The sequence below is a fragment of the Balaenoptera ricei genome, chromosome 9, assembly GCF_028023285.1.
Source record: "Balaenoptera ricei isolate mBalRic1 chromosome 9, mBalRic1.hap2, whole genome shotgun sequence".
Taxonomy (NCBI): Eukaryota; Metazoa; Chordata; class Mammalia; order Artiodactyla; family Balaenopteridae; genus Balaenoptera; species Balaenoptera ricei.
The window spans coordinates 44,168,790-45,322,222 of NC_082647.1; the positions used below are offsets into that span (position 1 = coordinate 44,168,790).

Consider the following 1,153,433-nt stretch of genomic DNA (forward strand, 5'->3'; position numbering starts at 1 on the left):
GCCCGGGGGCGCGCCGCTGCCGCGGCGTCCTCCACTCCTGCCCTCCCACCTCCTGACGGCCCCTCAGGCTCTCAGCCCGGCCCGCGCGCACGCTCGCTCCGGCGCCGGAGACCCGGGCGCCCCGGGCGCCTCTGGGAACCCGCTGGGGGCGCCCGGGCGCAGGGGGGATTGCAGAAGCCCCGCGCCGGGCGCTTGTCTTCGCCAGGCGTCCAGCCCGCTCCCCAGCCCCTCGAGGGAGACCACTTGCCCCGGGGCACGGAGCGGAGCGGGGCAGGCGTGTCTCCACCGCCCGGAGCGCGCAGCGCCTCCTCCCTTTCCCGGGGAAACCCTCCCCTAGCCGGGAATGCCGCGCCACCCCCGCTCACACCCGGGTGCTCCAACCCTGGGAGGGAGCAGAATATGGGACGCAGGGCGCCTCACCACCCCTGCTCGTTCCCAGACGTCCCAGCTTTGGGATGGAGCGACACGGGGCGCCGGGGTGGGGGCTGGGGGCCGCGCGACTTTTCACTCCCTGCTTTGCTTCTGTCTGCTGGGGGCGAGACAGCGGACTCCCGCGCTGAGCGGACAGAGGGGCGAGGGGCCTTCCAGATCAGTGTTCTGTGCTTATGTGTCTGCCAGTCGTGACACTAGGGAAGACAGAAGCTGAAACTACACGCAGGGTCGATTAATAAACGCACAGAGGCGAACGCTTCTCGCCCTTAAAAAAAGAGAACAGTCGCTCCATGACTCCTCCCATCCAACCCCGGGCGGACCGGGGCGGGGAGGTGCTGTTTGACTAATCATTCACTGACCCGAGAAAGAGGGAGGGACCGGCGCGGCGGCTAATCTCCAGCAGGAATAGCCACCCTGCGGCCTCTGCAGCCGCAGCCCTGGGCGTCCAGGAGTCCGACCCTACGTACGGCCCGCGGATCCCCCCGGCCGGATCGCGGCCTCCTGCTCAGGCCGTGGCACCCTTTGCTCAAAGTGGGGGATGCAGTGGAGGAGAGAAGAATTTTTGTAACCAAATGGGAATTAGGGGACGCTTGGCAAGTGTTGGGACCTGATGATCAGCTGTCCTCGGAGCTCGCCTTGGGTCGCCGGCTTCCTCTTCCCACGAATGGAAACGGGGCCCCCTCACGCCCATCCTCCTGGCGGGTCGGCCTGGGTGGATCTAAACGGCAGTCGCGGACTAACCAAGCACGTTTCTCAGCGGGACGCACCTAACAGTTTCCCGGCGCAAAGTGGGTTGTCGGTAGTCGCGGAAAATAAACTATACCTTTGCAAATATATTAGTCAGTTTGCGGACACATTTAGTACAGTTTCCTCTTAAGCCCTCCCCTCTTTGGGGGGGCGGGGGCTGTTTATTTGTTTTTATTTTTTCGAGTCGTTGGAGCCTTCACTTAAAGCTGCAATGCCCACATTCCGGCACGCCAAGGAGCCAATACGAGCGCATTGCTCTGACAAGGGAAAAGTAAGAGAGGGGAAAGCTGTCATTAGCTTAGCACGCTCCATTTCCCTCTCAAAACAGATTTTTAGTGTAAAACTTAAATTAAAAGAGAAGAAAGATGATGTGTGGTTGCTTTTTTCCCCCCTAAATAACCACCACGGCCAGGCAGCTCCTTGAAAATCAGAGTGTTTAATGTATTTACTAACGATAAAGAGAACATGCATAAAAAGAAATCTCTAAACCTAGCCTTACCTCCCAATCCATTTTTTATCAAAAAAATAAAATAAAAACGTTTATGACTACAGAGAAGTACAGTCAGTTGAAACCACTACCTAAAAAAGATTCTCTCTGCATGAGGCTTTTAGATAAAGATGATAATCGTGACTTAATTAAGGAAAACGGAATAATGGGTAGGCTGGGAGACCTTTCATTGCCCTAGACTTCAGCAGTAGACCTGGATAAACTCACATTAGAGAACTGCAGGCTATTTGAAGAGTACACATTAGTTACTCAGATGTGCCTTCCCTGACATCAGCCATACGTCCTCAAGGGTTTGCATGACAAAAGTCTTTATGATGGAATCTGTGTGTGTGTGGCATTTCTCAAACTAGGGACCTGGTGCTTTGGGGTGCACTGGAACTTGCCTTATAGGTATAAATCCAAAAACCACCTGGAAAACATTTTCGTCTGCCTGGAAGTTTACCAATGGGAAAGATGCACAGAAGCCTTTGGCAAACCTGTCCCTTCTTCCTGTTTGTTCTAATCAGCTGCCACCAGTGATTTCCCCTGCTGCTTTCTTGGCAAATAGACCCTACTTCTGGAAGAGCATCTTTCTCCCCAAAGGGCTTATCAGCCCTCCACTGCTGCTGCCACCACCCCTTCAAGTGACAGTCTATCAGCTGCCAGTTGGCCTCTGTCTACACAAACCTGAGATATTCTAGGGTCAAAAAAGAAAGAAAAGAAGCAGGCATGCACTGAAAAGCATACAGCTTCTGCCTTCACTTGTTTAAAGTAAAGGGCAGTACCATCCAAATCCCCAAATGCTCTTGACTGAAATCAGAAGGAGAACAGATATGTGTTTGGCTCTGTTTATGACATTTTTCAATGTAATGGAGGTAATGGGTCCCAAAGATCATTATTTAACTACAGCTATCTCATGCTCTTCAAAATAAAATATATAACCTAATCAGACCAAAAGAGAACAAGGCCTGTGGTAGGAGAATTCTCTTCATCTCTTGGCAAAACTATGATGCTGAATTTGCACTGAAAAATCCAACTAAATATACCACTTAGTAATGTGGATTCAAAGTTACTTCAAGAGAAATTACAGCAGCCCAGTTTCCTAAAAATAGAAATAAATAGACCCTTCAAAAAGGCAGCAGGGGAAAGGAATTGTGATACCAACCACTAGGGAGGGCCGAAAGTATTCCATAAATGTGTGAGGGTTTTGCTTTATGAAAGACACGAGGCATTTCAGACTTGATGAGGATAAGGGATGGTGCTACCTAGGAGCTTGCAGTCTAGTAAGGGAGATAAAGCATGTTTATAAATGAATGCAGTACAAGGTAGGAAATGAATGTAAGAGGAGGAGATAACATGCCCTGTCATGGAAGTTTAAAGAAAGAAGAGACTTAGCTTCATGGAGGAGGTGGCAAAGGAGCTGAGATTTGAAAAGCAGGGGAGGCTTTAGTAGAAAGAAGGACAATCCAGGAGCAGCAGAGAGTAACAGCAGGGAGACGCATGATTTACAAAGAGAATGGGGAGCAGTCATTTAATTGGCTCTATCTGTCAGCTGAGCAGAGCTGTGGGAAGGCTTGATAATGAGGGATGTATAGACAGCACTTGAAGGATCCACCTCAGATTAGCAACAGGATATTTACCATGGAGTAAGTGCCTACCTCTTAGAAACAACCAGACTACATTTCTTTAGATTGGAAAGTATTTCTGCAGGTGCATTCAGCAATCTGTGCATTTATTCATTATTAATCATGATACTGGAGAGCACCATTTCCACCTCCATCTGTTCAAACGGGTTTGGGTGATGGAATGAGTAATACATCATGAATCAGTTTCTCAACCTCTTTAGCAATGGCTATATGATTCTTCTGGGGATGAAAGTAGAAATGGTGCTTTGACATTTTTTTTTAAAACACTGGAGATCTTAGAGATCATATAAACCAACTCCCTGCCCTTTCCCTTTGAGAATGAGAATTCTGAAGACTGACAGGGAAATGACTTGCCTAGGGTCACACAGCTAGTTAATGGCATAGCCCATTTAAACAGAGTTCCTCTGACTCTCTGATCATAATGCTTTCCATTACAACTGTTCTGCCTTATTGAGTCATAAGAATATAGGAAAGGACCACTGGATGTTTTAGATATGATACAAATTAAAGTTATAGAGTTAGCTCAATTGGTACTGAAATATCTATTGAACTGAACTGGCACCAATGACACAAGTTGTAAGACCAAGAAAAACAGACCACAACTTCGCTCACCAGTTGAACAGTGACTTTACTCTTAGGTCACTAGGCTAAAACATTAAAGAACTGCACTCTCTTCTGGGTTTTGCTACTGGTTTGCTCAGTTTCTGGTCCTTCAGACAGGAGAGGGTACCATTGAGGCTGATGAGAAGTCCTCTAGATTCTGCCAGAGGGCTCTAAATAATGTCATTCCAAAAAGTCAGAGGCTCTGAAATTACTTTTTTTTGTGAAGGTGAAGAGACTGGAGACAATGACAAAAGCATCATTTTAGTGATATTGGTCTATTTTATTTAAATGATCTCTATTAAAATTGAATTATTTTCATTAAGTGATCTTTCTCTCACTTAATCATTTTCTCTACTGTTTGTAGCCTTAAGGGTCTTTTCATACGACTGTATTCACTGAAGAGTTTATTCATTTTTAAAGCAGGGCATTTTGATAAAGACGATGGGATCGAGGCATTTTTAGACACAGTTGCACTGAAATAACAAAATCACTGTTTTTTTAAATTTTGAATTAATATTGCAATAAATAAACTCCCCTTCACTCCTTCCCTGACCCTCACTCACCTTTGGCCTCACCCCAATCCCTGCCTCAAGGATGGTGGTTCATCATGAGTAATGAAGTGAGTTTTGCCTGTTTTACAAAGTACTTGTTCATTTAAATGTCCATGAGCCAAAACAACCACATTGGAGTGTCATAGATTCTCCAGTTCTACAATTAAAACAAAAGCAACTATTTTTCAAAAGATTTTTAAAAATTTCATCAACATCTAAAATGCTTAATAAAGAAATCATTTTGATATTGGAAGTTATAAAAATCAGATACAAATTTGACTCCACTAGGTAGGCACCAATGTTTGCTCATTAATAGAGTATGATCTTTGAGAAAGTGTCCTCATCTCTACATTCCATCTGGGAAGTAACTCCCCAAAACAACTTTGCCTAATCACCAGCTTCATTGGCACCAAAGCTGTAACCCTATCTGTCTATCTGAAGTAAGGGATAGTTGAGGGAATCTCAGCACAAGCCCAAGACACCAGAATATAAAGCCAATGCCCTATGCCTATTGTTCTAGGTTTTACGAGCTCCTTTAAATCAAGTTTGGAGTATCAACAGAGCTGAGAAAATCACCATTGCCTCAGAACTATTATTAGAGATTATCTATAGACTCAGAGAGAAACAGTTCAACATTACCTACCTAAGGATGTATATTCCAAGATGCTAGTTAACATGTATGGAGACTCTGGCAGAGAATCCTGGCTGTCCCCCAACATCCATTCTTTCTCAGTATTGAGTCCCTAATTTGTGCAGTGTGTATGGCTTATTGGCAATAAACACCACTTTTCTCAGCCGTGAGTGATCCCATGACTAACTTCCAGCCAATAGAGTAGAAATGGAAAGTATCTTTAAAGAAGGGACATACACTTCCTTCTTCCCTTCCTCCTTTCTGGAAGGAAGAAACAGAAGTAATGCTGGAATAGAAGCAGAAATAATGCTGCTGGAGCTCCAGCAACCCCCTTGTCCCATGTAAAGGCCTCAGGAAAAAAACTTTAGGGACATGGCAGAGCAAGAAGAGAGAAGTTTAGACTCTGTTACCATGAAATGCAGTATGAGCCCTGGGCTGACTACCTCTGACTTTCAACACCCGTCTTGTTTCAGCCCTTGTTGGTGTTTTCTTTCCCTTGTTATTTTCAACTAAATATAAAATCTTCTGAAATAATTAGCCTCAAAGACAAAGTGCCCAATAAAAACTAAATATATTAATTAATTAATTTATTTATTATACACTTTCTGAGACAATGAACAAATCTAGGATTTCAATCACCTGTGTAGTCCCTGTTTACATGTGCCTTATCAGTTTTAGGAAATTTAGAGGAACTTATACTATTCTTTCTTTGAAAAAACAATCTTTAAATATTTGTACATCCATGTTCATAGTTGTATTAGTCACAATAGCCAAAAGACAGAAGCATCTCAATTGTTCATCAGCAGATAAATGGATAAGCAAAATGTGGTATATACATACAATGGAACATTATTCAGCCTTGAAAAGGAAGGAAATGCTGACACAGGCTACAATATAGATAAAGCTTGAGGACATTATGCTAAGTGAAATAAGCCAATTACAAAAAGACAAATACTATACAGTTCCACTTATTTGAGGTCCCTAGAGTAGTCAAATTTATAGAGACAGGAAGTAGAATGGTAGTTACCAAGGGCTGGGGGAAGGAGGGATGGAGAGCTATTGTCTAATGGGTATAGAGTTTTAGTTTTGCAAGATGAAAAACATTCTGGAAATTTGTTATACAACAATGTGAATGTACTTTACACTACTGAACTGTAAACTTAAAAATGGTTAAGATGGTAAATTTTATGTAATATGTATATTACCACAATTTAAAATTTTTAAATAATTTTTTAAAAATAACTTTTATATTTTCTTCATCATTACCAAATTAACATAATTGTTGGCTGGAAAAGTAAGAAATACAGATCAGCAAAGAAAGAAAATGTGGCACTCTTTGATAAACTTATTATAGAGCCTGGCTCTGTGCTAAGCTGTTTATATGGATTACCTCATTCATTTCACCCAACAAGCTTCTGAGGCCGATACAATCGTTATTAGCCCCATTTTATATCTGAGTAAAACTAAGCACAAAAATTAAGTAAATTGTTCAAGGTCACACAATGGGGAGTTGGTTGAGCTAGAATCAAAATCCAGGTTGCCTGACTCTGGAACTTATGCTCTTATTGGTTAAGCTATTGTGAATGTTTTTGTCACTAATTATTCTTTGCAGCATCATTTTTAATGATTATAGAATAATCCATTGTATAAAGGTACCATAATCTTCCTCAATAATCTCCCATCTAGAATCTTAAAAGCATTACACTAGTGGAAGAAGCCGGTTTATATGATTCCATTTATAGGAATTGTCCAGTGTAGGCAAGTCTATAGAAACAAAAAGTTACCAGGGCTTAGGGTCTTGGGAGGAAATGAAAAATGACTGCTAAGGGGTACAGGGTTTCTTTTAGGGGTGATGAAAATGTTCTAAAATTGCTTGTGGTAATGGTTGCATAACTCCATGAATAAATCAGAAAGTATTGAATTGTAATAATCATCATCATCATCATCATCATCATCTCCCATCTAAGTTGTTCCTGTTTTTACTACTCTAAGAGATGCTTCAGTGAACATCCTTTTACTCTTCATCTTTATTTCCTCGAGGATAAATTCATTAATTGGCAGACCAAAGGTATGTGCATTAAGGCTTTTGAATCATAATGTTATACATTCTTAATCAAAGATTATTTTCCCCCTTGGTCTTAAAATTTTTATATGCTAGCCTGAAATCCTTGCTTAAAAAGAAAGCCAGTCATTAGGAGCTCTAAGCTAGTTCTCAGAGTGATCTTAATAGATGTTTGTAGATGCAGGAGATATACAATTAATTTAAGCCTTGTTAAAAATAAAACACATTCCATTGACTTTCTAGACTTCATTGATTGTGTGGAGTAAATATTTATTTAGGGAATTCTTAAAACAAACAATGGCGACTTATTTGACCGTTATCTGCTTCACGCATAATATCAAGTGTCTGTGAGCTGGAAGATAATAATCAGTTTCGCCCCCAGTCTCTCCCTCAATCTCTTCCTATAAGCAGTTTCTTTCAACTTGAATTCTCAGTAGCTTTTCTTTCCCCAAGCCATACTTTCCAGTACTTCCCATCAGAAAGACAGTAATCATATTAATGAATAACCTCAGCATCTCTCAGAAGGCAGCTAAATTAAAAATTCAAGTGCCCAAGATTTAAACTATCCCATCAACTCTAGCTTAATTTATAGTAGTTTGCTACCAATGAGATTAGTTAGTGGTCATTACAGAATGAACAAAACTAATTTCACTAATGTGGGTAGCATTCAAAGGGAATCCTTTGAAACTAATCCAATCACTTAATATGTAGTCCTAGTTCTGCCACTTGACATTCTAATGATTGAGGCAAATTAATTAACTTTGTGAGGCTCGGTTTCCCCCATCTAATAGGAGGGTGAAGTAGCATCACCTCTACCTGCTTGTCAGAGTTGGATATGAAATCATTTCATAAAGTGCTACGTAGGAACGTAACTGAAAACTAGAGATTTTAGATATGAAAGGGCCCTCAGAAAGCATCTAATTCTACTCCCTCAAACAAACATACAAACTCTTCAACTGAAGTTCAAATAAAGTAACTTGTTCCAAGTTGTGATGGACATGAATTTTTTTTCCAGAAGAGCAAGCCCCTTCTTTGGGAAATATTCCTCAAAATATATGGTTTTACTAAAGTTTGAAATAATTATACCCCCCGCCCCCCCCCCCCACTTCCAGCAAACAGGAAGATCATGAGGCCAAAAGGGGGCCAGTTGTAATCTCTATCCCTCTGACCACATTCATTGATCCAGGGTTGAAGATATGACCCCAGTTCTTCTCGTGGATTTTTCAAACTTAAGCTGCGAGGACGGTACATTTTCCTCTCTGCCTGAAGCCTGCCACACGGTTGCCCTGAACAGAAGTTGGCCAACATAGATATTTCTGGTAATAATAATTCTACATAATTAATATACCAATATCTGGGTACAACAGCATCTGCTAATAAGCAACGCCTCAACCTAAAGAACTAAAACTAAAAGTAGAAAATTTGGGGCTTAAGAGTAGGAACTGCAAAGGAGGAAAGAGACACTAGCCTTGCTGAAGCCCTGAGATCATGGTAAGTAGATAGCAGCAGCCAGCTTCCCACTCTGGAGTCCACCCTTATCTTCACAATCCATGTCAGTCTTTGCTATGCAAACCCAGCAATCAATCTTAAGGCAGTAAATGCACATTTTTTGAAAAACTACAATGTGCATAACAGATACTTTGTTCCCATTGAAGTTACCATACTTTCTTTCATTTTCTTCCTATTAAAGTTGCCATAATTTCCACTATTCTAACTTGAGACATTCTATTCTCTAAGATATATAAGGCCGCCATTTACATTTAACCATTTACATATATGTATTTTATTTGTGTAAATAGGAAGGCATTGGGGAGAACTCAACACCTTTCTTGCATAATTTTTTGAGTTAATAGGCTCTTTATTTTTTTATTATTTTTTTAATATCTCTTTCTTGTATATTTTAATTGATGTTGGGAAAAAAATATCAATTCCAAACAGAAGATCTAGTTCCACTGCAGTTTTCATCCCCAGTGAGGTATATGATGGAAATAATTACTGGGCATTAGCTATTGTTATAATAACAGATGCCATTCAATGGACCCTAGACAAAACAAACAAGTAAATGACTGTCTGTTTATGGGTCACTTTATTCTTCACTGCTATGAATATCTTGTCCTTTGAGCATCACCATAGGTGTTTGCTCTGTATCACATGTGAATGTGTTACTTTTTGCCCTTCAACATCTGGAGACTCATGCACGTAAGCATAAATGGACCCCCAAATCTGAGGGATATTAGAAGGTGCTTCCTGGCTTTTAAGTGGGTCAGTGGGTCTACTGCTCTATACTTCCATGCAATCAATTCCCTAGATGGCAAAAGAGTCAGACTGAAAAACCAAAAAGAGCAGAAAGTTTAATTTTGACAAGTTTTTCTTATGTTGGTATCATCATTACTCTCCCTTAAAGTTTGGAAAATATTTCTCATGGTGCGTAAATTACCCTTTGATTGAAGGTGAAATTCCTTTAGGTCGCAGAGTTTCTAAAGACAAACACTTTATAATCCAGCCGGGGTAAAGGAATAGACTATTCGGGTAAATTCACTGTTCTAGTTGATAAAGTATTTTAGATGGGACATAGATTATAGTTTACTGACTCTCAACATATTAGGAGACAATAAAGTATAAGTAATACACAAACAAGTAAAATTTTATCTTGGCGATTCAGAAGAACTTCAAGATCTTCAAACCCCTTGAAACTCAAAGTGCGCTTGCCAGTAGCTACCTCATCACCTGGGAGCTGGTTAGAGATGCAGAATCTCAGAGCCCATCCCGGATTCACTGAATCAGAATATGCATTTCAGCATGGTCCCCAGGTGAATGGTATGTACATCGAAGCTTGAGAAGCACTGTTAGTACCGCAGGAAGGCCAATTTAAACATGACCTTTGTAGTATAAATGTAGCATAAATGTGCCCAAATGTTGATTAATTAATAGAGTTTGAGCTGGTAAAAGCAAGACAGACACTTTGTTTTGTAGTTTAGTCTACAACATTAATGCACTCAGATTGGCTTGGATTAATAGAAATAATTTACAAATGGACCAAAATTTGGGCCGTGGTAATAAAGTCCCTACTCCCTTATATAAGTGAAAAATTTCTGCTATAGCATCTTCATTTGAGAAGTTCAGATTTTCAAAGCTCAGGGTAAGCATCATTTGCCATGCGCAAACAGAAGCTCTTTGTGACTGGTCAACTCAGTTGTGTGCACTTTTATACATGGGAAAGGTGGGACAATAATTTGTCAGGTAGTGTGTTATGACATATATGGACTTTGGAATGGGAGTGGCACGGGTTCGAAACAATTGTGTATTGGGTTATTCAATCTACCTTGAAACGGGCATAAAGCTACTGATGCTGTCTGTTATGTGGATTGAATGCAATTTCATGTGCCAAGCCCCTAACTCAGTGTCTGGCACTTGGTTCTACATCAATGTGACATTTCTGCATTTCTATGTGTGGAGCTCTCTCTGATTTTATTTTTTCATTCCCTCCCCCCTTTTGGAAATAATGTTTATAAATGTCTCCCAGACTTTTGTGTCTAGGGCTAGAAGCATTAAAACCTGTAAGAGAGGGAAGCTAATGATGGCTATCGAGGAGGTTACCCATCCAGCGCCGACCCAACGCCCCCGCCGCCCGGGAGCAGTGAGGGCTGCGCGATTTGCCTCCAAGGCCCTGTAGGTGGCAGCACTGAGGCTACCGGCGAGAGCAGCTCTGCACGCTGCAATTGAAGTGCCCGCCGCGACCCCGACAGAGGGTAAGGCCCTGTCATCTGCCCAAAAGTGCAAAGAGTTTGCTCCCACGCATGCAGAAACTGTTCTTTCCAGTACCTGTCAAAATTTCCTTTTCCCTTCCCTTCCAGCCAAACTTCGCACGCGTTTACATTTGTAAGGCTTCTCTTTTAGGAGGAGTCTGAAAAACTCAGAAAACTGGCCTTCCAGTATCTATCTGACCAATTCCTTTTGATTCACATCCAGATGTTTTCCAGTGGTCTTTTGAGAATTGCTTCTTCCTCCTCCTGGCCACTCCCGCCCCATCCCTGCCCAGTTTTTGGCAAGTCATAATGCTTGTAAACCACGTATAGGAAATGCTTTGCACAATTCTAAGCACGTTAAGTACCTTTCTTCATCTTTAAAACCAGTCCATGAAGCAGGTTGTATTGTCCATAACATGCTCAAAGTCAGACTGTAAACCAGAGTTCAGGCCCAGGCAGCCTGGTGAGTTGCTGTTTTTAACACCATGTTGAGCTGCCTTTTGAGGGAAGATTGTAAAAGAAATTTTCAAAGCCATCAGATAATTGCCTGCAAATTGAAGAGATCTCAGGAAGGAAATAAGTCTCTGCTATTGGAGAGTTCCCCAAATATAGATAATAACTCTTCTGGCCCACAAATAAGCAAGCTAATGGGCTCAGTAATGGTCTAATTTAGGCTTTCACCAAGGCAGTAGAAAGATGAGAGAGGTCAGGTCTGGCAACAAAACAGGGAGTCCCATTCAGAAATGCATGTTGAAAGAAAAGAAGAGTTTCCTATCTCAGGTCTTGAGAAAAGCCACACCCAGTTCATTTAATGTCAAGTCCTCACCTTTAGGGTTGGCTTTGTGTCACTTCTCATGACACTGCTTTCCCCAGGGAGATCTAAACCAGAGGTGGAGTGGAGTTAAGTACTTTCTTCTGTGGTCTTTGGAATCCAACAGACCTGGATTCGAATTTTCTTTCTGTACTTACTTGAGGATTTCAAGTTAATCAATGGTAAACCCCATTTCCTTGTCTGAAAGATGGATCTCTTGGTAACACCTGCCTCAGAGTGACACGAGATATTCCAGGCAGAGCTGTTTGCACAGTGCCCTGCACTCAGTAAGAGCTTCCCCTGGGTTTTCACAGTAACGCTCCCAAATGTTTCCATTTCCAGCTTCTATCTGGTCCAATCAGAGAGACTCCACTCCCCAATTCAGATTCATCGCTCTGAACTGAGCAACATGCTGTCATTCTTTTGCTCACCAACCTTCACTAGCTCCCATGGCTTAGGAAAGAACATTTAAATTCTTTCCACTGACCATGGATTTGCTGCACATCCCTCTCCGGCTGCCTGTACTACCAGTGTCCTTCTCACACCCTGGGCTTCAGCTGAGCTGAAACGCGAGCTGCACCCCACACCTGCCCCCATGATTTTCTGCTTCTCTCACTTTTGCTGTTTCCTCTGCCTAGTCCTGGGCTGTCTAGTACCGTAGCCACTGGCCATATGTGCCTGTTTATGTTAATGAAAATTAAATTTAAAATTCTCCCCTCAGTCACACCAGCCACAGTCCAAGTGCTCAGTAGCCGCCCATTTTAGACAGCACAGATTAGAGCACATTTCCATCACTGCAGAAAGTTTAATGAGACGGAGCTGGCCTAGAGGGTGTGTCTAAATCCTAACCATCCTTAGGGACCAGCCCAAATGTCACTGATGCCACAAAGCCACTTCTTTGCCTCCCCAGCTGCAAGTTATCTTTCCCAAAGCAACAGAGACCCCACTAGCCATGACTCACCCAGCCGCCTGGTCACTACTGAGACACCCAATGTCCCAGGCCACATGTCACTTCAAGTAAAGCAGCTCTTTGGTTTCTGAGCCATGTGTGGTAGATGGGGAGGCATGGAGGCTGGAAGCTCCAGGGAGCAAGAAATCTTATTGGTCTTAAGGAGTTTGGCTCCCAGTTTTAGGTACATTACAGATATTATCTTATTTGGCCCCCTTCAACTCTATCAAGTAGATAAGATTGTCCCTATGCTACAGATGAGAAAACTTAAACACACCATGGTTAGGTAACTTGTCCAAGATCACATACCAGGAAGTTATCAAACCAAATGCAGAATCCAGAGTTTGTGACTCAACACTGGGGCTTGTTCCATACACAAGCTGCCTGCCCTCAAGCCTTCATTGCTTTCAGGCTAAATTGAGTGATTTCAGGCAGACTTGGAGGAGGGGGATGAGGGGAGGGTGGATATCCCTGAACAAAGGACAAGAGTATTGTGAGTAGAACTGCCTTTCATTCATATAAATGTGTTACCTCATTGTCATCTGGTTTTCTTACCTCTCTAAGGTCCCAGGAAAGAAAGAATAAGTCATATTCTGAGTGTGAGTGTGTGTGTGTGTGTGGTCTTAGCACAGGTATACAGGGTACAGGAAAAGAAGTTAGGGGGTATGGAATATAGTGAAAAGACAAAATAAAAACCTTTCAATATCTCTTCATTGATGTCTGAAACCATTTTGCAGTATTAGATCAAACCATAGGAAATTGCTATATTGATAAGCAAAAATGGATGAATATTGGCAGTTTCCTATGATTCAACTGAATAATCTTTATAATTATCAATTATTTTATCAATTTTTCTATCAATTATTTTATCAATTTTATCTATTTTCATCAATTAGAAACATTGGCTATTTAGGGGTCCAGCCTTGAATTTAGCACAATCCAAGTATCAATGCTTTAAAGCCCTTGTCAGACATCTGGGACACAGAAGTGGTACCCTCTGCCTGCAACCCTCACCTGAACTTGTAAACAGGGAAGGCAGGCTACTCTCTGAGTCAACTCTATGGACTCTATGGGCGCCATAAATAATCTGAGTAGAGATATAAAATCCCTTCAAAGAGGCTGAGAAGCTGCCCCAGGTAGCTCCTTGGAGAGGGCATTAACATATCTAAGGAAAGAATGTGAAGATCTGAAGGGGAGGAGTGGGGCTCAGAAAAGGAGAATCTCAGCAGGAGTCAGGAATACGGGGACACTGCCGGTCCTGGCTGACTGCCTTACGGGGATATCTCGCCTGGCTGAGACAGAGGAACCAGGCTAACTGCCATGAAGATAGCACAACTCAGCTTCCTTGCAACTTTCCGTGTGGATTTTTCTTCGGGGGAAGGAATTCCTTGCACTCTGCTAGCCATTCCTGGATATACAGCAGTTTCGTTAAGTCTGCACAGAAGCGAGGTGATCCATGCCCCAGTCTCGCATTTCTGGAGCAGGCTGCCTCCTTCTCTAGATAATATTTGAATCAGAATGGTCAAAGTGAAAGTCAGTCCTACTTGTGCGAGAACCTGGTGTAGAACCAGAGAGAAAGTTAAATTCCCAGAATATTTACGTAAAAGGTGAGAAACCTAGGATTCCAAATGTGTTTGGCTGAATTCTTTAGTCTAGACCAGAGTCGAGTACCCTGTGACATTTCACTTCCTGTGAAACTGATACCCACAGTTTAATGGGCACATTTAAACAATCACAACACAAGCCAAACTACTTTGAAATGCTAACAGCCCTATCAAATACAAAAATGGAAGTGAAGAAAAGTTTACCCTTGTAAATATGAGTGGTCACGTGTCCTCCTGTACAAATGGTTTACTTCTGACCCACAAAAAACAATTCACTTTAAGATTTAAGTGTATGCAGAAATTTTTAAATAGTGTATGATATTTATTTTAGTTATCTTCAAGGAAAGCCTTTGAAGTCTTATAAGAAAGATCTCCATAGGTTCAAATTCATTTGTTTAGTGATAAATTGTCCTTGAAATGTTGAACTAATGTTTCTGCTCATTTCATTTAATATTTTTTAAACCTTTGTGGCCAAATCATCTCATCTTTAGAACTTCCTAAAAATCTAGAGACAGCCTTAAGTCACTATTAAAATTTAAGATGTCAAGATGGACCTGTAATGAAAATAGGCAGAAGGTTTCTTTTTTTATGTGAATAAAGCGGTCCAGTAGCTTGCATTTTTTATAATGCCTGACTCCAAAAAAAAAAAAAAAATCAAAATGCAAGAGAATATTTAAAGTCTGGTTAATATTAAAAAATAACCTCTGAACAGTACAGTCTCAGTACAGTCTTCCTTTGAATGATGGAGAAAATAAAGCCCAAGGAAAGGAGCTGATTGGCCAGCAATGCCTTGGTGGATTCTAGCACAGATCACCATCATTAGCTAAAATTACCTGATGGCATCTGGAGACCTGGGGCCCTGCCTCCACCCTGGATTGTGTCTCAGTCCCATTCTCACTTTCTCTTAGGGTTGCCTCTCAGACTGGACCACATTTGCAAACCATTAAACCAGAGGTTGCTGCTGCTGGTCAGACCATGGATAACAATGATGATGGACTAGAAATGACCTTATCTCTTTCAGAAGTAGCAATCCCTGTTTACCTTGCTCTGGGATGCTTCTAGCCTCACCATTTAGCACTGTCTTCAGAGCAAGATCATAACCTATTCAAAGGGTAGGAAGAGTATTTGAAGTATCTTTTAATCTTCCTGATCTAAAACTGAGGCTCTCATATAATCCAGTACAAAACAAAAGTGGATTATTTTGAAGGCTGAATATCAGTGGACTCAGGCAGCATGGATACCCTTAACTATTCCAGCTTCGTGATAATTTAAAGAGATATTAGGTGGATGAAGTTCACTAAGTAAACAAACCTCCTAAGGTTTGTTTTCCTTGGATGCAAAAAACATATACAGATGTAAGAAATGAGTAGGGCCAGCCTCATGTGGGTGCATCCTGTGCAGTGACACAGAGCTCTCGGTTTAATGCTCTGCTATTTCAGTCTTGAAATTCTTAATACTTTCGAATAAGGGGCCACTCCGCATTTTCATTTTACACCAGGCCCTGCAAATTACATAGCTGGTCCTGAAAAATGAGAGTCCACACTTGATTCTTGGGGGTTTTTTGAATCGGCAATCAGAAGACTTGGGACTTATTATTCCAGCATTCTTTGACTTCAACTAGATTTTTACTTAAGGCTTTTATCATGAGCATATTCTCAAACTAAAAAAGGGCAGCACCGTGACAATGTTTTTAAACAAAACTATTGATCTTGCAGTAAATGCACACAGTCATCTTTGTTAATATAAAATATTAGCCAGCAGCCAAGTAAGTTGTTTCTGTGGTCCATGGTCAATTCAACCTCATATTTAAGGGTCTACTATGTGCCAGGCATTGTTCTGGGCACAGGAGACATCAATCAGCCAAAGAGATAACAATCTCTGCTTTCAGCTGGTTTAGATCCTAGTTAGGAGAAATAGACAATAAATATAAATAAATAAGTCAACTGTATGTTAGAAGGTGACCAACTACAGAAAAACAAATCAGAAAAGAGACACTGGGAAAGCTTTAAATAGGATGGTCAGGGAAGAACTCAATGAGAAGAGGACATTTGAGCCAAGCTTTGAAGGAGATAAAGGCACAAGTCGTGCATTCTCTGGCCAAGAAACAGAAAGCTCAGAGGCTCTAGGGCAGGTGTGCGCTGTTTGAGGACTAGTAAGAAGGGAGAGAGAGTGAGAAAGAAGAGGAATAGATGAAGGCATAGAGGTAATAGGAGTTGATTTTTGCACAGACTCGTAGATCACTGTAAAAAAAAACTATACTCTGAGTAAGAAGGGAAGTGATTGAAGGGTTTGGAGCCTGGGATTGACATGACAAGATTGAACAGGACTGTTCTGGCTGCTGTGTGGAGGGGCCAAAAGGCATCAGGGATGAAACCAGGAGACCAGATAGGAGTGTGTTGCAATCATGCAAATAGAGGTGATCATAGCTTGGACCAGGTGATTGGCTGTGGAGGTGATGAGACGTGGCTAGATTTTGGCTTTATCGGGAAGACAGAGCTGGTAGGATTTGCTGAAGAGGAACCACAAACAATAACAATAATCACAAGAAGAATAATAACAAGATCTTAGAACTTATTTTTCAACTAGACTGATTCTAGCCAACTTGGCTACCAACATTTTCTCAATCCAGCTTCACAGCAACCCCGGGTGAGAATTATTACCTCCATCTTGCTGATAAGGAAACTGGGACTCAGAGGATTTAGATGATTTGATAAGGTCACTAACCAGTAAGTAGAGGAGACATTGATCTATTTAGATCTAAAGCTTTACCAGCATACCATGCTGGATGCATGCTAGATTCCAGAGTCAACTCAGAAAAAAATAAATAAAAGAGAGCAAGAAAAATCTTATTTGGACTCTGAACTTTATTCTCTGTTTCCTGGCTGAAAGGGTAGCTAATGAGTTAGCTAGTAGCTAGTGAGTTAGCAGTGGGGTACCATAATGAACTTTGTTCTGGGAAAATGAGAGCTCTCCTACCAGGCACTAATTTAAGAGAAATGATCTCATTTAGTTCTTTGAAAAATTTTAACAACCACGGAACTGTGCCAGTAGGGTAGAACCTGAGCTAGATAGATACCCTCTAAGGCGGCTTCATACCAGCCACTTTCACAAAGAGCCCATAGCTGCTCCTGGGGTGTGGTGAATGGAGTAACTACAGAAATGGCTTAGAGTTGATGGGAAGCTTTTGCCCTGGGGGCTCAATGGACTGAAAGGTATCCGCCATCCAAATGGGGACGCACGGGGGAGGGAGTAAGGAGCTGTCAGCTACAAGTGAAGGATGGAAAGGGGCTGGGAGTGGAATCTGGGCACCTGGCTAGGAGAGGCAGTAGCAAAGCAGCTGGCTCATCTTTGCCATTCTAAATGCCCTTATCAAAAGATGAGATCAGCCCAGCCTGTGCCGTCTTCAGAGGACGGCCGCCAGTTGTATCCACAGAGTTCGCTGATAGGTAAGAGCTTGGCGTAGGGGACAAGGAAAGGAACGTGGGCTTCCCCTAAAAATAAATGAAGTGAGATGATGTCCTGGCTACTGCTGCTGTGCAACAAGTCACCCCACAAGTCTGTGGCATAAAACAACGACCTTATTATGCTCTTGGATTCCATGTGTAGGGAATTCTGATGGGGCATAGTCAGAGCTTGTCTTTGCTCCATGATATCTGGGGCCTGGACTGGGAAGATAAAAAGATGGGGCGGTGGGGGTGGTAACTTGAAAGCTGTGGACTGGAATCATCTGGAAAAGTCTCCACTCGCACATCTAGTGGTTGATGATGGCTGTTAGTTGGGACTCCACCCGGTGAAGTTGGCCAGAACACATGACCTGGGCCTCATAGCATGGCAGCCCTGCGGGAACCAGATTTCTCACACGCTCAGGGTTCCAAAGGTGAGCTTCCCAACAAAAAGTTGGCAGCTGTGTCGCCTTTTCTGACCCAGCCTCAAAAATCTTGCAGTCACTTTTGCTGCATTTTATTAGTTATTAGCAAATCACAAGCCCACCTAGGCTCAAAGGGAGGGTATGTAGATACCCTCATGGGATGAGTATCAAAGAATTTGCATGCTTGTTTAAAACCACCACAATGAAGCTTAAAATATCCCCGTGTTTGGGGAGCCTGCACTTATCCCAGGATCTGGGAGGAGAGTGGGAGGGTGCTGTGACCCGTAGGGGGTGTCAACCTCCAACAGGAAGTGCTTTCGTCTGTTCTCTGCTCCTTTTCAGAGTCTACAAGCTCATTCTTATTTTCTCCTGCTCCTTGATGCAGAAGTGGGTTCCTCCCTGCCATCTTTATTAAATTTATAATTGGGGCTTCCCTGGTGGCGCAGTGGTTAAGAATCCGCCTGCCAATGCAGGGGACCCGGGTCCGAGCCCTAGTCCGGGAATATCCCACATGCCACGGAGCAACTAAGCCCGTCCACCACAACTACTGAGCCTGCACTCTAGAGCCCAAGAGCCACAACTACTGAGCCCACAAGCCACAACTACTGAAGCCCGTGCACCTAGAGCCCATGCTCCACAACAAGAGAAACAACCACAATGAGAAACCCGCGCACCACAACAAAGAGTAGCCCCCACTTGCCGCAACTAGAGAAAGCCCATACACAGCAATGAAGACCCAACGCGGCCAAAAATAAAATAAATAAATTTATAATAAATAAATAAATAAATAAATTTATAATTAATTTAGTGAGTTAACAATTTAATACTTAAGATTACAGATGACCTGAGTTTGAGTTCTGACTCCACAAGTCCTTAGTCATCTGACTTTGGACAAGTGGCATGACCTCTCTGAGTCTCAGTTTTCTCATCTACAAAATGGAAGTTTTATAAGGATTAAAAAGAATGATGCCTGGCAGAGAAAAGCCACTCAATAAACGCAAGCTGACCTGATTTTAAACTGTTCAGTGAGAAGTCATTTTTATTTTTTTAATAAATTTCCTACTCCTATACTTGGTTCATGGCTGGGACCAGGGAGGCCATATTCCCATCCTGACCCCAGATCTACTACCTGTGTGCCCTTGGGAAGTCCCTTTATCCCCATTAGCCTCAGTTTTGCCATGTGTGTACAGTGGATAAGAGAGAGATAGATAATAGATAATAGAGGTCTCAAGGGTACTTGGGTGTGTTAAATAAAATAAAACATATAAAACAGCACCACCAGACCAGGCTCTTAGGAAGGTTAATTCCCTTCCTGTCCCATTTAGCACCCGCCCACCAAACACACACACACATATCCCCCTCTTTTCTTCTTTGGTACCACTGTGCCTCAATGAAGGGAAAAGAGTTCATTCTGCTTAAAGATTCAGAACTTTCCATCTCCATCTCATGAGCCTTTCCCATCAATACCCATTGCCAATTTCCCAGTCTCCCACTATGAAAATTCGAATACCTGAACCTTTTGTGAGAAGATGTTGCCTAGAGATAGCATAATCTACCGGAGCCTTGAGAAGAAAGCCCACAGGACAGCCCAGGGTAGGCTGGGGGCAGCCGCAGATCACAGTGGGCCGCCTTGCCTGGAGGCCTGGGTAAATACATTAGCCACGCCTGACTCCAGCCCCCTGGTGGGGAGGCTGACACCCGAGGGCTGGCGGGAAAACCCCTCTCACTGTATGTCTGTTACTCAATTTCCAGCCTTTGTACTGAAGGAGCTAGAGGGGCAATATTGCTAAAGCCCAGGGTTTTCTCATTCAGGACTAAACTGAGCGTAGCGTGACAGCCACTGCCGGGTGTGACTTCCTCCCAAGAGAAGAAGAGCTTAAAGACTTCTCCCCCAAAGTGGGGTAGGCCTTAAGTGATCCCAATCCTCCCTGTAGTGTCTTTGCCCAAATACCCATCACAGTCACAATCGCGTTCCCTGGCAACCCAGCAGAAACCATTCCCCCAAGTAACTTGTCAGTTTTCCTTCCTTTTTTTTTTTTTTTTTTTTTTTTTTAATGGCAGGAGAATTTATTTATCAGTGAAAGGAATCTGAGTGTTTACATTCCTTAGACCAAGAGAGGAGACACAGCCCCTGGGAAAAGGCTAGCCAGAAAGCTGAATGAGCTGCCTCCTTCTCGTTTCTTCCTCTAACTTTTTTTTAGAGAGTACCATGGGGTTGAAGGTGTCATCTTTTTTCTCCCATTACCCTGTGTCTGCACTGGTTCATTGACTTAGGCCTTCAACAAGCATTTAATGAGCATCTATTCTGTGCCTGGCTACGTGACCCATCCTGGAAACATAAAGATGAATTAAACAGGATCCAGCCTTCGAGATGCTCCATGTGTGTTTTGCTGGGAGGTGGTGGGAGGGCCAGATACGTGAGAACACATAAATGTCATTGGGTATCCAAGTGCTGCGGCAGAGCCTGGCAGGGCAGCCACACAGGAGGAACAGCAGCTTCTGGTGATGAGTGAGCGGTGGGTGAGTGGGCGTTTGCTGTGTGGGAAGGAATAGGAGAGTATTTCAGCGAGAAGACACAGCATGCACAAAAGGCATAATGCAACAGGACCCTCTGCGGCAGGGCGCTGGGTGCAAGAAGGACTCAGCCAGAAATGTAGCTGAACTTGCTGGCTAGGCTGGGACTTGCCATGCTACAGAATCTGGGCTTTTCTCCAACCCTCCGGAGAGCTGCTCTTCCAAAATAGAGCAGTTGGCAGGCAACTTTCTGATGGCCACACTCGGGGACTTGGACCTGGTGCTGCCTCAGTTTCCCCCATCTGCAAAACATAAACGGTTGATTCTCCAAGCCCTTGCATGACCTGGCTGAGCTACAAAGAGAGTATTATGTGGCTCCCAACTGTCATCTGCTTTATTGGTTCGAGAATGAAAACGTTCATTTATTTTTATGGGACACGTGGGCTTGGTAATTTTTTTTTTTTATTATTAAAAATGAAATTCTTGAGAAAAATTCAAAAGTTCGGTTTCACAGCTTCCTACAATACTGAGTTTGGACTGGGTTTCTCAGGCAAAGCCAGGGACTAATCTATGCTGAATAACAGTGAACCATGTGGGTTTCTTTTGAGACAAATTAAATGTGTGCACCACACTCCTCACCCCTTTCCTACATGTTCCCCCAGAAGACTTGTGATGATTTTGCTTCTCTATTGTTCAAGGAGTTGACCTCCAAGTAATGAGCCGGCTGGCTGGTGGACTAAGTAAGGCTTAGAGCTGGTTGTTTCAATCTGTGACCACCAGGATGTCCAGTTGACAAATGAGAGAACACTGCTGTAGAGGAGAGGAGACTGTCTCCCTCCTCCTTCGTAATTGTTCTCACTTTTCAGCCTCAGATCCCGAAGAATTGGGACCTGACGTTTTTATGCGAAGGTAGACCTTGTCTGAATTTACTCTTGTGCTGAGGGTAAAGGGTGGGAGGGGAGGTATAGGTGCTATAGTGAGGTCAGCCCAAAGTGGTGGGAGGAAGAATGGGCTTTGGAAAGAAATGAACTTGATCGAGGGGTTTCATAAAATAGGCAGTGAGTCTTAACCTGGGGTTCAGGAAGCCCTTGCATCAGGACCACCCGCGCTGCTTGGTTAGAGTGGAGATTCCTGCGACCCCACCCCAGGGCTACTGAAGGGAATCTTTTGGAGTGAAGCAGAGCAATCTGCATTTTTGATAAGGACCCCAGGTGAAGTTAGAGGATTACTATGAGGGCGAGTAAGCGTTCTGCCTCTGGACTCAGAAAGAGGAGGATTCCAGCCCAAGCATTGCTACTCACTAATGTGTCACCCTGGGCAGCCACAACTGTCCCCACCTATACGATACATAATAACAGGACCTATCTGTATCGGTAGCATATGGTCAGCTGCAGTGAACAGAATTCCCAATATATTTTTTTCTTTTGGCTGTGTTGGGTCTTCATTGCTGCGCGTGGGCTTTCTCTAGTTGCGGCGAACGGGGGCTGCTCTTCGTTGCGGTGCGCGGGCTTCTCATTGCGGTGGCTTCTCTTGTTGCGGAGCACAGGCTCTAGGCCCACGGGCTTCAGTAGTTGTGGCTCTCAGGGTCTAGAGCACAGGATCAGCAGTTGTGGCGCACGGGCTTAGCTGCTCCACGGCATGTGGGATCTTCCCGGACCAGGGATCGAACCCGCGTCCCCTGCATTGGCAGGCGGAGTCTTAACCACTGCGCCACCAGGGAAGTCCCCCCAACATTGTCTTAAATAATGAAAGTATTTGATTCTCTCACATAACCAGAAATCTGGAGACGGAGTCCCAGGGGGTCTGGTTCTGCAACTTTGCATTTCTGCTGACCTTTCCTCCAAGCTCCAAGGTGACAAGATGGCGGCAAAAACACAGTCCATCAAGCTTTCACACTAAGGTCACAAGAAGAAGGAAAGAGTAACTGCAATAGGCTATCCCTAGAGGAGTTTCTGTCCTGTTATCTTGGGAGAATCCCCTGACATGTCGTTGGTCTGAGCACTGCCACCTCCTCTGCAAAGCGGCTAGGTAAGGGTGCCCAAGCAAACGGAAACTGAAATCCACGACAGGCTTCCTGCGGGGCTTTGGAAAAGGGTGACTTCCCCTGACACCTGGACTTCTTTACTACCTGAATAAACTTGGCTCAGTGAGCAGGGATGAAGAAGGCAGGCATGGCTGAGAACAGGTGTGTTTTTCCTCTTAGTCAAGAACCTGTAGCAAGTCCTTTGGGGGTTTTGGTGATTTTTTTTTTTTCTTCATGCCTTTTGTGCAACTCGGTTATAGCCACTAAATCGTCCTGTATGTCCTGGCCCAGGACCTTGACTTCCTATTCCATTTATATTATACTGTAGGATAGCTCAACGCTTTTGTTTTTGGATAAAATAGGTGAAGACAAGCAAACAGTAGGGAGAACTCAGGAATGAAAGAATACGTCTGTTCTGCTATAACTGCACAGAGCAACCTCCCTCAGCTTGAATTAGCAACTGGCTACCCTTGTTCTTAAAAGTTTCCTGGTTGGAGTTAACAAGAATGAAAATCAAAACAGTCCAGATTCAGGGCCTCACCCCATCCCGTCTCCACCCAGGGAAGGGTGGGAGCCAGGATGGGAAGTAGGAGGAGATCAAGGTAATGGTCTACTGGATAAAGCAGGGAGGAGACTATGGGCAGCTCTCTTGGAAGCCACAAGGCTGGCACTAGGAGATAACCAGTCTAGACTTCCTGCCAGGGGCTGGGAGACAAGCCCTCCCCAAGTACAGCCCAACAAAGCGGCCCACCCACCCCTCTGCCGTGGCTTCCCAGATGCTGCCACCATGGAGTTGTCAGAAAATTGTGATAATTCTTTTTATTGATTGTCTCTATTGATTTTGTCTATGGTGAAAATATAATGCAGACACATTAAGTAGCTATTATAGGCAAATTGTCTTTTAATGAATTGTACCAACAGACCGGATCTTACATTTAACCCTAACTGGGACTTGGACTTCTTCTCAGGCACTGAGTGATCTCAGAGGGACTAGATTCTAGTACAGAACCCAAGCTGGCATTTGACTGTGGAGATTTTCCTGGATCCTGCTGGGGAGCACCAAAACCTGCCCAAATAGAAGGCTGAAAAACATCTTGTTAGATGAAACTGATCATCATCAAAATCATGCAAGAATCAGTCCTGTGACTCAAAGCATGCAATTTTCGCCATTTTTCCAAACTTTAAATCTCAATCTCCATATTTCAAAACTACAGCAAAAAAAATGGGCATCACTCTGGATGAACTCCCTGTTCTCATCCCACATCTTAAAAACGAGATTGTTGCTTTTAAGAGGCTAGAAGAAAGCAAGACTTCATGCTTTGTCAGAGTGTGCTTCTTCCTCCTTCATGTGGTTTTTTGGGGGTTTGTTTTCTCAAAAAAAAAAAAGTGTGTGTATGTGTGTGTGCGTGTGCATGCATGCGTGCATTTTGGCAAAACTCTATTCAGAGGAATGCCTGGAAGCTTAAATCTAATATGCTAAGTGTTAGCCAGCAGCAAAAATTTCCAACTCTGTTATCACATCCCCCAAAAAGGGCTTGAAATTGGAAGTGTCACCTTGTGGTGGTGCTAGAAGATACTTAAAGGATACTTTATTATCAGAAGCAAGATTTTTTTTAATTTTTTTAATTTTTATTTTATTTTTGGCTGCGTTGGGTCTTCGCTGCTGTGCGCGGGCTTTCTCTAGTTGCGGTGAGTGGGGGCTGCTCTTCGTTGCGGTGCGCAGGCTTCTCATTGTTGTGGCTTCTCTTGTTGCGGAGCACAGGCTCTAGGTGCGCAGGCTTCAGTAGTTGTGGCATGTGGGCTCAGTAGCTGTGGCTTGCGGGCTCTAGAGCTCAGGCTCAGAAGTTGTGGCACACGGACTTAGTTGCTCTGTGGCATGTGGGATCTTCCCCGGCCAGGGCTCGAAACTGTGTCCCTTGCATTGGCAGTCAGATTCTTAACCACTGCGCCACCAGCGAAGCCCAGAAGCAAGATTTTGACTGTTGTTATTTTATAGTATCGTGGGCAAAATTCACAGTAAAAACGCTATTTCTGTTGGGAAAATACTTCTTTGCCAGACTCTTGAAGATTTTAATTTCAACAGTTTGGCAGAAAAGACAGTATATTTGATAGAAATGAATTATGACTATAGGCAATGAGTACAGAAGCCAATGTCCCAATTGTACTTGAGTTTTGGTTTTTTTTTTTTTTTAAAGCAGGAGCTTGTTTTTATTTATTTATTTATTTATTTATTTATTTATTTATTTATTTATTTATTTTTTTTGGCTGTGTTGGGTCTTTTGTTTCTGTGCGAGGGCTTTCTCTAGTTGCGGCGAGCGGGGGCCACTCTTCATCGCAGTGCGCGGGCCTCTCATTATCGCGGCCTCTCTTGTTGCGGAGCACAGGCTCTGGACGCGCAGGCTCAGTAGTTGTGGCTCACAGGCCCAGTTCCTCCGTGGCATGTGGAATCCTCCCAGACCAGGGCTTGAACCCGTGTTCCCTGCATTGGCAGGCAGATTCTCAACCACTGCACCACCAGGGAAGCCCCGAGTTTTGGTTTTAAGGGGAACAATCATTTAAGGCTGGTCACATGATAAAACTGCCCTTTCCTTACACAATATACAGGAAATAGAGTAGCCCTTCCAATCCTCACTGGCCAATGCTCCAGAGTCCTTTTGGTGCAGATTCAAATGAGGGTTCCTCTCCAACTCAGAACCCAGGCTACTGCTCAGATCACACACACTGAACACTGACTATGGGTCAGGCTCTAAACTTACAGCTTTGGCCCTCTGCTCTTCTGATTCTCAGCAGAGGCTCTGTCCCACAGCTGTTTTGCCTCTTGGTTACAAGATGGCTGCCTATTGCAGTGAGTGTTCATACAATTCCTGGCTCACACCCAGCAGGAGACAGAAAGAAATAAGCAAAGAATGCTTTTTCCCCAACACGGGATGCAAATCATTCCTGCCTGTATGACTAGGTCAAATCAATCTTGTGCCCTCTCTTAAACAATGTAGATGCCAAGGAAGGGCCATGGTCTCTTTGGTTTACACTGCTCAGGACACCTCTCTTGAGCTGGAGACAATGTGGACGTCAAATTTGTACCCCCAAGATTTTGATTTAGAATGATGGCAAAAAGGGGATAACGCCATTGAGAGAAGATTTTAGTTACTTACGTTTCCCAAGAGAAGGAGACACACCACACCGTGCAGGGCTACATGGGAAAGTACCAGGTTCTGGACAGGAGGCAGAAGCAGGAGCCAGGGGGAAGCTGGGGCCAGGGACTTCCTTAGCGTTTTCATGCGAAAGACAAAGCGGGGCGGGGTAAACAGTTTAAGATTGGCTAATTTGAATAATTTCTGCAGACTTCGGGGCATGGGGGCTGTCCCTAGCTGCCTGGTAGCTGGTCTGGGTAGATTTAGGGCAGGGGAATGAGGTAGATAAGGAGGTGGGTGGGGCCTGGGCACGGGATGGAGCAGTCTGCAGGCTCCGGGCAAGCTGACCACCACGTCCAAGAATTAGCCAGCCTTGGGAGGGGAGGTCACTCCTCAGGTCTCAAAGCCTCCCAAGATGTCAAAATGTATAAGACGCAGAAAACAAAAAACATGATTAATACAGTGCTGCCATCAGCTAAGTCTCCTCAGCTCTCCTCCACATTTTCCAGTAAACTCCACTGGGCTTCTTTCCATGGCAGCCGGGCTACAAGAGAGAATGCAGATGCTTGCAAGGTCTCTAGAGGCCAAGGCTCAGAAATGACATGACGTCACTTCCATTGCATTCCATAGGTCAAAGCAAGGCACAAGGTCAGCCCGGGCTCAAGAGGTGGGGAAAAAGAATCCACTTTTTAATAGGAGGAGCCACAAAGAATTGGTGTTCGTATTTAATCTACCCAAAAGAAACCTATCATACCTCTCACCAAATTGAAATTGAAATTGCTTATTGATATGGCAACTCACACACTAAACAATAAGCTTCTTATGGGCACACTTATCTTTGTACCCAAGGGCCTGAGATAAAATGAACACTGTTTATCCAAAGCTAATGGGTGGGAAGATCATCCATATGGATGGAATTAAATGAGCAAAGACAGGTAAGCAGGAAAGTACAAGAACTGCCCACTTTTCAGAAGTTGTCCCATTTGGTGTTTGATAGAGTGTAGAAAACAAAAGTTGTCAGAGCTTATAGTCCAGACAAAGGAGTTGGACTTAGTTCTTGGAAAGTAGGATACCATGGAAGGTTTTCCAGAGAGAATGACTGGTACTATTGTTTCTCTAAGGCTGCTTAACTGATGGTTAATTACCTGATGTCTTGGCTGAGGGACCAGTTTAACCAATTATTTGCCATAACAAAGAAAAATGCCAGGGGACACAAGCCATCTGATGCATTAGCCTCTTTGGCACACCAGCACTTTTGCAGAATGGCCCAAGTCAAGTTGGTCATCCACAACTGTTCTGCTCTTTGTGGTTGATTTCTTTAGCCTCTATTAGAAAAAGGTGAGAGCTACAGATTTCTCATGTCCTCAGGAGCACATAGTGTGTTACAATGAAAGCAAGTCTCTGACCAAATTTTGCCTCATAAACAAGCAACTCTTAACATAAAGGAATGAAAATGTCTTGTAATCTGCTCCTGTAAGCTCAGGGAAATACCAACTCCACCCTTCAGACTCTTGACAAGTAGCTTGCTTGAAGGTTTTACTTGAGACAAAGGCCACAGTGTTCCAGCCGTAGATCTTAGCTAACCTGAGTCAAATCAAGCCACAATAATTCCTCCATGTGATGGCCCAATCCAGGGCTGAACGAGACTCCTAGGCCTGGGGTACCATTTAGAAGAGTACTGGGCTCTGGGCCTACCATATTCTTATGCCTTTTACATGTAAAGGCAGAAGTACTCTACTGTACATTATTTCTAGCCAACTCATATACTTTGTACACCACCATATACTTTCATGAACATATGTATATGTGTTTAATATTATTTATACTATCTAATGAATGCTCTAGTATACATTTTAAATAACTTTATTGAGATATAGCTTACAGACCATGTAATGCACCTGTTGTAAGTATATAGTTAGGTCAGCTAGTATAGAATAAAACATGATCCTTGTAGCTCTTGTGTATTAGTTATCTATTGTCGCATAACAAATTACCCCAAAACTTAATGGCTTCAAACAACATTGATTAGCTCCTGGTTTTGGTGGGCCAGGAATCCAGACACAGCTTAGTGGGGTGCTCTGCTTCATGCCCTTCCACAAGCTGCAATCAAGGTGTCAGCTGGGTCCATAGTCATCTCACAGCTCAACTTGGGAAAGATCAGCGTCCCACCTCGCTCAGGTGGTGTGGGCAGGATTCCATTCTTTTTGCAGTCTTGGACTGAGGGTCTCAGTTTCTCACTGTCTAGAGACCTCCCTCAATTACTTGTCACATATGCCTCTCCAACATGGCAGTAGCTTCATCAAAGCCACCAAGCCTAAAAGACACGATATAGAATGCCAGCAAAAATGGAAGTCACAATTTTTAAAAGCTAATCTCAGAAGTGACAACTCATCTTTTTTGCTAAAGCCAGTCACTTGGTCCCGCCCACATTCAAAGGGGTTTGCACAAGGGAGAGAACACTGGGAGGCTGCCCACCACACCTTCTGTTAACTTCCTGGAGATGCTTGGTTAGGGTTTTTCAAATGTTTACCGAACACCGAACACTGCTAGTTAGGTAGCTTCAATCAGTAACTTGCCCAGTTTAGGGTAGAGGATGAAATTAACACAAGTATTTATCACCTTGAAGTCCATGTTGAAATTTGTCCATGTGATCACTGATGTTTTCGTTTAACTTATCAGGTAGGACTTATGTTTGTCTGGAGGAAAGGCAGGGCAGGTTAAGGTGCAGGAGTAAATAGGCCTAAACTTTAGAAAGTTGGGATGTTTTTGGATTATAAAAGGTTTAAACCAACAACAAGATGCAACACAAAGATACCATGTATTTACTGAGGTTACCAAAGTTGTATCTGGAAAAAGACAGTTGATATTGAGGTCATTCTTTCTAAGAAAACAGCAAAAATATTTTTGTCTATCTTGAGTCGAGGGGAAAAAAAAAAGAACTGCAGGATTACTTCTGCTGAAAAGAATCTACTCTCTTTGTAATTGAAGAACATAAACTGTATATTTTGATAAAAAAGAAAATATACTTATTCGGGATGTGATTTTTTAAGCCTGACATAAAATCGACAACTTCTGTTGTGAGACTTGGTTAATGCAATGAAATTTTCTTTGTGTAGATAAGCTTTCAAACAAACTGCCTACCAGCCTGTATTGTAAAGGATAATGGAAGAGAAGATCTCAGACTCCCACCCCTGGACTAGATTAGGTTTCTTGGAAACACAGGACATACTTTTATCCATTGCTTTATTCAAATACCCCTTGGAGAGAAAATCATTCTTGAGGTACACAAAAAACAGAAGGCTCTTGGCTAGAATACAACCTGCAAAAATTAAATGATTCCAATCTTGCAAAGTTTCAATTGGATTCATGTCCTTATAAAAGCCATTTTACTTCAGTTTGGCAATTGCAAGGTGAAATTGAAAGTGGACAGAGTGAAATCTTTTAAATGGTATCATTAGGGAGCCAAACCTACAGAATGTCAGATTATGAAGACAATGTACAGCTCACTCATTGTTACTGGTAAAATCATTTTATTCTAACAGCAACAATGAGCTTGTAAAATGGCTCAAATGAAAAGCAAAAATATTCATTTCCATCAGCTTTGGAAGGAGACCATTACTACCACATATCCAGCAATAAGATGAAAATTTCTATTTGTTTTTGATATAATTGAGAGCATCTTCATAAATGTCAGAGTGACTATTGAATAAAATCCATGTCAGTCTACCGCATAAAAAGACATTTTCTTCTGATAACCTAATGAAGTCAAGGCATTCCCTGGCCTTGAAGCTTGTTCCAGTGAGAAACAATAAGATCCTTATGCAGCTATTCATTCTGAAGTATAAATAACCAGAATCCCAGATAAGAAAATTATATTTACAGCCTAACTTTATATTTTTAAATTGTTGTTTTTCTCCTTAAATAGGTCAGCTGACTCTGGATTGCTGGAAATCCCTGCACATTTTATCACGCCTGGGTCAGCAATATATTCTTGGCTTCAGAAACATTGATGTTGAAAATTGAACATCTGGTCTTCCCTTCCCATTTCTCTCCCCACCCTCTCTCCCACCATTTCTCTCCCAAGTAATCAGCATTTCCTCCATTGTCTCTCTGGCTTGAATAGTATTTAAAACTTGACTTTGGTGTATACTATGTTTATTTGTTTGTTTTTGGAGCCAACTTGGTCTCGTTTCCAGTTCTGAAAAGTTCCTAGCAGTGCCATTTCCTGTGGTTCCCGTTTATAAACCACGTAAAAGCAAGGGCAAAGGTTATTCTGATGGGTTGGATTAATAGGTTACTAGTAAAAGGAATTATATCTCTACCCAAGGTCAGAATCCTATTTCTTTCCTCCTGTCTGTCATAGACATTTTCTAAATGAAAATTCTCCCATAATGATGTTCTAGACCTGGAGTTTTTGGAACCCTGAGACGGAATGTGATATGTATATGATACATATGTTCCCTTTTTCTTGTCTTGAATTCGTTTTTCAAAATGATCTCTAAACCTAATACAGTTGACCCTTGAACATCAAGGGGTTGAACTGCACAGGTCCAAACTGCACGGGTCCACTTATACAAGGATTTTTTCCAATAGCAAATGCTACAGCACTACCCGACCTGCAGTTGGTTGAATCCATGGATGTGGAACCACATATATGGATAGAGGAACCACGTATATACTGAGTGCTGGCTATAAATTATACTCGAATTTTTGACTGGGCAGAGTGTCAATGCTCTGCTCCTAAATCCTACGTTGTTCCAAAGGTCAACTGTATTTTACGAACTGCATTTCTAGACCAAGAAGATTCGTCACTTATTTTAAATAAGCACCCAAATTCCGTCCTAGGACAACTGCTGGTTTTCAGATGGCGTGAAGGACACTGCTGAACAGAAACTTGTTAAAGCATAGAGAGCAGACACATCTGGAGCAACCTCACGACGTTCCCGGAAGCATCTGAAATGTGAGGCACACACTGGCTGTGGAGCACACCACGATTACTTGAATCCCATTTGGAACCCCCCAATGCTTTTCAAAAACAGATCATTCTTTTTTTATTATAATGTAAGATTCTTTGATAATTCTTGCCTCTCCAGTTGAAGACACCTTTGAAAAAAAAAGACAAGTTGTATATTTTTTCCTGATTCTCTAGCAATATATCTTGCTGTAGTCGTTGAAAATACCACACACTGTCTGGGGTCTTTGAAGTACATGGTAACTAAATGTTTGATTGAGAAGCGTACTTCCTGCAGACTTTCCTAGGGTCACTGAGATGTGAACAGAACCCAGTTGAATTCATTTCTGCTGTTCCATTTTAAAATAGGGCTGGGAATAGAAATGATCCCTTTTTAAGTGGAACTGAGCTTCAACTTTTAAGAGATGCTGTAGATTTTTGAGGGAACAAGGGGATGTGTCTGGGACCCAGCACTCCCATGTGGTTTTCAGCTTCTAAAATGTTACTCATGTGTTTTAAGTGTTTGATGTAAATCTGTGGGACTTCACATTTCCATCCAATGTGTTAACACTTAGATTAAGACCACACTTACACACCTTTTTTTAATTCATGAGCAATTAAATGATGCACTAACAAGAAAAGTGACTTTATAGTACCGATGGAAAAAAATGGCAGTGTGATAACTCAATATAAAAATGGGACTCCTTTTTATACATTTCTAAACTAACTTTTAGAACAAACTATGCCTTTTTTTCAAGGCAAGGCCCTTGGAACCACTTGGTGAGTATATACTGAATACTTTACTTTCTTTTTCCTGTGATAAAGCAAGAAGTTCATCCAAAAAAGAACCATGCCTCCACCACATAAATCATTCAGAAGATCTGGTCACTTTCAATGTGATTCAGTTAAATCTTTTAAATCCCCCAGGAGAATTTACTTGCTTTTGGCATATTTCACCATATTCGGAGGAAAACCAGTCTCCAGGGACATGGTGGTTAATGGGAACAGGCCAAAAGCAGACGTCCTAAACTCAGTTTTGTTAGCTGAGGCATTGTCAGATGGTGTTTCTCTTGGTGCCTGGAAAAGTTTCCTTTCTGAATCCTCAATACCCCTCTAGGCTCCCCACAATGCCTTTAAAAGGGCAGAACCTTTCCTCCCCTAATTAAAGATAAGACAAATGCAGAAGGAAATTAACACGTTGAACTAAATTCATGACACTGATTTGCAAATCCAGCTATACCGCACAGCAGAATCCGTGGGTTTGCAGGCAGCAGGAAGAAGGGACATGAGGAGAGGGACGTGAGCAGGACACTTGCTGGGAAGTGGAAGGACTGTGGGAGGCAAACCAAGTTTTCCCAGCTCTCAGTGCTGCCCAGTCTTCACCTGTGTGTGTGTTCTCTGAGCTGAGATGGAGGCAGTTAGTATTTTATGGGTGATGCAAACCCTAAACTGCATTTTAAGCCAGAAGTCTTCCCCATTCTCTATTTCTTTAGGTTTCATTAAGTAAACATGCATCTACCATGCCCAGGAGAGAGGTGTCCTGGGCCCTAAGAAGGTGTTAAAATCATAACACACAATTTGCTCAAGAGACTTTTCCCTCAAGTAGATGGAAATGAAATGGGAGGAGGGAGAGGAGACAAAGTCAAGCCTGAACACCATCTATTACAGATCATAGTGATGCCACAATGAAAGGAAACATCTCTTCTGAAAGACTTCACATATTCCGATCGATCAATAAAGAAATGATGTAAAAATTTCTCAGTGCCATAAATTGGAAGGTAAATTGTAGAAATCTTAACTGGGGCTCTCTGCTGAAGGACGTGGCAAAGTCTAGTTTCTCCCAGGATCAGATTGGTCACTGGTCATCCCCACCCCAGGGAAGTTTCAAGAATCTGTATCTTCAGACTGGAGAAGGGTGGATATAGAGTGAAGAAGGAAACAAAAAGGGAAGTTGTCAGGGTGTGGTCTCTTACTCTACCTTCATTAGTGATCTTAGTCGTTCCTGGTGAGCCCCTCCCCGCTTTTGTGCCAATATCTGCTATAGAAAACTTCCCAGAGCAGAGGTACCAAATTTATTGCATTTTTACAAGTACACTTGCTTTGAAACTCAGTACACCTGTTATGCTAGCAGACAGAAGGAGGAAAAGTACTACATTCAGTTTAACCTAAAAGAAGGATGGATCACCAAGGGGTTCCCTGCACCTAACCCGGCCCCCAACAAGGCTCTCATTGGGGCTTATTCTTCCTTAAATTGAAAAATAGACTGTGTCTTAAAGTCTGCATGCAAAGTTTCAAGTAAGATATAAGATGCTATTTGTTGAGGAAGAGAGAAGAAAAGATAAAATCGAGGGATGAGTGTAGATACCAAGCCATGTCAAAGGATGAAATGTCAGCTTTTCAACTGAGCGTAGCGCGGTGAAATACTCCAAGCCTGCAGCTGTGACCTGAGCCCAGGGCTCCAAACTTCAACAGAGTGGCTCCTTCCCAAGTCAGCACTTAAACCAGCCACGCTCACCCCCACCCCAGCCCCAGATGTAACAAGAACTGGATTAATCTAAGGTCTTTCTAGACTCCCACTTAGCATACATATTTAAAAAATGTTTTATTTTATTTATTTATTTTTCACTGTGTTGGGTCTTTGTTGCTGCGCGCAGGCTTCCTCTAGTTGTGGCGAGCAGGGGCTACTCTTCCTTGTGGTGCACCGGCTTCTCATTGAGGTGGCTTCTCTTGCTGTGGAGCACAGGCTCTAGGCTCACGGGCTTCAGTAGTTGTGGCTCGCGAGCTCAGTAGTTGTGGCTCACCGGCTCAATAGCTGTGGATTCTTAACCACTGCGCCACCAGGGGAGTCCTAGCATACATATTTAAATACTGGAACTCCCAAACCAAAATTCCCCAGTGGACCACCTTATCCCTCGTTAATTAAAAAATATAAACAGGGCTTCCCTGGTGGCGCAGTGGTTGAGAGTCTGCCTGCCAATGCAGGGGACACGGGTTCGAGCCCTGGTCTGGGAAGATCCCACATGCCACGGAGCGACTAGTCCCGTGAGCCACAATTGCTGAGCCTGCGCGTCTGGAGCCTGTGCTCCGCAACAAGAGAGGCCACGGTAGTGAGAGGCCCGCGCACCGCGATGAAGAGTGGCCCCCGCTCGCCGCAACTGGAGAAAGCCCTCGCACAGAAACGAAGACCCAACACAGCCATAAATAAATAAATAAATAAATAAAATTTTAAAAAATTAAAAACTTCATAAAAATAAAAAATATATATAAACAGTTCTGTAGTAATGGAGAAGGGCCCTTTTCACAGAAATGTCTTTCATATTAAGGCTGCTTTGAGCATACATGTTCCTTTGCCTCCTGTGAATTTTAACACCAGACAAACTCAAGGACCCCACGATACAGGGGGGCAACCAACAGTCAAGACCAGAGTGTTTTCTGTAAAGGCAATGCACGGGTAGTTGTGGTCACCCTGACTTGAGGTTTGGGGTACTGGATCAAGGGGTGGGGAAGGCGTAGGGGAGTAACAGCTCGCGCTTCAACACAGAAGGCAGAGCTCAGCACGGTGCTGGTGTGACTGCCACACGCACACCAGGCTGCTGCTGCTTCTCTCTGGAGGTGGTGACAGCTTATGACACCTTGGCTGTTGCTGCTGATCCTCTGGAAGGAGCCCATGGAACGTTACAGCCAAGCCACTATTTCTCCATTTACTTATCTATCACCATCATGGTGACAGGAAAGGAGAGTTTGTCGCTCTTTCCTTTATTTTTACCTAGGCTGGGGAGTGGAGGAAGCTAGCGTGTGCCTATATATTCTTGTTTTCAGTTGTCTGGTTTTAAATAAGTTTGACAGCCTAGCTGACTGTGACTTTCTCCTCTGTGCAGGATTTTTATCAAGAGAGTAAAGAACACATATCCGCAGGGTAAAAAGAAACACCCTTGTGTGTGACACAATAAGAAAGGTGGTTATATAGAATTAACATCTGGGTAGACCAACTTGCCAACAAGCCCACACCAATAAACTGGGAACACATGCTGGTTAAAACTACGTGTGCTTGACTCAGTCAGCCTTGGGTTCAAATCCTGATTTCTGCCACTTAGGTGGATAGCTGGCTACAGTCAGCTTCTCCCAGAAGCAGACTCTGAGCCAAAGATTCAAGTTCAAGTGATTTATCAACAAAGAACTCCCAGGAAAAAATGGTAAAAATTTGAAAAGCTGACTAGGGAAGAAGAAGCTAAGCGAGGGTCTGATTTCAGTTGAAGATCAGCCTCAGCCTGATCCCTGGAAATCTCTGACGTATGAATTTCACCCCACAGTTTATCCAGAGGTAAAAGAAGCTGGGCTTCTGTACCTGAGTGTCAATTAGTCATCAGCTCATGGATGGAGGTGCAGGAGCAAACTCCTGGGCACTTGGGGAGGTGGGGTAGCTATGTTAGCCCGTAGGCAATCCTCTGAAGAATTTTGTAGCTACAAGCAATCAGCAGCCAGACACACCAAACTTAGGGATGGATGCAGAACAATGGTGAAGATGACCAGAAAGAATCTTGGTGGGAGTACCAAGAATATGCACTACAGTGACTATGGGCAAGTTTCTTAACTTCTCTGAGCATGTTTCCTTCTATGTAAAATGGAGATACTAGTACTAACCTCAGAGAATTGTGATAATGAAATGGAAATACCACCTGTAAAATGCACAGAACCTGATACAGAGTAAGTGTTCAACTAAATACAGTCAGTCCTCCATATCTGCTGGTGCCACATCCATGGGTTCAACCAATGACAAGTGGAAAATATCCAGGAAAAAAGAATTCCAGAAAGTTCCAAAAAGCAAAACTTGAATTTGCCACACTCTGGCAGCTACTTACATAGCATTTACGCTGTATTAGGTATTATATGTAATCTAGTGATGATTTAAAGTCTTCAGGAGGATGTGCATAAGTTATAAGGAAATACTAAACCATTTTATATAAAGGATATGAGCATTCGTGGATTTTGGTATCCACGGGGTTTCCTGGAACTAATCCCCTGCAGATACCAAGGGACGACTATACTACACGTTATATTTTCTGACTGAACTATCAGCTCCGCAAGAACAGGATAACATCTCCTTCATTATACTGTCTCCCTACTCCCTAGAAAACTGCTTTGCACATAGGAGACACTCAATACCTATGTGTACAGCTTTAAGATAAGAACAGTGTCACAGGGATGCATGAGACTTTGCCAAAGAGAGAAAATTATATTCAATTGGGATTGGACAGTGACATGACAATTCAAAAATTCTATACTTGACAACAGAAGCAGAGTCCTCATGTAAGTCCGTGAAAGTAATAAATGAGACTTACTAAAAAGACTTTTATTGGCAAAAATCAAAATCGCTGTTCTCCAAGTTTAGAGATAGACCCAGAGTACTGAGGGTCTTCTGAGCTGCCTTCAGTGCATTGTAACCCACAGGTCTCAAACTAGTAGCTTGACTTCTTGGGAGCTTAAAAAAGGATTGTCTAGGACTTCCCTGGTGGTGCAGTGGTTAAGAATCCGCCTACCAATGCAGGGGACACGGGTTCGAGCCCTGGTCCGGGAAGATTCCACATGCCGCAGAGCAACTAAGCCCATGCACCACAACTACTGAGCTTGTGCTCTAGAGCCCGCGAGCCACAACTACTGAGCCCGTGTGCCACAACTACTGAAGCCGATGCACCTAGAGCCTGTGCTCCACAACGAGAGAAGCCACTGCAATGAGAAGCCCGTGTGCCGCAATGAAGAGTAACCCTTGCTCGCCACAACTAGAGAAAGCCTGCGCGCAGCAACAAAGACACAATGCAGCCAAAAATAAATAAATAAATTAAAAAAAAAAAAAAAAAAAGGATTATCTAGTCCAGTGATTCCCAAATTATTTGGCCCCAGGACCTCTTTACATTCTTAAAATTTATTGAGGACCCCAAAGAGCTTTAGTTTATATGGGTTACAGCTAGGAATATTTACACTATTAGAAAATGAAACTAAGAAAAAATTTAAATATTAATTACTTAATTTTTAAATAAAAATTACATGCTAACATAAATATTTTATAAAAAATAGCTATATTTTTCTAAAACCAAAAAAATGAGAGAATAGTAGGGTTGTTTTACATATCTGCAAATTTCTTTAATGTCTGGCTAATAAAGACAGCTGGTTCTCTCTTCTTCTGTATTCAGTACATTGCAATATGTTGTTTTGGTTGAAATATCTAAAAATAATCCAGCCTTGTGCAATTATGTAGTTGGAAAAGCAAGAAATATATTATAATATTGCCAGATAATTTTAGATATTTTTCTTTGATAGTACATAAAATCTTGACAAGTATTACTTTCTTAAAGGCTAGTTGCAATGCAGAATTTGATATCATGTAATTGAACATGTCATACTCTGTTACATTAAATCCATTGCCTATCTTGCATTCTAAGAATATCTTTTATCCTGCATGATTCTGTAACTTAATCCATTGGAAAATATTACACTGACATACAGATTGTCCAAATGTTAACACTTTTCATTATACAATATTTTTAATTTAATATTTTGAATTTACATAATTTATTTTTAAATTGAATTATAATTGACATATTATATTAGTTTCAGGTATACAACATAGTGATTCAATATTTTTATACATTACAAAAGGATCACCACGGTAAGTCTACATATCATCTGTCATCATACAGAGTATTACCATATTATTGACTATATTCCCTGTACTGTACATAACATTCCCATAACTTATTTATTTTATAGCTGGAAGTTTGTACCTCTTAATTCCCTTCACCTATTTCATTTATCCCCCTACTCCCCTCCTCTCTGGCAACCACCATTTTTTCTCTGTATCTGAGTCTGTTTCTGTTTTGTTTCTTCGTTTGTTTTGTTTTTTAGATTCCACATATAAGTGAAATTATACAGTATTGTCTTTTTCTGTTTGACTTATATTACTTTGCATAATACCCTCTAGGTCCATCCATGTTGTTGCAATGGCAAGATTTCATTCTTTTTTATGGCTGAGCAATATTCTACTGTATGTATATACCATATCTTCTTTATTCATTCTTCTATTGATGGGCACTTAGATTACTTCCATATCTTGGCTATTGTAAGTCGTGCTGCAATGAACATAGGAGCACATATATCTTTTTGAATTAGTGTTTTCATTTTCTTCAGGTAAATACTCAGAAGTGAAATTGCTGGATCGTATGGTAGTTCTATCTTTAGCTTTTTGAGGCACCTCCATACTGTTTTCCCCAGTGGCTGCACCAACTTAACATTCCTACCAATAGTGCATTAGGGATCCTTTTTTTCCACATCCTCACCAACACTTGTTGTTTCTTGTCTTTCTGATAAAGGCCATTCTGACAGGTGTGAGGTGGTATCTCACTGTGGTTCTCATATGCATTTCCCTGATGATTAATGCTGTTGAGCACCTTTTTATGAGTCTGTTGGCCATCTGTATGTCTTGTTTGGAAAAATGTCTATTCAGGTCCTTTGCCTATTTTTTAATCAGGATATTTGGTATTTTGATATTGAATTGTATGAGTTCTTTATATAATTTGGACATTACCCCTTATCAGATATGTCATCTGCAAATATCTTCTCCCATTCAGTAGGTGGCCTTTTCATTTTGTTGATGGTTTCCTTTGCTGTGCAAAAGCTTTTTAGTTTGCAAAAGCCCCATTTGTTTATTTTTGCTTTTAATGCCCTTGCCTGAGGAGACATATCCAAAAAAAAAAAAAAAAAAAATTGCTAAGACCTATGTCACAGAGCTTACTGCCTATGTTTTCTTCTAGGAGTTTTATGGTTTCAGGTCTTTCTTACATTTAGGTCTTTAATCTATTTTGAGTTTATTTTTGTATATGGTGTGAGAAAGTGGTCCAGTTTCTTTCTTTTGCATGTAGCTGTCAAGTTTTTCCCAACATCATTTATTAGAGACTGTCTTTTCTTTATTGTACATTCTTGCCTCCTTTGTCAGATCAACTGACCATACAAGTGGGTTTATTTCTGGGCTTTCTATTCTGTTCCATTGATCTAGTTGTCTGTTTTTGTGCCAGTACCAACCTGTTTTGATTACTGAAGCTTTGTCCTATAGTTTGAAACCAGGGAGTATACAGTATTTTTTTTTAATTCCATTTATTAATAATACCACTGATCTCATCAGGGAAGTCTTTAAGTATTGTGAAGCTCTCAAACTGAGAGTGGAAAATAAAAGTTTTCCAAAATTCAGTTTACAGTTGAGAGCTCAAACTTACACTGCTCCTCTACCTCTTGTTATGGTGTTAAGGACTGGTTACCCTTGAGACTGGGAAGCTTTCCCTGACCTTCCTGGGCTGAGTTATGGATGGTCCTTCAACCACATTCTTTCTTGATCCCTAGTAGAGCACTTGCTGAAATCTATCGAGATTGTTTTCTTCCCTGTATCTCTCAACGTGCCCATCAGCTCCTTCATAGCAGCACTGTGTCTTCTATCTCCTTACCCTCAGTGTCTCACGCATAAACATTGCTCAGTGAGTGAATGAGTGATTGAATAAACCCCTAGGACTGATGGATGTGGTGACTATGGAAGTCTATCTCACATTCCCAGACAGGAGATTTTGTTATAATGTAAATATGTATCCTATGTATTACTAGAAATGGAAACAAAGTCAAAGAGAATTGCTTTACAAACATGGGTGTGACTTAGGTAGCTATGAAAAAAGATGCATCGAAGAAATAAAAGTGTAATGTCCTGGGCCAAAGATCTGAAACAAAAGGACCAGATGGAGGCAGGGAGAGAAGACAGACCCCATGAAGCCAGAAGCAGAGTGGGTGGGTCATACATGGTATAGATGGGTGTAGAGTGATAATGTGAGTGAGGGGAAAAGAGGGAGAACTGAAAGGAAAAAGGAAAAATAAGGATAGCAATAAAAGAGGCCAGCCAAAAGAAGAGAAGAAAATAAGAGGAAAGAAAATTAAAGGATGGCAAAAAAGTTAAAGGAGAAAAAAAATAACCAGGGCCCAGATCTTGTTCAGTAGCTACAGATAGGATAGGAAATGGTGTGTTGATAGTAAGACAGTCAGATCTGAGGTCAGCTGAGTGGACAGTAAAATATAATAATTTGTGAGATTTCTGTGTAGAATTAATCTATTCCCTAAAATCCCCATGGCCTTGCCTCTTGGCCCCAAATGTTTAGGTGTGCAATAAAATTATGTCTCTGGGTTGGTCTACACTGGAGAGAAGGCCTTACCTTCCCCAAATATTCATCTGTCCGTGTTTGAGAAGACCCGGGCTGACCTCTTTTGTAAGACCACATTTCCAGCCAGCAACGACTCCTTTCAAAGTAACAGTTAGCCAACAAGTCAATTTCATCCTGAAAGATGTTCTGTATTTGCCCTCTGTGTCCAGGACCCAGTGGTCATGCAGGAGAATTTTACCACCTAGACCTGCATGACAATCCCACAACACCAACATTATGGAGGACAGAAAGGACAATTACCAGACAGGCTGCAAGCCGCCTGAACACTACTACATGGGCTGCGGTGCTCGGCTGAGCATCTGTTCTGTAAGATATTAACAGCTAATGACGTGAGAATAAGTTAGGAAAGTTTGGGGTTAAACCAAAATCAACATGTTTCTTTATTGCAGGGCTTTTCAAAGGTACTCTTCAGAATTGGGAAAAGAGCACACTGTATTTCCCAAATTTCTTTAAGAACGAGACTCTTTTCTCCTGAGCAGCTATCACTCAGGTTGAGTTCCTGAAAAACACATTTTGGAAACACTAATATAAACTCTGATGGCAGAGAGAGGGTCTGTGGGGCCTCAAAACCTGCTAGCTCCTTTTCCTGTGGGAAAGCTGCAGATTTCAAATAATTTCTGACTAAGGTTAAGATAGTTCCCTCCTTCGGAATTCCCTGGTGGTCCAGTGGTTAGGCCTCCCTGCTCTCACTGCCAAGAGCCAGGGTTCGATCCCTGGTCAGGGAACTAAGATTCCCCCATGCCACGCGGCACGGCCTAAAAAAACCAAATAAATAAATAAATAAATAAATAAATAAAATAAAAACTCAAACTGCTAAAAAAAAGCAGTAACTATTTTAAAAAATGTAGTTCCCTCCTCCAAAATAATAAGAATTTATTAATTAAGGTCTACAGACTGTTTTCAAGGTTTAAGCTGTTACCATCATAGACTGACTAGAGGTGAAGTCCAAAGCTAGAAAATATCAGAAGGAAGCCCCTCTCTATGCCTGGTACATGTTCTCCCAGGTACCTGCATGGCTAACTCATCTCCCTCCCTCAGGTCCGCTCACACGTCACCTCCTCATCAGATCCTTCTCTGTCGGCCCCATTCCTCAGCACTCGCTGTAGCCCTGCTCTGCTTTGTTTTTTCCCTATCACTTCTCAATTTCTCACATACTGTATACTCCCCTTATTTATTTTGTAGACTGTATCTGTATTTCACAACTGTCTTTCTCTACCAGAATGTAGGCTCCACAAAGACAGGAATTTTTGTCTCTTTTGTTCACCATCCCACCTCTGGATTTAGTGTTCTAAAGCTAGAACATTGTCTAGAATAATGCCTGGTGCACAGTAGGCATTCAAGAAATATTTGTTGAATGAATGAAAAAAATGAATCAAAAAAGACAGGATGTTGAGGTTTTCCTTGAGGCTGTGGAGTGTGTTTTATATTTGCCATTCCTCCATCCTCCAACCTCTAGGTCCCAGCATGCTCGGCAGGCCCCGAGATTACGTGTTGGTCCTTTGGTACTGCCTCAGTTCAAGTCCTTGATGCAGCTTTGGTGTTTGGTATCCTGGAGATGAAACAGCAGTAGCAGTAACCTTTGTATTTCCAGGGCTCTGTCACTCAGAGACATCACACAACCACCCACAAAAATGCCAGCTTGCGAAACTGTTAAGGAGAATGGGGAAAATATTATTTTCATCACCACACAAATAAAAATGATCAGACATAAACACAGAGCTGCTGATCTGGGAAATAGCCATCAACCATCAAGAGAAGGTGACATCGTTTACTTAATATTCCCAAATACTCCATTTTTAGCAGTATTTGCTAATTTTTTCTATTATAAATAACTTCTGAATGAACATTTTAGGATAGAACTCTTTCATATTTTGTTGATGTCTTTATGGAACTTACTTAAAAATATAAGTACTGAATCACTCTGTAAATGTTATTCTTGATTATTTTCATCTAGTTCCATTTCCTGGGTTCAATTAGTCAGATTTAAATTTTGAAAGACGTTTTTATTCTTCCATTAATAGTTCAACTTCCATGTGTAGTTCAACTGTGAACAGTTCTAATTTAATAGAGTATTTATACCCCGTTCTTTATGTTTGGTGAATTTTTGTAGTTTTCAATATTATGAACAAGAGGTGACTTTTCAGACAGTTAATCATGTAACACTTTGTATTTCATATATTATCTTTAGCAACATATTATGAACTGAATAACAGTCTGATAGTTTGTATTTATTTCTTAACTAAACTGTAATAAAATTGTAAGCAATTCTTCTCAGATATTGGAAGCTTGCTGTATTATGAAAATACTCTCACTGTTCTCAAAAGTCTTTTCAACTTTGATGAATTTCAGTAGGCTCTATGGAGAGTCAGCACATTCTTGGGTCAAAATGGTAGGGGTGAAAACAGTGGGGACAATATGTCCTGCTTTGGATAAGAAAAGACCTAATGCAAGATGTTACATTTCAGTTAAGCATTGAAGGATAATTAAGATTTGCTGCCAGAAGGAAAGAATACAGATTGTTCTCATGCAGCTGCTTTGCTCTGTATTTCTGACTCCACCATTTGACCAGGTGGATAGTATGATCTCAACCTTCTAGCTTATTTTAGCTCATGTTTGTGGATTTCTTATCCAAATTTTGCCAACACTGATGAATCATCTTCTCATGAAATCTTTCTTGGATGAAAAGCATTCTTTGGGTCAAATGCCATTAAATCATTTTACTTCTTTGGTCAAATTCTGTACCACACGTTTAAACCTTTTAAAACCTTTTTTCCATTTTCATTTTTGTTCTACTGAATTTTTTAAATCAGATTGTATTCCTCGTAAATTTTAAGATTTTGTGCAACACGTTTTTAACTGAGATACTGTTATATGCTGGGCTCTGTTCTAGATGCTGGGAATATACAGTAAATAAGATTAGATACTGTTTCCTGTAATCATGGAACTTAATATTCAATCATTAATCAGGATTTCTTGTTGTCTAGAAATAAGTTGAGAGGAATAATCTCTGCCTTGTGAGCTTTGTCTTTGAGGCCACTATTTCTACCAAGTTCATGTTTCTAGGTCCAATTTTGCAGGTTTAATTTTTAAGAAGACTTGATTCTTCTATCAGTTTTTTAAAAAAATCTGTATCTTGCCATGTGTAATTTTAGCTGTTGACAGTTTTATTTCATGTTGATTACTTCGACCAAGTCTAATTTTTGTCCTGAGCCAATTCCTGCACTATCCATTATGACTGACATTATATGACCCGTTAGGCAGGTTTTCATTTATAATAAGTTTTACCACTTGCGTCTTTAGCCATTGTCAGTTTTATTCTGTGTTGATTATTTCAGCCAAGCCAAAAATTTCCTCAGCAACCTAGTAAAAATGTCCTTTGAGTCAAATCTGTGGGATCAAAACTGCAGAGTATTAAAAAAAAAATCCTTGATTGAAAAGATATGGTAAAAATTGTGATTCAAGACTTTCTATTACGAAAGAAAGAGCATTAGAAAATCTGAGAAGTCATGATTGTTTAGAGTAGCACTTCTTACACTTTAATGTGCATAAAAATTACCTGGGATCTTGATAAAATACAGATTCTGATTCAGTGGGGTCTAGGGCAGGGACCAGAGACTGCTTTTCTAACAAGCTCCCAGGAAGACGCTGCTACTGCTAACCCCCAGGCTGAGTAACAGGGAGTTAGGATATATGCTCTGTGGTCCATCAGGCCTGGGTTCAAGCCCCATGCTGCCCTATAAACGTGAGCAAGTTACTTAACTTCTGAGTCTGGCTTTATTCATTTATAAAACGGGATGATAATACAATGATCTATCTAAGAGGTTTTGTGTTAGAATTAAATAAGATGATTTATGCAAAATGCTTAGCACAGGGCCTGGCACCTAGTAAAAAATAAATGGCAATCACTATTAACTGACAAGTAAAAGCACACTGCAGTTTCTGAGAACGAATGGTAAGCAGCCTGGCTAATCAAAGTGTGGTCCACGGACCAGCAACATCTGGGAGCTTGATGAAAATGGGGAATCTCACACCTACTGAATAAGAATCTGCTTTTTAACAAGAACCCTGGAGATTCGTGTGCCTATCATAGCTGAAGAAGCACTAGCACTGAATTTAAAGAAAAGGGGCAGGAGACAAGTCTAGAAAGTCATCAAGAACTGTCAAGTGCCTTAAGTGCCCACTGAGGACTTTGAAACTTTTTTGGAGAACTGTGGGGTGGCAAATACCCGCCCATCCTATCCCTCCTCACTGCTACACAGACATTCCCCTGGCAGGCATTGTTAATCAATCAGGCACTCTTCCAACTCAGCCTTGGTTAATCTCAGGATCCCTATTGACACAATGCCCTAGGCAAGGCAAGGCCTTGTCAATGGACACAATGTGACAAAAATGGTAAATTGCCACCACTGCAAAAGACCATGTGGAACAATCAAAGATCTTTAAAAAAAAAAAAAAAAAAATGAGATAACACACATAAGGGCTTAAAAGAGTGCCTGATATACCTGGAAAAACACTCAGTAAATATGAGTCAATTATTTCTACATAGCCTAGCAATCTGTGCCAACATTTTCTCCAGACAGTGAGTAAATGAGAAAACTTAGGACAATATTCATATTTTTGGTGTTACTTTTATTGTGAAATGATAGGGAGAGTAGATAGATTTTTTTTTCTCACATGGCAAAATTACAATTTTAGCAACCTGCCCATTTTTGGGGGGTTGGGGTTTGTTCCCAGAAAGAATGACACCATGAACACCTGGAGGGGATTCTGGCCTGTATTTCGGGGCCTGCGGGCACTTGGGTCCCTCAGGCTGGCTGAGAAGGCCCGAGCAGAGTAGGGCAGCCTTTCAAGGTCTGCCTTTGGACCTGTGAGGATGAGAATGCTTTCTTCTGCAAATGGCCTGAGCGGTGCCTCTTACCACATCATGCCAGAGCTGACTTTGCCTTTAGAGAAATGCTGCTGACAGGAGTGGAAGCCCACGGCAAGTCCAGGGGTGGTAGCAAAAAGCCATCACGGAGGAGTAAACTCCAACTGTCCCCACGAAGCACAGTCCACTGAGAGCTGAGTCTCCACATCAGCAGCCCTGTGACAGGCTGAAACTGGGTAGGATTAGCACAGAGTGCAAGGCCCAGAGTTGAAGAGGGTTTGCTTTGTGCTGGGTGACCCGAGAGAACTTTTCCAGCGCGAGCATCAGACTTCTGGACATGAGTGAACGGTTGGCTGTGTTTTCTGGATGCTGCACTGCACCAGGACACCCTGAGCTCCCAGAGCCAACACTGGCTTTGAAACGCATGTGCTCCTTCTTCCAAGAGCTCAGGTCTCCCTGAGAGCTCACTCAGTGATTCAGAGACCAAACTGTTCTCACAAGCCCAAGAACCAGTCTATTGAGGTTTAAATGTCTCTCTTTTAAAAAATATTTTGTATTTATTGCCTTTTATTTTCGGTCAAACCCAGGAATCCATGTGCTGTAGAAAACCACCCACTCTTTCATACCGTCCCTGGTGTTATGTATGCAGTTGCATTGCCATCTGATTCTAGAAAATTAATATGCAAATGGAAGTAACAATAATGCCATATAGTGAAATACAGTGTTATGTGTAATTTTCTAACTGGTTTCTTCTCGGCAGGGCAACCCAAGACAGAGAGAAAGAAGGGGAACCAGAGTTCATGTGGGGATGAGACAGGAACCCTCTTTATACTGCAGTGTAAGCCATTTCCAAAGGGGGACTGTCCCTGACATCTTTTTGAATACTCAGCTTACCCAAGCTCATCATTAATTCACTTTCAAAGTGTGGTATCAACAGACTCTGCATAAAAACATCTCTCAAATAATGAAGGCTTTGGTTCTACTAGATCGCTTTGAAACAGCAGCCTTTAAAAACATGATTAAAAGTTTCCATTGAAGTTTATTATCAATGAATAAGGTTTTGTACTTATGCATATGAGGCCTTCTACAGAGAAAGATTTCAAAGTCCTTTCCAAGCGAGGACTGGGACAAATATAACCGCTTCCCTTCACGAGTGGATATACTAGGGCTGGTCTACGTGGCTAACTAGGGGCCATGACTTAAAATGTAAAGTGTTTTAATGTTTTATGAAATGTTTGAAAAGAAAAAGAAAGAGTGGTGCTCACCGCCTCCCAGCTGGCTTGTGGTATTAACTGTGTCTTTTATTCTCTCTATTCAGATGCTCTGACATCTGGGGCCTTGCTGACTGTGGAGAGACTGCCCGTCCCAGGGTTTGTTAATTCCCAGAGATGAATGACTCGCCTGGGAACACACTTTTCAAATACACACCAACCACTCTAGAGCCCATAACCCAGCCACCTCCTTTATCAGGCTTTCACACTCCTGGCCACTGCCCACCTGCCCTAATCACCCCAGGGCTAGGGTCCAGACAGCCAGGGACAGCTCCTGTGCCCCTGAGTCCACCGAAACCATTAAAACTAGCCAGTCTTAAGCCTGCTTACCCTACCTTGCCTGTACCTCCCTGTGCAAAGCATAATAAAGATTCTGGTCCACAGTTTTCTCTCTCTCCCTCTGCCTTCTAACCGAACCCAGTGCCTCTCTCTGTGGCCCCCCTTGATGTGCACACCCCCTCCTCCTGGGAACTGTAACACACCATCTTTTAATGGTAATCATCTCCTGACCCGTTGGCCTTACTGTACCTCAAATTTTCTATGAGTACACTTTATACCAATTTTCCAACACTTATTTACATAAACTCGACAGTCTTGGTCATCTTCTGCCACCAGGTGAGCATAGCTCCAGTTTCTTTGCTCCCCAATTCTTCCAGAGGGGTCCTCTAATCCTCCACAGTCCCCACAACCTGCACCTATGCCCCGTTTGCCATCCCCACTCCCCTGAAATGACAGTCAGTCTCAGAGCTGCCACCGTCACTAGGCAGCACTTTGAAGTTACGACCACTTCAGCCTTCAGCACCTCCTAGGGATTCCTTTCCCCGATTCGAGGACCAACCTCTGAGGCCGCTCACTTCTGTTGCTACTTCCAAAAATGTGGAGTTTATTTAATTTTATCCTTAGGGGGGATTACAGAGATGTTGTTATGCCTCTTCTTCCAGAAATTCCTCTGAGGCCTCGGAAATGACCCCCTTTCTATAGATATTGAGGGTTCTTGGCTTGGTAAAGAAAAGATTTCCGCCCCCTCCTGCCCCAAACAACTCATTTTAGTAGAGCTCTATTTCCTGGAGCCAGAGGGCCCTGCCCCCAGTGTGGGAGAGCAGAGAGATCCACCCCCCTCCCTCCCCAGTCCTGCCACGTGCATGTCCTCCCTCAGGAGGATTTGGTAATAATTTTCCACACAATTTATCATGTTCAATTTTATGAAGGCCAAGGTAAATGTTTTCAAAAGGTACACAGGGCCCAAAGGTTCTTCTCCCACTGGACTTGAGATATGTAGGGAAATGCTGGGTTTCAAACCACGCCCACCCCTAGCAGCCTACACCCTCCTCCCCCAACCAAAAAAGAAGGAAAGATTGTTTTCTAATTTTCCAGTGCCAACTGTGTCTGAGATGACTTCCACATATAGGTTTCCTCTCCTTTTATCTATGTTTTCCTAACTATACCCCCAACATGGTTTCCTATTTCTTTATAATATTCTACCTGAAATAGAGGCATGGTTCAAATGATAATAAACACAATTTGATTGTGTGGAAAAGGAGAAAGAAAAGAAAAGAACTGATTTAGTCACTCATTGCTATAGGGTTTTTGACTGAATTTGGATTTAAGCTGGGAGGACAATATGTCTAGCTTAGGGGTTTGGCGTTTCTGGGAAATAATGCCCCGCCTCTTTCTCCATAAGCAGCCTCAGGACCAGGAACCTAAGAAAACGAATCCTTCCAATCACCTGAGACAGATGTTCTCAGTACTCTCCCCGTGGCCCAACTTACTCCCTCCCAGGGAAATGCACATATGTTTCTCTGTTGGAAGGTCTTTGCTGCTGCTTGCTTGGCCAAAAGTACAAGGGAATTCATGTCGCCCATGAAGAGGCCTGAACAGAATACTAATGGGAGTTGGTGTGTAAATAGCCCAGCTCCCTTACGTCTTAGGGGGAGTACTTTCCACCCCAGGGTGTGCCCTGTGCTGGCTCCCAGCGATCCACAGCAGGACAAATCTTCAGCTACCCACAGTGGGAACTTGCTTGGTAATGGACCCTTATCTTGGCTGCCTTCTCTTCCCTGTCTCACCTCCCCACTCTCCTACCTGTGTTTCCTGGGATCACCTCCACTGGAGTCTTCGTCTTAGCGTCTGCTTCTGCAGAAGCCCAGGCTAAGACCATTTATGAAAGAGAGCAATCCTTTTGCTCTAAGTTCGCCTTTTTCAGACTAAGATGTGAACTTGGGTGGAATCATTCATGTAAGAAGTAGTTATTGTACATATCACAGTGTGCTAAGCCCCTCGCCTGCTGCCTCTGCCTAAAAAGCCAGGCTCAGTCCCATTCCTAGTCATTCCACACACTAAAGAGCAATAGGGTATAATGGTGAAAAGTCAAAGCTCCTGAGTCAGAGTGCCTGGGAAATTAATGCACATTTATAATATATGCATATATGTATATATTATATGTACAAGTGTGCATTAGTGCACAGGCAGACAAAAAGATGCCTGATCTCATGGAACAATAGAACATTACTGTTTATCAAGGAGGACAGGCATTAAACACATATTTGAAATAAACATTAGTGAGGATTATGATAGGTGAAGAACAGGGAATACATGAGAACGTATGAGAGAGACTTAATCTCAGGTCAGGCAAGGCTTCCCCTAGGAAGGGTCATTTAAACTGAGACTAGAAGGACAATAAGAGGAGCTGACATTTATTGAGGACTTGCTTTGCAACAGACGATGTAAGTGCTTCACATAAGTTATCTCATCTAATCCTTTAAGGCACAACTGTTATCTCCATTGGAGATATAAATTACTCAAAATTGCACACCTAACAGGTGTTAGGACATGGACTTATCTTTTGGGTGACCACCACTCAGCCCACTACCATATACAGACATAATATATATATAATGAATGTATGTATAATATATTCATATATGTACATATACACACACGTACACATATACATATATCCCCTCCATGAGTAGCACAGACCTGTTCACATAATGGTTGCTCAGTAATAGTTGCTGAAGGAGCAAATGGATAAACAGAATAGGATCTCTGCCTTCTAAGAGTTACAGAAACTAAAACCAAAGGTAGACAGAGTTACAAAAAAGGCAAAGAGAGCCTTGCTTTGGTAAGGCTGCCAATCCTAGAAGTTCTGCTGTTTTCAGGTCACTGCCAGCCTCCAAAGTTTCCCTGGAGAAAACACAATAGCCCTTTTACTTTCTAATCAGCAGGATCCCCTCCAGAATATTCTAGCACTTACAAGAAGCTTTCATTCACCCTCATTTTCTCTCAGGAAATCCTAGCTCTCTACTGTTCACAACTTTTCATTATGAAACTGAGGGAGAGAGTTGGGGGTGGGAACCCTACTGTTTCCTTTTCCTCAACACCCACTATTTCTCCTGGGCTCTTTTGCCAAAAATGGCACTTCAGAAGATATAAGAGGGAATAAGAATTAATTATTGCCAAGATAACCACGGAGAATACCACCCATCTAGGCCACACACTCTCTAGAACACAAGCAGGAAATTTGCTTTTCATTTCTATTTGGTAAAGACAGATCTGCAAAGACAGATCTGCAAAGACATGGTGCAGCGTCTGTGGATCACTTCATTATTTGGAAATGTCACTTTGACAGCGGCCACCCTGTCGGAGTGGCTGGGTCACCTGAAGGCCACGGAGAGGTGTAGTTCTTTCTCCCTCCCGTGTCACACTTCGAAGGAAGGGCAGGGGCACAGAGAGGCAACGCTGGTGCTGGAGCCCTGGTCGCAGACCGCCTCCCTGCCTCACCTCCCGTCACCAGGCAGCTCCAGATGGTAACCATTTCACGTTTTCCCAGTTAGGTTTGGAACTGAACCAGTGTCAGCATCTCCTCCCTGCCCCCACCGATCTGTAACAGGATTGCTCGGGGTCAGCTGCTGACATTTGCTTCTCTCTGTGGCCCTCCCCAGCCCTAACTTTGGTGCCCAGGCTTTCAAACAAGGAGCTGTGGACACCCCATGCTGGGGCAGAGCACACAAATGCCACAGGAAGAGGACGGTGTACCCTGCTCTTTGTTATTAAAAATTGTTTTTCTGACTACGAAAGTTGAGAGTGTAAAATAAAAGTGTCCAAAAAATATAAAAGCAAAATAAAATCACTCGTCATCCTACTATTCAGAAAAAACCACTATTACCATTTGATGTCATGCTTCCAGGCTTTTTTTCCCAGGCTTTTTAAATGCAACATATACTGTACATATTTTCTTTTGTTCTTTCTTTATCCTTGCAAAATTGGGATCATATAAACAATGGATCTTGGTGAATGTTCAAAAGAACCTTGCCCAGTTTATGAAGTGGTTTTAATCACTACAGCAAAAGTGAGATGTTAGACAAGGAAGGTGAGAACTCAGTCCGATGCAGGCTGGGATGATGCAGAAGGCAGAGCAAACAGGTACAGCCTGGCTTCTGAGCCCAGCAAACCTGGCGTATCCCACTGGGGCCCTCAACTTACTAGCCCTGTGACCTAGCAAGTTCCACAACCTTTCTAACCCATAGCTTCCTATCTAGTATATTTGCAATGATTAGCTCCTGTCTAACAAATAGGTAAAAACACGAATAATGTTAGTACCCTTCTCTTTCTAAGTGACAATGTGGTGCCCAAGGAGACTTCTATCACTTCCTCTGAGTAAACGTTTTATTCTTAAGAAATCAAGGTCAGTTCATAGGATAATTACTGATTATATTAGCCTACTCAGGCTGGCATCACAAAATGCCACAGGCTGGTGTGCCTTAAACAACAGCAATTAATTTCTCTCACTTCTGGAGGCTACGGGTCCAAGATGAAGGAGCTAGCTGACTTGGTTTCTGGTGAGAGCCCTCCTCCTAGCTTGTAGATGCCACCTTCTTGCTGTGTCCTCACCTGACAGGGAGAGAGAGAAAGAGTGAACTTTCTGATGTCTCTCCTCATAATGACATTAATCCTGTCGGATCAGGGCCCCACCTTCATGACCTCATTTAACCAGAATTACTTACTTATAGGACTTATTTCCAAATACAGTGACATTGGAAGTTAGGGCTTCAACATTTGAATTTAGTGTGTGGGAGAGACACAATTCAGTTCATAGCACTGATTAATAATACTTACAAAATTATAATTTACTCCTGTTGAGAAAAGCAATATGATGCTTTTAGCCTACAGCTGATTGAACACATAGAAAAAAAAAAAAAAAGAGGGCAAGATGAGTCCTTTCCATTGTAATGAGAGAAACACAGTGATCTATTCCCTCGAGGAGACCAGCATTTTCTTCAAGGCCTTTGTCAATGCCCAAGGAAAAGCATAGTTGATTTCTATAGACTCCGAGAGGAATTCTTGAGGTGAAAGCTCACTGTCTTGGAGGCTTGTATTATAAGGAGTCTTCCTTATTTTAGATGAAGAAGAGATAAAAAGGATATTAACTTCTTTTTAGAAAGTAAAGGCAAATTTTCTCTTCACCCCCACCCCCTGTTTTGGAGTGATTTCCTCATCTTTCCTGTAGCTGGCTGGTAAGCGATGTTTCTGAGGAGGACAGGAATTCACTCTAACTCCAGAATGATGCATCTTGACTCACCCATTCATTTCTCCCACTCTTCCCTTCAGCCATGTAAACACTGGTCTGACTCGTTGCCCTCAAGCAGTCTCCTGAAATTCAAACCTCTGAGGGGCCGAATGTAATCATACCTACAGACTGTGAGGGAAGCTCTGGTTCCAGAATCCCACCTACCATTCCCTCTCCATTTTCTGCACAAAGAACCTGGGGTTGTTTAATTCCTGAGAAATGCCTCAGTCTTTTGAAGAGCAGAAGTGCCTCAGGCGGTGGGAATTGTGCTCTGATTTCTCGGTGGTTCCCGACTTCCAGATTTTGCAGACCAGGATAATATATTCTGGGGGATTATCAGAGAGTTATCAGTTGAGTACCTGCTGTCATTAAAGAGAAGGCATTTTAAATCAGGGAGAAGATATTCCTAAAATAAATGACAGTCTTTCCCACAAAAGACCTTTAGCAACCTTAAACTGGCATATGGTAAAGTACTACACTGAGCTTTCTCTTCTCATTTTGCCATAGGTTATAAAATATCACCAAGATGGCACCAATCCATGGAATAGACTTTGAAATCTTTGGCCTTTTACTCTGTTCTTCCTTTTTTCCCACAGCAGAGCTGGCTCTATTCTGCTCTGCCATTATCTTCTCACTTTATCTTCTTTCTGCCATCTTCTCTATTTTGCCCCCAAATTTTGTTGGCTAACCCCACAGAAACAATGGGAGGTGGACAGATAATTGTGGTCAGAGTTGGATGGCTGTCAGGTCTAGAGTGGGACAGCTATTCCTGCTTCTATGTAAACTCATCTCCAGCCCTGCAAGCCTCTGGTCTGAAATGATTTATGTAGAATAAATTTACTTCACCCACATTTCCAAGTTCCTGGAGAGTCTAAGCCCTTTGAGGACAGGAACTAGTGATCTTTTATCTCTGTATCCTCTGGCTTAGCACAGTGTCTGGTCCAGAGTAGGGCCTCAATACTTTCCTGTCGAATTTATATATGCTGCATGATTATTCATTCATTCTCCCTGATTATTACTATTTTTTCTTGCTGATCCTGGACCTAGTTCAGCCAAAGAGACTTCGAAAGAATTGTGATTGAGACCCATCCCATCACCATTATACATTGCTATATTTTATTCTCAGAAACAACATCATCCAAGAGTGACAGGGCTTGGAATAAGAGGGAGCCAAGTACTGTTAAAAGTACAAATGCCGACCCATGTTTCCCCCTTTACTGAGACTTCCTCCTGCCCTCTCTTCTGCAGTGGACTGATTCATGTGACATAACTGCATGTTCATAATAACCTCCACCTGTGCACTGGCTTGTATCACACAAGTAGTGGTCATTTTGAAAACTTCAATACCTTGGCACTTTACACTAATTTTTAAGTCTTTACTTAAATAAGCTCTATTTAGAGCTTAGTTAGTAAAATGAAAATGAAATAATTAAAAGGTCAATAAGGCCAAGGCAAAGTTTCACACTAATTGCCTAAAACCTTTATCTCTTTACAGGTGGAGAATTTCAGAAAAGAGAGAAAATATAGGAGGCTCTGGATTCCAGAGGTCTTTTTAACCAACATTCCCACTGATGCACATCCTGAAACTAGATCAATCTCTTCACCTTCTTCAGCCAAATCATTGAGTTGATGCAATCCAGGAGGGTTTATGAACTGTTGTTTTTGTTTTGTTTTTTTTTAATTATTATTTTTATTTATTTATTTATTTATTTATTTTTTGGCTGTGTTGGGTCTTCATTTCTGTGCGAGGGCTTCCTCTAGTTGCGGCAAGCAGGGGCCACTCTTCATCGCGGTGCGCGGGCCTCTCACTATCTTGGCCTCTCTTGTTGCTGAAGCACAGGCTCCAGAAGCGCAGGCCCAGTAGTTGTGGCTCACGGGCCTAGTTGCTCCGCGGCATGTGGGATCTTCCCAGACCAGGGCTCGAACCCATGTCCCCTGCATTAGCAGGCAGACTCTCAACCACTGTGCCACCAGGGAAGCCCCCTGAACTGTTGTTTTAAGAGAGATCTGAAAGAAAAAAAGATTAACCACTCCACCTGATTTTTCCTTATCAACAATGTAATACCTAAACAGTAATGCCATCAGTCCAACTCTTACTAACTTAAGCAGAAATAAGACATTTTTGGAAGGAAATAAGGAGAACGCTTTAGGTCAAATGGATGCTGAAGGATGAGGTTTGGGCAATGGTAGGAACCAAGGGAGCATAACTGAGACATGCTATTCCCAGACTTTGGGCAGAGCTGGGCTGTACCTGCCTCAGACAGTAGGTAAAAGCTTCCCCAACCAGAGCAATCACCCCAATGTCTCTCTCATCTCCCCTTAACCCTGACTATGTGCATTGTGCTGTGTGTGTGTGTGTGTGTGTATGTATGTGTAAGGGAGAGAGAAAGAGCAAGAACAGACACATCCATTCAAGTAGAATTTTACAGCAAACGTACACGGACCATTAGCATGTGCTGTCATTCTGCCCCAAGCAAGCTTTTCATCTCAGATTTCACGCTGTTCTTTGTCACTCTCCAAGATACAGAGATAGGGCTCAGACCTCATTTAAACACCAGCAGTGGGACAACATCATCTCTAAGCACACCAACAGTGTAAGAGAGTCCATGGCCTTCCTTGGCCACCCACTGAGCTCTACTCACACCTGTACTGCCCAGATCCCAGAAAGAGCCTGAGCTTCCCTTGCCAGACTGGCCACTCTTTTATGATCCTTAATCATCAGCTACTGGGGACACAGAATGGGGCTGCCTGGAATCAGTGACTGGGCACCTCGTTGGCCCATCACAACAGAACTGTTTCCCAGTGTCGATATGCCTTTCCTGGACATAGGATGGCAGCCTTACAGCAGCAGGCATGAGAGAATCACTCAGACCATCTGAGTGAGAATGTGTAAAAACAAGTGCAAATATAGACAAGGTTCCAGGCCTTCAAGGTCAATAATGGCCCACAACTGGACAATTATAAAGAGGAAAGGATGGCTGCTATGACAGTGGACAAAGAAGAAGCAGTAAATTTGGGCAAATATGGCAGAGCAGAGAAGCACTGGGTGTAGAAAAGTAAAAGACTTGGAATTGGGGCTTTATTCCCTGCCTCATGGCTCAAGCTGAGATCTCCAGGTTTCAGAATGAGGGAGTGTTGTGTTTGTTCCTGGTTGGCTGCCCTTGTCCATCATGACCTTGGCAGCAATCTAGACTGACGCCTATGTCTGGACAATCATGTCACCAACAAATCAGATCTCAGTGACACAGACCCACATGACAAAGAGACAATCAGTGCCTCTAAACTTTATCCATTGGGAGGTGGTGCGTAGGAAAACAAAAGCGAGTCTTTTGGCTTGCTGAAACCATCTGACACATTTCCCAGATTTTCAGGTCATTTCAGCTGAAATCTGAGCATCCAAGATTTGGGGTGCTGAGTTAAAAAAGGCTGGATATAAGATGATATAAGATGACTCATATGCCAGCTGAATCAACTATCAACTCTGTGATTTTCAACTAGATAATCCAAATGGTTTCTATAAGCTTCTAATGGAATGGCTTCTGTTTTAAAACCTTTGGGCTGCCAAGTAATCTTACATTTGAAAAGAGCCTCTTAGGTTGCCAAATGCCAATTCGTCTCAAGACTCAACTTCTTAACACAATTATTCCTCCTTCAGAATGTGAACATTGCTAAATGATTTTGTTGTAAATGTCACTTTATTTTATTTGGGGGTTATCCTAATTTATTAGCCCTGCATGATTCCTTTTATAAAGAACGAAATGTCATAACTACATAAAGGAGGCATTATAGCCCTTTTGACTGTCAGGCCATAACTTGAGAAGCAACTAGAAAATCACAAGAGAAAGAAATGAAAGAGACAAAGATGAAATCAACTGGCCAGCGTAAGACTCCCTAGAATAGACTTTGGAGTGCTTTCTGCTGTGCCATCCGAAATGGCTCAAGAAATGGAATTTCCATCTTTCCTTTGAAATGCTTAGCAGCCCAATGGATCTAATGTTTAAACTCTTCCCTGCTGGAATTCTCCTGAGCCAATTTTTATCCAGATTCATCTAGGAATCTGTGCTAGATGAATGCAACTCTTTACCTCCTTAATATCTGCCTGTCCTTCAGATCTGTCCTTCAGTGCAGGGCTAGGTTGGGTTATTTTCTTATATGTGTCCATAGGGCCTTGTTCCTTTTTTTTGGAGCACATCTTTCAGTTTTCAATTACACATTTGTTATCTGGTCATTTGGTTAACATCTGTCTCTGCCCTTGGACTGTAAGCTCCGATTGTAGGAAAACTATCCATTTTGTTCACCACTTATATTACTTTGCTAGGGCTGCTGTAACAAAGAACCTCAGACTGGTTGGCTTAAACAACAGGAATTTATTATCTCAGAGTTCTGGAGGCTGGAAGTCCAAAATCAAGGTGTTGGCAAGTTTGGTTCCTTCTGAGGGCTACGAGGGAAGAATCTGTCCCAGGCCTCTCCCCTTGGCTGGTTGATGACCATTTTTACATTCGCATGGTGTTATCCCTGCCTCTTCACATTGCCTTCCCTCTGTGTGTATCCCTGTGTCCAAATTTCCCCTTTTTATAAAGAACCCAGTTATACTGGATTAGAGCCCATTCTAACAACCTCAGTTTCAGTTCATTACCTCCATAAGGATCCTATCTCCAAAGACAGTCACATTCTCAGGTACTCGGGGTTACTTCCAAGACTGAGTCATGAAAGACAGTGACTTCCATCCTGCTTGCTCTCTTTTGCTTTCTCACTTGTTGCTCTGATGGAATTCAGCGGCCATGTTGATGTGCATGGCCCTTTGGAGACACCCACATGGCCAAGATTAGGAGTGGCCTTTGTCCAAAAGCCATCAAGGAACTGAGGCCCTCAGTTCAATAGCCACATGAGTGAGCCTGGAAGTGGATCGTGCTCCAGTCAAATCTTGGGAGCACTGGACCCACAGCCGCCAGCTTGACTGCAACTTTGTGAGAGATCCTGAGCTGGAGGACCCAGCTAAGCGATGCCTGGAGTCCTGACTCACAGAAATAGTGAGATAATATCATTATGGGTAATTCTTTCCACAACAAGAGATAATTAATATACCTGGCACATGTACTTTGTTCATTAGGTAGCACTACAAATTACTTGAGCTGGAATTTCACAGGATAATTTTTTTTTTCACAATTTATTTTGATAGCAACTAGCTTAGGGAAGTGAGATATTGAAAAAGAAGATGTTGTTCCTCTGAAGTTAGCAGTCAAAAACCTTATCCTCGGGCTTCCCTGGTGGCGCAGTGGTTGAGAATCTGCCTGCCAATGCAGGAGACAGGGGTTTGAGGCCTGGTCTGGGAAGATCCCACATGCCGCAGAACAACTAGGCCCGTGAGCCACAACTACTGAGCCTGCGCATCTGGAGCCTGTGCTCCGCAACAAGAGAGGCCACGACAGTGAGAGGCCCGCGAACCGTGATGAAGAGTGGCCCCTGCTTGCAGCAACTAGAGAAAGCCCTTGCACAGAAACGAAGACCCAACACAGCCAAAAATAAATAAATAAATAAATTAATTAAGTAAAAAAGTTGCATCCATCTCATGGATATTTGTTTTAAAAAAAAAACCTTATCCTCGTTTATTCCCTACATCCGTTAATATACTAACCATGTTGCTTGTCTACAACGTACTCTCTTCTTGGGTTTAGTTGCTCAAAGGACCCTCTACTGTCTGCTAAGAATTCAACTGTCTTTGTCATTTTCCCAAGCTTTAGAATTAAAGCCCTTGCAGATCAAGATGATGTCAGATTCACTAATTATTCTCCCTTATGTTCTGGCAGCATAATCTTTTTTTTTTTTCTTCTTTTTAATTTGGCAGCTTTCGAGTAGTTCCCTGACCAGGTATCGAACCCGGGTCCCTGGTAGTGGAAGCACAGAGTCCTAATCACTGGACAGCCAGGGAATTCCCAGGGGCAGCATAATCTTTAATAGGTTGAATTATATGACATTGCCCATATTCAACTGTTTCTGCCCTACAAAGATGGTCATTTCATACTGTTCGACTTAACACCTCTCTGATATTGCTTCCTGCTCTATGTTGTCATTCTTTTTCACGTGCCAATCTCCTCTAGACACTGGCAACTCTAGGAGAAGTAACAGTGATTTGTTCATGTTTGAATTCCTGACACCTGGCCCAGTGGCTGCCATGTGGCAGACATCAATAAACATCATCAGAAGTGAATTGTTGGGCTTCCCTGGTGGCGCAGTGGTTGAGAATCTGCCTGCCAATTCAGGGGACACAGGTTCGAGTCCTGGTCTGGGAAGATACCACATGCCGCAGAGCAACTGGGCCCATGAGCCACAATTACTGAGCCTGCGTGTCTGGAGCCTGTGCTCCGCAACAAGAGAGGCCGCGATAGTGAGAGGCCGGCGCACCGCGATGAAGAGTGGCTCCCACTCGCCGCAGCTAGAGAAAGCCCTCGCACAGAAACGAAGACCCAACACAGCCAAAAATAAATAAATAAATAAATAAATTTATTAAAAAAAAAAAAAGAGAGACACTCTGAAGATTTTCCAAAAAAAAAAAAAAGAAGTGAATTGTTGATTGGCTTACATTGCCTTGCAAAGCAATTAATTATTCATCAATTCAATATATATTTCCAAAGAACCTATGTGTCAGGACTGGGCGAGGTGCCAAAGTTACAAAGATGAATCTGTATTCTTGACCCTGAAGTGTCCACCATCTAATAGTAGAGAGACAGATAAACAGAAAATTATAATTCAATATACGAAGATCTTAAATATATGTATTAACAGTGATAAAAGTCATAAACAGAGCTAATTGTATTTCAAGTAGAAAAAATTTCCTAAAGGAAGTACATTCCGACATGATGGAACCCCTGTGTCCCCCAGTAGCCAGCTCAATAAGATGCTCTTTAATGTACTAAAAACCATTTCATTGTATGCTTTAAGTGGGTGAATAGTATGGTATTCACTTAAGAATATAAGAAAAATAAACTTTCCTGTATATGTTCCAATTATATCTCAATAAAGCTATTACCAAAAGAAAAGAAAAGAAAACAAACAAAATCTATTTATGGGTTTTCCCTGTCTCATACTCCTGCTTCCTGGGATAACCTTCCAAATAAACTACCTGTATCCAAGTCCTTGTTGGGTTCTGTTTTAGGAAAAACCGAACTAGGACAGGCCCCAAGTAATTCCTCACTAAATCACATTTTTTTAGTTCCTCCATTGAGTGATGCTACAAAAACAGGCTTATGGCAGCTTCTGCAGTGGAAATATTGCCAAGAAATATGTTCACCTCACCCTTTGATGTCTACCAGGTGAAGTCCCGCATTAATGCCCCTCAAGTTGGGGGCTCCAAAACTGCCTCTGTACCACCAAGGAGTTTTCCCTCTTTGCTTCAGCCACTAGGAAGCATCATCCAATCTATGGCTTGCTAATGCAATTAAGTAGGACGTTATGGCATGTAGATCTGGGTTGTATTTTTATCTTTCAGTCTTGACGTTGTATTCAATTTTATTTTTTCTTCAATCCTGATTTTTTAATTGTGTTTAATCATTTTATCCTATGTATGTCTCATAATTAGCCTCAAATCTTTTATGGAAAAATGGGCATGGTTAAATTAAATAATGTTACTTTTGTCATACCCTTTAATAAACTGCTCAGTTCTTCAAAAAATATCAGAATTATAAATTTTTAAATTATGAGTAATGCACGTTTGTTGTTGAAAAGATGGTGAATATAGAAAAGTAGAGAAAAAAAGATTTTCCATAATCTCACTAGCCAGATATAAACCAAAATGTAACAGTGATTATGTACTTCTAATATTTTTCCTATACATATACTATTTACCAAAATTATTTAATTCATTTCATTCCCTGCCTTTTTAACTTAACATTGTATTAAAAAATATTCCTTTCTATGTCTCTAAAAAGTTTTCAAAAGTGATTTTTATGTCTGCAGAATGTGTATGTCATAATTTATTTAACCATTTTCTTATATTGGGAATTTTGTTCCCAATATAATAATTTTGTTCCCAAAGTTTTCATTCTTAAAATGATGTGATGAAAATCCTTGTATATATACATTTATGTATGTTACTGATTATGTCCTTAGGATAAATTATTAAAAGAAGCATTACTGAATTACAGTGTACTAATAATTTTATCTAAAAACCCATAACAGGGCTTCCCTGGTGGTGCAGTGGTTGAGAATCCGCCTGCCAATGCAGGGAACACGGGTTCGAGCCCTGGTCTGGGAAGATCCCACATGCCACAGAGCAACTAAGTCCATGCACCACAACTACTGAGCCTGTGCTCTAGAGCCCGTGCTCCACAACGAGAGAAGCCACCACAATGAGAAGCCCACGCACTGCAACGAAGAGTAGCCCCCGCTCACCACAACTAGAGAAAGACCGCACGCAGCAACGAAGACCCAACACAGCCAAAAATAAATAAATAAAATAAATAAATTAAAAAACCCATAACAATTTATATTCTTATTGGCAATGTAGGAGTATGTCCATTTCCCAACCTCTCACCAACAGTGGGTTCCATCTTTTTAAAAAATGTCAACCTGATAATGTACTGCTCGAGATTAAAGAGCCAGCTAAAGAGAGTGGACACATCTGCAAGTCACTTTGTTTCTCTTAAAGCAACACCTCCCCATTAACTCTTCAACTTCTACTCAAAAGCAAAGATATTCTATTGAATAAATAAGTATTGACCATCTACTTGTGTAAACAAGGTCCTCAATTCTCAGTTCCTTCAGTCAATATCAGCTTGATGAAGTTTCTTGGCTCACGTAAGATGTTAAGACTTTGCCATGTGCCTGGGAAGCTCAGCATTACAAATACAACCAACAAAAGTAAAATCCACAGCTACACGTTTTGGTGCAATGCCACCATTTGTCAGACACTGTTATAAATTGATGTCTTTGAGAGTTTTAGAAGTGTGCACTGTTGCTGGGAGGTGGGACATACAGATAGTTCCCCTGGAGGGTCAATTTTGAAATGAATTCCAACGACAAGGTTACCACTCCAGCTAGATTCCCCTCCCAGGACAGTGACTCCAAGGGAATTCCCATAGTCCATATAGAGCTGCCACTCGTGGTGGGTGAGAAGGTGAGATGAACACAGATCTCTTTCTTTGAGGTCTGTGTCACTTGGAAAATAATTAACTTTAGCAGGTGGTTTTGACATCTTCGAGATCCTGGCTTTAAGGTGACCCACAAAAGGAAAATTTCAGTTGAATTAAGTTGTTGCAGAAATAAGAATGGCCCACCACCACCCCTACCGCCAACTGGGGCAATCAAGTGACTATCAGGCAAGGCTTCATTTGGAAATGCAGATCACATTCTGTACCAACTGTTCTTGGCCAAGAGGTAAGAGGTAGTGGGGAGGGGTTGGCCTTCGGGCTGAATCTCATCGCCTTTCTCTTCTCAGAGATGCATCGTGCAAGTCCATTTTATTTTTCTTATATGCTCCAAATTTTGGTCTCTCCCATAAGGAGGAAAGATAAGGACCAGGTCAGATTTCCTGCCTAGAGGTGATGGTTTTTGCTCTTACACAGGCTATCCCATGCACTGGCAGACATGGAATCCACTCTGCTCCGATACCCTGAATCCCAGAGTCCTCTCTCCTTACGCCTGCACTCCAGGAACTGGTTTCCTCAGTCAAATTTCCCCCACTTTTCCCCCACTGCATGAGAGCTCATGTGCGTGGGCACACACACACGCACACAGACACACACATGCACATATACACACACACACAAAGTAATGTGCCCAGCAGTTCCTTTTTGCACGCCCTTTTGCTTAGAGACTTCTTGTACAGTTTTCCTGAAATTCAGTTCATTTTTCATTCCTATTTCTTCTATTTTTTTTTTTTAGCATCGTTATAATGAGGGGGACTAAAGCAATTCAACAGATGCTTCACCATTCCTTTGGTTTGTGTATTATATCCTTCAAAAATGAAGAAAATTCACATTATTCAATGTCTACCCATGATATAAATAAATGTTTTATATGTAGCAGAGGGTAATCTCCATGCTCCAAGTTAAATTAACTCATTTTAAAACTTTATAGGAGATATTTTGATTTTTTTATATTCCCGAGAGAGAGATTAGGGAAATAAAAATCTCCGCCCTTCTACCAAGTAGAAAAAAATAGCACATTTTGGCACAATTTGGGATCAGAGAAAGGGCAAAAAAAAATGTAAGTAAACAAACATATAGCCATATATTTTCATATCCCACCTTGTTTCCAAAAGGATTTATCATGGAGGAGAAGAAAATACACCAAGATTGTGGCAATTTTCACCTCAATTCACTGGAGCCAAAAGGAAAAACCCAAGCCTGCATTTGGATTTGTGTTCTTAGGACTTTATCTCAACCATTCCCCAAGATTATGAGCAGAAGTTGAAGGAAACTTAAGAAAGAAAGCAACCAAGTTAAGAATTTGTATGTTAAAGCTAATTTATTTTTGGCTTGGGATTCACTATAGCGCAAAACAACTTCCTCTTGATTCCCTCAAGGTTTGCCCACGAAGCAGCATGTGCTCCACTCTGGGAAGGAAGGAACATGTACTCTGTAGCATGTTTTTCACATCATGAAACAGGCGGACTTTAGAGCAGGAACCTCAAACAGCCCACAAAACCGAGTGAGGCTGTGAGTCAAGAGGAGTCCTGAGTCAATAGCAGAGAGGCTGCCCTAGCCTGGGCTGGTCCCACCAGTAGGTGTTACTTTAGCCATTAATCCAGGGCTCTCCATGTATGGAGGACGGTCCCTTCCTGCCAAGAAACACAACAAAACTCCAAACCAAACTGAAATCTGCCAGCCTGCAAGGCTCCTCTGAAGGCAGAGTTGGGCCCCTAAGACAGGATGCAGAGCTTGCCTGAGAGGGCTGACAGCAGCCCTGCCGAACAGGGGCAGAATGGACAGCCTCCTGGCTGCCATTGCTGGCCACTTCACTTCATCATTCAAAGTGGCTTGTGGCATTGGGATTAGTATGATTTAATGCAGTCACAACAATAACCATCCTCACCTACTGTCTGAGGCCATGAGAGCCCATCCAGCATTGTTTATTAGCTTTGGCTTCATTCACCATGATTAAGTTCTTTTCAAGCAAGCTTTCCCTGTCCTCTCTTGGTTTTACTTCTTTCCAAAGGAGCTCTACACTCTAGCTTGATGACCCAAATTCCCCTAGTTTCCCTACATAAAGCATGTGCTTTATGAGTTCAAAGGCATCAGAAGCAAACGGAAACTTCCGTACTGACCAGCAGAGACCTCTGTGTTGAAAATGAGTCTGAGGGTCTGATTCCTGCACAGATTTGTCACTTTCCTGTACTTCTCTAGCCTACGTTACAGCAAAAGGTCCTCCTGGCCAGCAGGGGGAGATGCAATCTATCACTGTTAGGACAATTGGCTTGTGGATTGTTGGTAAGTTGCTTTCTGGTTTTTGGACTCGGATTTATAACTCTGACTTCATCTTCTTCCCTTTCTCACTCTCCTTCTTGTCTTTCTTGGGGTTAGAAACAAAAAGTGAAACTGTCCTCAGAGATCATTTAATCCTGCGATAGACAAGCTTTTTCTGCAAAGGGTCAGACAGTAAGTATTTTCTGCTTAGCAGGTTATACAGTCTTTTTTGCAACTAAGCTCTGCTGTTGTAGCTGAAAAACCAGCATATGTAAACAATTGGTTTGGCTGTGTTCTAGGAAAGCTATATTTACAAAAACTAGCAGTAAGCAGGACCTGCCTGAAGGAGGCAGGGACTCCTTATCAACTAATGTCCTCATTTTCTTTTCTTTTCTTTTTTTTTTTTTTTTTTTAATCTAAGAAGCGAACAGAATCCCAGAAAGTTCAACTGACTTGTGCAAGATCACAAGGCTAGTTAACTGAGAGGTGGAGGAGGAATCGAGGTTTCCAGGTCCCCTTTCTAGAACTCTTTATTTTCTGCACTATTTCCTGCAGTGGGAGTTTACCCCAAAGGCCTGAAAGCATCTCTTAGCTGTGATTGGCTAAGATCTATCAAACAGCCACTGGCTAAAAGCACTTTATTACTTATCGACGCAAAATAGTGTAGAAACATGATGCTATAAATACTTGCTTCCTTGATTCTGGCCCATGGTTGGTTCAGCCACTGACTTCATGGTAGGAAAAATCAGTTCGGGGTCTAATTCCTGTACAGATCTGTTAACTTTCTTGTAGTCCATGAGCCCATTCTACAACTTCAACTGTGATCATCAGTTCCTCATTTATTCCCCCAAATTTTACACCTGGTCACAAGAGGACAAATTGAGAGAGCATGGGATAAATCCAACTCCCCATCACTGGAAAATAATGGAAAGGACATGCTGACCTTTCAAATAGCTTTGAAAATAAATTAAATTGCCCCATTGTTGGATGAGTACCATTGTTTTGGCATAGATAAAACATGGTACCTCTTTGGGAGGTACCATGATGAAGCAGAAATAATCTCTGTTGTCAAATCCTTGTTGTGTTGATTTGCATGTGTTGAACCAGTTAACCTCTCAGAGACTCAGTTTCCAGACATGAACAGTGGAAAGAATGAGATTTTTCCCTAGAAAGAGCCCTTGTTCAGATTATACATAGGGCAACCATGTAATTTATTGTCTAAACCAGGAAACTTCTGAAAGTGAGAAGGAGTTTCATGGTTAATTACGCTAAACCCATAGGTAAAATCTGGGATTCGGTGTATGGCTACCTGAGTTATGCAACATAGATACTTGACAAATCTTAGTTTCCTTTCTCTTCCTTTTTCTCAAGAATTCAAGCAAGTCTACATTAATATCCTTCTCTTCCATTTGTAAATGTGATGTCAAGCACTCCGATTGACTAGTAAAGCCTCCATTTACCCTATGGAGCACTTCCTCTTTCCTAATACTACAGAAAACCACAGCTATGTGATTCTACGCACTCTGCCTTGCGTGTTCACACTGCCCTTCCAACCTTGCTGTGACACCAACAGGGCCTGGGGTGGGGGTGAGAGGGCAAATGGAGATGGCATTCACTATTCTGCCAAAAGCACAGATGGTCATTTGAAACAACAACATTCCTATTTGGGAAGGAGAAACGTTGTGCTGTGAATACGACGCTTATGAAAGCACCAGAACTGAACGCCTTGGATGTGGCAGAGGGCCGCGTGAGGGTTTCTGATCGGTTCCACCCGTGTACACTACATGAACTCACTTAGAAATAATAAAGCCTCTATGCTCTCTCAGTCTTGTATTTGTCTTAAACTCAGGCCCACCAAATTGTGCCAAATTATGTGTTGTTCAACTTGCACTGCCCCGAGAACACTAAGCTCATTTTGTGAGTTAACTGTGCCGTATTTATAAGATTTCAGCATTACAACCAGGAGTTATCGACAGAGAAAGGGAAATAAACAGATAATTTTTTAAAAGTCGAAACTACAGCCATTTTTCCCTTCAAGCTTGAATCAAGGTTAAATTCGTTCAAGTCCCTAGGTGACATTTACACATATGTACACATGGGCAGACTCATATTATACAGTGCTCTGTGTATGAGAACATGTAAATAAAGAGGATTAAGATAAACATCATGCATTGCATTTCTGAATTTTGCGTCTATTTTAAGACAGGACATTTTGGGTGAACTTCTCTTTCACTTTATAGAGCATCTTTTTTTCTACATGAAAATGTGATTTATTCATTTCTATTTCAAGCTAGCTATTTTTTCCAGGCTAATAATGATAATACTAATAAATTCTTTTGAAATATTACATTTCCAATATTTTTTAAAAGTTTCTTCCCCTTATCCCTCCACCCTGCCAATCCCCTCCACAGTCAGGCAGTAAGGCACACACAGTGGATGGGAGTTTGGAAGGTAGGTTCAAATCTCAGTTCTTCCACTTTCTACAATATGACATTGATCAAGTTACTTGACCCCTCTAAGCCTTGGTTTCCTCATCCAAAAATGGGACTAATGAGAGTTCCTACTTCACAGAATTTCTGTAAGGATTAAATACATGCAAAGTGCTTAGCAATTTGATGGGCACATGGGAAGCGTCCAGAAACGTTGGCTCTTACTCCAGCCCCTAACAATTCAGCATAGCTACTTCCTCCTCTGCAAATCCCCTCTTTTCTCCCCTTCTGTGGCAACTGGAGATCACGGCTTCCTGGCTGCACCCCTGGATTCCAGCAGTCTGGTCTCCTGTCTGGTTTCCATGTCACCTATCTCATCCTACCTGCCAGTCTGTCCGGTGAACACCTATCCAATGTTTTTCTAAACTAGCGTCCTCATTCACATCAGAGGCTCCCTGTTTCTAGGGGATAAAATCCAAACTCCCAAAATGTGACAAGTTTGCTCTGATCTCCCTTTCCAGTCTTACCTTGAACCCCAAATATGAATTACTAAATACCTCCCTACCCCAACAAGAACCACGCCCTTCTCTCCTGCACACCTTTCCTTCTCCAAGGGCCATCTTATCCCCTCCTCTTCAAAGTCTTGTCTGCCTTCTCCATCCTCACCGTCTCATCCCTGCAGTGAATCCACTCCACTCATTGTTGCCAGAGCTCCTTTGGCACTTAGTTATAAACTGTCTTGTGACAGCTCAATGGACTTTTGGGGAGCAAAGAATATATTTTATTTTATTATTATTTTTTAAATTGATTAATTATTTTTGGCTGCATTGGGTCTTCCTTGCTGAGCTCGGGCTTTCTCTAGTTGTGGCGAGCAGAGGCTACTCTTCGTTGTGGTTCGTGGGCTTCTCATTGCGGTGGCTTCTCTTTGTTGCGGTGCCTGGGCTTCAGTAGTTGTGGCACGCGGGCTTAGTTGCTCCGCGGCATGTGGGATCTTCCCGGACCAGGGCTCGAACCCGTGTGCCCTGCATTGGCAGGTGATTCTTAACCACTGCGCCACCAGGGAAGTCCCCAAAGAATATATTTTAGATTGTTCTAGATTTCTGTCACTTCCACATAGGAGATGCTCAATAAAAAACTTCTTGCATGAATGAATAAATTAAGAGAAATGAAAATATAGACTATAAGAGGTCAACATTTTACAATCTAAAAATCACACACTGTGATAAAGACCAAAGGCCCTAATTTATAATGACTGCAATAGACTTTTCTACCCTGGAAATGTATAACATGCTATCACTCGTAAAAATGATGTTGAGAGATATGATTGACATTCCTTCTTGTGGATGAATATTCCAGAGAATTTGGCCAAATCAAAAATAAATGCAAAAAAATCCTATGTTTAACTCTTACATTAGTCCCATCTCAGGGGCAAAATCGCCTGAGATCAACCTACCTTTTACTAAAGTTCCAGGGAACAAAGTCATTTAAATGATTATCTAACATATATACACCAACACATCAAATACAGTAAGTCAGAGATTCAAAGAGATCTTTATTTTCTAAATATATGTAGTATACCTCCAAGTCCCCTTTAAGCCAATATTTGTCACAAAGGCAAGAGAATTTGCTCGGTGCATGGAGAAACTTGATAATGTCTCAACATTGTCTGAATGTCTGAGACATGTGCTACCCGTCAGACCCCAAAAATGTAAAAATGCATCTGTTTTTACTCAGAGCCCACTTTTACATCTTTATGAAGTGAGCAAAACCGAAAAGTCACCAGGAATAAAAAGATGGTTGTAACATACGCAGTACTAATCGCTTAATCCTCTCTCTAGTGCCCAGGCTGTCAGGGCCAAGGACGATAATACCGACGCTAATACACGCTGTCTGCAGGAGCTGTCACTGCCATGTCCCTGAGTTCTATTTGTCAATAACAGAGGGATTACAGAGAGACAAACTACATAACTGAGTAAAGTTCGTGTCCAACATGGATCCAGTTTCCTTGTTTGTCAGTGAGTGCTGATGGATCCAGGAGGACGGTGATGACACCAGCTGAGCTCTCAGCAGGCAGATGCCGTGGAATTTCTGTTCCAACACAAAGTAACAGGCAGAAGAGGCCAGAAAGAACAATTCGGTGACCTGATCTCCAAAACAGCGAGACTCGCTTAACTCACACTTCACCAAAAAAGTGCCAGTACAGCTGAAATCCCACAGAAGAAAGTGTTGGCTTTTAAAATACCTGGGTGCTTGGAAACCCAAAATCAAAGACCACCCGTATGGCTGTTTGAGTAGAGCAATCACATCCCTTGCGTAGGCCTCCCCTCGGCTCTGCATGAAAAGCAGTAGGAAGATCAACTGCTCAGGGATGTAGCGAAACTAAAGGAAGAAAAGTAATTGAATGCCCCTCATATGGGTCCTGCAGCTCCCAGAGATGGCTTGCAAGGTGAGGAAGCACTGTGGAGTGGCCCTGAACTGACTGCAGAATTGCACGACTCTCTTTCTGCATTGGCTGGGGGATGCCCAGCTTAGGTGTGTCGCCAAACTTAGCTCATCTTATTTAAAGACCATTGTCTAGAACACCAGTTCTCCTCCACCACGCCTTCCCAAAGACCTCAATTCCAATCCAGCTGGCATTCGAAGAGAGAATGGATTAGGTCAAGTAGCCAGTCTTCATTAGAGCGAAGGCCGATAATGTCTAGAAGAATAACAGGGAGGCAATGAAAGGAAAAACTCCTCTCACTTAACCAGCTTTATGACTTTAGCTGTTTCACCTGAGCCTCCCTTGCCTCACCTGGAAAGTGGGATCACCATGCCCACCACCACAGTCCAGCGCTGAGGCTGAAGTAGATGATTTATGTTAAAAGTACCTGGCGTTGTTTCTAGAACTATATAGCCACTCAAGAATATGTTATTAGCGTCCTCTTCCTGAACACAAAAAATTCCAGAACATGAAATGTTTAGGGACAGTTTCCAATTCAGTGAGGCCACAGCGGATGGTCTCAGACTCTACCAGATCCTTGGAGTATAAGAAGGAGGAGGACAATCCCATGGAAAGAAATAGTCCAGCAATAGCTTCACAGCTGGCTCTGACAAACAGGGGCCTGACTTTCCACATTCTCCTCCAGGACACGGTGTAGCTTTAGCAGGACGCAGGAGGCCATAGCCACAGTTCTTTGTGCCTCAATACATAATTGCATACACAAAGGTTGAACTTCGGGTATTCTCAGCCTATCACAGAAAATGCCCAGTCAGATTTTCTAGACCGTTTTTTCCCTTACGTAACAGAAAAACAGGTGCTGGGAGGAACGGGCTCAGGGCAAATCCAGCTTAGGGAAGGGACAGATAGATTGGGGAAATTTCATCAACACATTAACAAAATTGAAGCTTACATTTCCCCAAAGTTTGCTTTCCATCACACTGTTCCATTTTCAATGTGATGTAAAGTACCACATAAGTTTCTTACTAAACGCAGTGCATGTGTTCCAAACCTCTGAGGACAATTCCAGGCAGGAAGGTGGTAAAAGGAAGGGCCCGGGGCAAGCCTTTGTCCCTGTGAGTACCAGGAATAACAAGCCAGACATTCAGACTTCAGTGCCTCTGCTTCTCTAGCTTGCCTGATGGTCTCTGAAGACTGTCTTCCTTAAGCCCCTGATGAGGTTAAGACACATTGTCATGTGAAGAGAGATTGTGAGAGGCCAGCATCCAGAAGTTAGATGAGTCCCAGATGGTTTATGCTCCTCTGCTAGGGTTCTCATGAAAACCTGTGCTGGGCACAGATGCTGAACCGAGGGTGAGTTATTCTTATTATCTTATGTAATTCCATGCTTCATCTCTTACTAGTCTTTTCTGGCTCCACACAATCCAGAGCCACACTGACCTCCTTTGATATTCCTTCAAAATGAGTGCATGCTCCAACCTCAGGACCTTTGCACCAACTGTTTTCTTTGCTCAGAACACTCTTCTGCAGATGAACTGCCTGGCTTGTTCTTCACTTCATTGAGGTCTCTGCTCACATGTCAGCTTACTGGAGAGACCTTTCCTGACCACTGCATCTCAAGTAGCACCATGAGGCCCCACACACATCCCACCATCACTGTCACTCCTTACATTTCACCCCACTTAGTTTTCGTTCCCAGCACTTACTACCCCTGATATGTTATGTATTCATTTGTGTTTTATTTATTGTCTGTCTCTCTCACTGGTATGTAAGTTCCATGAAAATGGAGGCTTTGCTTGTTTTATCGCTGTAGCCCCAGTTACTACATTGCACTTGGTACTTAGTATGTGCTCAATAAATGTCTGCTGAATAAATAAAAGAACAGTATTCCTCATATCACAGAATGTAGAGCTGTAGGGGGCCTTATAAACTATCTGGTTTCCTCCTTTTGTTTTATAGATCAGGAGATTGAGTCTATTGAAGGGAAATAACTTACCTGAAAGCCCATAGCTAGCAATTTGAACAACATAAGAGGCCAGAGGGGTGATCAGCATGAAAAAGCAAACGGTCTAGTGTGGAGAAAAATGTGGATCTGGCCCACAGGCAAAAGACAAAAGCAGAAAGCGCAAAAGAATAAGGGAGGTGGGGAGGAGGGAGGGAGGAAGGAAGGAAGGAAGGAAGAAACGGAAGAAGGAAGGAAAGGGAGGGAAGGAGGGAGGAAGGAAAGGAAAAGAAGGAAGGAAATATACACATTTTACTGGCTGAAAAAGAGTCTAGAGTCCAAACATGTTTTAGATGGGGCTGAATTAGTACTGAGTATGCATAAAGCACTTTCCAATCACATCTTTTGCAAGCAGACAGACAAAACTTAGGAATGGCCCCTGAGAGGTCCAGTTCTCCATTCATCACTGTGGTGCAGTGAGGATATTCTAACTGCTGGGGTTTATCTAAAGAACAATTATTGTTTTGGTTCAAATCTCCCACCTGCAGGCCAAACTCTACTCATCTTAGACCGAGAAGGGGAAAGGGGGAGGAAAGAGATATTTACTGAACTAGGCACTCTGCCAGGGGCTTTCAAGTATCTCAGTTAAGTTTCATAACATCTTTGCAGATGAGCCACTTTACAGATGAGAAAACTACATCTCAGAGGATTGAGTGAACGGCTCAAAATCTCATAGCTGATCAGTGGCAAAGCCAGGACACTAACTCGGGTCACTGCAGCTCCAAAGCTTTTCACTCTGTTCGGCTCTTCTCTGTAATTTGTAAAGAATTTCAGAAAAGAAAACTTCCCCATGTGCGTTTTCACCTAGCGATTTTATAGTCACCCTAAGGCAAGGCGGGATGGATGTTTAGTCCCCAGAGTGAATCTGGGTTCCTCAGTTTTCACAGATAGGTCTGATTCCACCATCCAATCACTGGACTGCTAAAGTATTCCAATTTGGCAACGCAGAAGACGTGCTTTGGCTTTGGGGAGAAATCCATCAGTATCCCTCAGAGCCACATAAATAAACATGCAATCTAAGTAGAAAGCACAGTGTGTTCGCTATGTCACTGTGGCTTTGAAACTCCCAGCCTGGCACTAGGGTGATCCACTGTTCCGTTTGCTGAGGACTGAGGAGTATCCGGGGATGTGGGATTTTTAGTCCCCCAAACTGAGAAAATTCTGGGCAAGCTGGAAAAGTTGGTCACTCTACCTAGCGCCTCCACTTCCAACCAGACTGTCCCTCTTAACCCACTGCCCAGTGAAAAAATTCTGAGGCCACTATTGTACTTATACAACCTCAAACTGTCTTCTACCCAATTCTTTATTGAAACTCCATTGATAAAAATGTCATTTATAGGAGATACATTAAAAGATATGCATTTTATCCATTTTTTTTTCAATTTTAGATTTTAATTCTGGATTTGTTGGAGCTCCAGAACTATGTACCCATGAACCACCTTCTTTTAGCCCCTTTGCAGAATTCCTTTCAGTGGACTGTGCTTTGGTATTTTGCCTCCATTGTAATATTGAAGATACCTTAAGAATTCTATTGAATGTAATGGGCAGAGGGGAGTGATGAGGAAAATGGTGATCCAGTGTCATCCTCAATCTTTTAGAGAAATTTATTTCCAATCTAAGTGGCAGGGAAATCTCTGTGCCCCTTGAGAAACTGTATTTTCCATAGTTTTTCTTTATGAGAATTAGTATCGTATACCTGATCTTATTTTTCTTTTTACTTTGACCCGCAGGAAATTCAGAGCCAAATTTTTTGCTCAGTATTAAAAATTGTATAGGACTCTTTTGTCTGTATATTCACATTTTAACTTCCTGCATTTCCCAGATCTTAATTTTTTATGTAATACGATGAGGTGATAAATGAAAATGTGATCATTTGCACATTTTATTATAATTTGCAGTTTCTCCTTACAACAACCCAGCAAAGTGGATATTATTGGGGGGATTTAAAGTTCATGTTGGAATCTGTCAGACAAAGGAAAACTTTGGTTCAGCATTGGAATGGGAATTTAAAATATGAGGCAGCTGAACAAACATAGCAACGATTGGTTCAAAATTTTCTAATTTATTCCAACATTTGTCAACACCCTCTATATGCTACCTAGGAAGACAGAGAGGGCCCAGCTGAAAATTTCTTTGTTCCTATCCCTAATTCACTTTCTTTGCATGATCTCAGGTGAAGTGGGAAAAAGCCTTCGTTCCTATTGACCAATAATGGAGGACAAATAACCAGCTTTAGGCCATCTAGCTCTATGTTCTCAAGTCATCTTAGGGGCAGCCTGGTGCAGAGCAGGTAATGGGTTTGGAGTGGAATCTCAGTCCCAAGATTTATCACCAGTGTGACCCTGGGTTTGTCATCTAAACAATTTGCATCTCCATTTTATCATTGGTAAAGTAGGATTAATAATATCCACATTACAGTGATATTATAAGGACTAACTGAAATCACGTGTGTAAAAGCATCTCCCCCCATCCCCACTCCCACCACCAGCACAGTGTCTGGCATGTAGTGAGAACCTCCCACCCCCAGAAAAAAAGGTCTGAGCTGTTACTATAGAAAAGTCAGTCCTCAAACTGACAGGGATCACACTGTCCCTGGCAGTGACTGGAGATTTTATCATAAACCTCTGGCAGCGTCGCCTAATATAATTTTGGCCACTTCTGCTCATTTGTTAAAGGATACTACACAGGCCCAAAGCAGAAGCCCCACATTAAAGCGGTTATTATAGTGGGTCACTGGGGTTCTTTTTCCCTAGGCAACAATGAAACTGAATTAACAAGCACTCACCAGGGCAAACCACAGGCAAGGAACATTAGAACTTTGCAAAAATAATAAGCTCTTAAAGAGACACACTGCTACATAGGCCAAACTTTGGGGCTTCTTGCTTTTTGCACATGCTGAGCTGGCTGGAGCCAACACAGTAAAGCAGAAGTGCTCTGCGCAGGCCTGTGGGTGTTCATCCTTGGGGTCCCTGAGAGCCAGCCTTTGAGAAGTCGTAGATCCCACTCCAATTTTGTTAGCTAAGGACACACTGTCTTGTTCGGTCCCTCTTGCCTCTTGCTGGCTTCCTCCCCATCTCCACTCAGCATCCCACCGTGCCTGAATTCGATGTTCTGTGAGCTTCCCCACCCACTGCTCTCTCTACAAATTCAAGTGCTCGAATGCGCCGAATAAACAGAACTGATTACACATTTTACCCCAGTCTTTGGATCACAAAGTCCCATCACCAGAAACAGAGAGACGAACAGGGTCAAGGCTCCCAAATCTCCAGCTGGAGGCATCAAACACTTCTGAGATGCTCCGTGGACTGGCGATTCAAAGAGGAAAGGGATAGTGCCGGTGAACAGAGTGGCAGAGCACCGCCTGATAAGTTCTGTTCCAGGAGTGACTTGAATATGTGGAGTATTGAAAGCACAAATTCTTGGAGCTGACTCTTAGAGGCCATCTGGGCCAACCTTTGTCTGGTGTGCGACTGCATCTAGACGTATGAATCTCTGTTCACTAACAGAGAAATGAAACCCACCCAAGGCAGTCCACACCCCCTTTAGAACAATTATAGTGTATAAACTGGTCTTCACTGTCACACAATTTCTTTTTCATCTTGAAACTCTTTACGTATTAATGAGCACCTGCTGTGAAGTCAGGTACTGGGCAAAGGGGGTGCAGTGGAGGGCTGAGGAGCTAGAGATGTGTCCCCGCAGGGCTTTCTCTAGTTGCGTGGAGCAGGGGCTACTCCGTTGCGGTGCATGGGCTTCTCATTGCGGTGGCTTCTCCTGTTGCAGAGCACAGGCTCTAGACGCGCGGGCTTCAGTAGTTGTGGCTCGCAGGATCTAGAGCATAGGCTCAGTAGTTGTGGCGCCCGGGCCCAGCTGCTCCGCGGCATGTGGGATCTTCCCGGAGCAGGGCTTGAACCCGTGTCCCCTGCACTGGCAGGCAGACCCCCCAACCACTGCGCCACCAGGGAAGCCCGAGAAACATGTTTTTTAAAACTGGAGAAAAAGCAATCCACGTTATAAAATGTGAAAACACTTGGCTGAATTGAGTTCTACTGTTGGGCGGAAGGCAGAACTTGTAAGCCATGAACTTGGATATTTAGCTGAAGGATTTTTCAAGCCAAGTCTGGAAGATGCAGCCTGGTCTCTTCTTGGTGATTATATAAAATGTGAGGGGAAAGATAAATTGAGGAAGGAACTGCTGAGCAAAAAGGAACCAGCACTTGATGATTTGAGAGGTTCTTGGCCCATCTAGATTGCAAAGGATGCTAAAATTAGAAAACTAATATAAGTGTGCTCACTTACTGACAATACATCAAGCTGATACTTACAAATTATATACTTTTATGTGTGTCCGTTGTACTTAAAAGTTTTTTTAAGAGCAACACAAGACAAAGTGAGAGAGTGGTAGTGTATATATGGACATATATAGACTACCAAACGTAAAACAGATAGCTAGTGGGAAGCAGCCGCATAGCACAGGGAGATCAGCTCGGTGCTTTGTGACCACCAAGAGGGGTGGGATAGGGAGGGTGGGAGGGAGGGAGATGTGATAGGGAAGAGATACGGAGATATATGTATATGTATAACTGATTCACTTTGTTATAAAGCAGAAACTAACACACCATTGTAAAGCAATTATACTCCAATAAAGATGTTAAAAAAAAAAAAAGAGCAACACAAGCTCATGGTTGAAAAATTAGAAAATAGATAAGCAAATATAAGAAAATAAAAATATTATCCATATTTCCAATACCTAGAAACAACCCATATAACATTTTATTTTATATGCATCTAGATTTTCTTCTACATATTTTTATATTTCTACATACATTTTCACCAAAATAGGACCTTATCACACATTCTAATCTACTGGCTATTTTTGTCTCTTAATGTATTTATTGATGGATAACTTTCCAATAAATATACTCCTAGAAGATCATTCTCAAAGATTAAGAAGATGGTAAGTGCTTTACAGGTTTACAAGAATTTCACAGTAGCATATTTTATTTTTAAATTTTATTTGAATGCTTTTTAAAAAATAATGTTAAGGATACAAAAGTTTATAAAGTAAAAAAGGAAATGCCCTACTCCTCAGAGGTAACATTTAAATATTCATTTCTTTGATTACAAGCAAGATTAAATATGTTTTCACATGTATTGAGCATTTCTATTTCTTTACTGTGAATTACCTCTTTATAGCCTTTGCCCCTTTGTTTCTATTCATGTTTATTTTTTTCTTATAGACTTGTAACGATTCCTTACATATTGAAGATATTAATCTCCTGTTTGTCTTATATGTTAAAAATATTTTTCTCAGTTTTACCCTTTGCTTTTCATTTTGTTTGTGATAACTTTTATGCATAATTTCACATTTACATAGTTACATATTTCAATTTTTTATGGTTTCTGCCTTGGGATTATGCCTGAAAAGACCTCCCACATACCCAGATTATATGAATAGTTAACTAAGATTTCTTCTGGTGCTTTTATGGTATGTTTTATCTTTCTGATTTTTTTTATCTTCCCGAGATTTGTTTTAGTCTATGGTGAGAGGGAAAGGATTAACTTAATTTTTTAAATAAAAATTATTCTAGCATCATTTATTGGATAACCCATCATTTCACATTATTTTTAAGTGCTGGAGTTACTTTTTTTTCTTTCACATACTAAAAATAGATGCATCCTTGCATTTGGGGCTGTCTATTCTATTCCATTGCTCTATCTATTTGTCACAGGCTCTGCATGTTTATTTGAATGCAACTTTATGTTACAATTTATTATCTGTCAGTGTAATGTTCCCCTCCAATTTCTTCTTTTAACTATATTTTTGCTATTCACATGTCTCTCTTCTTTCAGATAAACTTTAGAAGTTACACAAACAAATCCATTTGCATTTCAATTGCAACTCTATTAAATGTGTAGATTAATTTTGGGAAGAACTGCCATCTTCTCCTGAATACAGGGTATTCAGGAAAGAAAGGCTGACTATATGGAGAAACAGTGAGAAACACAACTCTGTGCTTGAAGAAAAGTATTCATGTAGAAGCTTTCTGTAGAAGCAGAAAGATAGAAGCACTGGTTTTGGTCAGAGTGTACTTAGATTTCTCTTGGAAGCAGTACAAAGCACTTTTAAGGAAAATTAATCTCACAAACACATATGCCCTAATGAAACTGGAGAGACACAGGATGCCAGAGGCTGACTGGGGGCTCCTGCAATAGTTTGAAGGTGAAAGGAATAGAAAGATTACAGAATCAGGACCTGGTACCTCTTCAGGAGTGAGAAACAAGAGAGAAGAGCCTCTTATGATACTGCTGAGGAATCAGCCTCATCGGACAGGAAGAAGCTGCTGCCAGCAAAAGGATCCAGGAAGTTAGGAAGTAGCTTCCAAAAGGCAAGGGAGATGCTCAGTTCCAGTTTAAACAGGCTGAGATGAAGTGATGGCACGACTTTTAGGTGGAAATGTTCTGAAGGAGGTTGTAGATCTGGAGCTTCCAGAGGATGAGGATTGCAGAAAACACAGAGCCTGGTGCACAGGGTAGCCTGATAAACATGTGTCACAGCACTGATTAAGTGGTAGGTGCGACAGGACGTGAGAGCTGAAAATCACGTTGTGAAAGAGCAAAGATTCAAGAAGCGTCCCTAAACTTTGTTGAATACTGCATTTACAGGACCGAAAGAAAACTAGAGTCAGAAAAGTAAGCAGTTAAGAACAAACCAACTGGGACTTCCCTGGTGGCATAGTGGTTAAGAATCCGCTTGCCAATGGAGGGGACACGGGTTCGAGCCGTGGTCCAGGAAGATCCCACATGCCGCGGAGCAGCTAAGCCTGTGCGCCACAGCTACTGAGCCTACGCTTTACAGCCCGCGATCCACAACTACTGAGCCCAAGTGCCATAACTACTGAAGCCCACGCGCCTAGAGCCCGAGCTCCGCAACAAGAGAAGCCACCACAATGAGAAGCCCGTGCACCACAACGAAGAGTAGCCCCCGCTCACCGCAACTAGAGAAAGCCCGCACACAGCAACGAAGACACAATGTAGACAACAACAACAACAACAACAAAACCAAACCAACCTACCAACCAATCAATGGGCAGAATGGTTGTGATTTTGAGCAAACATTGCTGAGCATCACAGAGCTCTAGTGATGATTCAAGGTGAACACAAGTGCACACCCCCAAGATAATGCAGTGGTATGTTTAGAGACCCTTAAAACATTTTAAAATCACCTTCTTATTTGATCCTTGTAACAATTCTGATGTTGGGAAATGCCAGAAGGTTCCCACCAGCAAGGAATGGCTCTAATTCAGTTAAAATTTGCCCAGTCCAGTTGGGCCATGTCACTTGTGTTTAAGGATGTGACTTCAATCATATACAGTCAGCAAGAGAAAAAATTAAAGTCATGTTGTCACAGGGAGGAAAAGGCTAGACATGGGATGTGTGAAGTGCTCACTGGAGTTTGTAGGGAATCCATTGCCTCGTGGTTTAACATTGTTGTAACAGGCTGTATGCGCACAGTTATATACACAGAACATGGTGAACAATTTAAGAAATTTTCAAGGGTAGTTTTGAATCCATGTGATTTTCACCATAGGCAATGACTTTCAGATTCTAATCTTTTCATGAGATATGACTTTAACTTGGTCCTTTCACATAATTTTTATCATGTCACTTTTTTATACTCAAGTTGCCATGAGCCCATTATCTAAGCTAAACCCAGAGAGATTTCTGGGTGGAAATCTCACACGGATCACATAGATGGAAATGGTACTGCTGGGACTCACATTCAGGTCTGTTGCCCACAGACCTTTCCATCACTACTAGAGGGAGAATAATACAGTGGCTAAAATAATGGACTCTGGAGTCAGACTCTCTGTGTTCACATTTTAGCTCCATCACTTTCCATCTGTGTGAGCTTGGGCACAATGCTTAATCTCTCTGAGCTTCAGTGGTCCCATCTGTGAAACAGGGTGAACAATAACCTATCCCATGAGATTGTATTTAGGTAATTGTCAAATGAGTTTGATATATGTGAAAAGTTTAGAACACTCTCTGGCCTCTTATAGATCCTCATTAAATAAATATTAGCTGTTAATTTTCATTAGTACTCCACATCCTTTTCCAGCTGGTTAAGTGGTTAGATAATTAATAAACATATACAGTTAGTAAGTGGATGAACTTATAGTTCTCTTGACTAATTCAATATTTTTTTCTACTATTTTACACTTGCTCAAACAGGTATACTCAAAGGAATGAGCTGTGTCCAATTTGGATAACAATGTTATTTGGCAAAGAACAAGGACTGCCTAATTCAATTTAATTTATTTTACTTTCATTTTGTGGAGCATATTAGATATATTTATACACACACAAATACTTATCTTGTGTATGATTGACATGTTGACATGTTATTGATCATACCACTACAGATGGTTCTAGTGTCCCTCGGAAGAGTGAAGAGCCTCCGCAACCAATCAGTGACACAGGCCCTCTTGCACTAAGGGACCCTGTCACCACAACTTCCAAGTCTGAAGAATGAAACCCATGATGAGTACCATTTTGGGGGAGCCTGTGGTACGTTATACTATGCCAACCTCTTTACAGATATTTTGTCTAAAATAATGTTTTATGTCTCATCATTCCTGTACTATAGAGGGGAAAACTGGGGCTTAGGGAGGTTATATAACTTATCTAAGGCCAACTTACTAGTATGAGATGAAATAAGATTTCAAGTCTAGGTCTAACCCCAAAGCTCTTATTCTCCCCTATCTCAACCATGCTGCTCCAACTGATACTAACAGGAATTAAAGAAGAAATTAAGTAGCTGAGATTTATAGATGACGAACCACTATAAAAGCCACTGTTGTGAACTTGAAAAGGGGAAAAGCCAGCCAGTTGAACATTGGTTAAGGGAATGCTTTTACAATGAAGACATTTTCCCCCTTATTTTTCATGTTGTCCAAAAACAAGAGAACAAAGGGTCAGTCCAAGTTCATGGCAGGTAAATTTAGAAAAAAAAGAAAGAAAATACGTTTTGCCCCCTAGCATGGAGACTCTCTATGGACTTCCATATTTGCAGAGTCAAATTTCAGAGCTGTAGTTTTTAAAAACAATTGTGTTGATTTAATGCCCCATAACAATGCTGGCTGTTAACTGGGCGAAGATTAGAGTAATCAAATCACACACTTCAGGGCTTCAGCTAATTTCTGCAGAAGCCAAAGAAGCAGTTTTCTTCTCTCCTACTTTTGCCATCTGCTGCAGACCCAAGGATCCAGGGGTCCTCCCACTGTCTTCTGGAGTTCCAGGCTCCCAGCATGACCAGTATGTATCTGACAACGCATCTAACCGAGGCAGAAAGTCTCAGTCTCCACAGAGGTAGCTAATCCAGTCATTGAAGGGTTACCCAGTCCAAATCTCCATCCACAAAATGAAAACAGAGCAGGGTCTTTGTTTATTGATTTGCCTAGGATCCTCTGACTGGCAAAGGAAGAAAAAAAATAACCCGGCACGAAATAAATGTTCGATTTCTTTTATGTAAACAAGATTGAAACCAACTTGGCTGTACAAAGCAATTCTTTGCATGTACAGCAAAAAATAGCTCCCCTGAGGAGGAAGGAACCCAAGCCCCACTCAACTGCTCCTCCCCTCCACCCTTCCCCAAGCCATTTTCAGTAACCACTGCCTTTCTGCCAATGAATGTCTGTTCAGGGTCCCTGTGCGGGAGTCACTGCAGGCAATGACCTCACCCCCACCCCACCACGCCATCCAAAATGTTTTCTGATCGCGATAAAGGCTATGGACTCTATGCTGAAAGTCAGTATTATTGCAAATTATCTCCGTAAAAAGGAAAAACTTTCATCCAAAAATCTCAGTCTCCTATTCCTTTCTGTGGGGCTCCGACCAGTCCCAAACTTTTATGTGGGTTTAGAAGTGGACTAAAGGGAGACCTAAAAACAAAAAATCCAAATTCTGTTTTGTCAAATATCCAGATGGTGGATGCCAATTTGGAGGCAAATCCCTTAAAGAAGGGTCCCAAAAACTTGGTTGACCTTATGGGACCAAGGAAGTTAATCCTAAATCCTTGTTCGATCATTATTCATGTCAAACTCTTAGTGACTTAAGCAAAACATCTGCCAACTTGGATCACATGACTCAGCTTCATTAGCCAGTACATCTATGGACAGGAACATTTTACGGAAAACAAGAATCTAGCTGAACCTTCACCCAAAACTCAACACCAACACAAACAAAGACACTCAGATTTCAGAAGACCTGATTTCCTGTGGAAAAAAAAGGGCTGCTTTCATTTTCATATAGGTCCTATTTTCTTAGTGAATTCAAAATGAAGCCTGGATACATCCCTCTGGAAAACCTAGACCACTTACAGCCCAGAGACACCAAGCCAATTGGCATCAGGCATTTGGGGGAGAGAGTACTTGTAATGCTACTAAAGCTCCAAGTGTTAGGGAGGTATTTGGACTCATAAAGTTCCCACATTTATTGGGGTACTCAGTGAATGCGAAGATAGAAAAATGGATCTTACACCTGACTCGCTGATACTTCTCTGACTGAGAACCCAAATCTTAGGGGAGAGGCTCTGAGAGCATAAGGATGTCCACTGATTAATGATGTAGGTATAAGAAGGCTTTTCCTGGATTTACTCAACAAACCCATGAAACATCCTCCACCAGAACACTTGGAGTATTCCTAAGAACCATGGTGGTGTCAATACCATCCTTCCTTCCTGATCATTCATGGTTCCGTCACTTGGTAGGGAATGTTCCTGGAACTGAGTGGCTTGGTTATAGAGGATGGGAGGGGACAAAGGCACTCCTCTCCTACCTAATCCTGCCCTTTCCCAACCATCCCGGTGATCAGGAAAAGCCCTTGGGTGTAGAAAGTGCTAGGTGTAAGGAACAGATAAGCAAGCCTTATAGGTTCACATGAAAATTCCTGGGGGCTTCTCTGGTGGCGCAGTGGTTGAGAATCTGCCTGCCAATGCAGGCGACACAGGTTCGAGCCCTGGTCTGGGAAGATCCCACATGCCGCGGAGCAGCTAGGCCCGTGAGCCACAACTATTGAGCCTGCGCGTCTGGAGCCTGTGCTCCGCAACAAGAAAGGTCGCGATAGTGAGAGGCCCGTGCACCGCAATGAAGAGTGGCCCCCACTTGCCGCAACAGAGAAAGCCTTCGCACAGAAGCGAAGACCCAACACAGCCATAAATAAATAAATAAATAAATAAATAAATAAATAAATTAAAAAAAAAAAAAAAAAAGAAAATTCCTGGTACCTCACCCATACAGCTCCCCCAGGCTTGAGGGAACTTGTGGCAACCCAACTTTTCTATCTAGCAATGAGATTAACCTCACAAAATGAGCAAGAAGAGCTATCAACAGAAACATGTATTGCTTACTCACTTGTTCACACAGGGATATATTTATAGCCTGCCTCATTCCACAAAGGATTTGAGGTGGAATGACTTCATTCTCAAAGGCCCAGATAAAGCTCTTTATAATGGTTATCATCTTGACTCAAAAAGAGAATTCAGAAAACACGGGACAAAATCGAGGAAGCAATCGCCACCAACATGTCAACAGACCCCACCTAGCTGCCAGTGTCCAGGTAGGAAATGCTCTGATAGTTAAGAGTATTCTATTTCGGGATTTTTGCAGTGGTACAAACTGTATCAAACTGACACTTCTTTTCATTCACCATAATGTCTGCCTTAACCACTGGCAGTAAACTACCTGCAAGGCCAATTCATTCAAAGTTTACCAAAAAGAAATGAGCTATGGTAGTAAAGTCATGGGAGGAGGGAATTATTATCAAGGGACACATGACATCCACCTATTTCCTACCAGAACTCTAATCTCTAAGGCGATTCTTAGGAGAGAGGTCAATTCAAATTAGAAAAAAGTCTAAATTTTAGACTTTTGGAAACATAGACTTTATTTTTTAGAGCAGTTTTAGGTTCACAGCAAAACTGAGCAGAAATACAGAGAGTTCCCATATACTCCCTACCTCCACACAGGCACAGCTGCTCTATTATCAACATCCCCACCAGTGTGGTACATTTGTTCAGTTGATGAACGTATATTGACACATTATAATCACCCAGAGTCCATAGCTTACATTAGGGTTCACTCTTGGTGTACTTTCTATGGGTTTTGACAAATGTATAATGACACACATTCACCATTACAGTATCAGGCAGAATAATTTCACTGCTCTAAAAATTCTCTGTGCTCCAACTATTCATTCCTTCTTCCCCACTAACCCATGGCAACCACCGATCTTTTTACTGTCTCCATAGTTTTGCCTTTTCCAGAATGTCATATAGTTGAAATCATACGATATGTAGCAAATATGTAGCCTTTTCTGACTGGCTTTTTTCACTTAATAATACGTGTTTAAGGTTCCTCCATGTCTTTTCATGGCTCCCTAGCTCATTTCTTTTCAGCACTGAATAATATTCTATTATGTGAATGTACCACTATTTATTTATACATTCACCTACAAAAAGACATCTTGGTTGCTTCTAAGTTCCGGTGATTATGAATAAAGCTGTTATAAACATCCATATGCAGGTTTTTGCATGGACATACATTTTCAGTTCATTTGGGTAAATGCCAAGGCATGCAAGTCCTGGATTGTACGGTTAAGAGTATGTTTAGTTTTGTAAAAAATGTCAAACTGTCTTCCAAAGTGCCTGTACTGTTTTACATTCCTGCCAGCAATGAATGAGAGTTCCTGTTGCTCCACATCCTCACCAGCATTTGGTATTGTCAGTGTTTTGGATTTTGGTCATCCTAATAGGTGCACAGTGGTATCTCACTGTTGTTTTCAGACTTTTTTTAGTATGCAATACATTTTTTCATTTCAAAGCATCCACTTATACGAACTCAATTAACCAAGGAAAGTTGATATCTAGTGAAAGTGGATACCCTCTATGCCCAGGAACAGCGCTAGACATTCCTTATTCCTATTTCACAGACAAGAAGACAGAAGTTCAGAGATGTTGCTTAATTTCCCAGGACACGCAGGAAGAGAGTTGAGGCCTGAATTTGTACCTACATCTCGCTTTCTCTAAAGTCCTTCCCACTCTATACCACACCAGTCAAAGCAGAAGGGAAAGCGAACTCATTTATGGAGTGCCCACATGGGGCATGCCAGGCCTTACGCATTCACAACCTTAACTACATTCTCTCATTTAATCCTCACAATAAAGCTAAAAATGGCATTACTGTGCTCATCTACAGTGGATAAAGAAGGTGAAACTCAGAAAAGTCAGATTCTTCCTGGGCTAGGCATTAACCATTTGGTTGTTAGACTACGCGGGAGGATAAAAGGTGGGGTTGCGTGGAAGGGACTGGGGTGCTGGGATGGTGGGATGGAGGCCCTCAGTGGGGGACTCTTAGAAGAGAAAATTTATCAATTAGTCTGGAAGGATTTCAATATATCAATCTGTATAACCACATCAGCCAATGCCAACTCTGAAAGGGCCTAAGAGGATTTGCTGATGGATTGGACATGGCGAGGTGTGGACAGAAAAGAGAAGGATCATAGATGTTTGCTTCTGCAGTTGGGTAGTGACGCCATTTCTTGAGACAGGAAAGACTGCAGAAGAAGCAATTTGAGGGAGGAAATCAGAGTTCCAGAGGGATGCAGTCAGTTAATGGGAGGGTACCAGCTATCCTCAGGTTTCAGAACTAAGTCAGGGATACAACACTGCAAAGAAGAATAAGACATCACTCCTGGTCTCACAGCTCCAACACGGCAGACAGTCACACCTCCCAGGAGCTATGATACAAGACAGAACATGAGAGATGGGGAGGGGTAGAATTTGAAAGCTGTACAAAATCTTAGCTTTCTATATACTTATTGACCAAATCAAGGCTGTACCATAAACCTTAAGACTGAAATCCCAGCCTCAAATCTAGTTATAGTAGGAGAAAGTTATAGTAGGAGAAAGAATACAGAGAAAACCCCAGAGAGGCTAGGGAAAGATAGCCTACCACACACAAACATCTGGTTTGCTTGCTATGACTTCAAATGGCATGAGAGTCATTTATCATTAGTTATCTGCTCCAGGAGCTTTTCTTAGTTTATGTGGTAGGAAGGGAGGGAACGTGGTCTAGTGTTTTGTGTCCTAGGTTTCTGGCTCTGCTGCAAACTTGATGAGTGGCCTCGGGTAAGGTATGGAATGACACTAAAATGTGAATCTATGAGTGTCTGCCTTTTTAGAGGAGTATGAAGAAGAATAAGAATATGCCACAGCACTCTGCAAGATTCCAACAGCCCCAAACAGCAGTATAGGGGGTCATACGGAACCTGGATGTCACACAGGAGAAGGGAGTCATCCCCTCATTAAGGAATCACCTTAAAATTCCCTAGGGCATGTTCTGAAGAACCACTGAGGCACCCTGTAGAGGGTTATGCACTCAGTCCCTAAATGAGCCCAGAAAGTTTTCTACAAGTCCATAGGCAGCCGTGGTGGGAAAAGAGGTTGCCAATTATTGACTGTGTAGGAAAGGCAGGTTTTGCAGAGAATTTAGAGTTAGTGACTTAATCAAGGGCAAGGAATAGCTACGGAGATACTTAGTAGAGAGCGAATTTTAATGATAACCTGACTCTCCCGGGTGGCTGGTGCGGAGAAAGAGGCTCTGTCCTCTAATTCTCCTTACAACCCCCAGGCAGGGAGACACTGTACCCCTACTTCGTACACATGGAGCATGGAGTTCAGGAACTTGCCAGAGGTCAAACACAAGCAGAAGAGCCAAGATGCGAAGGCCAATCTGTCCAACCCCCGAGTCCGGGCACATTCCTCCTGCCCCACATTGCCCAAGGCAAGGAACTTTTGCCAAAATGAGTTTTCCTCAAGGATCAAATTCACTTGCCCTCTGAGGACCTTTGCTGTGAAGGGAAAGCTGTCTTAGGTGATCTCTGAGGACCCTGTGAACTCTAGCACTACCAGAGGCTTTAGTGTGATTTTTTAAGCCAAGATAAGGCTGGTTTCACAAAACAGCTTAGAGGAGAAAACTGCCTTTATAAGCTCCACCTTTGATATAACTCTGAATTAACTGCCTTGATTTTCCATTTCAAAAAATAGATCTGTACCAAGCTCACCACTTGCTGCTCTCCAAATATATCCCATGTTCCTGAGAGATACATTTATAACTAAGCGAAAAATGAAAGTTGACGACAATGCTGTGAGAAAAAGCAGGGAATAAAACTACTTTGCCAATTTTAACAAGGTTATCACTCCTCTTTGAAAATATTCTTCTAAAAATGCTGGTCACCATGCACTAAGGAAAATGCAATACAAGGCGAGGGATAAAGAATGGGTTGGGCACCTCACAATCTGTCATCTTCCCTCCTTTGAAGTGTGAGAGCTAAAGTCTCACTAGGCGCCCCCCAAAGCAGGGTGATGCCAGGAGTATTAGTGGTAAAAATCAGTGTTGATGCACCATTTAATCGTGCCAGGCAGCATGCTCAACTTTAAGAAGAATGATGGCTAAGATTTAGTCCTTGCCCTAAGAGCTCGTGTTCTTTTCTGTTCTCGTCTGAGGACTCTGTTTCCATCATAACACACGTGACTAATGACTTTCATATCACTGACACACTAAGATAAATGATCACAATGCTCAGTTATACCTATTCAAATTCTGGAGCTGGACCTCCACCACCTCCTGTCTCCCTCCCTCCCTCTCTCACTCTCTCTCTCTCTCTCTCATATCTAATATTGAAATAAGAAAAACAAAGCCAGCGTATCTAACTCATAGTAAGTGACCTAGCAATGATGATCTTGGCTTTCTTTAACTCATAATAAAGAAGGACATGTTTGCAAATGTTTGTACTTTATTATTAGATATGAGTGACTTGCAAGCACCCGCTAGGGTATTGCTGCAGAAGTACACTGAACACAACGTGAGGCTGAGAATGACTCACAACGTGAGTCATGTGGAACTGAGGCTCAAGTTCAGGTTGCTGCCTCCTGCTGTGCAGGTTGTACACTGTACTACTCCAGAGGGCGCCAGGCACACAGTCGGTAATATGAATGATGCCCACCCTCCACCCCCCACCCCGACCCCCGAGTTGTATAATGAGATGAGCATGCCCAGATTGCACTTTGGAACCAGTGTGGAACCTCCTACATACCCACTTTGACCAGGCTAAACTTCTACCTCACAACCTTCCCCCTGGCCAAACTAAACAGACTGGGGCTTCCCTGGTGGCGCAGTGGTTGAGAATCCACCTGCCAATGCAGGAGACACGGGTTCGAGCCCTGGTCTGGGAAGATCCCACATGACGTGGAGCAACTAAGCTCGTGCGCCACAACTACTGAGCCTGCGCTGTAGAATCCACTTGCCGCAACTAGAGAAAAGCCCGTACATCAAAGACCCGATGCAGCCAAAAATAAATAAATAAATTCATTTAAAAAACAAAACAAAACAAAACAAAACTAGACGGACTGTTTTCTACAAGAGTCCCTTAACCTGACTTCTGACTTTGAGGTGAAGAAGAGAAAAGCAGGAATGCTGGTTTGCACTCTAATCAGCCTTTAGGAAGACTTGGCTTCTTATGAACCTGGGCTCTTTCATATAGAGGATAATCCATCTCTAAGGAAAGGAGAACTAAATGTGACAAGGCGTGTCTCCACCTCCTTGCTTTCTGTTGCCAAAAGAAAACTGTTCTCAAAACCTAGGACCAATCACATGGAAATGACCCAATAGTAGCATGCTTGCAGAATGCCTAGCGGATGCTGGAGCCATGGGAGCAGCTCTGAGGTGGGGGCAGTACCAGAGGCCCATCCTAGGGATGGGAAGTAGCCCCACCTCTGCCCCAGTGACAGTGGGTGATCTGGGCAATAGTAGCTCCAAGAGGCTGAGGGCGATTCAGGATGTCTTGACTTTGTCAGGAGCTCTCGTGTTCATTAAACCTCTTTTAAAGACACTGTGTTAAGAGAGTTTATGTGTGGGGTACATTGGGCTGTCCTATAAGAGGGCCTCCCTCTCCCCCCATAAATAAGCCCAGATGTTTTGGCCCTCATCCCTAATATATCATCATCAGAGTTTCCATTAGGAAAAAGGCTCTTAGAAGTAAGTGCTCCATGGGAATTCCTGGGTGGTCCAGTGGTTAGCACTCTGTGCTTCCACTGCAGGGGGCACGGGTTCAATCCCTGGTCCAGGAACTAAGATCCTGCAAGCCACGCGGCAGGGGGAAAAAAAAAAAAGAAGTGCTCCTCATTCCCCAAGAAAACTTCCCAGTCGTCGTAGCTGCTTCCATTTCCCCCCACAAGCTGCTCCAAAGTTATTTCAAGATGGCAGCAGCAGAAAGATGGATTGGCTCTCTCAACAGGGAGTCCTGAAGTCCTGCCATTCACTGAGCAGAGAAACGTGTGCCTGCCATGGGCGGCTGATAAGGGAAGTGGACACAGGATAAACTTCAGCCCAGCCAGCTGACAAAGCTCAAATGCAGCCTTTGAAAAAATAGCAACTACTGGGCCTCTGCTTTGTGAAGCAAAGACTGTGGGCTTTGTTCGATTCCCAGGCTATTAACGTCAGCAGGAGGCTTGCAATTCTGAACTGTTGCCACCTGCTACAGAGACAACAGGACCCAAAAGTGTATCTTATAAGACAGTTTCCTTGTAGGGAACCTAAAGCACAAGCTGTCACAAAAATGTTCTTTCACCTCCTGCCCCAGCTCTCTGCCCGTTGTCTCTACCACCTAAACCTCTCCATTCTGATTCATTTTCAGGAGCAGAACACCATTTGTAAGTAATGGACTTCCCAATGTCCATTTCCAAACTGGATAACCACTAAACTTATTGGAGGGTTTCGTATGTGCTTAATAAGAATAGTACGAGTTTTACATGCATTATCTCATTTCACAGCACTCCAGTGTAATAAGCACAACATTTTATAGATGACGAAATTGAGGTGCAATGAGGTGAAGATCACACAGCTAGTAGGTGGTAGCTCTGGGATCTGACCTCCAGCCAGATAGGGCTGGTTCCAGGGCAGAATCCTCTTTTATTCAGGATTTATCCTCTCTCTGGCCCCTTCTTAGTCTATGGAAAGAGGTCACATTGAGAGAAATTTCAGACTTGTGAAGGGTTGGGAACATTTTCCCAGATTACAGGTTTGAAGAAGCACAAGCTGGACGTGTGCCAATGCAATAAAATAATAAGTATGACTCCTTCCCAAAGTCCCTCGTGTCTGAGCTTGTCCCCTTTCAAACGCTGTCCACTTTGCTTGTTCCTATCTTATCATGGTTAATCGAGCCATATTTTAGTTTTCTCTGGCTCCTGTAAAGATCCCCTGAAGCCTTCCCCAGCTAGATAAGCCTCCCAGAGTTCTTTCTCCTCACAATTAGTCAGAATTTCCTAATGTTGAGCCTCTGTCCAGAAGACAGAGGAAGCAGCTCCAAATGCAAGTGATTAGCTTATGTGTGGGGCTTTGACACAGAGTTTTGCTCACTTACAAAGGCAAACACACAGCTAGTTCAAGGGTAGCTCCTCGTCACTTTCCATCACTGAAAAAAAATGTAAGTCTCAGTAATGGCTTCCAAACAGCTAGTCCCTTAACTTCTGTGGGGATAACTCGGCAGATATCTGAAGACCGTTACCGGGTCTCCACACACCTGGGCCAATCTAGGAGCTCACCTAATCAAGGCAATGTGCACATTGCTGAGTGCTGTTTTCTAAAAAGCTCTGATGGTCCATTAGGACAACTCATCCAACCACACAGAGATTTACAAATGAAACACGTATTCCTGTGACGTTTCTTTAACAAACATTCCTCTCATTGCAATGCAAGGTCCAGAGCCAGAATACTAAACTGCGCTGAAAACTTAATGAAAACTGTTATCAAAGAGAACAGTTTTTTTAAAAATAAATTTATTTATTTATTTGTTTTTATTTTTGGCTGTGTTGGGTCTTCGTTGCTGTGCCGTGGGCTTTCTCTAGTTGCGGCCAGTGGGGGCTACTCTTCGTTGCGGTACGCGGGCTTCTCATTGCGGTGGCTTCTCTTGTTGCGGAGCATGGGCTCTAGGCGCGTGGGCTTCAGTAGTTGTGGCATGCGGGTTCAGCAGTTGTGGCTCGCGGGCTCTAGAGCACAGGCTCAGTAGTTGTAGCACACGGGCTTAGTTGCTCCACGGCATGTGGGATCTTCCCAGGCCAGGGATCAAACCGGTGTCCCCTGCATTGGCAGGCAGATTCTTAACCACTGCGCCACCAGAGAAGCCCAAGAGAACAGTTTTGAATTGGATTTAAGTACATTTCTCAAGTGGCCATTATTTTTTAAGGGGCATAGAAACACTGTTTTTTGATTAATAGTTTTCTGTTGATATCCCTGGGATTTAAATGCCTTACCTATGGATGCATTCAATCAACAAACATTTCACTGAACACCTACCATTCACTTGCAAGACAATAGGGATCCCAAGATAATAGACTGAAGCCTCTTGAGGAGTTCACTGCGCCATGGGGATAACACATGTTGTATCAGGAAGGATTAGTTAGGTGATGCTACAGTAACAAACAGCCCCAACATCTCATTGCCCCAAATTAGCAAAATTTCTTGCTCATGTTTCATGTGCATTGTGGGTCAGGAGTCTGGGTTGATGGAGCAGTCACCATCTCTAACATTGCCAGTCACCACACTAGAAAAAAAGATATGTCTGAAGATTCTTGCACCAGCAATTAAACGTTCCAATCTAGAAATGACATTCATCCCTTCTGCTCCCAATTCATTATCCGGAACTAGTCATTGATCCCACCCAATCACAAAGAAACCAGAAAGGGCCATTCTACCTTACTACCAGATTGGGGAAGATCCAGCAACACATGAAGGGTAGCCCTAACGAATCCCACACACACATTGGTAGGTAATTGCGATACAACATGGAAAGTGCTATTATAGAGAAATGGAAAAAAAGAGGGAGCAATCGCTAAGAAACTTCCTGGAGGAATTACAAAAGGTGCCCATAGGAGGGGACACTTGAGTTTAGTCTTGGAGGATAAAAAGGCGTTTTTGTGGGGGCAAAGTATGAGCATTCTAGGAGAAAGCGCATTGCAAAGGCAGGAAATGTGAAAACTCCTTCCATTTGAAGGGAGTGGAAGGAAACTCAGTGTGGCTGAAGCACCAAATCCAGGAGGCATAGAGAGAAGAGGGGCCAGCTGTGAAGGACATTTGCCTATCTTGGGAGTTTGCTTTCACCCTGCAGACAACAGGAGATAACAGGGATTGTCCTATAGAGGAGAGTCTGGCAGTGGAGTGTCAGGAGTATGTTTGCTTGCTTTTAGGAAGATAACACAGAGGAAGCATGGACAAGGACCTGGAATGGAGAGGGAAGCCGGTTAGGGAGCTGGGTCTGTCATCCCAGTGAGAGACAGAGAGCCCAGACTCAGGCACTGCCAGTGGAGTCTGAAATTTGAGGCATTTCTGAGGAAGAGCTGATAAACCCTAATGTTTTATCATTAAAAAACATTAATGTTTTAAGTTGATGGGGGCTGATGACAAGGGAAACCTTCAAGACCACTTCAAGGCTGCCAGTTTAAGATATGAGGTAAATGCTACACCATTCACCAAGACAGGATTACAGCTGGAGGATAGAGAGGGTCGAGGCAGGAAGATTTGGACATGTTGAATTTGAGGTGCCTGTGGAGATTCAGGTGGAGATGTCCCTGGGAATATAGGGTCCCGGAGTCTGAAATCATTAGGTGATATGAATTTGGGATCAATGTAATTTACGATTAATGCATGGAGCTGGCAACTGAGCCCTGTTAATACTCACAACGCCTCATAGAGAAAACTGAAGGGATAAGCGCAAATATATGGAAACATTCTGAAGTAAACCTTGTTAGCCACCACATTAAAACACACACACACACATAGGTGTGTGTGTGTGTGTGTGTGTGTGTGTGTATATACACACATATATCTGTACAGTGAAATCTCAGGGGAAAAGAATTTGGAAATATGTCATCCATCCAAATGCCTGGAGAAAAATTTCACTTAATATCTACCCCCATTGAAGCACAAAGTTCTTGCCTATGGAAATGTCGATAATTTAGAACAAAGAGATGTATATATTGCAGTCAGAACTGATTGGATGTTTAACCTGGAAAGAATTTTGAAACTGAACTTTTAATGACAATTATAATTAATCAATGCTGTTTTTCAAAGTGACTAATCAAGTTTTCAGGGTTTCTGCAAATTTGGGTGGCCATCCATAGGAATTTTCATTAAACTGGGTTTTTTTTTTTCCTTCTAATTTTTAATTAAATTGGCCAAAGTCAGCAATCAAGGTTTCCATGTTACTATGTAATGTATAAGGTAGCGAGTACACTGGGCTCCCACCAGCTCCAAAAAAGATCATTTAGAAGGCTGGAGGGAGAAATCTGAACTCTCATTGTCAACGTTCCAAGAGATAAACAGAGCATTATAAGTCGTTCTGAGGCAACGAGATCAGGGTTTTTAAATAAATCATATTAATATGTGAATAAGACAAGCATTATTCTCTTCCTTCGAAATTTAATAGAGCTTTTGTTTCTGCCAAGTAGGAAGGTGACTGTTGGGCTGTGTGGCTGGCGACACATTGAGGACTTTAGGGTCTTGCCTGTCACATGCACTGCAGGGTCACACCACGTTCTAAGTAGGTAACCTTGACCCCCAGGGTTAGTTCACTTCTGGCAGGAAGCTCAGGCGGTTTCTGGTGACAAGCTACATCCTATGTCAAGGAAAAAACATCTCTTCTGGGGTGCGGACCACTCAGGAATCGGTAACAAGCCACACATTTCCAGAAAGTGAGAGTAAAAAACTGACAGGTTACATTCTGCGGGGCTGTTTTTAAGTTTGATTTTTTTTCAAAGGCCAGGTGACTGAGAGAGGTTCAAGCTTCTATCCTCCACATGCAGCCCCACACAAAGATAGTTGAGTCTGTCTTTTTGCGTTTTAAAAACTAAACATATTTTTCCCCTTCTGTGCTAATCTATGTTCTGAAAAGCAGTGGCTTTTAAGTGCCTAGGGCCTCACATTAAGAAATGCACACAAATATCACTGAAACAAAAGATTCACAAAACAACATTTGCCCTTAAATGTGTGACGCAGCCTGATTTTTCCCAGTCTGTTCTATTTCTCTAAAAGATGTCTGCTTGTGTCCTAAATGATTCATGACCCACTAAGTGATTTTGACCCACATTTTGAGAAATACTGCTGTGGAACATCCCTTCCAAAAATATACATTTAAATCTACCTTGAAAAAAAGCAAATAGCATTGGTAATGGATGTTGCTCTCAGCAGGTATATGGAAGTACTGAGTCTGTGAGGTAATCTATTCAGGGCTGACTGTCTCCCATTTCAGAGCAATGTTGATCGGATTCCAGTGGGCCTCAACTCTGTGGAACCATCTACAGTACAGCTTTTGACCCAACTTTCATCACCAGCATATTTACCACGTTCGGCTTTTACCTTCTCAAAGCGCCATTTTTTTCTGACTTAACTTTCAGCTAAGAGGCATTTGACTTTGCTGATTCTAGACCAGCACTACCCACTAGAACTTTTTACGTCGATGGAAAAGTTCTATACCTCCCCTGTCCAATATGGTGGCTACTTGCAACAAATGGCTAGTGAGCACTGAAATGTGACTAATGCAACTGAGGAACTGAATTTTAAGTTTTATTTAATTTCAATTATTTAAACATAAATAGCCACATGTAGTTAGTAATTACCATATTAAATAGTGGTGACTCTAGATAAACTCTCAAAATATGTTTCCATTTCTTCATTATATACCTTCCCTTCTTATTGCTTATGGTTAATTGCTTTGCATCACATTGACAGTATATTCTTTACACACTGTCTGGTTCATTCTTGGTCCTTTAAAGTCATGTTTGTGGACAAATGATTTGATCCACATGTACAACACTCTCCATTTTCCATTTTTAAAACGCATTTTTCTTTTATTTTTGTCATAGCCTCATCTTCCTAGAATTTTCAACATCCTATCCATTTTTGAAAGCTTAAAAAAAAAACCAGGGGCTTCCCTGGTGGCACAGTGGTTAAGAGTCTGCCTGCTAATGCAGGGGACATGGGTTGGAGCCCTGGTCTGGGAAGATCCCGCATGCCGCGGAGCAACTGAGCCCGTGGGCCACAGCTACTGAGCCCGCGCACCACAGCTACTGAAGCCCGCGCACCCAGAGCCCATGCTCCGCAACAAGAGAAGCCACCGCAATGAGAAGCCCACTCACCACAATGAAGAGTAGCCCCCGCTCGCCACAGCTAGAGAAAGTCCACGCGCAGTGACGAAGACCCAATGCAGCCAAAAATAAATTAAATAAAATATATAAATTTCAAAAAAAAAACCCCCAGAAACCTAAAAACTAACCACAGACTCAGTAGGCATGCTATGGACTGGTGAACAAGATGTGGTTGAGGCTGAATAACCAATCCCAAATGCCATCTGGTGGTAGTGAGCAGAGTGAACTTGCTTTAGCTCTGGACTGTACCTTTTTTTGCATCTATTCTTGGGAAATGTGTATATTTTGTATCTGAAATTGCAGAGTACATAAGTAGAGATTACTATTTGAATGGAGTAATATGTTGGGGCATAAAAAAGGAAAGATACTTTCTGCCTTCTGGGGAGCTTTTGACTGAGGGAGGTAGACCAACATAGGTAGATATAACTTCACCATGAGGCGGACTCTTTATGAGATGATGCTGTGAGGCAGGTGTAATATTTAAGAGAGTGTTAGAGATGAAAGAGTTCTGAGTTGGGAATGGAGGTATGGAGGGCTTCATAGAAAAGATGACTTGTAAGCTGTATCTTATGGTTTGGCACTTAAAAGGGTTTTGGGACAGGGAAGAGCATTCCAGGCTGGAAAACAGAGTGAAGGGAGAATTATAGAGCTTGAGTGTGTGGCATGTTCGAAGAAAGCTAACTTACCTAGAGTCTCAAAGTCTGATGTGTCTAATCAGGTCTGTATTTTAAGAAGATGCATCTGTCAATAAATATTTACTTTGGACAGCAAGATAAAAATAATTGGTTAGAGGAAAATAATATTGGAGCAGGGAGATCTGCTCTTGGAGTGATGAGATAATCCAGGTGGGAGGTAACAATCCTCTAAACAAGAAGGTGGCAAACTATGTCCCACGGGCTAAATCAGATCAGAAGTCTGCTTTTGTAAATAAAGTTTTATTGGAACACAGTCATGCCTACCTTCTCATTCATTCACCTATTGTCAATGGCTGCTTTCATGCTACAAGGGCAGAGTTGAATAGTTGTAACAAAGCCAGTGTGACTCAGAAAGCCTAAAATATTTACTATCTGGTCCTTTCAAGAAAAAGTTTGCCAGCCTGTGGTCTAAACTAGAGTGGTGAGAACAGAAAGGGTGGCATCCACATCAGGGAAATGATGGTGGTGAAATTCACAGGATTCAGAGATACATGGCATACTGGGATTGATTCACAGGGGAAGTTTAATTCAAGGTGTCTTTAGGGTTTCTACCCTGGGAGACATGAAAGAAAGCAATTTCATTAACTGAGATAGGGATGAGAAGAAGGTAGGCTAGGAAAAGAGACAAGGAGTTCCAAGTTAGACGTGTTGTGTTTGAAGTCCCGGTGGCTCCCCCCACCCCTGTGAAGATGAATGTATGCATCTTTGGAGCCAAGGAGAGAGGCCATATGTGGCTGAAGATGCAGACTGGGAAGCTACATGTCTAAAGTCAAGAGGTGATAAGAAGATGGCCCAAAGAGAAAGGAAAGGAAAGAACAGGAACAGGCTGAAATCCCCGGGGAACATTTCTATTTAAGCAGCAGGCAGAGAAAAGAGAACCAGTAAAGAATTCAACAGAAAGGTAGGAGGAATATCAAGGCATTATGGAACTAACAGGAGGCAAAAACATACGGGAGAGAGGGTGGCTGACAGAGTCAAAAGTTGTCCTAAGGGTGATAGAATGAGGATGTTTCAGGGGAGGTGACTGAACACATTAGAACACTATTGTTGGTATTTGGGGACAGAATCCAAGGAATGAACAGAAGGAGAACAAATTGTGACGGCAAATGAAGACTAATCCTTTGAGATTCTTAGCTATTGAGGAAAGATGAAGACCAGCTGGATGCTGGAAGGGGGAACAGGTCTAAGGAGGGTTTTCTTGAGGAGATGAGAGCTTTGGGTCAGCTTATTTTACACAAATGTCAATAGATTCTGGCATGAGGACATTTCCCAGACTTTGGACAGTTTACATATTGCTCAGATGCCTTTGTTTGCTTCCTTTGGAACTTACATCATTGCTATGGTCTGAAAAGTTGATACTTCTGGAACCCAAGCATGAGCTAAATGAAATCTTCCTAACTCAGCCTAAAATCTTCTTAAGTTTTCTAAAAGGAAACAAAGCCTTTTTAAGATCTTCATATATAGATCCTCAGGTCAAGAGCTTCATATGCTTTGAGTTCCAAAGGTGAAAAAAGCCATGGTAGAATCTGCCAAGTTGAGGAGAGGCTGGTATCTGGAGTCTTTGGCCTCCCCAGCTGGAACAATCATCTCTCCTGAGCCCAGAAGATTTGCCCCCAGACTCACTTTTTTGGGGCGCAGCGTTCCAGCCCTCAGGAATGTGCCTCTTCTCTGGTGTTGCTTTGAGCCATCAATTTAACATTTGACTACAAATAGCAGTACCTTAGAGGGAGAACAGAAACTAAAAACTTCCAGATTTGGAACCCTAAGTTCTGGGTTGAAACCAGTAGTTGATGAGCAAAATAGACCCCAGGGGACATTTGGCAATGTCTGGAGAAGTTTGTGGTTGTCACAGTTGGAGGTGCGGTGCTACTGGCATCTAGTGGGTAGAGGTCAGGGATGTTACTAAACTTCCTATAATGTACAGGACAGCCCTCCCATGACAAAGAATTATCCAGCCCAAATTGTCAGAAGTTCTATCCAGTGTGGTCTGAGCCAGCTGCTCTATTGGAAAAGGTGTCATATATTAATTCATACTAAAATAAAAAGACATTGTATTAATGTGTCATTTTTCCTGGTGGGGGTAGGTGAACTGTACAGTTGTAGGTAGTTTTGCTTGCCTAGCCGAAATTCATCCCCTGCTTCCTTTTTCCTCACAAACCCTCTTTTTAGTTCAGGAAACTACCCATTCCCAGCCACAAAGAGCAATTAATGTATGGCATTCCTGGTTTAAGGGTGGGCATGTAAGCAAGATCAGCCCAATCAAACTAAAGGAATGAGGGGTTGGTGCTAATAAATGCTTAACAATGGGCTATCCAGAGAAAAATACAGTCTACATACATATAGATATCTATATCTATACATATATCTGTTTGTATAGATAGGAATACATTTATTATAAATTTTTACTGATCTAATGGATGTTTAGAACCCAAAATACAAATACAATAAAACATGAAATGTTCTTTATTGTAAATTCCACACTACAAATTGATTTTTACAGAATACTCTTACTGGCTTTTGCCATTCTTGCATCTATAACCAACCTATGGTTGCAGTTGACAGATGAGTGTAATACTGGCGTGAATGCTGGCTGCTTTTGCTTATGTTAACAAGTAAAACGATGAAGGCATATGATCAGAACTTCACTCACCTGTCAATGATGTGAGTGACTTTGCTGAATCAGATAAAACTGGAAAAATATCTCCTCAAGTTTTTGCACTGTTCACAATGTAACAGTATTAGAATAACACTTTTTAAAATTTAGTCTGCATTATTTACATTTCTCCATCACTTTCTTAAGTCTAGATAGATGGTCAAAAAACAATAAATCATGACTTGATTTATCGCATTTGCCCATTTCTGTGCTGTAAACACTCCCATCATGGCTGATTTCAAGACATCGGTATGGAGTTGGAGAGGGCAGTGCAGTAGCTCCCCTTATAGCGTATCCCCACCATACAGATCCGATAGAGGTAAATCACGTCAGGGGCATGGATGATAGTAAAACTAGTAAAATAATAGTGAGTGATGAATTTTGAATACTTATTATCTTTGTTTTCAATGTAGTTTATTTTAAGTTTATATAATTTAATTTTTAATAACACCTACGTTTAACAATGAGCTTGCAAAATTCTTGAAAATTTGACAATCAATCTCAGGAGCCAGGACAAGCCAACTCCAGTGCACCAATGATTCGGGGAGAGAGAGGTTTTTGCTTTCTCTCCTGCAGGGTGTAAGTAAGCACGTCGGTCCGATTTTCACTGATGGCCGTTATAACCAGGAGAAGAACATCCAGCCTTTGGCTGAGGCCAGTGGTAAAACAGGCAAAATGGAGAGACAGAAAAAGGCTGAGTCCTCAGTGCCATCACTCAGTTAGTGATGAAACCCGTGCCCAGAACCCACCCCAGTACTGATCTGCTCATGGAAAATACTCTTGCCCTTATTGTTCAGGCCAGCTTGTATTGTGGTTTTATAATGTTTATAGCCAAGAGCATTCCAAGTCAATATTGTTTTTTGTTTTTGTATTTTTAGGAAACAATGGCTTAATGAAAGAAATCATCTCTGATCATAGAAGTTAGGCCTTTGAAATTGGGGAGGGTATTTGAGAACCTTTCAGAAGGCAGGGAGGGAGACGGCTTATTTCATCTATATTCTTTACTCTTTTTCCTGCCAATCTGCCTATGCCAGACTTCCCTTCAAAACTCAATTCACTCAGCTCCTTGTCTTTGAAGCCTTCTCTAAATCTTTCCTCTTCCATTCCCCAAAACAAAGTGGATTCTCTCCTTCAGTGACCTTGGTGTAGATAAATTGCCTATCATGTTGCATTCTTTTACGATTGTCAGACTCCCAGCTTCCCAGAGGCCAGGTTGTTATACTGTTTTTTTTCTGTATCTCTGGTGCTCAGCACATAGAAAGTGCTCAATAAAGTTGTTAAGGACTGAATTGTGTCCCCTCAAAGTCCATATGTTGCAGCCCTAGTTTCCTGTGTGACTGTATTTGGAGATAAGGCCTTTGAAGAGGTAATTAAGGTTAAATGAGGTCATAAGGGTGGGGCCATAATCCAACAGGCCTGGTGTCCTTATAGGAAGAGGAAGAGACACCAGGGATACATGCACACAGAAAAAGCCACGGTGAGGACACAGTGAGAAGGCGGCTGTCTACGTGCCAAGGGGAGAGACTTCAGGAGAAATCAAGGTTGCTGGCACCTTGATCTTGGACTACCAGCCGCCAGAACTGTAAGAACGTACATTTTTGTTTCTTAAGGCTTCCAGTCTGTGGTTTTTTGTTATGGCAACCTGAGCAAATTAATACAAAAGGAGTGCTAACTGAACGTATGAGTGTCCTTTAAGAAGGGAGGGTGGGAGGGAGGCTCAAGAGGGAGGGGATATGGGGATATATGTATGCATATGGCTGATTCACTCTGTTGTACAACAGAAACTAACACAGTATTGTGAAGCAATTATACTTCAATAAATATCTATTTTTTTAAAAAAAAAGATCGTTCACACATATCCATGAATCTACTGGTCTTAAGCACTTATTTGCTTTCACTACCCCAAGAATATGATTTCGCCAAAACTCTGACAAAGTAATTTAATTTAATTTTGGTTAAGAAAAAGAAGAAAACAGAAAAACAGCATATCTCTCTGCCATGGAAAATAGAGATATTTTCTCCATTAAGTCCTTCCATACCCCGAATTTCTGATTTGTTCTCTTTTAGGTTTGTTTTAAACGGAGAATGATGAACCCATGGAGACCTGGGAACTATACACAAAAGGGAAATATGACCAAAGAAAGCAGTCACTTTCATCTCCATGAAAGCAAAGCTGTTTTTGTTGATACATATGGAAAAAATCAGGCCCAATTATAGATTGCGATTTGGCACCGAGGTTGCAGCCTCACCACAGGCCTTTTCTTTCTTTCCACAGATATACCATTACAGTCCACTGAGCCCCAAGCCCTCCATCACCGGCAAGCCATTCCTCGGAGAGATGGACCTCGCCAGAGGTGTCTACATCCCTGTCAGGATGGGTTTCAGTGAAAAAGTGTTTCCTGTCTGTTGACTCTAAGGAAGAAGATCCCTACTTGGTCAGGGCAACACCCAGTTAGGCTCCCGTGGAGACAGTCACACGCTGCTTCACGCCAATGGGTGTGGGCACCCCTGTCTTAGCTCTCGCTCTAGCGTCAGCCCCCCTCCAAAATCAGAGTCTTCCTGGTATTTCACATGGGTTTTAGGTTGATAATGATCAACCCTCTTTTCTAATCTCCTGGTCTAAATCAGGGATGTTCAGAATGTTTAAAGTGGAGAATATCAGGGTGCTTGAAGACCTGATTCTGGACCTGCTCTCTGCTAACTTACTGAATGACCTTGGGCAAGTTCCCGCCCCACTAAGAACCTCAGTAGTGTCATCTGTGAAACAAAGGGGTTGGACTAAATGATCTCCAAAGTCCTTCCCAGATGAAACCATTCCTGTGCTGCCACCTTAGTAGCAACCAGCCACACTGGCTGTTTAAATTTAAATTAAATTTAAATTAAACAGCCACACTGGCTGTTTAAGATGTAGTTCCTCAATCTCACTAGTCACATTTCAAGGGCTTTTATAGCCATATGAGGCCAGTGGCTACCATACTGAACAGCAAAGAAAAAGAGTATTTCCATTATTGCAGAAAGACTATTGGAGAGCCCAGGTCTAATGCTCTTACTTTATCATAACTGTAGATAATTTCACTACAAAGTCTGACAGTTCAATAGCACTTCTATGTCTATCATGTATTTCAACACACCATTACATTCAACCACCCAAAATGGGTAAGAGAGGTATTATTATGTCTACTTTATGAGACAAGGACACTACTCAAAGATTAAATGACTTGCTATAGGGTCATGCTGCTAAAGACCAAATGTTATTTTCCAAATTCGAAGCTGTCTCTACATGTGGCACTATGTCACAGGGAGAAGACATGCTTGGCCTCGCCAAGGCCACTCCAACCCATGGTAGCACAAGAACTAAGACCTACTTATTAAGAGCTGATCTAGAGACCCTGTGCCTTAGTTTAGATTTTAGCTCAGCACGGCCTCGCTGTGTGACCACAGACAAGTTAGTTAATGTCTCTGGGCTCCTTTCCCCTCATCTGTCAAATGGGGATGACAACAGTATCCACTGCTTATGAGAATCACACCAGCAGATGCAAATCAAGTGCTGAGCTCACAAACTCATTCACATAGCAATTGCTCTCTGAAAGTTAACTACTAGTGAGAATTGACATTCTCACTACCTCTATCCTTCCCCCAGGCCTTTGCATTTCCTCCACCACAGCAGCCCCACTGCCAGCCCTTGCAGACTTACTTACTGCCAGCTTGTCTAAGGAAGATGCTACTCTTTCCACCTGGACGACAACTCAGTTTTTGAAACCTACTGAGTAATTTGTCCTCATAACCTCCTGAGACTGTGAGCTTTCCGGATTAATTACAAGTTGTTCAGGAAGAGCTCTCTCCTTGGAGGGACTGGGTTAACCGCCTGGGCAGCGTGCCACAAGCAAATAGCTCTCCCCCCTATAATTTTTCCAAACCTTTTTGGTGCTGGGAGCCCACAGTATGCCTGCCCCCGAGGAAGGCCTGGCTCACGGTAGGTGCCACCAGTGCACGTGGGTGAGGGGTGGGCTGGTGGGGCCCTTTGGAGCCTCCTGCAGGATGATTTTCTCCCCTGCAGCAGGGTCCAGCAGCCTGACAGCAAAGCTGGCTCTGCCCAGACTTTTGTCTCCTGGAAAAGGCACTGCAGACATATGTGTCCCCCCATGATGGCTTTTCCTTCCCTGTCCCCCCACAGTGGAGTGCCTCAAAGAACAATATTTACACTGACGGAGCTGCAGAGAGTGGGGGACAGGCTACCAAGCCAGGTTCAGCCAGAGAGTTGGCGGGGGGCGGAGGGTGTCCCCGAGTGGGAGCGAGCAGGGCACTGGCCCGGCTGCACGGGGCTTTCCCCATCCTGCCCACCCTCTCCTGGGGCCAGCCCAGAACTGAGGAGGCAAGGAAGGATCTTCTGGCCATGCTTCATTTATCCAGGAGCCGGGAATGGAACTGTGGTCAGCCCCTAGGTGTTTCCTGGGGCAGGAAAATGAAGTGCTTTTTCTCCTGGCTGCAGCAATGGAGCATCAGAGCACAGAAGGCGTGGCATGAACCATTAACAGGGCCCAGCTGTGGAATCGGTCTGCGGGCCTCCATGTAGCACCAGGGCCGTACGCACCTCATGGAGAAGGGGCATTAGTCACTCACACATTCATTTGCTAGTTCATTCATCGAACAATTCAGTCCTAGGATGATTCTGAGATAAGTAAAAGCCAGTTCTTCTTCCAAGAACCTCAGAGACCAATGCAGGGGTGGAGAAGATAAAAGAAAAATTAGGTGTCAGTATAGCAAATGCTAAAGCTGAGACACAAGCAAAGGGCAAAGGAGTGCACAGAGGCCCAAGGGCCTCTCCAGGAGGAGACGGCATGTAAGTTGGGTCTCAGTGGCTAAAGGAGAATTTAGAGGTGCTGGAGTGGGGAATGGGGACTTAGGGGAGAGATCTTGTGCATCCTTGCTGACTACTGTACAGACTTACTCTGAGAGATGTGGAAAGCCTTTGGTGGGTAACATGATCTGAACATACATTTTCCTGGGATCACTCTGGCTGTTCTGTCGATAACAGATTGTTAAGGGTGGGGGATGGATGGAAGCAAGGAGACCGGTTTGGGGGGCTCTTGCCACATTCAGGTGACAGATGATGGAGCCTGTTAACCCAAGCTCCAAGCAGTGCCTGGTGTATGTGAGACATACGATCACTGTTGAAGGAAGGACACAAGCAGTCACTGTAACATCCACTCATGATAGTTTTTAACCACCTGGCCAAACCAAACCTTCTCTCTCCTCAGCAGCTGCCAGTGTTCTGAAGACTGCTCTCCCATAACAGCTATAGTCTCTATCTCCTTATTCCTTGCTCTAATTTTCCTCCTAGTCTTCAAATAACCACTAAGCTCGTCAAGTTTCCTTTCATAGTATCCTTTCTGGATCTAAGTGCTTTGCAGAGTGCCTGCTCTGTCTCTGGGGTGGTAGGAATCCCCCTCCCGTGGAATCAAGGGGACCCTGCTTTTGACAGTGATACTGGCTCAAGCCAAACCTGAGCGCAAGAAACCCTAAAAATGCTCACAGACCCAAGCATTGCTCTGAAGATTCAGTCCAAGTGATATGGGATGACAGATATCTAAAAGCCATGTGAGCACAATAGATGCTATTCTTCCCAGAGTTCTTAGGAGAGACCCTGGCTATCTTACAGAAGACCCTCTTTTGTTTCGTTTCTCTCCCTTCCATAGTGAGCAGAGTCCTTCAAAGGAAGCTTTTAGAGGAAAATGTCTCCACAGGCTGATCCCTTTCTTTGAAAACATAATCACACTCAAGAATGACAACAATGTAAATCGCCAGAATCATTAGGCGGAATCTCGATGAATTAAAATTGCTTACATCAGGGTAAGATTAGGTCAGTTGCCTTGAAGGGAGCCTGAGTGCTGCTGCGGTTCGCAGACTTCCAGCCTTTCAAAAGCAAATACTGTCAGAGCTCTGCGCGCCGATAGTCAACCCCTGATAAGACCATCCTTGTCTGGGATGGAACAAATTACTCTGCTGCTTGGTCTCTGAGACCCCTTCATTACGCATCCCGCAAAGACAAATTACCCTGGACACGTTGATAGGATTGATCCTTCAAAAAGTCTAGGTTTGTCCCACAAGCAAGGGCTACCTCTGCCCATAAAATGGGCGGAGGCAAAAGGGATGCCCGAAAAGTCCAAGCTGTTGCCTCGTGAGAAAAATTGCATTCAAATCACCAAGCAAACCCAGGAAGGTCTGAATGCCCAAGGGCGGGGCACCAGGGTGGGCGGGTGGGAGACCACGGGAATCCTAAAAGCAAAATAGAGCCATTATATCTCAGGCCTAGGGGCAGCCTGAGAGATTCTGGTGCCTGAAACAAATAACAGGAAAAATATGTCAGATGTGTGGTCGCGGTATAAATCATGAACAAAAACACAATTCTAAGACTCCAGAGAAGCAGGAGGAGCAGTCACTTGAGTACAAACCTTGATAACTACTGAATACAATTTTGGCTGCCGAAAGGCAGGCAGTGTAACCAAGTTTATTTTAGGATGTCAAGAGTGACTTGCCCTGGGAAGCCATGGTGTGTTCCTTTTTTTTTTTCTTTTCCACTTAAAATAAAGTAAGATTTATCTTAGAGAAATTGGGAGTTGATTTTTTTCTGGGAGTAGAACTCACTTCAGACCTCAACTGACTATGAGAATAAGGAGGGAACTGGCCTAGAGGACTAAACGTTGGTGTGAGTTCCTCAGTTGTGTCTGAACCTCACATCCCATTTCCTGTTCCACCCTCTCTGTTCACAGGTGAGTCTTTGGATTTGTCTGATTTGTACTTTATGATTTGGGCCCTCATTTGTGCAATCTCTCCTAATGGGCTAAAGGAACACCCTGTGGGTGAAGGCGCAGTCCCTAACGACACTCAGGTTCTGAGGTCAGACTGCCTGGGTTCAAATCCTATCCCCACCACTTATTTGTTGGATACTCTCAGATAAGGTGAAGATTAAATTAGATCATCCATGTAAGCCACTTAGCTATCATGAAATATTTGCAGAATTGAATGAAGAACAGACTAGAGATGAGAAGGCAAGGGAGGAGCAAGGGTCTGTATAATGCATGGAGAGTAAGCATTAAACACCTAGTCCCTGATGAGCAAGAGTTGACCTAATAAAAACAGCAGAGACAGTCCTAGGGCAATCCATTTTCATTTGGGGAAAAATATTTTATATTTTAAAAATTAACAAGAGAAAACGATTTAAGGTGGGAAGTGATCCAGAGGGCCAGTTATCGTATCTGCCAAGATAGAGGCAGATGATCCAAAGTGGCCTGGGGAGAATACAGAAAGATCTAGGAAAGGTTTACGTGCAGCCTCTGAATGTGGCCATTCTCCACTATATGGCAAGGAATCTTGGTCCATCGTGAGGACTTTAAAAAAGAGGATACAGGAGCCGGACTTCTCAGGAAATGAGAGGCCCAGAGTGGAAAGGAAAGAACCAGTGATTCACTTTTACGATGTTACATGATTCTCAAATATTGTTTAATCATAGCAGCCCAAAGAAATATCCCATTTGACAGGTCAGGAGACTGAGGCTCAGGGAGGGGCCCAAAGTCACTCAACCAGTTAAGTGGAAAATCTGTAATTACACCAAAGTTTGTCCAACTTCCAAACCAGTGCATCCAAGCATCAGGGGTCACCAGCCACACACATTTGGAGAAAGATATCAATTAATCTACTAGGCCCATTAACAAGCCAGTCTTTCATTAATGACAGATGGCAGCGATGGTGAAAGGATCTTTATTCTTTCCCTTACCGGATCCTCCCTACTCTCACGATGCAGTTATCCTCGGGCATGTTTCTGCAAGGCAATGTAAGGTTTCAGTGTCCCATAATGTCAGTCTGCCAAGCAGGAAAGGAAAGCCAGTTTTAACAGTGCATCTCATTTTTCGCCTAATTAGTACCAACACACGTAGGGATGTTAAGGGTGAAGTCTGACTTGTCAGCTACTGGCAAATACAGACCCATCAGTGTAAATCTCATCCCGGATGGGGGCCGGGGGTTATTTCCCTAGTTGAAGGTTGTTGTTCTTGGCTGGGTGATTGACAAAACACGGTCCCTTTTCTTCCTCGGCTATGGTTCTGGGAGAGTCTGGTGCTGCCTGGAGCAAGGCTGACCTCCCTTCCAGCGTAGGAGTTTCTTGTGATTCTTTACACCTAGGAAGCCCCCCTCTGAGGGAGTGAAACGACAGGGCCACCCTTTCTTTTGCCCAGGAATAGAAGCTGCATTATGTCAACTGTCCCCGACTATGGATTCTCCCTCCTCTCTATTTACAAAAGGGAAACAGATGAATTCAATCAAATATAAGCCCCCCGAATTATGGCTTCCTTTATACCTTGTGGTAAAGGAGTTTATACATAATTGGCACATGATTTTCTCCAGTGGTTTCAAGTTGTTCCCAGTTGTAAAAAGGAACCTTTCAGTTTGGGAATGAGATGGTTTTGTTTCAAACCAATCCATCATGCCTTCCAAAGGCAAAGAGGGTGGGTCGGCTGAGTGAAACCAGGAAAGCAGCAGGCAGGTCATGGCCTCAGCTGCTTTAATTGGGTAAATGGAGGCAGGCAGTGAGTCAGGGAGAAGAGAGGCACAAACCTCCTTTGAGCAGTTGTGATGGTTCTCATTCCCCATGAGACCCTCTGTCACAGTTGGGGTGGAAAGCCACCGGCTCCCATGCATTTAGCACTGCAGTCTCTGTTATTAGACTATGAGATACAAAGGTAAGTCCTCCCCTTGTTCAGGTCAAGGTCAACCAACACCCGAAGCCTTCACCTTCTACAGACTCTGAAAATCAAAAACACCCTCTGCCTGCAAAAGCCAATTCACATAATTGGCTGGCACCAAAGAGCAACGGAGTCACCGTTCAGTTATGTTTATGCAAACCTTTAATGAAAGTCAACATAGAAAACAAGGAAAGACCACTTTACACTTGGCTTTTAAAAGCTGGGTTTGGAGCCTGCGAGATTTTCCTAAATTACTATTAACAAAGTCAACAGGTTAATATGCTTTCAAGGCTTCATCCAAATGGGGCACCCAGATAATGATCCTATTACATTAAGGTAAACAAAAGTGCAATTGTGCTCACCCCAGGATTAGGAAGTATCTTAAAAGTTCTTTCACGTTTCTTTTCCACAGTTTAGCAGGTCCAAAAGGGAAATGTCCAACGTCATTAGAGAGGATTGCTTACATGTTGTGGAAACAACAGGTCACTCCGGGTTCTCAAGGCATTAAAGATTCATTTAGGAATTCTACCGAGATGACAGGCCTCAGTGGGTCAGTCTGCAAGCTCCTCTAGGAGATGGTGGATGCAAATTCCAGATGATAGAACCATCACGTGTGAAAGATAACATCTCCCACAACCTGTTATTGACTGCTTTTGGGGACCAAGAGGCTTTAGTTATCAAGAAAGTCTAGATTGATTGTGAACCAATAGTCTTCCAAGCTCAGAGAACCCAAATATGACTCTGTGGGTTGCTTCACTGAGTTTGGCTCCTCTTTGGTCCCCCTCCCAGAGGAGTAGAAGCTGAGAGCTCTGGTCCACAGACAGTGGCCTGGCAGGAGCCTGGGGCCAAGGGTGCACTGTGTGGCGGAAGCCAAAGGTCCCAGGAGAACTCTGAGAATATCACCACAATCAAAGCCTAGACCATCAACACAACTGGGACCCAGTGGAAAGGAACCACCGGAGGCAGAGCAATGGTTTGGAGACTGTGAGACAGCCCCTGAGAAGGAGTCCTGTGGCCACTATTGATAGGACCTGTGTTACGAAGCCTTTAAGAGGGCCCTCCACTACCCCTGCCTCCTGGTAGTACAGGCTCGTGCAATCCCAGCCCCATGATTGTGGACTGGACCTAGTGACTAGCTTCTAAAATGTAGAATACGGCAAAAGTGATGGGATGCTATTTCCCAGATGAGGTTACTGTCAAAAAAGAAATCATATCCGGACGGAAGTTAGAGAAGTGAAGGCAAAATTTATTCAGGAACTACTGCAGTTAGGGAAGAGAGACCTCATTTATAGAACTGGGCTTGATTCTGAATGTGAGAAGGACAAGTGGGGCTGTATGGCCAAGGAGCAGGGAGGGCGTCAGTGGATAAAAAATGACTAAGGAAACATGAGGTTAAGGGAGATCTGGCTAACCTGACGCAGCAGAATTTTTGCTGAAGGTAGTTCAGGGTGATAAGATACAGAGGGTTGGGGATGAGGAATTTGGTCAGATATCGAGAGTGGTCATATACCAAGAGCAGGGGATTCTGACTAAAGGGACTCAGCAGCATTCTTGCTAAAACTGGAATAAGTGGGCCAAGGACAGAGACCAAGTTTGAGGCCTGAAGGGCTTACAGGAGCCTGACTAGAGTTAGGTCACGGCAAGAGCCTTGGTCATTACAAAGGGAGGTGGCTCTGTCCTGCATCCCCTTCATGCCATGTCATGAGCTGCCCTCTAGAGAGGCCCACAAGGCAAAGAATTGAAAAAGGCCTTTAGCAGACAGGAAGCCAACACCTGAGGCTCTCTGTCCAATGGGCTTCGAGGAACTGAATTCTGCCAACAATTACATGCGTGAGCTCGGGAGTGGGTCCTCTCCTGCCTTCGGATGAGAACGCAGTCCCAGTTGACACCATGATTGCAAACTTGTAAAAGATCTTGATGCAGGGGCACCCAGCTAAGCCATACCTGCCTTGCAGAAACTGTGAGGTAAGAAGTGTGTGTTATTTTAAGCTGCTGGATTTGAGGGATACTTTATTACAAAGTAAAAGAAAACTAATAGAGGGCGTCTGAGGGCCCAGATGGTTTAGGGAGTCACTGAAGTTACTCATGGGCCCTAGGACTTGATCCTGAGAGCCTCTGGGGCATCTTGGGGGTTGCCTCAGTGGCCAGGCACTTCCTTCCTTTGATATGGAATGAATAAGAGTCCTGCTGGGATTCACCATCATCAGGTGACACAGCAAACCACCACAGCCACAACTGTGGACATCAGTGTAAGGTAAAGGAACCAAAAGGAAAAACAACCAGGGTATTCTCTCCAGATAAGTTTTATGATGGAACAGAACTGAATCCATTTCCAGGATAATAACAACCCAATGGAAGAAAGCCTTAGGGTTTACAAAGTGTTTTATATCTGTGATGGCATCTAACCCTCACAAACACCCTCCACATGTCTTCTTGGATTTTGAGGGACCATTGGAAGGACTAGTAGAGAAGCACACTTTCCCACATTCCCAAGTCAGAAGGACAGTCCCTCTCTACTTGAGAAGGAGACTAATCTCGTTGACCAAACACAGAGCTTCAGGTGAGGAAGGCAGGGGCCGCCTGCATAACTAGCCAGATGGGTTGCATCAGTGGGTTGATCTCTGCCAACACAGAGAGAGAAACGCTGCAGGTAGATCACCTTCACGCCTGTGCCCCAGAGCAGAGGCTGTCTCCAATTCTGCAGACGAGGACATTAAAATTCGCAGAGGTAGTCCCAGGTAGCATAGCCAGGACATGGCACATATAGAAACTGGGTCCAGGCCTACCTCATACCCTGTGGCTTTTCTGCATTCCAAGTTGAGCTGTCGGCTATTTAGCACGCAAATCCAGGTTAAGACCTTTTCCCAGGTTGCACTAGCAATTTTCTCCAAGCCTCGGCAGGAAACAAATGAACAAGGAGAACATGAGAGTATTAGCAATGGGGCTTCCGCATTTGGAATTATCTCACACCCTTTGATGTAAAAGATCAAAATGAATGGGCATGCTTCTCATTCCCAGTCCATGCTCTAGCTGAAGTATTGTTCTCTCTCCTCTCTATTCCTTAATTCCAATCAACCCCCAATCATGATTTGCCCTCCTAAATACGGAGCGAATCTCTTTCTTCCCCCATCACTGTTGGCGCTGATGTTGAGCAGGTGATACCCCTTCTCACTACTTCATAACCAGTCTCCTCATTGCTGGCTTTGTGCCTTGTCCACAGAGGGAACTTAAAACCCAGATCTGATCCCACCACTTGCTCCTTTCAAACCTCAAAATGTCTCCCCATAGATTCCAGGGTGGCTCTCATTTCTTAAATAGCAGACAAGGTCTTCCGTGGATGGCCTGACCACCATCCACCTCAGCAGCTTCAGCTCTTACCCGCCCATCACCTGTCCCCCAGTTTATGTTCCAGCTACTGCTGGAACTGTTTCTGTTACTTACACAGACCGTGCTGCCTCACACTCTAGACCTTTGCTAGCACCATTCCCTCCATGTGAACTGCCTTTTCCTTGTATACACATGACTAAATCCTACTCCATCTTTAAGACCCAGGCATCCCATCCTACTCCATCCCTGGCCCCTCCTTCCCTTCTCCAATATAGTCCCTCGCTCCTTTGTGCTCCCCTTATACTCTGGGCATCTCCCTGCCATCACGCGACGTCACATTATAGCATCATTATGCGTGTGTGTACATGCCTCCTATGCCAACTTGGGATGGTAGATGAGAGTGAAGCACACAGAGTACAGAAGGCTGAAAGTGAGGCCTGTTATCCACACCCTGGAGGCCAGATAGAGCACACACACGCAAGGTGAAAAGCAAGGCAAATGGAAAAATGACAAGCAAAGGAGCAGGTTCACACAGTCACCTGCTATGAATACAGATTCAGGCTTGCTTGCTAGCTCTCTTCTCAGTGTATGGTTGTATGGTCATACACCCATACCTAGGTGGCCAAAAAAAAAAAAAATCCTCTTTCTGGATGCAAATCAAGCACATCTGCTGAGGGAGTTTCAGGCAGATGTGGGAGAACATCAGGCCAGCAGCAGCAGAGATACGGGTGTTCCTCAGAACATTAACGCCAACAAATGCTCCCTCGAAAAGCACTTGAGTGGCAGATGGCGCTGTGAGGTTCTTAATATTATGATCCCTTTTTGGGAAAACAAAAAGGCATTTGTAGGTCACAAATCCTGCACGGTGGTATACGATAAAGCTCTGAGAAGTCCTGCAGTTTTAAGTCCATCAATGTCGTTCATCTAACCTTTCCAAAATGCATTTGCTCATGGCCCATCCCACAACGTGTCTCTTTCCACACATTATCCGTGGTATTCCCATTCTAAGTACACCTTAGGAAAGGCTACTTTAATGGAAGCGTGTTTAAGCTACAGAATCAAGCAGACCCCGGGTTGACTATGTGCTCCACCATGTTCTAGCAATGTGGGCAACTCATTTGAATTCTCTGAACCTGAGTTTCCTTATCTTTGCAAAGATGGACAGTAATATTAACCTTGTGGGTTACTGTGAGAATTAAAAGAGATACCTTAAGTAAAGCACTTGGCAAAGTACTTAACGGTTGTTAATTCACTTTCTTTCCCCAAAGTTGCCTTATTTTTACCCTAGAGCCCTGCCTATATGGCCTTAAAATCTCTGGCAACAAAATAAATGCCAGCTGCGTGGTTACTTGCTTTCTGAAACACCACACCAACACACACCAAGCTTTACTGAATTTATTTTTAACTAACTCAACCTAAAACAATACCCCCTGTAGGCACACCAGCAGACGCTCCTGTTTGAACTGACTAATCACTATTTTCAAATAATGACCCCTTTTGTGCCATGGATATCAGAAGACCATGACACAGACAATAAAGCAGAATGTTCTGGCGCCTGGGAGACGCTCAGTTATAAATTAGCCCCCCAACTAGAGGACTGTGGCCACCAGGGTACCATTCAGAACACAGAGCAGACACAACCTTCGTTTTGTTTCTCTTCCTTTGAATAAAAACGTGTCTGATGCTTCACCTACAATGAAAATATTCTATAAGTTGTAAAAAACAAAAGTAATAACACACTTCATAGGCATGCATAACCATGAGATAATTGTGCTTCTCAGTTCGTTGCGGTCACCTCCCCCCCACCAACCCGGGTGCTATAATGTACGCCTTGTTGTGTGGAAGTTCCCCAAAATATTATTCGTAGGAGGTTTATAATAACAAAGCATTACCATAATAAATACTGGTCACAAGAGTCTTCTATCGAAGGGAAGCCTGCTAACCTTGCTCACATTTCCCTACCCTTGATTCAAGATTAAATTTCACTTTTTTAATCAAAGATTCTAAATCCTAAGAACTCTAAACCTTGAAATTGATACCCTTCTTTGAAAGAAAAATTAGATTGGAACTGTCAGAAGGAGCGAGCAAAATGGCATGAAGCAAATCAGATGATGTGTGTGTAAGAGGTTTTCTTTAGTTCAGCTGTCAGGGAAACATTGAAGTGTCTTATCTCCCCAAAAGCCCCAAAGCCAGTGTCCCAGGCCGGGCAAGACAAAATTGTTTTAAGAAAAAATAAAGGCACGAAAGACTTCTAAAGAAATTCACATTTAAAGTGTTACTTAAGCCCATGTTTTAGACCAGTAAGAAACAGGGAATCCAGGATGGTGGTAGACAAATTAAAGAAATTATTTATACTAAAGATCAAATCCTGTTTAAAACGATACTCTAAAGAGACCAGGATTGTTTAATTATTCTGCCATATTACCCTATCAAATATTCCTCCAAGTAAGTGGATGAGGTTTGAGACCTTAGAAATTTAATTATAATATGCAATTTTGTTGGAGGAGCATTTGTCACAATGTGATTTGACCTTCAGCTTTGATTGAAAAGAGAGAATCCTTTTCAAAAATCCCTTTATAATGAAGTATTGGTAACTGCTCTCGAAGGGTCATTGTCTGGATGTTTCTTAGATCATTTAAAATGGATAATGCAGCAGAGTTAAATCTGTAGTTAAGCAATCTGGGAGATACCGATTATTAAAGTTGCTGCCGGGACTTCCCTGGTGGCCCAGGGGTTAAGAATCCACCTGCCAATGCAGGGGACATGGGTTCGAGCCCTGGTCTAGGAAGATCCCACATGCCGCGGAGCAACTAAGCCCGTGCACCACAACTACTGAGCCTGCATGCCACAACTACTGAAGCCCACGCGCCTAGAGACCATGCTCCACAACAAGAGAAGCCACTGCAATGAGAAGCCCGTGCACTACAACGAAGACCCAACACAGCCAAAAATAAATAAATAAAATAAATTTTTAAAAATAAATAAATAAATAAATAAAGTTGCTGTGTTCTGGAAGTTAACTGGAGCCCCATTTGCCTTAACACTTGCAAAAAATATTCAGAAAGGGTTTGCACGCACACTCATCTTTGCAAGGACTATATCATGACTGGGATAGAATGAATGGCCTCAATTCTTCACCCTCTCTTGCCCTGGTCATGTCATGGGCAAAGTGCACTTCCTTACCTGCATCAGGAAAGGTTCAATCAGAGAAGCAGAATCATGAGGCAAATACTGGATTTATTTTAGAATTAGACTCTGCGTGATCTTGGGACTGGGTGAAGCAGTCCATATAAGGGTGATGTGCTTGCAACAGGTGCTAGGCCTGAGGTCAGCAGGGTCAGCACGTGAGAAGGAAAGCTATGGGCAGAGTAGGGAAGACCAATAGCCAATCGGAGCCTACAAGGATGAGCTAGTATTCACATGGGTGTGTCACTGCCTTCAAGACCCCAGTGTTCGTGCAGAACTGCAGAAGAGCTGGTGCATTTCTCCCTCCGTGGAGCTGCCCACAAACCCGGCCCATGATTCAGAGGGGCTGAAGATGGTGTGGAGGGCACTAAAGGAGCATGGGCTGGCCGCTGCTCCACACTCACAAGGTGAGCCAGCGGGTCCACAGCAGTGATCTGCAACTCTCATAGACACCGCCGTGGCTTCAATGCCACCTTCCAAATCTTCTGCAAATTTCTCTTGTGGCCAACCCTCCTCTAGAACCATGCAGGGAAGGGCATTCTCGGAAACATAGCTCCAGCTTAGCTAAGCCACCACACTGCCCCCTGACTTTGAGCTCAGCCATATAACTTGTCTTGGCCAGTGCATGTGCCCAAAAGTGACAGCAAACCAGTTCGACGTCCAGAATTTGAGACCTTAAGTTGCATCTGTCCGCTTGTACCATCTTGGGCAGAAGTGAAGAGACAGAGCGAGCTCAATGCAACTGCAGCAGTCACAGCCCAAAGCAAAGGCCCCAGCCAAGCCCCAATGAGATGAGCTGAACCGCAGCCAACCTGCAGATGTGTGAGCAGCAGCAAATGATGGTTGAGGCTCCTGCATTTGGGGGAGTACTGATACTGACCTACCTTCACTTTGATGATTAAGGACCCCTCTCCCTACCCATCACTCTCATGAACCTGAACTCCTAGAATGTACCAGGCCCCTACAGCCCACGGGCACACACCCATGAGGTGATACAGTCTGAATCGCTATAACAGGAATCTAACCCACTTGCTTGATTTCAAGACCTCCCTTTTCAAAACAGCTGGAGAGTGTGTGCATAAATTTAACATTAAATCCCAACTACGGCCACAACAGTATAAAACCTGGAGAAATACAGTTAAAGAAATGCACGATTCCTGTGTGGAGATAAACCTAAAATCTGATTAAGGGACGTGAATAAACAGACAGAGACATAATGTTCCTATGTGGGAAGAGTCAGAATTGTCAAGAGGCCAGTCCTCCAAATTTAATTATAAATGTCATGCAATTGCATTTAAAATCCCATTGGGGTTTTTGGAAGGGGGAAGCTTGGTAACATCATGAGGGAAAAGAGATGCATGGGAATAGATGAGGAATACTTTTCTGAAGTAAGGGAAGCACACTCAGAACCTGTTGGCGAAGACTCTGCTGGCCCCGAGGATGCCATGAATCTTTGCCTTGAAGATCTGCACTTCTGTCTCCTCTCAAGAACAGGCCAAGGAACTCCATACAGAGAATCAATAAAAGCTGATGAGATAAACACATACTTACACACATACACAGAAAAGTCGTTTTGTGTGTGTAAGTGAATTTGTTTGAATTTCTTTTTTTAGAGGTGTCTTTCCATTCTTTGAGCTACTTCAAAAGTCTGGGAGTTGGGACTTGTCCCTGGGCAAGAGAGAACAAAAAAAGGGCAACCCAGGGCTTCCAAATACACCCCCAGCCCCCAGCAGTGCAAAGCTGTCAGCTGCTTTGTCGTGATTTAGACTCAGAACAGACTGCTGCGCAGGACAGGGGTGAGAGAGGGATGTGAAGAGTCTCCAGTCTTGTGGAGGATCTGAGACGGACAGCGCTAATGTTGGTTACTTTGGTCTTTAAGAAAAAGGCTTCACTGGCACTCAAAAGCCTTCCGTTTTAACCACAAAAGCCCTGAGTATCAACGAAATCACATGCCAGCCACTAAGACTCAACTGTGGATTTTCCTGACTGCTGGGCTATTTCTTACACAAGTAGCATCAGCTACAGCCTTTTGAGTCAAAGGCTTTACTGCAATAAGATTTGGGGAGAGAGCTCAAGCAAGCAGTAAGTTTACATTAGCCAACAAACAGTCCCAGCCCCTGCAGTGAGCCAGGGCCCAAGGGAAGCCAGAGAACAATCTGATGGCGATTCTGCTCCCAAGAGGGTCGTAGCTGACCATAGGCGCTGGAGATGGAGTTAGGTCCGCGGATAACCAACACAGAGTTGAATGTGGTGAGTCAGGCGGTTTAGCCAAGGAAAGGGAGCCGGCTCAAGAGTAGAAAGTTCTGGGTTTAAATCCCTCTTCTACAGACTGTATCACTCTGAGAAAGTCACATGGTCTCTCAGAGGCTCTTCTTCTCATCTGTAGAAGGAGGGTAATCACGGTTCCTACTTGATAGATCTTGATGGGGTGAAATAAGAAAATTATACAAAGTCCTTAACAGTGAGCCTGGTAGCACTTCGTAGATGCTTTGCATATAAATGAATGCTGAAAACAGTGTCTTAAGTGTAGACTGTGGACACATTCAATAGGCAGCAGGGGGTGGGGGCTAGGACCATTTATTGAGCCTGGGATGTTGGTTTAGGCTTCTCATAGGAGGTAACACTTGACCTGGAGCTTCAAGAATGAATGCGTTCCAACAGCTGATGAGGAAGGGTGCGCTTTCCAGGATGAAGAAAGAGCTTGTGCAGAAGGGTGGAGGTATAAAGGGCATGGAGGATCTGTGGAGGCGGGAGAGGCAGGTGAGGCCACAGAGGCAGGTGGGCCCAGGTTGTGGGGTGCCCTGTGTGCTTCGGTGAGGATGTGGGACTTCATCACGTAGGCGGTGATGGAAAGTTGTGAAGCAGAGGCCATGCCCAGTCAGATAACATCAATTTCTTATACCACCTTTCCCTTCTAAACTTAAGACCTTCAAAATTAAACGAAAACAACTGAGGAATGGCTAAGAAGCAGATGTCCGCAGAATCCCATCACCCATTACTCTGCAGATCCTGTGCAGCGTATTACACTGTATCCGGCGGAATCTAATCTTCCCACCATACCCTGGCCGGGCAAGCCTGGTTGCCAGGCTGTTCCATTTTCCCAGAGCCCCTTCAGGTATAAGAAAATATTTTTCCACTGGGAGTCTACTAAATGTCATGTCTAATTTAATCTTAAATACATTTCCACAGAAAAAGGAGTCAAATGAGTAAACCTCTCCTAACGTCCCTGATTTCTTGTTTCTCTAGCCCTTCACCCACATCTCCGTTCCATCATTTTTTTTTTTTTTTTGCAAGGGAAGTAGAAATGAACAGGGCAGGTGAGGGGGGCCTCCACGACTTACTAATTTGTTTTCCATCCTCAGCCCTGAATCTTTCTCTCTGGCCTGCACTGAGACAGGACAGATGGGATGGTGCCAAGGGGAGACTACCTTATTTATCTTGAAAGCATAAATTGCCTCCAATGATCAGAATACCAATTATACCCAAGCGAGCACCTCTGCTTCTCCTTAAACGTTTTGGTTTTCTCAGCTGTTCATTGAAGTTTTAACAGGGTAGCAGGAGGTCCGGAAGTTGGGGAGAAATTTAACTTTGCTGTGGATTTAAGGCCCTTCCCCGCTCCACCTCTGTTTTCTTCCTTGCTCTTCCTCTTGGGGGGAACTGAAATGATTCCAGTCAGAGTCAGATGGTGGGAAGAGCCCTGATTAGGGACCAGAGACCCAGACGTCCCGTCAGCTTGCCACCACATTCCCATGTGGAGCCAAACCCCTGAGACTCATATTCCACATCTGTAGGATAAGGGAATTGAAAGGATTCTCACCAAGATCCCTTCCCATTCTCACTGCGATGATGTCAAGATTCCAACTCAAATTCACTTTTTATTTCTGAATCATACTCAGCTTGATTTAAAATCATTTACTGAAACCTCCTGTGTTGTACGTGTGAGCACGATGTTACTCAAAGTGTGGTCATGGACCCAGGCCAGTCTGCAAACTTTTACTGGTCTGGGATGAGATAAGCAGGTGAGTTGAGAGTAAGCATTAGAAATTTTCTGGCACTTGAAGTGGCCACACCAACCAAGCATGTGACCAGTGGCCTTGTTTGGTTGCGCTTGCATATGAGTTGGATGTGGTGTGAACTGTGTCCTGATTGTGTGCAATAGAACCAGGTATGAAATGGAATGGAAATAAGAAAGAAAAAAATGCTCCAACCAGGTGATCAAGATCAGCATCAACCGTCATAAATCGTGTTGATAGTTTGTACCCTTGATACGGTGTGATGAGAATGGCACTTTACCTCTGTGGTCTTCCACCAAGACCAATAGCCCATAACCCCAGTCTTATTATGAGAAAAATATCAGATAAATTCCAATATTGGGACATTTTATGAAGCATTTGACCAATATTCCTCAAAACTGTCAAGGTCATCAAAAACAAGGCAAGTCTGAAAAGCTGTCATAACCAAGAGGAGCTAAAGAGACACGACGATTAAATGTAATGTGGTGTCCTGGAGGGTATGCTGGAACAGACGAAGGATATTCGGTAAAAACTAAGAAAATCTAAATAACTATGGACTTTAGTTAACATATTTTTTTTGAAGAAAAAGAACAGAAACAAACTGGTCCCTACTGTAGATAATTTAAGAGTTGTTTTATCATATATTAGTTTATTTGATCCCCTCACAAAAGCCCTGGGAAGGTTGGAGGGTAGGCAGTAGTATGGTTGTCATTTTATGGATTTTATGGTTGAGGAAACCCATTTAGTGACATTTAGTTAATAATGAAAGAATAAAGTTTGAGTCCACTTCTCTTGACTTCTATTTTCTCTTACTCTTGTCTACTTGCTTTTCTAAGTAGATAGACATTTGTCCAAATTTAAGCTACTTTTCTGATTAAAACTATGCTTAATGTAAAAAAATTAGAAAGTACATAGAAGAATAAGCAGATTCCTTTTTTAAAAGTCTGCAATAATTTCCTAATTAGAGCAAACAGTTGTTAATCTTCAGATTTCCTTCTTTTTTTCTTCTTTTTAAATTTTTTCCTGAGCACTTATCACTCCTAAGTGTGAAGGAGAGTGAGAGAGCACAAGTGCTATGTGGAGAGGGCTATCCAACAAGAGATCAGGAGGTAGGACCTCCAGTGGAGGGATGCAGCCAACCTGCTGGAAAAGGGAGGGAAAGAAAAGGAGTAGCTTACAGGAGTGGCAGAACAGAGGAAGCTTGATCTAGACCAGAGTAGCCGTGATCGTCTGTACACAAATAAGAAGGTGCTAGTTAAGATGAAGGGACTGAAAATGCACAGGAGAGGGGGCTAGATGGTAAAGCAAGGCACTGGAGGGGGTAAGAGGGATGGGGGCAAGAGCCTTAGGGAAGAGTCCAGTGTTGGAACCAAGAAAGGACTAGATTCCTCAGAATCAAAATGAAGCACAGAGGAAGAATGAAAATACAGTGATCTCTGAGGAACAAAGGACACAACTCATATCAAACGACCTCATGTTTTTTTTGTTGTGTTTTGTTTTGTTTTGTTTAGCAAAGTAGGATTTGAGGTCACCTTCTACTGAGGAGGGGACAGAAACGTAGTCATAGTTTGGGGTTAGATATACTAAGCTTGAAACATCTGCTGTAGGGATTAAGCCAGAGAACTCATAAGACATTGAATAAAAGTGGATTCTAGCACAATTTAGGCCAGGGATGTGTCATTTCTCAGCTGCGTCAGTGGAACAATGGCTACACTTGAACAAATTGTGTAAACTTGGCAGTGGTGAGCCTTCGACCTCATGACAGCAAACCTGAAAGGAAGCCCCATAGTCACCAATCAGTTCTCCCAAGCCTGCCACCAGCTGCTTCATCTGCAAAGGCTTGGACTCAACATTCTCCACACACAGCAATGTGACTCAGCTTGAGCAGCACTTGTAATCATCATTACCCACGGAAGAGACGTGCCTGCTACCTAAGTATGCTATGATATTCTAATGAGGAACCTGAGGCTGTGAAGGAAAGCAGAACCCAATACAGAAAGAAAAACTATGGTGAGAACGAAATACAGTCGAATCCACAGGTTCCACATTCGCAGTTTCAACCAATCGTGGATAGAAAATATTCGGGGGAAAAAAATTCCAGAAAGTTCCAAAAAGCAAAACTTGAATTTGCTGCATGCTGGCAACTATTTACGTAGCACTTACATTGTATTAGGTATTATAAGTAATCTAGAGATTATTTAAAGTACATGGGAGGATGTCCATTTGTTATTTGCAAATACTACGCATTTTTATACAGGGAACTTGAGCATCTGCAGCTATTGGTATCCACCAGGATCCTGGAACCAATCCCACATGAATACTGAGGGGTGACTGTACTTGAAAAGGTGGGGTAGAGCAGGCCCTGAGGTGCTATGGATGTGCCCTGAGGACTTAGGAAGAGGGGATCTTCTGATCGGTTTAGTAGACACTGCTAGTTGTCAGAATAGTATACCTTCTCCCCTTCTTTAGAAATGAGCCCCAATTTTGTTGGGGACAACAACATGCCCAGCTAAAAGACTTGTATTTCCAAGCCTCCTTTGAAGATGGAATGGCATGTGACATAGTTCTAGTTAAATTATATAAGCTAAAGTTTTTGAATACAGTTTCCAGAAAAGCTCCTTAAAATGTGGGCATGGGAGTAGAAGGAGAAGGAAGTGCTCAGACTCAGTGGCGTCCCGCCCATTCACCCTTTGTCTGCCCTCTTCATCCTGCCTAGAACTTGGAGAAGGTGCCAGGGAAGAAAACAACCATGGGTCTGCAGTGAAGAAAACCAAGAGATCACTGAGGAACTGGATCCTGGCATCCCTGAGCTGCCTCCAGACTTCCTATTGCCTAAGAAGAATGGGGGGCTTTGCTTCTCCCAGTCAAATATAATCCCCAATCCGCACAATAGGCAACATTTCATTTCAATCATTAATTTAGAAAGCGTGTATCAGAAATTTGCTTATACTAGAGTTTCATGTAGCAAATGTCCCTTGAAAGAACCAGGCCATCCTTCAGAGGCTTGGAAGTACTTTCATAGAACTGTTTTGTTTTGGGGGTGTCTGTCTTTGCTGTAAAGTGAGCTGACCTACATGCACAACATATGATAAGCATGAAGCAGCCCAACTGGTTTTATTAGTTTTCCTTGGTCTTTGGTCTAAAAAGGTTTCTTGCTGAGTTGATTTCACCCCCGATAACTTCCTTCACACTCCACTTCCTAATCGAAAAAGGCCCACATCAGGGGTAGAGAAACAGAGACCAATCCTTTCCCACCCCTCTCCTGGGACTCCTTAGCTCTTTACTACACCCCTGGGCTGGCTTAGCAAAAGCAATTTGATGTCCAGAATTTCCTGGCAGCCTTCCACGAGTCTGTCTGCCTCATCAGAAAACTCCAATCGGTAAGTCTGTGGACTGAAGGGAGTCTGATCTCACTGGTGGTGTTGCCACACTTTGTTCTTTTTCTGATATATTTTGCGTTCACAATGGTTTTGTTCTTTTTTAGTCCTGAAAGCTGACATGATTTTGAAAAGTGAAACATGCTTCCCTATATTCTGGCCCACACTCCCTCAGGTGAATCTCTCCAAGTCATTAATCTTAAGGTAAATCTCCTCAGCGGAGGGCTTTTTGTATTTGATTCCAAGAGCTACTACTCCTAAAGACTTGATTTTAAAATTGTTGTTAGTTGCAATGTAACTTTTCTAAACTAAACCAAATGGGGAAGGCCAATACATAAAAGCAATAAAAGCAGAGTTGTTCTGATTGAAGGGAAGGGGAGGGGAGGGGAGGGAAGACGTGTGTGAGAGGGAGACAGCTGAGAGCTCTTCCATATTAACCATAACCTTTCCCCAAGGGGAACCCCATGGGAGATCCTCCAAAGAACACTGGGATTCCAAAGAACACAGTTTGAAAACCGCTTTGCAAGTAAGTCTAGAATGGCAGGAAGATGTTCCATCATTGTCTTTAAGACAAGCAAGCTAAATACAACTGGAATCCAGGATATTAGAGACTTGTAATGAAAAGTCCATTTAAAACCTTCCCTCAATCTCCAAATCCTATTGATCATTTTCAAGCCCCTTGCATTTTGTTTGGGTTTGTTTTCAGCGGGCTTGGAAAGGTTGTTGATTTGCCAAACCTAAACAGGCTTGGATCATTACTACAGCTCCCCACCATTTTCCAAGTTGCAAAGCAATGAGCCTGCCATACTGGAAAATGACCATATTACATGACCAACAAGCAGTGATTCAGAATTAGGGACTGGATAAAGGAACACATTCTTTGGGGTGTGGTGCTTAGGTATAAAAGTAGGCATTCCCTCACCTGAAATGCCAAATTATATTTCCTTTACGTGTTCTAAGGTTTTGCTTTGCTTTTCTCCAATATCTGCCTTCGATCTCAAAATGGACAATTTCCTCTGATCTCTTTTATGTTTAACTCTCCTAAACATACTATAAACATTCATAAGCAGACACACCTAAAAAAGACAAAAGCCCCATATGCAACAGGAACTCAGGTCCTTTACTAGCAAAATGGCGAGATTAAATCTGTGTATTTCCTACCAAATGAAATAAGGTCACATGCAAGCACTTAGAACAGTGCCCAACACACCCTAGAAATTCCATTAAGGATGTTGTTTTCCCTTTGTCCTTCCTTCTCCTCGCCTTCCAAGGCAACATGAGAGGACATGGGTGAGAGTGTTCTGAATAATTTAGAAAACTCAGAGTCGGTGAGTGATTAGCACTCACAGAGGCTCAAGACCGCTGGTAAAGCTCTGTGCTGAGTCACTGTGGAGCCTCTGAGCCCAGAAGGCTGACGCTCCTTCACCTTCACCCACACCGGCGCTCGCTTGCTCTTTCTTTGGTTTGTGTGTCTTTGACTCACCTGTCAGACCTGTGAGAGGGGAGCTTCAATACCTGCAATGACGAATCTGTGTTCTGCTCTAACCATGAAGCCTTCCATTTCATTCTGGAAAATACGGCTTCTTTAAAAGGGTGCCCTTGGACCAACAGAAGACTTAAATGTTAGAATGAAGAAAATGTCTCCCATTTCCTGCTCCGCTTTGGACCCTTTTCTGACAGAGTGGTAGAGACCATGACCCCAAGGGGCACCACATTCGGAGTGAGGCAAAGAAGCCATTTCTACTCAGCTTTCATCCTGCTATCATGAAATTCCACCACAGAGCTGTCTTTAAATTGCTCTGATGGTTAGAAACTATATTGCATTCAGATTTCGCTTAAAAAGATGTGTGTGTGTGTGTGTGTGTGTGTGTGACTGTGCACACGCATGTGTATACACTTATGTGAATTCACCAAGATTTTGGTAGAATCTGGTGGAAGAAAACCCCAATTGCTGTCTTCCCTACAACTCCATCTTGCCTTTCAATGTTACTAAAAAAGTTTCTCATCTGCCTCTTGCCCCAAACTGGAAGTAGCAGTGGGAAGAGAATTAATGTATTTTGATTCTAGAACCTTGACACTACTTTAATTCATGCAATAGCCCTTAAGGTCAAGTACCATTATTGCCATTTTTAAGGTGAAGACACTGAGGTCAAATACTTCAAACTAAGCTCTCAGAGAGTAGAACTGTGTTTTGTTCGCTTTTCTATCCAGACCACAGTTCCTGACATGTCATGGGGACTCTCTCAGGAAGGTTCAGCTCACTGTAGGGACAAGGGTGATGACTAAGATTAGAAACTCAGGTCAAGTGGAAGCTGTTGGTGAAGGAGCCCAGGCTGAAGAGGGGGACAGTCTGGAGAAGGCCTTATCCACGGGGTGGGCGAGGGCGTTGTCTGTATTTCCTCAATAACAGATTATGGGGTTGCAAAGAAAAGTGGGCTTCAGAGTAGGAGAGAAACACCCATTCTGCCAGTTACAAGCTCTATCATTTTGTCATCTCTTGTATGATCTCCTTGAGCTTTCATTTTCCATCTGAAACAGAGATGTCAGTATTTATCTCAGACAATCATGAGTACTGAATGAGAGTATTACATGTATTAAATGAGTATTTAAATGAGAGAGTATTAAATGAGAGTATTACATGAGAGAAGTGTGGCCCTTCCTGGCCTAGATCTTGGCAAACGATGGATGCTCCATGAATATTTGTTTGTTCCCTCCATTTCCCCCTATGCCAAAGCAGTCCTAGCCTCTCTTTAGAAGGTGACAAGTTGTGTTAAGTATCACCACAACCTCCAACATTCACAATCTCAAAGTCTTTATGGAACAGTATCTAGAAATGATGACATTTTTAAAATTCAGAATAATGAAACGAGAATATGATGCAGTGGAGTTACTATCTTCTTTCCACGTTTTTCCCCCCTGTAATTGAAACCATTTTCAAGTTTTATTTAGTACAAAATTAATTTCACATTTTCATCAAGGAACTCATGTGGATCCCAGGGTGATTCAGATTTTCCAATACAGAAATTCATCACATTCATCACTGGTATTTTTCAAGACAAAAGAGTTTATGCCAGAGGAAGCCATTTCAGTCCTGCTGTATGAGCACAATAAAAAACCTTTTACATGACACTTCCAAATTCAGGCCTAACATTAATGTTTTGTAAGAAAGCTGATTTAAAAAAAAAAAATCTGTATGAGTTACTCAGCCCCAACATTCTTGTTTCCCAAATGAAAAACACAACTTGACTTACCTTAGAAATAAACTGGTTTCCTCTTGAACTGTACTCAGGAATGACACTGGGCTCACCTGTCAGGGAGAAATGCACATTATGTCAACATGTGTGGGTAAAGCTCTGGCCATGGAAACTAGGAAGGTTGGCCTCCTGCACTTCCCTGCTGGCACGGGCTCCCCAGGGCGACCCCAGGGCTGTTGTACGGAGGCTCATGCGATACACATGGCATCAGCACTAGGACCCCTCTAGGCTGGATTCCATCCCAGGCAAAGAAGAGCAGAGGCTGGGCTGTGGGACATCACACCTATGCATTTCAAGGAGTGCTCCCTGCTTTTAGTCACCAGAATATAATCCAGGGTCAGAAAAAACAGCCAAATAGGGGCAGGTGAGCAGGGAGCAGTGGCCAGGGAAAGGTGAATAGGTACGTTCTGGACACCCCTGAGGCTCACCAGTCCTGACCCCGAGATCCTTCACCTGCCCCTCTCCAACGCTGGAATCCAACCACCTTCTTCTCAGGCCCTGTCCCCAGCCCCGGGAGCACCTCTCAGCACTCTCCAGGATACAATCAGCCCTCTGTTCCCTAGCACTGGGGAGACCTGACATTTGTTCCATGGCTTAACACTCTTAGTTCCTGGTCCCTCTTTTTTTTTTTTTTCAATTGAGGTAAAATTTACTTAACATAAAATCCACCATTTTAACCATTTTAAAGTGTACAATTCAGGGGCTTTTAGTAAATTCACAGTGTTGTATAACCATCACCACTGTCTAATTCCAGAACATTTTTATTACCCCCCAAAGAAACCCTGAACCCATGAAGCAGTCACTCCACATTCCCTCCTGCTGCAGCTCCTGGCAACCGCTAATCTGTTCTGTCCCTGTGGGTCCGGGCAAGTGCCTGCCCCACCACCCCACCCAATGAGCAGCACTTCGCCCTTGGCCAAAACCATGAGAAATGAAGGTCAAAAGATGACCCAAGCCTTTTTAAGATATCAAAATGTCTTCAGCAAAATGGTAAATTGCTCTCAGAATAGATTTAATATACTTTTTTCTTTTATTTGATTCCCAAACTCCATGACACTGCCATGAACCTGGACTCTTGATCAACAGGTCAAATGCACGCATGGACAGCTACGTGTGTTTAAGTTCGTCCCTGCATATGTACATGTATGTTACTGCACAAATGTTTTCTGTTAACACAGAAAGGCAACCCCCCATGGTCTCTGTACTAAAAGGCCTTGCTACTATCAAATGAAGGGAAGCACATGATGCTAGTTTCCAGGGAGAAAGAAAGGCCCTTGACTACAGCTGGGCACAGTGGGGAAAAACAGTGACGCTTGATTTGGCCAAGTCACCCTTGCCCATGGGCCTTGTGGAATCTGTCCCCCTCTGGACCTGTGCTTATGGAAGTTCAGGAGGGGGGTCGTCATACATTGATCTGTCTGAGGCCTCCTGGCAACACTTGGAGAGCACAATACAGTCTTGTAGAGTTATGTTCAAAGGTCAACTCTACTTGTTAAGATTCTTAAGGTGTCTGTTTCATTTAAATCAAGTTTTGTGTTTGTACATGTGTGTTTTTTAAGGGAGAATGGAATCTCCTGAGAGAACAATTCCACGCAAATTAGAAACATATGCAGGCATTCAGTAGGTCAGCTCTGTAAAGATGTGTTATTGTATCTTATGTTTATAGGAATTTTATTCACAGATAAGGCCACATATGAATTGTATGATTCTCTGGTGGCCAGGTTAACAGGTCCCTCCCATGCTGATATTGTTTAGATACAAAAACATATATATATTTTGCTGCTCCTTCAGAGAGAGATAAAGAAGAAAAATATATTCCATACAACTCAAAGAGCTAGAGCTCTTTAAGTGGGTACACTTATGAACTATTTCAATGTGGCATCATATTTGATACCAAAAAAGTGGAAGAGACACAAGGTCTGTGTGGACCACACTGCTTTTAAGTAGCCTTGGCCTGTTTTGCTTTCATTGTGGTGGCACTGCCCACCTAGGGGCTATAAATTCTATCTAAGTATGAGACAGATTTAGAGACAAGGTTAATACTGTTAATGGGAATTTCTACATTTAAAGTTAAATACATAAAAGTGTATTTTATATGTTGTTTACAATTACTGCTTCCTCCCCTGTTTCCAAAAATTGCTAAATCACCTATGTCAATATAATGGGAGAAGGAAGCAGGAATAAGAAGGAAAAGAAAACTAACATTTATTGACTGTCTTGTCCTCTCTCTTAGGTCTTAATCTATTTGGCCTTATTTTTATTTCTTACAACTACCATGTGGGGCAGATAAAATTATCTCCATTTTATAGATGGGAAAACTGAGATTCAGACAGATTGGGTGAGCCATTCAAGCACCCAACTAAGCACTGAAGGTGGAATTTGAAGTTAAGCTGGTCTGACTTTAAGAATCACATAAGACTGTCGGTATTAGGCGAGAGGCTCCCAAACACAGTGGGAAGAGCCTATGCATGAGGCTGGATCATCCTGCTCTTTCTCCAAACTTTGCCACTTTCTTGGTAATGTTGTGAGAGAACCAAGAATTCTCTGGGTTTCGCTTTCCCCACTGGTGCCTTGGAATAACACTGCCTGCCTGTGCTGCCTCTTAGGGATATCATCAAATAAGGAAATTTATGGTGAGACTTTGAAATACAAAAGTAAGGTATTTTATAATATGGTTTAGTGATCTACAGATCTCCCCAAATTGGAATGCTCAGGATAATTCACTGGCGTGTCGGGAGAAATTAATTATTCAAACTTCCATTTATATTTCATTTTACTCCAAAACAAGAAAAAATATATAGACATATTAATAATAGTAGATGTACATAGTTTATCAGTAAATTCACAGATATTAGGAGTGGATGTCCAAAAATTTTTTACTGATTAGGTGCATGATCAAAAAAGTTTGAAGACCACAAATCTTTACAGTAAAAAACAAAATTGTTGTGGGCATATGGGTAGTGGTGGCTACAGACGTATAATGAAACTACAAAGTGAGTAGCTTAGAGCTGTACTAGTAAGTTGTCAAATATTTGTTTTTAATCCTCAGGCATCTCAGCGTAATGGAAAGACCATAAAAGTCACCTTTTTTTTTCTTTTAATGAACTTCAGTTCTAGAGTTGATTATTCATTATCTTAGTTCATCATTCAACAATCATCATTGGTCTAAGCAGGGTGAACTTTTATTTCATTCAATCATTTACCCAATCATTCATTCTGTTATAATGCCATGAAACCCATGAACCCACTACTCTACTCGAGAACTTGAAGTATATTTACCCATGTTTGTCTCTGTCTCTATTATCCTATCTCTTATCTCCTCACACAGAGGTAACCAGTATCCAGAATTTTATGATTATCATTCTTTTCTTTTAAAAAGTTTGATCATATACATATGTATGCTTAAATAATATATTTAGTTTACTTGTTTTTGAACTTTATAAGAAGAGTATAATATTCTAAAAAGTCATTTGGGACTAGTTTTCATTTAACATTATATTGAATGAAGTCCATATTTTTGTGGGTGGTTGTAAGTCACTCCATTTCACTGCTGTGTAATATTCCATTATACCATAAGTTATTTATCCATTTCCTTAGGGATGGGCATTTGGATTATTTGCAGTTCTTTGCTGCTAAGAACAATACTTCTTTGAACATTCTTATATGTGTCTCCTGGCACTCTCATGTCAGAATTTCCTTTGGGAATATAACAAGAAGTGAAAATTTGGGGTTGCAAGTGAAAGTTCAATTTAACAGAATAAAACCAAATTATTTTCCAAAATAGTTGCACCAGTGGGTCACTTTCTTCACCAGTTTACTCATCTTTCTTATATGGGAAAAACTGACTAAAATGACTGCCATACAGGGACCTGTGGAGGTTAAAGAAGATAAAGAGGAAAGTACTCAGCACCCTTCCTAGAAAACAGAAGACTGTCAATAAATTAGCACTTAAATCTCTCTCTCCCAGTTATCTTAATCCCATGCCTTATGCAGCCTCCTTTCCCATTTATAAAATGAAGGAGCAGGATGGGAGGAGCTCCAAGGCCATCACAGCTCTGACACATTGTAAGGTAGTGAAACGAATGCTAGACTAGTAGCCTCTCAATGCAGGTTCCAGAGGCTTAAGTTCACAACAGGATACGCTTTCTCACCACCCTGGTACTTATTCCCTAATCTTTGGAGCACATACGCCTTGGAATTCCTGCAAAATTGGATGACAGCTGGCAGGTTCTTGATGCTATATAATGGTTGAAATTACAATGGGAAGGGAATAAAACTAATGATGAAATTGTATTTAGAATGAAACCCAAACTCTCTACCAAGGTCATGCATGACCCATCCTTGCCGACTTCTGCCTCATTACTCCCTAGCAGTTCACTTCTTTGCTCTCTAGGCCATAACTCATTGGTCTTGTTCAGTTCCTGGAACACTCCAGGCTATTGCCTGCAGGGCTACTGCACATGCTACTTTTTCTGTTTAGAATGCTGACCCCTTACTCTTTTCATGGCTGGCTCTTTCTCATGCTTTAGCTCTCTTCTTCAAGTCACCTGCTCAAAAAGCATTCCCTCTCCTACCTGGGACATAGTTTCACTCTTACTACAAATATCCTCAGTCTCTGCATTTGGGATCTTTTTTAACATTTGGCTAAATTTATAGTGATTATATATATTTATCTGTTTACTTTTATTTTGGGTCCGTCTTCCCCACTAAAATGTTAGCTCTATGAGGGCAGAGACTGTCTTTATTATTCTTGTATTCCCCAGCCTATAGTGGTGTGCCAGATGTTTGTTGAATGAATGGATATATTGAGTGTCCACTAGGTATCAAGTTTTGTGTAAGCCACTCTACACATGTCACTGTTTTCATCCTCTCAACAACCTTGTGACATAGCTATTATGAACCCCATTTAGAGAGTAAAGAAGCAGGCTTATAAAGGTAAAGTAATATCTCCAAAGGCCCACATCTAAGGAGTGTTAGAGCTGGGATTTGAACACAGATCTGACTTCAAAGTCTGTTCACATTCCACTGAATCATGAAGACCATAGGAGAAGGTATTTAAGGAATGCAACTGATGTTGGATGTCCTCTTCAAACTAGCAGCCTAGAGTTTCCCTGGGAACTTCTCATTTTCTATGCTAAATCTCAGAGCTGTTAGTTTTGCAATATTGCACAACCCACTGATGGAAAATGTCACCTGACTTCTTTATCTGTTAACCAAACATTAAGAATAGCTATTTGGCCAAACTTATGCTATTGTTCCTCATCTATCACACTACAGTATTACTTATCGATGAAAAAGCATTGTTCCCAAAATGTCACAGCAGGACTTTAAAAGCTAAGTAGACCCATAAATCATTCTTCTAAAAGCAAAAAAGCTGACCTCTTCCTTAACACTCAGATTTCTAATCTGTAAATTATATAGGTTGCACCATTTCTTTTTCCCAAAGCTTAAATAGTAAAGCAGCCATTTTTATTTCCTTTTGTATTTCCCTAAGTGATTAGAAAATAGCACTCTTCAGAAACACAGGTCACATTTATATTTTCAATAAATGGATTAAAAGAATAGCTTTCCTTGGCCCACTAGATGTACTGTGCTCCCACTCAAGGGACCCAAATGCCAAAGGAAAATTGTTAGAATATAAGTAACTTCCAATTTTCAGGTAATAGTGACAAAGTTGGAAAAGACTAAAGAACCATACACCTCTCTGCCAACCACAAACATCATTTCTCTTAAGATTTAATTAAAGATTGTGTTGCCCAGAGACTCTTCCCTGGACTAGTCCTAATTTGTGCTGCTCAATCCCCTTCTCAACACTTACACATGACACTAATACCACACTATTAACTTCTGATTTGGGTGCTTCCTTATGTTTTTGTTCCAAAAATTTGCTGCATGAATAAAAGTTCAGTCTTGTCATACTTAGATGGCAACCATTTCAAGAATATAGACAGTTTCTTCAAATTCTTTTGTGTCCTACACACACCTATGAATGCACGTTCATACTTCTATCCCTCCATCCACTCAGCACATCCCTCAGAGCAACTTTCAGGCTTTAGAAATAGTGCTAGGGCCACCTGGGGAGAGAAAACTACATGCAATTTGAACTCAATCAAAATGAAGAGGTGCTGACTCAATATGCATAGAAAAAAATACAGCAAAATGTTCACAGTGGTTGTATAATCAAGGCAATAGAGTTCCTTCACTGATTTTTCTATTTTCAATAAGAATATGTGTTTATTTTCTATCAAGGAACAGCTATTTTAAACAAAATCTAATCACCAAGTTGAAAGAACAAAGTCAATCTTACAAAACAAAGAGGCAGATAGAAATATAGTGAACAAGCACTCAGATAGGACTTAAAGGTTTGAATCTGAGTTGGGAGTTTGCCCCTTACTAACCTTGTGAACTTTTCAAAGCTTGGTGTCTTTGTCTATAAATTGAAGATGAAAATATCTCCTTCATTGAGTGGTTCTGAGGACTGTATGAGATAATGTGACTGAAAATGCTTTACAGGACTGTAAAAGGCATTAAATAATGAAAGGTATTATTACTTATGTTATGAATTGGGTCTAATTTCAATTGGCCAGTGCTGCAAGTCAAGCCTATTGTAGACACCACTAAGCATATTATGGGATTAGGAGGCTCAAGGCCAATTATCCACAAAGGTGGTTTAAATGTTTGGTTCTTCCCATCCCGTGGATATCACAATTTTCTCCAGTTGAGTGGATGCTAAAAAAGTCTTACCAATTCAAGTGCCCTTCCTACAATTAAGACCCAAGCATTGGGGACCACATAACTGGCCTAAAAACTGCCAAGTAAATCACTACACATGTGGCGTCCCCACCTCCTTTGAACCTCAGGCCTTCAAGGTCTCTCTCTCTCTCTCTCTTTCTGTCATTAAATGGAAAGATTACAGCTGTTGGAGTCATTACCCTGGGTTCAAATCCTGGTGACCCCACTTACAAGGTTCATGGGCTTGGATAAGTCAGTTGGCTTCCTCATGCTAGTAAGAATACCTAACTTGCAAAACTATTATGAGGATTAAACGAGATGATTGTAAAGCATCAAGCACAATGCCTGGCACATAATCAGGCTCAATAAATACTAGTTTCTATCTCCCCTTCCTTTGCCTACTTAATGCTGGTTTGAGCACTGCATATGTCTTGATTGTACATTCATCACAAATTCCTGGACCTCGGGCACATCAGATGTTCCAAGCATTGAGAGGTAATAAATTGGAGGAAACCCCCAGGGCTGTGGGAAGCCTGACTTCCCAGCCCCTTAAGCAGACCACCTACTGCTGCCTGAAGCAGCCAGCCCGTGAGGGGAACAGCTGCCAGACACAGGGACAGGGGACAGAGGTCTCCATCTGCACCTCCACCCTCTTGCCTTCGTGCACAGAGTGCAGCCGCAGTCCCCCAGGAGACGCCAGGGAGAGATTTCAGTGTTTCAGATGACAGATCAGCCTGTGTTCTCTGACCCAGATTAGACCTGACTCAGAACTAGCTCACCCGCCTATGTCACCAGCAAATGATTTTAATTCACTCCCGGGAGACTGTAAGGACCGCTTGCACCAATAATGCATGTAATCTGGCTGAGCTCTGCAGTGAGCACTCATAAGGCTGTGGCTTTCACATGTTCCACAAATATTTCACGGGCCTGTCAGCCTCAACTTATCCACGGGGGCCAGACTGCACATTCAGCACTTCCGTGTCCCCAGAAAGTTGGGGGAGGGAGAGACAAGGGGGAGGCAGGAGAAGATCCCAAAGAGAAGAAAGGAAAACACACTGAGCACCTAACACGGTGGTTCTCAGAGTGTGGCCCCCCGTCCAGCAGCATCACAGAGAACTTGTTAGAAATGCACTTCTCAAGTCCTGCCCCAGTCCCAGGGAATCAGAAATACTGGGGTGGGGCCCAGCTATCCGTGTTTTTACCAACCCTCTTGTGAAACTGGGGCAGGTTAGAGTTTGAGAACCACTGACCCAGCTAAACAATGTATAGGTAGACTAAAAGTCTAAATTCAAGGAGAAAAGCCAGAATCCAGTGAAGTGCAGTTATGATAAAGGGGAAAACCTCTGGGTTTGATCAGGAGGCTTTCATCTGAATTTCAACTCCAGTGATTGCTAACTGTGTGATCTTGGGCAAGTTGCTTAACTTTTCTGAGCCTCAGTTTCCCTGTGTGTGAAATGGAGGTAATTAGACCTCCCCTGCAGAGCTGGGGGATGAGGTGATACACTCTGTGCTTGTTCTTTTCTCCACTACACCACACAGCTTCCCCTGTTGCCTTCAGAGCAGGATTTCTCAACCTTGGTATTATTAACATTTGAGTTCGATAACTCTTCGCTGTGGTGGCTGCCCTGTGCACTGTAGAATCTTCAGCAGCGTCCCCGGTCTCCACTCACTAGCTGCCTGTAGCTGTCCCCAGCTGTGACAAACAAAAATGTCTCCAGGCATTGCCAAATGTCCCCTGCAGGGCCAAATTGCCACTGGTTGAGGACAATGGCATTAGAGTATCAGAGATGCAGCATAAGTAAAAAGCAAGAGCATCGTATTCAGTTAGACCTAAGATCCATACCCCAGTTTGCCCACCACCTAGCTATCTGACCTCAGATAAGTTTAGTAACCTGTCTGAGCTTTGGTTTCCTCCCCTGCAGAATGGCAATTAGAACATCTACTTCACAGGGAGGAGGTAAGATTGAAGAGTTATCATACACAAGATGCTCAACAAATTTGCAGCTCACCATGAAAATCTGATCTCTCTGTGCTTTTGATTTGACTACTATGGGGCAGAGATGGACTTTTGATGACCCCTCTTAAATTACAAGGTAAGAGCAGCCCAAGTCATGAAATAAAAGGAAGGCAAGCTAAGGTCAAAAAGAAGGGCCGGGTCTTCACCCTGCTGAGCTTGGTATGACAAGACACCCCTCTTCCAGAAAAGAACAGAACAGGCAAGTATTTGACAGGTCATATGACTGCCCATTTCCCCAAGTCCCCATTCTGAAGCTCGGCCCCAGGTCGGTATTGGAGCATCATATGCTTGCCGTTCCCATCAGCGTGGCAGAATGAGAGGCAGTGAAGAAAATGGAGTGATGAAGAACTTGGGGTCTGATTCTCACAGACCCAAGTTCAAATCCTAGGTCTGCACATATTGGTTCTGTAAGCTTGGCCAAGTTACTTACCCTCTCTGAATCTCAATCTCCTTATCTTTAAAATGAGGAGACAAAGAGTAGCCATCTGTTAGGGTCTTAGCCAAAAGGTATATGAGCTCATGTGTGTGCAACACTTAGCACAGTGCTTGAAAGTTATCATAACGTTATTGTATCAGAACCAAAGGGGCCATGAATTTTATAATGTCATCACATTGGCTAGGCTCAGGACAAGCATGCGTGATAAAGTTGAGAACACTGTCTCTTAACAATGGTCACAAAAATGATACATTTCAGAACGATGAGAAACTGGTGCAGCATTTCACTTTCCATCATTCAACCCTTTAAAGATCATTCTAAACCTAGTGGCTGTCCAAGCAGAGGGAGTGCAGCTCTCACCAAGCCCTAAAAGATTAAGCACCACAGCTTTCAAGGAACACTTTCCTTAATACCTGTCGGTGTGTGTGTGTGTGTGTGTGTGTGTGTGTGTGTGTGTGTGTGTGTGTGTGTGTGTAGACAGAGTGAGAGAGAACATGAGAAAGAGAGTCTTCTCGAGCTCAATAACAATCAGCTGGAATCTCTCACTTCTAGGATAGGAAGGAAAAACCTCTCTCCATAATCTATCATTTAGGGATCACTTACAACAAGGTGGCTTGGTGCATTACCTACATAACTCATTTTATCCTCACAACCACCAGTCGAGGTAGCTACTACCATAGTCCCCATTTTAAAGATGAAGAAACTGAGGATTATAGGGCTCATTATATCTATACCATAATTGGCAGACAGAGAACTGGTCTAAATAACTCTTTTCCTAATTCTTAGAGAGATTTTACAACCAATCTTTGTCATCTAATGTTTGTCATTGTCTAATACTTTCCACAGTCAGAAGAATTATCTTCCCCTGCCTTAAGCTCAAGTCGCTCTGAGACCTGATTTAGGGAGGTGAAAGGAACTGGACTGAAGCCAGGGTCATGGGCTTGATTTATGGTCTCCTCCAAATATCTTTATATCCAGGCCAGACACAGCCCCAGGGAAAGTCACAGAGGTGCAATTCAGTGTTCCTAATTTCTACACCAGGATGGGGCTCCCAGCTGGGATTATGCTTGAATGACAGCTGGCAGACACCTGTCTGCATCTCAGCCATATCTGGTACCATTCTGGGGAGTTGAGGTCCTCCTTTCCTTTTTGAGATTATCAACTTTCACTGATTCACACACTCTTCATTTTCTGAATCCCAGTTGATCACAAATTTGATGCCTCTGAAATCTGAACATTTATTCTGGGTCTGCATTGACTGAGCCATCAACAGCCTCTGGACTTCCTGGGTGGTTCTTCAGACATAGTTGCACTTTGCCCTCCTCCTGAATTCTTTAAAATGTATACACTGAGAATACGATGAACCAGGCTCTGAAAAAATCCCACTGCGGGCTCTCTCCTCAGTGGCTTCCTGCACCCTCTCAGTAAAGTCTTGGTGAAAGACTCTCATTAGGTTGGTGATCTCATTGTCCTGATTAAATCATGGCAAGTGATAATTTCAAAGGTCTCCTCCAATTTTCTTGATGATGTTTACACTTAAGTCCCAGTTTCATTCTTTTCAGAAAAAGAATTTAAATCACCTCTCCCATCTGCTCTGGTGTGAGTCCATCTGAAACCATTTGGGGCACATTGTTAGGAAGATGTTTAGTTAAGGCCGGAGTTGCATGGAGGGTGGGGTTGGTAAATGTGATTAGGTGACTGTTAGGATCAGCTTGATTAGCTTATAAAGCAAAGACAGGCTGCGAATTGCTTTTGCCATAGAACTCTCACTTCTATTAAGCTTAGTCCAGTTGGAAGATCCTTCCCTCTGTCAGTGGAAGAAACCAAATAATAAGCATGCTTTGTAATTGAATATGTGAATTTTGATTTCTAAGGCATGTGTGACATTGGCCCTTGAGTTATAGTGCTCACTAGGCAGTGGGAAATAATGCAGAGGAATTGAGGGAAGCGGCTTGTATTCATCCCTAATCTAGTAAAACTCCAGTTCACGCTGGAACAAACTTGTCTCCAAGGTTTTGAGCAACATTTGGTCTTACCATCTTTCCCTCTCTCTGACGCATCTGGACGGCTGGGTTCCAGGCTAACTGGGAATGAAACAAAAGCTGAAATCTTGCAGCCGGAAAACCTGTTTATTTTTATCTGAAGGACTTAAAAATTGTATCTGGGAGGAAGTGTGGTCTAATTGTTAAAATTGTGAGTGGTCCCTAATGTCCTGAGTTCTAGTCTCTTTTCCTATTAGCAACTAATCATACAAGAACTTTAGTGATTTAATTTAAACTAAATGTGGCCTCGTCTTCCAGGCGAGTCCTAAGACCCTAGAATTAAAGATGTTATTCATGTACAAGTTAGCATCTGAAATAGAGAATTTTATCCTGAGCAAGGAGCTAGAATCTATGATCAAATCTGGCCAACAAAGAGAATCAGCAGGTATTGCTTTTAGGGAGCCAGCATCACCATCCTGTATTTACAAAATTTCTACCCAGCACCCAGGAATTAATGATAAAAGTCTTCAAAGGCAGTAATGAGAATTAGTGAACAATTTCCATTACTTCAAAAAGCCCAGTAGAATCTGTATGTGTACCCTTGATAAGACTATACAAGCACACTATCTAAAACACTAAATTTCTTAGATTTTTAGCTAGAGAAACACAACTCATCCGGTAACACTTGTTGTCATATTCTGAGCAGAAGCTCTGATAGGCAGTCTTTAATGAATGAAAATCCAAAAATGAATTTCTAGTATTAATTGAAGTCTGTTTGCTAGACCAAAGCTTTGAAATATAGGGTCTACAAGGAAAAAAATAATGTAAAAAAAGGGTACTTGGTGGAGATGTTTGTTCATTGGACCACTGGGTGGTTGGTTTGTCTTGAGGATGGTTGGCAAAGTGGGGCAAAGAACTAAGTGAGTGTGAAAAGGAAACAGAGTAGCCAGCAAGCAAGCCATAAAGCTTTTATAAATTAAGGGTAATAGATTATAGCGCCACCTAATGTCTGGAGGAGTTTTCGTTGTAATAATTTATTTAGGCTGCATTCACTTACCACTTTTTCTCCAACTCAACTAGAAGATGGGAAATAATTCTCCTCTAAATAGGATGCTTTCAGGGTGTGATACCCTAGGTATTTCCTGGGTGCCTTCAGGTGTGTTCTACTTCGAAGAGTATGAGCCCCTGAAACACTGGTTGACCACAACTTGATAGTTTCCAGAGTAGCAATTGGGAGGCATTCTTTCTGTGGAAGTTTCTTCCCAACAGGACAAGAACAATACCTTGCTACCAACTTATAAGCATCAGAATACTTGATGTAGGATGTATGTACAGGATATACATTACTACTCAAAGCAAAGTTCACACAGGCACAATTTTACCAAAAGATGAACTATGCCTCCTAGTAACCCGAGGGGAAGGCCAGCATATGCTCAGCCTGTGTGTGGCTGCTCTCCCCGCAGCATACATGCCAGACATCATTAATCAATCACAGGCTCTTTCCCAGTAAGAATCTTTCTCAACGCAGCATTCCAGGCACTACTACTAATCGACCGAATTTGGCGTAACTCCTATTTGCCTACCCAGCCTTAAAAAACAAAGAGGTCGGGCTTCCCTGGTGGCTCAGTGGTTGAGAATCTGCCTGCCAATGCAGGGGACACGGGTTCGAGCCCTGGTCTGGGAAGATCCCACATGCCGCGGAGCAGCTGGGCCCGTGAGCCACAATTACTGAGCATGCGCGTCTGGAGCCTGTGCTCCGCAACAAGAGAGGCCGCTACAGTGGGAGGCCAGCGCACCGCAATGAAGAGTGGCCCACGCTTGCTGCAACTAGAGAAAGCCCTCGCACAGAAACGAAGACCCAACACAGCCATAAATAAATATATAAATAAGTAAATAATTTTTAAAAACAAAAAAAACAAAAAAACCCCAAAGAGGTCACATAAATTTAAGTTATCACTCTTGGGAGGGAGTAAGGCATAGGAGAAAGAGCATTTCAGATCCCAGCCCTGTGCCTCAACTAGCTCTCTGTGTTTGGGCAAGTTACTTTGCCTCTCTGGGTCTTGGTTTTGTTCTCTCTTAAACAAGGATTATATCATCCACCACAGGATTACTGTGAGGAGTAAATGAGAGAACATTTCCAAACTGTCAGCACAGTACCTGGAATTTTATGTGTTTCACAAATGCAAATTCCCTCTCCTGCCAGTATGAACCATAAAAGGATTCTGCATCTTACCTAGAACTCTAAATCCTCCCTTAGTATTCCCTGCTGGTCTCCCCAGCTTTGGTTCTTGAGCTCATGAGTGTGAAGCTCATGAGAAGAGGCACGCATTGTGAATTTTAGGGTAAGTTAAAGAACTAAATACAGACTGAGAAATCCCAAACATTAAGTTTCATGGCTCAGCTTTGACCCTATACGGTCGAGGGTTAACTGTCCTGTTGTACACAATGTAGGCACTAAACAGACAGTTAAACCTATGACACCAGGGACATATACTACTAAAGCAAAGTGAAGGAAAGCAATCGGGAGACAGAACTGAGCAGACTTGCCATCCTCCAGGCCGTTTCTGGCTAAAACTTCTGTTTCAGGTCCTGTGACAGAGAATCATTTGCCTCAGCAATTCCATTTTACCATACAATCTTTTTCTGCTTCCTTCCTCTGCAATAGAGCTTGTCCCCGGGTCTCCGTGACCTGTTTCTCAGTGCAGATACTAGCTTTTGCTGAATCCAGGAGAAGGGAAAACCAAAGAATCAACAAAGAGAGACGGCTGCTACCTTGATCTATTTCCAAAGAGCAACCCTGCTGTTTTTGATGGGCAGACAGGAGCTGTGAATGTAATTATGACCAATGCTGAGATTAAACCCATGAATGATTTGGCTTGAGCTTTTGAAAGAGATCAAAATTGTGTAGCATAGCAGTGTTTACAGGTTTATAGATTTGCCTGGGGCATCTGACGCCCTTGAATATGATTTATTATTACAGGACAGAGATTATCTCAGACTGGGCTGGAAATGGATCTTGGCTGAGTTATTTACTCACCGGATGCAATGTGTGAGAGTTGATGGCCTTGTTTCTCAATTTGTCAGTTGTAAAGGGAGTCCCCAAGGCTCAATTTCAGGCCCAGTATTGTTTACATAGCCCAGCAATAATACATCACATGTGGCAAAATATTACAAATTCATTTTTATGCTGATGATATGGCTCATGCATAAAAGCAGCTAATGTGCTTCTCTTTTTAGTTGAAATTGCAGCTAAGTTTCTAAAGGCACAAAGGGCCTTTTGTGTTCTGAACCATAAAGAAGAGAAAGTATATGACAGTTTTTAGAAGGACTAATGAAGGGTTTGATCTGCCTTGGCTGCCATCTGTAAAAGAGTCCCATTATAGCAGTTACGGTCATTATAATACCATACCCTCTGAAGGTATCTGCCAGGATTTTTAACGCTATTATTGTTATTATTATTATTATTACTACTACTATTATTATTATTATGGAAGCTATGGAAAATGGCTTCCCATTTTGCTGTTTGCATTTAGGTGATGGGAAAGGAATAATTTGAACGATGATTTCCATCTGGTACTTTATTCAAATGGTCTGCACCAACCATATGGAGATGACACACTAACATGTATACTACATACCAAGGGATACACTGCATTTAAAACAATCTCCATGTAAATCAACTCATTACGAGTCACAGCAAATTGCCTGCACTCTGTCTCTGAAGAATCTTTAGCAGGAAAAACACCGGCATATTTTAAGGAACACAGAGGTGCCCCAAAGAGGCAAAAGCTGTATATGGTTTCTGGACTTAGACTCTGAGAACGCAAATCTTGGGCATCTTTCTTAAGAAAGAACAGTGATTTTTAAATAAGGTTTCATGCTCTGTGATACTAACAAATCAAAAAAATAAACAAATAAAACGGCAACCTCCTCGGGAATTTGGCATGTTTTAAATGAACATTTACAAAAAGGAAAAGGACAAAGCCATTGCATACCTTTTCTTTAGATATATTCTAGCCCTAAAAGCCCAACTTTTCTCCACACCAAAAGACATCAAGTAGCTGCTCGGCCATGGGTAATTTGGATTTAATTGTGTTTGCTTAAACCATACATTCCACTCCCAAACCATAAAAATGAATCCTAGAAATCTCAGACTTGAAAACTTGAGAGTCCCTGTCCTGTTTGCCTTCTCAAAGGAAGATTCTCAGGAAAGCTTTATTGCAACTTGTGTGTTTACCTTTGGCATCTTTCTAACACGCTCCACACATATTCAGCAGCACCTTATTTTGAAGATACTCACCAAATAGTGATATCACAGCCAAGTGTCAGAGGAGGCGAATCAAGAAAGCAGAAATGGGGTTTCTCTGGTGGCACAGTGGTTAAGAATCTGCCTGCCAATGCAGGGGACACGGGTTCGAGCCCTGGTCCAGGAAGATCCCACATGCCGCGGAGCAACTAAGCCTGTGCACCACAACTACTGAGCCTGCGCTCTAGAGTCCGTGAGCCACAACTACTGAAGCCCGCGTGCCTAGAGTGCTCTGCAACAAGAGAAGCCACTGCAATGAGAAGCCCGAGCACCGCAACGAAGAGTAGCCCCCGCTTGCCGCAACTAGAAAAAGTCCACGCACAGCAACAAAGACCCAACGCAGACATAAATAAATAAATAAAATTAAAAAAAAAAAAAAAGAGAAAGCAGAAATGGATTCCCAAGGCCTTTACTCTCATTTGCATATTACATGAAGAGCTTGCATCCATTCATTCTTTTGTTTTTTTCAACAAACATTTAGTGAGCACCTACTCTGTGCTGAGAAGAAAAAAACAAAGTAGTGAGAGCGTAGGCTTGGAATTTGAGAGGCCTGAGTTCAATAAATGGTGTCTGCAACTTTCTAAATGGGTGACCGTGGGCAAGTTATTTAACCCCTCTAAGCCTGGCACATAGTAGGAAGTCAATAAAGTTTTGTCAAAGAAATAAATGACTAAGTTTTTGTTTCTTAATCTGTAGAATGTGGCTATCAGGGCCTACCTTGCAGGGCTGTGGAGAATCTAATGAGAAAATGGATGGGTAGTGTCTTATCATTATTATTATTATTTATTTCATAATAGTCAGCGGTCCCCCACTTTTGGTCTCATGAGGAAGGCAGATAAGCAAATCCACAATTATTCTACAGTGGGGTTGAAGACCAAACCAAACTGGGGATGGGAGGGCACACTGTGGTGAGATTCAGAAAAAGCTTCTCAGGGGAAATAACTCTTGAGCTGTTTTATAAAACAGGTAAAACCTACCCAGGCAACAGAAGGGAAGAATGGCATTCCAGGCAAAGGGATTGGAAAGCATAGAGGCAAAGAGGCATGAGGGTACAGCATGCCCTGATCAGGTGGTTCAACTTCCAGGCCTGAAGACGTAGACTATGCAGTACACCTGCTAGGTCTCGAAGGCTAAGCTGAGGAGCCTGAGATGTGCCCTAAGAGCTGGGAGCTATGAAGAGCATGCAAGGACAACTTAGGGTCTTAAATCCAAACCGAATGCCAATGATGGAGGCTGTGATATTGTGATTTATAATAAGAAATATACATATTTGGCTTCCTCCTCATTTCTGGCACAAAGCTCCTAAAACCATTGGAATTTCCTAAGTGATGGGAGCATTGAAGGTGTCTTTTGCAATTTTAATGGGGCGACTTTTGGACAAAAAGAAGGATGGGGCTGGTTGCCAGGAGAACCAACCAAGTGATTCGAGGGTTGGAACTTTCAGTCCCACCCCCACTTACCTTCAGGGAGGGAAGAAGCGCTGGAGGTTGAATGGACGATCACCAGTGGCCAGTGATTTAATCAATCATGCTTATATAATGGAGCCTCCAAAAAAAACCTAAGCAGAGAGGGTTCAGGGAAGTTCAGGGCTGGTGAACACGTGGAGATGCAGAGATAGTGGTGCTCTAAGAGAGGGCATGGAAGCTTGAAACCTCTTCCCACATGCCTAGCCCTGTGCATCTCTTCTATCTGGCTGTTCCTAAGTCATATCCTTTTATAATAAGCTGGTAATCTAGTGACTGAAATGTTTCTCTGAGTTCTGTGAGCCACTGTAGCCAATTAATTGAACCCAAGGAGCTGGTCATTGGAAGCTCCTATCTATAGCCTGTTGGTCAGAAGCACAGGCTGCTTGGACTTGCTAATGGCATCTGAATTGGGAGGGAGGGGGGAGGGGGAGAGCAGTTGTGTTAGATTGAACCCTAAATCTGTGGAATCTGACACTATCTCTGGGTGTAGATAGTGTCAGAATCGAGTTGAATTGTAGGATACTCAGCTGGTGTTGAAGACATCTGGACATCTGGGGCTGCCCCCCCTCTCCCTGCCACGTTGGAATTGGGTGCAGAATCTTTAGGGGTGGAGAAACCACCCACTGACATCATTGCTGCTGGGCAGTGGGAGGTTCCAGGTGCCAGCTCTCACAGTAGCCACCAGAAAATCTGGGGGAGCCACCAGGAAACCTATTATTCCCTAAGCACTCAATTCTGAAGAACTTCTGAAGTCTTAGAGTTTTCATATTTTCAGCCTAGTCTTTTTAGTCCTGAATTCTTGAACTTAATTCCTAATCCCATCAACTTTTACATTTTTTGCTTTTCATCTCATGAGCCTTTTATCTTAGCATTTTACACCTTCTTCTTTTATGTTTTTAACCTTTTATCTCATTAGCTTCAAGCCTTTTATCTTTAAATATTACCCATTTTATCTCATGGACTTTATCTTACAAAGATTTTAATTGATTTTTAACTAATACTCTATTCCTTTTCCTTTACATTTTTTTCCCATCACCTTGATGGAAATATTTTAGTTTTATTCTCCTGTAACTTTCTAGTTTCCTTTTATTTTAAAAGAGTTTCTTCACCCCTTTCTTTCTCATTTTCTTCTTCCTCCTCCTCTCTTTTACCTTCTTCTTTTTCTTTTTGACCTTGTTTTGGTTTTGTGTTTTTAATGTCCAGGAAAACAAATGCTGATAGAGAAGGAAACATGGTGAGACGCTGCCCCAGAGCCTCCACTATGAGGCTGAAATTGAGGACCGGTTACAATGGAAGCAAGGCTTAAAGAGAATTTAGAAGGAATGGAATTGCCATGATGGGGGAGGGGAGAGAGTGCTCTCCAGGAAAATGAAGCAGGTTCACTGCACTCCATTGAGATCCCAATTAGCATAGTTGTTCCAAAATATATGATGTTATTAAGTTACCCAATTGTGTAAATTTCCTCTGGTGATTTTCAGATGCCAGAAGAAGGTGGATGTTAGGTTGATCCTAGGTTGGAATTGCACAAATTCCATTTTGGAAAGAAAGAACTGCATAAGAACTTGTTTCATATGCAAGAGAGTTGTTTTATGAAATCTGGATTGAACAACAAGGAAATAAAGGTATTACTTGTATGGGTGGGCTGGTCAAAGGACTGGAGGTCTCAATTAATTCTAAGAAGAGATGAAAAGCAGGGAATGTTGAATGAAGAACTGGAAAGGACAAGAGGCTAAGCTAGAGAGTGAGACATTTGATTTCTGTGGGGAAGTTCCTGGAGATGGCAATGACCAAGATGTGACCATGGGAGTGAGCAGCTGCAGTTGGATTCGGCAGAAAAAGATGACATTGTCAAGGGACTAGGAGGAGGTTGGATGGGCTAGTGCCTTGTTAGCCATTTGTTTGGTAAGCAGATATATTAACCTAGGTAGAAAATTCTACCACAATTTACTACAGAGGTGGTGGCATTAAATGATAATGTGGGAGGCACTTTTGGGGAGAATGTTCACATCTCTTACCCAAAGGGTATAGCATAATATATACAATTTGCCTCTCTGCTCTCTACTATTATTCAAAACAAGAATCTGAGGGACTTCCCTGGTGGCACAGTGGTTAAGAATCCACCTGCCAATGCAAGGGACACAGATTCGAGCCCTGGTCCGGGAAGATCCTACACACCGCAGAGCAACTAAGCCCGTGCGCCACAACTACTGAGCCTGTACTCTAGAGCCCACGAGCCACAACTACTGAGCCTACGCGCCACAACTACTGAAGCCTGCACACCTAGAGCCTGTGCTCCGCAACAAGAGAAGCCACCGCAATAAGAAGCCCGCGCACCACAACAAAGAGTAGCCCCCGCTCGCCACAACTAGAGAAAGCCCGTGAGCAGCAACGAAGACCTAACACAGGGCTTCCCTGGTGGCGCAGTGGTTGAGAGTCTGCCTGCCAATGCAGGGGACACGGGTTCGAGCCCTGGTCTGGGAAGATCCCACATGCCGCGGAGCAACTAAGCCCGTGTGCCACAACTACTGAGCCTGCGCGTCTGGAGCCTGTGCTCTACAACAAGAGAGGCCGCGATAGTGAGAGGCCCGCGCACCGCGATGAAGAGTGGCCCCCGCTCGCCTCAACTAGAGAAAGCCCTCGCACAGAAACGAAGACCCAACACAGCCAAAAAATAAATAAATAAATAAAATAAAATTAAAAAAAAAAAGACCTAACACAGCCAAAAATAAATACAATTAAAAAATTAAAATTAAAAAAAACAAGAATCTGAATGGTGTAAAAATGATTATCCCCCACCTCCATTTTTAAAAGGGAGTTTTATTTCTTGGTGTAGGAAATTTAGAAAATAAAAACAAGGAAAAAGAAACAGAGAAAATGGGGGAAAAAATGTATACTCAAAAGAAGTATCACTCAAAATATCACCCTAAGAAGAAAACCACTATTTATATTTTAGGGGGTGTGTGTGTGTGTACATGTATGCATGTTTTCTTTTCTTTTAAGAAAATGTGATTATACTGTACATACTATAAGGTAATATGTTTATCTCACCTACTTAATTACAAACATGTTTCCATATCAAGAAAAATCATCCAATATGATTTATTTGAAAAATGTTTTCTTCAGTATGATTTTTAATGCCCATCCCATTTTATGAGCGAACTCCGATTTGTTTAATCTCCTATTTTGTCATTTTTAGATATTAGAAACAATACAGCAATGAACATCTTTGTAGCGACATCTTTGGGCACACCCATGATTACTTCCTTCAGTGAATTTCCTAGAAAGAGTCTTCCTCAAGGCTATACATGTCTTGATGTGTTTTCATATTTCCTAACAGCTGTGCAAGAAGGTAATATCAATTTAGTAATATAAAAAGTGCCAGTTTCTACATACCCTCACAGGTATGAGGCATTATTATTCTTTTGAATTCTTTATGACCTTTGCCAATGTGATAGCTGGAAAGTGGCTGTGCATTTTCATTTGCACTTTCTGGATTCCCAGTGATGTCGAACATCTTCTTGTATGGATGCATTCCTGGCCCAACCTTAACCCTTCCCACCCAAACTGCTTTTTTCAGCCTGAAACTTGGAGTATTGCCTTGAACATACATGGGAGGACACTATAAAGAAAAGTCCCACACATGTGTTTGTATTCACACTAAGAATGTTGTGAAGGGTCATTATGAAAATAATGTCTTTTTTTAGGACACATTTTAGTACTAGGAATAGCTATATTTCCTCTTGAACATCCAATTTATTTTTATCTTATTGATACTGGGGAATGTGCAATTGACTGTGTTGTTTTTTGTTTTTGTTTTTTGGCATTGGCAGCTAGAAAGTTCTGAGCCAGTTTCCTTCCAAGCAATGTCTATTTGTGTACCAACTTCTCTCTTGGCTCCATCTTATCTTTCCAACCCTGATTTTCCCTTTGTCATATTTTCTTCAACTATTTCACATTGGATTGCATCTTGTTTGGCAGGCATTTATGCAATGCAGGGTGTAGATAAATAAGATATCACAACCTATGGGTTGACTGTGGCTCACCTTGTTTGGTGCCAACCATCGCCTTAGCAGTCACTGATACTGAGCTAATGGGTTACTTCTCAGGATTTTCCACATCAAGGTGAGCATTGAAAATGATGGTGTTGGTATGATTCACTGCAGTGCATGGAGGAGATGCTCAGAGGCCAAGGAGATACTGAGGGTTCTATCCCCACCTGTCCCATTCCTTAAGGCATGAGAAGACCATTATCTCAGGGTACCACTGGTGGCACACAGGTTGAGAGACACTGTGCTAGAGGGGAAAAAAAATACCTTACAAAAGTAAAGCTAAGAAAAGTAAAATAAAACTCTTCCCAGGCTCGTGCCTGCTTCAAAAGAAATATTTTCATTTCCTTTCCAAGAAATGTCTCTTCTTTAGATATGCTATAAATAAAATGAGAGCAATTCCCCAGTACAGAAGTAGCATGGATAGCTACTACCCTGACATCCTTCCTGGAATTTGTGCTTGCCTATGCCCTTCTTCCTTCTTTTTCCATGCTTCTTTAACAGCATTCAGGGCCTCAAGGTGGTATTCTCTATTCATGGAGATCATGGATTCTTTGGCTCTTTATCCTATAGGTAGCTCTCAGATATCCCTTTCTCTTTGCTGCAGGCTCCACAGACTCTTGCCTGTCTCTAATTCTCAGTAGCGTCCACCACCTTCTCCATCTCTTGGGTCTCTTCCTTCTGCTCTTCCACCAAGATTAGCATCAGAATAGGATTCAGATAGCTAAACTCAGTATTTTTTCTTTCTCACAGAGACAGAGATGAATTAGATGTTCACCATGTATGTTTCATTTTTCTAGGCACACGGCTAAGCCACCTTTCCTAGCACATGTGTATCTAGGTGGGGCACGGGACTGATCTCACCCATGGAACGTGAGCAGAATGGGCTACGTCACTTCTAGACCCAGGAAGTTAAGAGCATGTGTCTTCTGCTTTCTTTCTCTCTTCCTTCACCTACAGCTGGACCACATCAGAGGACCTCAAAGTCCCATTCTGAAGATGGCAAAGCCACAGAGCAGGAGGAGTATGGATTCCTGAATGACTGCATGGAGCTGAGCTCCCCACTAACTGCTTTGGACTGTGGAATAGTCTTTATAGTTTAAGATCACTGAGATTTAAGGAGTTGTTTTTTTAGCGGTTAGCATATGCTAATTAATGCATCCATTTTTTTCTTGTTATTTCTAAAGAAAGAAAAAAAAACACAAGCCTTTCTAACTTTTCCAAAACATTATTATTAATCACCAGGGGAACACAGATTGCTTTTTTTTGGCCACACCGCATGGCTTGTGGGATCTTAGTTCCCCAACCAGGGATTGAACCCGGGCCCACATCAGTGAAAGTGCCGAGTCTTAACCACTGGACCGCCAGGGAATTCTACAAGATTTCTTTTTTTAAGGCAGGAGAGGTTTTGAAATTATAAAATTCTTAGAGCAGTGCTTCCCAAAGAGTAGTTTGTAGAACACTAGTTTTCCAGGAAGTACATAGTAAAATATGAAAAACAGAGTTCTATGACAATAATATTAGGAAGAGCAGTATGAAAGAAACAGGCTTCCTTGCTGCGGAACTTCTCAGAGCCTTTAATATAAAGCTGTATATTGTGACGCTCCACAAGGGGGCTCTGTTGAACAGATTTGTCTCAGCCTCAAAGACTGAAGATCAAATTAGAACAAAACAAGAACTTGTTCCTTTAAGATGTGAGATTTGTACCTCTTAGTACATTTTGATGCAGAAATTCTATTCCCCTGGAACTCTGTTATAGTCTTGAGTTCCTCCCCAAACCGAGGACTCCTCATCCCCCAGAAGAGGAGCCAATCCAGGGTTGACTGTTCCATCATCTGCCTCATCATGACGCATCAATCACTCCAGAGTTTTGGCAGTGCTACCTCCCCCAGGCAAAATAACAGGTCCCTTCCACTTCTGAGTTCCTGCTACTTGGAACAATGATGGCCTCTTTCTGGGAAGATGAAGGAAAAGACAGTCTCTGATTGCTCAACAGCTACTGCAGTTGAATAGTTGTTCCGGTACAACTAAAGAGAAGGATGGTGAGGGGCATATCATGTGTGGCATGAAGGAAAAGAGTGAGGAAGGACAATAGGATGGAGGAAACCAAACCAGCAAGGCAATGTTTGGAGTGTATGCTTAATGACAGTCCAGAGGAGGCAAGATGGGTTGTTGTCCAAATTCCATATGAGCACATTAGCAGCAAACTGCCTACAAGCCTCTTGGCAAATAGAGCTCAGATTCGCATTGATTTCTAAGGGGATACTGTCTGAACTTGCTCTGAATCACATCCAACTGAATGTTGTAATGCTACAGTCTTCAAGCCTCGACACCAACTCCAAACTATATTACCTGCCTCTGCCGAAAACCCTTAGATTCCATTCACAAGGAGGCTCGCAGAGCACAGATCTCAGCAAATAGGATTGCTTGTGAGATACTTTTAGAGCCCACTAAATAGGCATTTTAGGTTTAACCTCATTTGGAAGATTGCTAACACCAACACCAGGAGAGCTCCAAACCAGAAGGAACCGACGTCATCCCCAGAAAGGGAGCAGAAGAGGGCCTGGCCACAGGCCTGCAAGCCAGTGGTGCTCACTAAGACCCTCACATCTGTGGCACATTGATGGGGTGATAAACACCAGCTGACATGATAGAAGTCATCTGGCACCCAGGATCCTGGACTGCTTCTTCCCAAGCACTCAAATCCTTGTCTCTCTGTTCCTAGCTCAGATCTCTTGGCTCTGTCATCCAGACTTTATACCTACCCCGAGCCTAGACACGGCAGCAGAGCTAAATGTCCAGACTGAAACTGCCCCTTGCCTCTCCCGGAAGCAAAAGCCCAGGCATTACGTTCCTCCCAACTCTCGGTACTAGTACCAAGGCATAAGCCCAGCAAACCGAGCTGGAGCTGCCGCCGGTGCTATGCAGACAGATGCAGAAGGCACGCCTTCTTTACTTGCGTTTCCTGCAGCACCAGACATACCGGAGGTCAACAGATACTGTCAAATAGATGAAATACACACAATAATGCACTTATGATCTCTAACTCTACCCAAGTTGCCGACAGTCTCTCCTGTTCACCTTTTGTTTCCTCACAGTATCTCCTGGGTGAGGTTAATTGCTTGCCAGCATCATGATCCCCTGGTACTTTTAAAAGAGCAATTGCCAGGTCTCTCATCAGAGTCGGAGGGAAGAGCCCAGGAATCTGCTTTCTGAAAACTCTGTCCAAGAACTGCTTTTGCACGTAGAGTCTGAAGAACGTTGCTCTGGGGGTTCCATTCCCAGCAGTCTCCCCTCCTATCGAGAAGGAGCTGCGGATCTGCCCCCACATGTCCACCTCCTACTCCCCATTGGCCCTCTCCTCCCCACCTCTACCGGGTCAGCGGGGCCTCGCCTCAGAGCAGAGCTGTAGCCTTCTCACTCTTGCCCATAATCCCACCTCCACTGCCTAGTCCAAGACAGTCCATCACACGGACTCCAACCACACGTGCTGCCAAAAGAGATTCCCATCCCGCTCCCTGCACCTGTCCGTCTTCTCCGCCTCCCACTTACTCTTTAACCCCCCAGCATCAGACTTCTGCCTGCGCCACTCTACTGAATCAACTCTGCAGCATTTGTCATGAAAATGATGATATATTACACTCCAAGGGTACTTTACAGCTAATAAAATACTTTCACACATACTCTGTCATTTGGACTTCATGATCCTATGAGAAAAGCATGTAATATCTCAGAGATTCCCAAACTGCAATCTAGATTAACATACTACCTTCCCAATTTTTGCCGTATCTATTTGCCCCTGCATTTTTATGTACTTACTGTATTTCTGAAAATGACTCATATTTTTTTTTAAAAGCAAACATCTGACTTTTTTAAAAAAATTAATTAATTAATTTATTTTTATTTTTATTTTTGGCTGTGTTGGGTCTTCGTTTCTGTGCAAGGGCTTTCTCCAGTTGCGGCAAGCGGGGGCCACTCCTCAACGCGGTGCGCGGGCCTCTCACTATCGCGGCCTCTCTTGTTGCGGAGCACAGGCTCCACACGCGCAGGTTCAGTAACTGTGGCTCACGGGCCTAGTTGCTCCGCGGCATGTGGGATCTTCCCAGACCAGGGCTCGAACCCGTGTTCCCTGCATTGGCAGGCAGACTCTCAACCACTGCACCACCAGGGAAGCCCAAGGACTCATATTTTAACTTAAGTTCATTTTGAAAGAAAAAATGTATATCATTCTCATAAGTGGAGAATCTATATCATTTGTCATAAGTAAGAAGAACCAGTATAAAGAAATTCAGTGAAAACAAAATAATGTTATTATATTTTAAAGTGAAAGGGACTCTGGCCTGTGGGCCTATAGTTGAGGGTAGAATCCAAGCCCCTGGAGAAAATCAGCTCTCTGGTTTCCCCACTGCTCCACCCAGAGACTAGGAAGTCTCAGCCCTACTGAGCTTCCTTTCAGACTTTCCGGGTTCACAGAGGCTTGGCTTATTCACAAGGGGTCTATCAACCTCTTCCGCTCCGCACGTGTCAGGCCTTTCCCATGACCTAAGCCCAGACACTGCTCCCCAACCACCGGCCAGCCCATGGGGAGGAGGTGCCACAGCAGTTCTCCCATAAGAATCTCAGCAGAGCCCAGGGCCTCACTCTACCAATTGCCCACAGGTTTCTTCCACAGCACATAGAAGAAGCAAAGAACAGGGGTGGGGGCCTCCTTCAGGTGGCCATGTTTCCAGCATTCCCTCTACAGTATTATTCTAGCTAGAATCTACTGCCCACCAAGGCTCAGAGGCCAAAGTCCATTCACACTTTGTTTAAAAATGAACCAGCACATCCATTAGGATAGCTATTATCAAACAAAGAAAAGAAAAGAAAAAGAAAGAAAGCAAAAAGAAAAGAAAGATATAAAAAAGAAAAGAATAGAGAAGAAAAGGAAAGGAAAAGAAAGGAAAGGACAGAAAAGGAATGGAACGAAAAGAAAAGAAAAGGACAAGTGTTGGCGTGGATGTGGGGAAATTGAAACTCTTGTGCATTGCTATTGGGAATAGGGTGTATCCACTGTGGACAATAGTATGGTGGTTCCTCAAAACATTAAACAGAGAATTACCATTTGATCCAGGAATTTCACTACTGGGTACACACACAAAAGAATTGAAAGTAGGGTCTTGAAGAGATATTTGTAGACCATGTTCATAGCAAAATTATTCACAATAACCAAAAGGTGGTAACAACCCAAATGTCCACCAACAGATGAATGGAACATTATTTAGCCTTAATAAGGAATGAAACTCCGATACAATGTGGTAGCTACAACTTTATGCCTAGTGAAATAAGCCAGTCACAAAAAGAGAAATATTGTATGATTCCACTTACATGAGATACCTAGAGTAGACAAATTCATAAAGACAGAAAGTAGTTACCAGGGGCTGCGGGGAGGGACAAGTGGGTAGTTATTATTTAATGGGTACAGAGTTTCAGCACAGGGATGAAAAAGTTCTGGAGATGGATGGTGGTCACGGTTGCACAACAATGTGAATGTATTTAATGCTACTTGAACTTTACACTTAAAAATGGTTAAAATGGTGAATTTTATGTTATATATATTTTACCACAATTTCTAAAAATGAATCAGCAATTACTTATTAGAAATGTGTTAAAGTCCTACTAGCACCAAACAGACTTTCTACTTGACCAGGTTAGGACTGAAATTGAACTGGGAAGCAGATACCTTTCTCACTAGGTGATTCAATATCATCAAAGGTCACATTCCAGCATTTCCAAATCCACCAGTAATATGTTTACGAAGAGTTGAGAAAACACTCTAATATCTTATATACTCATTATACAGATGAGGACGCTGAATCTCAGACACAATAGAGATAATCAGTGAATTTTCCAAGGTCACACATTAAATGGCTTGATACCGGCTATTCTGATTCCCGATTTAGTGTCACTCCCATTAACCCAAAGTACTTTTTCCCACCCCTCTCTCTTTCCCTCACCTTTGGTATCCAAGACACTAAACTCTTTTTGTTCTCCTCCTACCCATTTTTCTTTCCTTATTTTTTTTGTGATTAAAATATATATATATATATATTTTTTTTTTTTTTTTTCGAGCAGTTCTAGGTGTACAGAAAAATTGAGCAGGAAGTACAGAGAATTCCCATATACCTTCCCTCGCTTCCCAGTTTCCCGTATTATTAACATTTTGCATTAGTGTGGTATATTTGGCATCACTGATGAGCTAATTTTGATATAATATTATTAACTAAAGTCCATAGTTTATATTGGGTTCACTCTTTGTCTCCTACGTTGTTGGTTTTGAAAAATGTTTAATGACTTGCATCCACTATTACAGAATCAGACAGAATAGTTTTGCTGCCCTAAAAAGCCCCTGTTTTTTCTCCTTCTTTTTTTACCCAAGTTGGGAGATTCCCCAAAGTTCCAATCCTGACCTGTTTCTCTTCTTGCTCTATTTTCCTTCTTAGGGAGTCGTTTCCATTCTCACATTTTCAGAGACCACTTCCATCCTGACAACTCTCCAAGTTAAATCTCTGCTGGCCCGCTGCACACCTCCACTTGGATGTCAAAAGCAAGCCTGCTGTGTGCTCTGCACCCCCAGCCCCTGACCACACATTTCTCTTAATGACAAGCCATCCTCCTAGTCACCTCGTCACCCTGGAATCAACTTTGACTCTTCCCTCCTTATCCTTTGAGGCAGAGGCATTAAAAGGAGTGGGGAGGGCACCCAGTGACAGGTTGGAGTCATGTTCATGATGAGCTTAGACTCTCTGGCTACAGGAATCTGTCTTCAAGTCCTCTGACCCATGCAAGGTGAATGGCAAAAATAATGACCTGGTGAGCCAGCAGCCATTTCCACAGAAGTGCTTCTTTGTAGTCAACCTAGCAAAGACCTCTCCCTCTTTTTTCACATCAAACAGGTCTTCCCCTCTCCACCCCCAGTTGCCTTTGATGTCTCTCTTCTCTGACCCAGATCTTGGCACTGGCGGGAAAGAAAGTCAGGATGAGACCAGATTTGCTGATCGCCAATAGAAAGATTGAGCTTATTCTCTGAGGTCAAAGCTCAAAAAATTCATTAAAGGTTTCTTTTAAATATAAACCCAGCAGTTTAGTAAAATGTACCATACAAGGCTAGGTATAACCTGACGTTTTCCCTCAGTTAGTTTACTGAAGAGTTGAGGATAAGCCCATGTAAGTAAGTAATGAAAATTCAGTGTGATGTGTGTCATAATAGAAGTTTTAGTAGTTCAGAAGAGGACAAAAGAGCGTATTGGTTAGGATTGTGTCCAGGTGCATGAAACAAGAAACGGACAACAGGGATGTAATGAAACTGGTGTCATTTTTCTCCAATAGCAAGAAGTGCAGAGTTAGGCAGTCTAGGCAGGTATAGAAGTTCCATGAAGTTGTCAGGGACCAAACTCCTTTTATCATTCCCCTCTGCCATTCCTCATTTGTGACTTCCATCATCATGCTTGCAGAATGACTGCTTGCATATCCAGACATCAAACGTGAGTTTCAAGCAGGAAAAACAGGTAAGGGTAAAGGAATGTGCCAAGTAAGACTCTCCATTTTAACCAGGAAAATAAGAGCTTTCCCACTTATACCTTATCGGCTAGAATGGTGTCATAGGGCCACCATAGGCTCAAGTGAGCCTGGGAATTCAAGTTTGTAAGGTGGGCACACTGCTGCACTGAACAAAATTTGAGGCCAATAAGCAAGGAAGATCTGGGACAAGCCAGCCACCGTGTCTGTTGGGGAGACACTTCATCAGCTCAGTGAGGAGGTCCATGTGTCGAGGAACTGAAGCATCCTGCCGACAATCGGCACTAATATGTCAGCCATGTGAAGTGAGACATTTTAGAAGCAGATCCTCCAGCCTCAGTCCAACCTTCAGATAACTGCAGCCCAGCTGTAACCTGACTGCATCCTCATGAGAGACCCACAGCCAGATCACCCAACTCAGCCACTCCTGAATCCCTAACCCTCAGAAATAGCATGCAATCAAGGCAAATGCGTAAAAATAAAGGTCTATGGCCAAGGCTGGTGGAGATAAAAATACCACGTGGTAATGATCACACACAATCAGGGCCAGTGAATGGAGGGTTAACAGGGATGTAGGATGGAGTAAGAAGTGTTTCCTAGTTAGTGATGTTCACTTTTTAATTTCTCCCCAAGAATGGTTTTTATTTCCTCACAAGAAGGAGAAAAAACCCCTCACCTTTAATAAAATACATTGCAATGAGTCTTTTAACAGACACACAACACCAATATGTAGTATGCTTGTTTCAGAATGAAACAGGGTTAGAAAATATGATTACATAATGAATCAAAATTTTAATTGTAGGCCTGCTTATTGACGATGTATATAAACATACTAGTAAAAAAGACTCTTGATCAAGTAATAAACACTAAAGGTATGTTTATGTCAAAAAAAAAAAAAAGAAATAACATGCCATCATAAGTGATTATTGTTGTTTTAAATAAGTTTAGGGGCAATTTGTTATGTGGCAGTGAGTAACTAATATGGAAAATAAGAAAGAAGAGATGGAGGGAATATGGATTAGGCAATGAACTGTGCTTGTCACAAAGAGGGAATAATTAACTTTCAGATTTGGAGAGCAGACAAATCCTTACAGAGGAAGTAATACCTTACTAAGTTGTATAGAAATATATAGTTTACTGGGCGGAGAAGGAAGGCACATGGGGAACCCCTTTCGGGTAGAGAGGATACATGTACAGCTCACTGACCCAACACAGTGTGGGAATGGAAGTTGGAGGGAACATGACTACTTCCACTTGCTTCCATCTATCGGTGGCATGGAGGTGGGGAGGGAGTCCAGGGAGAGAAGCATGAACGAAGCAGGAGGTATATGCAAGAGCTGGCTCATAATCGGTCTTGAAATTCTTCTTATGAATCTTGGTTTTCTCTCATTGGCAATGGAGAGCCATTGAAGGTTTTTAGGAGGAAATACTCGTGATCAGATTATATCTGAAAAAGATTGCCCTAACAGTGGTGAGGGGCACAAACTAGACACGGACTTCCTAGAACATCCAAAAGAAGATTCAGTTTGTACAATTAGATGCACAATATTTGGCAACCATATGGCTTTCAGGTACTTTAAAGTACCTGAGATCGTAAAGTAGCAGAGATCATGGACTATTTCCATGAGGCCTAAGAACAACAGAGTATTTCTTATATCCAAAATAAAGTAGTGGACAATGGGCAGAGTATACCTGCCAGGACTCTGGATTTAGACCTGGGCCTGAATCATACTCTGCTACTTAGGCAGCACTGTGGCTAACCCTCTGAGCCTAATGACAATAATAATGTAGCCTACCTTGTGTATCAGTGGGTGAGCCTCAGAAGTAACTATGTAAAAATCCCAGCAGAATACCTGGCATGTGGTGGAGTGTACCTAACACTTCTGTTGATGATCCCATTTTACCTGCAAAACGGATGAGTGAGAAAGATTGGGCTGAGTTATTCTCCTCACAGGTGGGAAAGCTGAAACAAAGATGATTTATGATTTACGGCAGAGTTAGGCTTTGGATCTGGACATCTGGGTTGTCAGTCCAATGTTACTCCACTCTGCAACCACACAGTCAAGCAATTACACTGTCACTTCTTTTTGGTGGTGAAAATAAAAGTTGAGAAACGTCAATGAAAAATAAAATGAATAATCAAAGTAAAAGCAAAGAATTATTCCCACAAAATGATCTTCAGTCTTCTCTCCCCTACTTGCAATTTACAAATCTCCAGTCCATCTTATTTTTATTCCTTGCTCGTATTCATAATGTGCCATAAGGAAGCTGATAGAAGATGATCATACTTTCCTATGAATGATCTCATTTCCCCTCATAACTGTTCAGTGAATAAGAAGAAATCAGCTCTTGGTTTTGTCACATATGTTACAGGTACATTGTTTTAATTCAGAAGAAACTGAGGATATAGCATGTGCTGGTTTGGGGGTATCTAAAGATGAAAATAAGATTTGGGGAGTCTAGTACTTAGGGGGGATGTCAGACCTTGAACTAATACCTATCAAGTCCAGATGATAAGCCCTGCACTAGAGGAATAAACAACCTGCCCTGAGCACAGGAAGGAAACTTTCCATCTATTTCAGAGTTACAGTAAGGACGGTGAATGGTCCCCAGAGTTATGAGGGCACTCGAGTTTGATTTTGAAGGATGAGTAGAAGCTCACCAGAAAGATAGGCATTTGAGCCAAAAGGAGTTAGTGTGAGTAATGCCAGGGAAATATAAATTGCCTGGGAAATTTAAAGTATTTTGGCGCTGCCAGAAAGAAGGGTACACAGGCAGGGAGTGGCAAGAGATGCAGCTGAAAAAAGGAGAGACCTTGATGCCTCACTGGGAGGTTGAGGCTTAATTTTGAAGGCAATAGGGAGCACCTGGGATGTCTGTAAACACTGCATTCAGCTATTAGACTTTTGGAAGAGGCACCTACCGTGGCGTCCTCTTTCTGGCCACTCGGCTTGTCTTACAGTACTGCGGTTAATCATACGGCTGGCTTGCATGGGGAATGTAAGGTATCCAATGTAAGGTATCCACTCAGGGGACTGAGTCTGTCCCTTCCGTGAGGCCACTGGACTCACAAATGAGAAATACTATGAGTAAATTACAGGATCACGAGACACTGAATATGGGCCAAACGCATTTGGTCATGAGTGTGATTTATCAAGAAAGTAAACCCACTGCCAAGATAAGGGAGAAGGCTCCTGATTTACACTCGCCAGCAGAACAGGAACGTGGCTGCATCTCACTTCCCAGCCGTCACCACGCCCTGACCACTTTCTTGCCTCCCCGCCGTCACACAGGACTACTGGGAAGCAGAACCTCACTCTTCAGACCACAGCACCACAAACACAACGCCAACCAACAGAAAGGCTTTGGGGTCCATGGAAGCTGTCATGAGGTCCTCCCCACCCCAACCTGGCTCCAATAATGTGATTTCCAGCCCTCATGGTGGCCTCATCTAGGGGCCAACCTGGGCACTCCATAGAGACACTGGGCGCCACTGGGACTGAAGAAATTATTTATCACCTGCAGCTTACAGGGTTGCAGGGGCCGGAGGGAGACCTAGACAACTCCGAGCCTCCCATGGTTCAAGGAACACCCTGCCCAAATATTATTCTGCACCAGGCATTTACTACCCTTCTCAGCAGCCCTCTGGATTCCGGCTCTGGGGCATTGACACGCTCTGTGGGAGGAAGCCCCTGCCATCCCCGCCATCCCGTCCAGTTCTCTCAAGTGACATCGGACCCAGCCAAGGAGCATACCGATCTAACTGGCAACTGCCGCCTCACTACCCGCGAGACACATAAGGATCTTGGGGCCAGGACCTCATGCTGTTTTGTAACATAAGCACTTTCCACCCAGGGTGCATAAGTCAAGGAGGGTCTGGTTGTGGACTCCAAATAGTCCCTATCGCAGTGTTATTGTAGCCTCCCATTCTTCCTCCTGATTACTCCACTCAACATAATCTACAGTGCTCAGCGATAAACCTGCTGGCACTCAATTTATAGGCAAACAATTCCCGTCTCTTTTCAGCCACTTATCTTTTCCAGCAGTCAAAGAAAAACTATATATAGTGTCTCTCTGGCGTCTAATCTTCTTCTTCTTCTTCTTCTTTTTTTTTTTTGACACAAGGGAGGCATCAAGGTTTTATGTTGGGTAAAAAAGCAGAGTCTAGCTTCTCCCTGGAACATAACAAATGGCCGTGCACCGGGATGGGGCGGGCTGGTGAGGCATGCCCGGCTGTAGAAAGAAAAGGCAAGAGAAGAGGATGATCGAGGCTGGAAACGTGGCCCTGATGTGGCCTGTGATGAGCCCCCATGCACAGACTCAGACGTGATAAAAAGAAGAATAAGTGTTGGAAAATACAATAGCAACAGTGCCAATTAACAAGAGTAGTCCTTTACAAAAACACTCACTGCTTCTTCACAAAGCCTGGTGTCATGGAAATGCCATGGGAAGTCTGGGCAGTATTTTATTTATTAAGCATTTTCAAAACATCTGACTGTATCCCCATAACAATCCTATAAGGCAGGTAGAGATGAGAATTATTCTCAGTTTTAGATGAGAAAATAGATATAGTAAATTCACTTGCTGAAGGTCCTAGCACTGGTAAGTAGTAAAGAGAGGGGTAAAATACAGAGGTTTCTGATGTCTAACCCACTGCTTTTCTCATTCACTCCACTGGAAATTTATCCTCCTCAGGCTAACTCAGTTGCACCCACACTCAGTTACACACACACACACACACACACACACACACATACATATGCATATCCACACCTACTCAAGCAGGAGGAAACCTGGAAATGTGGCCAAAACATCTCTCTATGGCAACATTTATAATATTCTTGATTACTGCTAAGAAAATATTCTTAGCACTTCAGAAGGAAAGTGAAAACTAATCAGAAGTCAACAAAAGAAACCTTCATTTAATTGATTATTTTCTGCCCTCTACTTTTGGAGAAAAATATAAAATTCTCAGAAAACAAGTAGATAAATGGGGATTTATAAAGGTTATGCTCCAGATTCCTCAGCTTGATTCCCAAACCTACATCTCTAGTCCTCAATCCTAGGGGAACAAAGTGAGCAACCCATTTGCTGCCTTTCACCTACTAACACAAAGAGAGATGTAGTTTAGGCAAAATAGTATCAAAATTACAACTTAACGGGGTTTGGCTTATGACAAATTAAAAGAACAAAGCTTCCCATTTCCCAAATATTCCAGGTAATCAAGGTTTTTTCTACAGAACTTTAAGAGGCTTTTAAAACACTTAGAAGAAAATGCAAAATCACTCACTATGAAAAAGCACCTGCACCTACCTGTTAGTTTTAAATGAATTTTTAGGGACTAGACCCAGTCTTTATCCAAAATTCCAGATCAAATTCTTCTACCAGAAACCCTATGATGATGAAATGTTTCTTTCCCACCTCTAGTCCTGGTCCTATTTGGTTCTAACATGACTTTTTCAACAGCAGCACTTCTTGAGCAAGGATTGTGCTAGGAAGCCTGTGTGATGTAAGTCAGGGAAGACGGGGTTTAGGCAAACTGAGGGGCAAGTTCCAGACGTATGAGTTGCTCAAAGGTGTGCATCAGATGGTGGGCAGAGCCACACAGGAGTAAGGAACGACGTTTTGATCCAAAAACAGGAAAAGAGAACTGAAAAGACCCAGATGGAAGGTCTTAATGGAAGAGAGAAGCTGAAAGGTGAAGTTGGCCTTTGCAGCAAAGGACACAGGCCCTGCTCTGTCCTTGAGGAGCTCACGGCCTAATGGACAAGACTATCAAGGTGATAAACGCCACGCATGTGAACAAAGAACTATAGACCCAGGAGGGCTGTGAGTGAGTCTGATAGTGCAGTTCAGGCAAGGTTTCATACTGGTGTGGGGTATGAAAGTGATACTGGAGTGGGGACTTGAAGAATTTTTCTAGATAGAAAAGGGTTGGGGAAATAGCTTCAGCAAAAAGAGATTGTAGTGTGTTGAATAGTGCCTCCCCCAAAGTATCAATACACCCGGAACCTGTGAATGTGGGCTGATTTGGAAAAGATGTAACTGAGTTAAGGATCTCCAGATGAGATCCTCCTGGGTAATCTGGGTGGGTCCTAAATCCCATGACAAGTGTCACACAGAGGAGAGACACACAGAGGGAAGAGGAGAAGGCCATGTGAAGACAGAAGCAGAGACTGGAGTTATGCAGCCACAACCAAGGAACAACTGGGGCCACCAGAACCTGGAAGAGGCAAGGAAGGACTCTCTCTGAGAGCCTCTGAAGGGAGTGTAGGCCGGCTGACACTTTGATTTTGAACTTCTGGCCCCCGAACTGTCAGAAAATAAACTTCTCTTGTTTTAGGCCACCAAGTTGTGGCACAGTCCCTCAGTATCCATGGGAACTGGTTCTGGGGAACACCTCCCCCTCCCACCATGGATACCAAAATCTACGGATGCTCAAGTCCCTTATATAAACTTGTTTAGTATTTGCATATAACCTACTCACATCCTCCCAGGTATTTTAAATCATCCCTAGATTACTTATAATACCGAATACATTGTAAATTCTATGTAAATAGTTATAAATACAATGTAAATACTATGTGAATAGTCACCCAGGCACAGCAAATTCAACTTTTGCTTTTTGGTACTTTCCAGAATTTATTTTTTTTCTGAATATTTTCTATCCAGGGTTGGTTGTGGGTAGCAGATACAGAGAGATGACTGTAATTCATTGCAGCAGCCACAGGAAGTGAATACAGAGGCGTGAAAGGAATGCCAGTCCTGAGCCTGGTTGCCCCAAGGTCCATTCCTCACCCTTTTCCTGCTCCACTCTCTATGGCAGGGGGCTGCTCCCTGCAGACTGTTTCCTAGACCCCTGTGGTTTCCAGCTGGGCTCGGCCAACGGGATGCACTTGGCAGAGACCAAGGGTGGGAGGAAGGGAGCAGCCAGGGCCTTTCTTCCCTCCTTTCTCAGCCTCGAGTGACACCCCCAGCAGCAGCCCTGTCTCCTCCATGGCTCCCACTCCCACCAAATAGGATCACTGTGATTCCAGGTTCCCCTGGGTGATCCCAGCCCCTGTTCTAACTAAAAGTCACAGTAGTTTCTAGAAAAAATAACTCCAATATGACTAGAGCACAGGCCATTGGGGGAGGGTGGGGAGAAGAGCCTGGAGCAGTAGGCTGACGCTGGGTTGGGAGGCTTTGGGCCTCATCCAATAAGGCAAAATCTCAACAGGAGTCACAAGCTCTTGTCTCTGACATCCACTGGTACCTGGCTAGGTCACCATGAAGGCTCCAGATGTTTCCTGGTGGGGGATTATATTAGCTTGTTAGGGCTGCCATAACAAAGCACCACAGACTGGGTGGCTTAAACAACAGAAGTTTATTTTCTCACAGTTCTGGAGGCTAGAAGTTCAAGATCAAGATATTGGCAGGGTTGGTTTCTTCTGTGGCCTCTCTCCTTGGCTTGCAGATGGCTGTCATCTCCCTGTGTCTTCACGTGGTCTTCCCTCTGTACTTTCCTGTGTCCAAATTCTCTCTTCTTCTAAGGACACCAGTTATATTGCATTAGAGTCCACCCTGATGACCTCATTTAACTTAATTACCTCTTTAAAGAGTTTATCTTGAAATTCTGAGGTACTGGGGGTTAGGACTTCAACATACGAATTTGGGGGGAACACAGGTCAGCCCATGACTTAAGTATGCACAGCAGATTGAAAGGTAGTGAGAATCATGGCATGCCCGATGGGAATCTGCTGTAACCAGCAGGGGTTCAGTAAGAAACAAAGGTGCCAGGTGGACTCAGGGGTACTTGGTAGAAGTCATAAGGTGGTGGATGGGAGACCTGTCCAGCAGAAGAAGCCAAAACAAGGAAAAAAGGAAGAAAATGGAAGACGCCTTGTGGGAGCTGACCAGATGGACAACTGGACTAGCTTTTGAGAGCATGTGAGAAACTCACCGAGGACTTGCAGAAGGCTTGAGTTGAGGGTCTATTGGCTGGTAAGGGCAAAAGTTGGCAAAGGAAAGGTTTACATTATTAATGCGATTCTGTTTGTACCCACAGGTTGATAAAATCTATACGGTAGAAGCCTACATTTTGGAAGGAATTAAATTCTTCTTACAGCCCCACTGTCCCCTCTACAGCACATACGCAGATGGTGTCTGGTCTCCTTTACATAGCGTCCCTGTAGAGATAAAAACAGGAAACCAGGGCCTGCAAACAGTGATTGCAAGGAAAGGGAGAATCAGACAGAGGCAGCGGGAACTTGACTGGGGCTCAGTTCAATCGGCACAGCTCAGGTTGTGTGTTGGCCACATGCAGACGTGCTGCGGCTCTAAGACCGTAAGCCTATGTCCAAGGGAGCCATATACACGTGCTTTTGCAGATGAGACTCAATTTATTAATATGAGACTCTGCAGGGTGCAGGGCAATAAATTGTAATTCGTGAAATTTATAAACTGAGATAGCAGTAGTGAGGGTCCTGTGAATTGTAATTCTCTCGACCTGACAAGTGAACTGCTCTAGGCAGCGACAGCTTCAGCAGGGTGAGAGAAATAAATCAGCCGGCTGAACTGTGGTAAGAAAGCAAACAGTTTTATTGGTCTACGGATCTTGAGAAATGTTGATTAAGTCAGATCTGGAATCCCCCCCCCACAGTTGTTTTACAAGCTGCTTTATCCTGGAGACCCCCCAGTCCTCCCCATATTATCACAATCTCCCAGGAAAAACGGGAAGTGAGTTATGCTGTGTTTGGGGTAGGAAACAAAAATATGTATCTTTATGGTCCTGGGAAAAGTTAGGTCTGACCATTCAAGGAGGCTTCTGTGTTCCCAAGGTCTCTATTAGAGAAAAACTTTATGGGCTGTTTTTCCACATTGATAACCTCGCAGTCTCCAGAGAGCAGAGAACAGAAAATACCTTCAGGAACTCACAATTTGAGAATATTTTTAGAATAAGTAGGACTCATCAGAGGTTAGCTTTTGAATTCATAAAGCATGGATTTACTCGGCAAGAATAGACAAAAGAACGCTGTGGGCAACGTTTAAACCGCAGACACTAGAGCAAACTGCTTTTAATTATATTTGTGTCCTAAGAGAACCCACTTGCTATCAAATAACTAACACGCTAATGACCCTCTGGTCTGTTCATGAAGCAGGACCCTATGGACTTCATTCTAGAATATGGTTTGGTTTCAGTAAATGATCACATTTATTCTAAACTGTAGCCTTCAAATTCAAAATGTCATGTATTCAAGACTTGTGTTCTCTTTAGTTGATCCAAATTACCAGATGGGAGTTATTTAATTCAGAAGTTTATTTGCAAGAAACAGCAGGAAAGAGGTAGCAACTCCAGAGAAGGGAAGGGTAGGAAAATTAACGTTGGTTGGCCATCCATGTGCCAGGTAGTACACTCAGGGTCTCACTGCCTTCGAGAAGTGATTATCATCTCCTTTTAGAGAAAAAGCTGAGACTCAGAGAGGTCTGTTAACTGGCCAAAGTCACAGAGCAGCAATTTTAAAAGGCTGCTGTTAGTGAGATGAATGAGCCTATTGATGAAATAGTATTTCATGCTGTATAGGCATCTGGGTAGTCAGAGTATCGTCGAGGTCTACCGGATGGACCTAAGAAATGTTGTGGGAAGAAGGCCATGTTGATGCCTACAAATATGATTACAAAGTGGATTTTTGCTCATGTTGGGTTGAGTGTATATCCTGAGAATAAAGGAATTAACTGACAACTAAGAATAAAAGGAATTAACAGACAAGCAAGTTCATGCCCTTTCCTTTCAAAATTGAGAGCCTTAGAATCTTTCAGTTGAGTTCTCTCCATGTCACCCAGCATCCCTTTCTGCCTACAGATGCAGGCCTAATTGGGTCCCAGACCTACATCACTGCCTCACTTATTCTAAACCATCTCTGTGGAAGGAATAACCACCTCCTCCCTGGGGTAAGAGGCCCAGGAAACCCAGTCTGCCCAGCCAGTTGGACTACCATGCTTGGACACAGAGGGAGGCATTAGGGGTAGTCCTCCTCACCCCATGGGAAGTGGAGGCCAAGGGGCTCTTGGAATCTCCAGTTTCAGGAGCTGGCTGCCCTAAGATTGAGGAAAGCAGGTGGTCACAGCGGTGCCGTGGGGCAGGCCCCAACAATTCGTTGCAGCCGTAGGAAACTTCCAAAATGTCTTTCACAGAAGCTCTGGCTCTACCTGGAGCAGCCGCGTGTTTGTGTGGCCACAGGGCACCGGCCGCCCCTGTGCTATCCCGCTCCCCGGGGTCGGGCGTACAATCAGCCACAGCGATGAAATCTGACCTCAAAAGTACAGGTCCTGGAGATGTCCGCTTCCGGAACACACATCTCCTGCCTAATGTACAATATCTGGGCTGCCCACCACCTGAGGGAGAGGCCAGGCGGTAGAGGCCTGCCTCAGGGGTTGTTGCTCTCGTCAAAATACCCATCTCTGACTCTCTTCTTCACTCTCTCTCCTCTCTGCCACACCTGGATTATGGCCATGGGCTCCTTGGTGGGTGTTCTTCAACCACTTCCATAGGCTTATTCACCAAAACTTTTTCCATCCCATTACTTCCCAGCTGCAAAATCTTTCTTGCTTCCTCTTAGCCTAGAATAGTACTTGAATGAAGATACAGATCTCTTGGGGTTCAAGTTCAAATGCAGATTATGATCGTAGGTCTGAGGTGGGCCCTGGGATTCTGCATTTCTAACAAGCTCACAGACGACAGTGTGTTGCTGATCCTTGCACCACACTTTGAGTGATCAAGACCAGTAGGCTATGTCCCAAATTCCTAAGGCTGGGGTTGAAAACTCTGGGCTGCCCCCAACCCCCAGACAACCTTTCTGACCTCTCCACCCCTCCTTCCCACCTCCCTGCTCTGCTCCAGGCAGACATCATCCAGCCCTCAGGGATGCCCAGCCCACCCACTAGGGTTATGTGCCTACCATTTCCCTTGCCAGCTATGCTTGCATCCTTCTCTTTGCTGTTCAACTCTTTCTTCCTGGCAAGTGCTAGCCTTCCCATAAAGACCATTGTTTTCCTAACAGGAAGAGCTGCATTCCAGAGTTGTGGCACACAAGGGACGAAGCCAGGCTTTCTCAGCAAGTGTCAAACCCAGGGACTGTTTGGGAGAGAAGGATCTGGACCACCTCTCGCCAGATGGAGCACGCCCAGAAAGCTGCCTGCACTGGTCCATCACTTTCCAGCTGGAAGCCTGCTCCAGGATGGTCAGGAAGCAGCAAACTTTGGAAGCAGCAAAGTTTAGCTATTCTTGACTATTTAGGGACCAGAGTGCCTTGTACAGTGAATACCTGTGTCTGAGAGAGCCTGGCTGACACAGCTAGAGTCGAAATTTCCTACCTCACATTGTTGAGGCCAAATACTTCAAGAAACTAATGAAAAGTAGATTAGGTACTTTCTATAAAAAATACTGGGGCTTCCCTGGTGGCGCAGTGGATAAGAATCCGCCTGCCAATGCAGGGGACACAGAGTTTGAGCCCTGGTCCGGGGAGATTCCCACATGCCACGGAGCAACTAAGCCCGTGTGCCTCAACTACTGAGCCTGCGCTCTAGAGCCCGTGAGCCACAACTACTGAATCCACATGCCACAACTACTGAAGCCCGCGCGCCTAGAGCCTGCGCTCCGCAACGAGAGAAGCCACCGCAATGAGAAGCCCGTGTGCAGCAACGAAGACCCAACACAGCCAAAAATAAATAAATAAATTAAAAAAATTTTTTTTAACATACTTTATATAGTCTGATGTTAAATTGGGAAATGACTAAAGAGTACAAATTCTTAGCCATCTTTTGTTTCAATTTAAATATTCAAAAGCCCCTGTCGTAACAAAGCCCCTCAAGAAAAGCTATCTGAGGCCTTCCTTAATTTGCCTTTTTTGCTTCCAAACAGTGAAACTCCAGCCAAGATTTTCTGGTTGTGGAACCTCTTCCGATCCAGATATCTCACTGGCTGTGGAAACTATTGGGAACTGGAATGAAAATTTCCATCTTATCTGCCCTCTGTTATTTTGCAGGGGAGGGTGTGGCGTTATCAGTTTGCAGTGGGGTGTAGGGGAGGTTTAGCCTTGCAGAGACTTGTGGGCCCTCTCTTCCCCAGATTTGCTGTCAGTTGTTTTGAGGGAAATGGGTAACCGGATCTTAGAATCCCTGGATGTGACGAGATAACATTGACTATAGGCAATTCTATTTACTGATAAAAATAATATATAGTTTTCAAATAGTCCCATAGTGAGTCACTTCTAAATAGTCAGAAATACATTTCCTGCAATTCTTCTTTGAGATTTGAATTAATAGTTTTTCAAAATTTCTCCCCTCACTAAGATAGTCTCCTATTGAATGCTCATAGAATTAGCACCATGCTCTTAAACTTGTCATAATCTAGACTTTGGGGACCCACCAGATATGAATCAAAGTCCAGAGCGTATTCTCTCATAAGAAATGTATTCTACTCTTAGCCTGACTTCCTGAAAGTAGCAAAGAATAGCATAAGAGCAAGAGTTAGACAAAACCTATCGGCAAGTTTCCAGAATGCCAGACCACTGGCAAAAGGCAAACATCCCAAGTCATGGATGGATGTAGCAGCTGAAGCCTAATTTAAACACCATGAGCTAAAGACACTGAGGAGTCTTGAAGAAAATGTCAAGAGATTTGGATGCCTTGTCCTGTTCAGCCACTCAGCTCTGTAACTTTGGACAAGTCTTTTTTTTTTTTTTTAACATCTTTATTGGAGTATAATTGCTCCACAATGGTGTGTTAGTTTCTGCTGTACAACAAAGTGAATCAGCTATATATATACATATATTCCCATTTCTCCTCCCTCTTGCGTCTCCCTCGTTCCCACCCTCCCTAACCCACCCCTCTAGGTGGTCACAAAGCACCGAGCTGATCTCCCTGTGCTATGAGGCTGCTTCCCACTAGCTATCTATTTTACATTTGGTAGTGTATATATGTCCTTGCCACTCTCTCACTTTGTCCCAGCTTACCCTTCCCCCTCCCCGTGTCCTCAAGTCCATTCTCTACGTCTGTGTCTTTATTCCTGTCCTGCCCCTAGGTTCTTCAGAACCTTTTTTTTTTTTTTTTTTAGATTCCATATATATGGACAAGTCTTTTAAATCATCTGAACCTCAGTTTCCTTATCTGGAAAGCGGGACTAATGACTGCCCCATGTACCTTGCAGAGTGGCTGTGACAGTCAAGTCAGATCATCTCCCAGTAAGCATCTTTTAAATTTACAAAGAGATTGATGCCGTGTCGTCGGCAAGCAGTACTTTCTGCCGGTTCTGGAGCAGCTCTCCAGAGCTCTCCACAGAGCAGCTCTCTTCTGCTGCTGCTCTCCCAGACCTCCCTCCCTACTCTGGTTACTTTGCACAAGTAGAAATGGGAGGAAGGGAAGCAACAGGTATTTTAGAAGAACCATAATCTTATCCAGTTTCAATTGTGGTTCTCTAAATCTCTCTCCTGCATTTTCCTCATTAAGTCCCCCAATTCTCCAGTCCTACTTCCTTCCCTTTCTCAGTAACAGAGTTGGTTAATTCTAGTTAACCTAGAGAAGCTATCTTTCCCCTACCCCCTAAATCAGAGGCCGTCATTGTGTTCCTATAGGCTCTCTGCAGGGGCATTACTGGCTATCTTCTCTAAAGGATGGAGAGGGAGACAGTCCTATTAGTGAAGGAAATCCAAAAAGTATTCTGGCCTCCTCCAGGGGCTGGAGGGGATAGAGACCTGTGTTCCCAGGTGCAGAGGTTCTACCTCCCTGAAAGCCCTCGGTTGTGGTGGGGAGCTGCAGGGCCTCAGGGAGAAATTACAGCCATGGCAAAGCTTTGCCAAGAGACGGTAAAGCCACCAGCCTCCAAGGACGATGAGGACCTGGCAAATGAACACATCAGCAGTCACCCATGTGGACAGGAGACCAGAGGGCTCCACCTGAATGTTCTGGGTGAACATTCACAGAAACTGGGAGGAAGGGGCTGTTCCAGGAAGGTCTGAGCCTGATTTTCCCACCACCCTTGCAGGATGGCTACAATAGCATATCAAATTTAATTTCAAGTAACAAAAGAAATGTGACATTTCTTATGCCTGATCACGTGGCACAGAATTCACATGCCTGTTGTTCTTTCTGGGACATTCTGGCAGATAACACTGCTTTCTTTGGATGCTCCAGAGTTTGGGGAAAACGGTTCTAAAGATCAGCATAAGCTCTTTCTGAAGTTACCTTCCGCTCCCTCCCCTGGTGAGAATTTACCCAGGGAAATACCAGCCCAGCAAGTATTTCCTTCATAACCCGAGACCCAAGGCCTGAGTGGCCTACATCCCCTTCACTAACAAGTGCTTCTCAGCCAATCTTTGGTGGAAAAGAACTTTTCATCCCCAAAGTTACACATAATAAACACATCAAAAATTAAATATGAAACATCATGACTAGCAAGCAGTGTCCATGATTCCCAGGCAAGAATGATTGTTGAACTACTCTAGCAACTAAGCTCATGACTTTGGAAAATAGAGGTGTTATTGTCCTTATTTCACCCTGAGGAAACTGAGGCCCAGAGGTGTTAACTAATTGGTTAAAGATCTCAGGCTACTAAGTGGCAGAGCTAGGATTAGAACCTAACTCTTTATTCTATTCTCCTGGGCTACTTAATCCCAATTATCTGGGGTTCTTCAGCAATATGCTTCTCTTTCTCAGTAAGTGTGTGTGTGTGTGTGTGTATCTGTGTGTGTGTGTGTGTGTGTGTGTGTGAGATGAAGGCCTCAGCTGCTGAATGTAGAATAGAGAGCACAGATTTTTAAATAAAACCGTTGCCATATCTGCTTAATTCTGGAAGGAGAAACTCTGAGGTCCAGTAGGCATCTGTTGAGCTTGGGCTGAAATGTGCCCATTGCTGATTTAATGTGATAATCAGGGGTGGGGGACCTGGTGGCAGACTATGATGTGTTGACTGTTGTTTTGCACTTTGATGTCCCTTGGAATTTGTCAAAACTTCACTTCAGCACTCCCAGAAGTGCCATGGAGTCATCTGTCCTGCTCTCTGACTGCAGGAGCAAATGGCAGGGGAGTGGTGGCCACTGGAGTTAAGGTCAGCACCAGGTCAGAAAGTGGCAGACCTTTCCTGAGGACAGCCGGCCGCCGCCGCTGCCCACTTCACACCCAGGGGGCTCCTGTCTCTGGGGGATAAACATCTTTGCTGTCTCTGACTGAAGGGGGCCTGCAGACCCCTCCTGTCGCAGCTCAGTCTCGGGGCTTCTGGAGACAGGGATTCTTTTCCACACCCTTAGTCACGGGGGATCGAGCTGCAGGCAAGGAAGGCAGGCACGGAATGCAGGGGGCACGCCGGCTGAGCTCACTGCCTCAGAACACTGCTGGCACCCAGCGCTGGGGATCTGTAGAGCCTTCTTGGAGCAGCTGATCTGAAGGGTCACCCTGTCCTAGCGGTGAGGAATGGCCAGGTTCGGTTGCCCCAACTCTCCTGTTGGAGAAGGAGAGAATGGTTTGCCTAGAAAACCCTAGTGGGTTTTTTTCTGTTGGGTTGCTTCATGTTGGCCTCTTGAGGAGATGGGATCTATTAAATGGGGTCTCACGGGGTCCTGGTTCTGTGATCATTGGGATCATTGCTCTGATCTTCCCACGTAGGATGACATTCACCCCTATTGAGAAGCCAACCTCCAAGAGAATCAAGAAAAAGCCATATAACTCTTCATTTTATTTTTAACTCTCCAAATCTTAGTTTCCAGATCTGTAACATGAGGTTTATAATAATGTCCTAGCATGGGGAGTTCTTTGAGAGCTAAATGTGATTATACGCATTAAAATATTTAAGCACAGTGCCTGGCGCAGAGTAGGAGCTCAATAAATGTTCATTTGTTCCCTCCTTCCTTGCCCCCTTGGATCCCTGGATCCATTGCCATATCCTCCCAATGTCCAAATTAAAACGAACACCATTCTGTAATAACTAAAGCTTAGGAAAGATGATGCGACATTGTCAACCATGACAAAGCCAGGGACTCAGCATGAGTGCAGGATTCTGCTCAGTCTATTGTTGGAAGCCACATTTTAATCCTCCAAGTTGGGGGCAGAAAATCATGCTAAGTGCCTATGGATGGTGTCTAGCTGCTGAGGATGACAGTTGTTACAACTTGTGGAGGCAAAGAGGCAAAGATCGAAAGTGTGAGGCTTGGGCCGCCCAGACATGGGTCTGCAGGGGAGAGGGCCATTAATTTCCTTTCCATTTCAGATTGAAAGGAAAGCTTCCTTGCCAACTTTAGGGACCCAGAAAGGGCCACTTCTCACTGCAAACCAAAAATTTCTGACAGGTGAGTGGCCTGAAGGGTCACTTGGGATCAACTTCTAGGAAGCAGTTCCAGAAAGGAGCCCCAGACATTGAGACAGTTTGGCTCCCTGTGCTGAGAAGGTGACGTCATCCATGCAGATAAATTCCAAAGACTCTCTCAACCCTCCAACAATGTTTTACCAGCCTGTAAAATGTCCCTGAGCTCTTTCCATACTGACAACCTCTGGGGGCTGCCCAGGGCATCCTGGAAAATTACAGCAAGAGGGTATCTTTCCAATTCTTTTTTACCCAGAGACTGATTTCTTTTAGACTTAGTCTAATTTATTTCTGTTCTATCAATTAGTGTTAAATGGGAAAGCTTGTTCCAGTACTAAATATTGAATGCTGTGCAGAATAGACTGGAAAATTCCAACCACCAAACTCTAGGTTCTGATCAGAAAATATGCCAGAGTTTGATGAGGACCACAGTACTGAAATTTTACAATTTTCCTCTCTGAGTTCTCACTAAGTCATTTCTCAAGGCCTGCTTATGGTACTTGTGTATCCGTTCTGCAGATCAAGAAACCGAGGTAAAGACAGACTAGATATAATCTGCTTATGGGCATTCAGCAAAACAGATGCCGAATCAATTAAAGGTATGATGTCTTGCTCCCAGACTTCCTTACCATCATTCTTCAGGAAAACAAAGTGAGATTCAGGAGATCAAACAATGGTGGGCACAGAAGGGCCTAAATAGAGCAGGAGTTCCCTTGATCTAGTAAGCTCCCAGTGTCCTTTAGGGGGCTCTATGAGAGAAAAGAGATTTCCATGGGGTGGAGAAAGGGGGGTTGTATGGGAACCAATCAAATCCAAGCAAACATTTGCTACCAGCCCTCATCACTTAATGAAGAAGGCAATCTACTTTTACAAAGAGCTTTTTAAAACTATATAAAATCCTCCCTCTTGTCGCTGACAACAGAACTACGAGTACAGTCTTATTATTGCCATTTTCCAGGCAAGGAAACAGAAGTTTGGAGAACGTACCTATGTCATGCAGCTAATAAGCAGTAAAACCAGACCACCCAGCAACCCAGCTTTCCTGAAGCCAAGTCCAGTGCTCTCTGCCCTACATTTCAGAAGTTCTTACGCAGAAGAGTTAGCCAGAGCTTGTATCACTGGGCACCAAAGGAAACACTTATCAAAAAGGATGTCATAACTGGAACTAGGGGGGTAACTTATTAAAGGAATGTTCATTTGTCAGCACCCCAAACTACTGACACACGACTCAGATGGCAGAGGGGTTCTAGGGTGGGGATCAGGAGAAGTCCTAAAAGTCTTTCTTTGACCAGAGGACCCCTTAGGGCGGGTGTCTTTCTATAGTGGGGGTCTCGTGTTCACTCAGCGTAGGCCAGGATGGCCCCTGAAACCTTGGACCCTGGAGGCTTGCGGGGAAGCCACGGGGTGTCTCAGGCCTCCTGAAATCCTGGGATCTGATCCAAGGATCCAAGAGTGTCAAACCTGGCCCTCACGTTCCCCCGGGATCATGAGAGAGACCAGCCCCCTGCTCTCTGTTCTGTTCTGTGTGCACAGGGCTGGGCCTCAGGAGGTTAAGTGGGGACAAGACAACACCCCCAGGTGTCAACTCCAGCCTAGGCACAGACCAGGGGAGCGCAGTCCGCAGCAAAATGGCTTGCCCTGGCCAACACAGTCATAAGCAGAGACGACCACAGTCCAGGCTAAAAAGGCGGAAAACCAGTAGGCAAGGAAAACATTTTGTCATCCAAGGACAATAAAGTTTATATATTCCCAGATGTGGGTCCTCCCACTTAATCAAAGCTGAAGCCCATTCCAGTGAAAAGAGCTTTTCTCCAGCAAAAAGGGAAGGCAGTTTCTTTGGGGCTAAATTTAGACTTCACCCACAGGGGAAGGGCTCCAACTCTTCCGGGCTGCCAAAAGAACAAGCAAACGGTTCAGTGTCCCATGTGGCCACAGCCAGTTCCAGAGCCAAGCCAGCGCGAGTCTGAAATGCTCCTAGCTGGGGAGTGTGGGCTGTGCTGTCCCCAGGGCTGGGCTCTCTCCCGGGCTCGGTCACAGCTTGGAGGGTGTGTGGCTCTGGGCACTCTACTGGGGTGTCAGGGCTCTTCGCTCACTCTGCCAGGGGGCAGCTGCTCAACTCCCACTACTCCAAAGACCAGGGCTCAGAGCTCCAGAGGTGCTAGAAGGCCAGGATTCTGCCCTCAAACTTATCTTAAAGGTATCTCAGAGATCCAACTTCAAGAGGGCAACGCTTGCAAAACGACCAAATTAATATACAGAGTGGTAAGGTTCCCAAGAAGGAAGAATAAATTACGCACGGTCGCATAAAGCTTCATAGGAGAGTTAGAGTTTTCGCCTGGGACAGGGACTCTTCCCCCATCTAAAGGCTGCAGTGTCCTCTCCCTGACTCAGTACTTTTTCTCAGTGACCCAAAAAAGTCATAGCAGAATACTGAGAGGCACGCCCTGTCTTGAGGAAAAGTTACTGTGGTCCCTATCAAAGGAAGTCACCCAAGTTCCATTCACTTCTCTCCTTGTGGCCAAATCAAAAGAAAGAGGGAAGAAGCTGGCGTTTTCCCAGTGGTGCCCTAGGCTCAAGATCTGGCTTCCCATCCTTAACTCTCAGGAGGTATGTGCCAGCTCACCTCACTGTGGTCGCCAACTCACTACTGTCAAATCTAATCATAACTTATACCAGGCAGGGCTGGGGTGACTTGGAGGGGGAGTGATAACAATAAAAATTGACTGCATCTTTCTCATCCAGGCTTCCTGTAGACATGACCAAGGTTTGCTTAGGGAGTGGAACAAGATGAAAAATTCTGAAACGTATCCCATAGACACAGCTCCAGCTCCACCTCCTCAAGAAGCCTCCCACAGGCAGAGCTCATCACCATTTCCACTGTGCTCTCATAGCCATGCACCCTTAGCTCAGTTACAACACTTACTCCTCTGTGGGTCATTAATGGTTTGCACTGGTCTCCCACAGAGACTGGGAAGGGTCCTGATCTTATTTCATTTTGAATGTCTAATTTCTGGCATATAGTAAGCCTTCCACTGGCATTAGATGAGTGAATGAATGAATGAATGAATGACACTCAAAAAGTATAAACCATCTTGTTTAAATATTTTGGTACCTTCCTTAATAAAAGGGGCTGGTATGATATGAAAGTTAATAGATGTCCATAAAAAAGAAGAGGTAGGGCTTCCCTGGTGGCGCAGTGGTTGAGAATCTGCCTGCCAATGCAGGGAACACGGGTTCCAGCCCTGGTCTGGGAAGTTCCCACATGCCACGGAGCAACTGGGCCCGTGAGCCACAATTACTGAGCCTGCGCATCTGGAGCCTGTGCTCCGCAACAAGAGAGGCCGCGATGGTGAGAGGCCCGCGCACCGCGATGAAGAGTGGTCCCCACTTGCCGCAACTAGAGAAAGCCCTCGCACAGAAACGAAGACTCAACACAGTCATAAATAAATAAATAAATAAATAAATAAAAGAATGTGAATTTCTTTAAAAAAAAAAAAAAAAGAAGAGGTAACCCAGGATTGCCCAGCCACCTCTTCCACCCGATGATGGGACAAAAACGGTCCTCTCCAGAGTGAACAAGTAAGCATCTGCTAATGTTTGATTATCCCCTCTGCTTAACTGGAAAGAACAGGGCTGCCTTGTGTATCTCTTTCTCTCTCTGCCTCTCTGCTTAACTGGAGGTTGTTGCACCAGCTTGTTCTCATGTAGCTCCCCCTGCGGCAGGTTAAAGCAAAATATCAAAGGCCCCACTGCACTCATTATCTGCAGTGAAGCCCCCCAGCAACTTCCCAGCCTCCCTGCCCCTGCACCACTGACCTGACTGCTGATCAACATCATAGGAAGGAGTTCCTAGACCCTATCAGATAGACTCAGGAGATCAGTTTCTTCGTGGAGAACTTTTTCCACCAATCTTGGAATGAAATACATATAGTGGCAGTCCAGCAAACAGAGAGTATAGGTGGGAGAATTCCCACTTGAGGAGTGGGAGAAATCTCGGATAACCTATAGCAATTACCCTATCTTATAAGAGCAATGCCAAGGATATAAATATTCAAAAGAGAAGCATGCCTGTGTCATCTGTCCTGAGCCACAATCTGCTCTGCATTTTACCCAGCCAACCAGGAAAGAAGGGAGAGAATGCAAATCCTATTTAAAAAAAAAAGATAAATTTCAAGGCAGCCAGACATTTCCAGAAGCAGCTTGGGTTAGAAAGCAATGTACCAAACAAGAATATCTGCAAATTGCTGAACGAAAGGATTACTAGGATAGACACGTGTGTTTCTTTTAACAATAAATAAGTATGAATGATCATAAGTTGCCATGACTGTACTTCAACTTGATGTTTAAAGACATTGGACTTAGCTGGTGGGAACTGTTGCCCTCTACTGGATGGAATGTCACAGGAACGTCATGATGTCATATTTGCAGTTGCCTGGGTGTTTTCATCCACCCAAGAATGCAGACGGTCCTGATGGTGGTGATGATGAGAATGAGGATGGACAAGGGGGAGGGGAAGGAGAAAAGGAGAGAGAAGGAGGAGATAATAACTGTGACAATGGGGAGAACCCCTTCGATTTATATAGCACTTTAGTGTCTTACAAAGTGCATTCACAAAATTGTCTTACTTGAACTTCACAATTATCCTGTGAAGACGATGTATAATGTTGCAAATAACAAGACTTTGGCAAAGAAGTTAAATCATTTGTAGACAGATTCAGAGCCAGAAAGGGGCAAAGATGAGATTCCGACTCAGGCTTTCTAAATTCAAGCCCTGGAATGGTTTTCCTTTACATATTTGGTGGGCTTTACTTACATTTTCTTAAATCCAGTCTTGGATTTTTAAAAAAGTCTCTTTTATGTATTGCAGACCCAATTCATTCACACACTCATTCAAAAACATTTATTATACACCTTCTCTGTACTTGGCCCCCAAGATATAAACTGGGAGATAGCAGAGAACAAAGCAAGGTCTAGCTCTCATGGAAGGGGTAGTCAACAAACAAGGGAACAAATCAATAAAGAGCATAATGTCAGAGAGATAAATGGTTGGAAGGCAGTGAAACAAGGTGAAAATGTACAAAGGCCCTAAGATGGGAATCCAAATAGCAAATGACAAGTTTTGGTAATTAGAATTTTTGGAAAGGTAACCTCTTATGGCAGAGGACCGCCTTGGTGTTCCCAAGCAAAAGTCTGAAAATCATTGGTAGATATCAGAAGGATGGCCTGGGAATGGTCATTTGCCTAGACACCCCTTTAAGAAACCCCTCAAGAATGCAGGTAGGAAAGAACTCCCCTAGAAATGTGTGTTTTTCAATTAACAAAGATTAAAAGAGCTCATTCGTAAAATATCCATAAGACTATTATGCATTTAGCTTATCCAACCAGTTTATGTCACTTGAGCATTTTTTTTTTTTTAATTGCTTCTGTTAATTATTATTTATTTTTGGCTGTGCTGGGTCCCCGGTTCGTGCGAGGGCTTTCTCCAGCTGCGGCAAGTGGGGGCCACTCCTCATCGCGGTGCGGGGACCGCTCTTCATCGCGGTGCGCGGGCCTCTCACCACCGCGGCCCCCCCCGCTGCGGGGCACAGGCTCCAGACGCGCAGGCTCAGCAGCCGTGGCTCACGGGCCCAGCCGCTCCGCGGCATGTGGGATCTTCCCAGACCAGGGCTCGAACCCGTGTCCCCCGCATTAGCAGGCAGACTCTCAGCCACTGCGCCACCAGGGAAGCCCACTTGAGCATTTTGATTTACACTATCCAGAACCTGGAACCAATTCAACGTCCTTCAGCAGGTGTGTCCATACCACGGAACACTATTCACCAATAAAAAGGAGCAGATTATTGATACATGCAACAACTTGGCTAGATCTCAAGGGCATTATACAGAGTGAAAAAAAATCCAGTCTCAAAAGGTTATACATACTGTGTGATTCCATTGATACAACATTTTGAAGTGGTTGCCTGTAGATAGAAAAGAGAAGGAGGGTGTGGCTACAAAAGGGAATATAGGTGGCTCCTTCGTGGGACAAAACAGTTCTGGAACTCGATGTGGTGATGGCTATACAAATCTATACATGTGATAAGATATCATAGAATTATACACAAAGACATACCAAAAATGAGTGCATGTGAAAACTGGTGAAATATGATAAGATCTGTAGTCTAGTTGATGGTTTGGGGCCAATCAATTTCCTTGCTTCATAATGTATTGTTATATAAGAAGGCACCATTGGGGAAACCTGGGTGATGGGTACATGGGACCATTCTGTATTATTATTACAGTTTATTGAGTCTATAATTAATCCAAAATAAAAAGGTTAAAAGAGAAAAAAAAAGAAGAAGAAAGTGTCCTTGGAACTGCCAAGCTGTCCCACCACTTAATCAGGCTCTTGGGAATTCCCTGGCGGTCCAGTGGTTAGGACTCCACGCTTTCACTGCCGAGGGTCCGGGTTCAATCCCTGGTCGAGGAACTAAGATCCCACAAGCCACGCGGCACGGCCAAAATAAATAAATAAATAAAAATAAATAAAAACAAACAAACAAAAAAAACCAGGCTCTGCTATTACCCTTAAAGAGAGTATCCTGGGGTCCCTGGGCTTTGGAAGGTGGGTAAATAATTGTATGATGTGCAAATAATCTGACAGTGACAAGGATGTCATATGAGAAGGAAGAAATCAGGCTCCACAATGAATGCTGAGTTTCCAAATCAAAGAGAACATTCTGCACGGAAAACTCACTCCATCAACACAAGATTTGTCAGCCCCATGCAGTCGAGAAAAGAGAGCGAGGGCAAGGGAAGCACTGCGCTGGAACAGAGCCTTAGCCCTTTGATCTATGGCTTCAATACTGCTCCTCTGTGGTTCCTAGAGCCCAGAGCTGGGGTGGCAGCTAGAGCACCTGAGGTGCTGGTAGTCGGGCTCTGGTGCTGGCGGCTGTGGCCTCTGTGGAGCTTGGTGGCTCATGTGGCAGCTGCTCTCAGAGCTGGGCCCACAGCAGAAAGAGCCTGGAGACAGAATGGCCTTGGGCACTTGGAGGTCACTTTGGGAAAACCCTTGATGGGGGCTGGCACTGCTGCTGGGTCTGCTGGCAGGACATTTTGGTGGGAATTCAGTCAATGCTGAAAGAGGTATATTTTTATTTTAAATGGAAGGATTGTATTAGATGGCTTTTAGGACTATTCCAGCCCTCATCTTCTGCACTTCCATGAGTCACCTAGGCTAATCTAGTCACTGTGATTCAGCATTTACTTGTGCTCTTTGCTCTCAGCTTCTGGGCGGCCAAAGTGAAATCACCTAATTTTTGTGCCAAGTATTTGACACTCACCATAGATGGTTTGTACTAGTGCCTATAGTTTTGAGTATCTTGTCTCACAACTAAACTATAAGTTCCCCCTGAAACCATAACTGACTATTATTTGTAACCCTTGGTGTCTTTCACACAGCAGATATAATTGCGGAATTTAATTAAGCATAACTCAATAACTAAAAAAATTAAAAGGATTCAGTTGAAATGTTGGTAGATTTAACCAGTTGACTATATAAAAAGTTTAAAGTTTTGCAGGGTAAAGATCACCACAAAACGAAAAGAGTATTGGCAAATTGGGCGACACATTTGCAAAATACGTGGAATAAAGAATAGGCAACTCACAGAACAAAAACCACAAACGGCCAAGAAGTATAGGGAAAGATATTCAGTCTCACTACTCATCAAAGACATGAAAGTTAAAACTATGAGATGATGGCTTTTTGTTTTTGCTTTGTTTTTATCAGATCAGCAAAAATTTTAATGAATCAGAATATATAACGTTAGTGTTGATCTAGAGAAGTGGACATTCTCATACCCTCCTGGTGAAGCCATAAATGATGGTGGTAGAGATAGAGTAAAATGTGATGGGAGATAATGAAGGTCTTAAAAATGCACCTGTTAGGGATTTATCTTAAAAAATAATAATTTGGGGACAAAGAGACATACACAAGAATAGCCATTGCAGAATTGCTTGTAAATTTGAAAACAAACTAATTGTCCATTAGTAGACAAATATATAGATAAATAGTAGTGTTTTTATTCTATAAGCTATCATACAAGTTAAAATTAATGGACTAGAGCTACATGGGTATATTTCTAAAATACACTGTTGATTCCAAAGACCAGGTTGGAGAAGGAAATACAGTACAATATAATGCCATTTGAGTACATTTGGGTGCAATACAAAATACCGTTTGGGTAAATTTTTAAAACACAGAAAACAACACTAGTTTTTCAACTACATATTGTCCATAGAAATGTAGCAAAAATATTTTTTAAAAGCCCAGAAAAGATCCTTGTCAACTTCAAACTTGTGTTTAAGGGAGGGGGGTGAGATTGGAAAGGAATATAAATGAGGCTTCAACTGTTTCTATGATTTTTTTTAAAGAGGTAGATTAAATGAGAAAATGCACAAAAGGCACTTAGCATAGTATCTGGCTTAATAAATAGAAATATCAATTATCTTAATTATTAACACATACTGTGGCTGACTAAGTATAAGCATAGTCTAAGTGGAGGACTTAGACTTCATGGGGGAAGATACAGAGTAAAAAGCAAAGCTCAAGTTTGAGCATGAGTATAAAGGGGAGCAGATGCTGAGAGGCCGCCAGTCAGGAATGGTGTACAACATCCATTGTCTCTCCGAGTCCTCACAGCAACTTTTGACATGATTTCACAGGGCCCATTTCACTGACTGGGAAACTGAAGCTGAACCAGATTACATAATTTGGACATATCATATCTCTGCCAGTGGAATCCCAGGCTGTGAATCCCTGCTGGCTTGATGCAAGTCCCTTCCTTCAGTACATTGGAGCACACGGAATCCAGAAATGAATAAATAAATGAAGTTTCTACACAGATGCTGGAAGGGTTTGCAAAGAAAGGCAGGGTGACTGACATGGGCCTGTCCTACACTCTTACCACATCTGGGGATGGGTTTGCCATGGAATTTCCTGCTTACTTATTCTCAGAAGCCATCCCAGGGCTGGGCACTGGGTCATTAACCTACTAAACAAACTTCCCTGCTGACAAATCTGAAGACTACGTAAATGGGACATGGAGTGGGTAAGAAGTTGACCAGAAGATCCCAGCACCCACAACATAATCAGCGGGATTTCCAGCAAAGTGCTCAGGCCTAGAGGGTCGGGGTTTCCCTGGTTCTTGGCCCTTTGCTGAGGCCATAAAAGAGAACAAATAATAAGGAAATAAGGACTGCCTGGCATAAAAAACAAAGTCAGGGACTTGGGACTTTTTCAGGGACACATGATTTGCAAAAAGTTTTTATTTTTCCTTTTTGTTAAAATTGCCAAGACCTGAAATGTTAAGTGTTGGGAAAGCGGAAGATGGTGCTAGTGTTATTGCAGATAATACAGTTGCTTAGCCAGAAACTGCAAGAGAAACATGTGAAGGACCACTGGAACAGAGCATTTAGAAAGGTGGTGATTATAACATGAATAGCTACATACCAACAAAGCTGAGAGGAAAAGTCGTCTAACGCCAAAAAGAAATTCCCTTAGGGAAGAGATAACCAGATATTAGGATGAGCCCTTGGAAAAATCACCCTCAGGGCATGAGCAGATGGCCTAGGAGTAGGACCAAGGGAGCCTTCAGCGGCCCAGCATCCTAGATAAGCAGGAATTGAGGAGTCTTGGGGCAATGACGCTGGAAAGAGAGAGAAGGATGAAGGGAATAAGAAGGAGCCTGGTAATTTGGCAAGAGTCTAGAATCTGCATAGAAATTAACACTGCCAAAAATTTCTCCAGAGTTGGAACAATCTACAAATTTCCAAGAACATGGATAGCCGGACAATGCCCACTCACCACCCGCCCCCTGCCAAAACTGCAAGTCTTAATCCCTGGAATCAGTGAATGTTAGCTTATATGGGGAAAAAAAGGACTTTGCAGATGTGATTAAGGATCTTCAGATTGGGAGATTATCCTGGAGTATCTAGATGATCCCTAAATATTACTGCATGTATCTTTAGAAGAAGCGGGTGGAGGAAGATCTGACCATAGAAGAGAAGGCCGCATGGCTACAGAGGTAGAGATTGGCATGGTGTGGCCACAAGCCAAGGAATGCCCGAAGACGGTAGAAGAGGAAAGGAAAAAGCTAGAGCCTCCCTCTGATACCTTGATTTCAGTCCAGAGACACTGATTTTGGACCTCTGGCCTCCAGAACTGTGAAAGAATAAATTTCTGTTGTTTTGAGGCACCAAATTTGTGGTAATTTGTTACAGCAGCGATAGGAAACTAACACAATAACTGACCTTCAATTTTGAGAAATTTGCTTTGCTGTTCTGGTAAATAATCCCCACTACACAGTTAAATGGCCATTTCAGCTTTGCTTATAAAAGTAAAAAATTGGAAGGAGCCTAGAATGTCCATAAATGGAAGTTTAGTTAAACAAATTATGATAGTTTGTTGAGTGGAGCACTATGAAACTATTAAAAATGAAATGGCAGTAGTATACTCACTGACATGGCACTGTGTTCTTAATATCCTTACCATTAGTTTAAAAAAAACCAGTTATATACTAATCTTTTTAGATTTAAATTTTGATACATTTGGAATTTATCCTGATATTCAGCATGAGGTACAGATATAAATTCATCTCTTTACACTTGGCTACGATTTTATGATTTGTTCCAATACCATTTATGGAGTAGTACAGGCTTCCTCCACTGATTTCCCACATATTAAATTTCCATATACTGAGGTTTATTTTTGTACTACTTAGTCTGTTCCATTGATCTGTCTGCTTATTCATGATCAATACCACATTGTTGCTATTACTGAGTAGTTATAATAATATAATTTAATATCTCATAGAGCAATCTCCTCCATTGCTCTGTTTTTTTCCAGAATTTTTCTGCTCTTCTTTCTTGATTTAGAATTACCTGAAGTTTTAAAAAGTCCGATGGGTTATTTTTTGTTGTGATCATGTTAAATTTGTAATTAGTGAAAACTGTCATCTTTATGGTATTATCTCCCTATCCAAAAATTGATAAGTCTCCCATTTGTTCGAGTGTGTGTGTGTGCATATGTGTGTGCGTGCACATGTATGGTACATGCTTTTTAGAAGTGATTTTAAAGTTTTCTTCATAGAGTTTTTGTTATCCTTATGAAGTTTATTTCTAAGTATTTTATCTCTTTTGTTACTGTTAAACATGGAATCTTTTTCTGTTATACTTTCTAACTAATTATTGTTTTATATGAAAGCTATTTATTTCTCTATGTTAACTTTGTGCCCTGATATATTACTGAATTTTCTCATTTTCAGCAGTCTTTCAGGCGATGCTCTTGAGTTCTACAGATTTACAATATCTTCTGCAAATAGCTATAGTTGCATTTCCTCCTTTCTAATATTTATAGCTGTAATTTTCCTTCTTATCTGACTCTATCATTTTGTGCCTCCAATACAATGATAAATAGTAGTGCTATCTATATAATATTCCTGACTTTGGTGGGAACCTTTTAGCATTAAACATAATACTGGCTTTTGGACTTGAGATAATGTCAATGAAATATCTGATTGCTATAACCTATGGAGTGTTTCATCAAGAATGGACATGAGATTATGTCAAATGATTTTTTTCGGCATCCATAAAAATAACAGTTTTTCTTAGATTAATATGATGAATTGATTTGCAGATTTATTAATGTTGAACCAACCTTGCATTCCTAGAATAATACCTACTCAGCTATGATACATTATTGTTTTAATGTGCTGTTGAATCATGTTTTATAATATTTAGGATTTTAGAATAAATATTCATAAGAAAGGTTATTGTTTAACTTTTTTGCCACCTTTTTTAGTGTTTTGGTATCAATGTAATGCATTTTGTTGAACAAAATCAGAAGTTGTCCTTCTTTTTTCTATGCTATGGAATCATTTTTTATTTAAAGTTGTGGTACAGTTGCCTGTGAAGCCATCTGGGCCTTGTGCTTTTGTGGGGGATTACTCTTTGACAACTTTCCCTATTTCTTCTGTGGAAACTGATTAGTCTAGATTTTCTTTCTTTCCTGGGGTCAGTTTTGGAGAATTATATTTGCCTGAAAAATTGGCTATTTCATCCAAGTGTAAAAATTATTTGCACAGAGTTGAACAAAAATAGTTTTTTAAAATTCTTTTTATTTCCTCTATTTCTCTTATCTTCCTTTACCATTTCACATTTTTTTCAAAAAATAGGGGAGTCTTCTATTTAACTTCAGAGTAGAAAACGAAAACTTTTCTAACTATGACTTAATGTCCAGAAGTCATAAAAAATAATTCATAAACTCTACCACATAAAAAAATTAGAAACCTCTGCATAGCATAAAGTACTGAAAGAAAAGTCAAAAGCGTGAAACAAACTGGGAAAATATTTGCAACTTACATAATAAAGCAAGCGTTAATATTCTCATAAATGTATGAGACATTTTAAAAGAGCTTTTGTAAGTACATAGGAAAAAGATCAACAAGCCAATGAAAAGTTACCAAATGATATGATCATACAGTTCAAGATAAACATTATGTATGGCTCCTGAACATATGACCAGATGTTCCCTCACTCACATTAAAACACAGCCAACTTATATGTGGAATCTAAAAAAAGGGTACAAATGAACTTATTTACAAAACAGAAGTAGAGTCACAGATGTGGAAAACGAACTTATGGTTACCAGGGGATAAGGGGGGAGGGGAGGGATAAACTGGGAGACTGAGATTGGCATATACACACTACTATATGTAAAATACATAACTGATAAGAACCTACTGTACAGCACAGGGAACTCTACTCAATACTCTGTAATGGCCTATATGGGAAAAGACTCTAAAAAAAGAGTGGATATATGTATATGTATAACTGATTCACTTTGCTGTACACCTGAAACTAACACAACATTGTAAATCAACTATACTCCAATAAAATTTTTTTTTAAAACAACCAAAATATAATTGCTTAACCATATATCGGCAAAATGTAAAAGTTTCATTACATGCTCTTTGTAGTGTGGGCTGGGGGAAGCAGGTGGTCTCATATATTGCAGGTGGAAGTACAATTTTATACAATATCTAAGGAGAGAAATTTGAGACTCTTCCATCAAACAGGAAAATGCTTTGACCCAGAAACTCCACCTGCAGAAACAGTAAGCTACATTTCCAGGACTGACAGCCAAATGCAGCCTCTGACACCATCTCTGCTTACAACAAGTTCCACAAAGTCTCACTGGATGGGAACAGTTTTCACACACTGGAAGACAGAGGCTACAACATACCTGACAAAATCACCCTTGCTGATATTGGCCAGAATATTTCTCACAGCTGGTTCTCTTTCCTTGGGATCTCACGCCTCTCAACATACCCAGCTATCTGATCTCACAGCACAGCACCCCTAAGTCTTCAAACAGTGAGAAACCACTAATGAGATGGGTATTCCCACCACAGATTGCTCTAAGATGTGAGAATGAATTCAAGTCACCCTTCCCTTTTTCTAATTCAGACCCTTCTATTAATCTTATTATGCAGAAGTGAGTATCCCAATTTTTCTAAATGTCGTTTGGCAACCTGCCCTTCGCTTCACATGTATGCCATGTTTCTAGACAAGGCCTTTGTTCAAAAGTGCCCTCCTTCCTTAGACTTACTAAGCTGTACACACTCTCTTCCCTGCCTTTTCATAATTCTATATTCTGAGGGGCAATATGAAAAGTGACATGAACTTTCTTTACCCCGAATGGTCATGATCCTAATACAACATGTTCCATTTCTATCTCATTCTTCATATCCCCCCAAATCAGTGCAGCCCTTCCTCCCCTCTTGCTCTGCTATTGGAATAAGAGAGAACCAGATGCTGGGTCCTGAGCTGACAGGAAAGGCAGCATTCAAAGGGTTAACTCCTTTCCCCCACAAAGTGAAGCATTTTGCTGACCCAGTGTGAGATGGGTTTGGACCAAATTCAATTTAGCTGCAGTCAACAGGAAAGTAGGAAGGAAAATAGGATTTAACAAACAAAGCATTAAAAAAAAAAAAAAAAAAAAAGGCGTCCACAGCAGGAAATAATTATTTGGGCAATTGTTCACTTTGTGAAGGGGCTGGCCTGTACGAATATCCATCAGGATGCGATGCTGTGTCCGGGATTTCTGTGCAGCACCCTGTCTGGTCTAATTAGTTACAAAAGTGGCTCTATGGGTTGAAGAAATTTGCAATTGTGTTGTATTTCGGGGGAACAAACACGTATGTCATTGAAGTGGAGTCTGGCACCAGCTTATGCTGGTGAAACCTCGAGTGGTTGGCCAGAATGGAATCAGTACGAAAGGAAGCTCTGAATGCCAACAGAAGTGGTTTACAAAAATAATTCACTGACCATTCCATCTGCCTCAGATTAAGCACGTTATACGGTTCAGTTCAAGTTAACATTTCTAATATATGGATACACATAAATAAACAAAACCACATATTTTTATCAAATATTTGCATTTGAAAACCTCCGCTAATGCACACAGAACCCAGACTGAGGTCTTTCATCTAACCATACACTTTTCCCCATAGAACATTTACACTAAAAACATGTAATCTGAAGGAGAATTCAGATTGTTCCCTTAGAGAAGAGTAAACCCCTTTTGGAAAGGAAAGTGAAAATAATATTTTCAGAATAAAAATCTTTCAGTCCGTAAAAGGAGTTTTATAGCTTAGCCTCAGGAGAGTCAGCCAAAGGTTCAATTGACAGGCCTTGGGGAACCCAGGCCTAGCAGATTGGTTTATTCACTACCCCAGCAGTGGGTGCTGGAACCAAATCAGTACTCTGTTGATATTGATTTACATCAATTTGCATGTAAAATCCATTTTTACATGTATTTTAAAATCACATCAATTAGAAATCTAAGAAGGTGACATGATATCATAGTTAAACAGCAAAGATGTCAACATGTATTAAATACTTACTAAGTCCTTTTCATGTAATTGCTACAGGTAGGTATTTTATGACTATCCCTATTTTAACAAATGTAGAAACTGAAGCACAGAGTGGTTAAGAAACTTGCCCAAGGTCACAAAGCCAGTAAGTACATGAGGCCTGCATTGGGATCCAGACAGTCTGACTCCAGATCATGCTCTACTCTGCTCCCCCATGTACATAAAAAAGTCAAGGGACTTCCCTGGTGGCGCAGTGGTTAAGAATCCGCCTGCCAATGCAGGGGACACGGGTTCGAGCCCTGGTCCAGGAAGATCCCACATGCCGCGGAACAACTAAGCCCATGCGCCGCAACTACTGAGCCTGCGCTCTAGAGCCCGTGAGCCACAACTACTGAGCCCATGTGCCTAGAGCCCGTGCTCCACAACAAAAGAAGCCACCGCAATGAGAAGCCCAGCGCACCGCAACGAAGAGTAGCCCCCCTTGCTGCAACTAGAGAAAGCCTGCACGCAGCAACAAAGACCCAGTGCAGCCAAAAATTAATTAATTAATTAATTTAAAAAAAAAAAGAAAGTCAAGAGAGGGGCCAAACAGAAACCCGGAGCAGTTTCCTAGAGTAAATCCTAGGAACAGACAGAGTGAGATTCACCTACTCTCCTGCAGGCCTTCGCCTCCCCTTGACACTCCACACCCCACCCAGCACAGGGCTATCACCCTTGTTCCAAAATAAAAGGACCCTCCATCCACTTGTCTTTCACTGCCTGACCCAGCTCCTGGCCTGCCTAGACCGGGTTCCCCCTGATTCTCACCTGTGTTAAGAAGGGTACCATGGGATAACTTGAACTTTCCATCAGGGAAGAAAGCTGGCTGCTTCCCTGGGAACAAATTCCTGGGCCCTGCTAGCAGATAGCTTTGCAGACTGTCAAACTCAAGCCCTGCAAATGAGCATGTTCTGCTGTGTCAATAGGCTTTAGTGCTTCCGTGTTCCTGTAGGGTCACGTGATCCATCGTTCCAGGCTATCTGGTAGGAAGCAGAGAGTGGAACAGCAGGGCAAAGTTCCAGTTCTGAGCAAGATCACCATTTTCCCAGCTCACCTCATTTGAGTCTAGCATAACATTCTTGATTACGGATGATGAAACTAAATCTCAGGGTGTGTAAGTGGCACGCTCGACATCACACAGGCAGGAAAGAGCAAAGCAAGGATTTGAGCTGGACCCTGACTCCAAAGTCCTTGCTCTGTCCCCACGGTATCACTTGGCAGCCCTGCCACCAGCCTCAAAGCCCACTTTGTGTGAATTTGTCAAAGGTGACCTTGCTCAAGACACTTTGCTGCCAACTGCCAGAAAATGGTCATGATCATTAAAGAAAAACCTACGTGATGAATGGCATCCCTGTCAGCGGGAGCCCTGATACTGGAGGACAGGAACCCATGTCCCCCAGCACGCTCTCCGATCGGCCGACAGCGATCCTCCTTCCCTGTAAACCTCCCTACAGGGGCAGAGGCACGTCATGCTTCTGGCCGTGCGGGGCGAGAGTTCACGCAGCTCCCGCAGGCTGAGTGAGACTGTGGAGTTTCCAGCACTCAAGGTAACGGGAAATGTTAAGCAAAGTAGGTGAAAAGCCTTGTCTAACATTTCCATTTACCTACTGTCTGTCTGAATGTGTCATTAATTCAAACCATTTCCAAATGGGGCTTGACGATGAGTGAGAGCGGAAGCCCCCGAGCACCAGGCCGCCCCGCATCCTCGCTGACGCTATCTCTTGCCTGGAGCGATCAATTGAACCCCGGCAAAGGTGCCGTGAATACTGTAGCTAAACTGATTGCTAATGCGCTTGTGTCTGTGCGCGCAGCAGGGACTGGGATTGGGGGCGGCAGCCGAGGCTGCTCTTCTCAGATACACTCCCCTGGCCTGACTTCCCTCCCTCCCCCAGCTACCCTTCTCAAATCCCCCACTTTGAGACCATGCGAAGCCCACTTCAAAGGAAGAAAAGACGGATGAGTGTGGTTTCCTCTGTAGGAAATACCCCCGCAAATCAATTGCTTTGCTAATGCTTTTCGTATAGACAGCAGCGTTCTTACTCACAGCCTCAATAATACTGTAAAAATTCTGTAGCCAGGAGGAAAACCCAGCCCTTTCCAAGAGCAAGAGAAAAGTCTGAAAGCTTAGCAACGTACAACTTTAATATTTTGGTTGATAACATGCCATGGACTCAGAGTATTTTCCATTTCCTCTTTGTCCTTTTCCCAGTGATTTCAAAAACCTTTATTAAATCTATCAACACCTAAATATGGTAAAATTAGGTAACTTTTTTTTCTAAAAAATACACGAGAAAAGTATATGCATCCAAATAAGTCTCATCGTCTTCAAAGTAGATTCCTATATGGGACTTGGACTTATTTCAATGATCCCCTCCCTTCCCCAACACACACACACACACACACACACACACACACACACACACACACACACAGTCACACAGTCAGTTATCTATCTACGTGAGAAATTCTTTTGCAGTTGAGTTTAGCACTTAGCACATCATTTTGAATATCCTTCATGGTTGCATAGCATGATTTGTGGGAAAAGTCCAAGATGTTGAGTGCCATGTCTGATGTCTTAAAAATAAAATCAAGCTGGACCATAGTATTTGAGGGTTAAAATGAGATTGCACCAAAGCAAACAAAAAAAGTTGATTTTCATCACAAAGCTTATAAGGGGGCTCTGCAGGCCACTCCAGGGCAGCAACTGCCAACTTGTTCTGCACCGAGTGAAGCATCACTGGCTAAATAGACTCTGGGAATGTCGGGGAACCTCAAGGAACCTGTTTCCTCACCAGCGAGACAAGGAAATTAAAAGCTGTCCCATCTGCCTCACAAGGCACCCTGAACACCATTTCATGAAGAAGTATTTCTTCAGAAATCATTTATATTCCAAATGAACTTATTTGCAAAGCAGAAATAGAGATAAGGGTGTAGAGAACAAATGTATGGCTATCAAGGGGGAAGGGGAGGTGGGATGAATTGGGAGAGTAGGAATGACATATATACTCTACTATGCATAAAGTAGATAACTAATGAGAACCTACTATATAGCACAGGGAACTCTACCCAATGCTCTGTGGTGACCTAAATGGGAAGGAAATCCAAAAAAAGAGGGGATATATGTATACGTATAGCTTATTCACTTTGCTGTACAGCAGAAACTAACACAACATTGTAAAGCAACTATACTCCAATAAAAATTAATTTAAAAAGAAAAGAAAGAAGTCATCTATATTCTAATCCAATACCCAAAGCACATCAAAGGAGAGCTGCTCCAGTTTGGGGGCAGAGCAGGAGGGCAAAGCCCTGCCTGTTTAACCTCTGGTAGTCAAATCCTCCCCACCTCTCAGCAGTCCCCGGGGCACCTCTGAGACACCCTGCCTGCCCTCTCCACACAGCCCAGTATTCAAACATCTAAGCCAGTTCTAGAAAAGTCTTTGTAAACTATAAAGCCTGGGATAAACATGAGTCTCTTCTCCCCAGTCTGCCCTAACAGCCTCAGGGTCTGTCATCTGTAGACACCAATGGTCACTGCTAAAATAATAATCATTTAAAACATTCATCTACAGGTTCATGGTCCTGGCCCTGACCTCTAGCAACTTCCTGTCCACAAAGGAGTTTCCTGTTCTCTCCAATAATCACTACTGTGGTAGGCAGAATTCTAAGACATCTTCCAAGATTCTCACCCCTGGATATTTAATCCAACACTAACCTAAGCACTCCTGTGAAAGGATTTTTTAAAAATATTTATTTATTTATTTGGCTGCATCGGGTCTTAGTCGTGGCACGTGGGATCTTTCCTCGCAGCACGCGAGCTTCTCTCTAGTTGTGGCGCACCAGAGCGCACAGGCTTAGTTTCTCCACAGCATGTGGGATCTTAGTTCCCCGACCAGGGATTGAACCCATGTCCCCTGCATTGGAAGGTGGATTCTTAACCACTGGACCACCGGGGAAGTTCCATTGCGAAAGGATTTTGCAGAAGAAATTAAGCCAGGCAAAATTAAGAAACTAATCAGCTGACTTTAAAATAGGGAGAATGTCCTGGATTATCCAGGTGAGCCTGATATAATTACAGGGGCCCTGAAAAGCAGAAGAGGAAGGTGGAAGTGAGTCAGAGAGAGATGTGGAGGAAGAGCAAGGCAGAGGACAGAGGAACTGGAAGGACAGATCAGAGAGATTTGAAGCATGAGAAGGACTCAAACCACTATTACTGGCTTTGAAGACAGAGGAAGGGAGCCATGCACGAGCCAAGGAATGCAGGTGGCCTCTAGAAGCTGAGAATGACCGTGGCCAATAGCCAGAAAGGAAACCGGGACCTCAGTCCTGACCCAATGGAAGTGGTATCTGCCAACAATCTCAATGAACCTGGAAGCAGATTCTCCCCGCAGAGCTTCCAGTAAGGAGCACAGCCCTGCCACACCTTGATTTTAGCTTGGTGAGACCTATATCAGACTTCCACAGAACTACTACCTACAGAAATGCAAGATAATAAAAGGGTTGATAGAAATAAATTTGGATTGGAAGTAAATAAATTTTAAGCTGGCTAAATTGGTGGTAATTCATTATGGCAGCAACAGAAACCTACTACAACAACCCACAATGTTTTTCAGAAAACTGCAGCCTTCTAGAGAAACCGAATTATCCTTGGTATCTGAAGACCTTGTTTTGGTCAAGTTCATTTGGCAAACATATGAAAACCCATATACTGGGTGTAAGAGAGGGCATGGGGCAGGCGAGAATGAAGAAGACACTCCCAGCAGCTGGATCGGTTATGGCCTGTTATTTGGAAACAGCCATGGGGAGATGATGTGAATCTAGCAGTGGCGCTCAATTTTGGCTGCTCAATAGAATCGCTTGGGGTGCACCTCAGACCAATTACATCAAAACCTCAGGAAGGTAAGGGTCACTGTATTTTACACCTCCCCAGGTGATTCCAATGAAAGCCAAGTTTGGGAACCACTATGATCCGTGGGCTGGTTAGACATGAGGACAGAAGAAACTTAGACCAGTTGGGGGAAGATTTCATCTGTTGGTAGAACTCACAGGAAATACTTAAGAACAAAAACTCATATTCAGGTGTTGGTAGGTTGTCCTGATGGAGTTTATCTTCATTGTTGACATGGGCTGCTCAACAGAGGAAGGTGCAGACATTATCTGTCTTGAAAACTTTCATATCCCCCAGAACTTAGCAATGTACACAGTTGGTGCTCAACTGTTTATGAATGATCCTATCTTTTCACTGATTCTCAGTTCCACCTAGAGGAATATGGACACGTTGCAAATTTTCCTAACATAATAGTCAAATGCATTAATTAAGGGAACAGACGCTCTGCTCACCTTTGCCAGGAGCAGCCTTTAGAAAGACATAGGAGGTTAGAAGGTTTTTCTCAGAAATGGAGAGGAGAGTAGAGTGGAAAAACTGCCTGTCACAAGACTTTTCTTTAAGTCCAAGGTATGGATACCAACCGGGGTGTGATCCTTGTAGAGAGTTTCTTTCTAGTGAGTAGCAAGCTTTGAGCCATGATGGAATTGACAATTCTACAGCTTGGGTTGATGGCTGGTTTTTCTGAGTTTGTAAATTTCCAGAGAGTGCTTTAGATTCTTCAAATTATTTTGTGCATTCTCAACACTTGGGCTTCAGGGCAAGGTGGAAGGGAGGGAGGTTTGTCTTTCTGGTAACATACTCTGTTGAGTAAGGCCTGTAGGATGCATTCGCTGGCTGAAGTATGAAGCCTTAGATACTAGATGGGTTCCATGTGATCACCTTATAGAATCTTTCCCACATGAATTACATCCTTGGGCCCTCTCTCCTATACCTGAGTTGGCAGGCAGAGCTGGCATTCTCCCTTGCCTGCCTGAGATTTTCCCACACCACAAACATGCAAGGTTTCTCTCCTGTATGGATTCACTTGAGGTCAGTTTATGGCTGAAGCTTCTCCCCACAGTGGCCCTGCGGATCTCACAGTCTCCTGAGCTCACATGCTAATCACATTTTGAGACAATCTGAAAATGTCAGTTATTGTTCCAAGGGTCCTTCTATTTCATATGTGTGAATCTGTTTTTATTTGGCCAATGGCCTAGACAAATACCATTAGCAACTCGAGCACGGGTTGGCACAAAAAACTTTTCCGTAAAATGTTTTTGAACACACAAATATTACTTGTCAGAGGCTTTAAATGCCACTACTCGCTGGCCCAGGAACCGAGAGCTAAAGTTTCTCAGCTGTTGCTATTGCTGCTGCTGTGAGCTGCTCCTTCACAGCCCCCTAAGCAATCCCTTCTAATAGCCAGTAAGCTTGAAGAGAAATGCAGAGCTGGGGGAGCAATGTCTGGGGAGGGTAGACTGAATATAAAAATTGTGCAACTAAAAGGTTTTTACAGTTAATGCAGCTCTTTCCCATACAAAAGGCTACCTTTAAAAGCTGCCATTTCCTTTGCATTAACTAAAAATGGACACATCTGTTGAAAGAAAGGGGGAGGGGAGAAGACAATAGCTATTATGATAGCCAGGCAAAGTGTGTGTGTATGTATGAGGGTATGCGTGAGCATAAGCCGCTAAGGAAAGTGCAAATGGAGGCAAGACTGTTGGAAAGATTGTCGTGGAACTGCTGTCAGTTATTATTTATACAGCATCATAAATGCACGGCCGTCAAAGCCAACAGCCATCTTACTTAACTGCTACCTAAGTGCTGGCAATGCGAGACCTCAGAAGAATGACTCTCCTATTTAATATTTAACCAGATGCTTCCATTTTTGAAAATATGCTTTGCTCCTTATGGAGGAAGGAGGGGAGGCTGACTTGCAACTTCTGTGATGTATGAGCTATTGTTGGGAGTAATAGAAAGCCAGTTTTTGTTCTTCTGACTTCACTGTCGATATCTCCATTATGTTGCCAAACAGAGCATTTTCTACAAGTTTGAATGACCACATGTATTATTATATTCATTAACATCCTGACAAAATAAGCTAAGGCTTAGTTACTCTGATCCTGTAATGCAGATGTGAAAAGCTAAGGCAAAAGGGTATAATGCAATTGGCCCCAAGTTGTGCTAGCCAAGGGAAGGGATGAACCAGAGGCTGACTTTTTTTAGGGTTTGAATTTTGTGGTATAATGGAAAGGCCATGTTACCTAGACTGCTGAAGTCCCCGAGAAATTACCCAGACTACCAAATGGAAACAGGATGGCCAGTTCCACTTAGCACACGGCGATGTGCCAGGTGAAGGCGTCATTTTACCTCCTGCAACTGGCTGACTTTCCACCTCTCTTCCTTGAGTCTTCCTCTCCTTGAGGGCACAGGATGTCTTTCTCAGGTACATCCCTTGCCTCTCTATCATCTCTTATCTTTGTCCCTCATCTCTGGGCCTCCTCTGAGTCCCTGGAGTCTCTCTCAGATATCACAGCCACTGCTAGCCATGGATGGGAATGAATGCTCGTGATTCCATGGACTCATCTGGAAATGGACTCAGATGGCTGTCACTTCAACAATACAGCAGCCAACAGGCACACAGTAAATAGGTGTCTGGAACCTCTGGAGTTCACCTGCTGAGACACCCTTCTCCTTCTTCTGCATCATGAAGAATTTATCCTTGTTTCATCCGAGTGTGTGGTGAGTCTCTGAACGGCTCTGAGCTTCTGCCCACGATGTGGGGATGCATAGAAGAGGTGAGCCCCTGGAAAGGCCCTCTATTATTCCAGTGCTGTTATTGTTACAGCCCAACTGTCAAGCTCTTTCTCCCATGTCTCTCACACATCATTTCCTCCTGTGCCTGTATACTTTAAATGAAAAACGTAAGGACAGTAAGACAGTCTAAGAACAAGAGAGCAATACCCCCAAGAAGGAAGACTGTCTGGTCTTGCTGCTCTTGGTTTACTTTAATCTCACCTTTGGGCCCCTTTAATACATCCCACCCCCCTAAAGGGAGAATAAGAGCAACAGAGGAGGCTTGAACAATGAAGCATTTCTCTACTCCATTGCCCGCCTCCCCCACCCCTCTGCCCCAGACCCCCTAGGGACTCCCATGCCTCATGAAATTTCAGATAATGTTGAAGGAGGGGTGTCAGAATGACTTCACTGGCCCGTACAGACAACATCTGCACTGGCTCCTGAGGGAGATGGGATCGGACACAGAGCAGCCTCTTGTGCTGGGGACAGTATCAGAGGGTCCCATTATCTGCTGAAGGGATGTGAAATTGGAACAACTCCAGCTGAGAAGGCAGGAAGCCACACCATTTACATGAAATATACGGTGTTGTGTCCGCCACAAAGTTGACTGGCTTTGATCTTGGTGAACTTCTGAATTATGTGTGACTAAAGAATTCTTTACAAAGAATTATTTCAGCTTTCTGAGTTAATGAAAAGCCAGCCCATACAATTTATGGAAGCAAGAGACCAAGCATTAGAGGAAGGAAAAAAAAGTCATAAAAAAATCCCCAGGAGCCTTTAATGTGACAGTCCTCATGGTCTGTGTGGATCCCTAACTCCACATTTTTCTGTCAGATTTATTGGGTTTTACTGGAATTCGTTTTTCTCAGCACTGAGGTGTGTGGAGATAATCTTCAGGAGAAAAATGTGTCTGAAGCAAAATGAACCGGATTGATGAGACAAAAATCAAAGGAGTAAGCCCCTAATTATTGGGTAGGATCAACCCTATGTAGGCCACACTGCAAAACCAGCAACACATACGCACCACCACAGTCCCAAGAGGAAGTTACAGGAGGCTCTGATACCCAGGATCAATCGGTTGTAACCGATGTAGCAAAACGCCACAAAATCAACCTGTCTCTTTTATTGTGTGAAACAGTTGTGCTTCCTAACCTACTTCATGGTCAACAATGTATTCTCAGGGGAAGAGAAATATGGAAAGCTAGGGGAAAAGTGACCACTTACAAGCAGAGTGCGTGTCTCTTCTGAAATGGATAGCATCTGCGTGCTTTGGCTGGGAATTGGCTGCAGAGCCATCATCCAGAGAGTAAATCACAGGATATGTACAAAGAGAGAAATTAGAGCAAAAAGGTTAAGACATGAGTCATCTCAGATGTGGGAAACCATTTCTCTCCCAATGCTGGGCATCGTGCACTTTCATTTATCCTTTCCCAAGACTTCTCTTTCAAGAAGAGATTAAAGACAGCAGTGATCTCTGAGAGGTCTTCATTCCTTATTTTTTAAAATTCTTTTTAATAGAGCATGTTCTTATTAGTTATTTATTTTATACATATTAGTGTATACATGTCAATCCCAATTTCTCAATTCATCCCACCACCGACACCCCACCTGGCTTTCCCCCCTTGGTGTCCATACGTTTGTTCTCTACATCTGTGTCTCTATTTCTGCCTTCAAACTGGTTCATCTGTACCATTTTTCTAGATTCCACATATATGCGTTAATATACGATATTTGTTTTTCTCCTTCTGACTTACTTCACTCTGTATGACAGTCTCCAGGTCCATCCACATCTCTACAAATGATCCAATTTCGTTCCTTTTTATGGCTGAGTAATACGCAATTGTATACATGTACCACAACTTCTTTATCCATTTGTCTGTTGATCGGCATTTAGGTTGTTTCCATGACCTGGCTATTGTAAATAGTGCTGCAATGAACACTGGGGTGCATGTGTCTTTTTGCATTATGGTTTTCTCTGGGTATATGCCCAGTAGTGGGATTGCTGGATCATATGGTAATTCTATTTTTAGTTTTTTAAGGAACCTCCATACTGTTCTCCATAGTGGCTATATCAATTTACATACCCACCAACAGTGCAGTAGGGTTCCCTTTTCTCCACACCCTCTCCAGCATTTGTTGTTTGTAGATTTTCTGATGATGCCCATTCTAACCAATGCAAGGTGATAGCTCATTGTAGTTTTAATTTGCATTTCTCTAATAATTAGTGATGTTGAGCAGATTTTCATGTGACTCTTGGACATCTGTATCTCTTCTTTGGAGAAATGTCTATTTAGGTCTTCCGCCCATTTTTGGATTGGGTTGTTTGTTTTTTTAATATTGAGCTCTGCATGAGTTGTTTGTATATTTTGGAGATTAATCCTTTGTCCATTGATTCATTTGCAAATATTTTCTCCCATTCTGAGGGTTGTCTTCTCGTCTTGTTTATGGTTTCTTTTGCTGTACAAAAGCTTTTAAGTTTCATTAGGTCCCCTTGGTTTTTTTTTTGTTTTTATTTCCATTACTCTAGGAGGTGGGTCAAGAAAGATCTTGCTGTGATTTATGTCCAAGAGTGTTCTTTCTATATTTTCCTCTAAGAGTTTTATAGTGTCCGGTCTTACATTCAGGTCTCGAATCCATTTTGAGGTTTTTTTTTTTTGTTTTTTTTTAAAATAAATTTATTTATTTATTTATTTAGTTTTTTTTGGCTGTGTTGGGTCTTCGTTTCTGCGCGAGGGCTCTCTCCAGCCGCGGCGAGCGGGGGCCACTCCTCATCGCGGTGCGCGGGCCTCTCACTATCGCGGCCTCTCTTGTTGCGGAGCACAGGCTCCAGACGCACAGGCTCAGTAGCTGTGGCTCACGGGCCCAGCTGCTCCGCGGCATGTGGGATCCCCCCAGACCAGGGCTCGAACCCGTGTCCCCTGCATTGGCAGGCAGACTCTCAACCACTGAGCCACCAGGGAAGCCCCTTGAGTTTATTTTTGTGTATGGTGTTAGGGAGTGTTCTCATTTCATTCTTTTACATGTAGCTGTCCAGTTTTCCCAGCACCACTTATTGAAGAGACTGTCTTTTCTCCATTGTATATCCTTACCTCCTTTGTCATAGATTAGTTGACCATAGGTGCGTGGGTTTATATCTGTGCTTCCTCTCCTGTTCCATTGATTTATATTTCTGTTTTTGTCTTCATTACTGCAGCTTTGTAGTATAGTCTGAAGTCAGGGAGTCTGATTCCTCCAGCTCTGTTTTTTTCCCTCAAGACTGCTTTGGCTATTCGGGGTCTTTTGTGTCTCCATACACATTTTAAGATTTTTTGTTCTAGTTCTGTAAAAAATGCCATTGGTAATTTGATAGGGATTGCATTGAACCTGTAGATTGCTTTTGATACTATAGTCATTTTCACAATATTGATTCTTCCAATCCAAGAACATGATATATCTCTCTATCCGTTTGTGTCATCTTTAATTTCTTTCATCAGTGTCTTATAGTTTTCTGAGTACAGGTCTTTTACCTCCTTAGGTAGGCTTATTCCTAGGTATTTTATTCTTTTTGTTGCAATGGTGAGTGGGATTGTTTCCTTAATTTCTCTTTCTGATCTTTCATTGTTAGTGTATAGGAATGCAAGAGACTTCTGTGCGTTAATTTTGTATCCTGCAACTTTTCCAAATTCATTCATTAGCTCTAGTAGTTTTCTGGTGGCATCTTTAGGATTCTCCATGTATAGCAGTATCATGTCATGTGCCAACAGTGACAGTTTTACTTCTTCTTTTCCAAATTGGATTCCTTTTATTTCTTTTTCTTCTCTGATTGCCATGGCTAGGACTTCCAGAACTACGTTGAATGATAGTGGCAAGAGTGGACATCCTTGTCTTGTTCCTGATCTTAGAGGAAATGCTTTCAGTTTTTCACCATTTAGAATGATGTTTGCTGTGGGTTTGTCATATATGGCCTTTATTATGTTGAGGTAGTTTCCCTCTATGCCCACTTTCTGGAGAGTTTTTATCGTAAATGGTGTTGAATTTTGTCAAAAGTGTTTTCTGCATCTATTGAGATGATCGTATGGTTTTATTCTTCACTTTGTTAATATGGTGTATCACATTGATTGATTTGCATATATTGAAGAATCCTTGCATCCCTGGGATAAATCCCACTTGATCATAGTGTATGATCCTTTTAATGTGTTGTTAGATTCTGTTTGCTAGTATTTTGTTGAGGATTTTTGCATCTATATTCATCAGTGATATCGGTCTGTAATTTTCTTTTTTTGTAGTATCTTTGTCTGGTTTTGGTATCAGGGTGATGGTGGCCTCGTAGAATGAGTGTGGGAGTTTTCCTTCCTCTGCAATTTTTTGGAAGAGTTTGAGAAGGATTGGTGTTAGCTCTTTTCTAAATGTTTGATAGAATTCACCTGGTCCTGGACTTTTGTTTGCTGGAAGATTTTTAATCACAGTTTCAATTTCATTACTTGTGATTCATCTGTTCATATTTTCTATTTCTTCCTGGTTCAGTCTTGGAACATTATACCTTTCTAAGAATTTGTCCATTTCTACCAGGTTGTCCATTTTATTGGCATAGAGTTGCTTGTAGTAGTCTCTTTGGATGCTTTGTATTTCTGCGGTGTCCGTTGTAACTTCTCCTTTTTCATTTCTAATTTTATTGATTTGAGTCCTCTCCCTCTTTTCCTTGATGAGTCTGGCTAAAGGTTTATCAATTTTGTTTATCTTCTCAAAGAACCAGCTTTTAGTTTTATTGCTCTTTGCTATTGTTTTCTTTCTTTCTATTTCATTTATTTCTGCTCTGATCTTTATGATTTCTTTCCATCTGCTAACTTTGGGTTTTGTTTGTTCTTCTTTCTCTAGTTCATTTAGGTGTAAGGTTAGATTGTTTATTTTAGATTTTTCTTGTTTCTTGACATAGGATTGTTTTGTTACAAACTTCCCTCTTAGAACTGCTTTTGCTGCATCCCATAAGTTCTGGATTGTCGTGATTTCGTTGTCATTTATCTCTAGGTATTTTTTTATTTCCTCTTTGATTTCTTCAATGATCTCTTGGTTATTTAGTAACATATTGTTTAGCCTCATGTGTTTGTGTTTTTTACGTTTTTTTCCCTGTAATTGATTTCCAATCTCATAACGTTGTGGTCAGAAAAGATGCTTGATACGATTTCAATTTTCTTAAATTTACTGAGGCTTGATTTCTGACCCAAGATGTGATCTATCCTGGAGAATGTTCCATGTGCACTGGAGACGAAAGTGTAATCTTCTGTTTTTGGATGGAATGTCCTATAAATATCAATTAAATCTATCTGTTCTATTGTGTCATTTAAAGCTTGTGTTTCCTTATTAATTTTCTGTCTGGATGATCTGTCCATTTATGTAAGTGAGGTGTTAAAGTCTCCCACTTTCTTTGTGTTACTGTCGATTTCCTCTGTTATAGCTGTTAGCATTTGCCTTGTGTATTGAGGTGCTCCTATGTTGGGTGCATATATATTTATAATTGTTATATTTTCTTCTTGGATTGATCCCTTGATCATTATGTAGTGTCCTTCCTTATCTCTTGTACCATTCTTTATTTTAAAGTCTATTTTATCTGATATGAGTATTGCTACTCCAGCTTTCTTTTGATTTCCATTTGCATGGAATATCTTTTTTCCATCCCCTCATTTTCAGTCTGTATGTGTCCCTAGGTCAGAAGTGGATCTCTTGTAGAGAGCATGTAGATGGGTCTTGTTTTTGTATCCAATCATCCAGTCTGTGTCTTTTGGTTGGAGCATTTAATCCATTCACATTTAAGGTGATTATTGATATGTATCTTCCTATTACCATTTTCTTAATTGTTTTGGGTTTGTTTTTGTAGGTCCTTTTCTTCTCTTGTGTTTCCCACTTAGAGAAATTCCTTTAGCATTTGTTGTAGAGCTGGTTGGTGGTGCTGAATTCTCTTAACTTTTGCTTGTCTGTAAAGCTTTTGATTTCTCCATCGAATCTGAATGAGATCCTTGCTGGGTAGAGTATTCTTGGTTGTAGGTTCTTCCCTTTCATCACTTTAAATATATCATGCCACTCCCTTCTGACTTGCAGAGTTTCTGCTGAGAAATCAGCTGTTAACCTAATGGGAGTTCCCTTGTATGTTATTTGTCGTTTTTCCCTTGTTGCTTTTAATAATTTTTCTTTGTCTTTAATTTTTGTCAGTTTGATTGCTATGTGTCTTGGTGAGTTTCTCCTTGGGTTTATCCTGCCTGGGACTCTCTGTGTTTCCTGGACTTGGATGGCTATTTCCTTTCCCGTGTTAGGGAAATTTTCGACTATAATCTCTTCAAATATTTTCTCAGGTCCTCTCTCTCTCTCTTCTCCTTCTGGGACCCCTAAAATGCGAATGTTGGTGCATTTAATGTTGTCCCAGAGGTGTCTTAGGTTGTCTTCATTTCTTTTCATTCTTTTTTCTTTATTCTGTTCTGCAGCAGTAATTTCCACCATTTTGTCTTCCAGGTCACTTATTCATTCTCCTGCCTCAGTTATTCTGCTATTGAGTCCTTCTGGTGTATTTTTCATTTCAGTTATTGTATTGTTCATCTCTGTTTGTTTGTTTTTTAATTCTTCTAGGTCTTTGTTAAACATTTCTTGCATCTTCTCGATCTTTGCCTCCATTCTTTTTCCGAGGTCCTGGATCATCTTCACTATCTTTATTCTGAATTCTTTTTCTGGAAGGTTGCCTATCTCCACTTCATTTAGTTGTTTTTCTGGGGTTTTATCTTGTTCCTTCATCTGGTACATAGCCCTCTGCCTTTCATTTTGTCTATCTTTCTGTGAATGTGGTTTTCCTTCCACAGGCTGCAGGATTGTAGTTCTTCTGCTTTCTCGGTCTTCATTCTTTATGCTGTGGTAATGATAAATCTAATCCCTTTTGCTAGTTATCTTTCTCAATATAAAAATGTTTTCTCTGTAAGCCATCCTCTGGATGATGAGAGGGTAGTGCTTGGGATAATTTCTCTACTATAGGGAGGCAGCCTAGTGCAGAGGTTAAAGGCTTGGTCCCAGCCCTATGCTTCTTCCTGTCCAAGCTCTCTCCCTTCTTAGCTGAGACTTTGCACTTACTCTCTAAGCCTCAGTTTTCTCATGGGAGTAATGATGGTGTCTCCCTCCTCGGGTTTTTATAAGGACCAGATGAGATAATAACCACTTTCTGGTACACAGGAAACCCTCAGTAAATATTGAATAGCATCCTAAAACTAGATGCCTTGAAAAATAGATTATAGGTTAGGTCCTTTGTACTTAATTTTAAGAAGCTTTCATATTTGAGAAAAAAACATGCTATTTAAAAAACAGAACTGGAATGTAAATAACATCCACTTGTTATTCTAATACAGCTTTCAATCTAACAAATTCCCAATAACTATTTTTTAGGGTGTACCTATGTGTAGGCATCATTCCTGATGATTTGATGTACATTATCTAATTTTAATTTGCAGAATAAACATATGCAGGAGATCACTATCTTATAGTCTTGAACAATGTTCAGTGAGGTTATACGATCAGTTCAGTTTCAGAGGTAGGAAGTCAGAGCTTGCATTTAAACACAGATTTTCTTATTCCAAGTCCAATAGTCTTTCTAGACACCATATTTCTTTCCTACTTGTTTCCTACTCAGTCACGTTCAAAATTCAAATTATTGTACGCATAGACTTTATTAATACTAACAGCATATCACATTGTAAAATTAAAAGTGTGATCATATTATAATCTGTCCCTTAGACAAATACACATGCCTTCTGCAAATCAGGGAAAGTAAACTATGTGCCTCTTGGACAACTAGTAACAATTAGGCATGGGATTAAAGAACATTGATCATTAAGGGTTCAAATTTAGAGGAAAACTAAAAAATAAGTCAGGAAGTTGCAATGAAGATTATAGAGTGCTACAAATCTTTAAGAAAATAAAGTGAAGATTTTAAGGTGGTTGATTTTGTTTTTTGTTTTTTGTTTTTGTCATTTGAAAAGGAAATCCACAGAAATACCTTCTCTCTTTAAAAATATTCCACCAATACCTTGTGAATTCTTTCACCACTGGTTAAAATAAGTATTATTAAATTGCCCTGAGGGCCGTTTCTTTCTCCTTTTCTTCCCTGTCCAACATTCCACAAAATAAAAGAAAGCTAATCTGTGAGTTCTTACCCTCCTCCAATACCATTTTTAAAAGACAAAAGGTCCTCATGCTGGGCAATACTTAATTCACAACCCACGCTTGGCACCTCTGAGAAAAATACTCAAGTTCCCTCCTGGCAGCCCAGAGGAAAGTGAGCAGCTCTGATAGGCTGAGGCAATATGGGTCAATAGACCCATATTCCCTCTACTTGAAGCCATGATGTCAGAGTTTGGTGGGCATCTTGGTTGACTAGAGCTGCCATAACAGACTACCACAGACTGGGTGGCTTAACCAACAGAAATGTGTTGTCTCACAGTTCTGGAAGCTAGAAGTCCAAAATCAGGATTGTGGTAAGGTTGATTTCTTCCAATGGCTGTGAGGGAAGGATGTGCTCAAGACCTCTCTCCTTGGTTTGTAGATGGCTATCTCCTCCCTGTGTCTGTTCACATCACCTTCCCTCTATGAGTGTTTGTGTCCAAATATCACCTTTTTATAAGGCTAGTAGTCACATTGGATCAGGAACCCACTCTACTCCAGGACGACCTCATCTTAATTACATCTGCTCTAAATTTTGCCTGGGAAATATTGACACTAGTCACTGAAAGGATGAGTTGAGTATTAGCCAAATAACATCATGCCCATTAATGTACTTTCTAAGAGCCATTATACAAACGCAGATGGTATTGTTTCCATAATCTCCTTACAAATTATTTCCCCTGAGCAAATAGACTCTCAACCAGTATAGTCATGAGCTCTAAAATGGCACTCAACACTTGAGATTCCTAACTTGTTTTAGTGTGTATCTAACACTCTGAACTAAAAGGAGGAAGAAGCAGGATTGGGGTGGGAAACCAGTAAAATAATATCCAGACCCATTATTATGTCTGACTCACAATCCATCACTTAGTAAGACAGACAAATGTTTCTCACTAGGAAGTAAGGTTTGGGGCTTATTCTATGTAATTCATTTACATTTCAGAGTATCAGAGTCAGCTTCAGTGTGGTCTTCTCTGGATACTTTTCCTGGAAACCTCCCTCTGTGCCTCACTACCAAGATGAATTATCTGCCTTCCCCTGGCCTCCCCAGCATCCTGTGTTACTTCAGCATGGTTATTGCTGGGTTACTGACGTGTCTCCTTCAAGTGACTGTGAAATCCTTGAGGAAAGAGACCATGATTAATCCCTATAACCACAGTACAAGGAAGAGTATGGTAAACATTTGCTAAATGAAGGGAGTTCAGTAAGTGTTTGCTGAATTAAAATTGGACAAACATGGACCATCTTAACTCAAGAGTCTCTGAACACCTGACTGTCCCTACTGAATAGAGAGGGATGGCCATTCCTCACTTTTTCTGAAGACAGCACAGAGGAAACAAGCAGAAAGGATCTGGAACTGCACTGAGAATGCTGCTCACCCTGGGATTGGTGGTGGCTATTTACACCAGTCCCTTGCTGGGATGTGCATAAGTGACATCACAGACCACAAACCACAGCTGACTCCCTTGTGAAGATGGAAAGATTATTTTAAATAATTTTGAGTCTGTTTTAATCAAAAGTATTAGGATTTAGTCTTTGTCCTACTTTATCTTGAGCTATCTTTGCTGAATCTCTGGCCAAAGCTGATAGTAAATATATATATATATATATATATCTTTTTGCAACAGTTTACCTTTCATGAGAATTTCACTGTGGCATTTACCCCTATTTTATTTGGGCACATTTGGTTTCTCCCCAAAGGACTATATCAACTGGCATTCGAAAACCTTAGAAATGTGTTTACACTAAAACACTCTTGAAATCGAATCTTCAAGATGACCCAAATCTAAAGGGATTGTTATTTTTTTAATGCAACTCTGTTTCCTCTAAATTTGCTTTTGTGAAACTGAATTCTCTCACAAGGTGGAGGCAACAAGCAAACTTGAGTTAACTCCTTATCAACTATAAATGATGCCAAAAGGGGGAAAGTTGACTTCATTTGGGTTCCCATCTCTGAACTAGCTCAGCATGTGGCCAAACTTTTGGCAGCCCCAAGCTAACTGCCTTCCAAAATGCTGTCTTCAAATGTCTTCTTGAGCTACCTTTGCATTCAAATTCAAGCACTCAATGGAAAGAAGTTCAGAGAGGTGTTCCGGGATCCCAGGACAATGTGCTCTGGCTGAGTCCAAGTTAGTCTTAGTTTGACAACATTCTTTAGGACGTGAAAGAAAACAAAACTTACTTTCTTGTTCGATGGCATTTTCATTAGAACTCCAAGCACTTAAGAAAAAAAAGATTCCCTTCACCTCTCATCTACCTGGTTCTATATGTGCCTTGTTCTGGGGCTATGCTATCTAGCCTTCACCTTGGGAGAAGAAAAGACAGCTCTTATTATTTATAAGATATTTTATAACACACTAGTCCACTGCAGTACAGATAAACCCTTCTCTTGCTCCATGGAAGACAGTGTCAAGAGTAGATGTGCAACCAGAAGATGGGGAGCTGAACCACTTCACACCACCCGCTCCTCCCCACCCTCCCACTGAACCCTGATCACCTATCCAAAGTCTTACTAACACTGTTGTGAGCTCTACAAACCATCTTACTGAGCCAGGCTCTGACCATGGAGGAGATGAGCTACTCTTTTATTTCCACTTTCTGAAGAAACTATAATAGTTTATGTTTGAGGGGGAGGTATATATTGGTGAGAACGCAATATGAAGCATGCCTCCTCCATAGGCCATGTGGAAGATGACTCATGTTTCCTTACACATTTAAATCTGGAGATGGAGGAACGTCAGAAGAACTTCCCTTACGACTCTGAAGAGCCAGCACATGGGATAAAGTTATGGCTACATTAAGCCAATGCCAGGTAATGGATAAAAACTGCAAAATCTTTCAGTGGCTTTCCTTGTCTGCTGGATAGTTAAACCTCACCCTATTTTTCAGCATTCTACAGTCCTATCCATCACAACCTTACCCTTTCCTCCCACACCACTCCATTCCACTAAGCTTTGTGCTGTCAATTTCCTCCTTCCTCACATGGTTGGTCCACTTCTCAACTCGTGCTTTCCCTCAGTTTTGCTGTTAATCATCGTAGTTTGCCCTCTCCATCACTTCCTTTGAACATCAGGTGAATTATGTGTCACAGTCTTGTCATAGCCACCTCTTCAAACTCTGTTTTATATCTCTCTCTTTTTTAAACCTCTCTCATACGGAAAAGATAGACTTATATTCCTTTTTTCTTTTTTAACATTGGATGTTGAATCAAGAGACCTTGTCACAACCATTCTCAATTCCTTTGAAACATTACATCTGAAGCCAGTTGTGTTGAATGTATTCATAGGTTTCCTCCTCTAACATTTTTCCCTTCCAATTCCCAGCTTCGAATTTCTCCCAAATAAGTACTCTGTTGGTGGGCTTTTTTATCTGTCCAAACGTTTCATAGTTAGTGTAAGCAACGGAAAATGTATTGGGTCTAATGAAATTGTGTTGAATGTCAGTAAGTGGCATTATCAGCTCTCCTCAGCCTCCTGGGCTGTGGGCAGTGATCAGAGAGGTCATCAGAGAATCCAGAAGGGAGAGGCTGTGTGAGGAACCATGGTCTGCTCACTCAGCTCTAAATTCAGTGTAGACCAACCTCTGAAGGGGGCTGGAAATCACACAGGGAAAAAAGACAAACTATCTTCAGAAACTGAGCTGGTGTAAATTTATATAGAACCTTCTAAATCCACAAATTTAAAAATGACCCAGTTCCTATAATGAACTCATTATTAAGTACTGATACCTCCACCTATTATGCAAGACAAAAGCATCTAAAACTATCCTGGCCCTTGAGAGGGCAGGGAACATGTCTTATCCATCTTTGCATCCCTAGCACATAGAAGAGACTAGACATATGTCCACAAAAAGAAACTGACTGAATGAAGATATGTATCTGTGGTTGCAAATAATAGGGCCTTTAATCCTTGGTTTTAGGATAAACTCGATCTTTATCAATTTTCTATTAATTTCAAGAACTAGGGCAGAACTCCAGGTATAAGTTTCCTATTGCTGCTGTAACAAATTACCAGAAACTAGGTGGCTTTAAACAATTCAATGTATTATCTTACAGTTCTGGAGATCAGAAATACAAAATCAGTTTCACTGGGCTAAGATCAAGGTGTCAGCAGGGCTACGTTCCTTCTGGAAGTTCTAGGGGAGAATCCGTTCCCTTGCCTTTTCTAGCTTGTAGAGGCTGCTCATGTGTTCATGACCTCTTTCTCCTTCTCCAAAGCACACCACTCCAACCTCAGTTTCCCACCTTCTATCTCTCCCTCTTTTAAGGACTCTTAATGCCTACATTTACTCCAGCATTCAGCACATAGGAAGTACCTAAAAAAATCTGTTGAATGAAAGACAAATATATAAATGCCTTCCTTCACTCAGTAGAAATGTTAAGAAGTTAAATGTACATCAAAGTGCTTAGGAATTCTTCTTATTCATAATCCTCTGTTAAACGAACTGGGTAGGAATGCTACTTAAATCAATCTGTGGAGAGTTATTTTATAAAGCAAAGAATTCTAGTCTACTGCAAAAAAAAAAAAATCACCTCCAGATCAGCTGCTATTGCAAGTTTAGATTTCTATACATATATTTGAGAATCATGTCCTATTCTAATAAAATGAATTTGAGGAGATACTTTCATATTGCATTTTTACATCTATTTTTAAATTTATTTGTGGATGTTTGGGGTAAAATAAAATCTAAAATCAACTACCAGAATATTTATAAATAAAGTTCGCCACACTTAAAATGGGGAACTGGGACCAGCACACTATGTAATGTCTCCTATGGATGTAAACTAGCAAATGAATAATAGTTAAAATTATACATAAGCATTTAATGAGAATTAAAACACTGTGCTCAAGTCTTTGCATTCAAAACATAGTAATAAATCAAGAATCTCTTAGGAATTTTTTATCACATGAGGAAAACTCTCTCTCAACTTTTAAGGAGTTTTGTAATCTTATTAAAAGAAACATAAATGCTGACCCCCTCAGTCATGTTTAGGAAAAGTAATTCCATATGTTGATTAAATTAGAAAAGGTAATTATGTCAGAGGCCAAACATGCAGAAAATAAAGACAAACTCTAAGGTAAAGCCACCTCATGATTACCCCTTTCACCTTGAGATTAATCTTTGACCATGAGAGGAGATTCTGGAGCAGGCAAGGTAGGTGACTTAGGTGGCTAAGAAGGGATTCAAATTTTGGATCTGCCATATAAAGAAAATTAAAACAACAGTGGGGAACTGCAACAAAATCCTTTTTATCATTGCCCTGGCATCCCCCTAATGCCAGCTATTAAACCTCCAGCTCTCCTGGGCATTATGGCCCATGTTCCTGTTTCCACTTTTCTACCTTTAACTTCTGAGGAGTGTTTGGCAAGAGAAAAACAATTTAACGACCCGGGGTCTTTCGTCTAGATTTGCTACAAGAAGAGTTTAGTTACAGGCTGACTTTGGGAGTATTCTGGATTTCTTTCGGCCTCTTGAGATTTACCAAGCATCTTTCAGTGAAAAATCAGCAGGCTGAGTCCAAAGCATGTCGCAAGAGTATTACATTACTATCTCATTGCTTACTGAGCGAGATTCAGCATAATCTTTCTCAATATAAAGCTTGTCTTTCTGACATATTTTGTAAGGAAGAGGTTTAACAGGAACAAAAGAAGGAACACCTTGAAAAATCAGCTTCACCAATCCCTCGACTCTAGAATACCTCACTCAGGCTGGCAGCCACGTGCACCACACACAGCAGCCGTGATACCTAATTATGCTGCCACTAGAGGAACTATTTGTACTTGTCAATCACAGGACTACACTGGCAGAAAACCGCTGCAGGCCAACCTATTCACAAATATGCCGTCTCCTGACCAAAAACATGCACTGTGATGTAATCTTCTTAGAGTGTCTATTGTTTGAGACTTGCAAAGAATGTTAGGTTTTATGTGTGGTGGGTTTGTGGAAGGACTAGCTTATAGAGCTAGAAACACATCTGAGGAGATTTTTTTTCCCTAATGCTGAAGACCAGCCTGGTTAACCCTTCACTATCTACCTCTCTCACTAGATTTCAGGCCCCAGCTCTGTCTGTCCTTTTTAACATTAAAATCTTTTAGTTAATTTTCTTGTCAAGTATATGTTTTTTCCTATACAGCATGTGTATAAATAATGTCCAAAACATAAAGCAGTCAGGAAAACATATGTGAAAACATGTAATTATAAACACCCACTTCTCAGGCCAGATTCCAGGCCCCGAAATTCAATAGCATCTCAGGAGGCAACTTCAGAGCTGTGGTCACACACTTTTCTGACATGTAAACTTAGCTATCCCATCCTGGGAGATTTCTAGATTCAAACCAATCAGCATGATGAACTGGGTCTAGCTTTAGAAGTTCAGGGTCATTACACTTACTTTCCTCTGCACCACCTGCCCCAGAAATCACCCTTTTCTAAAACTGAATTTTAATGCATGTTGCCTCATCAACAAGAAGCACAAACCATGCCTGATACAAGCATCCCCTGAATCTACTAGTACATCCACTCCATGAGGGCAAGAACCATGTCTTTGTGGAAACATATTCGACACTAAACTCAGTAACTGGCAAATGTTAGGTCTGCACTAGTAGTTAATAAATGAATACGTCCTACTAACTTAAGTCAACCTTGAAAGGTTTCTCAGGGTTTCAATATCTAAGAGTTTATACATGAGAGAGTCACAGGTCCCACAAGCTTTTTAATGTGAATCTGGCAGTATCATTCAATTATTGCGACTCTAGCTAGATTTCCCTTTCTTTAAGGAAGGACCTAGACTTTGTGTGTCTTTTTTAATGCCTCCAGGACCTAGTACTAGCTGCAGCTAATTCTGGTGTTGGCTAGAAGGCAATATTTCACCTCCAAAGGTTATGATCAATGAATAAATTATGAATTTTGTTACATTTATCTTAGGTTGAGACATTTATCTCTGCACAGAAAGTTGAGTAGAAAGAAATGAAATGTTGAAAACAAGATTAATGAGAGCAAATAAAGAATTCAGAATTGTTTTTAACTCTTCACTTAGCAAATGGGTTGTTGCTTCTCTGTTTTACCCCAAAGTAATAAAATAGCATTTCCCTAAAACATGCAGTAAAATATGCTTTTGGGTCATTTCTATTGCTGCTTCTTTCCTTTAGTCTCAACTGGTAAATTCTTTGCTACAAGAAAAAAAGGACCACTCTTAGTCATTTTCATAACCTTGTGTTTGACAGCTGATTTAAAGCATTAATGGATAAAGGTAGAAATAATGACAATTGCAACTCTTATTTGAATAATCTGAAAAGATTTTCATGTTCACTCTTGTCTTAGAAAAAGAACCATAGAGTTTACTACTTCTAAAAGAAATGGAGCAGATGACTTTCTTTTCTAATTCATCCAGAAATCTTTCCCTCCTTAGATTTACCACTTGAAATTCAAGTAACCAGTACAATTCTGTCACTATTAACACATCTACACCACGATGACACTGTCTTTTAAGAGAAGGCAGAGCTTAGATCTTCCCAACACTGTCCTATTCTCCAGGGACGTCAGCTCTGGGAGAGACCCTTATTCTCTCTGCGTGGCCTTCCCTAACAATCCAGGAATTGGTCACTATTGATTAATGTATAATATATATAAGACATAAGAATATATCTAATGATATATCTAAATGATAGCATTTATCACACTGTATTTTGTGTATTTCTTCCATGCTTACCCCATGACCACCACCCAAAGTGGATTGAGTACTCATCAAAGAACAGGTTAAGTCTCACTCATGGTTTTTATTCCCAGTATGTAATAGACAACCAGAATAATAATAATAGGCCCTTGACAGATATCTGATGAAAAAAATGAGCAAATGAATAAAACTAAAAAGGGAGTCAACTAATGCTAAAAGTTTTTCTGAAACTCTTTTAAAACTACCTTCAGAACCATTTTTGCAAGGCATCCAAGAAAATGATTCTTACTACTTTACAGTGTCACCTCATGTATAAATTAACATGATATTTCATGCTTTATTTACATGACATGGTTGCGAGGTTTACGCAATGGAATTCATCCTTAAAAGGATGAAATTAATTGAGAGTATCCAATAGATCATGCTTCGATCTGAAGGCAGCGCTGGCACCAGAATCCACTTTCCCAAGAGACTAACCATGATAGAGGCCATATTTATCTCTATTATTTTTATCATCATTTTACAGCTACACTTCATGGGAGAAAATGTTTACCACTATCCTGAAATAAACTAAGCTCAGCAATGACCAAGTCATGCTATGCTCCCCAGGGAAAATATAAGCAAAGCCAGAAGCACTAATAGAGCAACTTATATACTGTCCATGTCAACTCGTCTCTGATTCTAAGAAAGAAGATCGAGAACTTATAGGTGATTCATCCATCCCCTTTTGTGAACAATCTAATTAGAAAAACCTATGTTAACCTCAACAGCAGAGTTTTAATATTGAGCTAGAATTCTGAATGTGTCTCAAATGAGGGAGTCAGTCTCAATTCCATTGCAGCCCTTGGCAGGAATACCTTTTTAGGGAATTCAGGAATAGGCAAATCTAGCTCACTGTTAAGAAAAGTCCCCTTTGTGGTACAAGTCTGAGCACAAGGATTTTCATAGAACATGACAGCTGTTTTCTTAGAGAGCTATACAGAGAGTTCATAGAGAAGTACAGCAGAGGGCAACCTAATAGGCCACATTAGTGTATATTTTGTGTATATAATGTATACATGCATATTAGATTATACTCTAATCTAATATACTAATGGCAGAGGTCAAACTGAACTGCTAAGAGGAAGAAATTGGCTTCCTAATGAAACCTATATAAAATCAGCCATAGATGACAAAGCACAAGCTCACCAACACACACACCACAAACACACACTGATGTACAAGTGTGTACACATCCTGCAGTGGCTATACCTGACTCATATGGCAGGTATCTCTATGTCTTGACTCCAAGATTTGAGAACCCCTTTAATTCTTTTTTTTTTTTTTTTTTTCCCTTTAATTCTTAATAAGACCACATTTAGGGGTTGAAGAGAGGGAGGTGACTAACATTTCTGGAGGGTCGGAGTCTTTGTGAAGCAATTCAACACTGAATCATTTTCCCTTTTCCATATGATGTTGATTCTCATCTGTAATCCTTGCTTATGCTGTCTCCATAACATGGAATATTCTTCTACTTCCTGTTCAGCTGGGTAACTCTTACTCTTCTCTTAAGATCTGCCTCTCAAGTCTCAGGTACCACCCTCTCGAGAGCAATCCCTGACATGCTCCCAACCCCCAGGGCGGGGTGAGTTGCTCACCATCTGTCCTTCCACAATGCATCCCTCTATCCCAGCACTTCCATTCTCTACCCTAATAAGCATTCCTGTGCTTCCCTCCCCTGTTAAACTGTTATCAAGGATTTTTGGATTATTTGTCTTTGCCTCACCAAGCATAATGCTTGGCACTTAAAAGGAGTTTCAGAAATATTTGTTAGGTAAATAAATGAACTAACTTCTTAATTCATTTAATATTTTCAATAACTCTGGTATTAGTTTCCCCAGCTTGTGGGAGAAGAGACTGAATTTGTACAATTGTTTAACTTATTCAAGTTCACATAGTTCATAAGGAACCAGCAAGATTCACACTCTGAAATAATGAGAAAGCCAATTATTTTTGCTTTGAACCAGATGAAGAGATTGGAAGCAAAGATGAAGAGCATTAAATTTTTTTAATTTATCACAAGCATCAGGGGGCACTAACCTTAAAGAGAGGGACCCACACAGTGAAGTGCCCATTGACCAGGAGGCCCTTGTTTACCTCATCACCAACCCTCCTCCCAGAAATACTTTGTATCTTTGGCTAACTTGATGCTGATGGTCTAAGGCAACTAAACACAGAATCAAAAGTTGGAAATTCCATGAAAACCAAACTTAATTATTGTAAAAGGAAGAAAGAGGGTTTGTGTAGCTTCTTTAGCATCCAAGTATTAATTTGTACCTGGAGCAACAATGTTCCATTTCTACTATATTCTGATGTGAAAGTTAACACCAGAGTCTTCACATTTTAAGATGATACAGTAAAAGGACATTCCTACCTCCTTATCCTCTGAAAAATTCTCTCCAAACAGTAAACAGAATGAGAAACAGAAACACAAATTCTGTCTTTAGTAGTATTAGGGGACATCTATCACCTTATACTGCAATACATAAACAGAAAAAGAGGATGGACCCAACAGAGTGCTAGAGGGTCAGAATAAGTGCCTTTGGATGGCACTCTTGATGAGAAGCAAGCTGAGTCACAGTGAAACCCTGGAAATGTTCAGACATTGGAAACACCATGAAGGCAGCAGGGAGGAGGATGGCTGAAAATGGGGTTATTTAAAGTCTTTATTAGAGTCATTTATAATTCCAGGTTCCATCCTTATCTACTGAAACCCTTTCCCCACCAGAGATAGACAATATGGTCTCTGGAGAAATTGAATTAAGAGAGGCTCCTGAAACAAGGATAACAGACTAAAAAGAAAAATGAAGTGAAAGACCAAACACTGAACAAAGATACCCCCAGGCTCCCTTTCCCACACAGCTCTGAACACCAGTAGTCAAGCTTAAAACATTTAGGCAGGAAGTTGAAGGATTCTTCTGAGGTACTGTCCCATTGAAAAAAATCTGTAGATACTGACATTTGAATCTGAGGCCTGTTAGTCACTAGACCACAATACAGTGAGGTATCACACACAGACACTTCCAATCAGCTTTTTAGTAACCCATTTTTTACCTATGAAAAGACAGCCAAGGATTACTAGACACTTGAGGAAAGCTTCCAAGATGAACAAGGGAAACTAAAACAAATAAACAAAAGGGAAGTCAGAGATTACAGATACACTGCAGGAAGCAGTAGACCATTTCAAAGAAACCATGAAACAAGAACAGGTTGCTATATAAGGGGAATAATCAAAGAAGAAAAAAGTTCTTGGATATTAAAAGTATAATAGCTAAATCTTTTCAGTCAGCAAAAAGTAAAAATGTCAAGTCAAACAAATCTCCCCAAAGTAGAACAAAAAAATCAGAAGTATATATAATAGAAAAAATAAGAGAGAGAAAGAGAATTTGTTCAGAGACACTAGAGAACATGGCAGAAAAAATTATCAAAGAAACAATATAAGAAAATTTTCCCAGACTCTAAATTTGAAGGGCCCACTGAGTGCCCAGCACACACACACACACAAAAAGGCCCCACCAAGGCATATTATCATGAATCTACCAGAACACTAACAATAAAGAGATCTTAAAATCTTCCAGAGAAGAACAAAAGTTATATACAAAGGACTGGAAAACAGAATGACATCAGATTTCTCATAACAATATTAGAGGCAATATTAGGCATGAAAAATGCTGAGTGAAAAAGAAATTCGAGAATTTTATATCTTGCCAAATCATAAATCAAGCACAATAATAAAATAAAGATACTTTAAGACATGCAAAGTCTCAAAGGAACCCATGAACTTTTTTCTTGAGATGTTACCAAAGGATACATTTCACCAAAATAAGGGAGTAAGCTTAAAAAAGAGGGAGAAGTGGGATCTGGAAATCAAATGATACAACAGACAGGAGCATGACAGAGGGAATTCTCAGGATAACAACTGGGCAGCTGGCCCAAAGATAGTCTTCTTTGGAGCAGGAAGTGAGAAAGTTATTAACTGAAGAAAAAGCAAAAAGTTACAAAAAACAGGAAAAAGAATCATGAACTATAACTTGGCTCAGCTGATACATGTGTGTGCATATATCACTAATAAGAACATAACCCCAAATTCTGATATTATTGCTGTTGTTCACAATACAGTGCTGGTCACCACAAGCCAACAGCAAGATGACCAGGAAGATAATACAGGAAACAGCTTTGAAGCTGGTGAGCCTCTGATTATACCTTCTCTAACAAGACTTATCAAATATTCATTGCATAAACTGATAAATCAATACATTTTAGAATTTTCTTTGTATCTTTATTGGAGTACAGTTGCTTTACAATGTTGTGTTAGTTTCTGCTGTACAACATAGTGAATCAGTATATGTATACATATATCCCCATATGCCCTCCCTGTTGAGCCTCCCTCCCACTCTCCCTATCCCACCCCTCTAGGTCATCACAATACATTTTAGAATTGAATCAACTATATATGTATTTCTCTTTCTGCCAGTTTCATTATGTATGCAAACATCAGACATACTGAGTAATAGAGAATTTGTAGAAATTATTCTCCAACAATCCTCAAATCCTAAAGTTTATTTCAATCTGTTACACTTTTTTGTTATACTTTTGTTGGGCATGCTATCAAGTCTTTTGAGCCTCAAAAAACACGGAGAACAATGCTTTGTTAAGTGTCTATTTTGATCCAGTCCCTTTACAAACATATATTTTCCACCTCATTCACCATCTTGCAAGGTAGGAAAGTATGACTATACATAAATCATTTTAAAACAAATTGGTTAAAATAACAAACTGGCCAAAATGATTAATCAGGTAAAAATGAATATTTGCAGACATAGATTTTTATGATATATATTGGTGATTTTGGTGTATCGTTAAGCAGTTTTGGTGCTCTTTATGAGTTTTTATGCATTTTGCAGATTTTTTACTTTGGAGAGCAACCCCAAATTTTATGTGTATTTTGCATTTTTGTCCATCTTCCAGATCATTAGTTTTCAAATATCTTTTAACCAATTCTGCCTGTTTGTTTGGCAATATATTTTGTGAGTTTTAAATTTTTATGTTCAGTTCTAAGTGAAGTGATTGAAAGTAAAATGATCCAGAAATTCTTGTTTCTGATAAGTAATTCACATACGGATGACGTCTGTGTATCCTAGAATGATTTTCTGATTTTTAATTAGAATTTTTACTTTAATTAAATTTTTAAGATATTTCACCACTTTCTAAGTACTTTGCTTTTGAAAAAAATTAAAACATATTTTCTGGTAGTCATGGCAATTTTGCCTTTCTAGCAACTGTGAAATAAAAGGACCTGCATCATCTAGATGCACAGTAATGAACTTGAGAAAAAAGTACCAACAATGCCTACTAGAATACTCAAACAAAAGAAAAAGTCTAGACAAATATTCCTCAGTTTTTTATTTCACATTCCATTTTTAAAAAAATAACCTATTAATGACCCTCTCAGGAATACCTAGCAAAAATTGGACAAAAGTAAATGAATAAAATAAAATTAAAATATTGTACAATAAAATTTGCAGAAATACTGGCTAAAGAGGCAAAAATGGGCATTATTTTCACTGATATTTTACTTTTATTAATTTTGTCTATAGTTTTCAGTTTATTTTATCTTTATTTCTAACTTCATGTATTCATAAATGACAAAATAAATTTGAAATATAGAATATATTTAGATTTAGATTCTATATATAGAATCTCAAAAGCAAACAGAGAAAGCATTAGAACACATTAAAAGTTGCTACACCATCCTAGAAGTTATGAAACAAAGATTTGTAAACAAATGTTCTTTTAAAAATGCCTTTAAAGTGCATTAAAAATTGTAAATAACCAATATTTGAACAACCAGAAGCAGAAAATATCAATATTCAACCAATTAGTTATTTTGATATATTAATTGGCAAATAAATAATGTTTCTGTTGTTTTTGTTACTGTCAGGTTACTGATGAGGAGGCTGAGGATGGGAGAAGTTAAATAACTTGTCAAATGTCACATAGCTAGTAAGGGCAGAGCTGGATATAAATCCAGGCCTATTGACTCTTACTGTTCCCTGGCTGGGCTTTCTTTCCTGGCCCTCTGTTTTTTCCTGCTTGATACTCTTAATACCTGACTCCAAAGTGCTTGTCAAGTGAAAGTAAAGGGGAAAATCTCATGTCTCGGTATTTCATTTAAAACTTTGAGTTTTAAAAATAGCTTGATGTGAGAGTAAATTGAAATCAGTGGTTAAAAATGAGACTTTGAGATTCAAGATGAATTTCACACATATTTCACATATTCTTGATCCAGAATCAACAAGAATGGACTATTCTGGCAAATACGACCACCACAACAATGCCTTTCTCTATAGCAAAGACCAGGCACAAAGAGAGATGGCACCTGGAACAAGGGTCTTTTTGCTTGTACATGGTTCCAAACGGGAATAGGGATTTCTTTGCCAGACATTCCCAGGCTGCATCCACGTTTCTTGGACTTGCTTCTTGATTTGCCAAGTCAGGGAGATTTTTAAAAACAGGCAATGTATTTCAATGGGAACCAGTACATTTCCCTAATGTTCTAGCTGTCTCTAGGATGCAAATTCTAAACACAGTACACATTCAGGGCAATGGCACAAGCTGCCAGAGAGGAAGCCCTTGCCTAAAATAGCAAAGCTGGACATAAACATAAATAAAAACTGAAATATTTATAAACAAAGCAAGTTAGATTCATGGCTTAATTTCTTTATATCTTTTTACCCTCTTTTAAAATATTAAATACATAAGTTTGTTTATAATGTTAGTAAACAAAACTCACTTGGAAATTCACTACTATTTGGTTAGTCAGATCATCATTTTTTCTTCTTTTTTTTTCCAGAATCATCATTGGAAACATTTAAAAGTAGAGAAGGGTGTAAGAGAGTGAATGAGTTCTATCTCATTACATAAATTATCTCCTTTAATCCTTACAACAATCTTGTGAACAGGATATTATTCTATCCACTTTACAGACGGGGGTGGAAAATTGAAGCTGAGAGAAATTAAGTAATTTGCTCATGTTCACACAGATAGTAAGTGTCTGAACAAAGTTTGAGGCCAGGTCTACTATTCCAAAACCCCCATTCTACACTGCATGTGCCTGGCACTGGCTCTCAAGGAGGGAGAGATTCTCAAACACTTTATTAAGGTTTCTGAAAAATTATTAACTCGAGGGGAAACTCATGTTGAAAGCAATGAATGAAGACTAAAGGTCACTTCTCTCTATGAATGTGATCTCACCAAACACATTAGTCTTCTCTGAGATGACCCCACTAAATAGGAGGAAACCTAGGAACCAGGCCTACTTCCCCCGACTGGAAATCCATCTCAAGAATATTGATTGGATACTGCATTACCCTTTGGTCAGCTTTTTAAAAGTTAAACAAGCTTGGTCATGTCCCACAAATCACCCCTCCTGTCCACCACACAGAAGGTAATACTTGGAGTGTAGATTTTCTTGTAGCTTCACTTTGCCTGATTCTGGAAGCTTCCCTCCCCCAGTCCTATTTCTCAGCAGTAAAATGCAGGGCCATGGGGGGTGGGGTCATAACTGGAGTTTAGGAATTGCCTGATTGTTTCCCTTTCCTCATTCGCTGTGCATTTCAAAACAGGCAGGCTTGGGGCACACATCAATTCAGACAGCTGTGACAAAGAACAGGCTTGGAGAAAAAGCAGTTTCTTGTTTAATCTGTGGGCAATTTGTGGGAGCCATTCTTAGGATGAGCACAAAACAACTTGAAAGGGACATTTACTCTAACAACACAGAAAGAGAAAAGGGTAGGCAGATAGGCCAGGGGACAGGAATCGTTGTGGCATCTCACAAGATAGCACTGGTTTTAATTTGTCAAGTCACAGTGGTATAAGGAAAAATGGCAGAAACTGTCAAGGGGGTGTTGTGAGCTTGAAAGCAGAGAGCTAGCTACCTTTTTCCTTTTTTCCTTTTTTTGAATTTTTTGAATGGTGGGAGTACTTCTTGTGCTGCTGTTTTCAGCTAGCCAGAGCCTACAGGAGAAGTTGTTCCCTCCCACTGGTAATCCTGTCCTTCTCACTGGTGTGTTACTCTTGGGGGAGCCCCATGTAAAACTCGGGGGTATTAACTGGATCAGTCCTTCAACTCCTCCTAACCTTGGGGAGTTTCTTAGTTATTCGGCTTGACTGTAGTGCTGTTACCTTTTAGAGAGTTAATAGTCCCCTGTAAGTATTAAAAGTGCACATTTATGTGCTGGTTCATTTTGTGAAATCAATCAGATTTAGCTCTGACACATTACTCAAAGACAGTTAACTTCGACAAGAAAAACGTACTGAATATGATATTCCAGGATCAAGGAAGAATGCTTATATTTCCCCCAAATGAATTATGTATTAACATGATTATGCAAATGTTTGCATGCAGCATCTATTTTGCTTTATCATTCTTGGTCTTCCAGAAAACCATATATCACTGTTATTTACAAAATCAATATGTCCTAATATTGTAACACAAATTCATAAATAATTTTAAAATTTACACATTTGTCAAAGATACAGAGATTCATACTGAATTTCTTAGAGACTCGATTTAAAGTACCCTCTTCCACTGTAAGGTCATAGTGCACAAACTGTAGTTCAAATTTTTGATTCAGAAAATTCTACATAAAATACCAGCCAGACCATGAGTTGCCCAACAAGGCAAAATGCTAAGATTACCCTGATGTGAACCAAGAGGTGCTGCAGAAGCCCAACCCCAGAGGCCAAAGACCCGACTGCAGTCCTTGAGCCTTGAGTCCACCTTGCCTGGAATAGATTTCCATATTGCAGGTCACGCATGAGGCTTAGTTCAGAGGCAGCAGATACATGAAAGAGACCACACTTTGCTCTGTTAATCCTTCAAAGTGGGGTTCACAGGAAGCCATTGCCAAGCAAGCAGAGGGCATAGCTGGAAAGAGCTATTCACTTAAAGATGCTGATTCTTGCAAAGACGTGAATCTATAGTTAAACAGCCAGCCCCTTACTTGTGTGTATCATGTAGCCTTTTGTTCACCTGACCTGGGGCTCCCAGCCGAGAAACAGACACCCTGAACAACTTCATGACGTCGGGTGCCCAGCTCCTCTTATCCTTTGTCTTAGTCCGTTTGGCCTTCCATAACAAGATACCACAGACTAGATGACTTAGAAACAACAGAAATTTATTTCTCACAGTTCTGGAGGCTGGAAGTCCAGGATCATAGCAGATTTGGTGTTTGGTGAGGGCTTCCTGGTTCATAGATGGCACCCTCTAGTCATAACCTTACATGGTAGAAGGGGCAAGGGGGCTTTCTCAGGCCTCTTTTTTTTTTTTAATTATTCTTTTTTTTTTGGCTGCATTGGGTCTTCCTTGCTGCACATGGGCTTTCTCTAGTTGCTGTGAATGGGGGCTACCCTGCGGTGGGCAGGCTTCTCATTACGGTGGCTTCTCCTGTTGCGGAGCATGGGCTCTAGGCATGTGGGCTTCAGTAGTTGTGGCACGTAGGCTCAGTAGTTGTGGCTCGCGGGCTCTAGAGTGCAGGCTCAGTAGTTGTGGCTCACGGGCTTAGTTGTTCCGCGGCATGTGGGATCTTCCCGGACAAGGGCTCAAACCCGAGTCCCCTGCACTGGCAGGCAGATTCTTAACCACTGTGCCACGAGGGAAGCCCCGGGGCCTCTTTTATAAGGACACAATTTCTGAAGCCCTCATGACCTAATCACTTCCCAAAGGCCCTATCTCCTAGTTCCATCACCTTGAAGGTTAGGTTTTAACAAGTGAATTGGAGGAGGTGGGTAACAAAAATATTCAGCCCACAGCACTCTTCTTTTCTCTAATTAACAACCAACAGAAAGAGGACCAAAGCAATGTTATCAGTCAAGTGATATCCACCAGGCTGACCTTGTTTCCCTTCACACCCCGTTTTTGTCAGAGTTAATATCTGTAATACATTACAAAATCTACAAAGAAGGTATTATAAAAAAAATATATGTTTTTCATTAATCCAAAATAGGTTACATGAAGGTAGGCGAGTGAAGCACACCTTTTGAACTTTGGCTCTGGATCAAACAAGAATTCCTAAAGGAAGAGATCTCCAAATGCCTACTTCTTTTTGGCACATCTGGAGGTATAATGAGATATCGCGCTGGCTTCTAAGGCCCAGGAAGCCACAGATATTCCTGTCTTCTCGGCTCTCAGGAATGACCACTTGCTATAGGAAAACCTCAGAGACATTTTCTAGACTCTGAGGTTTCCTTGGAAATCAAAAGTTGGATTTTCCAAAGTTGGGGGTAGTTAAAGCAGTGAGGCATGCTTACAGTAAAGAGATTTCTCAGGGAGACATGCTGAGGAAGAGCATGAGGAGAGTTTCTAAATGTCTCTGGAATGATGAGGCCAAATGAAGGTAAATCCTGGGTAGGATTTCAGTGCTCCAGCAAAGGACCAGCATCACTGAGCGTTCCTTTTGCCCCAGGCTCCTACATGACTCAGTGTGGCATGGTAACTTATCTGACCTTTATTCACATTTTTGATATTTTTGTTCCTCATGGAATTTTGTATTAATTTGGATTTTTTAAAAATACTGTATCGGGGACTTACCTGGTGGCACAGTGGTTTAGAATCAGCCTGCCAATGCAGGGGACACAGGTTCAATCCCTGGTCCGGGAAGATCCCACATGCCACGAAGCAACTAAGCCCATGCGCCACAACTACTGAGCCTGCGCTCTAGAGCCCATGAGCCACAACTACTGAGTCCACAAGCCACAACTACTGAAGTATGGGCGCCTAGAGCCTGTGCTCCGCAACAAGAGAAGACACCACAATGAGAAGCCCGCGCACCGCAACAAAGAGTAGCCCCTGCTCGCCACAACTAGAGAAAGCCCAAGCGCAGCAACGAAGACCCAACACAGCATAAATAAATAAATAAATAAATAAATAAATAAGTTTATATATATAAAATACTGTATCGAAATATCATTTATCTTGATGACTGAGTTTTTTGACACCTCGTTCTATTTTGCACCCAAGGCAAGTGCATCGCTCATTCATCTAGCCCTGCTCCTGCAATCCATCACAGAAAGTTTGCCGACCCCTGGCTAGAACATAGAGGAGATAAACAGAATTCTCCTATTAAGAAATAGAATCAGCTGCCATTAAAAATAAGCTTGAAGGAAAGGCAAAGCAAAATGAAAGCGTTGTGCGTGTGTGTGTGTGTGTGTGTGCCTTGTCATCAGCACAATATCGTGATTAAGACCCTGTCAGTTGAGCCAAATGGAAAGGTGAACAAGTCGCCTCCCCCTCAGTTCTCCTGCCATCAGCTTGCTTCCCATCAGCCTTCACTGGAAAAAGCAACAGGTGGAGTGCTGCACATGAACAAGTGGGAGCTTGAATAGCCTGCAATGTAGTCGATGTGATGTTATCAGACACAATCACAGTTAGCTCATCCTCAGGCAAGCCCAGTGTGCTAACCCTGCCAGAAGACCTGTCCCATTCTGTTGGACTTCCATGAGCCTCTAGAACATCTAGATGCAGGGATATGCCTCTTTTATCTGTTTGCCACATTACTGGTACTAAACTATTGCTGAATGAATGAATGAACGAATGAGTGAATGATTGAATGGATGGATGAATGAATGAAAGACTAAGTAGCACACACTCTACAGACAGAGGCCCTGGGCATAAATCAAACCTTGTATGACCTTCAGGAATTCTCTGAAGTTCAGTTTCCTCATCTGTAAAATGGAGATGAGAACGAGAATTATTTCACAGGGTTTAGGAGAAGATCAAATGAAAAAATATTCATTAAAGTGTTTCATAAACTGTAAGAATGTAATTTAGCAAAAGATTGTATTGGTTTATTAAGTGATACTGAGAAAAATGTTGAATGCTCTGGAGGGTATATTTGGAGAAGGAGAAACTCTTCGGAGCCAAAATAAAAACAGTGAGGGAAGGTCATGAATGATTAAGGGAGGTGAGTGTCTGCTACTGTCTATGGAAAACAGAAATCAAAACATAATTCCCTGAAAACAGAAAAATGAGGCTTTCAAGTATTGACAAAAATTGTGGCAACAGACCACGGTCATCATTCCTGCATAATGGGAATATGTTTCAGATTATAGATCTAGTTTACTCAGGGCATAGTCAGAATCCCCCAAAGCCATCATTTTCTATTTTGAATGCTTTTCCGAATATGTAATATTCAAAATAAATGGGTAGATGCCCCCCACACAAAAAGAAAGCACGCGTGTTTTCAATAGCTTGTGAAATGCAGCAATGGGCCTGCTGGTTAGGGTTGAAAGGAAGTAGCCCATAAACAACTCCACCAAGCATGACACAGCACCTAAGTTTCACACAAAGGAAATTCTTCCATAGTTCTAAGTGCTCGGGTCCCTCAAACAAGATCTCATCCTGCTGGAAGAGACATAAGGCCCTTCAAGAAAGCCACAGTGACCCCTCTCAGACCTAGTCTCAGGACCGAGAGATGTGAGGTTTAGGATTTATAAGAAATGTGGGATGTATTTATTGCTCACCTCTAAAATCGTTTGATAAAATCTTTTCTAACAGTCTTATAAAATTAGAGTTTGAAAGAAAGCTTACTGGGAAGGGGGACAATTTCCATTTAATTTTACTTTGGGCCAATTAAATGTGCAGAGGAAAAGATATATCTTTGGGGGAGGGGCAGGGGTGTAATTCTTTTAGATTCCATCTTCTAGTACTTAGAATTACCTCTCAAAGCAGTTACAGAGTCTACTCAAATAACTTATTAGATTCCCTAGTCAGATCTAATGAAATACGTTCAAGTAGGGAGAAAACCAAAACCCAAGATCTGGGTTTCACTTTAATCCACTCAGTCACTTGCTGTCTGAGTGTGTCTGAGTCCTTCGACATCTTTTCATCTGAGCCATCACCTCAGATAAATGGGAGCCATGGCTCTCATCCTCTGGAATGACTCAAGCCGGCTTAATATCAAAGTACGGCTCTTCTCTACCCTCAAAGGTGAGTGAGAGCTCCTTGGCCCTACTACATGACCCCACCCTCTAGCTGCTGTTGATTGGCCCAGTGGGACCCAAGCCAGAGAAAGTCAGTCCCTGCAAAATTTGGATCAGATCTAAGAGATAATCATTTTCTGCCACCTGCACAGCTAAACAGGGAAGACTGCTCTGTAAGAAAGAGACAAGGGCCCAGGAGAAGCCAAGAGGGCAGGCACTTGAGGATTCTCAGGGTTCCACTTGCAGAATCCCTTCCTGAAGCCAAACTGCTTCCCAACTTGGGAGGTTCACAATGGGTCCCAATCATGAAATCCATAAAATCCCCCAGTTTGAACATAAGCTGCTTGGTTCAGGTTGGGTTTCTATAACTGCAGCCTAAACAGCCCCAAATAACACATTACTCTAATATAAACCCCAAAACTAAATTAGGTACTACTTGTGAAGCACACCCCCATAGTTCCCCTCACCTCTCTGTTTGCTGAGTAAATCAGATTTCTAGATTTGAAGCCTGGATGAACCATAGAGAATATCTGACCCCACTCCTTCAGCTTAAAGATGTAGAACCAGAGAGATTAAGTGACTTGCTCAAAACCACCCTGCCTGTAGTGGAAGACTCATGATGCTTTCTGCTATAGCCACAACATTTTAGGCATAAGTCTTAGGAGGCTTCTATTTTTCTCTCTGTCTCTACTCTCTCTGGATAACTCTGGTTTCAGTGGAAGAGAGTGTGTTCTAAGAAACCTGATCTAGGAATTTAAGAGGTTAGTATACAAATCCTATGCTACAAGATAGCGCGAGGAGGTAGTGTGCCATGGTGGGAAAATGTGGTTTGGGCATCAGACTGGCTGGGTTCAAACCCAGTTCTAGTGCTTAGTGGCTAGGTGACCTCAGCAAGTTAAACTCTTCAGAACTACGGTTTCCTCCTGTGAAAATGGGGAGGACAATACCTATCTCATAGGGTTGGTATAGAGATAAATGAAATCATATTTGTAAAATGCCTGGTTCACCACGACATACTCTTGCTATTACTTTTATTAAAGGGCAGTTCATCCAAGCAGGCAGGGAAATATGGGCCACTCATAGACCTTTCAGCCTCACTGGTTTTACCTTATCAACAATACCTGCTGCCAGAGTCTGAGAGGAGTGACAGCTGCCCCAGTTGTGAGAGAAGAAAGCAGACTCATTAGAGATTAGGGAAAGCTTAAAAAGCCACCTGGCAGGGCGTTCACAACCTTGCCAACCAACCGTTCCAAACAGATGGGTGTTAAAATGGGTTTTGTGCTTTTTTACAGTTCTCTCTTTCTGATTTCTACCTCCAGGTGACTAGGACACTCATTCACACCCTGGAGCTAAATACTTTCACATAGATGTGCAGAAATACTCCAGTTACTTCATAGCACTGATACTTTAACTATCTGAGAAATGTATTTTTCAATTTGTCCATCCCTACTCCTTGGGTCTTCACTGCTAACACCAAGCAAAAGCTCTCAGTCACTCCTTTTCTCACTGACACTGACAGAGAAAGTCATTTAGCAAAGCGGATATTTGTTCAAGTGACTGGGCGTTGATTTAAACACTAGTGATAAATTCGTGGATCTTGCTCTAAAGACTGTTATTCTTGGTAATGTAATTGTCATGGGTCATAACTACAAGATAAAGTATAGCTTCAGTCATCCTGTTTGTTGCAAGAGGATGGAATGTCAAGTGATGTTTTGACAATGGAGCATTTCCTGGAGAACAGAGAACAATAGATCCTTCTCAATAAACACATACGAAACATATGAAAACATGTCTTGAAGTGTGGTGGAAGCATGGATCTAGTAAGGAGTCACGGGACTCTTTTCTTCATCCCTCCCTCCCTCCCTCCCTCTCTCTCTCTCTCTCTCTCTCTCTCTTTCTTTCTTTCTTTCCAGGAAACAGCATTCAGTTAATGACAGTCAATGGCACCCCACTGCCTCCTAGAATACCTCTGCTTTTCTGTTTGATCCATGAACCCACCACACTTTCCTACCTCTCTGTCTTTGCATGTGCTCTTTCCCCTCTCTGAAATCCCTTTCTTTTTTTGTTTACTTTACCAAAACTTAACTAATTATTCTTCTTCATTCCTCAAGAGTCAGCTCAATTCTCACTTCTTGGAAAGTTTCCCTGAGAGTTCTAAACTGGATGGGGATCCTTGCTCGGTGTTTGCAAACCTGTGTTTCATGATCCCCTGCTGGTCAGAGTGGGTGCACGTATCTGTTATCCCAGAAGCATGAACTCCTTAATGCAGGGTCCACGATGCATTCACCTCTGCACAATAGGTGCTCAATAGATATTGTTGAATGAATGATTGAGTCTATTCACAAATCAGTGAATGACTGGCCTTTATGCCAAAAAGAAATTAAGACAGTATTTCTTGTAACTTATACAAACTGCGAAACTTCTGCCACTCCAGCCCAGCTGAAAGTACCCAGTGGATTTATGCAGCCCAGAGCAATTACATGGTAGAAAAAAATTTCAGCTTTACTTTTGGAAAGCAGTTTGTTTTAGAAACAATCTGAGATAACAGATCATATTTTGTGCATTCTCCTATTCTTGTTTCTTATTCCCAAACAATTTTCAGAAAAATAGGATGTTACTTGCTTCAGAAATCACTTATTTCTGATCATGTGTCTCCAACCTCCCATCAGAATGCCTAGTCCTCAATTGCTAGGCACTAAAGAAAATTACAATACCTCCCCACTGGGCCCTAACAAAAACACGATGTCAGATGGGTAATAAGCTACAAGAGCAAAGAGGAAAAATAGTAAACCACCATCATGCAGGTCTTATTTCTGTTCCTGTGTCAGACACAATGGGGAAAATGAAAAGAATCACACCATTCACATGATACATACATGTTCATAGTGTTGTTTTGCAAGAGCCCACCCTAAAGCTTCTCACGTAAGAAGCTCTGATCATACAGGTTGATAAAACATGGAAAAATAACATGCTATCAAAATAGAGATGGACTTGAAAGTATTTAAATATTGTACAGGGAAATTACCCAGATTGGCCCATAATGACAATTCTGTAGTCCTTTGGCAATATGGCAGGAAGGAAAGTTAGAAATTAGATTACCAGTTTTTTTAGCAACAGTCCTACTGATGAATCTTGCAGTTCAGGCTCATGAGAAAGGCTTCCTGTGTCCACAGTGCACGAGGCTAGCCAGGAGTCTCAGGGTAAGAAGGAATCCCTCTGAACCATTCCACATTAAGATAACCTCCCTTGTTGACTAAATGCCTTCTCAAACGGAGACTCTGCAAAGTCTTTCTACAGGCCATTCCACACATTCTAATCAGATCTGGAAGAGATGGCCTTATATTTAAATATAAATGCATATACCTATCAAACTGTGTGCCCAGCAATGTGTTAAGTACATTCTTCACAAAAACCCTTCAGGTTTCCTAGTACTGTTACCCCATTTTACAGATAAGGAAACAGAGATCCAGAGAGATTGGCCAATTTGATTATTTGTGAAGCTACGATGTGGTTGACCCAGATTGGACCCAGGTTGCCTAACTTCCAGGCACATTTGCTTATTCACCACATTCAGATGGATGGTCTCCATAATCTCCATGCTCGATCTATCAGAACACAGAAAAAGCCAGCACCATCCCTGCAAGAAAACTGTTTGAAGACTGTTTCTAAGGCAATTCTCTCCTCAAGGCTGAACCATCGTAGTCCTTTAATGTTTCTTAATTCAGATGACTTTCATGTTCCCATCATCATCATCATCACCATCGTCATCAGAACTACCATTTACTAAGCCTGTACTATGTGCCAGTTTCCTTATTACAAAAATCCTGAGATGCACAATTATCTACACTATGAATGCACAAAGAAAACGCTCAGTGAGGTGAACTCATTTGCCCAAGACCTGGTTTCCAGTGAGCTGCGAAGCCAGGATTCTAATGGGATTGTGCAACCCTATAGCCCTGCTCTCCCTGCAATTCCTTGCTCCAGCCCAGCTGTTGGAACTCTTGACTTCATTCTATCCAAGTTCTTCCCAGTCCTTCTTTAGTCACAGAAACTAATGCTGGACCCTCAGAGCAGGATGGAAAGAGAATAAGCTTACGTGCCAGCATCATGCTTCAAATACCAGTCCTCATTGCCAACGCAATGCAGAGTCTTCCTCTATTGCACACCTTCCCTCCTTTCTTCATCTGAAACACTGTGGGACAGTGTGGAAGGAGAATAACCTGATCCAGCACAGCTGGTCAAATTCCTTCTGTTCATAGGAACTGGATAGGAAGTTAACTGTAGAATAGCCAGTTGAGAGGCTTTCCTTTGGAAATCTCTCACAATGCTGTAGGAAATTTCCAAAACCCTTCCTGATTTAAAGTGTTTGGCAGGCTACTTAAAACTTTTTCTTCCTTCGATTCCAGAAGACCCCCTGGGACAACGTGGTGGAGTTAAGTGGCCTGCGGCGCAGTGTCACTCTCAAAATTCCACTTGGAACGGCAGTAGGGACAATGAGCTAGCTGGAAGGGGTGGCAGTGTGAGGCGGGTGTCTTAAAGCAGATTTGTTTAGCATGCTCTATTTTCTTCATTATGTGCAATTTCTGCCAAATTATCAACATATTATTATTCGGTTAATTTTTAGCGGTAGCTTGGTGGTGGTGACAGGAAGTTAATGAAGCCCTTGAAGCCAGTGCTTGGCACCACGTTCCTTCTTCAAGGAAAATAACCTTTCTGAGCCTCCATTCCTAACCTGTAAAATGGAGATAAAAACAGCCACCACGTAGACTTTGAGGACTCAGTGACTTCTCATATACAGGGCTGATACACAATATATACTCAACTAACGGTAGCGACTCTTTAAGATGGAACTGCGTTAAAACCACTAACCTTGCCTCTTTCTCTTGCACAGAGCTGCTGCAAAAATACTCTCTCTAATACGCATGGAAGTGCTTGGACTTCTCCGACAGAAAAGTTCTATGCAAAACCCTGGCTTGAAGGACAGATGACAGTTTACATTTACTAAATAGTTATACTCCATTGAGGGCCAAAAAGGATTTGAAGTGGCTCACCATTAAAAACCAAATTACAAGAGCTCCAAGGAGCCATTAAAGAAGATGAAAGACAAGATTCCAGTAAAAGAAAGAGGAAGTCGTGACAGGAAGACTAGAGCAGGGCTTCTCATGCTAGTAGGACTCGCCTGGGGATCTTATTACAATGCAGGTTTGGCCTCACTGGGTCCTCAGGAGTGGAGCCTGAGATTCTGTGTTTCTAACAAACTTCCCCAAGAACCATGCTGCTGGCCCATGGACCACACTTTGTGTAGCAGGGTTGAGAGAAGCTAATGAAAGAGCAAAAATCTACTACTTTATCGCCCAGGTAAACCTTTCTGTAAAATGCAGTGTAGGTCCTAATACAGCGATGCATTCTAATAACTTTTTAATTAGCAGAAAACTCTGAGGATATTGGTTTGTGTCAAACAGTTCTCCCCTCTGAAGAAATGCTTCTACTCTCCTGCCTCTCCCTCCTGCTCCTCCTCCTCCAAGGCTTTCTAGACCTGACACTGTGAGCAGGAAATCTGATGTGCCCGATGACCCTCTTTATAAATGATTTCAAGGAAGAAGAAGCAGGCTGCACAGATACTGGAAATGCATGATGTAACCTTTTACATTCAGAGAAAGGGCTGTCCCTAATTCAAGCCATATTTCGTCTAGTGAAGCAGACATATTTGAAATTGGAAAACATCCAAAGAAAATATGGAATTCAATATATTTCTGCAAGTCCTGGCCTTTGCCTTCTTGTGGCCCAATTACCTACCTGTGCCTTGCATGTCCCTTCCTCTTTCCTTATGCTGGATACCTCCCAATTCTAATTCCAACTTGAGCTCTCAAGTGAGGCATCTGTGGGTGAGAAATCTATAAAGCACTTAAAGGTTGCTGAGAGCTTCCCAGGACTCAGGCCATGTGCTAAAAGCTGTAAAAGATTATCTCATTTAACCCACGATGAGGACTTTACAGGTGAGGATATTCATAAAGACAGAGTGTGTTACAAGGTCACACATCTATTAGGTGTCATAAGAAGGATTCAGATTGAGGTCGCTGTATCTCAGGATTTCTCAGCCTCAACACCACTGACATTTTGGACCAGATAATTCTTTGTCATTGAAGGGCTATCCTGTGCATTGTCTGATATTTACAGTATCTCCGGTCTCTACCCATTAGATGCCATTAGCAACTTCTCACTCTAGTTATGACAATCAAAAATGTCTCCAGACATTGCCAAATGTCCCCTGAGAGGCAAAATTGCCTCTGGTGGAGATTGTTCCAACCCAAAGCCTGAGCACCTGATAAACAAGGATAGGTATTACTTTTCAACACTTTGCAAGGATCAGCCCTGTTAGGGGCTGAGTTGTGCCTCCCCAAAATGCATACGTTAAAGCCCTGACCCCTAGTACCTCAGAATGTGATTCTCTTTAGAGATAGGGCCTTTAAAGAGATGATTAAGTTCAAATAAGTCCGTTAGGGTGAGCCCTAATCCAATCTGACTGATGTCCCTATAAAAAGAGGAAATTTCACCACACAAAGAGACACCAAGATTTCATTAACAGAGGAAAGATCATGTGAGAACACAGCAAGAAGGTGGCTATCTGCAAGCCAAGGAGAGGGGTCTCAGAAGAAACCAATCCTGCCAACGCCTTGATCTGGGGCTTCTAGCCTCTAGAATTGTGAGACAATAAATTTCTGTTGTGTAAGCTGTCCAGGCTGTAGCACTTTGTTACGGCAGCCCTAGCAAACTAACACAAGCTCCAAAGAGCCACACTGAGCTTTCTTCCTTTACTTTCCCATTTTGTTTAGAATACACCTTGGAAGGTTTCAGAATCAATTCCAAGCCTGGCAAAATAAAAGGTTAACTCACGGCAATGCTGTTTATAATCCATGTTTCTTTCACAGGCAGAGGGATACCACTGCTGGAAAAATATTTTTGAATACTTAAAATGCCACAGCAATTTGCTTTAGACGTTTTATGACTGCTTGCCTTTTACATTCTAACACACTCTTGTTTGTGCCCTTATCTTTGTATATCTTTAATGAGAATATACTTTCTAGAAACTATGAGTGGAATGGTAATATGGTATAGTGCCAGGATAGCAAGGGCACTTGTGATGTCAATCCCCAGCCCCAACTCATGGCAGACATTATAATGATGCACAGTTTCTTGCTAAGACAAGAAGGTCTCAGAATCCTTCTTAACACTAGGCTCCAGGTAAGACAACCAAAAGATCAGAGGAGGCAGGAGAGATGAAGCCTTATGCTATCCTCGATGTAGGACAGTGTTCTCAGCTCTGGCTACACAATGGAATCATTTGGAGAGATTTAAAAATATACGAGTGATCAGTCTTTAACCCCAAATTCTGATCAATTCGTCTGAGATAGAGTCCTGTGACTCTAACGCACCACCAAGATTGGGAACACTGGCTCTGTGGAACAGAATATTCAAGCTTGACCAAACTAGCTATCGGGTTATGCATAAGGCTCTCAATTTCTTGAGGCCTCAGTTTTCTCACTTGTAAAATGGCCATCATAACTCTTGCCTTGTCTATCTTATAGGTCACCATGGTCAAATTAGGTAAGTTGGAAATCACATAGAAAGTACGGTATTATAAATTTCAAGTTATAACATCAGCACTGCTGGTTCTCCACACCACCGACCCACTGTGCATCCTCAGGTGAGTAACCACTTCTGTAGGTTTCCATTCAGACCCATGTAAAATGCGGCAGTGTCTAAAGTCACCTTCAGACCCATTACTTGTTCTTGGCAGGGCAGTTTAATACATTGTATACAATAATGACTATTTCAATTGAGATCTGATTTTCTCATTAAACTAGAATGTTGAGGGCTTAGATTCTTCCTCTTAACCATCAAGATGACATTAGGAATAAAATTTAAATTACACTGTGGCCTGGAAAGTAACTTGATAATTTGGATTCAAGTACCTTAAATGTTCATTTTTAGTCCAGTTATTCCAATCCTGAGAATCTATTTTAAAGAAAGAATTGAAATATAGTCAAAGATTTATATACAAGGATGTTTGTTACAACATTCTTTATAGAAGTGGGAATGCTGGGGTGTGTCTGTGTGGATATAATGTCTAACAAAAAAAAATGCTGCTGTAAATTATGATAGTCATAGGATAGAATGTCATATAGTCATGAAAAAATGTAGTTTTCAAAAAAATATTTAATGACAGGGAAAGTATGATAAGTAAAATAAATAATAATAGATAAATGAAACCAGAGAATGGGAAAGATAGAAAGCTATACAATATACCAATTAAATACACACACACACACACACACACACACACACACACACACACACACACACACACCAGGAAATGATTAGAAGGAAGAACACTAAACATTGATCAGTCATAACAGTTGTGATGGTTTTCAGAATGTTTTTTCTTTGTATTTTCTGTACTTTCTAAATTTTCTTCCATATACATGGGTTGCTTTTATCATCAGAAAGGGAAAATCATTCTTTTAAAGAGCTACCGTGGGTTCAGATTGAGTAAAAACATTACTTTTGTATAGAAAGTGCCAACATCTCCCCAGCCAAGAAACCCACACCGTCCACCAGAAGTGGGTTCTATGAAAATCAGTGGGAGATCAGTCAGGACATCAGGTGAAAACTGCTGGTAGCTCCTGTCTCCAGTAGAAAAGTGGCAAAGTCTCACAGCTCATGCTTATGGGGCTTTTCCCATCTTATCTGAAAAACGAATACTCTATCTTTGGAGGACACAGTGTCAATAGTAAGTTGTGAAGTTAAAGTACTTTTTAAAACTATCAATAGCAAAACAAACTAACAAACAAAGTTAATTTGATCAATCATGTCAGAGGAAAGACAAAATTATCTTTCTGTTCTCTCTATAGAAAAGTATAACATAACATGTCATATGAAGAGACAGCCAAAGAGTATGCAGATCAAAGATACAGAAAAAGTGTTACAAGGTCAGAGATCTAGCAGTCAATTAATTTTAAAAATTATGTTATTGTTCTGGATGTTGTAATATTTGTGACAATTATCAGCTTTTTAATTTTTAATTTGAGATTTTCCTCCTTCTTATATATATATTTATATATTTTTTAGTCTAATATATATATATTTTATAATCAGATTAAATCCATGAGGGAATATGTATTACTGTGCTACATTTACAGTATATGAAATGAATTAATTTGAAAAGCATTCTGTCTCGTTTTCTCTTTTTTATTAAATAAATTAGTGAAATCAATTAGTTTTAAACTCTTAGTTCTGTATTTTTTCTTATAGGGCCCCCAAAATTGCATAAGCTTCAGGCCTAACCACCTGCATGCTAGCCAGGCCCTGGGTATATGTCCTTTCAGGTCATACTCACACCCACTGATGAAATGGGTCTTGTTATATCCTTTTTACAATTAATCTAATTGATTGGCTCATATACCTTTCTCCAAAATATATTAAGGACTCTGGGACTTAATTCAGAAGTACCCATAAGTCTACATCATGGAAGAAATCTCTGCCATCCTTTATCACTGGACTCCTTTATTACTGGACCAGATTACACTAGCTAGAGTCCAAGTGGACTCTGGTGACAGAGAACAGACCCAACGCCACCTCTCGGCCACCTGCAGTGGGCACGGACACTGTCTTGAGACAGCAGCTAACATGAGTGAACACCTACCCAAACAGCTATGAACTAATCAACCCCATTACTTTGTCTCCAGTTTCTCACATGTAAAAGATATGTTTTGTAAATTATACCATGACTAGGGCAAAATAAATAATTTTAGTTTACTATCAGCAAACTGCACAGAATAGCTGGGGATCAACTGGCACTGTTTGTAATATTGGGCCATTTACACTGATAATATCTATTTTGGTGTTTTGAAGAGGCATATTTTTAGCCTTGTAGGCCATCTGGGAGAGGTTTTTTACATTTTCTAGAAAATTCCATGAAGACAAGGACAATGTGACAGTGCCTCGCACAGCGCCTAGAGCATATAGGCACCCAACAAATATTTGTTGAACCAGTGAGACTCTACCACTCTTCCCTATTTCCCGGAAGTGAGAGAGGGAAGGATACAAGTAAATATGAGAAGTCATTTTCTTTGCGCAGTGACCGCTGCTTAAACGAAGAAACTCATTCTTCAAAAACCCATTCCTCAGATTACAGAAATGAGTGGATTCTTTAAAAGGAAGCAAGGATGAATCCTAGGGACTAATGCAGACACATCCTAATTGCACCAACAGAGTCCAAGATGAAACTTATCAGAGCCAAAAGGCAGATAAAAGCTAGAAATACCCCACAGGGGGCTGTTTATTTACCTTAAAGACTAAATTTAGCACAATTCTTTCTCATATCAAAGACCAGGCAAGCCAAAGATTTAGCTTCCGAAGGGTGTAATTGATTATAAAATATTTTCAGTTTCCAAGCCTGCATTTCTACATATCTGACTGTTCGGACTATTAGCCAGAAAAGTATAGTATATATCCTCTTAAAATGTCTGATTTATAAAAGTTGCTTCAATCTCAACACTGATTTTTATTACATAGTGGGACAACTTCCTTCCTTCTCTTTTGAAAATGTACACCTCTAACACCATATTCCACAGGAAAAAGTTTTCTGCAGCCAACTTCATAGAAACATATATTAAAATGAATTCTAAAAACCATTCCAAAATCCTTTCCTCACCAATGACAGGTTATGTATTTGTTAGACTTGAATCAATATACAATATTCCTATATCCTCTTGATTTTGCTTTTCATAGATTTTTATTTAGATGTTCATCCTTGTCTGTTTTTAAAAGGAGGCAGTACAAGATGATCATGCATAGAACTGAAAGCTTTCTATTTGACCTCACTCTGTCATTAGCTGAACCTCATGGTATAACTTTTCCCCTCTGCTCCTTTATATTTCTTCCTGCCTACTTACCAATGGACAACCAGAGTAAATTAACTGTCACATAAAGTATAATAATTTTCCTATTAAATTATCAAATTACTAACCCCATTTTGTGGTCTATTTGTAAAGGATATATAGAATGTTATTTCTTTCAAAAGTATTTTTCAAGATCACATAGGTGACGGCAACTTGGTTTCTAGTTAATTCAATTCAAAACCAGACCACTGGGGGGAAAATGCAAAAAATTCCAAATGACTCAAAAATCACAGTAGGCTTCAATTATATTTTAACGACTTTCACAACAAACCCCAGTGTCTATTTTGGCAAAGAATATCTCATAACTTTATTGAGAAAAACAAGCTTAAGATGCCAAAACATTTTTTGGCAAAACTTCAGACTTGTGGTTTATTGCTTTGTGATTTAAAATAATAGGAAAAATAATAATAATAAAAAGTCTGGAATGAAACTGCTAAAATTCAAACTTAAATTCTTCCAGCTACCTGCATATGGATGTTTATAGCAGCTTTCTTCATAATTACCAAAACTTGGAAGCATCCAAGATGCCCTTCAGTAGGTGAATGGATAAGTAAACTATGGTACATCCAGATACTGGAATATTATTCATCAATAAAAAGAAATGAACTATCAAGTCATGAAAACTCATGGAGGAAACTTAACTGAGAATTACTAAGTGAAAGAAACCAATCTGAAAGGCTACATACAGTAGTATGACTCCAACTATATAATATTCTGGAAATGGCAAAACTGGTGACAATAAAAAGATCAGTGGTTGTCAGGGGCTAGAGAGTATGGAGGAATGAATAGATTGAGCACAGAGGATTTTTAGGGCAATGAAAATACTCTGTGTGATACTATAATAGTGGATATGTGTTACTATACCTTTGTCCAAACCCACTGAATGTAAACACCAGGAGTTAACTCTAAGGTAAACTATGGATTTGGGATTATTATGATGTGTCACTGTAGGTTCATGTTGATGATGGGGGAGGCTAAGCATTTGTGAAGGCAGAGTATATGGGAAATCTCTGTACCTTTCATTCAATTTTGCTCTGATGCTAAAACTACTCTAAAAAATAAAATCTTTTTTTAAAAAAATGCAGTGCACCGCCTGAGGAGTTAGTCTATTCCTCTCACTGGAGCTTTTCAAACAGATTGGAGCATCTCACTGTCAGAGCTGTGTATAGGACCCAGGCAGTGGATGGGTGTTCAGATTAGATCATTTCCAAGGATTTTAAAAACATCAAGGAGTATTATATACAGCCAAAATAATTTCAGTCAAAACACCACCAATAAAACAAAATGGAGAAAAACCCTGAAGGCAAAAAAAAAATTTTGAACTAGGAAATTTAACAGCCAGTCTGGCTAGTAAAGTCATATTAACAATTTTTGCAAAAAAAGTTAGCAGAATTTCAAGTCTGTTAGAAGGTAGGCAATCAAATGATGCCAGTATCAGTTGCACATCTATACTCTGCCATGCTACCCCTCACGAGGGGAGATGATGCTTGCTGATAGTTAAACTGCGTCATGTTGTTTCTAGGGAGTGGAGCATACTGGACTCTATATCCCCACCTATGAACAGGGAAGAGGCCCAAAGGACAAGAAGTCCAAGTTAGGAGAGGGGCCAGTACCTGACTGGCCCACAACCAATCAGTACATGACTTTGGTCCCAAGTGCCAACGGAATTAACATTTAACACATAGGACTCCCATGATGTTCCCTGAGGTTAGGTAACCTTGGGGAGGAAATAAAATTTGATTCTAAGTTCATCACACCGTCCCATCATGGACCACATCTACTGCTACTCCTTCCTGAGCTGGCAACAGATACCAAATAACCAAACCCTATCTTCTGAGACCCACGGAGGGGAACGACTAGCCATGCCAATCTGCAGCAGTGCGGGAAGGGGGATTCAGGGCTCTACACTTGCAACTAAAATCTTCCATAGTGCCTTCCCATATCATTCCACCCTGAAATAAACTGATTCTACTTCTTACCCCTTCAAGTGATTGTGATTTATGCTTTTCACTGAAACTCTGCTTGCCTTCAACAGTAGCTCTTTGCTAGCACCAAGTTCTATTCCATCCAGCCAATCCCTAACCTCACCACACTTTAAAGCAAGTGCCAAACGAGGAAGATAATGATGTCAATTGAATCTTCTCATTTCTCTCCAGAGAAGTTATGAAGTTGCCTGATGAAGTTAATTTATTATAGAGTAAATGAGTGTGGGGTGAGGGTGGTGGCTGTCCCATTTCAGTTCCTGGGTCTTTTGCTGATGAGGCCTTTGAACTCCTGCCCACACCAAGCCCATGAATCAGTGTCATTTACCATGTGCATTTAGATAATTGAAATAATGAAGATGAAATGGATACAAAAGATCTACTGTTTCATGAATAGCAACTCCTTTTTATCAGTGCACCAACAGGGAAGCAAATTAGACCACCTACATTCTTGCTTCATGAGCAAGATCTGATCATTTTGCCCCTATCTTTCCATCTTACTATTTCCATTTTCTTCCTCAAAAAGTACTAATATGTTCATAAAACTATATATATGACTTTCTAATCAGAATTATAATTCTGAACGGAAATGATGTGGGAACTTATACTAATGCTAATACACAGGAAGAAAGTTGAACACAACTGTTTATATTTTCTTTCTTCACCATGGTTATAAAAAGCTTAAGCGTACAAAAATTGGAAGTTTAAAAACTCAGCTTACTATAAACTTTGAAATACTATGCTGAAAAAGAATAAAAGTGTTCATATTTAAAGGCACTTAATGTGCTATAAAGTCAGGAAAAAATATCATTCTTAAAAATTAAATACCCCTAAAATAAACAGAGTCATGAAGACAGTGTTGTTATGAAAGGAATTCATTAATTTTGAACATTATTTTGAATGTCCAAGCCTAGTCTGGAATCCCAGTGATGATGATAAATCATGCTTTATCTCCCTTACTAGAAACTAACACAAATTTAAAAGTGACAAAACTCATATGATTCAAAAGGATCCTTCTAGATCCATTTCCAATTTCAATATTGGTTTTCTATCTAGGATTGAACTTCAAAATGCTAAGCAAACCATCCATGACCTCAAGTCAAAAAGAAACTGATGGATAAAAAGAGCACATACTCTCGACAAAAAATGCCAGAGACGAAAACTGAAGAAAATCTCTGTAGAAATAAACATTTAGCTAATACATGCATGGTGATACCAATGCACTTTGTCTCTTGCCTTCTATGTCACAAGAATGCCACCCTGACAGTGGTCTGTGTGGACCTCTTGGCAAACATTTCAGAGCTGATTCCGTCCTTTCCCCATGGCAGTCCCCCTTTGTCTTCCTGTGCTGCCTCATCCCTTCAAAAGTTCATTCTCCCTAAAGATAATTCTTCCTCAGTGCCTAAAACAGTGGCAGTCACACAAATAACACACGACAAATATTTGTGAATTAGTTAGTTAGTCAACACTCCCATATCTCCAGGGTGTCTCCTCCACCTAGCCTTATAACCCAGCAGGAGAAAGTTAATTTCCCCAGAGCCTCTGGACCTTTCTGCTCAAACCATCGAGACACCTCCTTGGCTTGGCTTTCAAACTGGGTATTTCTCCACCTAGGAGTGCTCTCTGGAACTTTTACTATAAGTGATCAGATTAAATCCGCAACAAAAGAGGAGAAGAAATCAGAAAGTACATAAATCATAAACCCTCATCTCTCTCTCCCACCAAATATTTTCAAACAAATCAAAAACCTCCAGTACACTCTGGGGGGACTACTTTTTATTTCTTTCTTTTTTTGCATTCCGTAAAATGTGGGTATCAGTACTTCATGAAGGCAGGAATTCCAGCCTCTTGTATGAGGGAGTTTTATTAGAAAACCTGAGAGTTTAGAGGGTTAAAACGACACCAGAGCCAGGCTTCAGGGATCAGAAGACCCCTCTGTCTCTGGGGACATCAATAAAGAACTTTACACAATTTTGAGAAAATAATGAGTATTGGTATTTGCCAACCCAAGCATAGACCACTCACTGAAAATAATTCACAATCCAATTCAATTCCAAAATCATCTTGTTGAACATCTATGCAGTGCCAGACACTATGTCAGACAAAGGGGAGTCAGATATGATTGAGACATTGTCCAGAGGAGACACATAAACAAATAGCTGTAATAGGACACACAGATTTACCTTTTGGGATAATCAGTTCTTCATTCACCAGACCTCATTACCAAAAGTGACTGATCTTTTGCCTCCAAATATGTTTAAAAGATTAATTATAAGCAGTGATCAAGCTCTGAAATTCCTAGAGGAAATCATTTTACTTGAAACATTATCCAGATGAGAGTTTGGGAGGCACTGCCAGGTAATTTGTGGGAAACACCAAGGGCAGAAGGGGCCCTTGCCTTCCTCCCTGTTTGAGAAAATCAGGGGCAAAATGCGATGCAGGGTTCCAGCCAACTGGGGGCAAGCCAGGAGAGCAAAGAGGGAAGAGCACGCAGTCGGGTGGAGAGGGCTGGTGTCTACTCCAGAGGATCCGTCTGGATCAAGGGGATTGGACACTGCTGAAAACCACTAGGGCTGCCCCAGGACCTCACAGGACACACGCTGACCTTCTGGCACAGCCTAAGCAGAGCAGCTGAGTCAGGAAGCAGGTGCAGGACCAAGGGAAGGTCTCGTCAACAGAGAGGGGCCAATCATCATTGGCTAATATGAGAAAGACAAGGTGACATATTTATCAGCTGCAGACATCAGGGAAAGAGGCCAGCAAAACACACAGGGGCATGGCTGCCTGCAGATGCCAGCAGCCACAGTGTAGCTGGATCCAGGGAGGGACTCGGGCCCCTCATGTAGATCCAGGCACCATCTGGATGTAGACCCGGGGACCAGCCCATGGGGGGACCACCCCATGAGAGCAATGCAGCCTCCACTCTACACACCCAACTACTCTAAAGACAGCAGGAGACATGGGATGGAAATTAGAGAGGAAATTAGAGCCATCATTCCCAAAGACAGGTTTAATTAGAGACATTCTTTAAATTATTGATTGGGTCTAAGGCTTAACGTGGATTGTGTACTTCTAAGAAGTACACAGTCTCATCTAGAAGGGTGGAGAGTCCTACAGAGTACAGAATAGTTCTAGAAAAAAAACCCTGTACTTTCTTTTGTGTATCTGAGTTTCAGTGGACATCTCCACCGACAAAAAGAAAGTGGTGGTGAGGGTAGGCCTGGCTCAGAGAATAAACGAAGCAAAGGTACAGAGTTGGGAATATGAACAATACATTTAGGATTAAAAAGATTTTCAACTTGACTGCAGAAGAGGGTTTAAAAAGACCCTGAAAGGTCAGGGCAGTACGGAGGCTTACAATTCCCTGGATATGGAATGTGAACCTTATTTTGCTGACTTTAAGTCTGATTTCACGAAGCAGCAGTTTTTTTCTTTGAACAAAAAAAAATATCAAAATTTCAAATATGTCAGCATTTACCTTCAACGCTCTAGTCTGAAGATCTTTTTCTTTTATCAAGATATGCACTAACAATTTGATTCCCAATAGAGGGAAGAGACATCCTCGGGGTAAAATAAATCTCATGGGCAAGAGGAGCTGAATTCATTTATGCACGTTCACGTAAAAAATGATCAAAATGAGCAAAATAATAAAAAGAGACACACAGTAAAACTGTACCACACCAAGGGATTGCATGGTTTTACTTTCCACCGGACTGTAAACTGTCTGAAAGAAACAAAAAAAGGTATGTCTGGGTTGAATTTCAGCACATTACATGAGGAATTAATTACCTCCAATTTCAAAACTAGCCTTTCTGGAGTTTGCTTTCAGTTTGGGATATTTATGACTTTGAATTATTTTTATACCGAAATAGCAGATTTTCTCCTTTTTATTATCTATGATACAAAAACAGCCACATCCTTCCCCATCATCAGCACTGAGGTCCTCATGACTTCATCGGGAAAGGTGGTTGTCATCAGAAGCCCCTTCTGTCTATCCACCCCTATAAGGGTCAGTAAGGATGTTCCCCTCCCCACTATTTGAACGTCTTCAGCAAAGCAGGGTGAGGGTGGATGGCAGCCCACTTCAGCACTGGGTGGTGTCACTTGACAGGCCAGAAAAATCTGCAGCAGGCACCAAGCAACTGAGGAATAGACTCATTGTCAAGGTCTCCCCTTCCATGCTGGTCTACATGGAAGGGAAATGGATTTGAAGGGAAATGGATTTTGACCTCCTGGACCATGGGCATCTGTGGCTCACATGCTACATTAACCCAAATTTCACTAATTTAAATTGGAATTATGTTTGGCCTTTGGATTGGCTCTTGTTTTAAAGTCAATGGTACAGTGCTCCTGCCATCCAATTTCCATGGGCTTTCAAGTTATTGAAGAGGTTGGGATACAGGGGATTACATGCAGTTCCTCAACCATGCCACGTTGTTTCATGTCTTTTTCCTCCGAAATACCCTCACCCACTTATCCCATGGTGAATTCCTACACAGTCTTGAAGACCCAGCTCAAACACCACAACTAAAGGCTTCTCTGACCTCCCCCAGGGAGGGGTGACCTCACACAGCCCCTGACTGTGGTATAGATCACTCTTCATTGCACTCATTTGTTAAGAAGTTGGTCAGTATCCCCACCACCACTAGGGACTCTAAGAACCTTGAGGATAAAGAGTTGATTCTAAGACAATGCTTGGCCACTAGTAGGTGTTCAATAAAGACCAATCAAACGTGATGGATCCTAATGAAAGGACAAGACCACTGGGTTAAGCCTGCTGGAGACAAGCAAATTGTTTCAAAGGATTTGCTTTGCAATGAGCTTTGTTGAGTATGAGAGTGGGGTGGGTGGCAAGGGAGTTGGTGGAATGCCCATGTGAAATTCAAACCAATGGTCATTAACTGATAGGCATTAATGAATGACTAATGAAAGGAGAGAGTATAATCAAATAAAACATTAGAGTTGGTAGAATAAATAAAATTTCCAAAAATTGACTCGTTAACTGGGTCTTCCCTGCCACAGAAATCTATAGGAGGCACAAAGGCAGCCATATCTTTCCCCATCATACAGCACTGAGTCCCTCATGACTTCATCAGGAAAGGTGGCTGTCATCAGAAGCCCCCTCTGTCCATCCACCCCCTACAAGGGTTACTATACATGGATAAATGAGGCAGAGAGATGCAGGGTCTGATTAGCTCAGGGTGGTCTGAGTGAAACACCAGTCCTCAGAGTGTGGGCCACATCCCCAGGCATGAGAATCAGCTGCAGTGAATCAGAACCTCTGGGAATGTAGCCTAGGAATCTACGTTTTACACACATTTCATGATGATTCCTATGCACAACAGTCTGAAAACCTATGCATGAGAAGAGAGTGATCTTCCTGTTGTGAATTTCAACCTTGAACTTGTTTCAAAAGTGAATTTTGGTGGAGAAAGTGTGAACTTTTAAAAAAATGATGTTGGAGAACTGCAACTCTGTATAGGAAAAAAACAAAATAAAACATGTATCTTGACCTGCACCTTAAACCACAAACAAAAAATCAATTCCAAATGGTTTGTAGATCCAAACCTTTTTCTTCTGGAAAAAGACATAGAAGAATAGCTCCATAGGAAAAGATTTCTTAACAGGACAAAAAAACCATTAAACAATTTTTCCTTTAAGAAAAAATATATAAATTGAAATACATTAAAATTAAGAACTGATGTTATCAAACGACACTAGTAAAAAAGTGAAACCCAAGCCACAGAATGGATGAAGATAGTTGCAATACATATATCATATCTGACAAAGGACTCATAACCAGAATAAATTTTAAAATTCCCATAAACCCATAAAAAAGGCAACTTGACAGTAAGATAGACAAAGAACTTGAACAGGTACTTCACAAAAAAAGAATAAACATATGTAAAGGTGTCCAACATTATTAGCTATCAGGGAAGTGAACATTAAAAACACAATGAGATGCCACTTTACACCCAACAGAATGGCTAAAATTTAAAAAACTGACGAAGTCAATGTCGGTAAGAGTGTGGAGCAACCAGAGCCCTTATACACCACTTAAGGGAGTGAAAATTGGTACAACCACTTAGGAAAATTCTTTGGTAATATCTACCAAAGCCAAGCACATGCATGTATGATTTATGAGCCAAGAATTCCACTCCTAAGTACACATCTAACATAGATACACACATATGTTCATCCGAAGACATCTGAAAGAATGTTTAGTAGCATTACACGTAATAGCAAAAAATTGGAAGCAATTCAATGCCGTTCAATAGTAAAATGGGTAAATAATGGTATATTTCTACATTAAAAGCCGCACTATGAAATTATACAGTAAAAAGAACTGAAGAATCATTGCATAGATGAATCTTGCTAATAATACTATGCTGAGAACAAGAAGCCAGACCCTACAGAGTACATTTTGTGTGATTTGATCTATGTGAAGTTTAAAATCAAGCAAAACTAACCTATGGTGATAAAAAGAATGGAGGTAACCAGTAGGGGTATGGGGAATGAGAGGGGCATGCGGGGATATGTAATGTTCTAGCTCTTGACCTGGGTGCTGGTTACATGGATGTATTCACCGTGTTGAATTCATCAACCTGAACACTTATGATCTGTGTACTTTTTTGGTTTGTGTGTTTACCTCACTAAGAAGCATACTTAAAAAATAAACTTCTCCAACAAGCTCCTTTATCTGAATATATACTTTGGCGTTGGCACTCCACAGCCTCATACACTCTTCCGTCCAACAGCATCACTAAGCTGGACTTCACCCATAAAGCCACTCTTCGGTACGAATATAATGGATTTCTGCATTTATATGGCGCCTTTCCTCTGCAGAGATCAAAGGGCCTCTGCATAATAAAAGATAGCATATCAAATGCAGCATATCAAACACAGTTAGGTCTGAGAGAATAAAGGGGAAATACTGAACTCAGGGACACATAATCTAGGAACTTTGTAGACGTAAAAGAAGTCATAAAAACTGTATGTAAAAACAATCATAAACATCAACTCTTAAGAATTCAGTTGTGTGAAATAAAAGGCCTGCTGCTCTTGAGGTTGCTTTTTGACTCTTGATATGGGAAGGACAGAGCAGCCTAGGCATTCAATTTAGGACTTAGACTCGTAGGCACCACATTGCAAGATTTCTCTGGAGTCAACTTGGCACCTCACTGCAGTAAAACAGAACAACTAAATAAACTCTCTGTGCTGCTGTTCAAAGAGCTTTCACATGTACTTTAAGACATAAAGCCACTAGCCCTGACAACTAATTAAATGGGCCTTTTTCATGTTTGTGAAATAAATATTCTATTGATATATCTCTCTGAGGCATATAGAATTATATACACTGCTACTGTGTTTTACAATAACATTCACCAAATGTGTTTTCCTCAAACTTCAATTCTTAAAATCACCAAGGGAAAATGTTCACAATGAGGAATTTTTCACTGACCTGAGGCCGCTTTCAAAAACTGTATGGGGTGACATTCTGCCTTGGCCAGTGACCTCAGGAGATATTTCCATTAGCCTAACAAAGGACATCTTTAGCTTTGTGAATTGTGAAACAGCAGCTCAGACTTCTCTCTGTAATCTCTCCACATGCACAGAGAGGAAAAGAAAATAGGTGGCCTTGGATAATTTAAGTAGTCCCTGTTCCGCACATGGATAACTTCAATACACAGCGTCAGATAAATGAAAGCAGTGTTTTAATTTCATGTATATATCCCTTGAGAGGGATGAAAATAGTCAAAGATAATGGAGAGGAGAAGGAGGAAATTGGCCATAGCTGTCAAACACTCTAAATGGATAATCTCACTAAATTATCACAACAATCCTATTAAGTTGGAAGTTTATTATCTCCATTCTACAGATACAAAAATGAGGATAAAAAAAACAAAAAAAAGGTTAAGGAACTTGCCCAAGGTCACACTACACAATAAGTGATGAAACCAAGACTTAAACCCAGGCAATGTGATTCCAAAGCTTGTGCTCTTTAGTATTAGAGTTTATGGAACTAGGCAAAAGCGATACTGAGGCATTCCAAGGTAAGATTTTGTGTTGAAAGAGATCCCTGTCGTCTGTGGCGGCTCATGTTTTTTAGGGACTGCTCTGGCAGAAGTTGCTCCTATAACCAGTGATAAGCTCCAAAGAGAGGAAGACCTGTTTCCCTAAGTAGAAATGGATCACAAGTCCCATGTTCCTACAGGGACTGTTAAGATTCCAGGCACCTCTTGGAATCGTGCTTTGACACAACTCACATAAGTTTAAAATACTACAACCACCCCCACCATCGTTAGAGTTTGCACTTTTTGCCAATTTCTGACTTGTCCTGTGTTCAGGCTTCTAGCCTAACGGCATTTACAAAGGACTCCTGGAAGGTAAATTCACGTTCCTTGGAAGCCCTATGGAATAATTCAGATTTCCTCTATAGGCAGTAGCAATGATTCATTCATAACAAGAGTGTTGCTAGCTTATTCAATAGGAGATCAGTCTTTGGGGAAAAAACAACAGCTAGGAGATTTTCATCTGAACAGGAGGTCACTTTAAAATTCAATTTAGTGACACTCTTGTGGGTTTTCCCTGGCACCTAGAATATATGGACTAATAATTGGGAACAGCTGCTTGTCTTGACTAGAACCACTCTATTTAAATAGCTCCAAGATTACACCCTTGGCCTCTGCTTCTTTCTATACTTTGGAAATAAACTACTGTGGATGCCCAAATGTATTCAGACAATGGAAGAAATGATTTATGGAGACTGACCACATCCAGAGCTGCAAGCCTCATTCATTTCCCTGGTTTAACCATCACCACCCATGCAAAGGAGAGGGAGCAAAATGACAAGGTCACACGGTTACTTATTCCCAGGAGTCACCCTGAATAAAAGTTATCCTCAGATTGAAGCACTTTTTCATAACCTTCACTCTTAGACACAGTTGCTGCATTTGACTCTACCAAAACCCTAACTTAATTATAAAGTTTATTCAACCTGACATTCCCAGAGCATTTATTTCTGGTGTGCCCCCCCAAGTGAAGTACTAAATAGGTAACGAAATTCCTGTAGAATATGAGATTTACATATTTTAACTGGACATTTTAAAGGACACTTCAGCTTTCTTCCTATTTGGGTAGTTTTGGTCAGTTTTATTTTTCTTCTGAATCATTTATTCCATAAAGATTTATTACAAGCTTATTCTGGGCCAAATGCTCATCCCTCAGAATGGCCTGAGCTTAAATTTATTCATGCCAAACACACTTGTAACCTTCCTTTTCCAATGTAAACATCCAACAATAGAAAAGTAATCAAATATAGCATGACATATCCACTTGGCAAAATATGATGGGCCTATTCACAAACAAGATAGCATCTACAGGATTATGAAAGAAATTGGGGAAATTAAAATAATATTGTTAAGTTAAAAAGAAGCAAAATTGAAGAGACCTGTGATGACAACTATGTAAAATTACTCACAGACAAAAGATGGAGAGGGAAAGATCCGAAGGAAATAAATATTGTATATTCTGAATCTCTCCATAAATATTCCTGACCATACAGAGTAACAAAATGAGCAAGTCAAACCATTTAGAACTCATGCTTACAGCACATCTATGAGACAGAGAATACTACAAACTTCAAATTATGCCAGAATAGGTAAATAAATGACCAAATTCAGAAAAGCCAGTTCAGAAAAGAGGAAAGGAAAGCAGACCTAGGTGTAGAAAAACAGATACGATAACTCCCAAAAAGAGAATGTCTCCCTCTAAATGGGAATGAGACATGGTAGGCATGAGACATGGTAGATTACAGCATTATTATTTGACAAATCAAAACGAAGGAGCTTGAAAGTCTTCAAGAACAGAGGTGGAAATCTTGGGAAAGCACCACGTCTGGAGGAGAAGTGGTAACTTGGAAAGAGTAGCCTTCAGATATTTGGTGATGAAGAAAAATAATCAAGAACTGGAAATTACAAGTACTTCAAAAACAAGAGGATCACAAAATCAGAAGATATACCACCCCCACCCCCCAAAAGGGGGCAGTTTTTTTAAGAAACTGTACTTCACAAACAAAAGAGGAAGCTCTTGAATTAAGAAATCTCATATACCACCCAAACCTTCACCTCCTCACCTCCTTACTTCCATGCTTCTATGTACGTGTGACAGTTATTCTGGTTCAGGAAAATAAAACATCTCAAAATGAAGAGTAAACAGCATAATATCCATACAAAGTGACTGTAAGAAGAAAACATAAAAATCAAAACTTTTTAGCTCATGACTATTCTCCCTCCCAAAACAATAACAAAGCAGAAGATGTCAACACCCCAACCTGAATTAAATATCCTTAAACAAGCATTTGAAGGCTGATTCAGAAATTTTTAAACTCAAAATATAAGTGGACAAAAATCTAATAAGACTGACTCAGAATGGTCAACTTCAAGACATATTCTAGTTAGGCTTCTAAAGAAAAAGAAAAAGAAAAAAAAAATCCTCTGGGCCTCCAAGCAAAATGACCAAATCACTCACAAAGGAAAGAAAATCAGTTTGGCATCAAATTTCTCAATAGCAATAGTACAAAACAAGACAATAGTAGATCAGCAACTTCAAGAGATGTGAGAAAAGAAGGAAAAAACCAAGGTCAAGTGTACAAAACATGAGGATATAAAAGACGTAAACAAAACAGTAATGTATATTTAATGTATATTTCTTAATCTCTCCACTTTGATAATATACATGGAACATTCACAAAAATTGGTGATATGCTAGTTCACAAAGAGAGCTTCAATAAATTCCACAAAGTACAAATAACAAAAACATACATTGCAATGCAGTAAAAATATAAATTAATAACAAATTTGTTAAAACAAAATTGACTTTCACTGGGAAATTTAAAACCTTTTATTTTTTTAATTGAGATATATTTGACATACAACATAGTGTAAGTTTAAGGTATACAGCATATTCATTCGATACATTTATATAGCAGTATGTTTGCCATTGTAGCATTAGCCAGCACCACTATCACATCACATAAGTATCATTTCTTCTAGTGTTGGGAATAATTAAGATTTAGTCTCTTAAAGGCACATACCATATGATATCACTTACATGTGGAATCTAAAATACAACACAAATGAACATATCTACGAAAGAGAAACGAGTCACAGACATAGAGAACAGACTTGTGGTTGCCAAGGGGCAGAGGGAGGGGAAGGGAAGTATTGGGAGTTTGGGATTAGCAGATGCAAACTATTACATATAGGATGGATAAACAAGGTCCTACTGTATAGACAGGGAACTATATTCAATATCTTGTGATAAATCATAATGTAAGAGAATCTGAGAAAGAATATATATATGTATAATTGAGTCACTTTGTTGTACAGCAGGAAGTAACACAATGTAAATCAACTATACTTCAATAAAAGTAAAAAAAAAATTTAGTCTCTTAAAAAGTTCAATGTTTATGATATTGTTTTGCTGCCTATAATTACTGTACTGTGTATTAGGTCTCCAGGTCTTATTTATTTACTAGTTGCAAGTATGTACCCTTAAACAACATCTTTCCCCACCTAGCCCATGGTAACCACCATTCTACTCTCTGCTTTTATGATTACAGTTTCTTTAGATTCTACATATATGACATATCACACAGTGTTTGTCTTTTTCTGTCTGACTTATCTCACCATAATGTCCTGAAGGTCCATCACGTTGTTACAAATGGCAGAGTTTCCTTTTTATCATGGCTGAATAGTACTCCTTTGTGTATATATACCACATCTTCTTTATCCTTCTTTCTACCTGCTGATGGACATTTAGGTTGTTTCCATAGCTTGACTATTGTGAATAATGCTGCAATGAATATGGGAATGCATATGTCTCTTCCATAACCTGTTTTCATTTTCTTTGGCTATATATTCAGAAGTGGGATTGCTGGATTGTATGGTAGTACTACTTTTTTGAGTAGCCTCTATACTATGCTTCATAGTGGCTGAACTAGCTTACAATCCCACCAGCAGTGCACAGAGGGGTTCTCCTTTCTCTACATCTTCACCAACACTTGTTATCGCTTGTCTTTTTTTTAAAAACATCTTTATTGGAGTATAATTGCTTTACAATGGCATGTTAGTTTCTGATGATAGCCTTTCTTACACGTGTGAGGTGATATTTCACCATGGTTATGATTTGCATTTCTCTGATGATTATTGATATTGAGCACCTTTTCATGTACCTGTCGGCCATTTGATGTCTACTTTAGAAAAATATCTAAAAATGTTTCTCTGACCATTTTTTTAAATAGGATTGTTTGGTTTTTTGCTATCAGGTTGTATGAGTTCTTTATAAATTTTTTTTATCTGATACATGGTTTGCAAAATTTCCTCCCATTCTGTAGGTTGCCTTTTCATTTTATTGATTGCTTCTTTTGCTGTGCAGAAGCTTTTAACTTTGATTTAACCCCACTTGTTGACATTTTTCTTTAGTTGTTTGTACTTTTTTATCATATCAAAAAAAAAAAATCATTGCCACAACAAATGTCAAAGAGATCTTTCCCTGTTTCATCCACAGTCAGGACATATGTTTAAGCCTTTAATCCATTTTGAGTTAATTTTTGAGGGTGGTGTAAGATAGAGATCCAAGTTCATTTTTCTGCATGTGCTTGTCTAGTTTTCCCTACACTATCTGTTGAAGAGATTATTCTTTCCCCACTGGATGTTTGTGGCTACTTTATCAAATATAGTAGACTGTATAGAGGAGGTTTAATTCTGAGCTCCCTACTATGTTCTATATGTCTATTTTTATGCCAGTACCATACTGTTTTAATTACTGTAGCTTTATAGTATAGTATGAAATCAGAAGTGTGATTGTCTCCAATTGTTTCTTCTTTCTCATTATTGCTTTGGTTATTCAGGGTCCTTTGTGGTTCCACACAAATTTTAGAATATTTTTTCTATTTCTGTGAAAAATGTCATTGGAATTTTGATAAAGATTGCATTGAATCTATAGATAGCTTTGAGTAGCATGGACATTTTAACAATATTAACACTTCTAATCCATTAACACAGTGTCCTTCCATTTGTTTGTGTCTCCTTCAATTTCTTTCAGCAAAGTCTTATAGTCTTCATTGTACAGATCTTTCACTTCCTTAGTTAAACTTATTCCTAGGTATTTTATTGTTTTGGATGCTATTGTGAATGGGATCATCTTCTTCAGATGTTTCATTATTAGTGTATAGAAAAACTGATTTCTGTGTATTGACTTTATATCCTGCAACTTTAGTAAATTTATTGATTAGATCCAACAGTTTTTTAGTTGAGTCCTTGGGATTTTCAATATATGAGATCATATCATCAGCAAATAGCAATAATTTTACTTAATCATTTCTGATTTAGATGCCTTTTATTTCTTTGCCTTACCTAATTGCTCGACTAGAACTATGTTGAATAAGAGTGGAGAGAATGCGCACCCTTGTCTTGTTCCTGACCTTAGCGGAAAAGCTTTCAATCTGAGTATAATGTTAGCTGTGTGTTTGTCATATGTGGCCTTTTTATGTTGCAGTATGCTCTTTCTATACCCAGTCTATTAAGGATTTCTATCATGAAGTGATGTTGTATTTTATCAAATGCTTTTTCTGCATCTGTTGAAATGATCATATGACTTTTATCTTTCATTCTATTAATATGGTGTATCGCATTTATTGATTTGCGTGTATTGAATCATCCTTGCATTCCAGGGATAAATCCCACTTGGTCATGGTGTACAATCCTTTTAATGAGCTCTTGAATTTTGTTTGCTAATATTTTATTGAGAATTTTTGCATCTATGTTCATCAGGGATATTGATCTATATTTTTCTTGTAGTGTCCTTATCTGGCTTTGGTATCAGGATAATTATGGCCTCACTGAATGAGTTTGGAAGTGTTCTCTCCTTTTCAATTTTTGGGAAATGGTTAAGAAGGATTGGCATTAATTATTCTTTAAATGTTTGGTAGAACTTGCCCATGAGACCATGTGATCATGGGGTTTTCATGTTGGGAGACTTTACTGATTCAACCTCTTTATTGGTTTGTTCCACCTTGCTATTTCTTCCTGGTTTAGTCTTGGTAGGTTGTATGATTCTGTAAATTATCTTTTTCTTTTAGGTTATCTAATTTGTTGATGTATAACTGTTCACAATAGTTTCTTATGATCCTATGTATATCTGTAGTGTCAGTTATTATTTCTCCTCTTTAATATCTGATTTTATTTATTTGAGTCTTTTTTGCCCCTTAGTCTCACTAGAGTTTAGTCAATTTTGTTTATTGTTTCAAAAAACTAGCTCTTAGTGTCATTCTTGTTTTCTTTCTTTCTTTTTTTTTTTTTTTCTGGTCACCATCTCATTTATTTCCACTCTGATCTTTATTATTTCCACCCTTTTACTAATTTGAGCTGAATTTCCCCTTTTTTTCTAGTTCCTTGAGGTGCAAAATTAGTTTATTTGCAATCTTTCTTATTTCTCAATATATGCACCTATCACTAAAAACTCCCCTCTCAGAACTGCTTTTGCACTTGTCCCATAGATTCTATTTATTTGTGTCTCTATTTTCATTTGTTTTGAGATATTCTTTGATTTTATTTTGATTACTTTGACCCATTGGTTGTTCAGGAGTGTAGATTCCACATATTTGTAGATCTCCCAGGTTTCCTCATGTTGTTGATTTCTAGTTTCATGCTACTGTGGTTGGAAAAGATATTTGGAATGATTTTAATCTTCTTAGATTTGTTAAGACTTGTACTGTCTCCTATCATATAATCTACCATTGAGAACGTTCCATGTGAACTTGAGAGAATGTGTATTCCACTGTTGTTCAATGAAATGTTCTAGAGATATCTCTTAGGTCCATTTGATCTAATGTATGGTTCAAGTCCATCATTTCTATGTCGATTTTCTGTCTGGATGAACTATCCATTGTTGACAGTAGGGTATTGAAGCCCCCTACAAATATTGTATTGTTCTCTATTTCACCCTTCATATCTGTTAGTATTTGCTTAATATTTTTAGGTGCTCTAATGTTGGGTAAGTATTTATTTATGATTGTTACACCTTCTTGACTGATTGATCCCTTCATCATTATATAATGACTTTCCTTTTCTCTTATTATCATTTTTGGCTCAAAGCCTATTTTGTCTGACATAAGTATAGCTACCCCCAGTTTCTTTTGGTTTCCATTTGCATGAATATCTTTTTCCATCCCTCACTTGAGTCTATATGAGTCCTTAAATCTGAAATAGGATATCTGTTATGTAATTGACCATATTACTACATCTAAGGAGAAACTTTTATAAACTGTTTTTACATGTAGAAAAGGTATTTGAAAAAAATCAAACCCATTCCTGATGAAAATACCCTATTTAATAAGAATTGAAGGATGCTTTTTAAAAAATTTTCTAATATTTACTTATTTTTTATTTTTTAATCTTTTAATTTTTTTTAATGTCTTTATTGGGGTATAAATGCTTTACAATTGTGGGTTAGTTTCTGCTGTATAACAAAGTGAATCAGCTATACTAAACATATATCCCCATATCTCCTCTCTCTTGGGCTTCCCTCCCACCCTCCCTATTCCACCCATCTAGGTGAAAACAAAGCACTTAGCTGATCTCCCTGTGCTATGCAGCTGCTCCCACTAGCTATCTATTTTTCATTTGGTAATGTATATATGTCTATGCCACTCTCTCATTTCATCCCAGCTTACCTTTCCCCCTCCCAATGTCCTCAAGTCCATTCTCTATGTCTGCGTCTTTATTCCTGTTCTGCCCCTAGGTTCTTCAGAACCATATATATAAATATATTTTTTTAGATTCCATATATATGTGTTAGAATACAGTATTTGTTTTTCTCTTTCTGACTTATTTCTCTCTGTATGACAGTCTCTAGGTCCATCCACCTCACTACAAATAACTCAATATCGTTTCTTTTTATGGCTGAGTAATATTCCATTGTATACATGTGCCACATTTCTTTATCCATTCATCTGTTGATGGATACTTAGGTTGCTTCAATGTCCTGGCATTTGTAAATAGAGCTACAATGAACATTGTCGTACATGACTCTTTTTGAATTATGGTTTTCTCAGGGTATATGCCCAGTAGTGGGATGGCTGGGTCATATGGTAGTTCTATTTTTAATTTTTTAAGGAACCTCCATACTGTTCTCCCTAGTGGCTGTATCAATTTACATTCCCACCAACAGTGCAAGAGGGGTCCCTTTTCTCCACACCCTCTCCAGCATTAATTGTAGATTTTTTGATGATGGCCATTCTGACTGGTATGAGGTGATACCTCATTGTAGTTTTGATTTGCATTTCTCTAATGATTAGTGATGTTGAGCATCCTTTCATGTGTTTGTTGGCAATCTGTATATCTTCTTTGGAGAAATGTCTATTTAGGTCTTCTGCCCATTTTTGGACTGGGTTGTTTGGTTTCTTGGTATTCAGCTGCATGAACTGTTTATATGTTTTGGAGATTAATCGTTGCTCAGTTACTTCATTTGCAAATATCTTCTCCCATTCTGAGGGTTGTCTTTTCGTCTTGTATATGGTTTCCTTTGCTGTGCAAAAGCTTTTAAGTTCCATTAGGTCCCATTTGTTTATTTTTGTTTTTATTTCCATTTCTGTAAGAAGTGGGTCAAAAAGGATCTTGCTGGGATTTATGTCATAGAGTGTTCTGCCTATGTTTTCCTCTAAGAGTTTTATAGTGTCTGGCCTTACATTTAGGTCTTTAAACCACTTTTGAGTTTATTTTTGTGTATGGTGTTAGGGAGTGTTCTAATTTCATTCTTTTATATGTAGCTGTCCAGTTTTCCCAGCACCACTTATTGAAGAGGCTGTCTTTTCTCCATTGTATATTCTTGCCTCCTTTATCAAAAATAAGGTGACCATATGTGCGTGGGTTTATCTCTGGGCTTTCTGTCCTGTTCCATTGATCTATATTTCTGTTTCTGTGCCAGTACCATATTGCCTTGATTACTATAGCTTTGTAGTATAGTCTGAAGTCAGGGAGCCTGATTCCTCCAGCTCCGTTTCTCTTTCTCAAGATTGTCTTGGCTATTCAGGGTCTTCTGTGTTTCCATACAAACTGTGAAATATTTTGTTCCAGTCCTGTGAAAATGCCATTGGAATTTTGGTAGGGATTGCATTGAATCTGTAGAATGCTTTGGGTAGTATGGTCATTTTCACAATGTTGATTCTTCCAATCCAAGAACATGGTATATCCCTCTATCTGTTTCTATCATCTTTAATTTCTTTCATCAGTGTCTTACAGTTTTCTGCATACAGGTCTTTTGTCTCCTTAGGTAGGTTTATTCCTAGGTATTTTATTCTTTTCCTTGCAATCATAAAAGGGAGTGTTTCCTTAATTTCTCTTTCAGATTTTTCATCATTAGTGTATAGGAATGCAATATATTTCTGTGCATTAATTTTGTATCCTGCTGCTTTACCAGACTCATTGATTAGCTCTAGTAGTTTTCTGGTAGCATCTTTAGGATTCTCTATGTATAGTATCATGTCATCTGCAACAGTGACAGATTTACTTCCTCTTTTCCGATTTGGATTCCTTTTATTTCTTTTACTTCTCTGATTGCTGTGGCTAAAACTTCCAAAACTATGTAGAATAATAGTGGTGAGAGTGGGCAGCCTTGTCTTGTTCCTGATCTTAGAAGAAATGGTTTCAGTTTTTCACCATTGAGAATGATGTAGACGGTGGGTTTGTCATATATGGCCTTTATTATGTGGAGGTAAGTCCCCTCTATGCCTACTTTTTGGAGGGTTTTTATCATAAATGGGTGTTGAATTTTGTTGAAAGCTTTTTCTGCATCTATTGAGATGATCATATGGTTTTTCTCCTTCAATTTGTTCATATGGTTTATCACGTTGATTGATTTGTGTGTATTGAAGAATCCTTGCATTCCTGGGATAAACACCACTTGATCATGGTGTATGATCCTTTTAATGTGCTGTTGGATTCTGTTTGCTAGTATTTTGTTGAGGATGTTTGCATCTATATTCATTAGTGATATTGGCCTGTAGTTTTCTTTTTTTGTGACATCTTTGTCTGGTTTTCATATCAGGGTGATGGTGGCCTTGTAGAATGAGTTTGGGAATGTTCCTCCCTCTGCTATATTTTGGAAGAGTTTGAGAATGTTTGATAAATGCTTGATAGAATTTGCCTGTGAAGCCATCTGGCCCCTGGCTTTTGTTTTCTGGAAGATTTTTAATCACAGTCTCAATTTCAGTGTTTGTAATTGGTCTGTTTATATCTTCTATTTCTTCTTGGTTCAGTCTCAGAAGTTTGTGCTTTTTTGTGCTTTTCTAAGAATTTGTCCATTTCTTCCAGGTTGTCCATTTTATTGGCATATAGTTGCTTGTCGTAATCTCTCATGATCCTTTGTATTTCTGCAGTGTTAGTTGTTACTTCTCCTTTTTCATTTGTATTTATGTTGATTTAAGTTTTCTCCCTTTTTTTTTTTGATGAGTCTGGCTAATAGTTTATCAATTTTGTCTACCTTCTCAAAAAACCAGCTTTTAGTTTTATTGATCTTTGCTATCATTTCCTTCATTTCTTTTTCATTTATTTCTGATCTGATCTTTATGATTTCTTTCCTTCTGCTAACTTTGGGTATTTTTTGTTCTTCTTTCTCTAATTGCTTTAGGTGTAAGGTTAGGTTGTTTATTTGGGATGTTTCTTGTTTCTTATGGTAGGATTGTATTGCTATAAACTTCCCTCTTAGAACTGCTTTTGCTGCATCCCATAGGTTTTGGGTCATCGTGTTTTCATTGTCATTTGTTTCTAGGTATTTTTTGATTTCCTCTTTGATTTCTTCAGTGATCTCTTGGTTATTAAGTAGTGTATTGTTTAGCCTCCATGTGTTTGTATTTTTTACAGATATTTTCCTGTAATTGATCTCTAGTCTCATAGCGTTGTTGTTGGAAAAGATACTTGATACAATTTCAATTTTCTTAAATTTACCAAGGCCTGATGTGTGACCCAAGATATGATCTATCCTGGAGAATGTTCCATGAGCACTTGAGAAGAATGTGTATTCTGTTGGTTTTGGATGGAATGTCCTATAAATATCTATTAAGTCCATCTTGTTTAATGTATCATTTAAAGGTTGTGTTTCCTTATTTATTTTCATTTTGGATGATCTGTCCATTGGTGAAAGTGGGGTGTTAAAGTTCCCTAGTATTACTCTGTTACTGTCGATTTCCCCTTTTATGGCTGTTAGCATTTTCCTTATGTACCGAGGTGCTCCTATGTTGGGTGCATACATATTTAAAATTGTTATATCTTCTTCTTGGATTGATCCCTTATCATTATGTAGTGTCCTTCTTCACCTCTTGTAGTAGTCTTTTTTTTAAAGTCTATTTTATCTGATATGAGTATTGCTACTCCAGCTTTCTTTTGATTTCCATTTGCATGGAATAACTTTTTCCATCCCCTCACTTTCAGTCTGTATGTGTCCCTAGGTCTGAAGTGGGTCTCTTGTAGACAGCATATATATGGGTCTTGTTTTTGTATCCATTCAGCCAATCTATGTCTTCTGGTTGGAGCGTTTAATCCATTTACATTTAAGGTAGTTATCGATATGTATGTTCCTATTACCATTTTCTTAATTGTTTCGGGTTTGTTATTGTAGGTCTTTTCCTTCTCTTGTGTTTCCTGCCTACAGAAGTTCCTTTAGCATTTGTTGTATAGCTGGTTTGGTGGTGCTCAATTTTCTTAGCTTTTGCTTGTCTGTAAAGGTTTTAATTTCTCCATCAAATCTGAATGAGATTCTTACTGGGTAGAGTAATCTTGGTTGTAGCTTTTTCCCTTTCATCACTTTAAATATGTCCTGCCACTCCCTTCTGGCTTGCAGAGTTTCTGCTGAAATATCAGCTGTTAACCTTATGGGGATTCCCTTGTATGTTATTTGTTGCTTTTCCCTTGCTGTTTTTAATATTTTTTCTTTGTATTTAATTTTTGATAGTTTGATTAATATGTGTCTTGGCGTGTTTTTCCTTGGATTTATCCTTTATGGGACTCTCTGCACTTCCTGGACTTGATTGACTATTTCCTTGCCCATATTAGGGAAGTTTCCAACCATAATCTCTTCAAATATTTTCTCAGTCTCTCTTTTTTTCTCTTCTTCTTCTGGGACCCCTATCATTCGAATGTTGGTGCATTTAATGTTGTCCCAGAGGTGTATGAGATTATCCTCAATTCTTTTCATTCTTTTTTCTTTATTCTGCTCTGTCATAGTTATTTCCACTATTTTATATTCCAGGTCACTTATCCATTCTTCTGCCTCAGTTATTCTGCTATTGATTCCTTCTAGAAAATTTTTAATTTCATTTATTGTGTTGTTCAGCATTGTTTTTTTGCTCTTTAGTTCTTCTAGGTCCTTGTTATATGTTTCTTGTATTTTCTCCATTGTATTTCCAAGATTTTGGATCATCTTTACTATCATTAGTCTGAATTCTTTTTCAGGTAGACTGCCTATTTCCTCTTCATTTGCTTGGTCTGGTGGGTTTTTGCCTTGCTCCTTCATCTGCTGTGTACTTCTCTGTCTTTTCATTTTGCTTAACCTACTGTGTTTGGGGTCTGTTTTCACAGCCTGCAGGTTCATAGTTCCCATTGTTTTTGGTGTCTGTCCCCAGTGGGTAAGGTTGGTTCAGTGGCCTGTGTAGGCTTCCTGGTGGAAGGGACTGTTGCCTGTGTTCTAGTGGATGAGCCTGGATCTTGTCTTTCTGGTGAGCAGGACCACATCCAGTGGTGTGTTTTGGGGTGTCTGTGAACTTATTATGATTTTAGGCAGTCTCTCTGCTAATGGGTGGGGTTGTGTTCCTATCTTGCTAGTTGTTTGGCATAGGGTGTCCAGCACTCTAGCTTGCTGGTCATTGAGTAGAGCTGGGTCTAATGGGAAACATCAGAAGCATACCCACCAATGTGAAGAACAACTATCACCATATTGGAGGTATTCATTGATGCAATTAGACAAGAGAAAATGATTAGACAGGGGAAAAACAATGGGAAGTCAAGAATTAGAAAAGATTCAAAACTCTATTTTCGGATAATAGAAATAATATACCTGGAATAATATACCCAGATAACAGATAATATACCTGGAAAACTCAAAAGAATCAATGACTAACTTAACCATTAGAGATTCAATAAAATAACAGGTCATAAAATTAACATATAAACATTGATAGTATACATACACACACACACACACACACACACACACACAAAGACATAGAAACACCTCATGTACAATAGCAACAACAAAAAATAATATACTTAGGAATAAACTTAGGAATATACTTTATATACTTTATAGGAATATTCCTAATATACTTAGGAATAAACTTTTTTAAAATGTGCAAAAGCTATTGAGAAAAACTTTAAAACACTCTTAAAATACACAAAATTATTCTTGAATAAATGGGAAAACATCTCATGCCAGAAAGAAGTGCTCAAAGACTGCGGGGACATCTAAAGGACTCATGGACTCACTGAAGGGACTATCACTGGCCAAATTTGGGGGCATCAAAACAACTAATAATGATAATTGTAAAACACTCAGTAAAGCAATCAAAGAGTCCATGTGAAATTAAGAAGGGGGGAGGAGCGAGAAGGGAATGGAAAAATTCTTTACAGAAGAATGCTAGCTAATCAATGTAGGAGTAATAGAATTTTTTAAGTCACCATTTTTCATCCATTAATGTAACAATTAATTCAAGCAAATATTATCGATGGATGATAAAATCATTGAGGAAAAGTTTGGGGGTGGGCGTGGGGAACAGAAGATCCACGCAGTGTCAAAATATTACCCTAAATAATATTTATTAATTGCGAAGGGAAAGAATATTTTCATGACAAAGGAATCTGGCAGACACTTTCTTAACCAAATTATCCAATTTAGCATCATCAATAATGTGATCAACTGACATTTGACTCCTGACTGATATGGTGAAGAGGAAGTCACTTCACTCATATGATATTTTTGCCAAAAATGTTTAATCTGAATTGAATCATTAGGAAACAATCAGACAAATTCAAATTGAGGGCCATTTCATAAAACAATCAACCTGGACACTTGGAAAAATGCCAATATCTTTTTTTTTTTTTTAAAGGAGCAGAAAGACTATTCCAGATTAAAGGAGATTGAAAGATGTAAAACAATTAAAATACAGCACATGATTTTTGATCCTGTCATGGATAAAAGAAACCTATAAAATTATTGGAATGATTGGAAAAATTTGGATATATTTATATATTAGATCAAATTACTCTATCAATATTTAATTTTATGAGTGTGCTAATGGTATTGGGGTTATACAGAAGAATATCTTTATTTTTAGGTGATATCTGATAAAGTATTCAGGGGTGAACATGGTGCTTACAACTTTAGAATAGTCCACAGAAATAAGAAAACAGTGGCAAAATGTTAACAATGAGTGAATCTGGGTAAAGGAAATAAGAGTGTTCAATGTACTACTCTTTCACCTTTCCTGTAGATTTGAAATTTTTCAAAATTATAAAAAGATGTGGATAAAAGAAAAAACAGGCAAAACTATTCAATGGGATTAGAAGACAAACCAGGCTAGCAATTTCCTGAGTGGGAGGGATGGAAGAGTGTCACTGAGAGGGCCCTTTCAGAGAAGATTTCTGGGGGAATGACAATGTTTTCTTTCTCTTTCTTGATCTGGACACTGGCCACACAAGGATGTTCACTTTTTGAAACTCTTAGAGCTGTAAATGTACGATTTAATTTTTCTGTGAGTCACACTTTAATAAAACTTTTTTCCTTTATAGCAATTGTCATTAGGCTAAGAGATTTAATTACTTTAGTTATTTTCTTTTCTATATTTTTTCAAAATTTTAGTTAAATAATTAACTTGTATCATTCAAATGGTTATCGTTGGTGGAAATAATCAATAAACAATTTATAATACCAATAGAAAAGAGTTTTGTTTGAACCAAACTGAGGGCAATAGCCCAGGAGACACAGATTCAAGAAGCACTTGAGTCCTGGTCGGGCTCCAGCCCTGTCCCGACCCCTGGCCTGGCCCTCTCCAACCTTGCCCTGCTGAGTGGTCCGCCTGGCATGCGGTGGCCTCTGGAGCAGCCTAAGCCCATGAGGGTCACGCTCCCGGCCGCCAGCACTGACGAGATGGAGCCCCCGGCCCTCGAGGAGGAGCAGAGGATCAATGCAGTTCCAGAATCGATTCCAGCGGTGCCAGGAGGCAGCCAGGTATCATTTATTTAAGCCATCTGGTGCCGGAACAGGTTCATAAACCACATATGCATATGGCACCTCATGTGCATTGGTTTATCTAGCTCATGGCAGCTGGAGGAACCATTTATGTATTTCTCTACCATGAAAAGTACAAGGTGGTTAAGCTCTTTTTCTATCTCACAATGGGTTTTTCTCCAGCCTTGGTGGAGACATCAATGAGTAACACCGAAGGACTTCACGAACTTGCCTGTGGGGGCTTAATTTATTTCCTGGGAGTTGTGTTCTTCAAGAACGATGGCATCATTCCATTTGCCCATGTCATCTGGCACCTGTTCATGGCCACGGCAGCTGCAGTGCATTACTATGCCATTTGGAAATATCTTTACCCAAGTCCTACAGACTTTATGCGACATTTATGACCAATCTTTACTAGGTCTCCAAACCAGTATTATTTCAATTATGGCACTTAGGAGTGGGGTAAGAGCTGAAAATTGCACAGAGGGAAAAAAAGAAGAAGAAGAAGAAGACAACTGCACTGACTTTATATCTTTTGAATATAATTACTGTGAAAGTATAAAAGCTGTGTTCTGGAATTTTCCCCCTCACAGCAAATAAATAAGGGAGTGAATTAATTATTCATTCCATTCCACTATCATGAAGTACTCTGGATAGACTTGGCCAACTGATGTTTACAAACCAGAATTTTGTATTTTAATTTTACAGATTTTACTACATGATTTTTCTAAATTATTAGGTCAGGCTGTAAAAGTCAGTGCAATAACAAAACTTCCTTTTTAAGAGAAAATGGTTTCTATCACTTTCCCATTAGCTGTGTAAAGAATCATGGACAGAACTTACACTACTTTTTACCATGTTTCATCTTGGCATAACATGGTTATTTTTTAAATAGAAACTTCAGTTTTTTGTAAATTTAAAAAAAATACTTCATTGAAGCACATCTCTGCAGTTCCTCATTCATGTGAATTTTTGCAGCAAGCTGTCAACATTCCAGAAATGAACAAACATTATACCTCTCCTGATAGTTTTATTAAGCATGGAGAAATTGCCAATTTTTAAAAACTGCAAGTTTTCCAAAACTCTTCTGCCAGGCTCTGACTCTGAATTCCATGCTGCTTTGGGCCGTATACTTGACTTAGTTTGGTTTCCCAGCGATGGAAAAGTATTTTGATATCATTAACTTTTTCAAAAGATTCAACTTTTTCTCTATGCCTTTGCCATGTCTTCTTCAGGGTCTTTTTCAACAGTGGATGAGTATCTAGTCTGTACTAAGAGAGTATTGTTGGGTTGGCCATCCACTGAAAACTCCTGAAGAGCATGATGAATTACAGTGAATAGTGGTCATGCCTGTTTGGTGCCCAATGGTTAAGTCATTGTCACTTAGCTTTATATTATCAGTTTGATAGTCATTTTAAATTATGGAACTAGATGCATAAATTCACATTTCTACCTTTCCTTTGCATCTCCTGATACACTTTCCTCTTTTTCATAGAAAAGTGTTTAAAGCACTGTTTGACAGATAAACTCATGTGTCTGTCATCCATGGGTTATATCCTGGCTCAGTGGAGTGGTACTTAATATATTGTTTTTGGCTTTCCTTCAGTGTCTTATATTAAGATTAACATATTAGTTGCTTTGTTGGTTATTATCCTGTTGGTATTTTAATAAATGAGATAACCTTAACTTTAGATCAGGTGCTGATATTGCCTGTTTTCTAGTGATGTGTTTGATCACTGGAATTGTTGGTTTGACAATACATTAAATTCAATTCATTGAAATTTTGTACTGATGTAGCTTTAAATGAGGGTTTATTTTGTGTGTGCATGTTTAGAACTCTCTGACTTTGGTAAATTATATGGGAATGAAGGACAGAAGAACGGCCTCTTGCTGATGAACTCTTAAATAGGCATGGTATCCAGTGATAACACCAGCCAGACCACCCCTTCTGCATGATTCTGAACACCTGGATGCCTCTTGTTTTATTGTGTATATTTTATTTTAAATGTATTAACTTTTGTGGATTCATTTAAAGTCCGCTCAAAAGTAACACTGTCAAAACCACTAAAATGTATGTAAAAAATTGTGCTGCAGACTAAAATAAAATTGTTACTTGGATTTGGTAAAAAAAAAAAAAAAAAGCACTTGAATTGTATTCCACTGGACTACAAAATGGGGGAGGCTTATATAGGCAGAAACCACAAAGTTACATTAGTTGTTTGTCAAGAATTAGGATTGGAGCTGGCAAGAAGTAAGGATTTGTTGGGGTTTGAAATGATTGCATAGTTACCAGGGGAGACCTTGAGACCATAAGGCTGCAGCTGACAGCAACTAGCAGATATTGTTTGGAGAACAGCTGATGGTATTCTTGAGTTTGATACAGTTCAGAAAATTCAAGTGCGTAGTGATGCAGGAGCATGTCAGAAATCACATCCACAATGGTCACCGGCTCTATTTTGGATGCCTGAACCACAGTTACTCCATTTTTATTTTTAAATGCATCCTTTTCGTTAATTGTTAAAGCAGATGTACAATGCATGTTTGACAGGTTGTTCTAGTTAGCATAAAGTTCAGTCCAAATCATGTATAAGACAGAATGACTTCCTCATACCTCAATATGTGAACATTTCTTCCATCATTATAAATAATTTTTTTTAAGTTTAAATCTTCCTTTTCCTCTTTAGGGATGCAGGAGTATGAATAATTTAAGGTATAATACCCAGGTACTCTCATTCAGAAATGGGTTGACCTGCATACATTTTTTTTTTTAATTTTTATTGGAGTATAGTTGCTTTACAATGTTGTGTTAGTTTCTACTGTACAGCAAAGTGAATCAGCTATATGCATACATATATCCCCTCTTTTTTGGATTTCCTTCCCATTGAGGTCACCAAAGAGCACTGAGTAGAGTTCCCTGTGCTATTACAGGACCTACATACTTTTTAAATGGAAATTCACTACATTTATATGTATACCTTTTGTCTTAGTCCATTAGGGCTGCTATAACATAATACCACAGATTGGGTAGCTTATAAACAATAAACATTTGTTTTTCTTCTGGAGGCTGGAAGCCCAAGATCAAAGTGCTAGCAGATTCAGTGTCTGGTGAGAACCCAATTTCTGATTTATAGATGACATCATCTAGCTATAAGCTCACATGGTGGAAGAAGCAAGGGAGCTTTCTCAGGCCTCTTTTATAAGGGCATTAATCCCATTCATGAGGGCTCCAACCTCATGAATGGGTGGGGACACACATATGAATTTAGGGGGGACACACATATTCAATCTTGGGCACCTTGTAACAATAGGAGAAGTTTGCATTTTAAATATTCCCTTTGGAGATAAGTGACCATTATTTCATGGTGGTTAAACAATGGCTTCGTGAAAAATTATTTAGAACATCTAGCTGAAATGATTATTACATGTGAACATTTGCTTTTTCACAAGTTCTCTGTTATGTTTTCAGATTAGTAATAAGCCATACCCTGGAATCTACAAACAAAGAAGAATTAGGTTAACACTGGCATCCAGACCTGCTATGCTCTGGTCTAAACTTGTGCAAAATTGATTACAATATTTATTTGTAACTAAATAAGAGTAGTAAAGATGTTCTTATCCTTATGTCCATCCATTTCAGAACAGACCTTGTAATCCAAAATGCAGATTTTATTTGTGATCTATATTTTCATGTATCTGTAGGATAAAGGTAGAAAAGTGAATAAAAGTGGTGTTTCTTTCTAAGCAGGTACTTGTCTAGAGAAGAGTGTCAATTTTTTAAAGGGAAGAAATGTCAGCTTTTTTTTAAGATTGTGACCTACACTTTGATTTAACTGATTTGATAGGGGAAAGAAAATAGTCCAAATGCTTCTAAAATAGACTGGAGAGCCAAAAGTGGGCAGTGTTCTTGTATCTCCAAAATGAGATGAATGAGACCTAAATAGGTCATTCTCAGTATCCTCTAGGGTTCCCTATATGTTCCTACTTCTCTGAATGCATTTTTGTAAATTATAAACTTACCTATTTTTCAAAACTTTATTAAATTAAAAGCATTTTAATCTTTGGAGAATGAAGCAAAAAACGATTAAGAGGATAATTCATTTCTTAATGGTTGTAATTTAAAACCTTGGCAGTCTCTCTTCATGTAAACATTCCTCTGCTCTGAGCTCAGAGGGTCTGGGGGTGAAGTAGAGGGACTCACACAGACTCCAAAGAGAAAGCAGGTCTTTTCTAATGGAGGTCACATCAACACAGCCCTTGCTAAACAAAGTCTAGAAGGATTCCATTTCAAGGCAACACTAAACCTGGGAGCAGCCTTAGTCTATATTCTTCCATGCACATGAGCCCCAAACCATTTCAAACAAGTCACTGTTACCCGTTGGCTTCCGATTCTCATAATGGTGGAGAAAAATGAGAGAATAGTGTTGAGGACATGGGAGGGGAAGCTTCCAAAATTCATCTGCTGAAGGATACCAGCTGGAACAATTACTGTCAGTCTTTGGCTCTGCCATCTGAAGGAGATGCAGCACATACACAAGCAAAGACTTCATCTCTGGGGACACGCTTACCTCCAAGAGACGGAGGCAAATTAGGCACCACTTCCCTGTTCCAGTAAAACATCATTTCCCTTAAAAGAACACAGTGCTGACCTTCCCGTAGGAATTGGTAGAAATGCTCAGCCAAACATCAGGAGGGAAAGGAAATCCTCTTGAAAAATGACTTTGTCCATTCCTTGCCACCGGTTAAGATTGAACCAAAGTCATCTCGGACTTAGCACTTACAGCCTAAAATTTAAAATATCCATAGAAGGAAATCGATTCTTTTTTGTCCATGAAGTTCTAAGAATGAAAGAAAGGTATTTTTCTCTTTCTATATAAACTGAGTTTTTGTCAGTTCTTGATCGAAATGGAGAAAGCTTCTTATAATATTCCTGGCAGGGCTTCCCTGGTGGCGCAGTGGTTGAGAATCTGCCTGCAATGCAGGGGACAAGGGTTCCAGCCCTGGTCTGGGAAGATCCCACATGCCGTGGAGCAACTAGGCCCGTGAGCCACAACTACTGAGCCTGCGCATCTGGAGCCTGTGCTCCGCAACAAGAGAGGCCACGATAGTGAGTGGCCCCTGCTTGCCGCAACTAGAGAAAGCTCTAGCACAGAAACGAAGACCCAACATAGCAATCAATCAATCAATCAATTAAAAAAAAAATTCCAGGCATTCATCCTTCATACATTGGAGCTATTAAGTCCCAACTCATATGAACCTTCTTCAGGTTGGATCATCTCATTCCTCTATCATTTCCTCACATGCATGGCATTTCATCATGAAAAGATGTATTCTTAAATGTAACAAGCACACGTGCATAATACATCCATAAATTGCAAGGTCCTTATTCACTTGCCATACAAAACTAATTCAAATAAATTTGTAACCTATTTAGGAGTCAGAATGGCAGTTACCCTTGGGGGTGGGTGACTTGGAAGAGAGTACAGAAGTGTTGATATTGTTTTGTTTCTTGATCTGGGAACAGGTTACATGAGAGTATTCTCTTTGATAGTTCATTGAGCCATGATGTTATGATTTTCTGCACTCCTCCGTAAATGTGTTACTACAGTAACGAACTGTTAATAAAATGTTTGCAAAAACCCAGCAAACCAAATCATGTCCCCTACTGTCTAGTAGCTTACCAGCCACAGATGCCTCCTGTATCAGACAGAACCCTTACCCTTGGCTATCTCTCAGGGTTGTGAAAAAGAATTAAGATAATGTTAGGAGAGAGCTTTGTAAAATGTGAGATAAGATATAAATGTGAAGTTGGTGCTGTTCTCATCGATGATGAGCTTCTCAAACAAAGGGCTATGTTCACAGTTTCACAGGAGCAGCCTATACCCATGTAACATATTTACTGTATATGTGGGCAAAAACAGAAGGAATACATGATCTACACATTGTTACACCACAGTTGGAACTCCTATTACCCAACCCTTCTCTAGCCCACAGTCCCAAGATAGATTATTTTGCAACTAATTACTTGCAGATGTGAAATCATTTCGAGTGTTATGAAAATAGCAGAACAGATCCTGGAATGGGCAGCACTGAGGATGCAGTGGACAACAGAACAAAATCATTGTTATTCTCAGCTTGAGGCCTTATTTTGTGGCTCTCAGTTCTGTCTCCTTCTGGTATTCTCCTAGGAAGGAAGTTGAAACTGTATCTATCTCATTAAAAACAAATCCAGATTGTGTTTTCTTGTTTTATTGTTCACATTCTCGATACCAGAAACTGAAAATACAACTTTAGCCTTTCCATTGTTTTCAAATAGCTTTTAGTGTCAGCCAATTGAAAAGACGACAAATTCTTCAAGAAAAGACAGAAGGGGCATTAACTTACTACAAGCTGGAAGGAAGTGGAAGGAAGAATAATGAAGCCATAAGTGGGAAGAGAGAAATTACGATCTGTAGGAGCTAGAGGCATGGGGTTTTGTCTCTCTTCATCTCTCTTTCGGCAAAATATTTAGCCAATGTTAGTAACCACTAGAACGGAATGGCTTTATTCTTGCTTTAGGCGATCATTAAGAAGGAATAGAAATTTCAAGGGTGAAGGACAGAAATTGAAACACTCATTCGTCCCAAGTGGGAGAAGAACAATGGTAGAAGGAAAATGCTTGCTTGAGACACAGTGGGACCAAGCACTCCCTGCAGGATCAAATTGGTCTGACAACAAAAATCCAGGCAGAGGCCTAATTGGACGAGGGGAGGGGTTAAAGCTCAGTGAGGGGAGAAATCCATAGGTCATGAATCCCCTTAATTCATGTCTAAGTTGGCAGATGCACATCTTCAAGAAAATATTTAAAATCGCATTGCTGGCTGCTATAAATTTCTGAGCTCTTGCTACCTGAGAACATCTCTCTGCTGCTTTAATATATTCCAAACAACTTTGCTTCTAAATAAATTATTGGGTGTTCCAAAATAGAAAAGAGTAACCATTTACCTACAATGGAAGAAGTAACCGCAGATGCAAGAAGATAAAAAAGCAATAACTACAAAGTTCAGAGGGAAAAATTATTTTGACCTGGAATTCTATTGAAATATTATTCACTGAGAATTTGTCAATCAAGAACTCTTTCTGTGGGCTTCCCTCGTGGCGCAGTGGTTGAGAATCTGCCTGCCAATGCAGGGGTCACAGGTTCGAGCCCTGGTCTGGGAAGATCCCACATGCCGCGGAGCAACTAGGCCCGTGAGCCACAACTACTGAGCCTGCGCGTCTGGAGCCTGTGCCCCGCAACAAGAGAGGCCGCGACAGGGAGAGGCCCGCGCACCGCGATGAAGAGTGGCCCCCACTTGCCACAACTAGAGAAAGCCCTCGCACAGAAATGAAGACCCAACACAGCCATAAATAAATAAATAAATAAATAAAAGAGTAACTGTAGTGCCATGTACACACACAAAAAAAGCTTATTTAAAAAAAAAAAAAAAAAAAAAAAAAAGAAAAATTATTTTGACCTGGAATTCTATTGAAATATTATTCACTGAGAATTTGTCAATCAAGAACTCTTTCTGTGGGCTTCCCTCGTGGCGCAGTGGTTGAGAATCTGCCTGCTAATGCAGGGGACACGGGTTTGAGCCCTGGTCTGGGAAGATCCCACATGCCGTAGAACAGCTGGGCCCGTGAGCCACAATTACTGAGCCTGCGCATCTGGAGCCTGTGCTCCGCAACAAGAGAGGCCGCGATGGTGAGAGGCCCACGCACCGCGATGAAGAGTGGCCCCCGCTTGCCACAACTAGAGAAAGCCCTCGCACAGAAATGAAGACCCAACACAGCCATAAATAAATAAATAAATAAAATTAAAAAAAAAAAAAAAAAAAAAGAACTCTTTCTGTTAGGATCATTAGAAGATATCTTCTAGAAAAATAAAACACAAATCCAAGACACAAACCGAGAAAAGAGGAAAATATGGGATATGAGGAAAAGCAATAAATAAATTAGAATAACTCATAAGGAAACCTAAAAATGTATTAATAAGACTTCAGGCAGTTGTCAGGAAATTATGCCTAAATAGAGGCCTAATGTTAAAAACACTTTTAATATTAGCATCAAAAATTTTTTCTTTCTCCTGGGTCATTCCCATCTGCAATAAAACTCTCTATTGTCAGTTCTTCCAAATCTAAAAAACAAAAAAACTTGCTTCAGAATAATCCAAATTGGTGAAAATTTATTGTTTTAGAATCAGAGTGACATTTACTGTTCTCCTCTTTTGTGTTTGCTCGAAGTTTTCCATAATAGAAAAATTATAAATTTCCTCCTGTTGAAAGAGACACAGACTGGGCAAAAAAAATTTTTTTATTCTATGTTGATGTTTAAAAGAGATTTAAAACATCAAAACAAAACAAAATTACTCAGAAGCATTAAAAATAAAGAGATGGATATAATACACCAGATAAATGTTTTCAAAAAAGAACTAGATGTGATATTAGTATTCCAAAAATATAACTCCAAATGAAAATATTAAACATGACAAAGGGAAAATGCATTGACAAAAAGTAGACACCTTTTAATGAATCTTTATGCACCTAAATAGTAATATATAAAGTAAAAATTGTTAGAAGAATAAGGAGATATTGACAAATCCAATGTCATATTGGAAAACTTTAGCCTAACCAACAGATCATGTAAGGCAATCATAAGTAAGAATGTATAGAATATTTACAAAAAATGATGCAATGGTCCTCAAGGGGAACAACTCCATAAATTATAAAAAGTAACAATCATAGAGTGTTTACCCTCTGATCACAATGTAATAAAACTAGAAAGTAACTGTCAAAAGATAGCAAAAAAACCCACTTCACTTAGCAAATACTTTATTACTTCCTTTTAAATAATTTGAATACCTAAAATCTCAGACTACTTTCAGTGTGGCACATCAAAAGTTAGGAGAGGCAGCCAAATTGGTACTCAGAGAAAATTTTATCATCTTAACTACCTGTACTAGAAAATAAGGAATATTGAAAACAAAAGAACTAAACATTCAGCTAAAAGAAGGAAGAAAAAGAACCGAAAAACCTATAGAAAATAAATATGTAAGGACTTCCCTGGTGGCGCTGTGGTTAAGAATCCGCCTGCCAATGCAGGGGACATGGGTTTGAGCCCTGGTCCGGGAAGATCCCACATGCTACGGAGCAACTAAGCCCGTGCACCACAACTACTGAGCCCGTGTGCCACAACTACTGAAGCCCGTGTGCCTAGAGCCTGTGCTCCACAAGAGAAGCCACTGCAATGAGAAACCCACACACCACAACGAAGAGTAGTCCCTGCTCACCGCAACTAGAGAAAGCCCACCTGTAGCAACGAAGGCCCAATGCAGCCAAACGTAAATAAAATTAAAAATAATAATAATAATAAATATGTAAATTTCATCTTATTCCAATTGTCTTTTCATCTCAGCCTGATCTCTCCTTTCAGTGTTGTTTTATTTGAAAGATTTTTTGATGTGGACCATTTTTAAAGTCTTTATTGAATCTGTTTCAATATTGCTTCTGTTTTTCTGTTTTCTGTTTTGGATTTTTGGCTGTGAGGTGTGTGGGATCCCAGCTCCCCGACCATGGAATGAACCCGCACCCCCTGCATTGGAAGGCAAAGTCTTAACCACTGGACTGCCAGGGAAGTCCCCAGTGTTGTTTTACTTCAGAGTCCATGTTTTGTTTTTGTTTTGTTTGTTTTTAAACGTATTGCTGGAGCCTTGTCATCTTTCTAAAAATTTCTTCCAGAATCTGTAGCAGATCTTTTTTTTTTTTTTTAGTCTTCAAGATATTGGCCCCTTTCCCTTATTCTACAGTTTTTTTCTCACCAGCCTACACTGGAGATTTTTTCAAAATGTTCTATCCTCTACAGGGAGAGTTATCTAAACTCAGTATTTGCCAACAGCCAGCAATGCACCAACCTCCAGTAGCTCTGCTGACTGCCCCCTTAAGTTCTGGTCAGATCTGCATGTAGGCTGAGGAATATCTCACTGCCCAATTCTGAATAACTAGTAGGTACTCATCAAGTATGGCTCTGCTGCGATGAGGTGGAATTTTTTACTCACTCCACTGCTGAGAATCTGAATTGGAGATGGGAAATACCTGACCCATGTGGTATCACTAGAATCCACTCCTGTGCCCAAGGCAGACATCACTAATAAATAATCATGGCCGACCCACTGAACCTCCATTCAACCTCAGACTCTTTCTGAATACAATTCTCCAAGTAGTCTTCATTATCTGTCAAGAATCTTCATATAAGATGAAACCTATTTTTCTACCCTGCTCCAAATCAATGAAGCATATGCAAACTCCTGTCCCTGGTATACACTCTACGTGAACACTGCCCCTGACCAGGGCTCTGGTATTGCTGTTGCCCTTGGCCTGGATTCTCTGTAGCTGACTTTCTTCCCCAGAGCCCCTCCCTATTAAAAAGTTTTCCCCTCCCCCAACCCAATAAATACAGAGCTCAGAAGTAAAGATAACATTTTGGGTTTCTTTAAAATAATCTTGCAGCCCTTTGGGATATCCACAGTGACCATAACTTGGGTCATAACCTAAAGTTGGGACCCAGTAATCAGTATTTAATTCCTGGCAGATTTCCAGTTTTCTGCATGTTGACTCAAACTCAGTCTGGAATGATCTAAAATTAAATTGCATTGTCTTTGCTCTTTCAAAAATAAAGTGACTTTATCATAGCTGCCCACTACTTTGAGCATTTTAGACAAAAAGAAGTATATACAGACCAATAATCTTACAATGAATTTAATTTCCTACTTAATTACTCAGTGTCATTCGTTAGAGTGGATACTTCAAAGAAAAACACCTTATAGACTCTCCTGTGTTTGGATACTTAATAGTGATTTTAAGAAATTCACCTCAGGGAGGAACACCTTGGAGTTGGTTAAAGCACACAGAATTTTTCCAGAGAGAAGTGACAGAAACGCAATGCAATCTGATTAAAACACAAGGGAGGTTATTGGAAAGGCACTGGGGATAGCTCACAGACAGGAAGAGCTGAAGCTACATGGACCAGGCTAGTTCTGGGGCCTTGGGGGACCAGAACCAGGGCCTGGTCCCAGCAGGCCTTGCTCCAGCACTCATTTTGGTTTGGCTCGGTCCTGGGCTCCCCTTTGGCATACAGGCTTTCTCCACAGAGCAGACAAGGCCCTAGTGTTTCTAACTTCACAAATGGAAGACAGGAGGACCTTCCCCAGTGTCAAGCAACTTGGGGAAGAGCTCTGATTGGCTTAGCTTGACTTTGGGGCCCATACATCAACCATCACTTGGAGATACTGGCCGAGGGGTAAGGTGCTCTGAGAGTCCAGATGGGTCCTCTGCCCACCCCTGGGGTCCAGACACCGGGTCTGTGACCAGAAGGGGATGGAGTGGGAGTAAAGGCAAGCAGGGAATTGCAAAGCCACAGCCACCACAAGCCAGTACAACATCCCTCACATGTATTGCAGCACCTAATTCTGAGCACAGGATTTAATGGAGGGAGAGAGAAGGACGCTGGCTATCTGATGCCTTAGAAGAGTCACTAAAAGTGGGGAGGCAGCAACAATAAGGCCAAGGACCCCAAAGGAGAATGTCACTCACTATACATTTTTCCCCAGAGTCAGCTCTGCCCCCTAAACCCGTCAGTGGAGAAGAGCAGCGATTGCACACGCCTGTGCCTCTGTTTCTGATGTGACCAGTGAGGGCGGGAGGAGTCCACTGTGCCATGTCCAGCCCGACACTCAGGACTGAACCTGTAGCTGTAGAACTTTTTCTTGGTCATCATTGAGACAAACCATGGAGCCAGATCATCCTCCTTTCACCTGACAGGTTTCCAGTTCTGACCAGGACCTGCCTCAGCTTTTATTTACAACCTATCCTGTGAGCACACATACCATGAGCTAATGCATTATCATCAGTGTCTCTTAAATCGTGCCTTGTAGGGTCTCTTTGAGCTGTTTCCTACAAACATGCACTGAATCTGTTCTACTTGACACAACCTGGGGCAGGACAGAAACACACTCCTGGGGTAACGGCACCAACATATGCTACTGCCGACAGTGGGGGCATCTGACAGGGGTCAGTGGGAAAGTCTGGAAATGCTCTTTTGTGATTCCTAATATGTCAGGAAGCACGCAAAGTATTTTATACGTATGATTCAATTTAATCCTCACAACAGCCATGTGAGCAGGTATTATTATCTCTGCTTCATAGATAAAGAAAATGAAGCTCAGAGAGGTAAACAGCGTGACGGCTCACTGTAACCCAGATGCCAGGCTGCCTCATGACAGAGTCCATGCAAGGCCTTCCACTCTAAGCTCACCCAGTGCCTCCCCTGCCTCACAAATTACATGACAAAAGTCTACAGGCTCTGTTGGGTCTTGTCCTCCTTTTCAGCAGAGCACTTTAGCCAAAACTGAGCCCTGCATGCACCCACCTCCCGACTGAAGCTCAGGCACTTCTGGGCAAGGCAGGGACTGGGAAAGCAGGGAGCCTGCAGGCTTTAGTCCATAAGCCTCCATGGGGCAAGGGGCTTGGTGAAGGAGGCGTTTGTGCAGCTTCTGAGGTGGGGTGGCCGACACCTGGGACCAGGAGAAGGCTGTGCAGTGCCTGTCTGCTGTCGATTCCTAAAACAGTCCTTTGGGCTCAACTCTGAACCATGAAGAGAAGCGCCGTGGCACCAGGGGAAGCAGCTGTTTTCCCAAGTTCAGGAAGGACTCTGAGAGATGAGGTTGGCAGAAGGTGGAGAGGGTGGGTAGGAAAACAGCTCTGATGCCCAAGTGACACACTCCAGTTCACATGGAGGAAAGGTAGTCTACCAGCAAGAAGTCTCCCTTTTATTGACCTCAAAACCACATTTCCCAAGATAATTATATGAACACAGTTTTTACTAGAGGAAAAGAAATCATTTTTCCTCAGAACAACACTGCAGTTAAACTTGTAAAGTACATACAAGTCTTCCTTTATTACTTCATGAGGAAGTTGTTCCAAAGATCTTGGGAAAACCCATAAAAGTAACACGATAACTCTATTTTGGTATTTACCTGGTAAAGAGCTCCTCTCTTATCCTTATCACAATATTTTTCAAACCTGATTATAAAAAAGTTCACTTCACCAACTTCACAAGGCAAAACAATTGTTCAGATTGTCCATGAGTTCCCAGCTTTCAAAATCTGTCAGCTGAGTAATATAATTTTTCCTGAGAAACATTTCCAAAATGCATCCCCCAAAAATATATCTGTCACTTTTCCCAGAAAAAAAAGGCAATTGAGTGATTTTTTAAAAGTTTTTTTCCCAAGTCTTTTCTTTAAGTCTTTTTAAAAACAAGATAAAACTACATAAAACTGTTTTCTAGTAAAATCAGTGACTACATTTGCACGTTGCATTATGGGAAAAAAAAACCAGTTCAATCAAGTCAGAAGTAACAGGTGAAGAGAAAGGAATTTCGTGTAAGGACAAAGCTTCAGTAAGCAGCATGCAAGTGGTTTTTCAGGGATTAAGTATTAGGGCAAGTGGCTTCCCCTATGCAAAATATCTTAATTCACAGGCCTTGTTTGGTTTGCTTAATCCAACTTTGAGCCATCTAATTGGGTCACATAAGTGCTTTAGAAGGGGTTAGGCTGTCCACTGACATTCTCCAATTGAAAGGTTTCAGTGATCTCTTAGAGCAAACCAAAGAAATTCTTCCTTAATGCTAAAATGAAAACATTGCCTCAACAGCCTCCAGGCATCTCCCTCATTCAAATTCACCCCAAAAGAAACCCTAAATCAGTTCAATGCTTTTATTGACATCTGTCTTTCCACTGTGGGGTTTGTTTTTTTTTTCCAATCAAGAACACTGGAGTGTAGAAGAGTATATATGTTAAAGCCAATGCACAAAGGACCCTAAATAATTATTATTTTTTTTATTGTCCTGGTCCAGGAGGGATGGGAGAGACAGTGCTATAGCCTGGCATCAAGGGATGGGCAGTGGTAGTTCTGAAGCCCAATGCCTGAGCCCAAGCGGGTCATTCTGAGACAGGAGAACACAGGCACAGGCAGATCCAGAGGGAGGATAGGGCAGAGAGGCACGTCAAGCCAGAACAAATGAACAAGCCATGGGGGCACCCAAGGGTGGGGAGCTATCTCTCTGGGGAGGAAGGGTTGGCATGCAGGATGGAGAGGACGCAGGGTGCAAGGGAGGGAAAGCTTGCTGGGAGGAAGCCCTGAGTCGGTGGGTGCAGCACCAGAGGCTTTGGGTTTGGTATCTGTCAAACTTCGTCACTCATTTACAAAGAGAAAATAATGTCCAAAAATGGAAAGCAGCTTTCATTCTCTTCTCCATGGACTCAGCAGAACTGTGAATAGTGAACATTTCTCAGGATTGTTTCTGCTTCTTGGAGCAGCTGCTGAGCAAAGGGGTTAAAAATCATCCAGATGAGGACCATTTGGTGAGTGCCAAGGAACACCAGCAATAAGATGGACTCAATTCTTCGAAAGAACAGTAAAGGAAATACTAAAAAAAAAAAAACACTTTTTTATTTGAGCACCTACCCCCTTCTCCTTCTGTCATATTTCATTACAGTCCGGGCATACCAATCTGGCCAGCAAACAATTTCTTCTCTACAGTTTCCAGCCTAATTTGTAGGCAAATCTCTCCTTTCCCTCAATGTGAAATACAATACCTTTCAGTGATGAGAGGGAATTTGTTCCATCTATGCCACAATTAACGGCTGTGATTCCCCATCCAGGTTTCCCTGTTGCTCACTGGAACACTCCCAAGAGGGAACAACCTCTCCCTCCAGGATTCCTTTAATAAGCCCCGTCTTTGGAACACCAAGCTGGGAAAGCTGATGAGAATCGGGGTGGCACCCGTAGTATGGAGTAAGTCACGGTTGAGTTCTTCTGTACAAACCACATGCTTCCACATCATATCCAGTGTTTCCTTACCATCTGAAATTACATCAAGCTGGGATTTGGTTTGAATTAAAAGGGAGGGGTCTTTTTGAGGGAAGGGGCCCCTGAACTCATGTTGGAAGAGTTGGGGCCACCCGCTGGGAAAGCCTCTGAAAATTGGACTCATACGGCCAAGTTGCCTCTCTCCATGCTCAGCGAGCAAAGCCTCCCAATCACGCTCAGCCCTGCCTTTCCACCTATACCCACTCCTCCACAGCAGATGCCTACTTTGTGTCGGAGCCTGTGAAAGGAGCTGAGGATGCAAAGATCAGCAGGCTACAGCTCCAGAGGGAAGGCCCTTCACTCTTTGGAGAGGGCAGGGCCGCCAAAGGCTTCCCAGAGAAGGGGACGCTTGAGCTGAGCCCAAGAGATGAAGGTGAAGTGAGAGGAGTGTCTGTCTCCCTCTGATGAGTGCAGCCTCACTGTGTTTCCTCCTTCTCTGTGCTCCAGCCACATCCAACTTCTCTTTCTTCTAACCCACAGCTCCTACTATACCTTGCTCCTCCTCCAGTGCTCTGCCTTCACCCAGGTAACTTCTGCTCTTCTTTCTGTGTCAGGGCCACAGTTACTTCCTCAGAGAAACATTCCTGACTTTCTGACCAGATCAAGTCCCGGCATTTCACAGGGGTTGCATCACCCATGTCGTTTACCTCTGCATCATCCATCAGAGCAGTCGTTTAATAGTTGCCTGTAGGATTCTTCAGTTAGTCTATTTCCTCCACTTGACTGTAACCCCATGAAGACAAGGACAGGGTTTCCGTCTGGCTTCCTATTGGACCCCCACCGTTAAGCATGGTGCCCTTTAATATCTGTGGGATAAATGACTGAATGACCGAAAGGATGAATAGATGAGTGAGTACAGAAGACATGGAACCCAACACCTGGGAAGCGAGTCTTGTGTGGACAGAGGAAAGGGTGAGTGTGGTGGGTAGGGGATGCCAGAAGGAAACCAGGGAATGCTGTGAAGGAATTGGGACCTACCAAAAATGTGAACTTCAATTCAATACTGAAAGCTGTGGCGATCCACTGAAAAAGAGGAGGGGAGTGGCTGCCTGAAAAACCCAACACACAGAAGACCCTAAGTGTGCTTAAGCTTTGGGGGCCTTAGAGAACTAGCGAGGAGAGAGAGTTTGCTCTCTAACTGACACAGGGGTGGGAAATACTGTGGTTTAGTAATCCAATTGAGTTTGCTCAACAGGCAGTAAATGCAATTTGCTGTGAACCATAGTTATGTATGAATTTTGTTTTTTACTCCAAAAATTTCCCAGAAGCATCAATTATGCTCTGATTTTAAAAAACAAAACAGTATTTCAATGTTTACGCTTCAAAGTTCTCTTATCTACCTTCCCCACCTTATTTATCTTTTGTTCTATTTCAATTTGAATGAAATCCTCCACATATGCACAAATAAAATGGATTTGCTGTTGCTACACTGCTTGAAGCACTTTTCACATAGATCTGTTTTGCTTTGCTTATGTCTCAACCATACCATTTCTCTGTGTTTTAATCATTATTTGGCAAGGGGTTTTCAGATGTAATTAAAAGCAGCTAATCACATCAAAAATTTAAATGGAAAGGTTTATAAACCTGTGGCACATTACAAAAAAAATGTAAATAATACCAATGTGAGAACTGCGCTAGGTTGCACGTAAGAGAACACGAACTGGATGAAAGCTCTTGAAATATAAACTGTTGAACTGAGAAGGCCCAAATCTGAAATTAGCCTTTTAAAGTCTTCTAAATATTTACACAGCAATAAAATACAGAGGCGTTTTAAAGGGACTCAGAGGTAACCACAGTAGCAAGTATAATTGTTGAAGTTTAATTTACTGCTAACGTAAGAAATTGTATTTATGTAAGGGAGATTCAGCTGAATACATGGTTTCACAGAAATGTAATTTTAACACTGAATAAGGATATGTCACCGCGATCGCTTGTCCTGTAAGGTTTAAGTACTCTGTTTCTGAAAAAGTTTAATGACTATATTTTAAAATATGTGAAAGAGAAAGAAGCAAAGTAGTATCATTTAAGTTCCTACTGTGTGGCAAGCATCATACCAGAAGCTTGCTATATTTTCTCCCAGCCTACTCAGCAAGCACCACAATGGGCTGAGGTGGTGTTTTTCACTCTTTTTACATACGCTAAGAACCTAGGTTCAGAGCCTGAGGTCACACAGCAAGCAAGTGGCAGAGCCAGGAAAAATTAACAAAGGAAACAAAGATTAATTTTGGAATCATTTCCTAAATGAGAGCTGACACATGAGTATTTTAGCAAAAACCAACAACAACTCATACACAGGATTTAAGAGTAATTACGTAAATGACATTCTTTGGCTTTGGAAACTATCCCTAATTCACACAAAATGCACATTCTCCTTGTCTGTGTTTTTGCCCCTGTACAGCCTTTACTGCACTAAGTCCTCGAGGTCAGCGCTGATTTTGCTCCTTGTGCACAGACGCTATTCAACAGGTTGCACGAATGAAAACAATAACTCAGTTCAACCGGAGTTCACCCCCTCCCCTTCCATGGACCCCAGACACACCTCCACCGCTGGCCGAGTTGGGAGGCCTCTCCTGTTTGCTCCTGGCACTCTGGGCCCACCACTGCCAACACCTGTCACACTGCATTTACTTAGTTATCTGTTTCCCTCCTGTTCTGAGAGCAGGGAAGAGTATTTTCTTTTTTCTTTTTCTTCCTTTTTCTTTTATTAATTGGGGTATAGTTGCTTTACAATGTTGTATTAGTTTCTGTTGTACAAGGAAGTGTGTCAGCTATATGTATACTTATATCCCCTCCCTCCTTGGACCTCCCTCCCACCTTCCCCCCCCATCCCACCCATCTAGGTCACCACAGAGCACCGAGCTGAGCTCCCTATGCTATCTATTTTAAACGTGGTAGTATATATATGTCAGTCCCAATCTCCCAATTCATCCCAACCCTTCCCCCTGCTCCCATGTCCACACGTCCATTCTCTATGTCTGTGTCTCTATTCCTGCCCTGCAACAGGTTCATCTATACTATTTTTCTAGATTCCACATACATGCATTAATATACAATGTTTGTTTTCCTCTTTCTGACTTACTTTACTCTGTATGACAGACTCTAGGTCTAACCAAGTCTCTACAAATGACCCAATTTCATTCCTTTTTATGGCTGAGTAATATTCCATTGTATATATGTGCCACATCTTCTTTATCCATTCATCTGTCGATGGACATTTAGGTTGCTTCCATGTCCTGGCTACTGTAAATAGTGCTGCAATGAACATTGGGATGCATGTGTCTTTTTGAATTATGGTTTTCTCAGGGTATATGCCCAGTAGTGGGATTGCTGGGTCGTATGGTAGTCCTATTTTCAGTTTTTTAAGGAACCTCCATACTGTTCTCTATAGTGGCTGTATCCATTTACATTCCCACCAACACTGCAAGAGGGTTCCCTTTTCTCCACACCCTCTAGAGTACTTATTGTTTGTAGATGTTTTAATTTCATTTTCCAAGTGTTTGTTGATAGTGTATAGAAATATCATTGATACTTTATATTTATATTCTTGAATCTGTAACTGCTAATTCATGAATTCTGGTAGCTTTTTTTGAAGATTATATTGTCTGTGAATGAAGACAGTTTTATTTATTCCTTTCCAATTTCTGTGCCCATCACCACTGCCTGCTTTTTTTTTTTTTTTTTTTTTTTTGCCTTACTGCACTGGATAGGACCTCCAGTAAGATGTCAAATAGAAATGGTGACAGCAGACACATTTTCACCTAATTTCCAGTCTTAAAAAAGAAGAGTTCAGTCTTTTACCACTAAGTATAATGTTAGCACATAAATGCCTTTTACCATGTTGAGGAAATTCCTTTCTATTTCTAGTTTGCTGAGATTTTTAAACCAATAATAGGCATTGAATTTTATCAAATACTACTGCTGCATCCATTGAGATAATCATACTGTTGTGTCAATTTGTGTTTCCATACAAATTGTGAAAGTTTTTGTTCTAGTTCTGTGAAAAATGCCAGTGGTAGTTTGATAGGGATTGCATTGAATCTGTAGATTGCTTTGGGTAGTAGAGTCATTTTCACAATGTTGATTCTTCCAATCCAACAAAATGTTATATCTCTCCATCTATTTGTATCATCTTTAATTTCTTTCATCAGTGTCTTATAATTTTTTGCATACAGGTCTTTTGTCTCCTTAGGTAGGTTTATTCCTAGATATTTTATTCTTTTTGTTGCAATGGTAAATGGGAGTGTTTTCTTAATTTCACTTTCAGATTTTTCATCATTAGTGTATAGGAATGCAAGAGATTACTGTGCATTAATTTTGTATCCTGCTACTTTACCAAATTCATTGATTAGCTCTAGTAGTTTTCTGGTAACATCTTTAGGATTCTCTATGTATAGTGTCATGTCATCTGCAAACAGTGACAGGTTTACTTCTTCTTTTCCAATTTCGATTCCTTTTATTTCCTTTTCTTCTGATTGCTGTGGCTAAAACTTCCAAAACTATGTTGAGTAATAGTGGTGAGAGTGGGCAACCTTGTCTTTTTCCTGATCTTAGTGGAAATGGTTTCAGTTTTTCACCATTGATGATGATGTTGGCTGTGGGTTTGTCATATATGGCCTTTATTATGTTGAGGAACGTTCCCTCTGTGCCTACTTTCTGGAGGTTTTTTATCATAAATGGGTGTTGAATTTTGTCGAAAGCTTTCTCTGCATCTATTGAGATGATCATATGGTTTTTCTCCTTCAATTTGTTAATATGGTGTATCACGTTGATTGATTTGCGTATATTGAAGAAACCTTGCATTCCTGGGATAAACCCCACTTCATCATGGCGTATGATCCTTTTAATGTGCTGTTGGATTCTGTTTGCTAGTATTTTGTTGAGGATTTTTGCATCTATGTTCATCAGTGATATTGGCCTGTAGTTTTCTTTCTTTGTGACATCTTTGTCTGGTTTTGGTATCAGAGTGATGGTGGCCTCGTAGAATGAGTTGGGGGGTGTTCCTCCCTGTGCTATATATATTTTGGAAGAGTTTGAGAAGGATAGGTGTTAGCTCTTCTCTAAATGTTTTATAGAACTCGTCTGTGAAGCCATCTGGTCCTGGGCTTTTGTTTGTTGGAAGATTTTTAATCACAGTTTCAATTTCAGTGCTTGTGATTGGTCTGTTCATATTTTCTATTTCTTCCTGGTTCCGTCTCGGGAGGTTGTGCATTTCTAAGAATTTGTCCATTTCTTCCAGGCTGTCCATTTTATTGGCATATAGTTGCTTGTAGTAATCTCTCATGATCCTTTGTATTTCTGCAGTGTCAGCAGTTCCTTCTCCTGTTTCATTTCTAATTCTATTGATTTGAGTGTTCTCCCATTTTTTCTTGATAAGTCTGGCTAATGGTTTATCAATTTTTTTAATCTTCTCAGAGAAAAAGCTTTTAGTTTTATTGATCTTTGCTATCATTTCCTTCATTTCTTTTTCAATTATTTCTGATCTGATCTTTATGATTTCTTTCCTTCTGCTAACTTTAGGGTTTTTTTGTTCTTCTTTATCTAATTGCTTTAGGTGTAAGGTTAGGGTGTTTATTTGAGATATTTCTTGTTTCTTAAGGTAGGATTGTATTGCTATAAACTTCCTTCTTAGAACTCCTTTTGCTGCATCCCATAGGTTTTGGTTCATTGTGTTTTCATTGTCATTTGTTTCTAGGTATTTTTTGATTTCCTCTTTGATTTCTTCAGTGATCTCTTGGTTATTAAGTAGTGTGTTGTTTAGCCTCCATGTGTTTGTATTTCTTACAGATTTTTTCCTGTAATTGATATCTAGTCTCATAGTGTTGTGGTCGGAAAAGATACTTGATACGATTTCAATTTTCGTAAATTTACCAAGGCTTGATTTGTGACCCAAGATATGATCTATCCTGGAGAATGTTCCATGAGCACTTGAGAAGAATGTGTATTCTGTTGTTATTGGTTGGAATGTCGTATAAATATCAATTAAGTCCATCTTGTTTAATGTATCATTTAAAGCTTGTGTTTCCTTATTTATTTTCATTTTGGATGCTCTGTCCATTGGTGAAAGTGGGGTGTTAAAGTCCCCTACTATGATTGTGTTACTGTCGATTTCCCCTTTTATGGCTGTTAGTATTTGCCTTATGTATTGAGGTGCTCCTATGCTGGGTGCATAAATATTTACAATTGTTATATCTTCTTCTTGGATTGATCCCTTGATCATTATGTAGTGTCCTTCTTTGACTCCTGTAATAGTCTTTGTTTTAAAGTCTATTTCGTCTGATATGAGAATTGCTACTCCAGCTTTCTTTTGATTTCCATTTGCATGGAATATCTTTTTCCATCCTCTCACTTTCAGTCTGTATATGTCCCTAGGTCTGAAGTTGGTCTCTTGTAGACAGCATATATACAGGTCTTGTTTTTGTATCCATTTAGCCAGTCTATGCCTTTTGGTTGGAGCATTTAAGCCATTTACATTTAAGGTAATTATCAATATGTATGTTCCTATGACCATTTTCTTAATTGTTTTGGGTTTATTATTGTAGGTCTTTTCCTTCTCTTGTGTTTCCTGCCTAGAGAAGTTCCTTTAGCATTTGTTGTAAAGCTGGTTTGGTGGTGCTGAATTCTCTTAGCTTTTGCTTGTCTCTAAAGCTTTTAATTTCTCTGTCAAATCTGAATGAGATCCTTGCTGGGTAGAGCATTCTTGGTTGTAGGTTTTTTCCCCTTCATCACTTTAAATATGTCCTGCCACTCCCTTCTGGGTTGCAGAGTTTCTGCTGAAAGATTAGCTGTTAACCTTAGGGGGATTCCCTTATGTGTTACTTGTTGTTTTTCTCTTGTTGCTTTTAATATTTGTTCTTTGTATTTAATTTTTGATAGTTTGATTAATATGTGTCTTGGTGTGTTTCTCCTTGGATTTATCCTGTATGGGACTCTCTGTGTTTCCTGGACTTGATTAACTATTTCCTTTCCCATATTAGGGAAGTTTTAAACTATAATGTCTTCAAATATTTTCTCAGGCCCTTTCTTTTTCTCTTCTTCTTCTGGGACCCCTATAATTTGAATGTTGGTGCGTTTAATGTTGTCCCAGAGGTCTCTGGGACTGTCTTCAATTCTTTTCATTCTTTTTTCTTTATTCTGCTCTGCAGTAGTTATTTCCACTATTTTATCTTCCAGGTCACTTATCCGTTCTTCTGCCTCAGTTATTCTGCTATTGATCTCTTCTAGAGAATTTTTAATTTCACTTACTGTGCACCCAAAGTCCACCTCCTCAATTTGGGATGATTCCTTGTCTATTCAGGTATTCCACAGATGCAGGGTACATCAAGTTGATTGTGGAGATTTAATCTGCTGCTCCTGAGGCTGCTGGGAGAAATTTCCCTTTCTCTTCTTTGTTCGCACAGCTCCCGGGGTTCAGCTTTGGATTTGGACCCACCTCTGCATATAGGTCGCCTGAGGGCATCTGTTCTTCCCTCAGACAGGGTGGGGTTAAAGGAGCAGCTGATTCGGGGGCTCTGGCTCACTCAGGCTGGGGGGAGGGAGGGGTACGGAATGCGGGGCAAGCCTGCGGTGGCAGAGGCCAACATGACGTTGCACCAGTCTGAGGCACCCTGTGTGTTCTCCCGGGGAAGTTGTCCCTGGATCACGGGACCCTGAAGTGGCGGGCTGCACAGGCTCCCGGGAGGGGAGGTGTGGAGAGTGACCTGTGCTTGCACACAGGCTTCTTGGTGGTGGCAGCAGCAGCCTTAGCATCTCATGCCCGTCTCTGAGGTCCGTGCTGATAGCCGCAGCTCGTGCCTGTCTCTGGAGCTCCTTTAGGTGGTGCTCTTAATCCCCTCTTCTCACGCACCAGGAAACAAAGAGGCAAGAAAAAGTCTCTTGCCTCTTCGGCATCTCCAGACTTTTTCCCGGACTCCCTCCTGGCTAGCTGTGGCGCACTAGCCCCTTCGGGCTGTGTTCACACCGCCAACCCCAGTCCTCTCCCTGGGATCTGACCGAAGCCCGAGCCTCAGCTCCCAGGCCCCACCCGTCCTGGTGGGTGAGCAGACAAGCCTCTCGGGCTGGTCAGTGCTGGTCAGCACCGATCCTCTGTGCGGGAATCTCTCCACTTTGCCCTCCGCACCCCTGTTGCTGCTCTCTCCTCCGTGGCTCCAAAGCTTCCCCCCTCCGCCACCCACAGTCTCTGCCCACAAAGGGGCTTCCTAGTGTGTGGAAACCTTTCCTCCTTCATAGCTCCCTCCCACTGGTGCAGGTCCCATTCCTATTTTTTGTCTCTGCTTTTCCTTTTTTTTTTGCCCTAACCAGGTACATGGGGAGTTTCTTGCCTTTTGGGAGGTCTGAGGTCTTCTGCCAGCATTCAGTAGGTGTTCTGTAGGAGTTGTTACACATGTAGATGTATTTCTGATGTATTTATGGGGAGGAAGGTGATCTCCGCGTTTTACTCTTCTGCCATCTTCAAGCTCCTCCCAGTTTTATATATTTACGTGCATGTTTACTATTTCTGGCAGTCTTTATTCCTTTGTGTAGATCTGAGTTTTCATCTGGAATTATCTTTCTTCAGCCTGAAGAACTTTTAAAAATAGTTATTGTCATGCAGATCTGCTAACAATGAACTATGAACTCTCTAGGTTTGTTGGTCTGAAAATCTTTTTAATCTTAACTTTGTTTTTGAGTTATATTTTCACTGGATATAGAATCTCAGTTGACAGTTTTATTCTTTCAGCACATTAAAGGTGGTGTTCCATTGTTCTGGTTCGCATTGTCTCTAGTGAGAATTCATCTGTGCTCTTATCTTTGTTTCTTTGTATGGCATGTCTTTTTCACTGGCTGTTTTTAAGATTTCCTCTTTATCATTGGTTTTCAGCAAATTGATTATGACATGCCTTGGTATGATCGTCTATATATTTTGCTTGGCATTCTTTGAGCTTCTTGGATTTGTAGGTTTATAATTTTCATCGAAATTGGTAAATTTTCCCTTATTATTTCTTCAAATATTTTTTTCTCACTCCGCACTGTCCAACCACCACTTCTTTAAGGGGCTCAAATTATACATATTTTAAAAGTCCTTGATATTTTCACACAGGTCACGGAGGCTCTGTTTATTTAATTTTCAAACTTCTTTTTCTCTGAGCTTTGGTTTGGATAGTATTTATTGCTAGTTTTTAAGTTCATTAATCTTTTCTTTTGCAGTGTGAATTTGCTGTTAAGCGTACCCAGTGTATTTTCTATCTCATATATTGTAATTTTCTCTAGAGTTCCATTTGATTTTTTAAAAATATCTCCCCTTTTTCTCATTTGATTTATTAGGAGCCATTGGTGACAGATATAAACACAATCCCAAATCATGGGAAGATGCTTTCTAAAATCAACTTAATAATTCCAATAGTAGTTGTGTAATGGAAATTGAGGAGCCACCTTATGAATGTCCAAAAGGAGCCTGACCTCTGTATCAATAGTGGTACAGTAGCAATGTAAATAATAAAATGAAAAAATCCAGAAAGTCCCTTGGCATAATAGACAGAAGATAGGCTTTAGAGTCAGACAGATCTGAATTTATACCCTTAATTCTGCCACTTATGTAATCTTGTGTGAATTCCTTAACAGTTTCCTCATCCAGATAATAGAAATAATCACTTCTTAATATGGTTGTCAAGAAGATTAAGTGCTATAATATGAGTAGAACTCAGTGCCTGGCACATAGTAGGAACACAATAAAGGCTCATTCTCATTATTTTATTATTATTTATAAACCTGTACAAATAATTTCCACCTCATCTCAAGAAAGAATTTTTATTATTCTTGTCTTATATTTAAACCATCTGTCTACATTTTGAGCCCATATAGAATAGGACCCCTGTTACTATATCTTGTGCTGTTTCAGGTGATAATCAAACTTTAAAAAATGACAAAACATACAAAATCATCTTTCCCTCATAGAATAGTTGGACACTTGTTACTTTGCATGGATTGCTGGGAAAACCCCCTCTCAATAAGCAGGCACCCCAATTGTTGGTGTCAATGAAGCCTAGTAAACACATATGTCAAGAGTGCTAGTTAGGGCTTCCCTGGTGGTGCAGTGGTTAAGAATCTGCCTGCCAATGCAAGGGACACGGGTTTGAGCCCTGGCCGGGAAGATTCCACATGCCATGGAGCAACTAAGCCCATGCGCCACAACTACTGAGCCTGAGCTCTAGAGCCCGCAAGCCACAACTACTGAGCCCACATGCCACAACTACTGGAACCTGCGTGCCTAGAGCCCATGCTCCGCAACAAGAGAAGCCATGACAATGAGAAGCCTGTGCACTGCAGCAAAGAGCAACCCCCGCTCGCCGCAACTAGAGAAAGCCTGTGCACAGCAATGAAGACCCAACACAGCCAAAAATAAATAAATTAAGAAAAAAAAAGAGTGCTAGTTAAAGACAATTATGACAGGGCACATTTCTTAAACCAAGATAGTTTCCGTTTACAATATTTTAATTGTTGAAATAGGACCTGTACCAGACCCGATGTGTTTTCAGCTGGGTACTCACTGAGCTAGATTCCTCTATAATCAGGATGACCATACATCTCAGTTTGCCTAGAACTGTTCCTGTTTATGTGTCCCAGAATAATTATTAATAGTGCTCCCCTTCATTCCCAAAAGTGTTTGGATAATTAATTCCATGGTCACTCTATCTATAATTATCCTTTAACAACTGTATTATGCAACTCATTTGGTAGATACCATAAGTACTACTGTGCTGTTGTTACTTTTAAAGCTGACCATGGTTTAAGACCTATATTAACATCTGGAATGTGAGAAATACCACCTGGTGAAGCAAATTACTTTTATTACAAGCTCATTGTGAATTTAGAGAAAACACATTGCAAGTTAATTAGAAAATGAAAGAGGAGAAATAGATCTTAGCAGTACTGCCAAACAGAATGTTTATATGAGAAGGAGATACAGATGGGTTTGTTAGATCAGAAAGTTAGTATTTGCAAAACTTTCTGCCCAGTATTATTCCCTGGCTTCTGATGTGGCTATTGTATGATACTTCTCAAGGGTTGAGGGTAGAGGTGGGTGAGTGGTAGTTGATGGGTGGAGAAGTAATCAAAATCTAAACAGAGAGGAATAGGTATATATATTAGAAAAGGTATATTCGATATAGTATTACATATAATTTTACATTTTAAGAACAAAAATACCCATTGTTTTCTTCAATCAAGGCAAGTAAAGTTTAACCAAAACCTCTACTGGCAAGGCAAAGAGATTTGCAAATTGGGGCTCATCTCTCAAGGGCTAAAATTTATCAGAATCTTGAGGGAGGTGATATACATGAGGTTTTTTGTTTTCAACTTTTTTATGGAAATAAAATTGCTATGCAGAGACACAGAATTCACTTTTGCAAATTGGTCTGGTGCCAAGCAAACTTGCTAATTCTTAACAATTAAAATAATTTATTTGTAATTTATACATAATTTGGGTGGGGAGCTTTCTATACAGTCATGATAGCTGCAAATAATGACAGTTTTGTATCTTCCTTTCCACAATCCATATACCTTTTAAATCATTTTCTTTTTCTACTGCTAACTGGTACCTCCTGTAAGAAATTGAATAGGAGTGGTTTCTCTTGAAGGTGATGTCAGACTAGGAGGTCCTTACCTTCATCCCCTCATAGAAACAACATATTAACAACTACTCATGAATGAAAATAGCTCTGAGAGTTCCAGAGCATGATTAAGAACAACAACCCAGTGGAGCACAATAACTGAGGACGGTTGCAGAGAAAACTGTAGGAAGCATTCTACCTGCATTATGCCATCCCACAGAGGGATTCCTCAGACCACGACTTGCCTTCATGGGAGAAAAAGAAAGCAGGAGGACCCCAGGGTCTTTTGCCACTGAGGAGCCAGCAGCCCTTGCCACAGGTACAGATACCCACAGCCTTTGCCATCCAGGATCCTTGCACTCTTTTCAGGGCTTGATAGCTCATTTCTTTTTAGCACTGAATACCATTCCGTTATCTAGATGTATCACAGTATATTTATCCATTAGCCTACTGAAGGACATATTGCTTCCATATTTGGCAATTATGAATAAAGCTGCTAAAAACATTCAAACGTAGGTTTTTAACGTGGACATAGTTTTCAACTCATTTTGGTAAATACTAAGGAGCATGATTGCTGAACTGTATGGTAAGAGTATCTTTAGATTTATTAAAAACTTCTAAATTGTCTTCCAAAGTGCCGGTACCAGTTTTATTCCCACCAGCAATGAATGATTGTTCTTGTTGCTCTGACATCCTCACCAGCATTTGGTGTTGTCAGTTTTGTGGATTTTGGCCATTCTAAGATAAGTGTTGCAGTATCTTATTGTTGTTTTAATTTGCAATTCCCTAATGACATATGTTGTTAAGCATATTTTCACATGCTTACTTGCCATTCATTTATTTTCTTTGGTCAAGTATCTGTTAAGGTCTTTTGTCCATTTTTCAAATCCAGTTTTTTCTTCTTGGTACATTTTGGGTAACAGTTCTTCACCTGTGAAGACAAGTCTGTGGCTTGTCTTCTCATTCTCTTGATAGTGTCTTTCACACAGCAGAAGCTTTTAATTTTAATAAAATCCTGCTTATTAATTTTTCCTTTCATGGATCATATCTTTGGTTTTATACCTAAAAAGCCATTGTCATACATAAAGTTATCTAGATTTTCTCCTATGTTATCGTCCAGGAATTTTATAGTTTTGTGTTTCACATTTACATCTGTGGTCCACTCTGAGTTAATTTTTGTGAAGTATAAGGTCGGTTTCTAGATTCTATTTCTTTTTTTTTTTTTTTTTGCATGTGTATGTCCAGTGGATCCAGCACAACAGACTTCACAACCAAAGATAAGGCAGAGATGACACGAGCCAATGCCACTGGAGGAATCAATTATATATACACAAATGATGAGAGGGACTCAAATCAAGGACAAAGGCAACCAAATCAGGGGAGGTGATGAAATCGGAGGCCAGCCTGAGGAAAAATATACCACTGTTACTCGGGTGGAGAGGGAGGACTAGGTCCAGATGGCACTGGTTTTAGAAGTAGAGAATGTAAACTATGTCTGGTATTGTGTGTGTGTGTGTGTGTGTGTGTGTGTGTGTGTGTGTGTTTTAGGAAAAGTTGAAAAACATCCCACCTCTCATCCTTATCTATCTCATGTATGATTAAAATCTGGGAAATGTTTAATGTTTTCTTTCAGAATTACTTGTTAATTGCTTTTTTTCATTTTTGTGAGCTGCTGAGTGTGAAAGATGAGGATTACACACCATCATTTTCTCCAAGGAATGAGTAACTACTTAATTTTATCCCAAAAGAGTTAGGAAAATAAAAGATTCAGTTTCCTTACTTATGACTAGAGACCTAAAGATATTTCCTAATTTTCCTCCTCAAATAAATAAGACAACTGTTCACCTAAATGCAAGAAGATAACATTAAAGGATTCAAGGAATATTATAGAACTAAACTTCACTAAATGGCAAGTGAATGGAGTCTGGGCTTAATTAGTATTCTGTCCTAAGTTAGAAGACAAAGTTTCTAGATTTTTTGTTTACATGAAAGGATTTGGTACCAACTGTTCCCCATATTCAGATGATCTTAATGTTCTTGGGATGTCAGGCACGAAGAAATGAGAATTTACAGGTGATGCCATGAACTTTTCTCTCTGGAACTGGTACCAGATGGAACAAGTATTGATTACTATGTCCAGTTAAACAGAATTTAAGTTAATAGCACTTTAAACCTATTCACTCTAACTAATCGGATGATCCTGGAGCCAATGAAGGGGATGTGGCCTTCTTAAATTTGATAGCGAATTGGGGATGTAATATTTATGTGGCTTGCAGTCAACTCTGAATATGGCTAAAATCTCACTAGCTGTTCTGCTGAGGAATAGATTCCAGGAATTTCGCTACCGGCCACTGCTCCTCCTCACCCAGTGTCATGAGAGGAAGGCGCAGAGCAAAAGGCTGTAGCACTAGACGAGCATGTTCTGTGGTGCCCGGTACTGAAAGTGTAAGTGTGGTGGAGATAAAACACAGTTTGAAACATACGAAATCTGATGTTCTGAATATCAGACATCTAAAAGTGTAAGGGAAAGATTCCAGTTTCACAGACACCAAGTCAAAGTGGAAGTTCTTGCCTTTCAGGAATATTTGATACTTCAAAGTACACAATTACAAACCTATCATATACAATAACATTCTTTGTCATATAACTCCCATATAAAATCAAAAAACTTATTCTGCTATCAACAAGAAAATCATAACAAAAACACTTTAAAGTCATACCAAGATTAGTTCATTAAGACGAGATGATAAATTTCAAATAGAGGTAATTATATAGGCTCTTGGAGTGCTTAATAATCTAGCTAATGAAGAAGAGTGAATCATATGAAGACATTAGAAAAATATTTAAATATCTTCCTGCTTTCACATAAAATACTGATGGTGATGAAGATAACTTCAATGAGGATACTGATGACAAACTGGCTAATGACAGTTGTCAGTTCCATGGCTATTTAAAATTTATCACTGGACTTCCCTGGTGGCACAGTGGTTAAGAATCTGCCTGCCAAAGCAGGGGACACGGGTTCGATCCCTGGTCGGGGAAAATCCCACATGGCACAGAGCAACTAAGCCCATGTGCCATAACTACTGAGTCTGTGTGCTGCAACTACTAAAGCCCCCGCGCCTAGAGCCTGTGCTCTGCAACAAGAGAAGCCATCGCAATGAGAAGCCCGCACACCACAATGAAGAGTAGCCCCCTCTCGCCACAACTAGAGAAAGCCCATGCGCAGCAACGAAGACCCAATGCAGCCAAAAATTAATTAATTAATTAATTAATTAAAAAAAAATTGCTGTCTCTGAAACCACTAAAAAAAAAAGTTAAAAAAAATGATAAAATTTATCACTGAACAATAAAATTTGAAATGCTCTGAAATCTTATAATGCAGATATGAAAGAAGATTGATAAAGTTTCCCTAAATATGATAACAATCCTAAAAACTAACACATTACTAATAATAAGTTGTAAAGCAGAAAGAAACTCTTGCAAACTATTAGTAACTTTTTAAAAATATTTGCTCAATAATGCCAGAGGAAAATTGAATTATCTTTCAATTCATGCTATAGAAAATGAAATTATAAAATTGTTGTTAATGGAAGAGGTGAATAAAGAATGTCAAAAATATGCAGAAGTATTAAAAAAGCACTACCTAGCAGTCAATAGTATAAATATGTTATTTTTATGGATTTTATGACATTTGTGGCAATTATTGACTTTTTACAAACATGTAATATGTTGCTATTCTTTCTTGACTCTAACTAAATATACACTTTTATACCTAATGTTGTACTAAAATTTTTTATTCTTTTTCTTTAAAAGTGCTCCAAAATTGTATAAGCTTCAAACAGTCACAAAACCTGAACCCTGTGTTCAAATTAATGTCACCTAAGCACTCATAGAAAAAAATGTCCTGAGCTATTAAATTTTTCAGAATCATACCTCTCTTTAAAGCCAACTTTAAGTAAACACAGTTGGAGAGTCATATCAGCCTCTTCTTAGCACAATCTGCAAAAATAAATTTGGAAAGTAAGATCACAGCCAGTATTCTAAATCATTGATTGCTCCATTTATCTATGGCTTGTTGACTGCTTTTAGGTTAGTTGATTTATTGATACAACAAATATTTACTAAACAGTAGAAAGAATCCAAGAACTGCTGTGTCCAAGGAATGTGCACATCTATTCTAGCAGGAAAGGAAAATCCAACTTGTGAAATACAGTAAGTGAGAGAGGTCGTTAGAGGGGCATGGAGTTCACAACGTTCTCGTGAGGGAAATGTGACTGCCAGCAATGGCGGTTAGGAAAGTCTTGAGAGGTGCCAATATTGATTTATTCAACTCCCCCCCGCCCCATTACAGAAGTGATTTAAGGGGCTTACAAGGAGGTCCTGTCAATACAACAAAAGAGAATACATTTAAAAGTGGAGTGAAATAAAAAGACAGAAAAGGAGGAGAATATAATAAGGAGCCAGCAAATGGGACTAAAAGCTGTGATGCACAATGCTCTGCCCACTTGCCCCTAGAGGGCCTCAAATGTGGCTCTTGGCATCCAGGTGAGGAGATAATTTATTCAGACCAAGCCCTGAAGGAAGGGTTGGGATCTAGGTTGAATATAATTAAAATGAAATGATGGCGAGCCTGAGAATTAGTGGTTTTGCAACTTTTTTTCCACATCAGCCTGAACAGAGACCCTCTCTCCAGCCCAGAGATTAGGCACTGGGGGACGTGATCACTCTAACAGCCATCTTACTCTAATCAGGCTTTGGCAATATTGCTGTACTGTAAGTTATACCTTTTGAAGTCCAAATCAACAAAACTCTTAACACATGCGATGTCCACATAGCTTCCATAATTTACCTACAAAAATAGAAAAATAACACCAGCTAATTCAATGCTTCATACACAGAAAGACTACAGAAAAGGCAGCATCTGTTAGAATCTAAACAGCCTTGTGTTGCTCTTTCAGAATCCTCTTAATATTATTTTCATATTTAATTGACACATTTGCTTTTTTGTATCATATGATGTTAAGGACATGAAGAGAAACTGTAATTTTCAATACAATTCTATGTTCATATTACTGCTATAAATTATAATAATCATGCTATTTTGATGAAAATACATTACACTCTGGACTTTTCTGAACTACTAGAGCTCATTGTCCAAGTAGATTATTCTCTAAAACTCACGCTGTTAATATAGAAAATGCTAATCAGCAAGAGTACATTTCTAATTATTATTTATATCACTAAAACTGATACATTCGAAGATGGGATCTGTTCTCTTATTACAAGAGCAATAAATATTTATTAAAAAAACACTGAAAATATAGATCAGCGAAAAGAAGAAAATAAAAGATCCTAATATGCAACCAAGGCTGAAAACCACCAGCTTGAGTCTCTCTCCCATCAACCCTCCCCTCACAGGCTCCCTGACTATTGTGGACACACCTTTAATATCTGAACAGAAGGCCATGGACGACACTGTTGGCACACAAAGAGGACATTGCTGCTGTGGCAGGTGACCACTGACAATCCTGTGCTTATACAATGCTTTTTAGGGGGTTAAACACTCCTCACATATATTTTGTTTTAATTCTTTCGCTCGTCTTTACCTGCATTTTTATGTGACAGGGAATTGTGTACATTGTGACACAGACTACCGACTAGTCAGAGACAGATATTTTAAGAAAACACAGAGGTCTCTTGGTTTAGCAACTTTTAGGCCAGAGAATATTTTTTCTAATTAATGGAATTTTAGAAAAGCCATTCATAACACAATCTGATGTTCCTCAACTTGAGGGAACCCTTGCACTCCAGATGTACCTGACCTGTGGAAATACCAAGCCAGTCCCTTGAGAGGCTGGGGAACCAAACAGCTTAGAGAACTGGGGGATTGAGGTACAGAACTTTATCACTGACTCACCTCTCTTACGTCTGTACACATAGATATAAATGGGCCCCACGTGCCCAACCTGAGCCCAACCTGTGTTCACATGGGATGGGGACACATCTGGCCACGTCTGGAGGGCATGGTGTGGGCAAGGCTATTTACAAGAGTGCTAAGGCAACTTTCGGAATGCCAATCATCCTAAAGGAGAGCCCATGATGGAGGAGGGGCAAGGATCAGAAGGGAGTGGTATTTTGAAAGCTGTGGAGTGTCTATCACTTGGGTCATTCTCCACAGGCGGAAGGAAGAAACTGGGTAAAACCTAGGAGACATTTCGTGTAAAGCTCTTTGAGATATGAAAGCAGAAGAGAACATAGCTCTGTGGCTCACAGAACCCAGTACACCAGAGTAGAGGATATGATTGAAGCTGCCATAGCACAGAACACAACAGCCTGAGCACGACTGCAGACTGGCACAGAGAAGAAACAGGAAAGGACATTAGACAGACTACCCAGGTTGGACACCAAAAGCAGAAACTACAAAGAAAGGGGTTAATAGATTTGGCTACTTAAAATTTAGAAATTTTCTATTAAAAAAAAAAACACACTCAGAAACAAAATTAAAAGACAAGTGAAAAATTGAGAACAATGTTTATATCATACTCAGTCAACCAAAGATTAAAATCATTTCCACATAAAAGGCTATTATAAATTAATAAGGAGATAATTATCACCACCACCAAAAAAAAGGAAAAGAAGAGTAGGAACAGGGAATTCACCAAAGGAGAAATACAAATGGCAAAAAAAAGTAAGTTTTTTAAATGTGCAAACACACTAGTAATCAAAGAAATGTAGCTATCTTGGACTATAAGCCCTCGGTTTTAAAATGTACATCTTACCAATAATCTATACATTTGGGTGTGTATTTGGGCTTTTGGAATCAGCTTGGATTAAAATCCCAGTTCTGCTACATATTAACTGTGGGATACTGGCAAATTATTTAGACTCTGTAAATCTCAGTACTCTCATTTGTAAAACAGAGATAACAACATTCTCTACATCACAGTAATGTCATGAAGAGTGAACAAAATCATGCATACAAAGTACCAGCACATAGTAAGAATTTAATAAATGTTTGCTATTTTATTAGTACCTATCCTGATATATTGGGTAATAATGAAACCATTGGGCTAATCAGAAACCTGGATCATCTTCCTTCTTCCAGATTTGTGAGTTACACCAAGATTATGTACACACACACACATACACACGCACAAAAGACATAATGGACAATCGTTATTAAAGACTGAAATATTGGTCTCAAAATAATAGGAATAGTTAAGAATTATTTGGGTCTTGATTTTTAAACAGCCACTCTAAAAGATAACATAATTCTTGGCTCCATTATTTTTCTGCTAGTAGAAACACTTTAAACAGTTTTTGTGTTTTTAAATCATGAGGCTAAAACCAGGAGTAGAAGATATGTACAACTTAAATTCAGGAAATTCTTTAACAAAAGGTACATTTATGTCATTAATCAAATCATTTTTATCATTTTAGAACTTATATTTTAAATTTGATAATGTTTAAAAGGTTAATTAAGGATGGACCTAGAGAATATAATGCTTAGTGAAATAAGTCAGACAGAGAAAGACAAATACTATATGACATCACTTATATATGGAATCTAAAAAATAATACCGATGAATCTATATATAAAACATAAACAGACTCACAGACATAGAAAACAAACTTACGGTTACCAAATGGGAGGGGGTAACAAACTAGGAATATGGGATTAACATATACAAACTACTATACATAAAATAGATAAGCAACAAGGATTTACTGTATAGCACAGGGAATTATACTCAATATCTTGTCATAACCTATAATGGAATTAATTTGCAAAAAAAAAACCCGAATCACTATGCTGTACACCTGAAACTAACAAAGTATTGTAAATTAACTATATTTCAATTTTAAAAAGTTTAATTAGTAACTTCTTTCCTTTTGGCAGCTAGTAAAATACAAATAGTAATAAATTAGAAACATTTTAAAATATTTATATGTATGATATATGCATATAGAGTTCTGTATTCAAATGATCCAAATAAAAAAATAAAGTTATTTGGTCAAGTAATTTTGCTAATAGGCTTAAGATACTGATAATGATTTCAAGGAAAACTTCTTGCAAATATACTTCTTAACATTAAAAACTCTCAGTATAAGATGTAATTGTAGCAGCAAAAGTCACCTTAAACTCCCAAATCAGAGATAGGAAGCCTTTTGAGTTTACATTGGTAAACACTCCCTCATGGAATAGAGAAATAGTGGAGGCCATTAAAAAAAGGAAACAATGGAGGAGAGATTTGAAAGAGATAGAAATCACTGTACTCATGCACATTTAAAGTAACCTTTACAAATCAAATGATATGTTTCAGTTTTATATCACAGGAAATAAAGGGAGAGAATCAAAAAGTGAAGGGAAAGAACTGGGGGGAATAGAGGAAGGGAAAGACTGATCAAGGCTGATGAACATAGAAACAAGAGAGAAAAAGAAATCGAGTTAAAGAAGGGCAGACAGGACACGACAAACAGGACATGACTCAAAAAAAAAAAGAGAAAGAAAGGAGAACAGAGATGAGCACATGGACACATGCACTCCATGGAAAAAATATCCATGGGAACCAAATACCAAAAAGAAAAAGAAAAAGAAAAAGAAAAAAAGACACAACCCAGAAACACTCTTTAAAGAAGGAATATACTTCTCTCCTAACCTTTCTTCAATGAAGCTGTTAAAGATGATCAGAAGCGTTGTGGTTTTGCATCTTTAGGCATACACAGAGCCAAGACATCTTTTACTGGTCCCCACAGGCTGGGTAACATTAACCTAATGGTTGATTCTGGCCCAAAGGCTAGAAGTTGTCCACTCCCATACTTGACAATGAAAACTACTTAATCTTCTGCTGCGTCTCCTAAAAAAGAATGCTATAAATAATAAATAATACATCCTCTGCAATTTTTTTGACATTTCACTTATAGAAAAACCGCGAGCCACTTTCTCCTTTGTACTGACTGAGGCATTCCAAAACTGGCACAGACATATTTTATTTAAATAAATCAGTCTTTCAACTGTAATTTTAACTCAAAATTGGCAAAATCCCCTTTATTTCTTGCATATGAAAACCTTACCTTTTAATTATAATAAAGCGTGAATCCTTCTATAACCTGGATTTTTAAAAGGTATCTCCCATTGGGGTAATGAAAGAGGATGTTAATGTACTAGCTTCCTTGAAAATATTTTAACATTTTCATACAATACTAGAAAACTCACCTTTTCCCACTTTTAGCCTAATAGTAGTTTCTTGTATTTATAAAATAACCACATTCAAGTCTTACTGTGGAGAAGCAACATTTTTAGTTCCGTTCAATTTCTTCACTTTAAATAAATAAAGAAATCAACTATATAACCCTCTGATTATAAATCAAATCCAAGATATTGTTTGACAATGAGATGCTTTTATTAAACTTGATACATTTAATATATAAGAATTCTGTGAAAAAATTGGGGTATCAAGTAGGATCTGGGTCTTTGCATTACAAAGTCTGCCCCCAAAAGATGTCATCTCACTATATCCTGTGGCTGAAAGTATACAGATGACCAAAAAGCAGCAACATCCTTTCCTGGTAAGACAAGTTCAACTGACTTGCCCATAGCATTACAAGTCCTCCTAGAAAAATTAAAAGTCCCCATCCCCATCTCTACCTATTTTTATCTCCTGGCAGGTGAGCTGTATGAAGCACCTTCATCTGTGCTTGGCATGAGGTCCACACATGATCAGCCTTGGGAAGGCCATCTTCCCCTCAACCAGACAACTCTACTTCAACTATTCTGAAACTCCTTGGAGGGGTGAAACTTCTGGAAAAATGAAAGAGAGCAAGAGAGAGAAAAGGTCTGAATATTGAAAGGAATACACAAATGATCAAATTCAGCTGCACCAATGCCAAGGGGAAGGATGGATAAGTTAGAAAACAAGCAATTTTGCAAAATGCTTTCTGGTATGACAAAACCTGACCAGTGTCTCGCTGTTCCTGACGTACCATTTGCGAAGGCCCCCCATTCTCTTACCAGGCATGGGCGTCTCCACGATGAGGTGTTTGTGGTTGGTAAACAGTTCACTGGAGTCTTGTTCTACTGATCTTTCCTCTAGGTCTGATTCAGGGATCGTAGCACAGCCACCTAGATGAAAAATACAAACAATATTTTAAGCAATGTGTAGAAAAATCTACCTCTCCATACGGCAACCTCAGCTTAAGAACGTACCAGTCATGAAGATAATAAATAAAGAGACAACAATCTTCAGGAGTAGACCAAAAAAGAATAATCTTAAATGTTTCTCTTTTGGTGAAAATGCTGGGAATGAGTCATTGCCTTTAAAGACATACCGATGAGCACTTAGCAACAGCAGCAATGGTGTTGTCTTCAAATTTAACCCTTTTAAAGTCAGAAAGGACAAAATCTATAGCATATGTGATATCCATACTATAATGGTACCTCAGCAGAAATTCCCTTTAATACCAGAGCATCAGAAACTATAAAAGAAACAAAGCACATCGACTGTGAGAGAAAGAAAACTTCCCTGAACAAAGAGGAAGGCCACTGGTGTTCTGAGTTGGTGACTACGGTGGTATTTCTCAGGAATTTGATTCTATTCCTGAATCCCAACACCTTACAGCACAGACACAAACACTTCATAATTCACAGCAAAGCCATGAATGCATTGTGGAAGCTTTCAATTCCAAGTCAATTCCAAGGTGACTTGAGGATAAGCTGGGACCACTGCACTTTTAAAATATTAGGTATAAGTCATTTGATTTTATCCACCAAAATATTGTACGGAGAACTCATGTTGAGAATTTCCTGACTACATCTGCAACTTGATTTGACTAATTTGACTAATTTTCTGGAAATGTACTAACATGCTGTATACTGTACCCATTTTTTCCCAAAGCCATTCTTGTAACTGAAGTGTGATTTTTCCTTTTCTGAGGCTTCTCATACACTGAGTCCAAAGCCTCCATATTCAAGTTTGGCTTTATGTGTGAGGGGGTTTATAAAGAGAGGGTATCAGCAGCACTGATATGTAAACCATGTCATTCAAATGAGAGTGAAGTCAAGATCCCCGGTCTGAAGGAAAGTATACCTTACCATCCATCCCTCTGTATCACCTCTGAAAAAGAAATCGATGTTGAGGGAAACTTGAGAGACAAGGATTTCCACACTCATAAAATAAGAATTAGAGGTAGCCTCAGAGGTTCCCCAAACAGGAAATGTTAGAATTATCCACCAATGCAATGGATCTTGCCCGGCTTTATCTTAAAATAGCTAGGGCCCCCATCCAGAAGGAGAACCAGGCTTATTTTTAATCTCTTTCCAAAGACTATAGATCATGGTAACAATAACTATCATTATTACATACCTTCTCAATGCTGAAAACTCTGCCCATATCATCTCATTTAGTTCCTACAAATCACACCATGAAATAGATGTTATTATTCTGCTTTTACAGATAGGAAGACTGAGGTTTCAGGAGATCAGTACATCATTTCCTGGAAATGTTCTTACATGCTGTACACTGTACTTATTTTTTTCCCAAAGCCATTCTTCTTGTTAATTCTTTGCCAAGGTCACACAGCTCCTAAGGAGTAAGACAGAGCTCACACCCAAGCGTGACAACTCCCAAAGCCTGTGTTATCTAACCATTTACTATATGGCTCCCAGTTGCAGCATCAACCAAAGAGATACCTGGCTGCAGGTCTTGGGTGTCAGCAGGTTTTATCTCACCTGATGATCTACCAGGTGTGGTTGCGAGGAGCACTGCTTAGACTATTGTGAGGCCAGGGACAGGCTCAGAGATGCCAGGATTTTGGAGAAGCCCAAGAAACAGCACCCTTCTTCTCCTCCTGGACTCTCACCCAACTGAGAAAAAAGGAATAGGGTATGCAGAGGTGGGGAAGGGGTACCTCTGTAAGATTAACATTAACAGGGAAGAACAGAAAGAAGGGAGTGCTCCCGGCAAAACAGAACCCTGATCCCAAGAAAAAAGGCCGAAGAATGGCTTTCTAGACCCATAAATCAGATTAAGTCATTTCTCCATCCCCAAGGCAGAGGGAGGGAGGAAGCAGGATGAGGGCAGGCATGTTGTACTGATGCAGCTACCTTTGCACACAAGGAAACTTCAAGACTGGGGAAGAAGTGTCTCCAGCCAACAGATGGGAGAGAGTGCAGTGATCGGACAGCAGTGCTGCCATACGTGGAGAGAGGCAGGTGTCCTCTGATTAATCAGTGTCTACCGTTTATTCCAGCTGACTCAATAGTGAGGCAAGTGAGAAGGATGAAGACTTCAAAAGCACTAGTTCTTCAATCAGGTGGGGACAAAAGGAAAAGTCACTTGCTGTAGACTCTCTTGTAGACTATACATTACATAAATTACAATGTATGTAATTTCCTCTCTTGTCCTTGGCACAAAAGTTTTGCCTTGTCCAAAGTACAGAGATGACGAATTTCTCAAATCCCACTGCAGGGCTGACCAGTCACTTGCCCTAGGAATGTTACCCTCTTTTCTTTGGATACCTCCATGCGGCCAGACTGACCAACCATATGCCCAGAAGTTCTGCCACTTTAAGCTTGGAAGGAACAATAGGATGTGAGATCTGGCATCCTAACCAATGGGAAATGGGGGAAGGGAAGGAGCCTTGCAGAAAATTCCCCTCCTGCCTCTCTCCCTGGATCGACTCTGAATTATTATTTCTTTTTGGTCAACCTCCAGAAAAGTGCTGTGTGCTGAGTAGATGCACCTGCTGGGACTCTTCCTGGCTCTTTGAGAGAAGTGGTCACCAGCGAAGGATGCATCACTTTGTATTACCTCACGTATTTCCTTGACTTGCTTCCCTTTTTCCTCATCCTCCCTTCCTTGAGTTGGCCAAATAAACTGCCACTTTAATTCCTGCCTCAGGCTCTGTTTTCTTGCAAAAATCATTGACATGGGAAGTAGTACTAAAAAGCAGGCCTTCAAGATGGAATTTTGAGGTTAGATCGCCCACCTATCTGTAAGAAATAGGGGTTCCATGGCTGCGGGTAAACAGACTGGGAATAACTTCTGTTATGCAATTACTTAAGCTTTCACCCATGGTTAACTGGGATGATGTGCATGTAGAGGTCAAGCCCAGGAGATCAAGTAGCTGTGGCATGGCAACATTTATAATTATAAGGATTCCAGAGTAGGGTGGCTGCTTCTGATAACTAGGTACCTTGCAAAAAGAAAACGGCAAGTTCAGTGCAGCTAGCAGGCAACAGAAGGCAAATGCGATCTCAGGCCCCACCCACACCTACTGAATAAGAAGGGCAAATGGGCATATCTGATGAGATTTTTGCTAGGAAAAAAATATTTGTTAAAAATTTCAAAGTAAAAACAAACAAACAAACAAAAATTTCAGAGTACACAGTAAAAGGAGAGAAATAAAATATAAAATTTCCAAACTAACAGAGACCTTCTGAAGCCCATTGTAGCAATGCTTCTCAAAAGGACCAGCCTTAAAATTTCCAATCTATCTAAACCAATACTTTTGTCACATATAATAAAAATGAATAAAAGGAATTACTAGAAAAATAAAATGAACAATATACAGGTCCTTATCTTTTAGATTCAATCATTGTAAAAAGTACACTGTCAATTGCTACAAGTTTCTGAATGCTTATTCTCAGTTTCAAGTAACAGACAGTTTGCAGACAGATGCTAGTCTTCTATTCACACTTTGAACAGCACTGATTTCAAGATATGGTCTACATTAATTAATATGATACATGGAATTATGGTTAAAAATAATAATTCAGCCAACTCCTAATTATCAGAAGTTCAAATAGCCAGTAAACTCATTCTGGCAACAGCAGGGGCTTCTCACAACTTATGTACCTCCCTTCTACTCCAATATCTGTCTGGCAGCTCCCTCCTTGCATAATGTCCAGAACAGCCCCCCTCTCCCCACCAATATGGATGTCCAGGCACTCCTTTGCCCACTGCTGGTACAATTATGGAGATCCACTTCTATCCCTGTACTCTCGTGTAAAAAGAAGTTTCATTAAGGAACCTGGGATCCCGAGTCAGAACTCTGGGGGCATTTTCATAAGGAACAATGTTATAAGTGGTGGCTTCATTTTAGAGTCCTATTATAATTAAATGCTTAAAACGCTTTTCTGGAGTAATCTGGAACCCTAACCCCTGCAGGTGAAATTTGAAAACATGAAGCATGTATCACAAATTGCAAACAGTATCTATAGCACTTGGAACAAGACAGTTTCTAAATTGGAGATTACACCCGTGATGTTTAAGAGGATGTTTCTGAGACATTTCACTATGCTCCCTCTTCCTCTGAATTGTTACCAATCAAATTATGTGCATGACCATTTGTGTTAACTTAACTTGGCTGCAAAAATTTGTTTCTTTGCAAATTAGTAGCACATTAATATATATAGCAATCCTCCAATATATAAAATACATAAACAACGACAAGTATAGCACAGGGAACTATATTCAATATCTTGTAATAACCTATAATGGAAAAGAATCTGAAAAATAGATATATATATGTATATGTATAACTGAATCATTTTGCTATACATCTGAAACACTGTAAATCCACTATACTTAAATTTAAACATTTTTAAAGAAAATTTTTCTGGCTACAATCCTCATGTAGCCAGAAAATTATTTAAGTAGAAAATCTTACCAAAAATTCTGAACAATAGGAGATCACCCTATATTTATAAAGATAATTCAACTCTAGGGTTTTGTTTTTTTTTTTTTTTATGGATTACAAGCTGTCCTTAAACCTGTTTCTGCATTCAAAAGCAAATTATAAAATTGTTGAAACTTCCTCCTCACCAGGTGGAACATATTTTATCAACAAGAGAATTACACTAAGGAAATTCTACCCACTGTCAGAAAAACAAACAAACAAACAAACAAAAACAACAATAAAAAAGAGCTCAGGGACTTCCCTGGTGGTCCAGTGGTAAAGAATCTGCCCTCCAATGCAGGGGATGCGGGTTCGATCCCTGGTCAGGGAACTAAGATCCCACATGCCGCAGGGCAACTAAGTCTGCAGCCATAACTACTGAGCTCTCGAGCCTCAACTAGAGAGCCTGCGTGCTGGAAACTACACAGCCCACGTGCCCTGGAGCCTACTCACCATAACTAGAGAAGAGAAATCCCGCACACCACAACTAGAGAGAAGCCCGCACGCCACAATGAAGAGCCCGTGCTCCGCAACGAAAGATCCCGCATGCCTCAACAAAGATCCTGCCTGCCGCAACTAAGACCCAACGCAGCCAAAAATAAATAACTAAATAATAAATAAGTCTTAAAAAAAAAAAAAAACAGAGCTCAGCTCCTCTCTGTAGATTGCTATAGCATGAACTATAAAAGTTATAGAGTTCAAAGGTCAAGATAGGAGGCCAAGCAGAAACAAATGTAACTGTCTAGAATACTAGAGATCAAAATCAGAATGCAGGGTAAGCACTGGTATTCTGGAAAACATGTAACCAGCTGGCTTTCAAGGAAAAAAGGTAAAGCCCTAACCTGTAGTGTTTGCCCATTTCTTTGGTATAAATACTCCTACCATGGCCAGTTTCAAGCAACCAACGTGACATCACCAAACATGGAGCTTGGCAGAGATGTGTAAGAGGACACCATGAGATAGCACTTTCACCATTCAGATTCCGTAGACATAAATAATCTCAAGAGCATAGAGAATAGTAAAGTGTAGTAATAAAATAACTAGTGAAGAGTTTTGAGGTGTATTATCTTTGTTCTTAATACAATTTATTTGGTTATAAGTTTACATAATTTAATTTTTAATAATGGCTGAATTTGTTAACTGGCTCACAGAATTCCTAAAAATTCAATGATTGGTCCTCACCAACCAGTGTGAGCCAGCTCCAGCACTGAATGCGGGCTTATTTGTAGGGAATTTAACAAAGCCTCGATTCAAACCACAACTCAGCATTTATGAGCCAAGTGACCTTCCTGAGCAAATTATTTCACTTTAATGAGCCTCAGTTTCCTTATCTATAAGCAGAGACTATGGCAGCCCTACTTCATAAGGAAGAAATTGATGAGCATGTATAAGTGCTTGGCACATTGAAAAACACATTAAGTTCTGACTATTTACTCTCATGTCAAAGTTAGGAACACTAAAAGAAGAGTAGAGTGAATAGGCCAAGACGGAAGTCCCTAAAGTTGGGAGTCTGAAGGGGTAGGATTCACACAGCTGATACACCCATGGGGCCAAAAGACACAGCTCTGCAGCAAAAAAAAGAAAGTGTTCAGACACCTTAAACATGTGGCCACCTCTGAAGCTGACTACTCTATTTACTCACGCTACTTGATCTGCTGAGCTCTATTTGATAGATACTTGATTCTAACCCAGATGAATTCTGGTGGCCCAGCTTACCTGCCTCACCATCTGCCTTGTAACTCAAGTAGCCTAAACCGGGGGTTGGCCAGATAGTACATATTTTTTAAGCTCTGTGGGCCATCTGGTCTCTGATGCAACTGCTCAGTTTTGCCATTGTAGTGCAAAAGCAGCCAAGGACAAAATGTAAACATGAATGAGCATTAGTTGTGTTCCAATAAAACTTTATTTACTTAAACAGTCAGATCTGGCCCATTGGCTGTAGTTTGCCAACGCCTGGCCTAATACAAGGCTCACAGAAAGCTGCTCTTCAACTGCATCCTAATTCTAAAGGTTCCTAGAGGCATTTAACACTGCCAGATCATCTCATAGTATTACTATAATAATAGCAATAAGGAAGAGGAAGAGGAGGAGGAGTAATAGTAGCAGTTCTTTAAAAGAATATTATTTGCCCTACTGCTACAAATGCTCTTTTTGTTTGGGCAGTGATAAGCTTTTTTTTTAAAAAAAAATAGACTAATTTTTAAAACATTTTTAGATGTACAGAAAAATTTAGTAAATGGTACAGAGAATTCCCATATATTCTCCACACAGTTTCTCCTATTGTTAACATATTGCATTAGCATGGTACATTTGATCAATGAACAAATATTGATACATTATTAGTAGTTAAAATCTATAGCCTATTCAGATTTCCTTAGTTTTTACCTAACATCCTTTTCTGTCTCGGGATCCCATCTAGAATACCCCATGACATTAGTTGCTGCATCTCCTTTGGCTCTTCTTGGTGGTGACAGTTTCTCAGACCTTCCTTACTTTTGATGGCCTTGAAGTTTTGAGGAGTATTGGTCAAGCATATTGCAGAATGCCCTTCTACTGGAATTTGTTTAATGTTTTTCTCATGACTAGATTGGGGAAAAATTTTAAAGACAGTTTCTTTTCATAAATTCTTAGAGTTTCCCATATTTTAGGATTCTCTCCAGTTGTTCTTCTTTTCCTCTATCAAAAGTGAAAGCCAGGTGGGCAGTGAATGGGGAGGCCACTGAAGGCAAAGGAGGCCAACAGCAAGGCTTGACTTAGACTGTGAAGTACTCAGGAATGGGTCAGTCTGGGTCTAACTGCTGGATGCAGGCAGGTTATCAGTTGCCCCAGCTGTAAAGAGAGGGTCTTAATGAGGCCTATTGTGAGGATCATGTGAGACCGTGTACACTGAACACAGTGCTCAGCACAAAGTACATTTTACCGTCTCTGTTTTCTACGAATATTCTTGGCATAGATACACTTTCCACACCGTATCTGTGGAATCAAAGAACTTTAGCTGTTAGTGCAACCACCTTCATTTAGGAGACATCAGAACAGAGGCTCAGAGAGGGTAGCGGATGCCCCTCATATCCTAAAGCCGATTCCTGGTTCTCCTGCTTCCTAAACCGTTGGAGCTTTCTCAAGAATACCTTTTTTCCCGTCAAGATCTCAGTGGATTTGCTTGTGAGTTGGCTGTCCTAACCAGTACTTCCTTTCAGTGATAAAGAAAACCCAGAAGGTTGGCAAGCTGTTCTTCGGGTATATTTTAGGACTTGGCGGATTTATATTCTTGCAACAGAGACCTTTGCAATCAACTGAGTGTATGGGTGCAAATGTTCCATTCTTTCAGGGAGGAAAAATTTTTTTTCTTCTTTTTTCTTCATATATTTAAAAGCAATCAAACAAGGAGACACTTTGAGAATCACAAATGACCACAGACCATGCTCTGACTTGCCAGCCAAAGAATCTTCTGTTCACATGCTTGAACTGCCACTAAGAATTTAAAACAGCAGAAACCTCAAAAATATACACCAGTGACATTTTTCTTTTAATCAAGATTTACTTGATGGATAAAGTGTTTTTGAGGTTAACATTCAGATTTCATTTCAAAGGTTTATAATTCACGTGAAGTGTGGCGAATGGGTGCTTTGAAAAGAATATTTCACTATCTTAAATATGAAAAGCTTCCCTAAGATACTATGAGTAGTTAAAAAATTCTCCGAAAATATATTCATTTGGAATAGTTTTACTCTTTATCCTTTCTCATTCTCCCTCTCCTTCTCCCTCTCTCTGTAAATGTGCACATACAACCACACATAGGCATTAAAGATATGTATAAGAGTTTTCCTGATAATTCTCCTCTACTCTGTTCATTCTTCTATTTTCTTAAAATATATTTTTTTAGCCCAAGAAGAATGTAAGCTATAGAAAGCCAAGAATCCTACTGTATGTTTGTGTAGCAATTTTAACCAAGTATTTACAAATCTTTTGACAAAATGGAAGAATGGAAGGAAGAGGGGTGGGTAAAAGAGAGAAGGAGATAGAGGATGAAAAGGAAAAGTGGGGAGGGGAGGATGAATTATCAACATATTCCATTTTTCTGTGTACACTTCTACAGACGATATTTGGGGTGACTTACTGAAGGTATAGATAATAAAATATTAAAGAATAAAAAATACAATAGCAGTTAGAAAAATTTAATGCAGAGTAGGAGGTATAGCTAGGAAAATTTGTGTCAGATAAAGACTTACGTAAGGGCTGCCATGGAGAGAAACAGCAAAAGGCTTGGAGGAAAAGTGGGGCTGCACTTCCCCTCTTAATTCTCCACTGACTTCTCTTCTTCCACACTGGACTTCAAAGGGCCCAGTCCATCTTGTACTTGGACTTAACATTTCCTTAAGAGCACACCATAATTGGTAAAGCTATGCTTGTTGGAAATTTTTTGACTAATGATGTGTGTGTGTGTGTGTGTGTGTGTGTGTGTGTGCATGACTCTGTTCTGTGCTTACAGGCCATTTTAGAAAGCCAAGACTTCTGTGAAATTGGGTTTACCAAGGTGCTTACTAAGCAGATGCTCCAGAAAACTACACATATAGGAGATTGTTAAAAATACAACAGTCAGACCTTGTCAAAGCACATCTTGGAAATAAAGCCCTCAAGAATGTAATGTATCACTGGATGAGTTCTTATCACAGTGTGGCAAATCAGGTTGATATCATATGGTGCCATTGCTTCTCTGAAGGAGGAACTGGAGAGCATATGTCAATATCTTTCTCATCTCCCCTTCCATTCTGCCCTTTACTTTGTTGTAATGTAGAGGCATCTCACACTTAACCTGGTACAGTTTTACAGTTTCAAACTCAAGAAAACAGAAGAAAACAATGCCTTTCTATATAGTCTTAGGTTTCTAGTTCCAACATATGATATTTGTTTTTCTATGTTTCTTTTAAATCCATTTGATAACTTTTCTTTCTCCCTATATTTGCAGATGACATGCTGACTGCTAGACAGTAGCTCATCTACTAGCAACAGAGATAATAATGGTTAACCACTGAGAGGCAGGTGAAGTTCACTGTAATGTGTGTCCAACATGATGCCTGTGGAATGTTTGGGATTTCATTTCCACTGCCTAATAATAAACTTTGATCCCCCCACATCCGGTAAGAACTTAAAATGTGTTCAGGACTATGCACGTATACCTATGTTTGAAAATATTTCCATTTCACACCTCACAGCAGAGACCAAGTTTGTGAATAAAAGGAAGTCTAATATATTTTAAGAGGTCTAGCATGTGTCTCAACAAGTTTTAAAAATCCCATAAAGACTGAATACTAAGTCCCTTGGGGTATAAGGGCTCCAGTCAGAGAATCTGGATTTAAGAGGGTAGGGTCCTCCTGGCATTAAGATGTTTCCACAACTTGAATAATGATAGGTGTCCAAGTATTCTTTTAGCTGGACCACCACTTAGAATTTAGGTCCACTTAGTACAAAGGATTAAGAAATACAGGAACATAGCCATTTTCATCCATTGATAATTATGTAAAGAGAATATACCAAGCAGAAAAAAGTCCTATTTACAAAAAAGCAAGCACAGTCCATAAATCCTAAAGATTGGAACAGATCCAGGTTAAGAAGTTCACCAGATGTCAGTCTGTAAACAGGGCTTCATAAAGTGAATTCCCCAATTAATTGTTGGTAAGAGTGATCTCTGTACTATGTTAGTGCATTATGATCCCCTACCATATGTAGGTGAATTGTCTGGTCCTATAGGTCATTAGTCAGTTATGATACAACAGAACTCAGGGGAAAGAAGTGGGGTAAGCACAATTTTTTTCTGATACAGAGAGAAGATCCCATAAAATTACTGCTCAGGAACTCGGAGCTTTCTTCACTGAAGGACATGAGAACTCTCCCATTTATTTGCATTACATCTGTTTTTCTAACACATTTAGTTCTTAACCTGGAGTACTTGGAAAGACACACACCAGTAAAAACATAAACATGGAAGTTAAAAAAAAATAAAACTACTCACTATTTTGTTAAAGTCTCCAATTGCAATGTTTTCCCACATGTTAACAAGGCCATTAAATCCTCCAAACAGGAATACAAAAGTATTACCCAGCCATTGTGAGAAGGTGAGGAAGAAGAGAAAGTTAATACTTGCTTTTCCTTGTCAGCTGATCAATGTCTAGAGCACTCTCCAAGGAAATGCAAGATCTATTGTCTTTCAACTAGATCTTTTCTATACTGATAAGTATAGCACCTTCTTGTTCAAAAAGAAGGTGATTGTGGTATTTAATTTCCATTTTGTTTCTAAATCCTAAGGCAACCCAAGGTACAACTGGAAAGACACATGATTTTAAGACATTTCCATTTCAAATACTTTCCTAAGTCCCTCTTCAGAGACCAACTCTCTCTCAAAAGTATACATGCACAAATAAAACATTATAGCTACAGTTGAGGAGGAAAGGAAGCCAATAGTTCTGTAATTATAATTACTAAAAAAGTGAAAGAGTAAGAGCATAACTCTACTTTGCCTGGACACCACATAATAAGAGATCCAGTGTTCTTCACAGCTTCCCTCTTGCATCAAGTGGTTATTAATTCCTCAGTGATCCTGGCAACATTTCTTCAACTTGAGTTTCTTTCCATAACCCAATTAAAAGCCATCATCTTGACCAAATTGTGTTGTTTTTAATAATGACAGAGTTTAGGTGGTGATTTTGAAACTGAGAGTTCTGCTGGGCCACTTCAGTTATAAACAGGTTGAGGGAAAAGAGTGAAGAACACAACATCTCTGGAGAGCACCTGTTTCACCATATTTGTTCACAAATGAGGAAACTGAACAAGCACTCAGGACTCGTTCCTAAACAACTCTGTTATCTAATGATATATTTCTACAATAGTCCATTAAACAATGTCATATTTTGCAGAAAAGGGAAATGTACACAAGATGATAACCAGCCCATGGATAGTGGAAAGGGACATCCAAAATGGGACATGGCAAGTATCATTATGTCTGGAGCAAAGTCACATAAGTCTGGGCCTTAGTTTCCTTTTTTCTAAATTCAGAAAATATAGCATTTACTTTATGAGAGGCGAAGATTAAATTGGTCAGTGCTTGTAATACAGTTATCACAGAGCCTGGCACAGAGTACGCCCCCAATAAATGTTGGGCTATTATTTTCAGTACTAACCTCCAACATACGTTAGTCATTACGTTACAGCCAATTACACATGAAACTACAAGCCATGAGCACGGCATGAATTTATATTTGATGCTGTAAAAAATGCTCAGGTAAACCCAGAAGATGGGGTAGGCAGACCAGTGGTGGAATGTTTCTAGCTGGACCCAGTGGTCAAAGCCAAAATTGTCAACCAGGCATTAAAATAATTCACTTGAAAAACAGTGCACACATTCTTTATAGGATGAAATCACTGATAATCTACTATCCTAGATAACCACTATTCTGAGATCAAAACAGGAATTTTAAAAGGGCTCCAATGATGATGATGATGATGATCAGGGGTGCATAATCACATTCATTATTTTCTATTTACCAGCAGTGCCATTACTACTGAGAAACACAAACCCACAAGATAATATGACATAAATGGATGAAACATTAAGATAAAAGGGTAAAACAGTGGTAGCTTTGCTTTCTCATGGGAAATTGAAATGGCCAGCAGATGAACCTTAAAAGAGGAAGTCTGCTGACCTAGTGTTACTAAACATAGGAGGCAGCCAAGGAGCAGAGGAATAAAGCAATGTATTTAAATGTATGCCTTGAAGGAAGCAAACACCAATTATTTTTATATGATTTTAATTCTCCTAGTGAATATTTTATGGGTGCTGGCAAGTCCTTCTGGAAAAGGAAGGGATTATTAATGAAGGATTCAGTGGCAATTGCCTGCCAGTGCTCTAAGAACTAACACTTAACAAAGGGTCATTTAGTTCATACTTCATCTCTAAAGCTACAGAAATTTTAAGAATCCTTAAAAAAACAGTATAGTGTTATATTCACATATACAGTCCTTTTTATTTTAATTTCCAGATTGTTCTATAGCCTGCATGATAAACAAATAAGCTTCCCACAGGAAAATAAACAGATAGAGGAAAATAGTTAATTTTTTTTCTTTTTCATGCAAAGAGTGGATGCTTAATATATACTTGTTGATTTGGAAAGGAATTCATGAAATTTGAGGAAATACATAGGAAATACAGTCTTTAAAAAAGTTATCTTTGAAGAATGCTCTACCACATCATTCCAATATTACGTGCTGGTGACAGTCCACTAATGTACAGGCCAGTAAATCTGGGGAAATGCCCCATCAGCTCCTGTATTCTATCTTGTTTCTCAAAAAACTCAGCCCATCAACTCTAGAAAATTCTCATATTATGTAAAATGAAATCTCTCTAGCTAACATCTTGCTCTTAAAATTCTCCAGGTGCTTCAAGAGCATGGACTCTGGAGCTAGACTGTCAGAATTTTAATCCCAGCCCCACCATTACTTTTTTTTCTTTTAACTGGTAACTTGATCTTTCTCTGCCTCAGTTTCCTTATTTGTAAAATGCAGATGATAACTGTACCTAGCTCATAGGATAATTGTAAAGATTAAATGAGTTAATTTATATGAAGCACTTCAAATAATGCCTGGTTCATAGCAAGTGATACATTAAGTGTTATAATAATAAGTATTACTATTATTCTCATCATCTTTGCCTTATATTGCCAAAATTCCCACACCTAAGCCTGAGGTTCTCATGTAAGCTGAAGGAAAGGAGAGTGGTGAATTTTCAGAAGGCAGAGAGCAGCAGCTACAGCTGCCTGACCTCCAGGAAATACGAACTGTCGTGTTAGCTAGTCAAGGAAAACCTTAACTGGTTGTCTGGCCTAGCAAAAAAATAAAAAAAAACAGTAGCCAGTAGGAAATAACAGCTTGATAAAGAAAGAACAAGGACTGGGGTCTAGATAAATAATAAAGGGCAACAATAAACATCAAATCAGGAATAATTTACCGTCTCTTGACCCCCACTTTTCCTGCATCTTCTTCCATTTCTTTACTCCTCTTGGCAGCAAAACTTCTCCAAAGAACTGTCTGTATTTGCTATTTTTAATTCTCTTCCTTTCTCTTGTACATCCATTCCAGTCTAGACCTGGCCTCTACTACTCCACAAACAGTTGCTTTATTCAAGATCACTAGTGACCTCCACGTTGCTAAATCTATAGTTTTCAGCCCTCAACTTACTTGACCCATTAGCATTTGACACAGCTGATCGTTCCACCACCTTTTAAAACTCTTTCTTCACCTGACTTCCAGGATGCCACATTCTACTGATTTTCCTCTTACCTCACTGTATGCTCCTTCTCAGCATCCTTTGCTGGTTCCCCCTCTTCTCCCAAACTCCTAAAATTCTGACTCTCCCAGCACTCGGTCTTTGATTCTCATCTCTTTTCTAAAATCACTCCCTTGGTGGCCTTATCTAGTCTCATGGCTTTAAATAACACTTTCGTGCTGACAACTCCTAATTTTATAACTCCAGCCCAGATTTCTCTCCTGAACTTCAGACTTGTATATCCAACTACTTAGTCAATATCTCTACTTGGACATCTTATAGCATCTCAAACTCAACATATCCCAAACTGTACTCCTGATCTTCCCCACAAACCTGTTCCATCCCACAGCCTTTCTCATCTCAACTTCATCCTTCCTGTGGTTCAAGCCAAAACTCTTGGGGTTGTTCTGGATTCTCTTCTTCCTTTCACACAACACGGCCACTCTGTTAGGAATTCTGTTGTCTTTACATTTAAAATGTATCCAGAATCAGATCACTTCTCACCACCTTCAGCACTACTACCACTTTGGTGCAATCCACCATCATCACTTACCTGAACTATTGCTAAATTACTTACCTGAGTAACCTTCAAACTGACTGCCCACCTCTACCTTTGACCACCCACCCCCCATAGTCTATGCACAATACAGCAGGCAGGGATCCTTTTAAAATGTAAGATTATATTCCTTTCTTCAAAATGGTCCTCCCCACTTCACCCAGAAAAAAGCAAAAGTCAGCCAAAAGGCTGTACATGATCTCACCCCTCTGACCTCATCTCCTACCACTCACTACTGGCCTCACTACTGGCCTCCTTGATGTCCTTGGAACATGCCAGGCTCATTCTCCTTACCTGGGACACATCTCTCTGATCTCTGCATGGATAAATCCCTCACTTCTTTAAGTCTTTGTTCAAAAGTTGCCTTCTCAACAAAGCCTACCGTCAACCCAATTTAAAATTACAATCTTGTAACTGCCTCTTTTCTGATATTTCTTTTTCCATAGTACTTATCACCTTTTAACACTAACACTTGTTATTTTCTAACATACTATGTAGTTTACTTCTTTATCATGCTATTTTTTATCGTCTCCCCCGCTAGAATGAGAGTTCCAAAATTTCGGGGATCTTTGTCTATTTTGTTTGTTGCTGTATCCCAAGCCCTGGAATAGTTCCTGGCACACAGTAGGCACACAATAATTACTGGTTGCCTTGAGTGAATGAATTTAGGCTAAGGGATTAGGAAGAAGAAATGGAAACCAAAATTCATTCTATTTTTTACATAACATTATCTACGTTTTCCACTGGGAGGTTGGAAAATAATTACAGCAGAATGTAGTATAGTACCTCTTATTCCCATGCCCCAGCACACGTGGTTGCTCTGTGGATCAAAAAAGCTTCTCAAAAAGTTCTTTGTGTTAATTAATACACATCTTTAAGAAATGAATCTTCCTGGATGATAACACATGGAGAATCTGTGAGACTGAGTAGGTACGACAACAAAATGTTCAGCCCAGAAAAGAAATAAGATCCCAGTAGTAATTTCTGTGGGAGCTAAAGTTAAAAAGAAGTAACAGAACACTTGTAATTCTATTTCTTGATAACAGTCATTTGTGGATGAAGGAACTGCAAAGGAAGGTACAAAGACATCTGTCTGCTTGGGAAATTTCTCAAAACAAATGAAAAAGGATCTATCTTATTTCCACTGGGGCATCAAGTTATGGTCTGGAACAGTTTATTATTCCCAGGCTACTTCAAATCTAAACGTGTTTTTAAAAGCAAGCCCAATGAAAGATTAGATAAACAACTGGACAATGTTTTTTACACTCTGGTAACATAAACATTTCAAATTCCTCCCTAACTCTTGACTAGCATAAATCTCTAATTCCAGAGAAGGTAAAATATCCTCAAAGTTTAAACATTACTTTGAATTATTCACATTTACCTCCATTTCCATCTTATACTTTCTTGGCAATAAAAAGCCAGGTTTCGTCCAAACTATGGTAGGATGACTCTCTTCCAATTGTAAAACAACTTGGACTAACCCCAGCTCTGCTTTCTTTGAAGATAGAATAAGCAGCCCCTCCCAACAGTTTCTTTTCTCTTCTTTCTTACCTCCTATACATCCTGTACTGCCCTTTTTCAAACCAAACCTTTAAAAAACACAGAGGGAAAATGTGAAGCTGTCTGCCTATAACTGAGCTATGAAAACAATTTTTAAATGGTGTCAAACACAAAAGAGATAGGTTGAAAGAGTCAGTAAGGCAAGAAAACATCAGGGTGAGGAGAGCTCTCTCTGGCTGAGAAAGGGAGACATAGAGTAAGACCTATCTAAGAGAAGAAGCTCTGTGGAAATGCCGCAGGGGATAAAAGGAAGGGAGGGAGAGAATGGAGGAAAACAAAGGTGTGAAAATGCAGAGGGAATGAGGATAACCAGCCCACAGTACAACCCACATGTCAGAAGACTTAGGAATAAAAGGGGGTGGCTAGGAGAGAAAAGAAAATACTAGGCTGATAGAGCTGTTCTGTTTGCATCATGTTCCACAGTCTGTGAAACCTTCTCACTTGACCTTGGTCCTCACGACAACTTTGAGTGGAGAGTAGGTAAAAATCTGCACCCCCAGACTCCAGGAAAACGGCCCACTCAGCTCCTGGGCAAGTCACTTAATAATTCTGAATCTCTATTTCCTCATTTGCAAAGTGGGAATAATATCTTCCTAACAAATGATTATGAGGAGTAAATGAGATATTACATAAAGCATCAAAGTCCTGCTCGATAATTGGTAGCACATTGTGGTAGAGAGCAAGACAGAAGGCAGAAATTGAGGGAGCTCCTAAGAAGTACAGACAGAAATGTGCAGTACAAACAATGCAGACAACTGAAGATCCAGACTTTGGGTTCTGAGGGGTGAAAACTGGATGCAATTTTTGTATAAGAATATGGAAAGGAGGACCATGCCGCATGAAGGGACAGGATTAGGGGCTTATTTATGATAGGTGAATAATTACATTAGTACCATTTTTAATTACTTTTTATGTGCTAGTCATAGTGCTCCTTACTTTATATGTTTGCTCATTTTACAGCTGCCTAAAATGGTAGTTAGTAGTGTCTCATTTCACAGGTGATGAACTAGACTCTAAAAAGTTTAAGTGACTTGCTCAAAGTCATGCGCATAGTGAATGAGAGAATCTTTTATGTGCTGACTCCAAAATCCAGTCTTAAACCATTCCAGAATCTTGTTTCTCCCTGATAGAAAGAAAAGGCACACAGCAATGGGATTGTGAATTACTGTTTAAAGAATAAGAGTTTTAGATTGGCAAAAACGGGATCATGGTGTGTACCTCATACCCTCGACATCTGATCCCTCCCAATCTCATGCTCAAAAGAAAAGTGAAAGGATTTGGAAAAGTGACTGAGGTTTCATCTCAGCAAAAAAGAAATCAGCATAGAAGTAACTAAAAGAGCCACCAGTAAAGACAGATACTTAGACGTCTAAAAAGATCCTTAGACTGTTTAAAAAGAATTCAGAATTGATGATGCATCTATAGAATATAATTACAAAGGAGAGGAAGTGGCTCAGTAGAGTAGATAGGACTTACAACTAGAAAGAAGTGAAATAGTAAAGTGGAAGATAATGCCTTTTCAACAACACCGAGCAAAAGACAAAGCAGTCTTCTAAAAGTTGGGAAATTAAAATGAGTTCATAGAGGAAATTTTTTAACTACAACAAAAGTAAAGAAAATGATTAAAAGAATGATCATAGGGAAAGAAATTAAGTCTTTCTCAGGATGCTGCACAGTGGTAGAACATTTGACATTAACACGAAGATCTGTTTTCCAAAGTTAGCAGAACTGTGCTCAAAAACTTCACAAAGTCCTGAGTGCAAACTCACACAGAAGAAAACCTCAAGGGCAATCTCATGCACTATATATATGCAAAAATTCAAATTAAGACATTAGCAAATCAGTATGATATATTTAAAAAGCAACAATAAAGAAAAACTTATTCCAGGAATGCAAAAGGATTCAATTAATGTTAATTCTTCAAAACGTTGTATCAAAAAGAAATCTCAACAGAGGGTAATAATATTCATCACGTACTTCTGATTTAAAAAAAAATCACCTAGTGAACTAGGAATAACTATCTGAAATTAATAGGCAACATTATGAATAAAGCAGATAAAAACATTCACGTTAGTCACGGTAAAGATGAGGATCCTGGCCACTTATCACTACTATTATTTAACATTATTCTAGAAATTCAAGGCAATATAACAAGATAAGAAAACAGGAAGAAATGTATATGTTAGAAAAATGATTAAATGATTACATTTCCAGATAATATGATTGTACACCTAAAAAATTTCCAAGAATATGAAAGAAAACTATATTTGAATAGGTTGAAGATTTGATCATGTCCCTCTGCATTAACAGTATTTAGTTAGAAAATATAATGGAGGAATTCTTATACTCAAAAGGATACTAACTAAATTTTTTTAAAAAACAGTAAAGATAAAATAACTAGGAAAAAAAAATGCCAAAGCTTATAGGTATAGAACTAAATATTTATAGACAACCATAAAAGATTTGAATAGATGGACAAAAATACAGCAAGATTCAGCATAAAAATGGTGTCAACTGTCTACAAATTGACTTTGAATCTTAATGCAATTTCACTCTAAATCTCAAAGGAGTGTTTTAACTTGAAAATATGATGCTAAAGTGCGTAACAAAGAATAAATGGTTGAGAAGAACCAGGAAATAATAAATAATGAATTGAGGAATTTGTTCCACCAATTTTAAAGGCTATTATACAGTAATGATAATTACAACAGCATTACTATCAATGTCAGAATACATGGAGAGGAAAATGGAATAGCACAGAAATACCAGGGATAGTCCCACGTATATAAAAATATTTAGTATAAAATGTAAGTATTTCAAATTAGTGGAAAATGATGCATTATCCAATAAAATATGCTGGAATATGGGGTAAAAATTGTTTTAAAACCTCAAGTTAGATAGGTTTTTAAAAGTCCAATAAATTTCAGATGGCTAAAAGAGCTCAATGTAAAATGCAAGAAGAAAAAAGTAAGAAAAAACATATTTGGAATCAATAAAGAAAAAAATAAATAGATTTGACTACCTAAAGGAAGTCATGTTAAAAAAATACAAACAAATTACCTTAAGCAAAATTCAAAACAACCAAAACCCCAGAAAAAAATATTTGTAACATATATTAAAGAAAAGGAGTTAATTTCCTTTAGATACAAAGTGCTCTTCAAATCAATAATAAAAGGTGATATTTTGATTTACAGAAACATGGGAAAGCATGAAGAATAATTCACAGAAGGAAAAATATAAAAGACTAATAAACAATAGGAATAGTGCACATTATCACAAAATTACGACAATAGAAAATCAAACGGCTAAAAATATTTTTTAAATGCAATCTTAATAAAACCACAGATGCACAATTAAAATTCCAGTTTCCACTTCTGATATCAACAAAGATGAAAAAGAATGATAATCATTGATGTCAAGGAGGTAGCAAAAAGTCACAGATGAACTTTTAAATCAAGAAGCACTTACTTGGGAGCAAGCTGGAAGCATAAGCAGGTTTTTCAACTCTAGGTCCTTACTCTAAGGCAGTAATCAAAGATGCATATAATATCGTCATGCAGATGTATAACACAGAAGTATTTATAATAATTTAAAAATAAAACTATCTAAATGTCCAACAATCAGGGTTACAGCATCTGTACACTCCTGTTACATATCTCTCACTCTAGAGATCTTGCAGGTAGTTTCCTGAACAAGCTCTGGTTTTCCACACTCATCTACTCTTATTTAAATTATGTCCTCTGCCAGGAATGTCCTCCCCTAATTTCCTTTAAATTCATGTTCCTCATGAATCAGTTTAAAGAATAATAATGACAGCTATGGTAATAATTATAGCAAAAGTAATAGTGACAACAATGGCTAACATTTATCAAGTGCTTTTAAGAGGCAATTGCTATTCTAAGTGAGTTACAGATGATAACATTTAATCCTGGTAACAACCCAACAAGGTAATGCTTTTATTACTTCGACTTCACAGAGGAGAAAATTGAGGCGTACAGGGGTTAAGTCATTTACCCAAGGTCGCACATCTAGTTAGTGCTAGGCATCCAACAAAAAGTGTGCCTCTAAGTCCATGTTAGCATTTGGCCTCTCCAGGCCACCTCTTCTGTAAAATTTCCCTCTGCCCCAATCCCAGAGTCAGGCCCTAACTCTCAACCCCGCTACATGTCCCCTCTATATTCTCTAGAGAGCACGTCACACATGGTTTGACATCTTTATTTGTGCATCTCATGCACCAGACTCAGGATTTTATCTTACTCTGGTTTGTGTCTCTCACGATTAAGCACAATTACTAGAACAACGATTGCTTTCTGTACACGTTTACCCAATAAATAAATAAATAAATACAAAATACACGCATAAAAAAGTAGAGAAACTGAATATCAAGGATCAGAGGAGGGGCTTCCCTGGTGACGCAGTGGTTAAGAATCTGCCTGCCAATGCAGGGGACACCAGTTCAACCCCTGGTCCAGGAAGATCCCACATGCCACGGAGCAACTAAGCCCGTGCGCCACAACTACTGAGCCTGAGCTCTAGAGCCCGTGAGCCACAACTACTGAGCCCACATGCCACAACTACTGAAGCCCGTGCACCTAGAGCCCGTGCTCTGCAGCAAGAGAAGCCACCACAAAGAGAAGCCCGCGCACCACAATGAAGACTAGCCCTCGCTCACCGCAACTAGAGAAAGCCCGCACAGCAACGAAGACCCAACGCAGCCAAAAATAAATAAATAAATAGATTAATTAATTTTAAAAAAAAGGATCAAAGGAAAGAAATCTATATAGAGAGGGAATCAAGGACCAAGGATAGATGGATAGAGATTACCTATCTATCTATCTATCTAGATTACCTATCTATCCATCTATCAAATGTGTGCTGATGCCACACTATCAACCAAATGACTAAACCAAAAACAAAAAGAGGGAGAGAGGGAGGAGGAAAAGAAGTCAACACAGAGCATTTTACTATTTGTCGGACACTGTGCCAAATGCTTTTGTGTAATATATGTCACTTGAATAGCCAAAAAGGATATTTCCTTACTGGAGAGTCTGAACAAATAATCACAATGTTCCACAAAGGCTGGGAGAAAAACTGTCCAGAGAGTAACAAAAAAAGAGAGAAATATGAAAAGGAAAAATAAGAGTACATTAACCTAGTAAGAAATTGACAGTGAATATTTCTGGAAATTGTGTGTGTGTGTGCGTGTGTTTAAATTCATGTGGGCAAAAAACAACTGAAACAGTATATGCTATGTATATTATGGCTTTTATTTTCTAAAAACCCTATAAGGATAAAATGGGATCATATAAATGATTTTGGAAAGGTTAGAATATCACTTAAACATTAGTGACTGTCATCATTCTGGAGCCAGTACAGGCTTTTGCCCCCAAACTCCAAGATAAACCCTCCTGGCAGGTGATACTTCTCAGAACTTTCATGAAAACAAAACCAGTCATTTATCGGCTGGGCTCTGTTTGTTACTACTGAGGGCTGTTCAGGTAAGTAGATCTAGCAAAAGTCTCTGAGTAAGTTACAACAATTGGTTCTTTATTTGATGTCTATTTGTCAGGGAAAGATACAGCTAGATGGGCCGTAAAACAAACCTCTGTTTTTACAGGAACAAGGCAAGGTTGAGGTAAAGTGGCATTTTATGCACAAGAAAATGGGCTTAATGTGTCCAGGCCATAATGTTTATAAAAATAAATTAAAAACTCAAGACATACAGTGAACTTCCATTTTGCCAATGAGAAGAACTTACTATCATTTAATTCTACCAGCAAAACTACTTTTTTTTAAACTAATATGCTTTACAGTCTTTCCCCCAAATATGAGTACAAAAGATCTTGGCCCAAAATGGTCATTTTAGAATTAAAGAAATGATCCTTCTTATAGACACAACTTTCAATAAATGGTAGATAAACATTTTCTCTGAAGGCCATGGTCAATGACTAGTTTTAGGTATAAAACCACTTGGTATGGCTACTCGTCAATACTAAAAAAACAAAAAACAAAAAACAAAAAAACAAACAAAAAAAATTTTTACTTTTCCCAAAGGTTCTATCCTGAATGATACGGGTTACAATGCAGAGGGAGTGAAACTTCTAACCCTCCAAGTTACTGAATCATGGGTCTCAGTGATATTCATGGAAACCCTCAGCCTATAAAGCTGAAAACGTCCAAAATTATCTTAGCATCCTGGTTGAATTCATCTCCCTATATGTTTGAATTGGAATGATTTCTGTTGTACCTCTTTCAGCTATTTCTAGAAGAGACAAATGAATAACCCCCATCTGCCAGTCTGATGTAAAAACTTTCCCTTAAATGAAATTATCCTTTAACAACTTCCCAGGACACTTTCTGTTTCAGTCTCTTGTGGCATTCTTCTGTGTTTTCTCTGGTCTCTTATCAGCAGCATATGGGTATCTATCACTTAAAAAAGAAAAACAAAGTTTCATCTGGGAACATAATGAATAGCAATCATTTTGGATACAAAAAAGCAGTTGTACTTCTTGATTACTATACAACTGCAGTTCCACCTACTTCCATGAACTTAACTTCAAAAGTGCCTACAATTATATTATGTGGGTGCTAAACACACAAGTTTAAAAATTGTCAATTTCTCAATTAATGTATGATATCACTTATATGTGGAATCTAAAAAATACAACAAACTAGTGAATATAACAAAAAGAAGCAGACTCACAGATATAGAGAACAAACTAGTGGTTACCAGTGGGGAGAGGGAAGGGGGTGGGGCCATATAGGGGTCAGGGATTAAGAGGTACAAACCATTATGTATAAAATAAACTACAAGGATATATTGTACAACACAGGGAATATAGCCAATATTTTATAATAACTATAAATGGAGTATAACCCTTAAAAATTGTGAATCACTATATTGTACACCTGTTAAGTTATATAATATTGTACATCAACTATACTTCAATTTAAAAAATTGTCAGTTTTGGGCAATGCCACATGATTAGCTTTCTGTTCTCAAGTGATCATCCAGTAGACCTGTCATCAACCGACCACATTACCTGGATGAACTGGGCTCCATAAAGAAAACCATCTAGCGTGCTGATAAGAGCTCAGTGCTGCAGCTGGACTCATGGGGCTTCAGTTCCAGCTCCACAGTTGTATGATCTTAGACAAGGAATCTAATCAATGGAAGCCTCTGTTTAGTAATCTAAAAAGTGGGGGAATAACAGTATCTACCTTGGAATTTTTGAAAAGATTAAATGAGACAATCTCCATAAAAATATGTCATGCATACAAACATGGCCAATAAATGTTAGCAACTCTTATTTTTATCATAAATAAATTAGTTATAAACAGATGATAATTAAATAAAAAGTTTTTACTTAATTGCTGCATTTTTGGTGTCCCAATTTTGAGTACTGACACACAAAAGAATGTTCTTTATTAAGAATACACCAGCTATGAAACAAACACTACAGACTAACTTTTTTGGTTGTTGTTCTGTCCCAAATGAATGAAATTCATCCAGTTGAAATAAACTGCTTAGTTTTCACATTTTAAACAAACATTTGCCTTAGACTTAGAATGAAGAGGTTGAGGGAATTGGGTAATTCTCTATCTGTCTTGAAGAGCTTGGCTGACATTTTATTATATATTTTTTAACCACCATCAAGGGTACTGGGCAGCTCACTAACACTCTGTTGAAAAGGATTCTGAAGTCTGGTTGTTATCCAGGTCATCTCATAATTTAACTTCTCTTCACCCAATCATTAAAATGTCAGGTAATATCCCAGCCACTGTTGAAACTCTTTTATGTTTGAGGCTCGAACTGATGGAAAACAAATCTTAATGCCTCAGGACAGGCTGGGTCCAAACCTTCCAAAGAGTGTAATAAATATATTCAAACTCTTAAGAATTTAGAAAATAAATTTCTCTTGCATGACACAAATAAATAAGACCAATTTGAGATGGTGAATAGCTTGGTGACTTGGCCACGTTAGGAATAAGACAAACATACTGCCCTGTTCCATCTCAGAGAGAACAGCGTCTTTGTCCTGGCTCCTTTTCAGCTCATAATGAAGTGTTTCAGAGGACGAAGTAGTTAGTCTTTGGAGGCCCCTGAAGGACAGGATAAGTTCCAAGCCAAATACCGAAAAGGATGGTGCCCCCCAAATTTCCCATTTTTATTAGAGATTTCAAGTAGGAATACCCAACAATAAGATTTTCAAGCTGTTAGAACTTAGGGCCAAAGAGCGAGCTTGAGCCTTCTGAACATGGAGAAATAGCACGTCAGACCAGTGGGAAAGCAGAGTCTGCAAGACGAGACAGTCTAAAGCTGGGCTGAATTCTCCCCTTTGAACACTGAGGATTTTCATGTTCTGGTACTTTTAATGCATACTTCCTTCAGGCTTTACTCCAGTGCTTCATACTAGATCTTGCATATGCTTTTTCTTTGCTGAGTATATTCTGAAGCCAGATGGAAGACTACACCATTTCCCTTTGTCCCAGATGTAGGAAATATGAAAGCTTATACACTGATATGGAATAGATTTTAACAGCTCATGAATCTCAGAACATGGCTGTGATGAGTCCTTCCTAAAAGGCAATGCAACATAAAACAGAAATTCCTACCCGAAACCCCTATAACATTTTGTTGCAGGCTGTAGCACAAGAGATTGTGCAAGGTAAGTAGTAACACACTCTACTTCCTATGTGATTTCTGGTTTGTCTTCTATTACTTGCCAAAACTAGGCTACAATTCTTTAGCAGAGTTCTCCACAAAACAAGAGAAACATGCAGAGAAGTGCAAAAATGGTTTTAAAGGGCCAGCACAAGCACATGAGTGACTACCTGTGAAAGAAAGAAGCAATCCCTGACACTGCCTTGCTTCACACCAGGCCATAGCTAAACAATTATTGTTACTGTTGGGATCTGGAAGACAACTTGTTTGAGAGCCTTCTGAAATTTATTTGATGTATCTATCCAACTTTAGGTTTTTAAAAAAATTTTACCCCAAATTCCAGCACAACTTTCCATGAATTTTAAATACACTTATAAAAATATCCTAAATATTTGTATATAAATGGGACTATCCCTAGTATTTCTGTGTTATTCTAGTGGCAGGGCATGGTAGGGGAGAACAGGCATCAGAGCCAGGAGGCCAGCTTACTCATCTCCTACCAGCTCTGCCCCACCACTGGCTCTGCAACCTCAGGAAAATTGCTTGAAACCTCTAAGCCTTAGTTTTCTCTATATAGTGGTGGTAATAGCTTCCCTTCTTATTTCAGGGTTGATGTGAAAATGAAACATCATAACTTATGTGAAAACACCATAATAATACAAAATTATTACAAATAATGACAATTAAAACATGATAGGGGAAAGATATGCCAGAATCAAGCTTTTACCCTTCTTAGAAAGGGGACATTTCTCTAAGGCTTTCAACCTACTGAGGAACTGTTTCACGCAAGGTGATGGAATCCAGGCATGATTCCTTCCTTCTAAAAAGTCGAAAGGAAGACTGAGCCAACAGAGAGCATGTAGCATCAATTCTTCTCTGTCCTCCTCTACTTGGGAGAGGTTGGAATATCTATTTTTTTAATCATTTCATTTTTTTAAAAAGACAAATATTTACCAGCCTAAAGTCCTGGAGTTCAGAGTGGTTAATCATCCTATCACCAGCCCTGTTCAAGACAGATAAGGTTACATAAAAGGAGAAGCCAGATAAGCACCTCACTTTTGAATAGAGATCATTTCTTTTTAATTAAGAGTAAGAAGCTAACCCAAGCTGTAACTTCAAGAAATGGGGTTTAAAGCCTGCACATTTTAAATGTGAAAATAACAATCAGTTAACTACCATAAGAAAAGAAAAAAAAAAAAGGCTTAAAAATGCCCTTTCAATTTTTCTTTTTAAATAGTCTTTCCACCTCCTCCAAAATATAACCTCTTCTAAAACTATATATTCTCTGTGATTCCCAGTACGGTAGATATGCTTATTTTTCCTATATCAGAAATTACTAGGATTACCTGTGTGGTCCCAGAGGATCCCTGGCTCTGTCACCAAAGATGGCAGGAAAAGAATAACAGATATCAGGCAAACATCTTCCTGCCTGTGCTGCCAGGATCTTATCATACAATTAGTAGACTGGACTTCTGAACAAGTATGTGACCTTGAATGAGTTCTTTCAGTTCTCTGGTTCTTGTTTTCTTCTCTGAAATTGTGCCTAACTCATTGGGTGGTTAAAAGAATAAAGGCTTTAATATACGTAACGTGCTTAGAAAAGCGTCTGGCACATAGTAAGCACTACATAGGTATGTGTTGCATACCATTGACACAGGTTTGGTAAGAAGGGGAAAGGTTGCAGCAAAAACTAACTTAAAGATTAGATTCAAACTAAGCTCTTTAGCTTCTTCTTATAATTATTATTTGAGTTTTAAAATAATGAAACTATGTAACTGTAGAAGAAAATATAAAATATAATAACTTCCTCTATAACCTGGGATTGGAGGAAATTTTCCCAATTATGACTCAAATTCCAAAAGGAATATGCCAAAAAATAAGAAAAATTAAATGATCATTTCAAAGATACATAAGATACATTTAATATTAAACATCTATTCATGATTTTAAAAAGAAAACTTTTAGCAAACTAGAAATAGAAGGAACTTTCCTTAATCTGATAGGAAGAATATTTTATGCTTTCCAGTTGCCCTTCCATTTTCCTCTTTCTTTTTCTCTTCTCTCTTTTTAGGCTATTTGTCTCTTTCTCTTTCTGCTTTTTTCCCTATTCTTTTAGTGGTTTTCCTAAAAATTATAAAATACAAACCTAACTTGTAAAAGTCAAAAGTTAATCAGTATTCCAATAGCTTTACCCTAAGTGTATTTGTTTCTTTTTCAGTACAGATCCTAGATCATGTTTATAGCTCTTATTTACAAAATATTTTACTTTTAATAATTTTAGACTTACAAAAAACTTGAAAAATAGTATGAGTTCCCATATACCCTTTACCTATATAACATCTTACAGAACCAGGGTACAATTATCAAAACCAGGAAATTAACATTGGTATAATAATACTAGCTAGTTAACCTACAGACTTTATTCAAATTTCACCAGTTTTTCCGCTAGCACCCCGTTTCTTTTCCAAGATCCAATCTGGAATTCCAGATTGTATTTAGTTGTTAAATCTCCTTAGTCTCCTCTAATCTATAAGAGTTCCTCAGTATTTCATGACCTTGATGCTTTTGAGACAAACTGATGAGTTATCTTCCGAAACGGTTTTCAGTTTGGGTTTGTCTGATGCTTTCTCATGATTATATAGAGGATGTGTGTTTTTGTCAAGAATACCAGAGAAGAGGTAGCTTCATCCACCAGAGGGCAGAAAGCAGAAGCAAGAAGAACTACAATCCTGCAGCCTGTGGAACGAAAACCACAATCACAGAAAGACAGACAAAATGAAAAGGCAGAGGACTATGTTCCAGATGAAGGAACAAGATAAAACCCCAGAAAAACAACTAAATGAAGTGGAGATAGGCAACCTTCCAGAAAAAGAATTCAGAATAATGATAGTAAAGATGATCCAGGACCTTGGAAAAAGAATGGGGGCAAAGATCAAGAAGATGCAAGAAATGTTTAACAAAGGCCTAGAAGAATTAAAGAACAAACAAACAGAGATGAACAATACAGTAAGTGAAATGAAAAATACACTAGAAGGAATCAATAGCAGAATAACTGAGGCAGAAGAAAGAATAAGTGACCTGGAAGACACAATGGTGGAAATCACTGCCGCGGAACAGAATAAAGAAAAAAGAATGAAAAGAAATGAAGACAGCCTAAGACACCTCTGGGACAACATTAAACACACCAACATTTGCATTATAGGGGTCCCAGAAGGAGAAGAGAGAAAGGACCCAAGAAAATATTTGAAGATATTATAGTCGAAAATTTCCCTGACATGGGAAAGGAAATAGCCAGTCAAGTCCAGGAAGCACAGAGAGTCCCAGGCAGAATAAACCCAAGGAGAAACATGCTGAGACACAGAGCAATCAAACTGACAAAAATTAAAGACAAAGAAAAATTATTAAAAGCAACAAGGGAAAAATGACAAATAACATACAAGGGAACTCCCATAAGGTTAACAGCTGATTTCTCAGCAGAAACTCTGCAAGTCAGAAGGGAGTGGCATGATATATTTAAAGTGATGAAAGGGAAGAACCTACAACCAAGAGTACTCTACCCAGCAAGGATCTCATTCAGATTCAATGGAGAAATCAAAAGCTTTACAGACAAGCAAAAGTTAAGAGAATTCAGCACCACCAAACCAGCTCTACAACAAATGCTAAAGGAATTTCTCTAAGTGGGAAACACAAGAGAAGAAAAGGACCTACAAAAACAAACCCAAAACAATTAAGAAAATGGTAATAGGAACATACATATTGATATTTACCTTAAGTGTGAATGTATTAAATACTACAACCAAAAGACACAGACTGTATCAATGGACACAGAAACAAGATCCGTATATATGCTGCCTACAAGAGACCCAATTCAGACCTAGGGACACATACAGACTGAAAATGAGGGGATGGAAAAAGATATTCCATGCAAATGGAATCAAAAGAAAGCTGGATTGGCAATACTCATATCAGATAAAATAGACTTTAAAATAAAGAATGTCACAAGAGACAAGGAAGGACACTACATAATGATCAAGGGATCAATCCAAGAAGAAGATATAACAATTATAAATATATATGCACCCAACATAGGAGCACCTCAATACATAAGGCAAATGCTAACAGCTATAAAAGAGGAAATCGACAGTAACACAATGAAAGTGGGGGACTTTAATGCCTCACTTACACAAAACGACAGATCATCCAGACAGAAAATTAATAAGGAAACACAAGCTTTAAATGACACAATAGACCAGATAGATTTAATTGATATTTATAGGACACTCCATCCGAAAACAGCAGATTACACTTCATTCCCAAGTGCTCATGGAATATTCTCCAGGATAGATCACACTTTGGGCCACAAATCAAGCCTCGGTAAATTTAAGAAAATTGAAATCGTATCAACCATCTTTCCCAACCACAACATTACGAAATTAGAAATAAGTTACAGGAAAAAGAAATGTTAAAAACACAAACAAATGGAGGCTGAACAATACGTTACTAAATAACCAAGAGATCACTGAAGAAATCAAACAGGAAATCAAAAAGTATCTAGAGACAAATGACAATGAAAACATGATGATCCAAAACCTATGGGATGCAGCAAAAGCAGTTCTAAGAGGGACGTTTACAGGAGTAAAATCCTACCTCAAGAAACAAGAACTATCTCAAATAAACAACCTAACCTTACAGCTAAAGGAACTAGAGAAAGAAGAACAAACAAAACCCAAATTTAGTAGAAGGAAAGAAATCATAAATATCAGAGCAGAAATAAATGAAATAGAAAAAAAGAAAACAATAGCAAAGATCAATAAAACTAAAAGCCGGTTTTTGAGAAGATAAACAAAATTGATAAACCATTAGCCAGACTCATCAAGAAAAAGAAGGAGAGGACTCAAATCAATAAAATTAGAAATGAAAAAGAAGTAGTTACAATGGATACCGCAGAAATACAAAGCATCGTCAGAGACTACTACAAGCAACTATATGCCAATAAAATGGACAACCTGGAAGAAATGGACAAATTCTTGGAAAGGTCTAACCTTCCAAGACTGAACCAGGAAGAAATAGAAAATATGAACAGACCAATCACAAGTAATGACATTGAAATTGTGATGAAAAAATCTTCCAAAAAACAAAAGTCCAGGACCAGATGGCTTCACATGTGAATTCTATCAAATATTTAGAGAAGAGCTAACACCCGTCCTTCTCAAACTCTTGCAAAGGAAGGAACACTCCCAAACTCATTCTACGAGGCCACCATCACCCTGATACCAAAACCAGACAAAGATACTACAAAAAAAGAAAATTACAGACCGATATCACTGATGAATATAGATGTAAAAATCCTCAACAAAATACTAGCAAACAGAATCCAACAACACATTAAAAGGATCATAAACCATGATCAAATAGGATTTATCTCAGGGATGCAAGGATTCTTCAATATACGCAAATCAATCAATGTGATACACCATATTAACAAATTGAAGAATAAAAACCATATGATCATCTCAGTAGATGCAGAAAAAGCTTTTGACAAATTTCAACACCAATTTATGATAAAAACTCTCCAGAAAGTGGGCATAGAGGGAACCTACCTCAACATAATACAGGCCATATATGACAAACCCACAGCAAACATCTTTCTAAATGGTGAAAAACTGAAAGCATTTCCTCTAAGATCAGGAAGAAGACAAGGATATCCACTCTTGCCACTATTATTCAGCGTAGTTTTAGAAGTCCTAGCCACAGCAATCACAGAAGAAAAAGAAATAAAAGGAATACGAATTGGAAAAGAAGTAAATCTGTCACTGTTTGCACATGACATGATACTATATATAGAAAATCCTAAAGATGCCACCAGAAAAAAATATAGAGAGACTGCCATCAGTATCTCTATTACTAGAGATAATCAATGAATTTGGAAAAGTTGCAGGATATAAAATTAATGCACAGAAATCTCCTGTATTCCTATACACTAACAACGGAAGATCAGAAAGAGAAATTAAGGCAACAATCCCATTCACCATTGCAACAAAAAGAATAAAATACCTAGGAATAAACCTGCCTGAGGAAGTAAAAAACCTGTACTCAGAAAACTATAAGACACTGATGAAAGAAATCAAAGATGACACAAACAGATGGAGAGATATACCCTGTTCTTGGAAGAATCAATATTGTGAAAATGACTATACTACCCAAAGCAATCTACAGATTCAATGCAATCCCTATCAAATTACCAATGGCATTTTTTACAGAACAAGAACAAAAAATCTTAAAATATTTATGGAGACACAAAAGACCCCAAATAGCCAAAGCAATCTTGAGAAAAAAAGACACGGAGCTGGAGGAATCATACCCCCTGACTTCAGACTATACTACAAAACTATAGTAATCAAGACAGTAGGGTACTGGCACAAAAACAGAAATATATATCAATGGAATAGGATAGAAAGCACAGAGATAAACCCACACACCTATGGTCAACTAATCTGTGACAAAGGAGGCAAGGATATACAATGAAAAAAAGACAGTCTCTTCAATAAGTGGTGCTGGGAAAACTGGACAGCTACATGTAAAAGAATGAAATGAGAACATTCCCTAACACCATACACAAAAATAAACTCAAAATGGATTAAAGATCTAAATGTAAGACAGGACACTATAAAACTCTTAGAGGGAAACACAGGAAGAACACTCTTTGACATAAATCACAGCAAGATATTTCTTGACCCACCTCCTAGAGAAATGGAAATAAAAACAAAAATAAACAAATGGGACCTAATGAAACTTAAAGCTTTTGCACAGCAAAGGAAACTATAAACAAGACGAAAAGACAACCCTCAGAATGGGAGAAAATATTTGCAAACAAATCAACGGACAAAGGATTAACCTCCAAAATATATGAACAGCTCATGCAGCTCCATATTAAAAAAACAAACAACCCAATGAAAAAATGGGCAGAAGACCTAAATAGACACTTCTCCAAAGAATTCATATAGATGGCCAAGAGGCACATGTAAAGCTGTTCAACATCACTAATTATTAGAGAAATGCAAATCAAAACTACAATGTGGTATCACCTCACACTGGTTAGAATGGGCATCATCAGAGAATCTACAAACAATAAATGCTGGAGAGGGTGTGGAGAAAAGGGAAACCTTTTGCACTGTTGGTGGGAATGTAAATTGATACAGCACTATGGAGAACAGTATGGAGGTTCCTTAAAAAACTAAAAATAGAATTACCTAATGACCCAGCAATCCCACTACTGGGCATATACCCAGAGAAAACCATAATTCAAAAAGACACATGCACCCCAATGTTCATTGCAGCACTATTTACAATAGCCAGGACATGGAAGCAACCTAAATGCCCATCGACAGATGAATGGATAAAGAAGATGTGGCACACATATACAATGGACTATTACTCAGCCACAGAAAGGAACAAAATTGGGTCATTTGTAGAGACATGGATGGACCTAGAGACTGTCATACAGAGTGAAGTAAGTCAAAAAGAGAAAAACAAATATCGTATACTAATGCATATATGTGGAATCTAGAAAAATGGTACAGATGAATCAGTTTGCAAGGCAGAAATAGAGACATAGATGTAGAGAACAAACATATGGACACCAAGAGGAGAAAGCGGCGGAGGGATGAATTGGGAGATCGGGATTTACATATATACACTAAATGTATAAAACAGATAACTAATAAGAACCTGCTGTATAGCACAGGGAACTCCACTTTGTTGTACAGTAGAAAATAACACAACATTGTAAAACAACTGTATCTCCCCCCCAAAAAAAATACCAGAGAAGTGATACTTGTACGCTTCTCAGTGCCTCATACTGGGCATACATGACGTTGATAGATCTTACTACAAGTGGTATTAACTGTGATCATTTGGTTAAGGTGGTATCTACCAGCTTTCCCTGCTGTAAAGTAATACTTTCCCCTTTCGAGTTAATAAATACATTGGGGGGGATACTTGGAGACTATGCAAATATCCTATTTCTCCTCAAACTTTCTCCCATTGATGTTAGCAACCACTGGTGGATCTCACCTGAAATAATTATTATTGTGGTGTCTGTCTAATGGTGATTTTGTACTTCCCTCACTCCTTCTACATTTATTAAATGGAATTATACTATGAGGAAGATCTGTCCCTCCTCCTCCATTTATTTATTCAATTATTTATTTATGTCAATATGAGTTCATGGACATTTATTTTATTCAGTGGGTTATAATCCAACACTATCATTATTTATTTTGTTGCTCAGAATTGTTCCAGCTTTGGCTGTTGGGAGCTCCTTGAGGCTGGCTTCTCTGTCTTTTGAACATGTTTTCAGGCTTACTGTCATAATAAGATGCTCCAGGCTCATCGTGTGTTTTCTTGCCTCTGGTCTGGAATCAACTACTTTCCCAAGGAGCATTGGTTCCTTTTTTGGTTGTTATTCAAGTTTTAAAATTTCTAATTCTTTTTTCTTCTAGATGAAAAGGCTATTGCTGTTTATTTTTAAGGTAAAGATCCCTTGCATTTGGATGTCCTTTGAATCTTGAGAAATGCTTTTCCACACACAGTACAATATTTATGATAGAGAAAGTAAGAAAAGCAGAATATACTACTACTTTTAAAAATAAGCATGCATTACCCATATAATTAGCCTTGTTCCTATTATTAAAGATGGTAACCAAAACTTGGGCACTAGGAATGCTTACTCCTGTTAGTATGTCGTTGCTTCTAGGCCTTCTCAGCAAACAGAGCAAGGGAATATTATGCATACTCACCACATGCACACACACACACACACACACCTATTTTACTTTTGTATCCATGTTTCTGTGTGTGTGTGTGTGTATATATAATATATATATATATATATATATATATATATATATATATATATATATATATATATATATATATAACAGATATATAGTAAAAAACCATGAGTTCATACTACTACCTATGCTTTCAGTCCGATACTACAGGGTTCCCCCTTCCATAATTCTAACCTCTTTGTTTAACATAAAGCAGTTTCAAAACTGACAACCCACACCTGTACAAGAAACACTAACTTGATTACCGTATTTTCCCTTAGCTTCACAATATCCAGTCAAAATACTGTTTTCCAGAATTACCCAGGTTAGTGTTTCTCTTTCCCACTCTCTTCACTGTGGATATGTTATTAATTCACAATAAAGTTAGACTCACCTGTTATATTTTGTATTATATTTTGGATTCCCCCACATCCTGGTTTTATTTACCTATTTATTTTTGGAGAGGGAGTATGCAAAAGACTACTGTGGTTCTAGGAGTCAAGGTTATATTCAAAGGAGTTCTTGGAAAAGAATTGTTCCCTCCTCATCTCTGCTATCATGTTCCCAGGTCCCCACTTCTTTCCACCCCTCTCCCATTTACTCCCTATAGGTAACCAATCTCTTTAGTTCTTGGTTTATCCTTCCTGTACTTGTTTTGCACGAATAAGCAGACACATGTATATTATCTTATATACCTTCCTTCTTACCTTAAGGGACAATTACTGTAATACTATTCTGTATTTCACCTTTTTAATTAACCATATACACTGTTCAAAATGTTTTGAAGTTAAGTTCTCATATAAAATTAGAAGAGAGATTCTGAAACTGAGGGAATATGTAACACATGATGACATTGGCAAAACCACCATGGAAACAGTAAGGAAAAGTCACAATAATTCATTTACACACTCAATTCAAGAAATACTTTTCAAGCATACACTATATTCCAGGAACCAGAAGTTTCAACATCTTTAACCATAAGGAATTTACAGCCTGGAGGGGAAAGTTGAGAGTAAAAAGACAATTCTAATACATTGGGGTAAGTGCTATGATAGGGGTACTTTATAGGGGTATATAGGAGAAACACAAAACCTTGATTTGGTGAATGGGAGGAAGGAAGTGGAGATGTCAGAGCTTCTGGAGGAGATACCATGCAAGCCGAAATGTGAAGGTCAATTAGGAATTGGCTGGGCAAAAGTAGTAAGGTAGGAAGAGGCAGGGACTGCAAAAACAAGGCCTTGTCCAAATGTTTAAAGAGAAAATCCAGTTTGTTCATGTCATGGAGTGGGAGAAAAGACTAGAAAAAAAGGCAGTGATGAGATTATGAGGTGATGAAGGGCCTCTTACCATGGTGAGGAATTTGGATTTAATCCTAGAAACAGTGGGAGCCACAGAGGTTAAGATTTAAGTCAAGGGGTTTCTTTATACATGGTGTGAAATGCAGAAAATGTATTGAAGAAGAAAGAGTAGCGGAAAAGAGAACAGGCTGCTGCAACAAAACAAATGTAGCTATAGTGGTGGCCTGGAGCAAGCTGGTGGCAGTGGAAGTAGAAATGGTTTGAGACGAGATTTTATGCATTAAACGGATTCTAGCTTGGGCAGCTAAATGGCAGTATTAATCCTGAGATACGAAAATACAAAGAGAAGTAGGCTTGGGGTGGAGCAGGATGTAGAAGACGATGACTTTAGTTTCTGAAAATGTTGAGCTTAAGGTGCATATGCCACCCTTAAGTGAAGAAGGCCAATAAGTGGTTGGATGTATGAATCTAGAGCTTGGGAGAATGTGGTGAGGATACAAATCTGGAAGTCATCAGAGTATGGAAAGTAATGACAGAAATTAAAGTCAACCAGTAAATGAGAAGAGAGCCAAGCACAGAACCTGAAGGATATCAACTTTTTAGGTTAAGCAGAGGAAGAGGGACCCACAAAGAAGGCTGAGAAGGAGCAGCCAATGAGATGAGACAACCAGCAAAGAGTAGTATCATGGAACTTGGGGGAAAGAATTACTTCAAGGAGGAAGGAACAGCCAGCAGCACCAGATGCTGCTCAAGGTTGAGGAAGATAACAAGGGAGATGATTTCAGAAAAGTTTGACTTTGAAAGAAGGAGAAAGAAATGGCAACAGCTATTGAGAGTCCTGGGATCCAGGGAAATGTTCGTAATATTAAATGTATGTACTTACAACAGAAAAAAGGGAGAGACTCAGCTGAGTTTGAATGCTGCTGGGACAAGGAATGAATTAATATAGTTTCAGGTCAAATAAAGAGCACTGTATCATCAGATGGAAAGAAAAAGAATAAAGATGAGGTCTTAGGTAGGCTCATCCTAAGTGCTTAATAGAGAACCAACTGGATCTGATTAGGGATCCCTTTAGTAACATGCATCTAATTAAATCTACATCAGGCTTCCATTCTGAAGGGGAACAGAACCTGAGTACCATTCCTGTCTCCTTTTCCTTTTATAGCCCTCACTATCCCAGTGAACCACCACCTGGAAGGAACTTACAACCTGGGGAAATTAAGCTCCTCATATGGTTATTTTTCTTATGTTCTTAAATTGTAGCTGTTTATACTCTTAACATAAAGGATCTAATACTTGTTCTTGTAATTTTCTTTGGAAAAATGTCTCTAATTTGTCAAATGTACATTCTTCTTCAATGAAATTTTAAGCCAATTTAGAATCTTTCATTTGAAAGTTTTGTCTTTATATTAATAACATATGTATTTTATAACTTTTGGCAAAAAATATACTGTATACATACAGTAATGACTCATTAATTCACCTTGTTTAAAAAAGGACTGCTTTCTGATAATAACCAGAGCTATCAAAATAGCAAGCAAGTGTTTAAATGTGAAAGACACTAATTCTTTTCTCTCTACCTTCCAAATCATAGATATTATTTCGAAACAAACAAAACAACAGAGCACCTCCTCTCTAATTTTTAGGTGAGGGGGTCCTTATTAGAAATATTTGGCTCTCTTTATTAAATGGGAACTTTAAGGCGGATGTTGCTCTCAGAATTTACTCTCTTCCAGGAAATAACTTACAATCAGAATATATATATATATACCTGTATAAATTATAGATATATAATACATATATAGAGATATACACATACATATATATTGCAATATAAGATCTCTCAAAATTAGCAAAAGTGCAGACATCTTTTTCAAGATACATTACTGACATTACTGCACTGCTTTTCTGTAGCATTTCTTCATCACTAATCTAACATTATGCCAACACCTTAACGATAATGAGAACTAATCTTTCTCATCAGAATGTATCAATATTGTGTATATATACATGAATGGGTGAAGCATAAAGTGGAGTCTGTGACCCATAGGCAGAAATCAACAGAATCTATGTCTAAAGGAAACAAACCTAAATAGACATTTGGAGATAAAACTGGTCCAGATGTTATCTGCAGACCACACTCCCTGTACTTTTTTCCAATAATAAATAAATGATCCAAATAAGATCCTGGGACACAGTCCCTTCCACTTCCCACCTTGTGCCTGTATAAACAAATGCTTTGTAACTGCTGTCTAAGAAGTGTTCTGATTTATTTATAGCTATATTTTAGAGTTATACTTACAACAGATGCTTCATCTGAGGAGCTGATAGCCTTAATGCTTTGTATTGATCTAGGCTCTGCTTTTGACCCTACTTGGATGCTGGTTGCTACGCCAGTCTCCAAGTCAGCCCTGAGGATGGGCTGCTAAAACTTCAGGAATGACATGCATGTCTTTCTCCTTCACTGGCAAGAGAATACTCACAATATGGCACCTCTGGACTAAATATAGAATTTAAAACAGTCTCTGCTATCTTCATGTATCATGAAAAAACCAAAAAAAAACAGGGGATCAAGAGAAAGAACAGAAGAAAGTAAACTGTTGCATAGCATCATTTTGTTGACTGTGATGGACTTAGTAAGGAGGAAGTCATTAAGTGGTACTGATGCATCTTCTGACAGCTCACCAAGGTCTTAGTTGGTAAATAGGTACTAGCTTATTTCTCTTTAAGTCATATTTTCCTGAAACTCTACTAGGCAACTTATGTGACAAGGCCAGGCTTCCTCTTACCAAGTAGGCAAACACAGTGGGTCAGAAATGACTCAAAGTTAGAGACCCTAGAAAGTAGGGCAAGTGGTAAAAACAGAGGTAGTTCTATATGGAACTATCTCAAATACTGTAGGAAGGGCAGAGGGCAGGAGGATTTACTGAGTATCTACTATGAGCCAGATACTAGGTTAAGGTACTTAATGTATGTTATCTTTTTGATATTTCAATATCTTTGCAAATTAGGCATTATAGTCATCATTTTAGAAATGACACTGGAGTAAATGATATAAAATTACTAGTTAGAATCTGGATTGAAGCAGGTTCTCCCCATACCAACCTTTAAGCTATTTTCACTTCCCCATGTAGCCTCACCCATCACAAGATGCAAATATTTCCTTCTGATGTTATATCTACACTGCAGGTCTGCAGCCAGACATTCCTAAGTGTTAGTTCCAAAAAATCAATACAAATCATTCTTTACCTCAAAAAGAGAGATTATCTCCCAGCAATGAGTTCAGTTTTTGGAGAAACAGGCTGGATCTGCTTTCAATCTCAAATGCCTGGTAAGGCAACACAGAAATATTTGTGAGATTGTTATTCTCATCATAGTACGAACACACACTACATTTTCACCTCTTTTCCAGAAGAAATTGATCAGGACTTTAAAGTAACAGCCAAGAATTTCTTTATGTACTCTTCCATGGCAGTTTTTAGCACATCTGACGCAAAAAGGAATAAATCATTTTCCATCATAATAATAATAAAAGAAAAAATCATCATGAGTTGAGCATTTCCCACGCGCCAATCCTGCGCTGTCTTCCATGCATTATTGCCATCGGTCCTCGCAATGCTACCATTGTATCAGTTAAGGAGACAGAGGCTCAGAAGGGTTAAGTTACTTGCTCAAAATCACATGGCAAGTTCAGTGGTAGATTAGAATACAAATCCATGTCGGCCTGCCTCTATCTATCATGCTCCAAAAACACATCACCTCCAACTAATTATATGTTGCTTGCCTTATATTAAAATGCCTTCCAGTATTAAAATGTAAGAGGTATTATAGATGAGAGTTACAAATATGATGACACAGGGGCACAGGGTAAATAGTGTAAGAATAGAACCATAGCAGGTAAGTTACATTATAGTAATGTTACCAAAATGCAAATAAAAGAAATCTCTCTCTCTCTCTCTCTCTCTTTCTCTGTCTCATTCCCTCCTTCTCTCCCCCGTCCCCTTCCCCTCCTCATTTGCCAGTAAAACAGAGAGGAGACAACTTAAAAGAACACAATCTTTATCTTTAAAGTAAAACGCAGTAATATAATGAAATATATTTTTAAATTAATGAATTCCAGGCAAGATTTTTTTAATCTTTCAAAGCTGAAATGAATAAAGCATAAGTTCCAGTCAGTATTTGGTCTTATTGGCAACAACATACTGAGATCTGAAGTTTTAGGCTAGCTTCTTTCTCAGACACTCCAAACATGTAACAAGGCCCACCATAAACAATGTTCAAAGAAGTCCTTACTTCACATCTCATGACTCTACTTTAGCACCAAATGCAGATTGGCACGGATATTATATTGCACTCCTACTCAAGACATACCTTCCCTTCGCCATCATTTACAGTATGCACTGCAGCTAAACTGACCCATACGTGCAACTCAACAGGCATAGAGGATTGAGTTATTCACATGAGAATCAATTTTACACTAAACTAAAATTAAAAGTTTCTTTTAAAGAGCTGGATAAGAGGCCAAAAGTACACACCATTTCTTTGAAGCATAAGCACCACACTGTCTCCTTTCTAAGACAGAGAGTTGTTGTAAAACAGGCTGTAAAAATGTTATCAAAATTCAATTTTCTAATCAATGTCTTGATTTCAAATCAGAATAATGTCAGAACTGGCTCAAATAGAATGATTTTTTTCCACGTAGACTTCACTTCCTGTGTTTGTGGGGACTGTAAATTCTTTTAAAAGCAGTCTCTTAGGATAATAGTCATAGGATGACAATGAATTAAAAGGAAACAACTATTACTAATCCCAACAATAAATCCATTTTTAGATTTCAGGTTCCAGTGGTCTTTACCTTGGCTTAAAATTGAAGTAAAATGTATAGATGCCTTAAAACCTGGGAGCTTAAATCTAGGTATCTATATATATATATCCTTGCAAATTATTTTATCATAGATCTGAACTTGCCATTTTGACACTATAGATGACACAGCACATCTGGAGTAGTGTTTTGACAGTATTTCTGATTTACACATCTAAGACCCATTGCAACTGTCTAGGCCTTACCAATGTAAATCAAAAAATACACTCCATAATAATCATCACACTTTTACTCATGCTCTCCATTGCATCAACAATATGGCATCAAAATGGGCATATTTTTGGTTGTGTAAAAAATATTAAGAATATCTCCTTTCTCATTTCTATGGCTCCTATCACTAAGTTTCCAAGACATAAGGCTTTTTAAGTTTTTGTAGGTTAGATGTTTCAAGTTTAGTTTAGGATTCAAGACTGTGCCTTATAATAGGGCACACACTTGATTTAGTGGAAGCCAATTAATTTAATTTGAGGGGAAGATGGCATTCCATCCTGTCTGCAGACGGAAACTTTGGTCAAATGGTACCTTTTCAGAGAAGCAAGAGAAAGGAATATTTCATTTCCTTTTGAGTATTTGTAGTTAATTTTAAGTAGTCCTAAGTAACAAACAGACATGCACATTTAAAAAGAAATCTCGCCTTAAGGAATCCTCCAAAAGTGATTACTAATAATGTTTGAAATCCTCTATTGAATACTACAGAGACTTAATATTCAGTCCACCAGCCATGCACACCAATTTATTCCTTTGAATTTCAAGGGTAAATTTAAGGGCCAATTAGATATTCATTGAAATGCCCTGTATGGCACTGCTACATAGAAGACAGAGTATCATTAATATAATCTTCAGTTAATACAAGAAAACATAATACTGTTTATATGTCTACTTTGAATTTGAAGTTACTTTGAAGTTACAGTAATTTCAGTGACATCTCTATTTACAGTCAAGGATTATTCCTGAAGGCTCAGACTATGTAGAATTGTTAAGCGGTCAAATTAATAACACCCATCTTTCTACAAAGCATAGGCAGTTGCTGTTCATATGTCTATGAGGAGTCACTGAATTAATAGTATAGCCATCAACAGAAACTCTTATCATATTATATTATAAACTTGAGTCACTGTTCTTATTCTAGAATTTTATACTTTTTTTTTTTTTTTTACTAAGAGATCTTACCATGATATTTTTCGGTTAGAGGATCACAAATTAAAGCATTTTTTCCTGCTTCACTTGACCACATCTGTGTTTTCTTCCTGCTCTGCTTCCTCTTCTCTCGTCTTGCTGTTTAATTTAACTTCATCCTCATTCACACCTATCATTATCTCCTTTCTAATTTTTAGGGAGAAGTTCCTATTTTTAGGAGGAAGATACAACTGTATTTTTATGTTCCAGCTAATCTTCCTTTTCATATTATTCCCAAGTTCTTATCTCAGATTCCCAAAAAGATCAGTGTTCCATGAGCTGGAAATTTGTGCTTCTGCCAATGCTAATGGCTACTTAGCCATTTCCTCTTCCCTCTATCCCCTGAGCTATTCTGGCAGAGCAGCAAGTAGACCTGGGACCCAGAAACACTGTAGTTGTGGCCACATGAAATGTATGCATGAAGAGGGAAGAAATAAGACAAGAAAAACATTTCACCCCTAGGTATGGAAATCAGGGAGGGAGGGTACTGGACAATGGTAGCAGATCTCTTGAAGAGATGAAGAATTTCATAACTGTAAAGCACTTTACAATGGTGTCCATTGATTCTTTTTCAATGTGTTAAGTGGCTTACTAAGGTTATACAGATTGGTAGACTGAAAAAATAAGCTGTAGGATTAAAATGACAGAACTGAAATGTATGGTCCTTGATACTTGGTGCAATAAGAACAACAAAACTTTTAAAAGGAAGAGTCTCCAAGAAAGGCAAAAGGAGAAAAAGGGCAAAACTCAGTCCATTTAGCACTAGAAAGAGCTGCCTGGAGGAAGTCAGACATCTTCAATTACAAATAGGGATGGGTGGGTACTTGTGAGTTATTTTTTATTTCCACTGAATCCAGGACAAAAGGAAATGAGTTTAAATTGCAACAGGAGGGGTTAAAGTTAGACATTAAGGGAAAAAAAAACCTTCCTGATGAGAAGACTGGTGAGATAATGGATTACATAATTGAGAGGACTGTGGAAGCCTATCCCTGGAGATACTTAAGAATAAACATCCAAAAGAAAAAAGAAAAAGAATAAAGATCTATCTTTCTGGGGTAGTTTTAGATACACAATAGCCTGGAGTATTAGAATGGAGACTTTTAGATTTATCTTCCAGCCCTAAAATACTATTGCTTTATTTAATGAGACAAACTGTTCAGTGGTACATGCACTGAAACTACAATGAAGAGGGGAGGGGAAGCACGCAACAGCACTCTTATTTTGACTTTGCTTGAATAAAAGCAATTCTCAGAGCACCTGAATCAAAGCCTATACCCAGGTGTGGCTAATCTCATAATAGTTAATGAATGAGTCTCATGAGGATTTCCAGAGTTACAGCAAGTTTGGACCATGCTCCTTCATTAAGTAATGGGATTGTAAAAATGTCTTCATTTAGAAAGGAAAGCAGTCAAATTGTAATGTGATGAGGAGACTGAAGTAAGTCTGGTTATCTTGTTACTACCAAGAATAATCCAGTATGATACCTAGCCCAGTTTGCAGAAAAGCCAGTTGTTCTACAGCATTTCAAGGCCAAGAAAGAGATATACTCCATAGAGCAATTCATCCAGCACCAAGAGTATACCACATGCAAATTCTGTGCTAACAGCTAGGGGTACCAAGGGCACGAAACACATCCTTTATCCTCAAGGAGCCCACAGCAGGGTTGGGTTAGGGGATACCGATCTTTATAATACAATGCAATCCCATATAGGGTGCAATGGGCAAATGGGGGTAGAGCCATGACTCAGGGAGAGAAGGATATTAGGAGTAGGGGGAGAGGAAGGAATGGTCTCAGACAATATCTGAGTTGCAAAAGATCACATGAGTCAGTCAGCTGGAATAGGCAAAATGGGAATCCGAGGAAGAGAAGCTGTATGCCTGGGGACAATGGAGACCTGAAGAGAAGGAAAAACGCTTCCTTCCGGGAGCTTGTGGGTAGGTCAGAATGGCAGCTGCATAAGTGGCAAGTATGAGTGAAGGGGCTGGAGACACAGAAGCCAGATCATTATGGGACTCATGAGTCATGGCAGATAACTGGGAGTTTATTGTGAAGGTAATCGGGACTTCAACTCTGAAGGGACCTCATCAGATCATATGTGTCTACGTGGGTTGCATAAGACATGTAAATTCAGCTAGCAGCGTATTGGGCTGAAATTCCTCAGTACCTGGATAGTGGATAGTGGTTGGGTCAGGTGAGCATTCAATTACCAGACTGGTAAGTCTTCCATGCCCAAGCCACAATACTATTTTTTATTGGGTTAAGCTGCTATCTAAAGCATCAGTCAGGCAAGCCTGCTGGCTCATCCTGCCTCTATGCCCGACAGCTAGATGATGAAGTCATGATACTGTGGGCAATTCTTGGCATTTATTTCTTAAAGAAAAAAACACACACACATGGTTGGCTAACTCCATTCTTAAAGAGCAGCATATATCACTTGTACCCTCCTGACACCAAGAATTAAAAAAAGAAAATGTCAACAGTTACAGAGTTCTACTTTATCATCATCAAATATCCTGTGGTTTTAAAGCAATTATTATTGTGCTTTACCCATCAGCTATGCAATGTTTATTCCTGGTCTCCTATGGACACAAAAATGTTTAGGAAATCAACTACGAAGATAAGTGTGGCCATTGGGGACAATTCTCTTGCTGACGATCATTTTCACCAAAAGCAGGGAGCAGTGTTATGAATCATCTGTGACCACTTATGCTCAAGCTGAATACATTAAAATTTAATGGTTTCAACACAAGAAGCCAGTCGTAAGTCTGCACATCAAGGCACTAATGTGTTGGGCCTAACTGTACTTAGATGAAGTAAGTCAGGAACGCATGGCAGCCAACTATATTTTGCTGTAAAATGAAAATTATGAATCTCTAATCACAAGCGAGGATTCTTTTTTTACAATTCATTATTCATGATTTAATTCACTTTAAATTATTCATTTTCTCAAATGTTATTGCTACAGCCTTTTAAACTTTTCTACTCCTCCACTTTCAAGTGATAAGTGCCTGACAACTGAGTGGTCTCAGGCCTTTGAATATAATGAAGTACTTTTTCAACATGCTGCTGGGTTCTGCTCAAAACCATTCCAGATTATGAATGCACGTTGGCTAGTCAAGGTTAGGATTGCCACCTTTCATTTGGTCTAAGAGAAAACAGGTTCATAAAAATGTCCTATTTCATTTCTAATGTCATTTCTAATAAAACCTAAACTTTGAAACAAGGCCTCCTCTAAGATCTGGACCCTACCCACTTTACCAATCCCATCTCCTGTCATTCTCCTCAGTCACCTTGGCCTTCTTTCCTACTTGCTTTGAATCCTTTGCATTTCCTATTCTCTCTCTCTGGGATGTCTACCGCTTCCCCTACTCTCAGTCCCTACCCCACCAACGGCATCTTCATAGAGATGGCTCCTTCCCATATTCCCAGTCTCACTGCAGATGACCCCTCTTCAGGAAGGCTTCCTCAATACCTCCTCCTCCCTCTGCTGGTTACTCTTTACCACACTACCCTGCTTATTGCCTTCATATTATTTATTACAGTTTATAATTATCTTTTTTTGTTTGTGTATTGCCTTCCTTCCCCACTGGCATGGATGCTTTATTAGGGCAGAGCATTCATCTATTTTGTTCACCGCTATACACCTAGACTCTAGTAATGGTAATAGGCGCATAATGAGTACTCGATAAAGATTTATAAAATAAATGAATTTTTAATTCCAAGAGATAATGATTAAAGTATATTTTAACCTGAAATCACCTCTTCAATTAAAGAAGTACAATTTATCCCCAATTCTCCTCACATCTTTCTATGAACAGACTTTATGGGCCATCAAAGGGCTCTGCCCAAGCAATCAGCAGAGTCACAAGCCATAACCTAGAACTTGGGACTGTTGTTCATAGAGGGTTGTATCACAGGCTCACAGAGAGAGGGATACTGAGATCCTAACAGTTAGAGGTAGAGAAAAAGAAACTGAGCTTCAGAGACACTGAGTGAAAAACCATCTGCCTGTCTTTCAGCATACTGCACTCCATGGAGGATCCCCACCACCCTAGCCAACAGGAGGATCTTTGGAAAGAAGAGAGCCCGGAAGCAGCCTGGAGCACTATCAACTTGGACCAACTCCTTAGAAATGCCACAAATCTGTGGGTAGCTTGGTTTCAGACTGAATCCTCCTCTTGGATAAAGAAAGAAGACAGACACACTTTGCCCAGGATCACCCCTCATCAGCTGTCATGGTCCACCATCACTGCCTTCCTGGTTAGAGTCTCCTCTGAAAAAAATCATTAACCAGACCATTTTGTGTAAAGGACTTATGCTAAATGCAAAAGGAAAGGAACTAAAGAGGTCAAGTTAACAAACAGTAAGTCTGTGAGTTACTGCAATATATTTTCACAATAAAAATCAAAGTCTGACTGGTACCTTTGAGCATTTTATGCTTTCTCAAATTAAGTGATGTTTCTGGCTAGCACACAATGTGTAACTACAATAAGGAAACCTTAGATTCAGATACTAAACATGAATTCACGCTGATGGCCTTTTAAGTAATTCAAAAAGCTATTCAAATGGAAACTGAGTGTATAATTTCTAGACATTCTTGGCAAAGGCAAATGAAAAAAGGTAAAAGATCTTCAGATAAGCGGTCCAATTAAGCACCTTGGGATTATTGAGAGATGATTTTACAAGTATTCAAGACAGGATTATTATGGTATTTTTTTTTTGAGTAATAATAAGTTTTTTCATGATACTTCTTTGAAATATTATTATTGGCATTTGTAGGAGACCTGAAGCCAGGAAGAAGAAAGGTAACTTGTCTTGTTAGAAAATCCATGCCTGAAATGATAAAGGCTCGGAAAAGGATTAAGTAAATATTTGCTAAATAACTGATGAGCCAGATAAAGACTAGAGAAATATAAAAGATTAAGTTTCAACTCCCAGTTCCACACACAACCCTTTAGATTCGGCTGGTTTTCTTTCAGATAGTCTTGTACTTCTCATTACTTATTAAAATAAGATTTCTGAATGCCAACTGAAGTCATTCAAATTGCCCTTTTGTACCTTAGGTGGCTAATGGAGCAATATAATTTACAGAGGATACATTATGTAAGACCTTACAATGGTTCTGTGATGTTCTCAGATGCCCACCAAGGACTCCAGCAAATTGACACCTCTAATGTCATTTTCCTGGCATCCTGAGATGTGTTTAATGCCAGGTCTTCAAATGTGAATAGCTCATATGTCATCTCACTATGCCACCTGGCCCCAGACCAGCACACCTTTAAAATAGATTTATTTAGGCTATAAACTTACAGGACAGTGCCTCTGTCTTCAAATATATTACATTTAAAGAGCTGGGAAAATAAAATCCCAACTTTCCAATGCTGAAGTCTCTGAGGCCAATTTGAAGTAGGAAGGGGTTATCAAATTCTATAACAGACACAAATTTAGATGATGTTTTGTAATGTATTAAAGAAATAACTCACAAAAAGCAAAATATAAGACTGGCAAAACTCAAGGGTTCACCATCCTTGTCTTTTACTTGAAGTTCAGTTAATACTACTCAACACAGTAAGTAGTAGGGGTTTCACATCTTTAATTTGAAAGTAGTTCCAGATAGGGAACAAATTCCACTAGAATGTCAGAGTATATAATTCACTTTATGTCAATAAACTCATTCATTCCTGTTGCCCTGGAAGACATTTGTTATCTAATGAATCTTTGTAGATTATTAATTAACCCATAAGAAATTAGCCTTATTTTAAGAAAATCCCATAGTAACATTGGGGATTCAAATACGTACTACTACATAACATCATACTTTGCCAAGTGTTGTCAACTGTATAAACAAAAATAGTAATCATGTACTCTCTGCCCACATGGAGTTTGTGTTCTAAATTAGAATGATATACAGCATATTAGAGAACCAGACAGTGTAATAAGAAGTGCCAGTGGGAAGTATTGACAGTAAGTACTGGGCTGAAGCATATGAAATTGCTAACATTATTTAATCTATAGGAGTTAGAATAATTAGCAAAGGATAGAATATTCAGGGAAGGCTTCCTGCAGGAAAAGCAGACATGAGATAAGCACTCAAATTAATTTGGATATAATTGAACTCATGACCTGTCTCCTTCAACCTTCGTTGTCTTCCAAAGATACCTTCTTGATGAATGGAGCACCAGTCAACTAGAACAAGCAATCCAGGAGCCCTCCCCAATACTTCTCTTTTCCACTCAACCTTTATCTCCAATCAATTAATAAAGTCTGCTGATTTTCTCTCCTGCAAAATTCTCATAGCTATCTGCTCCTCTTGATTTCCACTGCTACTTCCCAAGTCTGAGCCTCTATCATCTTTTGCCTCATAGTATGTACCTCATTTTGTAACTGGATATCTGTATGATTATTTCATTAATTGACAAAATAGACTCCGTAATGGTAGAGACCATGTCTGTTTTGTTCACCATCAATTTTCCACTGCCTGCAACAGTACCCGGAACATAAAGAAGGAATAAGTAAAGAAACTGGCCTAACTGGAGCTAAGGGTTCAGGATAAAGAGGAGTGAAAGAAGTGACGATTAAGCCAGATTATGAAGGGCCTGAACCTAATCAAGAAACTTGGTACTGTTCTATTAGGAATGGGGTTGATACTGTGTACTTCTGAAGAAATAACAAGATGGGGACAAAGTACTGATTTGTTTGATACAATGCTTAAACTCTCTATTTCTATAAACTGAAAAAAAAATAAAATTTATTTCCATTAATGATAAGGAATAAATATACAAAAGAAGAAATGTTACAAAATATATTAGAACCTTAGGTAAAAGTCTGTCAGCTCCCACCTCTGCCCTCATCTTGCTCCATCTCAGCAGCATGTGACAATGCTGACCTTGGAAATTCTCCCCTCTCTTGGCTTCCATGTGGCTCCTTTCTCACAGTTTTCGTCTTACTCATTCCTTGGCTACTTCTCCTCAATTTCCGATGTTGGTTCTTGCCCTTCCTGACCTCGAGATGCTGGAAGGCCTCAAGATTTAGACGAGGCCTCCCTTCTGTTTTCTCTCTCCGTACAAGTGAGCCCATCCAGCTTCAAATACCATACAGAGGCTGCCGCCTCCCGACAGTCTCTCTGCTGCCCCGGCTTCTCTCCTGAGATCCAGACCACTCAACATTTACGACTGGGTGCCCACTAGGCCTCACAGGGGGAAAAGGCCCAAAACTGAGTCTTTTATTCTGTCCTCCCCATCATCCACATTCACACACACACACTGGTCTTCCCCCACATTCCCCATTTCACCAACAGCATTACTGTCTACCTTGTTACTAAATCCAACATTCCAGGAGTCATCTCTGCTTCCTCCCTCATCTCACCCCTTACATGCAATCCATCACCACGTTCTACATATTCTAGCCTCTAAAATATGCCATTGCCACAACTCCAGTCATCGTCATCTCTTGCCTACACTTCTACAATAGTCTCTCTAGTTCTCCCCCTGCTTCCATTCCAGCTGTTTTCCAAATCATTCCAGACACAGTAGCCATAGTAATTCTTAAAAACATAGATCTGATCATATAATTTCCCTGCTTAAAACCATTTGATGGCTTCCCACTACTCATAGGATAACATCTAAATTCCTTACCATAAATGTAAGGAATACTCCATGATGTGGCTCTCCCTGCCACACTTCCTCATTAAGATCAAGCCATCAAGTATCTTTTGAATACACTAAGCCCTTTCTCAACTCCAGCCCTTTAAATTCTCTTTTCTCCAGCTTTATTAAGGTATAATTAAATAAAGTTGTAAGAGATTTAAACTGTACATGTGATGATTTGATATATAATAAGTGGTGAAATGATTCCCCTCAATGAGTTAATCAACACATTCATCAGTTCACATATTTACCTATGTGTGTTGTGTGTGTGTGTGTGTGTGTGTGTATGTGTGAACATTTAAGTTCTACTCCCTTAGCAAATCCAGGCCTTTGAATCCTATTTGTTCAGCCTGGAATGCCCCTCCCCTAGTTCTTTCTTTCACATCACGGAAGCCTTCCCCAAACACCCTGTCTAAAGAAGCCCCCACTGGCAACTCTCAACTTCTTATCTGTTTCACCGCACATAATACAACCTGCAACTCTTCTGTTTATTATCTGGCTCCTCCACCAGAATGTAAGCTCTCATGAGGGTGGAAATGGTGTCTCTCTTCTTAATCAGTATATTCCAATGCCCAGTATAGTGCCTGGAACATGATGGTATTTTTTTTTTAATTTTTGTTAAATGAACAAAAAATAGTCCTATTTCATGAAGAAAACTCCTTTCCCCCTTTCAAAAATTTTACATGTGCAAATTATACTTCTAATATTGTTCCCTATACCAAAGATGAATTGTTTACAGATACTGCTATTAGCTTCATCCCACATTTATATTTAAGAGACCACAATATAATTGGTATAATTTATAAGTCTGGAGGAGAAGAAAAAGAAGATAGTCAATGTAACGTAACAGAGGAAAACTGAGCAAAGTTTAGAAATGAGAAAGCAACACCAGAAAATAAAAGGCAGATGGTTCAAGTGAGATGAATATGGGGCTACAAGGTCCCTGAGGAAACAAGAATACAGGAAAGGAGGCAATTCATCCATTAACTGTCTTTGGGATACTCATTACATGGCAGGCGCTGAGCTGAGCAGTATACGGTAGTGAATAACACAGACATTGTTTCTCTCCTCATGAAACTTATAGTATAGTGGGGAAAATATTAAATAAACCCATAATGAACATATAATTTTGAACTATGCTTTATGCTCTAAAGAAACAGTCCAAGAGGCCATGTGTGAGAATAACAAGGGTCATAGAAAAACTCTTACAGGAAAGTGACCTGTAAGTTGAGACCTGAGGATGGATATAAATTAGCTGGTGAGCATGAGTATCTGTGGTGGGTGAAAGTTTGGGGGTAAATAGAGGACAGTATTCAAGACAAAGGGACCAGCATATGCAAAGACCTGAGGCAAGGAAAAGTTTGATCAGTGGAACTGAAAGGAGACTTGTGGGCCTAAAGCAGAGAGGGCAAGAGGAATTGTGGGGGAATTGCTGGTAGAGGACTGGATGGAGAGAGAGAAAGGAAGCAGAGTCCTGTAGGCCAAAGTAAGAAGTCTGAGTTTAATCCTAAAATCAAGTGTGTCTTCTTCTGAGAAAGAACAGAAAGACAAACAATGAATAAAATTACAAAAGAAATTCTGAAGTAAACTGATGGGAAGCAGAGTTTGCTTTGACAGTCTTGATCTTCATGGTATAGCAGGAGGATGTCTTCTGCTCAGTTTGGAGAAGAGGTGAGATCTTGAGTAAAATGACAAGGATTAACTTCTGTTGAAAATAAGGCGGGAAATCAATCAAAAACAAGTAAATAGCATTCTAATTAGCAGGGGAGGATCCAGGTGAAGTTACACAGCATGAAAGAAGATAGAAGCAGTTGGGTCAGTTTTATGATTAATATTAGCAACTACTTCCAGTCCCAGAGCAGATCCAAGGAAAGCCAAAGATTTACTCAGGCTGGAAACTGATAAGGAAACTAGGTTAGAAATCCACGGGGTTCCACAAGGCAGAGCAAAAAGGGAGTGGAGGAGCAGATGGAGGTGGAGTGGGTGTGTTGGAAGGCAGGGGTACAGAGGAATAGAGAACTGAGTGATGTGAAATCAGAAAAGGGAGGAGATAACGTTCAGGTAAATGGTTCAATTCAAATCAATCTCACAAGGATGTGCTGAGCACCTTCTGTGTAGATTCTAGAGTTTGGAAATGAATGACAGTCTCTGCCCTCAGAGATGTCATCTTCTAGAAAGCTGATGTCAACAGAGAGTAGACAATAATGACTGATGATATAACACAAAAATAAGAATAAACTCAAAGATATGATGAAAATAATATGAAAACTGTTTTTATGGTACAAAGTGTTTTAATGATCACTACAGATATTTTATCAAATTTATTAGGAAAATTTCTCAAGAATTACTTTGATCTAAAAAAGAATATATATATATATATATATATATATATATATATATATATATATATATATAACTGAATCACTGTGCTGTACACCTGAAACTAACACAACATTGTAAATCAACCATATTTCAATAAAATTTTATTTTAAAAAGAATTACTTTGGCTTCTTTTTCTGGAAATTGAAACACATTCTTTCATCAGAAAACTTTGAAAATTATAGTGCCCAAATAATAGTAATAGTAATAAACTAAATTATATAACTAAACACAGAATTATTTTAACTAGTCACACAAAGAATCTGTCTCAAATAATAAAATATACCATCCTTCCATTTCACTAAATGAAGGAAAAGAGAAAGAAGCTTTAGTCATAAGAAAGACACGGGCACAAATGGTTTATAACTGGCACTCTTTCCCCTTACTCTGACTTATTTTGCTGCTTGGCATTTTCATTGTCTAAAATTTGGTTTTCTGTATATTGACTGCCCGATGCCAGAATGTTAGCTCCATGAGGGCAGGAATTGTTTGTCTGGTTTATCACTGTGCCTCTAGTACCTAGAACAGTGCCTGAAACATAGTAAGTAAGAACTTAACAACAATTTCACTTTGGGGTCTCAATCTTGGCTTGTTATATGATGTGTTTTTTAATGGAAATGATGGATGAAGTACATAATTTATAAATTTATAAAGTGTATAAATTATCAGTGATTTTCCATGAGTTAACATGTTAAGTTTTAAAAATTATAGCACTCACGTTTTATCTAATTTTGAAAGGAGAGATTATTTTTTTAATCTCTTAAAAAAATAAAAACAGGGCTTCCCTGGTGGAGCAGTAGTTAAGAATCCGCCTGTCAGTGCAGGCGACATGGGTTCAAGCCCTGGTCTGGGAAGATCCCACATGCTGCAGAGCAACTAAGCCCGTGCACCACAACTACTGAGCCTGCGCTCTAGAGCCCACAAGCTACAACCATTGAGCCCGTGAGCCACAACTACTGAGCCCACGTGCCACAACTACTGGAGCCCGCACGCCTAGAGCCCATGCTCTGCAACAAGAGAAGCCACCTCAATGAGAAGCCCACATACTGCAACAAAGAGTAGCCCCCGCTCACCGCAACTAGAGAAAGCCCACGCACAGCAGCGAAGACCCAACGCAGCCAAAAATAAATAAATAAATTAATTAATTAATTTATAAAAATAATAATAATAAATAAATAAATAATAAAAACAGATAACAACATCAGGTAACTTATCTGCATAAGTATACTGACTAAATGTCCCAGTGACAAAGTGTGCTGCATCGAACTTTATTTTTTCATTGAAACTCACCAGACTTCACACCAGAACCCTTGGTATCTGCCATGGCACTTGCTTATAACTAGAATACTAGTAAGTTGGAGCCCTGCACCCCTTGCCACACTACTCACTAGTACAATGTATTTGCTTCTCATTTTATGGTTACAGTCACTTCCAAGCCTACTTTTTACCAAAAAATGTAAAAGCCAAAAATATCTTAAAACAACCAATATGCAAATACCTGTACCAAATAAAAATCATCCTATTGGTATTAGCATAAATCACAGCTCCTGAAGCTAGAGAGTGACATCACTTTATTTTTCAGTAACATTTTCCATATGGCATGGAGTATGGCTCAGAAAGTAGACGTGAAAGAAATTACAAAACTTCTAACTAACCAAAATGTTTATTTTTAAATAAAAAATTAAACATTTTAAAAACAAAAAGCTACATTTTAAAAAACATACAGAGTTGAGACATACTGTACAGAGGAATACAACTAAAGGTGCTTTACTTTTCAGAATCAGATTATATGCTCCGAGAACCACCAGCTATAATAGTTTTTCATTTTAATTTTAAATTGTTTAAGAAATAACCACATTACACATAAATCAGAAGGGGCTAATTATTCCAACAATTTATTTGAATAAATACAATAAAAAAATTTATTTTAAGTTTAGGAGGAAAAGTTTTTTTTAAAGGCCGGCAGCTTAGACCAGACTTCATTCAGCAGTTCAAACTGCAAGAACATCACCTTTCCCTGTGGGGGTCTGTGCGGTGTCAGAAGCAGAATGCCATTGAGCTTAGGCCAGGTATTTTGACCAAAACTAAAAATGACTAAGCCACAGGAGGAGGCCAGATCGCTGGGTCTGCCCCATCTATCTGTGGATTTTCTCATTATGCATATATTTTAAGTGAAAATAAAGTGATATAAAATAAGTTTTAATGACTGTCTCACATAAGTAACTGGTTGGTGAGTTGCTTTTAAGCACTTGAAATACTTTATCCAGGCACCCTAAAATCTAAAGGAAAATGAAAATAAATACAACTTTAATAATATTCCTGAACTTACACTGAAAGCAGAGAATTTATTGTTGAAGATCGAATTCCTCAGAGAGTCAGCAGGTATTGGGAATAAAAGTTGAAGGGAAGAAAAAAGGATGTGTATTTACTACAATTTTGAGGTGAACCAGTAAAACCTTACTATTGAAGGCAAACCCACTGAGATAGCAGAAGTTCGGGCAGGGGTAGAAGTCGAGGGGAAGAAAACTAGAAAAAAATTTTACAAATTGAATTTGTAGAAATCCCTTCAAACCAACAGTGGCTGGAATAAATACAAATTTTTTCATCCTCCCATTTGAAGATAAAACAGTCCCAAATGTCAATCGAATATGTGAGAAAAGTTATTTTTGATATCATACAAAGCCTCAGAGATAAATATCTTCCTCATGGATGCTCCAGTGTTACAAAGATACTCTTTCTTTTGGCCAACCTATGTAATTTTTAAGGATATTGAAAATTACACAGAGTTCGGTTTTCTATTATAATATTTCATATGAGAATAGTCCAAAGAAAAGACAGCTCACATTTACAGCTGGATGACGGTAAAAATGTACATTTTATATATTTGTTCATACGACACGACTAAAGAAACAGAAATAGTGATGCACTTTAAAAGTTATTTAATTCATCCCCCCTACTTTCAGGCAGGGTTTTCCCCAAAGTATCTTTAGACTGTTGACTATCTGTATTAGTTTAAACATCTGTAGAGAAGGAAATTCCTCAAACTCCCCTGGTATTCTATTCCTGTATTAACAGCCCTACTTCCAAGAAACTGGGCTTTGGTCATCACATTCTAATTAGTTACCAGCCAGCTTGTCTATCAACAAGTATTTGCTAAGTACACACAGGGAGAATGTTATTCTATTAGGTCTTTGATGATAGGCCTTCCCAGATAGTTACTCCTAATTGCTTCTCCTCTCAAATACAACCATAATCCTGGATTCAAATGCTCTTCCACTAACCTTTATTCATCCCAGTATGGACTCCCTATTACAATGGATAATTACGAGCATCCTATTAAAAACTGAATGCTTTCTTTACTTGTAACAATATAGTTTGATTTTCAAAACAATTTTGAAACAGTGTGTTATTTCAAAACAAGGTGGTGCTATCTCAATATTTCAAGTGAGGAAACTATGGCTCCTGAAGAATAAGTAGCTGCACAATTGCTAAATGGTTGAGTTTGTCCTTCCCACAGCAGCTACTGCAAATCAACCTTAATTTACCACCTCACCATTCACCCCTTCTTGCTCACAGATTATTATAAAACTTTATTTCTCCAAAGCTCATGTGGCTGGACTTCATTAAACTTTCTTTTCTTTAAATCTCCCTATACTTCCAATTTATATCTGGGTTCTCATTTTTTTCTCTTCTCAAATACTAACTCTTTTCAGTTTACCTGTATTCTAGACTATTCCTCTGCCTCCTCAAACCTTCCCATTTAACATGAATGTTGGATTTTAGCACTCTCATCTTGCCACCACCCCCTGACCTTCAAACATCTCGAAATATCTTTTCTAAAGAGAAGAAAAAGAAAAGAAATAAAAATCTTGATCATAGCCTACTTACTTCTTTTTCTATCTGCCTTCCTAAACTGTTCCATCCAGTTACAGAAGGATCTTTCCTTGACCTTCTTCTGTCCTTTATAGTACTGACACAACCTCTTCTGGGAATTCCTTGAAATTCACTTCCTCCCTGTAGAATCCACCTCTTGTCTGGCTCTGCAGATAAGTCCCAAATCCAGTGTTCCCCAGCTTCTGCCTTCACTACCAGAGGGTTCATCCAATTGCAAAGTTGCAATGATGACCTCTAAGCTGAGGATACTAAAATCTACTTTCAAGCTTTAATCTTTCCCTTCAACTCAAATCCCTCAGATCCAGCTATTGACATATTTCTTTTCTTGGATGCATCTTAATCATCTCAAGCTCACTGTATTTGAAATGAAGCACATTATTCATAACAAAATTACAAACTTAATCATTTCCATCAATGGCAACTAAAAAACTTGATGAACTATCTATATTCTTCCCTATTCTTCATACTTCTCTCTATCCTGCATACCACCATCAGATTAGTATTTCTAAAACACTGGGAGTTATTTTTGTTTTGTTTTGTTTTTTAAACCATTTTTAAAATTGAACAAAACACTGTTTTTTCATAAATCACTTATAGCTTAAGAATCTATAATAGCTTCCATCACCATTTGCATCATGCTCAATCTCTTTTATCCAGCTTTTCAAGTTCCTATAGCAAAAGATGCTTACTGATCTACCAAACTGAATTTCTAATCTGAAACTTAACCAGTTTACTTACAGATCCATACCTCCTTGCTTAGATCACCAACTCTATCTATAATATCTGCCACTATCCTTTCTAAAAGTCTAAAATTCACACTTACTTCAAGATTTAGCCTCTTTCGAAACAGCTCCACTGATTCATTCTAAAATATAAGGTAGACCAAGGTCAGTTTCCTATTTTTGATACTATACTACAGTCTATGAAATATCACCATTATGGAAAGCTGGATGAAGGTTACATGGTATTCTATGTAGTATTTTTGCATCTTCCTGTGAGTCTGTAATTATTTCAAAATAAGAAGTTTAAAAAATATATGATGGGCATCAACTATATATATACCAGGCATAAGTAGGATGCTGTGTTCACAAAAAAGAATACAATATATCAATATATTGAGTCTTTCATGTACTTACTTTCTATCTGGAGGTATTATGGACTGACTTATGTCCTCCCCAAAATTCACAGGTTGAAGCCCTAACCCCCAATATGACTGTATTTGGAGATAGGGCTTTTAAAGAGGTAATTAAGGTTAAATGAGGTCATGAGGGTGAGGCCCCAACCCAAAAGTACTAGTATCCTTATAAGAGGAGGAAGACATACCAGGAGTGTGCATGCACAGAGAAAAAGGCCATGTGAGGACACAGAGGGAAGGTGGCCATCTGCAAGCCAAGGAGAAAAACCTCAGGAGAAATCAAACCTATGAGCACCTTGATTTTGGACTTCCAGCCTCCAAAACTGTGAGAAAATAAATTTCTGTTGTTTAGGCCACCCAGCCTGTGGTATTTTGTTATTAGTTTGCCCTAGCAAACTAATACAGTGGTAAGGGATGAAGTAAAAATATTAAACAATGGTACCCTACAATAAGTACTGTAAGAGCCATATGACTAGAGACCAGGGAAGCACAGAGAGGAACTAGTAGTACCAGGAAGGCCAACGAACGCTTTGTGGAATATCATTTCTTCTGGGTCTTCAGAAATTAGTGGTAATTTTACCACCAGCTAAAGACTGACACTCTAAGTCAAAGAAACTATTTAAAAGTATAGAAGCTTACAAAGCATTGTGTATATGGAAAATACTGAGAAATTCAGTATTAGTAAAGGATTTTAAGGAAGAAAGTACAGAATATAAGGGTAGAAGGATAATGTGGGTCTATTTAGTAAGGAGCATTGTATTTCAGGCTTAGAACTTTTGATTTAATGTGGTAGGTAACACCTGTTGAATATTTTCAAGCAGAGAAGTAACATACCCAGATCCCTATTTTTCCAAAGAAACTCATATTCATGGAAAAGTATAAATTCATTATGGATGTATACAGATTTAGCTACAAGAAAGGAAAATCCATACCATTAGCCATCACTATGCACTTCCCCATGCCCACCTCACCCCCAGGCCTAGGCAACCACTAATATACTTTCTATCTCTATGAATTTGCCTATTCTGAACATTTTATATGAATGGAATCATATAATATATGGTCTTTTGGACTGGCTTCTTTTACTCGGCATAATGTTTTCAAGGTTCATCCATGTTGTAGTTCTTTTTATTGCTAAAGAATATTCCACTGTATGGATATACTATATTTATTTATCCATTCATCATTTGAGGAATATTTGGATTGTTTCCACTTTTTGATTATAATGTTGATATGAACATTCATAAGTTGTTTGTTTTTGATGGTAGTACTAAAAATAAAAGAGGATTTTTAATACAAGAAGACTATTGGTAGGTCATTTTAGTAGTCTGAATAGGAGATAAGAGCATTAGTAATGTAATGGCAATGTGGAGAGTGAAAAGAGATATATTTGGGAGGTGCTACCATCAGGTTTTGGTGACTGACTGAACATGGAGAGGAAAGGAAACAGACTCAAGATTGTTTCTGAGGACACTGGCCTGGGCATTGGGTAATATCATCGACTGAGATCAGGCGCACCGTAGGAGATGAACTCAGGCATGTGGAATTGGAGAGGACTGTGGGGTACTGATGGAGACATGTGAAACCTGGAAGATGCCAGACAGAAAGGTAAAAATTTAGAAGCACGTGGAATTCAGGCGGTAGTTGGATCAGATCGTCCAGGAGACCATAAAGATGGAACACCAATAGTCAAGAGACGAAAAGGAACAAGAAGGCACAAAGCAGACTGGAAAAGACAAGCCTGAGGGGGCCAGGAACAGTTTCCAACAGTAAAAGAGAAGCCAAGGAATGAAAACGTTCTAAGAAGGAAATGGTCTCACTGAAAAAGGCTGCAGAGCAGTCAAGGGGGTTGTAGGCAAAGTGCTCACCCAATTTAGCAATTATGAAGCCACTTGGGAAAAGGTTAAAAAAGTGCTCAGAGATCAATAACTTGCATGATTTGGCCTACTTTTGGAGAGGAGAGGCAGAGGTTGGAAGGAGGCAGAATCCATAAACTAGCTGCACAAAGTCCTGCAAAGTACCTGGGTTTGTTTATCAGAACTGAAATACAGACAAGCCCCATAAACACAGGTCATTGCCCGTGAATAACATAAAAGTCATTAATTTCCTGATTTATGAAACCAATCTTTGTTTTTTCCTTACCACCATTTCTGATACAATTATAGTCATTTTATTGTTGGCATTTTCTATCACAGTCTCTTTTTACAAAAGTTATATACGTTATTTGTAGGAAAATGTACACATTATATGGAAGAGAAATAGCAGGAGGACACTCAGACACCACCTATAACTGTGGCACCTAGGATAATTATCATTAACACACACCTCGGTTTATATGCTTCTGGACCAGATTGTGAGACGTGTATCACTGAAGCTCTGTCTTTTGCTTTCTGCCTTTGCTGACTTACTTAGAAAGACCTATCCTGCACCTCCATACCTATGTATCTACCTCTATTTCATTCTGTGTTTTTGTGTTTCCTTTTTTTTTTACATTTATATCTCTTATCCATCTGAAATGTATCGTGGCACACAGAATGGGTTAGGGAATCTAACTATTTTTTCTCCAAATGGTTGGCCTGTTCCCAGCAACATTTTTCAATTAATTCACCTTGTCCTCTCTCCATTGCTTTGAAATGCCACATTAGCACATGAGATCAGAATTCAGGCTAGCACCTTCTAAATTCTTACATACATAATTTGGGGGAGGGGGGGATTCTCCTACTTATAGATGTTCTAATTATCCCAATTGTAATCATAAAAAAGCAAAAGCATAATACAAAGATATTCACTCAAAAACTGATTGGCCACTTATAAAATTAGTCTCTACTCCAGTATCTTTCCACATTTAACACTAGAGGAATCCCCATCTGCTATCAACTTTTTGTATTGGTTCATCTCTCACCAACTGTTGGAAACTGTTGCAAATACAGCATAAATGTGTTGCAGAGGGAAATTACAAATCTTGCAAATGATGCAAGATGCAATGCAGTTAAAGTGTTATTAGAGAACCGCTTGTATCACATGCAAGGACAGTACCCGGAGAAAATCTGGCAACTGAGGACAGGAATAAAGAAAGATGCAGATGTAGAGAATGGACTTGAGGACACAGGGAGGGGGAAGGGTAAGCTGGGACGAAGTGAGAGAGTGGCATGGACATATATACACTACCAAATGTAAAATAGATAGCTAGTGGGAAGCAGCCGCATAGCACAGGGAGATCAGCTCGGTGCTTTGTGACCACCTAGAGAGGTGGGATAGGGAGGGTGGGAGGGAGACGCAAGAGGGAGGAGATACGGGGGTATATGTGTATGTATATGGCTGATTCACTTTGTTATAAAGCAGAAACTAACACACCATTGTAGAGCAATTATACTCCAAAAAAGATGTTTAAAAAAAAAAAAAAAAAGAAAATCTGGCAATTGGTCCAGTTAACAATGAAGAGAAGAAAATTGGCTAGAATGATGACATGATAGATGTTTCTGAAGAAAATGGTTTGCATATCAAAGAAAGACCCCTAGGAAAATGGATAATGCCTTGGAATATTTTTTCCTAAAAATTACCTTCTTTGTGAAGGTGCTAGTTAGGCCAAATTTGAGTGTCCATCATCATACCAGAAACAAAGCAAAAACAAAAACCTCACACAATTCCTTCATTGCTGTATCTAAGAACTGGCACAAAATTGCAGGCATAACATAAATTTTGGCAAATATATGATAAACTTACTGTTAATTTTAATTTTACTCTTTTTCAAACAAATCTTTTGTTTTCCTAATGAAAACAATGAAATGTTGGTTCCAGTTTCAGGTAGTCTTTTTCTGATACCAATTAGTCTTGAACCTTCCATACTTTAATCAATCTAGCAATCTAAGGTAAACCTCAGACTCAAGCACCTGCAGGGATGCAGCAAGTAACAAACAGGTATGATTAAGCCAGCTAGGCAACTAAAGGCATTCACATTCAGATTTTTTTTTAAACACTACCCTGGTGGCCCTCTGTAACTCTTATTCTAAGGGTAGAATACATACCACTGAGATTAGAAAAAAGACGTTTAATGAAAATGCAATATTCCCCAGCTGAAAGATGTGAATACAGAGGTACAGATAAGAAAAATACAAGTTTGATGGTTCTGTAATAAAAAGAATACCCAATAAAGATTAGGCTAAATCCTGATAGAGAAACTGAAGGTTGATAAAGGCAAGCAGGAGAAATGTGAGGCAAAGAAGTCCATAAGGTAATTCCCAGTGGGAAATATTTTCAAATTCTGGACACCAGGGAGGATGTTGTCATGATGGCCTTTACTGGAGCAAAGAAAGGGCACATCCAAGGTGCTGGGTTCATAAAGTCATGAGGCTAGAGAAGACCAAGAGTTTTTTATTCTGAGATTCATCTGCAATTTAATAGGGAACATGGTAAAATTACAGACACCCCTGCCTTTTAATGTCAACCACTAAGTCACTTCATCTTCCTAGGGCCTTCGTTACCTCAGCTATTAAGAGAGGGAAGTAAACCAGATGATTTCTGAGTTCCTGCCCAGCTATTAAAAAAAGATCATGTCTGTGAAAAATGCTTGTATGCTTATGTGTTCAGTAATCTACTCCTTTCTAATATGCCACTTTACCTTCACATATTCTGAAACAACTACTATAGCTAAACATCATAAATTTCACAACTACTGGTTTGAAGCAGAAATAATCTCTGTAATAATGGTACCATGTCACCTACTGAGATAATAAAAATTAAGCACAAAGCAAATACAGGGTAAATCCTTATTATATTCCTCATAGCAAAGAAAAGAGACTGTGTGAAATTTCTGCCCTTTTCCTCCCACAATCCTAGGCCAATTTAAGTGAAAACAAGGCCAGATCAAGAATAGCTCACACAGGAGGAGGCTCTGGCTAGAAATATATTTGTACCGTGTGGTCTGTGTGGTCTAGAAGGAAGCACAGTGGGCTACAAGATTTGGATTCTAGACCTAACCCTTCCAGTAACCATGTAACTCTGGGAAAGATATTTAGCTTTCCTTAACTCCATTTCTATCTGTAAAACAGCAATAATTCTACATGTTTCTTCTACCTCAAAAACGTGTTAAGAACGGAAATTAGTATGTGAAAAATCTGAGCTCTATGGAGGAAAGGTATTATAGGCAATAATGGAGCATGGTAATGACGAAGAGCACTGATTTAACAAATTTTAAGAACTCGCTATCATGACTGGATATGGCAGGTGGGAGGGAGAGTCACTCAACTAAAGTCAAAAAGTGGGTCATCATTAAGTAAAAGCAATCAATTATGACCGCAACAAATACGCACAGCCTCAATCTCTCCAACGGGATGAACTCGGCTAGACTAGCGTGACAGGCACACACCTGGCTTCCAGATTCCTGGTTTGTGAACAAACACATTTTCCACCTTCCTTCATTTCTCCCTCCCTTCCTTCTCTTCCTCCTTTCCTCTGCCTCTTCCTTCCAAACATTCAGAAATTTTACATCAAGGGTTTCTAAGGACACAGCCCTGAGGTTGCTTCCAAATCTAGTTAAACAAATGTCTAAAGTTCTATAATCAATAAATGTGACTAAAGAAGCATCGTTTCTCTCCAGGTGTCCAGGTGTTTGCTCACAGCAATGCCACCGGACTCCTAGTGGCTGTTCCCAAAGAGGCTCCAACGAGGACGTGGGGAAGAGAACGCAGGGCTACCGAGGCCTGCACTGACAAACACACCAGCCAATCAGGGGGTCAGTCCATCTCTTTTTAAGCTTTCCCTTTTATGTATTTGGCCTTCTCCCTCAAGCCTCCTTTGTTTCTCCAATTGGCAAAAAAGGAGGGAGAGCCATATACTGATTGCTGATTATAGTGAACATTTTTCATTTACTATCTCATTAAGCCTACATATTTATTTCTTAGGAAAATCATCCTAACAGTGGACAGAGATGGATGAATCGAGGCCCAAGGACCAGTTAGGAGGACGTTAACAAGGGCAAGATGAAGAAGACCTAAATTAAGACAAACTATTAGAACTGTTTCTATGTAGGAAGGCAATTCTATTCTGAGATGCCATATTAGAAATATTTTGGAATGAAAGTTAGGTTCTGCCTGTGTATGATTAAGGCAAAAAAAATTTCAAACCATAGAATACAGAATCCCATGGTCCCAAGCCAGCCATTCTCTCCACCCCAAATCTATAAGGTGAATTATGCATACATCCGTACAATGGTAATAATTATAGTTTGAATTTTTTAAGTGTATCTCTGTTCCAAGAATTGTGCTAGGTGCTTTACAAACATATAATGCCCTGGCAACAAGGAAGGCATTATTATACCCACTTTGAAAGGAGAAACTAGACTCTGGAAAGTTAACAAACATATCCAGGTCATATGAGCAGTAACATCAGCATGGGGGGGCGGGCGGTAAGTGTACGAAATGCATGTAAGGAGGAAGATGAAAAACTCCACACCACTTCCCATACTATGGTCCTTGCTTTAGGAGGAAATAGATGCTACCGCTGCTGCATTTAATAAATTCATTTACTTATGCTCCTTGCTGCTGCCATAAAGAGAGACACTAAGTAGAGCTAAGCGGGACTTGGGAGCTGCGGCCTCTAAAGGACCGAATGCAGCGCTACTGACGGCTCAGCCCCTCTGACTGCGGGAAGGGCTGACTTGGATGCCCATGGTCATCACTGACTGCCCAGGTCTGGGCAACCGGGATCTCTCTCCCCCTGGCACACAGAGGGCTCAGCCCTGAAGCCTGCTCATGTCTCCTGATCTCCAGTCTTTTTCTTTGTCTCTTCCCCCGTATTCTGGTGACCACAACCAGGAAAACAGCAGAAGGGATGGGACTCATCTGGACTACATTAGCTGCTTGTATTATGCTATTTACATTTATGAAATACGGTATCGTGAGATCACATTTAGTAAAATTTTCCTTAAAAATAGTTTTATTCTCTAATCCACTTTTTATTGGTTAGAAGCAAAACAAAATGCATCATATATTTAAAAGCAGAGGGAAGAAAAAAGACATACCATTCTAGAAATGTCTAGCAAGCAAATACCCCAAGAATATTTATCCAAGTGGTTACCCTGGGATATCTGAGGGGAAACGTGAAAGCAATTTTCTTGGCTATCATCACTTTAATATGAAATGTAAACCCCAAGTACAACCACAGGCACATTCCTTTAATTTGGCCAAAGTACAGTTGTGTTTTGGGAGTATGAATGGAGCTCTTACCTGGCATGACCATGGTCTGCGGAGCCGCTGCGTCAGTACTTAGGCAGAGACGTCCACCTTTGGCTAATCGATCGCACAGCAAGGTGATATGTTTCTTCAATCGGCTTGTGTCTTTGGGTGTGCTCAACTGGCTGCTGAGGTTCAAAGCCTGCTCCTTGGAACTCTTCGATAGGCAGGTCTTCAAAAGGTGGGAAATAGCAGCATCCACCGTTTCTTCCCAGCCCTGGATGCAAAAGCCAATTTGGAATTTATGCATAGATGACAAATGAGCAAAGTAAGCACTTTACTGTTAATCAAGTTATAAGATTATGAGTGTTTTTATGTCCCAGTGTTGGGGACTTGTTAAGAGCTTGGTGTCTGGAATATTCCAGAGCAGTCTGGTTTTAAATTCTAGCTCCGTCAATTGTTTGACTTTGAGCACATTACTTAATTCCTCTTAGCCTCATCCTCACCTACAAATGAGGATACTAATAATATGTAGTATCTCCAAGGGTGGGGGTGATTAAATGAGATGGTATATGAGAAGCTTTTAGCCCTGTGCCAGGCACGATAATCATCATCATCTCAGGTGTACGCATGTTTGATGATCCAGAGAGTGAAGCTCTAGGATTATAGTTCATTCTGCTGCTGAAGGAGAACCAGCCAGGACAAGGGGAGACTGGGGGAAACCGGAATGGAGAGAAAACCCTGATGTCTCTCTCAGCTATTGGTCCCACAGCCTTGGGTTTGCAGGCCAAAACCAGAGGAGCTTTGTCAAGAGGGATTTTGGGAGATACAAGCCTATCCAGTCCCACTCCCGTGCCCAGGTGACAAAAAAGTGACACGAAGTGAGGAAGTGAGCCGTTTACCCCCATTTGCTGGGAACAGTGTGGCTGGGTTGCAGTGAAGACCATGAGGAGTGCAGTGCCACCTCGGCACCCTGCAAGCTGTAATTCTAGGGATATCTATGGCGGGCAGGGACCGCGGTGTCATCACAGAGGATTGGCATGAGGAAGCACCACCCTCAGGTGGGTTCAGATAACAACAGAATGAGAAGTGGGAGGGGTCAGCTTATGCTCTCCCATCGGACATCCCCAGGGGGCCCCAGAGACAACTGGATATGATTTTCGGGGGGTCTGGAGGTCTTAAGCAGGAAAATAGAGAAGTGTGAATGAAATCTGGGTATTATTGCCAATGTGATTGCATTTGTACCCAGAGGCTGGTGAGACCTAGAACACCACAGGCTTGACAATCAAAGTGAAATTATAAAGGATGATACTGAATGACTATCCTCATAGAATACTGCAGAATAGTCCAAGTCCCTCACATAAGGGGTGAGAAACCTGAGACTCAGAGAGGAGTCCCTGGGTGACTTCACTGTTGGTACCACTCTATCCTCAACCTTATCAGTTGAGCCACCTTTCATATATGCAAATCGGATTACATTATTCCTAAACTTCAACTCCTAAAGCCAAATGCTCAGTTTAGCATATAAAGCACTTTCTGCTCCAGCTCCTGCTCCATTTTATTCTCTCCCTGTCCATCTGCACCCCCACTCTCACCCTGGCCTCTACACATGCTCGGCCCTCCTGCTGCAATGCCCTATCTCTACTTGTTACCTGGCCAACTACTACTTACGACTCAACTCAGGCACTGCCATCCAAGCATCGCATTCGTGGGCCCTCTCCGGGACTCTGAGACCTCACACACCCACATCCATCACTGTACTCCTCACCCTGTGCAGTGGCCACTGTCTGCATGCCTGGTTTCTCCAGTGCCTGGAGGTCTCCGCACCCCTAGCACTGTGCTTCGTCAAGAAATGTGTTTGCTGGACAGAGAGATGGTGAACTAGGACCTTAGCATTGGGATGACTTTGGAGATCTTTAGTCCAGTCTCATGGGACGTTCCCTGGAATACAGTAGCAACCATCTGCCTAGGTATGGTTGTCCCCAAGATCCAAAATTACTACTTTTGGGGGCAGTTCACTCCTTTCAGGGACATATGTAACCAGCAGAAAGCTATTCCTAAACTGAGCCAAAATCTGCCCCGTTGGCCCTTATTCTATCCTCCAGCGCCATGGAGAATAAATCTAACCTCTCTTCTACATGACAGCCCTTTATATCTGTGAAGACAGCAATTCTGTACCCTCTCCTCCAGAATAAACATCCTCAGTTCCTCCAGCTCTTCCTTATATAAACATGGTTTCAAGTTTTCTCTCCATCCTGACCACTTGTCTCTGAATGAGCTCCAATTTTAAACACTTAAACATTTATACAGCTAACTAGAGAACCCCAAACTGACCCCAAGACACCAGGCTGGGGATGGGAGTGCAGGGTGGAAAGAGCCGCCACCCATTTACTGGAGTTCTCACTGCCAGCCTGGCCTCTGGTTGCCTCTGCTCTCTTGGCAGCTGCACCACACTCCTGATTCACAACGAGCAAACAGATGATTAAGCCTCAGGCCTTTTCCACACTCACCACACATCTTCCTTGTAGGCTTAAGCAGCTGGTTCTTTAGAGCAAAGTGCAGACTCTGTATATATCCACTAGAGAACTTCCCGCTGATTGCCAACATCAGGATTTTTTACTCTATTAACCCATTATAGATGGCAAATTAGGAAACAAATTAATTATTTTTAAATGAGATGTCAAAGGCTATAAAAACAGCTTCCTATCCCAAACCACTAAAGAATAATAAACTGCTGGTTACTACAAAGACATCTCTATACAAATATCAAAATCTAAACTAGACAAATATTTAAAATTGAACTGTATTTCAATAATAATGGGAAGAGGTAAATTAAGACAAAATAGTAACCCAAATGTCATTGGAGAGGACATATTTTCAAGTTGTTTTTGAAGGCACTGATGATGACCTCTGGAGTATAAGAAGGAAAAATCCTTTGTATATAATTTGGCATTTGTGTGCTCTGTGGTCATTTCAGCATTAAAACAGTTCCTACTATTTTATAGACTATTCATCTAAGCAAACTACTGTTTTCATAAGTAGGTTACAGTAACATATTAGATAATTTAAGTAGATATGGCATTCGGTTAATATAGAGGTACTACAGAATTTCCTTTTCTACTGCCAACTTGCAGATCAAGTCAAAAACCATGTCATGTTTAGGTATTTGGCATGGATATTTCTTTAATATAATGAGGCATGATGCCAATACTTCAAAAATATTGTTACTGAAATACAGGGTTATTATCTGGAGGGCCTGAATTGCTACATAAACTCAAATATGATAATAAAAAGGAATGTTTATGAGACAAAAGAAGAGCCTTAAAAATGCAATGTGATAATCCACTGATCAACCATGTAGCATACTTACCTGATAAAATGTGAAACAAAACTATGTGGAAATCTAGAATCTCAAGTATGAGAAGTACATTAAAGATAAGCTACTTTAACCACCTTTTTGGTGTTTGAATCCATTACCTTTATTTACAGCCCTTAAATTGATAAGTCCAATATTCAGTTTTAATGTCTAAACACACACACACACACACACACACACACACACACACACCACATGCACATACCTGACCTTTATCCTTTAAAGTTGAACACCAATTGTACTAATAATTGAACATCAGTTGATGTTTATCATTTGAACATCAATTACCTCTCCTAATTGCAAGAGTGAAAGAAAATCTTAATTTTGGTAAAATGGTGCTACAAAACATCTGGAAGGGAAGAAACTACTAAGCAAGTGCTCTTTGGTGATAGTTGAAATGACTTTAGTTCTCAAATCCATAGCCTAACTCTTAAAGTCCCAGTTAACCCATGTATGGCTTTTAGAAAACAACAGTAGGTGTGAAGTTACAGCTATAAATGTGTGACTAAATCCATAAATAAATTTAAATGTACATGTTACTCTGTTTTATCTTCTTCATGGCCCTTGTCAGTACTAGAAATTAATTTATTTACTGGGCTTTTTTGTGCTTACTATATCTAGTCTAGTATTGACGATCGGGGTTTTGCTTTGTTCCCAAGGTCTAGGCTCTACCCCATGTGGTAACTTAACTTTTGTCTTAGTCCTTCTACCTGAGCCCCTACGTTGGGAGCCTGCTTAAAGGGTCACTCCTTAAAGGACTGGGCTGCCTTGCTCCTGCCAAATCCCTTCCAAGAATCTAGACCTAAGGCTGTAGCCCTGCTGCCGGACTTCAGTGCCAAGCTGCCTGCTGTGTGCGTTCCCCAACATGGCTTTTCATGTTTCACCTGCCTGTGTGGAGGCTCCTATATGCCATGCTGGTCCCAGATGCCTCTCTGTACCAGTGTGATGCCCCATTTCTAGGAGGAAGCTTTTCAAATTCAAGGCCTCAGCCTCTGCTAGCCTGTTCCTCCTCCTGCCTGAAGTCAACCGAGCTGTGCTTTTTGCTATCCAGAGACCACACAGCCATGGCTGAGTTTCTGACTTCCCTGCTCTACATACCCTGCTAGTCTCCACTGGTCATTGTGCCCAAAAACCAGTATAAGCAAGTGGCTTTTCAGAAACGGTAAGACGCAGAAAGTTTGACTAAGTTTGTCAAGTTAATTTCCTAGGGTATCAATCAAAGTAACCAAAGAAAAAAATAAACTAAAAGAGTATTCTCATGCCACCTGCAAATTAAAACAGCCGAGTTGAAGATAACTGCCCCAAGGCTTCTGGATTTTGACTTAACCTCATTCACCTCAACAGCCTCTTTCCTGTATGACCTTAGATAAATCACTTAATCTCTGCAGGGTATATCTAAGGTCTCCATAAAACAGGAATAACACTATTTGCCAAGCCAATTTTACATGAATGGTAAGGCACTCAAATCTTAAGCAGAAGATACTATGGCATAAGCATGTATATTCAATCCTACTTTTTTTTAAATCAGAAAATACAAATACACAATTGGAATCCAATGTGAAGAGTAATATCTTTAAACTTTTATTCAAACAAATTATAAACTTCTGGGCCTTCCCTGGTGGCACAGTGGTTGAGAATCTGCCTGCCAATGCAGGGGACACGGGTTCGAGTCCTGGTCTGGGAAGATCCCACATGCCATGGAGCAACTAGGCCCGTGAGCCACAACTACTGAGCCTGCGTGTCTGGAGCCTGTGCTCCACAACAAGAGAGGCCGCGATAGTGAGAGGCCCGCGCAAAGCGATGAGGAGTGGCCCCCGCTCGCCGCAACTAGAGAAAGCCCTCGCACAGAAACGAAGATCCAACACAGCCAAAAATAATTAAATAAATAATAAAATAAATTTATAAAAAAATTATAAACTTCTGCAAACTTATGTTTATAATAGAAACACTACCACATCCGCAACTATAGTAGTATAGGGGAAAACAACACAATGCCATGGTAGCATTTGTTACCAAATGTACACACAGTTAACTCTAAGGGAGAGAGGAAAGGTTAAAAAAAAAAAAAAGAAATCTGTGTAAAGGAACAAATGGAGATTGTGTACCCACATCCCAGGTTTCAGTTGAGGAGAGAAGACTCTCAGAAATGGCCCGTCTTACATTATACATTTGAAGGTAAAATGACCTTTACATCGTATTCATTTATTTGAAAAAAAACGTTGTATTAAAGAGAAATAAATTTCCTCTTGAATAGATGTAAAGGATTCACAATTAAAAGTCTTTGGTATTTATGATTGATCTTATGATTACTACTACTTTGTATTGTATCATATTATAATTAGCCAAGATAAGGAAAAATAATCAAATGAAGGGTCACTGTAAACCTAGGTACAAAGAAAACTTATTTCTTTAGTTGTAAATTATATATTTTGGAAGATATAAGAATTTTTCCGGATTTATCTAGGTTCAGATTATTTCTAAAGACTAGATTTTATTCAGTGAATCTTCCTTCATGCAAAGGAGGGCTTGAAATGTTGAGCTATTTACCTTTGAAGAGTAAAACAACTCTTTGAACCTGAAACAAAATAAAATAAAATTTAAAAATGAAACCAAGCTGTATGGCCTACATGGCATCTTAATGAGTTTAAAATTATGTTCAGTGGTTTTTATAAAATAAAACATTGAAAAAAATCAGCTTAAACTTTTTCAACCCATCACTAATAAAATGAAGCACTCCCCAATATCATCATCTTTTAATCTTAAACTGAAGTGATTTATTGGACTTCAGTATTGTCATGATTCAAAAGCTGTAAAAATCTCATTCAGATTTTAACCAAAAGTAGAACAGGGTGCCAGCCTTATCAACATAGCATTGTGAAAAATAAAGCACATTGCTTCCTATTGGATGAAAATCCAAAACCTTTTTGAGAAACAGAAGCTAAGCAATCTTCATGGAGTTTAGCAGCAGTACAAGCAGAAAACATAAGGTTGCTTCCAATCAACCTACTCTGATACTTTTTTTAAGTTATGTTTTGCTAAGAAATTTGCATTTGACCTGTACTCCCATTCTGACCCCAAAGATTTAGACAGAGGAAGGAACACAAGTAGATTACCTGAATTATCATGAAATCTGATCCTGGATAGCCGTATTCAATTTTAAAACAAAACAAAACATTAATGATGTCCCACCTAGCCAATCATTTTTTAAAAAATAAATTTATTTATTTTTGGCTGCATTGGGTCTTCGTTGCTGTGAGCGGGCTTTCTCTAGTTGCGGCGAGCGGGGGCTACTCTTCATTGCAGTGCACGGGCTTCTATTGAGGTGGCTTCTCTTTGTTGCAGAGCATGGGCTCTAGGCACACGGGCTTCAGTAGTTGTGGCTCGTGGGCTCTAGAGTGCAGGCTCAGTAGTTGTGGCGCACAGGCTTATTGCTCCATGGCATGTGGGATCTTCCCGGATCAGGGCTCAAACGTGTGTCCCCTGTACTGGCAGGCGGATTCTTAACCACTGCGCCACAAGGGAAGTCCCTAGCCAACCATTTTGACTAAGCATTAAAGTCTGCTTCAGGCAAAAGCTTCCAGTCACATGCACTATTCAGAAACAACTTACAAAAATATTAAGACTGGAAAATAAAATTGATAATGAATATTCCAAGGGAAACCTGCTTCTGGTGATGGTAGATTAGATCATTTGGACCAATTATCTCACTGAGAATAACTAGAAAAAACATATACAAAAATCACTTCTTTGAAGTTATAGAAAAGCTAACAAGATAGTAGTTACCAGGTCAAGATCCAGGGGACAAGGGAAGCCCAGGAAAGCGAGTCCTGAATTTGTGGCTGCTTTTTCCCCTGAGGTCATTAGTTACCTGGCCTAACATGCAGCTTTGGTCCTTCACTTATTCACCATCTCAGGCTATGACTTATGCTTGCTTATGTATTTCCATGTAAGAGCCAGCATGGGTCATGAGAAGGGCACTGGGTTAGAAGTCGGAAGACCTAGGCTAAAATGTGGCACCTTTCCTTACAAGCTGTATGTCTCTGGGAAAATTATTTTAGGTCTCTGGGTCTCAGTTTCCTCATCAGTTAAAAATCAGAAAAATAATTTCCTTTGCCAGGTGCTTTTAGATTTAATGAGACATATTTAGCAATTGTAGTTACTTAATTCCATGCTATTATTCTTACTTCTGGGAGTTGTCTCTAAAAGTTGATCTTTTGGGGGCTGGTTCTTGTGAATAATAATGACACTAGAAATAACAACAAGAGCAAAAACTATTTAGGACCTCTTATGTACTAGAAAGTATGCTAAGAAATTTACAAATATTATTTGTAAATAATTATCTTGTTAAATTGGTATTGTAACTTCTAACTAAGGTGCTAGATGCAAAGTATTTTACCACAAATGACACAATTATTAAAAGTAAGAGCTGTAATGGGATTCAGGACTGTATGGCTCTAAATTCCATGCTCTTGGTCACTAAACTACAGACCACTTTTTCCCCATTTCATCATGTGTGCCTTTCAATCTATTTTCATCAGATCACCTTAGGCAGAAAATATCATATGAGGTCTTCCCCCAGAAAATTTATGGTCACAATTAACATATTCATGGAATCAAAATTCAAATCAGCTTCTTCATCCAAGTGAATAATCTGTATACAATTAAATAAGATTTTACTGCATAATCAAAAAGCACTATGATTTGTGCCAGTTTGGATGGGTCAAAGCTTTTAGCACCTGCATAGACTACTGTAACTAACATCTAGGAATGGCCTTGGGACACCACATCCCCTGAAAACATAACAATGGTCAGACTTGACTCTGATGAGTCTGAGTTATGTGCTCATTTCAAGGACTCATTACTGAGAATACTTGGAGAGCCCATTCTTATTATGGAATCAAAAGATTCATGGGGTCACAGACTCCCCAAATACCCATATATCTGACAGAGTCTGGGGAAAATCTTACTGAAGCTAGGACGAGAGAAGAGCCATGTAAATAAACTGAAGGCATCAACTCCTCCCTAACAATGCTGTGTTCTTAAAAATCTCAAAGAATAGGAAATAACCAAATTCAAGAAAAAATGTCCCAATACACATGAAACCACTGATTTAAGTGTAAAGCACTTTTCTTTAGGATCCCTTTCTTTCTGTGTCTCTCTCTTCCTTTTAATTAGTTTGTATTTTTTAGGACCACCCAGAAGCTTCACTCTTTTAAGATTCGCTTACCTACTTCTTTCTTGGTCAAAGCCATTGGTGGATCTGAAACAGCTATAGGAAGGTCCAAATACTAGATTTCTATTTCTATCTTCCTTCAAATAGAATTCAAGTCCGAAGAAAAAAATACAGAAAATGGGATCTGAAGTGACTGACTGTACACCATTCAATGTTCATGTCATTTTTCACAGCAATCAAGCCAAGATAACAGCAACACAGCAGCACAAATCTCAAAGTTAAATAGTAATTGTCTACATAATGAGGTACCTTCCCGTCAACTTTGTGAAAAAATCAATTATATAGTTTGAGTTCTTTTTAGTGTTATGTGAAGCAAACAAGTAGATTAAATTTGTTAGCATTTTCTAATATAGAATCCAGCACGGGTACACATAATACACAATATAAATTATACTTATCCTTGTTAAAGTAGTCATATTGGAGAAGAATAAAACTTCCGTATGATCACCTTGTCAAAAGTTCCCCCATTGAGTCAGGTTTCTCATTTTTGTGAAGCTCCTTAGCTTGGGTTCAAATCTCGCCTCTGCTGTGTTCTAGCTATATGACCTTGGGCATATTTCCTCATTTGTAAATTGGAAGTAATAGTTGTGAAGCAAGGATGTGGATGCAAGTAGTTTATCTGACAGCTGATCCAAGAGGTGCTGGTGGGAAGTGAGTAAGTGAGAGGGGGAAGGGGGAGAAGACAATAAACTGCTGGGCTGTGAGCAGTTACCGCTGTAGGTAACTGGTGCAATCCTGCTGGACTACTCTGGGAGGTGGTGTGTAATGTACCTTGGACTTTGCCAACTGGAGGGATGAGGGAGCTGGGGTATTAATCTACCAACCCCTGTCAGTCATTGATCAAACATGTGGCTGCACAGCCTCTGCCAAACAGGGAGAATCCCCAGGCAGCAAAACGGCAGGTGTCCAGCATGTAGAAGCTTTCAGGAATGGCAGGAGGTGGAGAGACATGGGTGAAGCACAAACAGCATCCAGCACAGAGTGAGGATTAAATGGGGTAATGTATGCAGAGTCCTTGGCCAATGCGTAGTACTTAATAACGCTCAATAAGTTAGTTTTCTTACATTTCTTTGAATTGGGGGAGGCAGGCCTATATCTTCTGTGTGTGTATGAATGTGTATGTGTGTGTGTGTGTTTAATTTCCCTCCTTATTTCTCTACAAAACAGGGATGTCTTCTAATTAGTGAAGTTTATTGGATGTGGTTCTGAGATTGCTAAAAAGTATATAGAGATGCTTATGACTTTGAATTTACAGCCAATGGGTTAGAAAATAACTAACCACTGCAACTGATCACTGCCATTAAACCACAGAAATTAGATTTCATAGGAAACTGGCAAGTTTCACCACTTTAAATGCAGAAAGTGAAGCATATTCCTGCTCACAATATCAGTGATTTCATCCGCATCGTCTCATTCACTGTGGTGGGAGAGAAGACCTGTGTTCCTGCAGTCCTCATAAATGACATATCAGTGAAAATCAAAGCTTAGATTTCATAATCATGTTATGCAATCTGCCAAATTAGGAGTGATAGCAACCTTCATTACTTCTCACAGTTTATTTGCAGCTTTCTCTTCAAAACGCAACAACTGGTAAGATCTTTCCTACTTATATGAAATCTGCTTCTGGTTCAGGATGCCTGCTCCAAGACGGAACACCAAGGCATTGCCCTTTCCTATAACTTCCTGTCCCCAATTCAAACCACTCACAAATTTCCTGTTAATAAAAAATGACTGTAATTAAAATCTTTTACTCTGTGCCTACAATTATGTTCCATCAATTCCAGAGCAATTTTTTCACATTTTAACATCTCTGAAATAGATTGTGTCAATTTCGGCAGCATCTGACAACCGCTGGCTTCCAGGCACCAGTCATGCTATTGCTGTCAGTGCCTGTGTATGCGCAGTCTTTGTCTTAGCTGTTCATATTTTGTCACTTCAATTGATGGATGTGCAATGGCCATACTTTCCTGTCAAACTGATTATCATTTAAAATATCAAAATTATACTATGATTCATCATTGAACAAAAAAGTTGTGTGCACGGAAAGGCATGGGAATAGAACAGTTGGAAGTATAAATTTGAAATTAGTGAAGCAAATATTCATGACAGAAGAATGACAGCAATTCCATATGTTCTTGCAAAGCAAAAGCAAAGTGCCTTCCAGGATGTAAAATAAGAAGATACAGATAGGAGAAATGTATTATGTTTTGTTACTGAGATACATGCGCACAGATTACTATTCTCTGTCAAACAATACAACTGAAGTAAGAGAAATTGCCAAGTCTCTGGGATAGATGTGGTTTGATTAATTAATGTATCACACAGGACTATTGTTAAAGCAGTAAACATCAATTTGCCTAAAATTTCTTGCTAACTATGGATAGAAGCTTCTTGCACCAATATACGATTCAACTGAAGGAAAAAAACGAAGCTTTGAGCTCAGTCAAAATGGAAAATTTTTAGAATAGATATTAGGGACTCAGAAAAAAGTCATGAAGGCAACAGTGGCACACTCTTAAGGTTGTGTCAAAATGCTCTTCATGGCACACAGGACAATGCTGTGTGTAAAAACACGGATAGGGATCACCTGTAGTTGAAAGGTGACTTAAGAGAATCAAACTTTGAATGTGAAGAAGTTTCAGGAATACCTTAACCAATTTATGCTGCTTTCCTCTTACTGAGGCTCAAGAGTAAGATGTGATAAAATGTATGTCTAAATAAGTCTAAAATCTCTTTCAATAATTATCTAAAATTTTAAGTGATAAAGAACACTATGTCATAGTTTAATTGGCAGTGTTTGTTTTTTTTTCTAAGCGGTCCATAAAATAATGCTGTCACTTACAATGGATGGCATTCCATTATTGAAATAGTAGTAACAAGAGCTAGTAATTCTTGGAGATTGTATATGCCCAGCACCATGTTTAGCACTTTATGTACATTTCCTCAATTAGTCCTCCTATGAACCTTAAGAGGTTTATAAAAGGTGTCCTTAACATCTGCACATCTTCGACAAGTAGTTTCCAAATGAGTTCACACAAGTAATATTGTTTTAAAATAAGGTTTAGCACTTCTGTGGTAGTATTAATAATAGCAGTAGTAGTAGTAGTAGTAGTAGTAGTAGTAGTAGTGGTGGTGGTGGTGGTGGTGGTGGTGGTGGTAGTGGTAGTGGTAGTGGTAGTAGTGGTATTCTGGTCTTCCAGTTGACATAGATAACTAAACATCAAAACCCTGAATCTAAAAATGATGGTGAAGACACCCAAAGGAGGCTCAGTATATGGTCTAGTTCACTGAGACCAAACGAGCAATGTAACTTTCTTACTTTGTGTAGGAAATAGAATTTGGATAAATATTATTGAAGAAGAAAAACCTTATTTTATACATATTTTTATTCAATATTTATTGTGTTTCAGTAAATCATGAATAGTAGACCATAGCCAAACCTAAGGAAAGCCAGATTACGTGGTTTAAAAAAAAAAAAAAAAAAAAAATACATAGTAGAGGAAAGGATATACCTGAAATGTAAAGAGAAATTCCATGTGTACAGCTCCTCAGATCCTGACATGGCCTTTCTCCCGACCTAACTGTGTGAAGGGCAGTGAGTTTCTGGCTCTGAGCACCTCTGAACTGGCAGATTCCTCACTCGGCACGAACTGTGTTTTCCAACAAACTCTGGGCATGTCTTCATGAGAAAGGCATTGGGGAGCCAAGTTCACTCACTTTCTTTATGTCATGTTCTTCCTCTGTACCATTTATTTACTGGTTCAGTAGGAATATAAAGCAAAGGTAAGGTAAAATCAAAGCTGGATGGCCACTCTCAACTCTCTTCGAAGCAGAACCAGTCCTTGGGGTCTGGTCTCGTTCACCAATGTACAGATAAGGAAACCAATGCTTAAAGAGTTCTGTAATTTGCCTAAGGATGCCCAGCTAGTTAAGTATTTGCTCTAAAAGGGATGTGAACCCCGGTCTGACATAATATTCTATTCAACTGATATACCACCATTTGTATTTTCCAACTATTAGCATTTAGGTTGCTTGTGGTATTTCATAATTATAAATATAAACATTACGGTACTAAATGGATTTTAGTTTACTACTTTCAGTGCATTAACTTAGATTACTGGTGCCCAAGTGTTGGATTAGTTTTATGACCCACATTTTCCTAGAGGACTCTCTGGAAAGACTATATCAGAAATAGCTGGGTGTGTCTATTTCACTACATGTCTGTTAGTAGTATTTATTACCAAATTTGACTAAATCAATAAAGGTGAAGTGTACCTAATAGCTGTTTACACTTGCATATATTCATTACTGGTAAGACTGAAAATTTTTATGTTAACTGATTTGAATTACAGGATATGTGAATGAATATATGTATAAATATTTATGTGTGATGGTCTGGCTATCAGTTTACCTATATCTTTTACCATCTGTACAGGAAAGATCAAGTTTTCTCTTATAGAATGCCCCAAAAATTTGAGGTTGCTTGCAAAAAAAAAAAGGAGTAATTCAACATGGAAATAGCTTGCTTCCTTTTTTAAAAATGACTTTTAAAAAGCTACACAGTTGTTGGAGGACAATCTGTAATTGTGTGAAACATTATGAAAGTAAATGGGGTATCAAGCAATCCACGGATCTTATATCCGACTATATGCTTAATTTAAGCTTCAATTCTGTGGGGATATGAAAGAATCTGTCCTTAAATTAGAATACAAGACAAGCACATAGACAATTTTTGAGTATAAAATGAGAGCTAAATTATGTCATACTCCCAAGTGAAATTCACAAGAGAATGAAAGCCAGAATAAATAGGGAGGAAATGAAAATTGATCTGCCTCTTAAAGAGGGTAGATAGAAGGGTAAAGAGAGGACACTATTTTAGGTGAGGGAAAAAAGCTCTATTAGCCCTGCTTGATGGAAAGAAGTTGTGTATCCATGGAAAGTCAGCTTTCCCAGAACAAAGTGGGGAAGCTGGGAAGTCGCAGAAAAGGAGTTTCAGAAAGAAGATATAGTGGAGCCAAGTGACTGAAAGTCCTGAACGCCTGGCACTGGAACCCAAACTCGACCAGGGGCAAAGAGAGCCATGGAAAGCATGTAAGCAGATGTGTGACAGCAGAGCAGTGGGCTGAGTCTTGCAGAGATGTGCAGGGCAAAACGTGGGTAGAAAGGCTACTTCAAATGCCACCACAGAAAGCCAGGTAGAATAACAAGGACGCAAGCCAAGGGGGGTTCCCAGAAACATTTCCAAATGAACAACCACCGGCTAGGGTGACTGACTAAACCTGGAGGTGCAGCTCTGCATGTGGTTACAGCGAAGAGGGAGCACCGGTTTTAGAGGAAAGAGTCACCAATTTCCAGGTGTACATTTGTAAGAGAATGCAACGTCCCAGAAATGGCAAAATCATCTCTTTGTAATTAGTAGACTCAAATTAGGCACAGTAACGGTATTTTAAGGAAATTGAACTAAGTAAATACACTTCCAGCCAGGAATCAAATTGGTAAGCATTATAAGGATGGCGATGATCATTATTTTCCTCACTGTGGTAGCGTGATTTTTACTTATTTTACTTATTTATAATTAAATCACACCTTATTTCACAAAGGATCTCACATACAGTGAGAGTGGAGCTTCAAATAATCAATTCTTTGTTCATTTACTTAGTCTCTTTATTCTTAAATGCATGAATAATACTAAATGTGTCCGTTAAAGCGCTGTTTCATATTTGATATACATAAGGAAAGATTAAAAAATTACACGTCACCACCTGTAAATGTATTCTACTTGGCTCCTATTCTGATGTATTTCAACTATTTCAATTTTTAAAACTGCAAGCAGGTCATCAGAAAAGCTCTGAGATACATTATATTCAACTCTAGTCAAGTATTACATTACATAACACCAGTTGCACCTAACTAGCAACAACACAGAGTATGTGGTCACTATGAACATAAAACTAATTCTTTCATGTTTATCTTGCTGGCTAAGATCATGGGAATTACCAAAATATTTACTTTCTGCACTATGTTCCCATAGACAGTTATAATTGCGATGATACTTTAGCAGTCATAAAGGCAGGCTTGATACTGACACCAGACTTCCTCCTTTTGTTTGCCTTTTAAGAAAAGGTCATTAATAATAGTAATGATTAGCCATCTCAGTCATCACTCAATCCAGACAGGCAGCACAATGGCCCTTGCATCAAATCTGACCTGTGACGTAGAAGTCTTTAAGCCTTGTAAGTGAGTCTTGATAAGTCCCTCCACACAATAGGATTTCCTATTATAAACATCTGTTTTCTCACATGAACCATGTTGAAAATGTTAAAAATAAGTTTCTCTTTCCATATCAGTTTGTAAAAGGAATAATCAATCAAAAAGTAAGGCTGAAGGTCCAAATCTCCTTCCCCCACTGATGTAAATTTCCATCTTAACTTTCCCAGGGGATTTTAAAGTTCAGTACTAGGGAAGGTAACTATTAAACCCCTAAAGGACACAATAAAGCTTTTCTTTTTTCAAATAGCAGATAACAGCTACTAAAGATATTCAATGCACTTGAAAGAAAAGAAAAAGGCAAGATGCTATGCAACGTGCCAATATTCCTTCCAACTCTAGGATTGTATGTAATCAGGTCCCCAAACCAGTGCACTGTTGCTCTTTTCTTTAGAGATTCCTCTGGAATCAGGTGGAACACATGAACATTTAGAGCAGAAGAAGTCTGAGACAGCCATTTGGAAATACCAGCACTGCTTCTCCTTATTTTCCTGCCATCTGCGGGACTTCATCGTACAGAATCTTAGTCATCTAAGCTGTTAACTAGGAAAATAAGAAGCAGATCTGTATAGAGATTAGGAAGGGCAAAAAGGATTCATCCACGTACCAACTCCAAGGGACAGTAACTACCTAGAGTGCTGTATTCAAAAGGATTCTGAGGCCATGGTGTCAGCTCAACAGGAAAGAGTCTATGATGATTATAACGTCTACCAAGGCCATATGAAGGGGGAGTAGCAGCCCCTGTGCCAGATTCTTGCCTCTCCTTTATGCAGATGCACACATCTCCCTAGAGAAGTTTCTTGTTCCTGGGAGAATATATGGTTATTGTGAAAATGACCAGGCTGATCCCAGAATACCAGAAATAAGGGCTGCTAATGCAAACACCATGGCATCATTTAATGTCAGTATCCTACCCTGCTTTCACTAATTTGTTAAAATGTGCTTAAGTTATTAACTCAACTGAAAAAACCCTTTCCCTCTTAATGACTGATAGTGTTATGCAACAGAAACTTCTGCAATGATGGAATATTCTGTATCTATACTGTCCAATGTGGTAGCCACTCACCACATGCAGCTATTGAGCAGTTGAAATACAGCTAGTGTGGCTGAGAAACTGAAATTTTAATTTTATCTCATTTTAATTTACTTAAATATCAATTTAAATAGCTACATGTGACAAGTGGCTACCATATTAGATAGCCAATATGTTTACAACTGAATATGACTAGAATATGTTTGCTTGTAATGTTGAAGTAAATCCCCAAAGGATGGGTACCAAGTCTATTCGGTTTATTGAGGTATGCTAAGTGCCTAGAACACTGCCTGAAACATAGCAGGTGCTCAATAAATATTCATTGAATGAAAAAATGGATAATAAATGAACTGGATAAAAGATTTTTCCTCTTAGGCCAATCCCGAGGTATGTGTAGTTTTGCAGCTTTTGGCTTCTATACAGCATAATGAGGGGGAGATGTGTGTAATATCACAATTAAATACTCTCTCAGGCTCAAACCAGTAACACATTGACCTAAGTAGACTTACTTCGGTAAGTCTAAGGAGACTGTATTTTCCATAGAGCTTCAAGTGGATAGAGGGTCAGTAGAGGCGTATTTAAATTCTGCACTGAGGATCCAAATACTCTGAAATATCCTCAGAAAAGTAAGAAAATTCATTTTAGAGTTTCCCTAACAGGTACTCTGATAGAACATTATTTTAGGTAAAACTTCTCCAGCATCACAGGAAGACAATAGGGATAATACTATATTATCAAATCCACCGATAGAACTATGTTTATGACCTCTTTTTGGAGACGCCAAATAAAACATTTAACGTTTTTCTTAAAGTGATAGGGAGTATCCCTACAAAAACACATTTGGTATATATAACTTTCAGCAACTTAAAAAATCACATATAATAGTCAGCAACACCAGCATTTATTTGCCTTCCAAAAGTACTGAGAAGTGGCAAAAATGGAAAAGTGTTACTAAAGAGACAGATCAAAGAAAACACTGATGAATTCTGTTCCAAATGGGATGGTATTTTTTTTAATACTGATAATATAGTGTGAAGAACACTACCTTTCATTAGCAATAATGAATTCTAAACATTTTTGCTTTGTGAAACCGAGGCTATTAAGAAGAAAATATTCCAGAGTTGACTATGGTATTTAGCCTGTCTTGTGACACATGCCATCTAAATAACAATACAACAAACCATTATGCAGTGCTGTTTGAACCGTAAATAAAACATCTTCTGAGCACTTTCTCTTACCTCTCAATACTGTGGGGACATCTGACCTTGAACTGAGAGTCTCTTCTGAAAATGTTGCCCACATGTCTAAAGTTCTCCCTCTCACAATGTATTCTGCCATCCACCCTCAGCCAAACCGTCTAAATTACATTCAGATTTTTGTGGTATCATAATAACTTCAATATGGGATATATTTCAACATTCTGGTCAGAGACTCCTTTCTTCCCCACCTCACCCTCCTTCCAAGTTATTTCAGGTTTGCATATTTCATTTTCACATCTCAGCGGGATACCCATCACATAACATTTATTTGTGAGGTCTAAAGGCATGATGTGGAGGATTGTGAACCAGCATGTCAAAACCACATACTGCATGAGTACGTCTTAAAGAATGAAAAAGGATTCCTTTTTTTCTCAAGATATATAAGCTGTCTCAATAGTATAAGTCCAAAGTGAATACCACAACCTAATTAAAGATGAAGAGTATAACAAGCAGTATTAAAATGTCTTTTTTGATTCATTCTTCTCCAAGTTATGTTTTTATCAAATGTCCTGTCTCATTAATGACTTCGATAGACATAACAAGTATACACACCTTCTAATCTCACCAAATTCAGAAGAGAGTTGAAGTAATTTTTTCTTACATGATTTGGGAGGTATGACAGTAGAGAATACAGAGGCAGGGTAGAAAGGAGCTTTGAGAAGATGCTAAGTCCATTCACCTGCCTACAGGGATGAGCATACTTACACACTCCTGGCGAATGAAGCTGTTTTTAAAGATCTCTGGAGTCAGAAATACCACAGTCTCTCTTGGGACTCAATTCCTACATGTGAGAATGTTTATTTCTAGGAAATTCTTCCTTTGGGTCTAAGCATGCTTCAGGGCCAGCTTCAGAAGCATGCAAGCTGTGTAATTGCACAGGGCCCTGTGCTCAGTTTAGTGCTTTGTTGTCATCATCTTGAAATTCTTAATAATTTAATCTTTGAATTTGTGTTTTGTAAGTGAAGTCTGATAAGACAATGAAGCATGTGTGAGAGGGGAAAATATGTGCAATATGCATGCCTCCTCCCTCCTTTCCCCCCATTCACATACAGCCCCATAGCTCAGAATTCCCGTGGCCCCAGGATGAGTGGGAGTTCACAGAGACTCAAAGTAAGCAGGAGGAAGGCCTATTCTGTCTAGACTGATTAAGCAAAGGAACTGACAGCCCTGAGAGGCTTTTCATTTGAACCAGAACTTGTTTTGAATTAAGAAAGAAGGCAATAGATTCAAAGAAACAGGAATGACTAAGGAAACCCACTACACTCCTGTTACTTCCCTGTATTAACCAACCACTTACACTGAAAATGATAACATAGAAAGAAAGGGCAATAGAGTGACACAGAGCTCCTTTCCCTTCAGTCCTTCCTTACTCAGCAGGAAGCTGAAGGTAGAGAGTGTTGGTAGATGTGCACTGGTTAAGAAGTGAAATAAAGACAGTTAAGTTTTGTGCAGCAATTCTGCAGTTCCATGAGAACAAAATGCATATGAGCTACAAAATACAAGTTGCATATATTGTATAATTGTGGCAATTCTTTGAATTTTTTTTTATTTAGAACTACATAAATAAATAGCAAACAAAAATACCACGATGAGAGAGAGACTACAGAAACTAAAAAGCTATGTGTTTAGTACCTGTTTTAACAGCACTTCAGCATTTTTTCCTACTTTTTTGAACAAGGGATCTGCATTTTCATTTTGCACTCAACCTCGTAAATTATACAGCTGGCCCTGCCCTGCTTCCTCATGCTCCAGACTCGATCCACTGCATCTGTTCTGCCAAGTCACCTCTTGTTAGCTTCCACCCTTATCTCCATTCATTCACCCCAACAAATATCAACTGCGCTATGGTCAGTCATTGTGCCAGGCACTGAGAATATAAAAATGAGTAAGATATAATTCCTGCCCTCAAGTGTAGTTGAGGAGACAAATCACCATGAAAAGGTAGTAATATCTACCTTGCATGGCTTTAAGTGAGGACTATAAATAATACACATAAAGTAGACAAACCACTAGTAATGATGATTAGCACTCTATCCAATTATCACATTTAATTCTTATTACAATTTATTGGACAGCTAACGTAATTGTTTCCATTTTAGAGCTACAGAAGCAGAGATTTAGATCAGCTAAGAAACTTGACCAGAAGGACTTTGCTGGAACCAGCACCTCAAGCCACCCAAGTCTTTTTGACTACTAAATCTGAGTTCATAGTGATAGTGATAGTTAATATTCTTATTAATATAATCTTATACAGATGGCCAAGAAGCACATGAAAAGCTGCTCAACATCACTAATTATTAGAGAAATGCAAACCAAAACTACAGTGAGGTATCACCTCACACCAGTTAGAATGGGCATCATCAGAAAATCTACAAACAACAAATGCTGGAGAGGGTGTGGAGAAAAGGGAACCCTCTTGCACTGTTGGTGGGAATGTAAACTGATACAGTCACCATGGAGAACAGTATGGAGGTTCTTTAAAAAACTAAAAATAGAATTACCATATGATCCAGCAATCCCACTACTGGGCATATACCCAGAGAAAACCATAATTCAAAAAGACACATGCACCCCAATGTTCATTGCAGCACTATTTACTATAGCCAGGTCATGGAAGCAACCTAAGTGTCCATCGACAGACGAATGGATAAAGAAGATGTGGTACATATATACAATGGAATATTACTCAGCCATAAAAAGGAATGAAATTGGGTCATTTGTAGAGACCTGGATGGATCTAGAGACTGTCATACAGAGTGAAGTAAGTCAGAAAGAGAAAAACAAATATTGTATATTAATGCATATATGTGGAACCTAGAAAAATGGTACAGATGAACCGGTTTGCAGGGCAGAAATTGAGACACAGATGTAGAGAACAAACGTATGGACACCAAGGGGGGAAAGCGGTGGGGGGTGAAGGTGGTGGTGTGATGAATTCGGAGATTGGGATTGACATGTATACACTGATGTGTATAAAATTGATGACTAATAAGAACCTGCTGTATAAAAAAATAAATAAAATAAAATTCAAAAAATATATATATATAATCTTGACCATTCTATTCTTTATTTTCTATTATTACAGTGTACATTTCTAGCTTCTCAAAGGTCGATTTTAGCTGTAATTTTATCAATCTAAAAATAATGTGTACTCTAAAATTTTTCTGATTTATTTTTACAGTTTTGTTAAGGATATAAAATATAGCTTGATTTTTTTTTTTTATTCTGACAACCCTTTGACCCAACTGTAGAAAATTAGATTCAACTGACAAAGCTTGTGATTTTCAAAATCATGTTCATGACTTTGTTGCTAAAATACCATATACAGGTTAAAAACATGTCTTTGGAAGCAGACAGACTTTGGTCCAAATTCTGGCTCTACCACCCACTAATTTCAGAAAGGTACTTAACTCTCAAAGCCTAAATTTTCCCATATGTAAAATAGGGATGAAAACAATACCTTAACTATATTATAGGTCCTTGTTTAAGATTAAATGAGATAATCCTTGTGAAACACTTCAAAGAAAACATGGTACCTAGTTAACACCCCAAAATTTTAGTTTTAGTACTATTATCTTTAGTACCATGTTTTCACATCTGTGTTTAAAAATGGATCTGAAATGACTTTTTTGTTGAAACAGTTTCCTCCAATACAAAAATATAAGTTCAAGCATCTCTGATTTCAAAGAAGTATATTATTTCTTTGTAAATAAAAGCATGCATTAACGGCACCTGGTAGTCACATACCTCAATGATTCAAAGCATCTAAGATGTTTATTTATATCGTCCTTCACCAAAAACTCCAAATGCATACCCCCATTTTTTCCCTTTTTGTTCTAAACTGCCTATTCAAAGGATCAAGAGTAAAAGAGTTTATAAACTACATATAAAGAATTACATAAATGTAACAAAATATCCCTGTCATTCAGCAAGGCTACCTCAGTTCTCTCTAACCCTTGAAGTGACACTTAAATTTAAGAACGTTGAGCAAATTAAAATGGCTGAACTGTTTTCTCTCATGGAAAAGGAAAGGATTAGATAATCTGAAGGTTTACTGCCATCACCCTGGCGGTCAAATGACTGTTTCCCTGGCTTCTAAGTGATTGAAGAGTATATAAAAAATAGACTGGATACCACATAAAAATGGACTATATACCTATTTTTTTAAATAGCTGTAGAAAAAAAAAAAAGGCCTTTACTTGACATTTTTATTATGGTTTGAAGAAAAGGAAAACAGGATTTGGGTAAAAAAACAAAACAAAACCAAGCTTTCATTTGATACCTTAGAAAACATGATAGCCATGTGATATCTTCCTAAAACCACAACCTTTTTCAATAACGGTGGCTGTTACCACTGCAGGCTTGTGGGTCCTTACCAGTTCTTGAGTGTCCTGCTGCAGTGGCAGAAATGCTGCTTCCAGGATAGCAATCTGGTCGGCGCTAAGCTTCTGCCACAGCCCGATCAGCAGAATCACCAAATGGGTGGCACTTTTCAGCCTGGTGAATGACTGGAACAGATTGTCTTGGTTTTCCTCTACTGCATCTGCTAGAGCGATTACCTGCAGAAATTACAAACTTCAGTTAGGGATAATTTCACAATTCTTGAGCCCTCAACAAATTACATTTGGCACACTCTTGTTTTTCTTTAAAACAACTTCATGAACTTTGTCTTCCACAAACACAAGCTATGTTGAGTAATAAAAGAGTTATCATTCATCTGTTCGCTTCCTTCTTTAAAAAAAAAATACCCAAAGTAATTCCAAATCCATATGGCCAAGAGATGAAAATATCCACGAAATCAGCTTAATGGGGACATTGTTCAGTGTCTGCTTCACCATCGATTCACCTTCTACAATATATGATAATATAAGTAACCTCTAATACAGTTATTACGGTCATCATTACCAGTCACAGAGATTGATCAATTTAAAATATTCTTGATCAATTTAAAAAATTCTTATCAAAGTAACTGCATTTACCTTGGAATTTCAAATAACTTCATAATACCCTTTTCAGAAAATAACTGTCTTCCTCTATTACTTTTTACGTGGTATTGGAATATCCAATATTTCTTTACTATATTTAAAAGGTAGATAATGTTCAAACATTTGACTAATCAAGCAATGTCATTTTTAACACAAATGTCAGGCACCAGCCCACAGGGACCTGAAAGAAAAAAATGTTCAGGGTGTGTTAGCTTTACAATGCCTAATCTACTTAGGATAAAACTGGCAGGAGTGAGTAGAATTGGCTTTTTTTTTTTCATCCTCTTGAATAATCCTGTGGAAAAAAGAACTAAAGTAACAACTGGATAGAACATTGAAGACAGCCCATTGGTGTTTTATTTTATTTTAATGTCTTGGTGAACTTTGTGCTCCTTAAAAGTAATGAACTGATTGGCCCAGAGGCTCAAGGCACCTGACAGCCCCCAGAACTGGAATAGCGAAAGCCGGGGCAATGTAAGCTCCTTTCTACAAGTCCCCACCAGCTTGAGGGCCTAGAGCTCAGGTGAGTTTCAGAAGCCTAGTGCAGATGATCCATTTGGTGATATTTCACGGCTTACTGACACTGGCCCAAAGGGCCTATTAAAAAATCATCAGTCAAACAAGTATAGTCTGCAGCTGTGTGGTCTCCCAAATTCCATGTAGGAGAAGGGCTGTAAGGGGACAGTCCTCAGAGTATCTGGGAGACACTGGAAAAGAGATGTAGGTTAGAGAAAGACAAAGCACCTGAAGGCCCTTGCCTGACAATGCCTGGCAAACCAGGATTCCTTGCCACTTGCAGGAGTTATGAAAGGCAATCACAATGCACATTCAGCTCTAGAGGGAGCCCTGGGCGTTGGGACCAAGGTAAGCATTAACAATAAAGCACACTGCTTACTGAGTGCCTACTACTGTGCTACTTTTCATTTGCATTCAAGGGTACATGATACCCTATAGCCCATGAGGATCTTATAATTTGTTGGACAGGAAACATACATACACAACCAATTAGTGGAAAGAAGCATTACTGTAATAACGTCCTTATTGTGCAGCACAGAAAGTAAGTGTGAAAGAAGCTAGCTAAGGGGCAGATTACTATGGGCCAGAGTTAATATCCCTGGGGCCTCTTTTATTCAAATGAGGCTTGGAACTCATCCCTTCCCCATTACTTCAAGAAGTCCCCTCGAAGAGATGGAGAAGTCACTTTCCTTAAACCAAAACACCTGGAATCATCTGCTTCCCCAACCCTCACCATGATTACAACTGACTCCTGTTAAAAATCTAAGTTTAATTTCATTTTCTTCCTGTGAATGTTATCAATTAAGCCTCACTGTGGGGGCCATCATATTATGACACAGATGCTTATTGTCAGTAAGTCCAAATCATACAAAGACCAAGGTGATAAACACCTCCTGAATGCCAGAGATGTGCAAGAATTTGCAGGAAGCACTACAGGGAATTCAATGGCAACAGAGATAACCTCCACCTTCAAAGAGTTTATAACGGAGAAAGGAAAATAGGTCAAGGAGGCAAACACTGACAATATAGGGAAGACCCTATAGACTACTAAGGAGGAGAATACCACTAACATTATGATCATTATGTTAATAATAATAATCCCTCCAATTAATTGAGCATGAACTGTATGCCAAGCAATCTGCTCTGTGCCATACAGGTATCAGTGCGTTCAATCCTCACGCCTCCACTGAGACTTAGTTGGCAAGATCTCTGTTTTATAGATGAGGTCTCTGAGGCTCAGCAGATGTAAGCAATGTGCCCAGTACTGTACATAGGGTGTGCCAACTGTGTCTGTGCTTAGAAGTGCTCCATGCTTGGTTTAAGGCCCTGTTGTGTCTGTCTTGAAAGTCTTCATAACTTTATTTTTGAATTTGTGCTTTGTAAGTGAAGTCTATAGGATAATGGACCATGCACATGATCAGAGGAGATATGCTCATTAACTCAGAGAGTTAAATGCTCTTACATTTGCATTTAAAACTGGCATTGCACAATATAAAGATTAATCATAGAATTCATGCTAACAATTTAAAATTTTAATTTTTCCTTACTTGAAATAACATTAAATAGGAAATAAAAGCACCACCAGAAGGTGTGAAAGAGAGACCACTGAAGAAAGGAAAGAACTTTATATTTTAGTAGCTGTTTCAATAGCACTTTCTTCTACCTTTTAACAAGGGCCCTGCATTTTCATTTTGCACTGGGAACTGCAAATTAAGTAGCCAGTTTGACCATCACCTAGTAACGAGAAACCAGGATTCGACTTGGAGTCTCTCACTCTGAAGTCTGCATGAGACCTGAAGCACCTTATAGGTTCGGAGAAGGACCTAACTACTAGTGAGTGTGGAGGGCCTTGGGAAGGAAAAGGTGGAAGAAGCAGCAGTGGCCACTGGACCAGGCTCAGCCAGCTCCTACCAGCTCAGGAGAAAGGACTGATTATTCAGTTTTCAGGAATTTTGTGAGCCAGTTGTTAAACATGGCCATTGCTAAAAATTAAATTATGTAAACTTAAAAATAAGTTACATGAAAACAAAAGTAATAAATACTCAAAACATATTACTTCCTAATTATTTTACTGTTATCTAGGCCCTTGAGGTTATTTATGCCTGTTGCATCTGTATGTTGGCAACACTCTGCAATGGTGAGCTACTGCCCATTTCTTCCCAACTCCACATTCAGTGACCTCATGCTAGAAGCTTGAAATCAGCCATGGTGGAGGTATTTACAACATGCAAATCAACAAATGTTATAAAGTTAGGCTTCCCACCCACCCTGCTCCTCCCAAATAGCCAGTTGGTAAATATTTACCAGCATGCCACTGAGAAGAGGTACCTGAAATTTGTCCTCAAGAACAGATATTGGGTAAGGGGGCTTTAAAAGTGAAGGACACAACCTGAGCAAGTGCATTAAAGCGCAAATGTAGAGGCTGCTTGTTCAGGAAGGAGCAAATATTCCAGTTTGGGAAGAGCATTTGATGAGACAAAAAAGGTCACCTGGGCAACCGTTGTAGAGAAACCAAAATGTCAAGGTGAAGAGTGTGCAGGTACTGGAGAGCCACAGAGTATTCTGAGTATGGGCGTTATCTGATGGAGGCTGTGCTCTAAGTAGCCATCGGATCACAGCAAACATTTAGAGCATTTGCTGGGACTTAAGTGAGGCTTTTATGCACGTTCCTCACTATCAAGGGAAAATTCTTACTAAGTGTAACAGCATGTCAGTTCGTGGACCCACCCAACTTGCTAAACACAGCTGTGGTGGAAGAATGACTTCTCAGTGAGACAGCAGCCCAAGCCACAGGATCTTTCCTGAGCAAGACCCAAAATACATCAATCCTGGAGAAGCATCGTTTCTCTAAGTTTCAGTCTCGCTGGATATATTTCTGTGCCATTGTGGAAAGAGTCTGCTATCCCCAAATGGTCACAGAAATTGGAAAGAAATGGGATAAACAATTCCTTATGTAAATTACCCCCAAGGAAAATCTTCCTGACCTACTGGCCAGCATGAAATACTAAACAGATCTCCATGTTCTCAATTTAGTTTTACACGTAATAGCCAAGTTTACTTTGTTCTCCACAAGAGCCAAATGAATTTAGCAGAATTAACATAGTAAAAAGAGATGGAAAAACTAGACCCATCAAGACTTAGGTCTGTCTGACCAGGGCCTAGAGGATCTCGCAGCTCACCTGGAACTGAGAAATGAGGCCAACCAGCTGCTAGGGCTTACATTTGAGGGACAATGATTTTTCAGTGCTCATCACTGGCTGTACAAGATGTGTGTTCCCTGGTGTTCAACAGAACTACAGAAAGGGAGAGGTTTAGGAAAAAATAAATGCTAACGATTTCAAGCACAATGTGTTGATGGCCTTTGTTTTGCTTTTTCAAATTGAAGGATTACAAATAAAATGGAGACCCCAAAGGACATCTCTATCCAACTGCCATATCAATTGATGCCAAAGTAATGAGGCAGAGGCCCAGGGAGCTGCTTGCAGGAAAACGCTCAACTCATAAAGTGAGTGTGAAATTAATCCCAAATACTTCCAGCTGCCAAGATAGGCTCTAAAATTGGTCACAGGAAAGCAGCAGCAGCAACAGCAAAGTAGACATGAATCATACTATGTGAAAACAGACATGTCCAATTTCTTCCCCTAAACTTACCATCGAATCTGGCTCCCAATCTCATGTATGGCATACAGAACCCCAATACATTGCTGTTTAGCTGTCATTTACTGAGCCCTGACTGTGGGCCAGGCACTGGGCTAGTGCTGTTACACTCAGGTTATCACTTGGTCCTCATGATACCTTCTGAGATGAAAATCGTTGATCACCTTGGCTCCCACTTCCAGCTGAGGAAACAGAAGCTTAGAGCTCTGATGAGCTTAATGCTCAAATGATGAGCACACTGCCTGTGGTAATGAACTAGGGCAGGGAAGGACCGGGATTTTAATCCTGTCTTCTGATTCCCCATTGGGTGCCCTTTCTTCTCACTGATACACAAACGTATACAGTTGGCTCCATAAAGTAATCCAGTGGATTTTTATCTTGATAATCAAACAAAAACACTGAGGAAAAACACTACTAATATATTGTAGCAATAACAGGTATATGTGCTTTACTTAAGTTTTCCCATTGTTGGGGCTTTTAACATAGGTTGAAATTTCCAGGTTGGTTTCTGCCCAAAGTTACAGTATAAAGGAAATTAGTTCATAATTTGTAAAGGATGGGAAGTTAACATAGTAAGTTTTTTTCTCTTAACAAAGGGAATTTAATTATGTTCTATATAACTCAAAATTATGAAGACTAGAAAACAGCTATTTCCTAGGCCTTCTCCTTTAGTGAAGCTACTTTTTTAAAAGGAATGATTGATTTATTTTCTATAAATCATAGAGTACAATGTTTTCCGTGGTCTGAGCAAGTTGATGGTATATAACAATAATTGTTAACATTGTCTTAGGGCTTTCTAGGAGCCAGGCACTGTGCTAACGTCCTTACAGGGATTCTCTCATTTCACTCTCAAAACAATTCTATGAGGTAGATACTAGTACTGGCTCCATTTAAAAAATAAGGAAACAGAATTACAGAAAGGGTCAAGCAGTTAGTAAGTTACAGAGCCAGAATTCACACCCAAGCAATCTGACCCAAGAAACATCACCAAGCAACATTGCCTGCATTAATTTTCTGCCTGCACATCAGTTTCATCATAGGCAATATGTGGAACAAATTCTATCAAAAGTTTCCCAATGGGAGGTTTCAGCTTTGCTGATGTTCCAATACCCCATATGAATTAAGATAGGTTTATTTTAACAAAAGGTCAGCATGGATGAACGAGTTAGGAAAATGGAGTTCCTATGATACGGATGAGTTTATATATCCCCCAGGACAGAATGTAATAGGCTGTGCTGGAACAGGCAATGGCCTGGGAGCCAAGAAGACAGAGATTCTAGTCCTGGCTTCCCTACTAAACAACTTTAGGTCAGAGTTCAATGTACTTCCCTTTTCAGGGCTCTAGTTTCATCACCTTTAAAATGTAGGGGTGGGAAATATGATCTCTAACAACCATCATAGCTGTGTCAGATGCAAAAACTTTTAAATTACTTTTGTATGATTTATTTTGAACTATCCATGCTCCTTCCCCATCTATCCATCCATTTCTTCCCCTCTATTTGTACACATACTGAGTTTCTCATTTAATGTTTGTTGATTTGCAGCTTTTATCTATACAATACCGGTAAGAATGTTTTTCTTTGACTAATTCATAGGATTATGAGAATTAAATTAGAGAAGTAAAAAGATGAACAATACCAAGTGTTGGCAAGGATGTGGAGAAATGGGAACACTCATACCTTGCTAGTGGTAATATGGTATGGTCACTCTGGAAAACAATCTGGCAGTTCTTCAAAAAGTTAAACATTGAGTTAACATATGACCCAGAAATTCCACTTCTAGGTTTATGCCCGAGAGAAATGAAAATATATATCCAGTAAAAAACTTGTTCAAAAATGTTTACGGAAGCATTATTTATAATAGCCCAAAAGTAGAAACAACTCAAATGTTCATCAACTGATGAATGGATAAATTAAACGTGGCATATCCATATAATGGAATATTCTTCAGCCATAAAAGAAATGGAGTACTTACACATGCTACTACATGGATAAACCTTAAAAATATTATGCTAAGTTAAAGAAGCTAGTCACAAAAAGTCTTTTTTGTGACTGTCTTGTATTATTCATGCTGTATTATTCCATTTATATGAAATGTCCAGAATGGGCAAATCTATAAACATAGTAAGCATGTGGTGATTACTTAGGGCTGGGGTGGGTGGTAGACAGGAGGAAATGGAAAGCGACTGCTAATGGGTGTGGAGTTTCTTTTAGGGAGGATGAAAATGTTCTAAATAGAGTGTGGTGATGGTTGCATAACCCTGTGAATATGCTAAAAATCATTAAGTTGTCCACTTTAAACGGGCAAATTGTATGTATGTAAATTATATCTCAATAAAGCTGTTAAAAATAATAATAGAAGTTAAAAGTACTATGAAAGCATAATTCATAAAAGGTAGATAAATTAACACAAATAAAGGCACTTTTATTTAAGAAACAATTTTGATATATTAATGGCTATATCAAATTGCAACTGGGGCTTAATGACATTCTAGATGATGGAATGATCATGTGACTTTGAAGTCTATTAGATCTAAATCTGAATGCTGGTAATGCTTGCTTACTAGCTGTACAACCTCTGGCTAGTTACTTTACCTCTCTCAGACTCAGTTTTCTCACCTGTAAAACAACACTCCTGGTTACTGTTTCTTAATATTTCCTATAGTTGAAGGCTTATTTCAGTTTAGTAACACCTGGTAAATTCTACTTTTTCTGTTAGACTAACAATGACATTGAAAAAGGAAGACCTTTCTCCTGGTACTTGAGGCACACTACCAACTACCGCCCCCTAAGGCGATGCAGGAGAGCTGATAACTCTGCAGTGCTCCCTGGCCCTCTCTGTGTGGTCACTCATTGGGACAGTGCTCATTCTGTAGCCAAGTTTAATCCAGTTTCAAAGTAAAATGTCATGAGACTCTGTTTCAATATATTACTACAAGCTATGTAAGTTACATGCATTGGATTCCCTTTTCGACTTCGTTAGCAATTCTATTAAAACACACACGCACAGACACACAACTTTGCCTGATATGACTTGTGCTCTAGAAATCCTCTGAGGCTTGTTAATCAGGGAGCTAGACATTGTCTGATTTTCCTTTGTACCTTAGTGAAAATGCTAGAAAATTTGGTGATGTGAATAAAATGTTTATGAAGTTACACCCAACATGCCCTCAATTTTCCAGTACTCAGTACACAGTGGGTGTCCCATAATGCTGGTTGAACTGATGAACCTCAAAGTCAGTCTGCCCAAAAATCCAGCACAACTAAGAGCTATACTAAACTACTTCTTAAATCCTGGACACAATACTGTCAGATACTGTCAGGCTCCCAATTTGAATGGAACTCAAGGGATGTCACATGGAAACAACTGACCTACCTCAATATATCTGTCATGTACTTTAAAAAAAAATCCCTCCAATTCACCTTTAGCCACAGCTGTCTAACGCCAAGCTACAGACAGCTCTAATGACTGCTGAAATTAATTTATTCTTCACATGGCTGCCCTTTGGTTAGAAAGACACTTTAAATCTGGGGGAGACTTGGAAGCAGGCAACAAATAGGACATGCTTCCTACTCAACCATGTTATTTGTCATGGCATTTGCTGCGGACTCCAATATGGCAAAGGCCTTGCAATGAGGAAGAAGAAAAAGTTTACCAGGTCTAAACTTTTACTTTGGCTGAAAAGATCCAATTTGTATCCAAAAGAATTATTCTTTTACCAAAAAACAGTGAAATAAGGTTCAAAATGAAAAGAGAAAGGGCACAGAGATGATTTAAATGCCAGATGAGCATATAAGAAGTGTTTCATTATCTATGTGCTGAACCTTTAGCTAGATAAAAGAGAACTTTGGGTTTTTACTTCAGAGGCATAGCAAGAATCTAATTCTTAGCTACTTTGCTACTATGTTATTTTGTATAAATAGGATAGGGGACTGGATTACATTCTATTGTACCTCACATGAAGTAAAAAACCTAAGATACCCCTATAACATGAATTTAGCTGAAACTTCTAAACCAAACCCAGGATTAGCATACATTTTTAACCATGCTCAACCTTGGAGTAGCTATTAAAACAACAGAGAAAGTGTACCCATTCAGTAAAAAACTTCAGTTGCACAAGTTATTTATCTTCATAAAAAGAGACCTGCTAATCGCCTAAATCACCTGATGCTTTGCAACAGCAAGATATGATCTTTGTGACTCTTTGAAGCCCTGATGGTTTTTCTGGTCTAGGATTATAATTTTCCTTGACACCAATCTACACTTGCCAAACGCCTTGAGAATTCATAGAAAACTGGTTTTAGAAAAACAAATTACTCCTGAGAAACTTCTTTATACTATATACTGTAGAACCGTTTTTTTTTTCTTTTTTAATGTTCTGCCCAGAAGAATATAAAAGGTAGGCAGTGCTGGAATATAGACTTTGGCTGGGACTTTTAAAATATATACCATTGATACATAAAAATGTTAAATGAAAAAGACAATAAATCATTTATAAGTGACACAGAGACAAATTTTGCTATTTCTGCAAAGTTTATTCACCAAATAGACATGTAACTTAACCAGCTGAAGGGAAACTAACTCCAGTGCTTGGCTAATATAGTGCCAAAAATACAACTGGTCTCAAACCTGATTACTGTTCTTACCACTGCCCTTCAACACCAGGTGACCAAATTTTCACCACTTTCCATAAAATTATCTACTTATAGCCAAGTGAAACTCCGATTTGAAAAAAAAATAATTAATGGACTCAAGTTGTAAACAGAAGAATGAATGCTCTCCGGACCACCGTTGCTCATTGAACAGATCGCTGTTAAAGCTGGAACCTATGGCTGGCAATGTCAGAGCTCATTTTACAAACCCTGGAGAATGCCAGAGTTATCACTGTCCAAAAACAACCACCACGAGGTCTGACCTGAATAGCTTCTAAGTTTAGAAAGTTTCAGGCCACATTCTTACATGTAGCCACCCACACAGCCTTGAGTGCATCTCCAATGGGGGGAAATGATGAATAGATGGGCAGTTGGCAGGTGTCCTAAGAGCATGCCTTAGCACATGCTAAGACACATTATTAAGTGTGATCAATTAAGGCATGCTGATGATCCACCCGAAGGCAAAAAGAGAGATTGGAGACCCCAACGGTGCCAGCGATGCTACTGATCATTTCCTTGGTTCCAGAATTTGAGAGGTGAGCGTGACATGTTCACAAAAAAGTGAAACTGTTGAGTTTTTCCTTTATATGAATCTTCTTTTAAAAGATCTGCTTTTTCAAAGAGTCTGTTTCTCTTGAACACCTGTGAATTTTAATCATTTTTGCTTTTTTTAGATAAAATACATAGTTATACCACTACTATCTGGTAGTACTTTGGCAAGATATGTAGAGGACTATATGGCTCAGACAACATGGAAATAATACAAAAGGCAATAAATGGAGCTTCCTGGTTTCATGTGAAGTGAAACTAAGATAAACTATGGGCATCTCTACAATCATAGGCTGTAGGGACATTATAATTGCAAGTGGCTTTGTTGAAGACATGTTGTGCCAGATTTCTGTAAACTCCTCCAGGTCAGAGACTATTTTATTGTTTGCTGTACCCTTCCCATAGTCTCTGGCTCACAGCATGTTTGCTGTACTGAAGTAAATTAAAAAGCCTAATAACTCAGTAGCAGAGTGTCCATTAAGATGCCAATTTACAGGAGCACTACTTGGGCAATGGAAGTCCATCCCTACATTCCAGGTGAACAAGACCAGAACCTACCATTTTTTAAAAGTTTTTATAGGCTTTGTTACTTATTGGGTCTACCATAGATAGTAAATAACTAGGGTCTAAATTCATGCCTTCCACAGGTAGTATTACAATGAATTACTAAATTCATTCAAGTTTTTGCTGCTAAGTTTATGTGGTGAGTGCTATAAAGTCTGTAATTTAACTTTAAAATACATCATCATAGACAAGGTCATATGATGAAAGCATGTGAATCAGCTTAAGCTACACTCTAGAGCAGAGTTTCTCAGCCTCCTCATTAATGACATTTCGGGCCAGATGATTCTTCGATATGGGGAGCTGTCCCGGGCACTGCTGGAAGTTTAGCGGCATCCCTGGACTCTACACACTAGAGGGTGTCAATAGCACCCTCCCCCTAGTTGTAACAACCAAAAATGTCTCCAGACATTGCCAAATGTCTCCTTGGGGGCAAAATCATAGTAGTTGAGAATTGCTGCTCTAGAGTCTGCATTTGTGCTCAAAACAGCCATTCCAATCAGAAGCAAAGCTCACAAGCCAGAGGGGTCTACCACAAACACTTAAGCTATTGGTGTCTCTAGTAACACTGGAGACTTTCTAATTACCATAAATGAACGTCAGAAATGAATTTTGATTGGTGCAGAGGTTTGATAATTAGCATTATGGGTGCTAGAAATAGATTCATTGACAAAATTAATGGTATTTAAGATAAGTAAATAAGCTGAATATTTTTACACTCATACTCTTCTTTGCTTGAACAGAGTATAAGAATCCAGGAAGACCCTGAAGGGATATGGTCCAAGTCTTGAGCCTAAGTGATCCTTTGTCTTGTCTTTGGAGCAGAAAATTTCTAGCTATCTGATGCTCAGTATGAGGATAAATGGATCTTGCTTTGGATTACTGTCCTATCTGCCTCAAGTGAACCTTTCCAGGAAGGTGATGTTCTAGTATCTGAAAGACATAGAGATGAGCCTTCCCCAAGCCTAGGGTATGAATGGTTCCATGCTTATGTGTTTATTTAATAAATGTCTTCATATGTGGCAAAATTTTACGTGAGACTTACTTTCACTGTAACGAGGAAGAAAGGTTGTGGGGAAATAGCTCATTCTTATTCATCTCAAGTATTTTGATGGCTATCATTACTTACTGAAAAGAATTTAAGAGTTATGCATGACCAAATTGGCAAAGGTAATGCGCAATGTCAAGTCTGTGCTAAGTGATGAGGATATATGTGACTTAACAGCTGCCTGCAAAGAACAGTTTAGCAATAAAAACAAATATATTAATAAAAACAACAGCTGCTGCTTACTGTGTGTTCACTATGTGCCAGGCACAATCCTGAGAACTCCATGTATATTACTCCTAAACCTTTCAACAACCTCTCTGGGTAATTATTATCTTTGACTGATGAAGGAAACACGGTTCAGAGAAGTTAAACAACTTGTTCAAAATCACACAGCAGTTCCTATATTCAAACCAGGACTAAAACCTCCAAAGCCCAACTATTTCCCAGCATACCACACTGTGCCCATAGACACACACACACACACACACACCCCTATGCTATGTAAGTGGTATACAAATGATTATTGGGTTAATATGAGAAAAATCTATAAACGACCCCTCCCCACCAAGGAGGGTGACTTTCTGAGGATGAAGGGCCCACAGATTCCTTTGCCCTTCTTTTAAACAAATCCACATTTGAACGTTTGAATGACTTTGGCTCAGAAAAGCATTCATGAGTCCTGAACATCACTCCTTACTGTATTGCATCTACATCTCTGTTTCCTGCCTGGCCCTGTAGTCATATGAGTTTGTAATCCCTGCAATAATCACAAACTTTTCAAACATAAAACAACTACAACAGGTATGACAAAGTAGAAATCAGCTGCACCACAAATGAATAAACCTGAATCTGGGCTCTCGTCCTGTCCCACCCCTCACTGTGGTTTGACCCTAAGAGAGGCCCGTAATCTCTTTAAGCTTCAGTTTTCCCCTCTGTGAAAGAGAGGCATTTGCTGTAAAGATCGAATGAGATACAACATAAATGTGTTTGTCACGACACCTAGCACACAGTAAGTACTCAATAGAGCTTAGAAGTATTAATATTATTATTATTCGTTGTTCCCTGGCTAAACATCTGATCAACATATTTTTTATTAAAACAAAACAAAAAAAGGTCCCTCTAAGTCCAACATATTTTTTCTTCCTTCTAAGTAGCTGAAATAGACTATACATGGAAGACAGTATCTGATGAGACAGGTATGGGTTACAAGCTAGTTTTAAAAATAACTCACTTTCTAGTTTACTTAGCTAAACCAAACAGGTGTCAGAGGTTAAATCAGAATCCTCCAATAGAGTCCATTTACCAGAAATCTGAATCCATTTTCAGAGAATAAGAGAAAAAGATTATCATCACACCAGTAACTGATTCACACAGACACTTTTTGTTTAAATTCTTGGAATTAATATCCAAAAATGTGATAACAAGCTGAATTTGGGTAAAATAACAGATATCACACCAAATCATCCAGAGAAGAAACTTTTAATCTGGGGATAGAATGCCATCTTGGCACTTTCGGGGCATGCATGAGTGATGGGAAAGATTACAGTTTGGCTTGGGAACCCTCAGGAAATAGTTCTTTGTTTCAGTTCTCTAGTGTTTTATCCTGCAGCCATCATTTTAAGTCTCCTAAGAACACCTTAGAAAAGTAGAGTTTAGCAATCTTTAAAACTATATGATTTGATGATTAAAAAACAGTTTTACGAAAGATTATACACATTACTGGGGAACTGCTCACCACAAAACTTCCAAGATGTCAGAAATCCATTCTGGCAGGAATCTGAGAATGAGAGGCTGACCAGTCACATCTTAGTTTACCGATATGTAGGATAGTTAGATTGTTTCTCTGGTTTTATAACAACTTTTGCTTGAACAGAGATAGGAGCAATAGAAAGGTTTTGGTTTTTAATACTACTTTGACAAGGTATTAAATATCCAAGTTTTCCTTCCACTTACTGAAGAAAAACTCAGCGGCAACTTTAGCAACAAAGAGTTAGAATCAGATTCATTTTTAAAAAGAGGGGGGTGGGTTAGGACCAAATCTCTAGACCAGTCTTCTACTAGTTGACTCTTCTCCCAATCAAATTTAATCTCTTTCAAGAAGAGAAATCTTTTGGGTTTTTAAAAAACATTTATTTATTTATTTGGCTGCATTGGGTCTTTAGTTGCAGCACATGGGATCTTTGTTGCAGATCTTTTTTTTTTTTTTTTTTTAGTTGTGGCATGTGGGATCTTTGGTTGTGGCATGTGGGATGCAGGATCTAGTTGCCTGACTAGGGATCAAACCTGGGCCCCCTGAATTGGGAGCACAGGGTCTTAACCGCTGGACCACCAGGGAAGTCCCAAGAACAGAAATCTTAACTAGGAATATCCACAAGGTTTTCTGTAATGTTCTAGACCAAAGGTTTTTCATTAGTTTGTCACTATGGGAATTTCAATTGGTTATTTTGATTTAAAGAAGTCTATCCTGAGTGTTATAAGGTATCTCAGATATGCTAACCGCTCACATATATTATCAATTAGTAGTGATGTTCTGCTAAAAACCAAGCAAACTCCATTGCCTAATATGAAACTACTTATCTAGAGGTCTGATAAATTCCTTTCCTCTGACGAGAAATAAACTCTAATATTAATGAGACCAAGAGGAGAAGAATTTAGCAATAACAGAATCAAAATTGGAGGGCTACATCATAAGACACTTACTATATCACCCAACAGTGATTTGTTTACATGTCTCCATTCCCTAGATATGTTCTTCAAGACCAAGGACTACATCCTTATTTAAAGCTCATGACACTGTAAATATTCAATACATTCATCTGAATTCAACTGAATTGAATCTGAAAAAACTTTCAAAATCATCTAGTTTAAGCCCCTTATTTTTTATATATATAAAAAATGCTAAAGCCCAGAGAGGTTCAGTGACTTGCCTAAAATCACATAGAAGGTTAGTACTAGAACCAGGGCACATTCACATCCTGCTTTAAGGATTTTAGTTACACTGTCTCATTAACTATTCACAACAAGCTTTCAAATCAAGTGGAGTAAGCACCTATATCCTCATTTTATTAGGAAAAACTGCAAAATGCCAAGGTCACATGGCAGGTTTAAAAGTGTATTAAACTCAGAACTCCATGCCTTAGCTTTTACTCTTAAGCCACAGAGGATTTAAAACATGCCACTCTTTACCTACAAGGAACAAGCTAGGAAGGGGAAGTGAAATTAGTCCAAGTGCTCCAGAAAATGGGATGGCACAAAAGGGGGAAACATAGATGTTGCATAAAAAGAAATTGATATAAGGGGCACAGGTGCAGTTGGCTGGAGGAAGGAGGAAATCTTGAAGCTGGTCTCTCCATAAAACAGGATCATAGTCTGGCTTTGTTTTGACTTTCTATTTTCCCAGAAATTTAGTAATTTTCTTCACTGTCACAGTTTTATAATTTTTATAGCTGATCTCATGTACAGTTTACAGTCTATCACATCTCTGACATTGATGATTATTTTCCCTGTGATCACTAGGCTGTGATATTGGGACATTAAGTTGAGATGTTTTCTTTATAGGAGAACCTGAGCCTCTACCTTAACCCTTTCTCAGGCTGGGCATAAGGTGTTTCCTAACAGTTGAGAACAACACAATTCATAAAGGGCAGAGACCAAGACATATAACCTGGCCATTCTGGCCAGAGTTACTGGGATGAAGGAGATCAAAATGTGGGCATGGAATAAAAGAGGAAAAGAAATAGCCCAGACCACTTCTTCCAGAAGCAAAAACCTATCTCAAGATTGCTTGATGTGACAGAAAGAACACAGGCCTTCGACTTAACAGTCTGGGTCCCAGTTTTGCTGTTTAGCTCAGGCAAGTCATTCTATTTTTCTCGACAATTCTCATTTTCCTAACGTAAAAAGTAGCAAAGTAATACTAACTTGCCTCACAGAGTTATTATAAGGGCCAATTAAAACAATGTATGTAATAGCTTTTAGTAAACTGTGAGATACAATATAAATGTTAGCTGTCACTACACTAGAAGAATAAGGAACTTAACAGCTCCAAATATTCTTAATTAATATTCTCCAAACTGAGGTCTCTATTCAACTAATTTACAAGAAAAGAATATAAAATCAGTATCTGGAAATATATAGCATCTATAAATAATATCTGGAAATAATAGCATCTGGAACAGATTACTGTTTAAGAAATGGGGATACCAATGAATTACAATGAATCTTTGGCATCTGTCCTTAAACAAAGAATACTATTTAAGAGTAAAGATTTGCCAGATTATACAGGAGTACAGGGGACATTCAATAGCCACAGGTGAGGATCAAAGGATTTTCAATATCAAAAAATTTTATAGAAAGATCTTTTGCTTTCTGTAACACTGGCATTGAATTTCAATATCTAAAATAAAATATAGTCATTGGCTTGGGACATTCACATGATGAAGACATCAGGTAAGAAACAACCCAACAAATCACAAACTCAATCTGTACTCAATAAAACACATTACTAGCTAAGACAATGAATCATGTTTTCTTGGTTGGTGAGTTAGGCAAGGATCCCTGAACATGTAAAAATATGAAATCACACAATATTGGAGGAGTTTATTCACTTTAAAGAAATGATTCTTAACAGAATCCCTTTTATGTTCAGCAACTCTCTAAGTACACCAAAAATAGAATTTGATTTAAACAAATTTCATTTCTTTACAGGTTTTTCTCAGGAGCACACTGTCATGCAGCTGAATAGGAGATTCTCTGACCGTGGCTCCCTCACTCCAGCACTTCCTTTCCCAGGGGCTCTCTCTGGGGCTGCCCCAGCACATACATCCATGAGGAGACCATTTACAGCCCACCTGAATATTATGAATTTGAGGTGCTGTGACAGTACCTTTATTCCAAGGTTGCTCCTGATTTTAAGCTAAAAAATGATTTAGCCTAGATGATTTAGACTGAGAAAAAAAGAAACTCTGCCCCAGACTCAACTTTGGCAGAGAGTCTTGAACAGCAAGGTTAAATTATGTCCCTGAATTTTGGAGAAGACAGAGACTACTTTGGTTGTTCCCCCTCCATACCCCCCCCCCCCCGAAAGAGCATAAAAAAGATTAATTTCTAAAGTTAGGAAATCAGGCTTCAACCCACCATTGTGAGGTCATAAGAATTACACCCAACTATTCATGAATCATCAGGCACTGGATTCAATCAGTGAATGAATTCATCTTTTTTCCAGTGGCTATCTCCACTGCAGCAAAGAACTGGCAAAAACGAACAATTTGGGTAAAGTGAATCAATGGCCTTCTTAAGGTTCACACCTAATCAACTGTTTAATTTTGGATTTGAATGTATTCAACTAATTTGACCATATCTTCCCACTCATGTCAAGGTTGTTATTCTCTATATCACACCATGTCCACCTTATAAAGACTGAGGAGAAAAACTCCTCTTAGACCTTGGTATTCGGAAAGTAAATCTGCTATTGAAAAACCAAACAATAACAAAAATAAACAAGCAGTCAAAAAACTAAAACAAGGAAAAAGTGTTCTGTTTGTTTTAAACATTAAGAATCTTTTAAGTGGTTGTGATCTCAACTTTGTATTGTTTAGAGATAAGTCAAATCTGTGGTCCATGTCTAGCAATGAAGGAATATTTTTTATACATTTCCATGCAGATTGTTTGAGACTTGTTGAGAAATCTACCTTGATTTAACGTACTTTTCTCTAGATTTTCCTGGGTACTACTGGGCTGACTCTACTAATTAACAACAAGTTCTTGCTGAATTTAATTTAAGTGGCTTATACCAGGCTGAGCACAATAAAAATAGTCTCAATAGCTCAATTAACATTAGCAAATATTTAACTCTCAGCCCAATAAGTCTCATTTCAGAATTTTTTCTCTATATCACCTTAATATTAAGGCCAGTAATGTTGATCATTTACTATGTGCCTGACACTTTGCCTCAAAAAGAAGGTTCTTGTCTTTAAGTTTAAAGGTGATACTCAGTAAAAGTTTAAGTTGAGATCAAATTAGCATCTATTAAACCAAAGGAAATATCACAGGGTACTGAATTCAGTGGTAAACTTCAAAGTGTTTCCTAGGAATGATCTTGATGAGCTTAATAAATGAAGCCTGGAGTTCTTAGTAAAGACTCACTGAAGGTTGGAGAACCTAAATTAGTTCTGTCAAAGAAGACTGGAGGTAAGGTAAATATGCCAGTGAAGGCACAGAGGTGACTCTGTTTTCATAGGCCAATGACACCATGTTTTCGTACACTAATGAAGACAGCCATGGGAAAAAAGCAAAAGTTATAAGATAGAAAGTCCTGGAAAATTCAATTATAGAAGGACATAATGAATCAAATCAAATATTTGAGCTTGGTGACTCCAAAGGCCAAGTGCCGAGTTTTTCCATCTTGGGCCAGGTCAATGCAGAGTGTAACTACTTCTCTTCATAGAATGTAAGGATTTTCTGCTCAAGGCCAAGGACCAAATTATTTTAAGACAGGCTATCAAACATTTCAGTCTATGTTTAAGCTATTTCACAGAAGAAAATAAAGGTGTTTATTCTTCATTTAGAATTCATGACTTATTCAAGCTATGAGATTAAAATGTAAAACTGCCCCTTCCCTTGATTTCAATCCAGAATCTGGCTTACTAATCCACCCTTAAATAAGGATAAATAACATACTTTTATCCAAAGGAAATGAATAAATCTCATTTCCATTCCAGAACAGCCCAGACACAAAAATGGTAAAGTGTGTATGGCCCAAACAAGAGGGTCTTAACCTTTGAAAGCCACTGAAGCACTAATGCTTTAAATCCCAACATTTCTGTCAAAGTCTATAGAACCTGGAAAGATACAGGTTTAATACCATGTAATTTCAACCGAACTGGAAATAATGTGGTTTCCAACATAGTTTCAGGAGACAAATTTAAGGCTGACTAACTCTTAAATTGAAAGAAACATTTTCTAAAATTAGTAATTAGAGGAGGGAAAAGACCAGTATAATTAGAAGCTCTAAAACTTACTACTAAACATAATATTATTTCCAGGATATCGCTTTTGTCTCAATTATACAATTGTATTTTCTATTTTGAGCCATTCTTCATGGCATCTCATCTATGTTATTGGTTAAACTTTAAAAATAGGCCACCATGGCTTTTGAAAACAAAGCCCTTTTTTATCAGGATTAAAAAAGAAGAAAGAGTTACAACCAAAGGAGGGCCAATCACAATGGGATACAGGAGCATCAGTGATAGACTTTTTCTCCCATCCAAGGCAACACAGTAGGCAACCAACAGGAAGAACCTCCCGCTGCCATTCAGTAAGCACTGGAACATAACTGGAAGTTTCTCCATTTCCCTAATTCTTAATTCCTCAGTCTCTAAAATGAGGATAAATCATATCTGTCCATTCTATTCAAGAAAATATGAGAATTGAGAAGACATTTGTTTTTTCAAGAATGCTGAATTCTGTGGTAGAAAAATCACAATTTACTACCAGCCTCTGCTTACTCCAGTCTTTTCTTTACCTGATCTAGTTCACTACTAGCTACTACTCCAGCTGCTGCTTCATGTATTTACATAATAGTTCAAGATATTAACATTAATAAGCCAATTTTCCAATGAAAAGTGTCCCAACCTACAGGGTGCACATCCTTCCCAGTTTTGGTATTAACCATGCCAACTGGCTCAAAACCTCAACATCATATTTAACTCACAATTCCTCCTTGATCCGCTTTATTAAGTAAGACCCCCCCAAGTCCTTTCAATTCTGCCTTCAAAACATCTCCCCATATTTATTTCCTCCTCCCCACCCCAACCATCATTATCCTCCTCAAATCACCTCTAAGTTACTGAAAGAGACTTCAGCTAAATTGGAAAAGCGGGAAAAAGTTCACTCAGATTACACTACCTACAGAGAGCCATTATTAATATTTTGGGAAACATCTTTTCAGACAATTCTTTCTAAGACTAGCTACACATGTATAGATATATACACAAGTTCACATGAATGGGATCATATTTTAGATGTTTGCTTGATTAAATCAACATTATACAATAAATATCATACTATATAATTTAATTCTAAAATATCATTTTCTGTATTTGTATTTCCTAACTGATCTGTTCGTATCCTCATTTTATAAAGAAAGAAATACATGTTGAAGTTGGAGATCTTGCCCATGCTATGGAGTAATTTAATAACAATATTTAGTCTTCCCAATCTTGCCAGTGTTTATCTTACCTAATCTCAACTTTGTTACTCTCCTATATCAGCCTCTTCATCACAAGTAATTTGGTCCAGTCATCATCTCCCAGACTCCTCAAGGATTTCCATGACCATACATTAACTTCTACCCTTCTGTCTGACTCTAAGTCCTTCTTATGTCCTCTCAAATGTGTGCCCTTCCCTCAAAATTAAACACAAGTATCACCTTCATTTATACATTCATTCAACATATATTTACTATGCGTCTACTATGCCCCAGTGCTAAAGATACAGAGGTGAACAATGCACCCATCAGCCCTGCCCCTAAGCAATCTACCCACTAATGGCCAAGAAAGACAACTAACAAATTGATAACACAAAATGTGATAAACATTAGGTCAAGATACAATGACAGAGAACTTTTGCGGCACCCATCATAAAAATCTCCTCTGAGAAGCTTTGACAAGACATCCTAGCCCGTAATGTCTCCTCCCAGATCAGAATTCCTCTGCCACTTATTTATTACCCATGCTATTCATTTTGAAACTTAGTCTATGCTCTCTTATACTGTAATTTACCTTTGGGGGTACAAAGGTCTTTCTCCATTTAAACAGTCAATTCCTTACAACTAAAGAACTTGCTTTATCCTTCTTTTGTGTTCCTAGAAATTAGTACAGAGCCCTGTACAAAATTAGTAAGTAATAGTGTATTGTTATTGCTGCTGCTAATGCTGCGAGATAAGAATTTGGCTGTGACTAGTAATTGCATGCTCCTAATAAGAATTTAGAAGAATTTTTTATAATTTACATCTATTCCTCTTATTTCTAAGTTGTTTCTAGAGTTCAGAGTTTAGGTAACTCTCTACTGAGACTTTCCTCTCTGAGCATTACCACAGGAAAACAGTGCTGTGACTCCTCCTGAGCTGAGCCATGCAGGGCTAAAAGTCAACAAGCTTGGGACCCAATGGTCTGAAATCCTTCAAGAAGAACCCAGCCTGATTGCTTTGCTTGATAACGTTGATTTCAGGAATGTCAGTTATTAGTAAATGGACAGTAAAGTACTATTATCAGTCAAGAATAAATTATGTTTGGGAAAACAAGAACACCATATTTAAATAGGTCCAAAAACCACAAATATCAACTTTGCTTCTCTTGCCTATTTGGAAGAACAATCTACTTTCACTGTTTTACAGACTTGTTAAGATTGTCTAAATGAAGGTTTACAAACAGTTATAAAAGCAAAGTATGTGGCTCTAATGAATCATGTTCTGATTTATGTAGAATGAAGAGAAAAGTAAAACAAACAACAAACCTGGAATCATCTCTCAAATTTAAAAAAATTACAAATAAATTGCTAACAAATCTTCCTGATTGTTTTGACTAAAATCAAAGCTTCCCATAAGAACACCTTTTATTCTGAGGCAAAATTACATTTAATGTACTTTTTTGTGTTTCCCTTGATAAACATTTGAAATTCTTACTCTTTTTCAGTTAAATACGTAGTTCTAACTCTATTGCACCTTGCATCAGTTTTTATATTCTATATAATAGAATTCTATAGATATTCTATAAGAAGTGTAAGAATTACCATGACCGTGCCAATCCCACAATCAGAAAACTACAGTGGCTCCCAGCTGCTTCCCAAATGAATAACAAAATTATAAAGACTGACATTTTCCTAAAAATCCTAACTTTTCATTTAGACTAGAGGTTTGTAACTTGGGCCCAAGAATGGGTTTCAGGGGTTGGTAAATATCCTGAAATTGTAAGTAACATTTTAGATGTTTTTATGTATTTTTCTGGAGGAAAGAGCCCAAAGCTTTCAGAGTCCCATTGGAGTCTCTGACCTCAAAAAAGGTTCACAGGTATCGTAATTTTAATATTCTACTTTCATCACCTCCATCATATTTAATGGCCCACATCCATTATTATTTCACAGATCTGGAATTTCTAGCAGAGTCAAGTAAACCTACCTGCTGCTTGAATCAAGGGACATATGATTTCCTTCACTTAAAATGCACTCACACTCACAAAGCTCTCTTTGAGATTCTCTCTTCTACCACTCCCCTACCAGGTCTCACCAACCCAATTCACCCTGATGTATCAGTGTTACCAATCTTCAACTGTTGACAGATGGCACAGCTAACTAACTAGTTATGGACAACTAGCCAGTCTGCTTGAACTAATGTGGGCAAATGTGTTCACAGGGATTTTTCTATGCCACATTCCCTGGGTAAACATGTTATAAGGACTTTCCATACAAGTGCTGAAATAAAACAAATAACTTTAGTGATAAAAACTGTAAGCATCCGAAGCTGGAATAATAGGATATTTTAAGGCAAGTTGAGTCTTACATCACACTTTATGTCACATCACATCAGCATGCAGCTCCAGCTCTTATGGGATGATCTTTACTGACAAAATGAATCCCAATAATAATTTCTTTAAATTTACACAATAGCAATTAATGTTAAAATTAATAAATAATATGTGCAATCTTGAATAAAAGAAGGAAGTGATGCTTTTCTCTCTTTGTTATCACTTCAGTTTTACTTTGGGGTAAGATACTTGACAAATCTAACAAGCAACCCAACTACTTTTAGGAACTTAGCAGAAAATAAGAGACAAATAAAACAAATTTTCACATCTCACACCAAATGTTTCCAACTTCTTGGATCTCTTATGAGAAATTTAGGGCTAATGAATAAATGAATAGTAGTGCAATCCATAGAAAAGTCAAACCATTGAGTTAGAAGAACTTTCTTTTTAAATGAGCATTTTAATAATTAACAAGTCATGATTAATATTTCCTGGCTTTTTTTTCACATCGCTCAGAAGACTTCTCTCTTCTTCCAGAAAACAAACAAATAAAAACAAAACATAACACATTCTGTAAGTTTCAATTGATATTCTTTCTATTCCTGACCTATTAGCTCTTGTGTTTGCACAACTTGTGGTGACCACACAAACTTTAATGAATTAGCTAAGGCTCTTCTAGAAGCCCACTGCTTACATTCAATGATTAAAATGCCCATGGTCAATAATATATCTATGGTGAACAACCTAATGTATACTTGCTTATTCACAGAGCTTTAGGACATTGCGTGAATAACAGAACTGCCATGGGTCAATTAAACCAATGTAATCAGGAGAATCTTATCTTACTCTTCTTAAAATTGAAGTCCTGACATTCACAAAAGCTTTTTTTAAGTAATAATCTCTATTATGAGATATTAAGGTGTGGGTATGTATATTAATTTATACATGCTTTAAAGCAGTCAGACTTACAGTAAGCAAATTAGGAGGAAAAAGGAGGTATTTCAGGGAGCATACTTTCGAATGCACTTTTCTCTCTGATACACACTTTCATCCTTATTCCATGTAGAAACTTATTTTTAGGGCCTAAAATTTTTCTCCATAGGGACAGGGTGACTCAATCAGTTATGGCTCGGGTAAGTTAACAACAATAGTGATGATGATGGCTAATATTTATTGGGTGCTTATTATATGCCAAGCACTTCTCAAAGTGTTTTTGGTGTATTACTCAATCCTCCCAACAATCTCTTTGAGACCTAATATGTACCATTATTATCACCAATTCATGGTCAAGAAAACTGAGGTAGTGAGAAGTTAGATCATTTGCTTAAAGCCACAATGCTAGGAAGGGGTATGGCCCACTTGAACCTGGGCAGTTCAACTTTAGAACTAGTGTTCTTTGTCTCTAGGCTATAAAGGGTCCCCATTATAGTGAACTTGTTAACTTCCTTTTTCTGTTTTTATAAGAATCTGAAACTAACAGCTATCAAGGTTACACATTAGCATATGGGTTATTATTGACAATTCTAATAGATATTTTATTTGTACAAAATCTCATGCAGAGATGTAAATTTTTTAGGTCTGTATGACAAGACAGTTGTGGTTGGGCTTTGCATCAGTATGAGTTTAATCGAGAAAACAGAAACCACTTCCAGTATTTACAGTTCAAGGATTTTGATATAGGGTTTAATAGGTATGGAGGAGCTAGAAGCCAGGCAGGGGTTGGGTGGTGAGGTAACCTGGAGATTAGCAGCAGTAGTAAGCTACTACCATCTACCTCACAGGCTGGAAGGATAATGAAAAGGAACAGAGATATCAGAGACCAGGGATCCAGGATCACCAATGTCAGGTTTGTTCAGAGAGAGCTGGAGCCCTTGAGGAAATGCAGCCACTAATGAGATGCTGCTCAAAGCAAATAAGGAAGGAAACATTGACATCAAAATTCATGCTGCCTTCAGGTCTCCTACCAGTACCTCCCAGCTTACATGGATCCTGAGAGATGTGGCCCACAACCCTCTATGACACAGACCTGAACTGGAAAAGGGTGAGGAATGGCTCAGTAACCACACAGGTTTCCACCATGCTTTATTACCTACATAAATAGTCAAAGTTCTAGCCCAAATACTATCCAAGAATAAATACTTCCTAAGCAAAAGTCCCATAAATTTACCAAAAACAGGTGTTTCACATTTTAACTATAAAAAATAGAAAGTAGGGCTTCCCTGGTGGCGCAGTGGTTGAGAATCTGCCTGTCAATGCAGGGGGACACGGGTTCGAGCCCTGGTCTGGGAAGATCCCACATGCCGCAGAGCAACTGGGCCCGTGAGTCACAACTACTGAGCCTGTGCGTCTGGAGCCTGTTCTCCGCAACAAGAGAGGCCGCGATAGTGAGAGGCCCGCGCACCACGATGAAGAGTGGCCCCCGCTTGCCACAACTAGAGAAAGCCCTCTCACAGAAACGAAGACCCAACACAACCATAAATAAATAATAAAAATAGCTTTACCTTTAAAAAAAAAAAAAAGTCTGTTAATGATCTTTTGAAAAAGCCAACAAAATTTTATAAATATGACATTAACTCTTTTACAGACTTTGCATGAAAAAAATCCTATAAGAACAAAATATAGATGTCACCTTTAACTAAGGCTTTACTTAACAGAATGTTTTACATATTATTTGTCCACCCCTCTGTATTTATTGTCAAACTCTCTGTAAAATTCCTTCAATTTTGCAGTCAATATTATGCTCAAGAAAAATCTTAGAAAATGGGTATTCTTGTTCCATTTTCTGGACTGTTTTGGTCAGTGAGGTCTTTTTTCTCAGGAGCTCTGATGTGATCAGCAGTAGACACTGTTGGTTGCCTATCCAACAGAATCATTCCTCTCCCTTTTTTCCTCGCAGAATAGTGACACTGCTCCCCAAAATGCTACAAGGAAAGATGAACCTATTCCCAGATCCAGGGGGTAGATCTGAATAGTGTAAGTCTAACGGGGAGGGAGAAGCAGAGATTCTGTCCCCTAGGGAACATTTGGCAATGTTTCAAGCACTTCTGGTCATTGTACTAAAGGAGGAGCAAAGAGGCTACTGGCATCTAGTGAATAGAGGCCAGAGATGCTGCTAAACGTCCTACAATGTACAGGACAGTTCCCACACACATGACAAAGAAGTATCTAGAAACCCTGGTCTATTATTGAACCAGCATCAACTCGATCTTGAACACAGTATCAACTGGGAACTTGTTAGAAATGCAAATTCTCTGACTCTAACCCAAATCTGCTAAATCAGAAATTCTGAGTGTGGGACCTTATATTTTAACAAGCTCCCAGTTGATTCTGATACATGCTAATGTTTTGGAGTCACTGGTCTAAGGCTCCAGGAGCTGTCCATCTATGGCCCATAGGCCTGCCACCACCTATTTCTGTAAATTAAGTTTTATTGAAACGCATCCACACCCATTTATTTACTTTTTGTCTATTATTGTTACAATAGCAGAGTAGAATAGTTATGACAGAGACCAGATGAGCGGCAAAGCCCTTTACAAAAAAGTTTGCCAACCCCTGAAAGCCAGTCATGGTAATTTTATTGTTCTTGCCAGTTATTGGTTTAGGAATGGACTGCTCGGGAAGGCATAAGATCATTAGGATGGGAGAAGAATATTGCTAGACATAACGGTGGATCATTAGGGAAAACATTCTTTATTTCTAAGGAGGAGTCAGAAAAGGATGTCCTCTTTTTTCCTCTGGATATTATATTGTCTGGATGTGACAGCTAGAACTACAGTAGCAACCTTGCAACCAAGGCTAGGGAAAGAATAATACTCCAAAGATAGGGGAAGTAAGAGAGGGAAAACAACCTGATTTCTGTATGTTAAAATTTTTTTCCACAGTGAGGATGTATTACATGAGTAATAAGAAAAAAATTAAAATTGAGAAGCAAGAAGACTTGATAAGAAGCGAAAAAAAAAGGCTGAACCCAAATAACCACAGGAGTTTTTAATTACCTTAAGTCTATATTTTAGTGTACGTATGTTTGGGTCCCTAATGCATATAAATTCTAAAGTAGAACAATTCTGGTTTGAAGCAAATTAAATTTCCCCCAACAACGACAGTGAAGAGTAACTATTTCCTTTTTCCATCGCAACTGGAGCAATTTAAACCAGCAGAGGCCACGTTTGCAGAGATATAATCAAAGGCTTACCACAGGCAGCACACGGCACCAGCTCCTGCTGCTTGCAATCTTTTCTCCAAAAATCAGCAGCAACTAAAGAGACCACAACTTGGATTTTAATCAGTTCGAATTTGTGATGCACCAAACCCAAATGGATATTTAAAATCTTCAAAGTGTAAGGAACCTCATTTTCCAGAGTATGTATTGTAGCCCAGCACATATTTACATAATATATAATGCACCTGGCATTGTGTTAGGTTCTAGAGACACAAAAGCAAATAAGACATGATCCCCTGCCTTCGAGGAGCTTTCCATCTGGTGGGGAAAATGATAAATATACATAGAGAATTATAAGACAAGGAATCACAGAACAGGAGTTTACAGTGTCATGGAAACACATAGGAGGAGCAGATACTCTAGTCAGAATCAAAGTCATGAGTGAGAAAACATTATGGAAAGTGCAATTTACCACACAAACACAAAAATTTTAGAAGCTATTTGGAAAACTATTATTTTTAAATGTTGCATACAGAAGACTGTGAAGCTTGTATCATATATTAATTTGAATGTAGTTACTTAAAACACATTAGCGTGTAGGCAGTATTTTTTTATTTCAAAGCACTGTTCTTCCTAAAAGGTCACTATACTTGGTGATTTGTCTTCATTAATTCCTCAATATAAACCTGGTAGGGGAAGACATCCTCTTTCAAGACTGACAAGATGGTCTCAATTTCATGAAGGAGAAAGTCTTCCCAAGTACAAAAAAGGGTCCATCCCAGAGCTGGAGCTCAGCAGGACCATCCAGGTCCACACGGCCAAACTAGAGCCTGGGGTTAGATAGAGTCCAAAACCCTGTGGAACCGGGAATTAGATCAATACCCAATCAAGTCACCATGAAGAAGAGGTCTGGAATGAATCATTTCATTACAAGTTGGCCCAAGTGGAAAGGCAATTTGTTATGTGGTTATGATCACTGACGCTGTTGACAATGTTTATCATGTGGTGAGTTCCACAAAAAATAAAGTTTATACGTTCACCAGAAGAGAAAAACAAGGGTGATTAAAAGGATGGAGCTAATGCTACTGTATGTTAGGACGCAAAGAGCCACAGGATAAAAAGAGGCCATTTGGCCCAAATAGCTCACACAACTAACTATGCCCTTAACTTCAACTATAAACTCTGATGGTCAGTGTATCCTGCAATTATCTCTTTGCTAAAGAACTTCTGAAGCAGCTAACTAATGCCACACCTGCTAGGGATAGTCTGTTCATAAGTACTAGCCAGCCCGCATGTTGTTTAACATCATGCCCTCATCTTATTAGATCTGAGAGGTCACCTAGCTTCAAGCTTACTTATTACATTTGGCCCACTTGCTAGAATTAGATCCAGAATCTTCTCTGAGAGATATTTTCTCAAGTATTACATAAGAAATCAGTGCTACATTTTTCCTGGAAAATGATCCTCTTTATGAATTTTGCTTTGCTATTATCCACTCTAAATATCAAAAAATAAATAAAATCCTCCATGATCGAGGTCTAGGCCTTCATCCAAGATTCTCATCTACTCCTCATCTATTTCTTTTCTTTCAAAATTTAATAAACTCACCTGAACATCTTCACAGTGCTTGAGATATGCCTATTGCCTCTGAAGGAATAAAAATACCATTTCTCTGCACAAGTCATTACTTATCATTGAGCAATCACTCCTACACCCTCTTGCTTACTTCACTAATTCTCAGTCGGTGCCTACAGAAAGATGAGATGAATAAATGTCTCTCTGGAAGTTACTCTGTGAGCCAAAAGGCATTAGAGAGAAAATGGGTTTTTGTCCTAAGAAATGACGAGGAGAACATCTCTGGGAGTAGATGATTTTAGGCACTTGTGGTCAGAGGCAATTCAGTCAGACGGAAGTCCTCAACCTGAGCCACCATTACCAGCCTGCTCTACCAGCTGTGCAGAACCCTGGGTTCCCAGAAAACCAACTTTGCTGACCTAGTAGCAGCTCCTGGTTTTGAAAATTCCACTTTAACTGGAAATTTTCTAAAACAGTTCTGTAATTCTGGTTTGCTGACAACCAACATTTGCAAATTTGGCAAGAAATCCCTCTCGCCCCAGCTGCCTCTGATTTCCTGTCCCTGGGCACAGCCTCCAGCTTGGCTGTTGGGCTCTACGTGGCTAGCACTGCCATGGCCTCTGGCAATGAGGTGTAGTAGAAAGCACAGTGGATGGAAGGTAAGGAGACCTGGGACCAGTCCTGATTCTGTTACTAATGAGAATGCCCTTAAATTTCCTGGACATTGATTTCTGCACCCCTAAGCTCCCTTCCAGCTCCAGTCAGACAGTTATTCCACAGCAGTTAATAGGCACCTATTATGGGCTAGATGTGTAACAAGGGGTATAAGTCACAACCCCCACCCTCCAGGAGTTCATAGTGGAACAATTCTTTAATTCTATACACAGCCAACTTGTCATCTTTTATGCTAAAAAAGAAATACTGCTGATAAATCCAAAATCAATTCCAACATCTCACTTTAGCCAACTCTTTTAAACCTTCTCCATCAACTTCTGTACAAGCAAATAGGTGACGATTTTAGAATAAATGAAAGATCATCACTTCATCGTTCTTCCTTTGTCCCACTAGGATTGTCCACTTAAAAGTCAAGTGAAAGAATGAAACAGGAGAAACAAGAAGCTTGGATAAGTCAGCAATTAGATAATAAGCCACTGCAACAACAAAAAGTCACCTGAATTGATGCTAAAGAAAAACATACTTCTTTACTGATATCAGCTAAAAATCTCACATTATTCCACATGTGAAGATGTCAAATTGAAAACTGGTTAATAAATAATGCTCAGGATGACAGCCTATACCAGTATGTGGCATGATGACATTATAGAATCTTCTAAGACTCATCACCATCTATTTCTCAGCTGATTCCTATTTGTCCCCTCTTTTGAAAAGCGTACTCAAAATTCAATATCTCCTGACCCCAGGGTATCCTCCCCCTTCAATTTCATTCTGTATGTCCATTTAGCTGCTCAGATCTTCAGAGCAACAGAGTTGGTCCAAGGATTTTCTTGCATCCTTCATATGTTGCTTGTTGGAACAGCCTTCCACAACTGTTAATTTGAACGTGATTTCTCTTCTACAATAGAATTTTTAATTCTTCAGCGGTAGTATCTTATCATAGCTCAGGGTGAGTAGGCACTCACTGCTATTTTCTGCCTCCCTTGGCTTTCCATCTTCCAAGGCCTGTTATGCTGAGATAGAAGTCCAGTACCACTCTGAAAAGAGGGAATTCATCACCGAGCTTTGGCATCATACATCTCCATAGAGGGAAAAAGCTTGCTATTTCCGTGGAAAACTAGAAATGATCTACAGGAGAATAATAAATAAATTAATAACAAAGGGGAAGAAATGGAATTTACATTAGGAGGTCAGGGAGAGAGCCTGAATATCACTAGAAAAGGAATATTTTTTAGAAGGTTTGGCCATTATAAAAAACCTAGGTTCTAATTTTCTACTATAGAAATAATTAGTTGTTTGACCTGTAGCAAATCATTTATCTGAGAAAAAGTATGCTGGTATTCACTGTTTACAGACATTTAGGAAGCTAATACTAAAATAAATGTGAAATTCTGGGGGGAAAATCATGTAATTCTATACTGTTATGAAAAAGCAAAGTAACACCACAGTTTGGTTTAGCAAAATAAGCATTTCTTGAGGGTGCCATGGCCCCTGGCATTGTGCTAGGTAGGCCCTCAGTTCCAAGGATGAATAAGATGTAGCCTCTGAACCTCAAGGAGCTTACGTTCTTTTTTCTTTTTCTTTTCTTTTTTTTTTTTTTTTTTTTGCTGCATTGGGTCTTCGTTGCTGCGCACGGGCTTTTCTCTAGTTGTGGTGAGCGGCGGCTACCCTGCCTTGCGGTGTGCAGGCTTCTCATTGCGGTGGCTTCCCTTGTTGCGAAGCACAGGCTCTAGGCGCACAGGCTCAGTAGTTGTGGCTCGAGGGCTCTAGAACGCAGGCTCAGTAGTTGTGGCTCACGGGCTTAGTTGCTCCACAGCATGCGGGATCTTCCCGGACCAGGAATCAAACCCGTGTTCCCTGCATTGGCAGGCAGATTCTTAACCACTGTGCCACCAGGGAAGCCCCAAGGAGTTTACATTCTAATTCCAAGCTCACAAAGGCTCTCTCAGAACTAATCCAATCTAACACACGGACATCTGCTAGTTATAGTAATTAAAACAAAGGTTCCTTAAATGTGCTCACAAGTATATACTCTTGAGAAAAAGAAGATATTATTGTAAGAAAATCAAGACAACATAGCCAGCTGGTTTGTTCAAGGGCACACAATGAGGAAAAATGGAAGCAAAGTCAAACCTTAAGGCACTTTGTGTTACAAACCAGGGTTACGTGCTTTCTGGGACCACTGAGGTCTAAGCAGCTTTTCTTTTCTTTATTCTTTTTTAACAGCTGGGAAAGTTGTGGGGTAAGGTGCTTGGTCCAAAGAAGTTATTCTTTTGGCTTTGCTTAGTTTTGCAAAAATAAAAAGGGTTTCAAATAGACTTCACATTTTTCGTAGTTCATTTAACCCTCCAGATATTTTCCCATTTTGTCAACTGTTTCATTTTGCATCTTAGCTGAGAAAACATCTTCCCCCTCTTAGTAATTTCTCTATTATTCCCCATCTAATTTAGTAATGATATTCCTCCTGTCTGTAAAGAGATAGGAGCTTTGTGATATGTGATACACTACATATCAAAGTTATTTAGCCAAATAAAATTGATGTTGATTGGAAAGCAGGCTTTAAAATATAGTCCAAGATCTTGTTATACAAAAATGTGCAGGGATGTCTGCACACACTGACTCCACTGACCACTCCACAGGTCTGTACCAAATGGAATGCAACATAAGATAGACTGCCCTTGTCTGAGATTCTGTAAACTGTAACTCATATTGTTTTTCTTCTGTAGCTAAGAAGAGAAACGTGTACTAAGATAGTTTTGAAAAGAATGCATTCACCAGTCCCTCTATTTTGACTCAGATTCCACCAGTTAATCACTAGAAGGGGTGTTGAACAATCTGACACTACTTACCAATGCACAGTTAATCTACTCCTCTGTGATAAGTGGTTATTAGTACAACCTCCAAAAGAGTGGTTTCTAAATTTAGATCAGAAATGAAGAATTTATCACTGTTTGATGGGGTCTGCCTTCACAGTGAAATGAATCTATTAGAACAGTTTTCAAAAAGTACTGAAAGATATCTGGGCTTGAAACAACTTGAGTCAACTCACTATGTCTGCACTGCCCCCGTTAATGCTAAGAGTCTTTTTTTTTTCTTTCCTGCAACACCTAGCTATTTTATCCACTCCCTGACCGCCCTCTTTTCAACTTCCTCTTCCCACTATTTTCTATAACATCAGAGTGAAAAAACACATGCATCTTCCTGTAGCTACATTTTTCCCTAAAAATGAATAATCACTTGAACACTTAGATCACAGACTATTATGTCTTAAGGTTTGATCAATTATCAGCAAAGTAATGGACGAAATCTTTTTCAAGGTGACCGTGTATTCTTTAGCCAGGGATTTGGACAACTCAGTGAGGTAATTACATATTTAGATTTCAGCCTCAGGACTGGTTTGCTTCCTCCCTCCCATTAACAGAAGCTGTCATATTTTCTCTTTTCAACCACTGTTTCACCTAGGTACACTGACTACTCAGAATCTATTAGAGTTTCTGCACATTAAAAGATCCACATCATTTATTATCTTTCAGCACAAGAAATATCTATTTATTCATTGCTGATTCTGGTTTTTCAATGTAATTTCTATCACCTAAGGATGATACAATGTTATGTGCAATGTGTTTTCTGTTGTTTGTTTGTATGTATGCAAAAGAACCCCCAAAATCGAAGTCCAGCTTAATATCTTGAACAGATTAAATTCATTCTGTTGACTGAACTACCTTTCATTGCTAAAATAATGGAGAATAGAGCAGATTTCCTGGCAGCTGGGCCTAAATTTAGGATCTACAGGAGATGAATAGATTTGGGAAGAGGATAGCTTTGGGGATTAAACATGGTGAGTCTAGTCTAGGACAGAATTTTCAATGTGATCCAAAAATTTAAAGAGTCATAATAGTGGTTCAGGATGGGAGAAAGAGCTGTAGTATCATAAAGTCCACAGCTATTGTTCTGTGTCAATAGAAGTCAGATATCTCAAAATGGCTAAAGGTTATATTAAATTCCTACAGACTTAACACTTGTATAATTTGATGCAACTTAGATGGCAAAAGGCTGCTAATGGATTCTGTTACCCATGTGGCCTGTAATAAGTTCAAAGAAACCAGTAAAATGTCTTCAGCCAGTATAATAAATGATCAATATTTTAGCAAAAATGAAGACAGACAAGAGTCATGATTAAAAGTGAAAGAAACAAAAAAGGAGAGAAGATAAATTCTGAGTGAAGAATTTGGCTTTTAAACCACTACTCCAGCAAGATCCTTTCATTTATGTAGGAAAATTCCATTATAAACTCTAAGACAGAAGATTAACACATTATATCAAGAGTACTAATAGTTATAAGACAATTACAAAAGTGGGGTTGGGCTAGGGGTTTGTTCCACAGCACAACTGGATCAGTGATAAAGAAGGACATTTGAAAAAGAAAGGGTCACACAAAGGGGCCAAAATGCAAAAAATATACAGATGAATGGGTAGACTTACTCGTGTAAACTAGGAATAGGAAAACAAGAATGAATTAAAGTTAATGATCTTGTCCAGCCCCAAAGAAGATACAAGGGAAATTTAACACAGAATCTGGGCTCTCTAATGATTTTTAAATAGAGCTGGAAGGTGATAAAAACACAGAAGATGGTATATCATTCTGGATCTAGTAAACAAACTGGAATGTAAGGCAGTGTTTTGCTGTTCAAGTCACTAAGCCAGCAGACAACCTAGAGATATGCATAGAATGCTCCCTGGAAAACCATCTTCTCAGAATCAAGCCCCTCGCATCCCTCCACCCCCATCTCTAAGGATGCATGTAGCAAATGTCTTTAGGCCATCTTCAATCACAGCTTCCACCTCTACTAAAAAGGTAACCATATTCTCTTAATTGAATAGTTGTTATTCATTAGTTTCATAATGAGGAGTTCAGTTGTCATAATAAGGGAGAGAGAGTAAGGGGCTGGGTGGAGGTGTCCTGATATCTGGGAAGCTGTACCAGAGGAGCTCAGCTGAAACCCTCCACCCCAAGCTTTCCACACTAAAGCAGAGAATCTGATAGGCCCATGTCCAAGACATATCCCCTGGGCCAAGTTTGTGCCCACTGGGCTTGGATGCCTGCTTGTATGTCTTTTCCGACTTATATTTGATCAACACGTGACATTGTCCCGTTTCTTCCTGGTTATAAAATTACTCTTTCTCTTCTTTAACTGCTATTTATCCTTCTTTTTTAGTCTTTTTTTTTTTTTTAATTTTTAAGGATGTCAAATGTGATGTCATGATTCTTATTCTTCTACCTAGTAATCAATTAGTGTCTTTCATGACAATGATTATTCCTAATAAAACAATCTTTCTTGATTTATTTTTGTAGTTCATCAAATATAGTAAGAAATGAAATTGTTATTCTCATTGCTAGAAGGGGTATTTAGTGAAAGCATTATTTTCACTGCTAGAAAGGGTATTCTTTAAAGTTACTACTCCAGTTAACAGTAAGCAACAAAGCAGGGAAATGTAATAATAATAATATTGATAGCAGCTAACGTTTATTGAGCATTTAGTATGTACCATGTACTAAATGTGAGGTTCTTTTTTTTAAAGGAAGGACTTTTAAAATATATATATATATTTATTTATTTGACTGCATCAGGTCTTAGTCGCAGCATGCGGGACCTTCGTTGTGGTGCGCGGGCCTCTCTACAGTTGTAGTGTGCGGGCTCTAGAGCACACAGGCTTAGTTGCCCCACAGCATGTGGGATCTTAGTTCCCCGACCAGGGATGGAACCTGCGTCCCCTGCATTGGAAGGCGGATTCTTAACCACTGGACCACCAGGGAAGTCCCGAGGTGAGGTTCTTATTACCCCATTTTACATATGAGGAAACTGAGATACAGCAGTAACGAGCTCAGGAATACAAAGCTAATGAGGGCCAGAATTCAAATCCAGATAGGTCCCAGAAAGAGATTTATAATTCAAAACGTCATTTTGGATGGAGTAAGAGTATCCTGAAATTAACTAATGTTTATAGAGTGTTCATTTTATCTTTTCAAAATGAGACAGCCAAAAAAGGAATTATCCTTCACTTTGTTAACGTAAGTACTTTTAGGACAATAGCATTCATGTTTCCCCCTGCTGACCTTCCTCTGCAAGTGCACTGTTCACATGTTCAGGGTCTATTCCACCTCACCCACACCCCACCGTGAGAACTGCACTGGGAACGGTTTTCATAAGGATCATAAAATGAATATGCTTCATGGAAGCATTAATGGTAAAAAGTTGAAGAAACCAGAACCATTCATACTTTTTTTTTTTTTATGTATGAATACAGAGTTAGCCTTTCTGGTACCAAAAGTATTACCTCTGAAGCAAAATTACAGGCAATAACCACAGATCTCCATCTCTACATGGAGCTGCCACCAAGTAACGAAGAAACAAAAGCTCTGGCTTTTATGGAAGAACTGGCTTTTGCCAGCTCTAAAAGAACAACATAATTAAAAATTATGAAGTCTGACCAACTGACACATACCATCCGTCTCAGTGACAGCTGGGATTGGCAGAGATAAGCGATAGTCAGAATAAGTTTCTAAGCCTCAGGTTCCTCACCTGTAAAATACGTTCATAACAGCTATGTAATGGGCTCATTATGAGAATTAAATAAAATTAAACAAGAACTGGTGAATATGCTTTATAATATTAAATATTATCAAATATATAATATAAAAACTGAGAATGAAAACACTAGCACTCCACATTCATGATCTATCAGAACAATCTGAAAGATATTAATATACCTCCTGTATTCCAATGTGGAAAAAAATTATCAAACAGATGTTATTATATTTTCAATCAGATCGTCTAAATGGAGACCTTTAAAAAGTTCTGGGGAAAAAATGAAGTTCCAGAAAAATATTCCTCACTCCCCCCACAAAAACTCTACAGAATTATAAAGAAATTTTTTCGTTTTATATCTATTACATTTTATTATTCCCATTCTATCTACTATGAAAGAAACATATTCCTATTTTACAGAAGAGGAAACTGAGTCAGGGAGTAAGTGGAAAAGCAGGAAATAATTCTCAATCCAATCTACACCTCTTATCTTTTTACATAATCCCAGGCTGTCTAAAGAATAGTCCCCTCATTGTCATGAGGTTCATTTTTGTTTTATCTTGACCTAGTTTTTCTGATAATGATGTCTGTGTCTAGGTAAACAAAGCTAAAGTCATGTTTTCAATTATTTTAGGTTTATACGCAATTCTATTAGCCAAAGCAGATAGCCACATTTATAGACTGAGTCCCATGAGACATTATACAAATTTGGATATATTATACATGGAATATAATTTTAATTTAACAAAACAACAAGAATTGTCATTTAAAAACATGAAACATATTTAAACATCACCACATCTAAAAATACTTGAGAATATTATGCCATAAGATTTGTCAACTTATTGAACAACAAACAATTTAAAAGTTTTCACATACCCATATAAAATATAAATGTCAACTCTGGGTTTATAGGGAGATGAAATTTTTAATTTTAAGTTTAATCTCTACAAAAGTGAATCGAGCACCTTTATATTTGTATAATATTTGATGGGTCTCATTCTATATAAATTAGGCTCTTCTGCTTTGGCTAACAGAATAGCTTAAAAGCCTAAAATACTTGAAAACCATTATTTTAACTTTGTTTATATCTGGCTGCAGTAGCCCCATTTTACTAGCTGAAGCTTGTTCCAGTGTAGAGGAATTTGATTAACTTTACTTCAAATAAAAATAAAAGATTAAGAGCAATGGTAAGAGCACATCACAGCTCCCAGAAATACTATGTAAACTCACAGTCTAGAGTCTCAGAATTTTTAGAACTGGAAGGGATCATTATAACAAGGAAAACTTTGGAACCCATTTCACCCACTGCTCCAAACAACACTATTTTTTTCTCTCACAAGTTCCCTAACTGAAACTAGATCTACAGAGGAAGATAGAGGCAGCTCCATGTCAGAAAGTTAATCTAAAAACTCCCTTTGCTATTTCACTTCTGAATATACAATGCCAGCACAATTGGTTGAAAAGGGAAAATCTAAGCCTTTGCACATCTGTGTTTTGGTCTATATGACTCCAAGCAACCAGTTTGGTTTGGTTTTGTTGATTAATTGATTGACTGTTCAGCTGAACAACATAGCCTCTGGCCAGCGACAACTAAACACAAAGGAAGCCTGGGCACACTACTCCCTTTAAGAAATATTGACAAATCCAGACAAACTACAGATCCATTATTCCTTATGCAGACCCTCAAGCTCCCCAGGCCTGGGGATGGCCCAGGCCTCCTATTTTGCACATCACACATAAGCATACCCCCTTCTATCTCCCATTTTCTCCTGGCTTGCCCTTACATTTCTAAATCCCAAGAAGGTTTAAATGCAAAATGACTTTGTAGTTGATCTACTCACTCAGACTTTCTTTAAATGTTTCCTAATTAAAAAAACATTTTTTAGAAAGTGGACAGAGCATGGGCTTCGTGGGTGTTTGTTGAATCAAATCCACAGAGCAATTCCACTGTGCAAGAAGAGCTGCCATTCCAGACATGTCCTTTCACTTTTCCTGGGTAACTTCATTCTGACTTGTTCCAGGTAATATCTTCATTTGTGTGGAATAGGTTTTAAAGAACTCACTTGGAATCCTTAAATGTTTTTCCATAGGTATGTGCCTAAGCACAGATTTTTTTCTAAAGTTTAGTTAAAGACAAAAGAACTCACCATCACTTTTCTGTCACTGCCAGAAATAATGTGAACAGTACTTTAAGCTTTCATAGTTTCAAATTGAACTACTCCAATTTTCCCAGTCAATATACGGTAATAATTTGTACTGTCAGCCCACAGTGTTTTCAGATAAGTGTAGCCATCCATAGGAGATATTTTTGTTACCTAATAATTGTGGCAACTTGGAGTTGAATTTACTATGTGCCATCTTCCAGTGCCCTGAGGGAAACTACATATATTACTTCATTTCCTACAATGACATTCTATTTCTTGTCAAAAAATTTTACATATTTCCTTAATTAAGGAAATGATTGCAAGAAAATATTTGATTGACTTCAAATGTAAATGCAAAACACATCTGGGATATAAAAGCCAGTTATGGATATAAATTTGGAATATTTTATTTATTTAATAGAATAAAAGTATTTCTCAATAAGAGAAGCAAACAACTAAAACCAAGTATTAATCTCAATAAAATGTTCTTGTGTAATCAAACTAGTTAACATTTTAAATTTAGATTGACTTCTATTACTTAACAATTAACCTAGTGTATGTATCTCAAGGAAAAACTACATATCTTCATGTTTGAATATCATAAAAATACCAAATAGAGAAATAAAATTAAAATGACCTTTGATATAGGAAGAATTAGCTTCAGAAAACTGCCGTTCATCACCATGTAGAAAATATTTATGTTATACATTAGAGTTGGTGTGCTCATTCATTCAATAAATATTTATTATGTGGAAGAGACAGTGTTGGGTGCTGGCAGTATTCCCATGAACCAGACAGACATGCTTCCTGCATTCATGGAGTCTCCTGTCTGGAGAATTTACCATCAATTCAGTTCAGCAAGTATTTATCAAGCATCTGTAATAAACCAGTACTGTTCTGACTCATTTAAGGGTATGAGAGAGCTAACATAGGATCCCTGGCTCCCTTTCTGTGTCTTTGGAAATAAAAAGCTCATATAAATGAAGTGCTTAGAAAACAATATAAACTATTAGTTGCCAGTAATAAAGACCATGGAATGTACACACTATTTCTGAATCCACTTGGTAAAAAACATATGCTGTATGAAGCTACAAGAGTCCAATGCAAAATAATATCTTTTCAGGCAAATCTTTAAAATTCTAGCCACTATGGCAAAGAAGAAAAAATTAGCATTCTATTTCATGGATACATCTTAAAATGCAGATCTCTTTTTATCCTATTCAAAGTAAACAAAATATTTATTGTCTCCTTAAATATATAAAAGGTCATTGAACACCCAGTATAATTCTTGTTTGTTTTTGTTTTGCTTTTTATCAAGTCACATGGAAAGCAGATTCTGTGTTTGGACATTTAAATTGGCTTACCCTAAGCTCAGGGGAGAGCTAGCTAATTGTCTTAGAGCAGAAGACTAGAAATTAAAAGCCTTGAATCTTTTTCTGAGAGTCTTACAAACTCTCCTGAGAGGAACATGGGAATTATCCAAAGATTTTTTTAAGTAGCTTTGGAAAAAGCAGTGGATATGTTAATTTACTTTTTAATAACAAAATCAAAGCACTGAAGAGAGTATACTTCCAAATAGAGTATTTTGATTTAGATAACAGACATAAAGAATATTTTTAAAAATCATTCCACTACTGTGGAAAACAGTCTGATGGTTCCTCAAAAGTTAAACACAGAATTACTATATGATCCCATAATCCCACTCCTAGATATATGCCCCAAAGAACTGAAAACAGGTACTGAAACAAGTACATATACATACATGTTCACAGCAGCACTCTTCAGAATAGCCAAAAGGTTAAAAACAACCCGTGTCCATTAACAAATGAATGGATAAACAAATTGATACACCCACACAATGGAATATTACTCATAAAAAGGAACAAAGTACTAATACATGCTACAATGTGAATGAACCTCCAAAATATTATGCTAAGTGAAAGAAGCCAGACACAAAATGTCACATATTGTATGATCACATTTATATGAGATATCCAGAATAGATAAATCCACAGAGACTGAACTCAGATTAGTGGGTACCAGGAGCTAGGGGGAAGGTAAAATGAAAGAAATGCCTTAATGGGTAAAGGGTTTTACTTTGGAGTGATAGAAATTTGGGGGCATTAGATAGCAATGACAGTTAAACAACATTCTGAATGTACTAAATCCCAATGAATTGTTCACTTTAAAATGGTTAATTTTATAGTATGTGAATTTCATCTCAAATCATTCTTTAACAATGCTATATCACCAAAATTTCTGATAACACTGAGGACAATATTGTTTGGAAAAATACAGATATTGACAACTCTAAGTTTAAAAGTGATCCCAAACAGACCCTGAATGTGAAAAAGTTTTAAAAATATCTTAAACAATTTATTTTGTTTACATTTTTCTTTATATGTACACTGAAGTGTGAAAAAAATCATTGCATTGTTTTGTTTTACTTGTATGTGGAATGTTTTAAAAGTCAGTGATGACACTTAAAGAGAAAACCCTGACAAGTTATGTAGATCAATCATGCGTATAGAAGACAGTTTTTTAAAATAAGCAAAGCAGTTAAAGGTAAAGCCAGGAAATTTTGGAAATCATCTTAGGAGAATTTAAACCTTAAATTTCCACAGAGATATGAACACTGACTAACGAAAGACTAAAGACTATCAAATAAATTTAACTTAATCATAACAGAACTCTTATAGCAAGGTTCACCATTATGCAGATTCTTACACACTTCAGAACAAATTATCCGTATGTAGACAGGGCAGGACTAAGCACCTTCCAACCTCCTATTTCATAGGAGGCTATGAAATAAAACTAAATAAAACTATATGTGGTAAGTGTTCAATAACAAAAGTTGACTTAAAGCAACAGATGCCATCATTATGTTATAAAAGAAGAAATATACTTTATAAATCACATTATTAGAGCTTTTATTTTTTATAAAACTGTCATTTCAAATTTCAGTATTACCTGGGTAATTTGAATGTTCTACATAAGCTCAAACATTGGAAAAAAAAATTTTTAAGAAAAGTATTTTTAAAGTACACTCATGCATATGGTAAAGAACAAGGTTTAAAAAATGAATGAATGAACCAATGAATAAACCAAGTTTAGATTATGGAGTTTAAAACCCCGCTGCCAACGAGCACACTCAGCACCCAGGCTGTGGTTTCTCATACTACTACTGTCCAATAAAAGAACACGGCCTCCTTGGAGAAACAACTGATTCTAGGGCTAGGGTAGGAAATACACAAGATGAGCCTGGAACATCTTCCAGTGTCGGGAAGTAAGGCAGTGCTGAAAACAAAAACAAAAACAGCTCAATGCCTTTATTATCTGGACTGGGATATTTTGAATATTTGCTTGCACAAACTGGCTATGAATTTGCAGAGACAGGCCAGTTCTTTCAAAAGCCCTTTAATTTCTTCATCTAGAGCAGAGTTTCTCATTGTCAGCACTATTGACATCTTGGGCCCGTGCTTCTCTGGGGGACTGCCCTGCACACTGAAGGAAGTTTAGCAGCATCCTTGGCCTCTACTCACTAGATGACAATAGCATTATCCCCTCCTCCCCAACTGTGACAATCAAAAATGTGCCACCAGTCAGAATGGCCATCATCAAAAAATCTACAAAGAATAAATCTGGAGAGGGTGTGGAGAAAAGAGACCCCTCTTGCACTGTTGGTGGGAATGTAAATTGATACAGCCACTATGGAGAACAGTATGGAGTTTCCTTAAAAAACTAAAAATTGAACTACCATACAACACAGCAATCCCACTACTGGGCATATACCCTGAGAAAACCATAATTCAAAAAGAGTCATGTACCACAATGTTCATTGCAGCACTATTTACAATAGCCAGGGCATGGAAGCAACCTAAGTGTCTATCAACAGATGAATGGATAAAGAAGATGTGGCACATATATACCATGGAATATTACTCAGCCACAAAAAGAAACGAAATTGAGTTATTTGTAGTGAGGTGGATGGACCTAGAGTCTGTCATACAGAGTGAAGTTAAGTCAGAAAGAGTAAAACACATACTGTATGCTAACACATATATACAGAATCTGAAAAAAAAAATGATTCTGAAGAACCTAGGGGCAGGACAGGAATAAAGACACAGACCTACTAGAGAATGGACTTGAGGACACGGGGAGGAGGAAGGGTAAGCTGGGACAAAGTGAGAGAGTGCCTTGGACATATATACACTACCAAACGTAAAATAGATAGCTAGTGGGAAGCAGCCGCATAGCACAGGGAGATCAGCTCGGTGGTTTGTGACCACCTAGAGGGGTGGGATAGGGAGGGTGGGAGGGAGACGCAAGAGGGAAGAGATATGGGGATATATGTATATGTATAGCTGATTCACTCTGTTATACAGCAGAAACTAACACACCATTGTAAAGCAATTATATTCCAATATAGATGTTAAAAAAAAAATGTGCCAAATGTCTTGGGGGTGGGAAGGGAGCAAAATCTCCTCCCCACATTGAGAACCATGCTCTAGAGAAACTCTCAAAATGATGAACTAAATAAAACTTGATAGTTAAAGACACTGATCAAATAATGCTGTGAAATTCTGGCTGGTGTAAAGAGCCAATATAGCAACAAGAAGAGGGATCTTGGGGGAAAGGAGTTTGTTTTTTCTTCTTTAACATTTCTCCTCTTCTTTCCCCCTCAGCAGTCAGCAGCAAGGCCTTTTTAATGACTATTTTAGTGCTATACTCCTGATCCCCTAACTTCATTCCCTCTGCTGCTAAAAACTTCATGGCAGAAAAGAGAAAAGCCCTAGTGCTTGACACACTTCACGAAAGCTGTCTTTCAAAGACACTGGGTTGAAGAGCAATTTAATTAAGAACAGGGACGACAGCCTTTCGGTTAAACTCAGAAACACCAAATAAGGAGGGTGTTACAGTTAGTGGAATCCCATCTCTTCCGCTGCTAGCGAAAGCTCACTGAACTCAGAGCACTAAAATTGCCATAACATATTCAGGGTGTGAAATTGAGAAATGTTCAACTATTCCAGTGAATCACTCTTCCATAACATTTGCAAAGAAGTGCAAGTATACTCCCCTTGGGCAAACACCTGTTTATGAACAAGAACATGTCATTAACAGAGACCAGTTTCTTTTACACCCTGTGCCAAATTCAGTGTAACTCATTTGGCTTCTGTCAGAATTGGATTTTTAATCCTGTATTCTAGACAATTAGCTACAAGCCTTAGCTTCTTGTTACTTATTCTAGCCTAAAAGAAGGATTTTTCACAAAGAGAAATAGGTGCAGGATAGTTAATATGAACATTTTCTCCAAAATGATAAGCTAATTCCACAAATTCTTAAACTGGACTTGAACCTTAAGGGCAAATCTAATTATATATCGACGTTAGGTGCTCTCAAGGAAGAAACTTATGAATCAAATGAATAAACAGGTACACTGGCATAATGTTCTGAGAGCTATCTTTTCAAAATGTAAAAGAAGTTTCTTTCATTTTTTCTCTCATTCAGAAAATCAACTTTACAGATGTGTTCCATTTACCCATTCCTCAGCTGAGTTCTAAATTCCTTCTTAGATAAAGAGTGACATAAACAGTTTAGCCAAAACCAGACATTTTCTATAACAAGTACGATCCAAAAAAAAAGAAAAAAAGCACAGATTCATCCAGGCCAGACAACTGTCCCTTTTACAAAGTGCACCTGGAAGCCTGTTTAAATTGTCTTGTGCTGAACTCGAGGGAGAACTAGCTAATTGTCTTAGAGCAAAAGACTAGAAATTAAAAGCTTTGAATCTTCTGATTCTGCCGCTTGCTGTGTTATTTTGACAAGTTACTTAACCTCTCTGGACTTTTATTGATCTATAAATGGCAACTATTTGGCAAATGATAGGGTAATTTATGGAAGGGACACTTTAAGAGCATTGGCTAAAAGTTGTCAAATCAAACTTAAATTGTATTTTTAAACTCTAAATCGAGATACTGGGGTCTTTAAATAACACTCTTTTCAGACACAATTTCACTCGAGTTTTTCCATAGATAAATCTTTTACATTTCCAGACAAATTAATCTTGAGTTCAAAATTATCAGCTCGCTAAGAAGAATGCAAAAGATTTTCCTAAGATACATGTTTTCTGTGTATTCTGTGAAACATTTTAAGTACAAAAATTACATCTTATTCTATCAACAAATAAGTTTCAGAAGGCATCTGATCTTGCAACTTCCTTGGTGGCACAGTGGTTAAGAATCCACCTGCCAATGCAGGGGACACGGGTTCGAGCCCTGGTCCGGGAAGATCCCACAAGCCACGGAGCAACTAAGCCCATGTGCCACAACAACTGAGTCTGTGCTCTAGAGCCCAAGAGCCACAACTACTGAGCCCACGTGCCACAGCTACTGAAGCCCACGTGCCTAGAGCCCGTGCTCCGCAACAAGAGAAGCCACCACAATGAGAAGCCCACACACCGCCACGAAGAGTAGACCGTGCTCGCCGCAACTAGAGAAAGCGCGTGCCCAGCAATGAAGCAAAAATAAATAATAAGTTAAAAAAAAAAAAAAAGAAGGCATCTGATCCCATAATGTATGGAAATGAGTATCATGACATCTCTCATTGATTAACTATAGTGGACAGGTTTATTAAAACAATAACATTAGCCAAGATTCATGAATCCTTATTCTTTGGTCCAGAGAAAGTCTTAAAATGTTATCCTCAGGGCAAGCCAAAGAAAGGCCCTGAAATCTGCCCTACCGCATTTCTCAAAGTGTATCAGTAATAAGAGACTAGTTTTGTGGAGGTAAAAACTCCTCTGAGCAAGCATAGGCTAATTTATTTCATTCTTGACCTTCCTCTTGTACCTTAGGAAAATATGTGGCCTCTTGCCAATAACTCTCAGAATTACAAAGCTAACTGCTTCTGTGACTCATTAATCAGTGTGTTCCATGGATTTTCCAGAAAGATGACCCTCTGTGTAAACAATGTCTGAGGAGGCCCACAGAAGCCAGAGAAGAGGGCAAAAGGATAAATCCTAATCTATCTCCCAAAAGACTAGTTTTAAAATAGTTCTGGAGTGCACCTATGCCTCCCTCTTAGGGGCTACATACACACATTCTCCACCACGCACCATGGAGACCAAGTCTCGGCCCTACTTATGAGTCACCCTACTAATTAACAATGTGACTTGTTTGTTCTACAAACATATTTTATTAAGAAAAACCATCTCATAATCAAAATCAGTTCTAAAGATAATTGGTATTCCTTCTATTTATGGCCTATCTGTTCTATTTAAAAACTTGAACTTTTTGAATGATGTTACATCTTGCCACTTCTTTAAAGCTCCAACTGACACTGCAGGAAATGCAGGGACATTATTTAGTGGGAACCGACATTCACGGCTTTGTTCTTTATGATAGCAATCCTAAACTTTCCATTTTATCTGGAAGAGGCATTTATTTACCCAAACCTAAGATACAGAAAACAACTTGTTCAGGGGGAGAGAAAAAACACAAGGGAAATCGTGGTTCGCACTTGAGCTTTGCTTTTTTAACTCTAAAAAAACAGTCATAAAACCCACCTAGAACAAAGTAAAAGAGTCTTCCAATTACAACTTAAAAATGACTCTTCATATTAGACTAATATAAATTGGTACAGCACATGTTTAAGAAGAAAGATTCTGAAGTGAAGACACCATCTTATTTCGTTATCTATATTTTCTTTCATTCAAAATTACAGCAATACAGCTATCACTGTGAAAATGATGTTTTCTTAATTAAATGCATATTTTTCCTTTAACATGGAATTAATTCCAGTACCTACATTCAAATTCAAAGTCTGTGAGAAAATTGAAGTTACCTAATAGTTTAGAGGATTTAACTTAGAACTTAAATTTTTTAAAATACCACCCCTAAATCAGTTCCAAGATACTTAGTCGCCTTCTCTCTGTGTACTATAACTAAAATATTTGTTATTTCTATGATTAAACAAAAATTGTTTACCAAAGAACACTAACATTACATAAACACATCTTGGATTAATGGTGTGTGTGTGTGTGTGTGTGTGTGTTTGATCCCATGCTTCTGCTTTGACGGTGAGTTATTCCCCAGCACAATAATTTCATTATCTCCACATATTCCAAATATTTCTGAAATTGCTTATTAAATATATAAAAGGCAGATATATTGACTTAATAGTACTAATTAAACAAATGATTTCTTCTTTTTTAATATTGTAACAAAATATGTTGAGCCAAATATGCAACTGCTTATCACTAACAGCTCTGTTAAAACGGAATAAAAGGTTTTTCTTACAATCCCCTGTGATTCTCATCTTGGTTAGCTGGAGTCCCATTCAGATACTGCCTTTCTTGAAAAAGTCCACATCCCGGTTACCATACCACACGGGGATGTTTTTTCACCATTGACAGTTTTCTACAGTCTCAAATGCCATGGGAACCTGTTAATTATCATTATGGGGATAATTTTGCTTAAATAAAGTCAAGGAAAAACAAGAGTAACTTTGTCAGACTGCCTTGAGTAGAGGTGGGACATGAAGGCAACACTTTTAAGTACAATAAAAGAACAGGGCTAATTTGTCAAAACTTTCTTTCTGGTTTAATAAACTGAATTTCTTTGAAGTCTGAACAAATTATCTGGTCAGCAGTACATTTCACCTGGAAAATTTTACCTGAAAAATTATAGAGGGCAGTAGTGGCCTAGAACCTCTACCTTCTTTCATCAGAAACGCAGAGGTTACGAGGAGCTTCAAGATGGCGGAAGAGTAACTTGCGGAGATCACCTTCCTCCCCACAAACACATCAGAAATACCTCTACACATGGAACTGCTCCTACAGAACACCCACTGAACGCTGGCGGAAGACCTCAGACTTCCCAAAAGTCAAGAAACTCCCCACGTACCTGGGTAGGGCAAAAGAAAAAAGAAAAAACAGAGACAAAGAATAGGGACGGGACCTGCACCAGTGGGAGGGAGCTGTGAAGGAGGAAGGGTTTCCACACACTAGGAAGCCCCTTCGCAGGTGGAGAATGCGGGGGGCGGAGGGGGGGGGAGCTTCGGAGCCACGGAGGAGAGCGCAGCCACAGGGGTGCGGAGGGCAAAGCGGAGAGACTCCCGCACAGAGGCTCGGCGCCGAGCAGCACTCACCAGTCCGAGACGCTTGTCTGCTCACCCGCTGGGGCGGGCGGGGCCTGGGAGCTGAGGCTCGGGCTTCGGTCGGATCCCAGGGAGAGGACTGGGGTTGGCGGCATGAACGCAGCCTGAAAGGGTTAGTGCACCACAGCTAGCCGGGAGGGAGTCCGGGAAAAAGTCTGGAGCTGCCGAAGAGGCAAGAGACTTTATCTTGCCTCTTTGTTTCCTGGTGCGCGAGGAAAGGGGATTAAGAGCGCAGCTTAAAGGAGCTCCAGAGCCGGGCGCGAGCCGCAGCTATCAGCGCGGACCCCAGAGACGGGCAGGAGACGCTAAGGCTGCTGCTGCCGCCACCAAGAAGCCTGTGTGCGAGCACAGGTCACTCTCCACACCTCCCCTCCCGGGAGCGCGTGCAGCCCGCCACTGCCAGGGTCCCATGATCCAGGCACAACTTCCCCAGGAGAACGCACGGCACGCCTCAGGCTGGTGCAACGTCACGCCGGCCTCTGCCGCGCAGGCTCGCCCCGCCTCCGTACCCCTCCCTCCCCCGGCCTGAGTGAGCCAGAGCCCCCGAAGCAGCTGCTCCTTTAACCCCGTCCTGTCTGAGCGAAGAACAGACGCCCTCAGGTGACCTACATGCAGAGGCGGGTCCAAATCCAAAGCTGAACCCCGGAAGCTGTGCGAACAAAGAAGAGAAAGGGAACTTTCTCCCAGCAGCCTCAGGAGCAGCGGATTAAATCTCCACAATCAACTTGATGTACCCTGCATCTGTGGAATACCTGAATAGACAACGGGATCATCCCAAATTGAGGAGGTGGACTTTGGGAGCAATGATATAAATATTTTTTCCCCTTTTTCTCTTTTTGTGAGTGTGTATGTGTATGCTTCTGTGTGTGATTTAGTCTTTATAGCTTTGCTTTTACCATTTGTCCTAGGGTTCTGTCTGTTTTTTTTAATTACTTAAAAGAATTTTTTTTCTTAATAATTATTTTTTATTTTAATAACTTTATTTTATTTTACTTTATTTTATTTTGTCTTCTTCTTTCTTTCTTTCTTTCTTTTCTCCCTTTTATTCTGAGCTGTGTGGCAGACAGGCTCTTGGTGCTCCAGCCAGGCATCAGCGCTGTGCCACTGAGGTGGGAGAGCCAAGTTGAGGACACTGGTCCACAAGAGACCTCCCAGCTCCATGTCATATCAAATGGTGAAAATCTCCCAGAGATCTCCATCTCAATGCCAAGACCCAGCTCCACTCAACGACCAGCAAGCTACAGTGCTGGACACCCTATGCAAAACAACTACCAAGACAGGAACACAACCCCATCCATGAGCACAGAGGCTGCCTAAAATCATAATAAGGCCACAGACACCCAAAAAAACACCACCAGACGTGGACCTGCCCACCAGAAAGACAAGATCCAGCCTCATCCACAAAAACACAGGCACTAGCCCCCTCCACCAGGAAGCTTACACAACCCACTGAACCAAACTTAGTCACTGGGGACAGACACCAAAAACAATGGGAACTATGAACCTGCAGCCTGCAAAAGGAGACCCCAAACACAGTAAGTTAAGCAAAATGAGAAGACAGAGGAACACACAGCAGATGAAGGAGCAAGGCAAAAACCCACCAGACCTAACAAATGAAGAGGAAATAGGCAGTCTACCTGAAGAAGAATTCAGAATAATGATAGTAAAGATGATCCAAAATCTTGGAAACAGAATAGAGAAAATACAAGAAACGTTTAACAAGGACCTAGAAGAACTAAAGAGCAAACGGAGATGAACAACACAATAAATGAAATTAAAAATTCTCTAGAAGGGATCAATAGCAGAATAACTGAGGCAGAAGAACGGATAAGTGACCTGGAAGATAAAATAGTGGAAATAACTACTGCAGAGCAGAATAAAGAAAAAAGAATGAAAAGAATTGAAGACAGTCCCAGAGACCTCTGGGACAATATTAAACGCACCAACATTCAAATTATAGGGGTCCCAGAAGAAGAAGAGAAAAAAAAAGGGACTGAGAAAATATTTGAAGAGATTATAGTTGAAAACTTCCCTAATATGGGAAAGGAATAGTTAATCAAGTCCAGGAAGCACAGAGAGTCCCATACAGAATAAATCCAAGGAGAAACACACCAAGACACATATTAATCAAACTATCAAAAATTAAATACAAAGAACAAATATTAAAAGCAGCAAGGGAAAAACAACAAGTAACACATAAGGGAATCCCCATAAGGTTAACAACTGATCTTTCAGCAGAAACTCTGCAACCCAGAAGGGAGTGGCAGGACATATTTAAAGTCATGGAAGGGAAAAACCTAAAACCAAGATTACTCTACCCAGCAAGGATCTCATTCAGATTTGACAGAGAAATTTATAGCTCTAGAGACAAGCAAAAGCTAAGAGAATTCAGCACCACCAAACCAGCTTTACAACAAATGCTAAAGGAACTTCTCTAGGCAGGAAACACAAGAGAAGGAAAACACCTACAATAATAAACCCAAAACAATTAAGAAAATGGTGATAGGAACATACAAATCGATAATTACCTTAAATGTAAATGGATTAAATGCTCCAACCAAAAGACATAGACTGGCTGAATGGATACAAAAACAAGACCTGTATATATGCTCTCTACAAGAGACCAACTTCAGACCTAGAGACACATACAGACTGAAAGTGAGGGGATGGAAAAAGATATTCCATGCAAATGGAAATCAAAAGAAAGCTGGAGTAGCAATTCTCATATCAGACAAAATAGACTTTAAAACAAAGACTATTACAAGAGACAAAGAAGGACACTACATAATGACCAAGGGATCAATCCAAGAAGAAGATATAACAATTGTAAATATTTATGCACCCAACATAGGAGCACCTCAATACATAAGGCAAATACTAAAAGCCATAAAAGGGGAAATCGACAGCAACACAGTCATAGTAGGGGACTTTAACACCCCACTTTCACCAATGGACAGACCATCCAAAATGAAAATAAATAAGGAAACACAAGCTTTAAATGATACATTAAACAAGATGGACTTAATTGATATTTATACGACATTCCACCCAAAAACAACAGAATACACATTCTTCTCAAGTGCTCATGGAACATTCTCCAGGATAGATCATATCTTGGGTCACAAATCAAGCCTTGGTAAATTTAAGAAAATTGAAATCATATCAAGTATCTTTTCCGACCACAAAGCTATGAGACTAGATATCAATTACAGGAAAAAATCTGTAAGAAATACAAACACATGGAGGCTAAACAACACACTACTTAATAACCAAGAGATCACTGAAGAAATCAAACAAGAAATCAAAAAATACCTAGAAACAAATGACAATGTAAACACAACAACCCAAAACCTATGGGATGCAGCAAAAGGAGTTCTAAGAAGGAAGTTTATAGCACTACAATCCTACCTTAAGAAACAAGAAATCTCTCAAATAAACAACCTAAACTTACACCTAAAGCAATTAGATAAAGAAGAAGAAAAAAACCCCAAGTTAGCAGAAGGAAAGAAATCATAAAGATCAGATCAGAAATAAATGAAAAAAAAAATGAAGAAATGGATAGCAAAGATCAATAAAACTAAAAGCTGGTTCGTTGAGAAGATAAACAAAATTGATAAACCATTAGCCAGACTTATCAAGAAAAAAAGGGAGAAGACTCAAATCAATAGAATTAGAAATGAAAAAGGAGAAGTAACAACTGACACTGCAGAAATACAAAGGATCATGAGAGAATACTACAAGCAACTATATGCCAATAAAATGGACAACCTGGAAGAAATGGACAGATTCTGAGAAATGCACAACCTCCCGAGACGGAACCAGGAAGAAATAGAAAACATGAACAGACCAATCACAAGCACTGAAATTGAAACTGTGATTAAAAATCTTCCAACAAACAAAAGCCCAGGACCACATGGCTTCACAGGCGAATTCTATCAAACATTTAGAGAAGAGCTAACCCCTATCCTCCTCAAACTATTCCAAAATACAGCACAGGGAGGAACACTCCCAAACTCATTCTACAAGGCCACCATCACCCTGATACCAAAACCAGACAAAGATGTCACAAAGAAAGAAAACTACAGGCCAATATCACTGATGAACATAGATGCAAAAATCCCCCAAAAAATACTAGCAAACAGAATCCAACAGCACATTAAAAGGATCATACACTATGATCAAGTGGGGTTTATCCCAGGAGTGCAAGGATTCTTCAATATATGTAAATCAATGTGATACACCATATTAACAAATTGAAGGAGAAAAACCATATGATCATCTCAATAGATGCAGAGAAAGCTTTCGAAAGAATTCAACACCTATTTATGATAAAATCCCTCCAGAAAGTAGGCATAGAGGGAACTTTCCTCAACATAATAAAGGCCATAGATGACAAACCCACAGCCAACATCGTCCTCAATGGTGAAAAACTGAAACCATTTCCACTAAGATCAGGAACAAGACAAGGTTGCCCACTCTCACCACTATTATTCAACACAGTTTTGGAATTTTTAGCCACAGCAATCAGAGAAGACAAAGAAATAAAAGGAATCCAAATTGGAAAAGAAGTAAAGCTGTCACTGTTTGCAGATGACATGATACTATACATAGAGAATCCTAAAGATGCTACCAGAAAACTAGTAGAGCTAATCAATGAATTTGGTAAAGTAGCAGGATACAAAATTAATGCACAGAAATCTCTTGCATTCCTATACACTAATGATGAAAAATCTGAAAGTGAAATTAAGAAAACACTCCCATTTACCACTGAAACAAAAAGAATAAAATATCTAGGAATAAACCTACCTAAGGAGACAAAATACCTATATGCAGAAAATTATAAGACACTGATGAAAGAAACTAAAGATGATACAAATAGATGGAGAGATATAACATGTTGTTGGATTGGAAGAATCAACATTGTGAAAATGACTCTAGTACCCAAAGCAATCTACAGATTCAATGCAATCCCTATCAAACTACCACTGGCATTTTTCACAGAACTAGAACAAAAAATTTCACAATTTGTATGGAAACACAAGAGACCCCGAATAGCAAAAGCAATCTTGAGAAAGAATAATGGAGCTGGAGGAATCAGGCTCCCTGACTTCAGACTATACTACAAAGGTACAGTAATCAAGACAGTATGGTACTGGCACAAAAACAGAAATATAGATCAATGGAACAGGATAGAAAGCCCAGAGATAAGCCCACGCACATATGGTCACCTTATCTTTGATAAAGGAGGCAAGAATATACAGTGGAGAAAAGACAGCCTCTTCAATAAGTGGTGCTGGGAAAACTGGACAGCTACAAGTAAAAGAATGAAATTAGAACACTCCCTAACACCATACACAAAAGTAAGCTCAAAATGGATTAAAAACCTAAATGTAAGGCCAGACACCATCAAACTCTTAGAGGGAAACATAGGCAGAACACTCTATGACAAAAATCACAGCAAGATCCTTTTTGACCCACGTCCTGGGTGGGTCAAATGGAAATAAAATGGAAATGGAAATAAAAACATAAATAAACAAATGGGACCTAATGAGACTAAAAAGCTTTTGCACAGCAAAGGAAACCTTAACAAGACAAAAAGACAACCCTCAAATGGGAGAAAATATTTGCAAATGAAGCAACTGACAAAAGATTAATCTCCAAAACATACAAGCAACTCATGCAGCTCAATATCAAAAAACAAACAACCCAATCCAAAAATGGGCAGAAGACCTAAATAGACATTTCTCCAAAGAAGATATACAGATTGCCAACAAACACATGAAAGAATGCTCAACATCAGTAATCATTAGAGAAATGCAAATCAAAACCACACACCGGTCAGAATGGCCATCATCAAAAAATCTACAAACAATAAATGCTGGAGAGGGTGTGGAGAAAAGGGAACCCTCTTGCACTGTTGTTGGGAATGTAAATTGATACAGCCACTATGGAGAACAGTATGGAGGTTCCTTAAAAAACTAAAAATAGAACTACCATATGACCCAGCAATCCCACTACTGGACATATACCCTGAGAATACCATAATTCAACAAGAGTCATGTACCAAAATGTTCATTGCAGCTCTATTTACAATAGCCAGGACATGGAAGCAACCTAAGTGTCTATGAACAGATGAATGGATAAAGAAGATGTGGCACATATATACAATGGAATATTACTCAACCATAAAAAGGAATGAAACTGAGTTATTTGTAGTGAGGTGGATGGACCTAGAGATTGTCATACAGAGTGCAGGAGGGTACTTCCCTGGCGGTCCAGTGGTTAAGACTTCACCTTCCTAGGGGCAAGACGGGAATAAAGATGCAGACCTACTAGACAATGGACTTGAGGATATGGGGAGTGGGAAGGGTAAGCTGGGACAAAGTGAGAGAGTGGCATGGACATATATACACTACCAAATGTAAAACAGATAGCTAGTGGGAAGCAGCCGCAAAGCACAGGGAGATCAGCTCAGTGCTTTGTGACCACCTAGAGGGGTGGGATAGGGAGGGTGGGAGGGATGGCGATGCACGAGGGAAGAGATATGGGGATATATGTATCTGTATAAGTGACTCACTTTGTTATAAAGCAGAAACTGACACACCAATGTAAAGCAATTATACTCTAATAAAGATGTTTAAAAATAAAATAAATAAATAAATAAAAAAGAAACGCAGAGGTTTCCTGAGAGTCGAGGCTATGCTGCTGTGTATTTTACGTTCCCTCCCATTATATCCATCAACAGCGCCAAAGGCACCACCAACTGTATTTTAAAGAGAAAGTGATGTTTGAAGAGGTGAAGCAACTTACTTGTCCAAGGTCTTCCTGTTAGTGAGAATCAGAGCCAGGAAACACTTGTGTACTGGGATACTTAATGACACTAAATGGACCTGGCATTTGGTGAGTATTTGGCATACCTCATCTCACTTAACCTTCACAACTCGATTAACTGGATATTACATGCATTGTCCCACTTTACAAAAGAAAACTGAGTCTCAGGGGAATTGTTACTTGCCTGTGGTATCATAGCTCATCAGAGTTGCCCTTATACCAGGAAGGTGAGCCTTTACCCTGGGTACTGGGCTTTGAAAGGCCAGAGTGGGGCCCTCCTTTCTATACTTCTCTCCAAGGATACAATAGGGTATAAGGCCAAGGGTATGTATCAACCAAGAGTCACATGTTTGTTTTTTCTTTAATAAATTTGTTTATTTATTTTCATTTTTGGCTGTGTTGGGTCTTTGTTGCTGCACACAGGCTTTCTCTAGTTGCAGCAAGCGGAGGCTACTCTTCGTTGCGGTGTGCAGGCTTCTCACTGTGGTGGCTTCTCTTGCTGTGGAGCACAGGCTCTAGGCACACTGGCTTCAGTAGTTGTGGCATGCAGGCTCAGTAGTTGTGGCTCACGGGCTCCAGAGTGCAGGCTCAGTCGTTGTGGTGTACGGGCTTAGTTGCTCCGTGCCATATGGGATCTTCTCAGACCAGGGCTCAAACCCGTGTCTCCTGCATCGGCAGGCAGATTCTTAACCACTGCGCCACCAGGGAAGCCCTCTAGACATGTTTTGATTAGTTCAGAATTCCCTGCCTAAATTGCCCCAAGCTCACCTCCAGGGCCTCTTTCCCAAATCCTTCCCAGGGTTGACTGTATAGCAGATATCACATGGCCACATGCCTAGGCCCAAGGTAGACAAGGGGTGGCCTTCTGAGTGTGAAAGACACAGCCTGGACTATGGGCTGGCATGTCAACACTTTACAGTGTAGGATAAGAGGCAGGGAGGCTACGGACACAGACAGCAGACCTAGGTTCTACTCACCTTGTGTAACCATGTTCTAGGGCAGAACTCTGAAATATCCAGGAATTCAAATTCAAACATGACTTTCCAGGTCACTATAAAGGTAAATTTGTCAGGGTAGGAGAAATTGGCTTGATTTATAACTTTTTAAAATGTTTTGACATACGGTATGTGAGCCATCATTTGTATTCTTCCCTCAGGGCCCACAAATGTTAGGCAGGGGCCTGCAGCTAGTAAATGATGGAGCTGAAACTTGGGAACAAGTCCTGTTTGACTCTAGAAAGAATACTGTGTTATCCTCAACACCTATCCACCCACAGCATAGCAGCCATTGTGATTTAGGTGGTTTGACTACAGCTCTAGAGGTAAATCATGATTTGTCTAAACCAATCATGATAATCCCATTCCTCTTGGCAATGACTGATTCAGGCACCTGGACTAAGCTACTCAATATTTAACATTCCTCCAGAATCAGAGATTGCTTCCAAAATGAGTAGATGACCCAATATAGACCAGAGAGACAGAAGGAAAAGTCTGCTGGATGCTTTGTAAGTCTCCAGATGTCCCGTGTCCAGCACTACTGTGGACATCTCACCATTACCAGCCTGAGGATGAAACCAAAACACAGAGGAAGGCAACACCAAGTGCGTCACAAGAAAACAGAATGGAAGCCACTGGATAGACAACCCTGAATCCTCTGGACTTTCAGTTATATGGACCCACACGTTGCCTTATTGGTTAAGCCAGTCTGAGTTGGGTTTCAATTACAGCCAAAAGCATCCCTTAACTGGTAGATCTCAAAGCTCATGCTCTTGACCACTCTACAATACTAATTCCCAGGCAGAGCAAGGAGGAAGGGCTCAGGGGCAACCCTTACCCTCAGTGAAGAGCCAAAAGGCTCCTAAGTCCTGCTTAAATCCAGAGTCACATGTATTTAGATCTAGGCTGGCACTGTCAGCCCAGCAAGGGTCACTTAGCCCCTTCTTCCCTTTAGCTCAGCTGCTTTTGTGAGTGGAGTCAGAGGATGTAAATCCTCTGGAACATTACATCATCTGAAAAGCATGTCTTGCTAATGGCACTGCCATTCTTACTCCAGAACTACCGAGATCTAGCCTGCTTTCCAGCACTTTAAATGTTCATATGGAACATCAGGAATTTTTATATAGGCTGAGGGTCTGCAGAGCCATCAGTAAAAAAGGCACTATTTTGATGAAAAACCTTTCTAAATTGTGCTCCAACCCCACTGCCTTCTTAAATGGAGTGCACTTCACATAATTTAATCTTTTCCTGATGACTCAAAGAAGTCCCTATTATGAATATCAACTGCTGTATTCAGCTGTACATTTATTCAGCTGGAAGAAATTATGGAGAGGTGGAAAGCTCTTTTGATCCTATACTACATCAGTATAACTACTGAACAATTGTTGCTCTTATATCTAATTTTATAGTGTCTGTCTTCTTTCTTCCAATCACACAATCAGTTGTTACTTCCCACTGTTGCTAGAGTGTCTTCCTACAATGACTCTCTTACCTTCATAACTTATTACATTTACTCTACTGTCTTTTTGAAATACATGAAATATTAAAAATGTATTGTTTTAAATAATATTTAATAATAAATATCGTTTACTGAGCACTTAGTGTGTTCCATGAATCATATTCAGAGTTTTGTATTCATTATCTCATTTAACACACAAACAATCTTATAAGGAAAATACTACCCCCACTAGAGAAATGAGAACACTGAGGCACCAGTGAGCTGGGTAAATTTTCCGAGGTTAGACATTGATTCAAATACAGGTTAGTCTGACTATAGAGTCACTGCTCTACAGTGACTGCTCTATACCCCGACCCTTTGCTGCCTTCATAACAGCAAATGAGAGACTATATACCAGAGCTCTTAAAGTGGAAAACTGCCATGACAAAGGGAAGGCACTCAGACTACATCTCAATCTGAAAAACCAACCCCAGTCTAAGAGAATGTGTGTCAGACACCAGAAAAGCTAGGAAACAAGAGAGAGAGGCCTGAGCTGGGGAAATATCCAAAGGTCTGAGCAGAGCTGAAATCAGGACATTTGGGGGCCAAAGAAACAGTCTGGCACTGGCACACACACCGATCAGAGCAAGTCCTTGTTTTCCCACATGGTGAGCAATGTTGCAGCTATCACGTCTAACAGAGGCAGAAATCTGGCAGCCAGGAATCGGTGTGATGGAACATCAAAGAAGGCATGAGGCCTTCCACTTCCATCTCACTGGCCAGACCTGTGGAACATGTCCACTCTGAGATGAAAGAGAGACTAGAAAATGGAGGGGCTTTTAACTAGGTACCAATAAAACTTTGCCCACCCACTCCTTTCCCCAACCCCCAAATAAAATTGGAGTTCTACTAGTAATAAAAGGGGTGCTAGGGCTTCCCCGGTGGCACAGTGGTTGAGAATCTGCCTGCCAATGCAAGGGACACGGGTTCGAGCCCTGGTCTGGGAAGATCCCACATGCCGCGGAGCAACTAGGCCCGTGAGCCACAACTACTGAGCCTGCGCGTCTGGAGCTTGTGCTCCACAACAAGAGAGGCCGCGACAGTGAGAGGCCCGCGCACCGCGATGAAGAGTGGCCCCCGCTCGCCGCAACTAGAGAAAGCCCTCGCACAGAAACGAAGACCCAACACAGCCAAAAATAAATAAATAAATTAACTAATTAAAAAAAAAAAAGTAGCTTCATCTATCATTTATAAAAAAAAAAAAAGGGGTGCTAGACACCATGTAGGCAACCTGAGGTCCCTGAACAACATATACCCACCTTTCTTTCTTCATTAAAATCAACTATGATTTTTTTTGAAACTTCCAAAAATAACGTATCTATTGTATCTAGGGCAAAAGCGATCCAAAGTCAGCATTAGTTTAAAACTCACAGAAATTCTCTAATAGACACATGACCCACAGTGGCCATATCAGACTGGCTGCTAATCATTCAGCTGACATCAGAAAAATATTTAACAGATCAACGGTACATTTATGTAAAACAACACTAAATATATATATCTAGCGGCAAATTAAGGAAAACATTATAGGAAAGCCTTTTGGTGAGCAATTAGATGACTAGCCTTCTAACAAGCACCCAAGTCAGATCTACATTTTCTAGATGCAAATTTTAGAAAATGTCAGGACAATACTCAAAGTCAACTCAAGCCGTGACTACTGAAAATGTATTTTATTTGTTATTATTATTTACTTCATTAAGTACTGAAAATGCTAATTGTAATGAGGTTTCTCCTCTGAAATACCAGGTCTGACTGGACTATCTTCCTCTGAAGTCTGTTCCTTCATGAAGGCCCACCATGACTGCTTCCCTGCAGCTTCAGTAATTAATTGTGGATCTCAGGCCTCTCATCGTAATATCAGTCTGTGGTCATCTGGCCTAGTAGTGAAGGGAGAAAACTGCCAAATAGGAATAAAGTGAAATATTCTGGTTTGTCTCTTGCACATCTTTAGCAATCTTTGTTTTTTTTTTTTTTTTTTTTTTTTAAATTAATTTATTTATTTATTTTTGGCTGTGTTGGGTCTTCGTTTCTGTGCGAGGGCTTTCTCTAGTTGCGGCAAGCGGGGCCCACTCTTCATCGCGGTGCGCGGGCCTCTCACTATCGCGGCCTCTCTTGTTGCGGAGCACAGGCTCCAGACGCGCAGGCTCAGTAGTTGTGGCTCACGGGCCTAGTTGCTCCGCGGCATGTGGGATCTTCCCAGACCAGGGCTCGAACCCGTGTCCACTGCATTAGCAGGCAGATTCTCAACCACTGCGCCACCAGGGAAGCCCGCAATCTTTGTTTTTCTTTTCCTTCCTCCATGATAATGTGTAAGAAACACAATCCTAAAGATACTTGCATGGTTTGGGGATGGATGCTCCTAAGGTTTGATCCTGGCTTTTGATAATATGACATGCTTCTTTGCTTATCTTATAAATTCATTGGATTCTTTACTGCCCATGTTTGGATTTTTTTTTCCCCCTAAACTAGTAAGCAGTCTTCCCTTGAGAGCAGGGATTGCCACCTTTGGCCTAATATAGGATGAAATGAGTCCCACAGTCAACTCAGACTAAATCTGTTCTCCACATGTTCGGGCCTTGTCTGGATGCCAGCTGGAAGACCTCTGCTGTGCTCAACACCAGATCCTATCTGGGGATTGGTGTGCTTCACACCAAGGGAATGGAAAGGCAAGCAATCCAAGTCTTCTCTCTAGTATTGCTCACCACTCACCTCAATAGCATGAGAGGAAGTGGCTGATCCTGGAAAATGTGGTATCATCTTTTTGATGGGATAGGAGAAATACAAGGCAATGAAGAAGGCAGGAATTAATCCACCTTCTCAGTTAATCATTTTCTGCCTTTTCTTGGCCAACCCCACATTTCCACCTCCAAAAAAGCTTAAATGAAGACCTTAATATTCCTTTAGATAGGCTGTTTATCAAATATGATTGTGCTACTGAGTGGGTACTCGATACTTGACATTTGCCCAGTTTTAGATTTGATATAATGATAGTTATGACACCTAACGTTGTAAGGGAATTTTGAGCTCTTTCAAGAAAATAGCTTTAATACTTAATTTCATTATTAATTATTAATACTAGTTAATTAAATATTAATACTTAAATATTAACATAATATTTAATATCCAGATATTAACCAACTGGCAACACTGTGGACTCAGAATTGTACCCTAATAGCCGACATAGGAAGACAGGAACTTATGGCTCATGTGAATTATTCTCTTGCTCACAAGGACTGCATTTTTAGGGCTTCCTTTATTCCCTTATAAAGCATTGTGACTTTGTCTCTATCATAAAGTGATTTGTTGTTGTTGTTGTCGCTGCTGTTTTCATCTCAAGCAACTATATCCTAGGAGACCCACTCCCACATCGAATAAATTTAAATTTGAGGTGGTAGGTCTTAATGTATTATTTGAAAGAATAATGATACAATTCTACATTATCTGCTTAAAAAATATATTAATACCATTTAGAGAGGTTAAAATAGTTTCACAAAGAGAGGAACAATTTGATAAACAGAGAACCTTCCAATTATATGACAACAACTCAAACTTTTTATGCCTCAGCTTCTCAACCTGGTCACAGAGGTCTTATAACAAAATTTAACTATACATCAACATGTAAGCAGTTTACTAAGTAAATACTTACCATGGTATACAAGCATTTCTGACATAAATACAATATTTGTGTTTCTACAAAACATCACATTCTGGAAAACTGCCTAATGAAAATAACAAGGCTATGGCAGGCAGTGGGTGGTAGGGGGTGGAGGATTATGGGCAGACCTCTCGAAAAGTATACAGTTCTGTAATCAGAGTACTAACTAAAATAATAATAGTGTTAATAGTAATATCATCACAGTTCAATATTTACTAGCCTTTGGATCCAGCAATTGATCAGTCAGTGCTTTACAGCCTTAAAACCCAGACTCATGCTTCCTCCTACAAAATATAGGTCCTTATATGGATTCATTTCCAATAGAGATCAGATTCACCAAAATTCAAAATCTGACCTAGTGGATCTGCCCTAGCATATAGCCTTGCTCCTCTTCTCCCCCTCCCTCCTTCCACTCACTTCCCCCCAACACACACACACAATTTATTTAAACACAGGGAAAGATGCAGTCTACACTCTCAGCTTCCCCACGTAACTAAAAACTGTGGAAAATGCAGCAGTTCTTAAATCAACTAAACCAGCCACTATTTGCCCTAAAGCAAGAGTCTTCTGCAAGATTTTCAACTTATATCTTAAGGTCTTCATGTACTGAAAAGGCTTTGTCTTTAGTTGTGAGAGATTTTAAAGTATGTTGTAGGAGAATAGACTACACTGGGCATCTACTCTCTACCATTTACAGACTCCAAAGCATAGACTAGAATTCTTTTAATAAAAAGGCAGTTAGCTTGACCTCCCATCATGCGATGTTCTGGGCTCTTACTTAAGATCACTAAGCCTCAACCCTGGCATAAATCCAAGCCAGCACTCATTTAATACACGTGTTCTTGGAGCCAAGACATCTGTGTGTTATAATGACATGCAAGTTATGAAGGAGTGTTTATATCTTACTTTAGTATAATGCGAACATTCAGCTGTTGCAAATCAGCTTTCTATAATGAGTAGTCCTTACTTAAAGGATTTATTATATTTCCTATTAAAGTCCTTAGCAGTGTACAACAAATTTATAAGACCTGATTAAGCTGTTTATTACTACAACTCCAGAAGTGCTATGAAGATAAGATAGCAGCTAAACATGTTGAAAAATAGGAGAAACTTTTTAAAATCTTCATAATATAAAATAACTATCATATTAGACCACTTTCAAATAACTTACTTCATTTTTATCCCCTTGAATAATAGAGTCATTGTTCTCTAAAACTGACAATGAAAAAAGAAAAACCGTTTGGGTAGAATAGAATGATCCTCCTGCTATTAGAAGCTATCAAGATGTAGACTGGTTTGGATTTGGGGAGGCACCACCCTAAGCCCCCATCCAAAGGCAGCAACAGTGGTAGCCATGTCTATTCAGTGGTCCTAGTGAAATACAGATGTGCAGGGTCATATCCTGACCCAATGCATTGCACCATGATATCACCCTTCAAAAGGACAAACTGAAATCCTGGCCAGGGTTGCCTTAGGGGGAAAGAAGAGGAGAGGAATTATCTTCAAACCTGAGGAGGCAATGGGAAAGGTCATTTCAGAGGTCAGAGGACCAACTCAAACAGCTCAATTCAAACACCTTCTCTAATTTTTTAACTACTTCTGCTTTTGGTGAGCATTGTTTGAACCCTTTGTTTTGGTAACTCATAAACCTCTGCTGATGACTTCTTTTCTCAGGCATTCACTTTGTTGCCCTAAACTAGTCTCAAGTAAAACCCCTTTTAAAAAGTTATAATCCATGTTCATAAAGAAGAGGTCTGGTGTCATACGTACCCCATTTTGGCTTGATCAATAGATCAATGCTTGCTAACAGGACTGTAAGAAAATGCCTCCAATGTGGACTCCTTAAAGGTCAAAATGGAGAGTCAACAAGTTATTTTCAATATTTTTTTAAATGATGAAACGTGCGTGTTTATGTATAATATGGTTTCCAAAGTGGAGTAAAATATTAAGTCTCTTTGTAGCAATACAAATTATTTCACACTGGTCAAAAAACTTTTATATGTCATTCTATGTGGTATTCGTAAAAATGACTTAATATCCTTGGGAGACAAACAATATTTAAGGCATGGAGTCCAAAGGTAAGGATAATATATGGGTTCCCAGAATGGAAGTGAGGGGCCTGGAAGACAGGATATCTGGATTTAAGAGAAATCAGTGACAAAACTACTCTTCTACTAGCCAAAACTCAAATTATGCAAGGATGAAATTTTCCATTTTTCTTTTTATGAACCAGCAGATATACTGACAAGCAACTCTCATTTCCCACCTCCACCTTTTTATCAAACCAAAATCAAGTAATTCTGGTGAACAGTTACAGACTGAAAGGTTTGGTTATTAAAGCATTTGGCTCAAGACAAAGTCCAGTTTTACCAAAATCATGCTCCAATTCATAAACTCTTGATAATACTGCCAGTTCTTCCATGGAGTGGTCATAATTTTCCACAGAAATGAGTATACGATCTACCCATTTACGCATATACAAGGTGTGACAATATAATAAGGAGACCAATTCCATTAGCCAGTCATGAAAACCAATTCCATTAACTTTTCATACATGACATATAAGATGCCAAAAACACTTTATATTTATTTCCAACAGACTTCCTTAGTTTTCAAATCTATTTCTTAGGAAAGTTTTTTTATTTCTGCCTATATTTACATAGTGTAAAAATTGGACAAGGACCAATCCAGGTGCAAGTAGCTTATAACTCTAACCAGACCTAGGTTAACTATAGAAATCTGATAAACATCAAGCTAACCAGACAAATATAAGTGATCATGTCATCTTTAATGCATACCTTCTTTGAGGGACAATAATTCTCAAATTTGGTGTATATACATTGGAGCTTCCCATCATTGCTGTTGATTTGTGAGGTGCTAATCACCCTTTCCTTCCCACCCAAGAGAAAGTAATAATTTTTCAGTAAAAATGGACTCACTTCCCTTTTAATCAATTGTAATACTTTAGCTTGTGATTTTAAAAAAACTTTCTAAAATTATTAACTTTCACCCCTTCTAATTCCACCACAAATAATATTATTAATTTGGTAAAATGTTTCCAAAGTACTTCAAACACATGCCACTGATACTTTCTTGAAAATGCATTTCAGTTTTTAAAAGTTCATACTTGTATTCTACATATAGCTTACACACCACAAACCACATTGCTCTTTTTCTATGTTTTATATTACAGCCTGAATTATGCAAACTGTTGTTATCTTAATCTCTTTCCTGTTCTTTGACGAACTTAATACAATAATTAGTATCAAGGGCTTTTAGACCAAGAGTTCATGGATTCAACTGTCAAACTGACTGAATGTGAAATTTTCTTAGAAGTATATGCCAGGGATGATTGAAAACATTCCTATAATTGACGGGCAATTTTTATGCATTGAGTTGAGATAACCATTAAAGGAATGCCTTTAACACATCTTAAACTTTCTGAGCTCTGCAAAAGATGAGTCGAAGTCCTCATAATGGATTCTTAGGAAACAAAACAAATCAAAAAGGTAATGAAATAAAACAAAAGTCATCAAAGCGCACGTTAGTTCCAATTAAAAGGGATAATAACCATGTGAACACTAACTTCCTGGTATAATAGAGATCTTAGATATATAAATGCAAAAAAAAGTGGGTGTTCAAGCTTCAGTCTTTACTAACAAGAATACTCAAGATGTCAAAAAGAACATTCTAAAGAAATATATATATTTTATGCAGTAATAATCCAAAATATCATTAAATGACTAATTATTAAGTTTCCACAAGCTGTTACTGGGGTTCTCATTTTATGAATAGACACATTAAAGCATTGTTACTCCATCATAAATTCTTTGAAAAAATCAATCTGCTATCCTGCCTCAGTTTATACCCTGCTCCCTCTGAACCCTTGTGCATATGAGTTTCCAGGATTTGAAAGGTCTTTCCCTTCTTTTTGGCAATCTACAGCTCATCCTTTCCTCAAAACCAAGCTCAAGAACCCACCAAATAGGGGGCATTCCTGGATTAACTCCACTCCAAATACTTTGATGATTTTTTCACTTTGTTTTCCATTAAAATTAGATGTTTTACCTATACTATGATAATCTGTATCCATTTGATTATTTCTTTCATACCTAGTAATTTTTCCATTTAAATATTTTTTCTGCTTTTATTATTTTGTTGAAGCATAATTACATGCAAAAATATACAAATTTTAAGTGTTGAGTTCAATAAGTTTTGACAAATGTATATACCTGTATAACCAATACCTTACTCAAGATACGGAAATACGCAAGAGGGAAGAGATAGGGGGATATATTTATATGTATAGCTGATTCACTTTGTTACAAAGCAGAAACTAACACACCATTGTAAAGCAATTATACTCCAATAAAGATGTAAAAAAAAAAAAAAGATATGGAAATAGAACTAGAAAGTTGCCTCATTCCCTTTTCCAGTTAATTCCTTTCCCTCCATGAAAACAACCATTCTTCTGATGTCTGTTCCTGTAGATCATGTCCATTTATTGAATTATAAGTTATGTCACTGTCATATGGGTATATACCATTCCATAGTTCCTTTGATGCTGCTAATATATTTTTATTGTTCAAATTTCATTTATGTCTCTGGCTCCCAAATTTTTATCCTTTAGAGTCAAGTCTGTTTATTGATCTCCTGGTCTAACACGTTGCCTATTTGAACAAAAGAGGTACTAACACAAAAGGTCACACTTCTTGCTTAGGTAGCACAGGTAGCCTGGTCTTTGAGAACACTACTGAACTATTTTAAACTACATAAAAATTAAGTCTTAAAACCTTAACCCTTATATTTCCATGGCAAGTAACATACATTGTCTCAGTCAATCTTCAACAGCCTTTCAAAATAGGCAGGGGTCAGTGGTATTCTCAATTTATAGATAAGGAGGAAAATAAAATAGTAAATGACTTGCTCAAAATCACCCTACAAATTATCTGGTGTCACCAGCATTAGAAATTTTTCCTTCATTCCACTAACTCAGGCTGCATATATATTGATACAAAGAAAGGGCTAACTTATGTTCAAAATTCAATTACCTTGTTTATTCTCTGAAAATTCATATGTTGCTCACTTTTTCCAATCTCCAGCATAGTACTGAGTACTATTAAAGCCCAAAGGTATTGCTGTATCCAAAGTCATCTTCCTTCTTTCTCACGTAGGTAGACAAAAAAACACTAGACCGCCAGATTTGGATGGTTTTACTTTATTGTACTTCTCTTTGACATATCTTGGGTTCACATGAGCTTGGCCTACCTTATCTAAATGTGCACTGATGGATCCTGGAATTTTTCCATATTCAAGAATTTCCAATGACTCTTTAACATCAATTAACATAATATTTTGTAATTCAGTAGGCTTTTAGGTTCTTGATAAATACTTCCTTGGGAAGGAAATGCTGAAATTCTGGCAGTTTCTCTTTATTGATATCAAATTCTTGACCATGGCATCCAAAGACTGGAGGACAGGCCCCCAAAACTAAGAACTGTGGCCCACAACCCTGCATGCACCACGTAGTAGCATCCCCACCAGTACCATCCTATATTTAGTGACTTTTATGTGTTAAAAGGGATGCCCCCAGCTGCAATTCATCTATGGATAAATAATCTACCCTTTCTTTATGAAACAAAGGCCACCAAAAATAGGGATGAAAGTCTATGTTGAGCTATGAGCACACTGACATCATGTATTGACAAAGCCAAAAAAGGTCAAGAGAATGTTAAGCATCATTAAGAAGAATACTGATGACACTAATATCTTATATTTGTAAGGTACTACATAATTTGCAATGCACTTTAAAACATACCACAAAACTATATGAGATAAGTTTTATTATTTCTATCCTTCGATGGATGAAACTGTGGCTTAGAGATACTAAGAGTCTTTTCCAAAATTACATAGCTAGAAAACTGCCATTCCTAAATTCCAAACCTTTTTACATTATACTACCAGAAAACATTTTCTGATTGCATATCAAATTTCCCCTGGTATACCACGTACTGTTCTAGACAAACACCTCATGCAAAACCTAACTGCTAAGGTTGACCTTACTTGCTTTGCCCACCTCGCAGCCAGTTCCTTGTGCCCTACTCTAGGTATCAGAAAAGACTAGAGGGGGAGGTGCTCCCTTAAGAATCAATAAGAAAGAGGAAAAGTGGGTGTGGGTACAGCCTTACGAAGACAGAAATGTTTCAGTCTGGAATAATGAAGGCTGGGAAGGAAAATTAGAAATCTATGAAATCATGGATGGCACAGGAAAGATAATAGTATTTTTCCCCAAAATAATACTGTAAAGGGCATTCTTTAAAACTCAGATAAGTTTATTTGATATAAGCAAAACATAGTAAGAGCTCACACAGGCAGTCACTCAAAAATCAAAACACTCCACTCCAGGGCATTCCAAGAGAAAGTTCTTGTAAGAAATGAATGTATTAAAAAAGAATGAAACAAAAACATGTATGGCAGAGCCATATGAGTGGTAGTAAGAAGAGGTGAAACTGATCTTTCCAGCTGGCCCAGGGAAGACAACTAGGGCCATGCCTAGCATGCCCCTCAAACCTGAGCTGGCCTCAGGCTTTAGAACTGGATGAGCCATAAAGCTTGCTCAACAATGTAGGCATTCTGACTGTTTGTAAATCAGCTTGAAGCTTGAAAGTTCTGTATTCATTATCAGTAGCCTATCTACCAAAGTACCAGTAGAGTGCTCCAAACCCTATAAGTACCTACCAAAGGTTATGAACTAAGGTCAAAAGGGTCTTCTTCCGGAGCTCTAGACATCATAACTCAATGAGTTGAATGTCCCAACTAAAGTAGAGAATAGCAGTGTATGAGAAAATTTACCAGCTTTGGGAAGTGAATATCCTGTATAAGATCTGATTCCTGGCTCATTTTCTAGGCTCATCTATAATAACCTTCCTGATTTCTCATCCCATCCACACCCCTGTCTTGGAACTGCAGAAATAACAAACTGCATATAGGTCCCTGAATACGAAATGCTATTTCAGAACCCCATGCCTTTCCACATACTATACCACTTTTCCAAAACCAGCTTAAAGGGCACCTATTCCAAACAGCCTTCCCTGACCTTCCCTCAGAAAATTAATTCTCCACTGTGCTCTTTCTTCCTTTCCTTTTAGTATGAAATAGCTAAAACATACAAGGTGGTATAGGAAATAATATAACAAATACGCAGCATTTAAAGTCTTACATGATCCCCCCAAAATAAATAAATAAATAAATAAATAAGTAAACAAACAAATGTCTTACATGATCCCATATTTGCCATAGATTTTAAGAAATTAAACATTTTAGATACAGCCAAAGCCCCTCTGGGCCTTGCTCCCATCATATTACCCTCTCTTCCCCTGGAGGTAACCAGTATCCTGAATACAGTGTTTGCATATTTTACTATGTATGTATACCTAAACAATACATTCTGCATGTTGTTTAACTTTGACATCACACCATAGGTGGTTATTGTTTCTCAACATTGTATTCTTTAGATTGTTTTAAATGTTGACAGATGTAGCCCTGGTTAATTCATTTTAAGTGCTCTCCAAATATTGTACCAATTTGTACTCCTACTAGTAGCATATGGTAGGTTCTCATGGTTCCATGTACTTGCCAATACTTTATCCTAACAGACATTTTAATATTTTTTTCAGTTTGATATGTGTGAAATGGAATTTCACTGTGGTTTTAGTTTACATTCCTTTGATTATTACCAAGGCTAAGCATTTTTAATATGTTTTTTGGCTATTTACATTTCTTCTTTGAGAATTTTCTTCACATACCCAATTTTCTTCACATTGCCCATTTTTCCACTGGGTTTGTTTTTCTTATTTATATGTAGTCCTTTACATACTCCTTTGTTGGTAGAATGAACTAAAAACATTTTGTCTTAATTTCGTTTATAGTTTCTTTTTTTGTACAAAAGTTCTATATTTTAACATAGTCAAATTTATCAATCTCTTCTTTTAAGGACTGTGCTTTTTGTAGCTTCTTTAGGAAATTCTTCCCTACCCTGACGTTATAAAAATATGCTTTTGTATTCTCGTAAAAGCCATACCTTTCACATTTAGGTATTTAATTCACTTAGAATTTATTTTTGTTTTTGGTGTGAGGTGAGGATCCAACTGTATTTTTTATACAGTAAGTCCCCTACATACGAACCTTCAAGCTGCAAACTTTCAAAGATGCGAACATGTTCACTCTATGCCAGCCCCTGTATGCCAGCTGTTGTTCGGTACTACTATACTTTTCAAGGTACTGTAAGATTAAAAATGTGTTCTTTGCTTTTTGTTTGTTTTTTATGTATTATTTGTGTGAAAAGTATTATAAATCTATTACAGTATAGTACTATATAGCTGACTGTGTTAGTTGGGTACCTAGGCTAACTTTGTTGGACTTATGAACAAATTGGACTTACAAACATGCTCTCGGAATGGAACTCATTCATATGTAGGGGACTTACTGTATATAGATAGCCAATCAGTTTAGTTCTATGGTATTTTAAAAAAGCAAAACAACACAAAACTTTTATTGTGGCCCTATCACAAGGTATTTCAAAGTACTTTTTGTTTTGTTTTGTTTTGTTTTGCCAGTGGATTAGAATTGCTAAAGAAGAGAGCCTGTGTCTTTTTCATTTCTGTATTTTAGAACCTAACACCATGCCTAGCAAAAATACTGAATATATTATTTGTTAAAGCACAAAAGCTGTTCCCAAAGATACACTGAAAACACATGAACACCATTATCTAAGAAGCTCTTACTTCTTGTGCATAGTAATCCTCAATATAAATCAGTGTTTCTAGCTAAACAATTAATGTAAAATTCAAAAGGATTTTCCCAAAGAAATTGGAAGTAAGTCTTATGGATATCACTCTGACTTTTCTCTGAAATTCAGAAATTAAAACTATAGTTTAACAAACATTCATGTATATCCACTAAAAATTCCCTGGAGTTAACCTGATATAGTACTAGGCTTTGTTCGATGAATACTCTCAAACCACTGTTTGGAAGAGGAGTGGTATGGGAGCTGAGAGGTCAGCGGCGTGGCCTTTCACAACAGGGCGAGCCTTGCTCTGACATTAAAGAGGGTAATTCCAAGGCAAGTTTCAATTTATCCTAACTCAATTTACAACAGAGATGACGTTGAATTGGGGGGTTTCTAATTATCCTTCTAGAAGGATTAAATGTTTGAGATGGGCCTGAAGATTGCGATAAACAGAGATGGATTCTAGAAGGCTGGTCCAACTGACACTTAAAAGCTGAAGGCTGTTTCTTTATTTAATTCCTGATACTTTGCTGTTGTTGTTGCTTACAAATACAGTATGTTTTCACTTACATGTGGAATCTAAAAAACAAAACAAATGAACAAATGTAGCAAAACAGAAACAGATTCACAGACACAGAGAACAAAGTGGTGGCTGCCAGAAGTAAGGGGCATAAGAGAAGGGGCAAAATGGGTGAAGGGGAATTACCAGTCTTAAGTTAAATAAGTCACAGGGCTATATACAGCACAGGGAACATAATCAATAGCTTTATAATAACTTTGTATGATGTGTAATCTATAAAAATATGGAATCATTATGTTATATACCTGAAACTAATATAATATTATGTCAATTATACTTTCATTTTTAAAATAACAGTTAAAATAAATAATTCCTGGTATTTTGAATCATCTATTAAAATTTCCTCACTCTTGTACAAATGTAACCACCAAAATTCATGTTAAATAAATCATGTCACAGTTCCAAGTCAAGTTACACAAAAATGACCTTGGACTGCTAATGCTTTATAACTTGACTGTTTTATATAATGTTTCATGGTTAAGTCATTTCAAGATCATTTGGAAAAAATTTATCTGGAGCTTATTTACAATGGGGACAATTACTAACACTTAGGGATATCACTGAAGAAGACAGGCCCCCTCCCCTCAAATGCTCACAACGTTTTTAAAACAGATGTGTTATCAAGTGATTGCAATGCAATGTCATAAATGCTACAGTCAAGGTGGATCAATGGCAAATGGGAGTCAACAGTGGACTGGAGTGTTAAATAATATCAGGAGATCTAATGCCTTTGGTTTGGACTTAAAAAACCAAATATTTTTTAAAAACCAAATATTTTTATTCATTATTTCCAGTATGAGAGTGTGAGATTATAAATTACGTGATTACAAGTGTCAATTATACAACACTTAAGAAAATAACTTTCTGAGTAATGATCATCTGAAGTTAGATGTTAGATGATTCAAAGTGGTACACTGACCAAAGGAATATTACAACAATCAGTAATGATAACAAAGAAAAAAATTTAACTAATGGGCATCTTTCTTCAAGTACACTACAACATACTTATTCCATGCATGCAAAAATATGATCTAAGTTCACATCCAGTGATAGCGGTGGTCATATATTTTTGTTACAGGGTTCCCACATCTCCAAGATTCAGGAAAGAGTTAAGCAGCAGAAAGGTAGTAGGTGATGGCAAACCAACAATTCTTCCTCAAATCAAGCAGTCCCAAATTGTAGTGGCTCTAGCCTCAGTGTAGCAATCTGCTTGGAAGTTAGGGGGCTGACTGGTCTTGAAGCTGAATTTGCATGGCACTTTCCATTAAAAAAACCTGCAAGTATGTTATCTCTCCATATCAAAGAATTGGGGAAGGCTACACTGAAGGTCATGGGGGGACTAAAGCCACCTGCCCAAGTGAACACGTTGTGCCACCTCTGGCCCCAAAAAATGCCCTGATAACTCAGCACAGAACGCTTGCTTCAATGTGATGAGTGGCCAAATCATACTGACAATTCTGAGCACTTAAGTTTCTACATATCAGAAACACAAGGGACCAAACACTCAGTGTCACAAGAGAACACACTAAATCCTCTTGGAACCAATTTAATGATTTTCATGGAAAATATGTCTCCATAGTGAACATCTACTGCTATTTAGTGAATAACATATTCATAATTATGATTCCTGCAAATTGGGCAAATTAGTACCAAGAGAGTTGCAAATACAGAATGTTGCCAACCCACACACTAAGTTAGGCATTTAATTCAGTATCTATTGATGCATCTGTATTGTAGAGAAAGGAAAAAAAAATTTTTGATGGTATTACTTTTCTGAGTGCTGCAGGCTGCGAGCTTAATGGTTTGGCGCCTTTCAACACAGTTCTTGGTCTAGCCCTAACCTTCCACATATTTTACATATAAGGACTAGAAAGGGACAAACTTTTATTAAGGATCTCCTACAAATGGGGCATTTCACTCATTATTCCCTTAAATATTTGAGGCAATGTCATCCCTCATTAACAGAGGAGAAAACTGGGGCTTAGAAAGTATCTAGAACTTGAAAAGCATCATATAGCTAGTAAACGTTACAGATAAAATATTTGAATGACTCCAAGTATCTTGATAATTCCAGTGTTTCCTTCCCTTCACCATCAATAAGATGGTGATCTTATTGCAGGACCCAAAGAGAGATATTCAAGTAGACAGAGCAGTAAAATGCACTATTTATATTATACCAAAAATGCAGTATTTATATTATGCCCATGTTTTAGGGTTACTTTTTAATCAAAACAGTGTTCCCACCAGCTTGGACAGAGGAATAGAAATCATTATTCATTTTACATAGTCTTTACAGAGGATGTGAGATTTCCTAATATTCTTTAAAATGTCTTGTGATAGAAGGCTAAAATTAGTAACACAGACACAACACTCTAATTAAAATATTTCCTTTGAACTTAGTGTTTTCTGTGTATTTTATAAGGTCAAAGCCACTTATTATTTTAAACTCATAAAAAATTATGTCATGACCATCACTGTACATTCTAGATTCCCATTACTTAAGATTCAATAAGTTAATGAGCAGATATATTATATCAAATGTAACCTGTTTTGATAAAGTACCTAGACTTTCTATTAATTTAGACATATTTATAATTAAAAAACTAGGTCACTAAATGGTTCTAGGAACTAGGTAAAATCACAGGTAAAACACAATAAAAGCTCAGTTATTATTCATGAAGCAGTAGACAGTAGCTCTCACTTTTCCACAGCAGACAGTAGAACTGTTGTTATCTCTCTGAATGCTCAGACCCATGCCATATTTCTGTTCATACATTTAGCTACAGAATCGAACAATTTAAGTCATCAAAAATTACATGCTAAGGAAAGATGGTCCATCAAGACATCAGGCAGCTTTTAGCATTAGGAAGCTATCCAAGGAGTTGCCTTAGTTATTTTAGCAATCTAATAATGTCCTAATGTATCTACTAAAGTGAATATATTACTAAAAAGACAGAGATATATAACATTACACCAAAAATGACTATAACAACATAAGTTAAAACCAGATGATTACATTTTTTGACCAGAAGATAATGGTTCAGTGTTTGGGGAAAGTTGTTCGGCAATATGTATCAAGAGCTTTTTAAATGTTTATATTCTTTGGCCCAATAATTTCACTTCTAGAAATCTATTCGAAGGAAATAATCAGAGATATGACCAAAGATTTATGAACAAGGATGTGCATTACTACTGATAGAAATAAAACTATGGAAAAATATAAATGCTTGAAAATTAATAATGTTTGAAAATGATACAACAATATGAACCATTACAAATACATCAAAAATCAAGTTTTCCAGAATGTTTATTACATATAATAGTAAAGGAAAAATCAGTATTCAAAACTGTATATATAACATGAACTTAACTTTTATTTGTGATTTTTTTGTTTTGTTTTGGTTTGGTTTGGGTGTTTTTGGCCACACGTTGTGGCATGCGGGATCTTAGTTTCCCGACCAGGGATAGAACCTGTGCCCCTTGCAATGGAAGCATGGAGTCTTAACCACTGGACAACCAGAGAAGTCCAACATGAACTTAACTTAAAAAAAAAAAAGAGAGAGAGTAGAAGGCACAGTATTGGATCAAGACGTGAATAGGGTGATGAAATTATGGATGACTTTATTTTACTCCTTAATATGTTTCCAAATTTTCCACATTTGGTACAATGATTACTTGTAAACTAAAAAATTATTTAAGAGGGCACATTTACATCAGCCTCATCTTAGCTTCTTATATCATTTCAACTAGAACCAACAAAATAAAACGGTCTACTATACAAAAGGAGTCTCTTCTATGAATGTGAAACAAATGCAAAATGGAACAAGCTGATCCAAAGAGCTCTTGACGTAATTGTATCTCTTTAGACTGAATACTAATGCTGATAGCACTAATGGAATGAAACCAGAATGGCATGAATAATACATTACTTGCACCAATCAATGCTACAATGCTACAAGATGATGGAAAATAAATACTCAGAGTAAAAACAGAGGAAGAAATTTCAAATGCAAGTACAGTATAGCAATCCATCTAATATCTCTGTTGGATCAGGTTATGGGAGAATTGATGCAACTCTGCTGAAGGAATGCAAAATCGATTAACAACTGTTGCTATCTCACTGCCAAATTGTGCTGTACCAATGATGTATCAGAGGAAAGACATTACACAGATGACTGTCACTGAATGTAAATTATTGATTAATATACAATGTGTTTTCACGTAACTATCAGTACTCATCAATAAAAGACTTGTCTTAATGCTAGGAAATGCAAAATTTTAATTGCTTATCTCTGTAATTAGTATAAAACTATATGCTATGTATTAAAACAAAGAACAGAAATAAAACAGATACAAAAGAGTTAATTGTAGCACACATTATCCATATTCCTAAGTCAAGGGTCTTCTAGCCTGTAGCACTGGAGGAAATGATTCACAGCTTTCAGTCTCCTTGGTAAAGTGGCTAGGTGATTAATGAAACATGCCTCAAGGAATACATAAGCCCTCTCTTTTTCACATGTATGCCAGTTCCTTTTCAACTGAGGGTCTGAATTATAGAATGGTTCAGTGCCTTAAGAGAGAGTGAAGGATAGAGGATCCTAGCAGGTAAATGGCTCCTCAACTCTAAAATCCTACAGGGGAAACTCATAGAGCATAATATTCCACATGTGATACAAATGGGGGGAAATCGCTTGGAAAAAAGGAAAAGCATATTTATCATAAAAATTTGTTTAGACATTAATAATAACTCTCCTATATACCTAATTTTTAAAAATTACATAGTTTTTACTTCAAGTCATCCTCTATTTCGAAAAATAAAATATACAAATTTGATTTTCCGAGAGCATTTTTCTGTTAAAACAAGAAAGAAAAGAAGCAAAGCTACCTTAGTTTAATACTTTAGCATAATGGCCAAAAAGAACACCTTGAATCTGATGATATCAGCTAGTTTTTCATGGAACCCTCTAGGTTTATCATGAAAGAAACATAACATTTATAAAATCACATCATAATGGAATTATACTGCAAAATAAAGATTTTTGAGAATAATTTAAGAAAAAATTCCTGGCACAAGTGTTGGACAAACTGGAATGAGTTTCTTGGGAATATTATAAAATATTTTTTCTTTGGTTATTTTTACAAGAACAAATGTAATATAAGGGGCTTTCTGGTTGACATGGTAGCTAGCACACAGTACTTGATTTGCTCTTTTCTCCTATTTCAACATTAATCCTCTTGAAATCAAACAAAAAAAGGCTCAGTTACAAAGCGTTGCAAAGTAAAAATATTTGTCAACTATCCACCAGCATCAGGAGTAACTTCTACTAACCATATGACTCTGGCTCTGAACAGGAAAGTCAGGTTAAGCAGAGAGAGTTGGACCTTCAAAAAATATTTCCACCAAAATCCAGATCTATCCCTTGCCTGTGTAGGTTTACCTATGCAAAATTCTAAAGACCACATGGTCTGATCAGCTTATAAAACAACTAAATATTAGGAAAACTGTATGTTTTTAAATCTTGCTATTTGGGAAGTAAAATCACTCTCCTAAAAAGCTACTGGACAACTACTGTGTCAAAGGGAAATAAAAATTTAAATTATAGAGTATTTGTAAAAATATAAAAATAATAATGGTAAGCACCCATTGGTCAACAATCTACCATCCAGGTACTATATGCTATGAACTCTACAGACAAAATTTAATTACTTATTTTAGTAAATCTGAAAGCTAAGTATTAACAGTCCCATTTCATAGTAGCATAAAGTGAGACTCAAGATCATGAAATAAGTGACAAGATCCTAATAAAGGTCCAGCTGCCTCCTAAGCCTATGGTATTTTCACCAAGCCATACTGCATCATCACTACACTTAAATGTGTATGTTGGCAAAGCTGTACTCAAAGACAAATTCATAGCCTTACATGCTTTCAGTGTTCTAAAAGAATTAAAATAAATGTTGCAAGCATTCAAGTAAGAAGTTTGAAAAAGGAACAAAGCAAACCACAGTAGGCAGGAAAAGGGGGATTAAGAGATTCAAACATAATGAATTAGAGTAAGTTTGATAAATAAATAATAGAGACAGTTCTGGTTGAATTTTTTTAAATCCCAAGGCAAAACTACTCAAAACAGTGGGGAAGTGACGGCAACACAAAATTAAGAAAGAAAAGGAGATATAATAACAAATAAGAGTAGAAATACACACATACCAATGGATTCCAAAATGTGCTTCTAAAGGTTTATAGAAAGTTAATAGATGCTCCACAAAAAAAAAAAAAAAAAAAAAGACATTTGGTGTCTAAATGTGGGAAATGCTAGGCTAAAGAAAGTGAACAAGTTATTTGTTCACACGCATTTCTCTTAGTCTAACATGCTAAAGTGTATGGTTAATCACCAAAAGATACATTATTTGATAGTGGGATCATTTCACAGAATATACTCTTTCAAAAATACTTCAGTATAAAAAAAAAATGCACAAAATGTATATACAAAGCTAGCCTAACCCTGACATCAAAAAAATCTAACAAGTAGTGCCATAGAGAAAAATCAATTGAAACCCACTGTAATATCCTGTAGAGGCTAATTAAACAACTATGTATAAGCCACAACAAGAAAACTACCATAGTTATTATAGATCTGTATATTAAATACTATTCTCTCTTTAACTCCCACTGAAAATGATGTCAAGGAAAGCAAAGTTTAAGTATTTTATCCTTTGTCAGTTGACATTGGGAGGACAAGATAGAGTTGCAATTTTCCATCCTCAGCTACATTTCATTTAGATTAGGAACGTGGACCCTATAAAGCCAAGTCAATCATTTTCCTCAGTTTGAGGGAGTGGAGAAAGAGAGAGGAACGTAATTCTCTCCTGTTTTGTTTTAAAAATGTCATAAATATTCACTCTACTTTGGGCCGTACTAAATTCTGGTACCCATAAAACTCTGAGGTGTGAGAAAAGGATGTGCAGTAATCCATTTTATTTATACTGGAACTGTCAGTAAGGGTGGATCCACCTTCGCAATAAAACACTTTTAAAAGAATACTAAAATACTTAAAACTATTTGAATTCAACATATTGACTCAATGGGAGATAATACCCTAGAACCACAACTGTCAAAAATCAGTACTGCAAATATGCTCAGTCTATCCTAGAACTTACTTGTTTTATTTGCACATCATTGAGTGACCACACACGTGCTTTTCCATGACAGTCTGGGCTTATTCCTTTTGTCCTGGTGCAATTATTAATATTGCTCCTCTTTCCTCTCCAAAACATCTAGTTTGGATTTTAACTACATAGTCACCTTAAGCTCAAGCCACATAGTACTGCTATGTTCATAAAACCTTAAATCAAGGCTTGAGGGGATGACCTGATATTGAAGTCATAGATGCATACCTGCATTCAGATCATAGCTCTGCTAATTACATGACCTGGGATCACTTCCTCTCTGGTCCTTTGTTTCCTTATGCATAAAATAGGATAATAATAGTAACTATTTCAGGGTCATTATGAGAATGAGATAAGAAAATATCTTATACTATATACTATTATGTAGTATCATATACTATTAGCATAGTAGCTGGTGTAGGAAGTGTTCTATAAATGCTAGCTATGACTATTACAACCACCACCTCAGAGCCCCAAGTTGCTTCTTGAATATAATAATACCAAAATCCTGAGTAGCATGGAAGATTACACTTAAAAACCCATGTAATGTGCCTAGCAGAGTGCCAGGTATACAATACATGGTCAATAAATGTTTATTTCTTTCATTTTCCTAAATCTAAAAGAGCTGCATTACTAATGATCCACCACCACTTTATGTTTCATTATATAAATAGAAATTCTACACCTGGAAAAATAAAGCATAAAAAAGAACAGTAGCAAAATATAACTGAAGTCTAGAAAATACAGCCTAAAAGGAAAGCAATAGGAACTGAGATTAATTGTCTCAGAGGAGCAAAATTGCAAGGAGATTCAATAGTCCAGAATGTTTGGAAGGTTCTTGCATCTTGGCGACATACATTGTTGAATCTTTCCTTTTTTTTTTTTCCTTTCCATTCTTCATAGCTTTTCCCCCAGCTACTCCACCCTATCTCACCCTAGTTTACGCAGCCAGAATTAGACTCATTTACCTCCAAGGACATATTTCAGCATTTCCTAACTGTCAAGAATTGTGTAGGGTCTAAGATTTCACCCTACTTGCAAGTTAACAAGTTAATCTGTCATAGTTTCATGGATGCTTGCAGAAGATTCAAAAGACAAAAAATTTTATTACTTATAGCAACCGTAATACCCAGAATTCAGTGAATTCTCTAGTGGCACAGTGGTTAAGAATCTGCCTGCAGGGGACACGGGTTCGAGTCCTGGCCCAGGAAGATCCCACATGCAGCGGAGCAACTAAGCCCGTGCGCCACAACTACTGAGTCTGCGCTCTAGAGCCTGTGAGCCACAACTACTGAGCCCACGTGCCACAACTACTGCACCTAGAGCTCGTGTTCCGCAGCAAGAGAAGCCACGACAATGAGAACCCCGTGCGCCACAACAAAGAGTAGCCCCTGCTCGCTGCAACTAGAGAAAGCCCACGCGCAGCCAAAAAAAAAAAATACTCAGAATTCAGTATTTGTGCCAGTTTCCTGAGCCCAAATTCCCACAAGTGATATAAAAAGAACCAAGGTGACATCTACACAGGCAGTGGGTTGGGTTACAGAAGAAGAATCCAGAGCTTAGGGAACCCAAATATTTTATAATGGTAAGTATGCCTGGAAGGAGTGACTATCTTTATTACACTAGACAAGAAACAACCTATGCTTCACTCTGGAGGGAGATGTTATCTCTATCATCCAAGGCTATTCCCTGTAAAAATAGTCTTAAAGAGATAGTTCAGAGCAAAGGCAGCCAGTGCCTTAGCTCGCAAGATGTGCAGAAACACGATACACCATACAGGACTGTCTCCCGACACCAGCCACGTACTCACGGGATATATACTCCCTTCTCCCACACACAGTGTTCTGTGCTTACATAAATTAGGGAAATATTAAACATAGCTTTTTTTAAGTTTCTTTAGAGCAAAACTTCTCAGAGCCTTTAATAACCCAACGTGGCTTAGTGAACCCCTAACAGGAGGATATAGAAAGCAGTGTTTTAAAACCCATTTTTCACAAAACACTTATTAATATCTCCTGAAGGAATATTCCTTGGAGCACAGTTTGGGAAATCTGGGGAGAGTTTATACCATGTGCCCAATATCATCATTCTCTCTTACACAAGTTTAGCTAATATTTTCCCTTTTATTTCCTAAAATCCCAAATCCACAGGGAAGTGTTTACATAAAGAAATGCCTTTTAAAAGAATTAAATTATTGGAAGCAAAAAAATTCAGAGTCCTTCTGTGCAAAAGAACCCTTAAAAATAATTGAGATAATGTAGGTAAAGTACTTAACACTAGCTGGCACACAGTAAGTGCTCAAAAAATAGCAGCTATTATAAGTATTAGTCATTTTTATCATGGTGCATTTACAGAACCCTCTTTGTTATAACACACTGAATTCCTATTATAAATAAGCTGGTGTAGCTGTAGTAACATCGGGTCATGACTAGTGATTTTTCCCTTCTAATTCTACTACCAAACATTTTCCTACATGCAATGTTTCCATTCTCCTCATGCCAATGTTTTACTCCACAGACTGGACCTTATAAACCTCTAGGTTTATTTTAGTCTAAATTTGATAAATGTTACCCAAAACCAGGCTTCCTTTTTGTTTTCTTTTAAGGTAAGAAAATAGATCCTCGTTTGTTTAGAAGAACTAATTCAAAGTTTCTGTGTTTGTGCTTTCTTCAGTTTTTTCTCTCTTAACAGGGTTGCCACCGAAAGGTCAAGCAGGATCTTATGAGCAAGTGGCAAAAGACACTGGTTTAGTTTATGAAGCTCAGCACCAAAATAAAATACCGCGAGGTCTGCTTGGTTTTTTTAAATCACAGGCAATGCCAAAGTTAGCTTGAGTAGGTCCCGAAAGATGTTTCTTAATTCCCTGCTACTTCTAGTTCCTCTCATAACAGTACTTTTTTTTTTTCCTGAGCCTTTTGAGGAGGGGAGACCTGACATCCATTTCTCCAAGACATGTATCACCTGACCAAACTGCCTCTCAAAAGTGTGCCTGTGTGAATTAACATCATGCTTTGAATTAATTAACGATAAACCACTAGATAAAGTGAGGTCTAGGAAGAATGACTTAACAGCTGGATCTATAACCAGTCTCTAAGTTTAGACAGGGGGTAGGAAAAGCAGAAGAACTTCTCCAATTATTCCAAAATAGTGGATAACAAAATGACATGGAAATCAAAATAATCCAGGGCTCTTCTGTGTGTTTACAGTATGTTAGAATGTCCTTACATAAGTGCTCTCCCTCCTCATTGCTCAAGTTCTTGTCTGTAAACTAGACATAGTTTTCATAGTTTAGAGGAGAGATTAATGAACACATAATATATTAATTTTATACCAAATAAATGTGTACCAAATAAATCATAAACAATTTTAAAATTTTTTACCATAACATGATGGTGACTATCCACTTGTACATCTGTTACTCTCAGAGTGATCAAATCTCCAAGTCAAGTCATAAAAAGGAACTCCAATTACTCTGGCATTAATGATCTTTCTTGAAAAGCTGCTAAGCAGGAAAGTACACTTCCATTTCCAAAATTCAAAAAACAAATGTTATACTTAGATAACCATAAGTGTAAAGAAGAAACCCCCAAACAAGAAATTTCATTAAAATATAGTCTACACACTAAATTTTTTTTACAAAATTGTATTAAAACCTCTGCTTAGGGGCTTCCCAGGTGGCGCAGTGGTTGAGAATCTGCCTGCCAATGCAGGGGACACGGGTTCGAGCCCTGGTCTGGGAGGATCCCACATGCCGCGGAGCAGCTGGGCCCGTGAGCCACAATTACTGAGCCTGCGCGTCTGGAGCCTGTGCTCCGCAACAAGAGAGGCCGCGATAGTGAGAGGCCCGCGCACCGCGATGAAGAGTGGCCCCCGCTCGCTGCAACTAGAGAAAGCCCTCACGCAGAGACAAAGACCCAACACAGCCATAAATAAATTAAATAAATAAATAAATAAATAAAGCATGACACAAATTAAGCAATGTGAATACCATCAAGATTTAAAAAAAAAAAAAAAGAAAAACCTCTGCTTAAAACCTTATTACATGTACTATTTGTAGATATTTTTAAATACCTGTTTCCAATAATTCAAACTTTTTAAAAAGTTAGTTCTGAAGAATTCTCTTACTAGTGTAGTGCTCACAAGTTACGAGAGAAAGTTGCCAGGCATTTTCCTGGACTTTGCATCAGAATCACCAGGAAAACTTTTTTAAAATCCCTTCTTCCTTGAAATTCAGTGAATCTACGGTGGGGAATCTGTATTTTTAAATGCTCCCCTTTAGATTCAACCTAAGGCAAATTTTAGAACTACTAAAGGATAGAGGTTGTACATTTCAAGCAGCATCTGGCTGGCAGCAGAAAACTGTGCTTTGGAAAAGGGGTGGTTCTCTCTTATAAGAATAGAGAGAGCAGTCTTCTCTCTGTTCTTTTGAAATGATAAGCCAAGAAGTTTTCTTCTGCTCCTCCATAAATCACCTTGCTATAACCACTTGTTCTTCAAGCACAGAATCAAAAAGATAGAATTTTAAAATAAAAATAATACATATACATGGTGTATGTGTGTATTTCTCTAGCTACAAGGTGATGAGAAAAACATCAGGAAAGTCAAGTCAGAGAAAGATGGTGCAGTCGGAGGCTGAAGCAGAAAATGCCACTCAGTAGCTAAGAAGTCAAAGAATGCATTAATTCTCTTTTGTAAATTTTACTTAACTTTTTAAAAATTTTATTTGCTTTAGTTCAAAAAGGAATAAAAGCAGTCCTTTTAACTTTCCCACCAGAGAAAATACTTTATTGTTCAGACATGCAATAGTTTTAACCAAGCTGTGGCTGCCCCCTGGTGGCTGCTTACCTCCATCACAAGATTTTTTAGGTAGCTTATGTCTTTTTTTTTTTTTTTAATTTTTATTGGAGTATAGTTGATTTACAATGTTGTGTTACTTTCGGGTGTACAGCAAAGTGAATCTGTTATACACATACATATATCCACTCTTTTTTAGATTCTTTTCCCATAGAGGCCATTACAGAGTATTGGGTAGAGCTCCCTGTGCTATACAGTAGGTCCTTATTAGTTATCTATTTTATATACAGTAGTATGTACATGTCAATACCAATCTACCAATTTATCCCTCCCCTTCCCTTACTCCCTGGTAACCATAAGTTTGTTTTCTACATCTGTAACTCTAGTTCTGTTTTGTAGATAAGTTCATTTGTACCCTTTTTTTAGATTCCACATATAAACGATATTATATGATATTTGTCTTTCTCTCTCTGAATTACTTCACTCAGTATGAGAATCTCTAGGTCCATCCATGTTGCTGCAAATGGCATTATTTCATTCTTTTTATGACTAAGTAATATTCCATTGAGTATATATGTACCACATCTTCTTTATCCATTCCTCTGTTGATGGACATTTAGGTTGTTTCCATGTCCTGGCTATTGTAAATAGTGCTGCAATGAACATTGGGTTCCATGTATCTTTTCGAATTACGGTTTTCTCCAGATATATGCCCAGGAGTGGGATTGCTGGATCATATAGTAGCTCTATTTTTAGTTTTTTAAGGACCCTCCATACTGTTCTCCATAGTGGCTTTACATTTATGGAGGCTTACGTCTTGAAAGACAACTTCAAGTTTCATCATTAAAGTAAGGACAGAAACTAAAGTTGGTTTTTAAATGTCCTGATATGCTCATTCTTGTAAAGTGAATATCTCCAGCCCTTAAATTTATTTCCTGAGGCATCTACAATTTTTGAAGTTTACCGACTTTGAACTCTGTTGCTAAAACAATGCAAGATATTTTTATGTTTTTTTTGTTTGTTTTCTATGATTGTATATTCTTTACATACCGTAAAAAAGACTCCCTTAATCTTAACTCCTGCTAACTACCAGAGGCAGGGTGTGCCCACGCATGGGCCCTGACTCTGCATGCCTCCTCCACTGTGTCCCTGCAGGCCCAGGGCTGCTCCCGCCCGCAGTAGCAGAGGCAGGTGTTCTCTGCTACGGAATCTGGTCCACACCTGTGCTTTTGCAGCCAGTCTTATTCCACAGCCAGGCCTGCTAAGTCCTCAGCCTCTCAGCAAGTCGCTTCCATAATCTCTCTAACCTGGCTATAGTTTCCTACATAGCTGATCTCCTTGCTTCTGAATCAACAAGTGTCCAGATCCCAGGCACTCACCATGACCACTGCCCCAGCCTGTTGGGGAAGTGGCACTCATTTCTGATGGGAGGGTCCTTGACTTGGGTCACTTCAAGTTCTTCCCCAGTGAGGATTCCTTCAGGAATATTCATATGCCAGACATAATTCAAATGGATGTGCTCATATGCCAACTAAATAGTATTTATTAATTACATTTTTTTAAAACTTGATAGCTCTTGCTCTTTGTGGAAAGCCAAGTATAATCTTTTATGCTTCTTTTTTTAATTATCATATTGTGAACATAATTGTGAACACAATTATCATATTGAGAATATAATAACATATTATTATTGTTGTTAAGTAGGACAATCAAAATTAATAGAATTTTGGCAGACAGAAAGCAAGAAAAGTAGGCATCTATTTTCCTACTTAACCAACACTTTAAAAATTACCAAATTTGAGGTATTATCACTATGTAATCACATTCTTGTAAAAAATATCACTCTGTCTAAAAATGGGATAGAAGTTAGAAAGAGAAGTTTCTTAAAGTAAATTACCAACAGAAAGAAAAATCGGCTAGTCTGCAATAGTAAATATTTATTCCTTGTGGTACACATCAAATATACAGTGGTCTGTATCAGAATAATATTTATTCACAAAGTGAAATGAATTACTTACATGTTGCTGTGAAGCAGTATGCCACATTTTTTCAAAAGGCAGAAACATACCATACAAATGTTATTGAAACTAGCTGCGAGAGTTAACTATTTTTTAAAAGGTCTAGTAGCTAAACTGCATATATTATTAACATGGAACATATTAATGATTTATTTTTACATGGAAAAAAGAACTTTCCAAACAGTATGTACCTCATGACCCCATTTTAAAATATTTCTATTTTTTATTTATGTTTATACACAATACAACAAATTCACAAATCTGGAAAGAAATATACTTAATTTAAAATATGATTTCTTTCTGGGCAGTGGGATTAGGGTAATTTTTATTTTTATTTTCTTCTCTTTACTTATCTTATTCTTCTGACAAATAATTCTGTTACGTAGTACTTGTGGCTTTTTAAAAAGTTATATTTAAAAGACAAGGAAGTAAAAATAGACCACACTAACTTTTAAGTGTTATCCTGGGCTACAACCACTTCCCTTCCTCAAGAAAGATCAGCATTGCTGAGTAGTTAGAGAAAACTTGACTTGTTTGAGGCCTGCTCATAAGGATGGGGGACAGGAACACTGTTTCAGGATCTCTATTGTTTGTTTTCATCATTTTTTGAATCTGAAATTCTTCTATGTCTCCACATTCCAGACTGACTAAAGAAAGACAAGAGTATATTTTGCAATAATTGGCTTTTGCTGCACTCTGCTGGAACATTCTCTGATGTTCTGCACAAAACGATCAGTAAAGAATGCTTCCGTCTTTGCTATATCTGGTTAAAATGTTCTCATGGAGGTTTACTCATTTTTATGGATAAATGAGCATATTCTTTAATCTAATAAAAGGGATATGGTTTATAAACATACACACCAAGGATCACCATGCTCACATATTAATCAATGACTCTACATGCAATAGTTAATTATGGTATGTTAGAGGTAATATTTTTAAATGTTTATTTTGTACCCCCCTCAGAGACAGATCTTTTCTCATCTCTTTTAAACAAATTCAAAGATCTATCTTTAATCTTGTAAATTCCCTGGATGTACCTAACTGGACTCACGTTTTGTAGAATCATTTGTTACATTTAAAAAAAAAAAAAAAAAAAAAAACCAAACCTCCTACCAGGGCTTCCCTGGTGGCGCAGTGGTTGAGAATCTGCCTGCCAATGCAGGGGACACGGGTTCGAGCCCTGGTCTGGGAAGATCCCACATGCCGCGGAGCAACTAGGTCCGTGAGCCACAACTACTGAGCCTGCGCGTCTGGAGCCTGTGCTCCGCAACAAGAGAGGCCGCGATAGTGAGAGGCCCGCGCACCGCGATGAAGAGTGGCCCCCACTTGCCACAACTAGAGAAAGCCCTCGCACAGAAACGAAGACCCAACACAGCCAAAAATATATAAATAAATAAACAAACAAATAAATAAATAAATTTATTTAAAAAAAAAAACCTCCTACCAAATTAAGCAGTTTTGCAGTTTGTTGGGAAATAGTCAAATGACGTACACCTGCTTTGTCTAACTACCAAATCCCTCAGTCTTTACTCTTCTACCCCTTCCTCCAAAACACACCTGCAGTCAACATTCAGCATGAAGCTCTTTCGGTGAAAAGTAAATTAATTTGTGTTGGCCCAAGACTCCACAAAACAGTGTCTAGAGAGGCCTCGGTAACACAGATGCGATGGAAAAGAACTGTGGCCAGCTTGTTTCAACAGTCTTCCAAGGGCAGGGAGGAAAAACTTTCACCTTAGCCCTATCTTGAGAGTTGCAAACACAGATGTTGGCAAGAATCCCAGCATACATAAAATATTCTCAATTTTTACTAATACCTGCTAAAATTATGTGTTGGCCTCTTTGCCTGGAAAGAAAAGTCTGGAATGACCCCATCTTTTGACTTCATAATCTGTATAAATCTCCTGAAGAGGGTTCACAGGGAAAGTTTCTGTGAAACATTTCTTTTGCAAAAAAAAAAAAAGAAAAAGGCAGCGGCCTCCACAATGTCATCTCCCTCTCTGTGGACTCCTCAGCTGCACTATCAAATTTAGAGTGGAGAAATTCAGGAGTCCATAGGCCACGGAACAAAGGTGTGGAATGGCCTCAGCATGGGTTCCCTGCTCTAACCTTGAACACTATCATCAAGAGCCAAGTGTATACTATATACTACTGCCCCCACATGTCTGGTGCTGGGCCAGCAGCAAACTCGGACCTCAAGGCCAAAATAGCCAGGGTCTCAATCTGCATAAATGACCTGCTGTCAAACAATTGTGTATTGTACAGAAAACACCACCAGCCTGGCAAAGGAAAAGGAGCCCATGCTGACTAAGCACTTAGAGGAGCCAGGCCCTGAACCAGCCCTTCGAATCCATTACCTCCTGAAATTCACTCAATGCCCTTGAAATGGAAAATTATCCCCATTTTATAGAAGAGGAAACTGAGGCTCAGAGAGCTTCAACAATCCGCCCATGGTCACATAGGTGGTTAACCATGAAGTCAGGGTTGAAACCCAGATCTGTCTCTGACCCCAAAATCTATGCCAAGCCCACCAAACTGCCCAGAGACCCCAGTTCCTTTCCCATCTCAACTATTTATATTAGCTGGAAGACTTTGGACAAGTCATTGAATCTTTGGGGCTTCTTTTTATTCTTTTGTGACATGAGGTGACTGAACCTAATTTCTAAGACTCTATTACACTCCAAAAATCCATATTCTCCAGACTTGCTCATATCTTTCTTTGCTACTCCCACCACCGCCACACCGCCACCACCACCTTTTTTTTCTTTTTTTTTTTTTTTTTTGATTTGACATAAGGATGTAAATTCTCTAGGCTAAAAAAATCCAAGGTAATCCTAAGGGTTTCATATGTCAGACACTCTCTACTACTGAGTAGAGTTTGCAACTGTCAGTAATGTTCTCTCTGAACCTGGTCGTGTTTAATGGTGTATACTAGTTATCAAATAAAAGTAAGCCAAATAAAGCACCAAGAACTATTAAAATATGGTCTCAGGAAATTTCAATCCCTAAAATTATTTTTTATTTTTTCACTACAAAATTGAAAAAAAATTATCTAACAAAATTGAATCAAATAACAAAAAGTTTATTTTTGCCACATCACCATTAGGATCTGGTTTCACTTGTTTTTCTACTGTATCATAACCTCTAAGCATATTTATATAAGGTGACAATGAATTAAAGTGGAAAATTATTACATTTAAAAAGCAACTGTTTTAATATTTTAAATGGAAATAAGCTCCCCATTTCCATCAATTGTTTAATCAAGTGTTTGGCCTTAACCAAAGCATGGTTATTTCAAAAAGCAAGCAAGCAATGCTTTTTAAAGTCTGTTTTCCTCAATAAAAAGTACATGTTATGTCCTTATTGATGTGCAATTTTAATTAAAACTCCAAGTCCACATTTTGCTTTTTAAATGATAGATATTTTCATTAACTAACAAATAGCTAACCCATTGCCACAATCCTCCTGAAATAATGTGTGTGAAGAATAATAATTAAGGCAGCAGGGGCGAAAGGTTACTTAAGACTTTACCATGGTGTGAGCTTAAATTATAGGTTTTAAACGAGATGTAAGGACAAGTGCACCTGAAAAAAAAGTGCAATTTTAATGGAATGCAGAACAAATTAACTTTTTAACATTAATAATACCCAATTGCACAATGGGATTTTGCTCAGTGCTACAGGGAGCAGAAAATAAAAGTAACACTGCAAGGTATGCTTATTAACTACTTTAAGCTAAAGGCATTATTGGCCTACTAAATGCTGTGGTAAACGGACACATTGTGACATGAAAGACTCTGGAGACTGCCACCTGATTGGCACGTTTTATTTGTAGTTTCTTTTTAAAAGTGGGAGAAAGATAAAAACCCTTTAAGGAGTTTTGTTAGCAAGTTCTCAGGATTTCTTATCCACACTTCCCTAGGCTGGGAAATGCTCCTTTGCAGGGTTACCTTCTCTCCGATTAAGTCAACCAGAAAGGTGGCTACAAGATGCTTTAAACTCAGCTCTCTCCACAGGGCCAGAGCCACCACAGCATTCCGGTCCTGGACCTATAGGGAGCCTGCAGTTCAACCTGCGCCTCTTGCTTATAAAGCAATAACCACAGGGCATAAGGCCAGCTTTTGTTTTCATCCAATTAATTGAGCAAAAATGGTTTACACTGTGAAAAGACCCCATGACCTAGCTCCAGAGCTTGAGAAAAGAGAACTGGAACACACACCCAAGCTTAAGAATTACATTGCAAGAAATCACCGTGCCACACTTGGCCACACACTCTGTCTCCCAAGGGAGAGGGTCAGTGGCATGGTCAATACTTATTCCTCATCATCAGGGGTGAAAACATATCCATCATCCTTCTGCTGATCACATTTGTAATCAGAAACCTGCTTAAGCATCCAGTACCAGGTACCATGTAACTCTCAAGAAGACCAAGGGCTAATCATTAATTTCCTCCAAAGATGTCAGGGGTTGTATTCATTCATTCACTCTATAAACTCTGAGGCACCCATCATATGCCAGGCAATGTGCTTGATAGAGTGAACAAGACAGATGTGGTCCCTGTCCCCATGGACCCGGAACCTAGTAGCTGCACACACTGCGACAGATAGTCTCAGTCAATAAGGCTTCACCTTTGGTAAAGAGGAAAGGGCCCAAACTCAAAACGTGAACAAAGCAGCTCAGTAGAAACACTTTTTCCATCTCTCCTCATTATATGCTCTCTTTTTTGTGCTTAAATCCTTTGGCGACGTTCCTAAAGAATCTGGCTGAATGAAAGATTGGCCATTAGAAAGAGAAAATAGTACTGAGACTTCTATTTCTAAAGGCTGATGGTCAAAACTTACTCCCATTAGCCAGAAAATCTCCTTCATATATTCAGGCATATATTAAAACATTCTTAATTCCATGTCCTTAACAAACTCTGCTAAATGGTTATGGAAACCTTTGCCTTAGAGCCCAAATAAAACCTCAGAATCCTTCTCAACTCAGTATTTTAGGCAGCTACCACCAACTGTTCAGAATTGGCATAGGAGATGAAACTCATTTGCTAGTGCAGTCTTAGATTGCAATAAAAAAAAAAATTTCAACACCCAACAGAAAGTTGGACTAGATGACTAAGTCAGTTGCAATGCCATGAATCTAAGAATATGAAATTCCAAAATTGGGACGTATCCAACTTAAATTAACTACAACATTCCAAAAATGTGTTTATTAGTAGGGTATTTAAACCCATAGAAGGAATTTCCCCAGTGAGACAATACTATAAATTGTGTTTATTTCACAAACCAGTCCTCAAAAGACCCTTTTAGACCATTATGTGACAAAATGGAACTGAACCAGTATACATTTGAAATTAAAGAGTAGTAGAAAATAACAGACTTATGGGGGGTTAGTATACTATTCTCAATAAAAGTTTAAAACAGCTTTGTGGACTAGACCCAAGATCTAACAACTACCAAAACTGCTAAAATGTGGTGTCTGTTGCAGCTGTGGGAGTGCATATCTCATCTCCCTGACTATACTGGAAACAATTCGAGGAGAACAACCATTTCTGACATATTTTGTGTCCCTCCCCAGCTCCTCTGCCAGTGTGCCTAATAAATATTAAGCAAGTGTAGATAAATGACAGATTTTCTTAGGAGGAAACCTAAAAGCAGCAGGGAAGCAAATGCCCCTACTCTTTTCTATTCACATAAAAGGAAAAAGGGACAATGGGGCTTCACTGTGTTTTTTTTGTTTTGGGGGGGGTGGTTTGCTCACTAAAAGGAGATAATTGGCCACCTCCTCTACCGCCTCTGAGTGACTTGGAATGGCCATTTTCACCTGTCAGATGCTTATAAGCTATGGGTTTGGAATAACACGGAAAACCCCACCAGACTGTAAACTTCATAATGGGAGGAACCATGACTATCTTGTGAACTATTGAGGTCTTGATGACTAGCTCGGTGACTTGGCACATAGCAGGCACTCAAATGACATTTGTTGAATAAATGAATGACTATCATGTCCAGGCAATATATTTTAACAGGCCCCCTGGGCTCTGTACTAATCAGTATAGTGTTTTGAACCCTAAAGTATACATAATTTCTCAGTCTACCATTCATTTTTCTAATTTTTACAAATGTAGGTAAAAAAACAATTTCCCTTTCCTTTTAAGTTTATAATATGAAAAAAAAAAAGGCAGCACAAACTTGATGATAAATGGTAACTGACCCTCTGTCTCAGTGTCAGCAGACAATACCACTGATGAGGATTACCAAGCATGAAGAGGACAGCCAGATAGACACCACAGGCAAATGTAAGCCCAGTGTGGCTAGGACTTATGATTTTTCAAGAGAAACCAAAAGTCAATTTTTTAAATGTAAAATTTTCTGGCTTTTAATTTTGGCAATTAATAAATGTTTCAATAAAAACACTGTGTGAGCCCATTCTAATGTCTGATCAAGAAAATGAGGATGATTTATTCCTATGCTGTTCCTTCCAAAAGGCAAAAGAGACAGGAAAGTGGGAGAGAGCACTTTGCTTCCTTGGGAGTATTCAAACAAAGCTACAAAGGCTATAAATCAGGGATACAACAAGCAGGAGGCTGAACAGGCAGCCTTGAAGGCCCCTTCTAACTTGGAAAAACTTGAATAACTAGGGCAAAGTTTTCAAGCTTTTCGAAGATTGAAATCCTAAGCGAAGCCCAATACCTAAAAAAAAAAATAAAACTGAGGTACTCCAGAATGAAGGCTGACCTCTCACCCTTTATCTTAACTGCCCAATAGGCTCCACTGAGATCTTAGGGTCTCACTGAAACCATTTTGGAAAACAAGTGACTATGGTGATAGGCTTCTTGGGGTAAGAGAAGGGGAGACAAAGTCCAAGGCTAAATCTGAGAAAGGGATAGACTTAGAGTCACATACTGAAGTAAAAATATGTTTTGTAAAATGTTCCATTAAAAAGTGCTGTGGGTAAGAGCCAAAAGCAGAAGGAAACCTAGTAGTAATACAAACTGAGAACCATAGTAATTCCCATATTCCTTGAGTTCAGAAAGCATGTGTAAAAGAAGACACCACTATGGAGCCCAGAGACAAACTAGATAAAACCACTTAGAAACAGAATTGGATGGGAGTTCAATTAATCTTTACTTTAATCTCCACATCCAACAATTAGACATGAAAGAAGAACACTCATCCCAAATGTCGACAGAGATTAGGACCAAGACCTCATAACACTACAGACTCAAACTAAAATTAAAAGACACCATTTTCATCTATAAAACTGGCAAAGATTTTTTTGGTTTTTTTTTTCATGATAATTCTCAATGATGACAGAGATGCCGAGAAGTGGATTTTCTCATGTGCTGCTGGAGGGAGAGTAAACTGATACAGCATTTCTGAAGGAAAACATGTATTAGAAGCCTTTACAAATATACATGGACCTTAGCCCAGCAATTCCACAAGTAGAAATTTATCCTGAGGAAATGGCCATGAATATACCAAGTTTTACCCCCAAAGATGTTTACTGCAGCATTATTTATAGAAACAAAGTCATCAAGGCAAACAAATTATCCAACACTAGAAAACTGGTTAAATTTTGACATAGCCACACTATGTAGCATTAAAAAAGATGTTATAATAATATTTATAATGACATTAAAAATAATCCTGAGATGAAACTGAGGGAAAAAATAGGACTACAAACATATCTTTTATATAATGACCCCAATTTTTAAAATAATGCACACATGTATGCACACAGAGAAAGAAAAAGAAGAATACTCACAGGGAATTATGGGTGTTTTTCATTTTCATTTTTGTGTTTTGCGTTTGTTTGAATTTTACAAATTTTCTACCATGATAGTATTTAATGTAATTCTTAAAAATTTTGTAAGTACATAAACCGAAAGTATTTCTGATTGTCTTGAAAAAGAATTTTGTAAAAATTTTCTTTGTGGGTATAATTTAAACTCATTTCACTATATAATCCACTCAGAAGTCAATCACTGCTTACCACCCTTTTGGGTCATTTCCCCCTTTTTCTCCTGTGTATTTGTAGGCCTGAAGCAGTCAGAGAAATTGTTACTAATTGATCTAAATCCCCATATAAAACAAGACTGCAGAGGTACTCCAGTGCTGCCTCCTCCTCAGTCCACTCTGGGAAGCTGGGTTTTTGTTTGGCTTGGTTTTTAAATTCACCATTAGCAAGGGGTCAATAGCCAGCCCCTATCTTTAGCTATTCATGCTAGTATTCCATGTTTGTTTCCATATACAACTCTTTGCTTTCTCCAGCTGGGCTGGGTGGTGTTCTAAGATAGGACCACGTAGACACATCCTTTTGGCAATTCCCTGTAAGGCAGTCTGCAAACAGTGATGCCGATGCACAGTGAAGACACTGTCAGGGAATAATTAAAGAATCACCCTTGCACTTTCCCTGCTTCTGGTGGCACTATCAACTCATAAAATTAGCAATAATCTGGTCATTTAGATTAAAGCCTTAAAAAGTTCCTATTCTTTGACCTGGTAATTACTATTGGGGAAGTCTATCTTAAGAAAAGAAACTTTTATATAGAAAAAAATGATGTTCAGTACAAAAAATTAAACTCAACCTAAGTCTTAATAGGGAATGGTTAAGTAAATCATCACTCATGGTTCCAATAGAGTCTCCACCTTGACAAAGCTGAAAGTTATAATGGCTGAGAGTAGAAACGAGCCTATAAGTTTTCTCAGGCACCAAGAGTTGTAGGAACACCTGGTTTTTCACACACTTACTATTGAAACATATTTTATCTGGACCAGTACTTGATGGGAGGCTAGAGGAACTATCATTTAACTTATCACCTAGTGTTGACTGTAAGGATTTCAGAAAAACTAATTCATAACAAAAAATGAACTGACTCCTTTTCTAGGTCCCAGGTATCCAATTATTACTTAACATTCCCCATTAAATGATATCAAAATTGCAGTCACCAGCTTTGAAATTTCTATGGAAAATTTTTTTTATTTTAAGAATAAAAGCCAAACTCAAGGAGAGTGCTATCAAACGAGAAACCAAAATTTGGAAAGATGAAGTACCTCATCTTAACCTATGATACAGGCTCATGAAAAATATGTTTAAAAAAGAACTGTAAACCTAACTGGGATGTAAAAAATAATTTACCTCAAATAATATACAGCATAAACCTTTCAAACACTTTCAACTTAACACCAGAAAGATGATGGAGCATGTTCTTGTTTCAAGATGATAATTGCTTTTTAAGCACAAAGGGATCATAAAAATTCCACAGTGACAAAACAGAGTCCTGAAACAATCAGTGGTTAAAACACAATCACAGGGCTCTTTGGTGGGGCTAATGGTGGACTCTGGGAGGGCTCACGCCAAGGAGTCCTTCCCAGAACTTCTGCTGCCAGTGTACTTGTCCCTGTGGTGAGCCACAGCCACCCTTTACCACTGCAGGAGACCCTCCAACACTAGCAGTCTTTCTTTCTCTTTGTGGTGGCCTCCAACCCCAGAACTGTACTGCAGAGCTTGCCACTGTGGGTGCATGATGCTGAAACCGATGACGCTCTAAACTATGTTTTGGGGGATGCATACCAGACGTAATGGAGTACATCAAGAAAGAACGTGGGTGTTGGTGCCAGCTTCCTCAGTAAAGAGATGGAGGAAAAGAAAGCTTCTTAGAGGAAGCAGAAGAAAATCTTGCAGCATTGTAAGGGACAAAGTAGTCATAATTTGCTGAAGAGAAACAAGGAGGGCATTCTAAGAAGAAGATCCAAAGGGCCCAGCATTTTAATCAGATACTGACACAAATTTTTTTAAAGAAGAAAAGCAACACCATTTCCATAGTTGGTATTCCGTTGTTTGCCGTGTGGCTGACAAGGTCTTAGTGCTCTGGTCGGGTGTCAGGCCTGAGCCTCTGAGGCGGAGAGCCCGGTTCAGAACACTGGTCCACCAGAGGCCTCCCGACTACACGTAATATCAAATGGCGAAAGCTCTCCCAGAGATCTCCACCTCAATGCTAAGACCCAGCTCCACTCAACACCCAGCAACCTACAGTGATGGACACCCTGTGCCAAACAACTAGCAAGAAAGGAACACAACCCCACCCATTAGCAGAGAGGCTGCCTAAAATCATAATAAGGTCACAGACACCCCAAAACACACCACCAGATGCAGTACTGACCACCAGAAAGACAAGATCCAGCCTCATCCACGAGAACACAGGCACCAGTCCCCTCCACCAGGAAGCCTACACAACACACTGAACCAACCATACACACTGGGGGCAGACACCAAAAACAATGGGAACTACAAATCTGCAGCCTGCAAAAAGGAGACCCCAAACACAGTAAGTTAAGCAAAATGAGAAGATAGAGAAATACACAGCAGATGAAGAAGCAAGGTAAAAACCCACCAGACCAAACAAATGAAGAGGAAATAGGCAGTCTACCTGAAAAAGAATTCAGAGTAATGACAGTAAAGATGATCCAAAATCTTGGAAATACAATGGAGAAAATACAAGAAACGTTTAATAAGGACCTAGAAGAACTAAAGAGCAAACAAACAAGGATGAACAACACAATAAATGAAATTAAAAATTCTCTAGAAGGAATCAGTAGCACAATAACTGAGGCAGAAGAACAGATAAGTGACCTGGAAGATAAAATAGTGGAAATAACTACCACACAGCAGAGTAAAGAAAGGAGAATGAAAAGAATTAAGGACAGTCTTAGAGATTTCTGGGACAACATTAAATGCACCAACATTTGAACTATAGGGGTCCCAGAAGAAGAAGAGAAAAAGAAAGTGACTGGGAAAATATTTGAAAAGATTATAGTTGAAAACTTCCCTAATATGGGAAAGGAAATAGTCAAGTCCAGGAAGCACAGAGAGTCCTACACAGGATAAACACAAGTAGAAACACGCCAAGACACATATTAATCAAACTATAAAAAATTAAATACAAAGAAAAAAATTTAAAAGTAGCAAGGGAAAAGCAACAAATAACATATAAGGGAATCCCCATAAGGGTAACAGCTGATATTTCAGCAGAAACTCTGCAAGCCAGAACGGAGTGACAGGACATACTTAAAGTGATGAAAGGGAAAAACCTACAACCAAGATTACTATACCCAGCAAAGCTCTCATTCAGATTCAATGGAGAAATTAAAACCTTTACAGACAAGCAAAAGCTAAGAAATTCAGCACCACCAAACCAGCTTTACAACAAATGCTAAAGGAACTTCTCTAGGCAGGAAACACAAGAGAAGGAAAAGACCTACAATAACAAACACAAAATAATTAAGAAAATGGTAATAGGAACATACATATCGATAATTACCTTAAATGTAAATGGATTAAATGCTCCAACCAAAAGATATAGACTGGCTGAATGGATACAAAGCAAGACCCATATGTATGCTGTCTAAAAGAGACCCACTTCAGACTTAGGGACACATACAGACTGAAAGTGAGGGGATGGAAAAAGATATTCCATGCAGATGGAAATCAAAAGAAAGCTGGAGTAGCAATTCTCATATCAGACAAAATAGACTTTAAAACAAAGACTATTACAAGAGAAAAAGAAGGACACAACATAATGATCAAGGGATCAATCCAAGAAGAAGATATAACAATTGTAAATATTTATGCACCCAACATAGGAGCACCTCAATACATAAGGCAAATGTTAACAGCCATAAAAGGGGAAATCGACAGTAACACAATCATAGTAGGGGATTTAAAACCCCACTTTCACCAATGGACAGATCATCCAAAATGAAAATAAATAAGGAAACACAACCTTTAAATGATACATTAAACATGATGGACTTAATTGATATTTATAGGACATTCCATCCAAAAACAACAGAAAACACTTTCTTCTCAAGTGCTCATGGAACATTCTCCAGGATAGATCATATCTTGGGTCACAAATCAAGCCTTGGTAAATTTAAGAAAATTGAAATCATATCAAGTATCTTTTCTGACCACAACGCTATGAGACTAGATATCAATTACAGGAAAAAATCTGTAAAAAATAGAAACACATGGAGGCTAAACAATACACTACTTAATAACCAAGAGATCACTGAAGAAATCAAAGAGGAAATCAGAAAATAGCTAGAAACAAATGACAATGAAAACACGACGACCCAAAACCTATGGGTTGCAGAAACAGCAGTTCTAAGAGGGAAGTTTATAGCAATACAATCCTAAATTAAGAAACAAGAAACATCTCAAATAAACAACCTAACCTTATACCTAAAGCAATTATAGAAAGAAGAACAAAAAAACCCCAAAGTTAGCAGAAAGATAGAAATCATAAAGATCAGATCAGATCAGAAATAAATGAAAAGAAATGAAGGAAACGATAGCGAAGATCAATAAAACTAAAAGTTGGTTCTTTGAGAAGATAAACAAAATTGATAAACCATTAACCAGACTCATCAAGAAAAAAAGGGAGAAGACTCATATCAACAGAATTAGAAATGAAAAAGGAGAAGTAACAACTGACACTGCAGAAATACAAAGGAGCATGAAAGATTACTAAAAGCAACTATATGCCAATAAAATGGACAACCTGGAAGAAACTGACAAATTCTTAGAAAAGCACAACCTTCCAACACTGAACCAGGAAGATATAGAAAATATAAACAGACCAATCACAAGCACTGAAATTGAGACTGTGATTAAAAATCTTCCAACAAACAAAAGCCCAGGACCAGATGGCTTCACAGGCAAATTCTATCAAATATTTGGAGAAGAGCTAACACCTCTCCTTCTCAAACTCCTTCAAAATATAGCAGAGGGAGGAACACTCCCAAACTCATTCTACAAGGCCACCACCATCCTGATACCAAACCCAGACAAAGATGTCACAAAGAAAGAAAACTACAGGCCAATATCACTGATGAACATAGATGCAAAAATCCTCAAAAAAAATACTAGCAAACCGAATCCAACAGCAAAGTAAAAGCATAATATACCATGATCAAGTGGAGTTTATCCCAGAATGCAAGAATTCTTCAATATATGCAAATCAATCAATGTGATAAACCATATTAAGAAATTGAAGGAGAAAAACCATATGATCATCTCAATAGATGCAGAAAAAGCTTTCAACAAAATTCAACACCCATTTATGATAAAAAACCTTCCATAAGTAGGCAGAGAGGGAACTTACCTCAACATAATAAAGGCCATACATGACAAACCCACAGCCAACATCGTTCTCAATGATGAAAAACTGAAACCATTTCCTCTAAGATCAGGAACAAGACAAGTTTGTCCACTCTCACTACTATTATTCAACATAGTTTTGGAAGTTTTAGCCACAGCAATCAGAGAAGAAAAAGAAATAAAAGGAATCCAAATTGCAAAAGAAGAAGTAAAGCTGTCACTGTTTGCAGATGACATGATACTATACATAGAGAATCCTAAAGATGCCACCAGAAAACTACTAGAGCTGATCAGTGAATCTGGTAAAGTAGCAGGATACAAAATTAATGCACAGAAATCTCTTCCATTCCTATACACTAATGATGAAAAATCTGAAAGAGAAATTAAGGACACACTCCCATTTGCCATTGCAAGAAAAAGAATAAAATACCTAGGAATAAACCTACCTAAGGAGACAAAAGACCTCTATTCAGAAAACTATTAGACACTGATGAAAGAAATTAAAGATGATACAAACAGATGGAGAGATATACCATGTTCTTGGATTGGAAGAATCAACATTGTGAAAATGACTCGACTACCCAAAGCAATCTACAGACTCAGTGCAATCCCTATCAAACTACCACTGGCATTTTTCACAGAACTAGAACAAAAAATTTCACAATTTGTATGGAAACACAAAAGACTCCAAATAGCCAAAGCAATCTTGAGAAAGAAAAACAGAGCTGGAGGAATCAGACTCCCTGACTTCAGACTATACTACAAAGGTACAGTAATCAAGACAGTATGGTACTGGCACAAAAACAGAAATATAGATCAATGGAAAAGGATAGAAATCCCAGAGAAAAACCCATGCTATGGTCACCTTATTTTTGACAGTGGAGGCAAGAATACACAGTGGAGTAAAGACAGCCTCCTCAATAAACGGTGCTGAGAAAACTGGACAGCTACATGTAAAGGAATGAAATTAGAACACTCCCTAACACCATACACAAAAATAAACTCAAAATGGATTAAAGACCTAAATGGAAGGCCAGACACTATCAAACTCTTAGAGGAAAACATAGGAAGAACACTCTATGCCATAAATCACAGCAAAATCCATTTTGACTCACCTCCTAGAGACATGGAAGTAAAAACAAAAATAAACAAATGGGACTTAATGAAACTTAAAAGCTTTTGCTCAGCAAAGGAAACCATAAACAAGACGAAAAGAGAATCCTCAGAATGGGAGAAAATATTTGCAAATGAAGCAACTGACAAAGGATTAAACTCCAAAATTTACAAGCAACTCATGCAGCTCAATATCAAAAACACAAAGAACCCAATCCAAAAATGGGTAGAAGACCTAAATAGACATTTCTCCAAAGAAGATATACAGATTGCCAACAAACACATGAAAGGATGCTCAACATCACTAATCATTAGAGAAATGAAAATCAGAACTACAATGAGGTATGACCTCACACCATTCAGAATGGCCATCATCAAAAAATCTACAAACAATAATCTGAACCCTCTTGCACTGTTAGTGGGAATGTAAATTGATACAGCCACTATGGAGAACAGTATGGAGGGTCCTTAAAAAACTAAAAATAGAACTACCATACCACCCAGCAATCCCAGTACTAGGCATATACCCTGAGAAAACCATAATTCAAAAAGTCATGTACCACAGTATTCATTGCAGCTCTATTTACAATAGCCAGGACATGGAAGCAACCTAAGTGTCCATCGACAAATGAATGGATAAAGAAGATGTGGCACATATATACAATGGAATATTACTCAGTCATAAAAAGAAACAAAATTGAGTTATTTGTAGTGACGTGGATGGACCTAGAGTCTGTCATACAGAGTGAAGTCAGAAAGAGAAAAACAAATACCGTATGCTAACACATATATATGGACTCTAAAAAAAAAAAGAAAAACTTGGTTCCGAAGAACCTTAGGGCAGGACAGGAATAAAGACGCAGACATAGAGAATGGACTTGAGGACACAGGGAGGGGGAAGGGTAAGCTGGGATGAAGTGAGAGAGTGGCATGGGCATATATAAACTACCAAATGTAAAATAGATAGCTAGTGGGAAGCAGCCTCATAGCACAGGGAGATCAGCTCGGTGCTTTGTGACCACCTAGAGGGGTGGGATAGGGAGGGTGGGAGGGAGATGCAAGAGGGAGGAGATATGGGGGTATATGTATATGTATAGCTGCTTCACTTTGTTTTAAAGCAGAAACTAACACTCCATTGTAAAGCAATTATACTCCAATAAAGATGTTAAAAAATAAAAAAATTTTAAAAATTAAAAAACAACACAATCATAGCAAAGGAGGATTAATAGCATTACCCATAGTATCAGCAATGGCTGTTCAACTCCAGGAGTGGGAACAATAAATGTAGATCTAAAATATACAAGTTATAAAGTACATATCTCATTATCTAAATAATATCCTGGTCCCAGAAAAATTATTGGCAGAGACAGAAGGCATGCCTTCAGAAGCTCCCTAAAGAAAGGCCAACTGCCCTGGGGGCAGGACCATCAAGTTCAACAAATATTGAGCACCTAACTATGTGCCATACTAGGCTCTGTGTTAGGCAATGGGGCACAGTAGTGAACAATGTTAGGTCTGGCTATTAATTCTTCCCTGAAGACAAACTAAAAATAGACTGAAAATCTACTTCAGCTGAAATGTACAGTATTCTTCTACTGGAAGGAAAATTACCTGGAAGCCCGGCTATAAATTTATTCTAACAAGATGGTTCATAGAACAAAAAATACATTAGAATAATCTATTGTTGAGCTGTATAGCTATTAATCACTGTTAATATCAATTAAGATAATTTTCATCATTTTCATAATATATTTTAATTAAAAAATTATGTGTAATACATCTGCTAATATTTCACTTAAGAGGCACCATTTTATCTTTTCAAATATTAAAGTGATTGTGTTCAGTGGCAAAAGACTAGATGAAGAGGTAATGTTAGTCTATCTTTATAATTATCATCAGTATAAGTAAGTCATGCTCCTCATGGTTATATGATTATAAACCATATCATAAACACCTTTATACCTCTCTTCCAATCACAAAGAAACCTATACATAGTAGTTGCTCAACAGATATTTGATAGAGAAATCCCTTAAACCGAATCTCTTAATCCCTGAATTTTAATGATCAAATAGGGTATTCTTTCTAAGAAGTTTTTAAACAACTTACAAATACTTTGACACATCATAGTAAACATCTGTATACTGAAAATGCTTTTGAGAACCAAGAATCACCACAAAATACATTTCCTAGGCTGAATCTGAAGGAGTTAAATTAAGCACACATAAAAGTTTATATGAAAAGGAATAAGAAATACACCATTTTTGTGTTATTTCTTGAAATCTGAGCAAAATCTAAGCTTAAATTTAAATGTATAGGAAAGAAGAATAAATTGGTTTATTTCAAGAGGATAGTTTCACTAAGTTTTAAAACTAGTTTCCACAGAAACTACGATTTCATCTGTCATTAGTGAACGTAACAATAAGGTTTGTGGACAAGCAACAGTGTTGAAACCTTGTCAAAAAATATTTTAAATATTAAAAAACTATGTCAACCCTGTTCTGTTCATGACTAAACTTGATACAATCAAGAAAAATTAGTTTCGGATGTGGGATACTTCAGGGATTTGAAGTAGTTTGCTAAATAGGAAGCTAAATCCAATTACTTTTCTGAAGATTTGGCATCTTCAACTGAAAACCAATATTCCAATTAACATTAGACAAATATCCAAGCTTATCCACATGTTCCAGGCATCCTTTCTGGCTAACAAGTAGGCTGCATTTCTGTATTTAATTATTCCCTTATGTATACATAGGGCCTACATTATACTAGAGGTATATAAGGCAGTTTTTTTTTTTTAAAAAAAGGAAAACTTTAAATTCTTCTGTGGTCTGCTTGTACATGTGCACAATCTAAATTTAACTTCTTATATAATTTTATCCTCTTTCCTAAGTTAAAAACATGCCAACACAAGTCTTTTTTAAAATATGTGATGTTTCAAACTACCTAAATGGTACTAACGTCAAAGGCAATCTCTAAATCATTTCACTCTACCCAGAAGTTACAAACAAACAAACAAACAAAAAATAGCTTCATCAGCAAATATTGCCTTTACCTTGCCTGAAGTTTAAAAGCAATTCAGATATTCTGAGCCAGATTATTTATCTACATGGATCCCTTAACTTCAAGGGAAACTTTCTAAGCAAGAGTGGCTTCAAGAAGAAAAGATTCAATTCATTTTAAATCGGTAGAAGCTCTTCACAAGTGGAAGAAGAAATCCCCAAGGGTGGTAAAATTGGTTAGCACAGCATAAATACCAGTGGCTCTACGTTGTTATAACTTATTTCATCTTGTGTCAACTAAATAAATGTCAAATTTTATATTAACGCTATGTTATTTAACACAGCATATTTTTTTTCTGGCTAGGACTTTTAGAGCAACTGATATGTATTTATTCAGAAACATCAAAGAATATCATTATGTAAATAGTGGCGTATCACACGGTGTCTAACTTTAGAAATTGCTTTCAGTTTATTTTCTAAGGGTGAAAACCTTTGTAACAAACTAAAAGAATGTATGCATGCATATAGAAGTGTGGGAAGGTGTGTACATTCAGTAAAATATCAGCTATCTAGATGTCAATTTTCCAGTAATGTCATCCACCCAAAGCAATAATAAGAATTATGAGGAGGTGGAGAGAGTAAGGGGAGAACACACCTGAACTCCTAAAATGGATTCCTAAATAAAGCCCATGCCCTAAAACAAATTCACATAAAGCACTAACAAGAACTTTAGGCCCCTGCTTAGCACTCACTAGCCTTAATTATGTATCAAACAAACAGACTTGGTAACCTGTTTGCTAAACTTCTAGAACTAGTAAATTAGGAGTCAACAGGGCTATTACAAATCAGAAAAAGAAAGAAACAGAAAATGGTATCCCAAAATCCAACAGAAAGCAAGAAGTCAAATTATATATTTTTTAAAAGTAGACAAAAGAATTTTAAATAGCATTTTTGTCTAGACTATTCACTGGAGAAACAAACAATACTTAATAGGCCTTAAATGTTGGAGGAACACCAGGCTCAGTCCTCAGACCTGTTTTCTGCTCTATCTTCAGTGCTTCTCAAACAATAAACCGGCGGTGTGTGCAATCAGTTAAATAGGTCATGAACATGTTTTTGTGTGTCTAATGGGATGGGATATTCCAGTTGAAAAATATATTCATTGAATATGGAAACAGGTAGAGATTACCTCTGTTTAACTTTTATCACTCCTCTCCTCACAGTTCTAACATAGAGTTTTATACATAAGCAAACATCACAATGTCCCATAAGGGAATATAGAAATTACATAGAAATCATATAGGCAGTGAGAGTATGTCTAGAGAGAAGAGCAGCAGATCAGGTGGAACATCAACATTTAAAGGTAAGAGAAGGAAGAGTAGCCCATAAGGAGAGCAAAGAAGAAAAGGTCATAAGAATGGCTATACAATTAAAGCAGCCAGGAAAGATTTCAAAAAAACAGGAGTACACAACAGAGTTAAACATGTAAGAAAGACCATGTAATATTATAACCAATAAGTATTTAATGGATTTGACAATCAGAAGGTCAGGGGTAACAGTGGCAGGGGCATAAATGACATTAAAAGTGGATGAATAATTAAAGAAGACACAAATAATTGGAAAGGCATCCCATGTTCATGGATTGGAAGACTTAATATTGTTAAAACGTCCATACTACCTAAAGCAATCTACAGGTTCAATTCATTCCCTATCATAACACTGGTCTTGGCAACAGTTTCCTGGATATGACACTAATAGCATAGGTAGAGATAGCATAGGTAATGAAAGCAAAAATAAAGTCAGACTATACCAAGTTAATAAGCTTCTGCATAGCAAAAGAAATAATCAACAGAGTGAAAAGGCAACCTATGGAATGGGAGAAAATATTTGCAAACCATATATATATAATAAGGGGCTAATAACACAAATATATAAGAAACTCCTACAATTTGATAATAAACACCATTATCAAAGAAGAAAAAGAAAATAACTGTTGGCAAGGATGTGGAGAAATTGGAACCACTGTACACTGTCGGTAGGAATGTAAAATGGTACAGCCACTATGGAAAACAGTGTGGAGGTTCCTCAAAAAATTAAAAATAGAACTACCACATGATCCAGCAGTCCTACTTCCAAATATTTACCCAAAAGAATTGAAAACAGTAACTTGAAGATATATCTGCACTCTCATGATCACTGCAGTACTATTTACAGTAGCCAAGATACGGAAACAATCTAAATGGATAAAGAAAACATGCTATATATATATATATATATATATATATATATATATACACACACACACACACACACATATATACATGCCATAAACACACACACACACACACACACACACACAATGTAATATTATTCAGCCATAAAAACGGCTTCCATCTGCCATTTGTGACAAGATGGGAACTTTGAGGACTTAACACTAAGTGATTATGCCAATCACAGAAGAACAACTACTGCATGATTCCACTTAAATGAGATATCTAAAGTAATCAAACTCCTCGAAAGTCAAATGGTGATTGCCAAGGGTTACGGGGATTAGGTGATGAGGAGTTGCTGTATATTTGGTATACAGTTTCAGTCACGCAAAATGTAAAAGTTCTAGAGATCCACTGTATAACAATGTACATGCAGTTAACAAAACTATACTGTATACTTAAAATTTTGTTAGTAGAATAGAGTTCATATTATGTGGTTTTTTTCAACACAATAAAAAAAAGTGGATGGATACATGAAATGGGAGGTGACAGAGTAGAGAAAATAAAAGTAGAAAGTTCTTATGAGGGAAGTGTGTGAAAGGAGAAAAGAAAGGATGGCTTACATCTAGGAGAGAAATACCAACAAAAGCTGCAGGAGGCAGGTCTATGTTGGAATAAACTTCAGTATGTTTATAAGCTGTAGGGAAAAAATAGAGGGAGAGATCAAAAATATAAGACCCAGAATAAATGACTGTAAGTTTGTATTCTAGAAGCTAGTGGAAGGTCAAAAGGATCAAGTGGAGAAAAGGAAGGAACCTCATCCTTTGAGATAGGAAGGAAGACAGAAAAATAGATGTAGATAAGTTTCTAGAGCCTTGGTGAGACAATGAGAGAGACCTACCTGATGGTCTCAATCTTCCTGGCAAAATAGGCTTTAAGGTTGTCTCCTAAGAGTGAGAGGGAGGGGGTGAGTATTGGGCTTGAGGAGATTGCTGACTGACTAAGAGAAATGGGAGAGGTGACTGACCAAGGTGAAGGTAGGATTTTAGGCAAATGAGCTTTGAGGCATGAATTTCAAGTGGCAGCAGGAACAGAGACAGTGTTCTGATACTGGTTTCCCAAAGGAAAGGAAAGACTATAACGAGGGACTCATGGGCATAGGGAATAAATCACTTGAGATGATCATACTGGAATCTATGCCGTAAAGAGAGCAAGGAACATGAAAACAGTTTGAAGAATAATCCTCACAAAGTGAGAGAGGAAGCATTGTGGCTGTAGCTAATGCAGACTGAAACCGAGCCCACTTAGCCTATCTGCCTTTATTACTAACTAAAGAAGCCTCTCTTCTTTAACATACACCTTCCTCCACAAGTCTATTTGGCAAACAGTCATGCAGTACTCCTCCCAGTATGTCATTGTTTTGTGCACTGATAGGTAAGTAAAGAAACTGTCCCAGTTATCCAAGAGCTTACAGATCACCAGGAGAAAAGAGGCAAATACTCAAGTAACTATAATATCAGGCAGAAAAATATAAATAAATGTCACAACAGAGATTTAATCATAGTGCTCCTGAGGTTTAAAGGAAGGAGAGATCACCGATAACTGGAAGTGGCAGGATGAAATAAGGAAAGGCTTCAAAAAAGAAGATGGACTTTGTAGAAAGCTTCCAAAAAAGATAATGGGGAAAAAAAGGTAAGGTTCAGGTACTGAGAACAGCATAAGCACAGGCATAATGGAAGAAATGTATAGGGTAAGTCTGATCAAAAGAGAATAGTCTAATAAGCAAATGAAAAGATGCCCAACATAATTAGTCATTAGGAAGAATGCAAATTAAAATCATAATGAGATACCCACTGGAATGCTTATAGATAAAATTTTAAAAAAGAATAACAAGTGTTGGTGACCATGTGGAGAAACTGCAACCTTCATACATTGCTGGCGGGAATATAAAATGATACAACACAACCCTGAGGAAAACAGTTTGTGAATTTCATAGAAAGTTAAACATAAATTTACCATATGACCCTGCAATTCCACTCCTAATAATCCACCAAGAGAACACTAGTAGCAGAATAGTGAAGTAGCAGAATGGTGAACAGAGTTTGCTCTAATTCTTAGTATTTTCTTCTTAGTTGTCATTTTAAAATAATTTCTCTTTTTGATCTTTTTTTCTTTAGAAACAGCAATATTTTTATGTTTTAGCACATTACATCCTCACTGCACCCTATGAACTAGCAGGTAGGAAAACTCAGGGACAGAAATAATAAGTAATTTGCTCATGGACACATAGTAAACTGCAAAGTTAAGAAACGAGCCCAGGTAATCAGACTCCAAAGCTCTTCCTGTTAAACACTGCAGGGTACACTCTGAGCCTTTCTCAGCCTCAATTTTCTCATGTATAAAATACGGCCTATAATTCTTATCTCTCATAGTGGTTGCAACAATTAAATAAGATGTGGAGCTTGGGTGGGGGAGATGCTGATGCTGTCTTTATCTGTTTCTGTATTGTTTGATTTGTTATAATGAGCATGAATTATTCATGTATTTTTTAATCAAGAAAAAAAATGTTAAGGCCTATAAGAGTGTCTGGCACAGAAGGGTACCCGATAAAGTCATTATTATGCCTGAGAGCAAAAAAATTAATTAATTAAAATAATAACAATCTACCAAGAGAAAACAAAACGTGTTCATATAAAGACATATACATGAATGTTCACAGTAGCATTATTCATTTATTGGTCAAACTGAAAACAATCCAAATGTCTATGAACTGATAAAAAACAAAATGTGGTATATCCATACAATGGAATACTATTCAGCAATAAAAAGGAGCAAGCTCCTGGCACATACTATAATACGGATGAAACTCAAAAGCATAATGTTAGGTTAAAAAAAAAAAAGATCCAAAAGACTACTTACTGTGTGACTCTATTTATATGAAATATCCAGAAAAGGTCAACTTAAAGAGACAGATAGTAGATCAGCAGTTTCTTGGTGTTAAGGCTGGAAAAAGGGCACAAGGGAGCTTTTGGGGATAGTGGTAATGTTCTAAAATTGGGTTGTGGTGATGGCTGCACAACTCTATAAATTTACTAAAAATCATTAAATGGTACATTTACAACAGGTGAATTTTACAGTATGCAAATTATACATCAATAGAGTTTTTGTTTAAGAGGATAGGCTAGCTTGATTGGTATGTAGGTTTTGCAGAAGTAGGAGTTTAGAAGGAGTTGGGTTCCACTCTTCAGAGACCTTTGAATGTCAGAGTAAGAAGTCTCAACTTAATTGGATAGACAGCAGGGATGCCCTAAAGGTCTTGGAATGAGATAGGACAAAAACAGACAAAGAAAAACTGCAGATAATTACATTCAGAAGATTAATCTTGTCTAATGTGTCAGACAAGTAATTGACATATTAGACTACAAGGACCAGGAACTTGTGGTTTCCTTGAGTGTCCTCGAGTCCATGGCCTCAACTTAGCAAGAGCCAATCCTCTTACACATCTTTACCTTGAATCACAAAGGTGGGATAAAAGATGGAAGGTGACAGCCCTGTGAAAATCTATCACTTCCATGGAAAGAACATCTCCAAGAATATGGCCTCTGAGCCCATCTTTCTAACTGGGGAACCAACTGAATAAGAATATTAACTGCTGGCCAGAAGCCAGTCTTAGAATGGGGTAGAGGGAGGCAGAGAATCAATATTTGGGTGGGAAAGGTGGCTGGATTTCCCTGAAATCTAATATCCTGCTATAAGAGATTTGGAAATCATATAAAAGGAAACTTAAAAACAACAATATAGGGTGATCCATCAGGTAAAATAGTGAAGATAAATGCCTGCTGATTTTACTGTACAACATTTTATTAATGATTCCCAGGTAGAGTGATAATAAATTTAAATCCATTTAAAGTCCAATGTTCAAAGTTCATTTCTTTTAATTAGATGAAACTGATTTTACTATTACTACCTTGTTCCTAGACATACAGGTAGGTCTCACAAAAATATCTTTTTAAAAACATACCACCTCAATTTATCCTTGGTTACATTTCATACTTTCAGAGCACTATTAGCCCTCTACTTATTAATATACAGAGAAACACATATCAGACTGATATAATTATTCAGCTATTCATAGATACTCTTATAAAGACCATACATCTTTTTCTTTTGCTAAGAAAGATCATAAAATAATCTCTCCAGGAAAATGTATTTGTTTTCCTTTATTTAAAGAGAATGAGAAAGGCAGGGAAGGGAAGGAAGGTGGAGAGGAGGGTTGTGAAGATTGTGATCATCACAATTGTTGATTCACAATTCAAACCATTCAGAACTCCATTTATAGAAAACTAATACAAAAGGAATAATTGTGTTAGATGGGATTAAACAGGAAGATAGATAACATAAACGAAAGAAAACCTCATACAATTACAGATAATTGGAGGCCACTTATATATTTTTCTCTCATCACTGACACAGAAAGATTTTCATTTCCTTATAATGGACCCATTAATTGTTTTATTGAAATATTAGAAACATCTTGCTTCTGAGTGTATGTCAAAGGACTAATTTTTTTTTAAAGATCAAACAATAAATAGAATGAAATTTTAGCACAAGTGAGTACCCCTGATTACTTTGGGCTTAGAATGCTTTATACCAGACAAATACCACATTTCTGCATCTGCTAAGTTTGCCAAAATGAAACCTTAATACTGAATTTACAATCTAGGGAGACGTTCAAACTAACACTAGCAAGCAGAAAACTCCAATACTGATTGAACAACATGAAGACAAAGAAGTATGCATTCAGTTTATAAAAAACACATATGCCCCAGGGAAGTAAAGCATACCAGACGGACATTAGAAGTAGAATGTTTTTTATACACACTAATAGGTCTGTTCTCCCCTTGATTTATGTACAATCCCCATTAATATCAATTAGCATTACATACATAAATCCAGGGAATAAATTGTAGCTCCAATTTATAATAATACTTTGCACTTATATATTTTGTTTGAAAACTAATTCAGTCTCACAAAGCCCTGTACCTTAGATCACTAGCATTAGCGTCCACCAGACAATGACTGGCCCACAACCACATTCCAGTCTAGGGGCTGGCACTAGATGACCCAAAGGCCCCATTTGTTTCTGAAATCCTATACTAATGGAAACTTAAGATTCTAAATCACTTGCCCTAACCATTATACAACACAATAAATATTTATTGAGAATTTTACTAGAAGATAAGCCCCATGCTGGATGCTGTGCAAAAAGGTCCTAAGATGTCCAAAGATGAAAGTTAAGAAGCCAAGGCTTAGAGCGTTTAAGTGACACATCCAAAGCCAAAGAGCCAGAGAGAGCTGGAACTGGGACCCAAATCTGTTGCCACAAAATTTGATGTTTTTTTTTTTTTAAACAATACCTGAAGGCATGGCTTATGTAAGCAAAGGTTCCTAGTAGTCCCATAACAATCTAAGCGATTCCCACTGCCTGCTATTCACATGGAGTAAGTGAAAATCAATGGTCAGTGATAGTCTTATCATGAACAAGAATTTAAAGAGACTAAGGGAAAGAAAAAAATCAAAAGAGACATTATAAGAAATAATATAAAATTATGAGTTGACAATTATCTGTAGCCAGAACTGTAATGTTCACTAAGGTACCCACTAGCCACATGTGGCTATTCAGCACTTAATATGTGCTGCAAGTCTCAAATAAACCATGTCTTAAAGACTTACTGTGGAAAAAATATTAAATATCTCATTAATAATATTTATTTGATTACATGTCAAAATGATAATATTTTAGATATATAGGGTTAAATAAAACACATTATCAAAATTAAGTTCACTTGTTTCATTTTACTTTTTAACATAGTTGCTAGAAAATTACAAATTACATGTATGGCTTATATTTGTGGCTTGAGGTATGTTTCTGTTGAGCTATATTTCTATATAGCCACACACTTATATTGAATACGTCAGTGATGTACTTAAAACAAACACACTTTGGAGATTACATTCCAGATTGTACTCTGACCTGGATGAAGAAAAACTGACATCATTTTGAAAGAGCTTTGTATGCTTCTCCAGTTTGGCTGAGGAAATGGCGAGTTTAGGGTCAGATAGAGCAAGACAACATCCATCCTATTCATATCTTCATTCAAGCATACCATCCAGTTATCTAATTGCTCTCTTTTGAGTGAATAGGAATAAACTATCTCATATAGGCAATGATTACCTAAAGTTCTAAACATTACGAGACTAGATAAATAAGTTTACAAGGTATATACAGGTGAGAGAAAATACTTCTCTCAGAAAACCAAAGACGGGAGACCTTCAAGATGCCGGAAGAGTAAGACGTGGAGATTACCTTCCTCCCCACAAATACATCAGAAATACATCTACATGTGGAACACCTCCTACAGAAAAACCTACTGAACGCTGGCAGAAGACCTCAGACCTCCCAAAAGGCAATAAACTCCCCCACGTACCTGGGTAGGGCAAAAGAAAAAAAGAAAAAACAGAGACAAAAGAATAGGAACGGGATCTGCACCAGTGGGAGGGAGCTGTGAAGAAGGAGAGTTTCCACACACTAGGAAGCCCCCTCACTGGCAGAGACCAGGGGTGGTGGGGGGGGGGGGCGGGAAGCTTCGGAGCCACGGAGGAGAGCGCAGCAACAGGGGTGCGGAGGGCAAAGTAGAGAGATTCCCGCACAGAGGAGCGGTGCCAACCAGCACTCACCCGCCTGAGAGGCTTGTCTGCTCGCCCGCCGGGACGGGTGGGGGCTGGGAGCTGAGGCTCGGGCTCTGGTCGGATCCCAGGGAGAGGACTGGGGTTGGCGGCGTGAACACAGCCTGAAGGGGGCTAGTGCGCCACAGCTGGCCAGGAGGGAGTCCGGGAAAAAGTCTGGACCTGCCTAAGAGGCAAGAGACCACTGTTTCAGGGTGTGCGAGGAGAGGGGATTCAGAGCACTGCCTAAACGAGCTCCAGAAACGGGCACGAGCCGCGGCTTTCAGCGCGGACCCCAGAGATGGGCATGAGACGCTAAGGCTGCTGCTGTCGCCACCAAGAAGCCTGTGTGCAAGCACAGGTCACTGTCCACACCTCCCCTCCTGGGAGGCTGTGCAGCCCGACACTGCCGGGCTCCCGTGATCTGGGGAAAACTTCCCTGAGAGAACACACGGTGCACCTCAGGCTGTTGCAAAGACATGCTGGCTTCTGCCGCTGCAGGCTCGCCCCGCATTCCGTACCCCTCCCTCACCCCCCGCCCCCCACCTGAGTGAGCCAGAGCCCCATAATCAGCTGCTCCTTTAACCCCGTCCTGTCCCGGCGGGAACAAACGCCCTCAGGTAACCTAAATGCAGAGGCAGGGCCAAATCCAAAGTTGAACCCCAGGAGCAGTGCGAACAAAGAAGACACAGGGAAATCTCTCCCAGCAGCCTCAGGAGCAGCGGATTAAATCTCCACAGTCAACTAGATGTACCCTGCATCTGTGGAATACATGAATAGACAACGGATCATCCCAAAATAGAGGCAGTGGACTTTGGGAGCAACGATATATATTTTTTTTCCTTTTTCTCTTTTTGTCAGTATGGATGTGTATGCTTCTGTGTGTGATTTTGTCTGTATACCTTTGCTTTTACCCTTTGTCCTAGGGTTCTGTCTCTTTTTTTTCTGTTCTTTTTTTTTTTACTATAGTTTTTAGCACTTGTTATTATTGGTGGATTTGTTTTTTGATTTGGTTGCTCTCTTTTTTTTTTTTCTTTTTATTACTTTTTAATTTTTATATTTTTAATAATTATTTTTTATTTTATATTTCAATAACTTTTTTATTTTATTTTATTTCTTCGTTTCTTTTTTTCTCCCTTTCCTTCTGAGCCATGTAGATGACAGGGTCTTCATGCTCTGGCAAGTGTCAGGCCTGTGCCTCTGCGGTGGGAGAGCCGAGTTCAGGACATTGGTCGACCAGAAAGCTCTGGCTCCATGGAATATCAAACGGCAAAAGCTCTCCCAGAGATCTCCATCTCAACGCTAAGACTCGGCTCCACTCAACAACCAGCAAGCTACAGTGCTGGACACCCTATGCCAAACAACTAGCAAGACAGTAACACAACCCCACCCATTAGAAGTGAGCTGCCTAAAATCATAAGAAGGTCCCAGACACCCCAAAACACACCACTGGACGTGGACCCGCCCAACAGAAAGACAAGATCCACCTTCATTCACCAGAACACAGGCACTAGTCCCATCCACCAGGAAACCTACAAAACCCACTGAACCAACCTTACCACTGAGGGCAGGCACCAAAAATAACAGGAACTACGAACGTGCAGCCTGTGAAAAGGAGACCCCAAACACAGTAAGTTAAGCAAAATGAGAAGACAGAGAAACACACAACAGATGAAGGAGCAAGGTAAAAGCCTACCAGACCAAACAAATGAAGAGGAAATAGGCAGTCTACCTGAAAAAGAATTCAGAGTGATGATAGTAAAGATGATCCAAAATCTTGGAAAGAGAATGGAGAAAATACAAGAAATATTTAACAAGGACCTAGAAGAACTAAAGAGCAAACAAACAAAGATGAACAACACAATAGATGAAATTTAAAATTCTCTAGAAGGAATCAATAGAATAACTGAGGCAGAAGAACGGATAAGTGACCTGGAAGATAAAATAGTGGAAATAACTACCGCAGAGGAGAATAAAGAAAAAAGAATGAAAAGAATTGAGGACAGTCTTAGAGACCTCTGGGACAACATGAAATGCACCAACATTCAAATTATAGGGGTCCCAGAAGAAGAAAAGAAAAAGAAAGGGACTGAGAAAATATTTGAAGAGATCATAGTTGAAAACTTCCCTACTATGGGAAAGGAGATAGTTAATCAATTCCAGGAAGCTCAGAGTCCCATACAGAATAAATCCAAGGAGGAACACACAAAGACATATATTAATCAAAGTATCAAAAACTGAATACAAAGAAAAAATATTAAAAGCAGCAAGGGAAAAGCAACAAATAACATACAAGGGAATCCCCATAAGGTTAACAGCTGATCTTTCAGCAGAAACTCTGCAAGCCAGAAGGGAGTGGCAGGACATATTTAAAGTGATGAAACGGAAAAACCTACAACCAAGATTATTCTACCCAGCAAGGATCTCATTCAGATTCAACGGAGAAATTAAAACCTTAACAGACAAGCAAAAGCTAAGAGAATTCAGCACCACCAAACCAGCTTTACAACAAATGCTAAAGGAACTTCTCTAGGCAGGAAACACAAGAGAAGGAAAAGACCTACAATAACAAACCCAAAACATTTAAGAAAATGGTAATAGGAACATACAAATCGATAATTACCTTAAATGTAAATGGATTAAATGCTCCAACCAAAAGACATAGACTGGCTGAATGGATACAAAAACAAGACCTGTATATACGCTGTCTACAAGAGACCCACTTCAGACCTAGGCCTACATACAGACTGAAAGTGAGGGGATGTAAAAAGATATCCATGCAAGTGGAAATCAAAAGAAAGCTGGAGTAGCAATTCTCATAACAGATAAAAGAGACTTTAAAATAAAGACTATTATAAGAGACAAAGAAGGACATTACCTAATGATCAAGGGATCAATCCAAGAAGAAGATATAACAATTGTAAATATTTATGCACCCAACATAGGAGCACCTCAATACATAAGGCAAATACTAACAGCCATAAAAGGGGAAATCAACAGTAACACAATCATAGTAGGGGACTTTAACACCCCACTTTCACCAATGGACAGATCATCCAAAATGAAAATAAATAAGGAAACACAACCTTTAAATGATACATTAAACAAAATGGACTTAATTGATATTTAAAGGACATTCCATCCCAAAACAACACAATACACTTTCTTGTCAAGTGCTCATGGAACATTCTCCAGGATAGATCATATCTTGGGTCACAAATCAAGCCTTGGTAAATTTACGAAAGTTGAAATCATATCAAGTATCTTTTCCGACCACAACGCTATGAGACTAGATATCAATTACAGGGAAAAAAATGTAAAGAATATAAACCCATGGAGGCTAAACAATACACTACTTAATAACTAAGATATCACTGAAGAAATCAAAGAGGAAATCAGAAAATATCTAGAAACAAATGACAATGAAAACACGACGACCCAAAACCTATGGAATGCAGCAAAAGCAGTTCTAAGAGGGAAGTTTATAGCAATACAATCCTACCTCAAGAAACAAGAAACATCTCAAATAAACAACCTAACCTTACATCTGAAGCAATTAGAGAAAAAAAAACAAAAAGAAACCCCAAAGTTAGCAGAAGGAAAGAAATCATAAAGATCAGATCAGAAATAAATGAAAAAGAAATGAAGGAAACAATAGCAAACATCAATAAAACTAAAAGCTAGTTCTTTGAGAAGATAAACAAAATTGATAAACCATTAACCAGACTCATCAAGAAAAAAAGGCGGAAGACTCATCAACAGAATTAGAAATGAAAAAGGAAAGTAAAAACTGACAGCGTAGAAATACAAAGGATCATGAGAGATTACTACAAGCAACTCTATGCCAATAAAATGGACAACCTGGAAGAAATGGACAGATTCTTAGAAATGCACAACCTCCCGAGACGGAACCAGGAAGAAATAGAAAACATGAACAGACCAATCACAAGCACTGAAATTGAAACTGTGATTAAAAATCTTCCAACAAACAAAAGCCCAGGACCAGATGCCTTCACAGGCAAATTCTATCAAACATTTGGAGAAGCGCTAACACCTATATCTTTCTCAAACTCTTCCAAAATATAGCAGAGGGAGGAACACTCCCAAACTCATTCTACCAGGCCACCATCATCCTGATACCAAAACTAGACAAAGATGTCCCAAAGAAAGAAAACTACACGCCAATATCACTGATGAACATAGATGCAAAAATCCTCAACAAAATACTAACAAACAGAATCCAACAGCACATTAAAAGGATCATACACCATGATCAACTGGGGTTTATCCCAGGAATGCAAGGATTCTTCAATATACAAAAATCAATCAATGTGATACACCATATTAAGAAACTGAAGAGAAAAACCATATGATTATCTCAATAGATGCAGAAAAACCTTTCAACAAAATTCAACACCCATTTATGACAAAAACCCTCCAGAAAGCAGGCAAAGAGAGAACTTATCTCAACATAATAAAGGCCATATATGACAAACCCACAGCCAACATCGTTCTCAATGGTGAAAAACTGAAAGCAATACCACTAAAATCAGGAACAAGACAAGGTTGCCCACTCTCACCACTATTATTCAACATAGTTTTGGAAGTTTTAGCCACAGCAATCAGAGAAGAAAAAGAAATAAAAGGAATCCAAATCAGAAAAGAAGAAGTAAAGCTGTCACTGTTTGCAGATGACATGATACTATACATAGAGAATCCTAAAGATGCTACCAGAAAACTACTAGAGCTAATCAATGAATTTGGTAAAGAATCAGGATACAAAATTAATGCACAGAAGTCTCTTGCATTCCTATACACTAATGATGAAAAATCTGAAAGAGAAATTAAGGAAACACTCCTGTTTACCATTGCAACAAAAAAGAATAAAATACCTAGGGATAAACCTACCTAAGGAGACAAAAGTCCTGTGTGCAGAAAACTATAAGACACTGATGAATGAAATGAAAGATGACACAACAGATAGAGAGATATACCATGTTCTTGGATTAGAAGAATCAACACTGTGAAAATGACTCTACTACCCAAACAATCTACAGATTCAATGCAATCCCTATCAAACTACCAATGGCATTTTTCACAGAACTAGAACAAAAACTTTCACAATTTGTATGGAAACACAAAAGACCCTGAATAACCAAAGCAATCTTGAGAAAGAAAAACGGAGCTGGAGGAATCAGACTCCTGGACTTCAGACTATACTACAAAGGTAAGGTAATCAAGACAGTATGGTACTGGCATAAAAACAGAAATATAGATCAATGGAACAGGATAGAAAGCCCAGAGATAAACCCATGCACATATGGTCACCTTATTTTTGATAAAGGAGGCAAGAATATACAATGGAGAAAAGACAGCCTGTTCAGTAAGTGGTGCTGGGAAAACTGGACAGCTACATGTAAAAGAATGAAGTTGGAACACTCCCTAACACCATACACAAAAAGAAACTCAAAATGGAGTAAAGACCTAAATGTAAGTCCAGACACTATCAAACTCTTAGAGGAAAACTTAGGCAGAACACTCTATGACATAAATCACAGCAAGATCCTTTTTGATCCACCTCCTAGAGACATGGAAATAAAAACAAAAATAAACAAAGGGGACCTAATGAAACTTAAAAGCTTTTGCACAGCAAAGGAAACCATAAACAAGACTAAAAGACAACCCTCAGGATGGGAGAAAATATTTGCAAATGAAGCAACTGACAAAGGATTAATCTCCAAAATATACAAGCAGCTCATGCAGCTCAATCAAAAACACAAACAACCCAATCCAAAAATGGGTAGAAGACCGAAATAGACATTTCTCCAAAGAAGATATACAGATTGCCAACAAACCCATGAAAGAATGCTCAACATCATTAATCATTAGAGAAATGAAAATCAAAACTACAAGGAGGTATCACCTCACACCGGTCAGAGTGGCCATCATCAAAACATCTACAAACAGTAAATGCTGGAGAGGGTGTGGAGAAAAGGGAACCCTCTTGCACTGTTGGTGGGAATGTGAATTGATACAGCCACTATGGAGAACAGTATGGAGGTTCCTTTAAAAACTAAAAATAGAACTACCATACGACCCAGCAATCCCACTACTGGGCATATACCATGAGAAAACCATAATTCAAAAAGAGTCACGTACCATAATGTTCATTGCAGCTCTATTTACAATAGCCAGGACATGGAAGCAACCTAAGTGTCCATCGACAGATGAATGGATAAAGAAGATGTGGCACATATATACAATGGAATATTACTCAGCCATAAAAAGAAACGAAATTGAGTTATTTGTAGTGAGGTGGATGGACCTAGAGTCTGTCATACAGAGTGAAGTAAGTCAGAAAGAGAAAAACAAATACAGTATGCTAACACATATATATGGAATCTAAGGGGGAAAAAAAAGGCCATGAAGAACCTAGTGGCAAGACAGGAATAAAGACACAGACCTACTAGAGAATGGACTTGAGGATATGGGGAGGGGGAGGGGTGAGATGTGACAGGGTGAGAGAGTGTCATGGACATATATACACTCCCAAATGTAAAACAGATAGCTAGTGGGAAACAGCTGCATAGCACAGGGAGATCAGCTCAGTGCTCTGTGACCACCTAGAGGGGTGGGATAGGGAGAGTGGGAGGGAGGGAGGTGCAAGAGGGAGGAAATATGGGGATATATGTATATGTATAGCTGATTCACTTTGTTATAAAGCAGAAACTAACACGCCACTGTAAAGCAATTATACTCCAATAAAGATGTTAAAAAGAAAAAGTGAATAGGACTGTTAAAAAAAAAAGTTATGTTTAGTCTACACTGCAAAAAAAAAAAAATAGAAAACCAATGATGACAAGGAGTTTCTGACCACATCCCAGTTTTCAAAAAGTTATTATTCTTTTTAACTGCGGTAAAACAGAACATAAAATTTACCACCTTAGGTATTTTTAAGTGTACAGTTCAGTAGTGTTAAGTACATTCACATATTGTGAAAAAAAATTTCACACTTATAAAATTATGATCATAACAATTTTTTTAATTATTTAAGAATTTAAAGTCATCTAAAACAAATGTATGTCATTTTTAATTTTTTGTATTCCTTCCAAATCTTTGCACACTTATCTATTATAGATACATCTATTGGAGACTTACTATATAGTAATCTGCTCTTTCCAATTATTTAAAATGTTTTAGGGGCTTCCCTGGTGGCGCAGTGGTTAGGAGTCTGCCTGCCAATGCAGGGGACATGGGTTCGAGCCCTGGTGCAGGAGGATCCCACATGCCGCGGAGCAGCTAAGCCCCTGTGCCACAGCTGCTGAGCCTGTGCTCTAGATCCTGCACACTGCAACCAAGAGTGGCCCCTGCTCGCCGCAACTAGAGAAAGCCCGTGTGCATCAGCAAGGACCCAATGCAGCCAAAAATAAACAAATTAAATAAATTAATTAAAAAATAATAATAAAAAATAAAATAAAATGTTTTATATTATTCCAGTTTTTAAAATAATAAGAAATGATATATCAAATGATGGTACTATAATAAATCTAATCATTTTCCAACTATAGAAAGCTGATTTATAATTTCTTGCAAAGGTGATTAATACTGTAAATGAACAACTTGATGAATGTATTTTTTTTCCTTTGTGAACTATTTTCTTAGATAAACATCCAAGAATAGAATTATAGGGTGAAAACATGCAAACTCCATTTTTTTACTGCCATCCCATCCTTTTATTTTTTTAGCTTAAACTCTCACATTCATCCCCAAACATATGGTTACATTTTTCTGTGCTCCCTTTATCATCTGTTTATTCCATCTCCTTGGGAAAAGAAAGAACTTTTTCTTAGCTCTTAAGTGGTTATAAGGAAGACAAATGCAGCAACATCATCAAATCCCTGATACTTCCTTCTCAGTCTCAGCATATTGTTTTTTACTTGCCAATGCAAAGAGGAAAGTAGGCCTCTGAATGGTTTCATCACATATTCCTTTGTGTTATCAGCCAAAATCATGCTCATTTAAAAAGTCACAGACCAAAAAGCTCTTAGATTTTTGCGTGACTTAAAATGATTTTTATATATCAATAACACACAAATAAACAGAGTAGAAGGAAGTTTTAAGTACAGAAAAAGTAACAAATAGCAAACTCCAAACCACAGGATCTCTGTTTAAAATTATGCCTAATACAGCCTCTGTTTTGCAGAAGAGAAAAACCAGCCAAGTGCCTTTCTAAAACATTAATGGCTATCAGTCATTACATCACACATATGTCATCTGACACAATTAAACTTTTAGATTAGTAAACACTTTTCCCCTGTTACAACAGAGGGTTAGTGTTCAAGCAGAGAAAAAAAAAATCTTAGTACACATAAAAGCATCAAAACACAGCCAAACCATAGGGTAAGTCTAAATTTCCCCTATTTCAATTCAACCAACCAGTCCTGCTTTGACAAACAAATACACGTGAAAATTTTATAACATCAAAGAGAACTTATTTTCCAAAGCTTTTCTGCCAAATGCAATAAGCACTAGCATTTGATGGCAAAGAAACTGAACTTCAGTATCAGTTAAATTAACAAACTCACCTCTTCCTCTGATACCCAAGTTTCAGATGTAATACACATTTGGGGAACTCTCCAGAAGATTTTGTTACCTTCTGATAGGTGTATATACAATGAATATTGGATGATCATGAATATATACATATATACATCATAAATATGTACAAATATTTTGCACAAATCTGTTTTTTCTTCAACCTGACTGTAGTTTTGCTAAAGAAAACCTATGATGTCTATTTCCCACCTGGAAATAATTGAAGTAAAAATGCCACATGACATACTAAAACATGGACTTTGGAATAGATGGCTTAATAACTGTGTAACACTGAGCAGGTTGTTTAACCCTGCTGTAAGTCTCAAGTTCTTCATCCGTAAAATGGAAACAAGAATGCCACCCACAAGATGGCTGTATAAAATGATAAATAAATGAAATGTATCTCAGACTCAACAGATGCTCAATAAACATGAATTTCCCTTCTCTTCCCATACTTTTTTTCTTAGGTCCTCCAAAAATATATTCAGTTGGTTGACAAAGCAGGATTCCAATTATCCAAATGAGGAAATTTAGGTTTCTAACTGCTGAAAAAAAGAAATTACTTGACACGGTTACTTTCTTTCAACATTATGCCTCTAGAGCTAGAAGTAAAGGTGAAAGTTCTTTCAAAAAGTAAGAGTTTTTTTCCAAAATTCTAGAATAAATTATAGAAATTGTGGTGAGCAACTGGAAAATCCTCATTCACTGGAAACCAGATCCTTCCCACATAAGAATCACGAGATGCTTTTCCCAGAGTGCCAGTCCTAGTCCTCTCTTCTTGTCTCAGCTGTAGGATGATCTCAGTAAAGGGTGCTTGGTAGATGCCCCCAGTGAAGTGTGATGTGATGGTTAGTAGATACTATACAGGAAAGGCATGGTACTAAAAGTATAATGTGGTGCTGTGGTTTTGGGGTTCCTGTCCAATCAAAGATAAGGATATAAGAAATAACCTGCAGTTAAAAACAGGAGAAAAGTGGTTGGCTGAACCCTTTGTGCACCAAAACTCATAACTATTCATGGTGCATCTTGAAGCCAGTGACCCACAGAATGGAAATCTAAAAAAAGGCTGCCACCCACAACATGCCTAGAGACAGCTAATTGCAGGATGATATTCTTAAATGAGATAACCCTTGGCACTTCATTGTCAGTTAACCTAGATGCCTTTCCCAGAAAGAAGCCTTTGAGCTATTCAGAGGAGTTCATTGATGCCCACTGCATCCCTTTCTGTTCATCTTTGGGGAAACGTACAGGTGGTTTTGGGGTAGTGGTAATAAAACCAGTATGTCTTTGAATTCTACTCTGTATTTGAGCTCCCAATTGTCTTGTTCTACTCATTAAAAATTAGTTAGTATCCCAACAGGGCAAGAACCACCTACATTATTTGAGGGGCCCACGGCAAAATGAAAATATGGGGTCTCTTGTTCAAAAAGTATTAAGAATTTCACGACGGCTACCACAGAGCATTCAACCAAACACAGGGCTCTGTGACTGCATAGATCACACACCCATAACGCCCACCCTGGACAGGACTATGGTGGGGACCTACAAGGAGACTAGATAACAGATTCCATCCCCGAAACACCTGACCATAACTAAGCACATAGGCAAGTATTCAGGCAGTTTCACTAGCCTGAAAACAGCACAGATGCTCTGTTTGCTTTAAATAACTCTTGACAAATCTAATTATAAGAGAAATCATCTTTCAAATCCATAGATCATAACTGATTATGAATTAGTAAAATTTTAATAACAACAAAAATTTAGGTTTCAAAGTTAAAAGTATAGAAAACCTAAGTTCAAGGATTAGGAAAGGTTGAAAAAAATTATCTTTCAAAACATTTTGCTCATTTAGTATATGCTCATTTAGAATTAGGGTAAATTGTAAAAATGCCCACAGTTCTCGACTCCTTAAATAAAGAAGCAGAGTCTATTTCCCCAACCCTTTGATCTGGGTTGCTCAAAACCAATGGGGAATGAGAGACATGGCACAGGCAGAGCCTTGAAGAATACTTGTGCACCGGGACCTGTAGCCACCATGTAAACAAGCCCAGGCCAGCCTGCCACACAGGAGAGACATGTGGTACAATCACCCCATCTAATTGTGAGCCAAATGCCAATATGTAAGTAAGCACATCCTAGGCCATCCAGTCCCCAGCTGAGCAACCAGCTAACCAGAGACACATGAGTGAATTCAAACAAGAACAGTCAACCATGGCCCAGGTCAACAGAACTGCCCAGCTGATTCAGAGACTCATGAACAATAATGAACTGTTGTTTTAAACCACTAAGGTTTGGGGTAGTTTGCTATACAGTAAAATTGTTAAATGATACAAGTAGTATTTCAGCTCAGCAAGAGAAAAATGGATTATGCAGTAAGCAGGGGCTGAGACAACTAGCTCACCATTTTTGGCGAGGAGATGAGATTCTCACTAAATTGCAGAATACATTCCAGATGGATTAAAAAAAAGTATATATAAAGAATGATAGCATAAAAATGTTAAAATAAATTATAGATCGATAATACTCTTGGCGTGGGAAGACTTTCCTAGACAGAGAAACCTAAAGGAAAAAGATGAATAGACTTTATTATGTAAATACTTTATAAATTTTACTTGTCTAAAAAACATCATAAATAAAAATAAAAGGCAAATGACAAATTGGTAAAACTTCTTTTACATATGAAGAGAGATTGCATTCCTTACATACACAAAGTATTTTTTATGCATGACAAAAGTATGCTAAAAGATTGCCACTCTTAATATACACAAAATAAGAAAAAGCTGAACTACCTGATATACTATTGAACAAAAGGTTCTATATATGTAAATCACAAAAGAAGAAATATAAATGGCCAATTAACATTTTTTAAATGTTCAACCTCACTGGTAAGCAAAGAAAGAAAGATTGAAATAACAGTCAAATTATTTTTTCAGTTAAGAATTGTAAAGATCAAAACAATAATACCTACAAAATAGACATTTTTATATACTGCTGGAGTAACTATAATTTAGTACATTTTTGCTAAGCAATATGTATGTGTACGTGTGTGTGTGTGTGTGTGTGTGTGTGTGTGTGTGTGTGAGTGAGAAATATTTTTTGATTGAGCAATTTTCCTTCTAAGAATACATCCAGATGAAACAATCAGGGATTTTGGGAAGATGGTCACTTGACCTTACGATCCTGATGCGCCTTTCCTTTTGGTATCCTCTCTGGAACCAAACACCCAAGGCAGTTACCCTAGAGGAGTTTGGGGGTGCCCCTGAGGATACATGATCTTCATGATTCTTAGCTGAGATCTAGATTTGTGATGCCAACAGATAGCGAAGTTTCAGAAAGATGATGTATTATAACCTCTTTTTTCTGACCAATGAATAGCACCATTTTTGAGATGGCATAACTTATTAGTCAAATAAAGATGAAAAACTATCCTCAGAATTGTAGTTAACATTTGTTGAGAGATTATTGTGTTCCAAGCACTATTCTAAGCAATTTATGTCTTTACACATTTCAGTCCTCACAAAAACCCAATGAAGGAGGCACCATTCTACAGATGGGAAAACCGAGGTTTAGGAGGGTTTTGGCTTTCTTTTTGTTTAAGTAATTTGCCCAAGGTCACAGAGCCAGGGCTGGAATACAAGTAAGCTGTCTCTGGACACAGAGTTCTTGATCATTATACTAGGATAAGTCAGATACTCCACTTCAAACCCTAGAACATTTATTAGCATGCATTTAAAGGAAACAATGTTGGATGTCTTACCACAACCTTAGAAGCAGTGGCTTTCTCTAACAGGCTCTTGCTGGACCAGATTCAAAGGCACCTACATCCCAAGTCATTCAAAGATTGGAAACCCACTTCACTGGCCTCACCATGTAAACTAGTGGTACCCAGAGTTTCTGCTAAACACCAAGGGCACAGAAGCCATTCTGTCCTCCCACCCTGACCTTACCTACTCCTGTACCTGGTAAATTGACTTTTTGGTTCCTAAATAACAATAGCTATCATTACTGAGTGCAGAGCTAGTAAGCCAAACTTTGACCTCAGAACCTATGAACACACCATCACTAACTCTATTACACGAGTAAATATACCATACCAACTATTTCACATTACAGCCAACTCAGCAATGCTTAATCATTCGTATATGAAGGGACTTGGGCTTCACTTTCAGTTTGTCCTAAGGACTTTATTGGAATTCATAGCAGTTGCTGGACATGTAGCACCCATAAGACCCCCAAACTTCCTCAGTTCTACATTTCTACATCCTATCCTCACTGTTCAGAGGATACATTTTATGAAAGAAATTTTGTTTCCAAGAGAAAGAACCCAACAATTATGTAAATGGAAAATGAAGACAATCAAACTTTTCATGCTTCTGGACAGGTATTAATACTGAAAGATCTCAAATAATTCTCATTACACTTAGAATATGATGAAATTTAACCTCTGTATCTGCATTGAGATATTTCAACAGATGATTATTTCATATTTAACTTTGGCACATACATACTCACAAAAAAAGAATAGAAAAGATTTCTTTAGTCAAGAATTTTCAGCGATAAAACCTTCCTAGCTATGACAGTTTACCTGAGTCCTCCAACAATATTATTTAGGAAGCAAGAAGAGTTTCATTTTTTTAGTGGCTTTTGAGGATTTTAGAATAAATCATCCTAATGATTCATGAGCCTGAACTGAAGGAATTCTCTGCTGCTCTGTTCTTTGTAGGATTGCCCTTATCCAAGACATCCAGTTTCAAGAAATTATCTTAGTGGCAAGAAAGCATTCATTCCTAGAACAAATGTTTATTAAGCACCTATAACGCGACAAGAAGTGTATTGTGCTGAGAATATAGTAGTGAATAAGACAAAAGAAAAAAAAGGTCCCTGCCTTCAGAGAGTTTACACACTAGTTTTAGGAGGATACTGACTTCTGCTTCTATTTTCACATGAACCAATTATCACTACTTCATTATATGATGACAATATAGCATCTTCCTGATGCCTGGTGACAAATGGACAGGAAGTAAATTTATCAGTGCACAGCTCAGAATGCTTATCCAACTAAAACTAAAGTGGCACTAAGATCCACAGAAAAGAGAAAATTAAAAGCCCCTTGCACATGAGAAAACAAGGACTCCACACAGGTAGTAGAACTAATTTTAAACTGACACATTAGGAAAACACTTTACAAATCTAGTGATACTCATGCAATGGTGTTATGCCATGGAGAGTAAGAGCAGGCTCTAGCACAAATCATTATTTCATGATTGGCTAATCTGCCAAGTAAATCATCCAAGTAATCTGCCCCCTAGCCAGGCAAAGTATAAAGATAAGTTTACACTAAACCAAAGGTATGTGATAGTGAGGTATGTCATACACCTGTCTAGTCACAATAGAATTGTCTAAAAGGGATTTTTCTCAGTGTTAGACTCAGAATTAAAACTATTTTTAAGATTTATCTTTCAATAAACTGTGCTTTTCCATATTACAGAATGTCTATATTACAGAATACTATGCAGCCATTACAAATAGAGAAGTAGATCTACAGTGTGAAAAGAGCTCCAGTACATACTGTTGGAAGCAAAACAAAAAAGGAAGGCAGACTAATACATATAGTATGATACTATTTATGAATTTTTTAGCCTCACAAAACAACACTTTGTTTTTGAAGGCAAAGAGGTCTAGAAAGACACAAAAACATACAAAGTGATTATATTTCTGAGAAGATGATAAAGAACTAAGTTCGAGAATTTAGCATTTTGTATAATCTTAATATATATAATAAAACTGAGTAGTAAATTGCATTAAAACTAACTCAAATTTCTTATAGTATTCATATGTTTCTTTCAAAAGCTTGTTCATTCTCTTTTTTGATCTAAAAAGAATGGAGACTTAACACATAGATTCAAGCAAAACTCTATGGTTTTGATCATCTTGTCCATATTAAAAATCATGGAAAAACCCAACCTGGAGTTAAGCAGAAAAAAATAAACCCCAGAACTGAGAATGCATAAAAGACAAAGAAAGTCTTGCTATATAGAAAATATGGAAAGCATTAAATCAAGCATCCTCAACAAACCCCTTTAAAGACCCCTCTGCCATTGCGTCCACAAAAAGATACAGCACCATTAAAGATAAGATTCAGCATTTCTTCAGCCCCAGGTGCAGGTGTGGCAGGAAATCTAAGAATGAGATAGGTCATCAAAGAGATATGAAGAAGAAGGAGGAGGAAAAAAAGAAAGAAAATGAAAAACAAACCAAAACAAAAAATGTACCGAAGAGAGAAAAAAGAAGTCTGGAACAGAAAGAGCGTTAGTGCCTACTAACCTAAGAGTCACATAATTGCTCCAGCACAAAAGAAATTGGCAGTCTATATTTGTAGAACAATTTACCAAGCATTTCTACATCCATTATGGAATAGAATCTTTGTAACAACACAGTGAGTAGTTATTCCATTTTATAGAAAGAAACTGAAGTTCTGGGAAGGTAAAGGAATTGCCAAAAGCTGCATAGCTAATACGTGACAGAACTGGGGTCTTTGGACTTCAAGCCCAGTGTTCTTTCCAATACCCTACTATTGCTACAGACTGTCCCTCGAATTGCTACTAATTTTCAAATAACCATGAAAATTTCAAGAAGCAAATGTATTATCAACACATTTATTGATGTTTACATGGTAAGCTATTTTTCTTTCCTCTAGAAAAGCCAACTATAAAAAAAAATACCTGATTCGTTCTTTCAAAAACAACAGAATGTGGTAGAGAGCAGTGGACGGGAGGGGAGTTCTGTTAATAAAAGGCAACATGAGGGAGTCTTGTGTGATGGAGCTGCTTGGTGTCTTGAATGTGGTGGTGGATACACAAACCTGCATGTGTGATAGAACTATATAGAACTTAATACACCCACAAATGAGTATAAGTAAAATTGTGGAAATCTGAATAAAATCTATAGATTTTATCAATGTCAATACCCTGGTTGTGATATTATACTATAGTTTTACAAAATGCTACTGCTGGAAGAAAGTGGGTAAAGGATACATGAGATTTAGCTGTATTTTTGGTATAACTGCATGGGAATACACAACTATCTCAACAAAAAAATTCAATCAAAAAATCAACAGAATATTCATATCACCAACACTGATTTTGAAACAGATCAGTGATATTGTATAGAAATATGAGAAGACATAATGCAGTTATTCAAAGCTGACTTCCTTATAGTGGAACTGGCAGAGGCCTTACCCATGAAATTTGAATTCTAAAAATTATTATTTCAAGCCTGAGATGATAATTTTGAATGGTTTTTGAAGACATAATACCTTAAGAGTGAGACTCAGATCACCCTAGTCGTGCAAATGATAAACCACTGGTAGAAGGACGAATCAGGAAGAGGAAGAAAATAGTCTTTTTGATTTAGAACAAAGGGCTATTTAAGAATTCCATCTCATGACCAACAGGCACGTGAAAAGATGCTCAACGTCGCTAATTATTAGAGAAATGCAAATCAAAACTACAATGAGGCACCACCTCACAACGGTCAGAATGGCCATCATTAAAAAGTCTACATATAACAGATGCTGGAGAGGGTATGGAGAAAAGGGAACCCTCCTACACCATTGGTAGGAATGTAATTTGGTGTGGCCACTATGGAAAGCAGTATGGAGGTTCCTTAAAAACTAAAAATAGAGTTGCCATATGATCCAGCAAGCCCACTCCTAGGCATATATCCAGACAAAACTATAATTCAAAAAGATACATGCACCCCTACTATTCATAGCACTATTCACAATAGCCAAGACATGGAAACAACCTAAATGTCCAATGACAGATAAATAGATAAAGAAGATATGGTACATATATACAATGGAATACTACTCAGCTATTAAAAAGAATGAAATAATGTCATTACAGCAACATGGATGGACCTAGAGATTATCGTACTAAGTGAAGTAAGTCAGAAAGAGAAAGACAAATACCATATGATATCACTTATATGTGGAATATAAAATATGACATAAACGAACTTACCTATGAAAGAGACTCACAGACGTAGAGAACAGACTTGTGGTTGCCAAAGGGGTGGTGCAGGATGGATTGGGAGTTTGGCATTAGCAGATGCAAACTATTATATACAGAATGGATGAACAACAAGGTCCTACTCTATAGCACAGGGAACTATATTCAATATCCTGTGATAAACCATAACGGAAAAGAATATGAAAAAGAATGTATATATGTATAACTGAATCACTTTGCTGTACAGCAGAAATTTACACAACATTGTAAATCAACTACACTTCAATAAAATAAATTTTAAAAAAAGAATTCCATCTCAAAACATCAACTGACATAAAACTAGAAGTGTAATCCAATTGCTCTGTAAGACAATTTGAGAATTATGATGATAATTATGGGATGTACCAAGAATTGTCCAATAATAACACTAATCATAATAGCTACTATTTATCAAGCATATCCTATGTGCCTGGCATTAAGCTGGCTGCTTCACATAAATGATGGAAAATCCTCACAACAACCCTGGGGAGTAAAATATGGATGGAGCTAATCTAATTTACTCAAGGTCACATAATTAGAAAGTGAGAGCTTGACTTTAAATTCTGACTCTAAAGCTTGTGTGCTATTTGCTGCTCCATAATACATAGGAAAGAAATACCTTATCTCGATAGTCTGGTGCATGACTCTAGGGTGAGGGAAAAAATTATATCCAGTAGTATAAAACTATCACTGTTATTATACTAACCTGCTTGTAAGTTCCATCTAGCAAGGTGTCCAGGTGTTGGAGAGGAGCAGGTGTTTTATCTTTGAACCTTGTTAACAGCCGGCGTTGAATGGCCCGAAATTGTACAGCTCTTTCAGATAAGAGTTCTTCTAATTTTTCACCATTTGTCCGCAACTACAATGAAGAATTTCTTTAATTCAGGTTAAATGTGCACAACAAAACGTGTCTAAAGTAAGGATACTGGCAATGCCAATAAAAGCTTGAAAAGAGTAAAGAAGAAATTTAAGTGTGTTACAGAGTTAAGAGAATTAAAAGTGTGATATTTGATACATGAATACATAGATGATACAGTGAAATAGGTCAAATGGAAATTTAGTAAAAATGGCCCAGTTGTCATTGGGGTAAAGATAGATCATTCAATAAATGTTTGTGATAACTGATTAAATACATAAGGGAAAAAAGGAATAAGGATTTTTCCCCCAGTCTTTACAGCAAAATCAATTGCAGAGGAATCAAAAGTTTAAACACAACAAAGCATTAGAAAATTATATTTTTTAAAATAATCTTAGCATGAGACAGATCTTTGTAAGTCAAAAGTCACACATACGCAAACACACACACACCCCTGATAAATTACTAACTAAAAAAAATTTTTTTAATTCTACGTGGTTAAGAAAAAAAGTAGAGAAAAACATTATAAGTAAAGTGATAAGACAAACAGCAAACTGCAAAAAATAATAGCAATAACCACAGAGACAAAAAACCATGCTTATAATATCTAGAAAGCATCTACAAATTGATGTAAAAGGACCACAACCCAAACAAATGAGTAAGAAAAAGAGCAACAATCCAATAGAAAAGTGGGCAAAATTCACAGAAAAGTTAATACAAATAGCTCTCAAACATACAGCATTTGACCTGGCAATCCCACTTCCAGGAATTTATCCTAGGGGTGAGCTTGCAAAAAGTAATGTACACACAAGGATATTCATTATAGGATTTTTTCTGTTGCTATTATAGTAAGATAATGTTAATAATCAAAATACTCATCAATAGAGGAACAGGTTGAATAAATAAAGAGGACTTTGCAGGACCACCAGGTACTGATAAGCAATGCTAGCCAAAGATGCATTGAATGAAACAAAGCAAAAAAGAAATACAGAATATCATTCACGTTATTTTTTTTAATCTATATAGTAACATAGTTGTGACTGCATAGAATAGTTCTAGAAAGGTAACAAGAAACTGTACACCAAAAATTGCCTCCAAAGAGGAGATTGAATAGTGGGAGGATGAGAATCAGAATTGACTCTTTTCAGTGTAACTCTTCTCATAACTTTTGAATTTAATATTATTAAAATAAAGAAAGGTAGTCAAAGTCATAAGGAACAACTCCATGAAGCCAGATCATGTGAACTGCTAATTCAACTTAACAGTCATAACTAGTTCTGAAGTAAATACCATATTCAAAATGTTCAGAAATCAAACATATTATAGTTTACATTTCTGACATCAAACCAAATTTCCTTACCTTTTCAGTGCATGTATGGAGAACAGACACATGATTGGAAAAAAAACTTGGAATTCTATTAACTTCTTTTAACCCCAGTTTCAGAAGCATTAAGTAGCTAACTAAATCAAAGAATATTCTCTTGAAGGAAAAAAAAAAACCTTTCATTACCAAAAGTTAAGTGATATAACAACTAAATTTTTAAAAAAGAATGTTAGAGTTATCAATAATTCACCCTTTTAATTGTATGATTTCCTGCTATAATATTTTATTTCCTCAATTCATGAAACAAAAAATTTTTTAAATATTCTCAAAACTGAGACATCAGCCAGGTTATCATTCCTTTGAACGTGTAACAAAACAGCAGTGATTGAAATGTTTTCACGTCAGAATTTCAACATTTAACAAATATTTATTGATCTTAGTGCCACGCAGTGTTCTAGACTCTAGGAATTACAACAATGAATAAAACAGACAAAAATTCCTGTTTTCATGGAGCTTACACTAAGGGACACTTAGATTCCAAAAGCCACCTTGATTCAAAGTTTAAAGTCATATTAAAAAAAAAAAAGTGGAGCGGGGCCAGAGAGCAAAGGAAGTATAAGCATGCCCTTTCTAACTGTGTAACAAAAGTGCCTATAGTTCACCACATTCCCTAAGTCCCTCCCCAGAAAGGAAATGTCCCTGAGGTAGAAACTCCAGGGATTTACTAGCCAGCAAATAAGGGGGGGAGGAAGGAGGCGGACTGTATGTCAAACATAGTCAATTAGAATCTAATATTTTCGATTTTAAATATTACAAATAGGTAATTAGTATAGTCTTTCTGTGGACTGTCTTCCGTAAGTCACTGGACCCCAGTTTTGCACAGTGAAGCAGGAATTTCTTAAGATATATTCTAGAGAATTATAAAGGTTCTCAATACTTAGCGTACCTAAACATATTTCCCAAACTATTGATTTTGGTGCCACAGTTTGATCAAAGTATACTGTCCTATACAATATTATCAGCTTAGATGAGGGAAGACCCAAATAAATTCAATTTATTTGATAATGACGTGTTATCTGCAATTGGATGGTATGCACTGAAATTTTCCCTTTATGTTCACACTGTATTCAAAGAAGTCTTTATTTGTAGGTTAAAGTCAATGCTCTTAGAATGTTCAAGGGACTGAACATTAAGTAGAATGTTCATGTGAATGACAATTTACATGACCTATTCTCTCTCTCATCCTCTCTCTCACTAACACACACACACACGCGCATGCACACACACACATGCACCATAGTTTACAAATTGAAATGCAAAAACCTATTGATTCCTTAAAAAGTAGCCACTCTAGGGAACCAATGTTTCCTTAAATAAAGTGCAAACTTGTTCTGAAATTCCTCTTTGTAATTCCCTACAGGGTCTACTTATAGGCAAATAAGAAGAGCCTGGTGAATTTTTTTTTAACACATGGGACTTAAAACAATGACTTTCATTGTCCAATTTTTTTCACAAAACATGACTCCTGACTATTTCCAAATATCAAATCAATCTTCAAAGGATGAAGATTTGACACCCTCAAGATACTCAAGAGAATCTAACACAGGCTCTGAAGGTACTTCCAAAGAAGAAATGCAAACATATCCAGGCAACAAAGTCACTGTCAGATCTCATTAATTTAGACATTTAATCATTCAGCATTTACTAAGCACCCATTGTGCCAGATACTGGAGAATATTTTATGTGATTAACCCTCATTCAGATGCAGAAGTTCTGGTGTGCTTGTTAAAAATGAAAAGGAAAAATCACTTTACTTTATCATCACACCTCATTTATGGCCTGCTAGAATTAGTTAGCCAAATGGCTGCCAATAAGCTCAAATAGTTTTAACACTGGGTTATTGGGGTCAAAGGTTAAATCCCCATGTGGGAGAATTAAACCAGCTCTGTTCTGAGGCCAGACCACAGCTCCAGGCAGCCACTCTGTAAAAGTCTGCAATTGATCACAAACTGGGCAAGAGGGCAGGAACAGATTCACAACCCCACCATCCACATAAGAATAACAACTTGACGTACACTGCCTAATAGCATGTATACTAGAATCCTTACCTCTATAGCATCTTTCTTTCATATATTGAAAAATTATAGATGATACGGGTTATGATCATACACACCTCAAAATGATGATCGATCAACTCAAAATATTCTTGAAGGGGCATAGATCCAGAAAAAGAACATGCGAAATCTTTGATTCCCTGTTTTTCAAAATATTCCTGAAGGCGGATAATAAGCTCATTTGTTATGAGCCAAAGATCCTCAAATTGTTCACTCTGGATGCGATATCGTTCTAAGGAGAAAAAATAATTAAGGAAAAGGCTTATTAACACATAATTAGTAGCTGAAACTACATGAATTATCACTAACTCTGACATGAATACCAAAAGGACAAGGATTTCTTTTTTGGAATATAGATACAATTTCTACTGGCTTAATAAAAATAATTCTGGGGCTTCCCTGGTGGCGCAGTGGTTGAGAGTCTTCCTGCCAATGCAGGTGACACGGGTTCGAGCCCTGGTCTGGGAGGATCCCACATGCCACGGAGCAAATGGGCCCGTGAGCCACAATTACTGAGCCTGCGCGTCTGGAGCCTGTGCTCCGCAACAAGAGAGGCCACGACAGTGAGAGGCCCCCGCTTGCCGCAACTGGGGAAGGCCCTCGCACAGAAACAAAGATCCAACACAGCCATGGATGGATAAATAAATAAATAAAATAAAATAAAATAAAATAAAAATGTTTATAAAAAAAATAATAATTCTGCCTTATCGTGATTTTCTGCATCAACAACTTAACATTTTCAAAGCTCATTCCAAAGGTATGTGGTCACAGCAGCAAGCTGCACAGTCCTTTTAACTATGTATCTTATAATAGGTTTCAGTATGGTAAAAACACAAAATTTGGATCCTTCTAAAAAGAGCTTTACTCAAAAGGTAAAAAACAAACAAACATAACAAAAAAAGGTAAGAAAACAGCCATTGCAAAAGTACAATCTGGTATCATTAGTTTGTTTCAAAAAATTGATGTGAAATAAAATTTATTCTATAGAAAGCCCACATCCTGGACACAGTAGCCAGCTTAAATCCCTGTAATCATAATCAAAGTTTTCTATTTTTCTAATAGTTCTTTCATTTGAAGAGAGATTTTGCAATAAGACCCTTCCCCAATTATAAATCTTGGTTCCCTCCATTCCCTGACACATCAGCTCCAAGACAGCCAAAGTCTTGTCTACCTCCTACCCTGATGATGATGACAACAATGATGATGACAGCAGTGACAATAACCACATCTATGGTGAGAGCAACTATGATAAGAGCACCAGCTATGCATCAAGCACTATTAACTACAACAACCCATTTTTTATAAGAAGGAAAACCAGGCACAGAGAATTTCAGAGACTTGCCAAAGGTCACAAAGCAATTTAAATGTCAGACCTATAATTCATGATATATATCCTTCTTCCCCAATTGTCTAAACTCTACCTATTCTTCAGGATCTGGCTTCAGTCTCACCTACCCCAAGAAACCTTTATTTCTCTACCATCTGTAGAAGCCTTATATGTGCCAATCACTATCTAAAGCACTTCAAGTATTCAGTGAATACTCTCTTGTTTAAACCTCAACAGCCCAATAGGCTACTGGCTATATAACAATAGACCCATTTTACAGGAGAATAAATCTAGTGACAGAAGAGTTTAAATAATCTGCAAGGTCATCTAGCCAGTTAGTAACAGAGCAGGGATTGGAACTTTAGCAATTAATCCAAAGATTATCTATCAATTTTAAGCACCTCATAACATTGCATTTCTCTGAACTTATACAGAGAATTCTACAGTTTACTATGCACTTAATACATACAACCATGTACCCTTATTTAACTTTCCAGATGATTATATTCAGTCTCTGCAAAGAGACTGTACACTTTTTGAGATCAAAGTTACCTATTTTATTTAGTTCACCATTTATTGAACAACTATTATGTGCAATTTCATAAAGAAAGAAATGTTGGGGGTACAAAAATTAACTTAGTCTTTTTGCTTAAGGAGCTTAAGGTAATACGATACGTGCATGTGAAATATTTATTTATATTCCCCATGGTACGTTGACAAATTCTATAAATATATTACCTCTTTAAATTGGTTTTTAACTTCAATTTGTCATCCTCAGCCAGAATTCAAGAATATATCTGCTCTCATTCCCCTAGTCATACTCTTTTCACTTCTATAAGGAATAAAATACACTGAGTATGCCTGCCATGGTGCATTGCAAACACCCTGGTATTCTCTGCTGTCATATCATTCCCCTTGGAGCTTCCCGAGTCTTCCCCTCACTCCAGTCTTTTTGTTTTTTTTTTTAACATCTTTATTGGAGTATAATTGCTTTACAAAGGTGTGTTAGTTTCTGCTTTATAACAAAGTGAATCAGCTATACATATACATAAATCCCCATATCTCCTCCCTCTTCTGTCTCCCTCCCACCCTCCATATCCCACCTGTCTAGGTGGTCACAAAGCACCGAGCTGATCTCCCTGTGCTATGCTGCTGCCTCCCACTAGCTATCTATTTTACATTTGGCAGTACATATAAGTCCATGGCACTCTCTCACTTCGTCCCAGCTTGCCCTTCCCCCTCCCTGTGTCCTCAAGTCCATTCTCTACGTCTGCGTCTTTATTCTTGTCCTGTGCCTAGGTTCTTCAGAACCTTTTTTTTTTTTTTTTACAATCCATATATATGTGTTAGCATACAGTATTTGTTTTTCTCTTTCTGACTTACTTCACTCTGTATGACAGACTCTAGGTCCATCCACGTCACTACAAAGAACTCAATTTCGTTTCTTTTTATGGCTGAGTAATATTCCATTGTCTATATGTGCCACATCTTCTAAGTGTCAATGGACACTTAGGTTGCTTCCATGTCCTGGCTATTGTAAATAGAGCTGAAATGAACATTGTGGTACATGACTCTTTTTGAATTATGGTTTTCTCAGGGTATATGCCTAGTAGTGGGATTGCTGGGTTGTATGGTAATTCTATTTTTAATTTTTTAAGGAACCTCCATACTGTTCTCCATAGTGGCTGTATCAATTTACATTTCCACCAACAGTGCAGGAGGGCTCCCTTTTCTCCACACGCTCTCCAGCATTTATTGTTTCTAGATTTTTTGATGATGGCCATTCTGACCGGTGTGAGGTGATACCTCATTGTAGTTTTGATTTTCATTTCTCTAATGATTACTGATGTCTAGCATACTTTCATGTGTTTGTTGGCAATCTGTATACCTTCTTTGGAGAAATGTCTATTTAGGTCTTCTGCCCATATTTGGATTGGGTTGTTTGCTTTATCGATATTGAGCTGCTTGTAAATTTTGGAGATTAATCCTTTGTCAATTGCTTCACTTGCAAATATTTTCTCCCATCCTGAGGGTTGTCTTTTAGTCTTATTTATGGTTTCCTTTGCTGTGCAAAAGCTTTTAAGTTTCATTAGGTCCCATTTGTTTACTTTTGTTTTTATTTCCATGTCTCTAGGAGATGGGTCAAAAAGGATCTTGCTGTGATTTATGTCATAGAGTGTTCTGCCTATGATTTCTTCTAAGAGTTTTATAGTGTCTGGCCTTACATTTAGGTCTTTACTCCATTTTGAGTTTCTTTTTGTGTATGGTGTTAGGGAGTATTCCAACTTCATTCTTTTACATGTAGCTGTCCAGTTTTCCCAGCACCACTTATTGAAGAGGCTGTTTTTTCTCCATTGTATATTCTTGCCTCCTTTATCAAAAATAAGGTGACCATATGTGTGTGGATTGATCTTTGGGCTTTCTATCCTGTTCCATTGATCTATATTTCTGTTTTTATGCCAGTACCATACTGTCTTGATTACCGTAGCTTGGTGTATAGTCTGAAGTCAGGGAGCCTGATTCCTCCAGCTCCGTTTTTCTTTCTCAAGATTGCTTTGGCTATTCGGGGTCTTTTGTGTTTCCATACAAATTGTGAAAGTTTTTGTTCTAGTTCTGTGAAAAATGCCATTGGTAGTTTGATAGGGATTGCACTGAATCTGTAGATTGCTTTTGGTAGTAGAGTCATTTTCACAGTGTTGATTCTTCTAATCCAAGAACATGGTATATCTCTCCATCTGTTTGTATCATCTTTAATTTCATTCATCAATGTCTTATACTTTTCTGCATACAGGACTTCTGTCTCCTTAGGTAGGTTTATTCCTAGGTATTTTATTCTTTTTCTTGCAATGGTAAATAGGAGTGTTTCCTTAATTTCTCTTTCAGATTTTTCACCATTAGTGTATAGGAATGCAAGAGATTTCTGTGCATTAATTTTGTATCCTGCTACCTTACCAAATTCGTTGATTAGCTCTAGTAGCTTTCTGGTAGCATCCTTAGGATTCTGTATGTACGGTATCATGTCATCTGCAAACAGTGACAGCTTTACTTCTTCTTTTCTGATTTGGATTCCTTTTATTTCTTTTTCTTCTCAGATTGCTGTGGCTAAAACTTTCAAAACTATGTTGAATAACAGTGGTGAGAATAGGCAACCTTGTCTTGTTCCAGACCTTAGACGAAATGGTTTCAGTTTTTCACCACTGAGAATGATGTTGGCTGTGGGTTTGTCATATATGGCCTTTATTATATTGAGGTAAGTTCCCTCTATGCCTACTTTCTGGAGGGTTTTTATCATAAATGGGTGTTGAATTTTGTTGAAAGCTTTTTCTGCATCTATTGAGATGATCATATGGTTTTCCTCATTCAATTTGTTAATATCATGTATCACATTGATTGATTTGCGTATATTGAAGAATCCCTGCAACCCTGGGATAAACCCCACTTCATCATGGTGTATGATCCTTTTAATGTGCTGTTGGATTCTGTTTGCTAGTATTTTGTGGAGGATTTTTGCATCTATGTTCATCAGTGATACTGGCCTGTAGTTTTCTTTCTTTGTGACATCTTTGTCTGGTTTTGGTATCAGGGTGATGGTGGTGGCCTTGTAGAATGAGTTTGGGAGTGTTGCTCCCTCTGCTATATTTTGTAAGAGTTTGAGAAGGATATAGGTGTCAGCTCTTCTCTAAATGTTTGATAGAATTTGCCTGTGAAGCCATCTGGTCCTGGACTTTTGTTTGTTGGAAGATTTTTAATCACAGTCTCAATTTCAGTGCTTGTGATTGGTCTGTTTACATTTTCTATTTCTTCCTGGTTCAGTCTTGGGAGGTTGTGCTTTCCTAAGAATTGGTTCATTTACTTCAGGTTGTCCATTTTATTGGCATATAGTTGCTTTTAGTAATCTTTCATGATTCTTTGTATTTCTGCAGTATCAGTTGTTACTTCTCCTTTTTCATTTCTAATTTTATTGATTTGAGTCTTCTCCCTTATTTTCTTGATGAGTCTGGCTAATAGCTTATCATTTTGTTTATCTTCTCAAAGAAACAGCTTTTAGTTTTATTGATCTTTGCTATTGTTTCCTTCATTTCTCTTTCATTTATTTCTGATCTGATCTCTATGATTTCTTTCCTTCTGCTAACTTTAGGGTTTTTTTGTTCTTCTTTCTCTAATTGCTTTAGGTGTAAGGTTAGGTTGTTTATTTGAGATGTTTCTTGTTTCTTGAGGTAGGATTGTTTTGCTATAAACTTCCCTCTTAGAACTGCTGTTTCTGCAACCCATAGGTTTTGGGTTGTCGTGTTTTCATTGTCATTTCTTTCTAAGTATTTTCAGATTTCCTCTTTGGTTTCTTCAGTGATCTCTTGGTTATTAAGTAGCATATTGTTTAGCCTCCATGTGTTTGCATTTTTTACAGACTTTTTCCTGTAATTGATATCTAGTCTCATAGTGTTGTGGTTGGAAAAGATACTTGATACGATTTCAATTTTCTTGAATTTACCAAGGCTTGATTTGTGACCCAAGATATGATCTATCCTGGAGAATGTTCCATGAGCACTTGACAAGAAAGTGTATTCTGTTGTTTTGGGATGGAATGTCCTATAAATATCAATTAAGTCCATCTTGTTTAATGTATCATTTAAAGGTTGTGTTTCCTTATTTATTTTCATTTTGGATGATCTGTTCATTGGTGAAAGTGGGGTGTTAAAGTCCCCTACTATGATTGTGTTACTGTCGATTTCCCCTTTTATGGCTGTTAGCATTTGCCTTATGTATTGAGGTGCTCCTGTGTTGGGTGCATAAATATTTACAATTGTTATATCTTCTTCTTGGATTGATCCCTTGATCATTAGGTAGTGTCCTTCTTTGTCTCTTGTAATAGTCTTTATTTTAAAGTCTCTTTTGTCTGATATGAGAACTGCTACTCCAGCTTTCTTTTGATTTCCATTTGTATGGAATATCTTTTTCCATCCCCTCACTTTTAGTCTGTATGTGTCCCTAGATCTGAAGTGGGTCTCTTGTAGACAGCATATATATGGGTCTTGCTTTTGTATCCATTCAGCCAGTCTATGTCTTTTGGTTGGAGCATCTAATCCATTTACATTTAAGGTAATTATCGATATGTATGTTCCTATTACCATTTTCTTAATTATTTTGGGTTTGTTATTGTAGGTGTTTTCCTTCTCTTGTGTTTCCTGCCTAGAGAAGTTCCTTTAGCATTTGTTGTAAAGCTGGTTTGGTGGCGCTGAATTCCCTTAGCTTTTGCTTGTCTGTTAAGGTTTTAATTTCTCCGTCGAATCTGAATGAGATCCTTGCTAGGTAATCTTGGTTGTAGGTTTTTCCCTTCCATGACTTTAAATATGTCCTGCCACTCCCTTCTGGGTTGCAGAGTTTCTGCTGAAAGATCAGCTGTTAACCTTATGGGGATTCCCTTATATGTTACTTGTTGTTTTTCCCTTGCTGCTTTTAATATTTGTTCTTTGTATTTAATTTTTTATAGTTTGATTAGTATGTGTCTTGGCGTGTTTCTCCTTGGATTTATCCTGTATGGGACTCTCTGTGCTTCCTGGACTTGATTGACTAATTCCTTTCCCATATTATGGAAGTTTTCAACTATAATCTCTTCAAATATTTTCTCAGTCCCTTTCTTTTTCTCTTCTTCTTCTGGGAGCCCTATAAATCGAATCTTGGTGTGTTTCATGTTGTCTCATTGGTCTCTAAGACTGTGCTCAATTCTTTTCATTCTTTTTTCTTTATTCTGCTCTGCAGTTGTTACTTCCACTATTTTATCTTCCAGGTCACTTACCTGTTCTTCTGCTTCAGTTATTCTGCTATTGATTCCTTCTAGAGAATTTTTAATTTCATTTATTGTGTTGTTCAGCATTGTTTGCTGTTTAGTTTTTCTAGGTCCTTGTTAAATGTTTCTTGTATTTTCTCCATTCTATTTCCAAGATTTTGGATCATCTTTACTATCATTACTCTGAATTCTTTTTCAGGTAGACTGCCTATTTCCTCTTCATTTGTTTGGTCTGGTGGGTTTTTACCTTGCTCCTTCATCTGCTGTGTGTTTCTCTGTCTTCTCATTTTGCTTAACTTACTGTGTTTGGGGTCTCCTTTTCACAGGCTGCAGGTTCGTAATTCCCATTGTTTTTGGTGTCTGCTCCCAGTGTCTAAGGTTGAATCAGTGGGTATGTAGGCTTCCTGGTGGAGGGGACTAATGCCTGTGCTCTGGTGGATGAGGATGGATCTTGTCTTTCTGGTGGGCAGGACCACGTTGGGTGGTGTGTTTTGTGGTGTCTGTGACCTTATTATGATTTTAAGCAGCCTCTCTGCTAATGGATGGGGTTGTGTTCCTGTCTTGCTATTTGTTTGGCATAGGGTGTCCAGCACTGTAGCTTGCTGGTTGTTGCGTGGAGCTGGGTCTTAGTATTGAGATAGAGATCTCTGGGAGAGCTTTTGCCGTTTGATGTTACTTGGAGCCGGGGGGTCTCTGGTGGACCAATGTCCTGAGCTTGGCTCTCCCACCTCAGAGCCACCGGCCTGACACCCAGTCAGAACACCAAGATCCTGTCAGCCACAGGGCTTCAGTGTCTTTTTCATCCCCCCTCCTTTCAGCTTCCTTCTCTGCCCTCCCTCACTCCAGTCTTATTCTGAATGTTGGTTTCTGCCCATGGTGCTGATCAGATGTTTTCCTCATTTCTCCTCATCAAAGATAGTAGGACCAAGGTCAGATATAACAATTTTACCTTTCTTTGTAAATGTCACTGAAGGTTTAATCCTTTAGAAGAAGGATAAAGAGAGCACAATTATGGAGGGGTGTGAGTAGAGAGGTAGAAGGGAGAATGCTGATGACAAAGTATGCTAGTATTAGGATCCTCTAAATCTGGAGTTTTACCAAAGGTAAGCTTGGGGGTCCAACACAGTAAACCCAGACTGGTATTTATTCACTCTTTCATTCATTTATATAAGTCAGTGCAAGATGCTGGGGATAAAATCAGCAAGAATGGGAATAAAGCAAGAGCCTCTGCTCTCACGGAGCTCACCTTCGACCTGGGAAGATGGAGTGATGGGGGAAGAACAAATATGGCTTCCGCCATCACTGAGTCAGGGATACCCCATTAAGGTTGACTTTGCCACAAAAGTTCCAGGGCTTTCCTCCAGTGATATATAACTATTTTCAAGTATGTGACGGTCTATCACACAGCAGAAGGATTAGACAATAGCAAGGGAGCTGCAAAGGGCAGAAGGCACGATAGAATTATATAATAATTATAGATATTCACAGAGTCAGTTGCCTCAGGAAGTGTTTAAGGCTCTGAGCTCCTTGGTGTTTGGTGCTTTCTTTAAAATCTCCTTGGGAGATATAGAACTCAATGGGGAAGAAAGACAGGCCATCTCTGGAGGTACAGACCTGTCTGTCCCTCCATCCATCCTGGGACAGATATTTGGCAGCTCAGTGCTGCCTCCAGGTCCCAGCCATTTGTCCCTACTCCTAGGTAGATGGGTGGCTTCTGGCTCAGGGTTGGCTCCAGGACCTTGTCTTTCTCTGTGTCTGCCCATCTTGGGGCAGGTGTTTGCTCCAACCGAGAGCACCCATCCAGGCCCAGGCAGTGCCCTTGGCCTTCTAGAGGATGAAGCTGAGCTGATTCAGCTACATCTCCTTTTGTAGTTTTGTGAGCTCCTGAAACACTGGCTTCACATTCTGCCACACAGTCCTCACTGGATGTAGCAGATGTAGGTGATGAAGTTGCATGCTGCAGTGATGCAGGCCCAAGAGGATGGTGAGATGTAGTCCTGACTATTGGAGTGACAGAGCCAAATGTGATAGTAGCAGGTGTGGGCACATACGTTGGCACTTGCACACTTGACTGTGGCTGCCTGCAAAGCCACAGGCTGGGTGGTGAGCATGTTGTCCTCCAGAGTGGCCTGCACCAGCACCAGGAGATCCCACTTTGTGAAATCCAGGCAGGGGCCCACATCCTTATGGTACACCCTTCCCAGGAAGGAACAGGGCTTGTCCAGGGTGGGAAAGAACTCATGTCCACCTCCTTGTCATCCTAGTCCAGGGTGAGAGCATGTCCCACAGCGGGACACACAGCTGGGCAGATGGAGCTGCCAGTGCTCTGGGCCCTTGTGGGGTCCAGGCTTAGTGGGGCCAGGTGGAGCTCATGGTTGGGAGAGGCTGGTGTGGATATGATGACCGATGTCTTCAAGGCTGTCACTTCCACCTACGGCATGTCAGCCCATGCCTCCTTCAGCTGCTTTTCTGATCCCACCTACTTCATGTGGGCTTCTTACACCATCTTGTAGGCTTCCTCAGACAGGCTGGCCATCAGTAACTCCTCCAGCTCCTGTTCCAGGTGTTCCCACACCTCAAACAGCTGTTCATGGCCCTCATCTTTCAGCCTCAGCTCCTTCTGGGCAGTGTGAGCTCCTTCTTCAGGGCTCAAAGCCCCGCCCTTCTTGCAAATCTCCATGGAGATCCTGCAGGAATGCCTGTCAAGATCATTAGAGAAGAGCTACCTCCAGGGTTCATCATACTGAACAAGATCCTTTACTACTCCCAGATTCTGAGATCCTGAAAGTGAGACAACACACTGCCTCATTGCAGTCATTTCCTCTCATGTATACGTACCTTTTAATAAAATACTCAAAACGGTGCCTAAAATATATTAGGTGCTCAATAAATGCTATCCATTGTCATCGTTCTCACCATTATTTCCTCAGGGCTATTATAAACTAAAGAGCAGGGATTCCATAATAAACTTCATTAGACCCACATAGAACCTAACCCAGTAACTTTCAAATAGCAGATATGGAAAAAAAAGCGGCCTTAATAAAATGTGTTTTCCTTAGGATAGAATTTATTGTCATTTTAGATAGAGCTGTAAATTTTTACATAAATATTACGGCGCTGATATTTCAAAGGAAATTTAATTCATTTAGGTCCTAGAAGGATTTTGAATAGGCTTCCACATACAAGTAGAAAAACCTGGGGTATAGCCTAAATATACATAAAGAATAAAATTTCTTATATATAAAGTGAAATAGGACTTCCCTGGTAGTGCAGTGGTTAAGAATCTGCCTGCCAGTGCAGGGGACACGGGTTTGATCCCTGGTCCGGGAAGATCCCACATGCTGCAGAGCAACTAAGCCCATGAGCCACAACTACTGAGCCTGCGTTCTAGAGCCCGTGAGCCACAACTACTGAGCCCGTGTGCCACAACTACTGAGCCCGTGTGCCACAACTACTGAAGCCTGCACGCCTAGAGTCCATGTTCCGCAACAAGAGAAGCCACTGCCATGAGAAGCCCATGAACTGCAATGAAGAGTAGCCCCCTCTTGCTGCAACTAGAGAAAGTCTGTGTGCAGCAACGAAGACCCAATGCAGCCAAAAATTAAAAAATAAAATTTAAAAAAAAATGAAATAAAACTACAGAGGAAGTTATCCATTCAGCTACAATTTTTCAATACAAATGTGTCACAATTTACAAATCTTAAAAGAGATGCACATAAACAACTGGGATTATTATGACACATTTTTTAAAAGAACTATGTCATCTGGCCCAAGATGCGAAAAATATACATCTCAAGATACCTGAATGAAATGATGGAGCAAGCCATGGGGATATCTGTGGAAACAGCATTCCCAGCCAAGTGAACTGTGAGTGCAAAGGCCCTGAGGCAGAAATGTGCTTTTAGGAACACTGAGGAAGCTAGCATGGCTGAAGCTGAGTGAGCAGTTTTTATGCTGCACTATAACGAGATAATACACCGGTTTCTGTTAAATCACCTACGTAGGTACTGCAAGAAAACCTCATAATAAGGCATATTCTGGTATGTCCTGGCAAGTTTGTCCACCAAAAGTTAGTTTTATTAGTTAAGTTTTATTTAAAAGTTAAACATTTTATTAGAATTTATGACTGGGGGAAATATGGAGAGGATTCTCAGCCAAATACCAACCAGTACCCCAAGCTCAGCTGTCCACTGGCTGAGCTGATGCTGGGGAAAGACAAATCCAATTAACACCTATTCTAATGCCTCCGAGGAAGTGCTGGGTTTAGTCCCCATTCACAGCTTACACTGGGCATGGGTGTTTCATTAAGGAGAGCAGGGGATGTTGTGGGATAGCCAAGAAAGGCAGTGGTGCCCAAAACTCTTCCCCAGAGAGGGGAAGTGTTTATCTCTGCTACCTACAGCTGGAGCTCCTTCCTCACTCCTGGCAGACAACAAAATCCCTAATCCGACAAAATGAAATGTGGGCAAGTCTAAACATTTCCCTTTATCTTTTATCAAGATTTGAATTATCTGAACAGAGGCCTGTGAACTCTCTCAGAAACCCATCTCAATCCCCTGTACTGGGCAATGACTTCCACTTTCTAAAGATAAAGTAACAGAGAAAAGTCGTGTACAATAGGTTCAAAGGAAAGAGACAAATGAGAGAAATGAAATGCAATTCCCTTTACAAAATAGCCATAATTCAAGACTATCTTTATTTGATAGTCTCAAAAAGATTCAAAGTTACTCTGCACCTACTCATTCAATTCAAAAGATATTAAATGCTAAGTGCTGGGGAAACAATGGGGAACAACACATACTGGTCCTGGTCCTCATCCTAGTGAGAAGGGCAGAAAATAAATAAGTAAATAACAAATAAATAGTTAAAAGTTATGAAAGGACTATGATGCAGATAAAAAGGGTGCTGTGATAAAGACTAATGGGTAAAATAGTTTTTATATTATTTCATATAATACAGCAGCTAAATAATACTAGCAGCTAAAATTTCACGAGCACTTACAATGTACCAGGAAATTGCTACATGCTTTTTAGGAATTATCCCATTTGATTCTCACACATTATAATTGTACTATTTTATCTCCGTTTTGTAGATGGAAAAAACAGGCACAGTAATTTTTTCAAAGTCATTCAAACGAACTCTAAGCCAGAGCCTGGAGCCCACACTCCTAACCATTTTGTGCATAAAGCTTGGAGCTTAAGGATGGGCAGAATAGCCCAGGTAGAGGGAATGGCAAGTTAAAAACTTCATGGTAGAAAAAGTCAGACATGTACCAGGAACTGAGAGAAGGCCAGAGTGAGGAAGAGAGTGCCCGTAGATGAAGCTGGATGTTAGGCTAGGCCAGAACATACAGGGAGACCTATAAGGGTTGGTAAAAGTTTGGATATTATTATAAACACAAAAGATTTTAAGCTGGAGAGTGGCATGATATAATTTGTAATTGTTTGTTTCCTCGTTTTTATTACAAGAACTGCCGAGTAGAAAACGAATTGGAAAGGGACAAGAATAGACTTAGAGTTAGGACATTATAACCATGACCAAGGTAACAGATGGTGGTAGCATATATAAGCAATTAAGGGTATCACATTAGGAAGGAAATCTCCAGTTTCTCAGGTCTTATCCCTGAGCAAAACTTAAAATGTAGTAAATTATTAAATCTATGACTTCAGTACAAATAAATCATCCAATCTTCAAGTTCTTCATCCACACAAAGGGGAAAATAAAACGTACCTCACAAGGTTGGTATGGAGATCAACTATAGTGTTATATGGAAAAGACCTACACAAGCACAATTTATCTTTGTATTATAAAATTTAGATCAAGCAAAATTAGATGTTCAAAATACATTGGCTGAAAAAATTAAAACTTTGATACAAAAAGTGTGGAATGAAGTGAGTAAAAAATCTAAAGCTCAATGAAAAATTTAAATATAAATAAAATTCTATATATCCAGCAGGTATTTGCTATAGCCTGAATGTTTGTGTCACCCAAAATTCATATGTTAAGTCCTGATACCCAATGTGATAATACCTGGATATGGGGCCTTGGGGAGGCGATTATGTCATGAGGATGGAGCCCTCATGAATGAGATTAGCACCCTTATAAAAGAGACCCCAGAAATCTTTGTTGACCCTTCTGCCATGTGAGGACACACTGAAAAGTCAGACATCTATGAACAGGAAGCAGGCCCTTACCAGAAACCAAATCTACTGGTGCCTTGATCTTGGAATTCCCAGCCTCCAGAACTATTGGAAATAAATTTCTGTTGGGTAAAAGCCACCCCAGTCTATGGTATATTTTAATAACAGCCCAAATGGATTAAGATAGTACTCCACTGTGATAAACTATAATACATGAATGTCACCAAACAACAAAAAAGTAAAAATCATAATAATAAACATTTAAATAGTGTGATATTTTCTGTAACTTTAACATTTGGGCCTCAATTATTTTCTTATTCATCAACACATGTGGGGGTGGGGGGCAGGAACAAATGTTTTAAAATAAAAAAACACCATCAGACTTGGGATTTAAAAATATAAACACAAGGGACTTCCCTGGTGGCACAGTGGTTAAGAACCTGCCTGCCAATGCAGGGGACACGGGTTCGAGCCCTGGTCTGGGAAGATCGCACATGCCGCGGAGCAACTAAGTCCGTGCGCCACAACTACTGAGCCTGTGCTCTATAGCCCGTGTGCCACAACTACTGAACCCACGTGTCACAACTACTGAAGCCCGCACACCTAGAGCCCGTGCTCCGCCACAAGAGAAGCCACCACAGTGAGACGCCCGCGCATCACAACGAAGAGTAGCCCCCACTCGCTGCAACTAGAGAAAGCCCGCACACAGCAACGGAAACCCAACACAGCCATAAATAAATAAATAAATAAATTTATCTTTAAAAATAATAAATAAAAATATAAACACGATATCTGCAAGTTGATTTTTTTTCAGATTACCAAAAATCAACAAGAATCAATAAGTTGAAGATTTATAAGGCATTATTTTGATTATTAAGCATATTCTCAGTACTAGTACTCCCAGGTAGTTAACATTGCCCTGGAGACTTTCCAGAGTATGCATTTCATGGAAAGGAGAAATGAAAATTTCTGTTTGCAATATAACATGAAAGAACAAAGTTGTATTATAAAATATATCTTTACAATATGGTAATTAAAATAGCTGCCAAAATGAACATTCAATTTATTGTTTTATCTCTTTTCCTTTGCATCTTGTAATAGCAGCTCAGTGGAAATAACCATTTCAGCCTCCAAATGAAATAAATTTGGATGATTAGAACCCAGTCAATTGTCATTGCACCCTACTACAAATGGAGAAAATAATACATTTAACTAAGCAGGGCACAAAAGTGCATAATGTCAGTCTCTATTCATGTCAGAACATCTGAAGTTCATCAATATAAATAATGTTTGTATCCATATCATAAACAAAGCATCAATATAATTTATGATCTTTGGAAATTTTAAAATGTGAGATGGAAAAGCAGATGAATGCTTTTTAAACCAAAAGTTGGAAGAAATAATAGAAACAATTTCAGTAGATACTAGTATAATATTCTACATATACAACCTCTTCAATATTAGTAGAAACTGGGGATGGTTTCTGTAAACTTACTTTGCAAAAGGCTTTTTCCAAGCAGATTTATATAATATTCCCATTGTCCCTTGATAATACTGCTAAGGTGTTCTAAGATAAATATTAATAGTAATATTATATTGATGAATCACTGTACACATTAAAGCACTCACAGTGGCATGAGGTGGGTGTCAGGTGAGTTTAGATTTGATCATGACACTTGTCCCTAAATTTTTTGGCTTTATTAAAGGACTATCACAGACACCCTACTCTATGAACTTCCAGGCACAGAAGAAAATTTACTGATCTCTAAAAACCCCCCACTTTATCAAGCATCTGAAGATAACTTTTTCTCTTTATGGAATGCCCTCCACCTAATAATCTCCTATTCATTCCTCAAGATCCTTCACAAATAAAATCTCTTATGGAATCTCATTCCTTTGGACTCCAACAGCAGCTAAAGTGTGCTTCTGTAAGCACATCAAGCATTCTGGTATCAGTTCACTACCTGTTTGTCTCTCCCGTTAGCACAGAAGCTCCACAACAGCCACGACAGTCTCTATATCTAATACGTCTGCTGAATGAAAAATGAACAAAAGCACGTGGTCTACCCAGATGGAGTGGAGCAAGACTCTCACTTTCCTTGTTCTGAAGGTATTTTGTTTAACACAGTTCAGGATCACATATGCTTTCTTTTGACAGATGCAAAACAAAAGGCTTTTTCAAGGCCCAACCCTTATTCACGTACATGACTACAATTCTTTCATTATACCTGAAAACAAAATAGTCAAAATGGATAAGCAAAGGACTTTTAAACTTGACCTTGTTCAATTCAATCACTCTTTCTAGCATGTTAAAATCTTTCAGGATATTGAAATGTTTAGTATATTAGTTATCCTTTCCATATCCCAAAGGCCTACCTGAGGCAACATAAATTTGCTATTTGCAATTGCTTAGCCCTACTTGTGACACTGAGAAGATGTATTTACTCAGCACTCATTGCTAATTACCAATTTAGCAGGGTACAGAAGTCTAAATTGAAAATCATTTCCCTCAGATCTTAGCGAAAATTTTTCCATTGTCTTCTAGCATCTAATAATTTTGATGTTAAATGCCTTCTTGATTCATGTTCCTTGAGTAGATTGTTTTTTCCTTTATAATCTTTGAAGATATGCTCCTGATTCTTAGTGCTCTAAAATTTCACAATAATATATCTGTATGTATTTCTTTTTCTCTTTCATTGTGCTAACATCAAATAGGCTCTTCCAATATCCACAACTGAGACATTTCATTTCCTAGAAATCCTTGTTTCCATTGGTTTTCTCTCCATCTTCACAACCCACTGCCCCAGTGTCACACCTTGCCTGATGAGCCTCTCATCAGAATCTGCAGTCTCTCTGAACGCTTTACATCAGCACTTCATTCATTCTCTGACCACCACCTTTTGTTCTTCTGGTTCACTTGCTCTATAACTCCTACTACTTCACTTCTTCAACCTTATCAAGGCTTGTGATCCATTGAACCCATTAAATTCTCACCATGTATCAGTTTTCTCTACTTTATTTCTCTTAGATTTAGTAGTCCATTATTGCAGTGATTCTCATAAAAATATTTTATCTGAAATTCTCTGTTTCAAAATCCCAGCCCTGACTTTAGTTGCTTGGATACTGATAAACAAATCACTGCCAGGCAAAATCGTCTAAGGATGACTGGCTTCACTTCAAAATTCAGGATCTCAGACTTCAACATTGCCTTATATTTCATGAGTTTGCTTTCTTATTCTTCAAGACATCAGTGTCATGCCTTTTCTTTTTCAAATTTAGACATCATCAAAGCTCCCCTATCTTTCCGTCAACAAATCTACAGAATCTCCCTGGACCTACATCTTGTCACAGTAAAGTTACAAAAGGCCTGTCCTTCAATTCTCCTCACCCTCCAGGCTCTGCATCCCACCCCTTCTCTCCTTCTAAAGGACTTCATTGCTTTGTGATCCCCTTCTTCCTGATCATCAGCCTCTCCCATTAATTCAATCATTTCAATTGCTATTCAAACATGTTCTAATACTGCTCATTTAAAAACAAAACCCACAACTCCTTCCAGCTACATTTTACTTCTGAATTACTGAGTTTGGTTGTCCAATTCTTACTGAAAATGCTAGATACTAAATTAGAGTGTGTAATACTAGACACTCTAAATTTATCCTTGGATTAAGCTGCAGCTTAGACTGTACTGCTTTGGGCTCATACAGAATTATACCTAGTAATTGCATTTTGTCATTATTTTTAAAGCTTTATGAAATTTGTTACTCATAAAGTATAATTATATAAGTATAACAATTATAACTATAAGAATAAGCTATGGAGACATTATTGAAGAAGCTATCTTTATGATGTTCAGTAGAGAAACTTCATCCTGGACTCAGCATCAGTAAAGACTGTGCATCTCCTGAACAATTGATTTGATTTGATCTTATGAACATTCTGAAAATTGGAACTAAAATGCTTTCTTGTTATTTTTAGACTGCTAGCATCTTATTGATTCTGCAGTATAATCTTTTTCTTATCTTTATTAATTTCCTGCTCTTATTTTCTCTCTCTGTTCCTTCAACTGTTTACTTTCTCCTTTCATATTTTGGAAATTTTTATAATTTATATATATACTTTAAATCCATTAAAAAAAAGTGGAACAAGGCAAAGTACAAATAGATATAGTAGAGAAAAAGACAAAAATAGATATATAAGAAAGATCAAGAAAAGTATGGAGACAAAAGGGGCAGGAAGGAAGAGGGAGAGAGAGGAGGTAGTGTCTGTTGTGTTAGGTAATAAATCACAAAGTGGATCTGGATCTTAAGAGAGTGCCATGGCAGGAATATATAAGTATTTAGTCAATAGCATATTTCTTCTGAAATTTCATTGTACTGAATCAGTAAAAATAATTGACTTCCATGTAGAAATATTCTATAATTCTGATTATAAAAATATTTGATTTCACAAAATGGGACCTACTGGTTATTTTTAACAAGTTTATAGAGGTAGCACTGATATACAAAGAATGTATATATTTAATACACACAATTTGATGAATTTGGACATATGTATATACCTGTAAAACTATCACTACAATCAATAATATACATAATTAGTAATGTAATATACATACATATATACATATATTAGTATATATTACATACATATATTAGTAATACACATACATTAAAAAGTAATATACATATCCATCACCTGTCTTATTATTTTCAATTTAGGTCTGTGGAAATAATTTTCAGAAATTTCGCTAGTGTAGAGTATTTTTCCTACATATTTTTATGTTCAATGCATTGGGATTTTTCAGAATTCACATAATAAACTCTAATTACATTGAATCATTACTTTCTGAAATGAAAAACTTATTCAGCTCCCCAGAGAAGGTGACTGGATACCTGAGCCAAAGAGCTGCATTCACTTTTCTCTTGTCTGCTCTGACTGATCTACACCAAATTGAACTAAAATTACCGCATAGTACACTTCAAGACGGGTTGATTATCAAGCAGGTTTTAAAACCCACATAAAACACTATCCAGGATCAAGGACAACTATATATGACATATGTAGCATTTGACTGTTTGCTAGGGAAAAAATAGTGGGTTCTTTCCATATGTAGGGTTTTTCTGTCCATGCAGATTTCAAGACAAAAGATTGTGTGACTTTCATAAAAAAGAAAAATGCCAAACAAATTGGATACAAATTACTTCATTCCTTTCTTGGGTATGAATGCACTGATAGAGCAGTAGGGAGCACCAATATCTGCCTAGACTCTGGAAAATTGTACTTCCTTATTTTATTTTTTTATTGGAGTATAATTGCTTTACAATGTTGTGTTAGTTTCTGCTGTACAATAAAGTGAATCAGCTATATGTATACATATATCCCCTCCCTTATGGACTTCCCTCGCCCGCTGCATCCCACCCGGCTAGGTCATCACAGAGCACCGAGCTGAGCTCCCTGTGCTATACAACAGGTTCCCACTAGCTATCTATTTTACACATGGTAGTGTATTGATGTCAAACCTAATCTCTCAGTTCATCCCACCCTCCCCTCCCGCACCATGTCCACACATCCGTTTTCTACATCTGCGTCTCTAACTCCTGCCCTGCAACTAGGTTCATCAGTACCATTTTTCTAGATTCCATATACATGCGTTAATATACGGTATTTGTTTTTCTCTTTCTGACTTACTTCACTCTGTATGACAGTCTCTAGGTCCATCTACATCTCTACAAATGACCCAATTTCATTCCTTTTATGGCTGAGTAATATTTCATTATATATATGTACCACATCATCTTTATCCATTCATCTGTCAATGGACATTTAGGTTGTTTCCATGTCCTGGCCATTGTAAGTAGTGCTGCAATGAACACTGGGGTACATGTGACTTTTTGAATAATGGTTTTCTTAGGGTATATGACCAGTAGTAGGATTGCTGGGTCATATGGTAGTTCTATTTTTAGTTTTTTAAGAAAACTCCATACTGTTCTTCTCCACAGTGGCTGTATCAATTTACATTCCCACCAACAGTGCAAGAGGGTTCCATTTTCTCTACACCCTCCCCAGCATTTATTGTTTGTAGTTTTTTTGATGAATACCATTCTGACCGGTGTGAGGTGATACCTCATTGTAGTTTTGATTGGCATTTCTCTAATAATTAGTGATGTTGAACATCTTTTTACGTGCCTCTTGGCCATCTGTATGTCTCCTTTGGACAAATGTCTATATAGGTCTTCCGCCCATTTTTTGATTGTGTTGTTCGTTTTTTTTTTTTTAATTAATTTATTTTTGGCTGCATTGGGTCTGGTCTTCGTTGCTACGAGGGGGCTTTCTCTAGTTGCAGCGAGCGGCGGCTACTCTTCCTTGTGGTACACGGGCTTCTCATAGCAGTGGCTTCTCTTATTGTGGAGCACGGGCTCTAGGCACGTGGGCTTCAGTAGTTGTGGCACGCAGGCTCAGTAGTTCTGGCTCTCGGGCTCTAGAGTGCAGGTTCAGTAGTTGTGGCACACAGGTTTAGTTGTTCCGTGGCATGTGGGATCCTCCGGACTAGGGCTGGAACCAGTGTCCCCTGCATTGGCAGGCGGATTATTAACCACTGTGCTACCAGGGAAGCCCTGTTTGTTTTTTTGATATTGAGCTGCATGAGCTGCTTGTAAATTTTGGAGATTAATCCTTTGTACGTTGCTTCATTTGCAAATATTTATTACCATTCTGAGGGTTGTGTTTTCATCTTGTTTATGGTTTCCTCTGCTGTGCAAAAGCTTTTACCTTAATGAGGTCCCATTTGCTTATTTTTGGTTTTATTTTCATTACTCTAGGAGGTGGGTCAAAAAAGGTCTTGCTGTGATTTAAGTCAAAGTGTGTTTTTCCGATGTTTTCCTCTAAGAGTTTTAGAGTGTCCGGTCTTACATTTAGGTCTTTAATCTATTTTGAGTTTATTTTTGTGTATGGTGTTAGGGAGTGTTCTAATTTCATTCTTTTATATGTAGCCATCCAGTTTTCCCAGCACCGCTTATTGAAGAGGATGTCTTTTCTCCATTGTATATTCTTGCCTCCTTTGTCATAGATTAGGTGACCATATGTGCATGGGCTTATCTCTGGATTTTCTATCCTGTACCATTGATCTATATTTCTGTTTTTGTGCCAGTACCATACTGTCTTGATTACTGTAGCTTTGTAGTATAGTCTGAAGTCAGGGAGTGTGACTCCTCCAGCTCCATTTTTCTTTTTCAGGATTACTTTGGCTATTCAGGGTCTTTTGTGTTTCCATACAAATTGTAAAATTTTTTGTTCTAATTCTGTGAAAAATGTCATTGGTAATTTGATAGGGATTGCATTGAATCTGTAGATTGCTTTGGGTAGTAGAGTCATTTTCACAATATTGATTCTTCCAATCCAAGAACGTGGTATATCTCTCCATCTGTTTGTGTCATCTTTGATTTCTTTCATCAGTGTTTTATAGTTTTTTGAGTACGGGTCTTTTCCCTCCTTAGGTAGATTTATTCCTAGGTATTTTATTCTATTTGTTGTAATGGTAAATGGGAGTGTTTCCTAAATTTCTCTTTCTGATCTTTTGTTGTTAGTGTATAGGATTGCAAGAGATTTCTGTGCATTAATTTTGTATCCTGCAACTCTACCAAATTCATTGATTAGTTCTAGTAGTTTTCTGGTGACATCCTTAGGATTTTCCATGCATAGTATCATGTCATCTGTAAACAGTGACAGTTTTACTTCTTCTTTTCCAATTTGTATTCCTTTTATTTCCTTTTCTTCTCTGATTGCTGTGGCTAGGACTTCCAAAACTATGTTGAATAATAGTGGTGAGAGTGGACATCCTTGTCTTCTTCCTGATCTTAGAGGAAATGTTTTCAGTTTTTCACCATTGAGTATGATGTTTGCTGTGGGTTTGTCGTATATGGCCTTTCTTATGTTGAGACAGGTTCCCTCTATGCCCACTTTCAGGAGATTTTTTATCATAAATGGTGTTGAATTTTGTCAAAAGATTTTTCTGCATTTATTGAGATGGTCATATGGTTTTTAGTTTTTAATTTATTAATATGGTGTATCACGTTGATTGATTCGCATATATTGAAAAATCCCTGCATACCTGGGATAAATCCCACTTGATCATGGTGTATGATCTTTTTAATGTGTTGTTGGATTCTGTTAGCTAGTATTTTGTTGAGGATTTTTCGTCTATGTTCATCAGTGATATTGGTCTGTAATTTTCTTTTTTGTGATATCTTTGTCTGGTTTTGGTATCAGCATGAAGGTGGCCTTGTAGAATGAATTTGGGGTGGTCCTCTGCAATTTTCTGGAAGAGTTTGAGAAGGATAGATGTTAGCTCTTCTCTAAATGTTTGCTAGAATTCACCTGTGAAGCTGTCTGGTCCTGGACTTTTGTTGGTTGGAAGATTTTAATTACAGTTTCAATCTCATTACTTGTGATTGGTCTGTTCATATTTTCTGATTCTTCTTGGTTCAGTCTTGGAAAGTTGTACCTTTTCAAGAATTTGTCCAGTTCTTCCCAGTTGTCCATTTTACTGGCATATAGTTGCTTGTAGTAGTCTCTTATGATGCTTTGTATTTCTGTGGTGTCAGTTGTAATTTCGCCTTTTTTCATTTCTAATTTTATTGATTTGAGTCCTCTCCTTTTTCTTGATGAGTCTCACTAAAGGTTTACCAAGTTTATCTTCTCAAAGAACCAACTTTTAGTTTTATTGACCTTTGTTATTGTTTTCTTTGTTTCTCTTTCATTTATTTCTGATCTGATATTTATGATTTCTTTCCTTCTGCTAACTTTGCGTTATCTTTGTTCTTCTTTCTCTAGTTGCTTTAGGTGTAAGGTTAGATTGTTTATTTGAGATTTTTCTTGTTTCTTGAGGTGAGATTGAACTGCTATAAATTTCCCTCTTAGAACTGCTTTTGCTGTGTCCCAAATGTTTTGGGTCATCATGTTTTCATTGTCATGTGTTTCTAGATATTTTTTTACTTCGCCTTTAATTTCTTCAGTGATCTCTTGGTTATTTGGCAGTGCACTGTTTATCCTTCATGTGTTTGTGTTTTTTACACTTTTTTTCCTGTAATTGATTTCTAATCTCATAGCATTGTGGTCGGAAAAGATGCCTGATATGGTTTCAACTTTCTTAAATTTTCCGAGGCTTAATTTTGACCCAAGATGTGATCTATCCTGGAGAATGTTCCATGTGCACTTGAGAAGAAAGTGTATTCTGTCACTTTTGGGTGGAATGTCCTATAAATATCAATTAAATCTATCTGGTCTATTGTGTCATTTAAATCTTCTGTTTCCTTATTTATTTTCTGTCTCGATGATCTGTCTTTTGGTGTAAGTGGGGTGTTAAAGGCCCCCACTATTATTGTGTTACTGTCAATTTTCCCTTTTAAGGTTATTAGCATTTGTCTTTTGTATTGAGGTGCTCCTATGTTGGGTGCATAAATATAATTGTTATGTTTTCTTCTTGGATTGATCCCTTGATCATTATATAGTGTCCTTCCTTATCTCTTATAATAGTCTTTATTTTAAAGTCTATTTTATCTGATATGAGTATTGCTACTCCAGCTTTCTTGTGTTTTCCATTTGCATAGAATATCTTTTTCCATCCCCTCACTTTCAGTCTGTATGTGTCCCTAGGTCTGAAGTGGGTCTCTTGTAGACAGCATATATACGGGTCTTGTTTTTGTATCCATTCCGCCAGTCTGTGTCTTGGTTGGAGCATTTAATCCATTTACATTCAAGGTAATTTTTGATATGTCTGTTCCTATTACCATTTTCTTAATCGTTTTGGGTTTGCTTTTGTGGGTCTTCTTCTTCTCTGTGTTTCCCACCTAGAGAAGTTCCTTTAGCATTTGTTGTAAAGCTGGTTTGGTGGTGCTGAATTCTCTTAGCTTTTGCTTGTCTATAAAGCTTTTGATTTCTCCATCGAATCTGAGTGAGATCTTTGCTGGGTAGAGTAATCTTGGTTGTAGGTTTTTCCCTTTCATCACTTTAAATACATCCTGCCACTCCCTTCTGGGCTGCAGAGTTTCTACTGAAAAATCAGCTGATAACCTTATGGGGATTCCCTTGTTTGTTAGTTGTTGCTTTTCCCTTGCTGCTTTTAATATTTTTTCTTTGAATTTAATTTTTGTTAGTTTGAATAATACGTGTCTTGGTGTGTTTCTCCTAGGGTTTATCCTGTATGGGACTCTCTGCACTTCCTGGACTTGGGTGGCTATTTCCTTTCCCATGTTAGGAAAGTTTTCGATTATAACCTCTTCAAATATTTTCTCAGACACTTTCTCTTTCTCTTCTTCTTCTGCAACCCCTATAATTTGAATGTTGGTGTGTTTAACGTTGTCCCAGAGGTCTCTGAGACTGTCCTCAATTCTTTTCATTCTTTTTTCTTTATTCTGCTCCTCAGCAGTTATTTCCACCATCCTATCTTCCAGCTCACTTATTTGTTCCTCTGCCTCAGTAATTCTGCTATTGATTCCTTCTAGTGTATCTAGTGTATTTTTCATTTCAGATATTGTGTTGTTCATCACTGTTTGTTTGTTCTTTAATTCTTCTAGGTCTTTGTTAAACATTTCTTGTATTTTCTCAATCTGTGCCTCCATCCTATTTCCTAGATTTTGGATCATCTTTACTATCATTACTCTGAATTCTTTTTCAGGTAGTTTGCCTATTTCCTCTTCATTTATTTGGTCTTGTAGGCTTTTGCCTTGTTCCTTTGTCTGTAACATATTTGTTTGTCATCTCATTTTTTTTGATGGGTGGGGCTGTGTTCATGTCTTACTGGTCGTTTGGCCTGAGGCATCCAGCACTGGAGTTTTCAGGCAGTTGGGTAGAGCCGGGTCTTGGTGCCGAGATGAGGACTTCTGGGAGACCTCACTCTGATTAATATTCCCTGGTGCCTGAGGTTCTCTGTTAGTCCAGCAGTTTGGACACAGCTCTCTCACCACAGGAGCTCAGGCCTGCCCCCCCTGCCTGGGAATCAAGATCCTGCAAGCCACGTGGTGCAGCAAAAAAAAAAAAAAAGGAGCAGTACAGTAACAAAGAATAAAAAATAAAGTAAAATTAGAAAAATAAAAAATTTTTAGAAAAAATAAAGATATAAATGCAACAACAACAAGGTAAAACAGAACCATAGGGACTTTGCTGGTGGCCCAGTGGTTAAGACTCCATGCTCCCAATGCAGGGGGCCGGGGTTCGATGCCTGGTCGGAGAACTAGATCCCACATGCATGCCACAACTTAACATGCTGCAACAAAGATCCAGTGTGCCACAACTAAGACCCAGTGCAGCCAAAATAAATAAACATGAAAAAAAAAAAAAAAAACAGAACCACACCTTAAAAAAAAAAAAAAAAAAGGCTGGAAAAGGTCTTGGTGGTGGGGGCGGGGCTTAGGTGGGGGCGGGGCCTAGGCTTAGGACCTGCAGGGCCGGAAAATGCAGCAGGGCCGGAGGGGGCCTCAGAGTGAGGAGTTCGGAGGTTAGGCCCTGGGTGGGGGTGTGGGGGTGGGGCTTAGGCTCTGAGCAGCACAGGGTGCCTCGGAGTGCAGAGGATCAGGCCCCGGACCTCAGCAGGCTCCCCGCTGATCCCCTCACTGTAGTGGGCCTCTCCCGAGCGTGGGAACCCCTCCCCTCCCCCAGCCGCCCCCCCAGGGCCACCAATCCTGTCTGGCCTCCACTTTTCCTCTCCCCTCTCCCTCTCCCGCCCTCCCATGCCCTCAGGACCCACACGGCTGGAGGGGCCTCAGAGGGCAGAGGACCAGGCCTGGGACCTCAGCAGACTCCCTGGAGCCCAAGTAGGCAGGGGAAATGCTGGCTGTGTTCCCTCCGATCCCCCAAGGGTCTCTCCCCCATCCCCGATGCTCCCCTCACCATGCGTGGGCCACTCCAGGCATGGGAACACCTCCCCTCCTTCAGCCACCCCTCAGGGGCACTGGTCCCAACCTGCCTCCTCTACCTCTCCCTACGCTCCCTCCCCACCCCCACATCCTACCCAGTTGCTCAGGGGTTCCTCCCATCTCCTTAGGTGTCCGTGGTCCCCCACCAGTGCCTGGTAGGTGCCCTAGTTGTGAGGAGACACAAACTCCGCTTCCTCCTACTCCACCATCTTGACTCCATCCCATTGTGTTTTCTTCATATCTATCTCCCTTCATCTCCAAGGACATTCCCTAGGTAGAATTCTGGGCATCACTGAGGCCAAAATAACCATCAGGGAATTGTAATGGCTACACTTCATGTTTCAGTTTACGCAGTTCATTTGATTCTTTATTTAGTAGTTCCTGTCCAATTCCATTATTTAGTCTATCTGCCCACACTGTAGCTGTGTCAAGGCATTCATTACCATATATTAAGATGAATGTGAATAAATCAGTTATATACATGGATATTTGGTAAAATTTAGAGAATGATAAAGTAACTATGGGCAACAGCAATGTTCTAAGAGTTACTTTATATAAAAAAGAATAAATATAATGCATTAGGACATAAATACCCTCATTTGCACAAAGAATAAATTTTGCCTTTTTTAAATGGTCTCAATTGCAGATTCATTATACAGCATCATCAACTGAAATCAAACAGATGTGTATAATTTCCCAAAGAAATGTTGGCAACAATTTTTTAGTATAACTAAAGAGAACACTTTAACAAAGAGAAATGTACAAAAATGATTCCATCATCCAACTGAAGATTAAAATTAATCAAAACAAAATGGTGCCAATGTAAAGAAGACTACAATCATGATCAATCACAAAGACCACGAAAAGTACAGAATTCTCTCATTCTTCTCAGAAATGTCTTTAATTTGTGTATCTTATTCTTTAATTTTTAGTTGTTTCCAAATCTATTTCACTAGCCACCAACCTACACATTCCAGAAGCTGTTATGATCTTAACCACAGAAACTTCATTAGTTTCTAAAATAAGGATGTATATATGTTCCCCCTGTTAACATCTTCATTTTTCAAAAAGAACATATCCTTATTTTACTATCTTTTCTAATTATAAAAGAAATAACCAACTAAAACTGCAAATCCATAAAGTATTGATAGAAAATGAAACCCACTGTACAAATGGCAGAGATTTTAAAAATTGGAGTGTACTCAGACTTATATATATATATATATATATATATATATATATATATATATATATATATACACACACACATTCATTTCCCCTAATACCCTTAGTGTACCTAAAATTTGTTAAACACTTCCTTTCTTAATATTTTAATTTATTTCCAAGAAGGTATATAAAACTCAGTGAGTTTAGTAGCTTCATTGTCTACATACATCAGAAGTCAGTTTTACATTGAGTAGTTTCAACCATTATTCTCATATGAAGCAAACAAATCAATAAAGCATATTTAAATCTGAAATTCAAATTTGACTATACAATTACTACTTTTCATTCTACTGAGATTAATCTCAGCAAAAGTTATTCACTTTCACTTTCATCTTTGCAAGTGTCCAAAAGGAGGATGTAAGAATATACACATAACCCAAAAAAATTAACTCCAGTTTCTAGTAACTCCTAAAACCTACTTCACCATATACCTATCTCAAAAACATTTTTCAGTTCTTTAAATTCCTCTATCAAACTCTCCTCATCCCCAAAACCAAAGTTAAGTATCACTAATAAAACAGGATTCTATCTTCATAACTAATATAATGGCCCTTAGTTTTCAATATCTAACATCACCCTTGCAGAAATCTTTGATGTGGCAATGATCTGTGATGCATTGTTCTTAATAGAAGTTTTCAAAAGCAATAATACCATGGCTTTACTTACGAGAGGTTTTGGAAGCGAGAAGAGTAACTCGGGAACCTCCTAAGAAGCGAAAACCCATTACATTCACCTGATCATCTTCTGACTGATTGGCAAAGCCTGCAAAGAAAAGAAAAAATCACCTTACATAATCACAAGGCAAAACACTTAATGTTTAAAATAGGAAGCTTAGTTGACAATGAGTATTTTTTATGTCACTAGTCATGTTTAAGGTCCATGTGTGGACTATAATATATTAACTGATCTCCACAGTTGCTTCCAATTGCTAAAATTACTGCCTCAGAAGAACATGCTGAAATCACTTAATTTTCTTCTACTAGTTCATTCTAGGTCTGAGGCAGGAAATGTACAAGATGAACTTAGAATGCCTGTCACACCAGAAAGCAAGGAAACTATCAGTGACCAGCAGATTTGTATGAAAAGGACGTAAGAGCCAACTTAAAGAGACTACCACTGGCCAGAGATGAAAATACTTGAGTATCAAAATAATAATCATAATAACTGCAATGAAGTAAAATATATCAAATATATTGAAAGGCATGTGTTCATATTGACACTAAAAATAAAACAAAAAACCCAAATGCTCACTATTGAAGGATCCTAGAGAATCAACTCATTATTCTAAGAATCAATAATAAAGACAAAGAACCAAGCATTTATCCTGATGATCCTACCAAATTGTACCACATAAACAGTGGTAAATAAGGGAAACATTCTCTGTGTGGAAATATTCCAGCTAAAAATTGTAGAAAGCCTGAAAGAATAGAATACCACCATTTTTCAACTTCCAATGAATTAATGGATCTTAGCATTGACTATCAATAGCTGTTACAATCACAAAAAAAGGAGACAAACAGATATAATGTACCCACTGCTGAAAGTATATATCACCATTCTTGCAGTAGTATGGCCAAAATAATCAATCCTAACTCTATTAGCACTAGATGCAACTATCAATTTACAGGGAACAAGACAGAGAAAATATTAAACAAAATCACAGGGATGTAATCAGCAAAATTCAGAGAATGGGAAACTCACAGGAAAAATAATTTGTATTCTTTAACAAATAAACTGCAAATTAAAAAGAGACATGAAGGAGAAAGCCTACAGAAGAGGAGATATCAAAAAATTCATATCAAAAAATTACAAGTGAAACATATTTGATTCCTGACTCAAAAAAAAAAAAAACAAATAAAAATTATAACACTGGAGACTTTCACTCTGTGCCCAGATGGAAAAACTGGGGCCAAATTTACCCTCCCATCTCAAAAAACTAAAAAATGGAATAAAATATATGAACCATTTTTAAGACACTGGAAATTAGCAAATGAACAACAGGGATCTCTGACAAACAACAAACAAAGTGAGCCCTATGTTTGCACCAGCTTACCACCTAGAGAAATTTCCAAGCCAAAACACAGGGGAGGGGAGCCCAGGAGCAACCCAGCATTCTCCCCGAGTTGAGGAGATAGATTTGGTAATCTGGGAAGGCCAAAGTGGCAAACGTTCTCAAGGCAGAGAGCAGACAGAGCTACAGAGAAAGAACTCCAGAGATTTGCAGAGTCCCATTTGAGTACTCAGTAGAATACTAATGGATGCATGCCTATGAGGAAACTACCTGAGGTTGGGGAGAAAAAAAAAAAAAAAAAACAGTCAAAAAGATTACAGGAAATAATCCACAAGCCCAGACAGGGCCAGAGATAATCCTTGTTTTCACACTGGCCATAATATAGACCATCAAAATTCACTAGGTATCAGGTAGATCACATAGAAGAGTTTGGTTTCAGTAGCAGGTAAATTTCACACTAGAATAAATGTTGCTCCCGTTCCACCTAACAAAGCTTCAAAACAACACTAAAAATGATCAAACTTTTTCAAGTAACTTAAATGTGTCCCAGAAAAAAAAAACCTCAAGAATATTTATAGGAAAGCTAAAATACTCAACACACAATTAGATAAAGTTCAGGAATTCTGTCCTTCAGTCAAAGATTACAGAACACAGAAAGAGAAAAGAAATTACAACCCATTAACAAGGAGAAAAATCAATCAAAACTAACTCAGAAATGACACAGACAATAGAATTAGTAGACAAAGGCATTAAAATAATTATTATATTATTATAAATATTCAAAGGAGCTATCTTAAATAGAGACGTGGAAAAATTTTTTTAAAAAGAGAGAGACCCAAATCAAACCTTGAGAGATGACAACTACAATGTCTGAGATTAAAAAAATACACTGAGTGGGATTATGAACACATTACACACTGAAAAAAGAAATAACTTGAATGTATAGCAGTAGAAACTACCCAAAAAAAAGCACAAAGAGAAAAAAGATTGAAAAAACAAAAACAGCATCATTGAGCTCTGGGACAACCTCAAGTGAGAAATATACATATAATTGGAGTCCTTAAAATAAAGATGAAAAAAGGAGTGGAGACAGAAAAAAATATTTGAAAAAATAATAGCCAAAATGTTTCCAAATTGGATAAAAATTATAACCCATAGATCAAAATATCTTAACAGAGGGAGACCTTCAAGATGGTAGAGGAGTAAGACATGGAGATCACCTTCCTCCCCACAAATACATCAGAAATACACCTACATGTGGAACAACTTCTACAGAACACCTACTGAATGCTGGCAGAAGACCTCAGACTTCCCAAAAGGCAAGAAACTCCCCACATACCTGGGTAGGGAAAAAGAAAAAAGAAAAAACAGAGACAAAACAATAGGGATGGGACCTGCACCTCTGGGAGGGAGCTGTGAAGGAGGAAAACTTTCCACACGCTAGGTAGCCCCTTCACTGGTGGAGACGGGGGGTGGTGGGGGGAAGCTTCGGAGCCAGGGAGGAGAGTGCAGCAACCGGAGTGCAGAGGGCAAAGCAGAGAGATTCCCAACAGAGGATCAGTGCCCACCAGCACTCACCAGCCCGAGAGGCTTGTCTGCTCACCTGTCGGCCGGGACGGCTCAGGGCTGGGAGCTGAGGCTCCGGCTTCTTCGGAGGTCAGATCCCAGGGAGAGGACTGGGGTTGGCTGTGTGAACACAGCCTGAAGGGGGCTAGTGCGCCACAGCTAGCCAGGAGGGAGTCTAGGAAAAAGTATGGACCTGCCTAAGACGCAAGAGACCATTGTTTCAGGGTGCGCAAGGAGAGGGGATTCAGAGCACCACCTAAACGAGCTCCAGTGACGGGGCGGAAGCTGTGGCTATCAGTGTGGACCCCAGGGACAGGCATGAAACACTAAGACTGCTACTGCAGCCACCAAGAAGCCTGTGTACAAGCACATGTCACTATCCACACCTCCCCTCCTGGGAGCCTGTGCAGCCCGCCACTGCCAGGCTCCCATGATCCATGGACAACTTCCCCAAGAGAACACATGGTGCACCTCAGGATGGTGCAATGTCATGCCAGCCTCTGCCACCACAGGCTCACCGAGCATTCTGTATCCTTCCCTACCCCCAGCCTGAGTGAGCCAGAGCCCCCTAATCAGCTGCTACTTTAACCCCGTCCTGTCTGAGGGAAGAATAGACCCCCTCAGGCGACCAACACACAGAGGCAGGGCCATATCCAAAGCAGAACCCCAGGAGCTGTATGAACAAAGAAGAGAAAGGGAAATCTCTCCTAGCAGCCTCAGAAGCAAAAGCTAAGAGAATTCAGCACCACCAAACCAGCTTTACAACAAATGCTAAAGGAACTTCTCTAGGCAGAAAACACAAGAGAAGGAAAAGACCTACAATAACAAACCCAAAACAATCAAGAAAACGGTAATAGGAATATACATATTGATAATTACCTTAAGTGTCAATGGATTAAAAGCTCCAACCAAAAGACACAGACTGGCTGAATGGATACAAAAACAAGACCCATATATACACTGTCTACAAGAGACCCACTTCAGATCTAGGGACACATACAGACTGAAAGTGAGGGGATGGAAAAAGATATTCCATACAAATGGAAATCAAAAGAAAGCTGGAGTAGCAGTTCTCATATCAGACAAAATAGACTTTAAAATAAAGACTATTACAAGAGACAAAGAAGGACACTACCTAATGATCAAGGGATCAATACAAGAAGAAGATATAACAATTGTAAATATTTATGCACCCAACATAGGAACATAGGAGCACCTCAATACATAAGGCAAAAGCTAACAGCCAAAAAAGGGGAAATCAACAGTAACGCAATCACTGTAGGGGACTTTAACACCCCACTTCCACAAATGGACAGATCATCCAAAATGAAAATAAATAAGGAAACACAACCTTTAAATGATACATTACACATGATGGGCTTCATTGATATTTACACGACATTCTATCCAAAAACAACAGAATACACTTTCTTCTCAAGTGCTCATGGAACATTCTTCAGATAGATCATATCTTGGGTCACAAATCAAGCCTTGGTAAATTCAAGAAAATTGAAATCATATCCAGTATCTTTTCTGACCACAATGCTATGAGACTAGATATCAATTATAGGAAAAAATCTGTAAAAAATAGAAACACATGGTGGCTAAACAATACACTACTTAATAACCAAGAGATCACTGAAGAAATCAAAGAGGAAATCAAAAAATACCTAGAAACAAATGACAATGAAAACACGATGACCCAAAACCTATGGGATGCATCAAAAGCAGTTCTAAGAGGGAAGTTTATAGCAATACAATCCTACCCCAAGAAACAAGAAATATCTCAAATCAACAACCTAACCTTACACCTAAAGCAGTTAGAGAAAAAACAAAAAACCCCAAAGTTAGCAGAGGAAAGAAATCATAAAGATCAGATCAGAAATAAATGAAAAAGAAATGAAGGAAACGATAGCAAAGGTTAATAAAACTAAAAGCTGGTTCTTTGAGAAGATAAACAAAATTGATAAGCCATTAGCCAGACTCATCAAGAAAATAAGGGAGAAGACTCAAATCAATAGAATTAGAACTGAAAAAGGAGAAGTAACAGCTGACACTGCAGAAATACAAAGGATCATGAGAGATTACTACAAGCAACTATATGCCAATAAAATGGACAACCTGGAAGAAATGGACAAATTCTTAGAAAAGCACAACCTCCCAAGACTGAACCAGGAAGAAATAGAAAAGATAAATAGACCAATCACAAGCACTGAAATTGAAACTGTGATTAAAAATCTTCCAACAAACAAAAGCCCAGGACCAGATGGCCTCACAGGCGAATTCTACCAAACATTTAGAGAAAAGCTAACACCTATCATCTCAAACTCTTCCAAAACATAGCAGAGGGAGAATCACTCCCAAACTCATTCTACGAAACCACCATCACCCTGATACCAAAACCAGACAAAGATGTCACAAAGAAAGAAAATTACAGGCCAATACACTGATGAACATAGATGCAAAAATTCTCAAAAAAATACTAGCAAACAGAATCCAACAGCACATTAAAAGCATCATACACCACGATGAAGTGGGGTTTATCCCAGGAATGCAAGGATTCTTCAATATACGGAAATCAATTAATGTGATAACCCATACTAAAAAATTGAAGGATAAAAACTGTATGATCATCTCAATAGATGCAGAAAAAGCTTTCAACAAAATTCAACACCCATTTATGATAAAAACCCTCCAGAAAGTAGGCAGAGAGGGAACTTACCTCAACATAATAAAAGCCATATATGACAAACCCACAGCCAGCATCATTCTCAATGGTGAAAAACTGTAACCATTTCCACTAAGATCAGGAACAAGACAAGGTTGCCCACTCTCACCACTATTATTCAACACACTTTTGGAAGTTTTAGCCCAGCAATCAGAGAGGAAAAAGAAATAAAAGGAATCCAAATCGGAAAAGAAGAAGTAAAACTGTCACTGTTTGCAGATGACATGATACTATACATAGAGAATCCTAAAGACTCTACAAGAAAACTACTAGAGCTAATCAATGAATTTGGTAAAGTAGCAGGATACAAAATTAATGCTCAGAAATCTTTTGCATTCCTATACGTTAATGATGAAAAACCTGAAAGAGAAATTAAGGAAACACTTCCATTTACCATTGCAACAAAAAGAATAAAATACCTAGGAATAAACCTACCTAAGGAGACAAAAGACCTGTATGCAGAAAACTATATAAGACACTGATGAAAGAAATTAAAGATGATACAAACAGATGGAGAGACATACCATGTTCTTGGATTGGAAGAATCAACATTGTGAAATGACTACACTACCCAAAGGAATCTACAGATTCAATGCAATCCCTATCAAACTACCAATGCCATTATTCACAGAACTAGAACAAAAACTTTCACAATTTGTATGGAAACACAAAAGACCCCAAATAACCAGAGCAATCTTAAGAAAGAAAAACGGAGCTGGAGGAATCAGGCTCCCTGACTTCAGACTATACTACAAAGCTACAGTAATCAAGACAGTATGGTACTGGCACAAAAACAGAAATATAGATCAATGGACAGAATAGAAAGCCCAGAGATAAACCCAGGCACATATAGTCACCTTATCTTTGATAAAGGAGGCAAGAATATACAAATGGAGAAAAGACAGCCTCTTCAATAAGTGGTGCTGGGAAAACTGGACAGCTACATGTAAAAGAATGAAGTTGGAACACTCCCTAACACCATACACAAAAAGAAACTCAAAATGGAGTAAAGACCTAAATGTAAGGCCAGACACTATAAAACTATTAGAGGAAAACATAGGCAGAACACTCTATGACATAAATCCCAGCAAGATCCTTTTTGACCCACCTCCTAGAGAAATGGAAATAAAAACAAAAATATACAAATGGGACCTAATGAAAGTTAAAAGCTTTCCCACAGCAAAGGAAACCATAAACAGGATGAAAAGACAACCCTCAGAACTGGAGAAAATATTTGCAAATGAAGCAACTGACAAAGGATTAATCTCCAAAATTTACAAGCAGCTCATGTAGCTCAATATCAAAAAAATAAACAACCCAATCCAAAAATGGGCAGAAGATCTAAATAGACATTTCTCCATGGAAGATATACAGATTGCCAACAAACACATGAAAGATTGCTCAACATCACTAATCATTAGAGAAATGCAAATCAAAACTACAATGAGGTATCACCTCACACCGGTCAGAATGGCCATCACCAAAAAGTCTACAAACATTAAATGCTGGAGAGGGTGTAGAGAAAAGGGAACCACCTTGCACTGTTGGTGGGAATGTAAATTGATACAGCCACTATGGAGAAGAGTATGGAGGTTCCTTAAAAAACTAAAAATAGAACTACCACACCACCCAGCAATCCCACTCCTGGGCATATACCCTGAGAAAACCATAATTCAAAAAGAGTCATGTACCACAATGTTCCCTGCAGCTCTGTTTACAATAGCTAGGACATGGAAGCAACCTAAGTGTCCATCAACAGATGAATGGATAAAGAAGATGTGGCACATATATACAATGGAATGTTACTCAGCCATAAAAAGAAACGAAATTGAGTTATTTGTAGTGAGGTGGATGGACGTAGAGTCTGTCATACAGAATTAAGTAAGTCAGAAAGAGAAAAACTAATACCATATGCTAACACACATATATGGAATCTAAAAAAAAAATGGTTCTGAAGAACCTAGGGGCAGGACAGGAAGAAAGATGCAAATTTAGAGAATGGACTTCAGGACACAGGGAGGAGGAAGGGTAAGCTGGGACAAGTGAGAGAGTGGGATGGACTTATATAGACTACCAAATGTGAAATAGATAGCTAGTGGGAAGCAGTTGCATAGCACAGACAGATAAGCTCGGTGCTTTGTGACCACCTACCGGGGTGGGATAGGGAGGGTGGGAGGGAGACACAAGAGCAGGAGATATGGGGATATATGTATATGTATAGCTGATTCACTTCGTTATAAAGCAGAAGCTGGCACACCATTGTGAAGCAATTATACTCCAATAAAGATGTTAAAAATATATATATATATATCTTAACAAACACCGAGCACAAGCAAAATAAAAATACAACAAAACCAAAAAAACTAAACCAAGGTACACCAAAAATGAATTTCTTAAAGAAAAAAATCTTAAAAGCAGCCAGAGAGAAAAGACATATTACATATAGAGGTACAGCTTATGTCTTAATGCAATGCCAGAAATCAATGGAGCAATATCTTTACAATATTGAAAGAAAAACATTGTCAACCTACAATCTTTACCTAGTGAAAATAACTTTCAAAAAAATGGTGAAAAAATACATTTTCAGACCTACAAAAGCTGAAAAAATTCATCACCAGTATTTCTACACTAAAAGAAATGTTAACAAAGTACTTCAAGAAAAAGGAAAATGATACCAGATGGAACCTAGTTCTACACAAAGGAATGAAGAGCAGTGGAAAAGGTAACTCCATGAGTAAATATATAAGATCATTGTCTTAATTATTAATATCTCTTAAAAAGAGAATCACTGTACATGTATAACTGAATTACTCTGCTGTACACCTGAAACTAACAGAACATTGTTAATCAACTATACTCCAATATAAAAAATTTTTTTAAAAAGATAATCACTGTTTAAAGCAAAATTCATAACAATGTATTGAAAGCTTTATAATATATGTATATTATAAAATATAAAACAACAATAGCAAAAAGGCTGGGAGTGGAGAAATGGAAGTATACTATTGTACGAGTCTTATAGTATGTTTGAGGCATTATACTATCACCTAAAGATAGACTGTGATAAGTTAAAGATGTACACAGTATTATGCATCTGTGCATTTTTGACAGGGAAATATTGCTTCCAAAGGGGCAAAAATCAATTTATAGGGTTCATCCATTCTAAAGCAATTACACTCCAATAACGATGTTAAAAAAAAATTTATAGAGTTCAGAAAAATCTTACTCATTTTATCTATAAAAACATATTCATATAGAATGTGAACAGATACACAGGATTATCTGTGGTACTAAAACTGTGTGGAGGGGCTGATTAAGAAAAAGATTCTAAAAAGTCTTGTGGAGAAAATCATAAAAGAAAGGTTGAGAAACACTGCCATAAGCTTCAAAGAAGCATCTAAATTAACACTAGGTGGTATAGTGAATAAGACAACAAAGGAGATAAAATGGAATCATAAAACATACTCAATTCAAAAGAATGCAGGAGGGGACTTCCCTGGAGGTCCAGTGGTTAAGACTTCACCTTCCTAGGGGCAAGACGGGAATAAAGATGCAGACCTACTAGAGAATGGACTTGAGGATATGGGGAGGGGGAAGGGTACACTGGGATAAAGTGAGAGAGTGGCATGGACATATGTACGCTACCAAACGTAAAATAGATAGCTAGTGGGAAGCAGCCGCAAAGCACAGGGAGATCAGCTCGGTGCTTTGTGACCACCTAGAGGGGTGGGATAGGGAGGGTGGGAGGGAGGGAGATGCAAGAGGGAAGAAATATGGGGACATATGTATATGTATAACTGATTCACTTTGTTATAAAGCAGAAACTAACACACCATTGTAAAGCAATTATACTCCAATAAAGATGTTAAAAAAAAAAAAAAAAAAAAAAGACTTCACCTTCCAATGAAGGGGGTGCGGGTTTGATCCCTGGTCGGGGAGCTAAGATCCCACATGCCTCGTGACCAAAAAACCAAAACATAAAAAAAAAAAAAACAGAAGCAATATTGTAACAAATTCAATAAAGACTTTTAAAATGGTCCACATCAAAAAAAATCTTTAAAAAAAAAAGAATGCAGAAAAAAAAAACAGATGAGGCAAATAGAAAACAAAGAGCAAGATGGTAGATTTAAAACCAACCATATCAATAATCACATTAAAAATAAATGGTCAGGGCTTCCCTGGTGGTGCAGTGGTTGAGAATCTGCCTGCTAATGCAGGGGACACGGGTTCGAGCCCTGGTCTGGGAAGATCCCACATGCCTCAGAGCAACTGGGCCCGTGAGCCACAACTACTGAGCCTGCGCATCTGGAGCCTGTGCTCTGCAACAAGAGAGGCCGCGATAGTGAGGGGCCCGTGCACCGCGATGAAGAGTGGCCCCCACTTGCTGCAACTAGAGAAAGCCCTCGCACAGAAACGAGGACCCAACACAGCCAAAAATTAATTAATTAATTAATTAATTTTACAAAAATTTTTAAATAAATAAATGGTCTAGGGACTTCCCTGGTGGCGCAGTGCTTAAGAGTCTGCCTGCCAATGCAGGGGACACGGGTTTGAGCCCTGGTCCGGGAAGATCGCACATGCCGCAGAGCAACTAAGCCCATACGCCACAACTACTGAGCCTGTGCTCTAGAGCCCGAGAGCCACAACTACTGAGCCCACGTGCCACAGCTACTGAAGCCCGTGTGCCTAGAGCCCATGCTCCACAACAAGAGACGCCACCGCAATGAGAAGCCCGCACACTGCAATGAAGAGTAGTCCCCGCTCACCGCAACTAGAGAAAGCCTGCGCGCAGCAATGAAGACCCAACGCAGCCAAAAATAAGTAAATAAATTTATTTTTTTTTAAAATGGTCTAAACACCCCAATTAAAAGATAGATAATATTGTATTGCATTAAAAAAGCCAAGACTCAACTGTATGCTACCTATAAGAAACCTACTTTAAATATAAAGATGTAAACATCTTAAAAGGAAATATACATATATATCACTGTAACACTACGGAAAAGAAAGTTGGAATAGCTATATAAATATCATAAAAGTAGATTTTAGAGCAAAGAATATTAACAAAAACAGAAGCTATTTCATAATAATCAAGAGAACATTATACACCTAAACTTTCATGTGCCTAAAACAGAGCTTTAAAATGTATGAAGCAAAAACTTCAGATCTGCAAAAAAAAAAAAAAAAAAAAGAAATAGACAAATTATAGTTGAAGACTTCAACAAACTACTCCCAATAATTGACACATGTAGGGCTTCCCTGGTGGCGCAGTGGTTGAGAGTCCACCTGCCAATGCAGGGGACACGGGTTCGATCCCTGGTCCGGGAGGATCCCACATGCCACAGAGCAGCTAGGCCTGTGCGCCACAACTGCTGAGCCTGCGCTCTGGAGCCCACAAGCTACAGCTGCTGAGCCTGTGTGCCGCAGCTGCTGAGGCCTGAGCGCCTAGAGCCCGTGCTCTGCAGAGAGAAGCCACCACAATTAGAAGCCGGTGCACTGCAATGGAGAGAAGCCCACGCACAGCAACGAAGACCCAACACAGCCAAAAATAAATAAATAAATTTATATATATAAAAAAAGAGGTGGTTACTCTTATAAAAAAAATAAAATAAAATAATTGACACATGTAGACAGAAAATCAGTAAGGATATAGAAGATTAAAAACATTATCAGAAAACTTGCCTTAACTGACATTTACATAAGATCCCACCCTACAACAGCAGAAAATCCATTATTTTCAAATGCACGTGGAACATTTATAAAAACAGTCCTATCTTGGGGCCATTAAATAAGTTTCAATAAATTTAAAAGGATTCCAGGCATACAAAGTATGTTTTCCTACCACAGTGAAACTGAATTCCAAATCAATAACGAAAGTTGTATGGAAAATCCCCAAGAGTTTGGAAACTACATACCATACTTCTAAATAACACTAGGGTCAAAAAAGAAATCAAAAGGGGAATTTAAAACTGTTTTATACTGAATGAAAATTAAAATTACAACATTTCATCATTTGTAGGATGCAGCTAAAGCAATAGAGGAAATTTTATAGCATTAACCAACTAACCAAGAAAAGAAAATTAAACCCAAAGTAAGCACAAGAAAGGAATATGAGAGAAATTAAAAGGAATAGAAAACAAAAAATAAAAAGAGGAAATGAATGAAACCAAAAGCTGGTTTTTCAAAGCGAGATAAAATGGATAAACCTCTAGTCAACAGATCAGGAACAAAAAAGAGAGAAAACACAAATTAGCAGTATCAGTAATGAGTGAGTTGTCATCACTACAGATTCTACAGATATTAAAAGGATCAGAAAATATTATGAACAACCTTATGCCAATAAATTCAACAATTCAGATGAAATGTACATATTCCCTGAAAGACAGAAACTAACAAAGTTCACTCGATAAGAAATAGATAACCTCAAGAGGCCTATATCTTTTGAAGAAATTGAATTTGTAGTTTAAAAGCTATCCCATACAGAAAACTCTATGTCTGGAAAACTTCTCTAGTGAATTCTTCCAACTATTTAAGCAAAAAATAATACCAATTCTGCACACTGTTCAAAAAAATTGAATGGAGGTAAATATTTCCCAATTCATTCCATGAACTCCACATTAATGACACGTAATTATAAAGAAGCAAAATTACAGATCAATATCCCTTATAAACACAGATGTAAAAATTATAAAGTTTAACAAATTAAATCCAACAGTCTATTGAAAGGAAAATACATCATGATAAAGTATGATTTATCTCAAGAATGCACAGTAGGGCTAACATTAAAAAATTAATCAATGTAATCCACCTATTAACAGACTAAAGAAGAAAATGATATAAAATATCTCAATTGATGTAGAAAAAGCATTGAAAAAATTAAATATCTATTCCTAATAAAACTCATAGCAAACTTGGTATAAAAGGAAACTTCCCCAAGCGTGTAAAGGACACCTACAAAATACTTACATCTAAAACATATTTAATGCTGAAAGACTGAATGTCTGCTCTCACCATTACTATTCAACATCATCCAGAGGTTCTAGCCAAGGTTAAAAACCAAGCAAAAAATAAACAAACTGAATCTCCAGATTGGCAAGGAAGAGGTAAAACTGTTTTCACTTACAGATGACATGATCATCTATGTAGAAAATCTGATTAAATCTACAAAAAAAAAAAAAGCTAGTAGAAACAATGCTGTGTGATACAAGATCAATATACAAAAACCAATTGTATTTCTATGTACTAGGAAAGAACAATTTGAAATTGAAATAAAACACTACAATTTGCAATCACATCAAAATATATTTTAGGGATAAATCTGACAGAGATTTGTAAGACCTGTACATTGAAAACTATAAACTCTTAGTGAGAAAAATAAAATATGTCCTAAATAAAGGAAGGTCTCTACTTTCATCTTAAGAAACTAGGATAAGTGGAGCAATTTTTACCATGTTCAATATTGTTAAGATGTTGTTTCTCTCCAAATTGATCTATAGAATTAGATCAGTTGCAATCCCAATTACAATCAAAATCTCAGGCATTTTTTAAATTGATAAGCTGATTCTAAGATTCATGTGAAAATGCAGATGATCTAGAACATCCAAGACAACTTTGAAAATAAAAGAATAAAGTTGGAGAAATTACGCTACCTGACTTCTAGACTTATATATAGTAATTAAGACACTATGCTATTGGTATATAGCAATATTGATGGGCAAAGACAAATAGATCAATGGAACAAACTGAGCAGAAATATATATATACATTCTGATGATTTATATAGTCCTATGATATACATTCAGATGATTTTCAACAACTTTGCAAAGGTGACTCAGTGGAAAAAAATAGTCTTTTCAAAAGTAGTTTGGGGGAATTCCCTGGCAGTCCAGTGGTTAGGACTCCACACTTCCACTGCAGGGGGCACGGGTTCAATCCCTGGTTGGGGAACTAAGATCCCTCAAGCCGCGTGGTGAAGCCAAAAAACAAAAAAAGTAGTGCTGGAACATTAGATACTCATAAGCAAAAATATGAATTTTATCCATATCTCACACCATACATAAATATCAATTCAAAATGGATAAGAGCCCTAAATATAAAACATAAAACTAGAAAACTTCTAGAAAAACAAGTACGAGAAAAACTTTGTAACCTTGAGTTAGGCAAAAATATAACATTAAAATCATGATCCATAAAAGAAAAGACCAGATAAATTGGGCTTTATCAAAATTAAGAACTTCTGCTCTTCCAAAGACACTGTTAAAAGAATGAAAAGACATGCCATAGACTGGGAGAAAATATGTGCAAGTCATATAATCTGATAAGGGAATGAAAGAAGGCAGACAAAAAAGAGCACATACTGAGTAATTCCATTTTATAAAACTTTAGAAAGTGCAAACTAATCTATAGTGACAGAAAGGAAACCAGTGGTTGCCTGGGGATGGGGGAAAAACAGATCACAAAGGGGCACAAGGAAGCTCTTTGGGGTGATGGATATTTTCAGCATCATGATTGCAGGGATGGTTTCAAAGGTATATACAAACACCAAAACTTACCAAATTGTATACTTTATACATGTGTACATAAGTTATACTTCAATAAAGTTGTTTTTTATAAAAACAAAAAATATATACTGAAGCTGTGTTTCAGAATTAAAGAATGTATTAAAATGTACCAGAAGAAAATATAATTAATATTTTATAATCTTAAAATAGAGATCATTCTAAGAACAACATGAAAACTTGAAACTAAATAAAGCAGTTATAAAATTAAATTTTAAAATAAATTTTACTGCCTAAAAATATAAACCTTATATGTTAAAAGAATACAAGTAGTTAATAACAATTACAAAATTTCTATGCTAACAAATAATTTAGAAATGCAAATTTTAAAAAGAGATGTCATATTTCACCTAACCATGTCAAAAATTTTAAAAGTTTTAAATCCAGCTGCTATCCTGGGTACAAACCCTGATGTTGGGCTTGTAACCTGATACAATTATTCTGGAAGTAACTTTGGCATTTGAATAAAGTTTTCAAATGTGCATATCCTTTAACTCAGTCATTTATCTTCAAGGAATTTCTCCAAAGAGAAACAGAGAAGTACAAAAAAGCTATGTACATGGCACCCCTAAACAATAGAATATTATGTAAACATTAAAATACAAATTCATTGACAAGGAAAGATAGCCATATATCTGAGTACCATAAAAGGCTGCTACAATAGCACGCTATTTGTTATTACATTTATGTAAAATTTTTGTGTAAAATTACTGGTATCATGGCATACAATGAATGTCAGCTAATTTAACATCTATTCCCAGCCTCCTTTTCCCCAGCCCATCTACAGTAGTTCTCAGCCCCCTTTACTGCTAGAAGAGGCCATGTGACAGTATTTTGGCTATTGAGGCCTAAGTAGAAATCTCCTAAGAAGTTTATGGAAACATGCCTTTCTGATAAAAGTTACAGTCATTGCTATAGCTATCTCTTTCCCCTACCTCCTGCCCTGTAGTCAGTTATGATGACTTAAGCCAAAGCAGCTATCCTATTGCCATGGAACAAGCCAACACACTAGAGAATGCACATTGCAAAGAAAGAAAAAAGCTGGGTCTTTGATAACATTCACAAACCACTATACCAGCTTCCATTGCCCACTTGTGGACCTCTCTTTATTTGAGATAAAAAATACATATTATCTTGCTTAAGTCACATTTAGCCAAAATCACTCCAGATAATTATTTATATATATATATATATATATATATATATATATATATATTTATATTTATATATATATATGTAAATAAATATTTTCTATATAGCCATTAAGCATATTAAAGCTTTTTATAATTATAATATTCTCTACTGGCCAGTATTTGGGGCACTAGACACCTCCATTCAAACACTGTTGATAGAGTTAACTAGTGGCCCTTCAGGAAGTCAATTTTACATTATATTTCAAAAGCTTTAAAAATATTATTATCCTTTGCTTGACTCAGTAATTCCACTTTTACATATTCATCAAAGAAGTAATAATAAATTTAGAGAAATATTGCTATAATATATTTACAATATTAATAAACTGAAAACAACATAAATACAGAAAAATATAATGCTGGCCAAATGATTTATGATAGAATAGTATGTAATCATTAAAATCATAAAATAAAAAATCTAATTATATAGAAAGGTGTCTCCCAACAATATGCAAAGTAATATTCTTTGGGGGGATGAAATGCTTAGAAAAAATATTTTTTAAAAGAGTAGGAAAATGTAATGAAATATAAGTAGATATTGCTGGGTGTAAGAATTACCAGTAACTTTCATTTTCTTCTTTTTGGTTATCCATTCCTAAATTTCACATTTCTTTTGTAATAAGAAAAATTAATTTTAAATATACAAAAAAAAAAAAGAACTGAAATAAACAAATAGGAAGATATGTAGATTAAAAGTAGTTTTATTTCTACTCTATGAAGATCATTAATTTTATTTCCGTTAAAAAATAACTTGTAATAGCAACTTTAACATCAACATATAGAAGTCATATATAGCAAGAGTGAAACGTATCATGAAAAGTGAAAAAGTAGCAAGAGTACTTCTTTTAAACAATTACAGGATTCCAGCATGTTTAATACGAACACAAATCTGGAAACTCAAAAAGAGAACACACTATATTACATAAATTGACTCTTAGGGGAAATTTTTTAAATTTGTCATTGAGTCTCATTTCTAAAGTGAATAAGAAGCAAATATATGCTGAAGAGCCTAAGATACCTGTGACATCAAAACAACTGAGTCCAAAATCAGGACACATGAGTTATCTAAGCTTTCCTTAGTACTTCTTACCCAATTCATAGCTTACAGAGATACCCTCTCTGGTCAAAAGCATACATTCTTATTCAATCTCCATCGGTTTCAGTCATCTGCAGTAAAGATTGACCACTCAGAAGCCAGAGTCTTAAACATTTTTCAAAGGCATCAATAAATTTGGTGCGCAACATACAATTTCCAACTATGTTGCCAGGATAGAATAGGAGACCAAGGAACTAGTATGTTTGCATAAGATGTTATAAAGGTAGTGACTCTCTGCCTTTTTTATAATCCAAATTTTTATAAGAAAATTGACGAAGAAGAAAGGGAATGAAAGGGAATAAGAAACCAAAAGGTACAAAACTATTTACTAACTACACACACACACACACACACACACACACACACACACTCATTCACTCGAACTCACTCAAACTAAAGAATAGATTAATTGTAATAAAGAGCATCTTGGAGATTTTTCATAGAGTTATACATAAATAAAGCTTTTAAAAACACTTCAGGGGCTTCCCTGGTGGCGCAGTGGTTGAGAATCTGCCTGCTAATGCAGGGGACGCGGGTTCGAGCCCTGGTCTGGGAAGATCCCACATGCCGTGGAGCAACTGGGCCCATGAGCCACAATTACTGAGCCTGCGCGTCTGGAGCCTGTTCTCCGCAACAAGAGAGGCTGCGATAGTGAGAGGCCCGTGCACCGCGATGAAGAGTGGCCCCCGCTTGCCGCAACTAGAGAAAGCCCTCGCACAGAAACGAAGACCCAACACAGCCATAAATAAATAAATAAATAAAAGTTAGCTTAAAAAAAAAAAAAAAAGTTAGCTTAAACTTAAAAAAAAAAAATTCAAATTAATGAAAAATAAATTTTAGTCACTTTAAGTAGGTTATAACACAAAAGTTGACTTACCATAAATTTCTAAACCTTGTGGGAAATACTTGTATTCTAAATCCTATCCACTAATGCAAGGGTGAAGATGCATCTTACAGTCAACAGTGCTGATTTTTAATGATGGATTTAAAAGGGTCGATTTAATTCCCAGATTATTTTTTTTAATTCCACCTCATCACCAAGAAAGTTAATAGATGCGACACATTAGAAACCCTGGCAACTAAAGATGTTTTATCCAATCAATGCCTCTCTCTTTTCTAAGCTACTCAAAAAGAAAAACCAACACCTGGAGAAAGTCACACCTTCACAAATTACCAATAATGTTCGCTGTGATATTCTAGCTTTATACATGTAGCCCCTTCTAAAGCACTGGAGGCAAAGAATGGACATTGCCCCCTCCAGCTGCTGAAGACAGCAGAACCACATAGAGCACCTACTTATGAGGTTACTTTTCAGGGGCATGAGAATATGCTTTTAAAAGGGACATTTCCAAAAACCTACAATGAAGATGAATAATAAATATTTACATGCTTAGAAAAGGGATATATTTGAAAACCTACAAGAAAGATGAATAATAAATATTTACATTCCAAGCCAAATAATTCCACAGCCTAAAAAGAAACATTTGATGTTTTCATTTCTGAAGACTGAAGCAAAATAATGATTATAATAATTTTAATCAAACTTAAAAGGTACGCTTTATTACCTTATTGATATAAGCTATTTGCCTTTGAACCCGCAAACAAGATGAAAAAATCCTTGAGGCACTTTTATATTCTGACTTAACAATTATCTGATAATTACCCCATCATTACCTGCTGATGAAGGATTCCATTCTAAATTCTTAACATTTCTGATGTTACAGGCATGTTACTTCAAGAGTCCTACCTGGAAAGAGACTGAGAAGACTGACTGGAGATTTGTTGGTATCAATAGTTAGTTTGTGGCTTGCAGTTTTTGAAGGCTGGCCTGGCAAGCAGATTAATTTCAGGGGAAGTCTAAACTTACATTGGCTAACTCGAGGAATGCCTGAAATAAAGAGAAATATATATTCATAAATTTGACAAATAAGAAAAATATTGTACTACTAATAGTAGTACATAGTAGCAACATATCTTAGTTTAAATGTTTGTTACCTGCCCATTTCATTTAGCATAACTGAAATAACTGGAAAGCATTATCATAATTTATGTTTTTACTTTATTGTCAAAAAGTGCAAGGCAAAAATAAAATCTTAAAAACGAGCATAGGATAAGCTCTGCCTTTAATAGTAATATCATATTTTAAAAGTCATCACAGTTGAACGCTATATAAAACATTATATGTAGTTATATTCAATTACTGAACTGTCTTTAAGACCTTCAAAGCTCTAGCCCTAATCCAAGACTATCCGCTAAAATGAGCAAAGAATATGAAATTTATATCAGGAAGACTCTATATGACCATATCTAATCATTTCTCTACCCCCTGAATTTTTTAATTTTAGTTTTTTTACTTATTGAAGATTCGAAGTACAATTAACAATTTGCAATAAATTATGAGCATGAAAGCAGAATTTGCCCTACTGAAGTTCTAATGAAGTTCATTCTAATGATGTCATTTTACACATCAATATGAAGAATATTACTTTCATACAAACTGAATTTTCCTCAATCCATTTAACTTTACATATCACTGTTAAGCAACATTTTGAAAGGCTTACATAGTCATTCAATTCTCAAATTTTTTTCAGAAAGTATACAGGTATATTGAAATAAGTAACTGCATAAATAAATAACAATGAAGAGTTTTATATCAGAATTTAAAGTTTTTAAAAATCATTCCTTTTAATATTTTTACAAAGAATGAAACTGAAACCAAAGCAAATTAGGCTCTCTACTTATAAATCAAGTAAAGCAATTCTACAACTTTAGTTCTCTCTCCTTTTATACTAGGATTCTATTTTTGACTGGATAAGACAAAAGATAATATACAGAAACCTATATTTTAGTAAACTACTGTAGAAAAAAGGAAAATTTAAAATGTTCTACTCTACTGGATAGATCCACACATTAATTCCTTTATTTCTTTACAGTGGAGTCAGAGAGCAGTTTAAAAATAACAAAAGCGGAAGCAGTAAAGTTTGTAGACATGATCCCAAATAGGATTCCTAGAATTAGCAATATATTTTGTTAATGCCAATTGGAGTTGTGTGGTTTACTCTATAACCAAGCTGGGAGTACACTTTTCAGAACTACTTATTCACTAGGATAGTAAGAGATCATCAACAAAAGCATATTGATATATGAGGCCAATTAAATACTTTTTCAGAGCATGTGGAGCATATTTGTCATTCTCTTCAACATAATCTATTATCCATCAAATTTTACATAGCTCATTTTTTGCTCATAACCAACAGATGTTAAATTCACTTCTCCTGGAATCCTAGATGCAAATTATGACTGGTGTCTCTTCAGAGAAGTCCCAGGGTATTATTTCCTGACATTTTGTGAGGTTTTAGAGGCATGTGTATTTGTACTTTAAAATGATGAAATGTTTTGACTCAAAATATTATGGTAACATGATCTAAGCTACTGCTCAGACCACAACTATCAATATCACCACAAAAAACATTACAAAGCATTATTTTTTCCAACTTCATATATTCCATATATCCCCAAATTATGGAAATATACCTACTAATGTTTTTCCTCTACAATATATAAATTACAGCCTCAATTAATAGATGCAGTCTGGAAAGAACAAGGAAACTGAAACCTAGTTCCATTTCCTTCATTTTCAATGAATAGAATAACGGGGGAAAAATGCTTCATCTTCTGACAACTCTGTACATGCACAAAGAGAAGCTATCTTCTATGTACTTTCAACCAAAGTCTGAGCTAATTGTTCAAATAAAATTTGGCTGTAAATGCTCTTCTAAAACTACACTGCTGAAACTGTGGCTCTACTTCACTTGGGCCAGGTACTGACTGAATTTGTTGTGGTAAAACAAAATTAATCATGATCAATAACACTAGCCTTATGTTACTTAGATTATTACACTAAAACTCTGAGAACCCAGAGCTAAAGAAACTGGTGGTATATAAATGTTTCAGAAATTGAAACAAATGGATTGCAAGCACTAATAAACCCAAGAAGGGAAATACATTGTAACTCAATTCACAGCTCAGTTAAGTCAGTTAATGACAATATCACACACTAGGGCAATGGTCTGCAGTTGCTAAGATTTGAAGAACCCCTCCAGAATTTCTTTTCTCTCCAGGAATTGTAAACCTGTTTCACAGGACATTTGGAAAACATTACTTTGAAAAATGATGACACTCATACTTAATAAAATGATTATGGCTATTTTTTAAATGATGGCAGCTTGAAAAGTTTTACCATTGAGGGGGAAAAAAGCATGAAATCCTTTAGAAACCAGTTTAAGGAAACCATACCTTTAAAAAGAAAAATTATACTGCCAATATTTTATATTACTTCCCATCAAATTAAAACCCAAACGTTTCAAAATATAACGTCTAGTGTTTAGACATGGAGTTCATCAGAGGCACATTTCTATTGAGATTTACATTTTCTTAAGAAACCTGAAATGCAGATTTGGCTACCAGTTACTCTTCAGGCTATAACTGTAGCTAAGAACCTGAAGTCAGAGACACGTAGAGGTATGTGTGAGTGTATGCATACGTGTATCTGTAATGAGGAAGGAAAGGATTATATGCATTTGAAGACTTTCCAAAGTTGCTAGTAGGATAGCTTGCAACTCAGTTGAAAGAGCCTAACTGATCCTAACTGCCTACCATCAGCGATATTTAGTTGGCAAAACAGTCTCTATTTGGCTCATTCAACTCTCTGAATATAATGCTGAGAGAAAAGAAGAAATTGGTCATTTGTAATACTCAAATATTGGCCTACTCACTCATCAGACTGACCTTTTTCTACAGTTTTTTAACAAATATAATCACCTCTCCTTCAAACACTTCCCCTTCTAGCCTACTAGAGGAAATGGATAGTCCCAACTACCATGGTGCAATTAATCACAAAATTATTTAACACTTAGAGAGAAAATTCAGATCAAAATCACTCCTGACACAACAATTTTTCCAGGAAGAGAATTCTAATTACCCCTGGCACACCCAAGAGACCAGTATCACTGTCAAGAGGGATGCCAAAATGTGCTTTAAAAAAAAGAAAAAAGAACTTATATACCAGAGTTGAATAACTGTATCTATATATTACACATCTACATAATGCCTTTAGAACTCTTTCCAGGGGCCTGCTAGAGTCATTTCTTATTGAAAACAAGGAACCCCAAAGCAGTAGCAATGTCTGGTAGCCAGAACTTCCTTGATCCCTTCCTGTTATGTCTGGCTACGTACTGTGCTCCATCTGCAGTCATGTTTTACGCTGCCCGTGTCATGTAACTTTAATGCAGAAATAATGGAGACAAACTCTTATGGGACAACATAAAACCTCGATTGCTTCTCTTTTTCCATATGTAAAAGCAGGACTGCTTATCTGCAATACAGCCTGAACAGATCAGGCCAATAAAATGGAAAAGTCTTTGAAATTTGAAGCCTTATGTAAGTAAGATCTAAGTGGCCACATATTAATTTCTTGCCTACTAGGTAAAGCTGAATATTTCAACTCTACTCCCTGAAGCTTAATTATAATTTTAAAATATATCATAAGAGATTATTAAAACCAGCTTTAGGTTTGCATTGAAATACTAAGATTTCCATATATTGTGATTTTTTTTCTCATGGTTTGATCTGAATTTTTAGTAAGAGGAAATAAATTCCTTTCAATAATAACCTTTACTGATTTTTTTAAAACTCAAAACAAATAATTTAAATAATAATATTGTATTTTATAAAAGTTATTGTGAAATCTTATCAGTTACATTGAAATCTTGCAAAGTAAATATTCATTATTAAAATTATTTTTAATAACCCAAATTCTAATTTGACAAGTATACTTTATGTTATTAAGCTAAAAGCTTACTTCTATTAAAATATTTCTCATATAAATATATATTCACCTCCCAGACACTATGCAACTCAGGTTGTTGGAACCACCAAAACTATATGAGTAAATAATGCCATTATTTTTAAGTATTTTATTTATCTAATTATTACTAATTAATATTATCTAATACTAATCTTAAAATGGCTAATAAACTAAGACAAACCATCACATTAAGTCTACGTCTAGGAGGAAAACTAATCAAAGTAGAAGATCCTTATAGAGTACCTGCCATGTAACCAGATACTGCACAATCCTAAGATAAGTACTTGAACCCTACTCTTAAAGAGCTCAAAAATCTACTAGGAGAACCTAAGGAACAAACTTAATGAAACTCATATTATGATAAGTATTATAGCAGAGTAGTAAACAAAGGATTTGGGGAAAGCAAAATGGTGACAACACTGACCCAGGCAAGTTCAAGGGGTCAGTCCCTTGATGATATTCCCCCACAAATTCTAAACAAGACAAGGAATAGGCCCATAGAATGAGTACACATGGCATTCTGATCAAAGAGGTGAATATTTTGGGGTATACAGAATCACACAATTACAATTCAGAATTTTTTTCCTTACTCTTTTTAAGTACACTAAGATAACTGAGCATACAGGTAAATCACCAATGACTTACAAAAATAAGTTGTCAGTGGCGCCTTTGGTTTTGTTCAATAAAGTCATGGAGCTTCATTGTTTCTCATGACTCTGAAACAACTAATAATGAATAACAAGTATCTATAAGTGGAAACATCTACTAGCTTCTCCATAGCCAGATCAAGGCACTGAATCACCCTAAAGAGGTTGCTATAGTTAAAACAGCAGTCCATAAAAAGAATTCATTCATGGTATAATACCAATTCAATTAACTGACCAAATTTCAGTTCTGAAATTCATTTTGTTCTAAATTATCTTTTCACTTACCCTCAGGATTTCGATCTATCCATCAGAGGCAATGCAAAAAGGGATAGGGGAGAAAATGTAACAAATTATCTGTTATAAAATTACAACACATATCTGCTTAAAATATAATTTAAAATTTTCACAGATTCTTACAGATGATTTAAATGGCCCTCCAATAAAGATAAGCCAATTCACAATTGAAGAATATAACATGAATAAATGAAATCTAACAATATATTTCATTCATTCTCAGAAATCCATGAGAGGGTGTTATTCCAGTATAAATGTGGCAAAAAGAGGTAAAGATATATGATCTAGCCAAAAGCAAACCAGACTCAATATGTAAATGACATCAAGAGCATTAAATGAATTTTTTGGAAAAAATTTGAGTGAAAGACAAATATATAATATTAATATTTCCAGTTAGTCTTGCTTATATTATAACTTTAGTTAATAGATACTACTATGGAACAATGTCTATTTTTTTTTCAGCTTGTCTTGGTATTCTTTTACTTTTATAGACTTGTTTTTACTTTAACTTCTAATTAACTTTCAACCAATTAATGCCTATGCTCTTTGGTTTAGTAATAATTTATAGTCTTTCAAATTCTGTCTTTAGAAAAGCATAATAGCTAAAAATGGTATGTGCAACCATAAGCTCACTGAATGATTTTATAACTTCATAATGCATTTTTAAGCCTTTTGTCCACTTGCTAGGTAATCCATTTCTTTATTTTAAATTTATTTTCAACCAGTATCACTACTTTTCCTTGAAAGCAAATGAAATAATTAGTTGAATTAAGGCATCAACAATCTCTATAACTACATACACAAGGTGTAACAAAGATAAAAAGTATAATCATGCCTATGATTATTGAGATGTTCAATTAATGATAAATGATCTAGAGATTTTAGCCAACATTTCCTGTTTTTTATTTCACAACTCAAAATTAAAATAACACAACATTTCAATGTTCTTTTCAGAAACATCCAACTAAAAAGTCCATCATTCTTTGATCCCTTACAGAAGATTCGTATTTCTCTCCAAAGCCAGATTTCGCAAAGCCTTTTAACCATAAAATATTTATGTTACCCCAAATTTTGAAAATATAGGTAAATGGTTAAAGTGGTCACTTCTGGCCAGAAATGATTTTTTTATAATTTAAAGCAAAATAACTTACAAAGAAGGAGAAACAGATTTTGAAAACATGTACTAAAGTTATAAAATCACCTCCAAGCATAGAGTTGTCAATTCATAAACCAGAAAATTCACTTAGACAAAATAAGAACTACTATTATTAAAAACATTGCCAAGGTGCCTTGTTAGCACAGTAGGTAGTTGCATCAGTCTCATAAAAACATTGCTAAGTAAGCAAAGTAGGTATCAACAGAGAGAAAAAAATATGAATAAGGCATCTCTAAGCTTTTTAAATTAAGAAAACTGTACAGAAATGCTTATAAAACACAAATGCAACATTGTTGAAATACCCTATCAGTTACACCACATTTAAACGGCTTTTAAAAACAGCAATAACTATTCTTATTCTATCAATCAACTAATTGTCAAACTGTTACTATGAAAAATTCACTACACACACACAAAACTATAAAATTGAACCCAAGTTGAAATTTATAATAATTAGATCGCAACTGGACTAAAGATAACTTTTTTGATCTATTAAGAGTTTCTTGAAATAATACAGATCCTGTTCTTAAATATTTTAACATGTAAGATAATAAAGAGTTTTATTTAATCACTAAAGCAGTGTCTGAAACTCTGAAGACTGACTTAATATTACAGCAACCCATAATAGTCTTTTTTACTAATTCAGACTAGGCTTTTCTCTTTAGTTCAAATACATGAAGTCTGGCTAGATAACATTCTTCTAGTGGGAATAAAAATACATCATATTTGCTATTAATTGAAAAGATAGAATCAAACATTACATATGGAGATCAGCTAAATAGACTATCACTAATTATTCCTAACACATCAAAGTAATTTGAACATACATTTTTATTTAACACTAGAAAAGAATATTTTTTCATTTAATAATATTTTACAATGTGTTTTCCCATTTTAAACACTTAAACATTTAACTCATAACTCCAATAACTTAAAAGAAGTGATTAGGCTTGTAAATTCATGAACAACTGTATGCTTACCTGTAGGTCTGGAATAAGAAACAACAGTATTTCCTTCCAATTCAGGTGGTAAACAACTTCCTTTCAGATAAACGGAAAAGCCCACTGTTCTAGTCATCTCCGGTGCTATAAGCAATGTAAAAATAATATGTTACATAATTTTGGACGATTATTATTAACAAACAGTTAAAATTAGACATATACTGCATGCCAGCTACTGTCTTAAGCACTTTACATAACATAGATTAACTCATTTAATCCTCACAACAACCCTACATGGTGGGTATTATTATTATCCCCATTTTTTGGTGCATGAGGAAAATGGCTACAAAGAGATTAAAAAGCTTGCCCAAGGTCATATAGTTAATACAGAGCTGGGAATTGACTCCAGAACTCCAGAACAAGGGTACCTAACATTCTACACCACTGCTTCTCTTTACTCAGATGAACAGGCAGCATGAACAAAGCAAAAGGTATGCAAAGGGCAAGAGAAGTTGGGAGTGGGAAATAGTACCTTATCATGGCTAGAACACAGTCTGCAGGAGAAAATGGAAGGGGGAATTGGATATGGATGTAACTAAAACTGTAGCAACTTGGCAGATTGTGCATAGCCTTCCATATTCATGTATTTGACCTCCAACCTGCATTAGAGAAGTTTTTAACTTAAAATATTAATTGTCCAGAATGTTTTTTAGAAAGACAAATTGGAAGTATTGTGAAAAATTAAAAAATAAAGTGAGATATCAACTACAAGTTTACCTCAACCATTCAATCACTCATTCACTGATTCAATGAATACTTATTGAGTTTCTACTATCTGTCGGGCACCTAAGGTAGAGGTTCGTTATAAAAAGGAAAAAAGAGAGATATGTTCTTGCTTTTTGTGAGTAAGACATAGGGTTCCCAGCTGAACAGTAGCAGTGAAGAAAGACAGAAAAAGACTTGAAAGATAATTCAGAAATCATTTTAACAGGACTAATGACAACTGGATGTAAGTGGTAAGAGAGACCCTATGCAAAGAAATCTTAGGCATTATTACAGTTATCTTACATAGATTCATTTTCTAATTAAGTCCAATTAATTTTCTGATTAAATTCTAATTAAAACAGTTCTGTAACACAGATACCATTATCCCCTTTCTGCAGATTAAAACAAAACAAAACTGAGGCTCCAAGTAATTACTAAAGTAGCTTGCCCATGGTTACACATTGAGTGTCAGAGCCAGGATTCAAATTCAGGCCAGACTCCAAAGCCAATATTCTTTCTTCAAACATTACAGATTCAATAAATAGCTCACTAGAGAAACACCAATAAAAAAGCCTTCCAAAATATAGTATTTAAGTACAATTACACGTCCATCTAGTTAAGAAAAGCGTTTGAAAATCTGTAATTACTTCAACTCAACAGCCATTCACTGAATGTCCATGCTTGATGTTTGGAGGGAAAATATAAGCAAAACAACACAATCACTGATTTCAGGAAGATACCAGTCTCACTATTCAGACAAGAAATATAGCCATGAAATAAACCCACTGATAAAAAAAATTTTTAATTAAAAAAAACCTCACACCATGATAGACTTTAAGCCAAAACAAAACACTTACCCATAAATTCAAAGGTGAACTGATCACAAGTCAATACTAAAGGTGGTTGTACATAGACCGATAATCTGATCTTTTGCAATGTCACTCGATTCTGCAGTGTGACCTGAGAAAATAGAAATTGTTATTAATAAAAAAATTACATTTTTTCCAAATTGATAGAATATCACAACTACTTAAAAAATCATTTGCAAATAATTAGGAAATACCATCTGAGAAAAAAAAATGAGCTGTCACAAAACATAACCTGTAACATAGGTAGTAGATTAAAAAGTTCTACCCAGTTAGAAACTGGGCAAGGGAGTTGAACAGACTTTTCTCTAAGAAGATGTACAAATAGCCAATAAGCACGTGAAAAAATGCTCAAAATCTTTGTATGAAATACAAAGTAAAACCACAATGAGATACTACTACACATCTACTTAAATGCTATAATCAAAAGGACAGACAAAAACAGGTGTTAGCAAGAATGTAGAGAAACTAGAACCTGCATAAATTGCTGATGGAAATGTAAAATGGTATAGCCATTCAAGAAAAAAGTTTGACAGTTTCTTTAAAAATTAAACATAAAATTACCATCTGACCTCACAATTCCATGCCAAGAGAAATGAAACATATGTCCACCCAAAAACTTGTACACATGTTCATAGCAGTACTATTCATAATAGCTAAAACTAGAAACAACCCAAGTGTCCATCAACTGATGAATGGACAAACAAAATATGGTATATCTCTACAATGAAATATTATTCAGAATAATATTTAATAATATTAATAATAATAAAAAGAAATGAAGTACTGACACATGCTACAACATGGGTACATTATACTATGCTAAGCGAAAGAAGCCAGTCACAAAAGACCACATATTATATGATTCAATTTATATGAGATATCTAGAGTGGGCAAATCTATAAATCTACAGAGACAGAAAATAGATTAGTAGTTGCTTTGGGATGGTAGTGGGATTGGGGGTGGGGGAATGGAGAGAACAGCAAGTGACAGCTAATGAATATGGGGTTTCCCTTGGAGGGACAAAAATGTTCAAAAATTAAATTGTGGTCATCATTCTACAACTCTGCAAATATACTAAAAATCATTGAATTGTATACTTTAAAAGAGTAAATTGTATGGTATGTGAATTATATCTCAATAAAGCTATTAAAATATGTTCTATCAAAAGCAGAACAAAAAAATCTGCCCTCATGTCTGGTGAATAATTACATCATGAAATATTATATGTGTTCATTCTTCTTTACATGTATAGATGTGGCATCATGAATTATTTATTTTATCTAGTATCAGTATATTACCTTTTACACAAGTTACTCTCTAAAGATTTCCTTTCTAGGTAGGTATTTACCATCAGTAGTTTAAATACATATCAAAGCACTACAGTTTCTTCCACGGCTTAATACAAAAATACCTGACATAACTAATTCTAGAAAATATCAAAGAATGGCAATAATGACTGCTGCATTTCTAAGCTGGCTGTATTTCCAAACTGGTGCTCTTGGTTGATGATGCTTGGAATGATAATTCCCATTCTAGTCAGAGTTAATAGCTATGAATTCTGGGGTAATAGTTTGACTGAGAAATAGGGTGGGTAGGGGTAGAGAAGGCCAGGACTTCTCTCAGTCCTCCTGAGGAGGAACGTCAATAGAATCCATCAGGCCCAAGGATCTTTACTGGGCCACAGTGCTAGGGGCATCAAAGAAAAAGCTTAAATATCTGGCTTCCACTGGGAACATTCTCTCTTTGGATTTTGTCTCCTAAAAGTCCCAGCCTCTTTGAACAGTCTCTTTGGATGAGTTTATCCACATGGTAAGCCAGATTTATCACAGTCACTGGCCAGGTAGAGTTGCTAGACCAACTAAATCACAATCTCTGGGAGTAGACCTGGGTATTGGTATTGCTTTAATAGTTCCCCAGGTGATAGCTATTTACAACCAGCGTTGAGAAGCACTCTTCTATTATACAGGGCACCTTTGCTATGCAGCAATTTAGTCTAGTTACTAGACTCTAGTATATGAGACAGATACATTTCATTATTAATTGACAAAATGCAAGGGCATACTTAATTTTTAGGAAAAGTCATTTTGAATTTTCTCTTAGGTAAAAGGCATGTATCAACTATTCATTAATTATATATATACATACATACTATAGATAAACAATATACAAGAATATACATCTGGCCCACAAACATTATACACATATAATTAGATTCAGTAAATGTATTGTATTAATTTAAATGATGTGGATATTCTGCACAACTTAAAAATAAGCATAACATTTTTGACTTGCAAAGTAAAAATTTTAAAGGACAACTACTGATGCAAATAAATACAATAAACACAGCAAATGAACAATGAACCCTCAATTTTTACTTTATAAGCCCTGGGAATATATGGGGGGAAATCTGCATACCACAAAGAAAGATTCCGTAATGATATCTGACCATTATAAAAATCATAATACCTTTTTAATAAAACACTGATGGTAATTATGGGAAGAAGAAAGTACACATGTGCTGTAGACAACATTCCTTCTGATAGCTATTCCACTAAATAAACAGAACACAATTTCAATATTTTACTGTTAACAATAATATGCTGGTCTGCACATATATTTTTAAATAAAATTAATGATAACCATTAGCAGCTTTCTATATTCATGGAACCACGCTAATAAATTATTTATGTGTATTATCTCATTTAATCATTACAACATTGTGAAACAGGTACTATCACAATATACCATTTTACATAAGAGAAAAATGTGGCTCAGAGAAGCTAGATAATTTGACTAAGGCTACTCTGATTATAAGTGGAAGAAGCACAATTTAACTTCTGTCTGTCAGAATCCAGAGCCCACACTCTTAATCAATTGTGGTTAAGTCCCAAAATAACTCTGCAAATGAAGAAGTACCCTCATTTTACAGTTTAAAACTAGAGGTCCAGAGAAGCTCAATAACACGTCTAAGACCATCCAGCCAATATGTACAAGAGAGCTGAAAACTATGACCAGGAACATCTCGTGAGAGGTTACTTTTAAAAATGAAAATGAAAAATCCTTAAGGTAGTAATAAGCCATTTTTAAGACAGCAGACATTCTGACTCTGCCTGGCATAACAACATGTACTTAGACAACAATCGTACAATTTTACATTGTTACAAGTGCTTGCATTTAGTTTAGATGCAAGATTAATGGTGATAACTCTCATACACAGATCTATCGAATCCCAGCAATGGACAAGGCACTTTCAAAAGTGAATCAAGAGGGCTTCCCTGGTGGCGCAGTGGTTGAGAATCTGCCTGCCTGTGCAGGGGACACGGGTTCGAGCCCTGGTCTGGGAAGATCCCACATGCCACGGAGCAACTGGGCCCGTGAGCCACAATTACTGAGCCTGAGGGTCTGGAGCCTGTGCTCCGCAACAAGAGAGGCCGCGATAGTGAGAGGCTCGCGCACCGCGATGAAGAGTGGCCCCCGCTTGCCGCAGCTAGAGAAAGCCCTCGCACAGAAATAAAGACCCAACACAGCCATAAATAAATAAATAAAAATAAAATGACTAATACTCTAAAAAAAAAAAAAAGTGAATCAAGAAGATGTGTGACAAAAATAACTACAGTAACAAAGAAGAGTTGTGTTTGAGCCAAAAAAAAGAGTTAAAGACTTGGCTAGACCATGAACCTCATATTTTAAGAGAAAAATAATTATAGATTAAGGGGAAAATACAAAAATTAATATCAGAATTTTCCATGCTATTTTCCATTTCTAACAAAATAAAATATGATCTTCAGGAAACATAATACTAAATTTTTATCCTAGATATATAAACATGGCTCCAAAGGCCAGGTATTAACAACCACTCTGCCTTAGTTGCCTGCAATAGATGGTCACGCATCACGCACACACACTCAAGCTAGCCACATCTTCATTCACTTGGAACGGATGGAAAAATTTTCTCAATTAACAGGATTTATTATGATGGAAACTTCCATGGTTATATACCTTGGCTGCTGTTGTTATAAAAGGCTATAAGGAGAGATTTATAACAGAAATTTGTATAGGAACTGTCAGGCAGAATCAGGAAGTCATGGTGTCTGCTGCTTAAGTCCAGCTGATTTTGTGCAACTCGTGTGTCGCATTCTTTCCCATTCTTTTATAATGGCAATAAGGAAGAGAGCTGTGACTTAGCCATTCTCAAACATAGTTAAATGTTATTCTCCTAATGAAGGAGAATTTTCCAATAGTGTCATGCCACCATTTTAAGGTGGCTATTACACATGAAAGCCTAAGAATGGCACGGGAGGGAAATGTGTATTTATTTATAGCAATAACTAGTTGTGAGGGAAAAAAATAGCATGAGCAAAGTTATCTGGTTTAGGTACAAGATTTCTTTTTGCAATTTGCAGTGTGCTCCTGAATTATTATGTTATGTGTCAGAACAATATCAGTAGATAGATATAAAAGAGATTTCCCTACACAAAAGTCTATAGATCATTCCTGGAACGCTACAAGGTTGTTGGGTTTTTTTTCTTAAATGTTTGATTTCTTGCCACTAATGCTTTTCCAGACTCAGAAGTATTAATGGGATAGAGCCTTTGACTGGACAGGGGGAAGGGAGACTGGGAAAAGACCACCCTTGTTACCAGTGGCAAGAATCCAAAAAAATTAGCTTAGGAAACTGTTATAAGGTTGGGCTCCCTTCAACTTCTACCAAAGATCCCCACACTTAGGCCACCCGCTGGGTCCAGTATAAGCGAACACAATTGGTAAAGCCTGGTGCCCTGTCAAGCTCCTCCAAGGACAGCAACCCATAATCTAAGAAAATATAAAGCCCTGTCCAAGTTTCGACTTAGCAAATCGCCAAGATCCACAACTTTCCCTGGCTCCAAAGTCTGGGCAGTGATAAATATTTTCAGCTTAATAATGTGCTGACTTATTACCACACTTTAATCTAAATGCCTTAAGAGGGTTCTACATTTGAGTCCTAGTTCTAAAATTCTGCAATGGCAGGACTAAAAATCTTAACCAAAACCACATCCTTCATACTCTATTTTTTGGGGACTATCAATTTGTCACTACTCTATTTTGTGGTTTCTTCATTTAATATTTTCTTGCTATAAATACATCCATTTAAAGCTAATACTATGGCAGATAGATGGCTGGAAATTCTTTTCAAACACACACATAATCATACATAGAAGAAAGATGTTATTAATATTCATATGATTCCCCAATATATGTATGATACTGCAATCAACTGCTTGGTCTACTATGAATGTGATGACACAATTCCTTTAGTATACTTAAATACTAATTTTGTTTCTAGAAAAAAGACCCTTAATCACACTACACATTTAATTAATGGTAGGAATAAGTCCTAACAATTATTATATACATATTGCTATAAATGCAATTACTAGTTTTAAATTTGTAGTAAACAATAAAGGCTATCTATTTACTACTCAAGGCTGAGGAAAACTTACAAATGTCAAGTGTTTGAGTTTTTCTATTTCTTAACTTTTTAACCAAGAAATCTTTTGTTTAATTGAATAAATTTAATGTGTAACATTGTGTACATTTAACATGTACAGCATGTTACTTTGATACATTTATATATTGCAATATGATTGCCAAGGCAGTGATATTTATCACATTACATAATTATAGTACAATATTATTATCTATATTCATTATACTGTGCATTAGATCTCTATGGCTTATTTACTACTCATTACAAGTTTGTGCCCTTAAACATCATCACTCTTAACCACCCCCAATCCCCTGGTAAGCACCATTTTACCCTCTGTTTTTTACAGGCTTAACTTTTTTAGATTCCCACATATAAGTGATATCATACAGGACTTGTCTTTCTCTGTCTGACTTATCTTACTTAGCATAATGTGCTCAAGAGCCATCCATGTTGTTGCAAATGGAAGGATATCCTCCCTTCTCATAGTTGAATAATATTCCATTGTGTATATGTACCATATCTTTTTTTATCCATTCATCCATCGATAGGCATTTGGGTTATTTCCATATCTTGGCTATTTTGTGAATAATACTGTGATAAACATGAGAGTGTATATCTCTCGTGGGAAATACTATTTTCATTTCCTTTGGTTTATAGCCAGAAGTGGAGTTGCTGGGTCATACAGTAGATTTTTTTAAAATTTTTTGAGGAACCTCCAATTGATCTCCAAAGTGGTTGGATCAACTTACATTCCCACCAACAATATTTAAGGGCTCCCTTTTCACCACATCCTCACCAGCACCTGTTGTCTCTTGTCTTCTTGATGACAGCCATTCTAAGGTGTGAGGTGATATCTCATGTGGTTTTGATGCGCATGTCCCTGACGATCAGTGATGTTGAGCATCTTTTCATGTGTCTGTTGGCCATTTTGATGTTCTCTCTGGTAAATGTCTATTAGTTCTTCTGCCCACCAAGTGTTTTTACATTTCCATAAGCTACTTATAGGCTGACAAGTGACAGATGTGATGAAATGTGTGATATTGTTTGCACATTACAGTCTAGAACTATGTACAATACCTTCACTGTGACTGAAGGGACAAGGTCAGCTCCCACTTCAACATCAGTAGATTGCTGTAAACACAGAATTGAGAAGAGAAGGAATGAAAGAATAGTTTCAATACTGCACATCAATGAGTAAACACAGTAGGTGTGATACATACTTCTCACCACCAAAAAAAACTATAACGGATTTATCACTCTGATGGCAGACTAAAAGAGTCAGTGTGACTTTTTGGATGGCTTCATTGGGAAAGTCACAAGCTAATATTAAAAAACCCACGACTCCAAAAAGGGAAGAAAAGTTCACATATTTTACTATCAAACTACTCTATTGCCAAATTTCCTTAAAAACTGAAACTAATTCTATTAACTCATTCTTTATATTATATAAAAGAAGACTTCTGTATATTTTCTATATAAACAGTATGCCATTCTTTTAGGTCCTTGTATTTTTAGCTTGCCAAAGGTATGTTTTATTCTGATTAATAATATGTATTGATATCTAAGACATGTAACTAATGATATAAAGATTGAGTGGCCTTACACCTAGAAAATAAAACAAAAGTAGGAGTGTATTTTTTTTACTAGCGCATATCATAAACTCTTTTACTCCTTGAGCATCAGCCTTGGTTACCTGGTCCTATCTCTTAAAGAATTCAGAATATAATATAATAGAGCAAACATTTCCTTAGAATTTATAACTTATTTTTTAGAGTGGTAGGTTGAGAGGAAAATATGGTCACTCTACAATAGAATAAGATCAAAGCATAACATATTTTCTAATAATACCCACATGAATTCCTGAGGGAACAATTAAGATCATGAAGTCTCTGTCCAACAATGAATAAATCCATTGTACTTTGTTAACCTATTTGGAATTATTTTACTAAGAAAAATTAAATCACTTCTAATCAGCGGGGATCACTATGATGTAATGGTCATCAGCATAATTAAGAGTTGGGAGATTCATATTCTATTTATGATTCCATAGGAAACTATATATGAACTTTGATCCAACTTCTCAATCAAGAAGAGAGGATAGCGATGCTTATCTCTTCTGTAAAAGCCCCCATTCTAACACTAATTATATTATTTTTTGGATGTGTGCTTTCATAACAATGATTGAAAATAAAATATTAAGCCAGGCTTTTTGCTCTAGTATTACCTAAAATCCAGGAAATGTTTTACATTTAGCTGTCGGCAGTTCTGGAAGAGAAACCAACATCTCCTGTTTCCTGCTCTTTTCAATCCATATCTAAACACCTAGATATTTCAGGGACAAAAGTCCTTCGGAAACATGAAATTACAGCCAGAGAGAAGTAGCTCTACAAAGACAGTATAGCATCACAGCCACCTAAGTCGTTGGACTGATGTTTTCCAATGGGATGAATATGATACTCTCAAGAATCTCTTAAGAAGAAAAAAAATAGTAAGAAGGGGAAATGAAGCTGAAAAGAGACATCTAGTTAAGAGGAAAAAGCACTCCAGGTTACTGATAGGGAAATATATATTACAATACAGTGCTATTACATAAGGCCTTTTCTCACAATGATCAAAAGTTGCTAAAGAACAGAAAGGGAATTTCAATCCAAATAGCCTATGTTTAAGAGAACCTAGAAAAAATTATATAAGTTGCCCAAAGGAAAAAAAGAATCATTTCCAAGGCAAGAAAATGTGTGTACATTTGTCAGCTTACTAAGCAAAAATGTTCCACTCAGACTGCACCCTTCAGGTAGAGTGAGAAATGGTGTGTGCTGAATATCCAATGTTTAAACAGTACCTCTACTATGTGACTCAGCTGGGTGAATGTTTCTTTCATATATAGCCCTACTTTTTTTAAGTATACCCAACTTACTATACTATGGCAATGTTAATGTGATTTTTATCACAACTTGGGTTGGCTGTTTATACTAAGATTAATCTTTGAAAAGCTTATGGAACTACTTACTATATTACGCTGTGATACCTAAATATCAAAGTCATTTCCTAAGCAAAATTATATGACATAAATTCCATACAGAGTAAAAAACAGTGAATTCAATCACTTTCCTAAATTGATAAACTTTGGTACAGATATAGATAAACTTAATATATTTTGCCCAAACTGCAGACAGTGAGAGAAACCCAACCATAATCTAACAAGTGCTTACAGAAGACTAAACAAAGAGATGGGGTAATGTAACCAAGGACAGTCTCTCTTTCTTGTTTCTCAGCTTTATTAATTCATTTATAGAGCGAATATATACTGAACACCCATTATGTGACTGGCACTAAGGATATGGCACTGAAGAAGACGAGTAGAATGCAGGTGGTGGTGGTGGTGGTGGTGGTGGTGGTGGTGGTGGTGGTGGTGATGATCGTGATGATCGTTTTAAAAGAATTAAAATGTAATTTTATTATTATAATGATTTGTTAGTTAATTATCATAATTCAACAAAGTGGATTCTATTACTATTCCCATTTTACAGATGAATACATTGAGACTAAGAAAATTGAATACCTTGCCCTGGGTCACACAGATAGAAATGAGAGGAAAAATAATTCCTGGCCCAACTCTATTCTTAAACTACTTCCCCACCACAATCACCGTAATGTATTAAAGACTATAAATTACCAAACCCTGACCTATGCCTTTCATAAACATTATCTCATTGAACCTTCAACAAATATCTAGTGGGGTCAGTATTATTCATCTGGATTAGGATTATCTCAATACTCAGCACTGAAAAAGTTTTTTTAAAAAAAGTAGGTAGATTCAGAGTAATGGTGAGAACCTCTTTGACCATTTCCCTTCCCTCCCTTTTTTAAGACAGAAATCCTGCCTAAGGAACTTCTTATTACACAAAGAGCTTAGAAGTGTTTTTTTCTAGAAGTAACAAAGCCTAAAACTTATCTTCCCTAAAGTTTCTATTTAGAGGCCCAGAATTTAAACCAATACATTTTGATCCCAATTTATCAGAGTCCGCCACTATCACAAACCCTTTGAAAGTCTGCAAATACACCTACAGATACTGAATCAAAGTTAGGAGAAACCATGGCAGAGACTTTCAGGTCATCTTCTCTCTCGGTCATAGGCCAAACACCTGTAATTTTAAGAGAAAAAAAAGTACTTACTCATAAAGTAAAACTTGCTGTATATAGTTGTTTTAAGGTTTATCTATACCATATATCAAAAATATACTCACGAGTTGAAAAAAAAAAACTGAGGCATTACAGAATGAGAAGCTTTATGCTAATTCTTTCCCCTCTACATTACTAGAAAGAAAAACTGTCTCTTTTTCCAAAGATATTAGCTAAGATGTGACCCATTGACTGACCAGTGTCAGGAATTTCAATTCCCTATCCTTAGCTACTGGTAGAAGCCCAGAAGAGTACAACCCTTTTGAAGGTAAACTGGCTATAATTATCAAAATGTAAAATTCACCAAAAAAATGTAAAATTCACATACCCTGTGACTTAACAATTCTACTCCCAAACATTTACCCAATATTCATAGACATGCCCAAGGAGTTTCTCTGTTGCTAGTAATTATTAAAAACAAAAACAGCCTAAATCTAAATTATATTTCTATTAATAAATAGTTAACTAAATTATGGTATATCAACACTGTGCAATGGTCCAAAACCCAAAACTCTAAATAAGAGTGCTGTCCATCGTTATATACTGACATGAAAAGAACTCCAAGATATGCTATTGATTAAAAAAAAGCAAGATGTAGTACAATGTCTCTAATACACACATATTTGTGTAAAAACAATTATATAAACAGGAAAATTTTCTCAAAGAATACACAAAAACTCTTAATAAAGGTTACCTTTAAATAATCTAGTGGAACTAAGACCTGGGGTTTATGCTTTCAGTACTGTTTGAATTATTTTGACCATATTCATTTTCTCTTTACAACTTAAAATTTCACAATTTAAAAAATGTTTATAGTGCATAATGAGATATTATGAACAAGTTATAGAGATCCTAAATAAACAAGAAACATAAATAATACATATGCACATACATATGTGTATATATATACATATATATATGACAGATTATTGGCTGTCCCCCTAACATCCATTCTTCCCTCCTCCTTCTTTGTGGCAGAACACTAATTCTGTTGAAGCATTCACCTCATCTCAAAGTTATTGAATTGGTCAAATCCCATCATGATGATTTCATTCCCCTGACCTTTTGTTGTTTTAGTCGTGAGCATGGAGCCTAATCCTGGCAGATGTGAGGTGAGGAAAGGTGGGAGTCGGCATGCTGGTACATGCTTCTGGGAAAGCTAGTCCTCCCTAATAAATGGGGAGACTTGGGAGAAATATCTCTCTTCTTCCCTGTGAATCATACTTGCACATAATGCCTGGAACTGCTAAAATCACCCTGTGACCCTGAGAGGAAACATCCCCCCACACTGAGGATGGCTGACTGAAAATATAGAAAGCACCTGGATGATGTCACATGAATCAGCTGTCTCACAAAGAGAAAAGAACCGCCTACAATTGCCACCAGGCATTCCCACCAATATTACACTGTTTGGAATAAGAATTTCCAAAACTTAGTGAGAGTACAAAAGGCTGCTTGTTGCCCACCCAGTAAAGATTCTTCAGTTCTTCTTCACTAAAAAAGAGTGCAATTTTATCCTAAGTAACAAAGTGCTCAACCAAAATGCTAAATTTCCCAGGCTCTTTTGCAGCTTGGAGTGGCCAGTGAGAAGTAAATGGAAGCTGTTCAGGGTGTGGCTTCCAGGAAAGATCGTTAAGTGGGCTGACTCAGCTGCAGATGTGAGGGCAGGAGTTCCAGAAGCCATCCTAGACCAACAGAAGACCCTGGGTGAGAAGGAATCAGAGTCCCTGATGACTTTGGAACTGCCAAATCAACCCTGGACTGCCCATTACTGGACTTTTTTTCCATGAGAAAGAAATAAACCTGTGCCTTATTTAAGCACCCTATTGAGGCATTCTGTTATATGCAGCCAGACATAACCCTGAATAGCACATCTTCCAACAAGGTTACCAAGTACAAATGTTTCTACTACGCAATGGTAGAAGCAACTTAGTTATCCTAGACATATTTCAAATGGATGAAGACTTTCATTTATACGCCCATGTCTTACTGCTCTCTTTCTCTTCCTGAAGACACAACTATGCTGTGTGGGAGTCTGTCTCAGTATTGCACCCTTTCCTTCATATCCATCCCAAGTAAAGAACATATCAACTGTCTAAATAAATCATAAGGAAACTCTGTTTTTGAAAGTGCCGACTGATAGATGTTGTTGACTACTAGTAACAGAAATGCAAGGCAGGATTCTCACTAATGAGTTGAGTATGAAAAGCTTCAAAATCCATAAGCCATACAGAAATTATTACTATAATTTCATGCTTACAACATACATCCCTCATATAACTTACACACATAAAATCAGCTTCAAAAATACTTTTATTACAGTAGATAATATATACCATGTGTACAACAAAATATACTCTTTAAATTGGCTTTACATTTTGCTGCAATTCTTGCTTTGAAGAAATAAAAAAAGCTTTTAAGTGCTGAACATAACCCACAAGACTGTGAACTTCCTTTTTGCAAGTTAAAGTCACTGTACTAAAATAGGTGGCATTTAAATGAATAATGAGGTCATCAAAAAGTTCAGAGTTTTAACTTCTCATAGTCTTCTGTAATGAAATGATTTGGTGCTTTTATATAATTACAGGTATTTTAATGAACAAATATACCACAATTTTATAAGTGTAGAGAATACTAAATTTTTTCCATATCTAGAAATAAAATATGTTAAAAGTCTCTCTCTTTTAAAAGAGTCTCGGTTTCTTTTTTAGGAATAATACCAAATGATGGTGGCAAAGAAGGGGCAGAGAACTTCAAATATTAACTTTGAGGTTATATAAATAATAAACTTTGCACTCAAGTCTGTAGGTACATCCCTAGCTTAATTAGCACTTATTTCAAGATACACAGAATAATCAGGGTAATGACAAGTAAAACAGCCTAACCCTTCTCACCCAGGGGAATCACTATGGCCACCAAAAAATAAATTTTAGCTGTAAGGGATTTACCTGAGAAATGTTTTACATAATCAAGTGTTCATCAAAATATCGTTAGCACATTGTTTATGGAAAGGCCAAAATCTCAAGACACAAAATTTGGAGTGAAAAGCCACATTAAATTTATTTAACCAACTCTGGAAATTTCATGTTTCATATGTATGCCACTCTTCTCCAATTACATTTTTAAATGACAAAATGAGACATATTCCATTAATCCCAAAACACTAGTATCAAAAATGGAAAAAAATGTGCAATATGACACATCCAGTTTTAACTATTTTCTATTTGACATGAGGGTCCTGACAACAAATGGGTTTTTAAATAATTGGAGGTACTTAAAAGACCTAAGTTTCACTTGCTTACTTTCAAAACTTTCTAAGAGAATGTATAAAACCGAAGCATAATAATTTTATTTTAATATTAATATTTTTAAAATATATTATCTAAATTCCTCTGAATGTCTCTTGGTAATATGGACTCAAAAATACATAAATCTAGGAAAGTGATTGGACCAGGATTAAGACTGGCTCTGTTGTTTTGGTTGGCTTTTGATGCTCTGCTTCTTTTATTATTCCTGCTTGTTTTAACATTTCTTTTATGTGAAAATAGTCCATATTTTTTCTCATTAAAAAAATACTTTTACCTGACCCTGAGAAGCGAACTTAAAGTAATGCTTTTCACATGTCCAACTCAAACTGCAGGATTGCTGTTTTGTTTCTCCTTTTAATTTACAGTAAAATTATACCCTTGTGAATCCCAAAGTAAGATAATATTGAGTTATACAAAACTCAAGAACTGAAAATATCATCAGCCTCTGAGTCATTAGAAATCAGCATACCACAGGCTACACTCCATTTGGATGGCTAATTAACTACAAACATAAATTATATCACTAGGCTGCAAATGACTACATTTTTAGTAACAAAGTAGTAATTCACGTACTGCTTTGATTTCTTTTAAAAGAAGCAACTAAAATTTTTTCAGGGATATTAGAAGTTAATAAATGATCACTCTAAACCTTAATGTAATTCTAAAGGTCTAAAACCACTATCCAAAGAAATACATGTTCCTTTCTTAGAGTTTAAAGAAAAAAACTCAGCACTGTCCCTGAAACACACTAACAAAAGTATTACCTTAAATAGGACATATTTTTCAGAAGCTATAAAATTAAGCACAAAGACTAGTATGTTAAAGAGCAATGCTGTTTTTACAAAAATGACTTTAAATAAGGCTGGGGGGAGAAAATCAACTAATATGTACAAAACATTATCCATATACAAAATAATATAAATTTTATAATGAATACTAAAATCAAATAATAAAAAGCTGCAAATGAAATACCTTGTGATTTGTTAACATCTTTGATGATTTTCTGAAGTTCTTTCAATTCTATATCAAGTTCATCATAGTTTAGTTCTCTAGATTCAACTTTTGGAGCTTGGAACAAAGAAGGGTCTGTCCCCAGGTATGAACACTGCAAGTGACCATCATCACTCAGAGTGACTATCACTCCCTTTAAATCACTACAAATAGGAAGAGAAAATGAGACATAATTAAAATTTTTGGTGGATTTAGACTTAATCTAGACCAACTAGATTTTCATTCAATTCAGCTTCAACATACCATTAAGAAAATGACTATATAATGTATCTATTTCTAAAGTTTTACATCAAGGACTCAATTTAAATGTTTCAAACATGATTTACATTTACAGAAATATAACAATTATTATTAAAGCTTCCACTTTTGGGGACATAACTATGTGGCAACTTCTGCTCTAAGAGCTTTTCAAGGTCTTACTTGTATCATTCAATCCTCACTGCACCTCCCACTTGGCAGATTCATAATAAGCAGTGAACAACACGTAGGAGCTACAATGGATCAAGAGCTAGGCTACTGGCTGGCTGAAGACTAGGGCTGAGGCACAGGAGGGAAGATGGGACAATCCAGGGGAATGGGAAGGTTAGTGGAGGAAGCCCTACGAGGCCTTGAAGAGAAATGTGCCCCCTGCTCTTTTCCTTTTCCTTCTCTCTACCCTTGGGACATGCTTCCCCTCCCTCCCCAGGTCCACTCACCATGGCTTCCTTCACACACACTCCTATTCAAGTAGCTCTCTGGTCTGTTCTCTCTTTCCCTTCACTCTTAGACAGAAGTATCCCATTTTCTCATTTAGTAGCTCTTTCTCCATCACTCTTCTCATCCTGATTATCTCTTTTCCTCCCCAACCTTTCACTCTTCCTTCTCTCTTAGGCTCCCTCATCTCTGTTATTCTCTAGAAACAGCCACAATATATAAATTATAGATAACTTTAGCATAAATGCTTAAAAATAAAAGTTGTACGTTTTCCTGAACTTGCTATAAAAAGTAGTTGAGATGAACACTATTGGCTTCCTCCCTACCTTACCCAGAGGGGAAAAAATTCAATATTGCCATAAGTCATTTTGAACTGATATAAAATGAATTTGTTTTAGATTTGTTTGTTGTGTTTTCTATTGGTCTGTGATTTAAAAAAAACAAAAAACAAGTTTTCCAACACTTTTCTAAAGGTTAAATATTAGTCAAAAACAACAGAAAACTTGAGAGAGAAAAGAACTTGAAAAGAAGTGTTGCTATTTATCTGAAGAAAAGGAGTTAAGGTATATAAGGGTCTAGGACTCATTCAGAACAAATAAGAATTTTTAAAACTCCCCAACTTCGGGTCACAGCAAGTGGTCAGCTCATTAATCTAAAAGCTCAACTTGATTGACAGTAAATACTACCATTGCTCAATCCTTCCCATAAGGTGGCCACCAGCAACCACTTCACCACCTGCCTTCAATACAATATTCCTGTACATACTTTCTCCAGGATATATACATAATTCTGTAATGTGACTTCAGAAAAATAAAAAATAGATTGGTATCACTGATTTGATAGCTAAAAAACTAGCTAAAAACTAAAAAGGGGACTTGGGTTCTAGCTCTGACTCTGCTCTATGTAGCTGAGTCAACTTGGAGAAGTCTTCCTAAATGCTTTATGTCTAAAATGAGAGGGTGAAACGAGATGATCCTCAAAGGTCTTTAAGTTTAACAAACTGGTTCCATCAAAATAGCTCAGAAAATAAATACTCCCAAATAAAATTATTTTCCTAAAATAAAATGTTTTCACCCCTGTAGTATCTCTGGGCCTGACCCTTTCCTTGCAGGCAACTGAAGCCACTTAGTGGCCATGGAAATCCCAACTTCCAGCTCTGACAAGCCCATTTCAAGAGGGCAAACCTCTGTCCTTATTGAGTTAGTTGTGACTGTAGTCTGTTCCCCATTCCACCCAGACCTACTGAAGTCTGAGAATACAGTATGTCCTAAGGAAATGCTAGGAAACTAAAAGGCAGAGCTTCTCAGACAATGTGGGGATCACCTGTTCTTTGAATCCAAAAGGGTATTTCCATTTTATCTTCCCCCTTTGAGTGATCCATTATAAAGGAAACCTAGCATGAGGCATTACAAATATACCTCACTATCCAAATTTATTTGGTCTTTGAATTGGATAGCTTATTACGGAATCAGTTTCATCCCACTGTTTTAGATGGCAAATAGCAACAATTTAGATACAGGGATTTATCTAAAAATTTATCTGAACCTATTAAGTTGTTGAGTTCAGATAGAGAGAGTTTGAATAGTAGTGTATACACATATTTCTTCAGCATCTCAAAAAGAAAAAATTCTTTACTGGTGTTTTGAGGTGTCCAAACAGAAAAGGGAGGAGCCAGGGTCTTTACCCACTTAAAGAGCCTAACAAGCATCACCAAAATGTCTTAACACTAAATTACAAAACTTAAGCAATTTACTTTTTTCTTATCAGCGGTATTAGAGCCATTACATACAATTTAGATCAAATAACAGAAATTTAGAATAGCTGAATTCATTTAACATTGCATGTTTTATTCCACAGGAACACTAACACAAGCTCTAAAAATTTTAGAATAAATCAGTGAAATTTCTGTCTAAAACATCTATGATGGAAAAAGTACTTTGACACAGGCCTATACCACTACTTAATACATAAGTAATGTCATCACTTGGTATCTTAAATGCAAAGGAAAATTTTAAATTATATGTATATAAATATATATATATATCATTCCTAAAGTTAAGCCCAACCTAAGTATAAAGTCCAATTTAAGTATAAAAGAGAATACAATCAAGATTTTTTTAATCTTTCTACTTAAAGAACATTTTAAAAACAATATTGTCCATGTGAGTTAATGAGTAAAATTTTCTGAGTGATAGAATTTTATGGTTAGAAGAAGCCATCAAGTAAATCAAGTATTGTGTACCTTATTACTTACATCCTTAGAGTTAACACTTTCAAAATGAAGGTCTCTAGATTACTCTGGTCCTTGAAATACATCAGCTAAACCAAGGAACCAGAATGATGTATTTTATGAGGACTCAAGGTCAAAGATGATATATTGCTAGGACACACAATAATTTTGTGATTTTAGCAATGGGGCATGAAATTAAACAATAGAGTTAGCTCAGGAAACTGAGGGTAATTGTTTCTTCACTCAGTAAACAGATCCTGGCCTTAACAACACATTCAAACAAAATTCCAGATGGATTTTAAAAGTTAAATTAAAAAATATGAAACTACAAAAATATTTATCTGCCCTTGGGATGGAAAGAACTTTTGCTGCAAGAAAGCAATAGAGGACAAAGCAAAGGATCTCTAAATTAAACCACAAAAAAATTTTAAACTCGTTCTATGCTTTAAAAATACATCACAGTAAAAAGAACAAAAGACAAACAAACTGGGAAGACCTTGGCAACCAACATAAATATATGATTTAACTTGAATCATATGAAGTTGTGGATATTCAACTGTTTTTGACCTATAAAAATAATTTTGTATGTTTCATCTACTATGTAAAGAACTCTTACTAGTCAATGAAAATGAGTATATCTCAAAAGAAAAAGGTCAAAGAAAATGTACAATTCACTTGAATCAGCAACTTAAAGGTTAAATAATCTATGGAATTAAAACTTTTATCTAGTTCTCTTTTTCTGACAAGGCCAATCTATAAAGTGAGCAACTTGAAAGTATTTGAAATACAGCTCAAAAGATAAAAAATGAACAGTTTCTTTTGCTAATACAATAAAACAAATGAATAATAGCTTTAAAAACAAATGAAAAGAACATGCACTGAATCTAACGGTTCTTGTCCAGCTGCACTTTATGCAAAATAGAAATATTTTAAATTATCAAATCATCAAAGTCTGGTTTTTATTATGATATACAGATATCAAAGAAATCTTAAAAACTTAAATTTTGGATTCTTTCATGCCTTTACCAAAATAATACTGAAACAGAAAACAAAAAGTAGGAAGGTGCACGATTTTCATCTAGTCTCTTTTTTATTTACTATCTGCCTCTCATTTCTCTACTATATTTCATTTGCTTATCATTCACTCACTCATTCATTCATTCATCAAATATTTTCAAACACCTGTTATATGCAGGATGCCATTTGAAGTGCTATAGAGCATACACAGATAAAATCAGAAATTAGCTGAAAAAGATTGCAACCATGTAAAAGAATAAGACATGCACCTCGATAAGTATGCATGGGGTGGAAAACATAAGAGCTATAAGACAAGTATAAAGTACTTTAGTGTTCAGAAGTAGGAATGTCATTTCTAGCCAAGGGGATCAGGGAAATTTTGATGGAGGAAATAAAAGCTTAAGCTGGACAATGAAATTCAGTCTATTCTTCACATTATTTCTGAAATCTGAATTAACTCACATGTGATTTGTAAGCAAGGAAATGATGTCAATAGAACTTTGAAGTTGGTTCATACTCTTTTACCCATCGCCTGACTGTTTTGAACCTCCAAGTAGTAGCAGGAAAATATAGTACATGACTATATACAAAGCACCATTATTCCACTGTTCTTTTTGGCTCAGTTTGCAAATATGTCCTGGATTGAAAGTGCTTCTTACATGGTTCTCATGTTCAGTTTGTCTTTTGCTCTTTTTTCCTCAACGCTTCCTTCACGCTACCATCATCTTTCTATTTAAAAGTAAAGTCCTATTTTAATATGACTGTTATTTGGGTTTGGTTTGTTTGTTTGGTTGATTGGTTGATTGGTTTCTTGGTTGGTTGGTTTGCTTTGCTTTGCTTTTTTGGTGCTCCAATCACAGTTGTATAAATTTTAAGTGATCTGCCCCATGACAATTTATTTTGTTTGTTCGTTTGTTTTTTACTTGACATATAGTTGATTTACAATGTTGTGCCAATCTCTGCTGTACAGCAAAGTGACTCAGTTTTACACGTATAGACATTCTTTTTTTTAATATTCTTTTCCATATGGTTTATCCCAGAAGATTGGATCTAGTTCCCTGTGCTATACCATAGGACCTTGTTGTTTATACATTCTAAATGTGGCAATTTATTTTTAAAGGCTTCTTACTGTTAACTTGTAATTTATTACATTATAACATAAATATCTGTAGTATTTGAGCCTTTGGGATTTGGAGAACAGGTGTGAAGAACATTCAGCACGGAGAACATGAGAGAAGAAGAGGGAGAAAAGTTTAGACTATGTATGAGAAAGAACAAGCAACCTGGATACAACATTCATTGAATAAAAAAAAAAAAAAAAAGAGGAAAGAGACTCTGGGGAATAAGGCCATCTAAAGATCTTAAGCTTTAATCTATGTAATTGTGGAACCAGTAAAGGCTTTTGAGCTAGTGAGTGACATAAGCAAAATATGCTTTAAAAAGATGTACCCTAAAAGACTCAATATAGTTTAAAATGTTGATTCTCACCAAAATGATCCATAATGTAACACAATCCAAATGAAAATCCCAGAAAGCTTTTTTTTGTAGAAACTAACAAGCTGATTTCCACATGTCTATGGAAGTGCCAAAAAAACCACCTAGAATGGCAAAACAATCTTGAAAAAAAGAATAGAGATGGAGGGCTTTCATAAACTGACTTCAAGACACACTGTAAATCTACAGTAATTGAGGAAAAGGACTTGTGTCCTCTGCATATAAAGAACTACTATAACAAATGACCAAGACACACACACACACACACACACACACACACACACACGCATACAAAATTCAACTGGGCAAGACTTGAATAGATATTTCACAGAGTAAAGTATAAAAACTGTCAACAAGTTAAGAAAAAATGCTCAATATTATTAGTCATTAGGGAAATGCAAATTAAAATCACAATTCGCTACCACCACACATACATCAGAATGTCTAAATTTAAAAGATTGACTGCATTAAATGCTGGAGAGGATGTGGAGCAACCAAAACTCTTATATATCACTGGTGGGAGTGTAAAATGGTTTAACTAATGTGCACAAAAGTTTGGCAGTTTCTCATTAGACTAAACATATACCAACCCTCTAACCCAGCAATTTTACTCCTAGTTATTTATCTAAAATAAATGAAAACATATGTCCACAAAAAGGCTCATACATAAAATGAGATAAACAAGTTATGATACATTCATTGAATGTAACATTACTCAGCAGCAAAAAATAAACCAACATTGGTACATGCAACAACAAAAATGAATGTTGAAAAATATTATGCTGAAAAAAATGACAGACATAAAAAGTACATACTGTGTGATACCATTTATATGAAGTTCTAGAACAGGCAACACAAATCTATTATGAAAAAAATATGAACAGTTGTTACCTGGAAGCAGGGAAGAAGGGGATTATTAACTGGAAAGGGACACAGGGAAAATTTCTGTGATGGAAATGTTCTATAACTTGAGAGAACTATGGGTTACACAGGTGTATATCCATTTGTCAAAACTGTACAGTTAAGGTTTGTGATTCCCAATGTATATAAATTTTACCTTTGAAAAAGGAATTAAAAAATAGGGTAGGCAGAGGTGTAGAAAAAGCCAGCATGCCAGAACACTGGTAAGTGCTGAAGCTGAGCACTGGCTACAAGGGTGTTCATGATGCCATCCACTTACTTTGTATGTATTTAAACTTTTCCATAATACAAAAATTGGGGGGTTTAAAAAGAAGCAAATAAAGTGTATACATACTACACAAATACATATAAAGTGATACCACCAACACAAAATACTTTTAGTGATAACGTATAAAATCTACCTTGACGTGAGCTGGGACCTGCCTCACATTTTAGCACCCATTCCCACCCTTATTCACACATGCATAAACAGACACACAGAACTTTTAAGTGTGTGTGTGTGTGTGTGTGTGTGTGTGTGTGTGAAACAGAGAGAGAGAGATGATTTATGTGAATACTTGGTATTTTTAAGTACCTTGTTGACATATAGCTACTTAAATGAAGCAACAATTCCACAGCAACTGATTCACTGGTAAAAAAAAAACTAACAAGCCAATGTGTGGGCCCATCAATGTGACCCTTTCCCCCCCAAATAATTAAAGGCATCATTATTTTTTGATGCTAACACTGACTCCTCTTTTAAAAAGTATCTCTTCCACAGCCAATCTTACTACCTTCAAATAAAATAGACCACTTTACTATACCCACTAAATAATACTTATATAGTAGCATCTACAAAATGTTATAGCATTTCTTTAAATTTTTGCATGTTTGTCACCTTTAACCAGGCTGTTAATTCCCTCAGGGCAGGAATTATGTGACACTGAATTTGTGTCCCTCAGTGCCAGACACAATGACTTCATCTATATGAAATTTTCCAAAAGAATTCAAAATTCACCTCTAATACTAAGTCATAAGCAAATACAAAAATACCACAACACTCCATATACCAATCAATAATTATAGACTAACAAATAAATCTAGAAGACCTCTGTAATTGTCCATAATACTTCAAATGGAACCCTTTAGATCAATATAAGATAAACCCAACTTTATTTACAGTTATCTAATGTCCCTTCCTTATTCCTTCTAATCATCAAATAATAAGACAATGCCAAAAGGAGTGGGAAGATAAGAATATGCAGGTGGTAGCTCTAACCTGGCACTGAGCCTTGAACGTATGAATGCCAAGAAAGCTAGTATGCAAATATAGTCTCTCCCAAGGAAAATAAGAACATTTTCTAAAGTAAAAGTTCAAAGCAATGAATCTTTCCATAAATAAAACTAGATGTTGGAGTCCTTCCCTGATGCATGAAAGAAGACATGATTTGATGCCATAATTTTCTAATGTATTAAGCCCTTACCAGAATTAAGTCAGGCATTAAGGAAACAACCTGTGTATTTTTAGCTCTTACGTGTTGAGGAGTTACTTTTGCAATTTTTAAAAATAATTAGGCCTTGTTTGTTCTTCTCTGTATGACCATCTCCCAGGCAAAGCTTCATATCAATACCTTTTGACATACATAGTTCGTACCGAATACAAAATCTGGGAGCCAGGAAGAATCAAGCGTAGAATCTAAGTTTCCTGATTCACAGTGAGGTATATTTTTGCCCACCATTCCATGTTGACTTCCCAAGAATGGAAAATTTAAAACAATTTTTAAGGTGTAATTTGAGGTTTGTGTAAATGGTTTTTAGTTATTATTGCTATCCACAATTAGCCTCGATAATCAAGAGCTGGATTATTTAATATGAGAGACATGGTAATTAGAATGCCCAAGAAAAGGACAAGTAAAATGGGGGAGCCAAGGCCAGAGTCCAAACATATCATAGTAAAAATAGCTCTGCCAAAAGAAGTTGTCACAGCAAATTGCAGAAATTACAGAGGTTGTAGTTGGGTAGACTGAACAAAATACCATTTGTAGTAAAGAAATTTCTAAGCATCAAAAACTCAGACGTGAGCTTGCTCTTTCAAACCTATCTCTTATTAGACTTATTAGAAAGTCACACAAGACTGCTAAATCTGGCTAATTATGTTCACAAGACTGAACAGGTAAATTGCTAAACAGAAAAAAAAAAGAAAAGATATAACTTCTAGAGGTGCCTATTTTGCACTGGGGAAGCAAAATACATTTATAAGGACTTAACTCTAACCTCTTTCATTATTGAAAATTATGTGTTTATTTAGAACTTACTGAATCCAGGCATCATTCTAGATGTTATAGATAGATAGGCAGGTTACACTGGTCATTTTCCTCAAAGAACTTAAAGTACAGTGGCCATTACAGATATGTAAATCAAACAAAAATGTATGAGATGTATGAAGCATGCTCTGATGAATGATGGATGTAAGCAAGGGAACCAATAAAAACAAAGTGAAAGAATATCAAAATCAGACAGTGAGCAGACAGAATGCTTTCTAGAGGAGATAACACAAGCAGGAATTGGATAAGAGAAGGAGCAGGGTATTCCAGCAAAGCATTTTCCTTAAAGGGGACACACACACACACACACACACACACACACACCCTGCATAGAGTACAGGGCATTCAGAAGGTGTTTTACCAAAGCCAGAACCAAATAGATATTCAACAAATATCTATGTGAGTATCAAAGATGTGTCAGAGATAGTTCTCAAAGTGAGTACCAGTGAAGAAACGACACAAAAATCTCTGTCCTCCAGGAGCTCACATTCTGGTAAGGAGAGGAAAAACAATGAACAAAAGAAATAAATATATAGTAAGTTCAAAGGTGACAGGCGCTATGAAGAAAAAGTAAGCAGATAAAGTAAGACTCAAATTGGACCTAGAAGGAAAGACATGAGTTGCATAGGCTGGGGAGGGCATTCCAGAACAGTGGAACAGCATTAAGTATTAAGATACACCTGTTTCCATCAACCAGAAAGTCTATTTCTCCCCAAGGGGATTCATATGGAAAAGTGAGGGTGATAAAAATTAAAGATGATAAAAATACAAAGGCTTTGAATGCCCTGCAAAGAATTGTAGACCTTACGCCACAAGCAATAGGAAACCACTGAAAGATCCCAATGGAGGAGAAACAATAAATTTTCTCAGTACTCCTCAATTTCATGCAGTATTTGACAGAACTGATCATGTCCCTCCCATTCACTCATTCCATAGGCACTCACTGTGCAGCTACATGATACTGTGTTAAAAATAATATTTTTAAGGGCTTCCCTGGTGGCGCAGTGGTTGAGAATCTACCTGCTAATGCAGGGGATGCGGGTTCGAGCCCTGGTCTGGGAAGATCCCACATGCCGCGGAGCAGCTAGGCCCGTGAGCCACAACTACTGAGCCTGCGCGTCTGGAGCCTGTGCCCCGCAACAAGAGAGGCCAAGATAGTGAGGGGCCCGCGCATCGCGATGAAGAGTGGCCCCCGCTTGCCGCAACTAGAGAAAGCCCTAGCACAGAAACGAAGACCCAACAGAGCAATCAATCAATTAATCAATCAATCAATCAATCTTTAAAAATAATAATAATAATAATATTTTTAAATTAACTCTATATTATATGTCATAAAAGGTTACAGAGGTGTGGTTCATCTCTGGTCACTAAGGAAGATAGGTGCTTGTATTCCATTCTAGATAACACAAGATCCTATGTGCTAAGTAATATAATGAATGAACAAAGTTCAATAGTAACATAGAAAAGGACACTATAAAATGTTAATATTATGAAACCAAGGAAGCCTTCATGGAGGATTTGAAAAACAAATAGGATGTAAACAAAAAGAGATGGCCAGAAAAAGGGTATTTCAGGTGGAGAATTTTAGAGGGACACAATCATATGTCATCTCAAGTGCAGTATGGCAAAAATCATAAGAGCTTTTCTGCATCAGAGTTAATTCACAAAAAATGCAAATCTTTCTGGGCCACATTACTTTTCTTCCAAAATTAAAATAGCTTTTATTATAATATACCCTGTGGGGAAAAGTGTATTTCTTACTATTTAGACTAACATTCTTTTTTATGTTGTTTTGTTTTTTTGGGTTTTTTTGTTTTTTTTTTTTAGATTAACATTCTATTGAAGAATGTCAGTGGGAAAAAATAATGACCACTATTTTAAGCAATTAAAATGTTAACATCAATATACAGATATTTTTAGGAGAAAAATCAAGGCAGCTTTCGAACACATCATGCGGTAAACAAGGCAGGTAAGTGAAGAGTCTCTGTAAATGCAAATGGGCCAGACTATGACAGATCTTGAAGGCTGTGAGCACTCTCTTTTAAGTAAGGCAATAACAGAATTAGACAACATTTTAGAAAGGGGATCTTTTTTTAAATGCAAGTCTAATCACACCATTCCCTGGATCAGAAACCTCCAGTGATTTCCCATTTAAAAATCAAAATCCTGGGACTTCCCTGGTGGTCCAGCGGTTAAGACTCTATGCTCCCAATGCAGGGGGCCTGGGTTTGTTCTCTGGTCAGGGAACTGGATCCCACATGCTGCAACGAAGATCTCGCACGTGGCAACGAAGATCCGCGTGCCACAACTAAGATCGGGCGCAGCCAAATAAATAAATAAACATTAAAAGTAAAATAAAATAAAAATAAAAAATCCTTTAAATTAAGCTATGACCCCTGCTTATTTGACCTGTAGTCACTTCCCTCCCCAGCCCTCCATTCCCTATCCTTCTACTGACTTCCCTCTTCCACTTCGTTGGAATTGTCATTCTCCATTCCCCTTTAGTACCTGGTATGCTCTTCCTCCCCTCCCTTTAAAAAGGATCTTTGTCTAGCTCAAGTCTACTCATCCTTCAGATTTCAACTCAGAAAATTTTCCTAGGACCTCACATTCTAGGTGAGGCTCCTTGTTTACATGCTCCCAAAGAACAAGGTACTACTATCCCTTCAGGATTTTTCACTATTGAAATAATATCTTTATCTGTGTAATCATGTATTTAATATCAGTCTTCCTCAATACAAGTTCCATAAATTCAGTGACTATGATTGCTTTGCTCAAAAACGTATCTCCAGAACCTAGCAGAGTACCTGGCACAGAGAGGGAGGCTAAATAGACATTCACTGAATTAATTAAATGAAGAAAGCGAAATAATTCTTTGTTGTGGGGGAATATCCCATGCATTCTAGGATGTTTACCACCATCCCTACTCTGAACCCACTAAATACCAATAAAAACTCTCCCTCCTCCTTGTGTTATGACAACCAAAAATGTCTCCAGGCATTGCCAAATGTCCCCTGGGTAGCAAAATCTCTCCCAGATGAGAACCACTGAGCTAGGAGATAATACATCCTGGTTTGCAAAGGTCAGTCCCAGTTTATGCCTGTTGTCCTGGTACAGTTATTAACACCACCCCCTTTCACTCTCAGAAGTATCCAAGTTAATAAATTATATTGTCATCCTACCTGGATGTATCTATATGGGTTCTCTTGCCCAGACCAAGTGAACTATTATGTACATAATGACCATGGTATTTCTTCTAACCTAGCAGAAATTATAGCATTATTTCCAAGAACTATGGTTTAAAACAAAACAAAACAAAAAACTACCTTTGTATTAGGCTTTGGAATTAATGAAAATAGTACAATGACAGTGGACAGAAGAAACACGGCAGAGATACAAAGAATAATAAATAGTACATGATGATCAATTAAATGTGGGAAAAAGAAGTCAAAGAAAATCCCTAAGGTTTAGCCTGAGAGAGCTGGATATAAAGACATCTATCAAGATTAGATATACAATAGAAGATGGGTTGTATTTTGTGGAGTGAATGGGGAGATGATGAAGATAGTAAGCTTGAATTTTGAAGCACCCTCTCAATACTCAGGTGATACCCACCAGACATGCGGAAGCACAGAACTTGCAGGGACACAGATCTTTGTGGTGATGTGCTCCGCTCCTTTGGCTCCAGTGCCATTGGACTTCTCCCACTTGTCTACTCCTAGTTTTCTTCAAGGGCTCTTCTTCCTGCTTCCTAATTTTGAGAATCCCTAAACACTACTCAAACTTCTCTGCTTCCCACTCTCTGTTAACTCTGAGAATTCATTCTATTAGCTATTACCTCTGTGATAACAATTGCCAGTCTCACTCACAGCCTGTAATCTCAAATATCATGTGACCAGATCACCTCTGAGTACTTCCACTTGAATTATATTAACTTTCATGTGTATGAGTCTTTTCAGTTTAAAAACAACTTTCACAGGGGGGGACCTTCAAGATGGTGGAGGAGTAAGACGTGGAGATCATCTTCCTCCACACAAATACATCAAAAATACATCTACATGTGGAGCAGCTCCTACAGAACACCTACTGAACGCTGGCAGAAGACCTCAGACTTCCCAAAAGGCAAGAACTCCTCACACATACCTGGGTAGGTCAAAAGAAAAAAGGAAAAACAGAGACAAAAGAATAGGGACTGGACCTGCACCTCTGGGAGGGAGCTGTGAAGGAGGAAAACTTTCCACACACTAGGAAGCCCCTTCACTGGAGGAGATGGGGGGTGGGCGGGTGGAAGCTTTGGAGCCAGGGAGGAGACCACAGCAACAGGGGTGCAGAGGGTAAAGCGGAGAGATTCTGCACAGAGGATCGGTGCCAACCAGCACTCACCAGCCTGAGAGGATTGTCTGCTTACCAACCGGGGCGGGCAGAGGCTGGGAGCTGAGGCTCAGGCTTCAGAGGTCAGATCCCAGGGAGAGGACTGGGGTTGGATGCTTGAACACAGCCTGAAGGGGGCTAGTGCACCACAGCTAGCTGGGAGGGAGTCCAGGAAAAAGTCTAGAACTGCCTAAGAGGCAAGAGACCATTGTTTTGTGGTGCGCGAGGAGAGGGGATTCAGAGGACAGCCTAAACAAGCTCCAGAGACGGGCGCAGACTGTGGCTACCAGGGTGGACAGCAGAGATGGGCATGAGATGTGAAGACTGCTGCTGCAGCCACCAAGAATCCTGTGTGCAAGCACAGGTCACTATCCACACCTCCCCTAGTGGGAGCCTGTGCAGCCCGCCACTGCCAGGGTCCTGTGATCCAGGGACAACTTCCCTGGGAGAACACAAGGAGTGCCTCAGGCTGTTGAAGTGTCACACCAGCCTCTGCCACCACAGGCTTGCCCCATATTCCAAATATGACTACCGTACCCCTCTCTGCCCCAGGCCTGAGTGAGCCAGAGCCCCCTAATCAGCCGCATCTTTAACCCCATCCTGTCTGAGCAGGGAACAGATGCCCTCAGGCGACCTAAATGCAGAGGCAGGGCCAAATCCAAAGCTGAGCCCCAGGAGCTGTGTGAACAAAGAAGAGAAAGGGAAATCTCTCCCAGCAGCCTCAGGAGCAGCGGATTAAATCTCCACAATCAACTTGATGTACGCTGCATCTGTGGAATACCAGAATAGACAACGAATCATCCCAAAATTGAGGCAGTGGACGTTGGGAGCAACTGTAGACTTGGGGTTTGCTTTCTACATGTAATTTGTTTCTAGTTTTATGTTTATTTTAGTTTAGTATGTAGAGCTTAATCACTGGTAGATTTCTTTATTGATTTGGTTCCTATCTTCCTTTTTTTTATATATATTTTTTTTCCTTTTTCTCTTTTTGTGAGTGTGTATGTGTATGCTTCTTTGTGTGATTTTGTCTGTATAGCTTTGCTTTTACCATTTGTCCTACAGTTCTCTCTGTCCTGTTTTTTGGGGGGTTTTTTTGTATAGTTATTAGTGCTTGCTGTCATTGGTGGATTTCTTTTTTGGTTTGGTTGCTCTCTTTTTTTCTTTTTTTTTATTACTTTTATTATTTTTTATTTTTAATAATTTTTTTTATTTTAATAACTTTTTTGTTTCTTTCTTTCTTTTCTCCCTTTTCATCTGAGCCGAGTGGCTCACAAGGTCTTAGTGCTCCGGCCGGGGGTCAGGCCTGAGTCTCTGAGGTGGGAAAGCCGAGTTCAGGACATTGGGCCAACAAAGACCTCCCAGCCCCACATGATATCAAATGGTGAAAAGTCTACCAGAGATCTCCATCTCAACGCTAAGACCCAGCTCCACACAACAACCAGCAAGCTCCAGTGCAGGACACCCTATGCCAAACAACTACCAAGACAGGAACACAACCCCAGCCATTAGCAGAGAGGCTGCTTAAAATCATAACAAGTTCACAGACAGCCCAAAACACAACCGGACACGGTCCTGCTCACCAGAAAGACAAGATCCAGCTTCATCCCCTAGAACACAGGCACCGGTCCCCTCCACCAGGAAGCATACACAACCCACTGAACCAACCTTACGCAATGGAGGCAGACACCAAAAACAATGGGAACTACAAACCTGCAGCCTGAGAAAAGGAGACCCCAAACACAGTAAGTTAAGCAAAATGACAAGACAGAGAAATACACAGCAGATGAAGGAGCAAGGTAAATACCCACCAAACCAAACAAATGAAGAGGAAGTAGGCAGTCTACCTGAAAAAGAATTCAGAGTAATGATAGTAAAGATGATCCAAAATCTTGGAAATAGAATGAAGAATATAAAAAAACGTTTAACAAGGACCTAGAAGAACTAAAGAGCAAACAAACAATGATGAATAACACAAGAAATGAAATTAAACATTCTCTAGAAGGAATCAATTGCAGAATAACTGACACAGAAGAATGGATAAGTGACCTGGAAGATTAAATAGTGGAAATAACTACCACAGACAGAATAAAGAAAAAAGAATGAAAAGAATTGAGGACAGGCTCAGAGACGTCTGGGACAACACTAAATGCACCAACATTAGAATTATAGGGGTCCCAGAAGAAGAAGAGAAAAAGATAAGAGACTGAGAAAACATTTGAAGAGATTATAGTTGAAAACTTCCCTAATATGGGAAAGAAAATAGTCAATCAAGTCCAGGAAGCACACAGAGTCCCATACAAGATAAATCCAAGGAGAAACGCCAAGACACATATTAATCAAACTATAAAAAATTAAATACAAAGAAAAAATATTAAAAGCAGCAAGGGAAAAGCAACAAATAACATACAAGGGAATCCCCATAAGGTTAACAGCTGATCTTTCAGCAGAAACTCTGCAACCCAGAAGGCAGTGGCAGGGCATAATTAAAGTGATGAAAGGGAAAAACCTGAAACCAAGATTACTCCACCCAGCAAGGATCTCATTTAGATTCGATGGAGAAATTAAAACCTTTACAGACAAGCAAAAGCTAAGAAAATTCAGCACCACCAAACCAGCTTTACAACAAATGCTAAAGGAACTTCTCTAAGCAGGAAACACAAGAGAAGGGAAAGACCTACAATAACAAACCCAAAACAATTAAGAAAAAGGTAATATGAACATACATATCAATAACTACCTTAAATGTAAATGGATTAAATGTTCCAACCAAAAGACATAGACTGGCTGAATGGATACAAAAACAAAACCCATATATATGCTGTCTACAAGAGACCCACTTCAGACCCAGGGACTCATACAGACTGAAAGTGAGGGGATGGAAAAAGATATTCCATGCAAATGGAAATCAAAAGAAAGCTGGAGGAGCAATTCTCATATCAGACAAAATAGACTTTAAAATAAAGACTATTACAAGAGACAAAGAAGGACAATACATAATGATCAAGTGATCAATCCAAGATGAAGATATAATGATTCTAAATATTTATGCACCCAACATAGGACCACCTCAATACATAATGCAAATGCTAACAGCTATAAAACGGGAAGTCGACAGTAACAGAATAATAGTAGGCGACTTTAACACCCCACTTTCAACAATAGACAGATCATCCAAAATGAAAATAAATAAGGAAACACAAGCTTTAAATGACACATTAAACAAGATGAACTTAACTGATATTTATAGGACATTCCATTCAAAAACAACAGAATACACTTTCTTCTCACAGCTCATGGAACATTCTCCAGGATAGATTATATCTTGGGTCACAAATCAAGCCTTGGTAAATTTAAGAAAATTGAAATTGTATCGAGTATCTTTTCCGACCACAACACTATAAGACTAGGTATCAGTTACAGGAAAAAAACTGAAAAAAATACAAACACATGGAGGCTAAACAATACGCTACTAAATAACCAAGAGATCACTGAAGAAATCAAACAGGAAATCAAAAAATACCTAGAAACAAATGACAATGAAAACACCACGACCCAAAACCTACGGGATGCAGCAAAAGCAGTTCTAAGAGGGAAGTGTATAGCAACAATCTTACCTCAAGAAACAAGAAACATCTAAAATAAACAACCTAACCTTACACCTAAAGCAATTAGCAAAAGAAGAACAAAAAAAACCCAAAGTTAGCAGAAGGAAAGAAATAATAAAGATCAGATCAGAAATAAATGAAAAAGAAATGAAGGAAACGATAGCAAAGATCAATAAAACTAACAGCTGGTTCTTTAAGAAGATAAACAAAATTGATAAACCATTAGCCAGACTCATCAAGAAAAAAGGGAGAAGACTCAAATCAATATAATTAGAAATGCAAAAGGAGAAGTAACAACTGACACTGCCAGAAATACAAAGGATCATGAGAGATTACTACAAGCAACTCTATGCCAATAAAATGGACAACCTGGAAGAAATGGAATTTCTTCTTTTCTAAGAATTTCTTTTCTTAGAAAAGCACAACCTTCCGAGACTGAACCAGGAAGAAATAGAAAATATAAACAGACCAATCACAAGCACTGAAATTGAGGCTGTGATTAAAAATCTTCCAACAAACAAAAGTCCAGGACCAGATGGCTTTACAGGCGAATTCTATCAAACATTAAAGAAGAGCTAACACCTATCCTTCTCAAACTCTTCCAAGATCTAGCAGAGGGAGGAACACTCCCAAACTCATTCTATGAGGTCACTATCACCCTGATACCAAAACCAGACAAAGATACTACAAAAAAAGAAAACTAGAGACCAATATCACTGATGACTAACAAACAGAATCCCACAGCACATTAAAGGGATCATACACCATGATCAAGTGGCGTTTATCCCAGGACTGCAAGGATTCTTCAATATAAGAAAATCAATCAATGTGATACACCATGTTAACAAATTGAAGGATAAAAACCATATGGTCATCTCAATAGATGCAGAAAAAGCTTTCAACAAAATTCAACACCCATTTTTCATAAAAACCCTCCAGAAAGTAGGCAGAGAGGGAACTTACCTCAACATAATAAAGGCCATATATGACAAACCCACAGCCAGCATCATTCTCAATGATGAAAAACTGAAACCATTTCCACTAAGATCAGGAACAAGACAAGGTTGCCCACTCTCACCACTATTATTCAACACAGTTGTGGAAGTTTTAGCCACAGCAATCAAAGAAGAAAAAGAAATAAAAGGAATCCAAATTGCAAACGAAGAAGTAAAGCTGTCACTGTTTGCAGATGACATGATACTATACACAGAGAATCCTAAAGATGCTACCAGAAAACTACTAGAGCTGATCAGTGAATCTGGTAAAGTAGGAGGATAAAAAATTAATGCACAGAAACCTCTTGCATTCCTATACACTAACGATGAAAAATCTGAAAGCAAAATGAAGGAAACACTCCCATTTCCATTGCAACAAAAAGAATAAAATACCTAGGAATAAACCCACCTAGGGAGACAAAAGATCTGTATGCAGAAAGCTGTAAGACACTGATGAAAGAAATTAAAGATGATACCAACAGATGGAGAGATATACCATGTTCTTGGATTGGAAGAATAAATATTGTGAAAATGACTATACTACCCAAAGCAATCTACAGATTCAATGCAATCCCTAGCAAATTACCAATGGCATTTTTTACGGAACTAGAACAAAAATTCTTAAAATTTGTATGGAGACACAAAAGACCCCGAATAGCCAAAGCAGACTTGAGGGAAAATAATGGAGCTGGAGGAATCAGACTCCCTGACTTCAGACTATAATACAAAGCTACAGTAATCAAGACAATATGGTACTGACACAAAAACAGAAACGTAGATCAATGGAACAAGATAGAAAGCCCAGAAATAAACCCACACACCTATGGTCCACTAATCTATGACAAAGGAGGCAAGGATATACAATGGAGAAAAGACAGTCTCTTCAATAAGTGGTGCTGGGAAAACTGGACAGCTACATGTAAAAGAATGAAATTAGAACACCCCCTAACACCATACACAAAAATAAACTCAAAATGAATTAGAGACCTAAATGTAAGACCAGACACTATAAAACTCTTAGAGGAAAACATAGGAAAAACACTCTATGACATAAATCACAGCAAGATCTTTTTTGATCCACCTCCTAGAGTAATGGAAATAAAAACAAAAATAAACAAATGGGACCTAATGAAGCTTCAAAGCTTTTGCACAGCAAAGGAAACCATAAAGAAGATGAAAAGACAGCCCTCAGAATGGGAGAAAATATTTGCAAATGAAGGAACTGTCAAAGGATTAGTCTCCAAAACATACAAGCAGCTCATACAGCTGAATATCAAAAAAACAAACAACCCAATCCAAAAATGGGTAGAAGACCTAAATAGACATTTCTCCAAAGAAGATATACAGATTGCCAACAAACACATGAAAGGATGCTCAACATCACTAATCATTAGAGAAATGAAAATCAAAACTACAATGAGGTATGACTTCACACCAGTCAGAATGGCCATCATCAAAAAATCTACAAACAATAATCTGAACCCTCTTGCACTGTTAGTGGGAATGTAAATTGATACAGCCACTATGGAGAACAGTATGGAGGGTCCTTAAAAAACTAAAAATAGAAGTACCATACCACCCAGCAATCCCAGTACTGGGCATATACCCTGAGAAAACCATAATTCAAAAAGAGTCATGCACCACAGTGTTCATTGCAGCTCTATTTACGATAGCCAGGACATGGAAGCAACCTAAGTGTCCATTGACAAATGAACAGATAAAGAAGATGTGGCACATATATACAATGGAATATTACTCAGCCACAAAAAGAAACAAAATTGAGTTATTTGTAGTGACGTGGATGGACCTAGAGTCTGTCATACTGAGTGAAGTCAGAAAGAGAAAAACAAATACTGTGTGCTAACACATATATATGGCCTCTAAAAAAAAAAGAAAAAAATTGGTTCTGAAGAACCTTAGGGCAGGACAGGAATAAAGACACAGACATAGAGAATGGACTTGAGGACACAGGGAGGGGGAAGGGTAAGCTGGGACGAAGTGAGAGAGTGGCATGGACATATATACACTACCAAATGTAAAATAGATAGCTAGTGGGAAGCAGCCACATAGCACAGGGAGACAGCTCGGTGCTTTGTGTCCACCTAGAGGGGTGGGATAGGGAGGGTGGGAGGGAGGGAGATGCAAGAGGGAGGAGAAATGGGAATATATGTATAGCTGATTTACTTTGTTGTACAGCAGAAACTAACACACCATTGTGGAGCAATTATACTCCAATAAAGATGTTAAAAAAAAACAACTTTCACACACATTTATTTCCATCTATGTACATCAGTTGCCTTAAATTCAATATAGTGAAAACTAAACTTTTCTTTCTCATAAACCTGGTCCCTTTTCCAACCTTTCCATCTCTTTCAATTTCAGTACAATTAACCTCAACACCATGTTACAGAAATGACCATAATTCTTTCTCTACTTCACGCCTCTGCATAAAAAGTCACCGAATCAGATGACTTATTTGCTTCTTAGTGTCCTCATTTGCAAAATGAAGTAGTTAAACTAGTTGATCTAATGCCCCTTCTAGCTCAACTCTGTTACGATTTTAAGTCCTCCAAATTCTTGAATTCATTCGTCACTACCTTACTCTAGGCCAATGATTCTCAATCCTAGCAGTACATTAGAATCACCTGGGGGAATCTTCTAAAAAATCACCTATACCTAGTCCTTCTGGGGTCCAAAAATGAGTGTTATTTAAAGACCCCATGCTCCAGTGATTCTAAAGCCACCAAAACTAAAAGCCACAAGTCTAAGCCCTCAATATTGTCACTTCCATTTTGCAGGTAAGGAAATTCAGTTTCAGAGAAGTGACAAGATTAGCTCAAGGTTTCTTAACTAGTAAATGGACCAAGCTCTCTCTGATTCCAAAACTCACATTCTTTTCATTGTGCCAAAGAACAACTACTACTTATATACAATCTACACCAACTAATATAATGCTTGCTTCTATGTTGCTTTAAAAATGCTTTCTTTTTTCCCCCATATGTGTATGGTTGGTGTCTCTTAAAAGGTCACAGGTCAGAGATGTAGTCTTCTGATTTCCCCTACAGAAACTATGTCAGGATTGAGGACGTAATAAGTATTAAGTCTATTTTTTAAAAATCCCTCATAAAGTAGTGATTGGGGCTTGCATTTTCCGAATACCAAGAAGAGATCTATTTATCTCTTGAAAACTGCTACCATAATTTAGAAATACTGTCAACTGATTGAGATGGAGAATCAGTGTGGCACAAAGTTCAGGAGATAAGGACAATTCCTAACTTCAGAATTGTGGTGAATGGTGTTTTCCTATAGCTCTATAAACTCAAGCTACCAAACATCAGACCTTTAGCGAACAACCAAATCTTATGATTAGACACCTTAGCAATGATAATTCTGTAGAACAATCCAGTTAAAACAAAGAATTTCAGAAACTCACTGATGTCTATTTTCTGACTTACTTTACTCCTACCTGAAAGTTTAGGCTAATCTTGACAAATCAACCTCTAAATTTCCTTTCACCATTTCCTTTCAGTCTCTTTAGGCAGCTTAACCTTATTTCTGGCTTTAACTTTCTTCTCTAGGGAGAACAGAGGGTTCTGTGATGAGCTGCATCCTCCAACTCCAGTCCTTCTTAACTTGATTCCATGTTTCCCCACAGATGCTGCATGTGGTCCTTGTGGTCTTTGTGGTCAATGTGGTCTTTGTAAAGCATACAGTCAGCTAGCTGTCTGAATTGCTGAGAGCACCCAAACAAAAATATCCTGCCAACTTACCTTTTACCACTCAGAAGATGACATTTATTCACTTGTACATCTTCAATTCGCACCCCTCTACACACATCATTTACTCCAATGAACACATGTACTTCATGACCACCTAGCTTTTGACTTTTTTTTCCTTCAATGATTGAGGCCATTTTGCAGACCTGCTAAATATCTAGCAATTGGTTTGTTTTACAACTTCATTTTGGTAGAGTATAAAGTGACGCTATTGCAACAAAATACAGAATAATTTGAGTAGTATCAAACGGTTTCATTACAGCACAAATCTGTCTCCTTTTTGTAGGCCTACAGAACTAACTTATTTGCAATGATACTTAATGATAAACAAATAATCTAAATCTATTAGAACTTAGTCCAAGTTAGTAACACCTTTAACTTATAAAAGCAAAATACTCCTCAGTGTCTATCAGCCCCTACAACCGAGTAATCACTAGTAACAAATATACCAAAAATGCAGTATGTAAGGCAAAGATTGTACTCATAAACTGACAGCCAACTTTTAAACACATTTCAGTACTAATAAGGAATTTTTTTAATTTATTGATTTTATTTTATTTATTTTTGGCTGCGTTGGGTCTTCATTGCTGCGTGCGGGATTTCTCTAGTTGCGGTGAGTAGGGGTTACTCTTCGTTGCAATGTGTGGGCTTCTCATTGCGGTGGCTTCTCTTGTTGCGAAGCACAGGCTCTAGGCGCGCAGGCTTCAGTAGTTGTGGCACGCAGTCTCAGTAGTTGTGGCTCACGGGCTCTAGAGCACAGGCTCAGTAGCTGTAGCACACGGGCTTAGTTGATCTGCGGCATGTAGGATTTTCCCAGACCAGGGATTGAACCCATGTCCAGGAGGATTCTTAACCACTGTGCTACCAGGGAAGTCCCAAGCAATTTTTTGAAAATTCTAGATGGCCTATGATAAGCCCTCAATTGTAATAGATCACACAAGGCATATGACCTCTAAGTGGGAAATGAGAATGGCCTTCTTTATGGTTACTAACACTTCTGCTTCTACTATGATTGCAGACTGTAAATTCCCTTAGGGTTCAAATGACTTCAGAATTTTGCCATAACTTTAAAATTCAGTAAATACAGACCACAAGGAGAAAAAAAATCCTAATTTTGTGGCTGCATGTGCACAGCTAAGTGATACTTTAAAAGCAAATATAGGTTGCAAGTTAAAAGTTGAAAATTATACTATATTGCAGTCACCAATGAATTGCTGGTCATTCTTTGCTTTGTCAATTGCCTTATATTCTTCTTCTTTTTAATTATATGGTTTAAGGACATAAGTCTTGAATTTAGTAGCTTTGGGAGAAGACTTCTCACAGATACTGCACTCATACAATGCCCCTGCAAATATCATTATTTCATTCAATAGACTACCCACAGAATTCGCTATTTCAATTACTTGCCAAAATATTTTATTCTGTGCTATTTCTATTATATATCATGCTGGAGTCACAGGAATACAGAACTTAAAGGGGCATTTCAATGCTTAAAATGTAAAACAAATTATTCTGCTATCTAAAATAACCTAACTGGACTTCCCTGGTGGTGCAGTGGTTAAGAATCTGCCTGCCAATGCAGGGGACACGGATTCGAGCCCTGGTTCGGGAAGATCCCACATGCTGTGGAGCAACTAAGCCCGTGTGCCACAACTATTGAGCCTGCACTCTAGAGCCCGTGAGCCACAACTACTGAGCCCACGTGCCACAACTACTGAAGCCCGCGTGCCTAGAGCCCATGCTCCACAACACAAGAAGCCACCGCAATGAGAAGTGTAGCCCTTCCTTCCGTGCACTGCAAGGAAACGTAGCCCCCACTCACCACAACTAGAGAAAGCCCACACGCAGCAACGAAGACCCAACGCAGCCAAAAAATAAAATTAATTAATTAATTAATTATTTTTTAAAAACTTAACTGTGAAAGCAACTCCTACACACATGTGGTAATAATTTGCAAAAGCTATCTTTTATTGGATTCTAGGTAATAACAACGACATATGCTTTTTGTACATCTACTCTTACAAAACAAATTTTTAACAACATAACCTTTCAAGAAATCAGAATGCTTCAAATATTTTCCATTGTACAATATCAATCCAATAACTCAAATATCTGGTTTACAGGACTTAGTATACAAACTTTTTGAGATTACTATCAAAAGAAAAGCATTTCATCATTTTTACTCCAATACAATTTAATGATTGTAAAAAGACTCTTAAATTTTATATCATAAAATTTCTTGTTTTCCTTTTTCTACATTTTCTTGTCCTGAGTAACAGAATTGACTATGGGAGATTTTGTTGATGCTAATATGATATGAATTTGGTGTATGTAAGGAAAAATGTTTCAGTAGCATGACAGCCTTCACTATAGACTGACAATTCACTGGGCAAAATAATTTGTTTTTTGCAATAAACAATCTTCTACTATTTTCAAGATCCTTCACTTTGTATAATACTTCTGAATTGACGTAAGTCTATCCTTTCCTTCTCTTCTTCTACATTCCTGGCATTAGATAACGGAAAGAAGGAACCTTGTCAGATTCTCTTTGACCTTACCTGACTTCCTGCACTACCATCATTCTTCTGTTAAGAAGCAACGTTGGGCTTCCCTGGTGGCACAGTGGTTAAGAATCCACCTGCCAGTGCAGGGGACACAGGTTTGAGCCCTGGTCCGGGAAGATCCCACATGCCGCGGAGCAACTAAGCCCATGCACCACAACTACTGAGCCTGTGCTCTAGAGCCTGCGTGCCACAACTACTGAAGCCCGTGTGCCTAGAGCCCATGCTCCGCAACAAGAGAAGCCACTGCAATGAGAAGCCCGCGCACCGCAACGAAGAGTAGCCTCCACTCACCGCAACTAAAGAAAGCCCGCGCACAGCAGCGAGGACCCAATGCAGCCAAAAATTAATTAATTTTTTTTTTTTAAAAAAAAGGAAGCAATGTTAACACACACACACTCACAAATGGTACCTATGTGAGATAATGAATGTGTTAATTAGCTTATGGTAATCATTTCTAAATGTAAACATATATCAAACCATCACATGGTACACCTTAAATATATACAGTTTTATTTGTCAATTATACCTCAATAAAGCTGGAAAAAAGAAGCAATGTTAAGAAGAAATATGTAAAAGTACTTAAAAGAGGAACCTGTTAACTTATCTACATCAGCCCTCATTAGCTATCAGTTTTTTTATTAATTTTATTTTTTAAAAATAACAATTACTTAACACTCCAACCTTTTGGGTCCTCTTGAAATAAGTGTTTTGGAAAGAAGCAAGCTGTGAATATATTAATAACGTTAAGCCTATTATAGTAAAATTTCTGAAAATCAAAGTGAGAAAATCTTAAAAGCAACTAGAAAAGGACAGACTACCTTCAAAGAAGTAATAGTTAGAACAACACAGCTAGCTTCTCAATAGTAACTACAGAAACCAGATGACTAAAGGACTGATATTTTCAAAGTGTTGAAAGAATAACTGCTAATAATAATAATAATAACTGCTAATCTAGAATTCTATGCCCAGCAAAAATACCCTTCAAAAATGAACATAGATAAAGAAATCATTTCATTTCAGACAAAAAAAAATCGAAAAACTTACCAGCAGACTCATACTCAAAGAAACAGTAAAGGGTGTTTTTTAGGGAGAAGAAAAATGATCTCAGATAAACACTTAAGGATTTAGAAAGGAAGAAGACTAGTAAAAAAGGTAAAAATGTAGACATATGTATATGTTATTAAATGTCCAAATTTTATAACTATTTCATGAACGTTTATTGTATCTACCTAGAACAGTACTGATATTGTTATTCATATTTTAAAGAAGAAGAAAACAGTTGAGACATATCCAAAGTTAATTTGTTCAAAATCCTAAACGTAACCTTGGCAATTTCAAGGAAAGAATCTTGGTCTACATTCTCCCTACCAATGCATGCTGTTTCTGAAATCTATAATTAAGAAGTCAAAATAAAAAATTAAAATTAAGAATAAGCAGGTCAAATGATTAGAGACCTAAGTAGAAAATCCTGGCCTCACTAATGCTTTGACATTGAGAAACTATTTTCTTGGTAGTGCATCTGTGAACTGGATATTTTCTGTTTGCCCTGCAAACTTTTTATCTGTTTCCAACCTGCTGTGTGCCAGAAGAAGCTCAACACTGCATCAAAGGATCTCTTTTCCTCTGGCTTCCAGTTGAGTTCAGCCAATGAGGATCACTGGCAAGAGACTGGAGAGAGGGAGGAAAATGCGGTCAGGGTATTTATTTCCTCGGCTCCTTCCCTGCTAGGTCACCAAGCTTGGTTATGTCCCTCAACCTAAGACAACAGGGGCTGTCAGATGGCCCTCTCTTCAAGATCCAGTAACCAATCCCTTCTTTTGTCCCTTCATATATAGGGATGATAATATTTCCCACTGTTGCTAGCCTCACCATCTCTTCATCATCCCTTGTTATTATCTCTTACTCTTGTTCATAACTCCTATATCAATTACCCCATTTGAGTGTGCAATCTATTTGCCGCCAAGACCCTGATCTATATAACTGCATGCCAATATATAACATGGAAGGTAGTAAAAATAGAACAGACACTAAGAGCTCAGGCTCTAAAGTCAGAAACAATTGGAAGTGGATCCCTGCTTCAAAACTGTGTGGCTAATTACTGAGCCTGCGCGTCTGGAGCCTGTGCTCCACAACAAGAGAGGCTGCGATAATGAGAGGCCCGCGCACCGCGATGAAGAGTGGCCCCCACTTGCCACAACTAGAGAAAGCCCTCGCACAGAAACGAAGACCCAACACAGCCATAAATTAATTAATTAATTAATTAATTTTTTTAAAAAAAACTGTGTGGCTTTGGAGAGTATGCTAACACCTCTAAGCCTCTGTTATCTCATCTGTAAAATTAAAAAGTAATACTAGCACTTGCTTCAAAAATTGTTGTTTGGTGTGAATTATTTAATGTAAAGAGCTTAACCCAAGTGCCTGGTACAAAGTAAAGGCTTAATAAATATTAAATAATTATTATTTTTATCATTATTATTATTGATTACCACTATCTGCTTCACAGGTATGGTATAAAATTGACCACATGACTATAATTCTGGAATAAATATATCCATCTCGTGTCTTATTTTGATTAATATTTAATACATCAAGTTTCATACCAGAAAACCATGTCAAAGAGGCAAACTATACCTTTTACAATATGCTACTTTGCCTACCACAAGATTAAAATGCAACTAGTATGGATACTTTTTTCAGGCTATGTAAATAAGCCTGTACATTTTAGAAGTGAGCATTAGCACAATAAGTGGTTCTGCTCCAGTCAACATTACTGGAAAAAAAATAGTGGCATAAATCAGCTGAATCTTATTTCAGCTGGCTCAAGACTTAAAGTAAACTTTAATTGGGTCAAGTCAAAGCAAATCATTTCAGTACATCATATACTTACATAACTGCCCTGAACCAAAAAAAAAGGATATATTAGATAGAAATTGAATGTATGCTTGTGATCAGAAATGCCCAAGAATAATAGCAGTAATTAAGAACTACAACCAAGAACAGATGAAAGAGAAGATAAGGACCATTAAAATATAGCACCCATCCTTCAATTTTAACACTGTGACTAAAAGTGTTAGTTAGTATGCATGCATCTGTGAATAAAAAGAACAAATACAGCCAGCAATACTAAAGCTGGGTGCACGATAGCTAGATTGGTTGCACGTCCTTTGGAAAACAACTGCAGCTGCTGCCTGCAGGGTCTGCATAATAACAATATATTTGGCAACACTATATAGATAACCATCTTCCAAATTTTCTCTAGGTATCAACAACAATAAAAGACTGCTGTTATTTAAATCACGAAGCAAAGTATTTTTTTCCAGGCTGATTATGGTACTGGTTCAATAGGTAGAAAAAGAAAAGTACGACTTGTTCCTTTGTACTGCGTCAAGGTACCAGTTCAACCTGGATTCCATGTGGACTCCAGTTCAAGTCCTTGATCTTAGAAACCATAACGAGCTGCCTTCCTGAATCAAATTCCTCTAAGAAACACAATTTCCAAATCCCTGTGATTTGAACTGTTTGAACTTGATGCAATCCAGCAAACAGAAGAGGCTAAAACAAAACTCTGAACACATGTGGGCACTAAATGATGTTGCTGACTCAGTGACCCATTACATAATATTTACCAGGAAATATCTGTTTTGCCTAGCTTTCCTATCTTGGGCCCAATCTTCTAAGAGAGATATAATTCAGAGACAACTGTATTCCTGCAAAGAATTTAATTCAATAACTAGAGAGTTATAGGCTCTCTAAGGAAAACAATCGTCAAAGTAAGCAAATTGGCAAATGCACCAAATCTAATAATAGTGTTGGCTAAAACATATATAGTAGTGCTATTAGTACTTGTATTAACTTATTCAATCCTCATAACAACCCCACGTGGTAGGTATTTAAATTCTCTGCGCCCCATTTTACAGAAAGAGGGTCTGAGGCACAGAGAATTTAAATACCTTGCCCAAGGTCTCATAGTTAGTAAGCTAGTGAGCATATATGTGGTCCAGGGTCCTCTGCTTTAACCATCATAATATCTTAACAGTAAAAATATGGCTTTTAAAAATATTCCTGAACCTGATATTACTCAACTGATTAAGGTTCTTCTAAAGCTCTAGTCTCTCCTATATCTTCTATTTATTTTCATATTAACAATTCAAAGCCTAGATTTTCAAACAAATAAGAGAACTGAGCATATCTCTCCTAAAAAAAAGAAGGCTATCTTAAGATTTCTAAATAATGAAATTTCAGAAGGTTCTCTATGGTAAAAATGTAGAGGATTGAAAAACTGACTTTGATAACTATTTATAAGGTACCCAATTATGCAATAAGTTTTCAATAACATGAAGGTGTTTGGATATAACAAAATTGATTCTGCCCTATGCTTGATGTTTAAAGAGAAGCATCCTAGATGTAGAGAACAGACATCTGGTATATGGATACCAAGGAGGGAAGGGAGGGTGGGATGAACTGGAAGATTGGAATTGACATATATACACTACTGTGTATAAAATAGATAACTAATAAGAACCTACTGTATAGCACAGGGAACTCTATTCAATGCTCTGTGGTGACCTAAATGGGAAGGAAATCCAAAAAAAGAGGGGATATATGTATACATATAGCTGATTCACTTTGTTGTACAGCAGAAATTAACACAACATTGTAAAGCAACCATACTCCAATAAAAATTAATTTTAAAAGTATTTTTTAAAAAATAAATAAAAAATAAAGAGAAGCATCCTTTCATGATTTTGAATGTACTATTTTGCCAACCCAACTAGAACTTACCGAATATATTATCAAATGCCTGTTTTTAACTGCTTCTGTTCCTAAATAGAACATAATCAACTGAATTCCAGGAGTCAGCTGCATCGGTAGTATTGTGAAACATATATTTTGTTGCACACTTTATTTTACGAAAAGGTAGAAAGCATATGCCTAAGAAAGGATCTATTCCTTCTTGCTTCTCTGCTTCTTAATTCCTCTGTCACTTCCAGATTACTATCTCTGTTGCCAGAATCACCTAAGTGTAATTGGCAAAATGCATCTACTAGTTTTAGATTCTGAAATCTGTAAGCCAAGTCACCTATGACAAAAGACAAATCAATAGCTACAATTTCTTAGAGAAATACTTCTTTACATTCTTTAGTCATATAGACACATTTTGCCCTTTACAAGTACATACTTTACAGTATGTTCTAGAACAACCGGTTTATGTATTGCAAACAGTGATATTCGTTGCAGTGACTGTTTCACTCTAAAACAGAGCTGATGCCTACTCAGTACGTTCATAGGAGCAAGGATTCATAGGAGAAAAATCAACCAACTGAGATATCCACTGAATTCTGAAATAATTCACAACAGGTCATCTCCTGGAGTCATAAGTTTTTCATTTCTACATGTTCTTTTACTCTGGCTTGTTTTCTAAGGCTTACATCCCAGAAAATCAGAATGTTTTCCCTTTCATGTCAACAATGACTCTTTTTAAAGGTCTTTTCTATATCAGAGGCTGAAGTATACTTCCACTGAAATTTTCTTTTTTATTCTGCAACTCTTGAAGATAACCAGGCACAGAAAGACAAAAACTTTCCTTTGAAGAGTAAACGTTACTGGCACTTGGTCTTTTTCTTTTTTTTTTCCCTGTTGTTTGTAACAAAAGTACTAAGTTCTAAGATTCAAGATACACTGTTGAATTCTATCTAGTTTCCTATCCTAAAAAAACCACAATTGGAGGTACCAAATTAATTCTGAACAAATTTGCTTCAGGGTACCTGCAGGGTCCATGGACCTTTAATCTTCACATACCAAGAGTGCTTATTCACCCCTGTTGGAAAGAAATGCAGGTTTGGGAAGACAAAGGTTAGTCAATGGAGGAGGAAAATGGGGTAGAATCTCTCAAGATGAGGGAAGAAAGTAGTGAAACCATCAAGTGTTTTCCCTGGCAAGCTGAGAAAACTGCTAAGTTTGGGTCAGATGTCTAATTTAAGTAGGAGTCCCATCTTGCTCTTTTTAGATTACCATAATCTCAACAAAGCAAGTGATCATTCCAACTTAAAGATTTACCAAATTACAAACCCAAAATGAAAGCATGCCAAATAATGCAATTTCTGAATAATAATTGCTTTAAATTAATTGGGTGTCATGTTTGTTTATAATATCAATAAAATTTTATCAAATGTCATCTAGTCACAAATTAAATTCTGATGATATAGTATTTTTTATATATGGTATATAATATTTTCCACAGTTCTATAACTTGTAAGTACCAATCAATTCCAAGGTACATTCAGAAAGCTACTATCAAGAGTCACTAATTATAATATTTTCTGGGCTATTTTGTCAACAGTATGGTTTAAACATTTATTGGTGTGGTGATTAAATCACATTGCAATGTATTTCCAGAAATTTTTTTCTTGATTTTTCTGCCTACTACATGTTTTAAATACTCACATATTTTCTTCAAAGTCAGTGTTTTCTGAAATAGAAAGTCTAGACTTTCTTTTTTAACTTGGAAGTGGCTGGAGGAAAATGTAGACATTCAAAAAGACAAGGAAAAATTAGAAATGTAATTAAGAAGTAAAAGCAGAAAACTTGCTCAAGCCTCTTAGATAGCCTCACCCACCAGAGGGCACATAGCGAAGCAAGAAGAACTACAATCCTGCAGCCTGTGGAACAAAAACCACATTCGCAGAAAGACAGATAAGATGAAAAGGCAGAGGGCTATGTACCAGATGAAGGAACAAGATAAAATCCCAGGAAAACAACTAAATGAAGTGGAGATAGGCAACCTTCCAGAAAAAAAATTCAGAATAATGATAGTGAAGGTGATCCAGGACCTCAGAAAAAGAATGGAGGCAAAGATCGAGAAGATGCAAGAAATGTTCAACAAAGACCTAGAAGAATTAAAGAACAAACAAACAGAGATGAACAATACAATAACTGAAATGAAAACTACACTAGAAGGAATCAATAGCAGAATAACTGAGGCAGAAGACGGATAAGTGACCTGGAAGACAGAATGGTAGAATTCACTGCTGCGGAACAGAATAAAGAAAAAAGAATGAAAAGAAATGAAGACAGCCTAAGAGACATCTAGGACAACATTAAACACAACAACATTCGCATTATAGGGGTCCCAGAAAGAGAAGAGAGAGAGAAAGGACCCAAGAAAATATTTGAAGAGATTATAGTCAAAAACTTCCCTAACATGGGAAAAGAAATAGCCACCCAGTCCAGGAAGTGCAGAGAGTTCCAGGCAGGATAAACCCAAGGAGAAGCATGCCAAGACACATAGTAATCAAATTGACAAAAACTAAAGACAAGGAAAAATTATTGAAAGCAGCAAGGGAAAAAGGACAAATAACATACAAGGGAACTCCCATAAAGTTAATTGCTGATTTCTCAGCAGAAACTCTACAAGACAGAAAGGAGTGGCATGATATATTTAAAGAGATGAAAGGGAAAAACCTACAACCAAGATTACTCTACCCGGCAAGGATCTCATTCAGATTCAATGGAGAAATCAAAAGCCTTACAGACAAGCAAAAGCTAAGAGAATCCAGCACCACCAAACTAGCTCTACAACAAATGCTAAAGGAACTTCTCTAAGTGGGAAACACAAGAGAAGAAAAGGACCTACAAAAACAAACCCAAATAAATTAAGAAAATGGTCATAGGAACATACATATCGGTAATTACCTTAAACGTGAATGGATTAAACGCTCCAACCAAATGACACAGACTGGCTGAATGGAAACAAAAACAAGACCCGTATATATACTACCTACAAGAAACCCACTTCAGACCTAGGGACACATACAGACTGAAAGTGAGGGGATGGAAAAAGATATTCCATGCAAATGGAAATCAAAAGAAAGCTGGAGTAGCGATATTCATATCAGAAAAAATAGACTTTAAAATAAAGAATGTTACAAGAGACAAGGGAGGACACTACATAATGATCAAGGGATCAATCCAAGAAGAAGATATAACAATTATAAATACATATGCACCCAACATAGGAGCACCTCAATACATAAGGCAACTGCTAACAGCTATAAAAGAGGAAATCGACAGTAACAAAATAATAATGGGGGACTTTAACACCTCACTTACACCAATGGACAGATCATCCAAAATGAAAATAAATAAGGAAACAGAAGCTTTAAATGACACAATAGACCAGATAGATTTAATTGATATTTATAGGACAGTCCATCCAAAAACAGCAGATTACACTTTCTTCTCAAGTGCGCATGGAACATTCTCCAGGATAGATCACATCTGGGGCCACAAATCAAGCCTCAGTAAATTTAAGAAAACTGAAATCATATCAAGCATCTTTTCTGACCACAACGCTATGAGATTAGAAATGAATTACAGGGAAAAAAACGTACAAAACACAAACATATGGAGGCTAAACAATACATTACTAAATCACCAAGAGATCACTTAAGAAATCAAAGAGGAAATCAAAAAATACCTAGAGACAAATGACAATGAAAACACGACGATCCAAAACCTATGGGATGCAGCAAAAGCAGTTATAAAAGGGAAGTTTATAGCTATACAAGCCTACCTCAAGAAACAAGAAAACTCTCAAATAAACAATCTAAACTTACACTTAAAGGAACTAGAGAAAGAAGAACAAACAAAACCCAAAGTTAGCAGATGGAAAGAAATCATAAAGATCAGAGCAGAAATAAATGAAATAGAAACAAAGAAAACAATAGCAAAGATCAATAAAACTAAAAGCTGGTTCTTTGAGAAGATAAACAAAATTGATAAACCATTAGCCAGACCCATCAAGAAAAAGAGGGAGAGGGCTCAAATCAATAAAATTAGAAATCAAAAAGGAGAAGTTACAACAGACACCGCAGAAATACAAAGCATCCTAAGAGACTACTATAAGCAACTCTATGCCAATAAAATGGACAACCTGGAAGAAATGGACAAATTCTTAGAAAGGTATAACCTTCCAAGACTGAACCAGGAAGAAGTAGAAAATATGAACAGACCAATCACAAGTAATGAAATTGAAACTGTGATTAAAAATCTTCCAACAAACAAAAGTCCAGGACCAGGTGGCTTCACAGGTGAATTCTATCAAACATTTAGAGAAGAGCAAACACACATCCTTCTCAAACTCTTCCAAAAAACTGCAGAGGAAGGAACACTCCCAAACTCATTCTATGAGGCTACCATCACCCTGATACCAAAACCAGACAAATATACTACAAAAAAGAAAATTACAGACCAATATCACTGATGAATATAGATGCAAAAATCCTCAACAAAATACTAGCAAACAGAATCCAACAACACATTAAAAGGATCATACACCATGATCAAGTGGGATTTATCCCAGGCATGCAAGGATTCTTCAATATATGCAAATCAATCACTGTGATACACCATATTAAGAAATTGAAGAATTAAAACCATATGATCATCTCGATAGATGCAGAAAAAGCTTTCAACAAAATTCAACACCCATTTATGATAAAAACTCTCCAGAAAGTGGGCATAGAGGGAACCTGTCTCAACATAATAAAGGCCATATCTGACAAACCCATAGCAAACATCATTCTCAATGGTGAATAACTGAAAGCATTTCCTCTAAGATCAGGAAGAAGACAAGGATGTCCACTCTCAGTACTATTATTCAACATAGTTTTGGAAGTCGTAGCCATGGCAATCAGAGAAGAAAAAGAAATAAAAGGAATACAAATTGGAAAAGAAGAAGTAAAACTGTCACTGTTTGCAGATGACATACTATACATAGAGAATCCTAAAGATGCCACCAGAAAACTACTAGAGCTAATCAATGAATTTGGTAAAGTTGCAGGATACAAAATTAATGCACAGACATCTCTTGCATTCCTATACACTAACGATGAAAAATCTGAAAGAGAAATGAAGGAAACACTCCCATTTACCACTGCAACAAAAAGAATAAAATATCTAGGAATAAACCTACCTAGGGAGACAAAAGACCTGTATGCAGAAAACTATAAGACACTGATGAAAGAAATTAAAGATGATACCAACAGATGGAGAGATATACCATGTTCTTGGATTGGAAGAATCAACATTGTGAAAATGACTATACTACCCAAAGCAATCTACAGATTCAGTGCAATTCCTAGCAAATTGCCAATGGCATTTTTTATGGAACTAGAATAAAAAATCTTAAAATTTGTATGGAGACACAAAAGACCCCGAATAGCCAAAGCAGTCTTGAGGGAAAAAAACGGAGCTGGAGTAATCAGACTCCTTGACTTCAGACTATAATACAAAGCTACAGTAATCAAGACAATATGGTACTGACACAAAAACAGAAACATAGATCAATGGAACAAGATAGAAAGCCCAGAGATAAACCCACGCACCCATGGTCCACTAATCTATGACAAAGGAGGCAGGGATATACAATGGAGAAAAGACAGTCTCTTCAATAAGTGGTGCTGGGAAAACTGGACAGCTACATGTAAAAGAATGAAATTAGAACACTCCCTAACACCATACACAAAAATAAACTCAAAATGGATTTAAGACCTAAATGTAAGACTGGACACTATAAAACTCTTAGAGGAAAACATAGGAAGAACATTCTTTGACATAAATCACAGCAAGATCTTTTTTGATCCACCTCCTCGAGTAATGGAAATAAAAACAAAAGTAAACAAATGGGACGTAATGAAACTTCAAACCTTTTGCACAGCAAAGGAAACCATAAACAAGACGAAAAGACAACCCTCAGAATGGGAGAAAATATTTGCAAACGAATCAACAAAGGGTTAATCTCCAAAATATATAAACAGCTCATGCAGCTCAATATTAAAAAAATAAACAACCCAATCCAAAAATGGGCTGAAGACCTAAATAGACATTTCTCCAAAGAAGACATACAAATGGCTGAGAAGCACATGAAAAGCTGCTCAACATCACTAATTATAAGAGAAATGCAAATCAAAACTACAATGAGGTATCACCTCACACCAGTTAGAATGGGCATCATCAGAAAATCTACAAACAACAAATGCTGGAGAGGGTGTGGAGAAAAGGGAACCCTCTTGCACTGTTGGTGGGAGTGTAAATTGATACAGCCACTATGGAGAACAATATGGAGGTTCCTTAAAAAACTAAAAATAGAATTACCATATGATCCAGCAATCCCACTACTGGGCATATACCCAGAGAAAACCATAATTCAAAAAGACACATGCACCCCAATGTTCATTGCAGCACTATTTACAATAGGCAGGTCATGGAAGCAACCTAAATGCCCATCGACAGACGAGTGGCTAAAGAAGATGTGGTACATATATACAATGGAATATTACTCAACCATAAAAAGGAACGAAACTGGGTCATTTGTTGAGACGTGGATGGATCTAGAGACTGTCATACAGAGTGAAGTAAGTCAGAAAGAGAATAACAAATATCGTATATTAACACATATATGTGGAACCTAGGAAAATGGTACAGATGAACCAGTTTGCAGGGCAGAAATTGAGACACAGATGTAGAGAACAAACGTATGGACACCAAGGGGAGAAAGCGGCGGTGGGGTGGGGGTGGTGTTGTGATGAATTGGGAGACTGGGATTGACATGTATACACCGATGTGTACAAAACTGATAACTAATAAGAACCTGCTGTATAAAAAATAAAATAAAATAAAATTCAAAAATTCAAAAAATAAAAGACAAATAGCGTATGTTACCACTTATGTGGAATCTAAAAAATAAAACATATGAATGAATATAACAAAACAGAAACAAACTCACAGATACAGAGAACAAATTAGTGGTTACCAGTGGGGAGAAGAATGGGGGAGGGGCAAGATGGGGTAGGTGATTAAGAGGAGCAAACTACTACGTATAAAATAAGTAAGCTACACGGATATAATGGGACTTCCCTGGCAGTCCAGTGGTTAAGACTCCTCACTCTCAATGCACGGGGCACGGGTTTGATCCCTGGTCGGGGAACTAAGAGTCCACATGCTGCACAGTGTGGCCAAAAAAGAAAAGAAGTAAAAGCAGAACTAAGGTTTAAAATTTAGGTATCACATAAAATTTTGGTCCTTTTAAAATATATATTTCTTAATTTTGCCCACTTTATTGCATTTTTATACAATTAAAAATTTAACTATATAGTTTATAATCTTTAAGCTTCCATTATAAAAATGCTTTTTGATCATTTCCCATTTCAAACCTAAAATTAAATAACAAAAGCTGTGTATGAATAACATTAAGAGAATGATATGAGGAGAAAAATATGGGGAAATCCTCCATCATGGTTAAGAATTTTACTCTTAAAAATCAATGGCAATTCATCTCTTTCTCTTATTAATTAGGGAGAAACAAACCTCTCTGAATTTCTGCCTCTTTGATTCGATTTTAGATCCAACATCACTTAAGTACAAATCCCAACACTACTTGCTTTAAAGGTAGATTACATAACTTCTCTGTATATTCTTTAATCTACAACCATATTTCAAATATTCAATATGCCCACTCAGGTTGTACCTAAATAAAAGACTAAGTAAAAGATTATACTGGTCTCATTCTAACAATAGACATATTAAGTTATTTCCATCTACAGCAAACTTACTTAGGAAAGAAGAGACTATTTGAAAAAGCCTTAGACAAAATAAATGTATCATCAAGAAAATCATTTGAAATAAAGCACAGAGTATCACAGAATAGCTTTCTTTTTTTATTGTGTCATTTACATAGATGAACACTAAAAGCAACCGTTTGAGTTTCTAGATGAATTGGTAATTACCTAGAAAATCAAATTTTGCTTCATGAATATAAATTCATTTTTAATGTTCATCATGTTTAGGCTTTTTAAAAACAAGCATGACTATGATAACATAAAAGCTTCTAAATATGATTTACTTAGTAAGGACATAACTCTAAGGTATCACATTAAAGTTGCCACTTACAGCTCGGGTATCCAACAGCTAAAAGGGTCAGCTGCATTACTAAAAGTGAGAGGGCAGATGCTGCCTATTAATGCCCACTGCCTTAAATCAATAGCAGCCTCCAGCCAAGGCCTCCTTCTCCCTCCGCTCTCCAGAAAGCCACGCACATCCCACCAAATGTGAAGGGGAGGAAAGATAAAAATGTAAATACGTACATACATATATACATACATACATAAATGAAAGTGTTTTGTGTGTGGGAGGGGAGGGGATTGCTGTTGATGACAATAGTAAACATCTCCAAATGGAAAGATATTTAGAAGTAGTCTTATTGCTACTAGCTGGCCAGATCAAAGTTAAACAGCATCGTATAATACAGAATAAATAATTCACCTGTAGTGGCTTCTAAGAAAATACATATTAAACTAAGATTCACAGTCTGATGCTTCTGTGCTTTTAGTTCATAGGTTTCAGGCCACTCAGAAAGAAAGGGAGAAAATGTCTTTAATACCCTCCCCCAACATTAGGGCAATGTAACTCATGCTCCACTGAGAAATGAAGTAGCATAAAAATATTTCTAGGGCTTCCCTGGTGGCGCAGTGGTTGAGAATCCGCCTGCTAATGCAGGGGACACGGGTTCGAGCCCTGGTCTGGGAAGATCCCACATGCCACGGAGCAGCTGGGCCCGTGAGCCACAACTACTGAGCCTGCGCGTCTGGAGCCTGTGCCCCGCGACGGGAGGGGCCGCGATAGTGAAAGGCCCGCGCACCGCGATGAAGAGCGGTCCCCGCACCGCGATGAAGAGTGGCCCCCACTTGCCTCAACTAGAGAAAGCCCTCGCATGAACCGAAGACCCAACACAGCCAAAAATAAAATAAAATAAATAAATAAAGTAGCTATAAAAAAGAAAAGTGCTTTAAAAAAAAAAAAAAATATTTCTAGCAGTTACATTGAAGCCACACATAAAATTTTGTTAAATCTCTTCATATAGGAAAAAACTTAAGTCTCCCAGAAACAGAAGGTGATGTATTTAACAGAGAATAAAAGAAGCTATTGGGGGGGATTAAGTATATTACTCATTAATAATTACAGAAATTAAAAGTATATGAATCACAATGGCCCAGTGGTCTACAGACATAGGTTTTTATCTATTGGTTAAACAAGACACAATATTATTTAAACACACAGAAAAGAGAAAATGGAAAAAAACGTAGATAATACACTGCACTCAGTCTCTGCTATCCTACAAGACAGTTAATTTTATTATAAATTTTCTTTACTTAACACTGTTTCCTAGATGATATTATGCGACCTCAAGAAACAATATTTCAGGGGCTTCCCTGGCAGTCCAGTGGTTAACACTCCGCACTTCCACTGCAGGGGGCGAGGGTTCAATCCCTGGTTGGGGAACTAAGATCCCACATGCCACGCAGCATGGCCAAAAAAATAAAAAATAAAAATATAAACAATATTTCAATAGAAACAATAGAAGTTTGCATTATAAGGTATGAAGTTGTTCAGTGCCTAGGTAGAAATATACTCTGACCTACGTTGACTCATCTCCTCTCTTGTGACAAATTACAAATCCCCTTGTTCTTTTGCCCATGAGTCCTTTGCTTGCCTATTTCATCATTGGATGAAAAAAGTCAAAAGGTACAAACTTCCAGTTATAAGATAAATAAGTACTGCAGATGTAATGTACAACAAGACAAATATAATGAACACTGCTCTATGTTTTATATGAAAGTTGTTAAGAGAGTAAATCCTAAGAATTGTCATCACAAGAAAAAAATTTTCTATTTCTTTAATTTTGTATGCATATAAGATGATGGATGTTCACTACACTTATTGTGATAATCATTTCATGATAGATGTGAGCCAAATCATTATGCTATACACCTTAAACTTACACAATGCTCTATGTCAATTATATCTCAAGAAAATTGGAAGAAAAAATTAAAAATTAAAAAACTCAATGAACACTTACAGTGGGTGAATTTAACTATATGTAAATTATACCTCAATAAAGTTGAATTTTTTTAAAGAAAAAAGCCCTGAGGTTTCTCCCAAAGAGCATCAGAGTGTTGTGTTATTTCTGATTATCAAAAAATTTTTGTTGGTATAACCCGTTCTATTTTCACTCTCTTATAATTACATATTTCAAGTGGCCACTCCTGATACATATGTATATGAGTTTGATAAGAATAAAAAATATTTCCATGTAAAATATGTAAGAGAAAGAAATTTTGACATAATCCATTAGAAGATAATTAAATATGCTTTCTTAACCATATGTGTGTTGTTAGGCCGGAAGGCCTCTTCCATCCTTGTCAAGGGGAGTGCTAACCTTCTCTCCTTTCATACAACACTAAATACGCTTTCTATGAAGTGGTATGAGACACTCTGTACATAAAAATACATGAACTCATGACTGCTGACATAAAATAAAGTCAATGCCAATAAAAACATAATTCTTTTAAAATTTCTTTTCTACAACCTAAAGTTAACAGTACAAGCATACTCATTAGCATAATAAATAATTATGCATATAAGGAATCAATTGCGATTGCGATTCAAGTCGCAATTATGCCCTTCATGAAATATGGATCTAAGACTCTTCATGAGTTATTCATCTATGTCTGACAGAATACAAAAGGTTAATAAAATGTTTAACCTCAACAAACAAATGTTCCATAAACAAATTCCCATCATCCACAGAAGAGAAGACAGGATTACTGAGACTAAATTAAATTCCCACAAAATTGAAAACACTTTTTTCAGGCCATAGTTTTAGTCCACTCCTATAACAAATGCATTATGGTCAAAAAAAAATTCTTAAGCAGCCAAACTAAATACTTTTTTAATTTCCCATAGGCAAAGTGTTCAGGCTGTGAAGCAGTATGCCTTTGACCCTTCTAACTAAGTCACTTGTTTTCAATTGCTTCATTAATCCCTTCAGTCAGTCAGTCATTCAACCAACATTCATTGAATACCAACTCACTGCCACGTTTGAAGAAATTGAACAGGGTGGTCCCTATGTGAAAAAAAGAAATGCCCATTCTTTTTTTTTTCAGTTTTATTGACGTATAATTGACAAATAAAACTGTATATATTTAAAGTATACAATGGGATGATTTGACATACATACACTTCATGAAATGATTATCACAACCAGATGTAACACATACATCACCTTACATGGTTGCCATTGTGTGTGTGTGTGTGTGTGTGTGTGTGTGTGTGTGATAAAACTGCTTAAGGTCTATTCTCTTAGCAAATTTCAAGTATACAACACAGTATTATTAACTATAGTCACCATGCTGTACATTAGATCCCCAGAGCTGATTAATCTTATAACTGAAGGCTTGTGCCATTTGACCAGAATCTCTCCATCTCCCTCACCCCTAATAACCACTATTCTAGTCTCTGAGATGCCCATTCTGTAAGCCAACTCCCCAGAGAAAAATCTCAGCTGGAGAAGGTATTCTCCCCAGACTTGAAACTAAAGTGTCCCTAAAGACTACACATCATAGGACCCCAGTCCTGGCCACAGAAAGAGCCTAGATTGGGGAACTAAGACCTATTAGAATTCACACTGGAAGACAAATGACTTGTTTCCGTGCTACATGGCATTCTGAATGAAACTCACCTAATACTGCTATTCAGTTTAGCTTGTTTTTAAGAAACCAAACATTGTAGACTCACTGGGCTTCTAGGAGCTAGTGAATTTCACTACATATTTGAGTATCACTTGGGAGGTTCAAATGGCTTAAAGATGAGTTTGCCAAAACTCAAGGTATTGTATTAATTCATTTTCACATTGCTAAAGGTAAAGCAATACTTCTAGTCAAAATTGGATTTCCTGAACTCAAATGTGGCATAATCTTGAAAGATTTTTTCAAAATAAATATGAATTCTCATGAAATATATACAAGCTGGAAGAAAGATATGTATTGGGGGGGAATAACACAAGAAAGGTGACAAGAATCTCCTTAAAAGCAACACATAACTATTGCTTGATTTTTCTAAAGTATTTTTAAATTATAGCACTTAAAAATGGGCAAAAGTAACCTAGACAAGAATTATTCTAACTTTAACAAAACTTCATTTAACTTTTCATAAAGACTAGTTTTTAGACATAAGTAATTAAGGAGTAAAAAAGGAAAGAATTAGGATGAATAATCAATCCAAAGTTACTCTAAGGATATGAATTTGTTGATTAAGAGTAAAGAATTCACTATCTAAATTCTATTCTAGCAAACACAAATTCTGTTTGATAAAAGTGGCAAAAAAACAACAAATAAAATTTATGAGATCTGCCTTTAGGCAGACACCAATAAATAAAAATTATTTTATAATATTTTATGTTATTTAAATAGAAATTTATTTTGCTTAACTTTTTTAAACTACAAAAATTATATATTTGCTGGACTGAAACTGGCACAAATAATTATTATTATAACTATTTTCTTTAAAGTAATCTTTGTATAGAAAACAGTAACACACATATCCATTTCTGGAAAGACTAATAGTCTGGGGAAAAAAGAAATAAAACAAATGCATAGGTTTAGTGGATCACATACACTATATCCTTTACTTAAAAAGTAATTCATTTCAATGATACATAAAGAAATCCCTATGTTTAATTCTAAATCATGAAAATTTTTCTACACCACCTCAAATAAGGGAAATTTGTTCTAATCTTAGAGTACATCATTCCTGGGCATTACTCCTATCATACCACTATGCCACACACACCAAAAAATAAAAAATAAAATAGCAAATCTTTCAACAAACTATAACTTTGATTCTTGTAATCTTCTTTCCATAAAACTATGCAATACGTTCTAAATTTTGCCATTTTTATATGGTGATGCTTTAATGGTTGCAGTAGTTGTGGTGATGTCAGTTACACTAAAGAACAACAGATGGGCTGGAGGGAAGAACAAAGCATTTCGTACCATCTGGAAGCCTGCAGAAATTTAAAAAAGCAGCAAGATAACTTTTTTATCTCCATCCGCCCATTACTCCCAATGTGATTGTGTTTTAATTTTTCATATTTTTCTGCTAAACTTTAAGTACTCTGAATATTGTTTCCATAGAAACTGTTCCTGCAGCTTGATCACTCACACACTAGCTCCATGCTGCATTCACACAGTATGGGCATAGCTGAGGCTTTGCAAAGTAGAGAATGTTTTTTTCCAACTACAGATCTTGAAAGATGTCATATATGTTTTCTCCATCGTTAACAAAGTTTTTTTAAAAGAAGGGAAATGTAGAATTTGTATACTCCTAAACGTTCAGAGTTATTGCAAAATTCATTGCTAAAGGTAAATTGTTATATGGTCCAAATCAGAATAATTTTCCTTCCAAGAAAAATTTTTAAATGTTCAATTAATATGAACTGTTTCTACTCATTTGAAATATGAAGGTAACAAGATGGGATAAAAAGAGGAGAGAAATTTGCTGTTGGAAATAAGTATAAGTGAGAGATAAAAGGTATTATTTTTTTCATTGTATTTTGATAACTGAATACTAGTAATTTCTAATTCACAAACCATAACTTTTCTTTCAAATAAAAAGAAAAAAGGAATAATTTTCTATAACACTGTTCTTCTTAATTAAAATACTTAATAATTTATCTTTCACTTTTTATTCATTCTAAAATATTCATATCTATATTAATACATCTAAACTATTTTAGATTTAAATGAAAGAGCCTTAGCAGCATCATTGTTTTTCCAAAGACTGAAGGTGATTTTTAGAATACCTTAGGCTTTCTAAACATTATTTAAAGAACATATCCATGTGTAGCTGATTCACTTTGTTATAAAGCAGAAACTAACACACCATTGTGAAGCAATTATACTTCAATAAAGATGTTTAAAAATAAATAAATAAATAAAATAAAGAACATATCCAGATTCTTCCACCCCTCAGTCCCACACTCCAAAAGTAATCACTTTTGTTTTAGGCTTCTACCTTCTGGTTTTTCAAATGTTTATCATTTTAATTTCAAACAATATACTGTCATTAGATTGAATATTGGGTAGCACTAATATGAAAGGTAAGCAATTGTTCTGGAGAAAAGAAAGGTATGAGAGTTTTTTAGTAGAAACAAAAAGAGTTGGGACTTCGACTTCTAGTAGCATGGTAGACTAAATACTCTGAAGGGCCCTATCACTTTCTGCTTTTCTATGTTGGGACATTAACCCATTTATGCTATAATTAGTTGTTTACATGTTTGATTATGAGCTCCGGCTTATTATTGATTTTTCTATGCCTCAGTTTTATCACCTATAAAATGGGAATGGTAATAATATTAATAATAGTAGCAATTCTTAGAAGAATTAAATAAATTACTATGTATAAAGCACTTAGAATACTGCCTGGTGCATAGTAAGTGAAATAAATATTACTTATTATTATCATATGGACTCTTGGAACAGTGTTATGGTAAAAGAACACATTACTAATTAGACAATCAATGTATGCTCTAAAACATCTTCATAATATGTAATACATGCTATCTACAAATATTAAAATACTCTCACTCTAAAAACATTGGAAAATTAAAGATGACTTTTTGATGAACTACAAGGGGAAAAAAGTATAATAAATCTTTCTTTCTGAACTAAGCAAAGATTTCACATAGCCAAGGCTTATAAAGATTTGAACATAAGTTCTAATTAGAACATATGTTCTACATTAATGAATTAACGTTCAATAATGGCATTCTGTCACCTACTTAATTAAAACAAAAACACTTTAACTTTGAATTAGTACAGTTTTCTCTATGGTTTTAAATATTACACACTCAAAACAAATTATATGGGCATCTGAATCTTTCTTTTTTTAGCATATCAATAAAGCAGGTAGTAAGTCTGTTTCTATTTTACACTTATTTTAAATAGTAAACTGCATTTCAGTGGACAAAAGTTAGTAGACTTTCTCTATCTACAGGCAGGAAAACCATTGAATACAGATCCCCATTTTAGAATATGTGGGAACCCTCCTATCTATTCAGTGACAGATTCCGTGTGTCACAGAGGTCAGATAATTGAGAGATAAAGCCCTATTTTAGCAGGCAAAATTTCATTTACTTACCAGTTTCAAGTTAAAGTTATAAAGAGGACTTAAATGATAACATGATTGCTTGACTATATTATATTTTTCAACCCCTTTTTTTGGTAATTTTATTTAGTATTCCAGTCTCTTGAAATGAAGTAATGCACCATCACCCTCCCCAATCTGTTTTTTAAAGATGTAGGGAGTTAGTGAAGATTTCTAAACTATTAAACACTTCAGAAGTTTTGAATGAGTTACTAATGTAGTTCTTTTTAGAATTTAAAAGCCTAATGATACAACGATGCCAGTACACACCAGGCAATAACTATGTACTGTTGTATTCTTGCATTTCCTTTCAGATAACAGTTGATTCTAATTTTAAGGCATCCAACTTTAGCTTATAGAGTAAGATTTATATACTTACATACACCCTTTTTTATTTTGGCAATATCCCAGATATGCACTCCAATGCTAGTTCAAAAGTATAGACCATATACTGGTTAACAAGTTAAAAGAACTAAGTTCATTAAAAGTTCCAAAGTTATTAGTAGCATAATATAACCTAATACTACCCCAAAAAATAACTTTGTTTCTCTTTTATACTCTCCAGTAAGCAACTTAGAAAATGTAACTCTTTTTATCTTGGAAAATAAATATTTTTTAATAATTTAGAAATAAATTTAAAGCACATTCTATCTTTGAAACCAGAGTATTTTAAGTGAGGAGGGAAAATGTAAAATTATATATTTCCAAGAAAGATGCATGTATTTCCAAGAAAGATGAAAGCAAAGTCACCAACCTGATACAAATAATCTCCAAGACCAAAAGGCCAAGGAGCTATGCATTTATTAAAAGACAAAAGTCACCCTAACTAGTGAAAAGCAAAACACTTTTCTGCTGCTACCACTCTATTGAACAACTGACTCCTCTGCCAGCCCCTTCATCCACTATGAAATTAACTCTCATATCAGTATGGGACAGAGAATCGGAAACCAAAACACAAGGCTTTTCCATATAGATTATTTTCTTTGAGACTGAGCACTTCCTTTTAAGAGAAGTTCACAGTCTCAATGACAGTATGTCTAAAGAAATTTTGCAGTGGAAATACATGGTAATAATATGAATTCTACCATTAAAACATTTAATTTATAAAACACAAAAGAATAAACCCAACTAGCATTCTAAGTGCAACTCCTTATCTTTGGCTGTAGAGTGTTTCTAAAACCTCTGGCAGACAAATTAAACAGATTTGCTATGGAATGTACCAAAGTCAAACAATCTGCAACTGTAATTACTATCAAACTTTTCATGAGAATGGAGGATGCTGTGTTTTACATTACTACATAAAAAATTAAATGATAATGAAAACATGAGACCACAGCAAAAGATTTCTAACTTTCATAAGTTTTCTAAGGATTATAACCTCAACTGATAAATAACAATAAAGACATGGCTTTTTAATTTATTTATAAGATTACTGCAAGTCTTTTCCATGTGAATAAAATACTTATGGAAGGAGCAATACTACAGTTCATAAAGCAGCATATTGATAGGCCATAGGTCAACCATGGTTTAGCTACATGGTTATAAAGACTTTACAAGCACAATTCTTGTTCAAATGATATAAAATCCAATCAACATAAAATCTAGAAATCACCTCATTAAAGACCTTGACCATACACAATAGAAATACTGTATATGCATACAAGTAATGATGACCATCAAAAGTACAGCAATTCATTTTACTCCCAAAATGCTTCAATAGAATTGACATAAACAATTTGTCTAAATCATGGTTACTGAGGTATCAACAATAAGAGAAAGAAAAAAAATACCAAATATGATAAATTCTGTTCTTCCTTCTCTTCCTTCCCCCATATCTCCTTACATTAAGTTATAATCTATTGTGTTACACTAGCAGGCCCACCATGTCCCAAACTGGAATTCCCCTTTTCTGATAGGGGTTCTCTCACCCTATTTATATTTATATTTATTTATCACATAATATATTATATAATATTAATATTTCTGGTTAACAACCCAATTATCATCTTATGCCACTTAAGTCTCAATGGGTTTCTTTAAAACTGATTTATCACTATTAATACAGAAAAGATATTTTTTACTTCCCAAATAAAAGGAAAAAGCAAAACAAAACAAAAACTAAACAAGCAAATAAAAAATAGGGGAAGGAATTAGACTTCTCAGGAAAAAATAATAGTGAAAACACTGAAAATCAGTAAGCTTCATCACAGTAAAATGAGCTAAATTAAGCTTAATTTAATTACAATGCCAAAAGCACCAGTTACAATCAACTACAAAATTTCTAAAAATCACCAAAAGAATACAAATGCTACATTATGGTGAGGAAAATGGAAGGTTAGGAAAACAATCAAATTAATGTCAAAACCCACTATGTTAAATTTTATGAGGGTATGCAAATTCGTTCAATTGATCTAGAATTCATCTATAATGAACACTGCATGAAACAAGACCAAATATGAACCAGTCAGAAAGTACAGTGGGATACCCAGTTACTAAAGACAGTGATATATTCTGTGTAAAATTAAGAGCTCAGCCACCTTTCAAGGACCATATCTTCTAAAAAGGTTGCCATTTTATTTTTTAATTTTTTTCCCAAAAAACTCACTATTCTGCTCAATCTCTAGCCTGAACCAAAATTATTTTTGGAAATTAAATGGTGGTCAGGACCGGAAAAAAGCCAATTTCTCCAAAAGGATCCCTAAATTAAGTTCTATTCAAATCTAATTGCCCACTAGATTTTTCTCTGCAATTTAATGATATGATCCTAAGGCTCTTCTGAAATGTTCAATTCAATATGGCAACAGTCCTCATGCAGTCTCTCCAATAGCTAACTAAAATGGCCATGCAGGAGCTGAAAGAGACAAAGACACAGACATGAAATCATTGGAAAAAGGAAGAAAAGGGGAGGAAAGTGTAGAAAACAATCCCATAAACTGTAAATTCAGAACCTAAAAGAAATTTAGACTAATTATCAGGTAGATAAAGCCAAAAACGCAGCTTTAGCTTATGCCACACCCCAGCTTCACTTCATAGAGACCAACTGAACAAAGGTAGGAAGATGTTTTATTCTTCTTCCCTAATCTCAACACCTACCCTAATCTGGTTCAGCGACCCAGGTTCCATAGGAACCATAAAATTATGCTGACATCTTTTACTACTCAAACCTGACCTATTATGGAAGCAAGGTATTTTATCCCTACCCATCAGAACCTTTCCCACTTCTGCCACTGCCCTTGGCCTCTCTGCACTATCTATATCCATACAGAGGTAACAAATTCTATAAAACAACTGGCTAAGTAAAGGACAGAAATTAATAGTAGCATATTATATGCTCAGAGATAGAATCCCAAAATAAACACTAAAAACAGGTTTCAAAGTAAGACATACCTGGCACAAGTACATCATGGGAATTATAGCCTGCCATGTACTACACTGGTTAATAATACCAAAGATGCAGGAGGAGGGAGGCATGCAGAAGGGAGAAAGATATCACTTCAGTAGGCTAAAAAAATCTCCAATGGTAGACATAGAAAATGCTGTGGAAGCACTGATACAGAACACAAAATTCAGACACTCTCCCAGAAAACAGGAAGAAGAATGACAAAGAAATAAAAATTATGAAGAAGAACATAGTGGACATGGGGAACAGAAAATAAATAGCCAACCAAACAATATTCATTTCCCTGAAGGTTGGACTATATCAAACAGAACTGAAAGAATAATCAAACATACAATATAAGGAAGCTTTCTTCAGCAGCCAAACAAATAGTCTAAACAGATTAAATCCACCACATTCCCAACTAAATCAAGGAAAACAATATCATACAAATATATAGTGACAAATGTGGCATTTACAGAAAAAAAAATGAAAAACATTCTTCAAGCAACCACACACAAAGAACTAGTTACTTACAACACAACAAAAATCAAGTTTTCCATAATTTTCTCCCCAGCAACAATAAACATCAACTGATAAAAAAAAATAATGACTTTCAGCCAAAGATGGCACAGCAAAACTCCTCAAAACTCACAAAAAACAGCAGAAAGTATGACAATAACAACCAGTGCCCCCATCAAAAAAAAGGGAAATTGAACAAGGACATCACTACAGTCACAATCAGCAAATTTTGAGGCTGAACATCTTATTTACTTTTTTTATTGAAGTATAGTTGATTTACAATGTTCTAGGTATACAGCAAAGTGATTCAGTTATACACATATATATATTTATGTCTATTCTTTTTCAGATTCTTTTCCATTATAGATTATTACAAGCTATTAAATAGAGTTCCCTGTGCTATACAGTAGGTCCTGGTTGTTTATCTATTTTATTGAGGCTGAACATTTTAAATTCTGTACCGTAATAAGACAGGATGCCAAGAGCTGACACATGCTTCTCAGACCTCAAGCATAGAGGTATACAGAGTCAGGCCCTAGACTAACATAATGAAATCTAAGGGTACAGGTGGGATGCAGGAAATGGAAAATAGAAAACCACGGTATGATAACCAACAAGGACCTACTGGATAGCATAAGGAATTTTACTCAATATCTTGTAATGGGCGGGGGTGGTGGTGGTGGGATGAATTGGGAGATTGGGATTGACATATATACACTAATATGTATAAAATAGATAACTAATAAGAACCTGCTGTACAAAAAAATAAATAAAATAAAATTCAAAAAAATCTTTTAATAACCTATAATGGAAACAAATCTTAAAATATATATATATAAAATATATATAAAATACATATATATATAACTGAATCACTTTTCCTTACACCTGAAACTAACACAACATTGTAAATCAACTCTATTTCAATAAAAATTTAAAAAAAGAATAGAAAGATACAGTAGAAGTATAAGATGCATTTATCAATCAGCTAGCTTCCTAACCAATGAAGATAAGAGGACAAGCAGCAGCCACTGATTTTTAACACCAACAGCCTGTGACTGGAGATACAGGGGGATTTCTGTTAGACTCATCCACCACTTAAACCCTGAAAACTGAGGGAGATGGACCACCAGGGCAAAGGAGAAATTAAACACAATGAGAAGGTAAAAGACTCAGGTGGTCCGAGTTCATTACTCTCTCCCATCACTTCCCACATGATTCTTAAGTAAATTGCTGCCATCATTTTTAAAATGAGCAATAATTGCAAAGTAATGAACAGAGGACCTTTGTGTAGAAATTGCAAATAAAGTAAAAGAGATAGAGATGAGGGAGATTAGAACATAAGCAAAAAGCAGAAAATATCCATAGCAAGAACTTCCTAGGGAAATAAATGAAGAAATCAGACAAACAGCTACTATTGTATCGATGAAACGAAAGAAACATAATTTTTTCTTTGTTAGAAAAGCACAAACACAAACTGGAGGGATGAAAGCCACATTAGGAGCAATAACAAGAAAAAATAAAATAAAATAAAAACAAACATAAGAGCATGGTAGAGAGTCATGGATAAATCAAAATAGACAAATAGACAAATCAAAATAGAAAAAAATTGACAATTAATGAGGTGATGCTAGATTTGGAAGACAATGTAAGCTTAATATATTTATAATAATGATATTGATTAAGAAAACTGAACTGGTAGACCAGAACCAATATTCAAAGGTATTATGGAAGAAAATTTTTCTGATATGAACAAAAACTTGAATCTATCAAATCTTGCCTTGTTCTAGAACAAACTGATACATACAAAATTAATCAATTGATGATGATGCTAGTGAATTTACAGTCTTTTAAGGATTTAAAAAATAAGTCAGATATGAGCATCCAGGAAGAAAAAGCAATTCATTCAATAAGAAGTTTTAAGAAAAGTTCAGCCAGCCTCAGACTTTACCACAGTCACTATCAACACCAAATGGAGGTTCCAAAATTCTGGGGGAAGCTAAGATAACCTTCATGTATAAAAGCAATAAACAATTCTCAAGATTGCAAGAAGACTTATAAGGCTTTCCTCAAATCTACTGGATGATTGAATTCAACTAACCAAGAAGTAAATCAAGATAATTCAGGAACGGTAAAAGAATTGGCAGTGAGCTTTGAGAGGATAGAATAAAGGACTAAAAATAGTGATTACTAAAATGTATGTAAATGTTTTAAACTTTGACAAAATAAATAATAGTAAGATACCAACAATGTCAGAACTTGGTAAGAAGAGAGGAAGAAGAAAGCATAAGTTGCTGCTTTCCTTATCTTTTATAACAGGAGTCAACAGACACTGCCAAAAGTTGAAATACCACTTTAAAAAATTGAAAATATCAACCTTTTACTTTTTTTCTATACTTAGAGGGGTCTTTTAGAAACTGAAATACATTGTTGTGAATTAATATCTATGTAAAATTCATTTATTCCTTCCATTTTATCTATTTCTTTTTTCTCTTAGAACATAAAATAAACTTATATATAAAAAACATATGATTCTGCTTTGTAAATTTTATCCTATGCCTAATTGGCATATCTGTAGACAAAAATATCAGGCTTGATGTTTAACAGGTGCTAACAAATGTCAATTCTGGATGGTAAGATTGAGGTAACTTTAAATAATGCTTGAGTTTTACCTTTTTTTTTTCCAGCCATGCCATGTGGCTTAGAGGATCTTAGTTCCCCCACCAGGGATCAAACCCAGGCCCACAGCAGTATGATAAAAATTTATCATTGTACAATATTTTTCTGTCATGTATTTTTATCAGCTATAAATTATTATTGTAAACTAATGCTCTTTTCAAGAATGTTTTTAAAATTTGCATTCACTTTTTATCTAGGCAATACGATCATACAGTGATTTTAATGTATTTTTCTATATCTGTTAAAGATTGTGAATCTTTTTATATCATGAATTATAATTTTTTAACTTATTAATTGTGCTTCTTCCCTCAGTAGGCTGATTTAATGTTCCCCAGAATGGTATAGGGTGTTATATTTTATGGTAAAATAAAGAAAAGAGATATGTATGTGTATGTAACATCTAATACATGAAAGAATTCCAAGTGCAATGAAACCACAACTCACATACAAGAAATGGAAACCAAAGAAAATAGTATAAAAAGTAGAGAATATCATAGAAGCTGAAAATTGACAAAATACATCGAATGTAACAATTTTAAATGGGTCTCCAAAATGGGTTGAAAAATCCAATCAAATTCTTTTTATAAGAAATACACCCAAAATAAAGTTACAGGTTAAAAAAGCATAGACAATAGCATACCAATAATTAATAAAGTGAACTCAAAGCAAACAAAACAAAACAAAGAAGCAAGAAAACATTAAATGAAAGCACAAAAAAAGGTCACTTTATACTGGCAAAATTTTTTAAACTAACCAAAAAAATAAAATAAAATAACTATCATAAACATAAGTTGAATACATAGAACTAGAATATATAAATCAAAAACAAAAAATTGACAGAAAAATATAGTAATGAAAGACAAGCATTCCACTGCTGATTAATAGATTAACAGAGGAAAATATCAGTAAGAATGCACAAGCTCTGAAAATCATAATTTATGCTCTACCCTACTTCCAAGAATATTTACAAATATTATGTGGAATATTAAGCCACAAAGGAAATCCTTAAAAATATAACATAGCAGAAAGTGTATATATAGGCCAACATTCTCTTTCTACAAAGCACAAAGGAAAAAAAAGACAAATTAACAGCAAACGTTAAACTAAAACGAAAGAAAAAGTCACTTTGAAATTTAAAAACTCTCCTAATAAATATCAAAGAAACAATATCCTTCCATCTATGAGTCTCAATTTTTTCATATTTAAAAAAAACTTTAAAAGCTCTTATGAGGTCTTTCTAGCCACCCCTCACCCTGACACACACAAACCACAATGATTTTCATGTATCTACCGAGCATATACCATATGTTCAGCTTTCTGACTGATTATTCAATGTGATATGCAAAAGTAGAACAGGTCCTTACATTAAAACAGTGTATGATCACATTGGGGAGTTAGAAAAAGCAAAGAACAGTCACCAACATACTATAAATATTATAGAAATTCAAAGAAGGAGATCAGGGTAGGAGGGAAGGCTTATTTATGTGACTTGTTAGGACTCGAAGATAGAAGAAATCTGAAAATCCAGAGAAGAAACGGGGAAAACATTCTGGTCAAGAATACTATATCAACGAAGACTAAAGAATAAAATGTTAAATACTGACAGTTATAAAAAGTTACTATAGTGAATATAGCCTAGGAAGAAAAACACCGTAGTCCTAGACCAAATTGTTTATACTAAAAAATGAGCTGTAACAAGATTTTAAAGCACAATGGCTGTGGCTGCCAGCTAAAGTTTGGAAAGGCTCCCATCACTTTGAATGTCCATTCAAATAGACTTCTACTTTTAGGTATATTTCATATCTCTAGAGAGAATAACGTTACCGATAAACAATGATCTTTATTTGCCGTTTGGGAAACTGACTATAGCAGAGGTAAGATACTCCGCCAGGCTTCCATAGCTACTTTGTGCAATGAGAGGAAAACAGTAATAGCTAAGAATTTAAAGAACATTATCACATTCGGGCTCTTCTGATTCTGTAAACTGCATATTTATTTCACATTCCTATAGTCTAACACACAAAAATTAAAATAATTAGACTAAAAAAATTCTAATCAAGAATGCCATTTACTCTGAAAAGAAAGAAGGAAACCCAGACAGATTTAAAACTGGTTTATAATAAACAAGGTAGAGAGGACTAGGACTGCCAACTAGGAGAGAGTGGGAGGAAATAAAGCATCGTAGTTTCTGAAGAAAATGCTGCTATTAAGTATAATTGCACCAACTTGATCCAAATCCAATATTTCTTATTCATTGAAAAGAAACATATTAAAATAGCAGCAATTTCCTTTACAAATAAACACATGCAGCCAAGGAAGCTTCTACCAAAAAAGTTTAACCCTAAAGGTAATAAAAAGCAGAAGTGACATTATTTCAGTGCTCTAACTTCAAATAATAACTTCTCAATACAAATATGTTATAGTTAAGTCAGTAATAAATTTTTTTGATTCTACTAAAAGTTACAGTGAAATTCTTTCAAACACTCTAATCCTATATTTTTATGTTAAAGTGCATAAAAATAAGAAAAATCTTCCAATGAATAATTAGAAATTATTGCTATATATTAACCGTGGAAATCATTAATGGTAATATTTGCACTTATTTATAATTATGATCTTTATGAGAAATAGGAAGTTTCATTTACAAGTACCTAAATTTAGGTGTGTCAGGCTAATTTTGAATATAAGCATCTTGCTGCACACTATATAGAAATTTGACTTTTTATTCAAGGTACTTTCAGTTACTATTTGTCCCTTGACTTGTAAGTTGCATCTGGACCAGAAACTATAAATTAACCATAAATATCTGCTGGCAACCCATATCTCTGAGCTTCTCAATGAGTATGGTGACTCTTAAAATAGACATATCCCTTGTAAATAATATACCTGTAATATAAGTATTTCAACTAAATGATCTCAATAAGTTCTTTCTATCACTCTCCCATGCCCCACATACATACAAAAACCACAATGACTTTTTAGTATTTAAAGATACTGGCTCCTGAGGGGCATGGAGACTCTAAGCCAAGATGGGCTGCATACCCACCAGTGTGAAGCTGTCTTCTTGCACCTAAGCTGTCACTTGGGGGGCCAAAGAGAACAGCTCTTGGATGGATATATGGACCGCTGCAAGAATTACTCTCCCAAAAGAGAATTACTTGATGTTGTCCTGCTGGCAAGATATTTTTCCTGTTCTAAATCCTTATAAGTAAATCTGATATAAAATGTCTGGTGAGTCTGAGTGTTTGGTTGAACTTAAAAGACCATCTGGTGGACTTTGCAAAAGCTAACTCAAAATTTTAAATTTTTCTTCAGATACAAAATAACTGTAATTTGTGTTAAGTGCACAGAAACTATAATTATAGTATTATAATTATAGTATTTTCTCATAAATATGAAAAGCAGTTTCTTTTTAAAATATTCAATGTTTTCAAAACATTGTTTTCATTTTTCCAACATCTAAGCTTCAGATTAACCATTAATGCAAATATGAATGCCTTTCATTGAGCCTCAACAATAATATTCCACATTCAACCTCTTAAATTGCGGGGATTAGCCACATTGATCAGATACTATAGGCATCACTGAAAAATTCTACATACGGTTTTTAAATGTTCAATAAAATGATCTAAATAAGCAGAATTGAATAGATCTGGGAAACATGAAGCTTTATAGAAAGTTGTGTTTCTATACATTTATTGAGATTTTCAATTCCTAAACATAATTTGAGATGCTAAAGAGTTTGTCAAGATCTTGCCTCATATACTGACAAACTAGAAAAATTACACAGTTAGATATCTATTTCTCTCGTTTTTGATAAATTTTGTAAAGTTAATGTTAACACACGAATTTTGTCTTTCATTTAAATGCAAAAAGGCTCTATTTAAAATCTAAACTGTCCTGAACACATAATCATTAGCAATTCTGCACCGTTTGACATAATAAGTTCTGAAACAAATTTTGAAGTGTAACATTCTCACAGTCAACAATAAGTGATCTCTAAATGGGATCCATTAAGTGCTTGAAGAAATTCTTTTCATTTTAAAGAAAATAATCTATCAGGTAAACTATTTTCTTGAAATCTTGAATTTATAAAGAATATCTTGTTAGAGATACTAGATAAAAACGATTAACGGTGCTAATTAAGGGTTTTTAATATCCTTCTTTACCAATAAAATTTATATTTTAAATTATCTCCATTGCAGACATTCAATGTCACTTGTCATTTTTTAGTAAAATCATTTGCCATACAACTTCTAGTGAATTCCTTAAGATACTCCTTTTAAAAAACTGTTCAATTAAACCACTTACTGTAAACAGCCCACTCTTACTGCTACAGGAATGTGGGGAAGTTGAGTGGCCCACTTCAATGTCACATCCTGATAAACATGCAACATGTTACTATGGTTTCCAATCAACGTATTTATTGTTCCTTCAGAAACTATGGGTTGAAGATAGAAAAAGAGGATAATAAGAAAACAATCATTTCCAACAGTATATTATATCCCTTTTAGAGGATTTATGATACAAATTAATTCTAATGTCTTGACAATGCATAAAGATTTTAAGTAATAAAACATTATTTTTCAACTACAAGCTACCAATATCAAAAAGAAAAAAATCATTTTATAAGTATATAAAAACTACTTATATAACTACAAAAACTGTAACTAGATAGTGGCCAACATTTTTGCATTTTATCTAGAAAGCATGAATTTGATTAATATTTAACACGTTTAAGGTAATATTTACTAGACATTCACTACAGACAAATAATCCTATTAGGCATTACTATGCTCCATTCTGCCTGTAAAAGAGTCTGATGTTCTCTTAGAAGCATCTTGAACAGCCACATCTTGGAAAGCATTAATGCATACCTGAGGCCAATTCTACAAGTCATTTTGTATGAAGTAAAATAACTGACAAAACCAAATGTGTGCTTTATATCACACTTCTATTCAAATTTTAAAAGTTAAAATTTCCATTACATGTTCCATATAAAACTATTTTCCTAAATGTTTAAAATATATGTGAGTGATTTGGGCTTTTTTTGGTGTATAAAATATAGTCATGACATATGGAAGAGATAAAAGAAAATCTTTCTACTCACCTGAGCAATATGGGAGAAAACAACTTGGGCTACAATCAAGTTTCTTCATAAATCGAATTTGTCCATTATCCTTAAGGCAAAAAAAGTTTCTCTCACCAAGAACAAAAACAGAAGATGCTGACTGATTGAAAGAGACAATACATATATCAAGGGCTTGCTCTCCAATATTTAGAGTCCAATCCACCTGCAAAGGAAAACTTATGATCAATTTAGTTGCTAAAAACAGAACATTTTAGTCACTGTCATATCAATACAATTAAGAAATGCTTTACAACAACGCAGGCATAAAGATTGGCTAACCTTGGGCTTCCTTGATGGCGCAGTGGTTAAGAATCCGCCTACCAATGCAGAGGACACGGGTTCAAGTCCTGGTCCAGGAAGATACCACACGCCATGGAGCAACTAAGCCCGTGCACCACAACTACTGAGCCTACGCTCTAGAGCCCATGAGCCACAACTACTGAACCCGTGTACCACAAATACTGAAGCCCGTGTGCCTAGAGCCTGTGCTCTGCAACAAAAGAAGCCACCACAATGAGAAGCCTGTGCACTTCAACGAAGAGTAGCCCCCGCTCACCGCAACTACAAAAAGCCCGCATGCAGCAACGAAGACACAACAGAGCCAAAAATAAATAAACAAAATAAATAAATTTTTTTAAAAATTAAAAAAAAAAGGATTGGCTAATCTTCATTCACTTTTTTTTTCCTATGGCCATATTTCTGATATTTTGTAGACTCTAATAGTTTTTGCCCCATCTTTTACCAAATGATATTAGCTATTCAGCAGTTCAAAAACACTCATATAAGTTTAATCAAGGAGGTGAAGATCTGTGCATCAAAAACTATAAAACATTGATGAAAGAAATTGAAGAGCACAAATAAATAGAAAGATATTCCACATTCATGGATTAGAAGAATTAATATTATTAAAATGTCCCTACTACCCAAGGTGATCTACAGATTCAAATCTCTATCAAAATTCCAATGACATTTTTCACAGAAATAGAAAAAAAAATGTGTAAATTCATATGAACCCACAAGACTCCCAATAGCCGAACCAATGTTGAGCAAAAAGAACAAAGCTGGAAGCATCATACTACCTGATTTCAAAATATACTACAAAACTATACTAATCAAAACAGCATGGAACTGGCATAAAAAACAAACATCTAGACCAATGGAACAGAATAGGGAGCCAAGAAATAAAACTCTGCAGTTATAGTCAACTCATCTTTGACAAAGGTACCAAGAACACACAATGCAAGATGGTACAGTCTCTTCAAAAAATGGTATTGGGAAAACTTGGTATCCACATGCAGAGAAATGAAAATGAACCCCTATCTCATACCATATGCAAAAATCAATTCAAAATGGACTAAAGACTTAAACATAAGAACTGAAACTGCAAAATTATTGGAAGAAAACATAGGGAAAAGCTCAATGATTTTTTTGGATATGACCTCAAAAGCACAGGCAACAATATTAAAATAGACAAAAGGGATTTCATCAAATTAAAAAGCTTCTGCAGGGAAAAAAAAAAAAGGTTAGTATGGGATTATATGAAATCATGTGTGTGAAACTTTTGAAAATTGTAAAGCATTATAGAATTTAAAGTCTTTTATTCAATAAAAAAATATTTTTTAAAGCTCTGCACAGCAAAGGAAACAATCAATTGTGTGAAGAGACAATCTATGAAATGGAAAAAAATATATCCATATAGCCAATAAGGAGTTAATATACAAAAATATATAAGAAACTCAGACAGCCCAATAGCAAGAAAACAAATATCTGATTTTAAAATGGGCAAAAGACCTAAATAGACATTTCTCAAAATAAGACATACAAACGGCCAACAGGTATATTAAAAAATGCTCACCACCACTAATCATCAGGGAAACGCAATGTGAGATGGAATGCACAAAAGTACGTGGATAAAGAGGAAGTAAGATTGCCCTCAAAGTTAGGCTTTGAGGCAAGAATCAGCAAATAAAAGTTCAAAGAAGAGATATGAAAAGTCACATTAAAGATAGGTAGATATATATATATAGATAGATAGATAGATATGGACTTCCCTGGTGGCTCAGTGGTTAAGAATCCACCTGCCAATGCAGGGGACACAGTTTTGATCCATGGTCCGGGAAGATCCCACATGTTGCAGAGCAACTAAGCCCACGCACCACAACTACTGAGCCTGTGTGCTGCAACTACCGAAGCCCACGCGCTCTAGGGCCCACGTGCCGCAACTACTGAGCCCGCATGCTGCAACTACTGAAGCCTGCGCACCTAGAGCCCATGCTGCACAACAAGAGAAGCCACTGCAATGAGAAGCCCATGCACCGCAACGAAGAGTAGCCCCCACTTGCCACAACTAGAGAAAGCCCACGCGCAGCAACGAAGACCCAAAGCAGCCAAAAAATAAAATTTTTTTAAATATATATATATATATATAAATTTCATGCCATCCAGAAATGATTTAGGTATTAATCTGTCTACTTTAGGATTAAAATACTGAAGAAGGTATGAAATCCAAATGGGGCTAGCCAGAGAGGCAAATATAATCAGTGTGTATATAAGAACAATGTGGAATAGGGAGATAGCATAGTAAATATAGGTAGATGCATCAGATTATCTTCATCTAAATTCAGATTCAACACCAAGAAATCATTCAATTACCACTTAGTTCAAGTGAACTATGAAAAGATTCTACTGGACACAAGACATGAACATCAGTCCTAAGACAGTTAACATTTCTCATTACAATATAATAGGTTAGCATTCTAGCATTACTTTTCAGTGCTTGTAACTCAGGCTGATGTGTCCCTGACTCTGAGAGATGACGATTCATTCAGAGTGGATAGGCAAAGTTTCTGAGGCCACAGGCCAAGATCCTGCCACTAAATACTTTCAGTTCACTAGGTACTGAGTGCCACTCTTTGTAACCTCCCCTTAGGGAAATATACCACATTCTAAATTAATGAGTCTCAAAATGCACAGAAGTTTACTAAGAACAATCATTTAAAACTTCTTCCATTTCCAGCCATGATAGAGTAATAGGAAAAAAATCTTCCATCCATCTGAAACAACCACAACACGGGCAAAATGTATGAAACAACCATTTGCAAGGCACTGGATATCAGAAAACAAAGGACAGCAATCCCCTTAAAAACATAAAATAAATGAGGTGAGTGGTAAAATTGCTCCAGCCATGAGAGAGTTTTCAGGCCATGGCACAGGGAGAAACAACCCAGGCAAAGCCCAACAGACACCGAGTTGAGGAGATGGATGCTAAGAGTTCAGAGAAACCAAGGCAGCTAGAGTTCATAAGACAGCATGACAAAGAAAGAGAGCAGCAAAGGGACAGAACTCTGAGATCTGTAAAGAATCCTCTCAAGTATTCAGCTGAGTACTTATCAGTACATTCATGTAGAAAACTACTCAAAGCCAGGGAAAGAACCACCCAAAAGGATTAGCGGTAACAGTGCCCAGCATTCACAAAGGGCCTGGAATACTGCCAGTGCCCGCCAGCCAGACTGGAACACCTCATAATTCAAAGGGAGCTGGACAGAGCACTCAAAGGGTATTACCTCAGGAGTAGGGAATAAGTAGCCCCAGAATGAGCACTTCTCTGGTCCCACCTAACAAGACTTAAAAGCAAGACCCAAAAAGATCAAACTGTTTCCAACTAACTTAACTGTCTCCCAGGTCTAAGCTCAAGAAGATTTATAGAAACACAAAAATATCTAGCACCCAACAAAGTAAAATTGACTATATCTGGGCATCCAATAAAAAATTACCAAGCATGTAAAGAAACAGGAAAGTGTGATCCATGATGTGGAGATAAATAAATAAACTGAAATTCACTCAAAATTGATACAGACTCTTTTTGCGGCGCCTCAGAGGCGGCTGGCCACTTCAGAATGAAGCTGAACATCTCTTTCCCGGCCACTGGCTGCCAGAAACTCATTGAAGTGGATGATGAACGAAAACTTCATACCTTTTATGAGAAGCGTATGGCCATGAAAGTTGCTGCTGACGCTCTGGGTGAAGAATGGAAGGGTTATGTGGTCCGAATCAGTGGTGGAAATGACAAACAGGGTTTCCCCATGAAACAGGGTGTCTTGACCCATGGCCAAGTCCGCCTGCTACTGAGTAAGGGGCATTCTTGTTACAGACCAAGGAGGACTGGAGAAAGAAAGGGCAAATCTGTACGGCGTTGCATTGTAGATGCCAATCTGAGCGTTCTCAATTTGGCCATCGAAAAAAAAGGGGAGAAGGATATTCCTGGATTCACTATACTAGTGTGCCTCGTTGCCTGGGGCCCCAAAGAGCTAGCAGCATCCGCAAACTTTTCAATCTCTCTAAAGAAGATGATGTCCACCAGTATGTTGTGAGAAAGCCCCTAAACAAAGAAGGTAAGAAACCTAGGACCAAAGCACCCAAGATTCAGCATCTTGTTACTCCACGTGTTCTGCAAGACAAACGTCGGTGTATTGCTCTGAAGAAACAGCGTACTACGAAAAATAAGGAAGAGGCTGCAGAATATGCTAAACTTTTGGCCAGGAGAATGAAGGAGGCCAAAGAAAAATGCCAGGAACAGATTGCCAAGAGCTGGAGGCTGTCCTCTCTGAGAGCTTCTACTTCTAAGTCTGAGTCCAGTCAAAAATGAGATGTTCTAAGAGTAACAAATAAATAAGATCAGACATCAAAAAAAAAATTGATACAGATGTTAGAATTAGAAAACAAGGACATTAAAACAATTATTATAACTATATTCTTCAAAAAGTTAAGTAGATACATGGAAGATATTTTTTAAATCACCTGAATTGAACTTGTAGAGATAGAAGCTATACCAGATGGGAACTAATACCAGATTAGACACTGTAGAAAGAATATTAGTGACCTTGAAAACATAGCAGTAGAAATTATCCAAAATGAAATAGAAAAAAGAATTTTTGAAAAGAAAAAGAAAATCTGTGACCTGTAGGGTAACTTCAAGTAGCCTAAATGTATGTGTAATTGAGAGGAGAGGAGAAAAGATGGAGAACAGAAAAATATATATGAAGAATTAATAGCTAAAAATTTTCTAAATTTCATGAAACCTATAAATTCACTATACATGAAGTTCAGCAAATCTTAAGCATCAAAAAAGGAATGAAAGAAAGGAAAACTACACAAAACACATCATAATCTAATTGCTCAAAACAGGTGATAAGAGAAAATCTGAAAAACATCCAGAGAAAAAAGACATTATGTACAAAGGAACAAAGATAAGATGAAAGATTTCTCATGGGAACAATGCAAGCAAGAAGACAGAGGAGACCTCTGCTCTTGGAGGAAGAAATCAAGATGGCAGAGTCAGAGGATGTAGAACTCACCTCCTGCATCAAACACATCAAAAATACATCCATATGTGGAACAATTCTCACCTAAAATTAACTGGAAACTGGCAGAAAGACTCCTGTACAACCAAGGCTGGAAGAGAGATCCACACATAATCAGGTAGAAAGGGAAGAGAAGCGATCAGGTCAGGACCTGTGTGAGGGACAGGACTCAGAGGAAAAGGGAGATTTCACAGGCAGAGATCCTCCCTGGGGAGTTAGCAATTTGAACTACATGTTGGGCACCCTAGCTCTGGGGTCCTGCACAGAGAAGACAAACCCCCTTGGCTAGTTGGAGGGCAGGTGGGACTAATAGGAAGGTTGGGGGAACCCCAGATCCAACTCAGAAGGAGTGCACACATGCTTGTTCACTCCCAAAACAGGGTGGAAAGTGCAGATCAGAACTGCATGGGTGGCTGACTGGTTTCCTGCAACCGCCTCGTGAGTGCCCCAGCCTGAGCAGACTGAATGCTCCAGCCCTGCTTACTTCACATTGCAGCTCCACACTGGAGTGAGGGCTGCCATGACTGAGGAAAGAACTCAGCAGTGAGACACAGAGGCAGCTAAGACCAAAAGCATTGTCTAACCAGGGAGGGGGCAGCACAGGCAGCACATCAGAAGAAGCCTAACCTCTGTCTATGGCTGGACCACCACAGCCTATACCCATTCAAACACCAAGAGCCTGCACAGGCCCTCCTACTCCAGCACTGCTCCCCTCTGGGACAAGGGTGCCAGTGCTGGAAATGGGGAGGGCTCACACTTAAAGGGAACAGAGCCAGAAAGACTCTACCCTCAGGGCTTCTGCTCCAGCAACTTGGAACCTGACCCCACCTTTGATAGGGTAGTGATGGCCACTGAAGAGAGGGGAATCCTTGGCTCACACCTGGCTCTGTCCCTAGCCCTCCTTCTCCAGCCCACTTCCTACCAAGGTAATAGCTGCCAGCACACCCTGTGGAAAGATGTGACTTATGTTCACATCAAATCCAGCTCTCCCATCAAAACCACTGGGCACATACAAACTATACAAGGATGCTCCCGCATAAGGGCACTGAATTAGATAACTGTTTCACCTAATTTCATAGAAAGAAAGAAAGTTAAGCAAAATGAGAAGACAGAGGAATTGGTCTCAATAGAAAGAGCAAGAGAAAACACCTAAAAAAACCAAAAAATGAAACAAAAATAAACAATTCACCAGATAAAGAATTCAAAGCATTAGTAATAAGACTACTAATTGAATTAGGGAAAAGAATAGATGAACAAAGTGAGAATTTTAACAAGAAACTGGAAAATATTTTTTAAAAACCAGTCAGACTGAAGAATACAATAGCTTAAATGAAAAACACACTAGAAGGAATAAATAGCAGACTAGGTGGTACAGAAGAACACATAAGTGATCTGGAAGATAGAATAATGGAAGTCACCAAATCAGAACAGCAAAAATAAAAACAAATTTTAAAAATGAGAACAGTTTAAGAGATAACATCAAATGTACCAACATTCGCAGGGGTCCCAGAAGGAGAAGAGAGAGAAAGGGGTTAAAAAGGTATTGGATGAAATTATGGCTGAAAATTTCCCAAACCTAAAGAAGGAAATGGATATACAGATACAGGAAACACAAAGGGTCCCAAAGAAGATGAATTCAAACAGATCCACATCAAGACATATCATAATTAAACTGGCAAAAATTAAAGATAAAGACAGAGTTCTAGGGGCAGCAAGAGAAAAACAAAGAGTTATACACAAGGGAACCCCCATAAGACTACTAGCTGATTTTTCTGCAGAAACTTTGCAGGCCAGAAGGAAGTGGCATGATATACTCAAAGTGCTGAAAGGGGGAAAACCTGCAACCTAGGATACTCCACCAAGCAAGATTATCAGTTATAATTGAAAGGGAGATAAAGAACTTCTCAGACAAGCAAAAATTAAAAACATTCATCAATCAATACTAAATCTACCCTAAAAGAAAGGCTAAAACATCTTCTCTAAGTGGGAAAGAAGTAAAAATCTATAGGAAAGGGAAAATCCCACTAGGAAAGACAAATATATAGTAAGGGCTGAGGATCAACCACTTAAATAAGCTACTATGAAGATTAAAAGGCAAAAAAATTATAAAAGCAACTATAACTATAATAAACAGTTAAGGGATAAACATGAGGACATAAAATATAACATCAAAAACACAAAATATGGGGGGAGGGGAGTAAAAAATGTAGGTCTTTAGAATGTGTTTGAACTTAAATGACCACCAGTTTAAAACAAGTAGATACAGTTGTAGGTCAACATATATGAAACCCATGGTAACCACAAATCAAAAACCTACAACAGATAACACAAAAATTAGAGAGAAAGGAACACAAGCATACCACTAAAGAAAATCATCAAACCACAGAGAAGAAACAACAAGAAGAAGAAATGAACAGAGAAGAACTACAAAAACAACTGGAAAACAAGTAATAAAATGGCAATAAGTACATACCTATCAATATTTTTTAAAATATCAGTAGACTAAATGCTCCAATCAAAAGACATAGGGTGTAAATCAACTATACCTCAATAAAAAAAATTTTTTAAGACATAGGGTGTCTGATTGGATTAAAAAAACAAGACCCATCTATATGCTGCTTACAAGAGACTCACTTCAGAGCCAAAGACACACACAGACTAAAAGTGAGGAGATGGAGAAAGATATTTCATTCATGCAAACAGAAACAACAAGACAGCAAGGATAGCAACACTCATATCAGACAAAATGGACTTTAAAACAAAGTCTATAACAAAAGACAAAGAAGTGCATTATATCATTATAATATCATAATAATATAATACATGATATCATATAATAATATCACTGTATCCTTATAAAAGGATCAATACAAGAAGCGGATATTACAATCATTAACATATATGCACCCAGTACAGGAGCACCTAAATATATAAAGCAAATAGTAACAGACATAAAGGGGAAAATTGACAAGAATACAATAATAGTAGAAGACTTTAACACCCCACTTACATCAATGGACAGATCATCAAGACAGAAAATCAGTAACACAACAGTGGTCTTAAATGACACAATAAACCAATTGGACTTAATAAATATCTACAGGGCATTCCATCCAAAACCAGCAGAATACACATTCTTTTCAAGTGTACATGGAACAGTCTCCAGAACAGATCACATGCTGGGCCACAAAACAAGTATCAGCAAATTTAAGAGGATAGGAATTATACCAAGCATTTTTTCCAAACACGATAGTATGAAACTAGAAATCAATTACCGAAAGAAAAATGGGAAAAGCACAAACATGTGGAATTTAAACAACATGCTACTAAAAAACCAATTGGTCAATGAGGAAATCAAAGAGGAAATCAGAAAATACCTCAAAACAAATGAAAATGGAAACACAACTTTCCAAAATCTATGCAATGCAGCAAAAGCCATTCTGAGAGGGAAGTTTATAGACACAGGCCCACCTCAAGAAACAAGAAAAATCTCAAATAAACAACCTAACCTACCATCTAAAGCAATTAGAAAAAGAAGAACAAACAAAGCCCAGAGTCAGCATAAGGAAGGAAACAATAAAGATCAGAGAGGAAATAAATAAAATAGAGACAAAAAATATAAGAGAGAAGATCAAAGAAAGCAAGAGCTAGTTTTTTGAAAAGATAAGCAAAATTGATAAACCTTTAGCCAGGCTCACCAAGAAGAAAAGAGGACCCAAATAAACAAAATAAGAAATGAAAGAGGAGAAATAACAACCACTACCACAAGATACAAAAAATCATAAGAGAATACTACAGCTACATGCCAACAAATTGGACAACCTAGAAGAAATGGACAGATTTCTAGAAACATACAACCTGACAAGATTGAATCAGGAAGAAATAGACAATCTGCATAAATGGATCGCTAGTAGTGAAATTGAATCTGTTATTTTAAAAAAATTTCCAGCAAACAAAAGTCCAGGACCAGACAGGTTCACAGGGGAATTCTACCAAAAATATAAAGAAGAACTTCTACCTATCTTTCTCAAACTTTTCCAAGAAATTAAAGAGGATGGTAAACTCCCAAATTCATACTATGAGGCCACCTTTACCTTGATACCAAAACCAGACTAAAACACTACACAAAAGGAAAATTACAGGTTAATACCTTTGATGAATATAGATGCAAAAACCCTCAATGAAATATTAGCAAACTGAATCCTACAACATATAAATAGAATCATACACCATGATCAAGTTAGATTTATTCCAGGGATGCAAGGATGGTTCAATATTTGCAAATCAATCAATGTGATACACCACATTAACAAAAGGAAAGATAAAAGTCACATGATCCTCTCAATAGACACAGAAAAGGCATTTGGCAAAATTCCACATCTACTCATGATAAAAATTCTCATCAGAGATAGTATAGAGAGAGCATATCTCAACATAATAAAGGCCATTTATGGGGCTTCCCTGGTGGCGCAGTGGTTGAGAATCTGCCTGCCAGTGCAGGGGACATGGGTTCGAACCCTGGTCTGGGAAGATCCCACATGCCGCGGAGCGGCTAGGCCTGTGAGGCACAATTACTGAGCCTGCGCGTTTGGAGCCTGTGCTCTGCAACAAGAGAGGCCGCGATAGTGAGAGGCCTGCACACCACGATGAAGAGCGGCCCCCGCTTGCCGCAACTAGAGAAAGCCCTCACACAGAAACGAAGACCCAACACAGCCATAAATAAATAAATAAACAAACAAACACACACACAAAAAAAATAAATAAATAAAGGCCATTTATGACAAACCCACAGCTAACATCATACTCAATGATGAAAAACCAAAAGCATTTCTGCTAAAATCAGGAACAAGATAAGGATGCCCACTCTCACACTTGTTTAACATAGTATTGGAAGCCCTAGCCACAGCAATCCAACAAGAAAAAGAGATAAAATGTATCCAAATTGAAAGGGAAGAAGTAAAACTATCACTCTTTGCAGATGACATGGTATTTTATATATAGAAAACCCTAAAGTCTCCACCAAAAAACTATTGGAACTAATAAATGAATTCAGAAAGTTGCAGGATACAAGATCAATATAGACAATCTGTTGTTTTCCTATAAACTAATAATGAACTATCAGAAAGAGAAAGCAAGAAAACAATCTTGTTTAAAATCGTATCAAGAAGATAAAATACCTAGGAATAAACTTAACCAAGGAGGTTAAAGACCTATGCTCTAAAAACTATAAAACATCGATGAAGGAATTTGAAAATGATACAAAGAAATGGAAAGATATCCTATGTTCTTGGATTAGAAGAATTAATATTGTTAAAATGTCCATACTACCCAAAGCAATCTACAGATTTAATGCAATCCCTATTAAAATGCCCACGATATATTTCACAGAACTAGAACAAATAATCCTAAAATTTATATGGAACTACAAAAGACTCTGAATTGCCAAAGAAATCCTGAGAAAAAGAACAAAGCTGGAAGTAAGTCCCTGAGTTCAGACTACACTACAAAGCTGTTGTAATTAAAACAGCATGGTACTGGCACAAAAATAGACACATAGTTCAATGGAAAAGAATAGAGAGCCCAGATATAAACCCACACACCTATGGTCAATTAATCTATGACAAAAGAGGCAAGAATATACCATGGAGAAAAGACAGTCTCTTCAATAAGTGGTGCTGGGAAAACTGAGCAGCTACATGTGAAAGAATAAGATTAGAACATTTCGCCACACCTCATAGAAAAATATACTCAGAGTGGATTAAAGACCTAAATGTAAGACCAGAAACCATAAAATTCAAACAATTTTTCTTCAAACTACTTTTTCAAGTTATCAAACGTCCACGTTTGTCTTTGAGTTAACTTTATCTTTGTAGGCTGTGAAAATTTTTTCATCTTTTACTTATGTATTTCATCACATGCCTACTAGTAGCAACTTTTTTGCCTATTAAAGGAATTTTTAATTTTTCTATTTTTATTTTGTTAGTTTATAATCACTTCAGTTAAAAGTGACTGCATCTGGATATCTATCATTCTAGTGGTACAACTCTATAATCTGCTATATTATGACCATGACTAGGCATGTATCTCCATTGCTCAATAATAGCCAACTAAATTCTTTGATCATTGACATAACTTTAACACAGAAAAGAGAAATGGCTAAAATATATGTTTTTAAAATTTTTATTCCCAGGAATTCTTATTCTACACGAACATCTTTAATTAGATATAACATTACTAAAATTTTCATATATTTTTAAAAGGCCTTACAACTAGTCTTTTTCCAGAACCAAGTTTTTGCTGTTCAGTCTCTTGTCTTTTATCTGCATCCGTTGCAAAAGCAAGTACTTGGTATCTGTTTAAAAGATATGGAATAATTGTAAGTGACTTTATAGTTAAAAAGTGTAATTTATTTTAAACTTTAAAAACACATAATCTCAGTATAGCTATAATTTTTAAATGCACATTATCTACAAACCTTATGAATAACTTTTTCCTTGATTTTAAAAATTGTAAAATTTAGTAATGAATTCATACTGAATGATACTGTGGCTTAAGACTATGTAAAACTGCAATAGTAAAGAAATTATAACCATATGTCCCAAAATTCAATGTTGGAAAAATAGCTCTGCCAAATATCAAAGCATCTCCATTAGAATTTTATGTGACAAATAACAATACTCAAGAAAGATCCAGCACCAAAACACACAACAGAAAAAAATGCAAATAATGCAAAGCAACCAGACGACTTGTTGCAACCCCCCCAAAAAAGTAGTAGTAGAAATAGTAGAAATTATTAATAGATTATCTATGGATCCCAGAACACCTGAGTTTAATTCCCAGCTAAACCATTAACAAGTTGAGAAAAATTTTTTAAATTAATCACTCTGTCTTATCTATAAAATGGGAATAATAATCTCGAACTTAAGCATTGTTAAAAGAATTAAAAAATAATTTAGTGCCTAGTACAGTATCTGGTATATACTAGGTGCCCAATTATTGATTGACAGATTGACAAACACATAGACAGATACAGATTTATATATACATAGAGATAAATCACCTAGTAATTTATCTAGTATGTAATAAGTTCTCAATAATGGACATTATAACTTTCTATAAGTATTTTAAAGCTTTTATTTCAATAGTAACATTTAACACAACATTGTAAATCAATTATATTTCAATAAAATAAATTTTTTAAAAGTTAAAAATTAAAAAATAGTAACATTTAGCTCAAATCATTCTTAAAAACAATTTATAAATACCATTCAATTTAGAAATTATTAATTTAGACAATAAAGTTTAAATTCCCTTACTCGCACTAATTTATGGTATATTGTTAGAGTAATAATCCTACTCAAAATGAAGAAATTTTAGGCTCATAGATTCCTTTCCCTCTTTTTTTTTTTTTTTTTTTTGAAGTTTCTTACTTTTATTGTTGGTGCATATCTAGTTACATAGGGGAGATAGGGAAGGCTCTCCAAAAGGTAACACTTGGCAGAGAAAAGGTATTAGAAGGTTAACAAAAACATCTCAACAAATAATTAAGCCTTTCCCTCTTATTGAATCAAAACTTCTTACATTGCTCTTTGATAGCTAAGAGGAAAATTAGTAGATAGATATATTCAGACATTTCATATTGTCTAAGAGAAAGATGTCTGATAGTGTAAACATCAGGGACCTGAATGAATAAAGGCAATGCAGAATATCTAAACAAGCACTGAAATTTACACTGGTATTCAAATGTCATATACCAACTCTTAAAGCCTTCTATCTCAATCAGCAATACTTAATTTGTAAAAAGCCTCCAATTTTCAGTGAATGTAGAATGACTATGAATTAAGATAGATTTTGCAATGCATTCATGAAAATTACAGTTAGTAAGAAAGCTTAATGTATATAAAGTTCATTCATTCAATAAACATATAGTAGGGATCTCATATAAGCAATAACAAGGGGAAAAACTACTACATGACCTATATCCACCAGGACCTTCCAAAGTAGTTGTGACGATTCATATACAAACAAGTGTAACTCAGAGTGCCCTGTGCTAATAGAAGGTATGCATATAAGTACCAAGGGAATATGATCGCAGGAACAGGTAATTGGGGTGGAGGAAATATATACGTTCTTGGTATCAGTTCAGGAGGAGAAAGCTAGGTTTTGAAGAATGAGTGAAAACTCATCATGCTGTTAAAGAAGTAAAAGGCATTATGGCAAAGCAAACAGCACATGCAAAGGCATGCAGCAGTAAAAGAGACATGAAAGGCCATGGCAGGAGTTTAGGAGAGATGCATGGTGGAGAGGAATGAGTCATGGGAAATGAGACAAAAAATGGTAGGAGGCTGAAGATCTCGGCCTTGTAAAATCATGCTAAAAAATCCTGTAGGCAGCTGCAGCAAATATCTCCATACCATCTGAGACTGACCTTCAAAATCCCTAACTCTCCAAAAGCACCAAATAATTAGACCTCATAGTCCAACCTCCAAATAAGATTGCTTTACTCTTTCTGGTTCATGGTAACAGAAATTAGTATGCACTAGTGACTAGAACATCAGTCCAGAGCTGGTCCTGCAAATGGATCTAACCTCGGGCAATTAATTACATAGGCCATTCATTTCATGCAGACACCAACTTACCAGAGGATGATACGGATATTCATGAGATTGTTGCAAATATCCAAAGATTTTGAGCTGTTTGAAGCTTCTTATATAACTAAAAAGAGTTATTATTTCATGTGAGCCATAAGTGAACCCCTAAAGTGGCCTCATTAACATCAAAACAGCAGGCACAGACACAGCCAAAATTGACTCCTGATTTCTAAACCCAGACCAATTCTCTTCCCAGAAGACAACTCAGAAGAGTATTTTATTACTAAACGTAACTGACAGTAAATTTAGATGATGACAAACTTACAATAGCATTTATTTTATGATTCTTCCTTAAATTCTCTTAACTGTGACCAATAATGTACATGGAAATCTGTTTCCAAAACCAAACAATTCCAAGCAGACTTGGAATTTCTGAAATAAAGAAAACACTTGGATTTTTTTTTTTTCTTATCGCTCAGGTGTTACGTGATATAAGTAAGCTAAAGAATAAAATTCCCTTGTTGAAACTGCTGAAAGAATAATCAGGTCCAATGTAAAAAGATTTAATGAAAGAGTGTCATATGTGTTTTTCAGAACAGAAAGGGCACTAATCACAAATACAGCAAGTCCAGGTGAACAGTGGTACTTTTTGAACCAATAGCCACAAATGCTTAACAGGTCCTGTGGAGCACCAATGACAAACTCAACCATATAATTTAGTGCTCCTCTGTATCACATCGTAAAAACAGCAGCAAGTAACTAAAATATGGATTGAGGTGTCACAGAACACAAAAGTAAACCCTCCAAAATCATTTATTTTCAAATGAAAAATAGTTGTCACCTCAAAGTGTACCAGGAGATTTGGGAACTTTGATATTTAACCTGCAGAACTCTACTAGAATTGGAAGCTCTGGATACAGAGCATTACTACATTCATTCCAACTATAGCTAAAGCATTCTTGATTATGCCTGGGAGAATCATTTTCATTGAAAGATGCCAGTAACAAAATAGAAGGTTTACTCAAACTTTTCATTCCTTCATTAAGATCTTGTTAAACATCTACTTTCAACAAGGTACAATGCTAGGCACTTCAGGGGATATAAAATCCCTGCCATCAAGGAACATTTAGCCTAGTCAAGGAGAAAAACAAGTAAATATGTCATATCAGTGAAAGCATGAATAGTGCTTATGGAACACAGTGAAAAATTACTCTGTGAATTGAGAAGAAGGAGTTGTTACTGACAGCTATGTCAGTCAAGATCTGAATGGGGAGCAGGGAGGCTTCCAGACCTAATTTTCATTCACAGAAAAGGAAGGAAGAGCATTTCAGACAGAGTACATCATGAGCAAAAGAGGAGAGAGAAAGAGAGAAGCTCTGAATATATATGAATAACACCAAATATTTCAGTTTGGCAAGAGCCTAAGGCTAGTGAAGAACACAATCCTCTTTTTCAAATACTATCCATTAAATTCAACAAACAGATTTTAAAATACTGATTTAAAGACTATTGTCTACTTAGCAATGTATTAATATTAGGAGCCACTGTAGGGGTACAGGGGAAAGTGTATAGCAAACAGGGGAGAAAGATAAAACTCCTGGCAAGTATACTTCTTCAGGGAGCCTCCTTACATTCAACTCTTATTTAAAGGTATCACCTCTAGGCTCCTCAGTTTCCTGTGCACAGTGCTGCCATAGCCAGTATCACAATGAACTGAAGTAGCTGATTGACTTGCTACCTCCCCACTTGCTGGCATACTGTTGGAGGACAAGAGACAGGTCTTATCTGGCTTTGCATCTCCAGTGCTTTGCACAGTGTGTGGCACAGAGAAGCCTCTTGAAAAATGTTTGCTGAATGAATGACTGAACCAATGAACTGAATTATTCCTTTAGTGAACAGGTATTTAAAACAGATTCTGCTCTCAGGAACCTGATAATGCAAGACACTCTGGAACATTTTAGCACAACACAAAAAGCAAATATGATATTGGGCAACAATCAGTGTGTTGGGCAATAATATATCTAGGAGGTTAAAAAAAAGGAGGATATTTAAACCAGTTAATTTTAAAAGTCCCTTCCAAATCTGAAAGTCCACTTAACAGAGGTACAATGGGACTGGAGCATAAAGAGCACTGAATGTCGTATGAGAAGAGTTAGATTTTTTAATGGACAACAAAAATTATTCTGGCTTAAAGAGGTGTTTTAAAAGAATAGCTATGAGAAAGGCCCTTCAAAGTTTAGATTAGAGGTTAAAAAAAAAAAACAGAAATCCAAGTGAAAAGATAAAGGTCTGAATGCCAATGCGAATGGGAAGCAACGGCTGAATAAGAGAAAAAAAAAAAAAAAAAGGTAGAAAGGTCACGATTTACTGACTAAATAATTCTGACAAGCAAAGGAAAGAAAAAGAGAATAAAAGATGATCCAAAGTTTGTACAAACGTGGCCAAGGGAATGGCCCTAAGCCCCTCCTCTACCAAAAAAAAAAAAAAAAATTCTCTCACTTCAAAAGAAAAACAACACTCAAAGTATGTCCTGAATTAGAATCACCTGGAGTATGTATTTGTGATGATTTCTGGGTCTTTTCCCCAAACCTACTAAATCAAAATCTAAGGGGTTGGGGATTAAGAATCTGCAAATGTGCATTTCATAAAAGGATGCTCAGATGATTCTTATGCACACTAAAGTTTGAGACTCATAGACTTCTCTAGTTCCTACTTGAACATAATTGATCTGTTTTTAAAGTAATTAAACATCAATATCAAAAATGAAAATGAATTATGTCTTAAAATCCTTTTCTATTAACTGATTATATTTTTAACTGATTATAAATAGATTTAATGAAGCCTCCGAACACCAAACCTACAGTTTTCATGCTTTCTCCCATCCTAAATTACACCTGTGATTACCATTTAATCTATTAAAGTTGAAAGTATATATAAATACAACATACTACTCAATGTTATAAACCCTCTTGATTGTCATCATTTCACAATAATCACATATCCCATGCATTTTTACCATTTTAAAAGATCCACATAATAAATAAAGTGTGCATTTTTTTAGTCTTAGATGGAGATGAATTTAATAGATCAGTATGTTGGAGAATTACCACAGTTAAAACAGTATGAGTTTCTGTGAGATAAAACCTTCATGTTAAGGAAACCTACACATTGTTTTCTCATCCAATCACTCCTGGAATTATTACCAAATTAATTCCTATTCCCATATTTCAAAGAGTAAGTCATGGAACATTCACATCTTTGTATCATGACCCCAGTGTAACACTGCTAGTATCACTCTACTTGGCAAGAACTGGGTGGAAAGCTGCAAAGCAGATCTTCTCAATATTGCTTAAGTTTTGGCAGGACTGAATGAATTATACAGATATTTTTCTCAGCGTCTCATAATAATTATGATATTTTATTTATTATCAGTAGCAATGCCACAACTCATTCATCTCCTTTGGACAAGCACCATAGGAGTTGTAGGAGGAATATGACATAATGATACACTACCTCCATCAGTTAACTTCTGCTTAGTCACAAACATTTGCTTATTTTCAGAGTTTTAAATCCTAGATGCCTGAACAATAATTCTCAGAATGTAGATTGCCACTCATTAAGAGAAAACTACATTAACTTGCAATATACACAATAATAAAACTTGAAGGCAAAAATTTACATCTGTTGCCTGATGAATTTATATTTTCTTCCTGCCTTGGGAAAAATCAGGTGGCCAAAAATAATACTGAAAGGCTATAATGAAGTGCTGCTTAGATGTTTAAAGTTCTAAATGCTGCCATCAGTAAGATAACAACAATAAAGTTACTGAAAATATTATAATTCTCCAAGTCTATTTCTTTTCCCAGAATGGATTTCTACTTTTTTTCCCACTCTCCCTTCCAATAAAAAACACAGCCTCCAAAAACTCAAAACCATAATCTTTATTGAAATTTAGCTGGTAGAGGAGAAAACGGTCTCTCTGAAACACAATTCACCGAAATCAATATGAATTTCTAGCAAAAAGTATAAGCTGTTTTCATAGGGTCATTTTCATACTTCACTTCTGTAAACCGTTCTTTTAAAAACATTCATAAAAACACTTGTATTTCTTGCCAGTATTCTTCCTATATCATATACATTCTTTTTTTGTTATAAAATCATTCTATATATGTATTTGTACCTGGTTTTTTTTCACTCAGACTGTGTTTTATTATTTATAATTCAAGGAACAATCGCAATAATTATTGAGCATTTTCTATGGGGTGGTAACTTGACATACACTTAATTCTTTTAACAAATTTGTCGAAATAGATGTTATTACCTCCTTTACATTCAGGATAAGGAGACTGACCATCAAACAGCTGTGAGTAGCAAAATCAGGACTCCAACCCAGGTGTGCCTCTCTCCAAATCCTTCCTCTCAATCTCTGCACTATACTGCCTTTCAAATGTTTTATGATATGTAAATGATATCCTCTAAGTCACCACAATTACATTTTATCAGAGAAACCACTCTCTTTTTCATTTGCAATATTCAAGCTCTTTGTGGATAAGAAATTATCAGCAGCATACACTTAAAAAACCATGATTCCAAAGATTCAAGATCCAAACTTACTTGTAACTTTCCACTTGTCGGCAGGATGAAACAGTAATGAAGGAATCTGTACGGGAACTGTAAGCAAGAGGGCCAGGTAAAAGAGAACCAGGGAGAAATCTCCCAAAAGCATAGCTTTCCTGCTCAAACACCATCAGCATTCCATCCATAGACTGGATACAAATTAAATCGCGACCTAAAGAAGAATTAGAGGAAATTAGGTAACTTATTCTTTTTATGAATGTAATGATTTTATCCCTATTCACCACAAATATGTCAGTTAATTTTTTCCCCAAGGGACAAAATGGGCAGTTTAAATTTTAAATCGCAAACTGATGAAGCTATCAGATTATTGTATATCACTATCTATACATTTCCCAGTTTTTTCATTATTCATGTCTATAGTTTTAAATACATTTATTTTCATTTATTTGAGCTAAAATCTGTAGCTCAAGAGAATACCTGAGAACAATCATGACTCTTTGCAAGATATCATTTTTTCCAAAATCAGAAATACAAACTGTTCTGCACGACGCCTTCTCTTCTTCATAGTATGTCAGCCCCATACTTTCAAATGACTTAGACATCAGTCAAACACAGCAGACCAAATCCATAGACATGTATTAAGCACCAGTTTTATACAAATCACAGTGTTGAGCACTGTTGGGAGAGAAAAATGACTAATACCGAAAAATACTAGTCACTGATTGCCCTAAACTATCGATTGATTTTGAAGTGTCTTCTACTATTAGTCTGTAAACATTAACTACAAAATTCACAGTTCTTAAAACATACTGAGATGATGATAATGATGATGATTTCTATGGTGCAGTATAGTATCCCTAATCTGAGAAAGATCTAGTGGCTATAACTTTTCACGTTCTGCTAGTGCGATTAGTGTATCTTATAATCTATTATATAGGGAAGAACTATGTCAAAGAAAAATTAAGCTACTCATTAAGAGAATAAACAAAAGGTCAATCTTCTAATTAATTTGTCATCTCTAACCCATACTTACCACATACAGTAAGTCCTGTAGTAACTATTCCATTTTACCTTGGATATCAGTGCCAATACAGTTATCCCTAAATTTTGAAATTTAAAGAATACTTTGCTCAAAAAGAAATTAAATTGCATAGAAATGGATGGTAGTCTTATTATTGTATCTGAGTATGGATATAAGGGCAATTTTTAAAAATCAAAATATGTTGCCAAAGGAGTTTTTTTAAAAAGAAAACAAACTGAGATCTTTGGGGTGCTTATTACTGCAACATACTCTACCCCATCTTAATTGATTCAATAAATTTAACAACTTTAAATAGTCTGAGAGATGTTTCAGGTTGAATATTGTCTTAGCATATATTCACAAAATACACATCTGAACCACTCTGGGATTGCTAGACAGAAAGGGATTGTTCATGTTAATGCTGTTTTGAAGAGTATTCCCTCAAAGCTCAAATTCTTTTATAAGGCATAGTAGGTTTTTCAGTCATTGTTTTAAGATTTTTTAATCTATTCTTTATCTACTATGCTTATTAAAGTTTTCATAAAACAAGATATGAGTTTGTATGGATGCTGTATGTATATGCATGTTGTACAAGTGTATTCACAGAGATATATTTAGACAAAGAGTACCTCATCTATCCAGAATTTAACTATATAGCAATCCTCCTGTCTGTACCAAGCAAAAATGAAAAAGTATAAATATTCCTCTAAATAGTCAAAATAGATGCTGCAAAGTCTTTGTAATGAAAATTATGCAAACTTTTTACAGGTAGGATTCCCAGGTCTCACTCAGGGCATCGATTCTTATTCTAATTATGGTTCGAACAGTTGCAGTTCTCATAAACTAGTTACTGATATTCTAGGAGCTTCAGCCTCCTCATTTATAAAATGAGTATATTTGCCTAAGAGCTCCAAAGTTACAGATAAGATTTAATAGTCTCTAACACTGTGTAGCACACATAAAACACAATAAATCATAGCATCATTATGACGGTTATCATTACCTGCTTCCCCAGCCCAGAGAAAAGAAAATAGCAAATTAGAAAAGGTATGAAAACACTGATAGCTGTGAGCAGTGACAGCTATGCCCCAACAAAAAAGAAGGCAACAGGACATCTATAAAATATATATCCAATAATTCAAAAAAGAATAACAGTCAGGGCTCAGCTTAGAAGCAATTACTAGCCCTATATATCTCAAAAAGAGAAATGGCATATTACAATGTACTAGTAGCTATTAAATGGATTTAATACAGTTTAGTATAGTTTAGTCATTTGCAAAAACAAACTTGTGGCCGAGATGCTAACTGCTCCCCCTAAGAGCCATTCTTTCTTTTGGTACTTGAATTATCACTAGACTCATGGCCATCCAGTTAGAATAAAGCCTGTATCTCCAGGCCTCTGTGACAGATACATCATATGAGTACTTTCTCGCCAATGAGATGGGAGCAGGGTGATATGTGCAACACCCAGACTTACCCTTAAAAGGGCTGAGTATGCACTCCCTTCCCCTCTTCCCAGCATGATGGTAGGGCTGGAACAGCTATCTTGGCCTCAAAGATAGAAGCCACATATTGAGAACAACAAAGCTGCCTACCAGTCCTGGACCACTTTATCTCCAGGTGGTTAAATCTGACAGAAATAAACATCTTCCTTAATTAAGTTTGGTCTTTATTAAAGCAATGAAACTTATATCTTAAATAACACAGAACTTATCTGAGCATAAAGATCCATCCAGCTTTACTGACTCTTAAAATTTAATTTCACTTGATTGGATCCTGATACCAAAAAACAACCAGATATAGAAGACATTGGGACAACTGGGGAAACTGGAATGTGACTGCATGTTAGACAACATTAGGAATTATTGTTAATTTTCTTAAGTGTGATTATGGTATTGTGATTACATATGAGAATGTTCTTATCAGGAAATGTGTTCTGCAATAGTTATGAGTGAAGTGGCATAAGATCTGTAACTTACTTTCAAATGGTTCATCAAAAAAAAAAAAAGTGTGTGTATACATGTGTATACATTTACAACTGTTGACTCTAAATGGTGGAAAAATGGACATTCATGTTACTTGTTCTGATATTTAAATTTTTTCACAATCAAAATGTAAACAAATAACATAAAGTGTTCAAATATATTCCTTTAGTATACAAATGCACTTTATTAACCATCAAGGAGGGAACTGAGCATTAGCACATTGAGCAGGACTTAGGAGGAGAGCAATAAATCTAATCTTAATAAGTTAAGAATCAGAGACAGAAGAAATCCAATCAATGAAACACATGCAATGACCTTGACCTATGGGGGAGGATATTACTGTAACCAAAATATACTCTTTGTATTATTAAAGAATGTGAGGTCAAGGCATGTATACTTCCAAGCAGAAGTACAATAAACTTTGAGTTCATTTCAATATGTTGAATGTCTCTGAACCACAAATCTTCCAGTCTCCCAAAGACCTTAAAGAAGTCGTCCTCAAAGTGTGGCTCCCAGACCACCAGCATCAGCATTGTCTAGGAAATTCTTAGAAATGCAAATCCTAGGGTCCCACTCTATACCTATGGAATCAGAAACTATGATGATAGGGCCCAAGTCTAGGTTTTAACAAGCCCTAGAGGCTACTTGATGCATGCTAAAGTTTGAGAACTACTGCTTTCGCATGGTATGACAAAGAGCTAGAGCTTGAAAAAAACTTGAGCCCCAGAGAACACTTGGCTCCTTAGCATGATATATGAAGTCTTATTTCCTGAAACTCTAGCAATATAGAGGAGATACTTAATATACTGTAATGTCCACATGGGCTGCCTCTAGAGCCAGATAATCTGAGTTTGAGTCCAGTTCAACCAATTATTAGCTGTGAATTTGGGCTCAAGTTTCCTTATCTGCAAGATGGTGTACCTAACTTAGTTAGCTGTTGTGAGAATTCAATTAAGTAATGTACGGAAACTAGATCCAGCAGGTGTTAAATACTGCATCGCGTTATTATTTTATAATTATTTTCTAAGTCTCATACTAAATGTTGTATTAATATTTAACTACTTGCTGTTTCCCACACACATCGTAATGGTGCATACTTCCTTGCTTTTGCTTATATTATTTCCTTTCCAAAAAAATTCTTACACTTTTCTTCCCCTGGGATAGTGAACATTTGCTGGATGCCTCCTGGTCATCCATTGCCCTCTCCTCCCATCTTTAGCCATGAGGCTTGAATGAGACTGACTTCATTCTAAGCTTGAGAGTAGGTAGGCCCTGACTTATATAAACTAATTAGTATCCCACTAGTCACAGTGATTAGTTAAGGGATGGTTATAATTTACAGCCAATGAAAGAAACTAAATCCCTAAACTGAGCTGAAACTAAAGAAAAACTTACTCTTCCCCCTGGGGAGTAATATGTGAGAAGGATAAGGTCTGGAATCAGAGAAGCCATTAGGCTTTTACAAGGGTGCAGTTAAGAGAGGGCCATGGAAGACACTGTTTAAGCAAGTGCATCAAGCCTCACTTGGAGCCAAACCTATCCATGAACTTTATAGGCAATAAATTCTCATAAATATTGAAGCTGAGTTGGCTCTCTGTCCCTGAATCAAGTGGATCAACCCATTTGTCCTCTGAGAGACATCACAGACTGAAGCTCATGTCTTCCCAGAAATCTTCTCTTTCCCTTCAATTACCCTCCATCTGTGATCCCACAGAGCCCCATCCTTACCTTCATCTTACAATTAATCACTGATTGAAATTATCTATTTTTGTGCCTCTCATTAACCTTAGCTTAAACTCAACGGCAAGAAGGTATATCTTACTCATCTTTGTAAATCCAACAATTAGAAAATGCCTGGCACATAGGAGGTACATTAATAAATGTCTGTTGAGCTGAAGTAAGCTAGGCAAAATACTTTATTCATCTGCAGCTCAGATTGGCTGAGACTTTATTCTATGCATTTCACATACTGCATTTTAAGTACATGAAAAATGCTTTATTTATTACAATCCCAGCCACTGACGATTAGAAAAATGTAGGGATCAATCCAAAACATTACTCAAAAATAAATAAATAAATTCTTCAAATCACTGTATTGGAAGCCACTTCAGAATACATACCAAAGGCTCCCCTTACTGATAATGAGAACAGAAAGAACAGTCCAGAGAAGCCATGAAAGTTTTGTAGTTCTAATAGGACAGAGCCAACAGGAAGCCTTCATAAAAGCGATGGGATTTCAGGAGCTATTTAAATGACCTAGCCATGAACCATACTCAAAGAGTCTTTACCACATGCTCAGTATTATATTAGGAGCTGTAAGAAATATAGAACAACAGCAAATAACTACTACTGCCACTTACTGAGCACCTGTTATATTCCCGCCTTTGTACTAAACATTTATCCAGCATATAGCTATAATCTTTAATAACAATAGTCCCATTTTACACATGAGAAGACTGAAACCCACAGAGCTTAAATAATTTGTCTAATGTCAAAGAATTAAAAAATGACAGCTAGTACTCAAGTCAGAATCTGACTCCATTTTACCACACTGGATCCATTTTTTTAAAATAACATAAGTTAACATATAAAATCTAAATGATGTGAAACTGACTAAGCACTATAGAAAATCAAAGAGCCTCATTACAGTGAACTTCCTAGGAAAAGTTTCATGATAGAGGTAGGATGTATCCTACCTCTCAGTTGAGAAGGATACCTAGACTGAGAAGGATAAGTAGAATGAAAAGAGATCAAAGGTAAAAGCAGAGGAAATTTCTGCAAGAGAAAAAGAACATATTAGAAAAAGATACAGAGACAATTAGACTTGATCCAATGCAATGGATCAAGTTTTACCACCAGGGCATGAAATGTAAAAGCAACAGATTGAAAAGATGACAATAGCTAAGTGATGTTTCCTCAAAAATTATGCCTAAATAATACAGGGGAAAAATTATCTTTTAAAGTTGAAATAACTAGGAAGGGTGGAGATTTCATCAGAATTTAAAATTTGGATGTTTATCTCATTAATCATAACCATGATGACAGAAAAATAAGCATTGTGATTTGAAAGACTATTTGCAAGATCTAGGAACAAACTGACAAAGGACCTACCAAAATCATTTTGAAAGAACTTTGGAAATCAGTATTTTTCATTTTCAAAGGCAATGAAAAAATTTTGTGCCTGTGGGGATGGGTGGGTGGAGGCAGGAAAGTTCCATTATGGCAGCCTCATGAAATGAATATTTATTAAAAAGTGTGTCTCATTTCCTGGTGTTAAAATATCATATAGACAAAGCTTTAACATTATGCATAAATTGGTAATCAATTACATGTTGAACTGACTGCTAGATTAACACTTTTCTTTACTAAATTACAGTCTGTTCACTAAAATGGTCTGTAGCAGTGTGTGTGTGTGTGTGTGTGTCCCTGTGCTCAGTTCTTTCCACCATGCCTGACGCAGAGCATTTTCCATCATTCATTATTATAGCAACAAGGGCCCCATGGAGGGTAGTTCTGAATACCATTTCCTCCATTTCTCTGCTGTCTTTTTCTTTCTGTGGAATCTATGTAGCAGAGTAAGTGGAGAAGAAGACTACCATTACTCAGCATGCTACATGTTTTCTGAATCTCTCTATGCTCGTATTTCTTTTACACATCGAGTAAAAATACAAGTGAAGAAATGCAAACGTGACCTGTGGCCAAGCATACACTGCAGTTCAGCATACAGCTGTCAAAAATACTTGGTCTTTCTCCAAGTCTGAAAAACACATGAAAAACAGCTGTACAGGTAGTCAAAAAGGCAGACAGGAAACATCAAGAGACTTACACGTAAGAACAGAAGAGTCCAAAAGTCTGTGGAACTTCCGCTCGTTTTATGCATGCACTTCATGCACAGAAAAAGGTTTTGTTGCTGTTGTTACAGAAAAACTGAAACACTAACTTATTAATCTTTATTGCAAACTTAACTCAAAAATGATACAACATGTTTGCTATGAGCACAGACACAAAAATGTTCAGAGTAGGATTTCAACAGATATTGACTTAAAAACAATGGTAGATGGATTTCTAGAGCTTGCAGAAGAGTAAATTTGCCATTAAATATCATTTTTGTGCCTTTTCTCTCATATCATTATAGAAATAAAACTATCACCATTTTTTGAGATACATGCTACTATTTGGCTATGCTTAAAAATTAATAATTGGTAATTAATTGAATAAAAGAATAGCTAACTTCTTTCTTATTACTCTCTCCCTCATATTCTTTTTTATTTGAGCATTTGAAAAGTAATTAGTGTCTAATAATAATGCAATATTCAAGTAGAGTCGAAGTTTAAAACCTTAGTTATAAATAAATAAAATGTATTTAAAGCCCTAAGAAAACAGAGGAAATCAACAAATAGGATACATGTGTTGAGCTAAATGGCTAATATTTTTAAATATGTAACACAGAAAAATTACACAAATTCTCAACTATTATTCAAGTGTTATACCAATAAATAATTCAGGAGACTAATTAAGACTGAGGAAAATAAAAATTGGGTCTACATACTAACTCTTCCTATGAACTTGACTTTTGACATTTTAATGTTCTCATTTTAATAGGAATTTTAATAGCCTCACAAAGACCACTAATGTGTGTTCCACTAAGCTATTTATCACTATTTTCCCCCCTAAACTGTGAACAAAGTTAATAACATATTATAAAGAAATTACAACCATTCATTAAATTAGCATTACATGTGATAGATTCAATATGAATGCAATGTTAGAGTTTAAAAGAAGGCCCTAAACATCATATTATCACTTGCATCCATCCACAAAATATTGGGTGAATTACTTTGTCAGACGTAATGATCATGAAAGGTTTGATAACATTCTCCAGAATTCACATTCATTCAACAAATTCCACAAACATTTGCTGTACCTAGTATATGCTAGGAGAGACGGTCGCTACCCTCAGAAAGTTCAGTGAATACGGGAGTTATAACAATGTAAGAACAGAGGCATACAAAGGCTATGGAAGCATGATTAATAGTATCTGGAAGAATCAAGAAAAGCTTCAGAACAGAAATAACACTTGGGTTTTGCAGGCTGAGAAAGAGTTTGCCAAACGTTCAGAGAAGCAAAAGCAGAAAGCACGCCATTCAGAGACTTGGATTATAGGATTATAAGAAAGCTCTGTTTGAAGAGGAACAAGATCAGTAAACTCTGAGGGAGGGCGTTGAGTGGAGGGAGATACTGCTGATGAAGATGGCAGGCATGCTCATCAGAACTGATGGCAAAGCCACAACTTAAGTCCACATTTGCTGCAACCTTACTTTAGCCCTGAAAGCTCTATCAAATATCCTCATCTGTACAGCAGTCGTATGAGGAGAAGATTGTAATGATGCTACTGTAAGGATAAAATACAATAAAAATGCATACTGGCTGGTACCTAATAAGCATTCAATAAATGGTAAGTGTTTGATATTACTGGATTACCAGTTTCCTTACAGACCAAATTATGTGAAAAACTTAAAATTGAGAGGAAAAAATCCTTCAGACCAAAAAGGATAAAATTTAATGTGGGAAGAAGCACACACCAAATCAGAAATTCACCCTTTTTGCCAAAGCAAAGGATTTTTAAGACTTCAAGAACTATGGAAAATCTCTCAAAACCTAGGTCTGTGTGAACTGCTGTCTATTCAAGATGATTTTCTGTCTATTTTAAGTATACTTTCCTCAAAACAGCAATTCCTCTAACATGATAACTATTGAAGAAATCTCTAAAGAAGTACATTATGAGTGTGTCAGAAAGCTCTATTTGGGAATGAGCTGTCCCTGCCTCTGTACCCTCCCCCAACACACACATACCCATTTTCTTCCCCTACTCCCAACCCTGCCTCTCTTTTATTGACGTTTTTTGCAGGATGACCCTGAGTGACATACGAAAGACAAGATAGATGATATCATACAGCAGAGCCCATTATTTATTAGCATTCCTTTCTTCTCTCTCATCCAAAAGGAAAATTCTTAAAGGGTGAGTATAATGTTGGAGATATATTTTTTTTTAATAACTGGTTTCAAAGTGAGGTAAACTTCTCAAGGTAATAACCAGCCATGATAAGAAATCCAGAAAACTCTCCACAAAAAACAATTTAAAAAAGAAAAAAAAATTTAAATACCTCTTCATTTTGTACAAACATTCTTCATTTGCAATATTATCAGTCCAATAAAGCAATAACACCAAAAGCTAAATATTTGCTTTTTATATATTGTTAACTCTCAATCCTAAAATCGTCATTGTATCAAAAGAAGGAATAAGAAAAAACTATAGTCTACACTGAATTCACTATAACCAATTAAATTAGGTTGTGAAAAAAATAACTAAAGCCAGGAAATTCTCAGCTGAGGTTCAACTTCATCTAAACTCATACAATTTTAAAAGGCAAATCAAAATGAATTTGGGATAATGACAACAATGACTTTAAGTTTCCTGAACTGTCAATTCTTATCACAAAGTTTGATGTGCCGCTTAACCATTGTTTGGTCTGTTAAATGTCCTTGGATTCTTCTAAAAGAAGCAGTTAAAATACCATATCTTGAATAAAAGTCATGAAAACAAATATACCAAAGTTATCATCTTAATATACAGATGGAATCACATTGTCAACCCACTCAAAAACTTCAAAGGTACACCAGTGTCTCCAGAAATAAGTAGAAATTAATAAGCAGGATATCCAAAGAACTCTTCAGTGTATCCGCTAAATGAACTTTGACTACTCCTTCTCATCCAGTCCCAACCACCAAATACTTCAGGTAACATAAGCTTGCCTTAAATGCCCTTATGCATTTGTTACTCTAGTTCAATTCACCTCAGATATCATTCCCCCATCTTAACCTCATAAAATCCTTCTACATATCCTCCATCCCCAGCACCCAACCATTTTGAAGCTTTCTCCAATCCCCTTTAGGCATAAATAACGCACTCTTCCTCTCTTCTTTCTTAGTACATTCTGCATCACTGCCTATTAGTACTGACAATATTTTTCCTGGTGATACAGCTAAATTTGGCATATTTCTCTCCCCTCCTCAACTCCCATAAATGAAGCATAAAATCCTTGAAGGTAAGTCGATTTTGTTTTCACGGTCTGGCTCACAGCATTCAGTATAGTCCCTTATATGTCAGTGTTCCAAAAATATCTGTTCAAGTCAACTGAACTCACATGGAAGTAGAAAACCATTTCAAACTGTAATACTAGGTATCAGGATGCCAATGATCATCAAGTGGGTCAAGATATTTGATAATATTACCATAGTCACATGAAAACTCCTTGAGATTTGGCATTATGCTTTATTTACCACACCTTCCCACCCCAAATAGTCCCTAGTATATAGTAGAGATCAATAAATAATCATTCAATGAATGAATGAATAGCAGCAAAGTAAAAGTGGTATGGAAAAGGCCCTAAAACAATTAGTTTTAACATGTGACACTTAAGAAGCTGAAATTCTAAATTATTTCAAGGCTTAGTACTATGTCAAAAGACAAAGTATTCATTGCATGTGCAACATTAGATACACTAGGAAATACTCTGCTCTTAAGAAAGATAAAGCCTAATAGAAAGACACAAGAAATAAAGGTGGGGTGGGAAAGGATGGCAAAAGGAAAATATATAAATGAGAAGGGAAATCACTTAACCATAAAGAATAAATTGTGGCAGCCCAAAGAGGATACCAAAGAAACAGAACGATCTTTAAATCCATCAGTATTTCATAAAACTCTAACTGCAAAAACATACACAGATTAAGCCTTAAAACTTTAGTAATTATTAGAGCCCTGGGTACAAAATCTTTCTCTGGGTAACAGGAAACAAGGGATTATTACCAGCAGGAAAAGCACCCCCCAAAAGGGTATTGAATAGGATACTCTCTGGCTATTCCTTGTTCTTAGAGCAGGATGGTATATTATAAAAGAATAAATTGAGCGAAGATGGGAAAAGTATCAAATGTAGCATAAAGTATTAATATGTAGTGGAAAGAGCAATGATTTTGAATCAAAAAGGCAACCTGGTAATGTTTTAATCCTGCTCTGACACATTCTAGATACGTGACTTTGGCTATTTTGTTTAATTTCGTTCACTCTGTTTCTTCACATGCAAAATAAACCCTATCACAATCTCTATACCCCACTGGGTTGCTGTAAAGATACGGAAGATATGCAAACTATCCAGTTCAGGACCTGGAACATGGTAGGAATGCATGCCGATCTTAATTCCAAATACAGCACACTTAAAAAAATAATCAAACCAACTTTCCCTAGTACCTACACTTATATCTTGAATATCAGATACAGTAGTTTAGTCATTAAGTCTCACTCCTTAGGTGTAAAAGGGAAGTAAACATCTCAGGGAAAAGTTAGGAAAAAAGGTGACCAGGAAGTTGGAAATGGTTCAGTTCAGAAGTTCCAATCTTTATTTGCTAAAGTAGTTGGCTCTTGAATTTCACTGATCTATAAAATTTCAGAAACTACTGGGGAACATCATAGGTTGTCAACCTTGTAAACTGCCCAATAAGGATATTTAAAAAAAAAAAAAAAAAAAAGTAAAGACTATCATCACCAACATTTTCTACAAAGACAATGTAAAACGAATAAGTAGGAAGTAGAAAATGTTAGTCTTCAATATAGTCCATTAACTGAACAAATTATAGCTTTATGAAAAATTTACTTCATTAGCTAATTTTTTTTCATTACCTTAAGACCATTTAAAACTTTAACGGGGCATAGCATTTGCAAACCACTAGTTTATCCTAGCATGAACCACTTTTAAAGAACCCCCATACCAGCACTTAAATACCACTAGTATAAAAAAAACTCAGAAAACAAGCACAAAAAGTTTTCCCATTAGAAGAAGAAAGGAAAAACTGGTTCCAAAACGTATTCAGGCCTAGGTTAGGTGAGGAAACAAGCATTTTCCATAATATGCTGGCTCTTGACAAGAGCCACCACTGTCAGACTTCTGGAATCAAAAAGTGAGGCAAAGGCTCCCCCTGCTGACAAGTAGACAAAGAATCTAACCCTATCAAAAGGCAACTGACTTTTCAAAAATCTTTCCAATACTGACTGGATATCGCATGGGCTTTTACTATTCTCTATCAAAGACTAGTTTTACTTTATATCCTAAAACACTGGAATATAGCTCCATCTGATAAAAATGTGAAAGACATTTATAACTAGGTAATACTCCGTGTACATTTCACTAAATCTTTCTAAACCAGCTTTCAAATTTCTTGGTGTCTGCTCTATGCTCTAAAGCTTAACTGAGCTAGAATGTCATACAGAGAGGAAATTTAAAAAGGCTAAAGAAATGAGGTGGGTTTCAAAAGGTTATGCAGAACAAAGGTAGCAATCTATGAATGCATTAACGGCCTTCTCTCACAGAAATCTCATGAGATTAAAAGAAGCAAATTAAAGACTTCAAAATTAACAATAATAGCAGGTTACAAGCACTGGCCCATATATTATTAACACATCCAACTCTAGCAACTATTCTATAACTTGGGAAGATCAAGAACTATTGTTCTCATTTGGCTATAGAGAGACCTAAGGCTCAGGAAAGTTCGATGTTTGTTAAGGACACACAGCTGGTGAGTAGCAGAGGCAGAATTCAACCCTATACATCTTCTAATCTTCATTCTGCTTCTCCAACTGAAAACTATGCATAAAGTAGATACTCTAATGACATAATCTCTAAATTCCTTTCTGATTTCAAATTTAACATGGCCTAACATCACAAATGCACTTGGTATGCTTATAAATAACATCAGATTTAAGTAGAAAATGTTAAATATTTCACTTTGGCAGACAAAACTTGATATAGCTGCTTGGTAAATTCTTTGCTATAATTTATTTATTCTTGTCTTATTTCTAAAAGGATTGCTTGCAAAGGTAAATAAAACTAAACAAATTCTAAACTAAGTAGATGAGGAGAACAGCAGATAAAACCCTGATTCTCCCACTAAAATTACTGAATAAAATGTTTGTTAAAAGCAGCATTTTTGAGTACATCAATATGCTGCCCCCCACTTAAAAAAAGGTAAATAAAGTTCAGAAGCCAAACACTAAGTGAACGTGAGAACCCACAAAGGTAAACAGAACCCCTGGGGCAATCTCTTAAATCATATACCCACAGCATCAGTTTTCATAGTCTCAAAATAACATGTGGTAAAGGAGAAAAACCTTGGAGCCCACTCTAGGTGGGGAATCCAATTGATCCTGTACATTATCTTTCTCCCCCCTGGTATAAAGCTAAGACCACAAAGGGCTCTACCCTTAGTGTAAGGAGAACTTAGAACTAGCATTCCCCCCACCCCCACCCAAGCCCAAGAGAAAGCAAAATAAAATGCATATCTCAAAACTTGGAATGAGATAAAGGAAAAAAATCTCTCCTAAGAATTCACAAACCCCAAGCTGATCTTAATGTGGGTTTTCAGACCAAATTCACTCTATTGACTTGCCCAAGAAGCCTCAATCTGTGAAGTTAGTAAAAGTGATCCTGGGTTAGAAGTACCACCAAATCCCTGGCAAAAGACAACTCAAATATTTGAAGGGACACACCAATCATTCCCATGGATAAAGTTCCAAGAATATGACCTCACAGGCAAAAATCACAATATACAAGGAATTGGAGGCAATATAAGCAAGAGACAGCAAAAATAATAGCACAATCGGAAATACAAAGACTTCATTTACTGAAATAATCAACAGAATAAAAGTACTACATTTTATGTTTAAGGAAATAAAAACAGGTATTAAAAATATGAATAAAAGATTTTATCAATCACCAAGCAGATTTTTAAAAGGACCAAATAAACTTTGAGAAATAATAAATATAATAACTAGACTTAACAAAGTTAATAAAACTCCAAGAGTAGTTTCAAAAGAAATTACTCTCCGAATAGCAGTGATTTAGGAAACAGGAAAATACATCTAAGAAATAATCTAGAATGCATTAGTAAGAAACATAGAGACAGAAAATACAAGTGCAGTTAAGAGACTTGAACAATAGCATAAGATGGTCTAACATGTATCTAATTGGATTTTCATTAAGAGATAATGGAGAGAATATGAAAGAGGCAATATTCAAAGAAATAATAGCTGAAGATTTTCCAGAATTGTTGAAAGGCACTAATCCTAAGACCAGGTTTAAGCCAAATAAATTCCAAATAGGATAAGTAAAATTAAATCCTCCCTTAGATACCCGACAGAGAAACTGCAGAACACCAAAGCCAAAGAGAATTTCTTAAAAGCAATAGAGAAAAGACAGATTAACTAGCAAAAGAATAACAGCTAGACTAAAAGTTGACCTCTTAACACCAGTGAAAGTCAGAATAGAGCAGAATATTATCTTTTGTGTAGCAAGAAAAATAACTATCAACATAACATTATATTCCCAGACTTCCTCCCATTCCCTCCAAAAAAAAAAATTTAATGCTATTACAAAGATTCCATTCACAATAGCAACCAAAGCAATTAAGTTCCTAACACACTGACTCTAACTCAACTTTCAGATCTTAACTTCCTTAGGAAGGCCAAATTAGGCAATATACACCTAAAATATACCCTCGTTATCATGGCATCTTTTCCTTCATAGCACTTGTGATTTTATATCTATTTCTATGATTATCTACTGACTGTGTATTTCCCTCTCCAAACTTAATGAGGCCATAGACCTCTATACTTATCACCATATTGTTTACCACCGTGCTTGGCACATAAGTGAAAGGAAAGAAGGAAGGAAAGAGGCAAGGAAGATATAACCAACAAATAAACAACTAATATAGATAAAAAGTAAAATTTTTACTAAAAGACATAAAAGAACAGCTAAATAAATAGTAAGACATATTATATTCCTGGATGGGAAGAATTAATATATAAACATGTCAGTTATGCACTAAAATAATCTATAGATTTGATGCAATGCCAGACAAAATTCCAGCATGATTTTTTCATGGAACTCAATAAACTATTTTTCAAACCTGAAAGGAAAGTGAAAAAAAAGCAAGAATAACCTATAAATATTTAAAAACAAGACCAATAAAGAATGATTACTCCTCCCACATATCAAAACATACTATACATTAAATTTTTTAAATACAGTATTGGCATTCTTTATAGATACACTATTTATGGACAAATAAATCAAGGGAAAGGAATAGAGTCTAAGAGCAAATTACAGATTATACGGGAATTTAGCATATAAGAAAATTAGCATTTCAAATTATAAAAAGAATATTCATAAATGGTTCTTGGACAACAGGGTATACACTTGGGAAAAAAATTAAATTAGAGCCCTACTATATACGATACCTAAAAATAAATTCCAGAAAAGTTAAGAAAACATAAGAAAATATTTTAGAATCGTAGTATAGGAAAGGTCTTCATTAGAATGATACAAAGATCAGAAGCCACAACAAAAAAGATCAAAACGTTTAACATCATAAAAAATTAAAGTATTTGTCCCATTAAGTAAATGAACAAGGTTAAAATAATCATTCACAGGACACAACCTGGGGCAAATTACTTAATCTTGCCAAGCCTAAATTTTCTTGTGCCTGAAATGAAAATAATGACCTGATTTTCAGGGTTGCTTTGAGAATTAAATGAGAAAGTTAAGGTTAAATCCTTAGCACAGTCCTAGGTGGTAGCACCTGGCAAGTGTCCAATAAATATTTTTTTGCTACTATTTTAAATTATGAAAATTTAACATATCACTTTTGCCCATTAAGTGGAGATTTTGAACTTTTTAAAAAATGATAGTACATGATGTTGGCACAGATATTACACATAGCTGAGAAAAGGGTATATTTGGCCCATCTCCCTGACATAAAACAATTTATAATGTGTATCAAAAGCTTTTTGTCTCAGTACCTAGTCTTAGGATTTTTTTTCTGAAAATGTTTTTATTTTTATTGGACTATAGGGGATGGATTGAGAAATATCTCTGCAAGCTATGCCCCACTAGGGAAATGTCCATTCTAATTCTCCTGGGACAGCTTTCGGAGCTTTTTCTTTTTCTTGGACCTGCTGCTCTTGCTGGCAGCGGCCTCTTCAGGTCCACTGATGAGTGGCTCCTCCTTGGAAGAGAATTTCCTCTTTTTCATGGGGACACTCTTTGTTTCCTGACTCTTCAGGGTCACTAACTGGTTCCTCTTCGGGCAAAGATTTCTTCCTGTTGTGAAGACTTCCACTGCCAGCTGTCTCTTCAAGATCACTACTAACCAGCTCCTCCTTGGAAAAAGATTTCTTTTTCTTGGGTTTGGAGAAGGAGACAGATGGGTCTTCTATTCCATCCTCCTGAGGAGCCTCCTAGGGCTTTTGCTTTTGCTTCTTTTTGGGTCTTTCACTTATCTCCTCAACACCCCTCTGGAGTACTACTGCTGTTTTCTGAAGATGCCAGGGAAATTGCAGCCAGCCATTTCTTTTCCTTCTTCAAGCGTTACTTCTCCTGTTTCTCCAGCTTCCTAGTAACCTCAGCAGCCGCTTCCTCTGAACCATTACCTCCTTCATGACATCCAGATTCTTTCGTGGAATCTCTCCAGTCTCACAGAAGGACAGCTGCTCCACAACTTGTTCTATTTGCCAGGTATCAGGAGATGCAGCCTTTGTTCTTAGCAGCTGCTCAACTAATGAACGTAGAGTGGAAAATAAGGCCATATTTTGGGATGTTAGCACTTGTCTTCAGGGCTCGGGAAATGTGGTCCTTTTGCTGGGCCCAGGGAATCACTCAGACAACAGGACTGGCCATCACCCCCATAGCAGAGGCCTGTATAGGTCAGGGAGCCCTGGTAAACCATCACCATGATCCCCACAGTTTAGAATTTTAGAAGAAAAAAAAAAGTCCTAGGATTCTAGTAGAAAAGTAACTGCTAGGGGCTGGGGATAGAGGAAATAGGGAGAGGTTGGTAAATGGGTACAAATTTTCAACTATGAAATGAATAAGGCCTGAGAATCTAAGGTAAAACATGTAGTTGATAGCACTGTATTGTAAAATTAAAAGTTGTTAAGAGAGTAGAACTTAGATGTCCTCACCAAAAAAAAAAAGAGATAAATATGTGAGTTGATGGATGTGTTTGAAATGGGGGGGAATGCTTATTTTTCTGAATTTTTGAATTTTATTTTATTTTTTTATACAGTAGGTTCTTATTAGTTATCCATTTTATACATATTAGTGTATATATGTCAATCCCAAACTCCCAATTCATCACACCACCACCAACCCCCTGCCACTTTCCCCCCTTGGTGTCCATACGTTTGTTCTCTACATCTGTGTCTCTACTTCTGCCCTGCAAACCGGTTCATCTGTACAATTTTTCTAGGTTCCACATATATGCGTTAATGTACAATATTTGTCTTTCTCTTTCAGACTTACTTCACTCTGTATGACAGTCTCTAGATCCATCCATGTCTCTACAAATGACCCAATTTCGTTCCTTTTTATGGCTAAGCAATATTCCATTGTGTATATGTGCCACATCTTCTTTATCCATTCATCTGTCGATGGGCATTTAGGTTCCTTCCATGACCTGGTTATTGTAATTAGTGCTGCAATGAATATTGGGGTGCACGTGTCTTTTTGAATTATGGTTTTCTCTGGGTATATGCCCAGTAGTGGGATTGCTGGGTCATATGGTAATTCTATTTTTAGTTTTTTAAGGAACCTCCATACTGTTCTCCATAGTGGCTGTATCAATTTACATTCCCACCAACAGTAAAAGAGGGTTCCCTTTTCTCCACACCCTCTCCAGCATTTGTTGTTTGTAGATTTTCTGATGATGCCCATTCTAACTGGTGTGAGCTGATACCTCATTGTAGTTTTGATTTGCAGTTCTCTAATAATTAGTGATGTTGAGCAGCTTTTCATGTGCTTCTTGACCATCTGTATGTCTTCTTTGGTGAAATGTCTATTTAGGTCTTCTGCCCATTTTTGGATTGGGTTGTTTGTTTTTTTAATATTGAGCTGCATGAGCTGTTTATATATTTTGGAGATTAATCCTCTGTCTGTTGATTCGTTTGCAAATATTTTCTCCCATTCTGAGGGTTGTCTTTTCGTCTTGTTTGTAGTTTCCTTTGCTGTGCAAAAGCTTTTAAGTTTCATTAGGTCCCATTTGTTTATTTTTGTTTTTATTTCCATTACTTGAGGAGGTGGATCAAAAAAGATCTTGCTGTGATTTATGTCAAAGAGTGTTCTTCCTATGTTTTCCTCTAAGAGTTTGATAGTGTCCAGTCTTATATTTAGGTCTTGAATACATTTTGAGTTTATTTTCATGTATGGTGTTAGGGAGTGTTCTGATTTCTCTTATACATGTAACTGTCCAGTGTTCCCAGCACCACTTATTGAAGAGACTGTCTTTTCTCCATTGTATATCCTTGCCTCCTTTGTCATAGATTAGTGGACCATAGGTGAGTGGGTTTATCTCTGGGCTTTCTATCCTGTTCCATTGATCTATATTTCTGTTTTTGTGCCAGTACCATATTGTCTTGAGTACTGTAGCTTTGTAGTATAGTCTGAAGTCAGGGAGTCTGATTCCTCCAGTTCTGTTTATATCCCTCAAGACTGCTTTGGCTATTTGGGGTCTTTTGTGTCTCCATACAAATTTTAAGATTTTTTGTTCTAGTTCCATAAAAAATACCATTGATAATTTGATACGGATTGCATTGAATCTGTAGATTGCTTTGGGTAGTATAGTCATTTTCACAATATTCATTCTTCCAATCCAAGAACATGGTATATCTCTCCATCTGTTGGTATCATCTTTAATTTCTTTCATCAGTGTCTTATACTTTTCTGCATACAGGTCTTTTGTCTCCCTAGGTATTTTATTCTTTTTGTTGCAATGGTAAATGGGAGTGTTTCCTTCATTTCTCTTTCAGATTTTTCATCATTAGTGTATAGGAATGCAAGAGATTTCTGTGCATTAATTTTGTATCCTGCTACTTTACCAAATTCATTGATTAGCTCTAGTTTTCTGGTGGCATCTTTAGGATTCTCTATGTATAGTATCATGTCATCTGCAAACAGTGACAGTTTTACCTCTTCTTTTCCAATTTGGATTCCTTTTATTTCTTTTTCTTCTCTGATTGCCATGGCTACGACTTCCAAAACTATGTTGAATAATAGTGGCGAGAGTGGACATCCTTGTCTTGTTCCTGATCTTAGAGGAAATGCTTTCAGTTTCTCACCATTGAGAATGATGTTTGCTGTGGGTTTGTCAGATATGGCCTTTATTATGTTGAGGTAGGTTCCCTCTATGCCCACTTTCTGGAGAGTTTTTATCATAAATGGGTGTTGAATTTTATCAAAAGCTTTTTCTGCATCTATCAAGATGATCATACGGTTTTTATTCTTCAGTTTGTTAATATGGTGTACCACATTGATTGATTTGCATATATTGAAGAATCCTTGCATCCCTGGGATAAATCCCACTTGATCATGGTGTATGATCCTTTTAATGTGTTGTTGGATTCGGTTTGCTAGTATTTTGTTGAGGATTTTTGCATCTATATTCATCAGTGATATTGGTTTGTAATTTTCTTTTTTGTAGTATCTTTGTCTGGTGTTGGTATCAGAGTGATGGTAGCCTCATAGAATGAGTTTGGGAGTGTTCCTTCCTCTGCAATTTTTTGGAAGAGTTTGAGAAGGATGTGTGTTAGCTCTTCTCTAAATGTTTGATAGAATTCACCTGCGAAGCCATCTGGTCCTGGACTTTTGTTTGTTGGAAGATTTTTAATCACAATTTCAATTTCATTACTTGTGATTGGTCTGTTCATATTTTCTGTCTCTTCCTGGTTCAGTCTTGGAAGGTTATACCTTTCTAAGAATTTGTCCATTTCTTCCAGGTTGTCCATTTTATTGGCATAAAGTTGCTTGTAGTAGCCTCTTAGGATGCTTTGTATTTCTGCGGTGTCTGTTGTAACTTCTCCTTTTTCATTTCTGATTTTATTGATTTGAGTCCTCTCCCTCTTTTTCTTGATGAGTCTGGCTAATGGCTTATCAATTTTGTTCATCTTCTCAAAGAACCAGCTTTTAGTTTTATTGATCTTTGCTATTGTTTTCTTTGTTTCTATTTCATTTATTTCTGCTCTGATCTTTATGATTTCTTTCCTTCTGCTAACTTTGGGTTTTGTTTATTCTTCTTTCTCTAGTTCCTGTAAGTGTAAGGTTAGATTGTTTATTTAAGATTTTTCTTGTTTCTTGAGGTAGGCTTGTAAGCTATAAACTTCCCTTTTATAACTACTTTTGGTGCATCCCATAGGTTTTGGATCGTTGTGTTTTCATTGTCATTTGTCTCTAGGTATTTTTTGATTTTCTCTTTGATTTCTTAAGTGATCTCTTGGTTATTTAGTAACGTATTGTTCAGCCTCCATATGTTTGTGTTTGGTATGTTTTTTTCCCTGTAATTCATTTCTTTTTTTTTTTTTTTTCTTTTTTTTTTCTTTTTTTTTTTTAATTTATTTGTTTATTTATTTATGGTTTGTGTTGGGTCTTCGTTTCTGTGCGAGGGCTTTCTCTAGTTGCGGCGAGCGGGGGCCACTCTTCATCGCGGTGCGCGGACCTCTCACTGTCGTGGCCTCTCTTGTTGCGGAGCACAGGCTCCAGACATGCAGGCTCAGTAATTGTGGCTCACGGGCCCAGCTGCTCCGCGGCATGTGGGATCTTCCCAGACCAGGGCTCGAACCCGTGTCCCCTGCATTGGCAGGCAGATTCTCAACCACTGCGCCACCAGGGAAGCTCTCCCTGTAATTCATTTCTAATCTCATAGCGTTGTGGTCAGAAAAGATGCTTGATATGATTTCAATTTTCTTAAATTTACTGAGGCTTGATTTGTGACCCAAGATGTGATCTATCCTGGAGAATGTTCTGTGTGCACTTGAGAAGAAAGTGTAATCTGCTGTTTTTGGATGGAATGTCCTATAAATATCAATTAAGTCTATCTGGTCTATTGTGTCATTTAAAGCTTCTGTTTCCTTATTTATTTTCATTTTGGGTGATCTGTCCATTGGTGTAAGTGAGGTGTTAAAGTCCCCCACTATTATTGTGTTACTGTCGATTTCCTCTTTTATAGCCGTTAGCAGTTGCCTTATGTATTGAGGTGCTCCTATGTTGGGTGCATATATATTTATAATTGTTATATCTTCTTCTTGGATTGATCCCTGGATCATTATGTAGTGTCCTTCCTTGTCTCTTGTAACATTCTTTATTTTAAAGTCTATTTTATCTGATATGAGTATAGCTACTCCAGCTTTCTTTTGATTTCCATTTGCATGGAATATCTTTTTCCATCCCCTCACTTTCAGTCTGTATGTGTCCCTAGGTCTAAAGTGGGTCTCTTGTAGACAGCATATATATGGGTCTTGTTTTTGTATCCATTCAGCCAGTCTATGTCTTTTGGTTGGGGCATTTAATCCATTCACGTTTAAGGTAATTATCGATATGTATGTTCCTATGACCATTTTCTTAATTTTTATGGGTTTGTTTTTGTAGGTCCTTTTCTTCTCTTGTGTTTGCCACTTAGAGAAGTTCCTTTAGCATTTGTTATAGAGCTGGTTTGGTAGTGCTGAATTCTCTTAGCTTTTGTTTGTCTGTAAAGCTTTTGATTTCTCTGTCGAATCTGAATGAGATCCTTGCAAGGTAGAGTAATCTTGGTTGTAGGTTCTTCCCTTTCATCACTTTAAATATATCATGCCACTCGAAATGGGGAGAATCCTTAAACCATGTGTACCTATATCAAATCACCACGATGTACTTTAAATATCTTACAATTTTATATGTCAATTATACCTCAACAAAGCCAAATTAAAATAAGAAAATTTTAAAAATACAGTGGTCATAATTACCAGTATTTGAACCTCTGCGTGTCTGTTAGAATTTCTACTGTCTGTTTCTATGAGTTTAACTTTTTTTTTAGATTCCCCATAAGTGAATGCAGCATTTTGTCTTTCTCTGTCTAGCTTATTTCACTTAGCATAATGCCCTCAACATCCATCCATGATGTCACAAATAGCAGGATTTCCTTCCTTCTCATAGCTGAATAATATTCCATTATATGTATCTACCACTTCTTCTTTATCCATTCATCTATTGATGGATGCTTAGGTTGTTCCATATCTTGGCTATTGTGAATAATGCTGCAGTGAACATGGGAGTATAGATATCTCTTCAAACTCCTGTTTTCATTTCCTTTGGATATATAACCACAAGTGGAATTGCTGGATCATATGGTAGTTCTATTTTTAATTTTTTGAGGAACCTCCATACTGTTTTCCATAGTAGCTGCACCAATTTACATTCCTATCAACAATGAATAAGGGTTCTCCTTTCTCCACATCCTCACTAACACTTGTTATCTCTTGTCTTTTTTCATGATAGCCATTCTAACAGGTGTTAGACAGTATCTCATTGTGGTTTGGATTTGCATTTTCCTGATAATTAGTATTATTGAGCACATTTTCATGTACCTGTTGGCCATCTGGATATCTTCTTCGAGAAAATGTCTATTCAGTTCCTCTGCCCATTTTTAAATTGGATTGTTTGGGGGTTTTTCTATTGAGTTGTATGAGTCCTTTATATATTTTGGATATTAATTCTTTATCAGATATATGATTTGCAAATATTTTCTCCCATTCCACGGGTCACCTTTTCATTATGTTGATGGTTTCCCTTGCTGTACAGAAGCTTTTTAGTTTGATGTAATCCCACCTGGTTTTTGTGGGGTTTGGGGGGTTTTTTAGGCAGTGATTATTTATTTTAAAATTTGCAACTAATCTCATGGATACATTTTTGTTATAATAATTACAATGATACAGGCAAAGGAAAGGTCCCCCTTTGGCCCCACCCACTTTTCTTTCCAAAGAATTTATCCAAAAATGTGATAGAAATAACAAATCTGAATGGTCATCATTTTCTCAGTAATAAAAATGTATGCTAGCTACTCCTTGCTACTCAATTTTGATCATCAGGCAACTTTTCTATGGGTATAAAATTTCTAGCACTTCTATTTCTCTTTTGATTTTTTGTGGTGCTAAAAAATGTTCTCCTTTTTATTCTTTCCAGTTTTATTGATATAATACTTGAAAATTGTTAGGAGAGTAGATCCTAAGAGTTCTCATCACAAGGAAAAATATTTTTTTTTCTTTTTTCTTTTTTTTGTATCATATGACGGATGTTAACTAAACTTACTGTGGTAATCATTTTACGGTATATGTAAGTCAGATCATTTATGCTGTATACCTTAAACTTATACAGTGTTATATGGCACTTGTTTATTTTTTCTTTGTTGCCTTTGCTTTTGGTGCCAAATCCAAAACATCATTGCCATGATCAATGTCAAGAAGATTACCCTCCATGTTTTCTTCTAGGGGTTTTATGGTTTCAGGTCTTACATTTAAGTCTTTCATCCATTTGGAGTTGATTTTTGTGTATGGTATAAGATAGGGGTCCAGTTTCATTCTTTTGTATGTGGCAATCCAGTTTTTCCAGCACCATTATTGAAGAGACTATCCTTTCCTCATTCTGTATTCTTGGTTCCTTTGTCATAAATTAATTTCTGAGCTCTCTATTCTGTTCCATTGATTTATATACCTATTTTTATGTCAATACCATATTGTTTCGATTACTATACGTTTCTAATACAGTTTGAATTCAGGAAGTATGATTTCTCCAGCTTTGATCTTTTTTTCTCAAGATTGCTTTGACTACTTGGGGTCTTCTCTGGTTCCATACAAGCTTTAGGATGACCATAGTATTTTTTAAAGCAAAATATTTTAAAAGCAAAATTTAACAGTGGTAAATCATAGAATTCTCTATAATCATTTAGAATTACATTGCAGTAGAATATTTGTTGATTTGGTAAATATTTGTGATATTGTTAAGTGAGAAATAGACCTTAAAAGAGTAAATACAGGGACTTCACTGCTGGCACTGTGGTTAAGAATCCTCCTGCCAACACAGGGGACACGGGTTCAATCCCTGGTCCAGGAAGATCCCACATGCTGTGGAGCAACTAAGCCCATGTGCCACAACTACTGAGCCTGAGCTCTAGAGCCTGCGAGCCACAACTACTGAGCCCACGTGCCACAACTACTGAAGCCCACGTGCCTAGAGCTCGTGCTCCACAACGAGAAGCCACCGCAATGAGAAGCCCGCACACCACAACGAAGAGTAGGCCCCGCTCACCGCAACTAGAGCAAGCCCACATGCAGCAACGGAGACCCAACGCAGCCAAAAAATGAATAAGTAAATAAATAAATAAATGTTCCTTAAAAAAGAAAGAGTAAATACAATATGAATCTGGTTTTATGGCATAAAAACTCAAAATAAAAAGTCGAAATAAATATACTAGAATAGTCATAATGATTAGTTAGTTCTTAGTGTTGAGTAGAGATTATTTTATTTCCCTTCTCATATAAACCTCATCCAAAGTTTCCAAAATTAACATGTTACTTAAAAAAAATTTTTTTTAATGGAGGAGGCAGGTATCAATCAAACTTCCCACCATTCCTGAAGCTCAGGCCCCACCAATGATTGGCTCTTCCACAGGTATAAAGATCAAAGTTCAAGCAAACATTTTTAAAAATCCATTACCAAACATATAAATTGAACCTTGGCAAGAAGGCAAATACGTTAAAACGCTTTTGGAAAAATGATGACCTAAATTTTAAAATTGCTGATTTATAGTCTTCCTTCCAGAAGTAGACAAAAAGCATCTATCCTTAAGCAGGCTATTCTTATTTCATGAAATAAAACAATGCCCTCTGTACATGAAATATCTCTTTATTCTTAAGGATGAGGGAGAAGGGAAGAAAAGCGAGGAGAAAACAGAGAGAATATGCATTCACCTCATCATATACTAACTGATGCAACTTCTAGACAAGCCCTGTTTCTACTGACTATAAAATATCATATGAGCCATGAAAATGCCAGACTCCTACTGATCTTGATCTTCGCCAGGATAAGAGTTTGAAAAAACACTAATTGCTGAGTAGCCTACCTAGAAAGCCCTGATACATTTGGAATCTTTATCAATTTATTTTCACATGGTAAAAAGCCAACAAAAGTCAGAAACAAGTGATAACAACATTATTTCTCTAGAAGATGATAAAGACCTTAAAGGCCATCAAGAGTAGAATACCTGTGGTTCAAGTCCACCAGCTCCCAGACTGGGTTCAAAATTAATCAGAAGAAAATATTACACGATGACTTCTGTTGTTCAGTATCATTGTCAGATTGATGTATGTTACTCTCATCTCTCCAGCCATGTGGAAAGATCCTTATGGAAGGAATAATAAGCATTCAAAAAATATTTGTCTGACTGAATCTTGGTTTTTCATTCCTGCTAATAGCTATTGTTTTTCTTCAGTAGCTTTCTGGAACTCTTCCATTACTCAAATGGGCTTTCAGTGAGAAGGTTAATTAAAATGACTGTTAAAGAATGTACTAGATAACTGTAGTACCAGAAGTGAGGAAACTCCTGTGCTCGACTTACTTGATCAAACTCTGCAAATTTTCTAGAATGTTTAGCCAACTGCCTCTATTCTCCATCATAAGATCAACAAATACAACTGTACTCCTGAGTGTAATAAAATGTAAATAATAAAGTACATGTCACAGTCAGTCCAATGGACTAGTCACCTGTGAGCTTTACTCTGAGCCTATATATCAAAGCAGAGTGAGCCAATGCAAAAAGAGGTTGTCCACAATAGTAAATTTTGGAAGCAATCTCCATGGTTAAATAAATTATGAAATACCCATATATAGAATTCTATGGGGACTTCCCTGGTGGCGCAGTGGTTAAGAATCCGCCTCCCAATACAGGGGACATGGGTTTGAGCCCTGGTCGGGGAAGATCCCACATGCCACAGAGCAACTAAGCCTGTACACCGCAACTACTGAGCCTGCGCTCTAGAGCCCGCGAGCCACAACTACTGAGCCCACGTGCCACAACTACTGAAGCCCACACGCCTAGAGCCCGTGCTCCACAACAATTGAAGCCACCTCAATGAGAAGCCCATGCACCGCAACAAAGAATAGTCCCCGCTCGCCACAACTAGAGAAAGCCCATGAGCAGCAACAAAGACCCAATGCAGCCAAAAATAAATAAATAAATAAATAAGTTTAAAACGAAAAAGAATTCTATGAGGCGCATACAAGAACGAGGTAAGCCTATACATTTGGACATGGAAAGATATCCATGTAAATGAAATGAGCAAGTTATAGATGAACATATAGAGAGTGATCCCATTGACATAAAACAAAATAAAACAAAACCAAATATGTTTATAAATGCATTGAATAATGTATGCAAGTGCAGTGTTGTTCACCAAACTGTTTACCTTGAGAGAGGAGTAAAATTTCATAGGCAGCAAGGAAATAAAAAAGGGGCTTTCAGTTTTTATTCTTTTTTTAAAATATAAGGATATATTTGTTTTTAATAAATATATAAAGAATTACAAATACATTCAATGATTTATAAAAAGAAAAATATTAAAAGCATTAGATAGTGTATATACCAACAGAAATTAATTATGATGTACAGCTGACCTTTGGACACAACAGGGGTTGGGGTACCGACCCTCCACACAGTCTAAACTCTGAGCATAACTTTACAATCAATCCTCCATATCCTTGGTTCCACATGAGTAGATTCAACCAGCCAAGAATCGTGTAGTACTATAGTATGTATTCACTGAAAAAAATCCAAGTATAAGTGGACCCCTGTAGTTCAAACCCATGTTGTTCAACAGTCAACTTATATGTATGCATAAAACACAAATTCTATGCCATTAAAAATGTAGATTTATATTCATTGACATGGAAAGACAGTCACAATTTATAAGGCAAAATGGCCAGGAATGAACAGTATTACCCATTTTGTTGAAAGCAGCAGTCCCCAACCTTTCTGGCACCAGGGGCCAGTTTCGTGGAAGACAATTTTTCCACGGCCGGGGGTGGGAAGGGGGGTGGAATCATTCAGGTTGGTAATGCAAGCGATGCAGGGGATGGTTCAGGCAGTAATGAGAGTGATGGGGAGCGATGGGGAGCAGCAGATGAAGCTTTGCTCGCTAGCCCACTGCTCACCTCCTGCTGTGCGGCCCGGTTCCTAACAGGTTCCAAACAGGGGTTGGGGACCCCTGGTTTAAAGAATATGTGTGTATATAGGAACTTCCCTAGTGGTCCAGTGGCTAAGGCTTCGTGCTCCCAGTGCAGGGGGGGCCTGGGTTCCATCCCTGGTTGGGGAACTAGATCACGCATGTTGCAACAAAGAGTTCCCGCATGCCGCAACTAAAAAGATCCCGTGTGCCACAACTAAGACCCAGCGCAGCCAAATAAATAAGTAAATATTTAAAATAAATAAATAAAACATATATGTGTATATAAATGAATATATAAAAGTCAATAATCACAATTAGTCATAAAATTTAACAGTAACCCACTGTATAATTTTTTTTTATTCATTTAACTATATTCTCTAATCTGTAAACAATTAACATAGTAGTAGAGTAATAAGGAAAAATATTCCTTAAAACAGTTTCATTATGCACACAAAAAAAGCTATATATCTAAAGTTCGTGAATAAATAATTGTTAATACCGTTTCTAGTCACACAAAGTAAAGTGAAAAATAAAAGAAACTGTTTGTATAACAAGAGAAAATAGCCAAGTATTTCAGGTAAATTTGGTAAAGAATCTGAACTGCCCGGGTAAGCACCTCCACTTTTCTACTTCACTTCCTGTATATGTACACACCTCAGTTACTTTATATAATATATGCCAGTGCACAAACATTTCCATCTTCAGTCATGTGTGTAGCTTTAAAAGTCTAATCAATTTTATAAAGGACAAAAAAGTTGCCAGTGAAGCCACGACCTTAATTTAACATCATTCCAACAGAAGTTGCTGCATTTTAATGCACCTTTATAAAACCCATAAAACAAGCATTATAATGAAAGAGAAACTAACTATTAAAATGATGACTTTTAACCTTTTTAATGCACAATGGGCAGTCAACAGTTTTTTAAATCCTGAGGCTCAAATGAATTTTAAGGTTTATAAGAGAAAACTCCACTCCCAAGTTCAAAATACTCATTGCTTAAAAGTAATAATAAATTCCCTAGTGAAACACTGGGCTCTGGTTTTAATTAGAAGTAAATGTGCTAAGATTGCCACCTCCTGCTGAAGAAAAAGTCAAGTCCTTCATGACCTACCTCAAGTGGATTTTCAAAATACCTCAGATCTGAATCCTGTCTTAAAGCAAGAAAGAGGAAAGAATAGAAAAATATATTCTCATGCAGAAAAATAAGTGATGCCACTTAAACTATCCAATGCTGCCAAATGCAAAATTCTCATTTCCCAAAAAAGTAAAACATACTCTTCTTTGGATCCATGATCTGAGATAACAGATAAAATCCCTTACTTGATAGCATTACTCTAACAAAATATTAAAATATACTTGTCACATGTCAAATTCAAAACCAAAATATATCAGCAATGACGAAGTCAAGGAGGAAAAAAATGAGATTGCATAATAAAACCATGACTTCTATTACTGTCCATTCAAAAAAATTCATCCGATGATACAATGAATGTTGAAAAACATCAGTATTTCCCAAAAACTTAATTTTTCTCTCTTCCCCTGAGATTGCCATTATGATATTTAAACCTTGAAATTTTCAAATCTTTTAATATATATGTGTGTATGTATGTATATATAAGTATATGTACATACACACACATAATATACCTATAAATATGTACAAATATATATAACTGTACAGAATTCTGACTCTTGTCAATTTCCTCATCTGTAGAATGGGAATAATATCTACTTTGCAGGTTGTTTCAAGAACTAAATGGAAACGTGTGAAGGAACCTGGCACAGTACCAGACACATAACCAAATCTTGTAATCAAAAAAATGTTTTTCTTAGCCTTTGGAAAGACAATAGAGATTTCAAAGTTAGTAGCCTTTATTAGGAGATCTCTTTAACACAAGAAAAAGAAACAACATCTGCAGTTGTCTTGTTTTTTCCCTCTTAAATCAAACACACTCTCCATCTAAGATATTTTCATAGTTTTTTACTGACTTCATATTTTGGGATGTCAGTTATACAATACCAGTAGCTTTCATTTAAAAAAAAAGGGTTGGTCTAACAAAAACATAAATTAATGTATGAAACACAATGCTGTTCCTCCTTATAGAAAGTTCATATGCTTTAATATCAAAATAAGCCGTTAGTCAATAAATCTCTAATGACTCCAAAATGAGAAAGCAAAAAGTTAAGAATGAAAACTCCTCCTCTCCTAGATAAAGTAAATAACATTCTGAACAGATTATTTGTAATTTATAAAAATATATTTGCAACTTGGTAACATTTTACTAACTACTTGAAACCAGTCAAAATTGCTATGGTACATTCTAAAGGAAAATAATACAAACAAAAAATTAACATTTCAGCATCATCAATAGCCACCTAAACTATCAATGCCATGATTCAGATTTCAACAGCCACCTAAACTATCAATGCCATAATATGATTCATATTATAATCTGATAATAAAAGAAGATTATTTCAGCTTTCCAGACAATGTCTCATTTCTCAATCTCCTCTATTTCTCCAATATACACAGCATGCATCATTCTGGAAAATTTCTAATTGTTAAACTCTGTTAAAAGTTTAAGTCAATGAACAAATGTTTCTCGTTACAAAATTCAATAACTGTAATAGAATTATGGATTTAACATGTAACGTCCTGAAAGCATTTTCTAAACAGATGAATTGTTTGAGAGTTACTGCTTTCCTTAGGTTTGCCTACGTGGAAACACATGTTTTTTCAATTATATAGCAAAGACTATGGCTTCTGTTCAAACCTAGATTTTATTGTTTATAAAATTAGAAACAGATACAAATATATAAAGATATATACACACACATTTATAAACATATACACCCAGGCTATATATTATATATGAACAGTTGAAAGGTTTAGAGTGTTATATAAGTAGGTACTTTACACACGTATGAGGAAATTAATATTAATCTCTCAAATGGATAATTCATTCATAAACAAAACTTTTGTAATCTCAAAGATATCCTCATAAATGCTACCACAATTATTTATACAATTCAGTCAAAATTAAGCTAAGTGAAAATACTGGTGAGCTCTAGCACCTTTATTTCTTAAAAAAATCAAGAATTGTTTACAGTCATTGTTTGCCATTTTTACCCCAAAAAGGGAGGATTCTATTTTAATCTAGTGTCTCTAAATGTTCACCAAAATCACACTGCATTTTCATCAATACTTGATTTACAAGTTCATGTATTTCTGTTTATATTTAAATTTTAAGATTAAAGGTAATTTAAATTTTCTTCTTAATGTTCTGTATTTTTCCAAATTTTGTGCAAATTATATGTGGCCTTCATAATTTAAAACAGAAGTAATTCTAAAGCAATAATTAAAACATTTGAGTATGAATTATAAATCAGAAAGCTTGGTATTGGTAACTCCCTCCAAAGAAAAATGTATAGTACCAAAGGGCTAATCTATGAATTTATGACTTTTCATGGTTTGTTCAAAAGGGACATACATATATTAAATTCTGATTCAGATCTAACTGTTGTAATAAGAGAAGAAAAGAGATGTGTAAGTTATACCTAAAATATAGTCCTTAATTTTTGTTAATATTAATCCTATAATGAGAGCAGTGGGGGTGATTCTGTCCCCCGAGTGGTTGTCACACGGGTTGGTGGAGGGTGCTACTGGTATCTAATGGGTAGAGTGCAGGATTGCTGCTAAACATCCTACAATAGCACAGGGCAGCCTCCACAACAAAGGATTATCCAGACCAAACTCAGCAGTGCCAAGGGTAAGAAACTCTGATGTACAAAATATAAATCTTTTATGTTTAAGTTACAAGTCAAAATCCTAAAGACAAATAATTTTAATTCAAAAAGTTATTCCTGTTTCTTTTGAAGGACACACTAATTCCAACTTTCCAAGCATCTAAACTACTTACTTCTTTAAAGCAGTTTAAAAAATAAAGCCTAACTTTTCTTTCATTCTCAATTTTAATTCTCTGTCCTCACCGCCCTCAGCATACCCCTGATCCAAAATCAAGTATAACCTTGAAATAAGAGACTTAAAGATACACAAAAGTTCTTCCTCTTTGTTTTGTGAGTGTATCTTCTAGAATAAAGGAAATGAAAAGTTTCTGAATTTGGATAAAGATAATCAAATCCAGCTAATAAGATTTTTATTTCAAATTAATATTTGTTTTATTTTTAATTGTCTCAACTAAATAAAGATTGAAGGCTTTAAGGACTCGAAACAAACTACATACTGTACTAACACTCTTATCACAGCTTTTTGATATTTATTTCATCCTGCTTTTTTTTTTTTTTGATGCTGTGTTTTTTTAATTGCGGTAAAATATATATAATGCAAAATTTACCATTTTAACTATTTTTAAATGTACAGTTCTGGGACATTAAATACATCCACATTGTTACACAGTCATCACCACCATCTGTCTGTAGAACTTTTTCACCTTTCCCAACTGAAACTTTGTATCCATTAAACACTAACTCCCCACCCCCTCCTCTCCCAGCTCCTGGCAATCACCATTCTGTTTTCTGTTCCTAAGAATCTCACTACTCTAGGAACCTCATATAAGAGGAATCACAGAGTATTTGTCTTTTTGTGATTACCTTATTTCACTCAGCATAATGCCTCTCAAATTCATCCATGTTGTAGCATATATCAGTACCTCATTCTTTTCTATGACTGAATAATACTCTATTATATGTATATAACACATTTTGTTTATCCATTCAAGTGTCATTGGACACTTGGATTGCTTCCACCTTCTGGAGGCTATTGTAAATAATGCTACTATGAACGTGGGTATACAAATATTTGCTTGAGTCCTTGCTTTCACTTCTTTTGGGTGTACACCCAGCAGTGGAATTGCTGGATCATACAGTAAGTCTATGTTTAATTGTTTTAACTTTTTGAGTATTCATTCACTCTTGATAATATAAAGATATATTTTGTATGGCTCTTACACCGTCTTCTTTGTTCTGCATAATATTAGAAGTGAGAAGAGATTTCTCTAATCTTGCAGTACTTATCAATAAAAGACCTACAAGGGGTCTTCCCTGGCGGTCCAGTGGTTAAGACTTCACCTTCCAATCCGGGGTGCAGGTTCGATCCCTGGTTGGGAAGCTAAGATCCCACATACCTCGCAGCCAAAAAACCAAAACATAAAACAGAAGCAATATCGTAACAAACTCAATAAAGACTTTTAAAAAAATGAAAATAATTTTTAAAAAATCAAAGACCTACAAGATATACCTATAATGCACAAGAATGTCTAACAAAGCAGATCTGTGTATCTGTTTAAACCCTAAAGCTGACACCATCTAACAGTTAAAAATTCATTAAAAATGATCTCCCATGGATTGACATATACACACTACTATATAAGATAGATAACTAATAAGGACCTACTGTATAGCACAGGAAACTTTACTCAATACTCTATAATGACCTATATGGGAAAAGAATCTAAAAAAGAGTGGGTATATGTATATGTATAACTGACTCACTTGCTGTACACCTGAAACTAACACAACATTGTAAATAAACTATACTCCAATAAAAATTTTTTAAAAACAAAGAAAAAAAATGATCTCCCAGGCTAATATCCAAAATTCTCCTGAAAAAAATCTCTTTCTTCTTGTTTTGTAAGATTATTAATTATTGGTTAAATTTCTTTTTTTAACTTTTATTTTATATTGGAGTATAGCTGATGAACAAAGTTGTATTAGTTTCAGGTGTACAGCAAAGTGATTCAGTTATACATATACATGTATCTGTTCTTTTTCAAGTTCTTTTTCCATTTAGTTATTACAGAATATTGAGGAGAATTCCCAGGACAAATTTTCCTCTTCTGGGGTATGAATTCTCAAAGGAATGAGTGTAAAGATAGTTTTTCAAACTGCACTGACACTCACCAATGAGAACCTATAGGTTCTCCATCTCTTTTTTCCCTTGAGAATGAAAATCATTGCCACAAAGCCAAAAGAAAGTGTGTTGCAGCTTTGGTTATCCTGGGAAAGAAAAAACGTCTGAGAACCAGTGACTATGGCAGTGTTCCCAAAATTGTTCCAGAACACATGCACGTGTATGTATATAAGATGAATGAGTATAAGTAAATCCTGTAATTCTGAATATGAACTGGAAGTATCAATATGAACCTATAATATATTTTATCTTTAAAAATTATTTTTATATATTTCCTAGCTCTATCCACCAAAACAAACCAGAAGCAATAACTAACCAGGAGCAATCAGCACCATTAGCACCCAGATTGTGATCTTCAAATGCCATTTCCCACCAAGAAAAAGAAATATGCTCCTTTAAAAAAAATGACTTATTCCAGTTCTGGAAGGGGAAATATACAAGATGTGGCTGGAATATCTCATAACAGAAAGCAAGAATGCTGACAGGGACTACTGGAGCTCTGTCAAAAGGGCTCGGAAGCACCAACTTGTAAAGGTTCCCTTGGCCAAAAATGGTATGGTATTATTTTTAGCATTAATAAAAATAACAACTTCAGTAAATTAAAATGCACCAAATATGTAAATCCATGAGTTCATAATAATACGCAAATAACAAAAATAACAACTAATTTGTCATCTTTGGAGGGTTCTACGGAACCAACTCTGTATTTAGAAAAACAAAAGAGAACCAAGCATTCATCCTGCCTTTCCTATATGAAATGTATCTCTGGGTAACCAAATAGTTTATAATTTATTAAAAATCTATTCTTTTAGATGTATTTACATAATAAAGAAATGACAAAATCAGAATATAACAATTTTGAATCTCTAATAAAATACTGATCTAAGCAATGATCATCAATGGCTATTGACAACACAAAGACAGACAACCTGGCATCATGTACCTACTTATAGAAGAAGTACACAACACCAGCTGTGAAGCTGTCTTGCCAAAAAATCAAACCTGAATCTGATAAAGCTTCTAGATCTAACTACAAATTTACAAATTTGAAGGACAGAGGAACACATCTATAAGACACCATGGGGGGCTTCCCGGGTGGTGCAGTGGTTAAGAATCTGCCTGCCAATGCAGGAGACACAGGCTCTATCCCTGGCCCAGGAAGATCCCACGTGACACGAAGCAACTAAGCCCGTGTGCCACAACTACTGAGCCTGCGCTCTAGAGCTCACGTGCCACAACTACTGAAGCCCGCGCGCCTAGAGCCCGTGCTCCGCAACAAGAAAAACCACAGCAATGAGAAGCCCTCACACCACAACGAGGAGTAGCCACAGCTCACCTCAACTAGAGAATGAGAAGGCCGGCGCACAGCAACGAAGACCCAATACAGCCAAAAAAAAAATAAAAACAAATAAATTTATTAAAAAAAAAAAAAAAAAGACACCATGGGCATGCAACAAGCAAAAACTAGACTATGGGAATTAATAGGACAAACAATTCAATCTATTCAACAAATAAGTTACAGAGGAGAGAGAGAAAGAGGGAGAGAGTAGGGAGGGAGGGAGGGAGGAGAGAAGAGGGAGGGGAGAGGAGAGAGAAGAGAAGGAGAATCTAATTTTAACCTATTAATATATTTTAATGGAATAAAAAGCCAGTAAAACTTGGCATTTTAACACATTATTTTGCCACTGTACTCTCAAGTTAATCCTAACTGAAAATGTGCACTGTAAGAAGGTTTTTAAAAACTTGAAATGAACTTATGGCTTTCAAATTATTATTTTCAATCACAGTCATAAATGCAACAGGGAGACAAAATAGTTAAGAACTCAGTCTACAAGTCAGATCCACCCAGGTCCAAACCTCAGCTCTTAATAGCTTATCACTTAATAGCTGTGTAAACTGAGGCAAGAAATTTTATTTTATAAGCATTAGTTTCCTCATCTGTATGATGAAGTTTAATCACACTGACTTGACAAGATTGTTTCGACAATTAAATAAGATACTGTATACAAAGAATTTAGCAGAATCACTCATAAAACATGCCCACTAAATGTAGTTTTTATCATAAATAATAAATGTCTCACATTAGAATTTTTAAAATATAAATGTGAAGAATCACAAAACTCCTGTTCAAAAGTAAATACCACACTCACCACATTTACATACATGAAGACCCATTTAAGGAAACATCAAGAAAGGAGGAAAAATTAATTTTAAATATGCCTCAGTCAACCTTAAACCTATGTTAACAGATAAGAGCAATTATTTACCAAATATAAAGAGGTTAGAAAATCAAATTGACAATTGGTACTACTTGTTTTACTACAAAGTGGCACTAGCCTTTGGACCAGTAGCTATTTGCAAAATAGACTCAAATATAATAAATACTAAACATTCCTTTGAGTTTTTAGGATTCTAAATAAATAGAAGTTCTGTCAGACATCACAGATGAAAAGATAAAAGAAGTTCTTGATCTCAAGGAACTCATAGTCCAGTGAAAGAAACAGACAAATAAAAAATTATAAGACATTGTGGTGTCATGATAGAAGCACACAAAGGGTCTTATAGTTTCACATAAAAGGCATACCTAGGACTGGGGGATGAGACAAGAGGTAGGTGTAATTGGTTTCAAAGTCCTCCCACCAAAAAAGTGAGCCTGAATTGAATTTTGAAAGAGTAGGAGTTGGCTAAATGAAAAACTGAGGGAAAGTAAATTTTACTGTACAGGCAGAAGCATGAGAAAGTATTGTTTCAAGCTGGGGTCTGAAGTAAGATCAGATGATAGAGTTAAGCAGGCCAGAGACTTATATAAGCCTTGTTATTCTCACAGGTGATGGGAACCATGAGGAATTTTAAGCAGGTCAAAGACATGATAAGATTTGTGCTTTGAGAGATTACTCTAAAGCAGCAGAATGAAGAATGGAAGGAAGAAAGAAACAGGCAGCCTAGGGAGCAAGATAAGAGGCATACAGAGCAGCAGGGAGCCTCTTCCAGCAATGTAGATGAGAAACAGAGAAAGCCCAAATTAAGGCAATGATGGTAGAGATGATGATGAAGCATCTTATTCCTCCATTTTCAATGTCATTAGAACTCCTTGTTAGCAGGACCTACAGAACAGCATAGAAATCAAGGCCAATGATCCTGATCCTCCAGTTCATGTGATAATAAAGATGTCACCCAATTCCACCATTATGGTAGCCTAGACTTTTTCAAAACTCAACCACAAACCAATTTGATGCCTTGGTTATAAAAGAGAGAAAAAAAAATTTAAGGAGCAGAACTCCATATAATCTCTATTATTCCTGTAAACAAATAGACATGTGCATAAGTCTTTGACTCCTTAGACAGAAACGCGTGCACACAGACACACACACACACACAATAAGAAATAAGAAAAAGTTTCAATTTTCAATAGAGTTCATGCTACATAGATTAAGAGGCTAAAATTATATTCAAATTCATATAGTGTCTGCTATCACTAATTACACACTGGCTTCCTTTCATTTACAAAGACTGCCCAATTTCATTCTATATATATTGCAATATTTTCCTCTTAAGGTTAAAATTCCTATAGTGTATTTAATCTTTAACCAAGAATACTTCTTTTAAATATATATATATATATGAATACATAGATAATAGATATATAGTTGTTTTTATTTTCATCACCTCCAAGTTCCTCAAATGCAAACATGATTCCCTTTTCAAAATAATTTCCTTATTTAAAATTCAAACACAAATTCATTTCCAAATTCAAACTTGCCACATACCTCTATGAAGAACAGCAACTCTGGCAAGGTTTGTAAGGTTGTTTAAAAAATGTTAAGAGGGGGGCTTCCCTGGTGGCACAGTGGTTGAGAATCTGCCTGCCAATGCAGGGGACACGGGTTCAAGCCCTGGTCTGGGAAGATCCCACATGCTGCGGAGCAACTAGACCCGTGAGCCACAACTACTGAGCCTGCGTGTCTGGAGCCTGTGCTCCGCAACAAGAGAGGCCGCGACAGTGAGAGGGCCGCGACAGTGAGAGGCCCGCACACCGCGATGAAGAGTGGCCCCCACTTGCCACAACTAGAGAAAGCCCTCGCACAGAAACGAAGACCAAACACAGCCAAAAATAATAAATAAATAAATAAAAATTTTAAAAAAAAAAGTTAAGAGGTTATAAGCAATTAAAAATTACTCTAGTATCTGAACAGTACAAAACCTTTATCTTCAGCTACATGAATTGCCTGAAGCACTCTAGATTTATTCCAAAATTCCAGTGCTCTACAATTTTTCTGTAACAACAAAGTGGGTAATTTAAAAGCAAGGGAATTATTTAATCAAGTACATAACATCCACAGTAGAAAGCAGTTTCCCCTAATTTTTTTTTCTTCTTGTTAAAATGAAATAACCAAAGAACACATTTTAATTTCAAACTGAAATGTTTTAAAATAAATACTTTTTGCATGGAGTTCACTGTACTTGGTGATTTCAATCTTATACATATTTTTTTAATCAAAATATAATTATCATATTCATTCAATCCAGATGTTAATTACTTGCTGTATGTCTGAGACTGGGCTATGTACTAGAGATTAAAAATATGAATAAAATATAGTCCTAATCTCAAGAAACAAACACTGGGGTCAAGAAATACTAAAACAAATCATTATACCACAACTTAGTACATGCAATAATTAAAGGTAAGGTATAAACAAATTCTGTAGAAATAGAAATGGAGAAATAACCAAACCAGCAGGCCAGACAAGAAAGGCTTAACAGAGAAAGTGACACCAGCAGGGGTGGGGCTCCAAGTAGGCTCTGTCTGATGCTGAAAAGCCATCATTTGGTAACTGCCACCAGGACAGGAGAAATTGCATGTGCAAAGAGCACTGCTAAACTTATAAAAGAGGCTTTAGATTTTTCTTACACTTTAGAAAAGGTACATGACTTTAATTTTGTAGTTGTAAAACAAATTTCTTAGTCTAAGTCAAAACCATAAAACATGTTTTCTCTCCCTTAGCCTTAGACAAGTGAAATTTTATAACTTGCATTTCAAAGGTGATCTTAGAGTATTTCATTTTATTGTTATTACTCCATGCTAATTTCAGAATTAAGAAGGGCGTTGGCATTTGTTTAAGATGAGTTGCTGTAAGATTAAATGTAAACTGGTAAACAGATGATTTGGATAACTTACAATATTGCAAATAATATATGTAAAAAAGAATGTATCACATAGAACTCATTTCTTTACTATTAAATCACAGTGTGCCTGCCTGAGAACCAATTATCTTCACATTTCCTAAACATGATGGTGCTCAAAACTCCTTAAATCTAGTCTTTATGTTTATGGACACAGTTGTATAAAAAGTAGTTTTATATTTAATAGGAATCACTGTGATAGTGAAGACTCAGTCTAACAACAGGACCCAGGCGAACATCAAAGCAAATTCCAAGTGTTAGTCAATCGAGAATATCCTGAACATCCCAACACCAGAGAACTTCTCCCATTTGGCAAAAGAGGGGTGGGTCAGTCAAAAAATATCAGTGGCATCCACTCTGATCATCCCTCAACACGGAAATATGCCCTTTTTTTAACTATGTCATGATATCTAACTCTCAAACTCTTTTCATTTGAAAATATGTTGCCCCCAACTGTGAAGCAATGCATGCATGAAATGTGCACCCTGCCACTTAGCACTATATGCTCTTAAGGAAATTCTTTAAAGCTTAGTTTCCTCATCTGTAAAATAAACTACAGTTACGCAACTCCAGCAAAATGCCTGGCACATAGTAAGCACTGAATAAAAGCTGCTGTGAAGTCTTCAACTGATATAGGTTATTACATGAGGTCTGTCAATAACCAGCAAAGTACCCGGCACAATTCAGCATGTAACTCATGTTGGTTTCTTACATTGGTTTCCTTTATTTCTTAGGGCTAAGACACTAGCATTTATTTATCTTATAACTCTAACAGTATCTAGCAAAGAGCTTCACAAAAGAAGCCTATGGTAAAACCCAGCTAACTAAAATGGCTTGGGTAACTACTTCTGAATACTCAACAATCTCTCAATGCCACATGTGGTTCATAAGCTCTGGCTGTACCAGTTCAGTTAGTGCACACTGTAAAAACAATACCCTGAATTTACAAAAATGGCTTTCTTACCAGGAGCTTAAGCCACTTCTAAATAACAGTTCATTACTGACAATGACAGGATGAGGTAAACACATAACCATATTTTGAGGGAAACCCAAGGCTAAAAGAGTATGTTTTATATGGACAGTGAATCAATGGCAAAACAAGGACTCGAACTCAGAAATTTTTGCTTCAAGTTTAGAGTTTTTTCCATCCCAGACTGCATTTCCTCAAAGGACAAAAGTACATTGATTCACATCGATTTTCCAAGTCTTCACTCAAAAAGTATGAAATCTATATACAGTTGCAAATAAACATTTATAAAAGGAACAATGCCAAAATCTTTTCTTTATTAAGCTATTCAATGTATCCTTCTCTGTAATATAAGGTTGATTGTAAATCGTTTTGCTTTTTTAGGGACGTTGGCTTATTATATTAAGGATAATTATTTTTAAACCTACTACAAATAGAATAAATTAAAATTGTACACAAAGTTTAATGTTTTTATCCTATGAGCTTTTTATAGTTCATCTTGTTTCCTCTGGCCATTTGCTTTTAATGTGCAACCAGTGAATAGTGTGTTTTTTATGTTTCACATTTAAAAATGCAGTCTTCCAAGCTCAGCCAGAAATGTCCATTTCAAAAATCTTACTCCAGCCAGTTGGCTTTGTCAGTGACATATGTGCAAAGTGAAAATGTAACCCACAGTGGTTTTCTGCAGGTCAGATGGAATCACTTAGCATACTCAACATGGTTTCCAGTTCGTGCCTCAAGAGGAATTTCCTTCAGCTAGCAAGTGTTTCTTTTAAACGTCAGACCAGCTACTGTTGTTTGAACACAAGTGTTATCTTGGCATGGCTGGAATATATGTGCATTCTGAGAATTATAAATGTTATTCTTATCAAAATATGAAAATTTTGAATGTATTTGCATTATAAACATTGTATGGATTCAATATAAAATTTAAGTAACCAGTGGGTGGTGTTTGGGGAGCTAAAATTTTTGAATTTTAGTCAATGCCTCTGTTTTCAAAGTTTCTTTAAGTCCAAAACACTTCACAGATATAGTGGCTCATGTAAGCAGAAATGCTAAATGTCAAAAAAAGCACCTTTAGTGTTAAAAAAATTAGGAACTGCAAGTAATATTAAGTATGCTCTTTTCTGTCACATAACAAATGACTATTAACATAGAGCCTTTTTAGCAAAACATACCATAAATACATCAATGTATGAGAAATTTTCAGTTATTAAAAATGAAGGGTCAGCACCTAGAGGGGTGGAATAGAGTGGGTGGGAGGCAGACGCAACAGGGAGAGGATATGGGGATATATGTATACATATAGCTGATTCACTTTGTTATACAGCAGAAACTAACACAACATTGTAAAGCAATTATACTCCAATAAAGATGTTAAAAAAAAAGAAAAAATGAAGGGTCGGGACTTCCCAGGTGGTCCAGAGGTTAAGACTTCGCCTTCCAATGCAGGGGGTGCAGGTTCAATCCCTGGTTGGGGAGCTAAGATCCCACATGCCTCGCAGCCAAAAAACCAAAACATAAACCAGAAGCAATATTGTAACAAATTCAATAAAGACTTTAAAAATGGTCCACATCAAAAAAATCTTTAAAAAAAAAAAAATGAAGGGTCAAATTTCACCAAACATAATTCTTGTTTTTCCAAGGGTTGCAATTTTAAGTTGGTTAACTATTTAAAAAAGAAAGGCAATCCCAATTTCATAAAATAATCAATAAAACAAAAAGCAATTTGGCCCATCCAAGAGACCCTTTCCTTCATACTATATCAATAAGCTAGACAAACACATGCATCTGCTGCATCAAATAAGGTTAAAGTTCTCGCACAAACTATGACCATGTGAAGAAGCCAAGCACAGCAAACCTCTTGATGATCCTAAAACTGATTTTCAATAGGTTTATTATCTGATTGTTTTTATACTCTCCATAGATATCTTTTTTGTGAAAGATCAGGGATTGTTTTCATTATTAAAAGGCAATTCTTTTTCACTCCAGTGGCTTATCAACCTTGAATGGAATATAGTACCTACACTTTTCTTGTATGGCTAATAATTACTTTTCTTTGTATAGAGAGACACTAATCTCTTTCTCTGGTAAACAGAAGACATAAAGTTCAACTTGGTTTTTTGCAAGGATAGGACTGAGACCTAGGTTTGGAAACCAAAAAATTATGTCAACCATGAGTAAAGAGCATCTGCTACTAGTGGAAGAACTATTCTATGTTTAATGCAGTATTTATAAAGGGGTCTTATTCTTATTAAAAGCAGAAGTGTAGATGCCATTACACTAGTCAAAAGAACAGCATGTACATTATGACATTATATATTTAACAAGAACACAGAAGGCCTGGTGGCCTAGTGTCAGAGTGCGTGCTGCCTTGTAAGGGGTCAGAGTTCAATGACTTAAACGAAGCCTTTGATCCTCAAATGGGTAAGAATGTGGAAACTAATAACAATGAATTACCCATGGTAGTAACAACCCTTTCCCTGTCTAATGCAGAATCAGCATTCAGAGCTTCCCTTTAATGTTAGTTTCCTAAAACATGAACTTTTCCTAAGAAGAAAATTCAAGAAAAAAGGGACAGGATGTAAATCAAAAAGAATATATATATATCCTAATGATAAAATGATTCTAGAGCTTCTCTTCTCATCCAGCTTCTATTGGTGCTATTGGTTCATCATGTTGGTTCCAACAAATGTAAGAAAAACATGCAAAGTTAATTCCTCTTACCAAATAGGAGTGGGAGGGTGAAGCAAATTGGTGCACTTTATATTCATATACGAATATAAGATTATGGATTCAGTCAGCAACAAATGCATTCTGAGCTGTTTCTTAGTCATGAGAACAAGTTTCTAGGGAACTAACCATAGCCTTTTACTTAATCCCCACAAGGCTAAAATGGATGCAGAAGTTAAACAGGTGCAGTTAATTAGCCAGCGATGGGATCAAACCTACAGGTGTAGCTTTGTTACTAGTACCTGAATTGGGTACAGCAAACACCTAAAGTAATTTTATTCCCCCACTACAAGCATCCCTACCATTCTGTCATCCCTTAGAATTTGCACACATACAAGTAGATGAAATGTTAGAGGAAGACAATACATCAGAGAGAAAAGAAAAGGCTAGGGGAAGCCAAGGAATAGGAAAATAAGGGAGAAAACTGAATTAGCTAATACATAATTTTAAGATCTCTGTGTTAAATTGTCTACCATTAATACAACTTCCAAAATAAACTGTCTTTCTAAATGCATACAGAATTACTTGGAGAGGAACGTGATTTATCAAACTGATGAAAGAACAGAAATTTTATTTTGTAATTCTGAATTTTCTCATACGAAAAATTGGGGTAAAGTATCACCCATTTTTTATAGGTACTTATTTCTTAAGGGAATTCCCTTGGCGGTCCAGTGGTTAGGACTCCACGCTTCCACTGCAGGGGGCCCAGGTTCTATCCCTGGTCACGGAACTAAGATCTCGCAAGCCCCACAGCGCGGCCAAAAAAAAAAAAAAAAAGATATACAATATAAGCAGTATTGCAAAGCACCTAGCACAGTAACTGAAATAGTATTCAATAAATGATAGCTATTTTTAATCATATTAAAGTAAAAATTGAATGATGAAAGATGTTTATGAAGCCCATGATGTCTAACATTCTTATTGTATATTCTTGATATCAGTATATCATATATTTCCATTTTAATTAAACAAGTACGTTACTTCTTAGAAGGAAATTATCTGAGAAAGATAATCCAATACTCAGAATAACAAAAGATTTCAAATTATTTTCTTTCGTCATTGCCAAAGCTATGTAAAACTTATAAACATGATATTTGTGCTTATCAAAGGACTGGCTGAAAACCACCTTTGAAGTCATAGACACATGTCATATGACATTTGAAGAAATAGGGAGCTACACTTACGCACTTACTCTTCTTAAACTTGATCTATTTTTTTTAACATCTTTATTGGAGTATAATTGCTTTACAATGTTGTGTTAGTTTCTGCTGTATAACAAAGTGAATCAGCTATACACATACATAAATCCCCACATCCCCTCCCTCTTGTGTCTCCCTCACACCCTCCCTATCCCACACCTCTAGGTGGTCACAAAGCACCGAGCTGATCTCCCTGTGCTATGCGGCTGCTTCCCACTAGCTATCTATTTTACATTTGGTAGTGTATATATGTCCATGCCACTCTCTCACTTCGTCCCAGCTTACCCTTCCCACTCCGTGTATGCTCAAGTCCATTCTCTACCTCTGCCTCTTTATTCCTGTCCTGCCCCTAGGTCCTTCAGAACCTTTTTTTTTTTTTTTTTTAGATTCCATATATATGTGTTAGCATACGGTATTTGTTTTTCACTCCCTGACTTACTTCACTCTGTATGACAGACTCTAGGTCCATCCACCTCACTACAAATAACTCAATTTTGTTTCTTTTATGGCTGAGTAACATTCCATTGTATATATGTGCCACATCTTCTTTATCCATTCATCTGTCGATGGACACTTAGGTTGCTTCCATGTCCTGGCTATTGTAAATAGTGCTGCAATGAACATTGTGATACATGACTTTTTTGAATTATGGTTTTCTCTGGGTATATGCCCAGTAGTGGGATTGCTGGGTCATATGGTAATTCTATTTTTAGTTTTTAAGGAAACTCCATACTGTTCTCCATAGTGGCTGTATCAATTTACATTCCCACCAACAGTACAAGAGGGTTCCCTTTCCTCCACTCCCTCTCCAGCATTTGTTGTTTGTAGATTTTCTGATGATGCCCATTCTAACTGGTGTGAGCTGATACCTCATTGTAGTCTTGATTTGCAGTTCTCTAATAATTAGTGATGTTGAGCAGCTTTTCATGTGCTTCCTGGCCATCTGTATGTCTTTGGAGAAATGTCTATTTAGGTCTTTTGCCCATTTTTGGATTGGGTTGTTTGTTTTTTTAATATTGAGCTGCATGAGCTGTTTATATATTTTGGAGATTAATCCTTTGTCTGTTGATTCATTTGCAAATATTTTCTCCCATTCTGAGGGTTGTCTTTTCGTCTTGTTTGTAGTTTCCTTTGCTGTGCAAAAGCTTTTAAGTTTCATTAGGTCCCATTTGTTTATTTTTGGGGTTTTTTTTGTTTTTTTGAATTTTTGAATTTTATTTTATTTATTTTTTTATACAGCAGGTTCTTATTCGTCATCAATTTTATACACATCAGTGTATACATGTCAATCCCAATCGCCCAATTCATCATACCACCATCCCCACCCCCCCACGGCTTTCCCTCCTTGGTGTCCATACGTTTGTTCTCTACATCTGTGTCTCAACTTCTGCCCTGCAAACCGGTTCATCTGTACCATTTTTCTAGGTTCCACATACATGCGTTAGTATACGATATTTGTTTTTCTCTTTCAGACTTACTTCACTCTGTATGACAGTCTCTAGATCCATCCACATCTCTACAAATGACCCAATTTCGTTCCTTTTTATGGCTAAGCAATATTCCATTGTATATATGTACCACATCTTCTTTATCCATTCATCTGTCGACGGGCATTTAGGTTGCTTCCATGACCTGGCTATTGTAAATAGTGCTGCAATGAACATTGGGGTGCATGTGTCTTTTTGAATTATGGTTTTCTCGAGGTATATGCCCAGCAGTGGGATTGCTGGGTCATAGGGTAATTCTATTTTTTTTTTTAAGGAACCTCCATAGTGTTCTCCATAGTGGCTGTATCAATTTACATTCCCACCAACAGTGCAAGAGGGTTCCCTTTTCTCCACACCCTCTCCAGCATTTGTTGTTTGTAGATTTTCTGATGATGCCCATTCTAACTGGTGTGAGGTGATACCTCATTGTAGTTCTGATTTGCATTTCTCTAATAATTAGTGATGTTGAGTATCTTTTCATGTGCTTCTTGGCCATCTGTATGTCTTCTTTGGAGAAATGTCTATTTAGGTCTTCTGCCCATTTTTGGATTGGGTTGTTTGTTTCTTTAATATTGAGCTGCATGAGCTGTTTATATATTTTGGAGATTAATCCTTTGTCCATTGATTAGTTTGCAAATATTTTCTCTCATTCTGAGGGTTGTCTTTTCATCTTGTTTATGGTTTCCTTTGCTGTGCAAAAGCTTTGAAGTTTCATTAGGTCCCATTTGTTTATTGTTGTTTTTATTTCCATTACTCGAGGAGGTGGATCAAAAAAGATCTTGCTGGGATTTATGTCAAAGAGTGTTCTTCCTATATTTTCATATAAGAGTTTCATACTGTCCGGTCTTACATTTAGGTCTCAAATCCATTTTGAGTTTAGTTTTGTGTATGGTGTTAGGGGGCGTTCTAATTTCATTCTTTTACATGTAGCTGTCCAATTTTCCCAGCACCACTTATTGAAGAGACTGTCTTTTCTCCATTGTATATCCTTGCCTCCGTTGTCATAGATTAGTTGACCATAGGTGCGTGGATTTATCTCTGGGCTTTCTATCTTGTTTCACTGATCTATGTTTCTGTTTTTGTGCCAGTACCATATTGTCTTGATTACTGTAGCTTTGTAGTATAGTCTGAAGTCAGGGACCTGATTCCTCCAGCTCCATTTTTCTTTCTCAAGATTGCTTTGGCTATTCAGGGTCTTTTGTGTTTCCATACAAATGGTGAAATTTTTTGTTCTACTTCTGTGAAAAAATGCCATTGGTAGTTTGATAGGGATTGCACTGAATCTGTAAATTGCTTTGGGTAGTAGAGCCATTTTCACAATGTTGATTCTTCCAATCCAAGAACATGGTATATCTCTCCATCTGTTGGTATCATCTTTAATTTCTTTCATCAGTGTCTTATAGTTTCCTGCATACAGGTCTTTTGTCTCCCTAGATAGGTTTATTCCTAGGTATTTTATTCTTTTTCTTGCAATGGTAAATGGGAGTGTTTCCTTCATTTCTCTTTCAGATTTTTCATCATTAGTGTATAGGAATGCAAGAGATTTCTGAGCATTAATTTTGTATCCTGCTACTTTACCAAATTCATTGCTTAGCTCTAGTGGTTTTCTGGTAGCATCTTTAGGATTCTCTAAGTATAGTATCATGTCATCTGCAAACAGTGACAGTTTTACTTCTTCTTTTCCGATTTGGATTCCTTTTATTTCTTTTTCTTCTCTGATTGCTGGGCTAAAACTTCCAAAACTATGTTGAATAATAGTGGTGAGAGTGGGCACCCTTGTCTTGTTCCTGATCTTAGTGGAAATGGTTTCAGTTTTTCACCACTAAGAACAATGTTGGCTGTGGGTTTGTCATATATGGCCTTTATTATGTTGAGGTAAGTTCCCTCTATGCCTACTTTCTGGAGTGTTTTTATCATAAATGGGTGCTGAATTTTGTTGAAAGCTTTTTCTGCATCTATTGAGATTATCATATGGTTTTTATCCTTCAATTTGTTAATACGGTGTATCATATTGATTTGCAGATATTGAAGAATCCTTGCATTCCTGGGATAAACCCCACTTAAACATGGTATATGATCCTTTTAATGTGCTGCTGGATTCTGTTTGCTAGTATTTTGTTGAGGATTTTTGCATCTTTGTTCATCAGTGATATTGGCCTGTAGTTTTCTTTTTTTGTGACATCTTTTTCTGGGTTTGGTATCAGGGTGATGGTGGCCTCATAGAATGAGTTTGGGAGTTTCCTCTCTCTGCTATATTTCGGAAGAGTTTGAGAAGGATAGGTGTTAGCTCTTCTCTAAATGTTTGATAAAATTCTCCTGTGAAGCCATCTGGTCCTGGGCTTTTGTTTGTTGGAAGATTTTTAATCACAGTTTCAATTTCAGTGCTTGTGATTGGTCTGTTTATATTTTCTATTTCTTCATGGTTCAGTCTCGGAAGGTTGTGCTTTTCTAAGAATTTGTCCATTTCTTCCAGGTTGTCCATTTTATTGGCATAGAGTTGCTTGTAGTAATCTCTCATGATCCTTTGTATTTCTGCAGTGTCAGTTGTTACTTCTCCTTTTTCATTTCTAATCCTGTTGATATGAGTCTTCTCCCTTTTTTTCTTGATGAGTCTGGCCAATGGTTTATCAATTTTGTTTATCTTCTCAAAGAACCAGCTTTTAATTTTATTGATCTTTGCTACTGTTTCCTTATTTCTTTTTCATTTAGTTCTGATCTGATCTTTATGATTTTTTTCCTTCTGCTAACTTTGGGGTTTTTTTGTTCTTCTTTCTCTAATTGCTTTAGGTATAAGGTTAGGTTGTTTATTTGAGATGTTTCTTGTTTCTTGAGGTAGGACTGTTTTGCTATAAACTTCCCTCTTAGAACTGCTTTTGCTGCATCCCATAGGTTTTGGGTCATCGTGTTTTCATTGTCATTTGTTTCTAGGTATTTTTTGATTTCCTCTTTGATTTCTTCAGCGATCTTCTGGTTATTTAGTAGTGAAGCACATTGATCAGTAGACCAGAATAGAGAACATAGAAATATATCCACACGAGTATGGCCAAGAGATTTTTGACAAAGGCGCAAACCAATGCAATGAAGGAAGGATAGCATTTTTAACACATTGTGCTGGAACAGTTGAACCCTCTTAGAAAGAAAAATGAACTTTGAAGCAAACCTGAAAACTAATGCAAAACTTAACTCAAAATGGAACATAAGTCTATGTAAAAAGTAAAACTATAATATTTTTAGAGGGAAACTTTCAGAAAAAAATCTTTGTGACCTAAGGCAAGCAAAGAATTATTAGATATAACATCAAAAGCACAATCCATAAAAGAAAAATTGATAAAGTGGACTTCACCAAAATTAAAAACTTTTGCTCTGTGAAAAACCCTGTTAAGAGGTTAGAAAGATAAGCCACAGATTGGGAAAGCATATTTGCAAATCACATATCTGACAAAGGCCTTGTATCCGAAAGATATAAAGAACGCTCTGAGTTTACCAGTAAAAACACAAACAACGCAGTTAGAAAAACAAAACAAAAAACACCAAATCCAGTTTGAAATAGACACTTAACCAAATAGGGAATATGGGTGCACATAAGCATATGAAGAGATGTTCAATATCATTAACCATGCTGAGTGAAGAAAAGCCAATATCTAAGGGTTACATACCATACGATTCCATTTATACAAGTTTGAAATGACAAAATTAGAGCGATGGAGAACAGGTCAGTGACTGTCAGAGGTTAGGGAGGGGTATGATTATAAAAGTGTAGCACAATGGAGGGCCTTTGTGTGATGGAACAGTTCCATATCTTGATTGGGATGGCAACTACCTGTGTCCACACAAGTGATAACATTTCATAGAACTATACCCACACAGAAAAAAATCAGTTCAGGTAAAGAGTGATGCAATCCAAGTAAGGTCTGTATCTAGTCAGTAGTATTGTGCCAATATCAGTTTCCTAGTTTTCACATTGTACAATGTTACTATTGGGGGAAGTTGAGTGATGGGTATACAGGACCTTTTTGTACTATTTTTGCAACTTCTTGTGAGTTTATAATTTTTTCAAAAAGTTATCAAAAAGGAACCACTGAGGGACTTCCCTGGTGGTCCTGTGGTTAAGGCTTCACCTTCCAATGCAGGGGGTGCGGGTTTGATCCCTGGTCAGGGAGCTAGGATCCCACATGCCTTGGGGCCAAAAAACCAAAACAGAAAAAAACAGAAGCAATATTGTAACAAATTCAATAAAGACTTTAAAAATGATCCACATCAAAAAAAAAAAGAATCTTATAAAAAAAGGAACCACTGAGATGCCATGACTACTGCCACCTCAACAACAATTTTATGCCAATGAATTTGAAAACCTCAATGAAGTGGGCAAATTTCTAGAAAAATTTCCCACAATAAAAGCACTGAATAAATTCTACAAAACTTACAAGAATAAACTTTATTCAAGGGAATAAAAGTGTGACATTTCGCAACTCAATGTGAGTAATGTCACTGGAGCCAATTTTGCCTCTCCAATAGAACTATATATACTGTGAAATTGATTTTGTTTTCTCCAATATCTTGTAATTTCTTAATTATGTCTGTTTCAATGACTCATTCAGAGTTTGGTATTAAGGGATACTTCATAAATTCCAGTAAGGCAACTAGCTGGTGTTAGATCTCATTTTACCAAAACTCCTATTGATGTGGTTCTTCCAAACATTTTAAATCTTATCTTTCTTTTTCCTTTATGTATACTTGGCCATTTTTCCTGAAACTATTGATACCTGTGATCATGTATCTAGTAATCCTAACATTTTTAGTTCAATTACATTTTAATAGATTAAATAGAAAAAAAATTTCTAATCTGGGAAGATAAAACAATGCCAAGTCTCTAGTTTAGAGCTCTAGGTTTGCTCTTTATCCTTGTTCTAAGCTTTTCACTGGTCTCTTTGATTGTGATAGTTCATTCCTTCTCTCTCGTTGTTGGAATGGTAGAAACTCTTTGGTTTGGGGCTGCATGACAGCCATTTGTCTTTATGTGGTCTATTATTCTGTCTCAGGGGTTGCCTGTCCATAAGATTAAACTTGATCTATTTTTAACCATTTTAAATTATAAAACTAATAGAATTGAACAGTCAGAAGAGTAGCAAATGGAAAGGTGAAGTCTCCTTCCTTCCTGAACTCAGCAGAGTACAACCAGGAAACAATTTTTTCCCCATCATTGTTCCTGTAAAGCTGTTCTGTGGACTCATTCTTCACTGCTCCTGAATGAAGTTTAAGGCAAATCTTACAGCTTTCCTATTCTCTCTTAGGAAATCATGAATAATCTCGTTTTCCAAGTATTAACACATCTAGACTCTCTTGGAGGATTTCAACTTCCAGCTAAAACAAAATAACTAGCCCTCCTACTGTAAACTACTATAAACTGGACAAAACATATCAGGCTACTGTCAGCAGGCATTTAACACAACAGGCAGCACAGCCTATGACACCAAGAGAAGGGAAACTCATGAGGTGAGCCCCTGCATCTGCCCAAGCTCTGTCAGGAGATAATTTCCAACTGCAGCACAGCAAGCTGGAGTTCAAGCAGAGCACAGTAGCCCCACTAAGCTAAGAAGGCAGCTATCAGACTTGGGGGCAGCTGCAGAACCTGAAATCTGGGGCAAGGCACCAGAGAGAAGGGAGCCTTTCAGTGGGAGAAACAGAAGGCTGTGAGATGTTCCCTGATTGACTCTAATTGAGCGCTGAGCTGAGCATGCACATGGAGAGACTGTGCAGGATTTATCAGAGGATGACTGCTACAGGGGTGAGAATGGAACAGATACCAGAGGTCAAGCAGTGCTGGGGGATGTTAAAGGCCTGACCCAGCTGATATGAAAAGACCTCATTAATACCTTGTAAATACCCTGAGAAAGGCTGCTCTGTTAAGAGTAAGGGCCAGGCCCCAGAGTAAGGTCTGCTCTACACCCACCTAACACAGTCTAAAACCAAGCCCTTACAAGCGCCACAGAGAAGAGAGAGTTTGGGAGTTGAGACATCCCAAGTCAAAGGAGTTTAGGAAATACCTTGGACTTTCCGCAAATCTGCCCTACAAGAACATAAAATCAAGCTGTCACAACATCAAGGTGATCAGCCAGTAATTTTATTGTAGCTTTTCTGCTGGATATGTAGAGGTATCTCATTGTGGTTTTAATTTGAATCTCCCTGAGGCCTAATGATGCTGAGCAACTTTTCACACACTTACTGGGCCATTTGCATATCTTCTTTTGCGCTATGTCTCTTCAAATATTTGTCCATTTTTAAAAATTGGGTTGGTGCTTCCCTGGTGGCATAGTGGTTAAGAATCCACCTGCCAATGCAGGGGACACACGTTCAAGCCCTGGTCCAGGAAGATCCCACATGCTGCAGAGCAACTAAGCCCGTGTGCCACAACTACTGAGCCCACGCACCACAGCTACTGAAGCCTGCACGCCTAGAGCCTGTGCTCCACAACAAGAGAAGCCACAGCAATGAGAAGCCCTCACACCGCAACGAAGAGTAGCCCCCACTTGCCGCAACTAGAGAAAGCCTGCGTGCAGCAACAGAGACCCAATGCAGCAAAAAATAAATATTAATAAAATAAATAAATTTATTTTTTTTTAATTGAGTTGTTTATCTTCTTACTGAGTTATAAGATTTCATTATATATTCTGAATACAACTAATTTGTCAGCAACATACATTGTGAATATTTTCTCTCAGCCCAAGGATTGTCTTTTTATTTTCTTGACAGTTCTCTTTTGAAGTTGTCTTTTGACTTTTAATTTGAGTGCAATGTAATTTATTATTTTCTTTCTTTTATAATTAGTGCTTTAAATGCCCTAAGAAATCTTTGCCTACTCCAAGGTCATAAAGATTTTCTCTTAATTATTTCTTCTACAAGTTTTACAGTTTTAGCTTTTACATTTCAGTCTATGACCTTTCACCTGTGAAACTATACACATTAGAAGTTTTCTTTGTGAAAAGGTTTTTATTATGAATTCAAAAAATGTAGTAGATATAGGGCTATTTATGAATTCAAAAAATGTAGTAGATATAGGGCTATCCAGACTTTCTATTTCTTCTTGTGTCAGTTTGTGGTAAGTTGTGGTCTTCAAGTCATTTGTGTATTTCATCTAAGTTATTAAATTATTGGTGTAAAGTTGTTCATAATATTCCTTTATATTCCTTTTAATATCTCTGGGACCTGAAAGTGTCTTTTAAAAAACAGAGTTTCTGGGGCTTCCCTGGTGGTGCAGTGGTTGAGAATCTGCCTGCCAATGCAGGGGACACGGGTTCGAGCCCTGATCTGGGAAGATCCCACCTGCCGCGGAGCAGCTGGGCCCGTGAGCCACAATTACTGAGCCTGCGCGTCTGGAGCCTGTGCTCCGCAACGACAGGCCGCGATAGCGAGAGGCCCCCGCACCGCGATGAAGAGCGGCCCCCGCTTGCCACAGAGAAAGCCCTCGCACAGAAACGAAGACCCAACACAGCAATAAATAAATAAATAAAACAGAGTTTCTGGATTTAGGGAATAATGATGGTCACCTAATTCCAAAACCCTCCCTCCTTTACTCTCCTGGAAAAAACCATAAAACAACACTGCACCCATACCTTCTGCATTACTATTAGATGGAGAATACTGTAATCTCCACCATACATAAGGGGGGTGGGGGAGAAAATTCCAACAGTGCTTCCACCATCAGCCCACTGCTACTACTAAAAACCTGAGGGTATGGGGAATGGAGAAGGGAAGACTTACATAAGATTCTATGAAAAGGAATAGAGGGAAGCAGAGATTTTAGAGAAAGCACAGACAAAATCAGAAGAATATGTGAAACAATAAATGTAAATACTTAACATTGGGTGGGACCTAGGAATTCATGGCTCTGGCTACAGGAAAGGAGCTTGAAAGTGTGCAGGACTGGAAGTGGCAGCCTTAGAGAAGCACTTGATTTGGGGAGTGAGTTAGCTAGAAAGAGAAGATAGAAAAAGAGGTTTGTTTACATGATAAGTGGTATGGTCAGAAGCAATTATGAAACTACTTTAGATGTATTATAGGAATGAGCAAGTAAATACATGTGTTGATGTTGTCGGGAGTCAGGGATCCACTTTGGAAGACAGGACATATAAATATGGAATGGGGAAGGCAATAAAGAATCAGGTAAGGATGGAGTGAAATTGGAGATACCGGTGTGAACTTGCGGTATCTAAATAATGTTAATGTATGAGTTTATGCGTACTTATGTGCATATATTCATGGTTATGTGCATGTTTATATGTATGCATGTATGTGTTTATGTATATCTGTATATATGTATGTGTATTTGCACATGTACATATCTCCTAGCTTTGCCCTCTGAAAGGGCCTAAAAGCAAAGACACTATGTAACCTGAGCACACCTAGCACTTAGATCTTGGTCTCTAATACCATTTCCCACTGAAAAGAACAAGGGTTCTTCAGAGAAAAAGCTTACTCCATGGCTGGAGCAGGATAGGTATAAGATTATCCTGGAACATCTTGCTATGCTAGAAAGTAAAAAAAACAAAAAATGCTAGGGACAACTTAAGCACCAAAATTATTAAGTTCAGTATTGAATTATAGAAATTCATGAGTGCACACTATAATAAATAGACAAATACATGAATGATGGAGAAGGAATATCTACTGCATATAGTAGAATACTAAGGGCCAACTGGCAAATGTGAAGAAAATGCTGAGTTAGAAAAATCATTTTGCAACCATCACAGTAAAGGTTTTATCAGGCAAGAATCATCAATGAATGATAAATTTACAGGGAAATTTTGACAAAAAGCAGGATATTTGTACTGTTTACTAGTAGCAAGAGGGGAAAACAGTAATTATGCAGTGGAAAAATCAAGCAAAACCTTGACCAGCAGATCAAAATTAATTATCAATAAAGATGACTCTATGTGATACTGTGAAACAAATGCTATATTACCTATTCTTGGCAGTATTCTGACCAAGAATGCATATTCTCAACGTAATCACAAGGAAACAGGTGACAAACAAAATGAGGAAATGAGCAATATTTTCTTTTTTTAAATGATGGGGAGACTACATTCTTCAAAAATGTCAATGTCATAAAAGACAAAGAAAGGGGGTGAAAATTTTCCAGACTAAAAGAGGCTAAAAATGGCACTACCCTGGCAGTCCAGTGGTTAAGACTCTGCGCTTCCACTGCAGGAGGCGCGGGTTTGATCCCTGGTCTGGGAACTAAGATCCCACATGCCTCGCATGGCACAGCAAAATAATTAATTAATTAATTAATTTAATTTAATTTTTAAAAAAGAGTCTAAAAATACATTCAACTGAATGCACTGCCTGCCTCTAGACTAGATCCTATAACAGTGGGATGAGGGTGGCGGGGGGTGGGGGCGGAATCCTATAAAGCACTTTATTATATTATTAGGTCAACTGAAAAAATTAGAATTTGGATATTAGAATAGATGAAAGTATTATATCAAAGTAATTTTATGAAATTAGCAACTGTACTGTGGTTATGTAATAATATTCCTATTCTTAGGAAATACACACTAAAGTGCTTAGGAATAAAGGGCCACGAGGCATATAATGTACTCTCAAATGGTTCAGAAAAAATAATTGTGCACACATGAGAGAGAAAGAGAGAGTGAGTGCAAAAGAGAGAAAGAAATGATAAAGCAAATAAGATAAAAGTATTAACAATAGGAAAACATGGGTAAAGGGTATAAAGGCTATTTCTTATATTATTTTTAACTTCAGAGAAAACAAAGAAAGGAAAGGTAATCAAATCTCAGTTGTCAGTAGTGTCTACACATAGTCGTAATAACGTAAATTCTTGTACTAGTTAGGGAAAAGGCCAAGCTACAATAACAAAGATACACCAAAATACAATGACTTAAATTAGATAGCTTATATTTATTTTTGCTAACTGTAGAGACAATCTCTTCTCCAAACCCTTTCCACATCTCTATCTGTAATCCCACTTCTTCATTCCACTTCATTTGAACATCTGCCATGAATTCTGTTTCCTGCTGGGATCTTAACTGATAGAGTACTTAAAAGATTTGGGGACTAGTTTGCTCACATATCTGATGAACGCACAGATGACTTCCCTTTGAGGAAAAAAACAACAGAAATACATGGTATGCAATGGAATCACAATTATTCAAATTAACATTGGTGCAGTGTGCGACAGAGTACCAGTGGAAGACTTTGAGAGATAAATGGCTATTGCACTTGATTGTTTGATGAGAGTGGTAATTACAAAGATTGCTGAATGGGCTACCTGCTTGGCTTAAGCACTTACAAAATATAAAAGCTTGGGATCTTAAACTCCCAAATCAAGGTACAATTGGAAAACTCAAAAGCTTCTATGAAGACCATTTAACAGGATGACACTACACAAAGAAAAAGGAAATATACAGACCTTCCAGGGTTCATTAATCCATGAGAATGCCAAATACCACAGTATCCACTAGTCAAACTGGGGCTTATAGAATTCCAGTTATAAATGGAGTATTGAAATAGGAAATTGGACCCTGGGATTGTTAGCCTCTCTAACAAACACTGGGTTAAAATGTTCTTATAGTAGATTGTGGATTAACACAATGTTCATTCCTCTCCCCTCCAGAAACTATATTAGAAAAATGGTAATCCCAAACATCTACCAAAATTAAAAACACCCTTAATCTCTGAGCAAAACCAATCCTATTAGTAGCCATGAAAATGAAATTGTAGGAAACTAAGAGACAGTCTTGTCAAACGTTTATACTCCCTCTATATTCCCCATTCATTATTATGCCAAGTACTCAGATATTACTTGACCTGCTGCCAACCATGTACATGAAGGTAGGATTACTCAACTGTCTGAACATTCACTGGGTCCCAGAGGTGAAATAACTCACTCAACCATGGGGGCAGACAATAAAGCTTTTTGCCCATGACTTACAGCCAAGCTTCTGTAATCATGACCTGGCAACCATTCTCACCCCCTTTATTATTATTTTACTCAGGGTAGAATTAAAAGCCTGTGGAGACAGGCACTCAGATTTTCTTTTAACTGACTAGTGACTCTGAGGACAAGTTTCTCCTCAATATTTTATAGAAGCATTATAACAAAAGAGCAGGTATGACTTCCCATTTCAAGATAATCAGCTAAAGACCCTTATGTCTCCTCTAAAAAAAACAACAACAGCAACAAACCACACCAAACAACAAGGAGTAAAAGACATCAACTCCTTCAAAGAAATCAGAACTATGGTAAGCCTAACCACAATCTATGAAGATAGCAAGTGAACAAAGAAAAGGTAAACAATAGAGAAGAGAAGAGAAAGGTCAAATCTAAATGCCTAGAAAGGAATACATTCATCCACCCCCCAAAATTCTGAAAAGCACCAGGCACCACAGAAAGTGGGGTGAGGTGGGATCTGAAGATAAGGGTAATATTTTAATGTCTGTGTAATTAACATTTAGGTACCCAGACCTCCACAGGATACAGAAAGTGTAATCTCTGGAGCAGTTGAACTAAGCAAGTGATTCCAGATTAGAGGGACACCAAGTGTGAAATAGCATGGAAACAGGGCAAACAACTGAAAATACAAGGATAAAAAAAACCTGTCTACATCTTGAATAGTCAATCCTCTAACTCCCTTCCCCACCAAGCTCCAGAAAACATGGGACTAGCTCTTCTCCCGAGACAGGACTTAAAGAAACCTCTAAAGAAAGAAAACCACCTCAGGAGAAAAGACACACAGCTACTGATAACCAAGTCCCCAGTGAGACAGTGAGGTAGTCCCTAACTGCCCTAAGATGAAGCCCACCAGTTGATAAGCCCTGGCCCCTGGCCCCAAGGACACATGGTTTGCAGTTAGCCTTTATTGCTTGACTGTTAAATATAAATGAGTAGCCAATAATCACATCAAAAGGTGTTCAAAATCACTAGCAATCAGAGAAACACAAATCAAAACCAAAATGAGATACCACCATATATCCACTAGAGTTGCTATAATCAAAAAGATAAATAGGGCTTCCCTGGTGGCGCAGTGGTTGAGAATCTGCCTGCCAATGCAGAGGACACGGGTTCGAGCCCTGGTCTGGGAGGATCCCACATGCCGCGGAGCAACTAGGCCCATGAGCCACAATTACTGAGCCTGCGCGTCTGGAGCCTGTGCTCTGCAACAAGAGAGGCCGCGACAGTGAGAGGCCCACGCACCGCGATGAAGAGTGGCCCCCGCTCTCCGCAACTGGAGAAAGCCCTCGCACAGAAACGAAGACCCAGCACAGCCATAAATAAATAAATAAATAAAATTTAAAAAGATAAATAATAACGTGTTGGCAAGGATATGGAGAACCTCATCTCATTATTTAGAGATAAGGAGTTAGCCATCAGAAAAAATAAAGGTAGAAATGAATCATATTGGAGAGTAGGGGGAAGTGGGGGGCTGACGCCTTCATAAGTTTGTCAGTACTATTTGACATTTTATTTTTATCAAATAAATTGCACATGGTTAAAAGTTATTTTGAATGTTTCTGTCATCTTGCAAGGTTTAAAGTAAATGGTCTACAAGGAGGTGAAAGACTTATATGCTGAGAACTATAAAACGCTGATAAAGGAAATTGAAGACGATTCAAGGAAATGGAAAGATATCCCATAGTCTTGGATTGGAAGAATTAATACTGTTAAAATGGCCATACTACCCAAAGCAATCTACAGATTTAATGTGATCCCTATCAAATTACCCATGTCATTTTTCACAGAACTAGAACAAATAATCCTAAAATTTATATGGAACCATAAAAGACCTAGAATTGCCAAAGCAAAGCCAGAGGCATAACCCTCCCAGACTTCAGACAATACTACAAAGTGTGGTATTGGCACAAAAACAGATATATGGATCAATGGAACAGAACAGACCGCCCAGAAATAAACCCACACATCTACAGTCATTAATCTTTGACAAAGAAAGCAAGAACATACGATGGAGAAAAGACAGTCTATTCAGTAAGTGGTGTGGGGAAAGCTGAACAGCCACATGGAAATCGATGAAGTTAGAACACACCCTCACACCATGCACAAAAATAAACTCAAAATGGCTTAAAGAGTTAAATACAAGACACAACACCATAAAACTCCTAGAAGAGAACATAGGCAAAACATTCTCTGACATAAATCGCATCAAGGTTTTCTTAGGTCGGTGTCCCAAGGCAATAGAAATAAAGCAAAAATAAACAAATGGGACGTAATCAAACTTAAAAGCTTTTGCACAGCAAAGGAAACCATAAACAAAACGAAAAGACAACCTATGGAATGGGAGAAAATATTTGCAAACGATGCAACCAACAAGGACAAAATATACAAACAACTCATACTACTCAATAACAAAAACAACAACAAAAAATCCAATCAAAAAATGGGCAGAAGACCTAAACAGACTTTTCTCCAAAGAAGATACACAGATGGACAATAGGTACATGAAAACATGTTCAACATCACTAATTATTAGAGAAATGCAAATCAAAACTACAATGAGGTACCACCTCATACGGGTCAGAATGGCCATCATTAAAAAGTCTACAAAACGGATGCTGGAGAGGGTGTGGAGAAAAGGGAATCCTCCTACACAATCCTCCTGTTGGTGGGAATGTAAATTGGTGCAACCACTATGGAAAACAGTATGGAGGTTCCTTAAAAAACCAAAAATAGGGTTGCCATATGATCCAGCAATCCCACTCCTGGCCACATATCTGGAGAAAACTCTAATTCAGAAAGATGCATCCACCCCAACGTTCAGAGCAGCATTATTTACAATAGCCAAGACATGGAACCAACCTAAATGTCCGTCGACAGATAAATGGATAAAGAAGATGTAGTATATATACACAGTGGAACACTACTCAGCCATAAAAAAGAATGAAATAATGCCATTTGCAGCAACACGGATGGACCTAGAGATTATCATACTAAGTGAAGTAAGCCCAAGAGAGAAAGACAAATATCATATGATATTGCTTACATGTGCAATCTAAAAAAAAAAAAAAAAATGATACAAATGAACTTGTATACAAAACAAAAATAGACCCACAGACATAGAAAATAAACTTATGGTTACCAAAGGGGAAGGTAGGGAGAGATAAATTAAGAGTTTGGGATTAACACATATACACTACTGTATATAAAATAGATAACCAACAAGGACCTACTGTATAGCACAGAGAACTATACTCAATATTTTGTAATAACCTATAAGGGAAAAGAATCTGAGAAAGAATATATAGATATAGGTATAGATATAGATGTATAACTAAACCACTTTGCTGTACACCTGAAAATAAGACAACATTGTAAATCAACTATATTTCAATTAAAAAATAAAATTTAAAAAAATTATTCTTGGTTGAAAACTAAAAAAAGAAAAGAAAAGAAAATATGACACAAATGAACTTATTTACGAAACAGAAACAGGCTCACAGACAGAGAAAACAAACTTATGGTTACCAAAGGGGAAAGGGAGTGGGGGAGGGATAAAGTAGGAGTTTGGGATTAGCAGATACACACTATATACAAAATAGATAAATAACAAGGTCCAACTGTATAGCACAGGAAACTATATTCCATAGCCTATAATAACTCATAATGGAAAAGAATATGAAAAAGAATATGTATACATACGTATAACTGAATTTCTCTGCTGATTTACAAAGGCAAAAGTTAATCACTCTGCTGATTGAAAATAACACAACACTATAAATCAACTATACTTCAATTTTAAAAATTGTAAAAAAATAAAATAAAAAAATTGTTAAAGTAAGTGGTCTATTTTTAAAGATATAATAACATATTTTGCTAATACGCTTCTAACATCTCTCTCCTAAGCCTAGGAGCTTCACCTCTGATTTTCCAACAGCCCTGCAGTGGATTGTACCATATTAAAAGGTATCATTAAATTTCCCCACCTTGATTTAAGACAGTACATAAATGTACATAGTATGTAATTTTTAAGTGGGAGAGGGAGGAGAATAAGTAGGTATAATATTTTTTAAAAAATAGATTATTGAAAAGCCAAAAAAGTAGAAGACTGACTTCTACACTTCTAGCTCACTTCAGTAACTGTGTGATAAATACAAACAGCTCAACTATTCTATAATAAGCACTATATAAATCCTAAAACTCTACCATAATATATTAGCCTTTAAAAGCCTGAAAAACGTAGCTATTGCCAGTTAATCTCAAAACTGAGGAAAATTTACAAGAAATATGGTTCAGGCATATTAAAGGTCCCTAATTTTAATGTCTTCATTAACTGAATAACCTATTAGGCCCAATGCCTACTAATCTATATCATTTGCCACGCTTACATTTATTCCAATATAATTAATACACACTGATTCCCCAACAGATAATCTATTCTACATACTGACATCAAAACAATATGGTTTTCAGGAAGTTGGGCAAGAGAAGCAAAGAAAGAGTAAGGGATGAATGATGGAGCCAATTTCCCAAGTTTCAGTAGAATTTGTCACCATCTTTCAAAAAGAAAAGAACTATTGATTGTGTTCCCAAATTATGTGTTGATCAATTCAAGAACAGCCTAATACTGCTGAGAAAACCACAGAATAACAGGATTTGGAATAATCTTTCATTGAAAGGCAAAAGTTAAACATCATATTCCTTAAGAGAACTATCAACAGTAGACATATTAATAGTGCTAGGCACTGTTCCTAATATATCAGGACCTACATTAAAACCCCTGCTAAGTCTAGAAATGGTCATAACAAATCTTTCAGCCTTACAGCATAAAAGTCAGTTGATAATTTCTTTGTCTAACGCCTAATAAAACTTATTCTTCCAAAATTGTGGAAAAGCTAAGCACAGTCCTCCTATATTATAAAGTTTCCTGTTACAAAGTTGCATGGTTTACACATATGTTATACTTTATTATTGAAAAAAGAGTCCTCCTTATAACACCCTCTTTGTTGTAATACTCAACATTCTTTGCCTCCAGGCTAGATATATAATGAAAGCAAAATGAATTCAGACAGATTGTTGAGGAAAAAAGCTAGTTTCTTTTTAGTAGCCTTTCTAAAGTCTTTTTTCTTTCCTTGTAGCTTTTCATCATCTCAACGTTTTGTTCCTGCTGAACATTTTCCTTTTCTTTTTACGTATTTCCTTTGGTAAATGAAAGATGATAGACTGTTAAAAACCAGTTTGTACTACCTTGGAAGCAAGCACTTTAAATATACAACTCCTACCTTCCAAAACCTTGTACAAATTTCATGTTTAGGGCAATGAACTGCATAGGACTTAATCAACCAGCTGCAAAAAGCTATATGAAATCTTAATTTTCCATTCACACATTTTTATGTTCACAGTCCCCTAAAATCATGAATATAACTTTCCAAATTAGATTTAGGAATACTTTTTGGTTATTGTTTCCATATTAAATAGTACTGTCCTATTTTAGCAAAGATCTGCAAATGCTGCTTTAAAAGGTTCTTATTCACAAATTTCAATGTAAGGAAATTTGGTTTAAAAACACTGTTTAGGGGCTTCCCTGGTGGCGCAGTGGTTGAGAATCTGCGTGCCAATGCAGGGGACACGGGTTCGAGCCCTGGTCTGGGAAGATCCCACATGCCGCGGAGCAACTGGGCCCATGAGCCACAATTACTGAGCCTGCACGTCTGGAGCCTGTGCTCCGCAACAAGAGAGGCCACGACAGTGAGAGGCCCGCGCACCGCGATGAAGAGTGGCCCCCGCTCACCGCAACTAGAGAAAGCCCTTGCACAGAAACGAAGACCCAACACAGCCGAAAATAAATAAATAAATAAATAAATTTATTTTAAAAAAAAAAAACAAACAATGTTTATTTTTAACTTAGGCAGAATTACAGTTCAAATATTAATAAGATGGGGCGGGGCTTATTCTGATATGCCAAGCTCAATAATTTCTGATATTCTAAATTAGCCAAAAGTGACTTAAATTATGTACTATATGAAATACTGAAGGTACACATTTTATATCTTTAACGTTTAAGAAGTAAACACACACAATACTACTCTTGCACATAAAGCAAGAGTAGTACTTTATTACTACTAATAGAACTCTACTCTCGATAATCTTGAACATCTTTAAAAATTTTAATAGTAAAAAGATTGGGAAAAAATTGTAGCAGTATAATTTTTAAAATCATCTATATTTGTTTAACACTTTTATTTTTGTACTGTCCACATAAAGAATTATATAAGGATGTTTATAGCCTTTATTCATTTTAGTCAAAAATGGAAACCACCCAAATATCCATCAAAAAGATAATCTACTTAAAATTTCTTTTATATGTAAAACCTCTACACAGAGGACTACTAATGCACTTTGAAAATACCTTTAACATGGTAGTAGTCAACACAACATTTGTTTTTCATATTAAGCATTAACATGTATCTCTACCTTGTGCTTTAGAATTTAAATCTGCAAGCAAGAGTTTCCATGTAGAATGGAAAAGGGTTAATGAATCAACTTAATTCAAGAGAGACTGGGGGTGGGGGGAGGGAGATTGTTCATTTCCCATGACAATGTGTTTTGTAGATGAATTTTTTTAAATGTTGGAACCCTTTATATCACAGTGTCATCTGAATAAAGTAGTTTTATGGTAATCATTTTCCTTCTCAGTTGAGTAAAGTATTTAATAGCTTAGTTATTCCACTCTTAAGAAGGGGACCATGATTAAACATATATAGAGATCAAAAATGGCTGTCAAATCCTATCAAGACTACCATATTTAACCATCTTCTTGTCAAAGGCAGTTCTGACCACAGACATTCCCATAACACTTTTCCAGCCTTGGCATTTGGCCACCATGAAAGAAAGTATTTTTTTCAAACAACACCAAGAAACTTCAAATATTCTTTTTAACCTTTCCCCCCCTCTTAGCCAGAGTAGGCAAGGAGGCATTTAACCACTAAATTTCTACAGCATATGTATAGAGGGAATCAGAATTCACCTTTCAGGAAAAGTAACAACTTTAAATGATCGTGTGAAAAATGAATTTGCAGAACACAGGGAACTCTCTTTATAACATTCCCACAGGAACTAAAGGTTTTATAAAACATAATATACAGGAAGATGCTATTTGAAAGTAACATTATTTTATGGGTCTTGGACCAGAGATTTTATAAATGAATACCATATATATGAGAAAAACCAGCACAGGATGAAAATCAATACTATCATCCTCCTGATCTTCTGACTTTTCACGGTGGATCCATAAAGGATCTTAAAAACAAATGAGGGAAGTTCTCCAATATTATAAAACCTCTATACTTTAATGCTTAAGCAAGGAATGGGAGCAAGCACAGCATAGGGATTCTTCCATAACATTATTTTCCAACATTTCAACCATATCTATTGGAAAATAGAGGCCGTATGGTTCACTAGTGAGACAAGGGTTATCCAAACATTATTTTTTGATTCCCTATAAGGAAAATAGCATTAATCTTTTATTAGCGCTAACATCCCTACACAGAAAAGCAAGGCTGTGTTCTGGCTGTTCATTCACCCCATTTGAGCATATCAGCTCACTCTCTGGATGGCAATCAAAGAATCCAGACGGCTTTGAGAAGTATAGCCTCTCAGCAACCACATGTGGCCACTAATACATTTCCTTGGCAGACAAGAAAAAGGCTCCAGTTTAGACAATTAGAAGTTATTTGAAGGCTGAGGATCTGATTATCTAGGGTTGCCTCAAGATGAGGCAAAGGTGACTTACTTATTCTTCAATTCACTATTTTCTTTGGCGGGCTTTTTATTCCAAAGAATTCATGAATTTTTATTTATGTGACAATATAATCCCATACAAGCTTATAGAAGTCATTTTATGATTTAAAAAATATTCCACCATGCTCATATATATTATTGGTAAAATCTGTTCGCCTCCTTTACTGACAATTATATTCCCAAACATACTGAACCTTTTATATATAGTATTTTTTTTCCACCTCAGTCACAAACGTGGGACTACTGTGCTGTCAGACCTTTATAATCTATACCATGCCCATATTATGTCTACACTCTAACATTAACCTTTCCTTGATAAAAATTCTATTTTTTTGAAGTTCCATTTGACTGAAAAAATCAAAGTAAAATAAAAGAACTGAAAGAATTAAAGGAAAATGAGCTTTCACAAGGCACAAAAACAAGAGAGATAAAAGGGTTAAAGAGAAGAAATGTCTTTTATACTAAATATTAAAGAATTTAAATAATTTTTGAAAAATAAAAACTTTTTGATTTGTGAACATTATCACAAACACTCAAATAATTTTGAATATCATTTTATGCTGAAAAACATATTAATAACAAAAGAATCAATAATGTATAGAAACACAACCCCAAGTAGATGAAAAAACTGATTATTTCTATTGGTAAGTTTGTCTTGTATAAGTGCTGCCTCACTGGCATATTGAGAAATAATTTGAGCAAAGGTGAATCCAGGAAGCCCAAGTAATCACTTCCACTTTTACCACTATGGTGGTTAACAGTAATTACCATGACCCATGCACTGTAGTAGATGTTCAACACGTGCCTGCTAAAGAAGAAAACAAAACCCAGAAGTTGGCTAGAATGAGGGCACCGGGCTAACGTTTTTTTCTGAAAAATAACCTTGAAAGCCTGATGTGTATGACGTCGGCCCTGCTCAGTTACATGGGTATTTTGGTTCATTCACTCAACAAATACTGATTTAGCCCACTAAGTGCCAAGGACTGTGCAAGACATTAGACACACGATGGTGAACAAAAAATATGGTGTCTGCCCTCATTAAGCTTACAGAAAAGGCTCCTTCTCCTTCCTCTCTCACGGTTCACATAAATCCTCTAACTAGAAAGGCAATTAAATAAGAGGTAATGTATTAGAAATAACATAGGCTTTAGAATCTGAGAAATGGAATAGTTCCTGCCATATCAATAAACAAAGGATGTCACAGTCATCAGCAATTGCAGCCCTCCAACGTGAGCCAGTGAGCCCTGAGGAAACTCAGAAAGGAAAGAATACCTGCCATCTAGCAGCCATCAGACTGCAGCCACTCCCCACAGTGAGCCATGAGGAAACTCAGGATGTAAAAATACAGGATACTGGCCCCAGAGAGCTGAGGTGCATATCAAAGGAATGATTTCAGTGAGTCCAGACTCTTGCATCTTCCCAGACACAGAAAAGTGTTAAATTCCTTAACTTGGGATATCTGGTTTTCTTTAATTAACAATGATCTTTTGATGTTCCCAATTACTTGCCCTTTGTTTCAGAATGTCCGTATAACCTGGCTCCCCGACTTGCCTCCTCAGAGCAGTTTTCTCAGGGTTACTTGAGATGTTGTCTGCCGGGCTTGAAGTCCTTAAAACTCCCACCAAATAAAACATAACTCTCAACTTTTAGGTTGTGAATAATTTTTTAAGTCTACAAATCAGATAGCTCTGGATTCAAGGCCTCCCTCTGTCCAGGTATGATTTGCAGCAAAACACTTATGGTCTGTGAGCTTCTGTTTCCCAATCTGGGAAATGGTAATTAAGTCACCTATCTTACAGGGTTAAATGCAATAGCACAACATAGAGAAGATAATAAATATTAGCTCTCTCCATATAGTCTTCTCTATAAATAAATATAAAAATGCCTGTTGGAAAATCAAACTACAGAAGACAGAAACATCAAAACTCTGCAAGGGAGAGATCTTTCTAAACTTAGAACAAATAGAATAAATTGAACAGGAAAGGAACGATTTGACCACATTAAAACACACACACACACACATAATTTAAAAGCCAAGAACCCACAGTTTAAAAGCCAAGAACAATCTGGCAAAAAGACGTTCGCACCAAGTACAAAGAAATTAATCTGTACTAAATAAATAGCTCAAATAATAGAAATAAAATAAAAGATCATCTATCCAGGAGTCTACCAGAATCATCCAAACAACTGAACTGTTGAATCCAGAAGAATTTTTATAATAAACATCCATTCATCAAATCTGGCAGTCCACAGACTACTTTCAAAAAACCCTTTCAAAAATGTAACATTGTGGACTAAACAAATAAATAAATAATTAAATGATAAAAAGAATAGTAAACATACACCAGCAGCAGTGGAACAAAAGAAAGAACACAACTTCATGCCATAAGCTTTGAAAAATGGTGACCATAATAAAACGTAGATGTTTCCAAGAATCTTCAGGGCTAGACTTAGTGCATTTTTTGAAGGTGCTAAATCCAAACTCCACATAAGGAGGAGGGGTGGTGAGGTAGTGAATAAACAAAATTCTGAAACCTTACTAAAACTCCCAAATTTAGGGAAAGACAGACCCAGAAGGGATATAGACAGCCTGGAGAAATGGAAATGCCCAGAATAACAAAACCTCTACCTTTACCACATTCCCTTTCTATCAGATAAGTAAAACAAATTTTACCATGTTGGTGTTTTTCTGCCAAAAGAAAAACAACAGTAAAGGCCATAGACCGTAAGAATAGCAGCCACACTAAATATCTCCAACAATGATGATGAGGATGGGGAGGGGAAGATGGGCTAGAGAAGCCTCACACATACCCACAAGGGGCCAGAAGGAAAGGGCGGGGTGGGAGGAAGAGGGGGAGTGGGGAGGAAGTCAGCACAGAGAAAATCCAAAGCCCAAGAATACCCTCCCACCTTCCAAAATAACAAGTTAAAGACCATCCAGGTGGAGTAAACAGTGATCCAAGACGATGAACAAAACCACAAAAGACAGGGCTGAGGCCGGATGGTCCAGTATGGCTGCCACAGCCACAAATACTCCCTGAGCAACATCTAGCCCTCAAAACAGTGTGTCAGAAAAGAAAACAAACTCTTCTCTGGTTGGGTAGGAGTAAAGGCAAGGAAAATTCACCAGCACCATAAAAAAGCAAACTGACCCAGACAGAGTTGCCCTGTCTTGAGCAAGATAAAGAGAGATTGCCCTGGCAATTCCACAAACGCACTACAAAAAAAGGCAGGGAGAGACAGAAAGGGGAAGATAACAAATGAAAGACAGATGAAGAAAAAACAGAACTGAGAATCAGCAGAGGGCATCGATGACTGTCAGAAGTGCTGTCACACATGCTCCCCATCAGTCCCAGAGTACTGATACAGGGTACTGCCCATCAGTCCCAGAGTACTGATACAGGATACTCCCCATCCACCAGCAGACAATGTTACCAAAGATCCTGAGGTGTGACTGGACACACCCTATGTGCACCTCAAGATGGCTTTCCCAGAATATAAAATGTGCATAGGTTTAAAATCAATGTGTGAAACTTTTTGCCATTTTAAAGGAAAGGCACGTTACCCTACATTGTTTACTTCCTCACAGCAGGCTGACAGTGAACTCAAAACCCGCAGATAGATACCAAACTCAAATGTTCACACCTCCAACTGCTTTAAATATAGCCCAAATTAGCATATCTTTACCCATTTAGAGTGTACGTTCTTTGCATACTCTGCGAAACTGCAACTAACATCTGCTAGCCACATATAAGACAAATCCTGGGGCTATAAAAGGCTCCAAGTCATGGCTGCCCTTCACAGCTCCCTGACAGAGACTCAATATCCTGCATCTGAGCAACTTCACCTAGACACATAAGCCCCACTCGAACTTCCGCCTCCCCTGGGAGTTTCCTTGCCCTCTTCCCCTTCTGGGTGGTGGTCCTGTGTCACTGTCTCTGGAAGATCTCCTGCTGCAAGGGACTTCCCCTCATAAGAAATCCTGTCAAAGCACCACCCAAAAAAAGCTCATTGTGTGCTACTGCCATCTCACAGTCTTTTTCCTTGAACAGCTCTGAAATCCTCAAACTCACCACAGTTAATTATTCACTGATATTCCCCCGAAGAGCCACCCCTCCCCACTCTCAATCTTATTCGTAAAAGGAGAATTCACTATACCTTCAGCAAAAGTAACTCTAGCCCAAGTGTAATCACATTTCTTTGGTGAGAGTAACAGTTCAGAGATGCCCAACCAGAGCCACTGAATTGGAAAGAGAGCTTTGCTGAGCCTTCTGGGAGGAAAGCAGGCACTTTTTCACATGGACTAGAATCTGAGAAGTAAAATTTAGAGCTGCTATAGCCATCTTGTAACCAGGGGGAAATAGCCTGTCCAAGGAAACGGAAGCAAGAGATGAAAAGAGAGAAAACAGATCTGATCACATTGAAGGCCCAGATGATGAGAGCCAGTAAATTTCTTACTCTTGCTTAAGCCAACTGTCAACTGCAATCAAAAGAATTCTCAGTTGTACCAAAGGCAAGATTCGAAAGAGAAAAGAAGCACATCCAGTGGAAAAGCAGAATTGTGGCCTATACAGAAATTGGGAAGTTTTGGGTTTTGATGGCAACATTTTTTTAAGTCTTGAGTTGTTTATTACCAGGTAAGGTCAAAATATAAATACTCTCATGAAAAACAAAAATTTATGATCAAGAAAATTAATTTTAAAAATTAGAGCAGACTATAGATAACAATACTGTGTTATATCATTTTAAATCTGTTAAGAGATACAAATATCAGATCACTCTATTGTACACGTGAAGCTAATATAATGTTGTATGTCAATTAATACCTCAATTTTTAAAAATCTATTTAAAAAGTAGATTTCATGTTAATTTTTCTTACCACAGTAAAATTATAGATAGATAGATAGAATGAATGAATAAATGGAAGATAAATATAAAAAATAAGAGCAAAGAAGCAAAATGTTGGAGAAGGTTAAAAATTGAATAAAGAACCAGATGGTGGTGATAATCACTATTGAAGTATTATAGAGCCTATTTTTAATAAACCACAATTCATTATGAAGAGATGGCAATAATTCAACATGACTAAAAAGCACAAATTATGTAATGGGAAAAAATTTTAAGGAACAAAACTGGCCCATCATAATCCAGTGTAATTTTTCAAATAAAAATGTATTCAAGTTAAATTTTTCAACAAAATATCATGGAAGGCATTTTGTTCATCAGATCAAGATTTCATCTTATGTCCTCAAAGACTCCTCAAAGACTTTATAATCTTTCTACTCTAAGAAACTAGTACAGTGCCTGGGCATTCAGAAGACTCTCAGTAAATGGGCATTGGATGGATGGATGGATGGAGGGATGGATGGATGGATGAATGGATGGATGGACAAACAGACACACAGAGAGAGATGATGCAATTACCACACTTGCTCTAGTTCCTGAAAGTTCCCATACATCTCCAACAAATCAACTATTTCTTCCCACTGTCCTTGTCACACATTTGAAAGATTCCTATACATTATAAGGTTCATCAACCTGTCTCAGCCCTACAGGATAAATTTTGGGTAATTGAGGATGCAACTAACTATAGGGTCTATAAGTCACATTATGAGTAAAGGAAATTCTAGCTCAAATTTATCTTGATAGTGGCAAGATACATTACATAGACTACATAAAGTATCATATTTTACCAAACTAGGTATACACAGTTGTTGACCTTAAAACAATAATGTTCCTTCTTCATTCCACCACTGGGTTTTTGTCAGTAAACATTAATGATGTCCTTTTCCAAATACTATTCTGAAATGGCAAGCTTGTCTTAATTAGGTAAAGTATCATGTCAAAAACCATTGGAAGTTGTAGTGACACAATGAAACAAAAGCAGAGGAAAATCTGGCAGGTATATCACTTGTTCCTTTTTTCAAAAACAAGTAGAATTCAAATTACCAAACAAAATAAATAACACCAATTTTAGTTACATATTTTTAAATCAATTCAAATCCACCTTTTCAAAATTGATTTAGTATATTTCCAAACTATAATTTGATTGTCCATACTTATGTCACTCACTAAATTTTGCAAGCATTAGTCAATAGTATAAAAAGCATAGATAAACTACCATATTTACAAAAACCCAGAGTCACATGTTCCTTCAAAAAAGCGGCTTAGACGCGGAGCAACTAGGCCCATGAGCCACAACTACTGAGCCTGAGCGTCTGGAGCCTGTGCTCAGCAACAAGAAAGGCCGCGATAGTGAGAGGCCCGCGACCGCAATGAAGAGTGGCCCCCGCTTGCCGCAACCAGGGAAAGCCCTCACACAGAAGCGAAGACCCAACACAGCCAAAAATAAATAAATAAATAAATAATTTTTTTTTTTAAATCGGCTTAGATTAAAATCAAAGAAACTATAAACATTTTAAACTTCAAACACATCTTCCACACCCCTCTGTAAAAAAAAAGCCCAGGGCTTCCCTGGTGGCACAGTGGTTGAGAGTCTGCCTGCCAATGCAGGGGACACGGGTTCGGGCCCTGGTCTGGGAAGATCCCACATGCCGCGGAGCAACTGGGCCCGTGAGCCACAACTACTGAGCCTGCGCGTCTGGAGCCTGTGCTCCACAACGAGAGAGGCCGCGACAGTGAGAGGCCCGCGACCGCGATGAAGAGTGGCCCCAGCTCGCCGCAACCAGGGAAAGCCCTCACACAGAAACGAAGACCCAACACAGCCAAAAATAAATAAATAAATAAATAAATAAATAAATAAATAAATTTAAGAACAGTTTAAAAAAAAAAAAAAAAAGCCCAATATAGCCACTAATATCGCACATTTCAATCATTTCCCTCTAAAAAGTATAATATGGAAAGAATTTTTATTTAAATTCTGGAATGGCAGGTAGTAGTTTGAATAATGGAAGCTACTAGGCAAATATTCTTCAAGTAGTTCATAAAACTAGATTTCCTATTTCTTTAGCACTTCTTTCTCATTAATAGACATTGCAACATAGCTTGAGGTAAAACCAAAACTTATGACATCAAATGAACGCACCTTTGAGTTTTTGCAAATGTATAAAGGGTATTTTTGAAAGGTTTTCTTAACAAGCAAGCAAACAAAAAAAAGGTTAGAAAAAAACAGTAATTACTCTTTTGCTGATTTCAAATAATATATTACCTCCACACACATATAAACTCTCTGATTATTTTAGGGGGTACTTTTCTTATAAACCAAAGTACCAACCAAAGAAATGAAATTGAGAAAGCAAATATCTGACCTAGAAATTACCCAACATGTTTTCCATAATCTATGCCGAACGAAAGTTATGCACCATCTTTAGCCAAACCAAGTACACATCTTTCTGATTGGAAAGTTTTTTTCCTGAATCAGGGAGAAAGCAAATTTACTCATAGCCTAGATAGCCCAGTTTAGTATGGTTAACGCCATAAGATTCTAGAAGCAGAGAGCCTGGGTTGGAATCCCTCCTCTACCATGTACTAAGTATATCTTAAGTTACTCAACCTATAAAGCCCTTAGGACAGTGCCTGGTACAGAATAAGCACTCAGTAGATGCAGGGTGGCAGCAAACCTCTAGATCTCTGCAACTTGGCATCGGTTGGGAGACTGTCAGAAATTCAAACTCTCAGGTCCAATTCCAGACTTACAGAGCCAGAACCTACAATTTTATCATGATCCCTTTATGATTTGGATGCAAATTAAAATTTGAAAAGAACATCTAGAAAGCATTTTTACATTATATTCTGAGGTATTACCTATAATAATTAATTTTTTAAAGAACCACTCCATTGCTCTTCTGAAGTTACATTTATTTTTAGCAAAAGGCAAAGTATTATTTGGGATAAAAATTCCTCCGTTAGTGATTTTTTACCATACCTCTGTATTTAAAGAGAGACCCAACTAAAGCCCAAGGTTGTAGAGGACTGCCATCTAGTGGTAGTTCATTCTGATGCACATACCAAATAAACTCCCTCTGCCTATCAGTACTCTAAACACATTTGTTTAAAATGCTGCTAGGTTTTCTTTTTGCTTAATTCCTTTCTTGAAGACTACTGACACGATTACCCAACTTAATAATTCCACAAGAAGACATCTTAAATACAGAGGAAGGTAGAAGACAAAACTTTTTCAATTTCCTTTTTTAAACTCAGATAAAAAATTTAAAAAAAACACCTCAGATCAAGTGATCAAGCCTAGGGAAGTTTTCAGATTAAAAGACTGACCCGCTCTCTCCTGTAAAGGTGCACATCAGACACACACTAGCAGCATCAGGCTTAGAAAATAGGCTTTCTTTTGAAATGTGCATTTCTTGGGGTGACTTCTACTTTCTTCTTCCTAAGTTCTGTACTTTTTACAATATATTTATATAGTTTGCAGGGGTGCTTTTTTGAGAAAAAAAGTATTTTGTAACCTTCTGACTCAATAACTCCACTTCTACATTCTATCCTAGGAAAATAATAAGAAACATGGGCAAAGATTTATATTCAAAGACGTTCATTTCAGCAAACCAAACTTAATCTCAACAGCTTCATAATAACCCACTGAATCTATGCATCAAAACTTATTTAATCATTCTCCTCTGTTACTCATTTAGATCACTTCTAATTTTTCTATATTACAAATAAATATATGTATATACAAAAGGAAGGAAGGGAGGACAAAGAGGAAGGAAATAATTAAATATATGTCAATTTGATATGACTTTTTCACATTTTGGATCACTTCCTAATATACATTCCCGTAAACCACATATCAGCATTCAAGAACATTTTCACAGTTCTTAACAGCCAACCTGCTTTGTAATAGTACTGTAAAATTTTACATGGCCACAAGCCATGTAGGATGTACAGACTGTACTATCACCACTCTAGCAGCAAGTTTTATCCCATGGATAATTTTTTAACAGTTTTACAATTAAGATATAATTTACTTACCACCCCTTAAAAGTATACAACTCAGTAGTTTTCAGTGTATTTATAGAACTGTGCAACCATCACCATAATCTAACTTGAGTTCATTTTCATCATCCCAAAAAGAAACCTTGTAACCACTAGCAGTAACTCCCCATTCCCCATGCCAATCCCCCCAAAAGGCTAATTTTTACTACCTTACCACCCCACTACTTTTTCATGTTTTCTTTTAGATACCTCAATGATATTATGCAAGTGTTTCAAACCCATGAAACGAATAATTGCTTCTGCTACTCGGATGTCTCTCTGTTTCAAATTGGGAAATATCCTGCTTAACCATAGGAAAGTAAGATAACTTATAATCACCTTTTGTTTTTTCAGAAGGTACTTTTTAAATGTAAGGCATAATTTAAGAACTAAGAGAAGATATATAAGTACAAAGTTACCTATTCTTTCCAAAACTAGTAGCAACTCTAATTACTTTGAAAGTCCATTACTGAATATAGCAAAAATGTCACACAAAAGCAAGGAATTTCTTTTTTATTTAATTTATTTAAAACTTTATTTTAATTGGGTTAACTTGATCTGGTAATAAAACTAAAAGTACAGTGCAATCAATGTAAGATAACATTTGACATGTGATCTAAAGAATTGTCTTGTTAAAAATAGGGCTTTCCTGGTGGCACAGTGGCTGGGAATCTGCCTGCTAATGCAGGGGACAGAGGTTCGAGCCCTGGTCCGGGAAGATCCCACATGCCTCGGAGCAACTAAGCCCGTGCGCCACAGCTACTGAGCCTGCGCTCTAGAGCCCGTGAGCCACAACTACTGAGCCCACGAGCCACAACTGCTGAAGCCCGCACGCCTAGAGCCCGTGCTCCACAGCAGGAGAGGCCACTGCAATGAAAAGCCTGCGTACCGCGGCAAAGAGTGGCCCCCGCTCGCCGCAACAAGAGAAAGCCTGCGCACAGCAACAAAGACCCAACACAGCCAAAAATAAATAAAATAAAAAATAAATAAATTTTAAAATAAATAAATAAATAAATGTCTTGATACTACCAAAAAATAAAAACTTACTTTCATTTAGCCAAAGCACTTTTTCCTCATATAATAATTTTTTTTACTCCAGATGTATAGAATTTAGCCATTTTTCTTTTGGGGATTTAGTAGGGGAAAGAACATGGAAAATAGTTAATTAAACAGGGGAGACCTAGGTCCCCCGATCATATCAGACATTTTTTTAAAGAACAGTGGAAATCAGTTCTAACAGCTGAAGTTGGGAGGGGACACCTCACAGAAGTTAGCCTCTCATCAAATTTTAGCTTTTTCTTTCCTCTCTTCATTTCACTCTAGACATCTCCCATATTCTTCAAATAATCCAAACATTCCTGTTACTCAAGGTAAGCAATACTGCAATCCAGTCAAGTGTTTTGTCTCATATCACTTTAATTACACAAAATGTTTATTTTTACATTACCACCCAAAATATTCTTGCCTTTACCTCTATATATGAAAAAAGTGAGTTCACATGAATGAAGGATGCTTCCAAAATAAAGACATTTTTTGTGTCACTAAAGCAAAATCTAACACAGGTAGCCTACTTTTTATTAACACAACAGTTAAACAATAAACTCATACAAACTTGAGCCCAAAGAGAGCTATATTATAAAATCCCTAGTTACATGTTCATCAGGTGCCCCCCACAAACACACACACACACAATCACACAGGTGTCGACACCTGGCTTCCTATCCTCATTTCAGCACTAGCAGCTCCTCTATCGTCCTGTCACAGTGAAATGAGAGGAGTTGGATTGTAAATTATTCTCCCACACCAACAGCAACAGTATACACAAGCAAGCACCAAGCCCTGGTAACTCAGAAGCTCTGGAACTACGGTGGCAGCCCTTGCGCTAATTAGAAAGAGATACCACCAGGGTGGGAGGAACCCAGCCTCACTGAGCCAGTACTTCGCAAAGGTAATGCCTTTGTGAAATTTAGGAAAGGCACCCTTCCTCTGGGGATGTTTATTCCAGGCCAGAGCACATGGCTTGATGAGCAAGATCAGGTCTGCATTTCAGTCTCCACATGCCCCTGGTCCAGGTGCCCTGGTTTAGAAACAATCTGCACAACCCTGTACAGTGGCCCTGGAGGTGGATTGGGTGGAGACAGGGGTCTACAGCTTCACCCTGCCTATACCCTGCCTAAGTAGAGCAGGGACCCCCATCAACGAAAAGATCAACCCCTTCTTCCACTGAGAGAGGCAGGGACACAGTTCCACCACAGAAAAGCTCAATTTCAGTCAGCTCATTTATAAAAGACAAAATGTAAAGAAAAGACAGTTTTAGAAATGTCTCTGTAGACCACATAAAAGTGCTGGTTATATGAAAATCAAACACATTCAAGGTTTAAAGTTTTCTTTTTTTATTACTTTGCCCAAGTATTTGAATATAAAGGTTTCAATAAAATATGTTTAACTCTCTCTAAGATTCATACCACATAATTCTCCATTTTTATATGGCCAAATATTCTGGCCCTTACAATAGCACACTCATGATTAAATGCAAATTACCTTTTACACCACCAAATGATCCATAAGTCATATTGCAGGCTGTTCTCTGAAGATTATGTTCATACATCAATTTGATCTGATATTGGGTCCCATGTTCCACATTACCCAAGCTTCCTAAAAAGAGAAAAATAAAAAGACTGCTTTGTATTTGTTTACATTAAAATATATTAATATCTTCTCATCCTCTTACCAATTCCAAGTAATTCAATTTCAGTGAAATTTAAAATGGCAAAGCACTAAAACATATGTATTATGAACAATTAGTATACTGATGACACAGAATGCCAGCACAGTTAAAACAATTTAAGTCTCAGCTAGATTATACCAATAGATGAAATACTACGCTGGGTGACATTTTGTTATCTATGTCCATTATGACTGAGTAAAGTGTAATTATTTAAGTAACAACAAAATTCTCCAATTTCAGTTCTGAAATAAATGAGGTTAAGTTCCCTGCATTTATAACAATGATAGACCAAAGACATGAATCAAAGTGTCTAAGAAAAAAATTCCCCACACTTTCAAGCAATTCAATTTTCTGTCCCAACTCTCAAAATATTCAAGCCCCTAATATATTATGTTCTAATTTAATAGAGAGATCTAAAGCTTCTCTCAGCAAGTAAATACAATATGTTTTCTTTGAAGTCTGCCAAGAATAATCTCCTTCAAAACAAAGAAAAATACTTTCCCTGCATTTAATAGATCATATGTGCTACAATCACTTTGTAGTTCATTCCAAATGAGAAAAGATTCTTTATCCGCATTTTACTCTCTAGTTGTTAGGCTTTCTAGAGTATATACAGTTAGAGCTATATCCTAGTGATCAGGCAAGAACATTATGATTAAAAGAGGTGTTAGAAAGAAAAATGATTCCAAATGTAACATTTTCCATTAAGAAGCATCTTTGTCATTTGTTCAAAAATGCAAAAGTTAAAAGAAAAACTTAAAATATCACAAAGCAAATGAAATAGTCCCAAACTGGATAATATTAGATGATTAAAACAATCTAAATATAGGGGCTTCCCTGGTGGCACAGTGGTTAAGAATCTGCCTGGGAGTAGGGGCAAGATGGCGGAAGAGTAAGACGCGGAGATCACCTTCCTTCCCACAGATACAGTAGAAATACATCTACACGTGGAACTGCTCCTACAGAACACCCACTGAACGCTGGCAGAAGACCTCAGACCTCCCAAAAGGCAAGAAAATCCCCACGTACTTGGGTAGGGTAAAAGAAAAAAGAAATAACAGAGACAAAAGAATAGGGACGGGACCTGCACCAGTGGGAGGGAGCCGTGAAGGAGGAAAGGTTTCCAGGCACTAGGAAGCCCCTTTGCGGGCAGAAACTGCGGGTGGCAGAGGGGGGAAGCTTCGGAGCCACGGAGGAGAGCGCAGCCACAGGGGTGCGGAGGGCAAAGCGGAGAGACTCCTGCACAGAGGCTCGGCGCCAACCAGCACTCACCAGCCCGAGAGGCTTGTCTGCTCACCCGCCGGGGCGGGCGGGGGCTGGGAGCTGAGGCTCGGGCTTTGGTGCTAGCCGGGAGGGAGTCCGGGAAAAAGTCTGCAGCTGCCGAAGAGGCAAGAGACTTTTTCTTGCCTCTTTGTTTCGCGGCGCGCAAGGAGAGGGGATTCATAGCGCTGCCTAAACGAAATCCAGAGACGGGTGCGAGCCACGGCTATCAGCGCGGATCCCACAGCAACAGGGGCGCAGAGGGAAAAACGGAGAGATTCCCGCACAGAGGCTCAGCGCCGAGCAGCGCTCACCAGCCCGAGAGGCTTGTCTGCTCACCCGCTGGGGCGGGCGGGGCTGGGAGCTGAGGCTCGGGCTTCCGTCGGATCGCAGGGAGAGGACTGGGGTTGGCGGCGTGAACACAGCCTGAAGGGGTTGGCGTGCCGCGGCGAGCCGGGAGGGAGCCGGAGAGGAGGTCTGCAGCCGCCGAAGAGGCAAGAGACTTTTTCTTGCCTCTTTGTTTCGCGGCGCGCAAGGAGAGGGGATTCAGAGCGCCGCCTAGATGAACTCCAGAGGCGGGCGCGAGCCGCGGCTAACAGCGTGGACCCCAGAGACGGGCGCGAGCCACGGCCATCAGCGCGGACCCCAGAGACTGGTAGGAAACGCTAAGGCTGCTGCTGCCGCCACCAATGAAGCCTGTGTGCGAGCACAGGTCACTCTCCACACTGCCCCTCCCGGGAGCCGGTGCAGCTCGCCACTGCCAGGGTCCCGTGATCCGGGGACAACTTCCCCGGGAGAACACACGGTGCGCCTCAGGCTGCTGCAACATCACGACGCCTCTGACGCCGCAGGCTCGCCCCGCCTCCTCCGTACCACTCCCTCCCCCGGCCTGAGTGAGCCAGAGCCCTCGAAGCAGCTGCTTCTTTAACCCCGTCCTGTCTGGGCGGGGAACGGACGCCCTCAGGCGACGTACATGCAGAGGCGGGTCCAAATCCAAAGCTGAACGCTGGGAGCTGTACGAACAAAGAAGAGAAAGGGAAATCTCTCCCAGCAGCCTCAGAAGCAGCGGATTAAAGCTCCACAAACAACTTGATGTGCCTGCATCTGTTGAATACCTGAATAGACAACGAATCATCCCAAATTCAAAAGGTGGACTTTAGGAGCAGGATATATTAATTTCCCCTTTTCCTTTTTTTGTGAGTGTATATGTGTATGCTTCTGGGTGAGATTTTGTCTGTATAGCTTTGCTTTCACCATCAGTCCTAGGGTTAGGTCCGTCCATTTTTTTTTTTTACTTTTTACTTAAAAAATTTTTTTTCTCCTATGTTTTCTTAATAATTTTTTCCGTATTTTCTATTTTTAGAAATTAAAAAAATTTTTTAATAAGTTTTTTCATATTTTTTATTTTAAAAAATTAAAATTTTTTTCTTAATAAATTTTTTTTAAAAAATTTTTTTCTTATTTTTTACTATAAAAAATTAATAAATCTATTTTTAAAAATTTAAAAAAATTTTTTCTGAATACATTTACTCTTAATAATTTTTTTTCTTATTTTTTATTATAATAGCTTTATTTTATTTTATTTTATCCTCTTTTTTTCTTTCTATTTTTTTCTCCCTTATATTCTGAGCTGTGTGGATGAAAGGCTCTTGGTGCTCCAGCCAGGCATCAGGGCCATGCCTCTGAGGTGGGAGAGCCAACTTCAGGACACTGGTCCACAAGAGACCTACCAGCTCCACGTAATACCAAACGGCAAAAATCTCTCAGAGATCTCCATCTCAACATCAAGCCCCAGCTTCACTCAACGACCAGCAAGCTACAGTGCTGGACACCCTATGCCAAACAACTAGCAAGACAGGAACACAGCCCCATCCACTAGCAGGGAGGCTGCCTAAAATCATAAGGCCACAGACACCCCAAAACACACCACCAGACGTGGACGTGCCCACCAGAAAGACAAGATTCAACCTCATCCACCAGAACACAGGCAATAGTCCCCTCCACCAGAACACAGGCAATAGTCCCCTCCACCAGGAAGCCTACACAAACCACTGAACCAACCTTACCCACTGGGGACAGATACCAAAAACAACGGGAACTACGAACCTGCAGCCTGTGAAAAGGAGACCCCAAACACAGTAAGATAAGCAAAATGAGACGACAGAAAAACACACAGCAGATGAAGGAGCAGGGTCAAAACACACCAGACCTAACAAATGAAGAGGAAATAGGTAGTCTACCTGAAAAAGAATTCAGAATAATGATAGTAAGGATGATCCAAAGTCTTGGAAATAGAATAGACAAAATGCAAGAAACATTTAACAAGGACATAGAAGAACTAAAGAGGAACCAAGCAACGATGAAAAACACAATAAATGAAATTAAAAATACTCTAGATGGGATCAATAGCAGAATAACTGAGGCAGAAGAAAGGATAAGTGACCTGGAAGATAAAATGGTGGAAATAACTACTGCAGAGCAGGATAAAGAAAAAAGAATGAAAACAACTGAGGACAGTCTCAGAGACCTCTGGGACAACATTAAACGCACCAACATTCGAATTATAGGGGTCCCAGAAGAAGAAGAGAAAAAGAAAGGGACTGAGAAAATATTTGAAGAGATTATAGTTGAAAACTTCCCTAATATGGGAAAGGAAATAGTTAATCAAGTCCTGGAAGCACAGAGAGTCCCATACAGGATAAACCCAAGGAGAAACACGCCAAGACACATATTAATCAAACTGTCAAAAATTAAATATAAAGAAAACATATTAAAAGCAGCAAGGGAAAAACAACAAATAACACACAAGGGAATCCCCATAAGGTTAACATCTGATCTTTCAGCAGAAACTCTGCAAGCCAGAAGGGAGTGGCAGGATATACTTAAAGTGATGAAGGAGAAAAACCTACAACCAAGATTACTCTACCCAGCAAGGATCTCATTCAGATGTGATGGAGAAATTAAAACCTTTACAGACGAGCAAAAGCTGAGAGAGTTCAGCACCACCAAACCAGCTTTACAACAAATGCTAAAGGAACTTCTCTAGGCAAGAAACATAAGAGAAGGAAAACACCTACAATAACAAACCCAAAACATTTAAGAAAATGGGAATAGGAACATACATATCGATAATTACCTTGAATGTAAATGGATTAAATGCTCCCACCAAAAGACACAGGCTGGCTGAATGGATACAAAAACAAGACCCATATATATGCTGTCTACAAGAGACCCACTTCAGACCTAGAGACACATACAGACTGAAAGTGAGGGGATGGAAAAAGATATTCCATGCAAATGGAAATCAAAAGAAAGCTGGAGTAGCAATTCTCATATCAGACAAAATAGACTTTAAAATAAAGACTATTATAAGAGACAAAGAAGGACACTATATAATGATCAAGGGATCGATCCAAGAGGAAGGTATAACAATTGTAAATATTTATGCACCCAACATAGGAGCACCTCAATACATAAGGCAAATACTAACAGCCATAAAAGGGGAAATCGACAGCAACACAATCATAGTAGGGGACTTTAACACCCCACTTTCACCAATGGACAGATCATCCAAAATGAAAATAAATAAGGAAACACAAGCTTTAAATGATACATTAAACAAGATGGACTTAATTGATATTTATAGGACATTCCACCCAAAAACAACAGAATACACATTTTTCTCAAGTGCTCATGGAACATTCTCCAGGATAGATCATATCTTGGGTCACAAATCAAGCCTTGGTAAATTTAAGAAAATTGAAATCGTATCAAGTATCTTTTCCGACCACAACACTATGAGACTAGATATCAATTACAGGAAAAGATGTGTAAAAAATACAAACACATGGAGGCTACACAATACACTACTTAATAACGAAGTGATCACTGAAGAAATCAAAGGGGAAATCAGAAAATACCTAGAAACAAATGACAATGGAGATACGACGACCCAAAACCTATGGGACGCAGCAAAAGCAGTGCTAAGAGGGAAGTTTATAGCAATACAAGCCTACCTCAAGAAACAGGAAACATCTCGAATAAACAACCTAACCTTGCACCTAAAGCAATTAGAGAAAGAAGAACAAAAAAACCCCAAAGCTAGCAGAAGGAAAGAAATCATAAAGATCAGGTCAGAAATAAATGAAAAAGAAATGAAGGAAACAATAGCAAAAATCAATAAAACTAAAAGCTGGTTCTTTGAGAAGATAAACAAAATTGATAAAGCATTAGCCAGACTCATCAAGAGAAAAAGGGAGAAGACTCAAATCAATAGAATTAGAAATGAAAAAGGAGAAGTAACCACTGACACTGCAGAAATACAAAAGATCATGAGAGATTACTACAAGCAACTCTACGCCAATAAAATGGACAACCTGGAAGAAATGGACAGATTCTTAGAAATGCACAAACTGCTGAGACTGAACCAGGAAGAAATAGAAAATATGAACAGACCAATCACAAGCACTGAAATTGAAACTGTGATTAAAAACCTTCCAACAAACAAAAGCCCAGGACCAGATGGCTTCACAGGTGAATTCTATCAAACATTTAGAGAAGAGCTAACACCTATCCTTCTCAAACTCTTCCAAAATATTGCAGAGGGAGGAACACTCCCAAACTCATTCTACGAGGCCACCATCACCCTGATACCAAAACCAGACAAAGATATCACAAAGAAAGAAAACTACAGGCCAATATCACTGATGAACATAGATGCAAAAATCCTCAACAAAATACTAGCAAACAGAATCCAACAGCACATTAAAAGGATCATACACCATGATCAAGTGGGGTTTATCCCAGGAATGCAAGGATTCTTCAATATACATAAATCAATCAATGTGATACACCATATTAACAAATTGAAGGAGAAAAACCATATGATCATCTCAATAGATGCAAAGAAAGCTTTCGACAAAATTCAACACCCATTTATGATAAAAGCCCTGCAGAAAGTAGGCATAGAGGGAACTTTCCTCAACATAATAAAGGCCGTATATGACAAACCCACAGCCAACATTGTCCTCAATGGTGAAAAACTGAAACCATTTCCACTAAGATCAGGAACAAGACAAGGTTGCCCACTCTCACCACTATTATTCAACATAGTTTTGGAAGTGTTAGCCACAGCAATCAGAGAAGACAAAGAAATAAAAGGAATCCAAATTGGAAAAGAAGGAGTAAAGCTGTCACTGTTTGCAGATGACATGATACTATACATAGAGAATCCTAAAGATGCTACCAGAAAACTCCTAGAGCTAATCAATGAATTTGGTAAAGTAGCAGGATACAAAATTAATGCACAGAAATCGCTTGCATTTCTATACACTAATGACGAAAAATCTGAAAGTGAAATTAAGAAAACACTCCCGTTTACCATTGCAACAAAAAGAATAAAATATCTAGGAATAAACCTACCTAAGGAGACAAAAGACCTGTATGCAGAAAATTATAAGACACTGATGAAAGAAATTAAAGATGATACAAATAGATGGAAAGATATACCATGTTCCTGGATTGGAAGAATCAACATTGTGAAAATGACTCTACTACCCAAAGCAATCTACAGATTCAATGCAATCCCTATCAAACTACCACTGGCATTTTTCACAGAACTAGAACAAAAAATTTCACAATTTGTATGGAAACACAAAAGACCCCGAATAGCCAAAGCAATCTTGAGAACGAAAAATGGAGCTGGGGGAATCAGGCTCCCTGACTTCAGACTATATTACAAAGCTACAGTAATCAAGACAGTTTGGTACTGGCACAAAAACAGAAATATAGATCAATGGAACAGGATAGAAAGCCCAGAGATAAACCCACACACATATGGTCACCTTATCTTTGATAAAGGAGGCAAGCATATACAGTGGAGAAAAGACAGCCTCTTTAATAAGTGGTGCTGGGAAAATTGGACAGATACATGTAAAAGTATGAAATTAGAACACTCCCTGACACCATGCACAAAAATAAACTCAAAATGGATTAAAGACCTAAGTGTAAGACCAGACACTATCAAACTCTTAGAGGAAAACATAGGCAGAACACTCTATGACATACATCACAGCAAGGTTCTTTTTGACCCAGCTCCCAGAGAAATGGAAATAAAAACACCAATAAACAAATGGGACCTAATGAAACTTAAAAGCTTTTGCACAGCAAAGGAAACCATAAACAAGACCAAAAGACAACCATCAGAATGGGAGAAAATATTTGCAAATGAAGCAACTGACAAAGGATTAATCTCCAAGATTTACAAGCAGCTCATGCAGCTCAATAACAAAAAAACGAACAACCCAATCCAAAAATGGGCAGAAGACCTAAATAGACATTTCTCCAAAGAAGATATACAGATGGCCTACAGACACATGAAAGAATGCTCAACATCATTAATCATTAGAGAAATGCAAATCAAAACTACAATGAGATATCATCTCACACCGGTCAGAATGGCCATCATCAAAAAATCTAGAAACAATAAATGCTGCAGAGGGTGTGGAGGAAAGGGAACACTCTTGCACTGTTGGTGGGAATGTAAATTGATACAGCCACTATGGAGAACAGTATGGAGGTTCCTTAAAAAACTACAAATAGAACTACCATACGATCCAGCAATCCCACTACTGGGCATATACCCTGAGAAAACCATAGTTCAAAAAGAGTCATGTACCAAAATGTTCATTGCAGCTCTATTTACAATAGCCAGGACATGGAAGCAACCTAAATGTCCATCGACAGATGAATGGATAAAGAAGATGTGGCACATATATACAATGGAATATTACTCAGCCATAAAAAGAAATGAAATGGAGGTATTTGTAATGAGGTGGATGGAGTTAGAGTCTGTCATACAGAGTGAAGTAAGTCAGAAAGAGAAAAACAAATACAGTATGCTAACACATATATACGGAATCTAAGGAAAAAAAAAAAAAAAGGCCATGAAGAACCTAGTGGCAAGACGGGAATAAAGACACAGACCTACTAGAGAATGGACTTGAGGATATGGGGAGGGGGTGGGGTGAGATGAGACAGGGTGAGAGAGTGTCATGGACATATATACACTACCAAATGTAAAATAGATAGCTAGTGGGAAGCAGCCGCATAGCACAGGGCGATCAGCTCGGTGCTTTGTGACCACCTAGAGGGGTGGGATAGGGAGGGTGGGAGGGAGGGAGATGAAAGAGGGAAGAGATATGGGAACATATTGTATATGTATAACTGATTAACTTTGTTATAAAGCAGAAGCTAACACACCATTGTAAGGCAATTATACTTCAATAAAGATGTTTAAAAAAAAAAAAAAAAAAAAGAATCTGCCTGCCAATGCAAGGGACACAGGTTCGAGCCCTGGCCTGGGAAGATCCCACATGCCGCGGAGCAACGAAGCCCATGTGCCACAACTACTGAAGAAAGCCTGCGTGCAGTAACAAAGACCCAACACAGCCAAAAATAAAAAAATAATAATAATAAATAAATAAATTTATTTTTAAAAAATCTAAATATATGTTTGTATGTATGTATGTATATACATATTTATACATGTGCATTTACTCGTTTGTTTTTTGTCCAGAAGGATTCACCAGTGTACACTGAGGTTGCAAGAACAGAAGTATTTCTACTTCCACTTTACAACTGAGGCACCTTAAGTTTAAAAAAGAATTCAATAAATTTCCCCCAAAATCACATAGCTGATAAGGGACACAGTACTCAAACTAGGTCTTCAGAGCCAGCACTATATATCCTGGTACCTGGTTGTCCATCATTTAACAACTTTCAGGGAACCTGGTAAGCCAATGACAACTTCCAAAATTGAAAAAAAAAAGCAGCATCAAAAATATGTTATTTCCTGGGGAGGGATGAATTGGGAGTTTGGGGTTAGCAGGTGCAAACTATTATATATAGAATGGATAAACAACAAGGTCCTACTGTATAGCAGAGGGAATTATATTCAATATCCTGTGATAAACCATAATGGAAAAGAATATAAAAAAGAATGTGTGTGTGTGTATATGTGTGTATATATATATATATATATATATATATATATATATATATATATATATGGATAACTGAATCACTTTGCTGTACAGCAGAAATTAACACAACATTGTAAATCAACTATACTTCAATATAATATATATATGTTATTTTCACCTCTACCTTTCTCTCCCTGGCTTTCTCTTCCTCATTTGGAAGGTGGAGGGTTGAAAGAGAAAAACTAACAGGCAAGGATTTCTTGGAGGAGAACCACTTCTACTCAGATCTATGCCCCTGAAAATGCTAACAACTCACATACCAATAGAGTAAAAAAAACAAAGAGAAAGACTCAGATTTGCCAGCTAACCCTGATAGGAGATGAAAGCTTTCTGGAACCTAAATGGTAGTAAAATCAGTAAGGTCCAGAGAAACTGGTGGTAATCACAACCATACCAGCCACACGGGCAAAAACAAAAAACAAAAACTCTAAAAACATAACTCACAGCATTGACCTAAGGACAGTTCTAGCCTCTAAGAAACCAGGAAAAAAAAAAGATCCAAGAAACTTTTGGTTTGTCCCTACAGAAATTCCAAATTTCATTCTGCACCTAAAACCGGATGGACCCCTCCGAGTAAGGAATGCACTTACGCATGCCTGCTAGCCAAAAGGTCAGTGAACACAAGGGTCAGCAGTCAATATTTAAACAAACTTGCATGAAATGACATTAGGATTTATGTCTTGAAAAAGCTGCAAATGCATTGGTAAGTTTTTAAATTTCAGGTGACAGCACTTTAAAATGTATTAGTGCACCTATGGAGAACAAAAGACAATTTATCTTCCTTCAATACTAACTTGGAATAAAGGTAGTACCTGAAAATCTAAAAATTCTGATCACTTGTTTTCTAGAGAAGCATTGATGACATAAGATTAAAATTACTTACATAGGTTTTGTCCTTGAATATACAGACTGAATACAGTAAATGTATATCTATAATAATAGTCTATATATAGCTAAAGTTAATGTAAAGTTTCATCAATTAGATAGTAAATGGATATCAGAACATTTATGCTGATGGTCTTATTTAAACAAGACCTAATTTAAACAAAATAATTCTCTGGACAATCAAAGGTCACCTTGAAAACAGGTTTTGGTGTAATTTTACATAACTGCTGAGAAATCTAATGATGTTAAATGAAATAAAAGCCATTACAGAGTAAGCTAAAAGGTTCATTGTATTAAATAATCAAATTAGATTATATAACCCTGTCAAAAGTAAAGAGACATCCTTTTGCCCTCTCACGGCAAATATTAAAATTCTATAAATATGTCAAATGCTTAGTAAGTACAAAATTTTTGGAAAAGAATATTTAAAAGAACATAATCAGTATGGCTTAAGCTCACACATCTGTAACCATTTACTCAGAAACTGCGGCCCATCAGGAAGGAATCTGAGATGCCATGTGATGCTTTTCCTTTACCAGAGTATGATAAGATGGGCAAAGTTCAGGTCAGCAAGACCCTGCTGTTTCTCTGTATTAAGCCTGCATTTAATGACATATCACCCCCCCAAAAAAAAAGTCAGCACACTAGCCTCTGATTATTAGGAGTTGTTTGCTATATCCAGGAGGTCTCCTCTAATTTGCCTCAAATATTTTTTAGGAGTACATTAGCGCATAAAAGAAAACAAAAAACATTTGGGGAGGGGGCCGTCAGGGTTAAGGATGTCAAGTTCAGCTAACACTTTTCATCTGCTGACACCAGTGGTTTCACTTAAACTAGAAAGTGTTTATGCTTCCCCTGTTACAGTAAAAGCTAGGTAAAAGTTCAGTCTGGTACCTCAAGAAACATATTCAAGAGAACAAAAACATTAACTTCTCTGCTTCTCAATTTAAGCCAAGCCAGGAAAAATATACAAACTGTCAGCGTATGAATATCATAGGAAGCTGAAGAAATGAGAGACAGAGAAGGAAAATGAGGTGGAGTGTAAGGGAATGTAGTTTGGACAACTCCTCATCCCCAGAGAATACAAAGCTTGTAAATGAATAGAAAGAATAAAAGAGCAATAAAATCGCCATTCCCGTGACAAATAACTTTCATTATCAACACTAATTTGAAGGAGGATACCAATGTCCCATAAACAAGTTGTGACCAAACATGCCAGTTTCTTTCACTAGCCTTTTTTGATAAACACACATTTCATCCCTAGTCTATGCCCTACACCCCAGTGAAACTCTAGAGACTTCTGGCTTTCTGAGCCATCATTCAAACGAGACCAGGGAAGGCCAAGAGTCTAACCTAATTTCTAGATTTTAGGATGTCTCCCTCTCCTGCCCTCTTAGAGCTCCCAGAGCCTCTAGAAGGGACCAGTACCCCAAGCAGTATTCAAGAGTTACTGTGGGCAAGTTCTCCTCCTCCATACCTGTTAATAAAATATCACTTGAAGTTAACAGGCTTATGATGGAAAACAGAGGAACAACTAGATTCCTGCAATAAAGTAGCCTATATCATACCTTCTCCATTTACTCTGGAACACTAAATATCTGCCCTACCACTAGGAGGAGCAACATCTTTTACCATGAAACCAATAAGAGTATTTAGCAATGACAGTAAGAGGTAGTTTACCAGGCCTCTGATATAAATAGAATGGAAATGGAAAAGAAAATGATAGTGGTAACAGAGAAGGGAAAGAAGAAAGAAGAAAATAACATACAGAGAGTAATAAATAGCCACTACCAATTGCCTCAGCATTACCTAGAAATAAGTTCATTCATTCATTCAACAAGTATGCCTACCACACACCATATATCAAGGCTGCCTTCAAAATCTAATAGATCTTTGCCCCAAAAAGAGATGGCCTAAGAATATCCAGCTCTGGGACTTCCCTGGTGGTGCAGTGGTTGGGAATCCGCCTGCCAATGCAGGGGACATGGGTTCGAGCCCTGGTCGGGGAGGATCTCACATGCTGCGGAGCAACTAAGCCCATGCACCACAACTACTGAGGCTGCGCTCTAGAGCCCGCGAGCCACAACTACTGAGCCCATGCACCACAACTACTGAAGCCCCTGCATAGAGCCTGTGCTCCGCAACAAGAGAAGCCACCACAATGGGAATCCGCGCACCGCAACGAAGAGGAGCCCCTGCTCACCACAACTAGAGAAAGCCCGCGCACAGCAACGAAGACCCAAAGCAGACAAAAATAAAATAAATAAATTTATCTTAAAAAAAAATCCAGCTCAGTGACAGTAAATATGAATCATGACTCAAATTGAAAGCAAAATACAAAGAAAGCCCAAATCAAGAAAATGAATGTGAGACATCCAAATCCTAGAAGCTAATATTTACAGCAAATTCCGAAAGAAAGTATCTTTTGTATAAGCAATAGGTCCACAGACACTCAGCTTTATTGTATCCGTTAAAAGATTCCCCCATATTGCACGTCATAAAAATTACTGTCAACTTGGACTAAAATTTATCTAATAACTGAAACAAAATTTGTAAGTTACCTTTTCATATTTAATAAGGGCCAAAATGCTGAAACCAAAATGCAATTAACTTTCATACTTGTACCCACAAAACCATGTCAGGGAATGAAACCTAATTAAGTCTCAAATAAATGCCTTGAGGTCTGGTTGAGTGAAGACAACCAAAAGCCAAGAAATTGGAACTGTAAAGAGAAATACTCGAGGTTCACCAAAGAAAATGTACTTTAAACCACCATGACTCAACATCTAATGAATTCTGCTGTTGCTGTTGAACATTTCTTAAGACTCAAGTGTCCTAAATACCCAGAATTGGCCTCTATTAGTCATAGGCAATCCTGCACACAATTCCTCAGAGGAAGGAGATTCCAAGGAACCCTCTACAGTGATAGAAATTTAAGTATGCATGGAAATAGCAGACCAAGAAAATGTAATAGCCTTTGTACCTGAAAGAATAAATGAACAATGGGAAAATGCTAAGCAAGATAAGAAAACCTTCAACTGAGTCAATATTAACTATTCTTACATAATACTAAGAAGTCCAGATTTTAGTACAAATTCTACATTAGAAAAAAATGTTTCTTACCTGAGACAGAGTAGACACACAGTTTTCTAGAATGCAACACAGCCAAATGAAGCATTTCAGTACCTCTGAAAAACAGGGAAAGTTTTAAAAGTTTAAATACTAGTTTCAGATGTAACCCAAAAAAATGACAAAATGATTTTAAAAAGAGATTTTAACCATAACCTATCATGAGTGAACTAAATAATTCACTAGATAACATTCAAAGCTGAAAAATAAATTGAACAACAAGCAACCAGTTTGGCAATACCAGAGGCCCAAGCACTCTGCCTCAAGAAGCTGCCTTCACATTGAAGCCAAGGGAGTCTCCCAGCAAAAGTCATATCAGAGGTGCCTTCACGAGTGCTCTCCCACAATAAGGAGATCCATGTGGGACTTCCCTGGCAGTTCAGTGGTTAAGACTTCGCGTTTCCATTGCAGTGGGTGCGGGTACAATCCCTGGTTAGGGAACTAAGATCCCGCAAGCCGCAGGGTGTGTGTGGAGGGGGAGACCCACGTTCTGGTCCTGGCTTGAGCGAGTCACTTACACTCTCTAAGCCTATTTCCCCTTTTGGAAAATAAGAGGTTTAAATTAAATGAAATAAAAATCATGTGAATGCACCTTGTAAAGTATAAAGCACTACAGAATGCTAATCATCATTGGCAAAAGGCATATATCACATGGAGGTCTGAAATTATACTAAAGGTATTGAAAATATTTCAGTTTGGTCTAAATCTCAAATAGAAATAAACGGCCACTGCCACCACTACACTTCCCAGCCCCTATCAAGTGGTTTCCAGAGACAAGGCACAATCTAGAAATCCCAACTTCAAAGTCTTCAAGGGTCAAGTCAGAAGATGTAAGTGAATAAAGGGTGTAAATGGCTGTGATCAATTGGAGACTAGGGCCAGACTAAAGGAGGCAGCGACTACTCAGCTCTGGGCTTGTGGCCAGATCTCCACAGTTTTTTTCAAGAAAAGCCAGAAAGCAGGGATTTTATGTGAAAATTTCTCATTCCTAAATGTTGGCAATTCTTTTAAATTTAAAACTAATCTGCAAGCAGGCCTCTGATGTTCGACCTCTGATGCAGACTCTGTTCTAAACTGAAAGGACTATAGTTGAAGTCTGAAGGCCTGGACTGGGGTCTTGACTCTGCACTTTGATATTTCTGTGATCATTTAATCTTTCAGAGTGTGAGTTTGTCATTTATCAAATAAGAATTATATTAGATAATACCTGCAAAACATTGTTACAGTGAATATATAAATACTCACCAACTCACTCTACTACCAGAAAATGAAAATATACACAACTATCACATAATCAAGACCGCCTTCAAAGATTTTTATATGTACCCTGTAACACTCAAAACAATCTTTCCATCATGCACAGGAAAAGAACATGATGTCATGGAAAGACAGTAAAGAATGGAGTCAGACAGACCTGGGCCTGAATGCTGGCTGTGTAACCTAAAGCTCTAAGCTCTAGCCAGTTTCCTTATCTCTAAACGCAGATCACATCTTACAGATAAGATTAATGAGATAGTACTAGTCAATTAATACTAGTACAGTATCATTAATGTTCACCTCCTCCCTTCCAACAAGTGATCACATAGGTGAAAGCCACACTACTGTGTAGAATGATTGTGACAGCATTCCACTTTTTTAAAAAATGAAAAGGTAAAAATGCTTCTTAGAGGCAAGAATTCTTTTGTCTCCTTACTTTATAAATCCATCATATTTAATATGTGCTAGGTACACAATGGGCACCTAATCATCATCAGCTTTGAGATGGAGTAGATATTTACCAGCCACGTCAATCATAACATCCTGATCCAGCCTGTCACAGGGCATAAAAGTCCCATCTCATGTCCTGGCCTATAGCATCCACGAAGCAGCTTCCCAACAGAATGAATCGTGTTACCAGAAGAGGGTTAATGCTTGGGAGCAGTCTTTCAGGTTTTTCTAGTAGGAGTCAGGGCCCTGAACAAGTGGAACCTGGGGCCAATAAATCACGATGTGCAACTGGAGTGAGCCAAAATCCAGAGCTCAGGGCACTCCCCGACTTAAGACAGCAAAAGGGCGCTCAAAAAGAAAAGGTACGGGAAAACAAGGCCACCTCTGTCTACATAACACTTCACAATAGATACTTTTATAAATGATTAAGAAATACAGGCTTAATTTTAAGAAAATGCATGTATGAAAATAAGATAAAATCAGCAATATCATCAGTAAATAAAAAGCAGATATATTACACAAAATGCAAAATAATAAACGGTGTTCTAAAATAAATAAGGTTTAAAAATAAAGTACTTTGAACCAAAGACTTACTTTGTGGGGTGAGCTGGCTTCCTTTAAGAAACTAAGGACCTCTCTACCCCAAATAAGTAATTCGTTTCAAAGCTTCAAAGTTATGCACCAAATCACATAACTGCTATGATGTCTAATTTTTTTAAACAAACAATTTGTTTAAAACTGGACAATTAGTGCTTTAAGTGGTGAATACTTTCTATTTCTTTGTCTGGTTATTTTTCAAAAGCTTATCTCTTTTCGTTAAGCTTCTGACACATGAGGCATCTTAGGTCTGTTACTATAAAAAAGTCCTAAATTATTCTATCTTAAATGTACAGGTTTCCAAATTTTAAAATGTTCAGTACATGAGGACCACCTAGGTGACAATATACAGGAAATATATTTAATTCATAGATAGTCTTTTTTTTTTTTTGAAGCATCCACAAAAGTGACATAGTAAGGGATTGACATACTCCAAGTATTAAGATAAAACACCAGAATTGGTGGGCTGTACTTACGAAACAAACTTTCCTACTTCCACTTGCAGTATTGGATCTCGTAGATGCACTTCTAGAAGCAAATCTTCAGCTTGAGCTCCATCTCCTGTTTTTACAGGATGAGGATTAAAGATCCTTAGGTATCCCATAAAGCTACCCACAATTACTTTATCTGTAAAGAGATTTTTTTAAAGATATAGAAAGAAACAAACATTAGCAACAAAAATTTTTTGGAAATAAAATTTCCAGTGTCTAAAAGAGAAATCTAAAAATTAAAAGAATCCAGTTTTGCTTCATATGCAAAAACCAATCTGCCAATAGAATATGTAATTAAAGTGAACTTATCTTAATAACACATAGCTTTTCAAAAATAGCTTTACATCACCAATATTCAAATGTACTAACATATTATATTTTTCTTAAGCCTTGATTTGGGGTCGTAGCCATAATTTAACACAGTCAAAGCAAGCCCTTTTAAGAAAGGACCAGTATCAGGTTGTAAGCTGATTTCGTCATAGAGTGTCAACTCTATACCTGGTTTTGGCTGTTGAAACACCGTATTAACTCAGTGTAAAAACACTGAGGCCTCATTAGACAGAGTGCTCTGATTTACAATTTCTAGTCTTGGGTACAAAAGGAGGAAATAGTAGGATAGGTATTATGGGTTGAATTGTGTCCCCCAAAAAGATATGTTGAAGTCCTAACCCCCAGTACCTGTGACTTTATTTGGAAATAGGGTCTTTGCAGATGTAATCAAGTTACGATGAGGTCACACTCAATTAGGTAAGTGATAGGACTCAATTAGTATCCTTATAAGAAGAGAAAACAGAGACAGGGGTGAGGAGAGGAGAATGCCACATGAAGACATAGAGACAAGCAAGGAGAAGATGATCATGTGACAATGGAGGCAGAGATTGGAGTGATACATCTACAAGCCAAAGAATGCCTGGTACTATCAGAAACTGAAAGAGGCAAAGAAGGATCCTAGAGGCTTCAGAGGTAGCATAGTCCTGCCAACACCTTGATTTTGGACTTCTAGTCTCCAGAACTGTGACAGAATAAATTTGTTGTTTTATGCCAGCCAATTTGTGGTACTTTGTTATGGCAATCCTAGGAAACTAATACTTTGGGTTGTTTGAAATCCCTGGATTAGAAGAATACATTGACTTTTTTCTATCAGCTTAAAAGAAGGAGTTCTGGGGCTTCCCTGGTGGCGCAGTGGTTGAGAATCTGCCTGCTAATGCAGGGGACACGGGTTCGCGCCCTGGTCTGGGAAGATCCCACATGCCGCGGAGCGGCTGGGCCCGTGAGCCACAATTGCTGAGCCTGCGCGTCTGGAGCCTGTGCTCCGCAACAGGAGAGGCCGCGATAGTGAGAGGCCCGCGCACCGCAATGAAGAGTGGCCCCCGCTTGCCGCAACTAGAGAAAGCCCTAGCACAGAAACGAAGACCCAACATAGCAATCAATCAATAAATAAATCTTTAAAAAAAAAAAAAAAAAAAAAAAAAAAGAAGGAGTTCTACACACTTATTTATTGAGAGTTTATTAGGTGCCAGGCAATGGTCTAAGTAGCTTATATATACTAACTGATTAAATCCTCATAAAAACCCTATGAGAGAGGTACTATCCTAGGAATTTCAATCCTGAATAGAGACACACATGTCATTAAGAATCTGGTGATACTATTCAAAATAGCCAAGACATGGAAACAACCTAAATGTTCATCAACAGATGAATGGATAAAGAAGATGTGGTACATATATACAATGGACTACTATTTAGCCATAAAAAAGAATGGATTAATGCCATCTGCAGCAACATGGATGGACCTAGAGATTATCATACTAAGTGAAGACAAATACCATATGATATCACTGATATGTGGAATATAAAATAGGACACAAATGTACTTATTTACAAAACAAACAGACTTATGGTTGCCAAGGGGGAGGAGGAATGGGGGAGGGTTGAATTGGGAGTTTAGGACTAGCAGATGCAAACTATTATATATAGAATGGATAAACAACAAGGTCCTGCTCTATAGTACAGGGAACAGTATTCAATACCCTGTGATAAACCATAATGGAAAAGAATATGAAAAAGAATGTATATATATATATATATATATATATATATACACACACACACACACACGCACACACATATATATACATATATATATAGCTGAATCACTTTGCTGTACAGCAGAAATTAACACAACATTGTAAATCAACTATACTTCAATTAAAAACAAAATGAATCTGGTGCTGGGTGATCTGATGGCAGCCTCAGAGGTCTACAAGGTCTCTGGAAACATACTGGTTCCTGTCTCTGACTAAGGCTTGGCCAAATGAACTCTTCCTGCATTCAGGAGAGCTATGTCACTCTCATTCCAATCTCTCTTTTATTTGCATTTATCAAAATTGTTTCCTGTCACTTTGTGGCAAAAAAATAAAATAAGATGTTAATTGATATACAGATTAGCACCACTGAATAAACTACAGACACCAATTCCTGCAGGGATATTTGGAAATTGGTTGTTGAGCTAAGTTGGGGCACAAAGCATTAAGACTCCTGTTCATATTCTAGGTGGGGTTAAATAGCATTGTACACAGTGACAGAACAGTAATCAAGTTAACACCTCCAAGCATCTGGAACACTGTGCCCATTACAGGTGACACTCTAGTGAACTGAACAGCTGCTGCCAAATGAACAGGAAGGAGGAATGCCAAACCATACATAAGATAGCTTTTTCTAAGGGCACTGGATAATTTAAAGTAAGAGAATGATAGGTTTAAATCTCAAAATTCTCATCTCAAGGTAAAGAATAAAACTCAGGGTCTTTGAGAGTCTGCAGAATTTCTTACCTCTTTTAGCAGGGGGCTTAACCCCTAAGAATCTAGTTCAGGGATTAACTCTATAGGTTTTAAATTGCAGTAACAAATGAGTTCACAGTCTCTCCAGGTTTCTTGCATAAAAGTAAAGACATTGATCACAAAGAATGGGACTCAACTTCAACAAAGCCCTATCCTCAGGGGTAAGAGGAAACCAGGATGGCCAAGTCCAAGTGGTGACAATTTAACCCCTAGAATTAAAATGTGTATGTATGATTATTAAAATAGACAGCGGGACTATTATAGTAACCAGATCTCAGGTAACAGTCTAACTATCACAGATTACAAGCTATAATTAATTAATATGGGATCCCCAGGAATGGAACAAACAGGCAACTCATTAAGGCCCTTTTTCCCAGTGATTGATTTCTTTTTATTATTGAGTAGTATTTAATTGTAACAATGTACTATAGTGTGTTTATCAAATTAAGGCCTTTTCTGAAGTCTATAACCAAAAGTAGTCCAGGTCTATGGAAAAGAGGACTAACTCAAGCCACCATATTAGACAGTCATGGCATAGCACTGATCCCCATACTTAAGTCAATTTATAGACTCAGAGTCACTTGAACAAAGACAAGGTTATGTATAGACTGCTGTAACACCACACATGCCTAATGTGAAGTTTCCTCAGATTCTTCCCTATTGGACCAGTAGTCATTTATCCAAGTGTACTGAGGAAAGGTATATACCCAACCTTTATGAGAACACTTGAATATTGGCTCTAAATTACTGCTAATTCTGGAAGCCCAGGAAGATACTGTTGTTGCCAATTATGGAGATCCCATGATAAATGAACTTCCTAATTTAGTTCACCCAGTGGGAAAGCAAAGCCAACCTATGATTTCTCACCCAGCATAGGAGAGCTTAAAGGAAATGTATTTCCGTAGAAAACGGTAGAGTATCCACTTGGTTCTCTAACATGCAGAGCGAGGGATATTATATCGAAAGGACTATATGGAAGCCAGTGGAACTCCACCTCTCCAACAGGGAGAAAATCAAAATCAATATCACTCCTAAGCCTGATTTGGGGTGGTTTCCAAAATTTAATTCCAAAACACTTAACTCTGTAATATGTGATAATTCCTATCAAAGCCCTGTTTAATAACCAGATTTGCTGATATCAAAGTCTAATTAATGGGTCTTATAGAGTTAGAGTTGATCAGTATAACTTAAATGGTAACTCTAAATTCTTCTGTTATTCCACAAATTATTTTTTCTTGGAGCCAACTAATACATCCCATCTGCTTGAGTACAGTTCTAAATCTTAGTAATGCATTTTCTCCTTTCCAATACACAGAGACCAACAGAAATGATTTGCTTTCACCTGACAGAAGCAGGAGTATATCTTTACATGTATGACCACAATCCAATCTGCAGGAACCAGGACTACCTCACCATCTCATAAAGGCTGAATGGGGCTGAAAGAAATATGAGTGAAACCCAGGGATCCCCATGGGCCCTTCCTGTACTGTCTGTATCAGTAGTAAATGGAATTACTATAACCCTCTTTAGGCAAGCGTCAGTGTTCTAGATCCCCCAGGAATGAAAAGGCCTAGAACACAGCCGGGTGACCAGTTGCAAAACAAAAGGATGTAGCTCCCAACATGACTTCTTCAAGTTGCCATACAGTTTTTCCTGCTCCTTCATCTTAACTTTTAAGTTTTTCCTTCTCTTCTTCTTTTCCTCAACTATTATATATTAGGTTGTGAACACGGATTGTATGTACCAATTATTCTAGAGGAAGCAGAATATTGGAACATGATCATGACCGAATGACAAACGAAAGGTATAACACCCAGGGATCCTAGATTTGAAGAGCCAGAGCTCCCTGAAAGAGCCTCTGAAGCAGCAGGTGCACGCAGTTATCTCCCGTGGCAGATGGGTAAGAGTATGTGTAAGTGCAGTTGTACAAGGGACAGTTGCCCCATGTAAGGTATAAATGCTGAGAAGCTAAAAGATAAATATAAGAACTATTTTTTAGTCTGCCTTATATAATGTGTTTTTAACTCTGATTCTTGTAATAAACACTCCCTCCAGGTTATATGTTAGCACGTAATCTAAGCTGAACCATTCAGATTCTCTCAAGATTAACGAGGAATCCTTCTTCTATGAATCAAGTCAGCTTCACCTAAAGCAATTTCAAGATGCCTAATACTATCCTTTCACTCTCTGATCACCTCAGAGAAAGTAGGGATCAACTGGCATTATTGTCTCAACTTCCCAAACTGACCTGCAAACTTCTCTTCATCTATGTCCATTCTTACCTTCTTGCCTTCTATCACAGTGAAAAAAATTCTCAAACCTGTTTAAAGTTAACCCTTCCATCTGCGTACTTGATCCCACCTCCAACTGTCTTCTCTGGATCCCTGCTTTATCAATTATATCCTCTATGCTACACACTGAATTTTTCCCATTTCTCTTTACCCTACATTGTCCCCAGTCATCATTCTCCCTTCTTCCCTTCACAGCTGTTTCTTTAAAGGGCCATAAACACTCAGGCTTCCCCACTTCTAACTCTTTCACTCTCTGCAAATCTAGATTTTGTTACCATTATGCCCATTCATCCACCCTCACCAAGGATACTAACAAACCACTTGCCGCAAAACAATATGGAAATTTAAAAATCAGTCTTCACGTCACTAAATCTTGCCTCCCAGGTATCAGCCCAACTGGTTCTCCTGCCTCTCTGCCTGCCCTTCTCAGAATCTATTACTGACTACCTGTCCCAAAGCGTCTCCCTTAATGCTCATATTCTCCAGGTTATGGTCCTAAAGTTCCTTCCCTCTTGTTCCATCTTCTCTCTTGGTGCATTTGCACCCATTCCCAGGGCTTCAAATACAACCAGTGTACTGCTCACTCCCAAATCTCTACCTCGATTCTGCCTACCAGACACTTCTGTTTCAAACAGAGCATTTCCGAAACTGCTCTCACTAAACTTCCACTCCATAAGATCAACAGTAATAATTCTTAAACTTCAGTGTGCCACCATTCAACTTTGGAGCTTGTCAAAATGCAGATACCTAAGCCCCCGTCCAATCCATCTACCCCCCAGAGAATATGATCTTAGAAGATCTTGTACATCTGGGATAGAAAATCTTCATATATAATAATCACCCCAGAATATTATGATGTAGGTGGTCCAGGCTTTGAGAAATAATGATCAGTGGTTTTTTTCTATGTGGAACACACATACACACAGAATGATTTTTGTATAGCATGCTTGGGAAAACAGAGGAAGCTGCTCACAGCTGGAAGTAAATAGGGTGGATGAAACATCTCAGCATATTGGTAACCCAGTGGTGGCACCCCAGTGAGGAGCTCTAATAGAAATGATGAGTGAACACTATGTTATTCAGATAATCAGTAAGTATAGTTTCCAACCAAGTTAAGCTTTAAATAGTTTGGGCAGAGGTGGGTTTGAAATTGTTTCTCTCTGGCAGGTATTTTTGTGATATGACTCTTCTATGCTACCAAATTATAGAGGAATCATAAATTTTAACAAACAGTTGGGCAGGAGGCAGGGTTGCTAATCTTTGAAGAACAGCTCAGGACACCTTATGAATAGAAGACCTTTGCCTCTCCTATCAGTAGGAGGGCAGGGCCCAGATTTTCCTTAGAAACAATTTAGTAGGTGCTCAGAACAGTTTAGTGCCTCCCACTCTTCTTTGCCAATATAATTTTCTCCTTTCACTTTATCCCCCAAATTCTACTGTTTTCATTATAGGCAAGAGAAATAGAATAAAGAAAAATGTAAGGGGACAATGTTTATATACAATGAACAAAAGAAAAATTATTATAATAAGTTTTCTTTTTAAGAGGCCAGTGACTATCTGAATTACAAAAAAAAAGCTCATGACTATAAATCACTCAAACCAAATATAAATTTCAAGTAGCAATAATATAGAACTAAAATGTTTTAAAGACCACTTATATGAAGACGCAAAGAGGAGCAAATAATATAAGAATAAAATAGAATATCGTTTCTAGTTTCAAAATATAAAAATGAAATCAATGATTTAACAATTGTTTTCTACAAACAAATAGAGCTAACATAATTTCTCCATTCTGGTAAATGGCTTTCAGATTCTATTTTAAAAGAATATAATTTTTCTTGCAGCTTCTACAAAAGAAAAATTTTCAAAATTCAAAATATTTTACCAGCTCTACCCTACGAAACCTGATTTTGCAACAAATAAAAACAAATTAAATGATGCTTTATAATATTTTTCTGAGTTCCAGTAAATAATATGACAGAATCAACACAAACCAGAAAAACACAAACAACAAAACATAAGTAATAACTACATTTATCAGCCTGCTACTTAAATATTACTTATAAGGAAAACTACCTTAAAAACTAGGGCATAGTCATGACAGTTCACCTAAGTTCTATAAAGTACACATTAAAAAAAAGAAGTCATTTTTATTCCATCCCTATAAAATGCTTTGCTCCAAGATGCTTGGTCATAAGTTGTTTACCTTGTCCATTTCCAGTATTGTCAACATCAGCCAAACACAAACAGCCTTGATCAAATTCTTCTTTTTCTCCCAGAACAGTAGACCACCAATCACGGGCTTTAAATAAAGACATTTTCGCTCACTCTAAAAAAGAAAGCATTTATTTATAATAAAAATCCACTTCACAAAAAAAGTCCACTTCACACCATGATTTATGAATTAATTAACTCTTTTTTGTTGTTGTTGTTCTGAATTAATTAACTCTTAAGGCATACATAGCAAACTAAAGTTAGACAACTTTGAGAAAAAACATTGTATTCAACTCTAATTTTTTGTATTTTGTGGACATATGTGAAACCACAAATCCAAGTGAGTGGAAACATTAATCAGATATTTTGCAATGCCATCGAAAAGTCAAGCTGAGAAATTATACATTTATGTTGGGTCAATTCTCTATTCTGGGACATTTAGTAGACAACTGTACAAAGTAACAAACATATTCTTCGGAGGATCAAGATTCAAATTCTACCAGAACTAGTTAGCACATAATTCCTAGGCATAACACCTAATTTCCCTTCAGTTTGGTCATTAAAAAGACTGCAGCATCTGCTTTCACAATGAGTTGCTGAGAAGAGCAAATGAGATCAAATGCATCAAATGACTAACACTGGAAGGGGTACATTACAGGTACTCAAAAAGCATTCACTCCATTTCCCCTTTCTAATTGTAGAAAGGAAGATGGAAGAGGGAAATTCACACCAAAAACAACCAGGAAAAGTGGGTTGTAAGTCTATTTATACCACTAATTACCTGTGTGTCCTCAGGCAACCCACACAACCTCTCTGTGCTTTGATTCCTCATCTAAAATGAGGATATACCAGCCATACCACTGAGTTACGAATGTGGCAGATGTGAAAGCCCACTGGACTTTTGAATTACAACACAAACATCACATACCCTGGGATTCTATGAAAATTCATTTATCTAACATAAATGAAGATTTCCTTCAAGCTACACTGATTTAAATGTTAGGATACGCAGTCAATGCTCTTTATTCAAAAAAACTCTGTTCTATAAGGTTGCAGCAAACATTGAATTAGCAAATACTGAACCATTGCTCCTAGAGGAAATACAGGGTTAGGGGTCGTGCAAGCCTCCATTTACAACATTTTCATCAACCAGTCAATACATAACTTTGTTTTTTGTTTGCTTCTGTTTAAAGATACTTTAATATATTGCTGGTTCATTAACATTGAACTCAGTGGCCAACACTATAACTCATATTTGAAGGAAGCTTATCTACTATATGTATTTTCTCCACAGGGTACGTCACAGCCTTCTTGCACTTAGGAACATTAGGCAGCACTTCAGCATGACTTTGGGGGACAATTTTAAACAGCAATATCACACACACACACACACACACACACACACACACACACACACACACAAACCCAAACCACAGAGATGTCGAAAACATGGCACTAAATAGACTATGAAAAGGATCCTTGTTTATAGTATGAGAGCTGAAACAAGAAGGCAAGAAGGCAGAGAGTCGCTGTGTGTGACATCAGCTGGGAACACGCATATCAAGTGACTCAAATTGTTTGCAACTCTGCACACAACCACGAATGACCCCAAAAGCAAAGTGCTATTTATTTATTTATTTGTTTTTTACTTAAGCATAGTTGATGTACAATATTATATGCCACAGGTGTACAATATAGTGATTCACAATTTTAAAGGTTATACTCCATTTATAGTTATTATAAAATATTGCTATATTCCCTGTGCTGTAAATATATCCTTGTAGCTTATTTTATACATAATAGTTTGTGCTTTTGAATCCCCTACCCCTATATTGCCCCTCTGCCTTCTATATTGCCCCTCTGCCTTCTGGTATCCACCAGTTTGTTCTCTATATCTGTAAGTCTGCTTCATTTTTGTTGCATTCACTAGTTTGTTGTATTTTTCAGATTCCACATATAAGTGATATCATACAGTATTTGTCTTTCTCTGTCTAACTTATTTCATCTAGCATAATATCATCCAAGTCCATCCATGTTGCTGCAAATGGCAAAATTTCATTCTTTTTTATGGCTGAGTAGTATTCTACTGTATATATATACCGCATCTTCTTTATCTATTCATCTGTTGATGGATATTTAGGTGGCTTCCATATCTTGGAAATTGTAAATAATGCTGCTATGAACTTTGGGGTGCATGTATTTTTTTGAATTAGCTACAACTCAGCAATTTTTTAAAATGAAGCAACAACAACTTGGGTGGATCACAAAGGCATTACGCTGAGTTAAAAAAACAGGTTACCAATCCCAAAAGGTTACATTTTTTTTCCTTACTTCATTATTTTTTATTGAAGTACAGTTGAGCTCCAATATATATGAGTTTCAGGTGTATTTTTTATTGAAGTACAGTTGAGCTCCAATATATATGAGTTTCAGGTGTATAGCATAGTGATTAAGTATTTTAACTCCATTATGTTAACTCCATTAAAAGTTATTACAAGATAATGACTATAATTCCCTGTGCTATACAACTTATCCCTGTTGCTTATCTAGGTTTTTTTAAAATTTTCATTGGAGTATAGTTGATTTACAAAAAGGTTGCATTTTAAATAATTCCATTTCTATAACATTTTCAAAATTACAAAATTAAACTGATGGAGAACAGATCAGTAGTTACCACGGTTAAGAGAGACTGTGACTTTAAAGGAATTTCTTTGAGGTAATGAAAAAGTTCTGTAACCTGACTTTGGTGGTGGTTTCACGGGATAAATTTTATTTCTTAGAACTATATTTCTCCCCCCAAAATAGCGTATGTAATATAAAACCTGGGAGATCAAAATAAGATCTATAGTTTAGTTATAGTATTGTACTAATGTCAATTTAATGGTTTTGATAATTGTACTTTATCATTGGGAAACCACTACTTGTGCAACTTCTATGTGATCATAAATCATGTCAAAGTGACAAGTTTAAAGAAACAAACAACAGGGGGAAAAAAGAAAGAAAACTCCATCTAAGGCCCTCTCTTTACGCTAAAAAGGAAAGTAGTCAGGTAAAGGCAAGGTGTTGATGAAAGTGAAGGAAAAATACATAGCAGGTAAATAAACTTATCATGAGTTTTAACATGTGGGAGAGTTTCTGAAAAACATCTGCATCAGCTGTTATTAATAAGGGCACTATGTAACCATACAAATTGCCAGATGACTTCAAAACTTCAAATCTCACAGCAAGTATTCAAAAATGTAATAAACACTCCTATTATACTTTTACTGGATTTTTTTAATTTGAGAGGGAAGTAACAGTACTTAATAAATACCATATATTCTCATTATGTACTCGAGATACATTGGAAAATTATAATACGCCATACCATTGGACTGCCGCAATGAAGACACGTCATTCTCTTGCAGCACAGGGCAGAATGCTACCCAAATTCAATACCATTCAATGATTTACTAGGAGGACTCACAGCACTACAGTCATCATATAGTCATCATCATGGCTATGATTACTCAAAAGGATAAAAAGCATAATCAGGAAAGGGAAAAAGTGCATGTATCTGTAGTTTGAATATAAACACACATGACTGCATCAGATGAAAATAGCTATTATGTGAAAATGGCCTTAAAAACCTTTGTTACTGAACAAATTTTTTCAGCTTGCTAGTATAATGGAGGGAAAAAAACTCCAATATGAAAAACTAACTCTCCAACATGGTGTGTAAATGGAACTGTTCTACATCAAGCACTAATTTCTCATGGACTTCTATCATAAAATTTAGTATCTATTCCTAGTAACAAAATACCTCTGGCAACATTTATTTCCTTCCTGTTTCTCCTGCTCTATCAATTTCTCCTTAGTCACCTACCACTTCATTAGCTTCTGAAAGCCCTCCTTTCCTAGATTGTTTAGCTCCTTGCTACCCAAAGTGTAGTCCCTGGACCAGCAGGTCAGCATCACCCAAGAGCTTGTGAGAAATGCAGAATCTCAACCCCACCCCAAACAAGATCCCCAAGTGATTCACACGCACCTTAAAATTTGAAAAGCACTAGTTGCACGGATACCTGATAGTCTAAGTGGATGTTTTCTTATAGCAATGCTCTACTTCTCTTCCTTTTTCCTGTGACCTCTGTCACCAGTTAGTTACCTTTCCAAAGTTTGAAAAAAAGACTCACTTTTAAAATCAAGAGCTTCAACAGCTAGAAGGTACCCATCAATCAGCTGGTCTTCTCATTCTGTAGATTATAATGACTCCCCTAAATCACACAGCTAATGGCAGAAACTTGCTTCTGCATACCCTGTCCCTACTCTAGACCTTTATATTATTAGGCTGTCACTGCCTGCAATTTAATATCCAAAACACTGAAAAAGCATGGGTCAGTAGAGGGACTTTTTTTTTTGTTTCTCTTTGTTTTAATTTTTAAAAGGTTGGGGGAGAGGGTGCTAATTTCAAACCTAGGTCCAACAAATGGTTCTTCCTCACAAGACCACAGCTGCTTCATTTCAGATCAACTTACTTTCATACCAGGGCAAAACATAACTTAATACATAGCAGAACTGCATAAATTCCATTATGCCAAAATTCTGCATACTGGTTCTCCCATGACCCAGGTGTTAACATTTACCATGGTGGACAATAAATTATTGAATAAGGTCTTACATCTTTGAAAAATTAGTGAACGATAGGAAAACCAACAATTTGGGCTGATGGTCAGTAGCATGTTTCCCAGTGCCTCTCTCTCCAATTTCAAAGGCAGAAACAGAGGAAGGCGCACTGCCCACTCCCAAGAAATTAAGAAACCACAAACCCTCATTTGTGCAATTTGTACATCATTAATTTCCTTTTCTAAAAATTGGTGTATTTTTAAATGACAGCGTAGGCTGCAAGGCAAAAGGTTTCAAAGGGGAGTTCTTTTCCACTTTGGCTTCAAAGACGGATTTGATAGCAAGTCTGAACAACTTAAGGTTGCTGGATATCCCTGTTTATCCAAAAAAAAAAAAAAAGCTTAATCCTTTGACTCAATCCTTTGCCTTGAACAAATAAAACACACCTACAAAAAATTTCTCTTTGCACACAGCAGTTGTGTTCCTAATAAGCTTATATATAATCACTTTTATACTTGCTCTTAAATATGTCTTACAGACACTGGAGCACCTTGATATCTAATGGAACTCTGACGAAATCTTTTGATAATATAGGTATTTCTCCCATAACCATATGCTAAGCAATTTAAGGTTTCAGAGAATTCCACTTTTCAGTGTGACATGTGAGAAGCTCCACTGGCCCACTTCCCAGTGAAACTGAAAATTATTTTTTAAAAATAATAATTTATTTTAAAAAAAAAAACCATTTCAAGTCTCTGGAAATTGTCCTAAGAGTATACAACAAATAAAGAAACATTAAAAATCTAAAATTCAGTAAGAACAGTAAGAGTCTGTAGTATTTAAACTAAGACTCACTCCTCTCCATACTCCTAGCTCAGCAAGATGGAAACTGCACTCCAGAGTGGTACATCCAAGAACCCTCTCCCCACAGCTCCCAATCAGAGAACTATTTTCCCAGGAAGGGCAGGACATCAGCATTATTTGTCTTGCTCCCAGCTATCTGTTGCTGACTACGGAAGAAACTGAAAATCTAAATAAACCTATAACAAGGAAAGAGATTGAATTAGTAATCAAAAAACTATCCACACACACAAAAATAGACTAGGCTCAGAAAAAAAGAAAAAAAGGAAAGACTAGGCTCAGATGGTAAATTCTACCAAATATTTTTTTTTAATTAACATCAATTCTTCACTAACCTCTCCAAAAAATAAAAGAGGAGGGATCACTTCCCAACTCATTCTATGAAGCCAGTGTACATTGATACCAAAATTAGACAAATACAAGAAAAGAAAACTACAGACCAATATCTCTTACAAATATGTATGTAAAAATCCTCAACACAACACTAGCAAAGTGAATCAAGCAATATATTAAAGGAATTATACACCATGGCCAAGTGCAGTTTACCCAAGGAATACAATGTTAGTTTAACACCCAAAATTTATTAAGGAAATATACCAAAGCAATAAAATAAAAATCAAAAACCACCTAATCATGTCAACAGAGTCAGAAAAAGCATTTGACAAAATCCAAAACTCTTCCATTGTAAAAACACTTTATGGAAGAAATGTTCACATATTGAGGTATGGGGAAGTCATTCTGGCTTATATATGATTTAACGTAAACTTTATGCTAACTAGAACAGCTTGTCTCACGGCCTGTCAAACATGCATTGTACATCTGCTCAAACATGCATTGTACACCTGCTTTAACCATTAAAGAAAAGAGTACATTTAAAAATCAAAATGTAGGGACTTCCCTGGTTGCGCAGTGGTTGAGAATCCACCTGCCAATGCACAGGACACGGGTTCGATCCCTGGGCCGGGAAGATCCCACATGCCACGGAACAACTAAGCCTCTGCGCCACAACTACTGAGCCTGCGCTCTAGAGCCCACGTGCCACAACTGCTGAAGCCCGTGCGCCTAGAGCCTGTCCTCCACAACAAGAGAAGCCACCACAATGAGAAACCCGCGCACCGCAACAAAGAGTAGCCCCCACTCACCACAACTACAGAAAGCCTGTGTGCACCAACGAAGACCCAACGCAGCCAAAAAATAAATAAATAATTTTTTTTAATGGCATGTTTAGTAAAAAAAAGTGAGATGCTAAAAAAAACAAACAAACAGAAAAACTCCAGGAAACTGGAGTCGATTGCAGGAATTGATTGGGGAAGGAAGACGCTAATAATATCACCTCAGCTCATCGAAACTGCTGTGGTCTGCAAGGTAAAGGGAGAAGGAGAAGCAATAATCCTATTGCAAGAAGGAATTAGGGGGTATTAGTACATGCATCCTACTTCAGTCATAGGATGGGAACTGCTTTGACCATTTGCTCACAAGACCTGTTGAAGTGTCACAGGAGGAAAATGCTTGTGCACCACGTGACATTCCTGAATGGAATCTCTAAAAATTCTTATCACCCTTTCTCAAAAATGTTCACAGGATCACACACACACATTGTTCTGGCAGTTTCGTTTTGTTTTGTTTTGAATGCAAGCATCCTTCATAAGAAACCTATCACCCTATATCCCCCAAACCATTATACGGCATCAGAGAATCAATCTGACTAAAAAATAAAACACAGAAAGGGCATTCATGCACCCGCTGTTTAATTCTAGACATACTTTCTTACCTGATGCCGAGTCAGGTGGGTCCTGCCCCACCTTTCTTCGAACTCTCCTTCCACCGATTTCTCTTTAAGAACGTCGGCCAGGATTCCAGGGCTGGAACGACGAGCAAGAACGGACGGTGCAGGAAAAAGCAACCCTTACTTCTCCCTCTCGTTCTCCTGATCCAACTTGTTTCACGTCCCAGGCAAAGACAGCGCCTCACCAGTTGGCACCACCAGCTCCACAGAGCTTGAGCGATCCCACCAAGTAGCTCTCCTGCATCCCCTCTCTGTCACGCTGAGACAAGCAGGAAAAACGGCATCAATCCCGTGGCAGATATCAGGCAGGAAAGAACAGCGGTAAGACCTGCTGCTCACAAAGAGGAGGAAATAATGAAGGAGGCAGTGAGTGGGATGTAGCAGAAAAAGGACAGCAGCGGCGGAAGGGACACCTACTCAAGCCTAACTCCAAGCCATCTCCGCCCTGTTGTCATAGCACTTTACAACGAACGCTACTGCGCAAGTCAGATAGCTGAGCCCCGATGCCTTCTGGGGGTTGTAGTCCTGAGTGTCAGGAGAGAGGAAGGCGGAGGATTTTTTTCTGAGTGATGTTTGGAATCAGATTTCTACTGGGCGGAGCTAGAATGAACTACTGCCCGGTCCTCATTAGCAGAGAGAGAGAGAGAATTAATTCGACTCCCCTTTTCTGTCCTTGGACAGTTCCTTAGACGCGAGCTCTGAGGAAGACCCGCCTCCCGACCCCGGCGGGGACGCAAGCCACGCCCCTCCCACGCCTTTCTCCGTTCTCGCCGCTCGTGGGTGGGGCTTTCCTCGGAGGCGGGGCGCGGGCGGCGCGGGGCGGGGCGTCTGTGTTGGTCTCTGGGGCGGAGCATCCGAGGCCCGAGCCACCCAGCCACCTCTTCTCCTGACCGGGAGGCGCAGGAGGCCCCGTCCATGGACCAAGCGGCCATGGCGAGGGTGAGCGCGGTAGCAAGCGCTAGCGTGTGCGCCCTGGTGGCTGGGGTGCTGCTGGCCCAGTACATTGTTACCTTGAAGAGGAAGGAATATGTACTGTGCGTGGGACACCCGGAACGTGCTGTTCTATAACAACAGCGCAGGAAAAACACTACCTGATTGCTTTCCCTTGGTTTTCTTCTTGATTCTGTAGACCAACTTCTTTCTGCAACACAATTACATTTTCTTTGTTTGTAAATCACAGCTTCCAAAGAGTATATCCTCCTTCTTAACTGAATTTGGATGTCTTATAAGATACCATACAGGTCATTTATTGGCCCAGGTAACTTCCATCGTTATCGAGCGCAAGTTTGTGTGCCTGACACACAGTGAGGCCAAACAAACCCAAATGTTGGAGCTTGGAGCAGAGAAAGGTTTATTGCAGGGCCATGCCAGGAGAAGTGGTTGCTCATGCTCAAAAAAAAAAAAAAAAAAAAAAAAAAACCCTGAACGCTCCGAAGGGTTTCACCAAAGCATTTTTAAAGGCAAGGTGAGGGAGGGGCGTCCCAGGGTATGTGATCAGCTACTGCACAACTCTCTGATTGGTTGATGTTGAGGTAACTGGGTGGTTAATTTAACATTATCAATCCTTAGGTGCCAGAAGGTCTGGGGGCTGGGGCTCATGATCATCAAGTAGTTAATTTCTTCCACTTGTGGTGGTTTTAACCAAATGAAAAACTCAGGAAATATGCATGAGATACTATTATCTGGGTACTTCAAACAGGAGCTATAGCAGAGTATGTGGGGGAGGGGTCTATCCCGGAAGGCCCCCATAGGGTCCTGATCTGTTACACATGAATGGCTGAATCATACATTCATGCAACAATTTTAATTGGCTTCATTCTTAGAGGAAGAGGTCATTTCCAAGTTCCAGAACATGTATCAGCATAATTTCACGTCTGTGCATAGCTTCTGTGTGTTTGTGTTTTCTTGAATAAATTTGAAAGAGCTCTTCACTTTGGGGTATTAACAACTGAATATTTTGGCAAGCATTTCCCTTATGCACTTATTTTTAATTCCTCTGCAGCTTCTTCCATTATTTCAAGGCTGAAAAAATTATATATCAGATACAGTTTCAAAGCACAACCTAGTTAAGCAGCTTACACTTTTGCATCCTCGCTCCATGACCTACGAGTTCTGTTTCCTTGGGCATGTCAGTTAACTCTCTGGGCCTCCTTATCTGTAAAATAAGGATAATACACATGGGTATTACGTACAGCACTTATTACGATTTTAAAAATTAAATCAGGGCTTCCCTGGTGGTGCAGTGGTTGAGAATCTGCCTGCCAGTGCAGGGGACACGGGTTCGAGCCCTGGTCTAGGAAGATCCCACATGCCGCGGAGCAACTAGGCCCGTGAGCCACAACTACTGAGCCTGCGTGTCTGGAGCCTGTGCTCCGCAACAAGAGAGGCCGCGACAGGGAGAGGCCCGCGCACCGCGGTGAAGAGTGGCCCCCGCTTGCCGCAACTAGAGAAAGCCCTCGCACAGAAACGAAGACCCAACACAGACAAAAATTAAAATTAATTAATTAATTAATTAAAAAATTAAATCAACTCCTATTAAGGGCTTAGCTCAATGACCGCATAAAAAGTGCACAGTGTATATTAGCTTTTCGTTTCCATAACCCAAACCTTATCTGAATACAGTATACTACACTGACTATACAACGCATGGATCACATGTTCTGGAAAATTGGAGAATTTCTATGGAAGCCTTGCTTTCTTCCAAAACCGGATGAATCCTACTAACATGTAACGAGCAGCTCCTGTGTGCCTAGCCACTGCGGGAATACGAAAATGACTTGCACAGGTTTCCCGGCCTCCAGGGACGAAGATCTCGAGGGGAGGCGCCCGACCCGGAGAGGGGCCCAGCCACGCGCAGAACGGGCTCTGGGTCCCCACAGAGCGTCCTCAGCACCGAGACTCCTGGCCGCCGCCAGGGGGCGCGCTCCGGCCTCCGGCACCAGCCGACCTGACTGCAGGACCCCGCGCTCCGATCAACAACTTGAGGCCGCGCTGGCCTTTGGGCGGCGCGGTGCAGGCGGCCGCGGAGGGGACACCCGGCTCGGCCCGGCGGGACGCGGAGCGGCAGCGGGAGGGGGCGCTGCGGGGCTAGGCGTTCACAGCGCAGAGGAAGTACCGTCTTCGCCGCGCCGGCCGCCTCAGCCACGCCGCACGGGGCCGCCTCAGCCGCGCCGCGCGGGGCCGCGATGTCGTCCCGACCCGGGCGCGACGACGCGGGGGCAGGGGGCGCGCGGCGGCCGCGAGAGCCTCCGGAGCAGGAGCTGCAGCGACGCCGGGAGCAGAGGCGGCGGCGGCACGACGCGCAGCAGCTGCAGCAGCTCAAGCACCTGGAGTCCTTGTGAGTCCGTCACGCCCGCCCCCGACTAATGCGAGGAATGGGGTCGGGGCCCGGGGTCGCGCGGCGGGGCCCGCCCGGGGTTGGAGACCTGCGAGTGGGCAGGTGGGCCCGTCGGACCCCAGCGAGCCGGGTGCGGGTTTTGATCCCGGGCTGCGGGACGCTGGACTCTCAGCCGCTGGAGGAAGAGCGGGGAGGCTCCCTCCACAGGCTCGTCCCGGGCGCGCGAGGCGGCGGCGGGCGGGCGCTTCCCCGCCGGAAACGACAGTTTTATTCCTCGTGCGGCGACGTCGGTGTCGGTCAGGATTTGAATACAGGAGAAGTGCGGCTGCGCCCTTGGGTCCTTTCCCGTTTCTCAGTTCAAGGGGCTCGCTCTGAACTGGGTAAATCCCCATTCTTTTCATCTAGTGCTGTTAACTAGGGAAGAAAAAGCCCAGTCCCGTAACATGAGTGCGGTGAGGAAGGGACGAATAAGCGTGGGGTGAGGGCCTGGTCCCTGACTCTGCGGGAGGAGCTGTCAGGTAGAAGAGAGCGTGGACTTCTCTCTCGTCCCCAGGATTTTGTTTTTTTTACCAGGGTTAAGGGTGGAAGCTACAGAGAGGCCAGTTCCAGCTCAACAAGAAGAATTAGGAACAGAGTCATAGATTCTTGCTGGTCAGCGTGGCCTGACCTAGGAGGCACTTTACTCCCGCAGCTACCCGGGGTTGGAGAGAGTCCAGATAACCCCTGAGAGAAGGGTTGGTTGTAAAGGAGACTTAAACATCAGGTGGAAGGTTGGATTAATGACCCTTGCGGTTCTTTTCTGTGTTTCTGTCGTTCAGTAATCAGCTTTAGAAGTCTGACTTTACTAAGTTTGGTGTTCACTGAGTTATTTGAATTATTTGTTTTAGGCACTTCCCATTACCTACCTTCTCATGATTGCTGAGATAGCATGAAAAGTCCTTAAAGGGTTAATCCTTCATTATTAACCGCTGGGAGCTTTGGCACAAAATGCATGCTTCCTTGTAGCCTGGCCTGCTCTTTTCAGTGTGGCTCTTGAGCTGAATTTCACTTCAGTGGTCAGTGGTTGTGGACTGCTGGCATCCACGGTCCTGGCCCCTTCAGGGCACTCTGGGAGGCTCTTTGTTGCCCGTGCAAGGCCGATGTTGAACAATATTTCCCTAGGATAAGTTCAGGCAGGGCTCAGTCGCCCTACCCCACCCCCTAACCCTCAGTATCCTAACTGTAGGATGCCACATAGTTGTTAATACTCTACATTTATTTTGTAGCTCAGAGCGCACTCACAGACATCCTTTTATAACCTCCTTTTGCACATGAGAAAATGCAGGTTCAGCAGTTAAGTAACCTGATCAAGCACACACGGAACTGTAAACTAACAAAACTAAAGAGAAACCCGGGTGTCTGAGTCTCAGACCAGTGGGATTTTTCAGTTCAGAGATTTTAAAAGTTCTGGGCTGTTGACATATTTATAGTTTGGCTAGTTCAGAGGCTTCTTTCCTTTTAAATGAAAGTCTGTATTTCCAGAATAATACTTTAACGTAGTTTAAACATCAAATAGTATGAAAAGTCTAATTTCAAAAAATAGTGGTTTGTATCTCTACTCACACTCCCTGTACCTTTCCCTCCAACCAAGGCTTCAATGGGGAAACTTTTAATTTTTTTTCTGGGATTTAACTATTTCTGAGTTATATGCTTATACTGCTTTTTTTCCATTGAATAGTAAACGTTACCTATTAAGCTCATGTTATAGTAGATGAGGGTTTAGTTCTCTTTCCCTTCCCTTCTTGTCTCCAGCCTTGTATCTCCTCTCAGGATTTCTGTGTGGCTTCTAACCTTTTTTTATTTCTTTAATTGTCATTTTAAGAGAGTCTGGGGAAGGAAGACAGATAAGTAAGTTGGTCAACCAGGCATGTTAAGTTCCATTGTGGTTTTTTACAAATGGAATTCAAATCCTTTTGCCACCTGGTATGCCCTCTTTAGTTACCCTCACACTCCTCTGGTCATTTTCTTACACCTGACCTTAATTTTTCTTACTCTTACCATACCTGCCAGACCCCCAAAGTCATCTGAGTGTTCCACACATGCTCCTGCCCATTTTCCAGCTCTGTCACTCAAGTGCTCCTGGGCTACTGGGCATAACAGAATGGGCATTTTGTGTATATGTGGACTTTCATCTCTGCCTTCCAGCCCCCACAGGGCCAGGCTACAGGAACAACTGGGATGGAGTATGCTTACGTGAAGGACTCTTCCAAAAGAAATCCTACCCCAACACTCAAATACTCAAAGAGTATTATTAAGTACTTGGCAAAATAAAGATTTTTTTGTCCCATGCCTATTTAGGAGATAATCTCTTATCGAAATTTATCTTAATTTAGTCTTTATACTGCCCAGGGCAACCTGTCACAATCTGAATGATATAATGGCAAGGATTCACAGATGGCACAAAATAATGGGCCTCCACTAACTTTTTTTTTTTTTAATTCTGAGGATTAATTACAAAGATAATGCACACTTCTCAGCTGTCACAGCACAGAAGCCAGCTACTCAATAAACACACTCCGATTCTCATTTCCAAATGTTATTTTCAATAGTTAAATATTACCTTAATCTTTGAGAAATATCTTTTTAACATGCTACCTAAACTAATGAATTGTTTAGCCCTAGGAAAAAACATCAACCACATTCCTTTACACTTGTGGAAACAGTTCTAAAATGGACTTTTTTAGGGAAGTCCATTGCTAATAATAACAGATTTCAAAACGTGCAGTTCCAGGGGCTTCCCTGGTGGCGCAGTGGTTGAGAGTCTGCCTGCCAATGCAGGGGACACAGGTTCGAGCCGTGGTCTGGGAAGATCCCACATGCTGCGGAGCAACTGGGCCCGTGAGCCACAACTACTGAGCCTGCGCGTCTGGAGCCTGTGCTCCGCAACAAGAGAGGCCGCGACAGTGAGAGGCCCGCGCACCGCGATGAAGAGTGGCCCCCACTTGCCGCAACTAGAGAAAGCCCTTGCACAGAAACAAAGACCCAACACAGCCAAAAAATAAAAATAAATTTAAAAATTAAAAAGAAATGTGCAGTTCCATCACATTTTTTTTCTATCTAGGCAAAAACATTTACATATTTTTCAGGAATTCAGATAGTTTGACCATGTTATTTGTACAACTCCTATGGCAAAAAGAAATTATTGTCGGATTACTGGATATTTACATAGACTTTACCACCTCCCTTCCAAACTCCCTTAAGTCCCAATGCCTAAGACATAGCATTAATGTTTCTAATGAAGGGCTGCTGATGGACTGTATCACCTGCCCAATTTATGCAAATTTCCATTATTCCTCCTAAAAGAGGCCTAGGCCTATGACATGCGACAGCTTTCCATTGGAAAATATTTTAAGAATTTGCTTTGGAAATACCATACCTAAAAAGCTTTGTACTGTATCTAAAAGGCTAATTCTACTTATACCCAGTTGTTTATTGTGTAATCTTCAGGGAGTAAATCTTCCTCTGTCCCTTTAGAAAGGCCCTGGATTAGTGACAGTGAGGATGAGGATGGAGACTAGACGCCTCCATCATAATCCTTATTTGGAAGGGTCCAGAGATGTTTGCAAGTCCAGGTTAGTACCTGCTATAAATTGGAGGTTTCCAAAACCCCCTCCTCTAGTTTGGTTAATTTCCTAGAGCAGCTCATAGAACTCAGGAAAATGTTTTACTAACTGGATTACTGGTTTATTATAAAAGGATATAAGTCAGGAACAGCCAGATGGAAGAGATACATAGGGTAAGGTATGTGAGAAGCTGTGTAGAGTTTCCATGCCCTCTCCAGGTATGCCGCGCCTTCACGTGTTCACCAACCCTGAAGCTGTCTTAACGCCATCCTTTTGGGTGTTTATAGAGGTTTCATTACATGGGCTTGATTGATTCATCATCGGCCATTAGTGATTAATTCAGCCTTCCTGGAGGTGGGGCTGAAAGTTCCAGTCCTCTAATCACATGGTGATTTGCTGAGCCTCAGAGGAGGTAGGGATAGATTTGCTGAACCCTGATCTACCACCTCTGCACCTCTGATATACCTCGCTGCACCCCCCAGGCCTGCAAGCCTTATAATTGCCCAGCCACAAGACCAAAGAAAGAGGCTGGAGATAGCAACAGAGACACTGAAGGCTTATTGGATAGGGGATCTTATAAGTCTGAAGCAAAGTCCTGGAGCAGCGCCCCACTGTGTACAGCAGACAGCAGTCAGGACACAGACAGCAGTCTTTGCTTGGGGGGTGGGGAGGTTTACCAGTTATAGTGGGGATTGACATCAGGTTGGCTCATCAGTTACCAGGGAAACCAGCAGAGAGGCGTGTCCCTCACAGCCCCTCAGGTTATCAACCTTCATAGGGCAGAGGTTTTCACTTTGATAAACTATCCTAGCGGAGCTGTTAGCTGGGGCGGGGGCAGGCACAGAGGCAGTTATTGAATAAGTTCTGTGATTAAGAGGGAAGGTCAGTCATGCGGGAAGGTGTAGGTGAAGCGGGAAGGTGTAGGTGAAGCGCAGGGACTGATCAAATAGGGGATATAAAGAGAGCCAAAGAACAGCCAGCTTAGGTGGCATGATCCTATACCACCTCACCTGCATGGGGAAAAGGCAGTGATCCCTGGAGCCAGATGTTGAAGAGTCACATGGCCTAGAAAGGCAGTAAACCTGGCTGGGGATGATGTCTGTAGGAAGTCCACTGCCAGGTCTGTGCCCACCTCCTCTTAGGAGCAGCTGGTAAATCCCCGTAAAGCTGCAGATCTGTAAAAAGATGTGAGGGTTGGCGAGGCCTCTCTCTTGGGTCCAGATCTTGACCTTTATGATGCTAGTGCCTAATCTTGAGCTGCCTCATGAGGCTACTAAGAGCACTAACTTTTCTTCAACAGAAGAGGCAGAAGCCAGCATTGTGGAGTGCCTTTCACATGTTTGCTGTGAACTCTTTACCCATGAGGAAATTGAGGCTCTGGGGGTTTAAGTAACTTGCCCAAGGTACACAGCAGTGAGAGTGGATCACAATTCAAAGTAAAATTTTTTTACCTGCAAAGCCCATTCACACTGATTTAGAACTGGAAAACGTTCTGGCTGGGATATGGGGTTCTCTACTCCAAAAAAACAAAACATCTCCTTTATCAAGACAGTTCTAGGGGCTTCCCTGGTGGCGCAGTGGTTGAGAATCTGCCTGCCAATGCAGGGGACACGGGTTCGAGCCCTGGTCTGGGAAGATCCCACATGCCGCGGAGCAACTAGGCCCGTGAGCCACAGTTACTGACTCTGCGCGTCTGGAGTCTGTGCTCCGCAACAAGAGAGGCCACGATAATGAGAGGCCCGCGCACCGCGATGAAGAGTGGCCCCCGCTTGCCGCAACTAGAGAAAGCCCTGGCACAGAAACGAAGACCCAACACAGCCATAAATAAAATAAATAAATAAATAAATAAAATTAAAAAAAAAAAGACCGTTCTAAAGAATGTCAAAAGAGAAAAATTATACAATTTGTTAACGAGTTTGATGTCCTTAATTCAAGGGAAAACAATCCGCGGATTGAGAAGTACAGCACTTCACATGCAGTGGAACACTCTTCCCAGGGATTTTGGACAAGAGCGGGTTTTATAGGGCGTTAGGTGAGGCAACTTGGAAATAGGGCACGATTGGCTAGAGGGTCAGGGATTTCCTTATAAGACTAGCATGTCCTCTTACCTAGGGTCAGATAAGCTAAGTTAAGCTGAGTTGGAGGATCGTGATTGGGGTATTCCAGATTTCCTTGACAGTGAGGCATTTCCCGTTAGTGCAGGCTGACTTAGGTTTAGATTTGTGACATGAGCTGGGCCACTGGGGAGGCCTCCATTCTGGGGGTCCCAAGCTACGAAGTACCTTTGTCAAGAATTACATGGGTGTTTCTGAGAGGAGTTTCAACTTTATGGCTTTTCTAGATTTCATTTAGGAGTACCCTTATCCCCTTAGTTCTCCCTTCTGCTACTTAGCACTAAGCCTGGCATGATTATTGTTGACTGGTTACTTCTGCAAGGAGTAAATTTTTAAGTTGAACCTTCAGTATCGCCTTAAAATTAAGTTTAGTTTCTCCTAATATACCTGTTCTTTTTTGGTAAGTGGAAATAGCAAGTTGGTTAGAGCAAGAGTGAGGATTTAATTACTGAAACAATTAGAGAAATAACATTGAAATTTTTTTTTTTCATACAGATGGTTTTTTTTTTAATGTGATGATCCATTTATTTATTTATTTATGGCTGTGTTGTGTCTTCGTTTCTGTGCGAGGGCTTTCTCTAGTTACGGCAAGCGGGGGCCACTCTTCATCGCGGTGCGCGGGCCTCTCACTGTCGCAGCCTCTCTTGTTGCAGAGCACAAGGTCCAGTCGCGCGGGCTCAGCAATTGTGGCTCACGGGCTTAGTTGCTCCGTGGCATGTGGGATCTTCCCAGACCAGGGCTCGAACCCGTGTCCCCTGCATTGGCAGGCAGACTCTCAACCACTGCGCCACCAGGGAAGCCCAACATTGAAATTTTAAAACAAAAATGCAGCCTATATAACTATAGCAGAAATGAGCTCCTATTAGCATATTTTTGGCTTTTTTTTTTTCCTACGTCCCAAGTTACCTTTGGTTTATCTCTCAGAACTTTATTAGCCTGGGCTCATACCAACATAGGTGTAAGGAAGATGACATTAATTTCATTTTTCTTTTGTAACTAAAAAACATTGAGGCAGTGTATTTGCATGTAAATAAATGTAAGTGAAAAATAAAGCTCCCTCCCTCAGGTATCCTATATATATAATCTCCCTTTTCCCGTACACACAAATAGAACCATACCAAACACACTGTCCTATACACTACTGCTTTCTTTCTTTTAACTTAAACAATTTTCGACTAGTTTTGGGATAATTAGTATCTATTTGACTATTAGATAAATGATTAACCATTTTAGAATTTATTATTTTCACTGTACAAAATTCAAAAAATTAATCATCTCTGAACTCACCTTCTGTGTGTAGCAACCTTGGGACTCCCCCATTTCCAAGTTGTTGGAGCCCAGATACAGTTTTAAACCAGCCACAGCATCCTGATGCCCTCTCTCAGTAAAATTTCGTTATAGAGGCATTGAAAAGACCTCAGATGTTCAGTTGTTCTGCCTCTTTTTCCAACTACTTTTTTTTGGCTGCATCGTGTGACATGAGGGATCTTAGTTCCCCAACCAGGGATAGAACCCGTGCCCCTGCATTGGGAGGACAGAGTCTTAACCACTGGACCACCAGGGAAGTCCCTCCAACTACTTTTTTTTAAGAAGGGGGTTGTGTCAATTAGGCACTCATATTTAAAAGCCAGACGCCCATGCTATGTGCTGCATAGCCTGGAATGTGTCAGTACTTGAAACTGAACATAATTACACCTGAAAGTAATACAGTGTTATATGTCAATTATATCTCAATTTTTTAATTTTAAAATTGATTTGTTTAAAATGAACCCTAGCATTGGATGCTGCTTTTCTAGATTTGGCATCCATCAGCCTTTTCCAGAAGTTCCAGCAGAGTGATGAGAAGTGGAAATGAGTTGGGAGCACAGGCATGATTTGTATCCTCAGGACCCGGGGGTCTGAGAGCTCTCTTTGTTGGTGGAAGGGGAAGTACATTTGCACACAATCAGTCACCTGCTTCTCTAGCGGTAGTTCTTCATTGAGTGCCAGCCTGTCGTCCAGGCACCAAGCAGGAGTCCTGCATCCCTGAGTCCCAGGAGGTCAGTAGGGGCATAAAGGGCAGTCAGAGAGCTGAGCAGTAGACGGCAGCCCAGCAGCCCACTCTGCAAACAGGATAGGCCAGTGGGGAGGATCTTGAATCTGGAGCTTTTGGGGCGGGGGGGGCGGGGGGGGGAGCGGGCGAGGTGGGAGGGGGAGCCTCTGGGACAGATCACCCTCCCCTCCTTCCCCTACAACAGGCCCTTCCCTCTGGCTTTGCTCCCTCCCCTCTGCACAGCCCCCATCCTTGTTAGAACAGATCACTCACACACCCCCACCCCCATGAGCCTCTCAGTGTTATGGAAGCTGGAAGTTATGGTAGGTGAATCAACCAACAACTGTAATGACAGGCTGGAACCATAATTCGTTCAAGGCTCTTGTTACCTCACATTTTCCCTGCAATCTCTTGCTTTCCCTTCTTCCAAAAATAAAATCATTGTCCTAAGACACCAAGTTAGTTACTATTTTGGTGAATTTAAGTGCTATATCCCAGCAGGATATGGTATAGCATCAGTTTATTTATATAAGATCTCTGACTGCTAGGCATATTTTATTAACTAAGTTATAATATGGTTTTAAGTTCTTACTAAAAATATCCTTTTTATTTTGGTCTGCAGTTGCCTTTTGCTGATTGAGATGTGTTACGTTCCTATGAACATGGTTGATGACCAGTGTTTTTTTCCTTTCTAGTTATGAAAAACCTCCTCCTGGACTTATCAAGGTCAGTGTGAAGTTTGTACTTTTGGTTTTTCCCTGAGACAGATTTGACTCGGTGCTCAGACTCAGTCACTTGTTATGAAAAACAGCTGCATAAGGTTTGAACCTCCTTTTGTGATAGTTCTGTGTCTTCCCTGCAGATGGCAGTCGGTTCATGCACTTTGGGCTTTGTCACAGCCTGTGCCTTTGTAGAAATTTAATCAGCCTTGTGTCTGTCCCTTAAGAAACAACTGCAAGCCCCCCCGAGTGTTCCCCAGCGCTCACTCCCATTCTTTCTGTCTCACTTGTGACTGTCTTCTCAAAGCTCTCCTGCCCCATGTTCCTTCTCTGACCCTCCCGGTGCTGATTTCTTGAATGTCATCAGCTCAGAGAACACTGAACTCTGAGGAGACATGAAGCTCATCCAGTCCAGCCCTGCCTGTTGCAGGAGTCCCTCCTCCAGCACCCTGGCCATAGTGTCAGTGTCTTTCTGCAGGAGTGAGACTTAGAGGACTTAAGGCCAAAGTAACCTTTTCTGTTTGGTAACTTTCAACTTAAAAAAAAGATTTTTAGAAAACATTCTTCCATTATAAATTTAATATTCGTGGAAACTTGAAAAAATCATAAGGTAAAAAAACAGCACCTTAGTTATATAGTGCAGTTATTTGGTAATGAAAATACATCTCACAAATACGGCATGTATGAGATTATGAAACATGACAGTGGCCTTCAAGGTCTAATAATCTATTTTACTCTAACACATTGCTCTTATTCCAGGAAACCTCACTTGTTTAACTCTATATTCTGCCTCATTCCACAAAGCTTTTAAGTTAGCAGAAAACCTTTTGTGATCTTAGAATCTAATTTTTGTGATCTAGAATCAGAATTTGGGGCTCACAGATCAATCCTATGTAAACACTAGTAACTTTTCTCTAAGAACAGCTACTTTGTTTTTGTGGCATAGCTAGCTCTTCTAGTATAGTTACTTCCATTTTTTCTGTCAGTTATGATTTGTCTTTCTTTCTAGCTCTTCAGAGGGTAACTTATGATGACATTGGGATCTCCAGCCCATGAGAAAGCCAGGCAGTGCTGTGTTCTCAAACAGGTGGGAGAGAGTTCCGGTGCTTTTTTGCCACATAGCTTACACACTGTTTCCTTTTTCAGGAAGATGAGACTAAGCCAGAAGACTGTATACCAGATGTCCCAGGCAATGAACATGCCAGGGAATTTCTGGCCCACGCACCAACCAAAGGACTTTGGATGCCACTGGGGAAAGAAGTCAAAGTCATGCAGTGTGAGTGTGGAAGGGTTTCAAGTAACACCCTCAATACATGCAAGTTATAGACCACTGTTTACAAACAAGTTCACTTCTTTTGATTCATTCTCACCACAGCCCTGCTAAAGTCAGGGCATGATCTCTGTGCTATAGATGAGGAAGCCGCCTTGCATATGTTATTAAGTGTTTTGGGGTAAGAGGCAGAGCAGTGCTTTGACTCCAGGGCTTCTGGCTGTAAGGGTAATGGTCTTCCACAGGGCCGTAGCTGCCTGCGGAGTATACGCTTCAGTAATATTCCTGTAACAGAAAGGATATTCCATGTAGAAATGCCATGGGGGACAAGGGATGCATTGGAGGGTGGTCCCTTGGGTCTTGCCTCAGTCAGTCATCCTCCTCAGAGGTGTTGAGGTTTTATGCAGGTAACCTGAGAGGAGCTCTGGGTCACAGAGGGCGGGTCTGGAACAGGTAGAGCTCTGTGTGCACACCCTCCACCGCACCAGAGCAGCAGCACCTTCATCCAGCGTAAGACGGCGTTTGAAAAAGGGATACAGCTGTCTTTAAAGACATTTGTTTGTACAAAGATTCTTCATGCACATAATTAATATAGCAGTTCTCAGCCCCTTTCCTTCATTCCCCTTACCTAAAAGGCGACCACCTCAACCTCTTTTAGGAAGGTTATTTTGAAGTTTATCCCTATGTATCTATAAAGGTTTTTGTTTTTTTTTTAATTAATTAATTAATTAATTTGGCTGCGTTGGGTCTTCGTTGCTGCGCACAGGCTTTCTCTAGTTGAGGCGAGCGAGGGCTACTCTTGATTGCGGTGCGCGGGCCTCTCACTGCAGTGGCCTCTCGTTGCAGAGCATGGGCTGTAGGCACGCAGGCGCAGTAGTTGTGGCTCACAGGCTCCAGAGCGCAGGCTCAGCAGTTGTGGCGCACGGGCTTAGTTGCTCCGCGGCATGTGGGATCTTCCCAGACCAGGGCCCGAACCCATGTTCCCTGCATTGGCAGGCAGATTCTTAACCACTGCGCCACCAGAGAAGCCCCTATCCCTGTGTATCTAGATAACAGGGTTATATTCCTGCCCCTTGATTTTTCAGGTTTCTTCATTATCTGTTGACTTCTTCCTGTAGAAGACAAGAATTCAGCTCTTTTTTTCTTCCTCCATCCCATCTCATACACATACCCTTCCTATATCTCATTTTCCCAGTAATAATTATATCATAAATTTAGTTAAGTAAACCCTTTGTGTTTATTATTTTCAGAGTTGAATCACGTATTAAACTGATTACATTTCTTTTTTCTTTTTTTTTCTTTTTTTAATTATGGTTAAAAACCACTCCTCTCTGTAATAGGGTAGTTAGTTGTGCTTCACTTACCATTTTATAGTTCTTTTCATTGACTTGCAAATTAAAAGTGTTTAGTCTGGACCAGAACCAGTTTTACATGAAGTTAATGAAGCTTAACCTTTAGGGCCCTTGTACCTTCCAAAGGTCTTTGGAGTCCCACCAATGCGGTCATATGGTTCTTTCTTTCTATAAAATTTGCCAAGGCAAGACTTTTTTCCCCCTAAAGAGCCCTTCCTCTACTTAATTTATGTAAGCTTCAGACTCCACAGAACTTGGATCCATCCCAGATGGAAAAACACATGCACACATAACCCCGTATTCATTGATTTCCATGATCCTAGTGTTATCTAGAGCAGAGCTTCTCAAACTTAGGGTGGGCCTGAGATTCCATATTTCTGACAAGCTCCCAGGTGATGCTAATCTTGCTGGTCCGTACCGTTGACCACACTTTGAGTAACAAGGATCACCTTTCCTTTAACAAAGAGTTTTGATCACAGATGGTATGTATCCTTCTTGATACCCACACATCAATCCGTGGCATTTAAAATCCCCCCCTTTTTGTCATAAAGACAGACATGTTTGAAGCGGTCTGCATTTGCATTAAGAGTGCATTCCTTCTTCCCCACGTGGAAATAGTGGGGAGATAAGGACAGGGGCAGGTCAGAGAATCCCTAAACTTCATTTTTTCCCAATGGTTTCCTACTACCAACTCTCAAATAAAAATATAAAGGGGAAAACGTTATTTCCCTGTCACTACATATTTTCAGTAGCTACCAGCATGGAGCAAATTTGGCTGATCTTACCTATAATCCCTCTTCCTGCTTCCTGACCTCCTTGGTTGGAGTTGCTTAATGCCTGTATAGTTTACTAGGTCTGCTGTAACAAAGTACCACAAACTGTATGACTTAAACGAGAAATTTATTGTCTCACAGTTCCGGAGGCTAAAAGTCCAAAGTCAGGGTGTCCTCCTGAGTGCTGTGAGGGAAGGATGTATTCCAGGCCTCTCTAAAAACCCTGTCTCCCAGTAAGGTCACATTCTGAGGTACTAGGGGTTAGGACAATTCAATACAGTGGGGAAGCAGATGGGATGACACAATTCAACCTGTAAGACACTTAAAAAACAAAAAATCACACTTTGCTTTTTGCATGGGATTGTTTAGTAAGTACTTGGTTCATTTCTAAACCTCTACGATTAAAGGATACTTGAGGAAGTAATTAGTTTCCCTCTCTTTTCTGGGATCTTACATGGTTCATCCATTAATTATATTTGCTTTTAAAATTGGAATCTAATGAAGAATATCTTTAATATGATCTACTGATACCTTTATCTTGACTGAGTAAAAATGCATTATCTTACAGAAATATATCCCTTTTTCTTTGTTTTAGGTTGGCGTTGTAAACGGTATGGTCACCGAACGGGCGACAAAGAATGCCCTTTCTTTATCAAAGGCAACCAAAAGTTAGAACAGTTCAGAGTAGTAAGTAAAACCCCAGAGTGTCAATTTACGTTTACTGGAGATGATGAATGTCGGTGAATCAGGCAGTCACCAGTGAACTGGAGGGTCACATAAAATACATTCCAAAAGCCTTTAGGCCAAAGTATCTGGTGTTAACTACATCTCTATTAAATCGAATTTGTGTGAAAGATTAGTTCATTAACAAAAAATGCGTATTAAAATGTTATTTGCTTTTGTCTTGGGAACAGTGCTTCTTTTTCTGAAGCAGGCATTTTTATCAATTCAGTTAGTCTTTTTTTTTTTTTTTTTTTTGGCATGCAGCTTGTGGGATCTTAGTTCCCTGACCAGGGATCAAACCTGGGCCCTCAGGAGTGAGAGCGCAGAGTCCTAACCACTGGACTGCCAGGGAATTCCCCAGTCAGTCTTTTTTTACTTATGTAAAAAAATCATATTTCATAAATAAAATCAGGGTTCTAGTTACCCAGTCTTTGTTTAAAGTCTGTATATTTTTCTATCATAAACTGGAAGTGTGTGTATAAACGATGTACCTTCTTTAGATGACAGTAAAATCAATCTATCATTTCATCACTTTATTTTAACAAAGTCACCTCCCAGGGTTAATTCACCATTCAGTAACTGTTTTGGTCAACTTAACTATGCTATTACTGGATATATTGGGATTATCAGCATATCAAACAGGGGTATATAAACATTCTCCAAGGATTTTAAGATATTTAAAATACTGGGTTTTCATTTTACTAATTTACAGAAAATATTATGGATAAATCACTGCTACCTGGAATGTCAACTTTTACAGTGCCTATAATAGAAAATTTAATGATAAATCTCAAAAACTTAAACATACTCATATTTTTTAAATTTAGAAACCTAAATTCTAAGAATTGATCTAAGGATATAGCAGAACATCAGTATGCACAAATTATTATGAATGTATAAGGATAACTTTCAGAATTATTTATATGATTAGAAAATAGAAACTGAAGAAAAATAGGAAACAACTGCAGTGTCCAATATACAACATAAGTTACCACAATATATAAATCATATAGCTTTTAAGAATTATGTTTTAAAAGAATATGTAATGTCATAGGAAGATATTCATGAAAGCATAAGTGAAAAAGAGAATAGAGTTGTATATATAACATGATTATAATCTTCTGTAAATTATGAATAATGACTGGAAGAACCATACTAAAATATTAACAGTGGATATCCCGGCTGGTAAAATAATAGATATTTTTAACTTTATGTTTTCTTTGATATGTAAAAATTTTATAATAAATATACTTTTAAAGATAATTCACATGCCATAAAATTCATTCTATGTGTATTCGTAATTTAAGTAGCTTTTAATTATACAAATATCATAGGAATAAATTTGCCTTATTTTAACAAAATGGAAACATTACAGTAAGGTTTTTCACAATTGATTTTTCAAGTCCAATCTTGCCTCTCTCCCCAGAGGGAATTTGTAGTAAGTAGCTTGAGTATACTTCCAGACTTCTCTTTGGTCATATCCAGTATGTTTTTGTGTACCTATAAATGAATCATTCTTACGCATCATTTCCAACTCACTTGTTTTGCTTAATAATATCTCTTGATCTTCTTTCCACATAGAACAAATAGAATTACCTCAAGATTTTTAACCTTGAGTGGTATTTAATAATGATTTTGCCATGGTTTATTTCCTTATAAAGGCTATGTAAATTATACCCTGTATTTGTATAACTGGAAAATCTTTTTTATAGCCTCCAGGAGTTTGAAATGATGGCAACTCTTAGGAAGGATTAGAATGTATTAAATATAAAATTACACCACACAGGAGGGGAAAAAAACTGGTTTCAGTGGAAGAGGGATTTAATTTTAACTTAACAGTCTATGAAGCCTAACCTAACCATAACCTTCTCTAACCCTCAAGGCACATGAAGATCCCATGTACGACATCATTCGAGAGAATAAAAGACATGAAAAGGATGTAAGGTGAGATTGTCCGGATGATAACAATATCCTCTTAAAGTCTGAAATTATATAGTTAGAAACTTTATAAATTAAAATTTTTTTAATTCCAGTATTAGAGGAGTGGTTTTAGTAAATATGGTACTTTAATTGCAAAATATTTGGAAGACAGGAATAGTCCCTGAAAAAGCCAGTGTGTGGGGAATGAGCAGGCCAGCCTGTTCTACTTGGGTTAACTTAAAGCAATGGGCTTGGCCCAGCCCACTCATGTCACTGATAGTTGACGTTGGAAACTGTAATTTATCTTCTCTAGATCTTCTTTAAAGATCTGAGCTTTTGTTAAAAATTCCTAGACAGGGTTAAAGACAGGGTGAAAAAACAAGAAGACTTTTTTTGGGGTGTGGGGGGTATTTTTTCAAATTGGTGATACTGAACTATAATTATATATAATTATTATGTATAATATATATACATAACATATATTCTTCTTCAGATTCTCTTCCCTTATAGGTTATTACAAAATATTGAGTATAGTTCCCTGTGCTGAATTATAATTGTTGAGGAGGTAGATTACTTAGTATGAACTTGAACAGTGGGGGAATGATTTAGGAAAGTATCCATCTGTTAGAAGTTATAATAGTAAGGACTATGGAAACATGCAGAAACATTTAGGACAGTGAAAAGAATACAAAATAGCTTGTACACTGGTTACAGTCATGTAAAATAGGCGGGGGTGTAGACAAGAATGGGGAAAACATGCAAAAATAAAAATAAGTACTGTCTTTAATGAGGTGATGCTTTGTGACATTTTTCACCCTCACTACTGTTCTTATATTTTTATCTAAAAGAATTTTTTAAGTTACACTCAGTATGTTTCTTTGGTCAATCTTATGTGTTTAGGATACAACAGTTAAAACAGTTACTGGAGGATTCAACATCAGATGAAGATGGGAGCAGCTCCAGTTCCTCAGAATGTAAAGAGAAACACAAGAAAAAGAAGAAGAAAGAGAAGCATAAGAAAAAGAAGAAAGAAAAGAAAAAGAAGAAAAAACGAAAGCATAAGTCTTCCAAGTCAAATGAGAGTTCAGACTCAGAATGACAAGAGCTTGACTTGTTCAACATTCTCTTCTCAAAAATCAAACACTGTGGCCAAAGATCAGAGGAATGTGGAATCAGAGAGGAATAGGAGAGAGAGACACCAAGAGAGGAGGAGATTTGGTGTCACAGGTGTGAATTCTCACCTACCTTCCAGTAAAGATGTGACCCCCAGGAGAGTGAGTTGTATCTTGCCAGGTGCTAGCTCTGGACAGTGGCTGATTTCAGGCTGGAAAGCTTTTCTCATTGTTCTCCTCCCTGCTGATCACTGTGGGTCCTGATTCCTTAGAAATGCCTCTGGCAGGGTGGCCAGACTAAGGGAATCTCTGAGGAAGCTCCTCCAGGTGCTGCCGCAGCTTCCACCCTCCATGGTGGGGCTACTTAATGCCCTTAGATTTCAGGCTTGACTTTCCTCTGTTGTCGAGGATAATAAAATCTCGTTATTTATTTTTTAAATGTATTTATTTTTTATTTCTTAATGCATGCATGTATGTGCTCCAGATTTAAAAGGTACCTAAGGTTTACTTATGAAAACTCTTACTACTTCCTTTCTCCCCCAGCTTCCCAGTTCCTTCTCCCAATGGCTACCAATTTTACCAGTTTCTTGTGAAGTCTTCCAGGAATATTGTATACATCACAGACAAGCAGAGGGCCTTTTTTTTTTTTTTAACACAAATGCTATACACATTCATCTGCACGTTATTTTTTTAACTTAACAGTATAAAACTTGTTTTTTTATTTATTTTATTTATTTATTTTTGGCTGCATTGGGTTCGTTGCGGTGTGCGGGCTTCTCAGTGCGGTGGCTTCTCTTGTTGCGGAGCATGGGCTCTAGGCATGCGGGCCTCAGCAGTTGTGGCACGTGGGCTCAGTAGTTATGGCTTGCAGGCTCAGCAGTTGTGGCACACGGGCTTAGTTGCTCTGCGGCATGTGGGATCTCCCCAGACCAGGGCTTGAACACGTGTCCCCTGCATTGGCAGGCAGATTCTTAACCACTGTGCCACCAGGGAAACCCTAAAACTGATTTTAATATTAAGTACATCCTGTGCTGCTGCACCACAGGTACAGTGTGTTCATAATCACCTGAGATGATTTGTTGACTGTGGGGAGGGGTTCCTATAACAATAGTGAAAAATCTTGTGTGGCTACATTGCATTTAACTTGCTTGGATCTTACTGCGCGAGTCCTATGATTTTTCCAGAGTAATTGACTCAGAAAAATTTTTAAGACTATAGGGGAATTACTATTCAGGGTCAGCTACCCACATCCCAAAATATATCCCTCACTTCCTTCCTCTTCCTGTTGGTAAGCATGGCCCACCTGTGCTCTTCTAGCTTTGTGCCACAGCTGAAGCAGCTTACCCATCAGGGTGGTGCCTGCAGCTATGGGAGAGTAAGTAAGTCCTATGGTTTGCTGAAGCAAATGGAGCTAGATCTTGCTCACAGGTAAGTGTCCTTACCTATCCAGCATGTCTCTTGCTGTTTTCAGGGTCCCGGGAACTTTCTATTCCCATTTCCAACCTCTTACCCTGGGGGTTGGATTCCCCCTTCTTTAAAGAACAGCCAATCCAAGCCCAGAATGGACCCACCTCTTACTCTAATCAATAAATCCTCCTGGTCTCGCCCTTGGAATAGTACCTCAGTAACACAATTGTCCAGATTGGAATCACCAGGGCGTGTTATTTCTGAAAATCCTGAGGCCAGTTAAGTTAGGTATGCCCTAAACTTATCCTTGGCATCCTAGCTCAGCATGCACAACATGGGCCATTTGTCCTCTTCTATATGTCTCACAATGTTTGCTACCCAGTCCCAGCCTCTTCAGGGAATTTCTTACTGTCCCATTCAGGATGAAATGTTCTTTAAAAATAGGAAAGAATCTGCATCAATGATTCTCAAACCTTTGGGACGTCAAAATCAACTAGAGTGCTTGTTAAAACACAGATTCCTGTGCTCCCAGAATTCTCGAGTTTCTGACTCTGAGGTGGACCTGGGAATTTTCCTCTCTAACAAGTCCCCAAATGATGCTAAGGCTGTTGGTCTGGGGACCATACTTGGAGAACCACTGCTCTATATCTTTAACCTCTTACTGGAGCATTCCTTCCTGCTTTAACTGGAATCTGGCCATACGCTGCAGCTTTTGTAAATTAACTGTCCATACTCCCTCACTGTGGTTTTCTCTATCTTCTCTTTCTGGCCTAGATTCTAAAGTCCATTACTTAAGCCTGTCATCTCCCTTGACCTGTGGTCCTTTTGGCCTTCTTTCTCAGAAGAACCTTGAGCCAGACTGCTAGAGAAAAATCACACAGCCATGTAGTTGGTACCCCCCTAAAGTCACCTCCAAACTCAACTTACACCATAAAGCTGACTAGCTGCACACTTTGGGTTGCTAGTCACCTGTTCAAATCTTCATCCCAAAACATCTCCCTTCAAGTTGAGCATTTTCAAGTCCTATCCAGGAAGGCATTACAAGCCCTCAGACCTTCCTGCACCAAGACGTCCCACCATCCATCATAGTTGTGGTAAGCAGAATTCTAAAATGGCCCCAGGATTTTCCCCCTATTCTCCGGGAGTGTTAAGTATGATGAATTTTTCTCTGATGATTAGATAATTTTACAAGCACAAGGAAAGGGAAATTATGTGGGTGTTCCTAACCAAATCATAAGAGCCCTTTATAATTCCAGAGTTTTCTCTAACTGGTCACAGTATAGGGACTCAGATTTCAAGCCTGTTGAGAGATTCCACGTGCCACTGCTGACCTTACAGACAGATACAGATGAAGTCAGGATTACAAGGTGAGGAGTGCAGCAAACTAATTAGAGGCCCCTAATAGCCAGCAAGGAAATGGGGAACTCAGTCTCAGTGCCAAAAAAACTCAATATTGCCAACGTCAATGACCTTGGAGGCATAATCTTCACTAGAGCCTCAGGCGTGAGCCCAACCCTGCTGACATCTTGATTTTGGTCTTGTGAGATGCTAAGCTGAGAACCCAGTTAAGCCTGCCCACATTTATGACCTACAGAATGTGAGATACTAAATGGTTTTTTTAAGCCGTTGTGTTTGTGGTAATTTGTTATGCAACAACAGAAAACTAACAGTTCAGTCAGGTTTCTCTCTTCCTCCACCTGTGCTCTGGACCCCACCTGTCAGCCAGCAGTAGAGGTCAGTGATTAATAAAAGCACTGCCTCTGAATTCAGACAACCTGGTTTTGAATCCCAGCTGCACCATTCATGAGCTCTCAGATTGGGCAAGGTGTGTGACCTCTCTATGCCTTCATTTCCTTGACTGATAATATTTACCTCATAGAATCAAGTGACTTGGTATTGTAAAGCATTTAGGACACATTTTGGCACATTTCACTTGCTAAATGAATACTAGCTACTCCTGCTACTACTTATGCTATCATCAACATCTCTTCCTGCTTTCTCGGGCATCTTCCTCCTTTCATTATCACATTTCCCGTCTTCAGACTCTTTTTGACTGCTATGTTGCCCCCAGCATTTAAAAATTATTTTAAAATTATAAAATTAATACATGCTCATAAAAAGTTCCCCATTCAGGGCCATTATAAAAAGTGAGAGTCTACTTATAATGGTTTGATATAGCCTTCCAGATCTTTTAAAAAATGCATTACCAAACACATAGGCACAGGGTTATTTTATTGTAAAAACTGAAGAACACTATGAATATTGTTCTATGACTTGGTTTCACTTACTATACCTTGGCAAACTGCTTACCACAAGCTTTATTTTTTTTTAATTTTTATTTTATATTGGAGTACAGTTGATTTACAATGTTATGTTAGTTTCAGGTGTACAGCAAAGTAATTCAATTATACATATACATATACCTATTCTTTTTCAGGTTCTTTCCCCATTTAGGTTATTACAGAATATTAAGTAGAGTCCCCCGTGCTATACAGTAGGTCCTTGTTGATTATCTATTTTATATGTAATAGTGTGTATATGTTAATCCCAAACTCCTAATTTACCCCTCCCCCCCACCTTTCCCCTTTGGTAACCATAAGTTTGTTTTTTTAAGTCTGTTTCTGCTTTGTAAATAAGTTCATTTGTATCATTTTTTTTAGATTCCACATATAAGTGATATCATATGATATTTGTCTTTCTCTAACTTACTTAGTATGATAATCTCTAGGTTCTTCCATGTTACTACAAATGGCATTATTTCATTCTTTTTAATGGCTGAGTAATAGTCCATTGTATATATGTACCACATCTTCTTTATCCATCATCTGTGATGGATATTTAGGTTGCTTCCATGTCTTGGTTACTGTAAATAGTGCTGCAATGAAACACTGGGGTGCATGTATCTTTTGTAATTACAGTTTACTCCAGATATATGCCCAGGAGTGGGATTGCTGGGTCATATGGTAGTTCTATTTTTAGTTTTTTAGGGAACCTCCATACTGTTCTCCATAGTGGCTGTACCAATTTACATTCCCACCAACAGTGTAGGAGGGTTTCCTTTTCTCCACACCCCCTCCAGCATTTATTGTTTGTAGACTTTTTGATAATGGCCATTCTGACTGGTGTGAGGTGATACCTCATTGTAGTTTTAATTTTCATTTCTGCAATAATTAGTAACGTTGAGCATCTTTTCATGTGCTTTTTGGCTATCTGTGTGTCTTCTTTGGAGGAATGTCTATTTAGATCTTCAACCCAGTTTTTGATTGGGCTGGGTTTTTTTGTTTTGTTTTGTTTGTTTGTTTTAAATTTATTTATTTTCGGCTGTGTTGGGTCTTTGCTGCTGCACACGGGCCTTCTTTTTTCTAGTTGCGGCGAGCGGGGGCCACCCTTCCCTGCAGTGCACAGGCCTCTCATTGCGGTGGCCTCTCCCGTTGCGGAGCACGGGCTCTAGGCGCGTGGGCCTCACCAGCCGTGGCACGTGGGCTCAGTAGTTGTGGCTCACAGACTCGAGCGCAGGCTCAGTAGTTGTGGCGCACAGGCCCAGCCACTCCGCATCATGTGGGATCCCCCCGGACCAGGGCTCGAACCTGTGTCCCTTGCATTGGCAGGCGGATTCTTAACCACTGCGCCACCAGGGAAGCCTGGGCTGTTTTTTGATATTGAGCTGCATGAGCTATCTGTATATACCATATATACCACAAGCTTTAAATGGCCACAGAATTCCTTGGTTTGAAGGTGTTATGACTCATTTGACCATTCCTCTATCGCAATTCAGTTGTTTCCTATTTCTCATTCTTCAATATTGTGATTTATAATATATATTTGATCACTCATATGACCAAAATATGTTTCTCAGATATACTTGGTCTTTGTCCACAGTTTCTGGCCCACAGCTCCCAAAACCCTTGGAATGTCATGCATGGCAAGAGCAATGGGAGCATCTTTTGTTATATTTGGTCTCTTGTCCTCAGTTCATGACAGAGCCTGAAAGGTGAAATGGGTGTCTTGTTATTCACAACTAGGTGTATGTTCATAAGGTGACTTCTGAAAAGTACCTAAAGATGGGGGGAGGTGCTGGTTGCCAGGAAAACCTAACTGAATAGAGTTGGAAATTTCAGTCCCACCCCCTGACTGGGGAAATAGGAGAGGGACTGGAGGTTGAAACAGTCACCAATGGCCGATGATTTAATCAATCATGCCCATGTGACGGAGCCTCCATAAAAACCCAAGGTGGGGGTTCAGAGAGCTTCTGGGTTGGTGAACACATGGAGGTTCTGGGAGAGTGCTCCGCAAGCAGAGGGTGTAGAAGCTCTGTGCCCCTTCCCACCTACTTTGCCCTATGCATCTCTTCCATCAGGCCGTTCCTGAGTTACAGCCTTTTATAATAAACCAGTAATATAGCACATTAATCGAACCCAAACGGGGGGTTACGAGACCTCCGATCTATAGCCAGTGTGTCAAAAGCACAGGTGAAACCTGGCTTTTGAGTAGAATCTGAAGCTGGGGTGGGGGGCGGTGGCACAGTCCTATACGACTGAGCCCTTACCACGTAGAATCTGATGCTATTTCCAGGCAGAGAGTGTCAGAACTGAGTTAAATCGTAAGACATACTGCTGGTGTCAGGATCTGCAAAGGAAGCTTACCGTACCCTTCCTACCCAATCCTTCGTTACCCCAACCATTGCATTCCTATCTCCAGGATTCCTATCTTGAACTACCTCTGTAGTTCAGTTGTCTTCTGATGGGCTTGGAATGCTAGTGGAGACAGGGACCACAGTGCAAAATGGGTTAATCTTAAGTTAAAACTAAGCTATCCATTAAATACTGTACACTAAATGGCAGTCTCTATACAACTACTTAATGAGGATATTATTGATTATACAGCAAATCAATATCAGCCAGAAATGTACAGTATAGTCAGGAGACTGACAGCTACTGCATTTCATTTGTCACGTTATGAAAGTGGTAACAGTGCACTGATGACACATGAGGGTCACCTTATCCAGCAATGGGTGGGGATACAGGCCAGAACCACTTTCCAGATGTTACTTAAAGCAGGTCTGAAGTAGGAGTTAGTTAGGCAGTCATAGACCTTCTAATAAGACCGGCTTTGCAAACACTATCTTTTGCTTGTCTCTGCTCATTTCTATCACTTTTTACATTCTTATTACACCAGCTAGAAGTACTGGTTTAGTATAGGGAGTTATAAGCACATCAAAGATATGCTCATACAGCTTAACTCGGAACATTGGCCAGTCCCAACCATGTATCCCCATAATGACCAAAGACATTCCTGGTGGCACTCCCGTTGTCTCCCACACCTGGAAAACCATGAATTCTGCCATGCCACCTTCTTTCAAAAAACCTAGCTGTCTTCAACCACACAAACCTTTTGGGTACCTAGTCAGACCTAATCTGCACCATTTATTGGGAGATTGGTTCCACACATTGACCATCCAGGTCCTAGGGTCTGAGTATAAAGAAGTCTTACTTGCCTAAAGCTTCCTTTGTTTCTAGGAGTAGACACTAGATGCTAGTAAAGAACATGTGACAACCTACCCTTCCACATATCTATCAGGGACCGGCTATGTGCCTGGCCTGAGTTAATAAACAATGAGTCAGCATCCTCTCTATTCCCCAGGATAGTTCCTCTTTATGGGGAATGCTTAAATCTTTTTATTCTGTCCTCAACTCCACCATCCTTTTCTCCTTATCCCAAAGTCCCTGGAGATGACAAGACAGAACTATTCATGAATGATCCAATTCTACTGGTGTTGTCGTGAGTGTTGTGGCCACTTTGAGAGGGGAAGAAAATGCTTCAGAATCACACACTTTTGCAATTCAACTTACTTGCTGTTTTACAACTTTTAATTCCAAAGGCTTTACAATGTCACATTTTCTTGTTTGTTGGTATAACTTCAGTAGTTCAAATCAAGAAAGAGATCACATTTTCTAATCCATCATGATGATGCAATATTTAGCTCTTCCTTGAAGCTGGAACTCAGCAATTTGTTTCCTATGAAATCACAATGGAATAATACAGTTGTGAAACAGATGTGATATAGAGAATCATTACCAATAACTTTAGTTTCCATTTTTAGGATAAAGCCAAAGGTCTTGACATTTCGCCTGAGCTTAGTTATCATTCTTCCCTTTATGACCACTGTACGGCAGAAATGACCTTTAAAAGGCCATTAGGGACTTCCCCGGTGGCGCAGTGGTTAAGAATCCACCTGCCAATGCAGGGGACACGGGTTCGAGCCCTGATCCGGGAAGATCCCACATGCCGCAGAGCAACTAAGCCTGTGCGCCACAACTATTGAGCCTGTGCTCTAGAGCCCACAAGCCACAACTACTGAGCCCGCGTGCCACAACTACTGAAGCCCGTGCACCTAGAGCCCGTGCTCCACAACAAGAGAAGCCACCGCAATGAGAAGCCCACACACCGTAACTAGAGAAAGCCCACGCACGGCAACTAAGACCCAACGCAGCCAAAAATAAATAAATGTATTTAAAAAATAAAATAAAAAGGCCATCAATCCACTGCTCCAGGACTAGGGGTTGAGGTGAGGCAGGGTTACCCAATGCCAACACTCAGTGCGAAGGGAAGCCTGTCAAGCTACTGGCTCCTAAAGGGAGATGCTAAGCTTCCATTACCCAGCTCTAAACTAGTACACTAAGGGTGAAGCCACCAGGAAACTTAAAAAATCCCATATAATCCACAATATACTACCATTAACAGCATCAGGAATTAAATGTGAAAACTAGGATAAAAATAACATTCCACAGGGCTCAAGGATGTATTGTACAACATGGGGAATATAGCCAATATTTTGTAATAACTGTAAATGGAAAGTAACCTTTAAAATTCTATAAAAATAAATTATAATTAAATAATAACAACTTCCACAGAATTGAAAAACTTTGGTTCCAGTCTTCTTGTAAGCTAGGGTCTTACAAGGTATGTCTGTTACCCAGTTAGAACACTGCCATTTGTCATCTACCATAAGCAGTGTTAGCTTTGGAGGGCAGAACAGGCACCAAGTAGGAAACCCCAAACAAAATCCAAAAAGCAAATCATAAGACAAACTGGACACAGGATAGATACCAACCTCTAGAGCTGCTGGGTATTTCCTAAACTTTATAGCATCTGCCTCAAATCTCTGGTACTTTGTAAGGTACCTTGGTTTTAGCTCTCTCATAGTTACCTGAGGGAAGGGATTCATACATTAAACAATCCAAGTGGCTTCAAAACCAAAGGGAAAAAACAATTCAAAAACACATCGCTCAAGAAAATGACCTATTTTTCACGATACAACTCTATGCCATTCTATTGTTCCTGGCAGTAAAAAATACATTTGGCAAAAATAATAGACAATCTAGAGAACAGAGCCTTCAGCATGAAAATTAAAATCTTGACTGTGTAACCTGGAGTAAACTTAAGTTCCCATTAACTTCTTCACAGGAAAACTCAGTGAGACGTTCTTTCAGACGTGGTCAAAGGAGAAAGTGCTGAAAACTACTAAGCTACAGTATTAAAAGGGGAGGGGTGGTGAGGGGAGTAAATTTATAACCAGTGTCATTTCCCAAGATAGAAAAAGACTCATACACGCTCTGATGGGCAATGACATGACACGGGAATACAGAGGCAAATAAGACTGAGAAGACCAACAGTATTATGGCTGGTGTTTTAATTTAACTATTGATTTTACAATGTTAGACATTAAAAACAAGGGCTCACATCTGGAATGCTCACATTCATTCTGAAGTTTACAAAATGCTGCCACCTCTTATGCATGAGGGGTCTCTAAGCACAGTGGCCCATATCATTTCTTGCCCTTTTGCAAGCAAGGACTAACTTATCAAAGCCAAAAAACCCTGCTTATATTGTAAAGGCAACGTGTGTTTTACAAAATCCCCTCCAAATCACTGAGCATGAATCAAAGTGACAATAGCCAAGAGTTTAAAATCTAACAATACCCTGACTTTTAAGTGGAAATGGTAGGCTTAAATATTTCTTCAGTCTAAAGGTTTTAGGACTAAGACTGGAACTTATTTAAACTTCCCTGGGGCCCTTATGCATCCCATTCTTCACTTACCTGCTTTGCTTCATACTTTGCACCCCAGAGGTAATCATCTCCCAAAGCTCTCCTTCGGGCCCTCCCTCCCTCCCCACTCCTGTCAGCTGTGCCCCCACCAGTCATAGGATGGTCCAAACTCAAGCTGCAACCAGGTGTGGGGAGGCTGCTAGTCTAGTCCCTCAATCTCACCATTTTATGCCCCTCCCACCATAACCCACACAGCAAAGCAAAACAACTTCTCTTCCCAAGTTAACTCTTTTCCATGGATGTTACCATTTTTTTCGATGTACTCAAGTTCAAATTCCAGTTTGTTTGTTTTTTAAGATTCAATTGTGCTAGCCGTCTTACATGTCTATTTACTCCCATGTGAGTTAGGATCCTCACCACTTGGTTTTGTTGAATTACAATACTTTTTATTGAGTAAAACTGACTTTATGGCTTTCATCCATATAGGCACTCTCCACTCTAATTCCTACTCTTAAATACTACCGGTGGAAGACAAAGCACATTTCTTTGTCTCATTTCTCTACTCAATCTGGATTAGCCCCTTATTGCCTACAGGATAAAAATCTACAAGTGAAGAGAAACACTACTACTTTACCCCATTCTCCTTGGCCTATTTCCCAATTCCTCACAAGTCTTCCCTCTGGCAGGATAGTCTCGAGAGAAATCCTGCCTGAGCTCACGCTACTGTCTCCATTCCCACTCCAAACTTGCTCCTCTTTATCTCCAAACCACAGAACTTAAAACTGTGTCGAAATTCTCTGCCTCCACATGGACTGCCCATTCTCAGCAATCCAGCTAGACTGATGTCCTCCTGACTATCTCAGCCCAACTCTCCTTACCGCTATCACCCAGCTTTCTATCATCTTCTACTAGAGAAACTTTGTTTCAAATTGCACTGCAATTTCCTAGAATGCAGGAATTCTAACTTGGGATTCCCTTTGCAAATCCTATGAATGTGAGCAGTACAGTTTAAGTGACAACATACTTTCAAAATGAAAAAGTGCTATTGATTCACCTGGTAGGGAACCACAACAGACAACCAAATAGTATATGAACCCCCTAGTCACTTACATTCCAATGATTTGTGAGAGGCTCTCCTGGACTGCAGTCCCTCTTGCTTGGCCATGGTGTATTTGCTTTGGAGCCTGACACCAGTGCTTTCATAGCCATCCTGTTGTTTCAACTGGTAAACCACAGGGATGCGCTCATATTCACCACCAGCTTGTAATAACTTGTACTTATTTCTGGTGGGCCAGACCATAAGTTGGGGAGGGACAGAGCACTCAGGCGGCATCCTCATTATCCTTCCAGCCTTCCGATAAGACCTTCCTTTGGAAGATGTCAGAGGGCCCTGTGGACTCACTTCTTCAAGGAGGCATTCTACCTCATCCATTACACCTTCAACTTCCAACTCAGAGTCTTCTGAATCCTCAGGAAGCACAATGGTCAAGGCAGTGCTTTTCTTCAACAAATAGGCTGTCTTAACATTTGAGAAGCTGCTCAGGTCTTTCAGCTTCCTGCCTTTCACAGTCTTTTTAATCTCTGCACACCTTTTCTCTTTATGCACCTCCCCAATCTCATCATTCACCATCACTTCATCTTTGTCTGTACTTAATTTCCTATTTGTGACTGGCTTTTTCCATGACCCCTTGGTTTTGCAGTCTGGTGAGGTCCCTTCATCTCTGGAGGGCATTTGCTGGGGGGATTTCTCTACCTGTGCTTCATACCAACTCATGTTGCACTGTATACCCTCATCTACTTTGGTAAACTGGGCCAACCAGGTAGGGGAGGGAACGCGCCCCTCGCAGCCATTGTTCTCTACCTCATCAACTTCATCCTGGTTCCTGCTCCCCACTGACATCTGCTCTGCTCCCTTTCTACCACTTTCTGGTGAAGACTCAGGGGAATTCTCAGACTGTACCTCATACCACCAACCCATATCGCATTGGGTGGCCTGACCTACTTTGTTGAACTGGGCCAACCAGGTAGGGGATGGAACACCCCCCTCAGGGTAGCTACTGCTCTCTACCTCTTCCTCTCCACCCACATTCTCAGGGGAGCCATGGCTCCCACTACTGTTCTCTGGCATACTTTCCCCTACAGTAAGGAGTTTCTGAGATTCTGAATGTAGGCTCAGGTCTTTAACTGCTTCCGTGCTGGCACAGAGTGGCCTTTCCTGATGAAGCTTGTTGATATCTCCAGTAGACTGGTACAATTTTGAGTTCAGGCTATTCTGGATCTCATCTCTGTCAGCTGGAGGTGGTGAGTTTTGGGAAACAGCTGCATATACCTTCTTTTCTTCACTCAAGTTCATGCGGTCTCTACCCTCACGAGGGTTACAGAGCACACCTCTACTTTCACAGGAACTTTGTGAAATCCCATTGTGCTGCACCTCGTTCCCTGGCATGGCTTTACCATAAGCCACATCATACAATGGCATAGTTTCTTTTGATGTAATTGTAGGGATACTGGTCACCCTTCCTACATCAGGGCTGTCGCCTTCTGAGCGCACATCTTGTTTTTCATTCAAGTTTTCAGCCTGTTGAGGTTCAGTTTCTGTTTGTGTGTCCTTTGTTTTCATTTTTTCCCAATAGCCACCATATTGTCGGAATTGTGCCGTGTTATAAAACACAGGGACTATGGGTCGTCGGTTAAGAGTAGTGGGCAACGGGGATTGAGGGACAAGGAAACCAGGATACTCATTGAGCACCACAGGATATGAAAAATACAGACTTCCATTTGTGAAACCTAGAAAGAGAAAGGGATAGCCATTTTGTCTCCTGCAGCTGGTCACAACATTCAGCCAGTACACACCACACCTGTACAGCCACAACTGTTCAAATCCACCACAGGACTACCACTTAGTCTTCTGTTACCAAAGCAAAGGTCTTAAAGTCCTCCCCAAGTTCTTACATGAATAACTACTAACAACTTTCTTAACCCATCTCCCACACATCTCACAGGTCTGTAATCCATTTTGCTTCCAGAACAATCTTTCTGAACAATCTGTGATCCTCACTTCAGTTACAGTATTTGAATGGCTTATCGTGGCCTGTCAGGATAATGAGGGACAATGACCTTAGGATGGCATAAAGCACCTCATTATCTAGTTTCTCACTGTATCATCTCATTACATCCATTAAAGTGTAGGTGGTCCACCAAGGCTCTAGCCATAGGCGCATTCCTCCACTAAGCCAACTTTGAAAACTTCTCTTTCGTTTTCTGGAACACCCTCCCTTTCCCTAATCTTTTTTTTTTTTTTTTAATCTTTATTGGAGTATAATTGCTTTACAATGTTGTGTTAGTTTCTGCTGTATAACAAAGTGAATCAGCTATATGTATACATATATTCCCATATCCCCTCCCCCAAAACATTTTAAAAATGGAATCCTGCCATTTTCAACAACTGCTGGACCTTGCGGCATTTTGCCAAGAGAAATCAGTTGGACAGAGAAAGGCAGATGCTGTATGATTACTTTTATGTAAAATCTAGAAAAGATGGTATCACAGAAACAGTAGAATGGTGGTTGCCGGGGTGGTTGCTAGATAGTTGGGAAATGGGGAGATGTTGGCCAATGGCAAAAAGAAACCTCTAATTCTGCTTATCATACAAAAGACGAAATGGAGGCAAAGAAAAGGGAAACATTTACCCAAGAAAAGAACTAATTCAGCTATTTTAATTCTACAGCACAGTGTACTGCATGTCCAATTAATATTTAAAAGATGGTAGGCTTCATAATTCTGGATATTCTAGAAGCTTAGAAGTCACTCAGTCCTACCAAAGTAAAAAGCTGAACATGAATCAAGAATTCTCAGATCATTCACAGCAATGTAGTTACAGGGAAAACTGCTACCACAACACAGAGAGACATGTGAATACATTCACAGCTTACAGGAGCACAAACTCAAAAAATCAAAACTCCATGGGAGGGACTTCCCTGGTGGAGCAGTAGTTAAGACTCCGCACTCCCAATGTAGGGGGGGCCCAGGTTCTGTCTCTGGTCACAGAACTAGATCCCACATGCATGCCACAACTGAGTGTTCGTACGCCACAACTAAGGAGCCCTCCTGCTGCAACTAAGACCCAGTGCAACCAAATAAATAAATATTAAAAAAAAAAAAAAACTCCATGGGAACTCAGTGGGGTAGGGAAATCTGAACTGTTATTGACAGACTGCAAGATCAGGATGGATGCAGAAGTCTGAGTTCAAATCCTCAGAGGAACCCATTCATAAGGGGACCGCCCCACATACTTTTTTAAGTTCTACATGCAGTAGTTCAACCAGTTTCTCACAGTAAATCTAGGAGAAAAATCCCCTGTCCGTCCTGCAGGGAGAGAGGGAAAGGAATCACTGTAACATACACCAAAAGCACTGTTCTTAACAAGGTTCATCTTCAAAAGAAACTATTTAACCAGAGCCTGACTGACGCAGGGGAATGAAATACTTTTCTCCAGCCCACTCTAGCCACCCTTCCCAACCCAATGGGAGGGGGAAGGTGAAGCATGTGTATTTTGCTGTCCAAAGGCACAATCACACTAAAAGACTGAGACCTAATCATAGTCCTTTCACAAACAGGACTATGATCCCTTCCCCACCTCCACAAGGTAACACCACATTACTAAAGGCCTATTCAGATCAGTTCCTTTTATCCAGTACAAAATGGCTGACAATCAAAAAGACATTATAAGGCATAAGAAAAAGCAAAAACTGTCTACAAAAAAAACTCACTTTAAATATAAAAACAGGGATTATATGGAAATGGAAGGAGAAAGGTGTACCACGCTAATAACACTAATCAAAAGAAAGTGAGAGAAGCTGTATTTATTTCAGACAGATTTCAGAGCAAGGAAAGTGACCAGGGATATAAAGTGGGGCATTACAAGAAAAAGTCAGTTCTTCATTGAGACGTAACAATCCCTAATGTGTATGTCCTTAACAGTGGGTGAAACTATGTGAAGTAAAAGTCACAGAACTGCAAGAAAAATAGATGAATCCATTGTTGGAAACTTTAACACACCTATAGCAGAAATGGATAGATGCAGCCAGGTAAAAAAATCAATAAGGACCGCTGAACTCCACAGCACCACCAACCAACTGGACATAACTGACCTCTACAGATCCCCTCATCCAACGGAATATTTTTCTCACACTCACATAGAACATTCACCAAGATAGACCACATTGTGGGCCACAAAAAACACAAATTTAAAAGTATACTAATCACAACATGTCTGCTTAGACCACAACTGAATGAATGTAGAAAACAAAAAACAGAAGACACAAATTCCTAATATCAGAAATGAAAGAGGGTCGGGCTTCCCTGGTGGCGCAGTGGTTGAGAATCTGCCTGCCAATGCAGGGGACACGGGTTCGAGCCCTGGTCTGGGAAGATCCCACATGCCGCGGAGCAACTAGGCCCGTGAGCCACAATTACTGAGCCTGCGCGTCTGGAGCCTGTGCTCCGCAACAAGAGAGGCCGCGATAGTGAGAGGCCCGCGCACCGCAATGAAGAGTGGCCCCCACTTGCCACAACTAGAGAAAGCCCTTGCACAGAAACGAAGACCCAACACAGCCATAAAAAAAAAAAAAAAAAAAAAAAACTGACTCAGTAGTCTTAAAAAAAAAAAAAAAGAAATGAAAGAGGGTCCATTACTACAGATCCCATGGACATTAAAAAGAAATGAATATTATGAACCATAGTCCCACAATACTTATTACATAGATAAAAAGGACCAATTCCTTAAGAGACAATTTGCCAAAACTCACACAATTAGAAATTGACAATGTGAACGGACTTCTATCCATTAGGTCCAAGATGTCTACCTTCCAGATATTTTCAAGACTTGCTTGTCATCTTCCTCCAACATACTTTTCTGACATCACCATAATAGCTTTTAGAATCTTTTAGGGCATGTCGAAAAATTACAGGGACTAGGAGCACTAAGGTACCTCTGGTCTCACAACATGAGGAGACTTTGGTTGGATTACTCTGTGACCCTGGGCCAGTCACCGACTAGGAGCCTCAGTTCCCTCATTTGGGGAGCAAGGAGAGCAACAATACTCAGCTCATGGGCTGTTGAGGTCAATGAGAGAACCTATTTCTAGCATTTAGCAGAGTAACTGGCATATAGCTAGAATTCGAATGTTTCCTATTAACCTGAACAACAAAGACTACCCCATGCGCTGCTGCAGTCTCTTTGGTGTGAGCACAGGGTGAGGAAAGGGAGGTAATGGACACAGGTGTTAGAAACCTTCAGGCTTTGGCTTACAGGGAGGGTCCCTAATCCCACTGAACCTCTTTGGGGATTCAGATTCCTTACCTGCCCCAGGAATGGAGAATGGATTATAGACAGGATTCTGGTACCAGGGACCCAGGTGAAGCTGCTGGGCCACGGGGTGCACATAAAAGAAAGGTCTGGAGTTACTGCCCTCAAAAGTTTCGTTGTTTCCTGAAGAGTTCATTGCCCAGGCTGAAAAGCAGGTGTTTGTAGTTAGGAAAGCACAGCCGCACTCTGCCCTGTAAAGTGCTGCGAAGGAAGAAAGTCGTCCTTGTTCCCCATCAGAACTGGGAGCCTGGGTGGAGGTCCCTTACCTTCTCTTCCCGCTCGCCTGCGATGGGGACACGCGGCGGCTGCCCTGCGTGCGTTTCGACCAGGGCAGCAGCGCCCAGAGGCCCGGGCCCACGTTGTGCTCAGCAAGTCTGGCTCCCCCGGCAGGAGCACCGTGGGGAGATGAGGCTTTGGAGACGCGGGATACCTAGTGCCGGGCGCCAAACGCCAGGGGCCGCGCCCCGCGGCTGCACTGGGAGACACGGCCTAGGCCTCAGCTGCACCGCCTTTGTCCGCAGCCTCTCCAGCCTGCCCCCCAGCCTCCACCCGGGCCGAACCCCTCCTCAGTCCGGGAGTCCAGGCCTCCGGCTCCGCGTCTCCTAACACCACCCTCCCCGCAGGCCAGTCTGTTCCCGCGACCTCCACACCCTGCACCCCGCGCCCTGCAGGACCCGCGCTCGCATTCGGGACACCAACCTGCTCGATGTCTGCGACTGGGAGTCTCTGTGGTGGCGCACACGACCCGCGCTGACCTCACCTCAGCAGCAGGTGAGCCTACAGTGCTATAGCACTGGCTCCCGCCTTTTTATGTGGGGCGGCACGTAACGCCTCTTCCGCAGGCACCGCCCCTGACGCATTTCCTCCCGCGCATGCGCCCTGTGAGAGCTCCCAGGCCAGGCTTCTCCGACCGAAGGCATTGGAAGAAACCGGTGCTGAGACTTGGTGGAGGGGAGCGGTCCTGTGCACCCTGTTTCCGGGTGAACCCCAGTCCTCCCTTCTGCACACCCCTGTGTGTGTGGGCTCCCTGGCCTTGACTCTTCTAGAGGACAGAGCCCTTCCCGTTCCCTTCGTTCTCCACGACTGTCCCCTCCTCTGAGTGTGTTGAGTTAGGTCGGGTCAGGCCGCTCCTCTGAGCTCCTGGTCTCCTTCCTTGGGCCTAAAGCCGCTGACACTTAAGGAAGAGGAGCCTACCGAGGAGAAGCAGAGAGGAAGGAGGCCAACGTGGACGGAGGACAGACCTGAGAGGAGGAAGATTCACACAGGAGAGGTGAACAAGCGTGCTTAATGCTGCTGAGAGCAACATCTCCGGGGGAAGGGGCTTCGGCAATTTGGACGCTAGTGATCAGGGGAAGTGGTGGGACAGGAAGGCGCTGGAAGTCTGTGGGGTGATGGATGGGCAGTTAGAAGGGGGAAGCTGGCAAGTACAGAGTACTCTTTGTACATGAGAGAAAGGAAAGACATAGGACAGTAGTAAAGCGGGCAGGAATAGTACTTCTAAGGAGCATTAAAAGTTTGGAATGACTGTGTTACCAGGTCGCAATCGTGTTTGGCCAGAAATTGCAGTTGGTGAGACAGAGTAAAGGTTTTCTTTGTCATAAAAAAACTCTGGAGGTGGACTGCCTGAGGGCTGGCCTGGTGGCTTCTTGGTCTCACAAAGGACTCCATCTAGTTCACTCTTTACCCAACATCCTTAGAACTGGCTTCTTCCTTCAACTTGCCTCTTTATCCAAATGCTTGTTCCAAGCAGAAAGCAGGAGGAAAACAAGGGAAATTGGAGGGGGGAGGGGGGCACAAAGGACACACAGCAGCTGCTCGTCAGTCATCAGTCGTGTTCTTAAAGAGTTATAATAGAAAACACATGCAGCTTCAGGTTATATCTCTTTGGTTACCCCCAGTTGAAAGGATGTGTGGGAGCTCTTGTCTTTGAGCTGGGCATATTGCCACTTGGAAGAAACTGGGATGCCGTGACTAAGAAAGAGTGGAGAATAGATATTAATTGGGCAGGTAACAGTGTCTGTTATATGGATTCAGGTAATGAAAGAAACATTCTTCTTCCACTTCCCTTTACTCTTATCGTCCCCAATCATCATCCTACCTTCTTCCCTTCACAGCTAAATTTCTCTATAAAGGACCATAAACACTCAGCCTTCTCCACCTCCTGTTCCTTTACTCACTGCAAATCCAGATTTTGTTACCATTATGCCCACTCATTCACCCTCACCAAGGACACTAATAAACCACTTGCTGCTAAATGGCATGGAAATTTTTCAGTTCATATCACTAAACCTCACCTCCCAGGTACCAGCCTAATTGACTGCCTCTCTACTGACCCTTCTTAAAGGCTTTTACTGGCTCTCTTCCCAAATTTCTCTCTTTAATGTTCATATTCTCCAGGTTATGGTCTTAAGTTTTTCTCCATTTTATTCCACTGTCTCTGCATTTTCATCCATTCTCGGGGCTTACAATACAACCAGCATACTGCTCACACCCAAATCTCTATCTCCAGTCTCTCGACTAGACATGTATATCTCAACAGAAGACTTGTGCTGTTGTTAGGACATGTGCAAATGATGTATTTTGTTATTCATAATAAGCCCCTTTCCACCACTGCAGAATTTATGCTAATAAGGTGAGTAGGGTGGGGCCCCTAGATAACTCGAGGAAGGAGGCTGGTCACCAGAAAGACCAAACTTGTGATTAAAGAGTGGGAACTTTCAGTCCCACCCCTCAACCTCTGGGGGGTGGGGGGGCAGCAGGGAGCTGGAGATTGAGTTCAATAAAAGTCTTGAAATTGACACTATTTATTAAGTACCTAAGAAATGTTAGTCATTGATGCTGTTTCCTTTTCATGGTTTTCAAAAAGCAACATTCAAGGAAAAACACAAATATTCTTCAATGTGTAATGTGTAAAATGGTTAAACAAACTGTTATATCCATATCATGGAAAACAATTCAGCAATAGAAAAAAATGAAGTACTGATGCACAAAACAATTTAGATGAATCTCAAGGATATTATGCATAGATCAGTGGTTTCCAGTGGTTAAGTTTGGGGTGAGACTGTGACTATAAAGTGGTCATACAAGGGAATTCCCTGGCAGTCCAGTGGTTAGGACTCGACCTTTTCACTGCCAGGTGGGGTTTGATCCCTGGTTGGGGAACTAAGATCCCACAAGTCACAGCTGCTTGGCCAAAAAAAAAAAAGGTCATAACATGGGAACTCCTTTGGGGTAAAGGATCCTGTTCTGTATCCTTAAACTGATTTCACCTGACAAAATTTCTTAGAACTATATACCTACCACAAAAATAGTTCTTGTGAAAACTGATGAAGTTCAAGAAAGATGTATAATGGACTTTCTATATTGTACCAATGTCAATTTCTTTGTTTTGTAATTGTGTTATGGTTATAAAATAGAGTTGTAAGATGGTACCTTTGGGGGCTGTGTGAAAGGTACATGGGAATTCTGTGTACCATTTTTGCAACTTCTATGGGAATCTAAGATTATTTCAAAATGAAAATTAAAAAAAGAAAAAAACACTGGAAAGAAAAGAATACAGGAAGGAGAGAGGGAGGGAAGGAAGGAAGGAAGGAAAAAGAAAGATGCCTCCAACCAAGGTATCTTGCTAAGAAGAAAGAAACTAGTCAGATTAAAAACAAATTACTGCTGGAACTGAAGAAAAAAATACATAGCAGATAAATAAATTTATAATGAATTTAATATATGTGGAAGAGCTTATAGAAAATTTGCATCACTCATTATTGCTAATTGCATTATATAACCTTAAAAATCAGCCTATGATTACACTTCAAATCTGGCAGCCAGACTTAAATGCAATAAACCCTTTTATTGTACTTTTATTGCTTTTGTTTAATTTGAGAGGGAAGTCACAGTATTTAATAAATGACATATATTCTCATTTGTGTACTCCAGAAGCATAGGAATACTATAATATGCCATACTATTGGACAACCAAAGATACATCATTCTCTTGCAGCCCAGATCAGAATGTTCCCCAGCTTCCCAGCCTGAAATACCACCTAGTCACTCTGAATGCTCTGAAGACCCAGAATCAATGTAGATATTCTCATTTTTTTCCTAGACCTGCTTCAAATCACCTAGGCTTTTTTAGTGTGGCTTCAAAGTGGAACAAGTTTCCAAACAAGGTTTCAGAATCTTGTGGCAACCAAGCTGCCAGTTCAAATTATTCCATGACAGTAGCAAGGGTAGATACAAAAATAATAATAAATTGAGAGCCATTAGAAAAAGTAAATAAGGCAAGGCAGAAATGAACTGAAATTTAAAAAAAAAAAGTAAATGAGATGAAAATTTAAGCCCACATGCCTTTTGATCCTACTTAAATCTGCATCCATATTCCATCAGGTTATTTTTTAGTGTACTGTTGAGTTACTGTTAGTTTCTTTCAGATACAAGAAACTAATTCTCTAACCCATAAAAGACTACAATGGTAATTTGTATTCAAAAGAAAGATGAAGGGGAATATCCCTACCTTTCATCCATCCATCCAGACCCAATTCCTGGCATATGCTAAAATGTACCAATATGCTTTCTTCATTCAGTCAACAAATATTTATTGAACACCTGCTATGTGCCAGGTACAATTCTTTGTGTATGTACGTGTAGAAACTTTTAAAATTCAGGATCTTGGTCATGAGGGCTTAAAATACAAAGCAATCGACACATACACATTTGGAAATTTATTAACTGCTGTAGCTACACACACTCTACCACCTTCTGTTGTTGTTGTTGTTGTTATAGTTGCTAACCTTTTTTATTTTTTAGATTCCACATATAAGTGATATCATACAGTATTTGTCTTTCTGTGTCTGACTTATTTCACTAAGCATTAGTACCCTCCAAATCCACACATGTTGTTGCAAATGTCAATGTTGATGGACACCTGGATTTCTTCCATATCTTGGCTATTGTAAATAATGCTGCTATGAATGTTGGGGTGCCTGTATCTTTTTGAATTAGTGTTTTTGTTTTCTTCAGATATATACCCAGTAGTGGAACTGCTGGATCATATGGTAGTTCTAGTTTTATTTTCTTAAGGAACCTCCATACTGTTTTCCACAGTGGCTACATATATTTACATTTCCACCAACAGTGTACAGAGGTACCCTTTTCTCCACATCCTTGCCTACACGTAAAGGAACTAGAAAAAGAACAAACAAAACCCAAAGTTAGTAGAAGGAAAGAAATCATAAAGATCAAAGCAGAAATAAACAAAATAGAGACAAAAAAAAAGTAGAAAAGATCAATGAAACTAAGAGCTGGTTCTTTGAAAAGATAAATGAAATTGATAAATCTTTAGCCAGACTCATCACGAAAAAAGAGAGAGGGCCCAAATCAATAAAATCAGAAATAAAAAAGGAGAAGTTACAACCAAACCACAGAAATACAAAGGATCATAAGAGATTAGTACAAACAACTCTATGCCAATAAAATGGACAACCTGGAAGAAATGGACAAAGTCCTAGAAATGTACAATCCCCCAAGATTGAACCAGGAAGAAATAGAAAATATGAACAGATTAATTACCAGTAATGAAATAGAATCAGTAATTTAAAGAAAAAAAAAAAAACTCCCCAAAAAAACAAACGTCCAGTACTAGGTGGCTTCATAGGTGAATTCTACCAAATATTTAGAGAAGATTTAATGCCTGTCATTCTCAAACTATTCCAAAAAAATTGCAGAGAAAGGAATGCTTCCAAACTCATTATGCGAGGCCAGCATCACTCTGATAACAAAACTAGACAAAGATGTCATACAAGAAAGAAAATTACAGACCAATATCATAATGAACATAGACGAAACATTGTTGAAATCCTCAACAAAATATTAGCAAACCAAATCCAACAGTATATTAAAAGGATCATATATCTTTTAATGAATCTAAAAGGATCAAGTGGGATTTACACAGGGATGCAAGGATTTTTTCAATATCCGCAAATCAATCAATGTGATACACCACATTAACAAATGAAGAATAAAAAAACACATGATCATCTCAAAAGCTTTTGACAAAATTCAACATCCATTTATGATTTAAAAAAAAAGTCTCCAGAAATTGTGTATAGAAGGAACATACTGCAACATAATAAAGGCCATATATTATAAGCCCACAGATAACATCATACTAAATGGTGAAAAGCTAAAAGTATTTCCTCTAAGATCAGGAACAAGACAAAGATGCCCACTCTCACCACTTTTATTCAACATAGTATTGGAATTCCTAGCCACAGCAGTCAGACAAGAAAAAAAAAGGAAAGAAAAGGAATCCAAATTGTAAAGGAAGAAGTAAAACTTCATTGTTTGCAGATGACATGATACTACACATAGAAAATCCTAAAGGTGCCACCAAAAATCATCAATGAATTCAGTAAAGTTGCAGGATGCAAAAATACAGAAATCTGTTGCTTCTCTATACACTAACAAGGAACTATCTGAAAGAGAAATTAAGGAAACAATCCCATTTACAATTGCATCAAAAACAATAAAATACCTAGGAATAAACCTACCTAAGGAGGTAAAAGACCTGTACTTGGAAAAGTAGAAGACACTGATGAAAGAAATTGAAGACAACACAAACAGATAGAAATACATACCGTGTTCATGGACTGGAAGAATTAATATTGTTAAAATGGCCATACTACCCAAGGCAATCTACAGATTCAATGCAATCCCTATCAAAATACCAATGGAACTTTTTACAGAAATATAACAAATAATTTAAAAATTTGTATGGAAATGCAAAAGACCCCACATAGCCAAAACAGTATTGAGAAAGAAGAAGAGAGCTAGAGGTATCATGCTCCCTGGCTTCAAACTGTACTACAGAGCTACAGTAATCAAAACAGTATGGTACTGACACAAAAACAGATACATAAATCAATGGAACAGAATAGAGAGCCCAGAAGTAAACCCACGCATCTATGGTCAATCTATGACAAAGGAGGCAAGAATATACAATGGAGAAAAGACAGTCTCTTCAATAAGTGATGCTGGGAAAACTGGGCAGCTACATGTAAAAAAAATGAAATTAGAACATTTTCTACCACCATATACAAAAATAAGCTCACAATGCAGTAAAGACCTAAATGTAAGCCTGGAAACCATAAAACTCCTAGAAGAAAACATAAGTGGAACACTTTTGACATAAATCATAGCAATGCTTTTTTGGATCTGTCTCCTAAAGCAAAAGAAACAAAATCCAAAATAAACAAATGGGACCTAATTAAACTTAAAAGCATTTGCACAGCAAAGGAAACCATTGACAAAATGAAAAGACAACCTACTGAATGGGAGAAAATATTTGCAAGTGCTATGACCAATAAGGGGTTAATATCCAAAATATATAAACAGCTCATACAACTCAACAACAATAAAACAAACAACCCAGGACTTCCCTGGTGGCACTGTGGTTAAGAATCTGTCTGCCAGTGCAGGGGACATGGGTTCAATCCCTGGTCTGGGAAGATCCCACACACCACAGAGCAACTAAGCCTGTGCGCCACAACTACGGAGCCTGTGCTCTAGAGCCCGCAAGCCACAACTACTGAGCCCGTGTGCTGCAACTACTGAAGCCCGCGCTCCTAGAGCCTGGGCTCCACAACAAGAGAAGCCACCACAATGAGAAGCCCGCGCACAGCAACGAAGACCCAATGCAGCCAAAAATAAATAAATAAATTTATAAAGAAAAACAACCCAATTAAAAAATTGGCAGAAGACCTGAATAGACATTTTTCCAAAGAAGGCATACAGATGGCCAACAGGCACATGAAAAGATGCTCAAATCATTAATCATCGGAGAAATGCAATCAAAAACACAATGAGATATCACCTCACAACTGTCAGAATGGCTACCTTCAAAAAGACCACAAATAAGAAATGTTGAGGATGTGGAGATAAGGGAGCCCTTGTACACTGTTAATGGGAATGTAATTTGGTACAGCCACTTTTTTTTTTAATGTGTGTGTAATAAGGACACTTAACATGAGATCTATCCTCTTAAATTTTTTAAAGTATACAATACAGTATCATTAATTATAGACACATGTGGTACAGCAAATCTGTAGAACTTATTCATCCTGCGTAACTAAAATTTTATAGCCGTTGCACAGCAACTCCCCATGTCTCTGTCCCCTGGACCCTAGTAACCACATTCTATTCTCTGTTTCTTTCTATGAGTTTGTCCGTTTTTGACACCTCATTTAAGTGAAATCATGCAGTATTTGTTCTTCTTTGAAGCTGGCATATTTCACTTAGCATACTGTCTTCCAGATTTATCCTTATTTATACATATGATGTAATTTCTTTCTTGTTTCTAGGTACAGTTCTAAAGCCAAAAATACATCAGAAAACAAAAATCTCTGCTGTTAAGAAGGTTATTGTATCAGGAAGAGAGACACAATAAACATAATGAATAAATTCTATACTAGTCTGTCAGTCTGTTAGAGACAGTAAGTGCTATGGCAAGAGTGATGAGGATCAGAATTGCCCGAGCTGGAAGGACTGAAATTACATATAGGGTGGCCAGGGTAATGATCACTGAGAAAGTAACTTTTGAGTAAATATTAAAGGAAGATAAAGGAGAGTATAGGAATACATATACTTACAGCCCATTGTGAGGACTTCAGCTTTTACTATGAGTGGACTGGGGAACCATTGGAGGGTTTTGAGCAAAGGGGTGATATGATTTGATGTACTGTACAAAGGATCACTATGGATACCATGTATGGAACAGACTGTGAAGGAGCATGGATAGATTTTGGAGGGAAAATTTTTTAGAAGGCTACTGCAGTAATCCAGTCGAGAGATGATGGTAGAATAGACCAAAATGGTCAAAGTGGAGGTGAGAAGTTGTCTGATTCTGGATGTATTTTGGATCCAGATGGTGTGTTTGAGAGAGAGGTCAAGGATGACTCCAAAGTTTTGACTCGAGTAACTGTACAGATGAAATTCCATTATTGAGATGGAGAATACAGTGAGTAGCAGAAGTTAGGAAGGAAGGTATAATGAGTTCAGCTTTGTACACATTAAGTGTGGATGTCAATTAGACATCTCAGTGGAGGTTCCAAATAAAAAGTTGGATATACTGTGCAGGATGCAGCTCTGGGAAAGAGTAATCAGAATATACATGATACTTAAAGTCATAAAAACAGAAGGAGATCTCTTAGTGACTGAGGTATAGAGAAATGAAGAGGCAAAAGGACTGGGCTCTAGGGTGCTGTAGAGGTCAGGGAGAAGAGGAGTCACCAGAAAACTGAACAGGGGCATCTAAGGAGATCAAAGGAAAACCAGGAATGTTATCTGGAAGGAAGTGGGGGAAAAAAATGTATCTAGGGAATTCCCTAGCAGTGCAGTGGTTAGGACTTTGCACTTTCACTGCCGAGGGCACAGGTTCAATCCCTGGTCAGGGAACTAAGATCCCACAAGTGGTGCAGCCAAAAAATAATAATAATAATACAAAATAAAAATAATACCACTGTGATCTGTTTTTTTTTTAAGTGTATCTAGAAAGAGGGAGTAACCAGCTATATCAACTGCTGCTGATCCACCATAAAGAATGAAGACTTGGGGGCACAAGCTCCATTTGGAGTCACGGCCAAGGACAGAAACCAATAGGCTAACCAACAAGTAAGTGATCCTTTGCACACAGTCTGCAGGAGCCAGTTCAAAAAGAGTCTCAAGGAGATAAAATAGGAAGGGAAGATCTGCCCAACATCTGAAGAGGTCTTACTGTCCGCTCATGCGGACAGAAGAGAGAACCTCATGCGCCCTGCCTAGAGAACATACGAAACACCCAAGCAATGGTGCAAGAGAATTTTTCTTCTTCAATCAAGGCTATTGAATGATATATACAAAATCAAAACGCTTAGATAAGAGACATGGCTTCTGTTTGAATTTAAATAACTTCAAACAAGAAGTAATTGTAGGGCTTCCCTGGTGGCGCAGTGGTTGAGAATCTGCCTGCCAATGCAGGGGACACAGGTTCGAGCCCTGGTCTGGGAAGATCCCACATGCCGCGGAGCATCTAGGCCCGTGAGCCACAACTACTGAGCCTGCGCATCTGGAGCCTGTGCTCCGCAACAAGAGAGGCCGCGACGGCGAAAGGCCCGTGCACCGCGATGAAGAGTGGCCCCTGCTTGCCACAACTAGAGAAAGCCCTTGCACAGAAACGAAGACCCAACACAGCCAAGAATAAATAAATAAATAAAATTTAAAAAAAAAAGTAATTGTATCAGGTAAAAATAGCTGTAATGTGACAAAGGCCTTGAACACCTTCGTTAGTGAAAAAATTGTCAAGTTGCTAGAATGAAGAGAAAAATGTCTCCATTAAGCAAAACTAACTTTCCAACATTGTCTATATCAAACTGTAATTTCCCATGGACTTCAAACATAAAACTGAAGATCTATTTCTGTTGACAAAATAACATTGGCAAACTTTAATTCCTTCTTGTTTCTCCTGTTCTATCAATTCTCTTTAACCACCCCTCCCTCCATTTGTTAACTCCTTAAAGTCTCTTAAAGCCCCCCAATCACAATTTAGTTCCTTGCTACTGAAAGTGTGGTGCCCAGACGAGGGGCATCAGCAACACCCAAGAGCTTGTTAGAAATGTGGAATCTTGGCCTCACCCCAAACAACATCCCCAACATTCACCCCAACATTTGAGAAGCACTTGTTGAACTGACACTTGATTGCCTTAGGTGGATGTTTCTTTTTTTTTTTTTTTTAATATTTAAGGTTTTTTTCATTTGTTTTCTAAGTAGAGGGAAGGATTTTTTTTTTTAATTTATTTATTTTTGGCTGTGTTGTGTCTTCGTTTCATGTGAGGGCTTTCTCTAGTTGCGGCAAGCAGGGGCCACTCTTCATCACGGTGCGCGGGCCTTTCGCCGTCGCGGCCTCTCTTGTTGCGGAGCACAGGCTCCAGATGCGCAGGCTCAGTAGTTGTGGCTCACGGGCCTAGATGCTCCGCGGCATGTGGGATCTTCCCTGACCAGGGCTCAAACCTGTGTCCCCTGCATTGGCAGGCAGATTCTCAACCACTGCGCCACTAGGGAAGCCCTGGATGTTTCTTTATAGCAGAACTTCCCTCTTCTTTTTCCTAGGACCTCTGCCAAGTTCCAGGGCATGAAAAAGACCATTACTTTCTAATCAAAGAGCTTTAATAGCTAAAAGGTGTCCAAAATCATTTGGTTTTTCTCCTTTTGCAGAATAAGAAAGCAAAGCCTAGAGATTTGACATTACTCCTCTAAGCACAGCTAATGGCAGAAGCTTGCTTTCTGCCTACTTTCTTCCTGCTCTTTAGTTTCTTGTATGCTGTCACCATCCCACAACTTAATATCCAAAGAAATGAGAGAGCAGGTGTCAGTGGTGTGTTTTTAGTTTTGCTTTCCATTGTTTTAATTTTTAACAGGAGTGTTAGTGTGAGGAGATCTTAAACCTACATCCAACAAATGGCTCTTCCTCACAAGAACACTACTTAACTACTTCAAACCAAGGCCAAGCCAATTATCAGAGCAAAGTGTAAGGTCGTGCATAGCAAAATTCATAAATTTACATCAAATTCCTGCATATTTTTCCCATGGTTCCTGCTGTCCCAAGTGGCATCATGTATCATTGTAGATAATAATTTACTGGAAAACAAAGATTTACATACTTAAAAAGTTAAAAACAACAACAGAGAAACCAAACATATGGGCTGATAGTAGCCACCATGTGTTTCCCAGTTCTGCAAAAGGCATTCATGCACCCAGTGGTTAATTCCAGACTTGTTTTCTTACCAGATGCCTGCTCAGGTGAGCTCTATCCCACCTTTCTAACAACTCTCCACAAATTTCCCTTTAAGCAGAACACCTGCCAGGGTCCCAGGGCTGGAATGACTAGAGCAAGAGCAGAGGATGCAGAGAAAAATAACCCTTACTGCTCCCTCTTGTTCTCCTGCTCCAACTTCTTCCATGTCCTGGGCAAAGAGAGCACCTCACCAAGTAGCATCACAGAGTTGGCGTGATTCCCCCCCACAGGTAGTTCCACTGCATCCCCTTCCTGTCATCCCCAGAGAAAAGCAGAGGAAACTGCATCCATCCCTTGAAAGAGACCAGGAAGGTGAGAACATGTCCTGCTACTCACAAAGAGAAAATGATGGAAGAGGTGATGACTGACCGAGATGTAGCAGAAAAAGGACGAACACCTACTTGTTCCAGCCTAACTTCAAGCCACCTTTGCTCTGTTGTCATAGCAAGTTTTTATGTGTGTGGCATAAAACGCATAACGTAAAATTTACCAACATAACAATTTTTAGAGGTACAATACAGTAGTATATAGGCACATAGTTTTGCAGCAGATTTCTAGAAGTTTTTCATCTTGCAAAACTGCAACTCAATACTCAGTTGAACGACCCCCCCATTTCCTCTTCCCCAGACCCCATGACCACCATTCTACTTTCTAAGAGTGACTAATCACGTAAGCAGACTAATGCAGCACTTTTGTGTGTGTGTGTGTGACTGGCTTATTTAACTTACCTTAGCATGATGTCTTCAAGATTCATCCATGTTGTCAAATACTGCAGAATTTCCCCCTTTTTAAAGGCTGAATAGTACTCCATTTGATGTACATACCACATTTTCTTTATCCATTCATCTTTTGATGGACATTTAGGTTGTTTCCACATCTTGGCTATTATACATAGTGTTGCAATGAACATAGGAGGGCTGAAATTTCTTTGAGTACCTACTTTCAGTTCTTTTGGATATATACCCTGACATGGGATTGCTGGATCATATGGTAATTCTATTTTTAATTTTTTGAGGAACCTCCACACTTTTTCCACAGTGGCGGCAGCAATTTACATTTCCACCAACAGTGCACAAGGGTTCCAGTTCTCCACATCCTCACCAACACTTTTAATTTTGTTTTTTTGACAATGGTTGTCCTAACTTGTGTGAGGTGATATGTCATTGTGGGTTTGATTCGCATTTTCCTGATGATTAGTGATATCGAGTATCTTTTCGTAAGCTTCTTGGCCAATTGTCTATTTGAGTCTTTTGCCTATTTTTTAATAGGGTTGTTTTTTGTTATTGACATAATTTTTTAACATAATCTGGATACTAACCCCTTATCAGATAAACGGTTTGCAAATATTTTCTCACATTCTGTAGGTCGCGTTTTTACTCCCTTGTTTTTTTCGCTGCACCCTGCAGTCTGTCACAGCACTTTACAGCCAAGCTACTGCGCAAGTCAGATAGCTGAGCCCGGATGCCTTCTGGGGGTTGTAGTCCTGAGTGTCAGAGGCGGGTGGAAGGCGGAGGATATTTTCTGAGTGATGGTTAAAATCAGATTTCTGCTGGGCGGGGCTGGAATGAACCACTGCCTGGTCCTCATTAGCAGAGAGAGAGAGAATTAACTCCAAGTCCCCTTTTCTGTCCTCAGTCTCTCGGACCCAGGTTCTGAGAAGATCAGCTTCCCCACCTGGGCCGCCCACGCAGGCTAGTCCCTCCTCCTCCCTCCGGCTTCCCGCCGCTGGGCGCTCGTGGGTGGGGCTTTCCTGGGGGCGGGGCTCATGCAGGCGGGGCGGGGCGTGGGGGCTTCTTCCCTGGCTGGCGCTTCCGAGGCCCGCAGCCATCTAGCGACCTCTTTCCTTGGAACGCGAGGCGCAGGAGGTCCCGTCCATGGACCGATCCGCGGTGGCGAGGGTGGGCGCGGTAGCGAGCGCCAGCGTGTGCGCCGTCGTGGCGGGGGCGGTGCTGGCCCAGTACATTTTCACCTTGAAGAGAAAGACGGGCCGGAAGACCAAGATCATCGAGATGGTGAGTATGGGGGCTAGTCGCTACGGAGCGCTTAGGGGGCCGCGGGTGGTCCGTCCGGCCTCGCCTTCCCGTGCCGACCGCTGCTGGAATGAGAGGGGCCCACAGGGGAGCCGTTCGCCCGGCGTGCGGCCACACCGCGGCCAGGTGACCTGGTCTGGACTCTCGACGGCGGCACTCGGCTTCCCATGGGCTTTGTTATGTCTCCATTTGAAACAAAAAGACAGCAAAATAGGTGATTTGGAAACAAGCTGCCTCCCGCCGCAAAACCCGTTTTTTCGAGAAATAAACGGACGTTTCTGGGCAGATTTCTCCTTCCCTCATCCCGCGTCAAACCGTTGCAACAATCCCATTCTGATGAGGGGTTTTTTTTTTGCACCGTGGCTAGGATGAGTTCGATTATGACAAGGTGTAACTTATCAGTGGTTAATTAAAGGAATGCCAGTTAACCCAGCTGGAGTTCAAAATAGTTTATTTTGTATTTGAATGTTATTCCTTCTTGTCTCAAACTGCCGGGATGTGCCTTCGTGTTCATTTTTTCCCCGCAAACCTCTTACATAACGTTTTAGAAATTTATTTCCAATTTTATTGTAAGACAGTGTTTGAAGAATTCTACTTGAGGTACATTATAAGCAACATTTTCTCCAAAGTTGGGGATGTTTTTAGGTTTTTTTTTTTTTAATTAGAGCCCACTCGTCAAGACAGTTTTCTCAGTGAGTTGCATTCTAATATACTTCCTGGAGTGAAGAATCCCGTGTATACTCCCGATGAGATACTACGCGCGTGAACTTCGGGGGTCAAGTATTTTTGACAAGTCAGTTGACAGTTTACCGCTGTACTAAATAATATCATTTTAGGCTCATGTTAGAATACTTAGCCCAATCATATGTTCTAATTGATCAAAGAAACTTTTTGTCCCGTTGTTTGCTATTGGCCCTAGGTCGAATACAGAAATATTTTTCCATAAATAAAAGTTAAAAAAAAAAAGTTAATTCCCACATATCTCATATGCCAATAGTTTTGTTTATTGGTAGGGTTAAATTAGTCTTAGATTATTATTACATAGTCTTTCTCCATCTCTGTACTCATAGCAGCAAATGTTTTTATCTCAAAAATTTCATTTTGTTTATGTTGCTGTCCTGCATAGAAAACTTTGGTGGCTTCCTTTTGTTCCAAACCAAAAATGTATAATACAAATGTGGGGAAAAAACCCACATTGCCATACCTTCCTGTATGTACTTAGACTGTGGATTACTCTATCACTTCTCCTCTAAACCAGGTAGAGGTAAAAATCAATGCTTTCACAAAATCCACAATGAAGCCATTATAAGAACAGTTTGCCATCTTTGTGAAAATAATTAAGGCCCATTGTTTGTAGTATAGAAATCAGTCAATCTTTATATATACATAATATGTTATATTAATTCAGGCATAGGGACAAGTAGTCTTGTGGCTACAGCATAATATACAGATGTGTATTTGTTTTTGTTTTTTAATTAATTTATTAATTTATTTTTGGCTGCGTTGGGTCTTCATTGCTGCACGCGGGCTTTCTCTAGTTGCAGCGAGCAGGGGCTACTCTTGGTTGTGGTGCGCGGGCTTCTCATTGTGGTGGCTTCTCTTGTTGCGGAGCACGGGCTCTAGGCACGCGGGCTTCAGTAGTTGTGGCACGTGGGCTCAGTAGTTGTGGCTCACAAGCTCTAGAGCGCAGGCTCAGTAGTTGTGGCGCATGGGCTTAGTTGCTCTGCAGCGTGTGGGATCTTCCTGGACCAGGGATCGAACCCCTGTCCCCTGCATTGGTAGGCGGATTCTTAACTACTGCGACACCAGGAAGCCACAGATGTGTATTTGGAAGGAAGAGATGGGGAATGTGGGCAAAGAGGCCAAATTGTAAAGGAGTTTTGTAAAGCCATTCTAAAGGCTTTGCCCTTTATCTTGTAGGCAATAGGGGGCCATGAAAGGTTTTTAAACAGGATAGTTGCATGTTCAAAACTATATTTTATGCAGATCACTTAGACAAGATAGGGTGAAAGGGGAGAGCCTGGAAAGAAGGAGATAATTTAGGAGGTTGTTGGCAGTATTCATTGTGAAAGATGATTAGGGTCTAGACTAGGAAATGAGCGATCAGAGGATAAACATTTCAGAGGTAAAATCAACAGGACTTAGTGGCACTACAAACTCTGGACTCATACAAACCTGGCTTTGAATCTAGGCTTTCTCATTTATCAAGCTATGTGATCTTTGGCAAGTTATTTAACTCCTCTGAGTCTGTTTCTTCATCTGTTAATTGGAAGATAATACTACTACCTACTTCATGGAGTAGTTGTGAAGATTACATGAAATAACACAGTGGACATAATTGCTATCATTTGTGAGCTTATCATTATTTATGATCATTAAATAAAGAGATTAATCACAGGGGTGGGGGGGATTACAAGCTAAATGGTGATACTGGCTACATTATTAGCCAAGATAGAAAGGGGGAAAGAAAGAGGAGGCAGGGACAATGTGGAACAATAAGTTCACTTTGTCCTGTTTAGCCAAGTAGAAATGTCCATAAATTAGTTAAAATAACTAAAGTGCTTAGAAAAGCATTTGTTGCCATATATTGGCCCATAGTAATATATAGTATATACATTACCTGTTATTATTAGCAACAGCAATGGAAAATGTAGTGCTGGAGTTGCGAAGATAAACTGGGACTAGAAGCTACTTTCTCAAGTGTCTAGCCTCTTGGCAATAATAGTGGAAATGATTATAATTTCTCACCCATAACTTTGCAGCAAGATGAAAAAGAAAACTTGAGAATGCTGACATATAGTGGTTGTTTAGTAAAGAAAACAGAGATCTCAGAGATGGGGTAACAGGACATGTTTCCAAAAGAAGGGGCAGAGGCAGAAGTGTCAGTCTGCACAGATCAAAAATTGACTGAAAGCCTTGTGGGTTGGACAGCCACTAGAGGAACAATGAAGTGAAGAAGACCAGAAAGTGATTGTTGAGTACAAAAATACTTGTGCCGTCAGTGTAGTTTGGTTTGGTTTTGGTTCTGAATGGTTGGCACGTGACCATGTTGGCAGGCAGAATGGCAGTGAAAAACGAGTGCTTAAAGAAGTGAGAGAGGAGGAAGGGAGTTCCCTGGTGGTCCAGTGGTTAGCACTCGGCACTTTCACTGCCATGGTCTGGGTTCAATCCCTGGTTGGGGAACTAAGATCTCCCAAGCCCCACAGCTTGGCCAAAAAAAAAAAAAATGAGAGAGGGGGAGAGGGAAAATCAAGCTGAGTTCCAGAGGAGATAGGAAGGTAGGGGATAGAGAACACAGGTGGACAGATGCCTTTTTAAAGGAATAAGGAACATCCCTCTCTCTAAGAGTGAATAGTAGCCCCTCGCTATCCATGGGGGATTGGTTCCAGGACCCCCTTGGATACCAAAGTCCAAGGATGCTCAAGGCCCTTTTATAAAATGGTGTAGTATTTACTTATAACCTATACACAACCTCCTATATACTTTAAATCATCTCTAGATTATCTCTAATACCTAATACAATGTAAATGGTATGTACATAGTTGTAAATACAATGTAAGTGCTATGTAAATTGTTGCCAGTAAGCAGCAAATTCAAGTTTTGCTTTTTGGAACTTTCTGGAATTTTTCCCCCCACATATTTTCAGTCCTTTGTTGGTTAAATCGCTGATGTGGAACTGACAGATACGGATGGCCGACTGTACTACTCACTGATTTATAGTATCCACTTATTTATGCATATTTTAATTTACATTATGTCTTATTTTCAGCCCTGCACTGTCTCTACTTACTTTGTTCTTTACTTCTGTCCAGTTGACTTAATTTCTCCTACTACATGGCACCTCTTTCCAATTATTATATATCAATTGTTTTCTTTTTTGTTTTTTTTGTATTACCAGAATATATTCTGGTTTTACTTTTTACCAGCAGATTACTTATTTTTCTCCAATAGAAAACTAATTCCAAAAAAAAGATAAGATGGTTTAATCTTATTCAGTTCTTCTCATATCCTTTATTAAAGGTACAAACTTAGTTATAAGATAAATAAGTACTAGGGTTATAATGTACAACATAATGACTATAGCTAACACTGCTGTAGGATATATAGGAAGGCTGCTAAGAGATTAAATACTAAAAGTTCTCATCAGAAACAGAGACTTTTTTTTTTTGGCTTTCTTATTGTATCTATATGAGATGGTGGATGCTAAGTAAACTTATTGAGGAAATCATTTCACAATATATGTATATCAAATCATTATGCTGTATACCTTAAACTTATACAGTGACATATGTCAGTTATATCTCTATAAATTTGGGGGTGGGGAATTCTCCCAAAGTAGAAGTATCTAACAAATGAAATAAAATGGAAGCACAAAACCAGAACAAATGTATAGTCTCAACACTATTCTGTAAAGAGCAACAGAGAGGGTGGAAATTATTGCGACAGCAGGAATAGGAGAGATGGTACTGTCACTGGAAGTTCCCCAACCAGTTAAAATTGTCATTTCTAATTTAAACACGTCTCAAGTATTTATGGCTTCCTTGTGAACATCAGCAGTTATTCCTTAAATAGCTGGTGCTGTTTTTGAAACTTCAGTGTGTTTCCTTCCTGGAGATAAACTTCTAACAAAAACTTCTTCCTTTCTTCTAAAGATAATATCAAATGTTTTCTGGGTACTATTCTAAGTGGAAAGCCCACTATTGAGTCTATATTTAGATATATTTAGAAAAGGGAGGGGGGAAAACCAAGATTCAAACAGCTGCTTTAGTGGATCAACACTATCACATAGGCTTTTAAAATATTTCTATAACTCAACTTTCATCTAATTTATATCAGTACAGAAATTTATGACCTTTTAGCACCTGTTTTGAGTTCTTGATTTGTTCTGTGAAGCGTATTCCCTGAACTCCTGCAGCATTTCCTGATGATTTCTCATAATTTAGCAATTTAGGTACTCTCTTATATTGTTTACTGTAATGTATATTCATTTATTCATTTATTTATTTATTTATTCATTTATTCATTTATGTATGTATGTATGTATGTATGGCTGTGTTGGGTCTTCGTTTCTGTGAGAGGGCTTTCTCCAGTTATGGCAAGCGGGGGCCACTCTTATCGCGGTGCGCGGGCCTCTCACTATCGCGGCCTCTCTTGTTGCAGAGCGCAGGCTCCAGACGCGCAGGCTCAGTAGTTGTGGCTCACGGGCCCAGTTGCTCCGCGGCATGTGGGATCTTCCCAGACCAGGGCTCGAACCCGTGTCCCCTGCATTGGCAGGCAGATTCTCAACCACTGCGCCACCAGGGAAGCCCCTGTAATGTATATTCTTGAAGAGTCTGGATTGGTGCATAGTTCTTTGTCATCCTTTTTTATTAATTGTACTTGACTAAGAGAAACAGAGACCCCAAATCAGTGGCTTTATTAAACAGTACAGATTTTATTTTTTTAGTGTAATGAGAAGTCCAAAAAATAGGTAGTTGCTGGTGTTAATTAGAGGGTACAAGGATATAAAGAGGTCTTTGAAATGTCCTTGGCTTTTCTCATGGTCACAAGATGGCTGTTGTAGTCCTGGCCAACATTTCCGTCTTCCAGGCAGCAGAAAGGAGGAAGCAGGAAAGAGAATACTTATTTAATAAGCAAAACTTTCTTCTTGCATGTCATTGGAGGAAACAGTGTCATATGGTCATCCTAACTGTAAGTGAAGCTGAGGAATTTTTTTTTTTTTTGATTGAGCAACTTGCCACCCTCTGACAAAATTGAGATTCTATTAGTAAGAAGAAGAGGAGGGTGTGTATTAGGTAATTACCAGTCTACCGTGCCACACCACAGTGCCTGTTCTTTTTTCATATCATTGACTATTCAGTAAATATTCAATATTTAATCAAATGAAAACACCTGTATATAATATAATATTACCAACGGTCAGTAGGCTGGTAGAAAAATGAGCATTCCAACTATTCCAAGTATTTGGTTATACAGCAGTAGAGAATACAAATTCTGAATAGCTTTGATCTTCTGTCCACCCCAAGAGTAAGGATTTATTCATTCACACCTGAAATATCTAGATCTTAAATAGCTCCTGCACATGGCCACTGCCTTCATACATGCTAATGAGATTTAGAAGCTAATCTCCCAAATGTGTCACAACTAGCTTAAAAGCTAAAGTCCTAACAGTACTTCTAGAATGAATGAATATAAATGTCTTGAGAGAGAGATCAACAGAAGGCTTTGTGGAGTTCAAAGGAACAGGAGATGACATTGGGTAATGTTTGATGGATGTGGTGGTATTTGAGGGGTAGCAATCATGATTAGTCCAATTTGAATAAAATAAATTGTCAAATAAGGAAAATACATTAAAATCTTAACTTTGGCAAAGAAAATATCCAAGGTCATCTTGAATCTCCAAATTTGGAAGTAGGGAAATGTTTGTACCAGGCATATGACTTTATCTTTTCAAAGCACGTTTGTCATATTTCCTGTGTGTTATCCTCATGCAGCAAGTTAAACCACATTTTCAACTTCAGTGAAAAATGTGATCTCTTATCTAGTGAGCCATTTTTATATTAGCTAGAATAGTTCCTGAAAAAGTTTTAGCTTTACAAATTTTTTTTTTTTGCTTATTCCTTTTGTTGTGAATTCATTTACATGACAGATAGAGCCACCCTTAAACCAGATACTAATATTTTTAATTTATTCAAGAATTTTGTTTTCTGGCTAAAAGCTGTCATATCCTTAGATCCTTTTACTTTCTTCATTTAACAAGCTACCACCCCAACCCACCCCCCGCCTCCCCCCCACCCCTGTGATTCTGAGGCTTGCAAAAGTTTGAGAACCATTGAAGTAAAAAATTCAAGTTCTTGCCTTCAGCAAAATTACAAATTTTACAAGTCACAAGACTTCCAAGTCTTGTGCTCACAAATAGTGAAAATTGGGGCTGCCAGAAATTACTGTGTGAAGAAGAGAAAGCAGAGTGATGAGGATGTAGAAAAATGGTCACTTTCATTTATTCTGGAGGTGGTATACATTGGTTAAATAAACAATAGTGCATGGTTAAATTATGGTGCATTTGTATAATAAAATATTGTGCAGCTTTGGAAACAAAAAAGTAAATCTGCATGAGTTAACATTTTAAAAAAGCTCAAACGAGTTGGCCAAGAGGCACATGAAAAGCTGCTCAACATCACTAATTATTAGAGAAATGCAGATCAAAACTACAATGAGGTGTCACCTCGCACCAGTTAGAATGGGCATCATCAGAAAATCTACAAACAACAAAGGCTGGAGAGGGTGTGGAGAAAAGGGAACCCTCTTGTGCTGTTGGTAGGAATGTAAATTGATACAGCCACTATGAAGAACAGTATGGATTCCTTAAAAAACTAAAAATAGAATTACCATATGACCCAGCAATCCCACTCCTGGGCATATACCCTGAGAAGACCATAATTCAAAAAGACACATGCACCCCAATGTTCATTGCAGCACTATTTACAATAGCCAGGTCACGGAAGCAACCTAAATGCCCATCGACAGACGAATGGATAAAGAAGATGTGGTATATATATACAGTGGAATATTACTCAGCCATAAAAAGGAACGAAATTGGGTCATTTGTAGAGACGTGGATGGACCTAGATACTGTCATACAGAGTGAAGGAAGTCAGAAAGCGAAAAACAAATATCGTATATTAATGCATATATGTGGAATCTAGAAAAATGGTACAGATGAACCAGTTTGCAGGGCAGAAATAGAGACACAGATGTAGAGAACAAACGTATGGACACGAAGGGGGAAAAGCGGCAGGGTGGTGGTGGCGGTGGTGTGATGAATTGGGCGATTGGGATTGACATGTATACACTGATGTGTATAAGATGGATGACTAATAACCTGCTGTATAAAAAATAAATAAAATTTTTAAAAAACAAAAGCTCAAACGAGGGGGAAAATAGCAAGTTGGAGGACAGTTTTGGTTCCAAAAGAGATAACATGTATATGCTTGTTATTGGAAATTCTTGAAAAACTATATTAGAAGCTGTTTATAGTTGTTGCTGGTGAGAGTCAAACTTGGGAGGATGAGACTGTGGAGGAAGCCTTCAGCTTTTTCATTCTTTAACGTTTCATACTGTTTGAAAGAACATGTGCATGTATTTTATATATTTTTTAAAACTGGTTAATTAAAAGCAATAACATTATAAAAAGTGTGTTGGGACCACATTGTAGAAGCATCTTTATTATCAGGTGTTTGTAATTAATTTGCTAAAGAGCCTTTGAGTTTGTTTTTCTAAAATAAATAAGATCTGGAATGCGTTTTAGTATGAATAACCTGGTATCTGAGGTACACTGAATTAGCATTACTAGGATCAGGAGGAGAGAAATATAGGGGAGGAAAAAATAGTTTTCCCTCCACCTTTCTAAATTCTCCACTGGGGACCCCATAACAAGACAAACTAACAAGAGAAAAACAAACAGAAGTTCATTAACATGTACACATGGGCGATACCAGGGGAAAATGAGTAACTCCTGGATGGCTTAGAATTATACCATCTAAAGCTAAAGACAAAAGAACGGTGTGGGAGCCTGTTAAGAGTTGCGGCAGAAGAAGGGTATGGCAAGCCTGACCTAGGGTTGATACACAAATTTAAGTGCATTCTCCATTAATATGTTTCTTGTGCTTTACTCATCTTCTCTTCCTGGTACAAAGGGAGACACACAAATGGAGATGTCCTTCATAAATGTAAATTTCCATTACAAAAAGGTAATTTCTACTCTGTTTTCAGAGCTTCTCCTGTGTCTGCTGTTTCTTTGAAATAATCATCTAAAAATAATCTTTATGCCAAAGAGGTACACCTTGGGGTGGCAAACCTGCCACTCTGGACGAGCAGGAATTAAAATAAGCCTGGAGTAAAGAGAATGACTATGCTCTCTAGACTGCTGTGGGAGCAGTTGAGAGAGGAGGACAGAAAGAGGATTGCAGAGGTGAAATCTACAGTATTTGAAAGGGAGCAGAATTTGTAACCCCAAAATATGCCTCTGTGGCATTAGGGATTATTTTAGGCTGATTATTTTTTTTTAAAAAAACAGCTGACACAAGAGAAACTCTAAAAAGCAAGCAGAAGTTACCCTTTGATAAGAACAATTTACACTTATAAGGGAAATCTCCATTTGTACGGGTGTCTACCTCTCTCTGTCAGAAAGAGGGCAACAACTGAACCTATAGAAACTCTTAAAGGTCTTAACTCCGCATGACAACCATACCCTTATTTACTGAGCTTTGCCTGAAAACCTGGCTTTCCCCTGCCCAGCATCTTTTGTCTTTAGCTAGAGATGGTATTTAAGGTGATGGCTTGGGCCATTTTGAGAGTTAACTCAGTTTTCCTGGGTATCTCTCATGTATACAGGAAGTATACTGTATATGTTATTCAACTTGTTTTTCTCAATCTGTCTTTTATTACAGGGGAGTCTCATCCAGGAACCTAGAAGGATAGAGGGAAAATCACTTTCCCTCCCCCACAGATTTTATAATTTTGCCAAGCGTTTTGGGTTATCCTTAATTTTTAACAGCAGTTTGAATGTTCCCTATAATTTATGTTAAATCATTTCCATATATTCCTCTTTTACTTGTTTTTAAAATAATTATTAAATTAATAATATTTAATGATATATTAATATTAATAATTATTATTAAATTAATAAGCATACAGAGGGACTTCCCTGGTGGTGCAGTGGTTAAGAATCCAACTGCCAATTCAGGGGACACGGGTTCGAGCCCTGGTCCGGGAAGATCCCACATGCCGTGGAGCAGCTAACCCCGTGTGCCACAACTACTGATCCTGCTCTCTAGAGCCCTCAAGCCACAACTCCTGAGCCCGCGTGCCACAACTACTGAAGCCCACGTGCCTAGAGCCCGTGCTCCGCCACAAGGGAAGCCACTGCAAGGAGAAGCCCGCACACCGCAACAAAGAGTAGCCCCCGCTTGCCGCAACTAGAGAAAGCCCGCGTGCAGCAACGAAGACCCAACGCAGCCAAAAATAAATAAATAAATAAATTTATTTAAAAAAAAAATACAGAGAATCTGAAATCCTATTTTAATCTTTATTCTTCTTTTAATTATAGGTTGTAATTTATATCATCATGTAATAACTTATTTGAAATCTAATGTCGAACCTTACCTGATAGGTTTTCCCCCTTTAAAAAAACAGCAATCAGGGAAATTATACAATCCTGTTTTTCTGTCAGCAGGTGGCAGACTTCTCCCTCTGCTATGGCACGGTGCTACATTTCTAAACTATTTACTTTCCTTATTAATGCACTTTTATGTTTACCATCTATTTCTTAAACCTGAAGGGGAGCAGAATATGCCACCCCAAAATGTGCCATTTTGGCATGTGGATTATTTGGCGCTGAAGGCAGTAAGACTCAGCAGACTCAGGAAAAGCTTTTTACCTCCTCCTTAACTGCCTAAAAATTTAGAAAGGGGTCCTGTACCAGGAAGAGAGCTATTACCAGAGATCACATTTTTCATCTGAGAGACTTATCTGCATAGCAGGACAAATGTTTGTTTACCAAACGTTTGCTCTTCCCCTCTTCCTGTGAATTGCCTTCCTCCCCTTTAAAGCCCCAGACTCCTACCTCTTTCTCCTTAGCTCAGTATGGTGTATAAGCCTCACTCAGTTGCCTGGCTGTCTTTTTTTTTAAAGGAACTCTATTTATTTATTTATTTTTGGCTGTGTTGGGTCTTCGTTTCTGTGCGAGGGCTTTCTCTAGTTGCGGCAAGCGGGGGCCACTCTTCATCGCGGTGCGCGGGCCTCTCACTATTGCGGCGTCTCTTGTTGCGGAGCACAGGCTCCAGATGCTCAGGCTCAGTAATTGTGGCTTACGGGCCTAGTTGCTCCGCGGCATGTGGGATCTTCCCAGACCGGGGCTCGAACCTGTGTCCCCTGTATTGGCAGGCAGATTCTCAACCACTGTGCCACCAGGGAAGCCCCTACCTGGCTGTCTTTGGGTCTCATATCTTCGTGGGAGCTCTTGTAGGTACAAAAAAATTTTTTTCTGTTAATCTGTCTTTTTAGTACAGGGGATCTCAGGCAAGAATCTAGAAGGATAGAGAGAAAATTTTTTTCCTCTCCTAAAGACCATTAACCTATGAAATTTAAACCAAGTATGACAGTATTCTGCCATTATAGATGTAAATGCCATTTGTCTACTTTTTTCAACATATGTTCTTCATTTTCAAGGTGCTAATAGATTACAAAGTTGTTTAGCAGTTGATTGGAGGGTTGCTTAATTTGTTTGGCAAGTTCCTGCTTATAATTAGGTGGAAGTAGACGGTCAGAGGTTTAACATGATGTGGGTTCCTGCAACATCCTTCCTGCCTCTGTTGTATCTCCTCTGAAGCCTTGTCGTGGCACAGCCCTCTCATTTACCTTACCTCAAATGTCCCGCTCAGAGTCTAGGTTCTGAATACACCATCAAAAAAATCATCATGTTATTATACAGTCTTCCCCCATGAACAGTTTGTCAGTTTATCTTGATTTCTCTGTCAGTCACACCATTAGCGTTCTAGCGTTCTCATTCTCTAAGGGAATGAGACACTCGATGGATTTTGGTAGAGGGAGATAGGAAAAGTTTGAGAACCGAACCTAGCTTTAAAGCATAGTGAAATGTTACAAAAAAGAAACCCACTGAAGTTCCCTAAGATAACAGGGGGCTCTACACTGCATAGAACTAGAAAACAATTAGAAACCGATTTGCATTTGGGTTAATTGGCACTGCCTTGTTATCTTGTAACCAGGGAAAAGGAACTAAAACTTTGAGTTATCTACTTATGTCCAAGTGTGCCCTGCATGTTTACCTAATTTAATTCTTAAAACACAGTACAGCTGGTAATTATTGTAATTTTCTATCAATTTGCTTAGGAACTTAGCTAATAAATAGCAGAGCCAGCATTCACTCGGATTATAGCTCTCTCTGAAGCTCTTGAGTAAAGCATGCTTCCAGTTGGGAATGAGAATTACTTCTTTAGTAAGGTGTTGTTATGTTGCTGATCTTTAAAAATTTTGTCTTTCTAAGCTAATTAAATACTTTATTCTATTTTGTCTTTTGTACACAACTGTGTACCATGCATGATATTGTCACGTGTTCCTAGTTTTGGCAGGAGAAGGAACTCTATCTACTGATCCATAATTATTGTTCTGTTTTTCTCTGCGTAATATAAATATTGTGGTTTATCTAGTAAAGATACACAGCATTTTCTTTCTTTAACAAGTTATGTTAATCTGTGATCTGACCACTAGACAATCTTGTAAGGGAATGGGGTCATGTAATAAATGTTTGAGTTTAGTATTTGGTAAATCCTTGGTTCAGATCTCAGCACTGCCACATTCTAATGGTTTAGCCCTGGACAGATTTCACTTTTGTAAGCCTTAGTTTCCAGTTCTCTAGAGTGGAAAAGATTCACCTAAAAACTCTTCTGCCCCCTGTTTCCTTCAGGGTATTATATTAGAATATGTTCTGTTTTTGTGTTGTTATTTTTCATTTCACTTGTTTTAAATAATTACACTTTGGGAGAATTCCAACAGTATACTATTCTAGTATCCACCTGGGTTATTAAGATTAAAAAAGAAATTATATACATGCAGTGTATATAATAAACAAAGCTATTCTTTTCCCAACTTTATTTTAGACATGATGTTCTCATATAGTATATTATTCATATTAAGTAATGCATTTAAAAATGATGTCTAAACAGTATTCCATTTGAGCCCTCAGATTTGGAGATAAAAACTGAATGACTAGTTTTATCATATATCTTTCTTAAAGTTAAAAAGATTGGGAATGAGAAATGTCCAGCATTATGCCAAATTCTGAGCAACAGTTTTTAACCTGAGTACCTAGCATTCTAGAAAACAGTACCTAGCCCAATCCCTGCATGCCTGCTGTCACAATTGTAGATGGTTCAGCTGACCTGGGTAGCACACTTGGAGGCTTGGCATATATCATTTACAATTACTGAGACTTAATTTCACTACAATTGTATGAGAAACATGAGTTATTATAAAGGATAAAGCTGTATCTGTTTGACTCACTTTTGAGTCCCCTCTAGTATACTTACAACAAGCACAGATCATGTGATTCATTATATATTTCAAAATTAACTCATGGGGTCCACAGGTGTGGATTTCCAATCATTTGATTCAGCTTTAGGGGAGTTTTGATGATTAAGGACTCATGAGTACCTGAATTAAGATCCAGCTTTTTACAAGGAATTTCTCCATTTTTAATTATTTACCTATCTTAAACTTAATTTTCCCTTTGATTCTTTCTCTTTTTATTTCTGGTGTACTATATGCTGATATAAAATTAGAAAATCTAGATAAGCAAAAAAAGTAATCTGCAATTTTCGCCACCTAAAAAACCCCATATTTTAGTAAATGTACTCCTTTCTCCTTCTGTACATATAACTATTAAGTATCATTTTTCCCAAAATAAGACCATACTGTAACATTGTTTTTAACTTGTTAAAACAATGTTTAACTTGTTAATTTATTTCTTAATGATAAACTTATACTTATTTTAATGACTATATTGTCTTTGGTATTATATCATATATGGATATCATTAATTATTTAGCAAGTTCTTCATTGGTGAACATTTAGATTGTTTCTCACTTTCAGTTATGATAAATAATGGATCAGTGAACATTCTTGTAGCATCTGTGCGTGTCCATGATTGTTTAAATGGAATTGCTTGATGAAAGCCTTTTGAATGTGCTGCCAGGGGTTACCCTCTGAAAAGGTTGTACCAATTTATATTTTCACCAACAGTATATTTAAGTACCTAGCTCCGTGTTTTCCTGGGAGTAGATATCTTTTTTTTTTTTTTCCTGATCTTTGCCAAATGATAGCTTTTTAAAAAAGTATTAATATTTCTATTACTTTTGAAGTTGAACTTTTTAAAAAATTGGCCACTTATTTTCTTCTTTTCTGAACCATCTGAGTTCTTTTTCTTGATTTGCAAGGGCTTTTATAAAATGACTTTCAGCCATGAGAGTATGTTAGAAATATATTTTTCCAAGTTTTTGTTTCACTTCCATTTTTGAGTAGTCTAAATTGACCTTCCTTTTCAAACCTTTAAATGGCTTCGTTAAGCCAATGTACTAATTCTTTAGAATGTTTTACTAACCTTGATTGCACATGACTCCTCATTTACACATTATGACTTCATTCGATAGCCAGAGTAGGAGGAGAATATAGCATTAAATAGTTTGTATAACTTACTCACTAGTTGACCCTCCCAGCCATAGAATGAGGAAGGCTAACTACAGAAAAAAATAGTAAGGCATTATGATTTGTCCCAATAGATAATTTTCATTTTACCTTCATAAATATTACTTAATATATGCCATGTCCATTTCTTCTAAAGATGTAGTAGCATTATACACACTTTCACTTTCTTTTATTTTGGGACATGTAACTTTTAAAAAATAATCTTTGTTTTCTTCTAGGTATAAGATACTATTCATTATAGAAAATTTAGAAAATACCAGAGAGTATGAAGAAGAAAATACAATCACCTGTGATCCTATCATTGCTGTTTGATAACTATTACTTGATCTTTGGAATATATTTGATTCAGTCATGTCAGATGATTATTATACTATTGAATTTAGTTTGTTACTGGGTTGTTGGGTTTTTTTTTTCTGCTTTATAACAAAGTGAATCAGCTATACATATACATATATCCCCATATCTCCTCCCTCTTGCGTCTCCCTCCCACCCTCCCTATCCCACCCTGTCACTGGTTTATTATTTAAAACTTTTGTTATGTGTATTCATAAGTGAAATTAGGTATCTTTTCTCTTTTTGTCTCTTTTTGAGAGACATTTGTTTCAGGGTTTTATACTAGTTAGTTCATAAATGGAATTGGGTAGTTAACTTCTTTTTATGTGTTATAGTTTATCTAGCATGGGAGCTATCTGTTAAAGTTTGAAAGAGCTCACAAGTATAAAACCTGATCACAAAGCTTTTTGAAGGCCATTTTCTAATAAACTTATTTTTATAAGTTCTGTTCTAATGAGCACACATTCCATTGTTGGTTTTGGTTTGGTTTGGTTTGGTTTATTGAAGTATAGTTGATTTACAATGTTGTGTTAGTTTCTGGTGTACAGCAAAGTGATTCAGATATATTTATTTATGGATAAATAGATAGATAAGATATTCTCTTTCAGATTCTTTTCTATTATAGTTTATTACAAGATATTGAATATAGTTCCCTGTGCTATACAGTAGGACCTTGTTTATTTTATATATAGTAATTTGTCTGCTGATCCCAAACTTCTAATTTATCCCTCCCCCCCCCCAGCCCTTTCCCCTTTGATAACCATAAATTTGGTTTCTGTGTCACACATTCCATTATTGAATGTACTATATGTTATCAAAACTTTTCTAAGATTAAATTAATTACTTTGGTTTACTATGTTGAGTTTATTAATCAGAGAGGTTTTGAAAGGGTTATATTTTGTGTTTTCTTCTACTTATATACTTTAAAAACTCAAGTTATCAACCGCTGATATCATCCATATAATTTCAAATAATTATTTGCTACAAGTTATTAGTTTATGAACTTGAATCTCAGTAATTTTCTTCATTGTTTTCTTACCTTATTACTTTTTAAATGAGTTTATTTAGCATAGCAAGAAGAAGGGATAGTAAGTTGTCTTTGTACTCTCCTTTTAGATGTACTGGATATAATACATCAATAATAAAAGCCATTAATAACATAACTTTTTTACCATTTTTATTATAACCCATATCAAAATAGCAATCCTAAACAATACTGTTTCTTTTCAACATATAGAATGCCAACTTTGTGATGTGGAAGGAGTCCAAAATTAAAACAAAAGTTTTTCTTCTTGTTGCATTTCAGGCACAGAAATCCAGATATAATAAAATAGGAACAATAATCTCAGTGCTAAGCATCTTGAAAGATTAGAACATAGTACATTTGAGAGTTAGGAAAGACTTTCTTCATTTATGGTACTGTCTTACATCGGATTTTCTTGAACTTGACCTAGTTATTGCAACACAAATGTCATTTCCTCTAAAGGAGTTTACAGAATTTATTACTTCTTAAATAAGAAAGTAAAAAGATATAGACTGTGTCCAAGAACTTCATTTGAGTTTCTGAAAATTAAGTCACTCAATCCTAGATTTTTGAGTAGTTTTTTTTTTAATGTGTACATATCAACAAAGATGTATTTTTTTTAATATATACATTTATTTATTTTATTTATTTATTTTTGGCTGCATTGGGTCTTCGGGCAAGCAGGGGCTACTCTTCGTTGCAGTGCCCACGGGCCTCCCACTGCTGTGGCCTCTCTCATTGCGGAGCTCCGGCTCTAGAGCACAGGCTCAGCAGTTGTGGCATGTGGGCTTAGTTGCTCCAAGGCATGTGGAATCCTCCCAGACCAGGGCTCGAACCTGTGTCCCCTGCATTGGCAGGCAGATTCCTAACCACTGCACCACCAGGGAAGCCCTGCATAGAGTTTTTAAGAAATGTATTGAGATTAGAACCATAGGTTTTCCTCAGTTTATATATATATGTGTGTAAATTCATAAATGCAGCAATCAACTTTGCTAAATTCATAAATGCAGCAATCAACTTTGCTAACAGTCACCTAATAGGATAAGTCTTTGGAATTATTTTAAATGAGAGAAAAACTTATGAGAAAATCTTTACTTGCTGTTCATTTCCCCAACATATAATAATTCATTGTTTTCATCTCTGTTTTTGCTCCTTAAACATTTTAAACCATATTCATATAAACATCTATATCACCTTATTTCAATTTTATTTTGAACAGTCACACTTTTAAAGTTAGTTGACTGTTGTCTTTTTCCGAGAAGTTTTGAGAGAAGTCAAATGCCTAGACAGGTGTTTTGCATGTTTAAAAAAATGGTCTTTCTATTTACATCATGCAACAATTAGCAGGAACAAGTTTGGCAAGAGTCCTTATAGAGAGTATTACATCTCACCTCCTACTGAATTGTCTTCCTTATATGACTTTATTGTTTGGTTTGGAATAACTTCCTAGGGTGTCAAGCAAGTTCAGAATGAAGTTTAAAAATACATTCCACAGAGAAATGGTAATTGGATTATGGTAAATTAACTCTGAGTTAGTGGTTAAGTCATAGATTGGATTATTGAGAAATAACTACAATACCACAGGTTTTATGTGGGATTATGAAATGATTTTTTTCATATATAACTATTAATTAATATAATACCTTTATTCCCTTTACTCCCTGCCCAAAGATTAAAGGCAAAATCAATTACTAAGTTATTAAGATTTAACCTGATAGATTTTCTGTGTACTTTTTTGTTTTTTCATTATTTCAAAATTTTGAGAAACTTTTTTGATGGCAAAATATGAAGTGATCATTTTTAGCTTTTCAAGTTAATTGAAAATTGACGGTATCTAAAAGTTGTAACAAGTTACTCTGAAGTACAAATGAATATCCCTTTCTCTGTTGATAAAGACGGCCAGTTTCAGTGTTATAAGGGGAGAAAAATCTGCCAGATATTTGAGTCCTGTATGATTCTTTGCTCTTGGCATATCAATTTCATGTTTAGAGTTTGCATCAGGAGTGATATGAGTAATTTTTGTTTCTATGACAGTGAATAAAGAAACTCCAAGGCAACAAGGCCCAGTCATTGTGTCCAGAGATGAAAGTCTACTGTGCTGCTAAAGAGACTGCCTTTATGACTTCTTTTATTCCTGGATCCTTTATGTCTCCTCTCAAAAAAAAAAAGAGGATCCTAGAGCTATTTGAAACAAAATTCATTTTCTTTCATTCAGTACTTTGCTTGTGTCCTTGTTCCTTTTCTATGGCACAGTTTCAAAACATTACTCTTATCATACACATCTTTAGCCCTCTCATGTAAGTGTTATGTTAATAATATTGCCTAGAAACAGTGCTGATAAAGTAAGAAAAAAAGTCTTCCAGCTCATGTATGTAAGTAACAAGTGACTTCTCCCAGACGTTAGATTCCTTACCTATAATGAAGGGGGAAGTATTATCTTTCTCTTAAGGTTTTACTGATTAAATTACACAGGCATACCTCGTCTTATTGCACTTTGCAGATATTGCATTTTTTTACAAATTGATGGTTTGTGGCAAACATGCATCAAGCAAGTCTATTGGGACCATTTTTCCTACAGCATTTGCTCACTTCATGTCTCTGTGTCACATTTTGGTAATTCCCACAATATTTCAAACTTTTTCATTGCTATCATATTTGTTATGGTGGTCTGTAATCAGTGTTCTTTGATGTTACTATTGCCAAAAGATTTTGACTTGCTGGAGGCTCAGGTGATCATTAGCACTTTTTAGCAATACATTATTTTTAAATTAAGGTATGCATATTTTTTTAGACATAGAGGGACACCCCACCAGACACACAATCCACCCCCACCACGTATACCCACCTACTAGATGGAATTGAAAGGCCGAAGAAGTCCCCTATATGTGATCAGGAAACAATGCTCATATTTCCTCTCTTCTCCACTCTCCTTAGAGTAGCTGGACAGAACACTATCAAAGCCAAAGTCATCTATCCCTTAGAGACCAAAGCACCCCTCTTGATAAGAAACTAGCCATCTTGGTTTTCATGCTGTAAAGTATTTTGTTTTGTTTTAGAGTAAACTGGCTGAATTCCTTGCTTCTGTCTCTACTTTAGAAATATGGTTTAAAATAATCCATCCGTATGATGTTGACTGGTTCTGATTTTTTTTTTTTTAACTTTCTTTTCCGATTATGGACATGATCGGTTCTACTACTATATCATTTTTAACAAGCCATTTTTTCCCTAAGGAACTCATTTATTTTATGAAGCTCAGAAAATAAAAATGGCCCCTTAATCCCATTACTGATACTGTCTTATGTATTCTACTTTAGACTTTCCTGTCCCAAAATTGGACTCTTGCTATAGATACTCTCATAACTCTTTTCACTCAATAGTAGATCATGTATGTCTCAGTATATATGTCAATATTGATCTCACAGAGCAGTACTGTATAGTGATTTACAGGCATGGATTCTGAAGTCAAGAGACCTGAATTTGAATCCATTTCTGCCATTTGCCAGCTACAAGCCTTAATTTATTCACCTTTAAAATGACGATAATAATAGCCCATACCTTCTAGGGTTATGAATATGAGATGAGATGAGAAGAGGTATGTCAAGTGCTTAAAAGTATCTGGCACACAGTAAACATACAATAAATTTTAGCTATTTATAATAATCATGTTTGAGAACTGTATAATTTTTTGTGTTTACCCCAATTTATTCACCTCTCCAGTATTAATAAACATTTAGATACTGAGCATTTAGGCTGTTTACAGTTTCCCAGTATTATAAAGCAACCCTGCAATATACACCCTTGCAACTAAGTCTTTGTGTACTGTCTTATTTCCTTAGGACATAAAATTGGTGTGTCAAAGGGAATGTGTATTTCTAAAGCTTTTAATAGTATTTCTAAATACCCCTCCAGAAAGGTTATGGAACTCTAACTCCAGCATTCTTTGTTGTTTTTGTTGAAGATGATTTATCTGGAGTCATGTTTCAATGAGATATCTTTAAAATTCTTATCATTACTAACCATATTAATATATTAAAGGACAGTTAAGTCATCACATTCATACCTAATACAGAGGTGTTTTCAAAATGGATCACCTGCTTGCCCTTGAGCCTCCATTACTAGAATATAAAAGAGTTTCCTCTAAGAGAAATGTTATGTTGTCAATCTTCTCATCTTGTTAAAATAAGATAGCAATGCCAAATTTTTAACATTTGGTAGGATACCAAGTTTGGATAATTTGTTAGTGGCCTTTTTTAAAAGCTATTTTAAAATTTTTTGTGTTGTTTGTAATAGAGAATGCCACTTCACAAAGTTTGATTACTGAAATGTTTTGTGGGTTTGATTTCTCTTGAGCATAGAAGAGAGAAGGCTGATATAAAAATTTATTTACGTAAGTGTAGCATAGCCATGTTTCTAATGATAAAGCTTCCCAGAGCCCGTAGCATAACTTATGTATCAGGCCCTGACACATGGTATTAGCATATTTATTCCTACCACTCAGGTTGAAAACAAGACTGATTTTTCTTAAAGGTTAAAAATATTTATCTTCACAACAGTTTGCTTTCATTTCCAGCAGGAAGGGAACTTTTTTCAATTTTTTTAACCATAAAAATTAGTTTTCATTGTGTTCAGATTTTTTAGTAGATCTATGCATGGTCTTGTTGAAATTTACAGTGTAGGAAAATATGAAGAAAAACATAAAAGTCACTTTAAATCCCACTGCCCTGCAATAAAGACTGTTAATATCTTACTGACCACACTTTTATGCATCATGTTTTTTTCACGTCTTAAATGAACAAATCTTTTTAAAACTGTAAAACATACATAACAAAGTTTACCGCTTTAACTACTTTTGAGTGTACAGTTCGATGACATTAAGTACATTGACATCGTTGTGAAACCACCACCACCATCCATCTCCAGAACTCTTTTTATCTTCCAGACTGAAACTCTGTACCCGTTGAGCAATAGCTCCCCTCTCTCCCCTCCTCCAGCCCATGGCAACCACGACCTACTCTTTTTCACTTTGTATTGAAATATAATATTCATACAGAAAAGTACACATACTACAAGTACGCTGACAGCCAAAAAAACACATGAGGAACAGAGTGTTTCTAAGTGTTACTGTTGAGGTTCCTTTTTTCTTTGCAGAGCAAGTTGGCAGTGCTCTAATAGTACAGATTTACCTTCTCTTAACTGCCACATTATTTTATTTGATCATGTTCTGTAGACTGACTGGTGACTAACTCAGAGCTAGCAAGCCTGTCACCCAGAGCATAATAAAGCACTGTGTAGTGATGCGTCACAAGACTGTTTTTGCATAGAGCTTATTAGCCAAGGCTTTTGGAACCGCCCTCAGCTGCACCTTGTGCTATATTAGTACTCCTCAGACAGGAAGAATTTTCTTTTGCTGCGGTAGCTTGTCCGGTTACCTTCAGGGTAAGTGTGTACAGTTCGTGTAAAAATGAGTTTCTCTTGTTTAACTTTATCTGATTCTTTTTTGATTCTGTATCTTATTGAAATTTTAGGCATTTAAACATCCAAATTAAGGAAATAAAAACAGAATGATCCTGTATAATGTAAAACGTTTTTATAGTTTGCAAAGATATGAATATGTAAAACTTTGCAGTGTCTTGAGTCTCAGAAATTATAATTTGTAGGATCTAATTTTAAAAGCTTATTGTTTAAAAAAAAAGAGCTTATTGTTTCACACATAGATGTTAAGGAAAAGCAAAGTACCCTCAGAAATCTCTTTTCAAGGGGAAAAAAGATCCAATTTTGTTGTTCATTAGTTGTTGTGTGATTCAGTTTTGCTGATAGCCACATGCTTTGTGTACCTAGGATTAGGAACTATTTATTATGGCTAGTAATAAAGATAATTAATTTTTATTTTGTGCCCATAAGCCTTATCCAGGATATCTTGGAATGGGTTTATACTGGTATGTTTTATAAATTAATAAAAGCTGGATTACTGTCTGTAAGGATTATAACACATGGTATATTGAAAATTAAGATTCAAACATATATATCACCATAATAGCCTAGAACATTTTAGTTAACTTAGATTTAAATACTTGAATTTACCTTATTTTTTATAGTTAGCTAATGCAGCAGACCATTTCTTAAAGTAGTTTACTTGGTTTTTATTGGCAGCCTATATCCAAGCCCTGCATCTCTGGATACTGCTTACTACCTATGCTGTTGTTCTAGGACATATTCAAGGACAGAGGAACTCAGAGTACTCTAAGGGTAATCAGTATATATTATCTACTTTCTATGTGCCTTGGTTTACTCATCTTGAAAAACGCTGTTAGTTATTAGGTTAGTGGACGTGGGGAGGATAGATGAATAAATTCTAAGCTTTGAAATTGTGTATTTTCATAAGTATCTACAAAATTCTGACTGAGAAGCCACATTTTACTATTTAAGAAAATTGGTATAAACTGCCAATTTTTAAATAACCGGCCTTTGAAATCTATTTTCTTTTCTTCTACCACCTTCTCTTACCCTCCCACCTTTTGCTATTCAGTTTCATTTTTGTTTTATGTCTGTATCAAGAGAAAGTTTCATTTTCCAGTTTGTGTATTTTTTTTCACTGCTGCCTTGAAAATCTAATTAGGGAGAATTCTTTAAATGCCCCCAAGAAACTGATTTTAGAATGTTATACAAATAAGGAACTTACAGTTTGATTTTCCATGTGCTAATCACCCTAAAAAAGTGTCATTATTAAAAACCCAAGCTTAGGACAAGTAATATATGTTGCTGGAGATGTGCAGTAAGATATTTAGGACTGTTGCTGACACACTGTCCATACTGTAGTAATGCATACCTTTTCTTATGTAAGTAGTATACAGTTTACCATTCAAAATTTCATTAATTTATTGTGTAATTTAAATGTTTCTAAAAGTATCAAGCTTAAAGCAGAATCACAGCTTTTTAAGCTATGAATATCAGTGAATTTAATCTTTTTTCACTTTCCCAGAAGACAGTCAAGTGGGCCTTTAAAAGTATTCAATTTGCATTCAAATAGATACTTTAAAACTTGTATAAAGGCAAGTAAATTTTTTTCAGGTAGATATAGAAATTTTCAGTCATTTTGATTTGTAAATAACTTCAAGGTGTAAAGAGAATCATCTCAGAATGAAATACCACAATAGCTAAAACTTTCAGTTATCAAGTTTGTGCTGTGCAAGTGAAGTTCTTCTTACCTCTTGCTTCAGTCTTTAGCTTTGTCCTACATGTTCCTTGTAATGAACACTGTTACAGTAGAGACCTTAAACTCACAGTGAAAGAACACAAAGTAATTATTTTCCAGTTTCCACATTTTCCAGTCCACATTTAAAGGTTCCAAATACTTAAAACTTCATAACTTTCTTAGTAGAGAGTTCATAGTTCAAGGGTAATATTTTCTATTTTTGAACATGTCTTCTACACTTGATGTGTTTTTTTCAGCAACTCTTCTCTTGAAGCATCTGCAACAGATGACTGCTGGCAAAGTAAGCCAGAAGTTTATATACCAAGTATAGGTTTACAAGCCTATTGGTTTAAAAATATCCTGCCCTAATTTTCAATGTCTTCCTTAGAATAGCGCCAGAATGCTGACATTTATACCTTAGTCTTTACACTTCTATAATGATAGTGATTTTTCTATTAGGACTGCAGTATCACTTCATGTGAGATTATCTTTGAGTAAGGATAAATTCTGGTCAGATTGCCAGTGAGGATTAGGAAGAATGAAATATCGTCATTGAAATTTGCAGAGTATCTAGTAAACTATTAGGTTTACTTATTAAAAATAATGTCCTAAAGTTGGCCATTATCAAATTTCTGATCACTCTTTGTTTTCATTTGTATAAATAAAATAATGAAGAGACCATGAGAAAGATGATTAACTCCTTTACCTACTAACACTGGCTTTTTTTTTTTTTTCTTCTTTCCTTTTCTACTAAATAACTGGCCTTTGAAATCTATCTTGTGATTTCTATTTTGTGATTTCTATTTTGAAATATATTTTGTGATTAGCACATGGAAAATCAAACTATAAGTTCCTTATTTGTATAACATTATAAAATAAGTTTCTTGGGGGCATTTAAAGAATTCTCCCTAATTAGATTTTCAGGGCAGCAGTGAAAAGAAAAATACACAAACTGGAAAATGAAACTTTCTCTTGATACAGACATAAAACAAAAATGAAACTGAATAGCAAAAGGTGGGAGGGTAAGAGAAGGTGGTAGAAGAAAAGAAAATAGATTTCAAAGGCCAGTTATTTAGTAGAAAAGGAATGAATGCTCCAAAAAGAGCCATACTTGGGGGCGGAGAGTAGAGAGGAATTGGGCTACTTGGCTATGTGTAACAAAAGACTTGAGATTCCCAGATATTAAAACGTATTCTTCACTGCTTGAATTGTTTTCCTTTGAGCTTTTCAAATGTTTCAGAGTATGTGATATTTTTGTAAACTCCACTGTACTTTTTCACATTCTCCTTCCTCATTTTCAAGCTAATAAAATGGTTTTATTTAAATAGTGCCTTCTGAGAAATCTAGAAATCCTTTTCAGATATTAAACATTGAAGAAAAGCCATAAGCATTTAATATTTTACGCTTTGGAGTCTATAAATGAAGAAAGAGACTTGCCAGGCAGTTTTGATGACAATATTTTTCAGATGTGAAAAAATGGAGGTATCTTACTGTTTGGAAATACTGTTTATTCAACTCTAAGATACCATCAGTTATAAGATCATCAACTTACTAACAGCCTTTCTGAGAGGGGTGGGAAATACTTTTTTAAGTAAGATATTTCCCAATTTTATATATGTACTTTAAGTGGAAGGGGGGATGGATTTTAGAATTTGAGAATTTTTTTATGTCTGCTACACACATTTTAATTATAAAGAACACAGATCTAATGTTCAACTTCTATTGCTAGAGTTTAAGAAAAAGTCAGTTTTTCCCTCTCAACTAACTTACCCTTTTTAAACAGTGCTTTTATTATAAAATTTTGCTTACCTAGAATAAAGTAAAGGTAAAGTCATTGAGGAACAAAAATAAATAATTTTCCCTAAAATTTATACTGCAAAAATGAAACTTAGTATAATGATAGGGTATTTTTAAAACTTCTTTTGGTTTAACAAATAGATGCATATAAATTTCACCCAAAACCCTTAAATGATCATTCAATTACATACTATTTTGTGCCAGACACTATGCTAGATTCAAACACAAGTCAGATCTTAGTCACATCATTTCACAAAATTTAAGATTTTAAAATGAGAAAATTGAAGAATAAATTTGACTTGTGTGGATTATGCTTCTCCTTACATTCTTATTCAGTAATAATAATGCATAATTTTCCCACAAACTTCACCCTTACATGTACAGATGTTGATAAAGTGTTCTTGCAATAGAGCATTTTCTTGCAAATATATACTTCACTGTAATTCTATTCAAATCTTATTAACACCATATAAATTCTTATAGGAGAGCTGCAGCTTCTCCATACACAATTTTAACCCAAAACTTTGTGAGACAGAGTAAAATCTTTGCTGAGCTTCTTAGGAAAGAAAAAAAAATGCCTTCAGTAACTGGGTATTTCAATCAAACCAAAAGCACCTCCCGGGTATGTCATTAACATAAAGGAAGAGACTAAAATGTGTATGTATGTCACATGTACTTTTTTTCTCTCTCTTTCACTGTGACATCACCTGGGAAAATCCAGAAGATTGGATAACCAAGAAATGCCTAATCAAGATTCTGCTGTACATGTGAAAATGGTGGGTATTTGAATATTTCCAGTTCCATTTATTAATGGAGAATCTTCACCACTTTTACCTCTGTCTCTAACCAGATAATTAATTATGGGACTGTAAATGTATACAGATCTTTCTTCCCAATGTTAGACACACAGTAGAACTTCGAATGTTTGTTGAATTGAATTTCTTTGGAATTCTTTTTGCTTGAAATATAATGCGCATTAAAGTGTTTCTCGGCATATAAAATGATTACCCCGTTCCTTTTTGTGCTAAATTTTCCTTGCTCAGCAACAGCACACTTAAATCATACAACATGAGATCTTTTATCTTAGGCCTCTGAATTAAAATGACCAGCATTTAAGAATTTTTAAAAACTTCATGAACAGCAGTAGCTTTCATTGCATTATAGAAATTAGGATGAAGTAGGGAAAATATAGGCTTTGGCATCAGAACTGGCTTCAGATCTTAACTCAGTCCTTGATAGCTGTGATACCCTTGAATGAAGGCAACCATCTCACCTTTAAGGAATGGGTGTGAAAGCACCAACTTTGTGTTGTTTTCATTCATATCTTTTCCCAGATTTATTAAGATTTAATTGACAAATAAAATTACAAGATATTTAAAGTGTACAGTGTGATGATTTGATATGCATATACATTGTGAAAGTTTACCCCATCTAGCTAACACATCCATGACCTCACAAATTTCCTTTTTTTTTTTTTTTTTGAGAACATTTGAGTTCTACTCTCTTAGTAAACTTCAATTTTGTGATAGTGTTAAACATTATGATCACCATGTTATACGTTATATCCTCAGACCTTATTCATCTTATAATTGAAATGTTCTTATATTTAATGAAAAAGTATATATAAAGTACCTCATAGCACATAGTAAGCACTCAGTGAATGTGAATCTCCTATATTATGTTAGTAAGTGTTTTAGCTCTGTATGTAGCATTTATTTGTATGTGTGGGGAAAATTATGTCCATCCTCCTTATTCATAAACATTTTTTAAATCACAGTTTCTGTCCTTTAAAGAGGACAACTGCCCCATGATCTCTTTCGTATTTTCTCTTTCTGTCCTTTTTTTTGTTCTTCCTCTTCTCTATTTTTTCATCCTTTTTCTTTCTAGTTTTCTTTTTCTGGTTTGAGCCTATAAACCAGAACTTAGCATGCAAACAGCTTTGTGTCACAATTAGTAGATCTCTCGTTTAACTTTCCTCATCCAATATGTGATGGGAGGTTAAAGTTGACTCAAAGTGCTGATTAAGCCTGTCATCAGTATACTTAGAGCTGTTAGAATAAAGCACATGAAATTGCCGATATTTTCAATACATCAAATATAGTCCAATATTGGCAGTTTTGTATGGTTCAGCCTAATACTTGGACATGATCTTTGCATCCGTTGCATGATTGGCATTTGATTCATTGGTACTGAGCATGAACATTGCTGAATTAAATCATTCTAAACTCATTTTCTTGCTTGAGTTGATTTTCTTTTTCTTTTTTTTTTTTTTAACCAAAATGAATACAAGAGACATAGGAAAGTCTTAGCATATAATTTGTTGTTACCTGGATCCTAGAACCTTCTAACATGTGTCTCCTTTAGAAGCAAGTAGCAATGTAGTTAACCCACAATAACACTATTGAAGGAAAACAAGCCAAAAGATGATATATACTTAAATACTTTTTACTATCATTGCATGAATTTACACAATTTTTATCTTGGGTTTGCTTTTCTAAAAACATTGATACATCTTTAAGTTGATATCTCCTTAGGATGTTATTCTTAACTTTTCATGATCTGAGTCCAAATCTCTCCTTCCAGACTTTACACACACTCACACTCTTCTCCATGTACACTTAAGTTCTAGAAAAACAGAGCTATTTATCCTTTTCCCACATTAGACCCTGTACTTTGACCCCTCCCCAGTCTCAGCATACCCAAATCCTGCTTCACTCTGAAATCCTAGCTCCATTGGCCCTCCCTCCTTTGACCCCAGCAGAAGTAATCTCAATTTCTTCTGTTTCTCTAGTATTGTACTTGGACATCTTGGCAATGTATTAGTTATTTGGGTTCCTGTATTATAATCCATGTTAGAGAACATGCATTTGAGTATAAGATGTATATCTTACTAAAACTTCTGTATCTTTTACAGAGTTGCTTAACAGAATGCCTTACAGTTAAAGACTATATGGTAAATGAAGGAAAGAATTTGACCTACACTCCCTTAATGTGGAGACAGGCCAGATATGTGGTAGGCAGGAGAGACGGCTATCAATAAAATTTAGCAGTGCATAATCTTCAAAGTAAATCATAGAATCATCCAGGTATGTGAGTGAGTAAATGTACCAGTCTGAATAAGTGGTTTTAAAAATCTATACTTTTTATGTCATCACATAAAAATTGTAGTGCCCACTCCTTTGTACCAGTAATGAAGACTTTTGCTTGTACCATATCTGAACATTGGAAAACAAAGAAAAAATATCTTCCCTGAGAGCTTCAGACAAAGATTCTTAAGTAATTCAAACTAATTTTGATGTGGCCGTGTTTAGAAAAATACAGGTAGACATCCTTAGGACAATTTTGTGACTACCATGCAGATATTCATTTATATCATCTCAGTGTATCCACAAGATAATATCAAATACTCTAATATTGCTATAGGGTTGTGAACAAAACTATATAACTTTGAAATCAATTTCTTTAGAAATCATGCATTCTGAATATGTAAGTAGACTAATAATTAGGAATTCATTTCATCTGTACAAATACAGTATATTAAAGATCAGCCAGAATAAGTATATTTTAGGTTTTCCATAGTTATCTTTAGCATTGCTTCAGATTAGGCTCCAGTCAACCAGAATACCCTGATTCTTGTCAGGAAAGCTTCGCTCCCTCCCTAACATTTTATATTATGGCCTTAGAAAATGAATTTGTTTTCTTTTGCTCACAAATGATGGAAATTTTTAGCCCCTTATTTTTCATAAAATTGTATTATCAAATTGGAAAGTTTTCGAAAAATTTAAAATAACTTGCCCTTCAAATTTCAAGTATCATTATTTTATGTATCACCAAAGAGGAAGGTGTATTTTGTCCAAGAGGAATATGAGGAAGGGATTTGAGGAGGTAACAAAAGTATGTGACATATGATGAAATGCATACTCCTGCAGTGTGCTTCATAATGTTCTAATATTCTGATATTCATTGACACATTTCATATATAAAATTGTATTTCTTAGGCTGTATTCTAAAATATTTGAGTAAAATGTCCAATATCTCAAGTTCCTGAGAAGTATTTATCATATACTTTAGTAATATTGTATGTGTATTGTGGAAAGGGGGGTGTGTGGTGTATTACCATATAGTCCAAGGCAAGTATAATTATAATTTTTTTATTTCTTATGCCGGTGTCCTCCATCCTGTCGTGTTCTCTGGAGAGAGTAGCTGCCCTTCCATCTGTTTTCACCACTGGTATTTCACCCTAGTACTGTTTGAGTATTCGCTACTCATTTATCTGAAAATGAATGGTTATATTTTGTGCAGAAGCAGGGATATGAATGCCTCTAGCCACTGGTTCTCTTTATTTTCACCGTCAAATAAACCAATCTAATAGTTGTTTAGCCTAGCAGAAACCAGCCTACTTTGAAGTCCTGTTTAAACATGGCTTTTTAAAATTAAATGTATTGTAATATGTGACTTGCTGGAGGCAGGACATGTTCCTCAGTATCGACACACTGAAACAAAATGTCTAATTTTCTTGGCGAAAATACAGTAGGTGACATATACCCTCTATTGCTTTCATCAACAGGTTAGTTATTGAATCAAGCATATGCTGGTTGTTATGCATCTGCCAGTTAAGGCAGAAGTAAGAGCAGAATTTAGTTAGGGGATCATTTACTAGCTAAGGTATTTGTAAGGGAGCAACAGAAGTGATATTCCAAAACAGCAATGATTCCTAAAACTCAACAAGAAAACAGTATAAGCATCATGTCATCATATCTCTAGCTTCTCGTGTCTGACACAAAGTAGACACATGATAAGTATTTATAAAACAAGTGAATGGATATTAATGAATGAAAAAAAGGAATGTAGGGACAAATGCCTATTGGTTTTTCTCATCGATTAAAAAATCACAATAAAATAGTGATTTATTTAGATGATTTAAATAACCTTCTTTATTCTTTTGAAACCCTTTAAAGTCCATTTAAATTAAAAAGGTCACTGTATGAAGGTTAGTTGCATTGCAGGTTATCCTATCCTATTTAAATATGGCTTTTTAAAATTAAGTGTATTATAAGTCCAGGTCTTTCATTCATGGAGAAAAATTTAATGTTCCCACTTCTCTTTCCTGTACACTCTGTATTCATCCTCCAGTCTTAGGAAAACATTTTAGCTTTCTTCTGATTTTCTAATTTTGTCCATTGTGTAGCGACAACATGGGACCTAATAGACTTAACTGGTCAGACTCTCTTGTAGCAGAGATACAAGGTCTGGGGAATTTTTCATAACTGTGTCCATAACACACATGAAATATGTTAATATTGGTGATAACACACCCATAATAATAGGATATAAAGTAAATAAATATTACCTGATACAAACCACTATAGAATCTTGATTTGAGGTTCAGTTATTTTCTTTTTATACTGTGAGCTGACTATTAAACGATTCATAGTTTCCTTCCCCCAGTCTGCTTGTACAGCTGTAAGAGCACTGTGCTGGTGCTGATTTTACTCTGATCAAACTCTGATCAATTTCATTATATCTGTGATATGGTAGAAAAGAGAAACAATATTTATATAACATTAAATTGTTGAGCGAAACTAAAGCCTGCATAAACCAGCCTAGTGGCAGCTTCTAAGCCCAGGTGGTCTAATACCTAGTAGGGTCTTAACTTGAAATAAATCCATTGTAAAATTTATGCCAAGAACAAAGAAGTTTTGGGGGATATAGTACAATAAAGAAGCAAAGATCTTGAAGCAACTTTTCAAATTAAATACATTAATATTAATTTCAAAAAGCCAGATGCAAGGACTTCCCTGGTGGCGCAGTTGTTAAGAATCCGCCTGCCAATGCAGGGGACACGAGTTCAAGCCCTGGTCCAGGGAGATTCCCACATGCTGCGGAGCAAACTAAGCCCGTGCGCCACAACTTCTGAGCCTGTGCTCTAGAGCCCACAAGCCACAACTACTGAGCCCACGTGCCACAACTACTGAAGCCTGCGTGCCTAGAGCCCGTGCCCCACAAAGAGAAGCCACCACAGTGAGAAGACCGCGCACCGCATCGAAGAGTAGCTCCTGCTCACCTCAACTAGAGAAAGCCCGTGCACAGCAACGAAGACCCAACACAGCCAAAAATAAATAAATAAATAAATAAAATTTTTTTTAAAAAGAATGCATTTTTTTTTTAAGTACTGTTAAAACTAAGGTATTTACTTTAAAAAAAAAAAAAAAGCCAGGTGCAAAAGTATGTAATGAGAATGAGATAAATTATGTGCATATACATACATGATTGCAATCATAAAAATGAAAATAATGGAAAATTGATTAAAATGTTTACTTGTTTATCTTTGGGCAGTAGAATTCCAGGCAATTTTTATTTCTTTTTTATACTTCGGTTTTTTCTGTGGTAAACATGCATGACTTTTATAATTAGAAAAATTGCATTTTCTGATAATGTATTACCAATGTAGTTTTGCCTTAATCTTCTAGATGGAAACTACTGATGTGCTTTAAAATTTTTTGTACAAATAAATGGCAACTTGATATGGTGGTTTGCTTTTTTAAAAATAACGCCCCAACATTTTTACATCTTTAAATAATATAAGCTTTTTATATTATTCTGCTTAGTATCAAAGGAACCTGGGGGAAAAGGAATTTAAAATAGTTAATTAATTTCTTTGATTTTTAGATGCCAGAATTCCAGAAAAATTCAGTTCACATCAAGAACCCTACAAGAGTAGAAGAAATTATCTGTGGTCTTATCAAAGGAGGAGCTGCCAAACTTCAGGTGAATAATTATCAAGAAGCCTTTAGTATTAAACCTTTATTTTTAATGTTCAAGCAGACTCATTCATCCTATGTGTTGCTACAATCTAAGTAAAGAAAGTTTAGATAGCAAGCTTCGCCTATCCTTTTGGAATGTAAAATCTAAGAGATATATCTAGAATTGGGCTAAAATACGCAGAATGACCCACTGGAAACAAACAAAATTAGTAGCCTTGAGATAAATTTAGCTTTTCTTTAATATTAAGTGCTAAGCTAACTAGTGCTGTGCATAAGTGTTAAACCATCTTAAGTAAAATATTAATGTTAATAATATAATATTCTTTAAAATGTGTACAGTTTCAAGTTGTTCTTTTAATTTAATTAATCATAGTAGTTCAGGACTTTCCTGGTGGCACAGTGGTTAAGAATCTGCCTGCCAATGCAGGGGACACGGGTTCGATCCCTGGTCTGGGAAGATCCCACATGCTGCAGAGCAGCTAAGCCTGTGCGCCACAACTACTGAGCCCGCACACCGCAACTACTAAAGCCTGCACGCCCTAGAGCCCATGCTACACAACAAGAGAAGTCACCGCAATGAGAAGGCCGCGCACCACAATGAAGAGTATTCCGCGTGCCACAACTAGAGAAAGCCTGCGTGCAGCAACGAAGACCCACCACAGCCAAAAAAAATTTTTTTAATAAAATAAATCTTAGTAGTTCAAAGTAAGATGTAACTTTATTAGGAGATAGATAACTTTTTTTTTTAATTCTTTCCTTTTTTTTAAAGGAATGTTTTACATGTAAATTAAATCAACAGTCTGGATATTCAGTAAAAACTTATTCCTTTTTTTAAACATTTCTGAAAAAATATTTAGCCCAGTCTCCTAAGTTTCAAGAGTTGGTAAACGGCTGCTACGTATCATTCATTCATTGGTAGAGTTTACCTAAATAGACAAGTTAACTCAAGAATGTAACAGTTTCAATAATGTAAAGCTTCATGTAGTTTGCTTCCACTGCATTTTTGTACATTGACCAAGTAGGTTGAAATTGTGCAATGTTTTATTGCTGTCAGCAATAGTAACCATATTACCTGCAGTTGCAAATTCCTATACCGATTAGTCAGATTTTATTTGGCGACAGTGCTGGGGCACTTAAGGTTCACCTTGTAGTTAAGGAAATTCTCAGGACTTGATATATGAACTGCATTAGAAATCTCAGTGTAGACCGAATAACCTACGGTGGAGGGCAGGGACGGAACACAGTCTCATGCCTCTAGGAAATGTGCATTAAGTGTCTGGCCTTGGTGGCTGTAATTTCATAATGCCTTTTTCCCTTTTCTTACAGATAATAACAGACTTTGATATGACACTGAGTCGATTTTCCCACAGAGGGAAAAGATGCCCATCATGTCATAGTAAGTGTGGCATTCATAAACAAATTTATGAAAGTAATCATTATTTTAAGTTCCTTTTCTACCTGTATTATCTATGAGATTACTTGGGGTTTTTTCTTCTTTTTGGACATTGAAAGTGAGGGAGCCTTATTATTTTATTATTATATTTTTAGGATTTGTTTTCCCCATGTTACATAAATGGCTATTTTCCTGTATGGTTTTGGTTGCAAGAGGAATGAAGACTTCTGAAATTTTTCTCTCCAAATGTGGTCTATTTATTATTCAGGAAATATTTAAATGAATTTAAACTTTGAATTAGCCTAAAGAAACAGATTTATCAAATGCTTTGTGTTTTCTAGGAATGTTACTAAATTTTTGTATCATTGATAAACTAAGTAAAAGAGTGAGTTACTAAATAAATATCCAGTTAAAGTCTGTTGCTAGGATAATATACCTTTTTTGTTTTCCAAACTTGGCAGTGAGTTTTTAAAATAATACTCTTCAACCTGATATAAGCCCTCTCACTAACTGTTGGAACATGTGTAATTTGAGAAATCATTGATAATTTATTTTTAAAAACTACTAAAAATTGTACCCTTTGGCCCAGTAATTCCTCTCTGGAGAATTTCTAATCAAGTAATCCCAAATGTAGGAAAAAAGCTTTAGATCCAAGGTTTAGATTTTAAAACCATTAGATTCTCTAGGAATGCCATGTGAATTACAGCACTAACACCAAAAGTTGTAATGACCATGCTACTTGAGTTGGCATTTAAGTTAAAAGTAATAAGTTATTTATAGTACTAGTAGCATCAGAGTATTTCTTTTCTTTTTTTTAAATTTATTTTTTAATTGAAGTATAGTTGATTTACAGTGTTGAGTTAATTTCTGTTGTACAGCAAAGTGACTCAGTTATACATATATATATACATTCTTTTTTATATTATTTTCCATTATGGTTTATCCCAGGATATTGAATATAGTTCAGAGTATTTTTTTTAATGCCTAGTTTGCTTTCTTTCTTTAGATGTCATTGACAACTGTAAGCTAATTACAGATGAATGTCGAGAAAAGGTAAACACTAACTATAATCCAGAGTTACTCAAAGACTTCATTACCCTTTTTACTGAGAGTTTTTTCAGGTTCATTCATACAAACAAGAATGGTTGCAAAGTGCTTATAGCCATATCTGGCGCATAGTAAACACTCAATAGATCTTAGGTTTATTGTATGGACTATATGCTCCCAACTTATTTTAATGAAAAAATTAACAGTTACTTTTTAACAATAACAACAAAACTTACATGAGAAACTTTTAATAGATTACCAAAATATCCTGGTGTCCTTATATTAACTGGAGAATTAAAACAAAAATACTGTGACGGGAATTCCCTGGCTGTCCAGTGGTTGGGATTCCGAGCTTCCAATGCAGGGGGCATAGGTTTGATCTCTGGTCGGGGAACTAAGATCCCACAATCCCTGCAGCCAAAAAAACGTGCTGTGGTTTTATGTATTTTATCCCCTTAAATTGATCAGGAAACTGGCTCAGTTCTCTACTTCCTTGAGTAAGTGTCTATCTGTGTCTATTTTAACAAATAAGACTCCAAATATGAATCAAATTGAATACCTTCATAGGAGAACAAGAGTTTTTCGGTAGTGATAATTTGATTACTGGTTTCACTGAATTACTGACCTGAAAGTACTTTAAAAAAGCAAGGTAACTTTTTTTTTTAGTTTATTTATTTTATTTATTTATTTTTGGCTATGTTGAGTCTTAGCTGCTGCACTTGGGCTTTCTCTAGCTGCGGGGGCTACTCTTTGTTGCGGTGCGCGGGCTTCTCATTGCAGTGACTTCAGGCACACGGACTTCAGTAGCTGTGGCACGCAGGCTCAGTAGTTGTGGCGCACAGGCTCAGTAGTTGTGGCGCACAGGCTCAGTAGTTGTGGCACACGGGCTTATTGCTCTGCGATATGTGGGATCTTCCCAGACCAGGGCTCGAACCTGTGTCCCCTGCATTGGCAGGCAGATTCTTAACCACTGCGCCACCAGGGAAGCCCCCGAAAAAGCAAGGTAACTTTTTGCAGGTGTATTTAGTTACATGTAAACTAAGCTCAACAAAGATGTCTTCAGTGGATCTATGCATTAGCTAGGCATGATCTAATCATTACCATATAAAGCAGTTTGTGGAAAACACTTGCTTACATTGTTTTGCTTTCTGTAAAACTAAGCAGCTTAATGACAACTCTGTAGTCTTAACGATTGTTATTCACTTATTTCTAGTTACTGCAACTAAAGGAAAAATATTATGCTATTGAAATTGATCCTTTTCTTACTGTAGAAGAGAAGTACCCTTATATAGTAGAGTGGTAAGTGTGTATTGGGTGATGGGAGGGTTAAAAATATAAAATAACATTATAGTTACAACTAATGGTTTTCCCCTGCACTGTATATAAATAGATTCATAGATTATCCAGTGAGTTAGAGCAGTGATTAAATATGACAAAATGAACTCTAATTCTCTAATCACTGCAACAGTCTAGAATTTGTTTTGTTAATATGAAGATCAGTGGGAATAAATTTAAATCCTGCACTCAAGCCTTAAATTAAAAAGAAGAAAAAATTTTTTTTAAGTATATGGACAGATGTGGCTGAATGTATAAAGAAAAAGAATTAGGATTTAAGTTGACTCTGAATTTAGTTGGAGCCAGCAGGTGACATAGTTACTGAGAAATGATCCTCTGATGTTGGTCGCATTAATCAAAATGCAGCATTCCAAGCAGACCACAGTGAAAGCATTGTGTTGAGTCCTGGGAGAATGCTATTAAGAGAAATGTTGACAAACTTAGTCTGTGTCAAAGGAGTCCACTAAGATAACCACAGGAATTGGAGCCATCCCATTTGAGGAAGATTTCAAGGAATAGAGAGGATGCTTTGATTTGAGAAGCAGCAACTTGTGGTTTTAGTCTCAGAAGACTAGGAATGATGTTACTGGTTTTCATTATCCCATCACCTAACCTGAATACGTTGCACACTTAATTAGTGTTTATGGTATGAAACACTGAAAAGAGGATTAGACTTACTCTACGTGCCTCTCGAAACAGAACTAGACTTGGAAGGCTTAAGCCAACTGATTTCAACATGATGAAAGAAAGGACTGTCCAGCAATTAGAATTTTCTAGCAATGGTATAAACTTCCCTGGGAGAATGAGCTCACTAACATGATGGGAGCTGACTCAGAGAGGAGGGTCACTTAGGAACATTATAGGTAGATTTTTAGATATCAGCTAGAGAGGTTCTAAAGGCCTATTATACTGAGATGCTATAATTATAGGTGGTTTTATGTAATTACAAAGCACCTATATATAAAAATTTCCATAGCAAGAATTTTCTCTGGCTCACTAGGCAACATCTTCAGTACTTCGGCTCTTCATGAAAATTCAGACCACAAACAGGTGGGGAAAAATGGCTTAGCTCTAATTCTCCCTGCAATCAGAGAAATGATTGTGCCTCCCTAGCTTCAATTCAGTGTTATCTGTAGACTGAGGAAAGAGTTACACCTTGTATCCTTTCATTATCTTATTAACACATTTAAATTAAACCAGACTTTGAGAACTGGGAAATACAGTAAGAACGTGCATATCACATTTTGAGACACATGGGGTATACATTCATTAGTGATGAATTTAAATCTCTAAAATTTAAATTCAAAATTATGATGAATGAAATACTCATTTTCTCATACTGAAGAATGCTTTTTAATAAAGATAATAGTCTTAATTTGCTTTAATTGATATTCTCTTTTTCTTTGGTAATTGATATTCTCTTTATACTTTCCAGGTATACTAAATCACATGGTTTGCTTGTTGAACAGGCTTTACCAAAAGCCAAACTTAAAGAAATTGTGGAAGAATCTGACATTATGCTCAAGTAAGTTTCTCGGGTGTTTTTTTGTTGTTGTTAATTGTCTACAGACTTGAACTGTTGTTATATATGTATTCAAGTGTGGTTTTTTATTAAAATAATCTATAAAATATCACATATAAAAACATATCCAGAATATGCCACCTATCATAAAACAGTGGTGAGATAACGAACGTAGAATGACATATCAGATAATTTCAAGACTAACTTAAAAATTTATGAAACCAAGACCATTTTGAAATATTTTAGCAAAATACTTTTGAAAGACATGAAATATGAAAGGAATGTTTATAAATCAACTTGAAAAGGATTGTAAGCTCATGAGTCTGTTTCTGTTACATGATCTGCCTTCTGAATTCTCAAACTCCCCTTGAAAACTACTATCTCTAGGAAAGGCGAATATGTTTTAGCAGATAATAAAAATATTTGTAATATACGAATTATAATATATAAACATTTTTAAGCTTATTTTCAGTACTGTTTACCACCTTTTAAATTTTTCAACTCATTAGGTGAATATGATGATGCTATTTCTTTTTTCTCTTTTTTTTTTTTTTTTTTTGATGATGCTACATTTTAAGGTGATCTGCTTCTAAGGAGCAAAGCATTAAATTGTCAGAAAGAGTGTGAGGACAGCTAGTAAGTATTTCATTCCTTTGTAGGCAGCTTACCCTATAGTCCATTAAGAGTAAAATGAGTTTTGATTTTAAGATCAAGACATTACCTATGGCTGCCAGATCTTAGGTAAGAGAGATGCCAGATGTAAAGAGAATACACCACTCTGCTTTTCTTACAATAAGGAGTAGATGAGCAAGATGACAAGCAGGAGGTCTTCCAGCTCACCTTTTGTGGGTTTTTCAAGGTGTGCTTCAATTATTTGCTGTAAAATGATATACATTCTGAACGGTAGGTTTATATCCATATTCAGTGCAAGTCTAAAATCATCTAATTTGTACTGTTAGAATTTATTGAAAGGAGGATAAAAAGCTAACCAGTTTGAAAAACTTGCAGTAGTGTCATAGACAACAGTAACAGCCCTCTTGGGCAGTATTTTGAAATGAGAATATAAATGAGCCATAGAATCAAGTAGAAATATTTAGCTTTTTTAACTTCTAGGTGAAAAGGAGATATACCTTGCTCTTTAACACTCACTTCTTACCTCCATCTTACAGGGACGGATATGAGAATTTCTTTGATAAGCTGCAACAATACAGTATTCCTGTGTTCATATTCTCAGCTGGTATCGGTGATATACTAGAGGAGGTTATCCGTCAAGCTGGTGTTTATTATCCAAATGTCAAAGTAGTGTCCAACTTCATGGATTTTGATGACAGTGTAAGGATAGCAAATCATTCTTCATGATTAATTTTAGTATCAGAAAATATTTTAATCGTGTAAATGCATTTTAATTTATTATTTAATGTATATTCATTAAATTAGGCCAAGTTGATAGGCCTGCTCTGGAAATCATCATCTCTCCCAGGGTTATGTCTATATCCATGTTTTAAAAATAATATACCAAAAAATAATAATATACCCTTCTTCTGCTTCTGAAGCTGCAGACTAATAATAAAATTAGTAAAACTTCTTTTAAAGTAATTTAATGCAGCAATTCTGAACACTTAATATCCATAGATAGGGAAAAAAAGTGAATTAGAACTGACATTATTTGAATGAGTTCTAAGAAAGACAATATATTATGATATACATAAAATGAGACCTTTTGGTTGGGAAACAAATGAAAAGTAAAAATTGGGTTTTCAAATCATTGTGCTTTCAGTGGTTTTCAGTGGTTTTTCAATGGTTTTCAATGCATTTAAAGTGGTCTCTAGGAAGTCATTAACTTCTCAGAGCCCTTCTTACCTATCATGAATGTAAAAATACAACAAGTAGAACTTGCAGAACCTATTGTTTCAGAGGATTTATATTTTTAACAGGGGCTGCTCAGAGGATTTAAAGGAGAACTAATTCATGTGTTTAACAAAGATGATGGATCCTTGAAGAATACGGAATATTTCAATCAACTAAAAAACAATAGCAACATAATTCTGCTGGGAGACTCCCAAGGGGACTTAAAAATGGCAGATGGAGTAGCCAATGTTGAACACATTCTGAAAATTGGATATCTAAATGATAGAGTAAGTATATAGATGTCATTTAATTTTCTTTAGAAAAAAAAAAAATTAGGATGAAACTTTATAGACAATTGTTACCAATGGTGCCTGAGAAAGTAGTTATTTTAGAGACTTTTTTTTTAAATTTATTTATTTAATTTATTTATTTTTGGCTGTGCTGGGCCCTCGTTGCTGCGCACGGGCCCTCTAGTTCGGCGAGCAGGAGCCACTCCCCGTTGCAGTGCACGGGCCTCTCATTGCGGTGGCTTCTCTTGTTGTGGAGCACAGGCTCCAGGCGCGCGGACTTCAGCAGCCGTGGCACGTGGGCTCAGTAGTTGTGGCTTGCAGGCTCAGTAGTTATGGCGCACGGACCTAGTTGCTCCACAGCATGTGGGATCCTCCCAGACCAGGGCCCAAAACCGTGTCCCCTGCGTTGGCAGGCAGATTCTTAACCACTGCATCACCAGGGAAGCCCCAGTTATTTTAGAGACATTTTGATTTCTCTTTATCCCTTTACTTTGGTGATGATTAAGGGAGTTGGTATGCACATATGCATGCTATAGGTATTGGCGGGGAGGGAGAGTGTACATTCTAAATGAGGCGCCTCTGGCCTCTCCCCACTAGAAGCCCGTATCATTCCCTAGTTGAGAATCAAAAATGTCTCTAGACATGGCCAAATGTTCCTTGGGCACTATCTCCCCAGTTGAGAACCACTGGGCTAGAGAGAAATCATTTCAGAAGAAAAGCCACCATATGGGAAACTTCCTATGTCAATGAGTTTTAAAATTTTGAAAGTATTTCTTCATTTCAAAGGTTTTATGAAAGCAAATTAATTTACAACATTTTACCCAAAAGATTTAACATAGCAGTGAGATTTATATTGAGATTATTTACTTCTCCCCCCTGCATATTAATTTAATTTTTGTGATTTTTTTGGTTGTTGATTAGGTGGATGAGCTTTTAGAAAAGTACATGGACTCTTATGATATTGTTCTAGTAAAAGATGAATCATTGGATGTAGCCAACTCTATCTTACAGAAGATTCTATAAACAAGCATTCTTCAAGAAGACCTCTCACCTGTGGGTGCAATTGATGCAAGAGCTGCTCATCTGTTCATCTTGTTAAAAGATTTTATTTATAATATATTCTTGATCTTGAAGTTTTTCCTCTATACTGCTGAAGTATTTTCAGATTTATTGAATCCATCAAGTGGAAGCTCCTTTTTCTCCATCTCTCTCAACACACTCCTCACTATATTTTTTAACAGATTAAAAAAAAACTTAGAGCAAAAATTTGAAGAATAACTCCCTACATTTCCATAGTGAATTTTGTAGCTTAATGTTATTATGACATTTTTGAGAAGTCTTTTTACATTGGGAAAGTTTGTAGACGTTTAAAAAGTTTTTTGAAATGGTGAAATAATGTGCATGATTTTAAGTGTTGTCATTTTTATAATTTGGGTGAATTATGCTGATGGATTAACCATCTCCTAAAATTGTGTTATGTTTGGTTATTTTGTTTGGTGAAAATCGATATTTACCAAAAAATATTGGCACTTGATGTTTGAAAAAAAATCTATTGGTATCTACATGCCACTAATCATTACAGAATGTTCTATATTGAAGCACTGATGATAAAAATGAAATGAAAAGCCTTTTTAATTCTGTCAAGACTATTATTATTCATTCAACAGAACCTGCCATGTTTTTGTGTGTGATGTATGAATCCTAATGTCCTTGTCATAGTGGCTATTTAGATTATTTTCAGATTTACACACTATAAAAATAAAAAGAGTTTTGCAGAGAAAATTTAATCTGTCCTTCAGAAAATACTGGGGCCTAGGAAAATTGTTTTCCCCCATTGAAAATATTAGTAAAAGAAGGTACTATATTGAAAGTCTAAGCGTTTCAGAAATAGCCATAGGCAGAAAACAAAATGTAGCTGGGTCTCATGATGACTAAAACAGAGTACTTCAGGGTTAGGAACTGCCATTCCTCTATGCAGTCTGACTTCCCATTCTGAGTTCTGGTTGCCCCATAATGGTTTACACAAGGCTTAGACTTGCCCTTGTGATAAATTTTTTTAAAATAAATTTATTTATTTAATTTATTTATTTTTGGCTGTGTTGGATCTTCGTTGCTGCATGCGGGCTTTCTCTAGTTGCGATGAGCAGGGGCTACCCTTTGTTGCGGTGCGCGGGCTTCTCATTGCGGTGGCTTCTCTTGTTGTGGAGCACGGGCTCTAGGCGCACGGGCTTCAGTAGTTGTGGCTCACAGGCTGTAGAGTGCAGGCTCAGTAGTTGTGGCGCACGGGCTTCGTTGCTCCACAGCATGTGGGATCTTCTCGGACCAGGGCTCGAACCCATGTCCCCTGCATTGGCAGGCGGATTCTTAACAACTGCGCCACCAGGGAAGCCCACCATTGTGATAAATTTGACCCTGACTCTAGCCCTTGAACTGCAGAGTCTATGAGCAACTAATTGGTTTTCTTAGCATGTGAGCTATGATACAGACAAAGCATGATCCAGCTGGTTCTGGACATCTAGTGTGGTCAGTAATCTCTAGTCCAGTCGAATATGGTAGGGAGGCAAGGTCTTGTGATGCAAACCTTTTTCCTGCAGCCCATCCTTATCTTCCATCACTACTTCTCCTTTTTATAATAAACAGTGAAGCAAAGTACTCGGTGGCACAAAGTAGACTGTTCCCTGCTTGGGTATTTCCAGAATGGAACTCAAAACCAAGCTTCTTGCTTTAAAGCAGATAGCATGGCATGGGAGTATCAATTACCTGGAGGACTTTTTCACATAGAAAAAGTTGGGAATCCCTTATCTAATGAGAGCTCTTTACTCCTGTATTTGCTATTAGAGCTTGCCATATTGGCTATTTTCCATAGGATTTATAATGTGCTTCCACAAATAAGCACACTGCATGGTGTAAGTGTAAAGAATACTGAAGTTATGACCTGCATTCTAGTCATTGCTCAGTCCTTTGCTAAGACTATAGGTCAGTCACCTCCCTTTAAAATGAAAGCCATGAGAGCAGTCTCTACAGCCTCTTCTAGCCATTACCAGTTCAGAAATGGCAAAACTTGCTGTTGGATTAAACATGTGGGGTGAGAGAATAGGGTGACCCCAGGTGTCTGGTTTGAGCGAATGGGTGCAAAAGAATGAGAGAGGAGAACAGGCTTGGATGGAAGGTGCTGGGAAGGGAGTGGGAATATACATTCTATTTTGAACACACAGTTTGAGATGCCTGTGAGATATACAGGAGAAGATACCATAGGCAGATTAGAGCTCAGAGGAGAAATTTTGGCAATTATAAATCTGGATGTTGTCTGCATTTCAATGAGATTTAAATATGGCCACTGTAAGCTGGAAGGAATTCCCATGACCTATTGAAATTCCAACATTAAGGATGACCACACAGAATCAAACACTATTTTAATAATATCTGCAACTAGCAATAAATAATGGAGAGCAGTATTCTTATTTTATAAAAAGACTCCAGACCCTAAGATATCCAAGGGAAGAAGCCTTCAAAGAAAGCAACTCTGTTCCTAGAAACCTAAGATATTAAAGTGCCTATGTATAATCTTGCAGTCAGGCCAACTTCCTTAACAAAATGCATACGTTCCCTTAGCAACGGAAAGAATGGAAGTGCCAGGCAGCACTCAAGCCAAAGGTTTAGAAAGATAAATACTGCATGGTATCACTTATATGTGGAATCAAAAAATAATAAAGTTGAAGTCATAGAAACAGTAAAAAAGTGGTTACCAGGGCCTAGAGGGTGGGGGAAATACAAAAAAGGATACAGACTTTCAGCTATAAGATAAATAAGGTTTGTGGATCTGATGTATAACATGGTGACTATAGTTGATAACACTGTTATATAGCTGAAATTTGCTAAGAGTAGAACTTAAACGTTCTCAAAAAAAAAGTGATAAAAAAAAAAAAAGGTGATGGGTGATGTATGTGTTAATTTAAGTAGATGGGGGAATCCTTTCACAGTGTACATTTATGTCAAGTCATCACATACACTTGAAATGTCTTACAGTTTTGTTAATTATACCTCAGTAAAGCTGAACAACAAAAGCCTGCAGGACAGAGACCCAAGAAGAGCCAAGACTTCAGTCTGAGTCTGAAGGCCAGAAAAGACCAGCGTTCCAGCTCAGCAGTCAGGTAGGCAGTTTAAATACAAAAACAAATACAAGCTAAAGTTACCCTTCATTCTTGAAGCTCTAAGGCCCACAGTCCTTAATTTCCCTAGAGAAACTTATTTTTTATTCAGCCAACCTGTCTCCACCACTATAGAAAACAGCCAGTGAAGATATTCAAACAGGACCAACTAAAGATGTAGGGTAGAGAACAAGCACAGGATGTTTATCTTCATGAAGATACGTAAGCGTAATGAAGTGCTACAGGTCAAATGCATTCCAAAGAGCAGTTCAGTTTAGCAGATCATAAACGCATCTAGTGCACTTAAGGAATTCTGTTAAATGAAAAGGCTGAGTGACTGTGTGCACCGTAGAAGAGGGTTCGGGAACAGCCAGGAAGGCCATGGGCACCTCCTTCCCCTCCCAAAAGCACACAGAGTCCCTGAAGTTGCTTCTGCAAAGAGTAAACCAGAACATTTGCTCTTTAGAAAGCCATATATGTATAGTTTTTTCCCTATACATGTGCCAGTTACTCTCCATTTGCTCCCAACCCAACCCCAACCGGTCATTCTCCACCTTCCTCTGCACCCCAAAAGACTGATCCCTGAGAACACCAGCCCCTGAGCTCCTTGCCCTCTGGCTTCGGGTTGGCTTCAGCTAATGGGAGCCAGTGGCAGGACAGAGAGGATGGGTGTTTCCTCCCTCAGTACTCTGCTCCGCTGCCAGCCGCAGCGCTGGGAGTGGCTGCATCCCCCCACCCGCTCCTACCAGGCAGCCCCGCCCAGGGGTGGAACAGCTTCCTACTGTCCTTGGCCAACAGCAGTCATGGGTACCTCGACATCCTTACTGGGCCCCCTGAGCCCTGCCCACGCTTCTGCAAAGAGTACTTTCATTAGCTTCTCTTCAGAAGTCCCACATGAGGGTATGTTTCCAGCCAGGACTCTGACTGATACATCCCCCATATACCGTACGGCAATCTTCCACTTCTTCCAATTCAGTCCTGCTGAGTTTTGATCAAGGGGATTCTGATGGCATGGTGTATTCTCATGGGAAAAATGAGACTTCAAATAAAACACCACAAAACCTGATGATATAATTCAATATTTTATTTATGAAAAAGTCATCTTCCAACATTTATTCCATTGAATGAGTGCACAGCATTTTCAGGAACTATCTATCTCAGGGCTACATCAGTACAAAACAGTTTAAATTAGTAGAACAAAGCTGTTTCAAAACGAAAATCGTTGGTTACTGCAGGGTGAGTGCCACCACCACTTGGGAACAGAGGACATGAGGCAGCAAGGTGGTTACTGCATAACATGGGGACAGGCCAGCAGGTACAGTGTCCTTCTCCTATGCAGAGAGAGGCTCCCAGGCCTTAGGGCACCTCCCTCTCTAGGACACGAATGAGAGGCAGAAGTATGTCACTTTGTCTATGCTCACCTGTTGGGATGACATTTCCATCTTGGCCACAGTGAGATACCCTGGAGCTAGGCTTAGCCACCAGCCCTACGTGTATCTATATCTGATCAAAGGATTCAGGGTGAGAAGAGAGGGTGCTATGGGATAGAGTGATGGGAATAAGCAAGAGTGAAGAAGATAATCTTATGTGACAAATGCAGAATCAAATTCTCTACTCATGGTCCAAGATGCCTTTTGTTTGGTCCACTGATTTTCTTTTTAACCTCCAAGTTACCTAGCCAATAGGAGGACCACAGTGAGGTGGGGTATGATTAACTAGAAGAGCACACCTGTGTGTGTCTGTGTGTGTCTGTGTGTGTGTGTGAGTACAGGTACGGTGGACGTTGGGCATTACCAGGGCCCATACGGGCCACTGGGAAAACTTTTCTGGGGCTGTCTGGGAATCCTGCTGGGGCATGCCCTCTGTCTCTTCTAGCCATCTGGAGAATAATTTTACAACACCAGCAAGTTAAAAACATTTTTAATCCTCTTTATGTAAATATCCTAGACACATTTTCTTCTGTTCCCTCCAAGATGATTATAACTTCTGTATGACACTATTTCCCTTTAATAACAAAACTACCCAGAAGGCTTACAAAACAACTGCTGACAATGCAGCATTTTCAATATTCTATACAACCCATGCTAAGGCACCCGCACTGATTTTTCTAGTATCACCGACATCAGCCTAGAATTCTCACCATGTGTATCAACCCACCCCGATGTATGTCCCAGGTACTATATGACCCACCTACTACTTGCTGATGACGATTCCCCTTCTGAGAGACCCTCGCACCCTCACTGCACATTCTGCCACAACAGGGGGCTTGGCATCACACAAGTGGCTCATATCAGGTTTAGAGTTCGTCGTGTTTTGCCTCCTGGTCTTTGAGTTTAAATTCCTCAGCTGTGACCTTCCCATCTCCATTCCGGTCCTGGTTGGAGAACATATTCTTCACAATCATCTCAGTATCGAATCCAGGGGCAAGTTTCCCTTTGCCAGATGCCACCTGGGCATGAATGTACTCTGAGAACTGGAGAGAAAGGGGCAGGACAGACCATGAGATACAGCAGCTGAGAACACCAAGCTGGAGCCTGAACAGAGCAGCCCAAGGGCGATGGGGCTGGAATTTGAGTCTGAGCCAGCAGAACAGACAAAATCTTCTGAACTACATGACCCGGGTTTTTTCCTCCAGATGCAGGTTAAAAAACCCCTGCCAAAATGACTCCAGGAGCCCTTAGGCCCCAGGCAGCAATACACAGCAGCCACTGGAACTATCCCTTTTCCCCAAATCAACACTTAGTTTAACACCAAAGGCCAATCCCCTAACCACCCTCGCCTCTAAGAATTCATTCATTCGTTCATTCATTCATACAATAAAAACTTATTGTCTACTGTGTGCTAAGCACCATCCTAGATCCTGGAGCTATATCAATAAACAAGCAAAACATCCTGCCCTTGCAATTCTAGCATATGCTAGTGGACAAGATACACGATTAAAAAGGAACATTTAAAAAGTAAGTAAACTACACGTTAACTTAGAAAGTAAAATGCTCCAGAAAAATGAAAAAGTAGAGCCAAGTAAGGAAGATCCAGAGTGCAGTTAGGGGAATGGGTTGAAATATCAATTTGGTGGTCAGGGTAAAACCCTAATGCTAAAGAGAGTCCTGTGCAAAGGCTTGAAGGAACTGAGGGAACACGCCCAACAGTTATCTAGGGGAAGTGTCTTCTGAGCTGAGAACATCTGGTAAAAAGGCCCGGGGTGGACACATGGCCGGTGTGTTTACAGGACAGCAAAGGGAGAGTCGTTGGAGGGGAGGTTACAGTGAGCAGGTGGTGGAGGGCCATTGTAGGGCCTTTGTGGGCCACCGCAAAGACTGGAAATAGGGGGATGTATGGTCAGGCCACTCAAGATGGCTGTTCTCTTGTCTTTGTACATCCCCTGTTTGACTAGTCCCTGCTTCACCTACACCCTACTCACAAGAAGGTGCTTGCCCCCTGCCCCAGCTAGTGATTGTTCTAATCCTTAGGCCAGAATGGCTCCACCTGCTAGTTTAGTAAAGGGAAACCTCTGCCCTCGTGATGGTCGTTAACCTGAGGGGCTGTGAGGGACATGCCCCAGCTGCTGGTTTCCCTGGTAACTGATAAGCCAACCTGACGTCAATTCCCCTATAAATGGTGGCCTCCTTCTCCCCCAGGTAGCGAAGATTCCTGTTATGTCCTGCCTCCTGTCTGCCGTACACAGTGCGCGGGGGGTAGCTCCAGGACCTTTTGCTGCAGACTTGTATGATACCCCTGTCCAATAAGTTGTTGATGTCTCTGTCGCTGTCTCTAGGCTCTTTCTTCAGTCTCAAGGCTGGGCAACTACAAGGCTTTCAGGCCTGCGGGATGCAGCCCAACAGGAGGCTTCTGCAGGGTTCTGAGATGAAGCAGGCCATGCTCTGACTTATGTTTTAGAAGGATCACTGTGGCTGCTGTAAGGGGCAAGGGTGAGAGCAAGAAGACCTTCGTAGAGGTCCAAGCGGGAGGCGGTGGGCCCTGGACTGAGATATGCTGTGGAGCAGAGGTGATGAGAAGTGGTCAGGTTCTGGATATGTTTTCAAGACAGAGCTAGAATAATTTCCTGATGGATCTATTCTAGCCTGTGAGAGGAGGAGAGGAGTCAGAGATGACTGAGTGCTCTCACCTGAGCAACTGGAAGGAAAGCGATGCCATCGAATGAGATGGGGAAGGCTTTGGGTGAAGCAAGTTCAGGGGGGGTGGATGTTGGGGGTTCAATAAATGGAGATATCAAGTGGGCAGCTGGATACCTGAGTGTGAAGTGGAGAGAAGATGGGCCCGGAGCTGCCCATCTGGAAGTCACAGGACAAGGATGGTAAAGCCATGGGACTGGAGGAGACCACCAAGGGAGTGACGTAAAGGGGGAGAAGAGCTCAAGTTCAGGACTTAGCCTGGGGCCCTCCACCCTGAAGAGCCCAGGAAGAAGACTCCTGAGAAGGAGCTACCAGTGAGGTAGAAGGAACACAGAGAAACTGTGCTGTGGAAGCCAGGGAAAGAAGACGTCTCAAAAAGGAGACGGCTGTGCTGAAGTAAGAGTAAGTAAGGTTCAGCGCCTTAGCGAGACCAGGTTCAGTGGCATGGAGGGATAAAAACCCAACAGGAGTGGGTGTGAAATGGATTACAAGGAAAGGAACTGGAGGCAGGGAGGACAGACAACTCTTTTGAGGTTTTTGCTGTAAAGGGAGCAAAGGCATAAAAGAAATGGAAAGATGCATTAAGAGAAGGGAAAACAGCAGCATGTTCTCGGGCTAATGTGAACGATCCAGTAGCTGGGGAAATGTTGATGACAGAAGAGAGAAAGGGGAGAAGGCTGGAGCCATGTCCTTGAATAAGCAGACGTGGAACAGGTGGAGAGCTGGAATTCCCTGGGGCTGTGACAAGACAGAGGGCTCTATTGCCCAGTTCCACAAAGGGGTGTCTCGTGCAGGAGAAACAACACAGGATCTAGATGCTTCAGACGGGGATGTGTACAAACCGCTGGATGGCTGTGCAATCTTGGGGAAGTCATTTACCTTCTCTGTGCACAGCTGCTTCTTCTGAAAAATAGGGATGATGACAAGGCTGTTGTGAAGGCCAAGCAAGATAATGTATGTGAAAAACACTTAGCACAGTGCAGGCCGCAGTGAGCACCCAGGAATGAAGAGCTGAATCCAGAGCTGTGAGACCTGGAGCCAAGCCCTGAAGCTCTCAGGGCCTCGGTCTCTTCAAAGAGGAATTGTGAGCTCAACTTAGAGACTGTGTGCGTGCAAGTGCATGGTACACGAGCACGCAGGTTACCAGCATCACAAGCAAGCACAGCTGTCCTCACTCTGAAAGGCTTCACATTCAGGGTGGGTACCCCGGCCCAGTGAGGCTCCCTGAGCTCCTTGGGTCCCACTTCCCTTCAAAAAGGTCAGTTACCTCTTCCAGGAGGACTTCTCCATTGCCGTCCTTGTCAATTTCTTCAAAGAGGTTGGCCGACACCTCGCCGTTCCATATGAACATGTACCCCTCCGGCAGGCCGGCCACGAGCTCCAGCAGCTCGATGTCAAACACCAACACAGCACTGCCGGGCACTTCTCCATCTGCCGCAGCGACGGGAGGAGGGGGCGTTAGCGACAAGGCGGGGGGCACGCCCCTCTCATCCCCCCCGCCCCAACCCCGGTTCTAGCTGCCTCATGGATGGAGGCATCTCTTGCAAAACCAAGAAAGTTCAGCATCAATCAGCAAGTGGTTTTTCCAAACTGTGGGTAGTGAGTCTCAAAATCAGTTTAGAGAATGGTGACCAACATTTTTTTAAATTAAGGGATAGAATAAAATCAGAGTACATTGCACATAGAAAGGATAGGTATTGTTTTATGAAACTTAGTTTTAATTTTATATATAAAATTAAATGGATATGTATATTATGTAAAATTGCATCTTATGTGTAACACAGATTGGGAGATAAAATGTAATTCTTACTGTGTCTTTGTGAAAAAAGTTTAAAAGCCACTAGCAGAGACTACAATGGTAGAACTTTTGAATAAATCTAACCGCTGAACTTTAAGAATAATACAGTATGCCTTAAAATAATGATCCAGGATATGATTTGTAAACACAAATTCTAGAACAGTATATATAGTATGGGTCCAAAAGAACTTATAAGTATGTGACTATAAATAAATGTGCATTATTTTAAATTATATATTATAACTATAATCTATATCATAGGAGCATGGTCGTATAGGATATACAACATATTTTTTAAAGTGTTTCTTCTCCGAGTGGGGGGATTAGCAGAGAGTATCTTTTACAATTGCTTAAAAATTTTGAAAAAGAAAATCCAAAGTGCCTATCACTTCTATAAGTTAGCACTTCCCATCTCCTCCATCTCCAGACAGCAGGGGCATAAAAACTGAAAAAGAAGGGGTTCCCACCCACCCACATGAGGAGGACTCATTTTGGCCAAAATCATGAAGTAAACCATAACAGCTGTGAGGGCGACGTAATGCCAGTATTTCCAGAACTTGAAACCAATCTCTTCCACAAGGAAATCTCCTTGGATAGCTTATAGGTTCAGCATTCCAGTGTCCTGGGAAACAGTTCCCCAAGGAAGCACCTGGCTCACCTAAGAGAAATCACCTGGCAAGCCCTTTCAGGGACATTTCCCACATGTGGGTTTGAAGAGCCAAGGTTTATTTCACAGAAACCCCTGCTTAATCCCATTAACGTGGCACTAACACCGAATTCACGGGGTCTTGAAACAAAAATGCTAAATACTTAAATAAAAGTCCCCAGGCTTCCCTGGTGGCGCAGTGGTTAAGAATCCACCTGCCGGGCTTCCCTGGTGGCGCAGTGGTTGAGAGTCTGCCTGCCAATGCAGGGGACACGGGTTCGAGCCCTGGTCTGGGAAGATCCCACATGCCGTGGAGCAACTAGGCCCGTGAGCCACAATTACTGAGCCTGCGCGTCTGGAGCCTGTGCTCCGCAACAAGAGAGGCCGCGATAGTGAGAGGCCCGCGCACCGCGATGAAGAGTGGCCCCCGCTTGCCGCAACTGGAGAAAGCCCTCGAGCAGAAACGAAGACCCAACACAGCCAAAAATAAAAAAAAATTTTTTTAAATTAAAAAAATTAAAAAAAAAAAAGAATCCACCTGCCAATGTAGGGGACGCAGGTTTGAGCCCTTGTCCGGGAAGATCCCATGTGCCGCGGAGCAACCAAGCCTGTGCACCACAACTACTGAGCCTGCGCTCTAGAGCCCGTGAGCCACAACTACTGAAGCCCACGCACCTAGAGCCCGTGCTCCACAACAAGAGAAGTCACTGCAATGAGAAGCCCGCGCACCGCAACGAGGAAGAGTAGCCCCCGCTCGCTGGAACTAGAGAAAGCCCACGCACAGCAACAAAGACCCAACACAGCCAAAAATAAATTTGAAAAAAAAAAGTCCCACAGAGTCTTTGGGTTTTAAATGGAAGAAGCATATTGTGGTTCTAAATAAGCACAAAATACAGACAAAACATGTGCCCCAAACACCTTTTATAAAACATTGTTGCATACTCACCCACACCAGCCTCCCCATAGCCCAGGTGGGGTGGAATGATCACGGTCCGTTTCTCCCCGACGCACATCTCTCTGAGACCCATATCCATTCCCAACACGACTTGTCCAGATCCCAGAACAATATTATACGTTTTACCTAGGTTCCACCTAAAAATGAAACAGAAGAGTCCCCGGTTAGGCCATCAACCCACTGGTACTTAAGAGTGTCCTCCTGAGAAAAACATACCACTTCTGTGAGCTTTCTGCCAAAGATACAGAACCCCTATGGAATTATAAGGAAACATCAGACAAGCCCACATTGAGGGACATTCTGCAAAACAACCAGCCTGTAATCTTCAAAAGTATCAAGGTGAAAATCAAAGGAAAACTAAGGGAGTTCGAGAGTTCGAGAGTTTTGGACATACTGGAATGGATCCTTTTGCTTTAAAAGACCTTATTGGAACATTTGGCAAAACTTAAGTGGGGTCTGAGGATTAAAAGTAATGTATCAACATTAACTTCCTGATTTTAATTGACTTATGTAGGAGAATGTCCATGTTTGTTGGAAATACACACTAAAGTTTTCAGAGGTGAAGAGACATCATAGTGGCAACCTTCTCACCAATGGTTCGGGGTGGGGGGGAGAGTTCTTTGTACTGGTCTTGCAATTTTTCTCTAAGTTTTAGTCAGTGTTGTAGTTAGTCAGAAATTTTCATGAGAATTAAAAATATATATAATGTAGTTAAGACTCTGGGATTTGGATTCAGCAAGACCTGAGTTTGAATCCTGGTCAAATTTAATTTGACCCTAGGAAATATAATGTCTCAGTTTTCCTCATCTATAAAATGGAGATAATAACAGCTACTGCACAGGTTCCAAATAGTAAATAATATGCTTGGCACGGCAGAGAGCAAGCATGAAGAGCTCAATAAACGGATGGCCTTGAGAGTGTGAAGTGCTTGTGCCTGTAATAGCCTATGACTCCAGAAAAATAACTGTGAACTTGGGCCATGGTGTTAATTATCCTTGATGCCCAAGGTCCTAGGGGAATCTAAACAAATAAAAGTTGGCTCAATCACCTCATTCACTACTGAAAGTAAATCTATTTCCAAATTGATGGCATTCCTATCACATCCTGAAGGCAAACAGTGGGAATGTTCTTCCATGGCAAGGAAGAAAAGCCTCCTGGATATCTTGGCGCCCCCTTGATGCCCATCACCAAGTGGTGACAACAGGGAAGGGACTGCCCCTGTGGTCACCTCCCCTTCTCAGGCTTCCCAGCCTCCCCTGGCTGCAGGGCCGCAGCCTCCTTCCCTCCTCAAGCTGGTTCCCAGGGCCAGGCTGGTTCTCTGGAGCTAGCAAATTAAAACCGCGTTTGCATTTGTCCTACCTGGGAGGAAGCAGAAACAAAGCCAATTCTGGCACAGGATGCCTTGGCCGCAGGCCTGCGGGAGGGCAGGCGCGTCCTCTGTCCTGCCCCCCACACAATCCCTCCTTTGTCAGCGGCACAGAGGCGCCCTCACACTGCCTCTCTCCAGGGACCGTGGGGAACTTCCCGTGGGACTACTGGGTTTCAAAGTCTTACAGAATATTTGAGAACTCATTTAGTTATCAAATAACAAATGTTTACTCTTCTCTGAGGCCAGTTTCAACATACATTAAAAAAAATCCTCCAAGGGCTTCCCTGGTGGCACAGTGGTTGAGAATCCGCCTGCCAATGCAGGGGACATGGGTTCGAGCCCTGGTCTGGGAAGATCCCACATGCCGCGGAGCAACTAAGCCCGTGCACCACAACTACTGAGCCCACATGCCACAACTACCGAAGCCTGCATGCCTAGAGCCCGTGCTCCGCAAGAGAACCCCGCAATGAGAAGCCCGCGCACCGCAATGAAGAGTAGCCCCCCCCTCACCGCAACTAGAGAAAGCCCGCGCGCAGCAACGAAGACCCAACACAGCCAAAAATAAATAAATAAAATTTAAAAAAAAAAAAAATCCTCCAAGCAAGCAATTTGTTTTCATGTGTCATCTCTGAAAACCCTGCTAATTCTTTTTCCTCAAGTCATCATTTTATTTTTATTTTTTATTTTGCAGTTTTTCTCTCAGACATTCTCCTCATTCCTTCTGTGCATTCCCGGCTTCCCATTCATTGCAAGCTTCCTGCTTCCTGCCTGCAGGCTGCCCCCTCTGGCTCTCCACCCACACTCCCCTCTATCCTCTCCATCATGGATTCTCCTAGCGCTGATGAACGAGCAACCACAGCAGCACCTGCCTCATTGTTTACAGAGCCCATGTGGGCTTGGGGTGGGGCCAGATCCCCTCTTCCAGAAGGAGCTCCTCTCCCACACCCAGGTAAGCAGTCTCCTGCCACACTTCCCATTATCCCATTATTCTGAAGCTTCCACCCAGCGGAGACCAGCAGGGAAGCCCAGACACTGCTCTTCCGTGTCGATTTACACGTGACACAAATGACTCAAGTGGTTCAGAATGGAGTCTCTGAGAAGAGGAAGGAGCATCACGTGGCTCCCGGATGCTCTGTAACAATATTGTGCATCCGCCAAACACGCATTAGAAGCAGGAAGACTGATTCTCCCCACCCCACGTGAGAAGCGTATCCTGAACCCACCAGAGAAGAAATTCCTTTGTTCATTTCCCACCCCCACTTCCCTTTCCAAGGCCATAGGAGCACCAGACAAGAATATGAACGTTGGCCAGAGCAATGACAGCCAGCCATCGGTCTTACAGACTGCTCTAACCTAGTTTTCCCATGCATAAGCTCAACTGATCCCAAAACAACTACAAGCCATGCTTCTTCCTCACTGTCTAGTCATCAGTGCAAAGAGGTTTGTTGTAAGCCAGGTCCCTGTAAATCTGGGCCCCAGCACCTAGAACATATTTCCTTGATTCTATAATGCATATTTTTTTCACATTTTAATATCTCTTGATTTGGGATACATCTTACAATTGACATCATCTCATTATTTTTTGGCAGTGTTCTTACTTTCTTGAGACACATAAAATGATGCTTCTAACAACCAGCACGTTTTAGATCTGATGAAATACGTTAACTGCCTGAGGATACCGGATGTCATAGCACCAGAGAGAATGCTCTGAGCAGTATGTCCCTCAGGCTCTGCACACTGGCTCTCCCCAGCCACACTCTGTCACCTGAAGCCACAAGGCAGAGGCACGCGTGAAGGGAGAGAAGACCCTCCCCATCTAGAATAAAAGCAGTAGCACATATTTATATGAAGCCCTTCTTTCTCCTCAAGACTAAACTTGGGACTCTAAGTCAGGCTCAATACAAAAATGGGTGTACTTATATGGAGACATAAAGAAAGACTGAGGGCTTCCCTGCGTGGCGCCGTGGTTAAGAATCCACCTGCTAATGCAGGGGACACAGGTTCAAGCCCTGGTCCAGGGAGATCCCACATGCCGTGGAGCAACTAAGCCCACGCGCCACAACTACTGAGTCTGTGCTCTAGAGCCCACAAGCCACAACTACTGAGCCCACAAGCCACAACTACTGAGCCTGCACTCTAGAGCCCATGAGCCACAACTACTGAGCCCATGAGCCACAACTACTGAGCCCGTGTACCACAACTACTGAAGCCCACATGCCTAGAGCCTGTCCTCCACAACAAGAGAAGCCACCACAATGAGAAGCTCGCGCACCGCAACAAAGAGTAGCCCCCACTCGCCGCAACTAGAGAAACCCCGCACATAGCAACAAAGATCCAATGTAGCCAAAAATAAACAAATAAAATAAACAGGGACTTCCCTGTTAGCATAGTGGTTAAGAATCTGCCTGCCAATGCAGGGGACACGGGTTTGAGCCCTGGTCCGGGAAGATTCCACATGCCACGGAGCAAATAAGCCCGTGCGCCACAACTACTGAAGCCCGCATGCCACAACTGCTGAGCCTGCACGCTAGAGCCCGTGAGCCACAACTACTGAGCCTGTGTGCCACAACTACTGAAGCCCACGCACCTAGAGCCTGTGCTCCACAACGAGAAGCCACCACAATAAACCGGCACACTGCAACAAAGAGTAGCCCCCGCTCACCACAACTAGAGAAAGCCCATGCACAGCAACAAAGACCCAATGCAGCCTAAACTAAATAAAATTAAAAAAAAGATAGGCCAAAAATGTTTCTTTCCCAAAGAAGAGAATAGTGTATTAACTTATAGATACCTCTGAAGATTCAGATACATAAGAAGGAAAGCTCCTTTTACCTGTATGATACTAGTATACGCTGTTGATTCCTAGTAATATATTTTCAGATTCATCTCAATCACTTAACATTTATAAAATACTCCCTTTGTGCTATGCTCTGGGCTAGGTGTAAGGAATAATATGAATAAACATGTTGGGTGTCTAAGGTTTTCAGACCAGCACCAGTGATAGAAACAAAAATAACTAAAAGGCAGGTAATACATAAAACATTATGAGACTATGAGACTACAGAAATGGGAGCAGTTGATTCTTCCTAGGAATTAAGCAAAGATTTTGAGAAAAGGGAATACATTTAAGCCAGGGCAGAAGCTGGCCAGAAGGAAGGGTGTAAGCAGTGCACATCCTGCACCACTGCACATGGCACCCCCTGGGAGGCGGAAGACGGGCCTCAGCAGAAGATGAGACTGGCGAGGCAGAACAGAGCTGACAAGAGAGCCTGATGTGCCAGACTCTGAAGTTTAGATTTTATCTGTGGGTTAATTTTTAAAGACAGCAGGATAAGATGAGATCTGCTTTTCAGAAAGACAGTTTCACGGGTGCAGGATGAAACCATTCATAGGGAACTCTTGGAACAATGCACCAGAGTAGCGATGTACACTTGAGATACTCAGCACAAAGGGCGTGAAGATAAAAGCTCTCAACCAGTACCGGATGAAAAGAAAAGGAGGATTGTTGGAACACTGACTGTTATCTGCCAGGCTCACACCCCACCCATCCCTGGCTGCCCTTACGTGGAATCCAGCAGGGTCCCATCCAGAAGCGAGGCGTTGTAGTGATACTTGAGGTAATCCCCCTTCTTACTCAGCACTGAACAGTCGGGGGGCTTATAGTGGGAGGTGATGCTGATGGAGTCTGAAGGGTTGTGAAAGTCAATCACATGGATGTCAAACACCAGCACAGCCGAGCCGGGGATGTTCCCTAAAGGACAGACAAAGGCAATTAGAGTGAACCCTCCAAGCAGCAGCGCACGTGCCTCCCCAGTATCACCAGCTATTCCTCACAGACCTCCAGTGAGGAACACGGGGACCCACCTGTGAAATCCTAGGGAATGCTGGAAGAGTGAAGCTGCAAGGGCCATTAGAAGTAGCCTAACCCAATTTTATAGATGGGGAAACTGAGGCACAGATTTGTCCAGGGTCCACAGTCAGGAGCACACTTTGGACTAAAATTCAAGACACAGTACTACTGCCCCATGGAATGGTTCAACCTGAAAGACTTATGGCTAAGTTCATCACAGATGAGAAAACTAAAGCTCAACCCTTACCCCGCTCCTGCTAGAAGTAAGAAGTGAGATGAGAAAATCATCTGTAGAATGAAAATCACTTTAGTGCCCTCCCACTGCTCAAGAGAAGCAAAACCAACAGAAACTTCACAGGGGAAATCACCTAGCCAAACTTGGCCCATATATGCCCCTTAAGATATACTACACCTAACAATTCACAAAGTGCTTTACAACACATCCTGTTTGTTCTACACAAAATTATTACTCTTTTCCATTTTTGAAAACATTATCTCACATCTGAATAATGTTTTACAGTTTACAAAGCATTTTTCACATATGCTCTCTCATTAAATCCCTGCAGGAACCTTTTTGGGTAAATATTACCATAAATGCAGGAGTAGCAGATCATCCATTCATTTAATGACAGCTTCTCAGGGGGGGTATCAGTTGTTAACCACACCCCCAGATCATTTCAGAGAAGTTTACGTGTAAAAAATTTGTAAATAGTGTTACTTAGAATCAAGGAGGTATAGTATTTTCATTAGCATTTTACGGACAAGAAAACCAACTCAGATATAACTTGTTCAAGAAAACAACACAGCTATAGACAGAATTCAGTAGTGCTACGTGGACATCAACAGCCCCTCCCCACCCCCCATCCTCCAGATCACACCACCCCCACCCCACCATGCACTCTTCTGTTTCTCGGCTGCTGTCTCTCTAACACAAACTTAATGGGTAGGTGCTTGTTAGGTACCAGGCACTCTTCTAAGTGCTTTAGATGTATTAGTTTAATTCTCATTATAATCCTATATTCCCAACCTACAGATGAGGAAACTGAGGCACAGATTTTGATGGCTGCCCAAAGTGACCGAGGTAGTAATTCGAGAAGCTTGGGCTTTTACAGCAGCACACAGGTGCCTCATACTCACTAGTGATGGAGAGTTGCTGAAGTGAGTGGTTAACAGGGTCCGGGATCTTTCCCAGAGGAACCAGGTATTGCAAACTGCCATAGGAGGGTGCCTGGAACCAGGGCCAAGGGCAGCTCTTTGCGGGAAACAGCACACACTAGCGGGAGTGCGCGGCTGTGGAGCCAGACAAGTGGTTTCTCAATCTTGGCTGCTCATTAAAACCAACTGGGAACGAACCTTGAAAACATTATGCTCAGTGAAAGAAACCAGACACAGAAAGACAAATATTGTATGCTTTCACTTATCTGAGGCACCTGGAATAGGCAAATTCATAGAGACAGAAAGTAGAATGGTGGTTGCCAAGGGCTGGAGGGGGAGAGGGTCATGGGGAGTTTGTGTTGGGGATGATGGAAAAGTTCTGGGTAGAGACAGTGGTGATAGTTACACAACATTGTGAATATATTCAATGGCACTGAACTGTAAACTTAAAAAGTGTTAAAATGGTAAATATGTGCATTTTACCACAATAAAAAAAATAATATAATTCACCACATTCACAGAATAAAAGAAAAAATCATGATCATCTGAAAAAAACATCACCTGGGCCCCACTCTGAGATTCAGATGTAGCTCACCTAGTGCAGTGATCTCGGCCTTGGGCGCCATCAGGATGTCCTGGAGAACTTGGCGAAAACACAAAGGGCCAGGCCCTTTCCCATGCAGCACCTCTGGTTCTGTGATCTTTAAGCTCTCCAGGTGATTCTTGTCTGTGATATGCTACAACACCGCAGAACGGCTGGACTACAGTGGCACCAGGCATTGGTTTTCCAGGAGTTTCTAAGGGGCAGCCAAGGTTTAGGAGCGCTGTGCTAAACGGTCTGTAAGTGAGCAGCTGAGGATATTTAGGAACCCCACCTCTCATCTCCATGAGGAGGACCAAGGTGCAGGCCATGGCTGTGATGAAGGGGATTGGTGGAAAAGAAAGCTGCACCTTGAGCAGCTCCAATAACCTCTCTGAAGAAAACGTGTGGATGGAGCCCAAAAAGGGACAAGAACCTGATGGCATTGGGCTGGTACAAACTTAACCTCCCCTTGCCAACTATATGGTTGGACCATTCAAGAGGGCTGTTCTCTTGCTCTCTGTACAGCCCCTGCTCGACCAGTCCCTGCTTCACTCATATGACTATCCAATTCTCTTAATCATAGCACTTAATCAGTAACTGCCTACATGCTTGCCCCCTGCCCCAGGTGCTGGTTTCCCTGGTAACTGATAAGCCAAGCTGACATCAGTTCCCCCTTTAAATGGTGGCCCCTTCTCCCCCGCACGTAGCGAAGACTCCTGCCATGTTCTGCCTGCTCTCTGCCATTCACGATGGGGTGTTACTCCAGGATCTTTTGCTGCAGACTTGTAAGATCCCTTATCCAATAACTGGTTGATGTCTCTGTTGCTGTCTCTGGGCTCTTCAGCTTCGAGGCTGGGCAACTACAAGGCTTGCAGCCCAGCACCACCTAAGTGAATGTTGCTTGCCACCTGGATCTACAAGAATTCAGTCATTAGCCACTGCAGTCACTGACTTACAGCACACCTTGGAAAAAATTCAGGGGGAAGATCAGGGATAAGGTACCTGTGCTCTGGGAAAACTGGCAGAACAGGCCTCCAGGTAGTTAGAGGTTTTCAGGAGAAAACTTTATGAACCCAGACTCTTGCATCTTCCTACATTTAGAAAAGCACTAAAGTCAGTAACTGAGATACCTATTCCCTGTGACTAGCAGTTACCTTCTACCAAGATGTGTGCTTTAGGGCTTCCCTGGTGGCACAGTGGTTAAGAATCTGCCTGCCAATGCAGGGGACACGGGTTCGAGCCCTGGCCCTGGAAGATCCCACATGCCGTGGAGCAGCTAAGCCCATGCACCACAACTACTGAGCCTGTACTCCAGAGCCCGCAAGCCACAACTACTGAGCCCACGTACCACAACTGCTGAAGCCTGTGTGCCTAGAGCCCGTGCTCCACAACGAGAAGCCACCACAATGAGAAGCCTACACACTGCAATGAAGAGTAGTCCCCACTCACCACAACTAGAGAAAGCCCACGCACAGCAACGAAGCCCAACACAGCCAAAAATAGTAACAAATAAATTAATTAATTAAAAAAAAATAGATGTGTGCTTTATTGCACATACCCTTCCTCCAAATTCACATATTTACTGGCCATCCCCCTTACCTCTTTGGAGCAGTTCCTCAGAGCCATCTGAGAGGCTATCTCCCAGGCTATAGTTCTCAGTAACCCCAAATAAAACTATAAAACTGAACTCACAGCTCTTACATTGTTGTTGTTTTTGTTTGTTTGTTTGTTTTTAATTGACACCCTCAAAGGCACATTCATGTGCAGGACTATCTTAGGGCACCAGGACTACCCACGCCCCTGTGCTCTGATATCAGTTTGCCCAGCACTTTCCTGATAACTAACCCAGCTTCTCAGGCCCCCAGGATCCCAGGTCCAAGAATTCTGATCAGTGGAGAGGTCAATCACACCCTGTCAAGTAAGTATTCAATGTCCGGTTCTATGTCGGCTCCTGGGAAGTTAGCATGCGTCAGTCTACCAGGTGTCTGATTAAGGCACAAATGCACATCTACTGAGGCATCAATAAGAACGTAAGCTCTATGTGGGCTGGGAGTTTGTCTTTTTCTCTGCTGAATCCCCAACACCTTAGGGCAGTGCCTGGATGTGAAGGCATCCAATAAATTTTTTTTTTTAATAAATTTTATTTTTATTTATTTATTATTTTTGGCTGTGTTGGGTCTTCGTTGCTGTGTGTGGGCTTTCTCTAGTTGCAGTGAGCGGGGGCTACTCTTCACTGCAGTGCATGGGCTTCTCATTGCGGTGGCTTCTCTTGTTGCAGAGCACGGGCTCTAGGCGCACGGGCTTCAGTAGTTGTGGCTCGCGGGCTCTAGAGTGCAGGCTCAGTAGTTGTGGCACACGGGCTTAGTTGCTCCGTGGCATGTGGGATCTTCCCGGACCAGGGCTCGAACCCGTGCCCCCTGCCTTGGCAGGTGGATTCTTAACCACTGCGCCACCAGAGAAGCCTGGCACTCACTAAATCTTTGATGGACAGATAGATGGGGTTGCTGGGCCTGCAAAAAACCCAGACTAGACCTCGAGCCATAAGATCCCACCTGCCCCAGGCAGCCAGCACCCCTTCCACCCTCATTCCCTCTATCTGGCTCTGCCTTCTCCAAAGAATATACAGTGTAAAAATAAGTGCTGACCAGTGTAGGGGAGTAAAATTGCCACCCCAAAAATGTCTCTTCGACATGTGGATTATTACAAGTTGAAAATAAACAAGACCCAAAAGACTCAAAAAAAAAGAAAAAAAGAAAACCTTTCTTTTTACCTCCCTAACTGCCTAAAGAATGTAGATAGAAGACCTGTTGGGGCATGGGGGGAGCTATCACCATACATAACTACGGTATGAACCAGATGTGTAGACAGGAAGGAACCTAGCAAAGTCCGTTAGTTAAAATTTCTCTTGGTGTCCCAATGTCTGTGTGGCCCAGTAAACATTTGTTTACCAAACATTTGCTTTTCCATCTCCAGGTCCGAAACCACTACCCCCAACATCCTCTTCTGTCTTTAGCTAATGGTGGTGTTTAAGGTGAGGGCTTCAGACATTTTGGTGAGTTACTCAGTTTCCCTAGGTCTCTCCCATATGTACATGTCATTAAACTTTGTTTGACTTTCTCCTGTTAATCTGTCTCATATCAATTTATTTCTTAGACCAGCCAGAAGAGCCTAGAAGGGTAGAGGAAACTATCTCCTCCCCAACACCAGCAAACAGGTGAAAATAATCCAACATTTCATTATGGCCCCGACACCAGCCTCCTCTCTGAATAAACCCTTAACCAATGCAGAAAAGTATTCATCAATTTTCCCCACTAGATAAACCGCCTCAAGAAGAGACACAGATGACAAAAAATAAAGCGGCCGGCCAGCTGGGCCAGAAGGAAACACGGCAGCTCTTGGCAGTGTGGGTTTCCTCTGAGAGCTCTGGGACTTCTGGTTGGAGTTCTCAGTTCTTCATATATGGGTATCAACAAGTCACAGCGTAATGTAAACTCATTCTTCCCCTCTGCCTATGACACAGGCAGCAAGAACCCTGGGTGCAATTCAACTCCATCACTGATTAGCTATTGTGGCCTCTAGCAAATGACTCAACCTCTCTGGGCCTCGTTATCTTAACAGAGAACTGTTTTGAGGTTTGAATGAGCTCGTACATGAGAAGTCCTTTACAGTGTGGGTAAAATATTAGCTTTCTTCACTTTTGAAAAAGAGTGCTTAAAAGGTCATGTGGAAGCTGGGGAACAGAAAATCACTGAGAAAGTGATGTTGCCACAACCCTGCGGCAGAATCCATTCTCCACTTCAGGGTTGCAAACATCCAAGCGCTCTAAATTCAGGACTGTCCCCATGGAACAAAGCAGACAGCAGAAAGGGCCAGAGCCTTTACAGAAGGACTACCCCCTCCCCTCCACCAACCCTGCAAGAGAAAATGGCTGCAACAAAATGAAATGCTGATGAGTCGGAGAGTCCAGCATTTCTTCCTTCCACAAATATTTACTGAATGCTTACCATGTGCCTGGCCCTGTGGTATGTGGTGAGAAAGCCACAGGCTTCCTCTGTGTCCTGACACCCTTCTAAGGTCAGTCCCTCAGTGATTAGCCTTAGGTCCTGTGCAAACCCCACAAGGAGGCCAAGGGCACTCGCTAATCAATAGGACAGAAACAGACCCTGTGCAAGAGCAGCTGGGTGTTACTTGCCAGGGTGCCCCTCTCCCCCATGGGAACAAATGATTCAGGGTGAAGTAGCCTCATGCCCAGAAAATTTATGAGACTTCAAATGTTTCCCAGAGCCTTATATAATTCTTTACAAAACTGTCTCATACTTGTGAGAAAGCCAAAAGGAGAAATAATTTAAGCAAATGTTTTCCATCAGTATATTCTTTTTAGAGAAAGGAAGAGTTAGTCCTGAGGGCAAAATGAAACATGAATACACTGAAAGTATTTGTCTGTTCCTGCATGTATTTGGCTAGAAGTAGAAATTTACATAATACAAAACAACAGAGCATCAAGACACTAGACAAGCAGAACATGAAGCAAGGCCTGTTGAATGATCTTAAGACCTTAAGCTGTGATTTGCTGTGGCTTTATAAATCAGAAATTTAAGTCAGGAAAAAAAATATTTCTCCATGGTACAGCCTAGTTTCCAACCAACCTGGTGATTCTTAGATCCTCCAAACAAATCCTACTGGGAAAATTCTGAAATCCACTGTAGCAGTAGAAGTCAGAAGCAGGTTAACGAAATGAATGTGTACAGCCAGCCAGGACAGCCAGAATCTCATCAGCAAAAAGAACACAAAAGCAAAATAAATACTGCATCAACTCTTCCTAAGTAAGTTAGCAAAAAATGGTATCTGAGAAAAAAAAATAAAGGAAATATGGTTTGGAATACTATGCAACCATTAAAATTCTATGCAACCTGTTGGCATAAAACATTGTTCACAACAAATTACGTACAGAGAGAAATTACAAACTAATATGTATAGATGATTCCACTTTTGTCAGTATTTATTGACAAAAAATACTGTAGCATTTTTTGTCAATAGTGTAGACGGATATGTGTCTATTTCCTTTTATCTACATAGATTCACATATACTCAAAAGTATAGAAGGATAGTCACTTCATGGTTATATTAGTTTCCTATTGCTGCTATAACAAATTACCACAAGCTTGGTGGCTTAAAACAACATAAATTTATTCTCATAACTCGGGAGTCAAAGTCTAAATTCAAGGTATTGGCAGGGATGTGTTCCTTTTGGAGGTTTCAGGAGAATCTGTTTCCTTGTTTTTCCAGCTTCTCAAGCCCACCCTCCTTCCTTGACTTGTGGCCCTTTTCTCCATCCTCTAAGTCAGCAGTGTAGCATTTTATCCTCTCTCTGGTCTCCTGCTTCCCTCTTGCAAAGATCCTTGTAAATACATCAAGGCCACCTCGATGATCCAGGATAATCTCCTTACCTCAAAACCATTACCTTAATCACATCTGCAAAGTCTCTTTTACTGTGTAAAGTGACATATTCACAAATTCTGGGGATTAGGACATGGACATCTTTTGGGGCCGATATTCCACCTACCACATTAACAATGGTTATTCCTGGGTGGTGAGATTATGGGAGATTTTTGTTGTTGTTGATCTCTATTTTCTTTTTCTAAAGTCAACATATATTATTTGTGTAATTTTTAAAAAGAAGTTTGCTGTTTGGGTGACAAATATTCTAAAACTGGATTAAGGTGATAGTTGCACAACTCACAACATTTACTAAAAGTCATTGAATTGTATACTTAAATTGGGTGAATTTTATGGTATATAAATAATACCTCGATAAAGTTGTTAAAAACAAAAACCAAAATCTAATGCACAGTATAGTGAATATAGACAACAATATTGTCTTATAATCATCAAACTTACTATTTATCAATTATTCCAACCATCAAAAAGAAATGATAATTATGTACCATGATAGAGGTGCTAATTATCACCACAATGGCAATCACATTACAATATATAAATGTATCAAAATAACATGTACACTTTAAATGTACACAATGTTATATGTCAAATATATTTCAATAAAAACGAAAAACAAAAAAAGGGGGGTTGCAATTTACTTTCAAATGGCTCAACAAAGAAAAAATGTACTGTAGTTATATATATAAAGCAAATATAGCAAGATGTTGACGACTGGTGAATCTAAGTGGAGTTCACTGTACAGTTCTTTCAACTTTGGTGTAGGTTTTAAATTTTCCAAAAGGAAAAGGAAAACGGGCAGGGGGAACAAGGAGTAACGACAGAGCATCTCTAGAAACTAGAGTTATTTGAGTATTCGAGCCTGAAGCTAGACTTTAGCTTCTATGCTTTGCCAGAGGCCCTGGTTCCAAGCAGCATGGAAGCATCAGTTAGTGCCTCTCAGTTTAACCTTAGAAGGCAGCCAGCGCTCACCTCTTCCTTCCTCACCATATCCCAGGTGAGGGGGGACCACGATCCTCCGCTTCTCTCCTATGCAAATGCCGAGTAAACCTTCATCCATCCCGGCAATCACGTAGCCCTGCCCAATGTAGGTGTCAAAGGTGCGGTTCCGCGAGTAGCTGGGAAAGAGGAGAAGAGCTTGGTCACGAGGGATACCGCAGCAGCAGTGTAGTTGGTACCATGAGGCAACAGAGCGCAGGGGCCTCCAGACCCTGGAATAGGGTGAACCCTAGAATCTGAGTACAAGCCAGGAAACAGGCTCCCCTGAAATGATGAACAAGGATCCACACATTGCGTGGGAGCTGCCGCCTGCACAAACGCTCCCAGAAACGAGCCCTCCAGCCCTCTGGTTTGGTCAGGTTATGAATGGATGCAGGTTACAAGAAGCAATCACACAGAAATGTAGCTAATGTAAATCGGACTGTACGCTTGTTGACCATGTCAGGTTAATGAAAAAAGCATCAAGGGGGCCCTTGTCAGAAACTAAGAATTTCTCTGTTATCTCTTGTAAAGAAACAACTTAGAAGTTCTAGAGTCTTCTATTACTCTAACATAAGTTTCAAATGAAAGCCAAAAAAGGAAAAAAAAGAAAGAAAGAAAGAAACTAAGAATTTCTCTAAAGAGGAGAGTATCTGTATATGTGGGACATGAATATTCCGATTGCCAGAAAAGTAGCATATATACTGAGAGCAATCTAACTCTGCAGTGAACTCGCCCTACTGCAATCCATGCTCACCAAGCTACCTCCCGGTGAGTACCTGAATTTCCCAAGTGCCTCCGGTAGGAGCCCCAAGCATTCCACTCAGTGGAGAGATCCAGCCTCTGTATTAATTGCCAACTGAGTCTGATTACTATGAGTTTGGAGAAAACAAAGCCTGATGATTCCAGAATAAAATAATAAAACTTTATTTGCCACTTCAGATACTGAACTCTGAACCACAGTAATCTGTACCCATTACCCACCCCCAGCTGGAGCAGATGTGGCAAAAAGCTTGTCCTGAAAGGGCCAGTCAGTTCCACTGTCACCTCATCAAACACAGCTCAATGCTGACTGTGTCAGAGAAGATGGTCAGCAGTGGGACCAGGGAGATGAAAAGGCAGAGCTGTGAGGGGCTCTTCCTTCTCAACACCCCTCAGGGACCACAAAGCCAAGGGGCGTGAAGAAATGATAGTAACAAATGATTCTCCTCACCCAGGAAGCAGATTTTCTACATAATTATCTGTATTTCATTGTATATGTATGGAAGACCTATGAAATGCATAACTCTGGTTCCCTGTGAAGAAGGGAACTGGGTGACTGATGGACAAGGACAGGGGAAAAATTCTTCATTGTATATTCTTTTATACTTTTAGGATTTTGAACCATATCAATGTATCACAGTAGGAAAAAGTGATGTTTAAAAAGAAAAAGAATATTCTCTATCATACAAATTAAAAAGTTACAATAGCTAAAGGTATGATTGTGGCCCAGGAATAGCTAGATCACTGGAAAAGGATAAAAATTCTAGACCAAGACCCAAAAGTGTATACAAGAATTTGGTACATGATCAATGTCAGATTTTAAATGAGTGAGGAAAATACAGTTATTCAATAAAGGGTGTTGGAAAAACTGGCTAACCATCTGGAAAAAACCATTTAGATCCTTACTGTCATACTGAACACCACAATAAATTCCAGATGGATTTAAGATTTAAACATGAAAGCATTTATAAACATGGAGAGAGCCTGCAGAAGCTTTTTAATATTTACTTCGAGTAGTGAAAATGGAAGGGGTTGATGTGAAATTATTACCTTTTATTAAATATCTTTGCATTGTTTCACTTATACAACAAGAACATAATACTTTTTAAGATAAAAATTCTAATAGAGAATATTTTAAAGGATAAAAAAATAAAGCCATTAGAAGAGCAGGAGGAAAATACAGGTGAATATTTATATACTCTAGGGGAAAAAAACAAGTCCAGGGGCGGGGAGAGACTTTTTAGTAAGTTACTCAAGACAGAATATATAAGAGTTTATATAAGAATAAAGGAAGCCATAAAGGAGAAATGGGATGTATTTAACAACATAAAAGGTTTATATTTAAACAGATCAAAAATCACAACAACCGAAATTAAAATGCAAATAAACAGGCAATATGCTTTCAACAATATGCAACCATAAAAGTGTTAATATCTTTAATGTACAGAGATCTTAAATTAATAAGAAAAGGACAAATACCAATATCCTCAATATAAAAACAGGCAAATACACAAACAGGTAAATCACAAAAGAAAATATCCAAATAGTCAATAAACATTTGAAAGAATTTCAACCTTAATAGCAATCAAAGAAATTCAGATTACAATTATAAAGTTCTATTTTTCTCCTATAAATTGGCAAAGATTATTTTTAAATAATACCCAATGTTGCTGAGTTTGCAGGGAATGGGGTACTCTTAGTGATGTAAAACCTTCATTGAGGACAACTTGCTACTTATATCAAAAGCTGTAAAAATACACATAACCTTAGACCTAGAAATTCTTCTAGAAATTTATCCTACGGAAACAATCATATTATTTAAGATTTAGCTACAAAAATAATTATTGCACTCCCACTTAGAACATCAAAAGATAGAAAATAATAGGGATTGATTACTAAATTAAGGCAAATCTATATAATGGAATATTACTTAGCTCTTAGGATGGATTAGACCCCAGTGTACTAAAATGGAAATCTGTTTGAAACCTAAGAAAACTGTGGTTCCATTAATATGGAAAGAAATCTGGTATCCACTAGAAAAATGGCTTTTCAGCTAAAAACAAAATTCCAGGAAATAAAAGACAGAACTAAGCTCATATGTGACAAGTAATCACATGCACACACTCTCTCAATTTTTTTTAATAGAAAAAATAAAAACAACTCAAATGTCATCAATGGGGAATGGTTAAATAAATATGGTATATTCACTCAATGAAACACTACACAGACATAAAAAATGATTTCTCTCTACACATTAATATGGAAAAATTCCAAGGTGAAAAAAAGCAAGGAGCAGGGGCTTCACTGGTGGCGCAGTGGTTAAGAATCCGCCTGCCAATGCAGGGGATATGGGTTCGAGCCCTGGTCCGGGAGGATCCCACATGCCACGGAGCAACTAAGCCCATGCACCACAACTACTGAGCCTGCACTCTAGAGCCCGTGAGCCACAACTACTGAACCCGCATGCCACATCTACTGAAGCCCACGTGCCTAGAGCCTGTGCTCAGCAACAAGAGAAGCCACTGCAATGAGAAGCCCACGCACCGCAACGAAGAGTAGCCCCTGCTCGCCGCAACTAGAGAAAAGCCCGTGCGCAGCAACGAAGACCCAAGGCAGCCAAAAATAAATTAATTTTAAAAAAAAAGCAAGGAGCAGAATAGTGCATATAGTACGTAGCATTATGTTATGTGTATATGTATATAATACATAATGTTATATATGTATGTATATAGTATTCTATATGCTATATACTATAAAGCGGAGGAAATAATATAACAATTGTATTTGCTTATATCTGCTTTAGGAAAAAAATCCACACATTTGAAGAATAAAAAAAGAAACTTATTAATAACAGTGGTTAACTCTAAGTGGCTTGGGGGGAGGAGGATGTGAGGTTGGCAGGGATGGTTGGTACAACATATCTTAACGCATATTTTGTTTTAATTTTGAACCATGAGACTATTGCCTTTTTCCGAAAAATCAAATGAAAAATTTAAAAGAAGGGATCCTCGGAGTAGGAAGAATGAATTATGCAAATAAAATTATACCATATAAAAATTCTGTAACGTTTCTGGGTGACTAATTAAACGAGAAGTCTCTTACCTCAGAGAAACAGGTAGATTGCTGTCACTACTTGCTTGCTCTATAGGAAGCTAAAGGAATCCAAACCAACACATGCCACTTGAATGAGCAACACATACCAAACACCTGTTGCCTGCTCACAACTGCAGGCTAAGCCTGATAAACAAAACAAAGCTTTGAATAACAACAGGCTCAGTAATTAGCCTCCGCCCAGCATCCAAACAGTCCCTGCAGCAGATAAGCCATTAAAGTTTGCAAAGTGCTTCTGCCTACCTTCTCTCTTTAATCTAACCATCTTTTTGAGAAAGGTGCTAACAACAGGGAAAAAACTGAAGCTCAAGGAGGTCAAATGCTATCCAAAGTCACACACCTAGTGCACCACACACAGGGACTGGAATCCAGGTCTCCCAGCACCAAGTCTGTTCTCTCCGCATCCTACCGCCTGGACCTGCCTTCTGGTCACTTCCCACCTTGGACCCCAGAGTTGGGTTTATACTTGGATAGCTAAGCACAGTCTAGAGGGATGGTGGGAGTCTAGGGTGAGCCTCTCCTGCTTTCCTGCAGACCCATCTCCCACAGGCCCCAAGGAGACTGTTCTAACAACCTCTGAAGGAATTCAGTATCAGAAAATAGAAACCTATACTGGAGATGAAAATACTAACTCAAAATCAGCACTGACAAGCTATAAACTATATTTAATAAGAGGTTCTGGTAAGTGAAGGACCCTGTTGTTTGCTTACCTGGAATCAAAGAATGTGCCGTCCAGAAGTGTGCCGTTGTAATGATACCTGAGAAAGTCCCCCCTTTGACTTTGCCGCTCACAGTTTTCAGGTACTACCTTATTCTCAATGGAAATGCCATCCTTGGGGTTATGGAGGTCCAATAATGCAACATCAAACACCAGAGATGCCTGTCCAGGAATGTCTTTCCCTAGAGTGGAATGAAGGAAGATGATGAAATCAGGACACAAGATTTAGGAAGTATCAGTATTTTAACTACAATTCAACACCCACTGCGTTGGTGTTACGCATTCCTTGAAGTTTCCAAGCCAAGGAAACAAATGTTCTTCCACATCTTGGGTGGTCCCCCATGGTGTCTAACCGTGCTGTCTCACCATGGTGTCCAACCGAAGGCTGGCAGGTATAATTTGAAGCCTGACTTCCTCAGAAAAAGGAGCAAACCGATAATAATGACATGGAGAATACTGTGACCACATTTTCTATGCTTGTGCTTGCAAATCAAGGCTCTGTGTGAGTGGTTATATACCCACATGCAAACCCCAATACATACCTCTGTGGGTTTCTGTTTGTACACAGATGCAAATCACAGACATTCCAAAGCTTGGATCTGGTTCTGGAGAACACTACATAGACTTGTTCTTTGGAACTCACAGACAATTTTTTAAAAATTTATTTTATTGAGTATACTTGTTTTACAATGTTGTGTTAATTTCTCCAGTACAGCAAAGTGATTCAGTTACACATATATATATATTCTTTTTTTTCAATAGATCGTTATTGGAGTATAATTGCTTTACAATGGTGTGTTAGTTTCTGCTGTATAACAAATTGAATCAGCCATATGCATACATATATCCTCATATCCCCTCCCTCTTGCGTCTCCCTCCCACCCATCTAGGTGGTCACAAAGCACCAAGCTGATCTCCCTGTGCTATGCGGCTGCTTCCCACTAGCTATCTATTTTACATTTGGTAGTGTATATATGTCCATGCACTCTCTCACTTCGTCCCAGCTTACCTTTCCCCCTCCCCGTGTCCTCAAGTCCATTCTCTACATCTGAGTCTTTATTCCTGTCCTGCCCCTAGGTTCTTCAGAACCATTTTTTTTTTATTCCATATATATGTGTTAGCATATGGTATTTGTTTTTCTCTTTCTAACTTACTTCACTCTGTAGGAGAGACTCTAGGTCCATCCACCTCACTACAAACAACTCAGGTTCGTTTCTTTTTATGGCTGAGTAATATTCCATTGTATATATGTGCCACATCTTCTTTATCCATTCATCTGTCGATGGACACTTAGGTTGCTTCCATGCCCTGGCTATTGTAAATAGTGCTGCAATGAACATTGTGGTACATGACTCTTTTTGAATTATGGTTTTCTCAGGGTATATGCCCAGTAGTGGGATTGCTGGGTCATATGGTAGTTCTATTTTTAGTTTTTTAAGGAACCTCCATACTGTTCTCCATAGTGGTCGTATCAATTTACATTCCCACCAACAGTGCAGGAGGGTTCCCTTTTCTTCACAACCTCTGCAGCATTTATTGTTTGTAGATTTTTTGATGATGGCCATTCTGACCAGTGTGAGGTGATACCTCATTGTAGTTTTGATTTGCATTTCTCTAATGATTAGTGATGTTGAGCATCCTTTAATGTGTTTGTTGGCAATCTGTATATCTTCTTTGGAGAAATGTCTATTTAGGTCTTCTGCCCATTTTTGGATTGGGTTGTTTTTTTTTTTTAATATTGAGCTGCCTGAGCTGCTTGTATATTTTGGCAATTAATCCTTTGTCAGTTGCTTCGTTTGCAAATATTTTCTCCCATTCTGAGGGTTATCTTTTCATTTTGTTCATGGTTTCTTTTGCTGCGCAAAATTTTTAAGTTTCATTGGGTCCCATTTGTTTATTTTTGTTTTTATTTCCATTTATCTAGGAGCTGGGTCAAAAAGGATCTTGCTATGATTTATGTCATAGAGTGTTCTACCTATGTTTTCCTCTAACAGTTTTATAGTGTCTGGCCTTACATTTACGTTTTAATCCACTTTGAGTTTATTTTTGTGTATGGTGTTAGGGAGTGTTCTAATTTCATTCTTTTACGTGTAGCTGTCCAGTTTTCCCAGCACCACTTACTGAAGAGACTGTCTTTTCTCCATTGGATATTCTTGCCTCCTTTATCAAAAATAAGGTGACCATAGGTGCATGGGTTTATCTCTGGGCTTTCTATCCTGTTCCATTGATCTATATTTCTGTGTTTGTGCCAGTACCATCCTGTCTTGATTACTGTAGCTTTGTAGTATAGTCTGAAGTCAGGGAGCCTGATTCCTCCAGCTCCGTTTTTTTTTCACAAGATTGCTTTGGCTATTCGGGGTCTTTTGTGTTTCCATACAAATTGTGAAATTTTTGTTCTAGTTCTGTGAAAAATGCCATTGGTAGTTTGATAAGGATTGCATTGAATCTGTAGATTGCTTTGGGGAGTATAGTCATTTTCACAATGTTGATTCTTCCAATCCAAGAACATGATATATCTCTCCATCTGTTTGTATCATCTTTAATTTCTTTCATCAGTGTCTTATAGTTTTCTGCATACAGGTCTTTTTTCTCCTTAGGTAGGTTTATTCCTAGGTATTTTATTCTTTTTGTTGGAATGGTAAATGGGAGTGTCTCCTTAATTTCTCTTTCAGATTTTACATCATTAGTGTATAGGAATGGAAGAGATTTCTGTGCATTAATTTTGTATCCTGCTACTTTACCAAATTCATTGATTAGCTCCAGTAGTTTTCTGGTAGCATCTTTAGAATTCTCTAAGTACAGTATCATGTCATCTGCAAACAGGGACAGTTTTACTTCTTTTCCGATTTGGATTCCTTTTATTTCTTTTTTTTCTCTGATTGCTGTGGCTATAACTTCCAAAACTATGTTGAATGATAGTGGTGAGAGTGGGCAACCTTGTCTTGTTCCTGATCTTAGTGGAAATAATTTCAGTTTTTCACCATTGAGAACGATGCTGGCTGTGGGTTTGTCATATATGGCCTTTATTATGTTGAGATAAGTTCCCTCTATGCCTACTTTCTGGAGGGTTTTTATCATAAATGGGTGTTGAATTTTGTTGAAAGCTTTTTCTGCATCTATTGAGATGATCATATGGTTTTTATCCTTCAATTTCTTAATATGGTGTATCACATTGATTGATTTGCATATATTGAAGAATCCTTGCATTCCTGGGATTTTGTTGAGGATTTTTGCACCTATGTTCATCAGTGATACTGGCCTGTAGTTTTCTTTTTTTGTGACATCTTTGTCTGGTTTTGGTATAAGGGTGATGGTGGCCTCGTAGAATGAGTTTGGGAGTGTTCCTCCCTCTGCTCTCTTTTGGAAGAGTTTGAGAAGGATAGGTGTTAGCTCTTCTCTAAATGTTTGATAGAATTCACCTGTGAAGCCATCTGGTCCTGGGCTTTTGCTTGTTGGAAAATTTTTAATCAGAGTCTCAATTTCAGTGCTTGTGATTGGTCTGTTTATATTTTCTATTTCTTCCTGGTTCAGTCTCGGAAGGTTGTGCTTTTCTAAGAATTTGGCCATTTCTTCCAGGTTGTCCATTTTATTGGCATAGAGTTGCTTGTAGTAATCTCTCATGATCCTTTGTATTTCTGCAGTGTCAGTTGTTACTTCTCCTTTTTCATTTCTAATCCTGTTGATTTGAGTCTTCTCCCTTTTTTTCTTGATGAGTCTGGCTAATGGTTTATCAATTTTGTTTATCCTCTCAAAGAACCAGCTTTTAGTTTTATGATCTTTGCTATCGTTTCCTTCATTTCTTTTTCATTTATTTCTGATCTGATCTTTATGATTTCTTTCCTTCTGCTAACTTTGGGTTTTTTTGTGTGTTCTTCTTTCTCTAATTGCTTTAGGTGTAAGGTTAGGTTATTTTTTTGAGATGTTTCTTGTTTCTTGAGGTAGGATTGTATTGCTATAAACTTCCCTCTTAGAATTGCTTTTGCTGCATCCCATAGGTTTTGGGTTTTCGTGTGTTCATTGTCATCTGTTTCTATGTATTTTTTGATTTCCTCTTTGATTTCTTCAGTGATCTCTTGGTTATTCAGTAGCGTATTATTTAGCCTCCATTTGTTTGTATTTTTTTCAGTTTTTTTCTTGTAACTGATATCTAGTCTCATAGCGTTGTGGTTGGAAAAGATACTTGATACAATTTCAATTTTCTTAAATTTACCAAGGCTTGATTTGTGACCCAAGATATGATCTATCCTGGAGAATGTTCCATGAGCACTTGAGAAGAATGTGTATTCTGTTGTTATTGGTTGGAATGTCCTATAAATATCAATTAAGTCCATCTTGTTTAATGTATCATTTAAAGCTTGTGTTTCCTTATTTATTTTCATTTTGGATGATCTGTCCATTGGTGAAAGTGGGGTGTTAAAGTCCCCTACTATGATTGTGTTACTGTCGATTTCCCCTTTTATGGCTGTTAGTATTTGCCTTATGTATTGAGGTGCTCCTATGTTGGGTGCATAAATATTTACAATTGTTATATCTTCTTCTTGGATTGATCCCTTGATCATTATGTAGTGTCCTTCTTTGACTCTTGTAATAGTCTTTGTTTTAAAGTCTATTTCGTCTGATATGAGAATTGCTACTCCAGCTTTCTTTTGATTTCCATCTGCATGGAATATCTTTTTCCATCCCCTCACTTTCAGTCTGTATGTGTCCCTAGGTCTGAAGTGGGTCTCTTGCAGACAGCATATATACAGGTCTTGTTTTTGTATCCATTCCCCCAGTCTGTGTCTTTTGGTTGGAGCATTTAATCCATTTACCTTTAAGGTAATTATCGATATGTATGTTCCCATTACCATTTGCTTAATTGTTTTGGGTTTGTTTTTGTAGGTCTTTTCCTTCTCTTGTGTTTCCTGCCTAGAGAAGTTCCTTTAGCATTTTTTGTAAAGCTGGTTTGGTGGTGCTGAATACTCTTAACTTTTGCTTGTCTGTAAAGGTTTTAATTTCTCCATCGAATCTGAATGAGATCCTTGCTGGGTAGAGTAATCTTGGTTGTAGGTTTTTCCCTTTCATCTCTTTAAATATGTCCTGTCACTCCCTTCTGGCTTGCAGAGTTTCTGCTGAAAGATCAGCTGTTAAGCTTATGGGGATTCCCTTTATGTTATTTGTTGCTTTTCCCTTGCTGCTTTTAATATTTTTTCTTTGTATTTAATGTTTGGTAGTTTGATTAATATGTGTCTTGGCATGTTTCTCCTTGGCTTTATCCTGTATGGGACTCTCTGTGCTTCCTGGAGTTGATTGACTATTTCCTTTCCCATGTTAGGGAAGTTTTCAACTATAATCTCTTCAAATATTTTCTCAGTCCCTTTCTTTTTCTCTTCTTCTTCTAGGACCCCTATATTTTGAATGTTTGTGTGCTTAATCTTGTCCCAAAGGTCTCTGAGACTGTCCTCAATTCTTTTCATTCTTTTTTCTGCTCTGCAGTAGTTATTTCCACTATTTTATCTTCCAGGTCACTTATCCGTTCTTCTGCCTCAGTTATTCTGCTATTGATTCCCTCTAGAGAATTTCTAACTTCATTTATTGTGCTGTTCGTCATTGTTTGCTCTTTAGTTCTTCTAGGTCTTTGTTAAATGTTTCTTGTATTTTCTCCATTCTATTTCCAAGATTTTGGATCATCTTTACTATCATTACTCTGAATTCTTTTTCAGGTAGACTGCATATTTCCTTTTCATTTGTTTGGTCTAATGGGTTTTTACTTTGCTCCTTCATCTGCTGCGTATTTCTCTGTCTTCTCATTTTGCTTAACTTACTGTGTTTGGGGTCTCCTTTTTGCAGGCTGCAGGTTCGTAGTTCCTATTGTTTTTGGTGTCTGTCCCCAGTGGGTGAGGTTGGTTCACTGGGTTGTGAGGCTTCCCGGTGGAGGGGACTGGTGCCTGTGTTCTGGTGGATAAGTCTGGATCTTGTCTTTCTGGTGGGAAGGACCACATCCGGTGGTGTGTTTTGAGGTGTCTGTGAACTTATTATGATTTAGGCAGCCTCTCTGCTAATGGGTGGGGTTGTGTTCCTGTCTTTCTAGTTGTTTGGCATGGGGTGTCCAGCACTGTAGCTTGCTGGTCGTTGAGTGGAGCTGGGTCTTAGCGTTGAGATGGAGATCTCTGGGAGAGCTCTTGCCGATTGATATTACGTGGGGCCTGGAGGTCTCTGGTGATCCAATGTCCTGAACTCGGCTCTCCCACCTCAGAGGCTCAGGCCTGACACCTGGCTGGAGCACCACAACCCTGTCTACCACACGGCTCTTTTGCTAGTTTCTGTCCTTGTTCCACACATATAGGTTTTTTCCTTCATATCATTCAGTCTCGCTAAAGTTTTGGGGTCATCTCGGAGATCAATCTGAGTCCCTGTTAGTGTTGGAGGGTCTCCTGCAGAGGCAAGGGGTGGCTGTGGCTTACTGTGGGGACAAGGACACTGGCAGCAGAAGTTCTGGGAAGTACTCCTTGGTGTGAGCTCTACCAGAGTCCCTCACAACCAATTTTTTTTTTTATAAATTTATTTATTTATTTATTTTCATTTTTGGCTCATTGGGTCTTCGTTGCTGTGTGCGGGCTTTCTCTAGTTGCGGTGAGTGGGGGCTACTCTTCATTGCAGTGCGTGGGCTTCTCATTGCGGTGGCTTCTCTTGTTGCGCAGCACAGGCTCTAGGCACGTGGGCTTCAGTAGTTGTGGCACACGGGCTCAGTAGTTGTGGCTCGCAGGATCTAGAGCGCAGGCTCAGTAGTTGTGGCGCACGGGCTTAGCTGCTCTGTGGTATGTGGGATCTTCCCGGACCAGGGCTCGAACCCATGTCCCCTGAACTGGTAGGCAGATTCTTAACCACGGCGCCACCAGGGAAGTCCCCCAATTTTTTAAAGAGGCAAAAATTCAATCCTTTAAGTGCATCCAAAACAAGATATAAGTAAAACTAAAGTTAGCTGAGATAAGAGGGGAAAAAATGGCACCCACAATCCAAAACATAAATAGCCCTCAAATCATTTCTATTTCACTTCAGGATGGTATTGCTTCTCATGGATGTTCCTAACAGTGAGGATTTATTGAATATGTGCAACACGATAATCCACATGAAGAGATTATTGGGCACTAGCTCTTCCTGCAAAGATCAACATCAACCAATAAGTAACTCTAAATCCAGGACTCTGGGATAAAAGGAAGTTAGTTACCTGACAAACCACTTACCTCAACACTCTTACTTGCCATTTGTTATGTCATGCAAAGGAGAAGGCCTAGACAAGTGAACCACAGGGCATGCCAAGCCTGTGCTCCTTCAACTGGCTCTTTGGCAGAGCCCACCCCTCTGTCTCCTTCCCCTCAGAGGAATTGTGAAATCTGCTGAAAGCAGGCTGCTGAGTCAGCCTCTGGATCGCCAGGTGTGGTTAATCCCTGAAATGCAGGTGTGGGTGTGGGAGGGTGTGTGATAGAATGTTAATCTTTTTTACTTTTCTGTATCTTTTAATTTAATAGAAAACAGAAAGCCTTACAGTAACCCCAGGGTTTAAATTTTTCTAGCATTATTATGTACTACCTGAATATTTGGTTTTTTTTATAACAACTTTATTGAGATACAATTCCCATACTATACAATTCACCTGTTTAAATTTATACCTGGATAGCTGAGCACAGTGTCAAAGTATAAAGCATTTAAAAATAACTATTTTAAATAAACTATTTATTTTAAATATTTAAATTATTTATTATTTATTAAAAATAAATAAATAACATTCCTCACATCAGGCTAGGCATCTAGCTTTATTTGGTACCTCATATGCATGTGGATGATGACAAAAGGATTTGGGAGACAAGGGGAATGAACTTCCACTAGCCAAGGATGAGAGAGTTTGAGTAGTGATAAGAATAATAACATATCTTGGGGAGGGGAGAATTAAGATATATTTGTGGCAGTTATTTTCAAGTTTTATATTTTTTTTTTAGCAGGTTTTTAAAGAAACTGTCTTCAGATTCCCAGTAATAAAAGTGGAGGTCGACAGGGGAGAAGGCTAACCTCTCCTCCTGCTCTGTAGACCTAGAGCCAGAAAACATAGCTTGGAAAACATTATATTAGGGGGTTATTAGAAGTTGGGTATCGCTGTCAGTAAGCTTCTTAAATAGCATCACATTTTCTTTTTTTTTCTCTTTTCTTTTGTTTTTTTTTTTTTTTTTTTTTTGGCCACACGGCTTGTGGGATCTTAGTTCCCCCACCAGGGATGGAACCCATGCCCCTGCACTGGAAGCATGGAGTCTTAACCACTGGACCACCAGGGAAGTCCCGAGATGTCTTACTTAAGAACAACAATGAGGGTGGGATGAATTGGGAGATTGGGATTGACATATATACACTATTGATACTATGTATAAAATAGATAACTAATGAGAACCTACTGTATAGCACAGGGAACTCTACTCAGTACTCTGTGGTGACCTAAATGGGAAGGAAATCCAAAAAAGAGGGGACATATGTATACGCATAGCTGATTCACTTTGCTGTACAGTAGAAACTAACACAACATTGTAAAGCAACTATACTCAAATAAAAAATTTTTTTAATAAAATAAAATAAAATAGTGCTAGGTGGAAAAAAAAAAAGAAAAAGAACAACAATGACCATGAATAGGTGGAGATTTCTGCAACTTACTCATCAGACAGCAAATGATCTAGACTAGCACCATCCAAATAGAACTTTCTGCAGTGATGGAAATGCTCTGTATCTGCCCTGTCCAGTATAGCAGCCCTGGGCAACAAGTGGCTTTTAAGTACATGAACTGTGGCAGTGTGACCAAGGTACAGAATTTAAAGTTTTATTTAACCTAATGTAAATGTAAATAGCTATATGTAGTTAGTGGCTACCATATTGGACACTGCAAGTCTAGACCAAAAGCTCTGGTGGGTTTCACACAGTAAGTTAAATTAACCACTGCAAAAGAAATAAAGACAGATGAGAGTGGCTCGAAGAATGAGAAGGACTTACCATCTCCATCTTCTCCATAGGCCAGAAAAGGAGGTATGGTGATGATGCGCTTTTCTCCCACACACATCCCCAACAGCCCTTTGTCCATTCCAGGAATCAGCCAGCCAATTCCCACATATGTGTCATATGTTTTCATGCGATTGTGACTGAAAACCAATGAGAAAGGGGAAAAGTTCCATACCATGAGGGCATTTCCAATTCATCCTTCAAAAGGTTTTTCTTACCCAAAACTCAGCTACCAATGAACTCATACCCATCCCTGGAGAAAAAGCATGTATACATCTTTGTTCCCAATCACAGAGCAGTTGGGAATAAATCCCTTTTCTGACTTCTCCATGGGCATAAAAAAGCGGATGAGAGAGAAAGAACTAAGGGGCATTTCAATGATACTACCACGAATGGCGGGACTTACCTCGAATCAAACAGCGTCCCATCCAAGAACGTTCCATTGTAGTGGTACCTAACAAAATCAGACACCTGGATGGTCCGAGGGCAACTGGGGGGCTTGACGTAAGTGTGAATCTGAACCTGATCTTCCGAATTCCAAATATCCATCAGAAGTACATCAAAATGAAGCACTGAATCTGGGGGGATCACACCAGCTAGAAGATAAAGAGGGTTCACAGTGAGAAGCTGCTGCCTTTTGGGCCAGACAAATAAACACCTAGGATGCTGCCAAGGTGAATGGAAGCCAAAAGGGCTCAAGAGGTCACATACAATTCCAAAATGAGCCACGTTCCCTCCTTCTTTTTTCCAAATGAAAAAAAAATCTTTTTGGCCACACCCTGTGGCTTGCGGGATCTCAGTCCCCTGACCAGGGATTGAACCCAGGCCATGGAAGTGAAAGCCCAGAATCCTAACCACTAGGCCACCAGGGAACTCCCTCCAAATGAAATTTAAAGAAAAGAGAAAAAAACACAAAAATTTCCTCTCAGCAAGGATAACATTCAGTATATCTGTGTTAATAACACTTCTTTCATATCTAGAATAAATAAACTTTTAAGATGAAATTTTAGCTGTGTGTGTGTGCTCACAGCTTCTCATTTTCCCCTACCCGAAGCTTCCAAAGACTCTAGTCTGCCTGACCGAAGAGTCTGCAAATGTTCTGGTGGTTTTGGCAGATGTGTTTACAAGAACAGAACAAACACTTACAAACTCCTTCACTTCCGTAGGCCAGCTTTGGGGGGATCTTCACAAAACGCCTCTCATTTACACACATCCCGACCAGAGCTTGGTCCATCCCTGCAATCAGTTGTCCTTTTCCCACAAACACGTTGAAAGTGGAGTCTCTGTCATAGCTGAAGACCCAAAAGGTAGGGAGAGAGAAGGAAAAGTATAAATAATCCTTCCCTTAGTGAAACTAACCTGTAAAAATGTACCCATGGACAGAGTGAGGTCACTGCAAAGTAAAAAGCCCACAGAGGAGTTACTGATGCAGGAAATATCTTCATTGGACAGTACTTGCAGGGTTGGAATTTTTTAATTACCTTGAATATTGCCAGCAAATCTAGTCAGATAAGCATCAGCATAACTCTCTCTAGAAAAAAATATATGTTGTTTGTTGTGAAATATCTACCAATTCTTCCATTAAAAAAAAAAATCGTTTACTCCATTTCTATGTGATTGGTACCTAACAGCAACATCACAGATACTCATGTGCAAATTAACACTAATTTTCTTTTTTTTTCTTTTAAGTCAATAAGTTAAACAAAGAGGCAGCGTGGTGTAGCAGGAAGTGCACTTAAACTCTCTTAATCTCAGTCTCCTCCACTGCAAAATGTGAGTGATGATAATAGCCATCACAAGATCCGTACCATAAAACAATGTGAAAAGTACTCTGAAACCCTAAGGGTTATGCCAATATTACTATACATAATTATTGCAGGTGACAGAAAGTCTGATGTAGTCTTGAAATCACTAATACATGTGTTTTAAAGGCTGACTGGTGATGGCCTTAAGTAGGAAAATAAATAATGGAATCATGGCTATGATCCAAGCTCTCATCCTCTTCCATGTCAAACTTAGCAACAACAAGGGGGTGCCAATTAGGATACTATGCTAGGGGCTTTGGGGGATATAAAAAAGTCCAAGGCATGGACTTTGCCTACAAGTACCTTATATACTGGCAGAGACACCTACAGAGTTTTAGACACTGTGTTTAAGAAAATGACTACAGAGCTTGGTTTATAATAACTAAACACTGGAAATAACTTAGAAGTTCAAGAGTATGGCACTGATTGCATATAAGGCAAGGACATACAATAAAATGCTCTATGGCCATTTTAAAATAACAGATCTCTGCTATAGGGATGTAATGTATAGCATTACTATACATGACTATAGATAATAATACTGTATAGTGAATATAGATAATGGTGACTATAGTTAATAATATTGTGTTGCAGGGCTTCCCTGGTGGCACAGTGGTTAAGAATCCGCCTGCCAATGCAGGGGGCACAGGTTCGAGCCCTGGTCCGGGAAGATCCCACATGCTGCGGAGCAACTAAGCCCGTGCACCACAACTACTGAGCCTGCACTCTAGAGCCCGCAAGCCACAACTACTGAGCCCGAGTGCCACAACTACTGAAGCCCGTACACCTAGAGCCCGTGCTCTGCAACAAGAGAAGCCACCGCGATGTGAAGCCTGCACACCGCAACGAAGAGTAGCCCCCACTCGCCGCAACTAGAGAAAGCTTGCGCACAGCAACGAAGACCCAACACAGCCAAAATTAAAAATAAATAAATTAATTAATTTTTAAAAATAATAATAATATTGTGTTGCATATTCAAAGTTGCCAAGAAAGTAAATCTTAAAAGTTATCATTGGGGCTTCCCTGGTGGCACAGTGGTTACGAATCCACCTGCCTAAATTGATACAGCCATTATGGAGAACAGTATGGAGGTTCCTTAAAAAACTAAAAATAGAACTACCATATGACCCAGCAGTCCCACTACTGGGCATATACCCTGAGAAAACCATAATTCAAAAAGAATCATGTACCACAATGTTCATTACAGCTCTATTTACAATAGCCAGGACATGGAAGCAACCTAAGTGTCCATCGACAGATGAATGGATAAAGAAGATGTGGCACATATATACAATGGAATATTACTGAGCCATAAAAAGAAATGAAATTGAGTTATCTGCAGTGAGGTGGATGGACCTAGAGTCTGTCATGCAGAGTGAAGTAAGTCAGAAAGAGAAAAACAAATACCATATGCTAACACACATATATGGAATCTAAAAAAAAAAAAGAAAGGTTCTGAAGAACCTAGGGGCAGGACAGGAATAAAGACGCAGATGTAGAGAATGGACTTGAGGACACGGGGAGGGGGAAGGGTAAGCTGGGACGAAGTGAGAGAGTGGCATGGACTTACATACATTACCAAATGTAAAATAGATAGCTAGTGGGAAGCAGCCACATAGCACAGGGAGATCAACTTGGTGCTTTGTGACCACCTAGAGGGGTGGGATAGGGAGGGTGGGAGGGAGAGAGACGCAAGAGGGAAGAGATATGGGAACATATGTATATGTATAACTGATTCACTTTGTTATACAGCAGAAACTAACACACCATTGTAAAGCAATTATACTCCAATAAAGATGTTAAAGAAAAAAGAATCCACCTGCCAATGCAGGGGATACGGGTTTGAGACCTGGCTGGGGAAGATCCCACATGCCGCAGAGCAACAAAGCCCGTGCGCCACAACTACTGAGCCTGAGCTTTAGAGCCTGTGAGCCACAACTACTGAAGCCCACGTGCCTAGAGCCTGTCCTCCACAGCAAGAGAAGCCACCACAATGAGAAGCCCGTGAACCACAATGAAGAGTAGCCCCCGCTCGCCACAACTAGAGAAAGCCCGCATGCAGCAGTGAAGACCCAACACAGCCAAAAAAAAAAAAGTTACCATCACAAGAAAAAAGTTTTTTGTAACTATGCATGGTGATGGATGTTAACTACACTTATTGTGGTGATCATTTTGCAATATATACAAATATCAAACCATTATGTTGTACACCTAAAGCTAATATAATACTATATGTCAATTATACCTCAATAAAAAAAAATTTTTAACATTTCTATTCATTGGCATAGAAGGACATACACATGAAGAGAAAAGTGTAGGTTACAGAGCCACATATAAAATAATCCCATTTTGAATTTGCATATACAGATGCATGTGAAAAATCCACAAGGTGACACGTGAAAATATTACCAATAGTAATCTATGGGTAGGAGATTTCAGGTGACGATTTGTCTTCTCTTTAATTCTCTCTTAATTTCAAAATGATCATGGAATACATGTTCACAGATTTCACTTCATGGATTCGACCAACTGGAAATTGAAAATATTTTTTCAAATTTCAGATAGTTCCAAAAAGCAAAAACCTGAATTTGCTGCACACCGGCAACTATTTACATAGCATTTACATTGTATTCGGTATCAGAAGTAATCTAGAGATGACTTAAAGTATACAGGAGGATGTGCCTTGGTTATATGCAAATACTACACCGTTTTCTATAAGGGGCTTGAGTATCTGAAGATTTTGGTATCCAAAGGGGTCCTGGAACCAATGCCCCATGGATACCGAGAGACAACTGTACTTGTGTAATAAAATGTTAAGGGCTGTTGGAATCTACCTGCCCTTCACTTGGTAAATTACTTCTACATTTTCCTCATTTTCCTTAATGAACAGCCTGGGAGAGCAGCACGGTCTACCTAACCATCCGTCAGGTCATCTTCCTCAGACCTGCCCTCTCCTTCCCTTTCTCCTCCTAGTTTTACAGTCCGTTTCACAGCCTTCCTTTCTCCAAGGTCAGTGAACAGAAAGCAAATGTCCAAGTTCTGGCTGACAAGCCAGAGAACAAAAGCACATCATCAGCTTTGTGCCAAAGTCGGCTCTAGCCTCCACCCTCTGTCTCCGGAGGACGGAAACCCAACTTGGGGAATGCCAGCTCTTCAGTTTCACTTGGCTGGGGCTTTGCCACACCCTGAACCATCATCAAACTGGAGGATTTATGGACCAGAATTCAGGCTTCGAAGACTTCCCAGGCACGGAACTTTATATTTTTCATCCACAGAACCCAAATTTAACGGGAGTTTTTAATAATAACTACTATTTAGAGAGCGTTTATTATGTGTCAGGCACAGGGGTAACCTAAGCTTTTCTATATGCTACCTCATTTAATCCTCATACAACACCTGAAGGTAAGTGCTGATACTCAGGCTCCTGGGAGGTGAAAATATTTCCCAAGCTCACAAAGTTAGCCAAGTGGGAAAGAAAGCTAGAACCCAGGACTATCTGACTCTTACCCTCCACGCACAGGGCCTCCCTAGATGATGTATAAAAACTGGTATGGCCTCGCAGCATTAATTTATTCATTTGATGACTGCCTAAGCAACATGCTAAAAACAAAAAACACCTTTCCAAAAGAAAATGTATAATTCACATACATGAGAAACTAACAAGCAAGGCCAGTTTTGCCTACAGCTGAAAACTCTGACCATCTGGAAAAATAAAGTTGTTCTCAGCAAGTCTGTGCTGATCAGTACAACTGGAACAAATTCATATGCAGGGTCCAGCCAGAAGCTGGTCATGAAAATTATTTCTGCAAGTGCTGCAATTAGCCCTTATTCAGCCTGTCCCAGTATCGGGCTGATGTGCAGATGTCCCAATCGAGGTCCTGCAGGAAAGAGATGAGAGGCACAAACTAGGCAGCTCCAGGACACTTTAATAAAGGGTCTGTGTGCAGGGTGCAGAGAAACAATTAAGGGACAATGCAGTACCTCTGGGGACCAGAAGGGAGTGCTGTTGTCACACCCGGACCTGAAGGATCCAGGAATAGAGAGGGAGCTCAGAGCACCTGACAGAAGCTAAGCTAGGACCTTTGGTCTAGGAACACAGCCCATGTGATGACTCTATAGGCAGGAAGCCAGAGGAATAAATATCTCCACCTCACTCTCCTCCCTCCCTCTGATCTCCTGCTGATGCCCCATTGGCTGAACCCAACCACAAGCCCCCTCTCCTCTCCACCAGCTTATTTTTTCTCCCCTGCTCATTCACTGCTGTAGACCCTTTGATTGCTGCCCCTGACACTTCTACCTTCCTCTGCCCCAAGCGGGGTATGGGAGGTGGCTGCAGCACCCTCCAATGATGCTCTTCCAGCTGATCAGCTCAAGGACCACTACGACAGGAGACATCACGTAACACCCATCATATTCAACTCATTCAAATTCAACTCACTCATCTGCTACAAACAAGCATACACTGCCTTGCGCTTATTCCTCAAGATAGGTAACTGCCCCTGTGGCTGTGTTCTTAAAGCATAAGTACTGTGGCTCTACTTCTAAATGCAGGTTTCAACCTGCAGTGAGGATGAACTTTAAAAAGAACATACGGCAAACTGAACACACCCCCTTCTCTAGAGCCCCTAAAGCCCATTCCTAGCCAAGCTCCTAAGCTCTTTTTTTAAAAAGGACTGAGAAAACCAGAGCGGAGACCCTTGCTGTCAAGAGATGGCAACATTTTGGAAGATGGAAAGGGAACGGAGGGGCAGAAACTGACCTAGAAGGGAAGAAACAGAATCTAGGTGTATGCAAAAGGGGATCTGGTCAAGGGTGGACGCCGTGTGCCTCCTAGAGCCTGCGGAGGCCGCAGGGCAGAAAGAAACCTGGAGCATCAAAGTCCGAATTCAGAGCAGCTACACCTCATGCCGGAGCCCCTTCCCCACTCATAGTAGCTTGGTAACTATAATTTTAAGCTTTATGGAATTATTTAACTGCTTCTAAAACTCTGTGCATCTGTATTGCTTTAAAAATTAAAATTAATTTTAAAACATTTTGCCAAAAATTGACATGCATGTATACTACTTGTTGCTGAGATTATTCTGATCTCAGAGCCAGAAATGAAGTTAAAATGGCCATTACAAAGGGAAGAGAGAATGGCCCTATGGTTAGCAGAGCTGAAGCCCTGATCAACTATGAAAGGAAAAGACAGCTTGCTCTAAATGCCAATTTTAGATTCAGTTTAGACAAATAATAACCAAATACATTACTCCCCCTTGCACCTTTATTGAGGTATAATGGACAAATAAAAAGTGCGTATATTTAAGGTGTATAACTTGATGTTTTGATACATCATGAAATAATTGTCACAATCAAGCTAATTAACATATCCATCACCTCACATAGTTACCATTTTCTTTTTCTTTTTGTAGTAAGGACACTTAAGAATTACATTCTTAGCAAATGTCAAGTACACAATACAGTATTATTAACTATATTCACACTGCTGTACATTAGACTGAATAAATTTCTTTTGAACATTAAAAAGACTGCCATATTTTGAGAATTCATAACAGAAGGGAAGCAAGTTAATAAAGAGCCAGTCGATTGGGCATGGGAACCGCCTTCTGGTGTCTCAAAGTTGGTCAGATGGCTGGCTTACATGGGACGTGCTTGACATGAGGACTGTGGTCCTTGCCAAAGCCCTTGGTGAATGAGACTAGAACATTCATGAAATGCACAAAAGCAGAAACTCACCTCCTAGCTGGATGCCTAGCCCTGGGATGACACAGCTGAGATTCAACACACTCCCCAGGCTGACTTCCACTGCTGAGCTTGGGCCCAACTCAAGGGAGGGAGGCCAAGTCTGATGTTTCTGCCTCCCACCTCCCTCCCCACACCTCTTGCTCCCAAAGGTGACTCTGGGCTACCCAGACCCTTTGCCCAAGAGTATCTTCCTCAAACAACCACCTCTACCAGCAGCTAATGAGCCCTGGCAGGGGGGAAAGGCAAGCCATTAATGATCTGGCAGACTACCTGTCTGCTACCCAGATGGAAAAATGAGAGGAAGAGAGAGAAGGTGAGGGAGAAAAGAAGAGCGAGTAGGAGTGCAGAGGAAGGAAAGGAGAGAACACATCTATTCACACCTCCACGGAGGGTCAGACCCTGACATGCAAGTGGCTGGCTTGGATGGTCTTTGGTGCATTAAAATATCATTAAAAGAAAAGTTTTGCAAAGGAAAGTAAAATCATTACATTGCTATTGTGGATTTTTGCTTTTAAGCAACTGCACAAGTTAAAATGTCAGCTCTCTATAAATAATTCTTATTTTACACAAGTTCTCAGCGCAGCAAAATATAGCCAACTTAAATAATCAATATGAATGTATAGTTACTTGCAATGACCCACAAATGAAAATTAAAAGCAATGCCATTAATGCAGTGGTTAAGAATCTGCCTGCCAATGCAGGGGACATGGGTTCGATCCCTGGTCTGGGAAGATCCCCCATGCCACAGAGCAACTAAGCCCGTGCGCCACAACTACTGAAGCCCGCGCTCTAGAGCCCGCGAGCCACAACTACCGAGCCCGCGTGCCACAACTACTGAAGCCCATGTGCCTAGAGCTCATGCTCCACAACAAGAGAAGCCACCGCAAATGAGAAGCCCGCACACCGCAACCAAGAGTAGCCCCCGCTCACCGCAACTTGAGAAAGCCTGCGCACAGCAACGAAAATCAAACGCAGCCAAAAATAAATAAATAAAAATCAATCAGTAAATAAATATTAAAAAAAAAAAACAGTGCCATTAAGTCTTCAAAGGGGGTATTAGGTTGGTCTGCCAATAAAAGAATAACTTTTCCTAAAGTTAGCAGAACTGCACTCACTGGGCAGCTTCTCTTTCTTTACATGGCTTTTCTGTAGGAAGGCTTACCATGCAGATCAACAATTTAAATGCTTCCCGCCTAAGTAAGCCAGTCCTGACCTGAGGCTCTCTGCCGCCACTTAACCCTTCCGGTCCACCCTGACACTGTCCGAGGTACTGCCCAGCCCACCGGCTCTCTGAGATCCAGTCCTGCAGAAGGGATGAGCCTTAACACCCTTCCACTTAACACATGACTTAACACCCACGTGGTGGGGGGGGGGCCGGGAACCTGATGCAAATGGGACCAATCAAATGGGAGAGATCCTGGGAATGTGGAATTGGGACAGAATCCAGTGAGTCAGCGTTACTGGACCCAAGAGGTCACGTATGTGGTATGGAAAGCCTGCTGGAGCTCTCTTTCAGGGAAGGGGAAAATGCGGTCCCTCTGCAATCCCTCAGAGAGATCCAGAAAGTCAAGTCCATTCACGATTCTGGATCCTCAGGAGGAATTGCAGATCCTTCCAATAAGTTCCCTTCCTTTCTTCTTAAGCCAGCTGGAATGGGTTTCTGGGCCCTCCCTCTACCCTGGCTTGAGTGTAGGGATTTTTTTGAATAGACTTTGGTTTTTTTAGAGCAGTTTTGAGTTCACAAAAAAACGGAACAGAAGATACAGAGATTTCCCACACACCCCCCCCGCCACCCCGCCACCCCACACACACATAGCCTCCTCCATTATCAGCAGAGTGCATCACCAGAGGGGTACATTTGTTATAATCAGTGACATGTCATTACCACCAAAAGTCCATAGTTTACATCAGGGTTCACGCTTTTTTTTTTTTTAAGTTTATTTATTTTATTTTGGCCGCACGGCACGTGGGACCTTAGTTCCCCAACCGGGAATCAAACCCGCGCCCCCTGCATTGGAAGCGTGGAGTCTTAACCACTGGACCGCAGGGAAGTCCCCCATCAGGGTTCTCTCTTGGTGATGTACATTCTATGGGTTTGGACAAAGGTAAAATAACATGTATCCACCATCAGAGTATCATGCAAAATAGTTTTACCTGAGGGCAGGGATTTTTGTCTGTTTTATCTCTGCTACATCCCAACAACTAGAATAGTAGGTATTCAATAAATATTTGTTGGCTTCCCTGGTGGCGCAGTGGTTGAGAGTCTGCCTGCCAATGCAGGGGACACGGGTTCGAGCCCTGGTCTGGGAAGATCCCACATGCCGCGGAGCAACTGGGCCCGTGAGCCACGACTACTGAGCCTGCGCGTCTGGAGCTTGTGCTCCGCAACAGGAGAGGCCGCGATAGTGAGAGGCCCGCGCACCGCGATGAGGAGTGGCCCCCACTTGCCACAACTAGAGAAAGCCCACGTACAGAAACGAAGACCCAACGCAGCCAAAAATAAATAAATAAATAAATAATTAAAAAAATAATAATAATAAATAAATAAATAAATATTTGTTGAATGAATGAATATGTAAAATGAAGTTGACCTCTGTTACGAGTCTATGATTCTTTTAGAGCAATGGTTCTCCAAATGTGGTCCTAGACCACTGCATCAGCATCACCTGGGAACTTGTTAGATACACAAATTCTCAGGCCCCATCCCAGACCTACCTAATCAGGAACTGTGTATAATAAGCTTCAGGTGATTCTGATGCGTGTACAGTTTGAACACCACTGGGTCTGAGCATTTACAACTCTATATACCCAACAGGGCATGTAGTGGTCACACAGTAATATTTATTGAATGTAGAGACCTTAAAGGTCTGCAGACAGGCCTGAGACTGTGCATGAACTGACCAGGATGCCGGTTTTGCCTGCTAAAGATAACAGAAACATGTTAAACTTCAGTCCCTCACTACTAGGAATGCTATGGAACTCCTCAAAAGCTGAATCAAGAGTGGTGGACAGGGAGTTTCCAAGGACTAGAGAGTGAGAGCAGGAGCCCCCCACAGAAACCTGCAGGCGGGAAGCTGCTGTCTTCTCCTTAGGTCTGTAGCAGCAGCCACAGAGCATATTAACAAGGCCATGGAGGCTCCAAAATAAAATGAAACCACGTCCAAGCCAGTGACCAAGGGTGAAGGGCTGGGCCTCCTGGCAACTGCAAATGCCCATAAGCTGAAAAGATACCAACTGCCCCCAAGCGCCAGGCACAGACGCAGGAAGAATGCTCTGTGGAAAGAAAGGCCCTTTGTGGTTTATGACTCTGGTCACAGCGACAGCTATCATTTTCTTCTGGGCAAAACCTCCAGATCAACAGCCAAAGCCCAAAGCATGCGGATTTCTCCTTCCCTAAGCTCTTTGTGCAGGAAGAGCAAAGTAACGCCCTAATACTTCATAAATTCCCAAAGGAATAGAGGTCCTAGAAGGAAACTCACATTAATGAATCACCTACTGTGTACCCTGCTCCTACCATTCCATTGTCCACACTGCAGCCAAAGGGACCTTTGTAAAATGCAAATCTGATCCCTCACGTCCCTGATTAACTCTTCAATGGCTTCCCATTGTCCCTCGAAAAGACCAAACTCCATAGCCAGGCAGAGGAGAGCTCTCAAAAGCTGGCTCCTGTCTTTCTCTCTGGCCTCCCTTCACCTCCTCTTTTACCCCCTCTGTCACTCCTCTACTCCCACTCCAAGCTCAGGCTATTTTGAACAGCTTTCACATGCCCTCACTTCCAGGCCTCTGCATATGCTCTTCTCTCTACCAGTCACACCCTTTCTTCCGACCCCTACTCCTCAGCACTCACCCCTCAGCTCCTCCTGGTAAATTTTAATCTTCCTCAGGCTTTATTCCTGCTATCCCAGAGCTCCATCTTGACCACCCCTCCCCCTCCCCCCGACCCCTCCACACACACACACACACACACACAAACACACACACACACACACGACATATAGTTAAGCCTTCTGGGTGCTTCCAAAGCTCCTTGCCGTTCTTCCATCCTATACGTGGTGGACTACAGATCATAAACTTTAGACTCTGGCACTAAACTGCCTAGATTCAAAGCCCCACTCCACCACTTAGTAGTTAAGTAGTTAAACTACTTGGTAGTTTACTCCACCTTGGGTAAATTACTTGAACTTCCTGAGCCTCAGTTTCTTCGTTCGTAATGAGATACCTCCCTCACTGTACTGTGACGTTAAAAGAATTCATTTTAGTTCATATATGTAAAGGCACATGGTAAGAACTATGTGTGAACTCTATGTGAGAGACAGAAGTGTGTGCTATTATTCTTTCTGTACTTATCACACTATATAATTGTCTGGACTATAAGCGAAAGGGCAGGGAGGGGATACCATCTTCAGGGGCAGACACTGCATACACATTTGCTGAATGGATGGTAGCTCCTCTGTTTTCTTTCCACTGTCCCACACTGCCTCACAGTGACTGCCATCCTAGAGGGTAGAAAGTATTAGACGATTTGTTCCAATGGGAATTATTAACATCAGCACAAGCAGGAAATTCTTACCTATTTTCTAATTAATGAAGCAAATTTAAAAAGATACACAAATGGCCAATAAACTCATGAAAAGATGTTCAGCATCTTTAGCCATTAGGGAAACATGAATCAAAACCTCAAGGACGTGACTTCTCTGGTGGCACAGTGGTTGGGAATCTGCCTGCCAGTGCAGGGGACGTCAGTTCAATCCCTGGTCCGGGAAGATCCCACGTGCCACGGAGCAACTAAGCCCATGCGCCACAACTACTGAGCCTGCGCTCTAGAGCCCGCGAGCCACAACTACTGAGCCCGCGTGCCACAACTACTGAAGCCTGTGGCCTAGAGCCCGTGCTCCGCAACAAGAGAAGCCACCGCAACGAGAAGCCCGTGCACCACAACAAAGAGTAGCCCCCACTCACTGCAACTAGAGAAAGCCTGTGCACAGCAACGAAGACCCAACGCAGCCAAAAATAAACAAATAAATTTCTTTTTAAAAAAAAGAAATGAAAACACACATCCACAGAAAACCTTGTACATGAATGTTCATAACATCATTATTCATAACCAAAAAGTGTAAACAACTCAAATGTCCATCAACTAATGAATAAACAAAGTACAGTATGGAATATTATACAGCCATAAAAACGAATGAAGTACTGATACATGCTACAACATGATGAACCTTGAAAACATTATGCTAAGTGAAAGAAGCCAGACATAAAGCCTGCAAATTCCATGATTCCAAAAAGAGACAGAAAGTAGATTAGTGGTTACCTAGAGCTGGAGGGGAAGGGAGTGACTGCTAATGGAGCCAGCATTTCTTTTTTGGAACAATGAAAATGTTCTGGAATTAGAGACTTGTGGTGATTGCACAACTCTGTGAATATACTAAAAAGTAATGAATTGTATGCTTTAAATGGGTGAATTGTATGGAATGTGAATTATATCTCAATAAAGCTGTTTTTTTTTTTTTAAAAAGAAGCAACTGAAACAATAGTGAGAATGACTATTTCTCAGCACTTGCTATGTGCCATGTGGCATACTAACTAGCTTTTTTATATTCACTCATTGTCTGGAATTTCAAAAAAGGCAAGAGAGGCTAAGAGTACTTTTTAAAAGGTAACTTCAGGAATGAGCCTAGCCCAGCCTCGAACACAAAACAGATGCTCAACAAACATTTCTCTTTACTTAGTCTGGCGATTCACTTAAGAGATTATAGGGCACAGACCTAGGATTATAACAAAGTCTTGGGAAGGAGAGCAGCCTGGAGCTGGAGGAGAAGAGGCCTTGTCAGCGCTAAAGCTAAACTGGAGAGAAGCTGGGAGAGGTGTTGTGATCTTGGGGCAGAGTTTAGGGCTGAAACTGTGGACACGGTGCACGGCCCCGTGGCAAAGTTGAGTGACTTGCTCTGGACTACCTCCTGCCCAGGGAGTTTTTGGTAAGGCAGTAAAGGGAGGGCAGTAGTTAACAGGCACAATCCTGGACTTGGATTGTCTGGGTTTGAAAATGATTCCGCTTACACAAGCTTCTTAGCCTCAATGGCCTCAAGTTACCTCACTGGCAAAATGAGGGTAATGATAGTACCTACCTCAGAGAATTGTTAAGAATTAAATGAGTTCGTTATATGGAAGGCACTTAGAACTACCCTGGCACACTGTAATAGCTCCATATATGTTAGCGGCTGCTATCATCACCTTCCAGAGGCATGTCTGACTAGACACTCAAGGGCCTTTCCGGAAGGAGCAGTAAAGGGAGACCCGCAGGCGGACACCAGCATTTGCTCTTGGTGTCTGCTTGTGGGCTGACGACTTTACACCCACTTCGCCTGTGTTCATGCGCAGAGTGGAGATGGAGGGCGTGATCTGTCCTGACCCAGCTGCTGCGCAAGGTCCTATCAAGATTCCCGCTGACCAGGGAAGCAAAAGGACCGGGAAACTCGCGGCACCCCACCCCCACCCCCCAACACTCCAGGCTGAAGGGATGAAGGGTCTGGGAAGCTTTGGGGTGGGAAGAGGGAGAGGGAGGAGCGCGGGGCGGAGCTGGGGGAGGTCCGTCGGGAGGGAAAGGCCTGTCCGGAGACAGGGAAGTTGGAGAGTGGGCGCTGCAGCCTCGGAGGTCGGGCCGGCACGCCGGGCGAGGTACCTGGAGTCGAACTTCTGGCCGTCTGGGAACGTTCCCACGTAGTGGTAGCGCACGAAGTCGCCGCTGCGCACGGTGCGGGGACACTCGTCGGGCACGAAGCGCCGCTCGATCTGCAGCTCCGTGTCGGAGCCCAGCCCCAGGCCCGCCACGGGCGCCGCCTGCCCGGTCACCCAGAGCAGCAGCAGGAGCAGCGGCGGCGGCGGGGGCCGCCAACCCCGGGCCCTGATCGCCATCGCGGACAGAGAGGAAAGGAGGGGGCGCGGCGCGGAGCTGGCGAGGCGCGCGGAGCTCGGGTGGCGCGGGTCGGGCCTGGGCGCGCGGCGGCGTTTGGAAACGTGGAAAAGACTCCCGGCCCTCCCCGGGCAGCAGCAACCACCCCCTCTCTCCCGCCCCCCGCCCCCAGGCCACATCCGAGGGAGGGGAGGAGCCGCGGCCGCGCGCCAGGACCCGCCTGCTGCGCCCTGAGAAGCCTGGGCCCGCAGGGTCCGGTGGGCTGGCCCGCCCGGGGAAGAGGCGGGCCTTCTTCGGCTGGCGAGTTCAAAGGGGACCCGTCCCCGAGGGAGAAATCGTGAACTCCTCGGGACTGGGCTTCGGCCCAAAGTTGGGAGGGAAAAACCGTTACCACCCAGGCAAACCCGCTGGTCTCTGCCTGTCGCTAGAGACTCTCCGGATTTAGGGCCACCAGAGGCTTCTACGTGGCCGCGGATCCAATAACCCCTTGCTGCTTTGGGGAGGGAGGAGAACTTTTTTTTTTTTTTTTTTTTTAATTAGTTTCAAGCCTGGATTCTACGTTGAAAATGACTGAAACCGTCTTCAAGAGTTTTTTCCAGGATTTTCTTTTAATACTCAGAGAAAGGGGGAGACATGAATTGTGAGACTTCCCTGACAGTTGTCCAGACGAAAGTTTTAAGTTGCTAACTGTGAGTGATCCTTAATAGCAAACATCCCACCCGCATGACTAAGCCGGTTAAGACCCCACATTAGAGACTCAGATGCTGCGGGGAAATTCATTAGAGTAGTTTTAATGCATTCTTAGCTTAGAATTGGTTGTTCTCATTTATTGAAACTTTGGAATAATGAAAGCAAATCACCAAAGGTTTCTCAACTAGTTTTGGAAGCAAAACCTGGCAAAGATAGCAAGAGAGAGAGAGAATGTGGGCGCCAACCTAATTTATAACTAGAAATGCAAAAATGCTAATAAATTGTGACTAAATTGAATCCAACAACTTACTAAAGAAAAAAACCACAATTATGCGGACTATTTAGGTGACCTGCAAATTGTGTCCTCTGTAAGATGAAGATAAAACGTGCTAATTTTAAAAAAAAATGATAATTATTAGATTATTATAGATTTTATTAGATCCAGGATCTAGTGAGAAACTACACGTAGCCCTAAAGAAATGTTCATTATTCCTAATAGAGCTTATTCTATTGAAATAGAAAACCTATTAATACAATTCATCCTAACACTGATTATTTATAGGTGGTTGAATTTGGGGTGATCATTTTCTTCCTTCTATGTACTTTTCAGTAGTTCTTTATGGTTTTTTTTTTTTTTTTTTTTTTTTTTTTTTTTTTTTTTTTTACATGGATGACCACAACATTCTTTATGGTTTTTAATAACAATGTCAGGTTTTACACAGAAACAAACAAACAAAAAAGTCAACCTGGTTCCAGTCAGGAATCTTCCACTCCCTTACCGTGACTGTGGGCAACGCATGCCACCTTCTGGGCCTCGGTTTCTTCATCTGTAAAATGAAGGGGTTGATTTCTAAGACTTCTTCCAATTCTAAAAGCCTATGATCCTGTGAGAGAGAAGACATTCCAGAATGGAAAAGAAGACAGATGTAGGAATAAACAGGCCAGGCAGTGACTGCCACTTCCATTTTGCCTTGTAGTGCTTCCAAGTGGTTTGATTCCTTGTCATTCCTTTTATTTTATTTATTTATTTATTGGCCACGCTGAACAGCCAGGGATTGAACTCAGGCCCACGGCAGTGAAAGCACTGAGTTCTAACCACTGGACCACCAGGGAATTCCCTTGTTATTCCTTTTAAAATGTTAATTATCTGATCAAACAGTATGTGTGCTCTATAATGTCTCTTTAAATCCTAACAGACATTCTTTGAATTGGATTTCTGTAGCAATTTACCAAAGGGAAAATTTACGTCTTGGCATTACTGACTACATTATCATAAAAACTAATTAAAATCAAGCTGAGATTTTAAAGAAAGGATTTCCATTAAACTTCTGGGGGTGACTTTGTGAGGACTTGTCAAGTCTAAAAACTGTAAATCCAGTCAAGGAGAGTCAACAGTAGACTAAAAGTTCGGAAAGGTAAAGATAGGGGGAAGAGGGAGCAGGTGAGAGACAGGAACCAGAAAGAAGGGAAAGGTACTGGAATTTTTTTAAAGGAGCGGGGAGAGAAGTGAGAGAGAAAGCAAGAAGGGAAACACAGAAGAGGAGAATCAGTGAGAGAACAGAGAGCCAAGGAACAAGAGAACGTGACATAGTCAGAGGCAAGGACATAATAGGAGAAACATCCAAAAGGTCTGAGGCCAGGATGGGGGCGTGGAACAACATGGAGAAGGAAGCGAAGGGGGATCTGAAACAGGATCGGTCTGAATGAACGTCAGAAAACTAGGTTCTTTCTATCCACCTCTATACAGGAAGTTAGCGGAAAAATTACAAACATAATCCGGCAAGTAAAGCAGGGCACTAAAGAAAATCTCAGTTTTTATTGAGCCTGAAATAAAGGACTCATGCATGAATCAGATCTTCCAAGAGCAGTAAACCCTGGGGGCTAAGCTTTGTAAGCTATTAACGTTAGCTTGGCACACACTGAGTGGGGGATAAAGAAAAGGCCAGTATTAAGAAAAACATCCCCCCCCCCAAATTCATCTGAGTTGACCTGAGGCAAAAGTGAAGTAGGAGAAATGTTTCCAGCAGTGTCTTCTCTCCCTCCCCAAGAGTTTCCAAGAAATTCTCCCACCTTCAGTATTTGACAACACACCTGGAGTCACCATGTGGTTTGATGAAAAACCCTGGACTAGAAATCACACCACCCTGGTTGTAGGGCCACTCATGCCCCTACTCTCTGAGCCTCAGTTTCCTTATTTGTAAGATGTCTTGCCTACCTCCATAGAGTTTCTATGAGGATCAAGTGAAGCAATTTATGAGGGATGGAAATCTGCAAAGTACTGTGTAAATGTAAGGAATCACATTTATCTATGAGTGAGAGAAGACCCAACTCAAAAATCACTTAACCCATAAAGATGGATACTGTCTCTCAGCAGAGAAAGTCTGGATGGGAAGCAGCTGCAGGAGTGGTTAATAAAGTGTCTCTAGAACATCCTCAAGGGCTCAGGTGTCTTCTCCTGTCCTTTTCAGGGGGTTCACTGCTCCCCCTCATGATTCCAACACGGCTCTCCCAGATCCAGCTACCACATGCAGGGAGCGCCACCCTGAGGCAGAAAAGGGATCTTTTATCTTTATGAAGAGCAAGTATTTCCAGAAAGCCTCCCTCCTACAGACCTCCCCTCATGTCTCATTGACTGAACCTGTATCCCATGCCCATTGCTAACCTATCGGTGGAAGAGAAATAGGATTACTACGATTGGTTTAAGACTAATCAAGATTCATCTGCAGAGAGCAAGGAAAGAGTCTCGACTCTCTAACCAGCCTCCTCTGAAGTAGATGGCTCCCTAAGCTTCCTGAACAAAACCAGAGTGCTGTGAGCAAGGAAGTTAAGGAGGAATGGCAATTGGTTTGTCAACCAACAGGTTTTGTCAATTATGTTAGATGTCTCCCCTTTCCCTCCAAGCATCAAGTAAAGCACATTGTCTGCAATTTTTCCTCTAATCCTACTGGTTACTAAATAGAATACCAGTTTAAATTATTAGAAATAATAATATGGGACTTCTCAAATGTTTCCACTGTGCTGCAGAGAACTGTGGACATGGACCCTTGGGAGCTTACTACTTGACCAGAATTCTTTGAAGTCTGGTGTTTAGCAGGGGGGAAGGGGGGAGACAGATTCTGCAGTCTACCCTCTAATCTAGCCATGATTCATCAGTATGTAATAGGATGTGATCTTTCCCTTTAACTCATTTTTTTCCTTCCTGCATCTTCCCAGTGGGGAAAAGGTCATTGGTAAGTTAAGAACTAGTTAAAAAAACACCTTGTGAGCAAAACAATGGCATCAAAGCTATGCTGCAAAAGCTGGTCAAGATAAGCAGGAGCGGGCTTCCCTGGTGGCGCAGTGGTTAAGAATCCGCCTGCCAATGCAGGGAACACGGGTTCAAGCTCTAGTCCGGGAAGATCCCACATGCCACGGAGCAACTAAGTCCCTGCGCCACAACTACTGAGCCTGTGCTCTAGAGCCCGTGAGCCACAACTACTGAGCCTGTGAGCCACAACTACTGAAGCCCGTGCGCCTAGAGCCCGAGCTCTGCAACAAGAGAAGCCACCACAATGAGAAGCCCGCACACCGCAACGAAGAGTAGCCCCCACTCGCCACAACTAGAGAAAGCCCGCACGCAGCAACAAAGACCCAACATAGCCAAAAATAAGTAACTTAATTAATTAAAAAATACATATAAGCAGGAGAAAAATCTAGTCATTTGGGGGAATTCCCTGGTGGTCCAGTGGTTAGGACTCCATGCTTCTACTGCAGGGGGCCTGGGTTCCATCCCTGGTCGGGGGGAAGAAGAAAATCTGGTCTTTTTAAAATTGTTTCATTCAGAAAGGCTTCAAACCTATCCAGTAACACAGAGTCAGGACTAGCTGCAGCCACCCCTCTACAATTAGGCCAACACCAAGGCCCTTTGGCTGGCCTTGAGAGTGAATCTGCTATCTTAGGATGAAGCAGAGGGGTAGAAAAGACTGAAGCAGAGGATAGAACACAGAGGGAGGACAAAGAAGGCATCTCTCACTCACCTGGGCTAGGCGCCCGGGTACAAAGTGAAGGGTGACTCCATGTGTATTCACAGTTGGGTAATAATCACTCTACTCTTTCTTTCTGGAAAGGAGCTGTACCTGCACACCCCTCCAGATGCTATAGGCATAAAGAAAGGGTGATGGGTAAGAAGAATGATTCAGAATCATAACCACCAGAGAAAGAATTCCTGTTTGTCTAACTGCTTACTAGATGTCACTACATTGAGTTTATCACAATCAGAAAATGGGGCCGAATTTGAAAGATGGCCCTGGGTCATAAAGAATCTGACTCCATTTTTTTATGTTGACCACTGTCAGCCTTCAAGCCCCACCTCCACTTTCCGCTTCCTCCCCACCTGTGGGCAAGCTGATAAGAAAGTCCACACACTCCTTCCCTTGGCACCAGAGGAAAGTTCAAACCCCACAAAGCCTTGGCTTGTGTGCAGGAGTAGTCACCCAGGTTCTACCTCCTAAACACAATAAAACCCAGGGTCACTCACCTTTCCTTTGCTGAAGCTATTTTTGAACTGTCTTAGGTGCCTGACCTGCTCTCGCAGAAAGCCTCAATATGTGAATAATAAATTTCTCCCTACCCTCTCGGTGCATATGTGGCATCATCAGTCTTGACAGCAAACCGATTTTGGGTGGAGGGGGGTCCAGCATACTTCTGTGGAGTGACCACAACACCTTGCATATCATCCTGGATCGGTGACCAGGAAACTTCTCAATCTGGTGCCAAAATACATAAAGAACCCAGGCTCACATAAACAGGTGGATATAAGCAGCAAAAGAATTTTCACTAAACAAATATTGTATGTTAACGCATATATGTGGAATCTAGAAAAATGGTACAGATGAACCTATTTGCAGGGTAGGAATAGAAAGGCAGATGTAGAGAACAGACGTGTGGACACGGGGGGAAGGGGAGGGTGGGATGAACTGGGAGATTAGATTTGACATGAATATACTACCATGTTTAAAATAGATAGCTAGTGGGAACCTGCTGTATAGCACAGGAAGCTCAGCTCAGTGCTCTGTCATGGCCTAGTTGGGTGGGATGGGGAGGGGAGGGAGGTCCAAGAGGGAGGGGATGTGTGTTATGTGTATGGCTGATTCACTTCGCTGTGCAGCAGAAACTAACACAACATTGTAAAGCAATTATACTCCAATAAAAAAATTTAAAAAAAAAGAATTTTCACTGCTTTATAAGCTCTAACAGGGTAATCATCAAAGAGAGATGCCTAGAATGCAGCTCAGGATGTGGTACTGGGTGAGGCTGTCAGACTACTGAACTGTACATCTGTTATTTTTCCCTGCCCAGCATTGCTCTTCTCTTCTCCTTCCTCCTCCTCCCCCTCCTCTTCCTCTTCCTCCTGCTCCTCCTCCTCTTCCTCTTCTTCTTCTTCCTCTGTCTCTCTCTCTCTCTTTTCCTCCATTAATAGCACCTGGATTTTGCTTTGAGGAACAACCCCTCCCCCTCTCTTAGTCTATATGGCTTGGATAAAGCTGATCCACCCCTCGGATTTAGGGTGGACATGTAACATAGGCATGAGCAGTCAGTGTTCTGCAACTCCTTGACTACAGTGATTGTTTCCATGACAAATACATGACTCTTGCTAAGCCAATGAGTATAATACATGGAATTCTTATTGGAACTGAGAAACAAAGTTTCTTCCAGCTGGGGCTGCTAATTTGTTGGCCATCTTTGGCTTCCAGTGGCCATCTTTGCCCCCACAATGGGAGAAACTGCAAAGAATGAAGCAATACAAAGGAACGTGAAGCTGGGAAATTGCTGACTATAACATTTCAGCACCTAGATCCAGCCATTCCTGAAGTCCCATCCCATGACATTTCACATATGTAAGTCCATAAATTACTTAATTTTTTTTCTTAGAACAGTTTGATTTGGATTTTGGTCCATTGTTGTTTTCAAAAGAACTTTCACTAATACTTGCTAAAATGGAATTATCAATCCCTGGGTCTTCTTGCTGAGAGAGCAAATCACTATGTTAGGCAAACTGACTTTGAATTGACTTCTTTCAACTGCAAGTGAGAAAAATCCAACACAATTGCTTTCTGCATATAAGTATATACTAAAGTTTTCAGATTATTTGCTTGCACGCCATAAGGTCACTGGTTGTGGTTAGATAATGTTTGTTGTCTTTTCTTTTTTCTTTTTTCCTTCTTCCATCTTCTCTTCTTTTATTTTAAGCACATAACTTGGCTGGCAACAAAGCCTCCCCAGCAGGACAGGAACAATTCTTGGTTGACGTGAGCCCCTTAAGATTTATCTTTGGCTTGCACCAAGGAGTCGTCTGACCAGGGGTGGGGTGTGGTTAAACAGTGGGGTCTGACCTGACATCCCTTTTTTTATTGTCTCAGGGCCTCTTCACGTGATCTCTCCCCATTTGTTAGCTTGGGCTTCCTCTTAGCATGGTGGCTTCTATGCAACTGAACAGCTTACATCCCTGAAGGCTTCTGGAGGGAATACTTCAAGAGAACCAAGGGAAAGCTCTGGCTCCCTCCGCAGCATCCTCAGCGCCGGGGCTCCTGGCCGCCGCCAGGGGGCGCGCTCCGGACTGCGGCACCCGCTGACTCCGCAGCACGGTTCGGGCGCTCAGAGCGCGGACTCGCAGAGGCAGTCGGGCCGGCCTGTCGGGAGGCGGGGCACTGGCGGCCTCAGCCGGGACGTTGGGCCCGGCCCAGAGGGCCGCGGAGCGGCGGCGAAAGGGGGCGCTGCGGGGCCGGGCGGGCGCGGCGCGGAGGAAGTGCGGTCTTCGCGGCTCGGCGCGGGGCCGCAATGTCGTCCCGGCTCGGGCGCGACGACTCAGGGACCGGGGGCGCGCGGCGGCCGCGGGAGCCTCCGGAGCAAGAGCTGCAGCGACGCCGGGAGCAGAGGCGGCGGCGGCACGACGCGCAGCAGCTGCAGCAGCTCAAGCACCTGGAGTCCTTGTGAGTCCGTCACGCCCGCCCCCGACTAATGCGAGGAATGGGGTCGGGGCCCGGGGTCGCGCGGCCGGGCCCGCCAGGGGTCGGAGACCTGCGAGTGGGCAGGTGGGCCCGTCGGACCCCAGCGAGCCGGGTGCGGGTTTTGATCCCGGGCTGCGGGACGCTGGACTCTCAGCCGCTGGAGGAAGAGCGGGGAGGCTCCCTCCACAGGCTCGTCCCGGGCGCGCGAGGCGGCGGCGGGCGGGCGCTTCCCCGCCGGAAACGACAGTTTTATTCCTCGTGCGGCGACGTCGGTGTCGGTCAGGATTTGAATACAGAAGAAGTGCGGCTGCGCCCTTGGGTCCTTTCCCGTTTCTCAGTTCAAGGGGCTCGCTCTGAACTGGGTAAATCCCCATTCTTTTCATCTAGTGCTGTTAACTAGGGAAGAAAAAGCCCAGTCCCGTAACATGAGTGCGGTGAGGAAGGGAAGAATAAGCGTGGGGTGAGGGCCTGGTCCCTGACTCTGCGGGAGGAGCTGTCAGGTAGAAGAGAGCGTGGACTTCTCTCTCGTCCCCAGGATTTTGTTTTTTTTTTACCAGGGTTAAGGGTGGAAGCTACAAAGAGGCCAGTTCCAGCTCAACAAGAAGAATTAGGACCGGAGTCATAGATTCTTGCTGGTCAGCGTGGCCTGACCTAGGAGGCACTTTACTCCCCCAGCTACCCGGGGTTGGAGAGAGTCCAGATAACCCCTGAGAGAAGGGTTGGTTGTAAAGGAGACTTAAACATCAGGTGGAAGGTTGGATTAATGATCCTTGCGGTTCTTTTCTGTGTTTCTGTCGTTCTGTGATCAGCTTTAGAAGTCTGACTTTACTAAGTTTGGTGTTCACTGAGTTATCTGAATTATTTCTGTTTTAGGCACTTCCCATTACCTACCTTCTTATGATTGCTGAGACGGTCGTGTAAGGAAAGGCCCTCATTAACCTTCTGGGAGCTTTGATACAAAGTGCATGCTTGCTTGGAGCCTGGCCTGCTCTTTTCAGTGTGGCTCTTGAGCTGAGTCTCACGTCAGTGGGCCGTGGTTTGGATACAGGTGCCGTGTTGCTGACATCCACAGTCCTGGCGCGTTCAAGGCACTCTGGGCTCAGGCAGGGCCTAGCCCCACCAGCCCTCTGTATCTTTAACTGTAGGATGCCAGGTGGTGGTTAATACTATATGTTTATTTTGTAGCTCACAGAGCTTTTTCACAGACAAGAGAAAGTTGCTAACGTTTTGTAGATGAGAAAATGGAGGCTCAGTGGTTAAGCCACTGACCTGATTAGCCAACAGAATTACAGCAGAATTCAGGAGTGTGATTCTCAGACCAGTGGGATTTTTCCAGTTTCACAGATTTGAAACTGGCTAGGCTATGGACATATTTGCTTTTTCTAGTTCAGGGTTTTGTTTGATTTTAATTAAGTTTAATTCATACCAGAGTAATACTTGTATATAGCTTAAAAACTCAAATAGTACTAAAAATGCTACAAAAAATAGTGGTGGGCTGCCCAACTCCTCATTTACCCCCCAGAGTAACCTGCACAACCCTCCACCCCCTTCCCTCCTAACAAGGCCAAGCCTTCCATGTGCAGACTCTTTTAGTTTTTACTTATTGGATTTAACTGCACATTTCTAAATTATATGCTTATACTGTTTTTGTTGACTCAACAGTTTTAGACATCTGTTAACTTCTTGTCATAGTAGATAAAGATTTAGTTCTCTTACTTGCCCTTCTTGTTTCCATCCTTCCAATATAGCTCCATCATAATAACTTTCCTAATCAATGTCAGTGTTAACATTGTTATAACTTTTTTTTTTGGGGGGGGGGCTGTGTTGGGTCTTAGTTGCTGTACGCAGGCTTTCTCTAGTTGCGGCGAGCAGGGGCTACTCTTCATTGCGGTGCGTGGGCTTCTCGTTGCGGTGGCTTCTCTTGTTGCGGAGCACAGGCTCTAGGCATGCGGGCTCAGTAGTTGTGACTTGCGGGGTCTAGAGTGCAGGCTCAGTAGTTGTGGTGCACGGGCTTAGTTGCTCCGGGGCATGTGGGATCTTCCCGGACCAGCGCTCAAACCCGTGTCCCCTGCATTGGCAGGCGGATTCTTAACCCCTGCGCCACCAGGGAGGCCCTCAAGGCTCTTCTTACCTCACATTTTCCCTGCAATCTCTTGCTTTCCCTTCTTCCAAAAATAAAATCGCTGTGCCAAGGCACCAGTTATGATTTCAGTGAATTTAAGTTCTACATCGAGCAGGATGTGGAATAGCATCAGTTTATTTATATAGGACTTCTGACGGCATATTTTATTAACTGTTTTAGTTATAATGTAGTTTTAAGTTTTTACTAAAAAAAAAAAAGCCTTTTCATTTTGGTCTGCAGTTGCCTTTTGCTGATTGAGATGTGTTAACGTTCCTATGAACATGGTTGATGACCAGTGTTTTTTTCCTTTCTAGTTATGAAAAACCTCCTCCTGGACTTATCAAGGTCAGTGTGAAGTTTGTACTTTTGGTTTTTCCCTGAGACAGATTTGACTCAGTGCTCAGACTCAGTCACTTGTTATGAAAAACAGCTGCATAAGGTTTGAACCTCCTTTTGTGATAGTTCTGTGTCTTCCCTGCAGATGGCAGTCGGTTCATGCACTTTGGGCTTTGTCACAGCCTGTGCCTTTGCAGAAATTTAATCAGCCTTGTGTCTGTCCCCTAAGAAACCACTGCAGGCCCCCCCCGAGTGTTCCCCAGCGCTCACTCCCATTCTTTCTGTCTCACTTGTGACTGTCTTCTCAAAGCTCTCCTGCCCCATGTTCCTTCTCTGACCCTCCCGGTGCTGATTTCTTGAATGTCATCAGCTCAGAGAACACTGGACTCTGAGGAGACGTGAAGCTCATCCAGTCCAGCCCTACCTGTTGCAGGAGTCCCTCCTCCAGCACCCTGGCCACAGTGTCAGTGTCTTTCTGCAGGAGTGAGACTTAGAGGACTTAAGGCCAAAGTAACTTTTTCTGTTTGGTAACTTTCAACTTAAAAAAAAGATTTTTAGAAAACATTCTTCCACTATAAATTTAATATTCGTGGAAACTTGAAAAAATCATAAGGTAAAAAAACAGCACCTTAATTATATAGTGCAGTTATTTGGTAATGAAAATACATCTCACAAATACGGCATGTATGAGATTATGAAACATGACAGTGGCCTTCAAGGTCTAATAATCTATTTTACTCTAACACAGTGTTCTTATTATTCCAGGAAACCTCACTTGTTTAACTCTATATTCTGCCTCATTCCACAAAGCTTTTAAGTTAGCAGAAAACTTTTTGTGATCTTAGAATCTAATTTTTGTGATCTAGAATCAGAATTTGGAGCTCACAGATCAATCCTATATAAACACTAGTAACTTTTCTCTAAAAACAGCTACTTTGTTTTTGTGGCAAAGCTAGCTCTTCTAGTATAGTTACTTCCGTTTTTTCTGTCAGTTATGATTTGTCTTTCTTTCTAGCTCTTCAGAGGGTAACTCATGATGACATTGGGATCTCCAGCCCATGAGAAAGCCAGGCAGTGCTGTGTTCTCAAACAGGTGGGAGAGAGTTCCGGTGCTTTTTTGTCACATAGCTTACACACTGTTTCCTTTTTCAGGAAGATGAGACTAAGCCAGAAGACTGTATACCAGATGTCCCAGGCAATGAACATGCCAGGGAATTTCTGGCCCACGCACCAACCAAAGGACTTTGGATGCCACTGGGGAAAGAAGTCAAAGTCATGCAGTGTGAGTGTGGAAGGGTTTCAAGTAACACCCTCAATACATGCAAGTTATAGACCACTGTTTACAAACAAGTTCACTTCTTTTGATTCATTCTCACCACAGCCCTGCTAAAGTCAGGGCATGATCTCTGTGCTATAGATGAGGAAGCCGCCTTGCATATGTTATTAAGTGTTTTGGGGTAAGAGGCAGAGCAGTGCTTTGACTCCAGGGCTTCTGGCTGTAAGGGTAATGGTCTTCCACAGGGCCGTAGCTGCCTGCGGAGTATACGCTTCAGTAATATTCCTGTAACAGAAAGGATATTCCATGTAGAAATGCCATGGGGGACAAGGGATGCATTGGAGGGTGGTCCCTTGGGTCTTGCCTCAGTCAGTCATCCTCCTCAGAGGTGTTGAGGTTTTATGCAGGTAACCTGAGAGGAGCTCTGGGTCACAGAGGGCGGGTCTGGAACAGGTAGAGCTCTGTGTGCACACCCTCCACCGCACCAGAGCAGCAGCACCTTCATCCAGCGTAAGACGGCGTTTGAAAAAGGGATACAGCTGTCTTTAAAGACATTTGTTTGTACAAAGATTCTTCACGCACATAATTAAAATAGCGATTTGCAGTCTCTTTGCCTCCATTCACACATCATCCTTTTTCCAGTACCTAGGTTACAACAGTTAGCCTTATTCAGGGTGGCAGGGAATATAGGAGGGCATGCTTTTTAGAAGTCAGGGATTTTGGGGTCCATCTTTGAGACTGGCAACCACAGTTATTGCTCATCATTGGGAGATTAAAAAGTGGATTAGGAGCTCTAAGTGTGTGAGTGGGGCTTGCTGAGTTTCACTGGAGGGTGATCTTTCTAGTCCTGTCAATTGGGAACTTGTGAGGTCAGTACCTGTAGGTTTTTCTTCTTGGGGTGGGTTATATTTTCCTAGAGAAGAAGGCTCCTTCCTGGAGGGTCAAGGCCAAGCTGCTAGTGTTGTGGGATCTGATTGGAGCAAGAAGGCTGGGAAATCTTGCCATTTACTTTTTATTTGTTCATGTAATCTTCTATATTTACTGTGGCACCTTGCCTTCACATGTATCTGATGTCATTTTGCCAGAGATCTATGCTTTACCTTTTTCAGACAATAAACTTCCTTCCACCGGGGCTAGTAAGAGTTGCCCTTGGACTTTTCATCAATCCTCCTTATTTCAGCTCCTCCTTTACCTTTACTTTTAGAGGTATCTGGTGCTCAGAGCTCAGTTCCTAAGCTCTTTGGAGGTTCTGCAAATAGAAATTGTGCTGATTCTCCGTTCTCCCCTCTGGTGGCTTAGAATTCAATTTTCTGGTGTCTGCTCTTCATTTAGCATTTAGTATTTTTTTAAATTATTTATTTATTTATTTGGCTGTGCTGGGTCTTAGTTGCAGCACCGAGGATCTTCGTTGCCACACGCAGGATCTTCATTGCCACATGAAGCCCCCGGCTTCTTTCTTTAAGCATAATATTTTTGAGGTTCATCTATGGCACAGCACATGCCAGTAATGCCAGTAGTTCATTATTATTATTTCCTCCTTCTGCTTGCCTTTGGTTTGGGTCGCTCTTTGTTTTCTGGATTTTTTTAATTGAACCTGAGATTATTGATTTGAGAGCTTCATTCTTTTCTTTTCTTTTTTTTTTTAAAGATATTCGCCATGTATTTCTTCTTTAGGTCTTTTTTTAAAATTTATTTATTTATTTTTATATTTATTTTTGGCTGTGTTGGGTCTTCGTTTCTGTGCGAGGGCTTTCTCTAGTTGCAGCAAGCGGGGGCCACTCTTCATCGCTGTGCTTGGGCCTCTCACTATCGCGGCCTCTCTTTTTGCGGAGCACAGGCTCCAGACGCGCAGGCTCAGTAGTTGTGGCTCACGGGCCTAGTTGCTCCGCGGCATGTGGGATCTTCCCAGACCAGGGCTCGAACCCATGTCCCCTGCATTGGCAGGCAGATTCTCAACCACTGCGCCACCAGGGAAGCCCCATTCTTTTCTAATATAGGCATTTAAAGCTCTACATTTCCCTCTAAGCACTGCTTTATCTGCATCTCATATGTTATGTTTAATTGTCGTTCAAATCAAAATACTTGCTGATTTTCCTTGAAATTTCTTCTTTGACCCATGGGTTGTTTAGAAATGTGTTGTTTAATTTCTACATATTTGTAGATTCCCGAAGTTTCCTACTATCATTGCTTTCTAATTTGTCTTCTTTGTGGTTGGAAAACATACTTTGTATGGTTTGAATCCTTATTTTATTTTATTTTTAAGTATTTATTTTATTTACTTATTTGGTTGTGCTGGGTTTTAGTTGCAGCAGGCGGGCTCCTTAGTTGTGGCTCACCAGCTCCTTTAGTTGCGGCATGCGTGCTCCTTAGTTGCAGCACGTGGGCTCCTTAGTTGCGGCTTGCAGGCTCCTTAGTTGTGGCATGCATGTGGGATCTAGTTCCCTGACCAGGGATCGAACCCAGGCCCCCTGAATTGGGAGCACGGAGTCTTAACCACTGCGCCACCAGGGAAGTCCCGGTTTGAATCCTTTTAAATTTATTAATTCTTGTTTTATAGCCTAGCCTATGCTCTATTCTGGATAATGTTCCATGTGGGATTCAAAAGTGTGTATTCTGCTCTTTTGGGGTGGTCAGATGTTCTACAGATATCTGTGAGGTCTAGCTGGTTTATAGTATTGTTGAAGTCTTCTATTTCATTGTTGATATTCTCTCTAGTTGTTTTATCCATTGTGGAATATTGAAGTCTCTATTATTGTTGCATTGTCTAGTTTTCCCTTCAGTTCTGTCCATTTTTGCTGCATCTATTTGGAACTCTGTTGTTAGGTGCATATATGTTTATAAGTGTTATATCCTCTTGATGGATTGACCCTTATATCATTATAAAATGTCAATATTTGTCTCTTGTAACAGTTTTTGCCTTTGAGTCTGTTTTCTCTAATATTAGTATAGCCACTCCAGCTCTCTTTCAGTTAGATTTTTAAACTGAACTTTAGATTATTTATTTGAGATCTTTGTTCCTTTCTAATATTGGTATTTAAAGCTATAAATTTCCTGTAAACACTGCTTTATTTGTATCTCTTTTCATCCTCTTACCTTCAATTTAATTTTGTCTTTGAATCTAAAGTTTGTCTGTTGTACTTGGAAAACATTTTTTTATCCATTCTGCCAATACCTGCCTTTTGATTTTCATTAAGATTAATGCTAATGTAATTTCAATAGAATACAGAAACTTTGTTCCTATACAGCTCCATTCTCTCCCCCTCCTTTGTGGTAATATTGTCATACAAATTATTTTTATATATTATAAGCTCATCATCACTGTTTTATAATTATTTCTCTATGTAGCTGTTTTAAAATGGGATAGGAGAATAAAAGAATTACAAAAAATTATTTATACTGTCTTTTATAATTATGTATGTAGTTACCTTTACTGGTGCTGTGTATTTCCTGTGGATTTGAGTAACTGCCTAATATTCTTTCATCATTTCAGCTTTGTTATTTTTTGTAGGGCAAGTCCATTAGCAATAAATTTTCAGATTTTGTTTATCTGAACTTTAAGTCCCCTTTTATTTCTGAAGGATAATTTTGCTGGCTATAGAATTCTTGCTTAATAGTCTTTCTTTCAGCACTTTGAATATGTTATTCTACTGCCTTCTGGTCTCCATGGTTTGTGATAAGAAGTCATCTGATAATCTCATTGAGGATTGTTTATATGTGATGAGTAGTTTTTCTTTCATTGCTTTTAAAATTTTCTTGTTATCTTTGGCTTTTTAACAGTTTGCCTATGATGGATCTCTTTGAACTCATTCTACTTGGAGTTCATTGAGCTTCGTGGATTTGTAGATTAATGTTTTTCATCAAATTGGGGAAGTTTTTGGCCATTATTTTTTCAAACATTTTACACTCTCTAGCACTCCTTTCTTTCTGAGATTCTCTTTATGCATATGCTGTGAATCTTGATGGTATCCCACAGGTCTCTGAGACTGGCCAGTTTTCTTCATTCTTTTTTCTTTCTGTTCCTCAAACTGGATAATCTCAGTTGTTACCTATCTTCAGGTTTGCTTATTCTTTGTTCTGCCATCATAAATCTGCTGTTAAGAACTTCCAGTTAATTTTTCAGTTTGATTATTGTGCTTTTCAACTCCAGAATTTCTTTTTTATTAATCTTTATAATTTGTATCCCTTTATTAATGATCTCCATCTGTTATGACATCACTTTCATACTTTTCTTTAATTCTTTAGACATAACTTCCTTTAGTTCTTTGAACTTATTTATAATAGCTGATTTAAAGTCTCTGTCTAGTAAGTCCAGTATCTGGACTTGCTGTTGCTTTGTGTGTTTTGCAATTTTTTGGTGAAAACTGCCCATTTTAGATAATATAAGGTGGTCTGGAAATCAGATTCTCCCTTCTACCCAGGTTTTATTGTTCCTTTTTGTATTTTTAGTGACTTTCCTGGACTAATTCGGTAAATCTGTATTCCCTGTAGTGTATGGCCACTGAAGTCTCCTCTGTTAGCTTAGAGGTCAGCTAATAATACAACAGAGATTTCCTTGAATGCATTGATCTAAGAAGCCTTCTCCCCTTTGCCAAGAGGTTATATGTGTGTCTTAAGACAGGCTTCAAATGCTCATGTGGTTTGGTTTACATGTCTGCCTTAGCCTTTAGTGCCTGCTTGCACAGAGCCTTAACAGTGAGTCAGAAGTGAAAAAAAAGGCCTTCTCAGGCCTTTACTATGCATGCACACAGCCTTACACATGTGTATAGTCTTCTAGCTTCCCAGAATTATGTCAGAATTTTTGAGAGCCCTCTATGGACATCTCATTCCCCAGATCTTCCTTTTAAACTTTTGGCTGGGCTCTTGTTTACCCAGTGATATCACAGCCATAATAAGCTGTGATGTTAAACAATTGCAAGTGACTATTTTTGACAAATATCCTGGGGTAGGGCTTTTTCTGTAGAGCAAACTACATGACTAGTCAGATAGCAACAATACCCTGCCAGCGTGGCTCTGTGCTCTGAAGTCAGGGCTTTTTGAGGTGCTCAAAATCCAGTCTTCCCTCTTCAGTGGGTGTGACACTGCTGCTTTTCACAGCTGTCATGGTTGCATGGCTGCTTGTTTTTAAGACTGTTGTGGAAGTAGGGGTTGGGAGTAAGCCCAGTTAAAACGCCAGAAATCCTGCTGTTCTTACCAAGGCTCAGTAGGGTTTCTTTAATTAATACTCTTTAGATTGTGGCAAGCCTTTGGTTAATTTTCAAGGTTTCGGATAACTTGATTTGGAAAAATTTGCAACTATTTCCAGTGCTTCTACGGAGGAACAGATTTATGGAGGTTGTTACTTGGCCCTTCTTGAAATACTTACTGGATTATTCCTTTTGAAAAGAATTCTCTTCATTGTCATTTTTATAGAATCTCAGGAAGGAAATGAAAGGAGACGAATGTGTTTAGTCTGTCATCTTTACCCAGAAGTCTGTGGCTTTTTTTTAAAGTTTGAAAACCACTGCTCTGTTTGATGGGGTGGTTAGTTGCATTTCACTTAGTATTTTATAGTTATTTGCATTGACTTGGAAAATAAAAGTTTGGGTTGGGACCAGATCCAGTTTTACCAAGAAGTAAATGAAGCTTAAGTTTCAGGGCCCCTCACTTGTGTCTTTCAAAGACCTGCAGGAACCATAGTGATGTGTTGATTATGGTCATATGATTTTGCAAAATTTGCCAAGGCAAGATTTTTGTTTTTCCTGAAGAGCCCCTTCCATCCCCACCCCCACCAAATAATTTAAGCTCAGGCACCACAAAATTTGGACTCATTCCAAACAAGATATATATATATACATATGCATACTTTCATTGATTTTAGTGATTGTAGTATTATCTAGAACAGTGGTTCTCAAACTTTAATATGTCTACACATCACCAATAAGTCTTTTGAACTCCAAGTATGTGTCAGTGTTTCTGGGATAGGCCTAATACTGTGCATTTCTACCAATCTCCCATGTGTTGTTGACATGGACCACATTTTGAACAGTAAGGATCACCTTTCCTTTAAAGGCAAGAGGGTTTTGAACACAAAGAAAGACATTGGTTTGAAGGAGTGTTATCCTCCTTCCCTGAACTTTAAATGTTGGGAGAGATAAAGACAGGGACAGCTCAGAGGCAGTCAACAGAGAACCCCCAAACTTCATTGTTTTTCAATGGTTTCCTGAGATCCAGCTCTCAAAATTATCTGCCCATACAACCATTTTGTTTTTAACTTTCAGTACAGTATTCAATAAATTACATGAGAAATTCATCACTTTATTACAAAACAGGCTTTGTGTTAGATGATTTTGCCCAATTGTAGGCTAATGTAGGTGTTCTGAGTGCATTTAAGGTAGGCTAGGCTAAGCTATGGTGTTCAGTAGGTTAGGTGTATTAAGTGCATTTTCAACTTACAGTATTTTCAACTTATGATGGGTTTATTGGGATGTAACCCCATCATAACTCAAGGAAGATCTGTAGTTTCCCTTTGTTTTTTAGGATCTTACATGGTTCATTCACTGATTGCATTTGCTTTTAGAATTGGAGTTTAATGAAGAAAAACTAATATGATCTACTGATCCTTTGTCTTCATTAAAGGAAACTGTGTTATCTTACAGAAATATTTCCTCTTTTCTTTGTTTTCAGGTTGGCGCTGTAAACGATATGGTCACCGAACAGGCGACAAAGAATGCCCTTTTTTTATCAAAGGCAACCAAAAGTTAGAACAGTTCATAGTAGTAAGTAGAACCCTACCATATCAATTTACATTTATGAGAGATAGTGAATATCAGATGATTAGGTACTAACAGTGAACTGCAAATTCACACAAAATACATTCCCAGAAGTCATTTGGCCAAAGTATCGGGTGTTAACTACATTTGTGTTAAATTACAGGCATACCTCAGAGATGTTGCAGGTTTGGTTCTAGCAATATCTAGAACCTCAATAAAGCAAATATCACAATATAGTGAATGACATGAATTTTTTTTTTTTTGAATGACATGAATTTTTAAATTTCCCAACACATATAAAAGTCATGTTAACTCTATACTGTATTCTGTTAAGTATGCAATAGCATTCTGTCTAAAAAAACAAATTACATAACTTAATTTAAAATATTTTCTTGCTAAAAAACGCTAACCATCATCTGAGCCTTCAGAGAGTTGTAGTACTAACATCAAAGATCACTGATCACAGATCACCCTAACAAATGTAATAATAATGAAAAGTTTGAAATATTGTGAGAATTACCAAAATGTGACACAGTGACATGGTGTGAGCAAATACTGTTGGAAAAATGATGCTGATATACTTGCTCAACACAGAGTTGCCACAAACCTTCAACTTGTAAAAAACGCAGTATCTGCCAAGTGCAGTAAAGTGAAGTGCAGTAAAATGAGGCATGCCTGTACATTTGTGTGACAGATTAGTTCTTAACAAAAAACTTCTTATTAAGGTGTTATTTGTAAACTTCTTATTAAGGTGTTATACCTTGGGAATAGTGATTCTTTTTCTGAAGCAGACATTGTTATTTATTCAATCACTTTTTTTTAACTTATTGTATAAAAAAATCATGTTTCATAACTAAAATGAGGGTTTTAGCTTTCCAGGCTTTACCTGAAGATTATATGTCTTAAACTATAAGCTAGAAGTGTATATATAAATTATATTTGCTCTTTACATGACAGTAAAATTATCATTTCCTCACCTTATTTTAACAGAGTCACTTCCCAGGGGTGTAAATTCTCCATTCAGTAACTGCTTCTGTCAAGTGAAATATGTAGCTGTCTGGATGTACTGAGGTTATCAACATATATCAAACTGGAGTCAACATTCTCCAGTTTTTGTTTTGTTTTGTTTTGTTTTCTAATTCTATTTTTTGGCTGCGTTGGGTCTTCGTTGCTGTGCACAGGCTTTCGCTAGATGCAGTGAGCAGGGGGCTACTCTTTGTTGTGGTGCGCAGGCTTCTTATTGCGGTGGCTTCTCTTTGTTGCAGAGCCCAGGCTCTAGGCACACGGGCTTCAGTAGTTGCAGCATGCAGCCTCAGTAGTTGTGGCTCACAGGCTCTCGAGTGCAGGCTTAGTAACTGTGGTGTGTGGGCTTAGTTGCTCTGCGGCATGTGGGATCTTCCCAGACCAGGGATCGAACCCGTGTCTCTTGCGTTGGCAGGTGGATTCTTAACCACTGCGTCACCAGGGAAACCCCATTCTCCAGTTTTTAACACATTTTAAGATGTTGTGTTTTCATTTTAATAATCTGAAATAACTTATTTTGGATCAATCATTCTACTTTTAGGTGGAATGACAATTTTTACAGATACTATAGAACATAGTTTGGTGATAAATCTCAAAAACTTTAAACATACTCATTTTGCCTCAGAAATCCCACTTTAATTTACCTTAAGGATGTAAGAGAACATTAATATATACACAACTGTTTATGTATGTATAAGGATAGCTTTCATTATTATTTATATGGTTAGAAAAATGGGAGCTAAAGAAAAATAGGAAACACCTTAATAGTCCAACATATCAACATAAATTACTGTAACAGAAATTATTTAGCCATTAGGAATTGTGTTTTAGAAGAATGTGTAATATCATGAGAAAATGTTTATGAAAACATAAGTGAAAAGTAGTAGAGTTTTATATATAAATGGTATGATTATAATTTTTCATAAATTATGAATAATGATTTAAAAAGAGAGACCAGGGACTTCCCTGGTGGTCCAGTGGTGAAGAATCCGCCTTCCAATGCAGGGGACACGGGTTCGATCCCTGGTCTGGGAGCTAAGATCCCACATGCCGCAGGGCAACTAAGCCTGCGCACTGCAACTGAGCCCACATGCCTCAACTAGAGAGAGAAAAACCTGCACACCACCACTAGAGAGAAGCCCATGCACCACAACAAAAGATCCTGCATGCCGCAACTGAAAATCCCGCATGCTTCAACAAAGATCTTGTGTGCCGCAACTAAGAGCCAGTGCGGGACTTCCCTGGTGGCACAGTGGTTAAGAATCCGCCTGCCAATGCAGGGGACACGGGTTCAATCCCTGGTCCGGGAAGATCCCACATGCCGCGGAGCAGCTAAGCTCGTGCGCCACAACTACTGAGCCTGTGCTCTAGAGCCCGCGAGCCACAACTACTGAAGCCCGAGTGCCTAGAGCCCATGCACCGCAGTGAAGAGTAGCCCCCGCTCGCCACAACTAGAGAAAGCAGCAACGAAGACCCGATGCAGCCAAAAATAAATTAAAAAAAAAAATACAAAAGACCCAATGCGTCCAATAAATAAAAAGAGAGGCCAGGGAATTCCCTGGTGGTCCAGTGGTTAGGACTCAGCGCTCTCATTGCCGTGGGTGCAGGTTCAATTCCTGGACAGGGAACTAAGATTTTACAAGCTGCGTGGCGCAGCCAAAAAAAAAAAAAAAAAAAGAAAAAGAGAGACCGAATGTTAATATTACTGTTATCCCTGGGTAGTGAAGTAGTAGATAGTTTTTAAAAACTTAATTTTCTGATGATATCTAAAATTTCTGTAATAAACATTTAAACATTTATTCTTTTTTAAAATGAGATAATTCATATACCATAACATTTCCCATACGTGTTCTTAGTTTTAAGAAATTCAAATCATTTAAAATTATCTATACCTCCAGTATACTTCCAGACTTTGTTTGGGATACTTATATATTTTTGCATACCTATAAATGTTTCATTGTTATATATAATTTTATAATTCACTTGTTTTTCTTAATACTATTTCTTGGTCATGTATCCACATAGAACAAAGAGAATTGCCTCAATATTTCTTCCTTGAATAGTTTTTCATGATTCTGCCATGGTTTATTTCTTTATAAAAGATATTTAGGGGCTTCCCTGGTGGCACAGTGGTTGGGAGTCTGCCTGCCAATGCAGGGGACATGGGTTCGGGCCCTGGTCTGGGAGGATCCCGCATGCCGCGGAGCGGCTGGGACCGTGAGCCACAATTGCTGAGCCTGCGCGTCTGGAGCCTGTGCTCCGCAACAGGAGAGGCTGCGATAGTGAGAGGCCCGCGCACCGCGATGAAGAGTGGCTCCCGCTTGCCGCAATTAGAGAAAGCCCTCGCACAGAAACAAAGACCCAGCACAGCCATAAATAAATAAATAAATAAATAAAATTTTAAAAAAAAAAAACAAACTTCAAAAGTCTTTTTAAAAAAAAGGATATTTAAATTATATACTGTATTTTTCTCTTTTTAAAAATACTTATTTATTTATTTATTTATTTATTTTGGCTGCGCTGGGTCTTAGTTGCAGCACACGGGATCTTCGTTGCGGCGTGCGGGATCTTTTGTTGCAACATGCGGACTCTTAGTTGCGGCATGCACGTGGGATCTAGTTCCCCGACCAGGGATTGAACCCGGGCTCCCTGAATTGGGAGTGTGGAGTCTTACCCACCAGACCACCAGGGAAGTCCCTCTTTTTTTGACCACTCTGCGTGGCTTGTGGGATCCTAGTTCCCTGATCAGGGATTGAAACCAGGCCCTCCGCAATGAAAGCCTGGAGTCCTAACCACTGGGGAATTCCCTTCTGTATTTTTCTAATTGGAAAATGCTTTTCACAGCTTCAGGGAGTTTGCAGTTCTGGTGACCCTTAGGAAGGATTAGAACATTTGAACAACCAAACTGGAAAAGAATAACTGGCTTTTAGTAACAGGGATTTAATGTTTAATTAACTAACAACCCATGAAGCCTAACCCAACCTTAACCTTTTCTCACCCTTAAGGCACATGAAGATCCCATGTATGACATCATACGAGAGAATAAAAGACATGAAAAGGATGTAAGGTGAGGTTGTCCTGATGATAACAATATCCTCTTAAAGTCCGAAATTACATGAAGTTGGAAACAACCATTCCAATATTAGAGAAATGGTTTAATAAATATGGTATTTTAATTGTGAAATGTTAGGAGAGCAGGAGTAATCCCTGAAAAGGCCAGTATGTGGGGAATGAGCAGGCCAGCCTGTTCTACTTGGGTTAACTTAAAGCAGTGGGCTTTGGGACTTCCCTGGTGGCGCAGTGGTTAAGATGCAGGGGACATGGGTTCAATCCCTGGTCCAGGAAGATTCCACATGCCGCAGAGCAACTAAGTCTGTGCACCACAACTACTGAAGCCCGCGCGCCTAGAGCCCGTGCTCCGCAACAGGAGAAGCCACCGCAGTGAGAAGCCCGTGCACCGCAACGAAGAGTAGCCCCCTCTCTCTGCAACTAGAGAAAGCCCGCACGCAGCAACGAAGACCCAATGCAGCCAAAAATAAATTAATTAATTTAGAAAAGAACCGTTATTAAAATTTATTAAAAAAAAAAAAGAAAAAAAGCAGTGGGCTTCTCCCAGCCCACTCATGTCACTGATAGTTGATGTTGGCAACCCACATTGTGGTATCTAGTTCTGCTATATGATTGATTCTCTTTCGTATGCTTACTTTATCTTCTCCAGCAGCTTTAAGGATTTGAGCTATTGTTAAAAATTATTCTTAGGGGCTTCCCTGGTGGCGCAGTGGTTGAGAGTCTGCCTGCCAATGCAGGGGACACGGGTTCGAGCCCTGGTCTGGGAAGATCCCACATGCCGCAGAGCGGCTGGGCCCGTGAGCCACAATTACTGAGCCTGCGCGTCTGGAGCCTGTGCTCCGCAACAAGAGAGGCCGCGACAGTGAGAGGCCCGCGCATCGCGATGAAGAGTGGCCCCCGCTTGCCACAACTAGAGAAAGCCCTCGCACAGAAATGAAGACCCAACACAGCCATAAATAAATAAATAAATAAATAAAAATTAAAAAAAAAAAAAAAATTATTCTTAGACATGAATAAAGATAGGGTGAAAAAACAAGAGGTTTTTTTTTTTTTTCAAATTGGTGATATTGAATTATAATTGTTGAGGAGGTAGATTGCCTAGTATGAACTTGAGAATACAAAATGGCTTGTACACTGGTTACAGTCATGTAAAATAGGTGTGGATGTAGGCAAGAATGGGGAAAACATGCAAAAATAAAAATAAGTACTGTCTTTAATGAGGTGATGATTTGTGACATCACTACTGTTCTTATATTTTTATCTAAAAGAATTTTTTAAGTTACATTGAATATGTTTCTTTGGTCAATCTTATGTGTTTAGGATACAACAGTTAAAACAGTTACTGGAGGATTCAACATCAGATGAAGATGGGAGCAGCTCCAGTTCCTCAGAACGTAAAGAGAAACACAAGAAAAAGAAGAAGAAAGAGAAGCATAAGAAAAAGAAGAAAGAAAAGAAAAAGAAGAAAAAACGAAAGCATAAGTCTTCCAAGTCAAATGAGAGTTCAGACTCAGAATGACAAGAGCTTGACTTGTTCAACATTCTCTTCTCAAAAATCAAACACTGTGGCCAAAGATCAGAGGAATGTGGAATCAGAGAGGAATAGGAGAGAGAGACACCAAGAGAGGAGGAGATTTGGTGTCACAGGTGTGAATTCTCACCTACCTTCCAGTAAAGATGTGACCCCCAGGAGAGTGAGTTGTATCTTGCCAGGTGCTAGCTCTGGACAGTGGCTGATTTCAGGCTGGAAAGCTTTTCTCATTGTTCTCCTCCCTGCAGATCACTGTGGGTCCTGATTCCTTAGAAATGCCTCTGGCAGGGTGGCCAGACTAAGGGAATCTCTGAGGAAGCTCCTCCAGGTGCTGCCGCAGCTTCCACCCTCCATGGTGGGGCTACTTAATGGCCTTAGACTTCAGGCTTGACTTTCCTCTGTCGCTGAGGATAAAAGCTCATTATTTTATTTATTTAAAAAAATACTCATTTATTTTTGAATCATAATAATATATGGTCCAAATTTAAAAGGTATATAAGGGGAATTCCTTGGCTGTCCAGTGGTTAGGACTCGGCCGTTTCACTGCCGTGGCCCGGGTTCAATCCCTGGTCAGGGAACTGAGATCCTACAAGCCACGAAGTGTGGTCAAAAAAAAATTATAAAAGGTATATAAGGTTTAATCATGAAAAACTTTCCTCTTCTCTTCCCCAGCTACTTAGTTCCCTTTCCCAATGGCTATCCATTTTACCAGTTTCTTGTGAAGTCATACAGAAATGTTTTGTATGTCACAAGCAAATGTTTTTTCTCTTTTTTAACACAAATACTAGCATACCACACACATTTGTCTGCATTGTTGTTTTCATTTTTTAAATCAACAGTGTAAAGTATGTTGGTCTTTGCTGCACACAGAAGTCTTGAGATCATAAATCCCTGTTATGTTTGGTTGAGTTTTTTAGGGGGAAAGGCTATCCTATAATAACAATGAACAATCATTGTCTTTATCTTCTTTAGCACTTATTGCCATTGTCCCATGATTATTATTATTCCCAGAATAATTGATTCAGAAAACTTACAAGGATATAGGAATTACTGTACTGGGTCAGCTACCCACATCCCAAAATATATCCTCATCCTGTTGGCTAAGCACAGCCTACACGAGAACTTCTGGCTTTGACTGCTGCAGCTGAGGCAGCTCAGCAGGTTGGGATGGTGCCTGCAGCTAGGAGAGGGCGTCTGTTCTTGCTGAGCCAAAGTGGAGCCAGATTTTGCTCATGAGCAAGTGTCCTTCCCTCTCCACTAGGGTCTCTTGCTGTTTTCATCACTCAGGGTCCCAGGAACTCACTGTTCCCACTGCCTGCCTTTTTTCGTAGGGATTGGATTCCCCCCTCTTTAAAGAATAACCAATGTGGGCCAGGCTGACTCCTTCCCAGTTCTCCTCAGTAACTGCTCCTAGTCTTGGCCTTGGAAAGTTTATCTCAATAACACAATTGGCTGGAATGGCCCAGGACTTGCTCTTCCTGAAAACCCTAAGTCCAGTTAATTCAAGCAGTGCCTTACACTTATCCTTGGCATTTCTAGCTCAGCATGCAGCAGAAAATTCTCGTTCCAGGAATTTTCTTTCTCCTGCTAGAGTCCCATTCATGATAAACATATTCTATTACAATACGGAAGAATAATATCAATGATTCTTGAGCTTATGGTGCATCAAAATGACCTGGAGTGCTTGTTAAAACAGATACCCATGCCCTACTCCTAGTTTCAGAATTTCTGATTTATTGTACTAATTCTGGAATGGACTGTGGAATTTGCATTTCTAACAAGTTCCCAAATGATGCTGATGCTGTCAGTTTGGGGAACAGATTTGAAGAACCGCTGATCTAAATGTTTAACCTCTTACTAAAGCCTTTCTCCACTTTCTGCTTTAATGGGAATCTCTCCATCCACTGTAGCCCTGCAAGTTAATTCCTGTCCCTTCTCCCTCACTCCAGGTTTCTCTGTCTTCTATTTCCGGCCTACATTCTGTGGTCCATCAGTTAAGCCTGTTATCTCCCTTGACCTGTGGTTTTTCTGCCCAGCTTACCCAAAAGAACCTCAAACCAAACTCCTCCTCCTCTGTTCTGATTCCCAGACTGCTGAGCCCATAAAGCTGTCAATCAAATTCCTTCATCCTATAACCTCTTTCCTCAAACTCAGTTCTCTACTATTAAGGAAGTCAAAATAAGCCACCAGACCTCCCTTTACCAAGGTATCTTAACAGCCTGCCATCATGGTTGTGGTAGGCGAAATTGTAAAACAGCCCCAAGGTTTCCTACCCAAACCTGTAGGACTGTTACTTTAAGGGATTTTACTCCCATGATTAGATTATGTTAAAAGATAGTTTGGCCTTTTAAGGGTGACTGGGTGATCTGAACCAAATCACCTGAGATTTTTCTTTTTTTAATTTATTTTTATTTTTATTTATTTTTGGCTGCGTTGGGTCTTTGTTGCTGTGTGTGGGCTTTCTCTAGTTGCGGCGAGCGGGGGCTACTCTGTTGTGGCGCCGTGGCTTCTCTTGTTGTGGGTCACAGGCTCTAGGTGCACGGGCTTCAGTAGTTGTGGCATGTGGGCTCAGTTGTGGCTTGCGGGCTCTAGAGCTCAGGCTCAGTAGTTGTGGCACATGGGCTTAGTTGCTCCGCGGCATGTGGGATCTTCCTGGACCAGGGCTCGAACCCGTGTCCCCTGCATTGGCAGGCGGATTCTTAACGACTGCACCACCAGGGAAGCCCTCGCATGAAAATTTTAAAACCAGAGTTTTTTTTCTGGCAGGTAGCAAAGTATGGCAGTGGTTCCCACAGAGGTTTCTGCTGCAGTAAGTTTTGACTCTTTATCTGCCCATCTCTCCAATTTTTGGGTCAGCGGTTTGCCCTGTGACCTCAATTCTCTGATAGATTTAAGAAGATTTGATGATTAGTTTGTTCGGCTTTTTACTTGTTAGGACAGAGTGAAGACTTCTAATCTCTTTACATGCCAGACCAGAGACTGGAAGTTGATGGATATTGCTTTAAGCCACTATATTTGTGGTAATTAGTTCCTGCCCACATCTGGAAAATTCGTGAGGGCAGAGACCATCTTGTTTCATGTTGTAGTCTCACCTTCTAACACAATGTGTCATGCATGGTGGTGTTCAATGGGAATTTATTAAAAGTATGGTTACATTTTCCACTTGGAACATGATTTGGAAGTTGTAGTGGATGCTGTATTGTGCCACTTGTATTTGCCTCCTAACCCCTACGCCTGACTTCAGGACTGAAGTATTTATTCTCCCAACTGCTGGTTAACAGCTGACTTCAGGTAACAGTTGCAGATGACCTCTCCTTTCCAGGGATTGGTTGTTCTTTCTTGAAGAGAGCTACCCTATCCAAGGCCACGCCTCATTTCCAGGGGCATCCTGCATCACAGTGACTGGTCTATGCAGGGGTGTAAGATGTAGCCTCTTGCCCCAACTGGGACAGTTCTGCAAGGTCATTACAGCTCATGAGCTCTCAGTGGGATTGGCCAAGGCCTTTGTTGTGCCTGCATCACACCCAAACTCCTGCTTAATCATGCTTTCTTTGTCCCCTCAGAGATGTTATTCCCTAAAGCACTCCCCATTAAATTTCTTGCACCCAAATCTCCATCTCAGAGTCTGGTCCTAAGGAACTCAACCTGCCACAGAGGTAAGATGGCAGGGAAGAAGAAGGGTAGGTGTGGTCAGAAATTATCGTTCATTTTAGACTCCATTTTCCAAATTTATACTTGGCTTTTCATCTCCCCTCTAGGATAAAGGCAAGACTTTGGGAAGGATTACAGAACAGGAAAGTGTTCATCGGTACTCTCCTCTGTCTTTGTGCTTCCTCTTCCATATACTGGCATTACCAGTTTCCCCACCTTCTAGAGTCCAACCCACAAGGCCCAATTTGTTAATCTAATTAACACTAAGCCATTCATTCACAAATACCTGAATATATATGATGTCCCAGGCTCTATACTCTTCCATGGGGATACTGCATTGGCTACACTAATCCATGGCCCTAAGGAATGAATATATGGTCTCCTTTGATGAGGGTAAGAATGTTACAAGTCTCATCTGTCATGTCGTGAAATGGGCTATGAAAGTTAAGACACAGGTGCTACTAGAACACATAGGAGTGTCACATAATCCAGCCTTGGGTGGGGATAGGAGTGAGAGGTGTTTTCCTGGAGTATCTAAACAAAATCTTTAAGTAGGGGTTAGATAAAGTCATAGGTCTCATAAGACCAGCCTTGGAAACACTATCATCTTTTGCTTCTCATCTGAAAAAATGTAGTGCTTAATCACTTTTTACCATCTCCTTAATCCATTTTGAGGGATACTTGGTTAATACAGGGAGTTAAAGGACATTTTTCTATAGGACATTTTCATCACAGGGTTACTTAGCAGCAGCATTGAGTGGACACATTGATATGTATCAAAATACTGTCCATACTATCACCCAGAAAGCCTTTATTGGAGGCACCCCCATCCTCTCACATATGCTCTGTTCTTTCAAATAACCGTGGGAGAGCCTCCAATCACATAAAAATCTTTTTAGCACATAGTCACAGACCTAACCTGCACCATTTATTGGGAGATTGGTTCTACAAATTGACCTCCTAGGTTCTTAGTATAAAGATCTTTTGTTTCCTAAAGCTTCCTTTATTCCTAGGAGTCTACACTAGTTGAAAGCATAAAACATGATTCTACAGGCCACCACTGGAAATATCCATCCGTGGACCTACTATGTTCCTGGCCTCCATTTATAAACAATGAGTTGGCATCCTTTCTGTCTTCAAGATGATTCTTCTTTGTGGGGAATGCTTAATCTTTTTATTTTGTCCTCAAATCCACCATCCTTTTCTCCTTATCTAAAGGTCCTTGGAGATTACAAGACAAAACTATTCATGACAGCTGGTGCTGTCATGAGTGATGTGGCCATTTTGAGAGAAGAAAATGCTTAAGAATCACACACTTGCAATTCAATTTATTTGCTGTTTTACAACTTATATTTCCAAAGGCTTTACAATGTCACATTTTCTTGTTTTTTGATACAATGCTTTAATAGTTCAGTCAAGAGAGATATCATCTGATGCAATATTTAGCTCTTCCTTGAAGCTGGAACTCAGCAATTTATTTCCTATGAAATAACAATAGAATACATTTCCTTAAATTGGTGTGTAACAGACTCAAGATGTTATACAGAGAATCATTACCAATATCTTTAGTTTCCATTTTTAGGATAAAGCCAAAGGTCTTGACATTTTGCCTGAGCTTAGTTATCAGTCTTCCCTTTATGACCACTGCAGGGCAGAAATGGCCTTTAAGGGGCCATCAAGCCACTGCTCCAGGACCCAGGGGTTGAGGTGAGGCAGGGTTACCCAATGCCAAGACTCTGTGTAGGGAAGCCTGTCAAGCTACTGCCCCTTAATGGAGATGCTAAGCTTCCAGTACCCAGCTCTAAGTTGGGACACTAAGAGTGAATCTGCCAGGATCACTTACAAAATCCCATTTTAACCCACTACATACTACCATTAACAGATCGGGAGTTAAGTGTGAAAGCCAGCTTAAAAATAACATTCCACAGAATTGAAAGGCTTTGGCTCTAATCTTGTCAGGTAGGGCCTTCTTTACAAGGTATGCCTGTTACCTGGGTAGAACTCTGCCGTTTGTCATTGCCCATAAGCAGTGTTAGCTTTGAAGGGCAGACCAGGCACCAAGTAGGAAACCCCAAACAAATAAAGTCCAAAAAGCAAATCATAAGATGAACTGGACACAGGACAGATACCAACCTCTAGAGCTGCTGGGTATTTCCTAAACTTTATAGCATCTGCCTCGAATCTCTGTTACTTTGTAGGGGAACTTGGTTTTTGATCTCTCACAGTTACCTGAGGGAAGAAGTGATTCATACATTAAATAATCCAAATTGCTTAAAAACCAAAAGGAAAAAATAAATCAAAAACACATCTTTCAAGAAATTGACCTGTTTTTCATGATACTATTCTATATCATTCTGTAGTTCTTGGCAGCAAAAAATATCATTGGCAAAAATAATAACACAGTTTATAGAAGAGAGACTTCAGCCTGGAAATTAAAATCTTGACTGTGTAACCTGGAGTAAACTGAAGTTCCCATTATCTTCTTCACAGGACAACTTGGATTTTTTTTTTTTTCCGGCTGCACCATGCGGCTTGCAGGATCTTAGTTCCCCCATCAGGGATCGAACCCCGGCCCTCGGCAGTGAAAGCAAGGAGTCCTAACCACTGGACCACCAGGGAATTCCCCAGACTTTCTTTCAGACATGGCCAAAGAAGAAAGTGCTAAAAACTACTAAACTACAGTATTAAGAAGGGGGAGAGGGAGTAAATTTATAACCAATGTTATTACCCAAAATAGAAAAAGATTCATACATGCTCTGATGGGAAATGACATGGGAATTCAGAAGCAGATAAGACTTTGAGAAGGCTAAAGGTAAAGTTGCCGGTGTTTTAGTTTATTCATTTTACAATGTTAGACATCGTGATCTAGGGCTCACACACATCTGGAATGGTCCCATTCATTATGGAGCTTACACAGTGCTTCTTTCTTATGCATGAGGGGTCTCTAAGCACAGTGGTCCAGACAGTCTCTCTTGCCGTCTTTTATAAGCAGGGACTAAACATACCAAAGCCAAAAAACTCTGCTCATATTGTAAAGTCACCCTATTTAAAAAAACCCCTTTCAAATTACTGAGCATGAATTGAAGTCATGACAACAGCCAAGAGTTAAGATGTGACAATACCCCAACTTTTCAATGGAAGTGGTAGGCATAAATATGTCAAGTCTAAAGGTTTTGGGACTAAGACTGGAACTTATTTAAACTTCCCTGGGGCCCTTATACATCCCATTCTTCACTTACCTGCTTTGCTTCATTCTTTGCACCCCACAGGTAATCATCTCCCAAAGCTCTCCTTTGGGCCCTCCCTCCCTCCCCACTCCTGTCAGCTGTGCCCCCACCAGTCATAGGATGGTCCAAACTCAAGCTTCAACCAGGTGTGGGGAGGCTGCTAGTCTAGTCCCTCAATCTCACCATTTTATGCCCCTCCCACCATAACCCACACAGCAAAGCAAAACAACTTCTCTTCCCAAGTTAACTCTTTTCCATGGATGTTACCATTTTTTTCGATGTACTCAAGTTCAAACTCCAGCCCTTTCTTAAAGATTCAGTTGCGTTAGTCTTCTCACATGTCTTTTTTTTTTTTTTTTTTGTATACGTAGTTGTTAAGCAGTTTAAATTTTATTGACCTCCTGGTTTTTTTAAAAAAAGTTAAATTTAAGGTCACACCTCTAAGTTTGATGCACTATATACAGATCGTGCAGAGTATGACTATGAAGAGATACAAATGAGTCCATGCGGAAAAAGATTTACTAGAGTACAGAATCATTTTCATAAATACATGTCTCTATCTCATACTCCCATGTGAGTCAGGACCCTCACCACTTTGTTGAATTATTGGGTTGGCCAAAAAGTTCATTCGGGTTTTCTGTAAGCTGTTACGGTACTTTTTGGCCAACCCAATACAACACTTTTTGTTGAATAAAACTGGTTTGGGGGGACTTCCCCGGCGGTCCAGTGGTTAAAATTCCACCTTCCAATGCAGGGGGCCTGGGTTCAATCCCTGGTCGGGGAACTAAGATCCCATATGCCACGGAGCCAAAAAATAAAATTAAAACAAACAAACAAACTGGTTTTCAGCCATATAGGCACTCTCCGTCCACTCTAATTTCTCCTATAAAATACTGCTGGTTGAAATTCCTGCAGCACATTTGTCTCATTTCTCTACTCAATCTGGATTAGCCCCTTATTGCCTACAGGATAAAAATCTATAACTGAAGAAAAACACGACTACTTTACCCCATTCTCCTTGGCCTATTTCCCAATTCCTCACAAGTCTTCCCTCTGGCAGGATGGTCTCGAGAGGAATCCTGCGCTGGCTGCCCATTTGAGCTCACGCTACTGTCTTCATTCCCACTCCAAACTTGCTCCTCTTTTGTCTCCAAACCACAGAACCTAAAACTGTGTCAAAATTCTCTGCCTCCACATGGACTGCCCATTCTCAGCAATCCAGCTAGACTGATGTCCTCCTGACTATCTCAGCCCAACTCTCCTTACTGCTATCACCCAGCTTTCTATCATCTTCTACTAGAGAAACTTTGTTTCAAATTACACTGCAATTTCCTAGAATGCAGGAGTTCTAACTTGGGATTCTCTTTGCAAATCCTATGACTATGGGCACCTACAGCTTAAGTGACAACATACCTTCAAATCAGAGAAATTCTATTGATTCACAGATGCCTTTGTATCCAGGACCTGGTATGGAACCACCACAGACAACCAGATAGGATGAACCCACTAGTCACTTACATTCCAATGGTTTGTGACAGGCTCTCCTGTACTCCAGTCCCTCTGGCTTGGGCATAGTGTGTTTTCTTCGGAGGGTGACACCAGTGCTTTCACAGCCATCCTGTCGTTTCAACTGGTAAACCACAGGGACGACGTGCTCATATTCACCACCAGCTTGTAATAGCTTGTACTTATTTCTGGTGGGCCAGACCATAAGTTGGGGAGGGACAGAGCACTCAGGTGGCATCCTCATTATCCTTCCAGCCTTCAGATAAGACCTTCCTTTGGAAGATGTCAGAGTGCCCTGTGGACTCACTTCTTCAAGGAGGCATTCTACCTCATCCATTACATCTTCAACTTCCAACTCAGAGTCTTCTGAATCCTCAGGAAGCACAATGGTCAAGGCAGCGCTTTTCTTCAACAAATAGGCTGTCTTAACATTTGAGAAGCTGCTCAGGTCTTTCAGCTTCCTGCCTTTCACAGTCTTTTTAATCTCTGCACACCTTTTCAAGTTCTCTTTATACACCTCCCCAATCTCATCATTCACCATCACTTCATCTTTGTCTGTACTTAATTTCCTATTTGTGACTGGCTTTTTCCATGACCCCTTGGTTTTGCAGTCTGGTGAGGTCCCTTCATCTCTGGAGGGCATTTGCTGGGGGGATTTCTCTACCTGTGCTTCATACCAACTCATGTCGCACTGTATACCCTCATCTACTTTGGTAAACTGGGCCAACCAGGTAGGGGAGGGAACGTGCCCCTCGCAGCCATTGTTCTCTACCTCATCAACTTCATCCTGGTTCCTGCTCCCCACTGACATCTGCTCTGCTCCCTTTCTACCACTTTCTGGTGAAGACTCAGGGGAATTCTCAGGCTGTACCTCATACCACCAACTCATATCGCATTGGGTGGCCTGACCTACTTTGTTGAACTGGGCCAACCAGGTAGGGGATGGAACACCCCCCTCAGGGTAGCTACTGCTCTCTACCTCTTCCTCTCCACCCACATTCTCAGGGGAGCCATGGCTCCCACTACTGTTCTCTGGCATACTTTCCCCTACAGTAAGGAGTTTCTGAGATTCTGAATGTAGGCTCGGGTCTTTAACTGCTTCCGTGCTGGCACAGAGTGGCCTTTCCTGATGAAGCTTGTTGATATCTCCAGTAGACTGGTACAATTTTGAGTTCAGGCTATTCTGGATCTCATCTCTGTCAGTTGGAGGTGGTGGGTTTTGGGAAACAGCTGCATATTCCTTCTTTTCTTCACCCAAGTTCATCTCCATGATAGATCCTGACTTAAACATCTCATGTCTTACAACATCAAGACACTGCTCTGACTGGACAGCTCTGTGTTCATCTTTATATGCAATGCAGTCTCCACCCTCATGAGGGTTACAGAGCACACCTCTACTTTCACAGGAACTCTGTGAAATCCCATTGTGCTGCAGTATGTTCTCTGGCATGGCTTTACCATAAGCCACATCATACAAACCCATAGTTTCTTTCAATGATTTCCAGAATTTTATTATAGAGGATCCTTTGCCCTGTACTAGCCTCCTTTGCTCTTTCTCGGATACACAGATTCCTTGAGGTGCATCTCTATACAGAGTGTTATTAGAAGGGCTCTTGCTATGTAGCTCCCTCTTCTGGGCAACAGAAGTCAAAGCCCCATCTGTTTCTTGATGAATGTTGTCAGTTTCAATGTCAATATTAGTAGCAGGGATACTGGTCACCCTTCCTATGTCATGGCTGTCGCCTTCTGCGTGCATGTCTTGTTTTTCTCTCATGTTTTCAGCCTGTTGAGGTTCAGTCTGTGTGTGTTTCGTTTTCATTTTTTTCCCCCAGCCACCATATTCTCTGAACTGTGCCGTGTTATAAAACATAGGGACTATGGGTCTTCGGTTAAGAGTAGTGGGCAACGGGGATTGAGGGATGAGGAAGCTGGGATACTCATTGAGCACCACAGGATATGGAAAATACAGACTTCCATTTCTCAAACCTAGAAAGAGAAAGGCATAGCCATTTTGTCTCCTGTGGCCAGTCACAACATTCCGCCAGAACACCTGTACAGCCACACCAATGGTTAAAATACTGAGTTTTCTCTATGTCAGTTGGTAAGGCCCCCAGTTCCTCCCTGGTCATCCACAGGAGTCAACCAGTGAAGGAGCAATGACTAGAACAGTGGGGCCTCCAGAACCCTTCTTCACACTAGAACAGCACTAGAGTAGGCATCTGTTCCAACTGGTTGGTTCCCAAGCCATCAGTTGGTCAGCATAGTAAGAATAGCACCCCTACTTTGTAGCCTTTTAAAAGAGACCAAGCACATACCAGGCATAACTCAGGCTTGTCATGGTTGCAAAAAGAATAACATCAGGCCTTACAGAGCAAGAGGGAACAAAAGTTTTTTGGATTTAAAATCCTTTCTAAGCCTATGTATTCAGCACTATTCATTCACACACACACACACATCTTCCCCTATTTCCACTCTTTAGGGATAACCACTGCAGTGGTGTCAATAATGCCAGACGTATTTCTCTCAAACAAATATATTTTGGGGTAAGGCATTTGACCTTGCAAGACAGATTTGTACAACTGACAAATGAAGCTAAGGTAAAACTTCTAACTATATAAAAGAAGGAACAGTCATATTCAAATCAGTGTTCATGAAGCAATTTAGCCAATATTGTGCAGTAGATCTTATGAACCCAGTTTCACTGTTGAGGAATGTATCAGTGTGCCTCTAGTACCTGGCTAATATACCTCTAGTATATTTGTATAAGCACATGCATATGGGTATTTTCCTTTATTGAAGGAAAAGGAAATCTCAGCTTGGGTTTCAACACTGTCTTAAGAGGTTAGAAGCCACAGAAGGAAGTTCATCTAACTACAGAGACAGATAACTTCAAAGCCAGTCCATGGAAGGTCAGGTTTGGAACTCTTGTTGAAACTACTGGAAGAGTGGTCTCTTCTCTTGGATCACTAGCCATAGAATCATTACAGGCCTGGAAATGCTGTGACCATCTTTGCCACTTTGAAATAATGGCTGACATTGAGGCCAACAAAGAGAAAGTCAGAACCTAGAAATAGAGGGAAACAGACTAAAAAATGGATTATGTGTTTTGAGTCCCCATCTAGCCAACCAGAAGTGGCTTCACTCTTGGAATTCTATACATTCCTTTTTACACTAAAATCTGAATTATGTTGCAATTTTTAAAAAAATACAAATTTTATTCCTACTCCCAGCACCATCCACTTTAATTCCCCTAAACCACAACTCTAAAGGATAAATAATTTAAACCTTAAGCTGAATGGTGTGGAAAAACCACAGAGGTATAGCATCTCAACCTGTTAATTCAAAGAATGTTTAAGATACAATATGAATTGCTTTCTCTCAGAACTTTCTACCCTCTGTACTCACACAATTCCTTTCTCTGCACCATTTCAAAATAGCATTTCAATGTCTGTACTAATTAGGGAATCTCCAGAGAAACAGAGCCAAGAGTTTATATACGGTAAGATTTCTTGAAGGAGCTGGCTCATGTGGAGGTGCTAGTCCAACATCTGCCAGGTAGAGACACAGTGAAGAATTGTAGGTCACAGGCCATACGCTGGCACAGGTCCCTCTTGCTCAGACTGAGACTACTATTCAGCTGGCAACAGTGCTGAATTCAGAAGCTCTCCTTATCACACCTAGTTTTCTACTTGGAAAAGTTGCGTAATATTTACAACACGCTTTATCTCCAGCAGGATACTCAGAAGAGCAAGTTTAACGTTATCTTTCCTACTTGGAGAGGTGAGATGGGAGAATCACCCCATGGATCCTCCTGCCTGCCGAAAGCCCTTCCCCCACGTACTGAATGAAACGCTAGATGTCTACCTTCCAAACATTTTCAAGTCTTGCTTGTCATTCTCCCTCCAGAGGACTTTTCTGACTTCACCATAATAGGTTTTAGAACCTTTAGGCCTTGTCAAAATCAGTACAGAGACTAGGAGCTCTAAAGTACCTCTTCCAGCCAGATTGGTCTCACAACATGAGGAGACTTTGGTTGGATTACTCTGTGACCCTGGGCCAGTCACCGACTGGGAGCCTCAGTTCCCTCATTTGGGGAGCAAGGAGAGCAACAATACCCACCTCATGGGCTGTTGAGGTCAATGAGAGAACCTATTTCTAGCATTTAGCAGAGTAACTGGCATATAGCTAGAATTCGAATGTTTCCTATTAACCTGAACAACAAACACTGCCCCATGCGCTGCTGCAGTCTCTTTGGTGTGAGCACAGGGTGAGGAAAGGGAGGTAATGGACACAGGTGTTAGAAACCTTCAGGCTTTGGTTTACAGGGAGGGTCCCTAATCCCACTGAACCTCTTTGGGGATTCAGATTCCTTACCTGCCCCAGGAATGGAGAATGGATTATAGACAGGATTCTGGTACCAGGGACCCAGGTGAAGCTGCTGGGCCACGGGGTGCACATAAAAGAAAGGTCTGGAGTTACTGCCCTCAAAAGTTTCGTTGTTTCCTGAAGAGTTCATTGCCCAGGCTGAAAAGCAGGTGTTTGTAGTTAGGAAAGCACAGCCGCACTCTGCCCTGTAAAGTGCTGCGAAGGAAGAAAGTCGTCCTTGTCCCCCATCAGAACTGGGAGCCTGGGTGGGCAGGTCCCTTACCTTCTTTCTCTTCCCGCTCGCCTGCGATGGGGACACGCGGGGGCTGCCCTGCGTGCGTTTCGACCAGGGCAGCAGCGCCCAGAGGCCCGGGCCCGCGTCGTGCTCAGCAAGTCTGGCTCCCCCGGCAGGAGCACCGTGGGGAGATGAGGCCTTGGAGGCGCGGGGTACCTAGTGCCGGGCGCCAAACGCCAGGGGCCGCGCCCCGCGGCTGCACTGGGAGACGCGGCCTAGGCCTCGGCTGCACCGCCCTTGTCCGCAGCCTCTCCAGCCTGCCCTCCAGCCTCCACCCGGGCCGAACCCCTCCTCAGTCCGGGAGTCCAGGCCTCCGGCTCCGCGTCTCCTAACACCCCCCTCCCCGCAGGCCAGTCTGTTCCCGCGACCTCCACACCCTGCATCCCCGCGCCCTGCAGGACCCGCGCTCGCATTCGGGACTCCAACCTGCTCTAGCTCGACGTCTGCGACTGGCAGCCTCTACGGTGGCGCACACGACCCGCGCCGATCCGACCTCTGTAACCGAGGGAATTTACGCTGCCGGTGGCCGAGGCTCTAGCCTTTATCTGGGCGGCTGGACGACAACGTGCTGCCTCTTCCGCAGGCACCGCCCCTGACGCATTCCCTCCCGCGCATGCGTCCTGTCAGAGCTCGTAGGCCAGGTGGGTCGGACTGAAGGCGCTGGTAGAAGCCGGGGCTGAGACTTGGTGGAGGGGAGAGGTCCTGTGCACCCTGCTCCCGGGTGAACCCCAGTCCTCCCTTCTGCACACCCCTGTGTGTGTGGGCGCCCTGGCCTTGACTCTTCTAGAGGACAGAGCCCTTCCCGGTCCCTTCGCTCTCCACGACTGTCCCCTCCTCTGAGTGTGTTGAGTTAGGTCGGGTCAGGCCGCTCCTCTGAGCTCCTGGTCTCCTTCCTTGGGCCTAAAGACGCTGACACTTAAGGAAGAGGAGCCTACCGAGGAGAAGCAGAGAGGAAGGAGACCAACGTGGACGGAGGACAGACCTGAGAGGAGGAAGTTTCACACAGGAGAGGTGAACAAGCGTGCTTAATGCTGCTGAGAGCAACATCTCGGGGCGGCGGGGGGGGGGAGGGGCTTCGGCAATTTGGACGCTAGTGGTCGGGGGAAGTGGTGGGACAGGAAGGCGCTGGAAGTCTGTGGGGTGATGGATGCGCAGTTAGAAGGGGGAAGCTGGCAAGTACAGAGTACTGTTTGTGTGTGAGTGAAAGGAAAGTCATAGGACAGTAGTGGGGGGGGGGGAGTCGTGGGGTTGTAAGGAGGATTGTGGATTTCGTTTTGTTTTTGAAAGAAAGGGATTGAGGTATATTTATCCTGGGATGGACTGACAGGGAGACGTTACTGATAGTGGAGAGAGAAGGATGTTAGGACGATGTTCTGAGGATGGGAGAGTAGCCAAGGCTGGTTACAGTGCTTGGCCTTGGACAGAAGAAAGTCCTTGCGGTCGGGAGGGAAATGAAATCCTGAAGGCAGGAATTTAAGTGCATTAGCATCTGATGACCTTGTTATTACTATATTTTCAGTCAAGAGGGGTAGGAATAGTACTAACCATGTCTGCCGTATTTCCCCATGGAATGGGAAGAGCAGTAATTTACAGACATGCAAAAAGAGCTGCTGGTAGAGTTGGGGGCCGACCTGGGGTGAGATTCAGTAATTTGTATTGGCCTTCATCTGCAGTGTTATGTCACTTGCCTAGTCATTTTCAGTTGCTTGGGAGAGACACAGTGGTTGGATGGATCAAGGACTGTGGTTTTGTAGGGCTTGTGGGAAGAGAAGTCAGTGGTTCAAGAAAGTTCAGTGTAATGGTGAGAAGTTAAATACATCATGGCACATGATGTATACCCTGCACTCGTGTGACCCTGAGTGTGAGTGCCTCCATAAATTGTGCTCCCTAGGTACCTCACCTCACCCTACTTAGTGGCCTAGCATGTAGTCAGGAAGAGAAAGTAATGTCAGAGAGGAACTGATCAAGTTAAGAAAAAGTAATGGAGGTCTTATACATGAGAATGAAAGAGCTAGAGGAGGGCGTTCGTGGTCCGAGAATGGAAATCTGAAGTTTCGGCTTTCAGAGTTGGAGCAGTTGTAAGTTGTAACAAGGTCCACGGCGTGGCCATTGGTTTGCTGAAGTCCTGTGGGCATGAAGGTCATTTGTGCTGAGAAAGGAAAAGATCTGGGAGGCTGGGGTTTTGTATGAGTCACCCCCTCTGTTGCTGAACCCAAGTTTGTGTGCCAGACACACAGTGAGGGCAAACAAACTGAAACATGAGAGTTTGGAGCAAAGAAAGGTTTACAGTATTTGTTGAAGAGGCACCAACCCAAAAGATGGGAGACCTAGACTCATCTCAAATCCATCTTGCTGGCTGGCTGGCTGGGGTGCAAGGTTTTTAAAGGCAACAGAGGTAAAGGTTCTTTGTGATTTCAGCTTCTTTATAAGACCTCAACTGCAGACTTCCTGGCTTCCTGTGACTTGATGTGTCATTGGTGACTGTGATTGATCTATGTGTTCCTGCAAAGCAAACTAGTAAATCATGGTCTTGTGATCCCTTAACTTCTTTCTAGGAGAGAGCAAAAGCAATGGTTGAGGCATTTTATTCTGTACTTAGAGCCTTCATGATGGTTCAGGAGCTTCAGTTCTTAATTGACCCTCCAGGTGTCATCAATTTTAAGTCTGCTTGGGGCCAGCTGGTTGAAGCCACAGGACATTATCTCGACAGTTTGGGGTCATAAATCAAGGCATTAGTTTAAGCTAACAATCATGGAAAAGGTTATGTTGGGCTTGCTTTTCCTTTGTTTCTGCATTCCCTCACTTCCCCAGTTAGTAACTGTTTGAATCTGCTCTTTGGGATTCAGGGAGAGTCTAGGAGACTTAAACCTTTTTCTACAAATGAGAAATGGCAGACACAGAAAGGCTTTTGTACCCGGGAGGGCCCTGCTGCGCCCTGCTTCATTTCACCTCTTTCGTATTGTAGTCATTTAGAGGTTCTCATGTCCTCAATGAATGTGGCAGAGTGACCAGCAAGGTGAGAGATAGAAACATCACAAAATGTTTGTATTCATAATGTGATGTTTTTCTTAAAGAGAGTCCCCCAAATTTTATAATCTTCAGTCCCCAGAAAACTTGGATCTGCCACATGCTAGTGGCCATGTCAGCCCTGGAGTGCATGGAGAGTGGGAGAATGAAGAACCTCCTTATGAGGGAACAAGTTTCAATGACTATTCAGTAAATAGGGTGAGGAATATGGTGGCTTGTGCTTAGCCAAACAGGGCTTCCAGGTTGCAGTGGCTGGGAGAGTTGGTAGGTGGGTCAGCAGGGAGAAGGACTGGAATGAAAGTGTCCCAGAAATGCCAGCTAACTGGGAACTTTGAATTTGAGGCAGTGCTGGAAGATGTCAAGAATGAAACATAGAGTGGTACTACCTGGCCCATAGATTCCAACTAGACCGCTGATGTAAGGATGTTTTTGTGCCAACTGAGGCATTTTGTGTTGGGTGGGGTGTCTGAGGTTAGATGGTGGTTGCTATTTTTGCATTAAGTTCCAGCTGGTAAACTGTGTGTTCTCTGCTCAGGATTCCAACTGGTTGTTATTATTATCATCTCTATTTTAAGATGAGGATATCTGAGATTCAGGAAGGTTAAGTAATCTGTCCACATATGTTAAGTTGCAGTTCTACTAGTTGGAAGGGGAGTGGGGTGAGGTCTTTGAATTCCCAGACCCAGTGCCTTTTCTACTGTTTGTGTGGTCAGTGTCACTCTCATTTTGACAGTTTGACAGTCTTCGTCTCCCATTAAAGCAGAGTAATTTCCACTTCCCCCTCAACTGACATGCTGATTTCAGATAGAAGTTTTAAACACAAATGTAATGATAGTCTTGCTTTCCACACCTAAAAACCTCCTTCAGCCTCACTAGTGATCCTTCATTTACTCATTCCATTCACAAAATTTGAGTCCCTATAATGGTACCAGCACAATTTTAGCCCTAAGGAAACAGAGGAAAAACAAAATTGTAATTCCTAAGGAGCCTACATTCTTGTGGTATTTGCAATGAGATGCCATTCACAACTAACATATTGGGGAAAAAATGAGTCTGACAACACCAAGGGTTAAGGAGGAAGTGGAGTGACAGGAACATGTATACATTACTCCTGAGAGTGTAAATTGGTAAAAATCACTTTGGAGAGCAAGTTGACAGTATCTGAAAAAGTTGAAAATGTGTCATACCCCATGAACCAGCAATTCTACCTCTCGAAATATCCTAGGGAAAAAACCTTGTATGTACACACAAGGAGCTGTTTATTAAAAATGTTTGTTACCATAGCATTGCTTTTAATATATATATATAAAAAAACGAAAACCACCTAAATGTCCATGAAACAAGAGAATGGATAAATAAGTTGTGGTATAGATAAATTATGGGAAACTACATAGGAGTTAAATGAATGAACTAGAATCACATCTGTCTCCATGGATAAATCTTAAATACAAGGTTCTAATTTATAATTTCTTTTATAATATCTTTTAGAGTTATAGTTTTCTTGCTATTGAAAATGATTTATTTAAACTACATTTTCTAACTGTGTTGGTGGTATATAGGAATAATATTGATATTTACATATTGATTTCATATTCCAGCAACTTTGCTTAACTCTTTAGTTTCAATTTTTTATGGATTTGACTAGATTTTCTATGTGAACACTCAAATCATCTACAAATAGTGAAGCTTTTTTTAAAAAATATATTTATTTATTTTTGGCTGCGTTGGGTCTTCTTTGCTGTGCACGGGCTTTCTCTAGTTGCGGTGAGCGGGGGCTACTCTTTGTTGCGGTGCACAGTCTTCTCATTGCGGTGGCTTCTCTTGTTGCAGAGCATGGCCTCTAGGCACGCGGTCTTCAGTAGTTGTGGCACGTGGGCTCTAGAGCACAGGCTCAGTTGTTGTGGCGCATGAGCTTAGTTGCTCCGCAGCATGTGGATCTTCCCAGACCAGGGCTCGAACCTGTGTCCCCTGCCTTGGCAGGCGGATTTTTAACCACTGCGCCACCAGGGAAGTCCCAATAATGAAGTTTTGTTTCTTCCTTTTCAATGAATATCTTCTCATTTCTCTTATTTGTATTAATCTTCTAAGACCTTCAGCACAATATTCAATTTAAAACACTGATAGCAGATAGCATTGTCCTGTACTTAATTTCTAATGATACACTATAAAGAATTATTGTAGGTTATTTTCAAGATACTCTTTAGCAAGTTAGTAGGGTCTGTTATTCCACATTGGCTGAGAAGTTTTAAAATTTTGAATGAATGTTAAGTTTTAGCAAGTGGTTTCCTGCATCTTTGAAATAATATTTTTTCCTCTTTCTTCATCTTGCTAACAAAGCAGATTCCTTACTAAATTTTTCTCTCATTAAACAATCCCTATATTCCTAGAATACACTCAACTTGGTCTTGATATATTTTAATATACATTGCAGGAATCCATTTGCCAGTATTTTATTTAGAATTTTGGAATCTAAGACTATAAGTGGAATTGTTTTATAATTTTTAATTCTCATATTGTCTTTTCTTGGTTTCAAGATATCCTAGCCTCATAAAATAAGCTAGATAACTTGCCATTTTTTTCTGTTCTCTAGAGCAATTTGCGTAAGACAAGGATTATCTACTTATTCCTTGAAGGTTTGATAGAACTTCCCTGAAAGAGTATGTTGTGTATTTTGTTTTGTAGGTAGACATGGCTACTGATGCAGTTTATCTAATGTTTATAAGTCTGTTTGGTTTTTCCATTTCTTGATTTGGTTTTGATGACTTGAATTTTTCTAGGAATTTGCCCTTTTTGTCTGAGTTTCCCAATTTATAGGCATAAAACTTTTCATAATTTTTGATTTTTTAAAAGTGCTTGTGATATCTGTAAACATGTTTCCATTTTGATATTTAATATTCTTTGTCCTCTATATTCTTTCCTGATCAATGTGCTCAAAACTATATCCATTTCATTAGTCTGATCAGAGAACCAACTGTTTTGTTGTTGTTCCTCTCCTTTATTTCCTATGTAATAATTACTGTTCTTTTATTTATATTCTTAAATGCCTTTGTGTTTCCTCTGTTGTTTGCTTTTCTAGCTTATGAGTTGGACATTTACCTAATTAATTTAATTTTTTATTCCTTATACATATATATGTTTAAAGCTATAAGTTTCCTTCTAAATACTTCTTTAGTTGTATTTCACAAGTTTTGTTGTGAAGCATTCTCATAGTCATTTATTTCTAAAATTTTCTAATTTCCACTCTTTGCTCCTTTTTCTAATTACAATATGCTTTCTGTCATGATCCTTGAATTATTAAGAACTAGGTTTTTCAATTTACAAACATCAGATTATTTTGGTTTACATTTTATTAATGATTTCCAATTATATTGCATTTTGGTCAAAATACACGATTTGTAAGTTACCAATAACTTGGTATTTGTTTGGACTTGTCTTATAGCCTTGTAAGTATTCAAATTTTGTAAATGATTGTAGTAAACTTGAAAAGAAGTTTTATCCACTAATTATCAGATGTTCCTTATTTATAAATATCCTTTAGATCCAATATTTTTCTGTTCAATTTCTCTATACCCTTACTAATTTTTGGTCTACTTGATGTATAATTTACTGAGTTACACGTGTTTGAAATCTCCCATCATGAGACAGATTTTTCACTAGTAGAGGAGAGAGTTACAAATATGGAAAGGGGGAATGAATCCACTATTGTTGGATTGGAATCAGAGATGTTAGTGTGAACTCATGGCATGTATATAGATAGATATAGATAGATAGGGATAGAATGTATGTATATATGTTGATATAAATGAGTGTATATACATGTAAATATGTACATATATATATGTGTGTGTGTGTCTGTATGTATGTGCTTACATCTGTTTTCTGGTTCTGTTTGCTGAGAGGGCCTAAAGAAATAATACCTTAGGGGCTTCCCTGGTGGCGCAGTGGTTGAGAATCTGCCTGCTAATGCGGGGGACACGGGTTCAAGCCCTGGTCTGGGAAGATCCCACATGCCACGGAGCAACTAGGCCCGTGAGCCACAACTACTGAGCCTGCGCGTCTGGAGCCTGTGCTCCGCAACAAGAGAGGCTGCGATAGTGAAGAGGCCCGCGCACCGCGATGAAGAGTGGCTCCCGCTTGCCGCAACTAGAGGAAGCCCTCGCACAGAAACGAAGACCCAACACAGCCAAAAATAAATATAATAAATAAATAAAAGATTACTATTAAAAAAAAAAAAAAAAGAAATAATACCTTAGGAACAAGGAGCACACCTAGCCCTCAAATCTTGGTTTCTAAATGCCATTCTCCACTCAAAGGAATCAGAGCTTGGAGAAATGGCTGTTTCTAGGACAGGCAAATACAGAGAATCACAATTTACTGGAGAAGCTCAAGAGCAGCAACCTCTATGGGAACTAGCACTCAGTAGGGAAACCTGAACTGTTATTGACAAATTGCTGGAGGCTCAGTGTTGACAAGTCTGAGAAATAAAAACTCCAGGTAAGCCCAGTCATTGGTGGGACCCCCACACGTTTATGAGTTTTACCTCCTGGAGCTCTACAGTTTTCTCATGGTACATATTGCATAATAATCCCAGAGTGCTTTCAGCAGGGGTAGCAGAAAAGGAACCATTTTAAAATATGCCAGATCATTCTTTTCTTCTTAACAAGGTCTGCCCTCAGGAGAAACTGTTCAGAGCCTACCCTTCTGGGGTTTTATCAGAACCTAAACTACTTCTGGGAAGGAAAGTTCCCAACTACATACACTCTAGCTGTCCTATCTCACCTAAGCGTTGGGAGGTGGGACAGAGAGACATGTGTGAAGTTCACAATCAGAGATTTAAGCTCACTAAAAGACTGAGACATAATCGTAGGAATATAGAACACTTGCCCTGACCCCATACCATAACACTACATTGCTAAAAGCTAATTTACAGCAGTTCTTCAGCCAGTACCCATGATGTACTTTACCCAGTGCATTATGTCCAGCTATCTAGAAAGAAATTACAAGATACATTAAAGGGCAAAGACCACAGTTTGAAGGTACAGAACAGGTATCAAAATCTGACTCATATGTGGCAGAGATGTTGGAATTATTAGACCTGGATTTTGAAACAACTGTGATTAATATTCTAAGGGCTCTAATAGATAAAGTAGACAGCATGCAAGAACAGATGGCTAATGTAAGCAGAGAGATGAAAATTCTAAGAAAGAATCAAAGAGAAATGCTGGAGATCAAAAACATTAACAAAATGAAGAATGCCTTTGATGAACTCATTAGTAGACTGGACACAGCTGAAGAAAATCTTTGAGCTTGAGAATATGACAATATAATAATAGAATTAAAAACTTCAAAAATTGAAAAAAGACTGAAAAAAGCAGAACAAAATACTTAAAAATTGGGAAAACTATAAAAGGTGAAACATAAACATAATGGGAATACCAGGAGGAGAAGAAAGAGAAAAGAACAGAAGCAACATAGGAAGCAATAATGACTGAGAATTTCCCCCAAATTAATGTCAGACACTAAACCACAGATCCAGGAAGCTCAGATAACACCAAGCATGATCAATACCAAAAAAAAAAAAAAAAAGCCTACACCTAGGCATATCATTTTCTAACTATAGAAAATGCAAGCTAAAGGAAAAAATACTGAAAGAAGTCAGAGGAGAAAAACACTTTTACTTATAGATGAGCAAAGATAAGAATTACATCTAACTTTTTCTTAGAAACCATGCAAGCAAGAAGACATTGGAATAAATATTTAAAATGTTGAGAGAAAAAAACCAATCCACCAACCTAGAAATCTGTACCCTGTGAAATTATCCTTCAAATGTGAAGGAGAAATAAAGACTTTCTCAGACAAACAGAAATTGAGGAAATTTGTTGCCAGTGGACCTGCCTTGCAAGAAACGTTAAAAGAAGTCTTTAGAGAGAAGAAAAATGATATAGGTCAGAAACTCAGATCTGACCTATAAAGAAAAGATCATTACAGGAGGAATATGTGAAGGTAAAATAAAAACTTTATTTTTCTTATTCCTAATCTGACAGATAAAAGTTTACTCAAAATAATAATAGCAACAATGTATTCAATTATATATGCTTTTGTGTATATATATGTTTATATATGCTTACCTGTAATTGAAATGAATGATAGCAATGATAAAAAGGTCAGGAAGTAGGAATTAGGAATTAGTAAGGTACTCATACTATTGGTGGAATCAGTATAGTATTATTTGAAAGTGGACTTGGATTTGTTGTAAATGTATATAGCAATCTCTAGGGCAACCACTAAAAAGAGCAAAAGCAGAAGTACAACTGATAGGCTAAGAAAAAACAGAATCATATAATATGGTCGGTAAGAACCACAAGAGGCAGAAAAGAGTGGAAGACAAAAATGGAGACAAAGAACAAGGGCAAGAAGTAGAAAACAGTAATGTATATGGTAGATATTAATTCAACTATATGGGTAATCAGTTTGGATGTCAGTGATCTCAAGCACCAAATAAAAGATGCAGATTGACATAATGGATCAAAAAATAAGATTCAACAAGAAATTGACTTTAAATATTAAGACACACGGGGACTAAAAGTAAATGGATGGAGAAAGATGTACCATACTAGCACTAATCAAAAGAAAATGGGGGGCTTCCCTGGTGGCGCTAGTGGTTGAGAGTCTGCCTGCCGATGCGGGGGACATGGGTTCGAGCCCTGGTCTGGGAGGATACCACGTGCCGCGGAGCAGCTAAGCCCGTGAGCCACAACTGCTGAGCCTGCGCGTCTGGAACCTGTGCTCTGCAACGGGAGAGGCGGCGACGGTGAGAGGCCCGCGCACAGCGATGAGGAGTGGCCCCCGCTCGCCGCAACTGGAGAGAGCCCTCGCACAGAAACGAAGACCCAGCACAGCCAAAAATAAATAAATAAATAAATTAATTAATTAATTTTAAAAAAAGAATACATAAAGAGGATCTAAACTAGACAGGGGAAATAAAAATAAAATTATAGCTTGGTTTGAATCTCACTAAGATGTCAATCTTTTAAAAAAAAAAAAAAAAAAAGAAAATGGGAGGGGACTTTCCTGGTGGCGCAGAGGTTAAGAATCCGCCTGCCAGGGCTTCCCTGGTGGCGCAGTGGTTAAGAATCTGCCTGCCAACGCAGGGGACACGGGTTCAAGCCCTGGTCCGGGAGGCTCCCACATGCCGCGGAGCAACTAAGCCCGTGTGCCACAACTACTGAGCCTGTGCTCTAGAGCCTCCATGCCACAACTACTAAGCCCACCTGCCACAACTACTGAAGCCCGCACGCCTAGAGCCTGTGCTCTGCAACAAGAGAAGCCGCTGCGATGAGAAGCCTGTGCACCGCAACAAAGAGTAGCCCCCGCTCGACGCAACTAAAGAAAGCCCGCACACATCAATGAAGACCCAACGCGGCCAAAAATAAATAAATAAATTAATTAATTAAAAAAAAAAAAAGAATCCGCCTGCCAATGCAGGGGACACAGGTTTGAGCCCTGGTCCAGGAAGATCCCACATGCTGTGGAGCAGCTAAGCCTGTGTGCCACAACTACTGAGCCTGAGCTCTAGAGCCCGTGAGCCACAACTACTGAGCCCGCATGCCACAACTACTGAAGCCCGTGTGCCTAGAGCCTGTGCTCCACAACAAGAGAAGCCACCACAATGAGAAGCCCACACACTGCAATGAAGAGCAGCCCCTACTCACCACAACTAGAGAAAGCCGGCATGCAGCAACGAAGACCCAACACAGCCAATAAATAAATAAATAAATAAATAAATTTATTAAAAAAAAAGAAAGAAAGTGGGAGTGGTCATATTTATTTCAGACAGAGCAGATTTCAGAGCAAGGAAAGTGATCAGGAAATAAAGAGGGGTATGTCATAATGATAAAAATGTCAGTTTTCCAAGAAGACATAATAATCCTTAACATGTATGTGCCTAACAACAAAGTGTCAAACTAAGTGAGGCAAAAACTGATAGAACTGCAAGGAGAAATAGATGAATCCACTGTTGTAATTGGAGACTTCATTACCCCTCTATCAGAAATGAGCAAATCCAGCAGACAGAAAATCAGTAAGGACATAGATGAACTCAACAACACCATCAATCCCCTGGATAAAATGGACATCTATAGACTACTTTATTCAACATTAGCAGAATATACATTCTTCTCAAGTTCATGTGTAACATATTTAATCGTGAGAAACTTGAAGGCTTCCCACTAATATCTGCTACAAGGCAAGTAGCACTGCTTTTCAACATCATACTGGAAGTCCTAGCTAATGCAATAAAGTAAGAAAAGTATAATAAAAGTATACTAATTGGGAAAAAAGAAATAAAACTGTCCTTGTCTGCAGAATACATGATCTTCCATGTAGAAAATCCAAAAGAATGGGTAAGAAAACTCACGGAACTAATATGCAATTATAGCAAGGTTGCAAGATACAAGGTTATTATTCAAGAATCAATAACTTTCACATTTACCAGCAATGAAAATTTTCAATTTGAAATAAAAGACACATTACACAAGCACCCTCTAAGAATGACATATTTAAGTATAAATCTGACAAAATATGTATAAGATCTATGAGAAAAACTACAAAACTGATGAAAGATATCAAAGAACTAAGTTAATGGAGAGATGTTCTATGTTCATGGATAGGAAGACTCAATCTTGTCAAGATGTCAGTTCTCCCAAACTTGATCTCTAGATCCAGTGCAGTCCCAATCAAAATCCCAGCAAGTTATTTCATGGCTATCTAGAAACTGATTCTAAAGCCTATATGGAGAGGCAGACTTAGAACAGTTGACTCAATACTGAAGGAGAACAACAAAGTTAGAGGACTGACACTACCTAACTTCAAGATTTACTGTAAAGCTACGGTAATAAAGACAATGTGGAACTGGCAAAAGAATAGACAAAACAATCAATGTAATCTAATAGAGAGCCCACAAATAGACCAACATAAACATAGTCAACTGATCTTTGACAAAGGAGCAAAGGCAGTACAGTGGAGCAAAGATAGTATTTTCAACAAATGATGCTGGAACTATGGGACATCCACATGCAAAAACAAAAAAAAGAATCTATACACAGACCTTACACCCTTCACAAAAATGAACTCAAAATGGATCATAGATCTAAATGTAAAATGATGCAAAATTATAAAACTCCTAGAGGATAACAGAAGAGAAAACCACGATGACCGTGGGTATGGTGATGACTTTTTAGTGACAATTCCAGTGGCATAATCCATGTAAGAAAGAATTGATAAACTGGACTTCATTAAAAGTTAAAAACTCTGGGAAAGATACTATCAAGTGAATGAAAAGACAAGCCACAGACTGGGAGAAAATATTTGCAAAAGGCAAAAGGCATATCCGATACAGGACTGTTATCCAAAATGTACAAAGAACTCTTAAAACTCAACCCTAAGGAAACCAACACCCCAATTTGAAAAGAGATCACAGACCTTAATGGATACCTCACCAAAGAAGATATACAGATGGCAAGTAAACATGTGAAGAGATACTCCACATCATTATGTCACTAGGGAAATGCAAATTAAAACAACAATACACACCTATTGGAGATACAACAACACACCTATTGGAATGGCCAAAATCCTGAACACTGACGACACCAAAGGCTAGTGAGGATGTAGAGCAATAGGAACTCTCACTCATTGCTGGTGGGAATGTAAAATGGTATAGCTGCTTTGGAAGAGAGTGTGGCAGTTTCTTACAAAACTAAACATATTCCTACCATACAATCCAGCCAACTATTAAAAATGCACATTTTCTCTCTGCCACTGTGACAGTAGCAGTTTTGCTAGATAAAGTACTAAGGACTTTCATGATTTTTAGAATTAGAGTACTTTTGAAGCCAAGACGAATTAAGCGTAAGACAAACTTATCTCATTTTAACATCACAATAGACCTAGGAAGTAGGTACTATTATTATTTTTCCCAGTCTATAGATGAGAAAACTGAGGCTTGGGTAGATTAGGTAATTTGCTTTAGATCACAGATCTAGTAAGTGACAAAGCCAGGCCTCTTTCCAATGTTTTCTTGTTGTTTTGTTTTGTTTTAACCTTTTTTTTTTGGTAAAATATACAGAAAAACTATCATTTTAACCATTTTAAGCATACAGTAGCATTAAGTACATTCACAGTGTTGTGCAAGCATCACCACTATCTGTATTCAGAACTTTTTCATCATCCCCAAACAAATTCTGTATCTACTAAACAGGAACTCCTCATTCTCCCCTCCCACCAGCCCCTGACAACTACCGTTCTACCTTTCTGTCTCTATGAATTTGACTACTCTATGTACCTCATATAAGTGGAATCATATAATGTTTATCCTTTGATGCCTAGCTTATTTTGCTCAGCATAATGTCTTCAAGGTTTATCCACAATGTAGCATGTGTTAGTTTTCTTCTTTGAAAAGGCTGAATAATATTATATTCCCCTTGCAATAATATTCCAATGTATATATCACATTTTGTTTCTCCCTATATCTATTGATGGACATTTGTTCCTACCTTTTGGCTGTTGTACTACTATGTACATGCGTGTACAAATATATGGTTGAGTCCCTGCTTTCGGTTCTTTTGGGTATATACCTAGGAGTGGAATTGCTGGAGAGTATAGTAATTCTCTGTTTAACATGTGGAAAAGAACATAATTTTAATTACTGTTATTTATTTATTTTATAAATTTATTTATTTAATTTATTTATTTTTGGCTGTGTTGGGTCTTTGTTGCTGCACACGGGCTTTCTCTGGTTGCGGCAAGCGAGGGCTACTCTTTGTTGCGGTGCGTGGGCTTCTCATTGTGGTGGCTTCTCTTGTGGAGTACGGGCTCTAGGTGTGCGGGCTTCAGTAGTTGTGGCATGCAGGCTCAGTAGTTGTGGCTCGCGGGCTCTGGAGCGCAGACTCAGTAGTTGTGGTGCATGGGCTTAGTTGCTCTGCGGCATGCGGGATCTTCCCGGACCAGGGCTCGAACCCATGTCCCCTGCATTGGCAGGCAGATTCTTAACCACTGCACCACCAGGGAAGCCCTACTGCTATTTATTAAATGACTACTGTGTGCTAGGCACTTTACTTATATTGTCTTGAATCCTTATACAATCTCAAGGTATAGTATGCCCATTTTTTATATGAGGATATAGGCTTAGAGAGGTTAAATAACTTGCCAGGAAGATGTAGCTACTGAATGGCAAGTTGATAAAACCCAGTCCAGTGCTCTTCCTGAAGGACACTCTCGTTTACCATGTTGGTCTCATGGATTGATTGTCTTTGTAGCAGGCATTGTTGCTAGTTTTACTAGTGGTCTCACCCACTTCTTCCTTGCTGGGAGAACCACAATGTTGTCCAGATAAAGAAAAACAATGTGTTCAGAGAAAGTATGTCTTTTCCCCCTCTAGCCCCATCAATGTCTGAAAACCAACTACAGGAATCTCATTATCCTGGGCAAGAAGATATCAATGTAAGAGGAACTTTGCTGAAGATTCTGAGAAATATTTTTCCTATCTGTTAATCCAAGAGAAGGGAGAAGAAAAATCACCTCTTTTTCCTTCCTGCTCATACTACTTAAACCATGTTACTGAGATAATATGGTAGTTCCTAAGATTTGAAGTGATACACGGAAGCAGTTGGCTAGGAGAAAAGAAAGCAGTAAAACAGAGTAGTTAAAATCATAGACACTGGAGCCAGGCAGCCTAGATTTTAATCCTGGCTCTGCTAATTTATTAGTAGTGTGATCTAGAGTGAGTTACTTAACTTCTTTGTGCCTTAGTCACTTCAACTGTAAAGTGGAGACAATAGCAGCAAACTCATAACAGTTGTTGTAAGGATTAAATGAGTTGATATAAAGTGCCTGGCACATAATAAGTACTCACCAAGAGTTAGATTTTGTTTTGTTTTTATTATTATTGGTGTAGAACAAAGACCTCAGACACTCAGAGGCTGGTAGACATACTATCCCTTGAGTGAGACCTGCAGTTACTAACAGCCTAGCTTGCTTTCCTCTGCTAACACACAAACTACTCAGGTTGCATTTTGACTTTTTGGGACACTGCTACTTTTTGCTTCTACTCTACTACTTACTCTTCATACTGTCTTTCTACAACACAAAACTGATTCCACTGCTAGGTCCCCATTAACTTTAGGATAGAGTCCAAACTTAACCTATAAGCAGCTTCATGATCTGTATCTACCTCTTGCTTTCCTCTCCAGATACCCTGTCACTCCCCCACAAATACTCCATGTTCTAGTCATGGCTAATGACCTCGTTCACCCAACAAATATTTATGAGCGCCTAGACACTCACTGTGTAAGGCATTGGAGAGTCAACAAGATATGAAAGGGGTTTCCGCATTCATGGAGCTTACATTATAAAAACATTTAATTATAACCATCAGAAGGGCTGTGAGTTAAAAATACTGTGTACAATGAAAACATAATAGTGAAACCTACCAGCTCGTTTGTTTAAACCTCTATCCTTGACCCCTGCTATGTTCCTCTGCTGGTCCCCTTCTTTTTCTGCCTACCCTACCCCACTTTTTCTGAAAAAACTTTCTTGAGCTTCTTGTTTTTCTTATGTACTCTTATAACACCAGTGTACATATTGCTTTCACAGAATTTATCCTACTGTTGATTTGCTTGGGTCTTTTCCTCCAACATTCCTGTTCCTCTATGAGTCTTTTATCTCTGTATCCTAGAGTACTAAAGCAAATCTTTGCTGAATAAATGATATCCACTTTCTAAAACTTTTTATCTTGAAATAATTACAGACTCAGAAGTTGCAGAAAGAGTACAGAGAGTTCCTTGTGTACCCATCACCCAACTTCCTACAGTGGTAACGTCTTATATAACTATAGTACATTATCAAAACTAGGAGACTGACATTGGCACAGTGCAATTAATTAGACTATAGGCCTTACTCAGATTTCATCACCTTTTATATGCACTTATTTTTTGGTAGGTGTTACATGTAGTTCTATTAAATTTTATCATATGTATATGTTTATACCACAATCAAGATACAGAAATGTTCTGTTACCATAAAGAACTCCCTTGTGCTACCCGGTAATAATGATGTCCATTTTAATTGGATTTTCTCTGTATATAATACAGGGAAGCAAGATGGAGAGGGTATACACTTGACCCTTGAACCACATGGGGGTTAGGGGCACTGACCCTTCTCTAAGTACATGTAACTTTATAGTGGGCCCTCCCTATCTGCAATTCCACACCTGCAGATTCAATCAACTGTGGATTGTGCACTCTCCCCCCTCACAGATGGCCTGGTAACTTCCTCCCCCAAATCCAGGGTTTTTAAATAGGTTAAAATTAACCTTAAGAATATTTTAGATTATCTTAATATCTTAAATGATTCTGATGTGTAACATCAGAAATGGTTAAGCAAAGATTCAACTTTAGAAAATGTGTAGTTGCATCTTTATTTTCCCAGGAAATCATTTCTGTTTTCTTTCTAGAATCATGACAGTGTTTAAAATGCAGTCTTAGAAGGATTCTGTTTCATGGCCATTGGCACTTAATTGAAAGAAAATGCCTTATTAACTAAAAGGGAATGCTTAAAACAATGTCATGTGCCTAATTTTGGATATAGATCACATGGGAGTACTTTACATTGTAAAAATAAATAGTATAATAGCTAGAAAATACTGATTTATGATCTCCCTAAACTGGACTCTCAAACTAGCTGTGATTGTTCTGCTTCCAAGCTACGAGGTGAAATCTGTAAAGCAGTCAAGGTGGTGTTGATGCTCATAATGCCAAGCACCCTATAGTTGTTCTACCACAGCAGCTGCAAGGAGTCAGCCTCCTCTGACTGCAGCAGGCGCTTCTTCCTGATGGTTCCAGTTCCCTCTGAGGATTTTTAAGGGGATGGCAACTTTGAGGAGAAAAGGAATGGAAAACAATTACAAATATCTGAGGATAAATTTTCAACCTGTTCTTTTCCCAGTTAAGATAACACACCAAAAAGATTGGCTTCTTTGAAACTCTAGAAACTTCAATCCAGGCTACCAGCCCACAGTGTTTTCAATGTTAAAAAGTGATGCTTAAGGTATTAACCAAGTAGCAGACTGCTATTTGCCTGACCCAAATAGCCTTTTGCTAGAGCTTGGAAAAACTAAGTCCTCACAGCTATAGTTGGCTGAAAGACAGTTCTAGAAAATGAGATGTATGTGAGAGTCAGCTGAGTTGGGGGTATGGAGTATTATCCTGAGAAAGCTTTTACTTTCCTGGAAAAAAGGAAAAAGAAAAAGGTGGCTGAAGCCACTCCTTTCCCTATCTTCCTGCCTTGAACAACGGGGGTGTAAAGAGTAAAACTGCTGCAACCACCCTGCAACCATGTGAGAAATGTCAAGAGAATCACAGAAATTGTGGCTCTCCTGTTCTTGAGCTGTTGAACCAACGATAACCAACTACCTGCAGACTTAGGTGACTAAAGAGACGCTTCTTTAAGCCATTGCAATGTAATGTTTTTTAATTCGCAGCCATATGCATTCCTAACTGTGCAGCTATTAAAATGACACCTTTTTAGTACTCTCTTTCATCCTCACAATTAGCTACTCTTCCTATAGTTACTGCTATTACTATCTAGTCACCCTAACTGGAAAACTCAGTCATCCTTCACTTCTTATTTTCCCTCATCCTCTTAGTAACCAAGTCTTGTTTATTATATCTAGCTAGTTTCAAGTCCATCTCTGCTTCACTATCCTTGCTGCCACTACGTTAGTTTGGACTCTCTCTCCACCTCCTCTCTGGACTATTTTTACAGCCCCCTCATTAGATAGTATCCCCACATCCAGTCCAATATCCACCATGCTTCAGAATTACTTTTCTAAAATCTTATAAGATACTCTCCTCCTTAAAAATCTTACATGGCTCTCAGTCCTCTAGAGGAGGAAGCACAAACTCCTTTTTTTGTTGTTTCTGCCTTCTTGTTTAGGCTTTGCATCTCCAGGATCCAGTCTGGCCCAGAGTAGGAGCTCAGGTGTTTGTTAAATGACTGAATCTTTTGTATGGCTTCTTTGTTGTTAAATATCAAAACACGTAAACATTTAATCAGACTAAGCAGCGTGACAGCATCCTGGATAGTCAATAAAGATTTGCTGAGTTTATCTAGCTTCTAGATTCTACTGTAAAATCCTTTATCAGTAGTCCCAGATATACACATCTTGGTGTGTATTCAGTTGATTTAATCTGGCCTAAAGAAAGAGGCTCTTCAGTAACGTGTACGCATTTAGTTTAAAACTGGTCACGTACATCCTCCAGACTGGGCTTCTGCCAAGAAAGGAAGTTACGAAGGTGGTTGAAGAAGCCTATATGGGCATTTCTGACAATTTCGATCTATGAATTACTGCTATCAAACGAGAGAGTAAATCTACGACTTCTGGCAGGCTCGCAAGCCGTACCAAGTTAACCACACTAGTGTGGGCCACAGCCTACAGCTGCTACAAAGGCTTCGCTTTGTGAAGCGGAAGGCTCTCCTTTGGAACTTACTGCGGCGAGCGGGGAGCCGCTGCATCGCAGCACAAAACTAGCTCAAGGCTTCCCGTGCAGAGCTTCCCCAGAACTGCGGGCTCTTTCAGGTGCTGCTTCGAGTTTTTTCTTGGCCTAGAGACCAGGACATGAAGCCTCTCTTGACGAGATCAAGAAAACGGAGCGTGCTTTGATACGTGCAGAGCGTGTTTTGGAGAGCAGGGGTCGAGGAGACAAAGCCCACTCAGCCAGCCGCCCAACATCTCCCTTTCTTTCCTGGTCTGGTGTTGTCTAGTCCTCCTCATTTCCACTCCCCGACTCAGCCTGCAAACTTCTATATTTCAAGAGGGAAAAATCACTCTACGGCATAAAACCTGGTGCCGTGCTGTCCGCATTTCCTAGCACTGAATTTCTCCGACCTCCCTTTTCGCCAGGCTAGGCCTGAAGCCTTCACCGCCCGAACCCCCTGGCGCCCCAGGCCCGGGCGTCTCGGGAGCGACCCCTCCGCCGCGCACGCGCCCTACGCGGGATCTCCGCTGACCTTCTCCAGAAAACCCCTTCAAAAGCGTTTCCCCTTCACCTCGCGCCTTCCCCGCCCTTCCGGCTCTTCCTCCACGCGCCTGCGCGGACCCAATTGTTTTGGCTTTCCGGTGGGATCCGGCAAAGGAAAAGGGCGGGGGAAGCGAGGGTAAGGGCGGGTGGGGTGGGGGCGTCTCAAGAACCCGGGAAACTGCAAAATTGACGTTTGTGCTGCTAGACGCGGGCGAGCAGCGGAAAGGGGAAGCTGGCGAAGGCTGGCCCACGGTCTGCTGTCCGCGCGTTCCCGGGTCTCAGAAGGGGCCCGCCAAGGGGGCGAGAGCGCGCTGCAGGGGCGGGGCGGCAGCGGCTAGCCGGGCGTTTCGCGGCTCCGGGGCTGTCGAGGCGGCGCGGGCAGGCTGCGCGGCTCCCGGGGGAGGAGTCTGGCGGTGGTCGGGCCTTGTGGAGAGTGCAGCTGCGCCCAGAGAGGACGCTGCTTTCCGCTCAGGACGAACCGGCCGAGGGAGGGCGCGAGGGGAAACCGGAAGGAAGGGGAGGCGGCGGCGCCAGCCTTCCTCGGAGGGAAGCAGAAGCGAGACCCCGGCCCTAGCCGCGGCAACAGGGCCACGCCCCCGCCGCCGCGCGTGAGGGGCCCAGTGTCTTCGTGGCCACCAGCCGCATCGGATCCCAATCCTCGGGACTGAGGGACTCGGGTGAGCAGGCGTCGCTAGCGCCGGGCGGGGGTACCCCGAGACGACCTGTGGAGGAGTTGGGGGAGGAGGGCCGCGGCGGGAGGGGGCTCGGCCCTTTGTGGCTCGGCGGGCGGGGGGCGGCGGCGGCGGCATCTTTCAAACCGGAGAAGCTTCCGCTGCGGGCGGGGGAGGGGCGCGGGCGACTGGCGCCTCCCTCCACCCCCGGCGGCGGCCCCTCTGCGGCTCTGCCTCCGGCCGGTGCTTGGGGCAGGGGCGGCGGGGCTTGCCACTCGCGGGGGCGTTTCCGGCCGCGGGTCTCCCAGGCGGCGCCCTGGCCCCGTCTGGCGCCCGCATTGCCAAAATGAAGCTGCTTCCCTTAAAGACTCGCGACGTCTTCGGGAGACGGTGGGCAGTAGGAGGGCAAGACCTTCCTTGCATTTTTTTCCCGGTACTTTTGAAGTAACCAAGAGATGTCTAGATTAACCGAGGCCCCATTGTGATCTACTGATGATTTTAAAAAGAAAGCAGAAACTGCCCTTTGAAATGGAAAATTCTGTACGTATTTACTTTAGACTGTGAAATCGCTAACTTATTTGAACTCGACCACCTTTCTCTCCCTATGAATTGAGAAAACGTGAAGTGGAAGAATATCCTTTAGTTTGATGTGGAGCGGTTATTTTGAGTTAACGGGTTTTTTATTTCTCGTTTGTTGATCTAAGATCTCTTTTTATACCACCTCAAAGAGAGAATAATATACCCTCCACAGATCTCTAGAATTGTCCGATGCCACGATTGCCCCTTCAAATGAAAATAGAAAAAGAATCTAAAAATGTAAAATTAACTGTGAAAGGGTATGTTTGTGTGAAATATCTATCTTCTATATCAGTAGTGTTATAAAAACGTAGGGTACAGGACTGGTCACGTGTTGTTGACACATGAATCTGTACGTCTGGCTCACTTAGCATTCAGGCATTCAGAAACAACCCTATCAGCAATGTGGTCTGACTAAAATTTTATTTTCTTCTATTGAGGCAACCAGTTAACAGGGTGGAATTAACAGGGTGGTTTTCTTCCTCTTTTTCTTTTTTTTTTTTTTTTAAGACAGGGTGGTTTTTTTTTCCCCCCCTTCCCGCTGTGTTGTGAATTTTTGCCTGAATTTGAGTGGTATGGACTTCAAATCTCGCAGTTGTGAGTGACTTACTTTAGTTAACCTTTGGTAAGGACCTTTTTCCTGACTTTTTTTAGAAGTACTTTTTCTGACCGAAAGTAAATCGAAAAGTCAAACCAGTCAGTTGTTTTCCAGTCTTGATGATGTAGAATTTTCTTAATGTTAAGCTTACTTCTTCACTTTGATCTTTTGTTGGTCTAGTGTTTATTGAAGTCTCTTTAGATTGGGCCCTGAAATTCTCAAGAGGTTGTTGTCCTCAGTAAACAGTACAGGGCTATGGCATTTCTGTTGAGCTTGCTTTATAGTTCGTGCTTTTCCACATAGTACTATTTTCTCTACAGTTTTATAAGAAGAGTTCTAAGTGCTATAATTCTTCTCTCCTTTTTGCTCTCATAAGCATTACCATAAAATCTGTTAGCTTTGATTATTCACATGCCCTTTAAGGAGATGGGTGGGAATAAAGGTGTCATAGTGCTTTAGTCCACACTTCTCCATATATTTTCTTCTGGTTAATGGAAATAACGAGCTGTCTCATAAAATCCAAATATTGAGCACTGAATGTGTTTAAAGTGGATGGTAGGGACTTCTCTGGTGGCACAGTGGTTAAGAATCCGCCTGCCAGTGCAGGGGACACAGGTTCCATCCCTGGTCTGGGAAGATCCCACATGACGCAGAACAACTAAGCCCACGTGCCACAACTGCTGAGCCCACGTGCTGCAACTACTGAAGCCCGCGTGCCTAGAGCCTGTGCTCTGAAACAAGAGAAGCCACTGCAATCAGAAGCCTGTGCACCGCAACGAAGAGTAGCCCCTGCTCGCCACAACGAGAGAAAGCCCATGCGCAGCAACAAAGACCCAGTGCAGCCAAAAAAAAAAAAACGTGGATGGTAAATTCATAGAAACTTGAATGCAGTCACAAAAGCCAAAAGATACTTTGATTTTCCCAAAGATTTTACTCATATACTTAGAAAAGAGTTGTATTTTTTCTTGCTCTCCTTCCTAAGCCCAGGAAAAAGGATTGGTCCTGCTATCATAAAAAATACGAATGAAAATGTCAAAGTCCTTCATTATATCTTAGTCTTATCATTTTCAGTTTTGTGGAGTTTGAATAGAGCAGATGATATTTAAATAACTCAGGGTATTGGAAATGATAGGTTGATTTCAAGTAACGTTTTAAGTATATGAAGGTTACTCGTGGTTCCCTTGCCGGATTTTTCAGTACCTAGATTCCTCTGTGTGGGAAGAAGGGATTATTGGAGAAAATTTGGAGAAAATGTAATCATTTAATGAGAGATGCTTTTTAAAGTCTTCCCTTTTTTTCTCAGCTCCACTCCCGTACCTCTGACAAGTGGCAACATGTAGTAGGTTCCATGATAGGCAGGGGATTCTAAGTATTTCTCAGTTTACCCCCCCTTTTTTTTTTTTAAAGAAACTGAGAAATTTAAATAGTCATAATCATTGTTAAGCAGCTATGCCCTTAATGACCTCATGAATATATTTATTATCTGGGAAATATTTTCTTCTGCTGTTGTGATAGAAAAAAATCATTGATTTGGTGGAAAATGAAATCCCATTGAAGAGGTTAAGGTCAGTTTTGCTTTAGTCTATACTTCTCCAGCTTTCTTAAGTCTATGCAGAGCTGAGAAGAAAAGAGAAAAGTGATATCCAAAATAAAAGGACATACTACACTCATATAATTATTCTATCACAGATGGTGTCTCCTTTATGTTCTTGTTTAATTTTTTTAAAGTGAGACAACTTATAATTCATAATGTAGAACAGAAGCTTATTCTTGTGACCTGAATTTACTTAGGGTACTGAGCATAATTAACTTGATGGAGCCATGTAGTTTTTTCAGTATAGTTGGAAAGGAGGAGCACAAGGGAATAGACCTAGGCCCTGAATTTGATTAGAGGAAGCTGTACGGAAATTTATCAAACTTGATAAATTATTTAAAAGGCAAGGTGTTTGGTCTTTTTCTTTGGCTGCATTGGGTCTTCGTTGCTGCACACGGGCTTTCTCTAGTTGTGGCGAGCAGGGGCTACTCTTCGTTGTGCTGCGCGGGCTTCTTATTGCGGTGGCTTCTCTTGTTGTGGAGCACGGGCTCTAGGCGCACAGGCTTCAGTAGTTGCGGCTTGTGGGCTCAGTAGTTGTGGCTCTCAGGCTCCAGAGCGCAGGCTCTGTGGTTTTGGTGCATGGGCTTAGTTGTTCCGCCACATGTGGGATCTTCCCAGACCAGGGCTCGAACCCATGTCGCCTGAATTGGCAGGTGGCTTCTTAACCACTGCGCCACCAGGGAAGTCCAGGTGTTTGTTTTTTAACTGATGCTTGTCACGACTCCAAAAATTTCTGTTTGTGTAGTGGTTGACAATCAATCTGAAGATCAGGTGGTCTTCCAAACATTCTCAACTGTCAGGGTTGTTTTGGTAACTTGAAAGCAAAGTATTTCTGGCACCAATATTTTGTCCTCCCTAAGGAGAAACCTGTTTTCTCACTGAAATGAAGAAAGGTTTGTGTTATGACTGGTATCATTTAGTTTTGCTGCATGGGCATCAGCCTTCTCAAGGTTAGTCTTTGTTGTACTAGTTTGTTTCATGACTTGTACCATCAAAATACTCCCTAAAATCTTTGAATAAATTTCTCTTATCTAAAATAGCATTCACCCAGCGTGAAAAGAGAACTGTGTTTGAGTGTTGAGACCTTGTAATTGGGACCCTTAGACCTGTATAGGTGTGAAGTTTTGAAAGTCGGGAAAGTGCTACAAAAAGCTTGACCAGTGAGTGCGTTAATAAAAATAATTGCCAATTTTTTTGCACACAGTAGTAGTGTTGTGTGTCAGGCAGCACTGTTCCATGCTCTTCATAGAACTCATTTAATCCTTAATTCATTGAGAAGAATTCTATTTTTATCCCCCGTTTTACAGATGAGCATACTACAGGACAGAAAAGGGTCACACAACTAGTAAGTTGCAGAACTGGGATTTCAACCCAAGTAATTTGGCTCCACAGTTCATGCTTTTAATTTTTTGGCAATACATGACATTCAGAATGCCCTGGATTCTTTCTAACAAAAGTTTTTGATTTTCTGTATTGCCATTTGTAGCACTGGAAGATGGAGCATCACCTAAGTTAATAATATACAGCTTGAAAATGCTTCATACACATGATAACCTGTAGCCCACTGCCCTTCCTTTTTATCACTGTTTTATCCTTACTGTGTAGTTTTTGTGCAGTCCTTGTTTGCAGCCTCCTCCCCATCTTTTTATCCTTCCTCATTTTACATATACAGCTCAGTTAATTGCTGAGCAGACTCATATTCACAATCAGTAGTTATTTAATCCTTTATTCTTTCCTTTATCCTCCAGGTCTTCCCTGTATAACATTGGAAAAGCTTGTTTTGTATCTGTTTGAGTTTCTATAGCTACTCTGTGGAAGGGCACTACAAATGACACACCTGTGGGAATGAAAACTAGATTTCAAAGTGAAGTTAGACACATCTCCTTCCCCTAATAAAAAACCACTGCCATCAACCTCTGAAACCTGTGAAAGTATTTGGAATTTTTTTTTTTTAATATTTCATACCTTTTTCCAATTAGTCTTGATTCCTGTTCCTTGAATATCAGTATTTAGATCCTATGAAATTTATTGTTACTATTATTTTTAAATTATGAGTATTATAGTAGCATTTACTTTATGTAAATTTTCTTTGCAGACACACTTTTGGGCATATTTTAGCTTTTGCAGCCTAAGGACTTCAACAGTTTTTTTTATAGGAAAGTGAAGTGAGGATTTCAGACAACCAGCGTAAACTTCTGGAGTACAACTGACCCTTGAACAACTCGGGGTTGGGGCGCCAACCCTCCTAATACTAGAAAATCTGCATGTAGCTTATAGTCAGCCCTCCAAATTCTATGTTCTTCCATATCTGTGGTTCCGCATCCGAGGATTCAACCAACTGCAGATCGTGTAGTGCTGTAGTACTTACCATTAAAAAAAATTGGACCTGTGTAGTTCAAACCCCTGCTGTTCAAGGGTCAGCTGTACAGGTACTTTGAAAGTTGGATTTTTCTACAATGTGATTCTACGGTGAAAATGAAAAACAAGTTAGCTCTGTGAAAATTTATAGTCGTATTGATTATTCAAAGGGAGGAAAACCTACTGAAATAACTTTCCATAAGAGGTGTTTCAGATTTTTAAGTAGAATTGTATATATTGATACGGATTGTTGACTGATTTAATCCTAATGACCGTTTAATAACAGAATGTTTGTTTTGAAACTGTTTTGTGTGGTGGAATTCACTCAGAACCTTGGAGGCTTGGGTATCCTAGAGCAGCGGTCCCCAACCTTTTTGGCACCAGGGACTGGTTCCGTGGAAGACAGTTTTTCCACAGGCGGGGGTGGGGTGGGGAGGGGAGGGTTCAGGCGGTAAGGCTGCCCTCCTGCTGTGTGGCCAGGTTCCTAACAGGCTGGGGACCAGTACCAGTCCACGACCCGGGGGTTGGGGGCCCCTATCCTAGAGAAAATGTTAGGATCAAAGTTTTTCCTTTTTTTCTCTCAATCTCAAGCAATTTATAAATTTTCTGCTCTTATAGGAAGCTCTTAGATTTAAAAATAAGTTGGTCTTTGTTCTGTACTTATTTGCAGGAAGTCGGTAAAAAGGAAAGGATCTCATCCTATGTATAGCATTCTAACCTTATTCATTGCTGTTATTCTCTGCTATCAAACAGATCAATCAAAAATATTGAATTGAGCTCAGAACTTAGAAAAAAAAGTAAGAATGTGCATAGTTTTAATGCCAGAGTACATTGTACTTTATTAGATTCTGAATTTCGTTATATTGTGTTTGTATGACTCCCATTTAATTCTTATTCTAGTTGGTTTTTTTCACTGTGGAGTATGTTCTGACAACCAGCTTAAAATACAGGACTTTTCTATTAATCTTGAGGTGCCTGGTACCAGGAAATGTGGCAAGTAATAGTGGTTTCCCAGTCTTTGGCCCTTGGTTCATCTAATGAATCCGTGTGTTCACTAAGTGTCTTTACACATTGTCTTGTATACATCTTCTAGTTTTCAAATGTATGTAAATATGTTGTAGTTGATAAAAAAAAAAGAGAAAGTGTTTTTGACTCTAAAATAGTTTTTTTCTCATTGTGAGTTTTTTCCAGCAGATTATCTTCAGAAAAAAAGTCCTTTTTTTCTAAGCTTAATAAAGGATACTCACACTAGATTAAAAAAAAAAAGTGTTTCAAAAGTCCACTGAGCCTGTAGTAAGTGGGGAAAGCGGTTGTGTGATTAGGTAAGAGATATTAAAATATTTCAGTTGGAACGTGGAATATATACAGGTTAGATTAAGAATTATATTTAGGACTTCCCTGGTGGCACAGTGGTTAAGAATCCGCCTGCCAATGGAGGGGACACGGGTTCGAGCCCTGCTCCAGGAAGATCCCACGTGCCGTGGAGCAACTAAGCCTGTGCGCCACAACTACTGAGCCTGCGCTCTAGAGCCCGCAAGCCACAACTACTGAGCCCGCGCGCCTAGAGCCGGTGCTCCACAAGAGAAGCCACCTCAGTGAGAAGCCCGCGCAGCGCAACGAAGAGTAGCCCCCGCTCGCCGCAACTAGAGAAAGCCCGTGTGCAGCAACGAAGACCCAACACAGCCATAAATAAATTTATAAGAATTTTATTTAATTCAACTTTCAAGCATTTGAGGTTTGTGCTTTTTCCTTGTTTGTGTGATCTGAAGGGAAAACAATCTTCTAGGAAAAACAGCTTGAGATATGTATTTTTGTCACTGATTTTTTTTTTTTTAATTTCTTAATATTTGATCAAGAAGCAGCCTGAAGCAGAGATTGGTACATTTGGCCTGCAGTCTGTTTTTGTAAATAACATTTTATTGAAACAGTCATGTCCATTTGTTTACAGGTTGACTTTTGCTGCTTTGAGGCTACAATAGATTAAGCATTTGGGACAGAGACCTTAAGGGCTTGCAAAGCCTAAAATATTTTGTCTTTATGATGAGAAAAGAGAGTAGTATACCTTTTGAAAGTTTGGGTTTTTTAATTAAATAATCATTGCATATGTTAACAAAATTCAGAAGGTTTAAATAGGTCTTCAATAAGTTTTTCCTTCCTCTGCAGTGTGAACCACTGTTAGCAATGGGGACAAGTGCCAGTTGCCTCCTTTCCTCATTTTACTTGTGCCACAGTTGTTCTTATGGTAAACAATAAAATTTTCTTGTATTATGTCTCTATCAAAAGTTTGGAAATGAAAGATCAAGACAGCTAGATTTTATTCATTTGCCTGCCTCTTTCTGAGTTTGTCTAGAATAATTGGTTTTTAAAACACCCTGTTTTTAAATGATAGTCGTGTTTTGGCTGTAGTAAGAGTAAATGCGCTTGGTGTCTTGGAGCTCTAGTGGTTGGCAACTCTCAGTCTGAGTCCTTAGAGTACGATACAATGACCAGCCCTTAGTAAATACTCAAACATTTGTTGAGTTAAATTTAAGTAGCCATTAATCTATAATAGAAAATTAAGTAAACAATTTCATTGATACCTGAGAATTACTAAGTCTGACGATGCTAACTTCTACAGACAACAGGGAGTATGACTTTTTTTTTTGAAACTAATTTTAGGTATAACACAGAATGATATATGGTACAATATATTTATTAAAAAGGGAAAATTCATAAAATGTCAAATCATTGGTTATTAAGTAATATAGTACAGACATTGTGAAATGTTTCAGAGTATGTAGGATATTGATTTTAAGGTTTTTTTTTTTCTGGAACAAGTTGGGAAATTATTTAAGTTTTAGTTTTAGGAGAGAAGGAATCTTGTTATACAAAATATGTTATGGGCATTTAAGGTGGTTGTTGTTGATCATCTTAAACTTTGCCAATTTTCACATTTTTATTTAATACATTTTGAAGTCTATGTTCCCAGAGAAGGGACACTGAATTTTATTTTGGATTGTACTAGATACAGATCAGTTTAAATTAAGTTTACTTAATATGATGTCTGAATGACTTTCTTTTTCTGCATATTTTAATATTAAGATATCATAAATAAAAATTACTTTATTAGGAAGAAATGTACCCTAGATTTCAAAGGAAGGGGTGGGAATAGGGTGTATAAAGCAGTGACAATGAGATTATATAAAGTTGGCTCGCCATGTAGTATTCTAAAAGCAGACTTCAGTTTTAATACAGTTTCATGCATATGATAAAAAGAAATCAAATCTAGTAAAACTGAGACAAATTCAATGGGGCTCAAAAAAGTCACTGCAAAAAAATCAGGTCATAGTATGAGGTCAGAGAAATGACCAGAGTGAACCTGTACAGCTACCCTGCAAGGAATTCTGGAGTCTAGAGTATAATCTAAATACATCCCTGCACTGGCCACCAGTTCCTGTCACCTGGTTTAAATATGGATGGGGGGGCTTCCCTGGTGGCGCAGTGGTTAAGCATCCACCTGCCAGTGCAGGGGACACGGGTTCGATCCCTGGCCCAGGAAGATCCCACGTGCTGCAGAGCAGCTAAGCCTGTGCACCACAACTACTGAGCCCGCATGCCACAACTACTGAAGCCCATGTGCCTAGAGCCTGTGCTCCACAGCAAGAGAAGCCATCGCAATGAGAAGCCTGTGCACTGCAACGAAGAGTAGCACCCGCTCGCTGCAACCAGAGAAAAGCCTGCAAGCAGCAATGAAGACCCAATGCAGCCAAAAATAAATTTTAAAAAATAATAATAATAAATAAACATGGATGGGGACAATTTTGGGTCCTGCAGCTGGGGTTAGGACTTATAGTCTATTAATACATGCATTTCTGTAAGATAGATTTTTACAGGTAGAATTGAAAGATTGAGGTATTAAGCATTTTCACTGCCAAATATATCTTCTATAATCATTTGCAATCTGAAATTCAAAAAGCTCTTAAAATCAAGTTAAAAATTTTTTTTTGCAAAACTTGACCTGAAGTAACATAAGACTGTACATAGTATTGTTTTTCACACTGTGCATATTTCCCTCAGTGAGAATAGTAGGATGTTCAGTTCTGGAGCTCTGCCCCAGACCCTTTGTAATACATGATATATGTACCACATTACCTCTGTAAGATCTGAAAAATTCTAAATTCTAGAACACAGCTGGCTCCAAGAGTTTGTTTTTGTTTGTTTGTTTTTGTCTTCATTGGGTCTTCGTTGCTGAGCGCGGGCTTTTCTCTAGTTGCAGTGAGCGGGGGCTACTCTTAGTTGCAGTGTGTGGGCTTCTCAATGCCGTGGCTTGTCTTTGTTGCGGAGCACGGGCTCTAGGCACGCGGGCTTCAGTAGTTGTGGCACGTGAGCTCTAGAGCACAGGCTCAGTAGTTGTGGCGCACAGGCTTAGTTGCTCCACGGCATGTGGGATCTTCCTGGACCAGGGCTTGAGCCCGTGTCCCCTGCATTGGCAGGTGGATTCTTTTTTTTTTTAAGTTTATTTATTTATTTTTGGCTGCATTGGGTCTTCGTTGTTGGGTCTTCGTTGCTGCACGTGGGCTTTCTTTAGTTGTGGCGAGCGGAGGCTGCTCTTCGTTGTGGTGCGTGGGCTTCTCATTGCAGTGGCTTCTCTTGTTGCAGAGCTCGGGCTCTAGGTGCACAGGCTTCAGTAGTTGTGGCACGCAGGCTCAGTAGTTGTGGCGCACCGCCTTAGTTGCTCCACGGCATGTGGGATCTTCCTGGACCAGGGCTCGAACCCGTGTCCCCTGCATTGGCAGGCGGATTCTTAACCACTGCACCACCAGGGAAGTCCCAAGAGTTTTGTTTAAGGGCTTGTACGTATGTATCAACTTATACTCCTCTGTAAGAATGCTCGTTTTCCCACACCCTCACTAACACTGGGCCTTGCTGCATTATTAATATGTGAAAATAGCCAGTGATTTTAGGTATTATTAGCTTTGGAGGTTATAGTAGTAAACTTAGATTTATAGTGTAACTTTCAGATTTGGAAGAGCAAAGTCATTACCTTAAATGACCCAAAGTCTCTGCCTTTGCACCTGTTTTAGTTACTTCCATATAGTTAACTTGGCTGGAAATTTGACAGTCTACGTCAGGTTTGCAGTTCATGTAAAAGTATAGTTTGGCAGGAAGTACAATGTGATCTTCTCTTTGACATATGGATGATATTTTTGTGAGAAAAAGTATTAGTGGTTCCAGTGATGGTCAAATATATTTACAGGTTTCATGTCAACAGCACTTGACTTTCTGATTATGGAGCTAAGAGTCATCTAATTAGGAAATAGGTGATAGTTTTTAACTGTTATTAGCACTGTATATTCTATATGTTTTTCCTGATTTGTAATTCCTTTGCCATATGTTGTAAATACTGATTTCTAAATAACATTTTAAATTAAACTCTAATGCAGCTGGAATTTCTTTTGATGAATGGTATGCAGTATGACTAAAACTTAGGTGGGTTTTTTTTTTCCTCCAGTGGGTAACCAGTTGTTCCAACGTTATTTGTTGAAATAACCCAATCTTCTAGTTTGAAATGACTTGTTTATCTTTATCATATCTAATGTCTTTTTTTTTTTAACATGGATGTATTGTATTTACTTATTTACTTATTATATTTACTTATTTTTGTTTACTTGGGTTTATTGTAGAATTGTAATACATTTTAATATTTGTTAAGAGTATGAGGAAAAACCTGTCCTCCCTTCTCCTCAAATATCTTGGCAGTATTTGTGAATTCTTCCAGATGAATCTTCTGCAAGTTGGATTTGTATTAAATTTACACATTTTGAGAACATTCATATCTGTATAGTATGAAGTCTTCATGTAGGAATACATTTCTCTATTTTATCATGTTTTATGTTTCATTTTTCAGTAAAATTGTATGTTCTTATAAAGATTTCTAGGAAGGAACCACTGTACAGAGAGATATGTTGTATTTATCTCCGTTACAGGATTGAACTGCAAATTTTATAATATAGTTTATGCTTTGGAAATAAACAAATTCAGTCTATTTATCATATAGTTTAAGTAATTTAAATATAAAGGCTGTGTGAATACATTTAAATTATACTCCCCAAATGAGAATCTCCTTGCAAGAGAAAGGGGTTTTTTTTTTCTCTTAAATTACAGTCATGTATTGCTCCTAAACAAATAAGTAGGAGATTTGGCTTTGCTGGTAATTGAAATTATTTATTTTTAAAGAACTTTTAAAAAAATGTATGCTTGTTGATGTGTTCCGTATTTTCTAGAATGTTTATATTTTGTATAGAAGGCAAAGAATTAAAACCACAAATGTAATAAACTTATTAAATGTCCCTTTTCTCATGTTTCATTTTTATGGTAATGTCTAAAGTTGAACTTCAAAAAAATGTAATTCATATTTAAGTCTGCAATTTTAAACATTGTATTCTAAAAATGTACTGACCTAGATACTCTAACTGAACTTTTTTTTCTTTTTAGTTACTCCAGAGGATCCACAGAACATAGGATGTTGCCACAAAATCTACCTCGTGTGTTATTCTCTTTCACTCATGAGTTGAACAACAGTTACAAATTTGAGCAAGGTATCTGCAGACTGTGTTGAAAAACTCTGAAGAACGTAATTAACACAGGATGACCTGCTAGTGATTCTAAGCCTAAAAAGATACTGCTCGTTAGTGAATGTGTCAATCTTGGTTCTGAATGCTGCAGATAACAGCAAGCAGAGTTTCTCCTTTCTTTATTTCTGAAGCATTCACTTGACCTTCCATCAGTAAGACTGACTTTTCTAATCTGTTCCTGGATATATTAATGGAATACAGTCATGTCTACTCAAGACGAGAAGCAGATCAATACTGAATATGCTGTGTCCTTGCTGGAACAGTTAAAACTGTTTTATGAACAGCAGTTGTTTACGGACATAGTGTTAATTGTCGAGGGCACTGAATTCCCTTGTCATAAGATGGTTCTTGCAACATGTAGTTCTTATTTTAGGTAAGTACTGTAATCTTGGTTAGTTTATAATTTCAAATGCAGAATGTTAGCTTGTTTTAATCTTTTAATAGGAATTCTTTTAAACATTTAAATTTTTTTTAAAAGGTGTCTTAATGTTTTGCTTAAATTTTCTATTTGGATGATATAGTGCTTGTCAAATCACCTCCTTGCGTGTGTAAGTAAGGGGCAAGCGAAAGTTTTTACAAAGGATTAAAAACAAGAAACTTGTTGAAATTAACTAAGGTAAAGTTTTAATGATGGGGAGGCAAAAAGGTTCAGAATACTGTTTTTTCATTGAAAGAGAAAAAACGAATGGGCTGATTTTCACTTTTAAGATTTTAAAATGTTAAATTTAGAAAACAGTCATTGTTTATAAATTTAAGAGTTACAGGAGGCTTAATAATAACTTTTAGAAGATAATTGGTACTGTTTAGACATGTTAAGGACTTTTATTTCCTTTGCAAAAATGAGTTTCTTTTCTCACTCTTGGTTTCTTCATCATTTGTGCTATTGTTTTAGCTGTACCAGACTCCTTGCCAGATTGAAATAGTTAATAATTAATAATGTTTTTGTTCTCTATGCCTCAGAATTTATAAGTTGATTTAGTTATTTGTTTGCTAATTACAAATAAATAAAGCTTAACTTTACATTTTTATGATCTTTTGCAACTTTTAATCTTTTTAAGGTAGGTTTCCCTTTATTATGTGTTTCATGGGAGGAAAAGAATTAAGGTGTAGAAATTCCTATATTTGGTCTCTGCCCTTAGGTTGAATTTTTACTTAATATTTGAAAGGGACAGGGAGAATAAAGATGAATGAAATGTGGACCAGTATATTCCTGCTACAAATCTTAGCTGGCATAAGTGGAGATCAGCAATGAAAGTTATTTTCTGCTGCTCCTTAGTGGCAGCTGTAGACAGGACAAGTTTAATCTTGACTTTTCAAGGCCTACATACACGAAGGTGTAGAAATTTAACATTCCTTAGTATAACACATCTCATGATGATTACAGAAGCTAAGGCCCAAATGGCAGTTGCCTTGCTCTGCCTGCCATTGGTTCAGGTTTAGCTGTGGATATTTCATGCAATTTCAGACATTGATTTTCTTATCTTAGGAAGCTTAGCATATTTGCAAACAGTCGTTCTAGAGAATCTAATGGATCTAGAGGATGCTCAGAATCCTCTTGTGCTTCTACAAATAGAGATTCTTGGATTTCAAACCTAGAAATTATGATGCAGTGGGTCTGAGTTAGTTTCAGGATTTGTATGTTTAAGAGCTTCCCAGATGATTGTGATGGTCAGGTTTTTTTGTTTGTTTTTGTTTTTTCATATTTATTGACTTAGTAGATGGTGTTAGAAATTCAAGGTTATAGATTCAATCAAACCTGGGTCCATTAGTTCTCCCTTTTTAATGGTTATTAATTACAAATTGATTATCCATTATTGGAATGAGCTATATGCTTTAGTTGTGGATTTTCAGATTGATATTTGTAATCATAGAGTAGAATCTTTTGTGGTAATATTTTAGCAGTCATCTTGTGTAACTTTTAAACCTATGCAGAAAGTCTGTCTCCATATTTTCTGAATTGTCATCATCTTTATCAGGAAGTAACATGTGGGTTTATGGGTTAGGTATCTTACCCTTTTTTCTTCCTCGCTAAGTCTGTTTTTTATTGTATAGATAACACACTATTCTTTAAATTCTCTAGCCATGAGGTTATTATTTATCTTTAATTGGGTTGGAATTGGTTTTCCTGAAGCCCAAGAAGTTTAAGTATTTCATTAATGTTACAATCTTAAAAACAACACATTCTCTTTAAGGCTGCTATTATTAACTTATCACTAGCTAGTTCCCTTCTTTAGCATCCTTGGTGTTCTGAGAGAATATATTCTCCCTAAAGCAAATCAGATACTAAGAAGTAGAAATAATAGTAGAAAGAGTAGTCCTATCTATGTTTGGGCTTAAAGCCATCCATCTTTAAAATCCTGTGTCTGGGCCAGTTTCATAATCCACAAGATGAAGACACATATATATTAATTTTTCCTCCCATATATATCTTTTCTCTGGACTGGGTAGATTATTGTTACTGTATATTCTCACAATAATAACCTGATTTTCTCCCAAGTGTTCTTCAACTGGATTCTGCTTTCAGGTTTGTAGATTTTGGTATCCTTACATATAATGTTGCTATCAATCTTTATCATTAGAAATTTACTACTAGAAATTTTGCCTTTTGAAATAGATACATTCCTCCTTTGTAGTTTACCAGTTCCATCCCACTAAGAATCAAAAGAACTTCTAAAAATTCAGAGAATCTCTGAAATGGTAGTTTCTTCTTCTTGGTAACATATACACTTCATTTTAGACCCTAAATGAAGGGAATTACTTGAGAATTACTCAACACCTCTTCCACTATGGTAATTTAGCCTCCTATAATATTATGCAATTCAGTATTTACTCTTTCTTTAAAAAGTCTGTTTAAAATTTTTATAATCAAGTTGGCTAGGCTTCTACTAATCTTTGGTCTTCAGGAAGCATAGTTCCTTCACAGAAGTCCATCATTCTGGTGTCATAAACCATAGTCTAGAATAACCAGTCTCAGTGTCATCTGTATAGTCAGCTGTTCCCTTGCCCTACTTCCTCTTCCAAAGTTAACTACCTTCTACTGGCACAGACAGAAAGGCACATGACCCCTAAATCTTCCATTTTTACTCAGAGCTCCTATAGTTCTTTTCAGGTTGCTTTTGTTATTTCCCATTCTCCCGTGTCACACAAGTGAAGCCAGTAGCAATTGGTGTTTTTATTAGTTTCTTGTCACATCTTGGGTATTTTTCAACAGCACTTCCTAATCTCTGTTACTTGGTTGTGTTTATTTATGGCCATGTATTCTTTGGGAGGAAGTTATCAACCACCCTGATTGATGTTTTTGCCACTCTTCCATTCCCTAACTGCCTGAAGTTTAGTTGCTGTTCTTACTGCTCATTCTGAGCTACACTAGAAATAACCAGTGCCTTCCTAATTACTTTTGCAATGTTTGTTATCCTTGACTCTACAGTTTTTGACACCCTACCTCTCTTGCCCTGAGTAGCATTGTACTGACTGGCTTGTTCTTATTTCTCTGATGAATGTTTCTCAACGTTCTGTCATTCTTTTTTCTTCTAATTGAACTCTACCTCAGGTTGGTCATTGGGATTCTGGGTGGGTTTCTTTTAGTCTCCCTCAGATAACTTACTTGGCTTTAACACATGTCATTTTGTAGATAATTCACAGTCTACTGCATTAATGCCTGACCTTCAAAGTTCCAGTTGTATTAAATACTTAACTGATTATTGTATTACTTGCATTTGACTCAGCTGCTCACACCTCAAATTAAATATATCTAAAATTTAACTCACCTTTTTTGCAAGATTAACTGTTTTCCTTGACCTTATAATTCTTCTCTCAATGGTTAACAATATTTTTTTTTCAGGTACTTACTTGAAAATAAACAGATAGCTTTGATTCTTTCCCTGTCTACTTCCTACTCTAGTCTATTCCGTACGTTCAGAAAATCACCGGATCGTGTTGGTTTTTTGTAAAAGCTTTTGTATCCATTTCTGCCACCCTAGCTCAGGTGGTTCTTACTTCTAATCTAGATTATTGCAGTAGCCTCAGAACCCTTTTTCCTATCTCCAGCCTTTGGCTCAGGTGGTTCTTACTTCTAATGTAGATTATTGCAGTAGCCTCAGAACCGTTTTTCCTATCTCCAGCCTTTGGCCCTTGAGGTCTGTCAGTACAAAATATTCATCCTAGAATACATTTTATTATGCTAATAAATCCATGCTGAAAACCCTTCAGTGAACCCTTCTTCACTATCTACAATAAAAAGCTCAGACTCGTATGTCTGTGTGTGTGTGTGTGTGTGTGTGTGGTTTTTTTGGGGGGGCCATGCTGAGGGGCTTGCGGATCTTACCCCAACCAGGGATTTGAACTCGGGCCCCGGCAGTGAAAGCACTGGGTCCTAACCACTGGACTGCCAGGGAATTCCCTCCTGTATCTCATTTTAAAATCCCTCTGCGGGACTTCCCTGGTGGTCCAGTAGTTAAGACTCTGTGCTGTCCATGCAAGGGGCGCCAGTTTAATCCCTGGTCGGGGAACTGAGAATCTCACATGCTGCGCAGCCAAAAAAAAAGCCCTCTGTGATCTGACTGCCATTCATCTTTCCGATGTTTTGCATGAGCCCTTATGTTCAGCAATGTCACTGGGAAAAACAGTTCTTATGTTCTACCCTGACTCACTATTTTATCCATTTTAAAGCCTTTCTCATCTTCTTGTCCTTGAGGTTGCCCAGGCTAGAGGCTAGTTCTTGTGCTACCCACTTATGATCACTATAGGCATTTCTGTACATGCAACAATATTCTTTGTTTTTTATACCTCTTCCATGTATATGGGCATTTTACTGTATTCTCCACAACACTAATTGCCTTTCCGGCATATTTTCCTGCATGTAATTTTTAGGAAACTGTTCTGCATATTTTTAGGAAATCATTTGAGTAAATGAAAATTTTAACGGCTTTATTGAGATCAAATTTACACACAATTAAATGAATTTTAGTATATTTAAAGGGCTGTACAACCATCATTACAATATAATTTGAAACATTTCCATCACTTTGTGCCCATTTACAGTCACTCACTGTTCTTACCCACAGTCCTAAGTAACCACTAATCTCCCTTCTGCCTCTATATATTTGCTTTGGGGGGACATTTCATATAAATGGAATCATACAGTATGTGGTCTTTTGTATCTGCCTTTTTTCACTGAGCATAATGATTTTGAGGTTTGTGTTGTAGTACATATAATAGAGTTCCTTTTTATTGCTGAATTCCTGTATGACTATAAGGATTAAATTAATTTTGATGTTATCACTCAGAATGGCACAGTGGAATAGTTTGGTGTATCTTTGGCACTGGATTATAATTTTCTGTTGTCTCCCTTGAAAGCTTTCCCTATAAGTTGTCCATCAGCAAATACCCTAAATAAACATCCCATGTTGTCTAGTTTTTCTTTTTAGCCTTACATTTGTTTTCCCCATCTCTACTATAGGGCCATGTTCATGAGTGGACTAAGTGAAAGCAAACAGACACACATACACCTGAGGAATGTGGATTCAGCCACCTTACAGATAATAATAACGTACGCATACACGGGTAACCTGGCAATAAATGACAGCACTGTAGAACAACTTTATGAAACAGCTTGCTTCCTGCAGGTAAGCAGTTTTTTCGGTGTCTTGTAGCTATGTAATTTTATTGCAGATTTTAGAAGGTAAAAGTTTTCTTCTCTTTTTCATATATGTAAGGGAAAAACAATAGGATTTGATCAGCTAATAAACTTAGTTTTATGATGGGAACTTGACTAAAAAGATAGGTGAAAGTTTCATATTAGTTTCATATTCTGCCTAATATACCACAGGATTTAGATTTCAAGTAAAAGAAATTTTTAACAGTATTTGTTAAATTTAAGTGTTTCAGTTTTTTGGCTAAAAGCTTAGATGTGCTAATTTTTGATGGTATTTTCACAGAAAATGTCAAGATTCTTATGGAAGTTATCAAACATAAATGTTTATAATAGGCTTGAGACCTTACTGAGCTATTAAGGAGAATTATTTAAACTAAAACAAAAAGTGATGATTGATATATTTACATATGATAAACTATTTCACTGTTTCCCCTTCAACTTTTTTTCTTTTTTGGCCGTGCCGCGTGGCTTGCGGGATCTTAATTCCCCGACCAGGGATGGAACCTGGGGCCCCTGCAGTATAAGTGCAGAATCTTAACCACTGAACCACCAGGGAATGCTCCCCTTCAACATTTCTTTTAATTTTAAGAGGAATATAAAAATGTTTTCCTCATTTTCTCCAAAGGGAGAAATAAAGTTTCTCCAGAGGGAGAAACTTTAAACTGAAGGTTAAATTCTGGGAGCACAGTTCATGATACCTAGTAGGTACTTGATAAATGTGTGCTGAATAAATGTGAATGACGCCAGTTGAATGCCAGTTTCTGGGTGTAACTTTGGGAACCAGAACTCAGTCTGTCCATGCCTTAAGTACCTGTCTTCCTTTTTAGTTCTGTATTCTTTCCCCCACCCTGCCCATAAATTGTGCAGTGTCCTACTATACCTATAACTCTGGGGACACGGAAGCCATGGTAGCTTCCTGGTGCTTTAGAATGGAAGACATTCACATCCTAAATCCAAACCTAAAAGGGAGAAATACCTACTGTAAGAACTGTATTTCTTCCATAGCTTATATGTTTTCATTACCTCTTTTAATTTTTCAGCAATTCTAAAAGCAAGTTTTTTTATAATTGCTAAAAAATTGAGGAATTTTAAGAAATTTGGATTCCAGAACACTGTTATTATAGTGATACCTTTCCTTATAATTTTTTCTATCATGTTAATGAAACCTATAGGCATGTGCTTGGCCAAATGCAAAACAGGACTCTGCCTCTGGGAGTAAGTTGCCCTGGCAAGCCCGGGAATGTGGCATTTTATGACTACCAACATGGCTTTTACTATTAGCCACATGAAATGATGTTTTTATATGCCAGATTCTGTACTAATGCTTTATATAGGTTCTCATCTAATCCTTAAAATAATCACTTGTAAGGAAGGATTTCCCCATCTTATACAGGAGAAAGCTGAGGCTTAGAGAAGTAAAGCTACTTGTCTGATATTGTACAAGTGTTGACTGGCCAATCCAGGTTTTGAATCCAAGCAGCCTGACTTCTTATCACAAACTGCTTCTAGTCAATCACTGTGACATTGAATAAGTATAGTAGGTAGCACTTCTGACTCAACTGAGATCTACTGTTTCTTAAGAAACAACAAATCTAGGAAAGTTAGAGTGGCTAAGATGGGTCGTTTAAATGTAGGTAATTTGTAATTGCACATGAATATATTCTTTTGATTGGTTATCCTACTGCTCCACGTAAGAAAGGCGAATAATAACTACTGTTAGGCATTGTGTATGATTTTCTGCTTCTATATGACTGTCTTGTCCATGTTGAGAAAACCAGATTCCAGCTTCTCAACAGTAATCATTTCCTATACTGATTTACATTGTTTTCATTTGGTTCTCTCAATTACATGTTTTGCTAGGCTTTAAAAAATACATAACTTATGCATGAATTAATTTCCCTTTCCCTTTCCCTTTAAGGCTGTTTAGGTTTTTAAGAGCCTATTTAATGTTATACTACTGACTCCTAAATAGGGCAGTTAAGTAGGCTACTGGACAGGAAGACGAAATGCAAAACTATGCATAGTCTTCTAATTTTATTATCACTGAAAGACATTATCTCTTAGCCCAAACGTGTATCTAAAAATAAAAACTACAGTATAGGGATCTGATTAATATACCTGTGTGTTACATAAAAATAAAATTTGTCTAGCCTGCCTTTATCAGCCTTTTTTTTTTTCCATTTTAGGTAGAAGATGTGTTACAACGTTGTCGAGAATATTTAATTAAAAAGATAAACGCAGAGAACTGTGTGCGATTGTTGAGTTTTGCTGATCTGTTCAGTTGTGAGGAATTAAAACAAAGTGCTAAAAGGATGGTGGAGCACAAGTTCACTGCTGTGTATCACCAGGAAGCTTTCATGCAGCTGTCACATGACTTACTGATAGACATTCTCAGTAGTGACAATTTGAACGTAGAAAAGGAAGAGACAGTTCGTGAAGCTGCTATGCTGTGGCTAGAGTACAACACAGAATCACGATCCCAGTATTTGTCTTCAGTTCTTAGCCAAATCAGAATTGATGCACTTTCAGAAGTAACACAGAGAGCTTGGTTTCAAGGTCTGCCACCCAATGATAAGTCTGTAGTTGTTCAAGGTCTGTATAAGTCCATGCCCAAGTTTTTCAAACCAAGACTTGGAATGACTAAAGAAGAGATGATGATTTTCATTGAAGCATCTTCAGAAAATCCTTGTAGTCTTTACTCTTCTGTCTGTTACAGCCCCCAAGCAGAAAAAGTTTACAAGCTATGCAGCCCACCAGCTGATTTACATAAGGTTGGGACCGTTGTAACTCCCGATAATGACATCTATATAGCAGGTGGTCAAGTTCCTCTGAAAAACACAAAAACAAATCACAGTAAAACAAGCAAACTTCAGACTGCCTTTAGAACTGTAAATTGCTTTTACTGGTTTGATGCACAGCAAAATACCTGGTTTCCAAAGACCCCGATGCTTTTTGTCCGCGTAAAGCCATCTTTGGTTTGCTGTGAAGGCTATATCTATGCAATTGGAGGAGACAGTGTAGGTGGAGAACTTAACCGGAGGACTGTAGAAAGATATGACACTGAGAAAGATGAATGGACAATGGTAAGCCCTTTGCCTTGTGCTTGGCAGTGGAGTGCAGCAGTTGTGGTTCATGACTGCATTTATGTGATGACACTGAACCTCATGTATTGTTATTTTCCAAGGTCTGATTCATGGGTAGAAATGGCCATGAGACAGACTAGCAGGTCTTTTGCTTCAGCTGCAGCTTTCGGTGATAAAATTTTCTATATTGGAGGGTTGCACATTGCTACCAATTCTGGCATAAGACTCCCCTCTGGCACTGTAGATGGGTCTTCAGTAACTGTGGAAATCTATGATGTGAATAAAAATGAGTGGAAAATGGCAGCCAACATCCCTGCTAAGAGGTACTCAGATCCCTGTGTTAGAGCTGTTGTGATCTCAAATTCTCTGTGTGTGTTTATGCGAGAAACCCACTTAAATGAAAGAGCTAAATATGTCACTTACCAGTATGATCTGGAACTTGACCGGTGGTCTCTGCGGCAGCATATATCTGAACGTGTACTGTGGGACTTAGGGAGAGATTTTCGATGCACTGTGGGGAAACTTTATCCATCCTGCCTTGAAGAATCTCCATGGAAGCCACCAACTTATCTTTTTTCACCGGATGGAACAGAGGAGTTTGAACTGGATGGAGAAATGGTTGCACTACCATCTGTATAGTCAGGAGTTCAGGGAGTGCACGCCTGATCTATTTGCTTTGTCATTTTCTTTGCTAAATGAGAGAGGCTATGAAAGGACTGAATATGAGTACATAAAAATCTATCTTTGATAAATTTTATTTTTATGCCCTACTTAATATTTGCATCAGTATAATATATATCGGTGAGTCTTAAGAAAGATATGCTTCCATAATACGAAATAGATTATCCAATAATTGAGAAACTTTTATGTGTATCATGAGAGCATAAAAATCTGGATTATCTAACATTGTTAGCCCTGTGTATGTACAGTTCCAAAAGTTCTCTTATTAAAGTAGTTTTCCTGTTCCTAGTGTGGTATATCGCAAATTATGCTGAGGTTATTTTATTATATGTATTTCATTCCTGTGCTTCTGTTCTGAAGTCCTGGAATAGTTTTTTCGGTGTAGTTAATTGAGCTGCACTTAACACTAATGTCCATGTTGGTATAGAAATGTTGTCTAAATCCTATAGTTGAGGAAGATCTTCCATTTCATGGTATTGCACAGGGAAAGTATGACTGCAGGATCAGTCTAACTATTAGGTGCATGTATTCTCTCACTAACTTATACTTGTCTATCTAGAATACAGGTCTTCCAATCAGCTGGTCATTTACCAGGTGTGGACTTAAGTTGCTGGGCTTGCAATATGAATTGCTAGTCCCTCATTGTGCGGGTCTGTGTGGAGCTTTAATCAGTAAATGCCTCCACTTTCTGTATTACATTAACATTGGCTCATGCATATAACTACCTGCTGCTGTTGTATTTCTCCATCTTAAGATTTAGAGTGGGTTAACCAGGTCATTACATCTTAATTTAATAACAAACATTACTGTAGAGTGATTGTGTATAGATATTCGTTAGCTGTCAGGGTGTGTTTTTTTTTAACCTGTTGTGTGTGGGGGGTAGGATTAGAAAGGTGAACTGTTCAGGAATTCTCTGCACTAGTGGTGCAGAAGAGCAGATAACTAGTGCTGCTCTGGCATTAATCCCAGGAACCACTAGCAGTAGCGGGGTGCCGCCAATCTAACATGAGCACAGGTGCTTCATGACAAACATTACTAGCATGTTCAACTGCATAATGTTCTGGCACTGTATTTTGAATGACATTAATTTATTAAATAAATTGTATATATTCAATATCTGTTTTTCTTTTGTGATGGGAATTGTATGCTTTTAGTTTTAGTTTTACGGGGTCAGCTTAGTTTGTTACAGGTGATTTCTTCAGAATTTTGTTGATTATATGATATTTGTCTGATTTGAGCCTTACTGCAGGAACACAAATTACCTAAAAAGTAAGAGGGAAACCAGAGCCTAATGTTAAAAAAAAAAGATTTTTAGTTATTTGAATGGGCCTTGTCCTCTTTCACATAATGGTTTTTTCTGCCTCAAACACTCTTCCCCTTTGACTGGTTAGCTCTCAGGTGATTATACATCCTAGTTTGTGCCTGTTTTCCCTTTCACTTTGAAAAGTGTCCCTGTTTGGATAGTAAATGATATGGTAACCCTGGTTGAATTCAGTTTACACTTCAGGTAACTTCCTCCAACTGGCTTAAAAAAAAAATTCTATTGATACTACCATGAGTACCCTTTGTTTAAATCTCAACTGTGGGACTTCCCTGGTGGTCCAGTGGTTAAGACTCTGTGCTCCCAATGCAGGGGGGCCTGGGTTCCATCCCTGGTCAGGGAACTAGATCCTGCATGCTGCAACTAAAAAAAAGATCCTGCAAGCCACAACTAAGATCCAGTGCAGCCAAATAAATAAATAAATAATTTTTAAAAATTCTTGGAAAAAAAAAGAATAAATCTCAATTGTACCCCATATTACCTAATACTCGTTAAACTATCTTATACTTATCAATTGTTTTCACCACTGCTGTGAGGGCAAGGGCTTGTGTCTACCCTATTTCTGCATCCTAGCACAGGATGCCTGGCACATAGTAGGCACGCAATAAAACCTGTATAAAGGCATGCATAGGTCACAAGGGGAATTTGAATTACAGTAAATCATTCACACCACTATTTCAGAATTGTAGTAATTATTGGAGTATCTGACAGTATGGAAAAGGACTTGTCAGATTAACATCAAATGAGCTGGCATTAAAAACACAAACTTTAAAAACACAAACTTTCCGGGGCTTCCCTGGTGGCGCAGTGGTTAAGAATCCACCTGCCAATGCAGGGGACATGGGTTCAGTCGCTGGTCTGGGAAGATCTGACATGCTGCGGAGCAATTAAGCCCGTGCGCCACAACTACTGAGCCTGCGCTCTAGAGCCTGCGAGCCACAGCTACTGAAGCCCGCAAGCCACAACTACTGAAGCCCGTGCGCCTAGAGCCCGTGCTCTGCAACAGGAGAAGCCACCACAATGAGAAGCCCGTGCACCGCAACGAAGAGTAGCCCCCACTCACCACAACTAGAGAAAGCCTGCGCACAGCAACGAAGACCCAACGCAGCCAAAAACAAAAAAATAAAAATTAAAACACAAACTTTCCAAAACAAACAACAAAAAACCCCACAAACTTTCAACAATATAAAAAGGATTTAACCAAGTGGGGTTTATCTCAGGAATGAAAGGTTGGTTTAACATCTGAAAATCACATAATATAACATATTAACAGAATAAAGGAGAGAAATCATATCATTTCAGTAGACACAGAAAAATTATTTGACAAAATCCAAGGACCATTTGTGATATATATATATATTCATAGAAGTACTAGAAGAAACATGGATTAATTCCTCTACAATGAGGGAGTAGGGAAAACTTTCCTAATAGCTCAAATTCCAGAAGTAATAAGACAAAATGTAATTTCACATACAAAAAAATAAAACTTTGGTATAGAGTAAGACACCTAGGCAAGACACCATAGGCAAAGTAAGAAGACAAAAAACAGGAAAAAAAATTTCAAGTGCTAGTATCTCTAATATCTTTAAAGAGCTTTTAAAAATAAAAAGGCCAAGAACTCTATAAGAAATTGAGCTTCTGAGGTGAAAAATAAACCATATAATATATGCTAAGAGAAACACACAATAAAACCAACACTGAGATACTATTTATCATGTATTAAATTGGCAAAAATCCAAAAGTTTGAATACTGTTGGTAGAGAAACAAGCACACCCATACATTCCTGATAGTCCTACAAAATACTATGGTAGCTGTGGGAGATTTGACAATACTGGTAAAATAATCCTTTGATCACAATCCTATATCTAGGGATCTCTCCCAAAGATAAACTGGCAAAGATATTTTTTAAATGTATGCACAGGTCTGTTATTCCTTACAACAGTATTTGTAATAGCAAAAAGACCAGAAACAACACAAAATCCATCAGTAATTGGTTAAATCAGTATTGGTTAAATAATGTCAGATCCATAAAGTAGATCTCCAGAATATATCATTAAAGGGCAAAGTGGAGAAAAGTGTGTATATACAGTAAAATGTACATTATTTACAAAATTTGTTATGTGTTTAAGGTAAAAAGATAAATATAAACATTTTTAAATGGTTAACTAGAGGGAAAGGAAAAGAACAGTATGAGGGATAAAAATAGAAGTCTTCTTTGAACATACCTTGTTTTATAAATTTGACTTTGGAATTATGTAAATATTTTACATAATTATAAAACAAAATTAAAATTAAAGATTTTAAGATGAAGCAAAAGAATCTAAATTAGTATATGGGGGTGGCATAACCCCACAAAAAGGAAGTTTCAATCAACTTAAAACAGTAATTTGTGCATCCCTAGTGGAATAAACCCTAAGGAAAAAAAAAAAGGAAAAAAAACCTTTAACTTTTTTTAGTCACATTATTAGTGGTAGTGTTGGTATTAGTATTCTAAGACTACTGTGTGTGTACTGTGGTTAAAGCAAATGAGTAATAATCTTACCTGTTATTACTAGAATCTTCTTAGAACTGGAATTCCCTGCAGAGGAGAAAGGAAGAGTAGAAGAGGATAAGTAAAACCCTGAGTTTGCAGGGTTTTATAAATAAAACCCTATACAAATTCACAATACATTTTATTTAAAAAAAATTTTTTTTCTCCTTTCTATTGAACAGGCCTCAAAACAATCACCAATCCTATGGCAGTGAGCATCCTAGCCCATGGATGGTAGTCTTGAAATAATACGTCCCACTAAAGGAAACAAAGATTCTTGACCAAAAGAGGCTAATTCCAGATGTGAGACAAGAAATGTACAAAGGAGGCTATAAGTTTAGAGAGAAGATGGCAGAGTAGAAGGACTTGAGCTCACCTCCTCTCATGAAAAACACCAAAATCACAACTAACTGCTGAACAACCATCAACAAAAAAGACTCGAACTTACCAAAAATGATAGTCTACATCCAAAGACAAAAAGAAGCCACAATGAGATGGTAGGAGGGGCGCTTTCATGATATAATCAAATCCCATACCTGCCAGGTGGGCGACCCACAACCTGGAAAATAATTATATTGCAGACAGAGGTTCTCCCACAAGAGGGCAAGTTCTGAGCCCCATGTCAGGCTTCTCAGCCTGGGGGTCTTGCATCAGGAGGAGGAGCCCCCAGAGCATTTGGCTTTGAAGGCCAGCAGGGCTTGAGTGCCTGAGCTCCACAGGACTGGGGGAAACAGAGACTCCACTCTTAGAGGACACACACAAGGTTTCACACGCACTGGGAGCTTGGGCCAGACCTACCTGTGGGTCTTGGAGGGTCTCCTGGGGGAGGCAGAGGTCAGCTGTGGCACATGGTGGGGGCAAGGACACTGGTGGTGGAGGCCCCAGTGAATATTCATTGGCATGAGCTCTCCTGGAGGTCACCAGTTTGGTACTGAGACCTGGCCCCATCCAACAGCCTGCAGGCTCCAGTGCTGGGACACCTCAGGCCAAACAACCAACTGGGTGGGAACACAGCCCCACCCATCAGCAGACAGGCTGCCTAAAGTAGTCCTGATCCCACAGCTGCCTCTACACATATCCCTTGACACGGCCCTACCCACAAGAGGGACAGGACACCCAGATCCATGCACCAGTGGGCAGGGAGTCCCTCCCACTGGTCCCTCCCACCAGGACACTTGCACAGGCCCTGGACCAACCTCACCCACCAGGGGGCAGACACCAGAAGCTAGAAGAGCTACAACCTGCAGCCTGAGGAACAGAGGCCACAAACACAGAAAGTTAGACAAAAAGAGTCGGCAGAGAAATATGTTGCAGACAAAGGAACAAGATAAAACTCCAAAAGACCAACTAAATGAAGTGGAGATAGGCAATCTTCCTGAAAAAGAATTCAGAGTAATGATAGTAAAGATGACCCAAGATCTCAGAAAAAGAATGGAGGCATAGACCAAGAAGATACATGAAATGTTTTACAAAGAGCTAGAAGATTTAAAGAACAAACAAACAGATGAACAATACAATAACTGAAATGAAATATACACAAGAAGGAGTTAATAGCAGAATAAATGAGGCAGAAGAACGAATAAGTGAGCTGGAAGACAGATTGGTGGAAATCACTGCTGTGGAACAGAAGAAAAAAGAATGAAAAGAAATGAGGACAGTCTAAGAGATCTCTGGGACAACATCAAATGCACCCACGTTTGCATTGTAGGGGTCCCAGAAGGAGAAGAGAGAGAAAACGGGCCTGAGAAAATATTTGAAGAGATAATAGCCGAAAACTTCCCTAACATGGGAAAAGAAACACTCAAGTCCAGGAAGCGCAGAGAGTCCCACACAGGATAAAACCAAGGAGGAACACATCAAGACATATATTAATCAAATGCACAAAAATTAAAAACAAAGAGAAAATATTAAAAGGAACAAGAGAAAAGCAGCAAATAACATACAAGGGAATCCCCAAGAGGTTATCAGCTGATTTCTCAGCAGAAACTCTGCAGGTCAGAAGGTAGTGGCATGACATATTTAAAGAGAAGAAAGAGAAAAACCTACAACCAAGAATATTCTACCCAGCAAGGCTCTTGTTCAGAGTTGATGGACAAGTCAAAAGCTTTACAGGCAACCAAAAGCTAAGAGAATTCAGCATGACCAGACCAGCTTTGCAACAAATGCTAAAGGAACTTCTCTAGATGGAAAAGAAAGGCCACAGCTAGAAACAAGAAAATTATGAATGTGAAAGCAAAGTAAAGGCAAAGTAAAGGCAAACATACAGCAAAGTAGGAAACAATCCACACACAAATATGATATCAAAACCAGCAACTGTGAGAAAAGGAGAGTACAAATGCAGGATATTGGAAATGCATTTGAAATTAAGAGACTAGCAACTTAACATAATCTTGTATATATATATAGACTGCTATATTAAAACCTCATGGTAACCACAAACCAAAAATCTACAATACATACACACACACACAAAAGAAAAAGTAATCCAAACACAACACTAAAGATAGCCATCAAATCACAAGAGAAGAGAACAAAAGAGGAAGGGAAGAAAAAAGACCTACAAAAACAAATCCATAACAATTAACAAAATGGCAATGGGAACATAATATCAATAATTACCTTAAATGTAACAGATTAAATACTCCAATCAAGTCATAGACTGGCTGAATGGATACAAAAAGAGGACTTGTACACATGCTGTCTACAAGAGACCCATTTCAGATATAGGGACAAACACAGACAAAGTGAGGGGATGGAAAAATGTATTCCATGCAAATGGAAATCAAAAGAAAGCTGGAGTAGTAATACCCATATCAGACAAAACAGACTTTAAAATAAAGATTGTTACAAGAGACAAAGGACACTCCATAATGATCAAGGGATCAATCCAAGAAGAAGATATAACAATTGTAAACATATATGCACCCAACGGACTTCCCTGGTGGCGCAGTGGTTGACAGTCCACCTGCCAATTCAGGGGACACGGGTTCGAGACCTGGTCCAGGAAGATTCCACATGCTGCGGAGCAACTAAGCCCGTGCACCAAAACTACTGAGCCTGTGCTCTAGAGCCCGCAAGCCACAACTACTGAGCCCATGTGCCACAGCTACTGAAGCCCATGTACCTAGAGCCCATGCTCCGCAATGAGAAGCCACTGCAATGAGAAGCCCACACACCACAACAAAGAGTAGCCCCCGCTCGCCGCAACTAGAGAAAAGCCTGGGTGCAGCAATGAAGACCCAACACAGCCAAAAATAAACAAATTAATTAATTAAAAATATATATACATATATATATATATATGCACCCAACATAGGATAACCTCAATATATAAGGCAAATGCTAACAGCCATAAAAGGAAAAAATCGACAGTAACACAGTAACAGTGGGGGACTTTAACACTCCACTTTCATCAATGGACAGATCATCCAGACAGAAAATCACTAAGGAAACACAGGCCTTAAATGACACATTAGACCAGATGGACTTAATTGATAATTATAGAACATTCCATCCCAAAGCAGCAGAATACACATTTTTCTCAAGTACACATGGAACATTCTCCAGGACAGATCACACGCTGCACCACAAAGCAAGCCTCGGTAAATTTACAAAAATTGAAATCATATCAAGCATCTTTTCTGACCACTATGCACTATGAGATTAGAAATCAATTACAAGAATAAAACTGTAAAAAACACAAACACATGGAGGCTAAACAATATGTTACTAATCAACCAATGGATCACAGAAGAAATCAAAGAGGTAATCAAAAAATACCTAGAGACAAATGAAAATGAAAACACAGTGAGCCAACACCTATGGGATGCAGCAAGGGCAGTCCTCAGAGGGAATTTTATAGCAATACAATCTTACCTCAGGAAACAAGAAACATCTCAAATTAACAACCTAAAATTACACCTAAAGCAACTAGAGAAAGAAGAACAAACAAAACCCAAAGTTAGTAGAAGGAAAGAAATCATAAAGATCAGAGCAGAAATAAATGAAATAGAGACAAAGAAAAATATAGAAAACATCAATAAATGAAAAGCTGGTTCTTTGAAAAGATAAACAAAATTGATAAACCTTTAGCCAGAGGCATCAAGAAAAAAGGGAGAGATCTGAAATCAATAAAATTAAAAATAAAGAAGATACAACTGACACCACAGACATACAAAGGATCATAAGAAACTACTACAAGCAACAATATGCCAGTAAAATGGACAACCTAGAGGAAATTCTTAGAAACATATAACATATAACCTTCCAAACCTGAACCAGGAAGAAATAGAAAATATGAATAGACCAATCACAAGTACTGAAATTGAAACTGTGATTTAAAAACCTCCAACAAACAAAAGTCCAAGACCAGATGGCTTCACAGACGAATTCTATCAAACATTTAGAGAAGAGTTAACACCTATCCTTCTGAAACTATTCTTAAAAACTGCAGAGGAAGGAACACTCCCAAACTCATTCTATGAGGCCACCATCACCCTGATTACAAAATGAGACAAAGATACCACAAAAAAAGAAAATTATAGGCCAATGAACATAGATACAAAAATCCTCAACAAAATACTAGCAAACAGAATCCAACAACACATTAAAAGGATCATACAGCATCATCAGGTGGGATTTATCCCAGGGATGCAAAGGTTTTTTAATATCTGCGTATCATTCAGTGTGATACAAAATTTTTTTTTTCAAAAAGTCTTTTAATTGTTCAAAATAGCACAAAATGACATCGCAGTATGGTAATATTGAGTCACAGGGGTTACTCTACAATAGATGAACGGGCTTACTGTTTCCAGAAATGAGAGATCGAAGGGTGCTTGGGAATAGGGATGAGGGAAAACAATGGGACCAGACAGTGGGCTCCAAGGCGACTAAACGTGACGTTTTCCACACATTAACAAATTGAAGAATAAAAAACATATGATCATCTCAATAGATGCAGAACAAGCTTTTGATAAAATTCAACACCCATTTATGATAAAAACTCTCCAGAAAGTGGGCATAGAGGGAACCTACCTCAACATAATAAAGGCCATATATGACAAGCTCACAGCTAACATCATACTCCCAATGGTGAAAAGTTGAAAGCATTTTCTCTAAGATCAGGAGCAAGACCAGTATGTCCATTCTTGCCACTCTTATTCAACATAGTTCTGGAAGTCCTAGCCATGGCAATCAGAGAAGAAAAAGAAAGAAAAGGAATACAAATTGGAAAAGAAGAAGTAAAACTGTCACTGTTTGCAGATGACAAGATACTATACACAGAAAATCCTAAAGATGCTACCAGAAAACTACTAGAGCTCATCAATGAATTTGGTAAAGTTGCAGGATACAAAATTAATACACAGAAATCTCTCACATTTCTTTTTTTTTTTTAACATTTATTTATTTATTTATTTATTTGGCTGCACCAGGTCTTAGTTGTAGGACGCGGGATCTTCATTGCAGCACCCGGGATGTTCACTGCAGCGTGTGGGCTCTTTTAGTTGCGGCATGTGGGCTCTTTTAGTTGCAGCATGCAGGATCTAGTTCCCTGACCAGGGATTGAACCCAGGCCCCATGCACTGGGAGCACAGAGTCTTAACCGCTGGACCACCAGGGAAGTCCCTCTTGCATTTCTATACACTAACAACGAAAGATAAGAAAGAGAAATTAAGGAAACAATCCCATTTACCATCACAAAGAATAAAATACTTAGGAATAAACCTACCTAAGGAGGCAAAAAACCTGTACTCGAAAACTATGAGACGCTGATAAAAGCAATCGAAGATGACACAAACAGATGGAAAGATATACCATGTTCTTGGATTGGAAGAATCAATACTGTCAAAATGACTATACTACCCAAGGTAATCTAGATTCAGTGCAATCCTTATCAAATACCAATGGCATTTTTCAGTAGGACAAAAAATTTTTAATTTGTATGGAATCACAAAAGACCCTGAATAGCCAAAGCAATCCTAAGAAAGAAAAACAGAACTGGAGGAATCAGGCTCCCTGACTTCAGACTATACTACAAAGCTACAGTAATAAAAACAGTATGGTATTGTCACAAAAAGAGAAATATAGCTCAATGGGATAGGACAGAAAGCCCAGAAATAAACTCATGTACCTATGGTCAATCTATGACAAAGGAGGCAAGAATATACAATGGAGAAAAGACAATCACTTCAATAAGTGGTGCTGGGAAAACTGGACAGCTACATGTAAAAGAATGAAACTAGAACATTCTCTAACACCATACACAAAAATAAACTCAAAATGGATTAAAGACTTAAATATAAGACCGAATACTATTTAAAACTGTTAGAGGAAAACATAGGGCACTCTTTGACATAACTTGCAGCAATATCTTTTTGGATCCACTTCCTAGAGTAATGAAAATAAAAACAAAAATAAACAAATGGGACCTAATTAAACTTAAAAGCTTCTGCACAGCAAAGGAAACTATAAATAAAATGAAAAGACAATCCTCAGAATGGGAGAAAATATTTGCAAACAATGCAACCAACAAGGGATTAAGCTCCAAAATATACAAACAGCTCAATATCAAAAAAAAAAACCCAATCAAAAAAATGGACAGAAGATCTAAATAGACATTTCTCCAAAGAAGACATACAGATGGCCAAAATCACATGACAAGATGCTCAACATCCCTAATTATTAGAGAAATGCAAATCAAATCTACAGTGAGGTATCACCTCACACCAATCAGAATGGCCATCATCAAAAAGTCTACAAACAATAAATGCTGGAGAGGGTGTGGAGAAAAGGGAACCCTCCTACACTGTTGGTGGGAATGTAAATTGGTACAACCACTATGGAGAACAGCATAGGGGTTCCTTAAAAAACTAAAAATAGAACTAGCATATGATCCAGCAATCCCTCTCCTGGGCATATATCTGGAGTAAACCATAATTACAAAAGATACATGCACCCCAATGTTTCATTGCAGCACTATTTACAATAGCCAAGACATGGAAGCAACCTAAATGTCCATCAACACAGGAATGGATAAACAAGATGTGATACACACAGACACACACACACACACACACACACACACACACACACACACAAAATGGAATATTACTCAGCCATAAAAAAGAATGAAATAATGCCATTTGCAGCAACATGAACAGACCTAGAGATTATCATACTAAGTGAAGTCAGTCAGACAGAGAAAGACAAATATCATATGATGTCACTTACATGTGGAATCTAAACAAATGATACAAATGAACTTATTTACCAAACAAAAACAGACCTACAGACTTCAAAAACAAACTTATGGTTACCAAAGGGGAAAGGTGGGAGGGGAGAGGGATAAATTAGGAGTTTGGGATTAACATATACACACTACTATAAATAAAATAGATAAATCAACAAGGACCTGCTGTATAGCACAGGGAACTTTACTCAATATTCTGTAATAACCTATATGGGAAAAGAATCTGAAAAAGAATGGAAATATGTGTATGTATAACTGAATCACTTTTCTGTACACCTGAAACTAACACAACATTGTAAATCAACTATACTCCAATATAAAATAAAAATTAAACTTAAAAAAGAATAACTTCAACTGCAAAAAAAAAAAAAAAGAAAGGAGAAATGTACAAAGGAACCTAGAATATCTTATTATACCAGATATAAAGAAAGCTATCAAAGACTATTAGAGTCACGTTAAATGACTCTGGAGCCCACTAGTCAACAAGAACCATTGAGCAGGCCTGACTACTGCTCCATGGGATGGGAGACACCTGGGACGCTTGACGGCTGGACCCACAAGGACAGCAGGGACTGTAACCACCATTCAAACCTCCTCGTCAATCGCACAGTGTGGGCAAACCCCTGGTCCCAGGAATACGGCCTGGTGGGCCACAGGGGCCTGACGCCCAAGGGCAAGTGTGCAAGAGCTAACTGCAAACGTGTGTTCCACTGTGACTCAGCATCGAGGCTCCCTGGAATCAGTTCTCAGGTCTGGCTGTGTAGAGACAGATGAGGCCACAAAAAATTAAAAATGAACCGAAAAACCACTGAGCAGAGAGAGGGCAGTTTGAGCAACAGTAAGAATAAAAACTCCAACAAGAGGAAGATATATTAGGCTAATGATTTGTTGAAAATTAAAGCTTCTGAATTATAACACATTTCCCTTTCACATTTTTTTGACCCAGACAAATACCACGTTTATTTCACAAACACTGGGAAGATGGGTTGGAGGCAGAGGTGGGACACGGGTGCAAAGCTGCACACAGTCATCGGCAGCCCACAAGCCACACTGAGGGTCCAGCCAGGCAGTGCCTCCAAGTCCACAGGCAGCAGAAGTGAGCGCAGGGAGGGCCCTGAACACCAGGCCCCCTGAAAGCCGAAGGGGCACAGCTCCAGCTGTCCCGCGAAAACCACACACAAACAAGAGTGGGGGTGGCCCCGCCCACACAGACCGTCCAATCACCCATCTTCACTCTGGAGGTCTGAAGGATTGCAACCATGACCCCAAAGAGGCCGATGGCGCTGCCAAAGATCTCCACGATGAGAATCTTTACAAAGAGGCTGGGGTTCTGCACATCAGCCAAGGTGGCTCCAACTGCCCACGACGCCCACACAGACTCCACAGAAGAGGTTAGACAGGCCCAGTGTGAGGCCAGCCCCAAACATGGAGTAGCCTGCATGGTAGTTTTGATGGCCAACGGCCTTGGGGTCAGTAGCACTGCAAGGCTCAGCCACGTTGCTAATGACAATCGCCATGATGATGCCGTAGATGGCCACAGCCTCACAGAAGACGACGCTGATCAGGTTCTTGGTCTTAATCCTGGGGGCCTTCACCCCTTCCCCAGTGATGTAGATGCCCCATGCTGCCCCAACCACAGACAGGGAGATAGCTAGGCCAATGCCCAGGTTTGACCACATGACGGGGGAAGTCTCCGTCAGGAACCATGCCACATCAAAGCGGGAGCCCAAGTCAAAAATGGTGTAGCAGATTCCCACGACGAGCAGGCAGGCCCTGAAGGCTACGAAGACCCCGGAGTAGAGCAGCACTAGCCCCGTCATGGCGGCAACAACGCCATGGGGGGGCAGGAGCTCAAACCGCGTCCCTGCATCCGCTATCCACCCTGCAGCCTGTGGGCCCGCCCTGCAGCGTCACCTCCTCTTTCATTTTTATTGTGATTCCTTTTCCCTGTTATTTTTCATTGTACCAGTAACATTATTTTTAGAGGAAAAACACTGAAATACAAACATTAATATATGTATTTGAAAGTAGGTATTTTCCCAATACTAAGCACATGCTGTATCATGTATTTTCCATGTTGAAAATATTCTTCTCTCTGTGGGAGAGTACCAGCTGTTTACTGGTATGCAAAGGAACTTATTTTACCCTTAATCCACTGAATCTCCTAGGGGATACCACTGTAAAATATGTCAATGGTTTTTTTTTTTCCTGGAAATGGTCTACTAAATAATCTCTTTTCTTTATTATCTTCAGAAATTAAAACATTAGCATGAAAAATTTCAAAATTTCTTAATTATTTTTATTTGGGAAAAGTGTACTCATTAGAATATATGGAATATTAAACCCTAAATAAGAGGACTTTATATCAAAAGAAATATCATTAATCATCTAATGAATGTCAAAAATTCTATTTGTGTTCCTGCCAAAATACAGAAACTTATTTTTAAAAATTGAACTATTACTTTCTTTGTGTGTGTGTGTGTGTAATTCAGATTTTATTGCTTATTATATCATTCCATACAATTTTAAGTAAACAGACTTTGAGAAAATATACTGGGAATATTAAACAGATGATGGCAATATTGATGAAAATGTTCCAGTGTTTTACATAAGGTAGTATAAGAGGCACCACTGCCACCATCACCCTCCAAAATTTGTATGTTTCACATAAAAAGAGTAAAATAGTTCATTGGCATTTAACTAGCATTATTCTTTGTAATTTATGCACCAAGATACACCTAAACAACTGCAGAATCTTCAGAGCAAAACAAAGCATTTTCTTTCACTAGCAGATATAGCAGTTTCAGTTTCTTTAAAAAACAAGCAAACATGGGCTTCCCTGGTGGTGTGGTGGTTAAGAATCTGCCTGCCAATGCCGGGGACACGGGTTCGAGCCCTGGTCCGGGAAGATCCCACATGCCACAGAGCAACTAAGCCTGTGTGCCACAACTACTGAGCCTGCGCTCTAGAGCCTGTGAGCCACAACTACTGAGCCCGCGAGCCACAACTACTGAAGCCCGCGCGCCTAGAGCCCATGCTCCACAACACGAGAAGCCACCACAGTGAGAAGCCCGCACACCGCAACGAAGAGTAGCCCCTGCTCGCCGCAACTAGAGAAGGCCCACACGCAGTAACAAAGACCCAATGCACCCAAGAATAAAAATAAAATTAAATAAATAAATTTAAAAACAAGCAAACAAATCAACACAACTACACACACAACCCCAAAACAAAAGTTGGCATATTTCAGTGGTCCTGAATTTTGATGTTTCTATTGTATTAATTAAAGAAATAAAATGTGATTCAGCATTTAAAAACGAGACTGATCTTCTTCACCATAATTATACTTACTTTATAATTCAAACGATTTAACTGAAGCCAATGTTAACCCAGCAAAAACCATGGATACAACTCAAACTGCTCTTTGGCTAAGGAAATTTCTTTAAAAGTTAACTATTCTTTAAAAACTCAAACCCAAGCTGCACAGGTGTAACTTTAAGAACCAACAACTGACCCTTCCAGAAACCACAGCAGTAGTTCCAAGTGTTTTGAAGCTGGGGAACATACACAGAATCACTGTAAATCGCACATACACATCAGTAACTTCCTGATAAAACTGTACTAATAGTTTGCTCTACTATGACTAAAAAAATAAATCAAGCAGGTACTACAGTTCAGCATTTAAAAGACTTCTATGCCTATTTTTACAAAGATGCTTGGGCTGAGACATACATTTGGATACCTGAAAACAAACAAGGCTTGAAATGTGGTTTTATGTGAAACCACTTAGAAGAACTCAGTTAACCAAAAACTAAAAATACACAACAGATAAATAGGAATTTATTAAAACCACTGTCTCTAACAATATAAAAATTAAATATTAAGGCATCTTTTACTCTCATCTTGGTGTATGCAGCAAAGAGAAGTGTTTTAAATAGGAACCAGCACTTCTATTTCAAATGCTTTCTAACACATTTGGCAGATTTTTTTTCTTTCTCCTATTCCACATTCCATTGAAAGCTCTCATGATCAAACACCATGACCCAAACCAAGAGAAAAGTATAAACAGACATTGACTTATTAAAAAGCAGTTCACCCTTGAAAAATAAAAAGGAACTACAAAGAATATTCTGTATAGGGAACTTCCTGGCGGCCCAGTGGTTAGGACTCAGCGCTCTCACTGCCAAGGGCCCGGGTTTGATCCCTGGTCAGGGAACTAGGATCCTGCACGCTGCGCGGTGTGGGGAAAAAAAAGAATTATGCATAAAGTTCAAATACTAGTATTTAAATTTCTCTGAAGCAATTTGCCCTTCAGTAATTAAGAGAAAGAAGGGATGAAGACTTAAAGACGAGAAGCCTATTAATATGGATCACGCTGTGGACTCGTTCACTCGTAGTCTGCTCTGTTGAGATGAGAATTTGAAAAGGGCTTCATACTCCCTTAAAAAAAAAAATCACATTCACCAGAATAAGATCATTTAAATTAACACTGATTATATACAATTCCCCATATTTGTCCACTTATGAAGCTCAATTTCTTCATAAAATATACTAAACAGTAACATTTTCACCTTTTATTAAGGCAAGTTTGGGACTTTATGTTGGTAGAGTAACAGGCCATAGCATGGAATCTTGCCAGCCCTCCCGCCCCCATCAAGTGTGAATGTGATCAAGCCTCTACACCCAGCTACCAACCTATGAAACTACAGATGTTAGAAGAACATGTTAAATTATTTATGCCTAAAGGATCCAATCAGCAAAATCCAGATCTTGGAAAACTGTACAGGACAAATGACCCAGTTTCTTCAACAAATTGGAAAAAAATACAAAGTTGTAGAGGAGGAACCTATGGTGACTTGAAAGATTTATCAACTAATGGCATTGTGTAGACTTTAGTTCAGTACTAATTCAAACAAACTAAAAATAAATATGGCTCCACACAAACACCTGTACATAAGCAATTATTCGTAATAGCCAAAAAAATGGATAAACAAAGCCTGGTAAATCCATACAAAGGAATATTATTCGGCCACAACAAGGAATGAAGTCCTTATTCATGTTACAACAGATCAACCTTAAAAACTTTATACTAAGTGAGGGTGTTACCGAACCAGGTTTGTTCTGCCGGATGCGCAGAAAGTCAAAATGGTGAGATGCCGAGATTTGCAGCAAAGCGAGAAGACGGAAAGACAAATCTCAAACCTGCCTTCCCAAAGGCAAGGGGCTCAGGTATTTATGGGAAAAAGAACAAAGAAGCAGGGCAGTCCGAGGTGTGGAGGAAGAGGAAAGGTTATTGGAAAAAGGTGTGATAATTGTTCTGGGCAGGCCTCTGCACGTTCAATATGTCACAAGCAGATGCTCCCGCATGCCCAGTTGAAGGGTCAGTGGTCCTATCCAGTCCTAAGCAGCTTGGCTCAAACCAGACAGAGCTGACTCTTGGCTCAACTTGAAGCAGAGGCAGCTGACTCCAAGTTCCTGGAAAACACCTTGGGCAAACATATTGTTTAGGCTACGTGCTGCTTGGAGGACCTGAAAGTCTTAAAACCTTGATTAGTGAAGGCAGGTGACGTGGATTGCACCACGGTTTCAAATGAAGCCAAACATAAAAGACCACATATTGTAATTATTCCACTTATATGAAATATCCAGAAGAGGCATACCCACAGAAATTAATTTGGAAATGGGTAGTGACTGCTAATGGATACAGGGTTTCTTCTTGGTGTGATGAAACTAGTGGTGATGATTGTACAACTTTGTGAAAATACTATAAACCACTGGACTGTACACTTTAAAAGGGTGAATTTTATGGCATGTGAATTGTATCTCAGAAAATACAGCATTCATGGGACAAATGGAAATTTGAATAATGACTTGCTACTTGATAATATTATCAATTTATAATATTAAAAAATATTTATTTTTTGAGATACATTCTCAAAAATTTACAGATGAAATATGATGCTAGAATTCGCTTTAAAAATAATACAGAATAGGTGGGAAATCATTATTTTGAGTAAGGATTACATCAGGCAAGAATCATCAATGGATTCTGTAATGGTCCTAACATATGCCCACCAATTCTTTGATATTCTCCCTTCAAGAGTTGGAACTTTAGGGAATTCCCTGGCAGTCCAGTGGTTAGGACTCAGCACTTTCACTGCCAAGGGCACGGGTTCAATCCCTGGTCGGGGAACTAAGATCCCACAAGCCGCGCGGTGTGGCCATAAAAAAAAAAAAAAAAAAAAAAAAGAGTTGTAACTTAAAAAAAAAAAAAATTGGAGCTAAATTTCCCTTCCCTGGAATGTGGGCTGGACTTGGTTCCTCACTTCTAATGAGTTGACTGTAGTGGAGGTGACAGTGTGTGACTTCTAAGACTAGGTCACAAGGCTTTGCCCTCTCCTTGCTCTCTCAGGGATCACTTGCTCTAGATGAGGCCAGTACCATGCTATGAGGACACACAAGCAACCCCAGGGAGAGGCCCATGTGGCAAGGAACCAAGGCCTCCTCAGTTCCCACTAACTAAGATCCCATAGGCTGTACGGTGCGGCATTGAAAAAAAAAAAAAAAAGCTCTGAAGAACACAATTGACAAAACTGGAATAAGAATGGTACAGTAGATAAAATTATTGAGTCAATGTTCAATTTACTGAGGTTGATAATTATACTATGGTCTATAAGAGAATATCCTTATTCTTAGGAAATACACAATGAAGTATTTAGGGATAAAGGATTGTGATGTATGTTGCCCTCAAATCATTCCCCCAAAAAAGTGTGTGTGTGTGTGTGTGTGTGTGTGTGAGAGACAGACCTACAAATGAAGCAAATGGAATAAATGTTAATAATAGATGAAAGTAAAGGGTAATGGGTATTTGGTTTTTTACTATTTTCATTTTTGCAACTTATATGTAGGTTTGAAATTATTTCCAAATAAAAACTTTAGAAAATCATATGGAGGGCTTCCCTGGTGGCACAGTGGTTAAGAATCCGCCTGCCAGGGGACACGGGTTCGAGCCCTGGTCTGGGAGGATCCCACATGCCGCGGAGCAACTAGGCCCGTGAGCCACAACTACTGAGCCTGCGCATCTGGAGCCTGTGCTCCGCAACGAGAGGCCGCGATAGTGAGAGGCCCGCGCACCGCGATGAAGAGTGGTCCCTGCTCGCTGCAACTGGAGAAAGCCCTCGCACGGAAATGAAGACCCAACACAGCCAAAAATAAATAAATAAGTAAATAAAATTTAAAAAAAAAAAGAAAAAAAAGAATCTGCCTGCCAATGCAGGAGACACAGGTTCGAGCCCTGGTCCAGGAAGATCCCGCATGCCGCGGAGCAACTAAGCCCATGCACCACAACTACTGACCTGCGCTCTAGAGCCCGAGAGCCACAACTACTGAGCCCTTGTGTCACAACTGCTGAAGCCTGCACGCCCTAGAGCCTGTGCTCTGCAAACAAGAGAAGCCACCACAATGAGAAGCCTGTGCACCAGAACAAAGAGTAGCCCCCGCTCACTGCAACTAGAGAAAGCCCGCGCACGGCAACAAGACCCAACGCAGACAAAAAAAAAAAAAAAAAGAAAAAAAATCACATGGCAAAAATATTCTATGGGAGGGAGGAAAATAAGTGAGGGTAAAGATGAAATAAGATTGACTATAGGGGACTTCCCTAGCGGTCCAGTGGTTAAGGTTTCCAACGAATGGGTTGTGGGTTCGATCCCTGGTCGGGGAGCTAAGATCCCACATGCCTCAGGGCCAAAAAACCAAAACATAAAACAGAAGCAATACTGTAACAAGTTCAATAAAGACTTTAAAAATGATCCACATAAAAGAATCTTAAAAAAAAAAAAAAGATTGACTATAAATTGATGAGTACTGAAGCTGAGTGGTTTATTATAAAAAGCTTAGGAACTTCCCTGGTGGTCCAGCGGTTAAGACTGTGCTACCCCCAATGCAGGGGGCCTGGGTTTGATCCCTGGTCAGGGAACTAGATCCCACAGACCTGGCACAGCCAAATAAATAAAAAAATTTTTTTTTTTAAAAAGGAAGTTTATTATACTCTCCTGACTACTTTTGTATGTATTTGAAAATTTCCATAATGAAGGTAAACAACAATGAAGCGACTGAACTTGAAGATCCCCTATGTCTCTCTGAGTTCAATGGTCTTTTTGAGCGTGGTGGGTTATGGATGATGTGAATTTGAGTTTCACCTTCGTTCAAGTTTTTCCTCCAAAAATTGGGGATAATAATTTCTACTAATAGGATTATTAACTTTATATTACACATGTCAAAGTTGTTAGCACATTTTCTAGCATATCCAATTGTTCAATATGTGTCAGTAATAATTATTACTATTGGATGAATAAGTGAAATATAAAGATTAATTTCCACTTGAGTTTAAAAGAAGTATTGTCTTCGGAGTTTGCTGTTAAGGGATTAGACCTGCATAACCACGATCATTATAGGCATGAGGTATTGGAATAGGTTCACCCTGGGTGCTGCGGAAAGAACAACGTCCTTATAATTAATTAGGTTGACTCCTATGTGTTAAGAAATTTTTTTTTTAACAGGATGTAACAGAGTCCTCTATTTACCCAAAATATCTTGTACAGAGCCCCCAGTAAAAGTACAAGACATAAAATTAGGCTTTTCCATCATTAAACAAAGGACTGGTGGAATCAAGCCTGCATTAAAAGTTGTGGTAAAACACATATAAAATTTACCACGTTAAGTGTTTTTAAGTATACAGTTCGGTGGCATTAAGTACATTCAAACTGTTGTACAACCATCACCACCATACACCTCCAGAACTTTTTATCTTGCAAAACTGAAACTCTGTACCTATTAAACAATATAGCTCCCCATTCCTCCCTCGCCCCAGCCTCTGGCAACCACCCTTCTGATTTCAGTCTCTGTGAGTTTGACTATTCCAGGTAACTCACACCAGGGGAATCAATACAGTAGTTGCCCTTTTGTGACTGGCTTATTTCACTGAACGTAATGTTCTCGTGGTTCATCCACACTGCAGCATGTATCAGGTTTCTTCCCTTTTTAAGGCTGAATAATATTCCATTGTATGTATATGTATCCACCACATTTTGTTTATCCAGCGATGGACACTTGGGTTGTGCACACCCCGTGATGACTGTGAAAAATGCTGCTATGAACTTGGGTGTACACATATCTCCGCCAGTCCCAGCTTTCAATTTCAAGCTTGGATGTTTACAATTTGTGGGAGAAAGTTATATTTTAAATTCCTCTTACCATCTGGCATTTAATTTGTTTGTTTGATGTGTTTAAGTGACCTGTAAGGGGACAATGATAATGCTTTTCCTGATAAAATACTAACATGAATGGTCTTGACCTATTCATAATAGCTAAGCTTCCGTTTCATTTCAGGTGAGTTCCTTCATGTGCAACACTACTCACATGACTACTGGAAAGTTATTTCTATTGGAGGGATTTGAAATAGCAACCTTGTTTTAGGCTTTGGATGCTGGGTGAGGATGGGGAAAACTGAAGCTGGTCAAGTTCATGGGAAAGGGCCTGGTTTCTCTTCAGCAAAAAGTCTTCCTCTTTGAGGCCTGAGAACTGTTACTTGCTCACATTTGATTTTCCCCGTGCACCCCTGTACGATGGCACTTCTTCCCTCTTTCCTGGAGGGTTACATAATTATGCAGCTCGACATCGTGGGCCTTTTTCCCCCGGACAGTACTTTCTGGAACTGCTAGATTTCCAGATGAGAACTGTTTATTCTGGATCAGACTTAATTTGGTCATCTGAATTCTCTTGGGTATGGAGAGTTTTTCTTACCCTTGGCCTACTTTTTGTGGTGCTAAATATCCTCTTACAGTTTCACCAAGCACTTTGTAAGACAGAAAGAGTTGAAAGCACTGCTTCTTTTGCTTTCTCAGTTCCTCCGGCTGTTTCAGTGCATCAGTTACATGGTGCTTCTCGGTAAGCCACAACCACAGAGGAAAGAAAGGAAGGTTTTGTTCATGTCACAATGTAAATCAAGTGCCTACTATGTGCCCTGCTCCAGTCCTCATAGTTCATTACAAAACCGCAACAGTAAGGATGGTGATGGAAATACATTCAGGGTCCAGCTGGGGGAAAAAAGGCACTGAAGGCCTGAGAGGCTCTAATTCCCATGCAGTGTGCTTGTATTCTGTGCCCTGGCACAGTTCAGAAGCAGAAAATCACCATTGTGTTATTGACCTCATATATCAACTCATTTTTCCATGTTCCCATAGCAACGTGGGAGAAACGGAGAAAAGACATAGGAAAGAGGAAGAAGAAACGCAGGGGAAGCAAGCTGGCCTCCTGCTTCCTCTGTATACTTCAGTAGGTTCTGCATTTTCTCTTCTCCTCGTTACCCCAGTTTCTACAGTGATTGTTCTGATAGCTGTCAAATGTGACAATGAGCGTCGCACTCACTAGTATAACACTGAAGCATCATAACTCAGTCCTCTGTTGGTTGTTCCCAGTGTTTCATTTTTCACTATAATGAAAAATGCTATGACAAAGAACTCCATGCACATGCCTTTTTTTTTTTTTTTTGCCTTTTGGATTATTTCCTTGATATTAACTCTTAGGAATGGAATGCCAATCAGGCTTGGGGGGAATTAAGTCCGTTTACATTGAGTTGGACGCTCTCCTGATGAAGGTACAGGGTCATAAAAATGTTCATGCCTGCGTTTTTTTTTTTTTTTTTTTTTTTTTTTTTTTTTTATAAATTTATTTATTTATTTATTTTTGTCTGTGTTGGGTCTTTGTTTCTGTGTGAGGGCTTTCTCCAGTTCTGGCGAGCGGGGGCCACTCTTCATCGCGGTGCGCGGGCCTCTCACTGCCGCGGCCTCTCCCATTGCGGAGCACAGGCTCCAGACGCGCAGGCTCAGTAGTTGCGGCTCACGGGCCTACTTGCTCCGCGGCATGTGGGGTCTTCCCAGACCAGGGCTCGAACCTATGTCCCCGGCATTGGCAGGCAGATGCTCAACCACTGCGCCACTAGGGAAGCCCCATGCCTGCGTTTTTGACACTCCTTAAAAGTGCATCTTGTTGAAAGCAATGAAATAAGCATTAGCTTAACATTCAAACACACTCAAAAAAGAACTCCGCTGGAGTGTGCAGGAACTCGATACAGCACAGGAAGCACTGCGTCATGGAGACCTAAATAAGGAAGGAATAAACAGTCAAGTGCTGGGGAAGGCATCCTCTTCAGTCAGTCATCATCCGGGAGGATTTTGTTGGAGCAGCTTCCCACCTAAGAGAGGATGTGAAAACCACCAATCTACCTCCTTTCTTTTATTCAGAACATAGGCCCAGAGAAGTCTTTTTTTAACATGCCCAAGGTCACGTAACAGTCTAGGACTGTATTCTGCCTTCAGCTTTTGGGGTTCTCTGTACAGAAATGCTGTCCTAGTAAGTAAGGGAAACTGAGGTAGCGATTGGAACCCAGGGGAGGAGGCCCTGAGGGAAGCGGCCCACGTGCTTCCTTGGGCCTTTCCTCTCTCCTCTTCCCATCTCTTTCCCAGCCTAGAGGGATGAGAAACACCATCTTAAATCGGCTGGTGGAGTGTTCATTTTATTGTTATCCTTTATACCCTACACATTGGATAAAAATTCATTTGAATCTCTTCAGTTGTTAATTTATAAAGAATTAAAAATTGTTGAAAGCAAATGTGTGTTCAAAGCTAACTGCGTATCAGATACACTGCCCGTGGGTGTGCTTAGGAAATTCACTTTCCTTTTATATCCAATTATGCTGTTCATTTCTGGTCCCCCCTCCTCAAACCCTAGGAATTCACACCATTTTCTTCATTTTCCTTTCATCTGTCTGTGGATTGTGACCTTTCACCTTCCAGTTACATATATCTTCTCCCTTCTCCGAAAGTCACAAATCAGAACTGTCCGTGCATCCAGTGTTTACTAAGGGCTTACTACGTCCCAGGCACTGTTCTAGTCCCTGACGACACAGCAGTGAATAAATCAGAAAGAAATCCCTCCTCACTTTCTATGGGGGAAGATGGACAATAAACCAATATGAACACAAATAAACGCATCGACAACCCATTCATCATCTAAACCCACCGCACCCATGGGAAACCCAAGCTTCAGAGATGGTGAGTAATAAGCAAGTGTGGATGCTGGATTTCAAACCCAGGCCTGTCTACATCCAATTTATGAGATCCTAACTTGTAAGCTACAAAGCCCTGAGCAAAAGCAAAGACTGATGCTGATTACTGTTGCCAAAGTCTAGCAAAATGAAAATGCAGGCACTTTTTTTGGTAATTTTCACTTGTCAGAGACACCAGCTTTTTTGGGTTTGCAGTTTTCTTGAAAGATGCACCTGAAAAATGGAAACCATATTCCTTCCATTGACCATGCCTACCTAACTCCAGAAACAAATTACAGTTTGAAATGGTTGGGGTTTTTTATGATTAAAAAATTTTTTAATGTGTCTTATGTGTACAATTTGATTTTAACTATGTATATACTTATGAAACCACATAGATCAAGTGAAATAGTTGATTTTAATCAACACTATGCTTGGCCTTGATATCTGTCACAGCTTGAAAGTGGATAAAGTATCTTCTGGTCCCCAAAGAAAACAACTTGATGTTTCTATTCGAAATGCTTTGTTTTGTGAAGGTGATATAAAGGCAATTGCACTTTCCAAAACTTTCCAGCTTACTTGATGGAAAGTATTTCATACTCCTGACCCTGGGAAGGCAGCCACCTCATCCAACAGAAGTCCTCAACATACAGATGACCCCTTACAGGTACTTCTTTTCCTTCCTGTATCGGCGGGGATTTCCCCCCTCCTCATTCTTTTCCTTAATCCTTGTATTCTCACCAAGAGTGATCTCCGGTGGTTTCTATACTTCTCAGGTTCCTTCTGGCTTTAGCATCCCCAAAGACTGTTCTCTTCCTTCTTTCTCCTCTGTCATCACTCCATAACCCTTCCTAGGCTATACTCACTGACCTGCTCTTCTGCATCACAGGCCACAGGCCCCCCTAGGGTGGACTGAAAATCTGCCCTTATCTTTACTGTCTCTACTCAAAATCTTACCATCTTCACTCAAGGAGCAGTGTGAATGCCACCTCCTACAGGAAGCCTTCTCTGATTGTCCTAGCTGAAAGGACTGCCATGGCACTTTACTGGACCTCTCAAGACACTCATCACATTTTTCACTATCAAATTTTTTTATCAGATCTCTTGTCTCCTGGAGCCCCGACAGCATCTCACCCACAGCAAGTGGTTTTGTGACTGAATCTTGACTTACTCCTGCTGGGGCTGTGCAGACAGGAGCTATGTTTTCAGCTGTCAAGTTGTAAGTTACATTCTTCTGTCTGTTGTGTGGAGCATTGCAGTTCTCTAGCACCTTCTACTATACTTCGGTACACACTCTGGCTCTCTGACATGCAGGCTTTTATGAGCTGAGACACAGCTCCCACAAACAACATTGTCCATTTAGGAAACCCGTTCTGCATTCCCTAAGAATTGTATCAGAAACCTTGGAAATACAATCTGCTCTTCAAGTGAGAATAGTCACAGAATTTAACCTCATAACTTAAAAGGAAACAAAAAAAACTTTTTCCAACCAGGAGTAGTGACTAGTATCCTTCATTTCCAAGGAGACCCAAGAAGAAAAATTCTAAGGATTCATTAAGCCCAGATGCTCAAAGGAGTGGAATTAATGGCACACAAAATAAAAATGTTTTAAACTTCGAGTCCCAAAATGCAGGATCTATCACTAATAGAAAAACACACTTTAAAAGTTGTAAAATATAAGATTTTAAAATTTCAGGGACTTCACTGGTGGCACAGCGGTTAAGAATCTGCCGGCCAATGCAGGGGACACGGGTTCGAGCCCTAGTCCGGGAAGATCCCACATGCCGCAGAGAAACTAAGCCCGTGGGCCACAATGACTGAGCCTGCGTTCTAGAACCCACGAGCCACAACTACTGAACCTGCACGCCACAACTACTGAAGCCCACGTGCCTAGAGCCCCTGCTCTGCAACAAGAGAAGCCACCACAATGAGAAGCCCGCGCACCGCAACGAAGAGTAGCCCCCGCTCGCCACAACTAGAGAAAGCCCGCACACAGCAACCAAGACCCAACACAGCCAAAAATAAATAAATAAATTTATATGTATTAAAAAAAAGATTTTAAAATTTCAGTCCTTGAGCTTTTAAATGACCATAAAGTGGGTGACACACAAAAAATACTAATTTATCTTCATCTGTTAAAACCTTACCTGGAATTTCCATTTGTAAGGCATTTAGTGGGAGTGAATGATCTATCGAGGGCACTGAGGCTTTGGCGTTTAACAGATGATCTTGTCCGAAGAACCAGTTCAGGATTCCTGCAGCTGAAGACGGTGCAGCGTAACTTCTGTCTCCGTGGTTTCTAGGAAGTGCTGCTGACTGACTGTTTTCTAGGGCAGAGCCAGGGGGCAGGTGGAAAGGCTACTTTTCAGATTATCTTCTGTCCTACTTTGGGCTAATCATTCCTCAGCGCACATGGCTCATCTGGTAATGTTGATCAGAATAAAAATTTCATGGATTAGATCACATATAAATGAAAGTCCGGATGTTAACTGCAGATGGACTTTTGAACATACGAAGTATTCCCTTCCTGCTTGTAAACTTCAGGAAGAAAAAGTGAGTTTCACCCAGGTTTATCAACATGGTGGTGGCGGCACGGGTGTCTTGTGTCTCCCCTTTGCCAAAAAGAGTAACTTCAGCAGATGCTGAAGTGTCCTCCGTGCTCTCCCAGCACCGCCCACAATCACTTTAGAGCCGCTCCTCGTTCACAAGCCCCCGCGAGTCTAACTGCTGGGGAAATCAAAGGAAAAGAGTTATCAGGGTGATATCAGGGTGACTGGTTTTTGACTGAGGGCTGGGTCCATAGGAGTTCTGTTGTTGGGCCCATTGTTTGGGGCAAATGGGATTGAAAGCTGTACAAAGCTAAGAGATTGGGCCCTTGAGGAAAGGAAGGCGGTGATTGCTGAGTTCAGAGAAACATCACTAGAGCTAATGGTTGTGCAAATACAGTGGCGCCCAACCCAGAATGAACTCTCTCGAATGCAGCACCCAACCTGCCACTTGCCCTTGGAGAGCCCTTTAAGGTTTTCCCCTGCCCTTTTAGATCAAGTCCACACGGCTCTGCCAGGCTGACAGGGATCTCTTTTTCCAAACCTGGCCTTATCTTACAGCCTCATCTCTTGCCCATCCCCCCTTGCCATTTAGGTTCCAGCCACACCAAAGAACATTCACTGCTTCCCAGTCTTTGCCTATGTTGTTCTCCTAGGCCCTGGAGCCCTTTGTATCTAAACCCACCTCACTCCTAAAACTATCACTTAGCCTTCAGGGGAAGAGACATCTACTGACCCCTGTCAAAAAGGAGCTGGCCACCATGCTGTGCTCAAACACACTGGGCTGACCTTTGACCCAGCCTCTTTACCCTCTATGGTAACCATCCATTCTCCCCCTGCTATGTGGGTGGCATGTAGGGTGGCATGTACTGTGTGTGTACACAGTAGGCACTCAAATACTTGATGGGAAGAAGGTAGGGTTTAAAATGCAGTGTGAGGGACTTGGGTTAGTTTTGAAAGTGACTTCCCAGGGCAAGTAGCCAAAGATGTATACATCTTGGATCTCTGGAGGCCAGTGTGAGTCTCTGCTTCGGTGTTAAAAGTCCTTAGGGCTTGTGGCTGCCCAGGACAGTTCTGGACATACCGGACATTTATGTGATTGCTAGACTTGGCGAACATCAGCCCTTCAAAGTAAAAAAAATTGGGTTCCTTCCTCTGTCTTCAAAAACTCATGCTGAGGCAAAGTTTTGCACAGGACCTGTAACAAAATGAGAAAAATATGGACAAATTAAACTCATACAACACAAAGAGGTACTCATTTGATTTAAAGGATTCTCCTTTACTCTGACCCTATGCTCTTCCCATGTTTTGGGATTAAAACGTCTTTGTAAAAAGTGACAGTGATAAGAGAAAGACAAATATCATATGATATGGTTTATATATGGAATCTAAAAAACTGGTACAAATGAACTTATTTGCAAAACAGAAATAGACTCACAGACATAGAAAACAAACTTACGGTTACCAAAGGGGAAAGGGGACAGGGGAGGGATAAATTAGATGTTTGGGATTAAAATATACACACTACTATATATAAAATAGATAACCAACAAGAACCTACTGTATAGCACAGGGAACTCTACTCAATATCTTGTAATAACCTATAATGGAAAATAATCTAAAAAACAGTGTGTGTATATATATATGTATATTATATATATATAATATATATATATAAAACTGAATCACTTTGCTGTATACCTGAAACTAACACAACATTGTAAATCAACTATATTTCAATAAGAGGTTTTTAAAAACCAATAAATAAATAAATAAAATAAAAATAAATAAATAGAGTCCTTACTTGGCAAAATAAGAAGTGCCAAAACTTTCTAGCCATATTGCGTAGGGGAGGGGGGGAGTGGGGACTGGGAAAGAAATTTCACGTGAAGAAAGCCCTAATTGTGAAAGGCAAAACTGAAAAACTCCTAGAAGATTATAGAGAATATCCTTATGACCTTGAGGTAGACAAAAGTTTCCTAAATAAAACACAAAAAGATATGATTTCCTCTAATCATAAGAGGAAAGATAAATTTGACTACATTAAGAACTCTATTCATCAAGAGACCATAAAGAATGAAGGTAAGTCACAGAATGAGTATTTGCAACACACATAATTGACAAAGAAATAGTATCCAGAAATCTATCTACCTATCTGTATCTATCTATATATATATAGATTGATGTATACACACATACATACACACTCATAAAATTAAAACTCAAGCAAATAAGAAACAGATAACCTAACAGAAAAATGGGTAAAAGACGAATAGGCATTTCACAGAAGTGGAAATCTAAATAGTCAATAAGTAAATTAAAAAGTACTCAATTTTATTTGTACACAGGGAAATGCAAATTAAAACCCACCATGAGATACCATCTTACACCCATCAAATCAGCAGAAATTTAAATTCCTGGTGATACCAAAGCACTGGAGACAATGTGGAACAATGTTGTTCTCATTCCCTGCTGGTGGGAGGGTGAAATGGTATCATCCCTTTGAAAAACAGGTTGGCATTAACTAACAAGTTCGAAGAGATACATATTCCCATGACCCTGCAGTTTCATTCCCACATTTATACCCTAGGGAAAAGGTGCACAGGTGCACTGGGAGATGCATACTAGAAGGGTCAGAGCAGCACGGCTCTTCACATTAGCTTCAAACCAGAAACAGCCGACGCCCACCCACAGCAGACTGGATAAACCGTGGCACAGTCGTACAGTGGAACAGCTGATAAAGCAGTGAAAGAGAATGATCTCCTAAAACCAAAATTAAGCAGAAAAAGACAATACGAATGGTGTGATACCGTTTATACAAGTTTAAACACAGACAAAAAATAACAATGCTGTTTGGGATACATACGCAGGAAGGAGGAGGTCGAATTATAAGGAAATGATTATCTCAAAAATCAGAAAACCAAACACATCTGGAGAAGGAAGAATTATGATCTGGGAGAGACACAAGGGGCGGGGCATTTTAGGTGCGGGCAATATCCTATTTCTTGCCTGGGTACTAGTTGTGTGATTGGTTAAGCTTAATGTATACGTTTCTTTTCTGTGTGTGTATTTCGCACTGAAGTTGCCCATCCCTTTCTTAGAGTTTTACTGGTTGAAAATTTCCAAGACGGAAGCACCTATTTGCGAGGTGCTCAATAAAAGCTGAGTCCAAGTATTTTAGAAAGAACTCAGAGTAGCCCCAGGGGAGACTTTGAGAAGCAAGGGAGGCTGGAGCTGACCTTCAGTTAAGTGTCTATTAGGGGTTCTCTCAATAATGCTTCTCCAACAACTAGAGGGGTGGGAAAGCGTGACCACAGCAAAGGTGTCACTTAGCCAGGGGGCTTGTGGAGGCCAGGGTGTCAGGGGAGAAGTTTGGGATGTTACTGTGTGGTGGACCCTGAGTGCCTGATTTAGGAATCTGGATTTAATTCTGTAGACAGTAAGTAGACTTGGAGGATTACCATGCAGCAAAGGGGCAATTAAAAATACCCTAATGTCTTAGGGAGATGATTCTGGGTGTGAGGGGTAGGGCGGACTGAGAGTAGAGAAACCGATAAAGGCTCAGGCGTAATGGACCAGGAATGACGCAAGTGAAGTCAGAAAGAGATGGAACGAAGACGAGTTACTGAGGAAGAACAGTAAGAACTTAGTGACTGAACAGACTTTTTCAAAAACTTATTTTCTGTTCTTTCCCAGCCCTTCCATTCTAAAGCTAACTCAGGAGAGATTCTGCTTTACAAGGACAAGTGGCTGGAACCACACAAGGTCAGAAGAGGACTAGCAGACACACTGATTTGATGCCGAGAGCCCGACTGAAGGCTTCAAAATTCCCTGCAACTACCTGAGAGTATTGCGGGGGGGGGGGGGGGGGGCGGGCAGGGAGGACACAGAGGGTGGAGCCTTTTCAGCAGCAGCAGAGTTGTTTAATGGCGAGCAAGGAGTTTTTAACTTTTCATTATGGAAATTCTCAAACATACATGACACCAGAATAGTCTAGCGAACCCCTGTGTACTCATCTCCTGGCTTCAACAATGATCAATATTTTATCGAGTGGCTTTCGCCATTTTCCCACCCTCCACATCAATGTGCCCCAGGAGGGAAGCCAGGTCTGGTGAAGGGTAAAACATATACACATTTAGAAACATCTGAATCTTAGTTTTTGTGTTATGCTGGGAGGTCAGTGGTTCCACAGCAGGTATACATGGGATCAAGAGCAAAGAGCACGACCATCTGGCTTTCCTGCCCCGGACACTGTCTGGCCTCTGACTCCACAGCCACACGAAGCGTGTTACCTGTGCCGGATGACCAGACCTGAGCCGCCTCGACTGCAGTCGGCTGTCAGTCACGCGACTGGAGGGTCATCTGGGGATTTGCCGATTGTGAACTTGGACAGATCAGTCCTGCTGCAGAGCGGTTCCCCAAGCCTGTGATTACCACAGGAGGAGATGAGCCCTTCACAAAGTGTGGTTCCTTGGAAGAAACTGGCTCTATAATCATGCTCCTTCCAGATGTGGCCAGGTTTGATCACTGCAACTCCCATCCTATCAGAATGAAAAGCAGGCAGCTCTGACCTGGGAGACGATGGGGGACCATCCCCTCACCACGGCAGAGCCTGAAGCGCAGCTGGAACAGGTCCTCGGAAAAGGGAGATGTTGGCGGCGTCCAGCTCTACTGCCCGAGTCACCTTGTCAGCTCCAGGCAGCAACAATCCACGCTGTAAGAACACTGGTACCTTAAATTTAACCCTGTACTCAAGGCAGCGCACATTCCTGGGAGCAAAGACATTTGTCTCCTTTTTCTGTGAAGCTGTTTTGCAAAACAGCTGTAAGGAAACCATGGTACATGGAAATACATATGTGAAAATGTGCTAGGAGTCCTCAGTGGAAATGTCAAGGTTATTTTGAAGCTCACCAGTACGGATGGAAAAATGGGTTGCTTGGGACAACATCCTAGTCCCCTGGGGATTTCTGTCCATGAGCATGTGACAAGACGTTACTGCACGACCAAACTCCGTTTGGTTGTACTTTGTGCAGCCCCAGGCACTAAACATTCTTGCTGCGAGGGTCACCACCTCACAAACTGAAGCACCACCACAAGTATTTTCAAAATGAGAGAGTAAAAAGAACGAGCAATGAGTCCTTTAGTTCCGCTGGTTTCCTAATAAACGAGGCTGGCCCTTCTGTCCAACTGTGAAGCAGGCCAGAAACCACACTGACAACATGAAGGGTACTTCTAGAAAAACAGGCCAAGTCCACTGTATGCAGGACAAACAGCATAAGTTTATTCTCATTTTTCCTTAAAATAAAGATACAGTAGAAGTTTTACAACTCAGTATGATTGGATGTCACTGATAATTTTAACATTTTTTAAAAAACAAATGACAACAGAAACAAAAGACTAGTACAAATTATAAAACTACTAGAGCAAAGAGAAACTACCTTTCTGATCAAAATATGTACCACAGCTCTAAACTTCCTAAGAAAACTTTCTAAGATTTCTAAGCTAAACTTTCTTAGAAAGGGGTTTGTGGAAAGCCTTTAATCTCAAGTATTTAAACTATTCCTGTACCCACTAAATGCTTTCACCAACTTGTTAATCATATGCTTCCTAAATTTAGGAACCAGTGATCAAGTGGCCTGAAACAAGTCTTGATCCTATATTTCCAGCTATAAATTATTAATATTTCAAGAAAACAATATATTTCCTAAGCACGTAAGTTTTCTAAAAACTTCAATTACCTTTTCTGGCTCAGTACCTGACTGAAATGTTCAAATATTCATATTGCACACAAAAAAATTTGAGCAGCATACTATATGAGTGTGAGAAGCTGATGAAAAATAAGATTGAGGAAAATCCCTAAGTTGTGTCCCATTTAACATGATTTAAATATATAGTTTCTATATCTTTAATTAATATTAAGTAAAAAGGTAATCTTTAGAACAACACAGAAATACAAATGCATTAGCGTTTTACAAAATATATTCAACCCCTTATACGTGCAACAATCTTTTAGTCTTGGAGCTGCCATACAAGGGAGCTAGTTTCTTCTCCTTCGTATGAAAGCAGGAAGTCATGTGTACAAAGTTATTTATATGAGAAGAATAAAGATCCACATTCCTTTTCTTTGTCCTTGACAAATATTTATGGAATGTTGGAAATGATGAAAAAACAATTCCAATGTTATGAAGTCCAAAGACTTGGAATGAAAAAACTCGTAGTGGCACGCTGAGCTACATGGAATGACAACCATCTTCTAGAAACTAGGGTTGCGTTCTCTATCGTGTTTAGAGGCTACCACAGAACTGGGTGGAAAGCCCCTGAATGCTGTGCCACCTCTGGTCAAACAATCAGAGCACGCAAATGTCAATGCCATCTCAAGAGTCCCAACCAACTCCCTGATAAAATAACAGGCAACACTTACCGGCTACCAGCCTAACAGGCTACTTTCCCAAACTGCTGAAGCAGATAAAAGTTCAAGGGGTTCAGGATAAGTCCACTGGCCCCTCACAGGGCTGTGTGCTCCTAAACTCATCACCAGGCCTCAGGGAAAAGGACCACTGGCTCTAACTTCCACAAAACAAATTAAAAACAAAAACTGCCTGCCAGGGAGATAAAGTTAAAGCCTCATTTTAAAACTTGTAACTAGCAGATGAAAAATTTAAGTTCTCCATAAAAGAATTCTTATAACCTTTAGCATATTAAATACTGCTCTCGGGCTTCCCTGGTGGCACAGTGGTTAAGAATCAGCCTGCCAATGCAGGGGACATGGGTTTGAGCCCTGGTCCGGGAAGATCCCACATGCCGCAGAGCAACTAAGCCCGTGCGCCACAACTACTGAGCCTGCGCTCTAGAGCCTGCGAGCCACAACTACTCAGCCCACATGCCACAACTACTGAAGCCCGTGCTCCTAGAGCCCATGCTCCACAACAAGAGAAGCCACCACAATGAGAAGCCCGCGCACCGCAATGAAGAGTAGCCCCCGCACGCCGCAACTAGAGAAAGCCTGCGCGCAGCTACAAAGACCCAACACAGCCAAAAATAAATAAATTTATACCAAAAGAAAAAAAAAATACTGCTCTCAAAGTACTTTCACTCAGATTTTAAAGGACCTTGTCTCTCGGCTTTGCAACTTCTCACCTCTCCCTTCCTAATTTGTTTTCTCCTTGCCTTTCTAAGTGAATTATTCTAAAAAAAAAAACAAAAAAAAAAAAACAAGCTTAATATAGGACTTGGAAAGCAAGATAAGGTTGAGGAAATCACGTCATATGCTCTGGTTTGCTGCCCAAAGATATAGCTGCTGCGTTTCTTAAAGCAAAAAGTAGAAGAGAACTGTATTTTAGGGCCTGGGGGCTAGTAAATCACTAACAGATTTGGGGATAGACTATTCATACTGGCTATGTGAGCCAAATGCAGATGCAAAATAACCCTAAGCCATACTGTGACAGGCAAATTTTCCTATTCACTTAACTCAGGACACTTGGGCCAGCTTTAACCCTCTTTCCTTTACCTATGTCATCGTCATTACAGTGCCTAGTAGGAATTAAAGCACACCAGGGACTTTTTCCAAACACTTTTTTTTTAAGTCACCTGGCAGCAGCGAGGTCTCCACCAAGCTATGGATGCAGTCTGTGTTGCCTGGCACACTCTGAAAAAGCCTGGTTGACCCGAGCTCCCTCGGGCCTATATAAACGCACTCAGTTCTCAGGCAAAAACACTGTGGCCAAGCAAAGCACACACCTTTTCCAGGGACTTGTCCAAAGACAGCCACACCAATGTTGGCTCCTATTGCTCACAGAGCCAGTGGCTGCAGGAGGCTACTGCTTCCGGGCTGGATGCTGGGCTGGAGTCCGGAACCCAAACTTGAAGCACGTAGGCTCCCGGGACCAGGGGCCAGGCTTCCTGCCTGCAACTGTGCTGGCTGCCCCAGGGCCCCCCACCAACAGTGCAATAGCCTGCACTCCCTGAAGACGCCCATACCTTCTAGAACCTGAAGGAAATAGAGTTATGGTCTTTTGACCGTTTCTATGACAAAAGTTCTATCTTCTGAAATACTCACTTTATGTTGAAAGCCAGTTAAAAATGACCACTGTTAAAATAAGAGTTGAACTCTTAACCAGAAACACGAATAGAAAGTTCCATTAAGGTGTATATAAAATAGGGAGTGATACTAAAGCAAAGTTAAATCTTATGGAACTTGTTTTATTTCAGTGGGATTCCAAAATGGACTGGACTTCTTTGAATAGTGAGAGATGAGAATTCACCCCAATCATACAAGCCATACAAACGAAAGGAGGAACCAGCAGCGTGCTGGCTGACCGCTCACGGCACTTTTAGCGCCGTGAATAGCCCCGCAGTCGAGAGTAGCAACTGCGCACCGATGTGCTATCACACTCTACCCAACAATGCGGTCTCACCAAACAATAAGATGTTAGTCTCAGTGCAACTTTAAAGTACCTTTTAAAAGTTTTGCTTGGTACTACTTTCTTCTCTTCAAATAGTATTTCCTGAGAAAGCTAACTTTCCTAGCAGAAGTGGAATTAATAGAGTTCTCACAATAAGCCCTTTACCTTGAGTTATTATACTCAAAGGGAAGTACGCTTTTAGGCGTGCAGGACCTGTGTTAAAACACAAATTGGAAAATTTAGGGATATTTAGATTATGTCCCTATGTTTCATTTCACATGCCCTAGTAGTGCTTCTTACACAAACATTTCTTAAAGGATAAATCAAATATAATCAAGCGTCCTCCCTAATTAGGTCCCCGATTTTCTCTATACTCTTCATATCAAATGTAGATTATACTCATGATGTATTTTCCAAGTATCCTTTGTTACTGAAAAAGCAGTCTGTCGCCTGTAAGTACTCCCTGAGAACACCCATCCAAAGTCCCCTTGAAAAGCAAATGAGAGCTGAGCCTGGCAGCCACATGAGGTCTAGTTGTGTAAAAATCTTCAGTAGTGAGCACACCTGTGTCTAAAATGAACCCAGGTGTCCTTCATGAAACATGACTGATGTCATGGCTGTAGTTTTCTTCTCTTGCTTTTCTAAATGTGAGCCAAGATGAGATTTCTATTTAATATTTACAGATCATCTTGCTTTTCTTTCATAAATACTTTTGGAAGGGGGTAGAGACTGATTACATGAGGATTTTCTATCAGGGAAGTAGGAAGGCCAAGCGCCCTGAAAAGCTTTACGAAGATTAAGACAAAGAAAAAACCTGTAAGTCTGTAAACACCCAATGGAAAACTGTTCAAAAGAAGAAATAGAAGGCACAAACTCTGGGTTAAAAAATGCATGTAAAGATTGCAACATTACTACAGTCAATAGAACTAACACCTAGATCTTTAAAAGTCTTGCCCTAAATACACACTCAGTTAAACTGCTTGAACACCGCTATAACCGTCACCATGCTATTTCTTTGCACATCTACTTGAACAATTAGGAAAAGGAAGAAAGCACAGTGACACTCCTTGATACCTCAAAGCAAGTGCTTAGGATTGGGAATGAATAAATTAAATGCACAAAACAAAACACTCCATCCTCAGAACTACCACCTCAGACTTCCACGGTTTCTAGGAGGAAGTGAAGTGATAAATGTGTTTTGTGGGTAGAAAACCAACAAACAAAAAATCCTCATATAACTCAGCAAGATAATAATGAAGGGCTGGATTATAGGGCCCCTTACTGTTAAATGTAAGCACATTTTAGGGCCCATTTTAGAGAAATTAAAATAGTAATATAACTTAATCTTAGCACATATGAATATCCATCTGGATATTCAAACAGCAACAACAGAACAAAATCTACACCAAGTAAAAACTTTTCTAAAGTAAACAAATGTATAATATCAGGACTCAAAATTCATTAGAACGTTCACTGTGTTTTAATCAGGCTCAGACTGAAATAAAAGTAGTCAATTTAAACCCCAACCTGGGAAGCCGTCCCTGCTACGGTTGTGGTTTCGTCTTTTCAGCATCCCGTGACATTCATTTACACAGAGGGCAACCGTCCATGTAAACAGTTCGACCTATCGGTCCCTGCTGTGGACCTGTGGTCGGTGCAGAGGAACAGTCTGGGAGCAGCAGACAGACAGGGGACGCTTAAACCTAAGAAAGCGACAGCAGCTTCTGGGTGGCTTGCTCCACTCAGGGTTTCCCGTCAGGCAGCTCAGTGAGACTCTGTGGAGTGGAACTGGTGAAAGTAGAAAGCCATGAAGACATGGCTGTCTTTGCACTGGAAAAAGCTCCTCCAACTGACTGGCCTGAATGGGAAGAAGGGGAAAAACAAAAGGAAAAATGTCTTCACTTTTGTTAAGAGACACTGAAAAACCAATGTTAATTAATAAATGTTAATTAACTGCAACCGACATGCTAATAGTTACTAAAATACCATTTACACTTCTAGTTTCAAAATAATCCCTTACCATGGGAATGTCTAAGAGGAACTTGGATAATGCCCGGGTGTAAGACCCTGCTCTCCTAAGCATTTTGAAAATCTTGAGCAAACTCTTTCCTTAATACCCACTGTGCCAGGCCAGTGGTTCTCGGCACTGGCTGTGCAGCAGAATGACTTGGAGAGCTGAAAAAGTCCTATGAGCTCTCTGTACCCTAAATCCAAGTTGATAACTAAAAACCACCTGCAGGGAAGAATTGTTAGGCTGCTTAGGGAAATTTGTTTTTGTCATCTAAAACGATGTTGCATCAAATGAAGACACACAGAGCTCTATCTGCCTGAGGTCTGTTCTGTTTTCAAGAGCGTTATCTCAAAAGCTGGTGTTAAAGTGAAATTATTTAAGTTGAATCATACATATTCACTATTCTTGAAGAAGGGAGTGTGGAAGAAGAGAATAGGCCTTAGAATTTAAATATCAGCAGCATCACTAAAAATTAACTAACAACTGACATCATATAACTATGATGTAGAATTTTCCTACTTTTCCATAGTGATGGGGCTATGTGCCTTGTGTTTCTCTTCTAAGACGAGTGTGTGGAGTAGTTCTCTCACCCTGTCTACCTCTGGATATACAGGACGTTAGCGCTACGAGGACCCCTGCATAGAGATCACTTAGTTCTGGGGCTTTTGAGTTGTGTTCAGTAAGGGTTAGCCAGGCTCTCTCAGGAGCTAAGAAAGGAGACAGGTCCTATTTTCAATACTGATATGACAAAGCAAACGTAGCCAAATGTAAGTAATCAGTGAATCTGAGATAACTGGGAGTTCCTTGTACACTGTTGCACAATTTAAGTTTGAAATAATATAAAAATAAAAAGCTAAAAATATAGAAAAGAGGGAACAAGAAGTTTCTTTAGAAAGGATATGGAATAATCTTCAAAACATTTTAAGTGAAAAAAGGTACAGAAGGGTGTGTACAACAGCATGCTACCATTTGTCTGGCTTTAGTATCAGGGTAATACTAGGCTCAGTAAATGAGTTGGGGAGTATTACCTCAACCATTACTTTCTGAAAGAGTTGGTATAACAATAGCATTATTCCTTAAATGTTTGATAAAATTCATAAGTGAAGTCATCTGTGCTTAGATTATATTTAAAACCTAGTGGCAAGCTTTTAAATTTTAATTCAACTTATTTAATAGATATAGGGCTATTCAGATTTTCTACTTCTTTATTGCATTGGTTTTGGCGATTTGAGTTTTTCAAGGAAATTGTAGATTTTACCTAAGTTGTTGAAAAATTGACATAAAATTATTCACAATATTCTTATTATCCTTTTAATTTCTGTAAGATCTATAGTGGTGTCCCCTCTTTCATGCCCAATACTGGTAATTTTATCTTCTTTTTCTCTTTATTAGTCTAAAAGGTTTCACTAATGTTGTTGATTTTTTCATAAAAACAACTGTTGGTTTCACTGACCTTCTTTATTGTGTGATACTACCTTAAAAGACGGCAGCTCCTAATGCCTACTTTATTATTATGGCTTTTTACTATTTATAAAGAACTGTGGGCTGGGACTTCCCTGGTGGCACAGTGGTTGGGAATCCGCCTGCCAATGCAGGGGACACGGGTTCGAGCCCTGGTCTGGGGAAGATCCCACATGCCGCGGAGCAACTAAGCCTGTGTGCCACAACTACTGAGCCTGCACCCTAGAGCCCAGGAGCCACAGCTACTGAGCATGCGCTCTAGAGCCCGTGCTCCACAACAAGAAGCCACCGCAATGAGAAGCCCGCGCACTGCAACGAAGAGTAGCCCCTGCTGGCCGCAGCTAGAGAAAGCCCGTGCGCAGCCAAAAATAAATAAATAAATAAATTAAAAAAAAAAAAAAAAAGAACTGTGGGCAACTCAGGGAATGGAGGGAAAACTCCAGAGAAGATTGAATCCTGGTAACAGAACAGATAGGACAAAATTTGCTAAACTTGGTTTGACATTATCTAGTGCCACAAGAATTGTTTTAATGAATAAGACCAAAATTTAAAACAAAAACTTCTGTATTTGACCATCTTGCATTATTATGTGATACACAGATCTCTACAACTTTATGTTTTTATCAATGACATATTGAGCATAGAGAAGAGATGTGTTATGATTCCAATCTGTTCCTGCCTAAGACATCCTTACCAACAGCTTTTCCTGTTTGCACAACATTCCGACTCGTTGTGACCATGACGTTTCCAAGTTTTTTGCCACGTTCACTGTTTTGAACAGAACTGAGCAAAGGAGAGAAATGTTAAGTACAATATTAAAAAATCCCTCAGGTATACATTCACCACTCCATAACCACCCCTCAAATCAGTACTGAGGAAAGAAGCTAAATAATTCATTATTTGTTATGCATCAATTAATTTACTAACATTTTAAGCATGTGAATTTTCAGAAAACACTAAAAGAATATGCAGATGAGCCAAAAAGCGGTAAGGGCATAAGGATGTATGCTTAACTCTCCCTAGAGTCACAATATGCTAAAGTAACTTCACCAGAATAAAAATGGCAAATCCGGCTATTAGTTCACACCATTCTCCATGAAACAGCAGTGTTTTCACTTTCAAACATACACACTGCTGAGCTAGAGAATGTTATGCACATATTTGGTTACTATTTGAAGCACAAGTCTGTGAAGTAGAGAAAAACAATTCCCAATTAGCAATGAAACACATGGCATAAATTCAGACGTAAGAATGTTCCTAGTATTTTCCCTAAATACTCACTGTGAGAATCTTAACTTCATGTCTGACACTGAATACTGGCCTTGGAAAGGATGGCTGTAAAACAAAGTTTGAGTTTAGACTATGCGTATTTCACAAATAAAGCTGCAACACAGTTATCACACGGAAGAATCAGGAAACCTCGCACGGGTGACTCAGCTGGGTGGCAGTGCTCCAAATGCGATATAGGAAACAGGGCTTTGATCACAGCTCTCCACTTAGTTACGTAAGTCCCTCTGAGCTTATGTCCTCGCTTGTAAAATAGGTGTGCTTTTTTTCTTGGGTGGGGATGGTTTGTGTTAGTGCTGCCCTAATGTTCTGATTTACCTGGTCTGGGGTGGGGCCCAAGCACCGACATTTTAAAATCAGGCAATCTGATCAACTTTACACTATTAAACAAGGCGTCAATAAATATTCAAATTCTTATCTCATACACAGGGGTCTCTCTGTCAATGCCTAACAAAGAAAGTGACCCTAGTGAAATTTGTAGCCACTTACTGAAATATCAAAATGCTATTTATGGCTTTTCAAATGACAACAAATTGATATATTGGCCATATTAAGCATATGTTAACAACCCCTCTTTTTCTGGATTTCTGAATGACCGGTTGGAAAGAATAGAGAGATTAGTTCATCATTTTCTATTCCTGCAAACGCTGTGCTTAAAGGATGAAACATGCCTGCTGCTTTTAAGGGAAGTCAGAGGGCTACCTTCTCCGATCTTTAGGAGTTGAAGAAAGGGGGTTTCATAGATCTCAAACCTTACATTTAGTTTTGAATATTTCTAAATTATACCCCCTGGTGACAGCTGAAGACTATCATTTCTTGTTTTGAATTTGGTGAAAATATTGAAAATCTGCTGATGGTCATATCTGCATAATTTCCCTACCTTTTTTTTTTCTGGTCCTTTTCTTCAGCTTTCTCCTCAATCTAAGTAACCGCCATTTATTTACATATTTTTAAAAGTATTGTTTTTACATTCCTTTAAAACGCATTCCAGCTAATCCTCATATGGACCTGCAACACAGTCTGTCGAGCTGCTTCAAGTTAAAGGCACTACAGCAGACGCAGGGGCTGAGTAAAGATCTGAACAGGCTAAAGGTCAGAGTACCGGGGAGGAGACCAAACCGTGAACGGTCACTCCCCCAGCACTGCCACAAGGAGCGCCGCCAGGCAAACAAACTCACATCTGTTTCCCCTCATTACTCTTTAGGACACAGACCTGTGGTTAGTGAGGGAGAAAACTCTGAACTCTTAGTCCTTTCATTTAATACTATTAGAACGCTTGTGCCTTTTAATTCTCTATGTTTTTACCACACCCAAATGGCAACATAGGTTTCTGCTACAGCCCAGTATGAGGATTAAATTCCCCCAAATCGGTCCTGAACCTACTCATTGTTCTTGATAGGTACAAAGCATTGGCAGACATGTTCTCCCAAACCCTGCTTCCTTACAGATGCTTCTGCAAGTTACTATGACATAATTCTTGGTTTTTGTGTTTGTAGCACCACTTAAATCACATCCCCCAATTGAGCTAAGTTTACCCTAGTTCCCAAATAATATGGTAATCAATACTAAGTTGATTTTTGTCAGATTCTCACCGAGAAGTAAAGTTTAAAATACAAATGAAAACAAACGTTCAGCGAATACTTGTATTGTAAATAAAAAATTAAATTTTTTAATTTAGAAAAGAAGTTCCCAAGATGTATGCATTATATTAATTGATCTCCTTAGACACTACTCTGCCATTCACACAGTATTATTTCTTAATGGCCCCACTCCCCAGCATGTTTAAATGTCTTTTACACGGGATAAAGTCTTTGCCCAGCAGTCGACACTGTGACAGGTATTAAATTTTGTTGGATCTTAGAATCTGACGTGGAAACTGCATCAGATTTGACTGCAAATCTAGGAGTTCAAATATTAACTTTACTTGTTCACACTTCATATTTTAAAATAACCTCTCAGTTTTAACCAGTGCTATTTCCCTCAAGGCTTCTGTCTCGCTTGACCATTCTGCTGAGGCACAGATCCAGGGAAAGGGAGGGAAGAACCATGAGGTAGCAGCATCCTCACAGGCCAGGACTTCGTCTCCAAATCACGCTGGAAGCTGGGAGAAATGTTAGTGCTTCCAAAATGCCTTGTGCTTTGTGGGTAAGAAGTGTGAATAGGGAAGCAGTTTTCAGCTGCTTCTCTGTACTTGGGAGCCTTTTTATAAAAATCTACTCAGGGAGATTCTTGAAGATATTCACAATATCATCAGAGTTAAGATACGATTTTATGTTGGGCCACACTTACTAAGTGAACCACCTCTATCAACCTTCAGAGGATGTGCTTACTTCGGATTTATTTCTGCAAGTGCTGGATGCTTGTTGCTGTTCCAGACCCTGTAGTTGTGAGTGTTCTTCCATGCTGTAACAAAGGTCGTCCCATAGTCTGATAAGATCTTTTCATTATCTGTCAAGTAAATATTTGAAAGTTGAGCTGGACTGTAGCCAGTCAGGGATGTAAAGATTAATAACCTAAACCAGTAAAGAAATGGCTTTAGCCTCCCTGTCCCCCTGCTTTCTTGGGGAGACAGCCTACCAGATGTCAGGAATCTTGGGTCTAATTCCAGAAATCCTGTTAAGAAGCGATGTGGCCTTTGGTAAGTCACTTACTCACTTAGAATTTCATTTTTCTTACTAGAAAATAAGGGGGTTGAGCCAAATATTTTCTAAGGTTCCTTAAAACTCCAAAATATTTCCAAGTTCTCCTTACCAAGGTAAGGAGGCATCGTATTATTTATTAAAATCTATAGGCTCGACAGTGGGTTAAACATACTGATGTATACACGTGGAGCAGGCAATTAGGGTATCTTTTCATCTTTTCACAAATGCCATTTTGCTAAGAAAGGCAATTAGAAAGAATACATTAATTGGTTCTTTTTAGACACTATTTACTTTTCTTTGCCTCACTATTCAGTGAAACTTACTCTTGAGTTTCCATACATTTCGCCGCAGTCAAAATACTTAAAATAACAAGGGGATTTTCATATATTTAATGCTTAAAACTTTTTGGCTTTATCACCATCGAGGGGAAGCTTCAATGCGGAGCGTTTCTTCTACTTGGAAGAATAGAAAAGGTTTCGAGGACTGATTCAAATGGCTATTGCTTCCTATGTTAACTTCAAGTTGCTTGCTTTGAGGGTGAAACGTGACTTTTTTTGCTGGGAGAGGAAGAGAAGGACTAACACGGTTCTGTATGCAGCATAAGGAAGTTCTTTTAAGAACCTACTCCTCAAACAGCTCACTGGACTGAATTTCCGTTAAGAGCTTGGGCCTGAGCCAGACTTCTTGGGCTGAAGTCCCAGCTCAGCCTCTTACCAGGTGGAAGAGCAAGCTATTTAACCTCTCTATGCCTCACTTTCTCGTCTGTAAAATGAGGATGACACAGTATCTACCTCTAGGATTGCTGGGAAGATGAAATGAGTTAGCAGATGTTAAGTGTTCAAAAAAGGGGGTGCTGCATATGTTACACGTTCCCCCCAAAAGTTAGCTACTATGTATTATTCAGTGCTCACAGCTACCGGGGCAAATATTTTTAAGAAGTAAAATTAATTACTCAGGAAGCTACATGGTTGGTGGAGACTTGGGTTTTCTTACTAGATAAACTGAATGATTCTGGGTTAGAGGATTTAATTTTGGGGTCTCAGCTGCTACAACTATAGAAGAGACAGACATAAAAAAAAAAATCCCACTAGCAAATAAGGAGTCACTCCATTAGCTTTCCTAACGAATGAAGAAGATGCCCGAAGCCTAGGTTTAAAACTATATATACTATGTGAAGAACCTGGAAGGTGGCAGTGGTGAGGTTGATTTAAAAATACTAACACAACAATGTGAAGGCACTTAATGTCACTGTGGAATGATACACTCATAAATGGTTATGATGGTAAATTTTAGGTTATGTGGATTCCACTACATTTTTTTAAAAAGCAACTGCAAAATAGTTGGATAACTGAAAAGAAGGAAAAACAAAAGCTCTATACTCTTTTAACACCACCACCACTAAAGCTACTGAATGTATGCTAAGTGTCCAGGGTGGTAGGTGTCCATGGTGTGAGAGCTCATTGCAGAGCTTCATTTTCTCCTTGTATATATTCTTTTCTATGGGGAATGAGATAATTTTAACTCAGGAGTGCTTCTATGTTTGCCTGTTCCATTTTAACCACTTAATAGGGATAAAATTTCTCAGAATGGGGGATAAATTTGAAGGTCTAATCACTCAGAATGTGATTTTCAATGATTTCTATTTTTTATATTTCTCTTTTCACCCATTATATATCTTAACATGTAAGCAGTGTTTATAAATAGCACTCAAATACTGATATATCCTTCCATATGGTGGAATACTAAGGGGCCATGTAAAAAGTGATGAAGATCTGCACTTACTCTCTTGATAATATGTTTATGTTTCTATTATAAAGAAAAACTAAGTTATAAAAAACATGAAAAATGGGATCCATGTTTGTAAAAGGACTACCACAAATACCACAAAACTAAAATCCAAAACACAGGCTTAGAAAAAGGTCTAGAAGGATATAAAGTACTCAAAATGCAAAGAGTAGTTAAGTCTGTATAAGGGAGTGACAGGTAATTTATCATAAACTTGTTTCTTATGAAATTCAAAACACCGTAAGAGTTACAAAATGAGATAGAGGCTGTGAGCTCCTTACCTAACTGCAGTGTGGCGGCCAGCAGTGCATGGATGTAGACCGCAAACTGGGCTCGAATCCATTCGTCGCCTCCCTCCCAGCCCGTGCCATCCAGGAAGACATCATCCCGGTTCTCGGTCACATGCCTCACTAGGTAATCTGAGAACCTCAGGTCTGCAGTGGTTGGGTTAAGCAGCTTCCTGAGTTCTGGATCATGGATCTGGATCAGAGCTTCTTCTACCTAGAGGGTACCCAGGTATAAGTCAGAGTCTGGGCATTCACGCAGATATCCATGCCACACTTTAAAGAGTAACTACTGGGGAGTTGGAGCTGGAAATAAAAAATATGAATAACAGCATTCTCAAAAGGTGAGCCTAAGAAAGAGACAGGTTTTTTACAGTGAAGTTTTTTTTTTCTTTCACTATTTTAAAAATGCTCATTTTCTGTTCTTAGAAAATATATGCATAAATATTTAATCTTGAATTATAAAAGTAATTCATGTTGACTAAATATTTTGGAAAATATAGAAATGTATAGTTAAAATCACCTTTATCATACAAACAGAAATGAATACAATTAAATATAATTCCTAAAAATTTTTCCTTTGATTGCACAGATACTTTGGAATATTTTTATTATGTAATACTTGATACAGAAAGAAATATATGTAACTTACAGGTTAGTTTTAAAGTATAATAATAAAACAAATACCCATGAACTTGCCAACCAACTTCAGAGCTAGAATGTAACCAATAATGTTGAGAAAACTCTGTGGTCCTCCCATCTGTATCCTCCTGCCTTGGAAAGTATATGTATTTTTCTCCCTCAAAATTGGGATACATATAGCTTTGAATCCCAGATTTTTCATTTATTGTATTATAAACGTTTTCCCAGGAAGCACATTCTGGTACTTTCTGTTAGAAACTACAAAAACCTTAGGGTGGCCGAAATCACCCTCACACATTTGTAAAAATTAATTGTAAAATTGAACAAATTATTTAAATTTCTTATATATTAATAAGATGTCAAATATTTATCTCTAGTTCCTTCCTCTTGATATCGGGGCATATTAAACAAGCTAGAAGTATTTAAAATATTTATACGATAAACACATTTTAATTGTGAGACTGTAGTAGGACCAGATTGCCTAGGTAGGCATCCTGGCTCATCCAGTTAGTAGCTGTCTGATCTCTCTGTTCCTTAGCTTCTGCAGGTGTAATACAGACAGTAACAATGCCTATTTCAAAGGTTGTTATGAAAACCAGACCAGTTCATATACCTAAGGCGCTTAGGATGCCTGGCAAAGGAAGCAATTATTACCACGATTAGTATTATTACTATGTCCCAAATTCCAGTGAAGAAAGAAAGAATCAGAAAGAGAAAAACAAATACCGTATGCTAACACATATATATGGAATCTAAAGAAAAAAAAAAAGATTCTGAAGAACCTAGGGGCAGGACAGGAATAAAGACACAGACGTAGAGAATGGACCTGAGGACATGGGGAGGGGGAAGGGTAAGCTGGGACGAAGTGAGAGAGTGGCATGGACACATATACACTACCAAATGTAAAATAGAGAGCTAATGGGAAGCAGCCGCATAGCACGGGGAGATCAGCTCCGGGGAGATCAGCTCGGTGCTTTGTGACCACCTAGAGGGGTGGGATAGGGAGGGTGGGAGGGAGACAGAAGAGGGAGGGGATATGGGGACGTATGTATATGTATAGCTGATTCACTTTGTTATAAAGCAGAAACTAACACACCACTGTAAAGCAATTACACTCCAATAAAGATGTTAAAAAAAAAAGAAAAACAAAAAGAAAGAAGGAAAACAGACCAGCGGTGTCAAGGACCCACACTCATATGTAAACCTACTTCCACAATGGCATCACTGAGGTGTTTCTGTTGTCGAAAAAGGATGTTAGTAGCTCCAGCAACAAATCCTCGAATGGTGACATCAGAGAGAAGATGATGCTGCTGCAACGCCATATAAGGCAAACACAGATACCCCTATGAATTACAAGAGTAACAGAAAATATTAGAAAAGTAATGGAACAGCCACGTCTCTCCTCAAGCCTAGAGAGCTAATAGTAGGAAAAAAAACTCCCCATCTTTCCCCAACCCCACACCATTCCTAACACAGCTGATCTTTGACTCAACACAATAATATTCCAAAAATAACAACCATAGGTCCTGACTGTATTAAGGCCAGTTAATTGCTAAGCTTCTCCATGAATGGTCAATCTTGGCAAAGTGGTCTACCATGAAGGTTGTCTTACTTGACCACTTGTTCCTCAGCTCAACTTGAAAGCCTCCACTGTAACTAACAAACCGAATTTTTTTTCATTTAGGAAATGAAGTATTAAGCCCATTAAAAAGTATGTTGGGGCTTCCCTGGTGGCGCAGTGGTTGAGAATCCGCCTGCCAATGCAGGGGACACGGGTTCGAGCCCTGGTCTGGGAAGATCCCATGTGCCGTGGAGCAGCTGGACCCATGAGACACTACTACTGAGCCTGCGCGTCTGGAGCCTGTGCTCTGCAACAAGAGAGGCCGCGACAGTGAGAGGCCCGTGCACCGCGATGAAGAGTGGCCCCCGCTTGCCACAACTAGAGAAAGCCCTTGCACAGAAACGAAGACCCAACACAGCCATAAATAAATAAATAAATAAATACTTAAAAAAAAAAAGTATGTTGTTTAGTAGAAAGCTGTTTGTTCTTCCAGTAAAATTTTAAAACACATGCATTTGCACATAACCAGCAAAGTACTATTATAAGAATAGCAAACACTGCATAGCAATTATTTTATTGTCCTATTGTTTAAAATTATGCAACAGTATTTTAAGACACTTGCTACTAAATGTTTAAAGCACAAATGACAGTGGCAGTAGTGTATTTAATTAATTTCCATTTGAATTGCATTTGAAAATACCATTGCCCTGAAAATTATACTTTAACCACCAAGCCACAGCAGGGAGTTAAGTGTACAGAAAGCAGCCTATATCCTGAAAATAAAGGTGTTAGCACTAGAGTGATGCACTGAAGGAGGAAATGGAATTTCTGCTGAAAGATTCTATATCAAGATAGATTTCCAACTAGTGGCACAATTTGCATGTGAAGGCAGGAGGGAGGACTTGTTGAAACCCTGAATTTGTTTCAATCAAGTTTGATGACAGTTTTATTCATTTATTTTTTACTCTCACCTTTTTTTAAGAAACACTGACTATAGTTATCTGGATAGTGTCTTGTTTCCCTCACGAGACGAATTTCTCGGAGGGCAGGAGACACCCCTTCTGCTACTGCATGTCCTTCCGTGCATCTACCATCTGCCTTGTACCTCACAGCTGGTTGTTATATACTTAACATGAGAGAAGACTTCCAAAAGTTGGAATATATGTCTAGAAACCTGGTTTTATTCTTCTTCTTGACAGTGTCTTCCTCTGCTCTATAATACGCCAACTAACAGAAGCAGCAAAAATAAATCTATGCCTATGCATTAGACATATTCAGTATATAGTGCTTCTCAACCCACACCCTCTTGTGACTAAAGGTGGAAAGGACCCCTGGTCCTTATGCCAAATCACTCAAACAGCTGGTGCAAGGCTCACAGGTCATGCTTTACTTTGTGTGCTATGTGTTAAAAACAACAGGCTCCCTGCTCCCCAACTACCTGTTTCTAAACATAAATACTACAGTATTGAATGTTCTTTCAAACTTGATATGGACCCCAGAATACCCTACTCCCCCAACTAGGCCTGAGAATCCTTCTTGATAAAGGCACTCTCAGAACTGCCAATTTTTACAAAGATTGATTTAATTGCTCATAGTATTGCATTTCATAATTGATTCTGTTAGAGAAGAAAAGTCTACTGTCAACAGCGGAATTCTTGGCTAAGTCTATAACAGCATGAAAACTAAGAATGTGTTTTTTAAAAAAAATCAATAGTTCAAAGCTTTTTAAAAAAATGAAAAAAATATTCCCTAAAATATTATACATATATATATTCTTTGACCCAGCATTTTACTTCTCGTAATTTATCCTACAGATACACCCGTTCATGTGTGAGATTTGTAAAAAGTTATTTATTGCAGCATTGCTTATCATTGCAAAAGACAGGAACCCTAACTATTCATGAACAGGGCAATGAATAAATGTTCTTCTATATGATGGAACACATTGCAGCGAGTGATGAAGTTCATCTCCAAGGAATATTTTGCTTAAAAAAAAAAAAAAAAAGACATAGATGAGGTTGGTTGCCACTGGAGAGAGCAACTGAATAGCAGGGGATGGAATGAGAGAGACTTTTTATTATAGATGCTTTGGAACCTTCTGAATATTGAACGATGTGAAAGTATTACATATTTATAAAGTTATTTTAAAGAGTAGATCAAAATGGCCTTAAAATTTTGCCATCATTACTTTTAACGATGGTCAATTTAGCCTAAATCTTTTAAAGGTCTTCAGTGTCTGGTGGCAGCAAGAGCCTGGGTACTTTCACATAGAGCAGCCTCTACACCCAAACTCACCATGGCTTTCCACTTTTCTAGGATGCTTTAACTTCCACATTTGGAGCTGCAGTATATAATGGTTAAAAAAAAAAAAAAAAGAGAATTGAAGAGATATTTGCACACCTATGTTCACAGCCACACTACTCAAAATAGCCAAAATGTAGAAGCAACCCATATGTCCATCAATGGATAAATGGATAAAGAAAATGTGGTATTACGTACAACGGAATATTATTCAGCCTTGAGAAGGAAGGAAATCCTATCATATGCTACAACATGGATGAACCTTGAGGACATTATGTTAACTGAAACAGGACAGTCACAAAAAGATAAATGCTGTATTATGATTCCACTTATGTAAGGTATTTTAAAGTAGTCAAGTTCATGGAAACAATGATGGGTGCCAAGGGCTGGGGTGAGGGCAGAATGGGGAGTTGTGGTTTAAAGGTTATAGAGTTTCAGTTTTGCAAGATGAGAAAGTTCTAGACATCTGCAGTACAACCATGAGAATACACTTAACACCACTGAATTGTGCACTTAAAAATGGTAGAGATGGGGCTTCCCTCGTGGCGCAGTGGTTAAGAATCCGCCAGCCAATGCAGGGGACACGAGTTCGAGCCCTGGTCTGGGAAGATCCCACATGCCGCAAAGCAACTAAGCCTGTGTACCACAACTACTAAAGCCTGAGCTCTAGAGCCTGTGAGCCACAACTACTGAGCCCACGTGCCACAACTACTGAAGCCCGTGTCCCTAGATCCCGTGCTCCACAACAAGAGAAGCCACTGCAATGCGAAGCCCACGCACCGCAATGAAGAGTAGCCCCCACTCGCCGCAACTAAAGAAAGCCTGCGCACAGCAACAAAGACCCAATGCAGCCAAAAATAAATTAAAAAATAAAAATAAATCTTAAAAAAATGGTAAAGATAAATCTTATGTTGTTTTTTTTTAAACCACAATTAAAACTAAAAAACAAATAACATCAAAAAACACACCTCAGCTTGGTAAATCTGGCAAACCTGTTGTGAGCTGACCTGCTAGAGAGCTGCAAAAGCATACTGCCTTCTCCACTGCGACTTGGGAAGGGCTACAATGCCATCAGGACCAACTGCCATTTTCTCATCTCTCCTCTGTTCAGGGATGATAAGCATGTTCATGAACTGGAAGCCTCCATACTGCAGGGATGTCAGTTCTCTCCAAAATTTTATCGAGCGTTTAAAGGTAATCTCTCAAAATCTCAACCTGTGTGAGTGAGAACTTAAGTTGATCCTAAAATTAATGTGGAAATGCAAAGGGCTAAGAAACTCTTGAAGAACAACAGCAAGAGGGGAAGCCTTTTCTCTGCCTGACACGACATACATGGTAATTAACACAGTGCAGGACTGACACAGGGATAGACAGATACACCAATGAAACAACAAAAAACACAGAGACAGACTCCCTTTCTTCACCACACACAAAAATTAATTCCAGGTAGATAAAACCCAAAATGTGAAAGTCAAAACTACAAAGCTTTAAGTCCCACAAATCAGTGACGACAAGGGAAACAATCCAGAAGCTTTGAAGAATGAGTACACAAAGGGAAATCCAAATGGTTAAGAAGAACATGAAAAGATGCTCAACCTCAATAGTGACTACTGAAAAAAAATTACAAACTAAGAGCCAGAAGATACTATCAGATTGGCTAAATATCAGGAAGTTTGACAATAACAAGTGTTGGTAAGAATGTGAAACAATGGGAACTCTTAATCACTGCTATGGGGATGTAAACTGTCACAACCACTTTAGAAAACAGTTTGGAATTATTCTAGTAAAGCTAGCATACCCATACCCTGTAATCCAGTATTCCCACTTCTAGGTGCTGAATCCTAAAGAAATGCTTGCATGTATACAGCCAAGATTTCTGAATAAGAATTTCATAGAAGCATTATTTGTAGTAGCCAGAAATTGGAAACAATGTAGATCTCCATCCACAGAGTTCGTAAGCTGCAGAATAGCTGAAAACAGAAAACTACAGAGGAATAATAATACACAACTTCACGCAAAATTACAGATGAAACTAAAAACAATGTTGAGAGGAAAAAGAAAAAGTATAGTGCCACTTAAATAAAACTAAAAAACATGCATCCATTACTTTTTAGCTAGCCACGAGTTATTTGTAGGTTCCCTAAATTTGAATATGATACTCTGTAAGCAAGCAAACCAAATATAAACTCAGAAGCAATACATAAAGCGGTTTAATACATGTGGCAGAAAAGAATTTTGGTTTCCAACTACATATACTTTTAATTCTTTCATATATTTGTTTTACTAAAACAGTTACAAATTGTGGGCTTTCCTGGTGGCGCAGTGGTTAAGAATCCTCCTGCCAGTGCAGGGGACACGGGTTCGAGCCCTGGTCCAGGAAGATCCCACATGCCGTGGAGCCACTAAGCCCGTGCGCCACAACTACTGAGCCTGCACTCCAGAGCCCGTGAGCCACAACTACTGAGCCCACATGCCACAACTACTGAAGCCCACGCACCTAGAGCCCATGCTCCTCAACAAGAGAAGCCACTGCAATGAGAAGCCCACGCACCAAAACAAAGAGTAGCCCCCGCTCGCCACAAATAGAGAAACCCCATGTGCGGCAATGAAGACTCAACACAGCCAAAAATAAATAAATAAATAATTTTTTTTAAAAGATGCTTTTTAACCTAGTTCTTCTGTACAAGTATTTTTAACATCTTCAAGAGAAAAAAAGAAAAAGCCTAAAGGCAATTCACTTTTCAGTATATTCCGTATTTGAAAGCTACTGACATGAAAGAATCAGCAATTGTATTTGAAACTGTGATTAAACAAGTTAGATTTGAATATTACACAATAAAACATAAAACCAAAAAAAAAGTTTAATTTACCATAATGATGGTGGTAAGCCCATCATATACGCAGTACTGGTATAATGGACACAAAAAGAATATTCTGCCAAACAGTTTATTAAAAGCACACAGAACACATTACCATTGCTTTAACTCAGCAACCTGGCAGACAAAAACAAAATCCCTCCCTCTTGATATCTCCACAGTGATAAAAATTAGAGTGGGTGGGTGAAGCAGCAAAGTAAGGGCTCCAAAACGTATAGGCAGTCATGACACTCACATATGAGTTCAGAAAACCCACAGTTTGTGGCTATTGAGTATACTCAGTAGTTTGAGAGCCCTGAGTTTTCTCCCCAGGCTCCTGAATCCCAGTTTTAAGAAAATGTGCATTAGTTCAATCATGAAACCAATTAAGATAATTTCAGCATCCCCTAACAGGTCACAAAATGAACAAAGACAGCATTTTCTGTTAACTATTCAGCCAACACTAACTTGGGGCAACTACTTATTTGTAAAACTGAATAAACCCAGAAAGAATCTATCATATAGTGGAAATACATGTTCAAGTCAATACTATCCATTTTCTTTTACTTCAGGAATAAAGCAAGGTATTTACAGAAAACATAAAACATTGCTCTCGTTACTGGACAGATGTATTTGTCTTTCATGGTAGATTGCAAGACCATGGTTGCAAGAATTTAGAACCTAGTACGAGCCTAGCACATAGGAAGGCAATAAATACTTTTTGACTAAAAAATGAATTGGGGGACTTTGCTGGTGGCACAGTGGTTAAGAATCCACTTGCCAGTACAGGGGACACTGGTTCGATCCCTGGTCTGAGAAGATTCCACATAGCGTGGAGCAACTAAGCCCGTCTGCCACAACTACTGAAGGCCGTGCGCTTATAGCCCATGCTCCACAGCAAGAGAACCCACTGTAATGAGAAGCCCACGCACCACAATGAAGAATAGCCCCTGCTCGCTGCAACTAGAGAAAGCCTGCGCACATTAGTGAAGACCCAATGCAGCCAAAAATAAATAAATAAATTTTACTTAAAAAAAAAAAATGGGATTTTTTTCTTCTGCTCCATTTTGAAAAATAATGCATGAAGGGCAATAAAATAAGGAGTTTCTCCTGAGAAACTCCTGAGTAGGATGAAAAATCAAAAAAAACCAAATGTCGCTTCCAGAATCCTAAAATATTCCTGACATCAAGAAATGATATCCTAGGACATAAGATGCTGGCTCAAAGATTCAATTTGATTTACTACGTTGTGTTAAGTTAAATCACAAATACATTTTGAATGTTTTTTCATAAAAAGATTAAAAAATAGTTTTTAGGGCAAGTTAACCAAAACACTATATTATATCTACGAGGGGTACTAATATTTAAGTTAGCCATTTAAGCTTTCTTGTTCTTACAAAATTGTAGTTTTTGGAATTGTCGTATTTTAATATACATTCATTTAATGTAATCAAGACTGCCTCCTCCCCCACCAAAGATAAACCTGAATAATTAAAAACAGACCAAATACAGTGATTGGTGACCTCAAAATCCCCTGAATTAATTCTCTGTAGCCTTGCACTATGGTCACAGATGCCACAGCACTGTGTATTTTACAGTCAAAGAAAAATTTTCAGACTGAAAATGTGTTTAACACTAAAAGTTAAATTCTAAAAGGATTTTGTTATATCCTTAAGGGCCTTAATAAAGGATTTTAAACCCTACCTTTGTGAAGATGGCCAGGGGCATGCCATACTGGTCCTCTTCCAAACCGGAAATTAGCCCTGGTATCAGGACTACCTGGCCTGTGTTAGCTTGAGGTTGTACAGTAATCGGAGGACTGTCTGAGGGCAAAGACTCCTTTGGAAATGAGTTTGTCTGTTCCGATCCCACCTGTTCTCTTTCTTTCAAGGAGGAGTCCTCTAAGACACTAGGATCCAAGGTCTCCCAGTCACTTTCTGAAGACTCTGGAGATGGGCGAGAAGGAGGTTTCAAATATTGATTGCTGTCATTGGGTTCCTGTCCTTCACTGTTGTCATCGTCTACCTGGAACAAAGGTTCTTCAGTCTTGATGGCAGCATCTCTTCCATGGTTTCCCATCATGATTTTCTCGACAGTTCCCAAGTTGGTATTTGAAATGTCAGGAGCAGGCATAGAAACAAATTCATCTTCAGGGGGATTACTTTCTTGAAGCCCAACATCTTCAGACATACTCTTTCGGGGTCTATACTGAGAACTATCACTGAGACCATGTTCAATCATGCCTAAAACATACAATATTGGAGAATAGTTTGGCTTATAATAAGGTAAAGGAAAAACAAGAGTTGTATATTCTGCTTTAAATAGTGGAACTCCACTGAAGTAAGTCAGAAAGGGAAATACAAATATCGTATATTAACGCATATATGTGGAATCTAGAAAAATGGTACACGTGAACTGGTTTGCAAGGCAGAAGTAGAGACACAGACGTAGACAACAAATGTATGGACACCAAGGGGGGAACATGGGACGTTGGGGTGGTGGTGGGATGAATTGGGAGATTGGGATTGACATGCATACACTAATATGTACAAAGTAGATAACTAATAAGAACCTGCTGTATAAAAAAATAAAATAAAATTTTAAAAAATACAAACAGAAGAGTGGAACTCTCCTATAAAAATTTTAATAAGCTATGTTTGCACAAATTTCAATGAGAAAAAAAGAGAACAGAGAGCAGAAGCAAGAAGAACTACAATCCTGCAGCCTGTGGAACAAAAACTACATTCATAGATAGACAAGATGAAAAGGCAGAGGGCTATGTACCACATGAAGGAACAAAATAAAACCCCAGAAAAACAACTAAATGAAGTGGAGATAGGCAACCTTCCAGAAAAAGAATTCAGAATAATGATAGTGAAGGTGATCCAGGACCTCAGAAAAAGAATGGAGGCAAAGATCAAGAAGATGCAAGAAATGGTTAACAAAGACCTAGAAGAATTAAGGAGCAAACAAACTGAGATGAACAATACAATAACTGAAATGAAAAGTACACTAGAAGGAATCAATAGCAGAATAACTGAGGCAGAAGAACGGATAAGTGACCTGGAAGATGGAATGGTGGAATTCACTGCTGTGGAACAGAATAAAGAAAAAAGAATGAAAAGAAATGAAGACAGCCTAAGAGACCTCTGGGACAACATTAAACACAGTAACATTCGCATAATAGGGGTCCCAGAAGGAGAAGAGAGAGAGAAGGACCCGAAAAAATATTTGAAGAGATTATAGTTGAAAACTTCCCTAACATGGGAAAGGAAATAGCCACCCAAGTCCACGAAGCGCAGAGAGTCCCATACAGGATAAACCCAAAGAGAAACATGCTGAGACAAACAGTAATCAAATTGGCAAAAATTAAAGACAAAGAAAAATTATTGAAAGCAGCAAGGGAAAAACGACAAATAACATACAAGGGAACTCCCATAAGGTTAACAGCTGATTTCTCAGAAGAAACTCTACAAGCCAGAAGGGAGTGGCATGACATATTTAAAGTGATGAAAGGGAAGAACCTACAACCAAGATTACTCTACCCGGCAAGGATCTCATTCAGATTCAATGGAGAAATCAAAAGCTTTACAGACAAGCAAAAGCTAAGAGATTTCAGCACCACCAAACCAGCTCAACAACAAATGCTAAAGGAACTTCTCTAAGCGGGAAACAACAAACCCAAAACAATTAAGAAAATGGTAATAGGAACATACATATCGATAATTACCTTAAATGTGGATGGATTAAATGCCCAACCAAAAGACAAAGGCTTGCTGAATGGATACAAAAACAAGACCCATATATATGATGTCTACAAGAGACCCACTTCAGACCTAGGGACACATGCAGACTGAAAGTGAGGGGATGGAAAAAGATATTCCATGCAAATGGAAATCAAAAGAAAGCTGGAGTAGCAATACTCATATCAGATAAAATAGACTTTAAAATAAAGAATGTTACAAGAGACAAGGAAGGACACTACATAATGATCAAGGGACAAATCCAAGAAGAAGATATAATAATTATAAATATATATGCACCCAATATAGGAGCACCTCAATACATAAGGCAACTGCTAACAGCTATAAAAGAGGAAATCGACAGTGACACAATAATAGTGGGGGACTTTAAAACCTTACTTACACCAATGGACAGATCATCCAGACAGAAAATTAATAAGGAAACAGAAGCTTTAAATGACACAATAGACCAGATAGATTTAACTGATATTTATAGGACATTCCATCCAAAAACAGCAGATTACACTTTCTTCTCAAGTGCGGATGGAACATTCTCCAGGATAGATCACATCTTGGGTCACAAATCAAGCCTCAGTAAATTTAAGAAAACTGAAATCATATCAAGCATCTTTTCTGACCACAATGCTATGAGATTAGAAATCAATAAAAGGGAAAAAAGTGTAAAAAAACACAAACACATGGAGGCTAAACAATACATTACTAAATAACCAAGAGATCACTGAAGAAATCAAAGAGGAAATCAAAAAACACCTAGAGACACATGACAATGAAAACACAACGATCGAAAACCCATGGGATGCAGCAAAAGCAGTTGTAAGAGTGAAGTTTATAGCAATACAAGCCTACCTCAAGAAACAAGAAACGGGCTTCCCTGGTGGCACAGTGGTTGAGAGTCCGCCTCCCAGTGCAGGGGACATGGGTTCAAGCCCTGGTCCGGGAAGACCCACATGCCACAGAGTAACTAAACCCATGTGCCACAATTACCGAGGCTGCGCTCTAGAGCCCACAAGCCAGAACTACTGAAGCCCGTGCGCCTAGAGCCTGTGCTCTGCAACAAGAGAAGCCACTGCAATGAGAAGCTCACGCACCACAACGACGAGTAGGCCACGCTCACCACAACTAGAGAAAGCCCGCGCGCAGCAATGAAGACCCAACGCAGCCAAAAATAAATAAATTTATTAAAAAAAAAAAAGAAACAAGAAACATCTCAAATACAAAATCTAACCTTACACCTAAAGGAATTAGAGAAAGAAGAACAAACAAAACCCAAAGTTAGCAGACGGAAAGAAATCATAAAGATCAGAGCAGAAATAAATGAAATAGAAACAAAGAAAACAACAGCAAAGATCAAAAAAACTAAAAGCTGGTTCTTTGAGAAGATACACAAAAGTGATAAGCCATTAGCCAGACTCATCAAGAAAAAGAGGGAGAGGACTCAAATCAATAAAATCTGATATGAAAAAGGAGATGTTACAACAGACACCGCAGAAATACAAAGCATCCTAAGACACTACTACAAGCAACTCTATGACAATAAAATGGACAACCTGGAAGAAATGGACAAATTCTTAGAAAGGTATAACCTTCCAAGACTGAACCAGGAAGAAGCAGAAAATATGAACAGACCAATCACAAGTAATGAAATTGAAACTGTGATTAAAAATCTTCCAACTAACACAAGTCCAGGATCAGATGGCTTCACAGGTGAATTCTATCAAACATTTAGAGAAGAGCTAACACCCACCCTTCTCAAACTCTTCCAAAAAATTGCAGAGGAAGGAACACTCCCAAACTCATTCTACAAGGCCACCATCACCCTGATACCAAAACCAGACAAAGATACTACAAAAAAAGAAAATTACAGACCAATATCACTGATGAATATAGATGCAAAAATCCTCAACAAAATACTAGCAAACAGAATGCAACAACACATTAAAAGGATGTTAAGTGATCAACACCCCCATGATCAAGTGGGATTTATCCCAGGGATGCAAGGATTCTTCAATATATGCAAATCAATCAATGTGATACACCACATTAACAAGTTGAAGAATAAAAACCATATGATCATCTCAATAGACGCAGTAAAAGCTTTTGACAACATTCAACACCCATTTATGATAAAAACTCTCCAGAAAGTGGGCATAGAGGGAACCTACCTCAACATAATAAAGTCCATATACGAGAAACCCACAGCAAACATCATTCTCAATGGTGAGAAACTGAAAGCATTTCCTCTAAGATCAGGAACAGGACAAGGATGTCCACTCTCGCCACTATTATTCAACATAGTTTTGGAAGTCCTAGCCATGGCAATCAGAGAAGAAAAAGAAAGAAAAGGAATACAAATTGGAAAAGAAGTAAAACTGTCACTGTTTGCAGATGACATGATACTATACATAGACAATCCTAAAGATGTCACCAGAAAACTACTAGAGCTAATCAATGAATTTGATAAAGTTGCAGGATACAAAATTAATGCACAGAAATCTCTTGCATTCCTATACACTAATTATGAAAAACCTGAAAGAGAAATTATGGAAACACTCCCATTTACCACTGCAACAAAAAGAATAAAATACCTAGGAATAAACCTACCTAGGGGGACAAAAGACCTGTATGCAGAAAACTATAAGACACTGATGAAAGAAATTAAAGATGATACAAACAGATGGAGAGATATACCATGTTCTTGGATTGGAAGAATCAATAATGTGTAAATGACTATACTCCCCAAAGCAATCTACAGATTCAATGCAATCCCTATCAAATCACTAATGGCATTTTTTACAGAACTAGAACAAAAAAATCTTAAAATTTGTATGGAGACATAAAAGACCCTGAATAGCCAAAGCAGTCTTGAGGGAGAAAAAAACGGAGCTGGAGGAATCAGACTCCCTGACTTCAGACTGTACTACAAAGCTACAGTAATCAAGACAATATGGTACTGGCACAGAAACAGAAATATAGATCAATGGAACAGGTTAGAAAGCCCAGAGATAAATCCATGCAGCTATAGTCAACTAATCTATGACAAAGGAGGCAAGGATATTCAATGGCGAAAAGACAGTCTCTTCAATAAGTGGTGCTGGGAAAACTGGGCAGCTGAATGTAAAAGAATGAAATTAGAACACTCCCTAACACCATACACAAAAATAAACTCAAAATGGATTAGAGACCTAAATGTAAGACTGGACACTATAAAACTCTCAGAGGAAAACATAGGAAGAACACTCTTTGACATAAATCACAGCAAGATCTTTTTTTGATCCACCTCCTAGAGTAATGGAAATAAAAACAAAAATAAATAAATGGGACCTAATGAAACTTAAAAGCTTTTGCACAGCAAAGGAAACCACAAGCAAGATGAAGAGACAACCCTCAGAATGGGAGAAAATATTTGCAAATGAATCAATGGACAAAGGATTAATCTCTAAAATATATAAATAGTTCATGCAGCTCAATATTAAAAATATGAACAACCCAATCCAAAAATGGGCAGAAGATCTAAACAGCCATTTCTCCAAAGAAGACATACAGATGGCCAAGAAGCACATGAAAAGCTGCTCAACTTCACTAATTATTAGAGAAATGCAAATCAAAACTACAATGAGGTATCACCTCACACCAGTTAGCATGGGCATCATCAGAAAAACTACAAACAACAAATACTGGAGAGGGTGTGGAGAAAAGGGAACCCTCTTGCACTGTTGGTGGGAATGTAAATTGATACAGCCATTATGGAGAACAGTATGGAGGTTCCTTTAAAAATTAAAAATAGAATTACCATATGACCCAGCAATCCCACTCCTGGGCATATACCCAGAGAAGACCATAATTCAAAAAGACACATGCACCCCAATGTTCACTGCAGCACTATTTACAATAGCCAGGACATGGAAGCAACCTAAATGCCCATCGACAGACGAATGGATAAAGAAGATGTGGTACATATATATAACGGAATATTACTAAGCCATAAAAAGGAATGAAATTGGGTCATTTGTAGAGATGTGGATGGACCTAGAGACTGTCATACGGAGTGAAGTAAGTCAGAAAAAGAAAAACAAATATTGTATATTAATGCATATATGTGGAACCTAGAAAAATGGTGCAGATGAACCGGTTTGCAGGGCAGAAATAGAGACACAGTTGTAGAGGACAAACGTATGGACAGCAAGGGGGGAAAGTGGCGGGGCGGTGAGGTGGTGGTGTGATGAATTGGGCGATTGAGATTGACATGTATACGCTGATGTGTATAAAACGGATAACTAATGAGAAACTGCTGTATAAAAAAATAAATTCCAAAAAAATGGAGAGAGAAAAGAAAATCTCAGACAAAAGAGAAACCTATTGCCAAAGTGAAAATGTCAGGAAACTAGATCCCACATGCCACACAGCTAATAGATTCCCCCATGTCGCTTCCCTGGTGGCGCAGTGGTTAAGAATCCGCCTGCCAATGCAGGGGACACAGGTTTGAGCCCTGGTCCAGGAAGATCCCACATGCCATGGAGCAACTAAGCCCATGCGCCACAAGTACTGAGCCTGCACTCTAGAACCCGTGAGCCACAACCACTGAAGCCTGTGTACCTAGAGACTGTGCTCTGCAACAAGAGAAGCCACCGCAATGAGAAGCCCGTGCACCACAACGAAGAGTAGCCCCCGCTTGCCACAACTAGAGAAAGCCCATGCGCAGCAACGAAGACCCAACACAGCCAAAAATAAAATAAATAAAGAAAAAATAAATTTATTAAAAAAAAAAAAAAGATTACCCCATGTCGCAACTAAAAGATCCCGTGTGCCGCAACAAAGATCCAACGTGACGCAACTAAGACCCAGTGCAGCCGAATATATAAACAAATATTTTTTTAAAAAATAAAAAAACTTTTGGAGAAAAAAAAAGATAGAATGGTAACCCTAACCACTTTTTCCTTGAAAATTTTTATCATTCAAAGGTCCAGGGACTTCTCTGGTGGAGCAGTGGTTAAAAATCCGCCTGCCAATGCAGGGGACATGGGGTTGAGCCCTGGTCAAGGAAGATCCCACATGCCGTGGATCAACTAAGCCCATGTGCCACAACTACTGAGCCTGCGCTCTAGAGCCTGCGAGCCACAACTACTGAAGCCTGCATGCCTAGAGCCAATGCTCTGCAATAAGAGAAGCCACTGCAATGAGAAGCCTGCGCACCACAACGAAGATTAACCCCTGCTCACCACAACTAGAGAAAGCCCACAGGTAGCAACAAAGACCCAATGCAGTCAAAAATAAATAAATATATATACTAATATGTATAAAATAGATAACTAATAAGAACCTGCTGTATAAAAAATAAAATTCAAAAAAATAAAAATAAATTAATATTAAAAAAAAAAGTCCAGGACAGGGCTTCCTTGGTGGTACAGTGGTTAAGAATCCGCCTGCTAATGCAGGGGACACGGGTTCAAGCCCTGGTCCAGAAAGATTCCCCATGCTGCCGAGCAACTAAGCCCGGCGCCACAACTACTGAGTCCATGTGCCACAACTACTGAAGCTCGTGCGCCTAGAGCCGTGCTCTGCAACAAGAGAAGCCACCGCAATGATAAGCCCACGCACCGCAGCGAAGCATAGCCCCCGCTCACCGCAACAAAGCGTAGCCCCCGCTCGCCGCAACTAAAGAAAGGTCGTGCGCAGCAACAAAGACCCAATGCAGCCGAAAATAAACAAATAAATTAATTTCAAAAAAAAAAAGGTCCAGGACAAATTAAAAAAAGAAAGAGTAGAAACTGCTACGCTCTTACCTGGAAAAAGGGATAACACCGTCATCAGGGCACCCACCAATTTATTCACTGGAGAAATATAAAAGAGAACCTGAAATGGAGTCAATCAAAATTAAATCAGAAAATCCATGAGTCCACAATGATACTTTAAAACAAGAAAAAAGAAAAGAAGGGAGAGGGGAAAACTCTTCTTTACAGAACTATAACAGCTAATACATACAGAATTTATGATAGAATCAGAAAATCACCAAGCATCTATCATGGTTCAGGTAAAAATTACCAATGGATGCTAAAACTACTGTGAAAGGTTGTTGGGTAACAGGATATCCACATACCTTCAAATTTATCAACCCACAGTTTACCTATTAATTGCAAAGAGAAAAAACAAGTATCTAATTTGAAGAAACCCGGCAACCACCACCTGAATCAGATCATCAAATTTCACATTGCCAATAATAATACAAACAGTTATGGGGCGCCTGTTGTGATGCCCCGAGAGAAGGACACACCACCACCTGTATTCTTGCCAGAAAAGTTTAATCTGAAACTAGTGACAAGACAACAATCAGACAAATCTAATATTATAATGCAACTAATCTGGATTCTTAAAAAAAAAAAAAATTAAAAGGCCAATGTCATAAAAACAAAAACAGAGCGAGGTGGTGCCACTGTTTGAGATTAAAGAAAGCTAACAATGCAATAAATGATCCTTGGTCTCCAGATTAAGAAAAGCAACCAGCTTATAGCGCATTATTATGACATCTGGGGAAATGTGAAAATGGACTGTACATTAGATAGCACTTATTATATCAATCTTAAATTTCTTGAATGTGAAAATGGTATTTTGTCTATGTAGGAATGTACCCTTATTCTTAACAAATATATCCTAAAGCAGGTGTCCCCAACCCCGGGGCCACAGACTGGTGCCCGTCCAGGGCCTGTTAGGAACCGGGCCGCACAGCAGGAGGTGAGCGGCCGGCGAGTGAGCAAAGCTTCATGTGCTGCTCCCCATCGCTTGCATTACCACCTGAACCATCCCCCCAGCCCCGCCCCCGATCCATGGAAATACAGTCTTCCACGAAACTGGTCTCTGGTGCCAAAAAGGTTGGGGACTGCTGTCCCAAAGTATTTAGGGATGAAGTACCATGGAGTCTACAAATTAGTTTAAAATTATTATGATTCAGGGAGAAAAATGAACACATATAAAGCAATGTAATACAAAAGCAAAATGTTAACAACTCATAAATACAGATGAATGGTATAAAAGTGTTCATTATATATTACTCTATCAACTTTCCTGTAGGTTTGACATTTTTCAGAATAAAAATTGAGAAAAATTAAACTGGAACAGGGTTCCGTTAGATATTGCACTAAAACTAACGCTGGTGATAATTAGAGGAAAAAAACAAGCATATAGTTGCTCAGGTGAGATATTTTTCTTTTTTTAAACAATTAAATCATTTAGTGGCACTAAATGATATCCGGTAAAGCATAGCACCCACAATCTCCTGTGCTCTCCTTACACATTGCTTATTTGAGTGCTTTGCAAGTACAGAGAAACCAAGACTGCATTAAAAGATGTCCTTACTTTATCAAACCAATATAAAAAGTGTGTACCTGTGATTTGCCACATTAAATAAAGTCTACTTGATCATAAATGTCACTGCATGTGGCTAGGTTAAATATTATTTTGCAAAATTTTATTTCAGAAACATGTATCCACATGGGCTCTAGGTTGCAACAAAGAACATTTTTTATTATGGGTTGCAATAAAAAGTTTGAAACCTACAACTCAACAACAAAAAAACAAACCTGATTAAAAATGGGCAAAGAATTTGGATACACGTTTCTCCAAGGAAGATATGCAAGTGGCCAAAAAGCACATGAAAAGGTGCTCAACATAACTAATCATTAGGAAAATGCAAATCAAACCCAGGAGATATCACCTCATACCTATTAGGGATGGCTACTATCAAAACACCTGAAAATAACAAGTGTTGGAGAGGATGTGGATAAATCGGCACACTTATGCACTGTTGGTAGGAATGTAAAATGATGTAGCTACTGTGGAAAAGATGGCAGTTCCTCAAAAAATTAAAAATAGAACTAACATGTGATCCAGCAATACCACTTCTGGGTATACACTCCAAAAAACTGAAAGCAAGGTCTTGAAGAGACATACATAGACCCATGTTCATAGCAGCATTATTCATGACAGCCAAAATGTGGTATGTACATACATGGAATATTATTCATCCTTAAAAAGGGAGGAAATTCAGACATCTGTTGTACATGGATGAACCTTGAGGACACTATGCTAAGTGAAATAAGCCAGTCACAAAAAGAAACACCTATGATTTCATTTATATGAGGAACCTAGAGTAGCCCAATTCATAGAGACAGAAAGTAGAAGGGTGGTTGCCAGCAGGTGGGAGAAGGGGAGAACGAGGAGTTAGTGTTTAATGGGTAGAGAGTTTCAGTTTTGCACAATGAAAAGAGTTTTACAGATGGATGATAATAGTACAACATGAACATACTTAACACCACAAAACTGTACACTTAAAAATAGTTAAGATGGTTAATTATATGTTATGTGTATTTTACAAGTATAAACTTTTTTTAAAGGTTGAAACACTGTACTAGTACGTGTTAGTTTCATTCACTTTTTAAAAATTTACTATTTTTCTGTTTGAAGAAAGCATACATATTCATCCAGAAAGCTAGAATACAGAAAAGTGTATTTCCTTCTTAAAAATATAGCCGATATTCTCACCAAACTGTTGCTGTCTTTCCTCCTACTCTCTTTTCAATGAATACATATTTATTTATAAAATTGGAATCATGGGCTTGATATGTAGCTGGGCAAACTTTTTTCACTTAACATGCCATGAAACATCTTTACAACAATAAAAAAACCCACCCAGAATCTTTTTTGTTGTTTGGAAATTATATACAAAATAAATCAATACTTACTTAGTCACTGATAATTCATTATTAAAAATGACTGAAAGAATCTCTTAGATAGAGCTTTGCGTCAACTAAGATTAATTCTGGAAAATAAACCTCTAAGAGGACAATTACTGGGCCAAACAGATAAACATTTTTATGGAAACAAAATATACTGGATATTGTGAATGGTTGACTCTCCAATATCCATTCCACCCTACTCTACTGAGCACAGTAATACAGTGTATATAACTGGCCACAGATCCAGGGATGGATCCTCATTACTCTAAACCAGAGGTCAGCAAACTTTTCTATAGAGGGTCAGATAGCAAGCATTTTTCATTTGTGGGCCATTTGGTCTCTGTCCCAACTACTCAACTGTCCCACTGTAATACAAAAGCAGCCATAAACAATAAGAAAAAGAATGGCCGTAACTATGTTCCAAAAAAAACTTTATTTACAACATAGGTGGTAGACCAGATTTGGCCCTGGGGCCTAGTGTGTAGACTCTTGGTCTAAAATCCCTCATCTAAATCTTTGATCTAAAATCATTGCAATCCCATCCCTTTGTCCTAGAGAATGGTCTGGAACCCAGGTTTAAGCCAATCAGTACAGGCATTTCTTTGGCAACAATTACTGGTTCTGGGTAGGCACATGGCCTCATAGGCCCAAAGGAATTGACAGGAAGAATCCTTATTAAATGGTTTGGGAAGAGGTATTATCTCTGCCACCAGTTATAGCTAAGGAAGCACATAGTTCAATTACTGTTGGCAGTTATCCTACACTACAAGGGAAGTTAGGCTCAAGATAAAGCAAGCACTGTGGACCACAGAACAAAGAGATGGAAAAAATCTAGGTATTTAATTATATTGTCAAACCATTCAGTCAATCCACTCTGAAGTCTGAAGCGAGCCAATACATTTCCTTATTTTTTAAGTCAATTTAAATTGAGTTTTCGGGACTTCCTTGGTGGTCCAGGGGTTAAGATTCTGCGCTTCCACTCTAGGGGGCATGGGTTTGATCCCTGGTAGAGTAACTAAGATCCCTCATGCCGCACGGCATGGCAACCAATCAATCAATCAAGAGAACTTTGTTATCTATAGTCAAAACCATTCTGATAACTGAATACTATCAAACCACCCCCAAAAAAGACTGCACAAATTTACACTTCTATAGTAGTGGACAAAAATATGTGCTTTAGCCCACTGTACTTTTATAGCCAAAAAAGTCTTAATTTATATTTTACCATTAGTTTCAATTTTATATAGTATTTAAGAAATGTCAATAAATATTAAATATTCCAAACATTCAAATCTCACCTTTTTTTCAAGAAGAATTAGTTTAAACAGGATTAGGACCTGAAGAAAGAAAAAAAAATTGTATTAAAATAAGAAACTCAAGCCTATTTTTCATTTGCCTTTGCCTCTCCTCAAACATAACCATGTATCATTGAATCAATAATATTAAATAATTCTAGTGCTTTAAACACTACATTGAAAATTATGAAGTTATACTGAGAAATTCCTGTGTCCTCTAAAAATGTGAATACCACTTAAATTGCTATCAAATTGCACTTTTTGGAATAAGTTGTGCCAGTTTTTCTTGAAATATCTGCAAGCTCCTTAAAGGTAAGGTACTATTCATTTACTTCTGGATGTCCAGGGCATTCACAGAGCAGATACTCATTAGAGCTGTTAAGTGAATGATCAATGTGTGTATGTCCCAGTCAACAGATGCCTTAAGAATAGAGATCAAAAGATATAAGCGTAGATATTTTACTGGAAAATGTTTCACTCTCAGGGCAACATATAAAATATTCTGCAAGATAAAAACATGTTTCTTTCAGATGTGGTATATATACACAATGGAATACTACTCAGTCATAAAAAAGAATGAAATAATGCCATTTGCAGCAACACGGATGGAGCTAGAGATTATCATACTAAGTGAAGTAAGTCAGAAAGAGAAAGACAAATGCCACAGGTATCACTTATATGTGGAATCTAAAATATGACATAAATGAACTTATCCATGAAAGACTCACAGACGTAGAGAACAGACATGTAGTTGCCACGTGTGTATGGGGGGGGGGTGTGGGGGAGGAGTGAACTGGGAGTCTGGGATTGGTAGATGCAAGATATTATATAGAGAATGGATAAACAACAAGGTTCTATAGCACGGGGAATGACACTCAACATCCTGTGAAAAAAAGAAAAGTTTCTTTCCACTCTGATTTCATGATATCCGAAATTACAAAAACCATAGAAAAAAGTATCCTATCCTGCACAGAAATAAACAGACGCTATTTGTATACTTTTAGAAATTTCTATCATATGAGCACTATCAACACTTTCAACTTTGTATCACTATGACAGCTGTCTCAGAAAAACTAAAACATGGTTATGCCACAATCTGCATTAGACCATGCAGCTCATGGAATTTGCCCAGTTAAATAATTTTAGTACATCATAAATTAAATAACGTATCATACCTTGTGTCGAAAATGAAGTACAAGATCTCGAGGAGACAGACCTATAATGTTAAAAAAAAAAAAAAAAAAAGCTAATCTGTGACTACAACCTACTGTTTTTGTCAAAGAAAGTTTTAACCTCCTCAAAAGAAAGGCAGGTAAAAGTAGGAATATGCAAATATTTAAATATTTATGTAGTATCTCATTGTGCACACGCATAATCAGAATTTATCAAATACTGTTAACAGTCAAACAGCACTGTGATAGAACTTTCTGCAATAATGAAAATGTTCTAAATCTTCACTGTCCAATAGAGTAGCCATATGTGGTCACTGAGCACTTGAAATATGGCAAGTGTGACTGACAAACTGATTTTTAAATTTTATTTAATTTCTATTAATTCTAATCTAAATGTAAACAGTCACATGTGGCTAGTGGCTCGTGTTGTGGTCATGCAGCTCTAACACCTCCCCATTTTCCAGCCATCTTACAAATTACCCAAGTTTAGAAACTATAAAGCTTGTACTACTGTGGCAGTCAATCATTTAAACATGGTTTTTGGTCACTACACCCCATAGGCTACTATTTCTGAATCACAATCTTCTCTGATCATCTGCCATTAGACAAAATAAATTAATTTAGAGAAAAACATATTCTCAGAATAGGAGCTTTGTAACCAGCTTACATTACACACAGGATTGCAAAAGTGAAGTACCAGGGTTTGGCTACATCATGCTAAAATGGGAATTGAGCAAGCATAAACCACTATGTGATCAACAATTTTTTTAAAACATGAAAAGGACATTTATTGAGTGCCTAACACACGAACGAATGTTCTGGGTTGTCAAAACAGCATAAAACCCTCAACTTGAAAGATCTTAGAATAGAAAAGAGCTAATAAGCAGATCTCTCTCTCTTGCTCTCCCTCTGTGTTATGACAGGGAATTGACCTGGTCAGCATTAATGTAAGGAAAAGAAAAAACTTCCATTATTACTCTGAAAAGCAGAAATTTTCCTTATACAATAATAGTTGTAAATTTTGATACAAGTATGTTACAACCCTTCTTAATGTAAATACTGCCTAAGAAGATATTTAAGGAAGCAGCAGCATCAAATGTTGGGGAATTTAGATCCCATATAGAAACGTAATTCTTATCATGAAGTTTTACATGCAACTCAGCATGCCAAACAAAAAGAAATGAGGGCATTTCTTCTGACTTGTAAAAAAGTGACTTACCAAGATATACCTGGGATCCTTCTAATGAAGTTCCTCCCAGGGAACTATTCATATGTTCATAGAGCTCCTATAAAATACAAATTCAGTTTAGAACACTTTACTATCATTTTAGACACTGAATTAGAAATGGGATGACCAAGGGAAAATTAGTTCTTTAACTGAGGCAATTTTGTCTCTCTGAAACTTGCCAGTTTCCAGCAATCCTTCCTTCTCTTCCTCTACATATTAGAGCTTGATTCATTCCCATGGTGGTACGGATTCCTAGGATAAATTTCCTCTACTTCCTTGCTAAATAACTAACTGTCCTACTCTCACTAGAATCCAGGAGAGATCCATGTTCTATACATCCATGGCAGCCTCAAGAAAAACATATTATCCATCTTCAGTAAAATAGGAATGTGGTTTTTCTGTGTTTTTTAGTATGGGAGTTAGGATCCAGAAATGTGATATATAAACATACTGTTCAGTGTATTATTAAGATAACAAATGTAGAGAAGCAATGCCATAGCGAAAGGGCTATTATCCATTAACAGAAACATTTATGTTATAGTCAACTGTCAATCATTATTTTCTAATAAAAGATGGTTTCATTAAGTTCAATAAGTATGAACTGTACATTTTGGGATGATCATTGGCCCTTCAATATTATTTTCAAAGAAGAATGTCCTTCTTAAGCTAATAAATGATTAGCTCACGCTATTAAAAGTCTACTTGATTCATGAATCTGTCTTCACACACATCTATGGGGGGGGATAAAGTTACCTTTAGAATGGAAATTTGGGAAAAATCCTTCTCTTCAAAATACGCATGCGTAATGAGTTGAAGTTTTGCTTGAAGTAAGCCATAGAGAGGCTTAAAGAAAAAGAGAAATTACCATTAGTTTGATAATAGTAAAAAAACAAACACCCCACAACTTTTTAACTTGAAAAGACCGAGAAGGAAAAAGTTACTGACAACTTTAGCATCTTATTATTCACAGCTGAACGTTGTTAAGTCACCGTTCTAGCTCCTGGACTGCAGCTGCAAAGTGCCTGACCCACTCAGAGCACCGGGGCTGAGAGTGAGCACAGACCTCCTGGGTCTTGCTCCAGTCACTCAGCCGCGTAACTCTGGGCACTTAACCTCTCCACATCTGCTGGCTGATGTGAACATGGGTATATGAAAAGACAGTACATCTTATGGGGCTTTCTCATATTAACACAGGTAAAAGCACTTTCTAGAGTATCTGGCATATAGAAAGCACTTAAATGCTAGCCATCATTATCATAAAATTTAAAACATATTGTAATCCTGCACACTGTTCTGCTAGCTTGTAGTAACGTTTAATCATCCTTATAGCACTAATTCTTATATTCAGTTGAACATTCATGATTAAATTTAATTTCATTTCCCCTTTTTTTGCCCTCTATAGAGGCTTAAAACAACTAGTCTGTGTCCTTTATAATATCCTATATAATATTCTTTTCTGTATCTGAAAAAAGTTACTCCTTAATTCTTATTTCTCTATTTAAAACCTTCTTCCTACCATTTCCATCCTTTTATGTTCTGTTCTAGATGTTTTCTGGTTTCTGTGTCCTTTTTAGGATGTAGAGACTAATGCTGAATATATACTCTAATTAGTTAAAACAAGTAATACTGCAATACTTTTCTCCCCCAATATCCCGGTTAATATATCATTATTTCTAACTAAATATATTTTTATATATAGACTAAAATGCACTATGAACCACCAAACATTTTTGTGTGAGCTGGCTCTCACCATCCCCCCTGCCTGTTTTATCTGTCTGATAAAACTGGATTTTCACCCCAATTTTATCATATAGCAGTTACATGTTCATGAGAGTTAGACATTTTTTCTCTGAGATATATCTTTATTTGTGAAATGAGAACAATAAATACTTAGATCTCTCTTCTTATGAGGATTAAAATGACAACTATATCTAAAAAGTGCCTGGTATAGAACACTTGACATAGAGGCACTTGATAAATGGCACTTATTATTATTATTACTGTTCTTTGAAGAATTATTCAGGAAGCCTTTCAACATGTTGTGTTTATTCAATATCCAGCACTCCTATACTTTGGTCATCTGGTCCAGTACTAAAAAACAATAATTCACTGATGTTTATTTTTTCAGGCTACCCTTCTAGAAACTGTGTACAGGAATCAGATTAGCAATTTACCAATTTTCTGATATTGAAGTCTTTTATAACCATTCCTTTTCTAGGAGACTATTCTTGCCCTATATTTAAAATTACTTGGGACTTCCCTGGTGGCGCAGTGGTTAAGAATCCGCCCGCCATGCAGGGGACATGGGTTCAAGCCCTGGTCTGGGAAGATCCCATATGCCGCAGAGCAACTAAGCCCACGCACACAACTACTGAGCCTGCGCTCTAGAGCCCACAACCCACAACTACTGAGCCCGCGTGCCTACAGCGTGTGCTCCACAAAAAGAGAAGCCGCTGCAGTGAGAAGCCCGTGCACCGCACGGAAGAGCAGCCCCCGCTCGCTGCAAACTAGAGAAAGCCCGCGCACAGCAACGAAGACCCAATGCAGCCAAAAAACAGAAAAAAAAAAATTACTATCTTGGAACAAATATCCTGATCCTCAAAATCTTATTAGTAAGGTCCATAGTACTAAGTTATTCTCACTCAGGTTTTGTTTTTTGTTTTTTTAAAGCTTAGTACTAAGCAAGCTACATTTAAACTGTCTGTGAATATAAGAAATTGGAACAATTGTAGAAGAAATAATTAAATAAAACCATAGTTTTGTTGGTGACTAGGCTAATGAAATACTCTCAGTTTTGCATTAGGTTAACTGCAGAAACATTTGTACTCAGTAATCATATAGATCTAAGATAATTAATATGATAGCTATCTAGATATTTTTTCCCACAAACAGAACTGGGGGGACTATATTTTACATGTAGAACTAGGTATCTGGTATTACTGGTAAAGGTGTTATTACCCCATTAATAATACAAATGGGACATCACAAATGATTTAATAGAGACAGCTATGAAAAATAAGAAATGTTATATATTTTCTTTTGAAAACTAAAAAGTTAAAATGATTATAAACTTGCATCTGATCAACCTGTACAGAGAAGAAACAATTTTAAAGTGTTGTTATAGTACAATTCATTATGTCATTTCCTTTCCTCAAACATTTTTAGTTTTTTTTTTTTTTTTTTTTAAATGTTCCAACTACTGTGCTAGGGCTGGTACTTTATAATTTTATTATTTTTATTTATTTATTTATTTTTGGCTGTGTTGGGTCTTCGTTTCTGTGCGAGGGCTTTCTCTAGTTGCAGCGAGTGGGGGCCACTCCTCATCACGGTGCGCGGGCCTCTCACTGTCGCGGCCTCTCCTGTTGCGGAGCACAAGCTCCAGACGCGCAGGCTCAGTAGTTGTGGCTCACAGGCCTAGTTGCTCCATGGCATGTGGGATCTTCCCAGACCAGGGCTCGAACCCGTGTCCCCTGCATTGGCAGGGAGATTCTCAACCACTGCGCCACCAGGGAAGCCCCATTTTTAGTTTTTAAAGAGCAAGCTAGGGATACAATTTTTCACTGCAAAGAGCCACGCACTTTTGTATCATCAATAAAATCTGAGTAATTATGATACTTTGAATTTTAGTAAAATATTACTTATCCACAGTCTCGAGAACAAAACAAAGCTGGATAAATTAAATATATCAGATGCCTCATTTTGCTCACATATCAACCTCCTTCCCCAAAACTGATCTATTAGATTTCCTCCCTCTTAACTAGTTTTGGGCAGAGGGGAAATGAGAGTGAACCTGCTGAAAGGCAAAGAGGAGATGCAAGAGCATCAACAATAAGCCTCTGATTAATTTTAATGTATCACTGTTTTCATAAATCTCTCCTCATTCTAATAATGCTTTATCATCAAATAAAAAGCTGCCATGAGTGTTTAACATTAACAGGTTATTTGCTCTCTTACCAGCTTGCTTAGAACACAGACACTTTTCTGAACGGTCTCTCTGGTGATATCTGCTTGTCGTACTTTCAATGCCTGTTATAAACAAATAGTCATTATTAAAAATATTTCATGGAAATATTTAAAAATAATTATTTTTCAATATAAAACAGCAATCAGAAAAAGTATCTTGCACTTAATTAAAAGTACTTATTGAGAATCTCAGAAGATGTTTATTGAATGAATAAATGTCAGCCAGAGCACTCTGCCAGAATCTGGCAGGCAATGGGAATATTAACAGTGAGAGACAATCTCTACTCTCAAGGAATTTACAGTCTGGTGGAGATTACTTTATGTGTAAATTGCCACATCCATAATGCAAATCAGTCATCCCTGGTTCTGGTTTTAAGATGGACACCCCTTTCAGAGACTAATGTTTCTGGTGAGAAAGGGACAGTTTAACAGCTTGTTTCTCCAGAGATGGAAGAATTGTCAGCAGTTTTGTTAAGCTGGTTATTCTACGTTACTGGAGTCTATCCTGGCACACCTGTATTGTATTGTAGCCCAGCCCTGAGCCGTAACTCAAGCCTCGGTGATTCTGAAGATGACTACGTGAGATATCTGCAGTTCTCTGCTAGTAGGAAACAGGACTTGATCAACCTCAGGTAAGGCTGTGAGGGCAGTAAGAACGACTCTTCCCCCTCTAGTGTACTGCCTGACGTCTCCTTGCATCTGTCCTGAGGACCATGGGGTCTCAGTGTCTTCAACTGCCTGAGGACTGATGATTAGATTACATCAAGAATAGAGCCTTTCCTCAACCTGTTTCTACCTCCTTACCTTGATTGGATTCATCCATCGGGTCTCAGCTGTGTTCAAAAGGAAAGGAAAGGCTTTCTCCTAGGCTCTAGGGCTCTCTGATGTCTGGTTTATCTGTCTGGTTATCAGATGAGGTGAGAACAACCTGGAGAAATGGGCAACCCCAGTATACTCTGGAGTGGGTCAGACTCAGGAGGTGAGGGAGATAGGCAGTATGAAATGCCACTTAAAGGCTGTCTACGTAGAGCATGAGAACTGTTGTTAATGACAACAGCATCGGAGGAATAATTTTACTAGTGGTTATAAAATCTACAGGGGATAAGAGATAGTGAAAGGAACAAATTTCCAAGAAAGGGCAGCAGCTCAATTCATCTCATCTAATAAGATGTAAGGTACATGAAGAAATCAAATGCGTAATTATTCACAGGTTTCTTTATCTTTAAACTCAGTTATTCATCTGAACCACAAACATTTACTGGGTGTTTCCTATGTTCCAGGCCCTGTGCACGGAGGGTTATTTCACGGTAGTTAACTACTTTGTGTATGCTGGGATTTATTCATGCAGTTTACTTTTAAATGCTTCAGGGAAACACACACACACACACACACACACAGAGCAAATGTGGTAGAACATTAACAACTGTTGAATGTAGATGGTGGGTATACAGGTGTTTATTGTGCAATTCTTTTAATTTATCTGCGTGTTTGAAACGTTCATTATAAAAGTTGAAAGAAAATTTTTAAAGACTTATTAAGTTAATTACCCACCTGAGGAAGCTTTTAAAACTTTGTAATTGCCTAGGATCTACTACCAGAGATTCTACTTCAGTCTGTAGAAGGAAAGGCCCGGCAAGTATACTTAAATTAAAAAAAAAAGTCTCTGGGGCGTCCCTGGCGGTCCAGAGGTTGGGACTCCGTGCTTCCACTGTAGGAGGCACAGGTTCGATCCCTGGTCAGGGAACTAAGATCCCGCATGCTGTGGCCAAAAAAAAAAAAGTCTCCTGGCCAAAAAAAAAAAAAGAAAAGAGTCTCCATGTAGTTCTGGTCAAAAATCATTGTTTTAGAGCAGTGGTTCATAGTCTTGCCTACATGGTTTATAGTCTTGCCTACATATTAGAATCACCTGGGGAACTTTTAATACTCCTGCTGCCCGGAACATTAAATCAGAATCTCTGGGGTTGGGCCCTAGTCATCCCAAGTATCTAAAGCTCACCAGGTGATTCCAACGTGAAGCCGAGGTTGAAAAGCGCTCACTACTCCAGAGTATTAATGATTTCATAAGAGGAAAGAGATCTTTACTCAGAAAGGGTATCGCCACCACAAAAAGAACGGTGCTGCTCAGAAGCAAACCAGGAAAGGGGAAACTACCCATCTTGGTTTATTTAAATTTATTAATTAGAGATATTATAGTAAGTTAGGCATTAAGCAGGAAGGTAAGTTTAAGAATGATCAAAATCTTAGTTATATATAATTAAGATAACTTGTAAGTAGTTTGCAGCTACTATAAGTACTTTCCATTACTTCTAGAATGTTCCTTAAAAAAAAAAAATACAACACTCATTACCATTCCATTTTTTAAAGTTACATACCAAACACTAGAAATGGAAAACTCAAGGACACCATGAAATTGACATACAGTATTTTGAAGACAAATGGATAATTTTGGTATCACTATCTAAAAACAATGTACAAAATATTATACAATACAAATATAATTAGTCACCAATGTCAACTTAGAAAAACATTCATGTGAATAAACTGGTACTATAGAGAAAACAGCTACATAGTTTATAAAAATTTAAAACAATATCACAGGTACCACATGAAACATAAAGACTATGTATTTCCCCAAATTCTACATCTTAAGTGGCCAACAATTAAACAATTTTTTAGCGTTTTTTAGTGTTAGTCATTTTAACCGTACCTTGGCTTCAATTTGTCGATAGCAAGAGATACCATATACAGTGGCTCCATTTCCATTTCTGGGTGGCAAGTGAAAAAACACAGTATCTAAGAGATATACAGAAAAAGGTAAATACCAAAGTGGACTACCCGTATTAATAATGAACTCTGACGTTATTATAATGCAGTCACTTAAACAAAAACGATGAAGTAACAAGGAACCCATGTCAGACTTATTTCTAGCATCACAACCACTGGTTTCTTAGAATTCCTCTCACTGCCTTCCAGTGTACACTCATCACAAAAAGCCCAAGAGGCTGAATCATAACAGGTCGAATTGAGACTACAATCACTTTTCTCAGAAAATACTTTATTATACAGGATTATTCCAGATAAAAAGAAAGTAAAGAATCATACAAACCAAAGGCAACACATAAATTCTGAATAGATCCAAGAAATTCTTGGGACAATTGGGGAAATTTGAACATAGATTAGATATGAGATGGTATTATGGAATTACTGTTAAATCTCTTAGCTGTGGTAAAAGAATCGAAAGTCATCCCGGGGAATTTTTACAAGATGCAGGCTGAAGTATTTAAAGTGTCATGATGTTTGCAACTGACTTTCAAATAGTATAGGCAAAACCATACACATATATAAAGAAAGTTTGTGGAATATTTACTATTCTTCCAACTTTTCTGTATGTTTAAAAGCTTTCATGATAAAAAGGTTAAAAAAAAAAAAGATTTGTGAGGTTAAAAGTACAGCATTTAAATTTTATGTTAGGGACTTCCCTGGTGGCGCAGTGGTTAAGAATCCGCCTGCCAATGCAGGGGACACGAGTTCGAGTCCTTGTCTGGGAAAATCCCACATGCTGTGGAGAAACTAAGGCCGCGCGCTACGACTACTGAGCCTGCGCTCTAGAGCCCGTGAGCCACAACTACTGAAGCCCGCGCACCTAGAGCCCGTGCTCCGCAACAGGAGAAGCCACCGCAATGAGAAGCCCGCGCACCGAAACGAAGAGTAGCCCCCCTCTCTCTGCAACTGGAGAAAGCCTGCACGCAGCAACGAGGACCCAATGCAGCCAAAAATAAATAAGTAAATAAATTTTAAAAATTAATTTTATGTTAAACTGCAGGGTAATATTTGCTTCATTTCATACAAAGATTAGTAAATGTTAGAAAAACAAGTAGTCAAACCAAGTTTAATCTTGTGTCTTGGTAGAGCCTCTAATACCATCATCAAGTATAGTGTATTTCTTCATTAAGCCATTCAAAGCATACGGTGATAGGAGACTCAGTACTAACTTCACGGCACTGCTTTCTTTGAGGGTGTTAACATGCTCCCCACGCATGCAAGCAAACTTTTAAGCAGAGCGCTGTGATGGCAGTGCTCCGGAGGTGGAGAAGCAATCCCAGCTGTTCTCAGGTGGGCACTGGAGGACGAGGCTAGAGCTCCAATCCATGTGCAGCTGGTGCAGGTAAAGCTCCTTAGTTTGTCTCTGAGAGGAGTCTGAAGTTTAAATGCAGAAAGTGCTACCAGTAGCAGATGTCCTAATATGGCTAATCACTTACTTTGGCCAGAGCTCTTGGCAAAGGAGTGGCCAGTGTTCACCAACCATTACCAGTATAAGCCTGGCACTTCTCTGCAGATCCTCTAGTATATGACTAACTAGTCATCTCCAAAGAAGCATTTAAATATTTTATGAATAGTCACAATAGGCCAAAGGTCTTTCATTACCAAAGTACTCAGACTCGTGGCAAATTTTTTAAAAAAGCCACCTACTGATTGCTCCACTGTCTGTTTACATACCTTCTTGGTAGTTGTGTGCGCCATCTGGTAAGGCAAGGAAGGGCAAATACTTCCATTCTTCAGGTAGACTGTGACTGTCATGTCCATCTCCTGGGATCAGGGGCGGGTAAGAGAATTCAACCTAAAATGGTAAGGAATGTTAGCCAACAGGTTGATGATCAAAGGGAGCATTATACCCTGGCAGACAAAAATGCTTTCAAATTCTCAATGACAGAACTAAGGATAAGCCATACTTCTTGATGCCATTTTCAGCAAACCTATGGTATAGAAGAGGAAAAAGAAAAAGGGAGGAAAGCCACGGAGCAACTAAGCCCGTGTGCCACAACTACTGAAGCCCGCGCGCCTAGAGCCCGTGTCCGCAACAAGAGGAGCCACCGCAATGAGAAGCCCGCGCACCGCAACGAAGAGTAGCCCCTGCTCGCCGCAACTAGAGAAAGCGCGTGAGCAGCAATGAAGACCCAACGCAGCCATAAATAAATAAATAGATACATAAAGTTTAAGAAAAAAACCCTAAAAAAAAGAAAGAAAAAATGAGGAAAAAGAAAAAATTTGTAAGCCTTTTCCCCCTTTTTTATTTAAAGGAGTTTAACTTTGATGTGCACGAGGGTACGGGGTAGTGGTGGTGGTGACTGGATTGGAGATGTACGTTTGGGAGCTGTTATCAAATAGACAGTAACTGAAGACATGGAGCCCTGAGAAAAACCAATATCCTCCTGAACTGAGTAGGAGAGATCCAACAAAGGAGCCTAAGAAGTTGAGCCAAGTTCTAGATTTGCTTCCCATCAATTGGCTCCCTTGCTCCCAATACTTGAAGCTTTGAGTTCATGGTTTCGATGGGTTGTTAGGGAGGTGAATGGGCATTAACCACCACTTCAGGTTATTCTTTTCCCCCAAGACTGAGAACTGATCAATGAAGTCTCTCTAATACTGTTTGTCTTGTAGAAATAACAAAGTTTTTAGTATAAGCCCCCAGTTTCTGGCATTCCCTAGGTTTACTAACATTTTCCCTTTGCTTATGGGTTTTTTTGTTGTTATTTCAATGAGACTTTTGGAGAGGAAGGCAGAATTAAATGCTGAGGACTTGGGTTATCATACTGACGTAAGTTCTAAGTGTCTTATGTTTAATTTTCTTTCGAAGTATATTTAAGCAGGAATTTGCATTGCATTAGTAATAAATACATGAAGTTGGAACAACATAGGGATAAGAATCACTTTTAGATTCCATCTTTAATGTGGAAAGACATGATGGCTCATTTCCCCACATCTCAAGGTAATCAAGGTGCCACTAGTCACATGAGAGCCGATTATAAAAGGGCTTTAATAATGATTATTTTTAACAGGTGATCTAGTTCTATACTGAAAATGTTTAAATTTCCCTGTGCCCACCTCCAGAAGCAATCAACATTTCAGTTTGAAAGGATCAGTTACTTAGCATCAATTAACTGAAGGCTGGGCATAAATAATCTCAAGCTACATTTCACATTTCTCTGTATCTTCTCTATCATAGCAGTTTTATATTGGCAAATCTTAAAAGTGTAAGGGAAGGCATGGTGTGCCATAGAGGGAAAGACATAAATTCAAAGCTGATGCTATGAAGCTGGTAGTTACAGAGCTAAAAAAAATTCCCAACTCAGAATTCTTGCTTTAACAAGGAAAAAAAAAAAGAAACAAGAAAATAAATTACTGTATTTTATGTAAACACTGAAGTCCAATATATAACACATAAGAAGTCTTGGTAATTATTACAAAATAATTTCTTTTGGAAAACCACTAATTTTTATGTATAGTATTTATTTTAAAAGCATTTAGTATGGAATAAACATGCTTTTAAATAAATATAAACATCATGGACTCAAATTCTCACAAATGCATCATGAAGTATGTTGCTCTTCAGGATCCAAAAAGTTTGCCAACTAAAAATTATCACTTGCAATCTGCCTCTACAAGGATTAGGTCACTAGCCACTGCAGTCACTGACCTTCAACACACCCTGAAAGGAGTTCAGGGCGGAGATCAGGAATGAGGCACTCTGTGCTCTGGGAAAAACTGGCAGAACAGGCCTTCAGATAGTTACATCTTTTCAGAAGATTTGAGCCCAATTTCTTGCATCTTCTCATATCTAGAAAAGCACTAGAATCATTAACGGAGACATCTGCTCCTCGTGACTAGCAGCAACCCTCTGCCAAAATGTGTGCTTGACTGCACACATCCCCCTTCACCAACTCACACGTATACTGGGACTTCCATGGTGGTCCAGCGGTTAAGAATATGCCTTCAGGGACTTCCCTGGTGGCTCAGTGGTTAAGAATCCGCCTGCCAATGCAGGGGACACGGGTTCAAGCCCTGGTCCAGGAAGATACCACATGACATGGAGCAACTAAGCCCGTGCATCACAACTACTGAGCCTGCGCTCTGGAGCCCGTGTGCCACAACTGCTGAGGCCTGTGTGCCTAGAGCCGGTACTCTGCAGGGAGAGAGGCCACCGCAATGAGAAGCCCGCTCACCGCAACTGGTGAAAGCTCGCAGGCAGCAACGAGGACCCAACACAGCCAAAAGTAAAATAAATAAATAAAATAATAATAATAATAGATTTAGGATATTTCCTTAAAAAAAAAAAAAAGAAAATCTGCCTTCCAATGCAGGGGATGCAGGTTCGATCCCTGTTCGGGGAACTAAGATCCCACATGTCGAGGGGTAACTAAGCCCGAGTGCCGCAACTACTGACCCCACACGCCGCAACGAACAGCCCACACACCACAACGAAGACCTAGCGCAGCCATAAATAAATAAATAAATAAATAAAATCTCCATTAAAAAAAAAAAATCACACATATACTAACCTCTCCTGTGACCTCTTCAGAGCAGTTGCTCAGAGGTTTCTGAGAGGCTGTCTCCTGGGCTATAGTTCTCATTTTGCCCCAAATAAAACTTAACTCACAACTCTCACGTTGTGTGTGTTTTTTTGTTTGTATTCATTTGACAAGTTTAATCTAGAAAATTCCAAAAGAAAGTAGTATGCCAACGCTCAACCTCTTATTTAATATTTATTTATTTATTTTATTTATTTATTTTGGCTGCGCCAGGTCTTAGTTGCAGCAGGTGGGATCTTCGTTGGCGCATGCGGACTTCTTAGTTGCAGCATGTGAACTCTTAGTTGCGGCATGCATGTGGGATCTAGTTCCCCAATCAGGGCTCAAACCCAGGCCCCCTGCATTGGGAGCACGGAGTCTTACCCATTGGACCACCAGGGAAGTCCCTCAACCTCTTATTTAAACATGGAAATGCAATTTGAAATAATAAAGTTTTTACTGATATATTGAAAAACATGAAAAAGATTATTCATATTTTGTGTTGACAAGAGTATGGGGCTTGGCTGTGGGACTGTAAATTGGTACAGCAGTTTGGATGACTATTTGGCAGTATTATCAAATCAACAATACATTGACTCAGCAATTTCAGTTTTAGGAATTTATCCCACGAATACACAGATATTCACACAGATATGTACAAAAATATTCACAGAAACATGACTTATTGAAGCATAAAAATCGGAAACCTAAATATTCGTCAGAAGATTGGTCACATAAATTTTACATCAGTTCTATCCAGCTGTAAAAAAGAATCATAGATTTATAATATATTGATAAAGCAAGATAGGTATGGTACACTGTATAGTAGGTAAAATAAGAGCCCTCCAGATATGTCCATCTCCTAACCCCTAGAATCTGTCAATGTTACCTTACAATGCAAAAGGGACATTGCACATAAGATTATCTCCAGATGGGGATTATCCAGGCGGTCCCAGTGTAATCACAAGGGTCCTTATAAGAGAGAGGCAGAAGAGACAGAGTCAGAGATATTTGAAGATGCTACGCTTCAAGATGCTTTGAAGATGGAGAAAAGGGCCATAAGCTAAGGAATGCAGGCAACCCCTAGAAGCTGGAAAAGGCAAGAAAACTGATCCTCCCTTAGAGCATCCTAAAGAAACGCAGAGCTGCCAACACCTTGATTTTAGCCTAGTGAAACCCATTTCAGATTTCTGACTTCCAGAATGCTAATAAATTTGTGTTGTTTTAAGTGTGTTGTTTGTGGTAACAGAAGCAATAGAAAATTAATACGTACTGTTAAATTTAAAAAGCAAGCAGGGCTTCCCTGGTGGCGCAGTGGTTGAGAGTCTGCCTGCCAATGCAGGGGACACGGGTTCGAGCCCTGGTCTGGGAGGATCCCACATGCCGCGGAGCGGCTAGGCCCGTGAGCCACAACTGCTGAGCCTGTGCATCTGGAGCCTGTGCTCTGCAACAAGAGAGGCCGCGATAGTGAGAGGCCCACGCACCGCGATGAGGAGTGGTCCCCACTTGCCGCAACTAGGGAAAGCCCTCGCACAGAAACAAAGACCCAACACAGACATAAATAAATAAATAAATAAAATTTAAAGAAAAAATCATTACAGTCCCAATATTTAAAAAAAAATAAAAAAATAAAAAAATAAAAAGCAAGCAGGATATCAGTGAATATAGTATAATCCTACTTATACTGTGATTCCATTTATGCAAACAATTATACATCTTTGTAAATGGATTAAAAAACATACTTGAAAAAACCTTTAATAGAGGTTTTATATCTGGAGAGGTGAAAAGAGTTGGGGATTGGAGCTAAAGGAATATTCCTGTTAATTTTTTCCATCTTTTTTTTTTTTTAATTTCAAACTTACAGAAAATTTGAAAGAGTTCAAAAATCTTGTAACTTTCATCTATATTCACAAACTGCTAATTTTTTGGCCATATGTGCTTTATTTGTGTTGCACGTGTATACAAATACTTTCTAAACCATTTGACAATAAGTTGAAGATATTATCATTTACTTTTAAGTAAATTGGTATTTATTTTTAAATGATTGCTTTTTAAAAATTAATTAATTAATTAACTTTTGGCTGTGCTGGGTCTTCGTTGCTGTGCGCGGGCTTTCTCTAGCTGTGGTGAGCGGAGGCTACTCTTCCTTGCTGTGCGCGGGTTTCAGTAGTTGTGTGTGGCTTGTTCCACAGCATGTGGGATCTTCCCAGACCAGGAATCGAACCTGTGTCCCCTGCATTGGCAGGCGGATTCTTAACCACTGTGCCACCAGGGAAGTCCCTAAATGATTGCTTAAAAAAAAAATTTTTTTTTTGACGTGGACAATTTTTAAAGTCTTTATTGAATTTGTTACAATATTGCTTCTGTTTTATGTTTTGGTCTTTTGGCCGCGAGGCACGTGGGATCTTAGCTCGAACCAGGGATGGAGCTAACCCGCACCCCCTGCGAAATCTTAACCACTGGACCGCCAGGGAAGTCCCTAAGTGACTGCTTTTAGAATAATAATTTTTAAAAAAGCAAATGATAACCACAAGCAGTTCCTAACTTCAGAAGGAAGTATTTCCATCCTATCCTTTTGGAGGCAAAGGGACATGGAGAGATCCATTTCCTTTTCTGAAGATTTAGTTATCAAATTACCAAAGGCCAGAGTCTAATATCTGATGCTATGTTATGTTCAATATATGATCCTGATTCTATTAAAGGAAGATCTGTTTTGAGTGACTCTAGTTTGAACTTAAAATGCAATCAGCTCATAAAATTGTTATAAATATAAGTTAAGTGCAGATACTACATATGTTTGAAGAATTCTGTTGGGTAAAATAAGGCGGCTTTAGACTGACTTGCATCCAGAATACTTGTAACATTGATTCTTCAGGAAAACGTATTCAGAATCTCAAACAGCTAACTTTTTTGTGACACAACTTTTTCATAAATTGTACACTGCCTATACCGTGTTGGCAACTTTCTAGAATTCTTCTGCTAGTTTATTTGCTACAAACAAATCCTTGCATTTGGAGACTGCTAAACTTGCTCATCAAATTTACAATAGTTCACACAAACTCCTTTCTGTGTCTACACACATACAACAATTTCAATGGCTATATGGTGTTGTTTCATTATTTAATCAACCCTTTATTGTTGAACATTTTAAGTTTTTTAAAATTATTATAAGCTATTCAGTACAGTTAAATGTGATGTAATAAAAAAAAATAGATTTTTATTTGGTCTTTGTCCCTGGTCCTGACCCAAAGCTCCTAAAACACTTGGAATTTCCTAAGTGATAGGAGTAGCCTTTGTTATTCATAACAAGATGCTTTCAACCATACCTGGGGGTATGCTAATGAGGGGACTCTTGGTGGGCATGGGCTAAATGGCTCCAGGATGGGGCCTGGTCACCAGAACCATCACGCCTTGATTTGAAGCTAGGAACTTTCAGCGCCACCCCTAAACCTCCGGGGAGGGGAGAGGGGCTAGAGATTGAGTTCAATCACCAATGGCTAATGATTTAATACATTATGCTTATGTAATGAAACCTCCATAAAATCCCCAAATGATGAGGTTCAGGGAGCTTCCCAGTTGGTAAAGACACTGAGGTGCTGGGAGGATGCTGTGCCCAGGGACGGCATGGAAGTCCCATGTCCCTTCCCACCTACTTTTTGTCCTATGCATCTCTTCCATTTGGCTATTCCAGAGTAGTAGCCTTTAATAAACCAGTAAAGGTAAGCAGTGTTTTCCTGAGTTTTACGAGTTGTTCTAGGAAATTTTAGAACCTGAGGGGTAGACACGTAGCGTAGAATAGAACTGAATTGTAGGATATCCGGTCAGTGTGTGGGGAAAAACAAATTAACAATGAATCTGGTATCTCCGAAATAATGGGATTTATAAACCTTAAGTTGTACATTCTTCATATTTTGAATACAGACTCAACACTCTATATGCCCCTTTTCAATATGTCCAAAATAATCCAGGCAGACACACAATTCATGGCATATAGGCTTAAGAGGAATTCTCTTGGAGGTTACCTGAGAGTCTCACATAATACTCAGTTGCATCAAAATGCAATTTAAACAATACTGCCAATAAAACTAAGCAGTACCACAGAAAGTAAAGGTAGGTATAGTAGGCTGCCTCACAGTCCAACTCTAGGGGAAACCACCAACACTGCAGTTTACAAGAAGGGCTCTCCCTGCAGCTGTGCTGTGCAGGGTCTGCACACTGTACAGGGTAGCCCTCAGTATATGTGAGAAATCACTGACAAAAACCAAAGTAAACCTTCAGAGATAAGCAACATTTAGAATGATTATCATCCAGTAAGGTTACTATTTTACAGTGAAAGTTCACAGCCCCAAATCTAAGTTAAATTTGGGGAGCAAAGATGGTATCTGGGAGGGCATTAGCACAGACAATATATAACAGATACATCAAATGTTCCCCTATGACTAACTCACACAAATTTTAAGTAGCTCTCTTTCTATGTCAACCAACACTCATATGGCAAAATCTATTTTGATCTCAATTAGTAGTAATAATTTACATACTTAACTACAAAAGATAAGAGGAGGGAAAAAGAAGACAATGGCTGATTGCTAACAAGGGAAAGCTGAATAAAGATGCTCTAATCACAAGGAATAAAAGGCAATTTTTCTTTTTTTTTTTAATAGCTACTTTATTTATTTATTTATTTATTTATTTATTTATTTATTTATTTATAGCTGTGTTGGGTCTTCGTTTCGTGCGAGGGCTTTCTCTAGTTGTGGCAAGTGGGGGCCACTCTTCATCGTGGTGCGCGGGCCTCTCACTATCGCGGCCCCTCCCGTTGCGGGGCACAGGCTCCAGATAAAGGCAATTTTTCTTAATGCTAAATGAACTATGTAAGAAATGGTGACATATATATATATTTTTTTAAATTTTTGGCTGCTTTGGGTCTTCGTTGCTGTGCGCGTGCTCTAGGTGCGTGGACTTCAGTAGTTGTGGCTCACGGGCTTAGTTGCTCTGCGGCATGTGGGATCTTCCTGGACCAGGGCTTGAACCCGTGTCCCCTGCATTGTCAGGCAGACTCCCAACCTCTGCGCCACCAGGTAAGTCCCGTGACGTATGTTTATCCTCCAGGAATGGTAAAAATTACAACCCCTTTCCACAGTTCACAAGTCAAATTGGGGTGCTCTAATCAGATTCCATCTACTTTGTCTTCAGAAGCAAAAGACTGAAAAAACAACAATGAAAAACTACAAAAACAAAACAATTAACATAGTGTCTTGGTGTGGACTTTGATTACTTCAAAAGTACCCTTTGTTCACTGTCTAACAATCCACTCTACTGTCAAGAGAACCATAAAAGCCACAATGCTAAACAGCACGCAAATTAAACACATCCTTGGACCCCACAGATATGGCTACAACAGGGCTTACTAAGGGAAGGAGAGGGCTTCCTGAAATTCTGAAGCAACTGCTCCACCTCTCCGCTCCCTTCCTAAGTACCTCAGGGATTTTACCTCCTTTATCAGAAGCACGGGGTACTTGTTTTCTTAACAGTCAAAACATTTTAGGCACCAAGGCTCTGTCATGATGTTTTTCAATTTAAATGAAACTTCGGACGTAGAAGACACATCTTCTCTGAGTTATATTTTCCCTCGCAAATTTCTCAACAATTCAGTATTAGAAAAGAAATGGCACTCTTCCTCATTTAGTCTCTTACAAAGTTGGCAGAGCTGAAATTACAAAGGGATATTAGGAATATTGTATATAAAGTTCCTCTAATACAGGAGAGCTAGGAAGAGGATTTATAAAAAACATAGGGTGGAATGATGAAGACTGGTCTTCTGGATGAGATGATATAAATAGAACATTATTTATCTCTAGGCTATTGAGAATATATACAAAGATGATTATCAAAGCTACAAAAATTATTTTCTTGCAGGAAAAAAAATTAGAAACTTCCTAACAAATGATTTAAATCAATTTGTTTTAGGGACTTCCCTGGTGGTCCAGGGGGTTCCCAATACAGGGGGCCCAGGTTCGATCCCTGGTCAGGGAACTAGATCCCACACGCATGCCGCAGCTAAGAGTTCGCATGCCACAACTAAGACCCGGCACAGCCAAAAAAAATCAATTTGTTTTAATGAACTCTACCCTAGCAATCTTTTACACATCAATTTATTTTTAATGTATTTATTTTTGGCTGTGTTGGGTCTTCGTTGCTGCACACGGGCTTTCTCTAGTTGTGGTGAGCGGGGGCTACTCTTCGTTGTGGTGCGTGGTCTTCTCATTGTGGTGGCCTCTCTTGCTGTGGAGCACAGGCTCTAGGCGAGTGGGCTTCAATAGTTGTGGCTCACGGGCTTAGTCGCTCTGCAGCATGTAGGATCTTCCCGGACCAGGGCTCGAACCCGTGTCCCCTGCGTTGGCAGATGAATTCTTAACCACTGTGCCACCAGGGAAATCCCACACATCAATTTATTTTTAATATTTCAATGTTGAACTTTTACATGGCAAAAAAGATTCCAATTTCTGGGCATGCACCACACCCACAAAATAGAATCTAACAAATTACTAATATCACCTGTGAAAGCCATGGGGGCAGGAACAGGTTTCATTAACAACCCTGCAGTGATTTCCTCATATATTAATAAATAGCTAGCATACCCTGTGACGAGTTGGATGAAGAAAACACAAGTGCAGAGGGCCATATTTCAAATCTAACTGGACACCCAAACATAGTTTATTCTGAAGTCAGACTTCTGACAATTTAATTACCTAGAATATTGCCAACTAGGAACAAGTAAGAAAAGCATCTATCAGCCTAACCAGCTGTCATGCAGCCCTGGATAATATACTAAGGAGAAGTCTTTAGGTCTTCTTTCAAAACTCATGACTGAGTCAATTTATTTCATACACATCTAGTAGATGTGCCCTCCCAGTCCACTGAAGAAAAAAGAAGCAACATATGAGAAAGCAGGGAGGGGAAGCTGAAAACTACATTATGTTTCTGGTCAACACTGAGAAGTAACTGCTCACTGCTCCATCATCTCCCTCTCTCTGACTGGCTATCAAAAGCCCAGCTGAGTCAGAGGCATATGCAAATCACTCTATGTTAAAATAAACCGATAATGCCATAGTACAATGAGTGACATTTGTTATGAAGGCAGAATCATCCAGACTAACTTAAACTGTGTTCAGTATATGCTGCTACAAAATCTATTTTAAAAAGATCCCCATTTAAAAAAAAGAAGAACGAAAAGAAAAGATGACTTAGTTTCCACACTTAGAAAAATGGTGCAAAGTCACAAGGATGTTCTTTGCTGCACTCTTCAAAATAGCAAAAAATTGGAATGTCACCTAAGTGTCTAAAAAGGAGACCAGTTAAAGATTTCTACAAAATACTATTTAGCTATTTTTAAAATGCTATAAATTCAATACTTATCAAAATGGAAGATATTAATGGTAAAATATTACATAAAAAAAGGCAGGTCCTAAAATTTGTTTATAGTATGATACATTTTTGGAAAAAGTTTATATTCATAAAAAATATTCCTCCAGGAATATTCAAGGCAGGTTTCTCTAGGATATAGGATTTTAAGTGCTAGTTTTCTTTTTTTCCGTCTCTATATTTTCTCACTTTTCTACCACAGTGAGTACATATTACTTCTGAAAAGAAATGTCATTTTTTGGGACTTCCCTGGTGGTGTAGTGGTTAAGAATCCACCTGCCAATGCAGGGGACACGGGTTCGAGCCCTGCTCCAGGAAGATCCCACATGCCGCAGAGCAACTAAGCCCACAAGCCACAACTACTGAGCCCGCGTGCCACAACTACTGAAGCCCGCGCACCTAGAGCCCATGCTCCACAACAAGAGAAGCCACCACAATGAGAAGCCCATGCACCGCAATGAAGAGTAGCCCTGCTCGCCGCAACTAGAGAAAGCCCGTGCATAGCAATGAAGACCCAATGCAGCCAAAAATAAATAAATAAATTTATTTTTTTTGAAGTCACTTTTTAAAACAGCTGAAATATGATTTTAAAAATTGTCAAAAATATCAATTTAAATAACATCCTCTAAAAATATCCTAGGGAGAAACTGAGTTTTTAATCTGGTGGCATCTTTTTTTTTTTGGCCGCGCTGCATGGCATGTAGGATCTTAGTTCACCATCGTGCCCCTTGCAGTGGAAGGGGGGAGTCCTAACCACTGTACTGCCAGGGAATTCCCTCTGATGGCACTGTAACCAAAGAATATAATAGGACCAGTCTTTCTCAAAATTATTAGGTAAGTAGGTCTTCATCCTCCTCCTGTAGAGCCCATCCATGATAGACCAGGGCCCTTCTGCAGTCTTCCCTTGTCTAGCAAAATCTGTGCTCAGCAAAGGATCTGCACCACACTGATAACAAGGAGAAGGCTACCCATGATATGTATTTTACTGGGGATCAAAGACTTAGGCAAAGAAAGAAATTTATGCCTGCTGTATAAAAAAATAAAATTCAAAAAAAAGAAATTTATGTACTGTTAGGCACCTTCTAGCTACCTGGGAAGAATTATAAGAGGGCAAAAGAAGCTTCCTGATATTTCTAAATTTCCATTACACAGGTTGACCTCCCACCCTGTTTAGCTGTGATGCCAAGGCCTAAAAGAAAACTATTCCACCGCTATTAAGTGTTAATGTTGCAGCCCTGCAAAGTCAGAGATTTTCATCATTTCAGCATAGAAAAAGCATGGCTAAAATCAACAAAAAAACTCCACCCAAAAATAAAAGTGCTATGGAGGGCCAGAAAATGCAATCTTCTTTCAGGAGTTTTCCTGCATAGCTAAAAAAAAAAAATCCTTAAATTTTCCCATAATCAGCCCACTCAGACTTTTATTCTTCCCTAACCTCTAATTCTCCAAAAATTTGTTTTTTTCTGTTCCAAAGACCTACTTATTCCAACAAGAATCACAAGCAATACCTCCCCAACATTTCATCATTGTCACCACAAGATTCCATCAATAGCAGGTACATAAACTTTGTATCTGTCAGCCAGCCTTCTGTCACCAAAACCTGAATGGGTCAGGGCTTGACACTGTCACCCTAACATAAACCATCCCCTCAAATCTCCTCAACCCATTCCTGAATTTACAATGCTACATCCTGCTATTCATGGAGATTTCCCCATCATCAGCCCACTCAGACCAAAAGGAAAATATACTGCTCTCTTCACTGCTTCTAGTTGCTTTATTCATTTTTGTAACTACTCATGTAAACGTGAGTTCTAGTGCTTTAATAACTCTACTTTTTAAAGAAGTACAGTCTGGTAAAACCAGTTTATCCAAGAATTAAAACTGCTAGTTATGTTTACAAAACCATGAACTCTATCAGAATAGTGGTCAAAATTCAAGTAATAATTCCAACTTTTTATGACATTACTTTGGAAAATAACTATTCCCTATTGAGTGTTTTAAAAAGTTCCACTCTATCTATGAAAGAACCAAAAAGTTTGATATACATTGATTATACTATTTTGCCAAACATTATGCAAATCTAACAAATACAGTTTATATATTTACTTCCACAAAGCAAATAAGGAACAAGCAAAACTCTGGGACACACAATCTGTAACAAGCAAACTACTATATAGAAGATGTCCATAAATTACCTCATGTCAATGAGTCTAATTGCAGGTGAATAAGAAGGAAGAAGAATTCTTTGCTAAGTGCTAAATTTTTAAAAATTTCAGGGAAAGAGCTGGAATGGATACATATTTCAAAACCGTTTGAATTGTCATGGTAGTACTTTAGCTCACTTAAAATGTTCTAAATGTTAAGTAGGTCAATAAACTAGAATAATGACCACTAGAAATTAACATGGTATCTATAGAAGAATTCATTCTCATGAATTACCCAAATAAAAATGAAAAAAAAATCAAATGATAAACAGATGTTCATTTTAATTTAAAAGAAAGCGTTTTTCATTTAAAATACATCTGAAGGCCTCAAAGGTAGAAAAAATAGGAAACAAAGTGAAGGAATCAACATCTACATGCCTAGTTTGAGGATCTTCAACATAGATGGCTTTCATCTTGCCCATGTAAACCGACCTCTTTATCACAGCACTGCAGAGCACCTTTATAACAGAAGAGTCTACAAAGATTTAGTACATTCCCCTAAATAATCATGTTCAACCCAGCACACTGTTGAAAGGAGTTACTTTTTTTTTTTTTAAAGAAATATATTGGCTTTTTAAAAAAATATATAAATTAATTTATCTTTTTATTTTTGGCTGCGTTGGGTCTTCGTTGCTATGTGCGGGCTTTCTCTAGTAGTGGCGAGCGGGGGCTACTCTTCGTTGCAGTGTGCGGGCTTCTCATTGCGGTGGCTTCTCTTGTTGTGGAGCACGGGCTCTAGGAGCACAGGGTTCAGTAGTTGTGGCGTGCGGGCTGAGTAGTTGTGGCTCCCGGGCTCTAGGGTGCAGGCTCAGTAGTTGTGGCACACATGCTTAGTTGCTCCATGGCATGTGGGATCTTCCTCGACCAGGGCTCGAACCCGTGTCCCCTGCACTGGCAGGTGGATTCTTAACCACTGCGCCACCAGGGAAATCCCAGGAATTACTTTTTTAAGCAAAGGTTTTACTTCGGCTCACTTGAATCTAAATATTACAAATTACAACCAAGTATGGGAATCTTCTCTATGAATAATCTCAGTGTGTGGAATGAACTGGTGATCAACATGACCTGCTGCATTTTGAGTACTTGGAAGAGCAGTCTAACAAAGCACCCTCAAACCACCTAAAACAATCCGAAGTCAGTTACAATTCAATGAGCCATGTACTTTTAATCCTTTACACCTGGAAGTAAAATCTTAACGGTGGAGAAGGTAGCTGATTAACCCATCCTGAGGGAAATCTTACATAATTAGAAAGTCTGAAACACCTGATACACTACTGATTAACAAAGAACGGCAGTCTCTAGAACAGTCCTTCTGCCTAAGACTTAATGCATGTACTTTACAGAACATCAAATATATTTGGATTTTGAAGGGTTAAGAAAGCAGAGTTGGACACATGCACCACAATGTCCATTTCAGCACTATGTACAATAGCCAGGACATGGAAGCAACCTAAATGTCTATCAACAGAGGAATGGATAAAGAAGATGTGGCACATATATACAATGGAATATTACTCAGCCATAAAAAAGGACGAAATAATCCCACTTACAGCAACATGGATGGACCTAGAGGTTGTCATACTGAGTGAAGTAAGTCAAAGACAAATACCATATGATATCGCTATATGTGGAATCTAAAAAAAATGGTACAAATGAACTTATTTACAAAACAGAAATAGTCACAGATGTAGAAAACAAACTTAGTTACCAGGGGGGAAAGCGTGGGGCGGGGGGCGGGGGGCGGGGGGGGTGGATAGATTGGGAGACTGGGATTGACATATACACAATACTATATAAAAAATAGAGGACCTACTGTATAGCACAGGGAACTGTACTCAATACTCTATAATGGCCTATATGGGAAAAGAATCTAAAAAAGAGTGGATATACGTAAATGTATAACTGATTCACTTTGCTGTACACCTGAAACTAACACAACATTGTAAATCAACTATACTCCAATAAAAATTAAAAAAAAAAGAGTTGTAGGTCATCCAAAATCATTTGCAGAAGTGAAGAACATCCTTTAAGAACTAATATGACATATACTGGCATTTTTAGTACACTTTGATATTTTATAAAAACTAAGACAAAAAAGAGAGAAAGTAGGGCAACCAAAAATGAGAAATGTAGATGAACAAACTATTTTCCCATCTTTTCCTGTACTAGTATACATCAATCGAACATCCTATTCCAGCTGGATGAACTTCCATGAATTTAGACAAATTACGTCTCCAGCAAAAGTTTGTTTTTCAACTGCAATGACGTGTCAATTTTACCAATCAACTCAGTGTGAGAGCCTTTCATTCATTCGCTCTGTTGGCTGAGTGGAGTGGTTATGTTAGCAGCCCCCTGACACAACCTAACTACCACCACAGAGGGTTCCAAAGGTTTTTCAGATTATCAACTCACCAACCTTAACTCTCTTTAGAGTCCAGAAATCAGTGTCATCTCTCCAGCTAACCTCCATTAGAGGAGTAACAGAAACCAGATTACTAGTAAGCCAAAATGTTTCTCTGAGAAATAGTAATAGTTCTATTAAAATTATAAGTGTTTGGGGCTTCCCTGGTGGCGCAGTGGTTGAGAATCTGCCTGCCAATGCAGGGGACACGGGTTCGAGCCCTGGTCTGGGAAGATCCCACATGCCGCGGAGCAATTGAGCCTGTGAGCCACAACTACTGAGCCTGCGCGTCTGGAGCCTGTGCTCTGCAAACAAGAGAGGCCGTGATAGTGAGAGGCCCCTGCACCGCGATGAAGAGTGGCCCCCGCTTGCCACAACTAGAGAAAGCCCTCGCACAGAAACGAGGACCCAACACAGCCATAAATAAATAAATAAATAAATAAATAAATAAATAAATAAAATTTAAAAAAAAATTATAAGTGTTTGACTCTTGCAAAAGCTACAGAACACACACTAGTTCAATCTAAAAATCACCTACATTTTGACTTTGACAAATTCTAACAAATTCTTGTTTGATTTGCAAAAACAGGTTCTTAGCTCTTCATTTTCTGCTATGAGATGTAATTATAATTTTAAATATTTATTTATGTGTGTATGTACGTATGTATTTATTCAGGCTGGGAATGGTCTGAGTTGCAGCACGCTGGATCTTCGTTGCGGCACGCACGTGGGATCTTGCCTTCCGACCAGGGATCGAACCTGGGCCCCCTGCCTTGGGAGCGCGAAGTGAGGTAAGTATAATTTTCAAAACCTGCTTTCAGCCAGCAATAAGAAAATAACCCTGGGACTTCCCTGGTGGTCCAGTGGTTAAGACTCCGCGCTCCCAATGCAGGGGGCCCGGGTTCGATCCCTGGTCAGGGAACTAGATCCTACACACGGCAACAAAGATCCCGTGTGCCACAACTAAGACCAGGCACAGCCAAATCATCTTTCATCGCATTGTGGCAGAACCCTCTGCGTTCTCTTCAGTTCTATCAACAACCCAGGTGAGCAGACACTCAACAAGTGTATGTATTCAAAAATAATTGCCTTAGTCTCCCTGAAGCACCTTGTGGATTACAAAAATATATATAAAAGGCATGTATTTTTTCCACTCTACTAAAAGCCTACAACCTAAAGTGCTACTAAAAGAGATGCAGTTATAAAGACCAGGGACAGCTGGGCTTTAATGTTAGTGCTGACAAAGAGGCTCTCCTTAACCAAACTTTAGTCAGGCTCCTCTGAACTCTCTTCTCAATTAGGCCCTGACTTCTGGGCTTCTGGGTTCATCTCTGCATTGTCCAATTTTAGCAAGAATCCTGTTAGACCGGTTTAGCTAGAAACCCCTGTTACCCCTGAGGTACTAATTTTCCATCCACTGGCCCCCACTCTGCTTCCTGGCTATAAATTCTCACTTTTCCTTGTTATTTTCGGAATCAAGTCCAGCTCTATACCGAGGTCTCTTTTTCAATGTTGCAATTGCTTTTCTGAATAAAATCTGCTTTTACCACTAACTAGCTGTGTAAGTATGTTTAACTCACTTAACCTTTCTGGGTTTCAGTTTACTCATCTGTAAATTTAAGGGAGGTAGAGTAGATGACCTCTAAGGATCCCTGCCAGGTCTAAAATTCTCATGATGAAATCTGGTAGAGGAAAATGAGGTACAGAAAAAATTAAGCAATTTGGACTTGCTGGAGGTCATAAAGCTGTGAAGCCAGGACATCATCCAGGTCTTCTGACTCCCACCCAGCACAATGTCCATTTTACAAAACCAGTCACCGGGAATTCCCTGGTGGTCCAGTGGTTAGGACTTTCACTGCCAGGGCCTGGGTTCAAACCCTGGTTGGGGAATTAAGATCCTGCAAGCCATGCAGCACGGTCAAAAAAAAAAAAAAAAAAAAAAATCAATCTCAATGCTGAAACCAAAAGCCAGAACAAATCCACAGAAAGGGCATACCCAGGGTGCTATTTCACCCCAGAGTTCTGCTTCATCTTACAATCTGTTGTTCAGTACTCTTTAATCCCTAAGCAGCATTACATTTTTTTTCCATAAGGTAAATCATTTTTCCTTTTGGAAACATCAATTATACTACTTTTACCAATAAAACACGTAGAACACATAATAATTAATCTTGACTTTAGATGACAGCAACGATTAAAAGATTTTATTCTATTTCCTACCAAATTTCCTTCTGTTTTGTCACTAGAAGTTCCATTCAGTTTGGTTGTGAAGTGGGCTCCAGTTCTTACTTTACTGTAAAAGACTCCTAAATGCCACGGGGCTCAGCCGAATGAACACACATGGTGCCCAGGCAATTCTAACTCCAGCGTGACCTCAGTAAGATCATTTTACTTCCTCCAAGTTTCAGTTACTTCGCCCATATCCAAGGTAAGTTATAAAAGACAACATCAAAGATGTGAAGTTTTAAAGTATTAAAAATCTGATGATGAACACTGTGTTTACATGCCATGGTACAATTATCTCAAATATCTATTTTCGTACCTCTAAATATGGGGCCACATTTTTTTAAATTTATTTTTTAAAATTAATTTTTATTGGAGTATAATTGCTTTACAACATTGTGTTAGTTTCTGCTGTGAGGGCCACATTTTAAAAACTTATATTCTACTGCTGCTGCTTTGAATTTTTTTAAATACTATACTGAATAATGCCACTTCCTCCTTGGTATCTTTCTATGCCATTTTTACCTGAGGGACAAGGAATATGATATATTTTAAAGTTAAACAGTCTTTAAAACACGTACAAACACAACTATCTTTCCACTCCATCACTTTTCTGTTATCATCCTCTAACGAACTTAAATTTTGCCAATAAAAGTCTTCTAAAATGTTACATTTTCTGTGAAACGCAAGAAACAAAATGTTACATTACCTAGTGGTAGCAATCAGTATTTTTAGTACTTCAAGAATTTCAATTTACCATTCACTAGCACATTATGACATCACTGCCTTCCAGCGTTTGGTCTCATTAAATAATCCTGTTTCTATCTTTGTTCCCTTGCCTTCCGTACATAGACTGCAAATGTTCTATTGTTCCCGTTCACCATTTCAGTGAAGAAGCTTAAAAATGACTTTACATTTGCACGCTTCTTTGCTCGGTGAAATACACGTCCTCTCACTGCAATTGAGCTGGAGAGGTCGATCTCTCACCAAAAGGCAAGATCTGGACAAAACTAAACAGCAAAACCAAGGCCGAATGGGAAGTGGGGGGGGGGGGGGTGGAGTCAGTACACCAGCCTAACAGGGGTTCTAGGGCTTCCACAGATAAACAAAGGAAGTTGATTTCCCCACGGCGCCGCGTGTGCTTCACGCGTGTGGAGTCCCAGAGCTCATTACCTCGAAAACGCAGCCCAAGTGCTGAATTTTTCTAAAGGATCCCATTATAGGTGGACACCCAGAAAGTCAGCGGAGGCAGAGCTGGATGGGGAAGAGAGTGGGCCGACCTTCGATTCCTTCCTCCCACCCCACCAAAGAACCTAAATACCTACCAACCCCAGTATACCGACACATAGCTCCTCCGCTGCTCCAGATACAATTTTCAGGGGCAGGAGAAAAAAGGGAGCGTGGGGGGGTGGGCTTCAGGTGGGGTGAGTGCGAGGAACCGGAGAGAGGAATCAAGTTCAGGGGCGAAGCCGAGGGCACTAGAGGGAGGTCTAAGCAGAGCGGAGCAGCTTGGGTGCCGGCAGCGCGCGAACGCCCGAACGGCCGGGGGCGGGCACAGGCCCCTTCCTCACCTGGCAGCCCTTCTTGTGATGAAAGCCGACCACCGCGATGTGCAGTACGGGCCCCCGGGGGGCGCTATCGCCGCCCCGTCCGTTCTTCTCCATGGGCGACCGCCGCAGGCCCGCACGACAACGACTGAAACCGCCGAGGGCGGCAAGCCGAGCAACCCCGTGATCCCCAGGAGGACGGCGAGCAGTGGATTTCAGGTGTCAGCGAGGCCGCTGCATGAGAGCCGCTCAGGGAGCGGGGAGGAGGCCGAGGCTCCTGCAGCTCTGCACCGCCCCCTCGGGCCGCGGCCGAGCTTCCCTCATCCGCTTCCGCTGCTTCCGGGCTGTCACCTGATGCGGCGGCAGCCGCCGGTAAGGCGGGACTGGGCAGGATCGGGAGGCACCTGATGGGGCGGGGCCTGGCGGGGCCTGGAGAGGGGGCGGGGCGCCGGGATGGGGCGGGGCCTGGTGGGGTCGCCTGGCACACCTGTACCCTGGTCACACCCTCTAGGTGAGATCTCATACCGCTTTCTACTCCTCTGTCCTCGTTTCTTCCCCCTTAAAATCTCCGCCCCTTCCCATCTCTTCCCTCAGCTTTCCTTTTTCTTTTTCTTCACTTTCGGAGTATCCAGTTCTTTCACTTCCTTTCCTTCGTCTCTCTGGCCTACAGCCTCTCTGCTCTTTACTCTTAAATTTTGATAACACGGAGACATATTGGTGCGGCTGTATATCTGTGTATTCAACCTCTAAATTACCTGCTTACCCAGAGTTTCTCTTTTGCTTCGTTCTATGTTTTTTTCCTTATTTAAATATTATGTATAGGAGTTTGGAAGTGTTTTAAGGCCTGATGCAGAATGTCCTTGAAAGTAAATTTACAGGGAGACCTGTAAAATGATCCTTCTAGTCCTGCTATTTTATTTATTTACTTATTTATTTATTTATTATTTTAGTCCTGATATTTAAAAAAAAAAAATTCATTCTATCTTTCTGAGTTTAGTACTCTGGTCAGCACAGAGTACTAAAATACATGGGGTCTGTTGTCACCAGGATTTTTTATTTCCTTGCTGATTGTACTAGTTCAATTAAAAAAAATTGAATCTCATTTTATGTCAATTTAAAGTGAATAATGGAAATACTAATAGATTTAACAAGTCTTATCCAGGGCAGTTTGAGGATAGGTACCTGCTTCAAATAACATTCACAATTATTACAATAACGAGCTGTGAAGTTTATCATTACAAATTGCACATCCCTTAGTTTAGACAACCTTAGCAGCTGATTCCACTTCTGGCCTTGAAATTTAAGGACATTCATTCTAATCTAAGTATGGCTGAGAAAAACAGTATACTCTTCTTAGAATATACTTTCTATGATTCAGTTGAACTTTTTTAATGCTAAGAAAAATACTGTAGAAAAATTTCAAGATGTTGCTACTATTTCTTTTCTGTATTACAAAATTCTTGGCATTGGCTCAAAACTGTGTGTGAAACTATAATATTGCCTGTATACAGAATATGTTACTGTTTTCTTCCATCTGCTTACAGGGAAAATTGGAAGAGAAAGTAAACAAGCGGATTTCCAGAATTCTTTCCATCTCTAAATATACAGACTGGTCCATTTAACAATTTAGAATAACAACTTTTATGGTAGTTTTTTTTTTAATATTTTAAAATTAATTAATTTATTTTTGGCTGCGTTGGGTCTTCGTTGCTGCGCGCAGGCTTTCTCTAGTTGCAGCGAGCGGGGCCTACTCTTCGTTGCGGTGCGTGGGCTTCTCGTTGTGGTGGCTTCTCTTGTTGTGGAGCACAGGCTCTAGGAGCACAGGCTTCAGTAGTGGTGGCACATGGGCTCTAGAGCGCAGGCTCAGTAGTTGTGGCACACGGGCTTAGTTGCTCCGCGGCCTGTGGGATCTTCCTGGACCAGGGATCAAACCCATGTCCCCTGCATTGGCAGGCGGATTCTTAACCACTGGTCCACCAGGGAAGTCCTACAGTAGTTGTAGGACTTGTATAATGAGTTGTATTAATATAAAATAAATTCATTAACAACATATTGTCTACAAGGACAAATATCTATTGAGGACAAAATAGAAATTTCTCCTTTATTTTAAAAAGTATTGTAAGGAACAAGATTGGAAATAACAATTTGAGATAATGGAATACTTCCTGAACATTATTTTGTTTTGTTTTTATTTTTTTAAACTTTTTATTTTATATTGGAGTATAGCCAATGAACAATGTTGTGATAGTTTCAGGTGCACAGCCAAGTGACTCAGCCATACATATACATGTATCCATTCTCCCCCAGACTCCTCTCCCATCCAGGCTGCCACTAACATTGAGCAGAGTTCCCTGTGCTATCCTTTTTAAATATAGTTGTGTGTACACGTCAGTCAACTCCCTAACTATCCCTTCCCTCCCCCCTCGCCCCCCTGCAACCATAAATTCATTCTCTAATCTCTAAGTCTGTGAGTCCGTTTCTGTTCTGAACATTATTTTGAAAGGAAACTTTTTTTTTTTTTAAATTATTTATTTATTTATTTATTTTGGCTGTGTTGGGTCTTCGTTTCTGTGCGAGGGCTTTCTCTAGTTGCGGCAAGCGGGGACCACTCTTCATTGCCGTGCGCGGGCCTCTCACTATCGTGGCCTCTCTTGTTGCGGAGCACAGGCTCCAGATGTGCAGGCTCAGTAGTTGTGGCTCACGGGCCCAGTCGCTCCGCGGCATGTGGGATCTTCCCAGACCAGGGCTCGAACCCGTGTCGCCTCCATGAGCAGGCAGATTCTTAACCACTGCGCCACCAGGGAAGCCCGAAAGGGAACTTTTGCTTGTATTTTTATGATGACATTTATCTCCAGGGAAATAATTAGAAATGCTTTTCTGAACATAACAATACATTGAAGAGCTTCTTTTAATTATATATATTTTATGGTGAATTATAAATTCTATTTTATATCTGCTCTGTAAGTAAGAGCTAATGGGAGAAAAACCCTGGAGACATAGAGCTGTGACATGTTTTCAAATTCATTAAAAATGAACTCTCCATCTGGAATTGCGTATTTCTTTTTGTCTCTTGCCTCAGGAAAGTACTCAATAAAATAAAACCACTCTCTTCCTGCAATCCCCATTAACTCTACTCTGTAAACAAATTGTATCTCCTTTTTCAGAGTATAAAGAGACTTTCTTTATTCGTCATCAATAGTATTGAATATTGCTTATGTTAATTTGGTTTCTGTAATGGAATACAAAGTATTGACTTTCTTAAAGCATATTTTTCTGAATTTTAAACTCTATCAAGTAGCAACAATGCCTTGAATTTGGTCCCTACTCATATTATGGTATGGTGAAAATGAAACAAGAATAGAGATAGGAAAACAAACAAACAAACAGGAAAAGAAAAGGGCTTCACAACAAATTTGGCATTACTTTGTCTTTAGAATCATGTGAAGATTAAGGAGGTTTTCGATGGATATGAATGAAATAGAATGAGAATCAACTTAAAGAACATTAGACCATACAGTACGCTTGGAACTGTGGTAGGAACAGTACATACACACACACACACACACACACACACTCACACACACACACGAAAGAAAGAAAGAAAGAAAAGAAAGAAAGAAAGAAAGAAAAAGAAAGAAAGAAAAAGAAAGAAAGAAAGAAGGAAAGGAAAGGAAAAAATTGTAAGCAGAGAGGGTAGGGGGTGCCTGGAGGAAAAGAACCAGATACAGCTTTTTGATATAAGAGAAGCCATTTTAGGCTTAAGGGATTCTGTGATCTAAGCCTGGCCACAATGCTTGCCCTTGAACAGGTGTCAGTAATAATGATCTTAATGGAACAAAAGATGTTATCAGACAAGAGAAGTAACAATAGCAAAGATAATAAATCTGTCATAAAGACTGCCAGTTCTGTTTCAATGATAAAGATTAGCCTGAAGCACTTTCTTGAGCTGTTTTGCTCAACCATAACCTGAGGTTTGATGTTGACCTTTTGTGACCCTCCTGCCTTCAACCAACAAAAACTTTGATTCTGTCAACCTTTGCCCCAATTCTGTGCTGAATTTTCTGCTCAAGCCCCCTCATGAATATGCATGTACCCTTAGCTTAAAACTTCCCCAATTTTCCTGTTCAGTGAGACACTGTTTTGGGAAAGATCCTTCGTGTTCTCCTTACTTGCTGCAAGTAAGAAATCCTGCCTTCTCTGGATCTTTGGCTTGGTTGTGTCTTTCAGCTGGACACCCACCAAGAGGCAAACCCAGTTTTCCGCTAACAAAATTGCTGCCTTAAAATGGCTTATGTCTTTAAAAGTAAGATAAATGTGAAACTAGCTAGCTAGCAATTTTAGCTTTTGTAACACAAACCATCATATTAAATATTAGGAAACAAAGATAAATAAGTAATAATAGCTCATATTTAATGAGTCCTCTGCTAGCTACTTTTCATGGATTATCTCATTTAATCTTCACAACAATCCTGTAAGTAGACACTATTATTCTGTTCTTTCCAATGGGTAACATGGGACTTGCAAAGTTTGAATAGGTCAAATAACTAGAAGGAATTGTGGTGGCGATGAGGTTTGAATCAAAGTAATTTAACTTCAAAACTAATGGATTTAATCATTATGCTGCTTCCCAAAATTCTTGACTTTGAGGAACCCACAGTCTTTTGCAGGAGTGGAGTGGGGTGGGATGTGTGTTACCCCCTGGGTAGATAATTATAAGAGAATGTTACTGAACACAAGTTTGTGTGCCCAATGCACAGTGAGGCCAAACAGACCAAAACGTTGGAGTTTGGAGCAGAGAAAGATTTATTGTAGGGCCAAGTAAGGAGAATGGGTGGCTCATGCCCCCCCAAACCGCGAACTCCCTGATGGTTTTGGGGAAGGAGATTTTATAGGCAAAATTTGGGGTGAGGACTGCAGGGTGTGTGACTTTCTGCTGATTGATTGGTAGTGAGGTAACAGGGTGGTGCTCTAGGAATCTTACGCTCAACCTGAAGTTACTATCCTCCAGCTGGGTGGGGGCCTTAGTTCCTGCAGAATTCAAAGATATTATGTATGTTCTTTGAGCAAGAACCAGGACCCTGCCCCAAGGCTGCACCATTGTTTCTTGATTGCTCCCCCCTTACTTCTGTATCCCCTCCCTTCCCTAATTAGAAACTGTTTGAATCTGCCCCTTGGAACTCAGGGAAGGTCAAGGAGGCTGAATGAAGCCTATTTTTACTGGATTCTTATTTTTCTTTTAAACTGGATTGTTTTCTTGAATGGTCATTAGTTTACAAGTTTCCCAAACTCCCTTAAAATTCTCTTTCTCTCTTTAATCCCCTAGTGGGATTTATAAACTAACTGTTTAATTATCCTACTCTATCTCTATTAAAAGAATAAAGATTAGGAGTAAGTGTATTTGTAAGTTTCCTGATACATACTAGGTACTCAATATTTATGAAATGCAAAAAAAGCCAGGGTTGGCTTAGTATTTAGAAGGAGGCTGAATCCTAGGGGGCTTTGAACTCAAGGGCCCACCTGTAAGGGCTTCTGAACCTCCTCACTGATGTTTGCCTTAAATCATACCTACTTCTCTAGGATCCCTGAAGCTAAAAGAGGACTTTTTGCTTTATGTATTAAATTTCATATGCCTTCCACATGTTTGTTAATTGTCTTTCTCCCCTATTTATCATCTGGCTCCTATAAGGACAGAAGACGTTGTAGTTCTGTTCTTTACACTGTTTTATACTCAGCAAAATGCCAGACAGTGTGCAACTAAAGTATTTGTTCAATGAATGAATGATGGGTGCTTTACAACCATTTGTTGTATGAATGAAGGATGTTCTTTCTGGCCTCTTTAGTTTTAAGTTCCTCAGATACAAACATAAAATAGACTAAGGCAGAAAATTTGTTTGCTTTCTCTTTTCAAAAAAGAAGTGTAAAAGCATCAAGGTTTCCTAAATATGATGTCATTAACATAGAGTGACATCTGGTGGTTGCCTGTTGGACAATGTGTTTGTGGAAGAAATAGTGAATACAAAAAGTCTATAGTAGACTCCTAGATATAACAGGATTTAAGAACGATAGTAGAAAATAGGAAACATATTTAAAATCTCCCCCTCGCCCAGAAAAGTTTTTTAAAGATGCTAGTTGTGGGTTTTATTTATTTACTTATGTATTTTTGGCCACACCATGCGGCAGGCGGGATCTTAATTCCCTGACCAGGGATCGAACCGATACCCCCGCCATGGAAGCACAGAGTCCTAACCACTGGACCACCAGGGAAGTCCCTTGCTGTGGGTTTTCAATCCGCCGAACTTTTAAAAGAAGCGGTAGAGTCCTTAAAAGAAACAAAAACAAGAACAACAACAAAAAAAATTTACGAAAATTACAACACAACGAATCGGTGGCGGGAAAATCAAATTTATTTATACTGGTCTGAAGAAAGATCCTGGGTTGAAATGAGATACAACTTGGGGAAGATAAAAAGACTCAAAGGTTTCCGTTTGGCAAAGTCTTCCGGGTTAGAGGAATAATTTATTTACAAGGCGGGATAGCTTTAAAGACTCTTGGAAATTTGGAGAGGAAAATGAGTGTCTGTCGAGAACGCAGAACGTTCAGTGAACGGAAATATTTCCCAGGATCTCCCTGCCGGGGAAGGAGTGACTGGGAGCGATCCCCATGGACCAGCCCGATCGCACTCTCGGCCTCAGATTGGTCGAGCCTGTCCGGGCTGCCGGAAAAAGCGGAAGCGCGCTCTTTAAATCTCGCCTTCCCAACTTCAAGAGACGCAGACCACTTCCGGCGTAGCCATGGCGGCTAACGCTACTACCAACCCGTCGCAGCTTCTCCCTCTAGGTAACCGTTGTCGTGTTGGGGTGCCGGGGCGCGGAGCTGAAGATTAGGGTCGGGGCCCGAGGGGCAGCGCAGCCCCTGGCTGAGTGTTAGAAAAATGTATACGACCAATTGCTTTCTTTCTCCGCGGCTCTCCTCTAGGCTCCAAGTCTCTGCGGCCTCAGGCCGCCCACGTCTCTTCGGCGTGGTGGGGTTTTCTCGAGTCAGGGACTTTTGACTCCCCAGACCAAACTGTCACCGGAAGAGGTTCACGCTTAGTGAATAAGTCGTCGGCCTTCTTTGTTGTGAGCTCGCCTTTCAGTAGTGGATAGCAGTACCGTTCTTCAACCTAGCATTTAAAATCCCCAGATTAGGCCCTGTTGCCCGTCTGGCCGGTTGTTGAGAGAGGCACCAGGATCTGGACTGCGCCTTAAAAGAGGACTCTGGAAACTAGCTCTTATTGCCGTTCATTTATTCAACAGTTATCGCGCCTCTGTGCACTGGACACCATGATTGGGCACTGTTGAACAAACTAAAATCACGGCCGTTGCCTTCAGATAGCATACAAACCAGTGTAGGAGACAGGATACCGGGCAAATAAACATCGTACCAAATAACGCTAAGCCTGCTGAAGAGATGTTCAAGCTGCTGTCAGACTACAGAGGATAGACTTTTGGGGGGTGGGGGAGACGTAGTGACAAGAAGGGATCTCTGGTGAAGACAGGCCTCTCTTTTAATATTTTGTATCTGAAGGGTGATTGAGCTAGTGGATGTGGCCGTGATTGTCAAGTGTCATGGAACAAACTCTTTTTGAACGATCAGTGTATGACAGGCAGTGTCCATTGGGGATACACTGATGAGTAAAAACAACCACCGTCTCTGCTCTCATGGACCTTAGAGTCTGGGGGGCGGGGGTGGGGTTCATATGTCAATAAGGTAACCTAAAATAATATTAAGCCACAACCATGATAAATTGTTACAAAGGAGGGGTAAGTGGAGAACAGGGAAAACTTTCCTGTTCATAGAATGATGAACAGAGACATGTAGTGTAAGACCTAAAGTTTTCGAGTGAATACTTTTCTTGGTTTATCTTTCACCATATGCAAGTAATAAGTGCCAGTAGGCACTCACATATTTGTTGAAGTAACGAATGGGCAAAATAATCTTTTCTCTCCTCTTCCCCCCACCCCTTTTTTATTGTTAAAAAAAAATCCATAGAGCTTGTGGACAAGTGTATAGGATCAAGGATTCACATTGTGATGAAGAGTGATAAGGAGATTGTTGGCACACTTCTGGGATTTGATGACTTTGTCAGTATCCTTTTAAAAGTTGGTAGTATGGTTTTTTTTCAGTATTTAAAAAAAAGAACTGTAGACAATCAGTACTTACGGATTATTATAATAAAAATTAATTTATTCTCATGGAAATTGTGATAGAGCTGCGTGTACTGAAAGAAGATGAAATTCTTACCAATCACAAGCATTTTGAATTTGAGCCATTGTGTTCAATGTCATAATTAAAACTGAACAAAGGCAGAAGCCAGAGTAAATTTAACTTGGTATATTTATTTTCTTAACACCAAATTTCAGATATGGTACTGGAAGATGTCACTGAGTTGTGAGTAGTGTTAAAAATTAAGGAATTGGGCAGGGGAATCTCTTTTTAATTTAAGGCAGTTTTAGTACTGTTGAGTCAGTAAAATGATCTGTTGAGTCAGAGAACACTGCCTATTCGAACTACTCTAAAGATAGAAGTTTTACCTATTCACGTTAGTAAAATTGGATTAGAGGATTATTACCTTTATGTAATTGTCACTAAATTGCTAGGAAATTAGTAGAGACAAAGCTTTAAGGTAAAAGGTACTAAAAACAGCCAGAGATCTTAGGGCTCAGGTCAAATAAAGGAACTGATAATAAGAGCATTTAATGCTTTAAATTAATTATTCTACAACTTATATATAATAGAAAATGTAAATGATGCTTCAGTTATAGTAATTATAAAGATCGTGACCAGTAGCTCTGCTTTCAGATTTGAATTAATTACAGATTGGTATAATGGATAGGAATCAGTAGTAAATAATAGTAAAAAGAGTGAGGATAGTAAACGTTTTATTTCATATTTGATCTCCTTGGCAAGTTTCACCTTTTTAGATGAAGATCAGCCCTAGTGGATGTGCATCTTAGGCCAGTCAGTCCACTCTGTTGCCTTTGGGGAAGAATTTACATCACCCACTTTGTCTCTGAAGTGTTGATAAAATTGCCTGATCTCATGTTCATTTATATATAATTAACCTTTAATCTATTTGTTTAGTGAAATCACACCAGAAGGAAGAAGAATTACTAAATTAGATCAAATTTTGCTAAATGGAAATAACATAACAATGGTAAGACACAGTAAAGCTATTTTATTTAGATGTTAAGCCATTTTTGTGGGGCAGGGATTACAGAACTAACTTGTTTGACTAAATGCTCATGGTCCAGTGGTGCTTAAGATGGGAAAGGGGTGCTCTGGTGGTCGGGGCTCTATGGCCAAACTGTTGAAGATGACATTAGGCCTAAGATTAGTTTGCTTGTGCTTTTTAATCATTTATTTTGCCAAGAATCATTGTTGAGACACTAAGTATTAATTGATGATGTTGGAATTGTAAACAGCAGTGACATGGAGAAAATGGAAATATGGGGGAGGGGCAAAGAGGCGTGACTCCAATCAATGAGGAGCTCTCAGTAGGGGTTTTTAGATTATGTAGTACTAAACTAAATATTAAACTTTTTCCTCCTTTGCAGCTGGTTCCTGGAGGAGAAGGACCTGAAGTATGAATGGATTTCCTTGACTTATGCTAGATTCTGTTTTGTCTTACAATGACAACAAAATAGAATTTTTTTTTAAAACTTTTTAACGTTTGTATTCTGTGAAGCCAAGTTTTCCGTTAAAGGGAAATGCTTTGAAGATGCATTGTAAATGCCTGTTTTTGTAAGTTAATCATGATTATGTTGGAAAAAGAAGAACAGTTTGTTCTTTGAAGACAAAAATAAAGGTGTTTTTGTTAACCGTCATTTTATTTATTATACTGCAATAGCCAGTGGTTGTAGTTACTTTGCCACTTGCTCTCCTGTCATTTTATGATTATTTGCTTCCTCATTTAGGTGACCATTTGATTCTCAAAGAAAAATTGTTCCAAACAAAATGATGAGCTTTTGATTTTGAACAGGTGCATTAAAAAAACCTGAAATGATTACTTACAAAATTCAGTTCAAACTCTGATGCTTTGAAATGACGATTTTTCTACTGAACTCAAGTTCCATTAACTCCTATTAAAAACAAACACGCAAAATACACAGGTAATATATGCACATTGTAGAAGTGCAGATAAAGGAAAAAGGAAAATATTAATCACTTTGCTGTATATCCTCTTAGACTTTCTTAATATACTCTCAGTACACATTTTATTTTTACAAAAACTTACTCTTCCTGAATGTACTGTTTTGTAACCTCCATATAAGACTTTTTTTTTTGAATTTAAATGGGGAGAATCTTTCCATGTCAAATATTTTGGCAACATTAATGTGTGCATAGTATTTTATTAAATGGGTTTACCATAACTTATTTAGCCTTTTCTTTATTACTGGCCACAGTAGTCTAACTAAATCTTTATACATTTTTATTTTTCTTAGAATAAATTCATAAATATGTAAGGTCAAAGGATAGATACTGTCATGTTGCCAACAAAAAGTTTGTGCCAACCTACAGTTTTAGTTTTTCATAGTACCCTTCACACACTTACCAACATTGGCTATGTTCTATTTTCTCCTCTCTTTGCCATTGTGATAGGCAAAACCTGGTATGTTTAAATATTTAAAAATTAATTTTGAACTGATTAGTATTTTGTGAATTACTTATATGAGGGTTTTGCCATTGAGATACCATTCTTTTTCTTACTAATCTGTAAGAATTCTTAATAGGTTACTCTTAATCATGCATTTTGCAATAACTTCCCCAGTTTGTAGTTTGCCTGTTGGTACTTTTTTTTGTTTGTTTCTTTGTTTTTATTTTTGTCTGTGTTGGGTCTTCGTTGCTCCGCGCGGGCTTTCTCTAGTTGCAGCGAGCGGGGGGGCTACTCTTGGTTGTGATGCGTGGGCTTCTCATTGCAGTGGCTTGTTGCGGAGCACGGGCTCTAGGCACACGGGCTTCAGTAGTTGTCGCACAGGCTCAGTAGCTGTGGCTCGCGAGCTCTAGAGCGCAGGCTCAGTAGTTGTGGCGCACGGGCTTAGTTGCTCCGCTGCATGTGGGATCTTCCTGGACCAGGGCTCGAAGCCGTGTCCACTGTATTGGCGGTGCTGTGTTCTCAAACAAGTGGGAGAGAGTTCCGGTGCTTTTTTGCCACATAGCTTACGCACTTTTTCAGGAAGGTGAGACTAAGCCAGAAAACTGTATACCAGATGTCCCGGGCAATGAACATGCCAGGGAATTTCTGGCCCATGCACCAACCAAAGGACTTTGGATGCCACTGGGGAAAGAAGTCAGAGTCATGCAGTGAGTGTGGAAGGGTTTCAAGTAGCACCTGCAATACGTGCAAGTCATAGAGCACCGTTTACAAAAAAGTTCACTTATTTAATTTGTTCTCACCACTGCGCTGTTAAAGTCAGGGTACGATCTCTATTCTATAGAGGAAGCCGCCTAACATATGTTATTAAGTGGTACAAGGTAAGAGACAGAGCAGTGCTTTGACTCCAGGGCTTCTGGCTGCAAGGGCAATGGACTTCCACAGGGCTGTAGCTGCCTGCAGAGTATATGCTTCAGTAATATGCCTGTAATAGAAAGGATGTTCCGTGTTAAGGTTTTATCCAGGTAACCTGAGAGGAGCTCTGGGCCACAGAGGGCGGGTCTGGAACAGGTAGGGCTCTGCGTGCACACCCTCCACCGCACCAGAGCAGCAGCACCTTCATCCAGCGTAAGATGGTGTTTGAAGAACGGGTACTGCTGCCTTTAAAGACATTTGTTTGTACAAAGATTTTTCATGCACACAATTAAAATAGTGTTTCCCAGCCCCTTTCCTTCGTTCCCCTCACCTCCAAGGGACCACCTCAACCTCTTTTAAGAAGGTTATTTTGAAGTTTAGCTCTGGACTAAACAAGGACTAAACATACCAAAGGCAAAAAATTTGCTCATAAATTCACCTTGTTTTTAAAAATCCCAAAATTCCAAATCACTGAGTGTGAATCAAAGTCATAACAGCCAAGAGTTAAGATGTGACAGTACCCCAACCTTTAAGTGGAAATGGTAGGCTTAAATCTTTCTTGAGTCTAATGGTTTTAGGACTAAGACTGGAACTTACTTAAACTTCCCTGGGGCCCTTATGCATCCCATTCTTCACTTACCTGCTTTGCTTCATTCTTTGCACCCCAGAGGTAATCATCACCCAAAGCCCTCCCTCCCTCCCCACTCCTGTCAGCTGTGCCCCCGCCAGTCACAGGATGGTCCAAACTCAAGCTTCAACCAGGTGTGGGGAGGCTGCTAGTCTAGTCCCTCAATCTCACCATTTTATGCCCCTCCCACCATAACCCACACAGCAAAGCAAAACAACTTCTCTTCCCAACTTCTGACTCCAGACTTTTTTTTAAGATTCAGTTCTGTTAGTCCTCTCACATATCTTTTACTCCCATGTGAATCAAAACCCTCACCACTTGGTTTTGTTGAATAAAACTGGTTTTCAGCCATATAGGCACTCTTCACTCTAATTTCTCCTATAAAATACTGCTGGTTGAAATTCCTATGGCACATTTGTCTCATTTCTCTACTCAATCTGGATTAGCCCCTTGCCTACAGGATAATAATCTACAAGTGAAGAGAAACACTACTCCTTTACCCCATTCTCCTATTTCCCAATTCCTCTGCCAGTCTTCCCTTCTCTGGCAGGATGGTCTCAAGAGGAACCCTGCTCTGGCGGCGCATTTGAGCTCACGCTACTGTCTCCATTCCCACTCCGAACTTGCTCCTCTTTTGTCTCCAAACCACAGAACGTAAAACTGTGTCGAAATTCTCTGCCTCCACATGGACTGCCCATTCTCAGCAATCCAGCTAGACTGATGTCCTCCTGACTATCTCAGCCCAACTCTCCTTACTGCTATCACCCAGCTCTCTATCACCTTCTACTAGAGCACTTCGTTTCACATTACATTGCAATTTCCTAGAATGCAGGAGTTCTAATTTGGGATTCTCTTTGCAAATCCTATGAATGTGGGCACCTACAGCTTAAGTGAAAACATACTTTAAAAATGGAGAAATACTGTTGATTCACAGCTGCCTTTGCATCCAGGACCCAGTATGGAACCACCGCAGACAACCAAATAAGATGAACCCACTAGTCACTTACATTTCAATTATTTGTGAGAGGCTCTCCTGGACTGCAGTCCCTCTTGCTTGGCCATGGTGTATTTGCTTTGGAGCCTGACACCAGTGCTTTCATAACCATCCTGTTGTTTCAACTGGTAAACCACAAGGATGCGCTCAAATTCACCACCAGCTTGTAATAACCTGTACTTATTTCTGGTGGTCCAGACCATAAGTTGGGGAGGGACAGAGCACTCAGGTGGCATCCTCATTATCCTTCCAGCCTTCAGTTAAGACCTTCCTTTGGAAGATGTCAGAGGGCCCTGTGGACTCACTTCTTCAAGGAGGCATTCTACCTCATGCATTACATCTTCAACTTCCAACTCAGAGTCTTCTGAATCCTCAGGAAGCACAATGGTCAAGGCAGCACTTTTCTTCAACAAATAGGCTGTCTTAACATTTGAGAAGCTGCTCAGGTCTTTCAGCTTCCTGCCTTTCACAATCTTTTTAATCTCTGCACACCTTTTCAAGTTCTCTTTATGCACCTCCCCAGTCTCATCATTCACGATCACTTCATCTCTCTCTGCACTTAATTTCCTATTTGTGACCGGCTTTTTCCATGACCCCTTGGTTTTGCAGTCTGGTGAGGTCCCTTCATCTCTGGAGGGCATTTGCTGGGGAGATTTCTCTACCTGTGCTTCATACCAACTCATGTCGCACTGGATGCCCTCATCTACTTTGGTAAACTGGGCCAACCAGGTAGGGGAGGAACTCTGCCCCTCATTGTTCTCTACCTCACCTTCATCTTCATCTACTTACTGGTACCTACTCTCCAGCTGCTCTGCTCCCTTTCTCATTTCCCACTGGATGCCCTCATCTACTTTGTACAGGGTGGAAGGAGGGGAGGAATAATGACACCCCTCATAGAGGCTATGAGAGTCACCTCCAGAGGGCGTTTGCTGGGGGAATTCCTCGAGCTGTATGCCCTCACCTACTTCATTCGGCAGGGGGGCAGGGGGGCAGGGGACAGTACAGGGGAATAAAAATACTGCTCATAACGATCAGAATCATCATCATCATCATCAAAGAGGTCCCTATACTTCCACCATGGTCCTTCACTGCTTTCTGATGGTGGCTCAGGCTGTGCATCATAGCACTGACCCATGGCACCCTGAGTGGCCTCATCTACTTTGTTGACCTGAGCCAACCAGGTCAGGGAGGCAATACCTCCCTCAGGATAGCTAATGTTCTCTACCTCTTCCTTTTCACCCACATTCTCAGGGGAGAATGTATTCACAGGGATACTGGTCACCCTTACTATGTCATGGCTGTTGCCTTCTCAGTTAATATCTTGTTTTTCATTCAAGTTTTCAGCCTGTTGAGGTTCAGTTTCTGTTTGTGTGTCTTTTGTTTTCATTTCTTCCCAGTAGCCACCATATTGTTGGAATTGTGCCGTGTTATAAAACACAGGAACCACGGGTCTTTGGTTGAGAGTAGTGGGCAATGGGGACTGAAGGACGAGGAAGCTAGGATACTCACTGAGCGCCACAGGATATGGAAAATACAGACTTGCATTTGTGAAACCTAGAAAGAATGGAATAGTTAGCTATTTTGTCTCCTGCAGCTGGTCACAACATTCAGCCAGTACACACCACACCTGTACAGCCACAACTGCTCAAATCCACCACAGGACAACCACCCAGTCTTCTGTTACCTCTTCTGTTACCAATGCAAAGGACTGAAAAGTCCTCCCCAAGTTCTTACATGAATAACTACTAAGAACTTTCTTAACCCATCTCCCACACATCTCACAGGCCTGTAATCCATTTTGCTTCCAGAACAATCTTTCTGAGCAATCTGATCCTCACTTCAGTTACAGTATTTGAATGCTTATCATTGCCTGTCAGGATAATGAGGAACAATGACCACATTTCTTAGGATGGCATAAAGCACCTCATTATCTAGTTTCTCATGGTATCATCTCATTAAAATGTAGGTGGTCCAATAAGGACCTTGCCATAGACGGGTTTTTCCACATAAGGCAACTCCTCTTTTCCTCCTTTCCCTGCTACCAAACTGCTACCAAAGCCTAATCATTTTACAAAGGGAATCCTGCCGACACGTGGACCTTGAGGCATTTTGCTAAGAAAAATCAGTTGGACAGAAAAAGGCAAATGCTGTATGATCACTTATGTAAATATATAGAAAAAGTGGAATCACAGAAATAGAATGGTGGTTGACAGGCATGGGGTGTGGGGGAACGGGGAGACGTTGGCCGATGGCAAAAACTCCTAATTCAGCTTATTATTCAGAAGACAACACTGAGGCAAAGAGAAGTTAAATATTTACTAAAATCAGCCCATTTTTAAGAACATAATTCAGGGAATTCTGTGGCAGTCCAGTGGTTAGGACTCTGCACTTTCACTGTCGAGGGCGTGGGTTTGATCCCTGGTTGCAGAACTAAGATCCCACAAGCCTCAGGACGTGGCCAAAAACAAACAAACAAAAAACCCCCCCGTCCCCCATAATTCAGCCCTCTCTTTCAATTCTACAGCACTGTGTACTCCATGTCTTAAATATTTAAAAGGTGGTAGACATTCTGGATATGTAAAATGTTTGGAAGTCACTTACTCCCAAAACAGTAAAAAAGCTAATATATCACAAACTCTTTTCAGATCATTCACAGCAGTGAGTGTACAGGGAAAACTGCTACCCCCAGTATTGGAGAGACGTGAACACACAATCACAACATACAGGAACACAAACCCTGTAGGGGATCTCATCCCCATCTAGCCAACCGGAAGTGGCTTCACTCCTGGAATTCCAGGTTTCACAAGACAATACAACCTATAAATTTCTTCTCACTAAAATCTGAGTCATATTGCAATTAAGAAAAACCGAGTACAAATCTTATTCCTACTTCCAGCACTTACCCCTTGAATTCTCCTAAACCACAACTCCAAAGGACGAATAAAATACTGTAAACCTTAAGGGTGTAGAAAAACCAGGGGTATATAGCAGCTCAGCCTGTGAATTCCAAGAATGTTTAAGATACAATATGGGGACTTCCCTGGTGGCGTAGTGGATAAGAATCCGCCTGCAAATGCAGGGAACACGGGTTCGAGCCGTGGTCTGGGAAGATCCTACATACCGCGGAGCAACTAAGCCCGTGTGCCACAGCTACTGAGCCTGCGCTCTAGAGCACAAGAGCCACAGCTACTGAGCCTGCGCTCTAGAGCACAAGAGCCACAGCTACTGAGCGTGCGCTCTAGAGCCCGAGAGCCACAGCTACTGAGCCCGTTCACCAGAGCTACTGAAGCAGGGTGTGGAGGTCGCGGGAACAGACTGGCCTGCGGGGAGGGTGGTGTTAGGAGACGCGGAGCCGGAGGCCTGGACTCCCGGACTGAGGAGGGGTTCGGCCCGGGTGGAGGCTGGAGGGCAGGCTGGAGAGGCTGCGGACAAGGGCGGTGCAGCCGAGGCCTAGGCCGCGTCTCCCAGTGCAGCCGCGGGGCGCGGCCCCTGGCGTTTGGCGCCCGGCACTAGGTACCCCGCACCTCCAAGGCCTCATCTCCCCACGGTGCTCCTGCCGGGGGAGCCAGACTTGCTGAGCACGACGCGGGCCCGGGCCTCTGGGCGCTGCTGCCCTGGTCGAAACGCACGCAGGGCAGCCGCCGCGTGTCCCCATCGCAGGCGAGCGGGAAGAGAAGGTAAGGGACCTCCACCCAGGCTCCCAGTTCTGATGGCGGACAAGGACGACTTTCTTCCTTCGCAGCACTTTACAGGGCAGAGTGCGGCTGTCCTTTCCTAACTACAAACACCTGCTTTTCAGCCTGGGCAATGAACTCTTCAGGAAACAACGAAACTTTTGAGGGCAGTAACTCCAGACCTTTCTTTTATGTGCACCCCGTGGCCCAGCAGCTTCACCTGGGTCCCTGGTACCAGAATCCTGTCTATAATCCATTCTCCATTCCTGGGGCAGGTAAGGAATCTGAATCCCCAAAGAGGTTCAGTGGGATTAGGGACCCTCCCTGTAAACCAAAGCCTGAAGGTTTCTAACACCTGTGTCCATTACCTCCCTTTCCTCACCCTGTGCTCACACCAAAGAGACTGCAGCAGCGCATGGGGCAGTGTTTGTTGTTCAGGTTAATAGGAAACATTCGAATTCTAGCTATATGCCAGTTACTCTGCTAAATGCTAGAAATAGGTTCTCTCATTGACCTCAACAGCCCATGAGGTGGGTATTGTTGCTCTCCTTGCTCCCCAAATGAGGGAACTGAGGCTCCCAGTCGGTGACTGGCCCAGGGTCACAGAGTAATCCAACCAAAGTCTCCTCATGTTGTGAGACCAGTCTGGCTGGAAGAGATACCTTAGAGCTCCTAGTCCCTGTACTGTTTTTGACAAGGCCTAAAGGTTCTAAAACCTATTATGGTGAAGTCAGAAAAGTCCTCTGGAGGGAGAATGACAAGCAAGACTTGAAAATGTTTGGAAGGTAGACATCTAGCGTTTCATTCAGTACATGAGGGAAGGGCTTTCGGCAGGCAGGAGGATCCATGGGGTGATTCTCCCATCTCACCTCTCCAAGTAGGAAAGATGACGTTAAACTTGCTCTTCTGAGTATCCTGCTGGAGATAAAGCGTGTTGTAAATATTACACAACTTTTCCAAGTAGAAAACTAGGTGTGATAAGGAGAGCTTCTGAATTCAGCACTGTTGCCAGCTGAATAGTAGTCTCAGTCTGAGCAAGAGGGACCTGTGCCAGCGTATGGCCTGTGACCTACAATTCTTCACTGTGTCTCTACCTGGCAGATGTTGGACTAGCACCTCCGCATGAGCCAGCTCCTTCAAGAAATCTTACCGTATATAAACTCTTGGCTCTGTTTCTTTGGAGATTCCCTAATTAGTACAGATGTTGAAATGCTGTTTTGAAATGGTGCAGAGACAGGAATTGTGTGAGGAAAAGTACAGCGTACGGGGGGGGGGGGGGGAGGTTTCTGAGAGGAAGAATTCATATTGTATCTTTTTTTTTTTTAAAGATTTTAAAATTTATTTATTTATTTATTTATTTCTGGCTGCGTTGGGTCTTCGTTGCTGTGCGCCTGCGCTTTCTCTAGTTGTGTCGAGCGGGGGCTACTCTTCGCTGCGGTGCACGGGCTTCTCATTGTGGTGGCTTCTCTTGTTGCGGAGCCCGGGCTCTAGGCGCGCAGGCTTCAGTAGTTGTGGTGCACGGTCTCTAGAGCGCAGACTCAATAGTTGTGGTGCATGGGCTTAGTTGCTCCGCGGCATGTGGGATCTTCCTGGACCAGGGCTTTGCATTTGGCGGGCGGATCCTTAACCACTGCGCCACCAGGGAAGTCCCCAAAATATGTTATTGATAAGCGTTGAAAACAGTGATGCCCATTAAAAAATAAATGGATAAAGGTCTCACCTCTTTGACTAAGGACATATAGATTCTGATAAGGAAGAGTGAATTTTATTGTTCTGGGTCAGTTTCAAGATTGAGTTTTTCCTTTCATAAAGATAAAAATTATACCTATTAAGAAAAAATAATCCATACCTAAATACTGAGTCAATGAAATATATAAAGCAAGGATTAATGGTGATTAGGTGACCAGCATGGTCCTGGTGCCCTGTGCTTCCCACTCACTGACATCTCTAAGTGGTGAAGCTGGCAGTTGATCTCAGGTCAGCCTCATGCCCAAATCTGCTGCCCTCTGTCTGCTCCAGTCACAGGAGCGTGAGGTCATTTGGCATGAGGCTGGAACAGAGAATGGCTGGAAAAGACTGCGTCTACTTTTTTCAAGGTTGACCCTGACTGAATCTTAGGCTGTTAAAACATTTCGTTCCTGAACCTAAGAAGAAAAATCATGCGTGACATCAGCTGGCCGCTGGAGGGCACTGTGGAACAGGCTACGAGTTGCTGAAGCCATGGGTGTTTCGTTTTCCCCAGATCCTGCATTCCAAATCAGGTTCTGGTCTTCTACTCTGCTGTACTTACTTTGGGATCACACCACAAGGGCAGGTAAAGGGTTGAATCCATACTATTTTACACTTATTTTTGAAAAGGAGGAATCTTTTCCTTCATATTTTCTACATGAGGTGCTGTAAAAAACTTGTCTCTAAGTATATAACGTTGTAGATGAAAACATGGGCTCTAGAATCAGACTCACCTCGACTCTAGTCCCAATCAATCATTTATTAGTTGTGTGAGTTTAGGTGGCTACTTAATGTCTCTGGTTTCAATCCCCTCATTTGTAAATAGGGAAAAATAACCACCTCTCAGGGTTGTAAAAACTAAGATAATACATGTAAAGCATCCAGTATAGCTTTCAGTCATATAGTAAGTGCTCAATAAATGGCGGTAGTCATTACTACTATTTTTAAGAGACCCTGGATCAACTTATTTTTATGGTTTTCCTGTCACAGCAATTCCATTTCAACAATTCAAGCTAACTGTCACTTAGTCCACAACATTTCCCCCAAGAATTGAGCCCTTTGTCCTCTTTGAATCTTCTACCACAAAGCTCAGTGCCTGGGCACAAGGGTTCATGTGATTTGTTGAACTAAGTGGCGTCAATAAAGCTATCTTTTAAGCCAAGCCCGAGAAAGTGGGCTTTATTACTTGGAAAATGGCTGAACTTGCAGAGCAGTTAGCTTTAAGGTTAGCAGAGGGAGTAAAATAAAGACACAGGGAGATTTAAAAATGTTCATGTTTATCATGAATAATGCAATCATTTACTGAGCACCTACTTTGTGCCTGCCCTCCGGAAGCTCACTGCTTGGCCGGGAGACACATCTACCTAGCTGTGATACAGTGTGATGAGTAGGTTAGCTTTTGGAGCACATGGAGAGAGAGGAATGGGTTCTGCTTGTGGTGGGAGTGGGAAGCTGGAATACAGAGTACTGCTGAAAATCGGGTCTGGCTCAGAACTGAGCCCTGGCAACATCCAGACGGTGGGGTTAAGGTATTCCCTTCTCTAAAGGATCTGTTTGTACCCTCCAGTTTACAAGGAGGATGGGGAGTCTTTTGGAGGTTGTAGGTTCAGACCCATTCAGGCTTATCTGATGCATTTGGAAGAGAGGGGCTACATATTGGGTCGGCCAAAAAGTTTGTTTGGGTTTTTCTGGTGAAATATTATGGAAAAACCCGAACGAACTTTTTGGCCAACCCAATACCAATACAGGTTGAAGGGAGGGATTTCAGAGGTCTTGGAATTTCATCACAGGGGAACAAAGAGTCATAAGTTTGAGGAAGTGGCTTCAGAAAGAAGCTGAGGATCAGCAAGGAGTGAAGGTCCTAGGAAAGCGACTATGCTCGAACTCATCCTAACTCATGCCCACAGGGGTGCACGTCCTGAGGAGGAAAGGGAGTGTCTAAGAGAATGGTAAGAGCTGTCTCCCCAAACTCTGTATACATTGAGGGCCTGACTTTTTCCCTTGAGCACTTTGATAGGAGTCCTGTGTCACTAGGACTATCTCAGTCACACGCAGGCAAATTGGGCAGCTGAACAGTTCAGAAAGAGGCATGAAAAGGCAATCAGGAAACCTGAGTTTGTCGCCAAGGGGCTGTGTAACCTCAGGCAAGTCACCTCTTTTTTTTAGGACTTCAGTTTTCTCATCCATAAAACAGGAGTTGAATTGGATGTTTGGGTTTCCTTCCAGCACTCAACTCTCCACCTTTGGTTGTCTTCATTTCAGCGGAAGAGAAAATCAGTCAAGGGCCTGAGGTCCAAGTGGGGAGGAGGGGTGGTTAACCATAAGTGACAGGTCACATCTGCAAAGCCCAGGAATGCTCATTCTTCCCTCCTATCAACAGCCACCCCATCACTGCCAGCTGTGGTGTGTTTGGAATCTGTTCTGTGTTGGTAGCCATTGGGAATTGAGGGCATGTTCCCACATCTGCGGATTTTCCCATGACTTCTTGTCCCATGGGAATCTAGTGGTTTTGGATACTGTGGCTAATCTTTTAAAGCTATGATGCTTCCTGTCCTCCTTGCTGCCTCTTCCTTTTCTGTTCAATGAGAGTGAACCTGAAAACTGTCAGAGTGGAAACCACATGGAGAGGAATCATGGTCTGGTGTAGAAGCTCTATCACTTATTTACTGAGTGAGCTCAGGCAGGCCATTTATCTTCTTTGGGTCTTGGTTTCCTCATCTTTTAAACCAAGACAAGAACTCATGCCTTTCCCATTCTACACAGGTGTTCTGAAGATGCAGGGGTCTCACAGATGTGAAATGCTTTAACTTGGCCAACTGTATGTATTGACATGGGGTCTGATTCTGGATCCCTATTCATTCATCATTGGACACCAGCTGGTAACATCCTGGTTGACTTTCGAATCTATACCCCACAGCTTTCCAAAAAGAACTGTGGCATCGACCAGAATGCCTGCAAAATAATTGATCACTCTATTTTCTATAAAATAGAGAAATAGAGTAGAAGATCATGACCATGGAGTGTGGTGAATCATAGATATGTGGGTCATGGGCTCACATGCTTCCCCTGATCTCTGGGAAGGAGTCTATTTACTTCCTTTTAAGTATTTCCTTTTGTCTCCTAATTGCAACTTCTTGGGCCGTGGGCCCCATTAACACTTCTTCAGAGCAGCGCTGTTGTCATTAGTTTTAGCCATCTTCATGGTCACCGTCTCATAGGGGTAGTAAGAAATGGGAAGGACCTTACTTTTCCCTCTGCTGAAGTGCCTGGAGAGCATCTCTTAGTGATTGCAGCTGGAAGTGTGACATTTAATTAGTGGAGAAAATTGAGTCAGAGGAGATGCAGGCTGTGCCGGCAAGAGGGTGAGAAAAGGCTGGGGAATACGTGATATGCTCGGTGGGGCAGTTTGGCCCAGGTGTTCTCCCAGATCCAGATTGGGTGTTCACATCACCACAGGTGGAGATTACAGAAGCTTCAGGAATTTTCCATAGTGATGGAAACCACAAATGAGCCCCCAGGGATGCCTAGTTTCTTCTATCCCACCCTTGCTTTATTTGGGAAAGCAAATGATGACTCACCCCCCACCCTGAGAGGTGAGGACCTCACCCAATGAAGCCTGGCCTCCTGTTGGCCTAGTGACTGGTGCTTGGAGATGACACAGCTTGCACTGAGAGCTGTGGTCTCTTAGAGCACAGGATCCAGAGTGTGATGCGTTGGAAAGGAGCTTCAGCACCTCTGTGCCCAGTCCTGCACCTTATAGAAGAGGAAACCTAGGTCCAGAGAGGGGCATTGACTTGCCTACGGGACTTAGGGGCTGAGCTGGAACCGGTGCTTAGGTCATTGACACCTGGTTCAGAGCTCTTGGCTGTGCCACTCCATCTCCATGACTGGGTGGTGATGTTTGGGTTACACTGGATAAAATTACCCCCTCTCTCCCAGAAGCTGATCGAAATCGCTTGTGTCTGAGCCCCTGCACTTCTCCATGTGTGTCTTAGAGATATGCATTCCCAGTTTATTTCAAAAGTACCATTTCTTCCCTGCAGGCACAGGATTACTTGTAGTAATGCCTCATCTGCCTCTGGGCCCCTGGTACCTTGAAAAAGGCTGACAATCTGCAGCAGGAGCTAAAGGGTGCAGGGGGACCAGGAGGAGGGGCTTAGATGGAACAGGAGGCAGAAAGGAAGAGGGCCCAGTATGGAACTTAAAGGAAATGTGGGGATCTGGCTTCTAATACTTGCTCTGTTGTGTGCAAATTTGGCAAATTCCAAAATTCCATTTCCTTTTCAGTCCCCCTTTACCATTTCCCAGTCTGTTTTCTTAGGCTAAGCGAGATAAAACCAAAATATAATGCTAAAAATATCTTCATTCTTACAAAAAAAGCAAACTCTTAATAAATTACTTTTAACCTTTATGATTTTGATTATCTATTCCTCATGGGTCAATGACACTTGATAGAAAAGTGAACTCCCCACCTGTGGCTTAAAGCCAAACCCAGGTTTCAGCTTTGAGGGGATTCTTGAGGGTATCCCATTAATAACCCTGAAGCCCTTAGGGAAGAACGAGATGCAGATTCTAGTCGGGATCGCCATCACTCAAGCAGGGGGACCCAGCCGTTTTGTAAATCAACTAAGAGAGTAGGTGGCCAGGAATTCGGGAAATGTGTGCTCACCTTTTCACTCGAGTGGTTCTGCAGGGCAGGGCAGATGGGCACAACTCTCTACGCATTGGCAGATGATATAGAGGGTGTGGTGTAAACGTCCTGCCCTTAAGGGCTTGTCCTAGCTCACAGCCACCAGCCAAGTGATCTTGAGTAGGTGACATTTAGTGTGGTTTTTGCTTTGTGTCAGGCACTCTCCTAAGCACACTGCTCCTCACTATGACCCAGTGAGAGGGGATGTATTATTGTCCCCTGTATCAGTCAGGATTCTCCAGAGAAACTGAACCAATATGAGATCTCTATCTCTCTTCGTCTCTCTATCTCTATAGATCAATTATCTACCCATCGTCTATCTATCTATCTATCTATCTATCTATCTATCTATCTATCTATCTATCTATCTATCTATCTGGCTACCTACCTACCTATCTTCTCGAGGAATTGGCTTACACAACTGGGAAGTCCTGGGTCCGTAGGGCAGATCATTAGGCTTGGGCAGGAGCCTATGTTGGCAGAGACAGAATTTCTTTCTCTGAGAAACCTCAGTTTTGACTCCTAAGGCTGTTCACCTAATTGGATGAGACCCGCCCACAATACTGAGAGTAGTCTCCCTCATTTAAAGTCAATTGATTGTAGCTGTTAACCACATCTACAGAATATCTTCACAGCAACACCTAGATTAGTGTTTGATTAAATAGCCGGGCACTACAGCCTAGCCAAGTTGACACACGCAACTAACCTTCACAAACCCTTTTACACATGAGCAAACTGAGGCAGAGAGTTCATGCCCAAGGTCTGGGCTGGGATGTGACAGGGTTGGAGTTTCAACCCAGGCTCCTCAGCTGTGCCCTTCCCCCCTGTGCTGCTCCATGGCCTAACTGATTGCGATTTCCTCAAGTACAGATGAAGCTAATACTGCCTGCCTCTTTCTACTCACAGGATTCCTGTACTTATTTATGTGCTTTTATTCTGTCTCATTCCAAACTGGATTCGAGGAAGCTCTGAGAAATCAACAAGTGAATTCCCATAAAGGTATTTTGAAGACTATGATGAGAAAGAAAAAATAAACCAACACTGACCGTGAGCCTATATGTGCCAGACACAATGCCAGCATCTGCACATTTGTTGTCTAATTTAATACTCACAAAAAATGCAAATCCTCCATTCCTTAATGTTCTTTGAGGGCAACTAGACCTTGCTCGTATCCTTGTTGCTTTTCACAGGGCTGGGAGCATTTAATACCCATTAAATACCTATGAATCAATGGAATTATTGCCCAGTGGTGAAACATGAGACCACGGTGATTGTTGCTAAGAGCTTCTTGGGTGGGGCAAAGGATTTTATATGGGATCCAATCTCTTGCAGGAGCTGAAAGAATAATCCCAGCTCATGTTGCCCTGAGAGGGAAGGAGGAGTCTTCTCCAGAGACTCATTAGGGAAATCATCTGCAGGTGAACTTGCTAAAATTATCCACTCCTTTGGTGCAACACACTCCCAGGCTGGAAAACACTGCCACATATGTCACCTGGACTCTTTAAAGCTTGCTCATCCTGTAGGCAAAGTCTCTCCACTTAATGAGTACTGAATTCCTTTAATCCCCAGCCTTGGAAAGTGTTCCCCTGGAGGGATGTAACATGAGTAGGTTTCTTCTCTGGTTTGTTCTACATCAATCCCTCCTCATATAAACCCAAAGCAGCAAAATAGCTGGCCTGACATGAAAAGGGCTTTGTGTTAAGTGCATGTGTCTTAAGGAGAGGTTTACCTGTAGGCAGGGTTTAGGTACTAATATCTTAGTATCAGTAGAAGATATCCTGGCAAACAATCAGGTTTATTTTACCTTTGGCTCTGGGAGGACTGGGGCTTTCTGAAGTTCCCAAGAATGTAAACTTGGGTCTTTTGATCTAAGGGAAATGTGCTGAGAGGTGAAGAGGCACTGGCTTCTCGTCATGTGTTAGGAGGAAAGGGTGTGAGGTTTTGGAGTTAACCATGCGTGGTTTGAGTCTTGGCTGTGTCAATTCCTAGACATTTGAGATGGAGCAAGTTACTACCCTTTCCAGGTCTGTTTCCATATATACATGTATGTGTATATGTATATGTGTATATATAAGTATATGGGTATGTGTATGTATATGTACAATATATAGCATTGGGAGGACATTGTGAAAAACATAGGGCTGTTTTGAGCATCACCATGAGACAATATATGTACAGAACTGGGCCTGTAGTAGGTACTCAGTACATGTCGAGTCTTATCCTTTCCAGAACCACTGCTGGGGGCTGGCCCAAGCCATGCGTCCCCTGTTGCTGATTGAATCTAGATGAAATCTAGTTAGAATGGACACCAGGAACATCTGAGAGGAGAGACTGTGGTTGAGGTGTGGAAACTGAGGGGCCTGCCTGGGGAGTGGGTTCTGGGAAATGTAGTGGTTGCGGTCAATGCCCCTTGTAATGATCCCCTTGGACCTGGAGGTCACTTGTAACTTGGGCGGAGTTTTCCATATCACACCAATGACCTCCTACCTCAAGCACATGATTCTTTCTGTTTAAAGGTTTTCTCTGGCCTGGTGAGCATGCTTTGTTCTTCTTTCTCAGGGCTTTGTTATGTGTGGGTGTGAGGCTGGCACCTGCTGTAGCTTATCTCCTTGCCAGTCTGAGAATGAAGCTAAGACATGGAGGAGGTCAAAGAAATGGAGAAAGAGCCACCCTACTTCTGGTCTTGCAGTTTAGTGGAAGGAATGCATTCCTTACAATAATTTAATCTGATTTGGGTTGGAATTTTCTATTTTATTGTTGTTTTGCTGCTGGAAGTATGCTAATCAATACAGAACACTCAACCAATGAACCACAAGAATAATCTTGTTCAGATCAAGTCTTCTGTATCCAGAATCTGTCACGCCTCTTCCATTTGTCCTATGTTTTTCTCATTCTATTGGGATTAATCCCAGTAGATGGTATTCTCATATCAAGGCCTCTGACTCTACTTTTGCAGTTGTTTGCAAAAAGTTCATGTTTACTGTGATTTTCATCAATCGATTTCTATTAAGGGTTGTTTCCTCCAATCTGTTTTGCAAAATGCTGAGGTCGTTCTGTTTTTGCTTTTCCGGGAGAGGCTCTTATCTTTTTGCTTTGCTGAGAAGCACTCTCCATCTGATGCTTCGTCGGTGACTGTTCTCAACCTCAGTGAACTTTCTCTGCTTTACTGCTGTACTCTCTGTGGCAAGAAGAGATCCTTTCTGATGGGAGTCTTGTCTGGGCACAGAATGACACCCCCACCCCATTGCATAACACTGTGACATTTCCTGTAATATGGTCTACATCCTCTCTGGCAGGAGTAGCACAAGGATGTGCCTGAACTCGAGGGCTCTTGGTACAGGGGCTAAATAAACACACAGGCCTTTTTGTTTTAAAGGTTTTCCTGCTAATCATAGGGAAGGAGCGGCCAAAGTAACACATATGGGGAGATTACAGTGGTTCAAGAAATCTCAGAAAAGTTCCAATAGTAGTGGTTTTATCGTCTGTACTAAATTATTCTCAGATCATTTTCTTTTTATGTTGTAGTCCTTTTCTTTGCTACTACTAATTATACTCTGAATTAAAAAAATTTTTTGACTTTAGAACTCAATAAAAAACAGAAGAATGAATATTAAAGCATCAGATCTCTGTTTTAAACCTTGGAAAAGGGAATTCCCTGGTGGTCCAATGGTTAGGACTCGGCACTTTCACTTCTGCGGCTCAGGTTCAATCCCTGGTCAGGGAACTAAGATCCCGCTAGCTGCACGGCATGGCCAGAAAAAAAAAAAAAAAAAAAAATTAATCCTTGGAACATATCTTTATGGGTTTAGGAGAATGAATAGGGATAGAGGACCATTTGTGTTGTTTTTAATTGAATTATCTTGAATAAGAAATGTCTGTGTTATTTTCCCTTGTTGTGACAGGTAACTTTTACCTTTGCTCTTACAGTACTTTGAGACGACAATCATATCATATAATTGTATATAATTATATAATTTCCTTATGTAACATAAACCCCCCTTGTGTAAATTCAGAGTTTACATGTTTCTGAGGTTGTCAAAGATAACTTCGTATCGGGCTTCCCTGGTGGCGCAGTGGTTAAGAATCCACCTGCCACTGCAGGGCACATGAGTTCGAGCCCTGGTCCGGAAAGATCCCACATGCTGCAGAGCAACTAAACCCGTGTACCACAACTGCTGAGCCTGCGCTCTAGAGCCCGCGAGCCACAACTACTGAGCCCACGAGCCACAACTACTGAAGCCCGCACGCCTAGAGCCCGTGTTCCGCAACAAGAGAAGCCACTGCAATGAGAACCCTGTGCACCGCAACGAAGAGTAGCCCCCGCTCACCGCAACTAGAGAAAGCCTGCACGCAGCAACAAAGACCCAACACAGCCAAAAATAAATAAAAGAAAAGAAAAGAAAGATAACTTCCTATTAAAGCACTTTGTGTACTAGTTTACATGTTATGAACATTTGAATAATTAACCCTTTATTTTGAGTGAACATTAGGAAATCATGAAATACCTTGAATGTTGACTTTCAGGGTCAAATAAACCAGTTTAGCTATTTTGCTTTATTTGAGCCAAACTTTATTTAGCTGAAAATGGCCAGTGACTCATTTATTTTCTCATATGAATTAGAAAAATCAGGTGTGATGTAATTATAAGTAAATGCAGTTTTATGAATTGCCTCTAATTCAACTGGGAAATCATCATAACTTTTAAACCACCACTTCTTAAAACATGTGATAACTACTCACACTTACTTGAACTTCTAAATCTTAAAATTCCAGTTATGTACAGCAGTAGAGCTACTTGCTTTAAACTTATCATCAAATTGATGAGCAAATTCTGACTGTCTTAGTGAGTTGCAAATGGAAGTTGGAAGATGTACAGTATTTCCTAGTTCTTTGAGATGCATTTTAATATATCCTTCCATTTTGTTCATTTACATTGTATTTTTAGCTTCTACCCTTCCTTTTTCCCTTCGTAATTTTATGTTGTGGATTTCCCTCAAAATGAAGACTATTAAAATCCATTAGAATTTATCCAGTCTGATGCTTTATTTTGCTTTTTCATATAAGAAATCGATGACTTTGTTATGAGTGTCTGCAAATGCATAAACACTGTCCCTTTTCTTTGTTTCTTTCTGTGTCTGATTAGTTCATTCATATTAAATATGCTTTTGCTTTTTGTATTATGAAGTGGCAAGTCTCTTAGGAAAATGATTGTTTTAGCTACCAGATTTTACCTGAAAAATACAGGTTGGAGAATGTCAAGAAAAAAGTACTAATAAGTAAGCCTTAATTGTTTCATTAGGAAAATGTTCAAGAATTGCCCAAAGTAAAGGTGATGGTAGGGAAAAGCTCACTGAGGATTTTGTTATTCACAAGCTGGCAGTTTACAATTTTTTCCTAAGTGAGACGCCATACTGCCTACACAGCTGAAGAGAAGGTTGAATTTTATATACAGATTGGCTGGACCTCCAACCTGAATAATTCAGATCAGAAAGAGAGGAGGGGATTTGCCTGGATAGACAAAGCCTAGGAACTTTCATTCTGCCGAATCTTTAAAAAGGGAGAGAATACATCCTGATCTAAATTCTGTGAATTGGGGGCTTCCCTGGTGGCGCAGCGGTTGAGAGTCTGCCTGCCAATGCAGGGGACACGGGTTCGAGCCCTGGTCTGCGAGGATCCCGCATGCCGCGGAGCAACTAGGCCCGTGAGCCACAACTACTGAGCCTGCGCATCTGGAGCTTGTGCTCCGCAACAAGAGAGGCCGCGACGGTGAGAGGCCCGCGCACCGCGATGAAGAGTGGCCCCCGCTTGCCGCAACTAGAGAAAGCCTTCGCACAGAAACGAAGACCCAACACAGCCAAAAATAAAAATATAAATAAAATTTTTTTAAAAATTAAAAATAAATAAATTCTGTGAGTTGAAAATCAAAACTATTGATCAGATTTGAATAGCATTTAGAGTTTTAGACTCATATAATAAGAGGTGAAAATTGAAGCTAGCAAATAACATTTAGTTATTTTGGCAGAACTGGTGTACTTTACTGCACCTTAAAAAAAGTTTTCAAATGAGAACTTTATTTTAGTCTGATAAGCATTACAGTACAATGACTTATATCTAGAAAGGATTGACTTAGCATGATAAAAGGACCATGTTTTAAAGCTATGTGGGGACTTCACTGGTGGTCCAGTGGCTAAGACTCCTCGCTCCCAATGCAGGGGGCCCAGGTTCAATCCCTGGTAGGGAAAGTAGATCCCACATGCCACAACTAAAAGATCCCGCATGCTGCAACTAAGACCTGGGGCAGCCAAATTAATTAATTAATTAAAAAAAAAACAACTCACAAAAACCAAATATTTCTTTCAAAAAAAGAAGCTATGTAATAGTTATTATTTTTGAGAAATATATGAATTCTGCATTTGAATTTCTTTCCTTGAAGAAATGGAAATGTAGTTTTTGACCTGTTTATGAAGACATCTTGACATGCAAATACAGACATGTTGGTGTTGCTAAAACCAGTTCATTTAGAGGTAAACGTTTTGCTTTGAGATATTTAGAGTCTAAGAATATACTGAACTAGTTTTAAAATAATAATCCTTGGGAGGGGTAGCTGCATATGTTGAAGGATACAGCCTGTGGAATTTGTGCCTTTTGCAAGGCTGAAATTATGGCAGGTCCAAAAACTGATGCCCAATTCCATTTCACTGGTGTTAAAAAATATTTCATTGCTTTGATGGTCTTATCCTTCAAGTTAATATATAAAAAGCCTCCTGTATGTATATGTATAGCTGATTCACTTTTTATAAAGCAGAAACTAACACACCATTGTAAAGCAATTATACTCCAATAAAGATGTTTAAAAAAAAAAAAGCCTCCAGCTGTGAAAGCAACATAAACAGGTTCTAAATGTACTCAACTAAGTTCCTATGTCTGGGGAAGCTAACGTTAACTCATCATGTGATACTCAGTTTGTACAATAAATTATGAACTTGGAAAAAAAATGATCCTCAGGCAGAATATATGACAACCATCTGTATTGTCTTTCCCTGGCTTGAATTTATTGTTCTATCATTACTTAACATTACTTTTGTGTTTTAAAGTATTTTATACACATTTGTCAATTAATTAGGCTAGATTTAGCATACTCAGGGGCCAAATTTTTAAGGAGATTTGAGGGTTGCAATCCAATCCAGTTGATAAAGATTGTAAGCAGCAGGTCTCAGTGCTTCCCCATCTCTTGCTCCTCACTGATCCAGAATCTGCGAGACCGACCACATTTTCTGGTCACATCTAACTCTGTTGAATGCAAAGAGACTCAACTTTTATCTAGTCAAATAAGGGAGTCAGGAAAATATGAACATGCAAAAGTCATTGAACCCAAACTTACATTACATCAACCAACTTACAGGTATTCATATTAGATTATATTATATGCCAACAATATCCAGGAATAGTGGTACTGTCATGTCTGTTTGGAATACAATGTTCCTCCAATACCATGCTAAACATTTTCAATAAAATCATGTAGCAAACTGAAAACAAAACGACAAAGAAGAACATCCCTTTCTTCTTAAGAATATCTTATTCTTACTGGGGGTTTCTTGGAGGTTGTTCTAGTCAAGTGATCTCTGTGAGCTGAAGGAGCAAAGAAGTATATCAAAAACAGTTGGGATTCACAGAAATTTATACAAGAATGTTCATAGAGCATTATCCATAATAACCAAAAGGTGGAAACGATCCAAATGCCCATCAGTAGATGAACAGAAAATTAATGGTATATCCATACAATGGAATATTATTCAGCCATGGAAAGGAAAGAAGTATTGATACATGCTACAGCATGGATGAACCTTGAAAACATCATGTGAAGTAAAAGAAGCCAGGCACAAAAGGCACATATTGCATGATTTCTTTTATATGATACATCCAGAATAGGCAAATCCATAGATTTGGGAAAACCCATAGAGATTAGAGGTTATCAGGGATGGGGTAGGGGAGAATGGGGAGTGACTACCTAATGGGTACAGGGTGTTTTTTATGGGGTGATGAAAACGTTTTGAAACTAGAGAGAGCTGGTGGTTGCACAATGTTGTGAATATACAAAATACCACTGAACTGTATACTTTAAAATGGTTAATTGTATGTTTTGTGAATTTCCTCTCCATTAAAAAAAAATGAGCAGGGAAGGTTTCTAAAAAATCTGAGCCCCTAGTTTTCTCAGCTCCATATATTTTTTTTAATGCTTACTTTTCTTTTTTAATTTATTTTTTATTTTTTTTTGGCTGCGTTGGGTCTTCATCGCTGTGTGAGGCTTTCTGTAGTTGTGGTGAGCAGGGGCTACTCTTCGTTGCGATGCACAGGCTTCTCATTGCAGTGGCTTCTCTTGTTGTGGCAGACCACGGGCTCTAGGCGCGTGGGCTTCAGTAATTGTGGCTCGCGGGCTGTAGAGCGCAGGCTCAGTAGTTGTGGTGCACGGGCTTAGTTGCTCCGCAGCACGTGGGATCTTCCCGGACCAGGGCTCGAACCCGTGTCCCCTGCACTGGCAGGCGGATTCTTAACCACTGTGCCACCAGGGAAGTCCCAGATGCTCTCTTTTTAAAAAAAAAATTATTTATTTTTTTTGGCTGCATTGGGTCTTCGTTGCTGCGCCGGCTTTCTCTAATTGCGGCGAGCGGGGGCTACTCTTTGTTGCAGTGCGGGGGCTTCTCATTGTGGTGGCTTCTCTTGTTGCAGAGCACGGGCTCTAGGCACGCAAGCTTCAGTAGTTGTGGCATGCGGGCTCTAGAGCACAGGCTCAGTAGTTGTGGCTTGTGGGCCCTAGAGCACAAGCTCAATAGTTGTGGCACACAGGCTTAGTTGCTCCGTGGCATGTGAGATCTTCCCGGACCAGGGCTCGAACATTTTGTCCCCTTCATTGGCAGGCGGATTCTTAACCACTGTGCCACCAGGGAAGTCATCAGCCCCATATTTTGATTTGCATCCTAGGGAGCATATCGATGTGAAAGCTCACATTTTAAGAGATGTGTGTGAGGTGACTATCTGGCTTAGGGTGACTCATCATCGTTTATTAAGCAACCTGGGAGCTTGAGAGCAGTGCATTTCGGGCAGTTTGATGATTCCTTTAGGCAATCTTAATGCTGAGCTCCGTGAGCAGCAAGAACTATCATGTGATTAGAGCAGAAGCAATTACTCTTAGAAAAGCATCATTAATTTCAAAAGCTCTTGTCCTGAGCTATGTAGCTAAGTGGAGACAAATTAGGATGCTGTCTAGAGGAGAGAAAGTGAAGTTGTTTTCCCCTCTTTAGGACAGAAGAGAAACCTAAACTCATCTGTTCCAAGTAGTTAATTCTTCCTCTGGGGGGTGGGAGTGGTGGGTTTGGGAGAGGGTGGTGGGTGGAATGTTAGTCATAGGAGGCATGGGGTTTGTATCAATTCTACCGCAAGATGCTTTGGTTCTTTGTTGCTTTGTCTCCTTGGTGATAAAAGGAAGCTGTTCATATTTCCCATTCGAGTCCATCACAGAATCTTTCTGGGGTCTAATTAGTAAGGTGGAAAGGGCAGTGGACAATTCTCAGGAGACCTGGTTTCTAGGGTCTGCACTGGGATCTCTTTCTTGGGCCTTGCTCTTCAGTAAGGTAAATCAGAGCAAAGCAGGATCATCTCCCAGGTCCTTATTTAGAAACAGATCCTGAAACAAACTCTTATTAACAAAGTGTTCAAAGCATTTGGACAGTGTGCTCTTTTACTCTTCACTTTAAAAAAAATTTTTATTTATTTATTTATTTATTTATTTATTTATTTTTGGCTGTGTTGGGTCTTCGTTGCTGTGCACGGGCTTTCTCTAATTGTGGCGAGCGGGGGCTACTCTTGGTTGCGGTGCACAGGCTTCTCATTGCAGTGGCTTCTCTTGTTGTGGAGCACGGGTTCTAGGCACGTGGGCTTCAGTAGTTGTGGTGCACGGGCTTAGTTGCTCCGCGGCATGTGGGATCTTTCCCGGACTAGGGCTAGAACACGTGTCCCCTGCATTGGCAGGTGGATTCTAAACCACTGCACCACCAGCAAAGTCCCTTACTCTTCACTTCTGAAACCCCACTCAGACAGAATATAAAAACAAAACAAAACAAAAACCTCAAGGAATGCAATGGGTGTCAAGATATTTGCAATATGTCAAGATTATTGACCTGATTACCTAGGGTAGTAGTTGCTCTCTTGTTGAGGCTTAAAATAACACACATTGGGCAGATAAGATGTATTAAGCTTTGTACTATGTTCTTTTTTTTTTTTAATTAATTAATCAATTTATTTTTGGCCGTGTTGGGTCTTCGTTTCTGTGCAAGGGCTTCCTCTAGTTGCGGCGAGCGGGGGCCACTCTTCATCACGGTGCGCGGGCCTCTCACTGTCGCGGCCTCTTTTGTTGCGGAGCACAAGCTCCAGACGCGCAGGCTCAGTAGATGTGGCTGACGGGCCCAGTTGCTCCGCGGCATGTGGGATCTTCCCAGACCAGGGCTCGAACCCGTGCCCCCTGCATTGGCAGACAGATTCTCAACCACTGCACCACCAGGGAAGCCCCTGTACTATGTTCTTTTATAAAGATTATGTCATCGAAAGATATTTCGAGGCATTACTATTCCAATTTTACTAAGGTCTAAAGAGATTGCAAAACAAGCCCCGAATCTTGTAACCAGGGTTTGAATGTAAGTTTTTGCCTCCATATCCAGTGCTTTTTCTCTATCTCAACATAGCTGATTTTCTTTGGGGGATGACTTAGCCTATACTACACTTCCTCTTCCCATGATCCTCCACTTTCTAGCTCCACAGTAGAATCCGTATTCCTTCGAAAGAAAAAAACACAGCCAATCTCTAAAATTCTATACCCCAATTTCATTTTATAGCCAGAGTAATATGATTTCTGCTTCCATCTTTCCATTGAAACACTCTGCAAAGGGCAGTTTCTAGAACACATGGGCATATTTAATCATATTCTTATTGGACCTCTCCATGGTGGTTGCATTGTTGACCACCATCCGACTTCCTCTGGTTGCCTGTCCTGGTCTCTCCTGATCCTACTCCTTCTCTGAATGTTCCTCCTCAGTCTCCTTTGAGGGCTCCTCTTAACTCAGAATGATCAACAGCGGAAATGTCCATGTACTGCAAGGGAAGCCCCATCACCACTCACAGTTACACAATGGTTAGACATCAGAGTATTTCCTGAAGTTTGGATGATTCAAGGTAAACAGCAACACCCAAAGTACAATTCCCAGTCTAGGCTGGGACCTCGTCTGTTTTCTTCACTTCTGAATCCTCACTGCTTGGCCTATTATTGGTGTAGAAGGAAGTATATGCGGAATTAAAAAAAAAATTATGGATAGATCTCCAAATAAAGATGGGTCCACTCCATGCAGAGGATGCAGAAAATGCCCAGGAATGTGGTCAGAATTGCTTGGGGCTTTCCAGAGTGATTATGAGGAGCACAGTATGGCTACAGTTTAGAGTGGAGGGCTAGAGGCACTGCTGCCAAGGCTGGAAAGTGTAAAAAAATTGTCAAAGGCTTTGAAATAGGAAAGGAAAAGAAAAGATTACGAGGTGTCATATCAATAGAGTGCTGGGCATTGACTTGTGCCCTCTTCCATACCATCTGGTTCTATAGTGGTCTGCACATTTCCGTGTCTTTGACCTTTTTTACACATTGTAAGTTATGCAACTCTGATAGCAATGCAAATGATTCTTGTCTGTAGAAATGAAAACGAATTTTGTCTGGCAGAGTTGCAATTGATTCCCTGCCTCCTCAACACCCCAAACCCTACAGCTGGAAGCATCTAGTTTTGCACCTGTTAACGAATTCCTTTCAGCATTTCTGAGTGCCTGTGTATGTGTCTGCTCTGTGGACACTCCTTTGAATTGGGTTTTAATGCCTTATAAGTTCCTCATTAATTCATGGCTAAGTAAAATCTTTGACATGTGCTTACTTTATATTTGTCTGAGTCATGATTTTATCCTTTATGAAAAATGATACTTTAATAGAAAATACATGAGAGTTCAGTTCTGAAGGGCCTTGAAATCCACTTTAGAGGGTTTAAATTTTAATAGTGTCAGAGGTTTTCAAAGCAGAAACAAAATGGGTTTAGACTTGTGTTTTCAAACAAACACATGTGGTTGGGGTGGAGAGACCAGCTAGCTATTGGGCCACTGCCAGAGTCCAGGTAGGAGAAGGTGGGAGATGGAGTAGGGCGCAGCCCAAAGCCTTAACATGTAGTGACGCCAGGTGCTTCATAAACACTTAAAGATTAACAAAATGGACGAATTAAGTACTAACTTAAGGAAAGAGGAGATCAGAGAAGCATTTCTGAAGACAAGTTTCAATTAGGCACACCCACTACCTTCCAGACTCAATAATTTAAAACTTTCTGGGACTTCCCTGGTGGCACAGTGGTTAAGAATACGCCTGCCAATGCAGGGGACATGGGTTCGAGCCCTGGTCCAGGAAGATCCCACATGCTGCGGAGCAACGAAGCCCGTGCGCCACAAGTACTGAGCCTGAGCTCTAGAGCCCGCGAGCCACAACTACTGAGCCCACGTGCCGCAACTACTGAAGCCTGTGTGCCTAGAGCCTGTGCTCCGCAACAAGAGAAGCCACTGCAACAAAGAGTAGCCCCCGCTCGCCGCAACTAGAGAAAGCCCGTGAACAGCAACGAAGACCCAACACAGCCCAAAAAAAAAAAATTTTTAAACTCTCTGATTAAATGCTTTCGATTTATGTTTTCACTGACCCTTATTAATATGATTTTTTTTGGTAGCACCGAGTACCAAATCTTAACACATATTCTAAAATCCTCTTTCTGTACTCATTGTTACAGCGTTGCTTCTGTTGACTCAGAAGCTCTAGCCCATAGGGTCTCACAATTGTCCTGTCTAGAAAGAGTATTATGCTTCAAAGAGAGGTAAGTTCAGAAATTGGTGCTTTAAGGTTGTGGTAGACAGTTTCAACAGGGCCTCCAGTGAACCACTTGTGGAGTCTCCTCCCACACTGGCCCTGTGACTTTTTTGGCCAATGGGACATTATCAGGCATGGTATAAGCAGAGGCTGGATACACAGTTGTGTGTTGGGGTTTGTCTTCTGGAACATTCTCTCTTGGAACCCAACTACCATGCTCTATTGAAGTCTAGGTTTCCCTGTTGGAGAGAGGCCACCTGGGAGGAGCCAGAGTTGGAGATAGCACATGAAAAGAAAAGCCATGTAGAGGAGAACTGGGGTTCCTGCCAGCTCCCAGCTGAATGTAGGCTGCATGAGTGACCTGAGACACAGTCTTCCAGACTTAGGAGAAATGATAAATTGTTATAATTTTAAGCTGCTAAGTTTTGCTGCATGTGTGCATGTGTGTGTTTCATACAGCAAAGGGAAACTGAAACTGAAATAGGGTGAGAGCAGCTTTCCTAGAGGGCAACCAGGAAGGGTACATCTGAGCCAAATTCACTGTTTGAAAAATTCTCAATCAATGGCCCCAGCGATTCTGTTCAACCACAGTTCCTGTCTTCAGTGAGGTAGCAAGTGCACCCCCTTTGTGAGCTGTCTTAGCCTCAGCTCTCAGCTGACTAAAGTCAATAGTTCTTTGAGCACCTCATATACTTTATCCCCTGCCTGTTCTGCCTGAATCTCACCAGAGGGAAAGGAAACATGGCAAGCCCTAAGGTACAATTGGGATTCTAGAGAGATCCCAATAATTGGCTGTCTATGTAAGACAGACGCCTGTAAAATTGGTTTCACCATAGCAAGCTCTTGAGAGGTTTGGGGAATTGGGTCCATTTGGCTAATTTTTCTTTATATTTAACACACACACACACACACACACACACACACACACACACACACATAAAAAAAGTTTGAACATGAAATTAGGGCTAATGAAAATAAGGTATGACAACCCTAATTGACTTTGATTTGTTCTTGCTTTGGGTATATTTCTTCATCTCACAGAGACAGGAAATTTTTTTCATTTTTATTTTTTATATATTTATATATTTATTTATTTATTTATGGCTGCGTTGGGTCTTTTTTGCTGCGTGCAGGCTCTCTCTCTAGTTGCAGTGAGCAGGAGCCACTCTTTGTTGTGGTGCGTGGGCTTCTCTTGTTGCGGAGCACGGGCTCTAGGCGCGTGGGCTTCAGTAGTTGTGGCACTCAGGCTCAGTAGTTGTGGCTTGCGGGCTCTAGAGCTCAGGCCCAGTAGTTGTGGTGCATGGGCCTAGCTGCTCCACAGCATGAGGGATCCTCCTGGACCAGGGCTCGAACCCACATCCCTCACATCGGCAGGCGGATTCCCAACCACTGCACCACCAGGGAAGTCCCAGGAATTTTAACTGTAGAACTTAGCTACTCTTAGGTGACCTAAAAAACAAACACCTGCTGGAAGATATAACAATAAATACTCTCTTTGCAATATTGTCTATCAGAAATTACTCGGCTTAATCTCCACCCTTTATCCCTTGCTCTCCTACTCATCCTACTTATCAATATCTATAATATTGAATAATTTTAATTGCTTTGCTTGAGGAATAATATTTGGTTCCAAACCCAGGAATGGCTGTTGGGCCTTTGGTTGAGTGGATAAAGTGGGCTGAAGGCAAGAGAGACTACTCAGGGCGATTTCTGTGGAGGGTGTGTGAAGGAAGGGCAGAGGGGAGGTGGTGAGTTACCAGGGAGGTAGGTCTGGAGGGGTGTTTCAAGGGAGAATTGTTGGGGTGAAGGGCTGTGCACTGAGGTTCTCCACTCCTCTGTGTCTGCTTCTATGGACTCTTCAGTGAAATGTCCATGGCCAGTAAATTTGCTGAGGAACTGGTCTGTTTTGAGATGTATCAAAGTGCCGAGTTCTTGGGTGTGAGGGAAGCAGAGCCTTCCCATGGAAAACCACACCACCTGGGTGCCATTGGTAATGTTTGTGGCAAGAACTTCCATGGTATAGTTAGCAGAAACTGGCCTTCACACAAAGTGCCTCCCCACTCATTAAGAAGAGCTCTCTTCTTTTATTCTGTGAGTAGGCCAAATGGATTTGATAAATCAAGGACTGACTTCTTGGGGAGGGGTAAAGGGTAGGTTGGGAGTAGGAGATGGAGCCCCTGCTGCTGGCCTAGTCTTGTTAAAAGAAGCCCGATTTTGTTTGGGAGGCGATTCCCAGCCCCAGGTGAGGAATCAGGATTGGCTTAACCTAATCATGGGATCTCATTTCTCTTTGCTCGTGTTTTAGGGAACTGGGCATATGACCTGGTGCTGGCCAGTGAGATGTAGGAGGGGACATTTGCTAGGTGATTTCTAGGGACAAGTTTTTTGCCTAACAAAAAAGAGGTATGTACTAAGAGAAGGCTCTTTCCCACCAGTCCTCTTCCTTCCTGCTTGGATTGTTATTATGTGACTATGCAATGCTTGGCATTTTGGCAGCCATCTTGTGATCCTGAGAAGGCCAACACAAGTGCAGAAAAGCTGAACAATCTTGGAACTACCTATCTCCAGATATTTTCTTAGATGAGATAAATGAATACGTTTGTGGTTTTGCTTTGTTTTACTTTTCTACATTTAAAAAAAATAAATTCATTTGTTTATTTTTTTTAGTTTTGGCTGCGTTGGGTCTTCATTGCTGCACGCAGGCTTTCTCTAGTTGTGGCCAGTGGGGGCTACTCTTCGTTGCAGTGCACAGGCTTCTCATTGCAGTGGCTTCTTTTTGTTGTGGAGCACGGACTCTAGGCACGAGGGCTTCAGTAGTTGTGGCACGCGGGCTCAGTAGTTGTGGCTTCCAGGCTCTAGAGCACAGGCTCAGTAGCTGTGGCGCAAGGGCTTAAGTTGCTCCACGGCATGTTGGATCTTCCTGGACTAGAGATCCAACCCGTGTCCCCTGCATTGGCAGGAAGATTCTTAACCATTGCGCCACCAGGGAAGTCTCTACATTTTTTTTAAATTAAAGAAAAATTCTTAAAAGGTGGTGGGAGATGAGACAGTTGCAGCCAGTGACAGCCTGTTCTTGGATGAAACTTTGTTACGTAGGGAAGTAGGAACCCAGAGCTGCAATTACAAGGAGGTGTGGGGTGAAAGGGGACTTTTCCTTAAGAGGGGAGGAAACTTGCTTTGTCTATAGTCGGATTGCCAGGGCCTAGCATAATGCTGGCCACTCCCAGGGGGTCAGTGAAGCTTCGAGGCGCCAGGCTCGCAAGATGCTGGAGCCTTTCCTTTTGGATAAGGCAGGGACAGGAAGGCTTAGCCTGATGGCCAACAGCGCAGCACCCTCCCCCTAAGCTCACCCACCCGGGCTGCGTGGGAACCTGGGCCGGGAGGACGGGATGCGCCTGTGCCCCAGAGCTGGGGGTGGGTGGAGAAAGCAAAGCCCCGCCCGCTGACAAGCTTTTATCTCCAGTCTCTCGGTTCAATGCATTTGTGGTTAAGCAAGCCGCTGTTGGTCAGGTTTTCCTGTTATGCCCAGCTGATACAGAACCCAAGTATTTTCCCCTACTCTGTTCATGGGCTTAATGAAGTTGGATGCTGCACTGTCTTCACCTGCAGTGCGGAGTTGGAGTTTCCAAGTTGCAGCCTGAGACAGCTGCGGAATTGAGGTCGTGCTCTGGGGTCATGTTGGGTCTGCTCTGGTTGCTAGTCATCACGCTGGGGTCTGGTCCCCACAGAGATGTCTCTCTCCTTACTTTACCTTTATTTGCACTCCCTTCCTTCTTCCTCTAAGAACTGCATTTGCCGGCTGGGGCAGCAGCCCCTAGCTTGGAGGGAGACCCCAGAGGCAGCTCATGCTCCAACTGGACCCCAGTGTGTTCCACTTTGGCTGAGATCCTTTCAACCTAGACAAGGTTCCAGGAGTTCCCCACAGCTCGTGGGTGTAGACGCAGTGCTCCACCTGCAACCACCTCGGTCACCTGTGAGGCGTTCTCTGTTGTGTGGTCTGCCCCTTCCTTTCTTCCACTCCATGCCCCACGCCTTAAGCTCTAGTACAAGTCCTGCTGCAGCGTTTACTTAAAGGGTAAGTCATTTGACATGTCTATCTCACGGTTTCCAAGTTGCTGGATAATCACACATATGTTTAATTGTTACTGTGGGGACCAGAGGAAGTGTAAACGCCCTGGTCTCAGGTGGGCACTGCTGCTTCTCCTGCTTTCACCTCCTGTCCTGGTTAGGATGCCACTGGGCACCCCCTGGTTGCTGGGGCCCAGGCCCCCTTCATACAGCAGAACCGGTGACTGGTCCTTCGTTTGTCAGGCCGTGGCTTCATAGTCTGTTGTGACCCTAGTTCCGTTTTGAATAAATAGCCCTTCGGACAAACTGGCAAAAAAAGTTCTTCAAATGTTAAAAAATAGACAAAGTAAATGCACACGGATCTAAAACAATTCTGTCATTTTCAAAATGCTCAGATTTGATAAATGGTGGGAGTTTGACATAGCACAGTGGTTAAGAACATGCGTGGGTCTGAGTCAGAAAGACCTAGATTTGAACCTGCATAAACTTGGACAGGTAGTTTAACCTCCCTGAACCTAAAATGGGATTAATCCAAGCTTGACCTCGCTGTTATAATGATGACATGACTATACAGTGATGACATGCTAACAGGTGTTGATAATTTACTAGGGCCAGCATTTTATATAGAGATTTCGATGGCAAATTTCTTATTATCTTCACCCATTTCACAGATGAAGAACCTAAAAAATAGGTGAGATAATCTCCCAACATCATACCGCTATTAATTGTGCAGCTGGGCTTTGAATCTAGGCCATCATCAGAAGCCCTGCTCTGAACAGTCAGCTAAGTGCTGCATTTAACATATCCTCCAACACATAGAAAGTGCTTAAGGAAGGCTATCTATGATAATAATTGTTATTAAGCACACTGTCTGAAGACTCATTAGATGAATTTGTTTAAAATTCCTTAAAATGCTCCAAAGATGGTAAAATAAGAATAATACAAGCTAACAGATGCAAAGACATTGCAGAATGTCAAAAATCAGTTTTAGTTTATAACATAACTTGTAATCATATAAATTATTTTAGAGGAGAAGAGGCCCAACTTCCTGTTGTCAGATGTGGCCTGCCAACTTGTCCTTGTTATGTATCAGCTTCTTATAGCCTCCCGGTCACCATTTTTGCCTTCCTGCTGGGGCCCACTCATGCCCTTGATGAAGCCTAGACAGGCCCCGGGAACTAGGCTCCTCCACCTGGTTTCTCTCTCTCCCAGGGCTGGGCACTGGGCCTGCCCCACACTGGCCATGTGTAATGTCCCTCCTAGTTTTGTTTGTTCCACTTTCTGAGTTTCTGTTCTAATGCACGGGTGCACAAACTTAATTTGAGAGTTCGATAGCCAGTCTGGAATAAGTGAGTTTATTATGAGTAATCGTTAACTACTTCCCAGGCATTAGCCCATTTAATTTTCATAATGAGACAGATACTATTATGAATTCTAATCTTGACACAGACATTAAAACTCTTTGTTTAAGTAAAAAAAAAATCTAGCCAGAGTCATAGGTTTGATTTTAGCTTGTGCATGTGGGAGGAAAGGAAAGTGCCATCAATCTTTTCCCAGCTTAAAGAAAATTTCCAAATATTTGTAGCTTCCAGAAAACAAAATATCAGTTTAAATATCATTACAAGGGCAATACATTATTAAGAAAGGAGATCAGACTTTAAGAGGTGAAAGTAAAATGACAGACTTTAAGAGGTGAAAGTTTTCTTTCGTAGTCGGGGTGTCTTAGACGACTTCTTTGGTAGAAAAACCACCTGCAAGGGCAATTTTGTGACAGAGTCTTTGCTGCTTTTCTGCAGCTGGAGGAGAGGCCTAGCTTGTGGAGATTTCTGTCATCAGCAGGTGGGACGGCATTTTTTTTCATGGCCATGACTGGTATTTTTCTCTAGTTAGTACTTATAGAAACAAAAGCTGACCTGAGAAACTCAGAACCAACAAGGAGAAAGGGAAACCGGTAGAATAGGATTATTAACAAAAGGCACATGCGCGTTGTTCTGAAGAGTCTTATTTTGTACCCCCCTCTCTCCCCACCCCGGCCATCCACCTCCATTCTTTTTTTTTTTTTTTTTTTTTTAACTTTGCTTTTCGTTTATCGCCCCTAAGCAGACACCGGGAATCAGGGCCCAGGCTGGGGCTGCCCGGCTCAGCCAGCGAGTCTATACAGTGTGTGCAGGGTTGCCGTTCGCCCCCTCCAGGTAAATGCAAGGACATGGTCGGCCAGGTCCTGGGGGATTTGGGTGAGATGGGGCCAGGCTGCAGGGCTAGTGCGTTCCATCAGGCAGCTGTCAGACGTCGAGAGAGGAAGTAGGAGACAGGGAGGGGGGTTCGAGAGGGCGTAGTGGGCGCCGGCCCCAAGCCCCCAGCACCCAGCACTTCTCCTTGGAAACTGCTGGTGCCCTTGGCGCCCAGCGAGGCGAGGTGCGAGTCGTTGTGCGTGAACCGGACGCTGGTCACGTGGCTGCCGTGACCCCAGTCCACAAGGCTCGGCTCCTTGGCGCACGCGCACAGGTACTGGAAGAGGTCTGCTTGGCAGAAGTCGTCGGAAAGAGTCACCGTGCGCTTGTTGTGGGAGCAGCACGGGGAATTGATGTCGGTTCCATCCGAGCCATCTGGCCACATGCCATAGACATGGAAGCCCAGCACGCAGGTGTAGGTAGCCCACTCCCGGTCTCAGCTCTCATGGTGATTCCTCAGCAGCTTACAGCCTCCAGCCACGTCCCAGTAAAGGATCTCATAGTCCCCAGAATTGGACATGATGAAGTTCCTATCCTTGGACCAGTCAGGGTGAGTGATGAAGCTGCAGTGACCCACACAGTGGCCAAAGCGGCTGGACTTGGTACCATTACGGGAAGCTCTACTCTTCTTTATCCTGCTCTGTGCCCTGGGATGTAGATGAAATACAGGAGGCCCAGTTTAATTTGAATTTGAACTTTAGTAAACAAACAGGTTTTTAGTATAAGTGTGTCTCATGCAATATTTGGGACATACTTATACCAGAAAGGTATTTGTTGTTTATCTGAAATTTAAATATATCTGGGCTCCTGTATTTTTTATTTATTTTTATTTTATATTGGAGTATAGTTGATTAACAATGTTGTGTTAGTTTCAGGTGTACAGCAAAGTGATTCAGTTATACATATACATGGATCTGTTCTTTTTCAAATTCTTTTCCCATTTAGGTTATTATAGACTACTGAGCAGAGTTCCCTGTGCTATACAGTAGGCCTTGTTGGTTATCTATTTTATTTTTTTTTGGCCACTCCACGAGGGTTGCGGTATCTTAGTTCCCCGACCAGGGATCAAACCCGGGCCCCCTGCAGTGGAAGCGCGAGAGTGCTAACCACGGGACCTCCAGGGAATTCCCGAGGTTATGTGTTTTAAATATAGCAGTGTGTGCATGTCAATCCCAAACTTCCAATCTATCCCTCCCCCTTACCCTCCCCCCCCCCCCCCCCCCCCCCCCGGTAACTATAAGTTCGGTTCTCTGAGTCTGTGAGTCTGTTTCTGTTTTGTAAATGAGTTAATTTGTATCTGTTTTTTTTTTTTTTAGATTCCGCATATAAGTGATATCATATGATATTTGTCTCTCTGTGTGTGACTTACTTCTTCACTTAGTATGATAATCTCCAGGTCCATCCATGTTGCTGCAGATGGCATGATTTCATTCTTTTTAATGGCTAATATTCCATTGTATATTATTATATTATTATTATTAAACCTGGCAACCCTAGTTTGGGAGGCTGCATCAACAGGCTCCTGTCCTCTGGCTTCCCATTGTGTTTGATCAGTGGGAGGCACTGGTGGGAAGAAGGGGGCTGGAAGAGGAGGAGGTGGAGGTATTATTCTCCTCAGGCTCACTGCAGATTGGCTGCGTCCATGTAGGCAACCGCTCTGGGGTTGGGTAGCTGCTCCTTTCCCTTACTCTTTTAGCCCTAGGATTGGTACCAGTCTCCTGCCCTTGCTATTCCTGGGATACTATGCTATCGCTTCTTGGTTTTTCTATACTCTGCCCACACCTTTATAGAAGAGACCCTTTATTAAACTCTTGTCATATTTCCCAGTTTGTGGGTGCTGCCTGCTTCCTGTTGTACTCTAACTGATAAAAACATGTCATGTTTTACATGTAAAGAAGGCATTGTTGTTATCTCTATTTTGCAGATGAAACCAGTGAGGGTCAGAGAAAGGTTAAGTAACTTACCCAAGGTTTTGATGGTGTAAATGGTGAGAACTAGGTAACAAACCCAAATCTGTCTATTCCCAAACTCAGTTTGCTACTGTGCTGTCCTTTTTTTTTGTTTTTTTAAAATTTATTTATTTTATTTATTTATTTTTGGCTGTGTTGGGTCTTTGTTGCTGCACGCGGGCTTTCTCTAGTTGCGGCAAGCGGGGGCTACTCTTCGTTGCGGTGCGCGGGCTTCTCATTGTGGTGGCTTCTATTGGTGCGGAGCACGGGCTCTAGGCGCGCAGGCTCAGTAGTTGTGGCACACGGGCTTAGTTGCTCCGCAGCATGTGGAATCTTCCCGGACCAGGGCTCGAACCCGTGTCCCCTGCCTTGGCAGGTGGATTCTTAACCACTGCGCCACCAGGGAAGCCCTGTGCTGTGCTTTATTAATGAGTTTGAGGAAGCTCAAGGCTGGAGCTGCAGTACAGATGACATGAGCTTTATTGCTTACGCTTTTACAACAGTGTGCAGAGGCAGAGACAGATGCTTGTGAGGTAGACTATGTCATCAGCCCCGGTTCCTCACTCCTCCCTTTGGGTGGAGCCTACTTTCCTGACTTCTTTTTTTTTTTATAACATTAATATTTATTGCTTTATATGAATACTGTATTGAAAGCCCATTCCCTGCCTTCTTGACTTGGGTTTGGCTGTGTGACTTGCTCCGGCCAATAAAATGAGGCAGAAGTGATGGATGCTATTGATAAGCCTCAGTGAACCCAGCAGGACTTGTAAGATCCCAGAAGAACAGAGGAAGGGAGCAGCCCTAAGTACAGTGAGGAGGGAGAAGCAGGGCTCTAGGTAGAAAACTGGGATTGACACAGAGGGGTATAACAATTGCTTATTGGCTGGTGCCATTCAATATTCAAGAATATGTTTCTAAAAGATCAACAGACTGGTTTTGGGAAGCTGGTGCACCTTAGCTTAGTCTAATTTTTATAGAGTTTTCACTTTTCTGGTTTGTGAGAGTGGAAGCAACAGTGAGTCAAAGACTTCATTGGAAAAAATGGCAGAACTTAAATTTAAAAAAACGTTAAGTAAAGAAATTTAATGGATTTCTCATTTTGCTGGGTAAGCTTTGAGAATATTGTCTTGACACCAAGACAGATATGAAAACCATTTCCTAACTCTAAGGGCCTTGCATTACCGTGAAGGCAGTGAAATTTCTTTTGGAGGGTTCTAGGTCAATAGTTCATTTAAGAATAGCTTTAATTCATGTCTGCAAGAGATAAGGGGGATGGACTGTTCTCCTATTAGGTTCTTTTATAGGCCCTCCCCCACAGTGTAGGGCCGTGGCCATGTCCTCTTCATCTTTTTATTCCTAGCATTCGATGCAGTTCCTGGCATGTAGATGGTGGTTGTGTAAATGTTTGTGGGATTGAAGTGAATTTTAGTCTTTTGCATTTGACAGACTAATATACAAATAGACCATATATGAAAATATAACTCTGATTTTCTATCTACAGCAGCCAGTCCAGAAAATCAAACAACTCCCATAGCAACTGGCCCCAAATGGTCAAGACTTGATTAATAACTGACAGCTTCTCTAATTTTTGCTCCTACTTTCAACTTTGGACCGATTGGAGAAAGCCAAATACGCTCCCCTAACTAATCACATAAGGTGCTCCACTTCTGGTTAGCCTGCCTGCAGCTTCCCATGCCAACAGCCTTCAGTCAAGGGCACGCCTCAGGTCTTCCCTTTTTTCCACCATAAAGCTTTTCCACTCCTCTGCCTGACTTTGAGTCTCTGCCAAAACATGAGTGATGGCGGCTGACTCCTTTGCTAGAGCAGGCTCTGAAAATAATAGCCTTTGGAATATCTGCTTTATTTAATGAATTGAAATAGAAGATTTATTTTAATTAAATGCAGCAAACATTCATTGAATGCCCAGTATATGCCAGGTGTTAGGCTATTTGCTGTTTACTACTTAAAAAGAAAATGGTCGTTGTAATAATTTTCATTTAATAATTTTTAAAATTAAAAACTTAAATGTAATATTTTAATTAATAAAATTTTAATATTTAATATATTAATTATAACAACAATTTGTATTTTGATATTTTATCAAAACATTCAGACCAATCTATTATTTATTAAATTGTTTTAGATTAAGATGTATTATAATAAAATTACATGGGAAAGTACAAACCCCAGGTTGCTTGAAATCTTACTTACTTTTAGATCCAAAATCGAGGTTTCAATGCTGAATCTGTAAAAGAAACGAAGTCCTGGACATGATCATGGCCACTTTCCCTCAGAACTTTTTCTGTAAATGTCCAGACAGTGAATATTTTGGCTTTGTGGGCCATTCAGTCTTTGTCAAAATGACTTGACTTGAGGGTTGCAGAGCAAAAGCAACAAGAGATAACATGTAAAGGAATGAGTGTTGGTCTATTCCAGTACTAAAATTTGTTTATGAACCCTGAAAATTGAATTTCATATACTCGTCACATATCATGAAAAATTCTTCTTTTTATTTTTTCCCAACAATTTAGGAGAAATAAAAAACACTCTTAGCTCACAGGCTGTATAAAAACAGGCGACAGACCAGATTTGGCTTGGGGGGCCATTGTTTGCCTCATAACATAAAAATACTCTGAATATCTTTAAATATAACAGCTGGCAATACAGATGATATTGAGACTATTCGGTCCTTTTCCTGTGTATTTCTGCTGTGATTTTATATGTCCTTGTATATGGTATATGGTACAAGGTATATGTCTTTCTATCTTAGTGAGGCTAGATTCATACACACACACACACACACACACACACACACACACCCCACATACAAATTTCATATAAAATTGAAAGAATATTTTCACATACATATGTTTTATATATTATCGATAATTAAAAATAACATCGTGATGTCTTCTCTGTCTTTGGCTTCCTTTAGAATTATGTTTCCTGTTTCTGTTTTAGATTCTGGCTCAGAACTGGGTGGGAGGGAACAAAACAGAATAACCAGCCCAGTAGTGCAGATGTCCTTTAAAGTCTGAGGGAATTACAGATATTATGTTTCCTTTTATAGCTTTATTTCCTACCACAGGGTAATGACAATTAAGAGCAATTGAACCACTCCCTGCTAACAGCCTCTAGATTTCTATCACAGGACCTTTGGCAGAAATTCAACCACAGTAAAACCCATGGCGCCTTGCTGGGAAATTAGTGGCATACTTGCCTCTCTCTCCCTACCCCTGTCTTTGACAGACACCTTAAATCTATCCCTGCATCTTCCCTGCTATGCCTTCACTGTGGCTCCAGATTCCTGCTAAACACAGTGCTGCAGGCAGCCGCTACCAATCAAAGGCAGGCACACTAAACAAAACTGATTGGCCATGTATGTGATATTTTTGTCTCAATCTTGATCTAAGAAAGCTCAGTTGTTGCAATTTATCATGTGAAGAACAGTTGAAAAGCTGGGAAGGGAGCTTCATGTGACTTTCAGATTTGGTCTTTTTTTTACTTAGACCATGAAATCTAGTGGTTTTTTTTATTTTTATTTTTTTTTATTCTTTGCTGGATTATATAGGAAGGAACAGTTCCAAAGTATTCATTCTATCCTGATTAGACCACACGTGGATCATGGTCTTCTGTCTTGGAATTCAGCACCCCCAACCCCTAGCAACAACAACAACTAGAGAGCATTAAAAGGAACACAATGGAGGGGAACAAAGGGTCTGAGCAGCCTGTCATATGGGGACGAGCTGATGAAGCGGGCAGTTGGCTCGAAAGAGAGAAGGTTTGTGGGAGCACTATAGCTGTCTTCATATACTCACAGTTTTTTGTTTTTTTTTAAAACAACAGCTCCTGTTTATTTTTAAATTTTTATTTATTTATTTAACTTATGGCTGTGTTGGGTCTTCGTTTCTGTGCGAGGGCTTTCTCTAGTTGCGGCAAGCGGGGACCACTCTTCATCGCGGTGCGCAGGCCTCTCACCATCGCGGCCTCTCTTGTTGCGGAGCACAGGCTCCAGACGTGCAGGCTCAGTAGTTGTGGCTCACGGGCCTAGTTGCTCCGCGGCATGTGGGATCCTCCCGGACCAGGGCTCGAACCCGTGTCCCCTGCATTGGCAGGCAGATTCTCAACCACTGCGCCACCAGGGAAGCCCTACTCACAGTTTTATCACCTAGAAGGCGGCACAGGTTGATTCTCTGTTACTCTGGGGGGCATCTTTCTTCGTTTGTTTCTTCCTTTTAAATAACTGGATTAAAAAATTGTGGTTGAATACACATAGCATAAAATTTACCATTGTAATCATTTATAAGTGTACGATTCAGTGGTGGTATGTATATTCACATTGCTGTGCAACCCATCTCCAGAACTTTTCATCTTGCAAAACTGACACTCTATACCCATGAAACAACTCCCTATCTCTCCTTCCCCTCAGCCCCTGTCAACTACCATTCTACTTTCTTTTTCTATCAGTTTGACAACTCTAGGTACTTCATAAAAGGGAAATTATACAGTATTTGTCTTTTGTGACTGACTTGTTTCATTTAGCATAATGTCCTCAAGATTCATCCACATGATAGCGTGTGACAGAATTTCCTTCTTTTTAAATACTGAATAATATTCCACTGTATGTGTTTACCACATTTTCTTTATCCATTCATCTACTGATGGACATTTGGGTTGCTTCTACCTTTTGGCTTTTGTGAATAATGCTGCTACGAACAGGGAAATCTCTTCGAGACCTTGCTTTCAATTCTTTTGGGTACATATCCAGAACTGGTATTGCTGAATCATATGATAATTCTATGCTTAACTTTTTGAGGAACTGCCATACTGTTTCCCACAGCAGCTGTGCCATTTTACATTCCTATCAACAGTGCACAGGGTTCCAATTTTTCCACATCCTTGCCAATACAAGGACATATTGTAAAATACAATATTTTATGGGTTTTTTTGGATAGTGGCCATCCTATTGGGTGTGAGGTGATTGTGGTGAGGAGTGTTTCTCAACCTAAGGGAACCCATGCTCCTTTTGAAAAAAAAGAAAAATCTCAAGCCCTTTAAAAATGTTATTTGAAATTTTAAAAGAAACTGAATATCTTGTCCCCAAACAAATCTCAGCAATGGTAAATTTGCTTTCCCAATCACACAGATCCGAAAACTTCACCAGGGAGACTTTCTTCCTTTCCACAATAAACTTTTTCATTAGAATATCTAGAGCAGGGGTTGGCAAACTATAGCTCACAGGTCAAATCTAGCCTGCTGCCTGCTTTTGTACACTCTTAAAGCTAAGAATGATTTTTTACATTTTTTAATGGTTGGGAAAAAAATCAAGAGAAGAATAATATTTTGTGACAAGTGAAAACTGTATGAAATTCAAATTTTAGTGTCCAATTCAGTTCTCAGGAAGGGCTGTATGCTGGCTCAGGCTGAGAGTGAGCCAAAGTTCAGAGGCCTGGAGGAAAGAGAGAAGCTTAACCACAGTTTGGTTAACAAGCATTTTGTCCAGTGGATCAGTGGGGATGAAACAGTTCAGCTAATCATTTATGAGGCAAAGAATGGGAATTTGTAGGGTCAGTGTCTACCCTTGTCATAGATAAGCAAAGGGACATCCTTGAGTGTTATCTAAGTCATCTGGGAAAGGGTGGTTTTTTTTGTTGTAATCTATTTTCCAGGACATGAAAGGACAGGGGATTTCTCCACCTTCACTGTTTCAGGTAATATTCAACACTGTCAATGGTAGAACCTCCAAGATCCAAAGTCACTCAACTTGTAGCATGGGTGAATCAGATCTTTCCAAGGCCCCTCAACGCACACTCTGCTGACCACCCACTGGTGGAAGTCCGGCTGGATAGGAGCGCTCCTGCCCTTGATGGAAGAGGTCGGTGGCCTGGAAGAGGAAAGGCAAGGGCATGAGAATGACATCACCTATAGCTGGCATATTTTCTAACAGCTTCCTCTAACCAAGCTCTAGCTTTCAGTACATGGTTTGTTTTTTTTTGTTTGCTTTTTTTTTTTTAATGCAAGTAGAAAAGGAAACAGGGAAGATTGTTTCAGGCTCACCTCTTCCCACTTACAGGAGAACTGGGGAGAATCTGATTATCAGCAGCAGTGTCAACAACCAAACTCTTAGTTGAGTTTAGCTTCCCTCCTGGAGGAGGGTATGTGTGTGTGTGTGTGTGTATGCTGGGGAAAGGCATAGGTCAATCAGTGTGGCAGAGGGCACTCTGAAGGTTTAGGGTAGCAGCTCTTTACCATCCCATTCAAAAGTCTTATGTTTATGCAAATATTTTCCCAGTGGGTACAGTCAAGTGGAGTATGTACTCCTAAGTAGGTCCAAAATACCTCCTTCCTCACCTCCTCCTATGCCCACATTTACATTATTGCTAATGATGCCTATGTCAGGTTTGCAGGAAAATCAAGTCAAGGTACAAGAATAGGAAATGTCTGCCCAGGGAGCTCCCTTTCTAAAAGGTCCTTTGCCCAGAGAGAGGATTTCTACTTGTCCGTCAAGTGAGCAAGGAAAGAATAAAAAGCACTTAAAAATTATAAAGAAGTTAATATAGCCATACACACAGATGGGTTGAGGGACACTGTTGCTTTCCCTTTGTGTGCCCTGAGAAGATGGGTTCCTGATGTTAGCAGAGGTGAGAGGACACTCCTGATGGTCCTTGCATGGCATGGGGATCATGGTGTGCATTTGCCTCCATGTAATGTTAGCTCAGGGCCTAGGACTTCAGCTTCTGCCCACTTCACAGGAAACAATGCCAAGCACAGAGAGCTGTGTTGGCCCTGCAGCTGTCCCACTTCAGTTAATCCTCTGGTTTAAATGCCCGTTGAGCATTCTAAAACCTTTTTTCCTCTTCCTCCTACCTTGGGGTTTGTCGATCTGGAAACCACCTCTGTGATAGTACTACTTCCCGCATACTTATTTGTATGCCATTTCACAGATGACAGTGCCAAGAGTCATATCAGTGCTGGGCATTGAGGGAGGAGGGGAGGTTGGATCCCAGGCCAGCTGAGGAATCCCTGATAAAGTCACTCTTCCTTCACACATTCCAACCTCATAGGCTGTGTATTTCACAATTGTCTTGCTTCATAATTCAATGCCTGAAACCTTCAGGATGGGGAGCAGGGAGGATAGGAGACTGGGTTTAGAAAAGAGGAGTCCCAGACACAAGATCCAACTCCATTGCTACTAACTAACTGGCTATGACCTTGGGCAAGACCTAATGCCTCTCTGGGCAACAGGGTTTTAGCTGGAACTTAATCCCAGGCTGCTCTTCCTGCTTCTGGTTCCACATTAGGTGTCACCACCTTCTTATTGCAGTCAGAGAAGGGGTGGGGCCAGCAGGGCAGGCCCATTAATAGGGTCCCTGGCTGCTGTGGCTTCCCTTCGTGGGAGCCCCCAGGGCTGCTTTCCTGAGGAGTACTAGCAGAGTTGCCTCCCCTTGCACCTTGGCTGCCCTCTCTGGCCTCAATCCCCCATGGGAAGGGTGGGCATCTTCTTGGTCCCCACAAGGGGGAGGCACCCAGGATGAGGGGCACGGGAGGACGTACGCAGGGGAAGGGGATCGCCGAGCCTTCCTCAGGGACGGCCAGGAGCCCAGTCGGGCTCAGCGGGAAGGCACAGCCTGGAAGAGTAGTGATATTGGCCCTAAGAAGAGTAATTGAGAAGAATGTAGGCTCCTCCTCTGCCCTCGCTCAGCCCTCCATCCTCTCGGGGGACAGAGGCGGCCCAGACGTGTCGGAAGGAGCAGGAAGGACGTGCCAGTCCTTCGGCCCCAGGTGAACAAAGTGCAGAAAGTAGAGAAAAAAACGGTATCCCTCACTTAATGCCACGCCGCTTCCCCCCACAATCCCCAGTAAAACCTCTGGACGGTCTCTGCGCACTGACCCCTCCAAGTGTCCCCACCCACCCCGGATTATCGGACGGGCGCGGACACCGCCCGGGTTTTCCTCAGTCCCCGGCGTGGGCGCGCAGCCCTCCCTGCCGCCTTCTCCTCCTCCGCCGCCGAGGAGGGGCTGCAACCCGCGGAGTCATAGGAGGAGCACAGGCTGGGGGCGCTCCGGCGCGAGGAGAGAGTGAACCTTTGGCAGGCGAGGGGTGTGGGTCCCACCGGGAGCCTTGGCCGCTCCGCTGGGCCCAGCCCGGCCCTCCGAGATGGGCTCCGTCTCCTCGGCGCTGGCGCGGTCCCGCAGCGCCTCGGTGCAGTTGGGCTGGTCGCCGCCGCAGCCCGAGGCGCCACCGGCTGCTCCCGCTGCTCGCAGAGACCCTGTCGCGCTCCCCAAGACCCGGAGGCTTGGACCAGGGCGTGGAGAGGCCGCCCTCCGGCCCGCAGCCGGGGAGGCACAGCGGGCCGCGCCGAGCTCGGAAGGGCGCGAGAAGTTAGAGAGTTCGGAACTGTCCCCGGTGCTGAAGCGTGCGGCAAGTATGTCCCGGCCCCATGTGTCCGGAAGCCCCCGCGCCGCGGGTAAGTCTCCTTCTCTTGCGTAAGGATCGCGGGGAGCTGCTCCGTGGAGACCTATGGGGGCCCTCTTTACCGTCAGGGGGAGACATGAAGGCTCTGTCTCCCAACAGGATTTCGGTTTTCTTGTCCTCTTGCCCATAACTTGCCCATAACCTCTTGCCCATAAAACTTGCCCATTAACTTTCACAGGTTAAGACTCATTTCTGACTCATGTCAATAAGGCGTTATTTCATAAGGATCATCTTTCACAGGGGTTTAAACAGAAGCTGGCAAGGCAGTTTACACCCTAAGGATCCCTTTCCCCGTCTTTGTACTGGTGTCGGCACCATGGGGAGACGTCTTCCTTGTTGTCTTGGAAAGACAAGGATAAAGGAGGTGCACCTTTCTCCCAGGGGAAGTGGGAAAAGGGCAGGAGATTCCAGCTTGTCCAAGACTTATCCATGTGTGAAGAAGGAAACCAGTATTTGAGCTAGTCTCTTCTGAAGGGACTTGGGGGTTGTGTGGCTGGGGAGGACATTTTAAGGGTAGGCAGCAAGGGAGAAGTGAAAAGAGCACATGAGATTTGGAGTCGGTGGTGGGTCTGAGTCTCCATCTCCTGCTTTCATTGTGGTCTTGGGCAGGATACCCTCCTTGTGCCTCAGTTTTATCATCTCTGACATAGGGATGATAATAATACATTTCTCACTAGGTAGCTGGAAAATCTAACCAGACACAGTGCATGCAGTAGTACTTTGAAACTGTCAAGTGCTCTGCAAATACTGAGTATGATGCCTGAACCAGATCTCTAAAACTCTTCAGCTGAAACTGAAGGGGATTGTGAAACGTTTCAATTTTTAGTTTGAGATACTCAAAGGTCCATTTCATAGGGTAAGTCCTGTTTTGTGTAAGTGGGAGGAAAAGTTCTCAGTTGGTACATGTAATTAAAAAAATCACACTAGAAAAGTTACCAAATACATCAGCTGGGCTTTTGGTCTCATACATAAATCCCCACTTCATCCCAGGCAAGGTTGTGATGCTCATTGCTATTGTCTGTTGAGTGTTCAAGAGGGATTCAGTAGATTCAGTGGGCAATATTAGTTCCCCTGAAGAGAAAGATGAGGTTAGTGGAGAGGGGGATTGGCTCACACTCTGACTCATGAGAGGTCAGTATACGTGTAACCTTATTCCCTTGAGAATTTCCTTTAAAAAAAAAAAATAGTGTGAGTTTATCTATTAGCTTTTATTCTCATTTCACTCAAACAGCGTTTTAAAACAAAAATTAAAAGAAGATACATGTACATTATGCTTGCAAGGGGGGATTTATCATTATAAAATGTTAGTTTTTTTGCATTCATAAGATATCTTGTGGTGTTAATGGAAAGAGAACCAGATTTGGAGTCAGAGTATCTGGGTCCTGCTAAGGTCTGCATCCTAGGCTAGGAGACCTACATTTTCTAAGCCTGTACTATCAGCTCTTTTAAAATGAGTACAAATAGAGTTGTGCCATCTCCTATGCCATGAAGCTGAAAGGAAATTATGGAGATAAAATTGGTTTGTGAACTATAAGTACTATACAAGTGTAAGGCATTATTAAAGTATCTGGAGACTTAATATTTTCTAATGTGTAGGATGGAAATTTCATTTTTATATAATCTTATCATAGTTACATTGGATGAAACATGGACTTTGTTTATGAAACAATTCAATACTAGATTGTGTGTGGGTGATATCAGTTGAATTACAAATATATATATGTCTGTGGAAGAATATTACCATATTTTTTCCTCATGCTTTTGATGATGTGGACAGAAGAGTTGTATATTGCAGTTAATTCACACATTTGTAATTCCTGAAAACTAATTTCTAGGAATTTGCATTGAATTAATTTCTGTTCTGGATTTGATGAATACACCTTGGGAATACTTTTAACTTTAACTTTTTGATTGTACGAGAATTCCTTTTTTCCATTCCCTCCATTTTATTTCATAAAGAATATCTCAAATTAAAGATAACAGAGTTTTATGTCACCTAGGATACACAAAGTTATTCAATTGCTATATTTTGCTCTTAAAAAAAAAAGAATGGTATTTGAGCTTGAATCTTTGAAGTGTGGTGGGTTTAGATAGTTGGAATTGCAGATGAGGCTCAGTTTTATCATCTTTAAAAGTGAGGTGAGTTGCCCTTACCTGTGAATCTGGGTGGCCCTTTGTTGGACTAGATTGGATTTCTCCAGATATTGGGTCGAATAGCACAGAACTTGTGAATCTGGGAGAAAAGTAGATATGCTGCAAACTAAAACTTGTACTTTACAAACCAAACTGAATATATACATGTGTGCTATGTGCCAGATGTTATTTTATGAGATGGTGGGATGGGTCCTTTAATTATCATTTTACAGATGAAGATATCAAGGCACAGAGAGGTTAAGAAACTGGTCACACAGCTAGTAAATGACAGCCAGAATTTAAACCTTGGTAGTCTAGTTCTGGAATTATATTCTTACCTACTTCTCTATACTACTTGTCTTAAGTGCTATGGGTTTATTTCCCATTTTCTAGTCCTTTACTTTACTAGTATTTAGTAACATCCTTTGAAAGCTTTGTCTTGTCTGAGCTATACTCAGGGGAACCAAGGGAAAGTACGTTGGTCCTGGGAGGGAGATGTCAGAGTATTAAGGAAGAAACAGGTACCTTGGATATTATTGTGGTGGTAATTAAAGTGAAAAAACTTTAAGCGGAAAGACTCTGCGCAGAGTCAGGGCAGTAAGGCCAGCTGTTTCTCCTCATCTTCATTAAAGGCGTTGAGCCTCTGAGATTTATTTTACTATGGATGGTGATAGTTCCCTACGCCTCTCTCATGATACTATTGTGAAGGTAAGGTATCAAAACCCAAGTGGGGACCTGGCTTATATTAAGCATGGGTGTTTTGTATGTTTGTATTTTAGAGCTTTGCGGCCCTGCTCACTGGTAGAAAGTAAGGATCAGGTTGATACATTTTCAATAAAAAGGTATCTCAGAATAAACCAATAACCAGATAAACAAAAAACCTTCCACAGCTACCTGTCTGTTGTGTAATAATCAGCAGTAGATTATCTGAGGCTCCTAGCTTTTTTCAGAAATTCCCCTGTATGGGGAGAGACTTTGACATTATTGATTAAGATGGTTTTTGGTTAATAATCTGTGTATTAAAATTATTGGGGCTTTTTCAATTTTCAGTTGTTATTTCCCCCTGCCTTTTTTTTGTCCTGCTGTTTTAACGTTTGGAAAAGGTGTATCCTACAAGAGGTAGTTTCATACTGCAACCGATATTTGTCAAATGATGGTCTTGGAACATTGTCTTGCTGAATTTTTTTTTTTTTTTTGGCTACGCCTCACAGCTCGTGGGATCTTAGTTCCCTGACCAGGGACCAAACCCGGGCCCTGGCAGTGAAAGCACCGAGTCCTAACCACTGGACCACCAGGGAATTCCCTGTCTTGCTGAATTTTATTTTCTGGTTCTTGGTTTTCATCTAAATCCTCTGTGACTCCTGAAAAGATTACTGCTGTTGGGAGGAAAAGTTTTCTTCTGCCCACATAGAATTATAGTCAGGAGCCTGCAAATTAACTGACAGTAGTTTAAGAGGAGAAAAGACAAGGTTTAATTATATTCACCTGAGGGAGTACTTAGTAATGAGTAACTTGCTGAATAGCTAGAGATAAAGGTTTATATACCAACTTGACAAAAAAAGAGAGGCTGTTTAGGCCTTCAATGGGAAAATATGAAAGGTTTTATTGGGCTTTTTGATGCTAATGGACAGCTGAATTTGTGTACTTCCCAGTGCTAAGGGTTAGTCTTTTCCCAATCTGGAAACTCCCTCAGGGTGGGGGTGGTGGTCGAGGGCAGCTGTATTTTCGGGAGGCTCTGCTTAAGTTTAGAAAGTGTTTCTTGCTGTTGCTGCTGATCAGATGTTTTCAGTTTAAAGTAAATGTCATACCACTTTGGTGGGCTATTAATCCCTTTATCACTGTTTGCCTCTAACTTCAGTCCTCTCATATGTTAGGATCGGTGGTTTTCAAATCGTGGTGTTTATCTTAATCACTCGGAGAGCTCATTTCCGAAGCCCAGGCTTGTGGGTATGAGATAGGGCTGGGGGTGTTAATTACTCTAACCAAATTTCCCAGGTGACTCAGTTACCACCAATGTATGTCTCATAGTCACCTGGAGGCTGGACAGAACACAGGCTCCTGGGCCCCAACTCCAGAGTTTCTGATGAGTAAGTCTGGCAGGCAGTCTGAGAATTTGCATTCATAACAAGTTCCGAAATGCTGTTGATGCTGCATGCAGGTCAAGGGATCACACTTTGAAAAACACTGGTCAGTGCATAGAAACCACCTAGAAGGAACAATATTCTTAGATACATTGTGTTATAGCCAGTATTGAATTCTTGATTTGGGATCTTGACAGATCCCCAAAAAGAGACTCTGGATCCTAGGCCCAGTCTCTTTGCTTCACCTGCCCAGCCCCTTAGCAACCACTATGGCTAATTTCTAAAATGACAGGATAATTATGATTCTTTACCAGTGATGCTTTTAATTTGGGATTAAATTTTTTGGAAATTTTTAGCCGAACTAAAAGGACTGATTAATATAAAAATAAAACAAAAGGTTTTATCATTTTTAAAGACCAGAGGGTGGATGGTGATGCCACTAGTGTCTTAATCTTTAACACTCACAGCATCTTCTAAGGTATTTCCCTGTTCCAAGTTAATTTAAACAGACACAAATGGCCTTCTAAAAGCTTAGGTTAGTGACAGGCAATACTGATGAGAACGGAGGTGTGATGGGCAAGTGCTGGACCCCTGTGGATTTGGCATTACCTGCAGGAACTGGCCCCACTTCCACACTGTCTTCCCGGTAGGGAGGCCAGCCCGGGTCCCAGTGCCCTATCAAGGCTGAAAAGTCTCTGAGTCACTTTTCTTTGATTCTCTTTCCTGGCAGTTGCTTGAGTCATTGCTTGCAAAGCCAGTCTCAGCTTAGGGCAGGGTTGAGTAACCTGTTTAGCTCTGAGCCACCAGTGGTGTATTTGCTCCTGTTGGGTGGAGAACTTGGGGAAGGATGCTTCACAGCTGTACAGCACTTTACGGCTTGAAATCCCCTAGAGAGTCTCTTTATCTTTGATCTTCAGGACAGCTTTCTGTGGTAGGTGAGACACGTGGCCTTATTGCTGACCTTTAATAAAGAAAGATTTAAATCAACTTTTATTTTTTATTGATGACGTGCTTTATCCTAGATCACTTGCAGTTAGTTAGACTTTCAGGTGGCCCATTGTTAATTCTTCCAGCAAGTGGGTACCAGGAAAATAGGCTCTGGAATCTTAATCCTTGGCTCTGATACATCCTGGCTATAGGAACTTGCCTTCTCTGAGCCCATTTCCTTATCTGGGAAATGGAAATGGAAACGGTATTGGTATTGACCACACCTACACAAGGTAATTTATGCAAGGAACTTAGTACATGCCTTGGGACATGATACAATTAATTAAATATTAATTACCTTTACAGATAAATAAACAATCAGAGATGTAGACTCTGTACATGTAGATGTACAGATATGGGACTCTCCCCTGGGGTCCCACAGTCCCACTGGCAGAGCTAGCGTAGAGATCTTTTGATTTCTAGTCCGTTTCTCTTTTCACAGTGTCATGGTGATTCTTCTGTGGAAATAAAACAATAACTGTAGTGAGAAAGATAGGACAGAGAAGGATGTAGAACCAGAGAAATACTGGAGACAAAGGGGAAGAAAGCAAGAAAACACAAAGCCTTTGGTGTTAGGGGGCTGGGGCCCTCGATCACCTACTTCTGAGGTAAGGACATAGATCCCACATACATATGTCACCCTTGATGTTACATTGTCTGTAATTTACTCAAACTCTTCAGCCTATGCAGTGGTGCGTGTGTGTGTGTGTGCGCGCGCACGCGCATGTGCGTGTGTTTCAATCTGCTTTCTAGGGGCAGGTAGTTAACACCCTATTCAGAAATATTCAATAAGACGTGTATTCCTACATTCTTCATCTATTCCTCCAACTGTTCCAATTATGTAATGCCTAATTGTGTTAAAGATTTTAAAATCAGAATAAAGGTAATTGGGAATAATTTTTCATTGGTCACAATGAGTGATGTTGAAGGTATGCCAGGGAACTTCTGCCCTTGCATGAGCGAGGAGTAAGAATCTGACGAGTCCAGTGTGCTATACCTGCCTGAGTGACAACCTAATCCTACGTCTCTGATTTGGGTGGGAGACAAAGGCTGAGGCTAGCTGATTAAGTTGTGCATATTGCTTATAATAACTGTTTTAAAAAACAGTTGGCCACATCAAAACAGCCATGTCAAAAAGAAAAAAAACAAAGACAAAAACCAAAAACAAGACAACCATGTCAAAATGGACATCAAAATGTCCCTTTGTTTCTAATGCACGGGTGTGGTGTGTTTCTTCGTAGAGAGTAACCACTTGGCCAAATCCCTCCAAGGTTATATTTTGAGTTTCCTAGTGGCGCGGGGCAGGGGATGTCTCCACCTCTCTTTCCCTTCCAGACCACACACTGAGGGCAGGGATTTCCCAGAGGCCCTTCTCACCCCTGCCCCTGAATAAATATCTAGGTCATTCCCAAGCACACTCTGAGCCTCTGCATCCCAGAAGGAGGGAGAGAGGATGGGAGGAGGGTTCTGGGAAGATCCTGTGATCTTAGATTAAGATTCTCAATGTGTCCTGTCAGCTCGGCCCAGACCCCTATTTACATATCAGCACCCATCAGCCCTGAGCGCCCTGACCCACTCCAAGGCTCCAGTGGCAGGTACATCGGGTCTCATCACACCTGAAGGCTGCAGGGGTGGTGAGGGGGTCCCACGCAGCATGCAGCCCCTCTGCACTGCTGAGGGAGGGACGGAGGAAAGCTCTCAGCCCTCCGCCCACTGCCCTGGTTTTTCAGAATTCTGAGGTCCCTTCCCTAAGAACCAGCCCCTGCCCAACTCAGGGGAAAACTCTTCTTCTGCAGGGATTTTCACTCACCGTGTGGCCTTGGCAATGACTAGCCTGTAGGCCAGCCAGCAAGAGTTTTTGCTTTTTCTGCCCTGTCACTTTTTCCACAGCCATACTAATTGTGGCCTCCCCAGGGAGAAGGAAAGGAGGCGTGTGCTGTCTGCTCCAGCCCTCTCCAGCTTCCAGCCTTTTGCTTTGTTATTATGTCCTGAGATTTGGGCTCCACTGGGTTGGGAAAGGGAGAGAGGATGAGAGTGCCAGGTAAGTAGGGGCCCCAGATCACTGCCTGCACCCCACGTCGCTTTTCAAGCTGTCTCATAATGAAATGACCCCCAATACAAGGTGAGTTCTCTTTTTCCCCTTTGAGGATTCCTCAAAAAATTTTTTTAAAATGGCATACTTGAACATACAGACTTCGAGGGGACTAGAAAAAAAATCACATGTATTTTTAATATTTATTTTACTTTGTTATACCTATTTAAAAATCTCAAGAGGCAGAAAATACATTAGTTTAAAATATTCCTTTTTCCACTCTTACATTTCATAAAACACTTTTTTTTTTTTGGTTTTCCTGAGACCTGATTTATTCAATAACTTAACAGATATCTTCATGTTCGTTATGTGCCCAAAACACTTTTATTTGCTCTTCTTACATGCCTTTTTATCACTAGTATTATTGTTTTTACTGAAGTCATTTTGGGATCATCTGACAGTTTTGCAGAGCACATCATCTTCACCTGTGTCTAAGCTGTTTGTATGACAGCACTTTTGGAATCTGTGAGTAATGCTGTCCTGGAACTTTTACAAGGCATGGACTGACCGAGGTTTAGCTTTCAGACATTCAGATTCACTTCTCCTCCTCCTTTCGTGAGGTCTGACCTCTAACCTGCTAGAAAGGAGAGACTTGAGAGCTCAAGTTTCAGTGAGCCCTTCTTTCCTGAGGGCTAACTTGACGTGCGTGCGTGCGTGCGCAGAGACACACACACAGACACACGCACACAATCCTTGCTCGTCATTTGGGCATACATGGCATTAATGAATCTTCATAGCTGGAAGAGACCAAGGAGATCGTCTGGTAGCAGATAGTACCAACTTCTTTTAGTATTTTAGTATGAGTTGAAAATGGCTTTATTGTTGTTATAAAAATAATACAAACTTGTTGCAAAAATGTCAAAGAATGTAGAATAGTGCAAAGAATAAAGCAGTAACAAACTACCAGCCAAAGATAACCACTGTTAACATTTTGGTGAACATCCTTCCAAGTATCTCTTTAGGCGTGTGTGCACGCACACACACACACACATTTTACATATATGATATCATTTTATACATGCTATTTTATAATATAATGCTTTCCATTCAATAATATTTTGTGAGCATTATTCATATCAATATAAACATCATTGTTTTTAAAGGGTGCTCTTCTGTGTATATGGTATAATTTACTTCTCACTCTCCAATTGATGGATTTTGGGGTTGTTTCCAGTTTTTTAAAAATAAATTTATTTATTTATTTATTTATTTTTGGCTGCATTGGGTCTTCCTTGCTGTGCACGGGCTTTCTCTAATTGCAGCGAGTGGGGGCTACTCTTCGTTGCGTTGCGCGGGCTTCTCACTGCGGTGGCTTCTCTTGTTGCGGAGCACGGGCTCTAGGTGTGTGGGCTTCAGTAGTTGTGGTACGTGGGCTCTAGAGCGCAGCCTCAGTAGTTGTGGTGCACGGGCTTAGTTGCTCCACGGCATGTGGTATCTTCCTGGACCAGGGCTCGAACCTGTGTCCCCTACATTGGCAGGCGGATTCTTAACCTCTGCGCCACCAGGGAAGTCTCTCCAGTTTTTTTTTCTTTGTTATCAATTTTATACACATCAGCATATACATGTCAATTCCAATCCCCCAATTCATCACACCAGCACCACCACCCCCGCTGCTTTCCCCCCTTGGTGCCCATACGTTTGTTCTCTACATCTGTGTCTCAATTTCTGCCCTGCAAACCTGTTCATCTGTACCATTTTTCTAGGTTCCACATATATGCGTTAACATACCATATTTGTTTTTCTCTTTCTGACTTACTTCACTCTGTATGACAGTCTCTAGATCCATCCACGTCTCAACAAATGACCCAATTTCATTCCTTTTTATGGCTTAGTAATATTCCATTGTAAATCTGTACCACAACTTCTTTATCCATTTGTCTGTCGTTGGGCATTTAGGTTGCTTCCATGACCTGGCTATTGTAAATAGTGCTGCAATGAACATTGGGGTGCATGTGTCTTTTTGAATTATGGTTTTCTCTGGATATATGCCCAGGAGTGGGATTGCTGGGTCATATGGTAATTCTATTTTTACTTTTTTAAGGAACCTCCATACTGTTCTCCATAGTGGCTGTATCAATTTACACTCCCAGCAACAGTGCAAGAGGGTTCCCTTTTCTCCACACCCTCTCCAGCATTTGTTGTTTGTAGATTTTCTGATGATGCCCATTCTAACTGGTGTGAGGTGATACCTCATTGTAGTTTTGATTTGCATTTCTCTAATAATTAGTGATGTTGAGCAGCTTTTCATGTGCTTCTTGGCCATCTGTATGTCTTCTATGCAGAAATGTCTATTTAGGTCTTCTGCCCATTTTTGGATTGGATTGTTTGTTTTTTTTAATACTGAGCTTCATGAGCTGCTTATATATTTTGGAGATTAATCCTTTGTCCACTGATTTGTTTGCAAATATTTTCTCCCATTCTGAGGGTTGTCTTTTCGTCTTGTTTATGGTTTCCTTTGCTGTGCAAAAGCTTTTAAGTTTCATTAGGTCCCATTTATTTATTTTTGTTTTTATTTCCATTACTCTAGGAGGTGGATCAAAAAAGATCTTGCTGTGATTTATGTCCAAGAGTGTTCTTCCTATGTTTTCCTCTAAGAGTTTTATAGTGTCCAGTCTTACATTTAGGTCTCAAATCCATTTTGAGTTTATTTTTGTGTATGGTGTTAGGGAGTGTTCTAATTTCATTCTTTTACATGTAGCTGTCCAGTTTTCCCAGCACCACTTATTGAAGAGACTGTCTTTTCTCCATTGTATATCCTTGCCTCCTTTGTCATAGATTAGTTGACTATAGCTGCATGGATTTATCTCTGGGCTTTCTATCCTGTTCCATTGATCTATATTTCCGTTTCTGTGCCAGTACCATATTGTCTTGATTACTGTAGCTTTGTAGTACAGTCTGAAGTCAGGGAGTCTGATTCCTCCAGCTCCGTTTTTATCCCTCAAGACTGCTTTGGCTATTCGGGGTCTTTTGTGTCTCCATTACAAATTTTAAGATTTCTTGTTCTAGTTCCATAAAAAATACCATTGATAATTTGATAGGGATTGCACTGAATCTGTAGATTGCTTTGGGTAGTATAGTCATTTTCACAGTATTGATTCTTCCAATCCAAGAACATGGTATATCTCTCCATCTGTTTGTATCATCTTTAATTTTTTTCATCAGTGTCTTATAGTTTTTTGCATACAAGTCTTTTGTCTCCCTAGGTATTTTATTCTTTTTGTTGCAGTAGTAAATGGGAGTGTTTCCTTATTTCTCTTTCAGATTTTTCATCAATAGTGTATAGGACTGCAAGAGATTTCTGTGCATTAATTTTGTATCCTGCAACTTTACCAAATTCATTGATTAGCTCTAGTCGTTTTCTGGTGGTATCTTTAGGATTGTCTATGTATAGTATCATGTCATCTGCAAACAGTGACAGTTTTACTTCTTCTTTTCCAATTTGGATTAGTTTTATTTCTTTTTCTTCTCTGATTGCCATGGCTAGGACTTCCAAAACTATGTTGAATAATAGCGGCAAGAGTGAACATCCTTGTCTTGTTCCTGATCTTAGAGGAAATGCTTTCAGTTTTTCACCATTGAGAATGATGTTTGCTGTGGGTTTGTCGTATATGGCCTTTATTATGTTGAGGTAGGTTCCCTCTATGCCCACTTTCTGGAGAGTTTTTATCATAAATGGGTGTTGAATTTTGTCAAAAGCTTTTTCTGCATCTATTGAGATGATCATATAGTTTTCCTTCTTCAGTTTGTTAATATGGTGTATCTTTGCATATATTGAAGAATCCTTGCATCCCTGGGATAAATCTCACTTGATCATGGTGTATGATCCTTTTAATGTGTTGTTGGATTCTGTTTGCTAGTATTTTGTTGAGGATTTTTGCATCTATATTCATCAGTGATATTGGTCTGTGATTTTCTTTTTTTGTACTATCTTTGTCTGGTTTTGGTATCAGGGTGATGGTGGCCTCATAGAATGAGTTTGGGAGTGTTCCTTCCTCTGCAATTTTTTGGAAGAGTTTGAGAAAGATGGGTGTTAGCTCTTCTCTAAATGTTTGATAGAATTCACTTGTGAAGCCATCTGGTCCTGGACTTGTGTTAGTTGGAAGATTTTTAATCACAGTTTCAATTTCATTACTTGTGATTGGTCTGTTCATACTTTCTATTTCTTCCTGGTTCAGTCTTGGAAGGTTATACCTTTCTAAGAATCTGTCCATTTCTTCCAGGTTGTCCATTTTATTGGCATAGAATTGCTTGTAGTAGTCTCTTAGGATGCTTTGTATTTCTGCGGTGTCTGTTGTAACTTCTCCTTTTTCATTTCTAATTTTATTGATTTGAGTCCTCTCCCTCTTTTTCTTGATGAGTCTGGCTAATGGTTTATCAATTTTGTTTATCTTCTCAAAGAACCAGCTTTTAGTTTTATTGATCTTTGCTATTGTTTTCTTTGTTTCTATTTCGTTTATTTCTGCTCTGATCTTTATGATTTCTTTCCTTCTGCTAACTGGGTTTTGTTTGTTCTTCTTTCTCTGCTTCCTTTAGGTGTAATGTTAGCTTGTTTATTTGAGTTGTTTCTTGTTTCTTGAGGTAGGCTTGTATTGCTATAAACTTCCCTCTTAGAACTGCTTTTGCTGCATTCCATAGGTTTTGGATCGTCGTGTTTTCATTGTCATTTGTCTCTAGGTATTTTCTGATTTCCTCTTTGATTCTTCAGTGATCTCTTGGTTATTTAATAACGTATTGTTTAACCTCCATGTGTTTGTGTTTTTTATGTTTTTTTCCCTGTAATTCATTTCTAATCTCATAGCATTGTGGTGAGAAAAGATGCTTGATATGATTTCAATTTTCTTAAATTTACTGAGGCTTGATTTGTGAGCCAAGATGTGATCTATCCTGGAGAATGTTCCGTGTGCACTTGAGAAGAAAGTGTAATCTGCTGTTTTTGTATGGAATGTCCTATAAATATCAATTAAATCTATCTGGTCTGTTGTGTCATTTAAAGCTTCTGTTTCCTTATTTATTTTCATTTTGTATGATCTGTCCATTGGTGTAAGTGAGGTGTTAAAGTCCCCCACTATTATTGTGTTACTGTCGATTTCCTCTTTTATAGCTGTTAGCAGTTGCCTTATGTATTGAGGTGCTCCTATGTTGGGTGCATATATATTTATAATTGTTATATCTTCTTCTTGGATTGATCCCTTGATCATTATGTAGTGTCCTTCCTTGTCTCTTGTAACATTCTTTATTTTAAAGTCTATTTTATCTGATATGAGTATAGCTACTCCAGCTTTCTTTTGATTTCCATTTGCATGGAATATCTTTTTCCATCCCCTCACTTTCAGTCTGTATGTGTCCCTAGGTCTGAAGTGGGTCTCTTTTAGACATCATATATATGGGTCTTGTTTTTGTATCCATTCAGCCAGCCTTTGTCTTTTGGTTGGGCATTTAATCCATTCACATTTAAGGTAATTATCGATATGTATGTTCCTATGACCATTTTCTTAACTGTTTTGGGTTTGTTTCTGTAGGTCCTTTTCTTCTCTTGTGTTTCCCACTTAGAGAAGTTCCTTTAGCATTTGTTGTAGAGCTGGTTTCGTGGTGCTGAATTCTCTTAGCTTTTGCTTGTCTGTAAAGCTTGTGATTTCTCCATCGAATCTGAATGCGATCCTTGCCAGGTAGAGTAATCTTGGTTGTAGATTCTTCCCTTTCATCACTTTAAATATGTCATGCCACTCCCTTCTGGCTTGTAGAGTTTCTTCTGAGAAATCAGCTGTTAACCTTATGGGAGTTCCCTTGTATGTGATTTGTCGTTTTTCCCTTGCTGCTTTCAATAATTTTTCTTTGTCTTTAACTTTTGCCAATTTGATTACTGTGTCTTGGCGTGTTTCTCCTTGGGTTTATCCTGTATGGGACTCTTTGCGCTTCCTGGACTTGGGTGGCTATTTCCTTTCCCATGTTAGGGAAGTTTTCGACTATAATCTCTTCAAGTATTTTCTCGGGCCCTTTCTCTCTCTCTTCTCCTTCTGGGACCCCTGAAATGCGAATGTTGTTGCATTTACCGTTGTCCCAGAGGTCTCTTAGGCTGCCTTCGTTTCTTTTCATTCCTTTTTCTTTATTCTGTTCCACAGCAGTGAATTCCACCATTCTGTCTTCCAGGTCACTTATCCGTTCTTCTGCCTCAGTTATTCTGCTATTGATTCCTTCTAGTGTAGTTTTCATTTCAGTTATTGTATTGTTCATCTCTGATTGTTTGTTCTTTAATTCTTCTACGTCTTTGTTAATCATTTCTTGCATCTTCTCAATCTTTGCCTCCATTCTTTTTCCAAGGTCCTGGATCATCTTCACTATCATTATTCTGAATTCTTTTTCTGGAAGGTTGCCTATCTCCACTTCATTTAGTTGTTTTTCTGGGGTTTTATGTTGTTCCTTCATCTGGTACATAGCCCTCTGCCTTTTCATTTTGTGTATCTTTCTGTGAATGTGGTTTTTGTTCCACAGGCTGCAGGATTGTAGTTCTTCTTGCTTCTGCTCAGGAAGCTCCTTGACATCAGTCTTGGCAATGATTTTTTTTGGATTTGACATCAAAAGCACAAGCAACTTTTTATTTCTTTTCCTTTGTGCTTCGTCTAGTTTCACTTGCTCACAGGGGACCATGTTCAGAGGCCTCGCATGCGGCGCTTCAGATTGTGAAACGGCAGCACCGGAACTTAAAGATGGCGGCGGCGGGCTGCCTGCGGAGCCAGTTTTCTTTATTAGAGACAATTCTGTGATAAACATCTCTGGTTTCTGAGTCATAGTTATAAAGATAAAGGCCTTCTCATCTTATCCAAGGTTATAAAGGAATTCTCCCATATTTTTCCTAGTTTTATTTTTACTTTAAAAAATTATTTTTGTTATTTTGGTAAAATATGCACAACATAAAATTCACCATTTTAATAATTTTAAAGTGTACAGTTTAGTGAGTGGCATTAAGTGCATTCACATTGTTGTTCAACCATCACCACTATCCATCCAAAGAACTTTTTTCATCTTGTCAAACTGAAACTCTGTTCCCATTGAGAAATACCTCCCCATTACCACCCTTGCCATCCCCTGGCGACCACTATTCCACTTTCTACATTCAGATTCATCTCTCTTCCCCTTTTTGTGAAACCTGAGTTTTAATCTGCTGGAAAGGAGAGACTTCAGAAGTCAAGTCTCTACAAAGTGACTATATTACCATATGTAAGTGGAATCACGTGGTATTTGTCCTTTTGTGACTGGCTTATTTCACATAGTATAATATCTTCGAGGTTCATCCATGTTGTAGCAGTGTCAGAATTTTTTCTTCTAGTATTTTTTTTAAAAAACCTTTTATTAAAAATTTAAAACATAGAGCAAAGTTGAAAGAATTTTATAGGAAACACTCCTATACCCAACATCTAGATACAACCATTAACATTTTACTATACTTGCTCTATCATGTATCTATCTATCTGTCCCTCTATTCATCCCTTCATTTATCTTATTTTTTTATTTTTTATTTTTAAAAATTATTTATTTATTTATTTATTTTTGGCTGTATTGGGTCTTCGTTTCTGTGTGAGGGCTTTTCTTTCTAGTTGTGGCAAGCGGGGGCCACTCTTCATCGCGGTGCGCGGGCCTCTCACTATCGCAGCCTCTCTTGTTGCAGAGCACAGGCTCCAGACGCGCAGGCTCAGTTGTTGTGGCTCACGGGCCTAGTTGCTCCGCGGCATGTGGGATTTTCCCAGTCCAGGGCTTGAACCCGTGTCCCCTGCATTGGCAGGCAGATTCTCAAGCACTGCGCCACCAAGGAAGCCCCATTTATCTTACTTTTGCATTTAAAATTAAATTGCAGATATCAGTACACTCCTTCCTAACTAAATCCACATGCATACCACTAACTAGAGTTTGATATTTGTTGACCCTTTTTTTGTTTTGATGTAAAATCTACATATGACAAAATATGAAAATATTAACGGTATGTTTGCTGAGTTTTGAGAAACACATACACTCATGTAACCTAAACCCGTATCAAGATACAGACGCTTACCATCATCCCAGAAAGTTCCCTTATGCCCCTTTCCAGTCTCCACTCCATTCCCACCCACAGATTCACTCTTCTGACTCACTGTTCTGACTTTTCCCCACTCTACATTCATTTTTACCTCTTCTAGAATGTCCTATAAGTGGAATATCATACAGCACAAATTATTTTATGTAAACCTTCTATCATTCCACATGTTTTTGAGATTCATCTCTGTTGATGGGTGTATCAACAATTCATTTCTTTAGCTGAGTAGTATTCCATTGTATGACTATACTACAGTTATGATTTTATTTTGTTTCAATTTAATTACATTTGGAGTTTACCCTGGTGTACCATGTCAGGTAAGGGTTTATCCTAATATTTTTCCAGATGGCTCTCCATTTATCTCAATGGTATTTATTAAAATGTCCATCTTTATTCCATTGATTTGAGAGGCTAACTTTATTATACAGTAACTTCCTATATACGTTTGAGTCTATTTCTGGATTGTCTATTCCATTTCATTGTCTATTTATCAGTCAAGTTCCTGGAAGGAAACAGAATTCCACTCACATGGTTCAAATGAAGGGACTTTAATGGAAGTGTGGTCAAGGTTCAAGGAACCTGCAAGGGATGATAAAGCATCCAGAGACTAGCAGTGTTGGAAAGCCATTGCACTCCTAGGCCTGAAGGAGAAGGGAGCACAGAGAGTGTTATCAGGGTCCTGTGAGAGCTATGCAGGAGGGAGCACCCAGTAGTATGGAGGGAGCAGAGCCATTGCCTGAAAAGCAGTGAGGGATCAGGGGGGAAACACCCTGACCTTTCTACTCTCACCCTCTGATCTCCAGCCAGGACCTCCTCTTGACTGAACCCACAGGAAGCCAGAGGGCAAAGGTCCACTGATGCATGGGGAAAACCGGGGAGGGGCAGAGAAGGCAGAAAATGAAGTGTGGGTAATGGCCAGTGGAGGAAAAGCAGGAAAGTCCACCTGTCTGTTCTGTGCCAGAACCACACTATTCTAATTATTGAGGCTTTAGTAAGAGTAGTGCCTGCTCATTGCTTTCCTTCCTCAGAGATTTTCTGGCTGTTTAAATTTCCATGTGAATATTAGAATCAATTTGTCTAGTTAAAAATGAAATAGAGATAAAACTCAATTTGTTGATATTTTTGTTTGGATTAAGAAATTTGTGTATTAGCCTAGGAGGAAATTGACATCTCGATGATGCTGAATTGTCCTTTCTACGAACATGTCTTTACATTTATTCAAGTGTTTCATATATATATATATATATATACACACACATATGCATGCACACACATGGAGTTATTCAAAGATTCCTACTTTATTTGGCTTAAAAAATCAAGAATAGCCATTGAAGTTTGTCAAATTCCCTTTTAGTCTCTAAGGAATCAGTCTGACTTTTCTCCTTGAATCTATAAATATAAATAATCAATAGATTTCCAATATTGAACCATTTCTGCCTTTGTAGAATCAACTTTACTTGGATATGACAGATTATTGTTTTAATGTGGTATTGCATTCTGTTGGTTAATATTTTATTTAGGATTTTTGTATTGATATTCTTAAGTGACATTTGTCTTTAGTTTTTAATGTATATGAAATTTTTTTTTTTTAAGAAGAGGATTTGGCTTTCTTTTTTCTTTTTTCTTTTTTTAAAAATATTTATTTATTTATTTATTTTGGCTGCTCTGGGTCTTAGCTGCCGCACGCGGGATCTTCATTGTGGCATGAGGGCTCATAGTTGTGGCATGTGAACTCTTAGTTGTGGCATGTGAACTCTTAGTTGCGGCATGCATACGGGATCTAGTTCCCCAACCAGGGATCGAACCCGGGCCCCCTGCATTGGGAGCACAGAGTCTTACCCACTGGACCACCAGGGAAATACGTGAAATATTTATTAGATTTTGATATCGATGTAATACTCTCTTTATAAAAATAACTTAGAAGATTTCTTTTTCTTTCTAAACTCTAGACAAGTTCAGATACCACTGAAATTACCTGCTCTTTGAAAGTTTGTATAATTCTGCTGGAAACCTTGGACCTGGTGCTTTTTTGAGGGGCAATTTTTTGGATAGCTTCCTTTCTTTCTTCTCCAGAAACTGGAGCAGTTAGATATTTGGTTTCTTCTGAGAAATCTTTAGGCAAACTATGTTCTCCTAGAAAATTATCTATTCCATTCAGATTTCAAGGTGTATTTATTTAGGGCTGACTAGTTTTTTATACTTCTTTGAATTTTATTTAATGTTTAAGCAGGGTGCGCTCAGAATTCCCTACCAATTAGTAGGCTGTGCATATTCCTCCCAGTCACCCCAAGTTTCTGATTTCTAGATTCTGCAAAGTTGTCCATTTCTTCCCTCTGCATGTTATCGCTTGCACATCACTACACTGAAGACACATGGGATACTGCTCTGATTCCATCACTCCCCAAAGTACCACTGACCCGGGATTGTGGGCATAGCTGTTTACAGAAGTTTTAGGGACAGAGGAAATGGGTAACATGGAGCTTAGCACAGCAAACCGCTTAAAATCATACATTAAACTCCTCTGTTTTTTTCTTCGCCTCATCTCTTGGCCCGCCTCTTGTTGCTTTGCTCTTTTCTCTTTCCTGCCTAGTAGCATCTTCCCACCCCTCAGAATTCATCTTACCTATTATGGATAGTTTTCTAGTTCTCTCAGTCTTACTTCTCCAGTTGATATGCTGGAGCTGATCATTTCACAAGTAAACATAATAAAGCCCAGCAATGATGGCGCCCTGGGATGATGGAATTCAGATGTAACACAAACTGACAATCTCTTCCTCCCTCTGCCCAGCTGGATTTTAAATTCCAGTGACTTGTGAGGGTGAGGGAGTGTGGTGAGGTGTGGAAGTGACTCCTCTGTGATCACGTGGAGCTTTCTCAGTTTCATGTCAAGCGTTGCTGACTCCCTGTCTGAGCCAAGAAATGTCCTCATCAGGATACTGTCTGTCTTCCAGGGGGAGGATGCCACCACCCTGCCTTCCTTGGCTGGTCAGGCGCAGAGTCTGAGGCCTGTGTGATCCTGGCTCTTCCCTTCCTCTCCTGAGCTGTGCAGGGTTTTAACTGGAGCTGTGTCTCCCTGTGTCCCTGTCTCAGCCAAGAAGACCAGCAGCTTCAAGGAGCATCCCCACAGTCCCACGCACATGCACGTTATAAAGTAACTGCAAACTCTTCTGAAAAATATTGCTTTTCATTAACCTTGCAATAATGCAACTTAAGCATTTCATGCAGTTGGATTTTCTGGATTCCATTTTTTGCATATGGCGGGGTTTTATTGTAAACATCAATATGTTATGCTGAACAAGAGAAAATCTGCAGCCAGCTTTGAATAGCAAGTTTTTCTCCATCATACACTAGAAATAGAGGTCATCAATGGCATCTAGGTGAATTTGGTGTTCTTCTCCTTACTGTTCTCTCTACAGTTTGTACCTGAGTGGAGTATACTTGAGCATTTTACTTATTTTCCTCTTCCAACCTAGGAGCTCCTAGGAAAGACTTCCTTTTCTTCTCTTTAGTTTTTCAGTCTCAGTTCCTGACCCTGAGTCTGGTTCGTGGTAGGAGCTCAGGAAGTGTGGAGGAAGAATCCATAGGCAAGACCAGGGACTAAATCTCAGTGTATTGCTACGACAGGAGCCTGATGGTGCAGTGGAAAGACAGTGGGTGAAACCAGGAGGCTGCTCCTGGTTTTGCTTCCAGTTGCTTTTTGGCCTCGGTGAGATAAGACATGTAGCTTCTCTAGGCATCTATTTCTTTTCTATAAAATGAAGATAATCATACCTGTAATGTCTACCTTATGGGGTTGTTGAGTTTACCAAAGAAAATAGTAAGCATGAAAGGCACTTATAAAAGTATTCTGAGCTCCACAAGTGTGATGACTCATTTATCTAACGTGTGAGGGACAGGTGTGCATCTGATGGGTACACAGGTGTACAAATAGGCTTCTGAGTTCCATCCAATCTTTTCAGTGAAATAGGTATCCTGAAAAAGTCTTCTTACGAATTCCTAGAATAGTTAATAAAGCACAGCAAACATCTTTTTAAATGCCGAGCTGAGCTTGCAGGAAATTCAGGGAACCTCTTGGAGGCCAAAGTAGTGAGGTGGGGCTGCAGATCTCTGTAACCAGGGTTTAACCTCTCTGGGGGACAGGAGACAAGGCCTCAGGCCTGAGTTAACTAGGGGATGGGAACTGAAACCCCTGTATAAAGCTAAGGCCCTTGTGGAGGAATGTGCTAAAAGAAATTTTGCCCACCAGCAATAAGAAAAAAATAACAATATGTCATTTATTTTATCTTGGGTTTGAGTGGAGAAAAAAAAATCTCTTTTAAGTCTTTATCTCTGCAGGTTTGCTATTGCTTGTGTTTGAATTCTTGATTCCTGAGCCTGTACTCCCTGTAGGCTCTGGGACATCACAAAGTAGACTTTATAATATTCGATACGTATAAAACGCAAATATATACGTTTGTATAATATATGGTAACATACAAAATAAAGTAGACTTGGCTTGCTAGTTCCTGGGTTCCATACAAAGAAAATTTAACACTTGCTGGAGAGATGTATCCTCAATCCATGCCCCACAGGGCTCCCCCAGTCTTGCTGAAATAAATGCTCCATCTAAAATTGTAAGTACAGACTTACGAAGAAACAAGCCACCTTCAGCTGAGGTATTTTAAATGAGAGAAGCAAGATGCATAGAAACATATTATAGCATAATCCCATTTCTAAGAGAACAAACACTTGTCTCTCACAGACACATACTCATATATACCCCTCTCTGTATAAGCTTGCATATGATGAGATAAGCATAAATAAAGTACAAGATATGCATGAATTGTTAACATGGTGATCTGTAGGGGGTGCTGTACCAGGAAAAGGGGCAAAGGGACAAGCAAAAATGAAAAAGAGGTTTATACAGTCCTGGCTCCTTCCTTCTTCTGCCCACTCACTCTGCATCACCCTGTGCAGGATTTAGACTGGAGGGCGTGTCTCCCTGCTTCCCTGTTTCAGCCAAGAAAAACCAAACAGCTCCAAGGAGCACCCCTATGGCGCACACGGGCACAAAGAATATGTAGAGTCTTCAATGCCAGTGGACAAATAAATAACAGCTATTGAAAGTTTAAACACTAGTGTAGATGCCATAATTAACAGCCCCCATTTATTTATTCATTGCTATGTGGCAGGCACTTTCCAAATGCTTTACATGTATAACTATTCTATGAGGTAGGGACCACCACTGTGATTCCCATTTTACCCACAAGTAAAGGGAAGGACAGAGTCCAGAGAACTTGTCCAAGGTCTCAGGTCCACCTGCCTGACTGGAGGAGACAGGATCCAGACCCAGCAGTTCACTCCCCAGCCCAGGCGCTTAGTCACTGGGCTAATATGTATGTATGTATCGAAATATGGAGGATTTGATGTACTAGTGACAATTTTTTTGTGTCGGGGTGGTAATATGAGTAAGTTTTGAATTACTATTGTAATTTCATTTTTCCTTAAACTTGCTACCCTTAAAATAAAAAAAAAAAGGAGAAATGGAAAAAAGGACATCTGTCCTTTTACAGCCCTCTCCCTCACCCCCAGTACCTAACACCGTGGTTGGTACTAAATAAGAATGATTACTGCTTGCATTGTTGAATCTGTCAACATAAAATGTGATTTAGGGAGCTCCCTGCCAAAGTGTAGGGGTATAAGAAATGTTTATTGAATGGAGTCAAATTGAATCATGGAGGGCTTTCACGTTGATTGCAAATCGAATCAACGGCAAATCGAATCAACGGCAAACCGAGAAGGGCAAACTGAGCCAATATTTCTACAAATTTAGAGAGGACAGGAGTGTGATTGTTGAAAAACCTTTATGTTTCCATGCCTCAGGTTACCTTTAATGATTAAAGTGATGAGTGATTTTAGGACTAGTTTACATTTATGACATGTCTTCTTCTTTATGAGTGTCACTACTCCTCTCATTGCTGGGAACCAACATTGATTCATTCATAAGCGAGAAAGTGGTGAGGCAGATTTAAGTGCCACAGTTTTAGAGCTCAGAAAAGGGCAAAGGGACAATAGAAATTTTGGGGAAGTGGAAGTCTGCAATAGAGAGAGGTGGGAATAAATGATGCTGTAAAATCACATAGCTGTCCAGGAAGCAAGGAGTCCAGGTCTTTAGGCTTATGGTCTTTCTCCCACACCTTGGAGTTTAAATGATGTCAATTTATTAATTTAGTTGCCCTGTTATAGAACATTCCTGCTCAGTGAATTCTCTCTATGGAGGACTGAAATGCTTTCAGAAATCTGTGTGATGACCATGGAGTCAGAGTAGAAGTAGCTGATGATCTTAAAGCCGGGAGTCATGAAGCTGGGAAGGTCCCAGGCTTCCATCTCCGATTCAGGTGGGTCTGCCTGGCCACGGGATAGGGCAGGGCAGGGCACATGCCCACACATTCTTGCCCTCACTGGGGCTCCCTGTAACCCCCTTTCTAACACCTTCTTTTGTCAGCCAGGGCCTGACATGATTAACTTTCTTTACACTCTTATCCTGATGACTCACCTTGGCACCTTTCTGGGAACTCACCTCAGGGTTCAGCAATACCTGCTGACATTTATTGAACCCAGGTGCTGTGCTCACACTATACAAGTCCTATTTCTCTCCATTTCAGATAGAAAACAACAGAGGCGGGTGACGCAAGAGGGAGGAGATATGGGGATATATGTATATGTATAGCTGATTCACTTTGTTATACGGTAGAAACTAACACACCATTGTAAAGAAATTATACTCCAATAAAGATGTTAAAAAAAATTTTCAGAAAAAAAATAGACATTAAAAAAAAAAAAAAGAAAACAACAGAGGCTCAGAGAGGGTGAGTGTGGTAGGCAGTAGAGTGGGCAGGTCAGGAGTCAGGAATGTGGAGTCAGGTAGACATGGGCCTCGCTTTAGGCCAATGATGTAGCCTTTTAGTGCCTGTGTTTCCTGAGTTATTAAATGGAGATAACAGTAAGTTCATTGCATGACAGACATAAGGATAGATAGCTAATGTGTATCGAAGGGCTTAGCAGACTGCCTGATACCTAGTAAATCCCTAATAAATGAGAGATACTATTAGCACTTAATGGTATGTGCCCAAAGTCACATGCCAGCAGGGAGATGCAATCAGAATTTGAACACAGGCCCAGTTCAAGCTGAAGCCCATATTATCCCACACTCCGCTGAAATGCTGCAGATTCTCCCACAAAGGCTGGGTCACCTCTCTCAGAAGTAAGAAGGGCCACTTTAGCAGGGCTTGTCTGCTCAGCTCGGGAGCCTGAGGCTGCCTCTCCTTTTGCTTCCTTTAGGCTGGTAACCTCTGGGAGAGCTTGGGGTTGAGCACAGAAGTCTCCAGAGTGAGGAGCATGCACAGCAGGGGAGCCCAAGGCAACCTGCTGAAACATTAGAACTTTTACTTCTGTTTGTTTCCTCATCTGATTTACATTTCTATTTTCATGAGTTTTATGAAGTCATACTGTATTAGGACAGCAGAACTTACCCATACTTTATAAATAAATACATTGTGCATATCAAAATATTTTTATTGGTTTGCATATACAATCAAAACACTTTCGGACTTCCCTGATGGTCCAGTGGGTAAGACTCCACGCTCCCAAAGCAGGGGGCCCAGGTTCAATCCTTGGTCAGGGAACTAGATCCTGCATGCCTGCCGCAACTAAGAGTTCACATGCTGCAACTAAGAAGCCCGAGTGCCTCAATGAAGACCCTGCATGCTGCAACTAAGACCTGGCACAAAAAAAAAAAAAAAAAAAGAATATATATATATATATATATATACACACACATATAGATACACACACACACACATATATATATATATATACACACACACATATATATATATATATTTTAAAAAGGAAAAGGAAAAAAAGCACTTTGGAGGCCACTAGTTTAGATAATGGTACATCAGTTAGGTCCAGTCCATGGCAATTTGCCAAGGGTAAGCAAATGGGAAGCCGGTGTTTGCTGGGAGCTTGGATGGAAGATTGATACATTTTACTCAAGAACCACTTAGGCAAAGTGAAGGTGGATTCTCAGAGTCATAGTGAAGAGCACAGGTCATCTGGGTGACTTTGGCTTGATGTGTGAAGGTGGGAGCTTGCTCAGCAGTGACCATATCAGGGACATGGAAGGGGACCTTCTGTATTATGACCCTACAAATACAAACACTATCTAACAGTATGTTCATGATTTCACTGTCTTAACATTTGTGATTTCATTTCCACTGTCTAGCTTGAGTATTTTTCAAATTCACTTGGAGCTATTCTGTGACAAACCCGTAAAACGTCAGAGCAGGAAAGAGCCTTGAATGCCTTTCTAGTTCAGCATTTTCCAGCACCACTAACTCCATGAGAAGAGAAAGGTTTCCATGGCCAAATGCATGTGAAAATTGCTGGTAAGACAAAGTTAAACAGGTTTTCTCACTGCTGGACTTCTCAGATGCTTTGTTCTAGAAATGTGCATTTTGACTCCAAGAGCAGAATCTAGCCTGAAGATTTCCCAGTATTCCCCCCTCCTTTTTTTTTTTTTTTTGCATAGAGCATTTCTCCATGGGATACACTTAGGAAAAATGGATGAGGAAATTCAGATTTAGAGAAGGAGACTGATTTCCCAAAAGTCATGCCTTGAGTAAGAGGCAGATTTGGGATTAGAACTCAGGTGACTTCATTCTCCATTCATGCAATTAAAAAATCATTCTCTGTGACAGACATTTCTGTGCCAGGTACCGTGCTATAAACCTGAGTAAGAAAGAGTCTTTTTCTGTGGAGGGCTTACACTTCTGTTGGGGAGACAGTTATAACATGGCGTGAATTTAGAGACATACGCAGCGTGCTAGGTTCCTCAGAGAAGGGAACAATGAACTTTCCAGGTTTAGAGCTCTATCTACTACATCAGGCTATTCCAGGACTTTAAAAATTAGTCTTGTTCAGTTCATATAAGGATTCCACAAAGTATTTGCATCTATTATTCCATCATTCTACATCAATGAGTTTATTTTAAGAATAGAATCCAACGTGCGGACAAGGCTTTAAGGACAAGCAGTGGTGTGTTAGAGATGGCTTGCCCTCTTGTAAGAACCCCTCGTGCACATCTCTTCCCAATTCCTCATTCAGTGACCTCATGAGGGTAGCTTGAAATCAGCCATGATGAGAGTATTTACACCAAGGAAGACACTACAAATCAGGGTCCCTGTCCCAGTTGTTAAATTTTTGCCAGCATAGTGCTAAATAAGGATGTTCACTCTTTATAATAGTCAAGAATTGGATATAAATTGAACGTCCGGCAAGAGGGAATGTTAAATTATGTGCTGGTTATCTTCCGTTTTATCTTCCAAACCCACCCACTACTCTTCTCCACCCTCCTCTAGTCTGGGTGGTGACCTTTATTGTCTGCTTTTACCTTCTGACTTCTGTTTGTGTTGGACCAATGAGAAGCACATGCAGAAAGTTGGAGGGTGGAAGAGAGTGATATCAGGTCATTTATTCCTCCAGTTCAATACCTGCGGGGTCACCGTTGGCTAGCTGTCCCTCAGCTGAAGGTCACAGCTCCTATCAAGTGATCCTGGAAATCATTCCGTGTCTGTTCATAGTGGTCTTCTCCCACCTGCCTTTTATAAAAATTTAAACAGCTCCAGAATCTTCTATTGTGTGGATGTCCCAGAGTTTATTCAACCACTCTCCCATGTATGGGCATTAGGTTGTTTCCAACATATTGCAATTACCAATAAACCTGTAATGAATAACCTTGGGCATTCATTTCGTATTGTTGTATTTTCATATTGTTGGAGGTATTATCATATTGTTGGAGGTATTATCTTCAGGGTAAGTGTCTAGAAATGAGATTGCGGAATCAAAAGCCAAACGCGTATGTAATTTATTACTAAATTCCCCTCCATAAGAGTTGTACCAGTTTGCATTCCTACCAGCAATGAATAAGAATGTCTATTTGCCCCCAGCCTTGCCAATAGAATATGCTGTCAAGCGTTTTAATTTTCGTCAGTCTGTAACGTGAGAAATGGTATGTCAGTGTAGATTTAGTTTGCATTAAAATAATTATGGATGAAGTTTAATATCTTTTTGCATGAATTATCTGTTCATGTATTTTGCTTATTTTTCTATCATGTTTCTGGTATTTCTTTCCTCAATTTTTAAGAATTAACAATAGATTAGGACATTAGCCCTTTGTGATATATGTTGCAATTTTTTTCTTTTGGCTTTGGTTTTGGTATATTTTTGTTGTGTAAAAGTATGTTTCTATGTAGTCAAATTTATTTCTCTTTTTATTTTTTGTACCTGGTTTTTGAATTATAGTTAGGAAACTTTTCCCTGCATTGAGGTTATAGAGGAATTCACCCATATTTTCATGTAGTACTTGCTTGGTTTCATTTTTTACCTTTAGATCTCTGATCTTTTTGGAGTTTTTCCTTGTCTATGGTGTGAGATACAGATCTATTTTCATCTTTTTCCAAATAGCTATCAAGTTGTCCCCAAGTCATTAAAATGTCCATCTCTGCTTTAAGTGGTTTGAGATGCTACCTTTATCAAATATTAAACTTCCGTATTTACTGGGAACTATTTCTGGAATTTGTAATTTATTGTACTTGCTTGTGTGTCTATTCATGTGCTGGTGTGACATTGTTATGCCATTTTTTTTTCAGATTTTTTTCAACATTTTACTATACAATTTTCAAACATACATAAAAGTTGAAAGAATTTTACAGTGAATACCTGCTTACATACCCATTAGATTCTACCATTTCACCATACTTGCTATATCACATATCTATCCATCTATCTGTCCCTCTGTTCATTCATCAATCCATCTTATTTTCTGATGCATTTCCAGGGGAGTTGCAGGCATTATAACACTTCCCCCCAACTTCAATATGCATATCAGTTTTAATTATAGAGGCTTAGTAATATATTTTGCTATCTGGCAGGGCTAGTTCCCCCTCACACCTTTTCTTCTTTGGATTTTCCTAGCTATTCCTAGCTATTGAAAAAATGTTCTTTTTCCATATGAACATTAGACTCAATTTTTCTAGCTTTATTAAAAAAAAGGCTTGTTAGTTATTTTTATTGTGATTGCATTTATTTTTAAAATTAGAGAATTATAAAAATTTAAATATTTTAAAAATATTTAAAAGTTTATAATTAACGTTTAAAATGATATTATGTTGTTCTGTCTAAGAAGAAAGGATGTCTTTCAGTTGTTCAAGTCAGTAGTGTTTTAAAGTTTTCCTCATATAGGTTTTGCTGGGAATCTTTCTATTAGATCTCTAACAAATTTTATTATATCTCTGAGAAATAGCTCTGGTTGCTACCGGTGATCAGTATTCTGCAGAACAACTGCTTGGCGTTATGGCTCTAGCTAATTAAAATGTTTTTCCTTATACTGACCCAATATCTTTTTTCCTGTGTATTACAACTTTACCCCAGGTTTTCGTTCAGTTCGACTAGAATAACATGTAAGAACTATAATTTCCCTTCCTGGTTTGCTGGTAGGAGTTTAAGCCCATCCTAATTGGCCTCTGTGCACCTCTTCACCTCCTCTGCCACTACCTTCCACCCTCACTTTGCATCCTAGCATATGGAATCACAAATATCCCCACACGTCCCACCCCTTTTCATCCTCTGTGCCTCTCCTCCTGGCTTTGCCTGTGGTTCCTTGCCCCTTCGTCTTTCTAGTAAACTTCAATTTCTCTCTGTAAACTCAGTTGATGAGTCACCTTTTCTAAGAAACCTTCCCTGATTTTCCACAGCACATCTACTGTCATAGCAGACTCTTCCCTATACCGTTTCGACTGCTGCTTTTATGGCATGGTGAGGTGATGTGTTTTACGTGTCTTTTTGTCCTTTGTGCGTGGTGTCTCCCCGTTCTTGTATTACTAGCATCTAGTATAGTTCCTGGCACATGGTATGTACTCAAATGTTTGTTGAATAAATGAATAGTTACAGGCCAATTTATCACCTTTTCTGTACAGCAGCCCTTCAAATAGTTGGAGATCCCTGTCATGCCTATTCTTCAGCCTCTTTTATTCAGCTCTTTTAACAGTTTCCCCTGTGATGTTCTTTCCAGATAATCCCTTACTGTTCGAAGAAACATTTAACCAGAGCCGTTTCGTAGTTTTCCACAACCTTTGCCTTACTAGCAGACCATGCACCTTAATTACTAACCCCAAGGGGTCCCAATGGAGGGTCAGACAACCCAGAAGCTTTTTGTGTACTTATTTCTCAACAATTAAATTTTCCACAAACAGCCTTGTACAATGACAGCTCTATATGACGTCATTTCTGAGTCATTAGTAACCTGATTTTTTTTTTCTATCATTCTGAAGCAAAGCATAAAAGGTATGTATTTCCCATAAATAATGAACTGTTTGTGACATTGGGAAAGTATCTCATAAAATGTGGTTAGGGGAAGACATAAAAGTGTTAATGTTCTCTTGGCAACAGTAAGACAAAAATATATGATTTGAGTGTTGGCACAAATTCAGGCAAAATACTTGGCAGGAATTCTGAAGAGGACTCCAAATTCAAGTGGTATAAGGTTACTTTTTTAAATTATATGAAGGCCAGGTCTATGCTATCTAAAAATTCTGAGTATTTCAGGCTCCTAGTGGCTGAAGCAAGCATGCTTCCTGGAATTATTCAGGAAATAATGACTGAATAGGATGGCTGATCCCTCCTAGGGAAATGGCAATAATTTACAATTGAAACAAAGGCCAGTATTGTCGCTTTAAGTCAGAGCCTTGTAGATTAACTTAAACAATGAAAACAATTAAATGATAGACCACAGAATTTTCTTTAGATCTGCAGAGCATTAAACATACTAGATAGGTTAGAAGGAGAAGAAATCTGTAAAATATTTTAGATACTTCTTCTTTATGTTTTTTCAGATTATCTGTTTCTGCTTGAGTCAATTTCAGTAAATTGTATCTTTTTGGGAATTTGTTCATTTCAGCTAACTTGCCTAATTTGTTGCCATAAAGTTCTTTATAGTAGTCCTTATAATTCTTTTTATTTATGTAATATTGTGTAAGGACACATTGAGGGATATTTTGGTAGTGAGATTTGAAAGTTGCCTTAAGACCCAGTGGTGAGAGGCCTTGAATGGGGTGCTTAGGTACTGGGAAAGCCACAGGAATTACTGAGCGGGGGAGAGTGACAATCTCTTATGAGTTTTAAGATTAACTAAGGAATAATTTGGTTATTATACTATTATTCAAATGATCCAATCATGCGTATACATACATATATGGTTAATACAATTTTCATTACAACATAATTTATGAGAGTGAAAAATTAGAAACATCCAATTCCCATTTCCAAGAATATGTTGGATCAGGTTAATTCAACCAAACTTTCCCCTTAAAGCAATTAAAAATACTAGGCACAAAAATAATGCTGTGGCCTGGACTTCAAGACAGGAGTCAAGGAGAAATGGGCCCAACTCTAGGGAGCTGACTGGGGTCTTCCCAGAAAGCCCACTCTCAGAGACCAGGAGTGATGTCTGTGGACACCTCCAAGGTCAGGACTGGAGGTGGATGGGGGAGAAAAAAGGGTGTAAGTTGGGCTTCAAAGGGAGGGCTTTCATTTCTTTCTGTTAACTCAGACAAGGTAAAGCCTTTCTGGGCTCTCCTCAGCTTCATTTGCTTCTGACTGGTTTGTCTTTCTGCTTGCCCACCTCTTCCTTCCCACGGTGGGGTGGGGTGGGGGGGGGAGGGGGCAGAATGGGGGAGGGAGAAAAAAGTAACAATTATTGGCTACCTACTAAATATCAGGCACTATGCCAGTGTTTTACAAACATGATCTTGTTTAATCCTCATAAGCATGGTATGAGAAAGGTGTGATTATCTCCATTTTACAGATTAGGGACCTGATGCCCAGACAGAACTGACTTGTTAAAGGTTATTCAGCCTGGTTTAGGGATGGCAAATGTATGGTAGAACTAGGACTTGAATGAAGGCTGTCTGATTTAGGGGCTCATGATTTTTCTATTACCCCTGGTATGTTAATACACATATATATATATATCTTGATATATCACATTCTGACCTTTTGATAAGACAACCATGTCTTTAATTTTCTGGGTTATTCCCAATTTAAAACGTTTTGTCCTTTGGTCATCATAACTATCCTCATACTTGTTATATTCATATGCCCTGATTTTTAAAAATAGAACTGCCTGAGGGCCTGCTCTTCTTGTTTACTCCCTGTTCCAGAATTATGACTGGAAGGTCATAATCTGATCTGTTAGTGATAGATCTTTCCATGAATGACACCCATAGTTACTGTTATTTCTTAAAATATGTGTCTTTTGTTCCATCACGGAACAAACTGAACTGTGATATGTTTTGTAATTCATATAGCTGATTTCATGTTACTGTCATCCTTATAGTTCTGTCACACTTTGGATGGTTACAATTTTCTTTGTCTCTAAAGATGTTGGAACCTTGCATTATTTACTATATAGGAGAGGAAATTGTAGCCTTATAGGGAGATGTGGTAATTTTCTCTCCCTGTTACTGTATTTCTGAGAGAAAGCATCTAGTAAGAGCCAAATGCAAGCTAAGGACATAGATAGAAGTATAAATGAAACTTTCAGACCTGTGAGGGACCTTAGAATTCTTCAAATTCAAATCTGTTTTTTAAAATTGAGGGCTCAGAGAAGAGAAGGTACTTACACAAAGTCATAAAGCTAATAAATAGTGGTGCCAGAACAATGTTCCTTTACTTTCAATATAATGCTTTTTCCACCCTAACCCAAAGTAAAATGTTACAGGGTTAATTGGGCCTCTACTCTGGAGCTATGACAGCCAAATTAGGAATTATTACTGACATTTCTTAGGTTCCCCTTTGTGCTGAATGGAATAATATTGGGGGAAAAAAAGAAGATAGAACCCACAGAGCAAGAGAGAAGAGATGGCTCTAAGAGGGTGCTTCCCTGCTCTTCTCCAGGAGGAGATTTATGCCACATGAAAGGGAGGTGGGTATGCTAATCACCTGGTGGGCCTAGATAGGCTGAAATTCATACATTTCATGTAATTCCACCATTTTTAACTTCCATTGTTAGGAGAAAAGTCAGCTGCCAGTCTAATGGTTGTTTGACTACAGATAATCAGCCTTTTCATTTTGTCTGCTTTTTAAGATTTTCTCTCTATATTTAATGATTTATAGTTTGAACACAGTGTGTTTGGTATGGTATTTTTGTTGTTGTTTTCATTCTGCTTGGAATTTTCTGGTTAACCTGGGATCACTTTAAACTAATGTTTGAGTTGGGATTTTTTTATCCCCACAGGTAGTGTAGATTCCATCTCTGAATCCACGTGAGTAAAGCCTTGTGATGAAGAGTTCTTTAGGGAGATTCCCCCTCCCCGTTGTTCATACTTTAGCCAGAGACAAAGTCAAATCAGTCAGGGTATCCACTGTTTACCCATACTGTGGGAAAGATTTTTTTTAAAAAAATCTACTTCATACAATTGAGGATGGTGCTTTTTTTGGAGGTCCAATTTTTTGGTGAGAGCGCTACTTTAGCATTCCACCCCTTTTTGGTTCCAGACTTTATTTCCTGTCCTTTCATGCTCATGAGGCCAATTAAAATCAGTTCCTAAGCCAATAGAGATTGACAGATCTCTCCAGAGAGAGTGCCAGTTTCAGTACTTGCTTATCTCTCTGGATTTTTGGTTTCTCATTGTTCCTAACCTCTGAGCCTTTCTATAACTCTCATGCCAGCTCAGACACGTCAATGAGAAGAGGTTTAAAAATGTTTTAGTAGCATTTTTGGTATCCCTGTGTCAGGAGTCTTTTTCCTTGACTTCCAAGTCTGTCATATTGTTGAAAATGAAAGTCAGTCTATTTATATTCAGCAGAAGAGTTTGGCTAGTACATTTGGATGTTATCTTGATATCACTCCAGTGCAACAGCCGTATGGAACTCACAATCTATTGAAGGAGGTAGTCATTAAACCATTATACACAATAAATTGATGTGAAGGATATGTTGGTCATCTATACAGGGTAAATGGGGACACAAAGACATGAACAGAGGGCCCAGGGAAGTCTTCTGGCAAAAGCTGACTTGAGCTGGGGTTTGAAAGGAAAGGGTGGAGAGATGAAGGAAAGACTGGAGTGAGCTGAGTCAGTAAAGGCAGCGGGGGTTGTGAAATAGCATCTTTCCAACCCTACAGTCAGAGCTACTTGGTCACCCCAGTCTTTGAAACAGGTCCCAGTCTTGGTCAGTCCCATTCCCACATTCAAAAAATCATCGCCTAGACAAACATCAAGGAGCTTCTTCCCTATGTTTTCCTTTAGGAATTTTATGGTATCATGTCTTATGTTTAAGTGTTTAATTCATTTCAAGTTAACTTTTGTGAGTGGTGTAAGATAAGGGTCCTGTTTAATTTTTCTGCACGTGGTTATCCAGTTTCCCTACACCATTTGTTGAAGAGACCATTTTCTTCCCCATTGAGTATTCTTGGATCCTTTGTTAAATATTAATTGACTGTATATACGGGGCTTCCTCCTGTATTTCTTGTTTCCTGTGCCTGCTCCTTTCTGGGGCTTATTTGACCTTCTGGGACTTAAGCCCTGCCAAGTTCTTGCTAGTCCTCCTGGACATGGTACTGCATGTGACTACAGCCTAGCTCCCTCTCGCCACTCTCTGCTAGGCATTATGCCAGACACCCTTCATAATCTTCTCTTACTTCCTTTTCTCAAATAGTCTATGAAGGAGATTGAATTTGGATTTCAGTGGGTAGAAATAAAGTCCCCGGATGAGCTTCCCACCAGCCTCTGTGAGGGAGCACTCTTCTCCCTAGCAGATCCCAACCATGTTTGCTTGTGGGGAACCTTGAGGGAGCAGTAGACAAGCTTAAGAAGGGGAGTGCCATGGAGCTACCAGCTACCCGCTCCCTGCCCCATTATATTGGAAGTATTTCAGAAGCTGCCAGAAGGAAGGAGATTGCAGCTCTAGCTTCTTTGGCATTTCAGAGAAGAGAAAAAAATATATACCTGCTGCTGGCTCCCAGTTATATGTCTGTGATCTAGAACTCTCTTCTGAACTCTCTGTCTGTATATTCAGCTGCTTACTTGATATCTCTGCTTAAAATTTTTAGAGGAACCTCATAAGAACAGTGTGTACAAAGATAAATTCATCTTCTCTCCCGAACTTGGCTTCTCCTTCTGGACCCCTGTCTCGGTGAATGCCACCTTGATTCACACAGATGCCTAAGCCAGGAACAGGAACGTCATTCTTGGCTTCCTCTCCCCTGACAAATCCTGTAATATTCCATCTCTGCTCATCTATTTCTGTTCCATTTGCCACTTCCTCAGCCCATTTCCTCACTATCACTTATCCAGCTGGTGTCCCTGTCTCCTTGGTTCTGCTCTCTTCCAATTCATTTATCAAAACTAGCTAGAGTGATCACTCTAAAACCTTGGTACTCAAAGTGTGGTCCATGGACCAGCACCATTAGCATCACCTGGGAGCTCATTAGAAATGCAGAATCCTAGGCCCCACCCCAGATCTGCTGAATCAGAATTTGCCTTTATAAAACACCCAGATGATACATACCTAAGTACACTGGGACTTGAGAAGCATAGCTCTGAAATAAATGTCTCATGATATCTCTGCCTTGTAAAATCCCTTAAAGGCTTTCTACTGCCCTCAGGAAAATCCATACTCCTTAAATGAGCCCGTAATGTCTTTTAAGATCTAGTCCCTATGGACCTAGGCAGATACGTCTCTTTTCTTGGTACTGTGGTGACCTCTGAGCAACAGTCACTGCCCCGCTTTCAGTTCTCTGTGTCTTTTCTCCAGGATTTGCATGTGCTTTTCCCTCTGCCTGGAATATTCTTTCTCTGAAACATTTCTTCCCCAAGGAAGCCTTTGTGACCTCCCATATCTGATCTTGGTTTCCCTTCTGTGTGTTCCTATGGATTTCCCTTATCTTGCTAATTAATTCTTTTTTTAACTTTATCAAATAATATTTATACAGTACATGTACCTGTTTGCTCTGTGCTGGGATGCAAGCTGCTGAGAATACCCTGTAGGTGCTGTGTTCACCTCCGTCTCCCCCTCTAGACTTGAAGCTTAGTGTAGATGGAAGCCATGTTTATTTATTCACTTTTGATCCTGAGACCTGTAATATTCCATCTCTGCTCATCTATTTCTGTTCCATTTGCCACTTCCTCAGCCCATTTCCTCACTATCACTTATCACTAGCATAATACCTGGAACAAAA

At 39.3% G+C, this 1,153,433-nt stretch overlaps 9 protein-coding genes, 3 non-coding genes and 4 pseudogenes across 30 annotated transcripts; 6 read left to right on the plus strand and 10 right to left on the minus strand.

Annotated features, from left to right (window-relative positions):
* Window positions 1-41,499: 41,499 nt before the first annotated feature.
* On the minus strand, window positions 41,500-754,733 carry BBS9 (Bardet-Biedl syndrome 9). Of its 9 annotated transcripts, none has more exons than XR_009504851.1 (28): window positions 754,252-754,733; window positions 747,010-747,132; window positions 739,658-739,808; window positions 736,872-736,936; window positions 723,375-723,488; window positions 648,522-648,696; window positions 641,584-641,668; window positions 629,936-630,119; window positions 629,137-629,266; window positions 574,201-574,382; window positions 569,807-569,883; window positions 566,819-566,872; window positions 560,263-560,365; window positions 558,680-558,784; window positions 556,535-556,549; window positions 551,484-551,624; window positions 533,251-533,346; window positions 506,256-506,428; window positions 502,609-502,761; window positions 376,315-376,497; window positions 354,825-355,047; window positions 291,593-291,703; window positions 291,230-291,382; window positions 290,241-290,438; window positions 286,365-286,429; window positions 285,514-285,579; window positions 122,476-122,531; window positions 41,500-41,651 (listed from the first exon to the last, which is right to left on the minus strand). XR_009504851.1 is itself a non-coding variant. In XM_059932715.1 (23 exons), the coding sequence occupies exons 2-23, from the start codon at window positions 747,119-747,121 to the stop codon at window positions 291,351-291,353; spliced, it is 2,661 nt and encodes an 886-aa protein (XP_059788698.1). In that variant the 5' UTR covers window positions 747,122-747,132; window positions 754,252-754,733; the 3' UTR covers window positions 290,983-291,350. The 9 variants fall into 9 exon arrangements, 3 of the variants coding, with proteins under 3 accessions (XP_059788698.1, XP_059788696.1, XP_059788699.1); XR_009504850.1 differs by lacking the exon at window positions 41,500-41,651 and adding an exon at window positions 58,344-58,418; XR_009504849.1 differs by lacking the exon at window positions 41,500-41,651 and having other exon boundaries at window positions 122,379-122,531.
* Window positions 515,136-515,988, minus strand: LOC132372181 (guanine nucleotide exchange factor for Rab-3A-like; annotated as a pseudogene).
* Window positions 613,374-613,504, minus strand: LOC132372263 (U6atac minor spliceosomal RNA). The gene has a single exon (XR_009505134.1). It is a non-coding gene; the product is annotated as a U6atac minor spliceosomal RNA (small nuclear RNA).
* LOC132371463 (small ribosomal subunit protein eS6-like) lies at window positions 633,853-634,644 on the plus strand (annotated as a pseudogene).
* Window positions 664,509-671,877, minus strand: LOC132372182 (nucleolar protein 56-like; annotated as a pseudogene).
* Window positions 665,252-665,337, minus strand: LOC132372258 (small nucleolar RNA SNORD86). The gene has a single exon (XR_009505129.1). It is a non-coding gene; the product is annotated as a small nucleolar RNA SNORD86 (small nucleolar RNA).
* Window positions 754,734-757,263: 2,530 nt separating the features above from the next.
* RP9 (RP9 pre-mRNA splicing factor) lies at window positions 757,264-773,659 on the plus strand. Its single transcript, XM_059933622.1, has 6 exons — window positions 757,264-757,603; window positions 766,047-766,077; window positions 767,217-767,346; window positions 770,061-770,152; window positions 772,071-772,132; window positions 773,009-773,659. The coding sequence occupies exons 1-6, from the start codon at window positions 757,452-757,454 to the stop codon at window positions 773,205-773,207; spliced, it is 666 nt and encodes a 221-aa protein (XP_059789605.1). The 5' UTR covers window positions 757,264-757,451; the 3' UTR covers window positions 773,208-773,659.
* Window positions 773,660-802,645: 28,986 nt separating this feature from the next.
* On the plus strand, window positions 802,646-845,887 carry NT5C3A (5'-nucleotidase, cytosolic IIIA). 3 transcript variants are annotated; one of them, XM_059933634.1, is made up of 10 exons: window positions 802,785-802,874; window positions 828,240-828,294; window positions 834,188-834,286; window positions 835,609-835,678; window positions 836,682-836,728; window positions 837,936-838,021; window positions 839,493-839,582; window positions 840,749-840,911; window positions 841,514-841,714; window positions 842,639-843,800. In XM_059933634.1, exons 2-10 carry the CDS (start codon window positions 828,259-828,261, stop codon window positions 842,738-842,740), a joined length of 894 nt encoding a protein of 297 aa, XP_059789617.1. In that variant the 5' UTR covers window positions 802,785-802,874; window positions 828,240-828,258; the 3' UTR covers window positions 842,741-843,800. The 3 variants fall into 3 exon arrangements, with proteins under 3 accessions (XP_059789616.1, XP_059789615.1, XP_059789617.1); XM_059933633.1 differs by lacking the exons at window positions 828,240-828,294; window positions 842,639-843,800 and adding an exon at window positions 845,764-845,887 and having other exon boundaries at window positions 802,646-802,874; XM_059933632.1 differs by lacking the exon at window positions 828,240-828,294 and having other exon boundaries at window positions 802,646-802,874.
* Window positions 845,888-846,934: 1,047 nt separating this feature from the next.
* FKBP9 (FKBP prolyl isomerase 9) lies at window positions 846,935-895,014 on the minus strand. The gene is made up of 10 exons (XM_059933631.1): window positions 894,628-895,014; window positions 881,542-881,687; window positions 880,802-880,991; window positions 880,390-880,535; window positions 871,373-871,562; window positions 866,784-866,929; window positions 858,331-858,517; window positions 853,389-853,534; window positions 851,266-851,429; window positions 846,935-848,338 (listed from the first exon to the last, which is right to left on the minus strand). Exons 1-10 carry the CDS (start codon window positions 894,858-894,860, stop codon window positions 848,162-848,164), a joined length of 1,725 nt encoding a protein of 574 aa, XP_059789614.1. The 5' UTR covers window positions 894,861-895,014; the 3' UTR covers window positions 846,935-848,161.
* Window positions 895,015-902,234: 7,220 nt separating this feature from the next.
* LOC132371895 (retinitis pigmentosa 9 protein-like) lies at window positions 902,235-946,179 on the plus strand. 4 transcript variants are annotated; one of them, XM_059933639.1, is made up of 6 exons: window positions 902,235-902,516; window positions 904,971-905,001; window positions 906,145-906,274; window positions 912,932-913,023; window positions 917,046-917,107; window positions 918,430-921,814. In XM_059933639.1, exons 1-6 carry the CDS (start codon window positions 902,365-902,367, stop codon window positions 918,626-918,628), a joined length of 666 nt encoding a protein of 221 aa, XP_059789622.1. In that variant the 5' UTR covers window positions 902,235-902,364; the 3' UTR covers window positions 918,629-921,814. The 4 variants fall into 4 exon arrangements, with proteins under 4 accessions (XP_059789622.1, XP_059789619.1, XP_059789621.1 ...); XM_059933636.1 differs by lacking the exon at window positions 918,430-921,814 and adding an exon at window positions 946,149-946,179 and having other exon boundaries at window positions 902,316-902,516; XM_059933638.1 differs by having other exon boundaries at window positions 902,316-902,516; window positions 921,407-921,420.
* LOC132371892 (uncharacterized) lies at window positions 923,655-928,796 on the minus strand. Its single transcript, XM_059933630.1, has 3 exons — window positions 927,037-928,796; window positions 924,425-924,520; window positions 923,655-923,772 (listed from the first exon to the last, which is right to left on the minus strand). The coding sequence occupies exons 1-2, from the start codon at window positions 928,778-928,780 to the stop codon at window positions 924,447-924,449; spliced, it is 1,818 nt and encodes a 605-aa protein (XP_059789613.1). The 5' UTR covers window positions 928,781-928,796; the 3' UTR covers window positions 923,655-923,772; window positions 924,425-924,446.
* KBTBD2 (kelch repeat and BTB domain containing 2) lies at window positions 932,240-973,729 on the plus strand. 5 transcript variants are annotated; one of them, XM_059933627.1, is made up of 4 exons: window positions 932,240-932,695; window positions 963,059-963,571; window positions 968,657-968,822; window positions 971,038-973,729. In XM_059933627.1, exons 2-4 carry the CDS (start codon window positions 963,402-963,404, stop codon window positions 972,571-972,573), a joined length of 1,872 nt encoding a protein of 623 aa, XP_059789610.1. In that variant the 5' UTR covers window positions 932,240-932,695; window positions 963,059-963,401; the 3' UTR covers window positions 972,574-973,729. The 5 variants fall into 5 exon arrangements, with proteins under 5 accessions (XP_059789610.1, XP_059789607.1, XP_059789612.1 ...); XM_059933624.1 differs by lacking the exon at window positions 932,240-932,695 and adding an exon at window positions 950,948-951,464; XM_059933629.1 differs by lacking the exon at window positions 932,240-932,695 and adding an exon at window positions 950,948-951,464 and having other exon boundaries at window positions 963,059-963,162.
* On the minus strand, window positions 969,335-969,407 carry TRNAI-UAU (transfer RNA isoleucine (anticodon UAU)). Its single transcript has one exon. It is a non-coding gene; the product is annotated as a tRNA-Ile (tRNA).
* Window positions 973,730-984,743: 11,014 nt separating the features above from the next.
* On the minus strand, window positions 984,744-985,543 carry LOC132371282 (V-type proton ATPase 21 kDa proteolipid subunit c''-like; annotated as a pseudogene).
* An 18,047-nt stretch (window positions 985,544-1,003,590) lies between these two features.
* AVL9 (AVL9 cell migration associated) lies at window positions 1,003,591-1,067,215 on the minus strand. Of its 2 annotated transcripts, XR_009505005.1 has the most exons (17): window positions 1,066,912-1,067,205; window positions 1,048,242-1,048,362; window positions 1,046,452-1,046,537; window positions 1,043,736-1,043,807; window positions 1,040,535-1,040,624; window positions 1,039,773-1,039,839; window positions 1,038,557-1,038,597; window positions 1,037,385-1,037,423; window positions 1,033,141-1,033,210; window positions 1,025,301-1,025,839; window positions 1,018,084-1,018,222; window positions 1,016,235-1,016,450; window positions 1,013,857-1,013,974; window positions 1,011,521-1,011,574; window positions 1,010,934-1,011,022; window positions 1,008,295-1,008,625; window positions 1,003,591-1,003,660 (listed from the first exon to the last, which is right to left on the minus strand). XR_009505005.1 is itself a non-coding variant. In XM_059933623.1 (16 exons), exons 1-16 carry the CDS (start codon window positions 1,067,002-1,067,004, stop codon window positions 1,008,510-1,008,512), a joined length of 1,950 nt encoding a protein of 649 aa, XP_059789606.1. In that variant the 5' UTR covers window positions 1,067,005-1,067,215; the 3' UTR covers window positions 1,003,756-1,008,509. The 2 variants fall into 2 exon arrangements, 1 of the variants encoding a protein (XP_059789606.1); XM_059933623.1 differs by lacking the exon at window positions 1,003,591-1,003,660 and having other exon boundaries at window positions 1,003,756-1,008,625; window positions 1,066,912-1,067,215.
* Window positions 1,067,216-1,073,583: 6,368 nt separating this feature from the next.
* On the plus strand, window positions 1,073,584-1,076,753 carry LSM5 (LSM5 homolog, U6 small nuclear RNA and mRNA degradation associated). The gene is made up of 5 exons (XM_059932717.1): window positions 1,073,584-1,073,724; window positions 1,074,919-1,075,014; window positions 1,075,290-1,075,317; window positions 1,076,011-1,076,083; window positions 1,076,484-1,076,753. Exons 1-5 carry the CDS (start codon window positions 1,073,679-1,073,681, stop codon window positions 1,076,514-1,076,516), a joined length of 276 nt encoding a protein of 91 aa, XP_059788700.1. The 5' UTR covers window positions 1,073,584-1,073,678; the 3' UTR covers window positions 1,076,517-1,076,753.
* The last annotated feature ends 76,680 nt before the right edge of the window (window positions 1,076,754-1,153,433 follow it).

Bases quoted from the DNA above. Each gene is read 5' to 3' on its own strand.
- BBS9 (XM_059932713.1), bottom strand. From the start codon at position 747,121: ATGTCTTTATTTAAAGCCCGTGATTGGTGGTCTACTGTTCTGGGAGAA. The intron at 736,937-739,657 runs GTAAGTACAGCC...CCTGTTTTTCAG, and splicing joins GAAGTAGGAAAGTTTGTTTC to AGGTACTGAAATGCTTCATT. The intron at 629,267-629,935 runs GTGAGTAGAAAG...TTCAACCCATAG, and splicing joins TTTTCTCCCATATTGCTCAG to TTTCTGAAGGAACAATAAAT.
- RP9 (XM_059933622.1), top strand. From the start codon at position 757,452: ATGTCGTCCCGACCCGGGCGCGACGACGCGGGGGCAGGGGGCGCGCGG. The intron at 766,078-767,216 runs GTCAGTGTGAAG...TTCCTTTTTCAG, and splicing joins CTCCTCCTGGACTTATCAAG to GAAGATGAGACTAAGCCAGA. The intron at 770,153-772,070 runs GTAAGTAAAACC...CTAACCCTCAAG, and splicing joins AGTTAGAACAGTTCAGAGTA to GCACATGAAGATCCCATGTA.
- NT5C3A (XM_059933632.1), top strand. From the start codon at position 802,737: ATGGACCGATCCGCGGTGGCGAGGGTGGGCGCGGTAGCGAGCGCCAGC. The intron at 802,875-834,187 runs GTGAGTATGGGG...TTTGATTTTTAG, and splicing joins AGACCAAGATCATCGAGATG to ATGCCAGAATTCCAGAAAAA. The intron at 839,583-840,748 runs GTAAGTTTCTCG...TCCATCTTACAG, and splicing joins GAATCTGACATTATGCTCAA to GGACGGATATGAGAATTTCT.
- FKBP9 (XM_059933631.1), bottom strand. From the start codon at position 894,860: ATGGCGATCAGGGCCCGGGGTTGGCGGCCCCCGCCGCCGCCGCTGCTC. The intron at 866,930-871,372 runs GTAAGCAAACAA...CCTCTTTCCCAG, and splicing joins GGCACATTCTTTGATTCCAG to CTACTCGCGGAACCGCACCT. The intron at 858,518-866,783 runs GTGAGCGCTGGC...TCTGTCCTTTAG, and splicing joins ATATGGTGAGGAAGGAAGAG to GGAACATCCCCGGCTCGGCT.
- LOC132371895 (XM_059933639.1), top strand. From the start codon at position 902,365: ATGTCGTCCCGGCTCGGGCGCGACGACTCAGGGACCGGGGGCGCGCGG. The intron at 906,275-912,931 runs GTGAGTGTGGAA...CTTTGTTTTCAG, and splicing joins AGAAGTCAAAGTCATGCAGT to GTTGGCGCTGTAAACGATAT. The intron at 917,108-918,429 runs GTGAGGTTGTCC...TTATGTGTTTAG, and splicing joins AGACATGAAAAGGATGTAAG to GATACAACAGTTAAAACAGT.
- LOC132371892 (XM_059933630.1), bottom strand. From the start codon at position 928,780: ATGCACGCAGAAGGCGACAGCCATGACATAGGAAGGGTGACCAGTATC. The intron at 924,521-927,036 runs GTAAGTGACTAG...TTCTTCCCTCAG, and splicing joins CTGTCACAAACCATTGGAAT to GTAACTGTGAGAGATCAAAA.
- KBTBD2 (XM_059933627.1), top strand. From the start codon at position 963,402: ATGTCTACTCAAGACGAGAAGCAGATCAATACTGAATATGCTGTGTCC. The intron at 963,572-968,656 runs GTAAGTACTGTA...TCTCTACTATAG, and splicing joins ACATGTAGTTCTTATTTTAG to GGCCATGTTCATGAGTGGAC. The intron at 968,823-971,037 runs GTAAGCAGTTTT...TTTCCATTTTAG, and splicing joins AAACAGCTTGCTTCCTGCAG to GTAGAAGATGTGTTACAACG.
- AVL9 (XM_059933623.1), bottom strand. From the start codon at position 1,067,004: ATGGAGAAGAACGGACGGGGCGGCGATAGCGCCCCCCGGGGGCCCGTA. The intron at 1,039,840-1,040,534 runs GTAACTTTATCC...TGTATTTTATAG, and splicing joins CCCAAATTTCCATTCTAAAG to GAGCTCTATGAACATATGAA. The intron at 1,018,223-1,025,300 runs GTAGGGTTTAAA...TGTAATTCATAG, and splicing joins CCCTGGCCATCTTCACAAAG to GGGTATCTGTGTTTGCCTTA.
- LSM5 (XM_059932717.1), top strand. From the start codon at position 1,073,679: ATGGCGGCTAACGCTACTACCAACCCGTCGCAGCTTCTCCCTCTAG. The intron at 1,075,318-1,076,010 runs GTGAGTAGTGTT...CTATTTGTTTAG, and splicing joins CTGGAAGATGTCACTGAGTT to TGAAATCACACCAGAAGGAA. The intron at 1,076,084-1,076,483 runs GTAAGACACAGT...CCTCCTTTGCAG, and splicing joins ATGGAAATAACATAACAATG to CTGGTTCCTGGAGGAGAAGG.